At 44.0% G+C, this 1,078,413-nt stretch overlaps 3 protein-coding genes and 1 long non-coding RNA gene across 7 annotated transcripts in view; 3 read left to right on the top strand and 1 right to left on the bottom strand.

Annotated features, from left to right (window-relative positions):
- Nucleotides 1–16,376, top strand: part of SF1 (splicing factor 1) — an 82,210-nt gene extending 65,834 nt beyond the window's left edge. For both annotated transcript variants that reach the window (XM_089681656.1, XM_089681658.1), the window contains 5 exons: nt 1,077–1,184; nt 7,939–8,131; nt 10,127–10,310; nt 10,386–10,553; nt 10,644–16,376. In XM_089681656.1, coding sequence (XP_089537782.1) covers nt 1,077–1,184; nt 7,939–8,131; nt 10,127–10,310; nt 10,386–10,553; nt 10,644–10,969 — 979 coding nt within the window. In that variant the 3' untranslated portion in view covers nt 10,970–16,376. The remainder of the gene's footprint in view (nt 1–1,076; nt 1,185–7,938; nt 8,132–10,126; nt 10,311–10,385; nt 10,554–10,643) is intronic.
- Nucleotides 16,377–206,868: 190,492 nt separating this feature from the next.
- On the bottom strand, nt 206,869–212,057 carry LOC149459078 (uncharacterized). Of its 3 annotated transcripts, XM_089681650.1 has the most exons (7): nt 211,648–212,056; nt 211,411–211,532; nt 210,184–210,302; nt 210,001–210,089; nt 208,713–208,841; nt 207,798–207,872; nt 206,869–207,056 (listed from the first exon to the last, which is right to left on the bottom strand). In XM_089681650.1, the coding sequence occupies exons 3-7, from the start codon at nt 210,260–210,262 to the stop codon at nt 207,000–207,002; spliced, it is 429 nt and encodes a 142-aa protein (XP_089537776.1). In that variant the 5' UTR covers nt 210,263–210,302; nt 211,411–211,532; nt 211,648–212,056; the 3' UTR covers nt 206,869–206,999. The 3 variants fall into 3 exon arrangements, with proteins under 3 accessions (XP_089537776.1, XP_089537778.1, XP_089537777.1); XM_089681652.1 differs by lacking the exon at nt 210,001–210,089 and having other exon boundaries at nt 210,276–210,302; nt 211,648–212,057; XM_089681651.1 differs by lacking the exon at nt 210,001–210,089.
- A 238,407-nt stretch (nt 212,058–450,464) lies between these two features.
- PYGM (glycogen phosphorylase, muscle associated) lies at nt 450,465–1,030,936 on the top strand. Its single transcript, XM_089681655.1, has 20 exons — nt 450,465–450,834; nt 453,159–453,260; nt 462,494–462,572; nt 500,586–500,689; nt 529,324–529,455; nt 589,566–589,677; nt 690,976–691,058; nt 813,547–813,690; nt 813,775–813,867; nt 826,894–827,040; nt 829,091–829,254; nt 829,328–829,442; nt 904,053–904,154; nt 906,232–906,379; nt 919,522–919,580; nt 920,169–920,310; nt 954,727–954,934; nt 1,020,852–1,020,986; nt 1,021,123–1,021,189; nt 1,028,207–1,030,936. Exons 1-20 carry the CDS (start codon nt 450,592–450,594, stop codon nt 1,028,357–1,028,359), a joined length of 2,532 nt encoding a protein of 843 aa, XP_089537781.1. The 5' UTR covers nt 450,465–450,591; the 3' UTR covers nt 1,028,360–1,030,936.
- Nucleotides 846,077–887,733, top strand: LOC149459077 (uncharacterized). The gene is made up of 2 exons (XR_016313353.1): nt 846,077–846,159; nt 887,545–887,733. It is a non-coding gene; the product is annotated as an uncharacterized LOC149459077 (long non-coding RNA).
- Nucleotides 1,030,937–1,078,413: the final 47,477 nt, after the last annotated feature.

Raw genomic sequence — 1,078,413 nt, 5'->3', positions numbered from 1 at the left:
TATCCGGCTGTACGGAGGAGCGGTTTGTGGAGGTCCCTTAGGATTGGGTTGTAGTTTATTGATCATTAGCACTTCTGGTGAGTGCATGGTGGTGGAGGACCGTGCACTGTGAATTGAGCACACTAGGAAGATTGGAGATCCTTCTAGAACTTCTTCCTTTTTTGGGATAATTTATGGACTTTGGTTACATTACTGGCACTTTATAAGCACTATTAAATTGTTTATCTGTATTCATTCACATATTCACTTTTGTTTTTATGGACACTTTTTGTTGTGCAATATGTAGATATTTTTAGGGTAACTGTCGCATACATAAATATTTTATATTTTTAAGCGCTGCACTATTTTGTACATTATGTCTGTCGCTCCCTATTTTTAGTGCTTAGCTGCTCCAGCCTCCAAGCGCTGTATAGCCACTGGGCTCCCCTCTGCTTTCATACAGAATGGCCATCAAATACCATATCCCCGGGGGATCAATGCTGTTAATAGTGATGGCTGAGCCTGTGTCCCCACTGCGTCATCATGCTGGTGGTTCTGCATCTTTATCCTCCCCTTTTGTTTTTTTCCTTCGAGAGTTGGGGATAAGTAATTAGTTGCTAGGACATGGGCTGCAGACCGCAATGGAGTGGCGTAGGGGGGAGCGTGACAGACCCAAAGTGTCCTGAGCTGTAATTCATAGGTGGTACAGACTAGAGTGTGGGAGTCCTGGTCTGCGCACTATAGCCACCAGTGACGGATTCTCATCACTGCTGGAGAAAAAAAAAAACTGCAGAGGGATGTGCCAAGGCTGGTGGCTGGAGGAATAGGAGACATAACAGCCACCAGCCTTATAAACCGGAAACCACTGGGAATTAGGTTTTATTTGAAATGAATAAGCTGTTTCAGAGCAATTACTAAATTAACAAGAAGATGGATGCTCCAAGTTCTGCTTTAACAAATCAAATGTACTGTGTCTGAGGGAGATCTGATTAACCTTGCAAGATCTGTATGTGCACAGATACCATATATGCATAAGGCCATAAGTTCACATTTCAAATTTCTAGGTCTCCAGTTGATAACAGCCATTAATTTTACAGGATATTGCGGCCCTGGCAAAGTACTGAAACACGTACCATTACTAACACCACCCTGTGCACAAAGTGTGGAGGAGCTGGCCATATTGCCTCTGACTGCAAGTTTACAAGGTAAGTTCAGGGACAAGTAGGGACAGTTGGAAAAAAAAAAGGCATGCACAGTTGTAATATAAAAAAGTGTGTGAATGTGTGAAATAAATACACGCACGCACGCGCGCTTAATGGCCTCTTAGTCCGTAGGGTTCAATATTAGGTTGGCCCACCCTTTGCAGCTATAACAGCTTCAGCTCTTCTGGGAAGGCTGTCCACAAGATTTAGGAGTGCCTGAGAATGTTTGACCACTCCTCCAAAAGCGCATTTTGTGAGGTCAGGCACTTGTCGGTTGAGAGAGCCTGGCTCGCACTCGCTGCTCTAATTCATCCCAAAGGTGTTCTATCCGGTTGAGATCAGGACTTTGTGCAGGTCAGTCAAGTTCGCTCATCCATGTCCTTATGGACCTTGCTTTGCGCACTGGTGCACAGTCGTGTTGGAACAGGAAGGGGCCATCCCCAAAATGTTCCCACAATGTTGGGAGCATGAAATTGTTCAGAATTGCTTGGTATGCAGACGCCTTAAGAGTTCCCTTCATTGAAAGTAAGGGGCTAAGCCCAAACCCTGAAAAGCAACCCCACACCATAATCCCCCCCTCCACCAAACTTTGCACTTGGCACAGTGCAGTCAGGCAAGTACCGCTCTGACAACTGCCAAACGCAGACACGTACATTGGATTGCCAGACAGAGAATGTGATTCATCACTCCACAACACGTCTCCACCGCTGTAGAGTCCAGTGGTGGCGTGCTTTACACCACTGCATCTGACTCTTTGCCTTGCACTTGGTGATTGAAGGCTCGGCAATGGAAACCCATTCCATGTAGCTCACTACGCACTGTTGTGCTAACCTGAAGGCCACAGGAGGTTTGGAGGTCTGTAGCTATTGACACTGCAGACAGTTCATGACTTCTGCTCACTGTGCGCGGAAGCATGCACTGACCACGCTCTGTCATTTTTCGTGCCTGAGTTTCTGTTCCCAGTTGCTTTCCACAGTATTTCTCAATGGCTGCAGGAATGCAGATAAGAGAAATGAATGCTTTTACAGCCTTTATGTAAAAGCAATCGGTGTAAAAAAAGGAAGAAAAAAAATCATCCCCCGCAAGTAGTACAGTGTCACTATGGTGACACTGTACTGCTAGGGTGACAGTATGTTTTAAGAAATGTATAAAAAAAATCAAATATAAACATTTTTGAAAAATTTATAATTTTTTTGGTTATAAACTAAATACATTTAGGTCAAGATTTATGAAGAGATTTTATTTGCAAAATTTTATAAAACTTTTTTCAAAATTTTGACATTCATTATTATTATACAGTATATAGCGCCAAAGGGTTTGCTCAGCGCTGTACAATAGCAAGGGGGACAGAACATGAGACAAGACAGTAACAATACAATACACAAGGGTTTCGAGGGCCCTGCTCTTTCGAGCTTACAATCTAGGAGGGAGGGGAAAGTGGTACAGGAGGAAATGGCTGTAGGGGATGGAGTGGTGGGAGGAGTGGAGGTGGTCAGTTGTTAGGTGACCTAGCAAAAAAAATAGCAAAAATTAAAAATTCCAGTGGTGAATAAATACCACCAAAATAAAGTTTTTATCGGTCTCAAAAAAATTACACATATGGGTACAGTGTTGCATGACCATAATTGTCATTCAAAGTGTGATAGCACTGAAAGCTGAAAATTTCTTCTGGACTGGAAGAAGGTGAAAGTGTCCGGACTTGAAGTGGTTAAAAAAAAAACAAAAAAAAAAAAACACTGCAAAAATGGACAAAATGTGAACCACGCCTTAGCTGTTTTTGGCTGTTCCTCACTCAGTTTTTAGCCTCCCAAAACAGCTGTTTCAGTTAATGACTGTTTCAAACTACATATGAAATTGATCATTAGCCCTTGTTATAACTGGTTAATCATACACCTGACTCTAATCTACAAAATTCCTGATTTTTTGCAAGGTTATGAATTGATGCTAGTTTGAAGCCAAAGGGTAGTCACACCAAATATTGATTTGGTTTAGAATTTTCTTCTGTTCACTCACTTTGCATTTTGTAAATTGACAAAAGTAAGCAATTAAAATATATTGTTGAAAGCATTTCGCACGTGTGTGTGTGTGTGTGTGTGTGTGCGTGTAATATAAATATATATATATATATATATATATATATATATATATATATATATATATATATATATATATATATATATATATAATATCTCGATCTTTGAAGACTAAACAGCAGCTGAACAGTTGTTTGGTCCTAGGTCTTTGAAAGAGTAGCAGTATACGCATGTGACTTGTCACTCCACTGGATGTTTAACATTTCTTGGCCCTGGGTGTAGTTCTTTAATCCCTTCCCACCACCAGTTTTATTTTACAACAATGCCTATTTATTAAATGTCTTCCCTGAGTCTACCAGCGGACCAGCTTGCTGTCACATACTTGGTCCCTACTAGCAGTTAGGAAGCAATCACTCTTTCCCTGTCATGTGGTTACTTATGTCTTTGTGATTGCATACAAGATAAAGAATTCATTAAGGAAATGGTTTCAGCTAGTATTGGTCACTGCAGCCTGTAGATGTCAGTTTTAGTCCTGCTCACAGGGGATCAATATGCACTCCACACCAGAACGCGTTATGGTGTCTGCACATCCGAGTGCCTGAGCCACCTGCCCCTTGAAATTTTCCACATGTCATGTTACAACCAAAAATGTACATGTATTCTATTGGGATTTTATGTGATAGACCGGTACAAAGTAGCACATAATTGTGGAGTGGAAGGAAACCTGATAAATGGTTTTCAAATTTTTTTACAAATAGATATTTGAAAAGTGTATTTAGCCCCCTTTACTCTGATACCCCTAACTAAAATCTAGTGGAACCATTTTGCCTTTAGAAGTCACCTACTTGTAAATAGAGTCCACCTATGTGTAATTTAATCTTGGTATAAATACAGCTCTTCTGTGAAGCTCTCAGCGTTTGTTCACAAATTGTTCTCTAGCAAACCTCTATCATGAAGGCCAAGGAACACCAGGCAAGTCAGAGATAAAGTTTTGGACATGTTTAAAGCAGGGTTAGGTTATTTAAAAAAAAAAAAAAAAAAAATCTGTGTTTGAATTTCTCACATAGCACTGTTCAATTCAATATCCCAAAGTGGAAAGAGTATGGCACAACTGCAGACTTACCAAGACATGGCCATCCACCTAAACTGACAGGCCAGGCAAGGAGAGCATTAATCGGGGAAGCAGCCAAAAGGCCTATGGTAACTCTTGAGCTGCAGAGATCCACAGCTCAGGTGGGAGAATCTGTCCACAGGACAACTATTAGTCGTGCACTCCACAATTCTGGCCTTTATGAAAGAGTGGCAAGAAGAAAGTCATTGCTGAAAGAGAGCCATAAGAAGTCCCATTTGCCGTTTGCGAAAAGCCATAGAGAGGACACAGCAAACATGGAAGAAGGTGCTCTAGTCAGATAAGACCAAAATTGAACTTTTTGGCCTAAAAGCAAAACCTCTGTGTGGCGGGAAAACGAACACTGCACTTCACTCTGAACGCACCATCCCCACCGTGAAATGTGGTGGCAGCATAATGTTGTGGAGATGCTTCTCTTCAGCAGGACAGGGAAGCTGGTCAGAGTTGATTTGAAGATGGAATGAATCAAATACAAGGCAATCTTGGAAGAAAACCTGTTAGTCTGCAAAAGACTTGAGACTGGGGCTTACGTTCACCTTCCAGCAGGACAAAGGCCCTAAACATACAGCCAGAGCTACAGTGGAATGGTGTTTAGATCAAAGCATATTCATGTGTTAGAATGGCCCAGTCAAAATCCAGACCTAAATCCAAATGAGAATTTGTACAAGACTTGAAAATTGCTGTTCAGATGCTCTCCACCCAATCTGACAGAGCTTGAGCTATTTTGCAAAGAATGGGCAAAAATTTCACTCTAGGGGACTCCCTTTGATAATGTGCAAGCGCACGAAACGCGTTAGGGAGGTGCCTTCTACCCTGTGACGTCACACCGCATGGCCCCTATGGACGGCTGGTGGCCATTTTGGAATTCCCCGTTACCAGCTGCTTACTACTACATGTGAGAGTAGTACATTCAAATATTTGTCTATTTTACCCCTGTGGATAATAAAGTACTACACTATCAGACTTTTCTGTTTTGGCTCGTTACTTCCGAGCCCCCCCCCCCCCCCCCCCCTCTTTCAAGACTTATTGGGATGATCTGGTGGCCACATCATGATTGGTTAAACTCCCCCTGGTGGTGAGACTTACACGTCCCCTGGTACCTGGAGACCCTGAGGTTGCGATGTTTGCCCAGCTGACGCAGGCCAGATGACCATTCTCTGTGATCCAGTTTCAATAGCCGGATAACCAGGAGTTGGTTAACACTCAAATGCGCATTACCATTGCGCTTTCTGGTTAGTGCAATCTACATTCATCTCTGTGGGAGGAATATGGTCACAGAAGTCACTTATTTTGTCACCATCTTGCCTTGAAATTTTGTATTATGCACCGCAAGAACACTTTGGTTGGAGATATTTATTCACCATTATTACTATTCCTGGACTTTTAGACATTTTTAAGATCTATTTCATTATTAAGTGGTGTTCACAATACCATTTATTATATGCACCGTATGATTATATGCATGTATTATTGAATTTATTAGCGCTGCATGTTCGTTTGATATATTTACTTTGGAGGCTCTTGGTGTTCGTCTTTCATGCTAGTCGCTTTTAGGGTTTTTTATCCAGCGCTCGTATCTTTTCTGTTTTTACATTTACTTTCTTGGTTGTCACATGACAAAATGTGGAAAATTTCAAGGGGTATGAATACTTCTTCAAGGCACTGTATTACCATTTGATTCAGATTTAGGGCCTTCACAGTCTTCTGAAGAACTGGTGTTTCAGCAAGTCCGACATAACTCCGTTTTACAAGAGGTTCTTGATCCTCTTATTGATGTATCTTATTGTTTTCTCTTGAAACTAGGATAGGCTGTTCAGGCATTAGATCCCATAGAGCTGTGGCTTCCATAACTCTCCCTATTACATTCTGTTCATTTAAACCTTTTTGTGAGGACTGGAAACAACCTGTGGAGTCATAGTTTCCTCCTGACAATGTGACCGCTTTTTCCAGTTGATAAAAAATTTGGGTTGTCTTTGCCTACTGTAGACACTCAAGGCATTCACCTTAATGAATGTGCGTACCACGAAATAGGTTGATTATTTTCTGGTTTGAGCTTTCAGTTTTCTATGTTGAAAACCAATAAAATGTATGAAAAAAACCTGAAGTATAAACCATTGCTTAGCAACTTGTTACACCCAAAGTCCTAGTTAACATGGAGTGTACTAAAGTACAGTTGTGCTCAAACATTTGCATACCCTGGCAGAAATTGTGAAATTTTGGCATTGATATTGAAAATGTCTGATCGTGCCAAAAAATGCTATTATTTTGAAGGATGATGATCATATGAAGCAATTTATTATCAAATTGTTGTTTTGGCTCCTTTTTAAATCATAACAGAAATCACCCAAGTGGCCATGATCAAAAGTTTACATACCCTGGAATGTTTGGCCTTGGTACAGACACAGAAGGTGAAACACACGGGATAAAATGCCAATTAGAGGTTAATGTCCCCCATATGTGGCTTTCTAAATTGCAGTTAGTGTCAGTGTATAAATAGTCATTGAGTTTGTTAGCTCTTACGTGGAAGCAATGACTAGGCTAGATACTGAGCCATGGGAATCAGAAAAGAACTGTCAAAAGTCCTGCGTAACAAGGTAATGGACCTTTATAAAGATGGAAAAGGACATAAGATGTCCAAAGCCTTGAAAATGCCAATCAGTAATGTTAAATCACGTGGAAATCTCTCGGGGATCTCTTGATGCCAAGGTCAGGTAGACCAAGAAAGATTTCAGCCACAACTGCCAGAAGAATTATTCGGTTTACAAAGAAAAACCCACAGGGAACCTCCAAAAGAACTACAGTCTCATCTGGAAAAAGATGGTGTGGTTGTTTTTAAGGAGTACAATATGGTGATACTTGAACAAAAATTAGCTGTTTGGTCGAGGTGCCAGAAGCTTTTACTGCACCAGTGCCACAGTATTACCTTGTTACACAGGACTTTTGACCGTTATTTTCTGATCCTGATGGCTCAGTATCTAGCCTAGCCAGTGCTTCCACGGGAGGGCTAACAAACTCATTGACTATACACTGACACAAATTGCAATTTAAAAAGCCATAGATGTGGGACATTAACCTCTAATTGGCATTTTAATACGTGTGTCACCTTGTGTGTCTGTACCAAGGCCAAGCATTCCAGTGTATATAAACTTTTGATCATGGCCATTTGGGTGATTTCTGTTATGATTCAACTATTTGATAATAAATTGCTTCATATGATCATCTTTCAATGAAAGAGCATTTTTGGCATGATCGGTCATAATTTCAATATCTATGCCAAAACTGTGTTTACCCACACTAGGATGCACAGGCATTTCATGCATCCTCTTGCAGGCAGTCCTATTGATATCAGTCAATGGCACGGACACTCACTGCTTTCAATCTATCCACGTGGGTGTACTAGTGCATTCCTGTGGTAAACACTGCCCTCCACAGGTGCGCACAGCACAGGTTTAGTTTGCTTCCAGGGTACCTGTACAATTAGGAGGTACATTTGTGTGTTTTTTTTTTTTTTTTTTTTTTTTTTTTTTCCTGTGTCAACATGGATTTGAATTGCATGTAGAAAGTTCTTTCCCCCATAACTGTTGCTTATTTGTAGTGTTCAGGTACGACCTGGGGAACCTCAGTCAGCCCAGGATAAAGCAAGGATGGATAAAGAATACCTTTCCCTCATGGCAGAACTGGGTGAAGCCCCAGTGCCCTCCTCTATAGGAGCCACAACTACTCCTTCCCACAATCCTGTTCAAGGAGCCCCAAGGCCAACTAATATGGCAGGAAGTCAACCACCTCTGGTATACCATTTTAATTTAAACTTCATCATGTTAGACCATTTAATTAATGTATAACATTGGGTTTATTCTGACTTCAACTGTTGTATTAGTGACTTATTCCTTGCTGAGACCTCTATGCTTGGCCTGTATAACCGAATACAGTAGCTGTGGACAGTCTTTTATCAGATGGCTGAACTCAAACATCTGTTTTACCTCATCCACGGATCTTTATTGCAATGCAACAAGGTACATCAGACAATAAGATATAGCAGATAAATTAAAGGATGGTATTTCCAGGTCAAAACATGTTAATGTGTCCCTGCATGCGAGCAGATTACATGAGGCCTAGAGACAAGCGACCACATTCATCCCAAGAAGACATGGTGAAAAAGGAAGAGGAATTGCTTCATTAACTAGTGGCAGGGCACAGGATGAAAGAGTGAAATGGAAGGTGCAATAACCAAAATGTCCACTAGATTACAGTATATTAAAAATGTCCACTAGATTACAGTATATTAACTAGAACTACGCATTGCATTATATTACACAAGTGTAACAGCACAAGGTTATTGTAACATATCAATTAGGTAATATTTTGAAATATTTCTGTTCAACAAAATAGTAATTTGAGAGAAAAATAAAATGGATTCCCAGGTGTCAAATAGGTACACATTCATGTATAACAACATTATGATTTTAGTTCCTAACTCATAAAGTGTACACTAGCTTTTAAAACATTCCAGTAACACCACATATAGCAAAATACATTGCTAAGCACAGATATGTTGTGAATTTTTTTAGACTGTAGTTACAGTAAAAATCTTTTGTTGGGACACAGCTTCCTCCTTTGTCGGTTACTTCCATTTTTTTTATATTGACTGCTTCAGCTATGCAATGATGGTTGTAGGTTGAATTATAGTTGTTTAGGCCTAGTGTCTAATCCTCTTGTAAGCAGTTTCTGAATAAAAAACACTGTTCCTCAATGGACTTAAATAAAGGCACTTTACTGTGCACAAAAGTTTTGGATTATTTGGAGGAGCTCAAATTTATTTAGGCATCTGTGCCCCCTCTTGAAATGCTTAAAAATTGCCCAGCACACTTTCTGCCTCAGAGTATTTCCACTTGCTTATGGTTTGGACAAACTGCATATGTAAAAATATAAACCTAAAAATGTTGCCATCACATTCTCTAAAAGGCCCACAGCTTGTTACCATTACAAAAAACTTATAGTTCTGAGTCAAATGTATTTTTTGAATGGAATATTCTTTAACCCCTTGATGCCAACGTCAAAGAAATAAGCGGCCTCACAGAATTGGGCTTTTTTCCATGGGACTGCATTTTGCTCCCAGCACGAAGACCGGGGTGGCACTGAGAGCCCAAGGTCCCATTCTAACAATCGTGATCCGGGACTCCCGATTCCGGGTCACATGATCGCTGTGATAGCCTCTGATTGCTTATCACAGTGATCCGTCACTGTGAAGCCTGCCCCCCTTGTTTTTGTTTTTTTTTTTCTCTGAATGAAGGAGAGTGATACATTGTATCTCCTTGCAGAGAGAAAAAAAATCTGTAAAAAATAAAAATTAAAGGGGAAAAAAAAAACCTAGATCAAGGTTTGATCTAGTTCAGTGCCAGGGTTTGGGTCAAAGGTCAGTTTTTTTTTGTTTTTAAATTGATATCAGTGTCTGTGTTTTTTTAGGTGAAAAAAAACAAAATGCGCACTATTGGTTCTGGTATTGCTGCAATCGTCAAGAGCTGGATATTTTATTTTTGGTTCTTTGTTGGTAGGTTATGGTAGTAACAAGAAACACAAAGCTAAATTAAACAAAATATTTTTTACGATTTTGGAGATATCCTTTACCATCAAATGAAAGCCCAATTTGTCGTGAGAAAAAAAGCTATTCACCTGGATGTACAAAGTATTTGTGGTGATATGTACAGTTTTACTAACACATGTCAAAGTTATAAAATTTTACTCAGATTTTAAGATTTGAATTTACCCTTTGTTTCCGTACACAGAGTCGTCCTCCCTGGATGACCACAGATAGGCCGTTTCCAGCTTTGCATGGTGCACCTCACTCTTTCCCTGCCCCTATAGGAGGGGCAGGAAATGGTCCACCCATCCAGCCTAATCCTACTGCTCCTCATCCTCACTGGATGCAGCCACATCCTGGAGCCCATCCACCTGGTCCACATCCCATGGGTAGGATTTTGAATAGTTGAAACCTGTTCTCTTTGATTATATCAGCATTACGCTACTTCACTTTCCCAATTGCAGGTCTGTTGCATTCTCACCCCATGGGCCTAATGCCACCGCCTCCACCTCCACCGCCTACTGGGCCAGCACCTCCTCCACCACCTCCATCAGCCCCAACTTTGCCACCTTGGCAGCAACAAGCATCTGCTGCTCCTCCACAACCAACAGCACCTCTTCCTTGGCAGCAAAGTGAGTATGAACTTTTAAATTTGCTTTTTGAAATCTTAGCTGCCTGTGTAACTTTGCCCACCCAACAACTGCTTTCTTTTTTCATTTCAGCATCACAAACCACAAATTCTGCCTCTGCTTCCCTTCCTCCGTGGCAGCAGCAGGGAGGAGCTAACGCGTCAACAGGCACAAGTATCCAGACGAGTGCTTCCTTGGTGCCACCTCCTCCGGGTGTTCAGCCTCCACTTCCACCTAGTGCTCCACCACCCCCACCTCCACCACCTCCAGGAACATCTGGCCTTTTGTATGCCCCACCACCACCTCCTCCACCTCCAATAGATCCTTCTAACTTTGTAACAATGATGGGTATGGGTGTTCCAGGTATACCTCCATTTTCTATGCCCCCTGCTCCTCCGCCACCACCTCCCCAAAACTAAGTCTGACATTTTGTTAAATTCTTGACCAAGCAGACCTTTGCTTTTCTTCAGAACATATCTTTCCACAGAGGATAAATTTCCTCTCAGGGTTTATAAAGTTGTCAAAATACCCTTTAGTTTACTACAAAGCAATTGCTTGTTCTGTATTTTCTGGCTTATGATTTTCTGGCTTGTGATTTCACATGCTTAACTGGCATTTGGGAATTAGACCTCTTTCTTGAACTACTCAAATGCATCCTTGTGTCTTGGTCTTATTAAATTGCATTTCTTAAAATTACAATAAGTCACTAATCTAGTGTAAAGTTAATTTTGATTTGGGATGTTATCGCAACTTCTAGAAAGGCAGTCCTCTATTACTACTTGCCAATGGGATCATCTGTGTACTACCTTATATTGTCTTTCTGTGGAAACCCTTACAATTTCCATCAATTGTGTGGTGTGTTTTTTTTTTTTTTTTTTTTTGTCATACAGTATGTCACACAGGCTCTCTAATCATAATGACTGGGTTTTCATACAGCTACCTTCAGATAGCTGGACACTAGCAAAAAAAACTGAGGTTGAGTGGAAGGGGGTTATGTAGGCGATATCACGCAGTTTTGCCAGTGTCTTTAGGTGATGGTCCTGTTACCTCTTCTGAGAGCTGCTTACCTTTCACCAAGCTGATTCTTTATCCAGATTCCTTCTTCACTATAGCCACTGCAGCTTCTGGGTACTTTTAGTTCCCTCAGTCTTTTTAGACTGGGTCCTGCCAAATGGGAGAAGCTGGACCAGCCTTTAATGTTTGATATGCAGTGGATTATGCTATAGGTGCTCCCCTTCGCACGTATTTTAATCAATTTAGCTGCAGCTGTCTTTGGCCTTGGTCTGCCAATGCTCTGTCCTTTAGGGTTCTTGTGCGGGTTTGCCCATAATGGAAGTTAAAGCTAGGTTAAGGTAATTGATATGACTACAGCAGGAAGTAGAGGAAGAAAGCCTCTTAAACATTCATGCTCATGGTGCCCCTTCCAAAGTTTTCCCCCTTGAGGTATTTGGTGGCCACTAGCCACCTTTCTGATGGCTGTCCCTGGGAGCTTCAGGTTTCCTTTATATTTGGTGCCATTTTACTTACTGTAATTGCGTACATATGCCAGCACTATTGCACCTGTGCAACCTTGGTGTGTTGCTTGCCTCTTCTAATTGGTGTACTGCAGCTGTGCGCCCTGCCTCTTCCATTTTCAGAGTGCAACTTTGGACTGACTCGCATCCCCTTCCTGGTAGCAGAGCATAGCCGTTACTGCACAGCTCACCTACAAGTGCTTGACATAAAGGCATTCCCCTCAGTTTCCACAGCTGTGGAGGTCATGAATACCCCTCTCGGGATATCTCACAAGTATGGCAGGCACAAGCACAATGAAAGGGTCAGATGGACTTGCTAGCTCTAAGTGGGGTTGATAGATTAACTCGGGGCATTAGTACTCTGTTCCAGAGAAGAATCTGCCACGCTGAGAGATTTAATGCACATAATTTTTGGCCTCATTGAGATGCAAGAGAAGAGTTCACATCCATGTCACTTCTACCTCCCCTCCTGATTTGGTCTTATATTTCGCCCTTGAGCCAGATGCATTACCTGGCAAGCTCCTTCTGAGAAATTTGTATTGGGATGGCATGCCTGTAGCAGAGTTCCCAGACAAGCTTGATACTATAGCTACCTTTTGATGCTCTGCATTCCTAATTGGCAATAGATCAGCTCACCACAGGCTATCCAGCATATTAGGTCCTTTACATTTCCTAAATGAGCTAAGACTTTCATGATCCACTGGCTGGTAGAGCCTGTCCTGTATGGGGACTGGCCTTGCCTGGACAAGATTTTAATCTGCTGAAATGCTTTAATAGTATCCTGGTTTTCCTACAAAATCGAGCAGTTTCTTTGATAGGATAATCCTGTGTTCAAGGCCCTTTGGACAAAAGGTTGAGGAGCTTTCCAAAATGCTCTTTGGCAGGCCCCACAGCCTGTTTTTGCTACTATGCAGTCCCAACTGACAGTTGCTGTTTGGACTAAGCACGTGGTACATGTTGTACCCTAAATGCCAAAGTCAGACCTTCCACATATGGCTTTATCTCTTCTACCTGAACAGTTTGGCAGATACACTTCATCAAATCTCTCTATCAACAAGCTTGTGATCTTTTGGTTTAAATGCTGGTCATATTAGCTCCCATGCAAGAAGCTCCTTTAGTGGCTATCCTTTGAAGGCGTATGCCTTATTGGTCCTGTTACAGATAAACACATCAACAAGCTTACAAGGGAGTAAGTGCTCTTATCCCCCAGAGAAGAGGGCCCATGTCTGTACCAATAAGACTTATGAGGCTAGTAAAGTTTCCTTTTTGTCCTGTTTTCCAATGTCAAATCTGGTAAGTACATATTTGCAACAAAAGATGTCCAGCGTCATTTTCAAGGACTACAAACCAGAATTTACACTGCTTTCCTCCCCTTCATGGTGTCCGTTTATCTCCTTCCTCATCACAAGAGGGTGGATTTTGCTGTCCAGCAGCTCTTTTCTCAGTGGGTCATTACTCGGTAATAACAGGAGCATTAAAGTTTCCACGCAAGCCTTTTGTTTTTTTTTTTTTTGTTTTTTTTTTTACAATTCGAAATCTAATGGAAGTAAACTCATTCTGAAGACCCGACTTGTTTATAAGGTTTGCGCGAGAACACTGCCAGGTCTGCATTTGCTTCCCTCCTGTTGCATTTTCTGGCCTCAGTAAACCTCAAGGATGCTTTGTCTTTCCACCTCATCAGCACTGTTTGTGCTTTACCATAGCCTGATCAGTATTGACAATATTTCGCCTCTCCTGTTGGCACAGTTCGTGGCCCTGTGTGGTTTTCACAAATGCTTTCCCTGGTTTTGCCTCTGCTCTAGGCTCAGGGGATTCATGTGTGGTATCTGGACAGTCTCTTGTTAAGACTGTTCTTACTGCCCATTTGCCAACAGCAAAAATCGGCAGAGCTCTGGTTGAATCCTCAATCTGAAGTCATCACTAGACCTATTTCACAGATTGGAGTACCTGGCCCTTTCATTAGACTCAGCCCTGTCCGGGAACTTCCTGCCTTGAGACAAACTTGTGTCCCCCCACACTCATGTCTGGCTCCCACTTGCTATCTGCATGAGCTCCATGGGTCTAATTGTTGCCTCTTTGAAAGCTATGCCATCTTCCCAGTTTCACTCCAGACTGTTGAAGCTCAACATTCTGGCAGTGTGAGACAGTTTTGGTATTTTCTATAAGTCTGCCCAAGAATGGTCTAGCATGGTGGATTTCCTACCCAGTGCTGCAGTCAGGGAAGCCCTATACTCTAAAGACTTTCAATAGTTTCGTAACAAACTGGGGCACAGTCCTGTAGATGGGCCTGATCATCGGTGAAACCCTGCTTCTCAACATTCTAAAGCTTGGTGACTTAGTTGTCCCTCAGGGCAGATCCCCTCAAATTGCAAGGGCTCCAGTGAGAATCTAGTCCAACCATCAAGGAGGTACCAGAATATGCATTTCACAAAGGTGGGCAGGACTGCATTAGCAGCAGAAATGGGCTTTCCATTTTGAGGCATTTCTATACTTTTTTACACTAGGTAGGGACACCAGTTTTGGATCTTCTGTTCTCCCCATCCAACAGACAACGGGACTGCTTTTTTTGCCAGGCTCAGGGATCTTTAGGCTGTTGTAGAGCATGCTCATGTGAATCAATGGGATAAGTTCGACATTTATGCTTTTTTGCCCATTAAGATTCTTCATAGTCTTCTCTGCAGGATTGAGAGAGGAGAGCATTCCAGTTCTTGTTGCACCGAATTGTCCCAGACAGATGTGATTGGGCATTACTTCTGGCAGACTCTGGCCATTCCAGATTTCCAGTTCCAAGGGCCAGTGTGTCACCCTGTTTGCTGGCTTTAGTGGCATGGCTGTGGAAGCCATGGTCCTGAGACTTGTTTTTCCCTTTTCTTCTTGAAGGCTTGGAAATCGACTTTTCAAATCTACTATCACATCTGGAAGGCCTATCTTGCTTGGTGGGAGATGAAGTTTTAATTTTAGAAAGTATCTGTTGAGCATATTCTGTCCTTCCTACTGTTTTTGGTCTGGATTAGCACCAGTCTTTATTACTATCTATACACAAATCTCCATCTTGCCTGTTCTGTTCCAGAGACGTGGGCGTGCACTGCCTAGTTAAGGCCTCTGGTCATTGTGTCGCACACCCCATACCCTTTGCCCTCTGTCTCATCTTGGGACTTTATCCATAATATGTAAAAGCATAGCTTCTGAAAAGAAAAGATTACTCATTGTCTGACCTTACCCTAGAAACAGCCTTTCTTATTGCTATCTGTGCAGAAGGTCTGATTTAGCAGCATTATCCTGTAGCGAGTAGTTTGTTGCACAAGGTTGTCCCGAGGCATAAAGCCTCCTGCATGTGGTCTTGTTCCACAAGGTCAATGTCCTGGTTATGTCCTGTTCTGAGACATCCAAAATATTTGTCTTGCTGCAGTGAATGTTGTGAGTTTACATCTCAACTGCTGACATTGACTTTTCCCTGCTTCTCACTCTGATAACTTGTCTGATTCATTTAGCAGTGATTAAAGTCCTGTAGTTTGCATGGTTCTTCCCTCCTGTTAAAACACTCTACACGATCTGTTGGTGCTTTGTGAGCTTTTCAGCAGCCGGCATTTTTCTCAAATGTGCAAGGCCACTTCCTGGGCATCTGTTCACATGCTTGTTTGTTCCAGTTGGATGTTCAGGCCTCCCCTGGTGCTACAAGCTGCTCTTTGAAACTGTTGAGCCTTTCTTTTGGGCCTTTTATCATTGTTTGCTGTCACACAGACCCAGTCAATTTAGGACCTGTGTCCTATACTGTGTGAGGAATTTTTTATTTACCAGTAAAATGCATTTCTTGGAGTACATTGTAAGATTCTGGTCCCTTTCTTCTATTATGGTCTCCCTTTTTGCTTTCTACAAAATTGAGGTTAGCAGGGAGTGGGAGGGGTTAAATAGGATGTCCATGCAGCATTTTTTGCCAGCTTCCAGTCACCTTAAATTTGCTGCATAGATTAAAGCCTGTGTCCTGTACTTTACTGGTAAGTCAAATATCCTATATATTTTGTAAAATTTACCTTTCTCTTACAGCTACTTCGTTTTTACCTTCCAAATTCAGCTAATTTAATTTTAGTAGACCCCTATAATACCTGGCTTTTCTGTTACATGACAATAATATTGGATACTTTGCATTATTGTGTCCTATTTATTGTTACTTGTGAAAGGAATGAGTGACCTAAGTCTGAAGGGCAGCAGCTAAAACATTTTGGCTAAAGGACCTGATATTTAGAACCTTACTGTTGCTTTTTAACTGTAATCTGTTTAAAAAAACTTACATTAAAATGTTTGGTTTTTTTAATCCACTTGTCAAGTTTTTTTCTTCAACATTTTTCCCAAATTTCGAAATATTAAGGTTATATGTACACATCATGGGAAAGACAATGGGAGTTTGAAGACCTAAGTGCATGGCTATAGACCTGGTTTCTAGAGCATTGGGCTGTCATTTCATTGGCCAACAACCTATATGCTAAAAAACCTTTGCACCTAAATGGAAAGGTGTCTGTTGAGAGTGCTGTGTCTAGTGGCAAGAAGTTACTTTCTACTCCAGTTTCAGTAAGTTCCCCCATAGTATGTCATCTTCAAAAAAAAAAAAAAAAAAAAAGCCTGCCTGCTCACTCTTTTAATCTTACAGGACACATGCTGAGTACTTTATAGCCACTGGGTTATAGGCTCTTTCTTTCAAATGATTGGACACTGGTAAAGCTTTTGAGAACTTGCCCTGTGGGAGTACCTTACTGAGTCATTTATTTTTTTTTTTAGCTAGCGTCATAAGGTGATGGACCTCTACTCCCTTTATTGAGAAATCATCAGCTCTTCACTGTCTTCGTTCAGCAGTAGAAGCAGTTAATCTGAATTGGTGTAACTGCAGTAAACCTTGGGAGCTGTACTTATACCCCACACCATGTGGACAGCCTGTAATGTTGCTCCGGGCACTGGATCTTGCATGAGTGCTCCTCAGTATTTTGTGTAACGTGTGTAGTTAGGTGCAGATTATTATACAGATTTAGGACTTGATTTATTTCATGGGAAGCCAGACCCCTTTAGGTTTGCCCACTGTTGAAGACTGAACCTTATACTTGGGGACCAGTGTCATGGACAGCTAAGATGGGGTCATACTGTATCTGACTATTGCTGTTAAAACAAAAGTGGTGCTTGGAATGTGTTCACTTTACAGTGAATATATTTCAAACTTGGCACGAACTCATACACTCAGAGTTTAGTCTCCGGTGGATAACTAGGCATTGCATCAACTCATTTGTCACATACTTTACTGCCACTTCTACCTAGAACCCTTTAAAAGGTATTCAGGCAATTCCTCCTGCCGTTTAACCAGAAATAGTTTATTATAGAGCTGTCTGTGCCTGAGTTGCTGTGTTTTCTTTCTAGAAACACGTTACTCTATATTTGATGTCCAAATCCATGAGAAAACCACTGTGGGTTACCCTCACCCATAGCTATGGTGGAAATCTAGCAAAAAGGAGCAAATATTCGGGCAAACGTTCACTTTGCCGAAGGCCCGTCACTTCATGGTGACAGGTTTACTTTTTCTGGACAGGACCTGATTTTAACACCAGTCTTGGTATCTGATTCTTGTTAAATTTCAGGCATGCAACAAGTGGCCCACTGCCAAAAGCAGATTTTTCTGCAACTCATGTTCTATTAACTGTCAATTTCATGTTTCCTTAACTGTTAGATTGGAACAAGCCTGACAAACTTGCATAGGTCGCATATAGTTACATAGGTTGGAATTACTTTCCAGTGGTAAGGAAGGATTTCTACAGGTGGTCCACGAAGATTGACTGGATAGTAGCATGGAAGTGTTGAAGAAAGCATCCTTTTTCTATGCTGGCAGGGTATGAAATTTTTTAAATTGGGCGCAAGGAGGCAACCATTGGGCCTACAATGGCGATTCTCAGTGTGGGATTTCTCTTGGATCTTCGTTGTTGAGCATAAATTTTACTTTTTAAAATAAACCATTGGGGCATGTCCAGGATCATATGCCATGTAAAGGGAGAGCTGGAGAACAGATTTGTTGAATTTGATCACCCATCCAAAAGCCTGGAGCAGCTAAATTGGCTTATGTACATTTTCCTGAAAGCCTCAAGGGACATGAATCCCGCAGGACAATCTCCTCTAGATAGCCTGTGACTAGGATGCCCTTAGTTGAGACTGGCAAGCAAGAACGCTAAGACTTTGTGAACACACTGGGAGCAGAGGATTGGCCGAAGGGCAGTGCGACGAAGTGGTTGTCTGCCACTCTAAAGCATACAAATCGCTGATGAGATGGGTATATGGGAGCAAGCAGGCGTCTTAATTGTCCACGTATTCCTTGTCTCAGGCAATTACTGACCTTGCAGATTTTTTTTTTCTTAATTTTGGAATGTGAAGGAATTAGGACTTTAACCACTTGCCATCCTGGGGATTTACCCCCCTTAATGACCAGGCCTCTTTTTGGTACTCGGCACTGCACTATTTCAACTGATAATTGCACAGTCATGCAATGCTGTACCCAAACGAAATTTGCGACCTTTTTTTCACACAAGTAGAGCTTTCTTTCGGTGGTATTTGATCACCTGTGCGCTTTTTATTGGCGCTATAAACAAAAAAAACTTTTGAAGAAAATAAAAAAAACTTTCTCATTTGTCATAAAAAAAAATCCAAAAACTCAAATTTTGTCAAGTTTAGGCCAAAATGTATTCTGCTACATGTTTTTGTTTAAAAAAAAATCCCAATAAGTGTATATTGATTGCTTTGTGTGAAAGTTATAGCATCTACAAACTATGGTATAGATAATGGAATTTACACAGCTTTTACTTTGACTGCCCATCACATTTCTTGGTGTTAAAATACCAATACAGTACAAACACCCCCAAATGACCCCTTTTCAGAAAGTAGACACTCTAAGCTATCTGCTGAGAGGCATATTGAGTCCGTGGAAGATTTTTTTTTTTTTTTTTCCCCACAGGTTTTTGAAAAATTACAAACTTTTTTTTTTGCACAGTTATTTAAATTATATATTTCTCACACAAGCCATGGGTATATGTGGAATTACACCCCAAAATACACTCTGCTACTTGTACAGAGTATGGGGATGCCTAGCCACATACAGGAGCCTGAAATCCAATGACCACTCTGAAAACCTGAAGGTGTGTAACTTCCTCATTTCACTTCCTCATTACCTATCAGTTTCGGACACCCTGAAATGCCAGGATAGTGTCAACATTTTGCTACTGCTCCTGATTATGGGGGTACTGCTCCTGAGTATGGGGGTACCACATGTGACAGACGTTTTGGCAGTCTAGCCAAGTACAGGACCCCAAAAAGAGGTCATTTGAGGGGGTTTGGTTCTATCCTGGCATTTCAGGGCCTCTGAAACTGTGATAGGTAGTAAGAAAGTGTAATGAGGAAATAAAGCCTTTTATAAAAGCCTGAAGGTGCTTATTGGATTTTGGGGTCCTGTACTTGGCTAGACTGCCAAAACGTCTGTCACATGTGGTACCCCCATACTCAGGAGCAGTAGCAAAATGTTTTTTGGGGAGCAATTCCCCATCTACCCATGGCATGTGAGCAAAAATTCATTTAAGTGACAATCTTGTGTAAAAAAAAAAAAAAAAAAAAAAAAAAAAAATCATTTTCCAAAAACTTGTAAAAAAAAAAAGTAATTCTATTGACTCAACATGCCTCTCAGCAAATAGTTTGGGGTGTCTATCTTCCAAAAACGGGTCTTTTTGGTGGGTGGGGGCATTTATGCCCAGGATTAGAAGTTTATGCCACACATCATACACTATTCTAACCACCTGAAGACCAAGCCTTTTTTGACACTTTTTGTTCCCATGAAAAAAATCTGTATTCTTGCTAGGAAATTACTTTGAATCCCCAAACCTATATTTTTTTATAAAGTAGACACCCTAGTGAATAAAATGGTGGGTGCTTCAATTTTTTATGTCTTATTCGTGCAGCGATTTTTCAATTGCAAGTTTTTTGAAACATACACTTTTTTAACTTTTGACCACTAGCCTACAGGGCACTTATACCCCCTTCCTGCCCTGGCCAATTTCCAGCTTTCAGCGTTGTGACACTTTGAATGACAACACTGTACCCATATGAAAGTTTTTTTTTTTTTTTTTTTTTTTTTTTGTGACATAGAGCTTTTTTTTGGTGGTATTTACTCACCTCTGGGTTTTTTATTAAACAAAAACCACTGAAAATTTAGAAAAGTTTTAGTTTTTCTTATACAATTTTGTAAATAAGTGATTTTTCTCCTTCACTGATGTGCTCTGAGGCTGTAGTGATGGGCACTGATAGGCTGCACTGAGGAGCAATTGGTAGGTGGCACTGACGGATACTGACAGGTGGCACTGCTGGGGCTACACTGATCATCAGTGCCCTGATAAGTGCACATGTCCCCTCCGAGGAATTCCGATTACCGGCTCTCCTCTCCTCACGAGCTGTCAGCGTGACAGCTTGTGAGGAGAGAAATGCCGATAACCGGCATTTCCCTGTTTACATGCAATCAGCGGTGATTGGACACAGCTGATCACATGACCGAGCCGACATCTTCGGCTTTTTCCGTGGATCGGTGATCTGTTTCCGAGGCATGCGCCGTGAGAATGGGAGGACATCATATGACGTCCTCCCAGAATGAGAGAACCGCCTTGCATCCATCATTGGACTATATGGTGGGCGGGAGGCGGTTAATGTACAAGAACACAATACATTGGCCAATTATTTGGTAAAATTTAAAATATGATGGAATGCCAAGTAAATAGATACCAAACATGACATGCTTTTAAAACTGCGCATGCCTGTGCATCGGTGGCAAACTGCATACATTTGTAATATCCATAGGCAACGCTCTTAAAAGCCTTTACAGGCTACCATTTTAGATTAAAGGAGGTCTAGTTCTAGAATTACTGCCCTTGATCTGACGCTCGCTGAGATACTGTTTACATACCGGCACAGGGTCACCGCTCATGTACACAGGTGCGTGTGTGTGGGGGGGGGGGGGGGGTTTAATAATTTTCACACTGTCCCTTTAATTTTTTTTTAATCACTTTTAATGCTATCATAGGAAATGCAAATATCCCCTATAACTTCAATGGACATTGTCATGTTCTTCTAAGAAATCTGGGATCTATCAGACTCTAGATATATCCTCCGCCCTTTAATTATCTAATCTCACCAAGATCAGTGTGATCAGATACTTTTCCAATTTACAAATCCTGCGAAACTGAAGTGATGAAATGCTCGTAGGTTCCGATTTCTTAGACTATAGAGATGTTTGGCGTTATTCTGGTCTCCAATCAGCTCTATGGTCAGCTGGCAGAAACACTGGCTGCATTCTCAGGTTCCCCCGATGGCATGGGACTGCCCGAGAAAGCCATGGAAGGCAGCGGAGGAGGGGGGGCATTGTCTCCCACTGCTTGTAAAAGCAATCCTGCAGCTAATTAGCCACTAGGATTGCTTTTACATGAAAGCCGATCACCGGCTGAAAAAAATGATACTAGGATGAAGCCTGCAGCTGTAGGCATCATCCTGGTATAACCATTCAAAGTCCAGTGATGGACCTAGTACATCACTGGTCCTTGTTGGGTATATATAGGTGAAACTCAAAAAATTTGAATATCGTGCAAAACTTAATTTATTTCAGTAATGCAACTTAAAAGGTGAAACTAATACATTGTAATGACTTTTGTGAACTATATCAAAAATATGATTTCATTCCAACAGTGCCCAGCCGTCTGTTAAGGGTTAACCTTCCTTGGTTAGAATTCAAATGACCTTCTAGTGAAATTACACACACACACACACACACTCACACTCACACTCACACTCACACTCACACTCACTCTCACTCCAGAGACAATAGACTATTTGAATATCTACAGTTGGTCCCAAGACAGATAATCCTGAGAGCTTATGTGGTGACTATAAGACTAGCAAAAGTATATATTATCAACAAGCGCTATTGGAGTTGAGGAGATTGCACCTACAAAAAGTTAATTAGAAAGTCAAATACAACGTTGGACTTCCAAACAGTCGCCGCACCTGATCGAATTAACAATAAGTAAGACCATACCTGTAAGTCTGAGAAGATTAAACAAAACCTTGGAGAGAGTGATAAGCCAACAGACTTCTCAAATGAAGGCTACAAGGATAACTGGTTGTTTACCCTATTATCTTAACAATGGACAAGTAAACAGCGGTTTCCTGTGTTATTCCTAAGACCCAAAAGGTGAAACTCAACTTAAAAAAGAGACACATTATTCACACTCTTTCTCAAACAAAAATATATTCAGCAGAGTTGGGGATTGTATACCACTAAATTGAGTATGAAATGGTGAAAAGTAAGATATTTTGTGAATTGGTATCAGTTGTATGTTTCTATCAGAAAGCAAATGTTTTCACACAAGTTTGAACCTCAGGGAAATGAATAACTGAATACACATATATCTTCTATGGTTCCTATCCAGGACATTATAGGTAGAATCAAATATATATTTAGATGAGACGTCTATTTAATACCTAAAATCACCTTGGGTTCCACCCCAGGTGTGAGTCATCATAAATACTCAAATTGTTTTGTGATCCCTGACTGCCCCCCAGTGGACAGGTGAGAGATAGCTTAGGTACATACACTTCTCGACCGGCCCATCAAAAAGCCTGTTGGGAGGGTCTTTTAGAACAATGGTTTGGATGGTATAAAAAAGCCATGCACCTCGTTTAAAAAAAAACAACAAATAAAGAGCAAGCTAAGAAAAACAAGCTACCACGGAAACCGACAAGCTGAAGAAATCTGACGAGGCTGAAATCTATCCCATCGGAAGAACTACTACTTAATCCTTTCAAACTTTTAAAAACTTTTACTAAAACTTCTAACTCTCTGTACTTCTACCATCCTACATTTTTCCAACTTTACCACCTATTGCACTATATCTCACTTGCTCCCTGAGGCCATTACTGAAGGCGTTTCAATTGCCAGCTGAATCCACTGGGGAGGCGTCATAATCCAGGTTCTGGGTGTGGTGAGACTGTTTAGATCTAATATTGTATATTTCCTCTGTTGCTTAGAGTGATAAGAATTACATTAGAGCGATAATAACTGCATTGGGTGTTCATATATAGATAGAGAAATCCATATTATTACTGCTAGAAATTGTTTGGTGTCATATTAAAAAATTCACATATTGCATAAATAATTAATTTTTATTGGTTAGAGTACAATTTATCAGGGAATATTTTCTCCCATTCCTATGGCCACGTTTTGTGAGAAAATGACCTCTGAAGTACTCTAAAATTACCATTTACTACTAAATTTAATTTTAATCATTATCTAGAAATATTGTATTGTGTATAATATTGGTATAGTATATCTTTGATCGTGTGTACCAGTATCCATTCATCACCAGTCTTTTGTGTTTTGTGTTAATATATATATAATTTTTGTACATAAATTTATATATTTATTATAAGACAATTTTTGTGTATATGGTACGAAATCATACTGGCTAAAAGGACTCGAGGTATAATAATAAGTGGTGATCAAATTATTTAGGTGTCCAAATTATTGGTTCATTAAATATTTGCCGTATTTTAACGGCTGGAGGCACTGTAATATTTTGTTTAAGGGAAAAGGACATCGCCCTTCATAAGTAGAATAAATTCTTACATAAACCACCACAACATGAGATACTCATTACATGCAAAGCAAGATAGTTCATGCTGTGATTTGTCATAATTGTCATGATTATGGCTTACAGCTCATGAAAACCCCAAATCCACAATCTCAGAAAATTAGAATATTGTGAAAAAGTGCAATTATCTAGGCTCAAGGTGTCCCATTCTAATCAGCTAATTAAGCCATAACACCTGCAAAGGGTTCCTGAGCCTTTAAATGGTCTTTCAGTCTGGTTCAGTAGGAATCACAATCATGGGAAAGACTGCTGACCTGACAGTTGTGCAGAAAACCATTGATACCCTCCATAAGGAGGGAAAGCCTCAAAAGGTAATTGCAAAAGAAGTTGGATGTTCCCAAAGTGCTGTATCAAAGTACATTAATAGAAAGTTATGTGGAAGGGAAAAGTGTGGAAGAAAAAGGTGCACAAGCAGCAGGCATGACCGCAGCCTGGAGAGGATTGTCAGGAAAAGGCCATTCAAAAGTGTTGGGGGGCTTTCACAAGGAGTGGACTGAGGCTGGAGTCAGTGCATCAAGAGCCACCACACACAGACGGATCCTGGACATGGGCTTCAAATGTCGTATTCCTCTTGTCAAGCCGCTCCTGAACAACAAACAAGGTCAGAAGTCTCTTACCGGGGCTAAAGAAAAACAGACCTGGTCTGTTGCTCAGTGCTCCAAAGTCTTCTTTTCTGATGAGAGCAACTTTTGCATGTCATTTGGAAACAAAGGACCCAGAGTATGGAGGAAGAATGGAGAGGCACACACTGCAAGATGCTTGAAGTCCATTGTGAAGTTTCCACAGTCTGTTGATTTGGGGAGCCATGTCATCTGCTGGTGTTGGTCCACTGTGCTTCATTAAGTCCAGGGTCAACGCAGCAGTCTACCAGGAGATTTTGGAGCACTTCATGTACAATCCTTGTTTTATTGATTGCATGTAATATTCTAATTTTCTGAGATTGTGGATTTTGGGTTTTCATGAGCTGTAAGCCGTAATCATCACAATTATGAGAAATCACGGCTTGAACTATCTTGCTTTGCGTGTAATGAGTCTCTCATATATTAGTTTCACCTTTTAAGTTGCATTACTGAAATAAATGAACTTTTTGCACGACATTCTAATTTTTCGAGTTTCACCTGTATTCTATGGGGTTTTTATTTTTTTTCTGGTATGCAGCCTGTGGGCTGAATGAAAGAAATCTGCCAGAAAAAGTGTTGTAAACAAAGTTGACCACGCTGCATTGTTTCTGCACAGAACTGTACTGGAACACATTGAAACGTTCTTGAATGTACTAAAACGCACATGTCCCTAATTAAATTGAATAAAAAAGTAGAAAAAACTAACTGGAAGGGATACAAAAATGCAATTCAACGTGTCCAAAACGCATCCAAAATGTACTGGAACACACTAAAACATGCATGCCAAAAGGGCATGCAAAAACGGATCAGGAACACATCTAGACTGTTTCTATAGTGTGAACTGGCCCTTAGGACTTGTTCACACCATTGGTGGTGAAGAAATGCATGCAAGAACACACATTTTCCAGCACAGCAAAGAAATGCAATGCCCTTTGCAGATGTACACAGTTAGGTGCAACACACTTTTAAAATAATATGCCTGCAGTATTTTTGCATGTTCTCACACATTAGGCAGGCCATTGAAATTAACGAGCTGAGGAAAAAAAAAAAGTAAAAAATGCCACATTTTTGCTTTATTTATGCACAGTACAGTTTTATCATTTAGATTTCACAGGAATATGGTTGGGATTATGTCCATTAATAATGTTTTTAGTGTATTTTTACCATAAATATAATTTGGATATTTTCTCTGGCGGTGGGGGGCTGTCAGGTATGCTGTATGGGGCCCCATGATATCTAACAGTGGCCCTGGGTCTATGATTGTGTCTGTGCCACCTGTATAGTTAGGAAGAACCTTGAACCTCTGCTTTGTACCTCAATGGATCTAGGAATTGGACATGTTTTCAACGGAAAATACAATTATTAGTAATGTTTCCCCAGCAAATGAGGATCAGCTCCTCGGTGGAGAACAGCGATCTCGCCATGTCCAGATGTGGTCTGGAATTCCACAAAATACAATTCACAAAACTAAAAAAATAGACTTGCAAATTACCACTAAACTCTCCTAACTACACTCCCATCCACTCACACTTTCGGGTGTGTGCAAACGTCCTTCCGCAAACGTCATGACGTATTTCCGGTATGACAGCTGCTCTAGCGCCTCCTCCAACAGCCGTCTTGGCGTTTATTTGTGCACCATAGCAATTTTACATGCGGCTCCATTGTGTATATGACATTCGCAAATATATGTTTGCAGTTCTATTGTAGATTTGGCATTGGTGAATGTATGCTTGCAGCTATACTGTGTGTATATGACATTGGCGAATATATATTTGCCAGTAAAGGCCCAAAGTCAACATTAAGAGGATTGTAGAAAAAGAATAGCTAGCTGCACATTGAACATGACCTATTCATTGGTACATAACATGGTCTTGTCATGCAATAGGGGGCTTTTGGTTTGTTATTTTGGACATACTTGCACATGTGCGCTCTAACAAGGAAGATTTGGGCATATTATATAGCTAGCAAATATAAGTGTTAGGGCTGCTAGTACATTTCAGATACTTATATAGAGCTGTTAATTTACACAGCGCTTTACTTATAGATGTGGTAAATTCACATCAGTCCCTAACCCTCAAGGGGCATACTAAGAGCCCTAACTTACATTCATACATATACTAGGGCCAATTTTGACAGGATCCAATTAACCTACCAGCATGTCTTTAGAGTGTGGGAGGAAACCGGAGTACCCAGAGGAAACAGGCACAGGGAGAACATGCAACCTCCAGGCAGGAGGTGCCATGGCTGGGATTTGAACCAATGACCCTAGTACTGCCAGGTGAAAGTGCAAACCATTTAGCCACTGTGCAACATACAATTTGAACATGAAATAATCCCCCCAAATACATAGTACAAATGTTTATTGATCAAATACACATTCCACATTTATTTGGACAGCAACAAAAAGCTACATTCAATATCTTGGTGTGTGGGGAAAAAAAAAAAGCAGGATTGATGTTGCTAAAATAGAACGGTCCTGCTCATAAGAGCTTACAATCTAAAAGATTATACTTATAATGAACTGTGCTTTCACAGGTTACAGCAGGAAACCAACGGTTAATTTCACTTGGGCTTATTCACAGAAGCTGCAGATCGAAATATCAATATAAAAATACATACATGCCAAAATATAAACACTTCCCCCTCCCCAAATCCCCCACACATACATTTCTCACCATGTTTGTCTGAAAACTGCATTTCATTCTAAATAAAGCAAACTTGGAAGAGCAGAGCAATGGACATGTGCTAGGATTACAATGCAAAGGTAATAAACACAATCATTGTACAATGTACAAGGAGTAGTAAAAAGCGCCTTAGTAAAAATAACAACAAGCTGCTACGCACAAAAATAGGTACCAATGACCTATGGAAAAGACAATATATGTGACAGGTGCAGCGCTCGTAAACAATATGTATACACAAGTCCTTAGAGTGAATAGATAAAGTGAAAATACAATAAAAAAAACTTAAATAAATTTAAAATAAAATAAGAGGTAGTCCCACAGATATAGGTGAATATGGATAATTGAGGTGACTTCGCTGTCCGGGTAGAGGTGATAATGAAATGCGCACTCACCGGACGCGCATATTAAATGCGCCTTGTGTGTAATTATCCTGATGCCAGGTGGTAGGAGGTCTTCCTTCTATGGGATCCGGGATGAGTTGCCCTTCTTCTCACAGAAGTACACTTGTATGGTCCTAGTGGGTGCTGTCACTCCAAATGGCCTGGGTGGTAGGTAGTAATCCGTCCTAGTAGTGGGTCTGCAGGCTAGAGCATTCCCCCAGGGGGCAACAAGGACACTCCCATAGTGTAGTAGGTTAAACCAAAACTTTTATTCAAAAAGGTGCATCATATAAAAACATGTATACAACGTTGCAGACAGTAGTCTGTAAGGGGACTGACCAGCTGGTAGTAAACAATGGCCGCCGGAGCTCCACGTTGCTCCGGCGGCGTGACGTCACAGCGTGGTATGGCTCCTCCTGACGCGTATCGTGCTCCAGCACGTCTTCAGAGGGGGGTCGCCAATCACGCCGCGCCGTCTGCCGTTCGTATTTGAAGACAATTCGGCACATGCGCAGTGGACCGCGGCCATTTTGGAATAGCGCAGAGCGAACTGCGCATGCGCGGGGGTTACGGGCGCCATTTTGCCTTGGTCTCATCGTGTGAAGAAGCAGACTGAATGTCTGTATATTCTTCAATAGGGATGGGTTGTTAGATATAGATAAAAACTACAGCGTCCTTTGTCATTAGTGAGAGGACATAATAGAACCTATTTGAACATAATAGAACCCATTTAGACAAACTAGATGTCTGTGCATTCTCAGTGGGAGAATATTAATGAGCTTATATGGGGAAATCTACAGCGCCATCTAGTGTTAGGTAAAGAAATGGTGATAGATAAAATAGGTTTATCTCCTGAATGTCTATATTGGGCAATATAATGATGGTACATAGAACTGGTCTAACTCTCAAATAGTAGAACCAGTATGATATAAAAAAAAGGAAGGGCATGAGGAATGCTTAATGTGAAAAAATATAATAAAAATTGTAATGTCCCATTTCCCATGGACTTAGGGTCAATGCGCATGTGCAAGTATCGTCATCACATAGTGCAATAGTAATAATATAGTAAAAATCCTTATCAGCAAATGTCTCAAATGGAGAGACATGGTGTGATTATTCCTCAAAACCATGAGACACATAATTAAATGATAAACAGGGATGATAATGTATGGATAAGATGTTAATGTATAAACCATTAAGATCGAATTGGGAATAAGAGTACATAATGATCACAATAAGATCATATCTGGTGGGTTGACATATTGAAAAATCTTCACACCATGCCTGAGCGATAGTATGTAATATACATAGAAAGTAAAATATATAAAAGATGAACATATAAAATGTATGAATAATAATGATAATAAAATAATAATATAATGTTAAAAGACGAAAGAGTACATATACAGGGTGGATGGTATCTAACTATTTTCAATGAAACAGTTAATATCGACCTCAATATTGAGGCCATTGGGTTTTAAGGAGCAAAGCTCATATATCCATTTCATTTCCAATTGTGAAACAGCCCGTCTCTTATGTATCCCTCTCCAGTGGGGTTTGATTACATCAATGCCTGCAAATTTCAGAGAGGTGGGGTCCATGTTATGAAATCTCCTATAGTGATTAGAAACTGAATGTTCTCTGTATCCCCGCTTAATGTTATTGACATGTTCTCGTAACCTATCCCTGAGCGGCCTAGTGGTACGTCCAATGTACTGCAGCTTACATGGACATTCTAGTAAATAGACAACAAACTTACTGTTACATGTGATGAATTTATCTATATTGTACCTCTTTTTAGTTACTTGTGAGGTAAAAGTAGTTTGTTTATGCTTCTTAGTGTTGTCACATTTGCAGATTATACACTTGTTGCACGAATGATACCCTTTAAGGTTACTGAACAAAGAAATTTCTTTAGGTGGGTCGATCACATTGGGCGCCACATAATGCCTTAAATTAGTGGCCTTGCGAAATATTATTTCTGGTTTTTCCGGTAGAACATTAGACAATATCGGATCAGCCTTCAGGACCTTCCAATTTTTCTTAATAATATGGTTAATTGCCCTATATTGCCTTGAATAGGTAGTAACAAAAGGGCCTTTATTAGCCTTCTGCTTATCTATTAAGAGGTCCTCTCTGCTAAGGTGTGCCACAGTATCAATAGTGTTTTCCAAAATTTTGGTTTCATAACCTTTTTCTGAAAATCTGTTTTTCAAAATTTCAGACTGATTATAGAAAGTTTCTAGATCTGTACAGTTCCTCCGTAGCCGGATGAACTGTCCCTTTGGAATATTAGATAACCATCTTGGATGATGGCAACTTCCTTTCGGTATGTATCCGTTACGGTCAGTTTTTTTGAAGAAGGTTTTAGTTACAAGACCTCCGTTGTGATTAACCAATGTGAGATCCAGAAAACTAATCTCCTTTAAACTATAATTATAAGATAACTCTATATTCATGTCATTATAATTGAGGGTAGTAAAAAAGTTTATTAGCGCTTGTTCTTCCCCGTTCCAAAGTAAGAACACATCGTCAATGTACCGTCTATAAAACGTAAGTTCCGGCCAATCTCTTGAGTAGATCACCATCTCCTCCCAGTGCGCCATGAATAGATTTGCAAGGCTGGGGGCAAATTTTGCCCCCATTGCTACGCCTTTTATCTGTAGGTAATATTTCCGATCAAACCAGAAATAGTTGTTATTGATCGCAAAATTAAGCAGAGATAAAATGAAATCCACATGTGAGGGTGGCAAAGTGCTAAAAGTGCGTAGATAATATCCAGCGGCCTCAAGTCCATCCCTATGAGCTATGTTGCTGTACAGGGAGGACACGTCCGCCGTAACTAAGAAAGTTTGAGCGGTGATGGACAGGGTTTTAATATTTAGCATTTGTTTAGTGTCCCGTAAGTAGGCTGGTGTTTGGGACACTAAGGGCTGTAAGAAAAAATTCTATATATTGTCCAACCCTTGAGCTCAATGAACCTATGCCGCTCACGATGGGTCTCCCAGGAGGGTTTGTGAGGTCCTTGTGTATTTTTGGGAGAATGTAAAGAACTGGAAGCTTTGGGGCTGCGGGACATAAAAAATCTTTTTCTTTTTTGTTAATAATTTCTTTGTTAAAACCATCCTTAATAATACTCTTTAAAACACATTTAAATGAAAAAACAGGGTCTTTAGGTAAGACAGCATATGTTGTCGTGTCACTTAAAATATTATATACCTCATTAATGTAGTCAGATTTGTTAAGTATGACAACACCTCCTCCCTTATCAGCTGGCCTAATCACTAGGTCTTTGTGTTCAAGGAGGGATTTAATAGCATTAGTCGTTTGTGTTCTTAGTGTTGGTTTGACAGCCAATCTATCTAGATCTTTCAGAGCTAAATCTCTAAATATTTGTACAAAGGACTGTGTCTGGGGTGGGGGGTTATAGGTTGATGCATTCCTCAAATTAGAGTGTACCGTTCCAGTAATATTATTCTTAGTAATGGGATTGGAGATAAAATACCTTTTTAAAGATAGTTGTCTGGAGAATTTGTGTATCTCTATATACGTTTGGAATTTGTCCAGTTCCTTATCGTGTGCATATTTGAGACCATTATTTAATAATAATAATTCTTGTTGAGAGAGTGTAGTTTTGCTGAGATTAAAGATCCCATCGCTTGTTACACTCTTCTCTTTTTCCCGACGTCTGTTAACCTTTCTTCCTCCCCTCCTTCCCCTGTGGAATTGCTTCTTTTTCTGGTATTCTTTCCCCCTAAAAAATGAACCTGAGAGTTGTTATCGGGGTATTGGTTGTATGCTGAAGTGGGGGGAGGGTTGGGGTTCTGGTTATAAGCCCTTGTCGTACCGGGTTGGTTATTCCGATATGGTGGATTATATGGTGGATTATACGGTCTAGAACCATTATAAGGTCTGTTAGGTGAGTGATGTTGTCCTCTATAGTTAGAGTTGTTGTGGATTATATGGTGGATTATACGGTCTAGAACCATTATAAGGTCTGTTAGGTGAGTGATGTATAATGGTTCTAGACCGTATAATCCACCATATAATCCACCATATCGGAATAACCAACCCGGTACGACAAGGGCTTATAACCAGAACCCCAACCCTCCCCCCACTTCAGCATACAACCAATACCCCGATAACAACTCTCAGGTTCGTTTTTTAGGGGGAAAGAATACCAGAAAAAGAAGCAATTCCACAGGGGAAGGAGGGGAGGAAGAAAGGTTAACAGACGTCGGGAAAAAGAGAAGAGTGTAACAAGCGATGGGATCTTTAATCTCAGCAAAACTACACTCTCTCAACAAGAATTATTATTACTAAATAATGGTCTCAAATATGCACCCGATAAGGAACTGGACAAATTCCAAACGTATATAGAGATACACAAATTCTCCAGACAACTATCTTTAAAAAGGTATTTTATCTCCAATCCCATTACTAAGAATAATATTACTGGAACGGTACACTCTAATTTGAGGAATGCATCAACCTATAACCCCCCACCCCAGACACAGTCCTTTGTACAAATATTTAGAGATTTAGCTCTGAAAGATCTAGATAGATTGGCTGTCAAACCAACACTAAGAACACAAACGACTAATGCTATTAAATCCCTCCTTGAACACAAAGACCTAGTGATTAGGCCAGCTGATAAGGGAGGAGGTGTTGTCATACTTAACAAATCTGACTACATTAATGAGGTATATAATATTTTAAGTGACACGACAACATATGCTGTCTTACCTAAAGACCCTGTTTTTTCATTTAAATGTGTTTTAAAGAGTATTATTAAGGATGGTTTTAACAAAGAAATTATTAACAAAAAAGAAAAAGATTTTTTATGTCCCGCAGCCCCAAAGCTTCCAGTTCTTTACATTCTCCCAAAAATACACAAGGACCTCACAAACCCTCCTGGGAGACCCATCGTGAGCGGCATAGGTTCATTGAGCTCAAGGGTTGGACAATATATAGATTTTTTTCTTACAGCCCTTAGTGTCCCAAACACCAGCCTACTTACGGGACACTAAACAAATGCTAAATATTAAAACCCTGTCCATCACCGCTCAAACTTTCTTAGTTACGGCGGACGTGTCCTCCCTGTACAGCAACATAGCTCATAGGGATGGACTTGAGGCCGCTGGATATTATCTACGCACTTTTAGCACTTTGCCACCCTCACATGTGGATTTCATTTTATCTCTGCTTAATTTTGCGATCAATAACAACTATTTCTGGTTTGATCGGAAATATTACCTACAGATAAAAGGCGTAGCAATGGGGGCAAAATTTGCCCCCAGCCTTGCAAATCTATTCATGGCGCACTGGGAGGAGATGGTGATCTACTCAAGAGATTGGCCGGAACTTACGTTTTATAGACGGTACATTGACGATGTGTTCTTACTTTGGAACGGGGAAGAACAAGCGCTAATAAACTTTTTTACTACCCTCAATTATAATGACATGAATATAGAGTTATCTTATAATTATAGTTTAAAGGAGATTAGTTTTCTGGATCTCACATTGGTTAATCACAACGGAGGTCTTGTAACTAAAACCTTCTTCAAAAAAACTGACCGTAACGGATACATACCGAAAGGAAGTTGCCATCATCCAAGATGGTTATCTAATATTCCAAAGGGACAGTTCATCCGGCTACGGAGGAACTGTACAGATCTAGAAACTTTCTATAATCAGTCTGAAATTTTGAAAAACAGATTTTCAGAAAAAGGTTATGAAACCAAAATTTTGGAAAACACTATTGATACTGTGGCACACCTTAGCAGAGAGGACCTCTTAATAGATAAGCAGAAGGCTAATAAAGGCCCTTTTGTTACTACCTATTCAAGGCAATATAGGGCAATTAACCATATTATTAAGAAAAATTGGAAGGTCCTGAAGGCTGATCCGATATTGTCTAATGTCCTACCGGAAAAACCAGAAATAATATTTCGCAAGGCCACTAATTTAAGGCATTATGTGGCGTCCAATGTGATCGACCCACCTAAAGAAATTTCTTTGTTCAGTAACCTTAAAGGGTATCATTCGTGCAACAAGTGTATAATCTGCAAATGTGACAACACTAAGAAGCATAAACAAACTACTTTTACCTCACAAGTAACTAAAAAGAGGTACAATATAGATAAATTCATCACATGTAACAGTAAGTTTGTTATCTATTTACTAGAATGTCCATGTAAGCTGCAGTACATTGGACGTACCACTAGGCCGCTCAGGGATAGGTTACGAGAACATGTCAATAACATTAAGCGGGGATACAGAGAACATTCAGTTTCTAATCACTATAGGAGATTTCATAACATGGACCCCACCTCTCTGAAATTTGCAGGCATTGATGTAATCAAACCCCACTGGAGAGGGATACATAAGAGACGGGCTGTTTCACAATTGGAAATGAAATGGATATATGAGCTTTGCTCTTTAAAACCCAATGGCCTCAATATTGAGGTCGATATTAACTGTTTCATTGAAAATAGTTAGATACCATCCACCCTGTATATGTACTCTTTCGTCTTTTAACATTATATTATTATTTTATTATCATTATTATTCATACATTTTATATGTTCATCTTTTATATATTTTACTTTCTATGTATATTACATACTATCGCTCAGGCATGGTGTGAAGATTTTTCAATATGTCAACCCACCAGATATGATCTTATTGTGATCATTATGTACTCTTATTCCCAATTCGATCTTAATGGTTTATACATTAACATCTTATCCATACATTATCATCCCTGTTTATCATTTAATTATGTGTCTCATGGTTTTGAGGAATAATCACACCATGTCTCTCCATTTGAGACATTTGCTGATAAGGATTTTTACTATATTATTACTATTGCACTATGTGATGACGATACTTGCACGTGCGCATTGACCCTAAGTCCATGGGAAATGGGACATTACAATTTTTATTATATTTTTTCACATTAAGCATTCCTCATGCCCTTCCTTTTTTTTATATCATACTGGTTCTACTATTTGAGAGTTAGACCAGTTCTATGTACCATCATTATATTGCCCAATATAGACATTCAGGAGATAAACCTATTTTATCTATCACCATTTCTTTACCTAACACTAGATGGCGCTGTAGATTTCCCCATATAAGCTCATTAATATTCTCCCACTGAGAATGCACAGACATCTAGTTTGTCTAAATGGGTTCTATTATGTTCAAATAGGTTCTATTATGTCCTCTCACTAATGACAAAGGACGCTGTAGTTTTTATCTATATCTAACAACCCATCCCTATTGAAGAATATACAGACATTCAGTCTGCTTCTTCACACGATGAGACCAAGGCAAAATGGCGCCCGTAACCCCCGCGCATGCGCAGTTCGCTCTGCGCTATTCCAAAATGGCCGCGGTCCACTGCGCATGTGCCGAATTGTCTTCAAATACGAACGGCAGACGGCGCGGCGTGATTGGCGACCCCCCTCTGAAGACGTGCTGGAGCACGATAAGCGTCAGGAGGAGCCATACCACGCTGTGACGTCACGCCGCTGGAGCAACGTGGAGCTCCGGCGGCCATTGTTTACTACCAGCTGGTCAGTCCCCTTACAGACTACTGTCTGCAACGTTGTATACATGTTTTTATATGATGCACCTTTTTGAATAAAAGTTTTGGTTTAACCTACTACACTATGGGAGTGTCCTTGTTGCCCCCTGGGGGAGTGCTGTAGCCTGCAGACCCACTACTAGGACGGATTACTACCTAGCACCCACTAGGACCATACAGGTGTACTTCTGTGAGAAGAAGGGCAACTCATCCCGGATCCCATAGAAGGAAGACCTCCTACCACCTGGCATCAGGATAATTACACACAAGGCGCATTTAATATGTGCGTCCGGTGAGTGCGCATTTCATTATCACCTCTCCCCGGACACAAAGTCACCTCAATTATCCATATTCACCTATATCTGTGGGACTACCTCTTATTTTATTTTAAATTTATTTAATTTTTTTTTTTGAATTTTCACTTTATCTATTCACTTTAAGGACTTGTGTATACATATTGTTTACAAGCGCTGCACTTGTCACATATATACAATTGTCACATTGTACAATAACACACAAACACCTTAGAAGGAAGAATATGCAAAACATTTACAGCCCACATCAAAACACAGCGTGAGTGTGGCCTGGGGGCAATGTCGGAAACGCACCCATGTGACTGCTCTAATAGCAGACAATAGGGTGCGACTTGGCATACGATTTGCAAGTCACATGCCATGCAAATCGCATGCCAAGTCGCATCCAGGGTGCACGATTTCAGGTGCGATTTGGGAATTGAAATTGTACTTGATATCCGATCTAATGAATGTGGATGTGAGTGTCTTAACGTAAGCGATCTGCTGCAGCACAATTTCAAAAGTAGTTCTCGTCTAACTTTTTCAGCATTTTGTAGCGATTTCACATATAGACTACAATAGAAATCGCAATGCAAAACACAATTGAAAACTCAATAGCTCATTGGTAAATCTACATAAAACATGGTGAAATTGCCAACAAAAAGCACAATTTTAAATCACATCTAGCGTGAACCAAGCAGGCAATTCAACAAAGGAAATAAATCCTAGAAGGCATGTGGTATCTGCATGCTCGGATAAGGGTCTGTTATGGATTTGGGGGAGGGGGGACTCCATGCCATTATTTTATTTTTTCTTTTAATCCATCTCTTTCGCTCACTCTTCTCATGGTTTAACAAACTTTCCCAAAGGATGTTTGCACTAAACCAGCATTATCCAATCAATCATTAGTCCAGGCCTTTATCTCATCCCCTGGTTTGACATTCACATAAGGTGCTACTTTAAAGGTGTTTGAACAGACAAGGCCTCATTCTAATTCACATTCTAGGGATCATTTAAACAGAAAGCAAAGATGCTGCCACCAGCACATGTATGTTAGGGTAGTCACACAGAGATCATGCAAATTCATTGCTGTGGTTGGGATTCAAACCAACAACCCTAGCGTTGTGAGACAGTAGTGCTAACCACTAATCCACAGAGCTGTTGAACACTAAACCTGCCTGTATTTCTGTGGTGTGAATCAATCCAAGGTCCCTGGGCAAGGTCAGTGTAGCTAGCCAGATATCTCAAATGTGACACAAATGTTGTGCTATGTTGCCAATTCAGATGTATGTTGGTTCTATGTATCCCAATACAAAGTATTGCAATACTAATACAGGCGTACCTCGGTTTACCAACGCCTCGGTTAACGTAATTTTTGGTTTACGAATGAAAATCTATTGAAAATAATGCTTTGGTTTACACAATTGTTAATAATTTTTTTCGCAATACAAAGTGTATGTCGGCGCCGATTTTCAAATGCAAATGCCAGCCTTTTTTTTTCTTCACTATAGTTCACAAGCTTAGAAGTCACTTTCCCCGAAGTTACAGAAAACTTTGTATCTTTAAATAAACTCAAAGTAAACATTGTTTCCTTTAGGGATATAAATTCCAAGAAAACTTTCTCTTTTAGCTGGGGGAAGTGACAGGTGAATTTCTGAGCTATAGTGAAGAAAAAAAAGGGAGAATTACATTTAAAAACCAGCACCATAATAAATAAAAAACGGCATGGGGTCTCCCCTCCCATCCACACCAAGCCCTTCGGGTCTGGTATAGATATTAAGGGGTAACTCCACGCCGAAATTAAATAAAATACAGCTTGGGGATCCCCCCAAAATCCATACCAGACCCTTATCCGAGCATTCAGCCCAGCAGGTCAGGAAAGGGGGGGGACGAGCGAGCGCCCCCCCTCCTGAACCATACCAGGCCACATGCCCTCAACATGGGGGGGTGCTTTGGGGCAGGGGGGCTCCCCCCCAAAGCACCTTGTCCCCATGTTAATGGGGACAAGGGCCTCTTCCGTTAGTGGGATAATTGGTCGGCCATTTTTTGGGATTTTAGCATATTTTGTTTATCAGTAAAGTTGGAAATTTTTTTTTCCAAATTTACTGCTATAAAAAAATGTGCCAAAATCCCGAAAAACGGCCGACCAATTAACCCACTAACGGCCCGAAAATCGTGCGATTTTTTTTTTTTGGCAGAAAAATTGTCAGATTTTTAGACCCATCTATGGCCTGCTTTAGATGGGTCTAAAATCGTCCGGAAAAAAAATCGGCTGATTTTCAGGCCGTTAGTGGGTTAATTGGTCAGCCAATTTTGGGGATTTTGCCACTTTTTTTAATTGGTAAATTTGGATAAAAATTGGCCGATTTTAGCTGCAATGATCGGCAAATTGACTGATCTTTTAACAGATAAAAAATCTGCACATGAGCCATGACCTGCAAGAAAAAGAAGAAAAAGTAGAAGAAAATGAAAAAGAAGAATAAAAAAAAGAAAAAGAAGAAAAAGAAAAATGCACGCCATAGATGGGGCGAAAACTGACCATTTAAAAAAAACCAAAAAAATGAAAAATCGGTTGTTCAATGGGCCGATGTTACCACCAATGGTAAAAAAAATTGTCCGATTTTCGCCCCGTCTATGGCCGGCAAATATAATAGCGCAGTAATTACTTCTGTCCCTGCAGAGAGCTGCGCTATTATATTTGACATTAAAAAGTATAAAGGTTGCAACATTGTATCTATATGTATCCGAATAAAAACATCTATATCCGAAATGGATACAAATAGATACAATATTGCAGTCTCTATACTTTTTAATGTCAAATATAATAGCGGAGCTCTCTGCAGGGACAGAAGGAATGTTTCAGCTGTCATCGAGGTTTCCCACTGACAGCTGAATTTTAAATTATTTCTGTGAATTAAATAAATAATAAAAAAACAGCGTGGGTCCCCCCTCCCATCCCATTCCCCCCCCTTTCCTGACCTGCCTGGCTGCATGCTCGGATAAGGGTCTGGTATGGATATTGAGGGGGTCCCCACGCTGGTTTTTTTTTTTAATTTCAGCGTGGAGTTCCCCCTTAATATCCATACCAGACCTGAAGGGCTTGGTATGGATGAGAGGGGGGACCCACACTGTTTTTTTTTTTTTTGTTTTTTTTATTGCGGACCTTTATTTTTACATTCAGCTGTCAAAATAAATATTATCTAGACCTTCGAAATAAGTAAAATCATTACAGAAATAATTATAAAGGATAAGAAACAAAAATAGAATCACTAGAACTAAGGAAATCAAATTAGAATACATAAAGATATTCTTAGTGCTGTTTGTTAAACACAGTAGACGCGATCGAGTGCCGGCTGTCAGAGGAATCCACACTGAGATTTACTATTGAGCAGTGGCTAAAAAGCAAGCGCCCAGAAAGGACGTCTAAAATGTGTTCTGCACATGCGCATTTATATCGGCCAAAGACAGTGCATGGGCGTCTAATTTTTTACTGTGTTGATTTGCTTGAAAAAACTATTTTTAACACATTTTTAATTTTTTTTGAAATGGCAGATATTGTTTAAAGTGAAGTCCTGATATTTGGCAAAGCAAATTTCAAAGTGAACATGTCTCTGCAGTGATTTTTCATGGTGTTAGATGTGCCTCTTAGCAAGTCTGCTTTGTGAGTCTGATTCCGGGCGTGTGTCTCGTTAGTAAATTCGATTGGGCATCTACTTATGGACGCTGCTCAATAGTAAATCTCGTTGCTGGGTAAAAGTAGACGGTCGCTCATAAAAAGTAGATGTTCGCCCACGGAAATGCGCCCAGGCACAATAGTAAATCAGGGCCCACCTGTCTGCATGTTTTCTCTGTTCAGGTGTGTTTCTGCCAACACTTCCAAGACATGCTGTTAGGTTAATTGGGCCTAGTATATGTATGAATGTGTGGTCTTAGATTGTAAGCTGCTTGACGTTACAGACTATTGTGAAGGCCCAAAATATGGAGGTCAATTTTCTGGTCTCTGTCAGTGCCAGGAATATTGATCAATCAATTAAGATTTTGGCTACTGACTAGAAAGTGGAGAGGGAGTAGAAGAGCTGACTGGTGTATGTTTGTGTCTGTGCCACTTGTATAGTTAGGAAGAACAATAACTTCTTCTATGGAATACCTGGAACCTCTGCTATGTACCTCAATTTATCTAGGAATCAGACATGGTTTCCCTGAAGCAAACATAAACTAACACCTTAATATTAGAAAGCATCCTGAATTCTAATTTGCCAGAATTTACTCAATTATGCATGGGCCAGATTTGTGTGCTCATATAGGATCTCCCAGGGGCTATTCTATGGACAAGGTACACTTTTCTTTATGCCTGATCTATGTTGAGCTGCATTAGTCAATATGTTACACATAGTCTGGCTGAAAAAAGACAAAAGTCCACCCAGTTCAACCATATATGAGAAAAATAAATGGCCAGAAATATTTGCACCCAAACACATGAGCTCAGGTATCCAAAGGTGAATGTTCTTTTATAGCAAACCTCAATTATGTACTGTATGGGCCTGGCCCATTCTAAATTAATGCATTGTGCTGTAGGTCCTCCTATTAGACTTTAGCTACATGTTGAGGAAATTGCACTGACTTTTCACCAATCATTTTCCTTATTAGCTGGCCATCTTAAGTTTAGGAAATAGAATCAAGAGGATATGACCATATTTTTTCAGAACAAAAATAGTCTTTATTCGACTAAAAAAGGGAAATACAAGGCCTGATGTGAACACATGCCTCCAAGCTCCCAATTGGTTAGAAAATCAAAACCAGGCTCCTCTCTTTGCCAGCACATGGCTCAAGCACATCTGGAAAATATGGGGACTCCAATATCCGTTGCAAGTTCGTTCAGGAATGAGAAGCAATTATGCACCCCCAAAAGCAGCATAGAGGAAAAAGATGGACAAGTTGCTGTGCTTCTTCCAAACCACCTTTCTCATGCCAGGGTGTTTATGCAGGTCCTTGATGCCAGTTCTTGCCTGGTGCCACAAAATATCCACTGTCCACAAATGAAGGCAAGTGGAGGACATGAAGGTGGCTTTCTTGAACTGCAAGCAGGACCACTCCTGTAAAATGAGAGCAAAGAATAATTGCCATTTCATCATGACAATCACTTCTCAGCTAGAGTGTCTTTTTCATTCTTTACCATTTCAGGAGTTTAAGTAAACATTCTTGAAGCAATTACAGTTTTTGGAAAGGCACAAGGTTCCCCCTTTCCCAGACACACTGCTTACTTAAGCCCCATCCTGATTTCTTGATGGGCTTAAAAAGATCTGTTCTCTGGGATCAGTGGCTCACTTCTTGGGCTCACATCAAAACAAGGTGCTTGTTCTGGGGGTACTTGACAGGAGAAAGGGGCTAAGGAATGCTGGCGGGGGAGCAACGAAATGAAAGATCTGGGCTGTTCTGTGGCAAACTACTGTGTAGAGCAGGTAAGTCTTACATGATCAAAATTAAAAAAAAATTGATTGCATAAACAAAGTACAATAATCATAAATACGTGTAAGAAACCATGATGTGTGGTCAAATTAACCTAAATATCATACATTATCTATGAGCCCTATGAAGACCCTCACACCTTTGAAGAGTGATTGAGGTTGAGGATAGATCAAATCTCAATGTGCAAAAAATCCACCTCAAATATACATAAAGTTTAGTAAAAAAAAACAATAACAAAAGTCCATATAGACATAAATATGCTCTAAGTGCAAATGTAGATAAACTTGCTTCAACTGGTCACCAGACTGCGCACCACCACCAAAGTAACAAATGGAGGCTATTCTGGTAACTAGGGTGCACATACATTGCTTCATAAACTGTGGCTTTCAGTCCAACAATGAAACCTCCCACATTTTTTTCTCGCTAAGCCAGTCGCTGGGAAGATCATTGTAATCCATTTTATCTCTCCTCTTAAGCAGCGAAGAACAGACGGAATGATGTTCTAAGGTTGGTTTCTACCTAGACACAATTGATTTCCTTTGCCTTTCTATATTTTACACTGACCAGCTTTTGTACAATATGAATGTCAAAGCACTGTAGGGCATTAAGTCATTGTAATAAACAGACCTTACTTATCTCTTTTCCCTATTATCTGCTGATGTGGTGCATATATGTGTCCTCTTGTATTTGTTTTAGGGTCTAGAGTCCACATCTATGTGGCCTTATGTCAACATTTTGCTGGGCTGAGAGAGTGCTCCCAGCACAGTCCTCAGTGGGGCAGGGAAAGGGCTGGATGTATGCATGCAAAGGTTAGCTTTATGATCATGTTATTTCTGTGACAGCCAAGCACAGTGGGCATGTAACCACAGGGCCTGGCCCTATGTCAACTTTAATAACATGCATGCAATATTATAGTTCAGGTGGAGCCACAAACACAGTACTTTACCAATAAGCCAGCCGACTGGCATTTGGCCACTCTCAAACTTCTCGTATACGCCCGACTGCTGAAGTATGAAGGAATCATGGCACAACCCTGGAAAACCTGTCTGAACACTCATGATATGCTATCTGGCATCACAGACAACTTGGATGTTGAGGAAGTGGTACTGCTTGCGGTTCCAATAGTCCACTTCATCTCTCCTGGGGGCTCTGATTTCCACGTGTGTGCAATCTATCGCCCCCAGGATTTGTGGTATTTCATCACGCTGGTAGAAAGCCACGTCATTCCACTCGTCTTCATTTTGTGGCCATTGAATAAATTGGGGCATCAGGTCAAAAATGGCATCTAGGACCTGCATAAACAACCTGGACACAGTTGGTTGACTTATCCCAACAATAAGTCCAGAGGTGGTTTGGAAGCTGCCCCGACCCAAAATATACAGGGTTGTCAACAACTTGACCATCCCAGGTATAGCATGACTGCGCCGTGTGGTGGGCGCAATCTTTTCCTCTATAAGCTGATAGAGGTGCACAATTGCATCTCATCCTAAACAAAACCTACAACGGATAGGAGTCCCGCATATTTTCCAGATATGTACGTTCTACAAAGAGCCGTGGCTGGCGTAAGCGGACAACAGGAGCAGCAGCAGCCGCATCTTTGGCTTCAGCCGCCTCACCAAAAGCTTCAAGAAATACACCCAGCACAGTGTACAAACACTCCTCATCTGTCATCTTCCACCAAGGAGATGAGAGCGCACTCAAGCATATATATACCCTGCCCGGCAATTATGCACGTATGTACGCCAATGGCAAATTTACTATAAATAGGACGCACATGGCAATCCATTGTTCTCTCAGAGCACCTATGTGCATCAACTTCACTAGAGGTAAGTTTACAATGTTGTTAGAGAATACATGTCTCACATTCTTAGCTACAAACAAGAAATAATGTGCTATACCACACTATTACCTGTAGACAAATGTATCCTTCTCTCCTTAATTGGCATCCTGTTTCTTGTTTGTGTGTTTTTAATTCAGTTAATTTTCAGCTGCCTATAGCACTTGTAGTGTGCCAGAAGACCAAAATAAATGTATTTATGTTCTAATGTGTTGTTTGTCTGGCCAAACATAGTATTTGTTCCTCTAGACCTGTTAATGTATCACCTCCCATGTTGGTTGTGTAGGCATTTTTGACTTGGTCTCAGGGTCCCCCTCCAGCAGGCCCTGGGATTTCTATGGAGGCCATAGACCTGACCTTTACTCTTATGTCCTTTTCCCCTTTTCAGATTTGGGAAGACTCCCCCTCCACCCCAGGCCAAGAGATCCAATTCTTTTTGTAAGTGTGGCCCTCTCCCAGGGCATGTGCTGTCTATGGAGCCCAGAAAACTGACCTTTGCCCTTCTGTCTTCTTTCCCTTGGCAGACTTTTGACGTTGCCACCCCCACTCCCATCCCTGGCCAAGAGGACCAGTTCTTTGTTTTGGTAAATGTGGCCCTCCCCCAGGGCATATGCTGTCTTTGGAGCCCAGAGAACTAACCTTTGCCCTTCTGTCTTTCTTACCTGGGCAAAATTTTTACATTGCCACCCCCACCCCCTCGGGCCAAGAGGGACAGTTCTTTTTTTGGTAAGTATGGCCCTCCCCCATGGCATGTGCTGTCTTTGGAGCCCAGACAACTGACCTTTGCCCTTCTGTCTTTTTTCCCTTGGCAGAATTTTCTCTTTGGCAGCCCCATCCCCCCTGGGCCAAAAGGGCCAGTTTCTTTTGGTAAGTGTCACCCTCCACCAGGACCTGTGCTGTTGTTGGAGCTCAGACAACTGACCTTTGCCCTTATGTCCCTTTTGCCATTGCAGATTTCTACCAATTCTACATTTTCTTCTTTGTCCACTTCGGACCTGCTGCTGCGAAGTACCCAGACAGACTCCCTGCCCACTTGTCCTCCCATGGCACCCCCAAAGGGACAAAGAGGCCGTGGTGCCAGGGGGGCTACTGGGGCCAGGGGGGCTTGGTGGGTTGGGGGTCTGGTTGTGGTGTGAGGGGGTCACAAGCTGGTGGCGGAAGGGGCCAGGCTTCAAAGAAGAGGCAGAAGCTGAGGTGAGGACCTTACCTGGGGCTGCTGCTTCACCTTTGAGCCCAGGTGAAGGAACATCAAGGGGAAGCAGAAGGTCCCGGCCCAAGTTTCTACCCTTCCCCCGCGATGAGATCTGGGCCCTGGTAGTCGCTAATGTTAAGCAGTCAGGCCGAAAAGGACCGTCTGTGGGAGGAGATCACATTGGCCATAAATGCAGTGGGCAGGAGGATGTGCCGGAGCCTCGACAATCTGAAGAAGCATATGTGATATGAAGTAGCTCTTCAAGGGCAAGCTTTCTCAGTGGGCTTGGCATGGGCATGTTACCAGGCAAGGAGTGTCCCTGCCTATCTGCCACTCCTGACTCGGGAAGAATGGGCACTTCTGCCAATCATCAGCTTGCACACAATTTTGGGAGTAACAACTCGCGGAGATACTGATGATTGGCAGAGTGGTAAGTACACTACACCTGTCCATATTATGTCTTCAAAGTTGTATTATAAATTTGTTTAAAGGAAAGTGCATGAAATAGTGTCGCTTTACATTTGTTATTCATTTTGTCTTCTGTTATAGCCCATCCTGAGGGAGTGGCAGCCCCTGCCAGCCTACCAGAAGAAGAGCCAGACAATAACACATACGCTGATGAACAAGAGATGTTCCCTCCTGGTAAGCACTCATTAGGAATGCACCCCGTAATGTTGAACATGCTGCTAGAACATCAAACATCATCTCACATGTCAATGTCCTATTCACAGCGCAACATCAGCAGGAGTAGAGGTTCCCCCCACTGCAGCCAGGCATGGAGGAAGATCTTGGTATGTATTGTTAATGTGCTTGTCTACAACAATCATAATCACTCAGGATGAACCAATGAGCATCCTTTTAGGAATCCCAAACAAACCAATGCTAAACTCTGGCTGAACACAAATATATCTAAAAAACATGCTGTATTTCTTTGGGGCTCCTCACTGTATTGCGCTCAAACCCCCAGAGAAATCAATGTTAAAAACTGTCGCCACACAGAAATGTGTATAATCCAAGCCAAATTTTCTTGGCCCAAAGTTTCCCAAGACCAAGAAAAGCATGTAACTACACCAAACCGAATTGGGGAACTAACTGATGAGATACGTAACGTTCCTAACATCACTAACTATCTGACATCTCCCGAGCATTCCAAGTCAGAATCACCCTCACAACTTCAGAACTACTCCCAGACATAAAAACATTCAACGCATGTAAACACATAAAACTAATATGACCAACGTCAAAATGTTCAACTCTGCAAGTCCCAGAATATCCAATGTGTTTGGTATTTAGTGACATGCATATATCCTGTGTGCTCAATATAAAAGAAATGATGTGCTTCACTACAGTGAACCATCACCTCCCAATTGTGCCGCTCACCTCAAGGTTTGAGCCACACAGAGGGAAGGTCAAACACGCTTGGCCTAAACTATGGGTGTCAGAACTGGCAACATTCCTCCAATTCACTTGGAATCAGTAAGTATAATAATACCCCAAAAGAGCTCATACTTGTTTACATTTCCATTCAATGAGTTTTTTGCCCTGTTAAGGATGCAAATTTCCGGGGTAGTGTTTAAAATAGCCGTGCTGACACTGCCAGCAGTAATGATGTCTAGTGGGCCCCCTCTTCTGACTTGTTTCATCATGTGATCTAGGACTTAATCATAGTCAAACTTGAGGCCAACATCAAGAGCTATAGCTAATCACTCAATTGTCAAGTTCCAAGTGACGACACTCATTTTGCCTAGGCTCAAAATATAGAGGCCAAATCAAATACATACAAATACAGAGTATTCTTGGAGCCATTTTCCAGAAGCCCAAAAACAAAGCCAGATCCCAAATAAAATAACACAAAAACATCAAGTTTCAAAGTCCACAAAAAGGAATCCCCAGGGGCATGTCATTTTAAAGTTACCCCCCCCCCCCCCCCCAAAAAAAAAAATAATGTTATATCTTTTGCTTTGATGTTTGAAGCCCATGGTCAAAATGGCTTCAGTAGCTTATAGGCATAATGTAGCCATACTAACACATCTGCCTCCTTGTTTGGCAAGGAAAGGTGGCCACTAATCTTGTGGCCTCTGCTCCTGAACATTACCATGCCTCTTTCTACTCCCAGTCTTCTGGGCTGTGGCTGCCAGTGTCTTATTTGTCTGGACAAACTGAAGTGAAAAACATACCAATGAGCAATCCCTCAAACCTTGGCCAAAAATGTCAGATCATATATACAGCCTAACTAGTATCTGTTGCTAATTATCATCTTAAACTATATTTGCAGATCATCTTTTCCCCCTGGACACCCCAGCTGGAGTTGGAGCTGGAGAAGAATCTGCATCTGATGTTTGGGTATGAGAACTTATGTAATAGGATGGGGATGTCCAAACGCCTGTTGCATATGTATTTTGGAAATGTCATGCATTCTTATTTTTTTTTTTTTTGTGGTGCAGGGAAGTTCAGGTATTCCAAATTTTCACGAAATGCTGTCGCCTCCACCTGAGTTGCCTGAACGTCCGTTAAGAGATGCTAAAGATGGTATCCCTAATGATGAGTCACACATTTGGAGCTTAACTCAGTTCCTGCCTGGCCAGGATTTGACAACCTGATGTGTAACTTAATTTTTCCGGATCATTGCTTAGTCCGGAGCTGGAGGGAGTGATATGCATGTGACAAATCGGCATTTTAGCATTTCACTAAATCCAAATCAGATCACATTTCAGAGCAGGAAGGTATCAGTCTGGGTAAAGATGCTAAATCATTCATTTCAATCAAATACTCATCCAGTGTAATGTGTCAGGGAAAGGCAGTCTCCAATAACTGGTCCTAGGGTCAGGACAAGAACAATTAGAAAGTATATTGGTGCAGGAGAAGTGGGTATGGATATTACAGTACCATGGGTAATTGGGGAAAAAAAGTTCAACTGTGGGGATAGTTAGAATCTCTCCATTAAAGGGTTAAAAATGCTGGAGCATATAGCAATGAGGTGGTGCTGGAGAGATGGAGATAACATAGTACAGTCACATAAGTAGTTTAAGGGGGGGGGGTTATACAGCTGTAAGGTATGGCACAGTCCCTCTAGAGTTAAGCTGGACTCTGCAGTGGGAGATAAGAGGAGAGAGAGGAGCTCCAGACTAAGTGCAGTATAAAATTAACATTTATTGCACACAATATAGAGTAACTCACAGGAGCCAAGTGGTAGTCAGGCATTAATATAATGGGGATGTCATCTGGACGTAGTACCAGAGGCAGAGTTGAGGAAATGGATGGGTTCCAGGGGCCACAGCTGTGGTGATCGCCAGGTCTCTTACACCGATCCCAGAGAAAAAGCAGAGGAGGTGGGAGGGTATCCAGGGGGCCACGGTAATGGTGAGAGCTGGGTCTCCTGGTCACGTATACACCTCTCCAGCCTGCATGGGCTGTGTCACGTTAGTAGAGCTAGCCTGGAACGCAAGATGGCCGCTGGGCGGAAGTGACGTCAGTGACGGAACGTGATGCCGCAGGAAGGGGGCGGTAATGCGTTTCTCTGGGATCTGTGTCTTTGATCAGATCAGCACCATACCAGCATTCACATTAGTATAGCGTCCCCAAAAGTGCAGCACTAGCGGTATTAGCCAAGGCACCTGCATTTAGCCCCTACGCTTACTCCCCCAGCAAGTGCAGTGTCAGTAGGTCACTGTCACTTTATATATTACACACAAAACTGCAGTGTTTGTAGAATCAGGCCTGATCTTTGCTAGCACTTGCTGGTAAATTTAGATGACTCTCATATGCAGCAGAGTGCCAGTACTAGTACCGGTCTACCTTTTGGTGAACTGGTGAGCATCAGCGGTCTAGTACATCCTGGTCTTCCACATACCAGCACTGCAGTATCAATTGGTGATGTGGCGAGTTCCATAAGTGCAGTACAAGCTGGTGTGGTGGCGAGCACAAGTAGTGTCCCACAGCCACCAAGAATTCGCACACAGGCTCGTAGAGCCCCTAGTATCCTTCCGGATGTGCTTGCAAATCCTGATTGGCAACCCACAAATTTTGCAGCACCCGTACTTCCCCCATTCACTGCCCAACCCGGAATTCAGGTGGAAACAGCAAATTTAACTACACCCCTTGATTTTTTTTTTATGGAAGATATGTATGCATCGATTGTGGATCAAAGCAATTAATATGCACAACAATTTATTGCCGCCAACCCAAATTCAAACCTTGCCAAACCACTTGCATGGAAACCCATTACGGTTTTCGAATTCACATTTTTTTTTAGGCCTAACCCTTAACATAGGCATTACTAAAAAAAATGAATTGCGGTTGTATTGGTCCACAGATGTGATTCATCATATGCCCGTGTTCTCTGCTGCCATGGTAAGGCATAGATATGAGAATATAATGTGTTTTATGCATTTCAACGACAATACACTCTGTTATCCTCGGGGTGACCCTAAATTTGACCGGCTCCACAAAATTCAGCCCCTCACAAATTACCTTAACCAAAAATTTGCAGATGTCTATACTCCCCAGCAAAAAACTGCATTGATGAGTCCCTCATTAATTTTTCTGGTGCCTTGCATTCAAACAATTTTTCCCCAGCAACCGTGCCAGATATGGGGTCAAGATGTAGAAGACCTGTGAGAGGACAACAGGCTATACTTATAAGTTTTAGATTTACGAGGGGAAAGATAGTCTCGTGGAGCCCCCCAGATGCCCAGACTACATGGGGAGTAGTGGCAAGATAGTTTGGGACTTGGTGTCATCCTTTTTCCATACGGGATACCACTTATACGTGGACAATTTTTATTCAAGCGTGCCACTATTTAGACATTTGTTCAATCTTGGAACGTAATGACCTAATGTGTGCCTGCCATTAGAAGTGGGTGGATGCAGGGCGGTATATTCTAATTGTGGACATACCACACACTTTTTCTGGCAGATATCTCTTTTTTTTATTCAATCCACAGGCTGCATACAAAAAAAAAAAGAACATAGCATATACAGTAATACCTCGGTTTACGAATGCCTGTTAATGTAATTTTTGGTTTACGAATTAAAATCCATTGAAAATAATGCCTCGGTTTACAAACTTTTTACTAATATTTTTCACAATGCGAAGTGTATGTCAGTGCTGATTTTTAAATGCAATTGCCGTCTTTTTTTTTTTTCTTCACTATAGCTCACAACATTATCTGTCACTTTCCCTGGAACTAAAGGATACTCTGTATCTTTTAAGAAACTGAAAGGAAACATTGTTTCTTTTAACTTCGGGAAATAAACTAAAATAAACTTTCTCTCTTGTAGCTGGAGGGGGAAAGTGACTGCTGAATTTCTGAACTACTGTATAATGAAGAATAAAAAAACAAAAATCGGTAATTACATTTAAAAACTGGCACCTGACAGCTGAGTGTAAAAGAATTGCCACATGGTTGGCACTACGAAAATACTGCATGAGTTAATAAAATAACTCATTAGGGCCACAGAAACGTTACTTAGGGCCACAGAAACGTTACTTAGGGCCACAGAATTGTTACTTAGGGACAGACACAGAATTGTTACTGAGGGACACAGAATTGTTACTGAGGGCCACAGAACCGTTACTTAGGGCCAAAGAAACGTTACTTAGGGACACAGAATTGTTACTCAGGGACAGACACAGAATTGTTACTGAGGGACACAGAATTGTTACTGAGGGCCACAGAACTGTTACTGAGGGCCTCAGAACTGTTACTTAGGACCACAGAATCGTTACTTAGGGCCACAGAATCGTTACTTAGGGCCACAGAAACGTTACTTAGGGCCACAGAATTGTTACTTAGGGACAGACACAGAATTGTTACTGAGGGACACAGAATTGTTACTGAGGGCCACAGAACCGTTACTTAGGGCCAAAGAAACGTTACTTAGGGACACAGAATTGTTACTCAGGGACAGACACAGAATTGTTACTGAGGGACACAGAATTGTTACTGAGGGCCACAGAAACGTTACTTAGGGCCACAGAAACGTTACTTAGGGCCACAGAAACGTTACTTAGGGACACAGAATTGTTACTCAGGGACAGACACAGAATTGTTACTGAGGGCCACAGAATCGTTACTTAGGGCCACAGAAACGTTACTTAGGGCCACAGAATTGTTACTTAGAGACAGACACAGAATTGTTATTGAGGGCCACAGAATTGTTACTGAGGGCCACAGAACCGTTACTTAGGGCCACAGAAACGTTACTTAGGGCCACAGAATTGTTACTTAGGGACAGACACAGAATTGTTACTGAGGGACACAGAATCGTTACTTAGGGCCACAGAATTGTTACTTAGGGACAGACACAGAATTGTTACTGAGGGACACAGATTTGTTACTGAGGGCCACAGAATCGTTACTTAGGGCCACAGAAACGTTACTTAGGGCCACAGAAACGTTACTTAGGGCCACAGAATTGTTACTTAGAGACAGACACAGAATTGTTATTGAGGGACACAGAATTGTTACTGAGGGCCACAGAACCGTTACTTAGGGCCACAGAAACGTTACTTAGGGCCACAGAAACATTACTTAGGGACACAGAATTGTTACTCAGGGACAGACACAGAATTGTTACTGAGGGATACAGAATTGTTACTGAGGGCCACAGAATCGTTACTTAGGGCCACAGAAACGTTACTTAGGGCCACAGAAACGTTACTTAGGGCCACAGAATTGTTACTTAGGGACAGACACAGAATTGTTATTGAGGGACACAGAATTGTTACTGAGGGCCACAGAACCATTACTTAGGGCCACAGAAACGTTACTTAGGGCCACAGAATTGTTACTTAGGGACAGACACAGAATTGTTACTGAGGGACACAGATTTGTTACTGAGGGCCACAGAAACGTTACTTAGGGCCACAGAAACGTTGCTTAGGGCCACAGAATTGTTACTTAGGGCCACAGAAACATTACTTAGGGCCACAGAAACGTTACTTAGGGCCACAGAATTGTTACTCAGGGACAGACACAGAATTGTTACTGAGGGATACAGAATTGTTACTGAGGGACAAAGAACCGTTACTTAGGGCCACAGAAACGTTATTTAGGGCCACAGAATTGTTACTTAGGGCCACAGAAACGTTACTTAGGGCCACAGAAACGTTACTTAGGGCCACAGAATTGTTACTCAGGGACAGACACAGAATTGTTACTGAGGGATACAGAATTGTTACTGAGGGACACAGAACCGTTACTTAGGGCCACAGAAACGTTATTTAGGGCCACAGAATTGTTACTTAGGGACAGACACAGAATTGTTACTGGGGGACACAGATTTGTTACTGAGGGCCACAGAAACGTTACTTAGGGCCACAGAAACGGTACTTAGGGCCACAGAATCGTTACTTAGGGTCACAGAAACGTTACTTAGGGCCACAGAAACTTTACTTAGGGCCACAGAATTTTTACTTAGGGACAGACACAGAATTGTTACTGAGGGACACAGAATTGTTACTGAGGGCCACAGAACCGTTACTTAGGGCCACAGAAACGTTACTTAGGGACACAGAATTGTTACTCAGGGAAAGACACAGAATTGTTACTGAGGGATATAGAATTGTTACTGAGGGACACAGAAACGTTACTTAGGGCCACAGAAACGTTACTTAGGGCCACAGAAACGTTACTTAGGGCCACAGAATTGTTACTTAGGGACAGACACAGAATTGTTACTGAGGGACACAGAATTGTTACTGAGGGCCACAGAACCGTTACTTAGGGCCACAGAAACGTTACTTAGGGACACAGAAACGTTACTTAGGGCCACAGAATCGTTACTTAGGGCCACAGAAACGTTACTTAGGGCCACAGAAACTTTACTTAGGGCCACAGAATTGTTACTTAGGGACACAGAATTGTTACTCAGGGACAGACACAGAATTGTTACTGAGGGATACAGAATTGTTACTGAGGGACACAGAAACGTTACTTAGGGCCACAGAAACGTTACTTAGGGCCACAGAAACGTTACTTAGGGCCACAGAATTGTTACTTAGGGACAGACACAGAATTGTTACTGAGGGACACAGAATTGTTACTGAGGGCCACAGAACCGTTACTTAGGGCCAAAGAAACGTTACTTAGGGACACAGAATTGTTACTCAGGGACAGACACAGAATTGTTACTGAGGGACACAGAATTGTTACTGAGGGACACAGAATTGTTACTGAGGGCCACAGAACTGTTACTGAGGGCCACAGAACTGTTACTGAGGGCCACAGAATCGTTACTTAGGGCCACAGAATCGTTACTTAGGGCCACAGAAACGTTACTTAGGGACACAGAAACGTTACTTAGGGACACAGAATTGTTACTCAGGGACAGACACAGAATTGTTACTGAGGGACACAGAATTGTTACTGAGGGCCACAGAACCGTTACTTAGGGCCACAGAAACGTTACTTAGGGACACAGAAACGTTACTTAGGGCCACAGAATCGTTACTTAGGGCCACAGAAACGTTACTTAGGGCCACAGAAACTTTACTTAGGGCCACAGAATTGTTACTTAGGGACACAGAATTGTTACTCAGGGACAGACACAGAATTGTTACTGAGGGATACAGAATTGTTACTGAGGGACACAGAAACGTTACTTAGGGCCACAGAAACGTTACTTAGGGCCACAGAAACGTTACTTAGGGCCACAGAATTGTTACTTAGGGACAGACACAGAATTGTTACTGAGGGACACAGAATTGTTACTGAGGGCCACAGAACCGTTACTTAGGGCCAAAGAAACGTTACTTAGGGACACAGAATTGTTACTCAGGGACAGACACAGAATTGTTACTGAGGGACACAGAATTGTTACTGAGGGACACAGAATTGTTACTGAGGGCCACAGAACTGTTACTGAGGGCCACAGAACTGTTACTGAGGGCCACAGAATCGTTACTTAGGGCCACAGAATCGTTACTTAGGGCCACAGAAACGTTACTTAGGGACACAGAAACGTTACTTAGGGACACAGAATTGTTACTCAGGGACAGACACAGAATTGTTACTGAGGGACACAGAATTGTTATTGAGGGCCACAGAACTGTTACTGAGGGCCACAGAACTGTTACTTAGGGCCACAGAAACGTTACTTAGGGCCACAGAAACGTTGCTTAGGGCTACAGAAACGTTACTTAGTGCCACAGAATCGTTACTTAGGGCCACAGAAACGTTACTTAGGGCCACAGAAACGTTACTTAGGGACACAGAATTGTTACTCAGGGACAGACACAGAATTGTTACTCAGGGACACAGAATTGTTACTGAGGGCCACAGAACCGTTACTTAGGGCCACAGAAACGTTACTTAGGGACACAGAATTGTTACTCAGGGACAGACACAGAATTGTTACTCAGGGACACAGAATTGTTACTGAGGGACACAGAATTGTTACTGAGGGACACAGAATTGTTACTCAGGGACACAGAATTGTTACTCAGGGACACAGAATTGTTACTCAGGGACAGAGAATTGTTACTGAGGGACACAGAATTGTTACTGAGGGACACAGAATTGTTACTCAGGGACAGACACAGAATTGTTACTCAGGGACAGACACAGAATTGTTACTGAGGGACACAGAATTGTTACTGAGGGCCACAGAACTGTTACTGAGGGCCAGAGAAACGTTACTCAGGGACACAGAATTGTTACTCAGGGACAGACACAGAATTGTTACTCAGGGACAGACACAGAATTGTTACTGAGGGACACAGAATTGTTACTGAGGGACACAGAATTGTTACTGAGGGCCACAGAACTGTTACTTAGGGCCACAGAAACGTTACTCAGGGACACAGAATTGTTACTCAGGGACAGACACAGAATTGTTACTCAGGGACACAGAATCGTTTAATTAAAGAGTATGTCAGACAACATGCAGAGGAGTGGCAGAGGAGGCAATGTTTTAGGAGCGAGCAGACGTGGCAGCAGAGGAAGGGGTCGAGGCAGCACTATTCGCAGCCAAAGGCCAGTGCTCCCGGTGTCATCCAGCGGTCGTGTCTCCACCGACAACCCTGCCGTCATTGATTGGTTGGCTCAGTCGTCTTCCTCTTCCCAGGTCACCTCTGACACCTACAGCCAACGGTCGGTGGGTACGTCAGACACAACCGTTAGTTGGCATGGCCCGGGAGCAAGCCCACTGAAATCACGTGTCCTCTACCTGCCCCTGTCCTTTGGTGTTCCCTCACCAAGCGAAGTATCGCATGCTGTGGGCTCAGCCCCACTGTACAGTGAGGAAGAGCTAACAGAGGGCGGTCAGGAACGGGGGGAGACATCCGCCTCTTCAGCAGCCAGGCGAAGAAGTAGTGGCGAGGAGAGTGGCTCGGTAGCCGGTCTAGAGACAGGTCTGTCTCCTGACCCACACGCAGCCGAGGGGGCTAGTAGTGAGGCGGAGACCCTAATTGATGATGATGAGGCTGATCGCACTTGGCAGCCTCGTCGTCATCAGGGTATTGCTTCCGCATCATCAGGAGAAGAGGGTGGCAGCTTGGCAGCGAGCAAAACAGTCGGTGGGTTGCCCAGGAGGCAGCAGGGTCGCAGCAGTGTCAGTGGAGGCAAACGGCCACGGAGAACAGCACCAGCTCCACTGCAGCCTACCACCACGGCCAGTAGTGGTGCCGGTGTGCACGGAGGAAGCAGCAGTCAGCCAGTGTGGAGTATCGGGGGCAAAGTTTCCTACTCGGCAGTGTGGCAATTTTTTGTCAAGCCGCCCGAGGAAGTAAACGTAGCCGTATGTTGACTATGTGGCCAGAAAGTCAAGCGTGGCCAGGGGGCCCATGTTGGGACTACAGCGTTGCGGCAGCATATGCAGCGTCGCCATTTGGTGGCCTGGGAAAACCGTGATAAAGATACGGCGGTTCTGCCCGCCCCAGCCCCCGCTCCATCACCCGCTCCGTTACTTGCTCCGTCACCCGACGTCAATCGCCCTCTATCAGCCAGTCAAGGCTCCAACACCTCTGCTGAGGGGAGTTGTCGCTCGTTGCCATCTTCCGCTCGTTCAGAAGCTCCTTCTCCTGCTACTCCTCTTCACGGATTCCGTCAGCAGTCTTTCTTGGAATCCGTTTCCAAGAGACAACAGTTTGCGAGCACGCACCCGACGGTGCAAAAGCTGAACGTCCTCCTGTCCAAGTTGCTGGTGCTGCAGTCCCTCCCTTTCCAAGTGGTGGACTCAGCACCTTTCAGAGAAATGATGGCTTGTGCCGCGCCACGGTGGAGAGTGCCAAGCCGTCATTTCTTCGCCAAAAAGGCAGTGCCAGCCCTGCATTCACATGTAGAAGAGATGGTGGGCCAGTCTTTGAGCATGTCGGTCTCTGCCAAAGTGCCCGGCAGCGCCGACGTGTGGAGCTGTAACTACGGTCAGGGACAGTACATGTCATTTACGGCCCACTGGGTGAACGTGGTGCCGTCACAGCCGCACCAGCAACTTAGACAGGTCACGCCGCTTTTGCCTCCACGTTTGCACGTCCTTGGTCCACAAAAGATGTCCGCCTCTACCACCTCTTCTTCCTTCGTGTCCTCAGCCGCCACCCCCGTGCCAAGTCCCATTACCCGACCGGCATATCACATGTGCAGGGCGCAACGGTGTCACGCTGTGCTGCACCTGGTATGCCTTGGCGAACGTAGTCACACAGGGGAGGAACTTCTCAGTGTAATGAACAGAGAAATCGACAGATGGCTGTCTCCGCGCAAACTGAAAATCGGAACCATGTTGACCGACAACGGAAAGAACATGGTGTCTGCTCTGCGTCAAGGAAGGTTGTGCCATGCGCCATGCATGGCTCACGTGTTCAATCTGGTTGTCAAGCGGTTCCTAAAATCCACCATCCCACTGCAAGACATCCTTAAAATGTCACGTAAACTTTGCATGCATTTCAGCCATTCCTACACCGCAAAGCACACCCTCCTTGAGCTGCAGCGGCAGAACGGAATTCCACAGCATCGCCTGATCTGCGACGTTGCAACAAGGTGGAATTCAACCCTACACATGTTAGACCGCCTTTACGAACAGCGAAAGGCCATCACCGATTTCCTGATGTTACAAGCGGATAAAGGTACTCCCCTGTGTAACTTCGATGTCAGCCATTGGCAGCTCATGCGTGACACCTGCCGCTTGCTCAGGCCCTTTGAGGAGGCCACGCTATTCATGAGTCGGCAGGACTAATGGATGAACGACGTCATTCCTCTGTTGCACGTCCTGGAACAAATGCTGTTAACAATGGCTGGTCAGGGTGCGGTAGACGTGGCGCACAGATCTCAACGCCACATGACCCCTGTGGGGGCAGGACAGGAAGAAGAGGAGGAGGTAGAGGAGGACATTTGTGCTCAGGAATTATTGAGTGAAATGGGTGGTTTTTCCACTCAGCGGACAGGAGTGGAGGAGCAGGAGCATCTGGTAGAGGAGGAGGAGGAGGAGACAGAGGACCCAGACGCACCGTGGCAGTATGCTGTGGAGATGGAGGCAGGGAGTCCCTCGCATTCCTTGGCACAAATGGCCCATAGCATGCTCGGTTGCTTGCGTAGCGACAGCCGAATAATAACCATCAGACAGAGGGATGACTTTTGGCTGTCCACCTTGTTGGACCCTCGCTACCGTTCAAAAGTGGTGGCCTTTTTCACACCTGCTGAGAGGGAGGCCAAAATAACGTACTATAAAAACCACCTATGTAGTCAGTTGGTCTCTGCCTTTGTGCGCCAACGTCCATCCTCAGACACTGTGGGCCCTGTGCGCTCGCGTTCCGCTGCCATGGCAGCAGGGAAGGGGTGGGGTGGTAGGAGCAGTGGTAGCTCCACCAGCAGCGGCTGCCTCAGTCTGCAGTCGATGATGAGTAGCTTTCTTCACCAGCGCAGTGAGGAAACTACTAACCAGCCGCAGCAGCAGCAGCATCAGGTGGACCTGGAGCAGGACCTCAAACAACAGGCTTGGGCCTACTTGGACAGCACCCTGCCAACCGAGGTAGACAATCCCCTTGACTACTGGGCAACGAAACTTGACCTTTGGCCCCAACTAGCTGAATTTGCCCTTGAAAGGCTGTCATGCCCGGCCAGTAGCGTGGCATCGGAGCGCGTGTTTAGTGCGGCAGGAGGTATTGTAACTCCGCGGAGGACACGACTGTCCACCCAAAGTGTGGAGAGACTCACGTTTGTGAAAATGAATCAGGCGTGGATTAGTCTGGATTTCAAACCACCAGTTCCTGACACAACTGACTAAATCCGCCATGAATCATGCCCCTGCCATGTGCCACTTTCACGTCTCCTCACACTGCTGGTGTGTTCCATTTTTTGTCATAGGGTGCTGGCAGATTACGGGCCTCCCATAGCTGCTGCCAGGACCATAATCTGCCATGGGCCCCTGTACCGCCTCCTCATGCTGCTGCCAGGTCCACAGTGTCTCATGCCATGTGCCACTTTCAGGTCTCCTCACACTGCTGGTGTGTTCCATTTTTTGTCATAGGGTGCTGGCAGATTACGGGCCTCCTATAGCTGCTGCCAGGCCCCTAATCTGCCATGGGCCCCTATACCGCCTCCTCATGCTGCTGCCAGGTCCAGAGTCTCTCATGGGTCCCTGTACGGCGTCACATTGCTGCTGTCTCCATCGCCACACTCTGCCATGTGCCACTTTCAGGTCTCCTCACACACTGCTGGTGTGTTAAATTTTTTGACATAGGGTGCTGGCAGATTACGGGCCTCCCATAGCTGCTGCCAGGCCCCTAATCTGCCATGGGCCCCTGTACCGCCTCCTCATGCTGCTGCCAGGTCCACAGTGTCTCATGCCATGTGCCACTTTCAGGTCTCCTCACACTGCTGGTGTGTTCAATTTTTTGACATAGGGTGCTGGCAGATTACGGGCCTCCCATAGCTGCTGCCAGGCCCCTAATCTGCCATGGGCCCCTATACCGCCTCCTCATGCTGCTGCCAAGTCCAGAGTCTCTCATGGGTCCCTGTACGGCGTCCCATTGCTGCTGTCTCCATCGCCACACTCTGCCATGTGCCACTTTCAGGTCTCCTCACACACTGCTGGTGTGTTCAATTTTTTGACATAGGGTGCTGGCAGATTACGGGCCTCCCATAGCTGCTGCCAGGCCCCTAATCTGCCATGGGGCCCTATACCGCCTCCTCATGCTGCTGCCAGGTCCAGAGTCTCTCATGGGTCCCTTTACGGCCTTCCATTGCTGCTGTCTCCATCGCCACACTCTTCCATGTGCCACTTACAGGTCTCCTCACACTGCTGGTGTGTTCCATTTTTTGTCATAGGGTGCTGGCAGATTACGGGCCTCCCATAGCTGCTGCCAGGCCCCTAATCTGCCATGGGCCCCTATACCGCCTCCTCATGCTGCTGCCAGGTCCACAGTGTCTCATGCCATGTGCCACTTTCAGGTCTCCTCACACTGCTGGTGTGTTAAATTTTTTGACATAGGGTGCTGGCAGATTACGGTCCTCCCATAGCTGCTGCCAGGCCCCTAATCTTCCATGGGCCCCTATACCGCCTCCTCATGCTGCTGCCAAGTCCAGAGTCTCTCATGGGTCCCTGTACGGAGTCCCATTGCTGCTGTCTCCATCGCCACACTCTGCCATGTGCCACTTTCAGGTCTCCTCACACACTGCTGGTGTGTTCAATTTTTTGACATAGGGTGCTGGCAGATTACGGGCCTCCCATAGCTGCTGCCAGGCCCCTAATCTGCCATGGGCCCCTATACCGCCTCCTCATGCTGCTGCCAAGTCCAGAGTCTCTCATGGGTCCCTGTACGGCGTCCCATTGCTGCTGTCTCCATCGCCACACTCTGCCATGTGCCACTTTCAGGTCTCCTCACACACTGCTGGTGTGTTCAATTTTTTGACATAGGGTGCTGGCAGATTACGGGCCTCCCATAGCTGCTGCCAGGCCCCTAATCTGCCATGGGCCCCTGTACCGCCTCCTCATGCTGCTGCCAGGTCCACAGTGTCTTATGCCATGTGCCACTTTCAGGTCTCCTCACACTGCTGGTGTGTTCAATTTTTGTGACATAGGGTGCTGGCAGATTACGGGCCTCACATAGCTGCTGCCAGGCCCCTAATCTGCCATGGGCCCCTATACCGCCTCCTCATGCTGCTGCCAAGTCCAGAGTCTGTCATGGGTCCCTGTACGGCCTCCCATTGCTGCTGTCTCCATCGCCACACTCTGCCATGTGCCACTTTCAGGTCTCCTCACACACTGCTGGTGTGTTCCATTTTTTGACATAGGGTGCTGGCAGATTACGGGCCTCCCATAGCTGCTGCCAGGCCCCTAATCTGCCATGGGCCCCTATACCGCCTCCTCATGCTGCTGCCAGGTCCACAGTGTCTCATGCCATGTGCCACTTTCAGGTCTCCTCACACTGCTGGTGTGTTCAATTTTTTGACATAGGGTGCTGGCAGATTACGGGCCTCCCATAGCTGCTGCCAGGCCCCTAATCTGCCATGGGCCCCTATACCGCCTCCTCATGCTGCTGCCAGGTCCAGAGTCTCTCATGGGTCCCTGTACGGCCTCCCATTGCTGCTGTCTCCATCGCCACACTCTGCCATGTGCCACTTTCAGGTCTCTTCACACACTGCTGGTGTGTTAAATTTTTTGACATAGGGTGCTGGCAGATTACGGGCCTCCCATAGCTGCTGCCAGGCCCCTAATCTGCCATGGGCCCCTATACCGCCTCCTCATGCTGCTGCCAGGTCCACAGTGTCTCATGCCATGTGCCACTTTCAGGTCTCCTCACACTGCTGGTGTGTTCCATTTTTTGTCATAGGGTGATGGCAGATTACGGGCCTCCTATTGCTGCTGCCAGGCCCCTAATCTGCCATGGGCCCCTATATCGCCTCCTCATGCTGCTGCCAGGTCCAGAGTCTCTCATGGGTCCCTGTACGGCCTCCCATTGCTGCTCTCTCCATCGCCACACTCTTCCATGTGCCACTTTCAGGTCTCCTCACACTGCTGGTGTGTTCCATTTTTTGTCATAGGGTGCTGGCAGATTACGGGCCTCCCATAGCTGCTGCCAGGCCCTCAATCTGCCATGGGCCCCTGTACCGCCTCCTCATGCTGCTGCCAGGTCCACAGTGTCTCATGCCATGTGCCACTTTCAGGTCTCCTCACACACTGCTGGTGTGTTCAATTTTTTGACATAGGGTGCTGGCAGATTACGGGCCTCCCATAGCTGCTGCCAGGCCCCTAATCTGCCATGGGCCCCTATACCGCCTCCTCATGCTGCTGCCAAGTCCAGAGTCTGTCATGGGTCCCTGTACGGCCTCCCATTGCTGCTGTCTCCATCGCCACACTCTGCCATGTGCCACTTTCAGGTCTCCTCACACACTGCTGGTGTGTTCCATTTTTTGACATAGGGTGCTGGCAGATTACGGGCCTCCCATAGCTGCTGCCAGGCCCCTAATCTGCCATGGGCCCCTATACCGCCTCCTCATGCTGCTGCCAGGTCCACAGTGTCTCATGCCATGTGCCACTTTCAGGTCTCCTCACACTGCTGGTGTGTTCAATTTTTTGACATAGGGTGCTGGCAGATTACGGGCCTCCCATAGCTGCTGCCAGGCCCCTAATCTGCCATGGGCCCCTATACCGCCTCCTCATGCTGCTGCCAGGTCCAGAGTCTCTCATGGGTCCCTGTACGGCCTCCCATTGCTGCTGTCTCCATCGCCACACTCTGCCATGTGCCACTTTCAGGTCTCTTCACACACTGCTGGTGTGTTCAATTTTTTGACATAGGGTGCTGGCAGATTACGGGCCTCCCATAGCTGCTGCCAGGCCCCTAATCTGCCATGGGCCCCTATACCGCCTCCTCATGCTGCTGCCAGGTCCACAGTGTCTCATGCCATGTGCCACTTTCAGGTCTCCTCACACTGCTGGTGTGTTCCATTTTTTGTCATAGGGTGATGGCAGATTACGGGCCTCCTATTGCTGCTGCCAGGCCCCTAATCTGCCATGGGCCCCTATACCGCCTCCTCATGCTGCTGCCAGGTCCAGAGTCTCTCATGGGTCCCTGTACGGCCTCCCATTGCTGCTCTCTCCATCGCCACACTCTTCCATGTGCCACTTTCAGGTCTCCTCACACTGCTGGTGTGTTCCATTTTTTGTCATAGGGTGCTGGCAGATTACGGGCCTCCCATAGCTGCTGCCAGGCCCTCAATCTGCCATGGGCCCCTGTACCGCCTCCTCATGCTGCTGCCAGGTCCACAGTGTCTCATGTCATGTGCCACTTTCAGGTCTCCTCACACACTGCTGGTGTGTTCAATTTTTTGACATAGGGTGCTGGCAGATTACGGGCCTCCCATAGCTGCTGCCAGGCCCCTAATCTGCCATGGGCCCCTATACCGCCTCCTCATGCTGCTGCCAAGTCCAGAGTCTGTCATGGGTCCCTGTACGGCCTCCCATTGCTGCTGTCTCCATCGCCACACTCTGCCATGTGCCACTTTCAGGTCTCCTCACACACTGCTGGTGTGTTCAATTTTTTGACATAGGGTGCTGGCAGATTACGGGCCTCCCATAGCTGCTGCCAGGCCCCTAATCTGCCATGGGCCCCTATACCGCCTCCTCATGCTGCTGCCAGGTCCACAGTGTCTCATGCCATGTGCCACTTTCAGGTCTCCTCACACTGCTGGTGTGTTCAATTTTTTGACATAGGGTGCTGGCAGATTACGGGCCTCCCATAGCTGCTGCCAGGCCCCTAATCTGCCATGGGCCCCTATACCGCCTCCTCATGCTGCTGCCAGGTCCAGAGTCTCTCATGGGTCCCTGTACGGCCTCCCATTGCTGCTGTCTCCATCGCCACACTCTGCCATGTGCCACTTTCAGGTCTCCTCACACACTGCTGGTGTGTTCAATTTTTTGACATAGGGTGCTGGCAGATTACGGGCCTCCCATAGCTGCTGCCAGGCCCCTAATCTGCCATGGGCTCCTATACCGCCTCCTCATGCTGCTGCCAGGTCCACAGTGTCTCATGCCATGTGCCACTTTCAGGTCTCCTCACACTGCTGGTGTGTTCAATTTTTTGACATAGGGTGCTGGCAGATTACGGGCCTCCCATAGCTGCTGCCAGGCCCCTAATCTGCCATGGGCCCCTATACCGCCTCCTCATGCTGCTGCCAAGTCCAGAGTCTCTCATGGGTCCCTGTACGGCGTCCCATTGCTGCTGTCTCCATCGCCACACTCTGCCATGTGCCACTTTCAGGTCTCCTCACACACTGCTGGTGTGTTCAATTTTTTGACATAGGGTGCTGGCAGATTACGGGCCTCCCATAGCTGCTGCCAGGCCCCTAATCTGCCATGGGCCCCTATACCGCCTTCTCATGCTGCTGCCAAGTCCAGAGTCTCTCATGGGTCCCTGTACGGCCTCCCATTGCTGCTGTCTCCATCGCCACACTCTGCCATATGCCACTTTCAGGTCTCCTCACACTGCTGGTGTGTTCCATTTTTTGTCATAGGGTGCTGGCAGATTACGGGCCTCCCATAGCTGCTGCCAGGCCCCTAATCTGCCATGGGCCCCTATACCGCCTCCTCATGCTGCTGCCAGGTCCAGAGTCTCTCATGGGTCCCTGTACAGCCTCCCATTGCTGCTGTCTCCATCGCCACACTCTGCCATGTGCCACTTTCAGGTCTCCTCACACTGCTGGTGTGTTCCATTTTTTGTCATAGGGTGCTGGCAGATTACGGGCCTCCCATAGCTGCTGCCAGGCCCCTAATCTGCCATGGGCCCCCGTACCGACTCCTCATGCTGCTGCCAGGCCCGTAATCTGTCATGGGCCCCTGTACCGCCTCCTCATGCTGCTGCCAGGTCCAGAGTGTGTCATGGGTCCCTGTACGGCCTCCCATTCCTGCTGTCTCCATCGCCACACTCTGCCATGTGCCACTTTCAGGTCTCCTCATACTGCTGGTGGTTTCCATTTTTGTCATAGGGTACGGTATGGCCTCCCATTGCTGCTGCCTCCACCGCCACACTGTGGCTCCACACTCTGGTTTTGGCCCCATGACTGCCCAAATGAGTGAAGTGTGCGGTGATTCTAAGATCGACGGCACTCATCTGCATGTCATACTGACTGTCAGTATTATTTCTCTTCCCCAGCAGACTCCAAGGGCATTTAAATTAAAGGTACAGTGTTCTGCACTAATATAAAGGCTCTCTGAAGCCTAGAAACACCCTTTTATAAGTTAAATTCGCAGCGAATATATTCGACTCGAATCGAAATTTTTCCACGAATTCGCCGAATTAGTCGAATCGAATTTTTGAATACTTCGCTCATCTCTACTGGTGACCAATAGAAAATTGCATGTATACTGAGATGATGCAATATTAGCCTTTAATTGCATCACTTCACTGCATAAAAGCTGCAGTATCTGTAGTTGATTGTAGTTCGACAGCGTCTTTACATTTCGTTTTATGCTTATATAGGCTACTCAGTAATGCCTCGAACTTGTGTGAATAAAGCAGATAATTTCTGCTATATCTGCGGTGAAATAACTTTTATCTCACAAAAAAGGAGGATAACAGGAATGATTAAGAAAGCCTACAACTTGTATTTTGGCTGCAAGATAGGGGACCAGGACAAGAGCTGGGCACCACATATACAGTTGCAAGAAAAAGTATGTGAACCCCTTGGGATTACGTGGAGTTTTGCATGAATTGGGCATAAAATGTGCTCTGAACATCATCTAAATCACAACAATAGAAGAACACAGTCTGCTGAACATAATACTACACAAACATTAGATGTTGCCATGGTTTAATTGCACATAACATGTAAACATTCACAGTGCAGGGAGGAAAAAGTATGTGAGGCCCTAACTTAATGACTTCTGCCAGAGCTAATTGGAGCCAGGAGTGAGCCAACCTTGACTCCAATCAGTGTGATGATATTGGATGTGTTGCTGACAGCTGTCCTGCCCTTAAAAAACACACACCTGTTTTGGGTTTACTGGTTTCAAGAAGCACTGTCTGAGGTGAACCATGCCTCGCAGAAAAGAGCTCTCAGAAGACCTACGATCAAGAACTGTTGACTTGCATGAAGCTGGAAAGGGTTACAAAAGTATCTGCAAAAGCCTTGATGTTCATGTGTCCACGGTAAGACAGACTGTCTACAAATGGAGAAAGTTTAGCACTGTTGCTACTCTCCCTAGGCGTGGTCGTCCTGTAAAAATGACTGCAAGAGCACAGCGCAGAATGCTGTATGAGGTAAAGAAGAATCCCAGAGTGTCAGTTAAAGACCTACAGAAATCTCTGGCACATGCTAACATTTTTGTTGACACATCTACAATAAGGAAAACATTAAACAAGAATGGAGTACATGGGAGGACACCACGGAGGAAGTCATTGCTGTCCAAAAAGAATATTGTAGCACGTTTGAAGTTTGCAAAAGAGCACCTGGATGTTCCACAGCCCTACTGGCAAAATATACTGTGGACAGATGAAACCAAGATTGAGTTGTTTGGGAAGAACACACAACACTATGTGTGGAGAAAAAAAGGCACAGCACACCAACATCAAAACCTCATCCCCACTGTAAAACATGGCGGAGGGAGCATCATGGTTTGGGGCTGCTTTGTTGCCTCAGGGCCTGGACGGATTGTTGTCATTGATGGGAAAATGAATTCCAGAGTTTATCAAGACATTTTGCAGGAAAACGTACGACCATCTGTCCGCCAACGGAAGCTCCAGAGAGGATGGGTGATGCAACAGGACAATGACCCAAAGCATACAAGTAATTCAACAAAACAATGGCTGCAACAGCACAGAATATGCCTTCTGGAGTGGCCCAGTCAGAGTCCTGACCTCAACCAGATTGAAATGCTGTGGCATGACCTTAAGAGAGCGATTCACACCAGACATCCCAAGAATATTGCTACACTGAAACAGTTTTGTGAAGAGGAGTGGTCCAAAATTACTCCAGATTGTTGTGCAGGTCTGATCTACAACTACAGGAAATGTTTGGTTGAGGTTATTGCTGCCAAAGGAGGGTCAACCAGTTATTAAGTCCAAAGGTTCACATACTTTTTCCTCCCTGCACTGTGAATGTTTACATGTTATGTGCAATTAAACCATGGCAACATCTAATGTTTGTGTAGTATTATGTTCAGCAGACTGTGTTCTTCTATTGTTGTGATTTAGATGACGTTCAGAGCACATTTTATGCCCAATTCATGCAAAACTCCACGTAATCCCAAGGGATTCACATACTTTTTCTTGCAACTGTATGCTGCAATTCTTGTGGGACGGCACTGGAGCAATGGTTGAATGGAACAAAGGCATCTATGCCTTTCGCTGTGACAATGATTTGGAGAGAGCCAACAGATCATGTTAGTAATTGTTACTTTTGTATGGTGCCTCCAATTGTAAAAGGGCTAAATAAGAAGAAAAAGTTATCTGTGCACTATCCAAATATTCCATCGGCAATACGTCCAGTTCCTCATGGAGAGGGGCTACCAATTCCTAAAGCACCAGAATCCTTCCTGGTTGAGTCAAGTGAGGAAGAACCTGAAGCGTGTAGTCACGTGCAGTTGTAAGAGATAGCCCTTTCCTCGAATACAAGAGAAAAGCCAAGAGAAGCAAAACCGACACAAACTGAAGACAAAACTAGTGAGAATCCTAAGTATTAAAATGATTCAACTTAGCTTATGGCTATAATTTTTCTTGGTAATCCTATGCAATATATTATGCCATTTAGGCTTTGTTATGTAGTCAATATCACTTGCTTTATATTTGTGGAAAGACATCTATCTATATAATTATTGTGCATTATGTAGTCATTACGCCTATAGTAGAAAACTTTCCGTTTACAGAAAAACTAGAGCCAATTGACAAATTTCATTGTTATATTTGAACTCAGAATGTGAAATTCATTAAGAAATGGATCCTTTTGTTTCCAAAACTGGCAAAAAATAAAAATTTGTTTAACAGTGAGCTGCAGGATTGCTTTTACAAGCAGCGGGAGATGATGCCCCCCTCCCGCACTGCCTTCCACGGCCTTCTTGGGCAGTCCCGTGCCATCGGGGCAACCTGAGAATGCAGCCGGTGTTTCTGCCAGCTGACCATAGAGCTGATTGGAGACCAGAATGGTGCCAATCATCTCTATAGCCTAAGAAATCGGAAGCTACGAGCATTTCATCACTTCAGTTTCACAGGATAAAAACAGCGCCATTTGTAAATAGGGAAAGCATTTGATCACACCGATCTTGGTTTGATTAGATAATATAAAGGCAGAGGAGATATCTAGAGTCTGATATAACCCAGATTTCTCAAAAAAGAATATATGACAATGCCCATTGAAGTTATAGGGGATATTTGCATCCCCTGTGTTAGCATTAAAAGTGATGAATAAAAAATGAAGGGGACAGTGTAAAAATAATGATGTTTGGTATCTATTTACTTGGCATACCATCATCTTTTATATTTTACCAAAAAAATCAAAATAACTTAAAAATAAAAGTACCCTCGACCCCCCGCGCACACATGCATCTGCATCGTGAGCATTGACCCTGTGCCAGTATGGAAACAGCGGTTGCACCATGCATGTGAGGTATCGCCACAAACGTCAGATCAAGGGCAGTAATTCTAACACTAGACCTCCTCTGTAAATCTAAAATGGTAGCTTGTAAAGGCTTTTAAAATGTTGCCTATGGATATTAAAAACGTATGCAGTTTGTCGCCATTGCATGGGGCATGCACAGTTTTAAAGCATGTCTTGTTTGGTATCTATTTACTTGGCATACCATCGTTTACGAAATAATTGGCCAATATTTTGTGTTTTTGTGCATTAAAAGTAAAAAAAGTGTATTTTTTAAAAAATTGCGTTTGAAAAATTGCTGCAGAAGTACTATATGACATAAAAAATTGCAGCACCCACCATTTTATTCACTAGGGTGTTTGCTTTAAAAAAATATATAATATTTGGGGTTTAAATTAATTTAAATGTAGCCCTGTTTTGGGGGGGGTTATGTGAAATGGCCCACACCAAACAAGCTATGGCGCTAACCTGTATATGAGTAGGCAATCCTGAGCCTTCGCTATATGGAAGAGGGGGTTGTAATAATACAAATGGCAGTGCCTCCACCTAGAATAGGGATCCTGCAATTGAGGAGACTCACCCCTTTCTAGGAATGTAACAGGTAAACAACTTAAAGTAACTATACATAGCAGTATTAATGCACCCAGCTTATATTTCTAACATGAAAACATGTCACCACACCTGTATGAGATTAATGTAAAGTTTATATAAAGCAGCCATATAAAACAGGATGCATAAGAATAACATTCAGGAATTACAATTTACCATAAATTGGGAGGTTGCAATTATACCCGGGTATATGTGCATGTAGTATACAGAATACCTCCAACCATGGGTTATAGCGCAGTCTGGTTGCAGGGGCCCCTGGAGAGGTGAGAGTCAATAAGATGCACGCTTCTACTTTAGATGCTGTGATGGCGTCCAAGTAACATGCGGATGATTGCACTGCTTGTCTGAAGATCAGCGATGCATCACCTAAAAGGATAAAATGCTCTATCTCTCCTTACTCTTAGTCCCTATCCCTAAACTGGGCTGTCACTGCAACCGGGCCTCTATTTGTCTAAGTGGCCGTCGGATGCCTAACCTACCTCTAGCCTAATCTATCCAACGCTCCCTATGCTAATCCTAGCTAAAAGGAGATCCAGATCAATAAGGATGCTATAGCTTTAAGCAAAGAGGCTGCAAAGATACACTGCAATTAACAGAAAGTTCACCTGACAGTCTTATGCAGGTGAAAACACTGATCTATATATATATATATATAGACAACTATAAGGATTCTGCAGTGTGTAAATAGAATAATGATTATGAACCACAAATCTCTTAGACAGATATTAGGGTTCCAATACAGAAGTTGAAATATAACAGAGGCAGACCTAATCTGCTTCAGTAACAACTGGATAGATAGCAGCCTTGTTAATCTGGATCATTACTCACAGAATCACCATACAGTTCTCCCCAGATACATAGCACATGGCAAGCTGGCACCCTCTGCCTGATACTTCCTGCAAAACAAACTATATAACATCCTGGGGTTTCTTGACCTCCTTGTAGGGGCAGGAAGCACACCTAGGGACTTGTCTGTAATGGGACCTCTATGGTAGTGGCTGTATATGAACATAAACAAACCACAACTAGTGTATAAAATAACAGTTCCCTACACTCTCCCCCTGGTGAAACCTTTACGTCCCGTCAAAGGAAGCTCACATTATATACAATAATGAAATTCAACTTCAAATACACAACGTTGTCCTCTCTCCATTACAATGGTTTGCTAAAGAAAACAACAGATTAGTATAAATACATGTCAGGTGATGCAAATACAGGTAGCATATTGACCAGATTAGATATTGCCCCTACCCAGGCATGGTATAGATGGGGCTGAGGAATGATGCTGGGATCTCCCAAAGTATCATAAGTCAAAACAGGTGGTGGATGTCTAACCCTTCCTCCTCTACGCACTTCCCTATGAGGTAATCCCTGATTTTCAGGTACTGAATGAGGGATTTGTGTCATGGGAAGAGATGGCACTGATTTTGGAGTAGAACTAGATCCTTGGTTAGGCGTACTCACAAACTCTGGAGATCTAGGGTTCAGTGACTCTCTTGGAAGAGGAGAAGCTGTTGGGCTCTGAATCTCAGGAACTACAGTCCAGTCACTCTCATTAGAGTCAAGAGGGTCAGTTGTAATGTTAGCCTGAGGTTGTGGGGAGTCCCTTTCCACAGTATCTTCTGAGTAATCATCATCAGTGACTTGAGGAATAGGGAGCAAATGGTTTCGATGCCAAGCTTTTACTCTACCTTCTGGTCCCTTTATTTTGTACACAGGAATTCCAGGTAATTTGCTCACCACTGTAAAAATCTCATTCCTCCATCGGTCAGCTATAATTTATGCTTCCCAGAAGGGCCCAAGTTTCTAAGCAGTACCTGGTCACCAGGTTTCAATTCTCTGTATCTCACACGACGATCAAACCTCCTTTTGTTCCCTTCATTTATCTTGGCAGCATTTTCTTCAGCCAAACGATAAGCTGACTTAAGGGTATCTTTCAGACGAGCTACATACTGATAGTGACTTTGATGATCGACACCATCAGTGGAGACCCCTAGCAAGAGGTCTATTGGCAGTCTAAGCTCCCTTCCAAACATTAAGAAATAAGGGGAGAATCCCGTAGTCTCATGTCTTGTGCTGTTGTAAGCATGAACCATGGCTTCAACTTTAGGACTTCAAGTGCGTTTATCATCAACCTGTAGAGTACCTAACATATCAAGCAAAGTTCTGTTAAATCTCTCAGGGAGAGCATCACCTTCAGGGTGATAAGGGGTAGTCCGGCTTTTATGGATGTTGAGCAGTTAAAGTAATTCCTTAACTAGTCTGCTCTCAAAGTCTCTTCCCTGATCCGAATGCAATCTGTGGGGTAAGCCATAGTGGATGAAATACCTCTCCCAAAGCACTCTGGCGACTGTCACTGCCTTTTGATCCTTGGTAGGAAAAGCTTGTGCATACCGGGTGTAGTGATCAGTCACTACCAACACGTTCCCAATTCCTCTTGAATCATTGTCAATGCATAGAAAATCGATACAGACCAAATCCATGGGGCCTGAACTCTGTAAATGTCCCACTGGGGCAGCTCGAACTGGGAGGGTTTTTCGTCTCAGACAACGGAGGCACCTTCTACAAAGGCTAGTCACAGTTTCTCTCATTCTGAGCCAATAAAAGCGGTCCTGAATCAAGCCATAGGTCTTCTCAGGCCCCAAATGACCATGATGATCATGTAGACTTCTGAAAACCATCTTTCGAAAACAATAAGGGAGAACCAGTTGACGTCTCCCTGGGTGGTCATGATACAGAGTCACACGGTAGAGTAGGCCCTTTTCAATCCTGAATTTATCCCAGTCTCTTAGAAATGAGCTACATTCAGCAGGCAAGGTTTTCTTCAATATCTCTGGATCATTAACACTAACTGCTCTATATAAAGGTCCAATCACAGGGTCAGCCTCTTGACTCTTAATCATCCGCTGAGGAGATATAGAACAGTTCTCAAATGAGCCTAGGGCTGCTGGGTAAGCAAACATGTCTGGTACAGCATCAGGTCCACTTCCTATGGAGTCTATGAGCCGCATCTCTGAGAAAGCCACGTTATCGTCCACTACTGCAGCCATAGAACATAGTGCTCCAACACCAGGACCAGGGACTTCCTCCCATTCATTGTCTTCAGAGACAGGCGTTAACCCAGGGCGTCTGGATAACGCATCTGCACCAATGTTCTTTGGACCAGGTTTGTATTTCAAGGTGAATTGATAATTTGATAAAGCAGCCAACCAGCGATGTCCAGTGGCATCTAGTTTTGCTGTGGTTAAGACATATGTCAAAGGATTGTTATCCGTTCTTACTTCGAAAGCTGCTCCATAAAGATAATCATGTAACTTATCGACAATAGCCCATTTGAGAGCTAAGAATTCCAACTTGTGAACTGGGTAATTGCGCTCGCTAACTGTGAGGCTTCGACTGATGAAGGCGACGGGTCGCAACCCAGCTGTATACTCCTGGTGCAACACTCCACCCAGTCCTTCAAAGCTAGCATCTACATGGAGAACATACGGCTCTCGAGCATTAGCATAGGCCAGAACGGGTGCCTCTGTTAACTTCTTCTTTAACTGAATGAAGGCATCCTCACAGGCTGAAGTCCACTTATCACCAAAAGGATTTTTGGTGGATTTCTTCTGTTTTTCTTGACCGCTCGAATCAGTCTTCAACAAGTCATGAAGGGACTTGGCCACTTTGGAATATCCTTCTACAAATCTGCGGTAATAACCACAGAATCCAAGGAATGAACGTAACTCTGTGATATTCTGAGGTTGTGGCCAATTCACAACTGCTTCAACTTTGGCAGGATCTGTGGCCACTCCTTCAGCAGAAACAATATGGCCTACATAGGTAACAGATGAACGGCAGAACTTACACTTGTCTGCAGACAACTTCAGCCCTTCCTCCTTTAGACGATGCAACACTCGCATGAGACGTTCTTCATGTTCCTCCAATGAAGCTCCAAATACAATAATGTCATCGAGGTACACAAGACACTCTCGTGGCACTAAATCACCCAAAACGCGTTCCATTAATCTTTGAAATGTTGCTGGTGCACCCCTTATGCCTTGTGGCATGCGGGTAAACTGATAGAAGCCCAAAGGACATATGAAGGCTGTTTTCTCTTGGTCTTCAGGAGCCATTGGAACCTGATAGTACCCTGACCGCAAATCAAGAACTGTGAACCACTGATTTCCATTCAGAGCTTCCAAAGCCTCTTCTATCCTGGGTAGTGTATACTGATCAGGTATTGTCCTTCGATTCAGGGTTCGATAGTCCACACATAGGTGAATAGATCCACACTTCTTTCTTACCACAACAATAGGTGAAGCATAGGGACTTTTACTATCCGCAATGATCCCCTGATCTTTCATCTGATGTAAGGTCTGTCTGAGCTCATCAACATCCTTTGGAGCTATCCTTCTAGGCCTTTCCCGGAAGGGAGTGGCATCTGTTAGCCTGAAAGTGTGTTGAGCACTTTTGGCACAGCCTACATCCATTTCATCCATAGAAAATACGTCTGGTAATCCTGATAACTGCTGTGTCAATCTGTGAACCCAAAGCTCTGATAAGTTTGGATCAATCAGATCAAATTCAACAGTAGGAGCGGTACCTTCAACTTGCACTTTGCACACTTCAGCATAGGGGTTAACACCAAACACAGGATAGCAATGGGCTACCTTTTGGTAAGGATCAATTATAATGGGGTAAGGTGAACAGTTTCTCACAGTCACAACTGTAGATAGGTCCACTCTGGCCCTCCAGTCTTTCCTTTCAGGAATCACCTGCCACCCCTCTTTGTTGATCCAGATACATAGCACATGGCAAGCTGGCACCCTCTGCCTGATACTTCCTGCAAAACAAACTATATAACATCCTGGGGTTTCTTGACCTCCTTGTAGGGGCAGGAAGCACACCTAGGGACTTGTCTGTAATGGGACCTCTATGGTAGTGGCTGTATATGGATGTAAACAAACCACAACTAGTGTATAAAATAACAGTTCCCTACATAAATACAGATTTTTTTCATGTGAACAAAAAGACCCTGATTTACTATTATGATTAGGCACATTTCCGTGGGCGAACGTCTAATTTTTACTAGCGACTGTCTACTTTTACCCTGCTTAGAGATTTACTAAAGAGAAGCGTCAACAACTAGACGCCAAATCGAATTTACTAACGAGACACAGACCAGGAATCAGACTCAAAAAGCAGACTTGCTAAGAGGCACGTCTAACACCATGAAAAATCACTGCAGAAACATGTTCACTTTGAAATTTGCTTTGCCAAATATCAGGACTTCACTTTAAACAATATCTGCCATTTAAAAAAAAAATTAAAAATGTGTTAAAAATAGTTTTTTCAAGCAAATCAACACAGTAAAAAACTAGACGCCCATGCACTGTCTTTGGCCGATATAAATGCGCATGTGCAGAACACATTTTAGATGTCCTTTCTGGGCGCTTGCTTTTTAGCCACTGCTCAATAGTAAATCTCAGTGTGGATTCCTCTGACAGCCGGCACTCGGTCGCGTCTACTGTGTTTAACAAACAGCACTAGGCATATCTTTATGTATTCTAATTTGATTGCCTTAGTTCTAGTGATTCTATTTTTGTTTCTTATGCTTTAAAATTATTTCTGTAATGATTTTACTTATTTCGAAGGTCTAGATAATATTTATTTTGACAGCTGAATGTAAAAATAAAGGTCTGCAATAAAAAAAAAAAGCTGACAGCTTAAACATTAACACATGGTTGTCGCTCCTAAAATCCCACATGAATTATTTTATCAACTCATGCAGCATTTTAGTAGTGAAAATCAATGCAGCGTTCATGTTTCAGCTGTCGGCTGAGTACCCCACTGACAGCTGAATGCAAAAGTATTGCTGGGAATTATAAAAAAATAAAAAATAACGGTTTGGGGTCCTCCCTCGCATCCATACCAAGCCCTTTGGGTCTGGTATGGATGTTAAGGGGTAACTCCAGGGTGAAATTAAATAAAAAACAGTGTGGAGTCCCCCCCAAAATCCATACATGCAGCCCGGCAGGTCAGGAAAGGGGGGGGGGACGAACGAGCGCCCCCCCCTCCTGAACCATACCAGGCAACATGCCCTCAACATGGTGAGGTGCTTTGGGGCAGGGGGGCTCCCCCCCCAAAGCACCTTGTCCCCATGTTAATGGGAACATCATCCAAGTGTTCCTGCCCCATGTGACATCATTGATGCAGTTTTCAGACAAACCTGATGAGAAATGTATGTGTGGGGATTTGGGGAGGTGGAAGGTGTTTTTATTTTGGCACGTATGTATTTTTTATATTGATATTTTGATCTGCAGCTTGTTTTGTGGATAAGCCCGATTCATATTAACTGTTTGTTTCCTGCTGTAACCTGTGAAAGCACACTTCATTAGAAGTATAATCTTTTAGATTGTAAGCTCTTGAGCAGGACCATTCTATTTTAGCAACATCAATCCGGCTTTTTTTTTTCCCCACCAAGATATTGAATGTACCTACTTGTTGTTGCTGTCCAATTAAATGTGGAATGTGTATTTGATCATTAAACATTTGGACTATGTATTTTATGGGGGGATTATTTCATGTTCTAGTTGAATGTAGCACAGTGGCTAAATGGTTAGCACTTCCACCTGGCAGTACTAGGGTTGTTGGTTCGAATCCCAACCATGGCACCTCCTGGCTGGAGTTTGCATGTTCTCCCTGTGCCTGTGTTTCCTCCGGGTACTCCGGTTTCCTCCCACACTCTAAAGACATGCTGGTAGGTTAATTGGACCCTGTCAAAATTGGCCCTAGTATATGTATGAATGTAAGTTAGGGCCCTTGGATAGTATGCCCCTTGAGGGTAGGGACTGATGTGAGTTTACCACATATATATGTAAAGCGCTGTGTAAATTGACAGCGCTATCTAAGTATCTGAAATAAATAAATGTACTACCACCCCTAACACTTATTTTTGCTAGCTATATAATATGCCCAAATCTTCCTTGTTAGAGTGCACATATGCAAGTATGTACAAAATAAACCAAAACCCCCTATGCACCACAAGACCATGTTATGTACCAATGAATAGGTCGTATTCAATGTGCAGCTAGCTATTCTTTTTCTACAATCCTCTTAATAAACAGTAATAAATTGGGCCCCCAATTTATGTTGACTTTGGGCCTTTACTGGCAAATATATATTCACCAATGTCATATACACAGTATAGCTGCTAACATACATTCACCAATGCCAAATCCACAATAGAACTGCAAACATATATTTGCGAATGTCATATACACAATGGAGCCGCATGGAAAATTGCTATGGTGCACAAATAAACGCCAAGATGGCTGTTGGAGGAGGCGCTAGAGCAGCTGTCATACTGGAAATACGCCATGATGTTTGCGGAAGGACGTTTGCAAACACCCGCAAGTGGTAGTGGGGAGTGTTAGTGGATGGGAGTGTAGTTAAGAGAGTTTAGTGGTAATTTGCAAGTCTATTTTTTAGCTTTGTGAATTGTTCTTTTGTGGAATTCCAGACCACATCTGGATATGGTCGCTGTTCTCCACCGAGGAGCTGATCCTCATTTGCCGGGGAAATATTACTAATAATTGTTGTATTTTCAGTTGAAAACATGTCCAATTCCTAGATCCATTGAGGTACATAGCAGAGGTTCAAGGTTCTTCCACTATACAGGTGGCACAGACACAAGCATACACCCAGGGCCACTGTTAGATATCATAGGGCCCCGTACAGCATATTGACTAAAGATAGTTTTTTTGGAGGTTACAAAATAAATTACTGTATCACCCAATATATGGCTTCCATTCAGTAGCCCAAAGAGGCATACAAAAAAGAAGGGTTTGTGAAAAGGAATTCACAGAAAAGCGGCTACATTATGAACAGAATGTGATACTCAGAAAAATTTCCAAAAATTATGCTTTATTACATATAAATATTTGACATATGGGCAATCGCCCTGGTTTACCATCACCTCAGTATGAGACAATACACACAGACCTAAAACCATATAAAATAACACCAAGACCGGTCAGGATAGATGTGCTGCAAAGACAATGACCACTAAAGTCTAAAGTCTTTGTAGCACTGGCACATAGGTTAACACTTCCCAAAGGAGGTGTACACAAAAATTATACCGTAGGTATATAGTGTCACATGTAATAAATATAAAGACATGTGTCATGACCATAAAGGTTCTATCCCATAGAGGGGAATTCCCAAAAATTATACCAAAGGTATGAAATATCACATGTATACAATGCAGCGAGCACAGTGTGCGTCAAAAGAGAGGCATAACCATAAGCCTATGTTAGGCAGCAAAAGGATATCACAAATGAAATGCAGTACAGTCCCATGCCGGCACATGTGGTTGGGGCCCGTTCATCTGTAATATAAGTGACTGATTCTTAGGACTTTTAGATATAAATAACGCCCCAGTTGTTGCCTGGATGGAGAAACAGATGCAAGTAGCAGAACACTGCTTCAAGTGATTTCTTCACCACAGCATGTGGACTACACACCACTTTTTGTTGAAAACAAGATAAGGCCCAGCGGCTCCTCCGCCCGTTGAAATATATGTGGCATGCCTTGTTTCCTATATAAAGCACCATAATGTCCCCATCCTGTAGTAAGACAAACAATATGAGGGAAGTCACTGTAAGAGCTTTCACTCGATAATAGACGTTTATGCCATATAGGTCACAAGGGACCTTTTATCTAATGTCCTGTAACAGTCCACTCACCACCTGTGCAATGGGTAGTAGGAAAGAAAAGGATATCCTTCATAAGTACTGTCCTTCAAAAGGTACTGCTGTATGGAACCAAGGAACCACCGCTAACATCAGCCGACATACCGCGGGTTCCGACCTCTCCGTGGCGCCTGTGCCGCCTAAGTATGCCTCAACGCGTTTCGCCGATGGGCGTATCTCACTCAGCTTGGTCCTGACGAAGCTGAGTGAGATACGCCCATCGGCGAAACGCGTTGACGTCATATGTCAGATACGTCACTTCCGGTCATGCGCACTAGGTGGAACGCACGCTGACCTACAAGGAGGTAGCCATCTTCACATGCCATGAGGCATACTTAGGCGGCACAGGCGCGACGGAGAGGTCGGAACCCGCGGTATGTCGGCTGATGTTAGCGGTGGTTCCTTGGTTCCATACAGCAGTACCTTTTGAAGGACAGTACTTATGAAGGATATCCTTTTCTTTCCTACTACCCATTGCACAGGTGGTGAGTGGACTGTTACAGGACATTAGATAAAAGGTCCCTTGTAACCTATATGGCATAAACGTCTATTATCGAGTGAAAGCTCTTACAGTGACTTCCCTCATATTGTTTGTCTTACTACAGGATGGGGACATTATGGTGCTTTATATAGGAAACAAGGCATGCCACATATATTTCAACGGGCGGAGGAGCCGCTGGGCCTTATCTTGTTTTCAACAAAAAGTGGTGTGTAGTCCACATGCTGTGGTGAAGAAATCACTTGAAGCAGTGTTCTGCTACTTGCATCTGTTTCTCCATCCAGGCAACAACTGGGGCGTTATTTATATCTAAAAGTCCTAAGAATCAGTCACTTATATTACAGATGAATGGGCCCCAACCACATGTGCCGGCATGGGACTGTACTGCATTTCATTTGTGATATCCTTTTGCTGCCTAACATAGGCTTATGGTTATGCCTCTCTTTTGACGCACACTGTGCTCGCTGCATTGTATACATGTGATATTTCATACCTTTGGTATAATTTTTGGGAATTCCCCTCTATGGGATAGAACCTTTATGGTCATGACACATGTCTTTATATTTATTACATGTGACACTATATACCTACGGTATAATTTTTGTGTACACCTCCTTTGGGAAGTGTTAACCTGTGTGCCAGTGCTACAAAGACTTTAGACTTTAGTGGTCATTGTCTTTGCAGCACATCTATCCTGACCGGTCTTGGTGTTATTTTATATGGTTTTAGGTCTGTGTGTATTGTCTCATACTGAGGTGATGGTAAACCAGGGCGATTGCCCATATGTCAAATATTTATATGTAATGAAGCATAATTTTTGGAAATTTTTCTGAGTATCACATTCTGTTCATCATGTAGCCTCTTTTCTGTGAATTCCTTTTCACAAACCCTTCTTTTTTGTACCCCGTACAGCATACCTGACAGCCGCCCACCGCCAGAGAAAATATCCAAATTATATTTATGGTAAAAATACACTAAAAACATTATTAATGGGCATAATCCCAACCATATTCCTAAGAAATCTAAATGATAAAACTGTACTGAGTTCATAAATAAAGCTGTGTGTGTAATTGAGGTCTTGGGGTTCATGGGTGCTGTGGCCTGTAGAGTGGGAATCAGTGGTTTGTTTTTGTGGCTATCGCCATTTGCAGGCAACCTATGTTACACTATGGAAATGCTGCAGTGCATAATTTGACAAGCATATGGGTGCAGGTGTACAGCCCTGAACACAGACAGTGAGCATTCAGGGCCACTTCACCACGCCTTCACACCTGTCAGATTAAAACCTGTGTTCATACAGCTGCTGTGTCCCCATAGTGTAACAGGTGGCTCTAGCCACATAAACAACCCACTCATTCATGCTGTACAGGCCAGAGGACCTGTGTGAATGGGGCATTTTTTACTTTTTTTTTTCCTCAGCTTGTTAATTTCAATGGGCTGCTTAACATGTGGGAACATGCAAAAATACTGCAGGCATATTATTTTAAAAGTGTGTTGCACCTAACCGCACAGTAGTGTCGTGCCATGCGTTTTGGTGGCTGTGAATGGGTCTGTTTTTAATAGACGTGTGTAGGTGCAATTACGTTTTCATCATGGTACCTGCAAAGGGCATTGCATTTCTTTGCGGTGCTGGAAAATGTGTGTTCTTGAATGCGTTTCTGCACCACCAACGGTGCGAACAAGTCCTAAGGGCCAGTTCACACTATAGAAACAGTCTAGATGTGTTCCTAATGCGTTTTTGCATGCCCTTTTGGCATGCATGTTTAGTGTGTTCCAGTACATTTTGGATGCATTTTGGACACATTGCATTGCATTTTTGTATCCATTCCAGTTAGTTTTTTCTACTTTCTTTTTATTCAATTTAATTAGGGACATGTGCGTTTTAGTACATTCAAGGGCGTTTCAATGCGTTCCAGTACAGTTCTGTGCAGAAACAATGCAGCGTGGTCAACTTTGTTTACAGCACCTGCAATGCACTGAAAATGCAAGTGCTGATGTGAACTATGACATTGACAACCATATAATCTTCTTTCTGTGCGTTTGTGATGCCGAAAAAGCAACTGAAACACATGTAGTGTGAACTGGCCCTAAAGGTTATTAGAGGTAAGGAAACGGGACTGACCAGGAATTGTGAATTCAATCAGACTAGTGGTGAGATACAATCAGCAATCGTATAATAATATGAGATCTGAGCTGTAGCTGATAGAAAATGAGACACATTCACTTGATCAGTAAATAAATAGTTAAAAAGAGTGGAGCGTGATCCATAGATTTGCATATGGGACAGGTGATGATGGGGTGGGGGAGGGGGTCAAGTTGTATAAGGAGACAGGTTTAAAAGAAGATAAAAAAAGTTACAATGAAATATACACAGCATGAAACTTGCACATTTCCAACTTGTCAGAAGAACAGGACGCACAGCCCCTTTCCACTTTCTGGCAAAATCCTAATTGATTGATCAATATTCCTGGCTCTGACACAACCCAGAAAATTGATCTCCATTTTTTTAACATTCATAAATGTCAAGGAGTTTATAATCTAAGGTCAGAAACTCAGCCATGTACTAGGCCCAATTAACCTAACAGCATGTCTTTGGAGTGTTGGCAGAAACACATCCATACTAGCAAAGCATGCAAACTGGGATGCAGCCATGGCTGGGATTAGAACCCATGACCCAAGTGCTGTAAGTTCTGAGTTGTAACCACTAAGCCACCGTGGGAGACAGAGTTTGAGTTCCAATGTAGAATAGTTACATTGTTTAAAAATGATAAAGCGAGCGCTGGTCAAATTATATAGACTACTAAAATGGTATTACACAAGATAAATATAAATCTAGGTATAGATATGAAGGTAGCAGCTAACACTCAGGGTATTGGCAACAGTCCCAGAATAGAAATATATTAAAGTAATAGTGCAGCACTATAAATGCATGTTATCAATCATAAACGCATGTAAAATCCAAAAAGTGCAATAATTTATTTATTTAAGGTACTTATATAGCGCTGTCAATTTACGCAGTGCTTTACACATATATTGTACATTCACATCGGTCCCTAACCCTCAAGGGGCGTACAATCTAAGGTCCCTAACGCACATTCATACATACACATACTAGGGCCAATTTGGACAGGAATCAATTCACCTACCAACATGTCTTTGGAGTGTGGGAGGAAACTGGAGTTCTCGGAGGAAACCCACGCAAACACAGGCAGAACATGCAAACTCCATGCAGGAGGACATTCCATTATTCAGGAATGATTATCTGAACTTATTTTAGCACCATTTACCATTTTACATCACTATTGCAATTATTTGCACTTTTTGGATTTTACATGCATTCATTATTGATCAGATGCATTTATAGCACTGTACTATGACTTTAACATAGAATAGTTATGTGATTAAAGAGAAGGAAGCTATATCATTATATTGGGAACTTAGAACTAGACATTCCAAATTATTTGAGATATAAGTGTGAAAATGTTTAATATTTGAAAAATAGAATGTATAACATTCATTAGTAAATGCATTAGTTGTCTGATCATTTTGGAGAAACAGCAAAAAAAAAAAAAAATTATAATATAAGGAAAGAAAGAAGCCTTTTTGGTTCGAGGTAGTCAAAAGGTGGTGTATATTGATAGCTTTGATAGTGTTGTCTCTGGCTTCGCTTTCGGGGATAAAGCCAACTTGATCATTTGTGACAAGAGATGGGAGGAGGGGAAGTAAACGGTTACGGGAAGCTAATATTTTGGCAAAAACCTTGATGTCTACGTTTAGTAGCGAGATTGGATGACAGTGAGCAGCTTGCGTAGTATCTTTTCCTGTTTTGGGTATAAAGGTTATGTGGGCAGTCAACATTTCCATAGAAAGGGGTGCTGAAGGTGAGATAGAGTTGAAGGCACTCAAAAAAGGGGAAGAGAGGATGTTCGAGAACGTCTTGTAGTAGGTGGTCTTAAGGTCGTCAGGGCCTGGACTTTTACCAGGCTTAAGTTGTTGAAGCGCAAGATCCCATTCTTTGGTTGATATGGGGCGGCCAAGTTTTTCAGCAATAGACAAAGTGATGGAGGTGGGGCAGTGTTTGTCTAGGAACTCTTTCAAAAGGGTCGACCTGGATGATGGAGAGAGAAGGGGTGTTTCCTTGGAGTGGAGATCGTATAGGGTGGAATAGAACAATTTGAATTCTTGAGCAATATCATCATTGTTTCCAGCAGATTGCCTTTATGGGATCTGATTTAATGGATCTTTGCCTTTTTAGAGTCTAGCGCTTGGGCCAGAAGGTGCCCACTTTTGTTTCCGTGTTCGTAAAATAGTTTTTGTGACAAAGTATATCTTCGGCGGAGGCCTCGACCCATTTCCTCAAGGATAAGAGCACGGGTGTCAGAGAGTTCCTGAAGAACATTGTGAGCTAGTGTACGTTTGTGTTTGGTTTCCAAGAGGTTAGGTTTAGTGAATAAATCCTTTAGGCATGCCTGTTTATCTCACTTAATAGCTGAGGCCATTGCAATGAGTTTTCCTCTAATGACACGTTTATGTGCTTCCCATTGTGTCAGGGGTGAGACTTCGGGAGTATCGTTTTCTAAAAAGTATTCGGAAAGGCATTTGCATAATTCAGCTACCTGGACAGTATCCGTTAGGAGATGAGAATCTAAACGCCAGATAGGAGTAACTGAGGGACCATCAGGGAGGTTGAGGACAATCAAGACTGGGTTATGGTCGGAAAGCACCATCGGTTCTATGCGGACCGATGAAAGGAGAGGTAGGTCTTGTTGTGTGATGAAAAAAATAATCCAGGCGGGAGTATCTGTTGTGGGGAGTCAAAAAGAAAGTAACGTCTTTCCAGTTTGTTTCGTAGCATACCTTTCAGGAAGAGATATCGCCCTTGGTCATCTGCAAGAATGTCGGTAACTGGCAGCGGCAGATTCTTAGAGAGAAGGATCGAGACTCCTTTAAATTTAGAGATCAGAGAAGTCACGTGGTAAACCTGTGGAAAGTTTCTATTTTCTAATTTTGGTATTGCATTAGAGCGAAAATGGGTTTCTTGTAGGAGAATGAGATCCGCTTTCATGCTACGCATACTAGCCAGGAGTTGCGAGTGTTTCTCCCGAGTATTGAGACCTTTAGCATTCATGGTAATAAGTTTGAGGGAAGGGGTGATGTGAGCAGTTTTGTGGGGAACCATTTTACAGTCAGGAAGTTCAAGTTCTGTTGCTGAGAGGTGTAGTGACTGCCCGGGAGGGGAGCAATATGCACCCCCGGCGCCCCAGGGAAAGGGGCGAGAGAGTACAAATAAGCTTAGAACCGAGAAGAGAGGAAAGCAAAGGAGGGGGAGCCAGAAGGATAAAGAAAAAAAAAAGGGGGAAAGGGGGGAGCAGCGAGACAAAGAGAAAGGGACCGGAGGAGTAAGAGAGTAGAAATAGCAGAAGGGAGTTAAGTACCGGAAGTGGGGTTAGACCTGCTATCCCACCAAACATATAGGAGATTCCAATGAAGATCAGCAGGAACTACCAGTGTGTGCCATGTGCGGGGGTGATAGAAAACGACCTGTGATGGGGTGAGGTCCCGAGCCTCAACGTGGTCTAGGTAGCATATATAGGCGGCGTAAAAAGAGGGGGATTAATAGAGAGCCAGCGGTGGTTAAGATTTAAGAATTAATGATGTATGGAGCTGAGTTGGTAGGAGAGTAAGTAGCCGGGATGTTGAATGGAGTTGCAATCTGTGGGGAAGCCTGTTTAGGAGTAGAGGCTGAGGAGGGATTCACATCATCCTCTTAAATGTCATTTGTAGTGTAACCTGTAAAAAACATCTTAATGCACATGAATACATTCAATATGAGCATATGAATATGTACATTGCAGGTGACAAGAGCTAGTCGACTAACATAATAATTAATAATTGGAACCATCGACATGCATAAGAATACAATTCAGATGTAAATGAAGAGAAAGTAATCAGAGGAAGACGGGAAAGAGAGAGAGAGAGAAAAAAAACAGAAAAAGAAAAAAGGGGGTTAAAGATAAGAAGGGGAGGGGACTAATGGGGAGAGGGGGTAGGGGGGAGAGGGAGAAATGGAGGCGAAGGGCATAGCAATGGGGAAAAGGTGTTGACGAGTTGAAGTGAATCAGTAGATGGAAGAGGTTATGAGCATTCAGTGAAATGATGCACAAGTTATAAGTTGAGTAGATGAGGTAAGGACATAGCAGAGTAAAAGTCAGCTGCAGTCACGTTAATGTGAAGAGTATTGGTAACACTAAAACGAACGTCAGGGAGTTCCACAGTTCTCTTACGAAACATGGCATAAGCAAGATTCTGGGTGTTGTGTCAGTCTCCGTGAATCAACAGGATGATCGGCGTCGACAGTGATTGTGTGATTTGGTGAGAGTTGAGAGCTGATAGAGGGTCAAGCAAGTGTGTCGCAGGATGGTTGGATGCGCTGAGAGTAGTATTCCAGGAAGATTGATCTTCTTTCTGGGATTATGGGTATGTTTGATAGTCCTGCAGTATCGGTCCACAGTAATGACTGATGGTATTTCTTAGTAGGCGCAAAAAGCTCTAGTCGAAACCAAACTTCGATAGACGAGGATGGGTGGTTGTTGAGCATAGAAGTTATGTCAGGGGAAGTTCGTAGCCTATGTGGAAGTGTCGGTAGGATGATATCGAAGCCAGTTTACAGAGTTGAGTCCCTCCAATGGTAGGTTTCCTTAAGTGGGCCTATCTGTAAGAGGTCAGGAGTATATTTGCTTCAGCTTAAAGAGATAGGCTGGGAGAGTCAAGGTACCAGCGAAACTAAGAGTTATTCCAGGATCTTAGCAAATGAGGTCAAAATAACATGGATAAAAAAAAAGTGAAGAGAAAAAACTCCTCAGGGGGTGGAAACAGGATCATGGAAGTTTGGAGGATGGTCTCGCTTCCGCTAATCAGCAGGATTAGAGGCCTCAGGTTTAGGAAGAATGGCGGGCTCTTCGATCATGAAGTGCAGTACAAACTGGTGCAGTGGCAAGCGCAAGTAGTGTCCTGCAGCAACCAAGAATTCGCATACAGGCCCATAGAGCCCTTAGTGTCCTTCCAGATGTGCTTTCAAATCCCGATTGGCAGCCCACAGCACCCGTACTTCCCTCACTGCCCAACCCGGAATTCAGGTGGAAACAGCAAATTTAACTACTCCCCTTGATTTTTTGGAACTGTTTTTCACAGAAGATCTGTATGCATTGATTGTGGATCAAAGCAATTTATATGCACAACATTTTGTTGCCGCCAACCCAAATTCAAACTTTGCCAGACCATTCACATGGAAACCCATTACAGTTTCCAAATTTAAATATTTTTTGGACCTAACCCTCAACATGGGCATTACTAAAAAAAATTAATTGCGGTTGTATTGGTCCACAGACCCAATTCACCATATGCCCGTGTTCTCTGTTGCCATGGCCAGGCATACTGTATATATGAGAATATAATGTGTTTTATGTATTTCAACGACAACACACTCTGTTGTCCTCGGGGTGACCCTGAATTTGACCGGCTCCACAAAATTCAGCCCCTGGTAAATCACCTTAACCAAAAATTTGCAGATGTCTATACTCTCCAGCAAAAAATCTGTGTTGCTGTAGCATGTAAAGGCTTTTAAAGCATTGCCTATGGATATTAAAAATGTATGCAGTTTGTCACCATTGCACGGGACATGTGCAGTTTTAAAGCATGTCATGTTTGGTATCTAGATATAGATTGTATAGCGAGCGCCCACTGTAGTGAAAATTCGATGCAAGCTGCTAGAACACCAAAAAGGTAACCAACATAACCTTCCAAGACAATATATAGAGAAAAAAGGGTGCAGCGCTAATAATACCAGTAGAGCTATATCAACATAAGTAGAAAAAAATGTGCATATTATAATCTTATTGGATCATAATTAAAGGTTCCGTTCATTGTCCCAAAACCCTTAAGGGGGGCTACAGCACCTAGGACATCTAAGCCACCGTTGGTGGCCAGCACATATCATTGCGGTCAGTACTTTTGTTTTTATGTTTGACTTTCACTTGCAAATAAAGTCTTCTATGCAGTATCATGCTATGTGATGTCCTTTATTGGGCTCTATATGAGCGCCACCCTTTCAGTACCTAAACTTAAGGAGGGACCCCTAAGGTGCATAAGTGTCTGAGGAACCAGGGAACTTGGCCATGATGGATGTCTAGCGAGAGCGCAGCCTGACCTGAGATCCAAGGACCCAGATGTACCTGATGAAAGAGGAATTTGCTTTCATGCGTATCTTAAACGCACTTCTGGTGCGTGCGCATTTCACTTATTTCCTGTTCACCTGTGGATTATTTATCGTGGTTTGAAAAGGAGATACGACACAATTTATATATCACACTGCTTGTGTGGTTTTGGGACAATAAACGGAACCTTTAATTATGATCCAATAAGATTATAATATGCATATTTTTTCTACTTATGTTGATATAGCTCTACTGGTATTATTAGCGCTGCACCCTTTTTTCTCTATACATGTTTGGTATCTATTTACTCAGCATACCATCATCTTTTATATTTTACCAAATAATTGGCCAATATATTGTGTTTTTGTGCATTGAAAGTAAAAAAAGTGTATTTTTTAAAAAAAGATTTGTGTTTGAAAAATTGCAGGCATCATCCTGGTATAGTTTTTTTCAGCCGGCGATCGGCTTTCACGTAAAAGCAATCCTAGGGGCTAATTAGCTGCAGGATTGCTTTTACAAGCAGTGGGAGATGATGCCCCCCTCCCCCACTGCCTGCCACGGCCTTTTCGGGCAGTCCCGTGCCATCAGGGGAACCTGAGAATGCAGCCGGTGTTTCTGCGAGCTGACCATAGAGCTGATTGGAGACCGGAATGGTGCCAATCATCTCTATAGTCTAAGAAATCAGAAGCTACGAGCATTTCATCACTTCAGTTTCACAGGATATATACAGCGCCATTTGTAAATTGGGAAAGCGTCTGATCACACCGATCTTGGTGAGATTGGATAATGTAAGGGCGGAGGAGATATCTAGAGTCTGATCCCAGATTTCTAAAAAGAAGAATATATGACAATGCTCATTGAAGTTATAGGGGATATTTGCATTTCCTGTGATAGCATTAAAAGTGATTTAAAAAAACAAACAGGACAGTGTGAAAATAATTTTAAAAAAAAAAAAGCACCCTTGGCTTCTCCCCGCACGTGCACCTGTGTACGTGAGAGTTGACCATGTGCCGGTATGTAAACAGCGGTTGCACCATGCATGTGAGGTATTGTCCGTGAACGTCAGATCAAGGGCAGCAATTCTAGTACTAGACCTCCACTGTAAAGCATTGCCTATGGATATTAAAAATGTATGCAGTTTGTCGCCAATGCAGGGGGCATGCGCAGTTTTAAAGCATGTCATGTTTGGTATCTATTTACTTGGCATACCATCATATTTTATATTTTACCAAATAATTGGCCTATGTATTGTGTTCTTGTACATTAAAAGTTAAAGTTTGTTTAAAAAAATTTGCATTTGAAAAATCACTGCACAAATACTATGGCATAAAAAATTGCAGCACCCACCATTTTATTCACTATGATGTCTTCTTTTAAAAAATATATAATGTTTGGGGATTTAAAGTAACTTCCTAGGAAAAAATACAGATTTTTTTTCATGGGAACAAAAAGTGTCAGAAAAAGCTTTGTCTTCAGGTGGTTAGAAGAGTGAACGATGTGTGGCATAAACTTCTAAAGCTGGGCATAAAATGCCCCCACCCCACAAAACAACCCCTTTTTGGAAAATAGACACCCCAAACTATTTGCTGAGAGGCATGAATCAATAGAAATACTTTTTTTTACCACAAGTTTTTGGAAAATGACAAAAAAAAACATTTTTTTTTACACAAAATTGTCACTTAAATGATTTATTGCTCACATATGCCATGGGTATATGTGGAATTACTCCCCAAAATACAGTCTGCTTCTTCTCCTGAGTATGAGGGTACCACATGTGAGAGAATTTTTGACAGTCTAGCCAAATCCAGGACCCCAAAATCCAAAAAACACCTTCAGGCTTTATTTCCTCATTACACTTCTTGACTACCTATCACAGTTTCGGAGGCCCTGAAATGCCAAGATAGCACCAATGACCCCTTTTTGGAAAGTAGACACCACAAGGAATTTGATAAGAAGCATGGTGAGTATTTTGCAAATCTCGTTTGTTGCCACACATTTTTGCAAAATGAAGAAAGAAAACAAAAACATATTATTTCTTTTCTTTTTTTATATTTCAAAACCTTTTGATAAAAAATGAGATCTGTAAAATACTCACCATGCCTCTTTTTAAATTCCTTGGGGTATCTACTTTCCAAAAATGGGTCATTTGGTGCTATCCTGGCATTTCAGGGCCTCCGAAACTGTGATAGTAGTGAAGAAGTGAAATGAAAACCTTTAGGCTTTCAAAGTGGCCATTGGATTTCAGGCTCCTGTATGTAGCTAGGCTCCCAAAAAGTCTCACATATGTGGTATCCCCATACTTGATAGAAGTAGCAGAAAAGTATTTTGGGGTGTAATTCCACATATACCCATGGCTTATGTGAGAAATATATCATTTAAATGACAACTTTGTGTAAAAAAAAAAAATCTTCTATGGACTCAATGGCCTTGATTCACTATTGGGCGTGGGTGCATATTCATGGGCTAACGCCCAATTTTCATGGGCGACCGTCTATTTTTTACCCTGCAACCAAATTCACTATTGACCAGCGCCCATAAGCAGATGCCCAATCTAATTCACAAAAAGACACACGCCCGGAATCAGACTCACAAAGCAGACTTGCTAAGAAGCACGTCTAACACCATGAAAAATCACTGCAGAGACATGTTCACTTAGAAATTTGCTTTGCCAAATATCAGGACTTCACTTTAAACAATATCTGCTATTTCCAAAAAAATTAAGAATGTGTTAAAAATCGTTTTTTTCAAGGAAATCGACACAGTAAAAATCTAGACGCCCGTGCAGTGTCTTTGGCAGACAGAACTGAGCATGTGCAGAACACATTTTAGACGTCTGCCATGGGCGTTTGTTTTTTAGCCACTGCCTAATAGTGAATCTTACTGTGGATTCCTCTGACAGCTGGCACTCGGTCACGACTACTGTGTTTAATAAACAGCACTAAGCATATCTTCATGTAATCTAATTAGATTTCCTTAGTTCTAGTGATTCTATTTTTGTTTCTTATCCTTTATAATTATTTCTGTAAAGATTTTACTTATTTCAAAGGTCTAGATAATATTTATTTTGACAGCTGAATGTAAAAATAAAGGTCCGCAATAAAAAAAAAAAAAAAAACAGGCAATTTTTTTTATTATTTATTTAATGCACGGAAATAATTTAAAATTCAGCTGTCAGTGGGAAACCCCGATGACAGCTGAAACATTCCTTCTGTCCCTGCAGAGAGCTGCGCTATTATATTTGACATTAAAAAGTATAAAGGTTGCAACATTGTATCTATTTGTGTCCATTTCGGATACAGATGTTTTTATTCGGATACAAATAGATACAATGTTGCAACCTTTATACTTTTTAATGTCAAATATAATAGCGCAGCTCTCTGCAGGGACAGAAGTAATTACTTTGCTATTATATTTGCCGGCCGTAGATGGAGCGAAAATCGAACAATTTTTTTACCATTGGTGGTAACGTCGGCCCATTGAACAACTGATTTTGTTTTTTTTTTAAACGGTCAGTTTTCGCCCCATCTATGGCCTGCATTTTTCTTTTTCTTCTTTTTCTTATTCTTTTTTTTTATTCTTCTTTTTCATTTTCGTCTTCTTTTTCTTGCAGGTCATGGCTCTTGTGTAGATTTTTTATCTGTTAAAAGATCAGCCAATTTGCCGATCATTGCAGCTAAAACCGGCCAATCTGCAAAATCGGCCAATTTTTATCCAAATTTACCAATTAAAAAAAGTTGCAAAATCCCCAAAAATGGCTGACCAATTATCCCACTAACGGCCCGAAAATCAGCTGATTTTTTTTGCGGACGATTTTAGACCCATCTAAAGCAGGCCAATCGAACGATTTTCGGGCCGTTAGTGGGTTAATTGGTCAGCCATTTTTTGGGATTTTGGCACATTTTTTTTTATCAGTAAATTTGGAAAAAAAAATTTCCAACTTTACTGGTAAACAAAATATGCTAAAATCCCAAAAAATGGCCGACCAATTATCCCACTAACGGAAGAGGCCCTTGTCCCCATTAACATGGGGACAAGGTGCTTTGGGGGGGAGCCCCCCTGCCCCAAAGAACCCCCCCATGTCGAGGGCATGTGGCCTGGTATGATTCAGGAGGGGGGGGCGCTCGCTCGTCCCCCCCCTTTCCTGACCTGCCGGGCTGCATGCTCGGATAAGGGTCTGGTATGGATTTTGGGGATCCCCAAGCTGTTTTTTTTTTATTTCAGCGTGGAGTTCCCCCTTAATATCCATACCAGATCCGAAGGGCTTGGTACGGATGGGAGGGGGGACCCCGCGCTTTTTTTTTTTTTACATTCAGCTGTCAGTGGGGAACCCCGCTGACAGTTGAAACATTAACACATGGCTGTCGCTCCTACAATCCCGCATGAGTTATGTTATCAATTCATGCAGCATTTTAGTAGCGAAAACCAATGCAGCGCTCATGTTTCAGCTGTCGGCGGAGTTCCCCACTGACAGTTGATGTAAAAGTATTGCAGGGAATTATAAAAATTTTTTAAAAAACCCGGCGTGGGGTCCCCCCTCCCATCCATACTAAGCCCTTCGGGTCTCGTATGGATGTTAAGGGGTAACTCCACGCTGAAATTAAATAAAAAACAGCATGGGGTACCCCCCAAAATCCATAACAGATACTTATCCAAGCATGCAGCCCGGCAGGTCAGGAAACCATACCAGGCCACATGCCCATACCAAATTATTCAAACATTTGTAAACAGACCAATTAACTGAAATGGTTTGGCATTTGTACCCCAAATATGACGTTCCCTGAGGCGTTGGTAAACTGAGGTACGCCTGTATTAGTATTGCAATCCTTTGTATTGGGATACATAGAACCAACATACATCTGAATTGGCAACATAGCACAACATTTGTGTCACACTGGAGATATCTGGCTAGTTACACTGACCTTGCCCAGGGACCTAGGATTGATTCACAACACAGAAATACAGGCAGGGTTAGCAATGTAGCTCCATGGATTAGTGGTTAGCACTACTGCCTCACAACTCTAGGGTTGTTGGTTTGAATCCCAACCACGGCAAGGAAGTAGCATGATCTCCGTTTGTGGCTGTCTTCACATACATGTTCTGGCAACATCTTTGCTTTCTGTCTAAATGATCCCTAAAATGTGAATTAGAATGAGGCCTTGTCTGTTGAAACACCTTCAATGCTGCACCTTATGTGAATGTCATACAATGGGAAGAGATAAGGGCCTGAATCACTAATAGATTTGATAATGATGGTTTACACTCCACCCACTTTTGTGAAGAATTTGGCAAGCAAACAGCTGACAGAGAGAGAGAAGAACGAGCCAGTGAGACGAAGAAGAGTGAGCGAGAGATACATACTGAAGAGTGATAAAGAGAGACATACAGAAGAGTGAGCGAGAGAGAAGAGCGAGCCGAAGAAGAGTGAGCGAGAGATACATACTGAAGAGTGATAAAGAGAGACATACAGAAGAGAGAGACGAGCGAGCCAGTGAGATGAAGAAGAGTGAGCGAGAGATACATACTGAAGAGTGATAAAGAGAAACATTCAGAAGAGTGAGCGAGAGAGAAGAGCGAGCCAGTGAGACAAAGAAGAGTGAGCGAGAGATACATACTGAAGAGTGATAAAGAGAGACATACAGAAGAGTGAGCGAGAGAGAAAAGACTTGGTTGGTGAATCCACATATCAAACTTGTCACAAATACTGGTATGGATTTTTCCACCAAATACAAAGCAGACCCTTATCCCAGCAGGCAGGTACCGCACGCCTTCAAAGATTTATTTCCTTTGTTGATTTTCCTGCTTTGCTCACACTATATGCAATTGAAAATTACTCTTTAAGTTGCCAATTTTACTGTGTTTTCTAGAGAATTACTAACTGGTTGTGTTTTCAATTGTGTGTAGCATTGCGATTTCTATTTGAGTCTAGATGTTAAATTGCTAATAAATGGACAAAATTTTCAAATACCTTTGAACTCTCGCTGCAACAAATGGCGTATGTTAATACACTCACATTCACATTCATTATATCCAATATCAGGTACGATGTCAATTCACAAATCGCACCTGAAATTGCACACCCTGGATGTGACTTGTCATGTGATTGGCATGGCCAGCAGCTTGCCCTTTGCATGGCAAATTGCACACAATGTTACTGGGGGCTAACACCACTGTCACATCTAATCCGATGCGGCAATTGCTTAACATACAGTGAAGTTGCACGAGTTCACAATCCAATTGGATGTGAACAGAGCCTACAGTGGCCAATAGGGTGCGACTTGGTCTACGATTTGCAAGTCGCCTGTCATGCCAATTGCATGGCAATCGCAAACAATGTTACTGGGGGCTACCCAGTCACATTAAAGCAGATTTCTAAGTGGTGTTATTGACACCACAGTCACATCATGTGACTTGCATAGAAGTTGCATGATTTCAAAGTCGGGGTACATGGTGATTTCAAGTGCAATTTGCAAGACATTCGACACCGATCTCTCAGCAAATTGCATGAAAAGTAGTGTATTCATTACTTTATTATTACTTGCGGCTCCGACCAAGTTTGAACCACAACAATATGAACGCTCCAATATGCACATTGAGTGGGACTTGGCATGTGATTTGCACAACATATAAGTTGTAAATCGTCTGCAAAGTCGCACCCTATTGTCTGCTATTAGAGCGACCACATGGGTGCGTTTCAAACATTGATTTCTTAAGTAGTACATGTTCTACTTTAGTGGCAATTTGCATAGAGATCTGTGTCAGATGTCTTGAAAATTGCATTGAAATGGTCAACTTTACTGTAAGTCGCATGATTTGTAAATCAGCTTTGCCCAGAGTGTAATGTTTGGTGATGTTTGATTTCTGGAGTGTTTTACCAATTGATGGGAAATTCACCATACTAGTCAAATCGATTTGTCATTTTCAGTATTGCATACAAGATGTGGTCATGTGACAGTCTTACCTCATGCGAGAATCTGGAGGGAATTGTGACCATAGTAGCAATAAAGGTTCCAATTGGGGTTCCCTTTCACATCCCTGCTCAATGTTCTGTTGTATGCTGCACACGTACATTTCACTGTATATTTCTTTCTGATTTGTGGAGCCTGTATACCAAGGGTTAATGCAGGTAGGAAGCGGATTCATCAGGTGAAAACACTTTCACTGACCAAATTAAGGTCAGTGGTGGGTGTGGCTTAATTGGATGTGGGGCCTTGTTTGGCACACTCCAAATACAACCTAGCTTATATAAAGACGTGCAGTAGTGAGTGATTTGGCCTGTTACTAGGCCGTGTGGTTTTTGACTAAGTCCTTGCATGGTGTGGTTTGGGGGAAGAAGAGATTTTGTGCTGAATTGCCCCAGACACCACTCAGGCTGTGTTTGGAAGTGGGCTGGAAATGTTTGCATATTTTTGGCCTTGTAAAGTGTGTTTGTGTGTTATTGCACAATGATTGTGTTTTTTCTCTTTGCATTGAAAGCCTCACACATGTCAATCGTTTTGTTTAAAATCTGCTCTTGTTTTAATTTTGCTTGCTTATTTAGACTCCAATGCATTTTTCTGACAAACCTGCTGACAAATGTATGTGTAGGGGATTTGTAGAGGTGGGAGGGTTTTTTTTTTCACATGCTTTGTTTTCTTGATATTTTGATCTGTAGACTTTTTTGGTGAATGGATCTTTATACTAAGTGATTGTGTAAGTAAATCTTATGTGCATGAAAATGTTACTTGATTCATCTTCCCCTTTGTTTCCTGCTATAACCTGTGCACGCACAGTTCATTAGAAGTATCTTTAGATTGTAAGCTCTTATGAGCAGGAGTGTTTTATTTTTGCCACATCCTATTTTTGTGACTCACCAAGATATTGACTGTACCTACTTGTTCCTGCTGACCAAATAAATGAAGATATATTTGATCAATAAATGTTTGACCGATGTTTTTGTGTTTATTTTATGTTCAATATATGAACAACCTTAATAGTTACTTTGTATACTTATATAATCTGCTCAAATGTAGCTTGTAAGGCTACGTTCACACTAGCCTTGTGTGCAGGCGGCAGAGAGGCGTTTGGGAAGCGTTTTTACCGCTTCCCAAACGCCTCTGCCAATTCTGCACATTACAGCACATGGTGCTGTTCTAACGGGAGCGTTTGCGTCGCGTTGCGTAGCGGCAAAACGGACGCCTCTGGTCGAGTCAGGAGGCTTTGAAGCCTCCTATTCTCGTCTATGGTGCCGCTCCGCAAACGCCCGGCCGGCGTTTGCGGTGCGGTTGCGACGCGTTTGCGGGGCGGTAACACCACTCAAACTGTATTATAGGCGTTTGTGGGGCGTTATTAACGCTCGGCAAACGCCTAGCAACCGCCACTAAACCACGCACGCGGCGTTTGCGGAGCGTTTGCCGAGCGTTAATAACGCCCCACAAACGCCGGACCAACGCTTGCCAAACACTATAGGGGCGTTTGGCAAGCGTTGGTAAAACAGCCAAGTGTGAACGAGCCCTAAGAGCGTGAATATGCAAGTGGGTGCAAACTGGCTTTTTCAAAACCAAAAAAAAAAAAACCCTCTTGCACCACAATATTATGTACTAATGAATATGTCACATTCACTGTGCAGCCAGCTACAGGTTTTCTACAATTTGATTTACAGTAATAAAATAGTCCACACTTTGTTGTTTTTTGGCCTTTGGCAACAAATATATATTAGCCAAGGTTAAAAAAACAAATCAATAAGAAACACACATTCGCGAAAGCTATCATAGCCGCGCATAGAAATGCGCGATTGCGCATGAAAATGCGCGATTGCAAACAAATAAGCGCCAAACAGGTGTCCCCATGGCGCATGAACGGCTATCCTCCCGGAAGTCCGTCATCACGTGCGCGCGCACCTGGAACTGGTTGTGAGGAGTGTAATTGGATGAGAAGTGGTTGGAGGTTTTGTGTTGGTTGAAAATTTTGATAACTTTATTGCCATTTGGACATGGCGAGAGCACAGTTCTGAACTGAGATGATCCTTATATGTAAAGTAAGTGTGGCCATTGCAAATATGTTTATGACATGTGAGGGACAGGTAATTGTAATTTTGTGGGTGGGGCCTAGCAGAATCTCACTTGGTGCACATGCTACTTATCTGTACATTAGCTCCTAGGTATTGATGGGTCAATGATATTAACCACTTGCCTACTGGGTACACATACCCCCTTCCTGTCCTGGCCAATTTTCATCTTTCTGCACTGTTACCCTTTGAATGACAATTGTGCGGTCATGCCACATTGTACCCATCTTAAATTTATATCAGTTTTTTCAGACAAATAGAGCTTTCTTTGGGTGGTATTGACTTGCTGCTGTGTGTTTTACTTTTTGCTCGATAAACAACAAAATAGCTCATAATGAATAAAAGTCTGTTTATATTATAACATTTGGTAAACCGGTAATTTAGCAACACTGATGTGCGTTGATGAGGCAGCACTGGTGGGTGGCACTGCTGGCCACAGGTGGGCGGAACTGTTGGGTGGCACTGGTGGGCACTGATCATCGGTGCTGACCCCTGCTCTGATAACTGCTGGTTCTCGGCAGTACTGTCCACACATTCTGACAGCGTGATGAAAGTGCAGCCAAGACCCGGCAAATGCATTTCCCGGTGATCAGCGTGTCATTGGACATGGCTGATCACATGGTAAAAAGCCGCTGTGATTGGCCTTTTACCACATCACGTGATCAGCTGTGTCCTTAGGACACAGCAATCACGGAGAGCGCGTTCTGCCAGGATGTCATATGACGCCCTCCCAGAGCTGCCTGGATGCAGTGTAGCGTTATTCGGCTGTCTGCGGTCGCCAAATAGGTAACCAGCTAGGCCTTCATGGCTAATCTTTGAATATCTGGACATGTATACTGCGTATAATGCATTACATTCTACAATGTGTTGGTGTACATGGTATTACAGTGTGCAATGCGTTGCTGGATTCTGCATGACAGTGGACAGCGTATCACAGTGTGCAATGCGTAGCTCCAGCCTGCATGACAGTGTACAGTGCATTACAGTCTACAATGTGTGGGTGTACACGGTATCACAGTGTGCAATGCGTAGCTCCAGCCTGCATGACAGTGTACAGTGCATTAGTCTACAATGTGTGGGTGTACACGGTATCACAGTGTGCAATGCGTTGCTCCATCCTGCATGACAGTGTACAGTGCATTAGTCTACAATGTGTGGGTGTACACGGTATCACAGTGTGCAATGCGTTGCTCCATCCTGCATGACAGTGTACAGTGCATTACAGTCTACAATGTGTGGGTGTACACGGTATCACAGTGTGCAATGCGTAGCTCTATCCTGCATGACAGTGTACAGTGCATTACAGTCTACAATGTGTGGGTGTACACGGTATCACAGTGTGCAATGCGTTGCTCTATCCTGCATGACAGTGTACAGTGCATTACAGTCTACAATGTGTGGGTGTACACGGTATCACAGTGTGCAATGCGTAGCTCTATCCTGCATGATAGTGTACAGTGCATCACAGTCTACAATGTGTGGGTGTTCACGGTATCACAGTGTGCAATGCGTTGCTCTATCCTGCATGATAGTGTACAGTGCATTACAGTCTACAATGTGTGGGTGTACACGGTATTACATTGTACAGTGTATTACAGTGTGCAATGCGTTGTACACTGCAGTGTGCACTAAAGCATTTTACACTCATGCACTATACACACTAACGCCTTTGACATTTCTAGTGTGCAATGCGTTAGTGTGCAATGCCTTCGACAGTACAATGCATTTGCAGTATTGGTGTATGTTTATTAAGCACAGATAATTCATCTGATTTTAGTTATCAAGGAGAAGTCTTCTCTGTCCCCCTGTTTATGAGGTGGAGGACAATTGTTTTCCGAAGAAGAGAGGAGACATTTTTTCAAGGAGATCTGTATAGATTTCCAGAGATATGTGTAGATGGTTGAGGGGCTGCATGTGATCTCCGGAGATAATTGTGATTAACGATCACCTGAGTTAAACCAGTGAATGAAAAGTGTAAAAAAACATGGATTGAAAATAATCTGCACTGACCACTGTGCTTTGTCAAGCCACATATTGGCACATTCTGGTTTCACACAGATGCGATGTGAAATTTGCAGTGTTTTCTGTGCAAGCGCTGCACCGCATCACAACCGCAACCCCTTCATGCCACCTGCTGCGGCTTTCTAGGTGAAGTTAACAACACACCAAAATTGGTACACAAAGCGGATTGCGATTTGCCAAATTGGATCGCATGCCTATTCACACCCATGTGCATACCCTGAAAAAGGGTCCTGCACATTTTTGGCCCGGATGCGGTGCAATTTGAGGTGTGCAAAATGTTTGTCTCTAATTGCAACGCACACAAATTGCATGTGATTTGCACAGGAGTGCGGTGTTAGACCACAATGCATGTATGTGAAGCCAGAATAAAAGGATGTGTATTTTGTCTACTTTTACTTGCGCATGTTAACATTATGTAAGTGCATTTTTCTTCTGTTTAACATGCTATAGAAATGGAACATGCATTTGGATGTAGTGTTTTTGTATGTGCATTTTGGAAGTATTCTAAACACACAATGACCCTAGGGCCACACCATATCTTAAGCCGCGTTTGTCAGAAATGCTGTACAGTACATTTAAAGCGGATTTACACTCCACCTATCAAAAAATAACAGTCATCAGCTACAAAAACGGTAGCTGCTGACTTTTAAAAAGCAGCCGCTTACCACAGAGCAGCCAAAATCATTCATTTAGCTGCTCCCATGCCAGCATTCCTTGGCCCCTCTCTCCTGTCCATTGCTCCCCGAACAAGCACCTTGTTTTGGTGTGATCCCAAGAACACTCCTTCATGAGCCACGTATACCAGAGAGGCAAGCTTTTCAAGCACATCATGAAATCAGGATGGGGCTCCACTTCAAGTAAGCATTAGTGTGCCTGGGGGAAGGGGGGACCTTGGGCCTTTCCAAACACAGTAGATTCTCCAAGAATGTTTCCTTGAACTCTTGAAATGGTTAAAAAGGAAAGACACTCTAGATAGCCTGCACTGAGAATTGACTGTCATGATGACGTGTCAATGATTATTTGCTCTCATTTTTCAGGAGTGGTACTGCTTGCGGTTGAAGCTGGTAGAAATCCACCTTCACGTCCTCCACTCACCTTCACTTGTGGCCAGTGGATATTTTGTGGCCCCAGGCAAGAATTGGCATCGAGGACCTGCATAAAGACCCTGGCATGCCAGAGGTGGTTTGGAAGCAGCACAGCAATTTGACCATCCCTTTCCTCTATGTTGGTTTTAGGGGTGCAGAATTGCTTCTCGTTCGTGAACGGACTGTCGCCGGATATCAGAGTCCCCATGTTTTCAAGATATGTTTTAGCCATGTTGGCTTATTTTTATGTTGAGTCAATTAAAGACTATTTTTTGTTACCTTAAAAAAGTGTCAGATCCTCTTGATTGTATTCCCGAGACTTAAGATGGCCAGATAACATGCAATCTGAGGAAAAGTCAGTGCAATGTCCTCCACAAGTAGCTAAAGTCTGTCACAGGAGGACCTACCAGAACAATGCATTCATTTGGAGTGGGCCAGGCCCATACAGTACATCATGGAGGCTTGCTATGAAGGAACATTCACGTTTGGATACTTGAGCTCATGTGGTTTGTTTCCAAATATTTCTGCCCATTGCAGCTCAATAAAGATCAGGCATACAGAAAAGTGTACCTTGTCCATAGAATAGCCACTGGGAGGTCCTATCTGGGCACACAGATCTGGCCTATGCATAATTGTGGAAAATGCCAATTCGGTCTGCTTTATAATATGAAGGGGTTAGTTCACACTTGCTTCAGGGGAAACATTACAAAGAATTTTGTTATTTTTCATAGGAAAACGTGGCCGATCCCTAGATGCATTGAGGTACATAGCAGAGGTTCAAGATACTCCATAGAAGAACTTATTGTTCTTCCTAACTATACAGGTGGCACAGACACAAGCATACACCCAGGGCCACTGTTAGATATCACGGGGCCCCATACAGCATACCTGACAGGCCCCCACCACCAGAGAAAATATCCAAATTATATATATGGTAAAAATACACAACATTTTCTTCATGGACACAATCACAAACAAATTCCTGTTCAATCCAAATGATAAACCTGTACTGAGTTAATAAATCAAACGTTGTGTAATTGAGGGCTCATTCACATGGGTGCTGTGGCCCGTAGAGTGTGAATCAGTGTTTGGTTTTTGTGGCTGTCGCCATTAGCATGCAACCTATGTTACACTATGTGAATACTGCAGATCCTAATTTGAGAAGCATATGGTTTACAGTGAGCATTCAGGGCCACTTCCCCACGCCTTCACACTTGTCAGATTAAAACCTGTGTTCATACAGCTGCTGTGTCCCCATAGTGTAACAGGTGGCTCTAGCCACATAAACAACCCACTCATTCATTCTGTACAGGCCAGAGGACCTGTGTGAATGTGGCATTTTGTGTTTGTTATATTTATTTTTTCCCAAAGCCCATTGAATTCAATGGGCTGCTTAACATGTGGAAACATGCCAAAATACTGCAAGCATGTTATTTTCCAAGTGTGTTACACCTAACCGCATAGTAGTGTGGTGCCATGCGTTTTTGTGGCTGTGAATGGGGCTGTTTTTAATAGACGTGTGTAGGTGCAATAACGTTTTCATCATGGTACCTGCGCACATCTACAGAGGGCATTGCATTTCTTTGCTGTGCTGGAAAATGTGTGTTCTTGCATGCGTTTCTGCACCACCAATGGTGTGAACAAGTCCTAAGGGCTGGTTCACACTATAGAAACAGTCTAGATGTGTTCCTGATGGGTTTTTTTCATGCCCTTTTGGCATGCATGTTTAGTGTGTTCCAGTACATTTTGGATGCGTTTTGGACACGTTTACATTGCATTTTTGTATCCCTTCCACTTATTTTTTTCTATTTTCTTTGTATTCAATGTAGTTAGGGACATGTGCGTTTTAGTACATTCAAGGGCGTTTCAATGTGTTCCAGTACAGTTCTGTGCAGAAACAATGCAGCGTGGTCAACTTTGTTTACAGCACCTGCAATGCACTGAAAATGCAAGCGCTGATGTGAACTATGACATTGACAACCCCATAACCTTCTGTGCGTTTGTGATGCCGAAAAAGCAACTGAAACACATGTAGTGTGAACTGGCCCTAAAGGTTATTACAGGTCAGGGAACAGGACTGACCAGGAATTGTGAATTCAATCAGACCAGTGGTGAAATACAATCAGCAATTGTATAATAATGTGAGATCTGAGCTGTAGGTGATAGAAAATGAGACACATTCACTTGATCAGTAAATAGCTAGTTAAAGAGTGTGGCGGTGATCCATAGATTTGCATATGGGACAGGTGATGATGGGGTGGGGGGGGGTCAAGTTGTATAAGGAGACAGATTTAAAAGAGAAAAATGTTACAATGAAATATACACAGCATGAAACTTGCACATTTCCTAATTGGCAGAAGAACAGTACATAGGTAACATTCATCCACTTTCTAGTCATTAGGCAAAATCATAATTGATTGATCAATATTCCTGGCACTGACACAACCCAGAAAATTGATCTCCATTTTTTGGGATGTAGCCATGACTGGGATTAGAACCCATGACCCAAGTGCTGTAAGTTCTGAGCTCTAACCACTAAACCACTGTGGGAGACACAGTTTGAGCTATAATGTAGAATAGTTACATTGTTTAAAAATGATAGAGCGAGCGCTGGTCAAATGATATGGACTAGTAAAATGGTATTACACAAGATAAATATAACCACGAACAGTAGTGCATGAACTCGTGAAAGGTCATCCACCCCTGTGACAGTGTACTACACTATTGAGCACCTTTCTGGCTCCTGTGGCTGAGCTAATTCCTCCCCAGGACCATTTGGGCACCCACCCTGATGGATGGATTGAGCTGGATGACTAACCCATAGCTGCCAGCATACCGCTGCACCCCCAGATGTGTGATGTGTATAACCCATGCACATTAATACTTTTGTTCTGGTGAGTGTAGACCAGTCCCAAGGGTGGTTTACCTTTCATGAGTTCATGCACTACTGTCCGTCACGGAGAGACCACACGTGCCATTCATAGGCACTCTCCGAGTTGGTACTCTCACACGAAGGACATTCCATTATTCAGGAATGATTCTATGAACTTATTTTAGCACCATTTACAATTTTACATCATTGTTGCAATTCTTTGCACTTTTTGGTTTTTACATGCGTTCATTATTGATCACATGCATTTATAGCGCTGCACTTGTCTTTAACATAGAATAGTTACGTGATTAAAGAGAATGAAGATATATAATTATATTGGGAAATTAGAAGTATATAAAATTATTTGAGATATAAGTGTGAAAATGTTTAACATTTGAATACAGAATGTATGACATTCATTAGTAAATGCATTAGTTTCCTGATCATTTTGGAGAAACAGCAAAAAAAAAAAAAAAATAGGAAATTCTAATACAGGTGTACTATTTATTACATTCTAAGGATTCTCTTTTGCTATCAGAAAAAGGCCAATATTAATAAAGCCCGCGCTTTATTAACATATCCGGTATTGCACCTAAAAATGTGCCAGACGGGATACTACATTTACTAATAGCAAAGTAGTCAGTAGATGCTCGTTAATGAGCTTGCTAGACGCTGGTCAGACGACTGATTGATTGACCTGAGTCTGCCTGAATGGTCAGTCTCTGCTAGTACACTCACATCTTAGTGAATCAAGGCCAATATGCCTCTCAGCAGATATCTTAGGGTGTCTACCTTCCGAAAAGGGGTCATTTGGGGGTATTTGTACTGTCCTGGTATTTTAGCACCTCAATAAATGTGATGGGCAGTCAGAAAATAAAAGCTGTGTAAATTCTATTATCTATAGCATAATTTGTAGACGCTATAACTTTCACACAAAGCAATCAATATACACTTATTGCGAGTTTTATAACCAAAAACATGTAGCAGAATACATTTTGGCCTAAATTTATGGTGAAATTTTAGTTTGAGTATATTTTTTATGACAGAAATGAGAACATATCTTTTTTTCAAAAATATTTTTTTTTTCAAAACTTTTTTTTATAGCACCAAAAATAAAAAGCACACAGGTGATCAAATACCACCAAAAGAAAGCTCTGTTTGAAAAAAAAAGGAAAAACTTTATTTATGCACCATATTGCATGACCGTCTACTCTAACAAACTCTACTATAACTCATTGTACTTTAATGCACTATACACTAACGCACTAATCTATACATTATAATGCACTGTACTCTAACACTATACACTAACGCATTATACTTTGTATGTATGTACATATATGCAAAGTTTAAACATGAAGGCCTAGCTGCTGGGATGGTTATTATCTGTGACTCATCAATACTTGAGAGCTAATGTGCAGATATACAGGAAGTAGCAGAAATTACATGCTGCTAGCCCCCAAAAACCTGCACATTAGCCGTAAAAAAAAAAAAAAAAAAGCATCAATCACATCACCCTCACATGCTATGAACATTGCTACAATGGCCACATTTACTTTGCAAATGAGCAGCAAAGATGCGCACAGTATCCTATCCACCGACACTCCCCACTACCATTTCCAGGTGCCCACGAACCCAATTCTGCAAACTTGATGATGTATTTCTGGTATGGCAGTCATGCACCGTGCAGTCATAGTATTGGTCCAAAGGCAAAACAAATTGATGACCCAAATGATTAGTGTTAGGAGGATTGAATAAAAATAATGGCTAACTGCACATTGAACACTACATTGGCTGCATTCATTGGTACATAGTATTCAGTCTTGTGGTGCAATACAATGTTTTTGGTTTGGTATTTTGCACTTGTATATGTGCACTCGAACAAGGAAGATTTGTGCAGATTATATAGGTAAAAAATAAAGTGGTATGGGTGTGAATACATTCAACTAGAACAGTGGTGGGCAACCTTTTTTTTTCAACTGAGCCAAATCTTGCCAAAACCACGATTGAAATTTATTTTGAGAGCCACATTTTTAAAACTGAAAATACATCCCCCGTATAGTAATTCATCCCCCGTATAGTAATTCATCCCCCGTATAGTAATTCATCCCCCCTATAGTAATTCATTCCCCATATTAATTCATCCCCCATATTAAGTCCCCAAGTCCCCCCTGTGTCAATTAACTTACCTTTGCTCCGCGCGTTCTTCTCGCCGTGTTCCCGCGCCGTTCTGGTCTTCAGGGCGGACTGTGAGAGGAGAGGAGTTCGTCACGCTGCCCCGCCTACATCCTGGCTGCCCCGCCTACATCCTGACAGCTGCAGAGTCCTGACTTTTGGGGCGGCCGCCCGAGAGGAGGGAGGGGGGTGGCCGCCCGAGAGGAGGGATGGGAGCGGGCACCCGAGAGGAGGCAGGGGAGCGGGCGCCCGGCCTACAGAAGAGCCGCATTTAAGTTTGTAAAGAGCCGCATGTGGCTCGCGAGCCGCGGCTTGCCGACCACTGAACTAGAACATGCAATAAACCAAAAATTCAAACAATACATAGTCTAGTTTATGTGGCTAAAATAGAATGGTCCTGCTCATAAGAGCTTCCAATCTAAAAGATCACACCTTCTAATGAACAGTGCTTTTACAGGTTACAGCAGCAAAACAAACAGTTAATATGAATTGGGCAACATTTTCAGTGCCATAAACTTAGCACACACCATCAGTTGGTTAGATGCAGGATTATCTATCCACAAAACAGTCCCAAGATCAAAATATCAAAATAAAAAAAGCATAATAGACACAAACACCTCCCCAAATCCCACACACATATTTCTGATTATGTTGGTCCTAAAACTGCATTTCAGTCTAAATAAGCAAGCAAATTATAGCCAAGTGCAGATTTGTTAGAGCAGAGCAATTGACATTTGTTAGAATTACAAACAAGGCAAAGATCAGCAGATGCTCCCAAACCATAAACACATGATCTTTGTAGAATACACAACAAAACACACTTTAGAAGGACAAAATGCAAAACATTTACAGCCAACATCAAAAAACAGCCTTAGTGGGGTCTTCGGCACACTATATCTCTCCGTCCGCCCCAACCAAAGGCAAGGACTTGCTGAAAATAACCTAGCCTATTACCAGGCCAAACCAACCCACCTACTGCAACCCTTTATTTAACATAGGTTGGATTTGGAGCATGCCAAACAAGGCCCCAAGCCCAATGAAGGCCACACCCACCACTGTCTTTCAATTTGAGAAAGTGATTGTACCTGATTAGCAGGCACAAATCCTCTTTCCACCTGTGTTAACCCTTGGTTATGTGTCTATGTGCATCAATTGTGGTATACAGGCCCCACAAATCAGAGTCCATTAGCATGGCCAGAAATAAAGCAACAGTAAAACAAGTGTATCTGTGCAGCATACAACAGAAAATTTAACTGGGTTGTGAAGGGTAACCCCATGGCAAAATATATTGGCACTATGGACACAATTCACTAAAGCTTATCGCATAAGTTAAGTCAGTCACATGACCACATCTCTCATGTGATACTGAAAATGTCAATTCACTATTGCTAGTATGCGGTATTTACCGAAAATCAGAAAAACATATGGTAAATCCCACATAAAAAGACATTAAGCCCCCGTTCACATCAAGTCTGACTTTGAAATCATGTGACTTACAGTGAAGTCGAAATCGGTGCGGCTCCAACCAAGTCGGAACCACACCAATATGATCGCTCCAATTACGAACAATAGGGTGCACTTGGCGTGTGATTTGCAAGTCGCAGGTCATGCAAATCGCATGCCCAGTCGCACCGATGTGAATGGGGGTTAGCCAGGCGACTTGCAAATCGCATATGCCAAGTCGCACCCTATTGTCTGCTATTAGAGCAGTATGCAATATGTACTGGTATCTGTCAGTACTGTCATGGGTTGTTAAGGAATGGGGAGCCACGGAGTACCCAAAAACTATGAGCCATCAGCTGTCAGCGGGGTTTCCCACTGACAGCTTAATCTAAAAATAAACAAATGTCAGGAATTAAGAAATAAAAAAAAAACTGCTTGGGGTCCCCCCTCTCATCCATATCAAGCCCTTTGGGTCTGATCTGGATTTTGAGGGGAAGCCCCACGCCAAAATTTAAAAAAAATGTCATGGAGTTCCCCCCCCAAATCCATACTAGACCCTTATCCGAGCATGCAGCCCGGCAGGTCAGAAAAGGAGGGGGGGATGAGCGAGCTCCCCCCCTCCTGAACCATACCAGGCCACATGCCCTCAACATGGGGGGGTGCTTTGCGGTGGGGGGCTCCCCTCCCCAAAGCAGCTTGTCCTCATGTTGATGGGGACAAGGGCCTCCTCCCCACAACCCTGGGCTGTGGTTGTGGGGGTCTGAGGGCGGGGAGCTTAATGGATCCTGGAAGCCCCCTTTAGCAAGGGGGCCCCCAGATCCTGGCCCCCCCTAGTTGATTGAGTATGGGGAACATGTTACCGTTACCCATTCACAAAAAACAAAGTGTTGTGTAAAAAAGACAGGAGTCAGTCTTTGACAAGTCCTTTATTAAAAGAAGAAAACTAAAAGAATGTCCCCCCCGCAGTAGATCCAACATCAATCGCGATGTCCGCCGTCACCACCACCCAAAAAAAGACAAAAAAGGCTGCGCTCCTGATGTTGGCTCCTGGCCATCTGTCTGCTCTGGCTTGACAGTTCTTAAATATCTAAAAGGTGGGGACATCGCCTGTGTGACATCATCAATCGGGGAATGCTGGTTCATTGATGTCACATGGGGAGGGGTCACATGCGTGATTGGCATTGAATCTACTTCGGGGGACATTCTTTTAGTTTTCTACTTTTAATTAAGGACTTGTCAAAGACTGTCTCCTGTATTTTTTTACACTACACTTTTTGTTTTTTTGTGAATGGGTAACGGTATCATGTTCCCCATACTCAATCAACTAGGGGGGCCAGGATCTGGGGGCCCCATTGCTAAAGGGGGCTTCCAGATTTCGATAAGCCCCCCACAGACCCCGACAACCACAGCCCAGGGTTGTGGGGAAGAGGCCCCCAAAGCACCCCCAACTATGTTGAGGGCATGTGACCTGGTATGGTTCAGGAGGGGGGCGCTCGCTCTTCCCCCCCTTTCCTGACCTGCTGGGCTGTATGCTCGGATAAGGGTCTGGTATGGATTTTGGGGGGGGGACCCCACTCCATTTTTTAAAAACATTTTGGCATGGGGCTTCCCCTCAAAATCCAAACCAGACCCAAAGGGCTTGGTATAGATGGGAGGGGGGACCCCACGCCGTTTAAAAAAAAAATTACTGCCAATTTTTGATTTAATATTCAGCTGTCAGTGGGGAACTCTGCTGACAGCTGCAACATGAATGCATGCTTTTCACTACTAAAAGGCCACATGACTTGATAAACTAATTCATGCGGTATTTTAGTAGCGCTTTTAGGGAATGCAAACTTTTTTTTTTTTAAATGCTGTGCGGGATCCTACTGCATACTTGGATGCAGTAAGATACAGCGTAGTGAATTGTGCCAGTTGTGTGACTTAGCCCAAAGGGCACTCCCCCCCTCCTCACTCACACACTCTCTTACTCTCTTTTACTGTGGAATCTCAGCTCTTGGCTTGACAAACCCCTCCCAAAAGGGGAAGAGTTCAAACCAGCAATATCAAATAAATCATTAGTCCAGGCCCTTATCTCTGTCACGTACCTGATGGGAGACTGAAATGACAAGGTTGACCTCACTTGTGGTCACTAGCCCTGACCCCACTGGAGTTGGAACAGAGGGAGTCTAGGACCCAGGGGAACAAGAGCGCCAGTAGTTGTTGTTTGCAGCTCTTGCAGATGATGACTCTGGAAGACCGATGATCTTCTGATTTAGGCACAGTAGTAACAAGCAGAACAGGTCTTGTAGATTGCCAGGCATGCACCAGAGCAAGGCAGGTAGTGAGGGTAAGAGACAGGAGCAGTGTCATGGGAATAGCCAGGGTCATCAACAGTCGGGCAGCACGGTACAGAATCAGAATGAAAGCCAAGGTCAGAAGCAGAGCTAAAGTCAGGAACCAGTATCAATCAGGAGAGCAGAGTCAGCCAGGTGAGGAACAAGCCGGGTCAGCAAAAAAGGAATCACACAGGAACAAGCAGGACACGGGGGAGCTGAAGACCAGTCAGCACTCAACATGGGCAGAGACACTCTTTAAATAGGCCGTCTGGTACCAATCTTCACCGTGCGTGTGCGCGATTGTGCATTTCTGCGCACATGCGCACAATTCTCCGGGAATTCCTAGGCGCAATTCCAATCGCGATTTGTCTTGCCGGAAATCCCTTACATTGCCCCCCCCCCCCTTAGGGGCAGCCTCCGGATGCCCACTAGGGCTCGTTTCTAAGGGTGAAGATGGAGGTAGGCTTGAACTATCCATGGGGCATGGACATTAGTGGATGGCTCCCAGGAATTATCCTCTGGACCATAACCTTTCCATTTAATGAGAAACTGGGTCTGTCCGCCCCTCTTTCTACAATTCAAGATAGCCTCAACCTTTTATTCTTCATTTCCCTCAACCAGCAGTGGAGCAGGCACCTCCGGATCTTGATTGGGAAATCACTTGGAATATGTGGTTTTAGCAAGGAGCAATGAAACACAGGATGAATCTTCATATTAGCAGGTAGTTTTAATTCGAAAGCTACAAGGTTAACTTTTCTCTTGATAGTAAATGGTCCCAGGTATCTTGGACCAAGCTTTCTCGAAGGACAATTCAATTTTAGATTTGCTGTGGATAACCAGACATTATCCCCTTGTTTCAGTTTTAAGTTGCCCCTTCTCCTTCTGTCAAAACATTTTTTGTTACTCGCCTGAGCTTCGGAAATAGTTTTTTTCCAATATTTCACCGTTCCTCCTGAGGAACTCCATCCTTTCTTGTACTGCCGGGACAGTGGGTTCCACTGGTATTTCTGGAAGGAAGGAGGGGTGATATCCATAGTTGGAGTAAAAGGCGGATTGCTTGGTAGCCGAGTGAATGGAATTATTGTATGTGAACTCCGCTAATGGAAGGAGATACCCTGTCATCCTGTGAATATGAGGAGAAGCATCGGAGGTATTGTTCCAGAGTTTGGTTCGTTCTCTCCGTCTGTCCATTTGTTTGTGGGTAATATGCATAGGAGAAGAGTAATCTTTAATGTCTCACACAGAGCTTTCCAGAACTTGAATGTAAATTGTACTCCTCGATCGGATACAATATTGATAGGAACGCATTGCAATCTTACTATCTCTTTGATGAAGGCAGAAGCAGTTTCCGTGGCGGAAGGAGTCCCTTTCAAGGGAATGAAGTGAGCCATCTTTAATAGGTGGTCAACTACTACAAAAATAGTGGTGAATCCCTCCGATGGGGGAAGTTCCACAATAAAATCCATGGAGATCATATCCCAAGGTTTTTCCGGTATGGGCAAAGATTCCAACAGGCCCCTGGTCTAGGCTTTCTCAGATTTGTTTCTAAGGCAAACTGCACAAGATTTCACATAGTTCTGACAATCTTTCATTGAGTTTGGCCACCAGAAGGAACGAGAGACCAAATTTGAGGTCTTGTGGATCCCAAAGTGACCCGCTAAGGGTGATACCTTTTGAGGATAAGAGTCCTGAGTTCTTTGGGCACAAAGATTTGTTCCTTATGAAAATACAGACCGTCCTTTAGCTGAAGATGCATATCTATGAAGGGTGGATGATTGTCCACCACTTCTCTTATTTGTGTTACAAGGTCTGTCTGCAAAAGTAAAAAGTTCTTGGCTGTCAAAATCGTGTCAGGTTCAGACTGTACGATTGGGTCGGGAAACATACGGGAGAGTGCGTCCGGTTTACCGCTCTTTGATCCAGAACGGTATGTCAAATGAAAGACAAAGCGGGAGAAGAATAGTGCCCATCTTGCTTGTCGTGGCCTTCGATGTTTTGCCATTTTCAGATATTCAAGGTTTTTGTGGTCTGTGAAAATGAGAATAGGATGGGATGCTCACTCCAGTAAGTAGCGCCATTCCTCAAGTGCTGCCTTTATGGCTAGCAGCTCTCTGTCTCCCACATCATAGTTCCTTTCAGAGGCATTTAACTTCCTGGAGAAAAATGAAACAGGGTGCAGAAGGGATTTGAGTCCCTGTCTTTGTGACAAAATGGCTCCTACAGCATTCTCAGAAGCATCCACTTCGAGGACAAAGGCTAGAGCAGGATCTGGGTGCTTCAGGATAGGTGCGGAGGTGAACAAGGTCTTTAATTGTTCAAAGGCTGTTTGGGCCTCAGGAGTCCACCTGAAGGGAATATGTTGCCTGTTGAACTGTGTTACTGGTGCGATGATCCCAGAGAAGTTTTTGATGAATTTCCTGTAGAAATTTGCGAATCCTACGAAACGTTGCACTGCTTTCCTGTCTCCTGGAACGGGCCATTCTAATACCTTTTGGGGGTCCATAGAAATGCCCTCGGGGTGATCACAAGTCCGAGGAACTAAATAATTTGTCTCTCAAATTCACATTTTTCAGCCTTTGCGTAAAGGTGATGTTGGCGTAATCTATCCAGAGTCTTTTTTACATGATCCCGATGTCTTTCTATTGAACTGGAAAAAAACAAGATGTCATCCAGGTAAACGATAATGAATAGATCCAAATAGTCCCGAAATATATTGTTTACAAGGTGTTGAAAGGTTGCTGGGGCATTACAGAGACCAAAAGGCATCACCAGGTATTCAAAATGCCTGAAGCGGGTTTGAAAGGCTGTCTTCCATTCGTCACCTTCGCGAATTCTAACTAGATTGTAAGCGTCTCTCAGATCCAGTTTTGAGAAGAAACATGCTCCTCGTAGCCTTTGGAATAACTCAGGAATTAGGGGAAGGGGATAACGATTTTTGACCGTTATCTTATTCCGGTCACGGTAGTGCACACAGGGTCTGAGGGTGTGATCCTTCTTCTCAACAAAGAAAATGCCAGCTCCTACTGGTGATGTAGAAGGCCGAATAAACCCTTTTCGAGACTCTCATCAATATAACCCCGGAGGATCTCTAATTCTACTTCGGATAGGGGGTAAATTCATCCGAAAGGGATTTCGGCGCCGTACAGGAGGTCAATCGGACAATCATAGGAGCGATGTGGAGGAAGAGTATTGGCACTCTTTTTATTAAATATGTCCAGATAATCGTGGTAAACAACAGGAACGAGTTTCATGGTCTCGGGATCAGAGTGAATACTAAGAAAAGGGGTTGCTGCGCTTGGTTCTTTAGGACTGTAGTGATTCAGACAGTATTCTGAAGGAAAGAGGATCTCTCTAGACAACCAATTGATGGTTGGGTTGTGTGCTCTTAGCCAGGGCATGCAGAGAATAACTGGAAATATCGGGGAAGTAATAATATCCAGACACAGAAATTCCTGGTGTCCTGAGGAGGTGAGGCATAACATTGGCACGGTCTCTTGTGTCACAGGGCATCCATAAAACAACTACAAGCACCCGAGTCTATAATGGTCGGGACCGTGATCGTCCTTTCGGCCAGTTGTAGTTGAAGGTGGAAGGAGAGATGCGTTCGGCTTGTTTCTTGGGGATGCATCATATAGAACCAGCTGGGAGAGGGCTAATGAGGTCTTATTGGACACGTCACTATTTAATGATCTGCGTCACCACAGCAGAGACAGAGATTGAACTTCTGTTGTCGAATACGTTCTGCAGCGGACAGCTGTGGTCTCCAAAAGCTCTTTCTAGATGGATTAAGATGTTTTCCTTTATTAATAAGTAACTCTGATGGAACAGCAGTCATTGAGGGCACAGGGGTCCCCATTTCTGAACATATCAGAATCTCCCCGTTAGTTTTCTCATCCTGTCTCTCCCGAATCTGATGGTCAATGTGGATAGTCAGGTCTATCAGGTTCTCCAGCCTGGTTGGTACCCCCACTCGGGCAAGCTCATCTTTCAGGGTGTCAGAAAGGCCAAGACGGAACTCGTAGCAGAGAGCAGACTCATTCCATTGAGTATCGGAACTCCAGATGCGGAAATCGGTAACATATTCCTCAACAGGCCTTCGGCCCTGCTGTAACTTGCTGAGCATAGATTCAGCAGTCTGACGCAGGAACGGATCAGCATAGAGTTGTGCCATTGCTGTGAAAAAAAGAGTTAGAGCCGGATCATGTTGCTCATGAAGGTGGTGTACCCAGGATTGGGGTTTATTCTTAAGGAGTGAGATAATGAACCCCACTTTGGTGCTTGGTGATGTAAAGGTTCTTGGAAGCAGGGAAAAATATAGCTCGCAGGAGTTGTGAAACGTTCAGAAACGTTCAGAACTTCCTGCGGTCTCCCGTGAAAAACTCAGGCATTGGAACCCGGGGTTCCGGTGGAGGAGAAGTTCCATGAATCATACTGAACTCTGTTTGAGTAGTTACATCTGAGACTGCAGAAAGGTCCGTGGCTGTGGGGTCATCAGACTCGGGTAGTAGTTGACTCTCCAGATGCTCAAGGTTTCTTTGCAAATCTTGCACCAAGTAAAACAAGGCAGATACCGATTGACAAATGTCCCCCAATGCAGAGGCCTCCCTTTCAGACTGCATCATTGGCTGACTGGTACTGTCACGTACCTGATGGGAGACTGAAATGACGAGGTCGGCCTCACTTGTGTCACTAGCCCTGACCCCACTGGAGTTGGAACAGAGGGAGTCTAGGACCCAGGGGAACAAGAGCACCAGTAGTTGTTGTTTGCGGCTCTTGCAGATGATGACTCTGGAAGACCGATGATCTTCTGATTCAGGCACAGTAGTAACAAGCAGAGCAGGTCTTGCAGATTGCCAGGCATGCATCAGAGCAAGGCAGGTAGTGAGGGTAAGAGACAGGAGCAGTGTCATGGGAATAGCCAGGGTCATCAACAGTCGGGCAGCACGGTACAGAATCAGAATGAAAGCCAAGGTCAGGAGCAGAGCCGAAGTCAGGAACCAGTATCAATCAGGAGAGCAATCAGAGTCAGGTGAGGAACAAGTTGGGTCAGCAACAAAGGAATCACACAGGACATGGGGGAGCTGAAGACCAGTCAGCACTCAACATGGGCAGAGACACTCTTTAAGTAGGCTGTTTGGCACCAATGTTTGCCATGAGTGTGCACGTACATGTGCTCAATCACGCATTTCTGTGTGCATGCGCACAACCGGTAATTCTTCTCTGGGAATTCCTATGTGCATGCACATTTCCGATCGCGATTCATCTTGCCGGATATCCCTTACAATCTCGCACCATCGTTTGACATTCAGATAAAGCCCAGCCTTGAAGGAGATTGAACATGGACAAGGCCACATTCTAATTCACATACTAGGGATCATTTACACAGAAGCCAAAGATGCTACCAGCATGTCTGTGCGAGGACAGCCACCCAGGGAGAACATGTAACTTCATTGCTGTGGTTGGGATTCAAACCGACAACCCTAGTGCTCTGAGGCAGCAGTGTTAACTACTTAACCACTGTACTGTCACACACATCCAGACTACATTTCTGTGGTGTGAATCAGTCCTAAGTACCTGGGCATGGTCAGGGTAACAAGCCAGATATCTCATATGTGGCACAAATGTTGTGCTATGTTGCCAATTCAGATTTGTGTTTGTTCTATGTATCCCAATACAAAGGATTGCAATACTAATATTGTCCTATTATCCTCCAAAATGTCCTATGTGTACCAAAATCAGAGTGAAAAAAGATGTAAAAAAAAAAGAGATGGTGACACCACTATTGCAAAGTGAAAGAAACAAACATTGATGGGGCGAACACATTTTGAGGGATAATATTGTAAACATTTGGGATGGCGATACATATACCCAACAAGTCTCATTTAGTAACACAGCATAACATTTGTATTCCTTTTAATTTTAAGTTTGAGTTTTCCAGCAGCGCTGGTTTGGTGTGTGGTGCGTGTGTGGACAGCTGAGGGAGTTTTGCTTAAGTTTATTTTTAGATGTTTCTAAAAAAGTGCAGTTGGACCACCATTTTGGTAATATCTCTCAAAATTCAAAGTCCATGAGCATGCTAAGTTACACAAGGCACAAGCTCAGAAATGGCAGTCACTGGGCATGCTCAGTTTAAAAAGATATATGCCAGACATGTCGAAGTCCCTGTGCATGATCAATGTAAAGGACAGTACAGACAGAAGTATATACTGTATACTGGAGAGAATATATGCTTCCAAAAATGTGCTAGCATTCTGTAAAATATCGTTTTGTCTCGATATTTTATTAACTTGTATTGATGAGAAATGTTCAGATAGAAAGTCCTTCCACTTCTTGCATAAACTCAAAAAGATGATTTAATAATAATGTTGCATAAAATTAGAAATAAAATATTGGCATACAGAATGTTTAAATAATGTCCAAAAAATATAGTTAAGTTCTTGATAATAAGATTGTATATATGTATATGTGTGTGTGTGTAGTGTGTAACGCATCAAGGCTTCTAAAACAAAAGGAATTTTACTACAAAACTCAACAGTATTTAATGTAGTAAAATTCCTTTTGTTTCATTCATCATAGTTTTTGTTGTTCTTTTTATGTTCAATAAAGTTATTTTAACTTTACAGAGCGCTAGAAGAAGACAAGACATCTCAAGGCATCTCATAGAGGAAGAACTTATAAAACAATTGACTTTTGACTACTGATGAAATAATTCATTCATCAGATATATTGGTTTTTTTGTGTGTACATTTTATTTTGACATGATATGTTTACCATATCAAGATGAGATCAGTTTTCACATGAACATTTGCAATCACACACTATGTATTTTCAGAAGTGAAAGGGTTAAACTTTTGTTACAACAGAGTCACTCTAATTAGTCAGAATATCTGTTGTTAATTAAGCTAGAGATAAGTTTTTCTAAGGTACATATAGAAAAACTTAGGCAAGCTTTACATTGTTATATGTATGTTTTAAAAAAAAAAAAAAAATCATTTGATATACATGTATGGATTGAAGCTAGGGAACATATGTTATGTTTAAATGTTAATAAGGTATTTTGAAAAGATGTAGTGGATTATAGAACTATGTGCTACACACATTTTGGAGGGAAAATATGAAACATCTATTTTTTAAGTGACATATTTTAAAGTATTGTACTATAATGTTACAGTTATACATTTATAAAGGGGATGAATTATTTGGTAAATGGAAAATAATAAGGGTAAAAATATTTTTATGTGATACATAACAAAAGGTTTATCAAAGAATTTGTTTTCCCATTGTAGAATCAAATTAAAGATATGTTCAGATCAATTATTTTAAGATCCAAAAACGCATGAATGGATACGAAAGTGACGAGAATGTGTATAAATGGATTAAGATAAGGAAAATGATTAAGATTCGATAAAATCGATAATTTTGAGAGGGAAATGTTAGAAGCTTTCCTTAACCCAATATCTAATATTTGCTTATTAACAGTGCTAATAAGTATGAATGAGTTGGATCTTAATAGAATAATTGAGTTATTATATTTATATTTGTTCTAGATTGGGAAAAGTAAGTAATTAGACTTCATAGTCTGTGAATATACATATGAACATATATCTTGGGTTTTTCCTTTACATTCAAGCCACATATGAGAGCAATTAGCTATACCTTCCCCCATCCTCCCCCATCTATATAAGAGATTATATGTTTCACTAACTAGAGAATTGTAAAAATATATTTCATACATGCTAGGTTTGTACTGTAATATTTCTTGATTGCGATATTTATATATGAGATAACTCTTGTTAAGATTATTTTTAGGAGAATATATATATATATATATATATATATATATATATATGTGTGTGTGTGTGTAATACATCTAATTTACTCTGATTGATGGAATGTCTAGGCCTTCTTAGGTTACACTCAGACTTTAGGAGAAGTAGACTGGAGGTTTGTTATATATACACATCTGTTTCCAATTATCTTGGTGGGACTACAAGGAGAAGATCAGCCCATTTTTAGGAGATGGTGGGGGCTGGATTGCTCTTTTAAGAGCAGAACAAAGACTTTTTAAGGACACTTTGCTAGAAGCCTTGATGCGTTACACACTACACACACACACATATACATATATACAATCTTATTATCAAGAACTTAACTATATTTTTTGGACATTATTTAAACATTCTGTATGCCAATATTTTATTTCTAATTTTATGCAACATTATTATTAAATCATCTTTTTGAGTTTATGCAAGAAGTGGAAGGACTTTCTATCTGAACATTTCTCATCAATACAAGTTAATAAAATATCGAGACAATACGATATTTTAAACATTCATTAAATGTTTCGCAAAGAAAATGAATGTATTAGAAACACCAAAACTCTGCTTACAAATGATTAATAAAGGGAAATACAAGTTGTGAGATTATCGTTGTGGAGATTCAACTTTGTTGCCAAATTTCAACAGTTAAGATCAGGGAGGTATATGAGAACATATATTTAAGGCACAATAATATATATTATCTAGATCTTCGAAATATAATATATGAAATTCACAACATTTGAAGCTAAATATACAGAAATATGAATAAATGTCATGTAAAACTGTCACTGAAGATCATTATAAAGGATAAGAAACAAAAATAGAATCAATAGAACTAAGGAAAACAAATTAGAATACATAAAGATATGCCTAGCTAAAAATAGTGCTGTTTCTGAAATTCAGTTGATGGTCGCAATTGCCGTTTTCCACACAGAGATTTACTATAAAACAGTCTAAAAGAAAAGCGCCAGTGCTAGACAGGTAAATTGTGTTCTGCACATGCACATTTCTATCAGTGATTAGATGTTGGAAAGGCATCTATTTCTTGACAATCATGAATTCCCCACAAAAGTTGTTTTTTAACCAATAACATTTTTTTTAAGGAATATATTCTTTAAAGTTAAGTCCAGATATTTGGGAAAACAAATTTCAATGTGAACATGTTTCTATGGCAATTTTTTGTTCCTTTAGACATGCTTCTAGGACGTCTGCTTTTTTAGACAGATTCCTTTATTGTGTCCACTAGTAAATTCTCTTTCGTGTCTATTTGTTAGACGCTTTTAGTAAATGTCTGTCATCTAAAAGTAGATAGGTTCCAATGAAAAGACTTTAGCCTACGGGCGTTCACCTAGATGCCATCTATGCACTTCAGTAAATCAGGGCCTTTTTGTTCACATGAAAAAAATCAGTATTTTTTGCTAGGATATTACTTTGAACCCCCAATCATTATATATTTTTTTTTAAAGCAGACACCCTAGTAAATAAAATGGTGGGTGCTGCAATTTTTTATGTCACATAGTACTTGCACAGCAATTTTCCAAAAGCAAATGTTTTTTTTTTAAATATACTTTTTTTACTTTTAGTGCACAAAAACACAATATATTGGCCAATTATTTGGTAAACTATAAAAGATGATGGTATGCCGAGTAAATAGATACCAAACAGGACATGCTTTAAAACTGCACACACCCCGTGCAATGGTGACAACTGCATACATTTTTAAAATCCATAGGCAACGCTTTAAAAGCCTTTACAGGCTACCATTTTAGATTTACAGAGGAGGTCTAGTGTTAAAATTACTCCCCTTGTTTCTGATGTTCGCGATGATACCTCACATGCATGGTGCAACCGCTGTTTACATACTGGTAAGGGGTCAATGCTTGCTCATGCAGGTGTGTGCGTGCGCGGGGACCAAGGGTTATTTTTTTTTTATAGTTATTTTAATGTTTTTAATTATTTTTATACTTTCCCTTTCCTTTTTTTAATCACTTTTATTGCTATCAAAGGGAATGTAAATATCCCCTGTGACTGCAATAGGCATTTATAGATAAATTTTTTTTTCACAAAAGTTTGTTAGACTCTAGGACCCTGATTTACTAATGTGCCTAGCCGCATTTCCGTGGGCTAATGTCTACTTTTTAATAGTGACTGTCTACTTTTAGACGGCAAAGACATTTACTAAAGAAAACATCAACAAGTAGACGTGAAATCGAATTTACTAACCAGGCACAATCCAGGAATCAGTCTCAAAAAGCAGACGTGCTAAGAAGCACGTCTAACATCATGACAAATCACTGCAGAGACATGTTCACATTGAAATTTGCTTTGCCAAATATCAGGACTTCACTTTAAACAATATCTGACATTTCAAAAAAATTTTTAAATGTGTAAAAAATAGTTTTTTAAAGCAAGTCGTGACAGTGAAGAACTAGACGCTTTTCCAGCGTCTATGGCCGAATATAATTGCGCATGTGCAGAACACATTTTAGCCATCTGCCGTGGGCGCTTTCTTTTTAGACGCTGTTCAATAGTAAATCTCTGTGTGGAGTCCACTGACAGACGGCACTCGATCGCGTCTACTGTGTTTAACAAACAGCACTATTTGTAGCTAGGGATATCTTTATGTATTCTAATTTGATTTCCTTAGTTCTATTGATTCTGTTTTTGTTTCTTATCCTTTATAATTATTTCTGTAATGATTTTACATATTTCGAAGGTCTAGAGAATATATATTTTGACAGCTGAATCTAAAAATAAAGGTTTGCAATTAAACTTTTTTTTTAAAAAATGGCGTGGGGTCCCCCCTCCCATCCATACCAAGCCCTTCGGGTCTAGTATAGATATTAAGGGGTAACTCCATGCCAAATTTAGAAAAAAAAAAGGCATGTGGTCTCCCCAAAATCCATACCAGACCCTTATCTGAGCATGCAACCACGCAGGTCAGGAAAGGGGGGGCGACGAGCGAGCGCCCCCCCTCCTGAACCATACCAGGCCACATGCCCTCATCATGGGGGGGTGCTTTGGGGCAGGGGGGCTCCCCCCAAAGCACCTTGTCCCCATGTTGATGGGGACAAGGGCCTCTTCCCCACAACCCTGGTCGGTGGTTGTAGGGGTCTGCAGGCGGGGGGCTTATCAGAATCTGGAAGATCCAGATCCCAGCCCCCCCCTACATGAATGAGTATGGGGTACATGGTACCACTACTAATTCACAAAAAAACCCAAAGTGTAGTGTAAAAAAACACAGGACACGATCTTTGACAAGTCCTTTAATAAAAGAAAAATCTCAAAGAATGTCCCCCTGAAGTAGATCCAACGTCAATCACGGTGTAAGGCGCCAGCGACCCGAAAAAAGAAAAAAAACAAAAAGGTTCTGCTCCCGATGATGGCTGCCAGCTGTTTTTTAACACTGGGTTTTTTTGTGAATTAGTAGCGGTACCATGTACCGCATACTCATTCACGTGGGTGGGGGTGGGATCTAGGGGCCCCCTTGTTAAAGGGGGTTTCCAGATTCTGACAACCACCGGCCAGGGTTGTGGGGAAGAGGCCCTTGTCCCCATCAACATGGGGACAAGGTGCTTTGGGGGGGAGCCCCCCTGCCCCAAAGCACCCCCCCATGTTAAGGGCATGTGGCCTGGTATGGTTCAGGAGGGGGGGGCGCTCACTCGTCCCCCCCCTTTCCTGACCTGCCAGGCTGCATGCTCGGATAAGGGTCTGGTATGGATTTTGGGGGGCCCCATGCTGTTTTTTCTTTCTTTGGCGTGGAGTTACCCCTTAAGATACATACCAGACCCGAAGGGCTTGGTGTGGATGGGAGGGGGGACCCCACGCCGTTTTTTATTTATTATGGTGCTGGTTTTTAAATGTAATTGTCCCTTTTTTTTTCTTCACTATAGCTCAGAAATTCAGCTGTCACTTCCCCCAGCTAAAAGAGAAAGTTTTCTTTGAATTTTTATCCCTAAAGGAAACAATGTTTACTTTTAGTTTATTAAAAGATACAAAATTTTCTGTAACTTCAGGGAACGTGATACATAAGCTTGTGAACTATAGTGAAGAAAAAAAAGGCTGGCATTTGCATTTAAAAATCAGCGCTGACATACATCTTTGTATTGTGAAAAAAATTATTAACAATTGTGTAAATCGAGGCATTATTTTCAACGGATTTTCATTCATAAACTGAAAATTACGTTAATCGAGGCGTTGGGAAACGGAGGTACGCCTGTATTAGTATTGCAATCCTTTGTATTGGGATACATAGAACCAACATACATCTGAATTGGCAACATAGTACAATATTGGTGTCACATTTGAGATATCTGGCTAGTTACACTGACCTTGCCCAGGGACTTAGGGTTGATTCACACCACAGAAATACAGGTGAGATTAATGTTCAACAGCTCTGTGGATTAGTGGTTAGCACTGCTGCCTCACAGTGCTAGGGTTGTCAGTTTGAATCCCAACCTTGGCAATGAATTTGCATGATCTCCCTGGGTGACTACCCTAACATACATGTGCTGGTGGCAGCATCTTTGCTTTCTGTCTAAATGATCCCTAGAATGTGAATTAGAATAGGACTCGTCTGTTCAAACACCTTCAATGCTGCACCTTATGTGAATGTCAAATGATGGGATGAGATAAGGGCCTGGACTAATGACTGATTTGATAATGCTGGTTTGCACTCTGTCCCCTTTTGGAAAGGTTTGTCAAACCAAGAGCTGAGAAAGAGTGAGCGAGAGAGAGAGAGAGAGAAAAGGATTTGAAAAAAAAAGTTAATAAAATAATGGCATGGAGCCCCCCCCCCCCCCAAATCCATAACAGACCCTTATCTGAGCATGCAGATACCGCATGCCTTCAAAGATTTATTTCCTTTGTTGAATTGCCTGCTTGGTTCACACTAGATGTGATTTAAAATTGTGCTTTTTGTTGGCAATTTCACCATGTTTTCTGTAGATTTACCAATGAGTTATTGCGTTTTCAGTTGTGTTTTGCATTTTGATTTCTATTGTAGTCTATATGTGAAATCGCTACAAAATGCAGAAAAAGTTCGACAAGAACTACTTTTGAAATTGTGCTGCAGCAAATTGCTTACATTAAGACACTCACATCCACATTCATTAGATCCGATATCAGGTACAATTTCAGTTCCCAAATCACACCTGAAATCATGCACCCTGGATGCGACTTGGCATGCAATTTGCATGCTCTGTGACTTGCAAATCGCATGCCAAATTGCACCCGATGTGACCGGGGGCTAACACCACAGTCACATCTAATCCGATTTGGAAATTGGGCAACTTACAGTGAAGTTGCACGATTTCAAAATCAGATTGGATGTGAATGGAGCCTATAGTGGACAATAGGGTGCGACTTGGCCTACGATTTGCAAGTCGCCTAGCATGCAAATTGCATGCCAAATTGCACCCAATATGACTGGGGGCCACCCCGGTCACATCAAAGCGGATTATGAAGTGGTGTGCCTTACACTACGGTCACATAATGTGACCCACAGTGAAGTCACACATTTCAAAGTCAGGGGACATGCTGATTTAAAGTGTGATTTGCAAGACATCTGACACAGATCTCTCTGCAAATCGCATGAAAGTAGTGTATTCATTACTTTAGAAATTGTTGCGGCTCCGACCAAGTTTGAACCACACCAATATGAATGCTCTATTAGCGGTCACATTGAGTGTGACTTGGCATGTGATTTGCATGACATGCGACTTGCAAATCGTATGCCAAGTTGCACCCTATTGTCTGCAATTAGAGCAGTCAAATGGGTGCGTTTCCGACACTGATTTCTAAAGTAGTACATGTACTACTTTTGTGGAGATTTGCATAGATATCTGTGTCAGATGTCTTGCAAATCGCAAGGAAATCGGCATCTTCACTGTACGTCGCACAATTTCTAAATCAGCTTTGATGTGACCAGGGTGTAAGGCCTTTTTATGTTTGATTTCCTGAGTGTTTTTCCGATTTATGGGAAATCCCGCATACTAGCAAAGGTGAATTGACATTTTCAGTATTGCATACGAGATGTGGTCATGTGACTGCCTTAACTAATGTGATAATCTGGAGTGAATTGTGCCCATAGTGCCAATAAACATTGCCAATGGGGTTCCTTTCACATCCCTGTTCAATGTTCTGTTGTCTGCTGCACAGGTACACTTCACTGTGGCTCTCTTTCTGACTCTGATTTGTGGGGCCTGTATACCAAGGGTTAATGCAGGTGGGAAGAGAATTAATCAGGTGCAAACACTTTCTCTGACCAAATGAATGACATTGGTGGGTGTGGCCTATGTTATATAAAGAGTTGCAGTAGGCTTGTACAGGCCAAGTTATTTTCTGCAAGTCCTTGCCTGTGGTGGTTTGGGGAGGAAGAGATATTGTGGTGAATTGCCCCAGGCCACACTCATGCTGTGTTTTGATGTGGGCTGTAAATGTTTTGCATTTTTTTCCTTCTAAGGTTTGTTTGTGTGTTATTGTACAATGATTGAGTGTTTATTATTTTTGCATTGTAATCCTAACACATGGTAATTGCTCTGATCTTCCAAATCTGCACTTGGCTATAGTTTGCTTTATTTAGACTGAAATGCAGTTTTCATTACATTACATCGAGTTTATCCAGTTTTCAGACAAACCTGATGAGAAATGTATGTGGGGGGGATTTGGGGAGGCAGGAGGTATTTTATGTTGGCATGTATGTATTTTTATATTGATTTTTGGATCTGCAGTCTGTTTTGTGGATAGATAAGCCTACTACGTGATTCATATTAACTGTTTGTTTCCTGCTGTAACCTGTGAAAGCACAGTTCATTAGAAGTATAATCTTTTAGAATGTAAGCTCTTATGAGCAGGACCGTTCTATTTTAGCAACATCAATCCTGCTTTTTTTTTTTCACCAAGAAATTGAATGTACCTACTTGTTGTTGCTGTCCAAATAAATGTGGAATGTGTATTTGATCAATAAACATTGTAAACTATGTATTTTTTGGGGGGATTATTTCATGTTCTAGTTGAATGTACTAGCGCCCCTAACACTTATTTTTGCTAGCTATATAATATGCCCAAATCTTCCTTGTGCACATATGCAAGTATGTCCAAACTAACAAACCAAAAGCCCCCTATTGCACCACAAGACCATGTTATGTACCAATGAACAGGTCGTGTTCAATGTGCAGCTAGCTATTCTTTTTCTACAATCCTCTTAACAGTAATAAATTAGGCCCGCAATTTATATTGACTTTGGGCCTTTACCAGCAAATATATATCCGCCAATGTCACAAACACAGTAGAGCTGCAAACATACATTCACCAATGTCATAAACACAGTAGAGCTGCAAACATACATTCACCAATGTCATATACATAGTAGAGCTGCAAACATACATTCACCAATGTCAAATCCACAGTAGAGCTGCAAACATATATTTGCGAATGTCATATACACAATGGAGCCGCATGGAAAATTGCTATGGTGCACAAATAAACGCCAAGATGGCTGTTGGAGGAGGCACTAGAGCAGCTGTCATACTGGAAATACGTCATGAAGTTTGCGGAAGGACATTTGCACACATCCGAAAGTGGTAGTGGGGAGTGTTAGTGGATGGGAGTGTAGTTAGGAGAATTTAGTGGTAATTTGCAAGTCTATTTTTTAGCTTTGTGAATTGTTCTTTTGTGGAATTCCAGACCACATCTGGACATGGCGAGATCGCTGTTCTCCACCGAGGAGCTGATCCTCATTTGCCAGGGAAACATTACTAATAATTATTGTATTTTCATTTGAAAACATGTCTAATTCCTAGATCCATTGAGGTACATAGCAGAGGTTCAAGGTATTCCATAGAAGAAGTTATTGTTCTTCCTAAATATACAGGTGGCACAGACACAAGCATACACCCAGGGCCACTGTTAGATATCACGGGGCCCTGTACAGCATACCTGGCAGCCTCCCACTGCCAGAGAAAATATCCAAATTATATTTATGGTAAAAATACACTAAAAACATTATTAATGGACACAATCCCAACCAAATTCCTGTGAAATCTAAATGATAAAACTGTACTGAGTTCATAAATAAAGCTGTGTGTGTAATTGAGGTCTTGAGGCTCATTCACATGGGTGCTGTGGCCTGTAGAGTGGGAATCAGTGGTTTGTTTTTGTGGCTTTCGCCTTTTGCAGGCAACCTATGTTACACTATGGAAATGCTGCAGGTCCTAATTTGACAAGCATATGGGTGCAGGTGTACAGCCATGAACACAGCCATGAACACAGACAGTGAGCATTTAGGGCCACTTCCCCACGCCTTCACACCTGTCAGATTAAAACCTGTGTTTATACAGCCACATAGTGTAACAGGTGGCTCCAGCCACATGAACAACCCCCTCATTCATGCTGTACAGGCCAGAGGACCTGTGTGAATGGGGCATTTTTTACTTTTTTTTCCTCAGCTTATTAATTTCAATGGGCTGCCTAACAAGTGGGAACATGCAAAAATACTGCAGGCATATTATTTTAAAAGTGTGTTGCACCTAACCGCACAGTAGTGTGGTGCTATGCGTTTTGGTGGCTGTGAATGCGTCTTTGTTTACTAGACATGTGGAGGTGCAATTAAGTTTTCATCATGGTACCTGCACACATCTGCAGAGGGCATTGCATTCTTTGCTGTGCTGGAAAAAATGTGCTCTTGCATACGTTTCTGCACCACAAATGGTGTGAACAAGTCCTAAGGGCCAGTTTACACTATAGAAACACAGTCTAGATGTGTTCCAGATGCGTTTTTGCATGCACTTTTTGCATGCATCTTTAGCGTGTTCCAGTGCATTTTGTATGCGTTTTTTATGTGTTCCACTGCATTTTGAATGCTTTTTTTGTGTGTTCCAGTGCATTTTGTATGCATTTTTGGTGTGTTCCAGTGCATTTTGGATGCATTTTTTGTGTGTTCCAGTGCATTTTGGATGCATTTTTGGTGTGTTCCAGTGCATTTTTGATGCGTTTTTGACGTGTTCCGCTGCACCCCTAGATGTGTGATGTGTCTAACCCATGTGCATTCATACTTTTGTTCTGGTAAGTGTACACCCGTCCCAAGGGTGGATTGCCTTTCACGAGTTCATGCACTACTGTTCGTCATAGATAAACCACACGTGCCATTCATAGGCACTCTCTGAGTTGGTACTCTCACACGAAGGACATTTCATTCTTCAGGAATGATTATATGAACTTTTTTTTAGCACCATTTACCGGTTTACATAATTATTGCACTTATTTGCACTTTTTTGATTTTTCATGCGTTTATGATTGATAACATGCATTTATAGCGCTGCACTATTACTTTAACATAGCATAGTTACATGATTAAAGAGAATGAAGATATATAATTATATTGGGAAATTAGAACTAGACATTCCCAATTATTTGAGATATAAGTGTGAAAATGTTTGACATTTGAAAATAGAATGTATGACATTCATTAGGAAATGCATTAGTTGTCTGATCATTTTGGAGAAACAGCAACCCAAAAAAAAAATATATATATATAGGTGTACTTTTTATTTTAAATTATAAGTATTCTCATATGCAAACAGAAAAACGCCAACGGGACAAAGCCCGCGCTTGTGCGCCACCTAGCGAACATATACGGCATTGCATCTAGAAATGTGCTAGACGTGATTCCGGATTTACTAACAGGAAAAGAGTCTATAAGTAGACTCTTTTCAATGAGTTTGCTAGATGCCTTTCTGAAGACTGACAGGTCTTGGTTGATTCAATTGAGTCTGCCTGAATGTTCAGCGTCTGCTGGTAGACTCAATTTCTAAGGACTGTGTATAAGGACTTGGTGCAAGTACATCACACTATTTTTTTACTCTGCTTTTGGAACCAGTGTTCTAGGTGATATATACGTCACATGCAAGGGATGAACTATGTACTTATTTTTTATTCCCCCTTGTTGTTTTTGGGGGGGTTATGCATGTACTGTCTGTTTTATACATTACTTTATGACTATTTTATGGCAATAAACCGCTTTATTTGTATATGATAGTCTGGTCTCTTACTGTGCATAAAGATCCGCTAGTTTTACCATACTTATTTTGTCCAGCAGCCTTTTTCATACATTTTGTAGGATGTGGCACTAGGAATCTTTATGGTATTTTTTGCTTGTAAAAGCAATCCTGCAGCTAATTAGCCACTAGGATTGCTTTTACATGAAAGCCGATTGCCGGCTAAAAAAAAACAATACCATCTGCAGGCATCATCCTAGTATAACCACTCAATGTCCAGTGATATACCAGTACGTCGCTGGTCCTTGTTGGGTATATATGCTATGTTCTTTTTTTTTTATACAGCCTGTGGGCAGAATGGAAAATAGAGAAGAGATTTCTGTCAGAAAAAGTGTGTGGTATGCCCACCATTAGAATATACTGCCCTGCATCCACCCACTTCTAATGGTGTTTAAAAGGTGCTCATGTGCTACTGGAATGCAATGCTTTAACAAACAGAAGATAAATGAGACTATTGCAGCATTCCTAAACTTTTTCAATATACCACAATACATGTATACCAAAAATCAAGCAGACCGACCATCAATATTAAGCATATAATCATGTGTATATGTTTCAAACATTTAGCATGCAGCATAAATTTCCTTTAATAAAGTCCCAAATAACAAGTGCAAGTGCTTGTGCTCAACTCAATTGAAGTGCTTAATTTCTTCAGTCAGATCAAAGTGCTCCACTGTGCTCAACAAGGTACCCCACATGGACTAAAACTCACCCATGGCATTTTAAATGTATCCAGCACCACAAAGCTACTTTCTTTTTTGTCTAAAATTTTATGCTTAATGCCTTTCTCAATAAGGCTTTTTAGTTGATATTCTATGATATTCTAGTATTTTTCTAGGATGTCCCTTCAGCTTTTTATAGGTAGATTCAACACTGATTAATCTCATCATCTCTTCTTCAAAATCAATACTCCCTCTCCTTTATCCACCTGGTGAATCACTTTTTTATCAGAAGTATAATTTCTAATAAGCATACTCTTAATATCTTCTTGAATAATTTTTTTAAATACCTCTAAATAGTGTTGTGTAGAAGATTTGGGATTAAAAGTGGATTTATTGCATAGTCCACTGTGTATAAATCTCCTGGCTTGTGGGTTAGTTGTATTTTCTCCCTTTTCTATAAAATACTTCTTAATTCCTAATTTACCCCATTACTGCAATGAAAACGGCAATGGTTAACAATAAAACAGTAACTCAATTTTTTTATTGAAATATGTGCCAAAGAATATTATACAATATATATGCCGGGGCGTGGCCTGGCTATGGAGGAGAGAGGACGTGCAGCCTGAGAGCTTCTGCTTGCTCGGGGCTACACGAAGCTTCACAGGGCACAGATAGATCTTGCACTACACCCTGATATGTTGGGGAGGCAGTGGGTATGTTCTACCCCCACTCGACCCCCAAGACTCGCTCTGGAGCACTTGATTCTTATTTTGCCGGGTCCCTGGGATCGCGCCACGAGGAATCCAAGATGGCGCTGGACCGCCCGACACTCACGGCCTCTCCTCCTGCTGTTACCGCTTGAGAGTTGACAGCAACAGATTCCAAATGCAAATAGCACACTTGAAATGAACTCTGGACCTTTTATCTGCTCATTGTAATTGGGATAATGAGGGAATAACACACACCTGGCCATGGAACAGCTGAGAAGCCAATTGTCCCATTACTTTTGGTCCCTTAACAAGTGGGAGGCACAAATACAAACTGTTGTAATTCCTACACCGTTCACCTGATTTGGATGTAAATACCCTTAAATTAAAGCTGACAGTCTGCAGTTAAAGCACATCTTGTTCATTTAATTTCAAATCCATTGTGGTGGTGTATAGAGCCATAAATGTTAGAATTGTGTCGATGTCCCAATATATATGGACCTGACTGTATGTCCTTTTTTAATAGAACGCAAATGTGCGGCCGCTCGGCGTCTAGGCCAAGATGCCGGGAGGCTGCACATTTGCGTTCAGCCAGCGTGAAGAGGATTAGGAACCAAAAAATAGTCTTTATTCGACAAAACATAAAACAAAAGCAAATACATGGCCTGATGGTAAGATATTGCAGCCAGCTCCCAATTTTTGTGCAAAACAAAAACTGGCTCCACTGTTTGCCAGCACACAGCTCAAACATATCTAGAAAATATGAGGACTCCGATATCCAGTAAACGTTCATTCAGGAACGAGAAGCAATTGTGCACCCCGAAAAGCAGCATAGAGGAAAGGGATGGTCAAGTTGCTGTGCTGCTTCCAAACCACCTCTGGCATGCCAGGGTGTTTATGCAGGTCCCTGATGCCAGTTCTTGCCTGGTGCGACAAAAAATGCACTGGCCACAAATTAAGGCAAGTGGAAGACATGAAGGTGGCTTTCTTGAAGCTTGACCCGCCAGCAGAAACACTCCTGTAAAATGAAAGGAAATAATCATTGACATTTCATCATGACAATCACTTCTCAGTGCAGGCTAGCTAGAGTATCTTTTTCCTTTTGAAACATTTCAGGAGTTGAAGTAAACATTCTTGGAGCATTTACTGTGTTTGGTCCCCCCTCCCCCACACACAATAATGCTTACTTTAAGTGGAGTCCCATCCTGATTTCATGATGTGCTTGAAAAGCTTGCCTCTCTGGGCTCCGAGGCTCATGAATGAGTCTTCTTTGGCTCATACCAGAACAAGGTGCTTGTTCTGGGGGCAATGGACAGGAGAGAGGGGCCTAGGAATTCTGGCATTGGAGCAACTAAATGAATGATCTTGGCTACTCTGTGGAAAACTACTGTTTAGAGGAGGTAAGTTTATTATTGATTGTAAGTAGAGATGAGCGAAGTATTCAAAAATTCGATTCGGCTGATTCGGCGAATTCGCGGAATAAATTCGATTCGAGTCGAATATATTCGCTGCGAATTTACCTTATAAAAAGGGTGTTTCTAGGCTTCAGAGAGCCTTTATATTAGTGCAGAACACTGTACCTTTAATTTAAATGCCCTTGGAGTCTGCTGGGGAAGAGAAATAATACTGTCAGTCAGTATGACATGCAGATGAGTGCCGTCGATCTTAGAATCACCGCACACTTCACTCATTTGGGCAGTCACGGGGCCAAAACCAGAGTGTGGAGCCACAGTGTGGCGGTGGAGGCAGCAGCAATGGGAGGCCATACAGCACCCTATGACAAAATGGAACCCACCAGCAGTGTGAGGAGACCTGAAAGTGGCACATGGCAGAGTGTGGCGATGGACACAGCAGCAATGGGAGGCCGTACAGGGACCCATGAGAGACTCTGGACCTGGCAGCAGCATGAGGAGGCGGTACAGGGGCCCATGACAGATTACGGGCCTGGCAGCAGCATGAGGAGTCAGTACGGGGGCCCATGGCAGATTACGGGCCTGGCAGCAGCAATGGGAGGCCCGTAATCTGCCAGCACCCTATGACAAAATGGAACCCACCAGCAGTGTGAGGAGACCTGAAAGTGGCACATGGCAGAGTGTGGCGATGGAGACAGCAGCAATGGGAGGCCGTACAGGGACCCATGAGAGACTCTGGACCTGGCAGCAGCATGAGGAGGCGGTACAGGGGCCCATGACAGATTACGGGCCTGGCAGCAGCATGAGGAGTCGGTACGGGGGCCCATGGCAGATTACGGGCCTGGCAGCAGCAATGGGAGGCCGTACAGGGACCCATGACACACTCTGGACCTGTCAGCAGCATGAGGAGGCGGTACAGGGGCCCATGACAGATTACGGGCCTGGCAGCAGCATGAGGAGTCGGTACGGGGGCCCATGGCAGATTACGGGCCTGGCAGCAGCAATGGGAGGCCGTACAGGGACCCATGACACACTCTGGACCTGGCAGCAGCATGAGGAGGCGGTACAGGGGCCCATGACAGATTACGGGCCTGGCAGCAGCATGAGGAGTCGGTACGGGGGCCCATGGCAGATTACGGGCCTGGCAGCAGCAATGGGAGGCCCGTAATCTGCCAGCACCCTATGACAAAATGGAACCCACCAGCAGTGTGAGGAGACCTGAAAGTGGCACATGGCAGAGTGTGGCGATGGAGACAGCAGCAATGGGAGGCCGTACAGGGACCCATGAGACACTCTGGACCTGGCAGCAGCATGAGGAGGCGGTACAGGGGCCCATGACAGATTACGGGCCTGGCAGCAGCATGAGGAGTCGGTACGGGGGCCCATGGCAGATTACGGGCCTGGCAGCAGCAATGGGAGGCCCGTAATCTGCCAGCACCCTATGACAAAATGGAACCCACCAGCAGTGTGAGGAGACCTGAAAGTGGCACATGGCAGAGTGTGGCGATGGAGACAGCAGCAATGGGAGGCCGTACAGGGACCCATGAGACACTCTGGACCTGGCAGCAGCATGAGGAGGCGGTACAGGGGCCCATGACAGATTACAGGCCTGGCAGCAGCATGAGGAGTCGGTACGGGGGCCCATGGCAGATTACGGGCCTGGCAGCAGCACTGGGAGGCCCGTAATCTGCCAGCACCCTATGACAAAATGGAACCCACCAGCAGTGTGAGGAGACCTGAAAGTGGCACATGGCAGAGTGTGGTGATGGAGACAGCAGCAATGGGAGGCCGTACAGGGACCCATGACACACTCTGGACCTGGCAGCAGCATGAGGAGGCGGTACAGGGGCCCATGACAGATTACGGGCCTGGCAGCAGCATGAGGAGTCGGTATGGGGGCCCATGGCAGATTACGGGCCTGGCAGCAGCAATGGGAGGCCCGTAATCTGCCAGCACCCTATGACAAAATGGAACCCACCAGCAGTGTGAGGAGACCTGAAAGTGGCACATGGCAGAGTGTGGCGATGGAGACAGCAGCAATGGGAGGCCGTACAGGGACCCATGAGACACTCTGGACCTGGCAGCAGCATGAGGAGGCGGTACAGGGGCCCATGACAGATTACGGGCCTAGCAGCAGCATGAGGAGTCGGTACGGGGGCCCATGGCAGATTACGGGCCTGGCAGCAGCAATGGGAGGCCCGTAATCTGCCAGCACCCTATGACAAAATGGAACCCACCAGCAGTGTGAGGAGACCTGAAAGTGGCACATGGCAGAGTGTGGCGATGGAGACAGCAGCAATGGGAGGCCGTACAGGGACCCATGAGACACTCTGGACCTGGCAGCAGCATGAGGAGGCGGTACAGGGGCCCATGACAGATTACGGGCCTGGCAGCAGCATGAGGAGTCGGTACGGGGGCCCATGGCAGATTACGGGCCTGGCAGCAGCAATGGGAGGCCCGTAATCTGCCAGCACCCTATGACAAAATGGAACCCACCAGCAGTGTGAGGAGACCTGAAAGTGGCACATGGCAGAGTGTGGCGATGGAGACAGCAGCAATGGGAGGCCGTACAGGGACCCATGAGAGACTCTGGACCTGGCAGCAGCATGAGGAGGCGGTACAGGGGCCCATGACAGATTACGGGCCTGGCAGCAGCATGAGGAGTCGGTACGGGGGCCCATGGCAGATTACGGGCCTGGCAGCAGCAATGGGAGGCCGTACAGGGACCCATGACACACTCTGGACCTGTCAGCAGCATGAGGAGGCGGTACAGGGGCCCATGACAGATTACGGGCCTAACAGCAGCATGAGGAGTCGGTACGGGGGCCCATGGCAGATTACGGGCCTGGCAGCAGCAATGGGAGGCCGTACAGGGACCTATGACACACTCTGGACCTGGCAGCAGCATGAGGAGGCGGTACAGGGGCCCATGACAGATTACGGGCCTGGCAGCAGCATGAGGAGTCGGTACGGGGGCCCATGGCAGATTACGGGCCTGGCAGCAGCAATGGGAGGCCCGTAATCTGCCAGCACCCTATGACAAAATGGAACCCACCAGCAGTGTGAGGAGACCTGAAAGTGGCACATGGCAGAGTGTGGCGATGGAGACAGCAGCAATGGGAGGCCGTACAGGGACCCATGAGACACTCTGGACCTGGCAGCAGCATGAGGAGGCGGTACAGGGGCCCATGACAGATTACGGGCCTGGCAGCAGCATGAGGAGTCGGTACGGGGGCCCATGGCAGATTACGGGCCTGGCAGCAGCAATGGGAGGCCCGTAATCTGCCAGCACCCTATGACAAAATGGAACCCACCAGCAGTGTGAGGAGACCTGAAAGTGGCACATGGCAGAGTGTGGCGATGGAGACAGCAGCAATGGGAGGCCGTACAGGGACCCATGAGACACTCTGGACCTGGCAGCAGCATGAGGAGGCGGTACAGGGGCCCATGACAGATTACAGGCCTGGCAGCAGCATGAGGAGTCGGTACGGGGGCCCATGGCAGATTACGGGCCTGGCAGCAGCACTGGGAGGCCCGTAATCTGCCAGCACCCTATGACAAAATGGAACCCACCAGCAGTGTGAGGAGACCTGAAAGTGGCACATGGCAGAGTGTGGTGATGGAGACAGCAGCAATGGGAGGCCGTACAGGGACCCATGACACACTCTGGACCTGGCAGCAGCATGAGGAGGCGGTACAGGGGCCCATGACAGATTACGGGCCTGGCAGCAGCATGAGGAGTCGGTATGGGGGCCCATGGCAGATTACGGGCCTGGCAGCAGCAATGGGAGGCCCGTAATCTGCCAGCACCCTATGACAAAATGGAACCCACCAGCAGTGTGAGGAGACCTGAAAGTGGCACATGGCAGAGTGTGGCGATGGAGACAGCAGCAATGGGAGGCCGTACAGGGACCCATGAGACACTCTGGACCTGGCAGCAGCATGAGGAGGCGGTACAGGGGCCCATGACAGATTACGGGCCTAGCAGCAGCATGAGGAGTCGGTACGGGGGCCCATGGCAGATTACGGGCCTGGCAGCAGCAATGGGAGGCCCGTAATCTGCCAGCACCCTATGACAAAATGGAACCCACCAGCAGTGTGAGGAGACCTGAAAGTGGCACATGGCAGAGTGTGGCGATGGAGACAGCAGCAATGGGAGGCCGTACAGGGACCCATGAGACACTCTGGACCTGGCAGCAGCATGAGGAGGCGGTACGGGGGCTCATGGCAGATTACGGGCCTGGCAGCAGCAATGGGAGGCCCGTAATCTGCCAGCACCCTATGACAAAATGGAACCCACCAGCAGTGTGAGGAGACCTGAAAGTGGCACATGGCAGAGTGTGGCGATGGAGACAGCAGCAATGGGAGGCCGTACAGGGACCCATGAGAGACTCTGGACCTGGCAGCAGCATGAGGAGGCGGTACAGGGGCCCATGACAGATTACGGGCCTGGCAGCAGCATGAGGAGTCGGTACGGGGGCCCATGGCAGATTACGGGCCTGGCAGCAGCAATGGGAGGCCCGTAATCTGCCAGCACCCTATGACAAAATGGAACCCACCAGCAGTGTGAGGAGACCTGATAGTGGCACATGGCAGAGTGTGGCGATGGAGACAGCAGCAATGGGAGGCCGTACAGGGACCCATGAGAGACTCTGGACCTGGCAGCAGCATGAGGAGGCGGTACAGGGGCCCATGACAGATTACGGGCCTGGCAGCAGCATGAGGAGTCGGTACGGGGGCCCATGGCAGATTACGGGCCTGGCAGCAGAAATGGGAGGCCCGTAATCTGCCAGCACCCTATGACAAAATGGAACCCACCAGCAGTGTGAGGAGACCTGAAAGTGGCACATGGCAGAGTGTGGCGATGGAGACAGCAGCAATGGGAGGCCGTACAGGGACCCATGAGACACTCTGGACCTGGCAGCAGCATGAGGAGGCGGTACAGGGGCCCATGACAGATAACGGGCCTGGCAGCAGCATGAGGAGTCGGTACGGGGGCCCATGGCAGATTACGGGCCTGGCAGCAGCAATGGGAGGCCCGTAATCTGCCAGCACCCTATGACAAAATGGAACCCACCAGCAGTGTGAGGAGACCTGAAAGTGGCACATGGCAGAGTGTGGCGATGGAGACAGCAGCAATGGGAGGCCGTACAGGGACCCATGAGACACTCTGGACCTGGCAGCAGCAAGAGGAGGCGGTACAGGGGCCCATGGCAGAGTGGCGAAGCGTAAGCAGCTTAAATTGAAGGCCATACAGAGGCCTATGTTAAAAATAATAACATGTTTGGGGCATGATTCATGGCGGATTTAGTCAGTTGTGTCAGGAACTGGTGTTTTGAAATCCAGACTAATCCACGCCTGATTCATTTTCACAAACGTGAGTCTCTCCACACTTTGGGTGGACAGTCGTGTCCTCCGCGGAGTTACAATACCTCCTGCCGCACTAAACACGCGCTCCGATGCCACGCTACTGGCCGGGCATGACAGCCTTTCAAGGGCAAATTCAGCTAGCTGGGGCCAAAGGTCAAGTTTCGTTGCCCAGTAGTCAAGGGGATTGTCTACCTCGGTTGGCAGGGTGCTGTCCAAGTAGGCCCAAGCCTGTTGTTTGAGGTCCTGCTCCAGGTCCACCTGATGCTGCTGCTGCTACGGCTGGTTAGTAGTTTCCTCACTGCGCTGGTGAAGAAAGCTACTCATCATCGACTGCAGACTGAGGCAGCCGCTGCTGGTGGAGCTGCCACTGCTCCTACCACCCCACCCCTCCCCTGCTGCCATGGCAGCGGAACGCGAGCGCACAGGGCCCACAGTGTCTGAGGATGGACGTTGGTGCAGAAAGGCAGAGACCAACTGACTACATAGGTGGTTTTTATAGGAGGTTATTTTGGCCTCCCTCTCAGCAGGTGTGAAAAAGGCCACCATTTTTGAACGTTACCGAGGGTCCAACAAGGTGGACAGCCAAAAGTCATCCCTCTGTCTGATGGTTATTATTTGGCTGTCGCTACGCAAGCAACCGAGCATGCTATGGGCCATTTGTGCCAAGGAATGCGAGGGACTCCCTGCCTCCATCTCCACAGCATACTGCTACGGTGCGTCTGGGTCCTCTGTCTCCTCCTCCTCCTCTACCAGATGCTCCTGCTCCTCCACTCCTGTCCGCTGAGTGGAAAAACCACCCATTTCACTCAATAATTCCTGAGCACAAATGTCCTCCTCTACCTCCTCCTCTTCTTCCTGTCCTGCCCCCACAGGGGTCATGTGGCGTTGAGATCTGTGCACCACGTCTACCGCACCCTGACCAGCCATTGTTAACAGCATTTGTTCCAGGACGTGCAACAGAGGAATGACGTCGTTCATCCCATAGTCCTGCCGACTCACGAATAGCGTGGCCTCCTCAAAGGGCCTGAGCAAGTGGCAGGTGTCACGCATGAGCTGCCAATGGCTGACATCTAAGTTACACAGGGGAGTACCTTTATCCGCTTGTAACATCAGGAAATCGGTGATGGCCTTTCGCTGTTCGTAAAGGCGGTCTAACATGTGTAGGGTTGAATTCCACCTTGTTGCAACGTCGCAGATCAGGCGATGCTGTGGAATTCCGTTCTGCCGCTGCAGCTCAAGGAGGGTGTGCTTTGCGGTGTAGGAATGGCTGAAATGCATGCAAAGTTTACGTGACATTTTAAGGATGTCTTGCAGTGGGATGGTGGATTTTAGGAACCGCTTGACAACCAGATTGAACACGTGAGCCATGCATGGCGCATGGCACAACCTTCCTTGATGCAGAGCAGACACCATGTTCTTTCCGTTGTCGGTCAACATGGTTCTGATTTTCAGTTTGCGCGGAGACAGCCATCTGTCGATTTCTCTGTTCATTACACTCAGAAGTTCCTCCCCTGTGTGACTACGTTCGCCAAGGCATACCAGGTGCAGCACAGTGTGACACCATTGCGCCCTGCACATGTGATATGCCGGTCGGGTAATGAGACTTGGCACGGGGGTGGCGGCTGAGGACACGGCGGAAGAAGAGGTGGTAGAGGCGGACATCTTTTCTGGACCAAGGACGTGCAAACGTGGAGGCAAAAGCGGCGTGACCTGTCCAAGTTGCTGGTGCGGCTGTGCCGGCACCACGTTCACCCAGTGGGACGTAAATGACATGTACTGTCCCTGACCGTAGTTACAGCTCCACACGTCGGCGCTGCCGTGCACTTTGGCAGAGACCGACATGCTCAAAGACTGGTCCACCATCTCTTCAACATGTGAATGCAGGGCTGGCACTGCCTTTTTGGCGAAGAAATGCCGGCTTGGCACTCTCCACCGCGGCGGCACAAGCCATCATTTCTCGGAAAAGTGCTGAGTCCACCACTTGGAAAGGGAGGGACTGCAGCACCAGCAACTTGGACAGGAGGACGTTCAGCTTTTGCACCGTCGGGTGCGTGCTCGCAAACTGTTGTCTCTTGGAAACGGATTCCAAGAAAGACTGCTGACAGAATCCGTGAAGAGTAGCAGGAGAAGGAGCATCTAAACGAGCGGAAGATGCCAACGAGCGACAACTCCCCTCAGCAGAGGTGTTGGAGCCTTGACTGGCTGATAGAGGGCGATTGACGTCGGGTGACGGAGCAAGTAACGGAGTGGGTGATGGAGCGGGGGCTGGGGCAGGCAGAACCGCCGTATCTTTATCACGGTTTTCCCAGGCCACCGAATGGCGACGCTGCATATGCTGACGCAACGCTGTAGTCCCAACATGGGCCCCCTGGCCACGCTTGACTTTCTGGCCACATAGTCGACATACGGCTACGTTTACTTCCTCGGGCGGCTTGACGAAAAATTGCCACACCGCCGAGTAGGAAACTTTCCCCCGCTACTCCTCACTGGCTGACTGCTACTTCCTCCGTGCACACCGGCACCACTACTGGCCGTGGTGGTAGGCTGCAGTGGAGCTGGTGCTCTACTCCGTGGCCGTTTGGCTCCACTGACACTGCTGCGACCCTGCTGCCTCCTGGGCAACCCACCGACTGTTTTGCTCGCTGCCAAGCTGCCACCCTCTTCTCCTGATGATGCGGAAGCAATAGCCTGATGACGACGAGGCTGCCAAGTGCGATCAGCCTCATCATCATAAATTAGGGTCTCCGCCTCACTACTAGCCCCCTCGGCTGCGTGTGGGTCAGGAGACAGACCTGTCTCTAGACCGGCTACCGAGCCACTCTCCTCGCCAGTACTTCTTCGCCTGGCTACTGAAGAGGCGGATGTCTCCCCCCGTTCCTGACCGCCCTCTGTTAGCTCTTCCTCACTGTACAGTGGGGCTGAGCCCACAGTATGCGATACTTCGCTTGGTGAGGGAACACCAAAGGACAGGGGCAGGTAGAGGACACGTGATTTCAGTGGGCTTGCTCTCAGGCCATGCCAACTAACGGTTGTGACTGACGTACCCACCGACCGTTGGCTGTAGGTGTCAGAGGTGACCTGGGAAGAGGAAGACGACCGAGCCAACCAATCGATGACGGCAGGGTTGTCGGTGGAGACACGACCGCTGGATGACACCGGGAGCACTGGTCTCTGGCTGCGACTAGTGCTGCCTCGACCCCTTCCTCTGCTGCCACGTCTGCTCGCTCCTGAAACATTGCCTCCTCTTCCACTCCTCTGCGTGTTGTCTGACATACTCTTTAATTCAACGATTCTGTGTCCCTGAGTAACAATTCTGTGTCCCTGAGTAACAATTCTGTGTCCCTCAGTAACGATTCTGTGTCCCTCAGTAACAATTCTGTGTCCCTGAGTAACAATTCTGTGTCCCTGAGTAACAATTCTGTGTCCCTCAGTAACGATTCTGTGTCCCTCAGTAACAATTCTGTGTCCCTGAGTAACAATTCTGTGTCCCTGAGTAACAATTCTGTGTCTGTCCCTGAGTAACAATTCTGTGTCCCTGAGTAACAATTCTGTGTCCCTGAGTAACAATTCTGTATCCCTGAGTAACAATTCTGTGTCCCTCAGTAACAATTCTGTGTCCCTCAGTAAAAATTCTGTGTCCCTCAGTAACAATTCTGTGTCAGTCCCTGAGTAACAATTCTGTGTCCCTGAGTAACAATTCTGTGTCCCTCTGTAACAATTCTGTGTCCCTCAGTAACAATTCTGTGTCCCTCAGTAACAATTCTGTGTCTGTCCCTGAGTAACAATTCTGTGTCCCTCAGTAACAATTCTGTGTCCCTCAGTAACAATTCTGTGTCCCTCAGTAACAATTCTGTGTCTTTCCCTGAGTAACAATTCTGTGTCCCTGAGTAACAATTCTGTGTCCCTGAGTAACAATTCTGTGTCCCTCAGTAACGATTCTGTGTCCCTCAGTAACAATTCTGTGTCCCTGAGTAACAATTCTGTGTCCCTGAGTAACAATTCTGTGTCTCTGAGTAACAATTCTGTATCCCTGAGTAACAATTCTGTGTCCCTCTGTAACAATTTTGTGTCCCTCAGTAACAATTCTGTGTCCCTCAGTAACAATTCTGTGTCCCTCAGTAACAATTCTGTGTCTGTCCCTGAGTAACAATTCTGTGTCCCTGAGTAACAATTCTGTGTCCCTCAGTAACAATTCTGTGTCCCTCAGTAACAATTCTGTGTCTGTCCCTCAGTAACAATTCTGTGTCCCTGAGTAACAATTCTGTGTCCCTGAGTAACAATTCTGTGTCCCTCAGTAACAATTCTGTGTCCCTCAGTAACAATTCTGTGTCTGTCCCTGAGTAACAATTCTGTGTCCCTCAGTAACAATTCTGTGTCCCTCAGTAACAATTCTGTGTCTGTCCCTGAGTAACAATTCTGTGTCCCTGAGTAACAATTCTGTGTCCCTGAGTAACAATTCTGTGTCCCTCAGTAACAATTCTGTGTCCCTCAGTAACAATTCTGTGTCTGTCCCTGAGTAACAATTCTGTGTCCCTGAGTAACAATTCTGTGTCCCTCAGTAACAATTCTGTGTCTGTCCCTGAGTAACAATTCTGTGTCCCTGAGTAACAATTCTGTGTCCCTCAGTAACAATTCTGTGTCCCTCAGTAACAATTCTGTGTCTGTCCCTGAGTAACAATTCTGTGTCCCTGAGTAACAATTCTGTGTCCCTGAGTAACAATTCTGTGTCCCTCAGTAACAATTCTGTGTCTGTTCCTGAGTAACAATTCTGTGTCCCTGAGTAACAATTCTGTGTCCCTCAGTAACAATTCTGTGTCCCTCAGTAACAATTCTGTGTCCCTCAGTAACAATTCTGTGTCTGTCCCTGAGTAACAATTCTGTGTCTGTCCCTGAGTAACAATTCTGTGTCCCTGATTAACAATTCTGTGTCCCTGAGCAACAATTCTGTGTCCCTCAGTAACAATTCTGTGTCCCTCAGTAACAATTCTGTGTCCCTCAGTAACAATTCTGTGTCTGTCCCTGAGTAACAATTCTGTGTCCCTGATTAACAATTCTGTGTCCCTGAGTAACGATTCTGTGTCCCTAAGTAACGATTCTGTGGCCCTAAGTAACGATTCTGTGGCCCTAAAGTCTCTCTGGCCCTAACTCTGTCCCTAATACAGACAGGTCTGTCTCTCTTGAATGACCGCAGGCTAATGGAGAATTGTTAGATGGCCGCAATTTATAGCTCCACCATTACACAGTGCTGGCTGGCTGGCTGCTGATTGGCTAATGCGATCACATGTCATGAATGAATGCATTATGGGTCTGCGCGCCTTGTCTGCGCGCCTTCCCAGAGATCCCCGCTCTGTCGCCACACATGTCGCCGCCATTTTTGGGAAAATTCGATTCGTGCATCCGAAGTTGGCTAATTTTCGGATTTGGCGCGAATCGAATATTTCCCAATATTCGAAACGAATTCCACTTCGCCATGTTCGATTCGCTCATCTCTAATTGTAAGCTCGAAAGAGCAGGGCCCTCGATCCCCTCATGTTTTGCATTGCATTGTTGTTGTTCTGTCACATGTTCTGTCCCCCTTTGTAATGTACAGCGCTGAGCGAACTATTGGCGCTTTATAAATACTGTATAATAATAATAATAATAATAATAATAATAATAATTATTGTATTTTGGAACAATTGTTAAGATCACTTTTCTAAACCCACCTGTGAGGCCAGACAGTTAATCCAAACAGGCTTTCCAGGGTCTCCATCTGCCTTGTACTCCAGCAGATAATCAGCTGAAAGAAAAATAAAAACATTTAGATACATAGCAAAGGTTCTTTTTTCTTCATAAATCTACAGGAGGCACAGACAATAGCCAAAACTGGCCAGCTGTTCTACTTCTTCTTTACTCTCTTGCCCAAAGCCACAGCATATATTCATGTAATGTTTGAGTGGCCAGGACAACTTGTCATGTTGACTACACACTGGCTAAAATGGCAACCAATGCTTTGTGTCCGCCCTCTAGCCAATATCCTGCTACTGGGTGGCATGGGTGCACAAAGGGGTGCGCACACCTTGGCTGCGTTGCCTATTTGGCCTCAGCTGTCAATCCCTGTGTCCTTGCAGCCGATTACTCGCCGGCATTCACGAGCATCTCTGATGGGGAGGATAACTGCATGTAAACAAGACAGTTCTCCTCCCTGTCAGCTTGTGCACACTGTTTTGGATGGATGTGCCCAGCACAGCCATCCAAAGCAGTGTCCTTACAGTGAAGTACACAGACACAGCACAGAGTAAAACAGCACACAGGTAATCCTTGGCTTGCCCCACATATTAACTCCTTCCTGCCCAGTGCCATTAGTACAGTGCCAGTGCTTTTTTGGGAGTAGTGATCACTGTATTGGTGTCACTGGGGATGTCGGGGACACCAAGTTAATTCCCCCCAGTGGCAGAATGTCCTCCACAGTCCCGCTATAAGTTGCTGTTTGCCACCATTACTAATAAAAATAAAACAATGAAAACAGGATATATTCTGCCATTTGTAGACGCTCGAACTTTCACATCAACAAATTAATTTACACGTATTGGGAATTTTGGGAGCAAAGACATGGAGCAGAATACATTTTGCACTACAGAAATGGACATGTTTAATAGCAAAAAGGCACAAATATTGCTTTGGTCACAAAAGTGAATGACTTTTTGGATCTAGAGCAAGTAATTAAAAACCACACAGGTGACCAAATAACTCCCAAAGAAAGCTCCAATCGTGGGATACAAAGGATTTACATTTCATTTGGGGGCAGCGTGTGCAATTGTCAGTGAAAGTAACGCATCGCTTTAATGCTATAAATGGCCTGGTCAAGAAGGGGTGAAATCCTCAAGAGGGCATGTGGTTAACATCTGTGTCCATGTGAGGGAGAGCCCTCAAAGTTGCCATCTAGTGCTGTTGCAAGGCAACAAGCAAATCAGTTTATACAGCAGGGTGTTTGCTACAAGGGGTCACTAATGGTAAGTCATCTCACAAAGGATGTTCTTGCATAGGTTCCCCCCTGGAGTTCAAAGAGCAGGAGCCCAGATCTCCGAGTGGTGTGAATGTGCAAAATGGCTGATTTCCTGACATCAAAAGGGTGGCCCTTGTGGACTGTGATGCTGCCCTAGGACAGGAAGATTCCTGTCAATAGAGTGAGCCCCCCTGGGGGAGCCAATGACCTACTTCTTGGAGGGTTCAGGATAGCACAGTACTTCCTGGGGTTTGGAAGTGGTGCCCCCTTCTAATTTCAAAATTGTAACTCCTTGGCCAGAGAACAATATGGGCCGGTTCACGAGCATTGAATGGGTGTTGCTTTTAGAGTGGTATAAATCTCATTGGCAGCCTTGGCCCCTTTTACCATTTTCTAGCCATAGACCAAACAGATACTTAAAGCTGAGCTCCACCCAAAAGGGGAAGTTCCACTTTAATGTATGTCCCCCGCTCCTGGTTAAGGATTGTCACCTTTGTGGATCGAGTCTCTGAATGTGACAGGTACCTACTTCCACTTCCGCTGCAATTGGGGTTGGCAAATGGAAATTGGCCTCCCCCCATAGTCTTCTTGGACATGTGACAGGTCCCTGAAGGCTACAGGACCATTCCCAAGGCACAGCGCTACTCAAGAATGTGCAGTGGGCACCTGACTGGGAAGCTGGGAAGGCTGGGAAGTCGCAAGCTGTCACAGCCAGGGGCACACACTGAAGATGCATACGCCAGGGAGAGAAGATGGCTGCTAAAACCAGTCATGGTGAGGACCCTGGATGGAGGGACAGGTGAGTGTATATATTTGACAAGTCAGCAGCTACAGTTTTTTTATCTGCTGAGTTTGATTGTTTAACAAATCAAATGGAAATCCTCTTTAACTTAGAGGATGAACTTACATTAGGTCTAATCTTTGCTCTTGGATTTCTGTATGCTCTGTCAAACTCTGTTACTTTCTTGATCAATAAATATGACCTGTATTTGTGGATCCTTGTGTGGATTATTCTTGGTGATATTTTAGTCTGTTACTAACATTAATATTGTCCGAGCTCAGATATACTAGCCAATTCTATGGATCGACAATATACATCTTCAGCTACAGCTGCATCAGAAAACGCTTGCAGGAAAAGTGTCAAAGCTGCATATAAACATTCCTCATGTTCCTCATTCACATCCTGATTCACCATCTCATCTGCCATTTCAGCAACCATGTACATTCACGAGGTTGAAACTGCTCTCGCGCATATATACGCTGCACGGCAATCGCGCACGTACGTGCGTCACCGGCGAATAACTATAAATGAGAGCACATGGAAAGTCAGCGTTCTCCTAGAGCAGATGTTGCCTGCTAGTGCATTAAAGGTAAGATTGCAATGTTGTTAACAAGTACATTTTTACTTACATTTTTTTACTATAAACACCAAAAAATGTGCTATACAACACTATTACCTGTAAACAAATTGATCCTTCTCTACTTAATTTGCCCATTTTTTTCTGGCATGTGTGCATTTCATTTAGCTAATTTCAGCTGTTTGTAGCACCTGTAGTGTGCCAGTGCCAAAAAAACTTTTACTTATGCTCTAATGTGGTGTTTGGCCAAATGTAGTATTTCTTCCTCTACACCTATTTATGTATTACCTCCCACGTTGGTTGGGTTGGCATTTTGACTTGGCTTTGGGGTCCCCCTCAAGCAGGCCCTGTGCTTTCTCTGGAGGCCATAGACATGTGCATTTTTTTTTGTTAAGTGTGTTGATGTTTGTTCGTCCCCCCCTCTGTCCAAGAGTCCAATTTTGTTTGGGTAAGTGTTGTCCCCCTAGGGCATGTGCTGTTGTTGGAGCCCACACCCCTGACTTTTGCCCTTCTGTCTTTTTTCTGTTTGCAGATTTTGAACCTTTTGATTTCTGTGGTTTCCCCCCCATCTTGTCCCCCAGTTTAATTTTGTTTGGGTGAGTGTCGTCCCCCTAGGGCATGTGCTGTTGTTGGAGGCCACATCCCTGACTTTTGCCCTTCTGTCTTTTTTCTCTTTGCAGCATTCTGATGTATCTGCCCTTTGATCAAGAAAGCCAGTTTCTTATTTTGGCAAGTGCGGCCCTTCCATCAGGGCATGTGCTGTCTTTGGAGCATAGACAACTAACCCTTGCCCTTATGTCCCTTTTTCTGTTTCAGATTTCAACATTTGTACAGGCTACCTGCTGCTGCTGCAAACAGCACCCAGCCAGACCCTCTGCCCACTTGTCCTCCCATGGCACCCCCAAGGGGCCGAAGAGGCCAGGGTTCGGGGGGGGGGCCGTGGTGCCCGGCAGGACACTGGGCCTTCCCCTGGGCCAGTTGCCACAGGGGCTACTGGGGCCCAGGGGTCTGACAAGCTGGTAGCAGAAGGGGCCTGCTTCCTTCAGAAAAGCGGTGGAAGCTGAGGCTGCTAGTCCCGAAGAAGAGACATCAAGGGGAGGCATACGGACCCAGGCCCCGTCCTAGTCTGAGCCAAAGTTTCTGCCCTTCTCCCGCGATGAGACTTGGGCCCTGGTGGTGGGTGCAGTGGGCCGGAGGATACGCCGGAGCCTCCAGAACATCAAAAAGCGTGTGTGATCTGAGACACAATTTAAAGTTGAAGTTGGCTGAGAGGGCTGAGCAGGGGCATGTTACCATGGAAGGTGTGGACCCCAACTATCTTCAGCACCTGACTCGTGAAGGGCAGGCACTTCTGGCAATCGTCATCCTAAACACGATTTTTGGGGTGACAGATACTGATGAGTGGCAGAGTGGTAAGTACACTACACATGTCCATATTGTCTTTAAAGTTGTGTTATCTTTTTTTAAAGGAAAGTGTGTGAAATAGTGTTGCTTTACATTTGTTGTTCATTTGAGAGATGTTCCCTACTGGTAAGCACTCATTGGGAATGCACTCTCTAATGTTGAACATGCAGCTAGAACATCAAACATCATCTCACATGTCAATGTCCTATTCACAGCACAACATCAGCAGGAGGAGGAGAGGCTCCCCCCACTGCAGCAAGGCCAGGAGGAAGATCTTGGTATGTATTAATGTGCTTGTCTAGAACAATCATAATCACTCATGATAAGCCAATGAGCATCCTTTTAGGAATGCAGAACAAACCAATGCTAAACTCTGTCTGAACACAAATATATCTCCACAACACGCTGTATTTCTTTGGGGCTCCTCACTGTATTGCGTTCAAACCCCCCCAAAAAAGTGTAAAAAACTGTTGCCACACAGAAATGTGTAGAATCCCTGCCAAATGTCCTGGGCCCAGTTTCCCCAGCCCAAGAAAAGCAGGTAACTACACCAAACCAAATGGGGGAACTAACTGATGAGAGCAATAAAGTTCCAAACATCAATAATTAGCTGACATCTCCCGAACGTTCCATATCAGACTCTCCCGAGCAACTTCAGAACTACTCCCAGACACAAAAACATTCCACGCATGTAAACACATACACATAATCTGACCAACGTCAAAATGCTCAACTCTGACAGTCCCAGAATATCCAATGTGTTTGGTGTTTAGTGACATGCATATATCATGCATGATCAATATACAAGAAATGATGTGCTCCACTAAAGTAAACCATCACCTCCCAATCGTGCAGCTCACCTTTAGGTTTGAGCCACACAAAGGGAAGGTGAAACACACTTGGTCAACACTATGTGTGGCAGAACTGGCAACATTCCTCCACTTCACTTGGTATCAGTATGTATCATTTTAAGGCTGCAGGTCTCCAGCCAAATCGTTGTTAAAATGAAAGCCCAAAAGAGCTCATGCTTGTTTACATTTCCATTCAATGAGTTTATTGGCCCCCTTAAGGATGCTGATTTTTGGAGTAGTGTTTAACCACTTGTCAACTGCACTGTAGCTGTCATTTGGCTACAGTCCAGGGAGGGCATCATATGACGCCCTCCTGCGTGCCCCTGGGGGCTCACACCTGGTGATCTCTGTGTCCTACCGACACAGCTGATCATGTGATGTGGTAAAAGGCCAAGCACAGTGGACTTTTACCACATGATCACAGCAGATCAACGGTACATGCAGTTGCCAGTTATGGTCTGCACTTTCCTCACGCTGTCAGTGTGAGGAAAGTACTGCAGATAACTGGCAATTTGCAGAGGATGGATCGCCACCGATCATCAGGGCACTGATGATCATTCCCCTGATTATCAGTGCCCAGCAGGGCTGCCAGTCAGTGCTGCCTATTAGAGATGAGCGAAGTATTCAAAAATTCGATTCGAATGATTCGGCGAATTCGTGGAAAAATTTCGATTCGAGTCGAATATATTCGCTGCGAATTTAACTTATAAAAGGGTGTTTCTAGGCTTCAGAGAGCCTTTATATTAGTGCAGAACACTGTACCTTTAATTTAAATGCCCTTGGAGTCTGCTGGGGAAGAGAAATAATACTGTCAGTCAGTATGACATGCAGAGGAGTGCCGTCGATCTTAGAATCACCGCACACTTCACTCATTTGGGCAGTCACGGGGACAAAACCAGAGTGTGGAGCCACAGTGTGGCGGTGGAGGCAGCAGCAATGGGAGGCCATACAGCACCCTATGACAAAAATGGAAACCACCAGCAGTGTGAGGAGACCTGAAAGTGGCACATGGCAGAGTGTGGCGATGGAGACAGCAGCAATGGGAGGCCGTACAGGGACCCATGACACACTCTGGACCTGGCAGCAGCATGAGGAGGCGGTACAGGGGCCCATGGCAGATTACGGGCCTGGCAGCAGCTATGGGAGGCCCGTAATCTGCCAGCACCCTATGACAAAAAATGGAACACACCAGCAGTGTGAGGAGACCTGAAAGTGGCACATGGCAGAGTGTGGCGATAGAGACAGCAGCAATGGGAGGCCGTACAGGGACCCATGAGAGACTCTGGACCTGGCAGCAGCATGAGGAGGCGGTAAAGGGGCCCATGGCAGATTAGGGGCCTGGCAGCAGCTATGGGAGGCCCGTAATCTGCCAGCACCCTATGACAAAAAATGGAACACACCAGCAGTGTGAGGAGACCTGAAAGTGGCACATGGCAGAGTGTGGCGATGGAGACAGCAGCAATGGGAGGCCGTACAGGGACCCATGAGAGACTCTGGACTTGGCAGCAGCATGAGGAGGCGGTATAGGGGCCCATGGCAGATTAGGGGCCTTGGAGCAGCTATGGGAGGCCCGTAATCTGCCAGCACCCTATGACAAAAAATGGAACACACCAGCAGTGTGAGGAGACCTGAAAGTGGCACATGTTTGGGGCATGATTCATGGCGGATTTAGTCAGTTGTGTCAGGAACTGGTGTTTTGAAATCCAGACTAATCCACGCCTGATTCATTTTCACAAACGTGAGTCTCTCCACACTTTGGGTGGACAGTCGTGTCCTCCGCGGAGTTGCAATACCTCCTGCCGCACTAAACACGCGCTCCGATGCCACGCTACTGGCCGGGCATGACAGCCTTTCAAGGGCAAATTCAGCTAGTTGTGGCCAAAGGTCAAGTTTCGTTGCCCAGTAGTCAAGGGGATTGTCTACCTCGGTTGGCAGGGTGCTGTCCAAGTAGGCCCAAGCCTGTTGTTTGAGGTCCTGCTCCAGGTCCACCTAATGCTGCTGCTGCTGCGGCTGGTTAGTAGTTTCCTCACTGCGCTGGTGAAGAAAGCTACTCATCATCGACTGCAGACTGAGGCAGCCGCTGCTGGTGGAGCTACCACTGCTCCTACCACCCCACCCCTCCCCTGCTGCCATGGCAGCGGAACGCGAGCGCACAGGGCCCACAGTGTCTGAGGATGGACGTTGGCGCAGAAAGGCAGAGACCAACTGACTACATAGGTGGTTTTTATAGTACGTTATTTTGGCCTCCCTCTCAGCAGGTGTGAAAAAGGCCACCATTTTTGAACGTTACCGAGGGTCCAACAAGGTGGACAGCCAAAAGTCATCCCTCTGTCTGATGGTTATTATTCGGCTGTCGCTACGCAAGCAACCGAGCATGCTATGGGCCATTTGTGCCAAGGAATGCGAGGGACTCCCTGCCTCCATCTCCACAGCATACTGCCACGGTGCGTCTGGGTCCTCTGTCTCCTCTTCCTCCTCCTCTACCAGATGCTCCTGCTCCTCCACTCCTGTCCGCTGAGTGGAAAAACCACCCATTTCACTCAATAATTCCTGAGCACCAATGTCCTCCTCTACCTCCTCCTCTTCTCCTGTCCTGCCCCCACAGGGGTCATGTGGCGTTGAGATCTGTGCGCCACGTCTACCGCACCCTGACCAGCCATTGTTAACAGCATTTGTTCCAGGACGTGCAACAGAGGAATGACGTCATTCATCCCATAGTCCTGCAGACTCACGAATAGCGTGGCCTCCTCAAAGGGCCTGAGCAAGCGCAGGTGTCACGCATGAGCTGCCAATGGCTGACATCTAAGTTACACAGGGAGTACCTTTATCCGCTTTTAACATCAGGAAATCTGTGATGGCCTTTTGCTGTTCGTAAAGGCGGTCTAACATATGTAGGGTTGAATTCCACCTTGTTGCAACGTCACAGCATGAGGAGTCGGTACGGGGACCCTTGGCAGATTACGGGCCTGGCAGCAGCAATGGGAGGCCCGTAATCTGCCAGCACCCTATGTCAAAAAATTGAACACACCAGCAGTGTGTGAGGAGACCTGAAAGTGGCACATGGCAGAGTGTGGCGATGGAGACAGCAGCAATGGGAGGCCGTACAGGGACCCATGAGAGACTCTGGACCTGGCAGCAGCATGAGGAGGCGGTATAGGCGCCCATGGCAGATTAGGGGCCTGGCAGCAGCTATAGGAGGCCCGTAATCTGCCAGCACCCTATGACAAAAAATGGAACCCACCAGCAGTGTGAGGAGACCTGAAAGTGGCACATGGCATGAGACACTGTGGACCTGGCAGCAGCATGAGGAGGCGGTATAGGGGACCATGGCAGATTAGGGGCCTGGCAGCAGCTATGGGAGGCCCGTAATCTGCCAGCACCCTATGTCAAAAAATTCAACACACCAGCAGTGTGTGAGGAGACCTGAAAGTGGCACATGGCAGAGTGTGGCGATGGAGACAGCAGCAATGGGAGGCCGTACAGGCACCCATGACAGACTCTGGACTTGGCAGTAGCATGAGGAGGCGGTATAGGGGCCCATGGCAGATTAGGGGCCTGGCAGAAGCTATGGGAGGCTCGTAATCTGCCAGCACCCTATGTCAAAAAATGGAACACACCAGCAGTGTGAGGAGACCTGAAAGTGGCACATGGCATGAGACACTGTGGACCTGGCAGAAGCATGAGGAGGCGGTACAGGGGCCCATGGCAGATTAGGGGCCTGGCAGCAGCTATAGGAGGCCCGTAATCTGCCAGCACTCTATGACAAAAAATGGAACACACCAGCAGTGTGAGGAGACCTGAAAGTGGCACATGGCAGAGTGTGGCGATGGAGACAGCAGCAATGGGAGGCCGTACAGGGACCCATGACAGACTCTGGACTTGGCAGCAGCATGAGGAGGCGGTATAGGGGCCCATGGCAGATTAGGGGCCTGGCAGAAGCTATAGGAGGCCCGTAATCTGCCAGCACCCTATGACAAAAAATGGAACACACCAGCAGTGTGAGGAGACCTGAAAGTGGCACATGGCAGAGTGTGGCGATGGAGAAAGCAGCAATGGGAGGCCGTACAGGGACTCATGAGAGACTCTGGACCTGGCAGCAGCATGCGGAGGCGGTATAGGGACCCATGGCAGATTAGGGGCCTGGCAGCAGCTATAGGAGGCCCGTAATCTGCCAGCACCCTATGACAAAAAATGGAACACACCAGCAGTGTGAGGAGACCTGAAAGTGGCACATGGCATGAGACACTGTGGACCTGGCAGCAGCATGAGGAGGCGGTATAGGGGCCCATGGCAGATTAGGGGCCTGGCAGCAGCTATAGGAGGCCCGTAATCTGCCAGCACCCTATGACAAAAAATGGAACACACCAGCAGTGTGAGGAGACCTGAAAGTGGCACATGGCATGAGACACTGTGGACCTGGCAGCAGCATGAGGAGGCGGTATAGGGGCCCATGGCAGATTAGGGGCCTGGCAGCAGCTATGGGAGGCCCGTAATCTGCCAGCACCCTATGTCAAAAAATTCAACACACCAGCAGTGTGTGAGGAGACCTGAAAGTGGAACATGGCAGAGTGTGGCGATGGAGACAGCAGCAATGTGAGGCCGTACAGGAACCCATGAGAGACTCTGGACCTGGCAGCAGCATGAGGAGGCGGTATAGGGGCCCATGGCAGATTAGGGGCCTGGCAGCAGCTATAGGAGGCCCGTAATCTGCCAGCACCCTATGTCAAAAAATTGAACACACCAGCAGTGTGAGGAGACCTGAAAGTGGCACATGGCATGAGACACTGTGGACCTGGCAGCAGCATGAGGAGGCGGTACAGGGGCCCATGGCAGTTTAGGGGCCTGGCAGCAGCTATAGGAGGCCCGTAATCTGCCAGCACCCTATGACAAAAAATGGAACACACCAGCAGTGTGAGGAGACCTGAAAGTGGCACATGGCAGAGTGTGGCGATGGAGACAGCAGCAATGGGAGGCCGTACAGGGACCCATGACAGACTCTGGACTTGGCAGCAGCATGAGGAGGCGGTATAGGGGCCCATGGCAGATTAGGGGCCTGGCAGCAGCTATAGGAGGCCCGTAATCTGCCAGCACCCTATGACAAAAAATGGAACACACCAGCAGTGTGAGGAGACCTGAAAGTGGCACATGGCATGAGACACTGTGGACCTGGCAGCAGCATGAGGAGGCGGTATAGGGGCCCATGGCAGATTAGGGGCCTGGCAGCAGCTATGGGAGGCCCGTAATCTGCCAGCACCCTATGTCAAAAAATTCAACACACCAGCAGTGTGAGGAGACCTGAAAGTGGCACATGGCAGAGTGTGGCGATGGAGACAGCAGCAATGGGAGGCCGTACAGGGACCCATGACAGACTCTGGACTTGGCAGCAGCATGAGGAGGCGGTATAGGGGCCCATGGCAGATTAGGGGCCTGGCAGCAGCTATGGGAGGCCCGTAATCTGCAGCACCCTATGTCAAAAAATTGAACACACCAGCAGTGTGAGGAGACCTGAAAGTGGCACATGGCATGAGACACTGTGGACCTGGCAGCAGCATGAGGAGGCGGTACAGGGGCCCATGGCAGATTAGGGGCCTGGCAGCAGCTATAGGAGGCCCGTAATCTGCCAGCACCCTATGACAAAAAATGGAACACACCAGCAGTGTGAGGAGACCTGAAAGTGGCACATGGCAGAGTGTGGCGATGGAGACAGCAGCAATGGGAGGCCGTACAGGGACCCATGACAGACTCTGGACTTGGCAGCAGCATGAGGAGGCGGTATAGGGGCCCATGGCAGATTAGGGGCCTGGCAGCAGCTATGGGAGGCCCGTAATCTGCCAGCACCCTATGTCAAAAAATTGAACACACCAGCAGTGTGAGGAGACCTGAAAGTGGCACATGGCATGAGACACTGTGGACCTGGCAGCAGCATGAGGAGGCGGTACAGGGGCCCATGGCAGATTAGGGGCCTGGCAGCAGCTATAGGAGGCCCGTAATCTGCCAGCACCCTATGACAAAAAATGGAACACACCAGCAGTGTGAGGAGACCTGAAAGTGGCACATGGCAGAGTGTGGCGATGGAGACAGCAGCAATGGGAGGCCGTACAGGGACCCATGAGAGACTCTGGACCTGGCAGCAGCATGAGGAGGCGGTATAGGGGCCCATGGCAGATTAGGGGCCTGGCAGCAGCTATAGGAGGCCCGTAATCTGCCAGCACCCAATGACAAAAAATGGAACACACCAGCAGTGTGAGGAGACCTGAAAGTGGCACATGGCATGAGACACTGTGGACCTGGCAGCAGCATGAGGAGGCGGTACAGGGGCCCATGGCAGATTAGGGGCCTTGGCAGCAGCTATAGGAGGCCCGTAATCTGCCAGCACCCTATGTCAAAAAATTGAACACACCAGCAGTGTGAGGAGACCTGAAAGTGGCACATGGCATGAGAAACTGTGGACCTGGCAGCAGCATGAGGAGGCGGTACAGGGGCCCATGGCAGATTAGGGGCCTGGCAGCAGCTATAGGAGGCCCGTAATCTGCCAGCACCCTATGACAAAAAATGGAACACACCAGCAATGTGAGGAGACCTGAAAGTGGCACATGGCAGAGTGTGGCGATGGAGACAGCAGCAATGGGAGGCCGTACAGGGACCCATGACAGACTCTGGACTTGGCAGCAGCATGAGGAGGCGGTATAGGGGCCCATGGCAGATTAGGGGCCTGGCAGCAGCTATAGGAGGCCCGTAATCTGCCAGCACCCTATGACAAAAAATGGAACACACCAGCAGTGTGAGGAGACCTGAAAGTGGCACATGGCAGAGTGTGGCGATGGAGACAGCAGCAATGGGAGGCCGTACAGGGACCCATGAGAGACTCTGGACCTAACAGATGCATGAGGAGGTGGTATAGGGGCCCATGGCAGATTAGGGGCCTGGCAGCAGCTATAGGAGGCCTGTAATCTGCCAGCACCCTATGACAAAAAATGGAACACACCAGCAGTGTGAGGAGACCTGAAAGTGGCACATGGCAGAGTGTGGCGATGGAGACAGCAGCAATGGGAGGCCGTACAGGGACCCATGAGAGACTCTGGACCTGGCAGCAGCATGAGGAGGCGGTATAGGGGCCCATGGCAGATTAGGGGCCTGGCAGCAGCTATAGGAGGCCCGTAATCTGCCAGCACCCTATGACAAAAAATGGAACACACCAGCAGTGTGAGGAGACCTGAAAGTGACACATGGCATGAGACACTGTGGACCTGGCAGCAGCATGAGGAGGCGGTATAGGGGCCCATGGCAGATTAGGGGCCTGGCAGCAGCTATGGGAGGCCCGTAATCTGCCAGCACCCTATGTCAAAAAATTCAACACACCAGCAGTGTGTGAGGAGACCTGAAAGTGGCACATGGCAGAGTGTGGCAATGGAGACAGCAGCAATGGGAGGCCGTACAGGGACCCATGAGAGACTCTGGACCTGGCAGCAGCATGAGGAGGCGGTATAGGGGCCCATGGCAGATTAGGGGCCTGGCAGCAGCTATAGGAGGCCCGTAATCTGCCAGCACCCTATGTCAAAAATTGAACACACCAGCAGTGTGAGGAGACCTGAAAGTGGCACATGGCATGAGACACTGTGGACCTGGCAGAAGCATGAGGAGGCGGTACAGGGGCCCATGGCAGATTAGGGGCCTGGCAGCAGCTATAGGAGGCCCGTAATCTGTCAGCACCCTATGACAAAAAATGGAACACACCAGCAGTGTGAGGAGACCTGAAAGTGGCACATGGCAGAGTGTGGCGATGGAGACAGCAGCAATGGGAGGCCGTACAGGGACCCATGACAGACTCTGGACTTGGCAGCAGCATGAGGAGGCGGTATAGGGGCCCATGGCAGATTAGGGGCCTGGCAGCAGCTATGGGAGGCCCGTAATCTGCCAGCACCCTATGACAAAAAATGGAACACACCAGCAGTGTGAGGAGACCTGAAAGTGGCACATGGCAGAGTGTGGCGATGGAGACAGCAGCAATGGGAGGCCGTACAGGGACCCATGAGAGACTCTGGACCTGGCAGCAGCATGAGGAGGCGGTATAGGGGCCCATGGCAGATTAGGGGCCTGGCAGCAGCTATAGGAGGTCCGTAATCTGCCAGCACCCTATGACAAAAAATGGAACACACCAGCAGTGTGAGGAGACCTGAAAGTGGCACATGGCATGAGACACTGTGGACCTGGCAGCAGCATGAGGAGGCGGTATAGGGGCCCATGGCAGATTAGGGGCCTGGCAGCAGCTATGGGAGGCCCGTAATCTGCCAGCACCCTATGTCAAAAAATTCAACACACCAGCAGTGTGAGGAGACCTTAAAGTGGCACATGGCAGAGTGTGGCGATGGAGACAGCAGCAATGGGAGGCCGTACAGGGACCCATGACAGACTCTGGACTTGGCAGCAGCATGAGGAGGCGGTATAGGGGCCCATGGCAGATTAGGGGCCTGGCAGCAGCTATGGGAGGCCCGTAATCTGCCAGCACCCTATGTCAAAAAATTGAACACACCAGCAGTGTGAGGAGACCTGAAAGTGGCACATGGCATGAGACACTGTGGACCTGGCAGCAGCATGAGGAGGCGGTACAGGGGCCCATGGCAGATTAGGGGCCTGGCAGCAGCTATAGGAGGCCCGTAATCTGCCAGCACCCTATGACAAAAAATGGAACACACCAGCAATGTGAGGAGACCTGAAAGTGGCACATGGCAGAGTGTGGCGATGGAGACAGCAGCAATGCGAGGCCGTACAGGGACCCATGAGAGACTCTGGACCTGGCAGCAGCATGAGGAGGCGGTATAGGGGCCCATGGCAGATTAGGGGCCTGGCAGCAGCTATAGGAGGCCCGTAATCTGCCAGCACCCAATGACAAAAAATAGAGCACACCAGCAGTGTGAGGAGACCTGAAAGTGGCACATGGCATGAGACACTGTGGACCTGGCAGCAGCATGAGGAGGCGGTACAGGGGCCCATGGCAGATTAGGGGCCTGGCAGCAGCTATAGGAGGCCCGTAATCTGCCAGCACCCTATGTCAAAAAATTGAACACACCAGCAGTGTGAGGAGACCTGAAAGTGGCACATGGCATGAGACACTGTGGACCTGGCAGCAGCATGAGGAGGCGGTACAGGGGCCCATGGCAGATTAGAGGCCTGGCAGCAGCTATAGGAGGCCCGTAACCTGCCAGCACCCTATGACAAAAAATGGAACACACCAGCAGTGTGAGGAGACCTGAAAGTGGCACATGGCAGAGTGTGGCGATGGAGACAGCAGCAATGGGAGGCCGTACAGGGACCCATGAGAGACTCTGGACCTGGCAGCAGCATGAGGAGGCGGTACAGGGGCCCATGGCAGATTAGGGGCCTGGCAGCAGCTATAGGAGGCCCGTAATCTGCCAGCACCCAATGACAAAAAATAGAGCACACCAGCAGTGTGAGGAGACCTGAAAGTGGCACATGGCATGAGACACTGTGGACCTGGCAGCAGCATGAGGAGGCGGTACAGGGGCCCATGGCAGATTAGGGGCCTGGCAGCAGCTATAGGAGGCCCGTAATCTGCCAGCACCCTATGTCAAAAAATTGAACACACCAGCAGTGTGAGGAGACCTGAAAGTGGCACATGGCATGAGACACTGTGGACCTGGCAGCAGCATGAGGAGGCGGTACAGGGGCCCATGGCAGATTAGGGGCCTGGCAGCAGCTATAGGAGGCCCGTAATCTGCCAGCACCCTATGACAAAAAATGGAACACACCAGCAGTGTGAGGAGACCTGAAAGTGGCACATGGCAGAGTGTGGCGATGGAGACAGCAGCAATGGGAGGCCGTACAGGGACCCATGACAGACTCTGGACTTGGCAGCAGCATGAGGAGGCGGTATAGGGGCCCATGGCAGATTAGGGGCCTGGCAGCAGCTATAGGAGGCCCGTAATCTGCCAGCACCCTATGACAAAAAATGGAACACACCAGCAGTGTGAGGAGACCTGAAAGTGGCACATGGCAGAGTGTGGCGATGGAGACAGCAGCAATGGGAGGCCGTACAGGGACCCATGAGAGACTCTGGACCTGGCAGCAGCATGAGGAGGTGGTATAAGGGCCCATGGCAGATTAGGGGCCTGGCAGCAGCTATAGGAGGCCCGTAATCTGCCAGCACCCTATGACAAAAAATGGAACACACCAGCAGTGTGAGGAGACCTGAAAGTGGCACATGGCAGAGTGTGGCGATGGAGACAGCAGCAATGGGAGGCCGTACAGGGACCCATGAGAGACTCTGGACCTGGCAGCAGCATGAGGAGGCGGTATAGGGGCCCATGGCAGATTAGGGGCCTGGCAGCAGCTATAGGAGGCCCGTAATCTGCCAGCACCCTATGACAAAAAATGGAACACACCAGCAGTGTGAGGAGACCTGAAAGTGGCACATAGCATGAGACACTGTGGACCTGGCAGCAGCATGAGGAGGCGGTATAGGGGCCCATGGCAGATTAGCGGCCTGGCAGCAGCTATGGGAGGCCCGTAATCTGCCAGCACCCTATGTCAAAAAATTCAACACACCAGCAGTGTGTGAGGAGACCTGAAAGTGGCAAATGGCAGAGTGTGGCAATGGAGACAGCAGCAATGGGAGGCCGTACAGGGACCCATGAGAGACTCTGGACCTGGCAGCAGCATGAGGAGGCGGTTTAGGGGCCCATGGCAGATTAGGGGCCTGGCAGCAGCTATAGGAGGCCCGTAATCTGCCAGCACCCTATGTCAAAAAATTGAACACACCAGCAGTGTGAGGAGACCTGAAAGTGGCACATGGCATGAGACACTGTGGACCTGGCAGCAGCATGAGGAGGCGGTACAGGGGCCTATGGCAGATTAGGGGCCTGGCAGCAGCTATAGGAGGCCCGTAATCTGCCAGCACCCTATGACAAAAAATGGAACACACCAGCAGTGTGAGGAGACCTGAAAGTGGCACATGGCAGAGTGTGGCGATGGAGACAGCAGCAATGGGAGGCCGTACAGGGACCCATGACAGACTCTGGACTTGGCAGCAGCATGAGGAGGCGGTATAGGGGCCCATGGCAGATTAGGGGCCTGGCAGCAGCTATAGGAGGCCCGTAATCTGCCAGCACCCTATGACAAAAAATGGAACACACCAGCAGTGTGAGGAGACCTGAAAGTGGCACATGGCAGAGTGTGGCGATGGAGACAGCAGCAATGGGAGGCCGTACAGGGACCCATGAGAGACTCTGGACCTGGCAGCAGCATGAGGAGGTGGTATAAGGGCCCATGGCAGATTAGAGGCCTGGCAGCAGCTATAGGAGGCCCGTAATCTGCCAGCACCCTATGACAAAAAATGGAACACACCAGCAGTGTGAGGAGACCTGAAAGTGGCACATGGCAGAGTGTGGCGATGGAGACAGCAGCAATGGGAGGCCGTACAGGGACCCATGAGAGACTCTGGACCTGGCAGCAGCATTAGGAGCCCATGGCAGATTAGGGTCCTGGCAGCAGCTATAGGAGGCCCGTAATCTGCCAGCACCCTATGTCAAAAAATTGAACACACCAGCAGTGTGAGGAGACCTGAAAGTGGCACATGGCATGAGACACTGTGGACCTGGCAGCAGCATGAGGAGGCGGTACAGGGGCCCATGGCAGATTAGGGGCCTGGCAGCAGCTATAGGAGGCCCGTAATCTGCCAGCACCCTATGACAAAAAATGGAACACACCAGCAGTGTGAGGAGACCTGAAAGTGGCACATGGCAGAGTGTGGCGATGGAGACAGCAGCAATGGGAGGCCGTACAGGGACCCATGACAGACTCTGGACTTGGCAGCAGCATGAGGAGGCGGTATAGGGGCCCATGGCAGATTAGGGGCCTGGCAGCAGCTATAGGAGGCCCGTAATCTGCCAGCACCCTATGACAAAAAATGGAACACACCAGCAGTGTGAGGAGACCTGAAAGTGGCACATAGCATGAGACACTGTGGACCTGGCAGCAGCATGAGGAGGCGGTATAGGGGCCCATGGCAGATTAGCGGCCTGGCAGCAGCTATGGGAGGCCCGTAATCTGCCAGCACCCTATGTCAAAAAATTCAACACACCAGCAGTGTGTGAGGAGACCTGAAAGTGGCACATGGCAGAGTGTGGCAATGGAGACAGCAGCAATGGGAGGCCGTACAGGGACCCATGAGAGACTCTGGACCTGGCAGCAGCATGAGGAGGTGGTTTAGGGGCCCATGGCAGATTAGGGGCCTGGCAGCAGCTATAGGAGGCCCGTAATCTGCCAGCACCCTATGTCAAAAAATTGAACACACCAGCAGTGTGAGGAGACCTGAAAGTGGCACATGGCATGAGACACTGTGGACCTGGCAGCAGCATGAGGAGGCGGTACAGGGGCCTATGGCAGATTAGGGGCCTGGCAGCAGCTATAGGAGGCCCGTAATCTGCCAGCACCCTATGACAAAAAATGGAACACACCAGCAGTGTGAGGAGACCTGAAAGTGGCACATGGCAGAGTGTGGCGATGGAGACAGCAGCAATGGGAGGCCGTACAGGGACCCATGACAGACTCTGGACTTGGCAGCAGCATGAGGAGGCGGTATAGGGGCCCATGGCAGATTAGGGGCCTGGCAGCAGCTATAGGAGGCCCGTAATCTGCCAGCACCCTATGACAAAAAATGGAACACACCAGCAGTGTGAGGAGACCTGAAAGTGGCACATGGCAGAGTGTGGCGATGGAGACAGCAGCAATGGGAGGCCGTACAGGGACCCATGAGAGACTCTGGACCTGGCAGCAGCATGAGGAGGTGGTATAAGGGCCCATGGCAGATTAGGGGCCTGGCAGCAGCTATAGGAGGCCCGTAATCTGCCAGCACCCTATGACAAAAAATGGAACACACCAGCAGTGTGAGGAGACCTGAAAGTGGCACATGGCAGAGTGTGGCGATGGAGACAGCAGCAATGGGAGGCCGTACAGGGACCCATGAGAGACTCTGGACCTGGCAGCAACATGAGGAGGCAGAATAGGGGCCCATGGCAGATTAGGGGCCTGGCAGCAGCTATAGGAGGCCCGTAATCTGCCAGCACCCTATGACAAAAAATGGAACACACCAGCAGTGTGAGGAGACCTGAAAGTGGCACATGGCATGAGACACTGTGGACCTGGCAGCAGCATGAGGAGGCGGTACAGGGGCCCATGGCAGATTAGGGGCCTGGCAGCAGCTATAGGAGGCCCGTAATCTGCCAGCACCCTATGACAAAAAATGGAACACACCAGCAGTGTGAGGAGACCTGAAAGTGGCACATGGCAGAGTGTGGCGATGGAGACAGCAGCAATGGGAGGCCGTACAGGGACCCATGACAGACTCTGGACTTGGCAGCAGCATGAGGAGGCGGTATAGGGGCCCATGGCAGATTAGGGGCCTGGCAGCAGCTATAGGAGGCCCGTAATCTGCCAGCACCCTATGACAAAAAATGGAACACACCAGCAGTGTGAGGAGACCTGAAAGTGGCACATGGCAGAGTGTGGCGATGGAGACAGCAGCAATGGGAGGCCGTACAGGGACCCATGAGAGACTCTGGACCTGGCAGCAGCATGAGGAGGCGGTATAGGGGCCCATGGCAGATTAGGGGCCTGGCAGCAGCTATGGGAGGCCCGTAATCTGCCAGCACCCTATGTCAAAAAATTGAACACACCAGCAGTGTGAGGAGACCTGAAAGTGGCACATGGCATGAGACACTGTGGACCTGGCAGCAGCATGAGGAGGCGGTACAGGGGCCCATGTCAGATTAGGGGCCTGGCAGCAGCTATGGGAGGCCCGTAATCTGCCAGCACCCTATGTAAAAAAATTCAACACACCAGCAGTGTGTGAGGAGACCTGAAAGTGGCACATGGCATAGTGTGGCGATGGAGACAGCAGCAATGGGAGGCCGTACAGGGACCCATGACAGACTCTGGACTTGGCAGCAGCATGAGGAGGCGGTATAGGGGCCCATGGCAGATTAGGGGCCTGGCAGCAGCTATAGGAGGCCCGTAATCTGCCAGCACCCTATGACAAAAAATGGAACACACCAGCAGTGTGAGGAGACCTGAAAGTGGCACATGGCAGAGTGTGGCGATGGAGACATCAGCAATGGGAGGCCGTACAGGGACTCATGAGAGACTCTGGACCTGGCAGCAGCCTGAGGAGGCGGTATAGGGGCCCATGGCAGATTAGGGGCCTGGCAGCAGCTATGGGAGGCCCATAATCTGCCAGCAGCCTATGTCAAAAAATTCAACACACCAGCAGTGTGTGAGGAGACCTGAAAGTGGAACATGGCAGAGTGTGGCGATGGAGACAGCAGCAATGGGAGGCCGTACAGGAACCCATGAGAGACTCTGGACCTGGCAGCAGCATGAGGAGGCGGTATAGGGGCCCATGGCAGATTAGGGGCCTGGCAGCAGCTATAGGAGGCCCGTAATCTGCCAGCACCCTATGTCAAAAAATTGAACACACCAGCAGTGTGAGGAGACCTGAAAGTGGCACATGGCATGAGACACTGTGGACCTGGCAGCAGCATGAGGAGGCGGTACAGGGGCCCATGGCAGATTAGGGGCCTGGAAGCAGCTATAGGAGGCCCGTAATCTGCCAGCACCCTATGACAAAAATGGAACACACCAGCAGTGTGAGGAGACCTGAAAGTGGCACATGGCAGAGTGTGGCGATGGAGACAGCAGCAATGGGAGGCCGTACAGGGACCCATGACAGACTCTGGACTTGGCAGCAGCATGAGGAGGCGGTATAGGGGCCCATGGCAGATTAGGGGCCTGGCAGCAGCTATAGGAGGCCCGTAATCTGCCAGCACCCTATGACAAAAAATGGAACACACCAGCAGTGTGAGGAGACCTGAAAGTGGCACATGGCATGAGACACTGTGGACCTGGCAGCAGCATGAGGAGGCGGTATAGGGGCCCATGGCAGATTAGGGGCCTGGCAGCAGCTATGGGAGGCCCGTAATCTGCCAGCACCCTATGTCAAAAAATTCAACACACCAGCAGTGTGTGAGGAGACCTGAAAGTGGAACATGGCAGAGTGTGGCGATGGAGACAGCAGCAATGGGAGGCCGTACAGGAACCCATGAGAGACTCTGGACCTGGCAGCAGCATGAGGAGGCGGTATAGGGGCCCATGGCAGATTAGGGGCCTGGCAGCAGCTATAGGAGGCCCGTAATCTGCCAGCACCCTATGTCAAAAAATTGAACACACCAGCAGTGTGAGGAGACCTGAAAGTGGCACATGGCATGAGACACTGTGGACCTGGCAGCAGCATGAGGAAGCGGTACAGGGGCCCATGGCAGATTAGGGGCCTGGCAGCAGCTATAGGAGGCCCGTAATCTGCCAGCACCCTATGACAAAAAATGGAACACACCAGCAGTGTGAGGAGACCTGAAAGTGGCACATGGCAGAGTGTGGCGATGGAGACAGCAGCAATGGGAGGCCGTACAGGGACCCATGACAGACTCTGGACTTGGCAGCAGCATGAGGAGGCGGTATAAGGGCCCATGGCAGATTAGGGGCCTGGCAGCAGCTATAGGAGGCCCGTAATCTGCCAGCACCCTATGACAAAAAATGGAACACACCAGCAGTGTGAGGAGACCTGAAAGTGGCACATGGCATGAGACACTGTGGACCTGGCAGCAGCATGAGGAGGCGGTATAGGGGCCCATGGCAGATTAGGGGCCTGGCAGCAGCTATGGGAGGCCCGTAATCTGCCAGCACCCTATGTCAAAAAATTCAACACACCAGCAGTGTGAGGAGACCTTAAAGTGGCACATGGCAGAGTGTGGCGATGGAGACAGCAGCAATGGGAGGCCGTACAGGGACCCATGACAGACTCTGGACTTGGCAGCAGCATGAGGAGGCGGGATAGGGGCCCATGGTAGATTAGGGGCCTGGCAGCAGCTATGGGAGGCCCGTAATCTGCAGCACCCTATGTCAAAAAATTGAACACACCAGCAGTGTGAGGAGACCTGAAAGTGGCACATGGCATGAGACACTGTGGACCTGGCAGCAGCATGAGGAGGCGGTACAGGGGCCCATGGAAGATTAGGGGCCTGGCAGCAGCTATGGGAGGCCCGTAATCTGCCAGCACCCTATGTCAAAAAATTCAACACACCAGCAGTGTGTGAGGAGACCTGAAAGTGGCACATGGCAGAGTGTGGCGATGGAGACAGCAGCAATGGGAGGCCGTACAGGGACCCATGACAGACTCTGGACTTGGCAGCAGCATGAGGAGGCGGTATAGGGGCCCATGGCAGATTAGGGGCCTGGCAGCAGCTATAGGAGGCCCGTAATCTGCCAGCACCCTATGACAAAAAATGGAACACACCAGCAGTGTGAGGAGACCTGAAAGTGGCACATGGTGTGGTGGTTTATGTAAGGATATATTTTATTTATAAAGGGCGTGTTCCGTTCCCTTAGATGAAATATTACAGTGCCTCCAGCCGTTAAAATACGGCAAATATTTAGTAAACCAATAATTTGGACACCTTGATAATTTGATCACCACTTATTATTATACCTTGAATTCTTTTAGCCAATATGATTTCATACCATACACAAAATTTGCCTTATAATAGATAAATATAAAAATTTATTTATGTACAAAAATTATATATATATTAACACAAAACGCAAAAGACTGGTGATAAATGAATATTGGTACACACAATCAAAAATATATCCTACCAATGTAAGACACAATAATAAGGTTTCTAACTAATTACATCAATATCACAATTTTTAAATGATTTGATTATTTATTAAATTTATTAATAATTAATAATTTCGAGTATCTCAAAGGTGATATTCTCACAAGCCGTGGCCATAGGATTGCAAGAAGCTAGCCCTTGATATATTATACTCTGATTATTAATATTCAATAAATTATGAAATATGAAAAAAAAAAAAATTATAATATGGCAACAAACAATTTTTAACAGTAAAACAGGATCTCTCTACATATATCTAACTACCCAATATTGTTGTGATACACTAAGGTAATTTTATGATTCCACACAACAGAGAAAATAGGTAATACAAAATCAAATAAACAATCTCACCGCACCCGGCATTCAGACTAGGCAACTCTCCCGTGGATTTAGCTGGCAGTGGAACGCCTTTAGAAATGATATTATAGGGAAAGTGATAGCTATTCAGTATGGGAGAATGTAGGAAGTTGTAAGGATAGAGGTTTAGAAATTTAGTTAAAGTTTTAGGAAGTTTGAAAGGATGGAAGAGTAGTTATTCAGCAGAGATCTTCTTCAGATGTCAGGGTCTTCTTTTGATGAGGTCTTTTCTTTTGATGAGTTTTTCTTTTTGAGCTTTTGCTTGATGAGGTTTTTTTTTTGATGAGGTTTTTTTTCTTGAAGGTACAAGGGCTTTTATATCAACTAATCCATTGTTCTAAGATACCTTCCCACCAGGCTTCTTGATTGGCTAGTTGAGAAATGTGTGTACATAAGCTATTTCTCACCTGCCCGCCAGGTGGCGGTCATGTATCATAGAACAATTTGAGTATTTGAGATGACTCATACCTTGGGTGGAATCTTAAGGTAATTTCAGGGATCAAATATACGTCTTTTTCCAGATATAAGTGATCATACCTATAATATTCTAAATAGGGACCATGGAATATAGGTGTATATTCAGTTATTCCTTCTTGAAATACCATCCTGTTTGTTTCCTGATAAGACATGTAACTAATGCTAGTTTATAATACATCTTACTTTCCATCATCTCAATACTCAAGTTAGTGATATATAGTTCCCATTGCTGAATATTTAGTGGTGTGTAAAATCTATAACATCTTATTTATAATATGTTTTTGTAGTATATCTTTGTAATTATATACAGTCAATTTTTAGATTTAAATGTCCTGAATTTCACTTCTTTGTTTTAGAACCAACATTTTCTATGTGTAGGGAAAAACTCTCTGTTTGCCTGGCTCTTGTATTAGAATCATGGTAAACAACTGTTAATGCTTTCACCCTTGGTGGACAATAGTATATTGTGATAGTTTCAGAGGTCTGTTGGTTTATCACACTCTACAAGGTTTGGGTAAACTTCCAACCAGTTGAGTTCCCGTCTCATTATTGTTAAAATGTTTGAAAGTCGAAGTCCTATCTGGCTATTTGTTTGACTTTCTTGTATATGCATTCTTCTCAACCTCAATATACAAATAGTACTTGTTGACAGTCCAAACAGTCTTATTGTCTTGGAAAAGTCTCACTTCCCCCATTCTATCCATTTCTTAACTAGAATCCTTGAGGGTTCAACCAAGACAAAATTAACTCTTAGCATCCGGCTATACTGAGCTGCTTGTCATATAATGTTATGTCTTGATAAAGTCATGTTTTTGAGACATAATTCAAAAGGTCCACAACAAATCCCCCTTTTTTTTTGGGGTACAGGCACGTGTAGATGGGTGTCTGTATCGAAAAACATGAGTGGGACTTTTGGCTAGAGTGATTGTTCGTCTTCTCCGGTGAAGTGAATGAAATAATAAAAAAAAGAAATTTTTTTTTTTTTAATAATAATAAAATGGCAGCGGTGATGCTGGTTGGTCCTCAACTTGACTCGGCGTCTTTAGATGGACACTTCTGATGACGATCCTGGTCTTGTGATGAGGCCGGCCTGGCCTGGCACATCCACCTTGGGGTCCATGGGTCCTCCGCACGACAGGTCTCGTAGACGGTCTCCTAGGCGGGTCTTTTCCTCTGGACTGGCCCTTGGTGGCCTGGGACATCAGGTTATCGTCTCCGGATCGATCTCTGGCATCTGGTCTTTCCCACAGGACATTACAGCTTCCTTCTAGGGTCTGGTCATTGACACCTCCGATTGCCGGTCTGGTCATTTTCTGGGCCTTCCTTTCTAAATTATTAAAATGAACAGTTTAAGTATTGGATATATACAAACTTATATTACTGGATCCTGTAAGGCAAAAGATGAATTATATGTTCAAAGGAAATTTGATGATGATCTCAATATCTCCAGATAGGAACTGGTGGGTTAGTCTTCCAACAACTGCAATTGAGACTTTGGATGGCAAGCACGTAATTGGTTGATGTGCACCCATCTATCACTGATTTCACCATACCGGGTAACCTGCAATTTATATGCGACCGGAGAGATTTTATCAATGATAGAGAACGGACCTTTCCAAGATGGAAGGAATTTCCGTTCCTTGATCTGGTCTCTTGCAAAGTTGTATAGATAGACTTTGTCATCAATCTCATATTCCTTCTTGGAGGTTTTGAGATCATAGTATGTCTTAGCACTAGTTGCAGCTCTTTCCAAATTTCGCTGGGCAAAGGCAAAAGCATATTGCAGATGTTTACGTAAATCCTCTATGTACTGGTGTGTGGTGGTAGCATTGATCAAATTTTGATCTGTAGTGCGATACAATAAGTGCTGGGGCAGTACCATCCGTCTACCTGTCATCAGTTCAAAAGATGACATTTTTGTAACTGTATTCGGAGTAGCCCTCAACGCCATCAGGACCAGCGGGAGTTTGACATCCCAATCTTTGCCTGTTTCCTTAACAAATTTCTTAAGGACGTTAACGATGGTCTGATTGTATCGTTCTACACCACCACTAGAGGCTGGCCGATAGGCGATATGCAATTTTCTTTTAACCCCCAAAATTTTCCACAATTTGGCCATCACTTCGCTAGTGAAGTGCGATCCTCTATCAGACTCTATCCTCTGTGGTAGACCAAAACGTGAAAATACATGATTTATTAGCAATGCAGCACATGTCTCGGAGCTATTATTTGGTGCTGGTATACATTCGACATACTTGGTGAATAAACATGTAACTGTTAACATATACCGATTTCCTCGTGAAGATTTTGTTACGGGCCTAATAAAATCCATCTGAAGGTCTGACCAAGGCAAACATATCCCCCTCTTCTGGAGAGGTGCTCTGTGAGTTGGCTTGGTAGGTTGAAATTGGGGACATATTAGGCAACCTTGGCAGTACTCCTTCAAATCACGTAACATATGAGGCCAGTAGGCATAATCCCGCAGGATCTCATACGTGATCTTCTCTCCACGATGACCGGAAGTGGGAGCATCATGGGCATGCTGTAGCATCAAACCTCTAAATTTAAGTGGGACGACCCATTGTTGTACGCCACCCTTTGAGGTTCGTATCAACAATCCCTGGTATAAAGAGAATTGGGATTTGGATTTAATTAAGATACGTAAATCCTCCTTCCCACTACATACTTCCTTATTTATGGGATTTTGGTTGGGATCTTCCATATGACTATAAAACAAGCCAATTATTGGGTCTTTTTTTTTGGCAGTAATTAAATCCTCACTAGGAGAATCGTGACTCCACTGTATTGCATTTGGATCACCAGCTGTTCTGGCCTGTTGCCTGGTGACAGCTTCAACCTGTACGGTACCTAAAAATTGATCAATGTCTAACAGTTCACCGGTGATTGCCCCTTCCTTGGCTAGAGAATCGGCCAGATCGTTCCCTTCTTTCTCGGCACCTAGAACCTTGGAGTGGCCCTTGGTCTTCTTGAAGTGCAGGGTGATATCATTGGACCTTACCAGTTCATCGATGTGACAAAAGAGCTTACCATGTTTCACGGGTTTGTGATTACTCTTGTTCGTGTTGTTTCGCTTCCACCTAGGGAAATACTCCACAAAACTATTCCTGACATAATTGGAATCGGTTATGATGGCACACTCTCTGATGTTGAACTCTATAGCCATCTCAACTGCTCTAAGAATTGCAGTAAGTTCAGCAACCTGACTGCTTTTTGGTCCAAGTTTGTATCCCACAGAAATTGGGGTGACACCTTGGGTCCAAACGATTCCAATACCTGCCACTAGTTGGAGCTGTTCCCCATCCTTGTGATGAAAAGCACAACCATCCACATATACACACGGCAGCTGTTTACAGTATTCTTCATCGTAAACCTTGTAGGGAGAGAACAGTTGTTCTTCCAGAAAGTCAATGTCCGGGGCCTCCATAGCAGGCGTAGTTGCGGAACAATCATGGAGCTCGGCTAGGCCCTGGGCTACTGGACTTTCCTTGTTCTGTTTGTACCGAATTTCAAGAGGCCACCCTTGCAAAGACAAAGTCCAAGCAGTGATGCGGCTATTAGACACATTTCCTCCCTTGATACGTTCACTCTTTAAATACTGTAAAGGCTGGTGTGCCGTTTCAACAATGATTCTCTCTCCCTGAATGTAACTGCGGAAATTCTGTAATGCCCACACGGTGGACAATAGAGCTTTTTCACAGTCACTGAACTTTACTTCAACCTGGGACAAAGTTTTACTGGCATAGGCAATCACCTTACTGACATCATCACGTTTCTGGTAAAGAACGGAACTCATACTTACCTGCGTAAACCCTGTCTCTAGATAGAAATTTTTACCCCCTTCGGGATATCCTAGACACGGCGCTTGTGTGAGACGTTCCTTTAATTCCTTCATGGCTTCCTCCTGTTTCTTACCCCACGACCATTCGACATCCTTCTTCAGTAGGTGAAGCAACGGCTTGCTTATCTCGGCGTAATTATCAATAAACTTACGCGAGTAGTTTACCATACCTAGGAATGATCTCAATTCTTTAAGGTTAGTAGGGACTTTACAGTTCAGAACCGCCTCAACCTTCTTCTTTTGTGGGTTCAAACCTTCAGCAGTAACTTCATGGCCTAGGAAGTTTACCTTCGTGCGACACCACTGGGCTTTCTGTAAGGACAGTTTAACTCCTGCTGCTTTTAATTGGCCCAGGACATGCCGAAGTTCTGTAATGTGTTTGGCCATATCAGTACTTTTGATCAGGATATCGTCCACATATGCCAACGTCCCCCTTTCGAAGGCGTCTGGCATGGCCTTGTGCATGAACACAGCAAATTCATGTCCGGAATTTATGAATCCGAAAGGCATTCGTACCCAACAATATTGTCGATTCCCAAAACTGAAAGCCAGTTTGTATTGGTCTTCCTCACTCACCTTAATGGTCCAATACCCTTGTGCACAATCCAATGCTGTAAAAACCTGGGATCCTTGGAGCTGGGCTAGACACTGGTCTATGTATGGGACAGGCCATCCTGACATGTACACACGTTTGTTCAGCTGACGGAGATCAGCGCACAAACGCCATTGTCCATTGGGTTTTAAAATACCCAGGATCGGGTGGTTATAGGAGCTGTGGATGGGCCGAATTATACCCCTTTCATGTAACTTCCTGATAATCTCAGCTAGAGATTCATAGGAAGCCAATGGTAACCTATACTGTCTTACGAATACTGGTGGGGCATCTGGATCTGTTTGGATCCTAGCGATGTGTAGGTCAGTAGTCCCACAATCGTAAGAATCCTTGGCAAAGATCTCTTGGAATTCAAGGAGAAGCTCTCGGAGCAATTGTCGGTCGAGATCACTGGCACATGCATCGGCAAGGGCCACCATCTCTTCCACTAACTCCTTGAATCCAGGAAAGCTTTCAAGCTGACCTATCTCATATGCCTCTTCAAGTTTTGTGGTGAGGTCATTGGGTATGTGATGTGTGTGTGTGTTCTCCTGCCATCCAGGTTCTTTGGGGTACTCTTGTTCTTTGATTGGGTGATCAAAGACAATTGATGTCTCTTCGATTCGACAGGTGCCATCTTTAGAATCGAATGGATAAATGGACTCTATGGTGAAAATACCCTCTGGTAATGAATGGAATGTTTGTTCAATTAATTGTTCCTCCGACAAATATTCATCGGGGATGAGTCCAATCACCTGGTTAGTGACCCCAAAGGTGTAATATTCAGTCTCTACCGCTAGACCAATAAGGGTCTCTTTGGGTAAGACGATGTCCTGATTAGACAGATTATGTATGTAACTGTACATCGGGGATTGATGTGTGTTGACTAGGGGCGTGTGTGTAATGTTCAGTCCTTCCCCCTGCATTTTATGGGAGAGGCATACTAATGCATCTGACCCCTTCAGTCTATGTCCCTTTTTAACTTGGATGGGGAGTATGAAATTATTTATGCCCTTAGGGATTGTAATCTTCTGGGCTACCTGGACTTCAACAGCATAAGGCATCTGTTGCTGGGATTTTAAAGCTAAGTCCAGATTTTGGTATTTTTCGGGGTCCCCCTTTAGTCGACTCCATAAACAGTCATTAATTAGGTCGACTTGCATTGCAAAGCGATGTAATACATCGTTGCCAAAATAAATTTTAGTTTGGGGATTATCCAAGACTAGGAACACATGGGTGGCTGTTTTGTTTCCTACAGTGACGTTTAAGAGACACCTAGCCATTGAATTGTGATCATCAGAGTCATCAAGGGAGTCTGAAATCCAATGACGCTGAGGTGTGGAGAAACGGATCATTTCCATTTCGGTCAGGTGTTTTATCAACCCATGGCTTACAAAGCTGTGTTCCTGTCTCAAATCTAGTTTGGCATATTATGACCTATTAAGACCATTTATCCGGATGGGGATGAACAAGTCGCTGTTAACCCTTTCAATACCTGTCAAGAATTGGGTGTGATCTCCCCCTTTTCTTGGTTTATCCTCCTGATGAAAAGATATCGTAAGGATGTCATCTTGGAGGGAAATATCTTTTATTTTATCTTGGGGAATTCTAAAAATGTGTTCCTCATCTCTTCTGATAGGGTTATGGTCATCAGGTTTGATAACCGTTACATCAGGAAGTTGGCTGTTCCTGAAATGGATTTCTAATGATCCAGGCCTTTCTTCCACCAGGTGGCAGTGTTGTCGGGAATGGGGAGTTTTAAGTTTCCCATATTTAATTGGGGTATTTACCTGTGACCACAGTACTTGGTTCACACAGTCAACTATCGTGTTCAGCCTTTTTAGGAAGTCCATCCCAATTATCATGTGGTGCTGGGAGATGCTAGCAATGATGATGGGGTGTCTCAGTTCCTTATTACCCAGTTTCAGTTTAAGCCAGGCGGTACCCATGACTTGTAAAGGGTCTCCACCTACACCAATTAATGAGCTGTCAAAGCTTTTAAGTCTCGGTTTGGTGGGCATGACATTCGCCACTTTATCAAAATGTTCCTGTGACATGATGGTTGCTTGGGATCCAGTGTCTATTAGGCCGACAATAGAGAGATCACTGGCATCCTGCACCTGCACTGTGGCATAATATCTCCCATCAGATTCAGTCAGCTCACACATGAAATTGGTGTGGTTGAAGATCTGTGGGCCCTTCAATAACATATGACTAGCTCTTATCTCACCGCATGTGGTGGACACATTACCCTTATCCTCCCTGGTGGGATTCTTGGACTGTCTCAAGACAGAAGCACAACTAGAAGTTGGTGCTCCGTCTGGCTTGTCAATCCCGACGACTTCCGATGCCGCGACTATATTAGGGGCAATAGATGGACACTGAAAAGCAGGAGAATCGTTAATAACCAACAAATGGTCCCCCTTTGCCTGAGAACTAGATTCTCTATTAGTAGGCGTGTCAGGGACGGTACACACATCTCCTGTCATTCGACTCAGTGTTCTCCCCTGTTGGTTTAAGGCTTGGTTGCCTGTCAATTCTGTGACCCTTGGTTGGTCACAGGAGCTGCTCCTAAAAAAGGATTGGATGAAAATTGAGTGACAAGCCTGTCCATTTGTTCAGCCATTTTGCTGACCTGTGCCTCTATTTGTCCAATACGCTCAGAGGAGTCATTCTGTTGATTCTCCCTCTTCCTATACTTGCGCTTGTATTTTGGACGGGACTGGTAATGAGACTCAGAGTCAGAACTACTGCTCTGGTCCCGACGCCATTGTTCTCTCTGAGGTTTTGGGGTCTCCCTGTTATTAAAGGGAGCCTGGGGTACTGTATCCCCCCTTTGAGCTTGAGGGTGTTCTTGGCGTGGAGGAAATCTTTGGAAGTCGGAGTTCTTATTAAAATTGGGATTCTTATTGTAATTATGGTTCCTGTTGAAATTGGGGTTCCCATAAAAATTCCCATGTTGGTTTTGGCGAGGATAATAGAACTTCCGAGGATACCATTGCCCCCTTTGATTCTCATCACTATACTGGCCCTTACCATACTTTTTATTCTTCTCACTTCCACTACCGTAGTTTCCTGGCTTTTGTCTATCCTTTCTCACCCACTGGTTTTGGGGTGCAAAGTTATGGACCTCCTTCACTTGCTGGGTTTGAGGTACAAATCTAGGGGAACCATTGGTTTTACCCCCACGGACTACTTCCGCATATGATTTCTTCTCTGCCTGCAAATTTGGATTTGGAGGGGAAACGGTAGTGGCTGCTACTATCTTGGGGCTATTTTTAGGTTCTCTTTTTATCCCGCCCTCACTGGACTGTTGGATCGAGAATAAATAGTCACTCTCTCTCACCAACCAATCAAGAGAGCATCCCTTTCTGTAATCCTTTGCAAGTCCCAATTTTATGTAAGCAGGTAATGCTTCATAGAATAGTGTCTTGAATTCTGGCTGGTTAGGATTGGGATCCTTTTCAGCCAGGAAATAGGCATTTCTGAGGACAGCCAGAAATTCTGCAGGGCTTTGGTGAGGACCACACTTTAAATTGTAGGCCGCAGCCTTGGCAGAGGTTACAGTTTTATAAGGCCCAAATTCCATGTGGCACTTATGTTTAACCTCTCTCCAGGACTGATTGGAATAGGCCCTCAAGGTCTCAAAGAATTGCCGGTATTTCTCTTCAAACACCCATGGCAGCAATTCTATTTTGGTGTGGTCATCTCTAATGCCCAGAATCTCTAACGTCTGTTCATATGCTTTCATGTGTTCGGTGATCTCAAGGGACCCTTTCTTAGAAAACATAGGAACAGTGTCCTTCAGGAACTTAATGACCTTTGGGGTGTCATATCTCCTGAATGACCCCTGGGATTTCCCTTCCTGCCTATATGAAACCTCATACTTTTCTTCAGAGCGCTCTGGAGTATATCTTGAAAGCTTAGGAGGTGACCTATATTCTGACCCTGCCTCACTATCAGGTACTTCGCTGTGATGCGGGTATCTCCGCTCATCAGCCTCCTGCTTGCCTGGGTTGGTCCGGTTTTGGACCCCAGAATTTATTTGGGCCGTCAACCTCATAATCTGCTCCTCCAGAGTTTTCTGCTCAGATTTTATCAATGTAAGTTCTGACTGGTCATGCTTATCCCCTGGGTGAACTTTAATTTTAACAGGAGATAACCTTTCTGATCTGAAGTACTCCACCTCATCTTTTAAATCCTGATACTTCTCTTGAAGTTGTTTTAATTCCTGAAAGTTTCTTTCATACAGGTCCTGAGCACTTCGAAAGTCTCTGACCAATCTACCATAATCTTTCTGGGATTCGTCTAAACGAATACCGGCATGACCAAGCTTCCCTTTCAAAGACTCAATGTCCTGATTTTTGCTTTCTAACAAGAGGCGGGCCTCTGACAACTCTTCCCTTAAAGTCATGGTTCGCTGGGCAGCTCCAGCGGTCATGAACCATAACATGGGCCAAGCTTCTAGGAGAAGTCTGTCACGGCTTTTATCACTTTCTGCTCCAGCAAATGCTATTAAAAACCCAACAACCTGGCCCTTTTGGTTGAACAGGTCCTCAAAGGTGCTCATAGCCTGCCTTTTTTCTTCATCCACGAACTCATTATTGCTATCCCCCAAACTTAATCTCTTGCGGATGTAATCTATTACTTCACATTCAACATACTTCTGCCAAGCACCGACAGCTTTCCGGGCTGGCTTCAGAGCTTCCTGCTCAATGCCTTGAGCCGCCATATTTTCCTCGTTATGCTTGGAAGAGGTGGATCCGTGATTACTGGATGCCATTTTGATATAAAATATATGTTTGACAAAGTGTACAAATATACAATCACCAGTGCGTTTTGTGTTATGGTACGATTTCTATGGATCTCAGCAGTGCCTCCAAATTTATCCTGTGGTGGTTTATGTAAGGATATATTTTATTTATAAAGGGCGTGTCCCGTTCCCTTAGATGAAATATTACAGTGCCTCCAGCCGTTAAAATACGGCAAATATTTAGTAAACCAATAATTTGGACACCTTGATAATTTGATCACCACTTATTATTATACCTTGAATTCTTTTAGCCAATATGATTTCGTACCATACACAAAATTTGCCTTATAATAGATAAATATAAAAATGTATTTATGTACAAAAATTATATATATATTAACACAAAACGCAAAAGACTGGTGATAAATGAATATTGGTACACACAATCAAAAATATATCCTACCAATGTAAGACACAATAATAAGGTTTCTAACTAATTACATCAATATCACAATTTTTAAATGATCTGATTATTTATTAAATTTATTAATAATTAATAATTTCGAGTATCTCAAAGGTGATATTCTCACAAGCCGTGGCCATAGGATTGCAAGAAGCTAGCCCTTGATATATTATACTCTGATTATTAATATTCAATAAATTATGAAATATGAAAAAAAAAAAAATTATAATATGGCAACAAACAATTTTTAACAGTAAAACAGGATCTCTCTACATATATCTAACTACCCAATATTGTTGTGATACACTAAGGTAATTTTATGATTCCACACAACAGAGAAAATAGGTAATACAAAATCAAATAAACAATCTCACCGCACCCGGCATTCAGACTAGGCAACTCTCCCGTGGATTTAGCTGGCAGTGGAACGCCTTTAGAAATGATATTATAGGGCAAGTGATAGCTATTCAGTATGGGAGAATGTAGGAAGTTGTAAGGATAGAGGTTTAGAAATTTAGTTAAAGTTTTAGGAAGTTTGAAAGGATGGAAGAGTAGTTATTCAGCAGAGATCTTCTTCAGATGTCAGGGTCTTCTTTTGATGAGGTCTTTTCTTTTGATGAGTTTTTCTTTTTGAGCTTTTTCTTGATGAGGTTTTTTTTTTGATGAGGTTTTTTTTCTTGAAGGTACAAGGGCTTTTATATCAACTAATCCATTGTTCTAAGATACCTTCCCAACCAGGCTTCTTGATTGGCTAGTTGAAAAATGTGTGTACATAAGCTATTTCTCACCTGCCCGCCAGGTGGCGGTCATGTATCATAGAACAATTTGAGTATTTGAGATGACTCATACCTTGGGTGGAATCTTAAGGTAATTTCAGGGATCAAATATGCGTCTTTTTCCAGATATAAGTGATCATACCTATAATATTCTAAATAGGGACCATGGAATATAGGTGTATATTCAGTTATTCCTTCTTGAAATACCATCCTGTTTGTTTCCTGATAAGACATGTAACTAATGCTAGTTTATAATACATCTTACTTTCCATCATCTCAATACTCAAGTTAGTGATATATAGTTCCCATTGCTGAATATTTAGTGGTGTGTAAAATCTATAACATCTTATTTATAATATGTTTTTGTAGTATATCTTTGTAATTATATACAGTCAATTTTTAGATTTAAATGTCCTGAATTTCACTTCTTTGTTTTAGAACCAACATTTTCTATGTGTAGGGAAAAACTCTCTGTTTGCCTGGCTCTTGTATTAGAATCATGGTAAACAACTGTTAATGCTTTCACCCTTGGTGGACAATAGTATATTGTGATAGTTTCAGAGGTCTGTTGGTTTATCACACTCTACAAGGTTTGGGTAAACTTCCAACCAGTTGAGTTCCCGTCTCATTATTGTTAAAATGTTTGAAAGTCGAAGTCCTATCTGGCTATTTGTTTGACTTTCTTGTATATGCATTCTTCTCAACCTCAATATACAAATAGTACTTGTTGACAGTCCAAACAGTCTTATTGTCTTGGAAAAGTCTCACTTCCCCCATTCTATCCATTTCTTAACTAGAATCCTTGAGGGTTCAACCAAGACAAAATTAACTCTTAGCATCCGGCTATACTGAGCTGCTTGTCATATAATGTTATGTCTTGATAAAGTCATGTTTTTGAGACATAATTCAAAAGGTCCACAACAATGGCAGAGTGTGGCGATGGAGACATCAGCAATGGGAGGCCGTACAGGGACTCATGAGAGACTCTGGACCTGGCAGCAGCATGAGGAGGCGGTATAGGGGCCCATGGCAGATTAGGGGCCTGGCAGCAGCTATAGGAGGCCCGTAATCTGCCAGCACCCTATGACAAAAAATGGAACACACCAGCAGTGTGAGGAGACCTGAAAGTGGCACATGGCATGAGACACTGTGGACCTGGCAGCAGCATGAGGAGGCGGTATAGGGGCCCATGGCAGATTAGGGGCCTGGCAGCAGCTATAGGAGGCCCGTAATCTGCCAGCACCCTATGACAAAAAATGGAACACACCAGCAGTGTGAGGAGACCTGAAAGTGGCACATGGCATGAGACACTGTGGACCTGGCAGCAGCATGAGGAGGCGGTATAGGGGCCCATGGCAGATTAGGGGCCTGGCAGCAGCTATGGGAGGCCCGTAATCTGCCAGCACCCTATGTCAAAAAATTCAACACACCAGCAGTGTGTGAGGAGACCTGAAAGTGGAACATGGCAGAGTGTGGCGATGGAGACAGCAGCAATGGGAGGCCGTACAGGAACCCATGAGAGACTCTGGACCTGGCAGCAGCAGGAGGAGGCGGTATAGGGGCCCATGGCAGATTAGGGGCCTGGCAGCAGCTATAGGAGGCCCGTAATCTGCCAGCACCCTATGTCAAAAAATTGAACACACCAGCAGTGTGAGGAGACCTGAAAGTGGCACATGGCATGAGACACTGTGGACCTGGCAGCAGCATGAGGAGGCGGTACAGGGGCCCATGGCAGATTAGGGGCCTGGCAGCAGCTATAGGAGGCCCGTAATCTGCCAGCACCCTATGACAAAAAATGGAACACACCAGCAGTGTGAGGAGACCTGAAAGTGGCACATGGCAGAGTGTGGCGATGGAGACAGCAGCAATGGGATGCCGTACAGGGACCCATGACAGACTCTGGACTTGGCAGCAGCATGAGGAGGCGGTATAGGGGCCCATGGCATTTGGGGGCCTGGCAGCAGCTATAGGAGGCCCGTAATCTGCCAGCACCCTATGACAAAAAATGGAACACACCAGCAGTGTGAGGAGACCTGAAAGTGGCACATGGCAGAGTGTGGCGATGGAGACAGCAGCAATGGGAGGCCGTACAGGGACCCATGAGAGACTCTGGACCTGGCGGCAGCAGCATGAGGAGGCGGTATAGGGGCCCATGGCAGATTAGGGGCCTGGCAGCAGCTATAGGAGGCCTGTAATCTGCCAGCACCCTATGACAAAAAATGGAACACACCAGCAGTGTGAGGAGACCTGAAAGTGGCACATGGCATGAGACACTGTGGACCTGGCAGCAGCATGAGGTGGCGGTATAGGGGCCCATGGCAGATTAGGGGCCTGGCAGCAGCTATGGGAGGCCCGTAATCTGCCAGCACCCTATGTCAAAAAATTCAACACACCAGCAGTGTGTGAGGAGACCTGAAAGTGGCACATGGCAGAGTGTGGCGATGGAGACAGCAGCAATGGGAGGCCGTACAGGGACCCATGACAGACTCTGGACTTGGCAGCAGCATGAGGAGGCGGTATAGGGGCCCATGGCAGATTAGGGGCCTGGCAGCAGCTATGGGAGGCCCGTAATCTGCCAGCACCCTATGACAAAAAATGGAACACACCAGCAGTGTGAGGAGACCTGAAAGTGGCACATGGCAGAGTGTGGCGATGGAGACAGCAGCAATGGGAGGCTGTACAGGGACCCATGAGAGACTCTGGACCTGGCAGCAGCATGAGGAGGCGGTATAGGGGCCCATGGCAGATTAGGGGCCTGGCAGCAGCTATGGGAGGCCCGTAATCTGCCAGCACCCTATGTCAAAAAATTGAACACACCAGCAGTGTGAGGAGACCTGAAAGTGGCACATGGCATGAGACACTGTGGACCTGGCAGCAGCATGAGGAGGCGGTATAGGGGCCCATGGCAGATTAGGGGCCTGGCAGCAGCTATGGGAGGCCCGTAATCTGCCAGCACCCTATGTCAAAAAATTCAACACACCAGCAGTGTGTGAGGAGACCTGAAAGTGGCACATGGCAGAGTGTGGCGATGGAGACAGCAGCAATGGGAGGCCGTACAGGGACCCATGACAGACTCTGGACTTGGCAGCAGCATGAGGAGGCGGTATAGGGGCCCATGGCAGATTAGGGGCCTGGCAGCAGCTATAGGAGGCCCGTAATCTGCCAGCACCCTATGACAAAAAATGGAACACACCAGCAGTGTGAGGAGACCTGAAAGTGGCACATGGCAGAGTGTGGCGATGGAGACATCAGCAATGGGAGGCCGTACAGGGACTCATGAGAGACTCTGGACCTGGCAGCAGCATGAGGAGGCGGTATAGGGGCCCATGGCAGATTAGGGGCCTGGCAGCAGCTATAGGAGGCCCGTAATCTGCCAGCACCCTATGACAAAAAATGGAACACACCAGCAGTGTGAGGAGACCTGAAAGTGGCACATGGCATGAGACACTGTGGACCTGGCAGCAGCATGAGGAGGCGGTATAGGGGCCCATGGCAGATTAGGGGCCTGGCAGCAGCTATGGGAGGCCCGTAATCTGCCAGCACCCTATGTCAAAAAATTCAACACACCAGCAGTGTGTGAGGAGACCTGAAAGTGGAACATGGCAGAGTGTGGCGATGGAGACAGCAGCAATGGGAGGCCGTACAGGAACCCATGAGAGACTCTGGACCTGGCAGCAGCAGGAGGAGGCGGTATAGGGGCCCATGGCAGATTAGGGGCCTGGCAGCAGCTATAGGAGGCCCGTAATCTGCCAGCACCCTATGTCAAAAAATTGAACACACCAGCAGTGTGAGGAGACCTGAAAGTGGCACATGGCATGAGACACTGTGGACCTGGCAGCAGCATGAGGAGGCGGTACAGGGGCCCATGGCAGATTAGGGGCCTGGCAGCAGCTATAGGAGGCCCGTAATCTGCCAGCACCCTATGACAAAAAATGGAACACACCAGCAGTGTGAGGAGACCTGAAAGTGGCACATGGCAGAGTGTGGCGATGGAGACAGCAGCAATGGGATGCCGTATAGGGACCCATGACAGACTCTGGACTTGGCAGCAGCATGAGGAGGCGGTATAGGGGCCCATGGCAGATTAGGGGCCTGGCAGCAGCTATAGGAGGCCCGTAATCTGCCAGCACCCTATGACAAAAAATGGAACACACCAGCAGTGTGAGGAGACCTGAAAGTGGCACATGGCATGAGACACTGTGGACCTGGCAGCAGCATGAGGAGGCGGTATAGGGGCCTATGGCAGATTAGGGGCCTGGCAGCAGCTATGGGAGGCCCGTAATCTGCCAACACCCTATGTCAAAAAATTCAACACACCAGCAGTGTGAGGAGACCTTAAAGTGGCACATGGCAGAGTGTGGCGATGGAGACAGCAGCAATGGGAGGCCGTACAGGGACCCATGAGAGACTCTGGACCTGGCAGCAGCATGAGGAGGCGGTATAGGGGCCCATGGCAGATTAGGGGCCTGGCAGCAGCTATAGGAGGCCCGTAATCTACCAGCACCCTATGACAAAAAATGGAACACACCAGCAGTGTGAGGAGACCTGAAAGTGGCACATGGCAGAGTGTGGCGATGGAGACAGCAGCAATGGGAGGCCGTACAGGGACCCATGAGAGACTCTGGACCTGGAGGCAGCAGCATGAGGAGGCGGTATAGGGGCCCATGGCAGATTAGGGGCCTGGCAGCAGCTATAGGAGGCCTGTAATCTGCCAGCACCCTATGACAAAAAATGGAACACACCAGCAGTGTGAGGAGACCTGAAAGTGGCACATGGCATGAGACACTGTGGACCTGGCAGCAGCATGAGGTGGCGGTATAGGGGCCCATGGCAGATTAGGGGCCTGGCAGCAGCTATAGGAGGCCCGTAATCTGCCAGCACCCTATGTCAAAAAATTCAACACACCAGCAGTGTGTGAGGAGACCTGAAAGTGGCACATGGCAGAGTGTGGCGATGGAGACAGCAGCAATGGGAGGCCGTACAGGGACCCATGACAGACTCTGGACTTGGCAGCAGCATGAGGAGGCGGTATAGGGGCCCATGGCAGATTAGGGGCCTGGCAGCAGCTATAGGAGGCCCGTAATCTGCCAGCACCCTATGACAAAAAATGGAACACACCAGCAGTGTGAGGAGACCTGAAAGTGGCACATGGCAGAGTGTGGCGATGGAGACATCAGCAATGGGAGGCCGTACAGGGACTCATGAGAGACTCTGGACCTGGCAGCAGCATGAGGAGGCGGTATAGGGGCCCATGGCATATTAGGGGCCTGGCAGCAGCTATAGGAGGCCCGTAATCTGCCAGCACCCTATGTCAAAAAATTGAACACACCAGCAGTGTGAGGAGACCTGAAAGTGGCACATGGCATGAGACACTGTGGACCTGGCAGCAGCATGAGGAGGCGGTACAGGGGCCCATGGCAGATTAGGGGCCTGGCAGCAGCTATAGGAGGCCCGTAATCTGCCAGCACCCTATGACAAAAAATGGAACACACCAGCAGTGTGAGGAGACCTGAAAGTGGCACATGGCAGAGTGTGGCGATGGAGACAGCAGCAATGGGATGCCGTATAGGGACCCATGACAGACTCTGGACTTGGCAGCAGCATGAGGAGGCGGTATAGGGGCCCATGGCAGATTAGGGGCCTGGCAGCAGCTATAGGAGGCCCGTAATCTGCCAGCACCCTATGACAAAAAATGGAACACACCAGCAGTGTGAGGAGACCTGAAAGTGGCACATGGCATGAGACACTGTGGACCTGGCAGCAGCATGAGGAGGCGGTATAGGGGCCTATGGCAGATTAGGGGCCTGGCAGCAGCTATGGGAGGCCCGTAATCTGCCAACACCCTATGTCAAAAAATTCAACACACCAGCAGTGTGAGGAGACCTTAAAGTGGCACATGGCAGAGTGTGGCGATGGAGACAGCAGCAATGGGAGGCCGTACAGGGACCCATGAGAGACTCTGGACCTGGCAGCAGCATGAGGAGGCGGTATAGGGGCCCATGGCAGATTAGGGGCCTGGCAGCAGCTATAGGAGGCCCGTAATCTACCAGCACCCTATGACAAAAAATGGAACACACCAGCAGTGTGAGGAGACCTGAAAGTGGCACATGGCAGAGTGTGGCGATGGAGACAGCAGCAATGGGAGGCCGTACAGGGACCCATGAGAGACTCTGGACCTGGAGGCAGCAGCATGAGGAGGCGGTATAGGGGCCCATGGCAGATTAGGGGCCTGGCAGCAGCTATAGGAGGCCTGTAATCTGCCAGCACCCTATGACAAAAAATGGAACACACCAGCAGTGTGAGGAGACCTGAAAGTGGCACATGGCATGAGACACTGTGGACCTGGCAGCAGCATGAGGTGGCGGTATAGGGGCCCATGGCAGATTAGGGGCCTGGCAGCAGCTATAGGAGGCCCGTAATCTGCCAGCACCCTATGTCAAAAAATTCAACACACCAGCAGTGTGTGAGGAGACCTGAAAGTGGCACATGGCAGAGTGTGGCGATGGAGACAGCAGCAATGGGAGGCCGTACAGGGACCCATGACAGACTCTGGACTTGGCAGCAGCATGAGGAGGCGGTATAGGGGCCCATGGCAGATTAGGGGCCTGGCAGCAGCTATAGGAGGCCCGTAATCTGCCAGCACCCTATGACAAAAAATGGAACACACCAGCAGTGTGAGGAGACCTGAAAGTGGCACATGGCATGAGACACTGTGGACCTGGCAGCAGCATGAGGAGGCGGTATAGGGGCCCATGGCAGATTAGGGGCCTGGCAGCAGCTATGGGAGGCCCGTAATCTGCCAGCACCCTATGTCAAAAAATTCAACACACCAGCAGTGTGTGAGGAGACCTGAAAGTGGAACATGGCAGAGTGTGGCGATGGAGACAGCAGCAATGGGAGGCCGTACAGGAACCCATGAGAGACTGTGGACCTGGCAGCAGCATGAGGAGGCGGTACAGGGGCCCATGGCAGATTAGGGGCCTGGCAGCAGCTATAGGAGGCCCGTAATCTGCCAGCACCCTATGACAAAAAATGGAACACACCAGCAGTGTGAGGAGACCTGAAAGTGGCACATGGCAGAGTGTGGCGATGGAGACAGCAGCAATGGGAGGCCGTACAGGGACCCATGACAGACTCTGGACTTGGCAGCAGCATGAGGAGGCGGTATAGGGGCCCATGGCAGATTAGGGGCCTGGCAGCAGCTATAGGAGGCCCGTAATCTGCCAGCACCCTATGACAAAAAATGGAACACACCAGCAGTGTGAGGAGACCTGAAAGTGGCACATGGCAGAGTGTGGCGATGGAGACATCAGCAATGGGAGGCCGTACAGGGACTCATGAGAGACTCTGGACCTGGCAGCAGCATGAGGAGGCGGTATAGGGGCCCATGGCAGATTAGGGGCCTGGCAGCAGCTATAGGAGGCCCGTAATCTGCCAGCACCCTATGACAAAAAATGGAACACACCAGCAGTGTGAGGAGACCTGAAAGTGGCACATGGCATGAGACACTGTGGACCTGGCAGCAGCAGGAGGAGGCGGTATAGGGGTCCATGGCAGATTAGGGGCCTGGCAGCAGCTATAGGAGGCCCGTAATCTGCCAGCACCCTATGACAAAAAATGGAACACACCAGCAGTGTGAGGAGACCTGAAAGTGGCACATGGCATGAGACACTGTGGACCTGGCAGCAGCATGAGGAGGCGGTATAGGGGCCCATGGATGATTAGGGGCCTGGCAGCAGCTATGGGAGGCCCGTAATCTGCCAGCACCCTATGTCAAAAAATTCAACACACCAGCAGTGTGTGAGGAGACCTGAAAGTGGAACATGGCAGAGTGTGGCGATGGAGACAGCAGCAATGGGAGGCCGTACAGGAACCCATGAGAGACTCTGGACCTGGCAGCAGCATGAGGAGGCGGTATAGGGGCCCATGGCAGATTAGGGGCCTGGCAGCAGCTATAGGAGGCCCGTAATCTGCCAGCACCCTATGTCAAAAAATTGAACACACCAGCAGTGTGAGGAGACCTGAAAGTGGCACATGGCATGAGACACTGTGGACCTGGCAGCAGCATGAGGAGGCGGTACAGGGGCCCATGGCAGATTAGGGGCCTGGCAGCAGCTATAGGAGGCCCGTAATCTGCCAGCACCCTATGACAAAAAATGGAACACACCAGCAGTGAGAGGAGACCTGAAAGTGGCACATGGCAGAGTGTGGCGATGGAGACAGCAGCAATGGGAGGCCGTACAGGGACCCATGACAGACTCTGGACTTGGCAGCAGCATGAGGAGGCGGTATAGGGGCCCATGGCAGATTAGGGGCCTGGCAGCAGCTATAGGAGGCCCGTAATCTGCCAGCACCCTATGACAAAAAATGGAACACACCAGCAGTGTGAGGAGACCTGAAAGTGGCACATGGCATGAGACACTGTGGACCTGGCAGCAGCATGAGGAGGCGGTATAGGGGCCCATGGCAGATTAGGGGCCTGGCAGCAGCTATGGGAGGCCCGTAATCTGCCAGCACCCTATGTCAAAAAATTCAACACACCAGCAGTGTGTGAGGAGACCTGAAAGTGGAACATGGCAGAGTGTGGCGATGGAGACAGCAGCAATGAGAGGACGTACAGGAACCCATGAGAGACTGTGGACCTGGCAGCAGCATGAGGAGGCGGTACAGGGGCCCATGGCAGATTAGGGGCCTGGCAGCAGCTATAGGAGGCCCGTAATCTGCCAGCACCCTATGACAAAAAATGGAACACACCAGCAGTGTGAGGAGACCTGAAAGTGGCACATGGCAGAGTGTGGCGATGGAGACAGCAGCAATGGGAGGCCGTACAGGGACCCATGACAGACTCTGGACTTGGCAGCAGCATGAGGAGGCGGTATAGGGGCCCATGGCAGATTAGGGGCCTGGCAGCAGCTATGGGAGGCCCGTAATCTGCCAGCACCCTATGTCAAAAAATTGAACACACCAGCAGTGTGAGGAGACCTGAAAGTGGCACATGGCATGAGACACTGTGGACCTGGCAGCAGCATGAGGAGGCGGTACAGGGGCCCATGGCAGATTAGGGGCCTGGCAGCAGCTATAGGAGTCCCGTAATCTGCCAGCACCCTATGACAAAAAATGGAACACACCAGCAGTGTGAGGAGACCTGAAAGTGGCACATGGCAGAGTGTGGCGATGGAGACAGCAGCAATGGGAGGCCGTACAGGGACCCATGAGAGACTCTGGACCTGGCAGCAGCATGAGGAGGCGGTATAGGGGCCCATGGCATATTAGGGGCCTGGCAGCAGCTATAGGAGGCCCGTAATCTGCCAGCACCCAATGACAAAAAATAGAACACACCAGCAGTGTGAGGAGACCTGAAAGTGGCACATGGCATGAGAAACTGTGGACCTGGCAGCAGCATGAGGAGGCGGTACAGGGGCCCATGGCAGATTAGGGGCCTGGCAGCAGCTATAGGAGGCCCGTAATCTGCCAGCACCCTATGTCAAAAAATTTAACACACCAGCAGTGTGAGGAGACCTGAAAGTGGCACATGGCATGAGACACTGTGGACCTGGCAGCAGCATGAGGAGGCGGTACAGGGGCCCATGGCAGATTAGGGGCCTGGCAGCAGCTATAGGAGGCCCGTAATCTGCCAGCACCCTATGACAAAAAATGGAACACACCAGCAGTGTGAGGAGACCTGAAAGTGGCACATGGCATGAGACACTGTGGACCTGGCAGCAGCATGAGGAGGCGGTATAGGGGCCCATGGCAGATTAGGGGCCTGGCAGCAGCTATGGGAGGCCCGTAATCTGCCAGCACCCTATGTCAAAAAATTCAACACACCAGCAGTGTGTGAGGAGACCTGAAAGTGGAACATGGCAGAGTGTGGCGATGGAGACAGCAGCAATGGGAGGCCGTACAGGGACCCATGACAGACTCTGGACTTGGCAGCAGCATGAGGAGGCGGTATAGGGGCCCATGGCAGATTAGGGGCCTGGCAGCAGCTATAGGAGGCCCGTAATCTGCCAGCACCCTATGACAAAAAATGGAACACACCAGCAGTGTGAGGAGACCTGAAAGTGGCACATGGCAGAGTGTGGCGATGGAGACATCAGCAATGGGAGGCCGTACAGGGACTCATGAGAGACTCTGGACCTGGCAGCAGCATGAGGAGGCGGTATAGGGGCCCATGGCAGATTAGGGGCCTGGCAGCAGCTATAGGAGGCCCGTAATCTGCCAGCACGCTATGACAAAAAATGGAACACACCAGCAGTGTGAGGAGACCTGAAAGTGGCACATGGCATGAGACACTGTGGACCTGGCAGCAGCAGGAGGAGGCGGTATAGGGGTCCATGGCAGATTAGGGGCCTGGCAACAGCTATAGGAGGCCCGTAATCTGCCAGCACCCTATGACAAAAAATGGAACACACCAGCAGTGTGAGGAGACCTGAAAGTGGCACATGGCATGAGACACTGTGGACCTGGCAGCAGCATGAGGAGGCGGTATAGGGGCCCATGGATGATTAGGGGCCTGGCAGCAGCTATGGGAGGCCCGTAATCTGCCAGCACCCTATGTCAAAAAATTCAACACACCAGCAGTGTGTGAGGAGACCTGAAAGTGGAACATGGCAGAGTGTGGCGATGGAGACAGCAGCAATGGGAGGCCGTACAGGAACCCATGAGAGACTCTGGACCTGGCAGCAGCATGAGGAGGCGGTATAGGGGCCCATGGCAGATTAGGGGCCTGGCAGCAGCTATAGGAGGCCCGTAATCTGCCAGCACCCTAAGTCAAAAAATTGAACACACCAGCAGTGTGAGGAGACCTGAAAGTGGCACATGGCATGAGACACTGTGGACCTGGCAGCAGCATGAGGAGGCGGTACAGGGGCCCATGGCAGATTAGGGGCCTGGCAGCAGCTATAGGAGGCCCGTAATCTGCCAGCACCCTATGACAAAAAATGGAACACACCAGCAGTGTGAGGAGACCTGAAAGTGGCACATGGCAGAGTGTGGCGATGGAGACAGCAGCAATGGGAGGCCGTACAGGGACCCATGACAGACTCTGGACTTGGCAGCAGCATGAGGAGGCGGTATAGGGGCCCATGGCAGATTAGGGGCCTGGCAGCAGCTATAGGAGGCCCGTAATCTGCCAGCACCCTATGACAAAAAATGGAACACACCAGCAGTGTGAGGAGACCTGAAAGTGGCACATGGCATGAGACACTGTGGACCTGGCAGCAGCATGAGGAGGCGGTATAGGGGCCCATGGCAGATTAGGGGCCTGGCAGCAGCTATGGGAGGCCCGTAATCTGCCAGCACCCTATGTCAAAAAATTCAACACACCAGCAGTGTGTGAGGAGACCTGAAAGTGGAACATGGCAGAGTGTGGCGATGGAGACAGCAGCAATGAGAGGCCGTACAGGAACCCATGAGAGACTGTGGACCTGGCAGCAGCATGAGGAGGCGGTACAGGGGCCCATGGCAGATTAGGGGCCTGGCAGCAGCTATAGGAGGCCCGTAATCTGCCAGCACCCTATGACAAAAAATGGAACACACCAGCAGTGTGAGGAGACCTGAAAGTGGCACATGGCAGAGTGTGGCGATGGAGACAGCAGCAATGGGAGGCCGTACAGGGACCCATGACAGACTCTGGACTTGGCAGCAGCATGAGGAGGCGGTATAGGGGCCCATGGCAGATTAGGGGCCTGGCAGCAGCTATGGGAGGCCCGTAATCTGCCAGCACCCTATGTCAAAAAATTGAACACACCAGCAGTGTGAGGAGACCTGAAAGTGGCACATGGCATGAGACACTGTGGACCTGGCAGCAGCATGAGGAGGCGGTACAGGGGCCCATGGCAGATTAGGGGCCTGGCAGCAGCTATAGGAGTCCCGTAATCTGCCAGCACCCTATGACAAAAATGGAACACACCAGCAGTGTGAGGAGACCTGAAAGTGGCACATGGCAGAGTGTGGCGATGGAGACAGCAGCAATGGGAGGCCGTACAGGGACCCATGAGAGACTCTGGACCTGGCAGCAGCATGAGGAGGCGGTATAGGGGCCCATGGCAGATTAGGGGCCTGGCAGCAGCTATAGGAGGCCCGTAATCTGCCAGCACCCAATGACAAAAAATAGAACACACCAGCAGTGTGAGGAGACCTGAAAGTGGCACATGGCATGAGAAACTGTGGACCTGGCAGCAGCATGAGGAGGCGGTACAGGGGCCCATGGCAGATTAGGGGCCTGGCAGCAGCTATAGGAGGCCCGTAATCTGCCAGCACCCTATGTCAAAAAATTTAACACACCAGCAGTGTGAGGAGACCTGAAAGTGGCACATGGCATGAGACCCTGTGGACCTGGCAGCAGCATGAGGAGGCGGTACAGGGGCCCATGGCAGATTAGGGGCCTGGCAGCAGCTATAGGAGGCCCGTAATCTGCCAGCACCCTATGACAAAAAATGGAACACACCAGCAGTGTGAGGAGACCTGAAAGTGGCACATGGCAGAGTGTGGCGATGGAGACAGCAGCAATGGGAGGCCGTACAGGGACCCATGACAGACTCTGGACTTGGCAGCAGCATGAGGAGGCGGTATAGGGGCCCATGGCAGATTAGGGGCCTGGCAGCAGCTATAGGAGGCCCGTAATCTGCCAGCACCCTATGACAAAAAATGGAACACACCAGCAGTGTGAGGAGACCTGAAAGTGGCACATGGCAGAGTGTGGCGATGGAGACAGCAGCAATGGGAGGCCGTACAGGGACCCATGACAGACTCTGGACTTGGCAGCAGCATGAGGAGGCGGTATAGGGGCCCATGGTAGATTAGGGGCCTGGCAGCAGCTATAGGAGGCCCGTAATCTGCCAGCACCCTATGACAAAAAATGGAACACACCAGCAGTGTGAGGAGACCTGAAAGTGGCACATGGCATGAGACACTGTGGACCTGGCAGCAGCATGAGGAGGCGGTATAGGGGCCCATGGCAGATTAGGGGCCTGGCAGCAGCTATGGGAGGCCCGTAATCTGCCAGCACCCTATGTCAAAAAATTCAACACACCAGCAGTGTGTGAGGAGACCTGAAAGTGGAACATGGCAGAGTGTGGCGATGGAGACAGCAGCAATGAGAGGCCGTGCAGGAACCCATGAGAGACTGTGGACCTGGCAGCAGCATGAGGAGGCGGTACAGGGGCCCATGGCAGATTAGGGGCCTGGCAGCAGCTATAGGAGGCCCGTAATCTGCCAGCACCCTATGACAAAAAATGGAACACACCAGCAGTGTGAGGAGACCTGAAAGTGGCACATGGCAGAGTGTGGCGATGGAGACAGCAGCAATGGGAGGCCGTACAGGGACCCATGACAGACTCTGGACTTGGCAGCAGCATGAGGAGGCGGTATAGGGGCCCATGGCAGATTAGGGGCCTGGCAGCAGCTATGGGAGGCCCGTAATCTGCCAGCACCCTATGTCAAAAAATTGAACACACCAGCAGTGTGAGGAGACCTGAAAGTGGCACATGGCATGAGACACTGTGGACCTGGCAGCAGCATGAGGAGGCGGTACAGGGGCCCATGGCAGATTAGGGGCCTGGCAGCAGCTATAGGAGTCCCGTAATCTGCCAGCACCCTATGACAAAAAATGGAACACACCAGCAGTGTGAGGAGACCTGAAAGTGGCACATGGCAGAGTGTGGCGATGGAGACAGCAGCAATGGGAGGCCGTACAGGGACCCATGAGAGACTCTGGACCTGGCAGCAGCATGAGGAGGCGGTATAGGGGCCCATGGCAGATTAGGGGCCTGGCAGCAGCTATAGGAGGCCCGTAATCTGCCAGCACCCAATGACAAAAAATAGAACACACCAGCAGTGTGAGGAGACCTGAAAGTGGCACATGGCATGAGAAACTGTGGACCTGGCAGCAGCATGAGGAGGCGGTACAGGGGCCCATGGCAGATTAGGGGCCTGGCAGCAGCTATAGGAGGCCCGTAATCTGCCAGCACCCTATGTCAAAAAATTTAACACACCAGCAGTGTGAGGAGACCTGAAAGTGGCACATGGCATGAGACACTGTGGACCTGGCAGCAGCATGAGGAGGCGGTACAGGGGCCCATGGCAGATTAGGGGCCTGGCAGCAGCTATAGGAGGCCCGTAATCTGCCAGCACCCTATGACAAAAAATGGAACACACCAGCAGTGTGAGGAGACCTGAAAGTGGCACATGGCAGAGTGTGGCGATGGAGACAGCAGCAATGGGAGGCCGTACAGGGACCCATGACAGACTCTGGACTTGGCAGCAGCATGAGGAGGCGGTATAGGGGCCCATGGCAGATTAGGGGCCTGGCAGCAGCTATAGGAGGCCCGTAATCTGCCAGCACCCTATGACAAAAAATGGAACACACCAGCAGTGTGAGGAGACCTGAAAGTGGCACATGGCAGAGTGTGGCGATGGAGACAGCAGCAATGGGAGGCCGTACAGGGACCCATGAGAGACTCTGGACCTGGCAGCAGCATGAGGAGGTGGTATAGGGGCCCATGGCAGATTAGGGGCCTGGCAGCAGCTATAGGAGGCCCGTAATCTGCCAGCACCCTATGACAAAAAATGGAACACACCAGCAGTGTGAGGAGACCTGAAAGTGGCACATGGCAGAGTGTGGCGATGGAGACAGCAGCAATGGGAGGCCGTACAGGGACCCATGAGAGACTCTGGACCTGGCAGCAGCATGAGGAGGCGGTATAGGGGCCCATGGCAGATTAGGGGCCTGGCAGCAGCTATAGGAGGCCCGTAATCTGCTAGCACCCTATGACAAAAAATGGAACACACCAGCAGTGTGAGGAGACCTGAAAGTGGCACATGGCAGAGTGTGGCGATGGAGACAGCAGCAATGGGAGGCCGTACAGGGACCCATGAGAGACTCTGGACCTGGCAGCAGCATGAGGAGGTGGTATAGGGGCCCATGGCAGATTAGGGGCCTGGCAGCAGCTATAGGAGGCCCGTAATCTGCCAGCACCCTATGACAAAAAATGGAACACACCAGCAGTGTGAGGAGACCTGAAAGTGGCACATGGCAGAGTGTGGCGATGGAGACAGCAGCAATGGGAGGCCGTACAGGGACCCATGGGACACTGTGGACCTGGCAGCAGCATGAGGAGGCGGTATAGGGGCCCATGGCAGATTAGGGGCCTGGCAGCAGCTATGGGAGGCCCGTAATCTGCCAGCACCCTATGTCAAAAAATTCAACACACCAGCAGTGTGTGAGGAGACCTGAAAGTGGCACATGGCAGAGTGTGGCAATGGAGACAGCAGCAATGGGAGGCCGTACAGGGACCCATGAGAGACTCTGGACCTGGCAGCAGCATGAGGAGGCGGTATAGGGGCCCATGGCAGATTAGGGGCCTGGCAGCAGCTATAGGAGGCCCGTAATCTGCCAGCACCCTATGTCAAAAAATTGAACACACCAGCAGTGTGAGGAGACCTGAAAGTGGCACATGGCATGAGACACTGTGGACCTGGCAGCAGCATGAGGAGGCGGTACAGGGGCCCATGGCAGATTAGGGGCCTGGCAGCAGCTATAGGAGGCCCGTAATCTGCCAGCACCCTATGACAAAAAATGGAACACACCAGCAGTGTGAGGAGACCTGAAAGTGGCACATGGCATAGTGTGGCGATGGAGAGAGCAGCAATGGGAGGCCGTACAGGGACCCATGAGAGACTCTGGACCTGGCAGCAGCATGAGGAGGCGGTATAGGGGCCCATGGCAGATTAGGGGCCTGGCAGCAGCTATAGGAGGCCCGTAATCTGCCAGCACCCTATGTCAAAAAATTCAACACACCAGCAGTGTGTGAGGAGACCTGAAAGTGGCACATGGCAGAGTGTGGCGATGGAGACAGCAGCAATGGGAGGCCGTACAGGGACCCATGAGAGACTCTGGACCTGGCAGCAGCATGAGGAGGCGGTATAGGGGCCCATGGCAGATTAGGGGCCTGGCAGCAGCTATAGGAGGCCCGTAATCTGCCAGCACCCTATGTCAAAAAATTTAACACACCAGCAGTGTGAGGAGACCTGAAAGTGGCACATGGCATGAGACACTGTGGACCTGGCTGCAGCATGAGGAGGCGTTACAGGGGCCCATGGCAGATTAGGGGCCTGGCAGCAGCTATAGGAGGCCCGTAATCTGCCAGCACCCTATGACAAAAAATGGAACACACCAGCAGTGTGAGGAGACCTGAAAGTGGCACATGGCAGAGTGTGGCGATGGAGACAGCAGCAATGGGAGGCCGTACAGGGACCCATGAGACACTGTGGACCTGGCAGCAGCATGAGGAGGCGGTATAGGGGCCCATGGCAGATTAGGGGCCTGGCAGCAGCTATGGGAGGCCCGTAATCTGCCAGCACCCTATGTCAAAAAATTCAACACACCAGCAGTGTGTGAGGAGACCTGAAAGTGGCACATGGCAGAGTGTGGCAATGGAGACAGCAGCAATGGGAGGCCGTACAGGGACCCATGAGAGACTCTGGACCTGGCAGCAGCATGAGGAGGCGGTATAGGGGCCCATGGCAGATTAGGGGCCTGGCAGCAGCTATAGGAGGCCCGTAATCTGCCAGCACCCTATGTCAAAAAATTGAACACACCAGCAGTGTGAGGAGACCTGAAAGTGGCACATGGCATGAGACACTGTGGACCTGGCAGCAGCATGAGGAGGCGGTACAGGGGCCCATGGCAGATTAGGGGCCTGGCAGCAGCTATAGGAGGCCCGTAATCTGCCAGCACCCTATGACAAAAAATGGAACACACCAGCAGTGTGAGGAGACCTGAAAGTGGCACATGGCATAGTGTGGCGATGGAGAGAGCAGCAATGGGAGGCCGTACAGGGACCCATGAGAGACTCTGGACCTGGCAGCAGCATGAGGAGGCGGTATAGGGGCCCATGGCAGATTAGGGGCCTGGCAGCAGCTATAGGAGGCCCGTAATCTGCCAGCACCCTATGTCAAAAAATTCAACACACCAGCAGTGTGTGAGGAGACCTGAAAGTGGCACATGGCAGAGTGTGGCGATGGAGACAGCAGCAATGGGAGGCCGTACAGGGACCCATGAGAGACTCTGGACCTGGCAGCAGCATGAGGAGGCGGTATAGGGGCCCATGGCAGATTAGGGGCCTGGCAGCAGCTATAGGAGGCCCGTAATCTGCCAGCACCCTATGTCAAAAAATTTAACACACCAGCAGTGTGAGGAGACCTGAAAGTGGCACATGGCATGAGACACTGTGGACCTGGCTGCAGCATGAGGAGGCGTTACAGGGGCCCATGGCAGATTAGGGGCCTGGCAGCAGCTATAGGAGGCCCGTAATCTGCCAGCACCCTATGACAAAAAATGGAACACACCAGCAGTGTGAGGAGACCTGAAAGTGGCACATGGCAGAGTGTGGCGATGGAGACAGCAGCAATGGGAGGCCGTACAGGGACCCATGACAGACTCTGGACTTGGCAGCAGCATGAGGAGGCGGTACAGGGGCCCATGGCAGATTAGGGGCCTGGCAGCAGCTATGGGAGGCCCGTAATCTGCCAGCACCCTATGTCAAAAAATTCAACACACCAGCAGTGTGTGAGGAGACCTGAAAGTGGCACATGGCAGAGTGTGGCGATGGAGACAGCAGCAATGGGAGGCCGTACAGGGACCCATGAGAGACTCTGGACCTTGCAGCAGCATGAGGAGGCGGTATAGGGGCCCATGGCAGATTAGGGGCCTGGCAGCAGCTATAGGAGGCCCGTAATCTGCCAGCACCCTATGTCAAAAAATTGAACACACCAGCAGTGTGAGGAGACCTGAAAGTGGCACATGGCATGAGACACTGTGGACCTGGCAGCAGCATGAGGAGGCGGTACAGGGGCCCATGGCAGATTAGGGGCCTGGCAGCAGCTATAGGAGGCCCGTAATCTGCCAGCACCCTATGACAAAAAATGGAACACACCAGCAGTGTGAGGAGACCTGAAAGTGGCACATGGCAGAGTGTGGCGATGGAGACAGCAGCAATGGGAGGCCGTACAGGGACCCATGACAGACTCTGGACTTGGCAGCAGCATGAGGAGGCGGTATAGGGGCCCATGGCAGATTAGGGGCCTGGCAGCAGCTATGGGAGGCCCGTAATCTGCCAGCACCCTATGACAAAAAATGGAACACACCAGCAGTGTGAGGAGACCTGAAAGTGGCACATGGCAGAGTGTGGCGATGGAGACAGCAGCAATGGGAGGCCGTACAGGGACCCATGAGAGACTCTGGACCTGGCAGCAGCATGAGGAGGCGGTATAGGGGCCCATGGCAGATTAGGGGCCTGGCAGCAGCTATAGGAGGCCCGTAATCTGCCAGCACCCAATGACAAAAAATAGAACACACCAGCAGTGTGAGGAGACCTGAAAGTGGCACATGGCATGAGAAACTGTGGACCTGGCAGCAGCATGAGGAGGCGGTACAGGGGCCCATGGCAGATTAGGGGCCTGGCAGCAGCTATAGGAGGCCCGTAATCTGCCAGCACCCTATGTCAAAAAATTTAACACACCAGCAGTGTGAGGAGACCTGAAAGTGGCACATGGCATGAGACACTGTGGACCTGGCAGCAGCATGAGGAGGCGGTACAGGGGCCCATGGCAGATTAGGGGCCTGGCAGCAGCTATAGGAGGCCCGTAATCTGCCAGCACCCTATGACAAAAAATGGAACACACCAGCAGTGTGAGGAGACCTGAAAGTGGCACATGGCATGAGACACTGTGGACCTGGCAGCAGCATGAGGAGGCGGTATAGGGGCCCATGGCAGATTAGGGGCCTGGCAGCAGCTATGGGAGGCCCGTAATCTGCCAGCACCCTATGTCAAAAAATTCAACACACCAGCAGTGTGTGAGGAGACCTGAAAGTGGAACATGGCAGAGTGTGGCGATGGAGACAGCAGCAATGGGAGGCCGTACAGGAACCCATGAGAGACTGTGGACCTGGCAGCAGCATGAGGAGGCGGTACAGGGGCCCATGGCAGATTAGGGGCCTGGCAGCAGCTATAGGAGGCCCGTAATCTGCCAGCACCCTATGACAAAAAATGGAACACACCAGCAGTGTGAGGAGACCTGAAAGTGGCACATGGCAGAGTGTGGCGATGGAGACAGCAGCAATGGGAGGCCGTACAGGGACCCATGACAGACTCTGGACTTGGCAGCAGCATGAGGAGGCGGTATAGGGGCCCATGGCAGATTAGGGGCCTGGCAGCAGCTATAGGAGGCCCGTAATCTGCCAGCACCCTATGACAAAAAATGGAACACACCAGCAGTGTGAGGAGACCTGAAAGTGGCACATGGCAGAGTGTGGCGATGGAGACATCAGCAATGGGAGGCCGTACAGGGACTCATGAGAGACTCTGGACCTGGCAGCAGCATGAGGAGGCGGTATAGGGGCCCATGGCAGATTAGGGGCCTGGCAGCAGCTATAGGAGGCCCGTAATCTGCCAGCACCCTATGTCAAAAAATTGAACACACCAGCAGTGTGAGGAGACCTGAAAGTTGCACATGGCAGGGGCATGATTCATGGCGGATTTAGTCAGTTGTGTCAGGAACTGGTGTTTTGAAATCCAGACTAATCCACGCCTGATTAATTTTCACAAACGTGAGTCTCTCCACACTTTGGGTGGACAGTCGTGTCCTCCGCGGAGTTACAATACCTCCTGCCGCACTAAACACGCGCTCCGATGCCACGCTACTGGCCGGGCATGACAGCCTTTCAAGGGCAAATTCAGCTAGTTGTGGCCAAAGGTCAAGTTTCGTTGCCCAGTAGTCAAGGGGATTGTCTACCTCGGTTGGCAGGGTGCTGTCCAAGTAGGCCCAAGCCTGTTGTTTGAGGTCCTGCTCCAGGTCCACCTGATGCTGCTGCTGCTGCGGCTGGTTAGTAGTTTCCTCACTGCGCTGGTGAAGAAAGCTACTCATCATCGACTGCAGACTGAGGTAGCCGCTGCTGGTGAAGCTACCACTGCTCCTACCACCCCACCCCTCCCCTGCTGCCATGGCAGCGGAACGCGAGCGCACAGGGCCCACAGTGTCTGAGGATGGACGTTGGCGCACAAAGGCAGAGACCAACTGACTACATAGGTGGTTTTTATAGTACGTTATTTTGGCCTCCCTCTCAGCAGGTGTGAAAAAGGCCACCATTTTTGAACGTTAGCGAGGGTCCAACAAGGTGGACAGCCAAAAGTCATCCCTCTGTCTGATGGTTATTATTCGGCTGTCGCTACGCAAGCAAGCGAGCATGCTATGGGCCATTTGTGCCAAGGAATGCGAGGGACTCCCTGCCTCCATCTCCACAGCATACTGCCACGGTGCGTCTGGGTCCTCTGTCTCCTCCTCCTCCTCCTCTACCACATGCTCCTGCTCCTCCACTCCTGTCCGCTGAGTGGAAAAACCACCCATTTCACTCAATAATTCCTGAGCACAAATGTCCTCCTCTACCTCCTCCTCTTCTTCCTGTCCTGCCCCCACAGGGGTCATGTGGCGTTGAGATCTGTGCGCCACGTCTACCGCACCCTGACCAGCCATTGTTAACAGCATTTGTTCCAGGACGTGCAACAGAGGAATGACGTCGTTCATCCCATAGTCCTGGCAACTCACGAATAGCGTGGCCTCCTCAAAGGGCCTGATCAAGCGGCAGGTGTCACGCATGAGCTGCCAATGGCTGACATCGAAGTTACACAGGGGAGTACCTTTATCCGCTTGTAACATCAGGAAATCGGTGATGGCCTTTCGCTGTTCGTAAAGGCGGTCTAACATGTGTAGGGTTGAATTCCACCTTGTTGCAACGTCGCAGATCAGGCGATGCTGTGGAATTCCGTTCTGCCGCTGCAGCTCAAGGAGGGTGTGCTTTGCTGTGTAGGAATGGCTGAAATGCATGCAAAGTTTACGTGACATTTTAAGGATGTCTTGCAGTGGGATGGTGGATTTTAGGAACCGCTTGACAACCAGATTGAACACGTGAGCCATGCATGGCGCATGGCACAACCTTCCTTGACGCAGAGCAGACACCATGTTCTTTCCGTTGTCGGTCAACATGGTTCCGATTTTGAGTTTGCGCGGAGACAGCCATCTGTCGATTTCTCTGTTCATTACACTGAGAAGTTCCTCCCCTGTGTGACTACGTTCGCCAAGGCATACCAGGTGCAGCACAGCGTGACACCGTTGCGCCCTGCACATGTGATATGCCGGTCGGGTAATGGGACTTGGCACGGGGGTGGCGGCTGAGGACACGAAGGAAGAAGAGGTGGTAGAGGCGGACATCTTTTGTGGACCAAGGACGTGCAAACGTGGAGGCAAAAGCGGCGTGACCTGTCCAAGTTGCTGGTGCGGCTGTGCCGGCACCACGTTCACCCAGTGGGCCGTAAATGACATGTACTGTCCCTGACCGTAGTTACAGCTCCACACGTCGGCGCTGCCGTGCACTTTGGCAGAGACCGACATGCTCAAAGACTGGCCCACCATCTCTTCTATATGTGAATGCAGGGCTGGCACTGCCTTTTTGGCGAAGAAATGACGGCTTGGCACTCTCCACCGCGGCGCGGCACAAGCCATCATTTCTCGGAAAGGTGCTGAGTCCACCACTTGGAAAGGGAGGGACTGCAGCACCAGCAACTTGGACAGGAGGACGTTCAGCTTTTGCACCGTCGGGTGCGTGCTCGCAAACTGTTGTCTCTTGGAAATGGATTCCAAGAAAGACTGCTGACGGAATCTGTGAAGAGGAGTAGCAGGAGAAGGAGCATCTGAACGAACGGAAGATGGCAACGAGCGACAACTCCCCTCAGCAGAGGTGTTGGAGCCTTGACTGGCTGATAGAGGGCGATTGACGTCGGGTGACGGAGCAAGTAACGGAGCGGGTGATGGAGCGGGGGCTGGGGCGGGCAGAACCGCCGTATCTTTATCACGGTTTTCCCAGGCCACCAAATGGTGACGCTGCATATGCTGCCGCAACGCTGTAGTCCCAACATGGGCCCCCTGGCCACGCTTGACTTTCTGGCCACATAGTCGACATACGGCTACGTTTACTTCCTCGGGCGGCTTGACAAAAAATTGCCACACCGCCGAGTAGGAAACTTTGCCCCCGATACTCCTCACTGGCTGACTGCTGCTTCCTCCGTGCACACCGGCACCACTACTGGCCGTGGTGGTAGGCTGCAGTGGAGCTGGTGCTGTACTCCGTGGCCGTTTGGCTCCACTGACACTGCTGCGACCCTGCTGCCTCCTGGGCAACCCACTGACTGTTTTGCTCGCTGCCAAGCTGCCACCCTCTTCTCCTGATGATGCGGAAGCAATAGCCTGATGACGACGAGGCTGCCAAGTGCGATCAGCCTCATCATCATCAATTAGGGTCTCCGCCTCACCACTAGCCCCCTCGGCTGCGTGTGGGTCAGGAGACAGACCTGTCTCTAGACCGGCTACCGAGCCACTCTCCTCGCCACTACTTCTTCGCCTGGCTGCTGAAGAGGCGGATGTCTCCCCCCGTTCCTGACCGCCCTCTGTTTGCTCTTCCTCACTGTACAGTGGGGCTGAGCCCACAGCATGCGATACTTCGCTTGGTGAGGGAACACCAAAGGACAGGGGCAGGTAGAGGACACGTGATTTCAGTGGGCTTGGTCCCGGGCCATGCCAACTAACGGTTGTGTCTGACGTACCCACCGACCGTTGGCTGTAGGTGTCAGAGGTGACCTGGGAAGAGGAAGACGACCGAGCCAACCAATCGATGACGGCAGGGTTGTCGGTGGAGACACGACCGCTGGATGACACCGGGAGCACGGGCCTCTGGCTGCGAATAGTGCTGCCTCGACCCCTTCCTCTGCTGCCACATCTGCTCGCTCCTAAAACATTGCCTCCTCTGCCACTCCTCTGCATGTTGTCTGACATACTCTTTAATTAAACGATTCTGTGTCCCTGAGTAACAATTCTGTGTCTGTCCCTGAGTAACAATTCTGTGTCCCTGAGTAACGTTTCTGTGGCCCTAAGTAACAGTTCTGTGGCCCTCAGTAACAATTCTGTGTCCCTCAGTAACAATTCTGTGTCCCTCAGTAACAATTCTGTGTCTGTCCCTGAGTAACAATTCTGTGTCCCTGAGTAACAATTCTGTGTCCCTCAGTAACAATTCTGTGTCCCTGAGTAACAATTCTGTGTCCCTGTGTAACAATTCTGTGTCCCTCAGTAACAATTCTGTGTCCCTCAGTAACAATTCTGTGTCCCTCAGTAACAATTCTGTGTCTGTCCCTGAGTAACAATTCTGTGTCCCTAAGTAACGTTTCTGTGGCCCTAAGTAACGGTTCTGTGTCCCTCAGTAACAAATCTGTGTCCCTCAGTAACAATTCTGTGTCCCTCAGTAACAATTCTGTGTCTGTCCCTGAGTAACAATTCTGTGTCTGTCCCTGAGTAACAATTCTGTGTCCCTCAGTAACAATTCTGTGTCCCTCAGTAACAATTCTGTGTCCCTGAGTAACAATTCTGTGTCCCTGAGTAACAATTCTGTGTCCCTCAGTAACAATTCTGTGTCCCTGAGTAACAATTCTGTGTCTGTCCCTGAGTAACAATTCTGTGTCCCTAAGTAACGTTTCTGTGGCCCTAAGTAACGGTTCTGTGGCCCTCAGTAACAAATCTGTGTCCCTCAGTAACAATTCTGTGTCTGTCCCCGAGTAAGAATTCTGTGTCCCTAAGTAACGTTTCTGTGTCCCTAAGTAACGTTTCTGTAGCCCTAAGTAACGTTTCTGTGGCCCTAAGTAACATTTCTGTGGCCCTAAGTAACAGTTCTGTGGCCCTCAGTAACAGTTCTGTGGCCCTCAGTAACAATTCTGTGTCCCTCAGTAACAATTCTGTGTCTGTCCCTGAGTAACAATTCTGTGTCCCTAAGTAACGTTTCTGTGGCCCTAAGTAACGGTTCTGTGGCCCTCAGTAACAATTCTGTGTCCCTCAGTAACAATTCTGTGTCTGTCCCTAAGTAACAATTCTGTGGCCCTAAGTAACGTTTCTGTGGCCCTAAGTAACGTTTCTGTGGCCCTCAGTAACAATTCTGTATCCCTCAGTAACAATTCTGTGTCTGTCCCTGAGTAACAATTCTGTGTCCCTAAGTAAAGTTTCTGTGGCCCTAAGTAACGTTTCTGTGGCCCTAAGTAACGTTTCTGTGGCCCTCAGTAACAAATCTGTGTCCCTCAGTAACAATTCTGTGTCTGTCCCTAAGTAACAATTCTGTGGCCCTAAGTAACGTTTCTGTGGCCCTAAGTAACCGTTCTGTGTCCCTCAGTAACAATTCTGTATCCCTCAGTAACAATTCTGTGTCTGTCCCTGAGTAACAATTCTGTGGCCCTAAGTAACGTTTCTGTGGCCCTAAGTAACGATTCTGTGGCCCTAAGTAACGATTCTGTGGCCCTAAGTAACGTTTCTGTGGCCCTCAGTAACAAATCTGTGTCCCTCAGTAACAATTCTCTGTCTGTCCCTAAGTAACAATTCTGTGGCCCTAAGTAACGTTTCTGTGGCCCTAAGTAACGATTCTGTGGCCCTAAGTAAAGTTTCTGTGGCCCTAAGTAACGTTTCTGTGGCCCTCAGTAACAAATCTGTGTCCCTCAGTAACAATTCTGTGTCTGTCCCTAAGTAACAATTCTGTGGCCCTAAGTAACGTTTCTGTGGCCCTAGGTAACGGTTCTGTGGCCCTCAGTAACAATTCTGTGTCCCTAAATAACAATTCTGTGTCTGTCCCTAAGTAACAATTCTGTGGCCCTAAGTATCGTTTCTGTGGCCCTAAGTAACGTTTCTGTGGCCCTAAGTAACGATTCTGTGGCCCTCAGTAACAATTCTATATCCCTCAGTAACAATTCTGTGTTTGTCCCTGAGTAACAATTCTGTGTCCCTAAGTAACATTTCTGTGGCCCTAACTAACGATTCTGTGGCCCTAAGTAACGTTTCTGTGGCCCTCAGTAACAAATCTGTGTCCCTCAGTAACAATTCTGTGTCTGTCCCTAAGTAACAATTCTGTGGCCCTAAGTAACGTTTCTGTGGCCCTAAGTAACGGTTCTGTGGCCCTCAGTAACAATTCTGTGTCCCTCAATAACAATTCTGTGTCTGTCCCTAAGTAAAAATTCTGTGGCCCTAAGTAACGATTCTGTGGCCCTCAGTAACAAATCTGTGTCCCTCAGTAACAATTCTGTGTCTGTCCCTAAGTAACAATTCTGTGGCCCTAAGTAACGTTTCTGTGGCCCTAAGTAACGATTCTGTGGCCCTCAGTAACAATTCTGTGTCCCTCAATAACAATTCTGTGTCTGTCCCTAAGTAACAATTCTGTGGCCCTAAGTAACGTTTCTGTGGCCCTAAGTAACGATTCTGTGGCCCTCAGTAACAAATCTGTGTCCCTCAGTAACAATTCTGTGTCTGTCCCTAAGTAACAATTCTGTGGCCCTAAGTAACGTTTCTGTGGCCCTAAGTAACGTTTCTGTGGCCCTAAGTAACGTTTCTGTGGCCCTCAGTAACAATTCTGTATCCCTCAGTAACAATTCTGTGTCTGTCCCTGAGTAACAATCCTGTGTCCTTAAGTAACAATTCTGTGGCCCTAAGTAAATTTTCTGTGGCCCTAAGTAACGTTTCTGTGGCCCTAAGTAACGATTCTGTGGCCCTAAGTAACGTTTCTGTGGCCCTCAGTAACAAATCTGTGTCCCTCAGTAACAATTCTGTGTCTGTCCCTAAGTAACAATTCTGTGGCCCTAAGTAACGTTTCTGTGGCCCTAAGTAACGGTTCTGTGTCCCTCAGTAACGATTCTGTGGCCCTAAGTAACGTTTCTGTGGCCCTCAGTAACAAATCTGTGTCCCTCAGTAACAATTCTCTGTCTGTCCCTAAGTATCAATTCTGTGGCCCTAAGTAACGTTTCTGTGGCCCTAAGTAACGATTCTGTGGCCCTAAGTAACGTTTCTGTGGCCCTAAGTAACGTTTCTGTGGCCCTCAGTAACAAATCTGTGTCCCTCAGTAACAATTCTGTGTCTGTCCCTAAGTAACAATTCTGTGGCCCTAAGTAACGTTTCTGTGGCCGTAAGTAACGGTTCTGTGGCCCTCAGTAACAATTCTGTGTCCCTAAATAACAATTCTGTGTCTGTCCCTAAGTAACAATTCTGTGGCCCTAAGTATCGTTTCTGTGGCCCTAAGTAACGTTTCTGTGGCCCTAAGTAACGATTCTGTGGCCCTCAGTAACAATTCTGTATCCCTCAGTAACAATTCTGTGTTTGTCCCTGAGTAACAATTCTGTGTCCCTAAGTAACGTTTCTGTGGCCCTAACTAACGATTCTGTGGCCCTAAGTAACGTTTCTGTGGCCCTAAGTAACGTTTCTGTGGTTCTCAGTAACAAATCTGTGTCCCTCAGTAACAATTCTGTGTCTGTCCCTAAGTAACAATTCTGTGGCCCTAAGTAACGTTTCTGTGGCCCTAAGTAACGGTTCTGTGGCCCTCAGTAACAATTCTGTGTCCCTCAATAACAATTCTGTGTCTGTCCCTAAGTAACAATTCTGTGGCCCTAAGTAACGATTCTGTGGCCCTCAGTAACAAATCTGTGTCCCTCAATAACAATTCTGTGTCTGTCCCTAAGTAACAATTCTGTGGCCCTAAGTAACGTTTCTGTGGCCCTAAGTAACGATTCTGTGTCCCTCAGTAACAAATCTGTGTCCCTCAGTAACAATTCTGTGTCTGTCCCTAAGTAACAATTCTGTGGCCCTAAGTAACGATTCTGTGGCCCTCAGTAACAAATCTGTGTCCCTCAGTAACAATTCTGTCTGTTCCTAAGTAACAATTCTGTGGCCCTAAGTATCGTTTCTGTGGCCCTAAGTAACGATTCTGTGGCCCTCAGTAACAATTCTGTATCCCTCAGTAACAATTCTGTCTGTCCCTGAGTAACAATTCTGTGTCCCCAAGTAACGTTTCTGTGGCCCTAAGTATCGATTCTGTGGCCCTAAGTAACGTTTCTGTGGCCCTAAGTAACGTTTCTGTGGCCCTCAGTAACAATTCTGTGTCCCTCAATAACAATTCTGTGTCTGTCCCTAAGTATCAATTCTGTGGCCCTAAGTAACGTTTCTGTGGCCCTAAGTAACGATTCTGTGGCCCTCAGTAACAATTCTGTATCCCTCAGTAACAATTCTGTCTGTCCCTGAGTAACAATTCTGTGTCCCTAAGTAACGTTTCTGTGGCCCTAAGTAACGTTTCTGTGGCCCTAACTAACGATTCTGTGGCCCTAAGTAACGTTTCTGTGGCCCTAAGTAACGTTTCTGTGGCCCTTAGTAACAATTCTGTGTCCCTCAATAACAATTCTGTGTCTGTCCCTAAGTAACAATTCTGTGGCCCTAAGTAACGTTTCTGTGGCCCTAAGTAACGATTCTGTGGCCCTCAGTAACAAATCTGTGTCCCTCACTAACAATTCTGTGTCTGTCCCTAAGTAACAATTCTGTGGCCCTAAGTAACGATTCTGTGGCCCTCAGTAACAAATCTGTGTCCCTCAGTAACAATTCTGTGTCTGTCCCTAAGTAACAATTCTGTGGCCCTAAGTAACGTTTCTTTGGCCCTAAGTAACGATTCTGTGGCCCTCAGTAACAAATCTGTGTCCCTCACTAACAATTCTGTGTCTGTCCCTAAGTAACAATTCTGTGGCCCTAAGTAACGATTCTGTGGCCCTCAGTAACAAATCTGTGTCCCTCAGTAACAATTCTGTGTCTGTCCCTAAGTAACAATTCTGTGGCCCTAAGTAACGTTTCTGTGGCCCTAAGTAACGATTCTGTGGCCCTCAGTAACAATTCTGTATCCCTCAGTAACAATTCTGTCTGTCCCTGAGTAACAATTCTGTGTCCTTAAGTAACGTTTCTGTGGCCCTAACTAACGATTCTGTGGCCCTAAGTAACGTTTCTGTGGCCCTATGTAACGTTTCTGTGGCCCTAACTAACGTTTCTGTGTCCCTAAGTAACATTTCTCTGTCCCTAACTCTCTCCCTGCATACAGCCAGGTCTGCCTCTGTTGAATGACTGGAGGCAAATGGAGAATTCTAAAATGGCCGCCATTTATAGCTCGACCATTACACTGTGCTGGCTGGCTGCTGATTGGCTAATGCGATCACATGTCATGAATGAATGCATTATGGGTCAGCGCGCCTTGTCTGCGCGCCTTCCCAGACATCCCCGCTCCGTCGCCGCACATGTCGCCGCCATTTTAGGAAAAATTTTCCTAATATTCGAAACGAATTCCACTTCGCCTACTTCGATTCGCTCATCTCTACTGCCTATCAGTGCCCATCATTGGTGCAGATCAGTGCAGCATCATCAGTGCTGCCTATCTGTGCCACCTCATCAGTGCCTATCAGTTCAGCATCATCAACACATCAGTGAAGGAAAAAAGTTACCTGTTTGAAAAATTCGAGAAGAGAAACCAAGAGAAACATAGTTTCTTTTCAGTATGAAAGTATTCAGCGAGCACTAGATAAAAAAGCAGCTATTGCACTAAAAGGAAAACCATATGCCTTCAAGAAAACAAATAAAGTAATAGAGCAGCGCTAAAAGGTATATCATAAATAAATCAGTACAAGGAATCAATATTATGAACATAGATATGAATAACTGAAGAGTTTGTTCAATAACTAAATGTGCGTTGAAAGGAATACTCTGGAAATGCAAAAGAGTTTAAATAGATATGATCATAGTTCAAATAAACATCAAGGATTATGATCCAGGTGACTCTGTTATTCCCAGTTATATATGATTCAATACTCCGATGAAGTGCAGGATATAGGTAAAATGCGCACTCACCAGATGCGCATATATAAAGAGCGTTGTATAAAGTAAATGGTGGTCTGTCAGGGATACCTTCTAGGGTGGTACCGGATACACCCTGGCGTTAGGTGGCCTTCATCTGAATTACAGGATGGTGATAAGCTGGAGGTTCCCTTTAAGAGACGTACTGATCAACCTCTTCCAGGCACCGGGATTATCACCAAGGAAACTCTGGGGGATTAAAGTGCTCAGTGCAGAGCAAAAAAAGGGGGGTATGCCCATAGTGTAGTAATTAAGATATAGTTTAATGGTATTCAATGAATAAAAGTGCCATAAAATTACATACACAGGTTAAAAAGGCAAATGCATGCAGCATAAAGCTGCTGAGTGAACTGACCAGCTGGATTTAAAAAATGGCCACCAGCGACGTGACGTCATGGCGTGCAGGCTCCTTGACACGTTTTGTACTATGGTACGTTCCCAAAAGGGGTGTGCCGTTGCAGCCTGACATCTGTACTGCTCCTTATATAGTCAAAAATGCACGCTCAAATTAGCGTGCACAATCTTTCCGAAGATCAATGCAAAATGTGCATGCACGCGATCGTAGGTGCCATTTTGCATTGGTCCAGAGAAAATAGCATAATGCCGAAGAATAGCGGAAAGTGCGCATGTGTAAGCACCATTTTCCGTGGGTCTAGGTATAGATAGCTCAGACAGCTCAATATCTTTATAAGTTGAAGTCAAAAAAATGGATGATAGGGCTGAACAACAATATTATTATCCATAATAACATTTATGAATATGATATAGGTAAGTATAATGGGTAACCGAGGACAGCTCATATATTGACCGTCATCGTGATCATATTGTCAACAAATAGGAATAAACCAGTAAATAAAAAAGGGGGGTAATTTTGAGGAGCCATCTGCTCTATCTAGACAGTGGCCTCAAACATATACAAAATTAAGATAGACGATAATCTGATGAGGTAACATGATAACAAGATAAACACAGTAAAAATGAATACAAGAAATAATAAAAATATTAAAAAAACAACAAAATGTATAATGTCTCTCTATTAATAAAACAATAGATTCGATCCCTTACGACAGGTAACTGATGAGGAGATCGGTTTTAGCGATATGAGATGACATCCAGTACAACGTAAAAATCCCCAACATAAACATCCTAATCAGACATATAGAGCTGATTACTGTATAATAGGAACAATTCCCAACAGAGTTGGAGAACCCCTAATAAACAGAGAGCTTATTACCCCTCGCAGAACCAATTTAATACCCACAGAAAGAACTGGGGAACACCACGGAATCAAGATTACAACAGACAAGGCACTAGGCCTTACCATCATCCAAACTACAGAGGAGATAATAATCAGGAATACTATGACTACAAATCCCAAGATAACCATATTGAACATATCCCACAATCAGGGGTGGACTGACTATATGGAAACTCAGGCACTGCCCGAGGGCCTGGGGTCAGTAGGGGGCCCCATGAGATGCCCCTGGTACCTTTTTCATAGGCTTTTTTGAGTTTGGGCAAGGACACAGGGGCCCCATGATCCACTATTGCCCGGGGGCCCCATGAGTTGTCAGTCCGCCCCTGCCCACAACCCCATTTTTTAGGAAGGGCTCGGAAAAGAAGCATAAGAATAGAGGATGCAGAGGAGGGAAGAGAACTAACCAGGACAAAAAAAGAGAGATGTAAAGGGTAACGGCATTTTTAATCTCAATGGAGTCAAGCTGTCTCAACAAGAACTGAAGGTTCTTGACAAAGGGCTTAAATATGCCCCTAAGACTGGTTTGAATAAATTTCAAACATACGTAGACATTCAAAAATTTGTCAGACAGATCTCGTTAAAAAGACACTTTTTAAACAATCCCAATATATCCAACCATATGAATAATGGTATGCTGAATTCTAATTTAAAAAATGCCTCTCTTTTTAACTCCCCACCACACTCTTATTCTCACATTAATGTTTTTAAAGAAACGGTTTCAAAAGACATGGAGACTGTCAGACCCAAACGCCCATACAATTATAGGAACATTGAGGAAGGCCTTAAGTCTTTGCTTGATAATAAGGATTTAGTTATAAGGCTGGCCGAGAAAGGAGGAGGAGTGGTCGTCCTTAAACAATCCGACTATATGGCAGAGGTCTTGAAAATCTTAGACGACAAAGAAACCTATTCAATATTACCCAAAAATCCTCTAGTCACCTACAAACGATCCTTAAAAAGCTTGATCAATAAGGGTTATAATAATCATATTATCAGCAAAAAAGAAAAATACTTTTTATGTCCTAAGGCACCTAGGCTTCCAATACTATATTGCTTACCCAAAGTCCACAAGGACCCCATTCACCCACCAGGTAGGCCCATAGTTAGTGGCATAGGGTCGCTATGAGAATGAGACTAAGACCCTATGGTGGAACCCAGAACAATTGACATTTCTCGTAACTGCGGGTGTGGCGTCCTTGTACAGCAACATAAACCACAGAGACGGGATGACAGCGGTCGAGTACTACCTTAATGAGGTACATTACATCCCTGAAGTGCAAAAGACTTTTATTTTAGAGTTATTAGATTTTTCCATGAATAAGAACGACTTCTGGTTTAATAAAATATACTATCTACAAACCAGAGGGGTGGCAATGGGAGCCAAATTTGGTCCCAGCCTGGCTAATCTATTTATGGCCAGGTGGGAGGAGGACATAATACACTCTAGAGAATGGCCTGAATTAATTTTCTATAATCGCTATATAGACGATATCCTCCTACTTTGGCAAGGAGAAGAAGATGCTTTGATTCATTTTTTCGGGACCCTTAACAACAATGACTTAAACATCCAACTCACCTACACATATAATACTAAGAAAATCAACTTTCTGGATGTAACATTAATCAATAATGGAGGACATTCAATTTCTGAAGCATTTTTCAAGAACACTGACCAAAATAGTTACATCCCGACGGATAGTTGCCACCACCCTTCTTGGCTAGCAAATATTCCTAAAGGTCAATTTATGAGGGTGAGGAGAAATTGTACTAATATAGAAGCTTATTATACTAAAGCGACAATATTGAAACAGAGGTTTATTGAAAAAGGCTACAATGAATCCAAATTAGACATGGAAATGGACCATACAGCTTGCCTTGATAGAGATTCCATGTTATCCAATTCCACCTCCCAAAGAAGTGGCAAATTCTGTCCATTCATAATGCCCATCTCTATACAATTCAAGACAGTCATTAAAATCATTAACAAGAATTGGAATATCTTGAGAGCAGACCCTGTTTTGTCTAAGGTCTTACTGGAAAAAACGGAAATTGTCTTCCGCAAAGCACCCACTCTTAGAAATAGGATTTCTCCTAATGTTATTGATCCTCCATTAAGATCCACATTTTTTACTACTATGAAGGGTTTCTACCCTTGCAAAAGGTGTGTTATTTGCCAACAAAGCAAAATTCCCTTGAGGAAAATAGAATCTTTCACATCCACAGGTAGAACCTATGATATTTCTTTATTCATTATGTGCAATAGTCGCTATGCTGTTTATCTCCTTGAGTGCGCTTGTCATAAACAGTACATCGGTAGCACCACAAGAAGATTAAGGGATAGATTCCGGGAGCATATTTACAATATCAAAAGGGGCTTCAAGGAGCATTCATTATCAAAACATTACAGATACCACTATAGCAGAGACCCATCTACGCTTAAATTTATTGGCATAGATATAATCCAAAATCACTGGAGATGGTCCAACAAAAGTAGACTAGTTTCACAAATGGAAACTAAGTGTATCTACGATATGAGGACATTAACCCCTGCAGGCCATAATATAGACATAGATATTAATTGTTTTATAGATAACAGCTGATTTGTATCCCTATTTTTACTCTGGTCTATATTAGAGCCCTGCCTTTTATCAACTTCTATTCTAGTTCTATGAGTATTTATCTATATCTGTTTACGCCAACTTTTATGCAAATTTAGGGTATCCTAGTCTATTTTGTGGCATTCTTTTCTATTATTATGATTTTAGTTACTTTTTAATATTATTCATTAATATATACATCCTCATATGTTTTACATCTGTTTTTGTGTTTACATCTGTAAGGTATTCTATTCTAGTTTTGTTGGGCATTCTATTCTATTTTTATTGAATATATAATTTTTAATATATTTTTTAATATAATGTTTTAATATCATTTTTATCATCTACTGTAATATTACTGATATTATTTTATGGTGTTCATTACACCATTTCATCTCAATGCTTTTATTAATAGAGAGACATTATACATTTCATTGTTTTTTAATATTTTTATTATTTCTTGTATTCATTTTTACTGTGTTTATCTTGTTATCATGTTACCTCATCAGATTATCGTCTATCTTAATTTTGTATATGTTTGAGGCCACTGTCTAGATAGAGCAGGTGGCTCCTCAAAATTACCCCCCTTTTTTATTTACTGATTTTTTCCGTTTTGTTGACAATATGATCACGATGACGGTCAATATATGAGCTGTCCTCGGTTACCCACTATAGTTACCTATATCATATTCATAAATGTTATTATGGATAATAATATTGTTGTTCAGCCCTATCATCCATTTTTTTGGCTGCAATTTATAAAGATATTGAGCTGTCTGAGCTATCTATACCTAGACCCACGGAAAATGGCGCTTACACATGCGCACTTTCCGCTTGTCTTCGACATTATGCTATTTTCTGTGGACCAATGCAAAATGGCGCCCGAGATCACGCGCATGCGCATTTCGCATTGATCTCCGGCAAGATGGAGCCTGCTAATTTGCGCACGCATTTTGACCATATAAGGAGCAGTACAGACGGCAGGCTGCAACGGCACATGTCTTTTGAGAGCGTACCATAGTACGAAAAACATCAAGGAGGAGCACGCACGCGTGACATCACGCCGCTGGATCACGGAGGTCCAGCAGCCATTTTTTAAATCCAGCTGGTCAGTTCACTCAGCAGCTTTATGCTGCATGCATTTGCCTTTTTAACCTGCCTTTTTAATCTGTGTATGTAATTATATGGCACTTTTACTCATTGAATACCATTAAACTATATCTTAATTACTACACTATGGGCATACCCCCCTTTTTTTGCTCTGCACTGAGCACTTTAATCCCCCAGAGTTTTCTTGGTGACCATCCCAGTGCCTGGAAGAGGTTGAGCAATATGTCTCTTAAAGGGAACCTCCAGCTTATCACCATCCTGTAATTCAGTGGGCCCCCTCTCCTGACTTGATTCATCATGTGATCTGGGACTTAAGCATAGTAAAACTTGAAGTCAACATCAAGAAATTTAGCTACTCACCCAATTGTCAAGTTCAAAGTGACGGCGACCATTTTTCCATTGTTCCAAATGTAGAGGCCAAATCAAATACATACCAAGACTGAGTATTCTTGGAGCCATTTTCCCGAAGGCAAAAAACCCAGCCAGATCCAAAATAAAAGCACACAAAAATGTCAATTTTCTAAGTCCCGAAAAAGGAATCCCCAGGGGAAAATCATTTTACAGTGCCCATCCCCAAAACAAAGTAACCTAAATAATGCTTTTGCCCTCTCATGTAAACATGGGGCCAATAATTAGACTGCTTGAGTTTGGCACATCACATGACTATAGCAGGAAGATCTATTCCTTTGCCAGACCTATCCACCGAGATTCTTGGGACTGAAGTCGCCTAAAGCCCAAAAGGCATCATAAAGACTAATCTATGGATCAGACTGCAGTGCTGCAGGATATCCGGGCCTTATGTCAAGCAGGGGCTTAACAAAAGGCACCTTTGGCCAGAGGCTCCCAACCCCTGTGCAGTAGTTGTTTGGAGCCAATGCAAAGGGTGCCACAGAGTTCCCTTGCTGAAAGTGCTGGGGAATCAGCAGGGGAACAAGCTTGGAAGTTGCCGATACAGGAAATACCCACTCTGGAGCAGCCCCCTCAAGAAACCCCACCCCAACACCAGTATGCCTTCCCCATGGATCCCACTTCTGCACCTTCCTTATACTCCACTTTGCCCCTTGACCACACCCCCACTGTCACACCCCCTCCACTTCTTTCTACACACCCCTCCTCTCAATCCCATTTCCACCCTTACTTTCCACGTCCTGCCCACTCTCCTCAGCCCTCAAATACCCCTTCCCCACATATTCCCTCCCCACATCCCTGTCTTACGTTCCCACCTTTTATTTCACCACATGTTCAACCCCTTCTCCAGCACTCCCTCCCTGAATCCTCCCTGCCTTACGTCCCCACCTTTCCTTCACCCCTCCACCAGCCTACTATCCCCCACACTCTATCCCAGCCCCTCCACACACAGTACCCCCCCCCCCCACAACAGCAGCACCAGCAGCAGCAGCCCCACCAGCAGCCGCCTCCTTCTCCTCATCCTCCCCCCTCCCCCCCATTAATTGTTTGATTTTATATTATGTTTATATTATGTTTGTTGTGTTGTTTTTTTTATATTATAATAAATCTTATTTGGAAAGTGGCTGAACATGTCTTGTGAACTGGCCAATGTGTTTGGGGTAATAATGGTGAGTTGGTCATGTAGGGAATCAAACACAGGTGCTTTTTTGAGTGTTGCTACCAGTAATTCAAAATAGTGAACACTAAAAAAGCAGCACTTCCTAAATAAAATTTAAAGTTGACCCTTCCAAAGGCATTGGTGGTTATACTCTTTGGCCTTTCTGCTGTTTTCACCTGGTGGTCTGTCCTGCAAATAGTTCTAGCTGTTCCACATCAAACAAGTTTTCTTGCACATGCAGCCATTATCTGCTAACAATTTGGCTGTCCCAAGGGAGCTTAGAATTATTAGTGGACTGTGTGGGCAAGGGTAACTTTCCCAAATATGGGAAAACACAATATTGCAGCTTGTTTTCAAAGCGTTGGCTAGCTTTTGTCTTTTTGGGGTGCTGATTTTGAAAAACACACGTGCAGTGAACACTCGCCTCCCCAGTGACTGACACTGCTGTTCAAATATGTTCCCTGTGCTACTTCATTGACACACACTCTAAAAGAAGTGTGTAAATAGCCAGACACCAGGTGTGAAACCAGGCCTCAACTTACAGACAGTAAGCCTGCCAAGGAATGGTAGAGACACATAAAAGTTGGGAGAATAAGAAAAAAGGCTTCTGTTGTTTGGACTATCGTTATACTTGACTAACTTGACCCAGTCTAAGTTTGCTTTACACACCATGTAACATCTTGCCTAGAGATTGGTTGGAGAGCATAGGACCTTTAGCTGCGTGATTCGAGACATGTGTGCATATGGAATTTCTGTGCCCAGTGGACACTTGTTCCTCACTTCATTCCCTCCCCACCTCCTGTTGACAAAACACTGACATGTGAATGAGCAACCAGTTGGATACAAGTGGTATATGGTGAGCAGATAGTCAATTTGCTCATTAGGGCCCCTACTTTTCTGCGGGACATTGGCTGTAAGTGATCTCTTCCATAATGGATAGTCCTTCCAAAAGCAACTTTCAAGTCATGTGGCTTCTGTGTAATGCCAATCCCAAATAGAGATGAGGTGATGGGAAACATCTTGACAGAGTTGCGCCACAGGATCCACCCACACATTATCTACTTGGTTGCACCCCCCTTTTGCCAGTGTGCAAAACTACACTCCACCAAGCTATGTAGAAGTCCCTGGATTGAATGAAGAGCTACTCCAAACGTAAACAATGTAACGTGAATGGAGTGTTCTGTGTAAACTATTGCGGCATTTCACAAGCAGAAGCAAACCAAGATTGGGAGTAGCTGCAGACAGCAAGCAGACAACTTCAATCTTTATGTATCCTAGCTTAGGATTGAAGTAGCTGGTTTACCTCTTGTAGACATGCAATTCTATCTTCTACAGTCCTAAAGCTGGACTTGCCAGAAAAGACTTAGCTTGGACATTACCAAAAATTCAAGGTAAGCAAGATTGGCCACTGTAGCTGGAGCTAGCAGAGTACTGCAATGCTTTAAGGACAAGCAGATCAGCTCCAACTGCAATGAAGAAAATTGCCTACCTGCAAAGGCTAAAGAAGGCCACAACACAGTGCACTGTCAAATATAAATAACATTTATTTATAAAAATATAAACACAATAAAAAATAAACTAAAATTGATGTTGAAAAAATGCCACAATGGCAGGCTGGTCCTCCGCTGGCTCCACCCCCATTGCTTCTTCAAGTGTTAAGATTCTGCGGCACACCCAGCCCATGAGGCCACAAATATCTGGGTGGTTGAACACTGTAGAAAAAGCCCAAAAAAATTATTAGCTGCAATAAAAAAAGGAGACACACTTGGTTCCCAAACAAACAACAACAGTATGCAATACTTGACTAACTTTGTCCATTATCCTGAAAGCACTCTATGCTGTTGTCAACTCATAATTGGAACACAGAGCTTACATTTCTTGCCTGGGAGGATTTCATGGCCCAGGGAGTGAGCTTGGAATCCTTAGGCCTAGATTAAAGTGTTTGCTCACTGACTACACACACCTACACACATTATACACAGCCAGAGCACAGAGCTGAGCAAACTCTGTGAGCCTATTGGAGGCTAGTGGCCCAACTCCCTCCACAGAGGTCCAGAGATTCCTATAGAGCTGGCAGTGTGAGTAACCAGGTGTGTCCTTGAAGGGAGGCGGTCCATCCCCCAGGAAGCTGAGGTGTCAGCTGCATCTATTTGTAGTGATTCTTTAAGATGGAAGAGAGACCAGAGTGCTCACTATTGTGTCATATTCTTTGTTTATTGTCCTTTCTTAATTAGAAAAACACTTACTGTATGCCTATGTAGACAAACTCAGCTGTCAGGTCTAAGTGTGAAGATTAAGCGCATATCTGACTGATGTGGTTTTTAGTGTGAATGTTTTATTTCTTTGGGGGACCATCCTAAACACATGATGAGGCCAACCAATTTAGACAAGGGGGAAGTGAAGCCTTCTACATACGTTACATGTGCATATGTGTAAACAGTTTAGAAACTGACCTTGAGGGATGCTAGCCTCTGCATCCAGAGGGGGCTGGAGCTCTCACATAGCAGCCCGGGCATCCTGAGGTACAACTACGTGAAGAGTAAAAAAAAAGACAGTAAAAATGCAAGCCCTGACATTTGACACACGGTTGTTAAACAGTCACATAGTACAGGCCCCAGGTAGTTAGCCCTAGCCCTAACCAACATAGCAAAGTCCTCTTTCAGTTTGAGTTACTAAACTAGATGACCAGAACCAGACGAGCTTAAGGCCAAATTTATTTGGCCACTTGTTGGCACCCACACTCCAGCAAGCTGCTCATATCCTACAATGATAACATACTCTTTGGCTGTCCATTGACGATGTTTCATATCACCTTAGGACGTAACCCAAATGTCACAGCTGACAGCCATGACAAGGAACAGTCTTCCTTGCCAGTGGTGTTGTGCCAGCATTCCAATGTTAGAGAGCCTTGCTCTTGACAAGAGAAATTGGCATACACACATCAGCTTAGCTATGCTTACACTACAGTAAGAGTGGAAATACTAATTGGCCAGCCCTTGCAGCCATTCCCACTTTCCTTCCTGGGGTCTACAGTATAGTGACTTCAAGCATCCCAAAGCAGAGGCCATAGGTCGGCAGCAGATCTGAGGCTTCACAGGAAGATGTCACAAAGTATAAGTCTTTGACAGTCAAGCTGCAAAAGGGCTCAGTCCATACAATATTTCCCTCCCCTACGCAAAAACACAAATGCCCCCTCGAGTGTTAACACATGCACACTGCAAGCTGGCATTTTGAGCTTGGAGCAGATTGTGAAGCAGAAAAACAAATAAGTCATGTGCCAGCCTTTCCAGCCTTTACCCCCCCACACATAGACACTGTCCAAAAGCAAATATTGTAAAGTGGATAAAATTCACACAAGTAGGGCATACCTGGCCAAACTGGACCCTGGGGCTCTGGGGAATTGGAGGACAGTTTCCCCTCCTCCAAGGACTCCTCAGCCATCCACTATTTCCTTGGGGCTCTGGAGACCATCCACTCCCTTTCGGAGTGCCAGGAAACTTGTCAAAAACACAAGCAAAAGAGCTCCAGATGTCAGTTTAATTCTAGGCTTTGTAAATTTAAGAGTTTACTACAAATACACACAATGTTGAACCCAAGCCTTAAATTCTCTCATACTTGAAGCACAAGGAGCAGACTAACTCAAGATAGGTTTGGGTAGTGTATGACCCTAGGGAGCCACGGAATTCAAAGAAAGTTGAACATGTGAAATTCTGGCTCCGGAACATCCAAATAGAAGAGGGAAAATGAACAAAGTCCAATCTTTCTGTTGGATATTGTAAGGGGTTGTGGTGCCACTATACCCTTAGCTGTAACCTTTTCAAAGGTTCACACAAGGGAAAGGCTTTAACCATTGGATAATAAAAGACTTGGAACACTTGCCAAACACTAAGAGCTGAGAAGCACCTCAGAGATAGGCTCTCCCACCCCTCTGCTAGTGTATTTTGGGGGCACAAATTCTATGTTGGTTGGTCATTGGAAATTTGGCCCAAAGGCAGAAGTTTCTTGACTTCATGCATTCGCAGCATGAAGGCCCCACTGCTTGGCATCCTTCTCAGGCCCCAAAAATACTGACCTGCTGCCAATTATCATCTCATGCTGTTCTAGAGAGCAGAACTCGGTCTCAGAAAGGTATGGATGTGTACAGGCCTACACATATTGAGCTAATAACTGCCTAGCCACTACACTAGGATCCACATTGTAAGATGTTTCCCAAAACTGATTGAGCATGTGTGATGAGGAAGCAAGCAATGGTACTTAAACTATTACTAAACCCACAACAGTCAAAGCAGTCTAGACATGCAGTAAAGCATCCTTTTTAGACTCGCTGTGGAACCTAAGGGGTTAATACTCTGTCTTGTGTAAAAAGGCTGTTTGATCCTAGCTTCTCTGCCCCTCCTCTTGTTGAAATGACCACCTGATATATACTGAATCTGTAGTCACATGCACATGCTCAGTTTGGTCTGCAGACAACATGGCTAATGCTACACAAACAAGAAAGAACACAACAAACACATTGCAGACATCAAAGTTCCATAATGCACACAGAGAACAGGCTGGTGCTACACAAACAACAAGAAAGAACAGAACAAACGCATTGCAGACATCAAAGTTCCATAATGCACACAGAGAACAGGCAAGCACATTCAAGACACTTACAGTGGGCTGGAAGTGAGGGGGCCTCCTGGAACGTTGGAGACTGTGGAGGATGATGGTGCTCTCCTCCTCCGCAGACAACATGGCTGGTACTACACAAACAAGAATGTACAACACTAACCCCTTTGAGAGAGCCAAGGACAACAAGGAACACAGAGAACAGACAAGCACATTCAATGCACTTACAGTGGGCCTGAGATGAGGTGCCCTCCTCCTCATGCTCCTCGTCCCCCTCATAATGCACACAGAGAACAGGAAAGCACATTCAAGGCACTTACGGTGGCCCTCCTCTTCACTATCTTGCTCTACAGAAAGAATAACACAGAAATTTCTAAATTAGCAACCTAAAAACATGTCAGACGTTTACTAATTTCTCACAAACCTGTGTGCCAAAGCTAAGGCCACAGGGCTGAATGACAACTGTTCATTTCCTAGGGTCAGGCCACACATACAGACATAATTGCGTTCCTGTCCCTAATTTGTTGTGTTTTGACTTTGGATGTGCTTTCGCTGGGGCAGACTGTATCCTTTTCCACAACTTTGTCCACCGCACTACAGCAGATAGCAGCTCATGGTAGCAGGATAATTTGTTAAGCTTGGTGATCATGTACTTGCTATGCAATGACATGATCACAATGTCAATTTAGATATTAGGAACTTTTGGAAGTCCTAATAGGATTGAACCACATTTATCACATGGTATTTGTATCAATCACAGCACCCTGGACAATATGATTGGCTGTAGACTTTACCAGATCACCAAAAAGACCAGATGGCAGTAATGTAAGCAAATCTGGACAATGTTAAACATTTCTGTTACAATGATCCTCAATGTAAGGACAAGCCAAAATTATGAATTGTCCCCCCCCAAAACCAACAAAAAAAACTCTGATTTCCCCTCTCTAATACTGTATTCATGTGTTAATGTGTTAATACTAACGTACTATGCATTGTGGAATATTTCTACTGTTCTGTCATTTTATGGGGCCTCCCCAAATAAGATTGGCTGTCAGTACATCATGGAGTTGCATTTTAGCCAGAAATATCCCGTAATTTGTATACTCTGCAACCTACAAACAGCATATATAATATTCACTTATTGTAATTTAATGGGTCAAAACAAGTCCAATTCTGTCAATTGTTAAACACAAATATGATGACTGAGATTTGGATGGGATATGTTTGTGAACATCTAAGCCATAATGTTTGCATGCCAAAATCTCTAATCACAAAAAAACAGCTATTGGGGATCAAATGACATCAAAGACAGCTCTATTAGTGATTAACAAATGGTTATCATGTCATTTGCAAACAATGTGGCATTAATGTACAATTGACAGTCAATGTAGATCAGTGGGGAGATGCCAACAATGGCAAGGTCATTAGGTCCAAGCTTCCAGAGCTTGTGCTTACCTTCCACAATTTGTAGCCTGCGTGGGGGATGCCCCCCCATGGCAGGCAATATTGAATGGTAGCTGTCCTCCGGTGTGCCTTCTTCACCAAGCAGACCATTGTGTGGCGCCCATCAGCTGTGGCTAGAACAAGTCAACAAAGACAACATTATTGCCTAACAAATTAAGAGTGAATGTAGCAAAACATTTTTCACAATACTAAAAACTTTACTTGGATTTTTTTACCATCTTGACTTACCAGGGATTCGGCGAGCCACTTTTTTAAAAAGGCGTGGTTGCGCCGCTACACATCACTCCAACTGTGCTGTATCTTCAGCACAGTGGAGCGATGCTGGAATCTCTGCCACAGCTGCTGATTAATATGGTGCAGGATGGTCTGCTTGGTGGAGTTGGACAAGCCGCCATCATATTTGAGGAGGAGGAGGAGGATCTGTGGATAACAAAAAAGGGCAAGAAATAAAATTTTAGATGTTTGTGTAATCAAACATACAATTATGTATATCTACATAAGTGTGTGTATACACTTACATACATACAGTATAATTATATTGTATTGTCATTTACAATGCATTCTCACCTGAGCAATGCAGAATTGTTGGCAGAATTGCACAATTCTTGCTGCACTTCTAAATTGTGCTAAAATGGTCTTAAAATACGCGGTGTGCTTTTGGGTGCCATTCTTTGTTAATGGCACCCCAAATGCTGTTAGCAAACATGCATTTTGCTGCACATTTTAGCATTTAACAAATATACTAGCCACGCACCTAAATGAGCATTGAAAAAATACACAACACTCCATGGGCAAAAACAGTAACATTTTTGCTTTGTTGGACATTTTAATGCTCATTGTGGTGCATTTTATAAACAACATATTTTTGATCACACATATTTTTCTTAAAATGTGATTAAAAATTTGGATGTGCATTTTTGTGCTTTTGGAACATGTATTTTGGCTCATTTCCTCCCAGCATTTTTGTGTGTGTTCTGGCAACGCATGCAAAATGCATGTCATGGTAGCGGTGACATTATTTTCTTAATGTCACCCGAAAGTGGAATGCAGATGTTCAGTTTGCCAAAATATGCCTAAAAAAATGCACTTTTCAAAAATGCAAAAATACTTGCTTTGAAACAAAAATGCATGTTAATCACCTGTGCCAATATGTGCGCTCAAGTGCCTAAAGCTAGGTTCACGCCTACACAGGTTGCATTGTAGCCATCTCTGCATTGTGTTTTGCATTGTGTCTTTGCACTTGGTTTTTTTCACAAGTTTTGGATGCATTTTTTTTTGCTTTTTTTCATTCTTGTTGCTAGGCAAATTTAAACCGGTAAAACGCAGCAAAAATGAAATACGTGTTTATCTGCAGTGTTTCCATTTAAGTATTTTGATGAAATACTTTCCAACCCTTTCCAAAAACAGCCCAGGTGAAAACGCACAGGTGTAAACATGTCCCATAGGAAATCATCTTAAATGTACTGTACTGCATTTCTGCCAAACACTGCTGAAAATGTGGTGTGGCCCTAGGGTCAATGTGTGTTTAGAAAAGTGCAAAAATGCACATAAAAAAACAAAACATCCAAATGCATTTTCCAAATATACAGCATGTTAAACAGCTGAAAAATGCACTTAAATAATGCTAAAATGCGCAATTAAAAGGAGACAAAATACACATTTAGCCTGGGTTCACATACAGTGGGGCAAAAAGTATTTAGTCAGCCACCAATTGTGCAAGTTCTCCCACTTAAAAAGATGAGAGAGGCCTGCAATTGGCATCATAGGTAGACCTCAACTATGAGAGACATAATGAGAAAAAAAATCCAGACAATCACATTGGCTGATTTGGAAAGAATTTGTTTGCAAATTATGGTGGAAAATAAGTATTTGGCCAATATCAAAAGTTCATCTCAATACTTTGTTATATATCCTTTGTTGGCAATGACAGAGGTCAAACGTTTCCTGTAAGTCTTCACAAGGTTGGCACACACTGTTGCTGGTGTGTTGGCCCATTTCCCCATGCAGATCTCCTCTAGAGCAGTGATGTTTTGGGGCTGCACTGGGCAACACGGACTTTCAACTCCCTCCAAAGGTTTTCTATGGGGTTGAGATCTGGAGACTGGCTAGGCCACTCCAGGACCTTGAAATGCTTCATACGAAGCCACTCCTTCGTTGCCCGGGTGGTATGTTTGGGATCATTTATAAATACAATGTGAATGTGATACCAGATTAAAACCCTTCAAACCTACACTAATTCCAAATTGGAAAAAAACTTTCAACCCTTGAAAGTTAATAATTAAATAAATGAACCCAAAAAAAAGGAATCTTCCCTCTTTTATCAACTACCTATATGTGCAACCACAAAAATATCCCCATATGATTCTAAACGTGAACCAACAGAAAATCATAAAGTCCAAAGTCCCAATAATCAAAACAAAATCATAAAGTCCAGTGTCTCAATAATCAAAATGATAGAACCAAAAAAATGTAAATCTTGCAGCGTTGATTGTGTTCAGTGAATTATGTGAAAAACCTCAAAGAAAAAGAAACTCACAATAGTGCATTACCATAATAAAATCAGAAAAAAAAAAAAAAATTTATATATATATATAAGCTTACATGCACACACAAATGTGTATCATAAAGTTGTGCAACACTAAGTGATAGTGAAACACTTGTGAAAGCCTTCCAAACAATTAATAAAATACTCGTGCTCAAAAAAACTCTGAAATCCTGAAGTGAAACACTCAGTGAAATAGCTATCCACACGTGACACTTCTAGTGAGTAAGGCAAATATACCCTTACCAACCGTAGAGAAAAATCACGCCTTTATAATATAATTAGTAGAAATCCTCCAAAAGAACTTTCTCCTCCTCTCCTCCTTCACTTATTGTCAGGGTGATGTTATAATGCCATCCACTTTCCCAGGTCTATGATCATGGTTTTACCAGGCTCCAGTATAATAAAAATTAGCCATGATATACCTCCATGTATTCAAAGTAACATTTTATTAAGTCTTCTTACATAAAAGTATGCGATTGAGAAGAAAACCCCACTTAATGGGGATTACCAGGCAGTTCTCCCAGTTTTCCAGGCAGTTCATACACAGGTATCCAGCGTTTCCCCAACAAAGATGGCCGCTGTAACCTGGTTACAGCGGCCATCTTTGTTGGGGAATCGCTGGATACCTGTGTATGAACTGCCTGGAAAACTGGGAGAACTGCCTGGTAATCCCCATTAAGTGGGGTTTTCTTCTCAATCGCATACTTTTATGTAAGAAGACTTAATAAAATGTTACTTTGAATACATGGAGGTATATCATGGCTAATTTTTATTATACTGGAGCCTGGTAAAACCATGATCATAGACCTGGGAAAGTGGATGGCATTATAACATCACCCTGACAATAAGTGAAGGAGGAGAGGAGGAGAAAGTTCTTTTGGAGGATTTCTACTAATTATATTATAAAGGCGTGATTTTTCTCTACGGTTGGTAAGGGTATATTTGCCTTACTCACTAGAAGTGTCACGTGTGGATAGCTATTTCACTGAGTGTTTCACTTCAGGATTTCAGAGTTTTTTTGAGCACGAGTATTTTATTAATTGTTTGGAAGGCTTTCACAAGTGTTTCACTATCACTTAGTGTTGCACAACTTTATGATACACATTTGTGTGTGCATGTAAGCTTATATATATATATAAATTTTTTTTTTTTTTTCTGATTTTATTATGGTAATGCACTATTGTGAGTTTCTTTTTCTTTGAGGTTTTTCACATAATTCACTGAACACAATCAACGCTGCAAGATTTACATTTTTTTGGTTCTATCATTTTGATTATTGAGACACTGGACTTTATGATTTTGTTTTGATTATTGGGACTTTGGACTTTATGATTTTCTGTTGGTTCACGTTTAGAATCATATGGGGATATTTTTGTGGTTGCACATATAGGTAGTTGATAAAAGAGGGAAGATTCCTTTTTTTTGGATTAATTTATTTGATGTTTGGGATCATTGTCAAGTTGGAAGACCCAGCCACGTTTCATCTTCAATGCCCTTCCTGATGGAATGAGGTTTGCACTCAAAATCTCACGATACATGGCCCCATTCATTCTGTCCTGTACATGGATCAGTCGTCCTGGTTCCTTTTGCGGAGAAACAGCCCCAAAGCATGATGTTGCCACTCCCATGCTTCACAGTAGGTATGGTGTTCTTTGGATGCAACTCAGCATTCTCTCTCCTCCAAACACGACGAGTTGTGTTTCTACCAAACAGTTCTATTTTGGTTTCATCTGACCATATGGCATTCTCCCAATCCTCTTCTGGATCATCCAAATGCTCTCTAGCAAACTTCAGACGGGCCCGGACATGTACTGGCTTAACGAGGGGGACACGTCTGGCACTGCAGGATCTGAGTCCCTGGTGGCGTAGTGTGTTACTGATGGTAGCCTTTGTTACGTTGGTCTCAGCTCTCTGCAAGTCATTCACTAGGTCCCCCCGTGTGGTCCTGGGATTTTTGCTCACCGTTCTTGTGATCATTTTGACCCCACGGGGTGAGATCTTGCGTGGAGCCCCAGATCGAGGGAGATTATCAGTGGTCTTGTACGTCTTCCATTTTCTAATTATTGCTCCCACAGTTGAATTGTTCACACCAAGCTGCTTGCCTATTGCAGATTCAGTCTTCCCAGCCTGGTGCAGGTCTACAATTTTGTTTCTGGTGTCCTTCGACAGCTCTTTGGTCTTCACCATAGTGGAGTTTGGAGTGTGACTGTTTGAGGTTGTGGACAGGTGTCTTTTCTACTGATAAGTTCAAACAGGTGCCATTGATACAGGTAATGAGTGCAGGACAGAGGAGCCTCTTAAAGAAGAAGGTACAGGTCTGTGAGAGCCAGAAATCTTGCTTGTTTGTAGGTGACCAAATACTTATTTTCCACCATAATGTGCAAATAAATTCTTTCCAAATCAGCCAATGTGATTGTCTGGATTTATTTTTTCATTTTGTCTCTCATAGTTGAGGTCTACCTATGATGCCAATTACAGGCCTCTCTCATCTTTTTAAGTGGGAGAACTTGCACAATTGGTGGCTGACTAAATACTTTTTTGCCCCACTGTATATGCATTGTGATTTTCACAGGAACCGCACTCCTGGGCAAATCACATGCGATTTGTGTGCATTGAGATTTGAGGCATACATTTGGCATGGCTCAAATTGCACCGCATCCGGTCCAAAAAGGTGCAGGACACTTTTTTTGGGTCTGCACATGGGTGAGAATAGCCATGCGATCCAATTCTGCACATCACACTGCATTTTGTGGACCAATTTCGGGGTATTGTTAACTTCACATACAAACCCGCAGCAGGTGGCATGAACAGGATGCGGTTGTAATGCAGTGCAGCATTTGCACAGAAAACACTGCAAATTCCTCACCGCATCAGTGTGAAACTGGAATGTGCCAAAATGTGCCTTTAAAAAAGCACGATGGTCAGTGCTTATTATTTACATTTATTGGTTTTTGTGACTTTTCTTTCACTGGATTAAAAACACCTTTTTATTTGTAGCAAGTTGACTATGCACTCACAATATTTAAAAATAAATCACATCTTAAAATATGCTATGTAGCCTCCTCTGTGTGTGCTGAACGCACTTCCCATACTCACCGTCTGATTCCCGAGTGCATGGTGACGTCAGAGCTCCTCCCCTACGTTGCTCCACCGGGTCACGTGGCTTCGTCAGTGGCTTTGTCACATCCCCCTGACGAAGCCACGTGACCCTTTGGTGCAACTCATAGGGGAGGGGCTCTGACGTCACCACGCACTCGGGAATCAGACGGCGAGTATGGGAAGTGCATTCAGCACACACAGAGGAGGCTACATAGCATATTTTAAGGCTTGATTTATTTTTAAATATTGTGAACTTGCTACAAATTAAAAGGTGTTTTAAGGATAAGGCACTATATTTCTCTTTTTTTCATGTGTACCATATGTGGAAAAACAAGGAGAGATGGAGGAGTAGATCTATAGTCCTAAGCCATCCAGAGGGAGAGATCCATGCATATCTATCCATATTAAAGGATCAATATATTCAGTTAATCCTGGTGAAGGGAGTACCATATTACATGTTTAATCCTTTTATCACAGAGAAGTTGAAACATCCTGCTATTATTGGGCCATAAAGCCATTTTTATTAATTTGTATTCATTTAATGTTGATTATTTATCATGTGTTTGAATTTAGCACAATATTAAGGGGATTAATTTTATTAGAATATTAGCACTTGTAGGTGATTTATATTTCATAATTGGAGCGCGACACAGTTGCATCATATTTTTAGATTAATTATAGCACATGAATATGAGTATGTGTATAAGTGTCAGCAAACCACAATAGCACATATAACACAAATAATTTCACTTCATATATTTTTTAATTATTAATATCATTATTATAGTGGCTCACAAGCACTTGTTTAATTCTTTCACTGGTTTAACTCAGGTGATCTGTAATCACAATTATCTCAGGGCGGTGCAGCCCCTGAACTGTCTACACAGATCTCAGCTGTTCTCAGAGAAAAAAATTCTCCTCTCTTCTCCTTTGGAGAACAAATGTCCTCCACCTCATAAACAGGGGGACAGAGAAGACTTCTCCCTGAGAACTGAAATGAGATCAATTATCTATGCTTAATAAACATACACCAATATTGCAAATGCAGTGTACTCTCAAAGGCATTGCACAGTAACGCATTTTACACTAAAACAGTCAAATGCGTTAGTGTGTACATTGCATTAGTGAGAAAGGCATTAGAGCACAATGCACTGTACACCAACGCATTGTACACGCTAATGCATTGTACTCTAAAGCATTTTACACTAATGCACTGTACGCAGTATACATGTACATATATGCAAAGAATAAACATGAAGACCTACAGTGGGGATCGAAAGTTTGGGCACCCCAGCTAAAAATTTGTATTAATGTGCATAAAGAAGCCAAGGAAAGATGGAAAAATCTCCAAAAGGCATCAATTTACAGATTAGACATTCTTATAATATGTCAACAAAAGTTAGATTTTATTTCCATCATTTACACTTTCAAAATAACAGAAAACAAAAAAATGGCGTCTGCAAAAGTTTGGGCACCCTGCAGAGTTAATATCTTGTACTGCCCCCTTTGGCAAGTATCGCAGCTTGTAAACGCTTTTTGTAGCCAGCCAAGAGTCTTTCAATTCTTGTTTGAGGTATCTTTGCCCATTCTTCCTTACAAAAGTCTTCCAGTTCTTTGAGATTTCTGGGCTGTCTGTCACGCACGGCTCTTTTAAGGTCTATCCATAGATTTTCAATTATGTTGAGGTCAGGAGATTGTGAAGGCCATGGCAAAACCTTCAGTTTACGCCTCTTGATGTAATCCCCCGTGGATTTCGAGGTGTGTTTAGGATCATTATCCATTTGTAGAAGCCATCCTCTCTTTACCTTCAGCTTTTTCACAAATGGCATCAAGTTACCATCCAAAATTTGCTGAAATTTTATTGAATCCATTTTTCCTTCTACTCGTGAGATGTTCCCTGTGCCACTGGCTGCAACATAACCCCAAAGCATGATTGATCCAACCCCATGCTTAACAGTTGGACAGAGGTTCTTTTCATTAAATTCTGTGCCCCTTCTTCTCCAAACGTACCTTTGCTCATTCCGGCCAAAAAGTTCAATTTTAACCTCATCGGTCCACAGAACTTGTTTCCAAAATGCATCAGGCTTGTCTATATGTTCATTTGCAAAGTTCAAATGATGATTTTTGTGGTGAGGACGTAGAAGAGGTTTTCTTCTGATGACTCTTCCATGAAGCCCATATTTGTACAAGTATCTCTTTATAGTGGAATAGTGTACCACAACTCCAGTGTCTGCCAGATCTTTCTGGAGGGATCGTGCAGTCAAACGTGGGTTTTGAATTGTTTTTCTCACAATCCTGTGAGCTGTTCTGTCTGATATTTTTCTTGGTCTTCCAGATCTTGCTTTAACTTCCACTGTTCCTGATGACTGCCATTTCTTAATTACATTCCGAACAGAGGATATTGACATCTGAAAACGCTTTGCTATCTTCTTATAGCCTTCTCCAGCTTTGTGAGCGTCAACTATTTTCAGTTTCAGTTTTCTAGACAACTGCTTAGAAGAACCCATGGTGCTGATTGTTGGGGCAAGGTCAGATGAGTCTGGGCATTTAAAACCTTTGAGATTGACATCACCTGGTCTTCCCAGACGATGATTGAGAACAATCCATGACACTGGCAGGTCTCAGCTTGGCAAAGGGGGCAGTGCATGCTATAAATTCTGCAGGGTGCCCAAACTTTTGCAGACGCCATTTTTTTGTTTTCTGTTATTTTGAAAGTGTAAATGATGGAAATAAAATCTAACTTTTGTTGACATATTATAAGAATGTCTAATCTGTAATTTGATGCCTTTTGGAGATTTTTCCATCTTTCCTTGGCTTCTTTATGCACATTAATACAAATGTTTAGCTGGGGTGCCCAAACTTTCGATCCCCACTGTAGCTGGTGTGATGGTTAATATCAGTGACCCATCAATACCCATGAGCTAATGTACAGATAAGCAGGAAGTAACATGTGCGCTAAGTGACATTCTGCTAGGCCCCCAAAAGCTGCAATTACCTGTCCCTCCCATATTTTATGAACATATTTGCAACGGCCACACTTACTTTGCAAATGACAATCATCTCTTTGGTCGAGAATAGCGATCTCGCCATGTCTAATTGTGGTCTGGAAATCCTCAAAAATAAAGCACAAAATCAACAACCAATCTCCCATTCACTAACACTCCCCACTACCACTTCTGGGTGCGCGCGAACGTCCTTCCGCAAACGTGATGATGTATTTCTGGTATGACAGCCGCTCGAGCGCCTCATCGACAGCTGTTTGGCATTTATTTGTGCTCCATAGCGTCATTTCTCGGCGGTGCTACTATATGTTGGCTTTCGCACATATATGTTTCCCATTCCATTGTTTGTTTAGCATTGGCAAATACATATTTGTTGACAAAGGCCCAAAGTCAACAAACAGTGGGGGCCTAGTTTATTACTGTTAAGAGAATTGTAGAAAAAGAATAGCTCGCTGCACATTGAACATAACCTTTTCATTGCTACATAACATTGTCTTGTGGTGCAGTAGGGGGCTTTTTTTTTTTTTTAGTTTGGACATACTTGCATATGTGCACTCTTACTAGATAGATTTGGGCATATTATATAGGTATTCAAAGCAAGTGTTAGGGGTGTTAGTATAATGAACTTGAACATGAAATACCCCCCCCCAAAAGTTCAAACGTTTATTGATCAAATACATATTCCTCATTTATTTGGACAGCAGCAACAATTAGGTACAGTCAATTTCTTGGTGGGAGAAAAAAAAAAAAGCAGGATTGATGTTGCTAATATAAAATGGTCCTGCTCATAAGAGTTTACAATCTAAAAGATTAGGCTTCTAATGAACTGTGCTTTCACAGGTTACAGCAAGAAACAAACGGTTAATATGAATCAAGCAACATTTTAGGGCCATAAAATTAACACACCATCACTTAGTAGGATGATCTATCCACAAAACAGGCTCCAGATCAAAATATCAATATAATAAGACATAAGTGCCAAAATTACAAACACCTCCCACCTCTACAAATCCCCCACACATACATTTCTCAGCAGGTTTGTCAGAAAAATGCATTTCAGTCTATATAAGCAAGCAAACTATAACCAAGTGCAGATTTGGAAGAGCAACTGACGTGTTAGGATTACAATGCAAAGATAAAAAACACAATCATTATACAATAACACACAAATACACTTTAGAAGGAAAAAAATGCAAAACATTTACAGCCCACATCAAAACACAGTCTGAGTGGGGTCTGGGCCAGTTCAGCACAATATCTCTTTCTCCCCAAACCACCACAAGCAAGGACTTGCTGAAAATCACACAGCCTAGGAAATCACCCACTACTACAAGTCTTCATATAACATAGGCTGCATTTGGAGCATGCCAAACAAGGCCCCACCCCCAATGAAGGCTACACCCCCCACTGTCATTCATTTGTTCAGAGAAAGTGTTTGCACCTGATGAATCCTCTTCCCACCTGCGTTAACCCTTGGTATACAGGCCCCACAAATCTGAGTCAGAAAGAAAGCAACAGTGAAATGTACCTGTGCAGCATACAACAGAAAATTGAACAGGGATGTGAAGGGGAACCCATGGCAACATTTATTGGCACTATGGGCACAATTCACTCCAGATTATCACATGAGTTAAGTCAGTCACATGACCACATCTCGCATGCAATACTGAAAATGGCAATTTACTTTTGCTAGTATGCGGGATTTCCCATAAATCAGAAAAACACTCCGGAAATCAAACATAAAAAGGCCTTACACCCTGGTCACATCAAAGCCAATTTAGAAACTGTGCGACTTACAGTGAAGTTGCCCATGTCCTTGCGATTTGCAAGACATCTGACACAGATATATATGCAAATCGCCACAAATGTAGTACATGTACTACTTTAGAAATCAGTGTTTGAAACGCACCCATGTGACCGCTCTAGTAGCCGACAATAGGATGCAACTTGGCATACGATTTGCAAGTTGCATGTCATGCAAATCACATGCCAAGTCACACTCAATGTGACCGCTATTAGAGCGTTCATATTGGTGTGGTTCAAACTTGTTTGAATATACTACTTTTCATGTGATTTGCAGAGAGATCTTTGTCCGATGTCTTGCAAATTGCACTTTAAATCAGGATGTCCCCTGACTTTGAAATCATGCGACTTCACTGTAAGTCTCATGATGTGACCGTAGTGTAAATCGCACCACTTTGAAATCCACTTTGATGTGACAGGGGTGGCCCCCAGTCACATCAGGTGCGATTTGGCATGCAATTTGCATGACAGGTGACTTGCAAATCATAGGCCAAGTCGCATCCTATTGTCCATTAGAGGTTCTGTTTACATCCAATCTGATTTTGAAATCGTGCAACTTCACTTTAAGTTGCCCGATTTCCACATCAGATTAGATGTGACTGTGGTGTTAGCCCCCGGTAACATTGTGTGCAATTTGCCATGCAATTTGCAAGCCGCTGGGCATGCAAATCGCATGACAAGTCGTATCCAGGGTGCGCAATTTCAGGTGTGATTTGGGAATTGACATCGTACTGACTTTTAAGGAGGGCCTCCTTGTGTTGGGTGGGGATTTTAACCCCCAGACACTTATCTAGACTCTTCATCTGGGAAGTCAACCTTTTCATTTAAAGTTCTTAAACATTTTCGTAAGTGCTTGCAGGATCTTCACCTATTGGATAGCTGGAGGGTGACCCATCCTTCTGACAAGGACTATAGATATTTCTCCCACGTTCATAACTCTTATTCACGGATTGACCTCATTTATCTCAATCAATACCATTTAGGCTGCAGTGGCACCACAGAAATTCTCTCTGTAACTATTACTGACCACACTCCAGTTTCGCTAACTCTGACTCTACACTCCCCCCACAGATCTGCTTGGACTTGGCGATTAAATTAAACTTTGCTAGATGACGCCACTACCTGTGCCGCCATTAAATCCTCAATTGCTACTTACTTCCAACTCAATTCCACTGCTGAGGTTTCGCTGGGGGCGTGGTGGGAGGGCCACAAAGCAGTAATTAGAGGTTAGATAATTGCTCATGGTTCCAGACTCAAAAAAGCTAAGAGCTTAGAAATCGAGACTCTGGTCCAAAATATTTGCTTACTTGAACAGACTCATAAAAGTAGACTCAGACTTCGGATTTGTCTGCATTGACGAATCTTAGAGTCAAGCTCTTGGACTACCTTGAGAGACAGGCTAAAAATAAGATGAATATTATAAATATTATGAACATGGGAATAAGTGTGGCCGTCACTTGGCTCACTTTCTAAAAAAACGGCAGGCCTTATCTCATGTGCATAAGCTGATAGTTTGCAACAAACCTTTGGTTGACTTCACTCGTATTGCAGATGCTTTCCGGGAGTATTATAGCTCCTTGTATAATATTAAACGGACTCCTGACTAACCCCAGACTGTTCCCAATAAGACCTTTATTTGTCAATATCTTAGTGAGGTGAAGTTCCCCTGCCTGGCGGCGGACGTAATAGCAGACTTAGAGTGCTCGGTTACACCTTTTGAGGTAGCCTTGGTTATCTCAGACCTTCCTAATGGTTAGAGCCCTGGACCTGACAGCTTTTCTAACGCCTATTTTATAATAAGTTTATACGCATGGGTCACCTTCTAGCTGGTCCAATGAGTGAATACTTTAATACCCTCATGGCCTCCTCCCATTTATCTAGAGAAGCCTTGCTAGCTCATATTGTTGTTATTGCTAAACCAGGGTAGGACCCCTTGCACTGATTTTCTCTAAGCTTATAGCGACCAGAATGAGGGAACTCCTTCCGGGTGTCATCCATCCTGATCAGATGGGGTTAATTTTGGGTGACTTTTATTTGGCAGGGGAGGAGGCCTTGATTGGCATTTTTGCTTCTCCACAGGAGTAAGGAGGATTGGGAGTTCTAGATGTTTCCCTTTACTATAAAGCTATGGCCCTGGTTTGTATTCTAAATTGGACGTATCACTCTACAGATAAGGTATGGGTCCCTTTGGAAAAGAGTATAGCCGGTAGAAATTTGGCTGGAGCATGTGCATCGAGGGCTATCCAGTTGTACTACTCCAGTTAAGCTTAACACGTTAAGGGTTTGGGACAAGGTTAATAAGTTGGGTGACCTTTCTCTTCCGACCTCACCCCTCGCACCATTGGGAGGTTTCCCTTGGTTTCTACCCGGCGAGGACGCATCCTTTTTTAACGTCTGGGGAGGAGAAAGGATTGTTTGATGTCAGACCTTAGCCCCATCTAGGCGTCTTCTACCCCTGGATGGTCTACGTAGATCATTTGGCTCATTCCCTATGGATTTTTGGCATTATTGTCAGATTCATGATTTCTTTCAGAGGTTGCTCCCCAGAGTGTGAGCCCGGGACTATCTGACTTCCTTTGAGACTTCATGTGGAGAGCTGGGGGATTCTAGACGCTTGTTATCCCTGATGTACAGAGGTTCAATATCCACTTTTTCTCAGACGACTCCTTACTATATTCGGGAATGGAAGGCTGAATTGGGTTTTACCCTGGGACCCCACAGTTGAGGAAAATTATTCAGATGACTCCTGCCTTGTCCATTAGCTCAAAAACGCAAGAGTTGTGCTATAAGATTTTAACTCGGTAATATAGGACACCTTCTCGGGTAGCTAAACTTTTCCCTGGTGCTGATAATAGATGTTGACGGGGATGCCTGTCAAGGTCCTACCTTTCTTCAGAGCTTGTGCATTTCCATGAGCTGGCATCCATCTTGGTTTTCTGCAAAGCATGGTGGGAACCTTTATGCCTTCAGGCTTCTGCGGCTCCTCCTCAGAAGGGTGTGGTTGAGCACATTTAAACCTGCTGTCTGCAAGTGTGCTCTGCACTTGTGTCCTGTATGTTGCCCTGTTGCAAGCTCTTGTGTTGTTCCCATTGCTCTCCTGGTAACCGACTCGGCTTGGACAAGACTACTCTCTGCGTTAACCCTTTACCTGACCTTCCGTTGCTGAACCCGGCCCGTGACCTGAGTATTCTTTGCCTACCGTCTAGTACTGTCTGCTCCGTTGTTATTGACCCGGCTTGTCTGACTACTCTACTCGTGTTCCCATCTAGCTCCCACCAGCTGTACGCCATTGGCGGCAGTCGTTATCGCAGCTGGGGTCACTCGGGGGCCGCGACCTGGTCTCAGGCTGCGTCAAGTCCATCCCCACCATCAGGGGCCCTGGTGAAGGGTAGCCTGGGGCTTAGACTCCGCGCCCTGAGGGGCTCTGGTCTGTGGGTAGTGGCTGTCGTCAGTCGCAGCGTGACCGTACCATAGGCCTGCCTGCCCATTCCAGCGTTCCTGCTCTGACATTACACAAGTGCCATGAATCCTGACGGTGCAGGTACGCCTTCGATCCCTATGTTACTCGCCAGACTTGACCAACAGGATCGCTTGTTGGATCAGTTCGCTCAGGCGTTGCAGGCTCTGCTTGCACGCACAGCACACCTTACCCCTGGGGCTATTAGGTCAGATGTTACTCCGGTGGACTCTCCCACTGTTGCTCCGGTTGTTGCACCTACCTCCGCATCTGTTGCGGAACCCGCGGTACCCAGAGGTATGACTGGTTCTGCCCCTCTTCCTCAGCGCTTTGGGGGGGAACCGAGTCAGTGTCGTGGTTTCCTTAACCAAGTGGGGATTTACTTTGAATTAATACCTCACGCTTTTCCTACTGAGAGGGCAAAGGTGGGCTTCCTAATCTCGCTACTCTCTGATAGGGCCTTGGCCTGGGCTAATCCCTTATGGGAGAGGAATGACCCGGTGATTCACGTGTTTACCCGTTTCGTTGCCTCCTTCCGTACAGTATTCGACGTACCCGCTCGCTCCGCTTCTGCTGCCAAATTGCTCATGTCCATGCATCAGGGTTCACGAACCGTTGCCGAGTACGCCATCGAATTTCGTACTTTGGCGGCAGAGGTGGGTTGGAACAATGAGGCTCTAGTGGCTGCTTTCTCTCATGGTCTCTCTGATGCGTTGAAGGACAAGATCGCAGCCAAAGAACTGCCTGTGGAGTTAGAGGCACTCATCTCCTTCCTAATCTTGATTGACACCAGGCTCAGAGAGAGGCCTTCATTTAAGGAGTGGCTGCGGAGGCCTCCTAACCGTTTGGCGCCTACGTTTTCTGTCCCACCCATGCCTCCCTCTCCTCCCACGCCTCCTGGGGATGGTTTGTCTGGTAGTGAGCCCATGCAGCCGGGGTTTGCTCGCCTTTCCGAGGGGGAGCGGGCCTCTCGGCGTCGGGAGGGTTGCTGCTTGTACTGTGGACTTGGGGGGCATTTTCGGCAGTCCTGTCCAGTCCGTCCGGGAAACGCCCGCACCTGAGATCCTGTCGGGGGCAGATCTTGGGTGGAGTTTCCTCGTCCCCGGTTTCCCGTAAAGATAAACCGCTTATCACCGTTGTCCTCTCTTGGGCAGGAGGCTCGGTGACGGCCCAGGCGTTGGTAGACTCTGGGGCTGGCGGTTTGTTTATGGACAGTTCGTTTGCTGCCCAGTACTCCATCCCTCTGCAGGCTCGAGAGACTCCATTGGTTCTCGAGGCGATAGATGGCATGCCCTTGCAGCCATCGCAGGTTACCCACGAGACCCTGCCGGTGATGGTAGCTATTGGGGCTGTTCACAGGGAATTGGCCTGTTTCCAGGTAATTTCTTCCCCGCACTACTCCGTGGTTTTAGGCTATCCCTGGCTTCAGAGGCACAATCCGACCTTTGATTGGCGATCGGCCGAGATTCTCTCATGGTCACCACGGTGTGGGGCTGGTTGCATCCGTGGTCCGGTTAAGGTGCTGTGCACCTCCTCGGACTCTGTGCTGCCCACTGAATATGGGGAGTACCTGGACGTGTTTGACAAGGTGCGCACCGGTGCCCTGCCTCCTCATCGTCCATACGATTGTGCCATAACCTTACAAACTGGTGCTACTCCTCCGCGTGGCAGGGTGTATCCTCTTTCGGTGGCAGAGAATCAGGCCATGGAGGAATACGTTGCGGATGCGCTTTCCCGGGGGCACATTCGCAAGTCTACGTCTCCAGCAGGAGCTGGGTTTTTTTTCGTGAAAAAGAAGGGAGGTGAGCTGAGACCCTGCATTGATTTTAGGGGTCTCAATCGGGTCACGATTAAAAATGCTTATCCTATTCCGTTGATCACCGAGTTGTTTGACCGCCTCAAGGGAGCAACGGTCTTTACTAAACTCAACCTTAGGGCTGCCTACAACCTTGTACGGATCAAGGAGGGCGATGAGTGGAAGACCGCGTTCGACACCAGAACCGGCCACTATGAATACCTGGTTATGCCCTTCGGGTTGTGTAATGCACCCGCGGTCTTTCAGGAGTTTATTAACGATGTCTTACGTGACTTGTTGCAGCAGTGCGTGGTGGTTTACTTGGACAACATCCTGGTTTACTCTGCGTCTATGGAGACTCATATCCAGGATGTTAAGCGGGTGCTGCAACGGTTACGTGAAAACGAGCTTTTCTGTAAGCTCGAGAAGTGTGAATTTCACCAATCCCAGGTTGCCTTTTTGGGCTACATCATTTCCCCGGTGGGTTTTTCTATGGACCCTGAGAAGGTTTCAGCGGTTCTGCAGTGGCCTCGTCCCAGTGGTCTTCGGTCCATTCAGCGCTTTTTGGGATTTGCCAACTATTATCGGAAGTTTATCAGGAACTTTTTCACACTGTCCAAGCCTCTCTCAGATCTGACCAAGAAGGGCAGTCACCCTCACGAGTGGTTACCCGAGGCCATATCAGCTTTCAAGGCTCTGAAAGCCGCCTTCACTTCGGCCCCAATTCTGTCTCATCCCAATCCTGGGTTGCCTTTTGTTCTCGAGGTTGATGCATCTGAGACAGGAGTAGGCGCCCTCTTGTCCCAGCGTCGGTCACCCGAGGGACCCCTACTTCCCTGTGGGTTCTACTCCAACAAGCTTTCCTCTGCAGAGTGCAACTACCAGATTGGAGACAGGGAGTTGTTGGCCATTATTCTGGCTCTCAAGGAATGGAGGCACCTGCTTGAGGGTTCTGTGGTCCCAGTCCTAGTTCTCACTGACCACAAGAACCTCACATATCTCTTGGAGGCTAAGAGGTTGACACCCCGTCAGGCCAGGTGGGCTCTGTTTTTGTCACGTTTTAATTATGTGGTCTCTTACTTGCCTGGTTCCAAGAATGTCAGGGCTGATGCCTTGTCGCGGCAATACTCTGAGATGTCCAGGGAGGACACTGAGCCGACCTTGGTCATTCCTCCAAACCAGATCCTGGCTGCCATTCGTACCAACCTGACTTCTCCCCTTGGGGAGCAGATTTTGGCGGCTCAAACTAACGCTCCCCCTGAGAGACCGGCTGGAAGATGTTTTGTACCTGAGGGATTGCGTACCCGCTTGCTACGTACCTACCATAATTCCAAGACTGCCGGTCATCCTGGTAGGAACCAATTGTCCTGGGTCGTTTCTCGGTTATTCTGGTGGCCATCTCTCCGTTCTGACATCGCCTCATATGTAGCAGCTTGTTCGGTCTGTGCCCAGAATAAATCTCCTCGGCACCTTCCATTGGGCCTTCTGCAACCCATTCCCAATGGGGAGCGTCCCTGGTCACACCTGGGCATGGATTTTATTGTGGATCTTCCTGCGTCTCAAGGTCATACGGTCATTCTTTTGGTGATCGATCGTTTTTCTAAGATGTGCCATTGCGTTCCGTTCAAGAAATTGCCGACTGCACAAGAACTGGCTACGGTTTTCACCAAGGAGATCTTTCGCTTGCATGGGTTGCCCAAGGTGATTGTCTCGGACCGTGGGAGCCAGTTTGTGTCCAGGTTCTGGCGCGCCTTCTGCTCCCAGTTGGGTATCGAGCTTTCCTTCTCTTCGGCCTACCACCCTCAGTCCAATGGGGCTGCGGAGCGTTCCAACCAGGCCCTGGAACAAATCCTTCGTTGCTATATATCGGATCATCAGGACAACTGGGTCGATCTCCTGCCATGGGCAGAGTTTGCGAGGAACTCGGCTGTCGACTCCTCCTCTGGGATGTCCCCCTTCATGGCCAACTATGGGTTCCAACCCGCTGTATTGCCTGAGTTGTTCTCTCCACAGGACATTCCGGCTGTGGATAACCACCTGGCTGCTCTGCGCTCCTCATGGGGGCAGATTCAGAGGTCCTTGAAGGACTCAGCACAGTGCCAGAAGCTCCAGGCTGATCGTAGACGGTTGCCCGCTCCCTCATACCAGGTCGGAGATCGGGTGTGGTTGTCCACTCGCAACCTCAAGCTTCGGGTGCCCGCACCAAAGCTGGCTTCCCCGTTTTGTTGGTCCTTTCCGCATTCTTCGCAGGGTGAACCCAGTTGCCTATGCCCTTGCTCTTCCTCCTGGGATGCACATCTCCAATGTCTTCCACGTATCCCTGTTGAAACCTCTGATCTGTAATCGCTTTACTGCCTCTCCGCCTCGGCCTCGTCCTATCAGGGTCAACGGCCATGAGGAGTATGAGGTGAGCCGCATCTTGGATTCTCGGTTGGTCCGCGGCCGGGTACAGTTTCTGGTCCATTGGCGTGGTTATGGTCCCGAGGAACGTTCCTGGGTTCCTTCCGTGGATGTTCCTGCTCCTGCCCTGCTCCGCGCTTTTCACGCCCGATTTCCTCAGAAACCTTTTGTTGAGCCGCGGAGGGGGAGGGGCCCTTGAGGAGGAGGTACTGTCAAGGTCCTACCTTTCTTCAGAGCTTGTGCATCTCCATGAGCTGGCATCCATCTTGGTTTTCTGCAAAGCATGGTGGGAACCTTTATGCCTTCAGGTTTCTGCGGCTCCTCCTCAGAAGGGTGTGGTTGAGCACATTTAAACCTGCTGTCTGCAAGTGTGCTCTGCACTTGTGTCCTGTATGTTGCTCTGTTGCAAGCTCTTGTGTTGTTCCCCTTGCTCTCCTGGTAACCGACTCGGCTTGGACAAGACTACTCTCTGCGTTAACCCTTTACCTGACCTTCCGTTGCTGAACCCGGCCCGTGACCTGAGTATTCTTTGTCTACCGTCTAGTACTGTCTGCTCCGTTGTTATTGACCCGGCTTGTCTGACTACTCTACTCGTGTTCCCATCTAGCTCCCACCAGCTGTACGCCATTGGCGGCAGTCGTTATCGCAGTTGGGGTCACTCGGGGGCCGCGACCTGGTCTCAGGCTGCGTCAAGACCATCCCCACCATCAGGGGCCCTGGTGAAGGGTAGCCTGGGGCTTAGACTCCGCGCCCTGAGGGGCTCTGGTCTGTGGGTAGTGGCTGTCGTCAGTCGCAGAGTGACCGTACCATAGGCCTGCCTGCCCATTCCAGCGTTCCTGCCCTGACAATGCCCTCAGGAAGTAACCTTCTTACATCTTTGGTGGCATTGCCCCAAGAATCAAATGTTTTGGAGGGATATTTCCCCCTGGATCCAGAGAACGTCCCTTCAACCTTTTGATTTCACCCCCTTACACTATGTTTTTCATGGCACCCCTTCCTCAATCAAAATTTATAAACGTAGTGTTACCCCACATCTTTTGAATGCTGCTAGGAGCCTAATACCATGCCTATGGAAGCAGAGTAGATGCCCTACTGTGGCAAAATGGAAGCGAGAGGTTGATAGGGTCTATCAGGCGGAACACTGGATCCATACTGTCAAAAACACCCTCAAGAAATTTCATGGCATTTGGGATGGGTGGCTATATTACTCTATGTAATTGGAGGACCAGGTTACCTCTTCTATGGGCTCTATATGCTTTTTACCCCTTCCTTGGGTTCCTTGTCTGGGCCTCCAGAACCCCCTCCCAGCTGGTCCCCTATACTTGCTCAGACCCAGAATCTCTATAGATGGCTAGCCGTGTGGTTGGTATCTCCAGGGTTCTTCTTCCCGAGTTGTTCCCCTCCTGTCCTGCCCCGAGCTTTGTGCCCTCAATCCTGTGCTACTATTACTATTTCTATTCTACTGGCCCTGTATAGCCTTTACTGTTCTTTTTCCCTTTTGCTCCTCCCTTTTATTTTTCTTTTTTATATGTCCCGTTTTTTATATGTCCCGTCTTATTGCAGAGTGCTGAGTTCCTGCAAAAGCCCTTTGCGCTAGATATGTTATTTATACAATCTATGTTTGATGCTTGAAATATACAGGGGTATGTTTGGCCTTTCTCCTTGAGATTGGCTTGCCTTGTGCAGAGACGTAGCTCCTGCATGGCGGTCAGTTCTCTGGGCGATAAGTTTTGTGCTGCTGCTCACTGCTCAGACGGCGGGTGGGGGGTATGTGGCATGTTATCTGTTATGTACCATTTGCTGGACTTAAGTATGTATTACATTATTGTACACTGGGTCTACTGTTGGACCCTTTTCTAATACTCATATTTGCCTTATATATCTTATCCTTACTGCTTCTTTACCTTCTGTTTTGAAAATCTGAAAATCTTTAATAAAAACAGATTATACAAAAAAATAAAATATATATGCCGATGCAAGGGGCCATCCACCCCCTGGCTACCCCAGGCCCCCATGCTTGGGCATACAGTTGCAAGAAAAAGTATGTGAACCCCTTGGGATTATGTGGAGTTTTGCATGAATTGGGCATAAAATGTGCTCTGAACATCATCTAAGTCACAGCAATAGAAGAACACAGTCTGCTGAACATAATACTACACAAACATTAGATGTTGCCATGGTTTAATTGCACATAACATGTAAACATTCACAGTGCAGGGAGGAAAAAGTATGTGAACCTTTGGATTTAATAACTGGTTGACCCTCCTTTGGCAGCAATAACCTCAACCAAACGTTTCCTGTAGTTGAAGATCAGACCTGCACAACGATCTGGAGTAATTTTAGACCACTCCTCTTCACAAAACTGTTTCAGTGTAGCAATATTCTTGGGATGTCTGGTGTGAATCGCTCTCTTAAGGTCATGCCACAGCATTTCAATCGGGTTGAGGTCAGGACTCTGACTGGGCCACTCCAGAAGGCGTATTCTGTGCTGTTGCAGCCATTGTTTTGTTGAATTACTTGTATGCTTTGGGTCATTGTCCTGTTGCATCACCCATCCTCTGCGGAGCTTCAGTTGGCGGATAGATGGTCGTACGTTTTCCTACAAAATGTCTTGATAAACTCTGGAATTCATTTTCCCATCAATGACAACAATCCGTCCAGGTCCTGAGGCAGCAAAGCAGCCCCAAACCATGATGCTCCCTCCGCCATGTTTTACAGTGGGGATGAGGTTTTGATGTTGGTGTGCTGTGCCTTTTTTTCTCCACACATAGTGTTGTGTGTTCTTCCCAAACAACTCAATCTTGGTTTCATCTGTCCACAGTATATTTTGCCATTAGTGCTGTGGAACATCCAGGTGCTCTTTTGCAAACTTCAAACGTGCTGCAATATTCTTTTTGGACAGCAATGGCTTCCTCCGTGGTGTCCTCCCATGTACTCCATTCTTGTGTAATGTTTTCCTTATTGTAGATGTGTCAACAAAAATGTTAGCATGTGCCAGAGATTTCTGTAGGTCTTTAGCTGACACTCTGAGATTCTTCTTTACCTCATGCAGCATTCTGCGCTGTGCTCTTGCAGTCATTTTTACAGGACGACCAAGCCTAGGGAGAGTAGCAACCGTGCTAAACTTTCTCCATTTGTAGACAGTCTGTCTTACTGTGGACACATGAACATCAAGGCTTTTGGAGATACTTTTGTAACCCTTTCCAGCTTCATGCAAGTCAACAATTCTTGATCGTAGGTCTTCTGAGAGCTCTTTTCTGCGAGGCATGGTTCACATCAGACAGTGCTTCTTGAAACCAGTAAACCCAAAACAGGTGTGTGTTTTTTAAGGGCAGGACAGCTGTCAGCAACACATCCAATATCATCACACTGATTGGAGTCAAGGTTGGCTCACTCCTGGCTCCAATTAGCTCTGGGAGAAGTCATTAAGCTAGGGCCTCACATACTTTTTCCTCCCTGCACTGTGAATGTTTACATGTTATGTGCAATTAAACCATGGCAACATCTAAAGTTTGTGTAGTATTATGTTCAGCAGACTGTGTTCTTCTATTGTTGTGACTTAGATGACGTTCAGAGCACATTTTATGCCCAATTCATGCAAAACTCCATGTAATCCCAAGGGGCTCACATACGTTTTCTTGCAACTGTATATGCTCTTTTTTATCCATGGATAAAAAATCTCATCCAACAGCACTGTACACACTTATGTATATTTTGATAGCAAGACCCTGTTGCTGTCAGAATAAACAGATCGGAGCTGAACAGCATTCCTGCAAAGAAAACAGCAATGGTTAACAATAAATCAGTAACTCAAAAATGCAGTAACAGTAAAAACATAACAGTAAGCCAGTAACTTGACAACAATAAAATGTCAACTATTTTTGTTTTTTTAATTTTTAATCTTTTTTACTTTATATTTTTTTTTTAACTTTTAACCAGATGGTAGGGTCTCTCAAAATAGGATAGCCAGTTTCCTGACCACCTAACATCTTTCAAGACCCTGTGTATATATGTGCCCTAGACTGTGCCGGGCTGTACCCTATACCAATAGTACACTAGTGTAGGGTAGCGACAGAAGGAGTCCTTGAGGCAGAGGCCAGGTTGACCAGGACAGGATAGACAAAAAAAGTGGGTGTCATGCCTAATTCCGTGTCTGCTACAGACACAACATCTTTTTTGGGATGTCCTTTGGGTTGGGGTATCAGAAATGACATCGGGAAAATGCCTCTCAGGCAGCTGGCTAACTGCATCTGGGTTGAGGGTTTGGGTCATAGCTCCTTCTGGATATAAAAGGACCATGATGATCTCTTCCTAGAATTTTAGAAAGTATCCACTATGTTCAGTTGCTTTGTAAAGCACAAAAGCGTTATATAGAGCTAAATGAAATAAATAGACACTTTTTTGTACCAGCGTCTGGTTTTGCTAGAAACTAAGTACAGCTTCATCATCTGGTCATTGAAGTCCACCCCTCCCATGTTACGGTTATAGTCGTGGACACAGAGGGGCTTCTCAACAACACCAGCAACCGTGGAAATTTGGATGATTGTGTCTGTGTGAATGGAGAACAGGATGAAAACATCCTGTTTGTCCTTCCACTTCACTGCAAGCAATTAATCATTTTTCAAGCAGGCTTTTTCCCCTTTTCTAAGACAGGTATTTACAAGCTGTTGGGGGAAGCCCTGGCGATTAAGTCACACGGTGCCACAATTTCAAGATTGTACAAATGTCTAAATAGTTGCACGCTTGAATGAAAATTTAGTCTGGGAATCCGGGGGGCTCCAGGTAAATCCAAAACTTACATGCATAGCCTGTTGCCCTCTCACAGGTCTCATACATCTTGACCCCATATCTGGCATGCTTGCTGGGAAGAAATTGTTTGAATGTAAGGCGGCCAGAAAAACTAATGTGGGACTCATTAACACAGATGTTTTGGGGGCAGTATAGACATCTGCAAATTTTTGGTTAAGGTGATTTATAAGGGGCTGAATTTTGTGGAGCCGATCAAATTCAGGGTCACCCCAAGGACGACAAAGTCATTGAAATGCATAAAACGCATTATATTCTCATATATATGAGGCCATGGCAGCAGAGAACACAGGAATATGATAAATTGGGTCTGTGGACCAATACAACCGCAATTCATTTTTTTTAGTAATGCCCATGTTAAGGGTTAGGCCCAAAAAAATTTTAAATTCAGAAACCATAATAGGTTTCCATGCAAATGGTCTGGCAAGGTTTGAATTTGGGTTGGCGGCAATAAATTGTTGTGCATATAAATTGCTTTGATCCACAATCAATGCATACAGATCTTCTGTGAAAAACAACTCCAAAAAAATCAAGGGGAGTATTTAAATTTGCTGTTTCCACCTGAATTCCAGGTTAGGCAGTGAATAGGGGAAGTATGGGTGCTGCAGAATTTGTGGGTTGCCAATCAGGATCTGCAAGCACATCCAGAAGGACACTATGGGCTCTACGGGCCTGTGTTCAAATTCTTGGTGGCTGCGGGACACTACTTGTGCTCGCCACCTCACCATCTTGTACTGCACTTATGGGACTCACCACGTCACCAAGTGATACTGCAGTGCTGGTATGTATAAGGCCAGTATGGACAAGGCCACTGGTGCTCGCCAGTTCACCAAAATGTTGAGTGGCACTAGTACTGGCCCTCTGTTGCATATGAGAATAATCATGCAATTGTACCACCTCAGCAACCTGGGAAAGGGGTCGGGTATGCCTGACCTTAGCAGGGACCTCTACTCCATCGTTTGAGCTATCTGTCAGGGTGCCGCTGCTGTCTACAGGTTCGTATTCAGAGCCTGATTCTGTCAGTGAGGCTTCCCCTTTGCTCTCATCTGACATGGTCAGAATCCTGTATGCCTCTTCACTAGAGTACCTTTCATTTGACATTTTGGCCACTAAATTTATAGGTACCTATAATTTTAAATGAGGTGCGACTCATGGGATAAAGAGCATCTGGCTACAGAAAAATTTACCTGCAAGTGCTAACAGAGATCAGGCCTGATTCTGCAAACACTGGTTTTGTGTGCAATGTATCAAGTGACAGTGATCTACTGACACTGCACTTGCTGGGGGAGATGGGGGTGGGGGGGGGGTTTAAGCGTAAGGGCTGGCTGGTGCTGGGGCTGATCCCACTAATGCTGCATTTTTGGGGACACTATACTATTGTGAACTCTGGTATAGTGCTGATCTGATCAATATCATATTGATATTAATAATTGATAATTACCGTGCTCTAATACTACCGTGCCGATACTATATACGTAAAAATACCACTAATTAATATATACTGTGACAATATTAATTTATCAACTGCATTACCAAAATTAATCAAATTATATTACCACAGTGTTTGATAAAAAAATATAAATATAAATAAAAAATGTGTGAATAAATCCAATAGTGATAATTTTACAATATAAATATCTCATTAAAAATAAATAAATAAATTCATAAAGTCCACTGTGCAAATGTGTAAAACAAAAATTGATTATAAATATCTCATTAGAAATAAATAATTCAATAAATTCATAAAGTCCAATGTGCAAATTTTGCAAAACAAAAAAAATAAATTATATATATATAAAAAATAAAAAAAATTATTTAAAAAAAATATATGTAAATTTATGAAGTTCAACAGAAAAAAAATGTGCAAAAAGGAAAATGTGGAAAAAAGTTTTTTGAAGTTCAGCAGGGAGAAGATGATGATAATATACTCTCCTTTCAAGCTGCTTATGGTGGTGTGGCTGGAAAGCTACGGATTATCTTCTGAGCCTATACAGGCATAAGGATTTCTCCCTCCTAGAGCCTCTCCTCACTCCAATGCTCAATGTATCATTGTTTCAACAATAAGCACACATGTATTGTAATTTAAACCGCAGAGTGCGGTAATGATCAGTCTCGTAGGAGTGTTGCACTCCATCAGTACTCGCCGTAATGATGATCCAATACGTGGTGATGTCACTGCTCCTCCCCAACGCGTTGCACCACAGGGAAAAACGTAGCTTCGTCTGGGGGATGTAGTAGGACTTGCTACTACATCCCCCAGACAAAGCTACATTTTTCCCTGTGGCGCAATACGTTAGGGAGGGGCAGTGAGGTCACCACGTATCGGATCATCATTACGGCGAGTACTGACAGAGTGCAACACTCCTACGAGACTGATCATTACCGCACTCTGTGGTTTAAATTACAATACATGTGTGCTTATTGTTGAAACAATGATACATTAAGCATTGGAGTAAGGAGAGGCTCTAGGAGGGAGAAATCCTTATGCCTGTATAGGCTCAGAAGATAATCCGTAGGTTTCCAGCCACACCACCATAAGCAGCTTGAAAGGAGAGTATATTATCATCATCTTCTCCCTGCTGAACTTCAAAAAAACTTTTTTCCACATTTTCCTTTTTGCACATTTTTTTGCTGTTGAACTTCATAAATTTATATATATTTTTTTTAAATAATTTTTTTAATTTTTTATATATAATTTATTTTTTTTGTTTTTCACAATTTGCACATTTGACTTTATGAATTTATTTAATTATTTCTAATGAGATATTTATAATCAATTTTTGTTTTACACATTTGCACAGTGGACTTTATTAATTAATTTATTTATTTTTAATGAGATATTTATATTGTAAAATTATCACTATTGGATTTATTCACATATTTTTTATTTATATTTATATTTTTTTATCAAACACTGTGGTAATATAATTTGATTAATTTTGGTAATGCAGTTGATAAATTAATATTGTCACAGTATATATTAATTAGTGGTATTTTTAAGTATATAGTATCGGCACGGTAGTATTAGAGCGCGGTAATTATCAATTATTTTTATGTAGTTTACATCTTATGAGGGTGAGAAAAAATTCCAGCGATCTAATACACTGATTTTTGACTCCAGTGGCTCACAAGTTCATTTAAATAATATTTATCATATTGATATTGATCCGTTCAGACACTATACTTGCAATGGAGGTTTATTGTGTATGTGAGAGTGTTCCTGGCAATCAAGGTGTTAACCACTTGCCGCCCAGCCACCGCATTAAAACGGTTGCAGGGCGGCACTGGCAGGCAAAACCACGTTTTAAAACGTGGTTTTGCAAAACAGGTAGGGGGCGCACGTGAGGCGCGCGCCCCCCCTACCTGTCCCGCGGGTGTCAGCAGCAGGTCTCCGCCGCCGGGTCACGGCCGGTCTTTACCGGCCATTTTCCCGTGATGACCGGTGATCGCTGACACAGAGCAGGGCTGCATTGTTTACACACAGCCCTGGTCTGTGTCAGTTCCCTGACAGCTCGTGAAAGCTGAAGAGGGAGAGAAGAGTTTCTCTCCCTCGATCAGCCTCCCCCGTCCAGCACACACCCCCGCCCCCTAGTAAAACACTCCCCTCACACACTGAACTCTAAAAATGTTAACCCCTTCTTCCCCAGTGCCATTAGTACAGTGTCAGTGATTTTTTTTTTCACTGATCACTGTATTGGTGTCACTGGGGATGTCAGTGACCCCAAGTCAGTTCCCCCCCAGTGTCAAAATGTCTGCCTCAGTCCTGCCATAAGTCGCTGATCGCCGCCATATGTCGCTGATCGCTGCAATATGTCGCTGATTGCCGCCATTATTAGTATAAATAAAATTCAAAATCCCAGTATCTTTCCCGCCATTTGGAAACGCTATAACTAGAGATGAGCGAATCGAACTTGGCGAAGTGGAATTCGTTTCGAATATTAGGAAAAATTCGATTCGCATCGAATCCGAATTTTAGCAAACTTCGGATGCACGAATCGAATTTTCCCCGATCAGCCGGCAAAGGTGTCAGTGCAGAGAGCTCCGCTATTTCTGACAGTTCTCTGACAGTTCTGACAGTTCATTTACAGCGGTTGAAACATTGTATCTATTTGTTTCCATTTAGGATACAGATGTTTTTATTCGGAAATAAATAGATACAATGTTTCAACCGCTGTAAATGTGAAGGAACTGTCAGAGAACTGTCAGAAATAGCGGAGCTCTCTGCAGATACACTTTTTGCTGTACTGGAATTCTTCTTCTTTTCATTCTTCTTCTTCTTTTCATTCTTCTTCTTCTTTTCATTCTTCTTTTCATTCTTCTTCTTCTTCTTTTCATTCTTCTTCTTCTTCTTTTCATTCTTCTTTTCATTCTTCTTCTTCTTCTTTTCATTCTTCTTTTCATTCTTCTTCTTCTTCTTTTCATTCTTCTTCTTCTTCTTTTCATTCTTCTTTTCATTCTTCTTCTTCTTCTTCTTTTCATTCTTCTTCTTCTTCTTTTCATTCTTCTTTTCATTCTTCTTCTTCTTTTCATTCTTCTACTTCTTCTTTTCATTCTTCTTTTCATTCTTCTTCTCATTCTTCTTTTCATTCTTCTTCTTCTTCTTTTCATTCTTCTTCTTCTTCTTTTCATTCTTCTTTTCATTCTTCTTCTTCTTCTTTTCATTCTTCTTCTTCTTCTTCTTTTCATTCTTCTTTTCATTCTTCTTCTTCTTTTCATTCTTCTTTTCATTCTTCTTCTTCTTCTTTTCATTCTTCTTCTTCTTCTTCTTTTCATTCTTCTTTTCATTCTTCTTCTTTTCATTCTTCTTCTTCTTCTTTTCATTCTTCTTCTTTTCATTCTTCTTTTCATTCTTCTTCTTCTTCTTTTCATTCTTCTTTTCATTCTTCTTCTTCTTCTTCTTTTCATTCTTCTTCTTCTTCTTCTTTTCATTCTTCTTTTCATTCTTCTTCTTTTCATTCTTCTTCTTCTTCTTTTCATTCTTCTTCTTCTTTTCATTCTTCTTTTCATTCTTCTTCTTCTTCTTTTCATTCCTCTTCTTCTTCTTTTCATTCTTCTTTTCATTCTTCTTCTTCTTCTTTTCATTCTCTTCTTCTTCTTTTCATTCTTCTTTTCATTCTTCTCATTCTTCTTTTCATTCTTCTTTTCATTCTTCTTCTCATTCTTCTTTTCATTCTTCTTCTCATTCTTCTTTTCATTCTTCTTCTTCTTTTCATTCTTCTTCTTCTTCTTTTCATTCTTCTTCTCATTCTTCTTCTTCTTTTCATTCTTCTTTTCATTCTTCTTCTTCTTCTTTTCATTCTTCTTCTTCTTCTTCTTCTTTTCATTCTTCTTCTTCCTCTTCTTTTCATTCTTCTTTTCATTCTTCTTCTTCTTCTTTTCATTCTTCTTCTTCTTCTTCTTTTCATTCTTCTTTTCATTCTTCTTCTTCTTCTTTTCATTCTTCTTCTTCTTCTTTTCATTCTTCTTTTCATTCTTCTCATTCTTCTTTTCATTCTTCTTTTCATTCTTCTTCTCATTCTTCTTTTCATTCTTCTTCTTCTTCTTTTCATTCTTCTTTTCATTCTTCTCATTCTTCTTCTCATTCTTCTTTTCATTCTTCTTCTCATTCTTCTTTTCATTCTTCTTCTTCTTCTTTTCATTCTTCTTCTTTTCATTCTTCTTCTTCTTTTCATTCTTCTTCTTCTTCTTTTCATTCTTCTTCTTTTCATTCTTCTTCTTCTTCTTCGTCGTGCCCCGTGACTGCCCAAATGAGTGAAGTGTGCGGTGATTCTAAGATCGACGGCACTCATCTGCATGTCATACTGACTGACAGTATTATTTCTCTTCCCCAGCAGACTCCAAGGGCATTTAAATTAAAGGTACATTGTTCTGCACTAATATAAAGGCTCTCTGAAGCCTAGAAACCCTTTTAATAAGTTAAATTCGCGGCGAATAAATTCGCATCGAATCGAATTTCTCCCGCAAATTCGGCGAATCAGCCGAATCGAATTTTTGAATAATTCGCTCATCTCTAGCTATAACTTTCATGTAAACCAATTAATTTACACGTATTGGGATTTTGTTTTGCAAAGACATGTCACAGAATGCATTTTGGATGAAATTTGTGACAAAATTTGATTTTTAAATTTTTTTTACTGGACATGTTTTATAGCAAAAAGTCCAAAATATTGTTTATTTTCTCAAAATTGTCAGCCTTTTTTTTTTATAGCGCAAAAAATTAAAAACGCACAGGTGATTAAATACCACCGAAAGAAAGCTCAATTTGTGAGAAAAAAAAGGATGTAAATTTAATTTGGGTGCGGTGTTGCATGACCGCGCAATTGTCAGTTAAAGTAACGCAGCAACGTAACACAAACCTCTTCTGTAACCGCTTCCTGACCACCCTACAGCAGAAATACGGCTACAGGGCAGCATGGGTACGCAAAATCACATATATATATATATATATATACGTGATTCGCGCTCCCGTGGTTTTCACGCCCCTCCCAGATAGCGTCAGATTGCCCGTCAGTACACCAGTCATCACATTTAACCCCTTGATTGCCAGGAGCACGCTCATGTACAATAAACCTCCATTGCTAGTATAGTGTCTGAACGGGTCAATATCTTTGATCAGGTCAGCACTATACCAGCGTTCACATTAGTATAGCGTCCCCAAAAATGCAGCGTTAGCGGGATCAGCCCCGGCACCTGCCAACACCTGCGTTTAGCCCCCTACGCTTACCCCCCCCCTTTTCCCCCAGCAAGTGCAGTTTCAGTAGGTCACTGTCACTTGATACATTGCACACAAAACCGCAGTGTTCGCAGAATCAGGCCTGATCTCTGTTAGCACTTGCCGGTAAATTTTGATGACTCTCATATGCAGCAGAGTGCTAGTACTAGTGCCGCTCTACCTTTTGGTGAACTGGCGAGTACCAGCGGTCTAGTACATCTTGGTCTTTCACATACCTCCTTGATTTTTGGAGCTGTTTTTCACGGAATATCTGTATGCGTTGATTGTGGATCAAAGCAGTTTATATGCACAACAATTTATCGCCGCCAACCCAAATTCAAACCTTGCCAGACCATTCGCATGGAAACTCATTACGGTTTTCAAATTTACATTTTTTTGGGGCCTAACCTTCAACATGGGCATTACTAAAAGAAATTAATTGCAGTTGTATTGGTCCGCAGACCCGATTCATCATATACCGTGTTCTCTGCTGCCATGGCCAGGCATAGATATGAGAGTATAATGTGTTTTATGCATTTCAGTGACAATACACTCTGTCATCCTCGGGGTGACCCTGAATTTGACCGGCTCCACAAAATTCAGCCCCTCGTAAATCACCTTAACCTAAAATTTGCAGATGTCTATACTCCTCAGCAAAACATCTGCATTGATGAGTCCCTGATTATTTTTTCTGGCCGCCTTGCATTCAAACAATTTCTCCCCTGCAAGCGTGCCAGATATGGGGTCAAGATGTAGAAGACCTGTGAGAGGACAACAGGCTATACTTATAAGTTTCGGATTTACGAGGGAAAAGATAGTCAGGTGGAGCCCGCCCGGATACCCAGACTACATGGGGAGCAGTGGCAAGATAGTTTGGGACTTGGTGTCATCATTTCTCCATATGGGGTACCACTTATACGTGGACAATTTTTATTGAAGCGTGCCACTATTTAGACATTTATTCAATCTTGGAACTGGCACTTGTGGCAAAGTGTGATCTAATGTGTGCCCACCATTAGAAGTGGGTGGATGCAGGGTGGTATATTCTAATGGTGGGCATACCACATACTTTTTCTGGCAGAGATTTCTTCTTATTTTTTCATTCAGTCCACTGGCTGCATACAAAAAAAAAAAGAACATAGCATATATAACCAACAAGGACCAGCGATGTATTGGTACATCACTGGATTTGAATGGTTATACCAGGATGATACCTACAGCTGCAGGCATCATCCTGGTGTCGTTTTTTTCAGCCGGTGATCGGCTTTCATGTAAAAGCAATCCTAGTGGCTAATTAGCTGCAAGATTGCTTTTACAAGCAGTGGGAGATGATGTCCCCCCTCCCCCGCTGCCTTCCACGGCCTTCTCGGGCAATCTCATGCCATCAGGGGAACCTGAGAATGCAGCCGGTGTTTCTGCCAGCTGACCATAGAGCTGATGGGAGACCAGAATGGTGCCAATCATCACTATAGTCTAAGAATTCGGAAGCTACAAGCATTTCATCACTTCAGTTTCGCAGGATATAAACAGCGCCATTTGTAAATTGGGAAAGCATTTGATCACACCGATTTTGGTTTGATTAGATAATGTAAGGGCAGAGGAGATATCTAGAGTCTGATAGACCCCAGATTTCTCAAAAAAGAATATATGACAATGCCCATTGAAGTTATAGGGGTTATTTGCATTCCCTGTCATAGTATTAAAAGTGATTAAAAAAAAAAAAAAATGAAAGGTACAATGTAAAAATAATTAAAAAAAAAATCAAAATAACTAAAAAAAAAATAAAAAAAATTGCCCCTCCCATGCGCGCACACCTGTGTGCACAAGCCTTGACCCTGTGCCGTTATGTAAACAGCGGTTGCACCATGCATGTGAGGTATTGCCGTGAACGTCAGATCAAGGGCAGTAATTCTAACACTAGACCTCTGCTGTAAATCTAAAATGGTGGCTTTTAAAGGTTTTTAAAGCGCTGCCAATGGGTATTAAAAATGTTTGCAGTTTGTCGCCATTGAATGGGGCATGCGCAGTTTTAAAGCATGTCATGTTTGGTATCTATTTACTCGGCATACCATTATCTTTTATATTTTACCAAACAATTGGCCAATATATTGTGTTTTTGTGCATTAAAAGTAAAAAAAGTGTATTTTTTTTTAAAAATTGCTTTTGAAAAATCGCTGCGCGAGTACTATGTGCCATAAAAAATTGTAGTACCAACCATTTTATTCACTAGGGTGTCTGCTTTAAAAAAAATATATAATGTTTGGGGGTTTAAATTAATTTCCTAGCAAAAAATACAGATTTTTTTCATGTGAACAAAAAGGCTTGGTCTTCAGGTGGTTAGAACAGTGAATGATGTGTGGCATAAACTTCTAATGCTGGGCATAAAACGCCCCCTCCACCCATAATGACCCCTTTTTGGAAAGTAGTCACCCCAAACTATTTGCTGAGAGGAATGTTGAATCAATAGAAGAATTTATTTTTTTTACCACAAGTTTTTGGAAAATGACAAAAATAAATATATATTTTTTTACACAAAATTGTCACTTAAATGATTTACTTCTCACACATACCATGGTTATATGTGGAATTACTCCCCAAAATACATTCTGCTACTTCTCCAGAGTATGGGGGTACCACATGTGAGAGACTTTTTGGCAGTCTAGCCAAGTACAGGACCCCAAAATCCAATAAGCACCTTCAGGCTTTTAAAGGGCTTTATTTCCTCATTACACTTCCAGACTACCTATCACAGTTTCGGAGGCCCTGAAATGCCAGGATAGCACCGAACCCCTCCAAATGACCCCTTTTTGGAAATAAGACACCCCAAGGAATTTGATAAGAAGCACGGTAAGTATTTTGCAGATCTCATTTGTTGCCACAAGTTTTTGGAAAATGAAGAAAAAAAACAAAAACATACTTTTTCTATTTTTTTTATATTTCAAAACCTTGTGAGAAAAAAAATGAGATCTTAAAAATACTCACCATGCCTCTTTTTAAATTCCTTGGGGTGTCTACTTTCTAGAAAGGGGTCATTTGGGGGGGGGGGGGGTTTGGGGATATCCTGGCATGTCAGGGCCTTCGAAACTGTGATAGGTAGTGAGGAAGTGTAATGAGGAAGTTACGCACCTTCAGGCTTTCAAAGTGGTCATTGGATTTCAGGCTCCAGTATTTGGCTAGGCTCCCAAAAAGTCTCACACACGTGGTATCCCCATACTCAGTAGAAGTAGCAGAATGTATTTTGGGGTGTAATTCCACATATACCCATGGCTTGTGCGAGAAATAAATCATTTAAATGACAACTTCGTGTAAAAAAAAAAAAAAAAGTTTTTGTCAATTTCCGGAAACTTGTGGAAAAAAAATAAATCTTCCATGGACTCAATATGCCTCTCAGCAGATAGCTTAGGGTGTCTACTTTCCGAAAAGGGGTCATTTGAGGGTGTTTGTACTATTCTGGTATTTTAGCACCTCAAGAAATGTGATGGGCAGTCAGAAAGTAAAAGCTGTGTAAATTCCATTATCTATACCATAGTTTGTAGACGCTATAACTTTCACAAAAAGCAATCAATATACACTTATTGGGATTTTTTTTAGCCAAAAACATGTAGCAAAATACATTTTGGCCTAAATTTATGACGAAATTTTAGTTTTTTTAGATATTTTTTATGACTAAAATGAGAAAATATTGTTTTTTTCAAAAAACATTTTTTTTCTTCAAAAATTTTTCTGGTTATAGCGCCAAAAATAAAAAGTGCACAGGTGATCAAATACCACCAAAAGAATGCACTATTTGTGTTAAAAAAAGGACATAAATTTCATTTATGTACCATATTGCATGACCGCGCAATTGTTCGTTAAACTTGCGCAGCGCTGTATAGCAAAAAAATGTTGTAAGTTGCAGTATCTATACCATAGTTTGTAGACGCTATAACTTTCACACAAAGCAATCAATATACACTTATTGGGATTTTTTTTTACCAAAAACATGTAGCAAAATACATTTTGACCTAAATTTATAACTAACTTTGAGTTTACTATATATTTTTTATAGCTGAAAGTAAAAAATGTTGTTTTTCTTCAAAATATTTGGTCTTTTTTTGTTTATAGCGTGAAAAATAAAAAGCGCACAGGTGATCAAATACCACCGAAAAAAGCTCTATTTGTGTGAAAAAAAGGACGTAAATTTTGTTTAGGTGCAGCATTGTATGATCGCACAATTATCAGTTGAATTAGTGCAGCGCCGAGTAGCAAAAAGAGGCCTGGTCATTAAGGGGGGTAAATCCTCAGGAGCTCAAGTGGTTAAATGTGATGAATGATATAGTGGCGGACAATCTGACGATATCTGGGAGGGACGCTAAAGCTATCTGAAGTGACCGGGGACACTAATATAGTGATCAAAAAAAAAATTTGTACACTGTACTAATGACGTTTGTGAAGGGGTTAACTGGGGGGTGATCAGGGGATTAAATGTGACCTAGCTGTGCTTTTACTGTAAATGTGTAGCGTTTTTACTGACGTGGATCTGCTTTCTTCTCTCTCTGGGACGGAATGTGCCCAAGGAGAGAAGATTACATAATTTCCTGTACCTGTGTGTAGCGATACCCCCTGAAGGGGCTGCTTAAGTTTGTTTACTCTGCCACTCTGCCTCTCAACCCCAAGAACTGTCTCAGCCCCAACTGACACACCTGACAATAGTGTAAGTGCAAGGACCAATGAAAAGCACACACTTTATAATAAAATACAGAGATCAGCTTTACTGTAAGACCTCTATGGGAAGTAATAAACATTAACAACAGGTATACGTTAGGTGAATCAAGAGAACAGCAAATACTGTGATCGAAAGCAATGTAGCTGACTTTTACACTCAAGCTGCTTTCAGGAGATTCCAACTGTGAATAACCCCAAGAGCAGAGGCAAACACCTAAATGGCAACCTCAAAGTGGGTCTAAACCCCTTTACATACATTTGGCTCCATGATGTCCAAACTGGAGGAGAGCAGAAGAATGACTCTCTGTTGTGTCAGACTTCTCCCTTCTAACCCCCGACACCACAAGTCCAATATGCAAACACTGTACCCAACTGATGCTTCATAGCTACTTTCCAAGGTAAAGCTATTCTCTCACACACCATGCAATATAGAGGCCTGAATACGCATGCGTGTGCCCGTATGGCACCAATAACTTTTGTCTCTTGGTAACAGGATGAATCTTGAGATCTTCAACTAGCCACTTTTGTTGGTGCACTTAAACTCCTATGGTAAAGTATAATTGTAATCCCGTGGCAGTATTTGTATAGCATAGAAAATACTGTGTCTGTTTAGCAGGGCCATCTACACAACCCAGTGCCTGGTGAGTATGGGCGAAGTGTAATGTCTCTGTCTGTGTGCAGTGTTCCTGTCATTTGCCAGTGGGCAAAATCCCTGTCACCAGATCCTGTGTCTAAGGCCCAAACGATTGTCCTGGAAATGACAGGCTCCTCTGGTCACCTCACGATGAGTGCTTCTGAATTGTAGGCCCACATCTCTCAGTTTGGATGTTCCCATGACTGATACAGATAACTCAGCATGCTGTGAACTGACCCTAAGCACTTCTCTGCTAGGTCCAAACTGTTACCTTGCCACATGCAGACTGCCTCCCCTCAGGAGAAACAAGATGGAGTCTTTCACTCTGCTCTCACTAAGCATGCTGGTCTTTGCAGTTCCATTTCTATATAAGCCTATCAGGCCATTTTTGTTCAGGACTACATATTCCACAATGCTTTGCAGCTGCACCTCCTGCTTGAGAAAGTCCCTGTCATTGGCTCCTTTAATGGCTCTTTTGATTGGCTCTCTCTCTCTATTACAGTCTGAGAGGAGAAGGGAGGGGCTGAAATCCCTCACTGTGCAAGTGTCAGGGTTCAGAGGAGATGCAAGTCAGCAGGTTACAGCAGTCACAAATAGGATTAATTTCCTCCGCTACTTGTGTAAATGTAAACACAGATACAGGATGATGTGCGATATGCAAGGGATCAATCAGCATATCCAGGCCGAATATCACTGGCCTGAAACACTTGATTCATCTCTTGGGCACCGAATCACAGCACCATCAGGTCGGCGGGAGCAGAAGCGTGAATTATATATATATATATATATATATATACACATCTATATACACACACACGTGATCTTGCAAAGAGAGTCCACCCTGTAGCAGTATTACTGCTATAGGGCTGACCTTAAGCAGTTAAAGAGGAAATAATGCGGAAAAAAAAGGGAAAGAGGTCAGATTGTACATAATGATACAGAGATCAAGCTCTTTCAAGGTCTCTCACAGCTAACCCTTCAGAACTATAGGGCTCTGCACCCGTTGCTGGATATCCTCAGAGTTAGAGGCATTCCATATGAATAGAAATTCACGTTTTGTCTTTCTGCAACCTCTAGGTGGTGTATGACTCTTCTCCACACCCCAGAAGACCTACATGCCTTCTGTGAGCAACTTGATATCCTGCTGAAGGAGCTTCAGGAATGGTACTCCTATTTTCCAGCAGAACCCTGCAGCTCCTCACCCAAGGCTCAAAGGCAATGCTCTCACCATAGAAAGCTTGATCCAGCCCCAAGGTCCTCTTGCAGAAAGGAAAGATGGAACAACGCAGTCCAGGCCCCTCGCCAGCCCTGGACTGCCTCTTTTTGAAGACTCATGGATAAGTAACTGTAGCTGTTTAGTATCTTTACTACCTTTGCTTTAAGTTTTGTTGCTCTCTTTTGACCGTACTAAGTGGACCGATTGTCCATAGCCCTGGGGCTTTAGATCCACGACAGCAACCACGGACACTAAACCCTAGCAATAGAGCTTTGCTGTCAAATGCAGTGCCACATTTGAGGACTTGACGAGGACTTGAAGGGGATGCAATAAGAACTCCTGAAACATCTCTGACAACATCTCTGACATCATTGTTAGCCATACTAATGCTTATATTTACCAAGAGTCTCCTTCATGATGTCACTATGCTTTAAGTATAATACATGGACTCTTAGTAGTAGCTTTAAGGCTAGAATGGAGCTACACTCTCAGCAGGGTTCAATTAAGCTATCCTAGACCTGGAAGCATCTCTTTGCTATTCCTGCTAGGGAGTTCTCACATTGCCCTTTTGACAGGTATTCTCCCTTAAACATAAACAAAGAGAAAAAATGCCATCATATGGGGTGTAACCACCCATCAAAGGGATCTCTCTGACTCACCCTATTTTGGGGTGAGGAATATAAACTGAATAGAGCAGGCCTTGAAATTTCCACTCGCCTGTTCGCCAATGGCGAGTGAAAATTATGGTGGGGGCGAGTGTTTCTCCCAGGGCAATCTTGCTGAGCAGGCTCGGAGCTCAAGCCGGATCTGTCATTGGCACTGGGAGCCGTCAGACTGCTCAATAGCTGAGCGCAGTGAAAGCAAAGGAAGGAGTGTGTGATGTGCTCTCTGCCTCCCCCTAGAGTGCAGTACCTGGCTCTGTGAGTGAACAACGAAGTACTGCAACTTTTTATGGGGGGTGGTGTGTGTGTGTATGTGTGTGTGTGTGTCTGTGTCTGCATGTACATGTGTCTGTGTGTAAGTACATGTGTGTATCTGTACATGTGTCTGCATGTATGTACATGTATGTGTGTGTGTACATGTGTCTGTGTGTGTTTGCATGTGTTTGTATGTACGTACATGTGTCTGTGTGTACATGTGTCTGTGTATTATTATTATTATACAGTATTTATAAAGCGCCAATAGTTCGCTCAGCGCTGTACATTACAATGGGAGACAATACATGGGATAGTACAATAACAATACAATGCAATACACGAGGGGTTCTAGGGCCCTGCTCCTTGGAGCTTACAATCTAGGAGGGGGGATAGTAGTACAGGAGGAAAAGCTGTGGAGGATGGAGTGGTAGGAAGAGTGGAGGAGATCGGGAGATCGGCAATTAGAAGGGGGCGGGGTAGGCTTCCCTGAAGAGGTGGGTTTTCAGGGTGTGCCTAAAGGAGAGGAGAGTAGGTGATAGTCTGATGGATTGGGGTAGGGAGTTCCAGAGGATGGGTGATGCCCTGGAGAAGTCCTGGAGGCGGGCATGGGAGGAGGAGACCAGGGAACTGGAGAGAAGGAGGTCTTGTGAGGAGCGGAGAGTGCGTTTTGGGTGGTTTTTGGATATTAGGTCGGTGATCTGGTTTGGGGCGGTATTATGGACAGCTTTGTACATCAGTGTAAGCACTTTGAATTTGATCCGTTGGGCAATCGGAAGCCAGTGGAGGGATTAGCAGAGGGGGGTGGCGGAAACGGAGCGGTTGGTAAGGTGGATGAGTCTGGCTGCCGTATTCAGGATCAACTGAAGCGGGGATAGTCTGTGGGGAGGAGGGCCAGTGAGGAGGGAGTTGCAGTAATCATGTCATGATATGATGAGGTAGTGGATGAGTTGTTTAGTGGTTTCTGGGGTTAGGAATGGGCGTATTTTGGCGATGTTGCGGAGGTGGAGTCTGCATGAGTTTGTTAGCGATTGGACTTGGGGCAGGAAGGATAGATTGGAGTCAAGAATGACACCAAGTCCTCTGGCTTGCGGGGTGGGCCTGATGGTGGCATTGTTGGACGTGATGGAGAAGTCATTGGGGGGGGGTGCGTGGGCTGGGGGGAAAACTAGGAGCTCGGTTTTGGAGAGGTTCAGTTTAAGGAAGTGGAGCAACATCCAATCTGATATGACATTCAGCAGGCTAGTGATTCGGGCAGAGACTGAAGGGGTGAAGCGAGGGGTCATGAGATAGATTTGCATGTCGTCGGCATAGAGGTGGTAGTTGAAGCCATGAGAGTGTATCAGTTGGCCAAGGGAGGAGATGTAGATGGAGAAAAGAAGGGGCCCGAGGACAGAGCCTTGAGGAATCCCGACAGAGAGGGGGAGTGAGGGGAAAGTGGCAGTGTTATAGGTAATGCTGAAGGAGCGTTGTGATAGGTAGGATGAGAGCCAGGAGAGGGCAGAGTCTCTGAGATGGAGGGAGTGTAGTTTGTTGAGGAGAAGGGGGTGGTCGACTGTGTCGAAAGCCGTGGAGAGGTCGAGGAGTAGGAGCACTGAATAGTGGCCATTAGCTTTGGCGGTTAGCAGGTCATTGGTGAGTTTAAGTAAGGCAGTTTCGGTGGAGTGTAGGGGACGGAAGCTGGACTGTAGGGGGTCGAGGAGGTTGTTGTCATTGAGGAGGGAGCTTAGGCGGTTGTAGACTAAGCGCTCAAGGAGTTTGGAAGTAAATGGCAGCAGGGAGATGGTCTAAGGTTGTTCGGGTCAGTGGGGTCCAGGGAGGGCTTTTTGAGTATGGGAGTGATGTGCGTGTGCTTCAGAGGGGAGGGGAATGTGCCAGAAGAGAGGGAGAGATTAAATATGTGGGTGAGGGAGCGTAGGATGGAGGAGGAGGGGGGTCGTAGGAGTTGTGAGGGGACAGGGTCGAGGGGGCAGGTGGTGAGGCGGGCTTCAGAGAAGACCTTAGTGACCTCCTCGGTGGTAGTAAGGTCGAAGGAGTGGAGCGTTGAAGGGGCTTCAGTATGAGGGATGTTAGGTGGGGTGGAGGTCTGAACAGTGGTGAGGCCAAGGGAGAGGGGTGTTGAGGGGGTTGCTGTGTGAGAGGAGATGGGTGGGGAGGAGGTCTGGGCAGCGGCGATGTCCCTGCGAATTGTGTCAATCTTGTTTTTGAAGTGATTGGCAATCTCGAGGGCGGTGAGTGAAGTGCTGGGTGGAGGTGGGGGCAGAGAGAGTAGCGAGTTGAAGGTAGAGAAGAGCCGGCGAGGATTGGAGGAGAGGGTATTGATAAGGGTCAGAAAGTAGGCTTGTTTGGCAGCATGGAGGGAGGAGGTGTAGGTGTGGAAGGCAGATTTGTAGCGGGTGAACGCTAGTTGGGACATGGTTTTGCGCCATAGTCGCTCCAGCGCACAACTGCGTCGTTTGAGAGTTTTGGTATAATCAGTCTGCCAGGGCTGGAGCGGACGGGGTCTGATGTTTCGTGTGGTTAAAGGCGCTAGCGAGTCAAGAGCGGTTGACAGCGAGGAGACAGAGAAGGTAATAAGGTTGTGGTCAGAGAGAGGGAAGGGGGTGTTTGTGAGGTTGTGGGGAGCGCAGAGATGGGAGAAGACAAGGACCCGGATATTCCCGTCGGAGTGGGTGGTGGATTGTATGCACTGTGTGAGTGCAAAAGAGGAGGTTAAGTGGAGGAGTTGGGATGTGGCCAGGTTGTTGATGTTGACAGGGATGTTGAAATCTCCAAGGATGATGGTGGGTAGCTCGGAAGAGAGGAAGAAGGGTAGCCAGGCGGAAAAGTCATCGAGGAAGCGGGATACGGGTCCAGGAGGCTGGTAGATTACAGCAATCCTCAGGGGGGTTGGGGAGAATAGTCGGATACAGTGGGCCTCGAAGGAGGAGAAGAATAGAGGGGGGGTTAGGGAGGACTTGGTAGGTGCTCAGTGGTGACAGGAGCAGACCAACCCCACCACCTTTTTAACCATTTGGTCTGGGTGAGTGGGTCCAGATGAGACCTCCATAGGAGAGTGCTGCAGGGGAGGTAGAGTCAGTGGCTTGGATCCAGGTTTCCATGATCGCTAGGAGGTTGAGGGAGCGGAAAACATTGAGGTCGTGGATGCTTCTTGCACACCGATCAGGTGTTCAGGAGTGCACACGAAAACGGGGGGGGGGGGTAGTTTTGGGGAGCAGGGGGACAGGTTGAGGGGGTTGCGGCAGGATGTGGAAGTGGGAGGGTGCCTTGTGGGTGAGTGAGGTGGTGGAGGACCAGGGTTCGGGGAGATGTCCCCCGAGGTTAGGAGGAGAAGAAGGGTGAGAAAGGTGGCATGGGAGTGGGATGTGCAGGAGCGTGTAAGTCTACCAGTGGAGGTGTTCAGGTCAGTGGGAGAGTGGAGTTTTAGGAGGAATGTGAGGAGGAGGAGTGGAGGAAGCATTTTAGGGAGGTACACGGAGTGGCGGACAGGCGTGGTGGGAGGCTTGGTTGCAGATAGTCTAGCGTGCAGTGGCGTATCTCGTCGCTGTGTCTTCCGGTAGCTAGAGTTCTCGTGCCTAGGAACAGGATGGGTAGAGTTCAGGTCGATAGGTTGTAGCCAGGGGTGATCAGGCTGCGAGTATCAGTTTGTGAAAGTCTCGGTTTGAGGGGTGAGGTTTGGTTTGCGAAGATGAAGGGTGATAATCAGTAGCGGAGGTGTTTTCCAGGTGGTGGAGATGGGGTGCAGAAAGGGTTGTGAGAGGTGGGCATCAGATGTGAGTGATGAGCGTGGTAGGGCTGGGGGATCGCAGAACCAGCAGTCGGGCCTTCTCCCGCACTGTATTCCCGGGGGTCATCAGATGGGTTTCAGGTCCGGGCAGGGTTGCGCTGTGGTAGGCGATGGTAGGCTTCATCAGGGCGAGGTCGTCTATTGTGCTCAGCGATCCGGGCAGGGTTGTGTCGTGGGAGGCAGTGGTGGGCCTCGCCAGGCCGAGATCATCCGCTGGGCTCAGTGGTGTGGGAAGCGCTCGCTTCAGGTCACTCTTACGGGTGTGTGGGTGGAGCTCTTTTAGGCCAGGTGCAGGCTCCCTTTGGGTTGTCCGGGGGGGGGGGGTGTTGTGGTAAGCCGCAGTAGGCCCTGCCAGGCCAGGTGTTTTGGTGCTGAGGTAGGCCTCGGCCTAGGTGGTGCGGGTCCCTTGTTGCTTCACGTATGTATGTACATGTCTGTACATGTGTCTGTGCGTGTGTATTTCTCTGTATGTACATGTATCTGTGTGTATGCCTGTATACATGTGTCTGTATGTGTGTGTGTGTGTACATGTGTCTCTGTGCGTGTGTGTACTTGTTTCTGTGTGTGTGTATGTACATATCTGTGTGTGTGTACAGGTGTCTTTGTATGTGTTTGTTGGAGGTGAGTAACTCTTAAGGCCTGGCTAGTAGCTCAGGACTTGAAATTTTAAGTCCTGGAATAGAGCATATTGGAAAATGTTAGCAGCTGACTAGAGCAAACTGCAAAAAAAGAACGGTATTTTAAATCCAATGCAGAGTAAGCAAAAAACATCAATAATAAATGCAAATAATTTCTTTATTTTGATCGCTAAGATCTTCTGAAAGGGTGGACATGTGACATGGTGAACACACAGTCAACCAAAAAAGTAAAAGTAGTGAATTAACAACAAAAAAAGTCCTGCATATTTTTATTTATTTCAGGTACTTATGTAGCGCTGTCAATTTATGCAGCACTTTACATACATATATTGTACATTCACATCAGTCCCTAACCCTCAAGGAGTGTGCAATCTAAAGTCCCTAACTCACTTTCATACATACACATACTAGGGACAATTTAGACAGGAGCCAATTAACCTACCAGCATGTCTTTTGGCATGTGAGAGGAAACCAGAGTACCTGGAGGAAACCCATGCAGTCACAGGGAGAACATGCAAACTCTAGGCAGGTGGTGTGGGGGTTGGGATTCGAACCAGCGACCCTGGTACTGCCAGGCAGAAGTGCTAACCATTTAGCCACTGTGCTGCCCCACATAGCTGCATCATGTTGATTTGTGATGGATTTGGTAAAATGTATATTTCGTTTCCTATTGAATATATATATATATATATATATACACTTTTTTATACACATCTTTTTACATATTTACTTTTATACTTTAATACTATGTCTTTCCACATATTTATAAATGTTTAGCATGAATATATATGTTGTGTGAATATTTTCTGCCTGCTGGGCTTTGTGGTACTTTAAGAAATCCTTGCTTAAGAAATATTTGCTCACAGGAACAGACCCCCTCCCATCGTGTGATTTGGAAGACAAAAGAATGTTTTTCTCTTTTTAAGATAAGACTGAAGAAGATCACACCTATGCCATGACGGAGATTGTTTTCGTGTAAAGTGACCAATCAAAGACTAATATAATGCTTATGCTGTTATCACGTGATGTTCGCATCATTTTTCATATATAAACTCACGGTTTCATTTCAATAGATTAGAGAGAAGTTTTCACAGACCAAACGTGTCAGTGTGAGTTTCTTCATGTGTGCACATTCCAAAAGCTGGCCAGCATCATAAATTAGGACAGGAACAGATAAGCACTGGACAATTAGGTCCACTACTAAATCAACTGGTGCCGAGAAACCCGGGAATTCTGGGTAATGAACCTGCAGCTAGCCGACCTCAAAAGGCATTAAGTGTCAGTCAAACTGGACAGGACGGAGATTGATCGCCTCTGCAGCATGGTAAGATATATTTTGCTATCTTACCATTGCTTATCCTGTCTTTGTTGTTGATTCATACCTGTGCCTAGTACGGCTGCTAAAGGTCACTAAAGGCAGGTAACCTTGCTTGTCCAGAGTTTATTTAAATATACCTGCATGTGCTTATCTGTTGCCTGGGTCTCTGTTGTGTGTTTTTATGTATCAGTCTTGAGGTGGAAGAGGAGTGGACCTACTGAGGGTTTTGACACATAATTTCTCTGGGTGTGTGGTAACCTTGTGTGTTGACCACAACAGAGGAGGTGTCGGATATGCATCACGGAAGTGTGACAGCGGGTGCCGTAACTGTTTGTGTGGGTTACGATGATTTACTCAGTGATCTGTACTCATAGCCCACCAAGATAGACTGCTATGTTATGTCCTAAATGTGTGTCTGTGAGCTAATGTTTGCCATTCATAACAGAAGGTTGGGGTTTGTTAAGGGTTAAGGAAAGTCTGGACAGCAGCCTGTGAAGTATCTTAGATTTCTGTTAGAAAGGACAGAGAAGGGGGGAGGAGATGGGTCAGAAGCTGATAAGACCCCTAGAAAGGAATGTTAGCACGTGACCTGGTTGCAGAGAGAGAAGAGGAAAAGTATATAGAATTAAAGATAAGGAGGTATGGCGAAGAAAAAAAAAAAAAAAAGCAGAAGAAAGATGTCTTAGTTGACAAAGAATTTTGCTGAAGACAGCAAGAAGCTTGGTATAATGTAGCCAAAGTTATCCACAAAGAGTAGTGGACAGAACAGGTATTGCTACAGGGGAAAAAAAAAAAACTGTTTATGTGTACCATTAATGTGTTAAATATTGAAAAGGATTACTGGCATGTCATATTGTGAAGGAAGTGAAGCAGTTAAAAAGTTATCTAAAGTAGCGAAAGTTTGTAAGCTGAAGGTCAGGACTGGCATAAATCATTGTAGGAACAGAGAGGAATGTTATGTGAAAAAAAGGTTTGCTGAACGTGAGAGAAGTTTGGTACAAAACTGTAAAAGCGTTGCATAAAGGATGGTTGGAATGTGGGGCGGAGGAGGGGAGGGACAGCCCTGCCCTTTTGTCTAACGCCTACTTTATTCCCATAACCCCAGCCCTGCCCAGTACACTTCCTGCTAGCAGCCATCTTGCTACACCTGTGTTGTTATTTCCTGCCCTGCCCAGTACACTTCCTGATGGCAGCCATCTTGCTACACCTGTGTTGTCATTTCCTGCCCTGCCCAGTACACTTCCTGATGGCAGCCATCTTGCTGCTCCTGCTTTGTCCCTTCCTGCCCAGCCCAGTACACTTCCTGGAGGCGGCCATATTGGTACACCAAATTAGACAACTGGAAGGCCAACGCCTCGAGTGAGCCGCCTCTACCCAGTGTGTCCGATCTTACAAGTCAATGGTACATTCTATGTGACACCGGATGTGCTGAGCAGAATCCCAAGTTGTCTATAGTCCACAGGACCCGAAGATATTGGACGTTTAAAAAGGTACCCCCAATTATGGTGGAACTGAAGCCTGGAGCTCCCCTATCCAGGAAACCACAGTACCCACTGAAACCAGCGCAATCCAAGGCCATTTCGAAGCAGGTCAAGTCCCTTGTGGCAAATGGTGCACTCGTACCTTGTACCTCTCCATGTAATACACTTTTGTTCCCGATAATAAAAGAAGACACCCAAAGGAGAACCAGAGAAGTACAGGATGGTACAGGACCTCCGAGCAGTGAATGAAGCCACTGTCTTAGAGACACCTATCGTTCCAAATCCCCACACTTTACTCACAGGGGTATCTCCAACAGCAAAGTATTTCACCGTGGTGGACCTGGCAAATTCATTCTCCAGCGTTCCCTTGTATCCTCCCTGCAGATACTTCTTCGCTTTTATCCATGAGGGGCAGCAATACACCTGGGCAGTTATGCCACAAGGGGGCGCAAAATTCTCCGAGCCAGTTTCCCAAGGCCATGACCACCATACTGGACACGTGGCAAAAGGAACATTCGGCAGTGGTCCTTCTTCAATATGTGGATGACCTTCTCCTCTGTGCTGATGACCTGCCCACGGCTAAAGAAGCCTCAGAGAGTTTACTATGTTATTTGGCACACCAAGGCTGTAAGGCTTCTAAACCGAAGTTGCAATGGTGCTCTACAACAGTCGTATTCTTGGGCCACTGCCTCTCACATGGAACAAGGCATCTTACGGAGGAAAGAGTTAAGGCCATCCAAAATCTGCCACTGCCGCTAGGCCAGAAGCCACTCCATGCCTTTCTTGGCCTCATATCCTACTGTAGGTCATGGATTCCTGATGCTTCTTGGTTTATGCAACCACTCTACGATGCTCTCAAGTCTGAGCCCTTTCATCTGTCCGAAGAGGCCGCCTCCAACTTTTTGGCTCTAAAACGCTTACTTTCTTCAGCCCCAGCCCTAGGTCTACCAGACTACGAGAAACCTTTCAAACTGTTCGTGTCTGAATGCCAAGGCCATGCCACAGGAGTATTGGCCCAGTCCCATGGCAACCGCCTACGACCCGTAGGCTACTACTCATGCCATTTGGACCCAGTGGCTAGAGGAGCACCGTCGTGTCTGCGTGCAGTTTTCGCTGCTCAAGCTCTGCTGGATAAGACCTCTGATATCGTACTGGGACATGAACTTGTTCTTCTGGTGCCGCATGACATTGCTGCCATTTTAAACCAAGTCCAACCTAAACATTTGTCCACAGCGAGGCATCTTAGACTACAATGTTCCCTCCAACTTCCTGATAACGTCACTCTCCTACGTTGCCAAACCCTGAATCCGGCCACTCTCCTCCCAATTGCTGAGGGGGGTAATGAAGGTAATGAAGAAAGTGGAGAGGATAATGGAGCCATTGAGCCTCATAATTGTCTTGAAGTGATGAAAATGGAAACCTTCCATCTTCCCACAGTGAGTGAAACACCTCTGCAGGACCCAGACTTCACCTTGTTTGTTGATGGTTCCAGATATGCAGACGATAGAGGCAAATACCATACAGTATTTGCGGTCACTACTGCAGACACAGTCCTACAGGCAAGAGCCCTATCGCGAACAATATCTGCACAGGGAGCTGAACTTCAAGCACTCACAACAGCATGCCAGATGGCGGAAGGAAAAAGGGCCAATATCTACACAGACTCCAGATACGCCTTTGGGGTGGCCCATGACTTTGGACCCACATGGAGGGCAAGAGGATTTATGACTGCGGCAGGTACGTCCATAAGACATGGAGCAGCCATTGGACGACTGCTGGAAGCACTCCTTCTACCCATTCAAGTGGCTATTCTGAAGGCAAAAGTTCATGGGAAATTAAACTTCTCAGAAGCCAAAGGCAATAATCTGGCAGATTTGGCGGCAAAACGAGCAGCCATGGGACCACCAGAAATGGAAGGAGAGGTGACCGGAGAGTGGGAACCAATATTCACCTTACAGACTTTGCCTGTGGACAGAAACTACTTCAAAGAATTCCAAGAAGCAGCAAGTCCAGAAGAAAAAGAAAGCTGGAGACGGAGAGGAGCTATTTTCAAAGACGGTCTGTTTGAGTGCAACAAGAGGCTTTGTTTACCCAAGAATATGTTTCCAGCTGTAGTCCAGTGGGCACACGGAGCAGCCCATCAGTCAAAGAGCCTCATGAACTCTTTTATCAACAAGTACTATATAGCGCCTGGAATCACCACATTGACGAACAATTTTTGCAGAACATGTGCCATCTGTGCAAAATGCAATGCGGGACGCACAGAGAAGACACCACAGAAACACTTGGCCAAACCCCTATACCCTTTTCAAAGGATACAAATTGATCATATCCAGATGCCAAAGAGTGGGCGGTTGAGTACACCCTAGTGGTGTTGGACATGTTTTCCAGTTGGCCAGAGGCCTTTGCTGTAATTAACATGACTGCTAAAACAACTGCGAAGAAACTCCTCACTGAGGTTGTATGCAGATATGGGCTTCCAGAGGTGACAGAGAGTGACCAGGGCCCCGCCTTCACAGCTTCAGTAACCAAAGAAATATGGGCGGCATTAGGAGTCACTCTGGCGTTCCATACCCCCTATCACCCCCAAAGTAGTGGGAAAATAGAAAGAATGCTAAAAATTGCCCAAGAGACTCGCATGAGTTGGCCAGACAGTCTGTTTATTGCCCTATTTAGTGTCAGATACACACCAAGAGAGAACACTCCCTATCCCCTTATGAGATTTTGTTTAGCTCAGCCCCCAGATTTGGTTGTTATTTTCCACAACAGTTGCAATTACAATTTGATGTGTTAACTGATTATGTGACTGTATTATTACGTGAATTAACCCGTATCCATGTCCAAGTGTTTTCTCCATTCCAGATTCTGAGTCAGATACAGGAACTCACAGCCTATTACCCGGAGATTGGGTATTAGTAAAGATATTTATGAGGATACATTCTCTTGAGCCAAGATATGATGGTCCATTCCAAGTTCTGCTGACCACAGCCCCTTCTGACAAGGTGGCCAGGAAGAACACTTGGATACACGCCTCCCACTGCAAGAAAGTCCCGAACCCTGAGGGAAAGGCGTCATCTACACCATGACAACTATGTTGTATATCCCTTTTCTTATAAGTCTGACAGAGGCTCAACAGGTGGATATCACCGAAATAGGTGACACCACTATATTTTGGTACAACTCATCCAACACTCATGTAGCTATTTACACCTTTGATTTCTGTAGTATAGATCCCATGTGGTGCTATGACCATAATCTATATGATCTTGACACAACGAGCATGTTCCAATAGTAGTGACCAGGTATACATATGTGTCATGGATGATTACTGGGGACCAAAAGATTAGAATAAGATTGGAAGGGATTTGGACTGGTGAGTATGCCCTTGTAAAGGCCATTATGCCTCTCCACATCCTAGCAGAGAATATCCCTGACCCAACGCCTGGCCGTAGGAGGAAACGAAAAGCTCCTTCTGGTAGTTTTGACCCACATGTGTATATAGATGCTATTGGAGTCCCAAGGGGGTGCCTAATAAATTTAAAGCCAGAGACCAAGTAAAGCAGGCTTCGAATCCCTGATTCCCATGATAACTGTTAATAAAAATGTAGATTGGATAAATTACATATATTACAACCAACAGAGGTTCATGAATTACACCAGGGATGCCCTCCAAGGAATCGTTGACCAGTTAGCCCCTACATCCTACATGACATTCCAGAATAGAATGGCTCTGGACATGATTTTAGCAGAAAAAGGAGGTGTCTGTAAAATGATAGAAGGAACCGGAACATGTTGTACATATATTCCTGACAATACTGGCCCGAATGGTAAGGTTACTCTGGCTATAAAGAAATTGGAAGACCTGTCAGCTGAGTTGAAGAAGAACTCAGGTATCACAGACCCGTGGGATCAATATTTCAGTTGGATGAGTGGGTGGCAAAAGATACTTGCCCAAATAGGGGTAACTGTACTAATAATTCTGGTTTTCCTGGCCCTGGTTGTATGCTGTGTTATACCATGTGTGAGGAAATTGATGAGCAAAGCTGTAGACAACAGTACACCTATCTTCCTGAACCAGGAGCTAGAGGATCCCCATATGATAGATGAAGAAAAACCTTACACCCCATTACGGTCCCTCCCCGCCAACAGTAATCTCACAATTTTGTAGGGATAGCATCTGACTTCCTTATGTACAAAGTCTGTGGCAAGGGAGGTGATGAAATAGTCATCACTTGTCTAAAGTACAGCATAAAAGAGTTCCAAGGTACATAAGGACAGATGAGCTAGGTTTTATAGGGACAGAGTAAAATAGTCATTTTAAGGGGGGGCTGTGATGGATTTGGTAAAATGTCTATTTTGTTTCCTATTGAATATATATATATAACTTTTTTATACACATCTTTTTACATATTTACTTTTATACTTTAATACGATTTCTTTCCACATATTTATAAATGTTTAGCATGAATATATATGTTGTGTGAATATTTTCTGCCTGCTGGGCTTTGTGGTACTTTAAGAAATCCTTGCTTAAGAAATATTTGCTCACAGGAACAGACCCCCTCCCATTGTGTGATTTGGAAGACAAAAGAATGTTTTTCTCTTTTTAAGATAAGACTGAAGAAGATCACACCTATGCCATGACGGAGATTGTTTTCGTGTAAAGTGACCAATCAAATGCTTATGCTGTTATCAGGTGATGTTCGCATCATTTTTCATATATAAACTCACGGTTTCATTTCAATAGATTAGAGAGAAGTTTTCACAGACCAAACGTGTCAGTGTGAGTTTCTTCATGTGCGCACATTCCAAAAGCTGGCCAGCATCATAAATTAGGACAGGAACAGATAAGCACTGGACAATTAGGTCCACTACTAAATCAGATTAAGTATATGGCTGGGAAACCGTTATTTGATAAGAAGAATTCTTCATATATAGAGGATGATAGTGATGTATGAAGAGTCCACTTTCATAGTATTCTGAGTGATTCTATCTTCACAATTTCGATTCTTTGCTGTTTTCCAACAATGAAATAACTTTAACTAGTTGCCGCCCAGCCACAGTGTTTTTGCAGCGGCAGGGCGGCACCTCCTTTTTTGCAGGCCGTCTTTTAACATCGCTCTGCAAAAAAGGTAGGGGGCGCGCATGAGGCGCGTGCCCGCCCTACCCGCCCTGCCGATCGCGGCAGCGGGTGTCCATTCCGGCGATTACAAGCAATCACTGACAGAGAGCATGGCTGCAGTGTTTACACTGCAAGTCTGCTCTCTGTCAGTTCAGAGTTTTTTTCATAGCTTAAAAGATAAAAAACGCACAGGCGATCAAATACCACCGAAAGAAAGCTCAATTTGTGGGAAAAAAGGATGTAAATTTAATTTGGGTGCAGTGTTGCAATCGTCAGTTGAAGTAATGCAGCGAAGCAACACAAACCGCTTCTGTAATCGCTTCCTGACCGCCCTATAGCAGAAATACTACTACAGGGCGGCATGGGTGTGCAAAATCACATATATATATACGTGATTCGCGCTCCCGTGGTTTTCACACCCCTCCCAGATAGCGTCAGATGGCCCATCAGTACACCAGTCATCACATTTAACCCCTTGATTGCCAGGAGCACGCTCATGCACAATAAACCTCCATTGCTAGTATAGTGTCTGAACGGGCCAATATCTTTGATCAGATCAGCACTATACCAGCGTTCACATTAGTATAGCGTCCCCAAAAATGCAGCATTTGCGGGATCAGCCCCGGCACCTGCCGGCACCTGCGTTTAACCCCTAATCTTACCCCCCCTTCTCCCCCAGCAAGTGCAGTGTCAGTAGGTCACTGTCACTTGATACCGCAGTGTTGGCAGAATCAGGCCTAATCTCTGTTAGCACTTGCCGGTAAATTTTGATGACTCTCATATGCAGCAGAGTGCCAGTACTAGTGCCGCTCTACCTTTTGGTGAACTGGCGAGTACCAGCGGTCTAGTACATCCTGGTCTTTCACATACCTCCTTTATTTTTGGAGCTGTTTTTCACGGAATATCTGTATGCGTTGATTGTAGATCAAAGCAATTTATATGCACAACAATTTATCGCCGCCAACCCAAATTCAAACCTTGCCAGACTGTTCGCATGGAAACTCATTACGGTTTTCGAATTTACATTTTTTTTTGGGCCTAACCCTCAACATGGGCATTACTAAAAGAAATGAATTGCTGTTGTATTGGTCCGCAGACCCGATTCATCATATGCCCGTGTTCTCTGCTGCCATGGCCAGGAATAGATATGAGAGTATCATGTGTTTTATGCATTTCAACGACAATACACTCTGTCATCCTCGGGGTAACCCTGAATTTGATTGGCTGCACAAAATTCAGCCCCACACAAATCACCATAACCAAAAATTTGCAGATGTCTATACTCCCCAGCAAAATATCTGTGTTGATGAGTCCCTCATTCATTTGTCTGGCCGCCTTGCATTCAAACAATTTCTCCCCAGCAAGTGTGCCAGATATGGGGTCAAGATGTAGAAGACCTGCGAGATGACAACAGGCTATACTTATAAGTTTTGGATTTACAAGGGAAAAGATAGTCACGTGGAGCCCTCCGGATGCCCAGACTACATGGGGAGCCTTGGCAAGATAGTTTGGGACTTGATATCATCCTTTTTCCATATGGGGTACCACTTATACGTGGATAATTTTTATTCAAGTGTGACACTATTTAGACATTTGTTCAATCTTGGAACTGGTGCTTGTGGCAAAGTGTGACCTAATGTGTGCCCACCATTAGAAGTGGGTGGATGTAAGGTGGTATATTCTAATGGTGGGCATACCACAAACTTTTTCTAGAAGAGATTTCTTCTAATTTTTTCATTCAGTCCACAGGCTGCATACAAAAAAAAAAAAAGAACATAGTATATACTGTATACCCAACAAGGACCAGCGACGTACTGGTACATCACTGGACTTTGCAGGCATCATCCTAGCATTGTTTTTTTCAGCCAGCGATCAACTTTCATGTAAAAGCAATCCTAGTGGCTAATTAGCTGCAGGATTGCTTTTACAAGCAGCAGGAGATGATGCTCCCCCTTCCCTGCTGCCTTCCACAGCCTTCTCGGGCAGTCTCGTGCCATCGGGAGAACCTGAGAATGCAGCTGGTGTATCTGCCAGCTGACCATAGAGCTGATTGGAGACCAGAGTGGAAGCTACAAGCATTTCATCACTTCAGTTTTGCAGGATATAAACAGTGCCATTTGTACATTGGGAAAGCATCTGATCACACCGATTTTGGTTTGATTAGATAATGTAAGGGCAGAGGAGATATCCAGAGTCTGATAGACCCCTGATTTCTCAAAAAAGAATATATGACAATGCTCATTGAAGTTATAGGAGATATTTGCATTCCCTGTTATAGCATTAAAAGTGATAAAAAAAAATTAAAGGTACAATGTAAATAAAAATCAAAATAACTAAAAAAAAAAAAAAAGTAAAATCGCCCCTCCCATGCGTGCACACCTGTGTGCACAAGCCTTGACCCTGTGCCGGTATGTAAACAGCGGTTGCACCAGGCATGTGAGGTATTGCCGTGAACGTCAGATTAAGGGCAGTAATTCTAACACTAGACCTCCTCTGTAAATCTAAAATGGTAGCTTTTAAAGTGTTGCCTATGAATATTAAAAATGTTTGCAGTTTGTCGCCATTGCACGGGGCATGCGCAGTTTTAAAGCATGTTATGTTTGGTATCTATTTACTCGGCATACCATTATATTTTATATTTTATCAAATAATTGGCCAATATATTGTGTTTTTGTTCATTAAAAGTAAAAAAAGTGTATTTTTTTTTTAAATTTGTTTTTGAAAAATCGCTGCGCGAGTACTATATGCTATAAAAAATTGTAGTACCCACCATTTTATTCACTAGGGTGTCTGCTTTAAAAAAATATTTGGGGGTTTAAATTAATTTCCTAGAAAAAAATACAGATTTTTTTCAGGTGAACAAAAAGTGTCAGAAAAGGCTTGGTCTTCAGAAGAGTGAGTGATGTGTGGCATAAACTTCTAATGCTGGGCATAGAATGCTCCCACCCCCCAAAACGACCCCTTTTTGGAAAGTAGACACCCCAAGCTATTTGCTGAGAGGCATGTTGAATCAATATAAGAATTTATTTTTTTACCACAAGTTTTTGGAAAATGACAAAAAAAATTTTTTTTTTTTTACACAAAATTGTCACTTAAATGATTTACTGCTCACACATGCCATGGGTATATATGGAATTACTCCCCAAAATACATTCTGCTACTTCTCCCGAGTATAGGGGTACCACATGTGAGAGATGTTTTGGCAGTCTAGCCAAGTACAGGACCCCAAAATCCAATAAGCACCTTCAGGCTTTTAAAGGGCTTTATTTCCTCATTACACTTCCAGACTACCTATCACAGTTTTTTTTTTGGAAAATGAAGAAAAAAACCAAAAACATATTTTTTCTATTCTTTTTTATATTTCAAAACCTTGTGAGAAAAAATGAGATCTGCAAAATACTCACCATGCCTCTTTTTAAATTCCTTGTTGGGGTGTCTACTTTCCAGAAAAAGGGTCATTTCGGGGGGGGGGGGGGGGGTGCTATCCTGGCATGTCAGGGCCTTCAAAACTGTGATAGGTGGTGAGGAAGTGTAATGAGGAAGTTACGCACGTTCAGGCTTTCAAAGTGGTCATTGGATTTCAGGCTCCAAAAAAGTCTCACACACGTGGTATCCTCATACTCGGTAGAAGTAGCAGAATGTATTTTGGCGTGTAATTCCACATATACCCATGGCTTGTGCGAGAAATAAATCATTTAAATGACAACTTCGTGTAAAAAAAAAAAAGTTTGTCATTTTCTAGAAACTCGTGGAAAAAAAATAACTCTTCCATGGACTTCCATTTGTACAATCCTGGTATTTTAGCACCTCAAGAAATGTGATGGGCAGTCAGAAAGTAAAAGCTGTGTAAATTCCATTATCTATACCATAGTTTGTAGACGCTATAACTTTCACACAAATCAATCAATATCAATATACACTTACTGGGATTTTTTTAACCAAAAACATGTAGCAGAATACATTTTGGCCTAAATTTATGATGAAATTTCAGTTTTTTTGGATATTTTTTATGACTGAAATGAGAAAATATTGTTTTTTTCAAGACAATTTTTTTTTCTTCAAAAAACCTTTTCTGGTTATAACGCCAAAAATAAAAAGTACACAGGTGATCAAATACCACCAAAAGAAATCTCTATTTGTGTAAAAAAAGGATATACATTTTATTTATGTACCGTATTGCTTGACCTTGCAATTGTCAGTTAAACTAGCGCAGCGCTGTATAGCAAAAAAATGGCGTAAATTGCAGTATCTATACCATAGTTTATAGACGCTATGACTTTCACACAAAGCAATCAATATACACTTATTGGGATTTTTTTTACCAAAAACATGTAGCAGAATACATTTGGCCTAAATTTATAACTAACTTTCAGTTTACTATATATTTTTTATAGCTGAAAGTAAAAAATATTGTTTTTCTTCAAAATTTTTCGTCTTTTTTTGTTTATAGCGTGAAAAATAAAAAGCGCACAGGTGATTAAATACCACCGAAAGAAAGCTCTATTTGTGTGGAAAAAAAGGATGTAAATTGTTTGGGTGCAGCATTGCATGACTGTGCAATTATCAGTTGAATTAGTGCAGCCCCGAGTAGCAAAAAGAGGCCTGGTCAGGAAGGGGGGTAAATCCTCAGGAGGGCAAGTGGTTAAGCGGATACTTCTTTACACTTCACATATGTGGTCATCAATATTGAGTATAGAGGTAGCAAGTGGAAAAATCCTTCATTATATCTTGTCATCATCATGTGTGGTATGCTGACAAGATTTGACAATGTATAGCCAGCCTCAATCAGCCGATATTACTTTAGCAGGATGACCTCTATTAATGGCACTATTATGCTAAATCCCAATAGAGGTCGTCACTGTATTCATGTAAAGAAAAATTAGATCTGGTGGTCCGTCATCAAAAATGAAGGAGATTTTCCTCTTGTTCATAAAAAAATATTTTGACTGTAGATAGTATATAAATATCTAGAATCTTGATCCTGTAATTACATGGATTCATATAGATGAAAATAGCCTTTGGTAGGCCCAAAAATTCCTCTTCTAAATATGAGTTATAAACTTGCTCTGTAAAGGCTATGAACAAAAATGTTCCGTGTCATATCAGAATGCAAGTCAATGCTTAGCACATTTCAAAAATTACTTGCCACCGGTGGAAGTTGTATACATCGTCATACATTACTGAATAGACTTCCGGTAGTAAGCTCATTAGCTAGCGGTTTCCGTCTTCCCCAGAGAATATCCAAGATGGAGGCGTGTGGTGTACCTCTTCCAACTCATGGACACAACAGCATGGTGTTACACAGGGCTTGATGATGTCATTACGTTGATGCGTTTCATCCGCCAATCATTGCAGACTTCGTCAGAACTGGGAGGGGACATCTTTCTAATCCTTATATAGTGCGGTATTTGCATAATCTATTCTATTTGTCGCCCTCTTGTGTTGAAATGTCATCACTACATTGTTTCCAAATCTAAATTAAATTCTAAAAAAATTACTGACATATATAGATCATTAAAGGGTGGCTATAAGATCAACAGATATATCACATATTATATCTATTCATTATCATACAGCAGATGACCATATAAGGGTGTAACGGAAGCGTAGGCAGGACAGAGCACACAGAGAAGATGGGGAACACACAAAGCTTTATTGAAGCAACAAAATGACAGACACTCAATGGGGAAATGGCAGGGAGGGTGATGTGTGTACAAACCAGGGACGATTCCAGGCATGGGGGGTCTTTGGTGACAGGCAGGCAATCTCCCCCTAGGCTTGGGGCCTCAGCCGAGCTCCCTCCGTGACTGGACAGCGAATTGGAGACTCGGGCAACAAGCGGGCAACCTACCACTGGGCAGGGGCCTCGGGCAACAGGTGGCAACCTATCACTGGGCAGGGACCTCGGGCAACAGGCGGCAATCTACCCCTGGGCAGGGGTCTCGAGCAACAGGCGGCAACCTACCACTGGGCAGGGGCCTCGGGCAACAGGCGGCAACCTACCACTGGGCAGGGACCTCAGGCAACAGGCGGCAATCTACCACTGGGCAGGGACCTCGGGCAACAGGCGGCAATCTACGCCTGGGCAGGGGTCTCGAGCAACAGACGGCAACCTACCACTGGGCAGGGGCCTCGAGCAACAGGCGGCAATCTACCCCTGGGCAGGGGTCTCGGGGACTCATTGGGACTCTAGCTGTGGAGTCTGGCCTCAGCACAGCTCCCACCCAGCTTTCTAGGGACATTGGGTTCACGGGGACTCAACGGGTAGCGATGGCTCAAGCACTCAGGGGCACCACAGGTAGCTATACTCCGGGCACGCCATGGGGCGGTTCAAGTAAGTGTAGTCTAGGCGTGTAGTAGGGCAGTGCATAACCCAGGTGGTCTGTGCGCACAACAGGGACAATTCAGGACACAGGTGGTCAGTGCACACAGCGGGGCAGTTCGGAACACGGGTGGTCGGTGCACACAGCGAGGACAGTTCAGGACACGAGTGGTCGGTGCACACAGCAGGCACAGTTCAGGACACAGGTGGTCAGTGCGCACAACAGGGACAGTTCAGGACAGGGGTGGTCAGTGCACACAGTGGGGACAGTTCAGAACACGGGTGGTTGGTGCACACAGCGGGGACAGTTCAGAACACGGGTGGTTGGTGCACACAGCGGGGACAGTTTAGAACATGGGTGGTCGGTGCACTCAGCGGGGACAGTTCAGAACACGGGTGGTCAGTGCGCACAACATGGACAGTTCAGGACACGGGTGGTCGGTGCACACAGCGGGGACAGTTCAGTACACGGGTGGTCGGTGCACACAGCGGGGACAGTTCAGAACACAGGTGGTCGGTGCACACAGCAGGGACAGTTCAGGACACAGGTGGTCAGTGCGCACCACAGGGACAGTTCAAGACACAGGTGGTCAGTGCGCACAACAGGGACAGTTCAGGACACTCATGGTAAGCAGCTTGCAGGCCCTCAGCGGCAGGCGACTCCAGACAGGGACGACCAGCGGTCGGAGTTCCAGGGACAACCAGCGATCAGCAGACAGCAGCAGCTCCCCGGGCACTCAACAGCAGACGGCTTCCAGGGACACGCAGCCACAGACAGTGTGCAGGGTCCCTAAGCAGAAGCTCCCAGGGCACTCAGCAGCAGACAGCTTCCAGGGACACGCAGCCACGGATAGTGTGCAGGGTCCCTCAGCAGCAGCTCCCAGGGAACTCAGCAACAGACAGCCTCCAGGGACACACAGCCAAGGATAGTGTGTAGTTTTACCCATTTCTTTCAGCCAAAATACAAAAGATTAGGTGGGTTTACCCAATCATCAGGACTCTGGGCAAGGACCTCGGGCAACAGGCGGCAATCTACCCCTGGGCAGGGACCTTGAGCAACAGGCGGAAACCTACCACTGGGCAGGGGCCTCGGGCAACAGGCGGCAATCTACCCCTGGGCAGGGGTCTTGGGGACTCAACGGGACTCTAGCTGTGGAGTCTGGCCTCAGCACAGCTCCTACCCAGCATTCTAGGGACATTGGATTCACGAGGACTCAACGGGTAGTGATGGCTCAAGCACTCATGGGCACCACAGGTAGCTATACTCCGGGCACGCCATGGGGCGGTTCAAGTAAGGGTAGTCTAGGCGTGCAGTAGGGCACTGCATAACCCAGGTGGTCTGTGCGCACAACAGGGACAATTCAGGACACAGGTGGTCAGGGCACACAGCGGGGCAGTTCGGAACACGGGTGGTCGGTGCACACAGCGGGGACAGTTCAGGACATGAGTGGTCGGTGCACACACCAGGGACAGTTACGGACACGAGTGGTCGGTGCACACAGCAGGCACAGTTCAGGACACAGGTGGTCAGTGCGCACAACAGGGACAGTTCAGGACAGGGGTGGTCGGTGCACACAGTGGGGACAGTTCAGAACACGGGTGGTCGGTGCGCACAGTGGGGACAGTTCAGAACACGAGTGGTCGGTGCGCACAGCGGGGACAGTTCAGAACACGGGTGGTCGGTGCACACAGCAGGGACAGTTTAGAACATGGGTGGTCGTTGCACACAGCCGGGACAGTTCAGAACATGGGTGGTCAGTGCGCACAACAAGGACAGTTCAGGACACAGGTGGTCGGTGCACACAGCGGGGACAGTTCAGAACACAAGTTGTCGGTGCACACAGCAGGGACAGTTCGGAACATGGGTGGTCGGTGCACACAACGGGGACAGTTCAGGACACAGGTGGTCAGTGCGCACAACAGGGACAGTTCAAGACACAGGTGGTCACTGCGCACAACAGGGACAGTTCAAGACACAGGTGGTCAGTGCGCACAACAGGGACAGTTCAGGACACTCACAGTAAGCAGCTTGCAGACCCTCAGCGGCAGGCGACTCCAGACAGGGAGGACCAGCAGTCGGCGTTCCAGGGACAACCAGCAATCAGCAGACAGCAGCAGCTCCCCGGGCACTCAACAGCGGATGGCTTCCAGGGACACGCAGCCATGGACAGTGTGCGGGGTCCCTAAGCAGCAGCTCCCAGGGCACTCAGCAACAGACAGCTTCCAGGGACATGCAGCCACGGATAGTGTGCAGGGTCCCTCAGCAGCAGCTCCCAGGGCATTCAGCAGCAGACAGGGTGCAAGGGTGCTCAGTAGACAGGCTTACAGACTTGCAGGGTCTGGCAGGGTCTCAGCTGTGGGGTCTGACCTTTGAGGGGAAGACTCATGCAGAGCTGTGGAGACTCCCAACCCTGGGGTATTGCAGAGGGCTACAGTCCTGACCTTTTGGGGGTCTGCAGAGTGCGCAGGGGGGATGGCTGGGGAGGCTCGGTCCCCCTCACTCGAGCCTCCCAGCATCTTTCCGGGAGCAAGATGATTCCAGCAGCATGGACAGGAACAGAGAGAAGAGGGCTGCTTCCTGTGCGGGTCTTTTGAAAACCATGTGGGATGCGGCTAGGTTGCCTCGGCAATGGCCGGCCCAGCCCTGTCCATGGAAGCTCCACAGACATCGGAATGTGCAAGGGGAAAGGGAGGGGTGGAGGGATATGGTGGGGGATGGGTGAGGCACTGGCAGTCCGTGACAAGGGGCATATCAACAAAGTTTTCATTTTCATATATTGAGTAATAGAATATTTTATAATGATACAACATCATGGATAGTTTTGGAGGTGCATTATCTATTTAAGAAACACTTTCAAGTTTAATTCAGTATTTAACCACTGGGGTATCAAAGTAGCCAGCGTGGAGATCCAGAATTTTTCTTTTTGCAAAAGAATCCTATCAAAGTCACCTCTTCTGGAAGAAATAATAAGGAGAAAAACACCTTTCACTTTCAGGCCTTCTATTTTAACCTGATGTACTTCCTTAAAGTGTTGAGCTAAGGGATTTTCCCTTTCTTTTTCAGTTTTACTTTTTTAATAATTTTTAATATCACGTAGATGTTCACTTATACATACTCTTAGAGATCTTTTAGTTTTTCCTATATAGAACTTCCTGCATGGGCATTCAAGCATGTAAATCACTCTACTACTAGAGCAATTTATAAAATTCTTTATTTTGAAAGTTTTTGAACTATCAGCATTATAGAAATTTTGGCTTTTTTGTACATAAGGACAAATTTGACAATGGCCACATGAAAACATACCTGCAGTTTTACCCATTTTTGGCAGCCAATTTTCTTTAGGAATGTTTCTAAATTCTGATTGTACCAAAATATCATTTAAGTTAGATGTTCTTTTAGCTACCATTTGGGGTTTATTTCCCACTATCTCAGCTATTCCTGGGTTGGTTGTTAATATATGCCAATGCGAATGCAGTACTTTTTAAACTTCCTTCCATTGTTGACTATATTTAGTTATAAACCTAATAGGTTCATTTTCTGTTATCGTTGCATTAGTATTTCTGCTTTCAAGTAGTACATGTCGAGCTTTACTTGAAGCTTTAAATTTTGCTTTCCTCAAAGTTCTATGTGAGTAGCCTCTTTCCCTGAATCTCTGATATAGCTGTGTAGCCTCTATTTTGAATTGAGTTTCATTTGTACAATTTCCTCGTATTCTAAGGAATTGACCAATTGGTATACGTTGTTTCAGTAATTCAGGGTGATGGCTACCCGCATGTAGAAGTGTATATGCTGTAGTTTCTTTCCTATACATTTTTGTGAATGAACTATCGTCTTGAATTGAAATGGATAGATCTAAAAATTACATTTCCTTATAATTAGAGATGAGCGAAGTATTCAAAAATTCGATTCAGCTGATTCGGCGAATTCGAGGAATAAATTCGATTCGATGCGAATATATTCGCTGCAATTTTAACTTATAAAATAGTGTTTCTAGGCTTCAGAGAGCCTTTATATTAGTGCAGAACACTGTACCTTTAATTTAAATGCCCTTGGAGTCTGCTGGGGAAGAGAAATAATACTGTCAGTCAGTATGACATGCAGATGAGTGCTGTCGATCTTAGAATCACCGCACACTTCACTCATTTGGGAAGTCACGGGGCCAAAACCAGAGTGTGGAGCCACAGTGCGGCGGTGGAGGCAGCAGCAATGGGAGGCCATACAGCACCCTATGACAAAAATGGAACCCACCAGCAGTGTGAGGAGACCTGAAAGTGGCACATGGCAGAGTGTGGCGATGGAGACAGCAGCAATGGGAGGCTGTACAGGGACCCATGAGAGACTCTGGACCTGGCAGCAGCATGAGGAGGCGGTACAGGGGCCCATGGCAGATTACAGGCCTGGCAGCAGCAATGGGAGGCCCGTAATCTGCCAGCACCCTATGACAAAAAATGTAAAACACCAGCAGTGTGAGGAGACCTGAAAGTGGCACATGACAGAGTGTGGCGATGGAGGCAGCAGCAATGGGAGGCCGTACAGGGAACCCATGAGAGACTCTGGACCTGGCAGCAGCATGAGGAGGCGGTACAGGGGCCCATGGCAGATTACGGGCCTGGCAGCAGCAATGGGAGGCCCGTAATCTGCCAGCACCCTATGACAAAAAATGGAACACACCAGCAGTGTGAGGAGACCTGAAAGTGGCACATGGCAGAGTGTGGCGATGGAGACAGCAGCAATGGGAGGCCGTACAGGGACCCATGAGAGACTCTGGACCTGGCAGCAGCATGAGGAGGCGGTACAGGGGCCCATGGCAGATTACGGGCCTGGAAGCAGCAATGGGAGGCCCGTAATCTGCCAGCACCCTATGACAAAAAATGGAACACACCAGCAGTGTGAGGAGACCTGAAAGTGGCACATGGCAGAGTGTGGCGATGGAGACAGCAGCAATGGGAGGCCATACAGGGACCCATGAGAGACTCTGGACCTGGCAGCAGCATGAGGAGGCGGTACTGGGGCCCATGGCAGATTACGGTCCTGGCAGCAGCAATGGGAGGCCCGTAATCTGCCAGCACCCTATGACAAAAAATAGAACCCACCAGCAGTGTGAGGAGACCTGAAAGTGGCACATGGCAGAGTGTGGCGATGGAGACAGCAGCAATGGGAGGCCGTACAGGGACCCATGAGACACTGTGGACCTGGCAGCAGCATGAGGAGGCGGTACAGGGGCCCATGGCAGATTACGGGCCTGGCAGCAGCAATGGGAGGCCCGTAATCTGCCAGCACCCTATGACAAAAAATGGAACACACCAGCAGTGTGAGGAGACCTGAAAGTGGCACATGGCAGAGTGTGGCGATGGAGACAGCAGCAATGGGAGGCCGTACAGGGACCCATGAGAGACTCTGGACCTGGCAGCAGCATGAGGAGGCGGTACGGGGGCCCATGGCAGATTACGGGCCTGGCAGCAGCAATGGGAGGCCCATAATCTGCCAGCACCCTATGACAAAAAATGGAACACACCAGCAGTGTGAGGAAACCTGAAAGTGGCACATGGCAGAGTGTGGCGATGGAGACAGCAGCAATGGGAGGCCGTACAGGGACCCATGAGAGACTCTGGACCTGGCAGCAGCATGAGGAGGCGGTACAGGGGCCCATGGCAGATTACGGGCCTGGCAGCAGCAATGGGAGGCCCGTAATCTGCCAGCACCCTATGACAAAAAATGGAACACACCAGCAGTGTGAGGAGACCTGAAAGTGGCACATGGCAGAGTGTGACGATGGAGACAGCAGCAATGGGAGGCCGTACAGGGACCCATGAGAGACTCTGGACCTGGCAGCAGCATGAGGAGGCGGTACAGGGGCCCATGGCAGATTACAGGCCTGGCAGCAGCAATGGGAGGCCCGTAATCTGCCAGCACCCTACGACAAAAAATGTAACACACCAGCAGTGTGAGGAGACCTGAAAGTGGCACATGGCAGAGTGTGGCGATGGAGACAGCAGCAATGGGAGGCCGTACAGGGACCCATGAGACACTCTGGACCTGGCAGCAGCATGAGGAGGCGGTACAGGGGCCCATGGCAGATTACGGGCCTGGCAGCAGCAATGGGAGGCCCGTAATCTGCCAGCACCCTATGACAAAAAATGGAACACACCAGCAGTGTGAGGAGACCTGAAAGTGGCACATGGCAGAGTGTGGTGATGGAGACAGCAGCAATGGGAGACCGTACAGGGACCCATGAGAGACTCTGGACCTGGCAGCAGCATGAGGAGGCGGTACAGGGGCCCATGGCAGATTACGGGCCTGGCAGCAGCAATGGGAGGCCCGTAATCTGCCAGCACCCTATGACAAAAAATGTAAAACACCAGCAGTGTGAGGAGACCTGAAAGTGGCACATGGCAGAGTGTGGCGATGGAGGCAGCAGCAATGGGAGGCCGTACAGGGAACCCATGAGAGACTCTGGACCTGGCAGCAGCATGAGGAGGCGGTACAGGGGCCCATGGCAGATTACGGGCCTGGCAGCAGCAATGGGAGGCCCGTAATCTGCCAGCACCCTATGACAAAAAATGTAACACACCAGCAGTGTGAGGAGACCTGAAAGTGGCACATGGCAGAGTGTGGCGATGGAGACAGCAGCAATGGGAGGCCGTACAGGGACCCATGAGAGACTCTGGACCTGGCAGCAGCATGAGGAGGCGGTACAGGGGCCCATGGCAGATTACGGGCCTGGCAGCAGCAATGGGAGGCCCTTAATCTGCCAGCACCCTATGACAAAAAATGGAACACACCAGCAGTGTGAGGAGACCTGAAAGTGGCACATGGCAGAGTGTGGCGATGGAGACAGCAGCAATGGGAGGCCGTACAGGGACCCATGAGAGACTCTGGACCTGGCAGCAGCATGAGGAGGCGGTACAGGGGCCCATGGCAGATTACGGGCCTGGCAGCAGCAATGGGAGGCCCGTAATCTGCCAGCACCCTATGACAAAAAATGGAACACACCAGCAGTGTGAGGAGACCTGAAAGTGGCACATGGCAGAGTGTGGCGATGGAGACAGCAGCAATGGGAGGCCGTACAGGGACCCATGAGAGACTCTGGACCTGGCAGCAGCATGAGGAGGCGGTACAGGGGCCCATGGCAGATTACGGGCCTGGCAGCAGCAATGGGAGGCCCGTAATCTGCCAGCACCCTATGACAAAAAATGTAACACACCAGCAGTGTGAGGAGACCTGAAAGTGGCACATGGCAGAGTGTGGCGATGGAGACAGCAGCAATGGGAGGCCGTACAGGGACCCATGAGAGACTCTGGACCTGGCAGCAGCATGAGGAGGCGGTACAGGGGCCCATGGCAGATTACGGGCCTGGAAGCAGCAATGGGAGGCCCGTAATCTGCCAGCACCCTATGACAAAAAATGTAACACACCAGCAGTGTGAGGAGACCTGAAAGTGGCACATGGCAGAGTGTGGCGATGGAGACAGCAGCAATGGGAGGCCATACAGGAACCCATGAGAGACTCTGGACCTGGCAGCAGCATGAGGAGGCGGTACTGGGGCCCATGGCAGATTACGGTCCTGGCAGCAGCAATGGGAGGCCCGTAATCTGCCAGCACCCTATGACAAAAAATAGAACCCACCAGCAGTGTGAGGAGACCTGAAAGTGGCACATGGCAGAGTGTGGCGATGGAGACAGCAGCAATGGGAGGCCGTACAGGGACCCATGAGACACTGTGGACCTGGCAGCAGCATGAGGAGGCGGTACAGGGGCCCATGGCAGATTACGGGCCTGGCAGCAGCAATGGGAGGCCTGTAATCTGCCAGCACCCTATGACAAAAAATGGAACACACCAGCAGTGTGAGGAGACCTGAAAGTGGCACATGGCAGAGTGTGGCGATGGAGACAGCAGCAATGGGAGGCCGTACAGGGACCCATGAGAGACTCTGGACCTGGCAGCAGCATGAGGAGGCGGTACAGGGGCCCATGGCAGATTACGGGCCTGGCAGCAGCAATGGGAGGCCCGTAATCTGCCAGCACCCTATGACAAAAAATGTAACCCACCAGCAGTGTGAGGAGACCTGAAAGTGGCACATGGCAGAGTTTGGCGATGGAGACAGCAGCAATGGGAGGCCGTACAGGGACCCATGAGAGACTCTGGACCTGGCAGCAGCATGAGGAGGCGGTACGGGGGCCCATGGCAGATTACGGGCCTGGCAGCAGCAATGGGAGGCCCGTAATCTGCCAGCACCCTATGACAAAAAATGGAACACACCAGCAGTGTGAGGAGACCTGAAAGTGGCACATGGCAGAGTGTGGCGATGGAGACAGCAGCAATGGGAGGCCGTACAGGGACCCATGAGAGACTCTGGACCTGGCAGCAGCATGAGGAGGCGGTACAGGGGCCCATGGCAGATTACAGGCCTGGCAGCAGCAATGGGAGGCCCGTAATCTGCCAGCACCCTATGACAAAAAATGGAACACACCAGCAGTGTGAGGAGACCTGAAAGTGGCACATGGCAGAGTGTGGCGATGGAGACAGCAGCAATGGGAGGCCGTACAGGGACCCATGAGAGACTCTGGACCTGGCAGCAGCATGAGGAGGCGGTACAGGGGCCCATGGCAGATTACGGGCCTGGCAGCAGCAATGGGAGGCCCGTAATCTGCCAGCACCCTATGACAAAAAATGGAACACACCAGCAGTGTGAGGAGACCTGAAAGTGGCACATGGCAGAGTGTGGTGATGGAGACAGCAGCAATGGGAGGCCGTACAGGGACCCATGAGAGAATCTGGACCTGGCAGCAGCATGAGGAGGCGGTACAGGGGCCCATGGCAGATTACGGGCCTGGCAGCAGCAATGGGAGGCCCGTAATCTGCCAGCACCCTATGACAAAAAATGTAAAACACCAGCAGTGTGAGGAGACCTGAAAGTGGCACATGGCAGAGTGTGGCGATGGAGGCAGCAGCAATGGGAGGCCGTACAGGGAACCCATGAGAGACTCTGGACCTGGCAGCAGCATGAGGAGGCGGTACAGGGGCCCATGGCAGATTACGGGCCTGGCAGCAGCAATGGGAGGCCCGTAATCTGCCAGCACCCTATGACAAAAAATGTAAAACACCAGCAGTGTGAGGAGACCTGAAAGTGGCACATGGCAGAGTGTGGCGATGGAGGCAGCAGCAATGGGAGGCCGTACAGGGAACCCATGAGAGACTCTGGACCTGGCAGCAGCATGAGGAGGCGGTACAGGGGCCCATGGCAGATTACGGGCCTGGCAGCAGCAATGGGAGGCCCGTAATCTGCCAGCACCCTATGACAAAAAATGGAACACACCAGCAGTGTGAGGAGACCTGAAAGTGGCACATGGCAGAGTGTGGCGATGGAGACAGCAGCAATGGGAGGCCGTACAGGGACCCATGAGAGACTCTGGACCTGGCAGCAGCATGAGGAGGCGGTACAGGGGCCCATGGCAGATTACGGGCCTGGCAGCAGCAATGGGAGGCCCGTAATCTGCCAGCACCCTATGACAAAAAATGGAACACACCAGCAGTGTGAGGAGACCTGAAAGTGGCACATGGCAGAGTGTGGCGATGGAGACAGCAGCAATGGAAGGCCGTACAGGGACCCATGAGAGACTCTGGACCTGGCAGCAGCATGAGGAGGCGGTACAGGGGCCCATGGCCGATTACGGGCCTGGCAGCAGCAATGGGAGGCCAGTAATCTGCCAGCACCCTATGACAAAAAATGTAACACACCAGCAGTGTGAGGAGACCTGAAAGTGGCACATGGCAGAGTGTGGCGATGGAGACAGCAGCAATGGGAGGCCGTACAGGGACCCATGAGACACTCTGGACCTGGCAGCAGCATGAGGAGGCGGTACAGGGGCCCATGGCAGATTACGGGCCTGGCAGCAGCAATGGGAGGCCCGTAATCTGCCAGCACCCTATGACAAAAAATGTAACACACCAGCAGTGTGAGGAGACCTGAAAGTGGCACATGGCAGAGTGTGGCGATGGAGACAGCAGCAATGGGAGGCCGTACAGGGACCCATGAGAGACTCTGGACCTGGCAGCAGCATGAGGAGGCGGTACAGGGGCCCATGGCAGATTACGGGCCTGGCAGCAGCAATGGGAGGCCCGTAATCTGCCAGCACCCTATGACAAAAAATGTAACACACCAGCAGTGTGAGGAGACCTGAAAGTGGCACATGGCAGAGTGTGGCGATGGAGACAGCAGCAATGGGAGGCCATACAGGGACCCATGAGAGACTCTGGACCTGGCAGCAGCATGAGGAGGCGGTACTGGGGCCCATGGCAGATTACGGTCCTGGCAGCAGCAATGGGAGGCCCGTAATCTGCCAGCACCCTATGACAAAAAATAGAACCCACCAGCAGTGTGAGGAGACCTGAAAGTGGCACATGGCAGAGTGTGGCGATGGAGACAGCAGCAATGGGAGGCCGTACAGGGACCCATGAGACACTGTGGACCTGGCAGCAGCATGAGGAGGCGGTACAGGGGCCCATGGCAGATTACGGGCCTGGCAGCAGCAATGGGAGGCCCGTAATCTGCCAGCACCCTATGACAAAAAATGGAACACACCAGCAGTGTGAGGAGACCTGAAAGTGGCACATGGCAGAGTGTGGCGATGGAGACAGCAGCAATGGGAGGCCGTACAGGGACCCATGAGAGACTCTGGACCTGGCAGCAGCATGAGGAGGCGGTACAGGGGCCCATGGCAGATTACGGGCCTGGCAGCAGCAATGGGAGGCCCGTAATCTGCCAGCACCCTATGACAAAAAATGGAACACACCAGCAGTGTGAGGAGACCTGAAAGTGGCACATGGCAGAGTGTGGCGATGGAGACAGCAGCAATGGAAGGCCGTACAGGGACCCATGAGAGACTCTGGACCTGGCAGCAGCATGAGGAGGCGGTACAGGGGCCCATGGCCGATTACGGGCCTGGCAGCAGCAATGGGAGGCCAGTAATCTGCCAGCACCCTATGACAAAAAATGTAACACACCAGCAGTGTGAGGAGACCTGAAAGTGGCACATGGCAGAGTGTGGCGATGGAGACAGCAGCAATGGGAGGCCGTACAGGGACCCATGAGACACTCTGGACCTGGCAGCAGCATGAGGAGGCGGTACAGGGGCCCATGGCAGATTACGGGCCTGGCAGCAGCAATGGGAGGCCCGTAATCTGCCAGCACCCTATGACAAAAAATGTAACACACCAGCAGTGTGAGGAGACCTGAAAGTGGCACATGGCAGAGTGTGGCGATGGAGACAGCAGCAATGGGAGGCCGTACAGGGACCCATGAGAGACTCTGGACCTGGCAGCAGCATGAGGAGGCGGTACAGGGGCCCATGGCAGATTACGGGCCTGGCAGCAGCAATGGGAGGCCCGTAATCTGCCAGCACCCTATGACAAAAAATGTAACACACCAGCAGTGTGAGGAGACCTGAAAGTGGCACATGGCAGAGTGTGGCGATGGAGACAGCAGCAATGGGAGGCCATACAGGGACCCATGAGAGACTCTGGACCTGGCAGCAGCATGAGGAGGCGGTACTGGGGCCCATGGCAGATTACGGTCCTGGCAGCAGCAATGGGAGGCCCGTAATCTGCCAGCACCCTATGACAAAAAATAGAACCCACCAGCAGTGTGAGGAGACCTGAAAGTGGCACATGGCAGAGTGTGGCGATGGAGACAGCAGCAATGGGAGGCCGTACAGGGACCCATGAGACACTGTGGACCTGGCAGCAGCATGAGGAGGCGGTACAGGGGCCCATGGCAGATTACGGGCCTGGCAGCAGCAATGGGAGGCCCGTAATCTGCCAGCACCCTATGACAAAAAATGGAACACACCAGCAGTGTGAGGAGACCTGAAAGTGGCACATGGCAGAGTGTGGCGATGGAGACAGCAGCAATGGGAGGCCGTACAGGGACCCATGAGAGACTCTGGACCTGGCAGCAGCATGAGGAGGCGGTACAGGGGCCCATGGCAGATTACGGGCCTGGCAGCAGCAATGGGAGGCCCGTAATCTGCCAGCACCGTATGACAAAAAATGTAACCCACCAGCAGTGTGAGGAGACCTGAAAGTGGCACATGGCAGAGTGTGGCGATGGAGACAGCAGCAATGGGAGACCGTACAGGGACCCATGAGAGACTCTGGACCTGGCAGCAGCATGAGGAGGCGGTACGGGGGCCCATGGCAGATTACGGGCCTGGCAGCAGCAATGGGAGGCCCGTAATCTGCCAGCACCCTATGACAAAAAATGTAACACACCAGCAGTGTGAGGAGACCTGAAAGTGGCACATGGCAGAGTGTGGCGATGGAGACAGCAGCAATGGGAGGCCGTACAGGGACCCATGAGAGACTCTGGACCTGGCAGCAGCATGAGGAGGCGGTACGGGGGCCCATGGCAGATTACGGGCCTGGCAGCAGCAATGGGAGGCCCATAATCTGCCAGCACCCTATGACAAAAAATGGAACACACCAGCAGTGTGAGGAGACCTGAAAGTGGCACATGGCAGAGTGTGGCGATGGAGACAGCAGCAATGGGAGGCCGTACAGGGACCCATGAGAGACTCTGGACCTGGCAGCAGCATGAGGAGGCGGTACAGGGGCCCATGGCAGATTACAGGCCTGGCAGCAGCAATGGGAGGCCTGTAATCTGCCAGCACCCTATGACAGAAAATGGAACACACCAGCAGTGTGAGGAGACCTGAAAGTGGCACATGGCAGAGTGTGGCGATGGAGACAGCAGCAATGGGAGGCCGTACAGGGACCCATGAGAGACTCTGGACCTGGCAGCAGCATGAGGAGGCGGTACAGGGGCCCATGGCAGATTACGGGCCTGGCAGCAGCAATGGGAGGCCCGTAATCTGCCAGCACCCTATGACAAAAAATGTAACACACCAGCAGTGTGAGGAGACCTGAAAGTGGCACATGGCAGAGTGTGGCGATGGAAACAGCAGCAATGGGAGGCCGTACAGGGACCCATGAGACACTCTGGACCTGGCAGCAGCATGAGGAGGCGGTACTGGGGCCCATGGTAGATTACGGGCCTGGCAGCAGCAATGGGAGGCCCGTAATCTGCCAGCACCCTATGACAAAAAATGTAACACACCAGCAGTGTGAGGAGACCTGAAAGTGGCACATGGCAGAGTGTGGCGATGGAGACAGCAGCAATGGGAGGCCGTACAGGGACCCATGAGAGACTCTGGACCTGGCAGCAGCATGAGGAGGCGGTACTGGGGCCCATGGCAGATTACGGGCCTGGCAGCAGCAATGGGAGGCCCGTAATCTGCCAGGACCCTATGACAAAAAATGGAACACACCAGCAGTGTGAGGAGACCTGAAAGTGGCACATGGCAGAGTGTGGCGATGGAGACAGCAGCAATGGGAGGCCGTACAGGGACCCATGAGAGACTCTGGACCTGGCAGCAGCATGAGGAGGCGGTACAGGGGCCCATGGCAGATTACGGGCCTGGCAGCAGTAATGGGAGGCCCGTAATCTGCCAGCACCCTATGACAAAAAATGGAACACACCGGCAGTGTGAGGAGACCTGAAAGTGGCACATGGCAGAGTGTGGCGATGGAGACAGCAGCAATGGGAGGCCGTACAGGGACCCATGAGAAACTCTGGACCTGGCAGCAGCATGAGGAGGCGGTTCGGGGGCCCATGGCAGATTACGGGCCTGGCAGCAGCAATGGGAGGCCCGTAATCTGCCAGCACCCTATGACAAAAAATGGAACACACCAGCAGTGTGAGGAGACCTGAAAGTGGCACATGTTTGGGGCATGATTCATGGCGGATTTAGTCAGTTTTGTCAGGAACTGGTGGTTTGAAATCCAGACTAATCCACGCCTGATTCATTTTCACAAACGTGAGTCTCTCCACACTTTGGGTGGACAGTCGTGTCCTCCGCGGAGTTACAATACCTCCTGCCGCACTAAACACGCGCTCCGATGCCACGCTACTGGCCGGGCATGACAGCCTTTCAAGGGCAAATTCAGATAGTTTGGGCCAAAGGTCAAGTTTCGTTGCCCAGTAGTCAAGGGGATTGTCTACCTCGGTTGGCAGGGTGCTGTCCAAGTAGGCCCAAGCCTGTTGTTTGAGGTCCTGCTCCAGGTCCACCTGATGCTGCTGCTGCTGCTGCGGCTGGTTAGTAGTTTCCTCACTGCGCTGGTGAAGAAAGCTACTCATCATCGACTGCAGACTGAGGCAGCCGCTGCTGGTGGAGCTGCCACTGCTCCTACCACCCCACCCCTCCCCTGCTGCCATGGCAGCGGAACGCAAGCGCACAGGGCCCACAGTGTCTGAGGATGGACGTTGGCACAGAAAGGCAGAGACCAACTGACTATATAGGTGGTTTTTATAGTTCGTTATTTTGGCCTCCCTCTCAGCAGGTGTGAAAAAGGCCACCATTTTTGAACGGTAGCGAGGGTACAACAAGGTGGACAGCCAAAAGTCATCCCTCTGTCTGATGGTTATTATTCGGCTGTCGCTACGCAAGCAACCGAGCATGCTGTGGGCCATTTGTGCCAAGGAATGCGAGGGACTCCCTGCCTCCATCTCCACAGCATACTGCCACGGTGCGTCTGGGTCCTCTGTCTCCTCCTCCTCCTCCTCTACCAGATGCTCCTGCTCCTCCACTCCTGTCCGCTGAGTGGAAAAACCACCCATTTCACTCAATAATTCCTGAGCACAAATGTCCTCCTCTACTTCCTCCTCTTCTTCCTGTCCTGCCCCCACAGGGGTCATGTGGCGTTGAGATCTGTGCGCCACGTCTACCGCATCCTGACCAGCCATTGTTAACAGCATTTGTTCCAGGACGTGCAACAGAGGAATGACGTCGTTCATCCCATAGTCCTGCCGACTCACGAATAGCGTGGCCTCCTCAAAGGGCCTGAGCAAGCGGCAGGTGTCACGCATGAGCTGCCAATGGCTGACATCGAAGTTACACAGGGAGTACCTTTATCCACTTGTAACATCAGGAAATCGGTGATGGCCTTTCACTGTTCGTAAAGGCGGTCTAACATGTGTAGGGTTGAATTCCACCTTGTTGCAACGTCGCAGATCAGGCGATGCTGTGGAATTCCGTTCTGCCGCTGCAGCTCAAGGAGGGTGTGCTTTGCGGTGTAGGAATGGCTGAAATGCATGCAAAGTTTACGTGACATTTTAAGGATGTCTTGCAGTGGGATGGTGGATTTTAGGAACCGCTTGACAACCAGATTGAACACGTGAGCCATGCATGGCGCATGGCACAACCTTCCTTGACGCAGAGCAGACACCATGTTCTTTCCGTTGTCGGTCAACATGGTTCCGATTTTCAGTTTGCGCGGAGACAGCCATCTGTCGATTTCTCTGTTCATTACACTCAGAAGTTCCTCCCCTGTGTGACTACGTTCGCCAAGGCATACCAGGTGCAGCACAGCGTGACACCGTTGCGCCCTGCACATGTGATATGCCGGTCGGGTAATGGGACTTGGCACGGGGGTGGCGGCTGAGGACACGGCGGAAGAAGAGGTGGTAGAGGCGGACATCTTTTGTGGACCAAGGACGTGCAAACGTGGAGGCAAAAGCGGCGTGACCTGTCCAAGTTGCTGGTGCGGCTGTGCCGGCACCACGTTCACCCAGTGGGCCGTAAATGACATGTACTGTCCCTGACCGTAGTTACAGCTCCACACGTCGGCGCTGCCGTGCACTTTGGCAGAGACCGACATGCTCAAAGACTGGCCCACCATCTCTTCTACATGTGAATGCAGGGCTGGCACTGCCTTTTTGGCGAAGAAATGACGGCTTGGCACTCTCCACCGTGGCGCTGCACAAGCCATCATTTCTCGGAAAGGTGCTGAGTCCACCACTTGGAAAGGGAGGGACTGCAGCACCAGCAACTTGGACAGGAGGACGTTCAGCTTTTGCACCGTCGGGTGCGTGCTCGCAAACTGTTGTCTCTTGGAAACGGATTCCAAGAAAGACTGCTGACGGAATCCGTGAAGAGGAGTAGCAGGAGAAGGAGCATCTGAACGAGCGGAAGATGCCAACGAGCGACAACTCCCCTCAGCAGAGGTGTTGGAGCCTTGACTGGCTGATAGAGGGCGATTGACGTCGGGTGACGGAGCAAGTAACGGAGCGGGTGATGGAGCGGGGGCTGGGGCAGGCAGAACCGCCGTATCTTTATCACGGTTTTCCCAGGCCACCAAATGGCGACGCTGCATATGCTGCCGCAACGCTGTAGTCCCAACATGGGCCCCCTGGCCACGCTTGACTTTCTGGCCACATAGTCGACATACGGCTACGTTTACTTCCTCGGGTGGCTTGACGAAAAATTGCCACACCGCCGAGTAGGAAACTTTGCCCCTGTTACTCCTCACTGGCTGACTGCTACTTCCTCCGTGCACACCGGCACCACTACTGGCCGTGGTGGTAGGCTGCAGTGGAGCTGGTGCTCTACTCCGTGGCCGTTTGCCTCCACTGACACTGCTGCGACCCTGCTGCCTCCTGGGCAACCCACAGACTGTTTTGCTCGCTGCCAAGCTGCCACCCTCTTCTCCTGATGATGCGGAAGCAATAGCCTGATGACGACGAGGCTGCCAAGTGCGATCAGCCTCATCATCATCAATTAGGGTCTCCGCCTCACTACTAGCCCCCTCGGCTGTGTGTGGGTCAGGAGACAGACCTGTCTCTAGACCGGCTACAGAGCCACTCTCCTCGCCACTACTTCTTCGCCTGGCTGCTGAAGAGGCGGATGTCTCCCCCCGTTCCTGACCGCCCTCTGTTAGCTCTTCCTCACTGTACAGTGGGGCTGAGCCCACAGCATGCAATACTTCGCTTGGTGAGGGATCACCAAAGGACAGGGACAGGTAGAGGACACGTGATTTCAGTGGGCTTGCTCCCGGGCCATGCCAACTAACGGTTGTATCTGATGTACCCACCGACCGTTGGCTGTAGGTGTCAGAGGTGACCTGGGAAGAGGAAGACGACCGAGCCAACCAATCGATGACGGCAGGGTTGTCGGTGGAGACACGACCGCTGGATGACACCGGGAGCAATGGCCTCTGGCTGCGACTAGTGCTGCCTCGACCCCTTCCTCTGCTGCCACGTCTGCTCGCTCCTAAAACATTGCCTCCTCTGCCACTCCTCTGCATGTTGTCTGACATACTCTTTAATTCAACGATTATGTGTCCCTGAGTAACAATTCTGTGTCCCTGAGTAACAATTCTGTGTCTGTCCCTGAGTAACAATTCTGTGTCCCTGAGTAACAATTCTGTGTCCCTCAGTAACAATTCTGTGTCCCTCAGTAACAATTCTGTGTCTGTCCCTGAGTAACAATTCTGTGTCTGTCCCTCAGTAACAATTCTGTGTCCCTCAGTAACAATTCTGTGTCTGTCCCTGAGTAACAATTCTGTGTCCCTCAGTAACAATTCTGTGTCCCTCAGTAACAATTCTGTGTCTGTCCCTGAGTAACAATTCTGTGTCTGTCCCTGAGTAACAATTCTGTGTCTGTCCCTGGGTAACAATTCTGTGTCCCTCAGTAACAATTCTGTGTCCCTCAGTAACAATTCTGTGTCCCTGAGTAACAATTCTGTGTCTGTCCCTGAGTAACAATTCTGTGTCCCTGAGTAACAATTCTGTGTCCCTCAGTAACAATTCTGTGTCCCTCAGTAACAATTCTGTGTCTGTCCCTCAGTAACAATTCTGTGTCCCTGAGTAACAATTCTGTGTCTGTCCCTGAGTAACAATTCTGTGTCCCTGAGTAACAATTCTGTGTCCCTGAGTAACAATTCTGTGTCTGTCCCTGAGTAACAATTCTGTGTCTGTCCCTGAGTAACAATTCTGTGTCCCTCAGTAACAATTCTGTGTCCCTCAGTAACAATTCTGTGTCCCTCAGTAACAATTCTGTGTCCCTCAGTAACAATTCTGTGTCTGTCCCTCAGTAACAATTCTGTGTCCCTGAGTAACAATTCTGTGTCTGTCCCTGAGTAACAATTCTGTGTCCCTCAGTAACAATTCTGTGTCCCTCAGTAACACTTCTGTGTCCCTCAGTAACAATTCTGTGTCCCTCAGTAACAATTCTGTGTCCCTCAGTAACAATTCTGTGTCTGTCCCTGAGTAACAATTCTGTGTCCCTCAGTAACAATTCTGTGTCCCTCAGTAACAATTCTGTGTCCCTCAGTAACAATTCTGTGTCCCTGAGTAACAATTCTGTGTCTGTCCCTGAGTAACAATTCTGTGTCCCTGAGTAACAATTCTGTGTCCCTCAGTAACAATTCTGTGTCCCTCAGTAACAATTCTGTGTCTGTCCCTGAGTAACAATTCTGTGTCCCTGAGTAACAATTCTGTGTCTGTCCCTGAGTAACAATTCTGTGTCCCTGAGTAACAATTCTGTGTCCCTCAGTAACAATTCTGTGTCTTTCCCTGAGTTACATTTCTGTGTCTGTCCCTCAGTAACAATTCTGTGTCCCTCAGTAACAATTCTGTGTCCCTCAGTAACAATTCTGTGTCTGTCCCTGAGTAACAATTCTGTGGCCCTAAGTAACTTTTCTGTGGCCCTAAGTAACGGTTCTGTGTCCCTAAGTAACGATTCTGTGTCCCTAAGTAACGTTTCTGTGGCCCTAAGTAACGATTCTGTGGCCCTAAGTAACGTTTCTGTGGCTCTAAGTAACGTTTCTGTGGCCCTAAGTAACGATTCTGTGGCCCTAAGTAACGTTTCTGTGGCCCTAAGTAACGATTCTGTGGCCCTAAGTAACGATTCTGTGGCCCTAAGTAACGTTTCTGTGGCCCTAAGTAACGTTTCTGTGGCCCTAAGTAACGATTCTGTGGCCCTAAGTAACGATTCTGTGGCCCTAAGTAACGTTTCTGTGGCCCTAAGTAACGTTTCTGTGGCCCTAAGTAACGTTTCTCTGGCCCTAAGTAACGTTTCTGTGTCCCTAAGTAACGTTTCTCTGGCCCTAAGTAACGTTTCTCTGGCCCTAAGTAACGTTTCTGTGTCCCTAACTCTCTCCCTCAATACAGCCAGGTCTGCCTCTCTTGAATGACTGGAGGCAAATGGAGAATTCTAAAATGGCCGCCATTTATAGCTCGACCATTACACTGTGCTGGCTGGCTGGCTGCTGATTGGCTAATGCGATCACATGTCATGAATGAATGCATTATGGGTCAGCGCGCCTTGTCTGCGCGCCTTCCCAGACATCCCCGCTCCGTCGCCGCACATGTCGTCGCCATTTTAGGAAAAATTTCGATTCGCGCATCCGAAGTCTGCTAATTTTCGGATTCGTCGCGAATCGAAATTTTCCTAATATTCGAAACGAATTCCACTTCGCCGAGTTCGATTCGCTCATCTCTACTTATAATCATAAGTATATGTTAATGTAATATTTCTATTGTTTTGGTTCAAAGTAGGTAGAAATTCCACTACTTCTTCGCCTGGCTGCTGAAGAGGCGGATGTCTCCCCCCGTTCCTGACCGCCCTCTGTTAGCTCTTCCTCACTGTACAGTGGGGCTGAGCCCACAGCATGCGATACTTCGCTTGGTGAGGGATCACCAAAGGACAGGGGCAGGTAGAGGACACGTGATTTCAGTGGGCTTGCTCCCGGGCCATGCCAACTAACGGTTGTGTCTGATATACCCACCGACCGTTGGCTGTAGGTGTCAGAGGTGACCTGGGAAGAGGAAGACGACCGAGCCAACCAATCGATGACGGCAGGGTTGTCGGTGGAGACACGACCGCTGGATGACACCGGGAGCAATGGCCTCTGGCTGTGACTAGTGCTGCCTCGACCCCTTCCTCTGCTGCCACGTCTGCTCGCTCCTAAAACATTGCCTCCTCTGCCACTCCTCTGCATGTTGTCTGACATACTCTTTAATTCAACGATTATGTGTCCCTGAGTAACAATTCTGTGTCCCTGAGTAACAATTCTGTGTCTGTCCCTGAGTAACAATTCTGTGTCCCTGAGTAACAATTCTGTGTCCCCCAGTAACACTTCTGTGTCCCTCAGTAACAATTCTGTGTCTATCCCTGAGTAACAATTCTGTGTCTGTCCCTGAGTAACAATTCTGTGTCCCTCAGTAACAATTCTGTGTCTGTCCCTGAGTAACAATTCTGTGTCCCTCAGTAACAATTCTGTGTCTGTCCCTGAGTAACAATTCTGTGTCTGTCCCTGAGTAACAATACTGTGTCCCTCAGTAACAATTCTGTGTCCCTCAGTAACAATTCTGTGTCCCTGAGTAACAATTCTGTGTCTATCCCTGAGTAACAATTCTGTGTCCCTGAGTAACAATTCTGTGTCCCTCAGTAACAATTGTGTGTCCCTCAGTAACAATTCTGTGTCCCTGAGTAACAATTCTGTGTCCCTCAGTAACAATTCTGTGTCCCTCAGTAACAATTCTGTCTGTCCCTGAGTAACAATTCTGTGTCTGTCCCTGAGTAACAATTCTGTGTCCCTGAGTAACAATTCTGTGTCCCTGAGTAACAATTCTGTGTCTGTCCCTGAGTAACAATTCTGTGTCCCTGAGTAACAATTCTGTGTCCCTGAGTAACAATTCTGTGGCTGTCCCTGAGTAACAATTCTGTGTCCCTCAGTAACAATTCTGTGTCCCTCAGTAACAATTCTGTGTCTGTCCCTGAGTAACAATTCTGTGTCCCTGAGTAACAATTCTGTGTCTGTCCCTGAGTAACAATTCTGTGTCCCTGAGTAACAATTCTGTGTCCCTCAGTAACAATTCTGTGTCTGTCCCTGAGTAACAATTCTGTGTCTGTCCCTCAGTAACAATTCTGTGTCTGTCCCTCAGTAACAATTCTGTGTCCCTCAGTAACAATTCTGTGTCCCTGAGTAACAATTCTGTGTCCCTCAGTAACACTTCTGTGTCCCTCAGTAACACTTCTGTGTCCCTCAGTAACAATTCTGTGTCCCTCAGTAACAATTCTGTGTCCCTCAGTAACACTTCTGTGTCCCTCAGTAACAATTCTGTGTCCCTCAGTAACAATTCTGTGTCCCTCAGTAACAATTCTGTGTCTGTCCCTGAGTAACAATTCTGTGTCCCTCAGTAACAATTCTGTGTCCCTCAGTAACAATTCTGTGTCCCTCAGTAACAATTCTGTGTCTGTCCCTGAGTAACAATTCTGTGTCTGTCCCTGAGTAACAATTCTGTGTCTGTCCCTGAGTAACAATTCTGTGTCCCTGAGTAACAATTCTGTGTCCCTGAGTAACAATTCTGTGTCCCTCAGTAACAATTCTGTGTCTTTCCCTGAGTAACAATTCTGTGTCTGTCCCTGAGTAACAATTCAGTGTCTGTCCCTGAGTAACAATTCTGTGTCTGTCCCTGAGTAACAATTCTGTGTCCCTCAGTAACAATTCTGTGTCCCTCAGTAACAATTCTGTGTCTGTCCCTGAGTAACAATTCTGTGGCCCTAAGTAACTTTTCTGTGGCCCTAAGTAACGGTTCTGTTTCCCTAAGTAACGATTCTGTGGCCCTAAGTAACGTTTCTGTGGCCCTAAGTAACGATTCTGTGGCCTTAAGTAACGTTTCTGTGGCCCTAAGTAACGTTTCTGTGGCCCTAAGTAACGATTCTGTGGCTCTAAGTAACGTTTCTGTGGCCCTAAGTAACGATTCTGTGGCCCTAAGTAACGTTTCTGTGGCCCTAAGTAACGATTCTGTGGCCCTAAGTAACGTTTCTGTGGCCCTAAGTAACGTTTCTGTGGCCCTAAGTAACGTTTCTGTGGCCCTAAGTAACGATTCTGTGTCTGTCCCTCAGTAACAATTCTGTGTCCCTCAGTAACAATTCTGTGTCCCTCAGTAACAATTCTGTGTCCCTTAGTAACAATTCTGTGTCTGTCCCTGAGTAACAATTCAGTGTCTGTCCCTGAGTAACAATTCTGTGTCTGTCCCTGAGTAACAATTCTGTGTCCCTCAGTAACAATTCTGTGTCCCTTAGTAACAATTCTGTGTCTGTCCCTGAGTAACAATTCTGTGGCCCTAAGTAACTTTTCTGTGGCCCTAAGTAACGGTTCTGTGGCCCTAAGTAACGATTCTGTGGCCCTAAGTAACGATTCTGTGGCCCTAAGTAACGTTTCTGTGGCCCTAAGTAACGATTCTGTGGCTCTAAGTAACGTTTCTGTGGCCCTAAGTAACGATTCTGTGGCCCTAAGTAACGTTTCTGTGGCCCTAAGTAACGATTCTGTGGCCCTAAGTAACGTTTCTGTGGCCCTAAGTAACGTTTCTGTGGCCCTAAGTAACGTTTCTGTGGCCCTAAGTAACGTTTCTGTGTCCCTAAGTAACGTTTCTCTGGCCCTAAGTAACGTTTCTGTGGCCCTAAGTAACAATTCTGTGGCCCTAAGTAACAATTCTGTGTCTGTCCCTGAGTAACAATTCTGTGGCCCTAAGTAACTTTTCTGTGGCCCTAAGTAACGGTTCTGTGGCCCCAAGTAACGATTCTGTGGCCCTAAGTAACGTTTCTGTGGCCCTAAGTAACGTTTCTGTGGCCCTAAGTAACGATTCTGTGGCTCTAAGTAACGTTTCTGTGGCCCTAAGTAACGATTCTGTGGCCCTAAGTAACGTTTCTGTGGCCCTAAGTAACGTTTCTCTGGCCCTAAGTAACGTTTCTCTGGCCCTAAGTAACGTTTCTGTGTCCCTAAGTAACGTTTCTGTGGCCCTAAGTAACATTTCTCTGGCCCTAAATAACGTTTCTGTGTCCCTAACTCTCTCCCTCAAAACAGCCAGGTCTGCCTCTCTTGAATGACTGGAGGCAAATGGAGAATTCTAAAATGGCCGCCATTTATAGCTCGACCATTACACTGTGCTGGCTGGCTGGCTGCTGATTGGCTAATGCGATCACATGTCATGAATGAATGCATTATGGGTCAGCGCGCCTTGTCTGCGTGCCTTCCCAGACATCCCCGCTCCGTCGCCGCACATGTCGCCGCCATTTTAGGAAAAATTTCGGTTCGCGCATCCGAAGTCTGCTAATTTTCGGATTCGTCGCGAATCAAAATTTTCCTAATATTCGAAACGAATTCCACTTCGCCGAGTTCGATTCGCTCATCTCTACTTATAATCATAAGTATATGTTAATGTAATATTTCTATTGTTTTGGTTCAAAGTAGTTAGAAATTCCTGAAGTTGATCTATATTTCCTTCCCATACCACGAAAATGTCATCAATGTATCTGAGCTATTGTGCTACATGGCTCTTATACAATGGTGAGGAATAGACTCATCTAGTTCCCTTAATCCTAAATGAAGACATGCATAAGCTGGGGCCCATGGGGCACCCATAGATGTACTGCATATTTGTTGAAAAAATGCTCCCAGGAATTGGAAACAATTACGTGAGAGTATAAATTCCAAAAGGTCAAAAATTAATTTGTTTTGGGCTCCTATTTCTGCATAATGTAATTCCAGGAAATAAGCTACCCCCCTAAGACCCCAGTTATGTGGCATAGATGTATATAAAGATTCTACATCAATGCCTACCAGAAGTGCACCCTCTGGGACCTTAATGTTTTCTATTTTAAATAAGACATCTCTTGTGTCTTTAACATAAAACTGTAAGGCAACAATTAGATCCTTAATTAAGTCATCTATATATTTACCAATCGTTTCCAAAGGGCCATTTGCAGTCGAAACTATAGGACGACCAGGTGGCTTAAGTGGGTTCTTATGAATTTTTGGGATCACATAGAATGTAGGCATATTATATGTATCAATTTTGAGCATATCATATTCCTGTTTAGTTAGCAGATTGGCTTCATATGCCCAGATAATTTTACAATTTGGAATATTGACTATTTTAGGAAATGGATTTTCAGATAATTTAGTATAAGTTCTTAAATCTTTGAGTTGTCTTAATTTCATTTTCATAATCATCACTATCCATAAGTACTACGTTACCTCCCTTATCACTTCTTTTAATTACTATTTCTTTGGCATTACGTAGTTCAGCAAGAGCTATTCTCTCATTTTTAGTTAAATTATCTGGGCAATTTTTTCCCCAGTTTATTTTCCGTAGATCTTTATGGACTAGATCCAAAAAAAAGACTAAGCCACTTATTTTCACTAACATTAAGCATCCTTTTTGAGGGTACTTTCAATCTCGTATTCCTTTTCCATTTCACAGATGTTGTTCCCTCTTCTACATCTTCCTCTATTGTCCCTTCTTCAAGGAGATTTAATAAATCACTAAGTGCTTGTTTATCTGTCTCTGTACTTAGCCCTAGTTGTTCAGATGTTTTTCAAGTATTAAATGGAATTCTCAATAATATTTTTCTCAAAAATAAATTCAAGTCTTTAAATACCTCAAAAAGTGCCATTTAACTTGTAGGGGAAATAGATAATCCTTTACGTAGTAAGTCAAGATGTCTACATTCAAGGTTAAATTTTGATAGATTAATCACTTTAAGGTCATTGGTATTTTCTTTCTGAAACAAGGTTAAACGATTGGTCAATTCCTTAGAATACAAAGAAATTGTACAAATGAAACTCAATTCAAAATAGAGGCTACACAGCTATATCAGAGATTCAGGGAAAGAGGCTATTCACATAGAACTTTGAGGAAAGCAAAATTTAAAGCTTCAAGTACAGCTCGACGTGAACTACTTGAAAGCAGAAATACTAATGCAACGATAAAAGAAAATGAACCTATTAGGTCTATAATTAAATATGGTCAACAATGGAAGGAAGTTCAAAAAGTACTGCATTCGCATTGGCATACAGTGGGGCAAAAAAGTATTTAGTCAGTCACCAATTGTGCAAGTTCTCCCACTTAAAAAGATGAGAGGGGCCTGTAATTGGCATCATAGGTAGACCTCAACTATGAGAGACAAAATGAGAAAAACAATCCAGACAATCACATTGGCTGATTTGGAAAGAATTTATTTGCAAATTATGGTGGAAAATAAGTATTTGGTCACCTACAAACAAGCAAGATTTCTGGCTCTCACAGACCTGTACCTTCTTCTTTAAGAGGCTCCTCTGTCCTGCACTCATTACCTGTATCAATGGCAACTGTTTGAACTTGTTATCAGTATAAGACACCTGTCCACAACCTCAAACAGTCACACTCCAAACTCCACTATGGTGAAGACCAAAGAGCTGTCGAAGGACACCAGAAACACAATTGTAGATCCGCACCAGGCTGGGAAGACTGAATCTGCAATAGACAAGCAGCTTGGTGTGAACAAATCAACTGTGGGGGGAGCAATAATTAGACAATGGAAGACATACAAGACCACTGATAATCTCCCTCGATCTGGGGCTCCACGCAAGATCTCACCCCGTGGGGTCAAAATGATCACAAGAACGGTGAGCAAAAATCCCAGGACCACACGGGGGGACCTAGTGAATGACCTGCAGAGAGCTGGGACCAACATAACAAAGGCTACCATCATTAACACATTACGCTGCCAGGGACTCAGATTCTGCAGTGCCAGATGTGTCCCCCTGCTTAAGCCAGTACATGTCCGGGTCCATCTGTAGTTTGCTAGAGAGCATTTGGATGATCCAGAAGTGGATTGGGAGAATGTCATATGGTCAGATGAAACCAAAATAGAACTGTTTGGTAGAAACACAACTCGTCGTGTTTGTAGGAGAGAGAATGCTGAGTTGCATCTAAAGAACACCATACCTACTCTGAAGCATGGGGGTGGCAACATCATGCTTTGGGGCTGTTTCTCCGCAAAGGGACCAGGACCACTGATCCATGTACAGGACAGAATGAATGGGGCCATGTATCGTGACATTTTGAGTGCAAACCTCCTTCCATCAGCAAGGGCATTGAAGATGAAACGTGGCTGGGTCTTCCAACATGACAATGATCCCAAACATACCACCCGGGCAACGAAGGAGTGGCTTCGTAAGAAGCATTTCAAGGTCTTGGAGTGGCCTAGCCAGTCTCCAGATCTCAACCCCATGGAAAACCTTTGGATTGAGTTGAAAGTCCGTGTTGCCCAGCGACAGCCCCAAAACATCACTGCTCTAGAGGTGATCTGCATGGAGGATGGGCCAACATACCAGCAACAGTGTGTGCCAGCCTTGTGAAGACTTACAGGAAACGACTGACCTCTGTCATTGCCAACAAAGGACATATTACAAAGTATTGAGATGAACTTTTGATATTGACCAAATACTTATTTTCCACCATAATTTGCAAATAAATTCTTTCCAAATCAGCCAATGTGATTGTCTGGATTTTTTTCTCATTTTGTCTCTCATAGTTGAGGTCTACCTATGATGCCAATTACAGGCCTCTCTCATCTTTTTAAGTGGGAGAACTTGCACAATTGGTGGCTGACTAAATACTTTTTTGCCCCACTGTATATTAACAACCAACCCAGGAATAGCTGAGATAGTGGGAAATAAACCCCAAATGGTAGTTAAAAAAACATCTAACTTAAATGCTATTTTGATACAATCAGAATTTAGAAAAATTCTTAAAGAAAAGTGGCTGAAAGAAATGGGTAAAACTACAGGTATGTTTCCATGTGGCCATTGTCAAAGTTGTCCTTATGTACAAAAAAGCCAAAATTTCTATAATGCTGATAATTCAAAAACTTTCAAAATAAAGAATTTTATAAATTGCTCTAGCAGTAGAGTGATTTACATGCTTGAATGCCCATGCAGGAAGTTCTATATAGGAAAAACTAAAAGATCTCTAAGAGTACGTATAAGTGAACATCTACGTGATATTAAAAATGATCATAAAAGTAAAACTGAAAAAGAAAAAGGAAAATCCCTTAGCTCAACACTTTAAGGAAGTACATCAGGGTAAAATAGAAGGCCTGAAAGTGAAAGGTGTTTTTCTCCTTAATATTTCTTCCAGAAGAGGTGACTTTGATAGGATTCTTTTGCAAAAAGAAAAATTCTGGATCTACACGCTGGCTACTTTGATACCCCAGTGGTTAAATACTGAATTAAACTTTAAAGTGTTTCTTAAATAAATAATGCACCTCCAAAAATATCCATGATGTTGTATCATTATAAAATATTCTATTACTCAATATATGAAAATGAAAACTTTGATGATATGCCCCTATATTGTCATCTGCTGTATGATAATGAATAGATATAATATGTGATATATCTGTTGATCTTATAGCCACCCTTTAATGATCTATATATGTCAGTCATTTTTTTAAATTTAATTTAGATTTGGAAACAATATAGTGATGACATTTCAACACTCAACCAGCATGCTTTCAGGGCAATCCCCCTTTTTTTTAATCTCTACTCCCCTTCTGTACTGTGTAGCTGTCCAAAAGATTAGGTGGGTTTGCCCAATCATCAGGACTCTGTACACTATGCAACCAACACTGCATGTTGCAGTATAGGCAACCTTGTTTTTCTTATAACAAATCATAAAAGCAGCTTTTAATTGTTTTTACTGAATGGATTTGAAATTTCCTTTAAGAACTAAAATATCCGGATCATACGGATAAAAATTTCCAGATCATACAGCTGCACCTCCAGTAATGTTGTGTACCTTATCCAGTGCAGAAAATGCAGCAAAGGATCTTATGTTGGCAAAACAGGACAGAAGTTGCAAACAAGGATGAAATTGCACAGACATACCATCAAGGAACATAAAGAAGATGACCTCTGCACACCTGTAGGACACCATTTCGCACAACCAGGCCACACAATGGGAGACCTCATTATTTTAGTTCTTAAAGGAAATTTCAAATCCATTCAGGAAAGAAAAACTTTTGAACTAAGAATGATAATTCTATTTGACAGAAGAGATAACGGCCTGAATTTGGACATGGATTCCTCACTCATTATCCAACAGTTTTATGACTATTAGCTTAAGCTTAACTCCCTCTGTGTGAGTGCAGTATTACCCCCCCTCCCCTCCCCCCCCTTGCTTTTGCTGTATCTTATCTCTAACCTCTTTTTTTTTCTCATCCCTTCTAAGGTTCTGCTGAAACTTTGTGATTTGTATAGTACTGCTTGGACTTTGAAGAAGGGGACATACCCCGAAAGCTTGTCCTCAAAATTGTATGTTAGTGAAAATAAAAAAAAGTATCACGGACAGTACTCAATTGTTTCTGTCGCAAATGCACTAATACAGCTACAATCACCTTAATTAATATAATAAATTTTAAAAAATACAGTCCAGTAACATAAAATCATTTTTATTGAAAGTAACACACAAAAATTGTACATAAAATTAAATTTGCATTGAAGTCAATAGGCATTTTTGTATTGAAATCAATAGGACGCGATTTTGCATTGAAGCCAATGGGGCTCGATCTATCATTATCAGCACCTTTTTTTTTTTATCGACAAAACGTAGATAATCTAATTTTTGCTCAATATACTCGTGCATCACTAGTCCCAACACTGAACCTTCCGGTACACCACTAATAACCTTAGACCATTCATAGTGTGAATCATTAACCACTACTCTCTGAAAACAGTCTTTTAGCCAGTTTTCTATCCATTTACAAACTGAGTTTTCCAAGTCTGAAGACTTTTTAAAAGAGGTTTTATTGCAATATGCACAGATTGTACAGTATAAAAGTAGGTCATCTCATATAAATGACATTAAAATTTAAATTTTGTTTCAGGCTGCCAAGAACATCTGTTTGTATCCAATGTAACACAATCAATTTACGTACATAAAAAAATTGTAGTCTCAAAAAAGTGTTTGTAGCATTATCCATAATATCATCTTCAATTACCCCCAGAAGACAAATTAATGGGCTACATATATTTGGAAAATCAAAAGCGTCAGCAATAAATTGAGTAACTTGTTACCAAAGTGGTCAAACCTTATTACAGCCCCACATCATATGAAGGAAGGACCCCTCAGCTGTTAAGCATATAGGACAGATTTCAGTGTCTCGTTTGTCCATCTTGAATAAGTGCAATGGTGTATAATACATCTGGTATAAGCAGTGTAGTTGTATCATTTTAGTGTAGTCCTACACAGGGGGAAGAGTGTTCGAGGTTTTTCCCTCCCCTTCCTTCGATAAGAAACTTTTCTCCACCGATGGAAAGTAATCTGAGCCCTACTATACTTGGTGATCTGTAGCATTTGGCCAATAGATCTCTGACTGAATAAATGACGACTCTACAAGTCTTCAAGTGGACTTGGATTCTTTCTTGATCAATGATCATTATTTATGGTTGTTGGAGACCCCCTCTGTCCACCGGATACGATTGAGCCATATCTTGCAGGAGCTATCTGAGATTGTGCTGGTATCATCAACTGGAATTTATGCTTTGTTTTATTCCCCGAAGAAGTGGGCTCTGTCCCACGAAATGCATTGGGATCCCAAAACAAAGTACCTTTTCATGGTTTCAAGTTGAAGCTACATGTTTATTCGTTCATCAACACCTATGATACTATCTGGTTAGGTGTCCTATATCAACATTAAAACAATTATCTGTTTCCATTGATAGCCATGTACCATCTTATCCACTTTTTGTACAGTTTAGCCTATTTGCTCTAAGGCTATGGCTGATGTTTTTTGTGGCTGATACCCGTGACGCTGTCTGCGTCTAGGATATCAGCAACAAATTTACTGTGGCCAGGTCTCACTTTCTGTATTTTATTTTTTATGGTTCTCTATGTTTATGTCTGATGAATATTCTCCACCTATGGGTAGTTTTTTAACCTAATAAAAAGGTGTTCAATTTTATCTACTGTTCCCATAGTTGTTTAATTCACCTTTATGGATATGGTTTGATACCTTTAAAGCCCCATTGGTTTTTCTGGTTAGGGTTTTTTTTTCAACATATTTTACTGTGTGGTACAGGTACTGGTACCTGTGTGGTACCAGTAAAACCATGGTTACAAGGTCAGGGAGAGTCACTTTCTCCCCATCTCCCACTCCTTCAATATTTATTCATTAAACAGGTGTCCAGCAGACAGCCGATTATAAAAGGGGTTACTTAAAGAAAATCTCTTCCCATTTCATGTTATCAGCATCGTCACCATGGAAGAGAATTGTCTGACCACATGGAAGAGAAAGGCCTGAGAAAGAAATTAATTTCTTTACAGAAGAAAGGTGAAGGCTACAAGAAGAGTAGCAAAGCTTTACTTATCAGTCAGAATACTGTAGCAAAAGTGATACAAAAATTTTACAATAATAGAACTGCAATCATCTCACAGAGACGTCCAGGCCATCCACAGAAGTTAACACCTCGGCAGGAGCGTCTTTTGATGAGAAGGGTTGAAGAAAATCACCATGCAAGTTCACTGGAGTTAGCTTTAGAAGTAGAAAGCCAAACTGGGGTGATTGTTTCCTGTGACACAATACGGCATACACTGCAGAGGAATGGCATATGCATGGGTGTCGTCCATGAAAGAAGCCTCTCCTAAAGCCCATGCACAAAAAAGCCAGCCTAGAATTTGCCAGGGCCCATGCTGAAAAAGGAGACTACTGGGACTCTGTACTCTGGAATGATGAGAATAAAAATAAATAAATGTTTTTACAAGATAAATGTTTTTGGAACTGATGGCTTCAAAACTGTATGGCGTAGCAAAGGTGAGGAGTACAAAAAAAATAGAAAAATACATGGTGCCTAGGGTGAAACATGGTGGTGGCAGTGTCCTCCTGTGGGGCTGCATGAATGCTGCTAGTGTCAGGGAGCTGCATTTCATTGATGGTATTATAAATTCACAGATGTACTGCTCTACAGTATATTGAAAGAGAAGATGCTACCATTACTTCGTGCCCTTGGTCATCATGCACTTTTCTAACATGACAATGATCCAAAACACACATATAAAGCCACTGCTGCGGATGCATGAGGGAGGAGCCTGATCATGGCGGCAGGGGAGAGAGCGATGTGAGCACTCTCCGTAGGTCAGCCACCTTCACCCCAACGTTCCCAAGAACAATGCTGCCGAGGAGCACAATGAAGCCCTACCTTTGAAAGGGGGGATCCCGTCCGAGAAGTGAAGAGGACGGAGCTTTCGGGGACAGCGGCAGTGGGGCGGCTAGAGTCTTCCGTCCGAGGCAGCGGGCTGCTGGGAGTCCAGGGGACGCGAGGCGGTCACGTGATCTCCCGCAAGGGAGTACTGGGAGGAAGGGAAGCCGGCTGGCTTTCCTAGGCAGGGGGAGACGCCGGCTCTCTCACTGACAGGCCACGTGGACCCGGCTCAGAGAACAGCAAGCTGAATAGCCGGCCGGCGTCCTAAGAATCAGGGAGACACCGGCCCAACGGAGGGGATCTTGGTTTGCTGCTCACGAGTGGAGGGGAGGCGGAAAGGACAAAGAGAGGGACCCAGAGGAATCCCCCCCAAAAAAAGGAAATAAAGCCTCAAGGGACCCCTGAATAAGAGGACAACGAGCTCGAGAGGCAGCCTTCATGAAAAAGCAGTCGGAGAAGGGTGAGTGAGAGTGGCTGAATTGAACATTATCTGTACACTAGTTGTATATGGACTGTGTAATATTGAAGCAGGAGGGAATAAATAGAGAAAAGGGGGGATTCCTAAGGGGACAGAAGAAAGTGAACTTCTTTACAGGACTTATTGCAGCATAAGCCCTAAAGTTTTAGAGGAGACAGACCCGACCTACAGAAAATATGAAGAGTAAAAGTAGTAAAGGGAGCGGTCCCAAGCACTCCCAATCTGGAACGATTAGAAAATATACGTCTCAGGGTAATGTGACCCCAGAAAGAACTCAGGGGATATGTGAAAGAAGTATAATGGAAAATAGTATGGATAAGAGCGTCAGGTCATCTGTGGAAATGGATAATAATAGTCAATTAATACCAGAGGGAACAGAGCTAAGAGAAAATGAAGGAGAACTACAAATCCCAAATAAAAAGGAGATGGCAGCAATGTTTGGAAATTTGGAAAAATCTATTAAACAAGAGACGGGAATCATTCGGAATGATTTGGGACATTTACTATCCAGAGTAGAAGAAACAGAAGAAAAAATTAAAAAACATGCTCAAGTTATCCCTGAATTGAGAAATCAGATAATGGAGATTAGGAAAGAACAAAATAAGCTGTGGTATAAGTTGGAGATACAAGGTAACATGCATAGGAAAAACAACCTCAGGATAAAAGGACTCCCGGAGCTTGTATAAGGAGAAGATTTAAGAGGGACAATACATAAAATTTTAAACTCCATTATGGATAAACCTAGTACTGAGATATGTGAACTGGACAATGTATACAGGATAGGAAGGTTCCAACGAGATCGGGTGGAAGAGAGACCGAGAGATGTAGTGGTACAATTCCATAAAAATAGAGAGAGAGAGAAGAGGTATGGAAGAAGATAAAAGGAAGAACCAGTATTAAATTTGAAGGGAAAAATATACAAGTTTTTGCAGACGTGACAGCTGAGACATTGTGGAGAAAGAGATCATTGAAACCACTATTAAAACAGATGAAAAAACAGACCATACAATATAGATGGAGTAACTCGATGTGTTTAATTGGATGGAAGAATGGAGTTACCGCATACTTAAGATTTCCGGAGGAACTGAGAGACTTCTTTGATAAACTTAATATCCAGAGAATAGAGATTCCAGAATGGGAGGAGGAAGAAGGAGGGATATATGCTGGGGGAAAAGAAGAGTGGCAGCAAGTTAGAAAGAAAAATAGAGAATTGAAAGATAGGGGAACTTTGGAGGAAATGGAGGGAAGGTGAACCGTACATGGTCAGAGCTCAACCCCAGGGTCAAAAATCAAACGTGGTTTTAGGTCCACAAATGATTAGAAGGCAATTAGTAGGCCTAGTGGGGTGGGGGGTGGGAAAGCGGGGGGGGGGGGGGGGGAGGGTGGAGGGGGGGTGGGACATGGGAAAGGTAAAGAGTAGGGGGGTAATAAAACTCTGCAGGATAAGAGAAGGAAGGAAGAGGAAGTATAAGTCAGCAGGAAAAAAGTAAGATGGAAGAAATCCAATATATAACCTACAACGTAAAGGGGTTAAACTGTCCAGGAAAGAGATTTAGATTATTTAAAGAACTACAATATAGAAAAGCCTCAGTGGTATTTCTGCAAGAAACACACTTAGAGATAGAATCAAAGGTTAGATTAAGGACTAGACATTTTCCAACATGGTTTTATGCGGACTCACCAATTAAAAGTGCAAAAGGAGTGGCTATAGGCTTTGCAAAGAATATAAGGTTCGAGGTGGAGGAGAGATTAACGGATTTGGAAGGAAGGTTTTTATTTTTGAGAGGTAAATTACAGGGAATTGAGTGTACAATAGCAAACATATACAGTCCAAATAAGAGGCCGGAGACATTTATGAGAGAAGTGTTGAAGAGATTTATGGATTTTAAAAGGGGGTCTATGATAGTAGCGGGAGACTTTAACATCTGTATAGACCCGCGGATGGATACCAATTCCTGTGTGAGGAGGGAGGAAAGCAAGTCCTTGAGAATGTTAAAGAAACTGTTGCATGAGTGTCAACTGGTAGACATTTGGAGAATTAGGAATATGAAGGAGAGAGATTATACTTTGTTTTCGCATGTACATGAGACTTATTCTAGATTAGATTACATATTAGTAGAACATCGAATGACAGAGTGGGTGGAGGAAGTAAAAATTGGAGGAAGCACCCTGTCGGATCATGCCCCAGTTGCAATGAAGTTAAGATGGGGTAGAGAGGGGAGAGAAGGTTATGTATGGCGGTTGAATGAGGCACTTCTTATAGATGAAGAGATTGGTCAAAGAATTGAGAGGGAAATTGAATGGTTCTTTGAAGAGAATGAAACAGAGGATGTGTCGGTTGCGACAGTGTGGGAAGCACATAAAGCCTACATCAGAGGTCTACTCATTGCAATGGGGACAAAAAAGAAAAAAGAAAGGAGAGAAAAGATAGATTATTAAATGAAATATATGATCTTGAACAGGTACATAAAAGGGAAAGAGCTAAGGAGATATTGCAGCAGTTAAAAAAGAAGAAAGAAGAATTAGAGAATGTAATGGAGGAGGAAAAAAGAAGAGTCTTTAATAAAATAACTAGAGATGAGCGAATAGAACTTGGCGAAGTGGAATTCGTTTCGAATATTAGGAAAAATTCGATTCGCGCCGAATCCGAAAATTAGCAAACTTCGGATGCACGAATCGAATTTTCCCCGATCGGCCGATTTTCATCCCTTCTACAGCCGGCAAAAAGTGTCCCTGCAGAGAGCTCCGCTATTTCTGACAGTTCTCTGACAGTTCCTTCACATTTACAGCGGTTGAAACATTGTATCTATTTGTTTCCATTTAGGATACAGATGTTTTTATTCGGAAACAAATAGATACAATGTTTCAACCGCTGTAAATGTGAAGGAACTGTCAGAGAACTGTCAGAAATAGCGGAGCTCTCTGCAGATACACTTTTTGCTGTACTGGAATTCTTCTTCTTCATCCTCTTCCTCTTCTTCATCCTCTTCTTCTTCTTCTTCATCCTCTTCTTCATCCTCTTCTTCTTCTTCTTCTTCTTCATCCTCCTCTTCTTCTTCTTCTTCTTCATCCTCCTCTTCTTCTTCTTCATCCTCTTCTTCTTCATCATCCTCTTCTTCTTCATCATCCTCTTCTTCTTCATCCTCCTCTTCTTCTTCTTCATCCTCCTCTTCTTCTTCTTCATCCTCTTCTTCTTCATCATACTCTTCTTCTTCTTCTTCATCCTCATCCTCTTCTTCATCCTCTTCTTCATCCTCTTCATCCTCTTCTTCTTCCTCATCCTCTTCTTCTTCTTCCTCATCCTCTTCTTCTTCTTCCTCATCCTCTTCTTCTTCTTCCTCATCCTCTTCTTCTTCTTCTTCTTCCTCTTCTTCTTCTTCTTCCTCTTCTTCTTCTTCTTCTTCATCCTCATCCTCTTCTTCTTCATCCTCATCCTCCATCCTCATCTTCTTCTTCTTCTTCTGCTTCTTCATCCTCATCTTCTTCTTCATCCTCTTCTTCTTCTTCTTCATCCTCATCCTCTTCTTCATCCTCATCCTCTTCTTCTTCATCCTCATCCTCATCCTCTTCTTCTTCATCCTCATCCTCTTCTTCATCTTCATCCTCTTCTTCATCCTCTTCTTCATCTTCATCTTCATCCTCATCTTCTTCTTCATCCTCATCCTCTTCTTCTTCATCATCCTCTTCTTCTTCTTCATCCTCATCTTCTTCTTCTTCTTCTTCATCCTCATCCTCTTCTTCTTCAATTGAAGCTGCTTCTGCTCCGCCACTCTGCCATTGGACTCTTGATAGTCGTCTCCCCACACTGCTGCTGGGGGGACTTTTTAACATAGGCCTCTGTATGGCCTTCAATTTAAGCTGCTTACGCTTCGCCACTCTGCCATGGGCCCCTGTACCGCCTCCTCATGCTGCTGCCAGGTCCAGAGTGTGTCATGGGTCCCTGTACGGCCTCCCATTGCTGCTGTCTCCATCGCCACACTCTGCCATGTGCCACTTTCAGGTCTCCTCACACTGCTGGTGGGTTCCATTTTGTCATAGGGTGCTGTATGGCCTCCCATTGCTGCTGCCTCCACCGCCACACTGTGGCTCCACACTCTGGTTTTGGCCCCGTGACTGCCCAAATGAGTGAAGTGTGCGGTGATTCTAAGATCGACGGCACTCATCTGCATGTCATACTGACTGACAGTATTATTTCTCTTCCCCAGCAGACTCCAAGGGCATTTAAATTAAAGGTACAGTGTTCTGCACTAATATAAAGGCTCTCTGAAGCCTAGAAACCCTTTTAATAAGTTAAATTCGCAGCGAATAAATTCGCATCGAATCAAATTTATTCCGCAAATTCGGCGAATCAGCCGAATCGAATTTTTGAATAATTCGCTCATCTCTAAAAATAACATGTGAAAGGTATACATGGGGAGATAGGCCGGGAAAGTATTTAATGAGAACTTTAAGAAAGAAGAAAAATAGAAATTATATTGAGAAAATAAGAAATCCCAAGGGGGAATTTGTACATTCAACCAAGGATATTGCTAGAATATTCAAAGAGTATTATAACAAGTTGTATAATATCATACCTCAGGATACGTTTGAGAAAACGGAAATAGTAAACGGAGGGAAAAGAAAGACATACCTAGAGGACACAGGCCTACCGAGATTAAGAGAAACACAACTGAACTCTCTAGAGACAGAAATAACTGCAGAGGAAATAAAAACAGCGTTAAAAAGTATGGCGGGAGGGAAAAGTCCGGGTCCGGATGGATATACGGTCAAGTATTATAAAAAATTCAAAGAGCTTTTAATACCCAAGATGAAGATCTATATGAACGCCTTGGGGAATGGGATGGAGATAAGGGGAGAATCTTTACAGGCTAATATAGTATTAATACAGAAGGATGATAAAGACCCCTCGCAATGCGCGAGTTATCGACCAATAGCACTGCTAAATGTAGACACTAAAATATACGCAAAGGTTTTGGCAAATAGACTGAAAGAGTTGATGCCGGAGTGGATACATAGAGATCAGGTGGGGTTTGTCTCAGGTAGAGAGGGTAGAGATAATGCTCTGAGATCACTGTTGCTTATACAGGAGGGTAAAAAAGGAAAAACCCCAATGATACTGATGTCGATAGATGCTGAGAAGGCATTTGACAGGGTGAGTTGGGGTTTTATGATGGATACTCTGGAAGCATTAGGAATTGGAAATAGAATGAGAGGGTGGATTGGAGAGTTATACAGAGGCCCTACCGCTACCATAATGATAAACGGAGGAAGATCAGAATATTTTAAAATGTCAAATGGTACAAGACAGGGATGTCCACTGTCGCCATTGTTATATGTGTTATCATTGGAGCCCTTACTGTCCACGATTAGGAAGAACATAGACATAAAAGGAATAAAGATAGGAGATAGAGAACATAAGGTAGTGGCGTATGCGGACGATTTGATGTTTTATGTTGGAAACCCCAGAACATCACTTCCAAACTTAATGAAAACATTGAGGGAGTATGGAGAACTGTCGAACCTGAAAATTAACCCGACAAAGACCGAAATCTTAAATATAAACCTTAAAAACAGTGAAAAGGAAAAATTACAAGAGGAATTTCCTTTCCTTTGGAGAGATAAAGAATTGAAATATCTAGGAATAAAACTATCAGCCTCAATTAAGAACCTACATAAAGCCAATTATATAGCATTACTAAATGAGATTAAGGAGGAGTTGAGAAAAGTGGGAAATGGAAATCCATCGTGGATAGGTCGCATAAACTTGATAAAGATGGTAATTGTCCCCAAAGTATTATACAAATTTCAAATGATCCCAATTAAACTCCCAGAGGCATACTTTAAAGAACTTAGGAAAATGATAATAAAATGTATATGGAGGAATAAAAAGCCTAGAATAGGCTATGAAATGTTGATTAGATGTAAAGAAAGAGGAGGATTGGGGGTACCAGATTTTAGGAGATATTATAAAGCGGGGATTATGGCGAGAATATTTGACTGGACTCATAATCCGGAGAAAAGTTGGGTTGAAATTGAGAATGCACTGAGTGGAATAAGTCTAAGCAAAAGTATTTGGTTACCTGCACAATATAGGGAATTAGAGGAGAGCACTAGTATGTACACTTTTAATGTTTTAAAAGAATGGGATTTATTACATAGACAAAAGGGGTGGGTTTATAATTCACAATTATTACCACTTAGGAACACAAAATATTTCACACCGGGTAAGGATAGTATAGCAGGGAAATGGATTATAAAAAAGGAGGCGCAATTGAGAGATATTATGGTAGGAGAGGAAATCGGGTCATATAAGGAAATGGAGGAAAGAAAGGGAGAAGTCTTTAATAAGATGGATAGACTAAGGTATTACCAATTGAAGAACTTTTTTGAGAGCCTCCCAAAGCCTATAAGAACTAGAAAAGACTGGAATCCATTTGAGAGAATATTTAATGGTAGACACGGAATGGCAAAAATATATAAGATACTAATGGATCTTGACACTGACACAAAATTAATGCACATAGAGAAATGGGAAAGAGACATGGGAAGAAAAATAGAGGAGGAGGAGCAGAGGAAATTGCTCACACTAATTCACGAAAATATTAGTATGCGGGAAGTAGAAATAAATTATAAGTGTTTGAATAGATGGCACATTACTCCTAATGTGGAGCACAAGATGAATATGGAAAATTCACGTATGTGTTGGAGGGGATGCGGAGAGGTGGGCACGTGGTATCATATGTGGTGGGAGTGTCCAGAAATACAGGTGTTCTGGCGGAGGATAGTTTATTTGATAGGGAAAATCACTAAAATTAAAATAGGATTGGATCCGGAATTATGTCTCCTCCATATCTCGGAACTCTCAGTGAAAGCATATAAGAGCTCCGGGATATGGCATTACTTGACCGCAGCAAAAAGTCTGATACCCAGGTTCTGGAAGAAAAGAGAGGTGCCAACTGAGGAGGATTGGATGGGTAGAGTAAACCAGATTGCAGGGACAGAAAAATTGTACTATACACATGAAGACAAGTTGGTGATGTATAATAAAAAATGGAAAGGCTGGGAGGAATACAGAGAAAGGGTGAAATATATGAAGAGATAATACCCCTGGAAGTGGGATTAGAAACAGGTTTAAGAACAACAGAAAAATACGGATTTAATTAGAGAAGAGAAAATGTGGAGTGGGGAGGGGATGGGGGGGGGTCCGGGTGGGGGGATGGTAAGAAAAGGAAGTTATATATAAATAAATTATGAGGAGAAAGTACAGGTTTAATTATTTTAATGGAAATGTTGAATTGTTTTGTATATGACTTGAAAAATTAATAAATATTTATTAAAAAAAATAAAAAATAAAGCCACTGCTGCATGTCTGAAAAAGAACAGAGTGAAAGTGATTCAGTGGCCAAGTTGAGCATCACTCTCCATCCAGCATCCAAGCTCTAAAATAGGTTGTTCTTGAAGAATGGAAAAAAGATTTTGCAATATGTTTAGATTGTAAGATCCATGAGCAGGGTCCTCACATTCTTTCTGTACTGAAATGTATTGTAATTGTACTGTCTCCATTATATTGTAAAGCGCTGCACAAACTGTTGGCGCTATAAAAAACCTGTATAATAATATTAATATGTTGCCAACTTTTTTATTTCAAGCCTAGAAGACTTGGTGTTGTCCTTACAAATCATCAAGGCCATACAAAAATACTAGATATAATAATTTTTGTTGTGGGGTGTATTCATTTTTGCATCAACTAGTTTGAGTAATACTGAAGATTTTGTAATCTAAGTTATATTATTAAACTTACTTTCATGTAATGAGCTAAACAAATGTTCTATAAAACTCAGTTTTGTCAAAAGTTTGGGATGTGTTCTTGTGTTCTTTGAGATATTAATTAAAATCTTACTTTTCAAAAGGGGTGTACTCATTTATGCTGAGCACTGTAACTGTGGATCCAAAACCATACTTGTCCAGGAGTGGGAAAAGATATGCCCATCAAATGCTATTCTTGTATCTAACAATGCAATCACTTTATGGCAGAATTATCATACGTTGTTTGCAAATTCACAAACAACCTCCGAATGTTAATATGTGCACAGCTACCCGGCATTAAGCCAGTTTGGTCTGAGCCAACCAACTTAGTAACTACGGACTGCAGTCACCTCACCAATACATTCACCAAATCTTTAACATCAGCATCAATTAAATAAAATATGACTCACACTCAGGGTGGATAAAAATCAATGATTTTTAAAAAAAAAAATCAAAAAAATCGGATTTTTTTTGTTTAAATCAAATTTTTTTGATTTAAATCAGATTTTTTTTAATAAAATGCTTTTTGAGGAAAATATATTACCATCCAAAGGTTATTTTATCACAAAATAAAGATTAGTTTTTTAATTATGTAGAATAAGGCTGTATATGTTTAATTTTTTTGGTAAATAAATTCCATTAATCCACTCACAATGTCATGCTCTTCCAGAGGTTTTTGTAAGATTATTGGGCAGTTTCTCTGCCTACAAGATATTATCACAGATGGTTGGTTTACTTTTGAAGTTCTCAAAACTGAATTTGACTCAGCGGAGATCACATGCCTCTTCTTCACAGCAAAAATGTTATAACATGAACAGAGTTAAGAAAAAGACCTTAATCCTAACTTCTACAAACCTATGAATACAGAATCAACCCCTGCAGTGCTAAATTTCAAGACGTTCAGTGAATAGAATAGAAACAATATTTTTCTGATTGTTTGGAGTGGAATAGATCTGCACAAGAAGAAAGTGAAACTAAGTGTGAGGAGGAAGGGGCTGACAGTCTAAGTTTCTTAAAATATATATATTTTGTTCAGCCAAATTAGTTAACAAACATGGATGTTTGTTTAAGCAAATAACATATGCTGTAATGTTATTGTTTCAGTTGAATAAATCTATTTAAATTGTTATTATTAAGGTAATGATTATTTTTCTCCTTCCTAAGTACAACAGAAAAGTTGTCCAAATATGAACGATTAACCTATTAAACTGGGGATAAAAAAACTAATATGAAAAGTTATTCTAAAAATCTTCATCTACTTGCGTATTAAAGTTATACCAGCAAGAATTAGTCTATGTAGAAAACTATGATTTAAATCAAGCCTTACTGACTAGTGATTTAAATTGTGATTTAAATCAGTTTGATTTAAATCAAATCCACCCTGCTCACACTCCAAGGGATCCTCCCATGGCTTAAGTAATAACACTATCAATGCCTCCCTCATAGAAGGTGGTAATTTTCCCTCCTGTCTAGCTGAATTAAAAACTTGGAGTTAATATGGCACAAGTCTCCTTATACGTTTGGTACCACTCAATTGCATAGCCATCCAAAGCCAGAGATTTATGGGGAGCAAAGGAAGCAATCGCAGCCTCTATCTCCATCTGTTGTAATAGCTTGATCTAACAATTCACTACATTCCCTGGACAATTTAGGAAGTTCAATAGAGGAGAGATACAAAGAAATAGCAGGATTCGATACCCCTCCCTGTGAGTGATAAAGGGCTTGATATAACTGCACAAACTTAGTTAATATGTCCTTGGAGTCCTCTAAAATGCATCCCCAAGGAGTCCAGAGATGGAAAATAGAGATTTGGGTATAAGAAGTTCTCACCAAAAACACCAATAGGCGACAAATTTTGTCCCAATTCTCAAAAATTCAAATACACTGATGCAGTTGGCTCTTACTAGATTGTTCCGCCAGACGTAGACGATATGTACGTGTACATTCTTGACATGCCCCCCAAAAATTGCAGGCGATGGATTGCGCACATACAAGCATGCCACCATGGTTACCTGTTCCCGTGTCTTTACTACCTCGATTTCCAAAGCCCTAGAAAAATCCTTAACTGTTTTCTTAAATGTTCTTCTGAGGGTAGCCTTAATTGCTTCCTACTGGGTAGAAAGAGCAGTATCCATACTATTCTCTGTCCAATATTGATTTATTACTGACAGACAATTTAGTTTCACATTCATATACACCCAGCCACAAACCAACCTCCATAGAGGAGTGGTCGGAAAAAGCATGTGGTAAATATTTCAGTTTTCAGTTTGTCCAAAGGAAACCCCATCTAATGTGGACAATACCATGTCAATACGGTAGAGCATGCAATGAGTTTCTGAGTGGCAAGAGAATTTCCTAATCCTGGGGTTTCTGTGCCACCAGACATCAATGAGTGCGTAACTGTCTAGCCACCTGGAAAGTGATGGGGAAGTCCCAGAGGCACCCCCCTGACGGTCTAAGACGGCATCAGAAAGAACATTAAAGTCCCCCCAGGAGTAGAAAAGATCTACCCCTGCCACAGAAATAATTGCAGCCAAAATATTCTCTAGAAGCTGAAAAGAGAATGGAGGGAGAAAATATATACTCACTATTGTTAGACGTATATTAAATATTTTACACACCAAAATGACATATTTTAATTTGTTTAAGATGTATATTCGGGGCTTTAGTAACCAAAATAGCAACCCTTCTGGAATATTATTATACAGGATTTATATAGCACCAACAGTTTGCTCAGCGCTTTACAATATAATAGGAGACAATACAGTTCAATACAAGAGGGATGGGAGGGCCCTGCTCCTTGGAGCTTTCAATCTAGGAGAATAGGTGATATATTCCGGCCTCTGCCCGATGCATTGCGTCACTGGTCACATGACTTCCTCAAGACCCTTGTGACCCTGAGGAAGTCAATTGACCATATGGTTGCACTATGAACTGTCCTTTTTTCCCCTGAGCATATACCATCTTAGTGGGAACTATGGAGTCTGGTCTCCTAAAGCGCCAGTACCCAAGGAAATAGCCACTAAAGGATAGCAGTGGATGAGCAGAGATTGATCAACGGTCAAAGTGTTTGTGATCTATTTTCTATATACTGTAGGTCAAGGAAGAAGGTGAGTGCATGGTACACTTATTGGTGGCGGAAAGCACTATGGATTATTGCACATGTTGGATAATGTGAATACTGAAACACTTTGTTGTGGAGCACATTGTGTCTCAGTTCAATGTGAGTGCATACGTTTAGGTCACTTAATGTTTAGTTCATTTAAACGGTGTTGCACTACGGAATATATTTTGTTTTTTATGCACGGTTTCGAGCCATGACTGAGTGAAGATATATTTGGAGAGAGTAAAACACGGATTTATCGCAATATGAAGTATATACATTCCAACAAAACGCATTTGACCTATGTAGGTCAAACTTTCAGGTGAGCAGGGAGTGTGTCCTTAATACAAGCACAATTTGGAAAGTGGATGACAGCACAGTATTAGGACATTTTGAATTTGGGATTAGACTACTACTTTTTCACAGCTGATTTATTGTGGATTGATGCATATTGTTTATTTGAGTTTTATCTACTTTTTGTTAGGCGTTAGCGCACTAAATTTAATTTTAGTAAAATAATTTTATCAAGTGAGAGTACACTTAGTGAGTGGTTGCAGCAGTCTCCCCCTTTTTTCCTTTATTTAATATTAATGCTTATGGTGCAGCAGTGCATGAGTGTGAGCCACTTTATTTAATCTTTAGTATATAGTTTGAGCCCTAATGAAAAGTCAACTCAGTGCTCTAGAAACCCAAATCCTTCTGTCTTACAGCAAGTTTTTAGCCATGCATTCAGTTCTCTAATCTGCCCGTCTTTCCTGTGTTTCACATGGCACAGGCAATATTTCAGAGAATATCACTAGAGATGAGCGAATCGAACCAGGCAAACCGGAATTCGATACGAATTTCAGGAAAAATTTGATTCGCGTCGAATCCGAATATTTGCCTACTTCGGGTGCGCGAATCGGATTTTTCCCGATCAGCCGGCAAAAGTGTCCCTGCAGAGAGCTCCGCTATTTCTGACAGTTCTCTGACAGAAGGAACACATGTACAGCGGTTGAAACATTGTATCTATTAGTTTCCATTTAGGATACAGATGTTTCAACCGCTGTACATGTGAAGAAGCTGTCAGAGAACTGTCAGAAATAGAGGAACTCTGCACATACACTTTTTGCCGGTTTAAAATTCTTATTTTCATCCTACTTCTTCTTCTTCTTCTACATCCTCAGAAGAAGAAGAAGAAGAAGATGATGAGGATGAGGATGAGGATGAAGAAGAAGAAGAAGAAGAAGAAGAAGTAGGATGAAAATAAGAATAATTCCAAGCCGGCAAAAAGTGTATGTGCAGAGTTCCTCTATTCTGCAGATACACTTAGAGGAGCTCTGCAGATACACTTAGAGGAGCTCTGCACATACACTTTTTGCCGGCTTGGAATTAATCTTATTTTCATCCTACTTCTTCTTCTTCTTCTTCATCCTCATCCTCAGAAGAAGAGGATGAGGATGAAGAAGAAGAAGAAGAAGTAGGATGAAAATAAGAATAATTCCAAGCCGGCAAAAAGTGTATCTGCAGAGCTCCTCTAAGTGTATCTGCAGAATGTCATTTATGGAAACAAATAGATACAATGTTTCAACCGCTGTATGGAGTGAATGTCCCAGAACTGTCAGAAATAGACTATTTCTGACAGTTCTGGGACATTCCCTCCATACAGCGGTTGAAACCGCTGTATGGAGTGAATGTCCCACAACTGTCAGAAATAGACTATTTATGACAGTTCTGGGACATTCCCTCCATACAGCGGTTGAAACCGCTGTATGGAGTGAATGTCCCACAACTGTCAGAAATAGACTATTTATGACAGTTCTGGGACATTCCCTCCATACAGCGGTTGAAACCGCTGTATGGAGGGAATGTCCCAGAACTGTCAGAAATAGTCTATTTCTGACAGTTCTGGGACATTCACTCCATACAGCGGTTGAAACATTGTATCTATTTGTTTCCATAAATGACATTCTGCAGATACACTTAGAGGAACCACTGTATGGAGGGAATGTCCCACAACTGTCAGAAATAGACTATTTCTGACAGTTCTGGGACATTCACTCCATACATGTCCCAGAACTGTCAGAAATAGACTATTTCTGACAGTTCTGGGACATTCCCTCAATACAGCGGTTGAAACCGCTGTATGGAGTGAATGTCACAGAACTGTCAGAAATAGACAGAAACTGTCACAGAACTGTTCTTCTTCTCATCCTTCTCCTTCTTCTCATCCTTCTTCTCATCCTTCTTCTCATCCTTCTCCTTCTTCTCATCCTTCTTCTCATCCTTCTCCTTCTTCTCATCCTTCTCCTTCTCCTTCTCCTTCTTCTCCTTCTTCTCATCCTTCTCCTTCTTCTCATCCTTCTCCTTCTTCTCATCCTTCTCCTTCTTCACATCCTTCTCCTTCTCCTTCTCATCCTTCTCCTTCTCCTTCTTCTCATCCTTCTCCTTCTTCTCATCCTTCTCCTTCTTCTCATCCTTCTCCTTCTTCTCATCCTTCTTCTCCTTCTTCTCATCCTTCTCCTTCTCCTTCTTCTCATCCTTCTCCTTCTCCTCCTTCTCATCCTTCTCCTTCTCCTCCTTCTCATCCTTCTCCTTCTCCTTCTCCTTCCTCATCTCCAAGGGCATTTAAATTAAAGGTACAGTGTTCTGCACTAATTTAAAGGCTCTCTGAAGCCTAGAAACCCTTTTTATAAGTTAACTTCGTAGCGAATTAATTCGCATCGAATCAAATTTCTTCCTGGAATTCGCCGAATCGAATTTTTGAAAAATTCGCTCATCTCTAAATATCACCTTGGAGGTCCTTCTCTTTGACTTGCAACCTAGTTCTTTAAATGGATTCTTAAGGAGCCTCCATTTTCCATGTATTCTGTCATTGGTTTTTCTACCTGCCCAGCCCCTCCCAGTAATTTATCAACCCAGTCCACTACATGCCAAACCTTGGCACCAGGGAGACGGCAAACCATTCATTTGAAGCAATCCTGGTGACAAATTACTCTATCAGGATTACAAAATCCACTATTATCACCAACTGTCTAAGCCTTTCTGCACTACCCTCACCACCCGTACTAGATGGGCTACTCTCTCTGCTTTTAAGGATAGCAGTGACATCTACAGCTGCCACCTCTGAGCTTGTCACCCCACATCTTCACCCAACTTGGCAAATCTGTTTGGGTGCTAAAACCCAGGGCTGGCCTTCCTTTTCTGTGAGCCCCTACTACTCCCTATGACTACAGTAACCCATCTTCCTACTTGATAATCCTGACTTACCCTTCCACCCTCCACCCCCTTTCAAGGTTGTCAGTTCTGCACAGGAGCAACTTACTCCTCCAGATCTCTAATGTGAGCAGAAGGGCAACTCGCTCACATCTGTAGCAGCAGTATCCATCCTGGAGCTGTTGCTCCATTGTTGTATACATGCAGCACACTGTGCACTTCACAAAACCATCAATCTTGCTAGCACTCATTTTCCCAGTTACAATATTAATATTACTAACAGGAAATTTCAGATATTACTTACAGACAGAAGACTCCTGGAATTATCTCATGTTTTAAACTCCCGTTTTTAACTCCACTTAATGTGACTGCATTTTAATACTTCTAATAAATAAACTGGTTTTATTTAGATTAGCACTATGTTGGTTTTCTAATCCCTTCAACACAAACCTATATAAAGATTACCGTATAACCAGCAGCAAGTTTGCCTAAGCATGGAGGAGTACTGGGCCCCATAGAAAGCGGTTTGCCACTGGATTAACACCCAAAAGGGGAAGACGCACTTAAATATCTTTAGGTCTAAAGTTAAGGTGAACACATATATTGACTGGTAGCAGGACACAAGGTGTTTTTTAAACTCTTGGCGCCGGCTGCATGCAAATGTGCGGCCTCCCGGCGTATGTGCCTTGAAGCCGAGCAGCCACACGTTTGCATGCAATTAGGAAAAGCATATGTGCCGAGAGCGCGTGCCCTGCGCACTCCCAGCACACATGTCCAGTACTCACGGAAAGGTCCCGATCTCCTCTTGCGATCAGGACCTTTCCCGATCATGTGACCGCCGTGACAGCGAATCACGGCGGTCACATGACCCTAAAACCCCACCTCCCGGCTTCTGAAACCCCTAAAGGGCCGGGAGGCGCCGGCGCTAAAGGGTTAAATAATTTGTTTGGCACATATTGGACTATTATAGAAACAGCACAATTTACCCAGCATGCCACTTGGGTGGTTCCACCACCACTATGCAACATACAGTGTCTTTTATTTCTTATGTCTATATATTGTTTTTTTATGACACATATGGGATTATTTTAGAAATTAGCACATTTAAATTATGCATGTTTAGAACACCACTGGGGGGGGGGGGGTTCCACCATTGTTGGGAATGCAATGCTTTTTAAAATAATATTTCTTTGATGAATTTTCAGCTTGAATAGACTCTCTCATATAAGTAGAGTTAATACTGGGAGTAGTAATTATTTTGATATTCATGTCTAACAAGGTTATTCTATCACTCCCCTTACTACTGGAAAAAATTGATTTAGTTTCCTAGTCAGGTTTAACACAAATTAAAGCTTGTGGATTCAATGTAATTGGAATTGTCAGCATCTGATTTGAATTAACAAGATGTTTAGAAGATATCACAGATAAATAATTATTCAGGGGTATTATGAACACCATAGAGGGTCAAACCATTATTGTGATTGTTGGCTAGCGCTTATTATCATTTGTATTTTTGTTGTATGTGGGAACACATATAAGTGTATAGCAGCAAGTCTTACGTTATTGTCCTCTTTATTTATTTATTTTATTTTGAGTTGGATTTACATTATTCACCAGCACATAGGATAGCAGAGAGGCAAACACAAATTCAGGGGTATTACGCACAGAGTGCAGTGTTCAAGAGTGTGCTAGGTACAGAGTGCATAGTTCAGGGGTGCGCTACATGCAGAGTTCTCAGGTACTCAGGTACACTACACACAGTGTGCAGAACTCAGAGATGTGCACGACTTCAGGGGTGCGTTATACACAAAGTACAGAGTTCAGGAGTGTATTTAGAATTTGTTTTGCCCTAGGCAACACAAAAAAATCTTCCGACCACCAGCTCCCCCCACCTGCAACATCCCTTCCCCCATGCACCATGGCTGTCCTGTGACCCCGCACACATTGTGATGGAATGTATTAGTGAAGATGGGCAGCCCGTGTGATCAGCGCTCCCATAGACAATCATTGTTCATGGGATTATCTGGTACTCCAGTTCCAGGGTAGCCCCATGTGACGATCGCGGCATCAGACCCCAGCCCTTCTCACCAAACTCGTGACTGATGGACTAGCTAATCTAAAACTGCTCTGTCACGTGCGTAACAATGCCACACCCAGCTGCACCCTGCACAAAGATTTTCCAGCTAATGGACCACAATCTGTGTTCTTGCAGCCTGGGAGCAATTGTTACTGGGTCAGGTTAATTACGCAATTAACCCTTCACACTGCCACCACCTCCTTTTTGTACAGAGAAAGAGGAAACTTGGCAATATCAGCAATAACACTATGATGTTTGCATAAGCGTCGGTATACCACTGTCACCGCAGGCAGAGATATACCAAAGTTTAAAACACACACACAGTACCGCTCTGCAGAGACAGGGGTTCTTAGTTTGCATTAAAGAGCTTTAGAAACAGTTCAACACTTTCAGAAAGTAAGATTTATTACTAAAAAGGTCAAAAGGGTGCAGTTAAAATATTTACAGAAAAAAATATAGCCTATATATATATATATATATATATATATATATATATACACAAAAAGCAATAACACAGCAAAGAGATAACAGAAAGGAATTTAGATAGATAAAGTGCTTGCCAAAAGCCTTGAATTAAGCAGCTTTCAAGTTTCCTGAGCCAAAAGAGTGCTTTATCTCCCAAAGTTGGTTCCGATGTTACAAGGGAGAATCTTCAACTTAGCTCAACTCAGCTTAGCTTAGCTTTCTGCTCCAAGCGTAAAGCTTTTCTAGCAACTCAGCAGGGTGTCTCCTTGAAGCAGAGAAACAATCGCCTCATTTGGGGATGGAGTTGTTGGCGGAGGCCCCAGAGAGGACCAAAATCCCTCACAAGTTGATATCGGGGCAATAACTTTCCCTGGATACATATAACATTCAATCCACGAGCAGATTAATAAACAGAATCATCTGCTGAATGTCTAGATATGAAATATGACATACCTGCTGGGATGGTTGAGGAGATATCATTTTCTGCTCTCCTGTATATGTCAGCTAGGGGATGTAACCTATCAGGCGACTTGTATTAAAGTGAGCGGTCTGAATATATGCCTGGTTTTTATGTAAGTCTCTCATATTCCAAGATATGTAATCATAGAGGAAAGTGGGTCTTGAATGTGATGTCTGCTTTATGGCTTATCTGGAATGTCTTTAAACTCAGTGAAGGACTTGGTTTATGGCTTTACGATCCTTCTCCAGCAAGAGTCTCGCAGACATAGGGGTGCCAGGCTAATTGGGGTTTATAGCCATGAGCTCCCCCGCTGGGCCCTGATGCCCTTTTGAACTCAGCAACCACGTGTCACTCAACAGAGAGGGAGGGGGGATGAGGGAAGCTGATTTGGGAATAGAAAATGATAGAAGATGGAGGCCTTTGCCAAAATGGAGGTTTGCATCCATCTCTGTGTGCACAATTGCTACACCCCCATCTTCATAGGATGGAAGAAGATGGCAGATTGAAGGTGAAGTCTGCCTCCACCGTCTGGGTGAAGGCCAGTCCGCACTGTACACTCAGCATCCCTTCTCCCGTGGAAAAGGGGGGGGGTGCGGCACTCCACTCTGCTGCCCAGCCCCGGTACTCAGGAGAACCAGCATACCCTCCCTATTGTCTTCTCACCACCTGTCAAACACATTAGCTTTTCAGAGGAGCAGCAGTGCCTGCTGCACTTGTGAGTGAGCCCTTAGATGTATTTGACAGCGGCACCCTTAGGGCTCATTCACACAAAAAGTTGGGGGGTGGTAAAACCCTTCAGATGAGCCACAGTTTTAGCGCCCCCAAGTCCTATTTTTTTTTTTCCCCTTAGGTGCTGAGGCAGCAGTCAAAAATGTACATATGTCACAGCAGGAATTAAACCCCCTGTTGCTTTTGGTGGGTGCTACTGCCTGCCAATCTTGACCCATTCAAGCAAATGGGGCCACGCTACAAGCGCACGGCAACTGCGTGCCTGGATCCAAGTGGTTAAAGCAGGTGGTGAGAAAGCAACACAACGCTGCCTGGTCTAACTCCTTGTTTGCTGTACTGCACAAGGTTGCAGGGCACTTGCAGAGTGGCCTTATTCACTTGAATGAGTCATGCTTGGCAGGTGCTACACCCACCAACCATGACAGGGCGTATAACTCCTGCTGCAGCTGCGAGATGTGTACACCCATGGTGACTGCAGCTAAAGGGGGTGTGGTTGGTGCGAGGGGTGGTGAAACACATCTTAACTATGGGGTTTTATCACTCCCCTAACTGCAAATGTAAATGAGCCCTTACTGTTCTGAGTTCCCTGTAAGGTGTGATGCACTTTCTGAAAGTGCACCCAATCTCCTGCATTCAGGTGTTTTGGTGCACTTTCAGAAAGTGCACCAAACCTGCAGGATATAATAGAAGTCTATGGCTAAGCACAGCAAGCCCACAGGAAAGCTGCAGGTGCACTGCACTGCATCTGCAGTGTGGGTAAACCGGAGTGCATTAGTGTGAAAGCAGCCCTATACTATTATGCCCAGTGTATTGCTTCACACTGACCTGAAGATCTCTTCTTTCCTGCTGCTGGCACCACTCTGGAGGCCGCTAAACAGGATAAGAGGTGGAGTGCAGTTGATATCACTTCACATGGGACAGGAGCCAGCACTACAGAGAAGGCATTGGCTTATGCAGCTCTTGCTCCTACTACAGCTCCAACTTTACAAGTAGTCCCTCTGCATTGCACTCTGATGCTCTGGGTGGGCCAGCAAGCCCAGACCGTGATCTACCAGTCACCTGACCATGATCTATAGTATTAAATGTTCAGTATCAGTTACATTTTCATTAAATAGTTAATAAAGAATGTCTTCCTTGCAGAATTCTGTTAACCCTATAATGTTTTTATTAACATTATACTGTATATTACTATGAAAGTTAAGCACAATAATGGCATAAAATGTAATAACAGAACATTCGTTTGTGGAATCTACGTTTCATTTTTCATGTGTACTAGCACTATTATTCATAACGTTTTGTGAACCTTTTACTCTAAATGCTGATTTTGTACTGTATTTGTACAGCTGACACAGAGTAAAGACCTTTTGTGGGATGTACTTGTTTTTGTCCCAGGAGTCACCTCTGACCTTTTATTAGTAGCAGCTTCACTTGTCAGTCAAAATATCCTCAATCTCGCACTTCCAACCCTACTGGGTATTTATAGTAAAAGCCATGCAGTCCAAAGCAGCTGTCGTGTCATGTATGACTGCATCACTTGTAGGGGTCAGGCTATAAGACAAACTCTATCAAAAATGTTCTTTTGTTTCCCATATTCTCCTTCTTAATGTTTTCAGTTCACATTTTCTTTTATTTCTAATCAGACTCATTATTCTTATATACACTACTGCCCTCTAAAATAAATCTCAGCTTTCTATTTACAACAGCTGTTGCCTTGTAATTCCCGTGCTCCCACCCTCCCATACAAGGTGTCATTTATCTCCTCTCAGTGACCTTTTAGGAAGCAAATGATCTGCATACCAAGACGGTCACTGCAACCTCTACAGAATAATGGAAGCTGAAGTCCTGGCAAAGAATGGTTAAATTATAATGGATTGCAACAGAAGAGTAAAGGTTCCAAATAAGGGATGCCGACTGAGAAGTGCTTGTAAACTAATGAAGGTTATTAAAATAGGGTAATATTAAAAGTATACTGTATGACAGAAAATGCATTAAGGTTACAGAGAGCAGAGTATTTATTTATTATATGCACTTATATAGCGCTGTCAATTTACGCAACGCTTTACATATACAGTTGTGTTCAAAATAATAGCAGTCAGACATCACTAACCTGATCAATCACTGTTTTTGGTAGAAATGATATTTCTACATGGCAAATAATTTACTAGCAGGTGTAGTAGAGTAATAGAAATCCAACAGACCAACAGTCATGACATGCATGCTGCTGATTCTGTGTAATTGAATCACTAATTGAAAGCAGCATGTTCAAAATAATAGCAGTGCGGAGTTATATTAGTGAGGTCATTCATTCTTTGAATAACAGGTGGCAATTATTGCCAATATTTAAGGAAGGAAGACAGCAAATGTTGTACATGCTGGTTACAGTGCATTTCTCTCTGAAATTCTGAGGAAAATGGGTCGTTCCAGACATTGTTCAGAAGAACAGCGTACCTTGATTAAAAAGTTGATTGGAGAGGGGAAAACATATAAAGAAGTGCAGAAAATGATATGCTGCTCAGCTAAAATGATCGCAAATGCTTTAAAATGGCAAGGAAAACCTGAAAGACGTGGAAGAAAGCGAAAAACTACCGTTCGAATGGATAGAAGCCAAAATGGCAAGGACTCAGCCAACAATCAGCTCCAGGAAGATCAAAGAAGGTCTAAAGTTACCTGTGAGTACTGTTACAATTAGAAGACGCCTATGTGAAGCCAAGTTATCTGCAAGAAGCCCCTGCAAAGTCCCACTGTTGAAAAAAAGACGTGCTGAAGAGGTTAAAATTTGCCAAAGAGCACATTGACTGGCCTAAAAAGAAATGGCGCAACATTTTGTGGACTGATGAAAGTAAGATTGTTGTTTTTGGGTCTAGTGGCCAGAGACAGTTTGTCAGACAACCCCCAAACACTGAATTCAAGCCACAGTACACTGAAGACAGTGAAGCATGGTTGCGCAAGCATCATGATATGGGGATGTTTCTCATACTACGGTGTTGGGCCTATTTATCGCATACCAGGGATCATGGATCAGTTTGAATACATCAGAATACTTGAAGAGGTCATGCTGCCTTATGCTGAAGAGGAAATACCCTTGAAATGGATGTTCCAACAAGACAACGACCCCAAACACACCAGTAAATGTGCAACATCTTGGTTCCAGACCAACAAGATTGACGTTATGGAGTGGCCAGCCCAATCCCCGTATCTTAATCCAATAGAAAACTTGTGGGGTGACATAAAAAAATGCAGTTTCTGAGGCAAAACCAAGAAATAGAGAACTATGGAATGTAGTCCAATCATCCTGGGCTGGAATACCTGTTCACAGGTGCCAGAAGTTGGTTGACTCCATGCAACACAGATGTACAGCAGTTCTCAGAAACAGTGCTTATACAACTAAATATTAATTAAGTGATTCAAAGGAAAGCAAAATCTTCAAACATTTTTCAGTTTATATAGTGAATGTTTGAGTTTGTAAAGAAGAATACAAACACTGCTATTTTTTTGAACAGTCTAATAGTCACTTTTCTTCAATTTTCTTTAGAGGAACAACACAAATTTGATATATTTTTCTTCATGTTTTGATTTGGAATAGAATCTGTAATGTTCCCAATGCTTTTGTGTGTATGGAAATAAAAGTTATTAGAAGGATTTTGACCTTTATTCACTTTTTTCAACACACTGCTATTATTTTGAACACAACTGTATATTGTACATTCACATCAGTCCCTAACCCTCAAGGGGCATACAATCTAATGTACAAAAACATTTAAAAATTTTAGTTTTTGAACCTTGTTGCCATATGCACAACTGTGTTACCAAAAATCAGTATGACATTCAGGTTTGCAACTACCATGGGTTCACAGCAAATCCTAAATGTTCCAGGTTTGTGGACTGGCTGAAATAATGCATGAATGTACCATAGTAACCGAAATGTATTGCCTGTCCTGTGAACTTAGGTCAATTGGCCTAGAATGGCCAATAATGGGTCTTTTGGATAAGCCAACACCTTCTTTTCCAGCAGCCATATTGACAATGCAGTTTAGCTGTTATAATGAGAGCATGGGCAGCAAAATGCTGTGCATCTTGGGAGAATTTGGTGGGGAGGTAAGAGTTTTTATCTTTTTTCATCCTTTCTTACATGTTAAAGTATAACTAAAAGCAAAACTTTTTTTTAAATATTTTTGGATAGAGTGGAGGATTAGAACGCCTGTCAGTTTTATTATTGCTGTCTGCCTGCTGTTAGGGAGATTCACCCACTCTATTAGACCTGTTTACAATTATCAATAAAAGTGAAAGTAAAATAAAATCCCACAATTTGGGTTGTCCCCAGAACAGGAATAGCGGTGATATCTTCTAAAAAGGACACTAGCTCTGGAGACCCTGATGACACTTAAGAAGAATTTTCCCTCACTTCCCGTTTTAGCTATGGGACAGGAAGTGAAAGGAAATCGCCACAATGGAACACATATGACAAAAATAAACCTTACAGGGGTTATAACCATCTCTTACTTTATTCAGAAATGAAAAGAAATGGTGGCGTCTGCTGCCCTCTACTGTCTGAATTTGTAAATGCCTGTAAATACTGTATATGATGTATGACTTTCCTGTCCCTGGGTTGTTGGCTTTGGAACCCCAGAAGGAGGAAGTAAAGAGTGAGAGGGAGGGAGAGAGAGAGTCTCAGACACATGTTCTTACACATATAGTGATCTGGTACATGAAATGATGTACCTCACATCCCAAATAATCTAGTTTTTACGCAAGTATCCCTACAATTTAATAGTTTAACTGCAGCTGCTGGGTGAATATTTGGCTCCTTGTGACAGACAGAGTATCCTTGCCCTGTCTTTGTTGTTGTTTCACATGCACAGTGCCAGATGGCTAGGTTTGTGCTGCTGTATATGTAGTGGTCATACTGCTATATATTGGTAGGTGAATACGTTTATTGCAATGGAGTTTGTATACAGCTCTTGTTGTTTTGGTTAGCCCTCTCCCTTCTGGTCTAGCATTCTATGGCTAGTTTTAGAATAGGGTTCTATAACCAGCATAGGCTAGAGCCAGCTTAGGCTTCCAGAGGTCATTATTATTATATTATTATACAGGATTTATATAGCGTCAACAGTTTGTGCAGCGCTTTACAAAATGAAGGTAGACATTACAGTTACAATACAATTTGGTACAAGAGGAAACAGAGGGCCCTGCTCATTACAGCTTACAATCTAGGAGGAAGGGTTGAGTGATACAAAAGGTAATAGCTGTGGGGGGGGGGGAGGGGGGGTGAGCTGATGTAGGAAATAAATGGTGGTTTACTAGGTAGAAGCAGGATAGACTTCTTTAAAGAGAAAGTGTCACAGTATAGGTGCTCTGCCAGGCTTGCCAAAGTTATATTTCACTCCCAAAGAAAGTGCATTCCAGTCCCAATTCCATCAGCAAGTTTCAACCCCGATTCACTTAGCACATTGCAGTCCCAATTTAATTATTAAAGTTTCAGCTCCAATTCCTTTAGCTTGTTTCCCCCTGCTAGTATGACCTTCCCTCCCCTGCTGCCTCTCGTCCTGCCACGGCTCTTTGAAGCCGAGCCGTGCAGAACAAGAGGTGCGGTTTCTGTCACCTCCGCCACTATCTTCTCCCCATCCAGGGAGGCCGGAGGGGAAAAGATAGCAAGGTTCACACCTCTCTGCGGAGAGGTGCGAATCTCCTGTGGGGACAGGGAGTTCCCGAGCTTGCGGGTGCCATCAGACAAAGCCCGCGCTCACGTGACCCGTGTCCAGGGGGGCGTGCCTTGTTGCCGAGCAATGAGGCACTCCACCCACAGCCCGCCCACCATTGCCAAGATGACCGGAAAATGTCCTGCATCGGTTTAAGAGGCCTGTCAAGGAATGCGGTCAGGTTCAGAGACCAGTTGCTACAGCAGTGTAAGGCTTACCTGAAACCAGCAGGATCACCCTGGGAATGACGCAGGCTCACCTGAGGTGCGGGGTCTAAGTATTCACCGGTCTTCACCAGAGCTCCGAATGGTGGAGATGGATTTGGCTGCATGTGAATAACAGGTCAAAGTCTCAGGATCACCCCACCAGGGAAAGGGGAAGCTGGAAACCAATAGCGGATCAACCAGTTCAGGGATGAGGCAAAATCATAGTCAGTAACAAGCCAGAGGTCGGTAGCGAAGATGTAGATGGCAGCAGGACAGAGAAGTGGGATATTGGCTGGAAGGCACAATAATCTGGCAAGGAGGAAGTGCATGGACATGGCTTTTATAGGAAGTTCATGGGAGGAGCAAGGAGCTCAAGGTTCAAGAGAAAACAAGGCACAAGACAGGATTATCCAATAGATCAGGCAGAGTGTTGTCCAGCATCCCGTCTCTCACCGCAGAAGGTCCAGGTTCGATCCCAGGCTCTGAGAAGACCGATGTGAGCCAGGACACCCCTGCCGGAGCCGTGAGTGTCTGCACCCCTGTTTTATTCCCCCTGGACTGTTCTTGAACTCTGTTCCCCCACTGCTCCCTACTTGGATTACAAATCGCTAGAGACTCTAACTTGCCCCTTGGGGACAGATTACATTTATTTTGAGCCCTCTCCTTGTTATTTCCCATACTTGAGTGACTGTCATTTGTCTTAATAAAGCTTTGTGTGTTTGCCATCCGTTTTGCGTGTTCTGTCCTGCCTACCCTCCGTCACATACTGGTTGGCAGCGGTGGGATCAGAACACTAAGAGAAATGGCAGACAATGAAAGCCAGCTGATGCTGGACCAGGCCCAGGCCAGCGAGTACAGAAATTGGACTATATCATGTCTGCAGGAGAGGGCCAAGGAGCTGTCCCTTGCCTGGAGGGGCCTGGCCAAGGATGATCTGGTCGCTGAAGCTGACCCCCAAGGCACCCCAACAAGGGAGGAGGGCAGACCAACCCGAGCCTCCCTAGCACGCCATGACCAAGGATCCAAAAGCTCCTGGCTTACTCAGGTGGAGGAGGAGATGGCCATCCTGGGGCCAGACGCCACAGTAGAGGACAAGCGAATAACTATCTGGAGGGCGCACGAGAGAGAGAGCCAAGGGAGCCACCGTGATCTAAGTTGTCCTTCTAGCCCCAGGGCCGCAGGCTTCCCCCCTCCCCGGGTCAGCCGCAAAGACTTTAAGCCCTTAAAAGAAGCCACCGGGGATGTGGAAGGGTTTTTTCAGGACTTTGAGCACCTGTGCCAACTCAGGGAGGCGCCATCCACAGATTGGCTACGGCACCTCGTGGCTCTGCTAGAAGGGGGTGCAGCCGCAGCCTACCACACACTGGATTTCCAAGAGAACCAAGATTACGCGTGGGTAACCGGGCGTGTTTCCGTGACCTCCCCTGCCATGCTGAGCCATCCTACAAAATGTGCGCTCACAAGATGTCACAGGCCTGTCGTCGCTGGCTAGAGGGAAAACAGGCCCTCTCAGTGGAGTGTATTATCCAGACTTTCCTGAAGGAACAATTTTATGACAAATGCCCCTCCGAGGTCAGGGAGTGGGTGAAGGAGTGAAGTCCAGCCACACTAGAGAAGGCCGCTGCGCTAGCAGACAAAGTGCTCACAATTAAGCCCCACTGGAAAAAACTGGTGATGGAACCCGCAGGGACCCTGCGTGGTGCCTGTTCCCTGCAAAGCCATACCACCTGTCAACATCACCTGGCGGTACCTCTAGCACTTCACAGGACAGGACTCCCCAGGGCGCGGGGTCTAAGTCCCAGTCTGCTTGCTCACCAGGGCCCCTGATGGAGGGGATGGACTTGGAGCAGACAGTGACCAGGTCGCAGCCCCTGAGTACACCCGCCTGTGGTAGAGGGATCCGCCAGAGGTCTATACTGGTAGAGAGCCTGACGTGAAGAGGCGGATAGACCTGAGCAGCAGCGACCGGAGATAGCGGGGATAGCACGGTACAAAGCAGCAGACAAAGAGTAGTCAGGTCACACGCCGGGTTCAGTAACAGGAGGTCAGATAAATAGGGATATCTAGGAGAGTAGTCAATTGAGCCAGGGGTCAGAGCAGGAGATAGTCAGCAAGGTCAGGATCAAGCAGGGTCGGCAATAAATCAATCAGCAGGAACACACGAGCAGGAACAGGATAAGAAGACCTTATGGCAACCAGTGTCTGTGCAGGGCTGGTTTAAATAGTGCACCCTGCACTGTCATTGGTGCCAGGCGTCCGCGTTCGCGAGTGCGCATGCACGGCTGCCACAGCTGCCCAGGTCCTAGCGCCTGCCGATTAGAGCGCATTGGTGTTCTGCGCATTCACAGACCCGTACGCCACCGCGACTGCTGACATTGCCCCCCCCACGGGCATCCTCCGGATGCCCAACCAATCTCTCCCCTGTGGGTGGTTGCGAGGAAACTCTTGGATGAGTCTAGTGCATGAACATTTTGGGCTGGCTCCCATGAATTCTCCTCTGGACCATAACCCTTCCACTTAATAAGGAATGGAGTCTGGCCACCCCTTTTCGTACAATCTATGATTGCTTCTACTTCAAATTCTTCTTCCTCGTCAATGGTTACGGCCTTCAGGGGCCTGTACCTTCGATCTGGAAAGGGATCTGATGTTGCTGGCTTTAGTAATGATACGTGGAAGACCGGGTGTATCTTAAAGGTTTCAGGCAGTGTGAGTTCATAAGCCACTTCATTGATTTTCCGTTTCACCTGGAATGGACCCATAAACTTTGGTCCCAATTTCTTAGAAGGGCATGACATCTTTAGATTAGTCATAGCTAACCAGACCTGATCCCACGGTTGCAGGATTAATTTGCCTCTTCTTCTGTCGAAAGCCCTTTTATTGTCCTCCTGGGCCTTCGCAATTGCTTCTTGTAACACCTTGTTGTTGGCAGAAAAAAATTCAGCATATCTTGTGTAGCTGGAACTGGGCTTTCTGGGATGAGATCAGGCAAAAAAGTGGGATGGAACCCGTAATTAGCAAAAAATGGGGATTGCCCAGTAGCAGAATGGTTTGCGTTATTGTACGCAAATTCGGCTAACGGCAAGAGCGCCAGCCAATTGTCCTGGAGAAATGAAGTATAGCATCTGAGATACTGTTCCAACATCTGGTTCGTCCTTTCAGTTTGCCCATTTGTCTGTGGGTGGTATGCAGATGAGAAAGAAATTGTCTGATTCCCAAGACTTCACATAGAGCTCTCCAGAATTTCAATGTAAACTGGACCCCCCGGTCTGAGACAATGTCTTCTGGAATCCCATGAAGTCTTACAACTTCCTTCACAAAGATTTGTGCCGTTTCCAGAGCCAAGGGTGTGTTTCTTAATGGTAGGAAATGGGCCATTTTTGACAGGCGATCTACAGTCACAAAAATTGCCAGGTGATCTTGAGAAGGTGGGAGCTCCACTACAAAATCTATGGAGATCATTTGCCACGGCCTGTCAGGTATGGGAAATGGTCGTAGTAAACCCCAGGCCTTGCTTCTGGTGGACTTGTTCCTCTGACAAATGGTGCAGGTCTTCACGTACAGTTCGCAATCCTTGGCCATACTCAGCCACCAGAATGTACGCCGTAGTAATTCTAAGATCTTATATGCCCCAAAATGACCTGCCAATGGATGGTCATGGCAGTAGCCTAGAACCAAGGTACGGACCTCCTCGGGTACCATGATCTGTCCCTCTTTCCAAAAAAAGACCCTCCTTGCTCTGCAGGGAACCCTGGGTGGGTTTGGCATTCCTACGGATGCGGTCTGTAACTTAGAACGTAGCTCGGTTTGGAGAGCGTGAAAGTTTCCAGTAGACAGGATGGTGTCTGGTTTAGGGACTTCCTCCGGATCCTCGAACATGCGCGAGAGAGCATCAAGTTTTGTATTTTTGGATCCAGGTCTATAAGTTATATGGAACACGAATCTTGAAAAGAAAAGTGCCCATCTAGCCTGGCGTGGTCTCAGGCGCTTGGCTGTCCTCAAGTATTCTAAGTTTTTGTGATCTGTGAAGATCAAAATTGAATGAGTAGCCCCCTCCAGCAGGTACCTCCACTCTTCCAGCGCCGTCTTGATAGCCAAGAGTTCTCTATCCCCTATGTCATAGTTCCTCTCGGCTGACGTGAGCTTTCTTGAAAAGAACGCTACTGGATGCATGAGTTCCTTGGTACCCTTTCTCTGGGACAGGATGGCCCCCACTGCATTCTCAGACGCATCTATCTCCAATATGTAGGGTAAAGAGGAATCTGGGTGGCTTAGAACAGGGGCTGTGGTAAATAATTCCTTCAGGGCCTCAAATGCCGCCTGTGCTTCAGGTGTCCACCGGAAACAACCCCCTGCTTGGTGAGCTGGGTAATGGGAGACACGAGACCCGAAAAGTTTCTAATGAACTTCCTGTAAAAGTTAGCAAAACCTATGAAACGTTGCACGCCTTTCTTGTCAGTGGGTACTGGCCATTCTAAAATTGCAGAGATTTTCTGGGGGTCCATTGCAACCCCCGTGGTGGAGATAATCAGCTCCAAGAAGGCGATGCTATGCTTCTCAAAGCTGCATTTTCTGCCTTGGCACACAACCCGTGTTGGCGTAGACGCTCCAACACGCTTCTGACATGACCCCTATGGGTTTCCAGGGAAGAGGAGAAGATCAGGATATCATCTAAGTAGATGACCACAAAGATATCTAGATAATCTCTAAATATGTCGTTTATGAAGTGCTGGAATGTGGCTGGTGTATTGCTTAGTCCGAAAGGCATGACCAGGTACTCCAAGTGCCCAAACCTAGTGCGAAATGCGGTTTTCCACTCATGCCCCTCGCTTATGTGGACCAGATTATAAGTGCCCCTCAAATCTAACTTGGTGAACACAACTGCTGACTTCAACCTTTGGAACAGCTCGGGAACCAAAGGGAGTGGGTAGCGATTTTTTTACCGTGATTTTGTTTAACTCCCAATAGTCTATGCAGGGTCTTAGGGATTTATCTTTCTTTTCAACAAAAAAGATTCCAGCTCCAGCTGGTAACGTGGAGGGGCGAATTAACCCTTTTTGGAGGTTTTCGTCAATATAATCTTTCAGTACTCCCAGTTCCCGCTCAGATAAAGGGAATATCCACACGAAAGGGATCTCTGATCCTGGTAGAAGGTCGATTGGACAGTCATAAGTTCGATGTGGGGGAAGAATGTCTGCCCCTCGTTTACTAAACACATCAAGGTAGCTGTGGTAGGCCGGGGGAATGAGTTGGATTAGTTCTGCGTCTCCGTCCATACACAGGAGGGACTGTGGAGCCGAGGTGGCCTGGGCGTAGCAATGCTCCTGGCAATAAGGAGATCGAAACTGAATAGACCCGGTCTTCCAATTAATCTGGGGATCATGTACACGCAACCAGGGAAGCCCCAGAATAATTGGAAATAGAGGGGATGCAATGGCATCCAGACGAAGGAACTCCCGATGGTGGCCAGCCACAGTAGCACAGATAGGCGGGGTCTCCCGGTCTACTAACCCTGATTTAATGCGCGACCCATAAGCTAGAAAGATGTTCAACCCACATTCCCTTGTCTGTAGGGGGATCTTCTGTTGAGTGGCAAAATCTATGTCAATAAAACAACTACATGCTCCAGAATCAACGATTGCCGTTGCTGACACGGTCCTTCCTGGGAGCTGGAAAGAAACAGGCACGGCTAAGTAGTTTGAATTATTAGAACAGTTGGAGGACACAGTGGAAAAAACAGAAGCACACTTACTCAGTTTTGCTGGGCAAGAACGTACCACATGACCTGCTTCTCCGCAGTAAAAACAGATTGTTAACTCGTTGTCTCTGGCGTTCCTCGAACGACAATGATGGTTGTGCCAATCCTAACTGCATGGGTTCAGGTACGTCATCAGTTTCCGAGTTCCGGTTTCCACCTGGCGAAGACTGGACTGGAACACGAGGGAGTACCCATGTTGGTCTCTGACCCTGGCTGGACCTCTCTAGTTTGCGTTCCCGCAGTCTGCGGTCAATCTGGATGGTCAGAGTGATGAGATTTTCTAGGGAGTCGGGTAGGCCCACTCTGGCTAACTCATCCTTAACCACTTGCCGTCCACCTGCTGTTTATAAAACGGCAGGACGGTGGCACTCCAGGGGAAGGTTGCCGTTCATAAACGGCACCCGCCATTTCTAGCTGTGCACGCTCCCTTGGAGCGCGCAGCACTGCGATCCGGTGCCTGCTGTGTCCTCCGGACACAGTGAAACACCGGTCGTCAGATGGGACCTCTGTACAAGGTCCCAATCATGTGATCACTGATAGGCCAATCAGTGATCACATGCAAAGTAGTAAGCAAGAAATCACTTGTGACATCATTGCTTACTACGTGTGAAATCTGTGAATGATCACAGAGGTCACATGGTACAAGGCTATTCACAACAGCCTTGTACCATGTGACAAGCTGTGACCAATCACAGCTTACTCAGTATTTCTCAATGGCTGCAAGAATGCAGACAGAGAGAAAGAGAAATGATTGCTTTTACATCATATATGGGTGTAAAAGCAATCACTGTAATTCCATTGGGTGTCCCCCACCCAGCGTCTGAACTCAGAAGCGTATTCCTCCGCTGCCCGGCGACCCTGTCTGAGTGAATACAGGGCCGTTTCAGCTGATGCTGCCCGCTGTGGATCATTGTATAACACTGCCATCGCGTTGAAAGAATCCGTTACTGACTCCAGATGTGGATCGTGGGTCTCCATTAGTCGGTGAGCCCAGCCCTGGGGTTCATCTTGTAGTAAGGAGATAATGAACCCCACTTTCACAGATTCGGTAGAGAATGTCCGTGGCTACAGGTTGAAATATAGCTGACACGCATTGCGAAAAGCTCTGAATTTCCCTCAATCCCCATTGAATAGTTCCGGCAATGGTACTCAGGGTTCAGGTGGGGGTATCGAGACCACTGCTCTGGCAGGAGGTTCTGAAGGCTCTCCGGCCACAGAAGGCGCAACGGGGTTTCTGGGACGTAGAGGCTGGTGAGGCTAGTATCTGGATACGGTTCTCCAGGTGTGTGTACCCCTCCTGTAGCGTTTTGACGGCTTGGGTAAGCGCCGCCAAATGTTGACATATATCCTCCAGTGGGGATGGTCCTCTTCCAGGCTCAGTCATGGCCGTATGGTTCTGTCAACATAGCCTGGCGGTAGCTCTAGCGCTCCACAGGACAGGACACCCCAGGGCACGGGGTCTAAGTCGCAGTCTGCTTGTTTACCATTGCCCCTGATGGTGGGGATAGACTTGGAGCAGACAGTGACCAGGTCACGGCCCCTGAGTACACCCGCCTGTGGTAGAGGGACCCGCCAGAGGTATATACTGGTAGAGAGCCTGACGTGAAGAGGCAGATAGGCCTGAGCAGCAGTGACTGGATCTGTATAGGATGGATGGATGGCAGGGTAGTGTAGCGTAGTCAGACAGGCCGGGTTGGTAACAGTGGGGATAGCACGGTACAAAGCAGCAGACAAAGAGTAGTCAGGTCACATGCCGGGTTCAGTAACAGGAGGTCAGATAAATAGGGATATCCAGGAGAGTAGTCAAACGAGCCAGGGGTCAGAGCAGGAGATAGTCAGCAAGGTCAGGATCAAGCAGGGTCGGCAATAAATCAATCAGCAGGAACACATGAGCAGGAACAGGATGAGAAGACCATACGGCAACCAGTGTCTGTGCAGGGCTGGTTTAAATAGTGCACCCTTCATTGGTGCCAGGCCCACGTCCGCGATCGCGAGTGCGCGGCCGCCATCGCAGCTGCCCAGGTCCTAGAGCCGGTCGATTAGAGTGCATTGGCGTTCTGTGCATGCGCAGACCCATGCACTGCCGCGACTGCTGACACCGCCCCCATGTCTACGGTCGCGCCACCCAGGGTCACGATGGAATGCCATTGCTATGCATGTGGACAACCCAGGCATCTTAAGGCTAGATGCTCCAAGAACATCCACCCCCCCAAACCTAAACCCCTCGCCCTGACCACGATGCACCACTGGTGCCAGGAGGGCGGAGCCTCTCTCCTTCCCCAAATGAATGGATGCCTCCGACAGAAATCAACACCCCTTGAGGAGTCTACGGAGTTCGCCCGCTTACTCCAAGCTACCCTGAGAAAAGGCAGCAGCACTTGCAGGAGGTCTCCATCGATGGCAGAAAGGCTACGGGGTTCCGTGACACAGGTACGTTCCTGACCCTTGATGACCCCTGCGTATTAGATCCCTCAGTGAGCAAAAAGGACCCTGACATTTCTATTGATCTAGCGGGGGGTGCCAGGAAACATACCCCGGGGGCTATGGTTCAGCTATATTGCGGGTTTGGGGAAAAACCTTCCCCGGTTGGGGTAATGCCAGGCTTGCCTGCCGACATTCTCATGGGGAACGATCTTGGGGACCTCGATTGCCAATTTTTGGAGAGGGGGACCCAGAACCACTATATGGGGGGGAATCAAAAGGCTAGAACAGAGTTGAGGCCAGACCCCCAGTTGTCGAGGGCTTATCCTGTTAGCTATGTACGGCCACATGTAACCCCTCCTGAAGGCCCAAGGTTTTGGGGAGCCTCCCACGTTACCAGAAGGACCCACCAACCCCGATGTCACACTTGCAAACAGAGGGGGCACACGCAGGCCAATTGTCCCAGGAGGTGTAGGAAGAACCCCACGGCTTCCCTTTGGTGGAGAGGGAATGTCAGTAGCTCCAGCTATCCTCCCTGGCATTCCAATGTGCCTGTAGGCCAGCAACCTCCATATGCCCACAGGCTGCCCTGCTGGGATGAGTCGCTGTTATGGACCACCTGGTGTACTCTAGCAGTCCCCAGGACAGGATTCCCCAGGGCGCGGAGTCTAAGCTCCAGTCCGCTTGTTCACCAGTGGCCCTGATGGTGGGGATGGGCTTGGAGTGGACAGTGACCAGGTTGCGGCCCCGAGTACACCCACCTGAGGTAGAGGAATCACCAGAGGTAATGACAGGTAGAGAGCCTGACGTGAAGAGGCAGACAGGTCTGGAGAGTAGCAGCTAATCCGTGGGGGTCGGATGGATGGCTGAGCAATAGCATGGTCAAACGGGCCAGGTCGATAACAGAGGGGTCAGCGTAGTACAAGGCAGCAGGCAGAAGAATAGTCAGGTCACTCGCCGGGGTCGGTACCAGTAGTTCAGATCAGGTAGGGATATCCAAAAAGAGAGGTCACACTTAGCCAGGGGTCAGAGCAGGAGAAGTCAGCAGAGGTCAGGTCCAGCCAGGTCAGCAACGAATCTCAAACAACGGGAACACAGGAACACAGGAACCAGATCAGACCATACGGCAACTTGTGTCTGTGCAGGGCTGGTTTAAGTAGCCCGCCCTGCACCTGACAGGCGCAGCCTAGGTCCTAGTGCCTGCCCAGCACCGTCATAGGCAACGGGTGCGCCTGGGTCCTAGTGCCCTGATGCCTGCATGTCTTGACAGACACCTACGCATGTGCAGACCCATGCGTCGCGATGGTCCCTGACAGTCGCAGTAAGCCCTTGGCCACCAAATAGCCAGACCCGCAGTAGATAAGCTAGCACCCACAAGTGCCTTCAAGGAGACCAGTGCCCTTGCTGGCACTTGTGAAATGGAAGGGGGAGGAGTGTCACAGTATAGGTGCGCTGCCAGGCTTGACCAAGTTATATTTCACTCCCAAATAAAGTATATTTCAGACCCCAAAGAAAGTGCATTCCAGTCCCAATTCCACTAGCAAGTTTCAGCCCCAATTCACTTAGCACATTGCAGTCCCAATTTAATTAATAAAGTTTCAGCTCCAATTCCATTAGCTTGTTTCCCCCTACTAGTATGACCTTCCCCCCCTGCTGCCTCTCATCCTGCCGCGGCTCTTTGGAGCTGAGCTGCGCAGGACAAGAGGTGCAGCTTCTGTCACCTCCGCCACTATCTTCTCTGGCCGGAAGGGAAAAGTTAGCAAGGTTCACATCCTCCTGTGGGGATGTCATACTGACGCCGCACGGTCCTGGCATCTGCAGCGTGGGCACGGGGAGTTCCCACGCTTGCGGGTGCCATCGGACAAAGGCCGCGCTCATGAGAGCGTGACCTGTGTCCAGGGGGGCCGCCCACGGCCCGCCCACTGTTGCCAGGATGACCGGGAAGCGTCCTGCATCAGTTTAAGAGACCGATGCCGGGCTCTTCCCGGTCATCCATTCCACTGCCAAGCCACAGAGGGATCCCAGCTGAGGCGGGACCCTCGTGGCCACTCTGCATAGACCCCCCAAGGATAAGGGGGAGCCTCCACAAGCTGCTGCTGAAAAGGAGGAGAACCAAGCAAACTGCCCACCGCAAGCCCCAAAGATAAGGGGGAGAACCACACCAGCTGCCCACCGCAAGCCCCAGAGAAGGGGGAGACCTCCGCAAGCTGACACTGTGCTAATACTCCAGGGCTGGGAGTACCGCTGACACTGCTAATACTCCAGGGCTTGGAGTACCGCTGACACTGCTAATACTCCAGGGCTGGGAGTACCGCTGACACTGCTAATACTCCAGGGCTGGGAGTACCGCTGACACTGCTAATACTCCAGGGCTGGGAGTACCGCTGACACTGCTAATACTCCAGGGCTGGGAGTACCGCTGACACTGCTAATACTCCAGGGCTGGGAGTACCGCTGACACTGCTAATACTCCAGAGATGGGAGTACCGCTGACACTCTGCTAATACTCCAGGGCTGCGAGTACTGCTGACACTGCTAATACTCCAGGGCTGGGAGTACCGCTGACACTACTAATACTCCAGGGCTGGGAGTACCGCTGGCACTCTGCTAATACTCCAGGGCTGGGAGTACCGCTGGCACTCTGCTAATACTCCAGGGCTGGGAGTACAGCTGGCACTCTGCTAATACTCCAGGGCTGGGAGTACAGCTGGCACTCTGCTAATACTCCAGGGCTGGGAGTACAGCTGGCACTCTGCTAATACTCCAGGGCTGGGAGTACAGCTGGCACTCTGCTAATACTCCAGGGCTGGGAGTACAGCTGGCACTCTGCTAATACTCCAGGGCTGGGAGTACAGCTGGCACTCCGCTAATACTCCAGGGCTGGGAGTACAGCTGGCACTCTGCTAATACCCTGGGTCAGGACTAGCTGCTGTGGGCCCCATGATACTCTGCCTAATACTCTGAGGCCCCGATTACCTGCTGTTGCTGTGTGCTAGAACTACCCGCTGTTGCTGTGTGCTGAGCAGGGTCGCCCCTGCTGCTGTCCGCTGTGAGTCAGGACACCCCTGCCAGAGCTGGGAGTGTCTGCACCCCTGTTTTATTCCCCCTCGACTGTTCTTGAATTCTGTTCCCCCTCTGCTCCCTACTTGGATTACAAATTGCTAGAGACTCTAACTTACGCCTTGGGGATGGATTACAATTATTTTGAGCCCTCTCCTTGTTATTTCCCATACTTGGGTGACTGTCATTTGTCCTAATAAAGCTTTGTGTGTTTGCCATCCGCTTTGCGTGTTCTGTCATGCCTACCCTCCGTCACAGAAAAATTTTCAGGGATCGTGGTGGATAGATTAGGAGACAGCTGGACAGATTGGGGTAGAGAATTCCATAGGATGGGAGAAGCTCGGGAGAAGTCCTGGAGGCAAGCATGGGAGGAGGTGACACGGGAACTAGAGAGCAGAAGGTCTTGGGAGGATCAAAGAAAGCTGCTTGGTTGATATTTTGAGACCAGGTTGGTGATGTAGCTGGGGGCAGAGTTGTGGATGGCTTTGTAAGTTGTTAGTATTTTGAATTTTATTTGTTGAGTGAGTGGAATCCAGTGGAGGGATTAGCAGAGAGGGGTAGCAGACACTGAATAGTTGGTAAGGTGGATGAGCCTGGCAGCAGCAGTATTCATGATGGACTGGAGGGGGGATAGCCTATGTAAAGGTAAGCCAATGAGGAGGGAGTTGCAGTAGTCGAGTCGAGAGATTACCTGGGAGTGAATTCGGAGCTTTGTGGTATCATTGGTTAAAAAGGGGCATATTCTGGAGATGTTGCGGAGGTTGAGGTGGCATGATTTGGACAAGGATTGGATGTGGGCCTGAAAGGATAGTTCAGAATCCAGGGTTACACCCTGCTATTGATCCTGCTTGAGAAATCAGGGGAAGAGGCACGTGGGGGAGGAAATATTATGAGCTCAGTTTTGGATAGATTGATTTTTAGTAAGTGGAGTGACATCCAGTCTGATATGTCTGTCAGTAAATCGGTGATACGTGTGGAAACTTACATTGCCCCCCCCCCTTAGGGGCAGCCTCCGGATGCCCACTAGGGCTCGTTTCTCAGGGTGAAGATGGAGATAGGCTTGAACTATCCGTGGGGCATGGACATTAGTGGATGGTTCCCAGGAATTATCCTCTGGTCCATAACCTTTCCATTTGATGAGGAACTGGGTCTGTCCGCCCCTCTTCCTACAATTCAAGATAGCCTCAACCTCGTACTCTTCATTTCCCTCAACCAGCAGTGGAGCAGGTGCCTCCGGATCTCGATTGGGAAAACCCACTTGGGATATGCGGTTTTAACAAGGAGCAATGGAACACCGGGTGAATCTTCATATTAGCAGGTAGTTTCAATTCAAAAGCCACAGGGTTAACCTTTCTCTTGATAGTAAATGGTCCCAGGTATCTTGGACCAAGCTTTCTTGAAGGACAACTTAATTTTAGATTTGCCGTGGATAACCAGACTTTATCCCCTTGTTTCAGTTTTAAGTTGCCCCTTTTCCTTCTGTCAAAAGATTTTTTGTTACTCGCCTGAGCTTCGGAAATAGTTTTCTGCAATAATTCGCCGTTCCTCCTGAGGAACTCCATCCTTTCTTGTACTGCCGGGACAGCGGAAGGAAGGAAGGAAGGGTGATATCCATAGTTGGAATAAAAGGGGGATTGGTAGCCGAATGAATGGAATTATTGTACGTGAACTCTGCTAACGGAAGGAGAGATACCCAGTCATCCTGTGAATATGAGGAGATACATCGGAGGTATTGCTCCAGAGTTTGGTTCGTTCTTTCAGTTTGTCCATTAGTTTGTGGGTGATATGCAGAGGAAAAGCGTAACTCGATCTCTAATGCCTAACACAGAGCTTTCCAAAACTTGGATGTAAATTGTACTCCTCGGTCAGATACAATATTAACAGGAACGCCATGTAGTCTTACAATCTCTTTGCTAAAAGCAGAAGCAGTTTCCGTAGTGGAAGGAGTTCCTTTCAAGGGAATGAAGTGAGCCATCTTTGACAGGTGGTCAACCACTACAAAAATAGTGGTGAATCCCTCCGATGGGGAAAGTTCCACAACAAAGTCCATGGAGATCATACTCCAAAGTTTTTCCGGTGCCGGCAAAGATTCCAACAGGCCCCAGATCTTGGCTTTGTCAGACTTGTTTCTAAGGCAGACTGCACAAGATCTCACATAGTTCTGGCAATCCTTTATTGAGTTTGGCCACCAGAAGGAGCGAGAGACCAAATCTGAAGTCTTATGAATCCTGAAGTGACCTGCTAAGGGGTGATCATGACATCTTTTGTGGATAAGAGTCCTGAGTTCTTTGGGCACAAAGATTTGTTCCTTGTGAAAATACAGACCGTAACTGCAGATGCATATCTATGGGAGGTGGAAGATTATCCACTACTTCTTTTATTTGTGTTACGAGGTCTGTCTGGAGAAGTAAGAAATTCTTGGCTGGCAAAATCGTGTCAGGTTCAGACTGTACAATTGGGTCGAGAAACATACGGGAGAGTGCGTCAGGTTTACCGTTTTTTGATCCAGGACGGTACGTCAAATGGAAGGCAAAGCAGGAGAAAAATAGTGCCTATCTTGCTTGTCGTGGCCCGAGGCATTTTGCCGTTTTAAGGTACTCAAGGTTTTTATGGTCTGTGAAGATGAGAATAGGGTGGGATGCTCCCTCCAGTAAGTAGCGCCATTCTTCCAGTGCTGCCTTGATGGCTAGCAACTCTCTGTCTCCCACATCATAGTTCCTTTCAGAGACATTTAATTTCCTGGAGAAAAATGCAACAGGGTGCAGAAGGGATTTGAGTCCCTGTCTTTGTGACAAAATGGCTCCTACAGCATTCTCCGAAGCGTCCACTTTGAGGACAAAGGCTAGAGCAGGGTCTGGATGCTTCAGGATAGGTGCGGAGGTGAACAAGGTCTTTAATTGTTCAAAGGCTGCTTGGGCCTCGGGAGTCCATTTGAAGGGAATATGCTGCCTGGTGAGCTGTGTTACTGGTGCGATAATCCCATAGAAGTTTTTGATAAATTTCCTGTAGAAATTTGCGAATCCTACAAAGTGCTGCACTGCTTTCCTGTCTCCTAGAACGGGCCATTCTAAGATGGAGGACACCGTTTAGGGGTCCATAGAGATGCCCTAGGGGGTGATTACAAGTCCCAGGAACTGGATAGATTGTCTCTCAAATTCACATTTCTTGACCTTTGTGTAAAATGTTGGCGTAATCTATCCAGAGTCTTCTTTACGTGATCCCGATGGCTTTCTATTGAACTGGAGAAAACTAAGATGTCATCCAGGTAAACGATTATGAATAGATCCAGATAGTCCCAAAATACAGTGGGGCAAAAAAGTATTTAGTCAGCCACCAATTGTGCAAGTTCTCCCACTTAAAAAGATGAGAGAGGCCTGTAATTGGCATCATAGGTAGACCTCAACTATGAGAGACAAAATGAGAAAAAAAAATCTAGACAATCACATTGGCTGATTTGCAAAGAATTTCTTTGATGGACATGCCAACTTCAGATTGGTCGTTGCCAACCAGACTTGGTCTCCCAGGTGCAGAATCAATTTGCCTCTTCTCCTTCTATCAAAGGCTTTCTTATTGTCTTCCTGAGCCTTTGCGACTGCCTCCTGTAACACCTTGTTATTGGATGAAAAGAAATCCAGCATATCCTGAGCGGCAGGGACCGAAGTTTCCGGAATCAGATCAGGCAGGAATGTAGGATGGAACCCATAATTGGCAAAGAACAGGGATTGTTTGGTGGTGGAGTGACTCGCATTATTGTAAGCAAATTCCGCCAAAGGCAGGAGTGCCAGCCAGTCATCCTGGAGGAAAGAAGTGTAGCACCTGAGGTATTGCTCTAGGGTTTGGTTGGTCCGTTCACTCTGTCCATTTGTTTGCGTATGGTATGCGGAAGAAAAAGAAAGCTTGATTTATAAGGTTTCACACAGGGCTCTCCAAAACTTCGAGGTGAACTGAACCCCTCGGTCTGAGACAATGTCCCTAGGCACCCCATGGAGCCTTACAACTTCCTTATTAAAGATCAGTGCAGTTTCTGGCGCCGAAGGCGTATTCTTTAATGGTAGGAAGTGGGCCATCTTGTACAGATGATCCACTACCACAAAGATCGCAGTGTGATCTTGGGAGGGTGGAAGTTCCACAATGAAGTCTATGGATATCATCTTCCACGGTCTATCAGGTACTGGCAAAGGTCGTATCAAGCCCCAGGCCTTGTTTCTGGTGGGCTTGTTTCTGTTGCAGATAGTACAAGTCTTCACATATGTTTTGCAGTCTTTAGCCATACTTGGCCACCAGAATGTGCGCTGCACCAGTTCTAATGTCTTGAACACTCCAAAATGGCCTGCCAATGGATGGTCATGGCAGTAGCCCAGGACCAGGGTTCCTCGGGTACCACAATCTGCTCCCCCTTCCACAAGAGTCCTTCTCTGTTCTGCACTGAAACTCCGGATGGACTGGCTATTCCCACAGATGCTGCTTGCAACTTGGACAGGAGTTCAGACTGTAGCAATAAAAAATTCCCTGCAGGCAGGATAGTGTCAGGTTTAGAGATTTCCTCCGGGTCCTCGAACATGCGAGAGAGCGCATCGGGCTTCGTGTTCTTAGACCCCGGTCTATAGGTTATGTAAAAAACAAATCTTGAAAAGAACAGCGCACATCTGGCCTGGCATGATCTCAGGTGCTTAGCTGTTCTCAAATACTCCAATTTCTTATGGTCTGTGTAGATTAAGATTGGATGCATGGCCCCCTCCAGCAATGTACCTCCATTCTTCCAGTGCTGTCTTGATTGCCAAGAGCTCTCGTTCTCCAATATCATAATTTCTCTCCGCTGGTGTGAGTTTTCTGAAAAAGAAGGCTACGGGGTGCATAAGCTCCTTAAGGCCCTTTCTTTGTGACAGGACCGCCCCTACTGCGTTTTCCGACGCATCTACCTCCAGTATGTATGGCAAATAAGAATCCGGGTGACTTAGGATGGGAGCTGCTGTAAACAACTTTTTCAGGGTCTCAAAAGCCATCTGCGCCTCGGGAGTCCACTGGAACTGCACCCCTATCTATGAGCTGGGTGATAGGAGACACGAGGCCTGAGAAGTTCTTGATAAACTTTCGATAAAAATTGGTGAAGCCAATGAACCACTCTATACCCTTCTTATCAGAGGGTACCAGCCATTCTAGGATTGCAGAAATCTTCTGAGGGTCCATGGAAATTTCTGTGGTGGAGATGATTAATTCCAAGAACGGAATGCTGTGCTGCTCGAAACTACACTTATCTGCCTTGGCATAGAGCCCGTGCTGGCGAAGTCCCTCCTGACATGACCCCGATGCGCCTCCAGGGATGGGGAAAAAATCAAAATGTCATCTAAGTAAATGACAACAAAAACATCTAAATATTCCTTGAATACATCATTAATGAAGTGCTGAAATGTGGCGGGTGCGTTGCACAACCCGAACGGCATGACTAGATACTCAAAATGGCCGAATCGGGTGCGGAACGCCGTCTTCCATTCATCCCCTTCTCGTATGCGGACCAAGTTATAAGCACCTCTCAGATCCAACTTGGTGAAGACAGATGCTGTCTTTAGCCTCTGGAACAGCTCGGGGACAAAGGGAAGGGGATAGCGGTTTTTCACAGTTACTTTATTCAACTCCCGATAGTCCACACAGGGTCTCAGGGACTTGTCCTTCTCCACAAAGAAGATTCCAGCTCCAGCTGGTGATGTGGAAGGACGGATAAAACCTTTTTGGAGATTCTCGTCTATGTAGTCCTTCAATACCCCCAACTCCCGCTCCAATAAAGGAAAGATTCACCCAAAGGGAATCTCAGACCCCGGGAGGTGGTCGATCGGGCAATCATATGCTCGATGCGGAGGAAGAACGTCTTGCTGAACGTATCGAGGTAGCCATGGTAAACCAAGGGAATGGCTTGAGTTAGCTCTGCGTCAGCGTCCACACATAATAGGGTCCGAGGGACCGAAGGCGTCTTGGAACAGCAATGTTCTTTACAGTAGGCTGAACAGAATTGGATAGACCCTGTCTTCCAATTGATTTGGGGGTCATGCGCTCATAACCAGGGAAGCCCCAAAATGACTGGGAATAAGGGGGACGCGATGGCATCCAAGCGAAGGAGTTCCTGATTGTGGCCGGCAACCGTAGTGCAGATCGGTGGGGTCTCATGGTCTACCAACCCGGATTTGATACAGGACCCATCGACCAGGAAGATGTTTAGACCGTGCTCCTTCATCTGTAGGGGGATCTGCTGCTGGGCTGCAAAGTTCGGATCTATAAAACAGCTGCAAGCCCCTGAATCAATAACCGCCGTCACCGATATGGTTCTTCCAGGGAGCTGGAAAGAGATAGGCACGGCTAGATGATTTGAGTTGTGGAGACAGGCTGGAGACACAGCAGAAGAGATAGAGGCACACTTACTCAGCTTCGCCGGACAGGAACGCACAACGTGGCCTGCTTCTCCACAGAAAAGGCAGAGGTTATTTGACCGACATCTCTGGCGTCCCTCCAATGTCAGCAACGGTCGAATCAGTCCCAGTTGCATTGGCTCGTGTATATTGGTAGTCTCAGGATTCTGGTTATTAACAAGGCGATTCGACTGGACTGGGAACCGAGGTAACACCCATGTCGGTCTCTGACCTTGGCTGGACCTTTCTAGCCTGCGTTCCCGCAGCCTGCGGTCAATCTGAATGGCCAGGGTTATCAGATCTTCCAAGGAGTCGGGTATGACCACTCTGGCTAGCTCATCCTTAAGCGGCTCAGACAGGCCCAAGTGAAACTGATGGCGCAGGGCTGCATCATTCCATCTGGTGTCGCCACTCCAAAGTCTGAATTCAGAGGCGTAGTCTTCCGCCGCTTGGCGACCTTGTCGGAGCAAGTGCAGGGCCGCATCAGCAGAAGCTGCCTGCTGCAGATCGTCATATAACTGTGCCATTGCCTTGAAGAACGCAGATACCGAATTCAGATACGGATGGCGGGCTTCCAGCAGACGGTGGGCCCAGCCCTGGGGTTCACCTTGCAGTAGGGATATAATAAACTCCACTTTCACGGATTCTGAGGAAAATGTCCGCGGCTGCAGGTCGAAGTATAACTGGCACGAGCTCTGAAAAGCCCTGAATCTCCGTCGATCCCCATTAAAACGCCCCGGGTTCAGGTGGGGGTAATGTGACCACCACTCCGGCGGAGGGTTCTGTGGAGTTCCTGGCTGGAGGCGGAGAAGCTGGATCCGGAGTTGTGGACGCCGGTGAAGCTAGGGTCTGAATACGTCCTTCCAGATGCGTATATCCTTCCTGTAGTGTCTTGACTGCTTGGGTGAGTGCTCCCAGATGTTGGCAAATTTCAACCAGAGGGGATGGTCCTCTTCCAGGCTCAGACATGGCTGTATGGTACTGTCAGGTACCTACCGACGGTATCTCTAGCACTCCACAGACCGGATTTCCCCAGGGCGCGGAGTCTAAGCCCCAATCTGCTTGTTCACCAGAGCCCCTGATGGTGGGGATGGACTTGGAGCAGACAGACCCAGTGGCGGCCCCTGGGTACACCCAGCTGTGGTAGAGGGAACCACCAGTAGCACGTAGCAGGATGAGAGCCTGATGTGAAGAGGCAGAACAGGCCAAGACCACAATGGATGGATCCGAGCAGGATGGATGGACGGAACACACTGGAACAATAGCGGAGTCAGACAGGCCGGGTTGGTAACAGTGGAGGCAGAGCGGTACAGAGCAGCAGGCAGAGAGTTGTGGGGTCAGAGGCCAGGTTCAACAGCAAGAGATCAGATAATCGGGAACAGGCAGAAGAATGGTCAAACAAGCCAGAGGTCAGGGCAGGAGAAGGTCAGCGGTAATCAGGATCAAGCAGGGTTCGGCAACAACAGGATACTCTCACAGGAACAGGAACAAGGAACAAGACCATATGGCAATTTGAGCATTGCAAGAGCCGCTTTAAATAGTGCGCCCTACACTGTCATTGGTGCCAGGTGCACGTCCGCATGTGCGAGTGCGCATGCGCAGCCGCAGTTGTTGCCGCGGGCGCCTATGTCCTAGTGCCTGCAAGCTTGTCCGCATCGGAATTCCGCGCATGCGCAGACCCATGCTCTGTGGCGAAACTCGGGATCCCTGACAGTTGGGTTGTGTGCTCTTAGCCAGGGCATGCCGAGAATAACTGGAAAAATCGGGGAGGTAATGATATCCAGACATAGAAATACCTGGTCTCCTAAAGGGGAGTAGCGTAACATTAGCATGCTTTCTTGTGTCACCGGGCCAGAACTGATACTGGACCCATCTGCAAGATGAACTGCAAGGTTTTGTGCCTTGGTACGGAGCAGAATCTTATTCTGGGTAGCGAAGTTAGCATCCATAAAACTACAAGCACCTGAGTCTATAATGGCCGAGACCGTGATTGTCCTTTCGGCCAGTTGTAGTTGAAGATGGAAGGAGAGATGCGTTTGGCTTGTTCCTTGGGGGTGCATCATATAGAACCAGTTGGGAGAGGGCTTATGAGGTTTTATTGGGCATGTCGTCACATAATGACCTGCGTCACCACAGTAGAGGCAGAGGTTGAACTTCTGTCGTTGAATGCATTCTGCCACGGACAAATGTGGTCTCCAAAAGCTCCTCCTAGATAAATTAGTGGGCGATTCTGATGAAACTGCATTCGTAGAGGGCACTGAGGTCCCTATTTCTGAACATATCAGAATCTCCCCGTTAGTTTTCTCATCCTGTCTTTCCCGAATCCGACAGTCAATGTGGATCGTCAGATCCCCCACTCGGGCAAGCTCATCCTTCAGGGTGTTAGAAAGACCAAGACGGAACTGGTAGCGGAGAGCAGACTCATTCCACTGAGTATCAGAACTCCAGATGCGGAAATCAGTAACATATTCTTCCACAGGCCTTTGGTCTTGCTGTAGCTTACTAAGCATAGATTCAGTGGTTTGACGCAGGAAAGGATCAGCATAGATTTGTGCCATTGCTGTGAAAAAGAGTCCACTGAAGTTAGAGCCGGATCATGTTGCTCACGAAGGTGGTATGCCCAGGATTGCGGTTCATTCCTAAGAAGTGTGATGATAAATTCCATTTGGTGCTTGGTAATGTAAAGGTCCTTGGAAGCAGCGAAAAATATAGCTCGCAGGAGTTACGAAAAGTTCTGAACTTCTTGCGGTCTCCTGTAAAAAACTCAGGCGTAGGCACCTGGGATTCCGGTAGGGAAGGGGTTCCAAAGATCACACTGGGCTCTGTTTGAGTGGTTGCATCTAAGGCTGCAGTGAGGTCCGTGTCTGTGGGGTCATTAGACTCGGTTAGCAGTTGACTCTCTAGATGCTCGAAGTATCTCTGAAAATCTTGCACCAAGTTAAACAAGGCAGATATTGATTGGCAAATGTCCCCCAATAGAGAGGCCTCCCTTTCAGACTCCATCATTGGCTGACTGGTACTGTCACGTACCTGATGGGAGACTGAAATGACGAGGTCGGCCTCACTTGTGTCACTAGCCTTGACCCCGCTGGAGTTGGAACAGAGGGAGTCTAGGACTCAGGGGAACAAGAGTGCCAGTAGTTGTTGTTTGCAGCTCTTGCAGATGAAGACCTTGGAAGGCTGATGTTCCTCTGATTTTGGCACAGTAGTAGTAGGCAGAGCAGGTTTTGCAGATTGCCAGGATTGCACCAGAGCAAGGCAGTGAGTGAGGACAAGATACAGGAGCAATGTCATGGAATAGCCAGGGTCATCAACAGTCGGGCAGCATGGTACAGAATCAGAAGGAAAAGCCAAGGTCAGGAGCAGAGCCGAAGTCAGGAATCAGTATCAGAAGAGCAATCAGAGTCAGGTGAGGAACAAGCTGGGTCAGCAACAAAGGAATCACACAGGAACAAGCAGGACACGGGGGAGCTGAAGACCAGTCAGCACTGAACATGAGCAGAGGCACTCCTTAAATAGGCCATCTGGCGCCAATGTGCATGTGCGCATGCGTGTGCACGATCGCGCATTCCTGCGTGCATGCGCACAACCGGCAATTCTTCTGCGGGAATTCCTATGCGCATTTTCGATCTTGATTCTTCTTGCCGGAAATCCCTTACAGATTAGCAATCTCCTGGTCAGTGAGTGAGTTAGTGGGTGGTGGTAGAGAATGACGAAGTAGAGAGTTAAAGATAGAAAAGAGTTGACGGGGATTGTGTGAGAGGATGTTAATGAGGGTGATAAAATAGGTCTGTTTGGCAGTGTGGAGACAAGAATTGTATTTTTGAAGGGCAGATTTATATTGGTCGAAGTCTTGCTGGGTCACAGTCTTAAACGCTCAAGAGTACGGCCATGTGTTTTGAGGCATCTGGTATTGTCTGTTTGCCTGTGCGTAGTGGGGGGGGCCAATGTGTCCAGGGTGGATGACAGTGAACTATTGTAGACAGAAGTGGCCAGGTTGGGACAGGACAGGGCTGAGATTTTGTCATAGAGACAATCTGTTGCCGAAAAAAGAAGAGAGGGGTTAAGATAACGAAGGTTTCTACGGGTAACTGTTTGGTAGTTGGAAGCCAAGGAGGAGGAAGCCAAGGAGGGAGTGAAGCTAATAAGGGAGTGATCAGAGAGCGGAAGAGGAAAGTTGGTGAGGTTGCAAGGAGTGCATAGGTAGGAGAATACAAGGTTGAGGCCGTTACCATTCGAGTGAGTAGAAGCATGTGTCCATTGTTTTAGGTCAAAAGAAGTGGTTAAGCTCAGAAGTTTAGAGGTAGCAGGAGTGTTAAGATTAACAGGGATGTTGAAGTCACCAAGAATGATAGTGGGAATTTCAGAAGAGAGAAAGTAAGGTAGCCAGGCAGAGAAGTCATCAAGGAAGCTTGATACCAGTCCAGGAGGCCGATAGATCACAGCAATTCTTAATGAAACTGGAGAGAACAGACGAATACAGTGAACTTCAGAGGGACAGAGAGGGAGGTGAACGGAGGACCTGAAAAGTGCTTTGAGGGGATAGGAGGATTCCTACTCCACCTCCTTTCCGTCCACTAGGCCTGGGAGAGTGAGTACAGAGGAGACCACCATGTGAGAGGGCAGCAGGAGAGGGAGAGTCAGATTCATGAAGCCAGGTTTCTATAATTGCAAGCAAGTTAAAGGAGTTTGTGATAAAAAGGTCATGGACAGAGATGAGTTTGTTACAGACAGAGCGAGCATTCCAGAGGGCACAGGAAAAAGGGAGGCTTGTTCTAGGAAGAAGAGGAATAGTAACTAGATTGTGTGGATTGAGGCTGCTATTGGAGGATAGGGGGTGCCCGGTGTGTTGATCAAAGGAAAAAGATGGTGGCCTAGGATTTGGAGAAATGTCTCCAGATGTTGGGAGAAGCAGAAGGGTGAGGGAGGTAATATGGGAGTATGACTTATATGAAGGGACAGGTTCCAGTGTCCTGGAGGTTTTATTAGTGTGTGGGTTCAGAATTATCAGGAGTTGATGAGTACAGTAATAAGGTGAAGAAAGGAGTGAGGGTGATATATATAAGCTGTGGGGTGAAGGAGAGAGAGTTTGAAGAGAGAAGACACAACTGTGAGAAGTAGGAGTAGGTAGCGCATGTTACAGAGTGGTGAGCTGAAGAAGCAGACTGGATAGGAGCTGAAAGAGCTGGATGGGGAACAGGTCACCTGTAGTCTGATTAGTATTTTAAGTTGTCTGCTGTGGTTTCTCGCTTTGTGCATTTGCTGAAGTGCAGAGCCGAAGTGTAACACTTAATCCACGATTAATACTTTATCCATGATGACAATTGTCAATGATACCCCTGGCTGTGCCTCCCCTAAGGAAGGCCTAAATTTACACTGAGTTAGGTGGGGGAATTGCCAATTAATTAATTAGGAATGCTTAGCAGAGACACATGGCTAGCAGGGCTAACTTCTCACACTAAAGGAGGACTACAAGAGACAAGAGAGCAGGAGGGCAGAGTTGTAAAACTTAGGATCAGCTTATAAATTTGGGTTAGACAATAGGAGTAAAATAAACACCACAGTAATATGGAGCAGAGTTAAAGATTTTAGAAGCAGTAAGAATGACCAATAAGAACATTAATAGCTATGAATCAGCTTCAGTTAGAGGTGGATTTTAAAAGCAGTATAGATTACACATAGCAGTGCAGGGTGAATTAGCATTCTTACATGGCATGGGCGATATTACAGATGGATATTGCTCACAGACAATTACCTGTGATGGGATAGAGAAGAGTTATTCAGATGATGCAGAGCCGAAGTGTAACACTTAATCCACGATTAATACTTTATCCACAGTTGCCAATGCTAATTGCTGATAATCCCTGTTTGTACATTGGATGTATGCACAGTTATTAGTATCTTCTTGTGTAAAACTTGTATTTTTTCTATACTGGTGTACTTTTGGTTGGTATTAAGTGCAAGTTGCTGTAGTTCTGCTCACATTTACTTTGTTTAGATTACTGGTTGAATCTTAGGAGGAGAACCCCCTCTGTTCACAAATGCCCTGTCCTGGTTGGAGGCGGTGCCAATGTTTTCCACTCAAGCCCACGCTTCCACTTAATGAAGGTTCTGGTTCTCTTGTTTACCTGCAGGATTGGCACGGTATCCGGTTTGGGGAATGTCATTTGGAGCCACTGTTGAGATCAAAGTGAGATTAACAGTAGTATGGAGAAGCAATATAATCCAGTGCACCATCCTAAACCCACTCCTAAAAAGTGTAACCTGCTCCTAGATGCATTGGTAGACTTTCCCTGCTATTTTCCACCAAATAATTTTCAAAAAGAACCTGTATCAGCTAGCTATTCTCAAAGAATGGATAATGATAGTGAACACCCTAGTTACAATGCAAGTGGTACTTTAGCCAGTCTGATTGAAATGTAAGCACAAGGGTTTACAGGCAGTACATTAGAGGTAGGTAAAAGTATTTTATGGTAATGTCCCTATTAGAGATGAGCGAATCGAACTTGGCGAAGTGGAATTCGTTTCGAATATTAGGAAAAATTTGATTCGCATCGAATCCGAATTTTAGCAAACTTCGGATGCACGAATCGAATTTTCCCCGATCAGCCGGCAAAAGTGTCACTGCAGAGAGCTCTGCTATTTCTGACAGTTCTCTGACAGTTCTGACAGTTCATTTACAGCGGTTGAAACATTGTATCTATTTGTTTCCATTTAGGATACAGATGTTTTTATTCAGAAATAAATAGATACAATGTTTCAACCGCTGTAAATGAACTGTCAGAACTGTCAGAGAACTGTCAGAAATAGCGGAGCTCTCTGCAGATACACTTTTTGCTGTACTGGAATTTTTCTTCTTTTCATTCTTCTTTTCATTCTTCTTCTTCTTCTTTTCATTCTTCTTTTCATTCTTCTTCTTCTTTTCATTCTTCTTCTTTTCATTCTTCTTCTTTTCATTCTTCTTCTTTTCATTCTTCTTCTTTTCATTCTTCTTCTTTTCATTCTTCTTCTTCTTCTTAGTCGTGCCCCGTGACTGCCCAAATGAGTGAAGTGTGCGGTGATTCTAAGATCGACGGCACTCATCTGCATGTCATACTGACTGACAGTATTATTTCTCTTCCCCAGCAGACTCCAAGGGCATTTAAATTAAAGGTACAGTGTTCTGCACTAATATAAAGGCTCTCTGAAGCCTAGAAACCCTTTTAATAAGTTAAATTCGCGGCGAATAAATTCGCATCGAATCGAATTTCTCCCGCAAATTCGGCGAATCAGCCGAATCGAATTTTTGAATAATTCGCTCATCTCTAGTCCCTATGCCAAAAGGAGAAGAAAGTTTCAAAGTCTGACAAGAGCACACTTTCCAATGTCTAAGGGAGTGGTCCTGTTCAGAAGAAGGCAAGTAACAGCATGTCACTGAAAGTCTGCAGCCCCCAGCTGCAGAATTGATCCACCCGTATGGAGATGCTCATAAAGTAGTAAGTACAATGGAACACATACGAGTATTGTCTGATCACTTTGCGCCATACTATGATCACGAACAAATGATTGCTGATTACATATGTCTCGCTACAAAGAAGGGGAAGATATTTCCACTTTCATTACTCAATTACAGCTATTCTTGTCATGTTTAATGATTCACACTGCTGTACCCCCCATTGCAGTGGACTCTAGTAAGAGGCTCAATACCTCATCAACCTCTTATATAGTTAAATAGTTAGTATGACTGAAAAAAGACAAAAGTCCATCCAGTTCAACTATAAAAAAAAATTTAAAAAAGTTATAATCCTACACCCATAGTTGATCCAGAGGAAGGCAAAAACCCAGCAAAGCATGATCCAATTTTCTTGCAGGAGAAAAAATTCCTTCCTGATCCCTCAAGAGGCAATCAGATTCCCTGGATCAACTTTACCTATAAATGTTATATCCAGTTATATTCTGTGTATCTAGGAAAGAACCCAAGCCTTTTTAAAAGCAACCAATTGAGCTGGCCAGAACCAACTCTTGAGGGAGTCTATTCCACATTTTCACAGCTTTTACTGTGAATAAACCTTTCTGTATTTGGAGAATAAATTTATTTTCCTCAAGATGTAAATAGTGCCCCCTTGTCCTCTATGATGACATCATGGTGAATAACTGTCCCCCTAGTCTGTATGATGCATGCATATTCTTAGCCCCCAAGTGCATAACCTTACATTTATCAACATTAAACCTCATTTGCCCAATTAAACAGTGCATTGAGGTCGGCTTGTAAGTTGGAGATATCCTGTAAGGACGTTTTTTCCACTGCATAGCTTGGTGTCATCTGCAAAGAATGAAATTGTATTTTTAATCCCAGACCCTATATTGTTTATAAATATATTAAAAAGTAAGGGTCCCAACACTGAACCTTGGGGTACACCACTAACAACCCAAGACCATTCAGAGTATGAATCATTGACCACTACTCTCTGAATAAGATCTTTTAGCCAGTTTTCTATCTATTTATTATAGTGTCAAACGCTTTTGTAAAATCCAAGTATACCACGTCCACCACCACCCCCCTGTCCAAGGTTTTGCTCACCTCCTCATAAAAAGAAATTAGATTTGTTTGACAAATACAGCTCACCAAAATGATGTTGTCTGACAGAATTCTTTCTCTGCATGAGTTATTAAAGAAACAAAAGACTGACATTCAGGCCCTGATTTACTAAGAATTGAGTCTACCAGCAGATGCTGAACATTCAGGCAGACTATTTTTTCTGTTTGCATATGAGAATACTTATAATTTAAAATAAAAAGCACACCTATATTAACATTTTTTTTTGGTTGCTGTTTCTCCAAAAATGATCGGACAACTAATGCATTTCCTAATGAATGTCATCGATTCTATTTTCAAATGTCAAACATTTTCACACTTATATCTATAATATTTGGGAATGTCAAGTTCTAATTTCCCAATATAATTATATATCTTCATTCTCTTTAATCATGTAACTACACTATTAATCACCTTTCTGGCTACTGTGGCTGAGCTAATTCCTCCCCAGGACCATTTTGGCACCCACCCTGATGGATGGATGGAGCTGGATGACTAACCCATAGCTGCCAGCATACCGCTGCACCCCCAGATGTGTGATGTGTATAACCCATGCGCATTAATACTTTTGTTCTGGTGAGTGTACACCCGTCCCAAGGTTGGATTACCTTTCACGAGTTCATGCACTGCTGTTATACTTCTAATGAACTGTGCTTTCACAGGTTACAGCAGGAAACAAACGGTTAATATGAATCATGTAGTAGGCTTATCTATCCACAAAACAGGCTGCAGATCAAAATATCAATATAAAATTACATACGTGCCAAAATAAAACACCTCCCCAAATCCCCCACACATACATTTCTCACCAGGTTTGTCTGAAAACTGCATTTCAGTCTAAAAGAGCAAACTATAGCCAAGTGCAGATTTGGAAGAGCAGAGCAATTGACATGTGTTAGGATTACAATGCAAAGATAATAAACACACAATCATTGTACAATAACACACAAACACACCTTAGAAGGAAAAAAATGCAAAACATTTACAGCCCACATCAAACCACAGCATGAGTGAGGTCTGGGGCAATTCCCCACAATATCTCTTCCTCTCCAAACCAGACTTGCAGAAAATACCTGGTCTCTTCCAAGGCAAAAATCACCCACTACTGCAATTTTTTATATAACATAGGCCACACCCACCACTGTCATTTATTTGGTCAGAGAAAGTGTTTGCACCTAATTCATTCTCTTCCCACCTGCGTTAACCCTTGGTATACAGACCCCACAAATCAGAGTCAGAAAGAAAGCCACAGTGAAGTGTACCTGTGCAGCAGACAACGGAACATTGAACAGGGATGTGAAAGGGTACCCCATGGCAATATTTATTGGCACTATGGGCACAATTCACTCCAGATTATTGCACGAATTAAGGCAGTAACATGACCACATCTCGCATGCAATACTGAAAATGTCAATTTACTTTTGCTAGTATGCGAGATTTCCCATAAATTGGAAAAACACTCTATAAATCAACCTTAAAAGGCCTTACACCCCGGTCACATCAAAGCCGATTTAGAAATTGTGTGACTTACAGTGAAGATCCTGATTTCCTTGCGATTTGCAAGACATCTGACACAGATATCTATGCAAATCGCCATAAAAGTAGTACATGTACTACTTTAGAAATCAATGTCAGAAACGCACCCATGTGACCGCTCTAATAGCAGACAATAGGGTGCAACTTGGAATATGATTTGCAAGTCACATGTCATGCAAATCACATGCCAAGTCGCACTCAATGTGACCGCTATTAGAGCGTTCATATTGGTGTGGTTCAAACTTGGTTGGAGCCGCAACAATTTCTAAAGTAATGAATACACTACTTTTCATGCGATTTGCAGAGAGATCTGTGTCAGATGTCTTGCAAATCGCAGTTTAGATCAGCATGTCCCCCACCTTTGAAATCATGTGACTTCACTGTAAGTCTCATGATGTGACCGTAGTGTAAGTCGTACCACTTCAAAATCCGCTTTGATGTGACCGGGGTGGCCCCCAATCACATTGGGTGCGATTTGGCATGCGATTTGCATGCTAGGCGACTTGCAAATCGTAGGTCAAGTCGCACCCTATTGTCCACTTTAGGCTCCATTCATATCCAATCCAATGTTGAAATCGTGCGACTTCACTGTAAGTTGCCCAATTTCCAAATCGGATTATATGTGACTGTGGTGTTAGCCCCCGGTCACATCGGGTGCAATTTGGCATGCGATTTGCAAGTCGCAGGGCATGCAAATCGCATGCCCAGTCGCATCCAGGGTGCACAATTTTAGGTACGATTTGGGAATTTAAATTGTACCTGATATCGGATCTAATGAATGTGGATGTGAGTGTCTTAACGTAAGCAATTTGTTGCAGCACAATTTCAAAAGTAGTTCTTGTCTAACTTTTTCTGCATTTTGTAGCGATTTCACTTATAGACTACAATAAAAATCACAATGCAAAACACAACTGAAAATGCAATAAATCACTGTTAAATCTACAGAAAACACTGAAATTGCCAACAAAAAGCGCAATTTTAAATCGCATCTAGTGTGAAACAAGCAGGCAATTCAACAAAGGAAATAAATCTTTGAAGGCATGCGGTATCTGCATGCTTGGAGAAGGGTCCATTATGGATTTGGGGGGGGAGGGACTCCATGCCATTATTTTATTAATTTTGTTTTTTTATCCTTTTTTCTCTCTCTTTCTCTCTCTCAGCTTGACAAACCTTCCCAACAGGGGGCGGAGGGCAAACCAGAATTATCAAATCAATCATTAGTCTAGGCCCTTATCTCATCCCATCGTTTGACATTCACATAAGGTGCAGCTTTAAAGGTGTTTGAACAGACAAGGCCTCATTCTAATTCACGTTCTAGGGATCATTTAGACAGAAAGCAAAGAGACTGCCACCAGCACATCTATGTTAGGGTAGCCACCCAGGGAGATCATGCAAATTCATTGCCATGGTTGAGATTCAAACCGACAGCCCTAGCACTGAGGCAGCAGTGCTAACCACTTATCCACAGAGCTGTTGAACATTAATCCAGCCTGTATTTCTGTGGTGTGAATCAACCCTAAGTCCCTGGGCAAGGTCAGTGTAACTAGCCAGATATCTCAAATGTGACACAAATGTTGTACTATGTTGCCAATTCAGATGTATGTTGGTTCTATGTATCCCAATACAAAGGATTGCAATACTAATACAGGCGTACCTCATTTTACCAACTCCTCGGTTAATGTATTTTTCGGTTTACGAATGAAAAACCATTGAAAATAATGCCTCGGTTTACAAAATTGTTAATAATTTTTTTTCGTAATACAAAGTGTATGTCAGAGCTGATTTTTAAATGCAAATGTCAACCTTTTTTTTTTCTTCACTATAGTTCACAAGCTTATACAGTATATCACTTTCCTTGAAGTTACAGAAAACTTTGTATCTTTTAATAAACTAAAAGTAAACATTGTTTCCTTTAGGGATATCAACTAAAGAAAACTTTCTCTTTTAGCTGGGGGAAGTGCCAGCTGAATTTCTGAGCTATAGTGAAGAAAAAAAAAAAAAGGGAGAATTACATTTAAAAACCAGCACCATAATAAATAAAAAAACGGCGTGGGGTCCCCCCTCCCATCCATACCAAGCCCTTCGGGTCTGGTATGGATATTAAGGGGTAACTCCACGCCAAAATTTAAAAAAGAAAACGTAGTGGGGTCCCCCCCAAAATCCATACCAGACACTTATCTGAGCATGCAGCTCGGAAGGTCAGGAAAGGGTGGGGGACGAGCGAGTGCCCCCCCTCCTGAACCATACCAGGCCACATGCCCTCAACATGGGGGGGTCCTTTGGGGCAGGGGGGCTCCCCCCCAAAGCACCTTGTCCCTATGTTGATGGGGACAAGGGCCTCTTCCCCACAACCCTGGCCGGTGGTTGTGGGGGTCTGGAATATAAGAATCTGGAAGCCTCCTTTAACAAGGGGGCCCCCAGATCCTGGCCCCCCCATGTGAATGAGTATGGGGTACATGGTACTGCTACTAATTCACAAAAAAACCCAAAGTGTAGTGTAAAAAAAAAAAGAACACAGGACACAGTCTTTGACAATTTCTTTAATAAAAGAAAAATCTCCCCCTGACAAAAACAAGGCATTTATCAGTGTCATCCCCAAGCCTCTTAAGGACGCTTCTATAGTTTCTAATTATCGGCCTATCTCCTTAATCAATTGTGATTTAAAGATTCTTACTAAAATCCTGGCCTTACGCCTCCATGAATTTTTGGCTCTGTATATTCATGATGATCAGTCAGGATTCATCAGCGGTCGACAAACATCAGATCAAATTCGCCGGACTTTAGCCCTGTTGTCAGCTGTACAATCCAATTGGGACCAATCCTCACAGAGGGAAATCCTATTATTAACATTGGATATTCATAAAGCGTTTGACAGTCTATCTTGGAACTATTTATTTAGGATGTTGGACAAGTTTGGGTTTGGTCCTTATTTCACAACATTATTGCGGGCCCTATAGTCTAATCCGTCAGCTCAAGTTTCTATTCGTGGACATAAATCAGCCTCCCTTTTGATAGAGCGAGGAACTAGACAGGGCTGTCCTCTTTCTCCACTACTATTTGCCTTGGCTATGGAACCGCTTGCTATTGCTATCCGTTCTGATCCCGCAGTCTCGGGCATCCGCTGCGGTCAGCGGGACCATGAATGCGCAATATTTGCTGATGATGTCCTTATGTATATATCTAACCCTCGAGCTTCTTTACCTGGTCTCCTCCACCTGTTTCATCGTTTCTCTGAGGCCTCTGGTTTAACGCTTAATTCCTCTAAAACGATTGCCTTAAATATCTTGTTATCTGATTCGGAGGTCCATTACCTCCAGAACAATTTTGATTTCCAGTGGGCCTCTAGTTCTCTCCCCTATTTGGGGGTTCACCTCAAGAAATCTATTTCAACGTTGTATAAGACCAATTATCTCCTGCTCTTCAAACTACTCAAATCTGACTTACTAGAGTGGCAGGATCTCTCACTCTCCTGGTTTGGTAGAATTAATTCTATTAAAAAGACCTTTCTACCGAGACTGTTGTATTATTTTAGGACGTTACCGATCATGGTTCCCAAGAGGGAATTGCTATTATTACAAGCAGCAGTCTCCAGATTTATCTGGAGGGGAAAACGTCCTAGGGTTAACAGGTCAACCTTGTTTTCTTTAAAGGAGCATGGTGGTTTGGGACTTCCTAATCTCTTGGCCTATTTTCATGTGGCACAAATAGCACAGTTATCGTGCACTACGGCCAGGGGGTATGTCCCCCAATGGGTTGGGATTGAGGCCTTATCTTGTTGTCCCTATGCTATTGGTGCTCTCATGTGGGTTCCCAGTCGTTTGCTTCCTCCTATTCTGTGTCCTAAGTTGTCCTATTCGTTGACGGTTTGGGATAGATGGTGAGCTCGCAAACCATTCTTCTCCCCACATACCCCTCTGGCTCCGGTATTTTGCAATCCTGAGTTTATTCCTGGCTTATCGCCGTCGGTGTTCCAATGGTGGATGAATAAGGGCTTGCTACGTATCGGAGACTACCTGGATGGGCTTCGTCCTCGTTCCCTTCAGTGCTTTTTGATAAAGTATCAGATGCCTCCCGGGGAATTGTTTTGATACTACCAACTTATCTCTTATCACTAGCAAACTCAAATTACTTTCAGAACCTTGCTCACTCACTCCCTTAGAGGTCTCCTGTGGGGCAACTGGAATGATGAGGGGTCGTTTGTTCATTCTTTATGCTTCCCTTGTTGATCCACTCACAAAATTATCTTATATGACTCAATGAAAGGGGGATTTGAATCGCTCGTTGGACCTGGATACTTGGCGGCAGGCGGCACATACTTTATCAAAGATTTTGATCAATACGGTTCTTATCGAATCCAACTATAAAACGCTATTTCACTGGTATCTGGTTCCTACGCGTCTTGCTAAAATATACCCTTCTGTATCACCTAGTTGCTTCCGACGCTGTGGGCAAGAGGGAACTATGTTCCATATCTGGTGGAAATGCCCGGTAGTGAACAGGTTCTGCTTAATTTTATCTATTCGGTAACAGGAATTAATATTCGTAGATCTCCGGAAGTAGCGTTATTTCATTTGCTACCCGCTGGCGTTCCCAAAAAATCTACTAAATTAATTTATACCTCTTACTGGCGGCACGCATTACCATAGCTAGAAGTTGGAGACAATCACTGATCCCGCTAGACTGGGTTAAACAAAAACTTAATTGGATAATGGTAAACGATAAACTTACAAGCATTGTCAATAATGATGTCTCTAGATTTGAGGTGACGTGGAAACCGTGGATCAGTTATATTTCTATATCTTAACAGTACTGCAGCTGACCCTCCCTATCTCCTCTCCCCCTTTGGTATTCCCCCCCCCCCCCCCTTTTTTTTTTTTTTGTCGTTGTGTTTTTTCTTCTTGATTCCTTTTTCTCTTCTCTTGAATTGTTTGTATACTTTTGGTGCATTTCTGTTGCATTATCTGAGTTCATTGATTAATGGGCAGTTTGCTACGTGGTTGAGAAGGTGTTCTTTTTACATATCACCAATGTCTAAATGTTTTTCTTTCATATGCTTAACTGTTCTATGACTACGATTGTGCACTCCATTTCACCATGTAGGTGGCAATTGCTGCTATATTTTTGTATTCTTTTGTATACCAATTTTTCAATAAAAATATTGAAGTATATAAAAGAAAAATCTCAAAGAATGTCCCCTGAAGTAGATCCAACATCAATCACGGTGTAAGGCGCCGGCGACCCGAAAAAATAATTTTAAAAAAAGGTTCCGCTTCTTAGGATGGCTTGGGTGACAGCTCTTAAATATGTAAGGGCATGGGGCGGGGTCACTCGGATGATGTCCCCGGGTGGCCCCGCCCCTTACATATTTAAGAGCCGTCACGCAAGCTCACAGCAGAAGGCTGAGCAGCCATCCTCAGGAGCGGAACCTTTTATTTTTTCAGGTGTCCTGTGTTTTTTTACACTGCACTTTGGGTTTTTTGTGAATTAGTAGCGGTACCATGTACCCCATACTCATTCACATAGGGGAAGCTGGATCTGGGGGCCCCCTTGTTAAAGGGGGCTTCAAGATTCTGATAAGCCCCCTGCCCGCAGACCCCCACAACCACTGGCCAGGTTTGTGGGGAAGAAACCCTTGTCTCCATCAACATGGGGGGGACCCCATGCAATTTTTTTTTTTAAATTGTGGCGTAGAGTTACCCCTTAAGGTCCATACCAGACCCGAAGGGCTTGGTATGGATAAGTGGGGGGACCCCACGCCACTTTTTTTTTTAATTGCAGACCTTTATTTTTAGATTCAGCTGTCAAAATATATATTATCTAGACCTTCGAAATATGTAAAATCATTACAGAAATAATTATAAAGGATAAGAAATAAAAACAGAATCAATAGAACTAAGGAAATCAAATTAGACTACATAAAGATATGCCTAGCTACAAATAGTGCTGTTTGTTAAGTAGACGTGATCGAGTGCCGTCTGTCAGAGGGCTTCACACTGAGATTTACTATTAAACAGCGTCTAACGGCAGACGGCTAAAATGTGTTCTGCACATGCGCATTTATATCTGTCCATAGATGCTGGAAAAGCATCTAGTTCTTAACTGTCATGGCTTTTAAAAAACTTTTTTTTACACATTTTAAAATTTTTTTGAAATGTAAGATATTGTTTAAAGCGAAGTCCCGATATTTGGGAAAGCAAATTTCAATGTGAACATGTCTCTGCAGTGATTTTTCGTGGTGTTAGACATGCTTCTTTGCAAGTCTGCTTTTTAAGACTGATTCCTGGATTGTGCCTGGTTAGTAAATTCGATTTTGCGTCTACTTGTTGACGCTTTCTTTAGTAAATGTCTTTGCTGTCTAAAAGTAGTCGGTCACTATTAAAAAGTAGACGTTGGCCCACGGAAATGCACCTAGGCACATTAGTAAATCAGGGTCTCAGTGTCCACCTAAGAAGGTGAAAAGTGTTCTAAAAGGGGATCACCATTCTACAAAACAGGGCGTTTTATTGTAAAAGAAAAGTGCAAAACATTACGACAGATATGCAATGCAAACATTTGATATGGTAGTTATAGTAAAAAAACAGATGAGCATTAAGAATATATTGCATAGCATCCAACGTAGGACAAAAGGAAAGGAGAAGCAAAGGAGTTTCGAAAGTAGTTTAACTAAGGCAGGATGAGGATAGAACAGGAAGGCACCTCTAAGTGCAGTATATCCAGAAGAATCTTTAATAATGACAGTTAAAAACACTTAAAAAACTTGTAGTTAAAACAGGCTCAATAAAATTGTGTGCAGAGGCTCAATCCACCATGCGAGAACCCACTGTGCCGGCCAGCAGCTGCAGGGGGAGTTGAGGATCAGCTGCTGGCCGGCACTGTGGGTTCTCGCATTGTGAATTAAGCCTCTGCACTCCGACGATTTTATTGAACCTGTGTTAACTACAAGCTTGTAAGTGTTTCTAACTGTTAATATTAAAGATTCTTCTGAATATACAGCACTTAGAAGCACCTTCCTGTTCTATCCTCCTCCACATACAGAGTTTGCTTCAACCCCTAGAAGTGCTGCCCAGTGCCTGTTGTCCAGTGTCTCCTCTATCCCCGGCTGACATCTCTCGGTCCACAGCCTCCTCAATTGATGCGCCCTATACATATCCTCTAACTTAGGCAGGATCATCATCTTCAATAAATGAATACGTCCTATCAAATTCAAGGGAAGTGCTGACCAAGTCCGACACCACTCTCAACACCACAGAAAGGACAGGAGGGGGAGAAGGTTTTTCGCTAAGGAAATGGGTCACATACCTGGTCACCTGGATTCTTAAGTAGCAGAATTCCTCTACCCAAGAAAGCTGGGTGGTAGCGGCCCTGACACAGGCATTGTCGTCTAGGGCAAAAGGCAGGAACGTATCCCAATTATTGCGTATACCCGAGAACGAGCCATAAAGATTGCATAGCTCCAGAACCACAGTGAGCGACAAGCCCACATCATCCAAATAGAGCAGGGCATCATCTGCGTATAGGGACAGCTTCTCCTCCGGAGCCCCCACCCTCAAACCCTGAATAGAGTGAGATTCCATAACCAAAATAGCTAGAGGCTCCAGGGCAAGGGCAAATAGGCCAGGGGACAATGGACAACCCTGGCAAGTCCCACGATGTGAAGTAAAGAGATCAGTGAGCCAATCATTAGTGCAGACCCTCGCCTTGGGGGCCCCATAGAGAAGCTTAACCCAATGAAGATACTTCGGACCAAAGCCAAATCATTGGAAAACCTCCCACAGGTATGTCCACTCAACAGAATCAAATGCCTTTTTGACATCAAGGGAGGCAATCACTCGAGTACAAGGGTTGTCATCTGTCAAGGACTAGTTAAGAAAAAGGCACCGTAAATTGATTTCGGTACCCTTCCCCGGCATAAATCTGGTCTGGTCCACATGTATCAAATCCTCAATAACTGTGGACAGGCGAGTGGCAAGAATTTTCTCTAAGATCTTGGCATCGACATTAAGCAATGAGATCGCCCGATATGAGACACAATCTAACGGATCCTTGCCGGGTTTGGGAACCAAAACAATAATAGCTGCCTTCATAGATGAAAGCAGGGCCTCCAAGGACAGGAGCTCAGCAAAAAGGGAAGTCATCTTAGGGGCCAAGAGATCAATAAACTGTAAAGTAAAAATCAGTAAAATTCTGTAAAATTCGGTTGGGAGGCAATCCACACCAGGTGTCTTCCCTCCCTGGAGAGAGCCTATCACCTCCTGCGCCTCCTCCAGAGAAATCTCAGCCTCAAGTTGCTCTCTGACCACAAGGTCAAGCAAAGGAAAGGGAATAGTGTTGAGGAAGGTGGTCAGATCCCCAACAGAGAAGCAATCTCTAGAAGAGTAAAGGGTAGTATTCAAGCACTGATAAGAGCCGGGGAGGAGAGCAATGCTCCCTCCACATCTCAGACACTACCAATGCAAGTGGTGGGGAATTGACCCTTCACCAACCACGCCAATAACTTGCTATTTTTATCCCTGAATTCAAAGATCCTTTGGGTCGAAGCCAAAAGAGCCTTCTTGGCTCTACTTGTGCCAGAGATAATTCCCGCAGCGAGCGACGTCCTGCCAGGTAGTGGTCCCGAGAGGGGTCACTTGTATAAACAGTCTTCAAAGTTTTGGAGAAATGCTCTAGGGAGATCAATGAGCTAGCCGCTTCCTTTTGGAGACCAGAGATCTTAGAAATATATTCTCCCCTAACCCAGGCATTAAAGGTGTCCCATCCCATCAATCAATCTCGTGTCTGTTGCCCAGAACCAAGACAGACGTCACAACCGAGCCACTGGGGGAGGTGATAGGGACAAGTTCAAACACAGCTTGGTCATGATCAGAGATGCCCCTAGAGAGAATACTGACCTCATGTATGTAACGGAGAAAGGCAAAGCTGACATACACTAAATCGATATGGAACAAGGTCCTATGTGAGGCCGAATGGCACGTATACTCTAATGGTGGGGTGGAAATGGTGCCAGATATCCATAAGGGTAAAAGTGGACACCCAGTGGTAAAGATCAGGGGATCACCGTAAAGGTATTGTGGAGTCTGTCTAGGTTCAGGCAAGGGGCTAGATTGCAGTCACCGAGAAGGAAAAGGGCATCAGAATCATAATGTACAAGCAACTGCATGATATCGTGAAGCACCTAAATATTAGCCGGGGGGCAGCAGCTAAAGGTCCATTAGCACCATTGTACGATCATAAATACGGACATGGAGCATAACATACCTACTCTTTGGGTCAATATGCACATTTAGAGTTTGCAGTGGAAGGGACTTATGAACAAGATAGAAACTCTGGGCATAATTAGACTAGGTGGAATGCAAACCAACCCTGGGCCTTCTCAAACTAAGAATTTCGGAGCCAAAGATATGTGTTTCTTTTAGAATACATATCTGGGGATGGTGGCACTGCAAAAAATTAGAAAACCAATTAGTGCTTGATGGCCAAATTTAAACCACGAACATTCCAAGAAACAATTGTTATCTTAGACATCGCCTGACAAAGAAATAAATCAAATAGAAATCCCAGCTGAATTTGTGACATCTCACAGAAAGGGGGAGACCCAGAGAGCAGGTAGGCCCTCAACTTCCCATCCAATTGAATATTATACATGTATACAATACATACACCATGTCAAGCAGAAAAACCATAAAAACAGTACCGTAATTAAAACCCCAAAAAACATACAAAAACACCAAAATATCCCATCCCCCCATCCCAAAGACAGAAGCTGGGATCCCTCCCTCCTCCCCACAAAACCATAGCAAACATGGTCCGCCTAGGATCCTCAAACATAACCCAACAAAAAGGTCAGTCAGACAGGACGTGAGCTCAAGGGCCAGCTCACAAGCAAAAAGAGGGTAGCTGCGGTGTAGCAATACATGGGCAATGAAGTAAATAGTTGGAGAAATGTTCGTTCCTGATGATGCACAGATGTGGCTGATAGCAGAGAGTTGGCATGGAGGAGTTGGGCACTAGGAAAGTGTTCAGCCAAAAACAGTCATAGGGTCCAGCAGGATAGATACAATAGTATTCCACAGGAAAGATAAGTAGATCGGGAGCTGGTCAACCTCATAATGCCGTAATACAGGAACAAAAGGCAGGAACATAGAGTTCACCTGGATAATCCAGCAGCACAACCTGGAGTAAACATCAACAATGAAAACTAGTGCAAAATCAAGTCACCAACTGGTAAAGTCAGATAGGGGTAGTCTCCATCTGGGAAAACAGGTGAGAAGCCGGGAACTAAGAATGAAGGAACTCACAGGTACATGCTCAGCAACGATCGGGTAAAGATTCCACCTACTTGGTAGCTTCATGTGGGGAAGTAAAAAAAGGACCGTTTCACCATCTTGGACCCTCAGATAAGCCGGGAAGAGAACAATGTAGTGGATACTCCGAGCCCAGAATGTTGCCTTCACCTGATCAAAAGACTTCCTTAACTTAACGTCTCCACCGTATAATCAGGAAAAACGAGAAGCCATCCATTTTGGTAGGAGAGATATCCTTTGAGGCGCACAGCCTTAAGAACCTCATCCAGGTTGTTACCTTTGGCAGCCGCAAAGGAGTACTGGGAAGGGGAGAAGCTGACCAGCACTCAGAGAGGAGAGGGAGATGCCGGACTAATCCCTAACCCGCCGGGCAGCAGAGACAGCAGAGGCAGCGGTTGGATATTCATCGGCAGACAGCAGGGGACTGCAGGGACCCTGAAGGAATCCCCTTGGGACACATTCCGGGAGAGAGAGGCGGACAGCCGTGGTCTGGGGCCAGCTCACAGGAGAAATTCATGAAGGAGGGTGAGTGAAGACGGCCCAGGTCGATAGCAAAATGTGAAAGTATAGTGTTTTGGACTGTGGGATGTGTATTTAAAAATCCTGTAAAGGAGAGCAGGGGGATTCCCAGGGGGATTTAAGACTTTGGAAAAAGATAAGAGGTTACTGGCTCTGGAAGAGAAGAGGAAAGGAAGGTACCCTAATATATACCCTAAAGTCTCCCTCTAGGTTGATAAGTAGAAACAGCTACACAGAAGAGATGAAGAATAAGGGCGCTAAAGGAAGCGGACTTAAAGGGGCCTAGACGGGACTCCAGAAAGGTCCCAAGGTGGAAGTGAAAAAGGGGAAATGGAAATTAGCCTGGAAAACAGCCCTAGATTATCGTTGGGCCTGAATAGTATTAGCCAACAAATGTCAAAAAACATAGAAAGGAAGGGCCTGGAAAATGAGTTACAAGTACAGAATAAAAGAGAAATGACAGAAATGTTTAAAAACCTGGAAAAAGCCTTAAAGCAAGAAATGACAACCATACGACAGGATTTGGGGCATTTGTTACTGAGAGTGGAAGAAACGGAGGGAAAAGTTAAAAATCATACCCAAAATATCTCAGATTTAGAAAGAAAGGACTGCTACTATTGGGAATACTCAGAAAAAATTGCTGTATAAGATGGAAGTACAAGAAAACAGGGATAGGAGAAGCAACCTTAGGATACGAGGAATCCCAGAAATCTTTTAAGGAGGAGAATTGAGAGAAACAGTTTGTAAAATTTTTAACTCCATTCTGGATAGACCTGAAACCGAGTTAGTCAAGTTGGAGGGTGTCTATACATCAGGAAAGTTTCACCAAGGAAAGGAGAAGGAAAAACCAAGAGATACAATTGCTCAACTGCACAAGTATGGGGAAAAGGAGGAGATTTGGAGAAGGATCAAAGGAAAAACAATCATTAAGTATGGAGAAACGAACATTCAGATCTTTGCGGACTTATTGCCATTGTCTCTTAGATTTCCAGAGGATCTAAGAGACTTCTGTGATAGACTGGAATTACATAGAACAGTTATTAGTGGGTGGGAAGGAGAGGGAGAAATGGATGTTAGGAGAAAGGAGGCTTGGGAGAATGTTAGAATGGGGAAATGAGGAGAAGTAGAGAGGTGTGGGTTTTTTTTTTCTCCTCCTCTTCTTCTTCTTCATCCACACGCATCGTAAAAAAAAGTTAATAGAAATAAACAGATAGATGGAGGGTAATTGGGGTGGTTGGAGGGAGGGAGTGCCATTCATGAGTGGAGTTTAGCCCTCAATCAAGGGTGGGTATAGACCCACAAATGATTAATAGGCAAATTAGAGGCCTAAAAATTGGAGGGGTAGTGGGGGGGTGGGTATTGGGAGGGGAGGGGTGTGGGGTGGGAGGGGAGTAACAGGGGAGGGTGGGTGGGAGGGAATGGAGAGGGGGTATTAAAGTTAACACTCTGCATAAGGAAGGGAAGTACAAGGGAATTGAGGGTGGAAAAGAGGAAATTGAGGAGAAAAAAAGAGATAAGAAGTATGGAAGATTTACGGTTTATAACATATAATGTAAATGGGTTGAATTGTCCTGGGAAAAGATTTAAGCTATTCAAGGAGTTGCAACATAGAGAAGCTTCGGTGGTCTTTTACAAGAGACACATTTTGAGGTTAAGTCAAATATTAAGTTGAATTCTAGAAACTATCCAACATGGTTTTATGCAGATTCCCCAATTAAGAGAGCTAAGGGAGTAGCCATAGGGTTTGCAAAAAATATAAGGCTTGAGTTGGAGGAAAGAAAAATAGATCCTGAGGGAAGATTTTTGTTTTTGAGAGGTAGGATGCAGGAAATGGAATGTACAATTGCGAATATTTATTGCCCAAATAAGAGACCGGAGTTATATTTGAAAGGTGTTTTGAGAAAATTGATGGCCTTCACAAAGGGGCACTTGATAGTGGCAGGGGACTTGAATTTCTGTATGGATTCACAAATGGATACAACCTCTTCTGTGCAGCGAGAGGGAGGTAGGTCTCTAAGAACTTTAAAGAAGGTGATGCATGAGTGCCAACTGGTGGATATTTGGAGAATAATACATGGAAAAGAGAGAGACTATACCTTCTTCTCTAATGCACACGAGATGTACTCGAGACCGGACTATATATTGGTGGACCATCAACTTATTGAGAGAGTGGCTAAAGTAGAGATAGAGACAATGTCTCTCTCAGACCATGCCCCTGTTACATTGAAATTAGGGTGGGGGAGGCGGGTGACAGGTGGTACAGGATGGAAGTTGAATGAGGCTCTTCTCCTGGATCAGGAGATTGATCAGAAGATTAGGGAAGAGATTGTCAAGGTCCTACCTTTTTACCAGAGGTTATGTTAATCCATGTGCTGGCATCCATCTTGGATTTCTGCAGAGCATGGTGGGAATCTTTTATGCCTTCAGGTCTCTGAGGTCCATCCCCCAGAGGGGTGTGGCTGATGACATATAAGCCTGTGTTCTGCACATGCTCTTTGCACTTGTGTCTTTGTGTTGCTGTTACTCTGTTCTGACTCTCGTGACTCTCCTGGAATCTGACTCGGCTTGTGACCTGACCATTCTTTGTGTTCTCCTTTGATCTGACCCTCCGTTGCTGAACCCGGCTCGTGACCTGTGATTCTCATCTGCTGTCCTGTACCGTTTTTGTCTCGTTGTTGTTGACCCGGCCTGTCTGACTACTCTATTGTCTTTACCACTAGCTACATGCCATTGGCGGTGGACATTACCGCAGCTGGGGTGCCTCGGGGGCCACGACCTGGTTCCTGGCTGCGTCAAGTCCATCCCCACCATCAGGGGCCCTGGTGAAGGGCAGCCTGGGACTTAGACTCCGCGCCCTGAGGGACTTCGGTCTGTGGGTGGTGGTTGTCGTCAGCCTGTGCGTTACATTGATATTAGGCCTGCCTCTCCGTTTCCCAGCTCCTGCCCTGACAGAGATTGAAAGATTTTTCCAGGAGAATGAGACAGGGAAAGTGTCGGTAGCTACAGTATGGGAGTCCCACAAGGCCTACATAAAAGAGGTATATTGATTGCATCCGGGGCAAAAAAGAAAAAGGGAAAGAAGAGAGAAATTTACTTGGCTGTTAAAAGAAATATTTGACCTGGAGCAGATACATAAAAATAGAACAACAAAAGAGATAAGACAAAAGGTAATAAAAAAGAAAGAAGAACTAGAGATACTGATGGAAGAGGAGAGAAGAAGAGTTTTTAATAAAGTGGCAAGTGAGAGATATAGATGGGGAGATAGACCAGGAAAATATTTGATGAGAGCCTTGAGGAATAGAAAACCAGGAATTATATAGAAAAAATAAGAAATCCCAAGGGAGAAATGGTTTATTCTACTAATGAGATCGCCAAGGTGTTTAAGGAATATTATAGCAAGCTGTATAATATTACTTCCCAGGATTCTGTAAATAAAAGTGGAAAATTCGAGTAGAGAAAAAAAGGATATATCTAAAAAACGCTGGACTATCGAAGTTAAGTGAAGATCAACTGAATTCCCTTGATTTAGAAATTACACAGGAGGAAATAAAAATAGCATTAAAAAGTACCATGACGGGGAAAAGCCCAGGCCCAGATGGTTATACTGTGAGGTACTATAAAAAATATAGTGAATTGTTAATACCGAAATTGAAGAAATATATGAACGCCCTAGGGAGGGATGCTTCTCAGTGCTCTAGCTATAGACCAATCTCATTTTTGAACATAGACACCAAGTTATATGCAAATAGGTTGAAAGATCTAATGCCAGAATGGATCCAGGGGGACCAGGTTGGATTTGTACCAGGGAGGGAGGGTAGAGACAATGGGTTGAGAACTTTGTTGCTTATCCAGAGGGCTGAGAAGGGGAAAACTCAGGCGGTGGTGCTTTCAATCGATGCTGAAAAGGCATTCAATAGAGTAGATTGGAGCTTTATGATGGATACTCTGGAGACCCTAGGATTGGGAGTAAGAATGAGAGAGTGAATAGGAAAATTATATAGAGAGCCCTCCACGGTTATTTTGGTTAATGGAGAGAGGTCGGAATCTATTGGGATGTCAAATGGAACAAGACAGGGATGCCCACTGTCCCCATTGTTGTATGTATTGACATTGGAACCCTTATTGGCAACAATTAGGAAAAATATGGACATAAAAGGAATACAGAAAGGGGGAATTGAACATAAAGTGGCGGCCTTTGCGGACGACCTGTTGTTCTATGTGGGAAATCCTAGGATAACACTCCCAAATTTAATGGAGAGTTTAAAGGATTATGGGGAGCTATCAAATTTGAAAATCAACCCAACAAAAACTGAGATCTTAAATGTAAATCTTCCAAATAGTGAAAAAGAAAAAGATACAAAAAGATTTGGTAAGGGCGCATAAATCTGATAAAAATTGGTAATAGTACCTAAAATCCTATATAAATTCCAGATGATCCCAATTAGACTTCCAGAGGTTTTTTTAAGTAAATTAAAAAGACGTTAACAAGATATATATGGAAAAATAAAAAACCTAGAATATCTTATGATTTATTGAGTAGAAATAAAGAGAAGGGAGGATTGGGAGTGCCAGATTTCAAGAGGTATTATAGAGCAGCAGTTCTTGCAAGAATTTATGACTGGACACATAATCCAGAGGGGAAAAGGTGGGTTAAAATTGAAAATGAATTAAGCGGAGTTAACTTGAGTAAAATCATATGGGTACCAGCACAATATAGAGGATTAAAAGATAACACGAGTGTTTATACATTAAATGTTTTAAGGGTTTGGGATAAACTGCACAAGTTTATGAAGTGGGATTTTAATACACAATTAATGTCACTGAGGAATACGAATTATTTTCCTCCAGGTAAGGAGGAGAGCACAGGAAAATGGATTAAAAAGGAGGATATTCAATTGAGGGATATTATGGAAGGGCAGGAATTGAGAACACTTGAGGACTTGAAAAAAGGATAAAAAGGGAACTTTTCATCAAGATAGATGAGTGGAGATATCACCAATTAAAACACTTTGTTGGGAGTCTTCCGAAACCCTTGAGATTGAGAAAGGATTGGAATTTGTTGGAGAGGTTGTTGGAATCACATGGAGATGGGAAACGGGGCACGGCAAAAGTTTATAAGAGTCTCACTGAGTTAGACACACACACAAAGCCAATGTACATAGCAAAATGGGAAAGGGATTTGTTAATAAAGATAGATGAAGACAAACAGAGGAAAATATATAGACTAACACATGAGAATGTAAGCATGAGAGAGGTGGAGGTAAATTATAAGTGTTTAACAAGATGGCACATTTCACCGAACGTAGAATACAAGATGAGTGGGGAGAAGGCACCAGAGTGTTGGCGGGGGTGTGGAAAGATAGGTACGTTACATCACATATGGTGGGAGTGCCCAAAGATTCAAGGTTTTTGGGAGATAATGGTTCTCTTAATGGGGATAATCTCTGAGATAAAGATAGGATCGAATCCAGAGTTGTGTCTATTACATAGTAGGAAGCTATCAGTGAACAAATACAAGGACTCGGGTATATGGTATTATCTAAATGCGGCAAAGGGTCTGATACCTAAGTTCTGGCATAGCTCAGAGGTGCCGAGAGAAGAGGATTGGGTAGAAAGAGTGAATCAGATATGTAGGATGGAAAAACTGTATTATATGCAAGAAGACAAGATGGGGTTATATTATAGGAGATGGGGAAAATGGGAAGACTTTGTGCCTAAGGTGAAATATATGAAGCAGTAGAGAGGGATATGTGAAAGTACCCCCTTACTTAGGAAAAGATGTAATGGAGAATTGCAGAGTGGGTGGTTTTATTTTTTTTTGGGGGGGGTAGGTTTCAGGGTGGGAGAGGGTATTAGATAGGAGGGGGGGGGGGGTAATGGGAATAATGTTAGAAAGGGATATAACTGATGGTTTTGTATGTTATGTGAGATTAATGATGGAACATGTATTTTATATGAAAAATGAATAAATATTTACATTTAAAAAAAAAGTTGACATCCCATCTGAACCCAAGAGCTCTACGATGGCCTCTCTGATAGCTATTGGCATGGAACGGTGTATCAGATTGGTGAGTGAATGTGGAAATTACACCAAGAGGAGTGAAAGTGGTGAGAGTAGCCTTCAGTATTGCCCTCGAGCTGCTTAGGGATGGAAGGTATGGCCTCATGAAGACTCTTGAAGAGATGGTTGGTGATTCCTGGAGAAAGGACTGAAGAGCCAAAGTGAAATTATCTACAGTTTTTGCGTATTCTCCTCATTGTCTAATTAGTTCACACCAAGTTGTAGCTAACTGCTACCCATTGCTGGGTACTATCCCCTATGCTGAAGTGTGCAGAGTCCAAGTCAGAGGTACCGCTTCTATTCTCAAACTCGATTTGAGTGACCTGAAATTGCCAGAGTTCTAGAACAAGAAACTTGTCATGCTTGTGTGTCCAGCACCAGGTTATACCTCCTGTCTGGGTTGCTCAGGTTCCTGCCTATCTGCCTTGAACCTAATTATTATTAAGCCTTTGTACCTGTGTGTCAGTGTTTGAGCAACTTCATGTAGAAGTCAGACACCTCTGGTTCATGTGGTGTGCGCCGCCGTTTGAGTTACATAGCTAGTCTGGCTGGAAAAAGACAAAAGTCCATTAGGTTCAACCATAAAACAAAAAAAGTTATAATCCGACACCCATAGTTGATCCAGAGGAAGGCAAAAAACCTAGCAAAGCATAATCCAATTTGCTCCTATAGGGGAAAAGAATTCCTTCCTGATCCCCCAAGAGGCGATTGGAAATTCCCTGGATCAACTTTACCTATAAATGTTCGTAAACAGTTATATTCTGTGTATCCAAGAAAGAATCCAGGCCTTTTTTAAAGCAATCCACTGAGCCAGCCAGAACCAACTCTTGAGGGAGTCTATTCCACATTTTCACAGCTCTTACTGTGAAGAAACCTTTCCGTATTTGGAGATTACATTTCTTTTCCTCCAGACGTAAAACGTGCCCCCTTGTCCTCTCTGATGACCTCAAGGGATATAACTCTACACCAAGTTCACTATATGAACCACTGATGTATTTATACATGTTGATCATATCCCCCCTTAATTTCCTCTTCTCAAGAGAGAATAAATTCAGTTCCTCTAATCTTTCCTAACAGCTGAGCTCCTCCATGCCTCTTATCAGCTTGGTTGCCCTTCTGTGTACTTTATCCAGTTCCTCAATGTTATTTTTGTGAATTTGTGCCCAAAAATGAACTGCATATTCCAGATGAGGTCCTAGTAATGATTTGTGCAGGGGTAAAATGATCACTGTCTCTCTCTGAAGTCTATACCTCTTTTAATACAAGAAAGGATTTTGTTCGCTTTAGAAACCACACTCTTCCATTGCATCTCATTATTAAGCTTATGATCTACCAGAACTCTCAGATCCTTCTGCACAATTGATTCCCCCAGTTGTACTCCCCCTAGTCTGTGTGATGCATGCATATTCTTAGCCCCCAAGTACATAACTTTACATTTATCAACATTAAACCTCATTTGCCACATAGTTGCCCAATTAAACAGTGCATTGAGGTTGGCTTGTAGGTTGGACACATCCTGTAAGGACGTTATTCCATTGCACAGATTGGTGTCATCTGCAAAGACTGAAATGGTATTTTTAATCCCAGACCCTATATAATTTATAAAATGTATTAAAAAATAAGGGTCCCAACACTGAACCTTGGGGTACACCACTGAAAACCATAGACCATTCAGAGTATGAATCATTAACCCCTACTCTCTGAATAAGATCTTTTAGCCAGTTTTCTATCTATTTAAATATGGATTTTTCCAAGCAAGTAGACTTTACCTTACACATTAGCCGTGTGTGGGGAACTGTGTCAAATGCTTTTGCAAAATCCAAGCATACCACGTCCACCGCCACCTCTCTGTCCAAGGTTTTGCTCACCGCCTCATAAAAAGAAATCAGATTTGTTTAACAACTTCGGTCTTTCATGAATCCATGCTGTCGCTTAAAATATTTTTTCCCAACAAGAACTCATCTATGTGGTCATTTATTAAACTCTCCAGTATCTTCCCAACTATAGAAGTTAAACTAACAGGTCTATAATTACTTGGTAAAGATTTTGACCCCTTTTTAAATATTGGCACCACATTGGCCTTACGTCAATTCAGTGGTACTATGCCAGTCATTAAAGAGTCCCTAAAAATTAGAAACAATGGCTTTGAAATGACAGAGCTCAATTCTTTAAGGACCCGTGGGTGTATGCCATCCAGTCCAGGTGCTTTATTCACCTTTATTCTGTCTAAATATTTCTGGATCATATCAGTTGTGAGCCAATGTGGATCATCTGGAGATGTGTCAATACCATGCCCATTATGGACAAGAGCCTTCTCTTTGTTCCCAGTCACCCACTCTAGCTTATTTTGTAAAGGGCCTACATGCTCAGACCTGGCCTTTTTACTTTTAGTATATTTGAATAATTTTTGGGGGGTTTGTCCTGCTATCTTTTGTAATCTGTCTTTTGTTTTCAATTTTTGAGGCCTTTATCTCTATTTTATTCCTTTTTATATATTCTGTTATATTCTTTGTAATGTTTAAATGATGATAGCGTTCCTTCATTTTTATATTTAATAAAAGCTCTTTTCTTATTATCTATAGCTTTTGTAACTTTGGCCGTAAGCCACATAGGTTTGATTTTTAGCCTTTTAAACTTGTTGCCCATGGGAATATATGTTGCAGTGTGTTCACATACAGTCTTTTTGAAGAACTCCCATTTCTATGTTGTGTTCATTGATGCCAATATTTCCTCCGAGTCTAAGTCTTGGAGAGCAGTACACAGCCTTGGAAAATTAGCTCTCTTAAAGTTGAGCATTTTTATTTTTCACGTATGTGCTTGATGTTTACAGCTAACAATAAATGAAATCATGTTATGGCCACTGCTACCCAGATGTTCTTTTATGTGGACATTTGTAGTAAGCTCTGCATGGTTTGAGATTACCAGGTCCAGCAGAGCAATTCATTCACAACTATTCTGTTCTGGTCGCACCTATCACAGCCCTTACCTGGAAGGATGTTGATCCCAGAAACTGGCCACCCAACGCAGCGGAGGTCTTTCATGCCTTAAAACTGGCTTTCCTCTCTAGCCCTGCTCTCTTGAGGCCTTATGTCTCCAAGCCCTTCTCCATTGAAGTGGATGCTTCCCATGTTGGAGTTGGGGCCATTCTTTTCCAATCACCAAGTGGCGCTAAATGTCCGTGTGTGGAGTTCTCTCCAGCAGAGGGAAATCATTCCATAGGAGATCGAGAACGTCTCACTGTAAACTTACCCTGGAAGAATGGTGGTACCTTCTGGAGGGTTTGTCTCATCAAATCACTGTTTACACGAATCATACAAATTTTCAGTACCTCAATTCTGCCCACCGCTTGAATCCCAGACAGGCTCGTTGGTCACTGTTCTTTGCACGTTTTGATTTTGACATCACCTTTAAACCAGGGAAGGCCAACTCCAGAGCTGATGCGTTTGTTACAGATCCGCCAGGTGGTGCCTCTGGCAGCCCACTAGACGGACTCACCCGGAGCGTGGAGTCTAAGTCCCGGTCTGCGTTTTCACCAGGGCCCCTGATGGTGGGGGTGGACTTGGAGCAGAACCAGGAGCAGGTCATGACCTCCGAGCAACACCACCAGTGGCAGAGGGAACCTCCGGGGATGAGTAAACCAGAAGAGAGCCAGATGTGAGGAGGCCGGCAGGACCAGGCAGGATAAACCGGCGGTTGTCACCATGGGGGATGGCGAGGTACAGAGACGGCAGGCAGAGAGTGGTCAGGTCACATGCAGGGTCAGTATCGAAGTCAGTCCGCAGAATGGTCAAACAAGCCGGGGGGTCGGGATAGGAGAAGACAGCGTAGTCAGACAATCCGGGTCAGAGCTGGAGCAGGCAGAAAGGTCAAACAATCCGGGTCTATAATCACAGGGCACAGGAAACTCAGGTAACAGGTCAGACCTTGGCGCAATTTGTGACAGTGCAGGGCATCTTTAAATATTGCGCCCTGCACTGTCATTGGCCACCCAGGACGTGCCCCCGTGCTATCATTGCTGCCCAAGGCGTGCCCACGGCTCCTACTGCGCATGCGCGGCATCCTGTCAGCCGCGGCCCGCCGGGACCTGGTGCTTGTGTCCCGGCGTGAGCCGCCGCTAGTGCGCTGGGGAAGGAGCCGCGGCGGTCCCTGACATTGCCCCCCCCATGGGCACCCTCCGGGAGCCCCACTGATCTCTCCACCGCGGGTGGCTACGAAAGAATTCCCGGATGAGCCTGGGGGCGTGAACATTCTGGATGGGTTCCCATGAGTTCTCCTTAGGGCCATAACCCTTCCATTTTATCAAAAACTGCGTCTGGCCTCCCCTCCTTCGGCAACTGAGAATCGTTTCTACTTTGTACTCTGCTTGCTCACCTATGGTGACTGCCTCAGGGGGTCTGGATTCTCGATCCGGGAAGGGGTCCAGTTCGTCTGGTTTCAGAAGAGACAGATGAAACACCGGGTGAATCCTGAAGGTCTCGGGCAGCTCGAGTTCATAAGCCACCTCGTTGATGACTCGCTTGATTTGGAACGGGCCACCAAATTTCGGTCCCAGTTTCCTTGATGGACACTGCATCTTCAAGTTGGCAGTAGCCAGCCAAACCCAATCTCCAGGTTGAAGCGTCAGTTCCCCTCTTCTCTTCCTGTCAAATGCCTTCTTGCTGTCCTCCTGGGCTTTCGTGATGGCCTCCTGAACGGTTTTGTTATTGGTCGAAAGGAAACTTAGGATATCTTGAGATGCAGGTACTGAGCTTTCTAGCACTAGATCAGGAAGAAATGTAGGATGATAACCATAATTGGAGAAGAACGGGGATTGCCCCGTAGCAGAGTGGTTCGAGTTGTTGTAGGCAAACAGCGTCAGCCAGTCGTCCTGTAGGTAGGACATGTAGCATCTGAGGTTTTGCTCCAACACTTGGTTGGTCCTCTCTGTTTGCCCATTGGTCTGGGGATGGTAAGCGGACGAGAGTGACAACTTGATTCCCAATGCTGCACACAAGGCTTTCCAAAACCTTGATATGAACTGAGCTCCCCGATCTGACACTATAGCCTCGGGAACTCCATGTAGTCTTACTATTTCTTTGATAAACATTCGTGCAGTTTCCGGCGCTGATGGTGTCTTTTCCAGGGGTACGAAATGGGCCATCTTAGAGAAGCGATCTACAATCACAAATATGGCAGTGTGGCCTTGAGATGGTGGGAGTTCGACAATGAAGTCCATGGCTATCCTTTGCCAGGCCCTCTTTGGAATTGGCAACGGGCGCAACAATCCCCAGGCCTTGCTTCTGGAGGGTTTATTCCTCTGGCAGGTAGCACAAGTCTGAACGTAGCGCTCGCAGTCCTTGACCATGTTTGGCCACCAGAACGAGCGCTGCAGAAGTTCCAGGGTCTTCGTAATTCCGAAATGGCCCGCCATCGTATGGTCGTGGCAGTGACCCTGGACCAAGGTTTCAGACTCCTTCGGGTACTACGATTGGACCCTCCTTCCACAATAACCCTTCGCGGTTCAGGAGAGACGTCCCAGGCGGCGCTGGTAGTCCCACGGAAGCATCAAGAAGTTTGGAGCGTAGTTCCGTCTGTAGGACGAGGAAGTTTCCGGATGGTAAGATCGCGTCAGGTTTCGGTGTATCGTCAGGGTCCTCAAACATGCGGGACAGCGCGTCCGGCTTCGTGTTCTTAGAGCCAGGTCGATACATGATGTGGAAGGTAAACCGGGAAAAGAAAAGAGCCCATCTCACCTGGCGTGGCTTCAGTCGTCTGGCCGTCCTCAAGTACTCCAAGTTTTTGTGATCGGTATATATCAGGATGGGGTGTGTAGCTCCTTCCAGCAGGTACCGCCATTCTTCCAGGGCGGTCTTTATGGCCAGGAGCTCCCGATCTCCGATGTCGTAGTTTCGCTCGGCAGGTGTCAATTTCTTGGAGAAGAACGCTACAGGATGTAGTAGCTCCTTGGTGCCATTCCTTTGGGACAGGACCGCTCCCACCGCATTTTCTGAGGCGTCTACTTCCAAAACGTATGGGAGAGAAGAATCGGGGTGGCTGAGAATCAGAGCAGAGGTAAATAGTTTGAGTATTTCAAAAGTGGTTTGTGCTTCGGGAGACCACTTAAAGCGGATCCCCTGTTTAATCAGGTGCGTGATTGGGGAGACCAGACCGGAGAAGTTCTTGATAAACTTTCTATAAAAGTTCGCAAATCCGATAAAACACTGAACGCCCTTCTTATTGGTGGGTATTGGCCAATCCAGGATTGCCGCGACTTTCCAGGGGTCCATCGCGACCCCCGCGGGGGAGAGAACCAGTCCCAGGAACGTAATCTTATGCTGTTCGAAACAGCATTTGTCTGCTTTGGCGTATAGCCTGTGTTGGCGTAAACGTTCCAACACCCGCATCACGTGATTTCGATGAGCCTCCAGTGAGGGAGAGAAGATTAGGATGTCGTCCAGATAGACAACCATGAAGACATCAAGGAAATCACGAAACACATCATTTATAAAATGTTATAAGGTGGCCGGAGCGTTACAGAGCCCGAACGGCATGACCAGGTACTCGAAGTGACCAAATCGCGTACGGAAAGCCGTTTTCCATTCATCACCTTCCCTGATACAAACTAGATTGTAGGCCCCCCGTAAGTCTAGCTTAGTGAAAACCATAGCTGACCTTAATCTCTGGAGGAGCTCGGGAACCAGGGGTAACGGATAGCGGTTTTTCACCGTGATCCTATTCAGGTCGCGGTAGTCTATGCAGGGCCGCAGTGTTTTGTCCTTCTTCTTGTCAAGGTCCTACCTTTTCCCTGAGGTTATGTTACTCCATGTGCTGGCGTCCATCTTGGATTCTGCTGTGCATGGTGGGAATCCTTTTATGCCTTCAGGTCTCTGAGGTCCACCCCCCAGAGGGGTGTGGCTGATGACATATAAGCCTGTGGCCCGCACATGCTCTTTGCACTTGTGTCTTGTGTCTTTGTGTCGCTATTACTCTGTTCTGACTCTCGTGACTCTCCTGGTATCTGATTCGGCTTGTGACTTGACTATTCTTTGTATTCTCCTTTGATCTGACCCTCTGTTGCTGAACCCGGCTCGTGACCTGTGATTCTTGTCTGCTGTCCTGTACTGTTTTGTCCTGTTGTTGTTGACCCGGCCTGTCTGACTACTCTTTTGTCTCTTCCACCAGCTACACGCCATTGGCGGCGGCCATTACCGCAGCTGAGGTGTCTCGGGGGCCGCGACCTGGTTCCTGGCTGCGTTAAGTCCATCCCCACCATCAGGGGCCCTGGTGAAGGGCAGCCTGGGACTTAGACTCCGCGCCCTGAGGGACTTCGGTCTGTGGGTGGTGGTTGTCGTCAGCCAGTGCGTTACATTGTTAGGCCTGCCTGTCCGTTCCTCGGCTCCTGCCCTAACATTTCTCTACAAAGAATAACCCGGCCCCGGCTGGGGACTTGGAAGGGAGAATAAACCCCTTCCAAAGATTTTCGTCTATATACTCCCTCAGTACTCCTGACTCAAGCTCCAATAAAGGGAAAATACGGCCGAACGAAATTTCAGAACCGGGTAGGAGGTCTATGGGACAGTCATATGATCGGTGTGGGGGAAGTATGTCTGCCCCTCGCTTACTGAACACGTCTAGAAAGTCGTGATAGGCCGGGGGAATAACCTGGGACAGGTCTGTATCACCATCCATGCATAGGAGTAATTGGGGGACCACGGACCCCGAGACGTGGCAACGTTTAAGACAATATGAGGACCGAAACTGAACGGTTCCCTTCTCCCAGTCAATCTGGGGATTATGGGCTCGCAGCCAAGGAAGCCCCAGAATGACTGGGAAAAGGGGGGACGCGATGGCGTCCAGACTGAGGAACTCTTGGTGATGGTCAGCCATCGAGGCGAAAATAGGGGGTGTCTCCTGATCCACCACTCCCGATTTTAAGCTAGACCCATCTGCCAGGAAGATGTTCAGCCCCCTTTCCTTGGTCTGGAGAGGGATCCCTTGCTGGTGAGCAAACGTGAGATCGATAAAAGCAGCTACATGCCCCCGAATCTATGATAGCTGTCACCGTCAAGGTTCTTCCGGGGAGCTGTAAAGACACAGGTATTGCCAGATAACTTGACTGATCACCCCTTTCTGCAGATAAAGGAAAAAAACTGGAAGTGGACTTACACTTTTTTGCAGGACAGGAGCGCACCCGGTGGCCAGCTTCTCCACAGTACAGACAGAGGTTCTGTGATCGTCTTCTCTGGCGTTCTTCGGCCGATAATGTGGACCGGGCCAGTCCCAGTTGCATGGGTTCCGAGGTGTCCCCAGGTTCCGAGCTCCGGGTAGTGCTTCCTGGGGGCGGGAATAATCCCCTCGATGGAACCCAAGCCGCCCTTTGACCCTGGCTGCTCCGTTCAAGCCTGCGTTCTCTCAGTCTGTGGTCAATTTGTATGGCCAGCTCGATTAGCTTCTCTAGGGAGTCAGGTAGGCCTACCCGTGCTAACTCATCTTTGAGTGACTCAGATAGCCCGATGCGAAATTGGTGACATAATGCCGCATCATTGCATCGAGTGTCCCCCATCCAGCGCCTGAATTCAGACGCGTACTCCTCGGCTGCCCGGCGACCCTGCCGCAGAGAATACAGGGTAGTCTCTGCGGAAGCAGCTCGCTGACGGTCGTCATATAGAATAGCCATGGCTCTAACAAATTCAGTCACGGAATCAAGATGGGGGTCGCGATTTTCCATCAGACGATGAGCCCAATCCTGGGGCTCATCCTGAAGGAGAGAGGCTATAAACCCCACCTTGACGGTCTCGGTGGTGAACGTGCGGGGCTGTAAGTCAAAAAACAAGATGCACGCATTCTGGAAGGCCCTGAAGCGGCTTCGGTCTCCACGGAAGCGTTCTGGTAAGGGAACGCGGGGTTCGGGAGTAGGGGGTGCGGCCCCTGCTCCGGGAGCTGGGGTAGCAGGTGATTCCCCAGGAGAAGCCGCGGGACTCGGGCTCTGTGCTGGGGATGTAAGGGTGACTAACGTCTCCATGCGGTCCTCAAGATGGGTGCAACGAGTATGAAACGTCTGGACTGCTTGGGTTAGAGTTGCCAGATGGTGGCAGATATCCTCCAGGGAGGCCGGGCCTCTTCCTGACTCTGTCATGGCCGCAAGGTACTGTTACGGATCCGACAGCCCACTAGACGGAGTGTGGAGTCTAAGTCCCGGTCTGCGTTTTCACCAGGGCCCCTGATGGTGGGGATGGACTTGGAGCAGAACCAGGACCAGGTCACGACCTCCGAGCAACACCACCAGTGGCAGAGGGAACCTCCGGGGAGGAGTGTAAACCAGAAGAGAGCCAGATGTGAGGAGGCCGGCAGGACCAGGCAGGATAAACCGGTGGTTGTCACCGTGGGGGATGGCGAGGTACAGAGACGGCAGGCAGAGAGTGGTCAGGTCACACGCAGGGTCAGTATCGAAGTCAGTCCGCAGAATGGTCAAACAAGCTGGGGTCGGGATAGGAGAAGGCAGCGTAGTCAGACAATCCGGGTCAGAGCTGGAGCAGGCAGAAAGGTCAAACAATCCAGGTCTATAATCACAGGGCACAGGAAACTCAGGTAACAGGTCAGACCTTGGCGCAATTTGTGACAGTGCAGGGCATCTTTAAATATTGCGCCCTGCACTGTCATTGGCCACCCAAGGCGCGCCCACGGCTCCTACTGCGCATGCGCGGCATCCTGTCAGCCGCAGCCCGCCGGGACCTGGTGCTTGTGTCCCAGCGTGAGCCGCCGCTAGTGCGCGTGCGCCGGGGAAGGAGCTGCGGCGGTCCCTGACAGCGCTATCATGCTCTTTTGACCCACAGAATTCTGAGACCTCTGGGAACCATAGTTTATAATTCCGCCCACCTAAGTTCTTGCTGTCCCCTTGGTGTAAGACTCTATCCCACTGTGGAAAACTTTTGTGCCAACAAATACTAGGATAAAGCTGTTTCGTTGGGCTTATGTCTCCAAGCTCTCTGGCCAACCGGGTATCCACAAGATCCTAATGTTCCTCTCTCATATCTACTGGTGTCCGAACCTCCGCAAAGATGTCAAGGATTTTGTGAAAGCCTGTCCGGTCTGTGCCAGTATCAAGTCTCTGAACCAAGCTTTGGCCTGACCTCTTCTTCCATTGTCTACTCCTTACGAGCCATGGTGCCACATTGCAATGGATTTGATAACTAACCTCCCTTATCAAAGGGCTGTACTGTAGTTTGGGTTGTGGTAGTCCGATTTTCTAAAATGGCACACTTTTTACCTCTTTCTTCATTACCATCTGCAGCAAAATTGGTGCCTGTTTTCATTCGTGAGATTTTTTAACTCCACGGGATGCCTTTAAGTATAGTTTCTGATCATGGGGTTCAATTTACCTCCAGATTCTGGAGGGATCTTTGTAAATGCTTGGAAGTATCACTGGAGTTTTATTCGGCCCACCATCCACAGTCCAATGGGCAGTCTGAAAGAACCAATCAGTCCTTGGAGCAGTTCCTTTGGACCTTTGTCTCAACCAACTAAGATATTTGGGTTGTTGTCGTTCTGCCTTGACTAGAATTCGGTTACAAAAATCATCTTAACCGCTTGCCGCCCTGCCACTGTGTATATACGTGTGCAGGGCGGCAGTGGAGCGCAAAACCACGTTTTAAAACTGGTTCCGCGCTCCCGAAACTTTCGCCGGCAGGGGGCGCGCGCACGCTCCCGCCGACCCGCGGGTGACACGATTTGATCCAGGAGGGATCAATCATTAGATTTCAGCCAGTGATTTCTGGCTGAAATCACATGATCGTTTCCTGTCCTATCCTGTCCTGTGTTGACAAATACACAGGGCAGGATATGATGTCATTCTTCTCTGCCTGGGCACATTCCGTTCCAGACAGAGAAGAAGACATCCAAAAAGTGAGTACACAAGCACTACACTACAGTTAGAACACTCTAGGACACATTTAACCCCCCTGATCGCCCCCTTCCCCAGTTAACCCCTTCACTGCCCTGTCACCAGTGTCACTGATCAGTGAAGCGATTTTTACTGATCAGTGTCGCTGGCGACTTCCGATAGAGTTAGCGCCCCTCCCAGATAGCGCCAGTTTGCCCGCCAGTACACCAGTAATCCCGTTTAACCCCTTGATCGCCCCCCCTCCCCAGTTAACCCCTTCACTGCCCTGTCACCAGTGTCACTGATCAGTGAACCAATTTTTACTGATCACTGTATCAGTGTCGCTGGCGACTTCCGATAGAGTTAGCGCCCCTCCCAGATAGCGCCAGTTTGCCCGCCAGTACACCAGTAATCCCATTTAACCCCTTGATCTCCCCCCCCAGTTAACCCCTTCACTGCCCTGTCACCAGTGTCACTGATCAGAGAACCAATTTTTACCGATCACTGTATCAGTGTCGCTGGCGTCTTCCGATAGTGTTAGAGCCCCTCCCAGATAGCGCCAGATTGCCCGCTAGTACACCAGTAATCCCATTTAACCCCTTAATCTCCCCCCCAGTTAACCCCTTCACTTCCCTGTCACCTGTGTCACTGATCAGTGAACCGATTTTTACTGATCACTGTATCAGTGTCGCTGGCGACTTCCGATAATGTTAGCGCCCCTCCCAGATAGCGCCAGATTGCCCGCTAATACACCAATAATCCTGTATAACCCCTTGATCGCCCCCCCCTGAGTTGACCCCTTCACTGCCCTGTCACCAGTGTCATTGATCAGTGAACATATTTTTACTGATCACTGTATCAGTGTCGCTGGCGACTTCCGATAGTGTTAGCGCCCCTCCCAGATAGCGCCAATTTGCCTGCTAGTGCACCAGAAATCCCATTTAACCCCTTGATCACCCCCCTCCCCCCCCAGTTAACCCCTTCACTGCCCTGTCACCAGTGTCATTGATTACAGTTAACAGATTTTTACTGATCACTGTATTAGTGTCACTGGTGACTTCCGATATTGTTAGCACCCCTCCTAGATAGCGCCAGTTTGCCCGCTAATGCACGGGATTTTTTTTACCAAAAACATGTAGCAGAATACATTTTGGCTTAAATTTATGACTAACTTTGAGTTTACGATATATTTTTTATAGCTGAAAGTAGAAAATATTGTTTTTTTTTCAAACATTTCGTGGTTTTTTTGTTTATAGCGCAAAAAATAAAAAGCGCACAGGTGATCAAATAACACCAAAAGAAAGCTCTATTTGTGTGAAAAAAGGACGTAAATTTTGTTTGGGTACAGCATTGCATGACCGCGCAATTATCATTTGAATTAGTGCAGCGCCAAACAGCAAAAAAAGGCCTGGTCATTAAGGGGGGTAAATCCTCTGGGGCTCAAGTGGTTAATGGCAGCACTAGAGATGGGCTTTATGTTCAAGTCGATAATAAGTTCGATTCAAGCCATGCCACGCTATGCATTGCACTCTCAGACCACAGGTCAGGTGCAATGCTTTAGTCAATCACAGCACAATTGGGCAGAGCTAGCAGTTACGTCACCGCTAGCTCTGCCCAATTGTTTACATCTGATTGGCAAATGTCAGATTGCAGGGAGTGCTTGGCGGGTGTGGACGAGTTGGTGGGCGTCGGGCTTATTTTTATTTTAGCAAGTCAGCGTCATCAAGACAACACTGGATGCTGTGACTGATGGATTACAATGATGGAACCTTTTTTTGGCTTTTTTTTTTAGCATAAAAGGACTTGTCAAAAACTGTTGTTTTGTTTAATAAAGGAATTTCTAAAAAGTCTGGGGACTTTATCTTTTACTCAATTTAACTGTTTAGTGATAGGGTAGGGATACAAATTCTCCTTACTCATTCACAAGGGGGGCAGCATCAGGGCGCTAATGAGCTCCCTGCCCGCAGTCCCCCACAACCCTGGCCCTTGTCCCCATCGGCATGGGGACACCTTGCCCATGCCGAGGGCACATGGCCTGGTAAGCTGCAGGGAGGGGGGTTGCTCATTCATCCCCCCTTTCCTGCCCTGCCAGGCCTGTGCTCAGATCAAGGGTCTGGTGGGAATTTAGGGGGGACCCCACCCTTCCCCTCCATTTTTGGGGGTGGGGTTCCCCTTAAAAGTCCTACCAGGCCTAAAGGGCCTGGTATGGCATTTAGGGGGAACACCATGCACTTTTTTTTTTAATTGTCTACTGTGGGGTCCCTCCTAACCTTCCTACCAGACCTAAAGGGCCTGGCATGGATTGGGGGGGACCCCACGCTGTTTTTCTTTTTTCTTTTAATAAAATGTCAGTCCTGCTGCAGCAGGTTCTATACATTGTGCAGATGTGTAACTTTGCAGGTAGTTTAAGGGCCCCCCCCCCCCAGGCATGATATTAAAAGGAATTTTGAATTTTTGTTAACTTTAAGCAATGAAAAATGACTTCCCCCTTTAAAAACGTTACATTTTGAAATTTTTTTTAAACTGATTTATGTCCCTCAGGGCAATACCCAGGTCCCTATACCCATTTTATGGCCAATAACTTGCATATACTGTAAGCCTTCAAAATGGGCACTTTTCAATTTACAAGTTTGAGTTCCATAGACCTGCATGGAGCTCGAAGTTCACGGGAGAACATTCATAAGGTTTGATTGTTCCACTATGAACTGAACATGAGGGTGTTCAGCCCATCACTAGCCAGCACCCAGGAATTTTTCATAGTTTTCGGTAAACACCCACGCCTTGCTCTGTCAATACCCTGTACTCCTTAGATCTCTGTCTTGGATGCTATGCAGAGGAGTATGAATCAGATTTGGTCCCAAGTCCAGACCTTACTTTAGCGGGCAGCCTTTGCTCTCTGTTTGTGGATTCCTTCCTTCCCTGTAGCTGTGTGTGTCATCCTCAGCATTGTTTCTTGTTGTTTGTTTTCCCTGCAGTCCCTTCCCAGCTTGCTGCAGTCGGTTACTTTGGTTCCTTGTATGCTGTGTGTATCCCGTGTCCTTCCAGCATATGACGTCCTCCCACTCTAACCGCACGTGCGCACCCCCTGGGGGCACGCAGCACAGCGATCGGTGGTGCGCTGTGTCCCTGGGACACAGCGGATCACCGATCAGTGGAAAGAGCCAATGACTTTGGCTCGGTCATGCAATCAGCTGTGTCCAACCACAGCTGATCGCATGTGTCACGGTCCACCCCCTTGCCTGCTGTCCCTCTCCCTTTGATCCACCCCTCCCTCCCCCCTTGCAGATTCCTCGCATTCTGCGCAGTCTACATCAAAGGCTGTGCAGGATGGGAGGAAATGCCCCCTGGGGTGCGGGTAGCACCTCTCAGGCCCCCCCACCAGGAATCCTCAGCGCAGGCTGCCGAGGTGTCTCCGCGCGTCCCCCCGGCGGGCGCAGTGTGGGCACGAGGCTTCTGGCGCTCTTTACCCACCGGAGACAAAAGGTTGCACTCCCGAAAGCGCAGCCAGAGTCAGGGGGCGTGCCTCGTTGCCCCGCCAACACGCCGCTGGGCCGGCCATTGCCTAGGCAACCGGGAAGCGTCCTGAGCTGGCTTAAGAAGGCCGGCGACTGACCCAGTTGTGTGTGTGTGCTCATTCCCCGCTTGGGACAGGGTGCTGTATGGGGTCTGAGCTGAGGCCAGACCCCACAGCCAAGACCCTGCAAGCCTGCTGTGTCCCTGACAAACTGACCGCTGTGTTGGTCCCCTGCACGAGAGAAAGATCAGCTGTTGGGAGGTCTGAGCCAAGGTCAGACCCCACAGCCAAGACCCCGCTGAGTCCCCATGAGCTTGCTGTTGTCCCTGGAAAGCTGAACCCTGTATGCTGACCGCTTTGTCCCTGGAAAGCTGTGTGAGGTCTGAGCTGAGGTCAGACCCCACAGCCAAGACCCCGCTGAGTCCCCGTGAGTCTGCTGTTGTCCCTGGAAAGCTACCCCCTGTCTGCTGATCGAGTGTCCCTAGAAGCCACCTGCTGCTGAATGTCTGCTTGGATGGCCTATTACGTGTCTGGAGTATCGTAGCTACCTGGACTGCCCCCCCCGAGTGCTCGAGCCATCGCTACCTAGATTGCCCTATCGTGGGCCAGATTACAATTATTTTGGGCTCCTCCCCTCTCTTCCCCTTTTTGGGTACCTGGACGCTACCTTCCTACCCTGATTGCGTGCCTTCCATAGTTCAATAAAGCTTTGTGTGTTTACAATCTTCTTTGTGTGTTCTGTCCTGCCTACGCTTCCGTCACAGCATGTAAATAAGGACATGCTGACAGCTCGTGAGGAGAGGAGAGCCGGTAATCAGCATTCCTCAGAGAGGACATCTACACTGAGCTGCCTTTCAGTGCCACCTATCAGTGCCCATCAGTGCCACCTAATAATTCCAGTCAGTGCCGCCTATCAGTGCCAGTCAGTACCACCTATCAGTGCCGCCTACCAGTGCCATATGAGTACTGCCTTTCAGTGCCGATCAGTGATGTCTTTGAATGCCCACCAGTAATGCCTGTCAATGGCACCTACCAGTGCCTCCTTATCAGTGCCAATCACTGCAGCCTTATTAGCGCAGATCAGTGAAGGAGAAAAAATTACTCATTTACAAAATATTATAACAGAAACTAAGAAAAAAAACTTTTTTTAAATTTAATTTTCAGTTGTTTTTGGTTTGTCTATCAAAAAAAAAAAAACCAAGTGGTGATTAACCACTTGCCCTCCAGAGGATTTACCCCCTTAATGACCAGGCCTCTTTTTGCTACTCGGCGCTTCATTTACGTCTTTTTTTTCACACAAATAGAGCTTTCTTTCGAGTGTATTTGATCACCTGTGTGCTTTTTATTTTTCACGCTATAAACAAAAAAAAAAAGACCAAAAATTTGGAAGAAAAACTATTTTTTACTTTTGGCTATAAAAAATATATAGTAAACTCAAAATTAGTTAGAAATATAGGACAAAATGTATTCTGCTACATGTTTTTGGTAAAACAAATCCTAATAAATGTATATTGATTGCTTTGTGTGAATGCCGACAAACGATGGTATAGATACTGCAATTTACACCATTTTATTGCTATACAGCGCTGCACTAGTTTAACTGACAATTTTTTGAAAGTTATAGCATCTACAAACTATGGTATAGATAATGGAATTTACACAGCTTTTACTTTCTGACTGCCCATCACAGTTCCTGAGGTGCTAAAATACCAGGGTAATACAAACACCCCCAAATGACTCCTTTTCGTAAAGTAGACACCCTAAGCTATCTGCTGAGAGGCATATTGAGTCTATGGAAGAATTTTTTTTCCCACAAGTTTCTGGAAAATGGCAAAAACATATTTTGTTTTTTTTTTTACACAAAGTTGTCATTTAAATGATATATTTCTCGCACAAGCCATGGGTATATGTAGCATTACACTCCAAAATACATTCTGCTACTTTTACCAAGTATGGGGATACCACATGTGTGATACTTTTTGGGAGCCTAGCCACATACAGGAGCCTGAAATCCAATGACCACTTTGAAAGCCTGAAGGTGCGCAACTTCCTCATTTCACTTCCTCACTACCTTTCACAGTTTCAAAGGCCCTGAAGTGTCAGGATAGCACCAAACCCCCCCCCCCCCCCCCAAATGACCCCTTTTTGGAAAGTAGACACCAAAGGAATTTAAAAAAAGAGGCATGGTGAGTATTCTGCAGATCTCATTTTTTCTCATAAGGTTTTGAAATATAAAAAAAAAAAAGAAAAATGTTTGTTTTTTTTTCCTTCATTTTCCAAAAATTGTGGCAACAAACAAGATCTGCAAAATACTCACCATGCTTCTTATCAAATTCCTTGGGGTGTCTACTTTCCAAAAAGGGATCATTTGGGTAGGGGGGGTTTGGTGCTATCCTGGCATTTCAGGGCCTCAGAAACTGTGTTAGGTAGTCAGGACGTGTAATAAGGAAATAGAGCCCTTTAAAAGCCTGAAGGTGCTAATTGGATTTTGGGGTCCTGTACTTGGCTAGACTGCCAATAAGTCTCTCATATGTGGTACCCCCATACTCAGGAGAAGTAGCAGAATATATTTTGGGGAGTAATTCCACATATACCCATGGCATGTGTGAGCAATAAATCATTTAAATGACAATTTTGTGTAAAAAAAACAACAACTTTTTTTTATCATTTTCCAAAAACTTGTGGTATAAAAATACATTCTTCTATTGATTCAACATGCCTCTCAGCAAATAGTTTGGGGTGTCTACTTTCCAAAAAGGGGTTGTTTTGGGGGGTGGGGGCATTTTATGCCCAGCATTAGAAGTTTATGCCACACATCACTCACTCTTCTAACCATCTGAAGATCAAGCCTTTTCTGACACTTTTTAATCACATGAAAACAAAATTAGTATTTTTTGCTAGGAAATTAATTTAAACCCCAAACATTATATATTTTTTTTAAAGCAAACACCCTAGTGAGTATAATGGTGGGTGCTGCAATTTTTTATGTCACATAGTATTCACATCGATTTGTCAAATGCAATTAAAAAAAAATACAATTCTTTTTACTTTTAATGCACAAAAACACAAAATATTGGCCAATTATTTGGTACAATATAAAAGATGATGGTATGCCGAGTAAATAGATACCAAACATAACATTCTTTAAAACTGCACATGTCCCGTGCAATGGCGACAAACTGCATACGTTTTTAATATCCATAGGCAACCTTTTAAAAGACTTTACAAGCTACCATTTTAGATTTACAGCGGAGGTCCAGTGTTACAATTTCTGCCCTTGATCAGACGTTCATGGCGATATACCTCACATGCATGGTGCAACTGCTGTTTACATACCGACACAGGGTCAACGCTCATGCACACAGGTGTGTGCGTGCACGAGGGTGATTTTTTTTTTAAAGTTATTTTGATTTTTTTAATTTTTACACTGTCCCTTTCATTTTTTTTTTTGATCACTTTTAATGCCATCACAGGGAATGCAAATATCTCCTATAACTTCAATGGGCATTGTCATATATTCTTTTTTGAGACATCTGGGGTATATCAGACTCTAGATCTCTCCTCTGTCCTTACATTATCTAATCAAACCAAGATCAGTGTGATCAGATGCTTTCCCAATTTACAAATGGCGCTGTTTATATCCTGCGAAACTGAAATGATGAAATGCTCGTAGCTTCTGATTTCTTAAGTTCCACCAAGTGGCACCATTCTGGTCTCCAATCAGCTCTATGGTCAGCTGGCAGAAACCCCGGCTGCATTCTCATGTTCCCCTGATGGCACGGGGCTGCCCGAGAAGGCTGTGGAAGGCAGCGGGGGAGGGGGGCATAATCTCCTGCTGCTTGTTAAAGCAATCCTGCAGCTAATTAGCCACTAGGATTGCTTTTTGTCAGGGATTGCGGCATCCTGTCGGCCGGCGCATGTGCGCTGGCTACGGCTCACGCCGGGACACAAGCACCAGGTTCCAGCGAGCCGCGGGTGACAGGACGCCACTCACGCGCAGTGAGAACCGCGGGCGCGCCTCGGGCGGCCAATGACAGCCCGGAGGCGCATCCTGGGCGGCCAATGACAGTGCAGGGCGCGATATTTAAAGATGCCCTGCACTGTCACTGATCGCCACAAGGTCTATTTGAGTTCCTGAGTCCTGTACCTGTGTTTTTGATCCTGATTGACCCTGACTACGCTGCCTTCTCCTGTATTTGACCCGGATTGTCCTGACTACTCTGCCTTCTCCTGCGTTTGACCCGGATTGTTCCCGACTACTCTGCCTTTTCCCATCCTGACCCCCGGCTTGTTTGACCTATCTACGGACTGACTTATCCTGCTGACCCTGCGTGTGACCTGATGATTCTGTACCTCGCCTACCCCACGGGACCACTGCTCGCGATCCATCCTGCTAGGTCCTGCCGTCCTCCTCACATCTGGCTCTCCCGGTACCAATAGATCCCCGGAGGTTCCCCCTGCCACTGGTGGGCCTGCTCAGAGGTCGTGACCTGGTCCTGGTCTGTTTCAAGTCCATCCCCACCATCAGGGGCCCTGGTGAAAGCACAGACCGGGACTTAGACTCCACGCTTTGGGTAGGTCTGTCAAGTGGGCAGCCAGAGGCACCACCTGGCGGATCATAACAGTATCTTGCGGCCATAACAGAGCCAGGAAGAGGACCGGCGTCCCTAGAGGATATATGCCAGCACCTGGCGACTCTGGCCCAGGCCGTCCAGAACTTTCACAGCCGCTGCACCCATCTTGAGGACCGCATGGAGACGTTAGCCACCCAGACTCCCCCTGCTCCAAGTTCCGCAGATACTACTCTATACTCTCTGCGGCAAGGCCGCCGGGCAGTCGAAGAGTATGCGTCCGACTTTAGACGTTGGATGGGAGATACCAGATGGAACGATGCGGTATTATGTCACCAGTTCCGCATCGGGCTGTCTGAGTCGCTAAAAGACGAATTAGCACGAGTAGGACTACCGGACTCTCTTGAGAAACTGATAGAGTTGGCCATCCAAATTGACCGCAGACTGAGAGAGCGTCGTCTGGAAAGGAGCAGCCAGGGTCAAAGGGTGGCATGGATTCCACCGAGAGAAGCAGCTCCAACCCCAGGGAACCATACCCGGAGCACGAAAGCAGGGGACACCTCGGAACCCATGCAACTGGGACTGGCCCATTCCACTTTATCGGCCGAGGAACGTCAGAGGAGACGATCGCAGAACCTATGTCTGTACTGTGGGGAAGCTGGTCACCAGGTGCACTCCTGTCCTGCAAAAATGAGTAAGTCTGCTTCCTGTTTTCCTTTACCTACAGAAAGGGGTGATCAATCTAGTTACCTGGCAATACCTGTGTCTTTACAGCTCCCCGGAGGAACCCTGTCTGTGACCGCAATCATTGATTCGGGAGCATGTAGTTGTTTCATCGATCTTACTTCCCCTCCAGACCAAAGAAAGGGGGTTTAACATCTTCCTGGCAGACGGGTCTAGCATAAAGTCGGGAGTGGTGGATCAGGAGACTACCCCTATTTTTACCACGATGGCTGACCATCATCAGGAGTTCCTCCGTCTGGATGCCATCGCATCCCCCCTTTTCCCAGTCATTCTGGGGCTCCCTTGGCTGCGGGCCCATAACCCCCAGGTTGATTGGGAGAAGGGAACGGTTCAATTTCGGTCACCATACTGCCGGGATCACTGCCACGTCCCAGGGCCCGTGCCTCCCCGGTTTCTCCTGTGCATGGATGGTGATACGGATTTTTCTCAGGTTATCCCTCTGGCCTACCACGATTTCCTAGACGTGTTCAGTAAGCGAGGTGCAGACATTCTTCCTCCGCACCGTTCATACGATTGCCCCATAGACCTCCTACCCGGATCTGAGATTTCGTTTGGTCTCATTTTCCCCTTATCTGAACTAGAATCAGGAGTTTTGAGGGAGTATATTGATGACAATCTGCGGAAGGGATTTATTCGCCCATCCACGTCCCCGGCCAGGGCTGGGTTGTTTTTTGTAGAAAAAAAAAAAAAAGACAAATCAAATCATTACGGCCCTGTATTGACTACCGTGACCTGAATAAGATCACAGTAAAAAAATCGCTACCCGTTACCCCTAGTCCCTGAGCTCCTCCAGAGGTTAGGGTCAGCAGCGATTTTTACTAAATTAGACCTGCGGGGGGCATATAACCTTGTTCGTATCAGGGAGGGGGATGAATGGAAGACAGCGTTTCGTATGAGATTCAGTCATTTTGAATATTTGGTGATGCTGTTTGGGCTCTGTAACGCACCGGCCACCTTCCAACACTTTATCAATGACGTCTTTCGTGATTTCCTCAATGTCTTCGTGGTTGTTTACCTAGATGACATCCTGATATTTTCACCCTCACTGGAAGCTCATAGGGAGCATGTGGCAAGGGTCTTAGCACGTTTACGTCAACACGGGCTTTACGCCAAGGCAGAAAAATGCTGTTTTGAACAGTGTAAAATCACGTTCTTGGGACTGGTCCTCTCTCCCGCGAGGGTCGCGATGGATCCCCAGAAAGTCACGGCAATCTTAGATTGGCCAACACCCACCGATAAGAGGGGGGTACAGCGTTTCACTGGATTCGCAAACTTTTATAGAAAGTTTGTCAGAAACTTCTCAGGGCTGGTCTCCCCAATCACGCAACTGACTAAACAAGGGATCAGTTTTAGATGGACTCCCGAAGCTCAGACCACGTTCGACACGCTCAAGAAATTGTTTACTTCTGCTCCCATTCTCTGCCATCCAGATTCTTCTCTTCCAGATTCTTCTCTTCCATATGTTTTGGAAGTGGACGCCTCCGAAAACGCGGTAAGAGCGATTCTTTCCCAAAAGAGTGGTACCAAGGAGTTACTGCATCCTGTGGCGTTTTTCTCCAGGAAGTTGACTCCGGCGGAGCGCAATTACGATATTGGAGATCGGGAACTCCTGGCCATCAAGTCCGCTCTAGAAGAATGGAGGTATCTCCTGGAAGGAGCCACACACCCAATCCTAATATTCACGGATCACAAGAACCTCGAGTATTTAAGGACGGCGAAACGACTGAGACCACGCCAGGCGAGATGGGCTCTTTTCTTCTCTCGGTTTACCTTTCATATAACGTACCGACCTGGGTCTAAGAATACGAAACCAGACGCTCTGTCCCGCATGTTTGAGTGTTACCTGACACAATTTTGCCATCCGGAAGCTTCCTCGCCCTGCAAACAGAACTTCGCTCCAGACTGATTGGCGCTTCCGTTGGACTGCCAGTCCCGCCTGGGTCACCTCTCCAGAACCGCGAGGGACTGCTTTGGAAGGAAAATCGGATCGTGGTGCCAGAAGAAGTTCAAACTTTGGTCCTAGGGCACTGCCACGACCATCCAATGGCAGGGCATTTTGGGGTGACGAAGACTCTGGAGCTACTGCAGCGCTCATTCTGGTGGCCAAACATGGTCAAGGACTGCGAGCGCTACGTCCAGACCTGTCCCACCTGCCAAAGGAACAAGACCTCCAGAAGCAAGGCCTGGGGATTGTTGCGTCCGTTGCCGATACCCAAACGGGCCTGGCAAATGATTGCCATGGATTTTGTAGTTGAACTCCCACCGTCTCAAGGCTACACTGCTATAATGGTGATCGTGGATCGCTTTTCAAAGATGGCCCATTTCGTGCCCCTGGAAAGGACCCCGTTGGCACCGGAGACTGCACGGATATTCATTAAGGAAGTAGTGAGGCTACATGGGATTCCCGAGGACATAGTATCGGATCGGGGAGTCCAGTTCACATCAAGATTCTGGAAAGCCTTATGTGAAGCATTAGGAATCAAACTGTCACTGTCATCCGCTTACCATCCACAGACCAACGGGCAAACGGAAAGGACCAATCAAACGTTGGAACAGTACCTAAGATGCTACACCTCCTACCTTCAGGACGACTGGCTAACACTGTTGCCTTCTGCAGAGTTCGCCTATAATAACTCGAACCACTCAGCTACGGGACAATCACCATTTTTTACCAATTTCGGATATCATCCTACATTTCTCCCCGACCTAATGCCCGAAAATCCGGTACCCGCATCTCAAGATGTCTTGCATTTCTTTTCTGTCAATAACAAGACGATTCAGGAGGCCATCACTAAAGCCCAAGAAGACAGTAAAAAGGCATTCGACAGGAAGAGAAGAGGAGAGCTGTTGCTCCAGCCAGGGGATCAGGTTTGGTTGGCTACGACCAACCTGAAAATGCTGTGTCCTTCGAGGAAGTTAGGACCAAAGTACCTTGGTCCGTTTCCAATTAAACGGGTAATCAACGAAGTGGCCTACGAACTCGAGCTACCGGAATCTTTCAAAATACACCCTGTGTTCCATGTCTCTCTCCTGAAACCATCCAGACCAGATTCCTTCCCGGATCGCCAAGCCAGACCTCCCGAGGCAGTCACCATAGGTGAACAAGAGGAATATGAGGTAGAATCTATTCTCAGTTGCCGAAAGAGGGGGGGCCAGACGCAGTTCCTGATAAAATGGAAGGGTTATGGCCCTGAGGAGAACTCTTGGGAACCCATCCAATGGCGACGGCTCACGCCGGGACACAAGCACCAGGTTCCGGCGAGCCGCGGATGACAGGACGCCGCGCATGCGCAGTGAGAGCCGCGGGCGCGCCTCGGGCGGCCAATGACAGCCCGGAGGCACGTCCTGGGCGGCCAATGACAGTGCAGGGCGCGATATTTAAAGATGCCCTGCACTGTCACTGATCGCCGCAAGGTCTATTTGAGTTCCTGAGTCCTGTACCTGTGTTTTTGATCCTGACTACGCTGCCTTCTCCTGTATTTGACCCGGATTGTCCTGACTACTCTGCCTTCTCCTGCGTTTGACCCGGATTGTTCCCGACTACTCTGCCTTCTCCCATCCTGACCCCCGGCTTGTTTGACCTATCTATGGACTGACTTATCCTGCTGACCCTGCGTATGACCTGACGATTCTCCGCCTGCCGATTCTGTACCTTGCCTACCCCACGGGACCACTGCTCGCGATCCATCCTGCTAGGTCCTGCCGTCCTCCTCACATCTGGCTCTCCCGGTACCAATACATCCCCGGAGGTTCCCCCTGCTACTGGTGGGCCTGCTCAGAGGTCATGACCTGGTCCTGGTCTGTTTCAAGTCCATCCCCACCATCAAAAATTATACCAGGATGATGCCTGCAGCTGTAGGCATCATCGTGGTATAACTATTCAAAATACAGTGATGTACCAGTACGTCGCTGGTCCTTGATGGGTATAAATGTCATGTTCTTTTTTTTTTCCATGCAGCCTGTGGGCTGAATTAAAAGAGAAGAAATCTCTGCCAGAAAAAGTGTGTGGTATGCCCACCATTAGAATATACCACCCTGCATCCACCCACTGCTAATGGTGGGCACACATTAGGTCACACTGTGCCAAATGCGGCAGTTCCAAGATTATACAAATGTCTAAATAGGGGCACGCTTGAATAAAAAAAATTGTCCGCGTATAAGTGGTACCCCAAATGGAAAAAGAATGACACAAAGTCCTAAACTATCTTGCCACTACTCCCCATGTAGTCTGGGCATCCGGGGGGCTCCACGTGACTATCTTTTCCCTCGTAAGTCTGAAACATATATATAGCCTGTTGCCCTCTTACAGGTCTTATACATCTTTCTTGACCCCATATCTGGCACGCTTGCTGGTGAGGAATTGTTTGAATGCAAGGTGGCCAGAAAAATTAATGAGGGACTCATCAACGCAGATTTTTTGCTGGGGAGTATAAACAACTGTAAAGTTTTGGTTAAGGCAATTTACGAGGGGCTGAATTTTGTGGAACCAATCAAATGCAGGGTCACCTCGAGGATGACAGAATGCATTGTCATTGAAATGCATAAAACATATTATACTCTCATATCTATGCCTGGTCATGGCAGCAGAGAACACAGGCATATGAAGAATCGAGTCTGTGGACCAATGCAACCACAATTCATTTATTTTTAGTAATGCCCATGTTGAGGGTAAGGTCCAAAAAAAATTCTAATTCAGAAACCGTAATGAGTTTCCATGCGAATGGTCTGGAAAGGTTTGCATCTGGGTTGGCAGCGATAAATTGTTGTGCTTATAAATTGCTTTGATTCACAATCAATGCATACAGATCAGATCTTCCATGAAAAACAGCTCCAGAAAAATCAAGAGGAGTAGTTAAATTTACTATTTACACCTTAATTCTGGGTTGGGCAGTGAATGGGGGAAGTACGGGTGCTGCAGAATTTGTGGGCTGCCAATCGGGATTTGCAAGCACATCCGAAAGGATACTAGGGGCTCTACGGGCCTGTGTGTGAATTCTTGGTGGTTGCGGGACAATACTTGTGCTCGCCACCGCACCAGCTTGTACTACAGTTATGGGACTCGCCACGTCACCAATTGGTACTGCCGTGCTGGTATGTGAAAGACCAGGATGTACTAGGTTACTGGCGCTCGCCAGTTCACCAAAAGATAGCGTGGCAGTAGTACTGGCACTCTGCTGCATATGAGAGTCATCTAAATTTACCAGCAAGTGCTAACAGAAGTCAGGCCTGATTCTGCAAACACTGTGGTTTTGTGTGCAATGTATCAAGTGACAATGACCCACTGTTGGGGGAGAAGGGGGGGGGTAAATGTAGGGGCTAAACGCAGGTGCTGGCAGGTCCCGGGGCTGATCCCGCTAACGCTGCATTTTTGGGGACACTATACTAATGTGAACGCTGGTATAGTGCTGATCTGATCAAAGATATCGATCCGTTCAGACACTATACTAGCAATGGAGGTTTATTGTGCATGAGCGTGTTCCTGGCAATCAAGGGGTTAAATGTGATTACTGGTGTACTGACGGGCAATCTGACGCTATCTGGGAGGGGCGGGAAAACCACGGGAGCGTGAATCACGTATATATTTACATGATTTTGCGCAGCCGTGCCGCTCTGTAGCAGTATTTCTGCTAAAGGGCGGTCAGGAAGCGGTTACATAAGCGGTTTGTGCTATGGCACTGTGTTACTTTAACTGAGAATTGTGCGGTCATGCAATGCTGCACCCAATTAAAATTTACGTCCTTTTTTTCCCCACGAATTGAGCTTTCTTTCAGTGGTATTTGATTGCCTGTGCATTGTTTATTTTTTGCTCTATAAAAAAAAGACCAACAATTTTTAGAAAAAAAAACTATTTTGGACTTTTTGCTATAAAACATGTCCAGTAAAAAAAAAAAAATGTACAAATCAAATTTCATCATAAATTTAGACCAAAATGTGTTCTGCTCCGTGTCTTTGCTAAAAAAAAATCCCAATACGTGTAAATTAATTAGTTTACGCGAAGGTTATAGCATTTACAAAATGGTATAGATACTGGATTTTTTTTTTATACTAATAGCGTCAATCAGCAACTTATGGCAGCAATCAGCAACTTATGGGGGTGATCAGCGAAATATGGCGGGACTGCGGCGGACATTCTGACACTGGGGGGAACTGACTTGGGGTCACTGACATCCCCAGTGACACCAATACAGTGATCCGTGCAAATAAAAAGCCCTGACACTGTACTAATGGCACTGGGGAGGAAGGGGTTAACATTAGAAGGCAATCAAAGGGTTAACTGTGTGAAGGGAGTGTTTTACTAGGGAGCAGGGCGTGTGTTCTTCACTGATCCGGAAAGCTGAACGCAGCAATCCGGAACAGTGTGCTGAAAACTGACAGGGAAGAGAGCTCCATTGAAAACAATGCCGCTGTGTTCCCTGTCAGTGTTTGCCGGCAATCGCCCGGCTCTGGTGGGTAATCACCATCCGGGACCCGATGATTGACAATCGCTGCCACGATCGGTGCTGCGGGTAGGGCGGTCATGCGCCCCGTGCGTGCCATCTACCCCAAAAATCAGGATGACGTTTATAAACGTGATCCTGCGCACAGGGGCCGCCTTGTCGCAGTATATGTACTGTGGGCGATCCCCTAGTGGTTAAATACCACCAAAAGAAAGCTCTGTACAAATTTCATATGGGTACAGTGTTGCATGACCGCGCAATTGTCATTCAAAGTGCGACAGTGCTGAAAGCTGAAAATTGGCATGGGCAGGAAGGGGGTGAAAGTGTCCGGTAGGCAAGTGTTTAATATTACTGTAACACTTCCAGATGGTGACAGCCAAAGAGTGTCTGCTCTGGAAGTTGTGGAAGGGGCCAGATGCCCCCTGCCCCTACAAGGCAAAAAAGGCGCAGGTAATGCACAAAAGGAATTTGTAGATATTAGCAGCCCATAATCACACCAGTGAAGGCATAAAAAAAGCCTATAAATTAATATACAGTGACAATTATATGTGAATAAACAAATGTGTATCAATTTTAAACAAAGCCTGCAACCAGAAACTCCCAGAAGAAAAAGGAGTTCCAAGCGTATAAAATGTATTTAAGGCTTGCTGTTCACACTGCCCTTATACAAGCTGAAGCCCGTTTGGAACAGGCCTAAAGAATGAATTCAGGGACTTCATTCACCAAAGTAAGATTTATACAGTATATTTACTTCTTGGGAAGTGAACAAGTTGCAATGCGAGCCAGTGAGCAAGTGAAAAGATGGAAGTGAAAATATTTTTTTAAGAAATACTGAGAGCAAAATATAGGTGATAACTAACATGCATGTTCTAAGAACAAAAGAGTGCAAAAGTATCAAAAACAAGCAAAAATAAAAAGGTGAATGTGAAACCAAAAGAACTTCACGATAAATTGGTGCAAACAAGGAGATGCCCCATATTCTTACCCGGGCTGCAAATTCCTGATAGCACGTGAGCTAGCCTTCCACCAGAAGCTCCCAGATGAAAAAAATAAAGTAAAAAGTGTATACCAGGTATTTAAAGCCTGTAAGGCCTCAGCTTGTATAAAAGCAGTAAGCTTTTACAAAGCATTTGCAAAGCTTTCAGCAAGCTGTGTTGAAGCTTTAAACTACCATTCAGCCTCAGCTTGAAAATGTTGACCACAGGTCCCAATGGGCCAGCACGACTATCACTTTAACAAAGCTGCTAAAAAGCTTCAACACTACTTGATGCGTGTTGAAAGTATCCTGCAGTCTGCTAGCAGCTTGTTTAAAGTGGCATGCAGCACTCCCATTAAGATCTGTGTATAACATTTACAAAAAGGGGCTTTAGGCTTTGAGGAAGCTGCTTTTAAGCTTTGCAAGAGCTTGCTGAATGATTCATAACACACCAATTGTCACCAAAGTATGATATATATATTTACTCCTTAGGAAGTGAACAATTTGAAATGAGAGCCAGCAAGCAAGACAAATTAAGTGTGATGGAAGTAAAAAGATTTTTTAATAAATAATCAGATAAAAAGTGATACCTAACTCGTGTACTAAGAGCCAACAGTCCAAAAGTGCCAAAAACAAAAACGCAAACAAAAAAGTGCAAATTACTAATACATTCCTAATTGCTCACAAGAGGATGTCCCAGATGGAAAAAGACCCCCCTCTAGCGATCTCAATTTACACCAAAAGGGGGAGGCAATTCCCTCCCAAATGCTCTAAATGCTGTCAACCCAGCCATCCTAACCCACCACCTCGTGGGCAAGATGGAGCTGAGGCCGTGTCCCGTGCTGTCCCAGAAAGGGAGTGGCAGAGGAAGAAGTGAAAAAGGAGGGGGTGGAGGAAAAACAGGTCACATTAGCAAGAACCAGCACCTTCTACCTCCACATCACAGCACTTTTACCACATCCTTTTAGGCTTGCCTGTCTTTTTTGGGTTGGTCCTGTTAGGTCCAGACAAGCCTGACCATTGAATATTACACTTAAGTTTTGCTACTGACTGCCTGTTCTGTCTCTCCAATCTAAGCATTGATAGTGTGATCTCTGTAACTTATAGTTGTGATGAGATAGTGATAACTTCAACCTCAGTTGGATACCACAGTCAGTGACTCAATCGATAAGACATCTTGTAGATCTTGTGAAGATTATTCTATAAACTGAGAGAATCTTACAACAATTAACACTTGATAGGTCAAAAGATCATAATGTTTCCTGCTCCATGACATGGGGCTAGAGCTGCAATGCATTTCTGGGAAAGGGGGAGGGCTATCTATACAGCATTAACTAAACCAAAGGAAAGGGAGGAGCAGAAACAAAATGTAGAAACACTTAAAGGCATATGACAGTCATGTGAAACATGACACTCCCCGTCAATCTATTATGATAAACTTTAGTTCAAGTCCAATATAAATAATGAAGATTCTTTCCAGGAACATCTGCAGAACAAGAGGGAAGGGAAGAACAAAAGGAAAATAATGCAAACATTTAGCATAATACTTGCAGATGTTGGTCTTGAAAGTCATGGAAATCCATATTCAGAGGGGAAGGCAGCAACATGCACGATTCCTCCTTACCTCCCTTTAAATCAGGTTGATGAGTTGTCTTCCTCTTTGGGCAAAAGAAGTACTAGTTCCTTTATAGGCCTGAAGTAAAGGTGTGCAGAACCTTCTTTCATGGTGATATAGCCAAGATGTGTCCCGAAATGCAGTAGTAGGTATTGCACGACTGCCACGGTCAGCAGGGTTGAGGCTTGTGGGAACATAGTGCCATTGTTCAGGCATAGAGAAGACATGAATCTCTCTTCTGGTGGCATTCTTTAAGGATACTTGGGTGTATGAGCGTGGTATCTGGAGTTGTTCTAATGCTTTTAGAGACTGTTTCCAGGATTCCCACCTTTGTTGTTTTTCCTTGGGAAAGGGGGTATCCCAGTCTGAACTTTCAGAAGTAAGTTGTCTCAGCAGTATCTTACATTGAATGGTGAGAGGTGTAATGAAACCTAAAGGATTATAAATGCTGTTTACTGTAGACAATACTCCTCGCTTTGTAAAGGTCTTGTCACAGGCTGATGCTTGAAATGTGAATGTGTCTTATTTAACATTCCAAAGCAATCCAAGACTGCGTTGTGTAACAAAAAGGTCAGATCCTAGTTGGAATTTCTTCACACTGACAGCATGGTCATCAGAAGGAAAGGCTATCATGACCTTGTCGCTGTTAGAGATGATTTTGTGAAGTCTGGAGTTTGCAGTGGCAAGCATGTTCTGGGTTCTAGTAAGAAGGTCAATAGCTTCTTCTTCATTGGGCAGAGATTTGAGTCCGTCATCTACATAGGAATTCCTTTCGACAAACTGTCTTGCATCAGATCCAAGTTCTCTCTCACCCTCTTGAGCTGTTTTCCTCAGTCCATAAATTGCTACTGCAGGAGAAGGAGTGTTACCGAAAACATCTACCTTCATTCGATAGTCTATGACTTCATCGTTGACATCATTATTGCAGTATCATCGGAACCTGAGGAAGTTTCTGTAGTCTTCATGGACGATGAAACAGTGGAACATCTGCTGAATGTCAGCCATAACAGCAAATTGGCTTTTGTCTGAAGCGAAGTAAAACTCCTATGAGATGGTTATTCAGATTAGGTCCAGTGAGAAGATTGTCATTGAGGGAGACACCTTCATGACGAGCACTTGAGTCAAGGACCACCCTAATCTGATCAGGCTTGCGAGGATGGTAGACACCAAAGCATGGTAGATACCAACATTCTTCTCCTTCCATAAGAGGAGTTGCAGGCTCAGCATGATCTCTCTCAAACACCTTCTGCATAAAGTCCACAAAGTGCTTTTTGATCTCAGGCTTCTGGCTCAAACTGCGATTTAAAGAAACAAACCGTGATTCTGCATGTACCCTGTTGTTTGGTAGACTCTTTCTCTGGGTACAAAATGGTAGAGGTGCTACCCAACTGTTGGAATCATCTTGGTAGAACTCTTTACTCGTGGCTTTCAAGAATTGTTTGTCTTCTATGGTAGCTGCCAACTCATTGTCTTTAGTGGTCACCTCGAACACTTTGTTGCCGATGTTGTCATCCCAGAGATTAAGAGTTTTCTTATGGTCTTGTATGATGTGCTGTTGTGCACCTTTTTCAAACAGTCTCTTTCACAATATATTTATGTGGTCATTGTGCAGAACAATTTGTTCATCAATTTGACAGGAAATGTGTTTTAAAAGGAAGAGACTGAGTAGGACCTCCTGTCCTTGTCTAGGCAGACATTGCCTATGATGACCCATCCTATATCCAGACGCTGAGCATATGGTGCATTGTGTGGACTGTTGATTTGATGACCAACTTTGTGCACCCTTAGGATGTCTGGACCAAGTAACAGCAGGATATTGTCACTTTCATCATGGACTGGTATTTGGTTGGCTATGTGCTTTAAGTGAGAATGGTGAAAAGCAGCTTCAGAAGTAGGGATCTCCTCTTTGATGCTTGGAATCTGGTTGCACTCAGTGATAGTGGGCAAAGATATTTCCACATTGTCATTCAGAGGAGCAACTACAAGACCACTGGCTCTCCTACCCAAGACTTCTGTAGTGCCGGAACAAGTGCTTAGAGTATAAGGCAGAGCATCTCCAGTTATGTTCAACAGTTCAAAAAAACTGTGTTCTTGCAAGAGATCTGTTACTCTGATCATCCAGAATAGTATACAGTCTTATGGCCTTTTCAGGTTGACCTTTGGGGTATACACGCACCAAGCATATCTTTGCACAGGATTTGTCGCAGAATCCTTCTCCACAGACCTCTGTACATGTAGAGAACACTGGGGTGGTAGGTGCTGCTTGATATTGGCACTACCCGCCTTGCTTTGCCTCAGGAAGATTGTGAGCATAGTAGAGTTTTGCAAATATTGATGAAGAGCTTGCGCATGGTCATCACTGTCACACTCTATACATTTGATGATCGCTTTACAGTCATTTGCAAAGTGTTCTGTGGAGGCACAGCATTTGTAGCAAACCCCAAATTTCTTCAAAAGTTCCTTACGTTCTTGGAGGGTTTACTTTCTGAAGCCGATACATTTAAGTGGATGTGGTTTGTTATGTATTGGACACTGGCAATTTGGGTCCTCAATTCTCTTGTTTTGATCAGTCTTTAAGAACTGTAGCAGGTGCAGATAGAACATTAGTCCTTTTCACTAACGCTGGACCTCTACGGTCTCTGTGCGACATACGTGTGTTCGTAGGTCTTGGAGAGAGTGTATTGAGAAGGTTACAGTCCCCATATGAGAAAACTTGGGTCATTCTTAGTGTCTGCAATTCTTTTGATGAACTAGCAGAAGTAAGAAAAAGGAGGAAAGGCAACTCTATGTTTTTCCTTATACTTTGATCCAAGCGCTGCCCATCTTTCTTGAATTCCATATGGTAGCTTGAGAACAATAGATTTGATACCCTGAGAGGTGTCAAGGTAACTGAAACCAGGTAATTTGATGTCAGCCTTAGCGAGTTGAAACTCTAATAGAACATCGCTGAGTTCTTGAAACTTTAGATTGTCGCTAGCAGAAATCCTTGGCAAACTTTGCAACGTTTTGAATAAAGCATCTTCAATGGCCTCTGGGTTGCCAAAGGTATGTTCAAGTCTGCCCCAAGCAGCATTAAGGCCTGCAGCAGGGTTGTCAATATGAACTGCTTTGAGCCTCTTGATGCGTTCAGTAGACTGGGGACCTAGCCATCCGATGAATAGATCGAATTCCTCTGTGGCATTGATGTCTAGGTCACTCATTGTGGCCTTAAAAGTGGATTTCCAGCCTCTGTAATTTTCAGGCTTGTCATCAAACTTGGTGAGGCCTGTCTTAACAAGCTCTCTGCAGAGCATATATTTAGCAAACTGTGACATGTCCGTGTTTTCATATTTTGGGTGCATGACTGCAGGTGGAACAGGGTTGGTTGAGACAGTTGGTGGACTTAGGTGGAGTGACTTGGGAACATACAGTGGGGCAAAAAAGAATTTAGTCAGCCACCAATTGTGCAAGTTCTCCCACTTAAAAGATGAGAGGCCTGTAATTGGCATCATAGGTAGACCTCAACTATGAGAGAGAAAATGAGGAAAAAAAAAATCCAGACAATCACATTATCTGATTTGGAAAGAATTTATTTGCAAATTATGGTGGAAAATAAGTATTTGGTAACCTACAAACAAGCAAGATTTCTGGCTCTCACAGACCTGTACCTTCTTCTTTAAGAGGCTCCTCTGTCCTGCACTCCTTACCTGTATCAATTGCACCTGTTTGAGGTTGTGGACAGGTGTCTTTTATACTGATAACAAGTTCAAACAGTCACACTCCAAACTCCACTATGGTGAAGATCAAAGAGTTGTCGAAGGACACCAGAAACAAAATTGTAGACCTGCACCAGGCTGGGAAGACTGAATCTGCAATAGGCAAGCAGCTTGGTGTGAACAAATCAACTGTGGGAGCAATAATTAGAAAATGGAAGACATACAAGACCACTGATAATCTCCCTCGATCTGGGGCTCCACGCAAGATCTCACCCTGTGGGGTCAAAATGATCACAAGAACGTTGAGCAAAAATCTCAGGACCACACGGGGGGACCTAGTGAATGACCTGCAGAGAGCTCGGACCAATGTAACAAAGGCTACCATCAGTAACACACTGCGCCGCCAGGGACTCAGATCCTGCAGTACCAGACGCGTCCCCCTGCTTAAGCCAGTACATGTCTGGACCCGTCTGAAGTTTGCTAGAGAGCATTTGGATGATCCAGAAGAGGATTGGGAGAATGTCATATGGTCAGATAAAACCAAAATAGAACTGTTTGGTAGAAACACAACTCATCGTATTTGGAGGAGAGAGAATGCTGAGTTGCATTCAAAGAACACCATACCTACTGTGAAGCATGGGGGTGGCAACATCATGCTTTGGGGCTGTTTCTCCGCAAAGGGACCAGGACGACTGATCTATGTACAGGACAGAATGAATGGGGCCATGTATCATGAGATTTTGAGTGCAAACCTCCTTCCATCAGCAATGGCATTGAAGATGAAACGTGGCTGGGTCTTCCAACATGACAATGATCCCAAACATACCGCCCAGGCAACGAAGGAGTGGCTTCGTAAGAAGCATTTCAAGGTCCTGGAGTGGCCTAGCTAGTCTCCAGATCTCAACCCCATAGAAAACCTTTGGAGGGAGTTGAAAGTCCATGTTGCCCAGCGACAGCCCCAAAACATCACTGCTCTAGAGGAGATCTGCATGGAGGAATGGGCCAACATACCAGCAACTGTGTGCCAACCTTGTGAAGACTTACAGGAAACGTTTGACCTCTGTCAATTCCAACAAAGGATATATAACAAAGTATTGAGATGAACTTTTGATATTGACCAAATACTTATTTTCCACCATAATTTGCAAATAAATTCTTTCCAAATCAGCCAATGTGATTGTCTGGCTTTTTTTTCTCATTTTGTCTCTCATAGTTGAGGTCTACCTATGATGCCAATTACAGGCCTCTCATCTTTTTAAGTGGGAGAACTTGCACAATTGGTGGCTGACCAAATACTTTTTTGCCCCACTGTATTGTCAGGGTTCTGGGTATGACCAGAGGTGTGTGGACTGACACAGGGAAACGCAGGCTTCAGGTATAGAGTAAACAAGACAATTTATTAAAGACTAAACAAAACAAATGCAGTGCAAGGTAAACATAACAGTGCAAACAACCCAACCTCCAACAGATGACCATATATACAAATCGAACGTAGTCGGGCAGGCCGGGTCAGTAGCAAACGGGCAAACAGGGTACCAGGAGCGAGCGGAAGAGTGGTCAGGAATAGCCAACGTCAGGACAGACGGAGTTCGTTCAGAGTCAGGATCAAAGCAGAGTCAGGATCAGGCAGGAAGCAGACAGAATACAGGTACAGGAGCTCATGGGAAACATACAAGGCACTGACTGCAGGTCTGGCCATTCCTTAAATACACCTCCTGCAATCAGCCTCAGGTGATGGCTGATTGCAGGAGTGAGCTTCTGGTTGCTGAGAGCACCCACTGGCCAGCCCTGGTACTGCAGCCCACATGGCAGATGAGTCCCACCACTAATGGCAAGTCCATTCCTGACAGTACCCCCCCCTCAAGGAGCAGGCAACGAGTCACTAGGCTGGACCACGGGCACCAAGGCACCAGGCCGGACCACGGGCACCGAGGCACCAGGTCATCAGGCTGTATCACGAACACCGGGCCATCAGGCTGGATCGGGCCACCAGGCTGGATCGGGCCATCAGGCTGGGTAGCGGGCACCAGATCATCAGGCTGGATCGGGCCATCAGGCTGGATCGGGTCATCAGGCTGGATCGGGTCATCAGGCTGGGTAGTGTACACCAGATCATCGGATATCCGGGCATCAGGCTGAACAGCGTGCACCGGGGCACCAGATTGGACAATAGAAGGCGGGCTATCAGACCGCAGGCCGACCGGCCTGGACACTGGCAGGATGGTGCTGGTTGGAAAGAATTTTCGCTTTTTCATGGTTTTAGTTACTGGAGCACTGTAAGTAAACACAGGTCTGGAAACGGATAGAGCAGCTGAAGACAGAGAAGAGCTGGGGGATGGAACAGAGGAGGGAGCAGTTGCTACAGAGGACTTCTTTACAGGGTTAAAGGCAGGATAGGTGCAGCGAGTAGGAGCAGGGGACTGACATGTGGTAGATAGCAGGGTATATTGGGCTGTAACCGGGGGTGCTGTCGGGAATGCAGGAATAGAGCTTTGAGCAGAGGAATGATGAGAAGCAGGACTGGTTTGTTGCAAGCTGAGGCTGGGTGTAACAAGTCTGACCAGGACTGTAGTATTGTTTGAACAAAACTCAGCTTACACATAGCCTGTCTGACCAAAGACTGCACTGCGTTTATGCAATCCACTAGCACATGTGATGGACAAGCTGCATAATGCTCATGGAAGCAATCTGGATCATCCTCCAACAACCATACCAGTGATTACACTTGATCTGCACTGAATGGGGGAAAAAAGTCATCCCTGCTTTCAGGGGTACAGGACCGAGCCAACTCAGCACAAACCTGGATCAATGGCTGCACCTCAGAAAACTCTGTGCCCTGATCTACTAGGGAATGAGCAACTTGCATGCACTCCAGCAGCTGATCCCTGGCATACTTCCTCAAAATCTGGCAGCAGTACTCTCTGTCTAGTATTGCTAGCAAAGATAAGTATACAACTTCATCCAGATGCATCCTTCCCCAACAACAAGCCAAGATGGCTTCCCTGTGCAGCCACTTCTGGTCAGGAATGGCCTTGGTGTAATGTCAGGGCTCCGGGTATGACCAGAGGTGTGTGGACTGACACAGGGAAACGCAGGCTTCAGGTATAGAGTAAACAAGACAATTTATTAAAGACTAAACAACACAAACACAGTGCAAGGTAAACATAACACAGTGCAAACAACCCAACCTCCAACAGATAACCATATATACAAATCGAATGTAGTCGGGCAGGCTGGGTCGGTAGCAAACGGGCAAACAGGGTGCCAGGAGCGAGCGGAAGAGTGGTCAGGAATAGCCGAGGTCAGGACAGGCAGAGTTCATTCAGAGTCAGGATAAGGATCAGGAAGAAAGCAGACAGAATGCAGGTACAGGGGCTCATGGGAAACATACACCAAGGCACCGACTTCAGGTCTGGCCATTCCTTAAATACACCTCCTGCAATCAGCCTCAGGTGATGGCTGATTGCAGGAGTGAGCTTCTGGTTGCTGAGAGCACCCGCTGGCCAGCCCTGGTACTGCAGCCCACACGGTGGATGAGTCCCACCACTAATGGTGAGTCCATTCCTGACACATATGTTGCTGCTAAGGCATTCAATGCCGAAGCTGGCTTAAAGTCTATTGGTAGGTTGGTTTGTAGAGTAGTGCATTTGCTAGGAGGTAATCTGTTGGTGCCAAAGTAAGATGGTTAGTCTACTAAATATACACCAGTGTCTGCGGCTAGCTGAGATGCTGGAGTCTGATGTATTGGAGGATATAAGGGCAAATTGTCTTGAGGTACAGTAGGTGCAGAGTAGAGACTTTGATTGAGTACTTTGACTGCTGTGACAGGGAGTTGACGTTCTAAAGAGGTGTGTGAAGAATCTGAGACATCTGAGTGCCTGGAACTGGTCTCTTTCGTTTTCACTAGCGTCTTGTTCTAAGACCCTTAAACTTGCCATGGCTGTGGCATGTTCACATTGTTTTTCCAAAACTTCAGTTTCTGCCTTTTGGCGTGTGGCTTCAGCTTCTTTTTCTGCTTTCCTATATGCGACCTGAACCTCCATTTCTGCTGCCTGGGCCTCCATTTCTGCTGCCTGGGCCTCCATTTCTGCTTTCTTTTGGGCAAAAGCTGCCTGAATTTTAGAAGCTTCAGCATCAGCACGGGCTTTTATTAGTTGTTGACTGAGTGTAGAAGACCTTGATTGTATGGATTTGGAAGATCTTGAGGAGTGTCTAGTAGATGCAGAGCGATAAGATCTGGATTCATGGAGCTGTGTTATTCTCACTTCTGCCTTTGTCTTTGTTCGCACCACTAAATCATCTTTCAAGATTAAGCTCCTCAAAACTTATTAATTCTTCCAATGACCTTTGATTGTTGTATCGCTTTAATAGAGAAATATATTTAACACACAGTCTTTGATAATTCTCATAAGCAATATTCAATTGCTGAAAGAGATACATTTTGGATCTTGGACACTTTGGCCCCTGACAGACTAAATGAGGAACTTGAAGTCAGCACAGTTCACTACATATTTTATGGATGTGTCTCCTTGGCATTGCCTCCATTGTTCTCCCCTTTTTTGGGAGGCAAGCTGACAGTCTTTTGGTGGGGGGTTCCACCATCCCTCCTGTCTGTCTCAGCACTATAGTTGATCCGCATGTTATATGTTTGTTTGTACACCATATACTCCTACCCACAATATCAAAAATACTTTTCCTCAAAACCTTCCCCTCCACCGCTGTCCCTCCACTATTGTATCATACTAAAATGAAAAAAAGAACAAACTAATATCACAAAAAAAACATCCATCACTTACACCTCCCACCACCCTCCAAATGGCAGCATAACAAAACCCACCCTCAAACCATAATATAACAAAGCACCCTTACACTTTAATATTCCTTCACCATCCACACCACCCTCCATCACCTGAAAGTCATACCATAGTATTAACATATACAGACTCCCAACATCTTCCACCCATGACCAGGGGCTGACTGACAACTCATGGGGCCCCCTGGCAATAGGGGATCATGGGGCCCCTGTGTCCTTGCCCAAACTCAAAAAAGCCTATGAAAAAGGTACCAGGGGCATCTCGTGGGGCCCCCTACTGACCCTGGGCCCTCGGGCAGTGCCCGAGTTTCCAAATGGTCAGTCTGCCCCTGCCCATGACAATATACAGATCCCACCCCCATCCACACTCACCATCATCATTATTCATAACATCACTCACCCACTCAATTTCCAGACATTTTGTGCTTCCTCCAAACCATATTTCTTACAGTCACAGTATGCATATAAGTAGAGCCTTCCACGGATCATGGAAATGCACTCTTTTGCACTCAATTCTTCTTTTCTGAAAATTTAAATATTCCAAATATCCCACAAACTTTCCTTAAGCAAACTTTAATTTACCAACTTCCATAACACTCTTTCCTCAGTTTTCCCAACTTTACACAATCCAAACTTCATTATCTCAAAAGTCATGTTTTCCACTCCTGACAACCACTTCACCATTTTTGTCAAACATTTCCATACCTCTCTTGCATATTCACATTCCCAAAATACATGCTCCACATTCTCCACACACATACACCCCTCACTCAGACATATCTCACTATCCACCAGTCTTCTCTTCTGAAATTGTAGGCAAACATTTATGAACAATCATCCATGCAACATCTTTTTGACTATTCACAAGCTGCTTATTACGTACATTCTTCTACACTTTCCTGCTTTGTACTTCATTCAAACTACCTACCACCTCCAATACTTCTTTTTTCTCCAGAATACTCATCACCTTGCTACTTTCACACAAAACTTCTCTAACAACCTCCTGCAATTCATACCGCCTCATACATCTTTCAATTCTCATATAAAACCACGGTGCACCAAAGCTTACCGGTTTCCGCAAATTACTTTCATACAACTTATACTTTCTTAACACACTCCCACTTGTATATCTCAACATACATCCTGCCAGACTCTCCTTCCCACTAATCCGTACACACATACTTCCATATTTTACAAACAAGAACCTCTCAATATTCACCACACCTTTTCCTCCGTTGACCTTCACCTTCATCACCTTCTCTCTCTTCAACTTTTCCATTCTTGATGACCACACAAACATGAAACATTCCTTTATTATCCTTTTCAGGATTCTATCAGGAGAGGGAAATACAACAAATAAATACAATAAAAATCGGCAAGATGACAGCCTTTTAAAGATTTCCCCTCCATTGTTAGGATCCTTAATGACCAAAAACCAATTTTTTTCTTTATTTTCAACATTTGTCAACATCAAATCTTACACCCAACACTTTAACACTTCCCTTACATATTTTCCACCCACACTCCCCCACATCACCCCATTCTCCAAAAAACTTGTACTCACTCTTTTGCATATTTATACCAAATCCATTTACCGAACAGAAAATATCAATTAATAATTTTACCCTCCTCAATCCAGCTATACTTTTACATACCACTATATCAACCAGGGGCGGACTGACCATTTGGAAACTCGGCACTGCCCGAGGTCAGTAGGGGGCCCCATGAGATGCTCCTGGTACCTTTTTCATAGGCTTTTTTGAGTTTGGGCAAGGACACAGGGGCCCCATGATCCCCTATTGCCCGTGGGCCCCATGAGTTGTCAGTCCGCCCCTGACATCAACCATATATCCAATCACACTTAAACTCCTCCCACCCATCCCAGATATTTCTACTCCCCTAACAAACTGATCTTTCACCAGCATTTGCAACAACGGCTCAATCACACATGCAAACAAAAGAGGAGACAGAGGACACCACTGTGTTACACCTGCTTTTTTATCCAGCTCCTCTGTTCATTCACTTGCACTCTACTTATCATTCCCTTATACAGACACTTTATCCATCCAAGCATCCCATCAGGCACCCCCATTTTACTTAACACTTTAAACATAAAATCATGAGATACTCTATCATACGCCTTTTTGAAATCCACCACAAACACAGCCACCACCTGCTTTCTCTCCTTACAATACCACAGCCCATCTCTCAAACAAATAAAGCTCTCAGCAATAGTTCCTCTAGGCACAGCACACACTTGTTCCTCTCCCACCATCTTACCAACAACTTCACGTAATCTGTCCGCAATCAATTTTGCAATTAATTTATAATCTACATTCAACAATGAAATTGGTCTCCAGTTTTTCAGGTCTTCCTTACATCCATCCTTATACAACAACACAATTATACTTTCACACATTGATCTTGACAATCTTCCTTTTTTCAAAACCTCCACACATACCTTATGCACTCAATCACCAAGCACATTCCAAAAAGTACAGTAAACTTCTACTGGTAACCCATCACTCCCAGCATCTTCCCCTTTTTCATCTTCCTCAAACATACCTCTATCTCACCTTTCATTATATCATCACACAAAAGACTTATCCTCATTATCCAAACATTTCTCAACACACTCCAGCACCTCATTTTCCATACCTCTCTCTTTCCCAGCATACAAATTGCACAGAAATCCCATACTACCTCTTTCACCTTCTCATTTCCATACATCTCCCTCCCTTCTTCATTCAACACACCCAGCGTCTCAACCTTCTCCCCATACACTTTCTTAAAGAAAAACCTTGTACACTTTTCATCCTCTTCTTTAAGCACAGCCTTTGCCTGCGATAAAATATTTTTTCCTCTCTGTTCCATAAATGCCTTCAATCTTTCTCTTGCTTCCTCAATTTCACATCTTCCCTCAACATTCTCAACTCATTTAAATAATCAAACCTCTTTTGCCACAATGGGGCTTGGTTTGGCCATGCACGGGACCGGACGTGCTAGCTGAGAGCTCCCTCTCACCCAGGGCCTTTTACCGCTACACTAAGCGAGGTGATCATTAACACAATCAGTCAACATGCTGGAGAAACAGCAGGCGACATCCATGCCAGCCCGATCCCAGCAGACCTGCACCAGAGCCCTGCATTCTTATTTCCCTGGGAGCTTGGGAGTGCGCGCCGGAGGATCCAAGATGGTGCCAATCCGCTCTGTGTCTCCACACACTTTTGTCACTGCTGCTTCTGATCCCAGAGATAACACCAGCCCTGCACAGGTATGGAGCACCAGTCCAGCCCTCTCCCATGTCTCCACACAACATTCTATGGCAGGCTCAGAGTTAGACAATCTTACAGGAGAATGGGACATTAGAGAACATATCACATTGCCTACTAAGGCTGACATGGCGCAGTTGATCTCTACAGTGGAATCCTCTAAGGAAGCCATAAGTAAGGTGCAGGCCGAGACCACTGCTATAGATAACCAGGTGAAGAAACTGGAAACAACTCAATGACAGAGTTCCTACTTCTGCAGCTAGATGACTATGAAAACTGGGAGAGGTGGCAAATTATATGCATCCGGGGCCTACGGCTGGCCACTCAAGCCCTGGACCTATTCCCAACCTCCAGGGGATCTTTGGCATTATCATGGGATGCCATGTGGAGACTGACCAGGAGCATAGGGCCCTATTGCAACCTCCTCAAGATGTCAATAAACCTCAGGACATTATCAGCAAAATCCATAAATACTCCGTTAAACAGGCCATCATGTCTGCAATGCAGGGGAGGCAATTTGTTGATTTTGACGGAGCACGCTTACTTCTTTTTCCTGATCTGTCCAAACGCACACTCATGATGAGACAAGCTCTTGGCCCAGTGTTAGCAGTCCTCTGTCAGGAGGGGGCAACTTACCGCTGGGGCTTCCCTTTCTGCCTCATGAAAGAATGGAAAATCCGCAACACTCCACAACAAAGATGATCTACTTACATTCCTAGAAACAGTGAAGATGCCTTGGGTAGACTTCCAGGGTTGGCGTACTATGGGGGCACGACCCAAAGAACACTGGCAACTTGCTCCCCAGCGCTCCCGTCGTCATCAATGCCAGCAGAGAGGTGCATTCTCAGCCTCCTCCAGACAGGAACCTTCCTAACTCCCCAGAGAGGACTTGTTGATACTACAGCTGGTTGACAGGAACTCCCCTGCATTGTTTGTTTTACCCCTTCTCTACCAGTTTTGAGGTTTGATGTTGGGGAGTCTCCAGAGAGGATTCCTTTATATTGCTACACCTTTGCCTTTGTTCGACTCATGTATATCATTCACTACAGGCCCCGTAGTAGGGCAGCTGCCCCCCCCCCCCGTGTATGGCTAGCTTCTTCCCTTAAGTAGGCCAATCTCCATTTTTTGGAGATCACACTATAATGTACAATGTATGGGGGGTCCAGGCACCCCTCTCTTTCAAGGTGCATCCAAGCCCTCCTCTTATAAGGTTCATTTTGGGCAAACCCCTGGAGTGGATTACGGTTTTCTCTCTTTGGTTAGAATCTATTTTGTTTTTTCATTGTTGTTTTTGTTTGATCATGGGTATGCTTGGATTTATTGGATTTTACATAAGTTCTATGTTGATACTGGTAGGCATCTCTTTCCCCGAGCTGGGTCTCCTGGGGTATATACTCTCCGATCTCTGATTTATTGGCATGATGGCATCTAAATTGACAGTTCTTTCCTATAATGTCTGTGGCATGTGCTCCCCATCTAATAGGGGCAAACTATGGCAGGAACTTTGCCGTATGAACCCTTTTGTAGTACTACTTCAGGAGACCCACTTTATGGCAACCTCCACACCCCACCTACCACAGTCGGTTTTCAATCAATGGTTTCTTTGCCCTTCTACGATTCCTAAAGCAAGGGGCGTAGTGATAGCCATTCATAAGTCTTGCCCGTTTTTTCCTGTTGACCGTGTTATAGACCAGTCAGGTAGATACATATTTATTAAGGGCACTATCTTTAGCGAGACATATTCTGTAGCGAATATTTATGCACCCAATACTCACACTCTAGGGCACTGAGGATGCTCATTGATTTCAAAGAGGGTCTCCTCTTGCTTGGCAGAGATTTAAACCTTCCTCCTGACCCTATGGTGCACACCTCTTCAGGGAAATCGTCTTTTGCTTTTAAGGCTCTGAAACATTTCCGCAAACCTTTACAAGACCTCCACCTGGTGGACAGCTGGCGGGTGGCCAATCCCACCGCAAGGGACAATAGTTATTACTCCCAGGTCCATAATTAGTACTCGAATAGACCTCATATACATTAATCAGTACTAAGCAGGCTCAAAGGTGCGAACATTGACTCTATAACTATATCTGGTGGATTGCTGGCGAAAGCGTTACCCCACTTCCCATCAGTTCTTCTGCTTCTCCAAAACCCATAGCACTCTTTCTTGCATTGACCTACGTGTTGGAAATTCATTAGCAGTCTCTCTAATTAAAACAATTACCTATGGCCCTAGAAGTGTATCCGATCACTCACTATTAGTGGTCAAGTTACATATTACACCTGGGTCAGCTCTCCCTCAGGCAAAGTGGAAATTAAATGCTTTCTGGTTGAATTTGATCCCTTCTCATGACAAGGTAGTGCAACAGATCAATGATTTCTTCCATCATAATGATCTTCAAGTCGATCCTTTACTAAAACTAAGACGAGGATGCATAAAGCCCAGGTTACCCAGCAGGCATAACTATTGGAGTGTACGTATATAGATAACCCAACTGAGTCTAACAAACAGGCATGGTTATCAGTAGAGATGAGCGAATCGAACCAGGCGAACCGGAATTCGAGTCGAATTTCAGGAAATATTCGATTCGCGGCGAAACCGAAATTTTGCCTACTTCGGGTGCGCGAATCGAACATTTCCCGATCAGCCGGCAAAAGTGTCCCTGCAGTGAGCTCCGCTATTTCTGACAGTTCTCTGACAGAAGGAACACATGTTTAGCGGTTGAAACATTGTATCTATTAGTTTACATTTAGGATACAGATGTTTCAACCACTGTTCATGTGAAGAAGCTGTGAGAGAACTGTCAGAAATAGAGGAACTCTGCACATACACTTTTTGCCGGCTTGGAATTATTCTTCTTTTCATCCTACTTCTTCTTCTTCATCCTCATCCTCTTCTTCTGAGGATGAGGATGAGGATGAAGAAGAAGAAGAAGCAGTAGGATGAAAATAAGAATAATTCCAAGCCGGCAAAAAGTATGTGCAGAGTTCCTCTATTCTGCAGATACACTTAGAGGAGCTCTGCACATACACTTTTTGCCTGTTTGGAATTAATCTTATTTTCATCCTACTTCTTCTTCTGAGGATGAGGATAAAGAAGAAGAAGAAGAAGAAGAGGATGAAGAAGAAGAAGAAGAAGAAGAAGAAGAAGAAGAAGAAGAAGAAGAAGAAGAAGTAGGATGAAAATAAGAATAATTGCAAGCCGGCAAAAAGTGTATGTATGTGCAGAGTTCCTCTATTCTGCAGATACACTTAGAGGAGCTCTGCAGATACACTTAGAGGAGCTCTGCACATACACTTTTTGCCGGCTTGGAATTAATCTTATTTTCATCCTACTTCTTCTTCTTCTTCATCCTCATCCTCAGAAGAAGAGGATGAGGATGAGGATGAGGATGAAGAAGAAGAAGAAGAAGTAGGATGAAAATAAGAATAATTCCAAGCCGGCAAAAAGTGTATGTGCAGAGCTCCTCTAAGTGTATCTGCAGAGCTCCTCTAAGTGTATCTGCAGAATAGAGGAACTCTGCACATACACTTTTTGCCGGAAACCGCTGTATGGAGGGAATGTCCCAGAACTGTCATAAATAGTCTATTTCTGACAGTTCTGGGACATTCACTCCATACAGCTGTTTCAACCGCTGTATGGAGGGAATGTCATAGAACTGTCAGAAATAGACTATTTCTGACAGTTCTGGGACTGTCCTTCCATACAGCGGTTGAAACATTGTATGTATTTGTTTCCATAAATGGATCCATTTATGGAAACAAATACATACAATGTTTCAACCGCTGTATGGAAGGACAGTCCCAGAACTGTCATTAATAGTCTATGACATTCCCTCCATACAGCGGTTGAAACAGCTGTATGGAGTGAATGTCCCAGAACTGTCAGAAATAGACTATTTATGACAGTTCTGGGACATTCACTCCATACAGCGGTTGAAACATTGTATCTATTTTTTTCCATAAATGACATTCTGCAGATACACTTAGAGGAGCGCTGCAGATACACTTTTTGCCGGCTTGGAATTATTCTTATTTTCATCCTACTTCTTTTTCTTCTTATGAGGATGAGGATGAAGAAGAAGAAGTAGGATGAAAATAAGATTAATTCCAAGCCGGCGGCAAAAAGTGTATCTGCAGCGCTCCTCTAAGTGTATTTGCAGAATGTCATTTATGGAAAAAAATAGATACAATGTTTCAACCGCTGTATGGAGTGAATGTCCCAGAACTGTCATAAATAGTCTATTTCTGACAGTTCTGGGACATTCACTCCATACAGCTGTTTCAACCGCTGTATGGAGGGAATGTCATAGAACTGTCAGAAATAGACTATTAATGACAGTTCTGGGACTGTCCTTCCATACAGCGGTTGAAACATTGTATGTATTTGTTTCCATAAATGGCTGTATGGAGTGAATGTCCCAGAACTGTCAGAAATAGACAGAAACTGTCACAGAACTGTTCTTCTTCTCATCCTTCTTCTCATCCTTCTTCTCATCCTTCTTCTCATCCTTCTCCTTCTCCTTCTTCTCATCCTTCTCCTTCTCCTTCTTCTCATCCTTCTCCTTCTCCTTCTTCTCATCCTTCTCCTTCTCCTTCTTCTCATCCTTCTCCTTCTCCTTCTTCTCATCCTTCTCCTTCTCCATCTTCTCCTCCTTCTGCTCATCCTTCTCCTTCTGCTCATCCTTCTCCTTCTGCTCATCCTTCTCCTTCTGCTCATCCTTCTCCTTCTGCTCATCCTTCTCCTTCTGCTCATCCTTCTCCTTCTGCTCATCCTTCTCCTTCTGCTCATCCTTCTCCTTCTGCTCATCCTTCTCCTTCTGCTCATCCTTCTCCTTCTGCTCATCCTTCTCCTTCTGCTCATCCTTCTCCTTCTGCTCATCCTTCTCCTTCTGCTCATCCTTCTCCTTCTGCTCATCCTTCTCCTTCTGCTCATCCTTCTCCTTCTGCTCATCCTTCTCCTTCTGCTCATCCTTCTCCTTCTGCTCATCCTTCTCCTTCTGCTCATCCTTCTCCTTCTGCTCATCCTTCTCCTTCTGCTCATCCTTCTCCTTCTGCTCATCCTTCTCCTTCTCATCCTTCTCCTTCTCATCCTTCTCCTTCTCATCCTTCTCCTTCTCATCCTTCTCCTTCTCATCCTTCTCCTTATCCTTCTCCTCATCCTTCTTCTCATCCTTCTCCTTCTCCTTATCCTTCTTCTCATCCTTCTTCTCATCCTTCTCCTTCTTCTCATCCTTCTCCTTCTTCTCATCCTTCTCCTTCTTCTCATCCTTCTCCTTCTTCTCCTTCTCCTTCTCATCCTTCTCCTTCTTCTCATCCTTCTCCTTCTCCTTATCTCCAAGGGCATTTAAATTAAAGGTACAGTGTTCTGTACTAATTTAAAGGCTCTCTGAAGCCTAGAAACCCTTTTTATAAGTCATCTTCGTAGCGAAGAAATTCGCATCGAATCGAATTTCACACTGGAATTCGCCGAATCAGCCGAATCGAATTTTTGAGAAATTCGCTCATCTCTAGTTATCAGCGCAGGAGGTGCTTCTTCACTTTACCAGTGCGCAGGTGAAAAGGAGACGTTTCTTTGCTAAACATACTTTCTATGAGGAAGGTGAGCAGATTGTTAGCCAAATTAATTCAGACTCAGCGCTCAGTACAAACACTTAGGTCATTGATTTCTTCAACAGGTAGATTGGTGAATTCTCCCTCTGCTATTATGGAGGAGCCAGTTCACTATTATACGGACCTCTACTCATCAAAATCTTCTTACACGTGTGATGCCTTGGACGAATATGTTAAGGATACCCCCTTACCTACAATCTCTTCTGCCCAAAAATTACTCCTGGAATCACCTATTACAATAGAGGAGCTTGCCTGGGTGACCAGTCTGTTCCCCAGTAATAAAACCCCGGGGGGAGGATGGTCTCCCGATGGAGGTCTATAACATATATGCGGATTACATGTTGCCATGACTATTAGCGGTGCTGCAGGCAGCCTATGACAGACGCACTCTACCAGACTCCATGACCAGGGCCACAGTAGTACTGCTGCTGAAGTCAGACAAGGTGGCTACTGATCCCAATTCCTATAGACCTATCTCTTTGTTATAATCGGATGTGAAGATCCTAGCCAAAGTGTTAGCACTTAGATTAAATAAAATCATCACCACAATACTGCAACCTGATCAGGCAGTTTTTATGCCACAGACATCTACTGCTGTCAGTTTACGTAGATTATGTATTGATATGCAAACGCTGGCTGACAACATGGGTTCCAGAGCACTGTTGTTGCTTGATGCAACTAAAGCATTTGATAATGTAAAATGGGACTATTTGTGGAGGATTCTTGAGAAGTATGGATTCGGCGAGCGTTTTATAACCTGGATAAAGCTTTTATCAGACAAGCAACTTCTCTAACTTTTCAGCTAGCTAGGGGTACCCAACAGGGATGCCCCCTCTCTCCACTATTCTTTGCATTGGCCATTGAATCTCTGGTGGCGCGAATTGGGGCTAGTGAGGAGATGGTGGGTTTTTGATCTGGTAACCTCCACGAGAAAATATGGTTGTATGCCGATGACGTATTGCTTCTGCTTGTTGATACAGGCTCATCTTTACGAACAGCCATGCCTATAAGCTCTCAATTTGGCAAATATTCTGGGCTAATAATTAACTGGTCTAAGTCAGGCCTGCTGCCACTTGATGGGGTCATGGACCCAGCAATGTCTACTTTCCGTCCGTTTATAATAACATCCTCCTTTAAAAACCTGGGTATTCTCATTAGTTCCAATTTACTAGACTATTGTCATTTAACTTTATCCCCGTTGTTGACTCGCTTTAAGGACAAGGTGAAGATATGGTATAAGTTCTGGTTGTCTTTGGCAGGTAGAGTGAACCTTATAAAAATGATATTTATGCCCCAATTGCTGTATATTCTTCACAATATGCCAGTAATGATTATGCTGAAAACCGCTCACCAGGGGTACGGATAGGACAGTTACAGCATCCTAAGGATAGAGGGGGGATAGCTTTGCCCAGTCCCTGGTTGTAACATCTGCGGAAAGATATGGTGGAAGGAGGTACCACTAATGCCACGGCTAATGATTCTACACTACAAGTGATGTTACATTGTATGGCCGCTGGCTCATTACCAGAAGGTCTTGAGGCTCAATCTTTTTGTAAACCAAATAAGTCCTTCCCTACCTATAAATTTAGGTCACGGTCAAGCAGCTGCAGCAGGTTACAGTTCACACCGCCTATAGTCCCATATGGAATAATGCGGCATTACCAGACCTGGCCAAGCTATAATATGCCTCTAAGTTAAAATCCTATGGGATAACTCCTAACCCAAAAACGCATCGACTCCTGCTGCTCTCCTCCTGGGTAAATGCATCTTTCTCCTACCTCCACTCTTAAATATAAATACACCATTTGTTCTGAATATAGCAGGAGTCAATGCGATTTTGGGTTGTGTATATGTTGACCAGTCCTCACCTTTAGCTGCACCCGTTTTGTGACTAGCCTGGTTCCTGAGAAACATCCCCCACTATTCATGTGATCCTTATCAGCTTCTAATTGGGGTGGAGTTGAATGATCATTTGAGCATCTCCCTATAAATTTAGATCAGCTCATGGGGGGAGATCTCTGATGGGGGTGCTGCTTCAGATTAAGTGCAGCTTTGAATGAGTGCGATGCAATTAAACACAGCAGTTGAACTAAAGCAGGAGAACTTAAGCAGCAGGAAGACACAACAATAGCAAGAAATTCTACTGCACACTGGACAGACTGCAAGCATACACCTTGAGAAACATCTCTCACATGCCTGAGTCCCACTCCGTGTACCTTTTATACAATACATCCCCTCTTCTCCTCTTCATATTACTATCCTCTGTTCCCAAATCTCATTTCTTTACCCCTCTGCTCCACCCCAAAACTTGTACATCTCCCCTTCATTGCTATCATCTCCCTACTACTGCTCTCATCACCTCCCCAAAATGCCTCTTCCACTCCTCCTTCTCATTTTCCTCTCCTCCGTTCCCAAAATCCATTCACTATATCCCTCTGCTCCTCCCAAGCAATTGTATATTGTGTCCTCACTGCTTCCTTCACCCCTCTACGGCACCCACCACCTCCTCCTATTACTCCACTCTCCCACTGACCTGAACACCTCCACTAGTAGTTTCTCACGCTCCTGCACATCCCGCTCCCATGCCACCTTTCTCACCCTTCTCCTCCTAGCCGCGGGGGACATCTCCCCGAATCCTGGCCCTCCACCACCTCCCTCACCCGCACAACACCCTCCTGCCTCCACGTCCTGCCGCAACCCCCGCAACTTAGTATCTGTCCCCCTGCTCCCTAAAATCTCCCCCTCGTTTTCATGTGCACTCCTGAACGCCCGATCGGTGTGCAACAAGCTTACCGCCATCCACAACCTCTTTATTTCCCACTCCCTCAACCTCCTAGCGATTACGGAAACCTGGATCCAGCCCACTGACTCTACCTCCCCTGCTGCACTCTCCTACGGAGGTCTCACCTGGACCCACTCACCCAGGCCTAACGGTCGTAAAGGTGGTGGGGTTGGTCTGCTCCTGTCACCGCAGAGCACCTTCAGAGTCCTCCCAAACCCCCCCTCCCTATCCTTCTCCTCCTTCGAGGCCCACTGCGTCAGACTATTCTCCCCAACCCCCCTGAAGATTGCTGTGATATATCGGCCTCCTGGATCCATACCCCGCTTCCTGGATGACTTTTCCTCCTGGCTTCCCTTCTTCCTCTCCTCTGAGCTACCCACCATCATCCTTGGGGATTTCAACATACCTGTCAACCTCGACAACCCGGACACATCCCATCTCCTCCACTTAACCTCCTCCTTTGCACTTGCACAGTGCATACAATCCACCACCCACTCCAACGGTAATATTCTTGATCTTGTCTTCTCCAACCGCTGCGCTCCCCACAACCTCACTAACACCCCCTTCCCTCTCTCTGACCACAACCTGATTACCTTCTCCATCTCCTCGTCCTCCAACGCCTACCCCTCCAAATGTCACACTACTACCAGCCGTAACCTCCACAACCTTAACCCTGCCCCCCTCCACTCTGCAGCTGATCAACTCCATGACCGCATCCTCCCCCTGTCCTGCCCCGACTTGGCCATGACTGCCTACAACAGCGCGCTGTCAACAGACCTTGACTCACTAGCGCCTTTAACCACACGCAACATCAGACCCCGACCTCTCCAGCCCTGGCAGACTGATCACACCAAAACCCTCAAACGACGCAGTCGTGCCCTGGAGCGACTATGGCGCAAAACAAAATCCCAACAAGCCTTCACCCGCTACAAATCTGCCTTCCGCACCTATACCTCCTCCCTCCACGCAGCCAAACAAGCCTACTTCCTGACCCTCATCAAGACCCTCTCCTCCAATCCTCGCCGACTCTTCTCCACCTTCAACTCTCTACTCTCTCCACCCAGCACCTCACTCACCGCCCTTGAGATTGCCAATCACTTCAAAAACAAGATTGACACAATTCGCAAGGACATTGCCGCAACTCACACGCCCTCTCAACCCGTCCCCTCTCACACAGCTACCCCCTCATCCCTCCTCCCCCTCGACATAACCCGCAGGGACTTCGTCGCTGCTCAAACTCCCTCCAACCCCCTTCCCCCTCACTCAGCTACCCCCTCATCACCCCTCTCCCACGGCCCCACCACTGCTCTGACCTCCACCCCACCCTACATTCCGCATACTGAAGCTCCCCCAACACTCCGCACCTTTGACCTTACCACCATCGAGGAAGTCTCCAAGATCCTCTCTGATGCCCGCCTCACCACCTGCCCCCTCGACCCTATCCCCTCACAACTCCTACGACCTCCCTCCCCCTCCATCCTACACTCCCTCACCCACATCTTCAATCTCTCCCTCTACTCAGGCACTTTCCCCTCCCCTCTGAAACATGCACACATCACCCCCATACTTAAAAAGCCCTCCCTGGACCCCAATGACCCGAACAACCTCAGACCCATCTCCCTGCTCCCCTTTACATCTAAACTCCTCGAGCGCCTCGTCTACACCAGCCTATGCTTTCACCTCAACGACAACCACCTCCTCGATCCCCTACAGTCTGGCTTCCGTCCCCTACACTCCACCGAAACCGCCTTACTCAAACTCTCCAATGACCTTGTAACCGCCAAAGCTAATGGCCACTATTCAGTGCTCCTACTCCTTGACCTCTCCGCGGCCTTCGACACAGTCGACCACCCCCTCCTCCTCAAAAAACTACACTCCCTCGGCCTCAGAGATTCTGCTCTCTCCTGGCTCTCATCCTACCTGTCACAACACTCTTTCACCGTTACCTATAATGCTACCACCTCCCCCTCACTCCCCCTCTCTGTTGGGGTCCCTCAAGGCTCTGTCCTTGGGCCCCTTCTCTTCTCCATCTACACCTCCTCCATTGGCCAACTCATACACTCTCACGGCTTCAACTACCACCTCTATGCCGACGACACACAAATCTATCTCTCAACCCCCCACCTCACCCCCTCGGTCTCCGCCCGAATCACACACCTACTGAGCGACATATCAGACTGGATGTCACTCCACTTCACTAAACTGAACCTCTCCAAAACCTAGTTTGTCTTCCCCCCAGCCCGGACACCACCCCCCATTGACTTCTCCGTCACGTCCAACAACGCCACCATCTAACCCGCCCCGCAGGCCAGAGTACTTGGTGTCATTCTGGACTCCAACCTATCCTTCCAGCCCCAAGTCCAATCTTTAACTAACTCGTGCAGACTCCACCTCCACAACATCGCCAAAATACGCACGTTCCTAACCCCAGAAACCACTAAACAGCTCATCCACCCCCTCATCATATCACGACTCGACTACTGCAACTCCCTCCTCACTGGCCTGCCTCGCCGCTGGCTATCCTCGCTTTAGTCCATCCTGAATACCACTGCCAGACTCATTCACCTTTCTAACCACTCCGTTTCCGCCACCCCTCTCTGCCAATCCCTCCACTGGCTTCCGATTGTGCAATGGATCAAATTCAAAATCCTAACACTGACGTACAAAGCTGTCCACCATACTGCCCCGAACTACATCACTGACCTAATATCCAAGTACCGCCCAGCACGCACACTCCGCTCCTCACAAGACCTTCTCTCTTGTTCCCTGGTCTCCTCCTCCCACGCCCGCCTCCAGGGTGTCACCCATCCTCTGGAACTCCCTGCCCCAACCCATCAGATTATCACCTACTCTCCTCTCCTTTAGGTGCACCCTGAAAACCCATCTCTTCAGGGAAGCCTACCCCACCCCTTGCTAACTTGCCGACCTCCTCCACTCTTCCTACCACTCCATCCCCCACAGATATATCCTCCTGTACCACTATCCCCTCCCTCCTAGATTGTAAGCTCGAAAGAGCAGGGCCCTCAATCCCCTCATGTTTTGCATTGTATTGGTATTGTTCTGTCACATGTTCTGTCCCCCTTTGTAATGTACAGCGCTGAGCGAACTATTGGCGCTTTATAAATACTGTATAATAATAATAATAACTCATTTGAAACATATATTCGACAATGGTCAACTCATGTAATTTGTTACATTAAAGTCCAGGTATAATTTACCACCTACAATGCTTTATTACATGCAGTTAAAGCATGCAGTTGCAACTCAAGGCCCATCAGCTTTATGGCACTCCTCCACCCCCATTTTCAATTATTTGCACTCAGCTACAACTACTATAGGGATTATTTCTCGCTCCTATACTATGCTTCTGTCAGATTGCTTAGAAAAATACCCAAATAGGGCTAGTGGGCAGTGGGAGTGAGATGTGGGGGCTTTTGAGGAAGACAAGTGGGAGGCTGCTCTGCAGTCTATCCATCTTAGCTCATTGATGGGTTTCTCACCGTATATCACAACTGAATTTTGTACTTAGGGCTCATTAAACACCAGCTAAAATGTGTATGATGGGGCTACGTGAGGACCCCCTTTGTGACAGATGTAAGCGGGACCATGGGGATCTTATCCACATGTAATGGCGGTGTCTGAAACTTTATCGATACTGGGAGGAAGTGATCAACACTCTTAATTTGGTGTTTCAAACTAACATACTTCTAGACCCTAAACAATGTTTTTTAGGTAATGTTACCCAAGATACATTTATACTAGAATCCCTCTCCAAGGCCCTGTTCCAGGCACACAAAGCCATTCTTGTGAGTTGGAAATCAGAAACTCCCCCTACTATGAAGGAATGGAAGAAGAATATGGGAACCATCTTGCGACACGATCGCTTAATTTACCAACAATGTGGGTGCCCAGGTAAATTTGAGAAACTCTTGGAAGCGTGGTTGGCCACTCCGGGTTTAGCCCCATTGGATTTGATAATGCATAGGCTGTTCTAATTATCCTTTCAAGATGTTCTTTGCCTGTAGTGTTATTCGCTTCGATTATCATGTAGGAAGATGTATCTGTTGTATTTTCCACTGGTCCACTGTTGGAGGGGAACATCTACTGCTCTGTGTCTGTGGGGTTCTGCATGTGCCTTTACTGCATAATAATACCACAATCTTGTTGTATTTGTTTGTTTATTGGACAACCGGTAACACCGGAAATCTTCTGTTAGTACTTTTGTTCTTTTTGTTAATGGCTGATTCTTTCATATTGTGTTATTTTTGGTACTGCATCCTGTACTATGTATGCCTAAACATTAATAAATAATATTTCTGATTTAAAAAAAAAAAAAAAAAAAAAAAAAAAAAAAAAACAAAAAAAAACCCTATCTGATCCTGCTTCGGTCTCCTTGACACTGCATTTGTTTACCTCCACTAGACCAGCATTGACCTGGCGTTTAAATGAGACACTGCTGGATGATGAGGTCACCTGCACTAATCTTGAATCATCCATCCCTACGTACTGTGGGAACTCGCTTCAAATGGTAGAGCTCTTCTTGTTAATGCACACAGCAACTCGCTTCTTTAAGGGCTTTTTTGCCCACTTTTATTTAAAGAAAGTTCAAATAACACAAATGCTTCCCACGCAGGGGTATCCACCATCAAGAAATACCAACAAAGATTCAGCCTCCTGGCTTGTACACAGTTCACTGTCTGTCTCCTGCAGACTCTTCCCAAATTATGGCCACCAGCACACAGCTAGTCTGGCTTTCACCTGACTCCAAGGCAGAGACCTCCTGTCTGCAGGGGTGGAGCCCTCCTGACTCAGTTTGCCGGGGTCGAGCCCAGAACTATGGTTAGGACCCTATAAAAGGCCTGTACACACCTGTGCACTCAGTGTGCTGGGGGTTCTCAAAACACGGACCCCGGATTGGAGATTTCATCCCTCCCAGATCTCTTTGAAATCTCCAGGCTCCAGATCCCAAAACAAACTTAATGAATAAATGAGGAAACCGAAAAGTCAGTTTCCTCTGCAATACATAAACTCTCTGGAGCCCCTCAACCTGCCTGGTTGAGAATCCAGGGTTTTCAACTGGAGTTTGACCATGGCAGGACACCGCACTGCCACATATCCCCCCCTTTGTTTTGACCCCGTAGGGGGCGGAATACACAAACCTAAAACCCTTGCTTTAGACCGTCTGTGCGGGCTATCACCTGTAAAGATCCAATCCTGGCTGACTTCGTTTTCATCAAAGGGAGACACTACTCCCTGCCCCAAGAGGTGACTTCCCGTGTCTTGGGCTCTACTACTTCCCCATGCCTTTTTACGAGTGTGCTTCCAAAAGCGCGGTCTTTCTAATTTCCTTAAGACTATGCTAGTCCTTTTACCACTAGGGGGTTTACAAATCTCAGTACCCTTTGTAACCTGACACCTAAGCGTTAAGTGCCTGGTACCTGTAATATTACAATGTGCTCCCTCAAATTCCTCTAGACCATCCCTTTTTGCTTTATTTAATTTTGATGGGGTTATATTTTTAGACCCTTGAGTAATAGAGGTGGGCTCTTTTATTTGGGAATCAAACACTTTTAACATCCCCTTGTTAAGCTTTGGGCCCGTTCCCTTAGACCTTTCATTCTTAAAACTTGGGAGTTTCCTGGACCTTTGGAAATCTTTCCCAAAATTACCTTCCCGATCCTGTAGGGGGCCCATTTCCAGACTCTTAACCTCTCTTGTGTCTGTTAAGCACTCATTACCTTTTCCAGGATGACCAGCTACCATGTCAACTTGACCACCAGGTCTACCATTCTTTTTGTCATCACACATAGTAATCAGACAATCCAAATTCATCAACACATTTCCCTTTTTATCATTAGCCAAAAGACTCTTGTCAGAACTCCGTTCACTAGTAGTTGGCAGGGCAGTTTCTGGAGAGGAATTACATACAGCAGAGTGGGTGTCTCCCATGGAAACATAACTACCCATTGACTTCGCTGTCACAAAAGACTCTGCCAGCAACTGTCCTGATGCCAAACCATCCTATATAATTCTGCATTTGGGTAGACGACCCCAACCACATCACATATACATGTGTCTTCTGGCACTTCTGGCCAAACCTCTGTCCTGTCCAACAGTGCTCTGGTGTGCCTCTCATACCGATTACTGCTATGAAGCAACCCAGCCATGCACCGAAAGACAATTTTCACCATTACCAACAAGGATGGTATCACAGAATTCCTATATTGACCATCTTTGTTTTGTATAGCCTGTAATACCCAGCTCCAATTAGCGGTACTCCGCTGTACCAGCTCCCCCGAACATGGAAGAGACAGCAAGGTATACACCGGCTGTACACTCCAGAAGGCTAACATTTCCTTCAGCAGGTCTGTTATAAAAAGACAGCCTGATTCCACACATAAGACCTTCCTGGAGACATGGAGACACTCATTTACTGATGCCTCAGAGGTGATGCTTCTTAAAGAGGCTTCCTCTCGGCTGGAGGTACCCAATACAATAACCTGGGGCTCTCCCAGAGCGTAACCAGGTGTGGGATTCACCCAAATACTCTGAGGCTCAGTGTCAAGGAGCTCTTCCACGGCTTCTCTATGGATATCAGTTTGGTACACCACACCATTAACTCCTTTATGGGCTGTGGGCAAAACTTCTGCTGAGTGTTTAGCCTCAATGATGCCTTTTACCAGCGGTGGGTTAATTTTGGCAGCGACAGGTGCGCCCTGGACTAATAGCTGCTCCACAGTCCCTCTATTCAGCACAGCAGAAACCATGTCCACCCCATTGTTACCCACAGAGGCATCTTTTATTAATGCCAACAAGCTTGTTGCCCATCTGTCCCAGTCCATCGTCCCTGTGATCCCATCAGAGGTACTACGCAGTACCACTCCAACCGCTGAAGGAGACACAGAGGGACAGAGTGGCTCTGTATCAGACCCATTACCTATATCTTCATTATCCATATCACAATGGGAGACTCCTTTTCTAGGCACAACAGGTTGCAATTTCCTACTCTCACCACCGTGACCTGGTGGCGTGTCATTCACTACAAAAACTTTTGCATTAGTGGATTGCATTAACCCATCATCATCATGAATACATTCATACCTTTTAGATTCACCATTGCCACACTGAAATAACAAATTTTCACTCAATTCAGATACACTCTGGTCCACCAGAGCAACATCATAGTTATCATGGGTTACCTTAACCACCGTGGCTAGGGGAGATAACACATCCTGCTAAGTGGTCACCCCTACTACATTTAATTCAGCATTCTGTTTATATGACATTGGTGCAACCCCAATATCAGTACTCTTCACATCGACATTTTTAATCGTTGCCTCCCCACTGAAAGCATTATACAGAGGCAAGTCTTTCTTACAATCACCAGCAGTGGGTTTCCCAACTGGGAGTATCCCAAATTTATAGCAGAGAGTCTCAAAGTCAGTCTCAATCAGTACATTAGTATCTCTCACATTTATCTCAAAAGTACCAGTCTTACCCACCACTGTAACAGGCTTCACCTTCTTCACTTGAGTGCGTGGGATCTGGATCCTTTCTGTCATCTCCTCTGCTTGGCTTTGGCCAGCCAGTTCATCCATTAGGCTATAGGATGATACTGTGGCAGGCACTTCTGGCTCCTTGGCACCCCTTGCAGGCACAACAGGTACTTCACTGTTGCTAGAGGTGGCTGCCAACATTTTTAAACATGAATCTGGGCTTGCAGATGAAGACTTTTGCCCAGTAGCACCCTCATCAGTGGTGTTCCATAATCTGGGGCAGGTAAAGATACCATGCCCAAACTGACCACATTCCAGGCAGGGTATGGTTCCACAGATAACCTTCTTGGGATACGGAACAACATCTCCCTTGTAGCCCCTTCTCCTGGTTGGCAGGCTTTCTCCTGTTGCTATGGGAGATGGCACTCTCCCAGCTGAACTTTGTGGGTTCCTCCAGATGCGCTGAACTCTCATCTCTGCGTTGCCACAATCCTCTGCAGACGACACTTCTCTCACAGGGTCCGCAGGTCTGAAGTCACATGTGTTGCTATGGGCAACCACATTCTTCTGAAACTTTTGGGCAGCCTGCTGCTCTTTCCTGGAACTCCAAGCAGGCTTCCCAATTGCATACCCAGACCTTTGTCTGGTTGTGTCACCTTGCACTGGAAGCTGGGATAAAGGGCACTTGGAGACAGTGTGCCCCCATTCACTGCACCACAAACAGCGCTCTTGCGGCAGTATCTTGGCCAAACTTCCAACACTGCATCCTCTTTCAGGCTTAGTACTCTGCACACAGAAAACTGGTTTCCTTTCAGCAGCATTGCCAGGGACAACAGCATGCACTTCCCACTATGGCAAACTTTGTGCAGCCATGTATGGGGCTTGTTCTGGTGGTAACAACCCCTCCAGCCACAGGGCTCTGTCTCTCATTTCAGAAAATCTTGCTTCTTTTTTGAGTTTTGACCGCCCCATCTTTGCAGTCACTGCACAACACTTTTGCACAGTCCAGGTACACAATGGAGCACTGTCTCTTTAAGGCAAGTTCCTTTTCTCTTGCAGGATCTCCTCACCTGCACACACAGATAGTGCAGAGTCATGCACCAAACACAGTTCAACACATGAACTTACTTCATTGCTGGGATCTCTAGTTCTGCCCACTGCATCCTGCACCATATGTGGGAACTCGCTTCAAATGGTAGAGCTCTTCTTGTTAATGCACACAGCAACTCGCTTCTTTAAGGGCTTTTTTGCCCACTTTTATTTAAAGAAAGTTCAAATAACACAAATGCTTCCCACGCAGGGGTATCCACCATCAAGAAATACCAACAAAGATTCAGCCTCCTGGCTTGTACACAGTTCACTGTCTGTCTCCTGCAGACTCTTCCCAAATTATGGCCACCAGCACACAGCTAGTCTGGCTTTCACCTGACTCCAAGGCAGAGACCTCCTATCTGCCGGGGTGGAGCCCTCCTGACTCCGTTTGCCGGGGTCGAGCCCAGAACTATGGTTAGGACCCTATAAAAAGGCCTGTACACACCTGTGCACTCAGTGTGCTGGGGGTTCTCAAAACACGGACCCCGGATTGGAGATTTCACCCCTCACAGATCTCTTTGAAATCTCCAGGCTCCAGATCCCAAAACAAACTTAATGAATAAATGAGGAAACCGAAAAGTCAGTTTCCTCTGCAATACATAAACTCTCTGGAGCCCCTCAACCTGCCTGGTTGAGAATCCAGGGTTTTCAACTGGAGTTTGACCGTGGCAGGACACCGCACTGCCACAGTACTTTAAACTGAATTCCACTGGTGAGGTGTCTGGACAGGTGTTATGGGAGGGTCATAAGGCAGTAATTCGAGGGGTACTGATCGCTAACGGCTCTCGAGTTAAGCAGGCCAAATGTAAAGAAATTGACGATCTAGTGGATAAATTTCGTTCACTTGAACATAAGAGCCGATTCCAACCACATGACCTGACCCTACTGACGGATTTGAGGTCTAAATTGTCAGACTGCCTTGATAGGAAAGCTCAGAACAAGCTGCGTTACTATGCCCATAAATTTTATGAGCATGAGAACAGATGTGGCTGCCTATTAGCGTGTTTTTCAAGCAAACGGCAAGCTCTTTCTCATGTTCACAAATTGAATGTTCAGAACGAACAAGTGGTACTCTGGGAGAATTGCAGTAGCCTTCCATTCTTACTATAGCTCCCTATACAATCTTAAACCGTAAATCCTCCCTGAGGAGATCGTGGCAGAGCTGGAATGACCCTTTACCCCTTTGGAGATTGCTTCAGTTATTTTGGCCCTGGACCGACTGGCTTAACTGCGGCTTACTATAAGAAGTTTGCGCACCTCTTGGTAGAACCCATATGTGATTTTTTCAATGCCCTCACTCTTAATAGCCCTTTACCTAAAGAAGCATTGCTGGCCCATATTGTTGTCATACCAAAACCTGGGAAGGACCAAACATATTGTCCAAATTATCGCCCTATTTCTTTCGTGAACTCGGACACTAAAATCCTTTGTAAGCTTATAGCTTCCATACTTCAGGACCTCCTCCCTATGATCATCCACCCTGATCAAACGGGGTTCATTAAAGACAGAGAAGCTCGAGATAATACCAGTCGAGCCCTGACTATCCTTCAATGGACCCGCTATGGTCCTGATCAATCCCCCTATTTACTTCTGTCAACAGATGCTGAGAAAGCTTTTGATAGGGTGGATTGATTGTTCATGGAGGAGGCCCTGCTCAAATTAGGCTTACGGCGGACGATGATGGGTTGGATTTCTGAGCTTTATAACAACCCTGAAGCTAGAGTTAAAGTAAACAGGACACTCTCTGACCCACTGAGTATTCGCAATGGGACCAGGCAAGGGTGCCCACTATCCCCACTTCTGTTTGCTTTGGTGTTAGAATCTCTACTATGGAAAATTCAGCAAAATGATGACATCCAGGGAGTGCTTATTGGACCAAAAGTACATAAATTATCTGCATACGTTGATGACATTCTATTCTATGTATCTACGCCACTCACCACCTTACCGATCTTAATGTCGGAATTCCAGGGGTATAGTCGAATATCCAATTTTAGTGTTAATTATGGAACATCCAAAATTCTCCCAGTCATGATCTCGGCGGCTTTAATGTCACAACTCCACTCCAATTTTCCTTTCACCTGGAAATCGCACACATTGTCCTATTTGGGCATGCATATACCTTTTGACCCCAAATTGTTATATTCAGTGAATTATGATGCAGTTTTACAGGTGATTGAGAAAGACTCACGTTCCTGGCAGGCAACTACACTTACTTGGTTGGGACGCGTTAATACTCTTAAAATGACGATATTGCCAAAAATGTTGTACCTACTTTCCACGGTGCCCACGCACTTCTCTATTTTTCCGATGAGTGCGCCAGATGTTCACGACCTTTGTTTGGCAAGGGAAACGTCCTAGATTGGCATACTCTATTCTTTGCAGAAGTAAGGAAGATTGGGGACTGGGTATGCCTGATATCTCTTTATATTACAAGGCTGTGGCATTAGTTTGCATCCTTAATTGGTGACATCACTCCAGGGAGAAGATATGGGTCTCTCTGGAGAAATATGTGTCTGATAGGAATTTGGTTGGAGCACCCTGGATACCCTCTGAATCCAGAGGTCTCTCCAGTTGGACAACTCCACTTATATTGAATATCCTGAGAGTTTGGGACTTCGTTAATAGAAGGGGGGAATTTTCTTGTCCAATCTCACCTCTAACACCATTAGGAGGCTTCCCATGGTTCTTCCCCGGGGAGGGTATTTCCTTCTTTAAGACTTGGGGTAGAGATGGAGACACCACCTGCCTGAAATTGGCCCCTAGGGATGCCAGCCTGGTGGCAGTGGACTGAACATTGAAATTGGAAGTCCCGCTGCCTCTTCCTGCAACTGGAGGAGGGGAGCGTAGTAGCTCTGACCCTCCTCTGGAGCATCGCAATCCCACAGCCTATTAAGGCCTGATGTGGCCTTGGTGCATCTCAGGATCGGAGCCTATCCAGGGCACCGCTGCTCCACCTCCGAGCCCTGCCTGGCAGGCCCGCTGTCAGGGGGAGCTGTCGGTGGCTGCCTGGTCCCCCAATTGATCTCCGAAGGCCGCAGCCAGCTTGGGCCTGCTCATACAGAGCCCAGGTGCTCTTGTCTGGGGTGGTGTGGCCCACACCAGGCCCAGGGTCTACTTCAATCTGCGGACACCTGGGGGATGAGAGTCTGAGCGTTCCACACCCCCCATAGGACTCTGCCACTGAGGTCTGTAGAGACCTGAGTGGTGATGGCCACTGCACCCCTTCTGGCTCTGCGACAGAGACTGGTATTCTTCTAGGGCCCGCACCTGAGCTGACTGGGCCTTCAATGTTTATATGGATTATCAAATATAATTGTGGCCTATATCTACCCCTCCCCCCCTTGCTGTGATAAGATTATGTTGAGGTGTATGTGCTGTCCCGTGGAGATCGTTACTATGTAGAAGGAGCCTCATCTCTGCATCGAGCTGAACTGGTCCCCTGGGGCTATTCTCTCCCTTGGCTATATATTTTTCAGCTGATCACCCCCAGGACACTACCTGCATGCTGTCCGCCAGGAAAAAAAAGTAAGGGAACTGCTCAGAAATACCTTACAACATACCTGCTAAAGACGCAGGAAACTTGCAACATGTCCCAAGATAATATCAACTGAGCATCCCCATCCCGCCTCACGCAGGACACTGCAGCTCATACATCTACACAGGACAGTGAGTATGCACAGCAGCTTACAAAGGGGGACTTGGAATCCTGTTTAGAGACTATGTACACTAAATTGGCCTCTAAATTCCAGTCAGAGCTCCATAAAAGTGCAAACGTCCTTTCTCAGGAAATAGCTGCACTGGGTTCTAGAACAGATCGCTTAGAAACGAAACATGGCGAGCTCTCCAGAGATCAGGATCTTCTACAAACGGCCTTTACACAGTTGCAGGCGCAGGTTGAGGAACTTGATAATCGTAATTTGCAGGAATAATCTGCACTTTTGGGGAGTCCCAGAGACGGTAACCAATCTTTCACAGGCTACAACTAAATTGTTCAAACCCCTCCTTCCAGACCACAACACTAGATCCTTTCCATGCGATCGTATACATAGAGCTCTGCGTCCAAAGCCTCCTAACGATAAACCACCTCGGGACATTATTCTGTGTATGAAGGATTTCCTGATTAAAGAAGACATACTGAGAGCTGCTCGCAATACCCCTGTGATCTCCTTTGATGGCTCAACTCTGCAAATTTTTCCAGATGTTTCTCCGGCCACATTGAAGAAACGTCAAAAAATGTGGGAAATCATGTCTGCTCTTTTCTCGGCTCGAATTCGCTACAAATGGGGTTTTCCCTTTAAGTTTATAGTGCCACACAATGGCAGCACATATACGGCCACAACTCTTCTAGAAGGGTGAGCGATCCTGGCAAAGTTGGGCCTGGCAGATGCTCCTTCACCTTCACCTGGGAATTTTGAAAGAATTTTACTCCACCCTATTAGCTCCCCCTGCAAACGACTTCCACTCCCTGTGTTATAATCTATCAGAGAGCTCAAAATTTCAAGTCCTGAGCTACTAGGTCTTAAGAGTTACTCGCCACTTGTCGCTCCACCCAACCCCAACCTTGCCCAGCCCCTAATTCTGCCCCTAAACACGCCCTTTTAAATTAATTATCTCATGAAATGACACTGTTAAATATTTTATGCAGAATAAAGTTACAAAAATAAATATTAACAATAAAAACATTAACAATAATAACATAAAGCAATGTAAAGATAAAAGGAAACAAAAAGTGCTTTGCCTCACTTCCCCCCTACAACCATGTCCTCTACCCCCTTCACATCACTCTACCCCCCTTCACACACCCCTGCCCCCCAAAGCCACATCCTCTACCCCCCTTCACACCCCACCTCCCCCCTACAGCCACGTCCTCTATCCCCCTGCACACTTCCAAACAGATACTTCCTCTACCCCCTTCACACACCCCCCTCCCCACTATATCCATGTCCTCTACCCCCCTTCACACCCACCCCTACAGCCACATCCTCTATTTCCCTTCACACCCTCCCCCCACAGCTACGTCCCCTACCCCCTTCACACACACCCCTTCCCCCCTACAGCCACATCCTCTACCCCCTTCACACACCTCTTTCCCCTACAGCCATGTCTTTTATCCCCTTTCATGCCCCCCTCCCCATGCAGACATGGCGTGGGCAACCTCAGGTCAGGGAACAACAGCATCCCAGCTGTGGGGAGACTACAAATCCTATCATCCATCTGGTGTCATGGTTCTCAGTCCTGCCTCCTAGGACTTTTAGTTCTACAATAGCTGCATGATTAGGTCCCTCCCCTGTGTGGGAGATGGGTGGACACCTCCCACTGACATCATGGTGGATGTTGCAGTCACCCTGAGTGGACTGCAGAGCTTACAATCTAATGTTATAGCATAGTCTCCCTCTCCTGTGACATCTGCTGATAAAAAATAATAATGCTGGATATTACAACTCTGCCACGTCCTCTGTGTCATCACTAGCACTGTGGAGTTCTACAAGTCCTAGCAGTGATGGTCCTGTAGTGTCTCTCTGGCCTATGACAGAAGGAGAGGACTGAACACTGGGTCAGAGGCCCCCCCTCACTGATGCACAACAGCCGATGTTACTGGGACCATCAGATACCAGGGGGAGAGTGGCACAGAGGGCACAATGGAGGAGATCCGAGCACTCTCCACTCCACCCTCCACTCCTGACATCTCACCGCAGGCGGGTCCCACTCACGCCGTGCCCATACTTTCCAGCTCCTACAGAATCCTCTATTACTCGGTGACGCTCTCCAGACTATTTTTATGGGATCCGAGCAGCCAGGGCAGGGGACAGGTGGCTGGTACAGCGGGAAAGGCAGAACAAAGCTGGCACAGGACACTGAAGGATGCTCTGAGGACAACCCGCTGCTCTCAGTACAGACAACACACAGAAGAGGATTGGAGGTTGTATTGAGGCAGGATTACAGAGGACACATGGACCGATGCGACATCTGGGACACACTCACCCCCCGCATTATATCCACTCACCAAATGTGAGCAGATGAGTGGAAATTTTCAGCTGTGTGCTGTCTTGGAAATTCGCTTTAACGAATTTCTCCTTACCGTGAGTACTCGCAGTTGGATGCGCAGAAATCCCCCATAAAGCTGTGTGAATCTCGCTTACCACGACTGTAGCTAAACTACACGATTCCTGCCCATCCAACTACTTTTAGCTTCTGTTGAAATGTGGGGATGATGGAGCTCCGTTACCCTAGAATGATCAAACGACACTCTCAGGATGATGGTTGAATTCACATAAGGGCCGGTTTCAGACTCAGCCCCTGGTTTTATTAAAAATACACACATGCCCCCCACATGAATAAAGTCAATCCCCTCCCACCGAACAATGCAATGGGGAGTGCCTATACACAGGATGTACATTCCGATTGGAGCATAGCCTTTCCTATTATCTATCACTGGTCCTCCCCCATGAGCCTTCTGAGGTCAGCAGACTTCCTCCCCTTCCTCCCATGAGCCTTCTGAGGTCATATTTCCTGTCCTACTAGCTCCCATTGGCATGCAAATCCTTTGTACAAGTATTCCCTAAGCTAAACACCAGTCTGTACCTGGATGGGCCCGGTACGATCTTTATTAAAACACATCCATCCAAGATACAGTTTCAAGTTGGTAATGGGTTGTAAGATATGCATAAGCCTACACGTGGAGTTCACACCGCTTGGCGCCTTGCGTTATGAAGCCCATGTGGTACTATGCTGCTGATATGTGGATACAGGCCCACGGTCTACTGCCAGCGGCATTCGCATCGAATGCCGTGGTGGTATACACGCCGGTCTATAAGCGCAGATCTGCCATCTCATCCATTACCAAGCTGAGTACTGTAATACATACATTGTACATGCGCATGGCCCAATTGCAGCCTTCAGAGCTTTAATTAAGCCACACGAGAGACATATGAATAACACGAATATATGACACATTTAAAGTTCGACCAACAATACAAAATTTCCATGACATTCCCTCCTGTTTTATCATATTCTCCTCGTGTCCCTTCTTGATCTTCTTCAGCTTGATGGGTGTAGTCTCAAACCTCAAAGAGTTCCTGTAGTTGTCCCTGAGAATAAAGCTCCACGGGGTACCTGAAACAACAAGACCCGACGCAGACTCGACGCAAACAGGCTTGATTGAAGCAATGATCCTCAAGAGCTTTGGAACCTTCACTACAGGAAGGCTCTTGCAAAAACCACAAACAGACTTGTGGTATGAATAAGGTTTGTGATCCCACGGTGGTCTGGGGAGATCCAGCAACAGATTCTCAAATTGCCCCTGCAGACGGGGCCACACAAGGTTGGTCTCGACCCAGACAGTTTTCCAAATCGCAGACACAAACCATGATGAGGCTTGAAGCTTGCTTGAAGGTCTTGGAGAATGTGGTCTTCAGAGAGATAAATTAGAGGGAAGCCAGGACGTAATCTGTAGAGAAGGTGGTTGGTTGGTGAGGTCTTCCTCCGATCAGTGGTTGGAGTGGGATCCCAGGAGCGGGCATGGAGATGTGGTCGTCTGCCCGAGCTTGGCTTACACGGTCGATGAGGCAACAGGAACATCTCACCGCGGCATATAAAAGGCAGATGAAAAAGAGAAGCATCAGGACATACACTCCCACTTCCTTCAACCAAGATCCGATGGAGAACAGGAAATCTCCCAATCCTCCCAAACCCTTGAACGGATTCCAACCCTCACTAGCTATAGCTCTAGCTTTTCCCTGTAGTTCACTAACTTTGTCCATATGGGCCTGGACCTTGTCATCGGTGTCTTCTATCCAAGTACAACAATCCTCTCCGATGAACTCACAGAACCCCCCTTTGGCGGCTAAAAGATAATCAAGGGCCATCTTCTCCTGAAGCACTAAAATTCCCATCTGCCGTTGTTCTTGGGCAATTTCTCTGACAGCCTCTACGGTCTCGTTAAACATACTATCCACGATGACAGAAAAATTGTTCAGGCGCTTCATAAGTTCTATTCCCCAACCTGTCCATGAGGGGAACCAAGCCCATGCCTGGTTGCCCTCAGAGAACAGCTCCCTGCGAACTCTCCCTGCCATCCTTACCTTCTTGTGGACCATCAACTCTTCATGATCCATCACTACATAGGATGCGGGGACTAGCTTTATGAGGGCACACGAACCTTTCGCGTTCTGGGGAAATGTTCTATAGGCTGCCGAACCACACAGAAAATAGTATGGACCTGTCAGAGCAGAGCAGGAGGAGTTCCTCGTTCGGCCTCTGGCACTGAGCAACAGTTGCACAGACTGGGGGATTGCTCCCTCAGTCTGCACATCACATCCGTCCTTCCAACACACGTGGTCTGGTCGGTCAGTGTGGTTACTCAGAAGGGAAGTCTGGTTAGTCAGATTGACAGTTATACCTCCCTCGCAGGTGGTAGTCCCAACAAACTTGTTACCTGTGCCAAAGCTGATGTTAAAGCACACCTGAGGGCTGCCTAGCTGTCCAGTTACCCATAATGGACTGACGAGGGTCCTACAGGAGCTAGAGCTAATATTGGTGCTAAAACTGATGTTATCTGCTAAAAATGTGTCATTAAGTTCTACCGACAAATGTCTACGTGGGGGCTGACCAGGGGTCCCTTGCTTTTTCATGCCGACGCGGATGTCATATAGGGCATGAACAGCGGCCATTGCGGACATGTGATGACTGGGTGGGGGCTTAGAGCATACCCAACAGTTGGTTTTGTTGGCGGTTCTGGCTAAACGCAGGTGCATTTTAAATAAAAGGTTGGGGTATCTGCCGTCTTTTCCTCCGTTCACACACATGTAAGACATACAAACAAAAAGAAAAAGGAAAATGACACCCCTCATTCTCTGGTGTAGCTGAAAAGCTTCTTGCAGTGGCTTGCGTGCACCCAGTTGTCTCGTCCCTCGAGCTTGAGTGAGGTAGGTGTCGTCAGCTGGACTTGGTATGGTCCGGTGAACCGTGGCTCGAGTCCGGTTCTTTGATGTTTCTTTAGGACGACCCAATCACCTGGCTCAATAGAAAGAACACCTGTTATTGCATTTGGATCGGGGAGCGATTCGCGAACCCGATGGTGTATCTTCTGCAGCTCCCGTTGCAGAGATTGCACATAACCTGTAAGCTGTGAATGCAAAGACGACAACTGTTGAGGAAAGTACAACCCTGTTTTGGGAGGTCCCCCAAACAACACCTCGTAGGGTGACAGCCCATGTGGTTGCCGAGGGGCATTCCGGATGGAATAGGGGGCAATGGGGGGACACTCAGGCCAAGGTTTTTGGGTATCGGAAGACGTTCAACCTTACCGCTACTCTCGGGGTGATATGGGGTGTGACGCCGCTGACTCCAGTTCCACCAAAGAAATGCAGTCGTGTCCTTTGGAAGAGAGGTTAGTAGTGGACAAAGAAGACATGTTAGCAGAAGAGGTGTTAGTATTGTTAGTCGTGTTGCAAAATTCAGCACTGTCATTGCTGTCCTCCCCCCCCTTCTCATCTTCCAATACAGGAAGAAGAGAAGCTGGGTTAAGAATAGTGCATCGTTTGATAGTGAGGTTAGTAGGGGTTAGGAGGGCTTTCCCCTGAGAGGGGTACCTTGCCTTGGATGTCCTGTTTTCGCAAGACCGTTCTTGCTGCACTGGTGTCGGTGAGGCAAGGGAGGGGATATTTTAATTCCTCTAGAAAAAGATGGATCTGGGCCGACACCGATTTGTCAACTTCCTATGAGAATTCATAGGAGTTACTTACCATGTGGTCACAGGGGCGGAGGACTCATCAGGAATGAACTGCCACTGACCTTTAGGTAATTGGGGACAGCTCCTCCTCATGTGCCCCGTTTGGTGGCACTGGAAGCACCTGGGTGGGGGCCTATCCTTCCTGTGACCCAGATCCCTTGGTTTTTCGTGTGGGGTCTGGGACATAAGAACTTTGGCCTTGTCCTGTTTTCTTCTATCCATTTCCCTCTCTATTGCCGCAAGAGTGGAAAGGATAGCAGGGATAGACATCTCATTATATTCGGGTCGGGCCAGAACCAGCCTTTCCCGAATTTTAATATTGATGCCTTCCAAAAATTTGGCCCGCAACAGAATGTGCGTCGCGGTCACCTTTACCCCTTCAGTTGGAGCATCAGGTCCAACTTCCAGATCCGCATCCAGTGCCGTCTGCTTGAGATGGCGCCAGAAGCAGGCGCTTTCCTCATTAGGACCCTGGGTGAGCTTCATCATGTCCGTAGTAGAGGTAGCACCATACATTTCTGGAAGCTTTGCCTTTAGCTGTGTACAGAACTCTTTGCCCCCTGAAGTCATCTCCTCATGCGTGGTTATAGAGCACCCTGCAATCACTGTAGTGGCCACTTCCATGCCCACCTTCGCCCGCAGGATCTGTGCACAATCTGACCCACTCATACCATAGCTGAACTGGTTTTGTCCAAACATTCGAGCAAATCCTCTCGGATTGACTCGATAGTCCGGGAGCTCAGCCAGAATAGTGCGGATCTCTGCCGGGGTGAAGGGGACATGCCAAACTATCCGTTCCCCTAAAGTCCGTTCCCCCTGTGCATTGGGAGGACCTTCAAATTGCTGCACTCTGACTGGATAGGCCTCGGTCCGGGAAGAGTGCAAGGGCTGACCCAGCTTCATCGGTGGGCTTAGATTAACCACCTCGCTTACTGCACCTTCAGGTTTGAGGTCCCTCAGATCAGGGTATAGCTGGGGGGCAGGGGTCTGATCAGTGGTTCGTAGCGCTTTGATGCAATCCGCCCTGTTTCTTAACCGGGTGTCTATTCCCCTTGATTCACAGATAGTCTGCAAATCGGTTGTTGAGAAGGCTTCATAGTTGGAAACAGAAGGAGCTGGGGTGAAGCAGGGAGAAGGGAGAGGTAGAGGTAGAGGCTGAGGCATAGATACAGAAGACACGGAAGGTACATCAAGAGTGACATCACTAGCAGAAGAGAAAGGTGCAGTTATACTTATCTCAGCCATTGTTGGTTGTTGGGGAACCCCAGCAGACCCTGATCCTGCCTGCCTTAGTAGAGTCAGCCCTGTAAGAGCTTCCTCCGCCTCTGACACTGGATCCTCCTGTTTTATTCCCTCTGGAGGCCAGGTATACATCACCTGGTTCTTCCGGACAGACACCAGTTTATGTATGCCCTGCTTCCCTAATCGGATTGACCTGTGAAGCCATAGCTGTGCGATCTCTAGTTCTGACGCCTGCATCCGTGGTCCAAATTCAGAGATGAATTTTTCCCACCTCCATGCGTCAAATGTACCTTCCCGGGGAATTTCCCATCTGGTACCCTTCGACCATTTATTCCACCTTTTGAGGGGTTCTGTAGACTTCCCCCCCAAACTCACCTTCATCAGTTGTGCAGCTGTCCTTACCCTGAAGAGGGCTGGTTCCCCCTCTCTCTTCATGGACTGACTACTGCCCATCGTGACTAGTCACTGGTATATATCCCGCGTCCGGGTACCTGTTTACCCCCTGGAGCACTCGGTGGGATCCTACCGAGAGGCCTGATTCCACCACTTTCCCAGCACAGCGTAATTTATGTGATACTTATCGATCACCCGAAGCGCATCAAGTGGCGGTCAGACTGAGAGCACACCTCCCACTCCCACAGCGCAATTTATGTGATCCTGACCACCCGAAGTGTTTGTGGTAACCAGGCTAAGTGTTATACTTCCCTGGACAGCCCACTCGCACAGCGCAATTTATGTGGTTCTCATCACCCACTGTGTTTGGCAGGCCACACCGCACAATGATGAAAGTGGCTTTTCTCTCCCAGCACACAGTAGCTAACACAAGTCAAAACAAAAAGAGGGGTTTTCGGATGTTACTTAGGGGTCACTGGTTGCCCGGAAAGCTGCTAACTGACCTTTAGGAAATTTGTGTAAAGAAAAAACTTTCCTAATACACACAGAAAAACCCTTTTTCAACCTGAAAAACTGTTAAAAAGGACAAAGTGGATCCTTATGAAAAACATGGGACGTGTCACAGTAAAACAATTACACAGAGGTGAACCAAAAAACTGCGCCAAGAATAACCCGTTGCTGATGCGAAAATCAATCCTATCAGCGCCGCTAAACGATCTGCGCTACACACGCGATCTTCACTGCAACCACCTAAAACCGTTTACACAAAAAGTCTGCTGGACGCGAAACACGCAACGCAGCAGCTTTAAAACAAACCCGCTTTACAATAAGGAACTACTTTTAACAAGAAAAACACAAGAAAAACATAATCACTATACAAGAAATCTATGTGCAAAAACCCAGACTTCACTGCGCTCACTAAATGTGGAACACGTGAGGGAAAAACTCGCTTAACACACTTTAAATTGGCCGGCAATACGCAAATTTAAAGCTAAAAGCAAACAAATGAAACTGTAAAAAATTTGGATTAAAAACACAATATGGGTCAAATGCATATAGGAAACTTCATGCACATTGCATAGAGATTACTGCACATGTGGTAGTCAACAAAATGGCCACCAACAGGGAAAGCACATGGTCATTAACAAAATGGCCACCAAACAAAAGGAGTACATGTGGTTAGTCAAGAAAAATGACCCCCCACAGGGAAGCACATGGTAACACTAGAATGGCCCCCCACAGAGGAGCACACGGCAGACTCTAGCCTCAAAATTGCCTCTAACCTCTTACATAAAACAGACTTTTGGACAGAACATACACTGGACAATTACACAACAATATACAGCACACATACAACACAATTTGGCACAATCACAGAATGGACATAAAACACCAACATATCACACTAACATGCACATGTAACAGAAAGGACCCCCTGCTGCATGCTTGCTGGGAGCAGTAGTACCACAAAACATTGCACAGACTACATACACACAGAGATCTTACAGCAGTTAACAATTAACCTAAACCTTTCAGCACTGTAATAATTACCTCACGTGGAGGGGGGTAGAGCAATCACCACAGTACCTACAACCCACAAATACTTACCTAACACTATGCAACAACTTTTACCCACTAAAACATATACCCGTTTAATTTTTGGTTGGAAGATTTTTAAACTTGACCAAATCCAGCCAACCAAACCCACCCCTCTGCTGCTCTCCGCAGAGACAAACCCTCGTCTTTCACCCACAAATCAAGAGTTTAGGACAAAAAACTAGGTCCTTGCTAAGCGGTAATTCTTGTTAGCTAACAGAGAGCGAAATCAGCCACACGAACGCGCAAAAAGCGATCCTCTTAATGGCAGAGAGACCTGAAATGTGCCGGCATACTTTTTGCTAGTTCATGATGGCCCATTCCCCCCTCGTGCTTGGTTAGCTATGCAAGAATACGCGTTAGTATCCACCAGGCTCGCCAAACTGTCTTGGAAATTCGCTTTAACGAATTTCTCCTTACCGTGAGTACTCGCAGTTGGATGCGCAGAAATCCCCCATAAAGCTGTGTGAATCTCGCTTACCACGACTGTAGCTAAACTACACGATTCCTGCCCATCCAACTACTTTTAGCTTCTGTTGAAATGTGGGGATGATGGAGCTCCGTTACCCTAGAATGATCAAACGACACTCTCAGGATGATGGTTGAATTCACATAAGGGCCGGTTTCAGACTCAGCCCCTGGTTTTATTAAAAATACACACATGCCCCCCACATGAATAAAGTCAATCCCCTCCCACCGAACAATGCAATGGGGAGTGCCTATACACAGGATGTACATTCCGATTGGAGCATAGCCTTTCCTAATATCTATCACTGGTCCTCCCCCATGAGCCTTCTGAGGTCAGCAGACTTCCTCCCCTTCCTCCCATGAGCCTTCTGAGGTCATATTTCCTGTCCTACTAGCTCCCATTGGCATGCAAATCCTTTGTACAAGTATTCCCTAAGCTAAACACCAGTCTGTACCTGGATGGGCCCGGTACGATCTTTATTAAAACACATCCATCCAAGATACAGTTTCAAGTTAGTAATGGGTTGTAAGATATGCATAAGCCTACACGTGGAGTTCACACCGCTTGGCGCCTTGCGTTATGAAGCCCATGTGGTACTATGCTGCTGATATGTGGATACAGGCCCACGGTCTACTGCCAGCGGCATTCGCATCGAATGCCGTGGTGGTATACACGCCGGTCTATAAGCGCAGATCTGCCATCTCATCCATTACCAAGCTGAGTACTGTAATACATACATTGTACATGCACATGGCCCAATTGCAGCCTTCAGAGCTTTAATTAAGCCACACGAGAGACATATGAATAACACGAATATATGACACATTTAAAGTTCGACCAACAATACAAAATTTCCATGACAGTGCTCATTTATGTTCAATTTGCCATTTATTCTTCAATAGATTAAGAGCATTTACCACTAAACATTTGTGTGCCTCATCTACTGGTAGTACTCCACAGCCAGGTTCAAGGTATTTTACACTTGTGTATTTATTCATGCTTGCAGTGATTTTTAATCAACCAGGTGTGTCTCAGAGGGGCTGAGGTTATTCTTGGAGTCAAGGCACACAACAGAACCAAAAAAGTTACCAAGCAGCTCCTTTAGGGGTGGTTTACCGGGATTCCTCTGTTCCACAAGCAAGTTACCAAGACAACGGTCTAACTACTGCCAAAATAGACCCTATTACTGCAGCCCAGCAGTGTGAGCTGGAAAATAGCCACCGGGAGTCAAGTGTGGTGCTCAACACCCCTGGAGAAGCCTGGATTAAGGAGCAGATCTGCTGAGCTGTGCAGGCTCTAGTTCCTGATCAGAAGCTGTGTGTGGTAGGCTTGCAACCAGATTAAGGAATATCCTGCACTGCCTTACCAGAATGTAGAAAAGGGATTCCTGCCTGCCTCCAAGGGGCCAGACTACAGCTGACTACCAATGTTGAGGCTTGCCTTATTCAGCTAAAATGTACCAGATATGAGTCCAGAAAGTTCAAGTCAAGCATCCCTGACAGAAGAAACTACCTTACTGACGCCTGTAGCCATGACTGGGCCGGAATTCATTGCAGCTTTAGGAGATTTCATATAGAAATTCCAAAAGAACATTCCAACATACACTGGGACCGTACATCAAAAGCTGAGAGCCTGTGCCCACTGGGGAAGAAGTGTATGAAACCTGGATGGATCAAGCCATGCAGGCCCTGGAAAAGAGTGGGATGTGCCAGAAGCTCAAAAGAAACAGCGCATTAATGAAAGCTTGAGACAAATTACTGCAGAAGCTATCATAAATCTCAAGTTTAGTAAAATGACCTGCACAGGGTATGACTACCTTGCTATGTTACAGAAGTTCATATGAACATAGAAGGCTGCAGACTCGATTCATCAGTTTGAGCATGGTCTTCAACTCCAGGGAGAATGCCTGCCTGAGTATATCTCACGGTTAACCGAAATGCTGAATCAAATTGTGTTAAAGAAAGGAATAGAACCTTTAGCCATAGATCAAGCTAAAATGAAGCAGATTCTGAGAGGTGCTCTACAATCCAACCCTGTCTATATCCAATTGAAGGCTTCAGCTGTTGTCATGGCATTAAAGTATCCTGAGCTAATTAAGGTAGTGAGGGAGGATGAAGCCATGTTTGAGGGCAAGAAAGCTGTATCCAGGCCAGCATCAGTATCTCTAGCTGACGTTGGATCAGTGGGTATGACAGAGGCCAATTTGGAGATAGCCACCATGACATTACAGATGTCACAAATTATGGGAATGGTGAATCTACTAGCAGCCAAAATGAGCACACTGTCTGGCAAAAGTGTTCTAGGGCCCAACCCATCTTCAACTCCTACATTTTCCCTTACCTTGAAGCCAGTGAATCAAGGGGTTTGCTTCAATTTAGCAGGAGTGGGACATTACAGACATGATTGCTCAAACCCACCAAAGTTTGAAAGCCATAGCCAGAAACCAGCCGGAAACTTCAGAGGGCCCCAGTGAAGATGCCAACCGGGTGCCCACCTACAGCAGTTAGCTCTAAAGTCAAAGATGCAAGAAAACCACAGTGGAAGCTCAAACCCTCACAATGGGCCTCACTGTTATTTTTGCATGACCAGACAACCTGCTCTCTTTAACCTCCGTACGCAGCCTCGGAAAGTCAGTGCACACAAGCCCTCCGGGGCCCAACCAAAACACAAACAAAACCAGAAGCCCATCAAGAAGGGGGCATGACAACAGACAACAGGGCAAACTAACCTCACTACTCCTCGCAAATTCCCTGCAAGCTAGTGGGACCTTCTCCTTTCATGCAAGTCCAAGTGGAAGGCATCTATGAAAAGGCCCTTCTGGACACAGGGGCACAAGTGATTCTGCTATACCAAGACTTTTATGACAGGCACTTTAAACATCTGCCCTACAGAAATTGGAGGAATTAGAATGGCATCTCGGAACTCAGAATTTCCCATATGATGTATACTTACTGGACAAATTTACCTTTGACCCTTCCATTTCTGGGCAATCAGAGAAATTCTATACACTAGCCATTGTATGCCCTCACTAGAGATGAGCGAATCGAACTTGGCGAAGTGGAATTCGTTTCGAATATTAGGAAAAATTCGATTCGCACCGAATCCGAATATTAGCAAACTTCGGATGCACGAATCGAATTTTTCCCGATCGGCCGATTTTCATCCCTTCTACAGCCGGCAAAAAGTGTCCCTGCAGAGAGCTCCGCTATTTCTGACAGTTCTCTGACAGTTCCTTCACATTTACAGCGGTTGAAACATTGTATCTATTTGTTTCCATTTAGGATACAGATGTTTTTATTCGGAAACAAATAGATACAATGTTTCAACCGCTGTAAATGTGAAGGAACTGTCAGAGAACTGTCAGAAATAGCGGAGCTCTCTGCAGATACACTTTTTGCTGTACTGGAATTCTTCTTCTTTTCATTCTTCTTCTTCTTCTTTTCATTCTTCTTCTTCTTTTCATTCTTCTTTTCATTCTTCTTTTCATTCTTCTTCTTCTTCTTTTCATTCTTCTTCTTTTCATTCTTCTTCTTCTTCTTCTTTTCATTCTTCTTCTTCTTCTTCTTTTCATTCTTCTTCTTCTTCTTCTTTTCATTCTTCTTCTTCTTCTTCTTTTCATTCTTCTTTTCATTCTTCTTTTCATTCTTCTTTTCATTCTTCTTTTCATTCTTCTTCTCATTCTTCTTCTCATTCTTCTTCTCATTCTTCTTCTTCTTCTTCTTTTCATTCTTCTTTTCATTCTTCTTTTCATTCTTCTTCTTCTTTTCATTCTTCTTCTTTTCATTCTTCTTCTTCTTTTCATTCTTCTTCTTTTCATTCTTCTTTTCATTCTTCTTTTCATTCTTTTCATTCTTTTCATTCTTCTTCTTTTCATTCTTCTTCTTCTTTTCATTCTTCTTTTCATTCTTCTTCTTTTCATTCTTCTTCTTCTTCTTTTCATTCTTCTTCTTCTTCTTTTCATTCTTCTTCTTCTTCTTTTCATTCTTCTTCTTTTCATTCTTCTTCTTCTTTTCATTCTTCTTCTTTTCATTCTTCTTTTCATTCTTTTCATTCTTTTCATTCTTCTTCTTTTCATTCTTCTTCTTCTTTTCATTCTTCTTTTCATTCTTCTTCTTTTCATTCTTCTTCTTCTTTTCATTCTTCTTCTTCTTCTTTTCATTCTTCTTCTTCTTTTCATTCTTCTTCTTCTTCTTTTCATTCTTCTTCTTCTTCTTCTTTTCATTCTCTTCTTTTTTTCATTCTTCTTCTTTTCATTCTCTTCTTCTTTTCATTCTTCTTCTTCTTCTTTTCATTCTTCTTCTTCTTCTTTTCATTCTTCTTCTTCTTCTTTTCATTCTTCTTCTTCTTCTTTTCATTCTTCTCCTCCTTCTCCTCCTTCTCCTTCTCCTCCTTCTCCTTCTTCTTCTTCGTCGTGCCCCGTGACTGCCCAAATGAGTGAAGTGTGCGGTGATTCTAAGATCGACAGCACTCATCTGCATGTCATACTGACTGACAGTATTATTTCTCTTCCCCAGCAGACTCCAAGGGCATTTAAATTAAAGGTACAGTGTTATGCACTAATATAAAGGCTCTCTGAAGCCTAGAAACCCTTTTAATAAGTTAAATTCGCATCGAATCGAATTTCTTCTGCAAATTCGGCGAATCAGCCGAATCGAATTTTTGAATAATTCGCTCATCTCTAGCCCTCACCCATCAGGGGTCAATAGTAGGGACCAACGCTGACTTTGTCAGGGGGCTACTCACGCCTCAAAACCTGACACCCCGACCAAGGCTATACACCCCATACTGCAACAAGTGTACCACTGCTTATTTCAAGAACAGAAAGCCTCAGCTGAAGGAGGAGTAGGGAAGATATGGAGATTAGACAGAAATATTAAGATGCTACAACCTGGAGAGGTGGTGTGTCTATGAGCTTCGGTCAAGTTCAATTGGGATCAACCAGGACCCTTTGTTGTCCTTGAAGCTGACTCTCGGGGAGAGGACATGGGGTGGAGGTGATCCTAGAAGTAGTATCAACTAGGGCTTTGGAACAAAGCCATGGGAAGATTCCAGTCAGTGTCTGCAAAGTTATGGACTCATCAGTAAAATTGAGGGCCCGAATGCTGCTAGGACAAGTGAATCCAGCCACTCCTGTCGCACCATCTGATTTGGTGGGGGGAGAAAAGGATGGGATTCCCATAGAAAAGTTCTACCTGCAAAACATCCCACTCCTACTTGGGTGGAAAGAAAGAGTCAAAGCTTGGCTTCTAAGATGGCAGGATATGTTATTGAAGAGTGAGTTTGATGTGGGGTGTGCAAAGAGTGCCCAACAACTGATTTGCATTCAAGAAGACAAGCCATTCAGGGAAAAAAGTCTGATGAATCCCATTGGGGGACCTGGAAAATCTTTGTGAGCAACTGTCAGAGCTAAAGAGAGCAGGCATCATTCGGGAGTCTCGGAGCCCTTATGTCACCCCATAGTAGTGGTGCAGAAGAAGAATAGTTCTTTGAGGTTGTGCATCAATTACCGAACACTTAACCAGAGAATTATCCCTGACCAGTACATTATTCTGAGAATAGAAGATGCCTTACAGAGCCTGTCAGGGGTGAAATGATTCAGTGTACTAGAATTAAAAAGTAGGTACTATCAAATCCTCATTCACCCTGAAGAAAGGGAGAAGACAACTTTTCTAACCCCATTATGGTTCTTCAAGTTCAGCAGGATGCCTCAAGGTATGTCCAGTGCTTTAGCTACAACATTCCAGAGATTGATGGAGAAGACAATAGGAGACGTGAACCTGATTGAAGTGTTGGTGTACAAGTGGTGTTGGTGTATAGTCTTTGCCAAAACCCTTGAAGAGCATGAACAGCATCTGGAGAAGGTCCTGGAGACAATCCATGACAAGGGGTTGATGTTGTTTTGAGAAAAATGTCAGTTTTACCAGCCTTCAGTTAATTACCTTGGGCAAGTTGTCTCCGTTGAAGGTCACCTCCTGGCCAAGACCTACCAATGTAACTGAGCTTAGATCATTCCTGGGGTTTTGCTCATTGTACAGAAGACTTGTCGAGGGATTTGATAAAATAGCTCAAACCCTCAATGAGTTGTTGAAGAATAAGGATGTCGGTGACAACCCAGATTCACTCCAACCAGTCAAACAGGCTGGAGGACCCGGGAAGCCTGGGGAATCAATCCAACACCAGTAGACTGACTCATGTGAGCAAGCTTTTTATCAGCTGAAATGGAGCTTATCGACTACCCCTGTACTAGCTTATGCTACCCAACCAAACCGTATGAACTGCATGTTGATGCCAGTCATGATGTGTTAGGCGGGGTGTTGTATCAAGAGAACGATGGACACCACCTGTTGCTTATGTGAGCAAAAGTCTTACACCTGCTGAGAAGAACTACTCCTCACACAAATTGTAAGTCTTGGCTCTGAAGTTGGCAATGGTGGATAAGCTGAAGGACTTCTAGTGCAAACTTCGAGGTCGAAATGGACAATAACCTGCTCACATTTATACTCACCAAAGCCAAATTGGATGCCAGCAGGTATGGAAGGTTGGCCGCTCTATCAGGATTCCACTTTATATTAAAATACTGTCCAGGGGTCAAAAACAGAGATGCTGATGCCCTGTCAAGGAGACCATGTGACCTGGGAGCTGCCTTTCAAGAGTGGACTCAACTAACACCTGAAGGGATACAAGTTTTATATCAAGGAACAGAGTATCGAGGTGCAACAGGGGCTGAAGCTATCGAAGTCTCAGTGGCAGGTGTTCCCAACTACTACTGCAACCTTTCCCAAGTAAGGGACAAAGGCTTGCCTAAGTTTTCAAAGAAGACTTAAGGAAAGAGTAGATGGACAACCCCCTCTGTAGTTTAAAGTGTTACTAAACCCACAACAGTAAAATCAGTCTGTATATGCAGAAAAGCATGCCTGTTATACTCACTGTGGAACCTAAGGGGTTAATCCTCTGCATTATGTAAAAAGGCTGTTTGAACCTGACTTCTGTGATCCTCCCCTTCTTCCGGAGTCCCCCTCTTATCTCCTGATAAGACATATGGTGTGGAATCACTCTGCACATGTTCCATTTGGTGTGTATTTCTAGAGAGGTTATTTTTTCTTGGGAGAGTGTATGTGATAGCACAGGGCCAATTAGCACTGTCCAGACATAGGTCAGGGGTTCTGCATCTTCCTAGAGCAAAATGAAAGTTCCTCCTAAAAGCTTTAACATGTGCTCTGCTGGACACTGGTAGAAATCACAAGACTGCACTAACTGCTGATGAGAAAATGTATTTAGCAGTTTATATTTACTAAAATAATTGCTTTTCCGTGTTCTGTGTACTGTGGGAGACCAGATAAAGTGAATGCAGGGTCCTGGGTTTAGTAACACTTTATCAGTAATGTTGCTTCTGTCACAGAGTCACCTAAAAGATAAACATAGGAATTAAAACAGTAACATGCAACAAGAAACATGTGAATGCTTTGTGGGCAAAAAACAAGGCCATTTAAAAGCAGATTGCAGAATCTGGAAAGTTAGAATGCAAAAACAAACTAAACTACAAAAGACAAAAAGTGTGAAAAGAGTAACTTATTTTTCTTCAGATAATGAATATTTTTCAATCCAAAAGTTGCACCTCATCGTGGCAGGCATGGTGTGCTGATCTAGGAGCTACAAGTCACATGACAAATTACAGAAATTCCTTTATTCACCTTGACCAGAGTAAAACAGAAAAAAATCACCACAGCCAATGGGCAAAAAATAGAATCAGAAGGAATAGGAGATATTTTTTTTTATTGTCCTATTTCCCAGAGTGCCACCAGAAAGATAGCTGTGAAAAATGTCCTGTGTGTTCTTGCTCTCAAAAGAAATCTTTTGTCACTGAAGAAGCTCACAAAGGCAATGTAGTAACCTTCCAAGATGACAGTTGTGCCATCACAAAAGGGGATATCTTACTTGCAAATGCTAAAATTACAGATGAACTGTATCAGCCACACTGTAATGAGGTGGTTAATGCTGCCAAGGAGGAAAAACATTCAAACTATTTTCACACATGGCACAGCGACTTGGGCACACAAGTCCTGACATAATAAAGAAATTGATTACCTGAGAATAACTGTGCAGTGGAATAAAAATTAGTCCATGTGAGGAAACAATTAAATATACCAGCTGTACAAAAAGGAAAAAAAAATCCTGTTTCCTGTTAGCAGAGAAGCAACAGATAAACACATGTGGACTGTGCACTGTCTGTTCTGTTCTCAGGACTGAGCCTACAGAATTTATACCACAGAGCCAATTCTTGGCAAGCCAAGAAGACCCCCTCTTCCCCTATTTCCTTGACTGCAGAGGACACAGACACTCCTCAACCTTCTATAGTAACAGAGAAAGCAGTAGTTGTACCAGAACCCGCCGAGCTCAAAAAGCAAAAAAGAAAAGCAAACAATTTGTCTTCCTAAAAGACTGACTTTAGTTGAAAGTTCGAAGGACGTGATTCTCACTTCTCAAAAAACTCCCGGAACCCGGACCCTTCCTTGAAGTTCAACTCTAACTCATCCCCTGGCACATCTAGATGGGCCATCCAATATTGGTGGCTTGTGTGTAAAACAATCTCACCTATTATGACAAATCATGGGAGGTTGCCTTGCCAGGTTCATTTGTACTTGTAAATCGCTTGTTCTTTTATATGTACTAACCTGCTTTACCTCCAGATGTTCTTTGAGAGTTTGATCTTGTCCCCTCCTTTAGGGAGCAAAGGTTCTTTGGTGGGGGGAGTATGTAACCAGGCAGCTGATCCTTTTCCCTCCAAAGGTCATCTGCCTGCCCTCTCTGCCGGTTTAATGTGTAAACAGCTGGCTGTACTGTGACAAGGGAGAGGTATGCTGCAGGCGGTCTGTAATACCCCGCTGCCCCCCCTCCCCCGCCCTGTCAGGAGCACAGAATTTACCCACAATCGTGGACTGTGTGTGGACTCTCTTCCCCCTCTCTCCTAGCAACAGCAATGGACTAATCAGCAGGAGAGGGGAGAGAACCAGATTCTTCTGCAAAAAGTATTCTCCTCAGAGTGTGACAGGAAGTGAGTGTGACAGGATCATTTTAAGGAAACTCCACTTAAGAGAGAAAGAGCCTAGTCAGCAGAGCCCATAGCCATGCGAGGGACAGCCAGAGGGTACAGACCCAGGTACTGAGGGACAAAGCTACCCACCGGATTCATCACGGGCCACTCAGAGTGAGCGGATACCAGATCAGAGAGACCACTGCTGTATGTGTACCTTTAGTGACTGAACCATTAGGAACTACCTTTACTCCATAGATCAAATAGTGCCTGCAGGTCTTATTGATTGCCTTAACATGTGCCAACAAGCCCCAATGTTTAGCCAGTTGAAGACTCAAGACTAAAGACTGCCCCTAACAGTTGTTGCCCTGAGGCCAGTCCCTTAAAGTGCACTCTAATCTAGTGTAGTATTATCATTTATACTGCATTTAACAATTACTGATATTGTTTATAGCTGATTTACTAACAGAATTCTCAGGAATGCCCGCCTCCAGAGAGCGGGAAAAACTGGGGAAGGAGCTACAGCAATCTGAGGAATGCATAGGAGCTACCAGTCAGGATTCTTTTCCAGAGATCGTTTGTCCATTGTCACTGTAAATTCTGGCTGTGCTGTCTTAGCCAGTAACTCAAGGGAGAAACCTCTGTCAGTGGCTAAAACAAAGTCCCATGTGAAATACAGCTGCAGAGCAGCTCCAGACCCAGAGGAGGAAGATCCTTTCCAGGCTGTACACCCATTCCAACTTAAAGGGGACCTCTGGCAGATTACATCATTTATACAATACCACGTATTTAAAATGCGCATCTGGTGAGTGTGTATTTTTACCATATTCCTTGCACTTCACCGAATGGAACAACTATCACATGGAATGTATTTGAGATCACCTAAGCACCGGATCGTCACTTAACATCACCAATTGATGACTGAATATTACTCCCACATGGACTTATATCCATTTATATATATATAATATTGCCGCATATATTTATGCTTTACAATTACACTTTATATATAATTCTTGCACTATATGAACTATTTGCACTATTATTGGTCTTATAATAATATCACTCTTCGATACGACATTTTATTTACAGCGCTGCACTTTTTTAATATTTATTGTTTTATACTTTTGACTGTGTTTTTTGCCATACAAAGTCCCAGGGGGATATTTTTAAGTTTTCTTTCGATTTCTATATATGGGATGTTGGCAAAAACAGTATAAATGGTAGGACTTTTACCAAATTTTCTATTTTCTTATTTTACAACTTAACCAAGCTGTTTACATGCTGTCCAGCCACTGAACAATATTTGTGGCTTATACTATTTTCTGCCTGTTCTATATTTGCATACTGTCCTGAAGAAAGTCAATTTCTATCACACACATGTCTAAAGTTTATATTTTGAATATTTTGGTAATATGTGAGAATGCAGGGATGAAACAATTAAGTGTGGTACTGTAAAACAAAAAAAAAAAAGAAAAAAGTTGCAAACTATACAATTAAACTGTTTTGCCATTGACCAATTTGTACAATATTGCGAGCTTTAATTTTTTTAAGCATAAACTTTTCTATAGACTATACATAAGTTGTGGCAGCATCTTCACTAGTAAATTCAGGCCCATTACCACTTGACAAAAAGTGTTAGATTGTAAGCTCGGTGAGCAAGGCCTTCCTATTTCTTCTGTATTGAACTGTATTGTAATTGTACTGTCCCCCTTTATATTGTAAAGTGCTGTGTAAACTGATAGCGCTATATAAATACTGTATAAACTAGGGTAGCACAGTGGCTAAATGGTTAGCACTTCTGCCTGGCAGTACTAGGGTCATTGGCTCGAATCCCAACCATGGCACCACCTGCCTGGAGTTTGCATGTTCTCCCTGTGTCTGAGTGGGTTTCCTCCGGTTTCCTCCCACACTCCAAAGACCTCTCTTATGGACTATGTTTAATCCTTATGCTGCTAGTAAATTAGTAAATAGATAGGAAGGTATATTACATTTAATTGTTTTACATTTCTTCCGTTACTTCCCGGTTTCCATGCCTAGGTAAATTATGACATACATCCCAGTCTTCAGGAAAGGAGGGAGGGTTCTCAGCTCAGCCTATCCCTGAGCTAAGGGCTGATGGATTCCAGGAAGTAACTGACACATGAATCATCTGCCCTTGCTCAAGATGGCTGCTGCCAGAAATGCCAGGAGGTGTTTTTCAAAATGATTTCTCTTCACTTTAAACATATTGGGTGCTTCTGCAGTATTTCGACCAAGAACAAGTTAAAAAATCAGTTACATATCTAAAATAAAGTATGTGATGTAGGAAAACAGAATTGCTAATGCTGTCAGTTAAAATTGTACTGTTCCATAACACCATATACAGCTAAAAGTAATCTACCAATGTAATTTGAGGGACTGGTTTTTTTTCATGTCATCCTTGTAGTCGCACTAAAAGCTGTGCACTATTTTTTTTTTTTTTGCTTTGTTAAATGATCGTTGTGACATCGCCCAACTCCCTGTGTCCTTGTTTGACAGCAGCTTACCTATTCACCTTAAAAATGTCCAGAATTTAGTATCAAGATGTGTTTGTCACAGATATCAATGGGATTTACAGCTCACTTTGGGTTTTGTGGATATTAAGCAGGATTCAACAAACCCACCCCCCCCCACCCACTGAATCGGAGCAGATATGCTTATCCCTAGTAATCACATGTGTAACTATTTTGGTAAAGTAGAAGTATAAATACCTTGTTGGAAGTAGCACTATATGATATCTGCTTTAGATACTAAACAATCAAGAGCACATAGAGAAAGCACAGATAACTTAACAAGAGTTACAAAGGAACTTGTGACTCCTTTCAGTGATCAACATCCTGTCCCCCATTATATTTGCTATTGGATAAACCAAGAAATTTCCAGATGAGAAGGAAAACATAAAACAAAGTAAACAAAATAGTAGAGTGCTTTGGTGCTTCCTTAGCAACTTGGGCCTTTTAGTACCCCGTAGAAAATATAGCCCTCTCCTTTTCTGCAACACAGGTAAGGTATGTCAGAGATGCTGTATGTTACGCCACACGTTTTTTTAAATTGGCAAGCTAAGAGTAATATGCTCTGCAGAATTAACAGAAAGTGAATAATAGTGCTTAAGTACCTCATTTGCAAAGGGAAGATGCAACAAGACTGCAACTCCCTGCATATTGTGGACAACTGTGAGTTACAGTTATGTTCAGTCCATCCCCCTGCTCAATGCCTGTAATACGTAACTTATATCCTATTTGCTGAAGGTCACTGCTATAATTAAACACCAGTAGGACATGCTAAATATGATCTGCAGCATCTGAACTAACCTCTCTGTTGGTCTATACTAAACCAAAGATAACTCCTAACTTATACTGCCAGAACTTTTTTTTTCCATGATAAATCAATGTCCAACAAAGTTTAATATCATGCATTCCATGCATTTTGCTTTTTTGCATTGTGCTAGTGAACACGCTCAACCCTCACCTTTACAGAATTTCAAATGGATTTAGAAAGCTAGTGAATTTTGGCTAACATTACATGTAAATTCAATCCTCCTGTCTCATCACCCCTTAACCTTCTGTATATTCTGCCTCCTGTGGCCCTGCCCTTTAGCTATTTTGTTTTGTAGGAGGGGCAGGAACAGGGTTTGCTTTCTGGAGGAGCTGAAGCAGAAAGTCACTCAGAAGCTTGTTACCTCCACTCTGCTTCACACCAGCAGTCAACCCCTAACTTTTTCCACTTTTGAACCCTTATTACTAGAACCATGTCCCGTCCTCTTACTGACCAGGAGAAGCGAAAGCAGATCAGTGTTCGAGGTTTAGCTGGAGCAGAGAATGTATCTGACCTAAAAAAGAATTTCAACCGCCACTTACACTTCACACTTGTGAAGGATCGCAATGTGGCTAACCCTAGAGACTACTACTTTGCCTTAGCCCACACAGTGCGTGATCATCTAGTGGGTCGGTGGATCAGAACACAACAGCATTACTATGAACATGATCCTAAGGTGAGTTGCACTTTGAACAGGTAACTGTCTTCTTACTTTGTATTTTACACTAAACATTTTTTGCGGTCATTCCTTTTATAGATTTAAATGTCTGATTTGTCAAGGTTATTCAACCACTACACCTGAAGTATTTAGAATGAACAAAGTACCTGATTATGCACATTTTGCTTGATTCATTAAGCAAGGATTAGATGTGATTAACTGCTAATTTTTGTTCATAGTAGTTGCAAAATGTTAGTCATTACTGAGGAGTAATCAATGCCTCTGTTTTGATCTGTACCATGTACTTGTGTGAAAAAGTATGCTGTTCTCTTTGCATTGCTTCCTTTCTGTGAAATTCCCAGTAATCCTGCCAGTCCCTCTGCTTTTCTATTTTAAATTGAACATACCAGGACATGGAAGCTTTTTGTTCTTTGCATTCAACTTGGCATGACAGCCTGCCTGTAATCCAATGGTCAGACTTGTGCTGACCCTCCACCCTTATACAGCCATTCCAGCTGTTTCTCTGCTGCTTGCCTCCTGCAGTCTCCACCCCCAGCTCTTTAAACCCCTTATGCAGCCAAAAACAGAGGTCATGTGATCACATATAATTAAAAAAAAAAAGGTATTATATACATACACAAATGTTTTGCCTTCCATTTCTTCATATCTTCACATATACTTTAAATGCTTCTTACCTCTAAGGTGAGTTAGAAAGGTTGTACCTTACAGAGGCTCCAGCCAGCTCTGGTGCTGTCTTTCTTCCCCCTCAGGAACTCCTTGCTGTATGCGGTATCCTAGCGTCATCACAATGCACAAGTGTTATTGGACCCTAAAGGTTCTATTGCTCTCTTTTAGGGAAATGTCCTTTTGTATGATGAATTCTATAGCTTGGTAAACAAGATGTCAAAGATATTACCAGTAAGTCTAAATGGTAATACTGTGGGCAATTTGAAAAAAGGTGTATTCAATACGGCTGGCAAGGATACATTAGTGACAGGTAAGTATGTGGGTCTCAGATCCTTGGAATTCTTGGGTTAGAGTACATAAAACATACATTGAGGGGAATTCAATAAAGCTATAACAACAGTTTTCTGGCAGTAGTTTCCTCAAGAACTACCTGTGCTTAATTCAGGCAAGATTTGCACCTGTGTCAGTAACATTACCAACATGTGTGAAAATATGTAGTAATTCCTCCTGCGCTAAATGGATATACTCTGCCACTGATAAAGCTGCTAGCACCCAAACCCTTTACTCAAAAGAATAACTAACATAAAATATATATAATATCGCGCAGCGCTAAAAATGCTTAAATAATCTCTAAACAATAAATATATATATATATATATATAACACGGTATATGTGAAACTATAAGAGATCCTACAGGGATCTATAATAAAGTGCCAAAATAGTGCAAATGGTGAAAAATACCCAATAGGTCACAAAATAAGACCCTTATTCAAAGTTAAAAAACAATAAACTTCCCAATCCCAAAATTGGGATAGTATACACACACCAAACGTGTAAACAAGGTGAATCCCAGTACTGGGATAATCATATATCAAATGACAAAGTGACAAGTGCACTTCCACAACTCATACAGTGACAACAGATCAATAAAAATATCAATAAAAAAAATGTGCAATAAAAAATATATAAAAATGAAAAAACAATATATATATATATATATATATATATATATATATATATATATATATATATAGTGAGAGGCCAATATATACATATATACGGTGAAAAAAATCCAAAAAACACAAACAGCAAATGTCCAATCAAGTCCAATAAAGTGCAGACAAAATTCCCCACATCAAAGGTGCTTCACTATACCAACATGTGTGGCAAACTCAGGTAGTTCTTAATATCACAGCTTTAACAATCTGTCATTGTGGCAGCAACAGAGTCTTTTAAGAACTGCCGTCAGTTCTAAGATTAGGAAAATGGCAGTAAGACCAGCTCTGAGCAGGTGTACTCCCCAGTACTTACAGTGGGGCATGTCTGTGCTGGGAAGCTGCCATGTATGTATCATCATTCATAAACAAATGCCCCAAACCTGGGTTTAGAGAGCAATTTAATAGCATAATTTACATATATGCATGTGGAAACACATATAAACATGAAATTAATACAGAAACATGAAAACATGCAAGTACGTAAATGCACATATATGCATGTAATTGACCATAGACTGAGAGCAAAGGAATAATTTTTTTTAAACAGATGATCCAAGACAAGGAGCAGCTTTATCTTGATAATAAATGCAATTTCATGTTTAGACAGTAAACATTAGGATGTATGCCTCCAGTAATTACATTTCTTCTAATTACAGAGAATTTATTACCTCTCTCTGGAGTTTTACATGGGCCGGACACTTCAGAATACCATGGTAAATCTGGATCTTGAAAATGCCTGTGATGAGGCTTCTTATCAGGTATTTTTAAACTAATCATACATTCCTAGACAACATCATAACTTGACATGGATTAAAACAGTAAATTAAACAAACAATAATGTGTATCTGATTACAGTTAATATGTTTGTATCTTGATGAAATGAAAGCAGAACTGCAGGCAAGCAATACAATCTTAGTAAAATATTACTGCTGCTCAAAAAAATTAAAGGAACATTTTTTAATCAGAGTATAGCATCAAATCAATTAAACTCCTGGGATACTGATCTGGTCAGTTAAGTAGCAGAGGGGGTTGTTAATCAGTTTCAGCTACTCTGGTGTTAATAAAAGGCACAGGCAGTCCAACTCCTCCAGGATGGCACATCAATATCTGCCATTGCCAGAAGGTTTCCTGTGTCTCCCAGCACAGTCTCAAGAGCATGGAGGAGATTACTGGAGATAGGCAGTTACTCTAGGAGAGCTGGACAGGGCTGTAGAAGGTCCTTAACCCATCAGCAGGACTGGTATCTGCTCCTTTGTGCAAGGAGGAACAGGATGAGCACTGCCAGAACCCTACTAAATGACCTCCAGCAGGCCACTGGTGTGAATGTCTCTGACCAAACAATCAGAAACAGAGTTTGTGAGGGTGGCCTGAGGGCCCAACGTCCTTTAGTGCGCTCTGTGCTTACTGCCCGGCACCATAGGGCTTGATTGGCATTTGCCATTGAATACCAGAATTGGCAGTTCTGCCACTGGCACCCTGTGTTTTTCACAGATGAGAGCAGGTTCACCCTGAGCACATGTGACAGACGTGAAAGGGTCTGGAGAAACCGTGGAGAATGTTATGCTACCTGTAACATCATTCAGCATGAACGTTTTGGTGGTGGGTCAGTGATGGTCTAGGGAGGCATATCCGCACAGATCTCTACAGGCTAGACAATGGCACCATGACTGCCATTAGGTATCGGGATGAGACCCTTGGACCCATTGTCAGACTCTATGCTGGTTCAGTGAGTCCTGGGTTCATCCTGGTGCATGACAATGCCCGGCCTCATGTGGCGAGAGTATGCAGGCAGTTCCTGGAGGATGAAGGAATTGATATCATCGAATTGGGCCCACGCTTGCCTGACCTAAATCCAATAAAACACCTCTGGGATATCATGTTCCGGTCCATCCAACGCTGCCAGGTTGCACCTCAGACTGTCCAGGAGCTCAGTGATGCGCTGGACCAGATCTGAGAAGAAATACCCAAGGACACCATCCGTCATCTTATTAGGAGCATGCCCTGACATTGTCAGGCATGCATACAAGCACGTGGGGGTCATACAAACTACTGAGTACCATTTTGAGTTGCTGCAATTAAATTTCAGCAAAATGGACTAGCCTACTGCATCATTTTTTCAATTGATTTTTGGGTGTCATTGAATTCAGTTTTCTGTAGGCTGATAATTTTCATTTCCATCAAACAATGGGGCATCCTTACATTCCTAACACATTACCCAGTCCATAGCAGTATAGATATCCAGCATGATATTTTTCGCCATCGAGATCTGATGTGTTTTCAAAGTATTCCTTTAATTTTTTTGAGCAGTGTATATTGTGACATGGGGTAGTTAGCTCTCGTGGTAGATGCATTTATACAGTGAGTCCACGGTAGAAAGGAACTATTTTTAAACGCCTGGTTTCCCATGCAGGGGATCTTCTCAAGCTTCCACAGAACACAAATACTGGAAAATACTGAGCCACCTGGCCCATAAGCTCACACAGCTTCAATTGCAGTACCACGCTGTACCTCTTACCAGTCTCTCAGAATATGTTGTTCAGCTTTCTTGGATACTTTGCTCTCTAGCCTTTAGTCACAGCACCCTGCTGCACGGCCCACCTCTGGCCTATGAATTGGGGTTCTCTTGACACCCCGATAGGAGCTGACCTGAATCCTGAAACTTAGACCTCTATCTATTGGTTTCTGGCTGGGGGCCTCTGACCCCTTGATGAGACATTCCGTCTCCCCCACTAGGAGCTGTCTCCAAACTGGGAGATCTGAACTATCCTCAGACCTAAGTATATAATGACACTGCACACCTGTGTGCTCAGCCAAGTTGCAGGTGTCTAGCAAAACCAGACACAGGATTGAATGTTTCAATCCAGAATTACAGAATCCAGAGAAATCCAAATACACCCAGAAACACTGGTCTGGAATGTGGCATTTACGTTAAATGTGTTAAATTTCCCTATATTTTCACAGTGACAGAGCCTCGTCCTGACACTATTACACTATATTGGCAAAAGTATTGGGACACTTCTCCAAATCATTGGATTCAGGTGTTCCAATAATCTCCATGGCCACAGGTATATTAAATCAAGCACCTAGGCATGCAGACTGCTTCTAGAAACATTTAAAAAATGTAGTCGCTCTCAGAAGCTCATTGAATTCAAGTGTGGTACCATGATAAGTTGCCACCTGTGCAATAAGTCCATCCATGCAATTTTTTTGCCACTAAATATTCCATTATCAACTGTTAGTGGTATTATAGCAAAGTGGAAGAAACTGGGAACAACAGCAACTCAGCCACAAAGTGGTAGGCCACGTAAAATGACAGAGCGGGGTCAGCACATGCTGAGGCGAGCAGTGCGCAAAAGTCGCCAATTGTCTTTAGTCCATAGCTAAAGACCTCCAAACTTCGTGTGACCTTCAGATTAACACAACAGTGTGTAGTGAGCTTCATGGAATGGGTTTAGATGGCCTAGCAGCTGCATCCAAGCCTTACATCACCAAGTGCAATGCAAAGCATCGGATGCAGTGGTGTAAAGCACGCCGCCTCTGGACTCTAGAGCAGTTGAGACCTGTTCTCTGGAGTGTCCAATCATGCTTCTCTGTCTAGAAATCCGATGGATGTGTCTGGGTTTGTCAGTTGTCAGGAGAACGGTACTTGCTTGACTGCATTGTGCCAATTGTAAAGTTTGGAGGAGTGGGGATCAGGGGTTGGGCTTGGCCCATTAGTTCCAGTGAAGGGAACTCTTAAGGCATCAGCATACAAAGACATTTTGGACAATTTCATGCTCCCAACTTTGTGGGAACAGTTTGGGGATGGTCCCTTCCTGTTTCAACAGTGCATAAACCAAGCTCCATAAAAACATGGATGATCGAGTATGGGATGTAGGAAATTGACTGGCCTGCACAGAGTCCTGACCTCAACCCGATAGAACACCTTTGGGATGAATTAGAAGGGAGACTGCGAGCCAGGCCTGACCTCACAAATGCGCTTCTGGAAGAATGGTCAAACATTTCCATAGACACACTCCTAAGCCTTATGGACAGCCTTCCCAGAAGAGTTGAAGCTGTTGTAGCTGCAAAGGGTGGCCCACCTCAATATTGAACCCTATGGACTAAAACTAGGATGCCATTAAAGTTCATGTGCGTGTAAATGCAGGCGTTCCAATACTTTTGGCAATATAGTGTGTATATATTAAATATATACACACACAAATGTGTAAATACTGTATGTCTTGCCTTATTCTCAGGTCCTGGCTTCATGGCTGATTTTTAAACTTGGAAGCTGACAAACAAGACATTCTTTAGAACTCCGATCTGCTTCCACACGACAAATGTTCATGTGGGTGACAGATTTATGTGCCTGTTGTAGGTACATAATGCTGGGGCATGCATCAAGTGTGGAAGTGCACTGAGACCAGAGTGTCTATTAGGACACTCTGCCTTAGTGCAGCTGTGCGCCTTCCCCACCACTGCAGCTATCACCCAGAAAATTTTCCAACATGTCTCTTCAACAGACATCAATTAAACAATCAACTTCTGTTGAGTGGTGGAGCCCCCACACTGATCAAAATTCAGCTGGTTCCTGCTCGAATGGCTGAATTTTGATCAGCATATGGCCAGCTTTACAGTGTGTTTCCTTTAAATAGGAGACACAGCCTGATCAGAAAAGTTGGTCCTCAGCTAGCATAATGCAGAGAAGGACCTTTGCTTTCACTGCGTCTCTCCGCAGAGGTTTAACCTGCTGAGTTAGAGCTAGAGCTCTCCAATTAACAAGGAGCATGAGCTTTACTAATTGCACATTCAAACTGGAACAGAAGAGGTGTATCAGGGGAACTGTGGATAATGGAGGTTAAGAAAGGGACAACAAAACTGAAGAAAATCATAGGAAGGGACTATGCAATGGAGTCAAAGAATAGGGAGCATATATTTATTTTCAGGTAAGCATATTAAGGGATGAAATGGATGAAGTTATGTATTTAAAAGTGACTGTGCTTGTGTTGTAAAAGAAATGTATTAACAAACAAAATAAAGCGGAGTAATTGTTTTTCTTCTGTAACATTGATTGAGCTTAGTTTTGGATTGTCCCAAGAACTGCATTATTAGGTGGTATGCAGGTATGAGGCAAATTAAGACACATTTGCCAATTTTTTAAGTGGGGGATAATGTATTTCAGTACTAGCCTGTAATGCCTCTTTATTACTATGCCATGTTTCAGCACTGCAATAGTTTTCCTGAAAATTTCATGCAACACTACCCAAATTAATGTTTTTATCTTTTTTGAGACAGATATGTCAGGACATAAGTATAGGTAACACTGAAACAATTCAGATATGCTAAATATGCCTGTAAGCGGGAGTACGATTGAGCAGGTGTCACCAACCTGTACAAGTCCCCGCCTCACTTGTTCTCAGGTAGGACAACCCACCACCTGTTGATGGGTTAAACTCTCAACCATATTGTGTCCAACCCAGGGCTGTAGATATTATTTTTCCCCTGGGGGGATGGGGGGGTTCAGTCTACAGAACAAATAAGGGTGGCTGAAGGCCTCTCACCACACCAATGTTGCAGATGACCTCCTAATGGCAATAAATCTCCCGTACTCTGTCCTAACCAGGCAAGAGATAGTCAGCAGTGCCTTGGGTCTCCCTCTCAAATCTGGTGTCCATGTGGTCCATGTGGCTCAGCAGTCCATCCCCTGATTACCAATGCCATGAGCTAGATGGAGGTGGAAGAGCAGGCCACACTATAGCTGTCCCTATAGCACAGTGGAGGGTTAAAGCTTAACTCCATGACTTTAAAGATTTCATTTGGGCCAAGCTGGTCAAAATTAACTATTTCTTTTATGAACAGGAACAGATGCCCTTGCTCTCAGTGCTGTACAGTATTGCATCAACTATGTTGCACATACACTATACAGCTCTGTGTTGTGTTTTGGTAGTGGGATGGAGACTTTCCATGTGCTACTGGAACAAATTTGAGGCCAGCCATTCGCTGCTCATCCATCTATTTATTTTACAAATAAATACAAGGCTTTCTCTGATTGGCTGAGATGGAGATCATGACGTTATCCACCTGCATAAGTCAATCAGAGGAAGGCTTGTATTTGTTGATAAAATACAAGGATTCCCTTAAATGGCTGAGCAGCACTCTTCCTGTCTTGACTTTGTTGCAGGTGTGGGACAAGAACTCTTCATCCCAATGCTGTAACATAGTACTGCATACTGTATGTAACCAATGCTACATACAGTTTATACAGCCCTCCCATGCTATGCATTCTCCCTCTTCACCGGAAAGATGCTGGGTGGTGGAGCCCATTCCCCATCCCCCTTTCCTTCCCCTCTCCCCACAGGCTGCCCCTCTCCTGTAGCTTTTAGTCATCACTTTTTGTTTTTATGCTTTTACAGTATACAATGGAAAAAAAAAATAAAATGTAACATGTGTTATTACATCCATAACACTGAAACATTCTTAATTGATTGGTTTGTGTAATAAAGTTTAGCAGCCTTTAAAAAGAAGTGGCCCGTTCCCCCTGACAACGTCATTTGTGATGAAACACGTCGGGTGAGGCCTATGGGAGTGACGTCATCACACACTGCGTTCTGATTGGATACACAGACGGCAGCCCGCAGGAACGCTGTATATTTTATTTTACATCATTTATCTTGCTTGTAAATCAGCCATACAGTTTTACACTATGAGGTGGTTTTGAGTTTTTTACCTTTGAGAGATACTGAGAGTCATTACGAATCAAGTATCTGGAAGCACTGGAGATACTTTTTGGCTGAGGGTGGCCAGAACAACCCAAAAGTGCTGTTAGACCGTTTGCCTTAATAAGCAATGGTCTATGGATCTGGTAAGCTGCTGACCTCTAGTATGTTTTTCACTGGCACTGGGTGATCACTAGAAGAGCTTCCAGCACTGCATTTTTTGGAGGGTTTCCTGAATTTGACTCACTACTTTTTGTCCTTTTTTGGGATTACAATAATAATTAGAATAGCATTGTATGATATATTTTGATACACCTGTTTATTTTTTCACCAATTTGATGGATATGTTTTGTATGTAGCCACTAAGTTTTTTGATATACAATTCACTGTAAAATACTTTTTAAGTGAGGTTAAGCAGTGCATTTTTATTTACCACAGCCATTGTAACGCCACCAATATTCTTGTAAACTGCACAGGTGTCAGGTTATTTTCACCCTTTTTAATAGGACAGGAATACGGGTGGCATTACAATGGTTGTTGTTAACAGCTCCCTGTATTTTCTGAGTAAAACGACTGTTTGCTCTCTTCTCCCTCACTTTGATTGGAGTATCTTCACTGCACAATTCAGCAGCTTGAGTGCAGGCTTCTCCCTCATCTGAGCTGCCACTTGCTGGATCCCGCACCTGCACTACTGGAAGCCCGTGGGATTTACTTGTAGTGATGTACAATGAATTTGTCTACCCATTGGCTGAGGAAGCAGGAGGTGGTACAGTCTGTAGGCTATGGGTTGCCTTGCCCCATGCTGCCTCCTCAGCCAATGTGTAACTGAGCCTTCCTCATAAGTCCTTCTGACATCACTTGGGATCCCCTGAGTCCCGGCAGCCTGCTACTTTTCTATACACTGTGTAGGAACCAGGTTGTGGCTGTGACAGAAACAGGCTGTGTGGCTCCCACAACTGTTAGTCCCATAGCTACACTAGCTCAGTTGCTGCACCATCAATTGATGCTCTGGGGCAAGGGGTTGGACTCCTCTGAACCTCCCCATCTACGCCCCTGGTTCTACTTCTGGCCAGGGGCTCTCTCATGCATTTTCCACGCTTTCCTGTAACACTTCCATGACATATCACATTAACATACTAGCAAAATCTTTGGCATAGAATGCCACATGCAGAGTTAGAGCATTCTGTAGCAGTCATTTCAGTGCAGAGCGCAAGTACACAGTTTTAAAGCTATCTTCCCTCTATACCACAATTCCTCTTCTGGGGAGAACCACCGAGTTGGCACCACTTCCCTGTGCATAGTAAGTACAAAGCGTTAAGCTTCCATCACCATGTCACAGGACCCACGGCTTAGGGTCAGGGGTGTTGGGGAGGAATCCAAGGTGCTTTCTTTAGTATACCATTCTTCTCCCAATGTCCCTTTCAAAGCTCTGCCCAGCTGGGCACACTCATTCCCAGGCTTCTATAGGCAGCTCTCTCCCTTGCAGGGAGATCATCCAGTAGATGCATCAGCAGAATTGTTTAGGACAGAGCCTTGGGGTACCCCGATTACCACCAGTACACGCTATATATCACCACCTTTTTGTAAGTGCCCCTGTAACCAGTTTTCTATGCAGGTACATACCCTAACAGTCCTCAATATGTAAATTAATTATAAGGAACTGTATTAAATCTTTTTGCAAAATCCAGATGCACCATGTCCACAGGCTTTCCTCTATCTAGATGACAGCTCACTTCCTCATTGAATGTTAATAGATTGGTCTGGAAAGAATGATCTTTCATAAATCCATGCTGATTACAACTAATAATACTGCTTTCAATAGAAAATTCTTAGAATTAGTCCCTTGTCATCTCCAATAGTTTACATACCATCAATGTTAAGCTAACTGTCCATGTATATATATATATATATATTTATTTATATCTACCCTTTTTTAAATATTGATACCACATTGGCTTTTCACAAGTCAGCTGGTCACTAAGCTGTTCATAAAAATTAGGAATAACAGTCTTGCTATTATCAGGGTAGGTTCTTGAGAACTCTTGGCTGTAAGCCATCTGGGCTTGGTGATTTATTTGCGTCAAGTTTTTCAAGTTGGACACTGGCTTCTGTTAGCCACAAGAGTACATTCAGTGATGTGTACGAACAGCAGCACTATGACTGGTATGTAGTAGGAGCAGGTTAAAACAGGCTAAGTAGTAACAGAGAGTTTGATAACACAGGAGGGTTGGGGATGAGTTGTCTAGATAAGTCTGGTCACACATGTAGATCAGAGTCCAAATGGTACACAGCCACAGAAAGGAGAGAGCAGGGTCAGAGCAAGCCGAGTCATACAAAGTAGTACACTGAACAGATACAAGTTGGGTCAAGCAAGAGTACACCAGGTAGCATCCTCTATCGCAAGCACTGAATGTGTATACATGTGCTTTAAACATGGGCAGCAAGGAGCTAGCCAATCATTGTTATTTCCAGGTAGGATCTGTCTCAGGTGAGTATTGCTCAGCCTTAGCCCGAAAACCTGGTACTGACAAGATGGAACTTTCTTTTAATGGTATCTAACTGCTGTTGTTTATTTTTCACTATAGATAAGAAAAAAAAGACTAAACGCTGAAGAAAAACATTTGCCTTATTTAGCAAAACATAGCAAATAAATATGTCAGGACAGTACAAACACCAATGAAATGAACCCTTCTGGAAAGTAGACACCCCAAGTTGATTTTTTTTCTGAAATTATTTTGGAAATTAAAATGCTAGTTAAAACATGGAGCGTAGTATTGGTCACTAGATACACCAAATGTACAGTTCATATATAAACATAGGAGGCAGGGAAAGGATTAAAATACAGGTTACATACAATAGGAGGCTGGAGATGAAGGGGTAATGTTTAGATGTGTAGGATAAGGGAGGTGAAGGGGTTAAAATAGGTCACAGCAAAGACACTATGGAGATCAGATTTATTGGAGGGGGAGACTAATAACCTTTTCACTACAGAGGCTGCTATAGCAACCGCTAATCTGAAATTTATGAATTAATTAGCCATTCGTTCATTAGTTTAATTTTCTCCCATTCCTCCAGCATTTGTCACCTGAGGGCTATTTCAGGAGTGACGTTTATAAATGGTGCTTGAGAAATAGGCAATCACCACTTCAATGCTTTTTTTTTTTACAATATTACGGTAGTGAAGAGGTAATAAAGTTCTTAGCGCCAAATAATTCTATAACATGAGGCACTATAATGAGGTGTATATTACTGATGACTTCATATTGAACTAATATATGTGTGAATCTCTTTAGCTTGGTTTGGACATGGAAGATCTGGAGGAGATTGAAGAGGATGCTGGCCTTGGAAATGGAGGCCTGGGAAGACTGGCAGGTATGTCTAGAAGCATTGTGACTATCTGCCATTTCTTTCCTTTTGTCACCTAGTATCCCAATTCCTTTTCGTCAAGATGTACTGCATATCTTTCCATAATGTACTTTTATTAAAGCTGGAATATGGGTGTGGCCCATAGTGTGGGTTCCTTAGCTGTTGACTGCTATGGCAAACTTTTTTTTATCTCTGGCAGTCATAGTGGAAAAATATTACCTCACTGGCTTAAACAAAAGAACTAAAGACAAAGCTTTTATGCTTTTCATTTTGGATAGAGCAAAGGAGGGTTATAACCCCTGTGAGTTTTACTGTTACCATCTGTGTCTTATTGGTGAGATTTCCCTTCACTTCCTGTTCTATAGCCACAACAGGAAGTGAGGGGAAATCCACGTGCAATTTGGGAATTCATAGTTTAAACCAGGATCACCAGGACTAGCATCCCCACTGGAACATTTCCCCTATATTCCTGTTCTGGTGACAACTCAAAATGTTGGCTTTTCTTTTACTTTCTCTTTTTATGATAATAGCAAGGACAAACAGAGAGGGAGTGGTGGCTGCTAGTTCTAAGATGGGGTCCCAACTGACCATTGGTTGACATTTAGAGTCTATCAGTTCCATTGAAAGAAAAATCATAAAGCTTTCAACCTGCAGAATAACACTGCAGCCTGCAGACTTTAACCACTTGCCTACCAGGCACTTTTACTCCCTTCCTGCCCAGGAATTTTCAGCTTTCAGTACGTTGCACGTTAAATAACAATTGTGCGGTCATGCAACACTGTACCCTCATGAAATTTTTATATTTTTGTTCATGTTAATAGAACTTTCTTTTGGTGGGATTTAATCGGCACTGGGTTATTTATTTTTTGCACTATAAACAAAAAAAAGAGCAAATAATTTGAAAAAAAAAGGTTTTCTTTGTTTCTATTATAACATTTTGCAAACAGGTAATTTTCCCCTTCGCTGATGTGTGTTGATGAGGCTGCACTGATGATAGGCAGTACTGATGAGGCGGAACTGATAGGCTGAACTTCTGATAAGGTGGCACTGATGAGGCAGCACTGGTGAGCATTGATGAGGAGGCACTGATTATACTGCACTGATATGCAGCAACGATGTGGCACTGATGGGTGGCACTGACTGACAGTACTAATAGGCAACACTGCTGGGCACTGATGGGCTGCACTGCTGGGCACTGATGGCATCACTGATGGGTGGCACTGCTGGGCACTGATGGCGGCACTGATAATCAGGGCGTCTCCTCTGTCACATTTGCCGGTTATTGGCAGTACTTTCCTCACGCTGTGACAGCATGAGGAGAGTGCTGCCGATAAATGGCAACTGTATTTACTTTGTGATCTGCTGTGTCATTGGACACAGCTGATCACATGGTAAAAGGCCACTGTGATTGGCCTTTTACCTTGTCATGTGATCAGCTGTGTCCTAGGACACAGGTGATCTTTGACAGCGACGGGTGTGCGCTGCTGGGGGAATGCAGGAGGCACTGATGGGCATTGACAGGCATCACTGATGGGCACTGAAAGTCAGCACTCATATATGGCACTGATAGGCAGCATGGATAGGTGACACTGCTAGACGACACTGACTGGCACTGATAGGCAGCACTGACTGGCACTGATAGGTGGCACTGATTGGCAGCACTGATATGTGGCACTGACTGGCGTTGATAGGTGGTGCTGACTGGCACTGATGGGTGACACTGAAAGGCAGCTCAGATGTGCACTGATATGTGGCATTGATGTGCACTGGTAGGCACTGAAATGTGGCATTGATGTGGCACTGATGGGCACTGGCAGGTGGCATGGATGAGCACTGACATCTGGCACTGATGGACACTGACAGGTGGCACTGCTGGGGCTACACATATCATCATATCATCACCTGATGATCAGTGTACATGTCCCCTTTGAGGGATGCCGATTACCGGCTCTCCTCTCTTCTCAAGCTGTCAGCTTGACAGCTCATGAGGAAAGAAATGCCGATAACCGGCTATTCCCTATTTACATGCGATCAGCTGTGATTGGACACAGCTGATCACATTAGCAAGCCGACATCTTCGGCTCTTTCCATTGATTGGTGATCTGAGGGACACAGCGCACCGCCGATCGCCGCGCTGCGTGCTCCCAGAGCCACGCATGCGCGGTTAGAATGGGAGGACGTCATATGATGTCCTCCCAGAACAAGAGAACCGCCTTGCGGCCGTCGTTGTACTATATGGCGGGCGGGAGGCGGTTAAAAAGCCCTCCCTGGACCCCACCAACCTGAACAACTTAAGACCTATCTCCCTGCTGCCATTTACTTCTTAACTCTTAGAACGCTTAGTCTACAATCGCCTGAGCTCCTACCTCACTGACAACAACCTTCTTGACCCTTTACAGTCTGGCTTTCGCTCACTACGCTCCATTGAAACTGCCATACTAAAACTCACTAATGATCTACTAACTGCTAAAACCAATGGCCACTACTCCATACTCTTACTACTTGACCTCTCTGCGGCTTTTGATACTGTTGACCATCCCCTCCTCCTCAAATAACTCCACTTTCTTGGCCTGCGAGACTCTGCTTTCTCCTGGTTTTCCTCCTACCTATCGCAGTGCTCCTTCAGCGTTAGCTATAACTCTGGCTCCTCCTCTCCACTCCCTCTTTCTATAGGGGTCCTTCAAGGTTCTGTCCTTGGACCCCTTCTCTTCATCTACACCTCCTCCCTTGGTCACTTGATAAACTCCCATGGCTTTAAGTACCATCTCTATGCTGATGATACACAAATCAATCTTTCTACTTCTCACCTCACCCCTTCAGTCTCCTCTCGCATTACTAACCTACTAAGTGACATATCGACATGGATGTCACTCCACTTCCTCAAACTCAATCTTTCCAAAACTGAGCTCTTAGTATTCTCCATCAAGACCAATAATACAACCATCAGTCCCTCCCCTCATGCCAGGGTGCTAGTGTCAAGGTCCTACCTTTCCTCAGAGCTTGTGCATCCCATGTGCTGGTGTCCATCTTGGGTTTCTGCAAAGCATGGTGGGAACCTTTATGCCTTCAGGCTTCTGCGGCACCTCCTCAGAAGGGTGTGGTTCATCACATTTAAGCCTGCTGTCTGCAAGTGCTCTCTGCATTCGTGTCTTGTGTGTTAGTGTTGCAATAGCTCTGTTTATACTCTCGTGACTCTCCTGGAATCTGACTCGGCTTTTGACTAGACCATTCTCTGCGTTTTCCTTTGATCTGACCTCCCGTTGCTGAACCCGACCTGTGACCTGTTATTCTTGTCTACTGTTCTGTACCATTTCTCCTGTTGTTGTCGACCCAGCCTGCCCGACTACGCTATTGTCTGATCTGGTTCCTACCAGCTACACGCCATTGGCGGCGGCCATTACCGCAGCTGGGGTGTCTCGGGGGCCGCGACCTGGTTCCTGGCTGCATCAAGTCCATCCCCACCATCAGGGGCCCTGGTGAAGGGCAGCCTGGGACTTAGACTCCGCGCCCTGAGGGACTCCAGTCTGTGGGTGGTGGTTGTCGTCAGTCAGTGCGTGACCCTGCCACTAGGCCTGCCTGTCCGTTCCACAGCTCCTGCCCTGACATTACACAAATGCCATGAATCCTGATGGTGCAAGAACGCCTTCGCTTCCCATGTTAGTCGCCAGACTTGATCAACAGGATCTCCTGTTGGCTCAGTTCGCTCAGGCGTTGCAAACCTTGCTTGCATGCACCGTGCACCTTACTCCTGGTGCTATTAGGCCGGTTGTCACTCCGGTGGTTGCTCCCGCTGCTGCTCCAGTGGTTTCACCCACCGCCACGGCTGCTGCGGTACCCGCGGTGCCCAGAGGTATGACTGGTTCAGCCCCTCCTCCACAGTGCTTTGGGGGTGAGCCGAGTCAGTGTCGTAGGTTCCTCAACCAGGTGGGCATTTATTTCGAGTTAATACCCCACGCTTTTCCGACTGAGAGGTCAAAGGTGGGTTTCCTCATCTTGCTGCTCTCAGACAAGGCCTTGGCCTGGGCAAATGCCTTATGGGAGAGGAATGACCCGGTGATTAAGGAGTTTTCCGGTTTTGTCGACGCCTTCCATAGGGTATTGGACGTGCCGGCTCGCTCCGCCTCGGCTGCCAAACTGCTCATGTCCATGCATCAGGGTTCCAGGACCGTTGCCGAATACGCCATAGAGTTTCGTACCCTGGCGGCAGAGGTGGGCTGGAACAATGAGGCTCTGGTGGCTGCTTTTTCTCATGGTCTTTCAGATGCTCGGTGACGGCCCAGGCGTTGGTAGACTCTGGGGCTGGCGGGTTGTTTATGGACAGTTCGTTTGCTGCCCAGTACTCCATTCCTCTGCAGGCTCGAGAGACTCCATTGGTCCTCGAGGCGATAGATGGCAGGCCCTTGCAACCGTCGCAGGTTACTCACGAGACCCTGCCGGTGGTAGTAGCTATTGGTGCTGTTCACAGGAAGTTGGCCTGTTTCCAGGTGATTGCTTCTCTGCACTACTCCGTGGTTTTGGGCTATCCCTGGCTTCAGAAGCACAATCCGACCTTTGATTGACGATCGGTCGATATTCTCTCATGGTCACCACAGTGTGGGGCCGGTTGCATCCATGGTCCGGTTAGGGTGTTGTGCACCTCCTCAGACTCTGTGTTGCCCACTGAATATGGGGAGTACCTGGACGTGTTTGACAATGTGCGTGCCAGTACTCTGCCTCCTCACCATCCATACAATTGCGCCATAACCTTAAAACCCGGTGCCACTCCTCCGAGTGGCAGGGTGTATCCTCTTTCAATGGCAGAGAATCAGGCTATGGAGGAGTACGTTGCGGATGCGCTTTCCCGGGGGCACATTCGCAAGTCTACTTCTCCAGCAGGAGCTGGGTTTTTTTTCTTGAAAAAGAAGGGCGGTGAGTTGAGACCTTGCATTGATTTTAGGGGTCTCAATCGAATCACGATTAAAAATGCTTATCCTATTCCGTTGATTACTGAGTTGTTTGACCACCTCAAGGGAGCAACGGTCTTTACTAAACTTGACCTGAGGGCTGCCTACAACCTCGTACGGATCAAGGAAGGCGACGAGTGGAAGACCGCTTTCAACACCAGAACCGGCCACTATGAATACCTGGTTATGCCCTTCGGGTTGTGTAACGCAGCCGCGGTCTTTCAGGGGTTCATAAATGATGTCTTTTGTGACTTGTTGCAGCAGTGCGTGGTGGTTTACTTGGACGACATCCTGGTTTACTCTGCATCTATGGAGTCCCACATCCAGGATGTCAAGCGAGTGCTGCAACGGTTGCACGAGAACGAGCTCTTCTGTAAGCTCAAGAAGTGTGAATTTCACCGATCCCAGGTTGCCTTTTTGGGCTACATCATTTCCGCGGTGGGTTTTTCCATGGACCCTTAGAAGGTTTCGGCGGTTCTGCAGTGGCCTCGTCCCAGTGGTCTTTGGTCCATTCAGCGCTTTTTGGGATTCACCAACTATTATCGGAAGTTTATCAGGAACTTCTCCACGCTGGCCAAGCCTCTCTCAGATCTGACCAAGAAGGGCAGTAACCCTCACGAGTGGCCACCCGAGGCCATTTCAGCTTTTGAGGCTCTAAAATCCGCCTTCGCTTCAGCCCCGATTCTGTCTCATCCCAATCCTGGGTTGCCTTTTGTCCTCGAGGTTGCCGCATCTGAGACGGGAGTAGGCGCCCTCTTGTCTCAGCGTCGATCACCCGAGGGACCCCTACTTCCTTGTGGTTTCTACTCCAAGAAGCTTTCCTCTGCAGAGTGCAACTACCAGATTGGAGACAGGGAGTTGTTGGCCATTATTGTGGCTCTCAAGGAGTGGAGACACCTGCTTGAGGGTTCTGTGGTTCCGGTTCTCATTCTCACTGACCACAAGAACCTGACGTATCTCTCGGAGGCTAAGAGGTTGACGCCCCATCAGGCCAGATGGGCTCTGTTCTTGTCACGTTTCAACTATGTGGTCTCTTATTTGCCTGGCTCCAAGAATGTCAGGGCTGATGCCTTGTCGCGGCAATACTCTGAGCTGTCCAGGGAGGACATTGAGCTGACCTTGGTCATTCCTCCAAACCAGATGCTGGCTGCCATTCGTACCAACCTGACATCTCCCCTTGAGGAGCAGATTTTGGCGGCTCAACCTAACACTCCCCCTGAGAGACCAGCTGGAAGATGTTTCGTACCTGAGGGGTTGCGTATCCGCTTGCTGCCTACCCACCATAATTCCAAGACTGCCGGTCATCCTGGTAGGAACCAGTTGTCCTGGGTCATTTCTCGGTTATTCTGGTGGCCATCTCTCCGTTCTGACATCGCCTCGTATGTAGCGGCATGTTCGGTCTGTGCCCAGAATAAATCGCCACGGCATCTGCCATTGGGACTTCTGCAACCCATTCCCAATGGGGAGCGTCCCTGGTCACACCTGGGCATGGATTTTATTGTGGACCTTCCTTCAAGGCCATACGGTCATTCTTATGGTCATTGATCGTTTTTCCAAGATGTGCCATTGTGTTCCGTTCAAGAAATTGCCGACTGCGCAAGAACTAGCTACCGTTTTCGCCAGGGAGATCTTTCGCTTGCAAGGGTTGCCCAAGGTGATTGTCTCAGGCCGTGGGAGACAGTTTGTGTCCAGGTTCTGGCGCGCCTTCTGCTCCCAGTTGGGTATCGAGCTTTCCTTCTCTTCGGCCTACCATTCGCAGTCCAATGGGGCTGCGGAGCGTTCCAACCAGGCCCTGGAACAATTCCTTCATTGTTATATATCGGATCATCAGGACAATTGGGTCGATCTCCTGCCATGGGCAGAGTTTGCCAGGAACTCGGCCGTCAACTCCTCCTCCGGGATGTCCCCCTTCATGGCCAACTATGGGTTCCAACCCGCTGTATTGCCTGAGTTGTTCTCGCCACAGGACATTCCGGCTGTGGATAACCACCTGGCTGCTCTGCGCTCCTCGTGGGAGCAGATCCAGAGGTCCTTGAAGGACTCAGCACAGCGCCAGAAGCTCCAGGCTGATCGTAGATGGTTGGCCGCTCCTTCATACCAGGTCAGAGATCGGTGTGGTTGTCCACTCGCAACCTCAATCTTCGGGGGCCCGCACCAAAACTGGCCCCCCGTTTTGTTGGTCCTTTCCGCATTCTCCGCAGGGTGAACCCGGTTGCCTATGCCCTTGCTCTTCCTCCTGGGATGCGTATCTCCAATGTCTTCCACGTATCCTTGTTGAAACCCCTGGTCTGTAATCGCTTTACTGCCTCTCCGCCTCGGCCTCGCCCTATCCAGGTTGACGGTCATGAAGAGTATGAGGTGAGCCGCATCTTGGATTCTCGGTTGGTCCGCGGTCGGGTGCAGTTTCTGGTCCATTGGCGTGGTTATGGTCCCGAGGAACGTTCCTGGGTTCCTTCCGCGGATGTTCATGCTCCTGCCCTCCTCCACGCTTTTCACGCCCGATTTCCTCAGAAACCTTTTGTTGAGCTGCGGAGGGGGAGGGGCCCTTGAGGAGGAGGTACTGTCAAGGTCCTACCTTTCCTCAGAGCTTGTGCATCCCATGTGCTGGTGTCCATCTTGGGTTTCTGCAAAGCATGGTGGGAACCTTTATGCCTTCAGGCTTCTGCGGCTCCTCCTCAGAAGGGTGTGGTTCATCACATTTAAGCCTGCTGTCTGCAAGTGCTCTCTGCATTCGTGTCTTGTGTGTTAGTGTTGCAATAGCTCTGTTTATACTCTCGTGACTCTCCTGGAATCTGACTCGGCTTTTGACTAGACCATTCTCTGCGTTTTCCTTTGATCTGACCTCCCGTTGCTGAACCCGGCCTGTGACCTGTTATTCTTGTCTACTGTTCTGTACCGTTTATCCCGTTGTTGTCAACCCGGCCTGCCCGACTACGCTATTGTCTGATCTGGTTCCTACCAGCTACACGCCATTGGCGGCGGCCATTACCGCAACCTGGTTCCTGGCTGTGTCAAGTCCAACCCCACCATCAGGGGCTCTGGTGAAGGGCAGCCTGGGACTTAGACTCCGCGCCCTGAGGGACTCCAGTCTGTGGGTGGTGGTTGTCGTCAGTCAGTGCGTGACCCTGCCACTAGGCCTGCCTGTCCGTTCGACAGCTCCTGCCCTGACAGCTAGGTGTAATCATAGACTCCCATTTGTCCTTTCAGCCCCTAATCCAATTGCTGTCCAAATCAAGTAGACTTCACCTCAGCAACATCTCCAAGATATGGCTGTTTTTAACTTCGGAAACTACTGAGCAACTTATTCACTCCCTTGTTATCTCTCGCCTTGACTATTGTAACTCCCTCCTCATTGGCCTATCTCATCGCAGGCTATCCCCTCTTCAGTCTATTATGAATGCTGCTGCCAGACTCATCCACCTTACTAACTGTTACGTATCTGCCACCCCTCTCTGCCAATCCCTCCACTGGCTTCCCATTGCCCAACAGATAAAATTCAAAACATTAACAATAACATATAAAGCCATTTATAACTCTGCCCCAAATTACATCACCAATCTAGTCTCCAAATATCACCCAAACCATACTCTCCGCTCCTCGCATGACCTCCTGCTCTCTAGCTCCCTTGTCTCCTCCTCCCATGCTCGTCTCAAGGACTTCTCCAGAGCTTCCCCCATCCTCTGGAAAGCTCTACCCCAATTTATCAGACTATCGTCTACTCTGCTCACTTTTAGGCGATCTCTGAAAACCTACCTCTTCAGGGAAGCCTATCCTGTCCTCAGCTTATAATGGAATCTTCTACGCCTCCTACCAGTCCATCCTCCACAGTTACTACCTTTTGTACCACTAGCCCCTCCCACTTAGATTGCAAGCTCCAAGGAGCAGGACCCTCCTACCCCTCTTGTATTGAACTGTATTTTTGCTGTATTGTCTCCCGTTATATAGTGTAAAGTGCTGAGCAAACTGTTGGTGCTATATAAATCCTGTATAATAATAATAATCAATATCTCAATGAGCACAAAAACAATTTCCACAATTTTGAAACTGAGTTTTATAGAACATTTGTTTAGCTCATTCCTTGAAGTAAGGTTAATAATATAACCTAGATTATAAAATCTTCAGTTTCACTCAAATAAGTTGATGCAAAAATTAATACACCCCGCAACAAAAATTACTACATCTAGTATTTTGTATGACTGTCAGGGAAGAAGAGCTTCGCATCTACGCGCATCTGTGCGTCAACGCAGGGTTCCCGATGGCCATGCCAGTGCGCATACGGTTGCGCACACCCCAGTGCGCACACGCGCTGACGTGCGCAGGTGGGCTATTTAAACCCCTGCTGCAAACAGAATGGTGCATTCTGGTCTACTGCGTCCTGTATCTGTATCCTGACTCCTGTGATCTACCTGCTTGACTCTGACCACGACTGAACTCCGCGTGCACCGACCTGGCTCTCCCTTTGACTAGCCACTTGCCTATTCCTCTGTACCTGATCCGTCCGATTGTTCCTGACCTGGCCTGCCTGACTATTTTACCTCTCCTGCCTGTGACTACCTCTGGCTATCAGCTGCCATTGGTCATCCAAATGGGAGTGGAAAGAGGACGCCCTCTCTCCACATCAGGCTCCACCACCAGGTATGTTACAGAAGGCCATGTTGGAGCCTGAGAGAGGGGCCTCTCCTCTAGATTAAATTTGTCATCACATCTCGGCACTAAAACAGGCCATCAAGGATCTTCAAGGATACGCACAGCTGGAGAACCGCCTTCAGACCTTACCTACACCTGTGTTGTCTGCTAGGCCCGTAGCAGCACCTGCTCCCGCTGCTACTCCAGGAAACATAATACCTCCTGCTGTAATGATGCTACTTCCCGAGCCAAGGGTCCCTACACCAGAAAGATTCTCTGGCGATCGCAGCAAGTTCCGGGCGTTCTATAATGCATGTGAGTTTTATTTCGCTTTACAACCCCGGACCTTTTCTCTTGAAGCAACTAAGGTGGGGTTTGTGATTTCTCTGCTCCAGCCAGAACCACAGGCATGGGCCCACCACTTGCTGGAAAAGGAGGATGCCAAGTTAGCCTCCTTAAACATCTTTTTTGACTCCATGGCTCAACTGCACGATGACCCCCAGCAAGCCACATCAGCAGAAGCCGCTCTTCATGTACTCCAACAGGGACGCAGGGCAGTGGAAGATTACGTCACAGAATTTAGGCTCTGGAGCACCGATGCCAAATGGAATGACGCTGCCCTACGTTACCAGTTCCTTCTAGGCCTTGCTGAATCCCTCAAGGATGAACTGGCCCGCGTAGGAGTACCCAATACTCTGTAGGAGCTCATTAATCTCTCTATAAAGATTGATCGTCATTCTAGGGAGCGTAAATTAGAGAGGTCCACTGGGCTAAGTCGCCCCGTATGGATGCTACCTAGGACTCCACCGTCAACCAACATGGCACCAACCAGCTCTGCTACACCTTCAGTGGAGGAATCTGAACCCATGCAAATAGGTCTATTACAAACCTCTTTGACACCCGAAAAACGCCAGCATCAACGCCAGAACAACTTATGTCTCAATTGCGGAGAAGCTGGGTACAAGGTGTAGAACTGCCCTGCCAAGTTGCGTAAGTTACCAAATGACTTTCCTGTCAGTCCACCTCCTGGTTACAGGCACATAACCCTGACATCAATTGGGTATCTGGTGAAGTGAAGTTTCAGTCCACCTACTGTCATGAGCACTGCCTGCTCCAACCCTCGACTCCATCCAGTCCCTCCTATGTATTGACACAGAATCTGATGTGCACCAAATAGTCCCGGTGGCCTATCATAGTTTCCTGGATGTTTTTAGTAAAATGGTGCCGACTCCTTGCCACCACATAGACCATACGACTGCCCAATCCCCTGGGGCTGAAATTCCCTTTAGTCGGATTTTCCCTTTGTCAGAGCGGGAATTAGAAGCACTAAAGGAGTACCTTGACGACAGTCTGAAAAAGGGGCTTATCCGCCCATGTACCTCCCCGGCGGGAGCTGGCATCTTCTTTGTAGAAAAGAAGGATCACTCTCTTCGTCCCTGTGTGGACTACCGTGAGCTAAATAATATCACAGTCAAAAACAGCTACCCCCTACCACTGGTTCCAGAACTATTTCAGAGACTGAGATCTGCAACCCTGTTTACTAAACTGGATCTAAGAGGAGCTTATAACCTTGTATGTATATGAGAGGGGGATGAATGGAAGACTGCCTTTCGCACCAGATTTGGGCATTTCGAATACCTAGTAATGCCCTTTGGCCTATGTAACGCTCCAGCAACTTTCCAGCATTTTGTGAATGATATTTTCAGAGACTTCCTAGACATTTTCGTTATAGCGTACCTTGATGACATTTTAATTTTCTCCGCTTCCCTTGAACTCCACTAAGGACATGTGCAGAGAGTCCTCAGCCGCCTAAGACTTCATGGTCTTTACACCAAGCCTGAGAAATGTGAATTCGAACACCAAAGCATCCAATTCCTTGGATTAATCATTTCCACTGAGGGGTTCAGGATGGATCCTCAGAAGGTTTCTGCTATCTTGGAGTGGCCTGCACCATCAGACAAGAAGGGAATACAATGTTTCATTGGATTCGCAAATTTCTATAGGAAATTAATCAAGGGCTTCTCAGTCATCATAGCTCCTATTAACTATTTAACCAAGCAAGGCATCCGATTCCATTGGACAACCAAAGCACAGACAGCCTTCGATTCATTAAAAGAATTATTCACCTCAGCACCCATCCTGAGTCATCCAGATCCAACACTCTCCTTTGTGGTGGAAGTTGATGCATCAGAGAAAGCAGTGGGAGCGGCCCTATCACAGCGGCAGGGCCTGAAACTTCTGTTACACCCAGTAGCATTCTTTTCTGCAAACTGTATCCCCCAGAGAGGAACTATGATGTCGGGGATAGGGAACTGCTGGCAATCAAATCGGCTTTGGAGGAGTAGAGGTATCTCTTGGAAGGAGCAGCACACCCCATCCTAATCTATACAGACCACAAGAAACTGGAATAGCTGAAGACGGCTAAACGTTTAAAACCCCAGGAAGCAAGGTGGGCACTCTTCTTCTCACATTTCACTGTTCATATAACCTATAGGCCAGGATTCAAGAATGTTAAACCCGATGCCCTGTCCTGGATGTGCGATGATCCTAGGAATCTCCCGATTCCCGACACGATGCTTTCAGCAGGAAATTTCTTTCTCCTACAAAACGAACTATTGTCACAAGTCCAGCAGGAATCAATGGGGGCTCCCTCAACTCCAGGAGTAACCCTATTGGTTAGAGAAGGCTTATTGTGGTGAGGAGACAAGATTTTTGCACCAGAAAGTATACGGCTGGAGATCTTAGGGCTATGTCACGATCATCCCTTGGCGGGACACTTTGGAGTCCGCAAAACTCTAGACCTAATACAATGCCACTTCTGGTGGCCTGAATGGGAGAAAGACTGCAAGTCATATGTAAACTCATGTCCTACATGCACACGAAACAAGAGCAATAGGAGCAAAACATGGGGACTACTGAGACACTTACCAGTCCCCAATCAACCCTGGAAGATGATTTCCATGGATTTCATTGTGGAATTACCACCATCTGAAGGTTGTTTGGCCATCTTCGTTGTGGTGGATCAATTCTCAAAGATGGCCCACTTCATTCCTATGAAATGAGTAACCTCTGCAACAGAGACAGCCCAAAGTTTCATTAAGGAAATAGTAAGACTTCATGGAGTTCCGAGAAATATTGTCTCTGATCGAGGAGTACAATTCAGCTCAAGATTCTGGAGAGCACTTTGTGAGAAATTAAGAATAGAACTCTCATTTTTGTCTGCCTATCACCCCCAGACTAATGGACAAACGGAAAGAACAAAACAGACACTAGAACAATATATTTGTTGTTTTACTTCGTTTTCTCAGGATGACTGGATATCATTGTTGCCCTTGACCAAATTTGCTTATAACAATTCTAAGCACTCATCTACAAAGCAATCTCCATTTTTCTCAAACTATAGATTCCATCCGTTATTCTTATCCAACACATTGCCTGAATCATCAATCCCAGTAGTACAGAATACCTTTGGGTTCTTCCAATGGAACAACAAACTACTACAGGAGGCAATCCTGAAAGCCCAACAAGATAACAAAACATTTTTTGATAAGAAAAGAAAGGGGGACCTGATCCTAGAGCCTGGTGAAGAGGTTTGGCTGTCTACAACAAATTTAAAATTGACCTGTCCCTCAAAGAAACTTGGTCCCAAATTCCTGCGACCTTTCCCAGTAAAGAAGAGGATCAACAACATATTGTACGAACTCACTTTGCCTGAAACACTGAAGATACATCCGATATTTCATGTATCGCTACTCAAACTATCAGTACCTAATCCTTTTCCAGACCTAAAATCAAAGCCACCTGAATCTGTGATCATCAATGGCTAAACAGAATATGAGGTGGAAACAATGATTGATTGCAGAAAGGAATCAACTCCAATATCTGATCAAATGGAAGGGATATGGACCTGAAGATAATTCCTGGGAGCCAGCATCCAATGTCCACTCTAGAGATTTAATCTTGGCATTTAAATGCAGGTACCCTGAGAAAATGGCCCAGTTGGGCATCCGGAGGCTGCCCTTGAGAGGGGGCACTTTCAGGGAAGAAGAGCTTCACATCTGCGCACATCTGTGTGCCAACACTGGGTTCCCGATGGCCTTGCTGATGCGCATGCGCATGTGAATGTGCAAACAATTGCGCACACTCAAGTGCGCAGACATGCACGTGCTGTCGTGCACAGGCGGACTATTTAAACCCCTGCTGCAAACATAATGGTGCCTTCTGGTCTACTGCATCCTGTATCTGTATCCTGACACCTGTGATATACCTGCTTGACTCTGACTATGACTGAACTCTGCCTGCACCGACCCAGTTCTCCCTTTGACTATCCGCTTGCCTACAGTATTCCTCTTTTCTGATCCGTCCAATTGATCTTGACCCGGCCTGCCTTACTGTTCTACCTCTCCTACCTTTGACTACCTCTGGCTACCAGCTGCCGCGGTCATCCGCATCTCAGCTACACGTCTCTGCTGCTGCACCTGCACCCTGGTCTTGTGCGTCTTCACCTGCCAACTGTCACCGCAGACCCGTCAGGAACTCGTGCCCCTCCCAGCTCGATACCTCCTGTCTACCCTATCAGGGGTCCCAAACGGGAGTGGAAAGAGGATGCCCTCTCTCCACATCAGGCTCCACCACCAGGTACGTTACAATGACCTCCTTGTTTGGTAAGGATAGCACCAAGTTTTCTAGGCATGGAATGAACAATTTGCAACATATTGCAATATCTATCTTTTTCCATTCTTCAAGAAAGACCTCTTCTAGAGCCTGGAAGCTGGATGGAGAGCAATGCTCAACTTGTCTATTCAGTATTCCCCATAGGTGTTCGATTGGGTTAAGATCAGGATACATACTTGGCCACTGAATCACTTTCACCCTGTTCTTCTTCAGAAATGCAACAGTGACATTAGATGTGTGTTTTAGTTCATTGTCATGATGGAAAAGTGCATGACGACCCAGGGCAAGGAGTGATGATAACATCTTCTCTTTCAATATAGAGCAGTACATCTGTGAATTCATGATACCATCAGTGAAATGCAGCTCCATGACACCAGCAGCACTCATGCAGCCCCATAAAAAGACACTGCCACCACCATGTTTCACTGTTGGCACCATGCATTTTTCTTTGTACTCCTCACCTTTGCAACGCCATACAATTTTGAAGCCATCAGTTCCAAAAAGATTTATCTTGGTCTCATCACTCCAGAATACAGAGTCCCAGTAGTCTTATTTTTTTTCAGCATGGGCCCTGGCAAATTCTAGGCGGGCTTTTTTGTGCATGGGATTTAGAAGAGGCTTCCTTCAAGGACAACACCCATGCATGCCATTGCTCTACAGTGTATGTCATATTGTGTCATGGGAAACAATCACCCCAGTTTGGCTTTCTACTTCTTTAGCTAACTGCAGTGAACTTGCATGGCGATTTTCTTCAACACTTCTCATCAGAAGACTCTCCTGTTGAGGTGTAACTTCCATGGACAGCTTGGACGTCTCTATGAGATGCAGTTCCATCTTTGTTACATTTATTACAGTTTTCTGACTGATAAGTAAAGCTTTGCTGATCTAGTAGTCTTCACCTTTCTTGTGTAAAGAATTTTTTTTTTTCTCAGGTTACATTTCTCTTCCATGTAGTGCCATTGCTGACAGCAAGAAACAGGAAAAGGTTTTCTTTGTTAAGTAACGCCCTTTAATAATTAACTGTCTGCTGGACATCTCTTTAATGAACAATTAGACTCACCTGTAGATTACTTCGTATTAATTATGATTTTGTGGTCTAAAATTTAGCTTTGCTCCTAAGACTTTCATTAAGGTGTATTCATTTTTGCAACATGGTCTTGAATGAATTTGTTGCAAATTATCAAATCTTGTTTACTACAAAATACTCCCACCAATGTGGGCCATTGATTGCATAGTGTCCCATAGAAAATGTTGATTCTGAAAGGAGACTAAAGGTTTTCTGACAAATCTGTTGGGGTGAACTCATTTATGCTGAGCACTACCCCCTCAAGGGTTGCTTAGTAATTTTTGGGTTACCTGTCAATCTGAACCTTTTGCTGAAAGCCCAACCTCTGCTGACACCACTGTGCTTTCGTGACCAAAGTAAATCACAACTTTAACCACTTGCCATCATGAGGATTTACCCCCCTTAATGACCAGGCCTATTTTTGCTATTCGGCGCTGCACTATTTCAACTGATAACTGCGCAGTCATGCAATGCTGTACCCAAACAAAATTTATGTCCTTTTTTCACACAAATAGAGCTTTCTTTCAGTGGTATTTGATCACTTGTGCGCTTTTTATTTTTGGTGCTATAAACAAAAAAGTTTTGACATTTAAAAAAAAAAACAGAACACATTTTCTCATTTCTGTCATGAAAAATAACCAAAAAAACTGAAATTTCATCATACATTTAGGCAAAAATGTATTCTGCTACATGTTTTTGGTTAAAAAAAACCCCAGTAAGTGTATATTTATTGCTTTGTGTGAACGTTATAGCATCTACAAACTATGGTATAGATCAGGGGTAGGCAACCTGCAGCTCTCCAGCTGTTGCAGGACTACAAGTTCCATCATGCCTCTGCAAGTCATAGCTGTAACTGTCAATTTTGCAATGTCTCATGGGAAATGTAGTTCCACAACAGCTAGAGAGCTGCAGTTTGCCTACCCCTGGTATAGATAATGGAATTTATACAGCTTTTACTTTCTGACTGCCCATCACATTTCTGGAGGTGCTAAAATACCAGGACAGTACAAACACCCCCAAATCATCCCTTTTTGGAATGTAGACACCCTAAGCTATCTGCTGAGAGGTATATTTAGTCCATGGAAGATTTATTTTTTTTCCACAAGTTTTTGGAAAATGACAAAAACATTTTTTTTTTACACAAAGTTATCATTTAAATGGGTATATGTGGAATTACACCCCCAAATACATTCTTCCACTTCTAACGAGTATAGGGATACCACATGTGTGAGACATTTTGGGAGCCTAGCCACATACAGGAGCCTGAAATCCAATGACCACTTTGAAAGCCTGAAGGTGCGTAACTTCCTCATTTCACTTCCTAACTACCTATCGCAGTTTCTGAGGCTCTAAATGCCAGGATAGCACCCCCCCCAAATGACCCCTTTTTGGAAAGTAGACACCCCAAGGAATTTAAAAAGAGGCATGGTGAGTATTTTGCAGATCTCATTTTTTTTTAATAAGGTTTTGAAATATAAAAAAAAGAAAAAATATGTTTGTTTTTTTCTTCATTTTGCAAAAACTTGTGGCAACAAATGAGATCTGCAAAATATTCACTCATGGTTTTTATCAAATTCCTTGGGGTGTCTACTTTCCAAAAAGGGGTCATTTGGGGGGTTAGGTGCTATCCTGGCAATTCATTTTCATAGTCAGGAAGTGTAAAGCCTAAAGGTGCTTATTGGATTTTGGGGTCCTGTATTTGGCTAGACTGACAAAAAGTCTCTCACATGTGGTACCCCCATACTCGGGAGAAGTAGCAGAATGTATTTTGGGAGTAATTCCACATATACTCATGGCATGTGTGAGCAATAAGTTATTTAAGTGACAATTTTGTGTAAAAAAAATATATTTTTTGTCATTTTCCAAAAACTTGTGGAAAAAAAATTAAATTGTTCTATTGACTCAAGTTGCCTCTCAGCAAATAGTTTGAGGTGTCTACTTTCCAAAAAGGGGTCGATTTTGGGTGTGGGGGCATTTTATGCCCAGTATTAGAAGTTTATGTCACACATCATTCACTTTTCTAACCACCTGAAGACCAAGCCTTTTCTGACACTTTTTGTTCACATGAAAAATATCTGTATTTTTTGCTAAGAAATTACTTTGAACCCCCAAACATTATACATTTTTTTTAAAGCAGACACCCTAGTAAATAAAATGGGGGGAGCTACAATTTTTTATGTCGCATAGTACTCACGCAGTGATTTTTCAAACGCAATTTTGTTTTAAAAAATACACTTTATTTACTTTTAATGCACAAAAACACAATATATTGGCCAATTATTTGGTACAATAGAAAAGATAATGGTATGCCAAGTAAATAAATACCAAACATGATATGCTTTAAAACTGCACATGCCCAGTGCAATGGCGACAAACTGCATACATTTTTAATATCCTTAGGCAATGCTTTAAATGCCTTTACAAGCTACCATTTTAGATTTACAGAGGAGGTCTAGTGCTATAATTACTGCCCTTGATCTGACGTTCGCAGTGATACCTCACATGCATGGTGCAACAGCTGTTTATATACGGACACAGGGTCAACGCTCGCACACACAGGGCAAGGGTGCTTTTTTTTGTCCCTTTCATTTTTCCTTTTTTTTTTTTTTTTTGAGTACAGGAATCTTTTCTAAAGTTGGAGGGACTTCAGTAGTGCTAATTAAGACAACATGGGATTTCACATGTCATGCAACTTTGGATCTCACAAGTCGGATCCCAAATTGCAGCAGTGTGAACCGAGCTTAACTGTGTACTATTATTTTATTGAAAACTTCAATAAAAACAAAGTGAAAGAAAAACTGAGGTCTACATTCAGTCCGTAATCTCTTGTGACAAACAGAATATAATTTCCTTTCCTCGTATTTTTCAAATTGCCTTTAAAAAGCAACATTCAAAATTCCAAAGAATGGTATGGTTATGAGAAATGATGTCCCAGAGGTGTGCAATAATTATCTTCTTTGTGCTCTTTTATAGTGTGTCTATGTAGACTCGTTCTTTTTTGTAATTTCTGTCCTGTTTTACCAATATAACATCACTGGTTGCACTTGTCATATTACTGTAAATGATGTACAGTACATCACATTACTGGAAGTTAAGCTGCATGATCCTTTAATCACTTGCCCTCCAGAGGATTTACCCCCCTCCCCCCTTCATGACCAGGCCATTTTTTGCTGTTCGGCACTGCGCTATTTCAACTGGTAATTGCGCGGTCGTGCAATGCTGTGCCCAAACGAAACTTATGTCCTTTTTTTGCATAAATAGAGCTTTCTTTGGGTGGTATTTGATCACCTCCGCGGTTTTTACTTTTTGTGCTATAAACAAAAAAAGACCAAAAATTTTGAAAAAAAACCCCAATATTTTTCACTTTTGGTTATAAAAAATTTCCAATAAACTCAAACTTAGTCATAAATTTAGGCCAAAATGTATTGTTCTACATGTCTTTGGTAAAAATAAATCTCAATACATGTATATAATTGTTAATTGGTTTGTGTGAAAGTTATAGCGTCTACAAACAATGGTATATATATAGGAATTTACACAGCTTTTACTTTGACTGCCTATCACATTTCTTCAGGTGCTAAAATGCCAGGGCAGTACAAACCCCCCCTTACAAATGACCCCTTTTTGGAAAGTAGACACGCCAAGAATTTTGCAGAGAGGCATGTTGAGTCCATGGAACATTTTATTTATTGCCACAAATGTTTTGAAAATTACAATTTTTTTTTATTACACAACGTGGTCACTTTAACCGCTTCCATACCGGGCACTTTTACCCCCTTCCTGCCCAGGCCATTTTTCAGGTTTCAGCGCTCTCACACTTTGAATGACAATTGCGCGGTCATACAACACTGTACCCAAACTAAAATGTTATCATTTTCTTCACACAATGAGAGCTTTCTTTTGGTGGTATTTAATCAACAATGGGGTTTTTATTTTTTGCTAAGTTAACAAAAAAAGACCGAACATTTTGAAAAAAAACACGTTTTTCTTTGTTTCTGTTATAAAAGTTTGTAAATAAATAATTGTTCTTCATAAATGTAGGCCAAGATGTATTCTACTACATGTCTTTGGTGAAAATAACCCAAATTAGGATGTATTATTTAGTTTGTAGGAAAGTTATAGAGTTCACAAATTATGGTATATATCTGAATATTGATCAGTCCTGAAGTACTGACAGCCAATCTAATTTCTTGAGATCCAAGAATGTCAGAACAGTACAGATATCCCTTTTTACAAAGTAGACAGTCCGACGTATTTCATAAGAGGCATGGCGAGTTTTTTGAAGTTGTAATTTTTTTTGTCATACTTTTTCGGAAAATGAAAAAATGAAAAAAATTATTTTCACAATTTTTTTTTACATACTGTCACCAGTGCAGTAAAGTGTCATCATTAGAGATGAGCGAATTATTCAAAAATTCGATTCGGCTGATTCGCCGAATTTGCGGGAGAAATTCGATTCGATGCGAATTTATTCGCCGCGAATTTAACTTATTTAAAGGGTTTCTAGGCTTCAGAGAGCCTTTATATTAGTGCAGAACACTGTACCTTTAATTTAAATGCCCTTGGAGTCTGCTGGGGAAGAGAAATAATACTGTCAGTCAGTATGACATGCAGATGAGTGCCGTCGATCTTAGAATCACCGCACACTTCACTCATTTGGGCAGTCACGGGGGAAGAAGAAGAAGAAGAAGAAGAAGAAGAAGAAGAAGAAGAAGGAGAAGGAGAAGGAGAAGGAGAAGAAGGAGAAGGAGAAGAAGGAGAAGGAGAAGGAGAAGGAGAAGGAGAAGGAGAAGGAGAAGGAGAAGGAGAAGGAGAAGGAGAAGGAGAAGGAGAAGGAAAAGAAGAAGAAGAAGAAGAAGAAGAAGAAGAAGAATGAAAAGAAGAAGAAGGAGAAGGAGAAGGAGAAGGAGAAGGAGAAGGAGAAGGAGAAGGAGAAGGAGAAGGAGAAGGAGAAGGAGAAGGAGAAGGAGAAGGAGAAGGAGAAGGAGAAGGAGAAGGAGAAGGAGAAGAAGAAGAAGAATGAAAAGAAGAAGAAGAAGAAGAAGAATGAAAAGAAGAAGAAGAAGAAGAAGAATGAAAAGAAGAAGAAGAAGAAGAAGAAGAAGAAGAAGAAGAAGAAGAATGAAAAGAAGAAGAAGAAGAATGAAAAGAAGGAGAATGAAAAGAAGAAGAATGAAAAGAAGAATGAAAAGAAGAAGAAGAAGAATGAAAAGAAGGAGAATGAAAAGAAGAATGAAAAGAAGAATGAGAAGAATGAAAAGAAGAATGAAAAGAAGAATGAAAAGAAGAATGAGAAGAATGAAAAGAAGAATGAGAAGAAGAAGAAGAATGAAAAGAAGAATGAAAAGAAGAAGAAGAAGAAGAAGAAGAATGAAAAGAAGAAGAAGAAGAAGAAGAATGAAAAGAAGAATGAAAAGAAGAATGAAAAGAAGAATGAAAAGAAGAAGAAGAAGAATGAAAAGAAGAATGAAAAGAAGAAGAAGAAGAATGAAAAGAAGAATGAAAAGAAGAATGAACTATATTACTATATCAGTCTCTAATGGATGCTGGAGAGTTAAACCCCCTAACACCTGCTGTGCCCATTATGAGGGGTTCCCACCATCCCTGTGCTGAGGTTCTGGGTATGCACACCTGCTGTGCCCATTATGAGGGGTTCCCACCATCCCTGTGCTGAGGTTCCAGGTCTGCACACCTGCTGCGCCCATTATGAGAAGTTCCCACCATCCCTGTGCTGAGGTACTGGGTCTGTACACCTGCTCTGCCCATTAGGAGGAGTTCCCACCATCCCTGTGCTAAATTCCTGGGTCTGTACACCTGCTGTTCCCATTATGAGGGGTTTCTACCATCCCTGTGCTGAGGTCCCAGGTCTGCACACCTGCTGCGCCCATTACTAGGGGTTCCCACCATCCCTGTGCTGAGGTTCTGGGTATGCACACCTGCTGTGCCCATTATGAGGGGTTCCCACCATTCCTGTGCTGAATTCCTGGGTCTGTATGTACACCTGCTGTGTCCATTGTGAGGGATTCCCACCATTCCTGCACTGAGTACCTGAGTCTGTACACCTGCCAAAAGAAAGTTTCAGGATTTTGAAGGAGCAAAATACAGTAATACTGGAACAAAAATGAGCTGCGTGGTGGAGTTGCCAGAAGAAGAAGAAGAAGAAGAAGAAGAAGGAAAAGAAGAAGAAGGAAAAGAAGAAGAAGGAAAAGAAGAAGAAGAATGAAGAGAAGAAGGAAAAGAAGAAGAAGAATGAAGAGAAGAAGGAAAAGAAGAAGAAGAATGAAGAGAAGAAGGAAAAGAAGAAGAAGAATGAAGAGAAGAAGGAAAAGAAGAAGAATGAAGAGAAGAAGGAAAAGAAGAAGAAGAATGAAGAAAAGAAGAAGAAGAATGAAGAGAAGAAGAAGAAGAATGAAAAGAAGAAGAAGAAGAAGAATGAAAAGAAGAAGAAGAAGAAGAAGAAGAAGAAGAAGAAGAATGAAAAGAAGAAGAAGAAGAATGAAAAGAAGAAGAAGAAGAAGAAGAAGACGAATGAAGAATGAAAAGAAGACGAAGAAGAATGAAAAGAAGACGAAGAAGAATGAAAAGAAGACGAAGAAGAATGAAAAGAAGACGAAGAAGAATGAAAAGAAGAATGAAAAGAAGACGAAGAGGAATGAAAAGAAGACGAAGAAGAATGAAAAGAAGAATGAAAAGAAGACGAAGAAGAATGAAAAGAAGAAGAAGAAGAATGAAAAGAAGAAGAAGAAGAATGAAAAGAAGAAGAAGAAGAATGAAAAGAAGAAGAAGAAGAATGAAAAGAAGAAGAAGAAGAATGAAAAGAAGAATGAAAAGAAGAAGTATTCCAGTACAGCAAAAAGTGTATCTGCAGAGAGCTCCGCTATTTCTGACAGTTCTCTGACAGTTCCTTCACATTTACAGCGGTTGAAACATTGTATCTATTTGTTTCCGAATAAAAACATCTGTATCCTAAATGGAAACAAATAGATACAATGTTTCAACCGCTGTAAATGAACTGTCAGAACTGTCAGAAATAGCGGAGCTCTCTGCAGTGACACTTTTGCCGGCTGATCGGGAAAAATTTGATTCGTGCACCCGAAGTTGGCTAAAATTCGGATTCGATGCGAATCGAATTTTTCCCGATATTCGAAACGAATTCCACTTCGCCTGGTTCGATTCGCTCATCTCTAGTCATCATATAACTGGCATGGTGGTGATCAGGGACACTGACTAGTGACAGTATGAAAAAAAAAATTAACTTTTTTTTTATTTTTTTATTAGTTTTAATTTTGTATTACTTTTAATTTTTTAAAGATTTTTTTTCATATATTACTATGACCAAAGTAGTACAATGTTACCATAGTAACATTGTACTACTTTGGGGAAGTGATCAGTATTTTTTTTGTTTTACACAATTTGCTTATAGCAAAGAATTACTTTGCTATAAGCAAGCATTTACCTGAATAACATCGATTCATTCAGGGTTTTTTTTGTGCTTAGCTGTGATTTGGCCATGGCTAATCACATAACATAGCTGGGTTGAGATTGGCCCAGCTTGTGCATGTGATCGCTGTGACCATTCACAGCTAGACACACTAGTATACAATGGATGGCATGAAAGGAAGCCATCCATTGTATACAACTGTCATGTGACCTGCTGTGATTGGTCACAGCAGGTCACATGGTACCGGCAATGGGGCCGGTAGTCAGATCTGTCATTGGCCGTGCCCGAAAGGACGCCATATGGCGTCCACCCGAAGAGACGAGGGGTTTTGCAGGCCGCCATCTGGCTATAGGCCGGGTGGGAACCTGTTAATGATATATTACTCATGCATGCCATGGGTATATGTGGAATAACCCCCCAAAACACATTCTTCTACTTCTCCCGAGTATGGGGATACCAAATGTGAGAGACTTTTTGTCAGCCTAGCTACATACAGACCCCCAAAATCCAATGAACACCTCCAGGCTTTCAAAGGACATATTTCCTTATATCACTTCTCCACTACCTATCACAGTTTCGGAGGCCCTAAAATGCCAGGATAGTACAAACACCCCCCCCAAATGACCCCTTTTTGGAAAGCAGACACTCCAAGGAATTTGATAGGAGGCATGATGAGTATTTTACAGATATCATTTTTGTCACAGGGTTTTGAAAAAATAAATACATTTTTGTTTTCTTTCTTCATTTTCCAAAAACTTGTGGCAACAAATGAGATCTGCAAAATACTCACCATGCAAATATCTCGGAGTGTCTACTTACCAAAAAGGGGTCATTTGGAGGGGTTGCTTCTACTATCCTGGCATTTCAGGGCCAACATTAGAAGCTTATGCCACTCTTGAAGACCAAGCCTTTTCTGACACTTTTTGTTCACATGAAAAAACTGTTTTTTTGCTAGAAAATTACTTTGAACCCTCAAACATTATATATTTTTTTAAAGCAAAGGCCCTAGAGAATAAAACAATGGGTGTTGAAATGTTTTCGATCACATGGTATTTGCACAGCGATTTTATAAACGCAAATCTTTTGGGGAAAATACACTTTTTTGAATTTGAATGCACAAAAACACAATATATTGCCCGATTGTTTGATAAAATATAAAAGATGATGTTTTGCCAAGTAAATAGATACCAAACATGACATGATTTTAAATTGTGCATGCCCTTGCAATGGTAACAAAGTACACCCATTTTTGCTATTTATAGGTGACATTTTAAAAGCCTTTACAGGTCACCAATTTATATTTAAACAGTAGGTCTAGTGCTAGAATTACTGCCCTCGATCTGATGTTTGCAGCGATACCTCACATGCATGGTGCAACCACTGTTTACATACTGGCATGGGGTCAATGCTTGCGTGCACGGGGGGCAGGGGTGCCTCTTTTTTTTTTTTTTTTAGTTATTCAGTTTTTTTTAATTATTTTTATACTGTCTCTCTCCTTACTTTTTTTTTTCACTTTTTTTGCTATCACAAGAAATGTATATATCCCCTCTAACTGCAATAGGCATTGACAGGTATTCTTTTGAGAAATCTGGGTTCTTTTAGACTCTAGATATCTCCTCTTACGTCATCTGATCTCACCAAGACCGGTGTAATCAGATGCTTTCCCAATTTACAAATGGCACTGTTTATAACTTGCAAAACTGAAGTGATGAAATACTTGTAGCTTCCGATTTCTTAGACTATAGAGATGATTGGCTGGAGCTGGTCACATGGTACAGGGTGCTGTGATTGGCCCCATGTATCATGTGACAGCTGTGGGACAAATCACAGCTCACTAAGAGGAGAAGCAGAGCTGTTATGAATGAGATTGATTCATAACAGCTTTGCTTACATTGTGATCATGTGATCGCATAGTGATCACATGATCACAGGGTCCCATTCACTGGGATCTTCATTCCGCTGTGTCCGCCAGACACAGCAGTCGGGGGGAAGAGCACTGCGCACCTGCTCGGAGCGCTGCGCCCCCCTGTGTTAGTACAGCCAGAGCAATATATTGGTATATCGCTTTGCCTGTAGCTGCCGCCCGGCCGCAGTACATTGCGGGCGGGTGGGTGAATGGGAAGCGGTTAATACTGAAGGTTCCTTTTGTGTATTTGATATTTTTAATGGACTGATGTGGCTGCACATTATGCAGTGTTTATTGTTGCAGGGTTTTGGTTCCTTGTTTGAATCTGTGCAATCAAAATGAAGTTTTCACAGACTAATTTATGCTTGAGGTTGGGTGGTTGCCTGAAGGGCATTGTTTGGGGGTTGTTAATATATTTCTTTCAAAGTTTTGTCCTTTGTTACGGTGGGTTAAAATCTGTGATTATCGTTCTTATCCCTTCTAGTGCTGGACTCTATGTGGGTACCAGAATGTTGGTGTTGAGCCAAATCTGGGTTTAGTTTACAATGGGTTGATGTTGAATCTGAATCCCACTGTAGTCAATGCAAGCCAAAAACTCAGTAATGGCCATTATTCTATGCTAATAGGCAAAGTACTGACATACAAATGACATGGGGGGCTTGGCACTGCCCTGACAGACATATACCAAAACAAACAAAAAACAAAAAAAAAAAGAAAATTTAAAATGCAAAATTCCATTTAAAACTGCTTGTGAAGTGGTGCATCTGTATGATATACACAAACTACTAACTACTATTTACAAAGAAAAAAATGTTGGTAAATTGTTGGTAAATGACAGCTCTTGGCTTCTTTTTTAATGCTGTAATTCCTTTCATCTATACCAGACGATCCTAGATGAGGATCTGGCATAGATGTTAATGGGGGACCCCCTAAAATCCACTCCAGATCCTTAACTGAGCATGCAGCCTGGCAGGCCAGGAAAGTGGTAGGGATGAGCGGTGCCCTCCTTCCCCTAAACCATTTTAAGCCACATACTTTTGAGGGTACTTTGCCAGAGGGGACTGGGGACCCCCCTGGCAGAGCACCTTGTCCCCAAATTGATGAGGACAAGAGCCTCTTCTGTCCCAGTGGTTGAGGGGGGTCTGCAGGTTGTGGCTTATTGGAATCTCTAAACCCCCTTAAAAAATGAGGGGGTTTTTGATGGTGCCCCCCATGTAATGGAGTAAGGGATCCTGTCTAAAATAAATTAAAAAGCCCCACAATGTGATCCATTATTCATCATATCTTCCAGCAATGCAGATCCTCATCAATCAAGATGAATAATACCTGCTTTTGTGCCCCATGCTGTTGTTCACTTGCTATGAATGGTAACACCCTAGTGATAATAGCCGAATGTGAACAAAGGGAAGAGGTATATTGGGTGACATCATTGTCGAATGAATGTAGAATTTGGGGAATCCTACTCCTTGTTATAATTTTTTTTACATAATCCCCAGCCCTTTTTTACATTCACCAGTCAGATGATATATAGATGATATGGTTGTTAGGATGCCAGCAACTTAAGCACACCAGATGTACAGTATAACACCTTTTTGTTAATCCAGGGGTTCCCTACCACAGCGGCAAGATGTTTCCCTGCTTAAATCAATAATGCACTCTTCCTCCTCTCCTCCTCCATCAGAGACAAAAATAAACACTCCCAGTGCTCTCTGTATAATGATTTATTAAAATATACAGCAATATTGCACTCACATAAAAAAGTAGCATATAGCTTTAGGATAGGATCATGTTGTATCCAGGCAGAATCATATCCTCTGACCTAGGGACAGCATTCTGCTTGTTAGACTCGGTACTGTATCTTCTCTAACTTTTTGGCCTCCTGATGTAGGCCCTGTTTATTTATACGCCTTGCATGCACACCTTTAGAGAGTTCAGACCAGGCAAATTAGATGAACAGTAAAGATCTTTTACTGAGGTAGTTGCAGGTACACAAACAGTTCTCAAAGATATCTTCCTCACACTTTCCTGTACAAAGCTCTGTAGTACCCCATAAAGTTGCAATACGTTAGGCAGATGGAAAATCCACAAAAGTAATGCTTTTATGGCAATAGTCCATTTAGACAGTAAATCCACAAGAGGTAGTGAGTAATCCCTTAAACTCATAATCTGGTGATAATCCAGACCCCACTAGGAAACCCCATTGAACTCCCCCCCCCCTCCCCCCATCTTGGCAGTCTTTCCCTAGGAACCTCTCTTAGGGCACATTGTGAGCCCTATGTATCTGGCATCACCTGCAGGGGATGATAACATTTTGAAAAAGAGCAAGAAACCCCAGCCAGCATCATTAACCCTTCCTTCTCAGATTCACCAACCTAGCAGGTCAATCAAGAACAAATGTTGCAAATAGTTACTTTGTAACATTTGGTCTGCACATAAACTGTAACATAGCTGACCTGAGTAACCCCAGAGCATGAACACAGCAAAAGAAAAGTTTTTAACCCTTTTGGAAGTACCTGCTTACGCATCATTCCCCTTAGGTTTATTTGGTCATTGAATTAGAACACCCCAAAAGATTAGATATTACACGTTTGTACTTTAATCGCAGGCTGCATCAGTATTATGTTTGCCCTTAAATGTATCCTTGTATTTGTAACACTATATAAATGTATTTATTCTTTATCATATTATATAATTGCCTCTACATTTGAATTATTAATGGCTTTTGCAATATCATAAAACCTACACTGTGAAGGGCAGGTGCAGGCCAGCACGGAAATCATTCACACTTCAGATGCAAATCTGAAAAGGAGGGTCGCACACCGCTGGTATCATCCACAAAAAACTTTATTAGAGACGGTTCAGGTAGAACATGGTTCTGACATGGTGTCCTGTCTGTGCAGTCTCCTATAATGTTTTTTATGGATGTTACCAGCGGTGTGCAACCCTCCTTTTCAACTAGCATAGAACTGTATTATTCTAATAACAATAATAATAATAATAATAAGTTGTCAAGAGCACCTCACCCTCCTTATATCAGATGACAGGACCCCCCACCCCCACCATCAGGAATCAAGAGTTCCCCACCCTCCCTTACATCACAGTGCACCTTCCTTACCTTGGGCTGCTGCCGGGAAGAAGCTGAAGTGGAGCTGGGAAGCAGAAAGTGCAGGGTCTGGAGTCAGCTTCCGGAGTCTGCTGAATATTGAGACTGTCAGAGGAGGAGGCTGCACAGAGAGGTGCAGGATCTGTAGGAGGAGGTCTGGCCTCCTCTCTGCTGCTGAGAGGGGGTGGGGGCATAGATGAGGGGGTGCCGAAGCTGCAGGAGAGGTGCGAGGGCCATATGAAATAGCCTAGTGGGATAAATTCAGCCCACGGGCCTTGTGTTTGACACACGTGCTTTAATACATTAAGGTGCAGAAACATGAGTGTAGTTTTCATAGACCGTCCCTTTATATAAGGGTAAAGCAAAGTGTAAACATGGCAACATATTGATTCAACAAAACTAAATATTTTAGTGACTGATATTGCATTTCACAAAACAGAAACAGAGCAAGAACCAACATTATGAGCAGTACAATTACAACAGAAAAATTCACATGTAATAAGCAGGTTCAGGAAAACGAATGCATTCACCTGTTAGTAGGTGCACAATCAGACGGTTCAGGCCCGGATTTACCAACTCAACCCTATCTATATAAACTTCTGTATGCTCAATTTGGTATTTTAAATCCTGGAAAAGTTCCAGTATTCTGGGATGGTCCCATAAAGCTTGGCTGTAGAGCTTAGGGTGCACTTGCTCCAGGTGCAAGAACAAATGCTCCAGCACATACGGGAACTCGTATCCATAACAAGTTTTGTCATATTTGTTAAGGTATCAATGAAGGCAAGCAAACCTAGTCAGGTTGTGGTATGGAGTAGCATTGCTGGGTGGGGGAAAACAAACTATTCTTTCACTCTCATGGGCATGTACTAGGGGGTACAAGTGGAGGCAGAAGAGGGGACAGTCTCATCCTTGCTGTTTGATGGAGAAGACTGGTCCCCTCCAAGCACTGAACAGCAGTTTAGAAGGTGACCCTGGTAGAGGCTCCTGAGCTAGATGATTCCAGGGTGAGGGACAGACATCTAGTGTGGCTGGTGAGGTGGAGCTTACCTACTCTGGGATGGTAACAGCCAGAAACTCCGGTGACACAAGCTCTGACTTGACTGGTCTGGTATTGCGCTGGGAGGATGGACAGACAGTGTTTCACAGTGGTAGCTAACATAGAAAGACACAGGAATGGTCCCTCCAAGCTGACCAGTGAGGTACTCAGAGAACCACCTATGGAGTGCAGGATCATCAACAGTAGTATCACTCGAGTTGAGGCAGCGGCAGTGGAAGCAGCAGAAAGTGGCAGATCATCTATCTCCAAGTCTTGTGGTTCTTCTTCAGCCGATAACCGGTGGCAAAGCATAGTCTGGCAGCTCAAGCAGCAAGCCCATAGGAAAAAGTTGGAGGTTCAACTGTGACATTTTGGACAGACCAAGCAAATCACATCCCAATCCCTTGTGTGGCAGTGTGACATCCCACAACTTGCCAGTAAGAGAGCCCATTGTCCAGGATAGCCCACTTCGGAGTAGTTTTTAAGGTGGCTTACTTCCATGGCAACAGCTAATATGACATGGTGACAAAACTTCCTGCAGCAAGAACTATGTGGAGGCAAAGGGATTCCAGATCTGTGCACTTTTATCCTGCTTCCAATGCTGCAAGGGTCAATCCTTAAGCAAGCATGCAGTTTGACATCATTGATCACGAGCTGGGCACACTTCCTTTCACATGTCTGATCACAAATGGTAAACCTGCTTTGGTCTCTTTGGTACTAGTTAGGCATTGGGTGCATGCGGGGAGGGGAATGTATCCTACTGACTACGCCAAGTTGTGGGCAGGGCTTAAGGCTCCCCTGTGGGGATGCTGTAAAACTGCACTCACTAATGCCTAATCTAGGAAAATGAACCACTGTCATGTGAAAATCAATATTAAGGTGATACTTCAGAAATAGAAGAGAGCAGCACTTGCACAACTCTTTGTAATCCAACCAAATAAAGTTTAAGATGCATGCAGTGCTCGCAAAACAGTCCTAGCCAATCTTCACAGCAGCACAACATAAAACAAAATATGTTCCAAATACTGTATTATTATATTATTATTATACAGCGCTGTACATTACAAAGGGTGACAGAACAATAACAATACAATGCAAAACATGAAGGGATCGAGGGCCCTGCTCTTTCGAGCTTACAATCTAGGAGGGAGGGGATGGTGGCACAGGAGGAAATAGCTGTTGGGGATGGGGTGGTAGGAAGAGTGGGGGAAGTTGGCAAGTTAGCAGGGGGTGAGGTAGGCTTCCCTGAAGAGGTGGGTTTTCAGGGTGCGCCTAAAGGAGAAGAGAGTAGGTGATAATCTGATGGGTTGGGGCAGGGAGTTCCAGAGGATGGGTGACACCCTGGAGAAGTCCTGGAGAAGGAGAAGGAGGTCTTGTGAGGAGCGGAGTGTGCATGCTGGGTGGTACTTGGATATTAGGTCAGTGATGTAGTTCGAGGCAGTATGGTGGACAGCTTTGTACGTCAGTGTTAGGATTTTGAATTTGATCCATTACGCAATCGGAAGCCAGTGGAGGGATTGGCAGAGGGGGGTAGCGGAAATGGAGCGGTTGGAAAGGTGAATGAGTCTGGCAGCCGTATTCAGGATCGACTAAAGTGGGGATAGCCAGCGGCAAGGCAGGCCAGTAAGGAGGGAGTTGCAGTAATCGAGTCGTGATATGATGAGGGAGTGGATGAGCTGTTTAGTGGTTTCTGGGGTTAGGAATGTGCGTATTTTGGTGATGCTGCGGAAGTGGAGTCTGCACGAGCTTGTTAAAGATTGGACTTGGGGCTGGAAGGATAGGTTGGAGTCCAGAATGACACCAAGTACTCTGGCCTGCGGGGCAGGTTTGATGGTGGCGTTGTTGGATGTGATGGAGAAGTCAATGGGGGGTGGTGTCCGGGCTGGGGGGAAGACAAAGAAACTCAGTTTTGGAGAGGTTCAGTTTAAGGAAGTGGAGTGACATCCAGTCTGATATGTCGCTCAGTAGGTGTGTGATTCGGGCGGAGACTGAGGTGGTGAGGTGGGGGGTTGAGAGATAGATTTGTGTGTCATCGGCATATAGGTGGTATTTGAAGCCGTGAGAGTGTATAAGTTGGCCAAGGGAGGAGGTGTAGACGGAGAAGAGAAGGGGCCTCAGGACGAAGCCTTGAGGGACCCCAAAAGAGAGGGGGAGTGAGGGGGATGTCAGGGCAGGGCTGTGGAACGGACAGGTAGGCCTAGTGGCAGGGTAACGCACTGGCTGACGACAACCACCACCAACAGACCGAAGTCCCTCAGGGCGCGGAGTCTAAGTCCCAGGCTGCCCTTCACCAGGGCCCCTGATGGTGGGGATGGACTTGATGCAGCCAGGAACCAGGTCGCGGCCCCCGAGACACCCCGGCTGCGGTAATGGCCGCCGCCAATGGCGTGTAGCTGGTGAGAATGACAATAGCGTAGTCAGGCAAGCTGGGTCAACAACAACGGGACAAAACAGTACAGAACAGTAGACAGAGAATAACAGGTCACGGGCCGGGTTCAGCAACGGAAGGTCAGATCGAAGGAAAACACAGAGAATGGTCTAGTCACAAGCCGAGTCAAATACCAGAAGAGTCACGAGCGTATACACAGAGCTGTAGCAAGACAAAGACACAAGACACAAGTGCAAAGAGCATGTGCGGATCACAGGCTTATATGTACTCAGCCACACCCCTCTGGGGGATGGACCTCAGAGACCTGAAGGCATAAAAGCTCCCCACCATGCTCAGCATAAATCCAAGATGGATGCCAGCACATGGAGTAACATAACCTCTGGGAAAAGGTAGGACCTTGACAGGGGAGGTGGTAGCATTATAGGTAACGCTGAAAGAGCGTTGTGACAGGTAGGATGAGAGCCAGGAGAGAGCAGAATCTCTGAGGCCAAGGGAGTGTAGTTTTTTGAGGAGGGGGTGGTCGACTGTGTCGAAGGCCGCAGAGAGGTCAAGGAGTAGGAGCACTGAATAGTGGCCATTAGCTTTGGCGGTTAGCAGGTCGTTGGAGAGTTTAAGTAAGGCAGTTTCGGTGGAGTGTAGGGGACGGAAGCCGGACTGTAGGGGATCAAGGAGGTTGTTGTCGTTGAGGTGAGAGCTTAGGCAGCTGTAGACTAGGCGCTCGAGGAGTTTGGATGTAAATGGGAGCAGGGAGATGGGTCTGAGGTTGTTCGGGTCATTGGGGTCCAGGGAGGGCTTTTTAAGTATGGGGGTGATGTGTGCATGTTTCAGAAGTGAGGGGAAAGTGCCGGAGGAGAGGGAGAGATTAAAGATGTGGGTGAGGGAGCGTAGGATGGAGGGGGAGGGGGAGGGAGGTGATAGGAGTTGTGAGGGGATAGGGTCGAGGGGGCAGGTGGTGAGGCGGGCATCAGAGAGGATCTTGGAGACTTCCTCGATGGTAGTAAGGTCAAAGGTGTGGAATGTTGGGGGGGCTTCAGTATGAGGAATGTAGGGTGGGGTGGAAGTGGAGGTCAGAGCAGTGGTGGGGCCGTGGGAGAGGGGTGATGAGGGGGTAGCTGAGTGAGGGGGAAATGGGGTTGGAGGGAGTTTGAGCAGTGATGAAGTCCCTGCGGGTTATGTCGAGGGAGAGGAGGGATGAGGGGGTAGCTGTGTGAGAGGGGACGGGTTGAGAGGGCGTTTGAGTTGCGGCGATGTCCTTGCGAATTGTGTCAATCTTGTTTTTGAAGTGATTGGGAATCTCAAGGGCGGTGAGTGAGGTGCTGGGTGGAGGTGGGGGTGGCGAAAGTAGAGAGTTGAAGGTGGAGAAGAGTTGGCAAGGATTGGAGGAGAGGGCCTTGATGAGGGTCAGGAAGTAGGCTTGTTTGGCTGCGTGGAGGGAGGAGGTGTAGGTGTGGAAGGGAGATTTGTAGCGGGTGAAGGCTTGTTGGGATTTGATTTTGCGCCATAGTCGCTCCAGGGCACGATTGCTGTCGTGGAGTTGATCAGCTGCAGATTGGAGGGGGGCAGGGTTAAGGTTGCGGAGGTTACGGCTGGTAGTAGTGTGACATTTGGAGGGATAGGCGTTGGAGGATGAGGAGATAGAGAAAGTAATCAGGTTGTGGTCAGAGAGAGGGAAGGGGGTGTTAATGAGGTTACTGTAAGGCAAGGATACTGTATGTATGAACCAAATATTATTGTACCTCAACAATCCCAAAAATTCTGTCCTCAAAGTGGCAATAAATTAAATCTGCGAAAGTGTTCATAAATACAATAATAACTCCATAAACTAAATAAATGAAAATTAATGAAAATATGACACAAATCGTCTGTGAAGTCAAGTGTCCATAATATCCTAGGTATCCAGTGAATCTGAATCTACTACCTGCTCACACAGCCTCTTACCAGATTATCAGACCCCAAGTTATAGGTGGTCTGACATAACATGAAGCTGCAGATATATAGGAGATCTTGACCCGGATCATCCGACACAGAATTGCATGCAGCATTACTACCTTCTTCTCCTGCTCTGTGTGTGACTCAGCATAAAATATAGTGAAGTACCATCAAAAAAGTTTATTAATGCAAGCCAAAAAACTACTTACAAGATATCATCCTATTATGCACATATAGTATAAAACATGCTGCTGTCGGCTCCAGAAAAGTGCGAGTGATGTCAGCACAAACTCCGTCCCACCGCAGGGGCATACAGGACAGTCATATGTGGTCACCCCTGGACACAAAGTATTGCTGATCAGGGTAAAAAGCCAATGACAGTGGCTCTTTACCATGTGATCACTGTGTCCAATCACAGCCAATCACTGAAATGTAAACAAGAACTGGTAACAAACCTGTGGAAAGTAGTGGGTCAATGACGGAATCGGAGGTGGAAAAAGTCCCTTTTAAAAGGAAAAGGTGCTGTGAAGACCAGGCAACCGCCAAAAGCGTCATTCACCCCAATGGTGATTTGACAAGCACTAACGACACTAGACCCCTGGATGAAAGGCCCAGTACTAGTACTGGGACATCACATCAGACCCGAAAAATTAGAGTCCATACAAGTCTCCCAGAGGGCACCCATTATGACTGTCCTCCAACTCAGGATCAGATACAATCGCCCCAACTGATTTTTTAAATTTATTTTTCACCAACAATCTATTTCAGTTAATTGTGGACCAAACCAATCATTTTGCCCAGCAATGCATTGCAAATAGCCCCAATTCATCCTATGCCCACCCATTTGAATGGAGACCTGTCACAGTGGAGGAATTCAAATACTTTTTGGGCCTCACAATTAACATGGGGCTTACAAAAAAAAATTAAGGGTATAATACTGGATTACTGGACCTACCCCTCCTCATTACATGCCCATTTATTCATCTGTTACGTCAAGGTCACGCTCTGAAATTACCATGTGCTTCCTCCATTTCAGCGATAATACACAGTGTCCTCCCAGAGATCAGCCTGGCTATGATAAGTTTTAAAAAATGTGCCCACTAATACATTATTTTTTCCCAGAGGTATGTTGCATTGTATATCCCTGACAAACACATCTCTGTTCACAAGTCTCTTGTCCATTTCACTGGCCGACTGTGAATCAAGTAGTAAATTCTCAGTAAAAGGGCCAGATATGGAGTGAAGCTCTACAAGCTGTGTGAATGAGCCACAATGTATTTGTATGCCTTCCGTGTGTACGAAGGCAAAGATTCCCAGCTCCAGCCCCTTCAGTGCCCAACTTACATAAGCACAAGTGGAAAAATTGTCTGGGACCTGGCATTTCCACTGTTCAAAAAGTGTTACCACTTCTACCTGGATAACCTCTACAAAAGCCTGCCCCTATTCCACCACCTGTACCTCCATGAACAAACAGGAAGAGCTTCCCACAAAGGTTGGTGACCACAAGACTAAAAAGAGGGAATCAGCATGTTTGGGAAACGACAAAGTGTTGGCCTTGAAGTTGATGGATAAGAGAGATTTATATGTCCTGTACTGACCCATGTTTATGAACCATGTTTCTGCCTGCTGCCTGGATGTCAGACTGCTGTCTGTACTGACCCTGGCCTGTTTATTAACAATATGCCTGCCTGCTGCCTGGACAATTCTTTGGGCTGTTGCTGACCTCATCCCTGCCTGCTGCCTTGACCATTGCTCTCCTCTTCAGACAACTGCATTACCAAAACCACAGCTTCCTGTACTTCCTGGCCAGTGAACATAGCATTGTGCTATAGGGACAGCCATGTAGCATTAGGCTAGGCTTGCTTGGCTTTTAGGAACAGGAACTGCTGTAGGTGAAGCTACACTATGCTATATTTACTGACCACTCTTGCTGGGGCGATCATTAAAGTACATTGTTTTCTATATAGTGTTGGTTGATTTTTTGTGTTGCACAGGTTGAAGATTTGGGTACATAATAGGTCCAGAGATTGAAAAGGTCTTTAGCATGTGGTATCATCATACTCAGGAGGAGTAGCAGAATGTATTTTGGGGTGTAAATCTCAGTATGTCCAAGCGGTGTGTTGAAAATTATTTTTTTTACAAGTTGCCAATTTATAAGATATTTCTATTTTCTTTCCACGTTTTCCAAAAATTCATGGCAAAAAATGACATGTTCAGAAGACTCATTATGCCCCGTAGAAAATACACTGGGATCTTTGCTTTCCAAAATGTTATTTTGTGGGTGTTTCCTATGTCTTGGTGCTCCAGGGCCTTCAAAAGTGTGATAGTCAGGAAATTACATGATTAAAATATGCCCCTAGAAAGCCTGAAGGCGCTACTTGGATGTTGGGCTTCTCTATGCGGCTAGGCTGTGAAAAAAATCACACACGTGGTATTGCCATATGCAGGAGGAGTAGCAGAATGTGATTTGGGGTGTAATTGCAAGTATGCCTATGCCAGGTGTGAAAAATTACTTGTTAATATGACAATTTCATGGAAAATTTATTTTTTTTAATTTAATTGCTTAATTTTCCAAAGAATTGTGGGAAAAAAATTACAACTTCAGAAAACTCACCATGCCTCTTAATAAATACCTTGGACTGTCTGCTTTCCAAAAAGAGGTCATTTGGGGGATATTTGCACTGTCTTGGCATTTTCAGGCCTCAAGAAATGAGATAGGCAGTCAGTTCATCAGGATTTATTAATTTCCAATGATACATACCATAGCTTGTAGACTTTATAACTTTCCCACAGACTCAACGATATACACTTATTTGGGTTATTTTTACCAAAGAGATGTAGCAGTATAAATGTTGGCCTGAATTTGTGAAGAAAAATTACTTATTTGCAAAATGTTATAATAGAAACTAAGAAAATTTGTTTTTTTCTCAAAATCTTTGGTCTTTTTAGCTTACTTTGCAAAAAAATAGAAAACACAGTGGTGATTAAATACCACCATAAAAAAAGTTCTATTTATCTAAAAAAAACTATAAAAAATTATTTTGGCTACAGTGTTATATGACTGAGTAATTATCATTCAAAGTGTGAGAGCAGTGAAAGCTGAAAATTGGCCTGAGCAGGAAGGGGGTAAATGTGTCTGGTATTGAAGTAGTTAACTGATGATTGGCAGCTGTGTCAGTTCACATAGAACAGGGGTGTCCAAACTTTTTTAAAAGAGTGAACATGGTGGAGGGCCGAACATTTTTCCGAACATTCTTTGAACCATTACAATTAAATGCAAATAAATTATTTTATGCCAAGTTAATTGCAAACGACATACTTTTCATTTCATAACATTAAGATCAACTGACAGCTGAGTTTTCACAATGTATTGAAAATAAATTTAAAAAAAACTTACCTGCACTAATGTGAAGGGTGAAAAAGGTAGCTGGAGCTGAAGTCTCTGCTCGGCAGCCGGGAGGGGAAGAGAAACACACTTCACGCTGGAAGCCCGGCCCTGACATCACCGCCCTCTGTCGCTCCCAGCGTGGCGCAGTCACGCATGCGCACTGCTCTCAAGCAGAAGACTGTCTGCCACAGAAGGGAGGGCCGTGCGACAGCCGCATTTACACAGACCAGGGAGAATGCGCCGCAGTCAGGCATGCACACTGCCCTCTGCTCTCAAGCAGAAGACTGTCTGCCATAGAAGGGAGGGCCGTGGGAGGGCCACATTACACAGAGCAGGGGGGGCTGTTGGAGGGCCGTATTAAACCGACCCCCGGGCCGTAAATGGCCGGCGGGCCGGACTTTGGACATGCCTGACATAGAAGTTGTAGTATTCCATCAGGTCCACTTCACCTTTCAATTTTCCAGTGGTTGGTTCAGGCACTTCCTTTGTTGTGATTGGTGGAGGGGTTTACAAATACTTGGTGGTTGTGATTTAGTTGCAGTTTACTTCTAACTTGACAAATGGCTAAAATGCTGCTTGAAATGGGAATGCCATCTATTTTATCCTTCCTTATTGTTTTATCAATTGCTTAAGCAATTGTGAAAGATATATTAATACAGATAAAGACTTGTGTGCTGATAAGTTCTTGGATCATAATAGAATTATGCACAGTGGATGTGATGACGTTTCTAATAAATATCAAAGTAAATAGAGTACTCAAAATGTTGTGATGCATAGCTTACATTGGTACATACGTACAGTAGCTCATGTATTTGCACACAAATTCTCTCTATATAGCTAACTACAAAGTTAAAATCACTTCCCCTAGCAGCCTATATTTCTTTATTAGCTATCAGTAGATTATTTTAAAATGATGTATTACAGGGCTCTTTTTGATGTTGCTGGCTCAATATTTCAAAGAACATTAGTCTAATTTTCTTATTTGTGTACCCAAAAAAGATTGCCCTTTTCCCTCCATCTTTCTTTTTTTTTTTTCAGTATTATACTGTATTCTGATAAACATAAAATATATTATATAAACATTTTCGATTCTTTAGTGTTCTACTTGTTTCCATTATAATGCAAAAGATACTAGGGTATATACAATGTAGCTTGTGTTTATACTGTATCTTTCTATAACTTTATGGTTGTTACAGAAACAATTGAGTACTGTCCGTGATGCTTTTTTTATTTGCACTAACATACAATTTTGAGGACAAGCTGTTTGGACTTTGAAGAAGGGGACATACCCCGAAAGCTTGTCCTCAAAATTGTATGTTAGTGCAAATAAAAAAAGTATTACGGACAGTACTCAATTGTTTCTGTCGCAAATGCACTAATACGGCTACAATCACCTCAAGCGTTTATGGTTGTTCTAAAGTAAAGAACGATAGTATAGTTCATAGTATATTTTACTGGACTTTCATATACCTATATTTTGCATTATCGCTATATTCTCCGTTTCTTTCTCATATGCAGCTTGTTTTCTGGACTCAATGGCTACTCTTGGACTTGCAGCATATGGCTACGGTATCCGATATGAGTTTGGAATTTTCAACCAAAAGATTAGCAATGGCTGGCAGGTTTGTAATAATTATTTAACAAATAGCTTAATACAAGTTGTATAGAAAGTATTATAACTATATACAGGGCTTTTTTATTGTCAGAGAACAGGTACTTTAGCCCTCATACCCTGGGACACCCTTTTTTCCACCTTCTCCCAGCACCCCTTCCTTTTAGAGGTTTTATGTTCCCACATCAGCATAATATCATGCACCAACTCCTACTACACTCCCTATTCAACTCTCTATTAACACCCTGACTTCACAATGTATCTGTTGTCCTTGATTTTGCCTTTACATAGGTTAACTTTAAAGTTTTACCCCAACCATATTTTTCCGTTTTGTGCAGACTGAAAAAAAGGGCTAGAACATATGTTGGTTTCTGTATTGTTGTCTGTGCCCCTGATTTTTCTAACTTTATGTCCCAAAAACTGTCTCATACCCATCACACAAAGTGCCACAGGAACAGGAAATCTCCTAACAATCAGTCTACTAAATCATATCCTTATTCTCCAAAAGTCATCCATATACAGTGGGGATCGAAAGTTTGGGCACCCCAGCTAAAAATTTGTATTAATGTGCATAAAGAAGCCAAGGAAAGATGGAAAAATCTCCAAAAGGCATCAAATTACGGATTAGACATTCTTATAATATGTCAACAAAAGTTAGATTTTATTTCCATCATTTACACTTTCAAAATAACAGAAAACAAAAAAATGGCGTCTGCAAAGGTTTGGGCACCCTGCAGAGTTAATATCTTGTACTGCCCCCTTTGGCAAGTATCACAGCTTGTAAACGCTTTTTGTAGCCAGCCAAGAGTCTTTCAATTCTTGTTTGAGGTATCTTTGCCCATTCTTCCTTACAAAAGTCTTCCAGTTCTTTGAGATTTCTGGGCTGTCTGTCACGCACTGCTCTTTTAAGGTCTATCCATAGATTTTCAATTATGTTGAGGTCAGGAGATTGTGAAGGCCATGGCAAAACCTTCAGTTTACGCCTCTTGATGTAATCCCCCGTGGATTTCGAGGTGTGTTTAGGATCATTATCCATTTGTAGAAGCCATCCTCTCTTTAACTTCAGCTTTTTCACAGATGGCATCAAGTTACCATCCAAAATTTGCTGAAATTTTATTGAATCCATTTTTCCTTCTACTTGTGAGATGTTCCCTGTGCCACTGGCTGCAACACAACCCCAAAGCATGATTGATCCAACCCCATGCTTAACAGTTGGACAGAGGCTCTTTTCATTAAATTCTGTGCCCCTTCTTCTCCAAACGTACCTTTGCTCATTCCGGCCAAAAAGTTCAATTTTAACCTCATCGGTCCACAGAACTTGTTTCCAAAATGCATCAGGCTTGTCTATATGTTCATTTGCAAAGTTCAAACGATGATTTTTGTGGTGAGGACGTAGAAGAGGTTTTCTTCTGAGGACTCTTACATGAAGACCATATTTGTACAAGTATCTCTTTATAGTGGAATAGTGTACCACAACTCCAGTGTCTGCCAGATCTTTCTGGAGGGATCGTGCAGTCAAACGTGGGTTTTGAATTGTTTTTCTCACAATCCTGCGAGCTGTTCTGTCTGATATTTTTCTTGGTCTTCCAGATCTTGCTTTAACTTCCACTGTTCCTGATGACTGCCATTTCTTAATTACATTCCGAACAGAGGATATTGACATCTGAAAATGCTTTGCTATCGTCTTATAGCCTTCTCCAGCTTTGTGAGCGTCAACTATTTTCAGTTTCAGTTTTCTAGACAACTGCTTAGAAGAACCCATGGTGCTGATTGTTGGGGCAAGGTCAGATGAGTCTGGGCATTTAAAACCTTTGAGATTGACATCACCTGGTCTTCCCAGACGATGACTGAGAACAATCCATGACACTGGCAGGTCTCAGCTTTGCCAAGGGGGCAGTGCATGCTATAAATTCTGCAGGGTGCCCAAACTTTTGCAGACGCCATTTTTTTGTTTTCTGTTATTTTGAAAGTGTAAATGATGGAAATAAAATCTAACTTTTGTTGACATAATATAAGAATGTCTAATCTGTAATTTGATGCCTTTTGGAGATTTTTCCATCTTTCCTTGGCTTCTTTATGCACATTAATACAAATTTTTAGCTGGGATGCCCAAACTTTCGATCCCCACTGTACATCCACTACGTAGTGGCTCTGTAAAAGATTTTTCATGAAAAAATGTCCTACTGTGTTTTTCTGCCTTGTTGTAACATCTGTGAACTCTTGGACCTCTTCATTTTCCTCTAATTTTCATTTGTATGGAAGGAGCAGTACATGTGCACTACAAATTCCATAGTCCATCTCAGGAGTGAGCAAGAGAGAGCAGTTATGTTCAGGTTAAAGTACATTTTTTTTTACTTAAAAATACACACTTGAAAAGTATATTTCCTAAAATCAGTTTAGTGTCACTTGAATATCAAATCAGACAGACCCTTGCACTACATAGTAGTAATAGTAGTTGATGGTAGATCTAAAGGAGATTATATAATCAGATTGTTTAGTGTATGGTCAGCCTCAAACTGTCACTACAGCTGTCAGCATGTTTTCAATTAGAAAAGAAAAATTGTAGAATAAATCATTCTGGAAATCCTTTATGTGAACAAATCAAGTACAGATAAAATACATCTGTAAATCATTAGGGATATTATAACATTAATAATAAAAAATGCATTATTTATACTGTAAATGTGGGGAAAAGGCTTACCCTAAGTTATCTGTAAATTGGATGGAATCTCGTACTAATCTCAAGATGGCTTACACTCATGTGGGCTAAAGGAACTGAGACCTGTCATTTCAAAGCCATGGTTTCTAATTTTTAGGGACTCTGTAATGATTGGCATAGTTCCACTGGATTAGTGTCAGGCCAATTTGGTGCCTATATTTAAAAAGGGGTCAAAGTCTTCACCAAAAAAACTATAGACCTGTTTAAAAAATAAAACATATAGATATGTTTTTGCTAGAAAAAAAAAACATTTTAGGAAGTAGGCAGCAAGGGTTCATGAAAATCAGAAGTTGTCAAACAAATCGGATATCTTTTTATGAGGAGGTAAGCAAAAACTTAGACAAAGGAGTGGCTGTGGACATAGTATAGTTAGATTTGACAAAACTGTTTGACACAGTTCCCCTCACACAGCTAATGTGTAAGGTCAAGTCTACAGGCTTGGAAAAATCAGTTTAGAAATGGATAGAAAACTGGCTAAAAACTGTATTCAGAGAGTAGTGGTTATAGGAAAGGTTCACCTTTCCACAAAAAATAATAAATGCACATATTTTTGCTGGTAAAAGTGTACCTGTAAAACATTGCACCAACGATCAGCAAATTGCTGATGCCATGCAGGTCTCCTGCACACTGTCACACTGTCAGTGTGTCTTCTTGCTCGTACATCCCATACGGGCAAGCTGATACTTTCTGACAGGAAGACTCAATGAACTATCACAGCGCTCACAGCATCTTGTTAGTTCATTGAGGACTACAAGCTGAGAGCCACTAAGGACTTGTAGTCCATTAATTCACAGTCCATGCAGGGCTCCGCTGTTTTTGAAAAGTCTCAGCTAGTATGGGGAACTTCTCCCCATACGTCTGTCACAGGGAGTGGGGGGCAGCAGGCAGCAGCTGCAGGATCGGCAACATGTTACAGTGAAGGAAATAAGTATTTGATCGCCTGCTAATTTTGAATGTTTGCCCACTCACAAAGAAATGATCAGTCCAAAAATCGAATGGTAGGTGTATTGTAACACTAAGAGACAGAATAGCAACAAAAAATTATAAAGAAATGCCTAAAGGAGTTCCAGGTGACTTTAGCTTACCAAGGAGCAGAAAAGTCATCATCTAAAGTCGCAGCAACATCTGGAGAGGATCTTTCTGGGATACCTTGTGTCAGAGTCAGCTGAAATGAAGGAGGCCTTCAGTCTGCACAGTTAGTGCATAGGCTGCAGAGGTTCCTGAGAGATAGAGGGACTTTTACAAATCTTGCAGCCAGGGCTGTGCCTTAGAGGAAGCCCACCTGTGCTAAAGGTTGTTGCTATCTTTTTTGTGGAAGAAACTCTGCTTTGTATCATTCATCTGTTTCAAGATAGTGTCCTCAGCCAGGTTTTCTAGTTCCAGGCATCCCAAAGCTTTTCCCAATCCCTATCCTAGTTCTATCAAACAAATAAAACAACAAAAAAACAACAACACCTGCCTGGTACTGTCCGAGGATTGAATGAGATTTAATTTCCCTAGATGAAAATACTTTTTGCCTGGCTGCTTGTTGCATTAAGGGGAGAGAGAGAGTTCACTTGCTTTCATATCATTATATTTGATATAGGAAACTGATTTGTTAGATATTGTTGAGAGTTGACTTGCTCTCATCTTTTGATGTACAGTTCTTGTAGTGCCTATCTATTCACTTATTTGTTTGTTCAAGTGTATTTCACTTTTTAGGGGCAACTGTCAATCTTTTGTGCCAGTTTACGGGCAATATCTATTATTGTTTGAACACTCAGTAACAGCCACAATATTTCATTTATATATTTTTGGATGTCATATGATGTCCTTCCGGTTCACCAATCACAGCAGGTCACATGACCATTGTAAACAATGGATGGCTTCCTTTCATGCCATCCATTGTATACAATTGTGTTGCTAGCTGTGACTGGTCACATGATGAGTGACTACATGGTACAGACTAGGCCAATCACAGCTCAGCTGTGTCATGTGATTATCTGTGGACAATCACAACAAACTGAATGAATTGATTTAATTCAGTAAAATGATTTTTTATAGCAATGAAATATCCTAGATACACAAAATACAACTGTATACTAATATTTATAGGTAAAGTTGATCCAGGGATTATCCAATTGCCTCTTGGGGAATCAGGAAGGAATCCCCCCCTCCCAGAGCAAATTGGAGCATGCTTTGCTGGGATTTATTTTGCCTTCCTCTGGATCAACTGTGGGTATTGGATAGTGTACAGTATATGGTTTTCTGTGTGTGTGTGTGTTTTGTGTGTTTTCTTCTCTTTTAGTTGAATTGCATGGACTTTTTTCTATTTCAATATTTTTATTAAGAATGTTATGTTTTAAGAATACAACAAGCTCAAGCTACGCCCACGCAGGGGCAGAGCAGAACAATAACATACATAAACAGATACGTCCTGCTGACTTGTATTAGCCAAATACCAGAATGTCCAATGACATCAAGGAGGGATGTCAAAAAGTGGAACCAAATAATAGCAGCAGCAAATCATCATATTACCGGAAAAAGAAAAAAAACAAAGTTAGAAAGAAGTAAAAAGAAAATATAAAAACATAGAAAAAAATAAGAAAAAAAGAATCAGAAAGAAATCAGAAATAAAACATGGAGGAAAAGAAGACTAGAAGAATCATGGATGCAGGGCTAGCACAGGCAACGACTATAAGAAATCGTGCACTGGAGCGACTATGGCGCAAAACCAGATCCCAACAGGCCTTCACCCGCTATAAATCTGACTTCCACACCTACACCTCCTCCCTCCACGCCGCCAAACAAGCCTACTTCCTGACCCTCATCAAGACCCTCTCCTCCAATCCTCGCCGACTCTTCTCCACCTTTAACTCTCTACTCTCTCTACCCCCACTGCCACCCAGCACCTCACTCACTGCCCTTGAGATTGCCAATCACTTCAAAAACAAGATTGACACAATTCGCAAGGACATCACCGCAGCTCACACTCCCTCCAAACCCATCCCCTCTCACACAGCTACCCCCTCACCACCCCTCTCCCACCACTGCTCTGACCTCCACCCCACCCAACATTCCTCACACTGAAGCTCCCTCAACACTCCACACCTTTGACCTTACTACCATCGAGGAGGTCTCCAAGGTCTTCTCTGATGCCTGCCCCCTCGACCCTATCCCCTCACAACTCCTACCACCTCCCTCCCCCCCCATCCTACGCTCCCTCACCCATAACTTTAATCTCTCCCTCTCTTACGGCGCATTCCCCTCCCCTCTGAAGCATGCACACATCACCCCCATACTTAAAAAGCCCTCCCTGGACCCCAATGACCCAAACAACCTCAGACCCATCTCCCTGCTCCCATTCACATCCAAACTCCTCGAGCGCTTAGTCTACACTCGTCTAAGCTCTCATCTCAACGACAACAACCTCCTCGATCCATTACAGTCCGGCTTCTGTCCCCTACACTCCACCGAAACTGCTTTACTCAAACTCTCCAACGACCTTCTAACCACCAAAGCTAAGGGCCACTATTCAGTGCTCCTACTCCTTGACCTCTCCGCAGCCTTTGACACAGTCGACCACCCCCTCCTCCTCAAAAAACTACACTCCCTCGGCCTCAGAGATTCTGTCTCTCCTGGCTCTCATCCTACCCGTCACAACGCTCTTTCAGTATTACCTATAACGCTACCACCTCCCCCTCACTCCCCCTCTCTGTTGGGGTCCCTCAAGGCTCTGTCCTTGGGCCTCTTCTCTTTTCCATCTACACCTCCTCCCTGGGCCAACTCATACACTCTCACGGCTTCAACTACCACCTCTATGTCGACGACACACAAATCTATCTCTCAATCCCCCATCTCAACCCCTCAGTCTCCGCCCGAACCACAAACCTACTGAGTGACATATCAGACTGGATGTCGCTCCACTTCCTTAAACTGAACCTCTCCAAAACCGAGCCCCTAGTCTTCCCCCCAGCCCGCACACCACCCCCCATTGACTTCTCCATCACGTCCAACAATGCCACTAACAGACCCGCCCCGCAGGCCAGAGTACTTGGTGTCATTCTGGACTCCAACCTATCCTTCCAGCCCCAAGTCCAATCATTAACAAATTCAAGCAGACTCCACCTCCGCAGCACCGCCAAAATCCGCACGTTCCTAACCCAAGAAACCACTAAACAGCTCATCCACTCCCCCATCATATCACGACTCGATTACTGCAACTCCCTCCTCACTGGCCTGCCTTGTCACAGGCTATCCCCACTATAGTCGACCTCCAGGATTTCTCCAGGGTGTCACCCATCCTCTGGAACTTTCTGCCCCAACCCATCAGACTATCACCTACTCTCCTCTCCTTTAGGCGCACCCTGAAAACCCACCTCTTCAGGGAAGCCTACCCCACCCCCTGCTAATTTGCTGACCTCCTCCACTCTTCCTACCACTCCATCCCCCACAGCTATCTCCTCCCTCCTAGATTGTAAGCTCAAAAAAGCAGGGCCCTCAAACCCCTCGTGTTTTGCATTGTATTGTTTCTGTACTGTCGCATGTTCTGTCCCCCTTTGTAATGTACAGCGCTGAGCGAACTGTTGGCGCTTTAAAAATACTGTATAATAATAATAATAAGAGGCCATAACTAGTAGAAGGCAGGGATGGCAGGGAATAACGTATCCAAGGTTCCCAAATCTTAAGGAATCTCGGATGAGAATCTTGAAGAATGCTAAACATCTGTTCATTGATCAGCATAGCATTCATCTGGGTCTTCACCCCCTGGAAGACAACTGAAGGGGTTCTCCAAGCTTGAGCTATAGCACGTTTGGCCAAAATAAATAGGTAGGATGCCAATTTCTGCTGAGACCTAGACAGACCCAAAATTGGGAAATGCAGGAGGGCCACCGTTGCATCCCTACAGACCGTAATATGAAATAAAATTTGCAGCAAACCAAAAACCCTAAACCAGAAGCCTATCAATCGCGGGCACGACCACCAAATGTGCAAGACTTCCTCACATAGACCACAGTTCCGGAAACACCTATCTCTGCCAGTTGGATTAAAGTGAGCAGTCCGAGCCGGGACCCAGTACCACCGCAAGAGAACTTTGTAGGCTGCCTCAAGAGTGATGGTATTGAAGGAACATTTCGCCACCATCCCCCAGGCCCTACGCCAATCTTCCGCTACAATCGAGAAACCCAGATCTCGCTCCCATTGAGAGACATAAGACGGGTGGTGAGGAGGACCTATTGTTAAGAGAGGCATAAACTACAGAAATGAGACCAGGGGACCCTGGGGAATGCTGACAGACGTGTTCAAAGGGCGTTTTGCGGTAAGGATATGTAGAGGTACGACGGAGGGACAGGACCCAGTGGCGCAATTGCAAATACCGATAGTGGCGGGACCCCCCATGATTCTTGAAGAGACTCCCATGATGGACACGTATGAGCGCTCAGAAAATCATGTACAATACCAAAGCCATGTGAGGTCTACCAAGAGAAAGAAGGGGGATGTTCTAGGCCTGGTGGAAATAAAGGATAATGCATAATCGGCAAAAGAGGTAGAAATGATGATATCAAATTACCAGAATATTTAACAGAATCCCAAGTTCATAAACTGTGAAGCATGATAGGGCTCAAATCCGGAGAGTGCAACTTAGGCGGGAGCCAAAGCAATGTAGTTAAGGAAAGCAGAGCACAGTTGAGTAATTCTAAGAGTACCCATAACGGGATATCTGTCATGGCATGAAGCAGAGACAACTGGGAAATCTGAGTTGCCAAATAGTATCTAGAAACATGTGGAAATCCCAAACCTCCCTGTAATCTATGAGTATATAGAATGGTTCTAGGCACTCTGGGATGTTTATGAGCCCAAATAAAATGGAGAATCCGGCTTTACAGTAGACAAAGAAAAATCGCAGGGACCTGAATAGGGAGAGTGCGAAAAAAGTACAGGATCTTCAGCAAGATAGTCATCTTGACAGCGTGTATCCGGACAATCCATGATAAAGAAGGGAACTGCCAGGAATGAAGCAGGGAAGTAACAGAGCGCAATAAAGGGTAATAATTAGCCAAAAATAATCCAGGGAATAGGATGCCCAACGGTAGGGAAATTGTGTCTGCAACTGTTCATCCAGGTCGGCAGGGAGCGTAATATTCAATGCCATGGTTTTAGACAAATTGATGCAAAGGCCAGATATACAGTAGTTGAAAAACGGTCCAATATGACCTGGATATTGGGGAGAGTGATGAAAGCGTCAAGATTGTTTTTATTTTCTTTTTTTGGGTCGGTGGTGGTAGCGGGCATTGTGATTGATGTTAGATGTACTTTGGGGGACATTCTTTTTATTTTTGTTTTTAATAAAGGACTTGTCAAAGACTTCTGTAGTTTTTTACGAATGAGTAGCGGTACCATGTACCCCATACTCATTCACATGGGGGGAGCGGGATCTAGGGGCCCCGGCTTCCAGATTTCGATAAGCCCTCTGCCCACAGACCCCCACAACTACCAGCCATAGTTAGGAGAAAGAAGCCCTTGTCCCCATCAACATGGGGACAAGGTGCTTTGGGGGGGGAGCACTTCCTGCCCCAAAGCACCCCCCCATGTTGAGCGCATGTGGCCTGGTATGGTTCAGGAGGGGGGGTGCTTGCTCTTCCCCCCCTTTCCTGACTTGCTGGGCTGCATGCTTGGGTAAGGGTCTGGTATGGATTTTGGGGGGACCCCCACCCCATTTTTTAAAAAGTTTTGGCCTGAGGGGTTACCCTCAAAATCCATACCAGACCTGAAGGGCTTGGTATGGATGGAGGGGGGGACCCCATGTGTTTTAAAAAAAAAATTAAATGCTGGGCAATGCCGGCAATTCTTTTTACATTCAGCTTTCAGCAGGGAATCCCACTGACAGCTGAAACATTAAAGAATGGTTTCACTGCTAAAACACAGCATGACTTAATAATATAAATCATGCGGTATTTTAGTAGCTGTTTGGTATCTTACCACATACTCAGATGCAGTAAGATACCGCTTAGTGAATTGTCCCCTCTGTTTGAAGTTCACGGTCAAACTTTCATTAGGTTAGAATGTTCGACCACGAACTGAAAATGGGGTGTTCAGCCCATCACTAAAAATTACAGTTCCATATAAATTCCATATAAATTCATAAACACACAGTGCTCAATACCCATAGTGTGCATCACACATAATGCAATAAATACATTGTCAAAGTGACGATTATGTATGTTGCAATATCCCAGTGTGGACAATTTGCCACTTATCAACTACTAGGTGTATTATAAGCTGGTATAGCAAAATATATAAGCCCCAGGGCCCATGAACCAGCTACCTATCTTATACTAACTATATAAAGTATTATTAATGATGACACAAGGACATCTCAATGAAATCCACTATGGTAGTTACTTTGTCCAAAAGTCCCAAGATGGATACATAGGCAGGTAAGTTGCAAGGCAACAGAAAAAGGTGCTGTGACTATAAAGTAATTCATTAGAGAGTAAACTCTAAAAGGAAGCTCATATTTAATTACATCCAAGTCATAAATTCACTGTTGGCTCCAATAACACTTAGTGGTATGGCCAAATGGCTTATTCAATGAATGGCTAATTATCACAGAATGCACCAGCGAGAGACAGCCAGTATATGGGAGCAGATTAGCAAGCCACGGGGTAGATTGGGTGCAAGAAGAAAACAAAGGCAGTTCAATTGCAGTATGCAAGCATTAAAGCAATATAGCATGTGTTGTGTCACCCAGACTGAGCAGCTTAGCTTATGTTTCACTTAAGCTACTCAAGCGTAGCTCCATCAGGACAATGTGAGGTCCATGTAACATCTAAAGTAACTTATTAAGACTGGTTCTGCAAACTGAACATTTCTTAAAGAATAACATTGTCATATTTCTTCCTGACAGAATTTCAATTCCCATTATTATCAGCTATATAAATTTGACCCAAGTGGGACTTAATTTACACCAGTAATGGCTAAACCAAATGGTATTTAAACTGTCCAGACTGTTGACAACTAACAGTATATACCAAATGCATATTTTGAATGGGTAGGTGGGAGAGTTGTAGAGCCATACCTATACTCTTATTCTTCGAAGAATACCTGGAAGTTCATCTCAGTGTTTAAGCCCAAGGGGACCAGTGACCTCAACTTATATATCCACCATTTTTCTTTCCTAAGCAACACAGTATTAAAGTCCCCTCGTCTCTGGGACAATTTAAGGGCATAAATACCTTTAATTCTCAAACCTTCCAGACTACCCCCATGAACTTTTTAAAATGTTTTTCAAATGGCTTTTTGAGACTTTTAGGATCTTTTACCTCTCTCATATGTTCTTCTATCCAGTTTTTAGTTGTCTTAGCGCTACCGATGTTAATTTTGCCACATAGACAGGTGATCATATCATACAGATTACCCTAGTGGTTGAGCAATTGATTAGATCTCTAATTTTTTCCTTAAGGGAATCCACAAACATGCTGGTCTGTTCTACATATTGGCACATCTGACATCTTCCACAAGGGAACATCTCCTTGGCCCTCGGATAAGCAGAGAGCCAATCACTAGCCGGTGTTTTGACAAATTCTGAATGAATCAAGATATCCCCAAGATTCTGTGCCCTCTGAGCTATCATTTGGGGAGACTCTCCCACAATTATAGTGAGTCCTGGGCTATTAGTAAGGATACCCCAATGTTTTTGGTGTATCCCTCTTACTTTATCCCATTGGGAACCAAAAGAGGTAATTAGCCTTACAGGGCCAGAAGGATTCAATTTCCTTTCTGGAATCTTTTTGCCATGGAGACTCTTCCTATCATAGCTTTTTGTTTGGCCCTACGTAACTGTCTATGTGAGTATCCCCATTCCCGCAACTGAGAATAGAGATCTCTTTCCTCTTTTTGTAAACACTAACCATAGTACAATTTTGCTTAATACGAAAGAACTGCCTCACTGGTATTCCATTCTTAAGCCATATTGGATGGTGGCTGTCAGCCTGTAGTAGAGTGCAGCGGTCTTCTTTCGCAAAGTACAAGTCACTAAAGATCCTTGTTCCACTGAAGTCAACAGGTCTACAATGGAAATTTGTTTTCTATCAAAAGTATAGGTCAAATGAATATTTATGTCATTTTGATTCAGATAACGTAATCGATGTACCTCAGCCATGTATGTTACATAGTTAGTCTGGCTGAAAAAAAACAAAAGTCCATCCAGTTCAAATTTAAAAAAAAAAAGTTATAATCCTATACCTACAGTTGATGCAGAGGAAGGCAAAAAAACCCAGCAAAGCATGATCCAATTTGCTCCTGCTGGGAAAAAATTTCCTTCCTGATCCCCCCGAGAGGCAATTAGATATTCCCTGGATCAACTTTACCTTTAATTGTTAGTATCCAGTTATATTCTGTGTATCTAAGAAAGAATCCAGGCCTTTTTTGAAGCAATCCACTGAGCTGGCCAGAACCAACTCTTGAGGGAGTCTATTCCACATTTTCACAGCTCTCATTGTGAAGAAACCTTTCCGTGTTTGGAGATTAAAATTATTTTCCTCCAGACTAAAAGAGTGCTCCCTTGTCCTCTATGATGACCTCAGAGTGAATAGCTCTACACTGAGTTTACTATATGAAACACTGATGTATTTATACATGTTCATCATATCCCCTCCTTAATCTCCTCTCTTCTCAAGAGAGAATAAATTCAGTTCTTCTAATCTTTCCTCATAGCTGATCTCCTCCATGCCTCGTATCAGTTTGGTTGCTCTTCCCTGTACTTCCTCCAGTTCTTTTTGTTAATTGTTGCCCAAACCTGAACTGCATATTCCAGATGAGGTCTTACTAATGATTTGTACAGGGGTAAAATTATATCTCTCTCTCTGGAGTCTATACCTCTTTTAATACAAGAGAGGATTTTGCTCACTTTAGAAACTGCAGCTTGGCATTGCATGCCATTATTAAGCTTGTGATCTACCAGAACTCCCAGATCCTTCTCCACCATTGATTCTCCCAGTTGTACCCCCCCCCCAGTATGTATGATACATGCATATTCTTAGCCCCCAAGTGCATAACCTTACATTTATCAATATTAAACCTCATTTGCCACATAGTTGCCCAATTAAATAGTGCATTGAGGTCAGCTTGTAAGTTGAAGACATCCTGTAAGAACGTTATTCCACTGGACAGTTTGGTATCATCTGCAAAGACTGAAACGGTATTTTTAATCCCAGACCTTATATCGTTTATAAATATATTAAAAAATAAGGGTCCCAACACTGAACCTTGAGGTACACCACTGACAACCCTAGACCATTCAGAGTATGAATCATTAACCACTACTCTTTGAATACAATCTTTTAGCCAGTTTTCTATCCATTTACATACAGATTTTTCCAAGCCCGTAGACTTTACCTTACACATTAGTCGAGTGTGGGAAACTGTGTCAAACGCTTTTGCAAAATCCAAGTATACCACGTCCACCACCACCCCTCTGTCCAAAGTTTTGCTCACCCCCTCATAAAAAGAAATCAGATTTGTTTGACAGCTTCTGTCTTTCATCAATCCATGCTGTCTGTTGGTTAAAATATTTTTTTCCAGCAAGAATTCATTGTGTTTTTTTATTAAACTCTCCAGTATCTTCCCAACTATAGAAGTTAAACTAACAGGTCTATAATTACTTGGTAAAGATTTTGACCCCTTTTTATATATTATATATAAAGAGTCCCTAAAAATTAAAAACAATGGCTTGACAGAGCTCAATTCTTTAAGGACCCGTGGGTGTATGCCATCCGGTACAGGTGCTTTATTTTTGGATCATATCAATTGTAAGCCAATGTGGATCATCTGGAGCTGTGTCAATACCATGCCCATTATGGGCAAGAGCTCCTTTGTATACACAGAGCTGAAGAAAGTATTAAATAAATTTGCTTTCTCTTTGTCCCCAGTCACCCAAGCTAGATTATTTTGTAAAGGAACTACATGCTCGGACCGGACCTTTTTACTATTATATTTGAAGAATGTTTTGGAGTTGGTCCTGCTATATTTTGCAGTCGTTCATTTTCAATTTTTGCAGCCTAACATTAAATTAAATCATGTTATGGTCATTGCTACCCAAATGTTCTTTAATATTGACATTCGTAATAAGTTCTGCATGGTTTGAGATTATCAGGTCCAGCAGAGCATCATTCCTAATAGGGGCTTCTATGAACTGTACCATAAAATTGTCCTGTAGTAGGTTTAAAAATGTTTGCCCTTTAACTGTTCCTGCAGTACCATTACTCCAGTCAGTTTCCGGGTAGTTAAAATCCCCCATTATTATCACTGTCCCAGCCCTTGCAGCCCTTTCAATCTGTGCAAGGTGCTGAGTTTTCACCTCCTCATTAACACTGGATGGCCTATGCATGACCCTACAGGAAAACTGAAAAAATTATTTAGTGCAAACTACAGTAATTCAAGAATCAATTCATTTTGTGGGCCCATCCTGGGAAAGAAGTAATTCAAAAAGAATTAGACTGCTTGTAATCCACAATGGTATGAATCAGAAATATAGAGGGACTCCACGTCTACTCCAATTAACCATAAGTCCCCTTCCACACCCATTTCTGTTATTTTGACAAGGACATCATGGGTATTCTGTACAAAAGGATTTTAATTGGCATACCATATCCTTCAGTAGGAAGTCAAGATACCTCCCCACTCTTTCTAGAGGGCCTCTTACTGCAGAGACTATGGGTTTCTCTGGCAGGTTAGTCAAACTTTTGTACACCTTAGGTATTATGTAATAAGTTGGTATATTATATTCCTTACTTTAAGGTATACTTTAAGGTATTCATACTCCTGGCCAGAGTAGAGCTGCTTTCTTAGCCATCCCCGGTTTTTAATTAAGTTTATCTATCAAAATAGGGAAGGGGTTTACATCTAATTGCTTATACAGTATATGGTCTGGTCATCCAATTGGCCACTAACTTCTTTTACATAGGATGTTTCATTCAGAAGAACAACATTTTCTCCTTATCACTTTTCTTTATTATTATATGTTTTGCTTCCCTTAGCTCAAGTATAGCTGATAATGGGAACTAAAATTCTGTCAGGAAGAAATATGACAATGTCTCCTTTAAGAAATGTGTAGTGTACAGAACTGGCCTTGACATAACTCTATATAAAGAGATGTTACGGGGACCGCACGTTGCCCTGACAAAGCTATGCTTGTACATAAGCGAAACAAGTTGACGTCACTGTGCATCACGTGATGTCACTTTACCATTCCCCATGCCTAAATACCATGGTGGTGGACCATAAGGATTGAAAGCGTCAGCCAAGCAATAGCCCTGAGCATTAGGAGCTGGAACGCTGCAATTTCTTGGCAAGTGGTGGGTAGTTTGAATAGTGCTCAAGTGTGGTAAGACCCTTGCACTGAACGGCATATCTCTGAATGGGTTGAAGTAACAACCTCTGGACATAGCTACATTGTACAGATATACCATTGGCACACATCTGGGACATTGATGGTCCCACTCCCCAGGTGGATTATAATTGAGGGTTGAGCTATGGTGTTAAGTTTGGATGACATAATGTATGCTATATTTCCTATAAAGCTTTCATATTGCAATTGAACTGTCATAAGCTAAGCTGCTCAGTCTGGATAACACAACGCATGCTATATTGCTTTAATATTTGCATATTGCAATTGAACTGCTTTTGTTTTCTTCCTGCACCCATTCTACCCCTTGGCTTGCTAATCTGCTCTTATATACTGGCTGCCTCTTGCTGGTGCATACTGTGATAATTAGCCATTCACTTAATAAGTCATTTGGCCATACCACTAAGTTTCATTGAAGCCAAAGGTGAATTTATGACTTGGATTATGGATGTAATTAATTCAGGAACTTCCTTTGAGCGTTTACTCTCTAATGAAGGACTTTATATTCACAGCACCATTTTATGTTGCCTTGCAACTTACCTGCCTATGTATCCATCTTTGGGACAACGTAACTACCATGGTGGATTTCATCGGGATGTCCTAGTGTCCTCAATAATAATACTTTATCTAGTTAGTATGAGCTAGGTAGCTGGTTCATGGGCCCTGGGTCTTATATATTTTGCATTAGTAGCCTATATTAAACCTAATAGTTGATAAGCAGCAAACTGTCCATGCTGGGATTTTGCAACATACACGATCTCACTTTGATGTCTGGACGTTCAATTAGTGACATTGTTTTTAATGTATTTTGTGTGATGCACACTATGGGTATTGAACACTGTGTGTTTATTAATTTTTTTATGGAACTGGATTTTTTATCTTTGGATTCTAATAAATACTTTTTGGTAATGAAATATTTCTTTTGACAGAAGCCTAGTTTGCAATTTGAGTAACCGCTTGGCCCATCCTGGGGGCTTTACCCTGCTGGTTGGGATTTACTTTTTTCTGACAGTAATTTATGGTTAAAACAGCAACACTTAACAAATGATTAGGCATTTAATTACCAATTTGTTCCCTCATTTTTTGTCTGTTGGTTATTATTTTGGAAAGCTACATAGCAGATAAAGTCCAATATTCAGAAATGTAAAGTTATGCACTTGGGTGCCAAAAATTCACATGCAGATACATTAGGAGAGTCTCCCCGGGGAGATTCAGTAATGGAAATAAATCTAGGGGTGCTTGTGGAGCACAGATTTAACAATAGCATGCAATACAAGCTGCAGCTAACAAAGCTAGCATAATGCTCACTTGCCTTAAAAAGGGCATATTTTCAAGAGATAAATCAATAATTCTACTCCTTTATAAAACATTGGTTGGGCCTCATCTTCACATATGCAGTTCAGTTTTGGTCACCAATCCTCAGGAAAAGGGGGTGGAGGACCCCAGCTATGAGGATTGTTTACGTAAGTTACAGTTCTTAGATGCTCAGTGATATACAGAAGGAAACCAGTCATCTAAGATCAATATCTAATAGGCTTCCTGAGATAAGACACGGAGGAATACACCTTGAGTGAAGTGCATCAGTCATGATGGTTAAGGTACGTAATAAATGTAGTGGAGCAAATTTACATGAACTGAGATAGAAATGGGTCCTGGAGATCTGACTAATGAGGAATAGAAGCCACTGTGGTTGACCACTAGAAGGGACCATGGTGGAACAGTATTTTATGTGGGCCTCGGAAGGCAACATTTCTCCTTATCATGCCTGGTGGTTAGTAAAGTACAGAAGTGAGGTGAGTACATAATAATGCATAGGCTGAATGACATTTCAGAGCCCAGTACTGAGCTGACAAGATAAGGCTCATACCCTTGCAACTGAGTGCCTGGGATAAACTAGGTGAGCCATTACAATATCATAGGATATAAAGAGAATAGAGGTGTACATCCAGATGCTGGAGTATAGACCTGAATACTCAAGACTGTACAAGAATAAAAAGGGGAGGAAGCAACTTGCTCAAGGTCATATTGGGCACAGACAGCAAGACATTTCAGGAAAAAAGTAAGGTTCCATCAAACTCAAGTATGGGAAGAAACTGAACTGTGACCCAATGAGCTGGGTTTAGGTATCAAGAGTAAGGATAATAGATCAGAGGGCTAATACAGCCAGCTTAGCTCTGCAGGCAGCATGGCCACTGTTTAATAGGTAACACAGAGAAACAACAAACTACAGCTTGTCAAAGCAAAAAGTTGTACTGTATGTCAGTGTGTAAAATCAGCATGTAAAAGTAGGGATCTCAGCAGGTGCCAATTGAGGAGGAGTCCCAGGTGCTGCTGGTAATGTCTTGTTCTCGACAGGGACCAGTGGTGGTCCTATGGCAATTCTCTTGGATTCTGCATGGACAAGGCGAGGTTGAGAAGACTCCTAGCCAGTCCCCGAATAGTTCAGTTCCCAGGATTTAGAGGATGTGTAGGATGTGTGGGGGGTTAGCTCAGGTGGGGGATCTCCTTCCCTGGGACAAAGGTAGACCGCACAGCAGGCTTTCGTCAAAATCTGACTGGATGTCAGTTTTATTAAAAAGGTTTGCAAGAAATATCAAAATAAACAAAACATCAAAATAAACCCTTGCCATCCAGGCACTAACTAAACAGCAGATGATTCCTCTCTCAGAGGTGAAGGGCTTCTCCCTGTCACCAAAACAAAGTAACAGCAAACCTTTTCTTGTAGGTATAGTCCATACACACAGCTCTCTCAGAATACCTCTCTGAGTCCCAGGCCACGAGCCACTCCTTGCTCCAGCCCTGCCCTTTTTATATCACCTGTTGGTGGACCTCAGTGGAGCCCAAACTCTGGTCCGGAACCACCTCTGCCATTGTGGCCCCGAAAACCCGGAGTGGACTCCACCTTACACCTCACAATATGATCTCATGCGAGGTGACACATATCGTCCATCCATCACTTTGCCGTTCATACTGTCACATATCCCCCCCCTCTGCTCAAGCCCCTGCGGCTGAGCAACTGTCCCAACCAGGCAATGGACCCGGGAAAGGGCATCTACATTATTTTGCAGTTTCCCCGCTCTGTGTTCTACTGTGAATTTGAACACTTGTAGCGCGAGAAACCACCTTGTCACTCGACTGTTTTTCTCCTTATTATCACACATCCATTTGAGCGGGGCATGATCAGTAACCAACTTGAATGGTCTTCCTAACAGGTAATATTTCAGGGCCTCCAAGGCCCATTTGATGGCCAAACATTCCTTCTCCACAATGGCATAGTTTCTCTCATGTTTGTTGAGCTTTCTACTGAGGAAGACCACAGGGTGCTCCTCCCCTTCTCTGATTTGGGACAGGACAGCACCTAGTCCCACATCAGAGGCATCAGTCTGTACCACAAACTCTGTTGTGAAATCTGGGGTCACAAGCACAGGTTGAGCACAGAGAGCTTGTTTCAGCCTTTGAAATGCGGTCTCCGCCTCAGGATTCCACTTAATCATGACCGACCCCCTACCTTTTGTCAGATCTGTCAGTGGGGCTGCAATGGTGGCAAAATTGGGGATAAACCGCCTGTAGTATCCAGTGATTCCAAGAAATGCCCGGACTTGCTTTTTATTTACAGGTTGGGGCCACTTTTGAATTGCCTCAAGTTTATTGATCTGAGGCCTAATGAGACCTCGACCAATGATGTAGCCAAGATATTTGGCCTCCTCTAAGCCTATGGCACACTTTCTGGGGTTGGCGGTAAGACCTGTTTCCCGCAGCGAATCTACGACCGCTTGCAAGCAGGACAAATGAGACTCCCAGTCTGGACTGTGGATGACGACATCGTCCAAATAGGCAGCTGCATATTGGCGATGTGGTCTCAGCGTCTTGTCCATCATCCTTTGGAATGATGCAGGAGCCCCATGCAAACCAAACGGGATCTGCTTATACTGAAAGGACCCCTCGGGGGTGGAGAATGCCGTCTTTTCTTTTGCAGCTTCCGTTAAAGGAATCTGCCAATAGCCTTTGGTCAGATCTAAGGTGGTTATGTACCGAGCCGTTCCCAACCTGTCAATGAGCTCATCCACCCGAGGCATCGGGTATGCATCAAACTTAGACACACTGTTCAGTTTCCTGAAATCATTACAGAAACGAATTGTTCCATCTGGTTTTGGGACCAACACTATGGGACTCGACCACTCACTGTGAGATTCCTCAATCACTCCCAACTCTAACATGTCCTTTATCTCCTTTGCCACCGCTTCCCGCCTGGCCTCGGGTATTCTATAGGGCTTGACATTTACGCGGACCCCGGGCGGGGTAACTACAGTATGTCATGCTGTATGACCGTCGTCAGTCCAGGTAGGCGAGAAGAAATCTCCATTTTTCCTCACAAACTCCTTAACATCATTTTGTTGGGCTACTGACAAGGTTTCCGTTATAGGTACCTGAGGGGCCACGGGATCCACGTCCTTTTGAATGGCTTGGTACTGCCAACAAACTTTCCCTGTCTTTCCAAGGTTTTAAGAGATTAACATGATAGATTTGTTCGGGTTTCCTTTTTCCTGGCTGGTAAACTTTATAATTTACTTCCCCCACTTTCTCCCTAATTTCAAAGGGACCTTGCCACTTTGCGAGGAATTTACATTCCACGGTGGGGACTAGCACCAGCACTCTATCCCCAGGGTTGAAGGTACGGATCCTGGCACCCCGGTTATAAACCCTTCTCTGGACCTCCTGGGCTTGCTCCATGTGTTCCCGAACAAGTGGCATGACAGCTGCGATTCTATCCTGCATCTGTGAGATATGCTCGATGACACTTCTATAGGGCGTGGACTCTCCCTCCCAGGTTTCTTTTGCAACATCTAGCAATCCCCTGGGATGTCTACCATACAGTAATTCAAAAGGTGAATATCCTGTAGATGCCTGAGGTACTTCCCGTATAGCAAACATGAGATATGGTAGCAAAAAATCCCAATTTCTCCCATCTTTGTCCACCACCTTTTTTAACATATTCTTAAGGGTCTTGTTAAACCTTTCCACAAGTCCATCGGTTTGGGGGTGGTAGACCGAGGTACGGAGATGGGAGATTTTGAACAATTTGCATAACTCTTTCATAACTCTAGACATAAATGGCGTGCCCTGATCCGTTAATACCTCCTTTGGAATACCCACACGACTAAACACCCGGACAAGCTCTTTGGCGATATTTTTAGCGGAGGTATTACGCAAGGGGATGGCTTCAGGATACCGGGTGGCATAGTCAAGTATAACCAGTATGTGCTGATGGCCTCGGGCAGACTTTACTACTGGACCCACTAGGTCCATGCCCACTCTTTCAAACGATACTTCAATTATGGGTAGAGGTACTAGTGGACTGTGAAAATGGGGTGAGGGCGCAGAATATTGACATTCCGGGTAGAGATGAGCGAATCGAACATGACGAAGTGGAATTCGTTCCGAAGATTTGGAAAAATTCTATTCGCGACGAATCCGAAGATTAGCAAACTTCGGATGCACGAATCGAATTTTCCCAAAAATGGCGGCGACATGTGTGGCGACGGAGAAAATGGACAGAGAAGATGGGGCGGGGATCTCTGGGAAGGCGCGCAGACAAGGCGCGCTGACCCATAATGCATTCATGACATGTGATCGCATTAGCCAATCAGCAGCCAGCCAGCACTGTGTAATGGTGGAGCTATAAATCGCGGCCATCTTAGAATTCTCCATTAGCTTCCGGTCATTCAAGAGAGACAGACCTGTGTGTATTAAGGGACAGAGTTAGGGCCACAGAGACTTTAGGGCCACAGAATCGTTACTCAGGGACACAGAATCGTTACTCAGGGACACAGTGTTCAGTGTTGTGCGCATTAAGCCAGACACCAAAGGGCAGCACAGACCTGTTATTACTCGCTCAAGCATGGCTGAACAAAACCAGTCTCTACCACAAATTGGACCCAGACCTGCCCAGGGTCTCGTAACTAGATTGCACGGAGGAGTAGAGTCCGTTATCGGAATTAAATAGACAAAACGCCACACCAAAAAGAGTGGCCATTTCCAACACTTATTCCAGAAAGAGGAACAACCCGTTTCATATACGGCCCGTAGACGTTTCACGTCTGCCACATTCAGTCGATTTAAGACGCAAGCTCCACTTCCTGTGGTCTCTGACCGTCGATATACCTTTAAGTGTCAGCTTTGAAGCTATATTCCCTCTGGAGCACTGACACTGGTGCCCTTCCGTCAACATGCCTTTAAGTTTCAGTTTTCAACCATATTCCCCACAGAAGCCAAACTCTTGGGTATCCCAGAAGCTGCTCAGCGGGTCAGGGCAATAAAGCTCCCGGTTCGCAGGTTGTTCCGTCTTATGGATGGAAGTACGACGGTATATGATCTTCTTCGCACCCACGGCATCACCTCATAGAATCTCTGCATTGCATCTGCAATCACAACGCTGACTTCCTGGATTGCCACTCAGCCATTGGACTCTTGATAGTCGTCTCCCCACGCTGCTGCTGGGGGGACTTTTTAACCTAGGCCTGTGTATGGCCTTCAATTGAAGCTGCTTCTGCTTCGCCACTCTGCCATGGGCCCCTGTACCGCCTCCTCTTGCTGCTGCCAGGTCCAGAGTGTGTCATGGGTCCCTGTACGGCCTCCCATTGCTGCTGACTTCATCGCCAGACTCTGCCATGTGCCACTTTCAGGTCTCCTTACACTGTTGGTGGGTTCCATTTTGTGATAGGGTGCTGTATGGCCTTCCATTGCTGCTGCCTCCACCGCCACCCTGCGCCATGTGCCTCCGTCGTCTGCTCACGCTGCTGACGGCTTCCGCTTTTTAACCGAGGCCTGTGTTTGGCTTCCGAATACTGCTGCATCCACCGCCACCCTGCGCCATGTGTCTCTGTCGTCTGCTCACGCTGCTGACGGCTTCCGCTTTTTAACCTAGGCCTGTGTATGGCTTCAGAATAATGCTGCCTACACCGCCACCCTGCGCCATGTGCCTCTGTCGTCTGCTCACGCTGCTGCCAGGTCCATACTGATTCATGGCCCCCTGTACCGGCTCCTCATGAACGTGGTTCAGCGGGTTTGCATCACTTAATGGCAAATCGTTGACAAACGCTGGGACGTTCAGTGTTGTGCGCATTAAGCCAGACACCAAAGGGCAGCACAGACCTGTTATTACTCGCTCAAGCATGGCTGAACAAAACCAGTCTCTACCACAAATTGGACCCAGACCTGCCCAGGGTCTCGTAAGTAGATTGCACGGAGGAGTAGAGTTCGTTATTGGAATTAACTGTGAGGGACTTTTAAACCTAGGCCTGTGTATGGCCTTCAATTGAAGCTGCTTCTGCTCCGCCACTCTGCCATTGGACTCTTGATAGTCGTCTCCCCACGCTGCTGCTGGGGGGACTTTTTAACATAGGCCTCTGTATGGCCTTCAATTTTAGCTGCTTACGCTCCGCCACTCTGCCATGGGCCCCTGTACCGCCTCCTCATGCTGCTGCCAGGCCCGTAATCTGCCATGGGCCCCCGTACAGACTCCTCATGCTGCTGCCAGGCCCGTAATCTGACATGGGCCCCTGTACCGCCTCCTCATGCTGCTGCCAGGTCCAGAGTGTGTCATGGGTCCCTGTACGGCCTCCCATTGCTGCTGTCTCCATCGCCACACTGTGGCTCCACACTCTGGTTTTGGCCCCGTGACTGCCCAAATGAGTGAAGTGTGCGGTGATTCTAAGATCGACGGCACTCATCTGCATGTCATACTGACTGACAGTATTATTTCTCTGCCCCAGCAGACTCCAAGGGCATTTAAATTAAAGGTACAGTGTTCTGCACTAATATAAAGGCTCTCTGAAGCCTAGAAACACCCTTTTTATAAGTTAAATTCGCAGCGAATATATTCGGCTCGAAGCAAATATTTTTCGGCGAATTCGGCGAATCAGCCGAACCGAATTTTTGAATAATTCGCTCATCTCTAATTCCGGGCATGACTCACAATGCTCTTTGACGTCTCCATGTAAGCCTGGCCAGAAGAATCTCTGGGTTATTCTCTCCTTGGTTCTCTCTACACCCAGGTGTCCACCCATTATATGCCCATGGGCTAAATCCAGTACCATCCGGCGAAAGGGTTTGGGGACCACTAACTGTTCTACCACCTCCTCCCCTTGCTTTACCACTTGATACAGCAAGTTATTGTTAAGAGCCATGTAGGGAAAAGACACCGCTACATCATTTTCCACTGGTTCCCCATCAATCATTTTAATGTTTTCACGGGCTCTATTAAGTGTGGAATCTTTCAGTTGTTCCGTACAAAAATCCTCTTTTCTGACCTCTAGGTCAGGCACCACATTCTGTCCACTCTCACTAGAGCCAGCGATCATCTCTTGTTCTATATCCTCAATGTCTGGGGTTGGATCCAACTCCTCCTGCTCCCCAGCCATTACAGAGAAAGGGAAAAGATCTACGCCTTCCTCGGACACACCCACAGTTTCCACTTCCACTCGGCAGTCAAAGGGGTCAGGAGTGAGTTCAGGAGTTTCCGGCATTTCCCCAGCAGGGGGAGCTCGGTCTTCCTGACTCCCCTCCTTATCCCATAATTTCCAGAAATGGGGAAAATCTCTCCCCACTATGGCTTCATGAAGCAGAGAGGGCACCACCCCCACAGAATGGGTCACAGGGCCCCAGGGAGTATCAATCTCCACCAGAGCAGTCTGGTAATTACGTGTATCACCATGAATACAAATAACTCCAATCGTGCTAGGGTGCAAGCTTGCAGGGTTTACCAAATCACTTTTTACTAAGGTCACAACACTACCCGAGTCTAGCAGAGCAGCCACTGGCTTTGCATCAATGGCAATCACACACATTTGCTTTTCCATGCGTTTCTGACATGCTGCAGTACATACCACCTGTGCAAAAAGAGACATGCGTTTTCCTAAAATAAGCATTTTCACATTGCATAGGTTCATCATTCAAAGGACAGTTTGCAGCAATATGTCCTAACGCATGACAACGATAACATATTATATGTTCAGTGCTTAGACCTCTAAATGGCTTTGGGGACCTTCCTGACCTATTTGGCCAGTCTCTAGGTCCTAAGCCTACAGTCTCATTATCTGACACAATAGTCTTATCATTTTTTTCTGAGCCTTTGGCCCATGGAACAGTCTTACCGGATCCTCCGGATAGTTTTCCACCCCTAGTGACCTTGGGGTACGGCCCAGGTGAATGAAAAAAGTCCTCAGCGGCTGCATATCTCTCCACCAGGTCCACCAGCTCGTTTGCAGATTTGGGGTCTCCACGGCCGACCCACTTCCTCAAAGTGGCAGGGAGTGCACGCAAATATTGGTCCATGACCACACGCTCCACAATCTGAGGGCCTGACAATACCTCTGGCTGGAGCCACTTTTTGGAGAGATGTATCAAATCGAACATCTGAGATCTGGGTGGTTTGTCAGTCCTGTAATGCCACTGATGCACCCGCTGAGCCCGGACTGCAATGGTGACGCCCAGGCGTGCAAGGACCTCAGTCTTTAGTTTCTCATAGTCCTGGGCATCCCCTGGTTCCAGGTCAAAATAGGCTTTTTGGGATTCCCCTGTCAAAAATGGTGCAAGCAGTCCTGCCCATTGCTCCTTTTTCCATCCTTCCCGAACAGCAACTCTTTCAAAAGTGGTGAGGTAGGCCTCCACATCATCCACAGGTGTCATTTTCTGCAACACATAGCTGGCCCGCGCCATTTTCTGCTCCCCTGGCAGCGGGTCTGCAGATTCCTTCTTTAATTCTAATAGATGTTGGGCCACCTGCTTAAGGAGCTCTCGGTCTGCTTGTTGGGCTTCATGTTGTGCCTGTTGGGCTTCATGTTGTGCCTGTTGGGCTTCATGTTGTGCCTGTTGGGCTTCCGCAAACTGGCGATTTGTCTCCCGTTGTGCTGCATTGGCCTGCAGCAAGGCTCTTATTATTTCCTCCATCTTCCCACTTGCTCAGGAAGATGCCCCCCAAATCCACCATATGTGGGGGGTTAGCTCAGGTGGGGGATCTCCTTCCCTGGGACAAAGGTAGACCGCACAGCAGGCTTTCGTCAAAATTTGACTGGATGTCAGTTTTATTAAAAAGGTTTGCAAGAAATATCAAAATAAACAAAACATCAAAATAAACCCTTGCCATCCAGGCACTAACTAAACAGCAGATGATTCCTCTCTCAGAGGTGAAGGGCTTCTCCCTGTCACCAAAACAAAGTAACAGCAAACCTTTTCTTGTAGGTATAGTCCATACACACAGCTCTCTCAGAATACCTCTCTGAGTCCCAGGCCACGAGCCACTCCTTGCTCCAGCCCTGCCCTTTTTATATCACCTGTTGGTGGACCTCAGTGGAGCCCAAACTCTGGTCCGGAACCACCTCTGCCATTGTGGCCCCGAAAACCCGGAGTGGACTCCACCTTACACCTCACAATATGATCTCATGCGAGGTGACACATATCGTCCATCCATCACTTTGCCGTTCATACTGTCACAGATGTTAGATGGGATGTGGATTGTATATGTAGAACCATCCTTTTGAACCACAGTGCTAGGTGACCTCAACTTGATGCAGTTTGTCCAGGAGTGGGTGCAGGATGCCACATCACCAAATTGTATTCCAGGAAAGATCAGACAGAATGTGTAGGGTTGCCCCATCAAAGTCAATATGCCCATTTTGTCAGGGTTTACAGGTTATGGATTCCTGCATAGTACAACAATGGAGGCGACAGATAATGTCACAGAGACTGTGGGGTCAGGCGATCAAGGACTAAGGGTCCTGTGTAGCCTGTCAATGAGGATGTCCTCAGGTAAAACATCTTCCAGGAGATGACTTAAAAGCCCACACAAAGGGGGTTATTTACTTACCAGGAGAGTGCAAAATCTGGTGCAACTCAGCTTCCAGGTATTATTGCCAAAGTTTCAATGAACATGGTGAAAGGTTAGAAACTGATTAGCTACCATGCACAGCTACACCAGATTCTGAGTGAACCAGTTTTAGCAAATCTACCCCTCAGTGTCCTGCAGGTTAGCAATAGGGGTAGCCTATGGTAAACCTCTAATATGGACCTTTTTGCCTACTGTGATCTTCGAGATCCTTTTGGAGTGGTAGGTGGGTGAGACAAGGGCATCGGGTGTCTAGTTGTGCCTCTAATGTCTGTACTATTGTATCTATGTAGGAAAGTATGTTATTGTAACGTACCTGGTAGTAGAACCTGAAGTGCAGAGAAAGGCCTCCCTTACAGCTCTGGCTCAGGGACCCTGGTAGTGTAACAGGGAGTTCTGGAGCACAGAGGTGCACGAGTGCCTAGTAGGACTTCTGCGGATGCATGTTGACGTGCATCAGGAATGCAGGAGCAGCTGGTGGATAGCACACTGGCAGGAGTGCAGGAGCAGCTGGCAGATGGCATGCCAGCAGTAGTGCAGGAAATGGCTTGGCAGATGACACTCTGGCAGAGGTGCAGGAACAGACTAGCAGATGGCACTCAGGCAGAAGTGCAGGAGCTGAGTACTGGCAAGGTCAGACAGTCCGGGTTGGAAACTAGCAGGCAGAGCAAGCAAAAATGGCAGGCAGAAGAATAGCCAAAGGGCAGGCTAGGGGTTGGTACAAGCAGCATTCAGGTAGGGTCAATAACAGATCAGCACCGGAATCACAGGTAACAGGATGCATGGGTGCTCATAGGTATTAGACCAAACGGCACTTATGCAAGGCACTAGCCCAGCTTAAATAGCCCGTCTGGCACCAATGCACCACCACGAATGCGCACTTGCGAACACCTGTGTGTGCGATTGCGCACGTTCCCTGACAGTTATGCATCCAGCAGATAACTGAGAGATAGATTTCTGCAGGGCAGAAATATCTTCCTGGCATGTAGTGTTAATGAGGGCCGTCAGCAGGTCAAAGTCTGCCCTAGTAAGGATTTAGTGAAGGAGTTCGCTAAGTTTAGCAGATAATATCTCTGGATAAACACCTGGGAAGCACTATCTTGGGCTGCAAGGGTTCTAGCGTGACATGTGAATGTGGTATGAAGAAACAATGTCGCTGGTTCCAAGGTGTCTCTTCTGCGCTCCAGTCAGGCCGGAATGAGGTCTATATCCCTGGAGTTCCCACTGCACACAGCTCACTAGGCCTTGCTCCGGCCATGCCACTACATGAATTTTTTTAACATAGAATGTCATGGACCCAGCCTGCCATGCCCTTAGCTTGCTGAAATACAGCATACTATATTTAAGATCTTTATCCCAAAGCCTATTTCATACCTAAACAAAAGACTATTACCTATTCTGCAGCTTCAGGTAAATATCTGTAAATAGGATATAGGTTTTATTTTATCATTCAGAAATCTGATCAGGAATGGTTTGGGTGCAGCGCCTGTAATCTGGTTTCCAGTGGAGACCCATTTGTGTTGTGAGACCTTAGTCAAATTCAGTGCATTTTCAAATGGCTGTCCTGCAAATTGCACCAGATGTGCACCTACCACTGCTGCCACTGTCACACTATTCCAGTGTAGTCTATTTTCATCCACTGATGAAAATAGACTACACTGGAATAATGTAACAGGGTCTAAATTGCAATTACATAATCAAGGTTACCTACAGATTAGTGGAGTGTCATGAAGATGAAAGCTATGGACTCACATATAAGCAAGTGATGTGCAATCTCCCAGGGTACAGAATCTAAGGGTCAGCTGGTGTTCAACAGGTACCCCATCACAGAGGTTTGGAGATAGCTGTGTGTTGACCACAGGTCGCGATGCCTAGAATCACCCTGTTCCAATGTATGAAGACTAACCCACACTTAGATAAATGATGTGGCACAGGATAAAAAAAAATAAAAAGTTGATGTGTATGCTGAAAACAACACCATTGACAGCAGAAATGATAGGAACCTTGCAGTGGAAAAGAAGTTAGGACTGAGGATCACACCAGGGAAGACTGGTACACAAGTCAAGAGCATATACTGGATGAACAACAGACAAGATCATGCAACAGGACTGTTGAGTACACTAATCCAAGAGAGAACATGGGTCAAGAGTGCCCCAGATAAACAATGGAACAGACCAGACCAGGGAGTAGCTCTGTGGACCACACCAGGGCAGGCAAAGAAAAAAGAAAAACCAGGCTAGAGGTCAGAGCAGGTTGAAGACAAGGGAATCCCAAAGTTCTCGTTTGATATGACAGAAAGTCAATCCATGGTTTAAAACAGACTGCAAACAACTCATTGGAGAAGGCTTTGTAGCAGGAAGCAGCACTGCTTAAGTGCTGGCTATTTACTGTACGTGTGGATCCTTTAAATCCCTGGTTTTGATGATGTAAGCGGCTGAGATAGGATTTACTCATGACATTTCAGAAGGATCTTAGAAGGCATATTAAAAACAGAAAAAAAAAAGTTAAAAAGTAGAAAAGAATTCAGTAATAATTATCTCAACAGTGTGATTTTTGTTTACATTTGTTCTCTCAAGAATTTGTCAGTCATTTTAGTATGATATTTTTACTGACACTACCAATACTGTTTCCTATGACATTTTAATTTCTTTTTGTTAGGTGGAAGAGGCAGATGACTGGCTGAGGTATGGAAACCCCTGGGAAAAAGCCCGTCCAGAATACATGATTCCTGTGCAATTTTTTGGTAAAGTTCAACACACTCCACAAGGAGCTGAATGGACTGATACACAAGTAAGTAAACTTTTTTAGTCTATTCTACAACTGCACATGTCAGTGCTGGGCTTGTCATGAACTGTATTGTACGATTGTGATAAAATTATTTTATTTCCTCCCACTTTTAGTAAATTTTTTTAGACAGAGTGAGGAAGTCTTAGCATCTTTCAGATTTTATTGCAATGACTCGGAAAGTAAACAACTCTCCATGAGGCACAATTTCACAAAGAATCCCCTCAAAGGGAAAAAAATCCACAGAACTAGGGAAACAACCTTGATCCCAAATTATAACAGTAAGAGCAACAATCAATACATAAAAAACAAGGAAAAACATTTTTTCATGAAAAATATATATTTTTATTCACAAAACTGCACCAATAAAATCTAATGCAGAAATAAGTAAAAAAAAGTACATCCAATGGAAGAAATAGATGAGTAAAATTAAAGCATTAAAAAAAAATATCTTGTCGTGACTTTCAAAGGTAGGAGTGGGTGAGGAGCACTGTAAAAAGCAGTCAAAAAGCTTTTGAGTGTGAACACTCAATTTATTTATTTGTAAAACAGACAGCCAACATGTGTTTTTAGGATTTGGGGGCATCTGTTTTCAAGGCTCTGGAAATGAGCCTACTAAAATCCAGTTAAAGCGGTAGTAAACTGAAGCTTGAAAAAAATAAAAAAAATTAAAAATACCCTGCAAGGTAATATCATAGTTTGCTAGTATGCATCGCATATTAGCACATTATGAAGGACTTACCTTAAAATGAAGCCCTCCAGGGCCACGCTGTCCCAGTTGCAGAGGCTTCCATCTTCACCCAGTCTTCCTTCCAAGTTTGCAAACTCTGGCCGTCTGACTGGCTGAGCCGCGATGACATCTCGGGCCACAGCACAGTGCTCTGAAGGAACGGCATGGGTATGCCGTTCCTTCAGAATGCATGTGTTGGCTGTCACAAAGAGCAAATATCTCACTGCACGTTTAGGAGATATTAATTTTGCCTACAGGTAAGCTTTATTATAAGCTTACCTGTAGGTAAAAGATAAAAAAGTAGGTTTACTTCCACTTTAATGACAGAAAGTATGGATTTGTACAATGGATCTTAGGGGCTGCTGTTGCTTGTGTAGCCAGGTATGGGCTACTAAGAAATGGAGAAGAGGAGACATTGCCAAAAAAGAACTATAGACTGTTTTTTTCCCCTTATGCTCATGGACAAGGTCATCGCATCACCTATGGCCTCTAGAGGGAGATCGCTCTTCCTGTCTTGAAGGAAAGGATTTTGGGACTTGTGGTCCTGCAGCTAACGCTTACTGAATTTCAAAGCCACTTTGAAAGTACAAATCCCAGCTATCTGAAAGAACAGGGGATTCTGGGATAGTCTATAAATTTGACTGTAACTGGTGGGCTTGGTCTCTTGGCCTTAGCTGATACCCTGCTCACAGCTGCTTGGTAATACAGCCATCCAGTCTCACACAAGCAGCAGTTCACAGATCGATCAGCATCAGCACCAGGGGTTCAGTGAAACTACTCATCCCAGTACTAGACTCCCAGGTACACAGCTGTCCTTGGCAGTCAGAGGCATAAAGACATCCACACTGATTGTCATCCATGGCTCCCAACCAACACTACCTCAGTCCATTGTGCACTCACCACTCTATCCTACTGTTGAATGACATGTAACAAATATAACATATAAGCTATTCCAATTTGGCTGCAAAAGTGGAAATACACTTTGTAATTGCTGTTTTGCTGCCTGTAACCACAGCCAGAAGAATTTGAGATTCATGGGTTTGTCTATGAAGAATCTATATTTTAAAGTCCTTCCAGATAGGATTATCATAAGGCCTAACCCTATGAATCTACCTAAGGAGATCATTTTACTGTCCTTTTGTGACAAGTAAGGAACCTGTCAGGAACCTAATGCTCATTTTCATGCATATGAACATAGATGTATAACTGGCCTCTCAACAATAAGAATGCACAAGTTCACATGCAGGCATGAGCCACGGCACACGTGCACACATGGGCATGCCCACAGATTCTGGTGCCCTGCAGCCTATTTAAATCAGTGGCCTGCCTAGTATCATTGTTGGGTGGCCATCAGCTTTACCTTGAGCCTGTTTGAGCATGACTGGACTCCATTTGACTACTCTTTGGATTCTTTTTGCTTGCTTATATTTAATACTGATTCATGTTAACTACCATGGCCCAGTGGTGCATTTTGGTTTTGTGCTGCCCTAGGCAAGACTAAAATCGGGCACCCCCCCTTCCCGCATCTAAATTTGTTCCACCCTTTCATCTTCAAACTCCACCCCTTCCTCTTTAGGCTCCACCTCGTCATATTAGAGCTCCGCCCATTGACACAGATGGGGCGCTATTCCTCCCACTGAAACCAATGATGGGGCTCTATTCCTCCCCCTGACACCAATGATGGGGCACTATTCCTCCCCCTGACACCAATGAAGGGGCAGTATTCATCCTACGGACACCAATGATGGGGCGCTATTCCTCACACTGACACCAATGATGTTGCACGATTCCTCCCACTGACACCAATGATGGGGCACTATTCCTCCCACTGACACCAATGATGGTGCCCCATCATTAGTGTCAGTGTGTGAGGAATAGTGCCCCATTATTGGTATCAGTGGGAGGAATCGTGCCCCATCATTGGTGTCAGTGGGAGGAATAGTGCCCCATCATTGCTATCAGTGCGAGGAAGTGCCCCATCATTGGTGTCAGGGGGAGGAATCGTGCCCCATCATTGGTGTCAGGGGGAGGAATAGTGCCCCATCATTGGTATCAGTGGGAGGAAGTGCCCCATCATTGGTATCAGTAGGAGGAATAGTGCCCCATCATTGGTGTCAGTGGGAGGAATAGTGTCCCATCTTTGGTGTCAGTCGGAGGAAGTGTCCCATCATTGGTATCAGTGGGAGGAATAGTGTCCCATAATTGGTGTCAGTGGGAGGAATAGTGCCCCATCATTGGTGTCAGTGGGAGGCCCAGAGGCATAGTGCCCCCATCAATGGTGTCAGTGGAATAGTGCCCCATCATTGGTGTCAGTGGGAGGAAAAGTGCCCCCTCATTGGTGTCAGTGACACCAATGAGGGGGCACTATTCCTCCCACACTGACACTAATGATGGGGCACTATTACTCCCACTGACACAATTATACTTACATCACCGTGCCGCCCCCCTGAAAAGTGCCGCTCTAGGCAAATGCCTTGTTTGCCTCGTGGCAAATACGCCCCTGGGACAAGTGAGGGGCAGTGGGACAGGAAGAGCGCAGTGGGACAGGAGAAGTGCAGAAGGATTTGTGAGGGGCAGTGGGACAGGAGGAGTGCAGAGGGACAGGTGGGGGGCAGCATGACAGGGGGCATGGGACAGTATCGGGGCAGCTGGACAGGAGGAGTGCAGAGGGACAGTTAGGGGGCAGCGTGACGGGGGGGCATGAGACAGGATCGGGGCAGTAGGACAGGAGAAGCACAGAAGGACAGGAGAAGCGCAGAAGGATAGGTGAGGGGCAGTGGGACAGGAGGAGCACAGAGGGACAGGTGGGGGGCAGCATGACAGGGGGCATGGGACAGGATCGGGGCAGCGGGACAGAAGGAGCGCAAAGGGACAGGTGAGGGGCAGTGGGACAGGAGGAGGGCAGTGGGACAGGTGAGGGGCAGTGGGACAGGAGGAGCGCAGTGGGACAGGTGAGGGGCAGTGGAAGAGGAGAAGGAGCACAGAGGGACAGGTGGAGCGCAGAGGGATAGGTGGGGGGCAGTGGGACAGGAGTAGCGCAGAGGAACAGGTGAGGGGCAGATGGAGAGGAGGAGCGCAGAGGGATAGGTGGGGGGCAGCATGACAAGAATCATGGGACAGGATTGGGGCAGTTGGACAGGAAGAACGCAGAGGGACAGGTGAGGGGCAGATGGACAGGAGGAGCGCAGAGGGACAGGTGGGGGGCAGTGGGGACAGATGGGTGGTAGTGGTACAATGTGGGGGACAGGAGGGGGAAGTGGAACAGGTGTGGGGCAGGGTGACATGTGGGGGCAGGGGGCAGTGTGATGGATGGGGGGCAATGGGACGGGGGAGGGATGTAGAACAGGTGGGGGGCAGTGTATCAGGGGACAGTGAGATAGGACCGAGGGAGCACCAGTCCTCCAAGCACTTACCTGTCCAGCAGCTTCTCCTCCAGATGGTGTCAGGATCATTCCTGTGCCTGTGTCCCTTCTCCCCCATGATCTCCGGCGGCAGCTGCAAAGGAGCCGGCGGGCTCCGCCCCCTGACCTCATCCTCTTCTGCTTCCTCCTTCGTGGCACCTTCTGGCCTTCCTGCAGATCCCAGCACACTGACAGCGGGCCCCGCCCCTCATGCGCTCCGAGTTGACACCGGGGATCCGCCCATCACTCTGCTCTCCTCTGCAGCCAGTCCCTCAGCCATGGCGGCACTGCCCCTGTCCCTTTCCCACGGAAGTCTCTCTTCCGTGGGAAAGGGGGGGGGGTGGCACTGCCGCCGTGCTGCCCCCCTGAAAAGTGCCGCCCTAGACAAATGCCTAGTTTGCCTCGCGGCAAATACGCCCCTGCCATGGCCTGGACTTTTGACTAAAGGCTGATACACATGGGCTGAATATTGTCCGGTGTCAGCCGGTTCAATAGAAACTGAACGACATTCGGCCCGTATGTACAGCAGCCTGTCCGTCTAATGACCAGCTTTTATCGAATGGGCATGCTGGGAAAACCAGAATCTGATCAGTACTTGCTGCCAATGACTGTGAGCACTGATCAGTGTGTTCTGGTGGGGGGGCTCAGTGTGGAGATTGCTACACTAACATCAATTAGTTAGTGGGGCTTTTTTTATGTTTAGTCGATTGGGTTGAACAAAAAAATATCCCTGTGTGTACCAGGCATTAGATTCTGCCTGCTGATTTTGTATTTCTCTTCCATCACGTGTCTGACCCCTTCCTGTCTGATCATTATTCTGTACCTATCTGCCTGGCTGTTACCAAGCTTGGCTTGTGACCTAACGCCTTGCTTCTGCGCATCTCCAAGTTCAACTTCACTTCACCACCTTCCTGGCACTTGCCTCCTTACCCTACTCTAGCAGTCCCTGTCTCCACCACCAGGGGTGCTTGGACAGGCATTGTGTGAGAGGCCACCCTAATTATCTTGTGCTCCACTAAAAAAGTACACGACACAGTCCCGAGAATGACAAGGAAAGAAGTTTTCATTGCTTCGATGTAGAGATGTAACATTTTTGAAGCCTCGGGAATAATGCATTTTTTTCCTTTTTATTTCTGAAAAGAATGGAAATTTTCTGAAAAACTGAAAAAATTTAGAGTGGAGTAGTTTTACAAATTGATAGTCATTTTATTAAATTAGGAATGTGAAATACAGTATATATAAAGTATTTTGCTTGAAATAAAAGTATAAGTATTCAGTAAATTAACTGAACTTGCTTTTTAAAATTTGTGATGATCCAGAAGCAGCAGAAAGATGTTTCTGGCATGAGAACATTGGAGGGAGAAGCTACGTGCACTATTATTATGGTAATTGTCATTTAATTCCATAAAGTATTTGTAATGTCTTTAGGGCATTTCTGTCATGCAAGGATGTGTTTTGTGATCCTTGTAGCATTTGGAAAGGAATATTTCTTCTCACAATATTTGTAAATTGCTGGTGGCAGAAATTGCACTGTGGAAATGTTTCCAAACTCTAGATGTTGGTCTCACCATTTTACTAAGAGAAAAAGAGAAACCAATTTACTGTTTACTGACCAGACTATAAGGAAACATTATGCTGTGATTGTGGAGAAAATTAATAGGAATCATTTAAATGTTATAGAGGTGAACTAATTTGTCAGACAAATTTACCTTCTTACTGGTCAATCAAAGCCTGAGAGGAGGACAGAAGCTATTATCTACTATATCCCAACAATCACCCAACTGTGGAAGGTACAAGGTGGAGCCCACAGGCAAACTAAACTGGAACCTTTCCCTGTAGTGCAACCTACTGGCAGAAATGCATATTTCTCTTGTTTGAGAACTACATTGAGAAGTATAGCGTTACTTGAATTCTATTTCAGGATTTGCTTGTCTGAGAATCCTTGCAATAACTTAAGACTTTCCATAAAACCTCAGAAATCTTTCAAGGTCTTCATGTTATATAATTTGAATACCATGTCATAGATACATTATTTATCATTTTAAAGGAACATATTTCACACTTGTTCTCAATTGTTCTGGAAACTCCCCAAAAAATTGGCTTTGGAATGTCCACAGATGACCTTTGCAATATCTTTCTCCCCATGAATAGTGATGTGCTGCCCCCTAGTGATCCAAGAAAATACACTAATAATAAATAAACTCCCTCCTGAGCATCAAACCCAATGTGTAATAGAATAAATCTGTAAAACAAGGTCAATAGTAAATAACAAAATAAAAACTGGCTGAGCCAATAAATCCAAATGATATGTGAAACATATAGAAAAATAAACCAAACTCAAAGTAGCAATAAACACCTGGCCAGCCTATAATAAACACCTGGCTGAGCTGAAGAATAAAGTGTAAAGTGTATATCAGAAATAAAACACGATTACAATGGCAGTAAACACCTGGCCCAGCTGTAATAAACACCTGGCTGACCTAAAGCATAAAGTGTGAAAATCAACAAAAACAGTATAAAATGATATAAAACAAATGCCTGGCTGAGCAATCAGCCCCCAGTGGAATACATATGTGATGAATCAAGTGAATGTTCAACTGGGCTGGATATTCACAATAAGTGCATGTTATAAAAAAATATATATATAAGCAGCTCTACTGAATATACAAAAACAGATAAATGGTGAATGATCGATAACACTTAATAAAGTGCAAAAAGCAATCCAAAAGTGATATAACATTCTCTTTCTTCCAACATTTAAAGTAATGCACCAGTGACTTCAACAGGTGAAATCTATCATGCTCCTCCACCTTCAAGCATGCACGCTCACCTTAACAGCTGACCCATAGAAAATATAGGTCAACATGCGCTCAATATGAATCCCACTGGATCCTCTGCTTCCACAGGTCTCTCCAGGCATTCCCAGGAACAATCCTTTACGTCCCTACTCTGATGGATAGGTGCTCAAAAGATAAGGAACAAGGAATTCCTCGTAGTGTAGTAAGGGTTTATTACCATAAAAATGTATAAAAAATGACACTCACATAGATACAAGGTTCACAGAACTTATTTTTAGTGGACCAAGAAAGGGTCTCCAAGCATATAAAATTTCAGTGGCTAAATGGATTAGAGACACAATTACCATTATGCATAGAACAGATGACTGTCATGCCCCATCTTCAGTGAAGGCACATTCCACACATTCCCTCTCAATATCATGGGCAGAAGCATCAGTGGTCAAATCTATAAATCAATCTACTTTCATCAAACGTTACAGAGTGAAGGTTCATTCGTAACAAGACCTAGTGTTTTGACAGGAAGGTTCTGCAAAGCGTTGTTCCTCCCTAAGTTATGAGTTTTCTACATGATCATCCTCTCAGGGGGCTGTCCTGGAGAACTATAGGGAGAATTCCCCATTAGTCTTACTGGCAATTGTAGTTCTCTTTCATTCTTTGACTGACACAATCTCTTCCTATATTTGACCATCAACTTATAGCGCCACCTACAGGAGTAGGATGCTAGCAGAAAAGAATCTTGGCATTGCCTATGGTCAGTCCTGACTGATATGAACTTCTGCTATGAGCAAACCAGGTTTTCTGCCTAGGATCTTAGGGGAAAGGATCTAGTTCCCTGCTGGGACCTGTGGTTCCATAGCCTTTTTATATTTTTTATTTCTTTTGTTTTCCTGCAGAGATCATCTTCATTAAACAGCTGGGCTTGGTAACAGGCTGGATAGTCTAGATCAAGTAGTCCCCCCAGCCTGGTGAACGAGCATATGCAGACCTTTAGCTATGCACTGGGTTGGCTGCAACAGCCCCATCCAGGACCGGGGCGGTTTGTGAATTAAATACCTTGTGGGAGCGCATATGACAAGGCTTCTAACGATCAATGTCTAACATGTCACAGCGCTTCCCTGATTGATAGCCCCCCTACTTTGGTGGGAGGCGAATCTGTCAGTAAAGCATCGCCGGCATCCTCCATGCAGGTCCGGTGTTTCCACTAGGCAAACTAGGCAACCGCCTAGGGTGCACTGCCACCTAGGGGCATCTGGGTGCAGCACAGGCTGGCACTCCCTCTATGTGGCCTATGAACCTCTTGTATGAATTCTTCACTTCTCTGCAGAGTCCCCCTGTCCTCATACACAGGGAATGATGGTATCTTTACTCTGCACAATTGTCTCACAGCCTGCCCACACACATGACCATTTAGTACATGATACACGATCCTCCAGCTGTAACAGGGAGTCGGCTAGTGACCAAATGGGGCATGTCCAGCGCTGGCTCTTCCTTCTTCTACCTACACAGCTGGAGCCAATCAATAGACGGGGGTGTGCTCTGGTTGAAGGGTTAACCCTATGTGAGTAGGATGATCGGGGCCCAATGTGTATGAGAGGGAAGCGGTGTAGTGCTGGGAGGCCACAAAGAGCCACAGCCTGGACTCCGTACCCCGGCAGGAGGCATTAGAGAGCCAAGCCTAGGAGGATGGCAAGTCATTGAGGTGACAGGAGGAGGGGAGGGAGGAGGACAATGGTTGGTGTGAGGTGAGCGCATGCTGATTGATCATGTGGGACATCATGAATAATCCTTCAGCTGAGGGGAGGGACGGCAGAGAGGAAGGAAGAAAGGACAGAGGAAGATGCTGGGTGATAGCCAGGGGCTACGACGCGTCGGGGAGATGGACTTCACTGGGTGTCTGGGGCCAGTATAGCAGCTGAGCTGCCTCTCCTTCCAGTGTTCCTCTCAGACTCAGGCCCTTACTGCAAGCCAGCTGGCGGCTGCTGATCACTGTGGAGTTTTGTAACTCTGTCTCTGTCTTTTTTTTTTTCTTGGTTTCTTTGTCTGCTTGGTTAATTTAGATAATTTATATTTGGTTAATGTATATTTTGTCTTTTTAATATTGGTGCTGGTGGCATGTTATGGCACTTATTTTTGCAAATTAAAAGAAATTTAGCAGTTTCATGTTTGTTGTTTTTTGTTGATTTAATATTTTCTACTATTTTTCAAAATGTTTATTTATTTATTTTGAGGGGTCGCAAGTAGCTGGTCTTGCCTAGGACGCAAAATAGTCTATCACCGGCCCTGCTTCCATGGGACTTGTAAGTAGTTGCCCCCCCTTCCCCTTTGGTGCGGGTGCTCCTTGGGATGCTCAGGCTTGCGAGATTCACCTCTTCACTTTTCAAGCCTCTATTGCTAGCTCCATTGTTGGTGCGCTGTGTTCATATCTTCTGGTGTGGCCCTTTGTGAGGGGGCTGGGGACCTAGCTCCTTTCCTTCTGTTTGGACTGAACATGCGTGGTTAACTGGCTGTGGGGGGGGGGGGGGGGTGAGTGTGGTACTCTTTGCAGTGTACTAGAAAAAACACAAAACAGAGGGCGTACCAGCTTACTGTATTTTCCCAATAAACCATTGATTACAACCTAGATAAAATCTACTCACAGTGTGATATGCAATGCTCATCTGAGTAAACAGCAGCATCACAATTGCTTGTTTCGACATGTGTGATCCTATGCATGAAGGACGCCACCTGAGTCATAACTGGCTTATGTATTTCAAGTGTTATACCCACTTCTTTAGGGCCAAACAGCTCAGATCCCTACACATTACATTTTATATTCAACTGGCGATGACCTGAAAGTCCCTAGCTCCTCCCACTCCTGGGATGGGCTTAGTCTGCCCAGATTCATGTGACAGATATGACTCTGGTTTAATGCCCTGAGGCATATCCCATTGTAGGCTCCAAAGCAAACTAAAACACAGACAAAAGTAAATAATGATAGATAATAATTAGTTGGGCATTGACATTTAGCAATGTTAATGTATATCCCAGTCCAATATTCTGCCATAACAAAACCAATGTACATACCATATGTATTCTCTGTCCTAGGTGCCAGTCCATACTAAAATATCAAATAAAAAACTCCATAAAGTCCCTTGTGGTGAAAAATAAAGACCTCCAAATGAAATTTCTAGCCTTCCACCTTTCACCCGTGCACACCAACATCAAATGCACTCACCAGATTTTGGTGAATGTAAAGCCTTTAGGAATTTTATAGGGAATCCCAAGCCCTCTTTTCATCCGCTCAATGTTAGCCTCCCCAAGAACAGATCCTCTTTCAGGTCCTCACCGTGGCCTCCTCGCTTGCTCCACCGTGTTGTCAAAGAAGAAAGCTTGCATAGTGTAATATTGCCAAGATCAATCCTATACCATAATGAACAGACTCCAGGCCACTCACATTTCAATAGCTCATAAAAGGCACATTTATTAGGTCCAAAACAGCCTGATGATCACAGCCAGCACATACTCCAGGCTTCCCACATCAATGCAGTCAGATGAGGCAGAGACACAGCAAAGAACCAGCCTAAATCCCGCAAAATGGCCGCTGGAACGCACCGCTCGGCGTGCGCTCCACTCACCGGAAGTGACGTCAGACGTACGAAACATGGACCGGAAATGCGTCAACGCGTTTCGCCCCTCCCATCGGGCGTTCTCAAGTTCCCCTCCCATCGGGCTTGAGAACGCCCGATGGGAGGGGCGAAACGCGCTGACGCATTTCCGGTCCATTTGTCATACGTCCGACGTCACTTCCGGTGAGTGGAGAGCACGCCGAGCGGTGCGTTCCAGCGGCCATTTTGCGGGATTTAGGCTGGTTCTTTGCTGTGTCTCTGCCTCATCTGACTGCATTGATGTGGGAACCCTGGAGTATGTGCTGGCTGTGATCATCAGGCTGTTTTGGACCTAATAAATGTGCCTTTTATGAGCTATTGAAATGTGAGTGGCCTGGAGTCTGTTCATTATGGTATAGGATTGATCTTGGCAATATTACACTATGCAAGCTTTCTTCTTTGACAACACGGTGGAGCAAGCGAGGAAGCCACGGTGAGGACCTGAAAGAGGATCTGATCTTGGGGAGGCTAACATTGAGCGGATGAAAAGAGGGCTTGGGATTCCCTATAAAATTCCTAAAGGCTTTACATTCACCAAAATCTGGTGAGTGCATTTGATGTTGGTGTGCACGGGTGAAAGGTGGAAGGCTAGAAATTTCATTTGGAGGTCTTTATTTTTCACCACAAGGGACTTTATGGAGTTTTTTATTTGAAGATTCCTTTGATACAAATATGCACTAAGTGATATGGGATTTTGATATTTTGTTATTTATTAATATCTATTTTGCGCTGTTTATTTATATATTTCACTGTTTGTGTATTCACATTTTTGTACAGCAGCAATTTAGAAGGGTGATTCATTCAATTTGTATTGGCGCAGGAATATTTTTTCTTTACCATACTAAAACATGTTTATTAGGGCCAGTGTCTATCCTTTAGGGAATATGTAAATGTATGTGCCAAAAAGGTACAGTATATACTGTACTTGCTGGCAATAACATTTTCATTGACAACTCTGCATACTGTACATGGCTCTCAAAGGAGCCTGGAATGCATGGCAATGTTCACAACCGGAAGTGCGGGCCGGATATGTGTTCCAGCCACGACTTCTCATCACCACATCATTTCTGGTCTAACCACTGGACCATCCAGCAGGCTGAGCCGCCTCCATAGCACCCTCACTCATCTCCAGAACAATTAGCCATAACAGGATAGAGGCAGATACATATACACATATGTGAAAGCAGACTGCATCATAGGAAAATGACCGCACATCATGGACATCATCTAAGTGACCCTTAGCAACTACACAATGCTTCATATTAAATACAAATGATAATAAATAATAATTAATGATGTTTATCCAACCTGCCTTTGATTATCATAATCTATTGAAGTTTCATATGTAAATATAAATATATTAAAACAAAAAAATATTAAAATGTCATAAATAATTACTTAATAATACTAATCGGCACCACAGCAGAGAACAAAAAAACAGGGATATAAATTCCTAATAAATAAGTAGGTAAATGACGAAAAATAAACATAAATACTAAATATGCATAAACAATTAACTCATACCCCAATGATATATCTTGAGATGGAGGGCTAAGGACTCTCATGTCCATCTAAAGAAAATATACACTGCTGAATTCTACACAAGCACAACAACAATATCAACTTAATAATTACTGGTAAATTTAATTTCAATATGTAGAATACATTTGCAATTACGATTAAATTCAAACTCAAATTTAAATTTAAATTAATATTAAAACAATATTAATATTAAAATTAGAACTTGATATTCATGGTGTCAACAACTTTCCTAAAATAGTAAAACCATTCACATATGTGCGTATCCATATAATGTTATACCTAACATGATAATATGAGTACATAAAAAAACAAAAAATTGTTGCGCTGGTAAACTCAGTGTTCCTTCAACTGATATTAAGTAAAAAGTGCATTCAAATGTTTGTATTCATAACAGTGAATCCATAAAGTAAAAAGTTTTAACATGAATCATCTGTGAAATCAAATGTCCATGGTGTCCTAAATAAGACCCAGTGATCAGTGAATCCACCACCTGCACACACAGCCTTTTACTGAATAGTCAGACCCCCAAATTGTAGGTTGTCTGACATAGCATGGAGCTGCATGGATCTTGATTTTGGATCATCGAAAACACACAAATACACATGGCACTAATATCTCCTTCTCCTGTCTATGTGCGACTTGGCATGAAAGAAATAGATTTCTAATAGTGAAGCACAATCAAAAGTTTGTTAAAACATGCCAAAAAACGACTTACAATATCTCTTCACAGTAAACGCATGTAGTGTTTAACGCCGTTGGTACTGGCTCCAGCAAAGCATGGGTGACTTCAGCACAAACTCCTCCCACCCCGATATACATTTCATCTCAACATATGTTGTCAAGGGGATCAGTCTAGAATCTGAACTGTTGGGCTTTGAAGAAGGGGGTATAATCCTCAAACTGCATAAGCTATTTAGGATCCGGGTGGTGTCCTTTAAGCATAGGAGCACACATGGTGGATCAAACAATTGTGATGCTACTGTTTACTCAAATGAGCTTTGCATATCACACTGTTTGTGAATAGATTTTATCCACCAAGCGGGTGACACGGTGGCTTAGTGGTTAGCACATCCGCCTGGCAGTGCTAGGGTTGTTGGTCCAAATCCCAACCATGTCACCACCTGCCTGGAGTTTGCATGTTCTCCCTGTGCCTGCATGGGTTTCCTCTGGGTACTCTGGTTTCCTCCCACACTCCAAAGACATGCAAGAAGGCTAATTGGATAATGTCTAAATTGTCCATAGTATGTGTATGTATGAATGTGTGTTAGGGACCTTAGATTGTACACCCCTTGAGGGTTAAGGACTGATGTGAATGTACAAAATATATATGTAAAGTGCTGCATAAATTGACAGCTCTATATAAGTACATGAAATAAATCTTAGTTGTATTAAACGGTTTATTTGGATAATGCGCTAGGCTGGTGCACCCTTTCTGTTTTGTTTTTTCTATTATGTTGTTAGGGGCATCCACAGCCCTGAGAGGGCAGGAAGGAGTGGCACATCCCTGGTTCCCATCAAGAAACGGAGGAATGTGAAAATTGAGCGCTAAACTAAAGCGGTGTTTTGCATTGTTCTAACTCAGTTCCAACTGTGCCTGTGTTACTGGGCTATGGGGATGGGGGGGGGGGGGGGGGGTCTTGGTGCCTTCCTTATAGTGCATTTGAGTACCCACAGCTGCTTGGTGACACAGCGGGTACCTTTTTGTCCCAGTAATGTTGACCATTTTGCATGGGCCTGTCAACCATCTTCTGGGTGTTTCAGGCGGTGGCCATTTTCCTGTGGTCCGTAGCAGACATTTTTTAGTTGACCTCATTAGCTGTGGGCACTGTGTCTCCTGTGGTTAGGAATTATGGTGGCCATGTTTTTGCAGTAGCATGGCAGCACGTATCTTGGATTCCTCTAGTGCTCCCCTCTTGCTGTTGGGCAGCTCCTCTGGGGTTCTTGATGGTCTGATATGATCTGCACGTGGCATCCTCACTCCTGCTCTCCCTGTGGTGTGGTAGCTCCCAGTCTTCCCCTTTCTGTGCCTAATTCTGGGTGGAGGTGAGTACTGCTGGGGTATGCCCCCTCTCTGCTTGGTGGCCCTATTTTTTTTTCTGGTGGGCTTTCCGGGTGGTGCCTTTCTGGTGTGTTTTCCCTCCCTCATGGAGTCTCAGGATCACACCTCCACAAATGACTACCTTGTGCAGGTGGTAGGTTCTTCTGGGTCCTCTGTTACCATTGACACACTGTCAGTGGTCCTGGAGCACTTTGTTTCCCAAGTAGAGGTAGTGTTAGGGCATAAGGCAAGCAATGAGCGGCTCTGTCCTTGCCTACTTCTTCGGCCTCATTGGCCCATGAGTCAGGCTTTACGGCTGTAGGTGTGGACTTTCCTGAGGGCCCTAATGACCCAATCCCTCTGACAGCAAGAAAGAGCCCTGTGCAGCTGTCTCCGTGCAATAAAGGGGGCTGATGGCTGCATTTATTATCTCAGTGCAGGAAACCTTAAAAAATGAAGATACCTCTGGAGATGTTAAATGCATAGATACCTCTGGATATGTGATAATTTACATTTTTGGGGTTGTATTTGATATGTGCAAAGAGAGATCGCACAGATACTTATAAGTATAACATTTAATTAAGTAATGACAGATAGAGATAACAAAAAATAGAAAATATAGCAAAAATACTTAACTAAAGATGCTGTTTTGCCATGGAGTCTCACCCTCTTTCACAGTGTGGCACACATGTGATCACAGATGCATGCAAGATTTCAAGCTTTGGTAGAGACCGAGTTGTGTAAGGAATGGCCAAGCCCCCCACTGCAAAGAAGATTACCTTCTAACAAAGACAGCAGGGAGCTTAGTGGATGGCTTGTCCATATAGTCAGTTTACAATAACATTCCTTTGGTATGAGTAAGCAAAGGTAACCAGACTTTGTCCTTTTATGGCCCCTTTAACCAAGTTTATAATTCATTATAAGATATATTTGTTAGAGCACTAGACAACTTTAACTGAGGAAATACTGTATGTAATATGCAATTTCCCCATCACTCCACCCCCTGGCTTACAAATATCCTAAAGTAATGCCTCCAACTGTACATATCAGCTGCATGTCAACAGTAGAAACCTGACTATTTTACATCCTTCCACTTCCCTGGTTAAATTTATATTAAATTATATATAGGGGGGTCTAAAGTGTAGATACCTACATTCCCTGTCTGATTTACCTGTACAGAAAATCTCATTCGGCTATGTTAGGGCTGAAAAATATATAAGTATTCAAAATTCCAAAAACATAAAAAAAAAAAAACACATATTGGACTAACAAAAAGAACACCATACTTTCCCTTTTAAGAGTTTAGAAGCATAGAAGCTTGTCAAAGTCCTCCATATCTGGTCATGGACAGCAGATAAGACATCCGTTGATTATATCGCAGCTGCAGCACAGAGATTGCAATGCTGTAGAACTTAAAGAACTGTAGAATACAAAGTCTTTTTTATACTCCAGATTATTACAGTTCATGAGTCATAGATGTACAGGGACATGAGCACCATGGTAGATGGAACTGTGCCTTATTTGTACCGAAAGCTTAGGTACTTGACCATCGTAGCAGGTGGAACTTGCACAAACAGTTCAGCTGCTGATAAGTGGCAAAGTCTTTATAGATGATTGCTGCTGTCAAAAGCATTTGTCTCCTCCTCCAACATGTTTATGGTTGACGTCAAGACAGGTGTTACTAAGACTGTCAGTCCAACATTCTATAACTAACAACAATGTCCACCTATAAACCAACTATAGGCCAACAGTGTCCATCTATAGGCCCAACTTCAAACTACTTAATGTGCGTTTCCTGTGTGTATTCCGGTCTCCTCCCACACGCTAAAAACATTCTGGTAGGCTAACTAGTTCTTGTCTACACTGACCCTAGTGTGTGTGTACAAATTACCCATATATATGAGTCACAATACTCTACATGCCAGTTCCACACCACACACAAGCAATCAGGGAGGATTGAGGAAAAACCTGGGAACCTATTTCATTTCTTAATAATTTACCAAGCAAATTTCATAAATACTCAATCAAGTGCACCAAATGTGGTGGCCAAAGGATCCCTGAATCTCAGATATAACTTATCGTATATACTGTATACTAGAACACATCATCTTGAAGGAAAAATTGCATCCATTGCAATAACATGAATATCTATGATTAGAACTGTAATATGAACCAAAACCAATGACTATGAGTAGACATAAAATTAGGTTTTCCTTAATGAATAATATGATTGGCATAAATTCAAATTGTCAATCATGTAGAACAATGTACTTCAGATCAAACACCACTATATGTGTAAAACCTCAAGTTCAAATCTTTAAACTGATAACATTTTATTTATATCACCCTTTCTCTCCCTGTACTGAGTACATCCTGTGGTTTCTGTTTTTAAAACTTATGCGGACTCTGCCAGTTGTTCTGTATTACAGTTTCACTATGGTGACTAAGGCAGAATGTGCCAAAGTACATTGGCTACCATAATCTAGCTTGAACACACACACACGCGCACGACAATGAAACAGTACAGGAAGATATACAAGAACTTTTTTTAGTGTAAATGTTTGGGTTTCTTACACCCTGCAAAGCATTAAAAATATACATACTGTTCTGGATGTGGGAACAATATTATTGTAAAAAAAAAAAGTAATGCAAGAACTACTTTAGAAATCGCACTGCAGCAAATCACAAATGTTAAGCACTGACATTCACATTCATTAGATGCAATTTCAGGGGTGATTTCAATTCCCATATTGTACCTGACATTGCATCGGTATGACGGGGCACTAAGTCAGAGAAAAACTCTTAAATGACCATCATGCAGCATCAAAATTATTAGGTGTTCTGTTTACAATCTGCTCTAACAAAAACTTTCATTACATTCACATATTTATAAGAAACATAAAAACTATAATAAAACGGCACAAATTGTCCATTAAAGCTGTAATCTTCCTTAATTCTGTTCAATTAACCATATACAGTATTGATGTTGTTTAGTACGATCTAGGATCTATATAAAAACAAAAGGTCTTACTGAGGTATTACCAAATTTCCTTCCTAGAAAAAAATGAATGGTTAGCACTAAACACATTACACAAAACACTTTCCAGAAAATACAAAACATATGGCTATTATTTTGTTGATTCATGAGTGTACTCTCTGTTATCCATATTCAATGAGCTAGTATCAATCAATTACCACCACATGGATTTTTATTAACCTCCCTGGCGGTATGATTATTTCAGATTTTTGGTGCTGAAAGTGGTACCATTATTTTGCATGGAAATTTGTAGTTTTTTTATTGTAGGCCTGTCATTTTTAGGAATAACTCACTGAAATCTGTCCGAAGAAGAGTCTAGTAAAAACATTCCGGATGTGATGAAACTTGAAACACGAAATCATAAATTATAATTTAATAAATAATCCTAAAAAATAATAATATAATAATAATAAATTTAATTCAATAATATAATCAAACCAAAAACACTGAAATTTGAAATATAGCGCCAAGTTCGCACATCGCTGAGCAAAGTCACAGAATCGTTTTCAGTGTCTGATGACAAATTTCCCCACAAATCATTATCACTCAATTCTGTGGTTCTGATTTACTATCGCTGTTCTCTAGCTGGTCTAAAACCGATTTTGACCTAAAGGGACGCTTTTTGGATGCCATGGACTTTTCCCAGTTTCCAGGCAGAAAGAACAGTCAAAATGCAGGCAGGAAACAGGACAAAGCAGTAGGGACAAAATGTATGTGAAATGCTTTGAAACAGCAATGTTTCGCTATGTAATAATTGTTTTTAAAAAAATTACATTTTTTAAAACTTTCAAATTTGCCGCCGGTTCCGGCGCCTGTACATCCCGACGTCACAGGGACAGGAACACGGAAGTCGGATGCCGGTATCGGCCGGAGGAGATGGCCGGGGACGCTGCAGGGGACACATCGCGGGAGCGAAGGACAAGGTAAGCGCTGCAGGGAATCCCTGAGCAACCCCGCATGGTAAGCCCGAGTGTAGCTCGGGGTTACCGCTTGTGGTACTGAAATTCTACCCCGAGCTATACTCAGGAATACCGCCAGGGAGGTTAAAGGACGTCCATTAAAAGTTGTCAATGATTCACCATGGTTGAAATGACATTCACAATAACATTTAAAGTGTGTTCATCAGAGTGCGTATGCGTGGGCGGCCGGTTCACATGTCCCGGCACTAGCCCCACACACCCCACACCCCCGGCGCCAACAACGGCCCATACACGGGCACCGAACCCCCACTGCTCCTCCCGGACCTAAACCGGACCCCTGAATAATGCCAGGGCGGACAGCAGGGAGGAGCCGCGGTGGCTCCCAGCTCTCGATCCCTGCGGGGAGCAGGGGATCCAAGATGGCACCCGGCTCGGTGTCCACAGCCCCTGCCGCCTCCTCTGCTTTTCATAAAGCAGCACCTCTCCCTCAGAGGGCAAAATCGGGTCCTACCCCATTACTGGCCAGGACCGTACAGCAGCAGCTCAGCAGCAGCTCCACCATCTGGGGTGAGTGAATCTCCATGGCCCCCCTGGTTACCTTCCAGCCCTGCACTACCTGAGTCCCAGGCTTCGGCCTGCTCACTAGGCCGCAATTCCCCTGCCTCTTCCCCATTGGATAGTGAGATGGCGGCCATCTTTTTTAGCCAGAATAGCGGCACGGAACCTGAAACTGACAGCCCTGTTCATTCACCAGCAATCCTTCCAGATCCACCACAATACTCAGGTGATGCAACCCTAATAGCTCAGTTCACCGATTTACTGCAACGCGAACTGGATAGAGCTACAACACAATTGGCGGCTGACCTTAAACAGGATTTTCAGGAATTGGGCCAATGCCTGAACAGTATCGAGTCTAAAGTTGATGCGACAGTCCATAGTGTATCTCAAAATTCTAATATGATTACCGACTTGCAAGATCACTTGGAGGAAGCTTATTCTAAAATTGATGATCTGGAAAATCAGGCTAGGCGCTACAATTTCCACATTCGAGGGCTCCCTGAGTCAGTTTAAGAGCTCATTAGCTGCACACAAACCCTCATGCGGTCTGCATTACCCAATATTGATGATCTTCATACAGAAATTGATCGTATCCATATAACATTGATCCCACCTAGACAAGGTGGGCCTCCTAGGGATATTTTTTCAGGTCAAGGAAGCTGTTATGAAGTATAGCAGGAAGACTCCGGATCTGGAGTTTGCGGGACATAAGATACAAATTTTTGCTGATGTCTCTCCGACCACTATCCAGAAATGGCAATCTCTTAAGCCACTACTTTCCCACTTAGTTCAGAAGGATATCTGATATCGGTGGGCCTACCCTTTTCGCCTACAATTCAATTTCAATGGAAAACCTTATGGGTTCTCTACATTCCAGGATGGCGAAGAACTGTTACTTCAGCTGAGCATTATCTCCCCCATAGTCCTACATCCCATTCCCCAGAAGGATCGGCTTCTCGACCTCCGCCGCTTTCACCATTGTGGACTGCACCAAATTCTAGGAAGACGAAGTCATAGAAATCACCCAGAAAGACTTCTTGAGGTTAATATGTAATTTTGTGGGTTTTCTTATGTGATTGCTTGACATGTGGTGGCTTCTCAGTGGTACCTCGGGAACATTAGCCACCACTGCTCGGGTGCTGTGAGAGGATTGGGGAGGGGGACCATAAGGTTACATCACATCCGTCGTCTGATTACAATATCAGAGGGCTCGATTATTTTCTCTCTACTGCTATTTGATATGTTATTAATGGGTTATTGTTCTTGTTGGTGCCGGGGAGTGTCTATGGGCCCTCCTCAATTGGAAGACTCTTCCCTGAGTGGTTCTCTCTGGGTAGATCCATTCCTTTGCAGGGCTATAGCCCTGATACTACCGGTATATTGTTTGAATTGCTTATATCATGTTATTATGTATAATACCATTGGTTACTCGACACAAGGATTTTTATATTCTGAATGTCTCTTTTTTCTCTTTTTACTCCTCTCTATTTTTTTTTTCTTCCTTTTCCAGGGTCAGCCGTCAGTATATCTGGATTCTTTGGACCATTCTTATCCTCCGAGAGTGGATGGTTCCTTAATTGTTGATTATGTCTTTTCCATGGTCTAATAGCGGAGCTATCCGTTTACTTTCTCACAACGTTCAGGGGCTCAATTCCCCCTTCAAATGTATAAAGGCCTTTAATACATACCGCTCTTTTGGGGTGGACATTGTTGCCCTGTAGGAGAAACATTTTCCCCCTTCATTCGCCCCACGATATGTTCATAAAGATTATCCCGTCTGTTATTTTTCTAATGCTACAGAGAAAAAACGGGGGGTTGCTCTTTGCTTGTCTCGCCGTCTGTCATTTACTGAATCTAAAATTATCTGGGATAGGGATGGGCGATATCTTCTGGTGAAAAGGCCATTTAGAATGACATCTATTCACTTTTTTAATCTACTACACTCCAAATACCAATCAGGTGGATTTTTTTCAATCCTTATTGAGCTCCATGGCCTCGGAATTTGAAGGCGATGTTATTTTGGCTGGTGACTCTAATTTAGCATTGGATCAGATTTTGGATCGTTCCCAAACCGCCATGCTTCAGCCCCCTTCCAGACAGAGCCGTAAGTTTGCTCAGCTACTGTATCGTTATGACTTTGTCGATGCTTGGAGAGAAGCTAACCCAACTTCTCGAGATTGTTCCCATTATTTTAGGGCTCATAATTGTTATTCTTGAATCGACCATATATTCCTTCATACACACTCACTCCCCAGACTGCTCACTGCTAAAATTCTCTCCACGCCTTGCTCTGACCACGACCCGATTTCTATAACATTGTCACCCTGGACTCCTGGTAAGACTGCTTATTACTGGAGCCTTAATTAATCTATTTTGGGTAACGCCTCATATTGTCAGGACATCTCCTCACATCTACATTCGTACTTTGAACTCAATAAAGCAGAGGATTCGAACCCGGCTATTGATTGGGCAGCCCATAAGGCCTCAGTTAGGTTTATTATTCAACTTTCCTTACGACTTAAAAAAGCCCAAAATGACCTGCTCGCCAGTAAAACTCAAATATATACTGACCTGCTTGCCCAGCATAAGCGAAATCCCAGTTCGGATCTGCTGATTAAGCCCGACTGGAACTTAATCTATGTCTTACTACCACTGCTGACAAACAGCTACGATGGTCTAACCATAAATTGTTTACTTGGATAGACCTGGCACTTTATTGGCACGCAAGTTGACCCCTAGACATTTCCAAATGTCTCTCCCTAAACTCAGACTGAATAACGGCACTATCTCAAGATCCTAGTAAGATTCTCCAAAAATGTCATTCTTTTTACACGGACCTTTATTGCTCGCCTCAGGGGGATGTTACTTTGTCTCCCGACACCTTTTTGAGTTCTGTTGCTCTTCCCTCTCTTCAGGAGGCCCATAGGGAGTCGATGGAACGGCCTATCTCGTGCGAGGAGATTGGGAGTGCCTTGAAAACTCTTTCCCCTCATAAATCCCCAGGTCTTCCTCATAACTACTATAAGGTTTTTCCCGATATCCTGATTCCCTATATGGCCCATTATTTTAATTATCTATGGGATGGGGTACTTGTGCCTCCTGACGAGAACAAGGCATTCATCAGTGTTATTCCCAAACCCCACAAGGATGCTACTATAGTCTCTAACTATCGGCCTATCTCCTTAATTAATAGTGATCTAAAGATTCTTACTAAAATCCTGGCTTTACACCTCCACAAATTTTTGGCCCTTTATATTTATGATGATCAGTCAGGATTCATCAGCGGTCGACAAACATCGGACCAAATTTGTCAGACTTTGGCCCTGTGGTCAGCCGTACAATCCAATTGGGACAAATTCCCACAGATATCACTAAATATTCATAAAGCGTTTGACAGTTTATCTTGGGACTACTTATTTCAGATGTTGGGTAGGTTAGGGTTTGGCCCTTGCTTCACGACATTACTACAGGCACTATATTCTAACCTTTCAGCTCAAGTCTCCATTCGCGGATACAAATCAGCCTCCCTTACGATAGAGCGAGGTACTAGACAGGGATGCCCTCTTTCTCCACTTCTATTTGTTGTGGCAATGGAACCACTTGCGATTGCTATCCGCTCTGATCCCACTATCTCGGGCATCTGCTGCGGTCAACGAGACCATAAATGTGCCTTATTTGTTGTCCTTATGTTTATATCTAATCCTCAAACGTCTTTAATTGGTCTCCTCCACCTTTTTCATCGTTTCTCTGAGGCCTCTGGTCTTACGCTTAATTCCTCTAAAACAATTGCTTTAAATATCTCTTTACCTGACTCGGAGGTTCATTACCTCCAGGACAATTTTGATTTCCAGTGGGCCCCTCGTTCTCTCCCTTATTTGGGGATTCACCTCACGAACTCTAGTTCATCGTTATATAAGACCAATTATCCCCCACTCTTCAAACGACTCAAATCTGACTTACTAGACTTGGAGGATCTTCCACTATCCTGGTTTGGTAAAATTAGTTCTATTAATGTCAGGGATCTGGGTATGACCAGAAATGTGTGGACTGACACAGTGAAGTAACAGGCTTCAGGAATGATGCAATAACAATATAATTTATTGTTAGCCGCCCAAATATACAAAACGCACAGTAAACAAACCAACCTTCCACTAATATCAGTATGTGCGGGAACACAGGCGCTGGAGAGGTGGAATGGTCAGGCAGGCCGTATGGTTCTGTCACATACCGCCTGGCGTACCGCTAGCAATCCAGCCTGGCGTACCGCTAGCAATCCACAAGACAGGATTCCCCGGAGCACGGAGTCTAAGCCCCAGTCTGCTTGTTCACCAGGGCCCCTGATGGTGGGGATGGACTTGGTGCAGACAGTGACCAGGTCGCGGCCCCTGAGTACACCCACCTGTGGTAGAGGGATCCGCCAGAGGTATACACTGGTAAGAGCCTGACGTGAAGAGGTCCATGCAGGACAGATGGATGGCAGAGTAGCAAGCGTGGTCAGACAGGCCGGGTCGGTAACAGTGGGGACAGCACGGTACAAGGCAGCAGGCAAAGAGTAGTCAGGTCACTCGCCGGGTTCGGTAACAAGAGTTCAGATCAATAGGGATATCCAGAAGAGTAGTCAAATGAGCCAGGGATCAGAGCAGGAGAAGTCAGCAAGGTCAGGATCAAGCAGGGTCAGCAGCAAGGCAATCAGGAGTACAGGACAATCAGGAACAAGATAGAGGGGCTCATGGGACAACACCAAGGCACTGATTGCAGGCCTGGTGCTGCTTAAATATACTTCCTGCAATCAGCCTCAGGTGATGACTTGATTACAGGAGTGAGATCCTGGCTGCTAAAAGCACCCGCTGGCAAGCACCGGTACTGCAGCCCACACAGCGGGTGAGCCCATTCCTGACAGTACCATCCCCCCTCAAGGAGCGGCCTCAGGACGCTCCAAACAGTCCTTAATGGCAAAAATGTTCCACCGCCCGGGTCAGGTAACTGGCTGGATACCCCACTGCTGGAGTCAAGCGACTGGTTGGGTTACCTGCTGGTAGACCTATCTTTTTGTAGGAGACCGCTGGAAGGCAGGTTGCTGGACACAGGATTTCCAGAAGCAGGCTGGGAATCAGGGGCTGCACATCAGGCTGGGCAGCGAGCAGAGGCACATCAGGCTGGGCAGCCAGCACATCAGGCTGGGCAGCATGCAGATGCACATCAGGCGGGGCCGCGAGCAGAGGCACATCAGGCTGGGCAGCAGGCACCGGGTCATCAGGCTGGACAGTGGGCACATTAGGCTGGGCAGCAGGCACCGGGTCATCAGGATGGATAAAGAACACTGGGTCATCAGGCTGGGCAGCAGGCACCGGGTAATCAGGCTGGGCAGAGAGCACCGGGTCATCAGGCTGGATAGAAAGCACTGGATCATCAGGCTGGGCAGCCGGCACCAGGTCATCTGGCAGGACAGCGGGCACCGGGTCATCTGGCAGGACTGCGGGCACCAAGGCATCTGGCAGGACAGCGGGCACCAAGGCATCAGGCAGGACAGTGGGCATCAAGGCATCAGGCAGGACAGCGGGAGTTAGGCATCAGGCTGGAGAGCAAGCGTCAGGTCATCAGGCGGGATAACAGAAGGCGGGTTCTCAGACAGCAGGCTGACCAGTTTGGATACTGCCAGGATGGTACTGGTTGGAAAGAATTTTCACTTCTTCTTGGGTTTAGTTACTGAAGTACATGCAGGGCTGTAAACGGAGGGAGCAGCTCAAGACAGAGAAGAGCTGGAGGATGGAACAGAGGAGGCAGAAGTTGCTACAGAGGACTTCTTTACAGGATTAAAGGCAGGATAGGTGCAGCGAGTGGGAACAGGGTACTGATATGTGGTTGATAGCAGGGCATACTGGGCTGGAACTGGGGGTGCTGTCGGGAATGCAGGAATAGAGCTCTGAAAAAATGGATGAGAAGCAGGACTGGGTTTTTGCAAGCTGACTGAGGCTGGATGTAACAAATCTGACCATCTTTGTAATACCGGTTGAACAAAGCTCAGCTTACACGCAGCCTGGCTGACCAAGGACTGCACTGTGTTTATACAATCCACAAGCACATGTGATGGACAAGCTGAATAGTGCTCCAAGACGCAATCTGGATCATCCTCTAACAACCATACCAGTGACTCTACTTGATCTGCACTAAATGGCGGAGAAAAATCATCCCTGCTTTTAGGGGTACTGGACAGAGCCAACTCAGCACAAGCCTGGATCAATGGCTGGACCTCAGAAAACACTGTGCCCTGATCTACTAGCGAATGAGCAACCTGCATACACTCTAGCAGCTGATCCCTGGCCCACTCCTTCAGAATCTGATAGCAGTACTCTCTGTTTTCAATTGCTAGCAGAGACAAGTACAAAACCTCCTCCGGATGCATCCTTCCCCAACAACAAGCCACTTCTGGTCAGGTTTGGCCTTGGTGTTATGTCAGGGATCCGGGTATGATCAGAAATGTGTGGACTGACACAGGGAAGTAACAGGCTTTAGGAATGATGTAATAATATAATTTATTGTTAGCCGCCCAAATATACGTAACGCACAGTAAACAAACCAACCTTCCACTAATATCAATATGTGCGGGAACACAGGCGTAGTCAGGGCTGGAGAGGTGGAATGGTCAGGCAGGCCGTATGGTTCTGTCAGATACCGCCTGGCGGTACCTCTAGCAATCCAGAGGACAGGATTCCCCAGAGCGTGGAGTCTAAGCCCCAGTCTGCTTGTTCACCAGGGCCCCTGATGGTGGGGATGGACTTGGAGCAGACAGTGACCAGGTCGCGGCCCCTGAGTACACTCACCTGTGGTAGAGGAATCCGCCAGAGGTATACACCGATTAGAGCCTGACGTGAAGAGGCGGATAGGTCCGTGCAGGACGGATGGATGGCAGAGTAGCAAGAGTGGTCAGACAGGCCGGGTCGGTAACATTGGGGACAGCACAGTATAAGGCAGCAGGCAAAAAGTAGTCGGGTTACTCGCCGGGTTAGGTAACAGGAGTTCAGATCAATAGGGATATCCAGAAGAGTAGTCAAATGAGCCAGGGATCAGAGCAGGAGAAGTCAGCAAGGTCAGGATCAAGCAGGGTCGGCAGCAAGGCAATCAGGAGTACAGGACAATCAAGAACAAGATACAGGGGCTCAAGGGACAACTCCATGAGCCCATTCCTGACACACCCGCTGGCAAGCACCGGTACTGCAGCCCACACGGCAGGTGAGCCCATTCCTGACAATTAAAATGACATTTTTACCAAGACTATTGTACTACTTTAGGACGTTACCGATCATGGTTCTCAAACGGGAGCTGTTACTATTAAAAGCAGCAGTCTCTAGATTCATCTGGAAAGGAAAAAGGGTTAACAAGTCAACTCCATTTTCACTAAAGAAGCATGGCGGTTTGGGACTTCCTAATCTCTTGATCTATTTTCAGGCGGCTCAAAAAGCACAGCTATCTTGCACTACTGCCAGGGGTTACATCCCCCAATGGGTTGGCATGGAGTTGTTATCTTGCCATCCTTACGCTATTGGTGCTCTCATGTGGCTCCCCAGTCGGTTGCATCCTCCTATCCTATGTCCTACATTGTCTTATTCATTAACGGTGTGGGATAGACCTTTCTGCTCCCCACATACCCAATTAGCTCCGGTTTTTTGCAATCCCGAGTTTACTCCTGGCTTATCACCATCTGTATTCCAGTGGTGGATGAATAAGGGTTTACTGCGTATGGAGCTTTCCTGGATGGACTTCATCCTCGTTCTCTCCAGTGCTTTTTGACAAAGTATCAGATGCCTTCCAGGGAATTGTTTCACTACCATCAACTTTTATCTTTTAACACTAGTAAACTCAACTTACTTGTAGAACCTTGCACACTCACTCCTTTAGAGATCTCCTGTGGGGCAACTGGGATGATGAAGGGTCGTTTGTCCATTATCTGTGCTTCCCTTGTTGAACCACTCAATAAATTATCTTATATGACTCAATGGCAAAGGGATTTGAATAGCTCATTGGACCTGGACACTTGGCGGAATGCGGCCCATACTCTATCAAAGATTTTGATTAATACTGCTCTTATCGAATCATATTACAAAACACTACTTCGCTGGTATCTAGTTCCTACACGCCTTGCTAAAATGTATCCATCAGTATCACCTAATTGCTTCCGACACTGCAGACAAGAGGGCACTATGCTCCATATCTGGTGGAAATGTCCGGTAGTAAATCGATTTTGGATCCAAATGTTTAACTTCATTTATTCGGTAACAGGAATTAATATTCGTAGATCACCGGAAGTGGCTTTATTTCATTTGCTACCCGCTGACATTCCCAAAAAATCAACTAAATTAATTCTTTACCTCTTACTGGCAGCACGTATTACCATAGCTAGATGTTGGAGACCATCACTCCACTCCACTAGATGGGGTTAAACAAAAGCTAAATTGGATAATGATAAACTTACAAGCATTGTCAATAACGATGCTTCTAGATTTGAGGTGACGTGGGAACCATAGATCAGATACATCTTTTACTTAATAGTACTACGGCTGACCCTCTTTCTCTCCCTTTTTTTTTTCTGTTCTCTCCCCTTCTTCCCCCTTCTTTTCTGACTTATCCTGGATCTTTTCTTTCAATTTTTCTACTTTTAATTCCTTTTCTTCTTTTTTGGTTTTCTTATTGTTGGTAAATCTATATGGAACTGCCTATGTTTACTGACTGATGGAACATTTGCTACCCTGTGGAGGTGGTGTTTCCTGTTTACAACATCATCGACTAATGTTTTTTCATGTGCCTATATATTTTCTGAATATGAATATGTTCATTCATCCCATCTCACCATGTAGGTGGGCAGTGTTTCTATTTCTGTGTATACCAATTTTTCAATAAAAATATTGAAAGATAAAGTGTGTTCATCACATGTGTGCACAAAGATTATACATCAGCATCCATATTGATTTTTTATTTCAACCTCTTGTTCAATACCATACAAATCTTGGAGACTTCTTAACTTCTAGGGACAGATCTGGTTCTTACTGTATTAACGAAAAAACTTAAAAATAATTTGTATTATATCCTAGAATATTACACTTTATTACTGTCACCAATAAGGACAATACAAAATAGATATACTGTACATAATCATCTCTAATAACCATTCACCATTGTCCCATTGTATGTTGTTACTCTTAGCAATGATCTTTACTCAAATGGCTGCCATTACATACTTGCCAACATTTAAAAAAAAAAAACTTTTAGGGACACCATTTCCTGCTGTCATTTGTCAGTGGAGAAATTACTTTAATTGGGGGCGGGGCATTCATTTAAAATGGGCGTGGTTTTACAAGAGACATATCATTTACCTAATGCCATGTTTTAATTAAACAAATATAAGAGAGCTGTAGTTATCAGGGCTAAATAAATACAAAACTAAAAATAACAGTGATCAGTATGTATAGGAGAGGAGTGTGGAGGGTATGACAGTGATCAGTATGTACAGGAGAGAAGTGTGGAGGGTATGACAGTGAGTGGTATATATAGGAGAGGAGTGTGGGGAGTATGACAGTGGGCGGTATGTACAGGAGAGGAGTGTGGAGGGTATGAGAGTTGGCAGTATGTACAGGAGAGGCAAGTGGAGGGTATGACAGGGGGCTGAATGTACAGGAGAGGAGTGTGGAGAGTATGACAGTGATCAGTATGTACAGGAGAAGAGTGTGGAGGGTATGACACTGGGCGGTATGTACAGGAGAGGAGTGTGCAGGGTATGACTGTGAGTGGTATGTACAGGAGAGGAGTGTGGAGGGTATGACTGTGAGTGGTATGTACAGGAGAGGAGTGTATGACAGTGGGCAGTATGTTCAGGAGAGGAGTGTGGAGGGTATGACAGTGGGCAGTATGTACAATAGAGGAGTGTGGAGGGTATGACAGTGAGTGGTATGTACAGGAGTGTATGATAGTGGGCAGTATGTACAGGAGAGGAGTGTGGAGGGTATGACAGTGGGCAGTATGTACAGGAGAGGAGTGTGGAGGGTATGATGGTCTCAGTATGTACAGGAGAGGAGTGTGTAGGGTATGATAGTGGGTAATATGTATAGGAGAGGAGTGTGGAGGGTATGACAGTGATCAGTATGTACAGGAAAGAAGTGTGGAAGGTATGACAGTGATCAGTGTGTACAGGAGAGAAGTGTGGAGGGTATGACAGTGAGTGGTATATATAGGAGAGGAGTGTGGGGAGTATGACAGTGGGCGGTATGTACAGGAGAGGAGTGTGGAGGGTATGATGGTGGCAGTATGTACAGGAGAGGAATGTGGAGGGTATGATGGTGGCAGTATGTTCAGGAGAGTACAGGACATACAGGCAGTATGTACAGGACAAGAGCGTGGAGGGTATGATGGTGGTAGAATGTACAGGAGAGGAGTGTAGATGGTATGATGGCGGCAGCATGTACAGGAGAGGATTGTGGAGGGTATGACAGTGATCAGCATGTACAGGAGAGGAGTGTGGACCAAATGACGATATGCAGTATGTGCAAGAGTGGACTGTGAAGAGTATGAAAGAAAGCAGTAAGTGAACGAGAAGAATGATCAGAGTTAGAAAGTGTTGTGTTTCATCCCTTCTTCATTTTCCATGCCCATTAGGATGGAATGGAGAGCTAAACATTTAAATAATTATAATAATCAATGCCGCTGTTCAAGAATTAAAAGGGTGTCAACCTGAATCAGCAATTTTAATTTCTTTGTTTCAAAATATCTAATAAGTTGTACAGTAAAACTAACAATTTCACCATGATCTTATTTTGCTAAATTATTTAAACATTTCCTTCCAGACCTAGAAAATCTCTCAGGTCACCCACATTTGAACACACAGTTATATTACACATTTCACAGATGATACTGCATAAAGTCAGAAGATAAAACATTTCTCTGTCTCATAGGCACAGGAAAAGGAAGGGAGAGAGGGTCTTTAGTGGTCTAACACATACACTCAGCTAACGTGTCTCCCTTGTCTGGCAAAAGGGGAGTCTGTCTTTGTCTCCCTATTCTTTTCTCCCTCATACAGAACATGCAAGGGAGGGTTTTTATGTCTCTCATAAAAGCAGGCTGCTCATTTCAAAATGCTTTCACTTTTCTCATATACAGCTTTACAGAGCTTTTGCCTCAGTTTTAATATGTATAACTAGGGTAGCACGAGTGCAAATGCTCCGATACTTGAAACCGATACCTTCAGGCTCTGTCCTTTCAACTGTCAGCTGGATTCCCCATTAACAGCTGAAATGTACATTTTAACCACCTTCCGCCCGCCATATAGTACAATGACGGGCGCAAGGTGGTTCTCTCGTTCTGATAGGACGTCAGGGAGCGCGCAGCACGGCAATCGCCGATGCGCTGTTTCCCTCGGACACAGCGGATCACGGAAAGAGCCGAAGATGTCGGCTCGGTCATGTGATCAGCTGTGTCCAATCACAGCTGATCACATGTAAACACGGAAATGCCGGTTATCGGCATTTCTCTCCTCTCGAGCTGTCACGCTGAGAGCTGGTAATCGGCTTTCCACGGAGCGGACATGTACTGTACACTGATCATTAGGGCACTGATGATCAGTATGCCCTGATGATCAGTGTGGCCCCAGAAGTGCCACCTGTCAGTGTCCATCAGTGCCAGCAGTCAGTGCTCATCAGTGCCAATGAGTGCCACATCAATGCCACATATCAGTGCATACCAGTGCACATCAATGCCACATATCAGTGCCCATCTGAGCTGCCTTTCAATGTCACCCATCAGTGCCAATCAATGCCACCTATCAATGCCATTCAGTGCCACCTATCAGTGCTGCCAGTCAGTGCCGCCTAACAGTGCCAGTCAGTGCCGCCTAACAGTGCCATATATCAGTGTCATGTATCAGTGCTGCCTTTCAGTGCCCATCAGTGATGCCTGGCAATGCCCATCAGTGCAACCTACCAGTGTCTATCAGTGTCCATCAGTGCAGCCTATCAGTGCCAATCACTGCAGCCTCATTAGAGCACATCAGTGAAGGAGAAAAATCACTTATTTACAAAATTGTATAACAAAAACTAAGAAAAAACGTTTTTTTTCAAAATTTTCAGTGGTTTTTGGTTTGTTTAAGAAAAAATAAAAATTCCAGAGGTGAATTCCAGAGGTGATTAAATACCACCAAAAGAAAGCTCTGTCACAAAAATATGATAACAATTTCATATGGGTACAGTGTTGCATGACCGCGCAATTGTCATTCAAATTGTGACAGCACTGAAAGCTGGAAATTGGCCTGTGCAGGAATGGGGTATAAGTGCCCTGTAGGCAAGTGGTTAAAAAAGCTGACAAGAAAGCTGACATTTGCAGGTTATTAGGGAGCGGGGCTGCCACATCCTTAACAACTGATGACTCATTCAGCTGTCAGTGGGGACAGCTGAAGTGTAAACAAATCCCGAAAATTGGAGCTGTGAAAAAAAAAAAAAAGCCTGACAATGTTTATCAACACTACTACTTAGCCACTATTTATTTTTAACCACTAGGGGACCACCCACAGTACATATACTGCGGCAAAGCGGCCCCTATGTGCAGGATCATGTTCTGTTTACTTGGTAGGAAGCGCGCGCAAGACCCTACCTGTAGCACTGATCCCAGCCCCGTGTGTCAATCACTGGGTCCCAGCCGGTGATTACCCGCCGGAGCCCAGCGATTGGCAGCAAACACTGACAGGGAACACAGTTGCATTATTTTCAATGGAGCTCTCCTTCCTGTCAGTTTTTAGCGTACTGTTCCGGAGTTCAGCTTTCCGAAACAGTGTGTAACAGTGAAGTACACCCCGCCCTCTAGTAAAACACTCCTCTCATACAGTTAACCCTTTGATTGCCTTTTAATGTTAACCCCTTCCTCCCCAGTGCCATTAATAGTGTCAGTGCTTTTTTTCGCACTGATCACTGTATTGGTGTCACTGGGGATGTCAGTGAACCCAAGTCAGTTCCCCCCAGTGTCAGAATGTCCACCGCAGTCCTGCCATAAGTCGCAGATCGCCGCCATAAGTCACTGATTGCCATCATAAATCACTGATCGCCACTATTAGTAGTATAAAAAATAAAAAATCCAGTATCTATACCGACATTTTTTGGGATTTTTTTTTGCAAAGACATGTCGCAGAATACATTTTGGCCTAAATTTATGACGAAATTTGATTTTTACATATTTTTACTGGATATGTCTTATAGCAAACAGTCCAAAATATTGTGTTTTTTCTCAAAATTGACAGCCTTTTTTTTTTAGCGCAAAAAAATAAAAAATGCACAGGCGATCAAATACCACAGAAAAAAAGCTAAATTCGTGGGGAAAAAAAGGACGTGAATTAAATTTTGGTGCAGCATTGCATGACCATGCAATTGACAGTTAAAGTAACGCAGGGCCATAACAGTTTCTGTAACAGCTTCCTGACCGCCCTATAGCAGAAATACTGCTACAGGGCGGCACGGGTGCGCAAAATCACATATATATACGTGATTCGCGCTCCTGTGGTTTTCACGCCCCTCCCAGATGGCATCAGATTGCCTTTCAGTACACCAGTAATCACATTTACCCCTTGATTACCAGGAACATGCACATATACAATAAACCTCCATTGCTAGTATAGTGTCTGAACGGATCAATATCTTTGATCAGATCAGCACTATACCAGCGTTCACATTAGTATAGCATCCCCAAAAATGCAGCGTTAGCGGGATCAGCCCCTGCACCTGCCAACACCTGCATTTAGCCCCTACGCTTACCCCCCCTTCTCCTCCAGCAAGTGCAGTGTCAGTAGGTCACTTGACACATTGCACACAAAACCATTGTGTTGGCAGAAAGACGCCTGATCTCTGTTAGCACTTGATTTTGATGACTCTCATATGCAACAGAGTGCCAGTACTAGTGCCACACTACCTTTTGCTGAACTGGCGAGCACTAGTGGCCTAGAACATCCTGGTTTTTCACATACCTCTTAGATTGTAAACTCCCAGGATCAGGCCCACCTAACCCTCTTGTATTGAACTGTATTGTTGCTGTATTGTCTCCCGTCATATTGTAAAGCGCTGAGCAAAATGTTGGCGCTATATAAATCCTGTATAGTAATAATAATAATAATACCAGCACTGCAGTATCACTTGGTGATGTGGCGAGTCCCATAAGTGTAGTACAAGCTGGTGTGGTGACGAGCAAAAGTAGTGTCCCACAGTCACCAAGAATTCGCACACAGGCCCGTGGAGCCCCTAGTATCCTTTCGGATGTGCTTGCAAATCTCAATTGGTAGCCCACAAATTCTGCAGCACCCGTTCTTCGCCCATTCACTGCCCAACCCGGAATTCAGGTGGAAACAGCAATTTTAATTACTCCCCTTGATTTTTTGATCTGTATGCATTGATTGTGGATCAAAGCATTTTATATGCACAACAATTTATCGCCGCCAACCCAAATTCAAACCTTGCCAGACCATTCGCATAGAAACCCATTACAGTTTCAGAATTTACATTTCTTGGGGGCCTAACCCTCAACATGGCCATTACTAAAAAAAAATTAATTACAGTTGTATTGGTCCATAGACCTGATTCATCATATGCCCATGTTCTCTGCTGCCATGGCCAGCATAGATATGAGAGTATGATGTGTTTTATGCATTTCAACGACAATACACTCTGTCGTCCTTCGGGTGACCCTGAATTTGACTGGCTCCACAAAATTCAGCCCCTCACAAACACCTTAACCAAAAATTTGCAGATGTCTATACTCCCCAGCAAAAAAATCTGCATTGATGAGTCCCTCGTTAATTTTTCTGGCCACCTTGCATTCAAACAACTGTGAGAAGGCAACATGCTATACATATAAGTTTCAGATTTACGAGGGAAAAGATAGGCACGTGGAGCCCCCCGGATGCCCAGACTACATGGGGAGCAGTGGCAAGATAGTTTGAGACTTGGTGTCATCCTTTTTCCATATGGGGTACCACTTACACGTGGACAATTTTTATTCAAGCGTGCCACTATTTAGACATTTGTACAATTTTGGAACTGGGGCATGTGGCACCGTGTGACCTAATGTGTGCCCACCATTAGAAGTAGGTGGATGCAGGGCAGTATATTTTAATGGTGGGCATACCACCCTTTTTCTGGCAGAGATTTCTTCTCTTTTTTTCATTCAGCCTACAGGCTGCATACAAAAAAAAAAAAAAAAAAAAAGAACATAGCATATATACCCAACAAGGATCAGTGATGTACATCCCTGGACTTTGAATAGTTATACCAGGATGATGCCTACAGCTGCAGGCATCATCCTGGTATGGTTTTTTTCAGCTGGCGATCGGCTTTCATGTAAAAGCAATCTTAGTGGCTAATTAGCTGCAGGATTGCTTTTACAAGCAGTGGAAGATAATGCCCCCCCTCCCCTGCTGCCTTCCACAGCCTTCTCGGGCAGTCCCATGCCATCGGGGGAACCTGAGAATGCAGCCGGTGTTTCTGCCAGCGGACCATAGAGCAGATTGGAGACCAGAATGGTGGCAACATCTCTATAGTCTAAGAAATCGGAAGCTACGAGCATTTCATCACTTCAGTTTTGCAGGATATAAACAGCGCCATTTGTAAATTGGGAGAGCATCTGATCACACCGATCTTGGTTTGATTAGATAATGTAAGGGCAGAGGAGAGATCTAGAGTCTGATAGACCCTAGATTTCTCAAAAAAGAATATATGACAATGCCCATTGAAGTTATAGGGGATATTTGCATTCCCTGTGATAGCATTAAAAGTGATAAAAAAAATGAAAGGGACAGTGTAAAAATAATTTAAAAAATCAAAATAAGTGAAAAAAAAATGCCCCCCCCCACGTGCGCACATCTGTGTGCGCGAGCGTTGACCCTGTGCCGGTATGTAAACAGCGGTTGCATCATGCATTCGAGGTATCGCTGTGAACATCAGATCAAGGGTGGTAATTCTAACACTAGAACTCCTCTGTATATCTATAATGGTAGCTTGTAAAGGCTTTTAAAAGGTTGCCTATGGATATTAAAAATGTATGCAGTTTGTTGCCATTGCACAAGGCATGTGCAGTTTTAAACCATGTCATGTTTGGTATTTATTTACTCGGCATACCATCATCTTTTATATTTTACCAAATAATTGGCCAACATATTGTGTTTTTATGCATTAAAAGTAAAAAAATTGTTTTTTTTTTAATTTGCTTTTGAAAAATCACTGCGTGAGTATAATGTGGCATAAAAAATTGTAGCAACCATCATTTTATTCACTAGGGTGTCTGCTTTAAAAAAAATACAATGTTTGGGGGTTTAAATTAATTTCTTAGCAAAAAATACTGATTTTTTTCATGTGAACAAAAAGTGTCAGAAAAGGCTTGATCTTCAGGTGGCTAGAAGAGTGAATGATGTGTGGAATAAACTTCTAATGCTGGGCATAAAATGCCCCCACCCCCCAAAACGACCCCTTTTTGGAAGGTAGACACCCCAAACTATTTGCTGAGAGGCATGTTGAATCAATAGAATAATTAATTTTTTTACCACAAGTTTTTGGAAAATGACAAAACTTTTTTTACACAAAATTGTCAATTAAATGATTTACTGCTCACACATGCCATGGGTATATATGGAATTACTCCCCAAAATACATTCTGCTGCTTCTCCCAAGTATGGGAGTACCACATGTGAGAGACGTTTTGGCAGTCTAGCCAAGTACAGGACCCCAAAATCCATTAAGCACCTTCAGGCTTTTAAAGGGCTTTATTTCCTCATTACACTTCCAGACTACCTATCACAGTTTCGGAGGCCTTGAAATACCAGGATAGTACCAAACTCCCCCAAAATGACCCATTTTTGGAATGTAGACACCCCAAGAAATTTTAAAAGAAGCATGGTGAGTATTTTTTGGCTTGTGTGAAATAAATTTAGGCCAAAATGTACCAGAATACATTTTGGCCTAAATTTATGATGAAATTTTAGTTTTTTTGGATATTATTTATGATAGAAATTAGAAAATATAGTTTTTTTCAAAAACATTTTTTTTCTTCAAAACCTTTGTTTATAGCGCCAAAAAAAAAAAGCACACAGGTGATCAAATACCACCAAAAGAAAGCTCTATTTGTGTGAAAAAAGGACATAAATTTCATTTATGTACCGTATTGCATGACTGAGCAATTGTCTGTTAAACTAGTGCAGCGCTGTACAGCAAAAAAAATGGCGTAAATTGCAGTATCTATACCACAGTTTGTAGACGCTATAACTTTCACACAAAGCATCAATATACACTTATTAGAATTTACCAAAAACATGTAGCAGAATACATTTTGGCCTAATTTATAACTAACTTTGAATTTACTATATATATTTTATAGCCGAAAGTACAAAATATTGTTTTTCTTCAAAATTGTCGGTCTTTTTTTTGTTTATAGCACAAAAAAATAAAAAGCGCACAGGTGATCAAATACCAAAGAAAGCTCTATTTGTGTGAAAAAAAGGATGTAAATTTTGTTTGGGTACAGCATTGCATGACCGCGCAATTATCAGTTGAAGTAGTGCAGCGCCGAGTAGCAATTTTCCAAGGAATTTTCCTAGAGCGGGCCACTCAGCCAAAATGAGCAATCGAGGGAGGAGGGCCTTAGCCAGAGAGGTAACCAAGCACCCGATGGTCACTCTGAGAGAGCTCTGGCATTTCTCTGTGGAGAGAGGAGAACCTTCTAGAAGAACAACCATCTCTGCAGCACTCCATCAATCAGGCCTGTATGGTAGAGTGGCCAGACGGAAGCCACTCCTCAGTAAAAGGCAAATGGCAGCCCGCCTGGAGTTTGCTAAAAAGGCACCTGAGAAACAAAACTCTCTAGTCTGATAAAACAGAGATTGAACTCTTTGGCCTGAATGACAAGCGTTATGTCTGGAGGAAACCAGGCACCACTCACCACCTGGCCAATACCATCCCTAGAGTGAAGCATGGTGGTGGTAGCGTCATGCTGTGGGGATGTTTTTCAGCGGCAGGAACTGGGAGACTAGTCAGGATCGAAGGAAAGATGAATGCAACAATGTACAGAGACATCTTTGATGAAAACTTGTTCCAGAGAGCTCTGGACCTTAGACTGGGGCGACGGTTCATCTTTCAACAGGACAATGACCCTGAGCACACAACCCACATAACAAAGGAGTGGCTATGGGCCAACTCTGTGAATGTCCTGCAGTGGCCCAGCCAGAGCCCAAATTTGAACCCGATTGAACATTTCTGGAGAGATGTGAAAATGGCTGTGCACCGACGCTCCTCATCCAACCTGATGGAGCTTGAGAGATACGGCAAAGAAGAATGGGAAAAAGTGCCAAAATATAGGTGTGCCAAGCTTGTAGCATCATACTCAAAATGACTTGAGGCTGTGATTGGTGCTAAAGTTAATTCAACAAACAAGAATAATTGTGTACATGTGTTTTTTTTTCATTTTTTTTAAATTTTTAATAAATTGCAAAGATTTCAAAACAAACTTCTTTCACGTTGTCATTATGGGGTATTGTTTGTAGAATGTTGAGGAAAAAAAATCAATTTAATCCATTTTGGAATAAGGCTGTAACATAACAAAATGTGGCAAAAGTTAAGCGCTGTGAATACTTTCTAGATGCACGCACAGTGCATATACAGTATTTACCTGTTTATTTTATTTTTGAGTAACCCATTTTGAAAAAAAACATGGAATGTTGTGATAACAAATGGGAAAGAACCTTATACTCTGCAAATTCACAAACAATAGTTGCAAATGTATGTTATGAACTGGTTGCATAATGTAAAATGCATGTTATAAGCTAACAAAAGTCTTCTCAAATCAAATATTTTTTATAAGCAGAAGACCTAGAGAAAAGCAAGCTGAACATCTTGATCCCACTATTGATCTAAACTATAGTTTTAATAATAAATATTAAAATACGCTAACAAAAATGGTTGCAAAACAAATCCAAAAAATCCCCATAATTTCGAGTGGATCTGCTTTGAGTTAATAAAAAAGAAATGTGTAAATACTGTTGGTGACACAAAAAAAACCTTATTACTTCTCAATTTAAAATAATTCTTACATCTATGATGCATGTGTGAAAATATATAATGAGTAGCAGCATTATACAAATGTAAGGGGTGTCCCACGTGTGTGTATTTTGGTGAGTGTGTTGTTTTTGTAATAGGTGTATTTGTATTTTAAACCGCTTGATGCCCAGTGATGTACCCCTATATCATGATGTCACAGAAATTTCAGTTGTTATACTGGGATGATGCCTGCAGCTACAAGCATTATCCCAGTATAACCACTGAAAGTCCTGTGACATCGTGACATATGGGTACGTCACTGGGAAACAAGTGATGCAGCGACAGGCATTTTCCCAGTATTGCATTTTTCATGCGGTGATGCTATGTTTAGTAAAAACAATCGTGGGGGCTAAATAACTGCTGCTTTTGCCAGAGATGGGAGAGGGTCCCCCCCCCACCTCGCTGCCTTCCTGGGCTCTTCTGTGCTAACACGGAGCCTGGGACTGCCGGCTGACCATAGAGCTGATTGGGGACTAGAATGGCCCGGATCATCTTTATGGTCTAAGAAACCAGAAGCGATGAGTATTTATCACTTCTGGTTTCGCTGGTTGTAAACAAACCATTACTGGTTTAGTCAGCTGACCACAGAGCTTATCATGGACCAGAGCATACTGATCTTGGTGTGATATGATGCTTTTAAGGGCAGAGGAGGGATCTGGGGTTTAATAGACCAGGTTGCTAACAGAGGTGGTAGCTAAAACAGGGCTGAAGCAAGTGGCGGCAGTGGTACTAGAGATTTGCTCAGTATGCAGCATGCAGCAGTGCTCCATACTTTATCTATTCTAGCACTGGATCCTTTCCCTGCCTCTAATTCTCTGTCCCTGCCAGAAGTGGTTCCTCCCTCTACACTGTCCACTCACAAATGCATGCAAGATACAGTTGGGCACTGTTATTTATTAGCACTGCCCCAACGAAGATGGCCACTGAGGAGTGACAGCAACCAGTCAGACAGCTGTTTCCCTTGTGAAACCTATGGAGGATGCAGGGGAACAACATTCACCTTAGGACTCCACTCTATCCTAAGGGTGGCAATGCACCACCTGCTGAATGGAGTAGGAAATACACCTGCCAACACTCCCCCAATAAACAGATGCAACACTCAGCATTGTCAACAGAAAATTACAGAGTAAAAATTGACATTTTAATACCACATAATCAGAATACTTGAAAGGTAACTGTCTCTGAGTAGACCTGATAGGATGGTGAGGATCAAGATGCATATCCTCACCAGTCCTCAGATGTATCAAGTTGTTCAGTGGCCTCAGGTGTTTGGGAGTTTTCATGGGCAGGCATTAAACCCTCATGCGAGCCAGTAACAGCTTCCTTTGTAATGTCCCTAAGAATGTCCACAGAGGTGTCTGCAGGCTCGATGGGACCCTCAGAGTCCAGGGGACTGGTTTCAGTGGGAGGCAAATACCACTCAGCAGGGATTTCTTGCACAGGTGGAATGTCCAGGATACTATCTTCCCACCAGTCAGCAATGGGTAATAGCAGAACAGTCCCCACTCAGGACACAGTGTCTCAGCAAATTCTGGTTTTCCCCAGAAACCTCAGCCACAACATCATACATAGGTGGTGGTGGTGGGGGGGTGCTTTTCGACCCGATATAGACAAGCTTCCCACCGTGGTTTCAACTTGCTACTTCTCTCAAACCTTGAATTTTTGCAGGTCCCCCAGCTGTAATAGTAGCAGGTCTAAACTATCTTTATCTGTCAAGTGCCTGTGATGTTTAAAACCACTTGTTTGGCCCTCCTCTACCAAGAAGTCCCTGGACCTGGACACATCCATTAAGCATGTGAGGGGGGACCAACTCCTTTGTTTCCAGCATCAAGTCCACGGGCAGCTGTCCAGTACGCCCAAACAACAGAAAATAAAATATGTATATTCAGTGGCTTGGTGAAACAGGGCTCCTACAAAAAAATAAAAATAAATAAAGTATAAAATTGTGTAGCGCTCACCCCTGCAGGAGCTGCTGAAATTTACGGGCACTTCTGTCCTTACTTCAGTGATGAACCATATATGTTGGATCCACAGCACATCAGTATACCTTGTGGGAAGTTTTATAACAGGTTTAATAAGACAGGTAAAACTCTGCAAATAGACTGCAAATTAACTTGGAAAATAGCAGTCAAATGTACTGAATACACAAACCTTCTAGAATTGGCACCATAACATCAATAAACACAATATTAATGTACAGTTGTGTTCAAAATAATAGCAGTCTGTTGAAAAAAGTGAATAAAGCTCAAAATCCTTCTAATAGCTTTTATTTCCATACACACAAATGCATTGGGAACACTACACATTCTATTCCAAATCAAAACATGAAGAACAATATATCAAATTTGCGTTGTTCCTCTAAAAAAATTGAAGAAAAGTGAATATTAGACTGTTCAAAAAAATAGCAGTGTTTGTATTCTTCTTTACAAACTCAAAATTCACTATATAAACTGAAACATGTTTGAAGATTTTGCTTTCCTTTGAATCACTTAATATTTAGTTGTATAAGCACTGTTTCTGAGAACTGCTGTATATCTGTGTTGCATGGAGTCAACCAACTTCTGGCACCTGTGGACAGGTATTCCAGCCCAGGATGATTGGACTACATTCCACAGTTCTTCTCTATTTCTTGGTTTTGCCTCAAACTGCATTTTTGATGTCACCCCACAAGTTTTCTATTGGATTAAGATACGGGGATTGGGCTGGCCACTCCATAACATCAATCGTCTGGAACCAAGATGTTGCACGTTTACAGGTGTGTTTGTAGTCGTTGTCTTGGAACACCCATTTCAAGGGCATTTTCTCTTCAGCATAAGGCAGCATGACCTCTTCAAGTATTCTGATGTATTCAAACTGATCCATGATCCCTGGTATGCGATAAAAAGGCCCAACACCGTAGTATGAGAAACATCCCCATATCATGATGCTTGCGCAACCATGCTTCACTGTCTTCACAGTGTACTGTGGCTTGAATTCAGTGTTTGGGGGTCATCTGACAAACTGTCTCCGGCCACTAGACCCAAAAAGAGCAATCTTACTTTCATCAGTCCACAAAATGTTGCGCCATTTCTCTTTAGGCCAGTCAATGTACTCTTTGGCAAATTGTAACCTCTTCAGCACAGGTCTTTTTTTCAACAGTGGGACTTTGCGGGGGCTTCTTGCAGATAGCTTGGCTTCACATAGGCATCTTCTCATTGTAACAGTACTCACAGGTAACTTTAGACCTTCTTTGATCTTCCTGGAGCTGATTGTTGTCTGAGTCCTTGCCATTTTGGCTATTCTTCTATCCATTCGAATGGTAGTTTTTCACTTTCTTCCACGTCTTTCAGGTTTTGGTTGCTATTTTAAAGCATTTGCGATCATTTAGCTGAGCAGCCTATCATTTTCTGCACTTCTTTATATGTTTTCCCCTCTCCAATCAACTTTTTAATCAAGGTACGCTGTTCTTCTGAACAATGTCTGGAACTACCCATTTACCTCAGAATTTCAGAGAGAAATGCACTGTAACCAGCATGTACAACATTTGCTGCCTTTCTTCCTTAAATAAGGGCAATAATTGCCACCTGTTTTTCAAAGAATGAATGACCTCACTAATAGAACTTCACACTGCTATTATTTTGAACATGCCCCTTTGAATTAGTGATTCAATTACACAGAATCAGCAGCATGCATGTTATGACTGTTTGGTCTGTTGGATTTCTATTACTCTACTACACCTGCTAGTAAATTATTTGCCATGTAGAAATATCATTTCTACCCAAAACAGTGATTGATTAGGTTAGTGATGTCTGACTGCTATTATTTTGAACACAACTGTATATACGTATCAAAACAAAAACAAAGGTGTAGCGCTAATATATGAATAAATATGAATAATAATAATGTAAAGTGTAAATGTTAATATAAAATTGTGATAAATTGAATGTCCATAAAATGTCTGCATAAGAACATATAAGATATAAATAAAGGTATATCTCAGGGTAAAATTTTGCAGCAGATTGACTTGTGACTCCAATGGTTAAAGTGCGCACTCACTGGAAGCGCATTGGATAATGCGCGTTTGATATAAACCCTCAAGGTAAACAGGATATTCCCGTGAACTTTTCCTCTATGGTGCAGTCATCAAGCCGTTAGGAGTAGTATAAAAATCTGCTGGATCCAGAGGTCCCCTTAAGGTTGGATAGGTGCTCAGCCTGAGTACAGTGCTCCTTTTCCTCTGGTCATGCTTGTAACTCTGGGGTAACCTGTGGGCTTAATAACTCCATGAAGGAACCACAAAACAGGTGCCCATAGTGTAGTATGTTCAATACATTTTATTTGGAAAAGCAGTATACAGATAGGGTATAGTAACAAATATCACAGTGTACTTACCCTCAGTTAAAATGGCCGCCGGGCTTCCTCCTAGCTCTGGCGGCGGTGATGTCACGTGCTGTCTGGTTCCTCCTGAGGCCTTTTATCGGTTCTCCCTCTGAAGAAGTGCCATTGCACGAAAGGCCTCAGGAGGAACCAGACAGCATGTGACATCACCGCCGCCGGAGCTAGGAGGAAGCCCGGCGGCCATTTTAACTGAGGGTTAGTACACTGTGATATTTGTTAGCGTGATGGTGAGTGGGAAGAATGCTCCTTACACTTGTGGTCACTGGGAAGAATTACCCCCTTATAGATAGCTAAAAAGATGAATGATGTACATGGGAAGATATCTCTATAAATAATTGTGAAAAAGTAACATCCCCACTATATATGACACATACTGTATTTCCATAAGTTTTGGGATACTCCTCCAAATCATTGGATTCGGGTGTTCCAATCACCTCCATGGTCACAGGTGTATAAAATCAAGCACCTAGGCATGCAGACTGCTTCTACAAACACTTGTGAAAGAATGGGTCACTCTCAGGAGCTCAGTGAATTAAAGCATGGCATCATGATAGATTGCCACTTGTGCAATAAGTCCATCCATGAAATTTCCATGCTACTAAATATTCCATGATCAATTGTTAGTGGTATTATAACAAAGTGGAAGCAACTGGGAACAGCAGCATCTCAGATTAGCACAACAGTGCGAAGAGAGCTTCATGGAATGGGTTTCCATGATCAAACAGCTGCATCCAAGCCTTACATCACCAAGTGCAATGAAAAGTATCGGATGCAGTGGTGTAAAGCATGCTGCCACTGGATCCTAGAGCAGTGGAGATGTATTCTCTGGAGTGATGAATCATGCTTCTCTGTCTGGCAATCTGATGGACGTGTCTGGGTTTGGAGGTTGCCAGGAGAACGATACTTGCCTGACTGCATTGTGTCAAGTGTAATGTTTGGTGGAGGGGGGATTATAGTGTGGGGTTGTTTTTCAGGGGTTGTTCATGGCTCCCTAGTTCCAGTGAAGGGAACTCTTAAGGCGTCAGCATACCAAAACATTTTGGACAATTTCATGCTCCCAACTTTCTGGGAACAGTTTGGGGATGGAAGTACGGGGAGAAGTTTCCTGTACTATATTTAAACCTTTTCGTGATATACTATCTATAAAATAAATATAAATATAGATAAATAAGACAAATAAATCCTAAAGTGTCCAATTCAACAAAGTCCCAAATGTGTCCAATAAAGTACAAAATTCCAAACTTCCATCCAGTAAGAAGGATTGACTCCTATTAACCCAACAAAACCTCAAAAAAATAAAAAAATATATACTCTAGTGCATTACCTTTTAAATATTCAAAATAAACCAATATTGTGCAAAACACAAATCACACAAACAATGTGCAAAAAAGAAAAAAAAAATCACACACACACACAGTGGGGATCAAAAGTTTGGGCACCCCAGCTAAAAATTTGTATTATTGTGCATAAAGAAGCCAAGGAAAGATGGAAAAATCTCCAAAAGGCATCAAATTACAGATTAGACATTCTTATAATATGTCAACAAAAGTTAGATTTTATTTCCATCATTTACACTTTCAAAATAACAGAAAACAAAAAAATGGCGTCTGCAAAAGTTTGGGCACCCTGCAGAATTTATAGCATGCACTGCCCCCTTTGCAAAGCTGAGACCTGCCAGTGTCATGGATTGTTCTCAATCATCTGGGAAGACCGGGTTATGTCAATCTCAAAGGTTTTAAATGCCCAGACTCATCTGACCCTGCCCCAACAATCAGCACCATGGGTTCTTCTAAGCAGTTGTCTAGAAAACAAACTGAAAATAGTTGACGCTCACAAAGCTGGAGAAGACTATAAGAAGATAGCAAAGCATTTTCAGATGTCAATATCCTCTGTTCAGAATGTAATTAAGAAATGGTAGTGCCCAAACTTTTGCAGACGCCATTTTTTTGTTTTCTGTTATTTTGAAAGTGTAAATGATGGAAATAAAATCTAACTTTTGTTAACATATTATAAGAATGTCTAATCTGTAATTTGATGCCTTTTGGAGATTTTTCCATCTTTCTTTGGCTTCTTTATGCACATTAATACAAATTTTTAGCTGGGGTGCCCAAACTTTCGATTCCCACTGTATATATATACACACACACATACATATATACACTGAACCCCAAACTGTGAACACTCTGATCAACTGCAACACTGTGTACACTCCGTGGGCCAATACCCAATAGTGCTAAGTACTATTACCCTCTGTGAGTAATTATACACATATCGATATTATGGAACTAGAATCTTCCATTCTTTCTTTATGGATACTTCTTCCAAGGTCCTCACAAAGACAAGAAGAGTCTTAAGACGGATCTCCAAGCATAGGTAAAATTTAATAGTAACTTACGTTATAGTAACCAACTTCCAGCTCTGACAAAAGGTTCTTTGTAAAGGTTTACCAAACAATGGCACAAACCATGTGTAGGTAACCAACAAAATGGCCGCGGCGACACTTCCGGTTAGCGTACGTGCGTCTTGACGTCACCTCTCCTAATGCGTTTCGTCACTTCCGGACTTCGTCTGAAGGGATACGGACGTCTCTTATGCCGCTCCTCTTATTCTTATGCCTCCCAATGACCAGAAGCTTTAGCCGCCATTTTTAAAAAGGGGAAATAGCGATACAATTCATCTTACACTCGTATTTAAAATAAGCACATAAAGCCTTATATGGATCGGTCTCAACCTCCCCACATAACCAAAATAAAAACAAAATCCAAATAATAACAATAAAATAAATACAATACAATTCAATTCAATAAAATACAGACATATATATCAACCCTAAGCACTAAAACTATAATACTTATACTATTTATCCTAACTCTCCAGTAATATAAATACTCATATATCATATAACATATATCATATAAAACGATAATATAAATAAACCACCCCACATTTATTAAAAATTATATAATCCTTTCTAAACTACACCTCCTTCCTATCTCAATCCTATACCACCCTCTAGTGGTCATTATGTTAAACTCTCCGGTTCTCCATAATATAAATACATTTAATTATTAATTTTTAATTTTAATTTCAATTGTCCCCAGACACTTGAACAATACCCCTAAACTGTTACCTTTCAGAATATAACCTCTATATTACTCTCTAATGGTCTCTATTATCACATATAAGCCAACAATTATATATATATATATATACACATATATATACACACACATATACATATATATACATATATATACACACACATATACATATATATATATATATATATATATATATATATATATATATATATATATATATACACACATACATACATACATACATACATATACACATACACACACACACACACACACACACTATACTATTATTTATCGGTTTCTACCCTTTGAAATCAATAAATAAATAATCTATAAATTTATTACTTATTAGCACCCACCTCTTCTACCATGATTAAATGTAAACAAATAAATTATAATGAATAACAGCTCCCCTAATTGGACCCTAAATAACTATCTATTAAAAATCAGAAATAAAACAATTTAAATCTAGTTCTATATTTAGACCCCTCGGTTTTAATGTATTCAGCCTAAATATCCAAAATGTTTCGTTCTGAGACAATTTCTGAATTTTATTCCCTCCCCTCCAATGTCCTACCACAGTGTCAATCCCACAAAATTTTAAAACACTAGGATCTGAATTGTGGAATTCTTTAAAATGTCTCGAGACACTGTGGTCTTTTTTGCCCTTAATAATGTTTCTAACATGTTCTTCCAATCTTACACAGAGATTTCTTTTCGTTCTCCCTATGTACTGGCATGGACATTCCAACATATATGTAACATACCGTGTATTACATGTAATAAACTGTTTTATGGGAAATGATTCTCCGGTCGAGTGGGATCTGAAAGATGAAACCACCCTATTTTTCATCCCAGTGGTTTTACACATCCTACATTTTTTACATGGGTAAAAACCCTTAAAATCGAACATCTTAAAAACGTTTTCCTTCGGTGGAGAAAGCACGTCTTTAACTAAAGTGCTTTTTAAATTATTCGTTTTTCTGTATATGAAGGATGGTTTTTCTGGTAGTACTGAACCCAAAATATTATCTTTCTTTAATATTGGCCAATGTCTCATAAAAACCTTTTCCATCTCTTTGAATTGGCATTTAAAACGTGAAATGAATGCATACTCAATTCTTTTATTATCTTCCTTAATTTTTAATTTTTTCTTAATTTTTCCTTCCCCCATATAATTCTGACTGATTTTAAATCTAATATCTTCCAATTTTTTTGGGTCATACCCCTTGGAGATAAATCTGTTCTTAATAATTTTGTATTGTAAAATATAATCCTCTAATCTGGAACAGTTTCTCATAATTCTCGTAAATTGTCCCTTCGGTATACCCTGAATCCAATGGGGATGGTGACAACTACTAATAGGAATGTACCCATTTCTATCTGTGTCCTTAAAAAAAGTTTTAAAATACAGTTTATTATCATACTTAAAAATAGTTACATCTAAAAGATTTACCAATTCAGTACTAATATTATGGGTAAAAACCAACTCATAACTATTTTTCCCAATAAAATCCAAAAAATATTTTAAACTCACCGCCGTTCCTTCCCATACTATCAGAATATCATCTATGTATCTTTTTCGTATTTTTAGACCTTCCCAATTCTTACCATAGATTTCCTTATCCTCCCATTTAGCTAGAAAAATGTTGGCCAAACTCGGAGCAAATTTGGCGCCCATTGCGACACCCCTTATTTGCTCATAACCCCCATCATACCAAAAATAGTTCTTCCCCATGAAAAATTCCAAAAGTTGTATAATGAATTTCCTTTGTTTGATATGTAGATCCGTATGGTATTTTAAGGCCCACTTAATAGCATCTATTCCATCGTTATGTTTTATACTTGTATATAAGGAATTTACATATATGGTAACAGCCCAGGTAGGAATAGAGGGAGGGTAAATTTTTTTCAGAGAGATTAGAGGTCGGCCACCAGGTCCACCATTTTGGAGACCCTACTACCAACCACAATGTAGAGGGGGAGGGCAGAGGAACCCCCAGTATTATCAGAGGAGGGAATGGGAAGGAGGTTATGCTCCGAGAGAGGAAGAGGGAAGGGGACCTCTGAACCATCAATTAGAGGATCAAACATTAGACAGAGGGAACGAAAACAAAAGAAAGAGGGAAGAAGTGTAGGAGAAGGGATTTATAATCTCAGTTCAGTCCCTTTAACAGATAATGAGATTGTAGTGTTGGATAAAGGTCTTAAGTTTGCTCCAAAATCTAATTTGAATAAATTTGAGACATATATTGATATTAATAAATATATTAGGAAAAATAAATATCAAGAAATACTTTGCCTCTCTACCAGGTCCGACATTAACCGCCAATTCTCAGATTAGGTCTAAATATGTCTATAGTGATATAAAGAATAAATCGACATTTAACCCTGCAAATTCTAGAAATATGAATATAGAAGTATTTAAACAGATGGTAATAGATGATTTATATGAATTGAATGTACGTAAATTTAAGGAAGAGGAATCTGTATATCAAGGTCTGGTAGCATTGAAGAAAAGGAAGAATATTGTGATCAGACTGGCAGACAAGGGAGGAGGGGTGGTAATAATGGATAGAAAAAAATATGAAGAAGAAATTAATGTGATTTTAAGTGATAAGAGTGCGTATAAAAACATTTTAAAGAATCCGACAGTGTTATATAGGAAACAGCTCCTGAAATTGATTAAAAAAGCAGAAGATAAAATTATTAATGAAAAAGAAGCATTATACCTTGTTCCATTATATTGTAAAGTACCGTATATGTATATCCTACCTAAAATTCACAAGAGTTTGACAAATCCTCCTGGTAGGTCCATTATTAATGGGATTGGTTCAATACACTCAAGGGTGGGACAATATATTGATTTTTATTTACAGCCGGTGGTTAGAAAAATGCCTTCATATTTAAAGGACAGTCAGGATGTCATTAATTTATTGGAGGGTATGGAGACTACCCAAGAGATGTTTTTAGTTACCATAGATGTAAATTCCTTATATACAAGTATAAAACATAATGATGGAATAGATGCTATTAAGTGGGCCTTAAAATACCATACAGATCTACATATCAAACAAAGGAAATTCATTATACAACTTTTAGAATTTTCCATGGGGAAGAATTATTTTTGATATGATGGGGGTTATGAGCAAATAAGGGGTGTCGCAATGGGCGCCAAATTTGCTCCGAGTTTGGCCAACATTTTTCTAGCTAAATGGGAGGATAAGGAAATCTATGGTAAAAATTGGGAAGGTCTAAAAATACGGAAAAGATACATAGATGATATTCTGATAGTATGGGAAGGAACGGCGGTGAGTTTAAAATATTTTTTGGATTTTATTGGGAAAAATAGTAGTCGGTTTTTACCCATAATATTAGTACTGAATTGGTAAATTTTTTAGATTTAACTATTTTTAAGTATGATAATAAACTGTATTTTAAAACTTTTTTTAAGGACACAGATAGAAATGGGTACATTCCTATTAGTAGTTGTCACCATCCCCATTGGATTCAGGGTATACCGAAGGGACAATTTACGAGAATTATGAGAAACTGTTCCAGATTAGAGGATTATATTTTACAATACAAAATTATTAAGAACAGATTTATCTCCAAGGGGTATGACCCAAAAAAATTGGAAGATATTAGATTTAAAATCAGTCAGAATTATATGGGGGAAGGAAAAATTAAGGAAAAATTAAAAATTAAGGAAGATAATAAAAGAATTGAGTATGCATTCATTTCACGTTTTAATTGCCAATTCAAAGAGATGGAAAAGGTTTTTATGAGACATTGGCCAATATTAAAGAAAGATAATATTTTGGGTTCAATACTACCAGAAAAACCATCCTTCATATACAGAAAAACAAATAATTTAAGAAGCACTTTAGTTAAAGGCGTGCTTTCTCCACCGAAGAAAAACGTTTTTAAGATGTTCGATTTTAAGGGTTTTTACCCATGTAAAAAATGTAGGATGTGTAAAACCACTGGGATGAAAAATAGGGTGGTTTCATCTTTCAGATCCCACTCGACCGGAGAATCATTTCCCATAAAACAGTTTATTACATGTAATACACGGTATGTTACATATATGTTGGAATGTCCATGCCATTTCTAATACATAGGGAGAACGAAAAGAAATCTCTGTGTAAGATTGGAAGAACATGTTAGAAACATTATTAAGGGCAAAAAAGACCACAGTGTCTCGAGACATTTTAAAGAATTCCACAATTCAGATCCTAGTGTTTTAAAATTTTGTGGGATTGACACTGTGGTAGGACATTGGAGGGGAGGGAATAAAATTCAGAAATTGTCTCAGAACGAAACATTTTGGATATTTAGGCTGAATACATTAAAACCGAGGGGTCTAAATATAGAACTAGATTTAAATTGTTTTATTTCTGATTTTTAATAGATAGTTATTTAGGGTCCAATTAGGGGAGCTGTTATTCATTATAATTTATTTGTTTACATTTAATCATGGTAGAAGAGGTGGGTGCTAATAAGTAATGGATATATAGATAATTTATTTATTGATTTCAAAGGGTAGAAACCGATAAATAATAGTATAATGTGTGTGTATGTATATATATATATATATATATATATATATATATATATATATATATATATATATAATTATTGGCTTATATGTGATAATAGAGACCATTAGAGAGTAATATAGAGGTTATATTCTGAAAGGTAACAGTTTAGGGGTATTGTTAACGTGTCTGGGGACAATTGAAATTAAAATTAAAAATTAATAATTAAATGTATTTATATTATGGAGAACCGGAGAGTTTAACATAATGACCACTAGAGGGTAGTATAGGATTGAGATAGGAAGGAGGTGTAGTTTAGAAAGGATTATATAATGTTTAATAAATGTGGGGTGGTTTATTTATATTATCGTGTTATATGATATATGTTATATGATATATGATATATGAGTATTTATATTACTGGAGAGTTAGGATAAATAGTATAAGTATTATAGTTTTAGTGCTTAGGGTTGATATATATGTCTGTATTTTATTGAATTGAATTGTATTGTATTTATTTTATTGTTATTATTTGGATTTTGTTTTTATTTTGGTTATGTGGGGAGGTTGAGACCGATCCATATAAGGCTTTATGTGCTTATTTTAAATACGAGTGTAAGATGAATTGTATCGCTATTTCCCCTTTTTAAAAATGGCGGCTAAAGCTTCTGGTCATTGGGAGGCATAAGAATAAGAGGAGCGGCATAAGAGACGTCCGTATCCCTTCAGACGAAGTCCGGAAGTGACAAAACGCATTAGGGGAGGTGACGTCAAGACGCACGTACACTAACCGGAAGTGTCGCCGCGGCCATTTTGTTGGTTACCTACACATGGTTTGTGCCAGTGTTTGGTAAACCTTTACAAAGAACCTTTGTCAGAGCTGGAAGTTGGTTACTATAACGTAAGTTACTATTAAATTTTACCTATGCTTGGAGATTCGTCTTAAGACTCTTCTTGTCTTTGTGAGGACCTTGGAAGAAGTATCCATAAAGAAAGAATGGAGATTCTAGTTCCATAATATCGATAGGTGTATAATTACTCACAGAGGGTAATAGTACTTAGCACTATTGGGTGTTGGCCCACGGAGTGTACACAGTGTTGCAGTTGATCACAGAGTGTTCACAGTTTGGGGTTCAGTGTATATATATATGTAATATATATATATATATATATATATATATATATATATATATATATATATATATATATATATATATATATATATATATATTTTTTTTTTTTTTTTTTCTTTTTTGCACATTGTGTGATTTGTGTTTTGCACAATATTGGTTTATTTTGAATATTTAAAAGGTAATGCACTAGAGTATATTTTTTTTATTTTTTTGAGGTTTCGTTGGATTAATAGGAGTCAGTCCTTCTTACTGGATGGAAGTTTGGAATTTTGGACTTTATTGGACACATTTGGGACTTTGTTGAATTGGACACTTTAGGATTTATTTGTCTTATTTATCTATATTTATATTTATTTTATAGATAGTATATGACGAAAAGGTTTAAATATAGTAAACTTTCTAGGGAGAAAGTGTGACTTTTTGGTGGGTTCACAGAATAGGAGGTTATTGATTGAGAAGTTCCCTGTACTATTTGAAAGATTTGAATACAGAGCGGCCGTGCAGGGCTCAGCCCACACGGCTGTGTCATTCACTCACAGAGTTCCATCAATAAATGTACTTAGCAGCTGTCGGTTTGCAATTTTCAATGAACTATCACGGTGCTGTGGAGCGCCGTGTTAGTTCAATCAATCTGCTTACTTGTACCTCCCACACGGGCAAGCAGATATACTGACAGACCTGCAGGAGACCTGCATGGCACCAGCGATCTACTGATCACTGGTGCAGTGCTTTACAGACAAAAATAATAAATGCGCATTTTTTTTTTACATGCAAAAAATGTGTATTTATTTTGTTTTTGTGCAAAAAGTGAACTTATCCTTTAACCACTTGCCTTCAAGAGGATTTACCCCTTTTCCTGACCAGGCAATTTTTTGTGATATGGTGCTATGTTACTTTAACTGACAACTGCGTTGTCATACAACGCTGTACATAAATTAAATTGAAGTCCTTTTTTTCCCACCAATAGAGTTTAATTTCGGTGGTATTTGATCGCCTGTGCATTTTGTATTTTATACGATATAAACGAAAAACCCAACAATTTTGAAAAAAAAAAAAAACCTTTTCACTATAAAACATGATCCCTCTGCACTCTGTCCAAAACAAAAAAAAAAGTTTTGCCTTTAGTTATACTTTTAAACAAATTGATTAGATTGTTCAGGAAACTGTATGGTCATCTTTATACAAGTGCATAGGAGAACAGAGTGATTGTAGACACTTTCAGGCCCTGTTCACATCTCTACATACCAGGAACTCTGTTCCTGTGTGTGTTTTTTTTTTTGGGGGGGGTGTGTTGGTGCTTTTGCACTCGTTACGCATAGGGCAGCCCATTCACTGTTACTGCACTTTTTGGTGCACTTGTAGCACGTTTGTCGCACAGCAGACAAGTGCCTGCTACCTGTGTTTGGGGTGCATGGATGAGGTTAACATTTAACCATTTGACGCCCGTCCTATGGCCAAATGGCGTCCGCAAAAATGCATTACCTTTCCGGGAGGCCGCCACATGCGCGGTTCGCTACTATGGTAACATTGTACTACTTTGGACATAGTGAAATATGTAAAAAAAATCTTAAAAAAAAAAAAAAAAAAATTAAATATAAATTTAAAATAAAAAAATAAAATATAAAAAAAACAAACTATATTTTTTTTTTCATACTGTCACCAGTCAGTGTCCCTGATCACCGCCATGCCAGTTATATGATGACGCTGTACTGCACTGGTGACAGTATGTAAAAAAAAAATAGTGAAAATATTTTTTTTTATTTTTTCATTTTCCGAAAAATTATGACAAAAAAAATACAACTTCAAAAAACTCACCATGCCTCTTATGAAGTACGTCGGACTGTCTACTTTGCAAAAAGTGGTCATTTGGGGGATATCTGTACTATTCTGACATTCTTGGACCTCAAGAAATTAGATTGGCTGTCAGTACTTCAGGATTGATCAATATTCAGATCTATACCATAGTTTGTGAACTCTATAACTATAAAAAATACATCCTAATTTGGGTTATTTTCACCAAAGACATGTAGCAGAATACATTTTGGCCTAAATTTATGAAGAACAATTATTTATTTGCAAACTTTTATAACAGAAACAAAGAAAAACGTGTTTTTTTTTCAAAATGTTTGGTCTTTTTTGTTAATTTAGCAAAAAATAAAAACCCCAGCGATGATTAAATACCACCAAAAGAAAGCTCTAGTTGTGTGAAGAAAATTTAAGTTTGGGTACTATGTTGTATGACCGCGCAATTGTCATTCAAATTGTGAGAGCGCTGAAACCTGAAAAATGGCCTGGGCAGGAAGGGGTAATATTGCCCGGTATTGAATTGGTTAATTGCTAGCGCAATGTGTTTTCTGTACAGTTTGCCATGCATTTGGAAACATACAGATGTGAAGAGAGCCTAGTTGTGTAAACACATTAATTTCACCCTTGGGCCCATTCACACCTAGCATTATGGGAGCACACTTTTTTTTGACTAATTTTTCCTGCAACATGCATAGGGCAGTCCATTTATCTCAATAGACCGCAATACACATGGCAAAGTATCTCATGGGACATTTTGGCATTTTTGGCATGCTGCAGTTTGCACATTTTTTGCTGTGCATTTTGCTGCATTTGTCACTTGTTTTTTTCACATTACAAAATCTGTGTTTGTGTCTGCGTTTATTTAGTGAGAACAGGTAGGGTCCTTTCACATGGGGTGGGCCTGTTTAGCAGTTTCAATTGCTCAGCGGAAATCTCTGCTGCAGAGCAGACACAGAGCAGCTTGCTCTCCTCAATGTCACATGAAAACAGACCGTCTGTCCGTTTCCATCTGACCCGATCTGATGGACGGAAGGGGAATTAAATCCCCATCCATCCCTTTTTGGCGGGTTGGATCGGATTGGATGTTGGCGGGTGTAAACGGACACATTAGCACCATCTCAAAGTTAAAGTCTCCTAAGCATTGTTCCATCAATCTTTGGAAGGCACTGGGGGTAATAGTCAGCTCAAAGGGCATCTGATTGAATTTGTACAGCCCTAACTGTGTTATAAAGGCAGTCTTTTTCAGTGTCTTTCTGTCACTGGGACCTGACAATAGCCACCAGCCAAGTCCAGCATGGAGAAATAGCAGTCTTGGACCAAAGCCATAAGGGATTCCTCCACCAGCATGAGATAGTTACAGGTTATGGTGGTTGCCATTTATTTGTATACTAACCTTTGCAGCAAGGAGTGCTTGGAAGGGCAACGCACATCAAAAATAAACAAAAATTCCCAGCTCACTTACCAGCTGGCCCACAACAAAACCGAATTCTGTCTAACAGTTCACATTAAAAACAAGGGGTGTGATTTTGAGATAGTCCACACAGAAATGCAAGCTTCTGTCCTACTTCTAGACCAGGACAATAGGTACGATCCAGGGACTGCAACTTCCCTCACAATCCCATTGTGCGTTATGTTAGGTCCTGGACCTCTTGACACAGAGCGGGAGATATGTTTCTGTACTTCTCTCGGATGGGTGCTGTGTCCCCAATGTGTGTGGATAGGATGGTCCAGTGCCTCTGTACATCCATAGTCCTCTGGTCCAGCAGCAAACACCAGCACGTTTCTCCAACATCTGCTGTAGCATGTACTGTTGGGGCAATGAAAACTCCTGTAAGGGGAGAGCCAGCTGTTTTAATAGCTGTTGGTGCTCTGAGTCCTCCAGGTTAGACTTGGAAGCTTGCAATGGGACACAGCCTCTCTCACAGGTTGAGAGGCTATATTGCACTTCTTGGACACTACATAGATGTCTACGAGAGTTATTTGGCTTGGTAAAAAAACAACAGGCATGGCCCCTAAATAGATTAACTAAATTAACTAAATTAACTAAGTACATTGCCCTGATGGACCTTAGAAAGAATCCTGGCTGCCAGCCACTCTACTGTCACCTCTACATTTCTTCAGGGCACCACAATGATGGAGGCCCCTTGACAGAGAAGGGGCAAACCAGCTCTTGCTTAGGGGGCAACTGCAGCTTCTGTTTTGGCGGCAAGCGGACCATCCCCACTTACTCTGTTGTCTCTCTTACTGGTGTAGCTTGCAAGCATGGGTCTGGTTTTGTCACGCCACCTGATCCTCTTGACCCTTGGTGGGGCCCTGGGAGCATTTGCTTAGGAGACAAGTCCAAGATCTTGAGGACTTTCATGCCTAGGACCACAGGCATGGTGGAGACAACATGGCTGCAGGACAACTATTTCCACCTTGTACTAACTTGCACTTGCACTAACATCCAAATGAGCCTTTCCACCATGATGGGTAGGTCATATTCTATGGTAATGACCTTGGATCTTGTGTCAATTATTAATAGAAACTGTTGTCCGTTTATCTTTGCCATGACTCCAAGACTAGGAGAAACCATTGTGTTGCTAGATTTGGGAAACGTTAATGTGGCTCCCAAAGGTTGCCCGTCTGGCCTGGAAAATTTTGGTTTAACTTTTTGCAAGGAAAACCCCTATTCTTTTCACGGTCACAATTTTTGACAAGGTGCCCATAGCGTCCACACCACCAGCACTTCTGGTCCTTGTCGGGGTCCCTCCATAATGGGTTCCCTCCCTGAGAGAACTGGCTAGTTCCTGCTTGACCCTAGTGATCTGTTGTTGCATGGAGGCCAATGACCACGTAAACTTGTGTATGGCTACTTCTAGTGCTGAGATAGGGAAAGGGAAAAGGGGCTCTTTTTCCGGTTACACCCACTGTGGCTTCAACATCTTCCTACTCCCTTGCCACTGCTTCCAACACAGTGTCATTAAAAGTCAGGGTGGGATGGGACCTCACCCATTCTTGTAGGGCCCTGCATACAGGTCCTGCAGCCACCCCACCTATAAATTGAGCGAGAGAATGTCACCAGACCGCCACCGATGCGCCACCATAAGAAGTCATGGGGGTGAACCTGTGTGCTTACTCCCGTGTAGGTGTGTGTGTGCAGGGGTAAGGGCTGAGCCACACAGCATGGCTCGGCCCTGCCCCCTGCACCCCCTTCACAGGATTTGATTGACAGCAGAAGGAGCCAATGGCTCCTGCTGCTTACGCTGACTCCATTGAGGAGAAAGAGAGTAGAGCTGTTGCACTCAGGCACAGCGCTGTATCAAGATAGAACTCAGTAATTATGGAGGTGAGGGGGGGATACAAATACTGGGACATTTTTTACCTTAATGCACCGAATGTATTAAGGTAAAAAATGTCTTGCCTTTAGAACCAGTTCAAGGCAAAGGAGTGGCAAAGCAGTACAGCTAGGCTGACTGTCATTGCGGTGCAGCTGTCAGACAACCGGGTGCCAGTGTTTTTTTCTTTTTTCGGGTCCGTAGTGGTGGCGGGCATCATGATTGATATTAGGTATACCCCCGGGCAGCTTGGTGAAGAGGAGGATTTATCTGCTGTATCAGAAGGTACATTAAAGAGGTTTTTTTTTCGACACTCTTCAAGGAGAGGCTGTTCTGTCCACATTTTTTTTGTACATAATTGCTAAGGAAGTTGTCCTCGAGTTTACAGTTTCTTTGGGCATCTTGTATACCCCTAGACCCCATCCAAGTTGTTAACCCTTAATAAAATCACAAAAACAAGCTCAAGGATTGATCTTTGACTCCAGTGTGCAAAGTGTGGAAAATGTGTGTTGCCTGGCTGTGCAGAACTTAAAATACCATGTACACATGTCTACATGTACAATACAAGTTTTTTCTCCAGTATACTCAATGTAGTTATTACTATTAATATTATTATACGGTATTTATAAAGCGCCAATAGTTCGCTCAGCGCTGTACATTACAAAGGGGGACAGAACAATACCAATACAATGCAAAACATAAGGGAATTGAGGGCCCTGCTCTTTCGAGTTTACAATCTAGGAGGGAGGGGATGGTGGCACAGGAGGAGAAAGCTGTGGGGGATGGAGTGGTAGGAAGAGTGGAGGAGGTCGGCAAGTTAGCAGGGGGTGGTGTAGGCTTCTCTGAAGAGGTGGGTTTTCAGGGTGCGCCTAAAGGAGAGGAGAGGAGGTGATAATCTGATGGGTTGGGGCAGGGAGTTCCAGAGGATGGGTGACACCCTGGAGAAGTCCTGGAGGCGGGCGTGGGAGGAGGAGACCAGGGAACAAGAAAGAAGGAGGTCTTGTGAGGAGCGGAGTGTGCGTGCTGGGCGGTACTTGGATATTAGGTCAGTGATGTAGTTCGGGGCAGTATGGTGGACAGCTTTGTACGTCAGCGTTAGGATTTTGAATTTGATCCATTGCACAATTGGAAGCCAGTGGAGGGATTGGCAGAGGGGGGTGGTGGAAACGGAGCGGTTGGAAAGGTGAATGAGTCTGGCAGCGGTATTCAGGATCGACTAAAGCGAGGATAGCCAGCGGCGAGGCAGGCCAGTGAGGAGGGAGTTGCAGTAGTCGAGTCGTGATATGATGAGGGAGTGGATGAGCTGTTTAGTGGTTTCTGGGGTTAGGAACGTGCGTGTGCGTGTCCTTGCGAATTGTGTCAATCTTGTTTTTGAAGTGATTGGCAATCTCAAGGGCAGTGAGTGAGGTGCTGGGTGGAGGTGGGGGTGGCGAGAGTAGAGAGATGAAGGTGGAGAAGAGTCGGCGAGGATTGGGCCTTGATGAGGGTCAGGAAGTAGGCTTGTTTGGCTGCGTGGAGGGAGGAGGTGTAGGTGTGGAAGGCAGATTTGTAGCGGGTGAAGGCTTGTTGGGATTTGGTTTTGCACCATAGTCGCTCCAGGTCACGACTGCGTCGTTTGAGGGTTTTGGTGTGATCAGTCTGCCAGGGCTGGAGCGGTCGGGGTCTGATGTTGCGTGTGGTTAAAGGCACTAGTGAGTAAAGGGCTGTTGACAGCGCATTGTTGTAGGCAGTCATAGCCAAGTCGGGGCAGGACAGGGGGAGGATGCTGTCGTGGAGTTGATCAGCTGCAGAGTGGAGGGGGGCAGGGTTAAGGTTGCGTAGGTTACGGCTGGTAGTAGTGTGACATTTGGAGGGGTAGGCGTTGGAGGACGAGGAGATAGAGAAGGTAATCAGGTTGTGGTCAGAGAGAGGGAAGGGGGTGTTAGTGAGGTTGTGGGGAGCGCAGCGGTTGGAGAAGACGAGATCAAGGACATTACCGTTGGAGTGGGTGGTGGATTGTATGCACTGTGCAAGTGCAAAGGAGGAGTTTAAGTGGAGGAGATGGGATGTGTCCGGGTTGTCGAGGTTGACAGGGATGTTGAAATCCCCAAGGATGATGGTGGGTAGCTCAGAAGAGAGGAAGAATGGTAGCCAGGAGAGAAAATATTCGAGGAAGCGGGATATGGATACAGGAGGCCAGTATATCACAGCAATCTTCAGGGGGGTTGGGGAGAATAGTCTGACGCAGTAGGCCTTGAAGGAGGGGAAGGATAGAGGGGGGAGGGGTTTGGGAGGACTCGGAAGGTGCTCTGCGGTGACAGGAGCAGACCAACCCCACCACCTTTACGACCGTTGGGCCTGGGTGAGTGGGTCCAGGTGAGACCTCCGTAGGAGAGTGCAGCAGGGGAGGTAGAGTCAGTGGCCTGGATCCAGGTTTCTGTGATCGCTAGGAGGTTGAGGGAGCGGGAAACAAAGAGGTCGTGGATGGCGGTAAGCTTGTTGCACACCGATCGGGCGTTCAGGAGTGCACATGAAAACAGGGGGGGGATTTTAGGGAGCAGGGGGAGAGATACTAAGTTGCGGGGGTTGCAGCGGGACGTGGAGGCGAGAGGGTGTTGTGCAGGTGAGGGAGGTGGTGGAGGGCCAGGATTCGGGGAGATGTCCCTCGCAGTTAGGAGGAGGAGAAGAGTGAGAAAGGTGGCATGGGAGCGGGATGTGCAGGAGCATGAGAAACTACTAGTGGAGGTGTTCGGGTCAGTGGGAGAGTGGAGTAATAGGAGGAGGTGGTGGGTGACGTAGAGGGGTGAAGGATGCAGTGAGGACACAATATACAATTGTTTGGGAGGGGCAGAGGGATATAGTGAATGGATTTTGGGAATGGAGGAGAGGAAAATGAGAAGGAGGAGTGGAAGAGGCATTTTGGGGAGGTGATGAAAGCAATAGTAGGGAGATGATAGCAATGAGGGGGAGATGTACAAGTTTTGGGGTGGAGCAGAGGGGTAAAGAAATGAGATTTGGGAACAAAGAATAGTAATATGAAGAGGAGAAGAGGGGGCGTATTATATAAAGGTACACGGAGTGGGACTCAGGCATGTGAGAGATGTTTCCCAGGGTGTATGCTTGCAGTCTGTCCAGCGTGCAGTAGAGTTTCTTGCTGTTGTTGTGTCTTCCTGCTGCTTAAGTTCTCCTGCTTTAGTTCAACTGCTGTGTTTAACTGCTTTTAACAGGAGTCAATGCGTTTTTCTAGTTAAGAGCAGAGATAGGAGATAGTTGCATTTACCTGTGAAAGTAGAGAAGGCATAATTAGACTGCTGTGTTTAACTCCTTTGCACTCCTTCAACGCAGCACTCAATCACAAGCAGCACCCCCATCAGAGACTGCCCACCATCAGTGATCTCCCCCCATGAGCTGATCTAAATTTATAGGGAGATGCTCAAATGAGCATTCAACTCCACCCCAATTAGAAGCTGATAAGGATCACATGAATAGTGGGGGATGTTTCTTAGGAAACAGACTACAGTCGTAAACCTGAGTGCGGCTAGAGGTGAGGACTGGTCAACATACACACAAATATAAATACACCATTTGTTCTGAATTTAACAGGAGTCAATGCGTTTTTCTAGTTAAGAGCGGAGATAGGAGATAGTTGCATTTACCCAGAGAAAGCAGCAGGAGCCAATGCGTTTTTTTCTAGTTAAGAGCAGAGATAGGAGATAGTTGCATTTACCCAGAAGAAAGCAGCAGGAGTCAATGCGTTTTTCTAGTTAAGAGCGGAGATAGGAGATAGTTGCATTTACCTGTGAAAGTAGAGCAGGCATAATTAGACTGCTGTGTTTAACTGCTTTGCACTCCTTCAACGCAGCACTCGATCACAAGCAGCACCCCCATCAGAGACTGCCCCCCATCAGTGATCTCCCCCCATGAGCTGATCTAAATTTATAAGTTCTCCTATATTTATAGTTCTCTTATAATTGTAAAGGTGAAAATGGGAAACATTCTGCAGGTATTCTAATAAATGTTTTTTTGTCTCTGGCTCTGGCTAATTCTTATTACAATTAACACTGTAACTGCATGGTTTATTGTTTGCCTTTCAGATTGTTCTTGCACTTCCATATGATACTCCAGTGCCAGGATTTAGGAACAATACAGTTAACACTATGAGGTTGTGGTCAGCAAAGGCACCCAATGAATTCAACTTGAAAGACTGTGAGTATGATTCACTATTGTTAATCATTGAAGAAAGTATTCATATTTAGAGATATTCTTGTATGAAAAAAATTTGTGAAATTAGTACCTTACTATAAAGATGCAAAGGTGCCTTGTCTAATATGAAATCATGACTCTTGACTGTATATGGTGACTGGATTTTTATTGGAATTAGCTGGATGGCCGCATGCTCCAAGCTCTCCTATTTTTCCTCCAAATTACACCAAAGCTGGCACTATTGCTTTTTTCCTTCCACTCACCACTGACACAGGGGCAATTTTTGCTGCCGCCCACACCAAGGCACCTTTTGTTACCACCGATGGTGGGGATCTTTTTACTCCCACTGATTGGCAGGGCATTTTTCTTTACTCTCACTAATCACTGATTCTGGAGCATTTTTATTCCCATTGACCACTGATGCTGGAGAATATTTTCCTCCCGCTGACACCAATGCATTTTTTCCTAAAAGTGACCAATGAGGCCAAGGCCTACTGACCACTGATGCTGTTAATTTCACTAAACTGGTGTTGGGTATTTTCTTTTTATCCCAATGATGCTATGGCACATTTTCAGATTACTGATGCTGGGGTATTTTTTCCTCCCACAGACCACTGACGTCAAGGCCTTTTTTCCTTCCACTGCCAATGTCGGCCTAAACATATGAGCTATGACGGCTGGGTTCTGGAAAAAATGATACATAATCTGGACCACTGCTTTCTGCACATAATTTCAAGCATTACATACTGTAGACCACTGCACAATATCTACTCATTTGTGTGTTACATTAGGTGGATCACTGTTCTTTGTATATTTGCTGCTGAAAATGGACTATGTGTTGGGGTCACCACTGCAACCTATGATGCTACATCAGTGGTTGATGGGGTGGTAAAAATACCTCTCAACTACAGGGTTTTACCACCCCCAAATAGCAAATATAAATGAGCCTTTACTCTCGTGAGTCCACTAAAATGCTGGTTTCACACTGATGAGCAGTGGTTTACCTGTCACAGACTTCTATTACTGTATACTTTGTGGGTGTGGTGCGCTTTCTGAAAATACACCAAAACTGCATTTAGGAGGATAGGATATAATAGAGGCTCAGTGAAGCTAACCTGTGGCAAAGCCACAGGTGAACTGAGCTGAACCCTCGGATCAGGTGGTAATATAGAAATAGAAAGGATTCCATGCAATGAATAAAACGAATAGAAAAGTGAATAAATGGGCAGTCATTAACACGAAACACCAACCCCACTGAATGACTGAGTGTAATGCACTACTAAAATATGCATAGTATTGCACTGCTAATCCAAAAAAAGAAAAAATGTAAAAAGAAATAGCTTCTACAATACACCTCCCTCACTGGGTGTAAACTGGGTGAGGGCCACATCAGAAGACTCCGTGGCCCTTTGGTCTACAGATGAAAGCACATGGCTTGTTGCAGCCACATATTTGTGGGAAGAAAAAGCTCCAAGCAATGTGGGATCTCTTCAGTGGCCCTGCCGCTTCAGTGAATGCATGGTCCATGAGGAGGAGAGAAGAGTTCCATCTTGTATTGTGAAGGGATCATTGGATCACAAGACACCCTACCTGCATGACACTGGAAACCTAAGGAATGCAGAGCTTCACCCTGAGTGTTTTTTGATCTACTCATTATAAGAGGTCAAGTAATTGTGGTGAGTGCGGTTGTGGAGTGGGAGCATGAGTGGATTCACTGGCCTGAACACATACTGTAGATTCATTAAGGAGTTTACGTTCACCAAGCACCACTAATTCACCAAGAACTGTATATTTTTTTAAATTGGCATGGAAGGGGCATTATAGTCCCAGCCGACTATTCAGCATATGGAGTTTGTTTTGACTTTTTTTTTTTAATAGGTTTACAGTGTTTATTACTGGTGCCACTTCATCTTCACTATGAAGGCATAGCAAAGACTCTACAGTGGGTATAGAAAAGAATCACCCCCTTTAAAATAATGAATTTTGTTGCACCGGAAATGAAGACAAAGATTTTTGTTTTATCCAGCTGTATTTACATTTCGGCAGCTGTATTTACATATTGGCATATTATAACACCCAAGTGAAAGATATAACACCAACATGTCAGGAAAAAAATTCAAAAACAGAATCAATGAGTTGGAAAAAGGATTACACCCCTCCTAAAAATGACTTGTTAACTCAGTTTCAATGGCACACAAAGCCATTTGACTTTCAACTGTGGTCAGCTGTGGTCATTTTGATTACCTCATCATAAAAAGAGCAGGATATGGATCCAAAAAAAAATTCAAAGGCTTTATCAATGCCTAGAAGCACAGTGAAGTCTATTGTTAAGAAGTAAAAGGTATTTGGTACAACACAGAACCTCCCTGGATCAGGATATCTCTCCAGACTTGATGAAAACATCATGAGGAAACTAGTTAGAGAGGCTACCAAAAGGTCTACAGCAACTCTGAAGCAGTTGCAGGAATTTGTGACAAAGAGTGGTCATTGTGTGCATGCAACAACATCACAAATTCTCCACAAACGTGGCTTGTATGGGAGGGTTGCAACAAAAAAGACACTCCTCAAGAAAGGTCACATTTAGTCACGACTAAGCAGAGGCGGCTCTAGGCTTTGTGAGGCCTTAGGCAAAACATAGACATGAGGTCCCACTCATTCCCATAATTGGGAAAAATAATCAAAGTGATAAATATTACCTGTATAAATTGCATACATTATGAGCCTTAAATGAACTATGAATTCACAGTTTGTTGAATTTTCGGTACTTGTCTGTTAATTCACCAGATTTATTTATTTAATGCGTGTAAGGTGACTATTGTAATTAGCGCTGACGCCATTTCCGTTCTAAATCTGAAGAGAAAAGACGCCATGAATCTCTTAGAACTTTCGGCTTTAGTTCATGACAAAGCTTCCAGTGTACAATTTCTGCAACAATGCGGGGTTTTGCACAATGGAAGGCGCTGTTCAAACAATCATGCCATGACTCTTTCGCTGAGTGATCGTAAGGATCGTTGGTGGTGCCATCAAGGTACATGTAAAGAAGACATACCTCTTCACAAAGGGACGTGGCTACAAGGTTCGCGACTGTCATACCACCAGATCGTGCTTTTCATTTACTGTTGGTATAAAGAGCTGACAAGCATCTCATTTTGTGATAGCAAGTTGGACATTGGTCATGATGCAACAATGGATTGGAATAATTATCTCCGTGAGGTTTGTGCTAACTCTTTGATTCTAAATCCTGTAGTGATCGGCGGCCCTAATACAACCGTCGAAATAGATGAAAGTTTGTTCTCCCGCCGCAAAAATCAGGTCGGAAGAGTCCTTCCACAACAATGGGTGTTCGGTGATATATGTCAGGAAACAAATGAGTGTTTTATGTTTCCAGTGCAAGACCATACATCGGAAACACTGCTCCCCATCATTAAAGCGAACATTCTACCTGGAACAACAGTGATCTCAGATGAATGGGCTGCATACAAGACGGTTAGTAGACAGGCTGGGCTGACGCATTTAAACGTTAATCATTCACAGAACTTTGTGGATCCCGTGACCGGTGCCCATACTCAGAAAATCGAACTATCGTGGAAAGCGGCCAAGGAACGCAACAAACGCCATAATGGAACGCATAAACAAATGCTTGATTCATATATGTGCGAGTATATGTGGCGCTTCAGAGTTCGAGACGCAACCTCAATGTGTTCGGCAGCATTCTCGGTGATATAGTGCAATTTTGGCCTCCATCGTGACCCACTTTACTGACATCCTAGCTAAGTAATTAGTTTTAAATAAAACTTTTAAACTATGTTAACTATATTGACAAGTTAATAAATCCGGTGAATTACTATGTTGACAAGTAAATAAATCCAGTAAATTAACAGGCAAGTACCGAATTTTCACTAACCAATTATTCTTTAATCAAATATCATTAAAAATAGGGTATGTGTGTATATGTATGTATGTATATATACCATATTTTTCACTCCATAAGATGTACTTTTTTCCCCCAAAAATGGGGGAAATGTCTGTGCATCCCCCCATTGCCACCATGTTAGAATACGGGGTCGGCCACTCGGCTCTTCTGTGCAGCAGAACCTGCTCCTTGGTCCTACCTGTTCCTTGGTCCAGCAGTGTGCTCATCACCTCATCATCTTTAGTGAGGGCACCTGGCTGTGTCAGCTTGCGGCTTCACAGCCGGGGCCCACTGCGCATGATCGAGAAGCGCTGCGCTTTGTGAATGGCCCCGTAGTGTTCTGGGACCTGTCATCTCCTGTACTATGTTCGCAGTCTCTGGTCATCTCCTGTACTATGTTTGCAGTCTCTGGTCATCACCTGTACTATGTTCGCAGTCTCTGGTAATCTCCTTTACTATGTCCGCAGTCTCTGGTCATCTCCTTTACTATGTCCGCAGTCTCTGGTCATCTCATGTAGTACGTCCGCAGTCTGCGGTCATCTCCTGTAGTACGTCCGTAGTCTCCGGTCATCTCCTGTAGTATGTCTGCAGTCTCTGGTCATCTCCTGTAGTATGTCTGCAGTCTCTGGTCATCTCCTGTAGTATGTCTGCAGTCTCTGGTCATCTCCTGTAGTATGTCTGCAGTCTCTGGTCATCTCCTGTAGTATGTCCGCAGTCTCTGTTCATCTCCTGTAGTATGCCCGCAGTCTCTGGTCATCTCCTGTAATACATCCGCAGTCTCTGGTCATCTCCTGTAATACATCCGCAGTCTCCGGTCATCTCCTGTATTACGTCCGCAGTCTCTGGTCATCTCCCGTAGTACGTCCGCAGTCTCTGGTCATCTCCTGTAGTAGGTCCGCAGTCTCTGGTCATCTCCTGTAGTAGGTCCGCAGTCTCTGGTTATCTCCTGTAGTATGTGCGCAGTCTCTGGTCATCTCCTGTAGTATGTGCGCAGTCTCTGGTCATCTCCTGTAGTAGGTCCGCAGTCTCTGGTCATCTCCTGTAGTAGGTCCGCAGTCTCTGGTCATCTCCTGTAGTAGGTCCGCAGTCTCTGGTCATCTCCTGTAGTAGGTCCGCAGTCTCTGGTCATCTCCTGTAGTAGGTCCGCAGTCTCTGGTCATCTCCTGTAGTAGGTCCGCAGTCTCTGGTCATCTCCTGTAGTAGGTCCGCAGTCTCTGGTCATCTCCTGTAGTATGTGCGCAGTCTCTGGTCATCTCCTGTAGTAGGTCCGCAGTCTCTGGTCATCTCCTGTAGTAGGTCCGCAGTCTCTGGTCATCTCCTGTAGTAGGTCCGCAGTCTCTGGTCATCTCCTGTAGTAGGTCCGCAGTCTCTGGTCATCTCCTGTACTATGTCTACAGTCTCTGGTCATCTCCTGTAGTACATCCGCAGTCTCTGGTCATTTCCTGTACTACAGTATGTCTGCAGTCCATTGGTTCAGAATATTTTTTTTCTTGTTTTCCTCCTCTATAACCTAGGTGCGTCTTATGGTCAGGTGCGTCTTATGGAGTGAAAAATATTGTGTGTGTGTATATGTGTGTGTGTGTATATATATATATATATATATATATATATATATATATATTGTAGATAAAATTTGTGCGGCTACTTACTCAATATCCTTGGTGCTGTCTCCTAAATGTGAAATAAATTTGTCAACAGAGTATAACACTTGCTGTCTGGATGATTTATCCCCCATTCCTGACCAGGACATTTTTTTGCTATATGGCACTGCATTATTAAAAAAAAAAAAGACAGACAATTTTGAAAGAAATAATATTTTTTACCTTCTTCTATAAAACATATCCAATCTAATTTCTATATAAATTTAGGCCAAAATGTATTCTGCTACTTATTCTTGGCAAAAAAGTCCCAATAAATGTATATTGATTGGCTTGCACAAAAGTTTTAGTGTCTGCAAATTCTGGTATATATAATGGAATTTTTATTTATTTTATACTAGTAACAGTTGTGATCAGTGACTTATAGAAGGACTGCGATATTGCAGCAGACAATCTGACACTTTATGGGAACTAGTGACACTAATACAGTGATCAGTGCTAAAAATATGCACTGTCACTGTACTAATGACACTGGCTGGGAAGGGCTTAAACATCTAAGGCGATCAAAGGGTTAACTGTGTGCCCAACCAGTTGATTTTGTGTACACAGTGTGGTGTTTTTACTAGGGGATGTGCTGGATTTTATTCCCTGTTATGCAGGGAAACAAAATCCAGTGCATCCCTGCTGACAGGATGGAGCTCTGCATTGTTTACGTAGGCAGAGCTCTAACCTGTGTCTCTCCTTCTGATCAATGGGTGCTGGAAGACATCCATTGACCAGAATCCGTTAATTGGCTTGTGTGGGAAGGCATGCTGTCCCTGGTTCAGTGATCCGGCATGGTGTGAGGTTGAGCCTGGGGTGGTATGAGGGAAAAGCAGTCCGGGGGACCGGGCAGAGGCAGCTGTGTGGATGGCGATACGGGGAAGCCGAGAGACATTAGCATAAGATTAGCATCTGTTTCATCTGCATGCACATGTGTGCCGACCCACTCACCCCGCCAGCCTGGGAACACCAACTGTGGGACATTCCCTCTCACATACACACACTAAGCAAATTAGGCAGCCGCGAGGCCTTAGATGACTGCCTAATTAAAGAGCCATCCCTGCGACTGAGCTTTTGCCAACACACATGCATGCAAAAAGGTGATATGGTTAGATGAGACTAAAATTAAACTATTTGGCCTGAACACTAAATGATATGTCTGGCAGAAATCCAATACAGCCCTCCTTCCAAATAACACTATTCCTACAGTAAAGCATGAAGAAGGTAATATCCTGTTATGGGGGGAATTTCTCTGCAGCATAGACTGTAGCACTTGTCAGGATAGAAAGAAAAATGGATGGGGCAAAATACTAATTCTGAAGGAAAATCTGCTACCCTTTGCCAGAAAGTTGTCAATGGGAATGGTCATTCCAACATGACAATGACCCAAAGCATACAGCAAAAATTACCACACAGTGGTTGAAGGTGAAAAAGGTGAATGTGCTTGCATGCCCTAGTCAGAGCCCAGACTTAAACCCCATTGTAAATCTGTGGAATGATTTGAAGACTGCATTCCACAAACGGTCACCGTCAAATTTATCTGAACTTTAGCAGTTCTGAAAAGAAGAGTGGGTGGATATTGCAAAGTCTATATGTGCAAAGTTAGTAGAGACATATCCCAACAGATTAAAGGCTGTAATTAAAGCAAAAGGTGGTTCAACAAAATACTGACACAAGGGGGTGATCGTTTTTCCAAGACTTGAATTGTTTTTGAATTTTTTTAAACTTTTTTTCTGACATGTTGGTGTTTATATCTTTCACTTGGATGTTATACTGTAAGTTGTACTGAGTAAATACAGCCGAATAAAACAAAAATGGTGTTTGTCTTCATTTCAAGCTGCAAAGCAACAAAATGTGATTCTTTTAAAGGGGGGGGGGGGGGGGGATTCTATACCCGCTGTGAGAGATGTGGTTTGTAGCACTTTAATCATCAATTTTGTTTGAAAGCAGATGCATATATTTGATTCACAGCATTTTTTTAACTTCCAGGGTTTACTTTATTGTGGTACGTCTGTAATTTGACACACATTTATTGCACATAGAGTTTACATGCAGTGGGAGGAGGTGTATTGTAGTACACTATTTATTTTTGCATTTTTCTTTTTTGGATTGGCAGCACAACACTATATATATTTATAGGTACGAATACGCCCATTGCAAAGTACAGTGTATGTGTCGTAAATACACTGACCTTCTTTTCCTCTTCCAGTATCTGCTGGTATCTCTTTCCAGGCTACTAGAAAGGTCCCAGGCGAAGTGCACTGGGTATTGCTTGGCCTGAGACAGGAGCTGGTACTACAGAGGAAGCATCCGCTTATGCGACTCCTGCTCTCTCCACTGCTACCTGCTTCCTCTGCTGTCAGCACTGGCTCAATGCATTCTGATGCTCTGGGATGGTGGGTCAGCAAGCCCAGATCGTGATCAATGGGTTGCCAACCCCAGGCATGCTCTTCCCTGGTTTAAGGTTCAGGACATCAGAGGGCTTAGAAGGTCACAGGTTGAGCACCCCTGTTCTCAGCTCTGTAACACAAGCAACTGGTTTGTGTGAGAGGCAACACAAGCAGCAAGGTATAGCATTGGGTGCTTGTTTTAGCACAGTACTGGTTGTGTCCCATTGTGTCTCTATGGACTTGTTTCTGCTTGTGTCAGTAAGGTACTGGTTATAACTAGAGTCACCAAATCATAGCAGCATAAGTATGAGGGGAGCACCATCAACCTAACAGGTACATATAAAAAGTAAAACGTTTATTGTACAAAAGTTAAAAACACATGTGGATACTGAAAGGTTGTCGCTAGCCTTTGGCTATCTGTCTTGATCAGTCTGTTGAAGGTATGGACGTCCAGAGGACCAACTTCACCTAAGTAATAGACAAGTGCACACAGTGATAGGTGAAATCAATCTCTCTCGTTTATTAGCGGGAACAGGATTAATATAACAGAAAAGAAAGGTGGGGGGCACAGAGTATCTGGGCAAAAAGCTACATCGTCAGTAATTGATTGGCTGAATAAAAATAATACAAGCATTCTGAATAATGATGAGAAGCAAAATTTCACTTTCCCAGGAATAAGGAAAGTATCTACAATATAACAAAAACTTATCTGCTACATATAATAGAATCTGGCTAGATACTTGTCAAGGCTGTGAGCATGATTTTTCTCAGGCTTTGTAATCAGTTACAAGTAACCAACAATTATTTTCCCATGGGACAGAAGTATTTGACTTTTAATTACCGTATTTTTCGCTCCATAAGACGCACCTGACCATAAGACGCACCTAGGTTTTAGAGGCAGAAAACAGGAAAAAAAAATTCTGAACTAATGGACTGCAGACATAGTACAGGAGGTGACCAGAGACTGCGGACATAGTACAGGAGGTGACCAGAGACTGCGGACATAGTACAGGAGGTGACCAGAGACTGCGGACATAGTACAGGAGGTGACCAGAGACTGCGGACATAGTACAGGAGGTGACCAGAGACTGCGGACATAGTACAGGAGGTGACCAGAGACTGCGGACATAGTACAGGAGGTGACCAGAGACTGCGGACACCACAGGGATGACCAGAGACTGCGGACAGTACAGGAGATGACTGCTGACCTTTGGGGAGGGGTGGGAAGCGGGGACCTGAATTTGACAGGTACCCGCTCTTACTTCCGCGGAGTTGTTCTTTGATCTTACCTGTTCCTCTATCCAGCCGGCTTCTGTAGTGTCGGTGCTCGGCATGACAGCCGGGTGCCCAGTGCGCATGAGCGAGAAGCACTTGCGCTTTGTGATTGGTCCTGCGGCTTCTGGGATCTGTCATGTGTCCCAGGTACCGCCTTACCATTCACAAAAAGCACCGCTTCTTGCGCATGCGCACTTGGCACCCGGCTGTCAAGCCCAGCGCAGACACTACAGAAGCCGGGAAGACAGCGCGCCGCTGGATAGAGGAACAGGTAAGGTCAAAGAACAACTCCGCGGAAGTAAGAGCGGGTACCTGTCAAATTCAGGTACCCGCTCCCCACCTCCCCAAAGGTCAGCAGTCATCTCCATAAGGGCCTGCTGCAGAGCTGAGCGGCCGGCCCGGTATTCTGACACGGCGGCGGTGGAAATACCGGACCGGTCGCTCCATATTCGCTCCATAAGATGCATTAACATTTTCCCCCCTTTTTTGGGGGGAAAAAAGTGCATCTTATGGAGCGAAAAATACGGTATATCATAACAGAAACAAGTGTTGCTAGTACAAAGAAATAATTGGATACTTTCACTGCCTCTACCACGGCTAAGATAAGAAATAGAAGAATATGAGTATAATTCTATAACACATAACTGACACAGCATATTTTCATTAACTCATTCTGGGTATAATACAAAACAATTAATCAACATGTTAGTACAAAATATAAAATGGAGTGGGGGAAAAACAAAATGACAGACCTAAAAAACATACATTTCCCTTCAGATACCATGTCATATGACAAAAAAGATTTTTATAAGATATTTTACATTACTACATCACATTGCAAATTCATGCCACATATAGCCCAACATGTTTCAAATGATAACTTCATCAGGAGAATTTGTGGATAAATTCTTGACAAAAATGATGACAAATAATTAAGTATCACATTGCAGAGTATGAATAGATTTACATCAAAGCCTGTCTTATGCAATAGGAATTAATTAATTTTCATATGATTTATTAATGCAAAATACCTTGTTAACCTCTTTTTGTCATATGACATGGTATCTACATGTGTTTATAACTTTTGTACAATAACCTTTTTACTTTTTATATGTACTTGTTGGGTTGATGGTGCTACCCTCCATACTTATCCCCTATAAAGTCCTTTGCTACTTTGGTGACTAGCTATAATATTTGGGTTGTGGGAATATGTTCAAGCTGAACCATTGTCTAAATTTGTTGTGTAAGTTACTGATTATGTCTCTAAGGATATGTTTCTGGTTGAATTAGTATAGTACTGCTTGTGTCAGTACTGATTCTGTGTCTGTGGACATGGTTCTGGTTGTGTTAATATAGTACTCTTTCTGCACCCAAATAAATCAATAAATAACTACTCTATATGATATCAATACAAAGTTCCACAAAGCATTGCAAATAATTTGTAAAGTGCGCCGTGCTTAAACTGTGCACCTTCTGCTGATCTACTGCTTCCTATTTACCAAAACATATTCCAATTAGTTCATATACTTTCTAAAGTGTTCATGCTCAAATAGTGTGCTTTTTTTGGATCTACCGCCTCCTCTTAGCATTTATGCACATGTGTTGATTATGCTCTCCTTGAATGTGCCAGTTATACAGCTACAAAAGTCTAATCATACTTTGTGTGCCCCACATCCGTATGAGAATCCAAATTAATCCTCCTCAAGCTTTCCTCTGGCGTCTGTTGTTCTTAAAAGAGAAGTCCGGTCTGTCAATGTCCTGCTCTCTGCTTTGAACCCCTAGGGCTCACTGGAGCACTGGGCTGTGGAGGGGTCGGGAGCAACTGGATCAGGCTCTCAGCGGCTCACTGAGAGGCTGAGCCAGGTGCCGGTCCAGGCTCCTGGGTAGATCCTGACCATATGGCTCTGTGACAGGTCACGAGGATGTTACATTATTGCATATTTTCTGGCAATGCCCTTTGCTGACTTAGTTCTGGACGGGAGTGAAGAACTTAGTCTTGCAGTAGACCTCAGTGGATTTGGGAACAGACCCATTGGCCTACCTCCTTCATTTCAACTTGGCACTGCTACGTTGCTATAAACACTCCCTGACAGTTCATCTTCTGAATGCGGCATAGGCATGCATTCCAAATCTGTGGAAGGTGTTCTATTGGGTTGAGGTCAGGATTCTGTGAAGGCCAGTCAAGTTCCTCCACCCCAAACTTACTTATCCATGTCTTTATGGACCTTGCTTTGTGCACTGGTGCGCAGTCATGTTGGAACAGGAAGGGGCCATCCCCGAACTGTTCCCACAAAGTTGGGAGCATAAAATTGTCCAAAATGTCTTGGTATGACGACATCTTAAGAGTTCCCTTCCCTGGAACTAAGGGGCCAGTCCCAACCCCTAAAAAACAACCCCACACCATAATCCCCCCTCCACCAAACTTTACACTTGGCACAATGCAGTCAGGCAAGTACCGTTTTCCTGACAACCACCAAACACGTCCATCAGACGTGAGAGAGGCATGAGTTGTCACTCCAGAGAACACGTCTCCACTGCTCTAGAGTCCAGTGGTAGAGTGCTTTACACCACTATATCCAACACTTTGCATTGCACTTGGTGATGCAAGGCTTGGATGCATCTGCTCGTCCATGGAAACCCATTCCATGAAGCTCTCTGCGCAATGTTGTGCTAATCTGAAGGTCACATGAAGGTTGGAGGTCTTTAGCTATTGACTCTGCAGACAGTTGGTGACTTCTGTGCACTGTGCGCTTCAGTATGCACTGACCCCGCTCTGTCATTTTACGTGGCCTACTGCTTCGTGGCTGAGTTGCTGTTGTTCCCAGTTGCTTCCACTTTGTTATAATACCACTAACAGTTGACCATGGAATATTTAGTAGCAAGGAAATTTCATGGATGGACTTACTGCACAGATGACAACCTATCATGGTACCATGTTTTGATTCACTGAGCTCCTGAGAGCGACCCATTCTTTCACAAATGTTTGTAAAAGCAGTCTGCATGTCTAGATGTTTAATTTTATACACCTGTGGCCATGGAGGTGACTAGAACACCTAAATCCAATTATTTGGATAGGTGTCCCAATACATTTGGCATACATATACATATATTTATCACTTTAACCGCTTGCCGACCCGTCGCAGTGTTTTTACTGCAGCAGGACGGCACCTGTGCGCACAGCGCTGTCTTTTAAAGTCGCTGTGCAAAACAGGTAGGGGGCGTGCGCGAGGTGCGTGCCCGCCCTACCCGTCCCGCCGATCGCAGCAGCGGGTGTCCATCACCGGATCCTGGGGGTCATTACCCGCCGGGTGCTGGCGATTACCGGTAATCACTGATAGCACGGCTGCAGTGTTTACACTGCAAGTCTGCTATCTGTCAGTTCAGAGCACGCTGAACCTTAGAGAAGACTTTATCTCTTGAAATGAGAATGTTCCTGTGAAGTACACCCCCCCCACCCACTAGTAAAACACTCCCCTCACACAGTTAACCCTTTCATTGAATATAAAAGTTAACCCCTTCCTCCCTAGTGCCATTAGTACAGTGTCAGTGGTTTTTTTTTTTGCACTGATCACTGTATTGGTGTCACTGGGGATGTCAGTGACCCCAAGTCAGTTCCCCCCAGTGTCAAAATGTCCGCCGCAGTCCCGCCATAAGTCACTGATCACTGTTATAAATCGCTGATCACCACCATAAGTCGCTGATCATCGCCATTATTAGTATATTAAAAAAAAAATTCCAGTATCTTTCCCTCCATTTGTAGACGCTATAACTTTCACGTAAACCAATTAATTTACACGTATTGAGTTTTTTTTTAGCAAAGACATGTCGCAAAATACATTTTGGCAGAAATTTATGACTAAATTTGATTTATACATTTTTTTACTGGACATGTTTTATAGCAAAAAGTCCAAAATATAGTTTTTTTCTCAAAATTGTCAGCCTTTTTTTTTTTTTTTTATAGCGCAAAAAATTAAAAACGCACAGGCGATCAAATACCACCAAAAGAAAGCTCAATTTGTGGGAAAAAAGGATGTAAATTTAATTTGGGTACAGTGTTGCATGACCGCGCAATTGTCAGTTAAAGTAACGCAGCGACGTAACACAAACCACTTCTGTAACTGCTTCCTGACCGCCCTATACCAGAAACACTACTACTGGGCGGCATGGGTGCGCAAAATCACATATATATATATATATATATATATATATATATATATATACAGTTGCAAGAAAAAGTATGTGAACCCCTTGGGATTACGTGGAGTTTTGCATGAATTGGGCATAAAATGTGCTCTGAACGTCATCTAAGTCAAAACAATAGAACACAGTCTGCTGAACATAATACTACACAAACATTAGATGTTGCCATGGTTTAATTGCACATAACATGTAAACATTTACAGTGCAGTGAGGAAAAAGTATGTGAACCTTTGGACTTAATAACTGGTTGACCCTCCTTTGGCAGCAATAACCTCAACCAAACATTTCCGGTAGTTGCAGATCAGACCTGCACAACGATCTGGAGTCATTTTGGACCACTCCTCTTCACAAAACTGTTTCAGTGTAGCAATATTCTTGGGATGTCTGGTGTGAATCGCTCTCTTAAGGTCATGCCACAGCATTTCAATCAGGTTGAGGTCAGGACTCTGACTGAGCCACTCCAGAAGGCGTATTCTGTGCTGTTGCAGCCATTGTTTGTTGACTTACTTGTATGCTTTGGGTCATTGTCCTGTTGCATTATCCATCCTCTGCGGAGCTTCAGTTGGCGGACAGATGGTTGTACGTTTTCCTGCAAAATGTCTTGATAAACTCTGGAATTCATTTTCCCATCAATGACAACAATCCGTCCAGTCCCTGAGGCAGCAAAGCAGCCCCAAGCCATGATGCTCCCTCCGCCATGTTTTACAGTGGGGATGAGGTTTTGATGCTGGTGTGCTGTGCCTTTTTTTCTCCACACATAGTGTTGTGTGTTCTTCCCAAACAACTCAATCTTGGTTTCATCTGTCCACAGTATATTTTGCCATTAGTGCTGTGGAACATCCAGGTGCTCTTTTGCAAACTTCAAACGTGCTGCAATATTCTTTTTGGACAGCAATGGCTTCCTCCGTGGTGTCCTCCCATGTATTCCATTCTTGTTTAAGGTTTTCCTTATTGTAGATGTGTCAACAAAAATGTTAGCATGTGCCAGAGATTTCTGTAGGTCTTTAGCTGACACTCTGGGATTCTTCTTTACCTCATGCAGCATTCTGCGCTGTGCTCTTGCAGTCATTTTTACAGGAAGACCATGCCTAGGGAGAGTAGCAACAGTGCTAAACTTTCTCTATTTGTAGACAGTCTGTCTTACCGTGGAAACATGAACATCAAGGCTTTTGGAGATACTTTTGTAACCCATTCCAGCTTCATGCAAGTCAACAATTCTTGATCGTAGGTCTTCTGAGAGCTCTTTTCTGCGAGGCATGGTTCACATCAGACAATGCTTCTTGAAACCAGTAAACCCAAAACAGGTGTGTGTTTTTTAAGGGCAGGGCAGCTGTCAGCAACACATCCAATATCATCACACTGATTGGAGTCAAGGTTGGCTCACTCCTGGCTCCAATTAGCTCTGGGAGAAGTCATTAAGCTAGGGCCTCACATACTTTTTCCTCCCTGCACTGTGAACGTTTACATATTATGTGCAATTAAACCATGGCAACATCTAATGTTTGTGTAGTATTATGTTCAGCAGACTGTGTTCTTCTATTGTTTTGACTTCGATGACTTTCAGAGCACATTTTATGCCCAATTCATGCAAAACTCCACGTAATCCCAAGGGGTTCACATACTTTTTCTTGCAACTGTGTATATATATATATATATATATATATATATATATATATATGTGATTCGTGCTCCTGTGGTTTTCACGCCCCTCCCAGATAGACAGTACACCAGTCATCACATTTAACCCCTTGATTGACAGGAGCACGCTCATGTACAATAAACCTCCATTGCTAGTATAGTGTCTGAACGGGTCAATATCTTTGATCAGATCAGCACTATACCAGTGTTCACATTAGTATAGCATCCCCAAAAATGTAGCGTTAGTGGGATCAGCCCCGGCACCTGCCAGCACCTGCGTTTAGCCCCTACGCTTACCCCTCCCCCTTCTCCCCCAGCAAGTGCAGTGTCAGTAGGTCACTGTCACTTGATACATTATACACAAAACCGCAGTGTTCCCAGAATCAGGCCTGATCTCTGTTAGCACTTGCCGGTAAATTTTGATGACTCTCATATGCAGCAGAGTGCAAGTACTAGTGCCACTCTACCTTTTGGTGAACTGGCGAGTACCAGCCGCCTAGTACATCTTGGTCTTTCACATACCTCCTTGATTTTTGGAGCTGTTTTTCACGGGAATATCTGTATGCGTTAATTGTGGATCAAAGCAATTTATATGCACAACAATTTATAGCCGCCAACCCAAATTCAAACCTTGCCAGACCATTCGCATGGAAACTCATTACGGTTTTTGAATTTACATTTTTTTGGGGCCTAACCCTCAACATGGGCATTACTAAAAGAAATGAATTGCAGTTGTATTGGTCCGCAGGCCCGATTCATCATATAAAAATATACATACACCTTCTATAATAATTGTGGCAAGAAATAATAAATCAATATGTGAATCAATTAAATAATTGGTGTGATATTCATAATAAAGTCCAAAATAACTAAAATCAAAATCAAAATAAAAAGTCTTTTCTCCCCAGTGCCAGAAATGATACTTCCACCATCCATCAGTAAAAAAAACAACATCAACCGCACTCACCAGATGTTGGTGAGTGTTGCGCCTTTTAGGATTATTTTGGGCTCCTAAACCCCCTTTAAGACCTCCAGGATTCCTTTCCACCACAAGGTTAAAGATATTCCTCCGCTCGCTCCTGCCTTTTCCTGTCTCCAACTCCACAGCAGTGCAGGGAAAAGAAATTCCAATAGTGTAATACTGCTAATACACTGTGTTATACTCAAAAAAACATTTACCAGACCACTCACATTTCTCATGATCATAAACGGCGTTTATGATCGCCCTGTGGGTGAACGCCCTGTGGGTGGGGGGAAACGCGTCAACGCACTTCCGGTTGGCTGTCCTTATGTCCTGTGTCATTTCCGGTGAGTGGAACGCACGCTGAGCGGTGCCTTCCAAGCGGCCATCTTGCTCATTGTTGAATCCTGTTGTTGGATCAGGCTGTGAGGTCTTGGCTTTAAAGAATGTGGAACCTGTGAATCTGTGGCAGCTTTAAAAAGGAATAAACGCTGTTTATGATCATGAGAAATGTGAATGGGTCTGGTAAATGTTTTTTGAGTATAACACAGTGTATTAGTATAATGTGTTTTATGCATTTCAATGACAATACACTCTGTCATCCTCGGGGTGACCCTGAATTTGCCTGGCTCCACAAAATTCAGCCCCTTGCAAATCACCTTAACCAAAAATTTGCAGATGTCTATACTCCCCAGCAAAATATCTGTGTTGATGAGTCCCTCATTAATTTTTCTGGCCGCCTTGCATTCAAACAATTTCTCCCCTGCAAGCGTGCCAGATATGGGGTCAAGATGTAGAAGACCTGTGAGAGGGCAACAGGCTATACTTATAAGTTTTGGATTTACGAGGGAAAAGATAGTCATGTGGAGCCCCCCGGATGCCCAGACTACATGGGGAGCAGTGGCAAGATTGTTTGGGACTTGGTGTCATCCTTTTTCTATATGGGATACCATTTATACGTGGGCAATTTTTATTCAAGCGTGCCACTATTTAGACATATGTACAATCTTGGAACTGGCGCATGTGGCACCGTGTGACCTAATGTGTGCCCACCATTAGAAGTAGGTGGATGCAGGGCAGTATATTCTAATGGTGGGCATACCACACACTTTTTCTGGCAGAGATTTCTTCTAATTTTTTCATTCAGTCCATAGGCTGCATACAAAAAAAAAAGAACATAGCATATACACCCAACAAGGACCAGCGACGTACTGGTACATCACTGGACTTTGAATGGTTATACCAGGATGATGCCTACAGCTGCAGGCATCATCCTGCTATAGTTTTTTTCAGCCAGCGATCGGCTTTCATGTAAAAGCAATCCTAGTGGCTAATTAGCTGCAGGATTGCTTTTACAAGCAGCGGGAGATGATACCCCTCCTCCCCCGCTGATTTCCACGGCCTTCTCGAGCAGTCTTGTGCCATCGGGGGAACATAAGAATGCAGCCGGTGTTTCTGCCAGCTGACCATAGAGCTGATAGGAGACCAGAGTGGTGCCAATCATCTCTATAGTCTAAGAATTCGGAAGCTACAAGCATTTCATCACTTCAGTTTTCGCAGGATATAAACAGCACCATTTGTAAATTGGGAAAGCATCTGATCACACCGATTTTGGTTTGATTAGATAATGTAAGGACAGAGGAGATATCCAGAGTCTGATAGACCCCAGATTTCTCAAAAAAGAATATATGACAATGCCCATTGAAGTTATACAGGATATTTGCATTCCCTGTTATAGCATTAAAAGTGATAAAAAAAAAAATGAAAGGTACAATGTAAAAATAATAAAAAAGAATCAAAATAACTAAAAAAAAAATAAATAAAAAAATCGCCCCTGCAATGCACGCACACCTGTGTGCACAAGCCTTGACCCTGTGCCGGTATGTAAACAGCAGTTGCACCATGCATGTGAGGTATTGCCGTTGTTTTGGATCTGGTCACTTAAAGACCATGTACTGTGATCTACCAGTGAGCCTAATTACTGTAGAAATGCGTGCACGCGGAAGCAAGACACTGACACTGTTTGCAGTTTGCCAACTTCCCAATTTCTGCTTTGAGGAACTGATCGTAACATATATAGGTCTTATGACGCAAGCAAAGCATAGATTATGATTGGCTGAAAGTTTCCTATACGTTCTTCCATCCCCATTGGTGTCTTCCAATTATCTTCGATGATGTGACATAGTCCCTTTTATGGGGTTGTTTACGTTAAAAGATGCATTCTTTCCTAATGAGTCACCTCGGGCGAGGCTCTGGATGGAGGCACCATCTTGATTATCGAAGTCCTGTTAATCTATATCTGATTGTTTACTTAAAAGATCAAGGAGTTCAAAGAGCAAGGTGCATAGAGAAGCAAGGTTATAAAATTGTCATTTTACTGATTACTTGACAGCTTTGCAAATTATCCATTACAATCCATTACACCGTGAGTGTCAGATCAAGGGCAGTAATTATAACACTAGACTTCCTCTGTAAATCTAAAATGGTAGCTTTTTAAAGGTTTTAAAGCATGTCATGTTTGTTATCTATTTACGCGGCATACCATTATCTTTTATGTTTTACCAAATAATTGGCCAATATATTGTGTTTTTGTGCATTAAAAGTAAAAGTGTATTTTTTTTTTTATTTGCTTTTGAAAAATCGCTGCACGAGTACTATGTGCCATAAAAAATTGTAGTACCCACCATTTTATTCACTAGGGTGTCTGTTTTAAAAAAAAATATATAATGTTTGGGGGTTTAAATTAATTTCCTAGCAAAAAATACTGATTTTTTTTCATGTGAACAAAAAGTGTCAGAAAAACCTTGGTCTTCAGGTGGTTAGAAGAGTGAGTGATGTGTGGCATAAAATTCTAATGCTGGGCATAGAATGCCCCACCCCCCAAAACGACCCCTTTTTGGAAAGTAGACACCCCAAACCATTTGCTGAGAGGCATGTTGAATCAATAGAAGAATTTATTTTTTTACCACAAGTTTTTGGAAAATGACAACTTGTTGGACTGGCTGCTACGTAAGTGCAAATGCTTAATTGTTATCTGTCCCTATGGTATAATTAAAATTACTGCACTATGGGAGGATTCATTTTGTCTCATTTGAGAGATTGATACTGCAACATTTTCCTGGAGAAGAGCCAGAGTAGGAATACTCATTTCTGATAAAACAACCTTTGGAGTGATTTTGTGCTTGGAGGATCCGTGAGGGGGATCCACTACTGCTCTTTGATCTGCAAGGGTCGAAGGGATGAGGTGAGAGGCTTATCCAGATGGTGGTTGGATTCTCAGATTTGTATACACTCAGAGATCTGCACGAGTTTCACCTATGGTCACTAACAGTAGTATTTGGAAGCACTGTTTACTGTTTGGTCACCAGTAACATTTATTGGACTTTGAGAAACACTTTTGTTTGTACCATTATTAGGTTATTTCACTTCACAACAGGCACGTGTGATTATATCACATATATGTGTATGTTCGGTTTATGCATATATATATGGATATGTTTTTTCACATGTTTTGAGCTATTTATTATATATTGTGTTGATTTTATTGATGAGCACTAATTAATATTAATTGTTAACACTGTCACATTCATTTATTCTATATGAGATTTTGTGATCTCACATTCACATATATTTTTATGTGTATATATGATTTGGGTGTAGCGCTACATTCTTTATTACATTTATTTAAAGATGATCAAATACCACCAAAAGAAAGCTCTATTTGTGTGGAAGAAAAGGACATAAATTAAATTTATGTACCGTATTGCATGACCGCGCAATTGTCCGTTAAACTAGCGCAGCGCTGTATAGTAAAAAATGGCGAAAATTGCAGTATCTATACCATAGTTTGTAGACGCTATAACTTTCACACAAACCAATCAATATACACTTATTGGGATTTTTTTTACCAAAAACATGTAGCAGAATACATTTTGGCCTAAATTTATAACTAACTTTGAGTTTACTATATATTTTTTATAGCTGAAAGTAAAAAATATTGTTTTTCTTCAAAATTTTTGGTCTTTTTTTGTTTATAGTGTGAAAAATAAAAAGCACACAGGTGATCAAATACCACCGAAAGAAAGCTCTATTTGAGTGAAAAAAGGACGTAACTTTTGTTTGGGTACAGCAGTGCATGACCGGGCAATTATCAGTTGAATTAGTGCAGCGCCGAGTAGCAAAAAGAGGTCTGGTCATTAAGGGGGGTAAATCCTCAGGAGGGCAAATGGTTAAATTTGAGGGAAAATGTAGTAGTAACAATGGAATTTTAATCCTTTTTAGGTAAATAAGAAGTGTGATAATTTGTTATCACACTAGGGGGGTGAGTATAAGTAGGAGTATTGAAAACTGATAAAATCATATATCATAATTTTTATCTTTCTTTTTTTAGTTGATTTTTATTTAATAATATTTTTTAGCAACACACAATGGAGTGATTATAACACAGGGTCTGTGGTTGTATTTGCATTACCCATTATTGCACATGGAGGCCTCAACAATTAGGAAGTAATAGGTGAATAATAAGAGCATGCTCAGTTTACTATTTGGAGAAACAAGATGGAGATTGATAAGCCCATGCGGCCCCCTGTACACTTGGATAGGAGAAGTGGCAAGGTGGCATATAGAAAACCTTTTCCCTTCATTTTCTTCCTGCAGCAGCTGAAAGCCTTCTTCTCCTCCTCTCCTTCCTGCAGGCATTCAGTGGCTGCATAAGGATGGAGGGGATTGGTTCTTCTGTATGCTACCCCACCACCCTCCCTATCCAAGTTCTTCTTTCTGCTGCCCCCAGGCACCCCGTGCTTCCCTGTCAGGAAGCTCTACTGGGTTCCCTCATCCCCTCTCCAGCTTGCTGTCAGCATAGAGAGTTAAGAAGAGGCTGGTAAATATGTAAATTACCGGTCCTTCCTTGTCTGAATGGACAGAGTCTGTCAGGGACCATCGCGACGCATGGGTCTACACAGGTGTAGGTGTCTGCCAAGACGTGTAGGTGGGAGGGCACTAGGACCCAGGCGCACCCGTCGTCTTGACAGTACTAGGCAGGCACTAGGACCTAGGCTACGCCTGTCAGGTGCAGGGCGGGCTATTTAAACCAGCTCTGCACAAACACTTGTTGTTGAATGGTCTTTGTATGCTGTTACCTGTGTTGTGAGTATCTTGATCTGGATTGTTTGACCTTGCTGCCTTCTCCTGTCCTGACCCTTGGCCTGCCTGACTCTGCTCCTGGATGTTCCCCTTTAAATCTGATCTTTTGGTATTGACCCTGCGTGTGACCCGACTATCCTTTGCCTACCGTTTTGTACCTCACCGACCCGCTAGTTACCGACCCGGCCTGTATGACTCTGATTTAGCTCATCCATCCCACAGGGATCACTAGGCTCCCTCACATCAGACTCTTAGCCCCCTGGAGCTCCTGTCAGACTCCTCTACCCCTGTTGGAGATACGTAGCAGCTGCGACCTGGTACCGGAGCGCTCCAAGTCCATCCCCACCATCAGGGGCCCTGGTGAACAAGTGCTCCGGTGCTTATACTCCGCACTCTGGGGAGGCTCTGCCAGGGGATTGATGGAGGTGCTGTCAGGCGGCCCCTTACAGTACCATTCGGCCATGACTGAGTCTGGAGGGAATCCTTCCCCCTTTGAAGTGATGTGTCAACATTTGTCTGCCCTGACGCAGGCAGTAACTGCCCTGCAGGACAAATGCGCCCGATTGGAAAATCGGTTTGACACTTTAACTGTGTCTGGGGATCCCCCTCAGAGCCAGGCCTTAGCTGTTGACGCTGAGGTAACTTCTGGATCGCCAATAGGGGCTGTGGCTGCAGCTCCACCAGCCCAACTCCACGTGCCCATGCCTGAACGTTTTCGGGGAGATCGAGCACGTTTTAGGATATTTAAAAATGCCTGTTACTTATATTTTGACTTACAACCTCGTTTGTTTACCACGGAGTCAGTCAAAGTAGGATTTGTAATTTCCTTGCTGCAAGACGAACCCCAGGATTGGGCCCTTAGACTAAGGGAAATGCAGGACCCCCAATTGCAGACTTTGGACGCATTATTTAAAGCCATGTCGGTCCTCTATGACGACCCCCAATGGGCGGTTTCGGCTGAAACCACCCTTTATGCCCTACGACAGGGTCGTCGAGCTGCGGAGGAATATGCCTCCGAGTTCAGGCGATGGATGGGGGACACACATTGGAACAACGCAGCCCTGCGTCACCAATTTCGGGTCAGACTCTCGGAGGGGCTTAAAGATGAGTTAGCCCGGGTTGGCCTCCCCGAGTCCCTAAAGGATCTGATCGACCTGGCGATACAAATTGATTGCAGGTTATGGGAACGCCGGTCTGAGAGGACAGGTCAGGGTCAAGGAGCTACTTGGACACCCTCCAGGGGCACAGGTCACCCCGTTCCTGCTGATGTTCCACCAGCCGTTCCCACTGACACTTCTGAGCCTATGCAGCTGGGATTGGCTCGGCAGGCCCTCACCCCTGAGGAACGCCAGAGAAGACGTGCCAGGAACCTGTGCTTTTACTGCGGGGAAGCTGGACATGCTGTGCGGAACTGCCCAGTAAAGACACGTAAGTCACGATCTACAATTCCTTTGTCTCTGAGTAACATAAGTCAATCCAGTTACTTAGCGGTACCCCTCTTGTTTCAGCTGCCGGAAAGAACCGTGGAGACCACTGCAATCATTGATTCGGGGGCCTGCAGTTGCTTCCTTGATCTTGGTTTTGCCCGCAAGCAAGGGATACCACTACAGGCCAGGAAATGGGGGCTTAATTTGTTCTTGGCTGATGGCTCTCAGATAAAATCAGGTTTAGTTGACCAAGAAACCCCTCCCATACTCACCACCATATTGGGCTCCCACCAGGAGTTGTTACATTTTGACGCTATTGCGTCACCCCTTTTTCCAGTGATTCTGGGGCTTCCGTGGCTGCAGGCCCACGACCCCCAGATGAACTGGAAAACCGGGTCTCTTAGTTTTTCCTCTGACTATTGTCAGGAAAACTGCCATGCCTCGGGGCCCCGGGGCCCCCAAATCCTCTTATGTGCTGAGGAGGATGCTGGCTTAAGACAGGTTGTGCCAGCATACCACGGGTATTTAGATGTGTTTAGTAAACGGGGGGCTGACACATTACCCCCACATCGACCATATGATTGTCCCATCGATTTATTGCCAGGTTCTGAGATCCCTTTTGGTTGTATCTTTCCACTGTCTGAGAGAGAATTGGGGGTATTGAAGGAGTACATTGAGGAGAATCTCCAGAAGAGGTTCATCCGCCCTTCCACTTCACTGGCAGGGGCGGGTATTTTCTTTGTGGAGAAAAAAGACAGAACATTAAGGCCCTGTGTGGATTATAGGGAATTAAATCGGGTAACCATTAAAAACTGCTACCCCCTACCGCTGGTTCCCGAGTTGTTTCAAAGCCGAAGGACAGCGGTCTGGTTCACGAAGCTGGATCTGCGTGGGGCATATAACTTGGTACGCATCCGGGAGGGGGATGAGTGGAAGACAGTCTTCCGTACTAGGTTTGGTCACTTTGAGTACCTGGTCATGCCTTTTGGACTATGCAATGCCCCGGCTACGTTTCAGCATTTTGTGAATGATGTGTTTAGAGAATTCTTGGATGTTTTTGTTATTGTCTACCTGAATGATATTCTGATTTTTTTCCCATTCCCTAGACATCCACAGAGGCCATGTAGTTAAGGTCCTGGAGCGACTGCGCTTGCACGGCCTATACGCCAAGGCCGAGAAGTGTAGTTTTGAGCAGCAGAGCATTTCCTTTCTGGGTTTGATCATCTCCACTGCGGGGATCGCAATGGATCCCCAAAAGGTCTCGGCAATCCTTGATTGGCCAGCTCTAACTAATAAAAAGGGCGTCCAAAGGTTTATTGGATTCGCCAACTTTTATCGAAAATTCATCAGGAACTTTTCAGGTCTGGTCTCCCCTATCACGCAGTTGACTAAGTCAGGAAGTCGCTTTAAATGGACATCAGGAGCTCAAGAAGCATTTGTGACCCTGAAGCGACTATTTACCACCGCTCCCATCTGGGTCACCTGGATACGGCACTGCCCTTTGTACTAGAGGTAGACCCATCCGAGAACGCAGTAGGATCCATCTTGTCACAAAGGAAGGGGCCCAAATAACTGCTACACCCAGTGGCATTCTTCTCTAGGAAACTTACTTCGGCAGAACGCAATTATGACATCGGGGACCGAGAACTGTTGGCCATCAAGACCGCGTTGGAGGAATGGAGATATCTACTGGAAGGAGCGGCGCACCCAATTTTGATTTTCACGGATCATAAAAATCTTGAATATTTGAAAACAGCCAAACGTCTAAGACCACACCAAGCCTGATGGGCCCTGTTTTTCTTGCGATTCTCATTCCACATCACGTACAGGCCAGGTTCAAAGAACACAAAGCCAGATGCCCTGTCTCATATGTTTGAGGATCCTGAGGAAGAACTCAAACCAGATACCATTCTGTCTGCTAGAAACTTTTTGGCTCTCCAAACGGAACTGAGAGCTAAGTTGCAGGACACATCTGAGGCTTGTTCCACAGTGCCAGGAGTACCACTCTCCCGCGAAGAAGGACTGATATGGAAAGAGGGGCTGATTGTGGTTCCAAAGGAGGTGCAGACACAGGTATTAGGGCACTGTCACGATCACCCAATGGCGGGGCACTTCGGAACAGCAAAGACATTGGAACTACTTAAATGCACCTTCTGGTGGCCTGAAATGAACAAGGACTGTAAACGCTACGTGGAATCTTGTGCGATTTGCCAAAGGAATAAACCAACCAGGAACAAGGCTTGGGGGCTGCTACGCCCACTACCCATTCCCACCCAATGTTGGCAGAAGATTGCTATGGATTTCATAGTGGAACTACCTCCATCCCAAGGACATACGGCAATTTTCGTTGTAGTGGACAGACTTTCAAAGATGGGCCATTTTGTACCACTGAAGGCGACCCCATCAGCAGAAGAGACCGCCAGGATCTTTATCAGAGAAGTAGTTAGGCTACATGGGGTTCCTGAGGATGTGGTATCCGACCTAGGGGTGCAGTTCACCTCCAACTTTTGGAGGGCCCTATGCAAGGCCCTGGGCATTAAGCTCTCGCTTTCTTCCGCCTTCCATCCTCAGACCAACGGGCAGACAGAGAGGACCACTCAGACGTTAGAGCAATATCTGAGATGTTACACTTCATTTGTACAGGATGATTGGCTGACCCTCTTGCCCCTGGCGGAATTTGCATTCAACAACGCGAATCACTCTGCTACAGGACAGTCACCGTTTTTTTTGAATTACGGGTTCCACCCCACATTCATGCCTGACCTGATTGCGGAAAGCACGGTCCCAGCTACCCAAAACATGATGGATTTTTTTCCAAACAATAACAAACGATTACAAGAAGCCATGGCTAAAGCCCAGGAAGACAACAAGGAGGCGTTTGACAAAAAAACGAAGGGGGGAATTAATATTGCAGCCTGGTGACAAGGTCTGGTTAGCAACGACTAACCTAAAATTGCAGTGCCCATCTAAGAAATTAGGACCAAAATTTTTAGGCCCCTTCCAGGTTAAACGCATGATCAATGAGGTAGCTTACGAGCTGGTCCTTCCTGAGACCTTCAAGATTCATCCTGTGTTCCACGTCTCTTTGCTGAAACCAGTAGCCACAGACCCATTTCCGGATCGGGAATCCAGGCCCCCAGAGGCTATTATAGTAGGGGAACAGGAGAAATTTGAGGTAGAAGCAATCTTGAACTGTCGGAGGAGGGGGGGCCAGAACCAGGTTCTGATTAAGTGGAAAGGCTATGGTCCTGAGGAGAATTCTTGGGAACCCGCTGAAAATGTTCATGCTCCTAGACTTATGCGGGGGTTCGTGCGTGATCACCCGCAGTTGAGAGATCAATTGGGCACCTCGGAGGGTACCCATGGGGGGGCAATGTCAGGGACCATCGCGATGCATGGGTCTACACAGGCGTAGGTGTCTGCCAAGACGTGTAGGTGGCAGGGCACTAGGACCCAGGCGCACCCGTCGTCTTGACAGTACTAGGCAGGCACTAGGACCTAGGCTACGCCTGTCAGGTGCAGGGCGGGCTATTTAAACCAGCTCTGCACAAACACTTGTTGCTGAATGGTCTTTGTATGCTGTTACCTGTGTTGTGAGTATCTTGATCTGGATTGTTTGACCTTGCTGCCTTCTCCTGTCCTAACCCTTGGCCTGCCTGACTCTGCTCCTGGATGTTCCCCTTTAAATCTGATCTTTTGGTATTGACCCTGCGTGTGACCCGACTATCCTTTGCCTACCGTTTTGTACCTCACCGACCCGCTAGTTACCGACCCGGCCTATATGACTCTGATTTAGCTCATCCATCCATCCCGCAGGGATCACTAGGCTCCCTCACATCAGACTCTTAGCCCCCTGGAGCTCCTATCAGACTCCTCTACCCCTGTTGGAGATACCTAGCAGCTGCGACCTGGTACCGGAGCGCTCCAAGTCCATCCCCACCATCAGGGGCCCTGGTGAACAAGTGCTCCGGTGCTTATACTCCGCACTCTGGGGAGGCTCTGCCAGGGGATTGATAGAGGTGCTGTCAGGCGGCCCCTTACAGAGTCAGTGATCTGTACCGATCACTGACTCTGTCCATTAATAATAACTGAAGAATAGTAAACGGTCTTTATTATATTTCTCTTTGTGAATGAATGGGAAGGTGAAACATCACAGGTCTGTTTAGGCCCCTGATAGTTCACCAAATGGGGATCCTAAAATTTTTAAAAAAAATACAATTATAAAAGAAAAAATAAAATGTTAAAAAATAACAAAAAAATAAAAAACTACTGACACCAGTGGTGGAACTGCCAGGGTCGCAAAGGTCACACTTGCGACTGGGCCCAGGCATTCTGCCCTGGAATGGGGGTCAGGGGGGCCCTTCATGTTTTTTTGCACTGGGTCCCTGAAGGTTCTAGTGACTAGTGTTTGGCGGTCATTGCTCTTCGTGATTGATGTGGACCTGCATCATTGGCTGATGATGGATGTATATCATGGGACATTTTTTCTTGTCAAACATTTGGGTGTCTTGCTAGGTTACATTTTTGTGAACTCTTTCACATGGGGGTGGGGTATCTGGGGAACTCCCTTATTCTGGAAAGGGACTGCCAGATTCCAATATGCCCTCATACCCTCACAACCACCAGGCCAGGGCTGTAGGGAAGAGATGCTCTTAACCTCATCATCATGGGGACAAGTTGCTTTGCCAGGAGGTTCCCTCTGGCAAAGTACCCCCTCATGTTGGAGGCATGTGGCCTGGTGTGGTTGAGGGGGGCACGCTCATGGGGTTACATTCGCCTGGCAACAAGGAACTGTTACACATATATTACAAACATTACAGGAATTATTTATTACACTTGCATGAATGTTGAGACATTCACAAAGCAAATTTTTAAGATATCAGCCCCATAGGTGTATATATATATATATAAATAGGATATATGCCCACTAGCCTCTTTATTAGGTATACCTGTTCAATTGCTTGGCAACACAAATTGCCAATCAGCTAATCACATGGCAAGAACTCAGTGCATTTAGGTATCTAAATGTGGTGATGATGACTTGCTGAAGTTCAAACTGAGCATCAGAATGTGGAAAAAAGGGGATTTAAGTGACTTTGAATTTGGTATGGTTGTTGGTGCCAGATGGGTTGGTCTGAGTATTTCAAAAACTGCTGATCTACTGGGATTTTCACTCAGAACCATCTCTAGGGTTTACAGAGAATGGTCCGAAAAAGAGAAAACATCAACTAAGTGGCAGTTGTGTGGACGAAAATGCCTTGTTGATGTCAGAGGTCAGAGGTGAACGGGCAGACTGGTTCGAGATGATATAAAGGGGATAGTAACCAAGATATACAGAATATCATCTCTGAACATTGAACCTTGAAGCAGATGGGCTACATCAGCAGAAGACCACACCGGGTGTTACTTCTGTCAGCTAAGAACAGGAAACAGATGCTACAGTTTGCACAGGCTCAATAGGACAGGACGATAGAAAATTGGAAAAACATTGCCTAGTCTGATGAGTCTCGATTTCAGCTGTGACATTCAGAAGGTAGGGTCAGAATTTGGCGTAAACAACATAAAAGCATGGATCCATCCTGCCTTGTATCAATGGATCAGGCTGGTGGTGGAGGTGTAATGGTGAGGTGGATATTTGACTGGCACACTTTGGCCCCCTTGTTGCCAAGTGGGCATCGTTTAAATGCCACAGCCTACCTGAGTAGTGTTACTGACCTTTATGAGTAGAGTGTACCCATCTCCTGATGACTACTTCCAGCAGGACAATGCACCATGTCACAAAGCTCAAATCATCACAAACTGGTTTCTTGAACATGACAATGAGTTCACTGTACTCCAATGGCCTCCACAGTCACCAGATATCAATCCAATAGAGATCACCTTTGGGATGTGGTGGAACAGGAGATTCACATCATGGATGTTCAGCCAAGAAATCTGCAGCAACTGCGTGATGCTATCATGTCAGTAGGGACCAAAATGTCTGAGGAATGTTTCCAACACTTTGTTGAATCTACGCCATGAAGAATTAAGGCAGTTCTGATGGCAAAAGGGGGTCCGACCCAGTAATTTCAAGATGTACCTAATAAAGTTGTCAGTGAGTGTATATGCTGGATGTGTGAAGTGTCTATATGCTGGCTAAAATATGAACAGAATGGCTGAATATTCTGAAGAAGATTCACAACATTCAGCTGTTCCTCTCACACTGGACAAGCATTCTTGTGGGACATCCAGTCCTCATACAATCGGACAATGCCATGACCATGGTGTACTTCATTCACTTGTGATGCATAAATAATTCAGTGACAGCAATAGAATAACCTCAGATCCTGTACTGGGCAAAATGATGTGTTCAGGCACTATCCGCTGTTCATATTCTGGGGTGGAAAACTGGCAAGCAGATTATCTGAATAAATAGGAAGAAATGTGCAGTGCTAAAATGAATATATAAAATAAATATAAATACCAAGGACGTATAAAGTGCTAAATATCTAAATGACAGTGCTGGTATTGATTAATATATCAAAATGCTTAAAGATGCCCAAAGTGCTCATAAACTTGAAAATATGATATTAAAATAGATGATATATAAATAATAATAAATAATAAATGTCCAAATAAAAATTCCAGTAAGTAGGAGTAATCCAGATAAGTGAATCTTGTTATACCAGTGGTGAACAGATAATCCGGTGACCTGCGGGGTATAGAAAAAATGCACACTCGCCAGAGGCGCATTTTTTAAGTGCGCAGTATGTAATAATCAGCCAGAGGTCCCCTCTATGGTGGAATAGAATACAGCCTGGGATGGAAACCCTCCTCTGTAGTGGGTGGTAAGAGGTCAACCAGAGGTCCCCTTAAAGGTAAGCTGCAATATGGCCTAATGTGGATCTCCCTTCTCTGGGTACTGGGATGGTCACCTGGGTTCCTGGGGAAAGATCTGTGGTGCTAATGTACTGAGCACCACAGATCTTTTTTCAGTTCTGCATTTTATCATCTAAATTACTACACTATGGGCACCATCCTTTTTTGCTCTGTACTGAGTATTTAATTCCCCAGGAACCCAGGTGACCATCCCAGTACCCAGAGGAGGGAGATCCACATCAGGCCATATTGCAGCTTACCTTTAAGGGGACCTCTGGCTGACCTCTTACCACCTAAAACTACAGAGGAATGTTTCCATCCCAGGCTGTATTCTATTCCACCGTAGAGGGGACCTCTGCCTGATTATTACATACTGCGCACTTAAAAAATGTGCATCTGGTGAGTGTGCAATTTTACTATACCCCGCATGTCACCGGATTATCTGAGGAAGAGGCTGAGTCCTCGAAACATGTCAGCCAGTTGGTTATCCAGGATTCCATTGTTGTGGACTCAGATGCTATATGGATTGAAGACCTTTGTTCATTGTGATATGCCTATGTTTTATATGCTCATTGTGAATATGATACCTACTTTTTTTATTCCTCCAACAAATTTTTTTTTTTTAATTTAAATATTTATAAATTTTTCAGATAAACAAGTTATACAAAAATACTCATTAAACCCTTAGCATGTTCTCAAAACATTTATCGTGTCATCCCTTTCCCCCCCGTCCCCCACCTCCCCCTACCTATATACCACTCACCCCCCCTTCCAATCCCTGACCACTTATGCTCTGCAGTTTTTTTATTTGTCTCCTCCTGTCTCCTCCAATGCATTCAAATAGTACAATAAACCAGATTCTTTGTATTTTTTAACTGAAAGCTTAGTACTTTAGTACTATGAAAAATGCAAATCGCTGGGTCTACTAGAATATCAACCTCTGTAGTTTTCTGAATCAAGCTTACTATTTTCCCCCAATACTCTTGTATTTTGGAACACTCCCACCATATGTTATTCATTGTGCCACTACCTCCACACCCAGGCCAACATAAAGGTGAATTATCTCCACTCAATCTGTGTGCCACTGTCAGGAATCAAGGAATGACCAGAAAGGTGTGGACTGACACAGGGAAACGCAGGTCTCAGGTACAATATAATACAGTTTATTATTAGCCACCCAGATATATAACTATATAAACGCACAGTGAACAAACTAACCTTCCACTAATCTTAGGAGGTGCAGGAACACAGGCGTAGTCAGGGCTGGAGAGGTGGAATGGTCAGGACGGCCGTAGGGTTCTGTAACGACTGCCTGGTGGTACCTCTAGCGGTCCTCAGGGCAGGATTCCCCAGGGCGCGGAGTCTAAGCCCCAGTCTGCCTTTTCACCAGAGCCCCTGATGGTGGGGATGGACTTGGCGCAGGACTGAGACCAGGTCGCGGCCCCTGAGTACACCTGCTAGTGGTAGGGGGATCCGCCAGAGGTATGTGCAGGTACGGCTGGATCCGTGCAGGATGGATGGATGGCAGAGTAGTTCGCGTGGTCAGACAAGCCGGGTCGGTAGCGGTGGAGGCAGATCAGTACAGAGCAGCAGGCAAAGAGCAAACGGGTCACAAGCCAAGGTACAGCAACAGGAGGTCAAACAGCATAGGAGTAGGCAGAAGAATAGTCAGGGATGAGCCAGTAGTCAGAACAGGAGACGGTCAACAGAGATCAGGATCAAGCCGGGTCAGCAACGAAGCAGGAACACAGGATACAGGTACAGAGGCTCATGGGAAAACATACACCAAGGCCCAGAGCACAGGCCTGGTCATGCCTTATATACACCTTTCTACAATCAGCCCCAGGTTTGGCTGATTGTGAGCTTCTGGCTGCTAAGAGCACCCGCTGGTCAGCTCTGGTACTGCAGCCCACACGGCAGGTGAGTTCCACCACCAGTGCTGAGAGCACCCGTTGGTCAGCTCTGGTACTGCAGCCCACACGGCAGGCGAGTCCCACCACCAGTGCTGAGTCCATTCCTGACAGCCACACTCGGTGTGATATACCATCTTGCCAAACACTTATAATTCATTTCTACCTCCTGCATATTTATATTTCCGTGGATTATTTTATACATTTTCCTCTGTTTTTCCGCATCTATTGTTACTCCTATTTCTCTTTCCCTTTTTTCTATATATGGAGGACTTATATCTGCGTTTATTTCAGTGGGAATCTTATATAGAGGTTCTGTGTTTCCCACCTCCCCATGTACCTAATAAGTGCTCAAAAGGATTCCAATCCTCTCTAATTCTTAAAAGCTTTGGAAGCTTTGCTATAAAGTGTTTCAATTGAAAATAACACCACTCATCCATTCTCATAAAAACTTCTTTTTTTCCCAATTCCTTAAGTGATCCTATTTCCTCCCCCACCATTATATTTCTTAATTGTGCATCTTCCTTCTTAATCCACTTCCCTGTGATACCCTCTTTACCCGGGGGGAAAAACTCTGTGGACTTTAAGGGCATTAACAATGAATTAAATTCCCATCCCATCTGTTTGTGTAAAACATCCCAAACTCTTAAAACATTAAATGTGAACAAACCTATATTGTCTGCTAATCCTCTGTATTGTGGAGGTAACCATACAATTCCACTTCATTTAGAATTACTTAGTATATTTTCTATTTTAACCCTCTGCATTATATGTTCAGTCAAAAATTCTCGCCATTATTACCGAGTTATAATATCTTTTTAAAATCTGGGACTCCCAATCCGCCTTTCTCTTTATTTCTACAGAAAATTTCCTGGCTTATTCTCGGATTTTTATTCCTCCAAATAAATCTTATTAACATTTTTATAATTGATCTAAAGTATACTTCTGGTAGTTTAATTGGTATCATTTGAAATTTATATAAATATTTTTGGAACAACCATCATTTTTTATCAAATTTATATGACCTATCCATACTTAATTCCATCCATAATTTATACGACCCTCCTAATTTCCTTAGTTCATCCCTGATCTCATTTAACAATGGGATATAATTCAATTTATACAAGTTCTTGGAGGATACAGTTAATTTTATTCCTAGATATTTAAATTCTTTTTCTCTCCAAACAAAGGGAAATTCCTCCTGTAACCTATTTTTCTCTCTATTTGGAAGATTTATGTTTCAAACTTCTGTTTTTGTTGGGTTCATTTTTAAATTTGACATCTCCACATATTCTTTCAGTGATTTCATTAAATTTGGCAATGTTATCCTTGGGTTGCCCACATAGAACAGCATGTCATCTGCATAAGCTGCCACCTTATGCTCCGTATCTTCTATCCAAATTCCTTTTATATCTATATTGTTCCTTATTGTAGCCAAAAGAGATTCCAATGATAAAACATATAGCAATAGAGACAAAGGGCATCCCTATCTAGTTCTGTTCTGCATCCCAATTCCCCATTAACCATAATTGCTGCAGAGGGTTGACTATATAATTTCCTTATCCATTCTCCTATTCTAGATCCCATCCCCAATACTTCCAATGTATCCAACATATATCCCCAATCTACTCTATCAAATGCCTTTTCAGCATCGATAGAGAATACCACTACAGGGATTTTCTCTTTCCTACTTTTTTGTATGAGAAACAGAGATCTCAGTCCGTTATCTCTACCCTCTCTCCCTGGGACAAAGCCTAGTTGGTCTATGTGTATCCATTCCAACATTAGGTCTTTCAACCTGTTTGCCAGAACTTTTGCATATAGTTTGGTATCTGTGTTTAATAAGGAAATCGTTCTGTAACTTGAACAGTGAGTATCATCTTTATCTTCCTTATGTACGAGAACTACATGGGCTTGTAGGGATTCCCTCCTCATTTCCATCTCTCCTCCCAATGCATTCATATATATCCTCAGTTTAGGTACTAATGATTCTTTATATTTTTTATAATATCTCACTGTGTATCCATCAGGTCCTGGACTTTTCCCAGCTATAGTGCTATTTAATGCTAAGTGTATTTCCTCCTGCGTTATTGCTGATTCTAGGGATTTTAATTGCTCCTCACCTAATTTTGGTAATCCTGACTTTTTTAAGTATGTCTGTCTTTTTTCTATTTTTCCTACTTCTTTACTTATGGAGCTGTGGGGGATAATATTATATAGCTTATTATAATATTCTTTAAACACTTTAGCTATATCTTTAGTTGAATACATTAATTCTCCTTTGTGGTCTCTTATTTTCTCTATATAGTTCCTAGATTTTTTTTTTCTCTGAGCCCTCATTAAATACTTTCCTGGCCCATCTCCCCATCTGTATCTCTCACTTATCATTTTATTGAACACTCTTCTCTTATATTCTTCCAGAAATTTATTTAATTCTTCTCTTTTATTTATTACCCTCTGCATAATCTCTTTTGTTACTTTATGTTTATGTATTTGTTCTAACTCAGAGTTCACTAAGAAGCATGTTTATTTTTTCTTCTTCTTTCCCTCTTCTTTTTTGCTCCAATCACTATCAGGATTCATCTAATATAGGCCTTTGAGCCTCTCACACTGTTGCTACGGACACTTCCCCAGAATCATTTTCCTCAAAAAATTGCTCCATTTCTTTTTTAATTCTTTGATCCACTTCTGAATCCTGGAGAAGTGTCTCATTTAACCTCCATAATTTCCCCCCGATCTGCTCATTTCTCCATAATAATTGCGTTGTGACAGGAGCATGGTCCGATATTGACATCACTTCTATTTTTACTTTGACCAGAGACTCGATAAGTCAATGGTCCAGCACTATATAATCCAGTCTTGAATACATCTCATGTGCATGAGAATAAAACGTATAGTCTCTGTCCTTCATGTGCTTAATTCTCCATATATCTACAAGTTGACATCGGTATATAATTTTTTTCAAGGATTTCAGAGACCTACTACCATCTCTCTGCATAGGGGACATCATATCCATCTGGGAATCCATGCAGAGATTGAAATCAACTGCCACAATTAAATTGCCTTTTTTGAAATCCATTAACTTCCTCAGAGTATTTTTTTGGACTACCTCTGGTTTCTTATTCGGGCAATAAATATTTGCTAATGTACAGTCTATTTCCTGTAATTTTCCCTCCAGAAACAGAAATCTCCCTTCCGGATCTACCAATCTGTCTTCCAGCTTAAACCTTATATTATTCACAAAACCTATTGCCACTCCCTTGGCACATTTAATTGGGGAATCTGCATAAAACCACATTGGATAATATCTGGAATTTAATTTCACATTTGATTCTTGCACCAAATGTGTCTCCTGTAAAAAACAACACTGAAGAAAGTCTGTGTTGAATTTCTTTAAAAATCCCAAATCTCTTCCCAGGGCTATTTAACCCTTTCACATTATAAGTCACAAAGTGAATCTCTTCCATTCTTCTCCTCTCTACACCTCTATCTTCCCCATCTCTTCTCTCTTCCTCTTTCCTCCACATCTTCCCCTTTGATCTATAGGATTTCTCCAGACTGATGTTTCTCCCACTATTTCATAGAGTCTTAAACTACCTATCCCCTCCCCATACCACCCTCCCATCCCTCCTCCACCCCTCCTCCCTCCTCTCCCCCCACCAACACCCCCCCCACCCTCCTCTCGCCCCACCAACACCCCCGATCTCCCTTTAGGCTTATATTTTGCCTATGAATCATTTGTGGCCCTAACCTCACCTTTGATTTAGATTTTAATGTGAAGCTCTGACCATGAACTTTTCTTCAATAAGCGTGTCTCATCCTCCGTGTCGTGCCATACTCTTGTAAACTTCAAAGATCATAAGAGAGAAGAAGAAATGGAGGGAGAGAGAGAGAAAAAAAAGAGGACCCCCCCCTCCCATCTTATTCCTCTTTGCTATTCCTACTCTCTATTTCTCCTTAGAGCTACCTGCCTTCCCTCATTTTCCATAGCCCATATTTCTCCTTCTTCCTCCCAACCAGGGATATTTATTTTCTGTATATCAAGTCTCTCACAAAAGTCTCTCAGATCTTCGGGGAATCTCAGTCTTGCTGAACGTCCATTTCTCCATCCGATCAAACACGCTGGAAACCCCCAGCTATATCGAACATTCTGTTTTCTCATCTGTTCCAATAATGGTTTCAAAGTTATCCTTCTTATTAATGTTTCCGCTGCTAAATCAGCAAAGATCTGTATATTTATTGTTCCATATTTTACTATTGCTCTTCCTTTTATCTTCTTCCAAAGCTCTTCTTTATCCCAAAAATTATGGAATTGCACTATTACATCTCTTGGCTTTTCCTTTCTATCTTCTTGTATGTAGTTTCCTATTCTATATACTCCCTCCAGTTTGAGAGGCTCTGTTATAGTTCTATCAATTATAGTATTCAGCATTCTCGTTATTATTCCTGTCAAATCTTCTCCTTGGGAGATCTCTGGAAAGCCCCATATCCTTAGATTGCATCTCTTATCCCTATTCTCCTGGTCTTCCAATTTAAATAACAGATTTCTTTGTTCTTTTCTCATTTCCATTGCCCGTTTTTCTAATTTCTGTATAATTTGGGCATGTTTATCTAGTTTTTCTTCCATCTCCTCCACCCTTGATAATATTTGCCCCAGGTCTTTGTGTAATTTTGCCAGTTCCTGTTTTAGGGATCTTTCATGTCCTTTAAAAATTTCTGCTATTTCTGCTTTAGTAGGCATCTGTGAGCTCTGCTCTTGTTCTTCTGCTTTATCCATATCCACTTCTTCTTCCATATGTTGACTACTGTTAGCTATTCCCAGGGATTGTCTGGAACATTCCCTGCCATTTTCCCTCTCACCTCTTACACTTATTCCCTGTTGTCTCTCTGGAGTTTCTCCTGTGAGGGTATATATTTTTAATTGACCCTGTTTGGGAAGCCTTAGGCCCTCCTCCCTTTGATACTTTGTTTTTCATGCTGTCAGGGACTATTTCAATTTTCCGCAGTTCTGGTTTTGGTGGTGGTGGGGGGTCTATTTTTGATTTGATATCAAGATTTGTTGTTTTCCATGGGTATCCCTCTCTCAGTTCTTTTCTTCCTTTGTCTCTCCCCCCACTCTCGAACTCATCTACCTGGGTCCTTTTCTTCTAGGTCTTTATCTGTTTTACCTTGTCCTCCTTCTGATTTTCCTCTAAGACCCCCTGGGTGAACCCCTCCTCAGTTTAAACATATAGTTCAATACATACAGTTCAGTTCCCATGCAATATATTAATCTCAGTACTTTTGCTGCTCTCACTCACCCTCTTATCCCCAATACGGCTTTTCCCCCGTATGACATCATATATCAAGAAAAGGCCTTCTCTGAAAAACATTTCCCGCACTCCGAATAGGTATACAACTTCTCCTCCATGTAAGATCTCTGATGTGTGTGAAGACGGAGGTTCACTGAAAAGTATTTCCCGCACTCAGGACAGACCTATGGCTTTTCACCTGTGTAAGATCTCTGATATATGTAAAGTCTAGACTTATCTGAGAAAACATTTCCCTCACTTAGAACAGGGATATAGCATCTTCCTCATGTGAGGTCTCTGATAGATATGCAGGCTGGACTTCTGTGAAAAACATTTCCCGCACTCTGAACAAGGGTATGGCTGCTCCCTCCTGTGTTATCACTGGTATATATAATAATAGGACTTACATGAAAAGCATTTCCCGCACTCCGGACAGGTATGCGACTTCTCCTCCATGTAAGATCTCTGGTGTGTGTAAAGACTAGGCTTCACTAAAAAGTATTTCCTGCACTCAGGACAGACATATGGCTTTTCACCTGTGTTAGATCTCTGATATATGTAAAGTCTAGTTTTGTCCCGCACTTAGAACAGGGATATAGCATCTTCCTCATGTGAGGCCTCTGATATATATGCACTCTGAACAAGGGTATGGTTGCTCCCTCTTGTATTATCACTGGTATATATAAAAATAGGACTTGCATAAAAAACATTTCCCACACTCAAAAAAGGAATTCTTCTCCCCCATGTGAGATCTCTGGTTTCTATAGAGATTGAACTTCTCTGAGAGACTTTTCCGCACTTTAGGACATCTCTTCCTTTACTCCAAGTGAGGGGTGAGGCGGCTCCAGGTACTCTCTTCTGGGGAACATTTCACTCGACATTCCCCTCACACAATGAGTGGATTGCAGGGGGGTTCACCCAGCCCATTTCCGCGTGTCTCCAACTGCCATGGTCCTGTGTGCAGGAGGAAGAGAGCCGGCATCTCCCTTGCTCCAAGAAACACTGACTGGCTCCTCTGCCTCCCAGAGCTCCCTTGTGGCAGATCACCTGATCTCCCGGCGTCCACTGAGCTCCTGGAAACACACAGCACTGGGCCGAGAGCACAGGAAGAGCCGCGGCAATGGCTGCCACTCCCTGAGGTCCTTGATCCACGCACCCTGTCAGGCAAGCCTCCCCTCTCCCAGGGCTTCCCGCACATCTCTCCCCTTCTCGGCAGGACTCTGGAGGTGCTTGGGAGCCCTCACATCGAGCTCCAGCTCCAAGCCATGGTCAGGCTCCTTCCTGGGTGTGGTCCTGCCCTCACTGCTTTGTTGTTGAGTGCTGTGTTCCCAATAAATATTTTTAAATGATAATGCACTAGGCTGGTGTGCCCTTTTTGTTTTTTCATTTGCATTTTTTGATTTACGCCTTCCCTATTCTGAAACATTTAGTTTTTGTTGTTGCAAAGGATAGAGCTGGAAGGCATTCCAGCAATTCTAGTGGCCCTAGACTAACCATGTCAGGCCTTGTTTGCAAATATCATTTGTGTATGCTTTGCACTCTTCTATATCAGATTTAGAAGATGTGCCAGAGCATTTTTCCTGCCAGATATACAGTACCTTTCTGTGTGTGTCAATTTCAGCTGCAGTTTGGCTGCTGTAGCCTTTTTCTTTGGAGGGGAGGGTTTGCTTTTTTTTCTATAAAGTTTTTTCCATTTTTTTCAGTTAGGTAAAAAAGGGGTTGGGTTTAGTGTTTAGAAAAAGTGTTTGAAAGAGCACACATACTCACTAGAATATAGTGGGTACTTTTGTTTAAGTAAATGCTCATGTATACAGGCATATTCCTCTACAGTGTTAATATGCTGGTGCATTTTGGTGCCCAGGTGCCCCTAGTCCTGTGCACAGTATTCCACAGGCATGAATAGGTGTAGGTGGCTTCATTCAAAAATGCTCCATCTTCCGGTTCCATTGCCACATGAGGTAGGGAAGGCATCCCGTGGCTCCGGAGCAATCCGCATACAAATACTGACTCCTGCACCGGAGGACTTACCTGACCGGCACGGGAGTGCCCCCCTGCCTCCCTACCATCCATGGAGCGGTACTTACTGCCGGCGGCACCCGGCCAGGATCCAGCTCCCTGCTCACAGGTCTCCCATCCATGCAGCCAAGATGGCCACCACTGACCTCGCTGCTGATAGCAGCTCCACAGCATCTGCTACACAGCACAGCAGCCCCAGCTCTTTCTGACCTGATGGCCAGCATGGAGACAGAACGGGAGCCAGACCCAGATCCAGGGTCAGGACCAGGTAGGAGAGAGGCACAGCCGCCCCACACTCTCCTGAAAGGGCATGCTGAACACAGTAGTCCCACGGACCAATATGAACAAATTGCACAGGCTGTTGCTTCTCTGTTGCTGCCCACCATTACCAAGCAGTAGACAGAGCAGTACATCAGGGCATAGAGCAGCTTAGAAGAGATTTGGGAGAAAACGCCAAACGCATAAACGAAGTTGAACATTGCCTCTCTGACTTATAGAATGAGCTTCAAGCTATGCAGGCGCGGTCTACACACGCCAAACGTGAGCAACTGACCATCCCAGAAAAATTGAATGACCTAGAAAACCGTTCACGTAGGAATAATCTACGGGTTGTGGGCCTCCCAGAATCCTACAGTTCAGGTCAATTGTCTGAAATCTGCTCTAAACGTATACCTGCAGCACTGGTAATCACAATGCACTGCCAGGTCAAAAGGGCACACCGAATAGGCGCTCCCTCAAATGATCGACGCATGCCGCAGTCTAAAATTAAGTACCTTAACTACGCTGACCGAGCAGCCATTCTTAGCTCGTTTCGTAACTCACGTTCCCTGCAACTGGATGGTCACAAGCCAGAAGTCTCCCGCAAACGCAAGTCGTTCCAACAAATTTGTGCTACATTATTTCAGAAAGGGGTTAAATTCACCCTTGCTTACCCCGCTACACTTCGCTTCACTACGCCTGCAGGAGAACCCAAATCATTCACGCATCCAGAGGAAGCCCTTCTATTCTTACAAAATAATTTACCAGATCTTATGGTTCCTTTACAATCACCACGAGATCTCGGCCCACGAGATCAACGCAGTCCAAGAAAGGCCGCAACACACCCTACTGGCAAAATTATAAACTGGTATCCACCGCCTCATGTTCAAACTTTTAGTTCCGTTACAATATCATCGTTTAATCACGCTGCTCAATCCTGCTCTCTATGGATCCATGGGCTCTCTTTCTCTCTTACTTACAATGGTTTATTTGTATTATGCATGCAATGTTTTATGATACATTTGGCTGCTGCGCTGCCGCAGATGACAGGGTGAGTTGATCCCTCTTTTCACTACTTTCACTAATGGCCTATGCCGCCATAGGGGGCTCTTCCTCCCTTCCTACTATCTGATAAGACGACTCCTCGGTACAGGATCCACACCTAATCATTTCCGGTAACGCAGGCTAAAGAAAGGAGATCACAAGCGGAATAATATGAAGTCCGAATTAACTATGCAGTTTATTGTTCTGTTCAGTTTTTTGATCGATCCATGTTGGGTTGGTCTGATTTTTGTATGTTTCCCCCCCCTCTTCTATTCTCTTCTTTCTCTTTGCAATATCTGTTTCTTACCCAGAAAACCCACAATGCCCCTTCTTCTCACACAGAGCCGAGGGAGCGCAGACCACAAGACTGAGTTCGTGGATCTGCTGTTCAACAAGGATGATACTGATACTTTTCTAATCATGCTTGCATTGATTTTCCTATGCTTCGTGTGATTTCTTGGAATGTTAAAGGCCTGAGATCGCCTCATAAACGTAAGGGACCAAAAGTAATGGGACAATTGGCTTCTCAGCTGTTCCATGGCCTGGTGTATGTTATTCCGTCATTATCCCAATTACAATGAGCAGATAAAAGGTCCAGAGTTCATTTCAAGTGTGCTATTTGCATTTGGAATCTGTTGCTGTCAACTCTCAAGATGAGATCCAAAGAGCTGACACTATCAGTGAAGCAAGCCATCAGTAGGCTGAAAAAACAAAACAAACCCATCAAAGAGATATCAAAAACATTAGGCATGGTCAAAACAACTGTTTGGAACATTCTTAAAAAGAAGGAACGCACCGGTGAGCTCAGCAACACCAAAAGACCCAGAAGACCACGGAAAACAACTGTGGTGGATGACCGAAGAATTCTTTCCCTGGTGAAGAAAACACCCTTCACAACAGTTGGCCATATCAAGAACACTCTCCAGGAGGTAGGTGTATGTGTGTCAAAGTCAACAATCAAGAGAAGACTTCACCAGAGTGAATACAGAGGGTTCACCACAAGATGTAAACCATTGGTGAGCCTCAAAAACAGGAAGGCCAGATTACAGTTTGCCTAACGACATCTAAAAAAGCCTTCACAGTTCTGGAACAACATCCTATGGACAAATGAGACCAAGATCAACTTGTACCAGAGTGATGGGAAGGGAAGAGTATGGAGAAGGAAAGGAACTGCTCATGATCCTAAGCATACCACCTCATCAGTGAAGCATGGTGGTGGTAGTGTCATGGCGTGGGCATGTATGGCTGCCAATGGAACTGGTTCTCTTGTATTTATTGATGATGTGACTGCTGACAAAAGCAGCAGGATGAATTGTGAAGTGTTTCGGGCAATATTATCTGCTCATATTCAGCCAAATGCTTCAGAACTCATTGGACGCCGCTTCACAGTACAGATGGACAATGACCCAAAGCATACTGCAAAAGCAACCAAAGAGTTTTTTAAGGGAAAGAAGTGGAATGTTATGCAATGGCCAAGTCGATCACCTGACCTGAATCCGATTGAGCATGCATTTCACTTGCTGAAGACAAAACTGAAGGTAAATGCCCCAAGAACAAGCAGGAACTGAAGACAGTTGCAGTAGAGGCCTTGCAGAGCATCACCAGGGATGAAACCCAGCATCTGGTGATGTCTATGCATTCCAGACTTCAGGCTGTAATTGACTGCAAAGGATTTGCAACCAAATATTAAAAAGTGAAAGTTTGATTTATGATTATTATTCTGTCCCATTACTTTTGGTTCCTTAACAAGTGGGAGGCACATATGCAAACTATTGTAATTCCTACACCGTTCACCTGATTTAGATGTAAATACCCTCAAATTAAAGCTGACAGTCTGCAGTTAAAGCACATCTTGTTTGTTTAATTTCAAATCCATTGTGGTGGTGTATAGAGCCAAAAATGTTAGAATTGTGTCGATGTCCCAATATTTATGGACCTGACTGTACCTGGCATTTCCCCTCCTTTCTGGCACACAATCAGAATCTGCTCCGAGTGTTGAAGGATACTTGGAGCGAGTTCTGTGAGACAAATGCGGAACATCAAACAAACCCTAATCTCTTTTGGGAGACGGGCAAAGCGGTTTTACGTGGCAGAATCATAGCATTCACTTCAACCTACAAGAAAAACCTTCTCCGAAACTACTCAGCAGCTAGCCTCCGATTAAGACAAGCACAGCAAAATTTAGCGCAGCTCAATTCCCACGAAAATAGGACTGCATGGGCAGAGGCCAAGCATAAATTTGATACATGGGCAGCGGCCCAAGAGGCCGTACACCAATCTCATACCGATCTTCAATTTCATAAATTTGGCAACAAGCCAGGCAAGTTATTAGCACGTTTGTGTAAAAAGCCATTTACATCTACTCTTTTTACATCTTTGAGAGACGCCCATGGAATACTGAAATCCGATCCCCAGATATTATATCTGTTTTAGAGAACTTTTACCATACTCTCTATGGCCTGGACCGTATAGACATCATAAAAGCTACCTCCTTCTTAGATCTTGTCTCACTGCCGTGGCTAGACCCCACCTCACTTCACGCCTTAAATGCCCCTATTACTCTAGCGGATGTATCTTTAGCTATTAAGTCACTTGCAAACAGTAAAGCCCCGGGTCCCGATGGCTATACAGCCGAATTTTACAAGTTAATGGTTGAAACCATTTCTCCTACATTACAATCGGTGTTTCAGAACATTCAGACAGGAGGAGACTACCTCCCCTCCGGTTCCCAAGCCTATATTAAATTGATTGCCAAAAAAGATAAAGACCCGTTAGAACCTAGCTCGTATCGTCCTATATCCCTGTTGAATCTTGATGCAAAACTCTTGTCAAAAATTATCGCCTCTCGTCTAGCAACAATTTTACCCTCTCTTATTCATCCTTCACAAGTGGGCTTTGTGCAGGGTCGCTCGGCAGGCTTGAATATTTGGAAGGTGATAGCCGCTTTACATCAAGCCTCGAATGACACGCTACTAGATGCGGCAATAATCTCATTGGACGCCGAAAAGGCTTTCGACAATGTTAGTTTTGAATGGCTTTTCTTAGCGCTAAGAAAGTTTGGATTTGAAGGCCCATTTATGCATCTAATCCAAACCATGTACTCATCTCCAACAGCCCGAGTTTTAACAGCGGATCATGTATCTAACCCCATTCCGCTCCACAAAGGCACTACACAGGGGTGCCCTCTATCCCCATTACTTTTCAATTTGGCCCTAGAACCGTTAGCATGTTTTTTATTATTTCATTCCGATCTCCATGGCATTAATATCGAGCAAGAGGAGCTGAGACTCGCCTTGTTTGCAGATGATAATTTAATTTTCACCTTTTGACTTTCACCTCGCACCCTATATCCAACGAATTTTCTCCTCTTTTCGCCTTTGCTCCGGACTCCGCATTACTTTTTCTAAAAGCGAGGTGCTTCCCCTATTCCACTCCCGCCTCCCGGTATGGACCCAAAACTCAACATTCAAAATCGCTCCCAAATATATCACCTATTTAGGTATAAAGGTAGGGAAACTAGCTTCATCCTTATACACACTAAATTATACACCAACGATTGCCAAAATTATTGGGGAACTGGATATGTGGAAGGATCTACCGCTTTCACTCCTGGGCAGATCGCACCTTTTTAAGATGGTCAGCTTTCTGAAACTTCTTTACCCACTCCAAACCATTCCTCTCTTGCTTAAACACAGCGATGTAACGAGGCTAAATCGGGCAATATCAACTTTTTTATGGAAAGGCAAATGTCCCCGCATAGCACTTGATAAACTATTCCTACCAAGATGCGAGGGAGGCTCCGGTCTCCCGAATATTCGCATCTATAATCTTTCCTGTTTACTTCGGATAGGCCTAGACTGGCTCACACAATCATCCAATTACTCTAATTATCAATTGGAATCTGCACTAGTATATCCTCATGATCTCGCGGCCTTATTACATTCCAACGTTAACTCTTTGTCACCTCACCTAAAACATAATCCACTCATTCACGACACCCTTATTGCATGGAGGGAAGTCAGGCGCAAATTGGGGGTCTCCCCGTGGCTTTCACGTTTTGTCCCTATTCATCATAACCCCTCCTTTCCTCAATCTCACGAAGCATATGATACTTGGCGAGTTCAACACCTAACTCTGGTACATCAATTATATGACATCTCTACGGGTTCCCCAAGATCTATTAACAGTATTCTGCAAACTTATGGACTTCCAACACACCATTTCTTCTGCATGCTCCAAGTAAGGAACTTTGTCAACTCAGTGGCACCCACTAAATCTACCAGATTTCAATCGACATTTATTGATGTCTTGGTGAACTCTCGGAAATACAACATTTCGAATATATATATAGACCGCTGAACCTTCTATTTGCTAAACCTTTCAAGTCTTTCAATGGTGTAAAATCCTGGGTCAAAGATTTCAACAATGCGCTCACAGCTGACCAATTATTATTAGGATTCCAATCCACTTGTGCCTTCAATAGCAATGAATTCTGGCGTGAACAACAACTTAAGATTCTTCACCGTGCCTATATGCCCTGTCTCTACTCCAAAAAAGATCCGGCTTTGTCTACCTGCCCTTTGTGTAGAATTCAAAAACCATCATTACAACACAGATTTTGGACCTGTCCTGCTATCTCTACATTTTGGAAGCAAGTTGTTCATTTCATATCCGTCATCACTGCTTTCCGATTACCCATCCACCCGCTACCATTCATTTTCGGATTTTTGGAACAGCCAATCATTGGCCTTTTTTCTTCACAAACGTCTTCTTTCAGAGATAACAAATCTTGGATATCTACATGCCTTCTAATTGCAAGACGTGCCATTCTTCGCAAATGGGTCTCCGACTGCCCTCTAACTATGACAGACATCAAACAGGAGCTCAACTCTCTCCTCCGTTTGGACAGGCTTCATCTAATTACATCACCGACTACCTCAAAGGAATCCCACTATTTTAGAAAATGGAAGTCCTATATCACAGGCTCCCTATCCATACAAGAGCAGGCTTTCTTTATTCAGACACGGACTTGTTACTATAGTACCATCCTCTGATTGGTCATGTGATTGGCTTATTTGTTTAATTGCTATTGATTTTCTCCTCGTCTCTCACTCATCTTCTCTTTGTCCTCTTTTCCCCTATATCTTGACCCCCTAATTGTTTTATTGACTTATGGTTGTCTACACACTCGACTTTGCTCACACACCATAGACCCCAATTGGCCAGATGGAGGATGACACTTTCTCCATGTCACATTTCTCATGGTGGAACCCGTACTATACTATACTATACTATAATATATACTATAAAATAATATATACTAAATAACTGATTAATCAATAATTATTTAACTAATTAATAATTACTACTCTCCAATTTCTCATTGCCACTCTATAAACACGACTTACTGATCTTTAGCTTCTTGCTCTTTTCTACCTCGGTCTCGTGGTCTCCTACCTATCTTTCTATCTTTCTACATTATTTCCACATCTTCCAGTAAAATCTTCTTTAATTTTACTTCTGTGTGTTTCCTGACTCCAGTTGACATACCATCTTCTTATATCATAATAATCTCACTGCCGCTGTGACGGGAGTGACTTTTGGGTGTCGGGGGACCGCTGTATTATCTTCCCAAATCATTATGTTTAAGTGATCCTGTGCCGGTTAGGTTACAGGGTGTACATGTGAATGTCCCAGTCCTGTGTATAGTGTGTGTTCTTTTGTTCTCGGCCACATGGTTGCCCATTGTCTACTGCCATGTGGCTATTCCTTTGTTCTATTGTGTCTTGCTGGCCAGCAAACTATTATGGGATGTACTGTTTGTGTATTGGTGTGGGGGTTGGTCAATGCCCTTTGCCGCATGGCTGCATCCCATTGTTCTGTGTCTTGGTTGGATGGGGAGGGCTGATGAGGTGTTTCTTGTCCCTGGTTGTCTTTCCCCACCCTCTGTATAAAACATGTTTGTGTAAAATAAAGTTGAGTTGGCTTCCTGTTTAAGAAGAGCTGGGTGCTGTCTATTTCCTGAGGGATTTCAAGGCTGTGGTCCGTGGATGGTGTTCGGACAGGGGAAGCTGTGGTATAACGGAAAAACTCAGTGCGGTCTGGGTTCCGGTTCCATTACATTGGTGGTAAGCGGTGGGATTGTGCTTCCAATCTGTAAACACATCCAAACCACCACCGGGATTCAAGATCAGGAAAGGAGACGTCAGTCACCCCAGTGGAGCTATGGACCTGGCATCAGAGTTCCCAGGGCTGCTGCAGATCATCCTTGCAACATACCCCAGGACTGTGTCTATGGATCAGTACCTGGAGCTCAGGCAGCAGATTTGGGAGGTGCTTTGGAGAGGAGCGGTCCAGGCTGCTGGTATGGACAAAGGCAAGTGCTATCCAACCCCAGGGGAACGGGTCAGGGACCATCGGAAGTTACGGATGCCATTCCTGGGAGAGCAACCCCAGGAGCAATGGGTGGCTGAGTTGGACAGGCTGGTCCAGCAGGAGATAGAACTGGACAATAGATATCGGGCTCTGCGGTGGTACGCAGAGCAGGAATATTTAGGGGTGTCAACAGAATACTCTCCTGAGGGACATGACTTTGGTGGGCCTGGCTTGCTGTGGGAGAGCCTTACAGATCTTTTTGTGTTTGGCGATAGAGGAGAACCTACTCTGGAGGAGTTGCGGGAAGGCAGAGAGGCTATGTTCGGTCTCAGAGGGGTCTCAGAGCTTGAGCCAGATCTGCAATACCTGCTGATGAAAGAACTGCATCTGGAAAGGGCATACAGGCAGCTGCTAGGACATGTTCAGCAGCATGCCCAAGAGTCATCAGTGGAAATTCCAGAGACTGGGGATCTGATAGACCTCTCAGCCGAGGAGGAACCAGCAGTAGACCTGGCAACAGGGCCAAACAGTACTGAACTCTGCCCAGCACTGGTAATGTCTCCTGAGTTCCACGGACAGGAGATGGTGAGCCCCGATCCCCAAACACCAGTTCCAGAGGCTGGGGATTTGATTGATTTTTTTTCTGAGGAGGAACCAGCCGGGGAGCTGCCAGCTGAAGCGCTGACAACCGGACAGAGGATCCAGGACCTCTGCCCCACACCTGTGGTAGTTTCAGAGGCCCAGGGTGGGAAGGGAGAGGAGGTTGTTGTCCTCTCTCCCCCACAGTCAGCCAGAGTGGAGGAAACTGTTTTCCCTCCCAAGCCAGGATCTGTGCACCAGGGGGACAGTGACAGAGGAATTCCATCCCAGCAGCAGATCCACAGTCTGGGAGGGGAGGAAGCCGGCCTCTCTCCCCTACGGTTAGCCGGAGCAGATGTGGGGTCCCCAGCAGAAGTTCTGGCAACAGGGCAGAGCGCCGCTGGCCTCTGCCTAGCAACTACAGCCACCACCTGGATACCCCAGATCCCCCACAGAAGGATGAAGGCGGCCCAGCCACCCTGTCTTTTCTCCAGCGGCTGAGAGGACTTCCGGGAGAAGGACCAGTCGTACTTCTCCCCAGCGGTGGGTATGTTCTACGGGAGAGGCAGAGGTTGGCTGGGTGAGTAAAGCTTGGTGTGGGACAATTTGCATGGGGTACTGTGCGGGTGCTGGCATTGAGGGACTGTAAGTACAGACTAACTTCAGAGTACATCTGTCTGGGATCTACTCCTGCATTAGTCTCCTGCCGAAAGGGGAGATATGTGAGGGGAGGGACTTTTGGGTGTCGGGGGACCGCTGTATTATCTTCCCAAATCATTATGTTTAAGTGACCCTGTGCCTGTTAGGGTACAGGGTGTACATGTGAATGTCCCAGTCCTGTGTATAGTGTGTGTTCCTTTGTTCTCGGCCACATGGTTGCCCATTGTCTACTGCCATGTGGCTATTCCTTTGTTCTATTGTGTCTTGCTGGCCAGCAAACTATTATGGGATGTACTGTTTGTGTATTGGTGTGGGGGTTGGTCAATGTCCTTTGCCACATGGCTGCATCCCATTGTTCTGTGTCTTGGTTGGATGGGGAGGGCTGATGAGGTGTTTCTTGTCCCTGGTTGTCTTTCTCCACCCTCTGTATAAAACATGTTGTTTGTGTAAAATAAAGTTGAGTTGGCTTCCTGTTTAAGAAGAGCTGGGTGCTGTCTATTTCCTGAGGGATTTAAAGGCTGTGGTCCGTGGATGGTGTTCGGACAGGGGAAGCTGTGGTATAACGGAAAAACACAGTGCGGTCTGGGTTCCGGTTCCGTTACAGCCGCTGATTACTTTTTTTCACCGACTCCCCCCCCCCCCCCTCTTCTATTCATTCCCCTTTGTTTTTTTAACCTCTTTTTACCACTAACACTACCATGTACTCCCACCATTCGATTCTAGATATTCTTCTTTGTGCTGTATTTTGAACACGATACTGGTGGGACACTGCTGACATCTATGTACATCCCCATTGTTCAACACCATCCACTGGCAAATTACATCCTCGCCAGATTACGTCCGGTATGCACACCATGCAAACTTCTCGCCTTCAATCTTTTCATATCCATTTTCCTTATTACTCGTCAATACAACAGGTATACCTTAGCATTGCATCTATGTCTTTTCCTACTTTCTAACTTTGCACTAAAGTCATGTTGTGTTTGTTTGCTACAATATTATATCCTAAACCAGATTTGTTGTAACATGGGTGTCATAACTGCATCATCATTTATTTGTGGTTGTACTATGTTAAAACCTAATAAATCTTCTTTAAAAAAAACAAAATGCTCCACTATGTGCTCCATATAGATTTAAGGTCCCTAATGTTGAAATGACTGTTGGTGGTCCTGCTCAAGTTTATGCCTGAATTCAAATTAATTATTGCTGGCAATGTACTCTCTACATAATGTTCAGTGTTTTTCCAAGAATAAATGAGTACAAATAAATGAATATGGACATACACACAACAATATTTTGTGGGTTTTTCAGAGGAATAAATTATACTGATATTTTGAATTCTATATTCACAAATGGTAGTTGGTCCCCTTTTTCTGGGAATAAATGACATTCTTATGTTTTCCAGATTTTGCAATGGATGTTGTAGGTCTTTTTTAAAATGGGGACTATTACAACATACTTAAGACTCCAGAAGTACTGAGTACTGTAATCTTTAAAGCAGAACTTCAGGCAAAAACTTCTTAACACAGATTTATTGCTACTTTCCTACCTTCCTGGAATATGTAGTCCGTCTTTTGGTTGGCTCTGTAGTTTCTGAGAAACAGCATGCACATTTTGTAAATCATGAGGTTAACCTCCTGTTTCTTCCTGTTTGTAAAACCAGTGGCTGATATGCCCTGCATTCCTCCAGCCACTGGTCTTGGCACATCCCTTCTGTAGTTCTCAGGTCAGCAGCAGTGATGCAATTCCTGCTAGCTGCAGTGGGCGGACCAGTCTGAGACAAGTCTGAACTGCCCTCAGAGGCAGAGTGCCCCTCTTCCCATCCAGTAGTAACAGCTGTCAGCAAGCCTGGAGCTGAAAGGTTTTAACTCCATACATGTCTGACAACAAAACAGGGAGGTTGGGGTAAAGGATTTCACTGGGGATTCAGAAGGCACTGTGACAGCCCAGCAGGAGGACAGACATGAGTTATCACTATTACCTGTGCTAATCCCCAGAAGCACAGGGAGAGAAGGAATTTTATGGGCATTCTGTATAAGCAGAGGAGAAGGGGGGAGGGAGTTGAGCTGCTACACAGACGTAACCCCATAGCTGCTGGAGAGGAAGCTGAGCTCCTATACAGACTTAACCCCATAGTTGTTGGGGAGGAAGTTGAGCTGTTATACAGACTTAAAGCAGAGCTCCACCCAAAAAGGGAAGTTCCACTTTAAGCCTTTGTCCCCAAATCCCCATTAAGGATTGGCACCTTTGGGGATCGGGGGGGGGTGGTGGTACCCGAATTTGACGGGTACCCACTCACACTTCATCTGCGATCACCTAGGCAATTGGAAGCGGAAGTTGTCCTCCCCCCTCCCTCACCGTAGTCTTCTGGGACACATGACAGGTCCCAGAAGACTACGGGGCCATTAACAAAGTGCAGCGCTTCTCGCGAATGTACAGTGGGCACCCAGCTGTGAAGCCATAAGCTGTCACAGCCAGGTGCCCACACTGAAGATGTCGGCGCCAGGGAAAGAAGACAGCCGGTGAAACCAGAGTTGGTGAGGACACTGCTGGACCAAGGGACAGATAAGTGGCTGTATTTTAAAAGTCAGCAGCTACAGTATTTGTAGCTGCTGACTTTTTTTTTTCAGGTGGAACTCCGCTTTAACTCCATAGCTGCTGGGGAGAGAGCTGAGCCTGTGGCTAACAGTTAACCCCTCAGTTGTCAGCCACCTTTACATTGTACTACTAAAAGCACCCACTGATTAACTGTCTGGCAATTGAGGAGTTAACTGTGAGCCACAGGCTCAGATTCCTCCCTGGCAGCAATAGGGTGATGGAACATGTGTGCAGTGGGGGTACAGCTATGGAACATGTGTGCAGAGGGAATACAGCAATAACACATGTGCAGAGGACAGGAATTATTTACTGCACCCTTCCCCCACTCTCCATCCTGAAGAATCCTATTCTGTGCTTGCAGCTGCTGGTGGGAAGAAGAGGAGGGAGGTCGGCAGCAATGCGGGGGTGGGGGCACACAGGGGAAACTGGCAGGGTGAAACATATGATGCACAGGTAGGGTGTTGGGTGCAGCAAGGGGGCAATTACTGGAACTGATCCCCTGTATGGCTTTCTCTGCAGTAGCTGAAAGCAAGCAGAAGGGAGAGGAGAAGAAGCCAGCTTTCAGCTTCTGCAGGGAGGGCCATAAAGGTGATCGGTTCCAGTAATTTCCCCTCCCATCATACCAATCACCCTCCCTGCACACATCTGATTCATCCAGCTGCCTGGGCCCCCTTGCTGGCCTGGGCCCTGTACAAGAGGACTGGTGGTACCCCCTTATCCACGGCCCTGGCAGAGGGTGTACGGGGATGGAACATATGTGCAGAGGGGCTACAGCGATGGAACATGAGGGCAGAGAGTATACAGAGATAGAATATATGTGCAGAGAGTACAGTGATGGAACATGTATGCAGAGAGGATACAGGGATGGAACATGTGCGCAGAGGGGATACAGGGATGGAACATGTGTGCAGAGGTGTTACAGTGATGGAACATGTGAGCAGGAATTAACAGTGCTGGAACGTGTGCAGTGGTAGCGGAACGTGTGTGTACGGAGGTTGCATTGATGATGGAGCAGGGGCATTCTTCTTACTAACCACTTGTAATGGCAACTTTGGGAATTCCAGGTAAAACTCCGGACACAAACTTGAGGAAATCAAACATTTTATTTACCAGCTGGGACTTAGCTAGACCAGTGTCTGTAAGCTAAGCGCCTTGAAAAGCATCCTACAGGGTATACATATCAGCAATTATGTCACAATGCATATATTTCCTCTTTCACTTTCTGTACATATAAAAGACTTTCTAAGCAGTTCAGGATATGGCCTTGCTGTTTCACATTTAGATAAACTATCTTCAGCTGAAAATAAGGGTGCCAGCTACAGACTGGAACTTCTCTTCACTCCCTGACCCTGTGACCTTGCTGGAGACTTCCCCTCACATCTTGATCCTGTGACCCCACTGAAGAGAGACTTCCTGTTTCTATGGCCTCACTGGAGGCAGACTTTCTCTTGCTGGCCCTGTGACACCACTGGAGGGAGACTTCCTGTTTCTGTGACACAACTGGAGGGAGTTTTCTTCTCACTTTGATGTTTCTGTTACCCTACTGGAGAAATACTTCCTGTTTCTTTGACCCAAATGCAGGGAGACTTCCTGTCTCTGTGACCCCACTGGAGGGAGACTTCCTGTTTCTGTGACCTTCTTGTCCCTGTGACAGCACTGGGAGACTTCCCATCACTTTTTGACCCTGTGACCCCACTAGAGGGAGAGTTTCTGTTTCTGTGACTCCACTGGAGGGAGACATCCCATCACTTCCTGTCCCTGTGACACCATTGGAGGGAGACTTTCTGTTTCTGTGACTCCACTGGAGGAAGATGTCCCCTCGCTTTGTGTTTCTGTGACACCAATGGAAAGAGTCTTCCCAACAATGCCTGTCCCTGTGATACATCCTGTTTCTGTGATCCCACTGGAGGGAGACTTCCTGTTTCTGTGAACCCACTGGAAGTAGGCTTCCTTTTTCTGTGACCCCCATCTGGAGGGACACATCCTGTTTCTGTGACCGCAATGGAGGGAGACTTCCTGTTTCTATGACCCCCACTGGAGAAAGACTTTCCCTCACATCCTGATACTGTAACCCCACTAAAGGGCACCACTGGGGGGGCATTTTTCGCCTCACTTTGTATTTCTGTGACCCCACTGGAGAAAGACATCCTGTTTCTGTGATTCCCACTGGAGGGAGACATCCTGTTTCTGTGATTCCCACTGGAGGGAGACATCCTGTTTCTGTGATTCCCACTGGAGGGAGACTTCCTGTTTCTGTGATCCCACTGGAGGGAGACTTCCTGTTTCTGTGATCCCACTGGAGGGAGACTTCCTGTTTCTGTGAACCCACTGGAGGGAGGCTTCCTTTTTCTGTGACCCCCATCTGGAGGGACACATCCTGTTTCTGTGACCGCAATGGAGGGACACATCCTGTTTCTGTGACCGCAATGGAGGGAGACTTCCTGTTTCTATGATTCCCACTGGAGGACCCTCAACTGGAGGGAGACTTCCAGTTTCTGTGACCCCCAACTGGAGAGACACATCCTGTTTCTGTGACCCCACTGGAGGGAGACTTCTGTGACCTTTTTTCTGTGACCTTCTTGTCCCTGTGACACCACAGGGAGACTTCCCCTCACTTCTTGACCCTGTAACCACTCTAGAGGAAGACTTCCTGTTTCTGTGACCCCATTGGAGGGAGACTTCTGCTCACCTCCTATCCCTGTGACGCTACTGGAGGGAGACTTCCTGTTTATGTGACCCCACTGGAGGCAGACATCCCCTCACTTCCTTTCCCTGTGATGCCATTGGAGAGAGACTTCCTGTTTCTGTGACACCATTGGAAGGAGTCTTCCCCTCGCTTCGTGTTTCTGTGACACCAATGGAAGGAGTCTTCCCAACAATTACTGTCCTTGAGACCCCACTGGAGGGAAATATCCTGTTTCTGTGACCCTATTGGAGGGAGACTTCCTGTTTCTGTGACCCCACTGGAGGGAGACTTCCTTTACTTTCTGTTTCTGTGACACCACTGGAGACAGTCTTTCCCTCACTTTGTATTTTTGTGACACCAATGGAAGGAGTCTTCTCAACAATTCCTATCCCTTTGACGCCACTGGAGGGAGACTTCCTGTTTCTTTAACCCCACTGCAGGGAGACTTCCTGTTTCTGTAACCCCACTGAAGGGAGACTTCCTGTTTATGTAACCCCTCTAGAGGGAGACTTCCCTTCGCTCCTTGACCCTGTGACCTTGCTGGAGGGAGACTTCCTGTTTGTGACTCCACTGAAGGGAGACTTCCACTAACATCCTGATTCTATGACCCCACAGAAGAGAGACTTCCTGTTTCTGTGACCTCACTGGAGAGAGACTTCCCCTTCCTGACCTGGGACCCCAATGGAGGAAGATTTCTTGTTTCTGTGACCCCACTGGAGGGAGACTTCCTGTGTCTGTGACCCTACTGGAGGGAGACTTCCTCTAACTTCCTTGTCCCTGTGACCCCACTGGAGGGTGACTTCCTGTTTCTGTGACCCCACTGGAGGGAGACTTCCTGTTTCTGTGACCCCAATGAAGGGAGACTTCCTATTTCTGTAACCCCACTGAAAGGAGACTTTCTGTTTATTTCACCCCACTGGAGGGAGACTTCCACTCATTTCCTGACTCTGTGACCCCACTGGATGGAGTCTTCCATTTTCTCTGACTCCACTGGAGGGAGACTTCCCTTGACGTCCTTTCCCTGTGACACCACTGGAGGGAAATTTCCTGTTTCTGTGACTCCACTTGGGGGAAACTTCCCCTCAATTCCTGTCCCTGTGACCCCACTGGCGGGAGACCTCCCATTTCTCTGACCCCACTGGAGGGAGAGTTCCTGTTTCTGTGACCCCCATTGGAGGGAGACTTCCTGTTTCTGTGACCTCATTGCAGGGAGACTTCCTATTTATCTGACCCCACTGGAGGGAGACTGCCTGCTTCTGTGACCCCACTGGAGGGAGACTTCCTGCCTCTGTGACTTCACTGGAGAGAGACTTTCCACTTCTGTGACCCCATTGGGAGGTTCAACACCTTCCTTGCTGTATGTGTTCTTGTCTGTGACCCCATGGGATATGTTTCTAGTCATCTGCTGTATTATGGCTACAGTCTCTCATCAATTGGTTTATCTGCTGTTGTGGCTGGACATGGAGAGATTTCATGTGAAGATAGCAGCCGCAGCCAGTGACAGAAAACCTAGAGGAGGCAGAATTAAATATTTAATTAAAGTAAGCTAGTGTAAGAGACATACTGGCACCGCTCCAAGCACTCCACACACACAAGTAGACTACATAGAATGAAATGAACATTTTGCTCATGCATGCTGTGCATTTATAAGATTGTCACGTAACTGTCCTGCTGTGTGGTGCTGAGCAGTGTGGCTGGAGAGTGAGAGGGCGTGATTAATGTTAAAGTGGGTGAGTACACATTCAGTACAGGCCTAGTGTATCCGACCTCATTCAATGTGATTCCCAGAGATTGATAGGAACAGTTTCCTTTACTGTAGAGCAGGGGTCCTCAAACTTTTTAAACAATGGGCCAGTTCACTGTCCCTCAGACCGTTGGAGGGCCGGACTATAGTTTAAAAAAAAAAAACTATGAACAAATGCGGACACAGTACAGGAGATGACCAGAGACTGCGGACACAGTACAGGAGATGACCAGAGACTGCGGACATACAACGGCGGTGGGAATACTGGGCCGTAAGACGCACAGACATTTCCCCCCAAGTGTGTCTTACGGAGCGAAATAGTGCCCCACCATTGGTGTCAGTGGGAGGAATAGTGCCCCATCATTGGTGTCAGTGGGAAGAAACGTGCCCCATCATTAATGTCAGTGGGAAGAAACGTGCCCCATCATTGGTGTCAGTATGAGGAATAGTGCCCCATCATTGGTGTCAGTGGGAAGAATCGTGCCCCATCATTGGTGTCAGTGGGAGGAATAGTGCCCCATCATTGGTGTCAGTGGGAAGAATTGAGCCCCATCATTAGTGTCAGTGGGAGGAATAGTGCCCCATCATTGGTGTCAGTGGGAAAAAACGTGCCCCATCATTAATGTCAGTGGGAAGAAACGTGCCCCATCATTGGTGTCAGTATGAGGAATAGTGCCCCATCATTGGTGTCAGTGGGAAGAATCATGCCCCATCATTGGTGTCAGTGGGAGGAATAGTTCCCCATCAATATTGTCAGTGGGGGGAGGAATAGTGCCCCATTGTTGGTGTCAGTGTAGGGGGGGGGAATAGTGCCCCGTCATTGGTGTCAGTGGGGAAAGGGGATAGTGTCCCAACATTGGTGTCAGTGGGAGGAATAGTGTCCCATCATTGGTGTCAGTGGGAAGAATAGTGCCCCATTTTTGGTGTCAGTGGGAGGAATAGTACGTCATTGGTGTCAGTGGGAAGAATAGTGCCCCATCTTTGGTGTCAGTATGAGGAATAGTGCCCCATCATTGGTGTCAGTGGGAAGAATCGTGCCCCATTATTGGTGTCAGTGGGAGGAATAGTGCCCCATCATTGGTGTCAGTGGGAAGAATTGAGCCCCATCATTAGTGTCAGTGGGAGGAATAGTGCCCCATCATTGGTGTCAGTGGGAAGAAACGTGCCCCATCATTAATGTCAGTGGGAAGAAATGTGCCCCATCATTGGTGTCAGTATGAGGAATAGTGCCCCATCATTGGTGTCAGTGGGAAGAATCGTGCCCCATCATTGGTGTCAGTGGGAGGAATAGTGCCCCATCATTGGTGTCAGTGGGAAGAAAAGTGCCCCATCATTAATGTCAGTGGGAAGAAACGTGCCCCATCATTGGTGTCAGTATGAGGAATAGTGCCCCATCATTGGTGTCAGTGGGAAGAATCGTGCCCCATCATTGGTGTCAGTGGGAGGAATAGTGCCCCATCATTGGTGTCAGTGGGAAGAATCGTGCCCCATCATTGGTGTCAGTGGGAGGAATAGTTCCCCATCAATATTGTCAGTGGGGGGAGGAATAGTGCCCCATCATTGGTGTCAGTGGGAAGAATCGTGCCCCATCATTGGTGTCAGTGGGAGGAATAGTTCCCCATCAATATTGTCAGTGGGGGGAGGAATAGTGCCCCATCATTGGTGTCAGTGGGGGGAGGAATAGTGCCCCATTGTTGGTGTCAGTGTAGGGGGGGGAATAGTGCCCCGTCATTGGTGTCAGTGGGGAAAGGGGATAGTGTCCCAACATTGGTGTCAGTGGGAGGAATAGTGTCCCATCATTGGTGTCAGTGGGAAGAATAGTGCCCCATCTTTGGTGTCAGTGGGAGGAATAGTACGTCATTGGTGTCAGTGGGAAGAATAGTGCCCCATCTTTGGTGTCAGTATGAGGAATAGTGCCCCATCATTGGTGTCAGTGGGAAGAATCGTGCCCCATCATTGGTGTCAGTGGGAGGAATAGTTCCCCATCAATATTGTCAGTGGGGGGAGGAATAGTGCCCCATCATTGGTGTCAGTGGGGGGAGGAATAGTGCCCCATCGTTGGTGTCAGTGTAGGGGGGGGAATAGTGCCCCGTCATTGGTGTCAGTGGGGAAAGGGGATAGTGTCCCAACATTGGTGTCAGTGGGAGGAATAGTGTCCCATCATTGGTGTCAGTGGGAAGAATAGTGCCCCATCTTTGGTGTCAGTGGGAGGAATAGTACGTCATTGGTGTCAGTGGGAGGGAATAGTGCCCCGTCATTGGTGTCAGTGGGGGGGAATGTCCCAACATTGGTGTCAGTGGGAGGAATAGTACTCCATCATTGGTGTCAGTGGGGGAAGGAATAGTGTTCCATCGTTGGTGTCAGTGGGGGGGGAGGAATAGTGCCCCATCGTTTGTGTCAGTGGGGGGAGGAATAGTGCCCCATCGTTTGTGTCAGTGGGGGGAGGAATAGTGCCCCATCGTTTGTGTCAGTGGGGGGAGGAATAGTGCCCCATCGTTGGTGTCAGTGGGGGGAGGAATAGTGCCCCATCATTGGTGTCAGTGGGAGGAATAATGCCCCTTCATTAGTATCAGTGACACCAATGATGGGGCACTATTCCTCCCACTGACACCAATGACACTCCGCCTCCTCGCAGGTGATTGGCCGCCTGTGTGCCTTTCCTGAGCTACAGTTCTGGCGCCCAATCACCGGTGAGGAGGCAGTGCCGAGGGAGTGAGGGAGTGGCCAAAGTGAATGAAGGAGCAGCGCTTCCTGGACTGGATTATCGTGGGACTGGGACACGGAGCCAGGTAAGATACAGCAGCCCCCTGCCCGCCCCTGTACTTCCTTGCGGCAAACACGCCCCTGCCGGAGGCCGGATAATTGTCCTCGGTGGGCCGCATGTGGCCCGCGGGCCGTAGTTTGAGGACCCCTGCTGTAGAGAGAGAGGAGACACTATGATGTAATCCCTGCTGTTACAACTCTTCCTTGGCTCCTTGGCAAAGCAGATGCTGTTATCTTTGAATTACAGAGATGACTTCCTGAAAATTCAGTCAGACTTTTCTCTTCAATGATAAGGATTTTCACAAATATATTAACTGGTGCAGGGGTGTACTAATGGGGGGATTTTTTTTGTCTATCTCAGAGTTCTTCTTTAATTCTAATTAAAAAATTTATATTGGAGGTCTAGTTCAAACAGAGGACTAGTACAAATTATTTAAAACCTGTGCACATAGGTGTTACACTATTTTGATGAACCTAAAGGCTCTGCCTTTGAAAACAGTCTACAAAAGCCACTTGCATAGTATTGAATATTGATTTCTATATGATATGATATTAAAATGGCTGTTGACAGACATAGGCAAAATAATTTTTTGCTATTTTTTTTTTTTTGGGTGGGTGGGGGAATAAATCACAATCTAGCTCTTAGATTGTAAGCTCTAACAAGCAGGGCCCTCTGTTTCCTCTTGTATCAAATTGTATTGTATCTGTAATGTCTAACTTTATTTTATAAAGCGCTGTGCAAACTGTTGGTGCTATATAAATCCTGTATAATAATAATAATCTAATGATTTCTAGATTTTACAAAGTCATTTGGGGTCCTGTTCAAAATGGGCCCAGTGCAAATAACTTTATAGTCCAAAAGTAGACATAACAATTTTTGGCCTGTTTTGTTTCTCTAATCTCTTGATGATTTGAAGGGTCCTTTACAAAATGGGGCCTAGTACAAGTAATTTATACTGCCCGTGTATGTACTACACAATTTTGTGGGGGTTTTTTTGCAAATAAATGACACATAATGTTGATTTCTAGATTTGATTATAAAATAGATGTTCAATATGGGGCCTACTACAAATGTTTCAAAAGTCAGAGGTTATGCACACACAGCTATTCAGGGTCAAAATATTGTGCACCTACTAATAACAAAAAGCATATAAACCATATGATTCACCCTTCAAAGCGAGTAGGGTTCCCTCAGACTTTTGTGTGTCCAGTCTGGACCATTGGCCTTTGCTAGCACAATATGTAATGTTTATTTCACAGTAAATCATGTTTGGCCTCTATCTTTGATAGCTCAGCCCAGGAAAGAGTACAAAGTAGTTTACATTCTTGATTTTAAAATTGTGGAAGGGGATCTTGATTATATTGAAGCCTAGTACAAAAGGTGAAATACTCGGAACATTAGCACAAAAATATTTTAGCGATCTTTCTGAAAATGTATTGTACTCTGATGTTGATTTTTAGACTTTAAAATAGATGCTGGCGGTCTTGCTCAAAATAGGATCTAGTTCAAATTATTAAATACTGGGCACGTAGGCACATTATTTTTCGTTGATTTTTTCATGAAAAAATGGCTTGTTGGGGTGCTGTTCAAAATTGGTTAATACAAGGGATTTGGCAGTGCACATGTATACACTAAAACAGTTTGGAGGCTTTTTTCCATTGAAATAAGAAGGGATGTCTGTGATAAAAAAAGAATGCAGATCAAATACCTCCTCATTGCCCTTATGATTGTCCCATTGAACTGCTCCCAAGGGCAGAAATACCTTTTGGTCTCCTTTTTCAATCTGTAAGAACCAATATTAAAGTTGCTCAGGAAGTGGGTTGCTGACAATTTAGAGAAGGGCTTTATTAGGCACTCAGGCCCTGATTTACTATTGTGCCTAGGTGCATTTCCGTGGGCGAACATCTACTTTTTACTAGCGACCGTCTACTTTTACCCCGCTAAGAGATTTACTAAAGAGAAGCATCAACAAGTAGACACCAAATCGAATTTACTAATGAGACACAGATCAGGAATCAGACTCAAACAGCAAACTTGCTAAGAGGCACATCTAACACCATGAAAAATCACTGCAGAAACATGTTCACATTGAAATTTGCTTTGCCAAATATCAGGACTTCACTTTAAACAATATCTGCCATTTCCAAAAAAATTTAAAATGTATTAAAAAGTTTTTTTTTAAGCAAGTTGACACAATGAAGAACTAGATGCTTGTGCAGCGTATTTGGCCGATATAAATGCGCATGTGCAGAACACATTTTAGACGTCCTCTGTGGGCGCCTGCTTTTTAGCCGCTGTTCAATAGTAAATCTCTGTGTGGAGTCCTTTGACAGAAGACACTCGGTCGCGTTCACTGTGTTTAACAAACAGCACTAGGCATATCTATGTATTCTAATTTGATTTCCTTAGTTCTATTGATTCTATTTTTGTTTCTTATCCATTATAATTATTTCTGTAATGATTTTACTTATTTTGAAGGTCTAGATAATATTTATTTTGACAGCTGAATGTAAAAATAAAGGTCTGCAATAAAAAAAAAAAAAAAAAAAAGTGTGGGGTCCCCCCTCTCATCCATACCAAGCTCTTCAGATCCAAAATCCATACCAGACCCTTATCCGAGCATGCGGCCCGGCAGGTCAGGAAAGGGGAGGGGTCACATGGGGCGGGGTCACTCGGATGATGTCCCCGTCTGGCCCTGCCCCTTACCTATTTAAGAACTCTCAGTGAGACTGGTTGCATAAGGCAGCTAGCCTCGGTCAAGAGCGGAGCTTTTTTTTTTCTTTTTTCGGGTCGCCGTGATTGACATTAGATCTACTTTGGGGGACATTTTTTTATTAAAGGACTTGTCAAAGACCCTGTACTGTGTTTTTTTACACTACACTTTTGCATTTTTGGTGAATTAGTAGCAGTACCATGTACTGCATACTCATTCATGTGGGGGGGGCGGGATCTTCCAGATTCTGATAAGCCCCCCGCCTGCAGACCCCCACAATCACCAGGCAGGGATGTGGGGAAGAGGCCCTTGTCCCCATCAACATGGGGACAAGGTGCTTTGGGGGGGAGCGTCCCTGCCCCAAAGCACCCCCCCATGTTGAGGGCATGTGGCCTGGTATGGTTCAGGAGGGGGCGCGCTCGCTCGTCCTCCCCCTTTCCTGACCTGCCAGGCTGCATGCTCGGATAAGGGTCTGCTATGGATTTTGGGGGGAACCCCACGCTGTTTTTTATTTAATTTCGGCATGGAGTTACCCCTTAATATCCATACCAGACCCAAAGGGCTTGGTATGGATGGGAGGGGGGACCCCACGCCGTTTTTAAAAAAAAAAATTTAGAATTTCCTACAATGCTTTTACATTCAACTGTCAGTGGGGAACTCCGCCGACAGCTGAAACATGAATGCTGCATTGGTTTTCACTACTAAAACGCCGCATGAGTTGATAAAATAACTCATGCGGGATTTTAGTAGCAACAACCATGTGATAATGTTTCAGCTGTCAGCAGGGTTCCCCACTGACAGCTGAATGTAAAATAATTCCCGTAAATTAAATAAATAATAAAACAAACCGTGTGGGGTCCCCCCCCCTTTCCTGACCTGCCAGGCTGCATGCTCGGATAAGTATCTGGTATGGATTTTGGGGGGGGGCCCCATGCAGTTTTTTTTTTTAATTTTGGCATAGAGTTACCCCTTAATATTCATGCCAGACCCGAAGGGCTTGGTGTGGATGGGACCCCATGCCATTTTTTGTTTACATTTTGGTGTGAAGTTACCCCTTAAGATACATACCAGACCCGAAGGGCTTGGTATGGATGGGAGGGGGGACCCCATGCTGTTTTTTATTTACTTTGGTGCTGGTTTTTAAATGTAATTCTCCCTTTTTTTTCTTCACTATAGCTCAGAAATTCAGCTGTCACTTCCCCCAGCTAAAAGAGAAAGTTTTCTTGGAATTTATATCCCTAAAGGAAACAATGTTTACTTTGAGTTTATTAAAGGATACAAAGTTTTCTGTAACTTTGGGGAAAGTGACTTCTAAGCTTGTGAATAGAGATGAGCGAATCGAACTTGGCGAAGTGGAATTCGTTTCGAATATTAGGAAAAATTCGATTCTCATCGAATCCAAATTTTAGCAAACTTCGGATGCACGAATCGAATTTTCCCCGATCAGCCGGCAAAAGTGTCACTGCAGAGAGCTCTGCTATTTCTGACAGTTCTCTGACAGTTCTGACAGTTCATTTACAGCGGTTGAAACATTGTATCTATTTGTTTCCATTTAGGATACAGATGTTTTTATTCGGAAATAAATAGATACAATGTTTCAACCGCTGTAAATGTGAAGGAACTGTCAGAGAACTGTCAGAAATAGCGGAGTTCTCTGCAGATACACTTTTTGCTGTACTGGAATTCTTCTTCTTTTCATTCTCTTCTTTTCATTCTCTTCTTTTCATTCTTCTTCTTCTTTTCATTCTTCTTCTTCTTTTCATTCTTCTTCTTCTTTTCATTCTTCTTCTTCTTTTCATTCTTCTTTTCATTCTTCTTTTCATTCTTCTTTTCATTCTTCTTCTTCTTCTTCTTCTTTTCATTCTTCTTTTCATTCTTCTTCTTCTTCTTTTCATTCTTCTTTTCATTCTTCTTCTTCTTCTTTTCATTCTTCTTCTTCTTCTTCTTTTCATTCTTCTTTTCATTCTTCTTCTTTTCATTCTTCTTTTCATTCTTCTTCTTCTTCTTTTCATTCTTCTTTTCATTCTTCTTCTTCTTCTTTTCATTCTACTTCTTCTTCTTCTTTTCATTCTTCTTTTCATTCTTCTTCTTCTTCTTCTTTTCATTCTTCTTTTCATTCTTCTTCTTCTTCTTCTTCTTTTCATTCTTCTTCTTCTTCTTCTTCTTCTTTTCATTCTTCTTCTTCTTCTTCTTTTCCTTCTTCTTCTTCTTCTTCTTTTCCTTCTTCTTCTTCTTCTTCTTTTCATTCTTCTTTTCATTCTTCTTCTTCTTCTTCTTTTCATTCTTCTTTTCATTCTTCTTCTTCTTTTCATTCTTCTTTTCATTCTTCTTCTTCTTTTCATTCTTCTTTTCATTCTTCTTCTTCTTTTCATTCTTCTTCTTCTTCTTTTCATTCTTCTTCTTCTTCTTTTCATTCTTCTTCTTCTTTTCATTCTTCTTCTTCTTCTTTTCATTCTTCTTCTTCTTCTTTTCATTCTTCTTTTCATTCTTCTTCTTTTCATTCTTCTTTTCATTCTTCTTCTTCTTTTCATTCTTCTTCTTCTTTTCATTCTTCTTCTTCTTTTCATTCTTCTTTTCATTCTTCTTTTCATTCTTCTTCTTCTTCTTCTTCTTCTTCTTTTCATTCTTCTTTTCATTCTTCTTCTTCTTCTTTTCATTCTTCTTCTTCTTCTTCTTTTCATTCTTCTTTTCATTCTTCTTCTTTTCATTCTTCTTTTCATTCTTCTTCTTCTTCTTTTCATTCTTCTTTTCATTCTTCTTCTTCTTCTTTTCATTCTACTTCTTCTTCTTCTTTTCATTCTTCTTTTCATTCTTCTTCTTCTTCTTCTTTTCATTCTTCTTTTCATTCTTCTTCTTCTTCTTCTTTTCATTCTTCTTCTTCTTCTTCTTCTTTTCATTCTTCTTCTTCTTCTTCTTTTCCTTCTTCTTCTTCTTCTTCTTTTCATTCTTCTTCTTCTTCTTCTTTTCATTCTTCTTCTTCTTCTTTTCATTCTTCTTTTCATTCTTCTTCTTCTTCTTCTTTTCATTCTTCTTTTCATTCTTCTTCTTCTTCTTCTTTTCATTCTTCTTTTCATTCTTCTTCTTCTTCTTTTCATTCTTCTTTTCATTCTTCTTCTTCTTTTCATTCTTCTTTTCATTCTTCTTTTCATTCTTCTTTTCATTCTTCTTTTCATTCTTCTTCTTCTTCTTTTCATTCTTCTTCTTCTTCTTTTCATTCTTCTTCTTCTTCTTTTCATTCTTCTTCTTCTTCTTTTCATTCTTCTTCTTCTTCTTTTCATTCTTCTTCTTCTTCTTTTCATTCTTCTTCTTTTCCTTCTTCTTCTTTTCCTTCTTCTTCTTTTCATTCTTCTTTTCATTCTTCTTCTTCTTCTTCTTCTTTTCATTCTTCTTCTTCTTCTTCTTCTTTTCATTCTTCTTCTTCTTCTTCTTCTTTTCATTCTTCTTCTTCTTCTTCTTCTTTTCATTCTTCTTCTTCTTTTCATTCTTCTTCTTTTCCTTCTTCTTTTCATTCTTCTTCTTTTCATTCTTCTTCTTTTCCTTCTTCTTCTTTTCATTCTTCTTCTTTTCCTTCTTCTTTTCCTTCTTCTTCTTTTCCTTCTTCTTCTTTTCCTTCTTCTTCTTCTTCTTCTTTTCCTTCTTCTTCTTTTCCTTCTTCTTCTTTTCCTTCTTCTTTTTCTTCTTCTTCTTCTTCTTTTCCTTCTTCTTCTTCTTTTCCTTCTTCTTCTTCTTTTCCTTCTTCTTCTTCTTTTCCTTCTTCTTCTTCTTTTCCTTCTTCTTCTTCTTTTCCTTCTTCTTCTTCTTTTCCTTCTTCTTCTTCTTTTCCTTCTTCTTCTTCTTTTCCTTCTTCTTCTTCTTTTCCTTCTTCTTCTTCTTTTCCTTCTTCTTCTTCTTTTCCTTCTTCTTCTTCTTTTCCTTCTTCTCCTTCTTCTTCTTCTTCTTTTCCTTCTTCTTCTTCTTCTTCTTTTCCTTCTTCTTCTTCTTCTTCTTTTCCTTCTTCTTCTTCTTCTTTTCCTTCTTCTTCTTTTCCTTCTTCTTCTTTTCCTTCTTCTTCTTTTCATTCTTCTTTTCATTCTTCTTTTCCTTCTTCTTTTCCTTCTTCTTCCTCTTCTTCTTCTTCGTCGTGCCCCATGACTGCCCAAATGAGTGAAGTGTGCGGTGATTCTAAGATCGACGGCACACATCTGCATGTCATACTGACTGACAGTATTATTTCTCTTCCCCAGCAGACTCCAAGGGCATTTAAATTAAAGGTACAGTGTTCTGCACTAATATAAAGGCTCTCTGAAGCCTAGAAACCCTTTTAATAAGTTAAATTCGCGGCGAATAAATTCGCATCGAATCGAATTTCTCCCGCAAATTCGGCTAATCAGCCGAATCGAATTTTTGAATAATTCGCTCATCTCTACTTGTGAACTATAGTGAAGAAAAAAAAAGGCTGGCATTTGCATTTGAAAATCAGCGCCAACATACACTTTGTATTGCGAAAAAAAATTATTAACAATTGTGTAAACCGAGGCATTATTTTCAATGGATTTTCCTTCGTAAACCGAAAATTACCTTAACCGAGGCGATGGTAAACTGAGGTACGCCTGTATTAGTATTGCAATCCTTTGTATTGGGATACATAGAACCAACATACATCTGAATTGGCAACATAGCACAACATTTGTGTCATATTGGAGATATCTGGCTAGTTACACCAGATGTAAAGAGATGCAGTAGTTGCTGATTTTTGCCTTGTACAGGCCACATTATTTTCTGCAAGTCCTTGTCTGTGGTGGTTTGGAGAGGAAGAGATATTGTGGTGAATTGCCCCAGGCCACACTCACGCTGTGTTTTGATGTGGGCTGTAAATGGTTTGCATGTTCTTCCTTCTAAGGTGTGTTTGTGTGTTATTGTAAAATGATTGTGTGTTTATTATCTTTGCATTGTAATCCTAACACATGTCAATTGCTCTGTGTCACAACCACAGTGTTAGACCCCAGCCCTCCTCACCAAACTCGTGACCGAAGGACTGGCCGACCCAAACCACAATGTGACGTGCGTAACAATACCACGCCCAGCTGCACCCTGCACAAAGATTTTCCAGCTAATGGACTACAGTCTGTGTACCTGCAGCCTGAGCGATTGTTACTGGGTCAGGTTAATTACGCAATTAACCCCTTCACACTGCCACCACCTTCTTTTTATAAAGAGAAAAAGGAAACTCGACAATCTCAGCAATAACACTATATTGATTGAAATAATCGTCTGCATAACACGGTCATTGACACAGGCTGGTTATACAGAGGGTTAAACCAACAGTAGCATCTCTTTAAAGGCAGGGATTCGTAAATTGCAATTAAGAGTTATAGAAACAGTTCAACACTTTTAGAAGAAAGAGTTATTACTAAAAGGGTCAAACAGGTGCAGTAAAATATTTACTGATAAAATGTAACTAAGATATATATATATATATATATATATATATATATATATATATATATATATATAAAATTTGTACAGAGCAATACAGCACAGCAAACAGAAGTTTAGGTAAGTAAGTACTTGCCAAATAAATGCCTGGGGTTAAGCAGCTTCAGGTTTCATGAGCTCCAGGGTGATTTGCGTTGTCTCTACTGTTAATTCCGGTGACTCATGGCAGGAGATGTTGTTTTTGTCTGCAGATCTTGAAACACAGACCGTTCCCTCTCTCTAATTAACTCAAGAAGAGAGAAAGCTCTCTTTATCTCTAAGTGCTAGCATAGGAGTTTAAGAGAAATAACAAAATGCAGAGGTTTAGGAGCAAAATGAAGGACCGCACCTCTCCCTGTGGGCATGATTGTGATACTCTGCTCTTCCAAGTTTGCTTTATTTAGAATGAAATGCAGTTTTTAGACAAACATTATGAGAAATGTATGTGTGGGGGATTTGGAGAGGTGGGAGGTGTTTTTATTCTGGCATGTATGTATTTTTTATATTGCTATTTTGATCTGCAGCTTGTTTTGTGAATAAGCCTAAGTGATTCATATTAACCGTTTGTTTCCTGCTGTAACCTGTGAAAGCACAGTTCATTAGAATTATAATCTTTTAGATTGTAAGCTCTTACGAGCAGGACCGTTCTATTTTAGCAACATCAATCCTGCTTTTTTTTTTTTTCCACCAAAATATTGAATGCACCTACTTGTTGTTGCTGTCCAAATAAATGTGGAATGTGTATTTGATCAATAAACATTTGTACTATGTATTTTATGGGGGGATTATTTCATGTTCTAGTTGAATGTAGCACAGTGGCTAAATGGTTAGTACTTCCGCCTGGCAGTACTAGGGTTGTTGGTTCGTATCCCAACCATGGCACCTCCTGCCTGGAGTTTGCATGTTCTCCCTGTGTCTGTGTTTTCTCTGGGTACTCCGGTTTCCTCCCACACTCTAAAGACATGCTGGTAGGTTACTTGGATCCTGCCAAAATTGGCCCTAGTATATGTATAAATGTAAGTTAGGGCCCTTAGATAGTACACCCCTTGAGGGTTAGGGACTGATGTGAATTTACCACATATATATGTAAAGCGCTACGTAAATTGACAGCGCTATATAAGTATCTGAAATAAATGTACTAGCACCCCTAACACTTATTTTTGCTAGCTATATAATATGCCCAAATCTTCCTTGTTAGAGCGCACATATGCAAGTATGTCCAAAATAACAAACCAAAAGCCCCCTATTTCACCACAAGACCATGTTATGTACCAATGAATAGGTCATGTTCATTTTCCAGCTAGCTATTCTTTTTCTACAATCCTCTTAACAGTAATAAATTGGCCCCACAATTTATGTTGACTTTGGGCCTTTACTGGCAAATATATATTTGCCAATGTCATATACACAGTATAGCTGCAAGCATACATTCACCAATGCCAAATCCACAATAGAACTGCAAACATATATTTGCGAATATCATATACACAATGGAGCCGCATGTAAAATTGCTATGGTGCACAAATAAACACCAAGACGGCTGTTGGAGGAGGCGCTAGAGCAGCTGTCATACCGGAAATACGCCATGACGTTTGGGGAAGGACGTTTTCACACACCCGGAAGTGATAGTGGGGAGTGTTAGTGGATGGGAGTGTAGTTAGGAGACCACTCCATCCCCCACAGCCACTTCCTCCTGTACCACTACCCCCTCCCTCCTAGATTGTAAGCTCGAAAGAGTAGGGCCCTCTAACCCCTCGTGTGCTGTTTGTTGTTGCTGTACTGTTTCATGTATTGTCCCCCCCTCTATTGTACAGCGGTGATGTCCAATTCCAAAATCCATTGAGGTACATAGCAGAGGTTCAAGGTTCTTCCTAACTATACAGGTGGCACAGACACAAGCATACACCCAGGGCCACTGTTAGATATCACGGGGCCCCATACAGCATACCTGACAGCCCCCTACCGCCAGAGAAAATATCCAAATTATATTTATGGCAAAAACACACTAAAAACATTATTAATGGACATAATCCCAACCATATTCCTGTGAAATCTAAATGATAAAACTGTACTGAGTTCATAAATAAAGCTGTGTGTGTAATTGAGGTCTTGGGGCTCATGGGTGCTGTGGCCTGTAGAGTGGGAATCAGTGGTTTGTTTTTGTGGCTATCGCAGTTTGCAGGCAACCTATGTTACACTATGGAAATGCTGCAGGTTATAATTTGACAAGCATATAGGTGCAGGTGTACAGCCCTGAACACAGACAGTGAGCATTTAGGGCCACTTCCCCACGCCATCACACCTGTCAGATTAAAACCTGTGTTCATACAGCTGCTGTGTCCCCATAATGTAACAGGTGGCTCTAGCCACATAAACAACCCACTCATTCATGCTGTGCAGGCCAGAGGACCTGTGTGAATGGGGCATTTTTTACTTTTTTTTTTTCCTCAGCTCATTAATTTCAATGGGCTGCCTAACGTGTGGGAACATGCAAAAATACTGCAGGCATAATATTTTTAAAGTGTGTTGCACCTAACCGCACAGTAGTGTGGTGCCATGCGTTTTGGTGGTTGTGAATGGGTCTGTTTTTAATAGACGTGTGTAGGTGCAATTACGTTTTCATCATGGTACCTGCGCACATCTGCAAAGGCCATTGCATTTCTTTCTTTCTGGAAAATGTGTGTTCTTGCATGCGTTTCTGCACCACCAATGGTGTGAACAAGTCCTAAGGGCCAGTTCACACTATAGAAACAGTCTAAATGTGTTCCTGATGCGTTTTTGCATGCCCTTTTGGCATGCATGTTTAGTGTGTTCCAGTACATTTTGAATGCGTTTTGGACACGTTGCATTGCATTTTTGTATCCCTTCCAGTTAGTTTTTTCTACTTTCTTTTTATTCAATTTAATTAGGGACATGTGCGTTTTAGTACATTCAAGGGTGTTTCAATGCGTTCCAGTACAGTTCTGTGCAGAAACAATGCAGCGTGGTCAACTTTGTTTACAGCACCTGCAATGCACTGAAAATGCAAGTGCTGATGTGAACTATGACATTGACAACCATATAGCCTTCTTTGTGATGCTGAAAAAGCAACTGAAACACATGTAGTGTTAACTGGCCCTAAAGATTATTAGAGGTAAGGGAAAGGGACTGACCAGGAATTGTGAAATCAATCAGGCTAGTGGTGAGACACAATCAGCAATCGTATAATAATGTGAGATCTGAGCTGCAGCTGATAGAAAATTAGACACATTCACTTGATCAGTAAATAAATAGTTAAAAAGAATGGGGCGGTGATCCATAGATTTACATGGGACAGGTGATGATGGGGCGGGGGGGAGGTAAAGTTGTATAAGGAGACATGTTTAAAAGAAGATAAAAAAATGCTACAATTAAATATACACAACATGAAACTTGCACATTTCCAACTTGTCAGAAGAACAGGATGCAGGTAAGATTCAGCCCCTTTCCACTTTGTAGTCATTAGGCAAAATCTTAATTGATTGATCAATTTTACTGTCACTGACACAACCCAGAAAATTGATCTCCATTTTTTTAACATTCATAAATGTCAAAGAGCTTATAAGCTAAGGGCAGAAACTCATCCATGTACTAAGCCCAATTAACCTAGCTGGATGTTTTTGGAGTTTTGGCAGAAACACATCCATACAGGGAAAGCATGCAAACTGTGATGCAGCCATCACTGAGATTAGAATCCATGACCCAAGTGTTGTAAATTCTGAGTTCTAACCACTAAGCCACTGCGGGAGACAGAGTTTAAGCTCCAATGTAGAATAGTTACATTGTTTAAAAATGATAAAGCGGGTGTACTACTCTATTAAGCACCTTTCTGGCTCCTGTGGCTGAGCTAATTCCTCCTCAGGACCATTTTGGCACCCACCCTAATGGATGGATGGATGGATGGAGCTGGATGACTAACCCATAGCTGCCAGCATACCGCTGCACCCCCAGATGTGTGATGTGTATAACCCATGCGCATTAATACCTTAACATAGAATAGTTACAAGATTAAAGAGAAGGAAGCTATATCATTATATTGGGAACTTAGAACTAGACATTCCAAATTATGTAAGATATAAGTATGAAAATGTTTAACATTTAAAAATAGAATGTATGACATTCATTAATAAATGCATTTATTTGTCTGATCATTTTGGAGAAACAGCAAAAAAAAACAAACAAAAAAAACAAAATATAGGTGCACTTTTTATTTTACATTCTAAGTATTCTCTTATGCAAACAGAAAAACGCCAAAGCCCGCGGTTGTACGCCATCTAGTGAACATATCCAGTATTGCACCTAAAAATGTGCCAGACGTGATTCCACATTTACTAAGAGGAAAGAGTCTACAAGTAGACGCTTTTCAATGAGTTTGCTAGACGCCTTTCAGAAGACTGACAGGTCTAGACTGTTTGAATTGAGTCTGCCTGAATGTTCAGAGTCTACTGGTAGACTCTATTCTTAGTAAATCAGGGCCATGGTGTTTCATTCTAATCAGCTAATTAACTCAAAACACCTGTAAAGGTTTCCTGAGCCTTTAATTGGTCTCTCGGTCTGGTTCAGTAGGTTACACAATCATGGGGAAGACTGCTGACTTTAAAGTTGTCCGAAAGACATACAATGACACCCTCCACAAGGAGGGTAAGTCACAAAATGTCATTGCTAAAGAAGCTGGCTGTTCACAGAAGACTGTAATCAGGCATATTAATGGGAATTTGAGTGCAGCCTTATATATAATACTGTATGAGTTTCACTTTTTGAATTGAATTAGTGAAATAAATTAACTTTTTGATATTCTAATTTATTTAGATGCACCTGTATTCTAGTACTTTAATATTTTTTATAAAATCTTTCCTTGTACCTGGTTTCTGATTAACACTGAACTCTCCCCAATAACATTGAACGCTCTTCCCATGAACTTCCTGATTTAAGCCATGCCTTTTGCACTTCCTGTTTGCAACATTATCGCATTTTTCTCCAGCCAATATTTTGCTCCTTTTAATGTTGCTGCTGTCCTTATCTTCACTACCACTCATTACAGACCTTTGGCTTGTTCCTCGGGTACACTTCTGTTTTATCCCAACCTGCAACCATTTGTTATCAATCTTTGCCTTGTTCCTTGACTACACTTCCATTTGATCCCAACCTACAACTGCTTGTTATCAACCTATAGCTTTTATTTTTACTGAATATGCTTCTGCTTGATCCCCACTTGCTATATCTGCTCCCAGGAACAAGCCTGCTCCTCCTGGTGTGGCGATCCTGAAGACAGTGACTTGGCACTAGCACACATCAAAACCCATCAGGAGCTCTGGTGAATACCAGTTAGTGCTTAGACCCCGTGCCTTGCGTGAACCCAAGTCATCTGCCACGGTGACTTGCTTGTGCACTTATCCTGTTGTTTAGTGGGAGCCTCTCTACTACTATAGCTTCTAGTCTCTGAGTTTGACCCCTGTCTGTTTGACAGATGACCTCCTCTGGATACAGCGCAGAAGCATTTTGCTTAATAAAGAATTCAACACATTTTCCCTACCCTATGTGGACTCTATTTTAGATCATACTGGGAAATTCACCCTTATCTCTCTAGTTGATGGGGCATTTTACTTTTAGGGACTTTACTAGTAAACAGTTGAACTTCATATTTTAATCTCAGTTTGAATAAACTGGAAAACTCTCCAGCCTTTTCTGGCAGAAATTCTACTTCGTAATTCCATGTCTTGGTGGATCATGTTTTTTTTTTTAAATTTTGCCATGGTTTCTTGTAATAACTTGTTATTGGTTGTAAAGAAATTCAGGGTCTCTTGAGCTGCTGGGACTGGTTTTTCCGGGATCAAATCAGGTAAGAACGAGGGATGGAAGCCATAGTTGGCGAGGAACAGGGATTGCTTAGTGGCAGAGTGGCAAGCATTATTGTATGCAAATTCAGCTAGGGGTAAAAGTGCCAGCCAGTTGTCCTGGAGGAATGATGTATAGCACCTAAGGTACTGTTCTAGTGTTTGGTTGGTTCACTCAGTTTGACCATTTGTTTGCGGGTGGTATGCTGAGGAGAATGAAAGTTCAATTTCCAACCCTTCGCACAAAGCCCTCCAAAACCTTGAAGTGAACTGAACACCCTGATCAGATACAATGTTTTTTGGCACTCCATGTAGCCTTACGATCTCTCTGATAAACACCTGTGCCGTTTTTGAAGCAGATGGTGTACCTCTCAATGGAAGGAAGTGAGCCATCTTGGACAACCGATCTACCACTACAAAGATCGCAGTATGGTCTTGTGATGGCGGTAATTCCACCACAAAGTCCATTGCAATCATACTCCAAGGTCTGTCGGGCACCGGCAGTGGTCGCAGCAAGCCCCAAGCCCTGTCTCTCATGGGCTTGTTCCTGCTGCAGACGGCACAGGATTTGACATACATTTTGCAATCTTTGGCCATGCTTGGCCACCAAAACATGCGTTGGAGCAAGTCCAATGTCTTGTGTACCCCAAAGTGGCCTGCTAACGGGTGGTCATGGCAATAGCCTAAGACCAGAGCTCGCGTCTCGTCGGGTACCAGGATCTGCTCCCCCCTCCAAAAGAGACCTTCCTTGTTCTGCAATGAGACTCCAGGTGGCCTAGGAGTCCCTGTGGAAGCAGCTTGAAGTCTAGTTAGGAGTTCGGACTGAAGTAGCAAAAAGCTACTCGCCGGCAAAATAGTATCAGGTTTGGCTGTCTCCCCAGGGTCCTCAAACATCCGGGAGAGAGCATCCGGTTTAGTATTTTTAGATCCGGCCCGATACGTGATGTGCAGAGTAAACCTTGAGAAGAACAATGCCCATCTGGCCTGACGCGGCCTGAGGCGTTTTGCTGTCCTCAGATATTCTAGATTTTTATGGTCAGTATAGACCAGGATGGGATGCAATGCCCCTTCCAAGAGATATCTCCATTCCTCCAGTGCTGTCTTAATCGCTAACAACTCCCGATCCCCAATATCATAATTTTTTTCTGATGGGGAGAGTTTTCTGGAAAAGAAAGCCACTGGGTGCATCAGCTCCTTCACTCCTATTCTTTGCGACAGAATAGCTCCTACCGCATTTTCCGAAGCATCTACCTCCAGAATGTAAGGTAATGAAGTGTCGGGATGACTCAAAATAGGGGCTGCCGTGAATAGTTTTTTCAAGGCTTCAAAGGCGGTCTGTGCCTCAGGTGTCCATCGGAAACGCACCCCCACCTTCGTAAGCTGAGTGATGGGAGTTACCAGGCCCGAGAAATTTTTAATAAATTTCCTGTAAAAATTGGCAAAGCCAATAAATCGCTGGACCCCCTTTTTATCCATGGGGACTGGCCATTCTAAAACTGCAGATATTTTTTTGGGATCCATCGCAACCCCATCGGTTGAAATGATCAACCCCAAAAAGGGAATGCTGCTCTGCTCAAAGCTGCATTTTTCAGCTTTAGCATACAGCCCATGCTTGCGCAGCCGCTCCAGTACACTCCTGACGTGATCTCTATGTGTCTCCAGGGATGAGGAAAAAATCAGGATGTCATCCAGATACACAATCACATAGATGTCCAGGATGTCCCTAAAAATGTCATTCACCAAGTGTTGGAATGTAGCCGGTGCATTACAGAGACCGAATGGCATAACAAGGTACTCAAGTGCCCAAAGCGAGTGCGGAAGGCGGTCTTCCACTCATCCCCTTCCCGAATGCGCACTAGATTATAGGCTCCCCTGAGGTCTAGTTTGGTAAAGATGGAGGCCGTCTTTAGTCTCTGAAATAATTCAGGGACTAAGGGAAGGGGGTACCGGTTCTTCACGGTGATCTTATTCAGGTCCCTATACGCAGGGCCTCAGGGACTGGTCCTTCTTCTCTACAAAAAAGATTCCCGCCCCGGCTGGTGAAGTGGAGGGGCGAATAAATCCCTTCCACAGACTGTCATCAATGTATTCTTTTAGGGCGCCCAACTCTCGTTCAGACAGCGGGAAGATTCGGCCAAAGGGAATCTCAGATCCCGGGAGCAGGTCAATAGGGCAGTCATAGGCCCGGTACGGAGGGAGAATCTCTGCACCTCGCGGGCTGAACACGTCAAGGAAATGATGGTATGCGGAGGGCACAGTCTGTGCTAGATCTGTATCTGTATTCACACACAACAAGGTTGGGGGCTCTGGTGATGACTTTAGGAGACAGTGCTCCTGGCAGTAAAGTGAGTGAAATTGAACAGATCCAGTCTTCCATTTAATTTGGGGATCATGAGCCCGTAACCATGGGAGCCCCAAAATCACTGGAAATAGAGGGGACACAATAGCGTCCAAGCGGAGGAGTTCCTTGTGGTGGCCTGCTACTGTGGTGCACAAAGGAGGGGTCTCTCGATCTACCAACCCTGATTTAATTTGTGAACCATCAGCCAGAAAAATATTCAACCCTCGTTCTTTGGACAATAACGGAATTCGTTGCTGAGCTGCAAAGTTAAGGTCCACAAAGCAACTGCAGGCCCCAAAATCAATAATAGCCATTACCTGCACAGTTCTTCCTGGGAGCTGGAACAAAATGGGCACGACTACATGAGTAAGATCAGCTACACAGGTTGGAGACATAGAAAAAATGGTGGAGTACTTACAGAGCTTCTCAGGACAGGAACGCACCATGTGACTCGCTGCTCCGCAGTATAGACATAATTATTCACTCTGCGTCTGTGGCGTTCCTCAGCCGTGAGAGATGGCCGCATTAACCCAAGTTGCATAGGCTCTGTTCCGTCTGCAGGTTCAGGACTCCGATTGCTGACTGCAGGATGTGATGGGATTGGGGCCTGTGGTAACATTCATGTAGGCCTTGACCCTTGACCAGACCTTTCCTGCCTTCGTTCCCGTAACCTACGATCAATCTGAATCGCCAGGGTGATTAATTTCTCCAAAGAATCAGGCACACCTACGCTGGCCAATTCATCCTTTTTGGGGCTCGGATAATCCTAGGCGGAACTGATGGCGCAGTGCTGCATCATTCCATTGTGTATCTCCAGACCAACGCCTGAATTCCGAGGCATAATCCTCTGCTGCCCAGCGTCCCTGCTGCAGAGAATGTAGGGCTGCTTCGGCTGAAGCAGCTCGCTAAGGATAGTCATATAATTGTGCCATTGTCTTGAAAAATTCTGCCACAGAGTTCACATGCGGATGGTGAGCCTCCAATAGACGATGTGCCCAAGCCTGGGGTTCCCCCTGCAGCAAGGATATCATGAATCCCACCTTCACAGATTCGGATGCAAACATTCGAGGTTGGAGGTCGAAGTAGAGCTGGCAGGAATTCAGGAAGGCCCGAAACTTCCCTCGATCTCCATGGAATTGCTCAGGCATTGGGACTCGAGGCTCTGGCGGGGGAATGGAGAACACGGCTCCAGCGGAGGGTCCTGCAGGGCTACTCGTAGGGGGTGAACCGACCGGGTCTGACACCGTAACAGTAGGAGCAGCTAGGGCCTGGACGTGTCCCTCCAAGTGTTTATAACCCTCTTCCAGCGTCTTGACAGCTTGGGTAAGCGCGGACAGATAGTGGCACATCTCTTCCCAGGCAGAGGGTCCTCCTCCAGACTCCGTCATGGCCATATGGTTCTGTTAGGGACCAGCCGGTGGTAGCCTCTAGCGGCCCACAGACCAGAATTCCCCAGGGCACGGAATCTAAGTTCCGACCTGCTTGTTCACCAGAGCCCCTGATGGTGGGGATGGACTTGGAGCAAGCCAAGATCAGGTCGCAACCCCTGGGTGCAACCAGCTGTGGTAGAGGCACCTGTCGGTGGTACGCAGCAGGTGAGTCTGATGTGAGGAGGTAGAGTAAGCGAGGTCAGACAGGCCGGGTCGGTAACAGCGGAGCAGTTCGGTACAAAACAGCAGGCAGAAGAATAAACGGGTCACGGTCCAGGTTTGGCAACAGAAGATCAAAAGTGCAGGAGCAGGCAGGAGAATGGTCAGGTAAGCCAGGGGTCAGAGCAGGAGAAGTCAGCAGATCAGGATCAGGCAGGGTCAGCAGCAAAGTAAACTCACAGGAACACAGGAAAGATCATACGGCACTTGAGCATTGCAAGAGCTGGGTTTAAATAGCCCGCCCGGCTCCTGACAGGCGCTCCTGGGTCCTAATGCTTGCCCGGCGCCGTCATTGGTGACTGGCGCGCCTGGGTCCTAGTGCCCGCCTGCCTGTATGTTTTGTCAGGATTCTACGCATGTGCGGATTCGATCGCCGCAGCGATCTTCCCATTCCCTGACAGTGACCAATGAGCTAATTGGCAAAGGCCAAGGATAATCACAAGAATTGCATACAGATGGTAGGAAAAACTGAGCATGGAGTCTCACTGGACGCACATTGAAACTCTACACCAAGGACTCTCAAGAAATTCTGACAGGTATATAAAACATTACAGGCACAATTCTCTAGGAGAGAGAGAAGGGAGAAACAAGAATAGTACCGTATTTTCCGGCATATAAGACGACTGGGCGTATAAGACGACCCCCTACTTTTCCTGTTAAAATGTAGTGTTTGGGCTATACTCACCGTATAAGACTACCCCTCTTCCAATGCACACCAGTGGGAAGAATTGTGCCCCATCATTGGTGTCAGTGGGAGGAATAGTGTCCCATCATTGGTATTAGTGGGAGGAATAGTGTCCCATCATTGGTGTCAGTGGGAGGAATAGTACCCCATCATTGGTGTCAGTGGGAGGAATAGCGCCCCATCATTGGTGTCAGTGGGAGGAATAGCGCCCCATCATTGGTGTCAGTGGGAGGAATAGTGCCCCATCATTGGTGTCAGTGGGAGGAATCGTGCCCCGTCATTGGTGTCAGAGCAAAGAATCGTGCCCCTTCATTGGTGTCAGTGGGAGGAATAGTGTCCCAACATTGGTGTCAGTGGGAGGAATAGTATCCCATCTTTGGTGTCAGTGGGAGGAATAGTGCCCCATCATTGGTGTCAGTGGGAGGAGTAGTGCCCCATCATTGGTGTCAGTGGGAGGAATAGTGCCCCTTCATTGGTGTCAGTGGGAGGAATAGTGTCCCAACATTGGTGTCAGTGGGAGGAATAGTACCCCATCATTGGTGTCAGTGGGAGGAGTAGTGCCCCATCTTTGGTGTCAGTGGGAGGAATAGTGCCCCATCATTGGTGTCAGTGGGAGGAGTAGTGCCCCATCATTGGTGTCAGTGGGAGGAGTAGTGCCCCATCATTGGTGTCAGTGGGAGGAATAGTGCCCCTTCATTGGTGTCAGTGGGAGGAATAGTGTCCCAACATTGGTGTCAGTGGGAGGAATAGTATCCCATCATTGGTGTCAGTGGGAGGAATAGTATCCCATCATTGGTGTCAGTGGGGGGTGGAATAGTGCCCCATCATTGGTGTCAGTGGGGGGGGAAATAGTGCCCCATCGTTGGTGTCAGTGGGGGTGGAGGAAAAGTGCCCCATCGTTGGTGTCAGTGGGAGGAATAATGCCCCATCATTGGTATCAGTGACACCAATGATGGGGCACTATTCCTCCCACTGACACCAATTGCACCTGTTCTAGTATGGTGCTGCTGCAGCCAACATATGTAGTTGCAGCAGTACCTCTGCGCGGCACACTTACCGGCCGCTAATTCACTCGATTTTTGCTCCGCCTCCTCACCGATGATTGGCCGCCTGTGTGCCTTTCCTGAGCTACAGTTCTGGTGGCCAATCACCGGTGAGGAGGCGGAGCCGAGAAGCCACGCGAACATCCAGTGGCCGAACCGAATGAAGGAGCAGCCGCGCTTCCTGGACTGGATCGTCGCAGGACCGGAGCCAGGTAGGAGACAGCAGCCCCTGCCCACCCCTGTACTTAGTGTCCCTTCCGTTGGAAGGGGGGGCGGCAGCGGCACCGTGCCGCCCCCCTAAAAAGTGTCAGCATGCCATATACCGGCGTATAAGACAACCCCCGACTTTTGAGAAGATTTTCAAGGGGTAAAAAGTCGTCTTATACGCCGGAAAATACGGTAAATATAAAGAAATGGCTCCAGGGGATCACACCAGGAGAGTCTTATATCAACAGAAGAGTCTAGTCAAATCTAGACGGTTGAGTCACATCAATCCAGGGATGCCAGATCTGCAGAAACTTTGTGTGGGTGTCTAACAGAATAGCCGTTAGCTTCTCATTAACCATTATAAAATTCATCCGATTCTTAACGGCTTCAAAACAAAGTAATAGGGGTGAATTAGAAATAGAGGTCAATTTGGTAGCCATAAATAGGTGAGATGCCAACTGCTGCTCAGGATGGAGTAGGCCAACTAATGCTTTAAATAATAGCTCCTCATAATAATATCTGTGAGTAGCATAGTGCGGAGAAGGGCATAGACCCTAATCCATAGTCTGCATACCTTGGGGCAAGTCCACCAAATATAGGCCATGGTGCCTATTTGTTGACAACCCCGAAAGCAAGTCAGAGAGTATGAGGGGTGTGGGGGTAGCTAAGGTGGGGGATCCCCTCCCTGGGAAAAAGGTAGTCCAGACAGCAGGGATTTCTTAAAATCTGACTTGTCAGTTTTATTTAAAAGGTTGCAAGCATCATAAACAAAACAGAAAATAAACCCTCGCCATCCAGGCACTAACTAAACAGGAGATTCCTATCTAAATGGTGAAGGGCTTCTCCCAGTCACCAACAAAATCAAAACAGTATGCAAACCTTTTCCTTTCTTATACAATGCAAACTTTTATCCACAGCTCACTCAGCTCTGGCTCTCTAAGTACCAGGCCAAGAGCAGCTTCTTGAGCCAGTCCTGCCTTATTTATACCACCTGCTGGTGGTCATCAGTGGACCACAAAAACTGGTTCGGAACCACCTCTCCCATAGTGGCCTGGAAAATCCGAACTGGGCTCCACCTTGATGCCCTAGATATGACCGCATGTGAGGGGACACATTGGCCCTGATTTACTAAGAATTGAGTCTATCAGCAGATGCTGAACATTCAGGCAGACTCAATTCAAACAATCTAGACCTGTCAGTCTTCTGAAAGGCGTCTAGCAAACTCATTGAAAAGCATCTACTTGTATACTCTTTCCTGTTAGTAAATGTGGAATCGTGTCTGGCACATATTTAGGTGCAAATATGTTCGTTAGGTGGCGCACAACCACAGGCTTTGTTGGCGTTTTTCTGTTTGCATATGAGAATACTTATAATTTAAAGTAAAAGTGCACCTATATATATATTTTTTTTTTTTTGGTTGCTGTTTCTCCAAAATGATCAGACAACTAATGCATTTCCTAATGAATATCATACATTCTATTTTCAAATGTCAAACATTTTCACACTTATATCTCAAATAATTGGGAATGTGTAGTTCTAATTTCCCAATATAAATATATATCTTTCTTCTCTTTAATCATGTAACTATTCTATGTTAAAGTAATGGTGCAGTGCTATAAATGCTTGTTATCAATCATAAACACATGTAAAATAAAAAAACGTGCAAATAAGTACCACACGTGCCATTCATAGGCGCTCTCTGAGTTGGTACTCTCACACAAAGGACATTCCATTATTCAGGAATGATTATATGAACTTTTTTAGCACCATTTACCAGTTTACATAATTATTGCACTTATTTGCATTTTTTTTATTTTACATGCGTTTATGATTGATAACATGCATTTATAGCGCTACACTATTACTGTAACATATTTCTATTCTGGGACTGCCAATACCCTGAGTGCTAGCTGCTACCTTCATATCTATACCTAGATTTAAATTTTATCTTGTGTAATACCATTTTAGTAGTCTATATAATTTTACCAGCGCACGCTTTATCATTATTTTTAAACAATGTAACTATTCTACATTGCAGCTCAAACTCTGTCTCCCTCAGTGGCTTAGTGGTTAGAACTCAGAACTTACAGCACTTGGGTCATGGGTTCTAATCCCAGTCATGGCTGCACCTATCTGCATCTCAGTTTGCATGCTTTCTCTGCACTGGTGTGTTTCTGCCAACACTCCAAAGACATGCTGTTAGGTTAATTGGGCCTGGTATATGTCTGAGTTTCTGCTCTTATGCAGGCGATAGATGGGTCAAAAACCAGCCATTTTTTTTTAAACGAAAAATCGATCGTTCAATAAAAAAATTGGCCGATTTTTGTCCCGTCTAGGGCCGGCATTTTTACTTCTGTCCCTTGCAGAGAGCTCCGCTATTATATTTTACATGAAAAGTCTTGCGGTTGCAACAATGTATTCATTTGTATTCATTTCGAATACAGATGTTTTTATTCGGATACAAATAGATACATTGTTGCAACCGCAAGACTTTTCATGTAAAATATAATAGCGGACTGGAATTCTTCTTTTTCTTCTTCTTGCAGGACACTGCTCATGCGCATATTTTTATCGGTAAAACGATCTGCCGATTTGCCCATCATTGCTGGGAAAATCGGGCGATAGTCAAAATTGGCCGCGTCCTGTTCTTCTGACAAGTTTGAAACTTTCAATTTTCCTTCTGTTTATATTTCATTACAACTTTATCTTCTCTAAGGCTACGTTCACACTAGCTTTGTCAGCAGGCGTCAGACAGGCGTTTGGGAAGCGTTTTTTACGCTTCTCAAATGCCTATGAAAATGGCAGCACACAGTGCTGTTAACACTGAAGCGTTAGCATTGCGTCACGGCAAAACTGGCGCCTCATGTCGAGTCAGGAGGAGTTGAAGCCTCCCATTCAAGTCTATGGTACTGCTCCTCAAATGCCTGGCAGACGTTTGCGGTGTGGTTGCGAGGCATTTTCGGAGCGTTAATACCATTTAACTTTATTACAGGCATTTGTGGCGCAGTTTTAACACTTGGTAAATGCTTATCACATGCCTCAAAACCGCACATAGGGCGTTTCGGGAGCATTTGAGGAGCATTAAAAATGCTTCCCAAACACCTGTCAAACACTATAGGGCCATTTGGCAAGAGTTAGAAATAAAGTCAAGTGTGAACGAACTCTTAAACCTGTCTCCTTATACAACTTGACCCCCTCTCCCACCTTCACCTGTTCCATCTGCCAATCTATGTATCCCCACCCCACTCTTTTTATTTAACTATTTATTTACTGATCAAGTTAATGTGTTTCATTTCCTATCACCTCCAGCTCAGATCTCACATTATTATGATTCCTGATTGTATCTCACCACTAGCCTTATTGAATTCACAATTCCTGGTCAGTCCCGTTCCCTGACCTATAATAACTTTTAGGGCCAGTTCACACTACATGTGTTTCAGTTGCTTTTTTTGCATCCAAAATGCACAGAAAGAAGGTTATATGGTTGTCAATGTCATAGTTCACATCAGCGCTTGCAGTTCCAGTGCATTGCAGGTGCTGTCAAAAAAGACGAACTGGCTGCATTGTTTATGCATAGAACTGTACAGGAACAGGGTAAAACGCCCTGGAACACACTAAAACGCACATGTCCTTAATTAAATTTAAGAAAAAGAGAGGGAAAAAAAATTACCTGGAATGCATAAAAAAATGCACTGGAACACGTCAAACGCATAAAAAATGCACTAGAATACGCTAAACATGCATCAAAAAAGTGCATGCAAAAACATCTGGAACACATCTAGACTGTGTTTCTATAGTGTGAACTGACCCTTAGGACTTGTTCACACCATTTGTGGTGCAGAAAAGCATGCAAGAGCATGTTTTTTCCAGCACAGCAAAGAAATGCAATGCCCTTTGCAGATGTGCGCAGGTACCATGGTGAAAACTTAATTGCACCTCCACATGTCTAGTAAACACAGAGGCATTCACAGCCACCAAAACGCATGGCACCACAGTACTGTGCAGGTAGGTGCAACACACTTTAAAAATATTATGCCTGCAGTATTTTTGCATGTTCCCACACATTAGGCAGCCCATTGAAATTAATGAGCTGAGGAAAAAAAAAGTAAAAAATTCCCCATTCACACAAGTCCTCTGGCCTGTACAGCATGAATGAGGGGGTTGTTCATGTGGCTGGAGACACCTGTTACACTATGGGGACACAGCAGCTGTATGAACACAGATTTTAATCTGACAGGTGTGAAGGAGTGGGGAAGTGGCCCTGAATGATCACTGTCTGTGTTCAGGGCTGTACACCTGCACCCATATGCTTGTCAAATTATGACCTGCAGCATTTTCATAGTGTAACATAGGTTACCTGCAAATGGTGATAGCCACAAAAACAAACCACTGTTTCCCACTCTACAGGCCACAGCACCCATGAGCCCCAAGACCTCAATTACACATGCAGCTTTATTTATGAACTCAGTACAGTTTTAGCATTTAGATTTCACAGGAATTTGGTTGGGATTATGTCCATTAATAATGTTTTTAGTGTATTTTTACCATAAATATAATTTGGATATTTTCTCTGGCAGTGGGGGGCTGGCAGGCATGCTGTACGGGGCCCCGTGATATCTAACAGTGGCCCTGGGTGTATGCTTGTGTCTGTGCCACCTGTATAGTTGGGAAGAACCTTGAACGTCTGCTATATACCGCCTTGAACGTCTGCTATATACCGCAAAGGATCTAGGAATCGGACATGTTTTCAACTGAAAATACAATTATTAGTAATGTTTCCCCAGCAAATGAGGATCAGCTCTTCGGTGGAGAACAGCGATCTTGCCATGTCCAGATGTGGTCTGGAATTCCCCAAAAGAACAATTCGCAAAACTAAAAAATAGACCACTAAACCCTCCTAACTACACTCCCATCCACTACCACTTCCGGGTGTGTGCAAACGTCCTTCCCCAAATGTCATGACGTATATCCGGTATGACAGCTGCTCTATCACCTCCTCCAACAGCCATCTTGGCGTTGATTTGTGCACCATAGCAATTTTACATGCGGCTCCATTGTGTATATGACATTTGCAAATATATGTTTGCAGTTCTATTGTGGATTTGGCATTGGTGACTGTATGTTTGCAGCTATACTGTGTATATGACATTGGCGAATATATATTTGCTGGTAAAGGCCCAAAGTCAACATAAATTGGGGGCCCAATTTATTACTGTTAAGAGGATGGTAGAAAAATAGCTAGATGGACATTAAACACGACCTATTCATTGGTACATAACATGGTCTTGTGGTGCAATAGGGGATTTTTGGTTTGTTAGTTTGGACATACTTGCATATGTGCGCTCTAACAAGGAAGATTTGGGCATATTATATAGCTAGGAAAAATAAGTGTTAAGGGGTGCTAGTACATTTATTTATGGTACTTCTATAGCGCTGTCAATTTACGCAGTGCTTTACATATATATGTTGTAAATTCACATCAGTCCCTAACCCTCAAGGGGCGTACAATCTAAAGGTCCCTAACTTACATTCATACATATACTAGGGCCAATTTTGACAGGATCCAATTAACCTACCAGCATGTCTTTAGAGTGTGGGAGGAAACCGGAGTACCCAGAGGAAAACCACACAGGCACAGGGAGAATATGCAAACTCCAGCCAGGAGGTGCCATGGCTGGGATTTGAACCAACAACTCTAGTACTGCCAGGCAGAAATGCTAACCATTTAGCCACTGTGCTAAAAGACTATACTTCTAATGTACTGTGCTTTCACAGGTTACAGCAGGAAACAAACAGTTAATAAATCACATATTAGGCTTATCTATCCACAAAACAAGCTGCAGATCAAAATATCAATATAAAAATACATACGTACCAAAATAAAAACACCTCCCACCTCCCCAAATCCCCCACACACATTTCTCACCACGTTTGTCTGAAAACTGCATTTCAGTCTAAATAAAGCAAACTTGGAAGAGCAGAGCAATTGACATGTGTTAGGATTACACTGCAAAGATAATAAACACACAATTATTGTACAATAACACACAAACACACCTTAGAAGGAAGAACATGCAAACCATTTACAGCCCACATCAAAACACAGCGTGAGTGTGGCCTGGGGCAATTCACCAAAATATCTCTTCCTCCCCTTAACCACCACAGACAAGGACTTGCAAAAATAATGTGCCTGTACAAGACAAATTCAGCCACTACTGTATCTCTTTATGTAAGGTAGGCCACACCCACCACTGTCATTCATTTGGTCAGAGAAAGTGTTTGCACCTGATTAATTCTCTTCCCACCTGTGCTAACCCTTGGTATACAGGCCCCACAAATCAGAGTCAGAAAGAAAGCCACAGTGAAGTTTACCTGTGCAGGATACAACAGAACATTGAACAGGGATGTAAAAGGGAACCCTATTGGCAATATTTCTTGGCCCTATGGGCACAATTCACTCCAGATTATCACATGAGTTAAGGCAGTCACATGACCACATCTCGCATGCAATACTGAAAATGTCAATTCACTTTTGCTAGTATGTGGGATTTCCCATAAATCAGAAAACACTCAGGAAATCAAACATAAAAAGGCCTTACATCCCGGTCATATCAAAGCCGATTTAGAAAAGCGACGTACAGTGAAGATGCCGATGTCCTTGCGATTTGCAGGACATCTGACACAGATATCTATGCAAATTGCCACAAAAGTAGTACATGTACTACTTTAGAAATCAGTGTCAGAAACGCCCCCATTTGACTGCTCTAATAGCAGACAATAGAGTGTGACTTGGCATACGATTTGCAAGTCGCATGTCATGCAAATCACATGCCAAGTCGCACTCAATGTGACCGTTATTAGAGCGTTCATATTGGTGTGGTTCAAACTTGGTTGGAGCCTCAACAATTTCTAAAGTAATGAATACACTACTTTTCATGTGTTTTGCAGAGAGATCTGTGTAAGATTTCTTGCAAATCGCACTTTAAATCAGCATCTCCCCCGACTTTAAAATCATGTGACTTCACTGTAAGTCCCATGATGTGACTGTAGTGTAAATAACACCACTTAGAAATCTGCTTTAATGTGACCGGGTGGCCCCCAGTAACATTGTTTGCGATTTGGCATGCAATTGGAATGACAGGTGACTTGCAAATCGTAGACCAAGTCGCACCCTATTGTCCACTGTAGGCTCTGTTCACATCCAATTGGATTGTGAACTTGTGCAACTTCACTGTAAGTTGGGCAATTGCCTCATCGGATTAGATGTGACTGTCAGGAATGGACTCAGCACTGGTGGTGGGACTCACCTGCCATGTGGGCTGCAGTACCAGAGCTGCCCAGCTGGTGCTCTCAGCAATGGACTCAGCACTGGTGGTGGGACTCACCTGCCGTGTGGGCTGCAGTACCAGAGCTGACCAGCGGGTGCTCTCAGCAATGGACTCAGCACTGGTGGTGGGACTCACCTGCCGTGTGGGCTGCAGTACCAGAGCTGACCAGCGGGTGCTCTTAGCAGCCAGAAGCTCACAATCAGCCAAACCTGGGGCTGATTGCAGAAAGGTGTATTTAAGCCATGACCAGGCCTGTGCTCTGGGCCTTGGTGTATGTTTTCCCATGAGCCTCTGTACCTGGTATCCTGTGTTCCTGCTTCGTTGCTGACCCGGCTTGATTCTGACCTCTGCTGACCATCTCCTGTTGAACCTCTGGCTTGCCTGACCATCCTTCTGTCTGATCCCTTGTACCGCGCTGTCCGTGAGTTACTGAACCCGGCTTGTGACCTTGACTATTCTCTGCCTGCTCCTTTGGTACCTTGCTGCCCGCACATTGCTGACTTGGCCCGTCTGACCACGCTAACTACTCTGCCATCCATCCATCCTGCACGGATCCAGCCGTACCTGCACATACCTCTGGCGGATCCCTCTACCACTAGGAGGTGTACTCAGGGGCCGCGACCTGGCTCCTGTCTGCTCCAAGTCCATTCCCACCATCAGGGGCCCTGGTGAATAAGCAGGCTGGGACTTAGACTCCGCACCCTGGGGAATCCTGTCCTGGGGACCACTAGAGGTACCACCAAACGGTCATTACAGAACCCTACGGCCGGCCTGACCGTTCCACCTCTCCAGCCCTGACTACGCCTGTGTTCCTGCACCTACTAAGATTAGTGGAAGGTTGGTTTGTTCATTGTGCGTTTATATATATATCTGGGTGGCTAATATAAACTGTATTATTATACTATACCTGAAACCTGCGTTTCCCTGTGTCAGTCCGCACCTTTCTGGTCATTCCTTGATTCCTGACAGTGACAGAGTTATTAGCCCCCAGTAACATTGTGTGCAATTTGCCATGCAAATGGCAAGTTGCTGGCCATGCCAATCGCATGACAAGTCGCATCCAGGGTGTACAATTTCAGGTGCGATTTGTGAATTGACATCGTACTTGATATCAGATACAATGAATGTGATTACGATTCGTGATCGTGATTACGATTCTTACGATTTCAAAGTTAGTTCTTGTCGAACTTTTGGGCCATTTAGTAGCAATTTCACATCTAGACTCCAATAGAAATTACAATGCTAAACACAATTGAAATCACGACTAGTTTGAAAATCTCTAGAAAACACTGTGAAATTGGCAACTTAAAGCGCAATTTTCAATTGCATATAGTGTGAACGAAGCAGGTAAATCAACAAAGGAAATAAATCTTTGAAGGCATGCGGTACCTGCCTGCTCAGATAAGGGTCTGCTATGCATTTGGGGGAAAAATCCACGCCAGTATTTGTAACAATTTTGATGTGTGGATTCCCCACCCAAGCCTTTTCTCTCTCTCTCTCACTCTTCTGTATGTCTCTCTTTATCACTCTTCAGTATGTATCTCTCACTCTTCTGTATGTCTCTCTTTATCACTCTTCAGTATGTATCTCTCGCTCTTCTCTCTCTCACTCTTCTGTATGTCTCTCTTTATCACTCTTCAGTATGTATCTCTCGCTCACTCTTCTCTCTCTCAGCTCTTTGCTTGACAAATCCTTCACAAAAGGGGGTGGAGTGTAAACCAGCATTATCAAATCTATTAGTAGCCCAGGCCCTTATCTCATCCCATTGTATGACATTCACATTAGGTGCAGCTTTGAAGGTGTTTCAACAGACAAGGCCTCATTCTAATTCACATTCTAGGGATCATTTAGACCAGGGGTGTCCAAACTTTTTTGGAAGAGTGCCAGATTTGATGAAGTGAACATGTGCGAGGGCCGACCATTTTGCCCGATATTCTGATGAACCATTAACATTAAATGCAAATGAACTATTTTATGCAAAAGTTTATTGAAAACGGCATACTTTTCATTTTGTGACTTGGATGACAAATCTAAACAGGTGTTAAATCACTCTGCCAGCACAGGGAGAAGGAAAGCCCAAATCTCGCGAGATCTCGGAGGTCGCGAGATTTGGGCTTTGTTTCTCCTTGCACTGTCTGATGACATCAAGCGATCCTGAGCACCAATCCATTATAGCCCAAATTGATACCGTATTTTTCGCTCCATAAGACGCACCTGACCATAAGACGCACCTAGGTTTTAGAGGCGAAAAACAGGAAAAAAAAATTCTGAACCAATGGACTGCAGACATAGTACAGGAGATGACCAGAGACTGCGGACACAGTACATGAGATGACCAGAGACTGAGGACACAGTACAGGAGATGACCAGAGACTGAGGACACAGTACAGGAGATGACCAGAGACTGCGGACATAGTACAGGAGATGGCCAGAGACTGCGGACACAGTACAGGAGATGGCCAGAGACTGCGGACACAGTACAGGAGATGGCCAGAGACTGCGGACACAGTACAGGAGATGACCAGAGACTGCGGACACAGTACAGGAGATGACCAGAGACTGCGGACACAGTACAGGAGATGACCAGAGACTGCGGACACAGTACAGGAGATGACCAGAGACTGCGGACACAGTACAGGGGATGACCAGAGTCTGCGGACACAGTACAGGAGATGACCAGAGACTGCGGACACAGTACAGGAGATGACCAGAGACTGCGGACACAGTACAGGAGATGACCAGAGACTGCGGACACAGTACAGGAGATGACCAGAGACTGCGGACACAGTACAGGAGATGACCAGAGACTGCGGACACAGTACAGGAGATGACCAGAGACTGCGGACACAGTACAGGAGATGACCAGAGACTGCGGACACAGTACAGGAGATGACCAGAGACTGCGGACACAGTACAGGAGATGACCAGAGACTGCGGACATAGTACAAGGGATGACCAGAGTCTGCGGACACAGTACAGGGGATGACCAGAGACTGCGGACACAGTACAGGAGATGACCAGAGACTGCGGACACAGTACAGGAGATGACCAGAGACTGCGGACACAGTACAGGAGATGACCAGAGACTGCGGACACAGTACAGGAGATGATCAGAGACTGCGGACACAGTACAGGAGATGACCAGAGACTGCGGACACAGTACAGGGGATGACCAGAGACTGCGGACACAGTACAGGGGATGACCAGAGTCTGCGGACACAGTACAGGAGATGATCAGAGACTGCGGACACAGTACAGGAGATGACCAGAGACTGCGGACACAGTGCAGGGGATGACCAGAGACTGCGGACACAGTACAGGGGATGACCAGAGACTGCGGACATAGTACAGGAGATGACCAGAGACTGCGGACATAGTAAATAATGGTAAATGGTAGCCCCAGTAGTAATTCCCTGCGCACTACCTGGGATCACTCGGCCCACGTTCCGGACCCCACAGATGAGCTGCCCAATATATAACTTACGGCCCTCCACTAGCGATTCTGCGAACGCCACTGAGGACTCCAGGGATCTGTCGAGCGGGAATTGACGTCATCAGCCGGCACACAGAGAAGGAAAGCAGAAATCTCACGAGATCTCGGACGTCGCGAGATTTGGGCTCTCCTTCCTGCACCAGCTGATGATGTCAAGAGATCGCTGGAGTCCTCAGTAGCTTTCAGGGAATCACTACCGGGGGCCGTAAGTTATGTATTTGGGTAGCTCACCTGTGGGGCCGTTTCAGTCCGGAACGCGGGCCGCAATTGGCCCGCGGGCCGGACTTTGGACATGCCTGATTTAGACAGAAAGCAAAGATGTTGCCAGAACATCTATTTGAAGACAGCCACACAGGGAGATCATGCTACTTTCTTGCCATGGTTGGGATTCAAACCGACAACCCTAGAGCTGTGAGGCAGCAGTGCTAACCACTAATCCACAGAGCTGCAATACTAATCCACCCTGCATTTCTGTGCTGTGAATCAACCCTAAGTCCCTGGGCAAGGTCAGTGTAACTAGCCAGATATCTCCAATGTGACGCAAATGTTGTGCTATGTTGCCAATTCCGATGTATGTTGGTTCTATGTATCCCAATACAAAGGATTGCAATACTAATACATGCGTAACTTGGTTTACCAACACCTCGGGGGAACGTCATATTTGGTGTACAAATGCCAAACCATTAAAATTGGTCGGTTTACAAATGTTCAAATAATTTGGTTCACAATTCGAAGTGTATGTCGGTGCTGATTTTTCAATGCTAATGGCGTGCCTTTTTTCATCCTTCACTATAGTTCACAAGCTTAGCTGTCACTTTCCCCAAAGTTACAGAAAAATTTCTTCATTTTAATTAACTAAAAGTCAACCTTGTTACCTTTAAGGAAATAAACTCAAACAAAACTTTCTCTTTGAGCCGGGGGAAGTGACAGCTGAATTTCTGAGCTATAGTGAAGACCAAAAAAGCCAGAATTACATTTAAAAACCAGCACCATAATAAAAACAAAAACAGCGTGGGGTCCTCCCTCCCCTCCATACCAAGCCATTCGGGTCTGGTATGGATATTAAGGGGTAACTCCATGCCGAAATTAAAAAAACAGCGTGGGGTTCCCCCCAAATTCCATACTAGACCCTTATCCGAGCATGCAGCCCGGCAGGTCAGGAAAGGGGGGGACGAGCGAGCACTCCCCCGATCCATACCAGGCCACATGCCCTCAAAGTGGGGGGGTGCTTTGAGGCAGGGAGGCTCCTCCCCAAGCACCTTGTCCCCATGTTGATGGGGACAAGGGCCTCTTTCCCACAACCCTGGCTGGTGGTTGAGGGGGTCTGCGGGCGGGGGGCTTATCAGAATCTGGAAGCTCCCTTTAACAGGGGGGTCCCCAGATCCCACCCCCCCACGTCACCCTGGCTCACTGCATAAGGCTGGTGAGCCTCCGTCGGGAGCGGAACGCTTTTTTTTTTTTTCTTTTTCGGCTCGCTGGCGCCTGACACCGTGATTGACTTTGGATCTACTTCGGGGGACATTGTTTTATTAAAGGACTTGTCAAAGACCATGTCCTGTGGTTTTTTACACTACACTTTGTTTTTTTGTGAATTAGTAGCGGGACCATGTACCGCATACTCATTCACGTGGGGGGGGCGAGATCTGGGGGCCCCCTTGTTAAAGGGGGATTCCAGATTCTGATAAGCCCCCCGCCCGCAGACCCCCACAACCATCGGCCAGGGTTGTGGGGAAGAGGCCCTTGTCCCCATCAAGATGGGGACAAGGTGCTTTGGGGGGGAGCCCCCCTGCCCCAAAGCACCCCCCCCATATTGAGGGCATGTGGCCTGGTGTGATTCAGGAGGGGGGGTGTTCGCTCGTCCACCCCCCCCCCCCCCGTTTCCTGACCTGCCGGGCTGCATGCTCGGATAAGGGTCTGGTATGGATTTTTGGGGGAACCCCACACTGTTTTTTTTTTTTTTTTAATTTCGGCGTGGAGTTACCCCTTAATATACATACCAGACCCGAAGGGCTTGGTATGGATGGAAGGAGGGACCCCACGCAGTTTTTTTTTTTTTTTTTTATTGCAGACCTTTATTTTTACATCAGCTGTCAAAATAAATATTATCTAGACCTTCAAAATAAGTAAAATCATTACAGAAATAAATATAAAGGATAAGAAACAAAAATAGAATCAATAGAACTAAGGAAATCAAATTAGAATACATAAAGATATGCCTAGTGCTGTTTGTCAAACACAGTAGATGTGATCGAGTGCCGTCTGTCAGTGGATTCCACACAGAGATTTACTATTGAACAGGGTCTAAGAAGAAAGCGCCCACAGAAGACGTCTAAAATGTGTTCTGCACATGCTCAGTTAGATCCGGCCATAGACACTGGAAAAGCGTCTAGTTCTTCACTGTAACAACGTGCTTTAAAAAAAAAATTTTTTACACATTTTAAAAATTTTTTGAAATGTCAGATATTGTTTAAAGTGAAGTCCTGATATTTGGCAAAGCAAATTTCAATGTGAACGTCTCTGCAGTGATTTTTCATGGTGTTAGATGTGCTTCTTAGCAAGTCTGCTTTTTGAGTCTGATTCCTGGGCTGTGTCTCGCTAGTAAATTCGATTTGGAGTCTACTTGTTGATGCTTCTCTTTAGTAAATGTCTTTGAAGTCTAAAAGTAGACGGTCGCTATTAAAAAGTAGACGTTAGCCTACAGAAATGCGCCTAGGCACAATAGTAAATCAGGGTCCTAGAGTCTGATAGACCCCCGATTTTTAAAGAATATATGACAATGCCCATTGAAGTTATAGGGATATTTACATTCCCTGTGATAGCACTGAAAGTGATCAAAAAAAAAAGAGTGTAAAAATAATGAAAAAATCAAAATAACTTTTAAAAAAAGCACCCTCGCCCCCCCCCCGCGCACACTAACGTGCGCAAGCTTTGACCATGTGCCAGTATGTAAACAGAGGTTGCACCATGCAAGTGAGGTATCGCCACGAACGTCAGATCGAGGGCAGAAATTCTAGCACTAGACCTCTGTAAATCTAAAATAGTAGCTTGTAAAGGCTTTTAAAGTGTTGCCTATAGATATTAAAAATGTATGCAGTTGGTCGCCAATGCATGGGGCAAGCGCAGTTTTACAGCATGTCATGTTTAGTATCTACTCTGTATACAGTCATCTTTCATATTGTACCAAAAAATTGGCTAATATATTGTGTTGTTGTGCATTAAAAGTAAAAAAAGGGGGGCGCATGCGCGGCCGGCTGCGGGATGGACGCGCTTTGAGCTCAGCTCCGTCCACCCGCCAACTATAAAGCGGCACTAACTGGCCCCGGGGGAAACAAGCCTCCCCGCAAGCTTACCTGCCTCTGCCCGCATCCCGATCACCATGCCCCGCAGACGGAGAGCCCCGGATCACCCCGGGAAACTGACAAAGTTCTTCCCTGCTATTGTGCAGGGAATCCAAGATGGCGCCCGCAGCAGAGACTCACAGGGAGACAGCAGCCACGAGGAGGACTACAGGGCCCAGCACAGGGATCCGAGGCTGCAAGCATCACTCTACCCAGGGGATCCTGGTGAGTTGTCACCCCCTCTGTCCCCCACGACTAGCAGCCCTGCCAAATCCAGGCCACGGCTGGACCAGGACTCTGACATACCATTTCAAGCCCTAAACATCATACCTCCTCCTACTACATTAAATTTGCCAGATATTGACGCATTTCCAGCGACAGAACAGCCACTAACCGAGGTGTCCATGAAACACTTACTGACGTCACTCCGCCAATCTCTGCAAAACGACATATTTGCGTCTTTAAATCAAATAACTAGCGTGGTACAGCACCAAGCACGCAGAATTTGCCATATTGAAAGTAGTTTGGGCGACATAATAACAGCACATAATGATTTGATAGACGCTCACGCAGATCATTCCTCTGATATTGAGCAAATCAATTTAAAATTAGCAGACTTGGAGGATCGCTCGCGCCGCAACAACATCAAATTCAGAGGGATCCCTGAATCCGTGCCGAGTGAAAATCTGCTACTCTACATACAGCAATACTTCAAGCTACTCCTCCCAACGCTCTCAGATCTAGAGCTCGCGATTGATCGAGCCCACCGACTGCCCAAACCGGCGTTTCTGCCAACATCTATCCCAAGAGATGTACTGATCCGAGTGCATTTTTACCACGTGAAAGAAAAAATTATGATTGCGGTTAGAAATCCACCACCTCTCCCGCCATCACGCCTCTATGCGGACTTGTCCAAAGCCACGCTCCTTAACAGGAAAAAAATTATCTCCATCACTAAGGCCCTGAGGAATCACGGCATAGCCTACCAATGGGGCTTCCCTACTAAATTAATAGTACGACGACAAGGCAGAATATTCACTGTCAGGAACCTGGAAGCGGGCTTAGACCTGCTTAAGACATGGAACATCCTCCCTGCAGATACACAGGACACCACCTCTAACTCTGCCCAACACATGGAGGCATCATAAGCAGTTGCACGGGACATTCCAGGTGCTGACATCTTTCCTTCCCCCCCCCCCCCCCCGGGGGTCTTTTCTCTATACCTACACTTCTGGCGATCGGCCTACATTCGATGAAGTTCGTTCTCCAAGCTCACGTTCGGCATGACCCTCCCAGCGGTCAATGCCTGTTTATACCCCCCTGCTCTGAAGTAGCGATGTTGGCTACTTGGCTTATTTGCTTTTTTTGCAAAACTATTTTTATTATCCCCTATGTCTCCTCTCACCTTTTCCTATGGCACCACCAGCTACTCCCCCTTACTCCCGAACATGTAATCCTTGCGGCTATTTGGACTACTACTTCTAAACCTTCAATCGAGCCTTATTGTCACCACAATTATACTATCTCTTTCCTCTACCGGGAGATTACCAAATCACGACCTTCTCAAACAACAACCCAACGGTATATTATCGCTGAAGGAACTTATATAAATGATTAATATCACATCTCTGAACGTTAGAGGCCTAAACTCCCTTTCAAGAGATCGCTGCTATTTAAGGAAACCCGGAAATCCCAAGCCGACATTCTCTTTATACAAGAGACCCACTTCGCCACGGAAAAAACGCCCAAACTACACCTACACCATTTCTCACAACTATTTATGGCAACCAATCCCAAAAAGAAAAACGGAGTTCTTATAGCCATTAAAGACTCTCTTCCTTTCCGCCTCATCTCGCAGCTAGCTGACCCACTTGGACGCTTTTATATCCTCATTTGCCAGATTAATGACATAACCCACACATTAGTGAATGTATATGGCCCAAACAACCAAATGCAATTTTATCGAACGCTCTACAAGACCATTTCTGACCATAAACAAGGCAAACTCATAATCGGCGGAGACCTTAACGTTATGAGCAACCCACTAGTGGACTCATCCTCTAAGAAGCCACCCACTAAATACACCTTTAATCAATTTCTACATGATCACGACTTGTATGATATATGGAGATGCCAACATGGTTCCGAAAGAGACTATACCTACTATTCCCCGGCACATCTTTCATACTCCAGAATAGACATGTTTATCACTGACAAATGGACACTACAACAGGTGACTTCCTCTAACATTGGAACCATTTCATGGTCAGACCACGCACCAACCAGCATATCCTTGGACGATGATTGACGCTCGGCGCTCCCACCGATTTGGAGACTTAACTCTTCACTACTGAAATCTCCGGACAACCAGAAACGTATTTTAGAAGCCCACAACCTGTTCTTTGCTACCAACACCACTCCAGATATCTCAATTACTACACTATGGCAAACTTACAAGGCCTACATGAGAGGTATCCTCATACAATTAAATTCCCGTATAAATAGGCAGCGCTCTCAACAAATTGACCAACTCCTAACCTCCATCAATCTGAACGAGGAAATCAACAAAAAATACCCTAACGCCTCCACTTCTGCAACTCTAAACCGAGATAGAAACAAATTACGCACCCTATTACTCCATTCTTATGACATCAACCTCCAAAAAACAAAGGCTAAATTCTATGCTCTCGGAAACAAAGCAAGCTCTCTTCTTGCTAAGACTATTAAACAAAAACGAATTAAGACCAAAATATTGACGATCCAACACCCAACCACACGCTCTCCCCTTACAAATCCACAAGATATCGCTAACGCTTTTGCAACATATTACCAGAAACTATATAACATAAAAGATGATCCGAATACTACCCAACCAACGATTCCCACTTCTGAACGCTTCCTACATAACACTAACCTCGCCCATATCACCCCTTCTCAACTTGAATCTTTATCGGTACCTATCTCACCCTTAGAAATTGAGAAAGTTATAACCACTCTACCTTTAAACAAATCGCCAGGGAACGATGGCTTCACTAATGAATTTTACAGGACATTTGCACCCAACCTTAAATCACACTTATCTGCCCTCTATAATCACGTAGCATCTATCGCGGAATTCCCCCCTGACATGCTACAATCGATAATAACAACCATCCCGAAACCGGGCAAAGACCCCCAACTCGCTCAAAATTACAGACCAATTTTGTTACTTAACACGGACATAAAAATATACGCCAAGATAATTGCCCAAAGACTACTCCCATACCTGCCTACATTGATCCACCCGGACCAAGTGGGTTTTATACCTGGTAGACAAGCTCCTGACACCACTAGGCGAATTATATCTTTATTACATAGCCTCGAAACAGACAAACGACCCTCCCTCTTCTTATCACTGGATGCCGAAAAGGCTTTTGACCGAATTCACTGGAAATTTATGACGCTAACACTACAAAAGTTTGGCATTAAGGATTGGATCTTGTCGGCGATCCTCGCCCTTTACTCTACACCCTCTGCTAGAGTTTTAACTGACGGCACGCTCTCACAACCCTTTTGTATAACTAATGGAACCAGACAAGGTTGCCCCCTGTCCCCCATAATCTTTGCCTTACTTATAGAACCACTAGCGACTAACCTTAGAAATGACCCAAAATTCACGGGAGTTGAATACCTAACCACTGAGCATAAAATCAGTCTTTTCGCAGACGACATTATACTGATGATTACAAATCCATACAAATCACTCCAGACGATACGTACACACATTCAAGAATACGCGGCGGTCTCTTACTACAAACTTAACGAACCTAAATCGTCAATATTAAATTTATATACCCCTCCTATAACCCAAGATTTACTTTCTAAACAATTCCCTTTACCTGGGCAAAGGATAGCATTCCATATTTGGGGATTAGACTTACTAATACTACTAACCACCTTTACACAACTAATTACAAACCGCTACTCGAAACTATCCCACAGGATCTAAAGAACTTTCGTACTTCTACTCTATCGGCATTAGGTAGAATAGCAACCCTAAAAATGTGTATACTCCCTAAGATATTATACATTTTCCGTACACTCCCTATTCCGGTCCCACATTCATTCTTCACTAAACTCCAGGCCATATTAAACAAATTTCTATGGAACTCAAAAAAACCCAGATGCACCACGAATCTTCTAATACGTCCAACCTCCAGAGGTGGAGCAGGCCTACCACATATGAAGTCCTACTACCAAGCTGTTCTATTAGATCAGCTCTTCTTTTGGTGGCACCCCTCCTGTGAAAAAATTTGGACCACCTTGGAAACATCTCTGTATCTTCCACATTCTATAACAGACATACTATATTTACCCCGAGCGGCGCATATTCAAGATCTTCACAAACGCCCATGCATACAAGCCTCCTTAACAGCATGGCATGATTTTATTGATTATAATAAATTAGAGAACAACAACGTCCGAACCCCTACTCCACTATCGTCCCTACATCACATCATTCCCCATCTAAACTTGACGAAGTGGTCGGCCCTTGGCATACTCCACATTCAAGACTTATACTCCTCAAACAAATTAAACTCCTTCTACACCACTCAAAGCACATTTCACCTCCCTGAAAACGAACAATTTACGTACATACGTATAGCCCATGCACTTAAAAAAACAAATATCCCGCACACAACAGAAATTCCTGCAGCGGCACATCACTTTTTTCATAGAACCAACTACCCAAAAAAAGGAATTTCTATTTTTTACACACTTGTAATTGAAACACAATTTGCAACACATACGTCCTCCTTAACCAATTGGGAGAGAAACTTCCACCAATCAATAACCCCAAGTATATGGGAAAAAACATTTACCATTACGTACAAGACCTCGAAATGTTCATCCCACTGGGAAACATATTTAAAAATCTTACACGAGTGGTACTTAACCCCCACTAAATTAGCCCTATTCTACCCACAACACTCGCGAGCCTGCTGGAGACACTGCGGAGAGTCTGGTACACTTCTCCATATACTCTGGAACTGTAGGTCAATTAAGTCCTATTGGAATAAAATTTTCCAAATAATTTCCTCAATTACAGGTACCTTAGTAACCCCGAACCCCGCTTTAGCTCTCCTCCATATTGGCATAGATAAATTTCCTACAAATTTACGGACCATTATTATACACACCTTAGCAGCTGCAAAAATCAATATTACCAGACTGTGGCGCTCTACCACCACCCCCCCTTTATCTCGCCTCTTCTCTGATCTTAACCTCCAATGTGAAATGGAAAGACGGACAGCTCTCCGAAACTCCTCCTCTCACAAATTTAATAACCAATGGTCTCAATGGTTAAAAAACCCAAATTGCTCTGTAAAATGATTACAAATACTACCCAGTGTACTGCACGTAACCTGTACTCCGCTGGTGCCCTCTCTTCCTTTCTTCCCCCCCCCATCTCCCATCTCCCCCCCATTTATAATATATATTCCTATAGAACGGTTCGCATAACAATGAGCATACCTCTCATGTATACAATTAGAACATGAAAGATCCCCGACCGCTTGGTGGGGATCCTACACTCCTATTTTCTACTCATGCATTATGATCCTTCATGTGAACCTTTCCAGTTTATTGTTAATATGTTTATGTTTTTGTCTGTTGGAAATTTTTTTTTCAATAAATACCATTTGAATATAAAAGTAAAAAAAGTGTATTTTCTTCAAAACATTTGCGTTTGAAAAATTGCTGCGTGAGTACTATGTGACATAAACAATTGCAGCACCCACCATTTTATTCACTAGGGTGTCTGCTTTAAAAAAAAAAAAGGGGTTCAAAGTATTTTCCTAGAAAAAAAATACAGATTTTTTTTCATGTGAACAAAAAGGGGTTTATTTACTAAAGCTGGAGAGTCCAAAATCAGACTCCCTTCTGCATAGAAACCAATCAGAATCTAACCTCAGCTTGTTCAATGAAGCTTTGGCAATGAAACCTGGAAGCTGATTGGTTTCTATGCAGAAGGGAGTCTGATTTTGGACTCTCCAGCTTTAGTAAATAAACCCCAAAGTGTCAGAAAAGGCTTGGTCTTCAGGAGGTTAGAAGAGTGAGTGATGTGTGGCATAAACTTCTAATTCTGGGCATAAAATGCCCCCCACCCCTCAAAACGACCCCTTTTTGGAAAGTAGACACCCCAAACTATTTGCTGAGAGGCATGTTGAGTCAATAGAAGAATTTATTTTATACAAGTTTTTTGGAAAATTACAAAAAAATATATTTTTTCTCACACATGCCATGGGTATATGTGGAATTACTCTCCAAAATACATTCTGCTGCTTCTCCCGAGTATGTGGATACCACATGTGAGAGACTTTTTGGCAGTCTAGCCAAGTATAGGACCCCAAAATCCAATAAGCACCTTCCAGCTTTTAAAAGGCTTTATTTCCTCATTACACTTCCTGACTACCTATCAGTTTCAGAGTCCCTGAAATGCCAGGATAGCACCAACCCCCACCCCCAAATGACCCCTTTTTGGAAACTAGGCACCCCAGAGAATGTGATAGGAAGCATGGTGAGTATTTTGCAGATCTCGCTTGTTCCTACAAGTTTTTTTATTTCAAAACCTTGTGAGAAAAAATGAGATCTGCAAAATACTCAACATGCCTCTTTTTAAATTCCTTGGGGTATCTACTTTCCAAGAAGGGTTCATCTGGGGGGGGTTGGTGCTATCCTGGCATTTCAGGGCCTCCGAAACTGTGATAGGTAGCGAGGAAGTGAAATGAGGAAGTTACGCACCTTCAGGCTTTCATAGTGGTCATTGGAATTCAGGATCCTGTATGTGGCTAGGCTTCCAAAAAGTCTCACATGTGATATCCCCATACTCGGTAGAAGTAGCAGAATGTATTTTGGGGTGTAATTCCACATATACCCATGGCTTCTGTGAGCAATATATCATTTAAGTGACAATGCTGTGTATTTTCCAAAAACGTGTGGAAAAAAATAAATCTTCCATTGACTCAATATGCCTCTCAGAAGACTTTCCGAAAAAGGGGTCATTTGGGGGTGTTTGTACTGTCCTGGTATTTTAGCACCTCAAGAAATGTGATAGTCCGAAAGTAAAAGCTGTGTAAATTTCATTATCTATATCATAGTTTGTAGACGCTATAACTTTCACACAAAGCAATCAACATACACATATTGGGAGAATGCATTTTAGCCTAAATTTATGATGAAATTGTAGTTTTTTGGATATTTTTTATGACAGAAATGAGAAAATATATATTTTTTATAAATGTTCGGTCTTTTTTTGTTTATAGCGCAAAAAATAAAAAGCGCACAGGTGATCAAATACCACCAAAAGAAAGCTCTATTTGTGTGAAAAAAGGACATAAATTTCATTTATGTACAGTATTGCATGACCTTGCGATCGCCAGTTAAACTAGTACAGCACTGTATAGCAAAAAATGGCAGTAAATTTCACACAAAGCAATCAATATACACTTATTGGGATCTTTTTTTACCAAAAACATGTAGCAGAATACATTTTGGCCTAAATTTATGACTAACTTTGAGTGCACTATATATTGTTTTGTTTTTCTTCAAAATTTTTGGTATTTTTTTTGTTTATAGCTCGAAAAATAAAAAGAGCACTGGTGATCAAATACCACTGAAAGAAAGCTCTATTTGTGTGAAAAAGGATGTAAATTTCATTTGGGTACAGCATTGTATGACCGCGCAATTACCAGTTGAATTAGTGCAGCGCCGAATAGCAAAAAGAGGCCTGGTCAGGAAGGGGGGTATATCCTCAGGAGGGCAAGTGGTTAAATTGTATTCTTTCCCCAAAAAAATTGATTAATATTTAAAAGCTGTCCACTTCAGTTTCGGTTTTCAGCCAAATGCATCCTGAATTTTCGGTTTCGACACCAGCATTTTCTATTCGCTGCACCACTACTTGCAACCAAGTATAAAAAGATTTTATAAGAGGCTTGCATTTTTCTTCCTCTAATTTCTCATCTTTTTTGTCATCTCTATGAGAAAATTCTTTTGAGGAAGGTAATAAAGTAGCCAGATCTATACAATCACCTTGACAATTTTTTTCTTTAACAGTAGCTGACAAGTGAAATCCCAGAGAAGACAAAATGTAAGGAGTACATTCTTTAGGCAGTTAAGTTATTACTTCTAACCGGGATCAATATATGTGATGACAAGTTAGAATTCTGTGCCACTTTAAGCAAATCTGATAAAGCAGGAGACCATACCCCTGCTGCCACCTCATCAGGCACAGGGTGAGTCAATGATGAAGAAAAAGAAAATGTAAACCGGATACAAGTTGTTTAATAGAAAAAGATGCAGACAGTCTCTTAAAAGGATCAAACTCACCACTAGGGGTAGAGCCGCTGCCTTTCAAAGGGAGAGGAGGAGCGATGTACATCGCACAGGAATCCTGCTGCCGGCTTGCTTCAACCTCATTGGCTGTAAAGCTTCTCTCTCTGATGATCTAAAGGGGAATGGACAGCTTTCTGGTATCTTCTGTCGCTGTGATGACAATCTTCCCTTATCTGAAGTCCCCGAAAGACTTCGCCCACCCGCCTCAGAAGCCTCTGATCATGAACACCGCCTCTTCTTGTTAGAGGCCGATGCTCTGTCAGTGGGCAGGGCCACACGCTGTCCTTGGCTGTATCTTTGCCACTGAAGGTGCCTCCTCTTACCCGCCCGCAGGAGCTCTGCCTCTTCTCCCCAGATGACATCTTCTGGTCCTCCAACCAATCCCCTGTATGGCTCTCCCTGCAGCAGCTGAAAGCTGGCTTCTTCTGTTCCTGCTTGCTTTCAACTGCTGCAGAGAAATCCATACAGGGGATCGGTTCCAGTAATTGCCCCCTCGCTGCACCCATCACCCTACCTGTGCACCAGACGTTTCACCCTGCCAGTTTCCTCTGTGTGCCCCTCCCCCGCAGTGCTGCCGACTTCCCTCCTGTCCTTCCCACCAGCAGCTGCAAGCACATAATAGGATGCTTCAGGATGGAGAGTGGGAGAAGGGTGTGGTAAATAAGTCACATTTATCAGTACCGATCACTCACTGTGTTTATTCATAAATAAAGCATAGTAAACTGTTTTTCTTGAATTGGGGGGCCCTGTCAAGTTGGCTGTATGGGGCTCCATGGTTTCTAACAGCAGCCCTGGCTTTGTCTATTGGTCATGGAGGTACTCAGAAACCCTGGTATTTCAATTTATACATGCTTGCATTTTAACACCTTTTGAACATTTTAACCTATTTTTTTTTAAAAAAACAATGATGTCTGAGATACTGCAATAGGCCAATACGCTCTTTTCTTTCTTTGTTGTTCACCCCTCTGGAGTCAAGAATGTTTCTGCAAGGAATGGTTTATTTTAGCTCATCTCAAAAGTGTAAATGTTTTTTAGCAGGATTGCACATAGGCCCATGTCATGATGTTAATTCATTTGACATATTTTGAAAGTCTATCTGCATTCACATTTACATTATTGAAGGTTTTTACCTGTAATATAATGGAATCTGCTTTTTACCTCTGCGAATGCTGATTGACAGCAGGCTTTATTGATTAAAACAGTAGGGAAACCCTAGGAGAATGAAAAGTAACCAGTTCCACATTTGATTGCTGTGGGTATCAGCATAATTTTTTCTTTCCTTCATGTTTGGCAGACAACCTGCTTCAGTTGCTGACATTTACCTTCTGGTACTAAAGGTTTATAGTGTATAGTCTATCCAGCTGATGTATCATTTTAAAGCTCTTTCATTATTTAAATGAAATATCGCATACAAAACACTAAAAATAAACTATTCTTTGTCATTTTCATTTTCCAGTCAATGTAGGAGGTTACATCCAGGCTGTATTAGATCGCAACCTTGCTGAGAACATTTCACGAGTCCTTTATCCCAATGATAATGTAAGTATATATTCTTTACAGCTATGGTCAACATAAAATGCTTTTAACCACTTGCCATCCGGCTGCTGTATATAAACGGCCGGACGGTGGCAGTCCAGGGGCGGGTTCCCATTCATAAATGGCGTCTGCCATTTTGGACTGTGCATGCTCCCTGGGAGCGCGCAGCACCGCGATCCGGTGCCCGCTGTGTCCTGCGGACACAGTGGAATACCGATCATCATACGGGACCTCTGTGTGAGGTCCCGATCATGTGATCACTGATTGGCCAATCAGTGATCACAGGCAGAGTAGTAAGCAAGATGTCACTTCTGACATCATTGCTTACTACGTGTGAAATCTGTGAATGATCACAGAGGTCACATGGTACAAGGCTATTTACAACAGCCTTGTTCCATGTGACAAGCTGTGACCAATCACAGCTCACACAGTAATTCTCAATGGCTGCAAGAATGCAGCCAGAGAGGAGGAGAAATGATAGCTTTTACAGCCTTTATGGATGTAAAAGCAATCTGTGTAAAAAAAAAAAAAATCTTCATCACCCCCCACAAGTAGTACAGTGTCAACATGGTGACACTGTACTGCTAGGGTGACAGTATGTAAAAAAACAAAAAAATTCATAATAATATAAAAAAATAAAATAAAAATGTAAAATTATAATTTTTGGTTATAACCTAATTTGGTTTATTTTTTTTTTTTAATAAAAAGATAACTGAATAAATTTTGGCCAAGATTTATGATGAAATATTATTTATTTGCAAAATATTATAAGAAAAACCCTTTTTTTCAAAATTTTTGGACTTTTTCATTTATATAGCAAAAAAAAATTTAAATCACAGTGGTGAATAAATACCACCAAAATAAAGCTTTATCTGTCTCAAAAAAATAAAAAAAAAACATATGGGTACAGTGTTGCATGTCATTCAAAGTGTGATAGCACTGAAAGCTGAAAATTGGCCTGGACAGGAATGGGGTAAAAGTGTCCGGATATGAAGTGGTTAAACAAGCCCATTGTACAGTAATTTTAAACCTTTTTTCTTCCAGTTTGGGGCAGCAAAGGAAGGAATAAGTGTTTTTTATTTTTTTTATTTTTAAAATGTACCAGGCAGGATACATGTTAGTAAACAAAAATGCACAAAAATTACCCCCACTTCATCACACCAATAAAGTAATAATCATGTTTCTTTATTATTATGTTTTAATAAGGGGACTATATATTTTTCAAATTTCTTTCAGCGTTCTGAAAGACTTCTATTAAAGACATTGTACACTTTCAAATAGACATGCGCATTCCACAAATTTTTCATTTTATTTTGTTTTGGATGCATTCATTAATTGAAGAACTTTGTTTCATCATATTCGTTATGTCGAACTGATTTGTTTTTTTAATTTGTTTCATATCTTTGGAGTTCATTTCAAGTTGGTTGTTAAGGAGTGGATGGCTGCTTAGCAACCATGACACATCTGGTGTCAGCGGGATTCACCTCTGACAGTAGAATGTAAACAAAACAAGTGCTGGCATTACTTTTTTTTAAAAAACAGGGTGGGGGTCCTCCCTAATGCCTACCAGGCCTTTCGAGTTTGGTATGGATTTTGAGGGGAACCCCATGGCAAAAAAAAAAAATGGTGAGGGCTCACCCCCATAATCCTTACCAGACCCCTAGGTCTGGTATTATTTTAAGGGGAACCACACACTAAAATTTAAAGAAAAAATTGTGTGTGCGCCCTCCAAAATCTATACCAGACCCTCATCTGAGCATGCAGACTGGCAGGTCAGGAAAGGAGGTGACAAGTGAATTGAGCCCTCAGGACCCAGATTTTCCTTTATAAAAAAAAAACCACGTTCCCCGTATATCCAACGTCACTCACGCCTGAACATGACTGATCCCATCGAGAGACGCACTCCGAATTACAGCTGCTTGCCAGTAAGTAAACTTTGGGGTGAGGTCCCCAGTGACATCACTGGGCGACCACCATCCATAATGTCACTTGGAGACCACGTCCATGATTCTGATAAGTGTCTCTCTCTGCACCCCCACAACCACTGCGCCAGGGTTGTGGGGAAGAGGCCTTTTTCCTCATAAACATGCACCACCCCACATGTTGATGGCATGAGGCCTAGTATGGTTTCTGGCCTGCTGGCTGCATGCTTGAATAAGGGTCTGGTATGGATTTTGGGGGGGGGGGGACACTTAAAATTCATACCAGCTGCTGGCCCGTGCTATGGTTGCACATGCACTTTTGTCAGCAGGTCCCCAGCAATGATTTGTGACCATGACTTGCTAATCGGTTGCCTCAAATCACAGCACAGAGCCCTGTGTTTACAAACAACACAGGGCTCTGTACACAGAGCAGTGATGTGGCTGCTTCTTCTCAGGGAGAAAAAACAGCCACATCTATTAGTAAAAGCAGCATATATCACACACATGACACATTGCTAGGCACACAGTTGACCATTTTATTGCCCCTAGATGTTACCCCCTTTCCAGCCAGTGTCATTAGTACTGTGACAGTGTACAGCACTAGCAATGATCACTGTATTAGTGTCACCAATGATGTCAGTATCAGTTAGTTAGTGTACCTCCCAGCCAGCATCAACTGGCACCAGATCTCCACACTATCACAGTCCCACTATAAGTTGCTCATCACTGCCCTTACCAGTATAGTGCCATAGCTGTATAAATTCCAGTACATATACCATAGTTTGTAGACCGTACAACTTTTGCACAAACCAGTTATTATACACTTATTGGTATTTTTCTAAAGACATGCAGAATACACCTTGGCCTAAATTTATTTAGAAGTTAGATTTTTTTATGCTATTTTATTGGATATGCTTTATAACAAAGTAGAAAATATTGGTCTTTTTTTAAAAAACGTGTCTTTTTTCATTTATAAAACAAAAATTTAAACCCAGTGGTGATCAAATACCACCAAAAGAAAGCTCTATTTGTGTGAAAAAAAATAATTTCAATTTAATTTGGGTAGTGTTGCATGACCGCACACCTGCCAGTTAAAGTAGTACAGTGCTGAATAGCAAAAAAAATATGCCCTGGTCATGAAGGGGGTAAAACCTTCCAGAGGCCAAGTGGTTAAATAACCGTAATACAATATTGTATGTAGACAAACTCATGAAGATGTTACATCAGTAGATAATCATTGGATCAACAGTTATTGTATTGTTTCTTTTCCAAATGTCATATCCATGCTACAGAACCATTTCTACAGAACGTATACAATAACCAGATCATGGAATGTTTGTATGTTTGTAAACACCTCCACAGCACTTGCAGATGTTCCCTGGGAAAGCCTGCTTGGGGAAAGTTTTTCAATCAAGATGAATTCCCTGCCATTCCCCCGATAACAGTTAACAACCACAGTACACCTTTTTCCTCTTTTCAATATACACAAACAGAAACGTTTACCTTATGTAAATTAGAGATTTCTTTTTAGAAATGTCTTTGGTGGCTGGGCCAAGATAATTAGAGTAGCTAACTGTATCTCGGTATCCATTCATTAGCATAGATGCTCAGAATAAAGTATTTAAAATAAAAAAATATATATTTTCATTTATGACGAGTATAGCCAATGAATATGAATGTGTTATCCACTGGAAATAATCCAATTCAAAGTCAGTTTTTAAGTGCATATTCAGGGGCGGCTCCAGACAAAATTTTTTTCGAGGTGCTATGCTGGTGCTGGAAGTACAAGTGGGGATGCTATTGCGGCATGCGTAGTGCGTCGCCTACTGTGAACCAGTGGGCATGGCCAAAAATGGGTGTGGTCAGCAAGCATGTCCATCAAGTGGGAGTTTCCTCATAGTCTATGGCTTGTAGTGTAACCTTTTTCTCCCTTTGTGTAGACCAAATAAGACCTGGGGTGAACTGAGGAGACTGGAGGATTTATATAAAGCCAGCTAGGGCCAGAAAATATAACCCAAAGCTTTTGTTTAGTTTAGCAATAACCCCCAGCACAGCATACTAATTAACTCCCAGCACTCCACAAAAATGAACGCACAGTAGGACACAGAAATTAACCACCATCACAGCACAGGAATTAACCAGGGCATGGTTCAATATTTAACCCTCTGCACAGTCACCCCCGACACTGAACAATTAACCCTTAACATTGTACAACAATTAAACCACAAAATGACACAACAATTAGCCTCTAATATTGCACAATAATTAGCCTCCAATGTTGCACCTATAATTAACCCGCTGCATTGCACGATAATTAACCAGCAGCACATCCCAACAATAATCCCAGCTTGGCACAGCAGAAAACACCCAGCACAACACAATAATAAACCTCCAGCACAGAACCATAATTAACCTTCAGCATTGTACAATATTTAACCCCCAACATTTCACAATAATAAACCCCAAGCAGTATAGCAATCAGTGTACTCCCTTCATTGTGCAACATACAACATAACAGAGTGAAGAGGTCAGCACTATATGGCATATAGAGTGTGGGGGTCAAAACTACATACAACATTAGTTCCACAGTGTGCCCTCTTACATTGGTGGTCAGTACTCTTCAAGCTCCCTTACATTAATGGTCAGTGTGCATCCGCACAATGAAGGTTAGTATGTCACTTGTACAAAGATGATCAGTCCTCTGTATATCAATAAAATGTTCTACACTTCCTCATACGTGCAATAGGGGGCGGACTGACCATTCGGGCATCGCCCGAGGGCCCGGGGTCAGAAGGGGGCCCGTGTGAGGATCACTGTCCAGTGACAGTGTGGGGAGCGGAGGAGGAGGCAGTCTCAGATCCCGAACCACCTGTCACTTCACGTGGTGGCAGAGTGAGTCGGGTGATGGGAGGGAAGGCTTCCAGCTGCCTTGTTGAAATCCATGCAGGCAGATTGGTGCTGTCACTGTCCCTCCACTGCACCGATCATCCCTGACTGTGCATTGGATTTCCCTCCTGGACCCCCCCTTTGTGTTCCTCATCCCCCCCTCACAGGTCTCTGATGCCTCGTCTTCTCGGACAGTGTCCAGCCCCTCCCCCCATCCTCCATGGCAGAGCAGAGAGGATCTGCTCTGACTCCCCTGTCCAGATCAGCTGGCAGCTCTGTGACGCGTCTGAATGTACTCTCTCCCTCCCTTCTTTCTCCCTCCCCCTCACTCTCCCTCCCCCCTCCCTCTCTATCTCCCCCCCTCTCTCTCTCTCCCCCTCCCCTCCCCCTTCTCTCTCCCATCCATTCCTTACTTCCTCCATCCCCTCCCTTTGTTCTTTCATCCCTCCCCTCCTTTCATTATTTCCTCCCATCCCTCCTTTCATTTCCTTCATTCCTTCCTTCTTCCCTTCCTTCTCTCTCCCTCCCTCTCTCCCATCCATTCCTTCCTTCCTCCATTCATTCCCTCCCTCCCTTTTCTTCCTTCTCCATCCCCTCCTTTCATTCTTTCTTCCCTCCCCTCCTTTCATTCTTTCCTCCCATCCCTCCTTTCAGTTCCTTCATTCCTCCTTCCCACCCCCTCCTTCATTCCTTCCTTCCTTCCTTCCTCCATCCAGTCCTTCCCTTCCTTATTCCCTTCCTTCCTTCATCCATTCCCTCCCTCCATTTTCTTCCTTCCTTCCTCCCTCCTATCTTTCCCTCCCCTTTTTTCATTCGTTACTCCATCCATTTCCTTTCTTCCTCCATCCATTCCCTCCCTCCCTTTTCTTCCTTACCTTCATTCCTTCCTCTATCCCTTCCCTTCATTTTTTCCTTCTCTCCCTCCTCATCCTTCAATCAATCCTTCCTTCTTTCCCCCTTCCCTCCCCTTCTTTCCTTTCTTTCTTTATTTTCTTCCTTCCTTCCTTCATCCCTTCCCTACCTTCATGCTTTCCTCCCTCCCCTCCATTCATTTCCTTCCTTCTCCATCTATTCCGTCCCTTTTCTTCCTTCCTTCCTACCTCCCCATCTTCCTTCCCTCCTACCTCCCCATCTTCCTTCCCTCCTACCTCCCCATCTTCCTTCCCTCCCTCCCTCTCCTTTATTCTTTCCTCCATCCATTTCCTTCCTTCCTCCATCCACTTCCTTCCTTCCTCCATCCATTCCCTCCCTCCCTCCCTTTTCCTCCTTCCTCCATCCCCTCCCTTCATTATTTCCTTCCTTCCCTCTCTCCCTTCCTTTCGCTCTCCCTCCCTCCCCTTCTTTCCTTTCATCCCTCCTTTTTCTTCCTTCTATTCTCCCTCCCCCTCCTTCCTTCCCTCCCTTCATTCCTTCCAACCATCCATTAGCTTCTTTCTTTCCTTCCTCCATTCCCTCCCTCCCATTTCTTCCTTACCTTCATTCCTTCCTCTATCCATTCCCTTCATTTTTTCCTTCTCTCCCTCCTCATCCTTCAATCATTCCGTCCTTCTTTCCCCCTTCCCTCCCCTTCTTTCCTTTCTTCCTTCCTTCCTCTATCCCTTCCCTACCTTCATGATTTCCTCCCTCCCCTCCTTTCATTTCCTTCCTCCCTCCCATCCTTCCTTCCCACCATTTTTTCCATCCATTTCCTTCCTTCCTTCATCCATTCCCTCCCTCCCTTCATCTATCTGTTCCCTTTTCTTCCTTCCTTCATCCTTTCCTCCATCCATTCCTTCCTTCCTTCATCCATTCCCTCCCTCCCTCCCTTTCCTTCCTTCCCTCCCCTTGCTTCATTCCTTCCTCCATCCATTCCCTCCCTCCCTTTCTTCCTTACCTTCATTCCTTCCTCTATCCCTTCCCTTCATTTTTTCCTTCTCTCCCTCCTCATCCTTCAATCAATCCTTCCTTCTTTCCTCCTTCCCTCCCCTTCTTTCCTTTCTTTCTTTCTTTCTTTCTTTCTTCCTTCCTTCCTTCCTTCCTTCCTTCATCCCTTCCCTACCTTCATGCTTTCCTCCCTCCCCTCCTTTCATTTCCTTCCTTCTCCATCTATTCCCTTCATTTTCTTCCTTCCTTCCTCCCCATTTTCCTTCCCTCCCTCTCCTTCATTCTTTCCTCCATCCATTTCCTTCCTTCCCCCATCCATTCCCTCCCTTCTCTTCCTTTCCTTCCTTCCTTTCTCTATCCATTCCCTTTTCTTCCTTCCTTCCTCCCCCTCCTTCCCTTTTTTCTTTCCCTCCCCTTCATCCATTCCCTCTCTTTTCTTCCTTTCTCCATCCCCTCCCTTCATTCTTTCCTCCCTCTCTCCCTCCCCTCCTTTCATTTCCTCCCTCCCTTCCCTTCCCTTACCCTCCTTCATTCCTTCCTCCATCCATTCCCTCCCTCCCTTTTCTTACTTCCTTCCCTCCCTTCTTTCATCCATTCCCTCCCTCCCTCCCTCCCTTTTCTTCCTTCCCCTTCCTTTATTCCTTCCTCCATCCATTCCCTCCCTCCATTTTCTTCCTTCCTCCATCCCCTCCCTTCATTCTTTCCTTCCTCTCCTCCCTTCATTCTTTCCTCCTTCTCCTCCTTTCATTTCCTTCCTTCCCTCCCCGCCTTTCCTTCCTTCCCTCCTCCTTCCCCTCCTTCCTTCCCTCCCTTTCCTCCTTCCTTTACCTTCATTACTTTGTGCATCCATTTTCTTTCCTTCCTTCAATTCTTCCTTTCCTCCATCCATTCCCTCCCTCAATTTCCTTCCTTCCTCCATCCCCTCCCTCCCTTTCTTCCTTCCTCCATCTATTCCCTCCTTTTTCTTCCTTCCTTCTTTCCTTCCTCACCTTCCCTTTCTTCCTTCCCTCCCCTTTCTTCCTCCATCCATTCCTTCCCTAACTTCCTCCCTTCCCTCCTTTTCATTCATTCTTTCCTCCATTAATTTTCTTTCCTCCTCGATCCATTCCCTCCTTCCCTCCCCTTTCTTCTTTCCCTTCCTTCCTCCATCCCCTCCCTTCATTCTTTCCTCCCACCCCTCCTTCCTTCCCTCCTCTTTCTTCATCCATTCCCTCTCTCCATTTTTATTCCTTCCTTCCTCCCCTTCCTTCCTTTTCCTTCATCCATCCATTTTATTTCTTTCTTTCTTTCCTTCATTCCTTCCTTCCTCCATCCATTCCTTCCCTCCCTTTTCTTCCTTCCCTTCCTTCCTCCATCCCCTCCCTTCATTCTTTCCTCCCACCCATCCTTCCCTCCCCTTCCTTCCTCCATCCATTCCCTCCCTCCCTTTCCTCCTTCCCTCCATCCATTCTCTTCCTTCCAATATAAGGGGGTACAGGTTCTGTTTATTCATCCCAATATAATGACAGCCCAACATATACTAGTGCTCCCTGTTTACGCCCTACTGACACTGTTCACTGCCCCCACAAAATCATTGTGAATAAAATAATACAGAAATAAATTGTAAAAAATAATAAAAAATTGGATAATAATTCTGACACAACAACCATTGTTCTACTGACACCATCCACTGGCCACCCAAAAGCATTATGAAAAAAATGCTAAAAATAATAACACATTAATTTGTAAAAAAAAATCATTAAATTGTAAAAAAAAAAATAATACTAATAAAAATGAAGAACTACTGACACCATCCTACACATACTACCCACAGCCATACACTCCACACTCCTCTCCCTGTACATACTACCCACTGTCATACACTCCACACTGTACATTCCCTATTTAACATTACCTCATTCTGCACTATAGAAGTCATCTCAGACACTATTTAACCACACCCCTTTAAACCATGCCCAATTTTTAGCGCAATTTAAAACACACCCCTTCTCTCTCATCCTTTCCTCCCTCTCTCACTCCCCTCTTCTTTTTCACCCTCTCACTCCCCTCTCTTTCACTTCCCCCACATGGCAGCCATCTTTATACCTGGAAGTGCCCAGTGCCTTCTACGGAAAGAAGCTGGGAACATTCATGCAGACTTTGCTGCAGTAAATATTTAAATACCCCTTCTATGCAGCTGAGCTGCAATATTTGGTAGGGTGTTGTGTGGGTGTGGCTTGAGTGTAGGCGTGGGGACAAGGGGGCCCATTATCTCCTACTGCCCGGGGGCCCCATGAGTTGTCAGTCCGCCCCTGGTACAACCTATATATGATTGAAGTGCATTCCAGTGATTCCAGTGCAAATCAACCAATATAGTATATGTATTGCAATATAGTAGTGATGGTGTCATCTTCTCTGCAAAAATATTTTGAGAAACTACAGAGCTGCAATGTGCAAATAAACCAGTGTATTGTAACATAGTAGTAATGGTATCACTCTTTCTGCAAATGTTAAGAAATATGGCAGAGCTGCAAAGTGCAAATAGTGGTGAAACCACATACAATACATAATAATAATAAATGTAAAATATGTGCAATAGTTATACATTCTTTATTATTACTGTATATAGGAGGGGTATTCACCATTATTTGATCAAATGGTTGGGCTGGTCAAACCGTATTAACAGTGGGTGTTGTTAAATACCAGAAGTGTGGGGTTCAGGAGTGCGCTATGCATAGAACAGGCATGTCCAAAGTCCGGCCCGCGGGCCATTTACGGCCCGGGGGTCGGTTTAATATGGCCCTCCAACAGCCCTCCCTGCTCTGTGTAATGTGGCCCTCCCACGGCCCTCCCTTCTATGGCAGACAGTCTTCTGCTTGAGAGCAGAGGGCAGTGTGCATGCCTGACTGCGGCGCATTCTCCCTGGTCTGTGTAAATGCGGCTGTCGCACGGCCCTTTCTTCTGTGGCAGACAGTCTTCTGCTTGAGAGTAGTGCGCATGCGTGACTGCGCCGCGCTGGGAGCGACAGAGGGCGGTGACGTCAGGGCCGGGCTTCCAGCGTGAAGTGTGTTTCTCTTCCCCTCCTGGCTGCCGAGCAGAGACTTCAGCTCCAGCTACCTTTTTCACCCTTCACATTAGTACAGGTAAGTTTTTTTTTACTTTATTTTCAATACATTGTGAAAACTCAGCTGTCAGTTGATCTTAATGTTATGAAATGAAAAGTATGTAGTTTGCAATTAACTTGGCATAAAATAATTTATTTGCATTTAATTGTAATGGTTCAAAGAATGTTCGGAAAAATGTTCGGCCCTCCACCATGTTCACTTCATCCAATCTGGCCCTCTTTGAAAAAAGTTTGGGCACCCCTGGCATAGAGTGAAGGGTTGAGAAAAGTGCAGTGTACTACTTACAGCGGTGCGGTTCCTGTCCGAATCACATGCGATCTACTGCACCGCATTAGTGTGAACTTAGCCTGCAGAGTGCCAAGGCTCCTGTTATTTACAAACACCCACAAATTAGACCCTCCCTTTTCCCCCCCCGAAATGACCAGACAACAACATTTTATTTTGGCGTCAAATGGCCTTCACAGCCTTTTTTATACAAAACCTTAAATACAATATTAAATGAAAACAAACTTCGTGCATAGAATACAGTCAATGCATAACCAATTTCAGATTTAATCTTGCCAGGTCTAAGGTCTTTGAAGGCCGATATAACCTCCGTAAACCAGTTGTATCTGCCACCCGATAAAAAGGCACCCAGCCGCAATTACACCAACTCGAAGAAAATTTAACCACTTACTACTAGATACAACCTACTTAAAATCCCAGTTACTGAAGTATTATTAGGAGGGGACACCCATACCTAAGATGGGCCCAACCCATAATTCCCCACAATAATGAACCAGCACCGCCTTCAAAGACCCAATAGACCCCCCGCCTTCGCACACAAGCATGATACCTTATGCCCGTGCTGCCCTTCAAACCATCCTACAAGTCAAGCTGCTACAAATGACAATGGCATTCATGACTACCATCGCCCCTAAAATACTTCCAAGTGTCATCTCCCAGCTCTCGATGATGCACAGCCAGTCCCCCATTCCGGACGAAAAACCTTGTTCACCTTTATCCGGGCCCTGTTGATTTTGTCCACAGAGCGAGCCAAGTGTCAAGAAAACTTGGTGACTATGTAAGACCACACAAAGATGGTAACCGGAAAAAATTACCTAAGCCTGAAAAAATCAAATGTATTATCATGAATGAGCTCGCGCATAGAGGGCGAGCCCAGGTCATTATCCCCAACATGTAAGAGTACCACATCAGGAGACCTATCCAATTTGGAATAACGGTCAATCTCAGGCAAGACCCTGGACCACAGCATTCACATAACACCAATCCAGCACAACCTAACCTCATGCCTGGAGATACCCAATTGCCTACCCTTCAGCCAGACCTCAGCCCACTTGGCACCCCAGAAAACATAAGAGTGACCCAGGTTCCACACCAGACACACCACGGAATCTCAAAGAGAAAAGAAAGTGAAGGAAGGAGGAAATACAACACCCCCAAATAGACCCAACCTTAAGCACAAACAATGAATACAAAATCAAATAAAAAAGAAGGCAGCAGAAAGAACAGACACTATACTACAACACAACGGATCCACATTACCCAGCCCTTGGAAAAAGAAAATGGACAGCTCACAATAAATGAGAGCGAACATACGACCTAAACCTTGCTGATTCCCACTGTCCAATGCGCTGAACCACCCAGTCTTCCAAGCCCCACCTGACCGCTTCCATTGCCGCCCCAATCCTGAAGGAACGAGAAGAAGAATAGTTGTCTGCACTCAGAACGGCCAACAACAAACTTTGCCTAAACAACGCCCCAAACTGATATCGAGACAGAGCTGTCCCATCTGCATGCACATAGAAAGCACTCAAAAGTCGAGGCTGAAGCCTAAGGAAATCCCCCATTGCCCTCACAGGGCAAATCGAAGAAGAGAGAACCACACACAACTCAATCCTCGAACCCTTCCCCAGCTGATCCGTTTTTGATGTCCGTAACCAGATGCCCAAGGTACCCTCGTGTAAACACACATCATGAACACCCAAACCACCCTCGCCATGCTTGTTTCGACTCACCAGCTCCCCAACTGGAAAAGCCCCAAAAAAGGCCAGCATAAAAACGGTCTGATACAAAGCTACCTAATAGGCCGAAGAACAAATCCTGTCCAAGTGACCCACAATGGCACATAGTACCTCAAAGAAAACTGGGCGGCGAGTATCCGTCAAAGAAGGACCCTTCCGATAACCCTGCATAGCCTGTCTAACAGAGAAAACCTTGGTGACATCCCTGTGACCCAACAACTTAAACAGGAAAGCCAGACCTGCCAACTTATGAGACATGGAAGATACAGATACACCGTGCTCAAAGTTCCTACCAATAAAATAAAGCAACACATGTAAACTATCAGTCCTGTAAGAACACCCCCCAACCTCACTCACCAGAACGTTCCATTCCTGCCATACCCTACTATACAAGGACCAGGTGGATGCAAAACCAGTTTACGAATGGAAGTGGCAATGCAATGCTCCAAAGATGCCTGGGGCAAGGAAGTCTGCGCTGCTCCGCATCCAGTGCCAACCGATGGAACCTGTCCCACTGAAAACAAGACAAAGCATCAGCCACTAAATTTTCAACTCCAGGAACGTGTACAGCAGAAACAAAACAAGATGTAAACATGCAAAAACCAGAAGACGAAGTAAGCGAACAACAGAAGAGTCTGTAATACTGTTAATGGCCTGCACTGCCCCCAAATGATCGCAATGGAACCTAATCCGTTTATTCCAGAATTCCTGCCCCTACAACTCCACGGACAAGATTATGGGGAACAGTTCCAGAGCAGCCAAATTACGGAGCAAACCCACCTCCCTCCATGCCATTGGCCAACTCCCAGCACTCCAATGACCCTGACAGTAAGTTTCAAAGCCTGAAGAGCCCACCGCATCAGTGAACAACTCCAAGTCAAAATTCGAAATGACCTGCTCCAACCAAAGAGAGCGACCATTGTAAAAGGCCAGAAATTAATCCCACACCTGCAAGTCGTTACGATGATCCCACACCAGCCAGACATAATGATGCGGTGCTCTGACGCCAGCCATAGCAGACGCCAGCCATCTACTAAAAACTCGCCCCATGGGCATAATGCAACAAGCAAAATTCAACTTGCCCAAGAGAGATTGCAAGTCACAGAGCTGAATCTTCTTGCTGCGACTAGCGGCAGAAACCGTCACCTGCAGATCCTCAGAGCTTGTCCAACGGCAAAAGGCAGTCCATTGCCACAGTATCGATAACAATGCCCAAGAAGCAAAACTCAGCGGTTGGTTCCTCTGTCTTGTCATCGGCCAGAGGCACACCAAAACATTGAAAAACGTGTTGAACCGTGGCCAAAAGCACAGCACAAATAGTACTCACTGCAGGGCCAATGCATACAAAATCTTCCAAATAATGGATGACCGAATCGCGTCTAGAAACATTCTGAACAACCCACTCCAGAAAAGAACTAAACATTTCGAACAGTGAACAAGAAAGGGCACTATCAATGGGCAATTTTCTATCAACAAAAATCTGCCTTTGCCATCTGCACCCCAACAAATGGCAACAGCTAGGATGCACAGGCAACAGTCGAAAGGCCGCTTCAACAAGCCCTTACCATACCGACATACCCATGCCACCGCTGCATCAAAAGAAGTGTAGGGCACCAAACACAGCTCAGGACCAATGGCATCATTCACTGAACCCCCTCTTGGATGTGACAAATGATGAATGAGGTGGAATGTATTCGGGTCCTTTGAGAACCACACCCAGAGGGGATATAACAAGATCGGCCACCGGCGGTGACTCGAGAGGTCCTGCCATGCAACCCAAAGCAACTTCCTAAAATAACTTTTCTGAAACCACCTCCGGATGCAAACAAGAGGACTTCAGATTAGCAGCCACGGGAGGCACTGTCAGCAACCGGCAGGGTATAAGAAAAACCCTCCGAGAAACTATGGTGTAACACCTGGGCCGCCTTCTCTTTAGGATAGCGCTTTAGGAATGGTACCATCCTTTCGCCCCTCACTGGTGTCATCCCTTTTTCCAGAGTCACCACCTTTTTCTCTACTCTGCTTGAAACACCTGTACAGTGCGTGAGACCCTCCACAACCCAAACACTCATTACGGAAACGGCATGCAGTGCCAAACTTGCAAGAGCCCGCGTTGAGCTGCCAACAGAACCCCTTGAGATTCGCGGCCAGTTGTGAAGAGGCAGCAGCACCACCAGACCCACACTGAAAAGGAAGGGTAGAACCCTGCAGAGAAGACATCAGTTACATCCAGAGACTGATATCCTTGTGATCCCATTACAAGGAAGGCCTGACACTGGCTAAAATCATGAACACCTGCAGCCAGTTTGAGAACGTGCGCTGTTTTTCTTCCTACTCCTTGCTTTCATCTGGCTTAACCCTGTTTAAATTGAACTTCTCCAATGGCAACAAAGAAATTTCCACATATTCACCCTTCCATATACGCTCCTTAACTTCGGGTTTTAAATGTGCACCTAATGGCCCCTCAAATACAAATACACCTCACATTTTGCTAATTGCACCCCATCGATACCAGCAACCCCTTTGTCAACCGCCTTTTCTTCCAAGGCCATACCAACCCCAGAAGCCACCAAATGTTGACTGGAGGAATCTGATAGCGGGGAGTGGATGCTTCAGATGGACCCACAGCAAATTTGACCGGAACCCTGTCTACCTAACTGCCACTGCTAGAAGGAGCATCCTATTCCACGGACCACAAGAATGCCGGAGACGAAGATGCCCTAGGTGCCATGCCAGCACCTCCCGAAGACCCGCTAGAAACATGTGGACAACTCCATCTGCACCAGGTGCTCCCACCAAAGAAGGGGAAGAGGATACAGCACTGCCCCCCGCCCACTGACACCCCGGTCCCTGAAAACAGAGAGAGAAGGAGAGCAAGAGACAGGACGCACAACAGAAGGCTCACTTGGCTGTCCACTTCATTCAGGACATCTAGCCACAGATCCAGATCCCAGAACAGCCTGAAGCAGTTCTCCATCTTCAGAGCCCCGGAGCTCTCTCTCAGACTGGCCCTCAGCAGCAGGGAATAGTGACAGGTGTCCCTCTGCAGGCTCTCCACTGCCACAGAGTCCCGCGGGCACCGTTGATGATGTCAGCACTACCGGACACTCCGGAGCTCCGGGCGCATGCTCTCCCGGTCCCACACTGGGCACTGTGAGGAGCAGAGGAAGCCACACAAGCCGCCAGTTGGATCCTTCTCTCCATGGTGCCGGTCCCTTGCCGAAGTGACACCGGTGATGGACCTCTGCTTTCTGCACCGGGAACCCCAGCTGCACCAGGGACCAGACCAACACCCGCAGCTCATTCTCTCCCATGCCGGGCCACATGGATAACATGCATGGAGCCTACTGAGCCGGCCGTCCTCGGTGAGAGTGCAGGGGAGTGGATGGCATGTGTCCACCGTAGATGGGGATTCCCCCTGACTTGCACACAAGGGGAAGCAGGCTTGTGCTTGGCTGGAGGGGTCAGAGGGTCCCTAGAGGGGCTCCCAGAATGGCACTGAACCATGGATGTCGCCTCAGGATTGAAGCACTTAGGTGGCCTAGACCTCCTAGCACAGAGAGCCCTGCTTCCAGCAATAAATCCAAAAGTCTGTCTTGCAGCCCTCTGTCCATGCTGTCCAAATCACCCATGGGTCAAATCAGAACAAGGAAAAGAAAAGAAACCTGTCGGCTGTTGGCACAAGCTCCAACTGAGCTCCGACAAGAGCTCCCTCCCTTCTACACACTATAAGACACTCCCTATGCCTCAACCCTTCCAATCCTATAAGCCCAATACATTACTGAAAAATCACCCCACTACTCCGCCTTTCCTGCATGCCCCAGTCATGTTGGCTTCACTCAAATCCAGGCCATTTACTGGAGTGCGCTGCATACACAGTGCAGAGATCAGGAGTGAGCTATAGAAACAGTGCAGAGATCAGGAATGTGCTGCCTACACAGTGCAGAGATCAGGAGTGAACTATGTCAGGGGCGACTTTTCAATTAGGCAAATTAGGCAGTTGCTTAAGACCTCGCACTCACAAGGGCATTGTGGTCACCTAATTTGCCTACTGTGTGTGTGAGAGGGAATGTCCCCCGGTCGGTGTCCCCAGGCTGATGGGGTAAGCGGGCCGGCACACACAGGGTTAAAGCTGAGGAATGCAGAGTGTGGAATATGCATGCAAATGAGACGGATGATAACCTCATGCTACTGATCCTCATCCACAAAGCTGCTCCTGCCCGGTCACCTGACTGCTTCTCGCTCATGCCTTCCCAGGCTCAGCCCGACACTATGCCAGCTCACTAAACCAGGGGCAGACTGCCTTCCCGCCCACCGCCTTCTAGACTTACGGAGGAGTCGGCAGGGGGCTGATCATCCCTAGGAAAGGGAATGGGCAGCTACCTTTACTGGACAGCTGGGAAGAGGCCGAAGACTATGACGGCAAGTCGTTTTTTATATCGACTACAACATCCGGCAGACCAGCTGGATCAACCCCAGGGACAGGTATGACTATAAGGTGAACAAAAGCAGACAAGGGCGCACTCTCATCGTGCATTACCGTGGTAAACCACGTATTTATTGTGTAGACAAATAGATGTATACTCACAAACCAAAGGAAATTAAAAGCAATTTGTTAGTCTGCAAAGACAGTCAATAATGCTGTGCCCTTAATAGGGATAAGTTGACGCGTTTCGGGAGATGAACCCCCTTCCTCAGAGCTAAAATGTATGCCTGCTGGTACCAAGCTTATATACCAAAGAATGTCAGAAAAAGGTGGAAAGGCCCTCCCACCCACTCCCAACGGCCCAATCACAGAGAGGGCTGACCTGCCAAACAAAACCCAATAGGCCAATACAATGCATAATATATATATATATATATATATATATAAACATGCATACATATACAGAGACCCCATAAGTTACCAACCAAACCACTAACAAGCAAATAGTTGGTAAAATGTTCTGAAAATGTACTTACATGTGACCCCAAGGTGAGTTGGCATAACTCTTGATGAACTGTCCTCATCTCAATAGAAATTGTCCCTATAGGAAGGCATCAAGGCAACAATGTGCAATGTAGATGCATAACTGCAATAGCAGTGACCAAACAGATGGAATAGCTATTTGATATGTGTATATTATTGTATAATTATTAACCAGCACGGCGTCCGCACATCCCGCCACGTTGGTTACTGGGGACATGACTGACAACATGTGGGCGCTCCTGCGCCATGCACAACGACCCGTTCGCGCATGCACGCCGCATACCAAACAAACTGCGCATGCGACGGGGAGCCAAACCGCCCGACACTTGCCGAGGACAAATGTCAAACTGAGGGTGGAAGGAGAGGGAATGGGGCTTCCTTAGTGGTGCTGGAAATGCACTATTGATCGATGGAAAAATTTAACAATGATGGATATACTGTATGTAATGCCTAAAGAGAAATGTATTAAAAAGAAAATATGTATATTGATTGTATATAGAGAAAAAAATATATGTATGTGCATGTATCTATAGTGATAGGGACACACATAATGTCGCCTTTTGTACTAGATACAACCAGAAGGCTTTTAATATCCAGAGGATATTGAATAAATACTGGGGTATTTTGGCCAAAGATCCCCACCTTGCTGCACACCTGCCACCCCGGCCAGAAGTTATCTTTCGCCGCCCATGGGATCCGAGGAGCATGATTGCTCCCAGTAGGGTCAAATCCATTACTACACGGTCCAAATCGGCATGGAATATTATCTTTGACCAGAAAGGCAGTTACAAGTGCGGAGTACCCAATTGCGGAGCTTGCCCTTTTATGTGGCATAGAAGGAGGGATTTCATGGGCACAGATGGAAGGGTCTTTCCTATAAGTCAGTTCATCAACTGCGGCACACAGTTTGTTGTGTATGGTCTGGTTTGCCCGTGTGGACTTCTTTATGTGGGTTGCACCACACGTTCACTGAGGACCCGCTTTGGGGAACACAAACGCAACATACTACACTGGTTTGAAAAACATTGAGTGTCTTGTCATGATGAACGCCCTGTGGGTCTCAAGGTATTTGGTATTGAGAATATACAAGGGGACACTGACACAGGTAGAAGATTTCGCAAACTTTGTCAACGAGAGTCTTATTGGATTCATAAATTGGACACGTTGTTACCGAAAGGCCTCAACGATGCACTTGATGTACAATCCCTTGTTTAGTCTCCCTTAGATTGATTGAGTTTAAAGGTATGCTTTAATACTTAGTCATTGTTTTGTTTCATTCCGTTTGCCCACTTCACAAATCATCCTAGTTTACATTGATAGATTATGGAGGATCTACCATTCTGTATTAGATACGAATAGGTGAATTAGATTTGTCATCATATTGGTTGCTTCCAATCTCTATAATATGGCTCCACATTAATATATATATATATATATATATATATATATATACAGTGGGGATCGAAAGTTTGGGCACCCCAGCTAAAAATTTGTATTAATGTGCATAAAGAAGCCAAGGAAAGATGGAAAAATCTCCAAAAGGCATCAAATTACAGATTAGACATTCTTATAATATGTCAACAAAAGTTAGATTTTATTTCCATCATTTACACTTTCAAAATAACAGAAAACAAAAAAATGGCGTCTGCAAAAGTTTGGGCACCCTGCAGAGTTAATATCTTGTACTGCCCCCTTTGGCAAGTATCACAGCTTGTAAACACTTTTTGTAGCCAGCCAAGAGTCTTTCAATTCTTGTTTGAGGTATCTTTGCCCATTCTTCCTTACAAAAGTCTTCCAGTTCTTTGAGATTTCTGGGCTGTCTGTCACGCACACTCTTTTAAGGTCTATCCATAGATTTTCAATGATGTTGAGGTCAGGAGATTGGGAAGGCCATGGCAAAACCTTCAGTTTACGCCTTTTGATGTAATCCCCCGTGGATTTCGAGGTGTGTTTAGGATCATTCTCCATTTGTAGACGCCATCCTCTCTTTAACTTCAGCTTTTTCACAGATGGCATCAAGTTACCATCCAAAATTTGCTGACATTTTATTGAATCCATTTTTCCTTCTACTCGTGAGATGTTCCCTGTGCCACTGGCTGCAACACAACCCCAAAGCATGATTGATCCAACCCCATGCTTCACAGTTGGACAGAGGTTCTTTTCATTAAATTCTGTGCCCCTTCTTCTCCAAACGTACCTTTGCTCATTCCAGCCAAAACGTTCAATTTTAACCTCATCGGTCCACAGAACTTGTTTCCAAAATGCATCAGGCTTGTCTATATGTTCATTTGCAAAGTTCAAACGATGATTTTTGTGGTGAGGACGTAGAAGAGGTTTTCTTCTGATGACTCTTCCGTGAAGACCATATTTGTACAAGTATCTCTTTATAGTGGAATAGTGTACCACAACTCCAGTGTCTGCCAGATCTTTCTGGAGGGATCGTGCAGTCAAACGTGGGTTTTGAATTGTTTTTCTCACAATCCTGCGAGCTGTTCTGTCTGATATTTTTCTTGGTCTTCCAGATCTTGCTTTAACTTCCACTGTTCCTGATGACTGCCATTTCTTAATTACATTCCGAGCAGAGGATATTAACATCTGAAAACGCTTTGCTATCTTCTTATAGCCTTCTCCAGCTTTGTGAGTGTCAACTATTTTCAGTTTCAGTTTTCTAGACAACTGCTTAGAAGAACCCATGGTGCTGATTGTTGGGGCAAGGTCAGATGAGTCTGGGCATTTAAAACCTTTGAGATTGACATCACCTGGTCTTCCCAGATGATGATTGAGAACTATCCATGACACTGGCAGGTCTCAGCTTGGCAAAGGGGGCAGTGCATGCTATAAATTCTGCAGGGTGCCCAAACTTTTGCAGACGCCATTTTTTTGTTTTCTGTTATTTTGAAAGTGTAAATGATGGAAATAAAATCTAACTTTTGTTGACATATTATAAGAATGTCTAATCTGTAATTTGATGCCTTTTGGAGATTTTTCCATCTTTCCTTGGCTTCTTTATGCACATTAATAATATTTTTTAGCTGGGGTGCCCAAACTTTCGATCCCCACTGTATATATATATATATATATATATATATATATATATATATATATATATATATATATATATATATATATATATATATATATATATATATATATATATTAGTGTACACATCTTATTTCAGTGGTTGGTAACTAGTGTGCCTATGGCTGCTTCCTGTTTTGTTTTTTTTGTGTTTATTTCATTTTAATATAGATTTTTCACATTTTTATCGTATTTTATACATGCGTCACAATTTTTTTATGCTTTTATCTGTTTACATACCTATATTGATTGATGTTTATGATGTTCAGTTTAGATGCATATGTTAGTATATATTAGAATTTCTTTATTTGCATATACATATTTATATATTTGTATAAAAATATTTATATTTTTATTTTCACATCATATACATTCAATCTTTTATATTGTCATTTAGATTTTACATCAATTATGCAATTATGTTTGTGTTCCTGCTTGCCCGGCTTATGTCCAATCGGAGGGTGTTCTACTTACATACATATGTAATCATTTTTTATTTTTTTTATTTTATTGACTTTTGCAATTTGGTTCACATTGGTCATCCATGTGCCCTTTTCACATTTATATGCATATTTTTATATCTATATCTATCTATATATATATATATATATATATATATATATATATATTCATTATTCATTTAGCAACACTTTTTTTTATCATTATCACTACAAAAGGCGACATTATGTGTGTCCCTATCACTATAGATACATGCACATACATATATTTTTTTTCTCTATATACAATCAATATACATACTTTCTTTTTAATACATTTCTCTTTAGGCATTACATACAGTATATCCATCATTGTTAAATTTTTCCATCGATCAATGGTGCATTTCCAGCTCCACTAAGGAAGCCCCATTCCCTCTCCTTCCGCCCTCAGTTTGACACTTGTCCTCGGCAAGTGTCGGGCGGTTCGGCTCCCCGACGCATACGCAGTTTTGTATGCGGCGTGCATGCGCGAACGGGTCGTTGTGCATGGCGCAGGCACGCCCACATGTTGTCAGTCATGTCCCCAGTAACCAACGTGGAGGGATGTGCGGACGCCGCGCTGGTTAATTAATTATACAATAATATACACATATCAAATAGATATTCCATCTATCTGTTTGGTCACTGCTATTGCAGTTATGCATCTACATTGCACATTGTTGCCTTGATGCCTTCCTATAGGGACAATTTCTATTGAGATGAGGACAGTTCATCAAGAGTTATGCCAACTCACTTTGGGGTCACATGTAAGTACATTTTCAGTACATTTTACCAACTATTTGCTTATTAGTGGTTTGGTTGGTAACTTATGGGGTCTCTGTATATGTATGCATGTGTGTGTGTGTATGTATGTATGTATATATATATATATGTGTGTATGTATATACAGTCAGGTCCATAAATATTGGGACATGGACACAATTCTAACATTTTTGGCTCCATACACCACCACAATGGATTTGAAATGAAACGAACAAGATGTGCTTTAACTGCAGACTGTCAGCATTAATTTGAGGGTATTTACATTCAAATCAGGTGAACGGTGTAGGAATTACAACAGTTTGCATATGTGCCTCCCACTTGATAAGGGACCAAAAGTAATGGGACAGAATAATAATCATAAATCAAACTTTCACTTTTTAATACTTGGTTGCAAATCCTTTGCAGTCAATTACAGCTTGAAGTGTGGAACGCATAGACATCACCAGACACTGGGTTTCATCCCTGGTGATGCTCTGCCAGGCCTCTACTGCAACTGTCTTCAGTTCCTGCTTGTTCTTGGGGCATTTTCCCTTCAGTTTTGTCTTCAGCAAGTGAAATGCATGCTCAATCGGATTCAGGTCAGGTGATTGACTTGGCCATTGCAGAACATTCCACTTCTTTCCCTTAAAAAACTCTTTGGTTGCTTTTGCAGTATGCTTTGGGTCATTGTCCATCTGTACTGTGAAGCGGCGTCCAATGAGTTGTGAAGCATTTGGCTGAATATGAGCAGATAATATTCCCGAAACACTTCACAATTCATCCTGCTGCTTTTGTCAGCAGTCACATCATCAATAAATACAAGAGAAGCAGTTCCATTGGCAGCCATACATGCCCACGCCATGACACTACCACCACCATGCTTCACTGATGAGGTGGTATGCTTAGGATCATGAGCAGTTCCTTTCCTTCTCCATACTCTTCTCTTCCCATCACTCTGGTACAAGTTGATCTCGGTCTCATCTGTCCATAGGATGTTGTTCCAGAACTGTGAAGGCTTTTTTAGATGTCGTTTGGCAAACTCTAATCTGGCCTTCCTGTTTTTGAGGCTCACCAATGGTTTCCATCTTGTGGTGAACCCTCTGTATTCACTCTGGTGAAGTCTTCTCTTGATTGTTGACTTTGACACACATACACCTACCTCCTGGAGAGTATTCTTGATCTGGCCAACTGTTGTGAAGGGTGTTTTCTTCACCTGGGAAAGAATTCTTCGGTCATCCACCACAGTTGTTTTCCGTGGTCTTCCGGGTCTTTTGGTGTTGCTGAGCTCACCGGTGCGTTCCTTCTTTTTAAGAATGTTCCAAACAGTTGTTTTGGCCACGCCTAATGTTTTTGCTATCTCTCTGATGGGTTTGTTTTGTTTTTTCAGCCTAATGATGGCTTGCTTCACTGATAGTGACAGCTCTTTGGATCTCATCTTGAGAGTTGACAGCAACAGATTCCAAATGCAAATAGCACACTTGAAATGAACTCTGGACCTTTTATCTGCTCATTGTAATTGGGATAATGAGGGAATAGCACACACCTGGCCATGGAACAGCTGAGAAGCCAATTGTCCCATTACTTTTGGTCCCTTAACAAGTGGGAGGAACATATGCAAACTGTTGTAATTCCTACACCGTTCACCTGATTTGGATGTAAATACCCTCAAATTAAATCTGACAGTCTGCAGTTAAAGCACATATTGTTCATTTAATTTCATATCCATTGTGGTGGTGTATAGAGCTAAAAATGTTAGAATTGTGTCGATGTCCCAATATTTATGGACCCGACTGTATTTTATGCATTGTATTGGCCTTTTTGTACATTTTTTTTTTTTTGTTCATGCACACGTTTTTATACATCTATTGGGTTTTTTTTTGGCAGGTCAGCCCTCTCTGTGATTGGGCCGTTGGGAGTGGGTGGGAGGGCCTTTCCACCTTTCTCTGACATTCTTTGTTATATAAGCTTGGGACCAGTAGGCATACATTTTAGCTCTGAGGAAGGGGGTTCGTCTCCTGAAACGCATCAACTTATCCCTATTAAGGGCATAGCATTATTGACTGTCTTTGCGGACTACCAAATTGCTTTTAATTTCCTTTGGTTTGTGAGTGTACATCTATTTGTCTACACAATAAATACGTGGTTTACCACGGTAATGCACGATGAGAGTGCGCCCTTGTCTGCTTTTGTTCACCAGTGTCCAGATTCCCCGATCTTTGAAGGGCAGCACCTCTTCGTTTGGCATTCAGAAATCTCCTTGGTCTGCATGAGGATTTGAGCGCTGGTTTTGTTTGTATGTCTTATGATTGTATGTGGAACGGAGCAGCAGGTGTAGAGTTGTATGGTTATATTTTATGAGGAGAAGGGGGGGAGGTAGAAGAGGGGGAAGAAAGCCAGGAGGGAGGATGGCGCAGTCACTTTGCCGGCTTGTTGTTACATTAAAGCAGAGCTCCACCCAAAAGGGGAAGTTCCGTTTTAAGGATTGGTTTCCTGCTCCTCAGGAAGAATTGGCACCTATGGGGGAGCGGGTACCTAATTTTGATAGGTACTCGCTCTCACTTCTGCTCTGACCGCCTAGTGATCAGAAGTGGAAGTTCCTTCTCCCTGTAGTGGGCACCTGGATATGAAGCACCAAGCTGTCACAGCCGGTGCCCACACTTAAGATGCCAGCGCCCGGGACAGAGGACGGCTGGTGAACCTGGCTGAGGTGAACATACCGCTGAATTGTGGGACAGGTGAGTGGCTGTTTTTTTTAAAAGTCACCAGCTACAGTTTTTGTAGCTGCTGACTTTTTTTTTCAGAGGAGACTGGAGCTGTGCTTTAAACAGGTTAAGTGCAAGAGTATGTTGTAGAATTATATTTTTTTTGTTTATCTGCTTGCAGACTGCCCTATAGCAGATTTATTTCTACAGAGTGGCCGCGCTGTGCAGAATCACATACAGTATATATATATATGTGGTTCTGCACTTCCAGGTAGGGGGCGTGCATGCGTACTGCTGGTTTTCCAGCTGTGCTGTGATTAGACACATCACATACTGATCAGCGGATGCCAGCCATTGGAAGTCTGCCGGCACTCGCTGATCAGCAAGGAGAGACACAAGACAGAGCTCTGCCTTTGTAAACAATGTGAAAACTCCTGTCAGCAGGGATATGCTTTATTTTGTTAACCTGCAAACCAGAGAATAAAATCCAGCACATCCCCTAGTAAAAACATCACTGGTTAGGCACACAGTTGACCCTTTGATCGCCATATATGTTTAACCCCTTCCCAGCCAGTGTCATTAGTACAGTGACAGTGCATATTTTAGCACTGATCACGATATTAGTGTCACTAGTTCCCACAAAAAGTCAGTTAGTGCCAGATTGTCTGCCGTTATATCGCAGTCCTACTTTTAGTCACTGATCGCTGCCATTACTAGTATTAAATAAATAAAAATTCCAGTATATATACACCATAGTTTGTAGATGCTAACTTTTGTGCAAACCATTCAATATACACTTATTGGGGATTTTTTTTACCAAAAATATGTAGCAGAATACATTTTGGCCTAAATTTATGAAGAAACTAGATTTTTTTTTAGTCTTTATATTGGATATGTTTTAAAGCCGCAAGTAAGAAATATTGTTTTTTTCAAAATTGTCTGACTTGTTTTTGTTTATAGCACAAAAAATAAAAAGTGCAGTGGTGATTAAATGCCACCAAAAGAAAGCTCTATTTGTAGGAAAAAAATTACATACATTGAATTTATGTACAGGATTGCATGACCGCGCAATTGTCAGTTAAAGTACCGCAGCGCCGTATAGCAAAAAATGGCCTAGTCAGGAAGGGGGCAAATCTTCCGGAGGGCAAGTGTTATACTTTGTTGACAAATGAATTTCACATTTAGGAGACAGCACCAAGGATGCTCAGTAGGCAGCCGCATACATTTTATCTGTATTTGTGTGCATGATATATATATATATATATATATATATATATATATATATACACACACACACTGCTCAAAAAAATGATGTGGACTGAGTAATGTGTTAGGAATGTAGGGATGCCTCATCGTTTGATTGAAATGAAAATTATCAACCTACAGTGGACTGAATTCAAAGACACACCAAAAATCTAAGTGAAAAAATGATGCAGCAGACTAATCCATTTTGCTGAAATTTCATTGCAGCATCTCAAAATGGTACTCAGTAGTTTGTATGGCCCCCATGTGCTTGTATGCATGCATGACAATGTCGGGGCATGCTCCTAATGAGACTATGGATGGTGTCCTGGGGTATTTCCTCCCTGATCTGTACCATGGTATCTCTGAGCTCCTGGACAGTCTGAGGTGCAACCTGGCGGCGTCAGAGGTGTTCTAATGGATTTAGGTCAGGCGAGAGTGGGGGTATCAATTCCTTCATCCTCCAGGAACTGCCTGCATACTCTCACCACACAAGGCCAGGCATTGTCGTGCACCAAGAGGAACCCAGGACCCTCTGCACCAGTGTAGGGTCTGACAATGGGTCCAAGGATTTCATTCCCATACCTAATGGCAGTCAGCGTGCCATTGTCTAGCCTGTAGAGGTCTGTGCATCCCTCCATGGATATGCCTTCCCAGACCATCACTGACCCACCACCAAAAGGGTCATGCTGAACAATGTTACAGGCAGCGTAACGTTCTCCACGGCTTCTCCACACCCTTTCACGTCTGTCACAAGTGCTCAGGGTGAACCTGCTCTCAACTGTGAATAGCAGAGGGTGCCAGTGGCGGAACCGCCAATTCTGATGTTTAATGGCAAATGCCAATCAAGCTCTACAGTGCCGGGCAGTGAGCACAGAGCCCACTAGAGGATGTTGGGCCCTCAGACCACCCTCATGAAGTCTGTTTCTGATTGTATAGTCAGAGACATTCACATCAGTGGCCTGCTGGAGGTCATTTTGTAGGCCTCTTGCAGTGCTCATTTGTTCCTCCTTGCATAAAGGAGCATATACCGGTTCTGCTGATGGGTTAAGGACCTTCTACGGCCCTGTCCAGCTCACCTAGAGTAACTGCCTGTCTCCTGGAATCTTCTCCTTGTTCTTGAGACTGTGCTGGAAGACACGGTAAACCTCCTGGCAATGACAAGTTTTGATGTGCCATCCTGGAGGAGTTGGACTGCCTGTGCAACCTCTGTAGGGTCCAGGTGTTGCCTCATGCTACCAGTAGGGACACTGACCCTAGCCAAATGCAAAACTAGTGAAAAACAGTCAGAAAAGGGAAGAAAATGTCGGTGGCCTGCACCTGTAAAACCATTCTTGTTTGGGGGGGTTGTCTCACTGTTACTCATCTAGAGCACCTGTTAACTTCATTAACACTAAAGCAGCTGAAACTGACTAACAACCCCCTCTGCTACTTATCTGAAAAGATCAATATCTAAGGAGTTTAATTGACTTGATGCTGTACTCTGATTATTTTTTTGACCTGTGTGTGTGTGTGTGTGTATATGTATGTATGTATGTATATAAATATATGTGTGTGTGTGTGTGTGTGTGTGTGTGTATATATATATATATATATATATATATATATATATATGTATGTATATGTGTATATATATATATATATATATATGTATGTATGTATATGTGTATATATATATATATGTGTGTATATATATATATATATATATATATATATATACACACACACACATACACACGCAGTTGTGTTCAAAATAATAGCAGTCAGACATCACTAACCTGATCAATCACTGTTTTTGGTAGAAATGATATTTCTACATGGCAACTAATTTACTAGCAGGTGTAGTAGAGTAATAGAAATCCAACAGACCCAACAGTCATGACATGCATGCTGCTGATTCTGTGTAAATGAATCACTAATTGAAAGGGGCATGTTCAAAATAACAGCAGTGTAGAGTTCTATTAGTGAGGTCATTCATTCTTTGAAAAACAGGTGGCAATTATTGCCCTTATTTAAGGAAGGAAGGCAGCAATTGTTGTACATGCTGGTTACAGTGCATTTCTCTCTGAAATTCTGAGGAAAATGGGTAGTTCCAGACATTGTTCAGAAGAACAGCGTACCTTGATTAAAAAGTTGATTGGAGAGGGGAAAACATATAAAGAAGTGCAGAAAATGATAGGCTGCTCAGCTAAAATGATCACAAATGCTTTAAAATGGCAAACAAAACCTGAAAGACGTGGAAGAAAGCGAAAAACTACCATTCGAATGGATAGAAGAATAGCCAAAATGGCAAGGACTCAGCCAACAATCAGCTCCAGGAAGATCAAAGAAGGTCTAAAGTTACCTGTGAGTACTGTTACAATTAGAAGACGCCTATGTGAAGCCAAGCTATCTGCAAGAAGCCCCCGCAAAGTCCCACTGTTGAAAAAAAGACGTGCTGAAGAGGTTACAATTTGCCAAAGAGCACATTCACTTTCCTAAAGAGAAATGGCGCAACATTTTGTGGACTGATGAAAGTAAGATTGTTTTTTTGGGTCTAGTGGCCGGAGACAGTTTGTCAGGCGACCCCCAAACACTGAATTCAAGCCACAGTACACTGTGAAGACAGTGAAGCATGTTTGCGCAAGCATCATGATATGGGGATGTTTCTCATACTACGTGGTTGGGCCTTTTTATCGCATACCAGGGATCATGGATCAGTTTGAATACATCAGAATACTTGAGGTCATGCTGCCTTATGCTGAAGAGGAAATGCCCTTGAAATGGGTGTTCCAACAAGACAACGACCCCAAACGCACCAGTAAATGTGCAACATCTTGGTTCCAGACCAACAAGATTGACATTATGGAGTGGCCAGCCAAATCCCCGGATCTTAATCCGATAAACTTGTGGGGTGACATCAAAAATGCAGTTTCTGAGGCAAAACCAAGAAATAGAGAAGAACTGTGGAATGTAGTCCAATCATCCTGGGCTGGAATACCTGTTCACAGGTGCCAGAAGTTGGTTGACTCTATGCAACACAGATGTACTGCAGTTCTCAGAAACAGTGCTTATACAACTAAATATTAAGTTATTCAAAGGAAAGCAAAATCTTCAAACATTTTTCAGTTTATATAGTGAATGTTTGAGTTTGTAAAGAAGAATACAAACACTGCTATTTTTTTGAACAGTTTAATATTCACTTTTCTTCAATTTTTTTAGAGGAACAACACAAATTTGATATATTTTTCTTCAAGTTTTGATTTGGAATAGAATGTGTAGTGTTCCCAATGCATTTGTGTGTATGGAAATAAAAGCTATTAGAAGGATTTTGAGCTTTATTCACTTTTTTCAACACACTGCTATTATTTTGAACACAAGTGTATATATACATACTATTTTGCCAAAAGTATTGGAACACCTGCCTTTTCACGTACATGAACTTTAATGGAATCCCAGTCTAAGTCCGTAGGGTTCAATATTGAGTTGGCCTGCCCTTTGCAGCTATAACTTCTTCAACTCCTCTGGGAAGGCTGTCCAGAAGGTTTAGGAGTGTATCAATGGGAATGCTGGCCATTCTTTCAGAAGCGCATTTGTGAGGTCAGGCACTGAGGTCAGACGAAAAGACCTGACTCACAGTCTCCGCTCTAATTCATTCCAAAGGTGTTCTGTTGATTGAGGTCAGGACTCTATGCAGGCCAGTCAAGTTCCTCCACCCCAAACTCGCTCATTCTTGCCTTTATAGACCTTGCTTTGTGCACTGGTGCTCAGTCATGTTGGAACAGGAAGCTGCCATCCCCAAACTGTTCCCACAAAGTTGGGAGCATGAAATCGTCCAAAATGTCTTGGTATGCTGACACCTTAAGAGTTCCCTTCACTGGAACTAAGGGGCCAAGCCCAACCCCTGACAAACAACCCCACACCATAACCCCCCCTCCACCAAACTTTACACTTGGCACAACGCAGTCAGGCAAGTACCATTCTCCTGGCAACTGCCAAACCCAGCATGTCCAGACAGAGAAGTGTGATTCACCACTCCAGAGAACACATCTCCATGAATCTAGAGTCCAGTGGCAGTGTGCTTTACACCACTGCATCCAACATTTTGCATTGCACTTTGCATTTGGAGGGGTGTCCCAATGCTTTTGGCAATATAGTGGTGTGTGCATGTATGTATGAGATATATATATACATACATGCACATACCCTATATTCAATGATATTTGATTAAAGAATAACTGGTTAGAGAAAGTTATAGAAACTGCGAGTTCATATGATTTAAGGCTCTTAATATATGCAATTTATACCAGTTAATTTTTATCACTTGAATTATTTTTCCAAATATGGGCGTGAGTGGGGCCTCATGTCTGTTTTTTACAAAACCTAGAGCCACCTCTGAGCTACGTACACAGTGCAGAGGTCAGGAGTGAACTATGAACACAGCGCAGAGATCAGCAGTGCTTCATGTACACAGTGCAGGGTTCAGGAATGCAACATGTACACAGTACAGAAATCAGGAGTACCTTATATACACTATGCAGGGTTCAGGAGTGTGTTACAGACAGAATGCAGAGTTCAGGAGTGTGCAATGTACACAGTGCAGGGTTCAGGAGTACGTTATGTACACAGTACAGAAATCAGGAGTACCTTATGTATACATTGCAGAGTTCAGGAGTGTGCTACGTACACAGTGCAGAGATCGGGAGTGTGCTACGTACACAGTGCAGAGATCGGGAGTGTGCTACGTGCACAGTGCAGAGATCGGGAGTGTGCTACGTGCACAGTGCAGAGATCGGGAGTGTGCTACGTGCACAGTGCAGAGATCGGGAGTGTGCTACGTGCACAGTGCAGAGATCGGGAGTGTGCTACGTGCACAGTGCAGAGATCGGGAGTGTGCTACGTGCACAGTGCAGAGATCGGGAGTGTGCTACGTGCACAGTGCAGAGATCGGGAGTGTGCTACGTGCACAGTGCAGAGATCGGGAGTGTGCTACGTGCACAGTGCAGAGATCGGGAGTGTGCTACGTGCACAGTGCAGAGATCGGGAGTGTGCTACGTGCACAGTGCAGAGATCGGGAGTGTGCTACGTGCACAGTGCAGAGATCGGGAGTGTGCTACGTGCACAGTGCAGAGATCGGGAGTGTGCTACGTGCACAGTGCAGAGATCGGGAGTGTGCTACGTGCACAGTGCAGAGATCGGGAGTGTGCTACGTGCACAGTGCAGAGATCGGGAGTGTGCTACGTGCACAGTGCAGAGATCGGGAGTGTGCTACGTGCACAGTGCAGAGATCGGGAGTGTGCTACGTGCACAGTGCAGAGATCGGGAGTGTGCTACGTGCACAGTGCAGAGATCGGGAGTGCGCTACGTGCACAGTGCAGAGATCGGGAGTGCGCTACGTGCACAGTGCAGAGATCGGGAGTGCGCTACGTACATAGTGCAGGGTTCATTAATGTGCTATGTACACTTTGCAGAGATCAGGAGTACGCCATGTACGCAGTGCAGAGATCAGGAGTACGCCATGTACGCAGTGCAGAGATCAGGAGTACGCCATGTACGCAGTGCAGAGATCAGGAGTACGCCATGTACGCAGTGCAGAGATCAGGAGTACGCCATGTACGCAGTGCAGAGATCAGGAGTGCGCTATGTATAGAGTGCAGGGTTCAAGAATGTGCTACGTATGTAGTGCAGAGATTAGAAGTGCGCTATGTACAGAGTGAAGGGTTCAGAAGTGTGCTATTGTCAAGGTCCTACCTTTTCCCTGAGGTTATGTTACTCCATGTGCTGGCGTCCATCTTGGATCCTGCTGTGCATGGTGGGAATCCTTTTATGCCTTCAGGTCTCTTCCACCAGCTACACGCCATTGGCGGCGGCCATTACCGCAGCTGAGGTGTCTCGGGGGCCACGACCTGGTTCCTGGCTGCGTCAAGTCCATCCCCACCATTAGGGGCCCTGGTGAAGGGCAGCCTGGGACTTAGACTCCGCACCCTGAGGGACTTCGGTCTGTGGGTGGGTGGTGGTTGTCGTCAGCCAGTGCGTTACATTGTTAGGCCTGCCTGTCCGTTCCTCGGCCCCTGCCCTGACAGCTATGTACACTTTGAAGAGTTCAGGATTGTGCTACGTACACAGTGCAGAGATCAGGAGTGAGCTATGTGCACAGTGCAGAGATCAGGAGTACACCATGTACGCAGTGCAGAGATCAGAAGTGCACTATGTACAGATCAGAAGTGCCCTATGTACAGAGTACAGGGTTCAGGAGTGTGCTACAGACACAGTGCAGAGATCAGGAGTGAGCTATGTGCGCAGTCCAGAGATCAGGAGTACACTGTACGCAGCGCAGAGATCAGAAATGCGCTATGTACAGAGTGCATGGTTCAGGAGTGTGCTACGTACACTTTGCAGAGTTCAGGAGTGTGTAGCGTACACAGTGCAGAGATCAATCAGGAGTGAGCTATGTGCGCAGTGCAGAGATCAGAAGTGCGCTATGTACAAAGTGCAGGGTTCAGGAGAGCTCTATGTACACAGTGCAGAGTCTAGGAGTGTGCTCTGTACAGGGTACAGAGATTAGGAGTTTGCTACATAGAGTGCAGAGTTGCAAATCAGTGCATTTTCTTGAATAGATTGCATTTGGTGGTGGTACTGACCACCAAACTCAATATGGGATATAATTTACACAAACATGAGGAGGGAGTGATAGTATAGAGGGAAAGGTCACGTTACTTTTATTGAGATGCAAGGCTCTTTTTTTTCTTATTTAAATGTTTTATAAATTTTTAAAATTTGTCATATTTGTACAAACAAACCATGAACAAATAAACCCATAAAACTACCACAATTTTGATCAAATATCTAATTGGCATCCAGAAATCCTTAACATTTCCCTCACCTCCCCTTCTTACCGCCCAACCACATATCCCCCTCCCTCCAACCCCCCAAAAGCTCCGCTATGCATCTTTCCCACTCTCTGGAGATCCCAATTCAAAAATCTATCCACATTATTTCTCGATTACACTCTCATACAGTGGGGCAAAAGAGTATTTAGTCAGCCGCCAATTGTGCAAGTTCTCCCACTTAAAAAGATGAGAGAGGCCTGTAATTGGCATCATAGGTAGACCTCAACTACCAGACAATCACATTGGCTGATTTGGAAAGAATTTATTTGCAAATTATGGTGGAAAATAAGTATTTGGTCAATATCAAAAGTTCATCTCAATACTTTATGTATCCTTTGTTGGCAATGACACAGGTCAAACGTTTCCTGTAAGTCTTCACAAGGTTGACACACACTGTTGCTGGTATGTTGGCCCATTCCTCCATGCAGATCTCCTCTAGAGCAGTGATGTTTTGGGGCTGTCGCTGGGCAACACGGACTTTCAACTCCCTCCAAAGGTTTTCTATGGGGTTGAGATCTGGAGACTGGCTAGGCCACTCCGGACCTTGAAATGCTTCTTACAAAGCCACTCCTTTGTTGCCTGGGCGATATGTTTGGGATCATTGTCATGTTGGAAGACCCAGCCACGTTTCATCTTCAATGCCCTTGCTGATGGAAGGAGGTTTGCACTCAAAATCTCACGATACATGGCCCCATTCATTCTGTCCTGTACATGGATCAGTCGTCCTGGCCCCTTTGTGGAGAAACAGCCCCAAAGCATGATGTTGCCACCCCCATGCTTCACAGTAGGTATGGTGTTCTTTAGATGCAACTCAGCATTATCTCTCCTCCAACCACGACGAGTTGTGTTTCTACCAAACAGTTCTATTTTGGTTTCATCTGACCATATGACATTCTCCCAGTCCTCTTCTGGATCATCCAAATGCTCTCTAGCAAACTTCAGACGGGCCCGGACATGTACTGGCTTAAGCAGGGGGACACGTCTGGCACTGCAGGATCTGAGTCCCTGGCGGCGTAGTGTGTTACTGATAGTAGCCTTTGTTACGTTGGTCCCAGCTCTCTGCAGGTCATTCACTAGGTCCCCCCGTGTGGTCCTGGGATTTTTGCTCACCGTTCTTGTGATCATTTTGACCCCACAGGGTGAGATCTTGCGTGGAGCCCCAGATCGAGGGAGATTATCCGTGGTCTTGTATGTCTTCCATTTTCTAATTATTGCTCCCACAGTTGATTTGTTCACACCAAGCCGCTTGCCTATTGCAGATTCAGTCTTCCCAGCCTGGTGCAGGTCTACAATTTTGTTTCTGGTGTCCTTCGACAGCCTTTTGGTCTTCACCATAGTGGAGTTTGGAGTGTGACTGTTTGAGGTTGTGGACAGGTGTCTTTTATACTGATAACAAGTTCAAACAGGTGCCATTGTTACAGGTAATGAGTGCAGGACAGAGGAGCCTCTTAAAGAAGAAGGTACAGGTCTGTGAGAGCCAAAAATCTTGCTTGTTTGTAGGTGACCAAATACTTATTTTCCACCATAATTTGCAAATAAATTCTTTCCAAATCAGCCAATGTGATTGTCTGGATTTTTTTTCTCATTTTGTCTCTCATAGTTGGTCTACCTATGATGCCAATTACAGGTCTCTCTCATCTTTTTAAGTGGGAGAACTTGCACAATTGGTGGCTGACTAAATACTTTTTTGCCCCACTGTACTCTAGGATTAATTCTGACTCCTTAAAATCCTCCCACCTTTTCCACTTGGCACGAAAACTCTCCATCTTATCTTCACTCAAATGGTAAAGTTGTTCTAATCTATATATCTGGTCCATCCTATTTATCCAATCCTTTATTTTTGGTACCTCCTGTTTCTACCAAAACTCGGGTATCAATCCCTTTGCTGCATTAAAATAATACAATAAACCATATTTTTTATATTTCTTAACCGATAGCTTAGTACCATGAAACAGACAAGTCTCTGGGTCTTTTGGAATATCAACCTCCGTTATTTTCTGGATCATATCTACTATTTGCCCCCAATACTCTTGAATTTTAGGACACCATTACATCTCTCAACCGTACATATTCCTTCTTTATCCACTTCCCGGCAACACTCTCTTTACCAGGAGGAAAATAATTTGTAGACCATAAGGGCATTAAAAGTGAATTATATTCCCATCCTTTTTGTTTATGTAAAACATCCCATACCCTTAACACATTCAGTGTGAAAAAACTTGTGCTATTTTTATCCAACTTTTTCCCATGTAAATTGTGTGTCCAATCAAAAATTCTTGTAAAAAGTATTACCGAGTTATAGTACCTTTTTAACTCTGGAACTCCCAGTCCACCTCTTTATTCCTACTTAAGATTTCATAACTTATTTTAGGTTTTTTTTTTCCTCCAAATGAATCTTGTTAACATTTTTAAAATTATTCTAAAATATGCTTCTGATATTTTGATTGGTATCATTTGGAATCTATATAGAATTTTTGGAACAATTACTATATCATATTTATACAACCTATCCATGACAGAGTTCCCCCACCTAGTTTTCTTAGTTTGTCCTTAATCTCATTTAATAATGGGATATAAATTTGATCTATATAAATTCTTAGAATATACAAATAATTTTATACCTAGATATTTTAATTCTTTTTCTCTCCATACAAAAGGGAAATTCCTCAGGTAATATATATTTCTCGCTGTTCAAAAGATTTATATTTAAACTCTCCATTTTAGTTGGGTTAATTTTTAAGTTTGACATCTCTCCATATTCCCTCAATGATTTCATTAAGTTTGGTTATGTTATCCTTGGGTTTCCCACGTAGAACATAACATCTGCATAACCTGCCACCTTATGTGCTATCTGTCCTATCCTGATTCCTTTTATATCAAGATTATTCCTTATTGTAGCCAGCAAAGATCCCAGAGATAGAACATATAACAGTGGAGACAAAGGACATCCCTGTCTAGTTTCATTCCGCATTCCAAAGCTCTCCGACAATTCCCCATTAACCATGACTTCTGCAGAGGGTTGACTATATAATTTCCTTATCAATTCTCTTATTCTGGGTCCCATCCCCAATATTTCCAGTGTATCCAACATATAACCCCAATCCACTCTATCAAATGTCTTTTCTGCATCTATTGAGAGGACCACTGCCAGGATTTTCTCTCTCCTACTTTTTTGTATGAGAAACAAAGATCTTAATCCATTGTTTCTACCCTCTCTTCCTGTAACGAAATCTACCTGATCCATATGTATCAGTTCCGGCATCAAGTCTTTCAACCTATTTGCCAGAACTTTTGCATATAGCTCCTAGATTGTAAGCTCGAAAGAGCAGGGCCCTCAATCCCCTCATGTTTTGCATTGTATTGTTCTGTCACATGTTCTGTCCCCCTTTGTAATGTACAGCGCTGAGCGAACTATTGGCGCTTTATAAACACTGTATAATAAATAATAATAATAGCTTGTTATCTGTATTCAACAAGGAAATTGGTCTATAGCTTGGACATTGAGTGTCATCCTTACCTTCCTTATGTATAAGGACTACATAGGCTTCCCTCCTCATTTCCATCTCGCCTCCCAATGCATTCATATATGTCCTCAATTTGGGTACTAATAATTCCTTATATTTTTTTATAATATCTCACAGTATGCCCATGAAGTCCAGGACTTTTCCCTGCTTAAGTATTTTTTAATGCTAAATATATTTCTTCCTGCGTTGTTGCTTCCAGAGATTTTAATTGTTCCTCCTCTAATTTTGGTAGTCCCGCTTCCTTTAAGTATGTCCGTCTTTTTTCTATTTTTCCTGCATCCTCTTTACTATGGGGAATAATAATATATAGCTTATTATAATATTCTTTAAACACTCTAGCTAAATCTTTAGTTGAATACACTAATTCACCTTTGTTGTCCCTTATTTTCTCTATATAGTTCCTGGATTTCTTTTTCCCCTGGGCCCTCATTAAATACTTTCCTGGTCTATCTCCCCATCTATATCGCTCACATACCATTTTATTAAACACTCTCCTCTTATCTTCTTCCACAAATTTAATTCCTCTCTGCATAATCTCTTTTGTTACTCTATTTTTATGCTCCCAGAGTTCCTTCAGAAGTTTATTTATTTTTCTCTCTTCTTTTTTGCTCCAATTGCTATCAGAATGCCTCTATAAATAGGCTTTATGAGTCTCCCGCACTGTTGCCACAGACACCTCCTCAGAATCATTTTCCTTAAAAAATTGCTTTTTTAATTTTTTGATCTATCTCTTGATCCTGTAGAAGTGTCTCATTTAACCTCCACAATTTCCTCCTATTCAACTCATTTCCCCACAATAATTTCATTGTAACCGGAGCATGATCTGATATTGATATATTTATCAATTTATTTTTACTTGAACCAGAGACTCAATAAGTCAATGGTCCAACAGTATATAATCCAATCTTGAATAAGTCTCATGTGCATGAGAATAAAAGGTATAGTCTCTGTCCCTCATATGCTTAATTCTCCATATATCAACAAGTTGACATTGATGTAACATTTTCTTTAAAAATCTAAGAGACCTACTCTCATCTCTCTGCACACGAGATGCCATATCTGAGGATCCATACACAGACTGAAATCTCCTGCCACAATTAAACTTCCTTTCTTAAAATCCATTAATTTCCTCTGTGTGTTCTTTAGGAACTCCTCCGGTTTCTTATTTGGACAGTAAATATTTGCTAAAGTACACTCCCAATCCTGCAATTTCCCCTCCAGGAACAAATATCTCCCTTCCAGGTCTACCACACTGTCTTCCAAATTAAACCTGATATTTTTTGCGGAACCTATTGCCACTCCTTTGGCTCTTTAAAATGGGGAATCTGCATAGTACCATACTGGATATCTGGAATTTAGTTTCACATTTGCTTCTTGTTCTAAATGTGTCTCCTGTAAAAAAAACACTGAAGAAAATCTGTGCAGAATTTCCTTTAAAAATCCTAAATTTCTTCCCAAAACTATTTAAACCTTTAACATTATAAGTCATAAAGTTAATCTCTTCCATTCTTCCTTCTCCTCCCATCTCCCTCTTCCCCTCTCTCCTCTCCGTATCTTCTCTTTCTAGGTTTTCTCCAGACACATATTTCTTACTATTCTGCAGAATCTAAAACTACCTACCCTTCCCCCATACCCTCCCCCCTTTTTAGACAAATAATTAGTCTATGAATCATTTGTGGTCTAAGTCCCACCCTTGATTCCTCTTTAGGGTGAAGCTCTAGAACATGCCTACCTCAACCCATTTACTTTCCCCCATCGTCTCGTCAGTTTAACCAAAAAAGGAGAGATATTTAAAAGGAGGGAGAAAAAAAAAACTCCTCTCCTAACATAAAGAGAAGACAAGCAGACAACCTCTTCCTAGGGAAAAAGAGAGGAGATAAGGAGGGCTGTGGGGAAGAAGAGAAAAAAAAAACATCCAAAGAAGAAAAACCTCCTGGCACCCTCCTCTCTCTACATCCCCTTCTGGCTTCAAGTTCTCTTCTGGGCCCCCTGCCACCTCTCACTTTCTATATTCCCACTTTCTTCCTCCTCCTCACCCCATCCAGGAATATCTATATATTGCAACTCTAGCCTCTTACAAAAATCCCGCAGTTCATCAGGAAACTTTAATTTGGCCGAACGTCCATTTCTCCAACCAATTAAACATGCTGGGAACCCCCAGCTGTATCGAACGTTCTGTTTCCTCATTTGTTCTACTAATGGTTTCAGAGTTCTTTTTTTTAACAATGTCTTTGCAGCAAGGTCCGCAAAAAAACTGTATATTTAATTCACCATATTTTTATAACTGTTCTTCCTTTCATCTTCTTCCAGATCTCTTCTTTGTCACAATAATGATGAAGTAGGACTATAACGTTACGTTTTCTACCTTCTTGCTGAAGTCTCCCAATTCTATATACCCCATCTATTTTATACGGTTCCGCTGCAGTTCTTTCCATTATTCTATCTAACATTTTTTCTGTTATTTCCCTCAGGTCTTCTCCTTGAGAGATCTCTGGGAGACCTCCTATCCTTAGGTTATTTCTTCTAAGCCTATTTTCCTGATCTTCAAATTTATATAGCAGGTTTCTGTGTTCTTTTTTCATTTCCACCATTTGTTTGCCTATGGACTGAATCACTTGGGCGTGTTTATTTTTTCCTTCATTTCCTCCACTCTAGACAACCCCTGCCCCAGATCTTTATGTAACTTCGCCATTTCCTGTTTTCTAGATTTTTCCAAACTTTTAAACATTCCTGCAATTTCTGATTTAGTTGGAAAATGTGTGTCCTGCTCTTCCAAGTTCTCCTGTGGACCTGCTATCTGAGCATCTGCTTCCTCCAAATTTTGGCTAATATTAGGTAATCCCAAGGAAATACTGGAGCTTTCTCCCATACTGTTTTCCAACAAACGCTTTTCATTTGTTCCATTTTGCCTCTCAGGAGTCTGTTTTTCCTGCCCGGGAATATTTTTTGATTGCAGGGACTTTGACCCACCACCTTTTTGTTGCCTTGTTTTTCATTTTTAATATATATCTGATAATTTAGGTACTTTAATATCCAGATATCCACTTCTCCAACCGTATATTTCCCTTCTTCTCCTTTTTCTTTTTCCTCCTTCAACCTCTCCACCTCCTATATCCTCCTCTCCTCCGTCTCAGGTGACCCCCTAAATGCAACCCACATGAACCAGTCCATCAAACATTTGCTTCCATCACATAGTCACTAAAAATCCTTTCAAATATTTAAAAAACAATCTTCAGCCACTCTCACTCACTCGCGTTCTTCTTCCTTCACTTCCAAAAGGAGGGGTGGCTTCGTCTGAATATTCGTCCAGGAGGGGGTTGCATGTGTATTTGTTTCTCACTTTCAGTATGGCTTTTGGGTATCTATTAATTCTCTGGTTCTTCTGACACTAGAGTTCCCCTGAAGCCCAGGGGATAACTTCCACTTGAGGGGGGTGAGGGAGACAGAGAGAACCACGGCAGTGTGTGTCCTTGTAAGCCGGCCGGCTTCTCTCTTTGACACACCTCCGACACACCTCCTCTGCCTCGGTCACGTGTCCGCCCAGCGTTCTCCGGGCTTCGGCTTTTAGGACTTGAGACTCACCACCTCCTCTTACTCCCCCGGGTCCGCCCGCTCAACCACATCTCCCCTCGACCAAGGTCCGCGGGAGACAGACCAGCTAGACCTGGAGCCACTGCAGGTGAGTCCCCCTGCCAACCTCAGTCGCCGTGCTGCTGACGGGATGCTGGAGGTGCTGGGTGCCGTGAGATCTTACCTAGATTTCACGATCAGCGCCATGCCCAGGCTCCTCCCCCCACGGAGATTCAAGGCTCTTGCACACAGATGGCTGAGCCCATGTAATCGCAGTTGGGTTTCCTCTGTCCAGGCAGCCCAGGTGTGGTGTAGAGCCCATCATTGACATGAATCATTGTATGCTGCTGTACTCATGTTTATGATCGAACTGCTGTATAGAGGAATACAGCAGCGTACAACCATTTATGTCAATGGTAAGCTGTACACTGCACCTGAGCTGCAATTACACTGAATGGGCTCAGGCAGTTGGTGTGCAAGGGCCCTGGCCTTTTCTTAGACTGTGGGAAACAGAGGGTTTCCCTCAGCAATATTTATGTTAAAGCTAAAGCAAGCAGAGGGGGGGGGATGGATAGAGGGAGGAATGGATGAATGGAGGGAGGAATGGAGGGAGGGGCAGTGTATCCCACGCTATAGATACAAGCCTATTCTCTCCATACTGGCAGAAGCTGTTTCTTTGCCTTTAGACCAAGTGTAGGAAAACAGCTCCCATCAGTGCATGATGGAGAATTTATCTGCCTTAAAACATACAGTCAGGTCCATAAATATTGGGACATCGACACAATTCTAACATTTTTGGCTCTATACACCACCACAATGGATTTGAAATGAAACAAACAAGATGTGCTTTAACTGCAGACTGTCAGCTTTAATTTGAGGGTATTTACATCCAAATCAGGTGAACGGTGTAGGAATTACAACAGTTTGCATATGTGCCTCCCACTTGTTAAGGGACCAAAAATAATGGGACAGGATAATAATCATAAATCAAACTTTCACTTTTTAATACTTGGTTGCAAATCCTTTGCAGTCAATTACAGCCTGAAGTCTGGAATGCATAGACATCACCAGACGCTGGGTTTCATCCCTGGTGATGCTCTGCCAGACCTCTACTGCAACTGTCTTCAGTTCCTGCTTGTTCTTGGGGCATTTTCCCTTCAGTTTTGTCTTCAGCAAGTGAAATGCATGCTCAATCGGGGTCAGGTGATTGACTTGGCCATTGCATACATTCCACTTCTTTCCCTTAAAAAACTCTTTGGTTGCTTTTGCAGTATGCTTTGGGTCATTGTCCATCTGCACTGTGAAGCGGCGTCCAATGAGTTCTGAAGCATTTGGCTGAATATGAGCAGATAATATTGCCCGAAACACTTTAGAATTCATCCTGCTGCTTTGGTCAGCAGTCACATCATCAATAAATACAAGAGAAGCAGTTCCATTGACAGCCATACATGCCCACGCCATAACACTACCACCACCATGCTTCACTGATGAGGTGGTATGCTTAGGATCATGAGCAGTTCCTTTCCTTCTCCATACTCTTCTCTTCCCATCACTCTGGAACAAGTTGATCTTGGTCTCATCTGTCCATAGGATGTTGTTCCAGAACTGTGAAGGCTTTTTTAGATGTCGTTTGGCAAACTCTAATCTGGCCTTCCTGTTTTTGAGGCTCACCAATGGTTTCCATCTTGTGGTGAACCCTCTGTATTCACTCTAGTGAAGTCTTCTCTTGATTGTTGACTTTGACACACATACACCTACCTGGGAAGTCCTGGGACTCCTGGGAAGTCCTTTCAAGCTATCGGTCCTTGAGGAGTGCTGTTTGCTGAGGGGATCAAGTGGTGATACATATATGCTCGGTAGCCCTGCAGGGTCGCAGGGTGGAGGGGAGAGGCCATTGCAGCCATTTTTGGATCACATCCAGGGTGTGTTGGTTCACACATTCCTCCGTTTATGCATGACCAGAAGGAATGCGACACAGATCACTGGACTGCTTTGATTTTGATTGATTTTTAGTGTTTTTTGCGATTATTATTATGTCACTCACACTTTTTCATTTGATCGCATCCTAGGGATTCACTCATTATTGGTTTATTATCAGTTTATGTCCCTTATTGGGTACCAGGGGGTCACAGTTCTATTATCCCCATGTGGATTGGGGGTCACCCCCCCTTTTAGACCACTCACCATTTACGGTCCACATTTGGACCTGAGACGTGTGTGTTCTTCACTGTGTGGTCACTTATTTATTTGTATATTTGTTTGTAATGAGCACTACATCATTTTTATTGCATTTATGTTTTGGGGCCTAATGGTATAGGATTAGATACCAGCTGCTTGTTAGCTTTTACACTTTCCTGATATATGACATAAGAGCGCAGGAGGACTCCTTGTTTTCAATTTATCTGCCTTGTAATCCATCCCCCATAGCAGGCTGTTTTTTCTCCACTCCTCTCTCTCCCCCTCCAATCCAGCTGCTGGCACCTCCTTCTGTTACAGCTCAGCTTCGAAGTCAAATCAGGCAGGCTGCGGAACGGGGTGGGTACAGTTCTTTCTCATTGGCTGACATGGCAGAAGAGAGGCTGTATATAAGTCCACTTATGAAACCAGCCTGCCAGGACTCATTAAAGTTTATGGGCTTTTGCGGCCACAGCAGCTGTATCCCTCCACAGGAAGAAAAAAAAAAAAAGTCTCCAGCCTTCTGGCATCAACAGAGGATATGCAGGTACAATGAAAAAAAAAACAAAACACTGACATATGGAAGGGGCGGCATCTGAATTTTGGAAGCACTATGGGTGCTTAAAGAATTTCTGGGGGTGCTTTAGCACCCCCAAGCACCCACCTAACGCCGCACCTGTGCATATTATAAAATAAAAGTAAATGCCAGATTAGATATCACAAAGCAAAGTGTTGCTGTGGTGTATGGAAGATATCTCTGCCCTGTAAGGGTGAATTGACACCAGGGACTGTAAGGTCAGATCACCATGGAAAGCAAATCAGATTTTCCTGTAATTTACCCACTGGAGTCACCAACAACCATAAAAACTTTAAAACGTTCTTACCCTTCCTGAAGCTAGAAATAGTTTTTTTTGTTTACAAACGTTTTTATTTTGAAAAATAGACTGTAAAATAACAGTACAGTTTCAAATGATAGCAAAAATAAGGTACTTTTGAAAAGTACAATACATAAAATTATATTAGTATAAGAAAGAGAGGAAATAGAAAAAAAGGTAGATTGCAAGTACATGAAATGTGTGAACGATTAAATAGGCTAAATGTTACTTCTGTCAGCAATATATACCAGTCAATCTTCACTTGGGATGTTATTAAACATGTAATAAATGTCTATAATCCTTCCAAGATTCCCATTTTTTATCAAATAAGTGCATCTTATCCAATAGGGTATAATGAATACGCTCCATGAGCATCACAGCATCAACTCTATGCAAAACGGTGGTTAAGGGTACAGTGCTGGACTTCCAATGTGAGGCAATAGCCCACAAAGTGGCAATACAAATAGTATGTATCAATCTCATAATGTCATTAGAGACCCCTGGGATATGAGCCCCCAAAAAATAAGTCTGTATAGACAATTGCACTGGGATACCCACCAATGAGGTAGCCAAATCAGATAACTTGCGCCAAATCAGAGATATGGTCAGGCAATCCCAAAATATGTGAACCAAAGTACCTGTGAGGCCACAGCCCCGGAAACATAAAGGGGATGTTTGTGGGAACAATACATGTAGTCTTGATGGGATATAATACCATCTGGTTAAAACCTTAAGGGCAGTCTCTCGAACTGAAAGAGATCTAGAACACTTACATATGTTATCCACCATGGAATCCCAGTCCTCATCTGAAAAAAATGATACCGCTATCCTCCTCCCATTTTCGTCTATATAAAGGAGGTGTAGGCGAGGAACAGATCAAAAATTGGTGATAAAGATCAGAAATAAGACCTCCACCCCCAGGAGAGTCACAGCTGATACGTTCAAAAAATGAAATCTGAGAAGAGGGTATAAGGCCAAAATGTGATTAAAAAAAATGTCTAATCTGTTGGTAATGGTGGTATTCACGAAGAGGAACATCAAAACACACGCAGAGCATATCAAAAGTAATATAAGATCCTCCTCTTTGAAAGTCAGATAATCTAATGAAAGAGTGATCATACCACCAACTATACGCTTGGGGAGAAGAGAAGGCTACATTAAAAGTAGGATCACCAAAAAATGAGGCACCTGGGGGGACAGAAGAGACCAGGTTTAATTTAAATTTGTATTTGGACCAAAGGTGTCAGTGAATGAGTCACTATGGTGTTATGAAAAGTAAGTGATCGAGGGGAAATTTTGGACCACAGAATACCTGGTAAGTAAAATGGGCGTATAGATTGAGATTCAAATTTGATCCACGGGATCTGAGAGTTAATAGTTGCCCATTGTGATAACTGCAAAAGCGAGCTGAGAGATAATATAGCCAAAAATTGGGAAGGCCGAGACCTCCTGTCCGTTGCGAGCGGTACAAAACCGATGAGGTAAAACGTGGAAGTTTATTACCCCAGATAAAGTTATTAATAGTCCGCTGAAAATGATCCAAAAATGTTTTTGAGACTGGGACTGGAAGTGCTCGAAAAAGATAAAGTAGGTTGGGCAAAATATTAATTTTAACCGCCGTGACTCTACCTAGAAAGGAAATAGGGTAACCATGCCAAATCTTTAATAGAGTAGAGAGACGTGATATACATGGTGGATAATTGGCAGCAAATATATCCGAGTATCTAGGGGTGAGATTGATACCCAAATAGGAAATCCGATCCGTAACCCAACGAAATGGAAACGAACTAAGGAGAGATGCACCCAGGGAATCAGGAACACCTACAGGCATAATCACCGATTTGGTAAAATTAACAGTGAGACCTGACGCTATAGCAAAGTCATTCAGTACAGCACATAAATTAGGCAATGGAGTTAACGGATTAGTAAGGAAAACCATAACATCATCAGCATACATGCATATTTTGAAATGTGAAGCTAATAATGGATAGCCAGCGATATCCGAATGTGATCTAATTGCTATTGCCAAGGGTTCCAACACCAGCGTAAACAAAAGGGGTGATAGAGGACAGCCCTGACGGGTACCTCTACCCAATGTAAAAAAATCGGAATTATAACCAGGAAGCCTTATTCTCGTTTTAGGAGATCGTATAGGGCGTGTATACCAGCGAAAAACTCATCACTGAAGCCAATTCAGTACCGGGCAATTTTACACCTTCCTGCCCAGGCCAGTTTTCAGGTTTCAGCGCTCTCACACTTTGAATGACAATTGCACGGTCATACAACATTGTAGCCAAACTAAAATTTTATAATTTTCTTCACACAACTAGAGCTTTCTTTTGGTGGTATTTAATCACATTGTACTACTTTGGGGAAGTGATCAGTATTTTTTTTTTTTTTACTTTGCTATAAGCAAGCATTTACCTGAATGTCATTGATTCACTCAGGTTTTTTTTTTTTTTTTTTTTTTTTGTGCTTAGCTGTGATTTGGCCACAGCTGATGACATGACATGTGCATGTGATTAGCTGTGACCATTCACAGCTAGACACTAGTATACAATGGATGGCATGAATGAAGCCATCCATTGTATACAACTGTCATGTGACCTACTGTGATTGGTCACAGCAGGTCACATGGTACCGGCAACGGGGCCGATACTCAGATGTCATCAGCCGTGTCCGAGGTACACGGCCGGTGACAGATCGCGCTGCTGCGCCGCTCTGCAGGAGCGCAATCTGCGCATGTGCGGGAGGACGTCGTATGGCGTCCACCTGGAACGCTGACATTTGCCGCCCGCCCGCATGGTTAAATAAAGTTGTCAAATGGGGAGCCAATGTCGGGGCAAAGTGTTTATAATAACTAGCGGTGAATCCATCAGGACCCGGCGCAGTAGAACTTTTTAGCGTGCTGATCGCACAAGTTATTACCTCTAGGGTACAAGGGGCATTAAGAAAAGCTATCAGAGGGTGTGAGAGCAGGGAGGGGTATAGAATCCAACCATGAATCGGAAGGTGGAACAGAATTCGACAATGGAGGAGCTAAAAGGTTAGAATAAAACTTTTCAAAAATACCCAAAACCTCTTGGGGTAGAGATGAGATATTGCCCGAGTTAGTGCGCAGTTTATAAATATGTGGGGGGCGTAGAGAGTGATTCAGTTTCCTTGCAAACATAGTGGATGCTGAGTTACTGTGCAACAAGAATGAGGCCTTCGACCAACGGAGAGCTTTTTCAGCATTTTGGGAAAGTAGGGTATTCAATTCTAAACGCTTCTGAGATACTGTTTGTTAAGAAGCGATGGATTACCAATGTGACTTCTATAATGCACTTCTAATTCTCGGGTAAGTTGTAGAATTTGCTGCCATCGTTTTCTATTTCTGGAAGATGCCATAGAGATAAGGCGGCCACGTAGGACCGCCTTATGAGCTACCCATAATGTGGCTGGAGATATATCAGGGGTAGAGTTAGACTGAAAATATTCCCGAATGGAAGCAACCAACTCTTGGCGAGAGTCAATATCCGTAAGCATTGAGTCATTAAGCCTCCAAGAGTAGGGGGTAGGTGCCAATCCTAAAAACGTGATTGATAAGGCTATAATATTGTGATCTGACCAGGGGCTCAAGTGAATGCAAGCTTTCATAGTTAGCTAATAAAATAGGGGTACAATAGATATAGTCTAATCTAGCATAAGAGTCATGTGGATGGGAATAAAATGAATAATCTCTGGCTCCCGTATTATGAGCCCTCCAGGTGTCAACCAGCTGGAGGGTATCCAATTTTTTGGTAAGGGATTTTAGGAAAGTCTGGGAGGATTGTGAGGAAGAGCTTCGGTCCAAAAGAGGGTTTGCTACTAGGTTAAAATCGCCTCCCACCAGTAGATGAGAGGACAAAAACCTATCCAAAATATCAAAAAATTTAGAAAAGGAGGCTTGTGCTGAATTCGGTGCATAAAGATTAGCAATCGTGAGTTCACAACCCGAGAGGGTGCGTTTAAGAATCATAAACCTACTATCCGGTTCACGATACACATGTTGAACATCAAAGGGGAAGGAGTTATGTAGAAAAATAGCTACTCCTCTACATTTAGAGGAATATAAGGTATAATACCCCTGCTTATAGGATTTGTGAAAATATGTCGGATGTTTTGCGGCAGCAAAATGTGTTTCCTGTAGTAAAACGATTTTAGCTCCTAGTCTTCTATATTGGAGGAAGGCTGTTTTGCACTTATTTGGTGAGTTGAAATCCTGGACATTATGTGAAATACATTGAATTACCATAATATGCAAACATTATAGCTATCAACATAAAAATAAACATGGAAACAACATCACCTAGGATTATTAGACTAGACATCAGAATCTGTAAATCCATATCAGATATAGTTATTAACAATAGTACCAATCTGGGGGATACCCAGACATCCCCAGGCCGGCACAAAACCAACATCATGTACTAAAGTTTTGAAAAGAGAAAAGATAAGACGTAATAGAGAGGGAGCCATAATAGCTTCTACAATTAAGGGGGTAGGTAAGAGAAATGGATCAGGTGGGCTATTTGCCATACCTGAAAAAACAAAAATTTCAAACATCAAAGGGCCAAATGGGCCCAGACCCTGTCTCCGTAAAACACGGAAAACGGAGCCGCCACCCCACAATCGGGCGGTGGCACCTCCGGCCATGCCGGAGACAGGTTGGGGTAACGTGTTCAAGAATTTTGCAACCCTAAACTAATGGGCGGTGTTAAGAGGGTCCGAAGACCCTTGTTAAACTTTAACACATTCAGATTGCTATGGGAGAGCAAACATAGCTATCAGAAATATAAAAACCTCTGAACAGGGACCACCAAAATTCACATCCTAATGATGTGTGGGAAACAAATGAGTGAAATCCCTGTATCTCGGTATCCGTCTCAGTTATAATATACTGAAGAGCAGATGGACCAAAAAGCTTTCTCTGAGAAAATAAAAAATTATATTATCAAAAGGGCCAAACCGCCTAGATCCCACCACCCAAAAGCCCAGGAAGCGGAGACGCCATCCTGCATCAAGGCGGCGACATCTCCGACCAGGCTAGATTGCAGGATGGGGTCATCTGACAGAAACCTCCATAAACATAGGGGTGGCAATAAAAAAAAAAAAAAAAAGGGGCCCAAAGACCCGTATTGAATTTTTTATATGTCTAAATAGCTATATATATTAGATCAGAATTAATGTTACAGTGGGGATCGAAAGTTTGGGCACCCCAGCTAAAAATTTGTATTAATGTGCATAAAGAAGCCAAGGAAAAAAAAATGGCGTCTGCAAAAGTTTGGGCACCCTGCAGAATTTATAGCATGCACTGCCCCCTTTGCAAAGCTGAGACCTGCCAGTGTCATAGATTGTTCTCAATCATCGTCTGGGAAGACCAGGTGATGTCAATCTCAAAGGTTTTAAATGCCCAGACTCATCTGACCTTGCCCCAACAATCAGCACCATGGGTTCTTCTAAGCAGTTGTCTAGAAAACTGAAACTGAAAATAGTTGACGCTCACAAAGCTGGAGAAGGCTATAAGAAGATAGCAAAGCGTTTTCAGATGTCAATATCCTCTGTTCGGAATGTAATTAAGAAATGGCAGTCATCAGGAACAGTGGAAGTTAAAGCAAGATCTGGAAGACCAAGAAAAATATCATACAGAACAGCTCGCAGGACTGTGAGAAAAACAATTCAAAACCCACGTTTGACTGCACGATCCCTCCAGAAAGATCTGGCAGACACTGGAGTTGTGGTACACTATTCCACTATAAAGAGATACTTGTACAAATATGGTCTTCACGGAAGAGTCATCAGAAGAAAACCTCTTCTACGTCCTCACCACAAAAATCATCGTTTGAACTTTGCAAATGAACATATAGACAAGCCTGATGCATTTTGGAAACAAGTTCTGTGGACCGATGAGGTTAAAATTGAACTTTTTGGCCGGAATGAGCAAAGGTACGTTTGGAGAAGAAGGGGCACAGAATTTAATGAAAAGAACCTCTGTCCAACTGTTAAGCATGGGGTTGGATCAATCATGCTTTGGGGTTGTGTTGCTGCCAGTGGCACAGGGAACATCTCACGAGTAGAAGGAAAAATGGATTCAATAAAATGTCAGCAAATTTTGGATGGTAACTTGATGCCATCTGTGAAAAAGCTGAAGTTAAAGAGAGGATGGCTTCTACAAATGGATAATGATCCTAAACACACCTCGAAATCCATGGGGGATTACATCAAGAGGCGTAAACTGAAGGTTTTGCCATGGCCTTCACAATCTCCTGACCTCAACTTAATTGAAAATCTATGGATAGACCTTAAAAGAGCAGTGCGTGACAGACAGCCCAGAAATCTCAAAGAACTGGAAGACTTTTGTAAGGAAGAATGGGCAAAGATACCTCAAACAAGAATTGAAAGACTCTTGGCTGGCTACAAAAAGCGTTTACAAGCTGTGATACTTGCCAAAGGGGGCAGTACAAGATATTAACTCTGCAGGGTGCCCAAACTTTTGCAGACGCCATTTTTTTGTTTTCTGTTATTTTGAAAGTGTAAATGATGGAAATAAAATCTAACTTTTGTTGACATATTATAAGAATGTCTAATCTGTAATTTGATGCCTTTTGGAGATTTTTCCATCTTTCCTTGGCTTCCTTATGAACATTAATACAAATTTTTAGCTGGGGTGCCCAAACTTTCGATCCCCACTGTATATAAACATATAACCATTTGCAGCATCTTTCAGAGAACTTATCAAAACAATGGGTGACATGCAGGTGAACAAAGTCTTTTCAACCCAGTTCTTGACGGACTCTCCTATCTCTTCATGGAGATGGAGCATGCCAGATAGGAGAGACCCGAGGGGTAGAAGGTGGACGTTGAGGAGATGGGGCGTCCGCCAGGCCCAACTTGGCCAAGATTTCTCTGCCTTCAGAAAGGGATGTGGCTATATAAGTGCTCCCATTATGTGGGACTATCAACTTAAAGGGGAAGCCCCATTTATAGCGGATCCGAGCCGAGAAAAGGGCAGCTGTAATTTTTCATTTTTCTACGTTTTTCCAACATAGCTGGCGAGACATCTGGATAAATTTGTAAAACTGAACCTTCGAAGGTGATTGTTGGGGTATTACGAGCAGCTCTAAGTAGGTCTTCTTTGGTCAGGAAATCCTTCATACATAGAATAATGTCCCTAGGCGGTTTATCATTAGGAGGTTTAGGGCGTAGGGCTCTATGGATACGGTCATAAGCGAAGGACCCAGGGTTGCGATCCGGAAGGAGTGACTGGAATAATTTGGTTATAGCTTGTGAAAGGTCAGACACAGACTCTGGGATACCCCTGACTCGCAAGCTATTTCTGCGATTGCGATTATCAAGATCCTCCACCTGTGCCTGTAACTGTGAAAAGGCCGTTTGTAAATGGTCGTGATCTCTGGACAGTTCACTATAAGCCAGGCTGAGTTCATCATGTTTGGTTTCCAAGCGGTCGGTCCTGGAGCCCAATGAGGCTATTTCCTGAGATAGGACATTAGTGCTCTTATGAAGTTCTGATTGGAAACTATGTACACTAAACTAGCCGCTAAATTCCAAACAAGATTCCAAGTCCCCCTTTGTGAGTTGCTGTGTACATTCACTGATCAGGGTTAATGGGTGAGCTGTGGTATCCTGCGTAGGCTCAGACGGGGATGTTCGTTCTGAATTGTCTGGAGACATGCTGCAAATCTTGTGTGTTTTAAGTAGGTATGTCGTAAGGGACTTTTGAGCTTGTCCCCTTTTTTTCTTGGTGGACGGCGTACAGGAAGTCCCCTGGGGGTGATCAACTGAAAATTGGATAGCCAAGGAATAAAATAACCCCAGGAGACCTATAACGCCCGAAACAGGTTTAGGGTTATAGTTACATAGAGGCCGTCAGGCTTATCTGCAGAAACTTTATATTGTAAAAATATTTAGTAACCGTGAAGGTGTAGAATAGACATAGGCCATGGTAGACATCAGTGATAAAACTCAAAGATTAGATGTCGGCTCCAGCTCCCACTCTCTGGCCTGAGAGGGACAAGGGCCCGTGCAGAACAAATGTCTCCTGATAGTGATCTCAAGGTCATCTAGGCCAGACAAAGAGAGCTCCAGCACCCCTCCAGGGGGTGGTGTATAGGCCTCAGCAGGTCTCCAAGCACAGCGGAGGCCGAGACTACAGAGGGAGGTAGCTCCTGGGACAATGAGGGGGACCCGATGGCCAGTAACCGTCCGCCCCCCTGTCTCCTGTACTCACTGCGGCCTGTTTGGGATGAGATCCGGGACAGAGTAGGCCGCAAACGTCCGCCGCCACGGGGGGGGCGGCAATATACCACGGCACTTCTATCTGATCCAGGGGATGTAGAGGGTGCCTCCAATGCCCTCCGATGATCCACCGCCACTTGGATGACTGCGGATGAAGGTCCGAGGCGACGGAGCCCGGATCAGGCGGCCGCGCCAGGCCGCGGATATCCTCCGCCACGGACGGAGGCAATATTGCCCGAAGCCCTCTGCAGCCCTGCTGGAGTCCCCAGCTGCACGGATGGCAGCGGATTAGAATGCTGGCGCCGGAGCTCCGAATTATGCGGCCGCTCCGGTCGCCATCTTGGACATGCCCCCAAAGCTAGAAATAGTTTTGTCACCATTAACACTGAGTGTTAACAGAACATTTACAGGTGAAACTCAAAAAATTAGAATATCGTGCAAAAGTTCATTTATTTCAGTAGTGCAACTTAAAAGGTGAAACTAATATATGAGACTCATTACATGCAGAGCAAGATAGTTCAAGCCATGATTTGTCATAATTGTGGTGATTATGGCTTACAGCTCATGAAAACCCCAAATCCACAATCTCAGAAAATTAGAATATTGTGAAAAGGTGCAATATTCTAGGCTCAAAGTGTCCCACTCTAATCAGCTAATTAAGCCATAACACCTGCAAAGGGTTCCTGAGCCTTTAAATGGTCTCAGTCTGGTTCAGTAGGAATCACAATCATGGGAAAGGGCAGCACAGTGGCAAAATGGTTAGCACTTCCGTCCGGCAGTACTAGGGTCGTTGGTTCGAATCCCAGCCACGGCACCACCTGCCTGGAGTTTGCATGTTCTCCCTGTGCCTGCGTGGGTTTCCTCCGGGTACTCCGGTTTCATCCCACACTCCAAAGACATACTGGTAGGTTAATTGGCTCCTGTCTAAATTGGCCCTAGTATGTGTTTGTATGAATGTAAGTTAAGGATCTTAGATTGTACACCCCATGAGGGTTAGGGACTGATGTGTGTGTGTGTGTAAAGCGCTGCGTAAATTGACGGCGCTATATAAGTACCTGAAATAAATAATAATAATGGGAAAGACTGCTGACCTAACAGTTGTGCAGAAAACCATCATTGAGGGAAAGCCTCAAAAAGGTAATTGCAAGTAGTTGGATGTTGTAAAAGTGCTGTATCAAAGCACATTAATAGAAAGTTATGTGGAAGGGAAAAGTGTGGAAGAAAATGGTGCACAAGCAGCAGGGATGACCGAAGCCTGGAGAGGTATGTCAAGAAAAGGCCATTCAAAAGTGTTGGGGACTTTCACAAGGAGTGGACTGAGGCTGAAGTCAGTGCATCAAGAGCCACCACACACAGATGGATTCTGGACATGGGCTTCAAATGTCGTATTCCTCTTGTCAAGCCGCTCCTGAACAACAAACAACGTCAGAAGCGTCTTACCTGGGCTAAAAAAACAAAACAAAACAGACCTGGTCTGTTGCTCAGTGGTCCAAAGTCCTCCTTTCTGATGAGAGCAACTTTTGCATCTCATTTGGAAACCAAGGACCAGAGTATGGAGGAGGAATGGAGAGGCACACACTGCAAGATGCTTGAAGTCCAGTGTAAAGTTTCCACAGTCTGTGTTGATTTGGGGAGCCATGTCATCTGCTGGTGTTGGTCCACTGTGCTTCATTAAGTCTAGGGTCAACGCAGCCGTCTACCAGGAGATTTTGGAGCACTTCATGCTTCCTTCCGCAGACGAGCTTTATGGGAATGCTGACTTCATTTTCCAGCAGGACTTGGCACCTGCCCACACTGCCAAAACCTGGTTCAATGACCGTGGGATTACTGTGCTTGATTGGCCAGTAAACTCGCCTGACCTGAACCCCATAGAGAATCTATGGGGCATTGCCAAGAGAAAGATGAGAGACATGAGACCGAACAATGCAGAAGAGCTGAAGGCCACTATTGAAGCATCCTGGTCTTCTATAACACCTCAGCAGTGCCACAGGCTGATAGCTTCCATGCCACGCCGCGTTGAGGCAGTAATTGCTGCAAAAGGGGCCCAAACCAAGTACTGAGTACATATGCATTCTTATACTTTTCAGAGGTCTGATATTGTTCTATGTACAATCCTTGTTTTATTGATTACATGTAATATTCTAATTTTCTGAGATTGTGGATTTGGGGTTTTCATGAGCTGTAAGCCATAATCATCACAATTATGACAAATCACGGCTTGAACTATCTTGCTTTGCATGTAATGAGTATCTCGTATATTAGTTTCACCTTTTAAGTTGCATTACTGAAATAAATTAGAATAGAAGAACACAGTCTGCTGAACATAATACTACACAAACATTAGATGTTGCCATGGTTTAATTGCACATAACATGTAAACATTCACAGTGCAGGGAGGAAAAAGTATGTGAACCTTTGAACTTAATAACTGGTTGACCCTCCTTTGGCAGCAATAACCTCAACCAAACGTTTCCTGTAGTTGCAGATCAGACCTGCACAACGATCTGGAGTCATTTTGGACCACTCCTCTTCACAAAACTGTTTCAGTGTAGCAATATTCTTGGGATGTCTGGTGTGAATCGCTCTCTTAAGGTCATGCCACAGCATTTCAGTCGGGTTGAGGTCAGGACTCTGACTGGGCCACTCCAGAAGGCGTATTCTGTGCTGTTGCAGCCATTGTTTTGTTGAATTACTTGTATGCTTTGGGTCATTGTCCTGTTGCATCACCCATCCTCTGCGGAGCTTCAGTTGGCGGACAGATGGTCGTATGTTTTCCTGCAAAATGTCTTGATAAACTCTGGAATTCATTTTCCCATCAATGACAACAATCCGTCCAGGCACTGAGGCAGCAAAGCAGCCCCAAACCATGATGCTCCCTCCGCCATGTTTCACAGTGGGGATGAGGTTTTGATGTTGGTGTGCTGTGCCTTTTTTTCTCCACACATAGTGTTGTGTGTTCTTCCCAAACAACTCAATCTTGGTTTCATCTGTCCACAGTATATTTTGCCAGTAGTGCCGTGGAACATCCAGGTGCTCTTTTGCAAACTTCAAATGTGCTGCAATATTCTTTTTGGACAGCAATGGCTTCCTCCGTGGTGTCCTCCCATGTACTCCATTCTTGTTTAATGTTTTCCTTATTGTAGATGTGTCAACAAAAATGTTAGCATGTGCCAGAGATTTCTGTAGGTCTTTAGCTGACACTCTGGGATTCTTCTTTACCTCATGCAGCATTCTGCGCTGTGCTCTTGCAGTCATTTTTACAGGACGACCACGCCTAGGGAGAGTAGCAACAGTGCTAAACTTTCTCCATTTGTAGACAGTCTGTCTCACCATGGACACATGAACATCAAGGCTTTTGGAGATACTTTTGTAACCCTTTCCAGCTTCATGCAAGTCAACAATTCTTGATCGTAGGTCTTCTGAGAGCTCTTTTCTGAGAGGCATGGTTCACATCAGACAGTGCTTCTTGAAACCAGTAAACCCAAAACAGGTGTGTGTTTTTTAAGGGCAGGACAGCTGTCAGCAACACATCCAATATCATCACACTGATTGGAGTCAAGGTTGGCTCACTCCTGGCTCCAATTAGCTCTGGGAGAAGCCATTAAGCTAGGGCCTCACATACTTTTTCCTCCCTGCACTGTGAATGTTTACATGTTATGTGCAATTAAACCATGGCAACATCTAATGTTTGTGTAGTATTATGTTCAGCAGACTGTGTTCTTCTATTGTTGTGACTTAGATGACGTTCAGAGCACATTTTATGCCCAATTCCTGCAAAACTCCACGTAATCCCAAGGGATTCACATACTTTTTCTTGCAACTGTATATATATATATATATATATATATATATATATATATATATAAATGTCCCAAAAAAATTGTGTAACAATAAAAAAAGTCCAAAAGTGAAGAAAAATGTGACAATCCACCACCATATATACTAAAACTCACCAGAGCTGAATGCTGATAATAACGCATAAAACGCTAATTGCTCTGGGAGCGATGGTCAGCAGGATGATAAGGCACTAGTTGATTTTGAACCTTGATCTCCAGGGGGCGATACTCTGCAGAAGCCAGCTCCAAAAAAACGATATAAAGGAAGCAATAATCTGTAATCGAATATGCCACTAAGAAAATCCACTTCTAGACACCACCATATCCATATCCAAAGGGTTTTAGGCCAGACACTCGGAAAAGAACAACAACAGCTTCATAGTGCAGTACCTTTTAAAACAACATCATTTATTATGCACTCATCGCACTTACTCAAAAGGTGTCCCAGCCGACACCAGAATTAACAGCATGTAAAATACAATAGAGGAACCCAGCCACTCAGCACATGCGCCGTATGTGCGGAGTGTCTGTGTTCGTCTATTGCAGTGGTTCTTAACCTGGGTTCGATCGAACCCCAGGGGTTCGGTGAGTCAGTCTCACGGGTTCGGCGGAGGTGAAGACCCACACCCGACTCATATGATTCGTGCAGTAAATATTCATTATTATGTTTTTGTTTTTGTATGAAAATTATGTTTTAATGGTTTTGTTCTTTGTTCTTAACGGTTTTGTTCATTTTGTGCACCTATGTATAAATATATACCTAAATATATACCTATGTTTTGAATTTTAAAAATCATATTTTATTTTTCCAATTAAGAAGGGTTCGGTGAATGCGCATATGAAACTGGTGGGGTTCAGTACCTCCAACAAGGTTAAGAACCACTGGTCTATTGTATTTTACATGCTGTTAACGCTGGTGTCGGATTATTTGTATTTACTAGAGCAAATTATTTCTGTTTCTTTGGTTATACACTTTATTAATATAGGGTGGAGTTTGCAGCTGGTAGATTGGATAGTGATCAATTAATACCTTTTCTATAGCCGCCATTATATTCACTTATTATAGCTTCAGGAAGGGTAAGAACTTTTTAAAAATTTTCTAATTTTTCGAGTTTCACCTGTACTTTAGGGAATAATCTTCCATTACTAATTCACCTTGATATTTAGCTTCTCAGGCAGACCTCTTTCTCTGTAAACCTGTCGGCCACTACTGCTAGCAGGAGTGAGCTGTCAGGACTTCTCTGGCAATTTCCTTTAGATTTACCTTCAACTATGTAGTTCAAGGGCAAACTCGATTGCATACAAATTGAAAGTGTTCAAGTTTGACCTCATATTATTTGGCTTTGGTAAATCTAAAGAAAAATAGTGTATAATCTATGGCCAGCCTTAATTATCCCATGAATGCATTTTTTCCTTCTGCACAGAAAGAATACAGCAAAATTTGATATAAATAATGCCATTAGACTTTGTTTAACCACTTGCTCTCCAGAGGATCCACCCCCCTTCCTGACCAGGGCATTTTTTTGCGATACGGCGCTGCGTTATTTTAACTGACAATTGCACGGTCATGCAACGCTGCACCCAAATGAAATTTATGTCATTTTTTTTCCCCACAAATGGAACTTTCTTTTGGTGGTATCTGATCACCTCTGCTGTTTTTATTTTTTGCGCTATAAACAAAAAAACCCGACAATTTTGAGAAAAAAACAATATTTTTGCTATATAACATATCCAGTAAAAAAAAAAATAAAAAATCTAATTCCATCATAAATTTAGGCCAAAATGTATTTTGCTACATGTGTTTGCTGAAAAAAAAAACCTCAATACGTGTAAATTAATTGGTTTACGTGAAAGTTGTAGCATCTACAAATGGCGGTATATATACTGGAATTTTTGTTTTTTTTATACTAGTAAAGGCGGCGATCAGCAACTTATAGCAGGACTGCGGGACTGCACCAGGCATTCTGACACTGAGGGGGAACTGACTGTCACTGACATCTCTAGTGACACCAACACAGTGATCAGTGCTAATAAAAAGCACTAATACTGTGCTAATGACACTGGGCAGGAAGGAGTTAATATCTGGGGCGATCAAAGGGTTAACTGTGTGCTGTTTTACTGTATGCTGTGTGTGTTTTACTGTGTAAGCACATTGCTCTGTATTGCAGAGCAATATAGAGCAGTATGCAGGAGCTGACAGGAGAGAGATCTGTATTGTTTACATACAGACCTCTCTTCCATCAGTGATACTTGGTGATCACTGGGTGCCCGTGGGGAATCACCAGCCAAGGCTCGGTTATAGACAGCTGAGGCCGAGCATGCTCCCCCTACCGAAATGCAGAATCACATATATATATGATTTTGCACAGCCCTGTAACAGTATTTCTGCTATAGGGCGGTGGGCAAGCGGTTAAGGATGATGTTTAATCTCCTTATATTTTACCTTCGCCTGTTCCCTGCCTTCCTTCTACCTTCATGCAACATGCTAATTAAAACTTGTTTTCATTACATACCTTATTTTAGACCCAGTGATATAAGCTCAGAGTATCTGTGCTTTTTATGCAGTCATAGCTGGTGGGAGGAGCTGGCAGAGTTTTGTACATAGATTCCTAAAAACATGACAGTACTGCTCTCAAGAGCCATCTCCCTGATAAAAACTGAGGGCTGGCTCTTGGAAGGAGTTATGCAAATGTTAAAGTACCTTGATGGGGATGTCAGGCTGAAGGACATTCCTAAGCAGGCTGCAGTTACATACAGACAACCCTCTGTAATGCCCACATGTGAACCTGGGTTTACATGATTAAAATACTGGATATCCAATAAATAGAAAATGGCAAAGCAAGGGTCAGTCAGGCTGGTGAAGAAAGTGCTAGATGATACGGGATGCCCTCCAGCCAAGATGGAGACAGCTCTGTCGAACTTTCTGCAGCTTCTAATGCACATTGAAAAGCTTACAGTGTGCAGTGAAATCAGAGGAAGCAGTTTCAGTATGTAAGAGTTGCATGTACAACTGTGCAAGACTCAAAGTAAGGCTGGAGATCATCTTTAACCCCTTGACGCCGACGTAACACAAATATGCGGCCTCACGGACCTGGGCTTTTTTCCGTGGGGCCGCATATTTGCGTACCTGTCTTTGTGCTGGGAGCGCGCCAAGCACCGCGGTGTCACTGAGAGCCCCGGGTCCCGTTCTAACGATCGGGACCCGGGACTCCCGATTCCGGGTCACGTGATCGCTGTGATAGCCTCTGATTGGCTATCACAGTGATCAATCACAGTGTGTTTTATATAAAAAAAAAAAGACAAAAACAAAATGCGCACTGTTGTTTCTGGACTGTACTACGGGTACAAACAACAAATAACATACACATATATGGTATCGCTGCGATCGTCAAGAACTGGAGAATGTATTTTGAGTTGTTCTTTGGTGGTAGGTTATGTTCGTAACAAGAAACACACAGTTAAATTTAAAAAAATGATTTTTTTTTACTATATTGGCCCAGTTTTCCTTTAATAATAAAAAAAAATTAGGCGCTATCCATGACCATTTACCACCAAATGAAAGCCCAATTTGTCCTGAAAAAAACAAGGTATAATCCACCTGGATGTACAAAGTAGTTGTGACGATATGTACGGTTTTACTAACACGTCAACGTTGCAGAATTGTGCTTAGGCATTTAGATTTGTTTTACCCTTAGGCGTGAAGGGGTTAAGTATCTAAACACAAAATAAAATACTTTGCAATCCCTGTGTAAAAAAAGCTTGACCATATTGCCAGAGTTTAGGGGTCAATTCACTAAGAGTTAAATAACGACTGAAAAAGTGTAGTAAAATAACGCATGCAGTAATTTTTTTGCAAATGTGCAATTCACTAAGAACTTTGCGGTAAATAACTCTTGCAGTAAAATATCTGTATTGTGCTAATTACTGCATATTTTCATGCAGTAATTTATCGCACCGTAGCTGGTTGTTAAGGAAGCCAGCCACTATGTCCTTAACAATGGACAAATGATCAGCTGTCAGCGGGTGTCTACTGGCAGCTGAATGAAAACAAAAACATGCCAGCAATTACAAATGATGAAAAAAACAGACTGCAAAAGTAGTACAGGAGATGATCAGAGACTGAATGCATGCACAAGGGACTGTCAGAGATTGCGGACATGGCACAAGAGATAATGAGACTGTGGACATGGCACAACAGATGATCAGAGACTGCGTACATGGCACAAAGGATGGTCAGAGACTGAAGACATGGCACAAGGGAGAGTACAATGGTCAGAGTACAGTAACTGCAAGTATTACAGTTACTCCACCACAAACAGTACAGTATGCTCCACAAATATTACAGTTGCTGCACCATAAATATTACAGTATACACCTCTGAACCCTCCAGCACATGTTTGAACTCCTAGAATACCTCTGTAACCCCTCAGCACATATTTTTAGCCCCAGAACACCTCCCAGAAAATTGCTGTACCCCCCAGGACACCTCCATACCTCCCACACACCTCTGCATTCTGCATTCTTCAGAATACTCTGTATCTTCAAGTACACCTCCAAACCCCCAGCAAGCCTTTGTAACCCTCATCATGCCTCTACAACCCCCAGCATACTTCTGCACTCCAGCACTCTTCTGTACCACCTTGTACACCTCTGCACCCGCTAGAATACTCTGTATCCGCCTGGCAGTACTAGGGCTTTTGGTTCGAATCACAGCCATCATCGCACCTCCTGCCTGGAGTTTTCATGTTCTCCCTGTGCCTGCGTGGGTTTCCTCCAGGCACTCCGGTTTCCTCCCACACTCCAAAGACATGCTGGTAGGTTGATTGGATCCTGTCTAATTTGGCCCTTGTATATGAATGTGAGTTAGGGACCTTAGATTATATGCCCCTTGAGGGTTAGGGACTGATGTGAATGTACAATATATACAGTATATGTAAAGCGCTGCATAAATTGACGGCGCTATATAAGTACCTGAAATAAATAAATATCCTTTAGTATGCCTCCATACCCTCTGCACTCCCTGGCACATGTACTCCATTGCACAACTCTGACCCCCAGCCCACCTCTTCCCCCCACACACACTTCTGCATCCCCCATCAAACCTCTGCACCCCCCAGCAAACCTATGTACCCCACATCTCTGCAACCCCAAATGCATAGCTCTGTAGACCCCCTCCAGCAGAACTCTGTACCTCCCCACACACAAACAACTCTGTACCCACACACACAAACAAACAATTCACCTCTGCTACACTATTGAGTGGCATCTGGTCGGTCCACAGCTGCTCTGACAGGCAGTGTGTCCAGGATGTCCACTACCTCCTCACATGCTCCCGGAGGTGATCGACTGATGGTGGGCTGACGTGATCACCCTCAGCTGACCATGCCCCCTCACTAACACTGATCAATCATGTAAAGAAAAAAGCACCAACTGCCTTCCTGGAGGTGGAGTAAGGGAGCATCTGTCAGGGTCTTTGCAGTAGCAACTTTCAGCTGTCTATGACAGCTCAAAGTATTCAGGATTCTACCGGGAACAAGCTCCGAGCGGGACACTGGTCAGGTATTAGGGACTGTCCTTGGCATTTTGTGACTGTTGGCAAGTATGTTGTATGTAATGATTCTCTAGTTCCTTCTATCCTCAAGGTACTGTTAATATGTGCTATATAAATACATTTTATTACTTTGTAATGTTATATATTGTGGTGTTGGGGTGATTATGCCATGTGGTAAAAACTTTTCCTAATGAGTTGTGCCAGTCCAAACTGTATTTAAAGGCATGCAACCTACTTTTATTAAAGAGAATGGAACAGATCACATAGAAATTAGTTGTCCACACAGGGGTTTCTACCATCAACATGAACAGTCAATGCAATCAATGAAAATACCAAGCCACCTGGCTCCCTTGTCAACAGAACAGCTGCTCTTCCTAAAGTCTCGCCGACTGTATTGACCAGCTCTCCTGGTTCTCGGCTCAGTCGGTGTTCATTTGCAGCACCCTGCTGTACGGCGGCGGCCCACTCCTGGTCTCTCGATGGGAACCCACCTGGCTTCTGGGATGAGACCTCTTGTTTCCTGGCTTCTGGCTGGGGCACACCTGACCCCTGGCTGAGACCTGTCTCCTGGCTGGGGCACACCTGACCCCTGGCTGAGACCTGTCTCCTGGCTGGGGCACACCTGACCCCTGGCTGAGACCTGTCTCCTGGCTGGGGCACACCTGACCCCTGGCTGAGACCTGTCTCCTGGCTGGGGCACACCTGACCCCTGGCTGAGACCTGCCTCCTGGCTGGGGCACACCTGACCCCTGGCTGAGACCTGTCTCCTGGCTGGGGAACACCTGACCCCCTGGCTGAGACCAGTCTCCTGGCTGGGGAACACCTGACCCCCTGGCTGAGACCAGTCTCCTGGCTGGGGAACACCTGACCCCCTGGCTGAGACCAGTCTCCTGACTGGGGAACACCTGACCCCTGGCTGAGACCTCCTATCTGTAATCTGGAAGCCCTGAGCTATCCTCAGGCTTGGTATATAATAACCCTGCACACCAGTGTACTCACACAGGCTGCAGGTATCCAGTAAAATCTGGACACAGGAATTGAAGGACACTATGGAATCTTCAAGCGCAAGACACTGAACCAGAATTACAAAACCCAGTGAAAGGTTAAAACCCAGCTTTCTCCACTCAGAAACAATTTAGACACAATAGTTTGGGACGTCTCATTAAGCCTTAATGTGAATCCTGTGTCATTTCTAGTTTCATTTCCTAATCTCAAACTGTGGCAGGGTCTTGCACTGTCACAATATATTATTATGAAACATTTTGTGCAAGAAAAGTGATTGTACTAATAAATCATTGTTGCTTCCAGTGAAGGGGGTTTAAATAGCGTAGCACCAGCAACCACCTTGTTGGGTGTTATTATTGCAGAAACTGAAATCAATGCTGGGGATTATTATTGTGAAAACTACCACCAATGCTGTGGGTTACTATTGTATAAACTGATGCTGGGGGTCATTATTACGGACATTGACACTTATGCTAGGGGGTTATTACTACATATACAGGCACTGATGCTGAAGTTTATTATTTCTGCTACTGACACCAATACTGAGGGTCATTATTGCTGCTACTGACACTAATGCTGAGGGTTATTGTTTCTGCTACTTACACCAGTACTGCGGGTTTAATATTGCAAAAACTGGCTTTGATGCTAGAAGTTTGTGCAGAAATTGGCACTGATGGTAAGGGTTATTATTTTGGAAATTGCCACCAATGTTGGGGGGCTATTGTATAAACTGGCATCAAAGCTGGGGGTAATATTGTGTAAGCTGGCAGTGGTGCTGAGGGTTATTATTGCGTTAACTGGCACTGATGCTGGGGAATTAATATTGCATCCTCTGACATGAATGCTGTGGGTTACTATTTTTTTGTCTTGAAAAGACATTGACTCATTCACAATTAACATGAGGAGGGAGGTGCAGCTTTCCATTTTCATCCTTGGCACCGAATGACCTTGTCCCTACACTGTCTCAAAGAGTTGAGTTCTGTTATCTCAAAGCCATTGTTTCTAATTTTAAGAGAATCTTTAGTGACTGGATTGGCACAAAGCCAAAGTAGTACCCTATTTTAAAAAGTGATTAAGGTCTTTATCAAGTAACTATAGATTAGTTAGTTTAACTGCTATAGTTGGGAAGATACATTTTCCTAGAAAACAATATTTTAAGCAAGAGAAAGCATGGATTCACAAAAGACTAAAGTTTTCAAACAAATATGATTTATTTTAATGGGGAAGTAAGCAAAAGCTTAAACAAAGGAGTGGTCATGGATATAGTATACTTGGATTTTGCAAAACCACTTGACACAGTTGCCCACACACAGCTAATGTGCAAGCTAAAGTCTACAGGCTTAAATTCAGTTTGGAAGATGGATATAAAACTAGCAAAATGATTGTATTTAGACAGTAGTTATTAAAGATTTATACTTGGACTGGTCTAAGGTTATTAGTCATGTACCCCAAGGTCGATTGTTGGAACCCTTAATTTTTAGGACAGACAAACTGATGAGAGATGCATGGATGAGCTCAGCTATGAGGAAAAATTACCTGAACTAAATGTATTCTTTCTTGAATAGAGGCGATTGAGGGGAGGATATGATCACATGTGCAAATGCATAGGGGGTCGATATAGTGAACTTGGTGTAGAATTATTCACTTTCAGGTTATTACACCTGAAAGGACAAGGGGGCATGCTTAACAAGGAAGAAAAATGTAACCTCCACATATAGATAGCATCCAGCAAACCACCATTGCCAGTTACTCAAACTAGTGCAGCCAGCAACTGTGTTCCTGATCACTGTCATATCAGTCCCAGTGTCACCAGACTAGTGCAGTCCGCAGCAGTGTTCCTGATCACTGCCACACCAGACCAGTGTAACCCAACAACAGTGTTCCTCATCACCGTCACACCAGTCTCAGTGTCACCAGATCTGTGCAGCCAGTTACAGTGCTCCTGATCACTGCCACACCAGTACAGTGTCACCATCAGGGCCATGGATAAGGGGGTACCATCAGTCCACCTGTACGGGGCCGAGGCAGCTCTGTGAATCGGATGTGGGCAGGGATCGGCATAGTGGGGGGAACAATTACTGGAACAGGTCGCCTGTATGACTCTCTCTGCAGCATCTGAAAGCTGGATTCTTCTCTCCCCCCGACCACCACGCCGCTCACCCTCCAGCTGCCTGGGCCCCCACAGTGCAAGCACACAATAGGGTGCTTCAAGATGGAGAGTGGGGGAAGGGTCTGATAATTATGTTACATTAACCATCCCTTTTTTTTCCTGTATGAACATAATGAGTGATCTGTACTGATCACTTACTGTGTTCATTCATAACTGAAGCATAGTAAACTGTTTTTTTTTTTAAGGGGGCCCTGTCAAGTTGGCTGTATGGCCCTGGTCACCATAATAGTGTAGCCAATTACAGAATCCCTGCTCACTGCCATATCAGTTACAGAGTGCCAGACCAGTGTAGCCAGAAATAGTGTTGCTGACTGCTGCCACACTAGACCAGTGCATCCAGCAATGCTGTCTGTGATCACCACCACACCAGTCTCAGTGCCAGTGCCAGTTACTCAAACTAGTGCTGCCAGCAGCCGTGTTCCTGATTACTGTCATATCAGTCTCAGTGTCACCAGACTAGTGCAGTCAGCAGTGGTGTTTCTGATTGCTGCCACACCAGACCAATGTAACCCAACAACAGTGTTCCTCATCACCGCCTCATCTGTCCCAGTGTCACCAGACCAGTGTAAGCCATCAACCATATTTCTGATCACTTCCACAACAGCAGACAACAACAGCGTTACTAACACCAGTGCCAGTTGTTATGGACGCACGATCGCAACCCTCAACATGCGACAATCGCACGACCGCGACCAACAATACATCATGCCCATGGCGTAAGACCCCAGACCTTCTCACCCAAACTCGTGACCAAAGGACCGGCCGATCTAAAACCGCTTTGTGACGTGCGTAACAATGCCACACTTAGCTGCGCCCTGCACAACGATTGTCCAGCTATGGGAACGCAATCGACGCACCGGCAGCCTGAATGCGCTTGTTACTGGGTCGGGTTAATTAGGCAACTAACCCTTCACTGCCACCACCCCTTTTTGTACAGAGAAAGGGGAAACTCTCTTTATCCAATATATACTGTAATGGTTGAAAAGTCGCCTGTCCAATACGGTCACTGCAGGCCGATTGGGCAGAGGATTAAACAAACACAGTAACGTCTCTTCAAAAGGCAGGAATTCGTAAATTGCAATTAAGCGCTTTAGAAACAGTTTGACTCTTTTAGTAATAAATCTTTCTTTCTGAAAGTGTTAAACAGGTGCAATAAAATATTTACAACGAAAATGTAACTACGATATATATATATATATATATATATATATATATATATATATGCATAGAAAACAGCACAGCACAGAGATAACAGGGAGAAGTTAAAAGGTTAAGTTACTTGCCATGTTCAGCCTTAAGGTAAGCAGATCCAAGATGCAGAGCGAAAAGGGTCTTTGATCTCCTGCTGTTACGATGTTAAAATTAGGAGATCTCTTTAGCTTCTTTTTAGGCTTGCCAGCCTGTCTTTTAAAGTCCCCCTGCAGGGGGGGTGGCTCTGAGTACTGGCCAATACCCTGTTTTGGGCGGGATCGTTGGATGGGCTCTGCATTAAAACTGACAGCTTCATAATCCATGATATGAAACATACAGTTGCAAGAAAAAGTATGTGAACCCCTTGGGATTACGTGGAGTTTTGCATGAATTGGGCATAAAATGTGCTCTGAACGTTATCTAAGTCACAACAATAGAAGAACACAGTCTGCTGAACATAATACTACACAAACATTAGATGTTGCCATGGTTTAATTGCACATAACATGTAAACATTCACAGTGCAGGGAGGAAAAAGTATGTGAGGCCCTAGCTTAATGACTTCTCCCAGAGCTAATTGGAGCTAGGAGTGAGCCAACCTTGACTCCAATCAGTGTGATGATATTGGATGTGTTGCTGACAGCTGTCCTGCCCTTAAAAAACACACACCTGTTTTGGATTTACTGGTTTCAAGAAGCACTGTCTGATGTGAACCATGCCTCGCAGAAAAAAGCTCTCAGAAGACCTACGATCAAGAATTGTTGACTTGCATGAAGCTGGAAAGGGTTACAAAAGTATCTCCAAAAGCCTTGATGTTCATGTGTCCACGGTAAGACAGACTGTCTACAAATGGAGAAAGTTTAGCACTGTTGCTACTCTCCCTAGGCGTGGTCGTCCTGTAAAAATGACTGCAAGAGCACAGCGCAGAATGCTGCATGAGGTAAAGAAGAATCCCAGAGTGTCAGCTAAAGACCTTCAGAAATCTCTGGCACATGCTAACATTTTTGTTGACACATCTACAATAAGGAAAACATTAAACAAGAATGGAGTACATGGGAGGACACCACGGGGGAAGCCATTGCTGTCCAAAAAGAATATTGCAGCACGTTTGAATTTTGCAAAAGAGCACCTGGATGTTCCACAGCACTACTGGCAAAATATACTGTGGACAGATGAAACCAAGATTGAGTTGTTTGGGAAGAAGACACAACACTAAAAAAAGGCACAGTACGCCAACATCAAAACCTCATCCCCACTGTAAAACATGTTGGAGGGAACATCATGGTTTGGGGCTGCTTTGCTGCCTCAGGGCCTGGACAGATTGTTGTCATTGATGGGAAAATGAATTCCAGAGTTTATCAAGACATTTTGCAGAAAAACGTACGACCATCTGTCCGCCAACTGAAGCTCCGCAGAGGATGGGTGATGCAACAGGACAATGACCCAAAGCATACAAGTAATTCAACAAAACAATGGCTGCAACAGCACAGAATACGCCTTCTGGAGTGGCCCAGTCAGAGTCCGGACCTCAACCCGATTGAAATGCTGTGGCATGACCTTAAGAGAGCGATTCACACCAGACATCCCAAGAATATTGCTACACTGAAACAGTTTTGTGAAGAGGAGTGGTCCAAAATTACTTCAGATCGTTGTGCAGGTCTGATCTGCAACTACAGGAAATGTTTGGTTAAGGTTATTGCTGCCAAAGGAGGGTCAACCAGTTATTAAGTCCAAAGGTTCACATACTTTTTCCTCCCTGCACTGTGAATGTTTACATGTTATGTGCAATTAAACCATGGCAACATCTAATGTTTGTGTAGTATTATGTTCAGCAGACTGTGTTCTTCTATTGTTGTGACTTAGATGACGTTCAGAGCACATTTTATGCCCAATTCATGCAAAACTCCACGTAATCCCAAGGGGTTCACATACTTTTTCTTGCAACTGTAGGTGACAGCTGACCTGAGGAATGTTCATTTAACTTCTGTCACCTGGCTGGTAGGGTTTATGAGGTTCCAACTTCTTTCAAAATCGGAGAAAAAACTATCTTATCTTGGTTAGGAGGTGTGATTTTACACAGGCCTTGGGACAGAGTGTCTGCTGTCTCTATGGGGGGGCTTTGTAGCGCTGGGCCCCCTGCTGCTCCAGCCTGCCAGCAACTTTTAACACTTACACATCTGTCCCTGTGCCTCTCAGGAAGGGAAGGGGTAGGGAATGAAGGATTGAGGGAGAAATGTATGCTCTTATCAAATTGGATGTGCCTTGACAAAATGGTGACACTGCGTCCATATCTGAGCGCAAGATTGCTACACTAGTGCAGCCAGCAACCGTATTCCTGATGACAGCAATACTAGTCTCATTTTCACCAGACCAGTGCACCCAGCAACATCATTCCTGGTTTGCTGCCATGCCAGACACACTGTCACCAGGCCAGTGTAAGCCAGCAACAGTGTTCCTGATTGCAGCTACACCAGTCCCAGTGTGGCCAGACATATGTATGCCAGCAACAGTGTCTCTGATTGCATTCATACTGGTGCCAGTGTCACCAAAGCCAGTGCAGGTAGCAGCAGTGCCCCTGATTGCTGCCACACCAGTCCCAATGTTACCAGACCAGTGTAAGCCAGAAACAGTGTTCCTGATCACCATCACATCAGTCATAGCATCACCAGAGTCAGTGCAGCCATCAACAGTGTTCTTGATTGCTTGCACACCAATGTCAGTGTCTCAAGAGCTAGAGCAGCCATCAGCAGTGTCCCTGATCACTGCCATATCAGTACAGCGTCAGCAGAGCCAGTGCAGCCAGAAATGGCATTCTTGATCACTGCCACACCAGTGCAGTGTTGCATTTGCCTTCTGCCTGGCCTGTTTATTGAATATATGACCTGCTGCCTGGACTGATCCTTTGCCTCTTTATTGACCATGTCTCTGCCTGCTACTGGAATTGACCCATCTGCATGTCCCACTGACTATGTTCTTATGAGACACCAATCTCAGCCATCTGCTGCAGACAACTGCACTCCTGGAGCCAAATAAACTATTTTGTTCACCTTTTGTTCAGCTTCCTGTATTTCCTGATAAGTGAACATGGCTTTCCTGGGGGCAGCCATGAACCAGTAGGCTAGACTTGTTTGGCTTATAGCAGTGGTTCTCAACCTTTCTAGCGCCGCGACCCCTTAATACAGTTCCTCATGTTGTGGTGACCCCCAACCATAAAATTATTTTTGTTGCTACTTCATAACTGTAATTTTGCAGTAGGAGGAATAGTGCCACGTCATTGGTGTCATTGGGAGGAATAGTGCCCCATCATTGGTATCAGTGGGAAGAATAGTGCCCCATCATTGGTGTCAGTGGGAGGAATAGTGCCCCCTTCATTGGTGTCAGTGGGAGGAATAGTGCCCCGTCATTGGTGTCAGTGGGAGGAATAGTGCCCCGTCATTGGTGTCAGTGGGAGGAATAGTGCCCCGTCATTGGTGTCAGTGGGAGGAATAGTGCCCCGTCATTGGTGTCAGTGGGAGGAATAGTGCCCCGTCATTGGTATCAGTGGTAGGAATAGTGCCCCGTCATTGGTGTCAGTGTGAGGAATAGTGTCCCATCATTGGTGTCAGTGGGAGGAATAGTGCCCCATCATTGGTATCAGTGGGAGGAATAGTGTCCCATCATTGGTGTCAGTGGGAGGAATAGTGCCCCATCATTGGTATCAGTGGGGGGGAATAGTGTCCCGTCATTGGTATCAGTGGGAGGAATAGTGCCCCGTCATTGGTGTCAGTGGGAGGAATAGTGCCTCGTCATCGGTGTCAGTGGGAGGAATAGTGCCCCATCATCGGTGTCAGTGGGAGGAATAGTGCCCCATCATCGGTGTCAGTGGGAGGAATAGTGTCCCATCATCGGTATCAGTGGGAGGAATAGTGCCCCATCATAGGTGTCAGTGGGAGGAGGAATAGTGCCCCATCATCGGTGTCAGTGGGAGGAGGAATAGTGCCCCATCATTGGTGTCAGTGGGGGGAGGAATAGTGCCCCATCATTGGTGTCAGTGGGGGGAATAGTGCCCCATCATAGGTGTCAGTGGGAGGAATAGTGCCTCATCATTGGTATCAGTGGGAGGAATAGTGCCCCGTCATTGGTGTCAGTGGGAGGAATAGTGCCCCGTCATTGGTATCAGTGGGAGGAGGAATAGTGCCCCGTCATTGGTATCAGTGGGAGGAGGAATAGTGCCCCGTCATTGGTATCAGTGGGAGGAATAGTGCCCCGTCATTGGTGTCAGTGGGAGGAATAGTGCCTCGTCATTGGTGTCAGTGGGAGGAATAGTGCCTCCTCATCGGTATCAGAGTGAGGAATAGTGCCCCGTCATCGGTATCAGTGGGAGGAATAGTGCCCCGTCATCGGTGTCAGTGGGAGGAATAGTGCCCCATCATCGGTGTCAGTGGGAGGAATAGTGCCTCATCATTGGTATCAGTGGGAGGAATAGTGCCCCATCATTGGTATCAGTGGGAGGAATAGTGCCCCATCATTGCTGTCAGTGGGAGGAATAGTACCCCATCATTGGTGTCAGTGGGAGGAGGAATAGTGCCCCATCATTGTTGTCAGTGGGGGGAGGAATAGTGCCCCATCATAGGTGTCAGTGGGGGGAATAGTGCCCCATCATTGGTGTCAGTGGGGGGAATAGTGCCCCATCATAGGTGTCAGTGGGGGGAGGAATAGTGCCCCATCATAGGTGTCAGTGGGGGGAGGAATAGTGCCCCATCCTTGGTGTCAGTGGGGGGAGGAATAGTGCCCCATCCTTGGTGTCAGTGGGGGGAGGAATCGTGCCCCATCCTTGGTGTCAGTGGGGGAGGAATAGTGCCCCATCATTGGTGTCAGTGGGAGGAATAGTGTCCCATCGTTTGTGTCAGTGGGAGGAATAGTGCCCCATCATTGGTATTAGTGACACCAATGATGGGGCACTATTCCCACTGACACCAATGATACTTACCTTGCAGACCCCTGCTCCAGCCTGGGCTCGCTCGCTCCCTCCCTCTCCCATGGTACCGACACTTACCTGTCAGATGTCTTCCTTCTCCGGCCGCTCTCCTCCTCTTCACTCGCTCGATCTTCGCGGTGTCGCTCGGCTCCTCCTCTCCAAGCTCCACCTCCTTGCCGGTGATTGGCCGCCTGTGTGCCTCTCCTGAGCTACAGTGCCGGCGGCCAATCACAGACGAGGATTGATCTCGAGGTGTGTCCAGATGACAGGGGCGGCATGTCATCCCGCCCACACCTGGAGACGGCGGTGGCGAGGAGCGGTGTCTCGGTTCCTAAGACCATCGGAAATATGTGTTTTCCGATGGTCTTAGGCGACCCCTGTGGAAGCGTCGTTCGACCCCCAAAGGGGTCGCGACCCCCAGGTTGAGAACCGCTGGCTTATAGGAATAGGGACTGCTATAGGGGATGCTACACTAAGCTATATTCCCTGACCACTTTTGCAGAGGTGAGCATTACAGTACACTGTTTTTGATACAAAGTTGGTTGATTTTTGGGATACACAAAATAGAATGCCTGGTACATAATCAGTCCAAATACTGAAAAAAGTCTCACATATTGTACATGGTATCCCCATACTCGGGAAGAGTAGCAGGATGTGTATTTTCAAGTGTATGCCTACGTTGTGTGGTAGAAATATCTTATTAGTTACAACTTTGTGTAAAAACATACATTTTCATTTTGTTTCTGTATTTTCTGAAAGCTTGTGGCAGAAACTGATTCAAGGTAGGAATGAGTGCACCCGGCTTATGTCCTTGCTAAAACTTGGCTCTTATTAGCACAGACAGTAAAATTATAGCAAGAACAGCTTAAATGTTTCAGCAAACAGCTTTAGCCATAGCATAATTCGCAATATCAACAACCTGCCTCACTTAAAAAATGAATAGGTACCTTACAATTAAATGAATCTACATCCACAAACATAGATCAAATATGGGAAGAAAAAGCAGAAAACCAATAAAGAGCTTAGCAATAGCTTAGGTCCATGCACCAAGCTAGACATGTGCAAAATGGAAAAGTTTGGTTAGTATAGTTCTGGATAGATTCGTTATGTTAAAATTTCATTTACCGTATTTTCCGGCGTATAAGACGACTGGGCGTATAAGACGACCCCCTACTTTTCCTGTTAAAATGTAGTGTTTGGGCTATACTCGCCGTATAAGACTACCCCGCTTCCAATGCACACCAGTGGGAAGAATCGTGCCCCATCATTGGTGTCAGTGGGAGGAATAGTGTCCCATCATTGGTATCAGTGGGAGGAATAGTGCCCCATCATTGGTATCAGTGGGAGGAATAGTGTCCCATCATTGGTATCAATGGGAGGAATAGTGCCCCATCATTGGTATCAATAGGAGGAATAGTGCCCCATCATTGGTATCAATAGGAGGAATAATGCCCCATCATTGGTATCAGTGGGAGGAATAGTGCCCCATCATTGGTTTTAGTGGGAGGAATAGTGCCCCATCATTGTTGTCAGAGCGACAAATCGTGCCCCATCATTGGTGTCAGTGGGAGGAATAGCGCCCCATCATTGGTATCAGTGGGAGGAATCGTGCCCCATCATTGGTGTCCGTGGGAGGAATTGTGCCCCATCATTGGTATCAGTGGGAGGAATAGTGTCCCAACATTGGTGTCAGTGGGAGGAATTGTGCCCCATCATTGGTATCAGTGGGAGGAATAGTGTCCCAACATTGGTGTCAGTGGGAGGAATAGTGTCCCATCATTGGTGTCAGTGGGAAGAATTGTGCCCCATCATTGGTATCAGTGGGAGGAATAGTGTCCCAACATTGGTGTCAGTGGGAGTAATAGTATCCCATCATTGGTGTCAGTGGGGGGTGGAATAGTGCCCCATCGTTGGTGTCAATGGGGGGGAGGAAAAGTGCCGCATCGTTGGTGTCAGTGGGAGGAATAGTGCCCCATCGTTGGTGTCAGTGGGAGGAATAGTGCCCCATCGTTGGTGTCAGTGGGAGGAATAGTGCCCCATCGTTGGTGTCAGTGGGAGGAATAGTGCCCCATCGTTGGTGTCAGTGGAAGGAATAATGCCCCATCATTGGTATCAGTGACACCAATGATGGGGCACTATTCCTCCCACTGACACCAATGACACTTGCTGACCCCTGTTCCAGTATGGTGCTGCTGCAGCCAGCATATGTGGTGCAGCAGCACCTCTGTACGGCACACTTACCGGCCGCTCCTTCACTCGATTTTCGCGGGGCCGCTCGGCTCCGCCTCCTCGCCGGTGATTGGCCGCCTGTGTGCCTTTCCTGAGCTACAGTTCTGGTGGCCAATCACCGGTGAGGAGGCGGAGTCGAGCAGCCGCGTGAACATCCAGTGGCCGAACTGAATGAAGGAGCAGCCGCGCTTCCTGGACCGGATCGTCGTGGGACTGGAGTCAGGTAAGAAACAGCAGCCCCTGCCCACCCCTGTACTTAGTGTCCCTTCCGTTGGAAGGGGGGGCGGCGGCACCGCGCCGCCCCCCTAAAAAGTGTCAGCATGCCGTATACCGGTGTATAAGACGACCCCCGACTTTTGAGAAGATTTTCAAGGGGTAAAAAGTCGTCTTATATGCCGGAAAATACGGTAATTTATTTTTAGCAGCATTCATATAGTTTCGTTTTTTTTCTACAAACGTTTTTATTAAGAATTAGTGAGAAAGGACATTTGTACTTTTATGCAGCTCAGACTGAAATTTAGAGGCTAATTTAGTATACATGGATTCCAAACAGGATTCTAAGTCCCCCTTTGTAAGCTGCTGAGTGTACTCACAATTCTGTGCAGGTGGATGGATGGATGGCTGTGTCCTGTGTAAGTTGGGATAGGGATGCTCCTTCAGCGCCATCTTGTGCCATGCTGCAGAGCTCCTGTGACCTGAGCAGGTAGTTGGTGAGGGATTTTTGAGCTGTCCCTGGGTTTTTTTTTTCCCTAACAGCATGCAGGAGGATCTCCTGGGGGTGGTCATCTGACCAGGATCGTAGGCAAGGGATCGTAGAGCCCCGGTGCAGCGGTAAGAGCCTAGGCAGAGACAGAGTGGCTGTCCTCCACAGCACTGCACATGCGCCCCCAATGGATTCCAAATTTTAGAACAAAGCGAATTCGGATCAGTCGATACATTTTCAAATTCTGCTGGAAGTATAGCTGGTTGTTAAGGAGCAGACTGGCAAGCCAGCCACCGTGTCCTTAAAAACTAATGACTCATCAGCTGTCAGCTAACAGCTGAATGTAAACAAACAAAAAAGATTAAATCCCTTCGAGTCTGTTATGGATTTTAAGGAGAACCCCATGCAAAAATAAAAAAATGGCTTGGGGTCCCCTCCAAAATCCATACCAGCATGCAGCCCAGCAGGTCAGGAAAGTGGGGGGGAGCTAGTGTCCCTCCCCTCCTGAATCATAACAGGCCACATGTTGCGTGCAGGAGAGCTCCCCCCCAAAGCATCTTGTCCCCATGTTGATAGGGACAAGAGCCTCTACCCCCACAACCCGGTCCGGTGGTTGTGGGGGTGTAAGGGGTAGCTTTTTCAAATCTGGAAGCAACCTTTAAGAAGGGGCTTCCAGATCCTGCCCCTCCATTTGAATGAGTATGGGGTACTCATTCACCAAAAAAAAAAAAAAACCTACAAAGTTAATAAAAACACAACAACAGTTTTTGACAAGTCCTTTATTTACCCACTTGCCCTCCTGAGGATTTACCCTCCTTAGTGACCAGGCCTCTTTTTGCTACTCGGCGCTGCACTAATTCAACTGATAATTGCGCGGTCATGCAATGCTGTACCCAAATGAAATTTAGGTCCTTTTTTTCAAACAAATAGAGCTTTCTTTTGGTGGTATTTGATCACCTGTGCGCTTTTTATTTTTCGCGCTATAAACAAAAAAAAAACATTTTGAAGAAAAACTATGTTTTACTTTTGGCTATAAAAAATATATAGTAAACTCAAAGTTAGTTATAAATTTAGGCCAAAATGCATTCTGCTACATCCCATGCATTCTACAAAAAATCCCAATAAGTGTATATTGATTGCTTTGTGTGAAAGTTATAGCGTCTACAAACTATGGTATAGATATTGCAATTTACGCCATTTTTTTGCTATACAGCACTGCACTAGTTTAACTGACAATTGCGCGGTCATGCAATATGGTACATAAATTAAATTTGTCCTTTTTTTTCCACACAAATAGAGCTTTATTTTGGTGGTATTTTATCACCTGTGCACTTTTTATTTTTGGCGAAAAAGTTTTGAGAAAAAAAATGTTTTTGAAAAAAAGATATTTTCTCATTTCTGTCAGAAAAAATATCCAAAAAAACTAAAATTTCGTCATAAATTTAGGCCAAAATGTATTCTGCTACATGTTTTTGGTAAAAAAAAAATACCCAAAAGTGTATATTGATTGCTTTGTGTGAGAGTTATAGTGTCTACAAACTATGGTATAGATAATGGAATTTACACAGCTTTTCCTTTCTGACTGCTCATCACATTTCTTGAGGTGCTAAAATACCAGGACAGTACAAACACCCCCAAATGACCCCTTTTCGGAAAAGTAGATACCCTAAGCTATCTGCTGAGAGGCATACAGTTGCAAGAAAAAGTATGTGAACCCCTTGGGATTACGTGGAGTTTTGCATGAATTGGGCATAAAATGTGCTCTGAACGTCATCTAAGTCACAACAATAGAAGAACACAGTCTGTTGAACATAATACTACACAAACATTAGATGTTGCCATGGTTTAATTGCACATAACATGTAAACATTCACAGTGCAGGGAGGAAAAAGTATGTGAGGCCCTAGCTTAATGACTTCTCCCAGAGCTAATTGGAGCCAGGAGTGAGCCAACCTTGACTCCAATCAGTGTGATGATATTGGATGTGTTGCTGACAGCTGTCCGGCCCTTAAAAAAAACACACCTGTTTTGGGTTTACTGGTTTCAAGAAGCACTGTCTGATGTGAACCATGCCTCGCAGAAAAGAGCTCTCAGAAGACCTACGATCAAGAATTGTTGACTTGCATGAAGATGGAAAGGGTTACAAAAGTATCTCCAAAAGCCTTGATGTCCATGTGTCCACGGTAAGACAGACTGTCTACAAATGGAGAAAGTTTAGCACTGTTGCTACTCTCCCTAGGCATGGTCGTCCTGTAAAAATGACTGCAAGAGCATAGCGCAGAATGCTGCATGAGGTAAAGAAGAATCCCAGAGTGTCAGCTAAAGACCTACAGAAATCTCTGGCACATGCTAACATTTTTGTTGACACATCTACAATAAGGAAAACATTAAACAAGAATGGAGTACATGGGAGGACACTATGGAGGAAGCCATTGCTGTCCAAAAAGAATATTGCAGCACGTTTGAATTTTGCAAAAGAGCACCTGGATGTTCCACAGCACTACTGGCAAAATATACTGTGGACAGATGAAACCAAGATTGAGTTGTTTGGGAAGAACACACAACACTATGTGTGGAGAAAAAAAGGCACGGCACACCAACATCAAAACCTCATCCCCACTGTAAAACATGGCGGAGGGAGCATCAAGGTTTGGGGCTGCTTTGCTGCCTCAGGGCCTGGACGGATTGTTGTCATTGATGGGAAAATGAATTCCAGAGTTTATCAAGACATTTTGCAGGAAAACGTACGACCATGTGTCCGCCAACTGAAGCTTCTCAGAGGATGGGTGATGCAACAGGACAATGACCCAAAGCATACAACATGAAATGCATTGGGTGGATCCCTATTGCTGACGCCATGCCGCCGCCATTGAGGAGCGTCTGCCATCTTGGTACTCACTTTGCTATTATTTTTATTACTCCACGTGGATATTTTAAATTGTTACTCGTGACCATTATAATAAAGTACTACACTATTAAGCACCTTTCTGGCTTCTGTGGCTGAGCTAATTCCTCCCCAGGACCATTTTGGCACCCACCCTGATGGATGGAGTTGGATGACTAACCCATAGCTGCCAACGTCTGTTTCCCTTCTAGGGAAGTTTACCTCTTCTTGGGCGTCATTTAGGGGCGTCATCACCTGGTGATGTTTTACCCCCTTCCTGCCCAGGCAAATTTTCACCTTTCTGGACTTTAAATGACAATTGCATGGTTAGGCAACTCTGTACACATATGAAATTTTTAGCATTATTTTCACACAAATAGAGATTTCTTTTGGTGGTGTTTATTCACCACTGGGGTTTTTATTTTTTGCGCTCTAAATGAGAAAAGACCAAAAATTTGGAAAAAAGGTGCGTTTTTCTTAGTTTCTGTTATAAAATTTTGCAAATAAATAATCTTTCTACACAAATTTAGCCCAAAATGTATTCTGCTACATATCTTTGGTGAAAATAACCCAAATCAGTGTTTATTATTTAGTTGGTTGGTTATAGAGTCCACAAACTATTGTGTATAGCTAAAAATTGATAAACCCTTATGTACTGATAGCTGATCTCATTTCTTGAGGCCAAAAACACCGGGACAGTGCAAATACCCCCAAAATGACCGCTTTTCAGAAAGCAGACTTTTTTTTGTCATAATTTTGTGGAAAATTAAAAACTGAAAAAGAAGTCACTTTTTTTTTGTACATACTGTCACCAATGCAGTACAGCATCATATAATTGATCACATGCTACAGATGGGTTGTGATTGGCCCATTCTGTACATGTGATCACTGTGACTAATCACAGCTTGCAGCCCAGTTGTAAGCAGTGAATGGCATGTAAGGAAGCCATTCAATGTTTACAACGGTCATGTGATCTGTGATTGGTCACATCAATCACATGACACTGGCAGAGTGCCGGTGTAGTGATCTGTCATTGGCCGTGTCCTGTGGACACAGCCGGTGACAGGTCACACTGCAGGACCTCATATGGCACGATCATATGTCGTCCTCCCAGGATAATAGGGTTCCCGCTCGGCCATCACCGTACAATAGGCCGGGCAGGAAGTAGTTAATAAAGGTCTTGTCAAACACTGTTATTTTTATTAACTCTTTGAGTACTTTTTGGTGAATGAGTAGTGGTACAATGTACCCCATACCCATTCAAATGGGGGGCTGGGATCTGGGGGTACCTTGTTAAAGAGGGCTTCCATATTCGATAACTCACCCCCAGCAGACTCAGACATTCACTGGGCCAGGGTTGCGGGGAAGAGGCCCTTGTCCCATCACTATTAGGACAATGAGCTTTGGGGGGGAGCCCCCTACCCCAACGCACCCCCGCCATGTTGAGGACATGTGGCCTGGTAGGGTTCATGCTCATCCCCCTCTTTTTTTGACCTGCCAGGCATCCTGCCCGGATAAAGATTTGGTATGGATTTTGGGGTAGACCCCGCGCCATTTAAAAAAAAAAATTAGCATGGGATTCCCCTTAAAATCCATACAAGCCCTAAGGGTCTGGTAAGGATGGGGTAGACCCACTGACAACCGATTAGTCATCAGTTGTTAAGGACATGGCGGATGGCTTGCCAGCCTGCTCCTTAAAAACCAGCTAGTCTTCACACAGAATTCGGATTGGTCCATAACTTTTCGATCGATCCAAATTGGAATTGTTCCGAAAATTTGGAGTTCGTTAGAAAATGATTAACCAAACTAAAGGAAACTAAATTAATGATGAACTCAACAAAACAAAATTTGTAACATAACGAATCTATCTGGAACAAAAATAAACACATTTTTCCCTTCTGCAGTTCTAGTTTGGTGCACGAACCCAAGCTATTCCTAAGCTCTTTATTTGACTTTCTGTTTACGTTTTCTTCACATATTTGATCTAAGTATGTAAGGCACTTATTAATTTTTTTTAGGTGAGGCAGGATGATGATACTGTGAATTATGCTGCATCTTAAAATGTATTATAACAATTAACTTTAACAAATTCTAATTATTCCCTTGTTTATATGCATTACAGTATGTGGAAAAATGTATTAATAGACATGCGCTAACATGCAGTACATCACGTAGAATTCACAATATACGTGTGTTGACATGCATTAATACACATTGTATTTATGTGTCTTGTGTTACACAAAAATCAAAACACACACTATATTGCCAAAAGTATTGGGGCGCATGTCTTTACACGCACATGAACTTTAATGGCATCCCAGTCTTAGTCCATAGGGTTCAATACTGAGTTGGTACACCCTTTGCAGCTATAACAGCTTCAACTCCTCTGGGAAGGCTGTCCACAAGGTTTAGGAGTGTGTCTATGGGAATGTTTGACCATTCTCCCAGAATCGCATTTGTGAGGTCAGGCACTAAGGTCGGATGAGAAGGCCTGACTAGCTCTAATTCATCCCAAAGGTGTTCTGTCGGGTTGAGGTTAGGACTCATGTCTTTATGGGGATCTTGCTTTGTGCACCGGTGCGCAGTCATGTTGGAACAGGAAGGGGCCATCTTCAAACTGTTCCCACGAAGTTGGGAGCATGAAATTGTCCAAAATGTCCTGGTATGCTGACACCTTAAGAGCTCCCTTCACTGGAACTGAGAGGCCAAGCCCCTGAAAAATGACCCTACACCATAATCCCCCCTCCACCAAATTTTGCACTTGGCACAATGTTGTCAGGCAAGTACCGTTCTCCTGCCAACTGTCAAACCCAGACACGTCCATTGGATTGCCAGAGAAATGTGATTCTTCACTCCAGAGAACATGTCTCCACTGCTCTAGAGTCCAGTGACAGCGTGCTTTACACTACTGCATCCAATGCTTTGCATTGCACTTGGTGATGTAAGGCTTGGATGAAGCTGCTCAGCCAATAGAAACCCATTCCATGAAGCTCTCTAAGCACTGTTGTTTTGCTAATCTGAAGGTTAAATGAAGTTTGGAGGAATTTAGCTACTGACTCTGCAGACAGTTGGCGACTTCAGGATGTGCTTTTCCCGCTCTGTCATTTTACATGGCCTACCACTTCGTGGCTGAGTTGCCATTGTTTCCAATTGCTTCCACTGGTATAATGCCACTAACAGCTGACCATGGAATATTTAGTAGTAAGTAAATTTAATGGATGGACTTATTGCACAGGTGGCAAGCTATCAGGTCACAAAGAGATTACCCAAAAATAAAAAATATAAAATATATATAAAAGAACAAAAATAAAATAAAGTCCCAATATGCAAAGTGTCCAAATAATGTGTCCAAACAAAGATCAATTTCTTGATAGGAAGACGCTTCCTACTCCACTGAAGAAGATGCAAATCAATCACGGGTGCTCTTCAAATACCTCTCAACATAGTATATTACCTTTTAAATCCCAGAACTAAAGTGCCACACGTGTATCATGCAAAAAAAACCACTCCAGTGTCACAGCACTCATGTGAAAAGAAAATTAATAAATATCACTGCAAACTATATATAAAGTGCATAATTACCCTAAAACAAACAGATTCCAGCTTATAATCAACCACATATGTACAGAGTGTCCTTAGATTGGTATCCTCTTGTTCCTCAGGACCTCACAAACAGACCAGGAATTAGTATGTTAATTATAATCATATATAAAATTTATTGTAGCCACTTACATATAAAAACGATAAGATCAGCAAGACAGCATCAAACTCCTCATGCCCAGTATACGATCCCCTTTCCGTGTGTAGAGGGTCTCCCGATCACCAGGTAATTCCCCCTTGCTACTCCTATCCAGCACTATCACTTTGTAGCTTTGGGGGACACCTGAAGTTCACCGTTACTCTCCAGACCTCCAACACACAGGGATTCCAGAATCCAAAATGGCTGCCGCAGCACTTCCGGGAACGTCACGTGCCCTGGACGCGTTTCGTCTCTTCTGGACTTTGTCAACAAGGATACGGACATAAGGTTCCAGTTCTTTAAGTACCCACTCCTAACCTGGCGGAAATACCTCAGCGGCCATCTTACAAAGTGGAAATTTGAGATGAATGACTACCAAAGCTAATATACCATGCTAGATAGTCCATAGAGAAAGCAATATTACATCCCCACACCATAGCTCTCATCCCTAAGTTATCCTCAAGCCATACTTCAGTCCCAAGGATAATTATACCACCTGCAGCCATTTTGGAAACTGAAAGAACAATTTTAAATAACCATAAGGTCGGGGGTAACACCACCCCTTCGCCATTGATTACAAAAATCTACAAATAATAAAATCATTCACAAAAATTATAAAATATTAAAGAATATTAGAAGTACATACTAAAAATAAAAAAAAATAAAAAAAAAATAATAAAAAAAATAAATAAATTTAAATTTAAAAAAAAAAAAATTTAAATAAAAAAAAAAAAAAAAAAAAATTAACTTTAAAAATTAAAATTACAAATCAGAAATAAAACAATTTAAATCCAAATCAATATTAAGACCCCTAGGTTTCAAGGTGTTAAGTTTAAAGATCCAGAAAGTTTCATTACGGGATATTTCCTGTACTTTATTACATCCCCTCCAATGAGTATCAAGAATATCAATACCACAAAAACTCAGAACACTAGGATCCGAATTGTGAAAATCACGGAAATGCTTTGAAACACTATGTTCCTTCCTTCCTTTTTTTATGTTCCCCACATGTTCTTTAAGTCGAATTTTAAGATCTCTTTTCGTTCTACCCACGTATTGGATTTTACAGGGACATTCCAACAAGTAGGTGACATACTTCATATTGCATGTTATAAACTTCTTGATCATAAACTCCTCCCCGTAACTGTCGATTTAAACGTGGAGATCTTTTTCACTTTAATACCAGTCGTTTTACATATCCTACACTTCCTACATGGGAAGAAACCTGTTAATCCAAACATTTGTGATTTTCTAGGGGGGGAGATAATCCCTTTTACTAATAGGCCCCTCAAGTTATCACTTTTTCTATATATAAAGGAAGGTTTCTCAGATAGCGTCTTGGCTAGAATATCATCTTTGTGTAACATTGGCCAATATTTTCTGACATTCTCCACTTCCCTATACTGGCAACTAAATTTGGAGATAAAAGCATATTCCATTGAACTTTTCCCCTCCCCTCCTTTTTTTCTTAATATTTCTCTTCTCCTTCCCATCTCCCAAATACTTTCTACTTACTGCATATCTCGTCTTCTCTAAAGAATCCTGATCATACTCTTTAGCAACAAAACGTTCCTTAATATATTCCGACTGTACAATATAGTCTTCCAATCTTGTGCAGTTTCTCATAATACGAATAAATTGGCCTTTAGGAATCCCTTGAATCCACAAAGGATGGTGACAACTACTAGTCGGGATAAATCCATTCTTGTCGGTATCCTTAAAGAACGTTTTGAAGCACAATCTATACTCATACTTGAAAACATGTAAATCCAAAAAATTGGCCCATTCCGTACTACTACTAGTGGTGAAACTCAATCCCAATTTGTTATTATAAATATTTTCCAAAAAGATCTCAAAGTCAGATTTATCTCCTTCCCACACTATCAAGATGTCATCAATATAGCGCCTCCAGACTTTTAGACCCATCCAATTTTTGCCAAAAATCTCAGACTTCTCCCACTTGGCCAAAAAAAATATTGGCCAAGCTGGGAGCGAATTTGGCACCCATTGCCACGCCCTTTTGTTGGATGTAAAATTCCCCCTTATACCAAAAGTAATTATTACTCGTACTAAAATCTAGAAGCTGTATAATGAGTTTACGCTGTTTTCTATGGAGCTCCGAATGGTTCTGTAAACCCCATTTTATGGCCTCAAGGCCATCTTCATGCTTAATATTGGTATAGAGGGAATTAACATCAATAGTGGATAATATTGTATCTTTAGTTACTTCCATTCCTTCCAATAAATTTATTACATCCTGACTATCTTTCAGGTATGAGGGCATTTGTTTTACAATGGGTTGCAAATAGAAGTCAACATATTGTCCTATTCTAGAATGTACCGAACCTATCCCATTAATAATGGGTCTACCTGGGGGATTGGTGATACTTTTATGTATCTTAGGAAGAAAATACATAAATGAAATACGACAATATGATGGAACTAGAAATGTTGCTTCTTTTTCATTGAGAATGAGATTTTCTCTGGCAGTGTTAATTAACTTTTTTAAGATCTTTTAATATACTAGTGTTGGATCTTTTGGGATTTTACAATAAGTATCTGTATCACCCAGAATATTTTGCATTTCTTCCTCATATTGTGTTCTATTCATAATAACCACTCCCCCTCCTTTGTCCGCTGGCCTAATTACAATATCCTTCCTATCCTTCATACTTCTTAAGCCCTGATATAACGCTTTCTCTTCATACACTTTTTTACTTTCTAACTCATATAATTCATCTATGGTCATCCGCTTAAACACTTCAATAAATTGATTCCTAGAATTTAAAGGATTAAACGTTGATCTGTTTTTAAGATCGCTATGTAGAAATCTCAGATTAATCACCGGATTTGCCATTTTAGTAGGGCCAGGTAGAGAAGAGAAATATTTCTTTATATTAAGCCTTCTAACATATTTATTAATATCAATAAATACTCCAAATTTACCAATATTACCTTTTGGTGCATATTTTAGGCCTTTATCCAATAATTTAATTTCATTTTCAGTAGTTTCGTAGAGCTTAAATTGTAAATCCCCTCCCCTATGTTTCTTTTCTTTTCCTTTTGTTCAAATTTTCTTTCTGGGGAACAGAGTCCTCTGGTCTCCAAACTTGTGGTTGTACCTTGTCTTCTCTTCCCTGATACTCCCCTTCTCTCCTGTAAGGGGGATTCCAATAGCCTTGATACTCCCATTGGTTGGGATAATAGAATTCCCTCTGGGGTGGACCCGGAGGACGACCTCTCGGATTTCTCTGAAAAAAATTTCTCTGAGGGCCACCTCTTCCTCTATAGTTGTTATAATTATAATGGTATCCATTCTTACCCCCTGATAGGGGTTGGAACCTATTCTGAGTAGGAACATTAAATATTTGGTATGGAGAATTAGGGGGCCTGGGAGGACCCCTATTAGTATTACCAGGTCCTCTATCCTGTCCTTCCGTTTTTTTTTGGGATGTTAGATTTATTTTTATTACCCATACGCTCATTCACCTTTATTTTATTTTTGTTCTTTTATATATATTTTATATTTTTATTTTTGGGTAATCTTTGTGTCTTGATTTTTTCACTATAATTGTGGGTTTTTGGGTTTAAGTCAATGAATATATGTTTTATTAGTACTTCAGGGGAAGGATATTGATATGACTTTAAGGGATTTCTGAGGATTTTATATATATATATGTGTGCTGATTTATACTTATTCGATTGGAACACCTGAATCCAATTTAGAGGGGTGTCCCACAGGGTGGATTTGATTTAAATCACGATTTAAATCACTAGTCAGTAAGGCTTGATTTAAATCATAGTTTTCTACATAGACTAATTCTTGCTGGTATAACTTTAATTTGCAAGTAGATGAAGATTTTTAGAATAACAACTTTTCATATTAGTTTTTTTATTCCCAGTTTAATAGGCTAATCATTCATATTTGGACAACTTTTCTGTTGTACTTAGGAAGGAGAAAAATAATCATTACCTTAATAATAACAATTTAAGTAGATTTATTCAACTGTAACAATAACATTACAGCATATGTTATTTGCTTAAACAAACATCCATGTTTGTTAACTAATTTGGCTAAACAAAATATATATATTTTAAGAAACTTATGCAGGCCATAGATGGGGAGAAAAAACGGCAGATTTTTCTTTTAAAAAACGAAAATTCGGTCGTTCAAGCGGCCGACGTTACCATCAATGGTAAAAAAAATCGGCCGATTTTCATCCCTTCTACAGCTGGCAAAAAGTGTCCCTGCAGAGAGCTCCCCTATTTCTGACAGTTCTCTGACAGTTCCTTCACATTTACAGCGGTTGAAACATTGTATCTATTTGTTTCCATTTAGGATACAGATGTTTTTATTCGGAAACAAATAGATACAATGTTTCAACCGCTGTAAATGTCAAAGAACTGTCAGAGAACTGTCAGAAATAGCGGAGCTCTCTGCAGAGATACTTTTTGCTGGACTGGAATTCTTCTTATTTTCATCCTACTTCTTCTTCTTCATCCTCATCCTCTTCTTCTTCTTCATCATCCTCATCCTCTTCTTCTTCTTCTTCATCATCCTCATCCTCTTCTTCTTCTTCTTCTTCATCCTCATCCTCTTCTTCTTCTTCTTCCTCATCCTCATCCTCATCCTCTTCTTCTTCTTCTTCATCTTCTTCATCCTCATCCTCTTATTCTTCTTCATCTTCTTCATCCTCATCCTCATCCTCTTCTTCTTCTTCTTCCTCATCCTCATCCTCATCCTCTTCTTCTTCTTCTTCTTCCTCTTCTTCATCCTCATCCTCTTCTTCATCCTCATCCTCTTCTTCTTCTTCTTCATCATCATCATCCTCATCCTCTTCTTCCTCTTCTTCTTCTTCATCCTCATCCTCTTCTTCTTCATCCTCTTCTTCATCCTCATCCTCTTCTTCTTCTTCATCCTCATCCTCTTCTTCTTCTTCATCCTCTTCTTCATCCTCTTCTTCTTCATCCTCTTCCTCTTCCTCTTCTTCTTTTTCTTCTTTTTGTCTTCCTCTTGCAGGTCACTGCTCATGCGCAGATTTTTTATCGGTAAAAAATCGGCCGATTTGCTCACTAATTGCCGCGAAAATCGGCCGATCGGCAAAATCGGCCGATTTGTTTCCAACTTTACCGAAAAACAAAAACGGCCAAAATACCGAAAAACGGCCGACCAAATCGCCCACTAACGATCCGAAAATCGGCCGATTTTATTTTCGGCCGACAAATCGGCCGATTTTCGACCCATCTATGGCCTGCATTAGACTGTCAGCCCCTTCCTCCTCACACTTAGTTTCACTTTCTTCTTGTGCAGATCTATTCCACTCCAAACAATCAGAAAAATATTGTTTCTATTCACTGAACTTCTTGAAACTTAGCTCTGAAGGGGTTGATTCTGTATTCATAGGTTTGTAGAAGTTAGGATTAAGGTCTTTTTCATAACTCTGTTCATGTTATAACATTTTTGCTGTGAAGAAGAGACATGTGATCTCCGCTCGGTCAAATTCAGTTTTGAGAACTGCAAAGTAAACCAAGCATCTGTGATAATATCTTGTAGGCAGAGAAACTGCCCAATAATCTTACAAAAACCTCTGGAAGAGCATGACATTGTGAATGGATTAATGGAATTTATTTACCAAAAAAATTTAACATATACAGCCTTATTCTACATAATTAAAAAAATTAATCTTTATTTCATGATGGAATAACCTTTGGATGGTAATATATTTTCCTCAAAAATCTGATTTAAATAAAAAAAATCTGATTTAAATAAAAAAAATCCGATTTAAATAAAAAAAATCCAATTTTGTTTTGATTTTTTTTTTAAATCATTGATTTTTATCCACCCTGGTGTCCCAGTACTTTTGGCAATATAGTGTATATGGTGGCATGTGTTAGTAGACATAAGTTAACGTGTTGCATTGCATGGATTTCATAATAAATATATACATGCTGATGTGCATTAATAGGCCCATGTGAGCATATCCAATGTAAATGGGCCCTAAATGTCAAAGATTATTTTATAAGAAACACAGCCACTATAGAATTACAGAAACAAAATACTGTATAAAACAAAAACAAGAAACAGCTAAAAAAGCTGAAAAATGATACATTAAAAAAACTCACATTGCCCCTTAAAAATACCGTGGTGGTGTACATTCTCCAAAATGTGGTCATTTTGTCAGTGCTTCTACTGTCCTGGCACTTGAGGACCTCCAAACATGTGATAGGTAGTCAAGAAATTAGCTAATTTATGCCACTTGAAAGGTGTTCCTTGGAATTTGAGCACCTCTATGTGCCTAGGCTGCAAATGTCTTACAAACAGTGTCCCCAAACTAAGGAGGAGTAGCAGAATATGTTTTGGGGTATAAATCTAAGTATGCCTGTGCTGCATGCTAAAAATTTTATTAATTTTCAAATTTGTGTAAAAAAAGTTTCATTTTCTTTTTGCAGTTTCCAAAAGTTTGTGGTAGAAAAATAAAAATTTCAAAAACTCACCGTATTTCTTAAAAAATGCATTGGGGTATTTACTCTCTAAAATGTGGTAATTTTGTTGATGTTTCTACTGTCCTTGCCCTTAAGAACCTCCAAACATGTGATAGGTAGTCAGGAAATTAGATGCCTTATTTATGCCCCGTGATAGCTTGAAGATGCTCCTTGGATTCTGGCCCCTCTATGTGGCTAGGGAGCAAAAAAGTGTCATGTATGTGGTATCCCCAGGGCCTGGACAAGTGGGGGACAGATGAGGCAGGAGCCCTGGTCACAACAGTTTAATAAGGAGAGGGAAGGACAAGGAGTGAGTCTGACACTGTAAGCAATGTTGCCGCTAAATTCTATCTGAGGGCAGTTGAAGAAGCCCAGCACAGACTCTGCCAAATCACCACTACTGCCACAACAGAGCACCCTGTGACCTTGCACTTGAAAAGTGGCAGTGGGGGGATCTCCACTGGACAGATGACTACTAGTCCTGGCCTCTGAGAATAATATGAGATCAGGACTGCCGCACTCCAGTTTAACACTTTTATTGCCGAAAAATCCTTAAATGCATGACAATCACAATGAGCATGGGGAGAAAGCTGTATCATGCTATACTAGCATTTAGTGATAACGTGAACTTGGCCTCTCAGCACCCCAATATAAAGAGATCACATAGTTAAGCCTGATACACACATACCAACATTTGGCTGGTTCTGCACAAAGTAGACGAATTTCAGTACATGTGTACCAATGTCTGTTCAACAGAAGTCGCCAATCTGTGTATTCAGGTCTATTTTTTCATTCAACCTCCTTGTTGAACAAAAAAAAAAGATTGTACATGTATACCCTGATTTACACTCAGCTGAAAATTATTGACGGATAACGAAGAGTACTTGCACATGTTACTGATGTTTGAACATCAGTATTCCTGGTCAAAATTTCTTTTGCTTATTTTACCGATGTTTGTGTGTATTTGTGCGTATACACGTACACAATTTAAATAAATTCTTGCTCTTGTAATGGGATTTGGATCTCTTCAAATTAACATTTTAAGTGTATACGCTCTTTGTATACATTTAAAATACTGACCTCCAACTCTGATTTTTGTATTTTTCTTTTTAATCGTAAGACGGGCACACAGTGTTCAAGAGGCCTAAACAGACAAATGTAGAACCTACATTTAAAAACATGATACATTGTAACAAAACATGAAGCAAACAAACTACTACTCATATCAAAAAATATAACTGAAAATGATGAATTAAAAAATAAATGCAAACAAAAAAAAAAGAAAGAAAATCTTCCTAAATCCATATTAAATCCCACAATCAAGCTGATGCATAAAGGGCAGGGTATATAGTAGATATATACTGCTCAAAAAATTAAAGGAACACTTTTTAATAAGAGAATAGCATCAAGTCAATTAAACTCCTGGGATATTGATCTGGTCAGTTAAGTAGCAGAGGGGGTTGTTAATCAGTTTCAGCTGCTTTGATATTAATGAAATTACCAAAAGGTGCACTAGATGGGAAACAATGAGATGACCCCCCAAACAGGAATGATTTTACAGGTGGAGGCCACTGGCATTTTTTTTCCTATTCATCTTTTCTGACTGTTTTTCACTAGTTTTGCATTTGGCTAGGGTCAGGGTCACTACTGGTAGCATGAGGAGATACCTGGAGCCTAGAGAGGTTGCACAAGCTAACTTCTCTAGGATGACACATCAATATGTGCCATTGCCAGAAGGTTTGCTGTGTCTCCCAGCACAGTCTGAAGAGCATGGAGGAGATTCCAGGAGACAAGCAGTTACTCTAGAAGAGCTGGACAGGGGCATGGAAGGTCCTTAACCCATCACCAGGACCAGTATCTGCTCCTTTGTGCAAAGAGGAACAGGATGAGCACTGCCAGAGCCCTACAAAATGACCTCCAGCAGATCACTGGTGTGAATGTATCTGACCAAACAATCAGAAAAAGACTTCATGAGGGTGGCCTGAGGGACCAATATCCTCTAGTGTCCCTGTGCTCACTGCCCGGCACCATAGAGGTCGATTGGCATTTGCAATTGAACACCAGAATTGGCAGGCCCCCCACTGGCTTTTCACAGATGAGAGCAGGTTCACCTTGAGCACATGTGATGTGAGAGGGTCTGGAGAAGCTGTGGAGAACATTATGCTGCCTGTAACATCGTTCAGCATGACTGTTTTGGCGGTGGGTCATTGATAGTCTGGGGAGGCATATCCATGGAGGGGTGCACAGACTTCTACAGGCTAGACAATGGCACCCTGACTGCCATTAGTTATTGGGATGAAATTCTTGGATACATTGTCAGACCCTACACTGATGCAGTGGGTCCTGGGTTCCTATTGGTGTATGACAATGCCTGGCCTCCTGTGGCGAGAGTATGCAAGCAATTCCTGGAGGATGAAGGAATTGATACCACTGAATGGCCTCCACACTTGCATGACCTAAACCCAATAGAACACCCCTGGGATATCATGTTTCAGTCCATCCGACACCGCCAGGTTGCACCTCAGACTGTCCAAGAGCTCAGTGATGCCCTGGTCCATATCTGGGAGGAAATACGCCAGGACACCATCTGTCATGTCATTAGGAGCATGCTACAATGTTGTCAGGCATGCATACAAGCATGTGGGGTCCATGCAAACTACTGGGTACCATTTTGAGTTGCTGAAAAGAAATTTCAGACAAATGGACTAGCCTGCTGCATCATTTTTTCACTAAGATTTTTGGAGTGTCTTTGAATTCAATCCTCTGTAGGTTGATCATTTTAATTTCCTTCAAACAATGGGGCATTCTTTACATTCCTAACACATTACTCTGTCCATATCAGTATAGATATCCAGCATTATATTTTTCCTCATTGATATCTGATGTGTTATCAATTTTTCCTTTAATTTTTTTGAGCAGTGTACGATAACCTCTACATACCTGCTACAAATGACTTTCTTGTTCTCACTCTATGCAGAATAAAGTTACAAAAATATTAACATAAAGCAATTTAAACATAAAACATAGCCATATCCTCTACCCCCTTCACACCCCCCTGGACACAGAGAGCAAACAGTTAAAAGATGCAGAGACTTACACACAGTTCTGGACAGCAGGCGGGAGGAAGCACAGCACTGGACAGGGAGGGCAAAAGATGCCGGAGTTAACTTTTTAAGTTAACCAGCCTTTGATTGGTTGCTAGATAGTTTGAGCAACCAATCACCAGCTTGTTTAGTAGGAAAAGTTAATTTTGGCAGCTCCTGCCCAACTCCCCTTCCAGCCCTGCCTCATCCAGTGCTTTGCTGCTTCCTGCTCTATGCTCTAGGAGAATGACAAGGGGTGAAGGCTGGGAGGAGAAATTGGCTCCCACCCAAGCCCTCTCCCCATATTCTATATTGGTGCTGCCAGTGGTGCCAACCCCCCCGATGTGGCGCCTGGGACACAATCACCTCCACGTTATTTCCACTCATCAAATGTGACCAGGCAAGTGGAAATCTTGAGGCCTGTAGTGTATATAAAAAATAATATATATTTACTTGATTGCCAAAAGTATAGGGACACCCCTCCAAATCATTGGGTTCAGGTGTTCCAATCACCTCCATGGCCACAGGTGTATAAAATCAAGAACCTCAGCATAGAAACTGCTTCTACAAACATTTGTGAAAGAAAGGGTTGCTCTCTGGAGCTCAGTGAATTCAAGCCTGGTACCCTGATAGGTACCTGGGCAATAAGTCCATCCGTTAAATTTTGTTGCTTCTAAATTTTGCATGGTCAACTGTTAGTGGTATATTAACAAAATGAAAGCAACTGGGAGCAACAGCAACTCAGCTATGAAGTGGTAGGCCATGTAAAATGACAGAGCTGAAGCACACAGTGTGCAGAACTCGCCAAATGTCTGCAGAGTCAGTAGCTAAATACCTCCAAACTTCATGTGGCCTTCAGATTAGCACGACAACAGTGCATAGAGAGCTTCATGGAATGGGTTTCCATGGCTGAGCAGCTGTATCCAAGCCTTACATCTCCAATTGCAATGCAAAGCATCGGATGCAGTGGTGTAAAGCATGCCACCACTGGACTCTAGAGCAGTGGAGACGTGTTTTCTGGAGTGACAAATTACGCTTCTCTGTCTGGCAATCCGATGACTGTGTCTGAGTTTGGTGGTTGGAAGGAGAACGGTACTTGCCTGACTGCATTGTGCCAAGTGTAAAGTTTGGTGGTGGTGGGGGGGGGGGGGTTATGGTGTGGGGTTGTTTTTCAGGGGTTGGTCTTGGCCCCTTAGTGCCAGTGAAGGGAGCTCTTAAGGTGTCAGCATACCAAGACATTTTGAACAATTTCATGCTCCCACCTTTGTGGGAACAGTTTGGGGGTGGCCCTTTCCTGTTTCAACATGACTGCGCACCAATGCACAAAGCAAGGTCCATAAAGACATGGATGAGCGAGTTTGAGGTGGAGGAACTTGAAAGGCCTGCACAGAGTCCTGACCTCAACCCGATAGAATACCTTTGGGATGAATTAGAGTGGGGACTGCGGGCCAGGCATTCTCGGCCGACATCAGTACCTGACCTCACAAATGTGCTTCTGAAAGAATGGTCAAACATTCCCATAGACACACTCTTAAACCTTGTGGACAGCCTTCCCAGAAGAGTTGAAGCTGTTATAGCTGCAAAGGGTGGGCCAACTCAATATTGAACCTTACTGATTGGGATGCCATTAAAGTTCATGTGCGTGTAAAGGCAAGTGTCCCAATACTTTTGGCAATATAGAGTGTGTGTATGTATATGTATATACATTTGTGCTCAAAAGTTTACATACCCTGGCAGAAATTGTGACATTTTGGCATTGATCTTGTCAAAAAATGCTCTTTTATTGAAGGATGATGATCATATGAAGCCATTTATTATCAAATAGTTGTTTGGCTTCTTTTTGAATCATAATAACAGAAATCACCCAAATGGCCATGATCAAAAGTTTACATACCCTGGAATGTTTGGCCTTGGTACAGACACACAAGGTGACACACGTGTTAAAATGCCAATTAGAGGTTAATGTCCCACATCTGTGGCTTTTTAAATTGCAATTAGTGTCAGTGTATAAATATTCAATGAGTTTGTTAGCTCTAACGTGGAAGCACTGACTGGGCTAGGACTGTCAAAAGTCCTGTGTAACGAGGTAATGGAACTTTATAAAGATGAAAAAGGACATATAAAGATGTCCAAAGCCTTGACTATGCCAATCAGTACTATTAAATCACCTATTAAGAAGTGGTAAGTTCGGGGATCTCTAGAAAGATTGCATTACGTGACACCAATGTCCACAACAATAAGTTATAAACATGCAGGTGAATCTTGTGCGTTGTAGGCTCTGGTGATGACTCCATTTATTATGCAGTACATTAAAATGTAATCAGAACACTCACATTGTTAATCATCTTGCACATAGCCTTAGAACGTCATGTATGGGTGTACTTGCATGGGTTCTTCTGAGATTCCAAAGATGGCGTCCGCGCCGGAAGTGACGTAATTTACTGCATAATAAATGGTATCACACTATGGAGGTTTTTCTCTTTGTGGATCATTTGGGAGCTGGTAGTACTGATTAAGAGCCATTTAAGAAAAGGGAAATCGAGTTGGTCCTTGGTCTGGAAAATTTATGCTGTTTCTGCTGGTTTGAAATTCTCTGGAGGATACGGTTTGACCGAGGAGGATCCAGGAGTGATCCAAATGGCCCTTAGGCCCTTTTAGGGTCACAGTAAGGAGGTGAGGAGCCAATCTAGCTGTGTGTGGAGTCATCACCAGAGCCTACAATGCACAAGATTCACCTGCATGTTTATAACTTATTGTTGTGGACACTGGTGTCACGTAATATATATACATTTATTTCTGTGTGAGGCATTCATTTATCATATTCACCATGTATTGATTTTCATTAAGGTTTTAATGGTTTATATATTGGTATTGATTTGATTGTGTTGACACGGAGCACTACTTTGTCACTGTTTACGTAGGTTATATCTCCCAGTGTTGGGGGCACAGTATATTTTTTTTTTCACTATATATCCACTGTTGTGTTGCACTTTTTTGTGACATATATTCTATACCTACCTTTGTCGAGAGGTTTTCACTGCTTGTTTCACCATTTGTCACATTATCATTCTGTGTTGAGAGTTTGTTTTTTGTATGCTAGAGAGCGCTACACTTATTGTTTGTATTAATACACACAAAAAAAAATAATAATAACAATAACAGGAAATAGACAAAACGTTCAGCCCTTACCAACAGCTGGTAATAAATTAATTAAAACTCATAAGAATTAATGATATCCCACTCGAAGTATAAACTTCCTGGAATTCTTCAGATGAAAAACACAGAACACTTCACGCTTGCAAAGCAGTCTGAAATTATCACCACCCCTTTTTGGAGCAACAACTCTCTCTACAACCCATATTGCTGAAAGATCACCATGATGATCATTATTGAAGTATCTGGACATATTAGTGGAATGAACTTTCTCTGTATCGTACACATGAGGCGATCCCTCCTTCTGGTCCTGCCAACATACTGAACTGAACATATCTTGCAGGTAACAAGATAAACCACATAACTGGTTTTACAATTAATTCCAATTAATAAAGGACTTAATCCTAAATTCCTTCCCATTAACAGCAGAATTAAATTATCTCACCTCCTTTCGCAAAATGTGGCCAACAAGAGCACTTGTGATCCCCACGCTTGTTATTGCCTTTAAAATGTAGTCAAATTGTGGCAGTACCTTGAGATGCCAATAAATCCCCCTGGTTGTGGATTTAGCTATGTTAATAGCTTGATTTAAAACTGGTCTAGAATAACCTATTTGGAGAAATCCGTTATACATCAAAGCTGCCTCTTCATCAAAGCCAACCTTGGTACCACAAATCTTTCCTAATAACAAAAATTGACCGGCAGGTATCTTCCTAATTTTCGGTAAGTTTTTATTGAAATTGTAAAAGAGTGTACAAATATCAATTGAACATTGATTAAAGCCCTCCAAAGAGCAGCAAATAAAATTCCAAGAGTAAGGTGTATTTACATGACAAAGGTCTAGGAAGATATTGTATAACAGTAACATCCTGGACTACAAGTGGCATTCCATCTTCAAATTTAACCAGTGTCAGGAGATAACCTCAAAATAATAAGAACATGGGTTTTGTAATGAGAAAAAGAAGGAAGGAAATAAAGGGGGGAAAAAAGTAGAGGGAAGGCAGAAATAAAAGCAAGATGGGTAAAAAAGCAGAAAGTACTGACAGACGATCTATTGCTGCTGTATCAATCAGCACCTGCAGTGTCAACATAAGGCAAATGATTAACATTTTGACCATAAATGGTTGTCAAAGAACCACCATATTGTCTAAATAAAGTGAAGTATTTTTAAACTCAAACCAACAGGCCCATATTTTAGAATGTTTAGTAGTGGATCCCCTGGCTAAGTATGTAAGTTCTTCCAGGAAGCATTGAGCAGCTACTTTGTGTAGCCATTGGAATACAGAGGGGAGTGAGCGTTGACCCCAATAAGCTGGAATCAGGGATTTAGCAGCATTTGATAAGTGTGGGGTAATGGACCTCTTATAACGGTCTATTGATTTGGTGGAGACAATAAATAATATCAACCAAGGGTTAAATTGAAGAGCCTAGCCCTGTATTCTAGAGATTAGGTCAGTAACCTCTCGCCAAAATGTGCGGATCATGGGGCAATGCCACCAAATATGGCCATGCGTAGCACAGCCACCACATTCTCTCCAACACAACGGCGAGTTAGTAGGATACATTGCATGCATCCTACCATGCAAGTTTAACAGGTGAATAGTGCCATCTGGTAAGCAATTTGTAATTCACATCTTCCAATCTAGAGGAAATAGCTGACACATGAGACAGTTGCAAGATCTTATCCTATTGCTTGTCAGAGTGGATTGTAAGTCTTGCTCCCAGCAGGGAATGTATTCAGTGTATGGCTGACTTGAAGAGATAGAAGAGCCTTCTAAAATTGTGATATGCTTAGGCTTTAAAAGGGATTCAATAAGTGTTAAGTCCCTGAGAGTGCGGATGGTTTGTGGAAGACTTTTCACAAACTGAGAACTGAGCATGTATCCATTGGTTTAAAAAAGAGCGATAACTAGAGTCACCACATAATGATCTTATAGACTTTACTGACCTGATGTAGCAAGGGCTTAGAGTCCAAGAACCACAACTTGAAGCCTTTATCCAAAGAGCATGGTAGCAAATAGGAGTGATTAAGTAAAGGCATCAAAGGGGAATTATAATCCCAAGAGTAACGAGAGTGTAATGAATCCACACATCCAGTGTAGAGATGGTGATGGGAGCTGTTGAGGACGCCAATTCCCTGAATGATGGGGGGATCCACATAGCAGCCGAAAGGTCGGTTTCTGCTAATGTGGATTCCAGTGTCACCCAAAGATTGGAGCCCACAGCATACTTCCAGTCTACAATGCGTGCTAAAGCTATTACTTGATAATATAGTTTACAATTCTGCAATGCTAGGCCACCAGATCTTTTAGAGCGGTATAGGACATCACGGGAGATTATATTACGTTTCCCCTTCCAAATATAATGTGGGACAAGGGACTGCAATATAGAAAAGAAACCTATTGGGATCCCCATAGGAATCATCTGAAAGAGGAATAAAATTATTAATTTTTATAATTTATTTTATAATATTGATTTTTCCCACTTACAAATGATTAAGAGAGGACCACTTACGCAGATCTGATTTAGGTGTCCGTTTATTAAAGAGAGAAAAACCGAGATCCTGATGATCACAGCTGATCTCTCAGGTGTGCCAATTTATGAAGCCACTTCACTTCTCATCACAGGACACACCCTTCTGTCATTAACTTTTACAGAGATGGCCAGTTTATGAAGGTGAGATCTGAAGATCTCACTGGCCATCTCTTTAAAATAACTCCGTCCCAGATTCTCCAGCCCAGAGTTGGAGAATCTTAGTGAGAAGCTGCTGTGATGCTGGTCCTAATATCTGCACCAGCGGGGTTAAACATCGATCGAGATATATATATATATATATATATATATATATATATATATATATATATATATATATATATATTGTTTATGTATATATATAATGTTTATGTATGTATATTTGTTTTTTATATATATATATATATATATATATATATATATATATATATATATGTATGTGTGTGTGTGTGTGTGTGTGTGTGTGTATATATATATATATATATATATATATATATATATATATATACACGGCTTGAAAAAGCCGCTTGCCAAATACGAGGAGAAATTCCTCGGTGGCGAGTACAGATGAAGCATGGAGCGACTGCACCTGCGCTCCAAGCCTCATTGTGAAGCCGAGTTCCGGTTTACAACTTCCGGTTTCCGGCTTCTGCAGCACCGCCGCTGAGGGGACAGGTGCAGGAGAGGTCCGCTCTCCTCCGCTGATAGGAGACACCCTCTCCACCGCTGCGGGGGACTCGGAGGGACTAGGAGTAAGTACTGTATACAACATGTCATATCACTATAATGGAGTACAGGGGAGCTGGGATATACATTACTCAGTAATGTATATCCCAGCTCCCCTGTACTCCATTATAGTGATATGACATGTATACAGCAATGTATATCCCAGCTCCCCTGTACTCCATTATAGTGATGACATGTATACAGTAATGATTACTGTATACATGTCATATCACTATAATGGAGTACAAGGGAGCTGGGATATACATTACTCTATACATGCCATATCACTATAATGGAGTACAGGGGAGCTGGGATATACATACTGTATACATGTCATATCACTATAATGGAGTACAGGGGAGCTGGGATATACATTACTGAGTAATGTATATCCCAGCTCCCCTGTACTCCATTATAGTGATATGACATGTATACAGTAATGATTATGGGCGGGACGGGGTTGGGGCACGGACCTGGGCAAGGTTGGGTGGGGCAACTGGTGGAGAGTAAGTTTTGTGACCGGCTAGTACAGGGGTGGGCAAACTTTTTGACTTGAGGGCCGCAATGGGTTCATATATTGGACCCGGGGGCCGGACCAAGAGTAGATGAATGATGTGTATGTGTCATCCATAGTAAGTATAGTAATATTCCCCCATAGTAAGCATAGTAATTAATCCCCCATATAGTAATTCATCCCCCATATAGTAATTCATCCCCCATATAGTAATTCATCCCCCCTATAGTAATTCATCCCCCCTATAGTAATTCAGTTTACTTACCTTTGCTCCGCGCGTTCCTCTCGCCGTGTTCCCGCGCCGTTCCGGTCTTCAGGGCGGACTATGAGAGGAGCCTAACTCCCCTCACGTTCGTCACGCTGCCCCGCCTACACACATCCTGACAGTATCGCACTCCGCGGGCCGGATTAAAAGGTCTGCCGGGCCGTAGTTTGCCCATTGCTGGGCTAGTAGGTCTGGACTCGAAATTTTAGCCCCTGTGTGTGTGTATACATATGTATGTATATGTATGTGTGTGTGTATATATATTTATATATGTGTGTGTGTGTGTGTATATATACAGTGGGGATCGAAAGTTTGGGCACCCCAGCTAAAAATTTGTATTAATGTGCATAAAAAAGCCAAGGAAAGATGGAAAAATCTCCAAAAGGCATCAAATTACAGATTAGACATTCTTATAATATGTCAACAAAAGTTAGATTTTATTTCCATCATTTACACTTTCAAAATAACAGAAAACAAAAAAATGGAGTCTGCAAAAGTTTGGGCACCCTGCAGAGTTAATATCTTGTACTGCCCCCTTTGGCAAGTATCACAGCTTGTAAACGCTTTTTGTAGTCAGCCAAGAGTCTTTCAATTCTTGTTTGAGGTATCTTTGCCCATTCTTCCTTACAAAAGTCTTCCAGTTCTTTGAGATTTCTGGGCTGTCTGTCACGCACTGCTCTTTTAAGGTCTATCCATAGATTTTCAATTATGTTGAGGTCAGGAGATTGTGAAGGCCATGGCAAAACCTTCAGTTTACACCTCTTGATGTAATCCCCCGTGGATTTCGAGGTGTGTTTAGGATCATTATCCATTTGTAGAAGCCATCCTCTCTTTAACTTCAACTTTTTCACAGATGGCATCAAGTTACCATCCAAAATTTGCTGAAATTTTTCCTTCTACTCGTGAGATGTTCCCTGTGCCACTGGCTGCAACACAACCCCAAAGCACGATTGATCCAACCCCATGCTTAACAGTTGGACAGAGGTTCTTTTCATTAAATTCTGTGCCCCTTCTTCTCCAAACGTACCTTTGCTCATTCCAGCCAAAAAGTTCAATTTTATCCTCATCGGTCCACAGAACTTGTTTCCAAAATGCATCAGGCTTGTCTATATGTTCATTTGCAAAGTTCAAACGATGATTTTTGTGGTGAGGACGTAGAAGAGGTTTTCTTCTGATGACTCTTCTATGAAGACCATATTTGTACAAGTATCTCTTTATAGTGGAATAGTGGACCACAACTCCAGTGTCTGCCAGATCTTTCTGGAGGGATCGTGCAGTCAAACGTGGGTTTTGAATTGTTTTTCTCACAATCCTGCGAGCTGTTCTGTCTGATATTTTTCTTGGTCTTCCAGATCTTGCTTTAACTTCCACTGTTCCTGATGACTGCCATTTCTTAATTACGTTTCAAACAGAGGATATTGACATCTGAAAACGCTTTGCTATCTTCTTATAGCCTTCTCCAGCTTTGTGAGCGTCAACTATTTTCAGTTTCAGTTTTCTAGACAACTGCTTAGAAGAACCCATGGTGCTGATTGTTGGGGCAAGGTCAGATGAGTCTGGGCATTTAAAACCTTTGAGATTGACATAACCTGGTCTTCCCAGACGATGATTGAGAACAATCCATGACACTGGCATTTCTCAGCTTTGCAAAGGGGGCAGTGCATGCTATAAATTCTGTAGGGTGCCCAAACTTTTGCAGATGCCATTTTTTTGTTTTCTGTTATTTTGAAAGTGTAAATGATGGAAATAAAATCTAACTTTTGTTGACATATTATAAGAATGTCTAATCTGTAATTTGATGCCTTTTGGAGATTTTTCCATCTTTCCTTGGCTTCTTTATGCACATTAATACAAATTTTTAGCTGGGGTGCCCAAACTTTCGATCCCCACTGTATATATATATATATATATAATATATATATATATATACACACACACACATGCATACAGTATAGTTATAGTGTATTGTCGTTTAGAACGCATTCACATCTGAGCAATGCAGAATTGTTGGCAGAATTGCAGATGTCTTGCCAAAATTCCAAATTGTGCTAAATTATGTTAAAGTACGCAGTTCGCTTTTGGGTGCCATTCACTGTTAAATTCATTTGACAAATACGCTATCAACACACCAAAGTGCGCATTGAAAAAACACACAACACTCCACACCCAAAAAAAAAAATTCAGTCTGGCTTTTTTGGGCCGTTCTAATGCACATTTTGGTGCTTTTTTTAATGCATATTTTTTTTAAAATGTGAATTAAAATTTTCATGTGCATTTTGGTGTTTTTTTAACATGTATTTTGACTAATTTTTTATCTGCCTTTTTATGTGTGTTCAGGAAATGCATGCGAAATGCATGTCATGATTGCGGTGCCATTATTTGTTCATGGCACCCACAAGTGGCTAGCAGATGTGCAGTTTGCCAAAATATGCATAAAAACCAAATCAAAATGCACTTTAAAAAAGTGCCAAAATACATGCTAAGAAAAGTGTCAAAATGTGCTTTACAAATCACACCAACATGCTAAAATAACCTGTGCCAAAATGTGCGTTAAAGCTCCTAAATGTGTGTTTAGAAAAGCACCAAAATGCACATGAAAAAAACCCACGCCAAAATGCGTGTTTAAAAAATACAGCATGTTAAAAAGCACCAAAATGCACATAACTGATGCTAAAATGTGCAATAAAAAGGAGCCAAAATACACATTTAAAGAATGTGCCAAAATGTGTGTAAAAAAGTATCAGTGGTCAGTCCTTAATATTTTCATGTAATTGCAGGGTCTTTTTAACTTTGGTTTCACTGTTTAAACTCAGGTGATCTGTAATCCATAATTATCTCAGATCACATGCAGCCCCTCCCCCTTCTACACAGATCTCGGCTGTTCTCAAAGTAAAAACCTCTTTCTTCTTCTGAGAACAAATGTTCTCCGTTTCATAAACAGTGGGACAGAGGAGATTTTTCCTTGAGAACTGCAGAGAACTGAAATGAGAGAAATTATCTCTGCTTAATAAACGTACACCTTAATTGTATTAAGTAATGGGGTATAGTTGGATCGGAAAAGATCAGAGGGCCGGATTGCAAGGAAAATGCCTAAATATTTCCATGCCGCTGACTTCCAAGTGTAGGGAAATAGAGGTCTAAGTTTCAAGGCTTCCACGTGTGGGATAGAGCTGTTAAGAATTTCTGATTTTGGCATGTTAATTTTAAAGTTGGAAAGTGCCTGAAAAACTTTGAAGGGAAGTCATCAAATTTGGTAGTGAGAGGAGTGGTTTCTAGACAAAGAAGAATAAAATGTCAGCATATGCTGCTAGCTTGTGTTCCTTCCCTTTAACAGTCACCCCGTGGATGTCTGGGTTACGTCTGATAGTGAATAAAAATGGTTTTAAGGAAATAGCAAATAGTTGGGTGGACAATGGTCACCCTTGATGGGGTACCATTGTGAAAAGTGAATGATTCACTCAAGGTGCCATTGTTCCGAATTCTGGCTGCTGGAGAAGTGTATAGTGATGCAATATCAATAATCTCCCTAGCGGTATGATTATGTCAGTATTTCTGTGCTCAAATCTGTACATTTTTTTGCATAGAAATATGTCGTTATTTTATTGTAGGCCTGTAATTCTTAGGAATAACTCACTGAAAACTGTCCGAACAAGAGTCTAGTAAACATCCCAGGTATGTTTAAAATTTGAAACACGAAATCATAAATTATAATTTAATAAATCATAAAAAATAATGTAATAATAATACATTTAATTCAATAATGTAATCAAACCAAAAACACTGAAATGTGAAATATAGCACCAATTTCGCACATCACTGATCTTAGTCGCAAAATCGTTTTCAGTGTTTGATGACTAATTTCCCCACAAATCATTATCACTCAATTCTGCAAGTTGTTCTAATTTACTATCGCTGTTCTTTAGCTGGTCTAAAACCGCTTTTGACCTAAAGGGAAGCGTTTTGGACACCATGGACATTTGTCAGTTTCCAGGCAGAAAGAACAGTAAAAATGCAGGCAGGGCACAGGACAAAGCAGTAGGGATAAAATGTATGTGAAATGGTTTGATACAGTAATGTTTTACTATGTGATTTTAGTGTATTGAGTGAATGTCACTTTTTAAAATTTTTACATTTCCTGCCGGTTACGTCCCGACGTCGCAGGGAACAGAACCCCGAAGACAAATGCCATCATCGGCTGGAGGAGATGGTCAGGGACGCTGCAGGGGGGGAACATCGCGGGAGCGAAGGACAAGGTAAGTGCAGAAGGGATCCCGGAGCAACGCTGCAGGTTAATCCTGAGTGTAGCTGCGCGCGCTCCCTGAGCCGCGCATGCGTGGAGAGAATGGGAGGACGTCATATGACATCCTCCCAGAACGAGAGACCCACCTTGCGTCCGTCATATTACTATATGGCGGGCAGGAGGTGGTTAAGGTCTTATACTTCTTCCTCCGAGAAGTCAGTCTCAAGCTGTTTAAAAGCCCGAGTAGGGAACTTGGGTAAACCTGCCCACTTTAAGTATTGCATCATTTCTGCACGTTTTTCACAGAGAGAGAGTGTGTGTGTGTGTAACTCACCAGGGATGTTGTATAGGTCAGCATAAATGCTCGTGCAATTTGAGAAGTAGTGTTTTCTAGTATGTCTGCGGTGGTTTTAATTTTTGCAATAAAAGCAGCAGACTTTCTTCCGGATCGCGCGTGCCAAAATTCTTGTCTCCCCACTCATGAATTCTCTGTGAAACAAATTGAAATTGTTTCTTAAGACCCAATTTCAATAAGACTTTTAATTCCTCCTGTTTCCGAGTTAACTCGTGCAGAGCTGCCTTTTGCAGGGAAAGTTTATGGGCCTTTTCTAGATCAGCCACCTGTTTCAGCAACGTCTCCATTTGTAATCTATGCACTCTCTTCTTTCTGCCTCCAAGCTCAATTATTTCATAAAAGATTTATGAGCTTACAGAGCGCTGATGCTGGAAGATTTGGGGAGGAATTCTCGAGAAAATAATAAATAATGGGTTAATGAGGATGAGAGGTCCTCAAAATCAACTGGATCAGAAAGAAGAAAGTCATTAAGCTTCCAATTACATTGACACATTGGTGGAGGGGGAATGGTTAGGCAAACCGAAACAGGTGCATGATCCAAGATGGAGGTAACCCCTATCATAGCCATATCGAACCACATTAAAAGTGGGAGGTTGTGGTGGTCTATGAATATAGTGTCTATTCTGGAGTAGGAATTGTGAGTTTTAGAATAACAGGAATAACCCCTTGTCTTGGGGTGAAGTGTCCTCTACGCATCTATCAATTGGGAAGTCTGGAGGCACTTGCAAGGAATTGTAGCATATTCCTTAATCACAACAAATGTGGACCAGAGAGTGAAAAGAATAGAGGAGGGGGAAAGACGGAAATGATAGAAAAAAGAAAAATATCAGCACGTGTAAAGGGCTTTTGCTAAGTGCTTCGCTACACTCCGCAAAAAACTGCAGTGAACCCTTAGGGGGGCAGGAACCTGTAATGCCTGGGTGAAAGCCAAAAGAGAAAACCCAACAAACAGCATGGCATACAAGCTCCAGAGCCATATATGGGAGGGGGGGTAAGCCCAAAAATAGACCAATAAGTTAGACCAGGGGGGCACTGAAACCCCGGTTGAGGTACAGCCATATCACATCAACAGACTAAATAAAGTTAAAGGTACCACCCGTGTAAGACAAGAGATGTAAAATAATGAAACAGGGCAAATTGTGATACCATGATCAAAAATATGAAGTACTCTTTAAAATATTAGAGAGAGTGACTCAAATATTGGTAATCCAGTGAGGATCATGGGGGACCCCATACTAAGAAAAAGCCAGGAGTGCCTGGTTGCTTTCACTTAGATGGTGTATTCTGGAATCCAGAATGGAGGTGAAGACAGGAATAATCTCATGCCAGCCTAGTAGATCTGGAGGATCCAAAACGCATGTCGGAGCAAAAGCTAGAGAGGCCCTCAGGAAATCTGAGTGTGGAAGAGTGACCATTCTTGGTAGTCACCAAGCAAAGAGGGAAACCCCAGCGGTAGGTGACATCTGCAGATCGGAGCTGGTCTAGGAGAGGCCTCAAAGCTCTACGACGTTCCAGGGTTTCCTTGGTGAGGTCAGCGTGGATGGTAATAGAGGTGCCATCAAAATCAATTGTAGGGGATACTCTTAGACATAATGGTGTTCTTCTCCTCAAAATAATGCAGCCGATAGATAGACGTCTTGGGGTTGCTCCACAGAAAGCTTGCAAGGCCGGAGGGCTCTGTGTATGCAGTCAAAGCATATGGGGTTGGAATCTGGTAGGCCCAAGATATCGTTCAATATTCCCCTCACCGTATCTGGGAGATCTTCATCCTTTGAGCCCTCAGGGATACCACGTAAGTGAAGGTTATTTCTACGGTTCCTGTTCTCCAAATCCTCTAGCTTATAGACAGCCGCTCTTTGAGCTGTAGCCAGCTGAGCCACTCACTCCTGCAGCTCTTTAATGGCTTCCTCCTGTGCACCCTGTCATTTTTCAGTATCCTCTACCCAGATCAGCACATGGGATAAGTTGGAATAGACTACGGAAAGTTCCTTTCTGATAGATTTCTCTAGGCTCTGGAACATACCTGCCAGCTCATGATTCAGGTCTCATATCGGTGAGGAGAATTACGGACATCAGGGCAATCAAAACCAAAGGAGGAATCTGGAAAGCTGTGCCGCATGGAGGCAACATGAGGAGCAGCCGGGCGGCTAGCTCGAGGCTAGCAGGCCTGTATGCGCAGCTCCCAGGACCCTGCTCTATCTGCCACCAGGAACTTCTTAATAGTGGCAGAGGACAGCAGTTTGGAGCCCAGGTGTCTGCCAGAACATTTGCCCGTAGAAGGGTGTGAGGCTGATGAGCTGGTCAGCATTATAGGGTTTTACTTAGGCTGATCCTCAGACGGAGCTCAGATCACACAAGTCTACTTGGCACCATGCAGAGAACAAGCCCCACCCCCCTATTACTATTAGGAAGATACTATTAGGTATCTTCCTAATAGTGTTCCTAGGATGTCCAGAGTCAGCCTTTAAAAGAGTACTGTATTACCAGACAAAGCCAGTACTAACCTGCCTACCTGAGCCAGAAAGTGTCACATCAAGAAATATAATTATATTGATCTCCATCTGTCCAGTAAAATGCAAATGAAGCAAATTATTAAGATATGAAAAAAATAGTTTGATGCACTCATGTGACTAGAACAGGTGAAGATCAAATCAAATTTTAGTGTTGAAAAAATCTTATAGGTAACAGAACAGGGTTTTCACCTCCAAAGGTGCGGACCCTACCCTACCAAGATTGTCAAGAGAGGGTGAAAATCGAGCCCTAATGACTGTTCCACAAATCAGGAGATAGAAACAACCATTGAATGAATAGAAATTGTTTGTCAGCAGGTAATTCAAGTACTTCAAAATAAACTCCTTAAATGCACTACTATAATAAGTATAATTATATTTATAAAAGGACACCACTTGAAGTCCTAATTCATGTTGAACAGAGCAGTACAACTTGCCACATTGCAAGTAACCCATATATAATACTCTTTAGGTATTAGGTAGCTGTTTTGTTTCTCAGAGAGAACGGGAAATAAAAGATAACCAAGAGCTGTAATTGATAATCCACCCACTGGCCAAGCCGCTCATTAAAAGAACTAATGCTCCCAATGATTGGCCAGACCATCAGGGAATTTAACCCCTTGTGGGTTTTAGGGAAGTGATGGAAAATGGGCACAATGGGTGCTTAAGGAATAAATCTCCCCTTCTTACCAAGTAAAAATACCTACACCTAAACTGGCCAGTTCAGCAGAGACTGGTCGAGAGTCGATCCATCTATGGGCAGGCTTTTTGTACAGAAGTCAATCCATCGATCGAATTCAGCCCACTAGTCTGATGAATTTTTATGTGATTTCTGCTGGCGACTATAGTTGTCAGCAGTGATCATTGTGTTCTGCCAGCAGGGAAGGCCTTACAATAGCTCTGTGGGAGGGCTTCCTACATCAACCCATGGTTGCAGGAAAGAAAATTGCATCATCTATGGCTTGACTAACACGCTTTTGAAACCAGGGAAGAGAGGATCACTTGATATTTAGAAGTAGGATCCATTCTTAATCTGATGTAAGCAGTCTCATCTGATAGTAATGCATCTTGTTACGTGGGGTAGACGCAAGAAGTTTTATTTTTTTTTTTTCTCAAGCTAAGTGGCTGAACTAAAACAAAGAAAGATTGCCATAATAACACAAGTGATGTTAGTGGGGTGAACTCCCCTTCTGTGCTATTGTGTTCTGACAGAAGGGCTGCCCACCAGAACACACTGATCAGTACTGGCAGCTACTGGCTGGCATCCTTGATTGGATGCTGGTTGGATTATGGTTTTCCAGTATGCTCACTTGACAGGAGCTGGCTGTGTAGATCAGGTGGCTGTACTCATGGGATGAAAGTCGGCTTGTTCCTGCCGAACTGACCATTTTTGGCCTCTTTTTGGCCCTTGTGTACCCAGCTTAAGTGTCTGTACAATGAGACCCCTTTATCTAAACTCTTGATGACAATAGAACTATCCTCACTTTTAATTGTCTTTTTCTAAATGTAGCCCTTGTTGAGAGATTTGCTTAGCCAGCCGTGTGAGGTCCTGCTCAGCTAGCTTTTGCTCTGGATATATCTTCTTGCCTCTAGAGTTAACTGGGGAAAATCAGGTTTCAATTTTAAGGGAATCACAGATTTAGTTTGTATGACATCATCTGTGCTAGTGCCAGGTTCAAAGTAGAAATCCTCCAAATTGTATAAACCACACTGCTCTGGAAAATCCAATCTGTACTCAGCTATTTGCTCTGTTACATATTTTCACTTATTTATGGACACTTTATGCATATAAACGTTCACTTATTTATGATCACTTTACGGATATATAAAAAGGTATTTTGGACACTTGTACATTTGTGGATTTTTTTTGTCACTTTTAACACTGAATATTTGGTTTCACTTTAGATTTAATATGATAACAGTGCTATGTGTAAAATAAGTATCTAAATATGCATAATTCACAAAGTGATAAAAATAAATATAGAATAATTACAAATAATTCTAAATAAAAATCAGTCCATAAACAATAATACAAAATAAACAAATTTGCTTCAAACTTGGCTGTGCTATTCCCAAAAAGTGCAAATCTTCAGTGTAATCCACCACTACAATGCACTCACCAGAAACTAGAGCAAATGAAGCATGGTCATATACTGTTGCAAAGAAAAAACAGGACCCCTCTAGGTGCTTCCTTATTTGGAAATACAATCCATAGGCCAGGATAGGAAAGCAGACCCTGCTGGGGAGATAGCTCACTACATGGAGCCCGGATAATGTGTGTGTATATATAGTGTAGTATTTATTAAATAGTAACAAAACAAAAATCCATGGGGAATGTGTAAATGTAAAAACAGCCGGACCTTACTAAGATGGCCGCCGATCCAAACATGGACTCGGGGGCATTACCTCAGCATGTAAGGCTCCACCCGACGCATTTTGTGCACACACACATCTTCATAGGGACATGCCTATGGCTGACTTCATGCTCATCGACCTTAAACAGCCTGCGCGCGCAGCGTGACCAACACACGGCATTTGTTGAAGATCAAACAATATCTATGCCCTTTTCCCTTAGTCTTACATAGATGGACTCCAGGATGTGACCACGTCCACGAGTGCATACTGCTTTAAACAAATATGTATTATATATTAATAACTCTGTAACAATTAAAAGTTCCGGACTAAGCAGCCAGATATTGGATAAGTACCACTCAATAATAACAAATAAATTGAGAAAAATAGATCATAACGTCACGTTAAAAAAGGAAAAATATAGAATTAAAAATTATGGTATAGCACATATGCTAATAAAATATTATAATAAAAATATATCAGGACAAAAATATATTCAAATAAAAAGTAGGCTAGTTAAAATAAACAAACTCAACAAAAATATATATTGATGACAAATACATTGAAACATAAGTAATGAACAGAAAAGAAAAAAAAATCAATAATTAACTATTATCTATAAAACAATTGTTGTCAATATCTGTCAGCACCTGTGGTAGTGAGCTCTTGCTGATACTTAACTTGGGGTTCCCCAGGGCGCGTAGTATAAGCCCCAGCCTGCTTCTTCACCAGAGCCCCTGATGGTGGGGATGGACTTGCAGCAAGCTGGGACCAGGTCGCACACTATGGATAAGCAAATAAGGGTCTGTTGGAACATAGCCACCTTGGAATAGTATGTGGCAGAGGGTATCACACCAAGGAGGCTTAGGTGAGATATCTATCCAAATCCATAGATTAACTGACAAGTTATTAGATGAATGGTTTGAGTGTTTCAACCACTTTGAGAAGAAATTAATAATGCTAATTGTACAAAGGAGGAATAAGAAACTACAGAATGTAAAAATACAAGTGCTTAGGGAAAATCTCCAACCATTTGTGGACACAAATATAGAGAAAAATCATGAGAACTACAAGAGTTCATTAACCACTTGCCGCCCAGCCGCCGCATTAAAACGGTTACAGGGCGGCACGGGCAGGCAAAACCACGTTTTAAAACGTAGTTTTGCAAAACAGGTAGGGGGCGCCCACGAGGCGCGCGCCCGCCCTACCTGTCCCGCAGGTGTCAGCCACCGGGTCACGGCCGGTAATTACCAGCCGTTTCCCTGCGATTCACGGTGATCGCTGACACAGAGCAGGGCTGCATTGTTTACACACAGCCCTGTTCTGTGTCAGTTCTCTGACAGCTCGTGACAAGCTGCAGAGGGAGAGAAGAGTTTCTCTCCCTCGATCAGCCTGTCCCCGTCCAGCACACACCCCGCCCCCTAGTAAAACACTCCCCTTACACAGTAAACTCTAAAAATGTTAACCCCTTCCTCCCCAGTGCCATTGGTACAGTGTCAGTGGTTTTTTTTTTCACTGATCACTGTATTGGTGTCACTGGGGATGTCAGTGACCCCAAGTCAGTTCCCCCCCAGTGTCAAAATGTCTGCCGCAGTCCTGCCATAAGTCGCTGATCGCCGCCATATGTCGCTGATCGCCGCCATTATTAGTATTAATAAAAATTTAAAATCCCAGTATCTTTCCCGCCATTTGGAAACGCTATAACTTTCATGTAAACCAATTAATTTACACGTATTGGGATTTTTTTTTGCAAAGACAGTCGCAGAATGCATTTTGTATGAAATTTGTGACAAAATTTGATTTTTTAATTTTTTTTCCTGGACATGTTTTATAGCAAAAAGTCCAAAATATTGTTTTTTTTTTCTCAAAATTGTCAGCATTTTTTTTATAGCGCAAAAAATTTAGACCGCACAGGTGATCAAATACCACCGAAAGAAAGCTCAATTTATGTGAAAAAAAGGATGCAAATTTAATTTGGGTGCAGTGTTGCATGACTGCACAATTGTCAGTTAAAGTAACGCAGCGCCATAACACAAACCTCTTCTGTAACCGCTTCTGACCATCCTACAGCACAAATACTGCTACAGGGCGGCATGGGTACGCAAAATCACACATATATATATATATATATATATATATATATATATATATATATATATATATATATATATGTGATTCGCGCTCCCGTGGTATTCACACCCCTCCTAGATAGCGTCAGATTGCCCGTCAGTACACCAGTCATCACATTTAACCCCTTGATTGCCAGGAGCACGCTCATGTACAATAATCCTCGATTGCTAGTATAGTGTCTGAAGGGGTCAATATCTTTGATCAGATCAGCACTATACCAGCGTTCACATTAGTATAGCATCCTCAAAAACGCAGCGTTAGCGGGATCAGCCCCTGCACCTGCCAACACCTGGGTTTAGCCCCTACGCTTACCCCCCCTTCTCCCCCAGCAAGTGCAGTGTCAGTAGGTCACTGTCACTTGATACATTGCACACAAAACCGTAGTGTTCGCAGAATCAGGCCTGATCTCTGTTAGCACTTGCCGGTAAATTTTGATGACTCTCATATGCAGCAGAGTGCCATTACTAGTGCCGCTCTACCTTTTGGTGAACAGTCGAGTACCAGCGGTCTAGTACATCCTGGTCTTTCACATACCTCCTTGATTTTTGGAGCTGTTTTTCACGTAATATCTGTATGCGTTGATTGTGGATCAAAGCAGTTTATATGCACAACAATTTATCGCCGCCAACCCAAATTCAAACCTTGCCAGACCATTCGCATGGAAACTCATTACGGTTTTTGAATTTACATTTTTTTGGGGCCTAACCCTCAACATGGGCATTACTAAAAGAAATGAATTGCGGTTGTATTGGTCCACACACCTGATTCATCATATGCCGTGTTCTCTGCTGCCATGGCCAGGCATAGCTATGAGAGTATAATGTGTTTTATGCATTTCAGCGACAATACACTCTGTCATCCTCAGGGTAACCCTGAATTTGACCGGCTCCACAAAATTCAGCCCCTTCTAAATCACCTTAACCAAAAATTTGCAGATGTCTATACTCCCCAGCAAAACATCTGCGTTGATGAGTCCCCTATTAATTTTTCTGGCCACCTTGCATTCAAACAATTTCTCCCCAGCAAGCGTGCCAGATATGGGGTCAAGATGTAGAAGACCTGTGAGAGGACAACAGGCTATACTTATAAGTTTCGGATTTACGAGGGAAAAGATAGTCACATGGAGCCCGCCCGGATGCCCAGACTACATGGGGAGCAGTGGCAAGATAGTTTGGGACTTGGTGTCATCATTTCTCCATATGGGGTACCACTTATACGTGGACAATTTTTATTCAAGCGTGCCACTATTTAGACATTTGTACAATCTTGGAACTGGCACTTGTGGCAAAGTGTGCCCACCATTAGAAGTAGGTGGATGCAGGGTGGTATATTCTAATGGTGGGCATACCACATACTTTTTCTGGCAGAGATTTCTTCTCATTTTTTCATTCAGTCCACTGGCTAGATACAAAAAAAAAAAATGAACATAGCATATATAACCAACAATGACCAGCGATGTACTGGTACATCACTGGATTTGAATGGTTATACCAGGATGATGCCTACAGCTGCAGGCATCATCCTGGTATCGTTTTTTTCAGCCGGTGGTCGGCTTTCATGTAAAAGCAATCCTAGTGGCTAATTAGCTGCAAGATTGCTTTTACAAGCAGTGGGAGATGATGTCCCCCCTCCCCCGCTGCCTTCCACGGCCTTCTCGGGCAGTCCCATGCCATCAGGGGAACCTGAGAATGCAGCCGGTGTTTCTGACAGCTGACCATAGAGCTGATTGGAGACCAGAATGGTGCCAATCATCTCTATAGTCTAAGAATTCGGAAGCTACAAGCATTTCATCACTTCAGTTTCGCAGGATATAAACAGCGCCATTTGTAAATTGGGAAAGCATCTGATCACACCGATTTTGGTTTGATTAGATAATGTAAGGGCAGAGGAGATATCTAGAGTCTGATAGACCCCAGATTTCTGAAAAAAGAATATATGACAATGCCCATTGAAGTTATAGGGGTTATTTGCATTCCCTGTTATAGCATTAAAAGTGCTAAAAAAAAAACAAAAACTGAAAGTTACAATGTAAAAATAATTAAAAAAAAAATCAAAATAACTAAAAAAAAAAAATTGCCCCTCCCATGCGCGCACACCTGTGTGCACAAGCCTTGACCCTGTGTCGGTATGTAAACAGCGGTTGCACCATGCATGTGAGGTATTGCCGTGAACGTCAGATCAAGGGCAGTAATTCTAACACTAGACCTCCTCTGTAAATCTAAAATGGTGGCTTTTAAAGGCTTTTAAAGCGCTGCCTATGGATATTAAAACTGTTTGCAGTTTGTCACCATTGAACGGGGCATGCGCAGTTTTAAAGCATGTCATGTTTGGTATCTATTTACTCGGCATAACATTATCTTTTATATTTTACCAAACAATTGGCCAATATATTGTGTTTTTGTGCATTAAAAGTAAAAAAAGTGTATTTTTTTTTTAAAAATTGCATTTGAAAAATCGCTGCGCGAGTACTATGTGCCATAAAAAATTGTAGTACCCACCATTTTATTCACTAGGGTGTCTGCTTTAATAAAATATATAATGTTTGGGGGTTTAAATTAATTTTCTAGCAAAAAATACAGATTTTTTTCATGTGAACAAAAAGTCTTAGTCTTCAGGTGGTTAGAAGAGTGAGTGATGTGTGGCATAAACTTCTAATGCTGGGCATAAAACGCCCCCACCCCCCAAAATGACCCCTTTTTGGAAAGTAGTCACCCCAAACTATTTGCTGAGAGGAATGTTGAATCAATATAAGAATTTATTTTTTTACCACAAGTTTTTGGAAAATGACAAAAATAAATATATATTTTTTTTTTACACAAAATTGTCACTTAAATGATTTACTGCTCACACATGCCATGGTTATATGTGGAATTACTCCCCAAAATACATTTTGCTACTTCTCCCGAGTATGGGGGTACCACATGTGAGAGACCTTTTGGCAGTCTAGCCAAGTACAGGACCCCAAAATCCAATAAGCACCTTCAGGCTTTTAAAGGACTTTATTTCCTTATTACACTTCCAGACTACCTTTCACAGTTTCGGAGGCCATGAAATGCCAGGACAGCACCTAACCCCCCCCAAATTACCCCTTTTTGGAAAGTAGACGCCCCAAGGAATTTGATAAAAAGCACGGTAAGTATTTTGCAGATCTCATTTGTTGCCACAAGTTTTTGGAAAATGAAGAAAAAAAACAAAAACCTATTTTTCTATTTTTTTTTCTATTTCAAGACCTTGTGAGAAAAAAATGAGATCTGCAAAATACTCACCATGCCTCTTTTTAAATTAATTGGGGTGTCTACTTTCCAGAAAGGGGTCATTTGGAGGGGTTTGGGGCTATCCTGGCATGTCAGGGCCTTCGAAACTGTGATAGGTAGTGAGGAAGTGTAATGAGGAAGTTACGCACCTTCAGGCTTTCAAAGTGGTCATTGGATTTCAGGCTCCTGTATGTGGCTAGGCTCCCAAAAAGTCTCACACATGTGGTATCCCCATACTCAGTAGAAGTAGCAGAATGTATTTTGGGGTGTAATTCCACATATACCCATGGCTTGTGCGAGAAATAAATAATTTAAATGACAACTTTGTGTAAAAAAAAAAAAAGTTTTTGTCATTTTCCAGAAACTTGTGGAAAAAAAATAAATCTTCCATGGACTCAATATGCCTCTCAGCAGATATCTTAGGGTGTCTAATTTCCAAAAAGGGGTCATTTGAGGGTGTTTGTACTATTCTGGTATTTTAGCACCTCAAGAAATGTGATGGGCAGTCAGAAAATAAAAGCTATGTAAATTCCATTATCTATACCATAGTTTGTAGACGCTATAACTTTCACAAAAAGCAATCAATATACACTTATTGGAATTTTTTTTAGCCAAAAACATGTAGCAGAATACATTTTGGCCTAAATTTATGACAAAATTTTAGTTTTTTTAGATGTTTTTTATGACCAAAATGAGAAAATATTGTTTTTTTTCAAAAAAAAGTTTTTTTCTTCAAAACTTTTTCTGGTTATAGCGCCAAAAATAAAAAGTGCACAGGTGATCAAATACCACCAAACGAATGCTCTCTTTGTGTTAAAAAAGGACATAAATTTCATTTATGTACCGTATTGCATGACCGCGCCATTGTCCGTTAAACTAGCGCAGCGCTGTATAGCAAAAAAATGTCATAAATTGCAGTATCTATACCATAGTTTGTAGACGCTATAACTTTCACACAAAGCAATCAATATACACTTATTGGGATTTTTTTTGCTAAAAACATGTAGCAGAATACATTTTGGCCTAAATTTATAACTAACTTTGAGTTTACTATATATTTTTTATAGCTGAAAGTAAAAAATATCGTTTTTCTTCAAAATATTTGGTCTTTCTTTGTTTATAGCGTGAAAAATAAAAAGCACACAGGTGATCAAATACCACCGAAAGAAAGCTCTATTTGTGTGAAAAAAAGGACGTAAATTTCGTCTAGGTGCAGCATTGCATGACCGCGCAATTATCAGTTGAATTAATGCAGCACCGAGTAGCAAAAAGAGGCCTGGTCATTAAGGGGGGTAAATCCTCAGGAGCTCAAGTGGTTAAAAAACATATATGGGCACAAAAAATAAGAAAATTAAAAAGTATCATACATCAGGGATACAGGAGTAAAAAGGTTTATAAATGACAAGAGAAAAATTTAGAGAAAGCAATGGAATCAAAGAAATTATCCATAAGAATTGTACAGAAAGAAGAAAAATTGTACAGCAGTAAGAATAGAAACTAGTTAATAATGGAAGAAAAGGCCCCAAAGAAGGGATGTGTGTGTGGAGAAATAAATTTGGAGGCTCACAAAACTACAGGGGGGTATTAAAGGGACCCTGTAAGACCAGAAGGGACCCCCAACATGAGAATACCCACCTCAAATAGATTTAAACACATGAAAACATCCCAGTTAGAAATCTGAGGGGAGAGTATCAAAACCCTTCTTTTTCCAGTAGGAAATCAAAGGGGAGGGTAACAAAACCTAGCAGGTTTTTTGGCAGGGAATTCCAGAAAAGATCACCAGGGGGGCAGATACAAAAGCCAGACCTTGGAAGAAGGGAGAAAGGACTACTGACAGCTCCAAAGAAGGGAAGACTGGAAAAACAGGAGAGACCATGGAGTTGTAAAAACATGGAGATACAGCAACAGAAAGAAAAAACATTAGAAGATGAAGTACAGGAGGTAGGAAGAAGAAGAATATTTTAGGGGATAAGGTTTTTAATTTAAGTAATGAGGTGTTTAGTGATGAAGAATTAACCTCCCTGGCAGTATTCCCGAGTGTAGCTCGGGGTAAAGCTACACTTCGGAATGCCATACAGCGTTGCTCAGGGATTTCCTGCAGCACTTACCTTGTCCTGCGCTCCCGCGATGTGTCCCCTGCAGCATCCCCGGCCATCTCCTCCGGCCGATGCCGGCATCTGTCTTCCGGGTTTCGGTCCCTGCGAGCATTGGGACGTATGGGGGCCTGAACCAGCGAGAAATTTGAACATTTTAAAAACTGACATTCACAAAATACACTAAAATAACATAGTAAAACATTACTGTTTCAAAGCATTTCACATACATTTTGTCCCTACCGCTTTGTCCTGTGCCCTGCCTGCATTTTTACTGTTCTTTCTGCCTGGAAACTTCGAAAAGTCCATAGCGTCCAAAAAGTGTCCCTTTAGGTCAAAAGCGTTTTTAGACCAGCTAGAATACAGCGATAGTAAATCAGAACCACTTGCAGAATTGAGTGATAATGATTTGTGGGGAAATTCGTCATCAGACACTGAAAACTATTCTGCGACTGAGCTCAGCAATGTGCGAACTAGGCGCTATATTTCAAATGTCAGTGTTTTTGGTTTGATTATATTATTGAATTAAATTTATTATTATATTATTATTTTTTATGATTATTTATTATATTATAATTTATGATTTCGTGTTTCAAGTTTTATCCTACCCGGGATGTTTACTAGACTCTTGTTCGGACAGATTTCAGTGAGTTAGTCCTAAAAATTACAGGCCTACAATACAAAAAAAAAACATATTTCCATACAAAAAAAGTACCGCTTTCAGCACAGAAATATGGACATAATCATACTGCTAGGGATGTTAAAGATATTATATTAGGTCTTAAAATCTGCACCTGATAAAAAGCTTGACAAATTTGATACATATATACAAAGGTTTCTAAGAGAAATAAATATAAAGAAACATTAAGGAGAAAAATCTGCAACAAGGAGGAGGGAGTGGGGAGCTAGGTCTAGCCTCAGAATCTGTGTCTGTAGATGCATACAGCCCGGCTTGGAATCCAGCCCTTAAAAGTGAGAAGAGAAGAAGCCAAGAGCACCAGTGGGGGACCCCAGAAGAGGAGGTTCAGTGCTGCTCTGTGAAAAACCGCAGAGAACAGAGCAGGTACGTATAACATGTTTGTGATAGAAAAAAATGAACCTTACAGTATCTGTACTATCTGCCCCATTATTTTCGAATGTGTCCTTCCACTAGTTTGAGTAGTCCTCCCACGTTGCATGCAAATCATCTTTAGCATATGAAACAGTGTTTCGCTCGTTTCTCAGTTAAAATATATGTAGATTACCTAGAGAAAAAATACAGTTCATTTACTCCTGTTTTGCAGGAAACCTATAGTCACAGCACACACTTTAATTGCATAACATCAGTATCAGTAATAGCAATACAAACTACAGTAATTTTTGACAATCCAATATAAGCTAATTCAGAAAATCTCCTTTCACGTTGTTGGCCATCTCTTTCCACAACGTCCTAGATATCTTACATGCTTTGTAGCTTTTCTTTTGCTGTTAACTTTCAATTTCCAAGGACTGCATATCCTATGGTAACTTGCTGCCTGAGAGCCGGTTCACATACACTGCTCAAAAAAATTAAAGGAGCACACATCAGACCATCACTGACCCACCTTCCCAAACCATCACTGACTGACGTCTGTGCATCCCTCCATGGATATGCCTCGCCAGACTATCACTGACCCACCACCAAAACAGTCATGCTGTTTCACAGGCAGCATAATGTTCTCCACAGCTTCTCCAGACCCTTTCACGTCACATGTGCTCAAGGTGAACCTGCTCTCATCTGTGAAAAGCACAGGGTGCCAGTGGAGGACCTTCCAATTCTGGTGTTCAAAGGGAAATGCCAGTCAAGCTCTATGGTGCTGGGCAGTGAGCACAGGGCCCACTAGAGGATGTTGGGCCCTCAGGCCTCCCTCATGAAGTCTGTTTCTGGTTGTTTGGTCAGGGACATTCACACCAGTGGTCTGCTGGAGGTCATTTTGTAGGACTCATCCTGTTCCACCTTGCACAAAGGAGCAAATACTGGTACTGTGATGTGTTAAGGACCTCCTACGGCCCTGTCCGGCTCTCCTAGAGTACTGCCTGTCTCCTGGAACCTCCTCCATGCTCTTCTGACTGCTGGGAGATATAGCAAATCTTCTGGCAATGGCACAAATTGATGTGCCATCCTGGAGGAGTTGGTCTGCATGTGCAACCTCTGTAGGGTCCAGGTATCGCCTCATGCTACCAGTAGTTACACTGACCCTAGTCAAATGCAAAACTAGTGAAAAACAGTCAAAAAAGATGAGTAAGGGAAAAAATGTCAGTGGCCTGTAAAACCATTCCTGTTTTGGGGGTCATCTCATTGTTGCCCATCTAGCGCACCTGTTGTTAATTTCATTAACACCAAAGCAGCTGAACTTGATTAACAACCCCCTCTGCTACTTAACTGACCAGATCAGTATCCAAGGAGTTTAATTGACTTGATGCTATAGTCTGCTGAAAAATGTTTTTGAGCAGTATATGTATATGCAAATTGGATGCATTTTGAACTGCATTCAATTCACATGACATGTGAAATAACATTGGTTTATATTGTGCCACATATTTGCGGTTTCTATTGTGCCACATATAAGCGGTGGAACCGGAGTGAAGATTCTGTGCGAATTGAAAAAGAGAGTCCTGTAGGTTTTCTGAGCAGTGCGTTCCAGTTTCCAGGCTCATTGACTTCTGTTGGAAAATTTCTGAATCGTGCATGTCATCAGTTGTGAACAGGATCAAATCCTGACCTTATTCTGATCTAAACTTGGCCTGAACCCAATCTAAACCTGGCCTGAACCCAATCTAAACCTGGCCTGAACTCAATCTACACCTGGCCTGAACCGTTGAACAACTACTTTGTCAATTAGCTGTGAAATGGAGCTTCAATTCGCACCGCACATGTATGAATCCACACTTAAAGCAATTTCTGTGTTGACTCTGCCTCCTCAAATTGCTCTTCTCAGAACTTTTGTAGTTCAGAAGGCAGGCTCTGTGTAATGTGTGACTGTCACGTACCTGGTTGGGCAGCCTGATGTGGAGAGAAGGCGTCCTCTTATGACTCCCGCTTGGAGCCCCTGATAGTGGGAACAGAGGGCGCAGAGCCAGGAGTGGTTGATGTCATGCTCATTGGAGGTGATACCCTGGGCAGCATCCATGTGGGGCGAACTTCGCCTGCGGATTTTTCCAACCTTTGTTCCCTAAGTCGGCGGTCAATTTGGATAGCCAGATTAATAAGCTCCTCCAATGTATTAGGTACTCTGACTTGAGCGAACTCATCTTTCAGGGGTTTGGCAAGACCCAAGCGGAACTGATATCTTAGGGCAGCGTCGTTCCAATTGGTATCCAGCGCAGGAACTCGATTGCATAGTCCTCAGCTGCCCAGCGACCCTGCTGAAGAGAGTGTAGTTCAGCTTCCGCAGACACAGATCGCTGGGGTTTGTCATAGAGCTGTGCCATAGCCTCAAAGAAACGGTTTAAGGAAGACAGTTTGGCATCTTCCTTCTCCAGCAAATGGTGGGCCCATGCTTGCGGTTCGCCCAGGAGAAGTGAGATCACATATCCCACCTTGGTTGCCTCTAAGGAAAAGGTGTGAGGTTGAAGCGCAAAATAAAGTTCACAGGCGTTGCAGAAGGCCCTGAATTTGTGGCGGTCACCAGAAAATCTTTCGGATGTAGGAGCCATGGCAAGCCTTACTGTGATGATGTTGCCCCCTGAGCCTAAGCTCAGGGGGCAACATCATCACAGTAGGGCTCGCCATGGCTCCTGGAGCGACAGTTGGAGAGGGTATCGCTGTGGTGCTAGCAGAGGGTGTGGGCACAGATAGGGCCTGAAAACGGTTCTCCAGACGGCTGTGCCCCTCTTGCAGGCCCTTGATGGCTTGTGTCAGTGCCACAATATGTTGGCAGATTTCTTCCAGAAGAGAGGCCCCTCTCTCAGGCTCCGACATGGCCTTCTGGTACTGTCACGTACCTGGTTGGGGAGCCTGACGTGGAGAGAAGGCGTCCTCTTACGACTCCCTTTCGGAGCCCCTGATAGTGGGAACAGAGGGCGCAGAGCCAGGAGTGGCACGAGTGCCAGGTGGGTCTGGAGCTGATGGCAGGTAGCTGAAGACCCAGGAGATCCGGATGCAGGCCAGGTACAGAAACATAGGTGCAGCAGCAGGCAGGTATGGCAGCAATCAGGATGCAGACTGGGACTGGACACTGGAGCATGGATACAGTAGCAGGCAGGTATTGTGACCAGGATGCAGGCCAAGTGCAGGACCGTGGGTGCAGTGGCAGGTAAGTATGGCAGCCATCAGGATGTAAGCCAGGTACAGGTGCAGGTAAGTAGATGCAGCAGAGTCAGACAAGCCGGGTCAGTATTAAGCGGGCAGATCAAGTACAAGGGAGCAGCAAGCGGATGGTCAGGGATAGCCGAGGTCGGTGCAGGCGGAGTTTTCTTAGTCAGGCAAATCAGAATACAGGCAACAGGATCAGGTAATATGTGCAGGAACATTGTAGACCAGAAGGCATTGATTGCACTGTATTGCAGGTTTAAATACTGTAGCTCGCCTAGCTGTGACGTGGACTCTACTGCGCATGCGCGAACATCCGCGCTTCTGTGCATGCCTGGCTGCACGCTCCCACGCATGCGCACTCGCACCGTCGCGATCTGAAGGGACCTGTCGCCATCACACGGCTGCACGGCCACAGGGTCCCTGACAGTGCCCCCTCCCTAAGGGCAGCCTCCGGATGCCCAACTGGGCCATCTTCTCTGGATGCCTGCGCTTAAATGCCACGATTAAATCTTTAGCGTGGATGTTGGACTCCGGTTCCCATGAGTTGTCTTCGGGTCCATAACCTTTCCATTTAATTAGATATTGAAGCTGGTTCCTCCTTTTCCTGCAGTCAACAATAGTTTCAACCTCATATTCTTCTTCGCCGTCGACGATAACTGGTTCAGGTGGCCCCAATTCCCGACCTGGGAAGGGGTTAGAGACTGCAGGTTTGAGCAATGACACATGGAATACAGGATGGACCTTTATTGAATCTGGTAATATGAGCTCGTATGCTACGTCATTAATTCTCCTCTTTACAGGAAAAGGACCGACAAATTTGGGGCCTAACTTCTTTGAGGGACAGGTTAACCTTAGATTGGCTGTTGACAACCATACCTCTTCTCCAGGTTCCAGGACCAGGTCCCCTTTCCTCTTTCTGTTGAACAACTTCTTATTATCCAGCTGGGCTTTTGAAATTGTTTCCTGTAGCATCTTATTCTGCTGGAGGAATTCAAAGGTATCCTGGACTGCTGGGATCGCTGATTCAGGTACTAGAATAGAAATGAATGCAGGGTGAAATCCATAGTTCGAGAAGAAGGGAGACTGTCTTGTGGCCGAGTGTTTTGAATTATTGTAGGCAAATTCCACAAAGGGTAAAAGTGATACCCAATCATCTTGAGAGAAAGATGTGAAACATCGAATATACTGCTCCAAGGTCTGGTTGGTTCTCTCTGTCTGGCTGTTAGTCTGAGGGTGATAGGCAGAAGAGAGTTAGAGTCCCACTTTCAACTTCTCACAAAGAGCTTTCCAAAATTTTGAGGTGAATTGCACCCCTCGATCCGAAACAATGTTCCCTGGAACACCATGGAGCCTCACAACCTCTTTTATAAAGACCCGGGCTGTTTCTGCTGCAGATGGTACTCCTTTCATGGCAATAAAGTGGGCCATCTTGGAAAACCAATCCACTATAACAAAGATAGCTGAACATCCTTCTGATGGTGGCAGCTCTACAATTAAATCCATCGATATCATCCTCCAAGGACGGTCAGGAACTGGTAGAGGCCTCAATAATCCCCAGGTCTTGCTCCTGTTACCCTTGTTCTGTATACATGTGGGACAGGAATTTACTTAGGCCTTGCAATCCTTCTCCCACTCAGGCCACCAGAACAGAGGCTGTACTAAATCTAGGGTCTTGTGGACCCTGAAATGTCCTGCCAGTGGTTGGTAGTGACATAGCCCTAAAACTGCCAGTCGGGTAGTTTCTGGTGCAAAAATTCTGTTTCCTGACCATAGTAACCCTTCTCTGGAGGACAGGGTTGTTCCTGGAGGGGATGGAGCCCCAAAAGATGCCTGCTGGATCTACGAAAAAAGGTCTGGTTGTAATAGGCAGAAGTTACCTGTTGGGAGCACTGTATCAGGGGCAGGAGGATCCTTCGGGTCATCAAACATTCTAGACAGGGCATCAGATTTAATGTTCTTGGAGTCTGGTCTATAGGTGATGTGGAAGCTGAATCTGGAAAAAGAACAGTGCCCACCTGGCTTGTCTGGGTTTTAGACGTTTTGCCGTCTTCAGGTACTCCAGATTCTTGTGATCGGTGTAGATTAGAATGGGATGTGCTGCTCTCTCTAACAGGTACCTCCATTCCTCCAAGGCTGATTTGATGGCCAGTAATTCTCAGTTCCCTACATCGCAATTCTTCTCTGCCGGGGATAATTTTCTGCAAAAGAAAGCAACAGGGTGAAACAGAAGTTTCAGACCTTGCCGTTGCGATAGAACGGCCCCAACAGCACTCTCCGAGGCATCTACTTCTACCACAAAAGGTAGTGCTGGATCCGGGTGGCTTAAGCGCTGAGGTAAAGAGTCCTTTCAATTAATCAAAAGCATTTTGGGGTTCCGGTGTGCAACTGAATCAGACTCCCTGTTTGGTTAATTGACTGATAGGAGTAATGATGGCTGAGAATCCCTTGATGAACCTCCTGTAAAAATTGGCGAAGCCTATGAAGCACTGTACTCCCTTTTTATCAGATGGTGCAGGCCAGTCTAGAATGGCAGAAACTTTATGGGGGTCCATTTTGAAGTCTTCAGTGGATATAAGTAGTCCTAGGAACTGGATACTCTGACGCTCAAATTCACATTTCTCTGGTTTAGCGTAGAGTCCGTGTAGTCGGAGGTGACCAAGGACCTTCTGCACATGCCCTCGGTGAAGCTCGATGGATGTAGAAAAGATCAGGATGTCATCGAGATTCACAACCATGAATATATCTAGGAAATCCCTGAAGATGTCGTTCACTAGATGCTGGAAGGTTGCGGGAGCATTGCAAAGTCCGAAGGGCATAACTAAATATTCATAGTGCCCAAACCTTGTATGGAAGGCTGTCTTCCACTCATTTCCTTCTCTGATCCTTACAAGATTGTAGGCCCCTCTTAAGTCCAATTTAGTGAACACATTTGCAGATCTGAGCCTCTGGAAGAGTTCTGGGACTAGTGGCAGAGGATATCTATTCTTCACCGTGATATTGTTTAATTCATGGTAGTCCACACATGGACGGAGGGAGTGATCCTTCTTTTCTACAACGAAGATTTCTGCCCCTGCTGGCAAGGTAGAAGGGCGGATGAACCCCTTTTTTGAGATTATCCTCAATGTAATCCTTTAATGCCTCCAACTCACATTCTGATAGCGGAAAGATTTGACCAAAAGGAATCTCAGCTCCAGGTAGAAATTCGATCGGGCAGTCGTAGGGCCTGTGAGGTGGAAGGCTGTCTGCACCACGTTTACTGAAGACATCTAAAAAGTCATGGTATGCTGCTGGAACCATTTGGCCTACTTCAGTATCACTTTCTATGCACAACAGGGGCCCGGATGGGGCAGGACCTTGGGGAAAGCAGTGCTCATGGCAATAGCCCGGCTGAAAATCCAATTCACCAGATACCCAGTTTTACACTGGGGTTGTGGGCCTGCAACCAAGGGATCCCCAAGATGACTGGAAACAGTGGTGATGCGATAACGTCCAGGCATAGTAGTTCCTTGTGACCAGATGGAGATATTATTACAGGGAGTGGGATAGTTTCCTGTGTGACTGCCCCAGATTTGATGTTAGATCCGTTGGCCAGGTATACTGTCAGTCTCTGAGTTTTAGTTCTTAAGGGTATCTGGTGTTGCTGAGCAAAGGTTGCATCGATAAAGCAACTGCAGGCCCCAGAATCAAGGATAGCGGGTACTGGCAAGGTTCTTCCCGAAAGCTGGAATGTGACGGAGATGGTGAGATGAGCAGGATTGACAGCGGGTATTTTAGAAGGCAGGGTGGTCAGAGACTCGCGTGATTTTGCAGGGCAGTTCTGTACATAGTGGCCTGGTTCTCCACAGAGGCATAGGTTGCTCTGTCGGCGGCATTGCCGTTACTCTGGAGTGAGTGTGGTTTGTAGCAACCCTATTTGCATGGGCTCAGATCCATCAGAATTGGGTGTGGCAGGGCTGGTTGATGCCATGCTTGTTGGAGGTGGTACCCTGGGCAGCATCCATGTAGGGCGGACTTGGCCTGCGAATCTTTCCAACCTTCATTCCCTGAGTCGGCGGTCAATTTGGATAGCCAGATTAATAAGTTCCTCCAATGTATTAGGTACTCCGACTCGAGCTAACTCATCTGTCGGGTTCGGCAAGACCTAAGCAAAACTGATAACGTAGGGCAGCATCGTTCCAACTGGTATCAGCGCTCCAATGCCGGAACTCGGTTACATAGTCCTCAGCTGCCCTGCGACCCTGCTGGAGAGAGTGTAGTGCGGCTTCTGCAGACGCAGATCACTGGGGATCGTCGTAAAGCTGTGCCATAACTTCAAAGAAACTGCTTAGGGAGGACAGTTTGGCATCTGCCTTCTCCAGGGCGAACCACAAGCATGGGCCCACCATTTGCTGGAGAAGTGAGAACACAAATCCCACCTTGGTTGCCTCTAAGGAAAAGGTGCGGGGTTGCAACACAAAATACAGTTCACATGCGTTGTGGAAAGCCCTGAATTTGTGGCGGTCGCCAGAAAATCACTCGGGCATAGGTACCCTAGGCTCAGGGGGCAACATCATCACAGTAGGGCTCCTGGAGCGACAGTTGGAGAAGGTGTCGCTGTGGTGCTAGCAGAAGATGCAGGTGAAGATAGGGCCTGGAAACGGTCCTCCAGACGGTTGTACCCCTCTTGCAGGCCCTTGACGGCTTGTGTCAGTGCTGCAATATGCTGGCAGATTTCTTCCAGAGGAGAGGCCCCTCTTGCAGGCTCCGACATGGCCTTCTGGAACTGTCACGTACCTGGTTGGGGAGCCTGACAGGATCAGGTAATATGTGCAGGAACATTGTAGACCAGAAGGCATCGATTGTACTGTATTGCAGATTTAAATAGGCCGCCTAGCGGTGACGTGGACTCTACTGTGCATGCGCGCACTTCCGCGCTTCTGCGCATGCACGCCCGCATGCTCCCGCGCATGCGCACTTGCACTGCCGCAATCTGAAGGGACATGACGCCGTTGCACGGCGACAGGGTCCCTGACAGTGACACAGCAGTGCCTGCTCACAGGGCATAGTGAATACTGTATGTGTCACAGAATTCAAGAAAGTAAATGTGTGGGGATTAATAGGAACAGGCTTGAAGAAACTGAAAAATAATGTGGAAATTAATATTTTAATTTTGACCCTTTAAACTCTTGTTTTTAACTTTCATATTATAAAATCCATTTAGGATAGAAACAATGACGAGTGGTTGAGCATATTGCACCACAAACCTAACAAAATTTTACAAAGGTGTGTGAATTATGGATTTTTGAAGGTGCATGACAATAAACCAACTAATTTTTTGTAAAAATAATTTTTACCAAATTATTTATAACAATAAAATTACATTGGATACAAATAGTTACAACGAACTTGACAATCACAGCAAGCTTGACTGTTTCCTGTGGTGCACAGATGATGTTTACCTACATTTTTCGCCCATCCTGGGCTTAGGATAGGTTCACATCTGAGTGGGTGTGGGAGGTGGTGTAGTCGCACACCTTCCTGTACCCACAGACAAAAACACTCTGCTGCTTAGTAGATTCTTGGAGGTACCATCAGTCCTAATGGCACCCACATGCACTCGAAACTGCAGCGCAGTTTCTCATACTTGGAACCGCACTGCAGTATGCAGTCTCCATGCAGCCGTGTTTTTGGAAAAGGTGTGGTGACCTTTTTCCTGCATTTTCAGGAGGTACAGTAGCCCATTCACATGAATGGGCTGCTGTGCCTGAGCAAACGCAGCCACTGGAAACTGCCTAGATTTGAACCAGGGGTTAGTATTTTATAATCCTTTCAAGTACGCCTGTTTGTTACAATTAATAACTTGATTTTGTTTCTATACCTGCTATGTGATGTATAAGTGTGTTTTTTTTATTTTACTATTATAAGCTTTACTCATGTATTCAGTGCACATACTGTTTTCTTTCAGTTCTTTGAAGGTAAAGAATTACGTCTGAAACAGGAGTATTTTGTTGTTGCTGCCACACTTCAAGACATAGTTAGACGCTTTAAGTCCTCTAAATTTGGATGTCGTGATGCAGTTCGTACATCTTTTGAAGCATTTCCTGATAAGGTAACTATTTTCTTTTATGTTCTATCCTTCCAAATACTCCACCAACTCTTACTTTTTAATGCTAGTGCATGATGTCTTTCCTAGGTGGCCATACAGCTCAATGATACTCACCCATCTCTGGCCATTCCTGAGCTTATGAGACTGTTTGTCGATGTTGAAAAAATGGACTGGGATAAGGTAATATAATGTTTCTTAAACTTCCAGTGTCATTACTTATTGTTCTCATTCCCATTATGTATTCAAACAATTCAAACTTCCACATAAAGTTGAAAACTGTATTTCAGTTTTTTATACATACTAGGGATTTCAATAAAGCATTAATAGTACTTTCTGGTAGTAGTTCCCTTTATAAAACTTTTAAGATGAATGCAATTGGCGACATCTGTTTATTTAATCTAGGCAGAGGTAAAAAAAATCTAGAAAACAAGCAATTTACATGTTTCAGCCCTCAGGGGGCCCTAATCTTGTTCCCTTTAAATCTAATGCAGGCATGCATCTGTGTCAGTTTTAGTAACGTTACCAACATGTACAACAAATTCAGGTAGTTCTTACTACCATCACCACAAGAAACTATTGCTATGGCAGAGATTCTTAAGGAATTATCACCAGTTTGCAGACCAGGAAATTGGTGGTAGTTAAGACCAGGTCTGAGCTGGTTTACAGAGGTAGGCCAGTGGGGCATGTCTGTGCTCGGAAGCTGTATTAAATTTAGCTGCTACCCACACAGGGCTCTATCTTCAACCCCATTTACAGATATGTTCACCTTTTTGAACATGTTACACCCATATTTAGGGTGTAACATGTAACATGTTCAGCTTTTGCCTCCTCTCCCACCGATTTCCCCTCTCCTTATGACAGTGGGCCTGGGATCCTCTCCCCACACCTGCTGTCACAATTAAAAAAGAGCTCTGCTGTGCGGGGCTCCATCCGCACGGATGTTTTATTCATGCCTACGAGTACTATCATCCATTGGAGCTGAAGTTGTGTAGTTCTCAAAAGAACTACAAGGGCACTGATGAGCACTCTGGTAGTTTATTGATCCTCCTGTCATTCAGTAACTGCCTGCCTGTATCAGAGGTACGGGCAGACAGCTACACAGATCTGCTGCAATGCTTTATAGGTTTCTGAAAAAATAAATAAATGCCCACTTTTTACCTGAAAAAAATGGACATTTATTATTTTGTTTAAAAGGTGAACTTATCCTTTAAGCTGTCAGCCAAGATTATTTGCTCATCAGGTCTATTTTGATCAACAGCACACGGCAGTGGATGTATTTAAAAGAAAAGTATGGGATTTAAAAATTTTCAAATCATACTTACATAGGTGGAAGCAGCATCAGACCGATGCTGCATCGGTCCCCTGCCGACTCTAAGTGTGAGAACTCAGTGATCACATGACCGCTGATCGCAGAGTTCTCAACGCCGAGAGCGGTGACTGTCAGTCACCATTGTCTGCTCTGTCCTCCCCATGCTCAGCGGAGCACTGGGCTGTGGAGGAGGACTGAGCAGCTGGCTCAAGCTCTCGGCAAATCACTGAGAGGCTGAGCCAGGTGCCGCTCCAAACTCGGGTGTGTCCTTGCTTTAACCACATGCCGCCCAGCCACTCTATAAATACGGCGGCAGGGAGGCACGGCTGGGCAAAAGCATGTTTGCCGCCCTACCTGTCCCGCCGATCACAGCCACGGATGTCAGTCGCCGGGTCACAGCCGGTCGTTACAGGCTATGTCCTGGTGATCGGCGGCAATCGCTGACAGAGAGCACAGCTGCAGTAGCTGTGCTTTCTGTCAGTTCCCTGACAGCTCCAGGACACGCTGATCGGGACAGAAGAGTTTCTCTCTCCCGATCAGTTGTGTTCCTTGCAGTACACACCCCCGCCCCCTAGTAAAACACTCCTGTCACACAGTTAACCCTTTCCCTGAAAAATAAACTTAACCCTTTCCTCCTCAGTGCCATTAGTACAGTGTCAGTGTTTTTTTTTGCACTGATCACTGTATTGGTGTCACTGGGGATGTCAGTGACCCCAAGTCAGTACCCCCCAATGTCAGAATGTCCACTGCAGTCCCGCAGTCCCGCCATAAGTCGCTGATCGCTGCCATTATTAGTATAAAAAAAAACTAAAAATCGCAGTATCTTTCCCGCCATTTGTAAACGCTATAACTTTCACGTAAACCAATTAATTTACACGTATTGGGTTTTTTTTTTAGCAAAGACATGTCGCAGAATGCATTTTGGCAGAAATTTATGACTAAATTTTTGATTTTTACATTTTTTTTTTACTGGACATGTTTTATAGCAAAAAGTCCAAAATATTGTTTTTTTTTCTCAAAATTGTCAGCCTTTTTTTTTATAGCGCAAAAAATAAAAACCGCAAAGGCGATCAAATACCACCAAAAGAAAGCTCAATTTGTGGGAAAAAAAGGATGTAAATTTCATTTATGTACCGTATTGCATGACCGCACATTTGTCCGTTAAACTAGCGCAGCGCTGTATAGCAAAAAAATGGCGTAAATTGCAGTATCTATACCATAGTTTGTAAACGCTATAACTTTCACACAAAGCAATCAATATACACTTATTGGGATTTTTTTTACCAACAACATGTAGCAGAATACATTTTGGTCTAAATTTATAACCAACTTTGAGTTTACTATATATTTTTTATAGCTGAAAGTAAAAAATATTGTTTTTCTTCAAAATTGTTGGCCTTTTTTTGTTTATAGCGTGAAAAATAAAAAGCAAACAGGTGATGAAATACCACCAAAAGAAAGCTCTATTTGTGTAAAAAAAAGGATGTAAATTTAGTTTGGGTGCAGCATTGCATGACTGCGCAATTATCAGTTGAATTAGTGCAGCGCTGAGTAGCAAAAAGAGGCCTGGTCATTAAGGGGGGTAAATCCTCTGGAGGTCAAGTGGTTAAAGTCAGGATCTTTACTTAGCGTGCACCGGCTGAGTGACGTCAGCTGAGTGACGTCAGGCTTCAGCCCGCTGTCAGCTGAAAATGGGTCATAGGAGTGCAGAACGAACCGCACTCCTGTGATCCACAGGAGATGTACAACCAAAAGAGCTGTGGCTGTACTTCTCTTTTAAAGCTGCTATTGGAATGAATAACCGCTACTGCTGTGTACGGTCAATTAGGAAGGTGGAAACGAATGGGAAACTAGGGATTGATTTAATAAATAGAAATAGTCTGTTCACGTTGCAAGATAAATTGCACTTTGCAGGGTACTTTAACAAATATAGCAAAGTAAAAAAAAATATAGCATATATAATTGCTGTGCAAGTGTAGCACTACCCCCTCAGAAGCCACTGAGTTTTTAGGGATCCACGTTCACTTCTGAGTCCTGGCCGGAGCAAAAACCCTACTGACACCACCTTAATACTTTGGCCAGGTATCACCCTGGCTATAACATACAATAATCACACAGCATTTGATGAACAGCAAATCAGTATATATTATAAGTTATTATAAGTCAGATTAGCGGAAATATACACTTGAAGAGTACAGCATAGTGCCACATTAATTAGTTCCAATTGTCCTGCAGGACTGATTTTAATCACAGCTCTCCTACTGAGAGAATTTTCCCCAAACGAGCAGACAAGGAAGGAGCAAGAATGTTGAGCTAACTCGTTTGTGGGCTCCCAGTAATCGGAATCAGTGTTTAAATCTCTAAGGGTTTTGGTAAGCGAAAAGTCCCATATATAACCTATGTAGGAGAAGCTCTGCTGCCGGCTTGATGGAGCTCTTTTTGTTGGTGCACAGTGAAAGTGTAGTCTTTTTATGAGAAATGACACTTCTCTAGAAATGATGACACAGCAAGCAGAGCTCCCCTTTAATAAAGGCGGCAAGCTAGTAGTTTACGTTAAATGCATGAAAAGGGTGTGATGGTTATTCAAACTGAAAAGGGGTGGGAGCAAAATTTAGCAGAAGTATGTCCCTTTTAAGTGCAAGACTTGGCTTGTGGAACTGGTTGCTTCTTTGAATAGAATAGGACTGAAATAATATGCTTTTACTCTTTACAGTTCCTGCCAATCAGGCAAGCAGAAATAATTATGGCTGATATACTGTATGTAGTGCTTCGATGGGCTACTGGTGTATCTAGGCCACAGCACTGATTGGGCTACAGAGTCTGTGTCTCTATGTGGCAGTCTCTGTTGTAAGAATCTTGCACTTAAAGTGGTTGTAAAGGCTGAAGGTTTTTTACCTTCATGCATTCTATGCATGAAGGTAAAAAAACCTTCTGTGTGCAGGAGCTCCCCCAGCCCCCTCAATACGTATCTGAGCTTCATCGCGATCCAGTGATGTGAATGACAGCCTCGGCTGTCCTGGGTCTCTGCCTCCTTATTGGCTGAGACAGCAAGCGGGAGCCATTGGCCAGCCAGTCAGCCAATGAGGAGATAGAGGGGGTAGAGCCAAGCCGTGGCTCTGTCTGTGAATGGACACATGGAACAGCGGGTGCCCCTATAGCAAGCTGCTTACTGTGGGGGCACCGGACAGACAGGAGGAGCCAGGAGAGTCTGCGGAGGACCCAAGAAGAGGAGGATTCAGGCTCCTCTGTGCAAATCCACTGCACACACTAGGTAATTATAGACATGTTTGTTATTTTACCAAACAAAATTAACCTTTAGAATTGCTTTAAGTAACTGGCAATAACTGTACTTGTAGCATATGGTGGAGTGGTATGGGGTGAGAACCCTCTCACCTAGTCCTTCAATGTGGCGGTGCAAAACAATGCTGCCTGCTGAAAGAGCACCCGGACTCATCTCGTCCTGCACATGCTCAGAAACGCGTTGCATTTTGATGTCAGACACCAGATGTGCTGATCCTGGACATCTTGGAGACTCTGCCAGGCGTCACCATCTAGAAATAGATAAATAAGTGCAGCGCTAAAAATAGTGAGTATATATATAAATGTCCACAAATGTATATATATGCCAATTGAAGCAGTCAGAAAGTGACAGTCTGTGCAGGTCTACGTGCAGAATGACAATAAAATCCAGTATTGCTGCTCCAAAACTATGTGGTAAAATTACGCACTCACCAGATGCGTAATGTATATCTGTCTTTTCCTCTCCTCCCCCGGCTTTACTTTTTTTTAATATGCTCACTCCTCTTTGCTCAATGTTTTCGGTTCTGTAGTTCTATTCCAGCAAAATGGAATGAAGAAATCCTGCTTGCAGCATACAAGCCCTAGCATTCTTAGCATTACTATACAATTTCCTGTGCTAACTGAACTGCAGAGCACGGCTATCTTGTGGCCATTTAACAATATGCAATCAGTAACAATGCAGTGTGTTACATACTCCCCCCACTTAAAGTCTTTGGTCCCCAAAGAACAGGACAGAATCAAACAGTGTTTGAAAACAAAACAATTTTATCATTCAGGAGGTATAGTATTTCATACGTTTTCATTATGAAGCAGGTTTAACAGAAACATTTCCCACCAAGATTCAGGAGACTCTAGCTGGCTCTGAGGAGAGGTTACCATCTCCACATCTGCCTCATTGGTAGTGACAGTTAGTGGATTTGCAGGCTGCAAGCTGCAATCAACTGCACTAAGCATGGGGGCTTCAGGAGTCCTTTGACTAAAATGAAACCTTTCTCTGAATTCTCACCCAGAGTGTCATAAATTAGTGTTTTAGGTGGCTTTATAGCCCTTTATTCCCTAGGCTCAGAAAAGGGATTGGCTTTGCTGCAACACATTCCCTAAGTCCCTCTCAGCTAAGAGCTCCATTAGGTCCTCAAACTCGGCAGGGTCTTGAAGGTCTGGCTCAGGTTCAGGAGGGTTAGAGTCATTGGAACTTAAGTATAACTGGGGTACTGGCAAACTTGAACTGGGAGAAGGTGATAAGATACTGTCCTTAATGTTAAATAGAATGTGTCGCCAATTAAACCCTAAGCTTGGGTAGAGCGAGGAGGGGATGAAAAAGGTCGAGGTCGACGGGTTTCTCCAGTGGAAGGTTCTTTTGTTGAAGTTGGGACCTGCTTCAGATATTTCCAGTAGATGATTCCGATGCCATGACTTCACGGGATCCCTCTTTCTTTCTGGACAAATCTGATAGACTGGCAAGCCTGGTAACTTTGACATAGGACTGTTACTTCCAGCGAACTGCTATTTTCATCTTCCCTGGTACTCCAAGGTTGGCTGGTTGTAAGTCTTGCAATTTTACCCTGTAGTCGCAGTTTCTCTTATTCCTTTGCTCCACCACCTTGGAGGCCTGACGTTCGTTTTCATAAAGCAGTTTCTAACTGGTGTTTCAACCTTTCTACATACCCCTGTTGTGATGGAGGAGTCATGTTTCAAACTATCCCATTCCTTATGAAGGACCTTTGTCGTCTGGGGGATAATCTACCCAGAGCAGACTGGGCTTCGCTGCTGTAAAAGCTAGCAGAGCAGGTCTTAATCCTGGGCTTCTTGCAGATCTTTCATAATGAGTTGAGGTAACTCGTCGCTTCTCAACTGAGACACGTTACAGTAATATTGAGGATTGCAAGTATCTTGGGCTCCCGCAACTTCAGCATAAGCCATTCCCTTGGCAAAATATTCGGCTCCCTGGCTCATCGCTTTCACTCCCTCAGGGGACATTTGTATTCACTTGGGTTCCTAGTTCCATGAGGCTTTCGGGATGGGACGGTATTTCAAACAAAATCCTGAGAGTGCACAACCAGTGCCCAGTGGAATCCAGCTTGGTGGTGGTCAGCATATAAATCAGCGGATTGTTGTTGGTCTTCACCAAGAACTCTGCCCCATAGAGGTTATCTTTCGGCTTGTCCATAACAGCCCACTTCAAAGCAAGGAAAACCAGTTTGTTAGTTGGATAGCTGCACATGAAGAGAAGTATGGCCAAAGCTTTTTTAGCCATACTTCTCTTCTGGGTCACAGGAGTGCACTTTTTTCTGCACTTCTGTGACCCACACTTAGCCAGTGAGGGTCTAAAGCCCCCTGTTGACTGATGTGATAGAGCCAGTCCAGACTCTGTAAGGATCACAATTTTAAGGTCGGGATCCATCTAGATGCCGGACTGGCAGCTAGCTCAGCCTCTCAGCATGCCATTGAGAGGCTGAGCTATTGGCTCCCACCCCCTCTACAACCTGGTGCTCCAGTGAGTGCTGGAGGGGCAGAGCAGAGAACAGGTGACTGACAGTCACTGCACTCACGCAGTAAAAGATCAAGAACTGGGTGATCAGTGGTCGTGTGGTCGCTCAGTTCTTGGTCTTAGAGCCGGTGGGGACAGCTGAACTTCAGACTGATGCTGCAGCTATATAGGTGATTTTTTATTTTTGCTATCCCACAATTCTCCTTTAAAGTGTATGTAAGCCCCAACAATAAACTTCTCTAATTTGGTCTCTTTTGGTCTGCTAAATATACCATTGAAAGTCTTTTGTTATATCAGTTTAATAAGTGCAAAAAATACCTGTTGACTTTGCCCAGCATCTTGTGAGTCAACCGCATCGTGTGAGCCAATAAATTCCTGAGTTGAATTAATTACACCAGGTTCTGCAGCCATGATTATGGAATTGACTTTTACAGACTGCGATTGACTTTAATGTAAAAGTGATCGAGCAGCTCTAGATTACTTTTACAGGGCATGGGATTGCCCTCCTGTTACCAGGTTGTCCTGTCTCTTCAGGGAGCCTGGGACAGCTAAAAACTGTCTAGCCAGCTGAGTACAGTGGAGGATAAGGAACATCTGTTTCTTCCCTTCCTCTGTGATAAATGAAGTTGGAAGCGAGGAGGAGTTCCTCACTTCCAGGTTTGCTTTGTTGTTCACAAGTCATTACCTTCAACTTGTAAAACAGTTTGATCAGATACTTTTAAGGGCAGAGGGGAGATCAAGGGCCTAATAGACCCCAAAACTCTCCATAAAGAGTACCTGTCACTGTTCATGCTGTTGTTGATCCCTTGTGATAGCAATAAAGTTGAATTAAGAAAAAAAGAAAGACAGCGTAAATAATTAATTTAAATAACATAAATAATAAAACCTATTTAAAGCACCCCCCATATGAATGGGTGACCTACATGCAAATGTGCATGTAGGTCACCCATTCATATGTAAACGGTGATTGCACCACACATGTGACATACCACCATGAACGTCCTATTGAGAGCAATAATTCTATCACAAGACCTATAAAGGTTTTTACAGTGTCACCTGAATGGGCAAAAGTGTGGGTGTTCCCCTGAACGTCTGAACACCCAAACAGCCAAAGTTCGGTCTAAACCATCTGCATATGAAGAAGCCAGCACCTGTTGGTGTCCAGCGGTTTATCTCTGCCCAGTACATTCAGCTGTCAGTGAAGGATTCCAGACTGACAGGTCCTCTGCTTACCTGGGTTGTAGCAGACAGAGCCTAATTCTGCATGTAGTGAGAGCAAGTGGAGCAAGCAAATAGAGGAGCAAGTGTTTCCAGTGATGTTGAGAGTGAGTTGTTGTAGACAGAAGTGGCCGGGGTGGCAAAGCGGTAATATTTTGTTGTAGGTTGTCAGTAGCAGAATAGAGAAGAGTTGATGTGTCAAAGGTATTGGGGACCCCCAAAAAAATGGCCTTGAAAGGCCCTCATAATTCATAACAGGCCTTTCAGGTCTGTTATGAATTGTATTGAGGGACCCTACGCAAAAAACTAGAAAAAGGAAAATAATGACTTGAGGTTTCCTCACAAATTGTATACCAGACTCTGGTCTAGTCAGGGTCTAGTATGGATTTTGAGGGGGGACCCTATTCAAAAATCAAGAAAAAAGGAGTGCATACATAGAAACTCTACTCATTCACAAAAAATGTAAGGTGAATATATACACATATACACAGTTTTTGACAAGTCCTTTAATAAAAAAAAAAAAATGTCCCACAGTGTGCAGCCATCATCAATCACATCATTCAGCAGTGCAGACCCATGTCAATCACAAGGGCCAACACATAGCAAAAGAAAAAAGAAAGCTGTTCTCGTTGATTCCTTTGGCTGAATGACAGTCTGCCACTAAAATGCTAACAAAGATGCAGTGTCTCCTTGATGATGTCATTGACCATACGTATATAATGATTTCATGGGGATTCCTCTAGCAAGGTTTCTTTCCTCATGTTTTGGGCATAACATATAGCCTAGTATGATTCCTGAAGGGAAGGGACACATACTCGTCTCCCCTATACCTTTTTCTGGCCTGCTAGGCTGCATGCTCAGATATACACTATATTGCAAAAAGTATTGGGACACCTGCGTTTACAAGCATATAAACTTTAATGGCATCACAGTCTTAGTCTGTAGGGTTCAATATTGAGTTGACCCACCCTTTGCAGCTATAACAGCTTCAACTCTTCTGGGAAGGCTGTCCACAAGCTTTAGGAGTGTGTCTATGGGAATGTTTGACCATTCTTCCAGAAGAATGTCGGACGAGAAGGCTTGGCTCACAGTCTCCACTCTAATTCATCCCAAAGGTGTTCTGTCGAGTTGAGGTCAGGACTCTGTGCAGGCCAGTAAAGTTCTTATACCCCAAACTTGAACATCCATGTCCTTTATGAACCTTGCATTGTGGACTGGTGCGCAGTCATGTTGGAATAGGAAGGGGCCATCCTCAAATTGTTCCCACAAACTTGGGAGCATGAAATTGTCCAAAATGTCTTGGTATGCTGAAGCCTTAAGTGTTCCCTTCACTGGAACTAAGGGGCCAAGCCCATCCCCTGAAAAACAATCCCACACCATAATTCCCCCTCCACCAAACTTTACACTTGGCACAATGCAGTCAGGCAAGAACCGTTCTTCTGGAAACTGCCAAACCCAGACATGTTCATCAGATTGCCAGAGAAATGTGATTCTTCACTCCAGAGAAGACGTCTCCACTGCTCTAGAGCCCAGTGGCGGCGTGCTTTACACCACTGAATCTGACACTTTGCATTGCACTTGGTGATGTAAGGCTTGGATGCAGCTGTTTGACCATGGAAACCCAGGCTCTGAGGAAGAGGCAAGTCCTCGAAATGCATCAGCCTATTGGATGTCTACACTCTCCATTGTGGACTGTTACTCAGCGCGGTGTTGACCCAGCTGTTCTTTTATGATGTGCCTTAACTTTATTCTTGTTTGTGAGTACAACACCTATTTTATTTCTTATTAAGCATTTTTTATGGTAATGCACTAGGCCTGTACGCCCTCTCTTTGTTCTTTCCTCATTCAGTATATTTGGATTCCCCCGGTCCATTTGAGGGCAGCAAGGTGTGCATGTTCCAGGACATTCTTAATGTGGTTGTAGCCTGCATCGAGTCCATCCCCAAGCGCAGGAGCATTTGTGTTTGCTGCTTGATTTTATACACCTGTAGCCATGGAGGTGATTGGAACACCTGAATCCAATGATCTGGGTGTCCCAATATTTTTGGCAATATAGTGTAACTCTGGTATGTATTTTTGAGCAGGACAATTTTTTCTTGATTTTTGCATGGTGTAACTCCCAAAAATCCATTCCAGACACAACATGTCTGTACAATTTAGAGGGGAGTCACTTTTTTGCATTGGTTACCTTTAAAACCTCTAGGGGCTGGTATGGATTATAAAATAATGATATTAAAAAAAATTTAGTTACGTTATGCATTTATCCTGATCTTCCATTGGACTCCAAGAAAGAAAGCCATGTCCTGATTTTATACACTTACTCTGATGCCACCCTTCAACACCCCCCCCCCCCATCCAGGTAGAGACACACCCTTTAGAGGTCCTAAATATCCTTAAAAGGGTTGTGAATGCTTTTAACTCCTCCTATAGTTTCCCCCCCAAAGTACTCTCTTCTCCTCCTCTTCTTTATGTGCCCCCATAGCAAGCTGTGTGCTATGGGGTCACACATGCAGGGGCGCTCCCAAGATTTTCTGTGTGCGTACATTGACACGTAGAATGGCTCAGCCCTACCCACTGCTCTCTCCTCACAGGGTTTGTCTGACAGCAGCAGGAACCAATGGCTCCTGTTGTTTTTAGCAAAGCCTGCAAGAGCAGAGAGAGGGGAGAGAAAAACTGCAGCTGGGCACAGTGCTGGATCCATTCAGGACTCAAGTAAGTGTTTAGGGAGGGGAGACCACAGCAAGTGCTAAAACATTTTTTTACCTTAATGCAAGGAATTCTCAGCCAGTGATTGACCCTTTATCATGTGGTTGCTGACCAATCACAGTAGCATCACAATGATGTCATAAATGATGGCCATTGTTTACTACTGGTATTGTTTACTTACTGGTAATGTGATTGCTGTGATTGATTACAGTGAATACATGGTACCAGGGCCAATCACAATGACTTTGTGTCCCAATCTGTGATGATCTGTGTCACAGATCGCGCCTCTGTGTGCCCCTGAGTGTGTGTACTAGGTGCTTCTCTGAGGGAATATACCTGTAAAGTCTAGTACACACGATAAGAAAATTGTACGATACTGCATTTGAATCTATCGCACAATAATCTGATCATTGGTGCACAGCTTTCATCCAAAATTTTTTGAAGGGATAAGCATGAAAATTTTTCATGTAGGATACCAGATTATACAATTTCCATTTAATCAGTGCAGTTTTTGTCTGAAAATACAATATACAAATACATTACATCACTTCCAAATTTTTATTCTGTTGTACAAGAATGTTCATAACTTTAGTAACCTCTTCACTTTCGACATGAGACTAGCATGCAAAAAAAATGGACGGTCATTCGTCTCATCGTGTGTACGGGCCTTAAGTGGTTAAAGTGCATTGCTAAAAGTGCCAGGACACTTTGGATAGAAAATTACATTGCAAGACAGATTTACAAATCAGAAAACAGAGCCTCATATATATTATAAATAAAGCTGACACTATGTATAGATATTACAAATTTTACATAATATTAAGGTTTCACAGTTCCATCACGGGAATCTCCGATCCTACATTCCTCCTACCCTTACCTCTAACCTTCCAAAACAACACAACCTTAAGGGTAACTCCACTTTTGTGGGAAAAAAATCAACTATTAAAAAAATAAAATAGCATCTACAATTTCAACACAAACCATATTGTAATATAACATTAATAAAAATTGCAGCCATCACATCAAAGAATTGGTAAACTGCAATATAATGAATGTTTGCTTTTTGGAACACCCCTCCACCACCAGATCACACTCTCTTCCTGGAATACATACCCAGTCTATCTGTTGCAGACTTTGATATCCAGCCTATGCCACTCACTTCCACTAGACTGGCCTCTCTTGGAGGACATGGTGAGGCAAAACATAATGGGCCCTGCTCTCCTCCACTCAGTATAGACTAACTCCACTAATCTGAAACTTTACTTTTAACTTTTGTTATTATTATTTCTGCACTATGCCACTCAATGTGCATGTGAGTCTTGTGTTAAAAATGTTTACACATTTAATATTTTAAAAATCTAAAAAAATCTGTGTTTTCAGAACATTAACACGTTACATTCCTTTTGGGTACCAGCCATACATCATAAAAAAGCAGGAAACTCTGGGGAACATAAGACTGTGTGCTCAGCTAGAGAGCAGGTGGTATGCAAACTGTTTTCTAGGGAGTTTCTCCAATCATACAATTATACTTCTTGAATTTACTTCTTGAATAACTATTGACAAAATGGTTAATATGAGCATATATTTGTTTTTTTTGTGATTATTTATTATATTTAAAGTGTTACTAAACCCACAACAGTAAAATCAGTCCATATATGCAGTAAAGCGTGCTTGTTATACTCACTGTTAAACCTAAGGGGTTAATCCTCTGCATTGTGTAAAAAGGCTGTTTGATCCTGACTTCTCTGATCCTCCCCTTCTTCCAGTGTCACTCTCTTACCTCCTGATAAGACGTATCATGTGGAGTCACTCTGCACATGCTCAGTTTGGTGTGCATTGCTAGAGAGTTTTTTTTTCTTGGGAGAGTGCATGTGATAAGCACAGGGCCAATCAGCACTGTCCAGACAGAAGCCAGGTGTTCTGCATCCTCCTAGAGCAAAATGAAAACTCCTTCAACAAGCTTTACATGTGCTCTGCTGGACACTGATAGAAGTGACAAGTCTGCTCTAACTGCTGATGAGAAAAGGTATTTAGCAGTGTATATTGACTAAAATAATTGCACTTCCATGGTCTGTGTTCTGCGGGAGACCAGATATAGTGAATGCAGGGTCCTGGGCTTAGTAACACTTTAACATCTAATACTGATAGAACTTGGTTCACTGTTATGCCTTTGTGTGTCTTTCAGGCCTGGGATTTGACAGTCCGCACATGTGCTTACACAAATCATACAGTATTGCCGGAAGCTTTAGAACGCTGGCCAGTCCACCTCTTGCAAAATCTGCTCCCAAGGCACCTGGAGATCATCTATGAAATTAATCAAAGACACCTAAATGTACAGTCAAAGAGCCTATATCAAGCATTTATCTCCCCCCTCATCTTATGCTAATCATTTATTTTACTTCTTGTATTGCAAGATGCTTGTGTTTTATCTTTTTCTTTTGTTTTGCTTTTTTTTCATTCATCATATTTTAAAGTATTATTCCGGGATAGGCAAAAAAATCATCCATTCGTACACCACACTACACAAAACACTAAACAGTTAATACATTTTGTGAAATTCCTTACCATTGAACAGAAAAGTCTAACTAAATTTTCAGGAACTCATCTCTGTAATTCAAAAGATAACAGCATCTGCTTTGCCAAGGAGAAAGTGTAACAGCAGGGATTACATCATATCCTCGCAATTTACCCGCAATTTTGCTACGATTTTATCTCAATTTTACCCATGATTTTGCTGCGATATTACCCACAATTTTACCCCTGATTTTATCATGTTTAGGGTGCGTTTTTCATAGGTCATGTCATTAAAAAAATGCATCAAAACCGCAAGACGTGTATGTTTTTGATGTTTTTCCTGCATTTTTAATGCATTTCAGGCCTGGTTCACACAAATGCATTTTGTCCATTTTGCAGTGCGTTGTGTTTTTGACTTTTTTGCATTTTGCACTGTTTTAATTTTTTTTTTGGCCAACTTGTAGCTGGGCAGAATAAAAATGCAAAACACATCAAAAATGTAACGTGTGCTTTTTAAGTGGTTTTGATACGTTTTCAATGCATTTCAGGCCTGGTTCACACCAGTGCAGTTTGTTTTGTCCATTTTACCATGCTTTTTACAGTGCATTTTGCATTTTTGCATGCACATTTTTTATGCATTTTTTTAATGGTTTTTTTTTTTGGCTTGCTTGTTGCTGGGCAGATTAATATGCAAAACACATCAAAAACATAACGTGTGTGCATTTTTGTTGCACAAAACGCATAAAAAATGCATCACAAACGTAAAACGCACTGGAAAAAGCACTGCAAAATGGACAAAATGCAAACTGCATTGGTGTGAACCTGAAATGCATTGAAAATGAAGAAAAAACACAAGTGCAGCAACATTTTGGGTAAAAATGCAGCAAACTAGCAGGTAAAATCGTAGCAAGATCCGGTTAAAATCTCATCAAAATTCCAATTAAAATTGAGACAAAATTCTGGGTAAAATCATGGCAAAATCGAGAGTAAAATCGCTGCACAATTACAGGTAAAATAACAGCAAAATTCTGGGAAAAATCACAGGTAAAATCGCTGCAAAATTCCAGTTAAGATGGAAAAATTGTAATAAAATCATTACAAACTCGCAGCAAAATCACAGGTAAAATGGTGGGTAAAATGGGAAAAAATTGCAGTAAAATTTCAGGTAAAATCACAGAAAAATTCTGGGTAAAAATGCTGCAAAATCTTGGCAAAAACCCATGTACAATCGCAACAAAATTCTGGGTAAAATTGCTCCAAAATCACGGGTAAAATCACGGGTAAAATCACAGGTAAAATTGTGGCAAAATCGGGTAAAAGTGCAGCAAAATGCCAGGTAAAATTGCGGGTAAATATTTCTTTTTGTTTGCCTATATATCGGTGCATCCCTAGTATGTATAGCATATACACTGTCACTAGTGGGGGAGGTGCAGATAAGGTGCTGAAGCTATGGGAGGCAAGACAGACCCAGAGTGTCCTGAGCTGCCATTCTTAGAATACTGCCTGGGTGGAAAGTACAGATCGGGAGTCTGACTCCCCCCACTACACTGAGCAGGAAGGAAATACAGCTTCCTGGAGGAAGAACTACAGAGGGGCTGTGCCAAGACAAGTAGCTGGGAAAATGGGAGGCATAGCAGCTACTGGTCTTACAAACAGGAAACCACAGGGTATTAATGGTTTTATTTGAAAATCATCAGCATATTTCAGAGCAACTGAGTGAACCATAATACGAAGGACATATTCAGTGAAGATAGGAGATCAGCAGCAAGGAAATAGAAAAAAGTGTGTGCCCGGAGTTCTGCTTTAAGCTAGTTTTTATTTCTTTACTGCCATAGTGCACTTACATTTTTCATGTGTAACTCTTTCAGCGTGTCTCTTCTTTGTTCCCTGGAGATAATGACCGCCTGAGCAGAATGTCTCTTGTTGAGGAGGGGTCAGTTAAGCGCATTAATATGGCCCATTTGTGCATAGTTGGCTCACATGCTGTAAATGGTGTTGCCCAGATCCACTCAGACATTATCAAAGACACAGTGTAAGTAAAAGTTCCTAGAGCACCAAACACTTTAATGTTGCATATCTTTAAACATTTTCATTGTATTTTGCAGCTTTCATGATTTCTATGAAATGGACCCCCAAAAGTTCCAGAACAAGACTAATGGCATTACTCCCCGTCGCTGGCTGAGGCTGTGTAACCCAGGTCTTGCTGAAGTCATAGCAGAGGTAAACAGTTTGCAGTGTATTTAACTAATATTCTAAAAAGTGCACAGACCCCTATAAAAATAAATAATTGAACACTTTGTGTAAATTACATGAAAAGTGAAAAACAATATATTCACACCAAAATAATCAATATATAAAAAATAAGGCAAATCATAAACACAATTGGTGAAAAAATATGGATACAAAAGTCCACTCCCAATGTCCAAATTAAGGCCCCAGAGAGCAATTGAATATATATATATATATATGTGTGTGTGTTGTGCATAAATCTATCATTCCATCATGCAGTGTTCCCAGTCCAGCGATCAATAGTGCTTAGACACTCATATAAGGTCTCGGCAAAATTCACTGCCACCTTCTGGTCACATCCCATCAATCAACAGTTTAACAGGGTCACCAACTCTCATGGATCACTGATCCTCAATCACACACGTTCCATGACCAAACAGCTAAGGCCCTTAGCTGTCTGGTTATGGCAGATGTGCAATGGGGGATTGATGATCTAGTACCCACAGTCATTTTAAAATAGCACAGGGAACACAACTTTTTTTTAAACGGTCCCAGGACTCAGTGGCACCTGTAGGTCTCCGCTGCTGTGATGGTTTGAAATGCCAGCTGTCAGCAACTCTGAAGCAGTAAGTTTATGAGCTTTGGATATTACTGCATAGGGATAAAATTCAGGTTCGGTGCTGCCATGGTTTTGAGGTGTACCCTGTGTGTATGAAATTCAGGGTCCTGGCAAATTTATGCAGGCAATTGCCAGACCCAGTTCATTGTAATCTTAATGCACTGCCTGGCCTTTGAACTTCGGTTAGCTAACTTACAAAGTTTTCATACACGAGACTTTTAAAGGCCAAGTTCACCTTAAAAAAAATAATATTAATAATAATAAATGCAGGTCTTTTTGTAGGATTAAAAAAATGCTAATGTATTTATTTTAAAATTAGAAGCCTGTAAAGCTATGCACCTACGATCAGCAGATTGTGGGTGCAGTATCAGGTTCCTCCAGACTGTCAGTGTAGCTCTCTACCTGTACCTCGTACTCGCAGGCAGTTACTGAATTGCAGTTAGAATCAATTAAATACTAGAGCACTCACCAGCACCCTTGTAGTTTATTGAGAACTACAAGCTGTCCACCGCAATGGTTGATGGTATTTGTAGTTAGATCATTCACAGAAATTTGTAAAATGAATGATGCGGCCAGGTGGGTGGAGCACTGTATGGTCACACTTTTTTTTTAAATTGTGACAGTGGGTGCAGGAGGAGGTTCAGGGGGGTATGGGTGCTGCTGATTTAGTAACATGTTACATGAGATACGCCCTGAATAGGGGTGCAGCATGTAACACGTTATGAAAGGTGAACTTATCCTTCAAGGTACTTTTTGTAGCAAGCGTTCACACAGAGATAGACGCAGTTCAACCATTTTGTTAAGCATTCTCCATGTTGTCCCATCATCCTCCCTCCCTCTTTGTTCATTTACAGTGACATGTGGCCTGAGTGATGAGAAGTGTTACAGGAGGCTAAAACACAGCAGGAAGCTCCGAGCTATAACACCCCCAAGGGAGCTGGGACCTCCCTGTCTAAAGAACCTGTGCAATCTGGCACATCATAAAAAGATATCCCAAGCCTTCCCCTGAGTTCAAAGACGTTCTAGAGGAGTAAGGAACTAGATAACACTTTTAAAATCCATTTTTCCCTTATGTCTCATATCTTGAAATATGAGAGACTTACATAAAAACCAGGCATATCTTCAGATTGGCCACGATAAGACAAATCGTTTGATAGGTCACACTCCCTGACTGGAATACCTAGGAGAGCAGAAAGTACATCTCTTGAACCCTTCAAGTATGTATTTCATATGTAACCGTTCCTCAGATGCGTCTGCATATTAATCTACCCGCGGGTGGGATGGTACTTGTGCCTAGGAAAAGTTATGAGCCAAAATATGAGCTATGAGATATTTTGGTTCTAGTTTGGGTCTCCGCCCAGACAATCCCTCCCCAAATCAGGCATTGGTACTTGGCTTTAGAGACACCCCCTGCTGGGGGACTACAAAATGGGCTTTCAGACCTAAGAGTGGAAGTTGAACAATTCTCCCTTTTAACATCAGAACCACCTTGGGAGACCGTGCCCTTTTCGCTCTGAAACTTCATCTGCAAACCCAAGGCTGATTGGCAAGTACTTTAACCCTTTAACCTCCTTTCTGTTACCTCTTTGCTGTGCATTGTTCTATGTATATTTATATATATATTGGTTACATCTTTTTTCTGTAAATATTTTTATTGCACCCTTTTGACCTTTTTAGTAATAAATCTTTCTTTCTGAAAGTGTTGAACTGTTTCTATAGCTCGTTAACGCAACTTACAAATTCCTGCCTCTAAAAGAACGCTACTGTGTTTGTTTAACCCTCTATATAACCTGTCTGCGGTGACAGTGCTATACAGACGATTATCTCAACCATCATAGTGTTATTGCTGATATTGCCAAGTTTCCTCTTTCTCTGTACAAAAAAGGAGGTGGTGGCAGTGTGAAGGGTTAATTGCGTAATTAACCTGACCCAATAACAATTGCATTCAGGCTGCCGGTACATCGATTGGTGGTCCATTAGCTGGAAAATCGTTGTGCAGGGTGCAGCTGGGTGTGGCATTGTTACGCATGTGACATTGCAGTTTTAGATTGGCTAGTCCTTCAGGCACGAGTTGGGTGAGAAGGTCAGGGGTCTGACGCTGCGATCGTCACACTGTTCACCAGACAAAAGTTAATAAAAATAAATAATTTTTATACATCAATAATAAAAACAGTGACCTATTCATCAGCCATTCACTTACAGATAGATAGTTGGATAAATGCTTATTAGCCAAATTACAGTATAAAAACAATCTCAATTGTGAATCTGAAGATGCCCGGATAGCTTCAGGGGAGGAGAGTGGACACAAGTACCTAAGGAGAATCAAAAAATATGATATGCTGCAATAATATTAAAGTGATTCTAAATGCTGAACATTTTTTACCTTCATGTATATTATGCATGAAGGTAAAAACTTTTCAGTGTGCAGCTCCCCCCTCAACCCTCACAATACTTACCTGAGCCCCATCTCAATTCAGCTATGTGCATGAGAGCAGCAGCTCTCCCAGGACGCTTTCTCCTCTTTGGCTGAGACACAGAAGTGGGAGACATTGGCTCCCGGTGCTGTCAAACATGGCCAATGAGGAGGGAGCAGGGGCGGGACTGAGCCATGCTCTGTGAGTCCCATAGACACACAGAGGCAGCTCAGGAGTGAGCGTACACAAGTGCCCCATGAGAGCAAGCAGCTTGATTTGGAGGCACTCGGCAAGGGGAGGGGCCATAAGCACCAGCGGGGAAGCTGAGAAGAGGAGGACTGGGGCTGCTCATTGTAAAACCATTGCACAGAGCAGATAAGCATGATGTGTTTATTATTTTAAAGAAAAAAAAAACAAGCCTTTAAAACCACTTTAACTCCAATACAATGTATGCTCTTAAATTATACAAAATAAATCCTTTCATGAAACGTTTCCATATACTCTCAAGGAGTAAGTCAGGGCTAGAAGTCCATTAAAGAGTAACTCCACATTTGTTCATCAGCAGACAGGAATGCTCCTAATCATGCTGGGAGTAATAAATGAATATGTCCTTCCCATGAAGGAAAACCGAGGCCACTAACAGTCCAGAGCTGCAGTTAGGTCCCCTCAACAATCAGCCAACAACCAACTAGAGCAAGAAACTCAACACATTCTGAAGTGCAAGTTGATTTACCAAAAAAGCTTATAGGCCCTTCTCCAATAGTGTCAGTGCAGGTGGAGGGTATATACACTAGGGTGCTTTTAGATACCGGAGCACAAGCGACCCTGCTATACAGGGACTTCTATGACAAGCACTTGAAACATATTCCCTTGTGCAGACTGGAGGAGCTGGGGATCCGTGGAATTTGCTCTTAGAAATTTCGCTATGTGGATATATCCCAGTCAAAATTTCCTTTGGGGCGTCAGTGGCAGGAGAGACAGAAACTTTCAAAACGCTGGCCATCGTGTGCTCCCAACCACCAGGGACTGGACAGAATTCGATGCTGATAGGGACGAATATTGACCGGGTGAGAAGGTTACTGGTCCCAATAACAAGACGTATTCTACGCTCAAAGGGATACATCCTCAATCGCACCAAGCATTTAAGCAGGTGATTAGAACCAGAAGGTGTTGCAACTTGGGATCAGCCGGGTCCCTTTGTTGTTTTGGAGATGGCTGCTCAGCAAGGTGAAGCAGGGTGGAGTTGGCTCTGGAGATAGTACCTACAAAAAGTCCTAAATAGAGGGAAGGTGCCAGTCAGTCTCAGAAATGTCACTGACTGTCCATTCACACTGAAGCCTTGAATGCTGATTGGGCAAATGAGCTCAGCCACTCCAGTGACTCCAAAGAAAATGACTGAGAGAAGAGACAGGACTTGGAAGAGGAATTTATATCTATATCCATGTTATTGCCCCCTGAATGAATAGAAAGGGTCTGGAAGCAGTTGTCCAAGTGGGGGAAGATACTCTCCAAGAAAGACTTCAATGTGGGTTGTGCCAAAAGTGCTCAGCACCGGATTCAGTTGCAGGATTATAAACTGTTTCGGTAGAGGGCAAGTTAAGTATCGCTGAGTGATCTGGAAGATCTCAGAGAAAAGTTAGTTGAGTTGAAGTCAGGAGTAATTCAGCAGTCCAGGAGCCCATATGTTTCCCCTATAGCAGGGGTGGGCAACTGTGGCCCTCCAGCTGTTGTAGAACTAAAAGTCCCATGAGGCATTGCAAAACTGACAGTTATAAGCATGACTCCCAAAGGCAGAGGCATGATGGGACTTGTAGTTCACCAACAGCTGGAGGGCCACAGTTGCCCACCCCTGCCCTATAGTGATGGTGAGGAAGAAAAATGGGTCATTGTGGATGTGTATTGTTTACAAAACCTTGAACAGACGGACCATTCCTGATCAATACACCCCCCTACCCCATATTGAAGACACCCTTTATTGTTTATCAGGAGCAAAGTGGTTTAGTGTATTAGAATTTAGAGTTATAGATGCCTATGCACCCAGATGATAGGAAGAGGATTAATTTGTCTGTTGGGGTTCTTTGAGTTTAAAAGGATGCCTTAGAGATTATCGGGGGCCTCCGCTACATTTCAATGGTTGATGAAATGTACAGTTGGAGACATGGACCTGATCGAGGTCCTGGTGTACCTACATGACATCATTGTCTTTGGAAGAACCTTGGAGGAGCATGAAGCCAGGCTCAAGAATGTCTTTCAGCGGCTTGATGAGGAGGGACTGAAATTATCATTAGAGAAATGTAAGTTCTATCAAAGTTCTGTCACCTTGGGACATGTTGTTTCTGCCAAGGGCATTGCCACAGACCCACAAAATTTGGAAGCAGTAACCACATGGCCTTGACCAAGAACCGTAACAAAACTGAAGTCTTTTTTTAGGAGGTTTGTCGTGAACTTTGCAAAGATTGCCCAGCTACTCAAGAAATTGCTTAAGAACGAGTTGGAGGGCGAAGATTGCAAGTTGTGTCAAGTGAGACATGGGGTTCGGAAGTCAAAGGAGTCTATACAAGAGAGTGGACCCCTCAGTGTGAGACAGTTTTTCCATCACCTCAAGAAAACCTCATGAAGTACAGGTACTGGCCTACTCAGACTCAGCCAAGCCATTTTAGCTTCATGTGGATGCCAGCTGAGAAGGGCTGAGTGGGGTTCTATACTAAGAGCAGAGTGGTGATCTACACCTCATAGTGTATGTAAATTGAAGTTTAACTCGAAGAAAATTTATCCTGTACATAGATTGGAGTTCCGACTCTAAAGTGGGCTGCAGTAGACAAGCTGAAAGACTATCTGTACAAAGCCTTCTTCGTGGTGAAGACGGATAATAATCCGCTGACGTATTTACTGTCATAAGCTAAACTAGATGCCATGGGGCATCGATGGTTGGCAGCACAGTCATGGTTTCAGTTTAGCCTGAAGTACCAGCCAGGGGCAGGGAATCGAGATGCTGATGCGTCATCCTGAAGGCCTCATAGTCTGACCAGAGAATCAATGGGTTGGACTTATGTGACATTGGAAGGAGTGAAAGCTCTAGGCAAGGGCATTGCACTTTTTCACAAGGGAGCTGTTGGAACCAAAGCCATTGATGTCACCCCTTCTGGAGTGCCCAAGTGTTACTGCAATCTAACCCAAGTGAGAAGTGAGGGGCTTCCCCAACTGTCCAAGAGGGATCTGAAGTTGGATCAGAATGTGGACTTGTTGTGCCACCTGACTCTAGACAAACTGACTAAGCAGGATCCCAGCTTACTGCTAAAGAGCTCCCTTGCTAACTCCGAAATAGTCCACAGAGAATGGGACCAGGGACAGGTAAAATATGGTCTCCTGTACAGGAGGGGCTCTTTAGAGGACCTTAAAGAAAAGTGGCAGTTATTCCTCCTGGAAAAACACAGACAGACTGTATTGGCTGCTCCCCCTGATGAGCATGGACACTTAGGCCCAGGTTGGACCTTCAGGTTAGTCAGGGATTGGTTGTACTGGCCTAACATGAGAGCAGAAGTAGAGAGTTATTATCACTCCTTTCTACCATACATTCAAAGGAAGACATTGCCAGTTAAAGTTGTACCCATGGGGGCATATGTAAAGTCAAGAGACTCTAGAACTAGTCTGCATTGACTTTTTGTGCTTTGAACCCGATGCTGGTGGGAGAAGCAATGTTCTGGTGGTGGCCGACCATTTCACGTGATATGCTCAAGCCTATCCTACCAAAAATCAACAAGCCACCATAGTGGCAAAGGTTTTAGTGAAAAAGTTCTTTGTGCACTTTGGCCTGCGCAAATGGATACACTCTGACCAAAGCAGAGACTTTGAAAGTAAACTTGTAAATAAGCTGTGCCAGCAGCTGGGCATACAAAAATCCAGAACGTCTCCATACCACCCACAGGGATACCCTCAGCCTGAAAGGTTCAGTCGCACCTTCTTGAATATGTTATGGACATTACACTCTGAGACGAAACAACATTGGGGTAACCACATTGCCGCCATAGTTTATGCCTACAATTGCACGACAAATGACGTTACTGGGTACAGACTGATGTTTGTAAGAGAGGCTCGACTGCTAGTTCATTTGGTTTTTGGAACATCTGCTGACCACACATCTCTAGCTTCCTATAAGGGTTATGTGGATTGATTACGGAAGAATTTAAAACAAGCTTATGAGAAGGCAAGAAAATCCACATCGCTCAAGAGCACAGGAATAAAAAACTTTGATCTTAAAGTAAAGGTGCAAGACCTCCAGCCAGGGGACCGTGTCTTGTTGAGGAATTTGATGGGGGTGCTGCATTGCGTGAGTGCTGCGTTGATGAAGTGCGAAGAAGCAGTTAAACACAGCAGTTTAACTAAAGCAGGATAACTCAAGCAGCAGGAAGATACAACAGCAAGAAGCTCTACTGCATGCTGGACAGACTGCAAGCAAACACCCTGGGAAACAAGTCTGAGTCCCACTCCATGTACCGTTTCAATATGTCCCCTCTACTCCTCCTTTTCATATTACTTTCCTGCGTTCCCAAAATCTCATTTCTATATCCCTCTGCTCCACCCCAAAACTTGTACATCTCACCCTCACTGCTACCATCTCCCTACTACTGCTCTCATCACCTCCTGCTGATACTTCACTCTCCTGCTGACCCAAACACCAGGACTGGAAGGTATGTGTGCTCGTGTATATCCCGCTCCAATGTTGTTTTCCTCACCCTTCTTTGTCTCCTGACCTCCCCAAACCCTGGTCCTCCTCTATTTCACCCCCACACCAGGCATCCTCTTTCTTCCGGGAATAGCCGCAATCCCCTCAATTTAATATCGGTCCCCGTGCTCCCTTTTTCATGTGCGCTCTGGAATGCCCGCTCTGTCTGTAATAAGCTCACCTCTGTCCGTGAGCTTTTTGTCTCCCGCTCCCTTAACCTACTAGCAGTTACAGAAACCTGGCTCCAAGCAGCAGATTCTGCTTCCCCCGCAGCACTTTCCTATGGAGGCCTCATCTGAACCCACTCACCCAGACCCAGTGGTCAGAAAGGTGGTGGGGTTGGTTTGCTTCTATCCTCACTGATCACCTTTCAAGTCTTCCCTAACCCTCCCTCTCTATCCTTCTCTTCTTTCGAGACTCACTGCATCTGGCTGTTTTCTCCCATTTCTCTGAGGATTGCAGTGATCTATCGGCCTCCTGTACCCGTGTCCCACTTTCTTGATGATTTCTCCACCTGGCTACCCTACTTTCTCCCCTCTGAACTACCCACTATCATTCTCAGAGATTTTAACATCCATATTAATGTCAACAACCCGGCTACATCCCAACTCTTCAACATAACCTCATCTTTTGCATTAACACAATGTATACAGTCCTCCACTCACTCTGATGGGAATACATTAGACTTTGTTTTCTCCCATCTTTGCACTCCCTACAACTTCACAAACACCCCCTTTCCTCTCTCTGATCACAATCTCATCACCTTCACAGTCTCCTCGTCTTCAAACACCTATCCCTCCAAGCGGCAAACAATTACCCACAGAAACCTTCACAACTTGAACCCTGCTCCTTTCCACTCTGCAACTGACCAACTCTATGACAGAATCTCTCCCCTGTCCTGCCCTGACCTGGCCACTGCTGTCTATAACAGTTCGCTTTCATCCGCATTAGACTCGCTTGCTCCTCTAACAACACGAAGCATTAGGCCACGACCGTTACAACCTTGGCAGACTGACCACACCAGAAATCTTAAATGACATAGTCGTGCGCTGGAGCGATTATGGTGTAAAACCAAATCCCACCAAGCATTCACCCGATATAAATCTGCTTTCTTAACATAAAATTCCTCCCTTCATGCTGCCAAACAAGTCTACTTTGTCACTCTTATAACCCTCCCTAGCGGTCTGATTATGTCCATATTTCTGTGCTCAAAGCGGTACACTTTTTTGCATGGAAATATGTATTTTTTTTATTGTAGGCCTGTAATTTTTAGGAATAACTCTCTGAAATCTGTCCGAACAAGAGTCTAGTAAACATCCCGCGTATGTTAAAATTTGAAACACGAAATCATAAATTATAATTTAATAAATAATCATAAAAAATAATAATATAATAATAATAAATTTAATTCAATAATATAATCAAACCAAAAACACTGAAATTTGAAATATAGCGCCAAGTTCGCACATCACTGAGCAAAGTCGCAAAATCGTTTTCAGTGTCTGATGACGAATTTCCCCACGAATCATCACTCAATTCTGCAAGTGGTTCTAATTTACTATCGCTGTTCTCTAGCTGATCTAAAACCGCTTTTGACCTAAAGGGACGCTTTTTGGACGCCATGGACGTTTCTCAATTACCAGGCAATAAGAACAGTAAAAATGCAGGCAGGGCACAGGACAAAGCACTAGGGACAAAATGTATGTGAAATAGTTTGATACAGTAATGTTTTACTATGTGATTTTAGTGTATTTAGTGAATGTCACTTTTTGTCATTTTCAAATTTCACGCCGTTCCGTCCCCTGTACGTCCCGACGCTCGCAGGGGACGGAACCCAGATGGCAGATGCCGGCATCAGCCGGAGTACATTACAGGGGACACTGCAGGAGGGACATCGCGGGAGCGCAGGACAAGGTAAGTGAACAGATGCCGGAGCAGCGCCGCATGGTAAGCCTGAGTGTAGCTCGGGGTTACCGCTTTTGGTACTGAAACCTTACCCCGAGCTACACTCGGGAATACCGCCAGGGAGGATAATACCTTCTCATCCAGTCCTTGTCGTCTCTTCTCTACTTTTAACTCTCTACTTTCTCCACCTCCACCCAGTACTTCACTCACTGCTCACGAGATTGCAAATCATTTCAAAAACAAGATTGACGCAATTCGTAGGGGCATCGCCAGTGCACAGACATCAATCCCACTTAGCATACCTTATACTAAACCTCCCTCAACACTTTCCTCTTTTGACCTCGCTACTACCAAAGAGGTCACTAAGGTTTTCTCAGAAGACCGTCTCACTACCTGCCCACTGGATCCTGTCCCCTCACAACTACTACGGTCACCCTCTTCTTCCATCCTATGTTCCCTCACTCACATCTTAAATCTTTCCCTCTCTACTGGTGCCTTCCCCTCCCCTCTAAAGCATATGCACATCACTCCCATACTTAAAAAGCCCTCCCTGGACCCCACAAACCTGAACAACTTAAGACCCATCTCCCTGCTGCCATTTACCTCTAAACTCCTAGAACGCTTAGTGTACAATCGCCTGAGCTCCCACCTCACCGACAACAACCTTCTTGACCCTTTACAGTCTGGCTTTCGCTCTCTGCACTCCACTGAAACTGCCCTACTAAAACTCACTAATGATCTACTAACTGCTAAAACCAATGGCCACCACTCCGTACTCTTACTACTTGACCTCTATGCGGCTTTTGATACGGTTGACCATCTCCTCCTCCTCAAAAAACTCCACTCTCTTGGCCTCAGAGACTCTGCTCTCTCCTGGTTCTCCTCCTACCTATCGCAGCACTCTTTCAGTGTTGCCTATAACACGGCCTCCTCCTCCTTATCAGCATAAGGATTAGAAATAGTCATTGTTGATTGAGAGAATGAAATTGGACTTTAACATATTCCTGAGGTACTGGACAGTTTGATTTTTTTTTTTTTAATACTGTTCCAATTCTCCTCAGAAACTTCACCTCAAGCTGAGACCATCCACCTCCTCTAGTAAAAGACTTCAATATGTGGCTCAAAAATAATAAAACTATCATCATGCTTACTGCTTCATTCATTAACCCCTTCACGCCTAAGGGTAAAACAAATCTAAAGGCCTAAGCACAATTCTGCACCGTTGACATGTGATAGCAAAACCGTACATATCATCACAACTACTTTGCACATCCAGGTGGATTATACCTTGATTTTTTCAGGACAAATTGGGCTTTCATTTGGTGGTAAATGGTAATGGATATCTCCTGATTTTTTTTTATTATCAAAGGAAAACTGGCCCAAAATAGTAAAAAAAATCCTTTTTTTTTATTTAGCTATGTGTGTCTTGTTATGACCATAACCTACCACCAAAGAGCAACCCAAAATGAATTCTCCAGCTCTTGATGATCGCAGCGATACCATATATGTGTATGTTATTTGTTGTTTGTACCCGTAGTACAGCCCAGAAACCATAGTGCGCATTTTGTTTTTGTCTTTTTTTTTTTTTACCTAAAACACACTAACACTAACTGACACTGACATTAACACTAACTGACACTGATACCAATTTTTTTTTAAATCTTGACCTTTGACCCTGACTTTTGACCTTGACCCTGACCTAAACACTAACCCTGGCACTGAACTAGATCAAACCTTGATCTAGGTATTTTTTTTTCTTTTATTTTTTTAATATTTATTTATTTATCTTTTTTTTTTTTTAACAAACTTTTTTTTTTTCTTCTCTCTGACAGGAGTTCGAGAGATACAATGTATCTCTCTTCTCCATTCATAGAGAGAGAGAGAAAAAAAACAAGGGGGCCGGGCTGCACAGTGACTGATCACTGTGATAGCCAATCAGAGGCTATCACAGCGATCGTGTGACCCGGGACCGGGAGTCCCGGGTCCCGATCGTTAGAACGGGACCCGGTGCTCTCAGTGACACCGCGGTCTCGGTGCTGGGAGCGCGCTGAGGGGCGCGCTCCCAACACAAAGACAGGTACGCAAATATGCGGCCCCACGGAAAAAAGCCCAGGTCCGTGAGGCCGCATATTTGTGTTACGTCGGCGTCAAGGGGTTAAAAAAAGCTCTTTATCAATAGGTACTTGCTGTAATATATACTCACTTGAGAGGGTTGTACTTTAACATCTGGTGCACCACAGTATAAAACATATGAAAATGTGTTGCCCCTTTAGGATATTTTAGATTGGCAGCGCAGTATAGTAAGCAATGCCTCCACTTTCAGGTATGCATGATGATGTTATAGACTCCGCCCCAGCAGACGTGTGCCAATCTGAAATCTCTTTAAAAGAGAAGTATGGGTTTAAGAAAAAAAGTAACCAATCAGCTTTTAGGTTTTATTGTGAAAGATTAATTGATCAAGCCAAAGTTAGAAGCTGATTGGTTACAATCCACAGCTGCACCAGATTCTGTATGCACCAATTTTAAATCTCCCCTTTGTGTGATGAAATAAACATGTTGGACTTTATTTTTATGTTTTTAACATTCTGGGTCACTTTAATCACGAGGCTTGGTTCACGTCTGTGGCCTCCCCGTGGTCACATTTGCTCTTGCACAATAGCCCATTCATTTGAATGGACTGCTGTACTACAAAAAACGCAGGGCAAAGGTCCCTGCACGTTTTTAGAAAACATGACTCACAAGAAAACCACATAGTGCAGTGCGGTTCCCAGTGTGAGAAACGTGCTGCAGTTTCCAGTGTTTGGGGGCTGCCGCGCATCTCCTAAAATGGAATTGTGTTTTTAGTACGGGAATGCATGCAATTACACGCCTTCCTGCAGTGACCACTAATGTGAACCTAGCCTTAGGGATTATTGTTATATGGAACATATTGTGATTATATTGATTTAAGCAGTGTCACACATAATTTCCAGCACACTGGCTATTTTCTGTTTAAATATGTTAACTGATAATGGGTGATGCAAGCTGTATTGCGCGACACTATTTGAATCATAACTATCTGTTTCGGTGTGGGAACACATGCCAGTACAAGCTGCAGTCAACACATATCAATACATATTTTGAGTGGTGATTATGTTTCTTGTTAATTGTGTAGGGGGTACTTTAATAGTTTTCAGAGCAATGTTATCATTATGAGGGACTTCAATTATCCAGATACTGACTGGGCATACGAAACATCTAGGGCTCGTCATTTCTGAAATGTCTTGCAGGACAATTTTATGTGTCAGAGGCCCCAAAAGGGAATGATGCTCTGCTGCACCTACTAATCACATACAACACAGATCTTTTTTTTTTATTTAAATATTTATTAATTTTCCATATAAAATACATGTTCCATCATTACTCTCATATAGCATACAAAACCATCATTTATATCCCTTTCCATCTTTATTCCCATTGCCCCCCCACCGCCAATCTAATACCCCCACCCACCCTGAAAAAACCTACCCCCACCCCACCCATAAGACCACCCACTCTGCATTTCTCCATTACATCTTTTCTTAAGTATTTTCACATATCCCACTCTACTACTTCATATATTTCACCTTGGACACAAAATCTTCCCATTTTCCCCACCTCCTATAATACAACCCCTTCTTGTCTTCTTGCATATAATACAGTTTCTCCATCCCACATATCTGGTTCACTCTTTCCACCCAATCCTCTTCTCTCGGCACCTCTGAGCTATGCCAAAACTTAGGTATCAGACCCTTTGCCGCATTGAGATAATACCATATACCCGAATCCTTGTATTTGTTCACTGATAGTTCTGTACTATGTAATAGACACAACTCTGGATCCAATCCTATCTTTATCCCAGATATTATCCCAATCAAGTGAACCATTCACATACAACACAGATCTGATCACAGAAGTGATATTAGGGGATAACGTGGGGAACAGAAATCACAGAATAATTATGTTCAACATAAATAGTAGGAAAAGGAGACAAAAAGGACCAATTCTACTGATCTGCAATCCATACTGCACAACACTAAATGGGATCCTAAATTGGATGCTGTAAGAAATTATTCCTGATTCATGAAGTTAAAAAAAGAAAAATCCCAGTTCTACTCCTGTCAATAGATGCTAAAAAAGCCTTTGACAGGGTGGACTACGGTTTTATGAAACCCTGAGACACCTAGGTTTAGGTATTAGGATGATTCATTGGATCACTGCATTTTACCATCACCCAAAATTCGGGTTAATGGAAGTCACTCTCCATCTTTCAAGCTGTTTAATGGCACCCTTGCTGCTCACGATTTGTAAGAGTGTGGATATCAGGGGTGGCAGAATTGGGTAGAGGGAGTATAAAGTTGCTGTGTACATAGATGACATACTCTCATATTTCAAACCCTATGACAATTTTACAGAACATGTTAGATGAATTAAAGCGGTACATGAAACAATCAAATTTTTAAATAAATACAGCTAAGTCAGAGATCCGGCATATACTGTAATCGTGCCACTGAGAGAAGAGCAAGCAATTCAGCCCAAGTTGTCCTTTGTATGGCATAAAAAGGAACTAGGATACATTGGTATAAAATTAACAACAGCTTTAATGGCCCTGTACAGGGCTAACTATATCCCTTTGCTTAACACGATTAAAGAGAATTTAAACTCCTTGAGATATAGGCCTATCACTTGGATAGGTAGAATAAATACATTAAAATGAATATTTTGCCCAAGTTAATATAAACATTTCCAATGCTTTCAATCATTTTCCCCAGGAATATTTTAGAAAATTGAGAATCATCATACTAAAATATTTATGGGCACACAGGCGACCTAGGATTTACTGTGCCGTGCTGGCAATTTTAAAAAGTACCATCATGCATTTACTATTACGCGAATAGCGGATTGGATTCACAATAATGAAGGTAAAAGTTGGGTAAAGTTAGAGCTTGCACAAAGTAAGGTAGTAAGATGGTTTGGATTCCATGGTTGTATTGAGATTTAGCAATTAACACGAATCCACTGATGAGAAATGTTTTCAGACTCTGGGATGGCCTTTGTGGACATTTTCACTAGGAGCAGAATTCACCTTTAAATTCATTGTTAGATACAAACTATTTTAAACCAGGGAAAGAGGATTATTTATATTTTGTTAGATGAGCAAAAGATGTGATACAGTTACATGATGTGATGGCTGGGGATAGATTATGCACTATTCTTTAACTAAAGCAAAAATCAGGTAGTATGTCACTAGACAAATGGAGATTCGCCCAAATACAACATTTTGCACAGACACTGCCAAGGCCATTCTGAGGAAAAGATAGTTTTAGGCCAATAGAGAGGTTGTTTGGTTCCCGCTCTAGTCTCAAGCAAAGTATCTCAAAAGTATATTACATGCTGTTGAAAGAAATTGAGCCTGTTTTTTTTTTTTGCCCCATTTTCGGGAATTTGGAGCAAGACCTGGGAGTCAAATTGGATGAGTCACAGAGAAGGAAGGTCTTAAAACTAGTGTCAATTGATGCAAAGATGACGGAAATGTGTTTTAAGCTTTTTGCTAGGTGGTACGTGATCCCACTGAGGGTGTGGTGGTTTGAAGCAGACATGTCTTCCCTGTGTTGGAGGGGGTGTGACTTGCCCCGAACCTTTGTGCATCCGTGGTGGGATTGTACAAAGATAAAGATATCTATTGAGCCCTGGAGTTATTTATTTCACAACACTTATACATCGATAGCGCAATATAGGACATCTTTAATTCTGCATTTATTAAATGCAGCTAAAAGCCTAAAAATGCCTAAAAACCTAAAAATGCAGCTAAAAGCCTGATTCCCAGGTTCTGGTGAACAGAAACTATCCCTAGTATGAAAGATTGGGCTTTAAAAATTGACCAGGTTGAAGGTCTGTTGAAGAGACAATGTATACAGCAGAGAATTTCCTAGAGAAATATTATGCTGGAAAAAATGGCTGGAATTTAAGAAATCAAGGAGGTATATGGACATGCTTGACATAGGAAATTGAGAATTGACCTGGGAACTGATAATACGGGTGTGTAGGGAATGTGGCATTTGGGAAAGCCTAGGAAAGGAAGGTGAATGGATCTTGGAGGGAGGAGGGGGAGGGAGGGGTCTGTTGTGTTTTTTTTTTTTTTTTTTTTTTTTTTGTGTGATTTAGAGGGTGAAGATTATGGAGAGGGGACTAAAAGTACACCTAGGTGGCTAAATTCTAGTGTAAAAGGGCATATTAATGAGAAAAAAACTCCTTTAAAAAAGACAAGGTTGAGGGGTCACTGTCAGCATTGCATGAATGCAATAAAAAATGTAAGAGCATGATCAGTGCAGCCAAAATAGACTATCAGAGACACATAGCTGAGGAGAGTGGAAAAAAATCCCCCCCAATTTTTTTTATATATACAGTATTAAGAGTAAAAAGATGAGGTCAGAGCAAATTGGCTCCATAAACGATAATCAGGGGAAGTTGGTTACAAGTAAAAAGAAGGCAATTGTACTAAATTCTTCTCAGTTTTTACAAAGGAAAAGGTATAGCAAACAAGACTTTATGGTTAGTAACACAATACAGAATGTACCCTTGTGGCTAATAGAAGCCAGTGTCCAAAAAAGTTTCAAAAACTTAGTTTGAATAAATCATCAGGACCAAATGGCTTACACCCGAGAGTTCTCAAATAATTTAGCCATGTTACAAGCAAATCATTATTCATAGTATTTAAAGACCGCTTAGAAACTAGAAAGGTACCAGCTGATTGGTGAAGGTAGTACCAATATTAAAAAAAGATACCTGGAACCTACAGACCAGTTAGCCTAAAATCAATAGTATGTAAACTATTGGAGGAGATAAAAGACCATATCCAAGAATTTGTTGATGAAAAGGGTATCATTAGTAGTAATCAGCATGGATTCATGAAGGATTGTTCTTGCCAGACTAACCTGTTAACATTCGATGAGGAAGTAAACTGTAATCTGGATAGAGGAATGCCAGTGGACATGCTGCATCTGGATTTCGCCAAAGCGTTTGATACAGGTACCCATAAATGCTTAATTTAAAAATTAAGGACTGTTGGCATTGATGATAGCAATTCTGTTTAATTTGTTCATAAATGATAGAAAAGTTGCTATAAATAGTTCGCCTTAGGCCTGGTTCACACCATTGCAGGTGGATGCGGGTGCAGGAATCTCAATTGTTCCCACTCCCGCAACCACCTGCAGTCAAAACGCGCTGCTTTTCATTCTTTTTTTTTTTATAAAGAATATTTATTGGGTTTATGAGACATACATTGTAGCGAACAAACAGGTGACATATAAAGGATATCATGTCAATGCAGAGCTGTAGAAAATCTACAATCACATTCTACAAGAAAACATTGCATAAGAACATTGAGGTGGTCTTGGATTAGAGAACCCTCAACCCGAAGCAGATGTAGACCAGTATCTGAGGGGTGCTGTGACAAACTAGTGAGCGAAAAATGATCTAAAAGCTAGAAACAAAGAATGATGGAATGAGTGAAGGCGACAAAATGTATGGTGTGGGATTTGTTTCTGGGTATGCAGGGTGCAAAGAGATGTCAGCCGATGTCCACCAAAGACACAAGAAATGGAAATGAAAGATGGAGACAAAAGAAGAGAAGTTATGTACTAGAGTTGAACAAACGGAGGAGAAAACAAAGGGAATAGATAGAGGTTAAAGTAGGAAAAGAAGATGTGAGAGGATAAGGGAGAGGCAGATGAGAAGGCTAAGGCACATGTATTAGAGTAAGGAGGATGATGAGAATAAGGAAGGGGGGGGGGAGAGGAGTAAGCAAACACTACCCGGGGAACCATGTAACCTGAAGGAACAAGAGAGTAGTTGACCTGAAACTGAGTTTGAGTAAATGTAGTCGGATAAGTGGGGGTCAGAGAGCGGGGGTATCCCATGACTGAGTGCTACCAAAGATAAAAAAGAAAGCATGCTCAACTCCTGTTGCATGCTGTAATCATGTGGTGCATTCTGACAACAGATGTACAAATAACATAGTGAAATATATCATACCAAGGGTTCAAACTCCTTCTAGGGAAGGAAAGAGGAGGATCAGGAATGGAGAAGAAGGCAAATGCTAGCGGAAAATGTTATACGTAAAAGAGGTAGCATGACCTGTAAACAACATATGCATACTGTAATTAGAGTAACATTGCATCATTGGAGAGGCTTAGTAAAATAGCCCAAGACTCTGGAATCTTGGAGGAAAATTAGTTTCTACCTGTGCGGAGAGTGACCCAGTGATATATACTGTAGCTTCCACTTCCGGAGGGATTGATCAGATCTGTGGTTGGAGGGTGAGGAAATTAGGTTGAGCCTGTCTAGGCAAAGGAGAGAGTTAAGATCTTGCTTTAGGTCCGTTAAAGTTGGAGGATAGTTGGAGACCCATTTCTTCAATATGGCCCTTCTTGCTACCAACAGACAGGTGGATAGCCATAGTTTATTTCTGAGAGTTGTTAGCTGAGAGGGATTGTAGCCGTATTAGTGCATTTGCTACAGAATCAATTGAGTACTGTCCATGATACTTTTTTTATTTGCACTAACATACAATTTTGAGGACAAGCGTTTGGGGTATGTCCCCTTCTTCAAGGTATAGTACTGCTTGGAAATTGAAGAAGGGGACATACCCCGAAAGCTTGTCCTCAAAATTGTATGTTAGTGCAAATAAAAAAAGTATCACGGACAGTACTCAATTGTTTCTGTAGCTGAGAAGGAGAAATTCCTGTACCTGATTGTTCCATCCTGGTCAGTTGGAAAGTGGTGACAAAAGATATAAAGGTGATCACTTGCTTCCAGAAGACAGATATGGGCGGGCAGAGCCAAAATCTGTGATGTAATCAAGGTTTAAGATAACTGCAAAACGGACATGTGGACACAGCAGGTGTAACGGACCACCTGACAGCACGTCTATCAGTCCCCTGATAGAGCCTCCCCAGAGTGCGGAGTCTAAGTACCGGAACCCTTGTTCACCAGGGCCCCTGATGGTGGGGATGGACTTGGAGTGTTCCGGGACCAGGTCGCAGCTACCGGGTATCTCTACCAGTGGTAGAGGAGTCTGCCAGAGGCTCTGTGGGTTAAGAGTCTGATGTGAGGGAGCCCGGGGATCCCTGAGGGATGGATGGATGGATGAGCAAGATCAGAGTCAAACAGGCCGTGTCGGTAACTAGCGGGTCGGTGCGGTACAAGACGGTAGGCAAGGGATAGTCGGGTCAATACCAGAAGATCAGATCTATAAGGGAGCATCCAGGAGCAGAGTCAGGCAAGCCAAGGGGTCAGGACAGGAGAAGGCAACAAGGTCAGACAATCCAGATCAGAGTACTCACAACACAGGCAACAGGATACGCAAAGACCATTCGGCAACAAGTGTCTGTGCAGGGCTGGTTTAAGTAGCCCGCCCTGCACCTGACAGGCGCAGCCTAGGTCCTAGTGCCTGCCCAGTACTGTCATAGACGACGGGTGCGCCTAGGTCCTAGTGCCCTGCTGCCTGCATGTCTTGACAGACACCTACGCATGTGTAGAACCATGCATCGCGATGGTCCCTGACATTGCCCCCCCATGGGCATCCTCCGGGTGCCCAACTGATCTCTCCTCTGTGGATGGCTACAATGGAACTCCCGGATGAGTCTAGGGGCATGGACATTTTGGGCTGGTTCCCAAGAGTTCTCCTCTGGACCATAGCCTTTCCACTTAATCAAGAACTGGGTCTGGCCTCCCCTCCTTCGACAATTTAGAATTGCTTCCACTTCAAATTCCTCTTGGTCCTCAACAGTAATGGCTTCAGGGGGTCTGGATTCCCGGTCCGGAAATGGATCTGAGACCACCGGTTTCAGCAATGAAACATGGAACACCGGGTGAATCTTAAAGGTTTCTGGAAGGACAAGCTCATATGTCACTTTAACCATTCGTTTGACCTGAAAGGGTCCTAAAAATTTTGGTCCTAGCTTCTTCGAGGGACAAAGTAGTTTCAGGTTAGTTGTTGCTAGCCAGACCTTATCCCCTGGTTGCAGCACTAGTTCTCTCCTTCGCTTCTTGTCAAACATCTCTTTATCTTCCTGGGCCTTAGCCATGGCCTTCTGCAGTAGTTTGTTGTTATCAGAAAAAAAACTGACCATGCTTTGGGTGGCTGGAACTGTGCTTTCAGCAATCAGGTCAGGCATGAAGGTGGGCTGGAATCCGTAATTTGCAAAAAACGGCGATTGCCCTGTGGCTAAGTGGTTTGCGTTATTGAAAGCGAATTCTGCTCGGGGCAGGAGTGTCAGCCAGTCGTTTTGCAAAAAAGATGTGTAGCACCTCAGGTACTTCTCCAAGGTCTGGTTGGTCCTCTCTGTCTGTCCGTTGGTCTGGGGACGAAAAGCGGAGGAGAGTGATAGCTTGATACCCAGGGCCCTGCATAAGGCTCTCCAAAATTTGGAGGTAAATTGTACCCCGCGATCGGATACCACGTCTTCTGGAACCCCATGTAACCTGACCACTTCTCTGATAAAAATCCGAGCAGTCTCTATAGCCGAAGGAATACTCTTCAAGGGTACAAAATGAGCCATTTTCGACAGGCGATCAACAATGACAAAAATTGCAGTATTACCCTGGGACGGAGGTAGCTCCACTATAAAATCCATGGCTATCATTTGCCAAGAGCGAGCAGGAATGGGTAGTGGGCGTAGCAGGCCCCAGGCCTTGTTTCTAGTTGGCTTGTTTCTCTGGCAAACAGCACAAGACTTCACGTATTGTTTACAATCTCTGTTCATGTTAGGCCACCAGAAGGTGCGTTTCAGCAGCTGCAGCGTTTTTGCCACTCCAAAATGCCCTGCCATTGGATGATCGCGACAGTGCCCCAAGACCTGCATCTGCACCTCCTCTGGTACCACAATCAATCCCTCCTTTCGTATCAAACCTCCTTCGTGGGAGAGTGGTACTTCTGGTAAGGAAGACCATGTCCCTGATGCATCTTGCAGTTTCGCACGCTGATCAGTTTGAAGGGCAAAAAAGTTCCCTGATGACAGGATGGTATCCGGCCTGAGTTCCTCCTTGGGGTCCTCAAACATGCGCGAAAGGGCGTCTGGCTTAGTATTCTTTGAACCCAGCCTATAAGTGATGTGGAACGAGAAATGAGAAAAGAAGAGTGCCCACCTAGCTTAGCGTGGCCTTAGGCGTTTAGCTGTTCTTAGATATTCGAGATTCTTGTGATCTGTGAAGATCAAAATCGGGTGGGCTGCTCCTTCCAGCAAGTATCTCCACTCCACCAGAGCGGTCTTGATGGCCAGTAGCTCTCGGTCCCCAATGTCATAGTTGCGCTCTGCCGGGGTGAGTTTCCTAGAGAAAAATGCCACTGGATGCAGCAGTTCTTTTGGCCCTTTCCTCTGGGACAGAATTGATCCCACCGCGTTTTCGGATGCATTCACTTCTAGCACATATGGTAGTGCTGCGTCCGGGTGGCCCAGAATGGGAGCTGTGGTAAACAATCGTTTCAAATGCTTCCTGAGCTTCTGATGTCCATTTAAAGCGGACCCCTGACTTAGTCAGCTGCGTGATAGGGGAGACCAGACCTGAAAAATTCCTAATGAACTTCCTGTAGAAGTTGGCGAACCCAATGAATCGTTAGACGCCTTTTTTATCAGTTAGGATTGGCCATTCAAGAATTGCCGCGACTTTTTGGGAATCCATTGCGACCCCCGCAGTGGAGATGATCAGACCCAGGAAAGAAATGCTCTGCTGTTCAAAACAACACTTATCGACCTTGGAATATAAGCCGTGTAGGCGCAAACGCTCCAGAACCTTAATCACATGAACTCTATGGGTGTCTAAGGATGGTGAGAATATCAGGATGTCATCTAGGTACACAATGACAAAAATGTCCAGGAAATCCCTGAAGACATCGTTAACAAAATGCTGGAAGGTGGCCGGAGCACTGCAGAGTCCAAAAGGCATAACCAGATACTCGAAGTGGCCGAACCGAGTGCGAAAAGCTGTCTTCCACTCGTCCCCTTCCCGGATGCGTACCAAATTGTATGCCCCACGGAGGTCCAACTTGGTAAAGCAAACCGCCGCTCTCAGGCTTTGGAAGAGCTATATTCCTTCAACACCCCCAATTCCACCTCAGATAACGGAAAAATGCGGCCAAAGGGAATCTCGGATCCTGGTAATAAATCAATAGGACAGTCATATGGGCGATGTGGGGGCAAGGTGTCGGCCCCACGTTTGCTAAAAACGTCAAGGTAGTCATGATATACTACTGGAACAACCTGTCTCAGACTGGAATCCTCCTCAGCACACAGGAGAATTTGGGGGGCCCTGAGGCATAGCAATTTTCCCAACAATATGCCGAAGGAAAACTGAGGGAACCGGTCTCCCAGTTGATCTGGGGGTTGTGGGCTTGTAGCCATGGAAGCCCCAGGATCACTGGGAAAAGGGGTGATGCGATGGCGTCAAAACGTAACAACTCCCGGTGAAAACCCATTATGGTGGTAAGCATAGGGGGAGTCTCTTGATCTACTAATCCCGATTTAATCTGGGAACCATCAGCTAAAAATAAGTTAAGCCCCCATTTCCTGGCCTGTAAAGGAATTTCCTGCTGACGGGCAAAGTCAAGGTCCACAAAACAACTGCAGGCCCCCGAGTCAATGAGTGCTGTGGTTTCCACGATCCTTCCTGGAAGCTGAAAAAAGAGGGGCACCGCTAAGTAACTGGATTGGCTTATATTTCCCATGGAACAAGAAGGAACTGAAGTTCTCGACTTACGTGCTTTCACCGGGCAAGTCCGCACGACATGTCCAGCTTCTCCACAGTAAAAACAGAGGTTCCTGGTGCGTCTTCGCTGGCGTTCCTCTGGGCTGGGGGTCTGCCGAGCCAACCCCAGCTGCATGGGTTCAGAAGTATCCACGGGAACGGATGGTAGATCGGTGGAGGTTACTTGACCTGTGCCCCTGGGAGGTGCCCATGTGACTCCTTGACCCTGGCCTGACCTCTCAGACCGGCAATCCCGCAACCTGCGATCAATTTGGATCGCCAGGGCGATCAGATCTTCCAAGGACTCTGGGAGGCCAACTCGGGCTAGCTTATCCTTTATGCCTCCGAGAGTCCGACCCGGAATTGGTGACGCAGGGCAGCGTCATTCCAACGCATGTCCCCCATCCATCGCCTGAATTCAGAGGCATATTCCTCTGCTGCTCGGCGACCCTGTCGGAGTGAGTAAAGGGTGGATTTGGCCGAAGCCACCTGTTGGGGGTCGTCGTACAGGATAGCCATAGTTTCAAAAAATGCATCTACAGACTGTAGCTGGGACTTTCCCTTAATCTATGGGCCCAGTCCTGGGGTTCGTCTTGTAGTAGGGACATAATGAATCCTACTTTGACCGACTCAGTGGTGAATGTACAGGGTTGCAGGTCAAAATATAGCAGACATGCGTTTTTAAAAGACCTGAATCGTGCACGATCTCCCCGAAAACGTTCAGGCATGGGAACACGAGGTTCGGCTGGTGAAGCTGCAACCGCAGCCGTTGTGGGAGATCCAGAGGTTCCCCCAGAGCCGACGGCCTCTGGGAAGGAGTCTCGGACACAGTCATGGTATCAAAACGATTTTCCAAACGTGAACATTTATCCTGAAGTGCAGTTACTGCCTGAGTCAGGGCGGATAAATGTCGGCAAATGTCCTCTAGCGGAGAGGGCCTCCCTCCAGACTCAGTCATGGCCGAATGGTACTGTAACAGACCACCTGACAGCACCTCTATCAGTCCCCTGATAGAGCCTCCCCAGAGTGCGGAGTCTAAGTACCGGAACCCTTGTTCACCATGGCCCCTGATGGTGGGGATGGACTTGGAGCGTTCCGGGACCAGGTCAAGCTACCGGGTATCTCTACCAGTGGTAGAGGAGTCTGCCAGAGGCTCTGTGGGTTAAGAGTCTGATGTGAGGGAGCCCGGGGATCCCTGAGGGATGGATGAGCAAGATCAGAGTCAAACAGGCCGTGTTGGTAACTAGCGGGTCGGTGCGGTACAAGACGGTAGGCAAGGGATAGTCGGGTCAATACCAGAAGATCAAATCTATAAGGGAGCATCCAGGAGCAGAGTCAGGCAAGCCAAGGGGTCAGGACAGGAGAAGGCAACAAGGTCAGACAATCCAGATCAGAGTACTCACAACACAGGCAACAGGATACGCAAAGACCATTCGGCAACAAGTGTCTGTGCAGGGCTGGTTTAAGTAGCCCGCCCTGCACCTGACAGGCGCAGCCTAGGTCCTAGTGCCTGCCCAGTACTGTCATAGACGACGGGTGCGCCTAGGTCCTAGTGCCCTGCTGTCTGCATGTCTTGACAGACACCTACGCATGTGTAGAACCATGCGTCGCGATGGTCCCTGACAGCAGGATTGGCTTTCGAATAGAGACAGGGCATATAGGCATGATGCAGGATCTTGAATTGTTGTTCACGCCAAAACTCGTTGGGATTAAAGGCACAGGTGGTGTTGAAACCTGATAATAGTTGTTCTACTGTGAAAGCATTGTCAAAGTCATTGACCCAAGAGCTCACTGATGTAGATGTTTCCAGGGGTTTTGTGTAATGAAGATTTAACGGTCCATAAATGTTTGATCTTTTGTATTTTCAGGTTTGTACCAGTACATCTATTATTGTCGTGTGGAATCTAGTAGATTTAAGTGGAGTTGACATAATTTCTCACTTGTAGAATATAAAGGAAATGATGGGAGGGTAAGTTAAAAATTTGTTGAATGTTATGAAGAGGCTTTGGGGAGCCAGTAGATGTATCAAACAGATGCTGAACAAGAGTAAGGTCATGTGTAACCCAAGTTTCATAAGCTGCGTACAGTTGTGGAGGAGGAAAAGAGGGATTATGATGAATAGGGAGAAATCGAGAGAGCCATGGAGAAACCCCTTACGTCTGACTTCCCTCCATGTGATGAGAGTGTCACGAATGAGTGAGTCATGTTTTAGGTGGGATGGGAGAGAGTTTACATTTGAATGTAGGAGGGACGTGAGACTAAATGGATGGACCATAGTGGACTCAAGATGGTAGTTCGAGGCAAGAAAGATTGTAAATTTGTATGTTAGGAATGCCAGATCCCCCCTCACTCCGCGGAAGAAACTATTTATGTAGTGCTATGTGTGGGCTTCTACCCCACCGTAGAAATTTGGATATTGCCTGATTTAATCTTGTTATATCACTATGCCTCAAGAGGGGAGGTGTAGTCTGAAGTGGATATAAAAGCTTTGGGAAGCTCACCATCTTGAAAAGATGTGACCTGCCCAATAGTGAAAGCGGTAGATCCTTCCACATCTCCAATTCTCCTATAATTTTATTGATGGTTGGTGTATAGTTGAGCGTATATAGAGATGAGATGAGTTTCCCTATCTTTATGCCTAGGTACTGTATGTGATATGACTAGTAGCAAGTTTTGGGACCACACGGGAGGACGTGCGTGATACAGCGGAAGAACCTCACTCTTAGAAAAGTTTATGTGGAGCCCTGAGCAGAGGCAGAAGTCAGAAAATGTGTCTTGCATATAAGGCAGATCTAAGGACGGATTATTTGCAGCCATAACTTAAGCTATTGGTGCCGAGTACATAGCTTGGATCAAGTGCATAAATGGGCCCGCAAAGCCGAATTTCCATAGGGTTAAGAATAACCAGGTGAAAATGCACATTGTCAAAGGCCTTTTCAGCATCTAAGGAAATGATCGCTGTGTCCTGGAGAGAGTCATGTTTAGCCTGATTCAAGACTGTTAACACTTTGCGTATGTTTGAGGCAGCTGAGCGACCCTATACGAAATCCGCTTGTGAAGGGTGAATAAGGGGAGGTAAAATAGCAGCTAATCGATTTGCGATAATTTTTGATAGAGGTTTTGCATCTACAGTAGGTTTAAGAGGGAGATTGGATGATACGAACCAGGATCCGTGGGGTCTTTGTCTTTTTTTGCTATTAATTTGATATAGGCTTGGAATCCAGAGGGGAGATAGTCTCCTTCCTCCTGGATTGTTTGGAATACTGTCTGTAAAGTAGGGGAAAGGGTTTTGGCCATGAGTTTGTAAAATTCTGCCATATAGCCATTAGGCCCAGGAGCTTTACCATTTGTGAGAGATTGAATAGCTAGGAGAATGTCTGATTAAGATATCGGGGCATTCAAGGATTGAAGTGCAATAGGATCTTTGCGGGAGAGAGATGTGTTCCAGGAAGGAGTTTGCACGAGTAACATCTATAGGATCTGTGTTGTATAGATTCCCAAAGAAATTTTCCAATATGGAAATGATTTCCTTTAGCGAGCTTTTTAATGTGCCCTGGTAGTTCTTTAGGGATGCAAAGTGGGTGGGAATAAAGGGTTTTCTGCATAGACGTGTTAGCAATTTACCCGGCTTGTTACCAAATTTATGATAATGTAAGTCAAGATGGGATTGGTATAAAGATTCTTGGGCTGCTGCCCAGGTATCAAATTGGTGTTTAGCATCCGTCCATGTCTTTCTGTTGTCGTGTGAGTTAAGATCCACAGAATCTTTTTACGTCTGTCTAAGACGATTGCTCGCCTCTGTGTATTTACGAAGTATAAGCGATAATTCTGCTACGAAGCAGCGCCTTACCCGTTTCCCAAAACAGATTTGGATTTGATAGGTGATCTGCGTTTGTTTCGTAGAACTCAAGCCATGTGTCATTCAAAACCCAAAGTAAGTCTTGATTATTTGCTACGAAAGATGGAAAACACCATGTCTGTGTGTGTTGACTAGGTTGTAGGTGGCTTAGGGTTATGGAAATCGGAGAATGATCCGAACAGGCAATATCATGTATAGTGGAGTCTGCAATGTGATGTAGCAAGATGGAGTTGGAGAAGAGGTAGTCATTTCTGGATAGGGTGTGATGGATGGGGGAGAAAAAGGTAAAATCCCTACCTTCCGGATGGGCTAAACGCCAGACATCAGTGAGTTGCAGAGCATCCGCAAAGTTACTGAGCAGCATGTATGCCGGAGGTGGGGTGGTGGGAAATTGTTGGGTATGATCAGACGATTTAGATTTATCTTCCTTTGTGTTCATGCATGAGTTAGAATCGCCTCCTAAAATAAGTGGAAGGTGCATGTATTTCGAAATTTTTGAGGACAGTTCGTGGAAGAATTGTTTAGGCGTTGAGTTTGGGGCATATATGTTAATGAGAGCCAAGGAGGAGGAGCCCAATTGGATGTGAGCAGCGACATAGCGTCCCGCATCATCCGTGTCTATAGAGATAATGTCAGGAGTAGGCCGTTTATGTATGAGAATAAGTACTCCTGCTTTATGGTGGAGCGAGGAGGAGCCCAGCATCTGTCCCACCCATAATTTTTTCATGCGCGCAAAATCAGAATGAGTCAAGTATGTTTCTTGGAGAAATGCTATGTCTGCTTTTAGCCATTTAAGATGGCGAAGTTTGGCCATACGTTTATGAGGTGATCACAGGCCCTTGACATTCCATGAAATTATGCATGTCATGATGACGTGAGTGTAGGGATATATGGATGGGTATAAAGAACTTGTTTGCGTGGTGTAAGCATGGCGAACTCAACTGTATCCTCCATGCTCGTCTGGTGTGATGTTGGTATCTGGGGTATTAGGAGTTCTCCGGGTAAGAAGAAAAGAATAGACCGACAGGAAGAAGGGGGAAAGAACACTTCAAAAGCCCAACAGGGGCCCATGAAGTAAACAAAAAATGCATTAAACCGTAATAGTAATCTGCACTTCACATTTTTCCGCATGTTACCTCTGAACTTCGACCAATGTAACTAGAGTTGATAGGAGGTGAACCTGCACCAAGGGGTTGCAATGCTGGGAACAGTGAATAGAGAGATCCCCGATTGTGACACGAGTAACCTGGTGGGGGCGGGACCAGCAAACCCCAATACCAGCAGCGTTATGATGGTCAAAGCATAGGAGTGAAACATGACAGAGACAAACATTTGTAACTAAAGGTCATGGATCCTAAAGATCCTTTAACATCGCGACCATAACAACAACTTTATAGCATAATACAGGGCAGCAAAATGATAAAGGTAAATTCTCATTTGAGGTGATTGCCGGCCCTACTGTAAGTAACTCACATAAATCCGTCTGAGGACTGAAGACCTGAAAAAGTGACAGACAGGTCAGACAGTAAAAAGAAATTGGTTTGACCTGATAAGCGCTTGCCCAATCAGGTTGGTCGTAGCTTAGCAGAAAAGAAGTAGACGCATTGTCGTTTATGTGGGCCCTTGCGCGGGCTACGTTGGTCTCTCGGGCCTGGGTCTTGGGGTGCATGTTGGGAATTCGGAGGGCCCACGATCTCAGAGAGATTGAACTGCAGGTATTGAAGGGCTTCCTCTGGGTGAACGAATGACTTTAGAGTTCCCTGAAGGTGTGGTAAAGCTTAGTGTAGCAGGATATGCGAGGGAGAATTTGACCCCTTTTTGGTATAGCGTAGCACATATTTGCTGTAACGCTTTTTGTTTACAGGATACTTCTTGACAGTAGTCAGCGAATAGTAATAGTTTATGACCCTCTAACCGTAGGGAGCGAGAGTTGCGAAATGAATTTAGGATGGCCACATGGTCAGCGTAATTAAGATATTTGACGATTAAAGAGCATGGTGTGCATCTGTCGTTTGAGGGTGCCCCTAGGCGGTGCGCTTGTTCAACTTGACAAGGTGCAGGGATGCCAAGTGCCGTGGGAATGCGCGTAGAGCATATTTCGGATAGGGAGCCTGAATTGTAGGATTCTGTAAGGCCTACAACCCGCAGATTGTTCCTGCGCTCACGATTTTCTAAGTCATCAATTTTTTCCAGAATACTTTGCTGCATGCTTTTAGAATGTAAAGTGCCCGCTTGCATAGCTTGAAACTCGTCTTCTAAATCTGAAAGGCGTTGTTTCGCTTCCGTTATACGTTTAGCATTATCTCCGAGGTCCCTTCTGAGTTGCTCTATTCCCAATGATACTGCTCTGTCCACAGCCTGAGTAATAGTAGGTAACAGTAAGGAGGCGACAGCTTGTGCAATCTTGTCATATTGATCTGTGGAACTAAAGGTGTCAGCATGCCCCAGTGTAACTGCAGTCAGTGCCTGTGTCTCTGCCATACCTGTTCCTGTGTCCATACTGCTGCCCATGCTGCTGCTGCTGTGAGGTTCGGCCATCTTGGTTGCAGGAGGGGGAGAGCTGCTTCCCTCTGGCCGTGCAGCGGGACCGGAGCCGGATGGAGCCGGCAACAGATACCGATCCATACAGGGAGGATCAGGTGGCACTTTTGTGCCTATTCAGGTAAGCCCTGGGTGCAGGAAGCCGGTTTTTTAGGCGTGTGTGCCCGGTGCTGTGGGTCCCGCTCCTAGTTCATGCGGCGCTGGAACCGGAAATTGCTTTTCATTCTTAAATGTACCCTCACACATCTAAAATTGCAGCAAGTTTGAAGATGTGGGAACTGCTAGGAAATCGCATAGTGCAAAAGCACTGTGTGATTTCCCTGCCGCTGTGTTTTTGAAATGATCCATGAACTTTTTTCCTGCATGAAACGCAGGCACAACAGCCCATTCAAATTCCGGGACACAGCATCAGTTCTGCCACTGTAGGTCGGGATGAATGGAAATGGAGGCAATCTCCTTTATATTCCTCCACTTTCTAGTTGGAGATGGAATTAAGGTACGATGAGGAAGATGCAGATGATGGAGGCCATAAAGATTGGGAAGCAGAAGCCTCCTGTTCTCAGGATTGTGCCCCCTAGGAACTGAAGGGTCATGTTTTAACTCAGACTCAGAAGGCCTTTCTGTGCTTTCTTGTTGAGATGCTGCACACTAATCTGAAGTTGTCACTTTCTGAGTCTTCATCTCTGAAGGTTCTGCCCCTAGAATCATGGTGGCCTCCAGAAGATCCCCCACTCATTTCCTTTACACCCTCATCTTATTTTTTTTTATATAAATCTGTTTTATTGATTTTAATAGAGAACACATACAACAAAAGAAAAATAAACAGATAGAGCCCACACAGAGGCAGGGCCATTGGCCCAACAGAACCAACACAAAAACCATCTAAAACTAAACCCTGGGAGTAGGGGAGTTGTAAAACATGCAAGGCTTCATTGAACACATTTAAATTCAGAAACAATGAAGGGACCCTTTATAAGCAAGATAAGGCACAGCAAGTAAATACACACATTTCTAAGCCCTCCTATCATCCACTATGGTGACGGTGGAGGATTTTCTAACCAGTAGAACCAAATTTTGTGAAATTTATGGGGGCGCCCTCTATTAGCGTAGGTGGTTTGATATAGAGGCAGGTTTGAATTTACTATACGCTTCCAGAAATTTGTTCTAGGTGGAGATGCTTGCTTCCAGCACAAAGTAATTGTCTTATGTGCATAGAAAACCAATGTATTAGGGAGGGTACATTTAGCTGCTGCGGGAACTAAGGGTTCCACCAGCCCCAACAGGCAATATTTCGGGTGAAGGGGTATTGTAGTTTGTTCTATACCTCCAATAGTTTGTAGCACGTAAATGGCACAATAGCAGAACAGGACCAAAATGTATAGAAGAAGTCCCCAGTATGTTGTGAACGCCAACAGGTTGAAGGGAGTGAGGGATTCATTATGTGCAGCTGATGTGGGGTAAAATAGGCCTGGTACAAAATGTTAAATTCTATTAATTTATATCTGGCAGAGACTAGCGGAGAAAAGGGAGAATTCCAAATTTTGGACCAGTTATCATCATCCAGGCTAGGGATATCCACCCTCCATTTCTGTTGTAGAGATGTTACTCTGAGCTAGCCACCACTAGGAGATAGCGATACAGCTTCGATGTGGGTTTCTCCAAATTTGGCACTCAAAGGAAGACCTCCAACTCAGAGTATGAGAGAGGTATTTGTTGTCCTGCAAATTGGCTTCTGAAGGCATGGGAAACCTGAAGGTATCTGTAGCAATAATGCAGGGGTAGATTAAATTTAGATTGGAGAATTGGGAAGGAGAGTAAACCATTATGTCCAATGATATGTTACAATGTTTTTATTTTGTATTTAGCCCAGGCATGGGGGACTGGAATTGTAACAAAGTAGGAAAGGGAAGGATTGAGCCAAAGTGGAGTGTTTGGGGGATAAGGTATTGGAGAGGAGAGATTCCAATCGAAGCCCAGCTCTCCTAGCCCGAAGAGTGGTACACATGGCTGGAGTAAGGTTATGAGGCTATCTCATCCCTCTGAAAACTAGGGACTGGAGGGCCTCCAAAGATTGCAAAATTGCTGCTTCTAGGACAGATGAGGTATTGGTCAAGTCAGGCTGTAGCCACCAGTGAGCAGTCACCAGTTGGACAGCAAGGAAGTATATGAAACAGTTCGGCATTGCCAGTCCTCCTCTGTCTTTTGGTCTGGTGAAAGTAGAGAGCTTGTATCTGGGAGGTTTAGATAGGTTTAGAAAAAAAGAGAGGAACAATTGGCTTAGTTTAAGGAAGAATAACTTGGGAAGTCACTGTGGGGAGTTTCAAAAAAATGTATGTAAATTTAGGGAGGATTTTCATTTTTAGGTTAATACGGCCAATTCGAGAAAGGGGCAGGTTGCTCCATGCCTTCTTTGTGTACCTAACCTCGGACAGTACTGAATGAAGATTAAATTCTGTAAAATCAGAAGCTTTGTTGGGGACTACAATACCAAGATAAGTGAATTTATTCACCCTTTGCAAGGGGAGGGTAGAGGAGGAGGAGGAGGCCAGCGCCCCCTTATTCACCGAAAATAACAATGACTTATGCCAGTTAACCCTCAGATCCGTGAATCTGGAGAAAGAGTTCATAATATGAAGGGATCCCTGGAGGGAAGGCCTGGTATAATTTAGAAACAATAGTAAATCATCTGCATAAAAATCTGCCCTCTCCTCAGCCATCCCAGTCGGACTCCAACGATCTCTGGTGAAACTCGAAGGGCTTCAGCTATAGGCTCCATCGCAATGGCAAAGAGAGCTGGGAAGAGGGGGCAACCCTGCCTTGTACCTCATTGCAGTTGGAAAGAGGTAGAGAGAAGGCCACCCACCCATATTTTAGCCAGACAATTTGAGTATAGGGTCCATAGCCATTTTATAAACAGTAATGGGAAACCCATCTGGTGTAACGCCTCCCATAGATAAGCCCATTCCACCATATCGAAAGCTTTCTCTATATGTAATGTGGCAATAGTCCTGAAACCCACGTTTAGATGCAAAGTATGTACAGTATATTAGAAAACAAATGGTGGATGTTAATATCCATGGATCTACCAGGAATAAAGCCTGTCTGGTCCGAGTCTATAAGAGACTTAATCACCTTATTTAGCCTAGTGGATAGTAGTTTGGTGAGTATTTTGAGGTTACTGTTGAGAAGGGCTATGGGCCTGTATGAAGCACAACGTTTGGGGTCCTTGCCTGATTTATGCAGCAATACTATATGTGTCTCCTGCATGGAAGGAAGTAAGGCGCCTGCGTGCAGGCACTCCTTATATAAAGATGATAATATAGGGGCTAAAAGCGCTGCATGAGTCTTGTAGAACTTCATCGGCAGGCCATAAGGCCCTGGAGCTTTGCCACTAATAAAGGAGCCTATAGCCATAGAAACCTCCTCTGGGGTAATATCGGAAACTAGCAGTGCATGCTTAGAGTTGGAGAGCCAACCTAGAGTCAAGGAATATAACAAAGGGATCATGCTAGATGGGCTAAAATCATGTGGTAAAGAGGAGGCATAAAGAGAGGTGAAGTCATTTTTAAATTAATCTATATCTTCCTGGGAGGTCACCACGACCTCATCCGCAGTACAGACTTCAGGAATGATAGTGATAGGTCTTTTGTGCTGAGCCATCATTGCCAATAACCTACTATTTTTATCCCCGTGTACAACAAATTCCTGCCTGGGAGCATGTACATCCAGTCTAGTGATTTCAGATATACAGTATGTAGGGTTCAATATTGAGTTTGCCCACCCTTTGCAGCTATAACAGCTTTTCTGGGAAGGCTGTCCACAAGGTTTAGGAGTGTGTTTATGGGAATGTTTGACTATTCTTCCAGAAGCGAATTTGTGAGGTCAGGCACTGATGTCAGATGAGAAGGCCTGGCTCGCAGTTTTTTTTTTTTTTTTTTTTTAATTTAAATATTTATTAAATTTTTCATGCTAATACAAAAACCCAAAAAAGGGAAATAATTCTCATACAAATAGACATTTATAACATTTCTACCTTTCCCTTACTAAAAAAAAAAAAAAAAAAAACTCTTTTCTTTCCCATCCCACTACCCCCCCCTTCCCGCCCCTCATCCCCCCTCCTCCCCGCCCCTCATCCCCCCTCCTCCCCCTCTGCAGACTCTAGCCCATTCTACTCTCTTGAGGCTTATTAATTTTTTGCTAACACCCTAGTTCATATTTTCCTATATTTCTCTTTCAATCCTGCTCTTTCCCACTTTTCCCATCTCCTAAAATAAACTCTCATCCTATCTTCCTGCATATGATATGATCTTTCCATTCTACCTATCTGGTTTACTCTATTAATCCAGTCTTCCTCCTTCGGTACCTCAGCTTTCCGCCAAAACTTGGGTATCAAACCTTTCGCTGCATTCAAGAAGTACCAAATACCTGAATCTTTATATTTATTTACAGATGTCTCCACGTTGTGTAGGAGGCACGTCGTTGGGTCTAACCCTATGTCAATTTCAGTTATTTCTTTAATCAATTTGACTATTATCTTCCAAAAAGCCTGGATTTTCGGACATTCCCACCATATGTGAAACACCGTGCCCATCTCTCCACATCCTCTCCAACACATGTTTGAGTTTTCCCCATTCATCTTGTGCTCTATACTTGGTGTAATGTGCCATCGTGTCACACACTTATAATTAACCTCAACCTCTCTCATACTAACATTATCGTGTATCAATCTAAACATCTTTCTCTGTCTATCCTCATCAAGCCCAACACCCATATCTCTTTCCCATTTTGGGATAAAAATTAACTTTGTATTTGTGTCTAATTCTGTGAGTATTCTATACACTTTTGAAACACCGTGCTTCCCATCCCTTCGTGTCTCTAACAACCTTTCGAACATATTCCACTCCTGTTTTATTCTCAGGGGTTTCGGTAGATTTCCAATAAAACATTTCAATTGATGATATTTCCACTCATTTATTCTAATAAAAATATCTCCCTTCTTCTCTATTAAATCTTTAAGTGGTCTCAATTCCCCCTCCACCAAAACATCTCTCAGTTGGGTATCCTCCTTTCTAAACCATCTCCCTGATATCTTATTCTTTCCCGGGGGAAAGTACTCAGTATTTGTGAGAGGCATTAATATAGAATTAAATTCCCATTTCATGTTTTTGTGTAAATTGTCCCATACCCTAAGAACATTTAAAGTGTAGATACTTGTGCTTTCTTTAATTCCCCTAAATTGTGGTGGAACCCATAACATCTGGTTCAATCTAATGCCACTAAGATCATTTTCAATTGTTACCCAACTTTTTCCCTTATGGTTAAATGTCCAGTCATATATTCTTGCTAAAACCACTGCTTTATAGTATCTCTTGACATCTGGTAGACCCAATCCCCCTTTCTCTTTAGTCCTACTCAATGTTTCATATGCTATTCTGGGTTTTTTATTCTTCCATATGTATCTTGTTAACATTTTTTTCATTATTTTAAAGAAGGCTTCTGGAATTTTAATTGGTACCATTTGAAATCTATACAGTATTTTAGGCATAATTACCATTTTGACTAGGTTTATACGTCCTATCCAGGATGGATTTCCTCCTTCTAGTCTTTTTAAATCTTCCCTGATCTCATTTATCAAAGAGATATAGTTTAATCTATACAAATGCTTAGATGAGGCAGTGAGTTTTATTCCTAGGTATTTTATCTCTTTTTCTCTCCATATAAAGGGGAATTCTTTTTGTAGTTTTTCTTTTTCATTCTTTGATATATTAATATTCAGGATCTCTGTTTTCGTTGGATTAATTTTTAAATTTGATAGTTCACCGTACTCCTTCAGAATCTTCATTATATTTGGGAGAGTTATTCGGGGATTTCCCACATAGAACAATAAGTTGTCCGCAAAGGCCGCTACTCTATGTTCTATGGATTCTATCTGGATTCCCTTTACCAATCCACTATTTCTTATTATTGACAACAGAGTTTCGAGTGACAATACATATAGTAAAGGGGACAGCGGGCAGCCCTGTCTTGTACCATTAGACATTCCAATGGGTTCTGATCTCTCCCCATTTACCGTGATGATTGCAGTAGGTTTCCTATATAATTTACTTATCCACTCTCGCATTCTATCACCTATCCCCAGCACTTTTAAGTTGTCCATCATAAAGCCCCAGTCCACTCTATCAAATGCCTTCTCTGCATCAATTGACAAGAGCACCAGCGGGGCTTTCCCTTTTCTACTTTTCTGAATAAGCATCAGGGTTCTCAAGCCGTTATCTCTACCTTCTCTCCCCGGTACAAAGCCCACCTGGTCTCCATGGATCCATTCAGGCATCAGATCCCTCAACCTGTTTGCTAACACCTTTGCATACAGTTTAGTGTCAGTGTTCAATAATGAGATAGGTCTATAGCTGGAGCACTGAGATGGATCTTTTCCCTCCTTGTGAATAAGTACTACATGGGCCTGTAGGGATTCTCTCCTCACTTCCATCCCACCTCCCAGAGCATTCATGTATTTCTCCAGCTTGGGTAACAGTACTTCACTAAATTTCTTATAGTACTTAACTGTATAGCCATCCGGGCCTGGGCTTTTTCCCCCCCCTGTGCTTTTTAATGCTATTTTAATTTCTTCCTGGGAAATTTCTGCATCTAGGGAGTTCAACTGTGCTTCACTTAGTTTTGGTAATCCCGCATTTTTCAAGTATGTCATCTTTTTTTTATTGATTCCCTCTTGAGCTTCTTTTAGAGGGCCTTGGGGACTAATATTATATAACTTTTTGTAATACTCCGTAAACACTTTAATAATCTCTTTATTTGAGTGGACCAACTCCCCCTTTGAACTTTTTATCTTTTCTATATAGTTCCTATTTTTCTTTTTATTCAAAGCTCTCATTAGATATCTTCCTGGTCTGTCTCCCCATCTATATCTCTCGTTCAAAACCCTGTTGTATACTCTTCTCTTCTCCTCATCCATCAACCTCTCTAGCTCATCTTTTTTATCCAATAACTTCTGTCTCGTATCTTTTGTTATTTTCTTCTTATGTATCTGCTCCAAGTCCAATATTTCTCTTAATAGCCCACTGACCCTCTCTCTTCTTTCCTTTTTCTTCCTTGCTCCTGCCGCAATCAAGATTCCTCTTATGAATACCTTATTGGTTTCCCAGACTGTAGCTATCGATACTTCCTCTGTTTGGTTCTCCTTAAAGTATACCTTAATCTCTTTCTCGATTTTCTGAACTACATCCTCATCCAGAAGAAGAACCTCATTTAACCTCCACCCTAATCCTCCAGTCCACCTTCTTCCCCATCCCATTTTCATCACGACCGGAGCATGATCCGAGAACGTCCTTGTCTCTATGTCAATTTTAACCAGATGATCTATAAGTTGGTGGTCTATTAAGATGTAATCTAATCTCGAGTATATCTCATGTGCATTAGAGAAGAAGGTATAGTCTCTGTCTTTCATATGCATTATTCTCCAGGTATCCACTAGTTGATATTCATGCATCACTTTTTTCAAAGCTCTCAGAGACCTACTCCCCTCTCTTTGCACAGAAGAGGTATTATCCTTTTGTGGGTCCATACAGAAATTTAGGTCTCCAGCTACTATCAAACGCCCTTTTCTAAATTCCATTAATTTTTTCAACAGACCCTTCATATACATCTCCGGGTTTTTATTAGGGCAGTATATATTGGCTAAAGTACACTCAATCCCCTGAAGTCTGCCTTTTAAGTATAAAAACCTCCCCTCCGGGTCGGTTCTTCTATCCTCCAGCTCAAATCTCATATTCTTTGCCAAACCTATTGCAACCCCTTTTGCTCTTTTAATTGGAGAATCTGCATAGTACCATGTTGGATAGTGTTTGGATTTCAATTTCACGTTTGCCTCTATCTCAAAGTGCGTCTCCTGTAAAAATACCACTGACGTCGCCCTATGATGTAACTCATTAAACAACCTAAATCTCTTCCCTGGACAACTCAGCCCGTTCACATTAAAGGTTATAAACTGTATTTCTTCCATCCTTCCCAGTTAACTCCATCTCTCTTCCAGATTGCCTCTTCCTCTTTATCCCTTCTGTCATGCAGAGTATTAACCCAATACCTCCTTCCCTCCCTCCCACCCAACTCCCGTCGCCTCCCCCCTCCCCCCCCCCTTCCCCCAACTCTCTCTTCTTTTTCCCCTACCCATTTTTAGGCCTATAAACTGCCTACAAATCATTTGTGGATCCATTTCCACCATTGATTTAAAATTTGGGGCGTAAGCTCCGCCTATGTACGGCTCACCTCTCCTCCAACCCCCCCCGATTCCCTCTCTCTATCATCAAGGCTCAGCAAGAATTGTTACTCTTTACCTCCCTCCCCTAACCGGAGCCTCCAAGCGGGTCTCAACATCCGGAGGGGGAAGACCAGAGGCGAGAGAGGGAAGTAAGAGAGAGAAGGAAAAAAAAAAATAAAATAATAATTTCCTACTTAATTCTCCCTCTCTTCCCTCCCCAACCCCGGGACCTCCCACCCCCCTCCCACCGACATGTTGCCAGTCCTCTTTTCTTGTATCATTTGTATTTCTTCTGTCTTCTTTTTCTTCTTCCCACCCAGCTATCTCCATTCTTTGCAAGTTCAGTCTATCACAAAAATCTGTTATATCCTCCGGAAATCTCAGATACGCTGTGACCCCATTTTTCCAGCCAATTAGAGATGCTGAGGTACCCCATCTATACTGCACATTCTGTTTTCTCATTTGCTCCAACAAGGGTTTCAGGGATCTCCTTCTCAAAATAATAACATATAGTGTTGCGCTCCCAAACCTCCAATTAATATACTATTATTTGAATCACTTAATCTCTATTCTAAAGATCACAATAATAAAGAATGATGTATGTAATTGATCATAAATATAATAACCTTAAGCTGTGAATCAATACAGATAAATCATGTGCATGAATAAATAAAAACAAAAAAATATAAAATAATAAAGTGGAAATAATGTCCCAAAAAAGTGACTTTGTGCTGAAAAATCTTCAATCTATAATGATTATAAATCGGTGACTGCTTGTGAATCCTCCCACATCAAATCCCCCTGATGAAGCCACGTGACCAGTGGCGTAACGCGTAGGGGTGGGACTGTAACGTTCAAATAATAGTATATTAATTGGAGGTTTGGGAGCGCAACACTATATGTTATTATTTTGCGTTTTGCCACATTGGTAGTTATGTGCTAGAGGTTTGCAATCCAACTTTAAAGTGTATTAATAAGGAGTTTTTGTCTTGCAAGGGATCTCCTTCTCCTTTGGGTCTCTACTGTTAAATCCGCATAGATTTGGATAGTCAAGTCTCCAAACTTAATTAATGATATTGCCTTGGTCTTCTTCCAAATCTAATCCTTGACCCCAAAATTTTGGAACTGGACAATTATGTCTCTCGGTCTTTCCTTCTCAGTAGCCTGTTTGAACTTTCCTATTCTAAACACTCCGTCTAACTTGATCCCGTCTGTTTCAGGTCTGTCTCTTATGGAGTTTAGGGTTTTTTTAACTAATTCATATAGTATTCCCCCTTTAGCAGTCTCTGGGATTCCTCGTATTCTAAGATTACACCTTCTTTCTTTATTTTCTTGATCTTCCATCCTATAGATCATTTTTTTCTGGTTATTTTCTAATTGGCTTATTTTTTCCCTTAGATTATCTATGTTCTGGGCCTGGATTTTAACTTTCTCCTCCATTTCTTCTAATCTTGATAGCAGATATCCTAAGTCGTTTCGAATAGCTGTCATTTCATGTTTTATCATTTTTTCCAAATTTTTAAACATTTCTACCATCTCCTTCTTATTTGGTATTTGTAGTTCACCGTCAGATTGTTTTTTTCCCAAGCCATCCACTGTTTGTTGGCCGCCACTGCTATTCATGCCCAATGATAATCTAGGGCTAGATCCTGAACTAGTGTCCATTTCTCCCTTTGCGCTTTGGGCCCTTTCTGGCGTAATAATTCCATATGATGTAAGTTTCTTTATTGTTCCTGTTTGGGACCCTTTGGGCCCTGCTCCCTTGGGACCTTTGTTCTTCATATCCTCTATATAACTTAATAGACTTGTAAATTTTTCCTATATCCTTTATTCTCTTGGGACACCTGGGTCTCCTCTCTTCTTCTCTTCTAACCCCTGGGAATCCACCCCTCCTTCACCCCTTGGTCGCCTGTGTCGCTCAGGGGTCCACACCACAATAGGCCCCCAACAGCTTTCACTCACCCTTCCCTTCACCGACGGAGAGTCAAGACTTGTTTGGAGGGCCTTCACTGCTGCTCAGTCCTGGGGGGGGGATTTCCTCAGGGATTCAGGATCAAACAGTCGGCCAGGAGGTACAAACAGCTACGAGCCGGCATCCCCCTGTCACATCAGATCAGCCACCCTCTAGCCGCACGAATTTCCAGCCATGTAGGGCAGGGGAAGCCGGCGTGTCACTGCCTCCCTGTCAGGAAACCGGCCGGCATCTCCACTTCCCAGTAGGCCTTTGCGGCAAGCGGCGTGCTCACACCGCCCTGCATCGATTCCCCGGCAACCCGACAGCTGCACTGGGATCTCTGTAGCGTGTTCACCTCCCGGAGGTCCGTGCCCGCTCTCCACTGCCTTCACCGCGCCAGCCTCTCCTCCCTTGGAGCCCACCTCAGTCAGGTAGGGCTTTGCACCATGAGGGTCTCGGGATGGTCAGTTTGGAGGTTACCGGAGAGCACTCACATCGTGCTCTCTGTCGCCGCCATGTTTAGGCTCCACCCCGGTAGTGGCCTGGCTCGCAGTTACATAGTTACATAGTCTGGCTGAAAAAAGACAGAAGTCCATCCAGTTCAACCATTAAAAAGAAAAAAAAAAAAAAGTTATAATCCTATACCCACAGTTGATCCAGAGGAAGGCGGAAAAAAAAACAGCAAAGCATGATCCAATTTGCTCCTGCAGGGGAAAAAAATTCCTTTCTGATCCCCCGAGAGGCAATCGGATATTCCATGGATCAACGGTACCTATAAATGTTAGTAACCAATTATATTCTGTGTATCCAACAAAGAATCCATGCCTTTTTTAAAGCAATCCACTGAGCTGGCCAGAAACAACTCTTGAGGGAGTCTATTCCACATTCTCACAGCTCTCACTGTGAAGAAACATTTCTATGTTTGGAGATTACATTTATTTTCCTCCAGACATAAAGAGTGCCCCCTTGTCCTCTGTGATGACTGTAACGGAACCGGACCCAGACTGTGCTAGGGTATTTCCGTTAGACTCCGGTTTCCCTGTCCCAACACAAATCCCCAGACGGCACCACTGATCATGCAGGAAATAAGACAGCACCAGACTCTTCTTAAGACAGGAAGTCAACTGCTTTATTTTAACACAAATACAAGATATATACACAAGGCGGGGAAATACAACCAGGAACAGGAAACACATCAGCAGGCCCTCCCATCAGGGGGAAGGGCTGCAGGAAACACCCCCCACCAAACCAAGACATTGAACAATGGGATGCAGCACATGGCAGTGAACAATGACCAACCCCCACACCAATAGACAAACATGACATCCCATAATAGTTTGCTAGAACAATGGAATGCAGCCGCATGGCAGAGAACAATGAAACAACCACATGGCAGTGAACAATGGACAACCCCCAACCCCACCTATACATGTCTACACCATATCAGGACAGACCACCCTGTACCCCTAACAGGCACAAGGTGGGTTACACATAAGAGGAACATGAGGAGCTGATACAGGGGTCCCCCTACCCCCAAAAGTCACTCCCGTCACAATGACCTCGGTGAATAGCTCTACACCAAGTTCACTATATGAACCACTGATGTATTTATACATGTTGATCATATCGCCCCTTAATCTCCTTTTCTCAAGAGAGAATAAATTCAGTTCCTCTAATTTTTCCTTATAGCTGATCTCCTCCATGTCTCTTATCAGATTGGTTGCCCTTCTCTGTACTTTTTCCAGTTCCCCAATGTTCTTTTTGGGAATTGGTGCCCAAAACTGAACTGCATATTTCAGATGAGCTCTTATGATTTGTACAGGGGTAAAATGATATATCTCTCTCTGGAGTCTATACGTCTCTTAATACAAGAAACCGCAACTTGGCCCCAGTCACACACTCTAGATTATTTTGTAAAGGGCCTACATGCTTGGACCGGACCTTTTTACTATTAATATATTTGAATATATTTGCAGTCTCTGCTCTAATTCATCCCAAAGATGTTCTATTGGGTTGAGGTTAGGACTCTGTGCAGGCCAGTCAAGTTCCTCCTCCCCAGACTCGCTCATCCATGTCTTTTTGGACTTTGCTTTGTGCACTGGTGTGTAGTCATGTTGGAACAGGAAGGGGCCATTCCCAAACTGTTCCTACAAAGTTGGGAGAATGGAATTGTCCAAAATGTTTTGGTATGCTGACACCTTAAGAGTTTCCTTCACTGGAACTAAGGGGCCAAGCCCAACCTCTGAGAATCAACCCCATACCATAATCCCCCCTCCACCAAACTTTACACTGGGCACAATGCAGTCAGGCAAGTACTGTTTTCCTGGCAACTGCCAAACCTAAACACAGTCATTGGTTTGTCAAACAGAGGAGCATGATTCGTCACTCCAGAGAACACATCTCCACTGTTCTAGAGTCCAGTGGCGGCATGCTTTACACCACTGCATCTGACTCTTTGCATTGCACTTGGTGATGTAAGGCTTGGATGCAGCTGCTCAGTCCCTCATAATAAACCATTCCATGAAGCTCTCTTTGCAGTGTTGTTGTGCTAATTTGAAGGCCACATGAAGTTTGGAGGTCTTTAGCTACTGACTCTGCAGACAGTTGGCAACTTCTGCGCTCTGCATGGGCTGATCCCGCTCTGTCATTTTACGTGGCCTACCACTTTGAGTTGCTGTTGTTCCCAGTTTCTTCCACTTTGTTATAATACCACTAATAGCTGACCATGGAATATTTAGTAGCAAGGAAATTTCACAGATGCATAAGTGGCAACCTGTCATGGTACCACGATTGAATATACTGAGCCCCTGAGAGCAACCCATTCTTTCACAAATGTTTGTAGAAACAGTCTGCATGCCAAGGTGCTTGATTTTATACATCTGCAGCCATGGAGGTAATTGTAACACCTGAAACCAATGATTTAGAGGGGTGTCCCAATACTTTTGAAAATATAGTGTATATCCTAAGACAATAAAACTGCTAAACCAGCACAAGTTGACCTGAGTCTGTTACCTCTTTCAATAATGTCAAGCTGCATGAGTCTATCTGCATATGTGTAAATCACAACTGTTATAATATAGGACACCCCTCACATTTAAAGAGAGAGCAGACTACCTGCAATCATATGGATTGGAGCCAAACCAGGTGTTGCCAACCAGGGGTTCCATATAGCTTCAAATTTTCTAATACAGTTTCTATGTTGAAATATCCATTTTTCTCTAGAGATTACATGATTAACTGGGTGACATTCAGTTTCTGTGCTATATAAAGCAACCTGGTGACAGGAGGTATCAGCTCAGTGGGCACATTAGAACCATCAAGCATGTTAAGAAGACATGTTTTAGGTTCTATTGTTAAGTTAACCTGGTAAATAGAGGATATAAGAGAAACAATATCATGCCAATATTCTATGGAGTTTTGGGTACCTCCAGATCATATGAATAAAGTCTGCTGGACCTCTGTCACATCTAGGACACAGATCTGATAGATTCCATCTATGTAATTTAATTGGGGTGTGATAAACCCTATGAAGGATAAAAAGTTGGGTGAGTCTCTGCATTGGTGGCAAGGATACCATAGGGAAGGGTTGTAAGGCTTGCTCCCATAGTCCCTCTGTTAATGGGCCTATATCTTCCTCCCATCCCCATCTAGCTGGAATATAGGTTCATGTATGTATCTCCACCAGCAGGGTCCCGTATAGTTGGGAGATAAGCCCTTTTTTAGAATCGGTTTGCTTGAATACCATAAAATTGGGTTTTTATTTTCTACTAGTTTATATATGTGAGCCTGGGTAGTTAAGGCATGCCTCAGCTGTAAGTATGGAAAGAACTTTTGTGTAGGAAGATTAAATTCCATCTGAAGAGCCTGGATGGTCTTCAAGGTATGACCTTCATACAATTGGGACAGATATTTTACACTCCTTTCCCACCACATCCCAAAACCTTGTAATTTGTTTATCTCTGAGAGGATCAAGTTATTCCAGAGTAGCATAATGCTAGTAAACCCCTCCCATTTCAGTATTTTTTTAACAGAAGACCATAGTTGGTGGAAAAGAAGCAGCTGAGAGAGCAGAGGATACTCAGAACGATTGGACAGTAGAACCACCTGGATAGGATCTTCGAAATCAAGTGTATCCCAGCCCATGAAGTGCTGAAGCTGGCCAGCAAAAAAGTACATTTTGGGATGGGGAATGGCCAATCCACCAGCATTTTTTCCTAGTTGGAGTGTAGGTAATTTGATTTGTGGGGATTTCTTTTTCCAGATACGGTCTCGGAACAGAGTATCAATCTGTTTGTACCATTTTTGTGACAACCAAATGGGAGAGTTATGCAGGATATATAATATTTGGGGGGCTCAAATAATTTTGATTACATTAGAACAGCCAATAACAGTTAAGGGGAGCTTGCATCAGCAGGCAGATTTTTGCTTAAATTTGGCAAACAGAGGGCATAAATTAAATTCCAGGTATCTACAGTTGCAAGAAAAAGTATGTGAACCCCTTGGGATTATGTGGCGTTTTGCATGAATTGGGCATGAAAAGTGCTCTGAACGTCATCTAAGTCACAATAATAGAAGAACACAGTCTGCTGAACATAATACTACACAAACATTAGATGTTGCCATGGTTTAATTGCACATAACATGTAAACATTCACAGTGCAGGGAGGAAAAAGTATGTGAGGCCCTAGCTTAATGACTTCTCCCAGAGCTAATTGGAGCCAGGAGTGAGCCAACCTTGACTCCAATCAGTGTGATGATATTGGATGTGTTGCTGACAGCTGTCCTGCCCTTAAAAAAACACACCCCTGTTTTGGGTTTACTGGTTTCAAGAAGCACTGTCTGATGTGAACCATGCCTCGCAGAAAAGAGCTCTCAGAAGACCTACGATCAAGAATTGTTGACTTGCATGAAGCTGGAAAGGGTTACAAAAGTATCTCCAAAAGCCTTGATGTTCATGTGTCCACGGTAAGACAGACTGTCTACAAATGGAGAAAGTTTAGCACTGTTGCTACTCTCCCTAGGCGTGGTCGTCCTGTAAAAATGACTGCAAGAGCACAGCGCAGAATGCTGCATGAGGTAAAGAAGAATCTCAGAGTGTCAGCTAAAGACATACAGAAATCTCTGGCACATGCTAACATTTTTGTTGACACATCTACAATAAGGAAAACCTTAAACAAGAATGGAGTGCATGGGAGGACACCACAGAGGAAGCCATTGCTGTCCAAAAAGAATATTGCAGCACGTTTGAAGAAAAGAGCACCTGGATGTTCCACAGCACTACTGGCAAAATATACTGTGGACAGATGAAACCAAGATTGAGTTGTTTGGGAAGAACACACAACACTACTGTATGTGTGGAGAAAAAAAGGCACAGCACACCAACATCAAAACATCATCCCCACTGTAAAACATGGCGGAGGGAGCATCATGGTTTGGGGCTGCTTTGCTGCCTCAGGGCCTGGACGGATTGTTGTCATTGATGGGTAAATGAATTCCAGAGTTTATCAAGACATTTTGCAGGAAAACGTACGACCATCTGTCCGCCAACTGAAGCTCCGCAGAGGATAGGTGATGCAACAGTACAATGACCCAAAGCATACAAGTAATTCAACAAAACAATGGCTGCAACAGCACAGAATACGCCTTCTGGAGTGGCCCAGTCAGAGTCCTGACCTCAACCTGATTGAAATGCTGTGGCATGACCTTAAGAGAGCGATTCACACCAGACATCCCAAGAATATTGCTACACTGAAACAGTTTTGTGAAGAGGAGTGGTCCAAAATGACTCCAGATCGTTGTGCAGGTCTGATCTGCAACTACAGGAAAAGTTTGGTTGAGGTTATTGCCGCCAAAGGAGGGTCAACCAGTTAAGTCCAAAGGTTCACATACTTTTTCCTCCCTGCACTGTGAATGTTTACATGTTATGTGCAATGAATCCATGGCAACATCTAATATTTGTGTAGTATTATGTTCAGCAGACTGTGTTCTTCTATTGTTGTGACTTAGATGACGTTCAGAGCACATTTTATCCCCAATTCATGCAAAACTCCACATAATCCCAAGGGGTTCACATACTTTTTCTTGCAACTGTAGATACGACTGAATGGATGAGCACTCCTAAATATATAAAGGAGTCAACAGCTTTCATGTTAGAGAAGGCAGGAGGTTTAATGGATCAAAAGAAAGCAAGACAGATTTGTACCAATTGATTATAAAGCCCAAGAATTTACCAAAAAGAGAAATCAGTTCCATTAGAGAAGTCAGAGATTGCTGTGTGTCACCTAGGTACAGTAAAGTATCATCAGCATAAAGGCTAATTTTGTCTGCTCTAGTGCCACGTCTAAAATCAGTGATGTTAGTATTCTGTCTGTCTGCAATTGCAAAGGGTTCCACTGCCAGGGCAAACAGCAGTGGAGACAATGGCCATCCTTGCCTGGTGCCCCTATGGAGATTAAACAGGTCTGATAGTACTCTATTATTTCTGATCCTAGCTGTTGGGGAGGAATATAGTAATTGTATCCACTTAATGAAAATGGGGCCTATTCCAAATGCTTGTAAGGCTTCCCACAAATAAGGCCACTCCACGCTGTCAAAAGCTTTAGCGGCATCCAATGACGGCACTGCTCTTCCACCCAGATTTTTTTTTTTAAATATTTATTGATTTTTCACAGTAATAAACATATTTTCGTCTCATTCATAATAAATATACAGTTATTTCTTATTACTTTATTTTTCCCCTTCTTAAAACAATACCCCCTCCCCCTCCCCCCCCAGAAAACCCTCCCCACTCTGCATTTTTCACTGTCTTTTATCCAAAGCAAGCATATCTTACCCATCTATCCATTCTATGATTTTCTACATTTCACTTCCTCACATTTGCTACAAAGTTTTCCCATTTTTCCCATTTCACGGAATATACCTCTAGCTTGTCTTCCTGTATATAATATAACTTCTCCATTTTACTAATCCAGTTTACTCTTTCTATCCAATCCTCCTCTTTCGGTATTTTTACTTTCTTCCAATACTTGGGGATCAGGCTTTTTGCCGCGTTCATATAGTACCCTAAACCTAATTTCTTATATTTGCTAACTGATAACTCTGAGCTATGTAACAGACACATCCCTGGATCTAACCCGATGTTCACTTCGGTAATGGTCTCTATTAAATGTACTATTGTTTTCCAGAATATTTGAATTTTTGGACATTCCCACCAAATGTGATACACTGTCCCCACTTCCCCGCATTCTCGCCAACACCACTGTGATTTCTCCCCACTTATCTTGCATTCTACACTCGGAACAATGTGCCATCTTGTCAAACATTTATAATTTATTTCTACATCCCTCAAACTTACATTTTCGTGAACTAATCTATTTATTTTTTTTGTTTTTCTTCATCTAATACCACCCCCATATCACTTTCCCATTTTACTATGTGCATTGGTTTAGTATTTGTGTCTAATTCCGTAAGAATTCTATATATTTTAGCTGTTCCGTGTTTCCCATCCCCCCCCGTGTATCCAACAACCTTTCAAATAAATTCCAATCCTTTTTCATTCTCAAAGGTTTTGGGAGATTTCCCCAAAAACAATTTAATTGGTGATAACGCCACTCATCTAACCTGGTGAAGATCTTTCCCTTTTCCTTTTCCATATCTTTAAAGGGCTTCAGTTTCCCCTCCCCGATTATATCTCTTAATTGTACATCTTCCTTTTTAAACCATTTACCTGTTATCTCCTCTCTACCTGGGAGAAAAAAATCTGTGTTTCTTAGTGGCATTAATATAGAGTTAAATTCCCATTTCATATATTTGTGTATTTTATCCCATTCCCTTAAAACATTTACAGTGTACAAACTTATATCCTCCTTCAAACCTCTAAATTGTGCCGGTAACCATATAACTCTGTTCAAATTACTTCCACTAAGTGCATTTTCTATTTTTACCCAACTTTTCCCCTCTAAATTGAACGTCCAGTCAAAAATTCTCCCTAATATTACTGCTTTGTAGTATCTCTTAATATCTGGAACGCCCAGGCCTCCCTTTCCTTTATCTCTACTTAGTATTTCATAGGATACCCTCGGTTTTTTATTCCTCCAAATATATCTTGTTATCATTCTTTTTATTACTTTAAAGAAGGCTTCTGGGAGTTTAATTGGTATCATTTGAAATCTGTATAAAATTTTCGGTACTATTATCATTTTTACCAGGTTTATACGTCCTATCCATGATGGGATTCCTTTTTCTAAAGTTTTTATTTCCCCCTTCACTTCATTTACTAATGAAATATAGTTTAGTTTGTATAGGTTCTTATATGCCGCAGTAAGTCTTACTCCCAAATATTTTATATCTCTTTCTTTCCAAATGAAGGGAAATTCTTTTTGTATTTTCTCTTTTTCTCTTTTTGGGATATTTATATTTAAGATCTCAGTTTTTGTTGGGTTAATTTTTAAATTTGATAGTTCCCCATATTCCTTCAACGATTTCATTAGGTTTGGTAGTGTTATCCTGGGATTCCCCACATAAAATAATAAATCATCCGCAAAGGCCGCCACTTTGTGCTCTATATCTCCTATCTGAATTCCCCTTATATCCCCATTCCTCCTTATTGTTGACAGTAAAGGTTCCAATGACATAACATACAATAAGGGGGACAAAGGGCAGCCCTGTCTTGTTCCATTTGACATTCCAATGGGCTCGGTTTTTTCCCCATTTACTATTACTACTGCAGAAGGCTTCCTATACAACTTTTTTATCCATTCCCTCATTCTAACTTCAATTCCCAGAGCCTCCAAGGTATCCATCATGAAGCCCCAATCTACTCTATCAAAGGTTTTTTCGGCGTCGATTGACATAACCACCGCCGGCATCTCCTCTTTTCTACTTTTCTGGATAAGCATCAGGGATCTTAACCCATTGTCCCTACCCTCCCTTCCTGGGACAAAGCCCACCTGATCTCCATGTATCCATTTAGGCATAAACTCCTTCAACCTGTTTACCAAGACCTTTGCATATAACTTGGTGTCTAAGTTCAACAGTGAGATTGGCCTATAGTTAGAACACTGTGAAGCGTCTTTTCCTTCCTTCTGTAATAATACCACATGAGCCTGTAACGATTCTCTCCTCATATCGATCTCTCCTCCCAGGGCATTCATATATTTTTCCAATTTGGGGGTCAGTTGTTCACTAAACTTTTTATAATACCTCGCCGTGAAGCCATCCGGTCCTGGGCTTTTTCCCGTCTCTGTGCTTTTTAGGGCTATTTTTATTTCTTCTTGTGTAATTTCTGCTTCAAGGGAGTTTAATTGATCTTCTCTTAATTTTGGTAGACCCGCATTTTTTAAATATATCTTTCTTTTTTTCTATTTTCCATTTCCCTATTATTTACTGCGTCATAGGGATTGATATTATACAGCTTTCTATAATAATCCATGAATACCTTTGCAATCTCCTTATTTGAATGAACCAGTTCTCCCTTAGGGTTTTTTATTTTATCAATATAATTCCTATTTTTCTTTTTTCTTAAGGCTCTCATTAGAAATTTTCCCGGCCTATCTCCCCATCTATATCTCTCACCTAGCACTTTGTTATAGACTCTCCTTCTCTCCTCCTCCATCAAGGTCTCTAACTCCCTCTTTTTTTTTTTTTATCTTCTGCTTTATTTCTTTTGCTATACTATTTTTATGTGTCTCTTCCAAATCAGATATATCCTTTAGGAGCCTACTGATTTTCTCTGTCCTTTCTCTTTTCTTTCTTGCCCCAACTGAAATTAGGATACCTCTTATGTATGCCTTATGAGACTCCCATACTGTAGCTATTGATACATCCTCTGTCTCATTCTCTCTAAAAAATCTCTCAATTTCTTTCCCAATCCTTTGGGTGGTATCTTTATCATGGAGAAGTGCTTCATTCAACCTCCATCCCACCCCCTCCGTTTTCCTCCTTCCCCATCCCATTCTCAACACGACAGGGGCGTGGTCTGAAAAAGTCATTGCTCCTATATCTACTTTGACTATTGATTCTAAAAATCGATGTTCTATCAATATATAGTCCAACCTTGAGTACATCTCATGTGCATTTGAGAAGAATGTATAGTCTCTGTCCTTCATATGCATAATTCTCCATGCATCCACCAATTGAAACTCATGGATCATCTTCTTTAATAATCTCAGAGATCTATTTCCTTCACGCTGCACAGAAGAGGTTGTATCATTTTGTGGGTCCATACAGAAATTAAAATCCCCAGCTAATATCAAACAGCCCTTTTTAAAATCCATCAGTCTTTTTAACACACCTTTCAAGTACATCTCCGGTTTCTTGTTTGGACAGTATACATTCGCTAGTGTACACTCCACCTCTTGTATTTTACCTTTCAAAAACAGATATCTCCCCTCTGGGTCCTCTTTTCTATCCTCCAACTCAAATCTTATATTTTTTCTGAACCCTATTGCCACCCCTTTAGCTCTTCTGATTGGGAATCTGCATAATACCATAGTGGATAATCTCTAGATTTTAATTTAACCCTAGATTCTATCTCGAGATGTGTCTCTTGCAAAAATACCACTGAGGCCTCTCTATGGTGTAGTTCTTTAAATAGCCTAAATCTCTTCCCAGGACAATTCAACCCTTTTACGTTATATGTAACAACTTGTAGTTCTTCCATCTTATTTATATCCCTCTTTTCCTCTACCATTCCTACTCCTCTTTTCCCTTGCTTTGGTACCCCTCTTAATCCTGCAGAGTATTATCCCTAGTATCAATACCCCTACCCCCTCCCCTCCCCCGACCCCCCCCTTCCCCCCCTCCCCTTTTTAGGCGACTGTTATACCTACTATTCATTTGTGGGGACCCGCTCCCCACCTTTGAATTGTTACTAAGGGTCACAAACTCCGCCCATGAACGGCTCCTCCTCCCTCCACCTCCCCAGTACCCTCCACTCTTTTATTTACTCATTATAGTTCTAAGTGCCTCTTGACACACTACTAAATATCGTTCTATAAGGAAGACTAAAGGGCCAGGAAGAAGAGAGAGAGAGACATGAGAAAGAGAGAGGAGAAAAAAAAAATGGTGAACTTTTACCCTCTCCCCCCCCCCCCCCCCCCACTTCATCTCTCTGGCAGACAGCCAGTCCTCTTGTCTCATTTTTCCTATCTCTCTCTCCTCTTCCTCCCATCCAACAATCTCCATTCTTTGTAACTTCAGTTTTTCACAAAAGTCTCTCAGGTCTTCCGGAAATCTCAAATAAGCTCCATCTTTCCATCCAATTAAACACGCTGGGGTCCCCCATCTATAAAACATGTTCTTTTTCCTCATCTGTTCTAGAAGGGGTTTTAAAGATCTCTTTCTCCACAGAGTCTCAGGTGTAAGATCCACATATATCTGGATATCCATTTCTCCATAGCTAATTGCTGCTTTTCCTTTAATCTTTCTCCAGATTGCTTCTTTATCTCCATATTTGCTAAATTTAACAATTATATCCCTTGATTTTTCTTTCCCAGTACCTTGTTGGCGCTGTCCTATTTTCATGACATCCTCCAAATTAATCACCTCTAGGGCAGGTCTGTCCATTATGGAGTTTAAAATTTTTCCTACTACTTCTTGCAATGTTTCCCCTTTTGTATTTTCTGGAACTCCTTTTATCCTAAGATTACTCCTCCTGTCCCAATTTTCTTGTACCTCCATCTTGTATATAATTTTTTTCAGTATTTTCCCCATGTTCTTTCATTTCTTTTCTATTTCCTCGATGTTTTGAGCCTGATTTTTACTTTTCTCCTCCATTTCTTCCACTCTCCTCAACACCTGCCCCATGTCATTTAGAATAGTTGCCATTTCTTGTTTTATTATTTTCTCTAGCTCTTTAAACATCTCTGCCATTTCTTTTTTATTTGGTACTTGTAGTTCACTTTCATTCTCACTCCTCTCCATGGCTCCTATTGTTTGTTGACTACTAATATTTAGTCCCAGCGATAGTCTAGGACTACTTTCCAAACTAATATCTCCTTCAGCTTTTCCATTTTTCCCTTGAGATCTTTCTGGGGTTACTTTTCCCTGGGATGTATACTGCTTAATCGTTCCTGTTTGGGACCCTTTTGGCCCACTTCCTTTACTGCTTTTGTTCTTCATTTCTTTTCTTTCATGGGCCTTACTCTCCTTTATACATAGATAGTTCACATATATAAAAGGTCCCAACTTAGCCCAATTAATAACCGATTTTCCCTCCTCTTTTAAGTTACTTAATCTTCTTTTCTTCCTTTTTCCTTCTCTCCTCTTCTGTTTTTTCAAATTCCCCAAAGGGAATCCCCCTTTTCTCCTCTTCACCCCTTATTTTCCTCAACAGCACTATGGGTCATTAAAAACAGTTCCAGCCTCTTTCACTCACCCAAAATCACTTGTCCCTTGCTGTGAAGATGGTAGGGGTCTCCGAATTCCACCTCCTCTGCACAGGTATCCAGCTCCTCTGCACCTTGGGGGGATTCCACAGGGCCACTTCTCTTTCCTTCTCAATTTCCTTGGAGATCCTCCACAGAGAAACTCTTGCCAGGTCCACACCTCAATACTCAGCCAGCCAGGGATCCGACTAGGGCGCCGTATGCATGGGGAACAGCACGCATGGGGAGCAGTACGCCTGGGGCAGAAAGCCGCCTTCTCCCTTTCTCCTCACACCGGCCGGCTTCCTCCTCTCCCAGTGCTCGTTTGCGGTTGGGCACGTGGCCCAACCCGCTCTCTTCCGATTCCCAGCAACCCGGCTCTTCGATCCGCCGGACTTCGGGCGGACTTCTCCCCCCTCGTGCCAGCCCAGCTCCTCCGCTCTCTTGCCGAGCACCCCCGGCACTCAGGTACAGACTCTCTGTGGTGGGATTTTTTTTCTCACCATTTAGAGGGCCCCTGGGGAGGTCAGTGTGGCAAACTTGCTCATCCTTGTTGGAGCGGAGTCCCCCTTTACACTCTGTTTTTCATGTTCTGTCTGTCTATCTGAGGCATACCTTAAATCACTCCTCACATCCCCCCTGCATTCCTGTGAGGCAGACGTTATCTTCTGGCAGATGGTGTGGGGGTCAACCAGGTTAAGACATCCTGCGACCAGCAGTCATAAAAGGTTGTAAAGTGTACTTCCTCCCCCATCTTAATCAAGATAAGAAAACTGCACATTCCTCAGGTGAACTGTATGTTTCATATCATGGGGGATGAGTTGTAGTTAGAGTAGAGTTCCCCAATGACCACTCCCAAAATGTGTAGTCAGAGCCCCCCCTTCCCGTGAGAGGGACTTTCAAGAGAGTTAGTCTGTGTCAGACCTCCGAGGTAACATCGTAACAGAGGAGATCAAAGAACCTTTCGGCTCACAACTTGAATTTGCTAAAACCAGGCAAGGCAAGTAACTTACCCTGTATTTCCTCACTATTCTATGTTTGCTGTGTCTTTATATACATATATATATATATTTTTGTGATATCTCTTTGTACATATTTATTTTGCATCTGACGCTTTTGGTAATAAATCTTTCTTTCTGAAAGTGTTAAACTGTTTCTAAGCGCTTACTTGCAATTCACGAATCCCTGCCTTTGAAGAGACGCTACGGGTTGTCATATCTCTGTATAACAGGTCTGCGGGCCGTGCTATATAGATCCATATTTCAATCATTATAGTGTATATTTGATAACGGGAGTTTCCCAGTCTCCGACAAAAGTGGTGGTGGCAGTAGAGGGTTAGTTACGTAACTGACCCGACCCAGTAACAAGCGCATTCAGGCTGCAGGCACCGATTGTAGTCCATTAGCTGGGCAATCGCTGTGTAGGGTGCAGCTGGGTGGGGCCTTGTTATGCGCGTCACACCGCGGTTTTGGATCGGCCGGCCCTTCGGTCACGAGTTTGGTGAGAAGGTCTGGGGTCTGACGCCGTGGGCGTGACGTATTACTGTTAGTCGCGGCTGTGCGATTGTCGCCTGTTGGTGGCGGCGACCGCGGGTCGTGACAGTCAGTGGAGGAGCTTTGCTGATAGCTCCTACACCAAGCCCTCAGCCGCTGCCATGTTCAGGCTCCTCTTCCACCCAGATTATTAATAGGTATCTGCAGGTTGAGAAACAGTCTTCTAATATTCGTGGTGGTAGACCTAGCTGGGAGAAGGAGGCTGAGGACTTAACTAAAACACTAACTCCCCTTGCATAGGTAGAATGAGTGGAGTGATATAGAAATTTAAACACAAATTTGCTAAATAGATTGATCATCTCTTGGTCTGCATGTGTCTCCTTTAAGCAAACTTGGATCATACGACAACAAAGCATTTAATACAGCCTGTTTTTTACAAGCATCACCCAGTCCTCTCACATTCCAGGAAATGAAAGTCAAGTGGGTAGCCATCTTATCGTGCATTGCTGAAATTGTTGGGGTTGTTGAAGACCGCAAAAGTCCTGAGATACTTTACGCTGAGTAAACGTCATTCATAAAAGACGTAGTAAGAAAGTGGAAAGCGCATAGGTAGTCTGGGGTAGACAGTACACTTGCAGCACATACTGTAGCAAGAAAGCCAGAGCTACTTGAAGATATCGAAAGTTCAGATTGTGCTCCAAACCAAAAACAGCACCAGTAGCCTGGAAATAAGGAACGCATGAACACTTGGGTGACATATGCTGGAAACCCAAAAGGGTGAGGTTCCGCCACCCGCCTAACAGAATACTTAACCTCCCTGGTGGTATTCCCGAGTGTTTTGTCATACATTTTGTCCCTACTGCTTTGTCCTGTGCCCTGCCTGCATTTTTCTTTCTGCCTGGAAACTGAGAAAAGTCCATGGCGTCCAAAAAGCGTCCCTTTTATGTCAAAAGCGGTTTTAAAAGCTAGAATACAGCGATAGTAAATCAGAACCATTTGCAGAATTGAGTGATAATGATTTGTGGGGAAGTTCGTCATCAGACTGAAAACGATTTTGCGACTAAGCTCATTGATGTGCGAACATGGCACTATATTTAAAATTTCAGTGTTTTTGGTTTGATTAAATTATTGAATTCATATATAATTTATTCAATATAATTTATTATTATTTTTTATGATTATATTATAATTTATGATTTCATGTTTAAAATTTTATCATACCTGGGATGTTTACTAGACTCTTGTTCAGACAGATTTCAGTGAGTTATTCCTAAAAATTACAGGCCTACAATAAAAAAATGACATATTTCCATGCAAAAAAATGTACCACTTTCAGCACAGAAATATGGACATAATTATACCGCTAGGGAGGTTAAGGCACATAGAAAACATATTCATATTTGAATAGGCACATCACTTATTAGCATTACGCAGTCGCTGTTCATTGCGATCTAACCAGGAGCAGGCAGCTGATTGAGTGTCAAAGCACTGTGTATTGTTGACATCCACAACCCTAACTTTGCTTGGGTATAACATAGCATACAATAATTGAAATGCCTGTAGGTATTCACATCTTGGTATTTTGCCCTTTGTTTTTGGACTTCAGTAGAGAAATCAGGGAAGAAAGACATTAGAACCTTGAAAGTCAATGTTCTCTCTCTTATGAGCTAATAGTTCAACAAATTCAGGATGAAGAGGCAAAGGCCTAGCGGGAATCCTGTGAGCTTTCAACAGTGAGTAGTGCAGTAAAACCATCCTTCCCAAAAGCCTCCAATAACCAATGTTCAGTGAACTCAGCTGGTTGCTTGCCCTCTTCTCATTCAGGCAGCCCCAGAATGCATATATTTTGTCTACGCTGTCTGTTTTCCATGTCCTCCAGTTTGTTTTCATGGTGAATGGCCTTTGACCTGGTAGCCTGTATGTCTGCCTTCATGGGAGCCAGATCATCTTCAATAGAGCTCACCCTTTCCTCTAAAGCTGTGGTTCTTTCACTGACTGTTTGTATGTCCTGCCTAACTAATGCAAAAACCTCCTTATTGCCATACACTTGGCTGGACGGGGCATACAGTGAGGCATTATGTCTGTAGTGCAGCAAAAACATCTGCTAATGTTGATGGATCAGCAACCTGTGTGGAGCTTGCCTGCTTTTCTCTGCTCCTCTCCTCACTCCAATTGTTCTCTGAGTCCACCCCCCTTCCCTCTGCCGTATCTTGGGAGGAGTGAGAGGTAAGCTCATGCTGCTCAGGCTCTCCAGCAGAGTCACTCACTGTCTTAGAAGCCTTAGTCTTGGATGAGGTGTGCGCATACCTCTCCAGCTTGCCAGCATTGTCCTTAGCTTTGCTCTGCCTCTAGCTTTGATTGTGAAAGGGAGCCGGAGCCATCTCGCTGAGTCATTCCGCCCGGTCCTCCCTCTACTTTGACGCATTTAGACATCGGGCTGGAGCCGTATAATATGGCACTGGGCTCAGCGCAAGCACACTATGGGAGACCTGGGAGCGGGTTACAGATTTTGAGTGCCTCAGGAGCTTTACAGGATACTTGGCAGGAGCTCAGCCTCACATCCATTCCCAATCCATGCCCCCCACACCCTCATCTTAAGGAGGTGGTGTATGCAGATTGGACATACTCTGACAAGATGTTTGCTCCACCAAAGAGATTAATTGTAGCTAAACAGGAGTTTAGTGGAGTATATCCTCGGTAGATACAGCAGTTTCTTATCTTAAAAAAAAAAAAAAAAAAAGCCCAGTGAACAACTTTATGGTGTTTAACCACTTCATGTCCAGACACTTTTACCCCCTTCCTGTCCAGGCTTTCAGCGCTATCACACTTTGAATGACAACTGCGCGGTCATGCAACACTGTACCCATATGAATTTTTTTGAGACCGATAAAGCTTTATTTTGGTGGTATTTATTCACCACTGGGATTTTTACTTTTTTTTGCTATATAAATTAAAAAGTCCAAAAAGTTTGAAAACAGTGTTTTTCTTATAAAATGTTGCAAATAAATAATATTTCATCATAAATCTTGGCCAAAATGTATTCAATTATCTTTTTAGTGAAAAAATTATAACCCAAATTAGTTTATAACCAAAAATTATAATTTTTAAAACTTTTTTACATTTTTATTTTTTTTTATATTATTTATGTTGTTGTTGTTTTTTTTTTTTTACATACTGTCACCCTAGCAGTACAGTGTCACCTTGGTGACACTGTACTACTTGTGTGGGGGTGATGATTTTTTTTTTTCTAGACTGATTGCTTTTACACCCATAAAGGCTGTAAAAGCAATAATTTCTCCTTCTCTCTGGCTGCATTTTTGCAGCCAGAGAAATACTGTGTGAACTGTGATTGGTCACAGCTTGTCACAAGGTACAAGGTTGTTGTGAATAGCCTTGTACCATGTGACCTCTGTGATCATTCACAGATTTCACACGTAGTAAGCAATGATGTCAGAAGTGACATCTTGCTTACTACTCTGTATGTGATCACAGATTGGTCAATCAGTGATCACATGATCGGGACCTCGCACAGAGGTCCCGTCCGACGATCGGTTTTCCACTGTGTCCGGAGGACACAGCGGGCACCGGATCGCAATGCTGCGCGCTCCCGGGGAGCACGCACAAGCAGGTGGCGGGCAGGCCATTTATAAACGGCCACCCGACCCTGCACTGCCACTTTCCGGCCGTTTATATACAACGGCTGGACGGGAGGTGGTTAAGAATACAGCTGACAAATGACTGGAAACTTTCTTCAAGGTGTCTTTTGCCTTGATGGACTTTTGTCCATACACATGAGCAGGTGTCATTGGCTAAAATGTTGGTCTAGAAAATTGCTCTGCAAGAAGCTGTTGGTTAGTTTTTCCTTTTCATGAGCAATGCTTGTATGGGCTAGATTTGGATATCTAGACATGTGTAGAACAAAAGAAATTATTTAATTTCGTGAAGTTACTAATTTTGTTTTGTTGCATTCGTGATGAAATTCATTCTGTTTCATTTATTTGCTTTCAACTGGATTCTAATTTATCCAATGAATTTGAAGTATGAGTATTTGAATCAAATTTGAATCAAAAATATAAAATTGATCCAAATTCACTGTGAAGAATAGCTGGTTCTATTCTATTTGAAATTCGAAATTTGAATTTCGGAAGACAGGTATATTCATTCTATTCTATTTTTTTGTATTTTTTCTATTCTATTATTTTGTATTCTAGTTTATTCTTTTTTATTCTGTTCTATTCCTTTATTTTCTATTCTACAGGGTGTCCCTAAAGTCTGGTCACATAGGCAAAATGCATATTTTCAATAAATTTCAATAAATGTTTCAACAAAATTTTATTTAATTGGATAATAACATCTTCAATGTGATTTTCAGCATTTGTGATGTAAAGTTCCATGCGCTTTGCAAGATTCACGTGCACCTGATGCAGTAACTGCACATTTTTTGAGCACATTCGTTCATGATGTGTTCCTTCAGGTGATTCATATCTGTGGCTTTCATTGAGTAAACCTTCTACTTTCGCATACTCCAAAAAAGAAGTAAAGGGGATTAAGGCCTGTTGAGTTTATATAGTTATATATCACTATATAAACTCAACAGATCTTAATCCCCTATACTTCATACACGCACACACACACTTCAAAATTCAAATTTTGGAAGACCGCTATATTCTAACACTAATACACATAGTGTTTGAAGAAATTTAGCAATAGTCAGCAATATGTTTATATTTCAAATTTGATTTGAATTCCATTAAAATTTTGAACCGTAATCCGTTTAGTAACGAATTTAAACTAATCCAAAATAACTATTGTAATTCAGAAATTTTGATATATTTAAATCTCCCAAAAATTTTGTTTGTATTTCGATTCGGATCAAAAGAAACCACACATGTCTAAGGATAAATATATCAAGAAGATTTTAAGTGGTAGGCATTCTCTTTTACCTCTTTGGAAGAGAGGTAAGCTCAAAATTCAAAGGATGGCTACTCCTTCCATGAGGTCTTCCCTTCATTGCTTTCAGGCTTCAACCTCTAGAGTGAAGTCCCAATCATAGTTCTTTCCTCCAGGCTATCAACATTTTCTCTAAGATTTGAATTTGGTTGGAATTCTGAAGTTTTCACACTCAGCACTTTTTTGCCTTCCAATGTTTCTATGAATGCACAAAATAAAGATGATTGCCTTTGCAGACTCTTGGTCATCTGTTGTCTCAAGGAGTGATCATTCCAGTACAAGGGAATGAAAGGTATTGGTGGAGTGCTGACGTCAAGCTGCTTCATGATCCCGGGTCGTCAGCAGTTTTTACTGTGTTTTTTCACTATCACATTGTTTTAACTGGATGACTGGCTCTGTTCTACAATAAACCTTTATTTAAACTACTACACTATCAATGGCTTTCTTTTGGCTCCTTGGTGAGCTCTATTTGTTCCTTTTTCTGCTGCCTAAGAGGAGTGATTCCAGAGTGGAAATGCATATATACAGTATGAGTTAGATTTGTGCCTGAGAAATATACTGTCTGCTGTACATGTTACAGCTTATGGTTTGGTGAGTGTGAATTTGTTAAGAGTGGTGGCACTCAGTGTTTTCTTTACACCACAAGGATCTACTTGGTAGTGGAAGATCTTTTTTTTCTGAATGGACATATTCTCTGTTCTGAAATCCTCTCTGCCTGCCTGCCATCTTTGTAAGCCCCTTCTAGCACATGGCATCTATTTGTTGCTTTAATCTTTGATGTTACCACTGAAGAAGTATATTAATTGATTTTTATTTTCATTTGTATAATAGCCGCATGATTCTTTTATTTATCTATTCGTGTTCTGACTCCAGCAGGGAAATTCAGCATGCAATAATAAATTTGGCCAATAGATGGAGCCTGGGGTAAATTTACTGTTTTGCAGAAACTAGGATCTACAGTGGGGATCGAAAGTTTGGGCACCCAAGCTAAAAAATTGTATTAATGTGCATAAAGAAGCCAAGGAAAGATGGAAAAATCTCCAAAAGGCATCAAATTACAAATTAGACATTCTTATAACATGTCAACAAAAGTTAGATTTTATTTCCATCATTTACACTTTCAAAATAACAGAAAACAAAAAAATGGCGTCTGCAAAAGTTTGGGCACCCTGCAGAATTTATAGCATGCACTGCCCCCTTTGCAAAGCTGAGACCTGCCATTGTCATGGATTGTTCTCAATCATCGTCTGGAAAGACCAGGTTATGTCAATCTTAAAGGTTTTAAATGCCCAGACTCATCTGACCTTGCCCCAACAATCAGCACCATGAGTTCTTCTAAGCAGTTGTCTAGAAAACTGAAACTGAAAATAGTTGACGCTCACAAAGCTGGAGAAGGCTATAAGAAGATAGCAAAGCGTTTTCAGATGTCAATATCCTCTGTTCGGAATGTAATTAAGAAATGGCAGTCATCAGGAACAGTGGAAGTTAAAGCAAGATCTGGAAGACCAAGAAAAATATCATACAGAACAGCTCGCAGGACTGTGAGAAAAACAATTCAAAACCCACGTTTGACTGCACGATCCCTCCAGAAAGATCTGGCAGACACTGGAGTTGTGGTACACTATTCCACTATAAAGAGATACTTGTACAAATATGGTCTTCATGGAAGAGTCATCAGAAGAAAACCTCTTCTACGCCCTCACCACAAAAATCATCGTTTGAACTTTGCAAATGAACATATAGACAAGCCTGATGCATTTTGGAAACAAGTTCTGTGGACCGATGAGGTTAAAATTGAACTTTTTGGCCGGAATGAGCAAAGGTACGTTTGGAGAAGAAGGGGCACAGAATTTAATGAAAAGAACCTCTGTCCAACTGTTAAGCATGGGGTTGGATCAATCATGCTTTGGGGTTGTGTTGCAGCCAGTGGCACAGGGAACATCTCACGAGTAGAAGGAAAAATGGATTCAATAAAATTTCAGCAAATTTTGGATGGTAACTTGATGCCATCTGTGAAAAAGCTGAAGTTAAAGAGAGGATGGCTTCTACAAATGGATAATGATCTTAAACACACCTCAAAATCCACGGGGGATTACATCAAGAGGCGTAAACTGAAGGTTTTGCCATGGCCTTCACAATCTCCTGACCTCAGCATAATTGAAAAGACAGCCCAGAAATCTCAAAGAACTGGAAGACTTTTGTAATGAAGAATGGGCAAAGATACCTCAAACAAGAATTGAAAGACTCTTGGCTGGCTACAAAAAGCGTTTACAAGCTGTGATACTTGCCAAAGGGGGCAGTACAAGATATTAACTCTGCAGGGCGCCCAAACTTTTGCAGATGCCATTTTTTTGTTTTCTGTTATTTTGAAAGTGTAAATGATGGAAATAAAATCTAACTTTTGTTGACATATTATAAGAATGTCTAATCTGTAATTTGATGCCTTTTGGAGATTTTTCCATCTTTCCTTGGCTTCTTTATGCACATTAATACAAATTTTTAGCTGGGGTGCCCAAACTTTTGATCCCCACTGTATATACTTAATAAAAACTCCCATCATCCTTCACTCTAAGAAAAGGAAACCAAGACATTCTGGGAGCTCAGCCTCCATATTAAGAACCGAGGAAAAGGAACCAACCATAATTCTCTGCAGCACGTCATGGACTGAACTTACATCCCTTACAGGGGCGTCGCTGGTGAGCATGGACTTATTGCCATCAACAGCTTAATCGTTTCATCGTGTTTTCTGTACTATTCATACATTGATTGTATGTATTTATCCTAATGGTTTTACCCACCCTGTTTTGTTAAAGCTTTAAGGTTACATTCAGTCTGGCTTATTAGAAAATAGGAGGGCTTAGCTGCATGTCGAGTTACACACAGGGAAACGTGTAGCAAGGAAAGAACAGTGAAACAGTGCCTACGCAGCAAGCAGGATACACAGTGACTACACAGAAGTATGCTACACTGTCAATGAAGCCAGTTGCATATAGCAACACAGTGGTCTCTACAGATTCAAGCACCCTCGCAAGCAACAAGTTGCAGAGTCAGGCATTTTCACTTAAAAAAGGTTCCAAGTCTCTGGTTCCTCTATATCCTCATCCATAAGTAATGCACTCGCTTTCTCTTGTACAAAAGCTGAAGCTGCAAAAGCCTGAACAGCTTTTGCTGAGCAAGAAATGTGGATATAAAGGAGGGAGCATGATTAGAGGCTGAGAAGGTGCAATGTGAAGCACAATTACAGGTTGAGAAGGTGCAACAAGAAGCACAATTACAGATTGAGAAGGTGCAACAAGAGGCATGCTTAGAGACTGAAAGACCGTGATTAGAGGCTGAGAAGGTACGATTAGAGGCTGAGAAGGTGCAATGCAAAGCATCCTTGGAAATACAGAAAACCCTACTAGAAGCAAACCTAGAGAAACTTAGTGTAGAGAAATAAGCGGCAGTCACTATAGCTGTAGCAGTATACTTAGACATAGCAATATCCTCTGATAGTGATAGTGATCCTCTAGAACGCACTTTGGATTATTTCTATCAACACTCCAGACCAGGGGCGGACTGATAATTCATGAGGCCCCCGGGCAATAGGGGATCATGGGGCCCCTGTGTCCTTGCCCAAACTCAAAAAAGCCTATGAAAAAGGTACCAGGGGCATCTCATGGGGCCCCCTACTGACCTTGGACCCTCGGGCAGTGCCCGAGTTTCCAAATGGACAGTCCACCCCTGCTCCAGACCAAGCAGCAACAAAGAACACATTGAAGAGACAAACCAGAGATGTTATGTAGCACCACCACGAGTCAGCAACAAGCCTCAAATCTGCAAACAAGAGGACTCCAAGCAAAGTGAAACTTCTTATGACAGACACCTTACATGCAAGGCACCAGAATTCATAAATTTTCCTAAAGGTTCTGCCTTTGCATCAGAATAGTATGACAGGGACTGGGTTAAACCAGAGGCTCTTAAAAGATATGATTACACCTCACCTTTTCAACATAGCAATACACAGCCAGCTAATCAAGGCACAGTAGACTTTGCCAAGTTCTTTGCACTACAAGAGTTAGTCTCAAAAGGATTTGAAAAGTTAACAACTGCTCTGAAAGCTACAGAGCCTGGTGATTTTCTTTCCAAAACACTATCAAAGGCTTAGACCTGTCATGTGGTGAAGAGATAGACCTCCTGATCAAATGGTTTGGAAGTGAATCAGCTGAACATGCCAGGTGAATCAGGACAATATATTCAACCTACCCAGACACTGGCCTTAAAATGATCTGGGATAGACTTGATGAATATTATGGTTCAGCAGAAGCAATAGAAAGTGCACTATTGAAAGCTTTCCTAGGATACCTAATAAAGCCTATCAGAAACTCAGGGAACTAAGTAACTTACTAATGGAACTTCAGGTAGCCAAACCCGAAGGGGACTTACTGTACGTGGACCTGCTTCCTTTAACACAGCCAGAGATGGCAACCCCATTGTACAAAAGCTACCCTATAACCTACAAGACCAATGTATCACGTATTGCTCCAAATATAAAAGACAGTATAATGTTCCATTCCCCCCCTTTCTCTGTTTTTGGGGACTCTGTAAGTCAGCAAGCTAGAACAAGAAATAATGCTAGCTTTGACTTTGTGTTGTCATGTGCTTCTCCTACAGGACTGAATCTTCGCAAACCTCCAGTAGTAGTAGTACACAAAACTAATTTGACTCCTCTAGATTCTTTTCACAGATTTGCCAGCCCCTCTATCTCAGAGACAAAGGTCAGAGATCCTGGTAAGCAATGTCCTTTGCACCTGAAGCCACATTCCCTTCTAAAATTCAGAGCCTTCAGAGGGAAATCCACGGAGGAATGCAAAGTCTTTCTGAAGGAGAACAAGTGCTGCTCACCAACATCCCTCTTTGCCAAGGATTGTATGGCCAGTGTAAAATGCAAAGAATGTGACAGCACAAATCACAACACAGCTTTACACTCAGGTTCAGCCCCGTGGACTTTACAATGCACTCACAGCACTGGTGAGCATGGCAGGAAGGAAGGACACTGCTACAACTACACTAGAGATCACTTTACAATGCACAGAGGTCTGCAAAGGAATCATAGGTGGTAGGTCCTGATCCAAAATCTGGCTAGTCAGAGTTTACCTAGCAGGCCAAAGGAACAAAGCCATTAAGCTTTATTCTTGATCAAAGTAACAAGTCTTTAGTCAGCCCAACCTTCTTTGACATAGTCGACATTAAAGTTTCCAACATTCCCTACTCCTTAAAAACTTTTGCAGGAATAGTGGGGATGGCTGGGAGGACAGCAACTGGCTACCTAGTTAACTCTATTAATGGCCAAACATGCTTGTCCTTACCAACTCTTATTGTATGCAGTCAGATCCCTATTCACATATCTGAAATTCCTACACCAGATGCAGCGGCTTATTTCCCACACTTGAAATACATAGTGCACTTTATACCAGAACATAAACCTCAGGCTCAGATAATCCTATTCCTTGGGAGAGATATTTTATGAATCCATAAAGTGTGAGCTCAAATTAATGGTCCGCACAATGCTCCCTATAACTCAGAAGTTAGACCTAGGATGGATCATTGTAAGAAATATCTGTCTAGGAATCATGCACAAACCTACTTCCGTTAATAGTAAGCTTATAAGTTCATGAGAGATTGGATGTCCCTCCCTTTTTGCAGCCATGCCACAACCATTTCCTCATAAAGGAATTGTCATACACTACCCTCTTGCCTTGTTCCTTCATAATGCCAACCTTGCCTGTGACAGTGACCAAGACCATTTAGGGTGCACAGTCTTTCAAAGAGCAAGAGAGGACAATCAGGTGACAATGTTTATTTATGACAAACTCTTCTTGGAAATATTGGAGCAGGGACTAGTCAAAGATGGCACAAACAGCTAGGTCGAACCTCTTCTCTTCGGACCACAAAGGTGATGCCTAATCTAATAACAGAGAACAAGTACAAAGGTGTTTCTCTTCTCTTCAAAAACATTTTCCAAGAAAGCCAAAGATGAGAGGCCACTTCTTTTCTTTCATGGAGAAAATCTTTGAGAATGGTCATGCATAAAGAGCTCTCACTCTTAAAGACTGAGGAATGCTGATACCTGCCGATATTTGGAGTATACCACCCCAGGTAGCCGGGTTAGATCAGAGCAGTGTTTGACTCTAGTGCCAAATTCAAGGGTGTCTCCCTAAAATGTTCTCTTGACCAGGTCCAGACCTCAATAACAAATTTCTGGGGGTGTTCTTATGCTTTCACAGAGACTCTGTTGCATTCATAGCTAACAACCAACAGATATTGCATTGCTTTCTTGTCAGAGAGAAGGACAGAATCTTCTTGAGATTTCTTTAGTTTAGAGATAATGACCCCTCCAAAGACATCATTGAGTACCGCATGAGAAAGATATCTTTGGCACCAACCCTTCTCCTGAAGTTGCTATCTATGGACTCAGACCATACATAGCAACTGCTGGAACTGAGTATGGCTCAGATGTTAGACAATTCATAGAAAAGGACTTTTTTTCCCAGTATGTAGAAAAGGACTTTTATATAGATGACTGTTTAAAATATCTACCTTCCAATGTGTTGGCAATTAATCTCCTAAAAAGAGCACAGCAAATGTTAGCCTACTCCAATCTCAGGTTTCACAAGATTGCTTTAAACAGTAAATAAGTAATGGAAGCTTTCCTTAAACAAGACCACTCTAATGATCTAAGAGACTTAGAACAAGGGACAGACTCTTTACCTGTACAACTCAGTCTTGGTCTGCTATGGGAAATCTGATTCCTTTACCTTACAAATAAGCACAGTGGGAAGACCTTTCAGTCGCAGAGGTGTCTTGTCTACAAATAATAGCCTGTATGATCCACTAGGATTTGCATCCCCCTTCACGATGCAAGATAAAGCACTACTTAGTGGCTTAACTCATGAAACATATAACTGGGGGCTCCATGGCCCCTTGATAAATGAAACTCTTGGTTAGAGTAGAGAAATTCTATGACCACTTTATCCAATCTGCATGTTTTACACCCATATGCTCCTGCACCCTCTACAGAATTACAAAGCCAAACACTTTGCATATTCTCTGATACTTCTGTGAAAGCAATAGTTGATGTTGCCTATTTAAAATATGTAGATGTTACAGCAAATCACTGCATAGGATTTGTCATGGCCAAAGCAAAACTGGCTCCACACTCTGAGAATACCATACCTAGACTAGAACTTTGTGCTTCAGTATTAGCTGTTGAGCTAGCCGAACTTATTGCATCAGAAATGGACTGTATTTCTGTGACTGTATGTCACTGTATGTCACCTAAGGACACGACATGGTTTACAGGACCTGCATTTTTGGACAATACAGAACAGATCAATCCTGATAGTGGCACAACAGAGCTAGTAGATCCAGATGTTGAAATCCGCCACACTTCAGATAGTGACTTCAGACAGTCAGCTTCTCAACCTGGAAGTCACTAATTCGATCTCTTACTCACCTCAACCATATACAGTAGTTCATTCCTTCAAACTTGCCACTCCTGCAAATGACTATGACTGTAAAGGCTGGCACCACTGTCAAATGATTAGCTCAGCAGTAGAACTCCAGCAGTCTCAAGACTTTATCATCCACACCATGATAAAGCATTGGCTACATTTTAAATGCTTATTTGTAAAACAAATAAAATGAATCCAAATCTATTAAAGTTTCTCATTTAAGCTCCGTGCACACTTGTACGACTTGTCATGCTATTTTGGACATCAAAGTCGCATGTTAAGTCGCACCCCATTCTTTTCAATCGCGCCTGTTCAAATTGGTGCAATTTACAGTCTCATCGCCTTTGAAAAGGTACCTGCACTACTTTGGTGTGACTTTTGACGTGGCTTTGATTCAGAGAATGTAAAGTCACATCACATTCATAACAAAAGTCACATCAAAGTCACGTTCTAAAGTTGCACTGGTGATCGTGCAACTTTGGAGACATGCTAATGTAAATGGAGCCTTAGGACAAAATACATATAGTAGTTGTAAACAGAACATTTTCAAAATAAGATTGAATGGGAAACTTTAAACACTTAAACTATACATCTACAGTTGTGGCCAAAATTATTCAACCCCCACTGAAATTGAGTGTTTTGGCCAGTTTGACATTGCTTTTGATCATTCAGTCATCTTGCTTACATTTACATTAAAGAGGCACTTGTAGGTCAGACAAATATAACATAACAGTTATAATGAAATAACCACAAATGTCTTTTCTGTGCTCACAGCATTATCAGTTTTATTCAACCCCCAAGTGACATTCAATCTTAGTACTTAGTACAGCATCCTTTTACAGTTATAACAGCTTTTAAACGTGAAGCATAGCTTGACACAAGTGTCTTGCAGCGATCTACGGGTATCTTCGCCCATTCTTCATGGGCAAAGGCCTCCAGTTCAGTCACATTCTTAGGCTTGCGCACTGCAACTGCTTTCTTTAAGTCCCACCAGAGGTTCTCAATCGGATTTAAGTCTGGTGACTGCGATGGCCACTCCAAAATGTTCCAGCCTTTCCTCTGCAACCATGCTCTAGTGGACTTGGAGGTATGCTTGGGATCATTGTCCTGTTGAAAGGTCCAACGTCTCCCAAGCCTCAGGTGTGTGACGGACTGCATCACGTTTCCATCCAATATCTCCTGGTACTGAAGAGAATTCATGGTACCTTGCACACGCTGAAGCTTCCCTGTACCTGCAGAAGCAAAACAGCCCCAAAGCATGATTGACCCTCCACCATGCTTCACAGTAGGCAAGGTGTTCTTTTCATCATAGGCCTTGTTCTTCCTCCTCCAAACATAGCGTTGATCCATGGGCCCAAACAGTTCTAATTTTGTTTCATCAGTCCACAGAACACTATCCCACAACTTTTGTGGTTTGTCCACATGGCTTTTGGCATACTGCAGTCGACTCTTCTTATTCTTTGGAGACAGCAAGGGGGTACGCCTGGGAGTTCTGGCACGGAGGCCTTCATTACGCAGTGTGCGTCTTATTGTCTGGGCTGAAACTTCTGTACCCACATCTGACAAATCTTTTCTCAGTTCCTCAGCAGTCACACGGGGACTTCTCTCCACTCTACGCTTCAGGTAGCGCACAGCAGTCGAAGTCAGCATCTTCTTTCTGCCACGACCAGGTAGCGTTTCAACAGTGCCCTTTGCCTTGAATTTGCGAATGATGCTTCCTAAGGTGTCTCTTGGTATGTTTAACATCTTTGCAATCTTCTTATAGCCATTGCCCTTCCTGTGAAGAGAAATCACCTCTTCTCTTGTCTTCCTGGACCATTCTCTTGCCTTCACCATGTTTGTAACCACACCAGTAAATGTCTAGAAGGAGCTGAGTATCACAGTCATTTTAAAGCTGCCTAATTGGTGCTTATTATGCTTGATTGCTGCTCGGTGACATCCACAGGTGTTTTCAATACCTGATGGAAAGCACCTGTATGAACCTCTGTTCTTCAGAGTGGTAGTCTTTAAGGGGTTGAATAATTGTGGCAATGAAGAAACCACATAAGAACCATTTACTACTGTATTACATAAACAATTGATGTCATTTTAGTTGCATTTGGGTAGTTACAACGTCCTTGTAGGATTTGATTCTGAATACAATTCCAAATGTACACTATAGTCCCTAAACCCCTTTACAGCATTGGGGGTTGAATAATTTTGGCCACAACTGTATGTTAGGTGCATCTCCACCTTTGTGAAATGTTGTAGGGCATGGAAATTAGCATCCCAAGCTTGGCTTGGCATTTCTGCTGTGTGGTACACATGCTGAGTTCCAGACAGGACTTTCAGTGGACAGAGCTTCCGTGACCCCAGCCTATTCCAGAGGGCCTCATTAGCATCCTTCTTTTTTTTAAAGCCAAGAACTGCTACCATTCTGCCCCGTTTTGTTGCACACTGCCCAAGACCCAGATATGACTTCCATTTTGCAGCCTTGGCATACTAGTGCGAGGTGTTTATTGCTCTTTGTCCCTCCAAAGGAACAGCCCAGAAGTGTCTGCTTCTAACATACCTGTTCCTGCTAAATCTATGATTTATCTGATACATTATTATTTTTCAGCCCTGCCAGCTCTGACCTTAGATCTCTGCACTCTCCAGAAACAGACTTGATGATTCAACCTCTGCAAGATGTAGACCATCAATCAGAGATTGGTATTTTCTTATCAACAATGCAGGGAGTGAATATCAAGGTCTCCATCCTTCTCTTATGAGAATTTATGAGATAAATTATCATTGCCAGCCTCACCCTGATGGCTGTTGGGTCTGCCTTAACTTAGCTCCCCCAGGAAAGAGTGCACATGATAACTTTTTCTTGGAAGCTTCGTGGGATAAAGAAGCAGACAACCTACAGGTGGTTTGCTTGATGAAACATGTTTCCCAAAAAATCCTGAAAAGTTTCACAATTTCAAGTCAGCTGTCAACAAAGGAAATTAAGCATTTCCCAGGTCACAGTTCCTCATGTTGAGAAAATCATCTCAAGAGAAGCCTGAGCCATATGACTTCAGTAAATCCTCTTCCAAAGAGACTTCATCGCAATACAACCTTTTGTTAAATCAGACAGACAGGCCCTTTTTTAGGGGGGATAGGCAGAAGAAACTCAAAAGTAAAAGAAATACTTAAATGAAAAGTATAACCAAAGCTCTTTTGGCTATACTTCTATGGATCACAGGAGTGCAGTTAGCTCTGCACTCCTAAGACCCGTTTTCAGCTGACAGCGGGCTAAAGTCTGCTGTCGGCTGATGTCACAGAGCCAGTCCAGACCCTGAAAAGATCCTAACCATATGGTTGGGATCCACCCTGAACTCTGGACCGGCACCTGGCTCAGTCTCTCACTGATTCGTCAAGAGCCTGAGCCAACCCCTCCTGCCCCCTCCACAGCCCAGTGCTTCAGTAAGTGGTTGGAGGGGCAGAGAGCTGAAGACTGACTGTTCATGAAAGTAATATACTTGTTATTTCTTCCAGAGATGGTCTTTTCTGCATCCCTAGTAAATGCCAAGCTAACAAAGTTTTGCTTACTTGAGGACAAATACCCAGACCATGGACTGACAATTCCAGTCAATATACAACTTCCTTCCTATTTCTCTAATATTCAAATTCATGAAAATACTTTGGAGGGCAGAGATCTTAGTACTGGGTATTCTCAACTAGTTAAAGCATCTGTAGTATCCACTCCTGCTACAGCTGAACACTCAAGAGCCTTTTCCATTGCTGACAAGCCTTCGCTATCCACTTTCAGGGGACCATATTCCCATCTAGTTGCTAAAAGACTCTGCCTGATGGCATGGATTTTGAAAGGGAAAAGCCAGTCATCTTGTCAAACCCCTCTGAAGTCCAGAAAAAGTAACACTAACAACACTCATAATGGAGTTTGGAAACAATTTCAACAATTTGCACTCTCCCAGGGGTCCTCCACTGCAAACTTTCAGGTTCATATTATCTTGGATTTCCTAAAACAATGTGTGGACGTGGGTCTTAGTCTTAGAACACTGAAATGCCATGTCTCAGCTATATCAGCATTTTCAGCAGTAATAATTCTGAGGCTACCAAGAAAGCTGTTTTTTTCCCCAAATAGCTTACCATTAGTTCTAGATTTGATTTCCTGGCTTCTGGTGTCTTTAGACAGAAGGTTTCCCAATGGCATCTTGCTCTAATAACAGCCTTTCTGTTTGTGATTAGGGATGGGCCAAACACCCCCTGGTTCAGTTCACGGTAGAACATTCAAACCTAACAAAAGTTCACCCTGAACATCGAACATAATGCAAGTCTATGGGACTCGAAATTGTAAATTCAAAAGTCCCCATTTTGAAGGCTTATATACAAGGTATTGGCCATAAAAGGGATATGGGGACTCTGGTACTCCCCTGAGGGACATGAATCAGTGAAACAAAATACTGTTTTTAAAGGGAAGTCATTTTTCATTGCTTACAGTAAAAAAAATTATTGAAAAATTATTTTAAATATCATGCCTGGGGGGTCCCCTAAACTATCTGCAAAGTTGCACATCTGTACAATGTAAAGAACCGGCTGAAGCAGGACTGATTTTTTTTTTTTAATTACATTTTTATTAGGAACAAAACAAAAACAGGTCTAAAGGGTCCCATATAAGTATAGTGCAGCGCTGCGATTTGAATAAAATATAAATAAATGGATAATAATATATGGATATATATAAAGTTCATGAAATCTTCATAAATATACAGAAAATCTGAAAGGAACTTGAAGTGAAGCTTGAACCTACTACACTATTGGCACTCCCTCTTTGTTTTGACCCTCTTTCTGAGGGTTTCAGATCTACAGCAAGTGGTTCCCAGTGTGCCCTGCATCCAGAAGAGGGAGCTCATTCACCTAGGCTGTCCATTCACTGGTTCAGAATGCTCTCTGAGTCCTGCTGTATATCACTACACCCAAGGCTGATGATCTACCTGTGAGAGATGTATCGTGTGTTTTGCTGATTACCTGGATTGATGGTCATATACATGCGCATATTTAATGCACGGTCAGTGAGTGCGCATTTTTTCTATACAGTTCCAGTCACCTATTTAATATAAGGAAGACTTTCACTTCAAGTTCCTTTCAGATTTTCTGTATATTTATGAAGATTTCATGAACTTTATATACATCCATATATTATTATCCATTTATTATATTTTATTCAAATCGCAGCGCTGCACTATACTTATATGATTTATGTTACAAGCTTTTGGTGATTCCTTTGAGTGTTCTAACAGCTGAATATATGAGCGCTCGCTGTATTCCTTTATATTCAGGTCTAAAGGGTCTGGTATGGCTTTTAGGGGGAACTCCATGCACTTTAAAAAAAATAAATTTACTGTGGGGTCACTCCTAACCTTCCCACCAGACCTAAAGGGTCTGGTAAGGTTTGGGGGGGACCCCATGCTGTTTTTTAAATGTATTTTTTGTTTAAATTATTCTTTATTTAATTTTTTTGGGTTTTTTTGGGGGGGGGGCATAGTGCATTGTGGGGTGTTTGGCAGGCAAACAGTTGGTGCTGCTTCTGCCTCGTTGGAGCTGTGCCTCCTCCTCACTTTCCTCCTCTGTTCTCTCAGGCACCCAAGTACAGTCTGAGACCTCATCATCCCCTTCCTCCTCATCACTGGAGCCAACTTGGCAGTATGCTGTGGCTGGGGGAACATGACTGCCAATTGCTTTTCCCTCAGTGGCACCCCCTCTCTCTAGGTTCACGTCACTCCTTTCCTCAACCTAGGAACCAACATCGGAGCATTCAAATTGCTACTCATCCTCCAGCAGCATGTAACTGATACTATGACCAAATAATTTCAGTGACTCCTCCGTGCATGATGGTGGGGCTATGGAAGGAGCAGCTGTGATGGACAAGGAGCCTGTGGAATAGACAGCTTTAGCAGCTGTGGTGGAAGGAAAAATAGTATGAGCCTGGGTGACGGGATGAAGAAGATGAGGATGGCTAAGTTATCCACTCCATCACCTCTTCTGTATGTCGTGGCTCGATAACACAGTCAGCACCAGAAAAAAAGGACAAGCGTACCCTGCCTGCAGAGGATACACCATGTTCACGACCTCCACTTTGACTGTGGACACAGAGGCTGCTTGCTCTCTCTTAGCTGCCTGTGAGCAGCTTCCTCTCCGTCTTGACCTTTCGGACATGATGGAGATTTTTGTAGGGGATTTATATAACTTTATTTTTTAATGTGGGATGGGATTTTGGTGCTTGGGTGCAATATGTTTGTGCTTGATGCACTATAAATAGTTTTTTGCTGTTTTGGGGTTTTTTTTAATAGAAAATAGGGGCAGCATTTTTTTTGCCCAAAGCAGTGAAAAAAAAAAGCTGAACCACTGCTGATGCAGAAGGAGGAATACCTGCGACGCAGAAGGGGAGAACAGAAATTATGCCGTAAATGGTGTTAGTGCTGCAGCCAAAAAAAAATTTAAAAACATAAATTTAAAAAAAAGGAAACCACTGCTGATGAAGAAGACTACAGGGACTGCAGGGAACACTACAGATGCAGCAACAGAACCTGATGCTGACAAAAAAAAAAAATCACAATAATAAAAAAAATGGAAATAGCAGTGATGCAGAAGTGTTGTAAAAAGAACACACTGTCACCGCAACACTGCTCCACAACACTGCATTACACTCACTACACTGTCTCCTAACACACCACTAACTATCCTCACCTATCTAACTCCACCAACACACTACACATGGCTGCTGTGTCAGCAGCCTTATATAGTGTGGGGTGTGGACTTTGGCCAATTATGACTCTTCCTGTGAACTCAGCTGTGATTGGCCAAAGCATGGCACCTGACCACATTGCATTGTGGGGCACGCAAGCACACTTCCCACCAAACGCCTTTACCATTACAGTGTTCCGCGAACACTCAAATACCCAATGTTCGAGTCAAACATACATTCGACTCAAACACGTAGCACATCCCTAGTTGTGATCATGTCTGCAAAGAGGGTGACTGAAAGCAGAGAGCCGTTTATCAACCTTTTTGCCTATCAGAGTTGTATTGGTTCCAACTTCCATCTGAAACAATAAATTGTGATTTCTAAATTTTTGTCTGCATACAGTCAACAAGTAAGCCAGGTAAACTTTGGCAGAAATCTTCAGTCTTACATAGAGGCTACAAATAACAGCAGATCTCTAGGTCACCTGTTTATTGTTCCGGTGCAAGCAAAGATAGAAAGACATCCATATGAGTTACTGCTTCATGGCTGTTCAAATCTATAGCATTGGCTTACAAAGCAAAGGCTGGATGTGATGGAAGGGATTAGAGAACAGTCTACCTGAAGTTCTGATACTTGAAATAGAAATGTTTTTGCCAAAAATAATGCCATTTTCAGGCTACATTCTGCACCCATCTTTTTTCATTGGTTTGGTAGTCTACTTTTGTACTTATTGCTACTCCTTTGTGAAGCCCCCCCATAAATTGTTCTTTCTAGTTTCATCATCCATACACTTTCCTCTCTAGGTGCAACTGGCATAGAAATGTATTTTTCCTAAATAAATAAAACTTTTTTTTAAAATCTTTTACATTCATGCATAACCTAAGCACAATGGTAATAAAATACTTTTTGATGATAGTTTTTTTAGAAAAACACCCTTATTTTTATACATAGGCATACCATCCTTTGTAAGAGCCTCATAGGTTTTTTTTTTATGAAAAACCAATAAAGTAAAAACAAATGATGGGTCAGGCGATTTGCAGATACATTTTGAATAACATGTTTGCACCCAGTGATTGTAAGTACATGTTTTGACAACTAATAAGATAAAAAATGTAAGCAATGTAGGCTATATGTAGAAAAGAAAGCATAAAATATAATAGATATGGGGAAGAGAATATAGAAATAACAACAGAACAGAGAGACAGTCAAGACAGACACAAACATAAATGATAGACAAAATAATAGATATGCAAACAAGACAAGTAAAAAAAATCATGAGATGGGTGCTATAGGATAAAATATACAGGAAATACTGAGGCATGTAGCTGCTCATTGGCATTCAGGAATGAATAGGCTCAGGACGATTGTACTTCTTGAACTCTTGGTAAGTATTTAGGCTGAACTCCAGGCACATGTAAAAAACAGCTCTGTAATCATTAATACATCATTAATGTTATTATTTTAAATGCAAACAATATAAGTACCTGCATTTGACTTGGTATCCACATCTAACATTCCTTGTACTGCAGAGTTGTAGTGTGAGAGGAAGAAGCAGCAAAAGGAGCCAAACAGTTTGTGTGCTGACAAGGAGCATGCTGATAGGAATATAAAGCAGAGCGACAGGTAGATGAGCTCATCACTGTGCTGCTTCTCTTTAACTGTCCAGTTAGACGTTGGTTGCACTCAGAGGAAGTAGAGTTGAATGAAGCTGGCCATCAGACTGAGGGACATCTAGTATCAGTAAAATCATTATTGTGGGAGAAATCTCTGTATTGAAGATGAATATTGTGGCAAAAGCTTGTTTTGTTATTTTATCTTTAAGGCTTGTTTACACCATTTTTTGTTACACTAAATAAAAGTCACTGCAAGAGCATGTAGAAAACAATGGTTTTCCATTTGCCTCATTCCCTCCACAATGCAATTTAGTGAATATAACTTCAATGCAGCATGCATAAAAGGCAAATGTACATTACTGTACATGCATTTTCAGTGCATTTTATGTGTAGTATGAACCCTTAATGGGTAATTCATCTCATTAATCTTGTCTTGTTAGTTTTGATGGGATTCTACTGTTTTTCCTGCATGCTATCCCTTGAGGCGCCAGTTTTGCCGTGACGCAACGCTAACGTTTCAGTGTGAACAGCATTGTGCTGCCATGTGCAGAATTTTCATAGGCGTTTGAGAAGCATAAAAAAACGCTTCCCATATGCCTGTCTGACCCCTGCTGACAAAGCTAGTGTGAACGTAGCCTTACTTAGGTATGATTCTGTTTCTTGTGTGGAGTGTAATTAGAGCTATTCCTGTGTGTAGGTTGTCAGCAAGAGACACTATCATGCTCATGATGTTACCAGATAATTACACTTGTACCTACAAAGACCTCACTCGCATAAAGGTCCATCAGATACATTACTGCAATACAGAATGTTCCTCCCTTTGTGTTTTCTTTTTTTCCCCAATAGCAATTTCAAAGAAAATTCCCATGTAAATGCATAATTTTTCATAATACAAATAAGTTAAAACAGACTGTTTCTGTTTACAGCGTATAGGCGAGGATTACTTAACTAACCTGGACCAGCTGAGGAAGTTGCTTAACTTTGTAAATGATGAAGCTTTCATCAGAGATATTGCCAAAGTCAAACAGGTATTGTATACATATACACTCTGTAACTTAAAATTAAAACTTGCTAGACATGTTTGTATATACACTCACCGGCCACTTTATTAGGTTCACCTTGCTAGTACTCGGTTAAAGCCCCTTTTGCCTTCAGAAATGTCTTAATTATTCGTGGCATAAATTCAACAAGGTGTTGGAAACATTCCTCAGAGATTTTTGTCCATATTGACTTGAGTTACTGTTGCCTTTCTATCATCTCGAACCAGTCTGCCCATTCTCCTCTGACCTCTGAAATCAACAAGGCATTTTCATCCACACAACTGCCACTCACTGGATATTTTCTCTTTTTAGGACCATTCTCTGTAAACCCTAGAGATGGTTGTGTATGAAAATCCCAATAGATTAGCAGTTTTTTTAAATACTCAGACCAGCCTGTCTGGCACCAACAACCATGCCACGTTTAAAGTCAAATAAATCCCCTTTCTTCCCCATTCTGATGCTCAATTTGAACTTCATCAAGTCGTCTTCACCACATCTAGATGCCCAAATGCAGTTGCTGCCATGTGATTGGCTGAATAGTACTTTGTGTTACCAAGCAATTGAACAGGTGTACCTATTAAAGTGGCCTATGAGTGTGTGTGTGTGTGTGTGTATATATATATATATATATATATATATATATATACACACTGTATGTATGTACAAATGTTTTGCCTTTCATTTCTATTTTAAACCGCATGGGTTGTTTTTAGGTAAGGGTTCACATATACTTTAACTTCTGGCTTCAATTGACTTTGGTTGGTGTTTGGTTGTTCTAGGTTGATACTGAAAGCACTGGAATGTGAATAATTTAGGGACAGTTCACAACACAAAAACGAACTCAGGATGTTTTGTTTACAGTTCACGCTACACTCTGTTCTGGTGCATGTTCTACTTTTTTTTCTGTACCTGAACACACTGGTGTGAACTAGAGCCATTGAAATACATGGAAAACACTGTGCATGCTCTTTTGGTGAAGAAAAAAACCCCACTGGACTGCATCTGGTGTGAACCAGCCCTAAGAATTGAAGCATCATACTACTGTATAATATGAAAAGTCCAAACTCCAATAATGTTTGTAAAAATATGGGTTTTGGGGGTTGTACCTCTCCCCCTTCATCATGGTGTTAGTGTAATTTTGCTCAGCACAGCAACCCATCAGTAGCTGGTTTCACCCCTTGTCTACAAAATTATATGTTTTAAAGCGTTCTGATATTCAAGAGGTTAAGGCTGGTATTGATTTTTAGAGCCAATGAAGGGCTTTTAGTAAATGTGATCTGGACACCTCTAGAGATTACTTTTACAGGGCTCTGAAGATTCACCCCCATTCCTCCACCCTCTGACACATGCAGTGGTTCCTGGACTCTTCTTCCATTGCTCTGCGGAGCCCAGTACTGCAGTAAATGGTTGTAACAGAACAGGAGGTGATCAGGGAATATTCATTCTTTGAACTCCCCTGCAACTAACAATCCCAGAAGCAATGTGTATTTTGTTTTTCCAGGTTCATAGCTGTCAGCCAAGGAAGCAGCTAATCAATCATGATCTGTACTTAATTAGCTGCAGTGGAGGGGTTAAAACGGGTGAAATATGTAACATGTTCCAAAAGGTGAACATATCTTTAAATTAATTACTAGCAAAAATTGCAGATTTTAACATGTTTCCCAAAAGTATTGATGCCCTTGTAGTGTAGTAAAACCTGGGAGACGAATCAGTAGAAATAGTTGCTACTTAACTTTTTTCTTTCTGTCTAATGTGCTGTTTCATTTATCCCTGAAATTACATTTTCCGGTGTTAGCACTACTATGCAAATTTTGTTGGCTCTAAGTTGCATTGACAATCATTTAGGTAAATATAAGAAAATTTTGTTATCTTTGTGTTTCAAATACTTTCACCGACTTTATATAAAAAAGTGTATATTCCTTTTTTATGTATTTAATAAATGTTTGTTCTCTTTTGGTATTTTGGTAATTAAGTATTTTAACTGTATTAAACTTGCTTTTTATGTACACTGATGTTAAATCTGGATCCTCGTATTTGTATAATTGGTATTAACTGTGTCATGCAGGAAAATAAACTGAAATTCTCAAGATATTTGGAGAATGAGTATAAAGTGAAAATCAACCCAAACTCAATGTTTGACATCCATGTGAAGAGAATACATGAATACAAACGTCAGCTGTTGAACTGTCTGCATGTGATCACACTATACAACCGTAAGTAAATCAGTTCAAAATACATTACTTGCTGATAAAATGCAGGGGCATTTTATGAAATCACTGGACCTGTGTGTGATCATAAGCTTGACCCCATTGCTTGATTTAAAAAAAAAAACAGTGGCATGCATAGTGCACTGCGGCAAAGAGTGGGTATGGTTCTCATTGTGGCCGGGGTGTTGCTAGAATTTTAAAAGCTATGCAGTGCGCGTAGATTGCCACAGCAAAAGGTGAGTGTAGCTAAATTGCATTAACAGTGGGAGGGGTTTAAATGGACATGGTTAACTAAAACAAAAGCTGTCTTGTACCTATACAATATGCTTAGATTTCTGTACCACAAGCAAGAGTCTCACAGACATGTATAAACCTCAGCACAATCAAACAACAAACTCTTCCATTACATATGATTTTGCATATGTCAGAGATCTAACATTTTATCTGAGCCTTATCGAAGAACTTAAAGAAGATAGTTATGGAATGCTTACCAACCAGCAACTGTTGAGACAATAAACACTTTGGAGAAAATTATTTAGTGTACATGGTGCAGGAGTGTGTAATGTACAATATAGTGCATAAAGGGTAGGAGTGAGAAAGTCAGCAGTCTCCCCACCATTGTCATTCTTCGCTGTCCCCCCATCCTATGCCTTCTTCACAGCCCCCCTCCCCATCTTCAGTCTTCACAAGCTCCCCATCCTTAGTCTGCACAGTCCCCCCATCCTTAGTCTTTACACTTCCCCCATCCTTAGTCTTCACACTTCCCCCCAATCCTCCAATCCTCAGTAATCACAGTCTCCTCATCCTCAGTCTATACAGCCCCCCTCCATCCTCAGTTTTCACAATTGTCCATCCTACCCTCACTCTTCACAGCCCCCCCATCCTCAGTCTTCATAGCCTCCCCATCCTTAGTCTTCACAGTCCCTTATCCTCAGTCTTTACAATCCCTCTCATCTTCAGTCTTCATAGTCCCCCTATCCTCCGTCTGCACACCCCCATCCTCAGTCTTCACATTCCCCTCATCCTCAGTCTTTACAGTCCCCTCCATCCTCAGTCTTCACAATCCCTACCATCTTCAGTCTTCATAGTCTCCCTATCCTCAGTCTGCACAGGCCCCCATCCTCAGGGTTCATAGTCTCACTATCCTCAGTCTTCACAGTCTCCCTATCCTTAGTCTGCACACCCCCATTCTCAGTCTTCACAGTCCCCTCCCATCCTTAGTTTTCACAATCCCCCTCATCCTCAGTTTTCACAGCTCCCCCCATCCTCAGTCTTCGCAGTCCCTCCCATCCTTAGTCTTCACAGCCACCCCTATCCTCAGTCTTCCCAGCCCCCTCAAGCTCATCTGCACAGTCCCTCCCTCCCCCAAATTCACAGACCTCACCAGGCTCAGACACATCTCTTACAGGCATGGGAGATTTCCGCTCTCAGCTGCAACACCAGGATCTGTGTGTGACTGAGAATCGAGGCAGCAGTGACAAGCATAGCTGCAGAGCCTTGGATGTGTCTCATCCATGGGTGTAGAGTAGGTGAGAACACAATGTGCCCTATTACCCCTCTGGTCCGTGTGCACTGCACACATTGCACCTGTGGATGATACGCCACTGGCTTAAGTTAAAAGGGGCAAACTGTAGTTTTTATTGTATTCTAAGATGTATTATTTTTATTACCCAATGTGGTAAAATAATTCTAAACTCTTTGAAATGCTTACAAACACCAAGACTGTGTCTTTGAGGACAGACCGTGGACCTGTATGTTGTTTTATGAAGATTCTGAAGAGCCTTTTGTGTATCCTACCAAAGTTTTTTCAGGATATCCCTAACTATATTGGCAGGAGAAATATCCATGAAATAATGTAAACCAGAAATAATTCTAATGATCCAGTAGACTCACCATTCCAGTTATCATACAGCCCCGGGAAATAAACTATACAGTTTTTCTGTAGGAGAGAATAATACAAGCTTATTCTTTAACCACTTCCAACCCGGCCACTGCACTTAAACAGCCGGGTGGGACAAGTGCCGTTACGGGTGGACTTACCCGCACATCCCCCAGAATGTGGACACATATACGGTTGCGTGGCCACACAGCTGCACACTCCCAGTGTGCCTATGTCCCTTGGACAAAGCGCATTGCTGCTGGGCAGATGGGCACTGTGATTGGCCCTGCTGATCACATGATGGCTGTGTCCAATCACAGTCATCATGTAATTTAAACACTATAGCCTGTTACTAGATTGGCTCTGCTTCTCCTTACACACAGCCCACCAGTTATGAGGAGAGCTGATCTGTGTTGTGCCAGCTGAGATTAATGAGTTTTGAAGCATTTTCACACAGTGATTACCGAGCAAGTGTCCCCACACATTTATCACAGTTCAAATCCACACCTGTCACAGTGTACCAGTGATCATCGACATCTGTCACAGTGTATCAGTGTCAAATCCACACCTGTCACAGTGTACCAGTGATCAACATCTGTCACAGTGTACTAGTGTCAAATCCATATCTGTCACAGTGTACCAGTAATCATCAACATCTGTCACAGTGTACCAGTGATTAACATCTGTCACAGTTTACCAGTGATCATCAGCATCTGTCACAGTGTACCAGTGACAAATCCTTATCTGTCACAGTGTACCAGTGATGAACATCTGTCACAGTGTACAAGTATAAAAACAATATCTGCCACAGTGTACCAGTGATCATCTACACCTGTCACAGTGTTCCGGTGTGAAATCCACATCTGTCACAGTGTATTAGTGATCATCAGCATCTGTCACCGTGTACCAGTGTCAAATCCACATCTGTAACAGTGTACCAGTGATCAACGTATGTCACAGTGTACCAGTATCAAATCCATATCTGTCACAGTGTACCAGTAATCATCAACATCTGTCACAGTGTACCAGTGATCAGCAGCATCGGTCACAGTGTACCAGTGACAAATCCATACCTGTCACAGTATACCAATGATCAGCAACATCTGTCACAGTGTACCAGTGTCAAATCCACATCTGTAACAGTGTACCAGTGATCAACATCTGTCACAGTGTACCAGTGATCAACATCTTGTTCTGCGAGCCCCCCCCCCCCAACTTCTAAGGTACTCCTGCTGATCGGGCATGTGTGAACGTGTGTGATCCCCCTGGTGGCTGATGACTGAATACCCGGAGATGAGCTATCCACCTCTGATGTGGCTTACCTGGATGCTGCTAATCTGATGACCCTGATGGTACAGTGTTCCAGATCCAGATGACCAGGAGTAGGTCCCTTATATACTCCAATGCGCAATAATTTGCGCTATCTGGTTAGTGCAATCAACACTTATTTCCCACAACCACAGGAGTCACTGATTTCTTCACCATGCTGTATTGATTTCAGAGAGATTGACTTTGTCACCATTATCACTACATGAACCTTGGACTTATCTATATATAAGATAGTGGGCACCTATGATATTAGCGTCATTGAGTGCTTTCTTCACATTTGGTTCATTCTATACTGTTCACTATATATGGCTACGATTTATATTATTTATTGCATCTATTGTTGCTTTTAGCGCTGCATAGTTTTTTGTCTATATATTTATGAAGAGGTTCCAGAGGTTTACCTTTTATGCAAGCAGCTTTTATGTGCATCCATTTACCCAGTGTACCTGTGACCATCAACATCTGTCACAGTGTAAGGGTGTCAAATCCACAACTGTCACAGTCTACTAGTATTCATAAACATCTGTCACAGTGTACCAGTGTGAAATCCACATCTGTCACAGTGTATTAGTGATCATCAGCATCTGTCTCAGTGTACCAGTGTAAAATCCACATATGTCACAGTATACCAATGATCAACATCTGTCACAGTGTACTACTGTCAAATCCACATCTGTCACAGTGTACCAGTGAACATCAAAATCTGTCACAGTGTGCCAGTGATCATCAACATCTGTCACAGTGCCCCAGTATCAAATCCAACCAGAAACCAGGAGCAGAGGGAGTGAGGGCTGAGAGAGAAAGAACACCAACCCAGTGGAAAGAAGGGAGGTGGAGTAGGAATCTTCCTTGTCCCACAGAGCACCTATCAGAATACCTTATCAGAGGGACCTGGAGGTTATAGTGGAGAGATACTGGAGGTGGAGTGATATCAGCCGGTATTGAGAAGGATCCAAGGTGATCCTGAAGGCTTTCTGGCCCTTTGGGGTCACAGAAAGGAGGTGAGGAGGCACTGCAGCTGAAGTGGAAGAAGTATGCTGACACTTTCACAGATTAAGCACTATTTGCACGTTGCATGTATATATGAAACACCTATCAATTCATATATGGACTATCAGAGTGTTTTTATGTGATTTGAAGTAGCACTATCTTGTTTTTGTTTGTATTCCCATATTTAAGGGTCCTTATTATTTCTGTTTATTTACGTCACTTGTATAGGTAACTTAGGTGACCTTAGCACGATATTCATTTGTCACATGATTATATGTTCATTTTTAATATTTTCATCACTTTCACTAGTCACATAGGTGACTGAGGCACTTTGTTTTTTTAAATGTTATTGAGTGTTTTATTTAAGTGTTTACATTTATATTATTTAGAAGTGCTACACTTTTTTTTATATTATTTATACACTGGTCAGAGTGTTAGCAGCTATTTATTAGGGTTCCCTGCCTTTATTAGCGCAGGAGGATTTTGTTGCCTTTAATCTAGTGTACCAGTAATCATCATCTGTCACAATGCACCAGTATCAAATCCATATCTGTCACAGTGTACCAGTATCAAATCCATATCTGTCATAGTGTACTAGTAATCAGAAACATCTGTCACAGTATACCAGTGATCAACATCTGTCACAGTGTACCAGTAAACATCAACATCAGTCATAGTATACCAGTGATCAACATCTGTCACAGTATACCAGTGATCATCAACATCTATCACAGTGTACTAGTTCAAATCCACATCTCACAGTGTACCTGTGAACATCAACATCTGTCATTGTGTACCAATGATCAACATCTGTCAAAGTGTACCAGTGATCAGCAACATTTGTCACACTGTACTAGTGTCAAATCCACATCTGTCACAGTATACCAGTGAGTATCAAAATCTGTTATAGTGTACCAGTATCAAATCCATATCTGTCACAGTGTACCAGTAATCATGAACATCTGTCACAATGTACCAGTGAGCATCAGCACCTGTCACAGTGTACCAGTGACAAATCAGTGACAAATTCTTATCGGTCACAGTGTACCAGTGATCAACATCTGTCAGTGTACTAGTGAACATCAACATCTGTCACAGTGTAATACCGTCCAATCCACATCTATCACAGTGTACTGGTGATCATCAACATATGTCACAGTGTACCAGTGATCAACATCTATCACAGTGTACCAGGGATCATCAACATCTGTCACAGTGTACCAGTGTCAAATCCACATCTGTCAGTGTACCAGTGATCATCAGCATCTATCAGTGTACCAGTGTCAAATCAACAACTGTCACAGTGTACCAGTATCTAATTCACATCTGTCACAGTGTACCAGTAATCTTCAACATCTGTCACAGTGTACCAGTAATCATCATCTGTCACAGTGTACCAGTAATTAACATCAGAAATATCAGCAGTGCAGCATCAACATGTCTAATAAATTATACAGCAGGGAGGAGGCTTTTTAGATACTTAGTATGACAGATGAGAGTAGCGGGGAGCTCTCTGTCAGACTCAAATTCTGAGTATGAGCCCTTTGAAAGCAGTGGGTCAGCAATAAATTCTGAGGAGAGAGTCTATACAAAGAGATTCAGGAGATCTGAGGAGGAGCACTGTAAATCCTGGTGCAGTGGCTAGTACAAGCAGTGCAGCACTCCCAGATGATAGGCCAGGCACTAGTAACTGGGTGCCCCATTCACAATGAAGTAGGGCCCATACTAGCCTCCCAAACTTACTTTTATATGCCACATGGCTGCCTGCTAATTCAGCAGACTCTACAATTCCCCATTTTACAGCTCAGCCAGACCCTCAGATACAAATAGAAAATGTTACCACAATGTATTTTTACATTATGGTTTACTGATGATTTGCTAAATTACATTGTAGAGCAGTGTAATCTGTATGCCAATCAATATATTGACGGCAATTCTAATTCATCGTATGCCCGCCCATTTGTGTGGCAACCCCTCGCCGTGAAGGAATTTCAAATTTTTCTTGGACTCACATTGAATGTAAGACTGACAAAAAAAATTAAGTCCATGACTACTGGTCTACCGAACCTATACATGATATGCCAGTCTATTCTTCTCGTACGCCCAGAACGTGCTATGAGATGATAATGAGGTTTTTATAGTTTAATAATAATACTCAGTGCCCTCCTTGAAATCATCCTGATTATGGCAAACTGTTCAAAATGTGGCCACTAATCAATTTTTTTTGCATTAGTTCAAGGAAATGTTTTCTCCCGATGAAAATGTGTGTGGATAAATCCCTCATCCACTTCACCGGAAGGCTTGGCATTAAACAGCATATCCCTAGTAAACAGGCCAAATATGTGGTAAAAAGGTATGTGACAAGGACATGGGATATACCTATAACTTAAAAATTTCTGAGGGAAAGGACAGCCAGCTAGACCCCCCGGGATGCCCTACCTATATAGGGACAAGTGGCAAAATTGTTTGACAACTTAAAGAACCACTGCTGGAGAAGAGTTACCATCTGTATGTAGATAATTTCTACACAAGTCTCCCACTATTCCACCATCTCTATATAAAGGAAGCTGTGGCCTGTGGGACAGTGTGGGTCAACTGCAAGAGCTTCCCCCATAGATTGGTCACCACAAAACTAAAATGCGGGGAAGCAGCCAGTTTGAGGAATGAAGAGATACTAGCCCTAAAGTGCAGAGATAAAAGAGATGTCTTTATCCTTTCCTCAATCCATGATGACACCTCAGTGGAACTTCAAATTAGACAAGGTCCCATCTAGAAACCAAAATGCATACATGACTATAACCAGTTCATGAAGGGGGGTGGATATGATTGACCAGATACAGTCCTATTTGGATGCACAGAATATAACTGGTTACTTTGTATAGGTAAAGTTGATCCAGGAAATGTCCTATTGCCTCTCAGGGGATCAGGAAGGAATTTTTCACCTGCAGGAGCAAACTGGATTATGCTTTGCTGGGTTTTTTGCCTTCCTCTGGATCAGCTGTGGATGTAGGATTATAACTTTTTTTTTTCTTTTTTTTTTTTTTTTATGCTTGAACTGGATGGACTTTTGTCTTTTTTCAGTCAGACTGACTATGTAACTTTGTACTTAGCCATGAGGAGATCAGTCTATTGGTATAAAAAGATCACCATCTACTTACTTCACTTAGCCCTATAAAATGCTTATGTCATTTTTTCTAAGTGCACACAAAGATCCCTATCCTACCTGAAATACAAAGAGGACATTGTTACAGCCCTTTTCTATCCGCATGGCCATGAACAAGTTTTCTCTGATTAAGTGACCAGACTCCATGAAAGGCATTTCCCCGATATCCTCCTTCTTACCCAAACAGGCCAAAAAGCCCAAAGAAAATGTAATGTATGTTCCAGTTGTGAGATGGGGAAACAGCTTTCATTGAACATTGATTGAAGTAAATTAAAAACGTTCTGACTGTCATTCTGCAGTTTAGCCACAAGATGTCACTGTTTTTTCTAACACAGCCTCAGACTGCTTAGAGATTTCTATATTCATGAAGAGGTGGGGTTTTTACACTTGGAGAGTGAACAGGAAAAGGAGAGGAGAGCAGCCATGCTTGAGAGAGAGAAGGGGGGCTGTGTGATCTGAGAATCCGATGCCATCCAGATGTGAGGACAGCCCTCCATAATCAGAAATTCAGTTGAGTGAAGCTGATGGTGTTCAAGACGCTGATCCTGTTCAAAGAAAGGAAGATTGCTGCCAGGAAGGCTGATGAGATCGCATGCTTGTTGGAGAGACATCTTTTCTGTTCTGAGTCACCAGCGAATGCAAGGCAGACCCGGGTCGGTAAGATTATGCACGCACCTCATTTCAGTGTTAGCGCCTCCAGAGACTGAGACCAGGCCTATAGTTAGTTAGTGTCTCTGTGTCAGGTCACAAGTGTTGTTACTGATCATTGGAAGGACTCCACAACTTAAAGTGACATTTCACATTGGAGAGCTGATTAAATCCTAAAAACTCAAGCCAGACTGGAGTTTTGCTCAGAAGGAATACTCAGGCACATGCTACAGGACCAGTTATGGGAGAGGGAATACTGTAGATTTGTGTAAGATTGTAAGCTGTTTTGCTGCACCGCAGGCTAGCCCATACCATACACCCATACACTGATTCTTGTTCTTTTAGGGTAATAACGGGTAAGGTGTGGCAGCTTAGTTGTGCCCGCCAATAGGTAAATTACTACACTTTCTACCTCCATCCATCAGAAGGCGCCGCACTGTGCAGCACAGGGGTCTCAGCCTTTGGGCTGGGCGTATGTAAATTTATTGTATATTCCAGCATTTGTGGTTTTGTTTATTTGCCCCATCTAAGTAAAATTCTGTTGTGACAAAAGCTGGTGTTGGGGTTGCTTTCCTCGTTCGGGACTTCACTGTATCCTGGGGAGCCCACCCCGGGAACACGGCTTACACAGTAACAGAATTCACTGTGACACCCAATACTACCATCCCCACTGTCCCTCTCAGCCAGGCCTCTGTATTGGAGAGTACTTCACTATAAGTGAAGTGAAGATATTTTTCAGTGCCCGCTATTTGCTATTTCCCTGTATGACATGGACGGTTTATGGACAATGCCTCTGCCTGTCGCCTCAACTGACCCTAGACTGTTGATGATGTCTTAGCCTTCCACTTGAACTACCAACCGCATTTCTGCCTTTCATGTGAACTGACCTTGGCTTGTTAATTGACCATGCTTTTTGCCTGCCACCTGAACTGATCATTTGCCCTGCCCCTGTATTAGTGGGATTTGAGATAACACGGGTCTCATGTATGTGAGGGCTTCACAATAGTTTTTTTGAGTGAAGAAAACTAAGTTTTTGGTTTTCTATGGGTTTTGTAATTCTCGTATTAGGCTCCGCAGACCGGAGGCTTCAAAGAGATTTGGGTTGGAAGATGCATCTACCCTGTGTCCAGGTCTTACATGACTGAGTCCCTAAGTCTAATGTTTCTGCTTGCTGCCATATGACCCTGGCCTGTTAATCAACCATGCCTCTACCTGCCACCTAAACTGATACCGCCTCTGCCTGTTGCCATCTGACCCTTTCCTGTTAATCAACCATGCCTCTGCCTCCCACCTGAACAGACCACACCTCTGCCTGCTACCTGTACTGCCTTCTTATGGACCATGTTCCTGCCTATTACCAGGATCAATACTTTGGCTGTGCTGACCACATCTCTGCCTGCTGCCTGGACAATTCTTTTGGCTGTTGCTGACCACATATCTGCCTGCTGTCTGGACGAATGCTTTGGCTGTGCTAGCTATATCCCTGCCTGCTGCCTGTACTGACTATGGACAGTATTTCTGCCTGCTGCCTAGATGATTTCTTTCGCTGTTGCTGGACATGTCTCTGCCTGCTGCCTGGTCCAATGCTCTCCTCTGTAGACAACTGCACTAATAAAACCACATGTAACCTTTTGTTTACCCTTTGCTAAACAGAATGTATTTTGGGTTGTAATTCTTGGTATGTACATGCTATGTGTTTTCCAAATACTTGTGGAAAAAAATATGTTCAAAGACTCATTATGCATCACAGAATATACATTGGGGTGTTTGCTTTCCAAAATGTGGTCATTTTGTGGGTAATTCCATTGTCCTGGTGCTCCAGTGACTTCACAAATGTGATAGGTAGTCAGGAAATTAGATGTGTAATTTATGCTACTTGGTCGCATGGCCTCTGTATTTTGCCAGGCTGTGGAAAAGTCTAACAGATGTGGTATCACAATATTCAGGAGGAGTAGAAGAATGTAGTTTGGGTTTAATTCTTGGTATGTACTGTATATGTTGTATTTTGGAAATATCTTAGAAATTGCTAACTGTGTAAAAAAATAACTTTTCATTTTCTTTCAACATTTTCCAAAAAGTTGTGGAAAAAAATGACATGTTCAAAAGACTCATTGGGGTTTATTTACTAAAGCTGGAGAGTCCAAAATCAGACTCCCTTCTGCATAGAAACCAATCAGCTTCTAACCTCAGCTTGTTCAATGAAGCTTTGGCAATGAAACCTGGAAGCTGATTGGTTTCTATGCAGAAGTGAGTCTGATTTTGGACTCTCCAGCTTTAGTAAATAAACCCCATTATGTCTCATAGAATATACATTGGGGTGTTTTGTAATGTGTAATTACATGGATAAATCCATTGTTCTGGTGCTTAGGGACCTTAAAAAATGTGATAGGTAGTCAGGAAATTAGATGTGTAATGTCTCTAGAGCGCCTGAAGGTGATACTTGGATGTTGGGCCTCTGTATGTTGCCAAGCTGTGGAAAAGTCTCACAAATGTGGTATCACCATAGTCATGAGGAGTAGCAGAATATATTTTGGGGTGTAACTGCAAATATGCCTATGGCGTGTGTGAGAAATTACTTGTTAATATGACAATTTTGTGGGAAAAAAATTAATTTTCCAAACAATTGTGGGAAAAAAATTACAACGGCAAAAAGCTCACCATGCCTCTTACTAAATACCTTGGACTGTCTACTTTCCAAAAAGGGGTCATTGTGGGGGTATTTGCACTGTCCTGACATTGTAGGGCCTCAAGAAACGGAAGTCAGTACATTAGGATTGATACATTTTCGAAGATACGTAGTGTGACACCCTGCTATAATGCAATTTTCAGGATGTTAAGAGAAACACAAGATGGCAGTGTCCTGCAATTCAGTGGCACTCACACTCTGTAGAACAGCCCCATGGACTTTGTATGCTGAACTGAAGGACTTATTAGGGAGCAGTTAATCAGAGGACTACATTTCCAGCTGGCGAGGGCAGACTGGACAGGAAGTGAGGGGAGGGAGAGCTGGAGTGAGGAGAGGGTTGTGCAGACTTCCAGAGTACCAGACCAGGCTGCAGAGCTAGAGAGGAGAGAAGCATAGAGGAAACGCTGACCGCTAGCCTTGCCAACCTGTTCAGGGAGACATTTCTGCCAGCAGGCAACCTAGAGCGCCAGTGTCTGTCCAGACTGAATGCTGCAGGTGGGACTGGAGAACCTGTGGAGGGCTCTCATGTACAGAGAATGAGAGACCACCCAAAAAAAGTGATGCCACAGATTGGGTGAGAGAGTCCCATACACCAGCCAAACAAGTAAACACTGACATTCCTTTCAAATCTGCCAATGTCCTGCACACAGTTGCAGACATTGCATATAGTTAACACATGTTGCGGCCTAGTTCCCCCAGTCACTATAACTGAACACATTTGCAGCATATTTCAATCATCAGAGCTGACCGCAGCGCACACCCTCTGCAGGCCAAACCACTTCATTGTTCCTTTAGCCATCGGCCTACCCTCTTACCCTCATTTATCACCATTGCCATTGGCTACTGCAGCAGGAGTTGCACTTTGCCAGCAAGTGTTTCTGGTAACTTCTGACACCTTTTTGCCTAAACTTTTCATCCTACTTAGTGCATCAAAGGGATATTACCCAAGTCAAGTGCCACTTAAAGGGATAGAACTTGTTCTTTCTTTTTTTCTCTTTGTATTAATCATTTGAGGGACTGTCTCCTTCATCTCTTCCAACTTAAAAGGTATGTATCATTGTAGTACACCAACTGGGCCCCAGTGAGCATGCAGAAGATTCCTCACTGCATTTGAAAGGACGTTGACTACCCTAATTTTCCTATCCTTTCCTCTTTTCCTATCCTAGATTGAAACCATGCCATCAGATACGGAGTTCACCCTTTGATAGTTTCCTTTTCTCACTGGGGACTAGACACACCTCAGGCTTGAGGTTCTGGGTTAACTTCTGAATTGTAGGCCTGCCAGCACTGATTGAGATTTTGTTGTATGTGTAGTTTCCTCTGCTTAGAGTTGCTAAGAGTGATAATTGCCATTATATACACACATCACTTTATATTTTTTTCCAGAGCTTACAGCCAAGTTTAATATAAACAACATATCAGTTCACTCTAATCTGTGTACAAGTATATTTTCTGGTGACAATTTTCTCTGGTCAGGAGAGTACTGTAATGTCAGCAGGGGTTGGGCTTTCAGGGTGGGATCCAGAGTGACAGGGAGCCTGAAAATAACTCAGTGACTTCTAAGGAGGTAGTGCTACTTTAGCATAGCTAGTATACACTATAACTTTCACACAAACCAATTAATATACACTTATTGGGATTTTTTTTACCAGAGACATTTACCAGAATACATTCTAGCCTAAATTTATGACAAAATGTAATTTTATTGGATATTTTTTTATGACAGAAATGAGAAAATATTGTTTTGTTTTTTTTAAATGTTCACTCTTTTTTTCACTTGGATCACGAAAAATAAAAAACCCAGTACTGAAATACTTAAATACAACCAAAAAAAAAATTATAAACATTTCATTTTGGTAAAATGCAGCATAAGTAATTGCTATTCAAAGTGTGAGAGCACTGAAAGCTGAGAATTGCTATAGGTAGGAAGGACGTAAAATTGCCCGGTATTGAGGTGGTTAACACAGTTCATTAGGAAAAGCACCAAGCGTAAAGTGCATATAAAAATCTAGAAAGTTGTGTTTGACTAGCTTCAGTGAATTCTGATTAGTTGCTGTAAGTCATTGTTGGGAAATGGACTAAGGTGGTCAAAATCATAATATGATTTATGAAATGGGAATAACTACTAAATCCAGTGATATAGTTTGTGTTTGACCATGTGTTTGATTAGGGAGTGGCAAGAACAATCCTTGAGAAATATGTCTGGAAACCCTCTCTGGCCAAAGCTAATGCAATTGACACACAAACCACTGATTTAAATTTAATTCCTAATGATGTGCAAAACTGTCACATCACTTATGGATATCACATACTGTACAAAAGTGAGAAACTAATTGAACATACTCAAAATTATCAAGCTGAAGCGGTTATCTGTCAATTAATAAGATACATAAAATGTAATGCAATAAACAAGGTCTAACTGAGGTCTAATTGTAAATTACCATCTTTTTCAGGTATAAAGAGAGATCCCAGCAAGCAATATGTACCCAGAACAGTGATGATTGGAGGAAAGGTGAGCAAAGAGATTACCATAGTAACATTGTCCATACATAAAAAGATGTTTAATTCATTGTAAACATATTAGGCAAAGGGGAGAATTAATGTTTCCATTTCAAGCATACTTTAAGATTTCTGTAATCCATGAGGCAGAATTAAATCTAACTACAATACTTGATATTGCTCCTTTGTTGACTCCAAATTATTGTTTGCATTGGTGGGAAAAATGGTTAGCAAGCTTGCAATAAGTCTATGACAACGCAAGAGTGGGCAATTATTCTGTGTTAAGGATAGTTCTGTTTTGTTTCATAATGCATTCTGGGATAAGAAGTTTGATTTGCACATAAGCTGAATTTGCAGCCTAAACCCTTTTGTGTACCATAAATCATTCTGATTGTGCATCTTAAACAGTGTATGTTAGTTTATGTAAGTTTACCGCAGTGTATGTAACTTTATTGCATCAGTAATACTGACATATGATAATGCAGGGGTGGGTACAGTATAGATAAGTACATTTTTATTGCTGTTATGTGTTGTTTCTCCCTTTATTCTTTACTTTCCCTTTTCATTCTTGTAGTTTTCATTGTCTTTGTCTCATTGATAGGCGGCTCCTGGGTACCACATGGCCAAGATGATCATCAAATTAGTCACTTCTGTGGGTGATGTTATCAACAATGATCCTGCTGTTGGAGACAGGCTTAAATTCATATTCCTTGAGAACTACCGTGTTTCTCTGGCAGAGAAAGGTCTGCTATTTACATAATTGGTTATCTGTGAAAGGTCAAAGGCAACAGTTAATGAAGCACATTAAACATGTGTATCTATTTACTCATCCATTCATTTACACTATATTGCCAAAAGTATTGGGATACCCCTCCAAATCATTGGATTCAGGTGTTTCAATCACCTCCATGGCCACAGGTGTATAAAATCAAGCACCTAGGCATGCAGACTGCTTCTACAAACATTTGTGAATGAATGGGTCGCTCTCAGGAGCTCAGTGAATTCAAGCGTGGTACTGTGACATTGCACAGGTGGCAACCTAAGTTCATCCGTGAAATTTCCTTGCTACAAAATATTCCACGGTCAACTGTTAGTGGTATTATAACAAAGTGCAAGCAACTGGGAAAACTATTGTTTTCCCAGTTGCTTGCACTTTGTTATACCACTAACAGTTGACTGTGGAATATTTAGTAGCAAGGAGTGGTAGGCCATGTGCAGAGTCAATAGCTAAAGACCTCCAAACTTCATGTGGCCTTCATATTAGCACAACAGTGTGTAGAAAGCTTCATGGAATGGGTTTCCATGGCCGAGCAGCTGCATCCAAGCCTTACATCACCAAGTGCAATGCAAAGAGTCCGATGCAGTGGCATAAAGCATGCAGCCACTGGACTCTATAGCAGTGGAAATGTGTTCTCTGGAGTGACAAATCATGCTTCTCTGTCTGGCAACCCAATGGACGTGTCTGGGTTTGGCAGGTGCCAGGAGACTGGTACTTGCCTGACTGCACTGTGCCAAGTGTAAAGTTTGGTGGAGGGGAGATTATGGTGTGGGGTTGTTTTACAGGGGTTGGGCTTGGCCCCTTAGTTCCAGTGAAGGAAACTCGTAAGGTGTCAGCATACCAAGACATTTTGGACAACTCCCAACTTTGTGAGGACAGTACACAAAGTAAGCTCCATAAAGACATGGATGAGCGAGTTTGGGGTGGAAGAACTTGACTGGCCAGCAGAGAGTCCTAACCTTAACCCAATAGAACACCTTTGGGATGAATTAGAGCAGAGACTGCGAGTCAGGCTTTCTTGTCCGACATCAGTGCCTGACCTTCAAATGTGATTCTGGAACAATGGCCAAACATTCCCATAGACACACCCCTAAACCTTGTGGACAGCCTTCCCAGAAGAGTTGAAGCTGTTATACCTGCAAAGGTTGGGCCACCTCAATACTGAACCCTACAGACCAAGAATGGGATTCCATTAAAGTTTATGTGCATGTAAAGGCAGGCATTCCAATACTTTTGGCAATATAGCGTATTACCATTTGGTGTCTAAGAAGATCTATTCAGACCAGGGATTATGCTATTGTAACATGTTACTGTGAGCTAGGGTATACAGCCATAAAGCAACCTTTTTATTTTTAAAGGGCTGGGAGCACACCTTAAACAATGGGGCTTGTAGAATTTCCATGATGTTAAGTGCATGGCAACACTCTCCATAGGTGCTTTGTGTTGGCAGCTACTCTGAAGAGTGTTGGGGTGCCATTCAAAGTAAATGATACCACAACACTCCAAACCCTTGGTGTGTGCATTGTTGTACATTGCCGCAATGTGTGACAAAATGCGCATTTACTGCACATTACCATAACTGGACTATTTGAATGGGCCCTACATGTACTTGTCTTCTTACAATGCATGTTTAAATTAAGTAAGCACTTGGTATCCTACCAAATAAGAAATGCTTTCAGACCACTTTTGTTTGAAAGAAGACATTTATAACCTTGAAACATTTGGCTATATTCCAAAGAAATCCAAGTGATTCCAGAAAATGTTCCACAGTAATAGAAACAACCTTACTGGATGACTGTAGTCTGTTTCAGCATGCTACACAATTATACTGTATGTTTATTAATTACATGTATTTTTAAAGCACCAACAATTTATGTAGCACTTTACATAATGTATATTCGATCAGGCAGTAAATAGGTCATTCATTAACAAATTGCAAATTAGACAAGGAAACGCTATAATTCAGCTATTATTTGTGTATATGTAGATACTTTAACACATCACTGCCTTAATAATGCAAGGTATTTCTTCTAGATATATCCAGGGTCAGCGCCAGCCTAGGCAGCCACCATAGGGTGCTGGGATGGCGGGGGTGGGGGGGTGTAACATCCAAATCCCCAGTACCCAGCCACTTGCTGGGGATTCAGACAGGGCCACTGACAAGGGTGTAACACCAATCCTCCTGTACCTGGACCGGGCTTCTCCTGATTTGAGCAGAAGAGGGGGTGATTGGTGCAGTGTGGGGCAAGTACAGGAACCGATCCCCTTTGTGTCTCTCTCTGCAACAGCTCAAAGCCAATTTCTCCTTCTCTCCCTCCTGCCGACTCTCAGTTGCTGCAGGGAAGGACACACAAGGGATCAGTTCCTGCAACTCCCCCCACCCCATGGATCACACTCTCTGTGCACCATTTTCTAACCTGCGGCTGCACGAGCCCCCCATTTGCCCCCCCCCCTGCAGTTCTCCTGACTTCCCTATCAAAATGCACCTTCACCTGTGTAGAAAAAAATCCTTGCACCACCCCTGGGTATACATTACAACATTGTAGAAAGATTATAATTTTGTAGAACTGATCTGTGCAGAATGTAGACCTGGAGGGACAAAACGTAAATGTATGTGATAATGTATGACGATGGATCTGGTGTATGTGGACTGGTGTGAGCTTAAAAGGGAGTGTTCAGAGTTGTTTTATTCAAATATTTACATGTACTGCAACTCTTAAACAGTTTGCATTTGCTCCCCAATGGGGAATCATGGGAACCCTAACAGTATGTACACCTATACAGAGTATTAAATATGCATATGCTCATACATAGACACATTTTTTATTTAATTATAGGTACCTTGTAATGGAAAATAAGACTGCATAGTTAATTAGCTCAAAATAAGAAAAATGGTCAAATATTAAAACGTAGCTTTTAGGGTATTGCTAGGTATGGAGTAGAGTAGACGAATGTGAAAGAGCTTTGAGGTAGCAACAGTATACAGTAGTGACCACCTAGGCCCCTTCACCAAGAAAACTTACTCAGTTACTTCCCAACACATGCATCCTCCAGATCATTAGCAGGTCCACTCAATATGGTGAAGGTGGCAGGTAAGGCGTTTTATCCTCTAAGAAACTACTCTTATAAGGGACACCTTCAGCCTCCCAATTGTCAGCATCCTCTATTATCTTTGATCCCCACTTCTGCTCTGCTGGCGCCTACCTTTTCAGTGAGTTCTGAGGGCTCAGAGGTGTTGTGACCCTCCTCAAGCACAGCAGCACTGTCTGAACAAGATCAAAACTATCTTAACCACATGCCGCCTAGCCACTGTATAAATATGGCGGCAGGGCGGCACGGGCAGGCAAAACATCGTTTTAAAACGTGTGTTTTGTAAACAGGTAGGGGGCGTGCGCGAGGTGCGCCGCCGCCCTACCTGTCCTGCTGATAACAGCCACAGATGTCAGTCGCAGGGTCACAGCCGGTCCTTACTGGCTATCTCCCGGCAATCAGTGACAGAGAGCACAGCTGCAGTAGCTGTGCTTTCTGTCCCTTCCCTGACAGCTCGAGGACAAGCTGATCGGGACAGTTTCTCTCTCCCGATCAGCCTGTCCCCATTCAGCACACACCCCTGCCCCCTAGTAAAACACTCCCCCCTCACACAGATAACCCTTCCCTGAAAAATAAAGTTAACCCCTTTCTCCCCAGTGCCTTTAGTACAGTGTCAGTGTCAGTGTTTTTTTTTTTTTGCACTGATCACTGTTTTGGTTTCACTGGGGATGTCAGTGACCCCAAGTCAGTACCCCCCAATGTCAGAATGTCCGCCGCAGTCCCGCCATAAGTCACTGATCGCCGCCATAAGTCACTGATCGCCGCCATAAGTCGCTGATCGCCGCTATTATTAGTATAAAAAAAAACTAAAAATCCCTGTATCTTTCCCGCCATGTGTAAACGCTATAACTTTCACGTAAACCAATTAATTTACACGTATTGGGTTTTTTTTTTTTAGCAAAGACATGTCGCAAAATGCATTTTGGCAGAAATTTATGACTAAATTTGATTTTTAAATTTTTTTTTTACTGGACATGTTTTATAGCAAAAAGTCCAAAATATTGTTTTTTTTTCCTCAAAATTGTCAGCCTTTTTTTTTATAGCGCAAAAAATAAAAAACGCACAGGCGATCAAATACCACCGAAAGAAAGCTCAATTTGTGGGGAAAAAAAGGATGTAAATTTCATTTATGTACCGTATTGCATGACCGTGCAATTGTCCATTAAACTAGCGCAGCGCTGTATAACAAAAAAATGGCGTAAATTGCAGTATCTATACCAGGGGTGGGCAAACTTTTTGACTTGAGGGCCGCAATGGGTTCATATATTGGACACGGGGGCCGGACCAAGAGTAGATGAATGATGTGTATGTGTCATCCATAGTAAGTATAGTAATATTCCCCCATAGTAAGCATAGTAATTCATCCCCCATATAGTAATTCATCCCCCATAGTAATTCATCCCCCATATAGTAATTCATCCCCCATATAGTAATTCATCCCCCATATAGTAATTCATCCCCCATATAGTAATTCATCCCCCATAGTAATTCATCCCCCATATAGTAATTCATCCCCCCTATAGTAATTCATTCCCCATATTAATTAATCCCCCACAGTACTATTCCCCCCCAAGTAGTAAGCCAAGTCCCCCGTGTCAATTCACTTACCTTTGCTCCACGCGTTCCTCTCGCCGTGTTCCCGCGCCGTTCGGTCTTCAGGGCTGACTGTGAGAGGAGCCTAGCTCCCCTCCCCTCACGTTCATCACGCTGCCCCGCCTACACACATCCTGAGAGCCACATCCGCGGGCCGGATTAAAAGGTCTGCCGGGCCGTAGTTTGCCCATTGCTGATCTATACCATAGTTTGTAGACGCTATAACTTTCACACAAAGCAATCAATATACACTTATTGGGATTTTTTTTATCAAAAACATGTAGCAGAATACATTTTGGCCTAAATTTATAACCAACTTTGAGTTTACTATACATTTTTTATAGCTGAAAGTAAAAAATATTGTTTTTCTTCAAAATTTTTGGCCTTTTTTTGTTTATAGCGTGAAAAATAAAAAGCGCACAGGTGATCAAATACCACCAAAAGAAAGCTCTATTTGTGTGAAAAAAAGGACGTAAATTTCGTTTGGGTGTAGCATTGCATGACCGCGCAATTATCAGATGAATTAGTGCAGCGCCAAGTAGCAAAAAGAGGCCTGGTCATTAAGGGGGGTAAATCCTCTGGAGGTCAAGTGGTTAAACATAGTTCTTTAAAAGTTCTTTGAATCCAGGGGTAGGATGACTGACAGCTCCCAAGATGTGCTCCGTAGAGTTCATTTTTACTCTTGTATAATCTTTATTTCTCTTTAATAAATGTGCAAACTGGAAAGACTATGAAAAAATACAAAAATACAGACTTTAAACTAGATCACACAACATATAACTATTAAACAATAATAAGATACAACCAGAAAGAAAAAAAGGGAAAATAAAGGAGGGGAGGTGGAATGGTCTCTAAATTTCTGACACAGTAGAATTTAAATTTCCAAACAAAGTAGTAAACAGAAGATACCCCCTATACCCCCTATTCTATAAAAGACGTCTGTGACTTAAATAGTTATTCTGGCTGAAAAAAGACAAAAGTCCATCTACTTCAACCATACAGGAAGGCAAAAACCCACAGCAAAACATGGTCAAATTTGCTCCTGTGGTTGAAAAAATTCCTTCCTGATTCCCCGAGAGGCAATCAGATATACTCTGGATCGACTTTACCTATAAATGTTCGTATCCAGTTATATTATGTCTATCTAGGAAAGAATTCAGGCCTTTTTTAAAGCAATCTACTGAGCTGGCCAGAACCAACTCTTGAGGGAGTCTATTCCACATTTTCACAGCTCTTACTGTGAAGAAACCTTTCCGTATTTGGAGACTGAATCTCTTTTCCTCCAGACGTAAAGAGCGCCCCCTTGTCCTCTGTGATGACCTCAGGGTGAATAACTCTACACAGAGTTCACTATATGAACCACTGATTAATCTCCTCTTCGTAAGAGAGAATAAATTCAATTATTTTAATTTTTCCTCATAGCTGAGCTCCTCCATGCCTCTTATCAGCTTGGTTGCCCTTCTCTGCACTTTCTCCAGTTTGTCGTGGTTTATGTAATAATTTATTCTAAATATGTAGGGCGATGTCCTCTCCCTTAAACAAAATATTGCAGTGCCTCCAGCTGTTAAAATACGGCAAATATTTAATGAACCAATAATTTGGACACCTTAATAATTTGTTCACCACTTAATAATTTACCTTGAGTCCTTCCTTTTACCAGTATGATTTCGTACCATATACACAAAAGTTGCCTTTTTGATAAATAAATAAATTTATTTATGTACAAAATTTATATATATATTAATACAAACGCAAAATACTGGTGATGAATACATACCCGTACACACAATCAAAAATATAATATGCTAATCTCAATATGGGATCATACAATGTATGATTTCAATTTAAAGGAAAGATAATTTTGAGGGATTAGTTATAACTATAGTGCTTCAGATATTATTTCTCATTTTTCGTGGCCATAGAAAAATAAGAAAGTCTCTCTGATAAATTGCACCACCACAACAATACAAGTTAATTAATATGCAATATATAATCTAATACCAATTTCAAACAGTATAGTGATAAATATATATATATATATATATATATATATATATATATATATATATGACCTTAATATATTCCTAACCACAAAATACAAGGTTATAAATCTTTAGAAAGTTTGAAATGTCAGAGAAAATTACAATATTCTAGCACAGTCTCACCACTCCCAGAATTTAACTGAGCATCAGTGTCTCTGGTGGAAATCTTTTCCTTCAAAATGGCAGCTGGAAGTTCTCAGCAAAATGGCCGCAGGTAGCAAGTGAGGTATAGTGCAGTATAGTAGCAACAGGGTAGATAAGAGATAGTTTAGAAGTTATAACAGTCTTAGAAGCTGTTGCAGAAGTTTAAGCAGATCTGAAAGTCTTGAAGATTTTTCAGAAGGCAAGTGAAGTTAAATCAAGTCCAGATCAAGTGAAGTTTAGTTAAGTAAAGTTCAGTTAAGTGAAGTGTAGTCTTGAGTGTAGTGTCTTTTTTTTCTGAGGTGTATGGCATTTTTATACCATACAATCCTTTGTTTCAAGGGACCTCCCAACAGGCTTGTTGATTGGCCGGTTGAGAAGTGTGCGTACCTAGAGATATTCCTCACCTGTCCACTGGGGACAGTCCGGTATCACAAATGAATTGGTGGTCTTAATGAGGACTCATCCTTTGATAGAAACAAAATGTCTTTATGTATCAAATATATGTCCTATTCAAGTATAGTTGATTTCACTACTAACTCTTGGCTAAGGAACATAGAAAGATGTAAATACATTTGGTTTCTCATTTTCCTGATATTTAACTGTGTTGGAATAGCGGATTTCTTTTGGAAATATAAAATTTACCCCAATTCACACATCATCTTCTTCTTCATCACGTCAACTCAGTTGAGTGGGATACAATACCCAACTTTGTTGAATATATTTTGGTGTGTAGAAATATACCCTTTATAAAATTTCCATTGATATAAACCACATTTTTCTTTGTATCTGAAATGACCCAGGTTTCACCTTCTGCTGCATACACAGTTCAAGGCGATGTGACATAGGAAATTTCATCCATTGTTGGGTAATTAGGGAAAACAGACTGGACTGAAGTTAAACCTCAGTATTCAATAGCTATTGTGACATCTCAAGAAGATTTGTTTGGTAATTCACACTTCCCAAGGTTTTTGTGAGAGATAAGACAATGAGGATTTCAGTCTCACGATTGTCCCTTTGGGTCCAGGTGTATATGCTCACCTGCAAAGACTTAAATAGTGGTGTTTGTCTCTTAAACAAGTCTCTTCCACTCATTGTGTGTGTGTGGTAACCTCTTGAAATATCCCTTGAAATTCACTCTAGAATGTTAACCCCTAAGAGTCAGCTGGGATTCCCAAATTTGGGATAATATACAATTTTTAATAGACAGTCCCAAAAGTCATTACAAGTTCCCCAAATTCTTTTTGTGACTTGGTGCCCAAAGCTTAACTGCATATTCCAGATGAGGTCTTACTAATGATTTGTACAGGGGTAAAATTATATCTCTCTCTCTGGAGTCTCTACCTCTTTTAATACAAGAGAGGATTTTGTTTGCTTTAGAAACTGCAGCTTGGCATTGCATGCCATTATTAAGCTTGTGATCTACCAGAACTCCCAGATCCTTCTCCACCACTGATTCCGCTAGTTGTAGTCCCCCTAGTATGTATGATGCATGCATATTCTTAGCCCCCAAGTACATAACATTTATCAAGATTAACCTCATTTGCCACATACAGTCAGGTCCATAAATATTGGGACATCGACACAATTCTAACATTTTTTGGCTCTATACACCACCACAATGGATTTGAAAGGAAACGAACAAGATGTGCTTTAACTGCAGACTGCCAGCTTTAATTTGAGGGTATTTACATCCAAATCAGGTGAATGGTGTAGGAATTACAACAGTTTGCATATGTGCCTCCCACTTGTTAAGGAACTAAAAGTAATGGGACAGAATAATAATCATAAATCAAACTTTCACTTTTTAATACTTGGTTGCAAATCCTTTGCAGTCAATTACAGCCTGAAGTCTGGATCGCATAGACATCACCAGACGCTGGGTTTCATCCCTGGTGATGCTCTGCCAGGCCTCTACTGCAACTGTCTTCAGTTCCTGCTTGTTCTTGGGGCATTTTCCCTTCAGTTTTGTCTTCAGCAAGTGAAATACATGCTCAATCGGATTCAGGTCAGGTGATTGACTTGGCCATTGCATAACATTCCACTTCTTTCCCTTAAAAAAACTCTTTGGTTGCTTTTGCAGTCTGCTTTGGGTCATTGTCCATCTGCACTGTGAAGCGGCGTCCAATGAGTTGTGAAGCATTTGGCTGAATATGAGCAGATAATATTGCCCGAAACACTTCAGAATTCATCCTGCTGCTTTTGTCAGCAGTCACATCATCAATAAATACAAGAGAACCAGTTCCATTGGCAGCCATACATGCCCACGCCATGACACTACCACCACCATGCTTCACTGATGAGGTGGTATGCTTAGGATCATGAGCAGTTCCTTTCCTTCTCCATACTCTTCTCTTCCCATCACTCTGGTACAAGTTGATCTCGGTCTCATCTGTCCATAGGATGCTGTTCCAGAACTGTGAAGGCTTTTTTAGATGTCGTTTGGCAAACTCTAATCTGGCCTTCCTGTTTTTGAGGCTCACCAATGGTTTACATCTTGTGGTGATCCCTCTGTATTCATTCTGGTGAAGTCTTCTCTTGATTGTTGACTTTGACACACATACACCTACCTCCTGGAGAGTGTTCTTGATCTGGCCAACTGTTGTGAAGGGTGTTTTCTTCACCAGGGAAAGAATTCTTCGCTCATCCACCACAGTTGTTTTCCGTGGTCTTCCGGGTCTTTTGGTGTTGCTGAGCTCACCGGTGCGTTCCTTCTTTTTAAGAATGTTCCAAACAGTTGTTATGGCCACGCCTAATGTTTTTGCTATCTCTCTGATGGGTTTGTTTTGTTTTTTCAGCTTAATGATGGCTTGCTTCACTGATAGTGACAGCTCTTTGGATCTCATCTTGAGAGTTGACAGCAACAGATTCCAAATGCAAATAACACACTTGAAATTAACTCTGGACCTTTTATCTGCTCATTGTAATTGGGATAATGAGGGAATAACACACACCTGGCCATGGAACAGCTGACAAGCCAATTGTCCCATTACTTTTGGTCCCTTAACAAGTGGGAGGCACATATGCAAACTGTTGTAATTCCTACACCGTTCACCTGATTTGGATGTAAATACCCTCAAATTAAAGCTGACAGTCTGCAGTTAAAGCACATCTTGTTCATTTCATGACAAATCCATTGTGGTGGTGTATAGAGCCAAAAATGTTATAATTGTGCCGATGTCCCAATATTTATGGACCTGACTGTAGTTGCCCTATTAAACAGTACATTGAGGTCGGCTTGTAAGTTGAAGACATCCTTTAAGGACGTTATTCCACTGCAAAGCTTGGTGTCATCTGCAAACACTGAAACACTATTTTTAATCCCAGACCATATATAATTTATAAATATATTAAAAAGAAAGGGTCCCAACACTGAACCTTTGGGAACACCACTAACAACCCTAGACCATTCAGAGTATGAATCATTACCACTACTCTCTGCATACAATCTTTTAGCCAGTTTTCTATCAATTTACATACTGATTTTTTTTTTGTTTTATTTTATCTTTTATTATGTTTTTTTCTTTTCAATTACAAAAAAACACATTGGCCCTGATTTACTAAGAATTTAGTCTACCAGCAGACGCTTAACATACAGGCAGACTCAATTCAATCAATCTAGACCTGTCAGTCATCAGAAAGGCATCTAGCAAGTTCATTGATTCCTGTTAGTAAATCCAGAATCCCGTGAGGCACATTTCTAGATGCAGTACCGGATATGTTCGCTAAGTGGCGCACAACCGCGGGCTTTGTCCCGTTGACAGTTTTCTGTTTGCATGTGAGAATACTTATAATTTAAAATAAAAAGCACATCTATATTATAATTTTTTTTTTTTTTTGCGGTTTCTCCAAAAATGATCGGACAACTAATGCATTTCCTAATGAATGTCATACATTCTATTTTCAAATGTCAAACATTTTCACACTTTTATCTCAAATAATTGGGAATGGCTAGTTCTAATTTCCTGATATAATTATATATCTTTAATCATATAACTATTCTATGTTAAAGTAATAGTGCAGCGCTATAAATGCATGTTAACAATCATAAACGCATGTAAAGTCAACCAAGTGCATAATAAGTGCAATAATGATGTAAACTGGTAAATGGTGCTAATAAAAGTTCATATAAACATTCCTGAATGTGAGAGTACCAACTCAGAGAGTACCTATGAATGGCATGGGTGGTTTATCGGTGATGAACAGTAGTGCATGAACTTGTGAAAGGTAATCCACCCTTGGGACGGGTCTACACTCACCAGAACAAAAGTATTAATGCGCATGGGTTGTACACATCACACATCTGGGGGTGCAGCCGTATGCTGGCAGCTATGGGTTAGTCATCCAGCTCCATCCATCAGGGTGAGTGCCAAAATGGTCCTGGGGAGGAATTAGCTCAGCCACAGGAGCCAGAAAGGTGCTTAATAGTGTAGTACTTTATTATAATGGTCACGAGTAACAATTTAAAATATCCACGTGGAGTAATAAAAATAATAGCAAAGTGAGTACCAAGATGGCCGCCACTCCTCAATGGCTGCAGTGTGGTGTCAACAGTAGGGCTCCACCCAATGCGTTTCGTGTACCAACATGTCCTCAGGGGCACACCAATAGGACGTGTTGGTACACAAAACGCATTGGGTGGAGCCCTATTGCTGAAGCCACGCCACCGCCATTGAGGATCGGTGGCCATCTTGGTACTCACTTTGCTATTATTTTTATTACTTCACGTGGATATTTTAAATTGTTACTCATGACCATTATAATAAAGTACTACACTATTAAGCACCATTCTGGCTCCTGTGGCTGAGCGCTAGCTGCTACCTTCATATCTATGCCTATATTTATCGTGTAATACCATTTTAGTAGTCTATATAATTTTACCAGCGCTCGCTTTATCATTATTTTTAAACAATGTAACTATTCTACATTGCAGCTCAAACTCTGTCTCCTACAGTGGCTTTAGTGGTTAGAACTCAGAACTTACAGCACTTGGGTCATGGGTTCTAATCCCAGTCATGGCTGCACCTGTCTGCATCCCAGTTTGCATGCTTTCTCTGCACGGGTGTGTTTCTGCCAACACTCCAAAGACATGCTGTTAGGTAATTGGGCCTAGTATATGTCTGAGTTTCTGGTCTTAGATTGCAAGCTCCTTTGCATTTGTGAATGCCCAAAATATGGAGATCAATTTCCAGGGTTCTGTCAGTGCCAGGAATATTGATTAATCAATTAAGATTTTGGCTACTAAGTAGAAAGGGAGTGAATCTTACCTGCGTCCTGTTCTTCTGACAAGTTTGAAACTTTCAATTTTCCTTCTGTTTATATTTCATTACAACTTTGTTTATCTTCTCTAAGGCTACGTTCACACTAGCTTTGTCAGCAGGCGTCAGACAGGCGTTTGAGAAGCATAAAAAACGCTTCCCAAATGCCCATGAAAATTCTGCACCTGGCAGCACACAGTGCTGTTCACACTGAAGCGTTAGCATTACGTCACAGCAAAACTGGCAACTCATGTCGAGTCAGGAGGAGTTGAAGCCTCCCATTCAAGTATATGGTGCCGCTCCTCAAACGCCTGGCAGACGTTTGCGGTGCGGTTGCGACACGGTTGCGAGCGGTTTTCGGAGCATTAATACTATTTAACTGCATTTGTGGTGCAGTTTTAACGCTTGGCAATCGCTTATCACATGCCTCAAAACCGTGCATAGGGCGTTTGGGGAGCATTTGAGGAGCGTTTAAAAATGCTTCCCAAACACCTGTCAAATGCTATAGGGCCGTTCGGCAAGAGTTAGAAATAAAGTCAAGTGTGAACGAGCCCTTAAACCTCTCTCCTTATACAACTTGACCCCCTCCCCCACCCCCCCTGTCATCACCTGTTCCATCTGCAAATCTATGTATCACCACCCCACTCTTTTTATTTAATTATTTATTTACTGATCAAGTTAATGTGTCTTATTTCCTATCACCTACAGCTCAGATCTTGCATTATTATAAGATTCCTGATTGTATCTCACCACTAATCTGATTGAATTCACAATTCCTGGTCAGTCCCGTTCCCTTACCTATAATAACCTTTAGGGCCAGTCTGTCTCGATACAGAGGGATCTCCTCCAGTACACTGCCTCCTCTTCATCCACGGAGCCTCACTGCTCTCCCGGACCTTTGGGACATCCCATCACAGTCACTGTCACAGCCACATGGGCAATCACCGGGATGCTCTCACCGTCCCCCTCTCCTCTAAAGCTGCCGCCTCCTGCTCCCGATCAATTGGTATCCCGGGGCTCCAGTGCACTTCCCTGGCCACCACCGACCGTCTACCTCTCCCAGGGGCTCAACTTTGGCAGGGATGTCCCGCCACCACCGGCCACCTCACAGAAGCCCCGGTGTGTCCAACACCACTACAGCCAGGACCTCAGGCAGATCAAGAACCATGTGTCTCATGCGTGGTGAGTGTCTGGAGCTCCTGCTTCTCATGGCGCCATGTTCAGGCCCCTCCCCCTACATACTGATTTTTCCAAGCCTTCCAATTTGTTTGACAACTTCTGTCTTTCATAAATCCATGCTGTCTGTTGCTTAAAATATTTTTTTCAAGCAGTACCTCAGCTATGTGGTCTTTTATTAAACTCTCCAGTATCATCCCAACTATAGAAGTTAAACTAATAGGTCTATAATTAATTGGTAAAGATTTTGATCCTTTTTAACCATTTGATGCCCGGCCAATAGCCGTATGGAGTCCGGAAAAATACACTAGCTTTCTGGGAGGCCGCCATATGGCGTACTCCCGCAAATGCGCAGTTCTCGCACTTGCAGAGCCGCACAGCGGCGCGATCTGTCACCGGCCATGTACCTCGGACACGGCCGATGACAGATCTGAGTATCGGCCCCGTTGCCGGTACCATGTGACCTGCTGTGACCAATCACAGCAGGTCACATGACAGTTGTATACAATGGATCGCTTCATTCATGCCATCCATTGTATACTAGTGTCTAGCTGTGAATGATCACAGCTAATCACATGCACATGTCATGTGATTAGCTGTGGCCAAATCACAGCTAAGCACAAAAAAAAAAAACCCTGAATGAATCGATGTCATTCAGGTAAATGCTTGCTTATAGCAAAGTAATTCTTAAAGTATAAGCAAATTGTGTAAAAAAAAAAAAAAAAATACTGATCACTTCCCCAAAGTAGTACAATGTTACTATGGTAACATTGTACTACTTTGGACATAGTGAAATATGAAAAGGGGTCATTTGGGGGATATCTGTACTATTCTGACATTCATGGACCTCAAGAAATTAGATTGGCTGTCAGTACTTCAGGATTGATCAATATTCAGATCTATACCATAGTTTGTGAACTCTATAACTTTCCTACAAACTAAAAAATACATCCTAATTTGGGTTATTTTCACCAAAGACATGTAGCAGAATACATCTTGGCCTAAATTTATGAAGAACAATTATTTATTTGTAAACTTTTATAACAGAAACAAAGAAAAATGTTTTTGTTTTTTTTTTCAAAATTGTTGGTCTTTTTTTGTTAATTTAGCAAAAAATAAAAACCCCGGCGGTGATTAAATACCACCAAAAGAAAGCTCTAGTTGTGTGAAGAAAATGATAAAATTTTAGTTTGGGTACAATGTTGTATGACCGCGCAATTGTCATTCAAAGTGTGAGAGTGCTGAAACCCGAAAAATGGCCTGGGCAGAAAGGTGTAAAATTGCCCGGTATTGAATTGGTTAAATATAGACACCACACTACGCCAATCCAGTGGTACTGTGCCAGTCATTAAAGAGTCCCTAAAAATTAGATACTATGGCAGAGCTCAGTTCTTTAACCACTTGCCTACTGGGCACTTACACTCCCTTCCTGCCCAGGCCAATTGTCAGATTTCAGCGCTGTCACACTTTGAATGACAATTGCGCGGTCATACAATACTGTACCCATATGAAATTGTTATCATTTTTTTGTGACAGAGCTTTATTTTGGTGATTATTTTTTTTTTTTTTTAAATTTAAATATTTATTTATTTTTCAAATAAAGCAATACACATTTCCATAATGTAAAAATATAACATTACAAAATCTCATAAAACACTAATTTCATATCATTTTCTCCCCCTTACTCCCTTCCTTTCAACCCTCCCACCTCCCACCCCACTTCAATATACCCCTGACATCTATCTGATCGACTTGTATCTCACATCCTCTGGATACCGTGGCTTGGAAAAAAAGAAGAAAGAAAGACAGGCTAGTTGCTATATTTTCTCCTTTTCCTTGGCCTTTCCTCTTTTCTCTTCCTTTCTTCTTATCCTCTCTTTCCCTTTTCTTTATGCTTACTTACTCAGTACCTTCCTTTACCTTTACTTTGAACTCCTCCCATTTCCCCCATTTCATATGATATGTCCCCATCCTATCTTCCTGCATATAATAAAGTTTTTCCATTCTAGCAATCTGGTCCACTCTATTCATCCAATCCTCTTCCCTCGGTACCTCAACTTTACGCCAAAACCTAGGAATCAGACTTTTTGCTGCATTTAAATAGCACATTATACCCAGTTCTTTATATTTATTTCCAGGTAATATTGAGTTATGAAAAAGACAGGTTTCAGGGTCCAGTCCTATCTCTATTCCAGTGATAATCGTGATTTGATTTCTAATTTTTTCCCAATATACTTGTATTTTTGAACATTCCCACCATATGTGATACATCGTGCCCAACCCTCCACACCCTCGCCAACACCAGGGTTGGTTCTCCTCACTCAACTTGTGCTCTATCACCGGTGTAAAATACCACCTTGTCAAACATTTAAAATTCATTTCCACCTCACGCATGCTAATATTTTCGTGTACCATTCTATATATTTTCCTCTGTGTATGTTCTTCCCACTCCACTCCTAAATCCTTTTCCCATATATATTTTAATTTAAACTTACTATCTAAATCCGTGAGAGCTTTATATGCTTTAGCAGTGCTGTGTTTCCCATCACCTCGGTCTTCTCAAGTATTTCTCAAATTCATTCCACTCTTTCCTAGTTCTAAGGGGCTTCGTCAATTTCTCCACAAATTGTTTCAATTGATTATATCTCCATATATCTATCCTAGTGAAAATCATTCCCTCTTCCCTTTTCAAATCCTCCAGTGTTCTTAAGTTTACCCCCTCCATTACATCTCTCAGCTGAGCGTCTTCCTTCATAATCCATCTACCTGAAATTTCCTCTTTACCTGGGGGGAAAAACTCTGAATTTCTTAGTGACATTAATAGTGAATTAAAATCCCATTTCCTCTGTTTGTGCATTTTATCCCACTCCCTTATTACAATTCTTGTGTATATACTTGTGCTCTCCTCTAATTCTCTAAACTGTGGTGGCACCCATACACTCCTACCCAACTCCTTTCTGCTAAGTGTATTTTCAATTGTGACCCAATGTTTACTCTTTGAATTATATGTCCAGTCAAAAATTCTTGCTTAAATGACTGCCCTGTGGTATCTTTTAAAGTCCGGTACTCCCAACCCCCCCTTTTCTTTATTTCTGCTTAGCACTTCATATGATATCCTAGGTTTTTTATTTTTCCATATATATTTAGTTACCATTCGCTTAATTGTCCTAAAATATGCCTCTGGAAGATTAATGGGAATCATCTGAAATGTATACAGTATCTTCGGGAGAATTACCATTTTTATCAGGTTAATACGACCCAGCCAGGAAGGATTTCCACTACCCATTTTCCTCAATTCCTCTCTGATTTCGTTTAACATTGGGATATAATTAGCTGTATAAAGATTTTTCTGTGAGGGAGTGAGTTTTACTCGCAGGTACTTTATTTCTCTATCTTTCCATATAAAGGGAAATTCTCTCTGTATATTTTCTTTTTCACTCTTTGGAAGATTTATATTTAATATCTCTGTTTTGCTCGGGTTAATTTTTAGATTTGACATTTCCCCATATTCCTTCAGTGTTTTCATTAGGTTTGGAACTGTTATCCTCGGGTTTCCAACATAGAATTATAAATCATCCGCGAAGGCGGCTATCTTATGTTCTGTCTTTCCAATATTTATTCCGCTTATATCTATATTTTTCCTAATTGTTGATAACACTGTTCAACAGGTAAAAAGTTTTGGGCATAAATTTAGCTAATCTTACATAATTTTGGGGTGCTGAAAACGAAAATGACCCTAAAAAATGTTGATTGGCTCTAGTTTCCATGATATATTCACCCATCTAATGACGTAAGCCATTCAAAATTATGATGCAACTTCAGCTGCATATTGCGCAATTGATACTGGTGACCAATAGAAAATTGCATGTATACTGAGATGATGCAATATTAGCCTTTAATTGCATCACTTCACTGCATAAAAGCTGCAGTATCTGTAGCTGATTGTAGTTCGACAGCGTCTTTACATTTCGTTTTATGCTTATATAGGCTACTCAGTAATGCCTCGAACTTGTGTGAATAAAGCAGATAATTTCTGCTATATCTGCGATGAAATAACTTTTATCTCACAAAAAAGGAGGATAACAGGAATGATTAAGAAAGCCTACAACTTGTATTTTGGCTGCAAGATAGGAGACCAGGACAAGAGCTGGGCACCACATATATGCTGCAATTCTTGTGGGACGGCACTGGAGCAATGGTTGAATGGAAAAAAGGCATCTATGCCTTTCGCTGTGCCAATGATTTGGAGAGAGCCAACAGATAATGTTAGTAATTGTTACTTTTGTATGGTGCCTCCAATTGTAAAAGGGCTAAATAAGAAGAAAAAGTTATCTGTGCACTATACAAATATTCCATCGGCAATACATCCAGTTCCTCATGGAGAGGGGCTACCAATTCCTAAAGCACCAGAATCCTTCGTGGTTGAGTCAAGTGAGGAAGAACCTGAAGCGTGTAGTCACGTGCAGTTGTAAGAGATAGCCCTTTCCTCGAATACAAGAGAAAAGCCAAGAGAAGCAAAACCGACACAAACTGAAGACAAAACTAGTGAGAATCCTAAGTATTAAAATGATTCAACTTAGCTTATGGCTATAATTTTTCTTGGTAATCCTATGCAATATATTATGCCATTTAGGCTTTGTTATGTAGTCAATATCACTTGCTTTATATTTGTGGAAAGACATCTATCTATATAATTATTGTGCATTATGTAGTCATTACGCCTATAGTAGAAAACTTTCCGTTTACAGAAAAACTAGAGCCAATTGACAAATTTCATTGTTATATTTGAACTCAGAATGTGAAATTCATTAAGAAATGGATCCTTTTGTTTCCAAAACTGGCAAAAAATAAAAATTTGTTGAACAGTGTAACAGGGGTTCCAATGATAGAACAAACAACAGTGGGGAAAGTGGGCATCCCTGTCTGGTTCCATTTGACATAGAAAAGGTCTCTGATCTCTCTCCATTTACCATTACCATCGCGGCCGGTCCTTCATACAACTTTCCAATCCACTTTCTCATCCTACTACCCAATCCCAGGATCTCCAGTGTGTCTAACATAAAGCTCCAGTTAACCCTGTCGAACGCCTTCTCCGCATCTATCGAGAGCAGCACTACTGGTTTTTTTTCCGTTTTACTTTTCTGTATAAGCATCAGGGATCTCAGCCCATTATCTCGACCCTCCCTTCCTCTAACAAAGCCCACCTGATCTCCATGTATCCAATCTGGCATCAGATCTCTTAACCTATTCGCCAATACTTTTGCATACAACTTCGTGTCTACGTTCAATAGTGATATCGGTCTATAACTTGAACAGTGGGTGATGTCTTTACCTTCCTTATATATTAAGACCACCTGTGCCAGAAGGGATTCCTGTCTTATCTCCATCTCTCCCCCCAACGCTTCCATATATCTCTTGAGCTTGGGTATCAGTAAATCACCATATTTTTTATAATATCTCACGGTATATCCATCTGGGCCTGGGCTTTTTCCCGTCTTAAAGCTTTTTAATGCTATGTTTAGTTCTTCCTGTGTGATTTCGGATTCTAAAGAGTTTAATAGTTCTTCACTTAATTTTGGTAATCCTGCATTTCTTAAATAATCCCTTCTTTTTTCAGTATTTATCATTTTATCTTTATTTATATCATCCTTGGGGGCAATATTATATAATTTACTGTAGTAATCTTTAAATACCTTTGCAATGTCTTTGGTTTAATGGACTAACTCTCCCTTGGAGTTTTTTATTTTATCTATATAGTTCCTATTCTTCTTTCTCCTCAGGGCTCTCATCAGATATTTTCCTGATCTGTCTCCCCATCTATATCTTTCACCATTGATCTTATTAAAAGTTCTCATTTTTTCTTCCTCCATTACCTTCTCTAATTCTTCCCTCTTTTTTATCACTCTTTGCTCTATATCTTTTCTTATGTTATTTTTATGTAGGAGTTCCATCTCAGCTATTTCTTTCAAAAGCCCACTGATCTTCTCTCGTCTTTCCCTTTTCTTCTTTGCCCCAATTGCTATAAGGATTCCTCTTACATATGCTTTATGTGCCTCCCACACTGTAGCTAGTGATACATCCCCTGTTTCATTTTCCTCAAAGAACCTCTCTATTTCTGCCCTGATCTTCCGGTCAATATCTGGATCCATGAGGAGTGTCTCATTCAACTTCCATGATAGGCCTCCTGACACCTTCCCTCCCCATCTTAATTCCAATACTACGGGTGCATGGTCCGAGAAAGTTATTGCTTCTATTTTTACTTTAACCAGATCCTCAACAAGTCGATGGTCCACCAAAATATAGTCCAATCTAGAGTATGTCCTATGTACACTAGAGAAAAAAGTATAATCTCTATCTCTCATGTTAACAATTCTCCAGCTATCCACCAATTGGCACTCTTTCATCACCGTTTTCAATAATCCTATGGACCTATTTTCCCCTCTCTGTGCTCTAGATGTTGTATCTATTTGTGGATCCATACATATGTTAAAGTCTCCCGCCACTATTAGATATCCCTTTCCAAAGTCCATCAATCTTCTCATAACCCCTTTCAAAAACTTCTCTGGCTTCCTATTAGGGCAATATATGTTTACAAGTGTGCATTCTATGTCCTGTAGTTTACCTTTCAAGAACAGAAACCTCCCCTCCGGGTCCGTCTTTCTATCTTCCAGTTCAAATCTAATGTTTCTTGCAAATCCTATAGCTACACCTTTAGCTCTCTTAACTGGGGAATCTGCGTAATACCATGTCGGGTGTTGTCTAGAGTTTAACTTGATATTTTTTTTTAACTCTAGATGTGTTTCCTGCAAAAAGACAACTGAGGCCTCTCTATGTTGTAGTTCTCTATATAGTCTAAATCTTTTACCTGGGCAATTTAATCCATTTACAATATGGGTTGCAAAGCGTATTTCCTCCATATTTTATTTGTCCTCTTCCTATTTTACCCTTTCCTTTCCTCTTCCCCTTCCCCATGCCTCTCCTTTCATACAAGATGTCAGTTTTAAAAACCTCTATCCCCACTCCCACCCCAATTCTCTCCCTCCCCTCCACCCCCCCCCCTCCATCTCCCTCCCCATACCCTCCCCCCAGGCCTCCTTTGCCTTTGGATCATGATCCTCCACTGATCCCTCCCTAGGGGTTCGGCTCCACCCATGACCGCTCACCTTCCCCCCCTCCTCCCCAGTGTCTCCTTGTCTATTGACTCTCTGTTTCCTCTTCTTACCAGCTGCCACTCTCCTTCACCAAAAGTACATAACTCTCCCTCCTCCACTTCCCAACCCGGTATCACTAGTCTCTGCAGACCAAGTTTATCACAAAAATCTTCCATGTCTTCTGGGAATCTTAATATTGCTGTGATTCCGTCTCTCCAACCGATTAAACTCACTGCACGACCCCATCTGTATTTCACATTATGCTTTTTCATCAGTTCTAATAGGGGTTTCAGTGATCTCTTTCTTCTCAGAGTCTCTGCTGTTAGATCTGCAAAAATTTGAATATCTTTCCCACCATATACGATACTTGTTCTTCCTTTGATCTTTTTCCATATCTCTTCTTTATCTACAAAGTCATGGAATTTAACAATTATATCTCTTGGTCTTTCAAATCTTTTTTCTTGTTGATATTTTCCTATCCTATAGACTCCATCCAATTTAAACGTCTCCACGTCTGGTTTTTCCATTATGGAACTCAAGATTTTGTCAATCAGTTCTTTTAAATCTTCCCCCTTTGTCAACTCTGGGACTCCTCTTACTCTAAGATTATTTCTCCTTTCTCTGTTTTCTTGTTCTTCCATCATAAAAAGCAGTCTTTTCTGTTCTTTTCTATCTTCTTTTATCCATTTCTCTAATTTTGGGACAACTTGGGAATGAATTTGAACCTTTTCCTCCATTTCCTCCACCCTAGTTAACATTTGCTGCAATTCTTCCTGAATTGTCCCCATCTCTTGCTTTATTGATTTTTCCAGATTTTTGAACATCTCCGCCATTTCCTTTTTATTAGGTATTTGCAGGTCTCTTTCAAAATCTCTTGATTCAAACCCTTCCTTTAATTGTTGACTATTATATACCGGTCCCAGGGATAGTCTCGGGCTGTTATCCAGACTTATTTCCAACTCACTTTTTTCATTCACTCCCAACGTTCTTTCTGGGGTCAAATTTCCCTGTGTTACATACTTTTTAATCGTACTAGATTGGGAACTCTTGGACCCACTCCCTTTAGTATTTTTCCCTTTCATGTTGATCTTTAATGCTTTACTTTTTACTTTCGGAACTCCTCTTTCACTCCTCCAGGTCTTCAGACCCTCCCTAGGAATCCCCTATATCCTTATTTCAGACTCAATGCTTGGTAAAATGTCTTTTTTAGAGGCACCAGGAGATCCAATTTAAATCAGGTTCAAGAACATAAATCCAGTTTATAAATAATGCATAAAGAGTTGCAAAAAACCCCACAGTTATCACAGTTATCACTCACCATCTACGTTGGAGTGTCTTTCTCAGTGCAGTCCTCTCCTGTAGCCGTGCTCTCTTAGGGGGATTCCTATGGGTCTCTTTTATATATGTATGTTTATCCTGCTGATATGTCAATTGGAGGATTTGAGGGGATTTGAAGTTGGGGATGGTGTAGTTTGGAGGTAGTGTGGCTGCATTTCCCCCTTCCACCAGTCCACCAGCTCACCCAGACGCCGAGTGTTGGAGCGTCAAGCTGACAAGCAGTCTCTCCTCTCCTTCTCCTGAAGCTCCCAGAGCTCCTTTGCTGCTGCCCACGTGTCTTCACCGCTGCGCCGCTCCGTCCGTCTCCCTGGCAACCCTGCTCCTGCTTCTTCTCTGCAGCCGCCGTGAGGATTCCCAGGGAACTTCCCGGTCGTCTCTCTCCGGGATCCCGCCAGGCTCGCCACCAAAGCTTCCCTCTTCAACCGGGTGAGTCTCAGCTCACCCTCCGGTGCAGCTGGTCTCTCTGAGGGAGACACTTAGGGAGGATATTCGGGGGAGGCTATCGAGGAGTGCTTACAGCACACTCTCCCGTGCCGCCATGTTCAGGCTCCACCCCCAATCTCTATTTTGGTGATTTTTAATCACCTTTTTTTTTTTGCTAAACAAACCAAAAACAACTGGAAATTTTGAAAAAAAAAAGGTTTTGTAAATAAGTGATTTTTCTCCTTCACTGATGTGCGCTAATGAGGCTTCAGTGATGGTCACTGATAGGTGGCACTGATGGGCACTGATAAGGAGGCACTGGTAGGTGGCACTGATGGGCATTGACAGGCGTGATGCATGATGGGCACTGAAAGGCAGCACTGATAGGCAGCACTGACTGGTGGCACAGATAGGCAGCACTGACTGGCACTCAGGCGGCACTGAACGGCACTGATAGGAGGCACTGACTGGCACTGATAGGAGGCACTGATAGGAGGCACTGATAGGCAGCACTAACGGGCTCTGATAGGCAGCACTGATGCACACAGGTGGCACTGACTGGCATTGATGGATGGCACTGATGGGTGACACTGAAAAGCAGCTCAGATGGGCACTGATGTGGCATCGATGTGCACTGGTAGGCACTGATATATGGCATTGATGTGGCACGTATGGGCACTGGCAGGTGGAGTAGATGAGCACTGACAGCTGGCATTGATGGACACTGACAGGTGGCATTGCTGGGGCTACACTGATCATCAGGGCACACTGACCATCAGTGCCCTGATGATCAGTGTACATGTCCCCTCTGAGGGATGCCGATTACCGGCTCTCCACTCCTCACGAGCTGTCAGCATGACAGCTCGTGAGGAGAGAAATGCCGATAACTGGCATTTCGCTATTTACATGCGATCAGCTGTGATTTGACACAGCTGGTCACATGACCAAGCTGACATCTTCGGCTCTTTCCATTGATCGGTGATCCGCTGTGTCCGAGGGACACAGCACACCACCGATCGCCGTGCATGCGCGGTTAGAGTGGGAGGACATAATATGACGTCCTCCCAGAACAAGAGAACTGCCCTGCGCCCGTCATTACCTTATACGGCGGGCGGGAGGTGGTTAAGGACCTGTGGGTGTATGCCATCTGGTCCAGGTGCTTTATTCACCTTTATTCTAAATATTTCTGGATCATATCAATTGTAAGCCAATGTGGATCATCTGGGGCTGTGTTAATACCATGCCCATTATGGGCAACAGCTCTTCCATGCTCCTTTGCATACATTTTTTTTCCAAAAAAAAAAACAGGATTATCCCCTTAGCAACATATAACAGATGGGGGATTATGCTCTTCCTATATGCCCTGATGGAGTTTCGAGTGCCATAAAGAAGGTACTGTACAGGTTTGTCCTGAATTAAAATAGCAGTGATTTCAGATGTTAAATTCCTGATCTAGGCCCAAAACAACCTAATCTTAGGGCAGTCCAACCAAATATGGGTATGAGATACCTGTAAACTGCAGCCCCGCCAGCACCTGTCCGAGATTGAAGCATATTCAACAGTCAACATCTTCGGGACCCTATACCATCTTGACATAAGCTTATTATTAGTCTCTTGTATTTTGGTACAAATAGAGGAGGTATGTGCCAGTCTTAGCATATTACGTGTCTGTAAATTTGTGAAGGGGCAATCTAACTCTTGCTTTTTCCCTAAGGAATCTGAAGCCTGTAGTGACATCATGTTTGTTCACTGATTTATAAGAGATAGATAACAGACCTCTATCAATGGGCTGCTTGAGCCATAGAGATCCAAAGCCAGTAAGAGAATCTGCCGCTCTGATGCCCTTTAGGTGGGCGATACAAAAATGTTGTAGATGCTGATATCTTCAGGCATGCAATGGAAACTTACTATATATCTCCCTAAGTTCCCCCAATGGGCATAGTCTCTCATTCTGAATAAAGTTAAGGCAGCTGGTGTCTCTATCAGTCATCCAAGATTTAAAGGACAGAGACTCTCCTGGGGAAAACAATCAGAAACCACCTAAGGGAGAGATTGATGCAAGAGGCTTCTGCTTCGGCTCTCACACCTACTTATCCGCTATGGACCAGACCATATTTTCACATTTGCACTATGTCTATTCATGAGTCTATAACTTTATAATTACTTATGATACAGAATTGATACATATATCAATAGGTGATATTCTTTAACTGTGCGTTCCCTTTTCTTATCCATTTACCTGAGATATCTTCCCTCCCTGGAGGAAAGAAATCTGTGTCTACCAACGGCATAAACATAGAGTTAAACTCTCATCCCATTTGTTTATGAATCGTATCCCATACCCCAATAGCAATTTGTGTATTAGTGCTTGTACTTTCTCCTAATATACTGTATTGATGTGGAATCCAAACTATCTTATCCAATTGCGTCCCACTTAATGTGTTTTCTATATTCACCCAACTTTTTCTTAGTGCATTATATGTCCAATCAAAAATACGTGAAAGTAACACTGCATGATAGTATCTCTTAAAATCAGGCACACTTAAACCCCCCTTATCCTTGTCCCTACATAACATTTCATAGCTTATTCTTGTTTTTTTATTTCCCCAAATATATCTCAATATCATTTTTTTAATTATTTTAAAATAGGCTCCTGGCAACAAATGGAATTTATATAGGATGTTTTGGGACAATTATAATTTTTATCAAGTTTATTCGTCCTATCCAAGTCCTACCGCTAATCTTCTCAGTTCCTCCTTTATCTCGTTTATTAGTGGGATATAATTTATTTTATATAAGTTTTTTTTTTTACCGGGTTAATTTTTAGGTTTGACATCTCTCCATAGTAATTAATTATTTTCACTAAGTTAGGTAATGTCAACCTAAGAATAGCCACATTGAACAGCATATCATCCGCATACTCTGCCACTTTGTGTTCTATCTCCCCTATCTAGACCCCTTTTATATCTATACTGTTTATTACTGCTGCTAAGAGGGGTTCTAAGGATAGAACAAACAACAGAGGTGAGAGCGGACACCCTTGTCTTGTCCCGTTATACATCCTAAAAAAACTCTAATAGCAAACCATTGACCTTTACTGCAGCTGAAGGTTGGCTGTAAGGCTTTCCCATCCACTCTCTCATCTTTGGCCCAATTCCAAGGATCTCCAACGTGTCTAGCATAAAGCCCCAATCTACCCTATCAAAAGTCTTCTCTGTATCAACTGACAAGACCAATACAGGGGGTTTTCCTCTCTTACTTTTCTGTATAAGGAGCAATGACCTTAACCCATTATCTCTTCCCTCCCTCCCGGGGACAAATCCCACTTGGTCCAAATTAATCCACTCTGGCATTAAATCTTTCAATCTAGTTGCTAGGACTTTTGCGAATAATTTAGTATCTGCATTTAACAGTGAGATAGGCCGATAACTAGCACATTGGGTCCCATCTTTCCCCTCTTTTAATATATGCTTGCAATGACTCCTCCCTCATCTCCTAATGCATTCATGTATACCCTCAATTTGGGGACTAATTTTTCTTGAAATTTTTTGTAATATCGCACTGTATACCAATCAGGCCCCGGGCTCTTCTTAGCAGCTGTCTCCTTCAATGCCCTTTTGATTTCCTCCTGCGTTATCGGGTTTTCTAGAAGTTTTAATCATTCTTCTACTAAAATCTGTAAATTTGCCTCCTTTAAATACCTTTGCCTCTGTCTTGTTCTCTCCTCTTCCCCTGCTTTTAACTGTTTCCGGTTTATGTCATATAATTTACTATAACATTTTTTGAATACCTTCACAATATTAGTGGTCGAATAAGCCGGTTCTCCATTGTCGTCCTTAATTTTCTCAATGTAATTCCTAGATTTCTTCTTTCTTTGTAGTCTCATTAAGTATTTACCCTGTTTATTCCCCCACTGATATCTCTCTCTTGCCATCAAATTAAAAGTTTTTCTCACTTCTTCCTCCATTTAATTGCCTAATTCCTCTCTCTTTTTTATTATTTGCTGCTGTATGTCAACTGTTATTCTCTTTTTATGAGATTGTTCCAGCATGTGTAATTCCCTTAATAGCGTATTCATTTTCCTTTGCTATTCCTTTTTTTTTTTTCTTACCCCAATCGCTATCAGAATTCCCCTGATATATGCCTTATGGGCTTCCCAGACTGTGGCCACTGACATTCCTTCGGTTTAATTTCTTTCAAAGTACTGCTCTGTCTTTTTTTTATTCTCTCTTGCGTGTCCTGATCCTGAAGGAATGTCTCATTTAACTTCCACCTACAGTATTTATCTTATCCTGCTCCCTACCCCATAATAATTTTGTTGCAACTGGTGCATGATCTGATATTATTGTGACCACTATATTGACTTTAACCAATGACTCCAGTAGTCTATGTTCCATAGAAATATAATCTAGTTTTGAATATGTTGCATGGGCCGGAGAGTAGAATGTATAGTCTCTATGTCTGGGATGTTTAATCTTCCAGATTTACTACTACTAGTTGACACTAATATAGCATTCTTTGTATTGCTTTCTGACTTATTCTTCCCTCTCTCTGCACATGCGACATTGTGTCAATCTGAGGATTCATGTTAAAATCCCCTGCCACAATCAATGTGCCCATTTTGAAATCCAGAAGTCTTCCCAGTATATTGTTGAGTTAGGCCTCCGGGTTTCTGTTGGGGCAGTAAATATTTGCCAATGTACACTCAATTACTTGTAATCTCCCCTTCAGAAAGAAAAAACACCCCTCAGGATCCTCCAGCCTCTCCTCCAACTTAAATCTCAAATTCTTAGCTATACTAGTTGCCACTCCTTTAGCCCGCTTAGTAGGTGATAGCATAATACCAGGTTGAGTAATATCTAGGATATAATTTTACATTTGTTTCCTGTAATAAATGTGTTTCTTGTAAAAATGCTATTTCAATAGATCATTGTTGTAATTTTCTGAGGATCTTATGCCTTTTTTCCCCAGTATATTCAGTCCCTTAACATTATGTCATAAAATTGACCTCCTCCATCTCTCTTGTATAGTATATATGTTATTTTTTTTTCTTCTCTTACTCTCTCTTGTCCTTCTACCCATGGTGCCATCGACTTTTGTAAGGAGCAATCTCCTGTATAATTCTCCCTCCCCTTCCCTCCCTCCTTCCCTTCTTGTAGCAAGGAGATATTTGCTAGAAGATCTAATCCCCCTCTCCCTCCCTCTCAAGAATCTCCCCCACCCCTCCCTCCCCAATAACCTTGGGCCTAAGTTTTGCCTATAATCTGTCATGGGACATTCCCACTAGTGATTCCTATATTGGGGGGGCTCTAAACATGCACGCCCATTCCACCTTTCCTTCTTGCGACATAGGAAATCTAGAGTTTGGCAGCACATTCAGCCTTCAGACAACACGCCTGTACCTTCTGCTTGATTCCTACTGCCCATCTGGCCCTCCTAATTTCTCAATACATAGAAACTACAATCTCAGTATGGAAAGAGAGAGTGGGGAGAGAGAAGAAAAACGGGGTCACCCCCTCTCCATCCCACACCGATTTACCTTCTCCTTTTATTTACCTTCTGCAACTTTTCTTTTCCTGGCCCTGCGCGCTCAGTAGACCCCTCTGACCACCCCACAATGTCCATGCCCTGTAAATCTAATGTTCCACAAAAGTCACTTAATTCTTCTGGGAATCTCAGTCTTTCCAAATTCCCATCTTTCCACCCAATCATAACTGAGGTTTCCCTGCCTGTCTATCGGATTTTTTTCTCCCTCATCTGTTCCAGTAATGGTTCTCTCTGAGCTTTTTCCATATTTTTTCTCTGTCCTTGTAATGATGGAATCGAACAATCACATCTCTGGGCATATCTGTTGACACTCCTTGCGGTCACCTTATCCTGTGTACTCTCCATTTTTAAATGCTCTGTTATGGGTCTGCCCATCAATGGATTAAGCACATTCTTTAATTCTTTATTTTGTTCCGCAAGTCTTCCCCTTAGGACTCTTCTAGTAAACTGTGAATCCATAGATTGTTTCTTCTTTCTCTGTTCTCTTGATCTTCTAATTTGAATGTGAGCTTTCTCTGTTCTCTTTGCACCTCTTCGACCTGTGTCTCTAGTTTAGTAATCAAAAGCGCCTCTTTCTCCATTTTTTCCTCTACAGGTAAAACTTGAAAAATTTGAATATTGTGCAAAAGTTCATTTATTTCAGTAATGCAACTTAAAAGGTGAAACTAATATATGAGATAGACTCATTACATGCAAAGCAAGATAGTTCAAGCCGTGATTTGTCATGATTGTGATGATTATGGCTTACAGCTAATGAAAACCCCAAATTCACAATCTCAGAAAATTAGAATATTACATGCAGTCAATAAAACAAGGATTGTACATAGAACAATATTGGACCTCTGAAAAGTATAAGCATGCATATGTACTCAGTACTTGCTTTGGGCCCCTTTTGCAGCAATTACTGCCTCAATGCGGCGTGGCATGGAAGCTATCAGCCTGCGGCACTGCTTAGGTGTTATGGAAGACCAGGATGCTTCAATATCGGCCTTCAGCTCTTCTGCATTGTTCAGTCTCATGTCTCTCATCCTTCTCTTGGCAATGCCCCATAGATTCTCTATGGGGTTCAGGTCAGGCGAGTTTGCTGGCCAATCAAGCACAGTAATCCCACGGTCATTGAACCAGGTTTTGGTGCTTTTGGCAGTGTGGGCAGGTGCCAAGTCCTGTTGGAAAATGAAGTCAGCATCCCCATAAAGCTAGTTTGCAGAAGGAAGCATGAAGTGCTCCAAAATCTCCTGGTAGACCAACACTAGCAGATGACATGGCTCCTCAAATCAACACAGACCAGGTCTGTTTTTTCTTTGCCCAGGTGAGACGCTTCTGACATTTGTTGTTCAGGAGCGGCTTGACAAGAGGAATACGACATTTGAAGCCCATGTCCAGGATCCGTCTGTGTGTGGTGGCTCTTGATGCACTGACTCCAGCCTCAGTCCACTCCTTGTGAAAGTCCCCAACACTTTTGAATGGCCTTTTCCTTACAATCCTCTCCAGGCTGCAGTCATTTCTGCTGCTTGTGCACCTTTTTCTTCCACACCTTTCCCTTCCACATAACTTTCTATTAATGTGCTTTGATACAGCACTTTGGGAACATTCAACTTCTTTTGCAATTACATTTTGAGGCTTTCCTTCCTTGTGCAGAAAACCATCATTGACACCCTCCATAACTGTTAGGTCAGCAGTCTTTCCCATGATTGTAATTCCTACTGAACCAGACTTAGAGACCATTTAAAGGCTCAGGAACCCTTTGCAGGTGTTATTATTTATTATTATACAGTATTTATAAAGCGCCAATAGTTCGCTCAGCGCTGTACATTACAAAGGGGGACAGAACATGTGACAGAACAATACCAATACAATGCAAAACATTGGCCTAATTAGCTGATTAGAGTGGGACACTTTGAGCCAAGAATATCGCACCTTTTCACAATATTCTAATTTTCTGAGATTGTGGATTTGGGGTTTTCATGAGCTGTAAGCCAAAATCATCACAATTATGACAAATCACGGTTTAAACTATCTTGCATTGCATGTAATGAGTCTATCTCATATTAGTTTCACCTTTTAAGTTGCATTACTGAAATAAATGAACTTTTGCACGATATTCAAATTTTTCGAGTTTCACCTGTGTTTCTTCCACTCATGTCAGTATTTGGCCAAGATCATTACGTATTGCCATCATTTAATTTTTCATAGACATCTCCAATTTTGCAAACATTTCCGCCATATCAGCTTTTGTAGGCATTTGTAACGTAGCTCCCTGTTGTTCTGCAACACTTTAGTCTGTTATACTATCCACATTTATCAGATCATTGGTCTGGTTCGCTTCTTGTGTCCCTAGTGACATTCTTGATTGGTCTCCCATGACCTTTTCTAGTTCTCTCCTGTTGTTTATCAGGGGTTAAATTCTACAGGCTTTTCTCCTGCAGAGGTAGATATTTCCTTTATTGTGCTAGTATTCGCACTAGGATGAGGGGGGGGGTTTACTCCCCCCCCCCCCCTTTGGCTGATCTGCTCTTCATCTCTTTAAACTTTGGCGCTGTGTTTGCTATCAATTCACAACTGCTGTATTATCCGTACCCAATGAAGACGTTTTCCTCTGATAACTTTAACCTCTTCTATTATGTTATTTCAGGAGTAGGAGCGGTCTAACCAGTTCCACCAACTGCTTAAAACCACTGAGAACCCCAGCAAATATAGTCCTCCATCCCCCCCAGTACTCAGGAGTGCGTTTAGACTGCAGCAATAACATCAGATGTATCCCAAGATTAAAAATGTCCCGCCGTTACTCACGGCAACTCATCACCGACCGATTAGGATCTTTCTATCTGAGAGCATATTCAGTTCCAGCTGTTGCCTCTGAGCCCGATTCCAAGTAAGATCAAATGAGTTAGTGAGGGGTCTCTGTGTATCAGTCAACCTTGAGTGTCTCAGGGTCTCCCAAGACTGCTGTTTCAGTGCAGAATAAATCACCTTTAACACACTGCCTCTTCTTCAGCAATGAAGCCACACCCATTTCCTGTGGGACAGCTTGTCACTTTCAAAATTGACGCCCACAATCACATGGGCTATCACCTGGGTAGTCACATGAGTGGTCACAGGGACACTCTCACCGTCTCCTCCTCCAGTGCCACTGCCTCCTGCTCCCAGGGACACAGACATGGGCTCCACTGACGTCGCCCCCAGCGGCCAACAGGACCACCACGAGGATGCCTGGACTCGGAGCTGCCACGGCGTCCAGTGCCACACCCGCCCAGTCCCCAGGTAGAACAGGGCTCTGGACAGTCATCGGGGAAAATCAGAACAGGGTTACACACATGGATGGTGGGCGCCTGGAGCTTACACTGCTCATGTACTGTATTTATTGCAATATGTTTCCATTTCATATGTAGTGTATTTTTTATAATAATGAAAAATGTTAATGCAAAATAAAAACAAAATGGAACCGAAAGAATGAATGGAACAAAATTAATTTCATGTCATCTGAATGAAACAAATGAATATGAATGAATTTGTTTTTTCGTTATATTGTATTTCAAATCTGTTTAAATTTGTTACTATTGTATAAATATATATACTGTACATTGTACAGTATATAATATATGGAGCACCGTCTTAGTGCAGCTAGGGGGAGCTAGACCCCAACGGTTATCCATTTGCTGGTTAGCAGCTCAGGTGTGATATCCAGAGGGGTCACATTGTGGTCAGGACTGAGAGACTCTGCAGGCCAGCCCCTGTAGAATTTCCCCCTTCTCTGAGGTTTTCGGGGGGAATGTCTTGGAGGCAGTGGGTGGATCTGAGGAGTAGCTGGCTGCACTCTTGAGGGACCACAGCCAGTCCCCAACAGAAGGCTTGGCAAGGGGCTGGGACTACCTTGAAAGTTCACCTGTATAGCAGGGAAGGAGCAGTCCAGCTGATAGGCCTGGTAGCAGCAGCCATCCCACAAGCGGTACAAGAGAGGATCTGAGTGAGTACACCTGCACCCCTGGGAAGATAGAGGAAGGAACACTGTGGTGGGAAACCAGATTAGCCCCCTGCTGCTGACTGTTCACCTCAGTTAAAGGAACAAGAGCCAGAGCCCCTGCTCAGGAAGAAAGTCTCCAGATTGCTGGGTGAAGAGGAGTTCATCTAGGGTCTGGGGTGGTACAACTAGGAGCTGCTGGCTAGCACTCCAACAGAGACTGCATCAGAGAAGGAGCTTGTGAATAGTTCAGGAAGTTGTCCTCAGATTTCAGTTCCTTTGGGCATCCTATACCCCCTTACCCTATACAAGTTATAATCCCCTCAATAAATGCCAAAACCAACATTCAAGGACTGGTTTCTGTCTCCGTATGAAAGCTTGTGCGGAAAATGCTGAATGACTGGCTGTGCAGGTCTATAGGGGCACCCAAATTCAACAGCAATCCCTAATGGGGTAGTGTTACATAAATATACATCCAAATCTCTGAATAATGAAAATTTCATCATGATTTCAATTCATGTGTAATTGTGCAAAATCCCTTTCCACAATGGCAGCTTGTGGCAGGTGGGAAACACCCACTTGATGACACATGGTACCTAAGGAGTTCCCAAAAGACACTGGTGACCAAGGATACTCTTTAGTATCCCCATGTACACAAAATACCACTACTCTGTTTGATGAGAGACATCTGCAGCCACTAATTTGGCTTTTATCAATGTTACCAGACTAAATTCAGCAATACAGGGACATTTTTAACATTAATACAGATTTTGCATCAATGTTCCTCATTTTGCAGTGCATGCAGTCCTTGTGAAAATTGACAAAAATCAGTCCCTTAGAAAAATAATTTTTTTAACCAAAAGTGGAGCATATGGCAAATTTCTCAGCTGTAAAGGAATCAATGCATTGTGATTTTCTATCTGCCTTCTGTGTTATTGGCCTCCCAGGCCACTCCAGTCAGACAATGGACTGAATACCCACAGTGCCTTTAACCACTTCCCGTCCGCCCGTTGTATATAAACGGCTGGACGGTGGCAGTGCAGGGTCGGGGGGCCGTTTGCTGCTTGTGCGCGCTCCCCGGCAGCACCGCGATCCGGTGCCCGCTGTGTCCTCCGGACACAGTGGAACACAGATCGTCTGACAGGACCTCTATGCGAGGTCCCGATCATGTGATCACTGATTGGCCAATCAGTGATCACAGGCAGAGTAGTAAGCAAGATGTCACTTCTGACATCATTGCTTACTACGTGTGAAATCTATGAATGATCACAGAGGTCACATGGTACAAGGCTATTCACAACAGCCTTGTACCATGTGACAAGATATGACCAATCACAGCTCACACAGTAGTTCTCAGTGGCTGCAAGAATGCAGCTCGAGAGAAGGAGAAATTATTGCTTTTAATATTATACAGGATTTATATAGCGCCAACAGTTTTTACAGCCTTTATGGGTGTAAAAGCAATCAGTGTAAAAAAAAAAATCTTCATCACCCCCCACAAGTAGTACCGTGTCAACATGGTGGCACTGTACTGCTAGGGTGACAGTATGTAAAAAAAAAAACACATAAATAATAATATAAAAAATGTAAAAAAATGTTTACAAATTATAATTTTTGGTTAAACTAATTTTGGTTCTTTTTTTTTTTACTAAAAAGAAAACGGAATACATTTTGGCCAAGATTTATGATGAAATAGTATTTATTTGCAAACTTTTATAAGAAAAACACTTTTTTTCTAAATTTTTGGACCATTTCATTTACATAGCAAAAAAAATAAAAATCCCAGCGGTGAAAAAATACCACCAAAATAAAGCTTTATCTGGCTCAAAAAATGCTAAAAAATTCTTATGGGTACAGTGTTGCATGACCGCGCAATTGTCATTCAAATTGTGATAGCACTGAAAGCTGAAAATTGGCCTGGACAGGAAGGGGGTAAAAGTGTCTGTATTGGAAGTGGTTAATTCCCCCTTTTTCACTTTTTCCACTCTTGGTGCAATCTTAACCATAGCTGTTGATGAAAGTACAGTAGATAGGAATGGATTTTTGAAGTGCCCATACCAGGGCCAGCACTACCACTAGGCGAACTAGGCAGCTGCTCAAGGCGCACTGCCACCTAGGGAGCAGTCATGGCCAGGGCCACTGATACCGTAGTATGTCTGGCCCTGCTGTAACATTAATTATATTTTTCCTGGGCCCCATCAGTTCACCAGAGGGGCCAGGAGGTGAAGAGCAGAGAGGGACTCTTTTTTATTTCAGGTGGTTAAAGCAGCACTGTGTTTTGCAATGCTGATCAGTGGCGGCCTGCTGTGGCTGCTCACAGCCTTTGAATGGCAGAGTGATTCTTTCACTGGCAGAGTGATTAGCCCTTCCTTCACTGAGGAGGTTGGAAGGAGAGGCTGTATCCCGGAAGTGGGAGGGCATTCAACAAAGAGGGAACCCGTTGCACAGGTTAGCTTACAATTTCTGTTTTCTGAGGTACAGAGATACAGCCATAGACTGTATAGAGACATACATCACCTTCTGTACTGTGCGATCATCATCATGATAATGATGACGATCACATAAGCACAGTGAGATGCTTCCTTTTAGTTCTTATTTACACTTGTATTTGATAGAAAATATGCTTCACTTGAAATTATGACTTGCTCCTTTTATTTTCCTCAGTAATTCCTGCTGCTGATCTGTCTGAGCAGATTTCCACTGCTGGAACTGAGGCATCTGGTACAGGAAACATGAAGTTCATGCTGAATGGGGCTCTTACAATTGGCACCATGGATGGAGCTAATGTAGAGATGGCTGAAGAAGCAGGAGAAGAAAACCTTTTCATATTTGGCATGAGAGTGCCTGATGTAGAACGTCTTGACCGTGAGGGGTAAGAAAATTTTTTTTTGTGCCAATGCAAAATTCCTAACTCCTCTAATGTATCCTAATGAGACTGGACTGTAGCTCCCTAAGATAGCTGGAGGATTAGGTGTTCTCCTCCCTACAGCCTGCAGGGGGTGTTAGAGAGCTGGTACTGAGAACGCACCTCAGTCTCAGCATGGCCCTGCAGGGGAGTGAAGACAGTCTGTCCTCCTTCCACTCTCCCCTTGTCATGTGACTTATCATATGACTGGAGAGAGGAAGGAAGAGGTGTCTTCATTGCAGTTTGTGATCTGTGAGTACAGGGTGAAAGAGGCGGGGGGTGTGGGAACAACTCTAATGTGTGGGGGCACTTGATGTAAGGGGGGACTGTAATGTGTGGACGGGTCACATATTTACAGCAAGGCAACGTTTTGGAGTCTGGCCGGACCCTTTCATCAGGCATGTCACATGCCTGATGAAGAGGTCCTGCCAGACTCTGAAACATTGCCTTGCTGTACCTATGTGATCATTCATTAAAACGTTTGGAGCCATATTGGTGATCCTCTGTGTGCTTGTGACATTCTCCCTTGCTGATCCTGTTCGGTTCCACCCAAGAGTCGCTTCAGCAACCACTTATACACACAGCCATTTTTAATGCAGGAACGTGTGCATTTGGATTGTACACTGATGGGGACACCTGATGTAAGGGGGGACTCTACTGGGAACACCTTATGTAAGGGGGGACTCTACTGGGGGCACCTGATGTATAGGGGGACTCTTATAAGGACACCAGATGTAATGGGACATGCAGATTGGGACACCTGATGTAAGGACGCACACTGTTGGGGATACCTTATGTAAGGTGGTTATATTTTCTTTTACTTGAAATATGTATGTGATTGGCCTACTTTTATGTTATATTAGAGAGCAATTCGGACCTTGGCTGGAAAAAAATTTTAGCAACTGGACCTCCTTGAATTTTAATTTATTACCCCTACCCTAGGTGGCCATTTTTGCATTGCAAGATTGTGTGCAAAATTGTCTGTGTTCCTACAAAGCACAAAAACAAACAGCCCCTTTGCAGGTGTGCAGTGGTGTAATTAAGTCTTGATGGCACAGCCACACACCTTGCTTTTGCACTTATTCACCTGCAGCAAACATATGGTAACAAAATACCATGTGTTTTGGTGCAGCACAATCTTTTAAAAGGTTATACAGGTTTTACATCTTTTTGTACTATATTTTATTTTTCATTTGTTTTGTATATTACAAAAAAATTTTGCAGTGTGCCACACTACAGTATTCAGGTTTGGCTTGAAGAAAAATTGGAAACCCTACACGCGATGCATATGTTTTCATGCACTTTCATGAAAGTTTGTGTGGAAAATGCTGAATGGACTGGCTGTGCAGGTCTATAGGGGCACCCAAATTCAACAGCAATCCCTAATGGGGTAGTGTTACCTAAATATACATCCAAATCTCTGAATAATGAAAATTTCATTTCGGGGGGGAAGGGGAAATTACACTGGGGGAAAGACTGAGCTGGGTTATACTGGAGGACAGATTGACCTAGATAGAAAGGATTTTATTGGGGGCAGACTGAGCAGGGGGATTATATTGAGGGGGTTGTTTTATTCAACCATGCCCCTTAAGCCCCTCCCACCATTAACCCAATTTGGCCACATTCACTGCTCGCATTTCTCTTCCACAGTACTTTGTGCGCCCAAAGTGGCCCCAGGTCTTTTACAATCCTACCAATGCCCCTGGAACAATGAAAACCTTGCCCACTCTTGGCATACTGAGCACACCACTTTTTTATTTATAAAACTATGCAAGATCATATGCTGGGCCTCATTGACTCACTGATTTCATAAATAACCCCTGGATGTGGCAGAGAGTGGATGGCAGCTCTTGCTCTGGGTGCTGTGACCTAGAACAGGAAGTTTTCTTGTCCCTTTGGTGATTACGGATAGGTTAGCTGTAGCAAACCAAGGATATAAGAGAATTGACAGTCATGGTGCTACAATGTTTAGCCACAACACGTGAGCCAATCATTACACAGTAGGGCAAATAAACAGCATAGGGAATAGAACTACTCTAATACCTAGTTAAAACAACAAAAACAATTTAAAGTGTAGAATAGCAAAGAGTAAGGGAGGGTGTGTTTGTTTATTTTTTACATCTGTGTCCCATCGGGGAGGTTTTCCTTCACTTTCTGTCCCATACCAAAACAGGAAGTTAGAGGAAATCCCTCTAAAGTGAAGGGATCTCTGGTTATCATCAGGGTCACCAGAACTAGTGTCCACACTGAAAGATTCCCCCCCTCACCATTTCTTTTCTGATGACAACTGAAAAGTTGGGATTTTCTTTTAACCACTTGCCGACCAACCACAGTACATATGCTGCGGCAGGCCAGCACCGCTGCGCAAAATCACGTATATATACGTGATTTTGCATTTCAGGTAGGGGGCGCGCACGACCGCCCTACCCACGCCACTGATCACGGCTGTGGGTGTCAATCACCGGGTCCTGGCCAGTGATTACCCGCCGAAGCCCGTCGATTACCGGCAAACACTGATGGAGCACGGCTGCAGCATTTACACTGCAGCTCTCCTCCCTGTCAGTTTGAGCACACTGGTCCAGATTGCTGAGCACAGCCTTCTGGATCAGTGTGTTACAGTGAAGCACACTCCCCCGCCCCCTAGTGAAACATTCCACTCGCACACAGTTAACCCTTTGCTTGCCTCCAAATGTTAACCCCTTCCTCCCCATTGCCATTAGTACAGTGTCAGTGTTTTTTTTTTTTTGCACTGATTGGTATTGGTGTTACTGGGGATGTCAGTGACCCCAAGTCAGTTCCCCCCAGTGTCAGAATGTCCGCCGCAGTCCCACCATAAGTCGCTGATTGCCGCCATTAGTATAAAAAAAAAATAATGAATCCCAGTATCTATACCGCCATTTGTAGACGCTATATCTTTCACATAAACCAATTAATTTACACGTATTGGGATTTTTATTAGCAAAGACATGTCGCAGAATACGTTTTGGCCTCAATTTATGAAGAAATTAGCTTTTTGTAATTTTTTATTGGATATGTTTTATAGCAAAAAGTCAAAATGTTTTTTTTTTCCAAATTGTCGGGCTTTTATGTTTATAGCGCAAAAAATAAAAAATGCACAGGCAATCAAATACCACCAAAAGAAAGCTCAATTCGTGGGGAAAAAAAAGGACAGAAATTTCATTTTGGTACAGTGTTGCATGACCACACAATTGTCAATTAAAATAACGCAGCGCCGTAACACAAATCGCATCTGTAACTGCTTCCTGACCGCCCTATAGCAGAAATACTGCTACAGGACAACACGGATGCGCAAAATCATATACATATATATATGTGATTCGCGCTCCCGTGGTTTTCACGCCCCTCCCAGATAGTGTCAAATTGCCCCTCAGTACACCAGTAATCACATTTAACCCCTTTTTCAAATACAAAAAATGCAGCGCTTGAGTGTATAATACAGGGAATTAGCATGAATAACAGATTTAAATGTTCATATTTCAACATGCACCAGATTCCACATTCTTAAATTGTTAAAACAATAATCAGATGAGTAATGAAGATCTATCCGTCTAATCAAGGTGCATATAGTGATGGTGATGCTAAAATCATAAGTTCTGTGATGTATCCAAAGAAATCCGTGACTTCCGTGATAGGGGAATGACTGTATAATGCACTAACCAGATAGCGCAAGTACATGCGCATTGGAGTATAATGACCTACTCCTGGTCACAGCCAGATGGTCCTCAGCGTGAAGCCCTCAAGGACACCAGTGCACCACTCTTGCCGTCTCCTACCACCAGGGGGGGTGCGCCTCTTTACAGTAACACGAAATCACTTTGTATCCTCTATCGCCAGGATTGGTGTACTTTCTTATCAGGAGATCATCTCAGGGGCTCAGCAATAAGACCCAAAAGAAAGAAATCTTGATAGTGTAGTATTTTATTCAAAGGTAAAAAAGTAAGTAATACACTTACATGGTAATGTCCAAAAAGCTGATGCATAGAATCCAAAAAGATGGCCGACAGTCAGATGCATGAAACCAGTGGATAATAAATGGTGTGAGAGGTGTCCTTATCCCTAACGCGTTTCGTGGCAATGGCACATTATCAAAGGGAAGTCACGGATTTCTTTGGATACATCACAGAACTTATGATTTTAGCATCACCATCACTATATGCACCTTGATTAGACGGATAGATCTTCATTACTCATCTGATTATTGTTTTAACAATTTAAGAATGTGGAATCTGGTGCATGTTGAAATATGAACATTTAAATCTGTTATTCATGCTAATTCCCTGTATTATACACTCAAGCGCTGCATTTTTTGTATTTGAATTTTGATGAATGGGGTATACGAGGTTTACCTATATGCTAGCAGCTTGAATCCTATCATATCCAGCGCTCGTCCCTCTCTTCATATATTGTATACATTTAACCCCTTGATTGCCAGGAACACGCTCATACACAAGAAACCTCTATTGCTAGTATAGTGTCTGAACAGAATAATATCTTTGAGCAGACAGCTCTAAACCAGCGTTCACATTAGTATAGTGTCCCCAAAAACGCAGCGTTAGCAGGATTAGCCCTGGCACCTGCCAACACCTGCGTTTAGCCCCTACGCTTACCCCCCCTTCTCCCCCAGCAAGTGCAGTGTCAGTAGGTCACTGTCACTTGATACATTGCACACAAAACTGCAGTGTTCGCAGAATCAGCACCCGTACTTCCCACATTCACTGCCCAACCCGGAATGCAGATGGAAACACCAAAATGTAACTACTCCCATTGATTTTTTGGAGCTGTTTTTCATGGAAGATCTGTATGAATTAATTGTGGATCAAAGCAATTTATATGCACAACAATTTATCGCCGCCAACCCAAATTCAAACCTTGCCAGACGAGTCGCATGAAAACCCATTACGGATTCCGAATTAAATTGTTTTTGAGCCTAACCCTCAACATGGGCATTACTAAAACAAATGAATTGCGGTTGTATTGGTCCACAGACCCGATTCATCATATGCCCGTGTTCTCTGCTGCCATGGCCAGGCATAGATATGAGAGTATAATGTGTTTTATGCATTTCAATGACAACACACTTTATCGTCCTCAGGGTGACCCTGAATTTGACCGGCTCCACAAAATTCAGCCCCTCGTAAATCACCTTAACCAAAAATTTGCAGATGTCTATACTCCCCAGAAAAACATCTGCGTTGAGTCCCTCATTCATTTTTCTGGCCACCTTGCATTCAAACAATTTCTCCCCAGCAAGCGTGCCAGATATGGGTTCAAGATGTATGAGACCTGTGAGAGGGCAACAGGCTATACATATAAATTTCGGATTTACAAGGGAAAAGATGGAGCCCCCCAGATTCCCAGACTACATGTGGAGTAATGGCAAGATAGTTTGGGATTTTGTGTCATCCTTTTTCCATATGGGGTACCACTTATACGTGGGCAATTTTTATTCAAGCATGCCACTGTTTAGACAATTGTACAGTCTTAGAATTGGTGCATGTGGCACTGTGAGACCTAATGTGCGCCCACCATTAGAAGTGGGTGTATGCAGGGTGGTATATTCTAATGGTGGGCATACCACACACTTTTTCTGGCAGAGATTTTTTTTTTCCATTCAACCCACAGGCTGCATACAAAAAAAAAAACATAGCATATATACCCAACAAGGACCAGCGACGTACTGGTACATCACTGGATTTTGAATGCTTATACCAGGATGATGCCTACAGCTGCAGGCAACATCCTGGTATCATTTTTTTCAGCCAGCGATTGCCTTCCATGTAAAAGAAATCTTAGTGGCTAATTAGCTGCAGGATTGCTTTTACAAGCAGCGGAAGATGATGCCACCCCTCCTCCGCTGCCTTCTCGGGCAGTCCCGTGCTATCGGGAGAACCCGAGAATGCAGCCGGTTTTTCTGCCAGCTGACCATAGAGCTGATTGGAGATCAGAATGGTGCCAATCATCTCTATAGTCTGAAGTCATGAAATGCTCGTAGCTTCCAATTTCTTAGTTTCACAGGATATAAACAGCGCCTTTTGTAAATTGGGAAAGCATCTGATCACACCGCTCTTGATTTGATTAGATAATGTAAGGGCATAGGAGATATCTAGAGTCTGATAGAACCCAGATTTTTCAAAAATGAATATAAGACAATGCCCCTTGAAGTTATAGGAGATATTTGCATTACCTGTGATAGCATTAAAAGTAATCAAAAAAATAAAAGGGACAGTGTAAAAATAATTTAAAAAAATCAAAATAACTTAAAAAAAAAAGCATCCTCCCCCCCCACGTGTGCACACCTGTGTTTGAGTGTTCACCCTGTGCCAGTATGTAAAAAGCGGTTGCACCATGCATGTAAGGTATCGCTGTGAATGTCAGATCAAGGACAGCAATTCTAACACTAGACCTCCTCTGTAAATCTAAAATCGTAGCTTGTAAAGGCTTTGTAAATCGTTGTCTATAAATATTAAAAACGTATGCAGTTTTTCGCTATTGCATGGGGCATGTGCAGTTTTATTTGGTATATATTTACTCAGCCTATCATTTTTTTTATATTCTGCTAAATAATTGGCCAATATATTATGTTTTTGTGCATTAAAAGTAAAAAAAAGTGTGTGTTTTTTTTTTTCTAAATTGCATTTGAAAAATCACTGCACGAGTACTATGTGACATAAAAAATTTCAGCACCCATTTTATTCAGTAGGGTGTATGCTTTAAAAAAAAAAATAATGTTTGGGGGTTGAAGTTAATTTCCTAGCAAAAAAATACAGATTTTTGTCAGGTGAACAAGTGTCAGAAAAGGCTTGGTCTTAAGGTAGAAGAGTGAGTGATGTGTGGCATAAACTTCTAATGCTGTGCATAAAATGCCCCCAACCCCCAAAACAACCACTTTCTGGAAAGTAGACACAGCAACCTATTTGCTGAGAGGCATGTTGAATCAATAGAAGAATTTTATTTTTTTACCAAAAGTTTTTGGAAAATGAAAAATAAATTTTTTTCTTCTTTTTTTTATTTACACAAAAAATTGTCACTTAAATGATTTATTGCTCACACATTCCATGGGTATATGTGTAATTACACCCCAAAATACATTCTGCTACTTCTCCCGAGTATGGAGATACCACATGTGAGAGAATTTTTGGCAGTCTAGCCAAGTACAGGATACAGGACCCCAAAATCCAATAAGCACCTTCAGGCTTTTAAAGGGCTTTATTTATTTATTACACTTCCTGACTACCTAACACAGTTTCGGAGGCCCTGAAATGCCAGGACAGCGCCAAACCCCTCCCCCCCAAAAAAAATGACCCCTTTTTGGAAAGTAGACACCAAGGAATTTGCTAAGAAGCATGGTGAGTATTTTTCAGATCTCGTTTGTCGCCACAAGTTTTTGGAAAATGAAGAAAAAAAACAAACATTTTTACTTTTTTTATATTTCAAAACCTTGTGAAAAAAGGAGATCTGCAAAATACTTATCATGCCTTTTTTTAAATTCCTTGGTGTGTCTAATTTCCAAAAAGGGGTCATTTGGGGTGGTTTGGTGCTATCCTGGCATTTCAGGGCCTCCGAAACTGATGGGTAGTGAGGAAGTGAAATGAGGAAGTTACGCACCTTCAGGCTTTCAAAGTGGTCATTGGATTTCAGGCTCCTGTATGTGGCTAGGCTCCCAAAAAGTCTCACACATGTGGTATCCCCATACTCGGTAGAAGTAGCAGAATCTATTTTGGGGTGTAATTCCACATATACCCATGGCTTGTGCGAGAAATATATAATTTAAATGACAACTTTGTGTAAAAAAAAAAAAAAAAAAATGAACAAATGTTTTTGTCATTTTCCAGAAAAGTGTGGAAAAAAAACAAAAAAACAAATCTTCCATGGACTCAATATGCCTCTCAGCAGATAGCTTAGGGTGTCTACTTTCCGAAAAGGGGTCATTTGAGGGTGTTTGTACTGTCCTAGTATTTTAGCACCTCAAGAAATGTGATAGGCAGTCAGAAAGTAAAAGCTGTGTAAATTCCTTTATACCATAGCTTGTAGACGCTATAACTTTCACACAAAGCAATCAATATACACTCATTGGGATTTTTTTTTTACCAAAAACATGTAGCAGAATACATTTTGGCATAAATTTGTGATGAAATTTTAGTTTTTTTGGATAATTTTTATAACAGAAATGAGAAAATATTTTTTTCAAAAATGTTTTTTTTTCCTCAAAACATTTTTTGTTTAGAGCGCCAAAAATAAAAAATGCACAGGTGATCAAACACCACCAAAAGAAAGCTCTAGTTGTGTGAAAAAAAAATGACATCAATTTCATGTATCTTATTGCATGACCACGCAATTGTCAGTTAAACTAGTGCAGCGCTGTATAGCAAAAAAAAAAAAATGGGGTAAATTGCTGTATCTTTATCATAGTTTGTAGACGCTATAACTTTCACACAAAGCAATCAATATACACTTATTGGGATTTTTTTTTTTTACCAAAAACATGTAGCAGAATACATTTTGGCCTAAATTTATAACTAACTTTGAGTTTACTATATCTTTTTTTATAGCCGAAAGTAAAAGATATTGTGTTTCTTCAAAATTTTCGGTGACAATCAGGCAATGCTTCATCAAGCTGCGGAGTCCACCACCCCAGTGATTTTTTCACCTTGTTCAGAATGATAATTAATCGCTTTGTCCCAATGAGTGAGGATTGCATTCTGAAATGTTCTTGTTTGCCACTGAGCCCACTAAATCATTGGGAACGTGGCAGTCATTGAACCCAAAATGCTGAGGCAAGTTCTGGCTCACAAGAAAGTTGCCGCCAGAGCCCATTTCACTTTGTGGACCAGTGGGCCCACTATTTCCTGTGGCAGCTGAATTACATTGGCTTGGGTGTCCAGCAGAGCTCTCAGGAAGACCATCTTCTAAGTATGGTGTAGACTGCTCATCTTCCAATTTATCAGCCACCTGAAGTGTTGGAGAGTGTAAATCAGCAATTCCCGAGGTTGAACAAGAGTATTCCTGTTGCTGGCCTGTAGGAATATGTCATCCAGATACTGATGAACTCTCAGTCCCCTTTCTCTCAGGAGTGCAATTACTGGCAGTAGGACTTTTGTAAATGTTCTGGGGGCTGTAGATATTCCAAAGAGGAAGCTTTGAAAGTGAAAATGCTGGTGATTGGTGGCAAAACTTTTGGAAAGCCGGATGAATGGGCACGTGAAGATATGTGTCCTATAAATCCATGGACATCCAGTCACCTAGATTTATCACAAGCAGGATAGACTGAAGACTTTCCATCTTGAAAGGTTTGAGATGCATTCTTCTGTTGAGGCCCATCAGATATAACACTGGTCAAAGATCCCCAGTTTTCTTCTTTGCCAGGAATAAGGGTGAGAAGAACCCCTTCCCTTGTTGAGAGAATGGAACCTCTATTATTGCAGGTTTTTGAAGTAGCTGCAAGGTGTATTTGGTTAGAATTTCTCTTCCCCAGGTCTGAAGGAAGTCTGGTCGCTTGAAAATGGTCGCTTGGGAAGTTCACTTTTGAACCGCCACCGATGTCAGGGGTGCTCAACTTTTTGAAGAGCGAAGGCCACTTAAGTGATTTGGTAACTGGTCATGGGCCACAATGAAACAAAATTACATAGTTAGTCTGGTTGAAAAAAAAGACACAAGTCCATCTAGTTCAACCCATAAAAGGGAAACAATCCTATACTCACAGTTGATCCAGGGGAAGGCAAAAAAAACAACAAAGTGTGTTCAATTTGCTCCAGCAGGGGAAGAAATTTCTTCCTGATCCCCCAAGAGACACTCGGATATTCCCTGGATCAACTTTACCTATAAATATCAGAATTCAGTTATATTGTATACATTTAGGAAAGACTCCAGGCCTTTTTTAAAACAATCTTCTGAGCTGGCCAGAACCATTCTATTCCATATTTTCACTGCTCTTTCTGTGAAGAAGAATTTCCGTATTTGGAGCTTAAATCTCTTTTCTTCCAGACATATAGAGTTCCCACTTGTCCTTTGTGATGACCTTAGAGTGAATAACTCTACACGGATTTCACTATGTGGGCCAATATATGTATATATGTTGCTCATATCCCCCTTTAATCTCCTCTTCTCAAGAGAGAATACATTCAGTTCCTCTAATCTTTCCTCATAGCTGAGCTCCTCTATGCCTCTTATCAGTTTGGTTGTCCTTCTCTGAACTTTCTCCAGTTCCCGATATACTTTTTGTGAATTTGTGCCCAAAACTGAACTGCATATTTCAGATAAGGTATTACTTATAATTTGTACAGGGATGAAATTACGTCTCTCTCTGGAGTCTATACTTCTCCTAATAAATGAAAGGATTTTGTTCACTTTGGAAACTGCAGCTATTAAGCTTATGATTTGCTAGAACACCCAAATCCTTCTCCACCATTTATTCCCCCAGTTGTACTACCCCTAGTATGAATGCTGCATGCATACTTTTAGACCCCAAGTGCATAACTTTACATTTAGCAACATTAAACCTTATTTGCCACATAGTTGCCCAATTAAACAGTGCATTGAGGTCGGCTTGTAAGTTGGAGACATCCTGTAAGGATGTATTAACTGCATAGCTTGGAGTCATCTGCAAACATTGAAGTCCCAGACCCTATATGATTTTAAATATATTAAAAAGTATGGGTCCCAACACTGAACCTTGGGGTACACCACTAACATCATTAGACCATTCAGAGTGTGAAACAATTAACTACTACTCCTCGAATATAGTCTTTTAGCCAGTTTTCTATCCATTTACAAACTGATTTTTCCAAGCCTGTAGACTTTGCCTTACACATTAGCCGTGTGTGGGGATACGTGTCAAATGCTTATGCAAAATCCAAGTATACCACATCCACAGCCAAGAAATCAAATTTGTTTGACAACTTCTGTCTTTCATGAATCTGTTACTTAAAATATATTTTTTTCTGGCAAGAACTCACCTATGTGGTCTTTTATTAAACTTTCCAGTATCTTCCCAACTATAAAAGTTAGACTAACAGGTCTGTAGTTACTTTGTAAAGGCTTTGATCCCTTTTTAACCACTTGACCACTGAGCACTTTCACCCCCTTCCTGCCCAGGCCAATTTTCAGCTTTTAGTGTTGTTGTACTTTGAATGACTATTGCACAGTCATGCGACACTGTACACAAATTACATTTTTAAATTTGTTTTCAGACATATAGAACTTTATTTTGGTGGTATTCATTCTCCACTAGGTTTTTTATTTTTGCTAAACAAAAAAAGATCAAAAATGTTTTTTTTTAGTTTCTGTTATAAAATTTTGCAAACAGGTAATTTTTCTCCTTCACTGATATGCAGCACTGATAGGTTGCACTGATGAGGATGCACTTATGAGGCTGCACTGATAGGTTCTCACTTTTGGCACTGATGGGCATTGATTGGCAGCACTGATGGACACTGTTGGGACTGCACTGATGGACACTGTTGGGACTGCACTGATGGACACTGACTGGCAGCACTGATCGACACTGTTAGGACTGCACTGATGGTCACTTCTGGGACTACACTGATGGACATTGTTGGGGCTGCATTGATATCCCTTTGGGGCTGCACTGATGTCTTGATGTGTAAATATAGTTGCCGATTACCGGTTCTCTTCTCACGCTGTGACAGCGTGAGGACAGTGCAGCCGATAACCAGCAACTGTATTTACATTGTGATTTGCTGTGGCAATGGACACAGCTGATCACATGGTAAAAAGGCACTGTGATTGGCCCTTTACCATGTCATGTGATCAGATGTGTCCAAAGGACACAGCAATACCAGAGCTTGTCTGGTGCACGCTCCAGAGGGTGCGCGTGAGGCGTGGTTCTGGAGGACGTCATATGATGCCCTTCCAGAACTAGACGACAGCGCTGTAGCCGTCATTTGGCTATAGCCCGGTCATCAAGTGTTTAAATATAGGCACCACATTAGCCCTATACCAATCCAGTGGTACTACGCAAGTCATTAAAGAGTCTCTAAATATTACAAACAGTGGCTTTTGATGGAGCTAAATACTTTTAGGATTCGTAGGTGTATGTCATCTGGTCCAGGTGCTTTATTCACTTTTATTCTGTTTAAATATTCTGAACCATATAATTTTTGAGGCATTATTGATCATTGAGTTGTGTCAATATCATCCCCATTATGGACATGAGTACCCCTATTTTCCTTTGTAAACACAGAGCTAAAGAAGATATTTAATAAATTTGCATTCTCTTCGTCCCCGTTTACCCACTGTAGATTATTTTGTAAAGGGCCTACATGTCCAGACCTGACCTTTTTACTATTAATAGATTTTAACAATTTGAGGGGGTGTGTTTTACTTTCTTTTGCAATCTGTCGTTCAATGAAATTTTTGTGTCCTCGATTTCCTTTTTACATATTCAGTTACATTCAGAAATGGTTAAGAATTTAGATTTTTTAATCTTGAATAGCATAAGGAACATTTTCCTCCTGCAGCTGCTGAAGGCTGGCAGGAGGGAGTGGAGGAGAAGCCAGCTTTCTTCAGTTACAGGAGGAAAATGGAGAGAATTGGTTCCTGTATATGCTGCACAGGCCCCCTAGAGCATGGGGCAGGGTCACCATTGCGACCCCTGACGCTACGCCAGTGCTTGGATGGGTTTGGTAAACACACGTCTCAATTGTAGGGTTATACCACTCCCCAAACCACAAATGTAAATGAGCCCTTACTGCCCTGAACCCCCTATATGGCTGCTTTCACACTGATTCACTGCAGTTTACTAGCACCGCGGGTCCAGCGCAGTGCACCTACGGCTTTCCTGCGGGTTAGCTGCACTTTGCCATAGACCTTCAGAAAGTACACTAAACCTGCAGGATATAAAAAAAAAAAAAAATACTATGGCTCAGTGCAGCTAACTAGCAGGAAACCCGCAGGAGCACTGTGCTACACCCATGGATCAATGTGAAAGCAGCCTAATAGTTGTTAACTATTTAATATTTACTTATATGCCCATTGCAATGCAGTGTATATGTTGTTTAATACGCTGACCTTATCTGCATCTTCCAGTTTCTTCTTTCATCTCTCTCCAGGCTGCTAGAAAGGTCCCAGGTGTAGTGCACAGGTTATCACTTGGCATAGGTCAGGAGCCAGCAATACAGAGAAAGTATCGGCTTCTGTGGCTCCTGCTCGCTCCATGGCTGCCTGCTTCCTCTGCTGCTGGCACTGGCTCAATGCACTCTGATGCTCTGGGATGACAGATTCCGACCCCCGGCACGAGGTCACGGGCCCCATTAGAGGGCTTCAACGGCCACGTGCACCCCTGCTGTATGTGAACCCTCACCTTGTAAAACTACCCATTCAGTTTAAAATAGAAATGAAAGGCAAAACTTTTGTGTATAGATATAAAAAACATAATCCATACCTTTTTTCCATCTTTTTTATGAGTGATCACATACTCCCAGTTCTCGGCTGCCTAAGAGTGTTAGAAAGCAGGGAGAGATGAAGCAGTAGCACAATGATCTTCCCAGTGAATGCCCGTGCAGGGGAAGGGGGGGCAAGCTGTTAGCACCACCCTGATCATTGAAGAAGAGCAGACTTTGTTTTCAGCACAGCCAGAACACTGAGGAAGCTGTGCTCTCATTCCTAGTGTGGTCAGTTATTAATAGGAAAGCAGAGGGCTGACAGGAACACCAAGTACTTCACACAAAGGAAGCAATACAAAGAACAGGTTGCTTTTTAATTCAAAAACATGGTACAGCATGCACATATCAGGAATATAAAGTGTTGGGTTTATATATTCTTTAAGCTTCTCAGAGAATTCTGATTACCTTCCATCGTAAAACCCATTCAGTTGACGCTCTCTCTATTTTATGGAAGGTGCATAAAACAGTCCTCATAGGCCACATCATACAGCTTTCTTCTAGAAGGTAATGAGAATGAACTGCTCCTATTACAGAACTATCACTAGAATTATAACTAGAATAAGACTTCCTAGGACATTTAAATTCAAGCCCATCAGTGCTAACTTACGCTCTTTGGGCCATTGCAGATTTTAGCCTGAAATATCTGCTAAAGCTAAGTTGAGGTCTGTTCTGACTTTTTGCAAACAAAGGTTTTACGCAAAAAGTAACAAAGCAGACTCACCCCTTGCAGACAAATTAAAATGTCTTGCTTTAAACCAACACTAATTAGACTTAAAGCAAGAACTGGTCCAGGCAAAAGCAACCCCCCCAAAATGTTTAGCAGAGTTCACGGCCCAGCTTACAATGCTATTGTCTAATCTGTCTACCTTAAACCAACCAACTTAAGCTGAAACCTTCTTTGCCCAAATACATTTATCAAAGATAGCCCTCTTAACCTTATAGAAACAAATGTTATCCCCCTGGAAGTAACTGCTACTATGAAATCCCTCAAAAATTGGCAAATTACAAGAACCTAATGGTTTCTCTGCTCTGTTTTATAAAAAAAATTGCAGATGTGATGTCGCCCCATCTAACAGCAATTTCAAAGCTTCCAAAACCTTTTCTTCTGACTTTCTAAAAGTGCACATTGTTATGGTACCGAAGCAAAATAAAGACCTTCAGATTTGATCTAATTATAGACTGATATTTTTTGAACATAGATCTATTTTTTTTTTTAATTCTTTTATTTAAAATATCCTAAAATATACACTATGTTGCCAAAAGTACTGAGATGCCTGCCTTTACAAGCACATTAACTTTAACAGCATCCCAGTCTTCGTCCTTAGGGTTCAATATTGAGTTGGCCCACCCTTTGCAGCTATAACAGCTTCAACTCTCCTGGGAAGGCTGTCCACAGGGTTTAGGAGTGTGTCTATAGGAATGTTTGTGTCAAGGTCCTACCTTTTTCTGAGGTTATGTTACTCCATGTGCTGGCGTCCATCTTGGATTCTGCTGTGCATGATGGGAATCCTTTTATGCCTTCAGGTTTCTGTGGTCCATCCCCCAGAGGGGTGTGGCTGATGACATATAAGCCTGTGGCCCGCACATGCTCTTTGCACTTGTGTCTTGTGTCTTTGTGTTGCTATTACTCTGTTCTGACTCTCGTGACTCTCCTGGTATCTGATTCGGCTTGTGACTTGACTATTCTTTGTATTCTCCTTTGATCTGACCCTCTGTTGCTGAACCCGGCTAGTGACCTGTGATTCTTGCCTGCTGTCCTGTACTGTTTTGTCCTGTTGTTGTTGACCCCGGCTTGTCTGACTACTCTTTTGTCTCTTCCACCAGCTACACGCCATTGGCGGTGGCCATTACCGCAGCTGAGGTGTCTCGGGGGCTGCGACCTGGTTCCTGGCTGCGTCAAGTCCATCCCCACCATCAGGGGCTCTGGTGAAGGGCAGCCTGGGACTTAGACTCCGCGCCCTGAGGGACTTCGGTCTGTGGGTGGTGGTTGTCATCAGCCAGTGCGTTACATTGTTAGGCCTGCCTGTCCGTTCCTCAGCTCCTGCCCTGACAGTTTGACCATTCTTCCAGAATTGCATTTGTGAGATCAGTCACTGATGTCGGACGAGAAGGCCTGGCTCCGCTCTAATTCATCTCAAAGGTGTTCTATTGGATTGAGGTCAGGACTCAGGCCAGTCAAGTTCCTCCACCCCAAGCTCGCTCATCCATGTCTTTATGGACCTTTCTTTGTGCACTGGTATGCAGTCATATTGGAACAGGAAGGGGCCATCTCCAAACTGTTTCCACAAAGTTGGGAGCATGAAATTGTCCAAAATGTCTTGGTATGCTGACGCCTTAAGAGTTCCTTTCACCGAAAGTAAGGGGCCAAGCCCAACCCCCGAAAAACAACCTCACACCATAATCCACCCTCCACCAAACTGTACACTTCGCACAATGGAGTCAGTCATGTACCATTCTCCTGGCAACTGCTAAACCCAGACATGTCAATCAGATTGGCAGACAGAGACGCGCGATTCTTCACTCCAGAGAACACATCTCTCATGCTCTAGAGTCCAGCGCTTGAGTGCTTTACACCACTGCATCTGACGCTTTGCATTGCAGTTGATGATGTAAGGCTTGGATGCAGCTGCTTGGCCATGGAAACCCATTCCATGAAGCTCTCAATGCACTGTTGCGCTAATCTGAAGGTCTTTAGGTATTGACTCTGCAGACAGTTGGTGACTTCTGTGCATGGTGCGCTTCAGCATACGCTGACCCTGCTCTGTCATTTTATGTGATGAGTTGCTGTTGTTCCCAGTTGTTTCCACTTTGTTATGATACCACTAACAGTTAACCATGTAATATTTAGTAGCAAGGAAATTGCCACCTGTGCAATAAGTCCATCCGTGAAACCTATCACAGTACAAATTCACTGAGCGCCATTTCACAAATGTTTGAAGAAGCAGTCTGCATGCCTAGGTGCTTGATTTTATACACCTGTGGCCATGGAGGTGATTGGAATACCTGAATCCAGTGATTTGAAGGGGTGTCCCAATACTTTTGGCAATATAGTGTATAATTAGAACAAACCTGACATAACAAAAATCAACATTTCCACACAATAATAACAATACATAAATATACCACCATCAATTATAAATAGTCTTAATAATAGCAAAATTACTAATAAGTGCATCCATTCACAAAACTTTCCCTCAAAACCTTTCCCTCTACCTAAACAACACACAACTATACTCTCCCTCTAACACTCTCCCTCCACTGTTGCACTCACCCTATAACAAAATGAGAAATTAGTGACACATAGCAGATATCAGATACTTACAGTTGTGTTCAAAATAATAGCAGTGTGTTGAAAAAAGTGAATAAAGCTCAACATCCTTCTAATAGCTTTTATTTCCATACACACAAATGCATTGGGAACACTACACATTCTATTTCAAATCAAAACATGAAGAAAAATAGATCAAATTTGTGTTGTTCCTCTAAAGAAAATTGAAGAAAAGTGAATATTAGACTGTTCAAAAAAATAGCAGTGTTTGTATTCTTCTTTACAAACTCAAACATTCACTATATAAACTGAAAAATGTTTGAAGATTTTGCTTTTCTTTGAATGACTTAATGAATATTTCGTTGTATAAGCACTGTTTCTGAGAACTGCTGTACATCTGTGTTGCATGGAGTCAACCAACTTCTGGCACCTGTGAACAGGTATTCCAGCCCAGGATGATTGGACTACATTCCACAGTTCTCTATTTCTTGGTTTTGCCTCAGAAACTGCATTTTTGATGTCACCCCACAAGTTTTCTATTGGATTAAGATCCGGGGATTGGGCTGGCCACTCCATAACGTCAATCTTGTTGGTCTGGAACCAATATGTTGCACATTTACTGGTGCGTTTGGGGTCGTTGTCTTGTTGGAACACTCATTTCAAGGGTATTTCCTCTTCAGCATAAGGCAGCATGACCTCTTCAAGTATTCTGATGTATTCAAACTGATCCATGATCCCTGGTATTCGATAAATAGGCCCAACACCATAGTATGAGAAACATCCCCATATCATGATGCTTGTACAGCCATGCTTCACTGTCTTCACAGTGTACTGTGGTTTGAATTCAGTGTTTGGGGGCCGTCTGACAAACTGTCTCTGGCCACTAGACCCAAAAAGAAGAATCTTACTTTCATCAGTCCACAAAATTATTAATATTATATAGTATTTATAAAGCGCCAATAGTTCGCTCAGCGCTGTACATTACAAAGGGGGACAGAACATGTGACAGAACAATACCAATACAATGCAAAACATGAGGGGATTGAGGACCCTGCTCTTTCAAGTTTACAATCTAGGAGGGAGGGGATAGGGGCACAGGAGGAGATAACTGTGGGGGATGGAGTGGTAGGAAGAGTGGAGGAGGTTGGCAAGTTAGCAGGGGGTGGGGTAGGCTTCCCTGAAGAGATGGGTTTTCAGGATGCGCCTAAAGGAGAGGTGAGCAGGTGATAATCTGATGGGTTGGGGAAGGGAGTTCCAGAGGAATGGTGACACCCTGGAGAAGTCCTGGAGGCGGGCATGGGAGGAGGAGACCAGGGAACTAGAGAGAAGGAGGTCTTGTGCGGAGCGGAGTGTGTGTGCTGGGCGGTACTTTGATATTAGGTCAGTGATGTACTTCGGGGCAGTATGGTGGACAGCTTTGTACGTCAGTGTTAGGATTTTAAATTTGATCCGTTGCGCAATCGGAATCCAGTGGAGGGATTGGCAGAGGGGGGTGGCGGAGATGGAGCGGTTGGAAAGGTGAATGATTCTGGCAGCCGTATTCAGGATCGACTGAAGCGGGGATAACCAGCGGCGAGGCAGGCCAGTGAGGAGGGAGTTGCAGTAGTCGAGTCGTGATATGATGAGGGAGTGGATGAGCTGTGTAGTGGTTTCTGGGGTTAGGAACGTGGGTATTTTGCGATGTTGCGGAGGTGGAGTCTGCACGAGTTTGTTAAAGATTGGACTTGGGGCTGGAAGGATAGGTTTGAGTCCAGAATGACACCAAGTACTCTGGCCTGCGGGGCGGGTTTGATGGTGGTGTTGTTGGATGTGATTGAGAAGTCAATGGGGGGTGGTGTCCGGGCTGGGGGGAAGACAAGAAACTCGGTTTTGGAGAGGTTCAGTTTAAGGAAGTGGAGCGACATCCAGTCTGATATGTCGCTCAGTAGGTGTGTGATTCGGGCGGAGACCGAGGGGGTGAGGTGGGGGGGGGTTGAGAGATAGATTTGTGTGTCGTCGGCATAGAGGTGGTAGTTGAAGCCGTGAGAGTATATGAGTTGGCCAAGGGAGGAGGTGTAGATGGAGAAGAGAAGGGGCCCGAGAACAGAGCCTTGAGGGACCCCAACAGAGAGGGGGAGTGAGGGGGAGGTGGTAGCATTATAGGTAACGCTGAAAGAGTGTTGTGACAAGTAGGATGAGAGCCAGGAGAGAGCAGAATCTCTGAGGCCGAGGGAGTGTAGTTTTTTGAGGAGGAGGGGGTGGTCGACTGTGTCGAAGGCCGCAGAGAGGTCGAGGAGTAGGAGCACTGAATAGTGGCCATTAGCTTTGGCGGTTAGCAGGTCGTTGGAGAGTTTGAGTAAGGCAGTTTCAGTGGAGTGTAGGGGACGGAAGCCGGATTGTAGGGGATCGAGGAGGTTGTTGTCGTTGAGGTGAGAGCATAGGTGGGTATAGACTAGGCGCTCAAGGAGTTTAGATGTAAATGGGAGCAGGGAGATGGGTCTGAGGTTGTTCGGGTCATTGGGGTCCAGGGAGGGCTTTTTAAGTATGGGGGTGATGTGTGCATGTTTCAGAGGGGAAGGGAAAGTGCCGGAGGAGAGGGAGAGATTGAAGATGTGGGTGAGGGAGCGTAGAATGGAGGGGGAGGGAGGTCATAGGAGTTGTGAGGGGATAGGGTCAAGGGGGCAGGTGGTGAGGCGGGCATCAGAGAGGATCTTGGAGACTTCCTCGATGGTAGTAAAGTCAAAGGTGCGGAGTGTTGGGGGAGCTTCAGTATGAGGAATGTAGGGTGGGGTGGAAGTGGAGGTCAGAGCAGTGGTGGGGCCGTGGGAGAGGGGTGATGAGGGGGTAGCTGGGTGAGGGGGAACAAGGTTGGAGGGAGTTTGAGCAGCGACAAAGTCCCTGTGGGTTATGTCGAAGGGGAGGGGGGATGAGGGGGTAGCTGTGTGAGAGGGGACGGGTTGAGAGGGCGTGTGAGTTGCGGCGATGTCCTTGCAAATTGTGTCAATCTTGTTTTTGAAGTGATTGGCAATCTCAAGGGCGGTGAGTGAGGTGCTGGGTGGAGGTGGGGGGGGGCGAGAGTAGAGAGTTGAAGGTGGAGAAGAGTCGTCGAGGATTGGAGGAAAGGGCCTTGAAGAGGGTCAGGAAGTAGGCTTGTTTGGCTGCGTGGAGGGAGGAGGTGTAGGTGTGGAAGGCAGATTTGTAGCGGGTGAAGGCTTGTTGGGATTTGGTTTTGCACCATAGTCGCTCCAGGGCACGACTGTGTCGTTTGAGGGTTTTGGTGTGATCAGTCTGCCAGGGCTGGAGCAGTCGGGGTCTGATGTTGCGTGTGGTTAAAGGCGCTAGTGAGTCAAGGGCTGTTGACAGCGCGTTGTTGTAGGCAGTCATAGCCAAGTCGGGGCAGGACAGGGGGAGGATGCTGTCATGGAGTTGATCAGTTGCAGAGTGGAGGGGGGCAGGGTTAAGGTTGCGGAGGTTACGGCTGGTAGTAGTGTGACATTTGTAGGGGTAGGCGTTGGAGGATGATGAGATAGAGAAGGTAATCAGGTTGTGGTCAGAGAGAGGGAAGGGGGTGTTAGTGAGGTTGTGGGGAGCGCAGCGGTTGGAGAAGACAAGATCAAGGATATTACCGTCGGAGTGGGTGGTGGATTGTATGCACTGTGCAAGTGCAAAGGAGGAGGTTAACCTCACTGGCGGTATTCCCGAGTGTAGCTCGGGGTAACATTTCAGTACCAAAAGCGGTAACCCCGAGCTACACTCGGGCTTACCATGCGGCGCTGCTCCGGCATGTGTTCTTCACTTACCTTACCCTGCGCTCCCACGATGTGTCCCCTGCAGTGTCCCCGGCCATCTCCTCCGGCCGATGCCGGCATCCGGCTTCTGTGTCCTGTCCCTGTGACGTCGGGACGTACGGGCGCCGCCGGCGGCGGGAAATTTAAAAATTTTAAAAAATGTTGTTTTTTTTTTTTTTCATTTTACACAGTAAAACATTGCTGTTTCAACCTATTTCACATACATATTGTCCCTAGTGCTTTGTCCTGCGCCCTGCCTGCATTTTGTCTGTTCTTTCTGCCTGGAAACTGAGAAATGTCCATGGCGTCCAAAAAGTGTCCCTTTAGGTCAAAAGCGGTTTAGATCAGCTAGAGAACAGCGATAGTAAATCAGAACCACTTGCAGAATTGAGTGATAATGATTCGTGGGGGAAATTCGTCATCAGAAACTGAAAACGATTTTGCGACTGAGCTCAGCAATGTGCGAACTTGGCGCTCTATTTCACATTTCAGTGTTTTTGGTTTGATTATATTATTGAATTAAATTTTTTATTATTTTTATATTATTTTTATGATTATTTATTAAATTATAATTTATGATTTTGTGTTTCAAATTTTATCATACCCGGGATGTTTACTAGACTCTTGTTCGGACAGATTTCAGTGAGTTTTTCCTAAAAATTACAGCCTACAATAAAAAAAATACATATTTCCATGCAAAAAAATGGTACCGCTTTCAGCACCAAAAATCTGAAATAATCATACCGCCAGGGAGGTTAAGTGGAGGAGATGGGATGTGTCCGGGTTGTCGAGGTTGACAGGGATGTTGAAATCCCCAAGGATGATTGTGGGTAGTTCAGAGGAGAGGAAGAAGGGTAGCCAGGAGGAAAAGTCATCCAGGAAGCGGGGTATGGATCCAGGAGGCCGGTATATCACAACAATCTTCAGGGGGGTTGGGGAGAATAGTCGGACGCAGTGGGCCTCGAAGGAGGAGAAGGATAGGGAGGGGGGTTTGGTAGGACTCGGAAGGTGCTCTGCGGTTACCGGAGCAGACCAACCCCACCACCTTTACGACCGTCAGGCCTGGGTCAGTGGGTCCAGGTGAGACCTCTGTAGGAGAGTGCAGCAGGGGAGGTAGAGTCAGTGGCCTGGATCCAGGTTTCCGTAATCGCCAGGAGGTTGAGGGAGCGTTAAACAAAGAGGGCATGGATGGCGGTAAGCTTATTGCACACTGTTTGGGCGTTCAGGAGTGCACATGAAAACGGGGGGAGATTTTAGGGAGCAGGGGGACAGATACTAAGTTGCGGGACGTGGAGGCGGGAGGGTGTTGTGCGGGTGAGGGAGGTGGTGGAGGGCCAGGATTCGGGGAGATGTCCCCCGCAGTTAGGAGGAGGAGAAGGGTGAGAAGGGTGGCATGGGAGCAGGATGTGCAGGAGCGTGAGAAACTACTAGTGGAGGTGTTCGGGTCAGTGGGAGAGTGGAGTATTAGGAGGAGGTGGTGGGTGCCGTAGAGGGGTGAAGGAAGCAGTGAGGACACAATATACAAGTGTTTGTGAGGAGCAGAGGGATATAGTGAATGGATTTTGGGAACGGAGGAGAGGAAAATGAGAAGGAGGAGTGGAAGAGGTATTTTGGGGAGATGATGAGAGCAATAGTAGGTAGATGATAGCAATGAGGGGGAGATGTACACGTTTTGGGGTGGAGCAGAGGGGTAAAGAAATGAGATTTGGGAACAGAGGATAGTAATATGATAAGGAGAAGAGGGGGCGTATTATATAAAGGTGCATGGAGTGGGACTCAGGTATGTAAGAGAGGTTTCCCAGGGTGTATGCTTGCAGTCTGTCCAGCATGCAGTAGGGTTTCTTGTTGTTGTGTCTTCCTGCTGCTTAAGTTCTCCTGCTTTAGTTCAACTGCTGTGTTTAACTGCATCGAACTCCTTCAACGCAGCATTCGATTACAAGCAGCACCCCCATCAGAGACTGCCCCCCATCAGTGATCTCCCCCCATGAGCTGATCTAAATTTATAGGGAGATGCTCAAATGAGCATTCAACTCCACCCCAATTAGAAGCTGATAAGGATCACATGAACAGTGGGGGATGTTTCATTGGGAGCAGGCTACAGTCGTAAACCTGAGTGCGGCTAGAGGTGAGGACTGGTCAACATATAGACAAATATAAATACACCATTTGTTCTGAATTTAACAGGAGTCAATGCGTTTTTCTAGTTAAGAGCGGAGATAGGAGATAGATGCATATACCTGTGAAAGTAGAGAAGGCATAATTAGACTGCTGTGTTTAACTGCATCGCACTCCTTCAACGCAGCACTCGATCACAAGTAGCACCCCCATCAGAGACTGTGACCCCCAAAATTTCTCTTTAGGCCAGTCAATGTGCTCTTTGGCAAATTGTAACCTTTTCAGCACGTCTTTTTTTTCAACAGTGGGGCTTTGCGGGGGCTTCTTGCAGATAGCTTGGCTTCACATAGGCGTCTTCTAATTGTAACAGTACTCACAGGGAACTTTACACCTTCTTTCATCTTCCTGGAGCTGATTGTTGGCTGAGTCCTTGCCATTTTGGCTATTCTTCTATCCATTCGAATGGTAGTTTTTCGCTTTCTTCCTCGTCTTACAGGTTTTGGTTGCCATTTTAAAGCATTTGCGATCAGCCTGAGCAGCCTATCATTTTCTGCACTTCTTTTTATGTTTTCCCCTCTCCAATCAACTTTTTAATCATGGTAGGCTGTTCTTCTGAACAATGTCTGGAACGACCCATTTTCCTCAGAATTTCGGAGAGAAATGCACTGTAACCAGCATGTACAACATTTGCTGCCTTCCTTCCTTAAATAAGGGCAATAATTGCCACCTGTTTTTCAAAGAATGAATGGCCTCACTAATAGAACTCCACACTGCTATTATTTTGAACATGCCCCTTTCAATTAGTGATTCAATTACAAAGAATCAGCAGCATGCATGTCATGACTGTTGGATTTCTATTACTCTACTACACCTGCTAGTAAATTATTTGCCATGTAGAAATATCATTTCTACCCAAAACAGTGATTGATCAGGTTAGTGATGTCTGACTGCTATTATTTTGAACACAACTGTATATACACTGCTCAAAAAATTAAAGGAATACTTTAAAAACACATCAGATCTCAATGGGGAGAAATATCATGCTAAATATGTATACTGATATGGACTGGGTAATGTGTTAGAATTTAAGGATACCCCACAGTTTGATTTTCAGGGTGTCTTTGAATTCAGTCCTCTCTAGGTTGATAATTTTAATTTCCATCAAAGTGAAAAAATGATGCAGCAGGCTAGTCCATTTTGCTGAAATTTCATTGCAGCACCTTAAATGATACTCAGTAGTTTGTATGGCCCCCACGTGCTTGTTTGCATGCCTGACAACGTTGCGGCATGCTCCTAATGAGATGACAGATGGGCCTTGATTCACTGAGATGTGAGTGTATTAGCAGAGACTGACCATTCAGGCAGACTCCGGTCAATCAATCAGTGGTCTGACCAGCGTCTAGCAAGCTCATTAACGAGCGTCTACTGACTACTTTGCCATTAGTGAATGTGGTATCCCGTCTGGCACATTTTTAGGTGCAATACCGGATATATTCGCTAGATGGCGCACAAGCGCGGGCTTTATTAACATTGGCGTCTTTCTGATAGAAAATTCTAATACAGCTGTACTATTACATTCTGAAAATTCTCTTTTGCTATTTTTTTTTGGCTGTTTCTCCAAAATGATCAGGAAAGTATTGCATTTACTAATGAATGTCATACATTTTATTTTCAAATTTTTCACACTTATATCTCAAATAATTTATATACTTCTAATTTCCCAATATAGTTATATATCTTCATTCTCTTTAATCACGTAACTATTCTATGTTAAAGACAACTGCAGCGCTATAAATGCATGTGATCAATAATGAACGCATGTAAAAACCAAAAAGTGCAAAGAATTGCAATAATGATGTAAACTGGTAAATCGTGCTAAAATAAGTTCATAGAATCATTCCTGAATAATGGAATGTCCTTCGTGTGAGAGTACCAACTCAGAGAGTGCCTATGAATGGCACGTGTGGTCTCTCCGTGACGGACAGTAGTGCATGAACTCGTGAAAGGTAAACCACCCTTGGGACTGGTCTACACTCACCAGAAAAAAAGTATTAATGTGCATGGGTTATACACATCGCACATCTGGGGGTGCAGCGGTATGCTGGCAGCTATGGGTTAGTCATCCAGCTCCATCCATCCATCCATCAGGGTGGGTGCCCAAATGGTCCTGGGGAGGAATTAGCTCAGCCACAGGAGCCAGAAAGGTGCTCAATAGTGTAGTACACTGTCACAGGGGTGGATGACCTTTCACGAGTTCATGCACTACTGTTCGTGGTTATATTTATCTTGTGTAATACCATTTTACTAGTCTATATCATTTGACCAGCGCTCGCTTTATCATTTTTAAACAATGTAACTATTCTACATTATAGCTCAAACTGTGTTTCCCACAGTGGTTTAGTGGTTAGAGCTCAGAACTTACAGCACTTGGGTCATGGGTTCTAATCCCAGTCTTGGCAACATCCCAAAAAAATGGAGATCAATTTTCTGGGTTGTGGCAGGAATATTGATCAATCAATTATGATTTTGCCTAGTGACTAGAAAGTGGATGAATGTTACTTGCGTACTGTTCTTCTGCCAATTAGGTCATGTGCAAGTTTCATGCCGTGTATATTTCATTGTAACTTTTTTCTCTTTTAAATCTGTCTCCTTATACAACTTGACCCCCTCCCCCACCCCATCATCACCTGTCCCATATGCAAATCTATGGATCACCGCCCCACTCTTTAACTATCTATTTACTGATCAAGTGAATGTGTCTCATTTTCTATCAGCTACAGCTCAGATCTCACATTATTATACAATTGCTGATTGTATCTCACCACTAGTCTGATTGAATTCACAATTCCTGGTCAGTCCTGTTCCCTGACCTCTAATAACCTTTAGGGCCAGTTCACACTACATGTGTTTCAGTTGCTTTTTCAGCATCACAAACGCACAGAAAGAAGGTTATATGGTTGTCAATGTCATAGTTCACATCAGCGCTGCATTGTTTCTGCACAGAACTGTACTGGAACACATTGAAACGTCCTTGAATGTACTAAAACGCACATGTCCCTAACTACATTGAATACAAAGAAAATAGAAAAAAATAAGTGGAAGGGATACAAAAATGCAATGTAAACATGTCCAAAACGCATCCAAAATGTACTGGAACACACTAAACATGCATGCCAAAAGGGCATAAAAAAACCCATCAGGAACACATCTAGACTGTTTCTATAGTGTGAACCAGCCCTTAGGACTTGTTCACACCATTGGTGGTGCAGAAACGCATGCAAGAACACACATTTTCCAGCACAGCAAAGAAATGCAATGCCCTATGTAGATGTGCGCAGGTACCATGATGAAAACGTTGTTGCACCTACACATGTCTATTAAAAACAGCCCCATTCACAGCCACAAATACGCATGGCACCACACTACTGTGCGGTTAGGTGCGACACACTTGGAAAATAACATAAAAATAAGCCAACATGGCTAAAACATATCTTGAAAATATGGGGACTCTGATATCCGGCGACAGTCCGTTCACGAACGAGAAGCAATTCTGCACCCTAAAACCAACATAGAGGAAAGGGATGGTCAAATTGCTGTGCTGCTTCCAAACCACCTCTGGCATGCCAGGGTCATTATGCAGGTCCTCGATGCCAGTTCTTGCCTGCGGCCACAAAATATCCACTGGCCACAAGTGAAGGTGAGTGGAGGACGTGAAGGTGGATTTCTACCAGCTTCAACCGCAAGCAGTACCACTCCTGAAAAATGAGAGCAAATAATCATTGACACGTCATCATGACAGTCAATTCTCAGTGCAGGCTATCTAGAGTGTCTTTCCTTTTTAACCATTTCAAGAGTTTAAGGAAACATTCTTGGAGCATCTACTGTGTTTGGAAAGGCCAAAGGTCCCCCCCTCCCCCAGGCACACTAATGCTTATGCAGGCCATAGACGGGGAGTAAAACAGCCGATTTTTCTTTTAAAAAATGAAAAATCGGTTGTTCAAGCGGCCGACGTTACCAGCAATGGTAAAAAAAAAATCGGCCGATTTTCATCCCGTCTACAGCCGGCAAAAAGTGTCCCTGCAGAGAGCTCCGTTATTTCTTTGACAGTTCTTTGACATTTATAGCGGTTGCAACAATGTATTTGTATCCATTTCGGATACAGATGTTTTTATTCGGAAACAAATAGATACAATGTTGCAACCGCTGTAAATGTCAAGGAACTGTCAAAGAAATAGCGGAGCTCTCTGCAGGGACACTTTTTGCCATACTGGAATTCCTCTCATTTTTCATCCTTCTTCTTCCTCTTCTTCTTCCTCTTCTTCTTCATCATCATCCTCTTCTTCCTCTTCATCATCTTCTTCTTCATCTTCATCATCATCCTCTTCTTCATCATCTTCATCATCATCATCCTCTTCTTCTTTTTCTTCTTTTTGTCTTCCTCTTGCAGGTCACTGCTCATGTGCAGATTTTTTATCAGTAAAAAAATCGGCCGATTTGCCCATCATTGCCGCGAAAATTGGCCGATCGGCAAATTCGGCCGTTTTTTTCCAACTTTACCGAAAAAAAAAATCTGCCAAAATACCGAAAAACGGCCGAACAAATAGCCCACTAACGATCCGAAAATCGGCCGATTTTATTTTCGGCCGAAAAATCGGCCGATTTTCGACCCATCTATGGCCTGCATAAGATATGGTGTGGCCCTAGGGTCAATGTGTGTTTAGAATACTTCCAAAATGCACATACAAAAACACTCCATCCAAATGCATGTTGCATTTCTATAGCATGTTAAACAGAAGAAAAATGCACTTACATAATGTTAACATGCGCAAGTAAAAATAGACAAAATCCACATCCTTTTATTCTGGCTTCACATACATGCATTGTGGTCTAACACCGCACTCCTGGGCAAATCACATGCAATTTGTGTGCGTTGCAATTAGAGACAAACATTTTGCACACCTCAAATTGCACCGCATCCGGGCCAAAAATGTGCAGGACCCTTTTTCAGGGTATGCACATGGGTGTGAATAGGCATGCCATCCAATTTGGCAAATCGCAATACGCTTTGTGTACCAATATTGGTGTGTTGGTAACTTCACCTAGAAAGCCGCAGTAGGTGGCATGAAGGGGTTGCGGTTGTGATGCGGTGCAGCGCTTGCACAGAAAACACTGCAAATTTCACATCGCATCTGTGTGACACCAGAATGTGCCAATATGTGGCTTGACAAAGCACAGTGGTCAGTGCAGATTATTTTCAATCCATGTTTTTTTACACTTTTCATTCACTGGTTTAACTCAGGTGATCATTAATCACAATTATCTCCGGAGATCACATGCAGCCCCTCAACCATCTACACATATCTCTGGAAATCTATACAGATCTCCTTGAAAAAATGTCTCCTCTCCTCTTCGGAAAACAATTGTCCTCCACCTCATAAACAGGGGGACAGAGAAGACTTCTCCTTGATAACTAAAATCAGATGAATTATCTGTGCTTAATAAACATACACCAATACTGCAAATGCATTGTACTGTCCAAGGCATTGCACACGAACGCATTGCACACTAGAAATGTCAAATGCGTTAGTGTGTACAGTGCATGAGTGTAAAATGCTTTAGTGCACATTGCAGTGTACAACGCATTGCACACTGTAATACTCTGTACAAAGTAATACCGTGTACACCCACACATTGTAGACTGTAATGCACTGTACTCTGTCATGCAGGATGGAGCAACGCATTGCACACTGTGATACCGTGTACACCCACACATTGTAGACTGTAATGCACTGTACTCTGTCATGCAGGATGGAGCAACGCATTGCACACTGTGATACCGTGTACACCCACACATTGTAGACTGTAATGCACTGTACACTGTCATGCAGGCTGGAGCTACGCATTGCACACTGTGATACCGTGTACACCCACACATTGTAGACTGTAATGCACTGTACTCTGTCATGCAGGATGGAGCAACACATTGCACACTGTGATACCGTGTACACCCACACATTGTAGACTGTAATGCACTGTACTCTGTCATGCAGGATGGAGCAACGCATTGCACACTGTGATACCGTGTACACCCACACATTGTAGACTGTAATGCACTGTACACTGTCATGCAGGCTGGAGCTACGCATTGCACACTGTGATACGCTGTCCACTGTCATGCAGAATCCAGCAACGCATTGCACACTGTAATACCATGTACACCAACACATTGTAGAATGTAATGCATTATACGCAGTATACATGTCCAGATATTCAAAGATTAGCCATGAAGGCCTAGCTGGTTACCTATTTGGCGACCGCAAATAGCCGAATAACGCTACACTGCATCCAGGCAGCTCTGGGAGGGTGTCATATGACATCCTGGCAGAACGCGCTCTCCGTGATTGCTGTGTCCTAAGGACACAGCTGATCACGTGATGTGGTAAAGACCAATCACAGCGGCTTTTTACCATGTGATCAGCCATGTCCAATGACACGCTGATCACCGGGAAATGCATTTGCCGGGTCTTGGCTGCACTTTCATCACGCTGTCAGAATGTGTGGAAAGTACTGCCGAGAACCAGCAGTTATCAAAGCAGGGGTCGGCCCCGATGATCAGTGCCCACCAGTGCCACCCAACAGTTCCGCCCACCTGTGGCCAGCAGTGCCGCCTCATCAACGCACATCAGTGTTGCTAAATTACCAGTTTACCAAATGTTATAATATAAACAGCCTTTTATTCATTATGAGCTATTTTGTGGTTTATCGAGCAAAAAGTAAAACTCACAGCAGCAAGTCAATACCACCCAAAGAAAGCTCTATTTGTCTGAAAAAACTGATACAAATTTAAGATGGGTACAATGTGGCATGACCGCACAATTGTCATTCAAAGGGTAACAGTGCAGAAAGATTAAAATTGGCCAGGACAGGAAGGGGGTAGGAGTACCCAGTAGGCAAGTGGTTAATATAATTGACCCATCAATACCCAGGAGCTAATGTACAGATGAGTAGCATGTGCACCAAGTGAGATTCTGCTAGGCCCCACCCACAAAATTACAATTACTTGTCCCTCACATGTTATAAACATATTTGCAATGGCCACAGTTACTTTACATATAAGGATCATCTCCTCAGTTGAGAACTGTGCTCTCGCCATGTCCAAATGCCAATAAAGTTATCAAAATTTTCAACCAACACAAAACCTCCAACCACTTCTCATCCACTTACACTCCCCACAACCACTTCCGGGTGCGTGCGCACCAGATGACGGACTTCCAGGAGGATAGCTGCTCGTGCGCCATGGGGGACACCTGTTTGGCGTTTATTTGTGCACGATCGCGCATATCTATGCACGATCGCTCATTTCTATGCACGGCTATGATAGCTTTCGCGAATGTGTGTTTTAGTGATTTTTTTTCTTTTTAAACCTTGGCTAATATATCTTTGTTGCCAAAGGCCAAAAATCAACATACAGTGGGGACTATTTTATTACTGTAAATCAAATTGTAGAAAACCTGTAGCTGGCTGCACAGTGAATGTGACATATTCATTAGTACATAATATTGTGGTGCAAGCAGGTTTTTTATTTTTTTGTTTGGTTTTGAAAAAGCCAGTTTGCACCCACTTGCATATTCACGCTCTTACAAGCTACATTTGAGCAGATTATATGTATACAAAGTAACTATTAAGGTTGTTCATATATTGAACATAAAATAAACACAAAAACATCGGTGAAACATTTATTGATCAAATATATCTTCATTTATTTGGTCAGCAGGAACAAGTAGGTACAGTCAATATCTTGGTGAGTCACAAAAATAGGATTGATGTGGCAAAAAGAAAACACTCCTGCTCATAAGAGCTTACAATCTAAAGATACTTCTAATGAACTGTGTGTGCTCAGGTTATAGCAGGAAACAAAGGGGAAGATGAATCAAGTAACATTTTCGTGCACATAAGGTTTACTTACACAATCATTTAGTATAAAGATCCATTCACAAAAAAAGTCTACACATCAAAATATAAAGAAAACAAGACATATGTGAAAAACCCCTCCCACCTCTACAAATCCCCTCCCACCTCTACAAATCCCCTCCCACCTCTACAAATCCCCTACACATACATTTGTCAGCAGGTTTGTAAGAAAAATGCATTTGAGTCTAAATAAGCAAGCAAAATTAAAACAAGAGCAGATTTTAAACAAAACGATTGACATGTGTGAGGCTTTCAATGCAAAGAGAAAAAATACAATCATTGTGCAATAACACACAAACACACTTTACAAGGCCAAAAATATGCAAACATTTCCAGCCCACTTCCAAACACAGCCTGAGTGGTGTCTGGGGCAATTCAGCACAAAATCTCTTCCTCCCCCAAACCACTACAAGCAAGGACTTAATCAAAAACCACCCGGCCTAGTAACAGGCCAAATCACTCCCTACTGCACATCTTTATATAAGCTAGGTTGTATTTGGAGTGTGCCAAACAAGGCCCCACACCCAATGAAGCCACACCCACCACTGACCTTAGTTTGGTCAGTGAAAGTGTTTTCACCTGATGAATCCGCTTCCTACCTGCATTAACCCTTGGTATACAGGCCCCACAAATCAGAAAGATATATACAGTGAAATGTACGTGTGCAGCATACAACAGAACATTGAGCAGGGATGTGAAAGGGAACCCCAATTGGAACCTTTATTGCTACTATGGTCACAATTCCCTCCAGATTCTCGCATGAGTTAAGACAGTCACATGACCACATCTTGTATGCAATACTGAAAATGACAAATCGATTTGACTAGTATGGTGAATTTCCCATCAATTGGTAAAACACTCCAGAAATCAAACATCACCAAACATTACACTCTGGGCAAAGCTGATTTACAAATCCTGCAACTTACAGTAAAGTTGACCATTTCAATGCAATTTTCAAGACATCTGACACAGATCTCTATGCAAATTGCCACTAAAGTAGTACATGTACTACTATAGAAATCAGTGTTTGAAACACACCCATGTGGTCACTCTAATAGCAGACAATAGGGTGCGACTTTGCAGACGATTTACAGCTTGCATGTTGTGCAAATCACATGCCAAGTCCCACTCAATGAGCACGCTATTGGAGCGTTCATATTGTTGTGGTTCAAACTTGGTAGGAGCCGCAAGTAATAATAGAGTAATGAATACACTACTTTTCATGCAATTTGCTGAGAGATCGATGTCGAATGTCTTGCAAATTGCACTTGAAATCACCATGTACCCCGACTTTGAAATCATGCAACTTCTATGCAAGTCACATGATGTGACTGTGGTGTCAATAACACCACTTAGAAATCTGCTTTATTGTGACCGGGTAGCCCCCAGTAACATTGTTTGCGATTGCCATGCAATTGGCATGACAGGCGACTTGGAAATCGTAGACCAAGTCGCACCCTATTGGCCACTGTAGGCTCTGTTCACATCCAATTGGATTGTGAACTCGTGCAACTTCACTGTAAGTTGGACAATTGCCGCATCGGATTAGATGTGACAGTGGTGTTGGCCCCCAGTAACATGGGGTGCAATTTGCCATGCAAAGAGCAAGCTGCTGGCCATGCCAATCACATGACAAGTCACATCCAGGGTGTGCCATTTCAGGTGCGATTTGTGCATTGACATCGTACCTGATATTGGATATAATGAATGTGAGTGTATTAACATACACCATTTGTTGCAGCGAGAGTTCAAAGGTATTTGAGAATTGTGGCCATTTATTAGCAATTTAACATCTAGACTCAAATAGAAATCGCAATGCTACACACAATTGAAAACACAACTAGTTAGTAATTCTCTAGAAAACACAGTAAAATTGGCAACTTAAAGAGTAATTTTCAATTGCATATAGTGTGAGCGAAGCAGGAAAATCAACAAAGGAAATAAATCTTTGAAGGCGTGCGGTACCTGCCTGCTGGGATAAGGGTCTGCTATGCATTTGGGGGAAAAATGCACGCCAGGATTTGTGACAAGTTTGATGTGTGGATTCACCAACCAAGTCTTTTCTCTCTCGTTCACTCTTCTGAATGTCTCTCTTTATCACTCTTCAGTATGTATCTCTTGCTCACTCTTCTTTGTCTCACTGGCTCGCTCTTCTCTCTCGCTCACTCTTCTGAATGTCTCTCTTTATCACTCTTCATATGTATCTCTCGCTCACTCTTCTTCGTCTCACTCTTCTCTCTCTCTGTCAGCTCTTTGCTTGCCAAATCCTTCACAAAAGTGGGTGGAGTGTAAACCATCATTATCAAATCTATTAGTGATTCAGGCCCTTATCTTATCCCATTGTATGACATTCACATAAGGTGCAGCTTTGAAGGTGTTTCAACAGACAAGGCCTCATTCTAATTCACATTTTAGGGATCATTTAGACAGAAAGCAAAGATGTTGCCAGAATATGTATGTGAAGACAGCCACACACGGAGATCATGCTACTACCTCGCCGGGGTTGGGATTCAAACCGACAACCCTAGAGTTATGAGGCAGTAGTGCTAACCACTAATCCACGGAGCTACATTGCTAACCCAGCCTGTATTTCTGTGCTGTGAATCAATCCTAGGTCCCTGGGCATGGTCAGTATAACTAGCCAGATATCTCCAATGTGACACAAATGTTGTGCTATGTTGCCAATTCAGATGTATGTTGGTTCTATGTATCCCAATACAAAGGATTGCAATACTAATACAGGCGTACCTCGGTTTACCAACGCCTCAGGGAACGTCATATTTGGGGTACAAATGTCAAACCATTTCAGTTAATTGGTCTGTTTACAAATGTTTGAATAATTTGGTATGGGCATGTGGCCTGGTATGGTTCAGGAGGGGGGGAGGCACTCGCTCGTCATCGTCCCCCCCTTTCCTGACCTGCCGGGCTGCATGCTCGGATAAGTATGTGTTATGGATTTAGGGGGGTACCCCATGCTGTTTTTTATTTAATTTCAGCGTGGAGTTACCCCTTAACATCCATACGAGACCCGAAGGGCTTAGTATGGATGGGAGGGGGGACCCCACGCCAGTTATTTAAAGAACTGTTTATAAATCACTGCAATACTTTGACATTCAACTGTCAGTGGGGAAATCCGCCGACAGCTGAAACATGAGCGCTGCATTGGTTTTCATTACTAAAATGCTGCATGAGTTGATAACATAACTCATGCGGGATTGTAGGAGCGACAGCCATGAGTTAATGTTTCAACTGTCAGCGGGGTTCCCCACTGACAGCTGAATGTAAAATAATTCCCTTTATTGCATAAATAATAAAAAAAAAAAGCGTGGGGTCCCCCCTCCCATCTGTACCAAGCCCTTCGGATCTGGTATGGATATTAAGGGGGAACTCCACGCTGGAATTAAAAAAAAAACCAGCGTGGGTCCCCCTCAATATCCATACCAGACCCTTATCCGAGCATGCAGCCCGGCAGGTCAGGAAAGGGGGGGGACGAGCGAGCGCCCCCCCCTCCTGAACCATACCAGGCCACATGCCCTCAACATGGGGGGGGTGCTTTGGGGCAGGGGGGGCTCCCCCCCCAAAGCACCTTGTCCCCATGTTGATGAGGACAAGGGCCTCTTTCCCCACAACCCTGGCCGGTGGTTGTGGGGGTCTGCGGGCGGGGGGCTTATCAGAATCTGGAAGCCCCCTTTAACAAGGGGGCCCCCAGATCCCGGTCCCCCCCCCCCTACGTGAATGATTCCGCGGTACACGGTCCGCAGACTCATTCACAAAAAAACTAAGTGTGGTGTAAAAAAAACACAGTACAGGGTCTTTGACAAGTCCTTTATTAAAACAATGTCCCCCGAAGTAGATCCAACGTCAATCGCGGCGGCGGCGACCCGAAAAAAGGAAAAAAAAAAAAAGGTTCCGCTCCCGTCCGAGGCTTCCAGCCTAGTGAAGAAAAGCCTAGCTGACAGTTCTTATATAGGTATGGGCGGGGCCAGCCGGGGACATCATCCCAGTGACCCGCCCCATGTCACATGCTTGCTGTTCCCGGCTGGCCCCGCCCCATACCTATATAAGAAATGTCAGCTAGGCTTTTCTTCACTAGGCTGGAAGCCTTGGACGGGAGCGGAACCTTTTTTTTTTTTTTCCTTTTTTCGGGTCGCCGCCGCCGCGATTGACGTTGGATCTACTTCGGGGGACATTGTTTTAATAAAGGACTTGTCAAAGACCCTGTACTGTGTTTTTTTTACACCACACTTAGTTTTTTTGTGAATGAGTCTGCGGACCGTGTACCGCGGAATCATTCACGTAGGGGGGGGGGGGGCCGGGATCTGGGGGCCCCCTTGTTAAAGGGGGCTTCCAGATTCTGATAAGCCCCCCGCCCGCAGACCCCCACAACCACCGGCCAGGGTTGTGGGGAAGAGGCCCTTGTCCTCATCAACATGGGGACAAGGTGCTTTGGGGGGGGGAGCCCCTCTGCCCCAAAGCACCCCCCCATGTTGAGGGCATGTGGCCTGGTATGGTTCAGGAGGGGGGGGTGCTCGCTCGTCCCCCCCCCCTTTCCTGACCTGCCGGGCTGCATGCTCGGATAAGGGTCTGGTATGGATATTGAGGGGGACCCACGCTGTTTTTTTTTTTTAATTTTCGACGTGGAGTTCCCCCTTAATATCCATACCAGATCCGAAGGGCTTGGTACAGATGGGAGGGGGGACCCCACGCTGTTTTTTATTATTATTTATGCTATAAAGGGAATTATTTTACATTCAGCTGTCAGTGGGGAACCCCGCTGACAGCTGAAACATTAACTCATGGCTGTCGCTTCTAAAATCCCGCATGAGTTATGTTATCAACTCATGCGGCGTTTTAGTAGTGAAAACCAATGCAGCGCTCATGTTTCAGCTGTCGGCGGAGTTCCCCACTGACAGTTGAATGTCAAAGTATTGCGGGGAGTTAGAAACTGTTTTTTAAATAACTGGCGTGGGGTCCCCCCTCCCATCTGTACCAAGCCCTTCGGATCTGGTATGGATATTAAGGGGGAACTCCACGCTGAAATTAAAAATAAAAACAGCGTGGGTCCTCCCTCCCATCCATACCAAGCCCTTCGGATCTGGTATGGATATTAAGGGGGAACTCCACGCTGAAATTAAAAATAAAAACAGCGTGGGTCCCCCTCAATATCCATACCGACCCTTATCCGAGCATGCAGCCCGGCAGGTCAGGAAAGGGGGGGGACGAGCGAGCGCCCCCCCCCCCTCCTGAACCATACCAGGCCACATGCCCTCAACATGGGGGGGGCAAGCATGTGACATGGGGCGGGTCACTGGGATGATGTCCCCGGCTGGCCCCGCCCATACCTATATAAGAACTGTCAGCTAGGCTTTTCTTCACTAGGCTGGAAGCCTCGGACGGGAGCGGAACCTTTTTTTTTTTTCCTTTTTTCGGGTCGCCGCCGCCGCAATTGACGTTGGATCTACTTCGGGGGACATTGTTTTAATAAAGGACTTGTCAAAGACCCTGTACTGTGTTTTTTTTTACACCACACTTAGTTTTTTTGTGAATGAGTCTGTGGACCGTGTACCGCAGAATCATTCACGTAGGGGGGGGGGGAACCGGGATCTGGGGGCCCCCTTGTTAAAGGGGGCTTCCAGATTCTGATAAGCCCCCCGCCCGCAGACCCCCACAACCACCGGCCAGGGTTGTGGGGAAGAGGCCCTTGTCCTCATCAACATGGGGACAAGGTGCTTTGGGGGGGGGAGCCCCCCCTGCCCCAAAGCACCCCCCCCATGTTGAGGGCATGTGGCCTGGTATGGTTCAGGAGGGGGGGGGGGCGCTCGCTCGTCCCCCCCCTTTCCTGACCTGCCGGGCTGCATGCTCGGATAAAGGTATGGATATTGAGGGGGACCCACGCTGTTTTTTTTTTTTTAAATTTCAGCATGGAGTTCCCCCTTAATATCCATACCAGACCTGAAGGGCTTGGTATGGATGAGAGGGGGGACCCACGCTGTTTTTTTTTTTTTTTTTTTTTTATTGCGGACCTTTATTTTTACATTCAGCTTTCAAAAAAAATATTATCTAGACCTTCAAAATAAGTAAAATCATAACAGAAATAATTATAAAGGATAAGAAACAAAAATATAATCACTAAAACGAAGGAAATCTAATTAGATTACATGAAGATATGCTTAATGCTGTTTATTAAACACAGTAGTCGCGACCGAGTGCCGGCTGTCAGAGGAATCCACAATCAGATTCACTATTAGTGGCTAAAAAGCAAACGCCCATGGCAGAGGACTAAAAGGTGTTCTGCACATGCTCAGTTCTATCTGCCAAAGACACTGCACGGGCATCTAGATTTTTACTGTGTCGATTTCCTTGAAAAAAACGATTTTTAACACATTCTTAATTTTTTTGGAAATAGCAGATATTGTTTAAAGTGAAGTCCTGATATGTGGCAAAGCAAATTTCTAAGTGAACATGTCTCTACAGTGATTTTTCATGGTGTTAGACGTGCTTCTTAGCAAGTCTGCTTTTGTGAGTCTGATTCCGGGCGTGTGTCTTTTTGTGAATTAGATTGGGCGTCTGCTTATGGGCTCTGCTCACTAGTGAATTAGGTTACAGGGTCAAAAATGGACGGACGCCCATGAAAATTGGGCTTAAGCCCATAAATATGCGCCCACGCCCAATAGTGAATCAGGGCCATGGTGTCCTGGGGTATTTCATACCAGTGGCCTGCTGGAGGTTATTTTGTTGGGCTCTGGCAGTGCGAATTCTGTTCCTCCTTGCACAAAGGAGCAGATACTAATGGGTTGAGGACCTTTTACAGCCTGTCCAGCTCTCCTAGAGTAACTGCTTGTCTCCTTGCCTGGAATCTCTCCCAGCACAGTCTCAACAGCATGGAAAACACAGCAAACCTTCTGGCAATGTCACGTATTGTGACATTCTGGAGGAGTTGGACTGCCTGTGCAACCTTGGTAGGGTCCAGGTATCACCTTATGCTACCAGTAGTGACACTTACCCTAGCCAAATGCAAAACTAGTGAAAAACAGTCAGAAAAGATTAGTGAAAAAATGTCAGTGGCCACCACCTGTAAAACCATTCCTGTTTTTGGGTTGTCTCATTGTTTCCCATCTAGTGCACGTGGTAATTTCATTAACACCAAAGCAGCTGAAACTGATTAACAACTCTCTCTGCTACTTAATTGACCAGATCAAGATCCCAGGAGTTTAACTGGCTTAATGCTATACTCTGATTAAACAAACAGCGTTCCTTTATTTTTTTTGAGCAATGCACATATATGCAAATTAACCATCAACCTTTTCTCCCAACACCATCTATAAAAACTATATCTCCCTTACCAACTTCCCCCAAAAATCAACACTTATAACATTATTTCCCACCTCCCTCACTTCGCAAAACCATATTTAAAGAACAGCACACCCAAAACTTAAGGTTAGAGTACAAGGCCAGCCACCTCCTTTCACTCACTACAATTTACATACACCACTCAACATTCACACCTACCAACATCCTTATTCATAGAATTATATACTCCACTCCCTCCAAATTCTCAGTTTCCAAATCTTTTTGCTTCTACTTGTTCAAAATTTTTACAATGACAATATACATATAAATATAGTCTTCCACAGTCTATGGATACACACTCCTTTATGCTCAGTTTCTCCTTCCTGAAAATTAAAATGTTACGCATATCCCACAAATTTTCTTACACACAATTCACCAACTTCCAAAAAGCTGTTTCTTCATTCTTCCCAAGTTTACACAATCCAAACCTTTCAAAACTAATCCTCTATTCCAGTCAATCCCTTCAACAATTTTCATTAAATTCTTTCATACCCAGAATAAATGTTCCACACTCTCCTATACCACTCCCTCAGACATACCTTACTATTGACCAGTATTTTCCCCTCATCTGAAACTCATCAGCAAGCATCTATGCACAGCTATCCATGCAACATCCTTCTGTCTATTCACAATTTCCTTCTAACATACTTTCTTCCAAACCTTTTTACTTTGTGCCTCACTCAATCCACCTATCACTTCCAACCGCTCTCTGCCCTTCACCAGACCCATCACTTTATTGCTTTCACACCACACCTCTCATGTAACCTCATGCAATTCAAATCTCCTCACACATCTTTCAATTCTTACATACAACCACGGCGCACTAAAACATACTGGCTACCGTGAATCAATCTCACACAATTTATATTTTCTTAGCAAACTTCCACTAGCATACTTCAACACCCAGCCAAATTTTCCTTATTGCTAATCCACACACAAATTCTCAATTCACAACCAAAATTCACTCAGTATTTACCACACCTTTCCCTCTATTCGTTCTTCTGTTCATTCAGGATGGAAAAATTGAAGAGACAAAAGGTGATGAACTCTCAAACGTGAAACATTCTTTTACTATTTTCTTTAACATGCTGTCTGATACAGGAAAAACAGAATAAATATAATAAAATTGGAACAATCACAGATTTAATGATTAATGCTTTCCTCTCCACTGGTAGGGTCCTTGGTGACCAGATATGAATCTTTTTCTTTATTTTCCCAACTCTTTTTTTTTCCCCCATACAACTCATTGTAAAATCTAACACCCAGAATTTTAATACTTTCCCTACATACCCTACACTCATCCACATTGCTCCATTCAGCAAAAACTTGCATTCGCACTTTTCCATATTTATCCCAAGCCCACTCACAAAGAAAAATTATCAATTACAAGCTTCGCTCTTCTCAAACCAGCCATACTTTTACATATCACAGTCGTATCCATACAGCCAATTACACTTAAACATTTCCCCTCCACTCCCAGGGACTTCTACCCCTCTCAAAAATGTATCTTTCACAAGCATCCGCAACAAATGTTCAGTTACACATAAACAAGACAGGGGATAGAAGACACCTGTGTTTCACACCTGTACCTTTAAGTATTTACTCTGTTACCCAACCATTCGCCTGTACCTTACCCCTGGTTCACACCAGTGCAACTTCCAAATTGCATGACAAGTCGCACCCCACTGTCGGAAATGGAACCATTCAAATTAGTGCAACTCTGACTTTGTGATGCCACACCGAATTGAAAAAATAGGTTCCTGCACTATTTTTTGAAATTTCCGGTGTGACTTGAATTGACATCTGTGCACAAAGTCGCACAGATGATAGCCAAGTCACACCTGAAATAGCACTGACCTGCGGCTTTGAAATTGCGTGACTTCAAGTGAAGTCGCACAATTTCAAAGTAAGATTCAGTGTGAGCCAAGGCTTACTAACTATTCCACTATACAAACATTTTATCTATCCCAACATAACCACAGGCACTCCAATTTTCTTCAACACCCTAAACATAAACTCATGTAAAACACTCATATGCTTTCTCCAAAACTCCCAATGCTTCAATCTCCTGTGTCACAGATCCACACCCACAGCAACTAGCTAACCAAGGCGTGCACGTCCAGCCGTGACTTGGGGTAAGAGGGAATGAGGGGGACTTACTTTGAATATACTGTATATATAAGACCAGCCGTGATACTTTCACAGCCCGCACTACCTCTGCCCACCACTAGAGGGAGACTCCACTCCAATCCAGCTGGCTGACCACACACACTTACAGGCAGATACGAATCTTATATACAATCTGGTGCATGCTAAGGGTTGAGGAGCAGCCTAGCAATTGGCACACCCTTCTAGGATTCCTCCAGCTATGCTACAAGCTAGAGGCCCAGTGTTAATCACTCTTCTACTGTCCACACACCAGACACCACAAACGGTAGCTTGCCACCACCCAACAGTTTGTCCGCAGACTGGTCTGCTGCGCCACCACACACACCACAGGATCTCCATCTGGCAGACCTGCTACCTTACAACTTACGTGCAATCTGCCAACACGCAGTGCAATTGCATATAGATAGGCAATGAACTTGACCGAGCATATAAAGACACTGCAATACAATACAATCTCTCCGGAGATATGAGCCCGAGCCTAAGTACCCAGAAGTCACTTATTAATTTTATGATTTAATATCCCGAAAGTGGGCAGTACATAAAATAAGTACAAAGTATCAAGAGTTACAAATAATACGGAAAAATACAAGAAGACACACAATTGGCTATTGACTATAAAATAAAGGGAATAAAAACAGAAATAAAAACTTACCAAGAGTTATCCTGCGACTGGAGCAAGTCAGAGAAAGTCCACAATCCACCAGTCAATAGAATCGGCTCCGTATGAATCACCCTGTCCATTTCTCAGGTCCTCAATTTATGGGAATATGGATGTAGGCTGGACATTAGCCCTTGGCCAATCAACTCTGGGAGGTGTTCCTGTACCAGCCCACAGTACATTCTGGGTATTGAAATGCCCAGGATGGACCAGGAACAGTTTGAATCACCAAGTCAGGGATTGAATTTCCGACACCAGTGCATTAGTCTGATCGCGACAGTACCAATTACTGTTCAGCTGTCGCAATCAGGCGCCATAGAACTGTTTCCTGCGTTTCTCTGGGATTCTACATAGGCTACAAATACAGTTTTACCTGCAGATGTAGCCTACAGTGTGTCCAATCAGAAGGAAGTATTTTCATCTCTGCAACTAATATTTTAGCTTTTATGAGAGATTAAATATATTCCTTTGATCTGCTGCTATACGTCAGAGCTCCTAGACACATTGGAGCCTGCACTTGGTCTCCCACTGCCTCTGCAGCCGAGTTCTTCTTCTTAGATTTCTAGAAGGCGAACAAGTCTGACTATGTAGGTGACAAGTCTTATTGGCATCTAGGTGTCACCTCCAGCCTAGAAGATGCTCTGTCCTTTCAGATGCTAATTGGTGACCATATGTCTGACTGAATTCTGAACACATCTTATTATTAACATGGAATGAAGCCAAATCTACAATGTCCTATTTCTACAGATCACATCTCAGCTACTCAAATCTTACATTTATGTCACATCCTTCTTCCTTTGTTTACCATGCCACAACACGTCTCTCAAGCATATCAAACTCTCTGCAATAGATCTTCCAGGTACACTACACATTGCTCCTTCACTACCATTTTCCTAACCACCTTCCACAATCTATCAGCAATCATTTTAGCAATTAAATTATAATCCACATTCAACAGTGAAACTGGCCTCCAGTTTCTCAAATCCTCCTTACATCCCTTCTTATATAGAAGTACAATTACACTCTCACACTTACCCCTGGTTCACATATATGCAGCCGTGTTTTGCGCGGGCATGAGGCATTTGAATGGACTCCCGCGCCCCATGACATGCAGGAAAGAAGTCCCTGCACTTCTGAAAACGCAGCCTGCACGGGAACCTCGGTTCCCAATATGGTTGCATTTTCCAGTGCGGGTGGCATGACATTAGAACTAATGGCACCCACCTGCGGGTCTGCAATCCTCTGTGCGGGTGGTGCAGCTGCACGGATTTTCATGCGGATCCACAGGCGCACATGTGTACCAAGGCTTAGACTAGGTAACCAATTCCCTTTCAAAATTAAAAAAAATTCTTTATATATCACCGAATACCTCCCAAAATGTACAATAAAATTCTACAGGCAATCCATCACTCCTTGGCATCTTAGTCTTCTTTATACTTTTCAAACAAGTCTCTCTCACCTTTCTCCACGTGACCACACAAAATACTCATATCCTAATTTTGCAAACGATACTCAATGTGTTCCAAAACGTCATCCACCATACTTCTATCCCTCTCTTTCTGTACATTCAATTTTGTATAGAACTGCCAGACAGCCTCTCTCACCTTCTCAGTACCATACACTGAAATTATATATTTCACCCGCTTAGCTCCATATATTTATTTTATCTCTCTTGCTTCTTCCAACTCGCACTTTATATCCTCTCCCACTCTCCTCAACTCATTTAAATATTTATTATATATCCATCCTCGTACTCCTCTCACTCCAGTTTTTCTTTTTCACACCCTTTTTTGAGAAAGAAACTTTGTTCTTACCTTCATCCACTCCCACCACTAAATTATACTTTTGAAATTATTAATTCTCAACATAGGTCTAAAAATACTTGCAAAGATCCTTGCCAGGAAACATGATATCCATTTAAGGGAACTAATCCACCAGGGCCAGACTAGTTTTGTACTCAAGAGGCACGCTAGTGATATATGAAATTTGACACCTCATCCATCTGGCCCGTACCCACTCAAAATAAATTCTATTCCTATCAGTTGATATGGAGAAAGCATTTGACCAGATATGCTCTTTACACTAAGAAAATGGGGCTTCACTGAAAACATTTTAAATTGCATCTTGGCCCTTTAATTTTTTTCCAACAGCTTCTGTTCAATACTGTGGGTACACCTCTCCTCCATTCCCTCAGGGGGAGAACTAGGCAAAGGTGTTCATTGTCACCCTTTTTATTTGTGCTCACCAATATATAAGAAAAACAATACAAACAGTGTCATCGTACAGTAATCAAAGACATGTTACATACTGTAGATACTGTACAGTGGGTTTCCACAGAACTATCAAACTACAGAGTGAGACTGTACTACAACCATAGCACCAAAACTTCTGAGGATCAGGTAGGTTACTATTTAGCAAGAAGGCAGATATGTCAATTGACAGATAATGCAGACATCACTTATAGTATATACATGTAAAGTGAGACTGAGGGGATGAGGTAAATCGCCAAGACGACGACCCAGCCGGAAACAGAAAAAGGGTATGGGGAAGGAAAAGCAGTGAATAGAGAAACCTTATGGGAGGGGTCTCTTGACTACCATTAGAGAAACAGGAAGTAATAGAACAGATCTAGTTGCGATAAGAAAATGAACAAAAGAGAGGCAGAGAACAAGCCAAGAAGAGGGAGAAAGAAAAAGAGGGGGTACAGAAGGTCTGCCAAAAGGTCACCTTCCATCCTGGGATAATCCAGTCAGGTCAGGTGTAAAGAGAAAGTACTCAGTGAGAACGAGCAGTTTCAGTCAGATATGCGTACGTAAACACGAAATATTGTCAGGAGCACCAGGTATCCTGAAAAACCTTCTCCCTGTAGTATAGGGTGGCCCTAAGGTCCTCCATGTCCCTAAACTCATTAACCTTAGAAAACCATAAGGAGAGGGTAGGAGGGTGGTCACTTCTCCAGCAGACAGGAATACGCGCCTTAGCTTCATTTCTCAGCTGCATAGTGAGAGATGTCTTATCCAACTGAAAATCTGTGGAGGGAGCTTAAAGTTTGAGTTGCCAAACGTCAGCCACCAAACTTTAATGACTTGGAGAGGATCTGCCAAGAGGAGTGGGCCAAAATCCCTCCTGAGATGTGTGCAAACCTGGTGGCCAACTACAGGAAACGTCTGACCTCAGTACTTGGTGGTAAATCTCTTGTTGGCAATCACAAAGTCATGTTTTGTGAAGGGGATCAAATACTTATTTCCCTCAAATTATGCACTGATTTGCTGTTAGACATGCATTTCTTTTGAATTTTTGTTGCTATTCTGTCTCATTTCTTTGTGAGTGGGCAAACACTCAAAATCATCAGGGGGATCAAATACTTATTTCCTTCACTGCATACTTTTTGACGGGTCTTTCCGAGAGGTGCAGCAGACAGCCCGTCGGATCATCTCGCAGGTCCACAGAGGTAAGATGTTTGATAATATCTGTCACCCCTCTCCAGAAAAGTCGAAGCCTTGGACATTGCCAGAAGCCATGACAGAGAGTGCCATTCCCTGCTCCACAGCGCCAACAAACATTTGGTGAGCTGCCGCGAAATGCAGTGAAGTATAGATGGCACCCGGTACCATCGCGGCAAGAACTTATAATTGGTCTCCTGAATTTTGGTAGCCAGAGAAGACTTGTGAGCAAGAAGCAGGATTTTTTTTCCTTCTGAGCCGAGGTGAAGGACCTTCTGAAATCAGACTGCCATTTTGAAAAAAAGGAAGGCACAATATCAGGATCCGGTTGAACAATGGAGGAGTAAATGGTAGAGAGACTGTGTGAATCAGTTCACCCTTGTGACAAGGTATTTCAAAATGGGTCAACTTTCGAGACATTCCCGGGTTGCACAAGAGCAATTGTAGATAGAAGCAAAGCTGTAGTCACCTCCAAAAACTCAACAGAGGGTCTACCAATCGAGTCAAATCTGTATCCACCATGTCCCCCAAGGGGTCGAGAAAGTCTGCAAGGTGTGAGTAGCCTGAAGCAGAAAGGTAGGCGAAACGAGGGTCCTCACTCCCCAGAGGGAAGTTAGGATTTCCTCGTACTGGTATCAGTGGAGAAGGCACTGGAGAGATATGGGTAGAACAAAATGTTTCACGCGATACGTATACCTGCATAGAGGTTTGAAGCCCTATGTGGGTCAAAGTCGCAAGCAAGAACTGCCAGTTAACCTGATCGAATGCCTTCTCAGCATCTGTGGAATGCTAAGAAGGCAACAGAGGGGACCCGGCAGTCCTTGCAGCGTGTATCAAATTTAAGACCTGAAATGTGTTCTCTAGGCTCCTGAAGTGGAACAAAGCCTGTTTGATCTCTGTGGACCAGACTGGGGACATGAGGTAAAAGCCATGCAACCAGGATTTTTGCAAACAATTTCAAGTCCGTATTGAGGCGCGCAATCGGGTGGTAGCTACCGCATTGTGCAGGGTCTTTGCCCTCTTTTGGAATGAAAGAGATGTAAGCTCGCAACATATCAGCTGGCATCTGTTGTCCTTACACCAAGGAGTTATATGCTGCCAGCATATGGGTGGAGAGGGAAGTGAGAAAGGTCTTATAATACAAGGCCGTGAACCTGTCAGGACTGAGAGCCTTCTTAGGTTTAGAAAGACAGCACCAGTCCCAATTCCTCCACTGAGAGCGGGGCCTCTATCTCTTTACAGGTGGAGAGGGAAAAATGGCATTCCAGACGCAGCCAAATATGACTATCACCTGTTGCATAACGTGTGGTGTATCCCAGGTTGTTGTCACAGAGATGTTTTATAGGTTCTCAAAGAATGTAGAGAATTGCATAGCCATAACATCTGAAGAGGATATCTGCTGTCCCGTAGCTGACTTAAGATGTGGTATATGGGTCCAAATGCGGGCGCCACGAAAATTGCGGGCTAGGAGAGTGCCTGGTTTATTGGAATACTCGTACATGGTGCAGTGAGACCATGCCAGTTTCTGTTTGACTTTATGAAAAAGGAGAGAATTCAATTCCTCCTTGATCCTAAGGATTTCCTGGTAGTGTGCCTTGGCTATACTGGTCTTGTGTGCGCCCTCCAAGACATGGAGATGTTCCATGAGAGTGTCTACATTCTCTTTTAAATTTAGCGAAGATGGACATTAGCGTGCCCCGAAGAACTGGTTTGTGTGCCTCCCAAAGCATATAGGGGTTACTGACCGAGGCAGCATTCAGGGAAAAAATATTCCTTGATTGAGTGTTCAACAGTCTCCTGAACCCTGGGGGACCTGAGGAGACCTTCATTCAGAAACCACAAAGGGGGACCACGAAAGCCGGGTCCCAAAACCAATTCAAGGAATACAGGGGCGTGATCTGAAAAAGTGATGTTACCGATACGCGACAACCGAACTCTGGGGAATAACCGAAATATATGCACAGGAGAACTCAGCCTGGGGTGTGACACCTTTGAAAAGATCCCAATAAAGAGAGAGGAGATGGGGGGCCAGGATACCAATGAAGGACTTCTAATAGGAATTGGGCAATCCGTCTTGTCCCGGAGTTTTACGAGAGGGGAGATGTTTAATTGTGTCGAATAATTCCTCAGATGTGATGTCAGAATTAAGGGCCTCAATGCCTGAGGGTGATAGTCTGGGTAGCGATAGGGGATAAAAAAATACTATCAAAAGAGGATTGTGTGAGGGGTGGATGAAGGTCTGGGGTCAAACAGTTATATAGATTCTCATAGTATGAGCCAAAAAGGGAGACCATGACATGGGGATCATAGGTAGGGCTTCCATTCGGTTGGATTAGGTGATCTGGCATCCTTGAGAAGGATTGTGCTGTAAGCCGATTGACTAGCATACGATGAGGTTTATTCGAAAATTCGTAGAATTTCTGTTTGACCCAAAGGAGGGATTGTGCAGACTTACTGGAATTGAGAACCTTGATTCGGTCTCGAAGCGATGTCACCTTATGAAGCTCAGAAATGGACTGTTTAGTCAATAGATGTCGTTCAGCCAGAGACAGTTGGTGAATAAGAGTTCTTAAAAGCGTTTTTTCAAGTTCACCTAATGTGAGTGCATTTGGGCATTGATTAAAGTGTTTTAAATATAAAAAGGATAAGGCACTATTCTTTGCACTTCTCTCCTACTGAGGATACATTCAAAGGAGGAATACAAGGGAGGAGCTGCAGGAGAGTGAGATCCCAGCAGAGATGAGAGACGGGGAGCCAGTTGGGAGATATCCACCACACCTCATATGATACAATACACATCAATTCTAAAAGTTCCTTAAGAGAACGAAAGCGCAGTAAGCCTATTATAGGCTAGCAAGGAGGTGAGCGTACATCTTATAAATCACAGAAAGGAAGTCACTGGAATTTATCATCACTAAGAGTTGACAGCATTACTAAAGAAGTCATTGGACTTTATAACCTCACTTTTAATCACTGGAAGTGGTCATTCCAATTTAATTAGAGACTTATTTTTATCATATGTTATTCACTGGATGTTTGAACAGATATATTGATCACATTGGTTTTATTTAATAATGTTTTCACAAGGGTTTTATTTTAAACAAAAACATTTTCTTCTTTATTTGATTATATTTTTCAAGTGTATGGGTACACTATTTCATTATTTCATTTATTTGCTGGATTAGGAGTGCAACATTATTTATATTTATTTTATTGACACATAGAGGATGTGTTGGATGTCAGCGAACCTATCTTATTATAATTGGTGGCTCACAAGTACTACTCATATTTGGTGTATAAGAAGCCTTGGCACTCGCCGAGGACTTTTTTTTTTTTAAACGGGAGCCTATAGAAATACAGAGTCCCCGAAATACCGCCTTATGGGCCTCCCACAGGGTTGATGTAGAGGCTACAGAGCTAACATTGTAACTAAAATACATATCAAGTCCCCGAGAAAGTTTGTCACGAAGATGTTCCATGGATAGAAAGGTCTCATTGTGACATGTTTTCGGCATAACAGTAAGGAAGAAAAGGTTCAAAGTTAAAGAGGCACAGTCGGACCATGTAATAGGGCTGATTTCAGAGGAGACCAGGAGGGGAAGCAATGGGGTGGAGATAAAGAAATGATCCAGGCGGGAGAAACTATGATGGGGGGTGGAGTAGAAAGTAAACTGTTTATGGAGAGGGTGTCTAATCCGCCAGGAGTCAAAGAGACGATGCTCCCTTATCAATCTGCGAAAAGATTTAGAAGGAGCACTGCCGCTTCGAGGGCGTGAACTCGAAAAGAACTTTCCTGTCTTTATGAGGGGGAAAAATTTTGTTAAAATCACCCCTAACAATCACATGTAGGAGTGGAAGTGGAACCTAAGTTGGCAAGTGTTTGGGAAAGAAATTGCAACTGACCCGTATTCGGGCGTATAAATTCAACAAGGGGAGTGTTACCAAGCATACATTCCAAAATAATGAAATGACTTCGTTGATCGACTTTGGAGGAAACAACCTGAAGGGAGCAGTGTGTCTTTTTTTTTTTTTATAATTTAAATATTTATTAATTTTCATTTTAAATACATTTCATCATCATGATATATAAACATATATATAAAAATATACATTATAGTATCCAACATTTCTACTTTATTTACTTTATTCCAAATTTCCCCCCCTCCTCCACCCCCACCCTAATCCCATCTTCCTACTTTTCCTTTTCTCTGCGTCGTTTTATATCAGCAAGTGCAGTTTTTCTATTATTTTCTTTATTCTTTCCTATATTTCGTATATAACTTAGCTTTTTCCCAGTTCTCCCATTTCCTATTATAAATCTTCATCCTATCTTCCTGGATATGACACAACCTTTCCATCTTTTTAATCTGCTCAACTCTTTCAATCCAATCTTCTTCCTTCGGCACCTCTATTTGCCTCCAGAACCTGGGTATCAGAGCTTTTGCAGCATTTATATAGTACCATATCCCTGATTTTTTCATATTTATTAACTGATATATCCATGTTATGCAAAATACACACTTCTGGATCTAGGCCAATGTCTATTTCTATATATAAAAAATGCAGCGCTTTGAGGAAGTAATAATAAAACACAGTCCAATGAGAGAAGTGCTCCGTGATTCCTAGTGCAAATGGTAAAAATTCACACTAACCAGACAGCGCGAAAATATACGCATGTGTGTATATATCCTGAAGAATCTCCTCTCCACTCAGATCTAGTCAAAGGAATAGCCGGAAAAGATAGAAGTCCTACGCCCTCATGTGGTGAAAGAATGGTCCAGCAGGCCAGAGAAATATCAATCTGGGTAAGCCTCCCCCTTCACAGGAGCTGACACAGGGATCACTTGGGGCTGTAAGAATTGAAGAAGCTCCTCACAGGAGACATAGGGAAGTACTCATAGTGTAGTAGATAAGGCTTTATTATGAGAACATAGGTGCATAGTGAACAGGGTATATAGCAAGTATGAATGAACACACTGACCCTTAGAAAATAAAGATGGCCGCCGGGCCTCCTCGTGGCACCGGCGGCTTAGCGTCAACGGCGTCCTGGGTCCCACCTGACGCGTTTCGTGCGCACGCACTTCTTCAGAGGTGGAACATAGGACTGCCGTGACCGTCTCCTCGTACATAAATATCGTATCTGGCACATGCGCACTGGTGCGGCGCCATCTTGCCAAGGTCCGGGCGTCCGCAATCATCAAGTGCGCATGCGCGGGTGCCATTTTACCATGGGTAAAGGTGAATGCAGGCGTCTTAAACTACGGCTCCATACTGATGGAGTCCGGGCGTCCGCATTGCGCAAAAGCGCATGCGCGGGCGCCATTTTGCCGTGTGCCAAAAGGCAAAATACCCAGCGCTGTCAAAAACAACATCAATGATGCCAGACATCATATACGTTGCAAAGCAACTGTATAATTGATAGTGTTATTAGGGAAACGCCCTCAAGAGACATACAATGTAAAATAATACATAGGAGAGGAGAATTTAGAAAAATTCACAAATAGTATGAACTGGCCAGGACAAAGGTTAATGGAATTAACGGTAAGTGTACCCGTATCCTGATTAAGGGACCAATGAGTCCATGAGCCCCGATGCATGAAACAAGACTAATGGTTAAAATGCAAATATTAGTCTAATTAAATGTTAAGCCTTATATATAGGTACTAATCCTATATATTAGACCAAAACAACATGGTAAAATAGCATTTAATAAAATTTAAAATACCTGTCACGTGGAAGTTAATCGAGGAAAATCAAAACCCATGATGACAAGGTAATCAGACAAGAATAATAAAATACACGCATATGACATACAACAAAAGGATAAAATTACAAGAAAAAAACCGCATGTGTCATGAACATGTATCATAAAAAGTTATAAAAAACAAGAAGGGATCTGATGTGATAGGCACTAACCAGATGACTATGGAGAGGCCTACTCGCAATCAAGATTAATATCATAAAGACGCATGCATCAAATGGCGAGTGTTCATTACAATATCCCACTAAATACGGAAGAGCTGGGGATAAATATAATCCGGTCCTATTATGCGTCCTTAGTAGGTGTATAGATATTGGGATCGCGTGGACATAAAAATTCCATACGTATAAAAATGAGATAAAAGTATAATAACTCCCCGTCGACCTATAGATATAGTTAACATAATTGCGTTATCAGTGTAATTCATTTGACCGCCGCAGGTTCAGCTGTTATCAATATAACAGTTGACATCAAGTTCAATATTCAAACCTGCGGGGTGTAGAGTGTCTAATTCGAAAATGTATTTTGTCTCCAACTGTGAGACCGCCCTAGTTTTAAAGGTTCCCCTCCAGTGTGAAGTTACTATATCAATGCCAACAAATCTCAGACTGGAAGGGTCTCTATGGTGGTGTTTCCTATAATGGAGGGACAGGGAGTGTTCCTTGTACCCCTTTTTTATGTTATTGATATGTTCCCGAAGGTGTTCCCTAAGCCGCCTGGTTGTCCTCCCAATGTATTGCTTAGAGCAAGGGCATTCCAGTAAATATACAACATATCTACTGTTGCAATAAATGAATTTTTCAATATTATATGATTTCCTAGTTTGGTTAGAGGCGAAAGTGTCTATCTTTCTCTTCCTCACCCCATTGAACTTACAGGCAATGCATTTGTTGCATGGATAAAAACCAGTGTAGCTGAACAAAGAGGGAGGTGGTGTGGGCAGAGAGACCACGTTAGGAGCTATTTTATTCCGCAGAGTAGATGACCTGCGGAAGATAACTTCAGGTTTCTCTGGGAGTATCTTAGCGAGCGTAGAATCAGCCTTTAGGATCCCCCAATTTTTAGTGATTATGTGTTTTATGAATCTATGCTGGGCCGAGAATGTGGTGATAAATGGGCAAACCAAAGTTTTGGGTGGTTTGGTCTGAATAGTCAATAATTCCTGTCTATCTGTATTAGCTATTAATTCTATAACACCATTCAACTTCTCCCTATCGTAGCCTTTTTCAAGGAATCTTTCTTTAAGGATATTGGCCTGCGTGTGGTAGACGTCAATACTGGTACAATTTCTCCTGAGTCTGAGAAATTGTCCTTTCGGTATTCCTGCCAACCAGCTAGGGTGATGACAGCTATCGAGGGGAATAAAGCTGTTACGATCAGTGGGCTTAAAAAAGGATTTGGTAGCGATATGCCCATCTAAATTTAACAAAGTGAGGTCTAGGAAATCAATTTCAGTATTACTGTAGTTATATGACAATTTGATGTTAACTGTGTTATTGTTAAGAGTGGTGAAAAAATTAATGAGGGACTGTTCCGTACCATTCCAGAGTAAAAGCACATCGTCAATGTACCGCTTATAAAAAAGTAGTTCAGGCCAGTCCATGGCATAAATATTATCCTCCTCCCAAAAGGACATAAACAGGTTAGCCAGGCTGGGGGCAAACTTTGCCCCCATGGCAACCCCCTTGACCTGCAGATAGTACTTACTATCAAACCACATATAATTTTTTGACATGGCAAAATCTAGGAGTTCTAATATAAAATCAATATGTGGGGAGAGTAGTGAACTCTCATGTGTGAGATAGTGTTTGGCAACAGTCATCCCATCCTTATGATTGATGTTACTGTACAATGCCTCAACATCCGCTGTGACCAGAAAAGCAGATATAGGGATACAGATATCCTTGATAGAATTGAGGACATGCTTAGTGTCTCTTAAATAAGATGGAGTGTGAAGTACTAAAGGTTGTAAATGCTGATCGATGTAGGCGGCTATTCTCGAACAGAGTGAGTCGATGCCACTCACTATCGGCCTACCTGGGGGTTTTGATGGATTTTTGTGCACTTTTGGCAAGATATATAGGACCGGAAGACGTGGAGCCTTAGGGCACAAAAATTCCTTCTCTTTTTTATTGATAATGGATCCATCATACCCATTTTTTATAATGGTCTTGAGGATGCGTTTATACTCAGGTAAAGGATCTCTATGAAGCAATTGGTAGGTTGACGTATCCCCAAGAATATTATACACTTCTGCTGTGTAGTCACTCTTATTTAAAATCACAACCCCTCCCCCCTTGTCCGCTGGTCTTACTACAAGGTCTTTTTTCTCCAAAAGGGATTTGATGGCTGCGTCAGTTTTGGGATCCTTATATATTCTCTTAGTAGGGAGATTTTTTTAGATCTTTTAGTACTTGGTCCTTAAATAAACCCACAGCAGAATTATTCTGTGGTGGGGGGTTGAAAGTGGATGCATTAGCAAGGGAGGTATATTGGCTGGAAGGCTGTTTAGAAATGTGCTTATTCAGAAAGTATCTTTTGATGGATAACTTTCTTGCGAATTTCTGGATGTCGATAAAGGCCTGAAATTTGTTCATAGGCCTAGCGGGAGCGAATTTCAACCCTTTATCAAGGAGGATAAGTTCATTATCAGAAAGGGAAGTTGCACTAAGATTAAAAATGCCCTTCGCTATCAAGTTCTCCTTCGTTTTGTTGGATCTATTGATTCTCCTCCCTCCCCTCTTGCCTCTATATTGTCGCTTCGTTTTCGTACCCTGCCTCTCTCTAAAAAATTATGGCTGTTATTAGGGCGGGTATCTGGAGTTCTAGGGGTGGGAGGTGCGTAATACTCGTCATATGGTGGTCTCCAATATTGATTTTGGTAATCCCGGGGATACTGATCTCTGTAATACCCTTGTTGTGGGGAATTGTAATAATGATAATCATTCGGGTTATGGAAGGAATTCCTCTGAGGGTGGGCAGGGCCCTGGTGTTGATTGTTATTATAGTGAGTTTTCCGTTTATTGGGTTTATTAGGTTTATGATGAGTATTATATGGAACAGGGTTTCCATGTTTAGGATGAGCATTTGGATGCCATCTGTTGTCCCTAGAGCCAATGTTCCTATCGGGTAGTTCAGATAGTGGTTGAAATTTATTCTGAGTGGTGATGTTATATCCTACTTTGTTGGAGTTAGAAGGTCTCACCTTACTCTGTAAATTGGTATGGTTTTGCTGGCCTTGTTTATGAGCCGGGGTAGAGGGTAGATGGGATCCACTGTTACCCGCCATATTATTGGTGTCCAAAGTTTGCCATTTGAACACCTGCTGTGTTTGATAGTCAGCCAAATCTCTACTGTATTTCTTTCTTTTTATTTTTTTGCTCCAAATCGACAGTTTCCAAATGTTTTTTTAGTTTATTGGATTCAGTGATATAGTCATCATTAGTTTTATAGGGGGTGAGTTTATCTCTTACCGAGTTAATCTCCTTATCCAAATAAATCAATTTTTTCTTTTTCCTAACAATTAGAAATTTGAGCATATCAATACCAACCGTGTTAAAATAATGGTACCATTCCAACAGAGATGAAGAATCATCAGTATCAGGGGAGATGTCCCATCTAAGAGATCTAGGGACCATTTGATCTTTAACATATTTCTCAAGGAAAGAAATGTCCCAGATGGTCTTAATTTCAGAGGTAGTTAGATTGTGCAAGTGAATGAACAACCCCCTGAGATCCTCCGTCTTGTTTACTTGTGTGAATATGTCCTCAGATATTAGAGATCTAGAGGCTCTAATATCAAAGATATCTCCCATTATAAGAGGTGTACTGAAGAGCAGCTATACTGATAATAAGGTTAAACAGATAAAGGGTAATAAATATATAGTAAGCGCTCAACAACAGTGGCAGCAGCTGAACATATAGGAAAACGCATATAAAGTCCCACAATTCATATATATAAAAAATGCAGCGCTTTGAGGAAGTAATAATAAAACACAGTCTAATGAGAGAAGTGCTCCGTGATTCCTAGTGCAAATGGTAAAAATTCACACTAACCAGACAGCGCGAAAATATACGCATGTGTGTATATATCCTGAGGAATCTCCTCTCCACTCGGATCTGGTCAAAGGAATAGCCGGAAAAGATAGAAGTCCTACGCCCTCATGTGGTGAAAGAATGGTCCAGCAGGCCAGAGAAATATCAATCTGGGTAAGCCTCCCCGTTCACAGGAGCTGACACAGGGATCACTTGGGGCTGTAAGAATTGAAGAAGCTCCCCACAGGAGACATAGGGAAGTACTCATAGTGTAGTAGATAAGGCTTTATTATGAGAACATAGGTGCATAGTGAACAGGGTATATAGCAAGTATGAATGAACACACTGACCCTTAGAAAATAAAGATGGCCGCCGGGACTCCTCGTGGCACCGGCGGCTTAATGTCAACGGCGTCCTGGGTCCCACCTGATGCATTTCGTGCGCACGCACTTCTTCAGAGGTGGAACATAGGACTGCCGTGACCGTCTCCTCGTACATAAATATTGTATCTGGCGCATGCGCACTGGTGCGGCGCCATCTTGCCGAGGTCCGGGCGTCCGCAATCATCAAGTGCGCATGCGCGGGTGCCATTTTACCATGGGTAAAGGTGAATGCAGGCGTCTTAAACTACGGCTCCATACTGATGGAGTCCGGGCGTCCGCATTGCACAAAAGCGCATGCACGGGCGCCATTTTGCCGTGTGCCAAAAGGCAAAATACCCAGCGCTGTCAAAAACAACATCAATGATGCCAGACATCATATACGTTGCGAAGCAACTGTATAATTGATAATGTTATGAGGGAAACACCCTCAAGAGACATACAATGTAAAATAATACATAGGAGCGGAGAATTTAGAAAAATTCACAAATAGTATGAACTGGCCTGGACAAGGTTTAATGGAATTAATGGTAAGTGTACCCGTATCCTGATTAAGGGACCAATGAGTCCATGAGCCCCGATGCATGAAACAAGACTAATGGTTAAAATGCAAATATTAGTCTAATTAAATGTTAAGCCTTATATATAGGTACTAATCCTATATATTAGACCAAAACAACATGGTAAAATAGCATTTAATAAAATTTAAAATACCTGTCACATGGAAGTTAATCGAGGAAAATCAAAACCCATGATGACAAGGTAATCAGACAAGAATAATAAAATACACGCATATGACATACAACAAAAGGATAAAATTACAAGAAAAAAACTGCATGTGTCATGAACATGTATCATAAAAAGTTATAAAAAACAAGAAGGGACCTGATGTGATAGGCACTAACCAGATGACTATGGAGAGGCCTACTCGCAATCAAGATTAATATCATAAAGACGCATGTATTAAATGGCGAGTGTTCATTACAATATCCCACTAAATACGGAAGAGCTGGGGATAAATATAATCCGGTCCTATTATGCGTCCTTAGTAGGTGTATAGATATTGGGATCGCGTGGATATATAAATTCCATACGTATAAAAATGAGATAAAAGTATAATAACTCCCCGTCGACCTATAGATATAGTATGAACACTCGCCATTTGATACATGCGTCTTTATGATATTAATCTTGATTGCGAGTAGGCCTCTCCATAGTCATCTGGTTAGTGCCTATCACATCAGGTCCTTTCTTGTTTTTTATAACTTTTTATGATACATGTTCATGACACATGCGGTTTTTTTCTTGTAATTTTATCCTTTTGTTGTATGTCATATGCGTGTATTTTATTATTCTTGTCTGATTACCTTGTCATCATGGGTTTTGATTTTCCTCGATTAACTTCCATGTGACAGGTATTTTAAATTTTATTAAATGCTATTTTACCATGTTGTTTTGGTCTAATATATAGGATTAGTACCTATATATAAGGCTTAACATTTAATTAGACTAATATTTGCATTTTAACCATTAGTCTTGTTTCATGCATCGGGGCTCATGGACTCATTGGTCCCTTAATCAGGATACGGGTACACTTACCGTTAATTCTATTAACCCTTGTCCTGGCCAGTTCATACTATTTGTGAATTTTTCTAAATTCTCCTCTCCTATGTATTATTTTACATTGTATGTCTCTTGAGGGTGTTTCCCTAATAACACTATCAATTATACAGTTGCTTCGCAACGTATATGATGTCTGGCATCATTGATGTTGTTTTTGACAGCGCTGAGTATTTTGCCTTTTGGCACACGGCAAAATGGCGCCCGCGCATGCGCTTTTGCGCAATGCGGACGCCCGGACTCCATCAGTATGGAGCCGTAGTTTAAGACGCCTGCATTCACCTTTACCCATGGTAAAATGGCACCCGCGCATGCGCACTTGATGATTGCGGACGCCCGGACCTCGGCAAGATGGCGCCGCACCAGTGCGCATGCGCCAGATACGATATTTATGTACGAGGAGACGGTCACGGCAGTCCTATGTTCCACCTCTGAAGAAGTGCGTGCGCACGAAATGCATCAGGTGGGACCCAGGACGCCGTTGACATTAAGCCGCCGGTGCCACGAGGAGTCCCGGCGGCCATCTTTATTTTCTAAGGGTCAGTGTGTTCATTCATACTTGCTATATACCCTGTTCACTATGCACCTATGTTCTCATAATAAAGCCTTATCTACTACACTATGAGTACTTCCCTATGTCTCCTGTGGGGAGCTTCTTCAATTCTTACAGCCCCAAGTGATCCCTGTGTCAGCTCCTGTGAACGGGGAGGCTTACCCAGATTGATATTTCTCTGGCCTGCTGGACCATTCTTTCACCACATGAGGGCGTAGGACTTCTATCTTTTCCGGCTATTCCTTTGACCAGATCCGAGTGGAGAGGAGATTCTTCAGGATATATACACACATGCGTATATTTTCGCGCTGTCTGGTTAGTGTGAATTTTTACCATTTGCACTAGGAATCACGGAGCACTTCTCTCATTAGACTGTGTTTTATTATTACTTCCTCAAAGCGCTGCATTTTTTATATATATGAATTGTGGGACTTTATATGCGTTTTCCTATATGTTCAGCTGCTGCCACTGTTGTTGAGCGCTTACTATATATTTATTACCCAATGTCTATTTCTGTTATCTTTCTTATCAAATGGGTTATTGTCTTCCAGAATATCTGAATTTTTGGGCATCCCCACCATATGTGGTATGTTGTGCCTATTTCACCACATCCCCTCCAACACCACGGTGAGCTCTCTTCACACATCTTATTTTCAACGTTTGGTGTAATGTGCCATCTTGTCAAACACTTATGGTTCATCTCTACTTCTCTCATAGAAACGTTTTCGTGAGTTAATCTATATATTCTCCTCTGCTTCTCCTCATCTATCACAATTCCCATATCAGTTTCCCATTTTGTTATATATGTTGGCTTTGTGTTTGTATCTAATTCAGTGAGTATTTTATATACCTTAGCAATCCCGTGCTTCCCATCACCTTGTGTTCCCAATACCTTTTCAAACAAGTTCCAATTGTCTCTTGTCCTTAAAGGTTTTGGCAGACTTCCAACAAAACTCCTCAATTCAAAATGCCGCCACTCATCTAATTTAGTGAAAATCTCTCCCTCTTTTTTTTTTCAATTCCCCAAATGATCCTATTTTATCCCCCACCAAAATATCTCTTAATTGAACCTCTTCCTTTTTAAACCACCTACCACCTATTTCTTCTCTACCTGGGGGAAAAAACTCAGTGTTTTTTAGTGAAATCAGTGTTGAATTGAAAGTCCATTTCAAACTTTTGTGTAAATTATCCCAAATTTTTAAAACATTCAAAGTGTATGTATTTACATTATCATTTAAACCCCTATACTGTGTTGGTACCCATATCACCTTACCCAAATCTATTCCACTATGTTCATTCTCTATTCTCACCCAACTTTTTTTATAGTTATATATCCAATCTATGGTTCTTGCCAATATTACAGCTTTGTAGTATCTTTTAAAGTCTGGGAGCCCTAAACCACCTCTTTCTTTCCTCCTACTCAACAACTCATATGACAATCTTGGTTTTTTATTCCTCCATATGTATTTTGTTATCAGTTTCTTAATTACCTTAAAAAAGATCTCTGGGAGTTTAATTGGTATCATTTGATATCTATACATGATTTTTGGTACTATTATCATCTTTACCAGGTTAATACGGCCTATCCATGTCGGAGTTCCCTCCTGCAATATTTTTAGCTCCTCTCTAATCTCGTTGATCAATGAAATATAGTTTAATTTATATAGATGTTTATATGAAGCTGTAAGTTTTACTCCTAAGTATTTTATATCTCTATCTTTCCATTTAAAGGGAAATTCCTTTTGTATTTTTTCTTTTTCATTTTTTAAAATATTTATATTTAGAATCTACGTTTTTGTTGGATTAATCTTTAAATTTGACAGTTCTCCATATTCCTTTAATAGCTTCATTAAATTTGGAAGTGTTATCCTGGGGTTTCCTACGTAGAACAGCAAGTCGTCAGCAAAAGCGGCGACTTTATGTTCTGTGTCCCCTATCTGGATTCCCTTTATATCTCTATTCAGCCTTATTGTTGACAGCAGTGGTTCTAATGATATAACATACAACAGTGGGGACAATGGGCATCCCTGTCTTGTACCATTTGACATCTCAATGGGTTCTGACCTCTCCCCATTCACCACAACAACTGCAGAGGGGTATCTGTACAACTTTCCTATCCACTCTCTCATCCTAGGCCCAATTCCCATGACTTCTAAAGTATCCATCATGAATCTCCAGTTCACTCTATCAAACGCTTTTTCAGCATCTATAGAGAGTAGCACCACCGGTTCTTTTCCCTTTTTACTTTTTTGGATTAACATCAATGATCGTAATCCATTATCTCTGCCCTCCCTCCCGGGAACAAAGCCCACCTGGTCCTCATGCATCCATTCAGGCATTAGCTCTTTCAATCTATTTGCCAAGACCTTTGCATATAACTTAGTGTCGGTGTTTAATAATGAAATAGGTCTATAGCTCGAACACTGTGAAGCATCTTTTCCCTCTTTTTGAATAAGCACCATTTGAGCTTGTAGCGATTCTCTTCTTACTTCCATCTCTCCACCCAGTGCATTCATATAAGTTCTAAGTTTTGGTACTAAGATTTCACTATATTTTTTATAATATCTCACAGTGTATCCATCTGGTCCTGGACTTTTCCCAGACACTGTACCCTTCAAAGCTAATTTTATTTCATCTTGTGAGATATCTGCATCAAGGGAGTTCAATTGGACTTCGCTTAATTTTAATAACCCAGCCATCTCTAGATATTTCTTTCTCTTTTGATTCTTCTCGCTTTCTATATTTTCTGATCCCTGCAGGGGATTTATATTATACAAGTCTCTATAATATTCCATAAAAACTTTGGTGATTTCTCTATTTGAGTGCTTCAGGTTCCCCTTAACATCTTTTATTTTTTTCTATATAATTTCTATTTTTCTTTTTCCTCAGGGCCCTCATCAAATATTTTCCAGGTCTTTCTCCCCATCTATATCTCTCACTCAAAACTCTATTATATGCTTTTCTCTTCTCTTCTTCTATTACACCTTCCAATTCTTCTTTCTTTTTTTTTAACTTCAGCTCTATTTCTTTTGTTATTCTGTTCTTATGTTGTTGTTCTAGTTTACTTATTTCTTCTAAGAGCCCACTCATTTTCTCTCTTCTTTCTTTTTTCTTTCTTGCCCCAATCGCTATCAATATTCCTCTTATATATGCCTTATGAGATTCCCACACTGTAGCTGTGGACACATCACCTGTCTCGTTCTCCTTGAAATACCATTCGATCTCCTCCCCTATTTTTTGGGCTATTTCCTTTTCTACTAATAGTGTCTCATTCAGTTTCCAACCCAGCCCTCCTATTTTCCCCCTCCCCCATTCCAATTTCATTGTAACTGGGGCGTGATCCGATAGAGAGATTGTCTCTATTTCAACTTGAACCAGGTGATCAATTATTGATGTTCTATTAATATGTGATCTAATCTTGAATACCTCTTATGCATGTTTGAAAAAAAGGTATAATCTCTATCTTGCATATGTGTAATTCTCCAGGCATCTACCAATTGACTTATGTGTAGTTCTTTTTTCAATAGTTTCAGGGCCCTACTTCCTTCTCTCTGTACATAGGAGGTAGCATCCTTTTGTGGTTCCATACAAAAATTGAAATCCCCTGCGAGGATCAGACGTCCTTTTTTAAAGTCCATCAACTTCCTCAACACTTTTTTCAGATATATCTCCGGGCTTTTATTAGGACAGTAAATATTGGCCAGTGTACACTCAATCTAATGTAGCTTTCCCTTTAAAAACAAGAATCTCCCCTCTGGGTCCGTCTTTCTATCTTCCAGCTCAAACCTAGTATTCTTTGCCATACCTATTGCTACACCTTTCGCTCTCTTAACCGGGGAATCTGCATAATACCATGTTGGGTGATTTCTGGACCCCAGCCTAGAATCAACGTTTGATTCTATCTCAAAATGTGTCTCCTGTAGAAATATCACTGAGGCTGCCCTATGGTGTAGTTCTTTAAACACTCTAAATCTTTTCCCAGGGCAGTTCAACCCATTTCCGTTATATGTTATAAACTGAATCTCTTCCATCTTCCATAAATCTTCTCTTTTCTCCTCCCTCTATATTTTTCTCTTTTCCCTTCCTCTCTTCCCCTCCTTCTCCCTTCTCACTTGCTTTTATATCTTTTTTTATTTTGCAGGAAAAAAAAAACCCCTCCCCACTTACCCACCCACCCACCCAACCTTCCAACTCCCCCCCTCCCCTCCCCCCTCTTTTTAGGCCTATCATTTGCCTATTAATCATTTATGGAAAATAAATTCCACTTTTGATCTAATCCTTGGGCTAAAAACTCTGAGCATGGACGACTTTCTCCTTGTCTAACCTCCCCATAGCTCCCCAAGTCCTACTCGGGTTCATCTCAAGCACAGTAAGACAGGGGCGATAGGGTGAGGGCAGACCAAGGTAGAGGAAAAAAAAAAAAAAAACACAGCCTTATTTTTCCTCCTCCACCTCTCTCCCCCTCCCCCCGCCTCCTCCCCCCCACAAGTTGCCAGTCCTCTTTTCTCTTCATTCTAATTTCCCATTGTTCTTCTTCCCAGCCAGGAATCTCATTCTTCGTATTTTTAAACTGTCACAAAAATGTTTCAAATCTTCTGGGAACCTGAGGTATGCTGTAACCCCATTTTTCCATCCTATTAAACATTCGGGAGTCCCCCATCTATATTGCATATTATGTTCTTTCAACCTTTCCAATAGGGGTCTCAAAGTTCTCCTTCTCCACAGAGTCTCTGGGGCCAAGTCCGCATATATCTGTATGTCTCCTCCTTCATACTTAATAACTGATTTTCCCTTGATCTTCTTCCAGATTTTTTCTTTATCTTGAAACTCATAAAATTTAACTATTATGTCTCTCGGCCTTTCTTTCCCCAGGTATCTCTGGATTTTTCCTTTTCTAAAGATTCCTTCTATTTTAGTCCTTTCCATTTCAGTACTGTCTGTTATAGTATTTAATATTTTACAAACCACTTCTTGCAGGTTTTCTCCCTTTGAGTTCTCTGGGACCCCTCGTATCATGACGTTTCTCCTTCTGTCTCTATTTTCTTGTATCTCAGCTTTATATATCAGTTTTTCTTGGGCTTTCCCTATGTTAATTATTTCTTTTTCTAGCTCAGAGATAACCTGGGTCTGATTTTTAACTTTCTCCTCCGTTTCCTCCACTCTCACCAACAGGTGTCCCAGGTCGCTTCGGATATTTACCATTTCTTGTTTTATTGTTTTCTCCAATTCTTTAAACATTTCTGCCATTTCTTTTTTATTAGGTATTTGTAGTTCTTTTTCCGTCTCTATATTACCTAATGATTGCTGATTACTGGTGTCCAGGCCTAATGATACTCTTGGGCTATTTTCCATACTAAAATCTGCTTCTCCGCTTTCAATCCTATTCTGGTATCTTTCTGGGGTTACGTTTCCTTGGGATGTATATTTTTTAATTGTACCAGTCTGGGACCCTTTAAGCCCACTTCCTTTTACACTTTTGTTTTTCATTTTCTCTGTAGCTTTTATTCTTCGTTCCTCTGTTATAAATTCATGGGTTTGGAGGGAAGAAAATCAAAGTTCTTATATACAAGTCTCTGCACTATCCCCCTGCTGGTCTTTTTGGGCTATTCTTTCCACAGATCTTTTCCACCTTTTTTGCAGTCACCGGGGGTCCCCCCTTTCTCTTACCCCCTGCTTCCCTTTAGGGGGCCATGTAATACATCACAATTAGTGTATAATAGGTTTCGGCTTTAGTCACTCACCCTCCTCGTATGTTTCTTCTTGTGACCACGCTGAATGCTCTCTCCTTCAGGTTGTTTAGGGTTTTTGTTCACGGAGGGGGGCCCTCCAGGGTCTCTTCGATTTTTCTGTTATCCAGGACTCAGTGGCTTTCCTCTTGCTTTGCTTTAAGCCCTGGGGGTCTCAGGGGAATAGGGGGAGAATAAACCGGTCTCCGGCCAACAGGTCAGCTCTGCTCTCCCACCGCAGAACGCCGGCCGGCCGGCTTCCCGATCTCCCAGGAGTGCTTTGCGGCCGGTCACGTGATCGCGCCGGCTTCCCAGCATCCAAGCGCCCTCTCGCCGCTAGTCTCCAGCCGCTCTCCGCTCTCCACTCTCCTCCTCTCCCCCCGCAAACCTCCACCTCTCGTCCCGGGGAGCCGTCAGGCCAGGGTAAGTCCCACGCCGCAAGGCTTTTTACATGGCTCAGGAGGTACACAGGAGGCCTGGGGAGGTCAGACTACGGAGCTCCGTCCGAGAGCTCCTACATTGAGCTCTCCTCTGCCGCCATGCTCAGGCTCCACCCCGGAGCATTGTGTCTTAATCAGAATTGCCACCCCAGCCTTCCCGGAGGGATCAAAGGCCGAGTAGGCTTGGGAAAAAAAATTTGAAATGGGTCTCCTGGACAAAAATAATGTCTCCTCCTGAGGATCGAAACTCCCTCAAAGCCATCCACCGTTTTTGAATGGAGTTAAGGCCCTTGACATTATATGATAAAAACCTTAAAGCCATCATAAAATAATAATGGACAAAGCATGTGTACCAATAGAAAAAATGAAATTCCATCAATGAAACAGAATAGAAAAACAGAACATTAAAATAACACAAAAAATAAAAATTACAATGGGAGACATAGATATCCATAAGGATATATACTTGGGAGCAACAACTGAACCAAAGTTGTCTAGCCCAATGGCTAGACGAAATCAGGGGCAACATAACATCTGACACATCAGGTCGTCAAACCCAGCCAGAGAAAAACAGAAGCAAAAAAAATGCACCCATCAAGGGCTCGGCTGGCCAAAGAACCTATGTAGAAACCTTGTAAAGATCAGGGGAGAAGGATCAGTACCGGAATTATCACAGGAGGTCACCCCAGAAGAACATCAGTTAAGCAGGTCTCTTGATCGAGGAGGACGTAAACATTGTGGGGTACGCGAGAGTCGCTTCCAGCCCCCGTTGAACTGGTGTCCAAATCTTGTTGGGGATGGCGGAAGGGCAAGATGGGGTAGGAGGCAATGAGGGCGCATCATCCGACAAAGGTGGGGACAAGGTGTTGCTGAAGGTGTGTGGTGATCGGCTTCAGTTCCCGCCATTTGGCCAGGGTAATCAGGGAAAGGTCGCAGAAGAGCTGGCGTCTGTCCCCTTTAAATTCCAAAGATTTGTGGTGAACTTCAGATAATAAGGCTTCTTTGCTTTGAAAGAAATGGAAGCGGACTATGACGTCGCATGGTCTGGTGCCTTCAGCAGGTTTCGAGCCCAGAGAGCGATGAGCCCTATCCATTTGCCAATCTGCTTCTGGAACCATGGGAGCGGTTGCGATGAAGAAGGACAATGGGTGATGGTGTAGTTGTGAGTCAGCAATAAATTTGGATATACCGCGAATACGGATATTTTGGCAACGTTCCCCGTTTTCCAGGTACTGTTGTTGGAGCTGCATTTGGGACATGGAGTACTTCAGATACACGTGGTCTTCCTCCAAAACATGAACATATTGCACCAATTCATAAAATTTATTTTCTAATTGACCCGTGCGGTCTCCGGTCTGGGCTATTTCCCCTCTGAAATCCAAAGCCAATTTTCCAACTTCAGCAGATATGGAGGCAGTAATATTGCGTAAAAATACTTGCAATTTATCATCCAGCGCAGAAATTGTGAGAGAAGATGAAGCCTGCTGGGAAGCCTGGGTAGAGGATGGATGATTCCCTGGTAAAGGGTGGTCCATTGCCCCTCCTGTCATAGCCTGGGGGTCAAATTCCTCCATCTGGGGATTATTTAGAGTTGAGGCTGTCAGCTGCTCTGCTGGGAGGAAGGCTGCAGTACCCTCCATGGCCGCTGGGGGTCTGGGATTGCTCCTTGGACTCGTGGTAATAATAGAGGCTGGGGATTGTGGCCTGGAGAGAAACCGCCAGAGCGGTGAGGGCTGCGGGTCTTGTGGCGGCGGGGAGGGGGGCTTCCAGCTCCCTATCTTCCCCATTGGAGAGTCCCCCAGGTGCCAGGGTGGGTGCTAGTGTGGCTCACCCGGAGCGAGTTAGGAGCAGTGCAGCATGGCGAGTGAGTCAGGAAGGGCCGGGGATGAGCAGAGCTAGGGAGCTAAACATCCGACATCATCCCTGGTCGCGCATGCGCCAGGTTTGGACTGATTATATACATTGTATCTTGTGCAATCAACCAACCTTGTATCAAAAACAGTGTTTTGTAGTGCTTGTCTCTGTATGAGTGGTCAGGAAATATAGCTTAGTGGCTTGTAGCTTGAGCTATCACATTCCCTGTTTCTATAAGCTAAGCAAGCCTAGCATACTGGTTTGTTACTGCCCCCAGGAATGCTATGTTCACTAGCGCTGAAGTGCCAGGACAAGAAAAACACCCACAAAATTACTACAATGTATTTTATAAGAATAGTGAGTCTTTTGAAAATTAAAAGTTTTTGCCACAAAGTTTTTTTGGAAAACTTGTAAAGAGAATTAAAATCTATGTATTTTTTTTTTTTTATTAACACAAGGTTGTAAATAATTAGGAACAAAGGGTGAACAAAAAACTTGCTATGGTTCTAGGAGTGGGGATGGATTGGACTTGTGTCTTGCAGAAATGTAGTCAGTGGGCCATGCAGATGGGTCAGTTCAGGTGACAGGCAGAGATGTGAAAGTATCTTCAGTGAAAGTTTATGGAAAGAAAAATGCTATATATCTTGCTGCAATTTTTTTTTCTTTTTTACTGCCGAACGGCAATTTTGCATAATGGGACCGTGCCACAACTGCAAGCCAAGCATTTGGAAAGGTTTGAGGTTTGGAATCTTCATGCATTGTTAGCCTTGGATCATGTCTCTCTAGAACATTCATTGTCAAGCATGGTATTTTCATCCACTGCCTGTGAAACTTGGCATGTTGTGTTAAATTGCTGTACCACAATGCAAAGCACAGTGGCTGAGGCAATATGTACTCACTCATATGGCACCATGTCCACTTCTAGGTCTGGGTTAGGGTGTTTTTACTTTTTTATAGCCTGTTTTTACCACCCCCTGGCCGTCCATATGAAAGGAGCCTAAAGGATTTGTATGAATAATGGTGAGGTGATTTATTTTCAGAAATAACTAACTAGAGTATGTATATACTGGAAGTATAGTGCAGTTGCTCTAGAGCATACTAAATGAGGTAAAGTTTAATTTTGCAAAGAATACCCAGTCACATGCAAGGAAAATAATAAACAGAATTTTTGCTTGCACATGATTGGATGATAGAAATCAGCAGAGCTTCCCCTCATTTTAGAGCTTCCCCTCAGATCTATAGCAACTGCACTTGCAGTGCACAGTATATTTGCCATTAGTAATTAAACCCCATTGTGTGTATAAACACAAAAATGATCCATTTGATAATTGACTTTTTATCATTTCTGTGCAGTTATAATGCCCGGATGTATTATGAGAGGATTCCTGAGCTAAGACAGGTGATTGATCAGCTGAATTCAGGATACTTCTCCCCCAAACAGCCTGACCTCTTCAAGGACATTGTCAACATGCTGATGAATCATGACAGGTAACAATTCTTCTTTCTTTCTGCCTTCTTTGCTAATTCTTGTTTATTCCCCCATCTTTCCAGCTCTTCATATTCTTTTTTTCTGTTATTTCTCCAATCCTTCTCACTGCCTAAAAATGCTGTGTTATTTTTTCAGGTTCAAAGTATTTGCAGATTATGAAGATTACATCAGATGTCAAGATTCTGTCAGTGCTCTTTACAAGGTGAATTGTCATAATACAGGCTGACACAATTATATGCCTAGTAAGGATATTAGTTTGTTTCTGCCTGACATGGCTTATGTTATAGGTCTATACTCTCCCTACAGGATGACTAACAATGACACAAGACAGGATTTTCTTGAGACTTTTGACTTTGCATATACAGTGGTACTTCAGTTTACGAATGCCTCGGTTAATGTAGTTTTCGGTTTACAAATGAAAATCCATTGAAAATATTGCCTCGGTTTACAAATGTGTTACAAATTTTTTTCGCAATACGAAGTGTATGTCAGTGCTGATTTTTAAATGCAATTGCCAACTTCTTTTTTTTTCACTGTAGCTCACAAGATTAGATGTCACTTTCCCCAGAGTTACAGGAAACTGTTTATTTTAAGAAACTAAAAGGAAACATTGTTTCTTTTAACCTGGGGAAATAAACTAAAAGAAAAAAAAACTCTTTTAGCTGGGGGGAAAGTGCCAGCTGAGTTTTAGGGAAAAAAATAAAAACGGTAATTACACTTAAAAACCAGCACCATAATAAAAAAAAATGGCGTGGGGTCCCCCCTCTGTCAGGGCAGGAGCTGAGGAACGGACAGGCAGGCCTAACAATGTAACGCACTGGCTGACGACAACCACCACCCACAGACCGAAGTCCCTCAGGGCGTGGAGTCTAAGTCCCAGGCTGCCCTTCACCAGGGCCCCTGATGGTGGGGATGGACTTGACGCAGCCAGGAACCAGGTCGCGGCCCCCGAGACACCTCAGCTGCGGTAATGGCCGCTGCCAATGGCGTGTAGCTGGTGGAAGAGACAAGAGAGTAGTCAGACAAGCCGGGGTCAACAACAACAGGACAAAACAGTACAGGACAGCAGACAAGAATCACAGGTCACGAGCCGGGTTCAGCAACAGAGGGTCAGATCAAAGGAGAATACAAAGAATAGTCAAATCACAAGCCGAATCAGATACCAGGAGAGTCACGAGAGTCAGAACAGAGTAATAGCAACACAAAGACACAAGACACAAGTGCAAAGAGCATGTGCGGGCCACAGGCTTATATGTCATCAGCCACACCCCTCTGGGGGATGGACCACAGAAACCTGAAGGCATAAAAGGATTCCCATCATGCACAGCAGAATCCAAGATGGACGCCAGCACATGGAGTAACATAACCTCAGGGAAAAGGTAGGACCTTGACAGTACCTCCTCCTCAAGGGCCCCTCCCCCTCCGCGGCTCAACAAAAGGTTTCTGAGGAAAGCGGGTATGAAAAGCGCGGAGGAGGGCAGGAGCATGGACATCCGCGGAAGGAACCCAGGAACGCTCATCGGGACCATAACCGCGCCAATGAACCAGGAACTGTAATCGACCGCGCACCAATCGAGAGTCCAGGATCCGGCTCACCTCATACTCCTCATGACCGTCAACCCGGACAGGACGTGGGCCGAGGAAGAGAGGTAGTGAAGCGATTGCAGATCAGAGGTTTCAACAGGGAAACATGAAAGATATTGGAGATCCGCATCCCAGACGGAAGGGCAAGGGCATAGGCCACCGGATTCACTTTGCGGAGAATGCGGAAAGGACCGACAAAACGGGGAGCTAGTTTGGGTGTGGGCACCCGAAGATTGAGGTTGCGAGTAGACAACCACACCCGATCGCCGACCTGGTATGAAGGAGCGGGCAACCGTCTGCGATCAGCCTGGAACTTCTGGCGCTGAGCTGAGTCCCTCAAGGCCCTCTGGATCTGCCCCCATGAAGAACGCAGGGCAGCAAGATGGTTCTCCACAGCCGGAATGTCCTGTGGTGAGAACCTCTCAGGTAATACCGCGGGTTGGAACCCATAGTTGGCCATGAAGGGAGACATCCCGGAGGAGGAGTTGACCGCCGAGTTCCTGGCAAACTCTGCCCACGGCAGGAGATCGGCCCAATCGTCCTGATGGTCTGAAATATAACACCGAAGGAATTGTTCTAAGGCCTGATTGGAACGCTCCGCAGCCCCATTGGACTGCGGGTGGTAGGCTGAAGAAAAGGAGAGACTAATACCCAACTGGGAGCAGAAGGCGCGCCAGAATCTGGACACGAACTGACTCCCGCGGTCTGAGACAATCACCTTAGGTAACCCATGCAGGCGTAAAATCTCCCTGGAAAAGACCGTGGCCAGTTCTTGCGCTGTGGGTAATTTCCTGAGTGGAATGCAATGGCACATCTTAGAAAACCGATCGACGATCATGAGGATGACCGTATGACCCCGAGACACCGGGAGGTCTACAATAAAGTCCATCCCTAGATGTGACCAAGGACGCTCCCCATTGGGAATGGGTTGCAGAAGACCCAAAGGGAGATGCCGTGGAGACTTATTCTGGGCACAGATTGAACATGCCGCTACATAAGAGGCAATGTCGGCACGGAGGGTTGGCCACCAGAATAAGCGAGAGACGACCCAATAGAGCTGGTTCTTCCCCGGATGCCCGGCAGTTTTGGCGTTATGGTAGGTACGCAGCAGGCAGGTGCGCAATCCCTCGGGTACGAAACATCTACCCTCCGGCTTCCCGGGAGGAGCATCAGTTTGAGCCGCCAAAATCTGCTCCCCAAGGGGATCTGATCTGGAGGTATAAGTGAGATTGGCTCAGAGTCCTCCCTGGACAACTCAGAGTATTGCCGTGATAACGCATCAGCCCTGACATTCTTGGAACCAGGAAAATCTGAAACCACATAGTTGAAGCGTGACAAGAACAGAGCCCATCTGGCCTGGCGGGGTGTCAATCTCTTGGCCTCCGAAAGATAAGTCAGGTTCTTGTGATCGGTAAGAATGAGGACCGGAACCGCGGAACCCTCGAGCAGGTGCCTCCATTCCTTGAGAGCCAGAATGATGACCAACAACTCGCGATCTCCAATCTGGTAGTTGCACTCAGCCGAGGAAAGCTTCCTGGAGTAGAACCCGCAGGGAAGTAGGGGTCCATCGGGCGACCGACGCTGAGACAGGAGAGCCCCTACTCCCGTCTCGGAAGCATCAACTTTGAGGACGAAGGGCAACCCAGGATTGGGATGTGAAAGGATCGGAGCCGAAGCAAAGGCAGCTTTCAGAGCCTCGAAAGCTATGATGGCCTCGGATGGCCACTCGTGAGGGTTACTCCCCTTCTTGGTTAGGTCAGAGAGAGGCTTTGCCAATGTGGAGAAGTTCCTGATGAACTTCCGATAGTAGTTGGCAAAACCCAGAAAGCGCTGAATGGGCCGAAGACCATTGGGACGAGGCCACTGCAGAACCGCCGCAACCTTCTGAGGGTCCATGGAAAATCCCTCCGCGGAAATTACGTAGCCCAAAAAGGCAACCTGGGATCGATGGAACTCGCACTTCTCGAGTTTACAAAAGAGTCCGTTCTCACGCAATCGTTGCAGCACCTGCTTGACATCCTGGACATGGGACTCCATGGAGGTAGAGTAAACCAAGATGTCATCCAGGTAAACCACTACGCACTGCTGCAACAAATCACGAAGGACATCGTTTATGAATTCCTGAAAAACCGCGGGCGCGTTACACAATCTGAAGGGCATCACCAGGTATTCATAGTGCCCAGTTCTGATGTTAAACGCGGTCTTCCACTCATCCCCCTGTCTGATCCGTACGAGGTTGTACGCCGCCCTAAGGTCGAGTTTGGTAAAGACTGTTGCTCCCTTAAGGCGGTCGAACAACTCAGAAATCAAAGGAATTGGATATGCATTTTTAATGGTAATCCGATTGAGACCCCTATAATCGATGCAGGGCCTCAATTCCCCACCTTTCTTCTTTACGAAAAAAAAACCCGCTCCTGCTGGGGAAGTAGACTTACGAATGTGCCCCCGGGAGAGCGCATCCACAACGTACTCCTCCATGGCCTTATTCTCTGCAACCGAGAGAGGGTACACCCTGCCACGTGGAGGAGTGGCCCTGGGTTGCAAGGATATGGCGCAGTCGTAAGGACGATGCGGTGGTAAGGTACCAGCGCGTACCTTATCAAACACGTCCCGGTACTCCCCATAGTCGGTGGGCAACGCAGAGTCCGAGGAGGCACACAATACCTTAACCGGCCCAAGGATGCACCCGGCCCCACACTGTGGAGACCATGAGAGAATCTCGGCTGTTTGCCAATTGAAGGTTGGATTGTGCCTCTGGAGCCAGGGATACCCCAAAACCACCGAATAGTGTGGGGAAGAAATCACCTGAAAACAGGCCAACTCCCTGTGAACAGCCCCAATGGCTACCTCTATTGGCAGAGTCTCGTGGGTAACCTGCGGCGGTTGCAGGGGCCTGCCAACTATTGCTTCGAGAACCGATGGGGCAGCACGAGCCTGCAGGGGAATGGAGTGCTGTGCAGCAAACGAGCTGTCCAAGAACAACCCACCGGCCCCAGAGTCTACTAACGCCTGGGCTGTAAACCGAACCCCCCGTCCAAGAAAGGACCACGGTGATCAGTGGCTTATCCTTGCGGAACGCTGGGGATGAGGAAACTCCACCCAAGATCTGTCCCCGACATGATCTCAGGTGCGAGCGTTTCCCGGATGGACCGGACAAGACTGCCGAAAGTGCCCACCAAGGCCACAGTACAGGCAGCGACCCTGCCGACGCCGAGCGGCCCGCTCCCCCTCGGAAAGGCGAGCAAACCCCAGCTGCATGAGGAGAGGGAGGAACGGGTGGGACAGAAAATGCAGGTGCCAGTCAATTGGAAGGCCTCCGCAGGCGTTCCTTGAGTGAAGGCCTCTCCCTGAGCCTGGTGTCAATCAGGATCAGGAAAGAGATGAGCTCCTCCAACGCCACAGGCAGTTCCTTAGCTGCAATCTCGTCCTTCAATGTGTCATAAAGACCATGGGAAAACGCAGCCACCAGAGCCTCATTGTTCCAACCGACCTCTGCCGCCAGGGTACGAAACTCTATAGCGTACTCGGCCACGGTCCGTGAACCCTGATGCATGGTCATGAGCAGCTTGGCCGCCGAGGCGGAACGAGCCGGTACGTCGAATACCCTACGGAAGGCATCGACAAAACCGGAAAAATCTTGAATCACCGGGTCGTTCCTCTCCCATATGGGATTTGCCCAGGCCAAGGCCTTGTCTGAGAGTAGTGAAATTAGGAACCCCACCTTTGACCTCTCAGACGGAAAGGCGTGGGGTATTAATTCAAAATAAATACCCACCTGGTTGAGGAACCCACGACACTGACTCGGCTCACCCCCAAAGCGCTGTGGAAGAGGGGCAGAACCAGTCATACCTCTGGGTGCCGCTGATGCAGCCGTCGAGGTGGTGGACGCAATAGGCGGAGAAGCAGCGGGAGAGACCACCGGAGCGACTACCGGCCTAATAGCCCCAGGAGCAAGGTGTGCAGTGCGTGCAAGCAGAGTTTGCAACGCCTGAGCGAACTGATCCAACAGGTGATCCTGTTGATCGAGTCTGGCGACTAGCATTGGGAGCGAAGGCGTGCCTGCACCGTCAGGGTTCATGGCACTTGTGTAATGTCAGGGCAGGAGCTGAGGAACGGACAGGGAGGCCTAACAATGTAACGCATTGGCTGACGACAACCACCACCCACAGACCAAAGTCCCTCAGGGCGCGGAGTCTAAGTCCCAGGCTGCCCTTCACCAGGGCCCCTGATGGTGGGGATGGACTTGACGCAGCCAGGAACCAGGTCGCGGCCCCCGAGACACCTCAGGTGCGGTAATGGCCGCCGCCAATGGCGTGTAGCTGGTGGAAGAGACAAGAGAGTAGTCAGACAAGCCGGGGTCAACAACAACAGGACAAAACAGTACAGGACAGCAGACGAGAATCACAGGTCACGAGCCGGGCTCAGCAACAGAGGGTCAGATCAAAGGAGAATACAAAGAATAGTCAAGTCACAAGCCGAATCAGATACCAGGAGAGTCACGAGAGTCAGAACAGAGTAATAGCAACACAAAGACACAAGACACAAGTGCAAAGAGCATGTGCGGGCCACAGGCTTATATGTCATCAGCCACACCCCTCTGGGGGATGGACCACAGAAACTTGAAGGCATAGAAGGATTCCCATCATGCACAGCAGAATCCAAGATGGACGCCAGCACATGGAGTAACATAACCTCAGGGAAAAGGTAGGACCTTGACACCCTCCCATCCATACCAAGCCCTTCAGGTCTGGTATGGATTTTGAGGAGAACTCCCACACCAAAATTTAAAAGAAAATGGTGTGGGGGATCCCACAAAAATCCATACCAGACCCTTATCTGAGCATGCAGCCCGGCAGGTAAGGGGGGGGGGGACGAGCGAGCACCCCCCCACCTGAACCAAACCAGGCCACATTCCCTCAACATGGGGGGTGCTTTGGGGGCAGGAGGGCTTTCCCCCCAAAGCACCTTGTCCCCATGTTGATGGGGACAAGGGCCTCTTCCCAACAACCCTGGCTGGTTGGTGGTTGTGGGGATCTGCGGGCATGAGTGAATGAGTATGGGGTACATGATATCGCTACTCATTCACAAAAAAACAGTGTAGTGTGCAAAAGGACAGGACATGGTCTTTGACAAGTCCTTTATTAAAAGAAAAACTAAAAGAATGTCCATTGCAGTTGATCCAACATCAATCACGATGCCCTGCTGCCGACCGGAATAAAGAAAAAAAAAAGTTCTGTTCCCGCTGCCAGCCCTCTGCCTCTGAACTGGCTTGACAGTTCTTAAATATATAAGGGGCGGGGACATCACCCGAGTGACCCCACCCCATGTGACATTGATAATCTGGAACGGATTAATTGGTTTTCAGTGCATTCCTATGGGAAACGGTGTTTCAGTTTACAAATTTTTTGCTATACAAAAAGTCCTGCAGAATGAATTAAATTCGTAAACCGAGGTATTACTGTAAATGCAAAAGATGACATGGACTTGTTTTTCTATTTTTCATTTAATTTAACAATTTCTTTTTCTATTCAGTTTAGTAATCACTTTCTAATCATGTATTTTACACTCCCTTCTGTTATCTGCCTATCCCATTTCATTTTACTTTTATTTTCACAAAAAACGTTCTCTTATATAGAATCCAAAAGAGTGGACTCGCAAGGTGATCCATAATATTGCTGGAGCTGGGAAGTTTTCCAGTGATCGGACGATTGCTCAGTACGCTCGTGAAATATGGGGGGTGGAACCCAGCACCTTGAAAATCCCTCCACCTGATGTTCCACGAGAATGACTCCTATTGTGATTTGTAATAAATGTTCTGCAGAGCCATGCACCTTCAGCCTCTCCAAGATGTGATTCAAGACTGTGTGTGAAGATTCCAGATCTCATTCATATTACCATCCCCAATGTCCATTCATTGCAATTCTTCCCCCACAATACATTAGTCCCCATTCCTCAACCACAAAGGAAACACAAGAACAAATCATTTTCCTTGTAAATGGGAGGTTCTAATTTTAATCTTCAACTCTCCTCCATGTAAAAAAAGCATTATCTTTATAGGTATTCTGTATTGATAACTATTAATTCCTGACGGTCATAAACACTGCACTGCCTTAATAATATCATTATTAATTTTTTCATCATTTGGTTGTCATGCATATGTATTTGCTAACCTCAGTCCTCAGGGACCATTTTAGTATCCACCATTAGTGGACCTTGAAGTGATATTTACCTTAGAAATTAAAATTCTAAGAAGTTCCCTCATCTCATGTTAATTTCAGAAGATTTATGGAATACATGCACTATTTAGGGTCCCCGTAGATCTGTTTTAGGAACAGTGCCATGCATTATTCTTGATGCTGGGTTATAATGAGTAACAAGAGACATGTCATTGAAGGCATGAATGCAGTAAAAATAATAGAAATCGCTTTCCCTTATAGCTTTATAAAGATAAGCAAAATGACTTCTTTTCATTTTCACCACACCATGCCTTACTTCTGAGCTACCGTATTTGCCGGCGTATAAGATGACTTTTTACCCCTTAAAAATCTTCTCAAAAGTCGGGGGTCGTCTTATACGCCGGTATAACATGACATGACACTTTTTAGGGGGGCGGCGCGGTGCCGCTGCCGCCCCCCCTTCCCCTAACGGAAGGGACACTAAGTACAGGGGTGGGCAGGGGCTATTTCTTACCTGGTTCCGGTCCCACGACGATCCGGTCCAGGAAGCGCGGCTGCGCCTTCAGTTCGGCCACTGGATGTTCGCGCGGCTGCTCGGCTCCGCCTCCTCACCAGCGATTGGCCTCCAGAACTGTAGCTCAGGAAAGGCACACAGGCGGCCAATTACCGGCGAGAGGGTGGAGCCGAGCGGCCGCACGAAAATCGAGTGCAGGACCAGCAGGTAAGTGGTCAGTGTAGAGGTGCTGCTGCAACCACATATGCTGGCTGCAGCAGCACCATACGAGAACAGAGTCAGCAACTGTCAGTGGGAGGAATAGTGCCCCATCATTGGTGTCACTGATACCAATGATGGGGCACTATTCCTCCCACTGATACCAATGATGGGGCACTATTCCTCCCGCTGATACCTATGATGGGGCACTATTCCTCCCACTGACACCAACGATGGGGCACTATTCCTCCCCCCCACTGACACCAACGATGGGGCACTATTCCCCCCCCCCACTGACACCAACGATGGGGCACTATTCCACCCCCACTGACACCAATGATGGGGCACTATTCCACCCCCACTGACACCAATGATGGGGCACTATTCCTCCCCCCCACTGACACCAACGATGGAGCACTATTCCCCCCCCCCACTGACACCAACGATGGGGCACTATTCCCCCCCCACTGACACCAACGATGGGGCACTATTCCACCCCCACTGACACCAATGATGGGGCACTATTCCACCCCCCACTGACACCAACGATGGGGCACTATTCCACCCCCCACTGACACCAATGATGGGACACCATTCCTCCCACTGACACCAATGTTGGGACACTATTCCTCCTACTGACACCAATGATGGGGCACCATTCCCCCCACTGATACTAATGATGGGACACTATTCCCCCCACTGATACCAATGATGGGGCACTATTCCCCCCACTGATACCGATGATGGGGCACTATTCCTCCCACTGGTGTGCACTGGAAGAGGGGTAGTCTTATACGGCGAGTATAGCCCAAACACTACATTTTAGCAGGAAAAGTAGGGGGGTCGTCTTAAACGCCCAGTCGTCTTATACGCCGGCAAATACGGTAAATGTTTCCCATGAGTCAACAAAATCAAATAGAAAGTGCAACATGAAGTGAAAAAAGGAAATGTTTACAAACCATGGAAATGCAGGGATATAATAGTGACATATACAAAAAAATAAGGAAAAAAAACCAAAAAAAAACTGTTTTCCCTATGTTACAGAAAGCTTCTATCCTAGCTGCTTTCAGTAAAAAAGGATTGGGTCATATATGGTCTATGGTCTAGGGTGGAATTACAATGAAAAAGTTGAACAAAGTCATAAATTTAATGTTTTCTGTCACATTTTAGGTGAATTTATATACAGTATGATCAAAGGGCAGTTAAGAGTGCTCAGAGCAGCTTTATGAATAAAAGCAATTTTAGGAAATGGCGGAATAGAAATTTTAAGCTTTATAAAAAGGTCCCTTCGATTTAATGTAGTCCTCAGCTTCAGTAATATCTATTACATGACAATTCCTACATAGCTTTTCAGCAAACATATACTTAGCAAAGAGTGTGCATGTAACCCTAACTTAAAGAAAATTGGCAACATAATAAAATATATTGCATCCAGAGGAAATGTTTGTGTTACAAAATAAATATATATTAGAATCATTGACAGTTTTGTGTCTGGTCTCTTTTAAAATAACCAAGAAAATAAAAATCAATAAATTTCCTTTTTACTGGCTGTATGCAGTGCCTACACTCCTTGTCCTTCCCCTGTTCTTTCTTTCCTTCATTCTCTTATCACTCTCCACAGGCCTCCTCTCTTCATTCTTTTAGGACTTAAGTGAACATCCAATTTTGGCGGTCTAGTGTTATCTTTGTTTATATTTCTATTAACCAGAAGAGCATCACTTAACTCATTTCATGTTTGACTGTCATGCTACTTGAATTTCCATTTCTCCTCAGAACTTGAACATGATGATAGTATCATATGCCCATGATGCACAGATCCCATTCTTTATTTTCATGCATATCTATACTGTTACCAGTGTGCTATTTCACACTTCACCTGTCTAAGCCAATTCTTCCATCTAGACCAACACACAATGTGTTTAACCTATCTCCATCTAAGATCGGGGGCCTAATAAAGAGACTAATTTAAAGACCGCATGAACTAATTCCAGTTCTGACCTTTCCCATGAGTTTTTAATACAGTCACTTCCCACGCAGTGAAGGAGGGGGGAAGTTTCTGCATCTTAACTCTGTTGATACCCCTGCTTAATTGCCTTATGGGTAGTATATTATACCAACTGATGCATATGTTACACTTTAGAACAGTGCACTAAATTAAAGAACATCAAATCATCATGATAAAGGAAGAAGCCCTATACAAGATAAAAACTCAGAGCAATTGTAATCTACATACACTACGTATTTATGTTAAAGAAAGATTGCATTTACATAATATAGCTTCTACTGTGTGCAGCACACCTTAAGTTTAGCTAGGAGGAGTAAGGTTTTTAGGAAGAGGCTGAATAGCAGCCTAGGTGTGAGTCAGCCAGATCACTTTAGGTCAGGGCTGAAGGCTCTGCAGGTCAGTTCCATGATACCTCCCCCACTCTATAAGCTTCAGAGGTTTCTAGAAGGCAGCAGGTGGGGATTAGGAGGGCTGATCTGCATGCTCGAGACCAATCCTCAAGCAGGAGGCTTGGCATGGGGTCAGGACAGCCCTTAAGTATGACAGAGCCTCATCAGTAGTATAGTAGTAGTGTCAGGTGGAAGATTGAGTACAGGCTGGAGTGTGGAGCCTGGGATGGGGCCTACCTACAGGCTGGTGCTGGACAAGGGAGTCTTCACTGTACCACCATCTTCCAGGAAGGACAGCCTGAGCAGCAGAGAAGGAGCCAGCCAAGCAGAGGGCCTGAAGGCAGCACCTACCCATTGCGTTATCAGGAAGGACAGTGCGAGTAACCTTACACCCCCTGGGCCGGATAAAGGGAGAGGGTAGTCAGGTAGAGGAGAACCCAGCTAGCTCCTCATCTAGGACTGTTTCTTAAAGTGGAACTTTACTCTCTAAATTAACACTGACTATTTTTAATCATTTGCTGCAAGCATTAGTAAATAGATAGGACATTATATTTACTTGTTTAAAACTTTTTTTTGTTAATTTCTTCAGTAACTTTCTGGTTTCCATGTCTAGGCAAATGATGCCATCCATCCCAGGAGTTTTCAGGAGGGGAGGGGGGGGGGTTCTTAGCTAAGGCAGATGGATTTCAGGTTCCAGAAAGTAAATGAATCTGCCCTTACTTAAGATGGCCACAGCCAGAAATGCTAGAGGGGTGTTTTTCAAAGTGATTTCTCAGCAAAATAAAGCATGGAGACATGGATGGATGGGAAAGTTTGCTTTGTATATTAAAAATTAATTAAATAGTATATTTGTTTTGTGCTGCTCAGAGTGTAGTTCCTCTTTAAGTTGGCAGTTTCTGGGTCTCCTTGCCCAGGTATACTCTCAGGCAGCTGGGGGAAGAAGAGGATTCACCAGAGAGCTGAAGAGCTCTTTAAACACTTGCCCTCCACTCTATAACAGAAGTACTGCTACAGGCTGGTATGGCTATGCAAAATCACGTACAGTCAGGTCCATAAATATTGGGACATCAACACAATTCTAACATGTTTGGCTCTATACACCACCACAATGGATTTGAAATGAAACGAACAAGATGTGCTTTAACTGCAGACTGTCAGCTTTAATTTGAGGGTATTTACATCCAAATCAGGTGAACGGTGTAGGAATTACAACACTTTGCATATGTGCCTCCCACTTGTTGAGGGACCAAAAGTAATGGGACAATTGGCTTCTCAGCTGTTCCATGGCCAGGTGTGTGTTATTCCCTCATTATCCCAATTACAATGAGCAGATAAAAGGTCCAGAGTTCATTTCAAGTGTGCTATTTGCATTTAGAATCTGTTGCTGTCAACTCTCAAGATGAGATCCAAAGAGCTGTCACTATCAGTGAAGCAAGCCATCATTAGGCTGAAAAAACAAAACATACCCATCAGAGAGATATCAAAAACATTAGGCGTGGCCAAAACAACTGTTTGGAACATTCTTAAAAAGAAGGAACGCAGCGGTGAGCTCATCAACACCAAAAGACCCGGAAGACCACGGAAAACAACTGTGGTGGATGACCGAAGAAATCTTTCCCTGGTGAAGAAAACACCCGTCACAACAGTTGGCCAGATCAAGAACACTCTCCAGGAGGTAGGTGTATGTCAAAGTCAACAATCAAGAGAAGACTTCACCAGAGTAAATACAGAGGGTTCACCACAAGATGTAAACCATTGGTGAGCCTCAAAAACAGGAAGGCCAGATTAGAGTTTGCCAAACAACATCTAAAAAAGCCTTCACAGTTCTGGGACAACATCCTATGGACAGATGAGACTAAGATCAACTTGTACCAGAGTTGTGGGAAGAGAAGAGTATGGAGAAGGAAAGGAACTGATGATCCTAAGCATACCACCTCATCAGTGAAGCATGGTGGTGGTAGTGTCATGGCGTGGGCATGTATGGCTGGTTCTCTTGTATTTATTGATGATGTGACTGCTGACAAAAGCAGCAGGATGAATTCTGAAGTGTTTCAGGCAATAGTATCTGCTCATATTCAGCCAAATGCTTCAGAACTCATTGGACGCCGCTTCACAGTGCAGATGGACAATGACCCAAAGCATACTGCAAAAGCAACCAAAGAGTTTAAGGGAAAGAAGTGGAATGTTATGCAATGGCTAAGTCAATCACCTGACCTGAATCCGATTGAGCATGCATTTCACTTGCTGAAGACAAAACTGAAGGGAAAATGCCCCAAGAACAAGCAGGGACTGAAGACAGTTGCAGTAGAGGCCTGGCAGAGCATCACTAGGGATGAAACCCAGCGTCTGGTGATGTCTATGCGTTCCAGACTTCAGGCTGTAATTGACTGCAAAGGATTTGCAACCAACTATTAAAAAGTGAGTTTGATTTATGATTATTATTCTGTCCCATTACTTTTGGTCCCTTAACAAGTGGGAGGCACATATGCAAACTGTTGTAATTCCTACACCATTCACCTGATTTGGATGTAAATACCCTCAAATTAAAGCTGACAGTCTGCAGTTAAAGCACATCTTGTGCATTTCATTTCAAATCCATTGTGGTGGTGTATAGAGCCAAAAATGTTAGAATTGTGTCGATGTCCCAATATTTATGGACCTGACTGTATATACATGATTTTCATTTCAGGGTAGGGGGCGCGCTGCTCCCAACCCATGTCTCTATTGACTGATGGGATGTCAGTCACCGGATCCTGGCTGGCTATTCCCAGCCGGGACATGGCAGTCAGCAGGGCTAAGAGGAAAGATCTGTGTGTAAACACATCTCTTTCCTGCACAACAGAGATACAAAGCAGCATGTCTCCCAAGTTAAACAGCACATAATGTAAAACACAGTACACTGTTGACCACTTGATCGCCCCAGATGTTAACCCCTTCCTGCCCAGTGTCAATAGTACAGCGTCCATGCTTTTTATTAGCACTGATCACTGTATTAGTGTCATTGGGGATGTCAGTGGCAGTTAGTTCCCACACAGTGTCAGAATGCCTGCTGCAGTCCCGCTATAAGTCGTTGATTGCCGCTATTAGTAGTATAATAAAAAAATAATTTAAATTCCAATATATATACACCGCCATTTGTAGACCCTATAATGTTCACATAAACCAATTAATATTCACTTATTGGGATTTTTTTTTTAGCAAAGACATGTAGCAGAATACATTTTGGCCTAAATTTATGAAGAAATTAGATTTTTGTAATTTTTTTATTGAATGTTTTATAGCAAAAAGTCAAACTTTTTTTTTTTTTAAATTGTCGGCCTTTTATGTTTCTAGTGCAAAAAATAAAAACCACAGAGGTGATCAAAAGCAACCAAAAGAAATCTCTATTTGTGGGGAAAAATTTGACATAAAATTATGTACAGCTTTGCATGACCGCACAATTGTCAAACTAACAGCACCGTACCACAAAAAATTGCCTGATTAGGAAGGGGGGTAAATCCTCTGGAGAGTGGTAAAAGGAGAGACTTTCTGCCCATGGACTTGCACATAATTTCTAAGGAGTTTGTCCTCACTGTTCACAGCTTTCTTGGTCATCCCATAAACCCCACAACTCCAATCAAAGTTCTAAATCCCTCAATAAAATCACGAAACCATGCTCGAGCACTGTTTACTGTCTCCAGTGTGCAGGTGTGGAAGAAAATGTGTGTTGCCTGGCTGTGCAAAGTGGTAGGGGGACATGAAACTCAGTGATTCCTAAGGAAGTGCTACATGTGAAATATGGCAATTTAGTTTTATGCTTTTATAACTGATAGGTTTTGAGGTTTCTAATATTCTTTTTAGGTTAAGGAGTTTCTATAAATATTCAGGGGCATTTTATGAAATCACTGGGCCTGTGTGCAAGATCATAAGCTGGGCCCCATTACTTAATAAAAAAAACAAAACACAAGAAAAAAAACCAAAAAAAAACCAGCATGCTTAGTGCAATGTGTAAAAGTGTGGGCATGGTTTTTATTGTGGCTGGGATGTTACTAGTAGAGATGAGCGAATTTCTCAAAAATTCGATTCGGCTGATTCGGCGAATTCCAGTGTGAAATTCGATTCGATGCGAATTTCTTCGCTACGAAGATGACTTATAAAAAGGGTTTCTAGGCTTCAGAGAGCCTTTAAATTAGTGCAGAACACTGTACCTTTAATTTAAATGCCCTTGGAGATGAGGAGAAGGAGAAGGATGAGAAGAAGGAGAAGGATGAGAAGAAGGAGAAGGAGAAGGATGAGAAGAAGGAGAAGGAGAAGGATGAGAAGAAGGAGAAGGATGAGAAGAAGGAGAAGGATGAGGAGAAGAAGGATGAGGAGAAGAAGGAGAAGGATGAGAAGAAGGAGAAGGATGAGAAGAAAGAGAAGGATGAGAAGGAGAAGGATGAGAAGAAGGAGAAGGAGAAGGATGAGAAGAAGGAGAAGGAGAAGGATGAGAAGAAGAAGAAGGATGAGAAGAAGGAGAAGGATGAGAAGAAGAAGGATGAGAAGAAGGATGAGAAGAAGGAGAAGGATGAGAAGAAGGAGAAGGAGAAGGATGAGAAGAAGGAGAAGGATGAGAAGAAGGAGAAGGATGAGAAGAAGGAGAAGGATGAGAAGAAGGAGAAGGAGAAGGATGAGAAGGAGAAGGATGAGAAGAAGGATGAGAAGAAGGAGAAGGATGAGAAGAAGGAGAAGGATGAGAAGGAGAAGGATGAGAAGACGGAGAAGGAGAAGGAGAAGGAGAAGGATGAGAAGAAGGAAAAGGAGAAGGATGAGAAGATGGAGAAGGAGAAGGATGAGAAGAAGGAGAAGGAGAAGGATGAGAAGAAGGAGAAGGAGAAGGATGAGAAGAAGGAGAAGGAGAAGGATGAGAAGAAGGAGAAGGATGAGAAGAAGGATGAGAAGAAGGAGAAGGATGAGAAGAAGGAGAAGGATGAGAAGAAGGAGAAGGATGAGAAGAAGAAGGAGAAGGATGAGAAGAAGGAGAAGGATGAGAAGAAGGAGAAGGATGAGAAGAAGGAGAAGGATGAGAAGAAGGAGAAGGATGAGAAGAAGAAGGATGAGAAGAAGGAGAAGGAGAAGGATGAGAAGAAGGAGAAGGAGAAGGATGAGGAGAAGGATGAGAAGAAGGAGAAGGATGAGAAGAAGGAGAAGGAGAAGGATGAGAAGAAGGAGAAGGAGAAGGATGAGGAGAAGGAGAAGGATGAGAAGAAGGAGAAGGATGAGAAGAAGGAGAAGGAGAAGGATGAGAAGAAGGAGAAGGATGAGAAGAAGGAGAAGGAGAAGGATGAGAAGAAGGAGAAGGAGAAGGATGAGAAGAAGGAGAAGGAGAAGGATGACTTATAAAAAGGGTTTCTAGGCTTCAGAGAGCCTTTAAATTAATGCAGAACACTGTACCTTTAATTTAAATGCCCTTGGAGATGAGGAAAGAGAAGGAGAAGGAGAAGGAGAAGGATGAGAAGAAGGAGAAGGAGAAGGATGAGAAGCGGTTGAAACATTGTATCTATTTGTTTCCATAAATGGATCCATTTATGGAAACAAATAGATACAATGTTTCAACCGCTGTATGGAAGGACAGTCCCAGAACTGTCATTAATAGTCTATTTCTGACAGTTCTATGACATTCCCTCCATACAGCGGTTGAAACAGCTGTATGGAGTGAATGTCCCAGAACTGTCAGAAATAGACTATTTCTGACAGTTCTGGGACTGTCCTTCCATACAGCGGTTGAAACATTGTATGTATTTGTTTCCATAAATGGATCCATTTATGGAAACAAATACATACAATGTTTCAACCGCTGTATGGAAGGACAGTCCCAGAACTGTCATTAATAGTCTATTTCTGACAGTTCCATGACATTCCCTCCATACAGCGGTTGAAACAGCTGTATGGAGTGATTGTCCCAGAACTGTCAGAAATAGTCTATTTCTGACAGTTCTGGGACATTCACTCCATACAGCTGTTTCAACCGCTGTATGGAGGGAATGTCATGGAACTGTCAGAAATAGACTATTAATGACAGTTCTGGGACTGTCCTTCCATACAGCGGTTGAAACATTGTATGTATTTGTTTCCATAAATGGATCCATTTATGGAAACAAATACATACAATGTTTCAACCGCTGTATGGAAGGACAGTCCCAGAACTGTCATTAATAGTCTATTTCTGACAGTTCTATGACATTCCCTCCATACAGCGGTTGAAACAGCTGTATGGAGTGAATGTCCCAGAACTGTCAGAAATAGACTATTTATGACAGTTCTGGGACTGTCCTTCCATACAGCGGTTGAAACATTGTATCTATTTTTTTCCATAAATGACATTCTGCAAATACACTTAGAGGAGCGCTGCAGATACACTTTTTGCCGGCTTGGAATTAATCTTATTTTCATCCTACTTCTTCTTCTTCATCCTCATCCTCATAAGAAGAAAAAGAAGAAGTAGGATGAAAATAAGAATAATTCCAAGCCGGCAAAAAGTGTATCTGCAGCGCTCCTCTAAGTGTATCTGCAGAATGTCATTTATGGAAAAAAATAGATACAATGTTTCAACCGCTGTATGGAGTGAATGTCCCAGAACTGTCATAAATAGTCTATTTCTGACAGTTCTGGGACATTCACTCCATACAGCTGTTTCAACCGCTGTATGGAGGGAATGTCATAGAACTGTCAGAAATAGACTATTAATGACAGTTCTGGGACTGTCCTTCCATACAGCGGTTGAAACATTGTATCTATTTGTTTCCATAAATGGATCCATTTATGGAAACAAATAGATACAATGTTTCAACCGCTGTATGGAAGGACAGTCCCAGAACTGTCATTAATAGTCTATTTCTGACAGTTCTATGACATTCCCTCCATACAGCGGTTGAAACAGCTGTATGGAGTGAATGTCCCAGAACTGTCAGAAATAGACTATTTATGACAGTTCTGGGACTGTCCTTCCATACAGCGGTTGAAACATTGTATCTATTTTTTTCCATAAATGACATTCTGCAAATACACTTAGAGGAGCGCTGCAGATACACTTTTTGCCGGCTTGGAATTAATCTTATTTTCATCCTACTTCTTCTTCTTCATCCTCATCCTCATAAGAAGAAAAAGAAGAAGTAGGATGAAAATAAGAATAATTCCAAGCCGGCAAAAAGTGTATCTGCAGCGCTCCTCTAAGTGTATCTGCAGAATGTCATTTATGGAAAAAAATAGATACAATGTTTCAACCGCTGTATGGAGTGAATGTCCCAGAACTGTCATAAATAGTCTATTTCTGACAGTTCTGGGACATTCACTCCATACAGCTGTTTCAACCGCTGTATGGAGGGAATGTCATAGAACTGTCAGAAATAGACTATTAATGACAGTTCTGGGACTGTCCTTCCATACAGCGGTTGAAACATTGTATCTATTTGTTTCCATAAATGGATCCATTTATGGAAACAAATAGATACAATGTTTCAACCGCTGTATGGAAGGACAGTCCCAGAACTGTCATTAATAGTCTATTTCTGACAGTTCTATGACATTCCCTCCATACAGCGGTTGAAACAGCTGTATGGAGTGAATGTCCCAGAACTGTCAGAAATAGACTATTTATGACAGTTCTGGGACATTCCCTCCATACAGCGGTTTCCGGCAAAAAGTGTATGTGCAGAGTTCCTCTATTCTGCAGATACACTTAGAGGAGCTCTGCAGATACACTTAGAGGAGCTCTGCACATACACTTTTTGCCGGCTTGGAATTATTCTTATTTTCATCCTACTTCTTCTTCTTCTTCTTCTTCTTCTTCATCCTCATCCTCATCCTCTTCTTCTTCTTCTGAGGATGAGGATGAAGAAGAAGAAGAAGTAGGATGAAAATAAGATTAATTCCAAGCCGGCAAAAAGTGTATGTGCAGAGCTCCTCTAAGTGTATCTGCAGAGCTCCTCTAAGTGTATCTGCAGAATAGAGGAACTCTGCACATACACTTTTTGCCGGCTTGCAATTATTCTTATTTTCATCCTACTTCTTCTTCTTCTTCTTCTTCTTCTTCTTCATCCTCTTCTTCTTCTTCTGAGGATGAGGATAAAGAAGAAGAAGAAGAAGAAGAAGTAGGATGAAAATAAGATTAATTCCAAACAGGCAAAAAGTGTATGTGCAGAGCTCCTCTAAGTGTATCTGCAGAATAGAGGAACTCTGCACATACACTTTTTGCCGGCTTGGAATTATTCTTATTTTCATCCTACTGCTTCTTCTTCTTCTTCATCCTCATCCTCAGAAGAAGAGGATAAGGATGAAGAAGAAGAAGAAGAAGAAGAAGAAGAAGTAGGATGAAAAGAAGAATAATTCCAAGCCGGCAAAAAGTGTATGTGCAGAGTTCCTCTATTTCTGACAGTTCTCTCACAGCTTCTTCACATGTACAGCGGTTGAAACATCTGTATCCTAAATGGAAACTAATAGATACAAATTGTATCTATTAGTTTCCATTTAGGATACAGATGTTTCAACCGCTGTACATGTGAAGAAGCTGTGAGAGAACTGTCAGAAATAGAGGAACTCTGCACATACACTTTTTGCCGGCTTGGAATTATTCTTCTTTTCATCCTACTTCTTCTTCTTCTTCTTCATCCTCATCCTCATCCTCTTCTTCTGAGGATGAAGATGAAGAAGAAGTAGGATGAAAAGAAGAATAATTCCAAGCCGGCAAAAAGTGTATGTGCAGAGTTCCTCTATTTCTGACAGTTCTCTCACAGCTTCTTCACATGAACAGTGGTTGAAACATCTGTATCCTAAATGTAAACTAATAGATACAATGTTTCAACCGCTAAACATGTGTTCCTTCTGTCAGAGAACTGTCAGAAATAGCGGAGCTCACTGCAGGGACACTTTTGCCGGCTGATCGGGAAATGTTCGATTCGCGCACCCGAAGTAGGCAAAATTTCGGTTTCGCCGCGAATCGAATATTTCCTGAAATTCGACTCGAATTCCGGTTCGCCTGGTTCGATTCGCTCATCTCTAGTTACTAGGGCTGTAAAACACCTGGGGCATGTTTGGAAACCATAACTAACAAAAATAGTGAATAGTGATGGACTTTCTGTTCAAGTCGAACGTAAGTTCGACGAAAACATCAGCCATTTGTGTGTTCACACAAACACACGAATGGTAAGAGAGTTTGGTGGACTGTTCACCCGCTGAGCCCCACAAAGCACTGCACTATGACAGTGCATTGTGATTGGCCAAAGCAATGCACCTGACCACAGGTGGTATTTGATCACCTGAGCGCTCTTTATTTTTCACGCTATAAACAAATAAAACACCGAAAATTTAAGAACAATATTTTTTACTTTCGGCTATAAAAAATATATAGTAAACTCAAAGTTAATTATAAAATTTAGACCAAAATGTATTCTGCTACATGTTTTTGGTAAAAAAATCCCAATAAGTGTATATTGTTTGCTTTGTGTGAACGTTGCAGCGTCTACAAACTATGGTATAGATACTGAAATGTATGCCTTTTTGCTATACAGCATTGCACTAGTTTAACTGACAATTGCACGGTCATGCAATAAGGTACATAAATTAAATTTGTCTTTTTTTCACACAAATAGAGCTGTCTTTTGGTGGTATTTAATATAATTAAAAAAAAACTAAATTCTCATTTTGGTCATAAAAAATATCCAAAAAAACTAAAGTTTTGTCATAAATTTAAGCCAAAATGTATTCTGCTACATGTTTTTGATTAAAAAAATCCCAATAAGTGTATATTTATTGCTTTGTGTGAAAGTTATAGCGTCTACAAACTATGGTATAGATAATGGAATTTACACAGCTTTTCCTTTCTGACTGCTCATCACATTTCTTGAGGTGCTAAAATACCAGGATAGTAAAAACACCCCCAAGTGACCCCTTTTCAGAAAGTAGACACCCCAAGCTATCTGCTGAGAGGCAAGTTGTCATTTAAATTATATATTTCTCGCACAAGCCATGGGCATATGTGGAATTACACCTTAAAATACATTCTGCTACTTCTACCGAATAAGTGGATACCACATGTGTGAGACTTTTTGGGAGCCTAGCCACATGCAGGAGCCTGAAATCCGATGACCACTTTGAAAGCCTGAAGGTGCATAACGTCCTCACTACCTATCACAGTTTCAAAGGCCCTGAAATGCCAGGATAGCACCAACCCCCCCTCCCCCCAAATGCCCCCTTTTTGGAAAGTAGACACCCCAAGGAATTTAAAAAGAGGCTTAGTGAGTATTTTGTAGATCTAATTTTTTCTCACAAGGGTCAAGTCTCATGAACGCAGGTGTGCTTATTCAGGGGGGGGATGAGGGTACTTTTTTTTAAAGTTATTTTGTTTTTTTTATTATTTTTATACTGTCTTTTTTTATCACTTTTAACGCTATCACAAGGAATGCAAATATCCCCTATAACTTCAGTGGGCATTGTCATTCTTTTTTTCAGAAATCTGGGTTCTATCAGACTCTAGATATCTCCTCTGCCATTACATTATCTAATCAAACCAAGATCGGTGTGATCAGATGCTTTCCCAATTTACAAATGGCGTCGTTTATATCCTGAAAAACTGAAGTGATGAAATGCTCGTAGCTTCTGATTTCTTAGGCTATAGAGATGATTGGCACCATTCTGGTCTCCAATTAGTTCTATGGTCAGCTGGCATAAACACCAGCTGCATTCTAAGGTTCCCCTGATGGCACGGGACTGCCCGAGAAGGCTGTGGAAGGCAGCGGGGGAGGGGGGGCATGGTCTCCCGCTGCTTGTAAAAGCAATCCTGCAGCTAATTAGCCACTAGGATTGCTTTTACATGAAAGCAGATTGCCAGCTGAAAAAAAAATGATACCAGGATGATGCCTGCAGCTGTAGGCTTCATCCTGGTATAACCATTCAAAGTCCAGTGATGTAAAGTACGTCGCTGGTCCTTGTTGGGTATATACATATGCTATGTTCTTTTTTTTGTATGCAGCCTGTGGGCTGAATGAAAAAAAGAGAAGAAATCTTTGCCCAAAAAAAAAGTGTGGGGTATGCCCACCATTAGAATATACCACCCTGCATCCACCTACTTCTACTGGTGGGCACACATTAGGCCACATGCGCAAGTTCCAAGATTGAATTAAAGGCGTAATGTGGCACGCTTGAATAAAAATTGTCCACGTATAAGTGGTACCCCATATGGAAAAAGGATGTCACTAAGTCCCAAACTATCTAGCCACTACTCCCCATGTAGTCTGGGCATCCGGGGGGCTCCACGTGACTATCTTTTCCCTCGTAAATCCAAAACTTATAAGTATAGCCTGTTGCCCTCTCACAGGTCTTTTACATCTTGACCCAATATCTGGCACGCTTGCTGGGGAGAAATTGTTTGAATGCAAGGTGGCCAGAAACATTAAATGAGGGACGCAGATTTTTTGCTGGGGAGTATAGACATCTGCAATTTTTTGGTTAAGGTGATTTACGAGGGGCTGAATTTTGTGTAGCTGGCCAAAATCGGGGTCACCTCAAGGACAACAGTGTATTGTTGTTGAAATGTATAAAACACATTATACTTGCATATCTATGGCTGGCCATGGCAGCAGAGAACACGGCATATGATGAATCGGGTCTGTGGTCCAATACAACCGCAATTCATTTTTTTTAGTAATGCCCATGTTGAGGGTTAGGCCCCAAAACAATATAAAATTCGAAACCTTATATTTTGGACTTTTTGCTATAAAATATGTCCAGTAAAAAAAAAAAAATTTAAAAATCAAATTTAGTCATAAATATTGGCCAAAATGTATTCTGCGACATGTCTTTGCTAAAAAAAAAAATCCCAATACATGTAAATTAATTGGTTTACGTGAAAGTTATAGCATTTACAAATGGCTGTATAGATACTGGATTTTTTTTTTATACTAATAGTGGCGATCAGCGACTTATGGAGGTGATCAGCGACTTATGGTGGGACTGCGGCGGACATTGACATGGGGAACTGACTTGGGGTCACTGACATCCTCAGTGACATCAATACAGTGATCAGTGCAAAAAAAAAAAAACACCACTTGACACTGTACTAATGGCACTGGGGAGGAAGGGTTTAACTTCTGGAGATAATCAAAGGGTCAACTATGTGAGGGGGGTGTTTTACTAGGGGGAGGGGGTGTGTACCTCTGTTACACACTGTCCCAGAAGGCTGTGACCAGCGATCCCAGAACAGTGAGCTGAAAGCTGACAGAGGAAGGCTGCATTGTTTTCAATGGAGCTCTCCTCCCTGTCAGTGATTGCCGACAATCGTCGGGCTCCGGCGGTTAATCACTGGTCGGGACCCGGTTATTGACACCTGCGGCCACGATCGGTGTCGCAGGTACGGCGGTCAGGCACACCCCCTACCCCGGAATGCAGGATCACATTTATATGCATGATCCTGCGCACAGGGCCGCCTTGTAGCAGTATATTTACTGCGGGCGGTCCCCTAGTGGTTAATCAGTGTAAAAAAAACAAACAAAAAAAACTTCATCACCCCCCACAAGTAGTACAGTGTCATTATGATGACACTGTACTGCTAGGGTGACAGTATGTAAAAAAATAAATGCATAAATTATAAAAAAATAATTTTTAAAAAAAATGTTATTTTTTATAACTGATTTGGGTTATTTTTTTTTACCAGTAAGGTAGCTGAATATATTTTGACCAAGATTTTATGAAGAAAAATAATTTACAAAATTTTAAGAACACTTGGTTTTTCAAACTTTTTGGTCTTTTTCCATTTATATAGCAAAAAAATTAAATCCCAGTGGTGAATAAATACCACCAAAAGAAAGATTTATTTGTCTCAATATATGCTAAAATGTCATTCGGGTAGTGTTGCATGACGGCACAATTGTCATTCAAAGTGTGACAGCGTGAAAGCTGAAAAATGTCCTGAACTGGAAGGGGGTGAAAGTGCATGGACTTAAAGTGGTTAAACATGATTTTGTGTTCACTGAAAATAGCCACAGTCCCCCCTCCATCCTCAGATTCTCAAGCTTCAGTCACCTCAATCATCAAGCTTCACAGGTTCCCCCTATTCTCAGTCTGCGCAGTCCCCCTATCCTCAGTATGCACAGCCCCCCCATCTTCAAGCTTCACAGAGGCTCCCTTCTCAGTGCTTAGTCCCCACATCCTCAGGCTTCTATAACCCCACCCATCTTCAGGGTTCACAGTTCACCCTCATACTAAGTCCTCATGGCTCCCCCCATCCCCAGGCTTCACAGTCCACCCCGATCCTCAATCTTTACAGTTCATCTTCATTCCCAGGCTTTACAATCCCCAAGTGCTTAGACTTCACAGCCCTCCTTCCATTCTAAGGTTTCACAGCCCCCCCCCTCAGGCTTCACAGTCCCCCCCCCCATTTTTAGGCTGCACAGTCCCCCCCAATCTTCAGGCTTCGAAGTCACCTCTCATTCCCAGGTTTCACAGTCCCCCCACCCTCAGGCTTCACAGTTCACCCCCATTCTCAGTCTTCATAGCCCCCACCCCCCATCCTTCATAGCCCCCCAGTCCTAACAGTGTCCCCTATCCTCAGGCTTCATGGTCCCCCCATCCTCAGGCTTCATGGTCCCCCCTCAATCCTCAGGCTCCAGTCCCCCCTCCATCCTCAGGCTCCAGTCCCCCCCTCCATCCTCAGGCTCCAGTCCCCCCTCCATTTTTAGGCTGCACAGTCCCCACTCATTCTCAGGCTGCACAGCCCCCCAATCTTCAGGCTTCACAGTCACCCCTCATCCCCAGGTTTCACAGTCCCCCCCACCCTCAGGCTTCACAGTTCACCCCCATTCTCAGTCTTCACAGCCCCCCCCCCCAGTCCTCATAGTTTCCCCTAACCTCAGGCTTTACAATGTACCCCCATCCTCAGGTTTCACAGTCCACTTTCATTCCCAGGCTTCACAATTCCCCCATCCTCAGGTTTCACAGACCCTCCTCCATTGTCAGGTTTCATGGTCCCCCCATCCTCAGAGGCTTTAGAGTCCCCCCCCCAGTACTCACAGTTACGCTATATTTAGACTTTTCAGGCCCCCTCCCCATCCTCAGGCTTCACAGTCCACCTCCATTCCCAGGATTTACAATCCCCCAATCCTCAGATTTACAGTCCCCCTTCCATTCTGAGGCATCACAGTCCCCCACCCTCAGACCTCACAGTCTGCCCTGCATCCTCAGGTTTCACAGTCCCCCCCCTTGCATTCTTAGGCTTCACAGCCCCCTCCTGCATCTTCACGCTTCACAGTTCACCTCCATCCTCAGTCTTCACAGCCCCCAATCTTCAAGCTTCACAGTCCTGCCAACCTCAGGCTTCACAAATCACTCCATCCTCAGCCCTTACAGTCCCCCCATCCTCCAGCTTCACAATTCACCCTCATCCTCTGGCTTCACAGCTCCCCCATACCCAGTCTGCACAGTCTCCCCCATCCTCATGCTTCATAGTTCCCCAGTCTTTAGACTTCAAAGCCCCCCATCCTCACAGCAACTCCATCATCAGACTTCACAGTTCATCCCCATACTAAGTCCTCACACTCCCCCCCATCCTCAGGCTTCACAATCCATCCCCACCTTCAGTCCTCACAGTCCACTTTCATTTGCAGGCTTCACAATCACCCCATCCTTAGGTTTCACAGTCCCCCCGATCCTCAGGTTTTACAGCCCCCCCTCCACCCTCAGGCTTCACAGACCACCTTCATTTCCAGGCTGTACAATCCCCCAATCCTCAGGCTTCACAGTCTCCCATCCAAACTCAGGCTTCACAGTCCCCCTTCCAAGCTCAGGATTCACAGTTCAGCCCCATCCTCAGGCCTTACAGAGCCCCTCCATCCTCAGTCCTCACAGTCTCCTCTTCTTTAGACTGCACAGTCTCTCCAATCATCAAGCTTCAAAGCCCTCCATCATCAGACTTCACAGCCCTCCCCCATCCTCACAGCCCCTAGCCCCTCCATCCTCAGGCTTCACAGTTCATCCCATACTAAGTCCTCACAGTCCTCCCATCCTCATGCTTAACAGTGCACCTTCACTCTTAGGTTTCAAAGTTCACCCCCATCCTCCTGCACAATCCCTTCTCAGGTTTCACAGCTGCCCCCCCCCCCCCATCATCAGGCTTTACAGCTTCACATCGCTGAACATATATTATCTGCCTAGTAACCAAAAACCAGACATCAACAAAGAAAAAAAAAAAGGGGGGGGGGATGTGAAAAGGGATTCACAAGAAAAGCGGTTACATCATGAACAGAAGGTGATACCCAAGAATTTCCCAAAAATTATGCTTTATTGCAAACAATGCATGTATAGACATTTAGGTAAATTCCTCAGTCATCACCACCCACAAGATGAGACAATACAAAAAAGTATGACCTAAAACCAAAAAATTGTTTAAAAACAAGACGTCATGAATATAGATAGTGTTGTAAATGTAATGACACTAAGTCTAGTACATATGCAGCACAAACACATAGGTAACACCAACATATAGGGGATGTAATCAAAAAATTGTAAGCATTAAGGCTATACAAACATGCAATACTGTAGACATTGGTACCAGTATAAGATGGGTTCAGGAACCAGATTATGTATATAGAACATCCAACTCAGGGCAAGAATCAATGAGAGACATATGCAATACAAAATAAATTTGCTGATGTAAACTCCAGTTCCTGATGCTATATTGTGTAATAATACACTAGAAAAAAATTATGATTGTTCAAAAATGACACTTGTAACCAGGATGAGTGGTAGTGATCTGATAGAAAGACAGCCATGTCCAAGTATCCATGCCGCGTAATAAAAGTAAGGTGCTGCGGACACAGTACAGGGGATGGCCAGAGACTGCGGACACAGGACAGGGGATGGCCAGAGACTGCGGACACAGTACAGGGGATCAAATGCAGTGTCTCCTGCGCTCCGGGACCCAGGCCGGTGGTGAGTAGATGGAATCAAACTCCAAAAAGGAAGGGACCACCGGAATAGACAAGGTCGTGCAGCTCCACACCAAGGCTGGGAAAGCCCAAACAAAACTGTGAAGAAGAACAACAAAAGAGAAGCGCACCAACCTTGCGCATTACCTCAGTAACCAAAATTTATTAAATAAAAGAATGGTACTCACAAACAGCGAATAAAAACAAGCATGTAAGTCCTCAAAGGGACTTTAGAGGCAAGATGCCAATGCGAATCCCATCATGGAGGAAGCCACTCAGTACAGCTGACGCGTTTCGAAGGACATGCCTTCTTCCTCAGAGCTGGCTGGACTGAGAGTGTGTGTTCCCATTTATGCCTCCAGACTGAAATAGGGCCCTCCCCTATGGGTTGGGCTGTCCTAGGCAGGGAGGAGGGGCCTGGGTGTCAATCAATTACAGTACATAATCAACAAGTTTACAAAGAACCATATAGAATGTACATAAAAGGAATCAAAAAATACTAAAAAATGTTAAAAAGTTCATACATTAATAAAAGCGGCTTGTAAATACATTACTAGAAATTATAAAAATTAAAAAAAAAAAAAAAATTAATAAAATAATAAATCCATTGACTAGTAACAAATGTTTTGTCATTATTATTACTGTCATGCACTGACGGCCAACATGCATGAGATATATGAAATATAGAAAAAAAGAGAGAAAGGAACTCCCACAGTTGGATGAACCATTCCTGGCCGATGTTTTCAGGATTGTTATCACAAAGAGAACAATGCAGCCAGAATATTTTGCTATACCTGGTAAGATCAATTGTACCAATTTAAGGCAGAGACATGTAGCTATGAAATCAATGATTGAACATGACTGTAGGAGGAGTTTGCAGGGAAGTGCATTCATGTAATCCGGCAAAAGGATAGCACCTACGGATGGTCACAGTATGTTCAGAAAGAATCCGCATTACCTGTGTTGTTGTTGGTGTGTACTGATTGTTCAGCAGCAGAGGGAGAGCTTGCCCACATGATGCCGCTGTAGATGGAGTCTATCCGTGGAGCGCACGCCGCTGTGGCGTGGCAGCAGAAGCGCATGCGCAAACCATCTCGCGCCTGCGCTCTAAGACGGCATCAGTGCGATCACAATGGCACATATCCAGTGGCCGATGCGCGCGCAGCAGACACCGCTGCTCAATCCCAACAGGGTCCCAGTTCCTCATCCCCTACTCGCTGCTGTCCAATCAGATACACACCGAAGGGTTGTGTGTGTATATGTGTCTCCAGGCTGCCCACATACAACAAATCGTTGGTACAAATGCCAACCCCTCTGGCTGCAAATCCACCATCAACTCACTACATACACCGCACTTCTCTAAATATACATGTGTATATATATGTATGCACCTCCACAACAATACCTAATCACATGCACATGGATAAATTCAATCATTGTATTGATATGAAGATCTATATAAAAAAACAAAAAAACACATATATACACACATGTATAGTGTAAAAAACACACACACATATATACTATATATAATATAGCACAATAAAAATAGTAAGAGAGATAAAAATAGTAAACCAATAAAATTGCACACTAATGCACACACCTATGGGAAACACCTACACCCATATCTACATATATATGTATACATATATATACACATATCTATATACCTACACATATATACATATATAAAAACACAACAGACATATCTCTCACCAGCTGAAGCTAGATGAGAGTATGTATTTCGAGGTCATCATTAAGGCCTCCAGGGGACATGGTACCCAATGTGAAGATCCAAAAACTTTCCCTCCTGGACAGTTCTTGATGTCTCCTCCCACTATCCAGGTCCCTAGTGATGGCCTCAATCCCGAACACTTTCATCCCAAGATAGTTGCTCGAATGTTTTTCTTTGAAATGGCGGGGGACTGAATACTTATCCTTCCCCAATTTAATACTGCTCTTGTGCTCACAGATTCTGATCCTAAGGCACCGTGAAGTGCGACCCACGTATAATAGGCCACATGGACAGAGAATGCCATAGATGACAAAGGAGGTGCCACAATTAATAAATTGTTTGATGGGAAACCTTTTCCCATCAGTACTTGTGAAATCTCGTTTTCGGTGGCATATAACCTCACAAGTACCACAGTTGGAAATACCACATCTATAGCTGCCCTTTTGATCGAACAACATTGACCAAGGGCCTGGGTTAACTGTCGTGGTTTTACGCACTCTGCTTGGTGCTATTTGACTCCTAAGGTCTCTCGGTTTTCTAAAGATAAGCGTGGGCTTATCAGGAAGTGCATTCCTGAGAGTGGGGTCGTTTTTCAGGATATTCCAATTTCTGGATAAAATTTGTTTAATATGCCAGGACTTGCTACTAAATCTGGTGCAAAAACGTGCTTCCTTATTGTTAAAAGTGAAAGTGGGTTTTTTGGAGAAATGTTCGGTGTCTGTAAGGACACTGGAGTCATACATCACTAGATATTTGTTGCAGGCTGTCTCTATAAGATTTTCCTTATACCCTTTGTCTTTAAATTTTTGTTTAAGGATAAGGCTCTGTTCAATGTAATCTTGTTTGAGCGTACATGTGCGTTTCAGCCTGCAAAACTGTCCAAAAGGGACATTCCGGATCCATTGGGGGTGATGGTTACTTTTAGCGTGAAGATAGGAGTTACCTGCTGTCGGTTTGAAATGCGTTTTTGAGCATATCACACCATTGCTCTCGTGTCTAAGTTCTAGATCCAGGAATACCAGTGTGTCGTTGTCAATCACATGGGTGAAGGAAATGTTGTATGGATTATTTCTACAGTGATTTAAGAATCCATCGAGTTCTAGATCAGTACCCTTCCAGATAATAATGATATCATCTATGTATCTTCCGTACAGCACTAGGTTTGCGCTAAAGGGATTATTGCTCCAGATGTACTTGTTTTCCCAAAAGCCCATAAATATGTTCGCATAACTGGGAGCAAAACGAGCTCCCATGGCAGTGCCCTGAATCTGGCGGTAATGTTTATCTAGAAAAGAAAAGTAATTATGTTCCAGTGCAAATTGAATGCAATTGGACAAAAATTGGATCTGAGTATAGTGGAGTGGTGAATCCTTTGCCAAAAAATGTTGAATGGCTTGAAGGCCAAAGTCATGTTGAATAGATGTGTAAAGAGATACTACGTCAAGGGACAGCCATCTATAGCCCTGTTCCCATTTATATTCTGCTAATATCTCTAATATATGGCTGGAGTCTCTAACAAATGATGAGAGATTCGTGACTATGTCTTTTAAGAAATGGTCAATATAGCTGCCTAGATTGCTTGTCAGGCTACCTATGCCAGAAATGATGGGTCTACCGGGGGGGTTCTCTCTGTTTTTATGTATTTTCGGAATATGATAAAAAAATGGAGTAGCAGGATGTTTAATGTATAGAAAAAGGAATTCCTCTTTAGCGAGTATACCGTCTGATACTGCCATTTCCAGCAGTAGTTTATATTCAGCTTGGTACTGGACAGTGGGATCAATAGGGAGGACCTCATAGGTCTGACCATCGTTCAAAAGTCTTAAAGCCTCACTAATGTAGGTAGCTCTGTCTTGAATAACCAGACCACCTCCTTTATCAGCTTGTCTAATAATTACATCTTTATTTTCTTTAATGATTTTAAGGGAGGCTTTAAGTGGATCCTGTTGTAAGTACTGTTTTTGTGTAAATGCACTGGTATTACAGATTTTCTTGAATTCAGTGAGCACTGATTCATAGAAAGTAGGTAAATGGTGACCTTTGACCCAATGAGGATAGAAAGTAGATTTCGGTTTAAAATTAGTGTGCATAATTTCTCCCTGAGAACCAAGCGCCATTTCAGTAAGGTTGAGAAGCTCAGATGTGTTGTCTATCGATACGCCCTCTATATACAGGTTTTCTAGAATGTCTAGCATAGGTGTTTCTAATGACATCTCCGTCAAGGAGGAATCAGGGAGGAGATGTAGATGATTTTCCTTCTCACTATGCGTATTACCTTTTAACAGAAAGAACCGCTTAACTGTCAGATTTCTGATAAATTTATTCAGATCTACAAAGAGATCAAACAGATTGGGTGGATTGGGAAGGGCGAAATTCAGACCTTTTTTCAGGAGTTCAAGTTCAGAATCCGAGAAGGTTGATTGTGATAAGTTATAGATTTTGATAGTGGAGAGGGGAGCTTCTATATTTGTCTCCTTCCTCTTTTTGTGTCCCTTTCCTCCTCTCTTTCCTCGTCTCGTACGCTTCCCCTCTTTTTCCTTTCTGGGATTGACGTAGTTAGCTGGTCTGATGGGGCTGCGGATGTTGGACGAATCGCAGCCCCCTCCCTTAAAAAATTAGGTTGATTTCGGTCTGGGTATGCATTGCCTCGCCCATCAATATCTGTTTGCCCCTTTTGAATTGGGTGATAAATGGGACCAGTGGAGATGTTAACAATGGGATCTTGGTGTGAGTTTGAAAGGTTTTGATCCACCCTATAATTGTAGGGAGATAGGGGTCTCAGTGATGTATTTTTATATGCCAGAGGCCCTCTAGAATTGGGGCCTATAGGATACCCTGTAGATGTCCCCGCTGGGCCCCTAGAATGATTATTGTGTGATCCTGTAGTTTTATGATAAGTGGGCCTAGGATTATGATTCGTAGCAGGCCCCTTTTGAGAATAGTGATTCTTATTATTGGAATGATAATTCTTGTTATTAGTGTAGGTGTTATGGTGTTTAGTTTTGGATTGGTGATAGATCTGTTTGGAGCCCTTTTGATGCTGGGCATTAGAAAAATCATTGAAGTTATGAGCTGGATTATTATTCACAATGTGTCGTCTAGGTGTGTTTGGACAGTTACCCGGAGACCTGGGCAACAACGTGGGTACATTGGAAGGTTTATGCTTCCAGTTAAATCCGCGCCCATGGGTATAATCCTGTCTGTCTCTTTCAAATTTATCAGACTTATTACTTATAATATTTGTTTCAAGATGCATGATCTGATCATTTACTCTAGCATCCCAATCGTTAAAAGTGGGAATATCTGTATACAGAGCTAATTCGTTTTGTAAACTAGCAATATCTGATTTAATATTTGTTAGATTCCTTTAACACCTACACTAATAACAAGAATTATCATTCCAATAATAAGAATCACTATTCTCAAAAGGGGCCTGCTACGAATCATAATCCTAGGCCCACTTATCATAAAACTACAGGATCACACAATAATCATTCTAGGGACCCAGCGGGGACATCTACAGGGTATCCTATAGGCCCCAATTCTAGAGGGCCTCTGGCATATAAAAATACATCACTGAGACCCCTATCTCCCTACAATTATAGGGTGGATCAAAACCTTTCAAACTCACACCAAGATCCCATTGTTAATATCTCCACTGGTCCCATTTATCACCCAATTCAAAAGGGGCAAACAGATATTGATGGGCGAGGCAATGTATACCCAGACCGAAATCAACCTAATTTTTTAAGGGAGGGGGCTGCGATTCGTCCAACATCCGCAGCCCCATCAGACCAGCTAACTACGTCAATCCCAGAAAGGAAAAAGAGGGGAAGCGTACGAGACGAGGAAAGAGAGGAGGAAAGGGACACAAAAAGAGGAAGGAGACAAATATAGAAGCTCCCCTCTCCACTATCAAAATCTATAACTTATCACAATCAACCTTCTCGGATTCTGAACTTGAACTCCTGAAAAAAGGTCTGAATTTCACCCTTCCCAATCCACCCAATCTGTTTGATCTCTTTGTAGATCTGAATAAATTTATCAGAAATCTGACAGTTAAGCGGTTCTTTCTGTTAAAAGGTAATACGCATAGTAAGAAGGAAAATCATCTACATCTCCTCCCTGATTCCTCCTTGACGGAGATGTCATTAGAAACACCTATGCTAGACATTCTAGAAAACCTGTATATAGAGGGCGTATCGATAGACAACACATCTGAGCTTCTCAACCTTACTGAAATGGCGCTTGGTTCTCAGGGAGAAATTATGCACACTAATTTTAAACCGAAATCTACTTTCTATCCTCATTGGGTCAAAGGTCACCATTTACCTACTTTCTATGAATCAGTGCTCACTGAATTCAAGAAAATCTGTAATACCAGTGCATTTACACAAAAACAGTACTTACAACAGGATCCACTTAAAGCCTCCCTTAAAATCATTAAAGAAAATAAAGATGTAATTATTAGACAAGCTGATAAAGGAGGTGGTCTGGTTATTCAAGACAGAGCTACCTACATTAGTGAGGCTTTAAGACTTTTGAACGATGGTCAGACCTATGAGGTCCTCCCTATTGATCCCACTGTCCAGTACCAAGCTGAATATAAACTACTGCTGGAAATGGCAGTATCAGACGGTATACTCGCTAAAGAGGAATTCCTTTTTCTATACATTAAACATCCTGCTACTCCATTTTTTTATCATATTCCGAAAATACATAAAAACAGAGAGAACCCCCCCGGTAGACCCATCATTTCTGGCATAGGTAGCCTGACAAGCAATCTAGGCAGCTATATTGACCATTTCTTAAAAGACATAGTCACGAATCTCTCATCATTTGTTAGAGACTCCAGCCATATATTAGAGATATTAGCAGAATATAAATGGGAACAGGGCTATAGATGGCTGTCCCTTGACGTAGTATCTCTTTACACATCTATTCAACATGACTTTGGCCTTCAAGCCATTCAACATTTTTTGGCAAAGGATTCACCACTCCACTATACTCAGATCCAATTTTTGTCCAATTGCATTCAATTTGCACTGGAACATAATTACTTTTCTTTTCTAGATAAACATTACCGCCAGATTCAGGGCACTGCCATGGGAGCTCGTTTTGCTCCCAGTTATGCGAACATATTTATGGGCTTTTGGGAAAACAAGTACATCTGGAGCAATAACCCCTTTAGCGCAAACCTAGTGCTGTACGGAAGATACATAGATGATATCATTATTATCTGGAAGGGTACTGATCTAGAACTCGATGGATTCTTAAATCACTGTAGAAATAATCCATACAACATTTCCTTCACCCATGTGATTGACAACGACACACTGGTATTCCTGGATCTAGAACTTAGACACGAGAGCAATGGTGTGATATGCTCAAAAACGCATTTCAAACCGACAGCAGGTAACTCCTATCTTCACGCTAAAAGTAACCATCACCCCCAATGGATCCGGAATGTCCCTTTTGGACAGTTTTGCAGGCTGAAACGCACATGTACGCTCAAACAAGATTACATTGAACAGAGCCTTATCCTTAAACAAAAATTTAAAGACAAAGGGTATAAGGAAAATCTTATAGAGACAGCCTGCAACAAATATCTAGTGATGTATGACTCCAGTGTCCTTACAGACACCGAACATTTCTCCAAAAAACCCACTTTCACTTTTAACAATAAGGAAGCACGTTTTTGCACCAGATTTAGTAGCAAGTCCTGGCATATTAAACAAATTTTATCCAGAAATTGGAATATCCTGAAAAACGACCCCACTCTCGGGAATGCACTTCCTGATAAGCCCACGCTTATCTTTAGAAAACCGAGAGACCTTAGGAGTCAAATAGCACCAAGCAGAGTGCGTAAAACCACGACAGTTAACCCAGGCCCTTGGTCAATGTTGTTCGATCAAAAGGGCAGCTATAGATGTGGTATTTCCAACTGTGGTACTTGTGAGGTTATATGCCACCGAAAACGAGATTTCACAAGTACTGATGGGAAAAGGTTTCCCATCAAACAATTTATTAATTGTGGCACCTCCTTTGTCATCTATGGCATTCTCTGTCCATGTGGCCTATTATACGTGGGTCGCACTTCACGGTGCCTTAGGATCAGAATCTGTGAGCACAAGAGCAGTATTAAATTGGGGAAGGATAAGTATTCAGTCCCCCGCCATTTCAAAGAAAAACATTCGAGCAACTATCTTGGGATGAAAGTGTTCGGGATTGAGGCCATCACTAGGGACCTGGATAGTGGGAGGAGACATCAAGAACTGTCCAGGAGGGAAAGTTTTTGGATCTTCACATTGGGTACCATGTCCCCTGGAGGCCTTAATGATGACCTCGAAATACATACTCTCATCTAGCTTCAGCTGGTGAGAGATATGTCTGTTGTGTTTTTATATATGTATATATGTGTAGGTATATAGATATGTGTATATATATGTATACATATATATGTAGATATGGGTGTAGGTGTTTCCCATAGGTGTGTGCATTAGTGTGCAATTTTATTGGTTTACTATTTTTATCTCTCTTACTATTTTTATTGTGCTATATTATATATAGTATATATGTGTGTGTGTTTTTTACACTATACATGTGTGTATATATGTGTTTTTTTGTTTTTTTATATAGATCTTCATATCAATACAATGATTGAATTTATCCATGTGCATGTGATTAGGTATTGTTGTGGAGGTGCATACATATATATACACATGTATATTTAGAGAAGTGCGGTGTATGTAGTGAGTTGATGGTGGATTTGCAGCCAGAGGGGTTGGCATTTGTACCAACGATTTGTTGTATGTGGGCAGCCTGGAGACACATATACACACACAACCCTTCGGTGTGTATCTGATTGGACAGCAGCGAGTAGGGGATGAGGAACTGGGACCCTGTTGGGATTGAGCAGCGGTGTCTGCTGCGCGCGCATCGGCCACTGGATATGTGCCATTGTGATCGCACTGATGCCGTCTTAGAGCGCAGGCGCGAGATGGTTTGCGCATGCGCTTCTGCTGCCACGCCACAGCGGCGTGCGCTCCACGGATAGACTCCATCTACAGCGGCATCATGTGGGCAAGCTCTCCCTCTGCTGCTGAACAATCAGTACACACCAACAACAACACAGGTAATGCGGATTCTTTCTGAACATACTGTGACCATCCGTAGGTGCTATCCTTTTGCCGGATTACATGAATGCACTTCCCTGCAAACTCCTCCTACAGTCATGTTCAATCATTGATTTCATAGCTACATGTCTCTGCCTTAAATTGGTACAATTGATCTTACCAGGTATAGCAAAATATTCTGGCTGCATTGTTCTCTTTGTGATAACAATCCTGAAAACATCGGCCAGGAATGGTTCATCCAACTGTGGGAGTTCCTTTCTCTCTTTTTTTCTATATTTCATATATCTCATGCATGTTGGCCGTCAGTGCATGACAGTAATAATAATGACAAAACATTTGTTACTAGTCAATGGATTTATTATTTTATTAATTTTTTTTTTTTTTTTAATTTTTATAATTTCTAGTAATGTATTTACAAGCCGCTTTTATTAATGTATGAACTTTTTAACATTTTTTAGTATTTTTTGATTCCTTTTATGTACATTCTATATGGTTCTTTGTAAACTTGTTGATTATGTACTGTAATTGATTGACACCCAGGCCCCTCCTCCCTGCCTAGGACAGCCCAACCCATAGGGGAGGGCCCTATTTCAGTCTGGAGGCATAAATGGGAACACACACTCTCAGTCCAGCCAGCTCTGAGGAAGAAGGCATGTCCTTCGAAACGCGTCAGCTGTACTGAGTGGCTTCCTCCATGATGGGATTCGCATTGGCATCTTGCCTCTAAAGTCCCTTTGAGGACTTACATGCTTGTTTTTATTCGCTGTTTGTGAGTACCATTCTTTTATTTAATAAATTTTGGTTACTGAGGTAATGCGCAAGGTTGGTGCGCTTCTCTTTTGTTGTTCTTCTTCACAGTACAGGGGATGGCCAGAGACTGCGGACACAGGACAGGGGATGGCCAGAGACTGCGGACACAGGACAGGGGATGGCCAGAGACTGCGGACACAGGACAGGGGATGGCCAGAGACTGCGGACACAGGACAGGGGATGGCCAGAGACTGCGGACACAGGACAGGGGATGGCCAGAGACTGCGGACACAGGACAGGGGATGGCCAGAGACTGCGGACACAGTACAGGGGATGACCAGAGACTGCGGACACAGTACAGGGAATGACCAGACACTGCGGACACAGTACAGGGAATGACCAGAGACTGCGGACATAGTACAGATGACGAGAGACTGCAGACAGTGCAGGGGATGACCAGAGACTGCGGACACAGTACAGGGAATGACCAGAGACTGCGGACACAGTACAGGGAATGACCAGAGACTGTGGACACAGTACAGGGAATGACCAGAGACTGCGGACATAGTACAGGGAATGACCAGAGACTGCGGACACAGTACAGGAGATGACCAGAGACTGCGGACATAGTACAGAAGACGAGAGACTGCAGACAGTGCAGGGGATGACCAGAGACTGCAGACAGCAAAGGAGATTACCAGAGACCTTTGGGGAGGGAGGGGGAGCAGGTACCTGAATTTGACAGGTACCCGCTCCCACTTCCATGGAGTTGTCCTTAATTCTTCCCGCGGCGGCTTCTGTGACAGCCAGGTGCCCACTGCGCATGCGCGAGAAGCACTGCCCTTTGTGAATGGCCCAGAGCCTTCTGGGACCTGTCATGTGTCCCAGAAGACACCGGACCATTCACAAAGCGCGGCGCTTCTCGCGCATGTGCAGTGGGCACCCGGCTGTCACAGAAGCCGCCGCAGGAAGACTGCAGTGCTGGAGCGAGGAACAGGTAAGGTCCTGCAGGAGAGAACAGCTGAGCGGCCGGCCCGGTATTCTGACATGGTGGCGGCAGAAATACCAGACCGGCCGCTTTACATTCGCTCCATAAGATGCACTGACATTTTCCCCCTTTTTTGGGGGGAAAAAAAGTGCGTCTTATGGAGCGAAAAATACGGTATATCAAATACTAACGGCCATGAGGCCGTATTTCCTTTCTTGTATTTGCAGTATTCCACTCACCAGCCGTTCAATGAATAAATGGCAATACATGATTTCTCTCATAAATAGATTCAAGGCCGAAGTCCCGGAGGCAGCCGCCAGCGTTGGGACTATGGACAGACAGGCTCCACTTCCATCCCGGTACACGTGGAGCAGACATTTGGTCAGTTGGCTCTGAGGAAGAGGCAAGTCCTCGAAACGCGTCAGTCTTTTGGATGTCTAAACTCCCTATTGCGGACTGTTACTCAGCGCGGTGTTGATCCAGCTGTTCTTTTATGATGTGCCTTGACTATATTGTCGTTTGTGAGTACAACACCTACTTTATTATTTTTTATTAAATATTTTTTATGGTAATGCACTAGGCCTGTGCGCCCTCTTTTTGTTCTTTCCCCATTCCGCTTCCATCCCGGTACACGTGGAGCCTGATGGACGCCCAGCACAGGCGTGTGTATCCGTGTCCCATGCAGGACTAGATGTATAGCACCAATGCATCTGACCGGTAGTGACGTCACTGACGTGTGATGTCAACGCATTTCGCCGATATCTTACTCAGCTTAGTCAGGCCCAACGGGATGCATAGCTCAAAAGCTCCATTTATATTAGGCTAATTCCCACCCATATATGTAAATGCACTACAGGCAAAGCATCTCATTGGAGAAGGAAATAAAAAATGCGGTCAATATAGAAAACCTATGAATACCAGGCAATAATCAGTGGAGAACATAGTAATTCAATGCTTCAGCAGTATCAACAGAGGAAACTCATTCAAAGATACTCTATTCACAAAGGGCAAAAAAAAGCATATAGTCAATGTAAATTTCTCATACTACCCTATTTATGCAGAAACACTTGGAGATCAAGTTCAACATTTAACCCCTTAGGTAATAAGGTGTCAAGCTTATATATCCAATGTCTTTCACGCTTTAAAAGCCCTTTGTCAAAATCATCCCTTCTCTGTGGAAAATTAAGTGCACAGATTCCTTTAACTTTGATACCCTCTAGTTTACCTCTGTGGTACTTTGAATAATGTTGAGCTAAGTTACTCTTGGGTTCATTGGACTTTATATCCCTAAAGTGTTCGCCTATATGTACTTTAAGTTGCCTTTTAATTTTACCTATATACATTTTTTTACATGGACAGGTCAACATATATACAGTACTCTAGATGTAGAACAATTTATAAGGCTTTGAATTTTAGTGGGCCTTATTTCCTTAGTCAGAAAATCTGTCCGATCCACAAATCTGACATCTTCCACAACTAAACATCCCTTTAGTGAGTGAGGTAAGCCAAGTAGATTGTTTTAAAGGTTGATAGTCCAAATGAATAAGTAAATCACCAAGATTTGGTGCTCTCCTAACAACTATATACAGATGATCACCTACAATTCTACCTAAAATTAGGGCATTGTGTAAGGATCTTCCAATGTTTTTCAATTACCTGTTTAACCTCCCTGGCGGTATTACCGAGTGTAGCTTGGGGTAACGTTTCAGTACCACAAGCAGTAACCCCGAGCTACACTCGGGCTTACCATGCGGCGCTGCTCAGCGATCCCTCGATCACTTACCTTGTCCTGCGCTCCCACGATGTCCTCCTGCAGTGTCCCCGGCAATGTAATCCGGCGGATGCCGGCATCTCATCTGCCCCTGTGAGCGTCGGGACGTACGGGGGGGCGGAACGGCGGGAAATTTGAAGATGACAAAAAGTGACACTCACTAAAATCACATAGTAAAACATTACTGTATCAAAGCATTTCACATAAATTTTGCCCCTAGTGCTTTGTCCTGTGCCCTGCCTGCATTTTTACTGATCTTTCTGCCTGGAAACTGAGAAACGTCCATAGCATCCAAAAAACGTCCCTTTAGGTCAAAAGCGGTTTTAGACCAGCTAGAGAACAGCGATCGTAAATTAGAACCACTTGCAGAATTGAGTGATAATGATTTGTGGGGAAATTCGTCAGACACTGAAAACGATTTGGCGACTTAGATCAGTAATGTGCAAACTTGGCGCTCTATTTAAAATTTCAGTGTTTTTGGTTTGATTATATTATTGAATTAAATTTATTATATTATTTTTTATGATTTATTAAATTATAATTTATGATTTCACGTTTCCAATTTTAACATACCAGGGATGTTTACTAGACTCTTGTTCGGACAGATTTCAGTGAGTTATTCCTAAAAATTACAGGCCTACAATATAAAACGCCAAATTTCCATGCAAAATAATGGTACCGCTTTCAGCACCAAAAATCTGAAATAATCATACCGCCTGGGAGGTTAACTAACCAAGATAAGATAGTTTTTTCCCTGGACTTGAAAGAAGTTGGAACCTCATAAACCCTACCAGCCAGGTGACAGAAGTTAAATGAACATTCCTCAGGTCAGTTGTCACCTATGTTTCATATCATGGATTATGAAGCAGTCAGTTTTAATGCAGAGTCCATCCGACCATCCTGCCCAAAACAGGGTATTGGCCAGTACTCAGAGCCACCCCTCCCTGCAGGGGGACTTTAAAAGACAGGCTGGAAAGCCTAAAAAGCTAAGCTAAACACATCTCCCTTTTTTTAACATCGTAACAGCAGGAGACCAAAGACCCTTTGCTCTGCAACTTGGATCTGCTTACCTTAAGGCTGAACATGGCAAGTAACTTAACCTTTTAACTTCTCCCTGTTATCTCTTTGCTGTGCTGTGCTGTTTTCTATGTATATATAAATATATATCTTAGTTACTTACACCTTTTTCTGTAAATATTTCATTGCACCTGTTTGACACTTTTAGTAATAAATCTTTCTTTCTGAAAGTGTTAAACTGTTTCTAAAGCGCTTAATTGCAATTTACGAATTCCTGCCTTTTGAAGAGACGCTACTGTGTTTGTTTAATCCTCTGCCCAATCGGCCTGCGGAAACCGTATTGGACAGGTGACTTTTCAACCATTACAGTGTATATTGGATAAAGAGAGTTTCCTTTTTCTCTGTACAAAAGAAGGTGGTGGCAGTGTGAAAGGGTTAGTTGCGTAATCAACCCTACCCAGTAGCAAGCGCATTCAGACTGTAGGCACCGATTGTAGTCCATTAGTTGGAAAATCGCTGTGTAGGGTGCAGCTGGGTGTGGCATTGTTACGCATGTCACATCGTGGTTTTAGATTGGCCGGTCCTTCGGTCACGAGTTTGGTGAGAAGGTCTGGGGTCTGACGCCACAGGCGTGACGTATTGTTGGTCACGGTCGTGCGTTTGTCACATGTTGAGGGTGGCAATCGTGACACCTTGTCACTCTAATAATAATATCTTTAGCTTCTTTTAATTCTGAGTGCTTTTCTCTCCTTTTTAGTGAGGTTATCACCCAGAGGCATTTTCCATTCAAGGCATTTTAAATCTGCTGCTACAAGGTCCAGGAATGCTGCAATTCTTTAATTAGTACGTATTTTTGACCTTACCCTGCTTTGGCTTGAGATCCAAAAGTGTTAAGTAGAAGAAGCATGTGCTTATGTCATTCATTGGTTGAGGGACACAGCACTTTATATTCATGAACCATGTGTTATACTGCTGCCTACAGGACTGCCTACAGGAGAGGGAGAGGGTATTGTTCAGTGTGCAGGAATTCTAGGGCAGGTGAGCAGAGTTCACAGAGGAACTTCCAGGGACAGGTTACAGCTCACCATGCAAGTATTCTAGAACATTGTTTCTCAAACTTTAAGTCCAGGCACACTTTAAAATCCTGTACAATCTTGAGGCACTCCATTCTAAAATGAAAAAAAACAAACAAATAGTTTTACAGGATGCTGCAACATCCACACACGTAGGACACCCAACATTAGAGGTGATTTATTCTTACAAAGCAAATACACCTTTGCACACTGGTAATGACTAGTACTCCAGCATTTCTCTTCTCACACAGTTTATATTCCTCACTCAGCTAATGTAACCCCAGTGCTGATGGAGAGAGACAAACAAGGATGCTGTGCAGGAAACTGTGTCCTTATTAACCAATGGCATTATTGAATGTTAGGACGCTGGTGGCTGGAAGGTTGTAATGGTGCACAATGAAGATCTTTGGTGTTGTGTAACTAAAAAAGACAGGCTTAATCCACTTACTGGCTAGTATACAATCTTTGGGCAATTTTTAGGCATTTTGCAAAGGCACCCCTGAAGAAACCTGAAGGCACCCCAAGGTGCCTGGGCACCCTTGTTGAAAAAGGCTGTTCTAAAAACAGGGGGCACAATTCACAGTGGGACTCTTAAGGAATCACAACATACAGGGCTTGGCAACATGTGGACAAAATGTTGCTTGGGCAGGGATGGCTGGCCTGAGCACAGCTTAAATAAAGTCACTGTCTGCCAGACTGGGCAAAGACTGGTCCTATATCAGACAGCAAGTGGAATCAGGCAATCAGACAATACCTATGGACACAGACCCCGCCACCTTCATAAATTTGTGACAGATGTCTAGTCAAACTCACACTGCGCTGTCACTGATACATGACAATAACACTCAGTCTCCCCCTGCACAAAAATTTTCCAGCTTGCAGGACCACAGTCTAAGTGCCAGCAGGCTGAGCGATCGTTGCTGGGTATGGTTAGCTACACATTTAACCCTTTATGGTCCAAAACAATCACTGCCACCAGATATTTTTATCGTAATTATCAAACGTTCGCAATATTAGCAATAAAAAGAATGGCTTAAAATTATCCTCTGTAATACACATTGTCACCACTATTGGGTATACCCAGAGATTTACCTTATTGCAGCACTCTTTAAGTTCTGCATTAGTTCATTGAGTCAATATTAACACTTTTCAAAATATTGTTTAATAAAAGAAAAAAAAAAACAAAAACGGTAAAATGGTGAAAAAAAAATTATAATAATTCAGCTATCCAACCCTTAAATACAGTTTTCTACATACAGTATATCAATATTTTTGAATACCTTCAGGTAGCATTCCAGTAACTTGTATAGTATTGTCCAGCATGAATTTACTGTTTTAACGAATAAAAATATGATGAGTATAGGATGGCTATTTCACCTAGGAGAGGTATTGGGCTTAATCCTCATCCAGTACATCCTAGGATAGTGCTGTTTAGGCTTGAAATGCTGATAATTAATTGATACAGGTAAATATATCCTTATTTTGGCAGTACTATTATCACAGGCGTTATAAAATACACTAAAGTTTGGATTCTTTGGCTAATAACAGTCAGTCAGGAATGCATATTTATAGCTGGCTGGCCTGGCAGGAGGGGGGCAAGGTGTTATCCCTATCTCCTGGGGTGTCCCCACAAACTCCCCTGTGGCACTACCCTAATATCCCTGAGTTTCTAGGTCACCTGACTCAAGTTGGTGGAGTCTTCTTGGTGTTACTCATCTCTCACATGTTTTTATAGATGGTTGCTTTATATCATTTGAAGACCTAAAGACACGGTATAAGGTGACTAAAAAAATGTTTTTTATAAATTTTTGCTGCTACATCATGCTTTATGGGTAAATTTTGGGACTCTGACCCTCAAGCTTTCGGAATCATCCCTGGACATGTTATTGTCAGACCAGGATTTTGCTAAGCTGGTCACCAACTTTTATTACCATCTCCAGGCAGCCTAAACTAACCCTTTTCATATTGCTCATCGTAAGTGGAAGGCGGTGCTTCCTGGGCTGCTTGAAGAGGGTTGGAAGGAGGCAGCAGAGGTTTGTTTCCAAGATTTCATCAGCACTGCTTATAGGTTTACTCAATTCAAGTTCATCCACCATCTTCATTACACCCTGGCTAGGCTGGCCCGTATGCGCTTCGGATTTGCGGCCTCTTGTCCTCGTTGTGGCCTTTGGGGGTGCGGATCTGTTGCATATGTTTTGGGCCTTTCCGGCTTTTGCTTCAGACCTCTTTACTTTTTTCAATAAAACTCTACATTTGCCAGTTCCTTATACACCGGAAGTTGGTCTTTTGTGTATTTTGAATGATTTTGTACCTCAAACTTAGCCTAGAATATTAATATGTATACTTCTATGCTAGAAAACTTGTCTTGTTAAATTGGAAAAGTGCCAATCCGCCCTCTATACAGAGATTCTATCGTATTGGTTAATCTTGATCTGCCTAAATATAAGATGATTTACAAAGGTTGGGCTTGCCCTAAAAAGTTTACAAAAATATGGCAAGCCTGGCTGGACATAGACTCTTTTTGGGGGGATATTCCAATGTCACAGGGTTTTACAACTCAAGAGTTTTTTTTGGTGCTACTGCTGTGGCGGCTATGGGCTTTTTAGCTCTCCTGTTTATGAGGAATAGGTGATGCATGTGTGTTTGGTTATGTACGAGTGTGTTTGCTTTTGGTTCCTCTATTCACTATGGAATGTTTCTATATGTAACGGTCACAGTTCTGTCACCGCTGCTATTCTGTCAGCTGAACTATTTTTAAAAGGTGATAAATCTGATACTCTTGCAAGGAAGGATGTCTGGTAAGTTTAGAGATAGTTATGCCAGGAAACGCCTGGACAATTACTTTAGTCAGCCAAAAGTGCCTCCAAATATAAAAATAACTCAGAATTAAATTAGTTAAATTATTTTTCTGAGTTAATTTTTAGCCAAACAAAAATCTTTTTTAAAAACACAAATGCAATCAGTGTACGATGGACTGGAAATTATTAGATAAAATAATATTTATTTACATAAGTCACACACAAACACATAAGATAATAGCCCGATTATGATGCACATAGACAACCAGATAATTCACATAAAAGTACCAAAATTGGCTAACAAAAGAATATATAACATATAAATAAATGTATGATGAATTTGATAATGAATTTCTCCCTGTAGACAAAATAACCAATGATAGCTAATTCAGACAATAGTTTGTGTTTTATGGAATTTCAACTGTCATTCCCCTGCAGAAGGAATAAGCATCAAACTACGCAAAACTGTATGTGAATGTGGCCCCAAAACAAATGAAAAAAAAATTAACAATAAAAATGTAAAAAATTAATTTGGGTGGTTATGCTATTGTGGGGAGAATGATTAGGTTACAACAAGAAAATTGGCAATAGGCTTATTAATCTAGTCAAGTAAAAGCAAGGGAAGATATATTATAATTATCCTTCAAGTATCAGGTAATCTAGACAACTGATGATCAGACTCAAAGATGGCTGTCGATTAATGGGTGGAGTTAAGTTCTCACAAAATGGCATCTTGACAGGCTGGAGTTGTGTGTCCTGAGTGTGATCAGATGGCTGTGATGGATCTCCTGGTGAGTGCAGTGTGTCCAATGGTCAGATGGATCCCCTCTGTCTACCTTTTTTATCTATTGGCACACAATGCATTTATAAAAAAACTTGAATAAACCTGGCCCAGAAAGTGGCACCTTCTTCCTATTGGTGAGTTTATTTAATATTCCAGTCCATGTTTGTTTTTGCATTACCACCCTTTTTCCACTGAGTGTCACTCTCAGATAAGTCCTGACTATTTTGAGTTTTCTTTGATACTGAAGTAACTAATTTGTTATAGGCAAGGATCAATTTTTCACTGTAACAAACTGGACTTTGTGAAAACTGTATAAATGTCTTGGAGAGTACATATTATTCCTAATTTATGACCATTGCTCTCTGGTATATCAATATTTTAAGTGTAAAACCTTAACAAAGAGGACAGAAAAATTACACATACACACTGGCCACTTTATTAGGTACACCTGTTCAATTGCTTGGCAACACAAATTGCTACCATGTCAGCAACTCTATGCATTTAGGTATCTAGACATGGTAAAGACAACTTGCTGAAGTTCAAACCGAGCACAAAAATGGGGAAGAAAGGGTAAATAAGTGACTTTGAACGTGGCATGACCATTGGTGCCAGATGGGCTGGTCTGAGTATTTAAAAAGCTGCTGATCTACTGGGATTTTCATGCATAACCATCTCTATGGTTTACAGAGAATGGTCCAAAAAAGATAAAATATCAATTGAGCAGCAGTTGTGTGGATAAAAAAGCCTTGTTGATGTCAGATGTTAGAGGAGAATGGGCAGATTGGTTTGAGATGATAGAAAGACAACAGTGACTCAAAAAAGAACTCGTTACAACCAAGATATGCAGAATACCATATCTGAATGCACAACACATCCAACCTTGAAGCAGATGATCTACAGCAGCAGAACATTACACCAGGTGCCACTCCTGTCAGCTAAGAACAGGAAATGGAGGCTACAATTCGCACAGGATCCCCAAAATTGGACAATAGAAGAAAATGTTGCCTGTTTGATGAATCTTGATTTCCCTAGAGATGGTTGTGTGTGAAAATCCCAGTGGATCAGCAGTTTTTGAAGTATTAAGACCAGCCCGTCTTGCACCAATAACCATGCCATGTTCAAAGTCACTTTAATCCCCTTTCTGATGCTCAGTTTGAACTTCAGCAAGTTGTCTTCACCATGTCTAGATGCCTAAATGCATTGAGTTGCGGCCATGTGATTGGCTTATTAGCAATTTGTGTTATCTCTCTCTCCAGAGCAGACTGGTAGCAGGCAGATGTCACAGCTGGACAGGCTGGTGGCAGCGCAGGCAGATGTCACAGTGGGGCAGGCTGATAGCAGAGCAGGCTGGCAGCAGGGCAGACGTCACAGTAGAACAGGTTGGTTGCAGAGCAGGGTAGCACACTATATGCAGAGTTAGACATGCTGGGTCAGTAACAGATAAACGGATCAGGCATAAACGTCAGACAGAAGAATAGTAGGGTCACAGGCCAAGGTCAGTAATGGTGGGAGCAGATCAAGCAGAGACAGAATGCAGAGGCAGAGTCCAAGAAGCAAGCCAGGGTCAATCACAGGTATCACTCACAGGCACAGGTATACAGGAGGGGGAGCGGAAGATCAGACAGCACAGGCTAATAATGCTGCTGGGTTTAAATAGTCTAATTTGCAACAACATTAGCAACGGGCAGTCATGGGTGCATGCATGCGTAAACGCAAATGTGCATGACTATGCACAGCAGAATGGGCCCTCACACTGTCAGGGCAGGAGCCGAGGAACGGACAGGCAGGCCTAACAATGTAACGCACTGGCTGACGACAACCACCACCCACAGACCGAAGTCCCTCAGGGTGCGGAGTCTAAGTCCCAGGCTGCCCTTCACCAGGGCCCCTGATGGTGGGGATGGACTTGACGCAGCCAGGAACCAGGTCGCGGCCCCCGAGACACCTCAGCTGCGGTAATGGCCGCCGCCAATGGCGTGTAGCTGGTGGAAGAAACAAAAGAGTAGTCAGACAAGCCGGGGTCAACAACAACAGGACAAAACAGTACAGGACAGCAGACGAGAATCACAGGTCACAAGCCGGGTTCAGCAACAGAGGGTCAGATCAAAGGAGAATACAAAGAATAGTCAAGTCACAAGCCGAATCAGAATACCAGGAGAGTCACAAGAGTCAGAACAGAGTAATAGTAACACAAAGACACAAGACACAAGTGCAAAGAGCATGTGCGGGCCACAGGCTTATATGTCATCAGCCACGCCCCTCTGGGGGGTGGACCTCAGAGACCTGAAGGCATAAAAAGGATTCCCATCATGCACAGCAGAATCCAAGATGGACGCCAGCACATGGAGTAACATAACCTCAGGGAAAAGGTAGGACCTTGACAGTACCTCCTCCTCAAGGGCCCCTCCCCCTCCGCAGCTCAACAAAAGGTTTCTGAGGAAAGCGGGTATGAAAAGCGCGGAGGAGGGCAGGAGCATGGACATCCGAGGAAGGAACCCAGGAACGCTCCTCAGGACAATAACCGCGCCAATGAACCAGGAACTGTAATCGACCGCGCACCAATCGAGAGTCCAGGATCCGGCTCACCTCATACTCCTCATGACCATCAACCCGGACAGGACGGGGCCGGGACAGAGAGGTAGTGAAGCGATTGCAGATCAGAGGTTTCAACAGGGAAACATGAAAGATATTGGAGATCCGCATCCCAGACGGAAGGGCAAGGGCATAGGCCACCGGATTCACTTTGCGGAGAATGCGGAAAGGACCGACAAAACGGGGAGCTAGTTTGGGTGTGGGCACCCGAAGATTGAGGTTGCGAGTAGACAACCACACCCGATCGCCGACCTGGTATGAAGGAGCGGGCAACCGTCTGCGATCAGCCTGGAACTTTTGGCGCTGAGCTGAGTCCCTCAAGGCCCTCTGGATCTGCCCCCATGAAGAACGCAGGGCAGCAAGATGGTTCTCCACAGCCGGAATGTCCTGTGGTGAGAACCTCTCAGGTAATACTGCGGGTTGGAACCCATAGTTGGCCATGAAGGGCGACATCCCGGAGGAGGAGTTGACCGCCGAGTTCCTGGCAAACTCTGCCCAAGGCAGGAGATCGGCCCAATCGTCCTGATGGTCTGAAATATAACATCGAAGGAATTGTTCTAAGGCCTGATTGGAACGCTCCGCAGCCCCATTGGACTGCGGGTGGTAGGCTGAGGAAAAGGAGAGACTAATACCCAACTGGGAGCAGAAGGCGCGCCAGAATCTGGACACGAACTGACTCCCGCGGTCTGAGACAATCACCTTAGGCAACCCATGCAGGCGAAAAATCTCCCTGGAAAAGACCGTGGCCAGTTCTTGCGCTGTTGGTAATTTCCTGAGTGGAATGCAATGGCACATCTTGGAAAACCGATCGACGATCATGAGGATGACCGTATGACCCCGAGACACCGGGAGGTCTACAATAAAGTCCATACCTAGGTGTGACCAAGGACGCTCCCCATTGGGAATGGGTTGCAGAAGACCCAAAGGGAGATGCCGTGGAGACTTATTCTGGGCACAGATCGAACATGCCGCTACATAAGAGGCAATGTCAGCACGGAGGGTTGGCCACCAGAATAAGCGAGAGACGACCCAACAGAGCTGGTTCTTCCCCGGATGCCCAGCAGTTTTGGCGTTATGGTAGGTACGCAGCAGGCGGGTGCGCAATCCCTCGGGTACAAAACATCTACCCTCCGGCTGCCCGGGGGGAGCATCAGATTGAGCCGCCAAAATCTGCTCCCCAAGAGGAGAGGTCAGACTGGTGCGAATGGCAGCCAGGATCTGATCTGGAGGAATAACTGAGATTGGCTCAGAGTCTTCCCTGGACAACTCAGAGTATTGCCGTGATAACGCATCAGCCCTGACATTCTTGGAACCCGGCAAATATGAAACCACATAGTTGAAGCGTGACAAGAACAGAGCCCATCTGGCCTGGCGGGGTGTCAATCTTTTGGCCTCCGAAAGATAAGTCAGGTTCTTATGATCGGTAAGAATGAGGACCGGAACTGCGGAGCCCTCGAGCAGGTGCCTCCATTCCTTGAGAGCCAGAATGATTGCCAACAACTCCCTATCTCCAATCTGGTAGTTGCACTCTGCCGAGGAAAGCTTCCTGGAGTAGAACCCACAGGGAAGTAGGGGTTCATTGGGCGACCGACGTTGAGACAGGAGAGCGCCTACTCCCGTCTCGGATGCATCAACCTCAAGGACGAAGGGCAATCCAGGATTGGGATGAGACAGTATCGGAGCCGACGCGAAGGCGGATTTCAGAGCCTCGAACGCTACGATGGCCTCGGGTGGCCACTCGTGAGGATTACTGCCCTTCTTGGTTAGGTCTGAGAGAGGCTTTGCCAGCGTGGAGATGTTCCGGATGAACTTCCGATAGTAGTTGGCAAAACCCAAAAAGCGCTGAATGGACCGAAGACCATTGGGACGAGGCCACTGCAGAACCGCCGAAACCTTCTGAGGGTCCATGGAGAATCCCTCCGCAGAAATGATGTAGCCTAAAAAGGCAACTTGGGATCGATGGAATTCGCACTTCTCAAGTTTACAAAAAAGTTCGTTCTCACGTAATCGTTGCAGCACCTGCTTGACATCCTGGATATGGGACTCCATGGAGGCAGAGTAAACCAGGATGTCATCCAAGTAAACTACCACGCACTGCTGCAACAAGTCACGAAGGACATAATTTATGAATTCCTGAAAAACTGCGGGCGCGTTACACAACCCAAAGGGCATCACCAGGTATTCGTAGTGACCGATTCTGGTGTTAAACGCGGTCTTCCACTCATCCCCCTGTTTGATCCATACGAGGTTGTACTCCGCCCTAAGGTCAAGTTTGGTAAAGACTGTTGCCCCCTTAAGGCGATCGAATAACTCAGTAATCAAGGGAATCGGGTAGGCATTCTTAGTGGTGATTCGATTAAGACCCCTATAATCAATGCAAGGCCTCAATTCACCACCCTTCTTCTTTACAAAGAAAAAGCCCGCTCCTGCTGGGGAAGTAGACTTACGAATGTGCCCCCGGGAAAGCGCATCCGCAACGTATTCCTCCATGGCCTTATTCTCCGCAACCGAGAGAGGATACACCCTGCCACGCGGAGGAGTGGCACCGGGTTGCAAGGATATGGCGCAGTCGTAAGGACGATGAGCAGGTAAGGCACCAGCGCGTACCTTATCAAACACGTCCTGGTACTCCCCATAATCAGAGGGCAACGCGGAGTCCGAGGAGGCACACAACACCTTAACCGGCCCACGGATGCACCCGGCCCCACACTGTGGAGACCACGAGAGAATCTCGGCTGTTTGCCAATTGAAGGTTGGATTGTGCATCTGGAGCCAGGGATACCCCAAAACCACCGAATAGTGCAGAGAAGAAATCACCTGGAAACAGGCCAACTCCCTGTGAACAGCCCCAATAGCTACTTCCACTGGCACAGTCTCATGGGTAACCTGCGGTGGTTGCAGGGGCCTGCCATCTATCGCCTCGAGAACCAATGGGGTAACTCGAGCCTGCAGGGGAATGGAGTGCTGGGCAGCAAACGAGCTGTCCATAAACAACCCGCTGGCCCCAGAATCTACCAACGCCTGGGCCATCACCGAGCCCTCCGCCCAAGAGAGGACAACGGTGATCAATGGCTTATCTCTGCGGAACGCCGGGGACGAGGAGACTCCACCCAAGATCTGTCCCCGACAGGATCTCAGGTGCGAGCATTTCCCGGACGGACCGGACAGGACTGCCGAAAGTGCCCACCAAGACCACAGTACAGGCAGCGACCCTCCCGACGCCGAGCGGCCCGCTCCCCCTCGGAAAGGCGAGCAAACCCCAGCTGCATGGGCTCACCACCAGACAATCCATCCCCAGGAGGCGTGGGAGGAGAGGGAGGAACGGGTGGGACAGAAAACGCAGGTGCCAGTCGATTGGAAGGCCTCCGCAGGCGTTCCTTGAGTGAAGGCCTCTCCCTGAGCCTGGTGTCAATCAGGATCAGGAAAGAGATGAGCTCCTCCAACACCACAGGCAGTTCCTTAGCTGCAATCTCGTCCTTCAGTGTGTCAGAAAGACCATGGGAAAACGCAGCCACCAGAGCCTCATTGTTCCAACCGACCTCTGCCGCCAGGGTACGAAACTCTATGGCGTACTCGGCCACGGTCCGTGAACCCTGATGCATGGTCATGAGCAGCTTGGCCGCCGAGGCGGAACGAGCCGGTACATCGAATACCCTACGGAAGGCATCGACAAAACCGGAAAAATCTTGAATCACCGGGTCGTTCCTCTCCCATAAGGGATTTGCCCAGGCCAAGGCCTTGTCTGCGAGTAGTGAAATTAGGAACCCAACCTTTGACCTCTCAGACGGGAAGGCGTGGGGTATTAATTCAAAATAAATACCCACCTGGTTGAGGAACCCACGACACTGACTCGGCTCACCCCCAAAGCGCTGTGGAAGAGGGGCAGAGCCAGTCATACCTCTGGGTGCCGCTGATGCAGCCACCAAGGTGGTGGACGCAATAGGCGGAGAAGCAGCGGGAGAGACCACCGGAGTGACTACCGGCCTAATAGCACCAGGAGCAAGGTGTGAAGTGCGTGCAAGCAGAGTTTGCAACGCCTGAGCGAACTGATCCAACAGGTGATCCTGTTGATCGAATCTGGCGACTAGCGTTGGGAGCGAAGGCGTGCCTGCACCGTCAGGGTTCATGGCACTTGTGTAATGTCAGGGCAGGAGCCGAGGAACGGACAGGCAGGCCTAACAATGTAACGCACTGGCTGACGACAACCACCACCCACAGACCGAAGTCCCTCAGGGCGCGGAGTCTAAGTCCCAGGCTGTCCTTCACCAGGGCCCCTGATGGTGGGGATGGACTTGACGCAGCCAGGAACCAGGTCGCGGCCCCCGAGACACCTCAGGTGCGGTAATGGCCGCCGCCAATGGCGTGTAGCTGGTGGAAGAAACAAAAGAGTAGTCAGACAAGCCGGGGTCAACAACAACAGGACAAAACAGTACAGGACAGCAGACGAGAATCACAGGTCACAAGCCGGGTTCAGCAACAGAGGGTCAGATCAAAGGAGAATACAAAGAATAGTCAAGTCACAAGCCGAATCAGAATACCAGGAGAGTCACAAGAGTCAGAACAGAGTAATAGTAACACAAAGACACAAGACACAGGTGCAAAGAGCATGTGCGGGCCACAGGCTTATATGTCATCAGCCACGCCCCTCTGGGGGGTGGACCTCAGAGACCTGAAGGAATAAAAAGGATTCCCATCATGCACAGCAGAATCCAAGATGGACGCCAGCACATGGAGTAACATAACCTCAGGGAAAAGGTAGGACCTTGACACACACATCTGCACCTGCACTGCTGGATAAACCCAGAATCTTCTGCCGCACTATGTCAAGCATATTCCTGACAGTCTAAAATATTTATCATAGGTATATTTTAAATGATAGATACAGAATATCAACCAAAAATCCAGAAAAAACACATTACACAAATGTATACAGTTATACAGTTATACAGTTTCATTTCTGTGAGTAAAATAAGTATTTGATCCCACACTAACCAACAATAATTGTGGCTCCCACAGATTGGCTATGTGCTCATGTGATACACAGATTAGTCCTGTCAGTTTAAGAATGTGCCCCTAATGACAACTTGTTATGAATATAAGACAGCTGTCCACAGAATCTTTTTTCCAACCTCACCATTATGGGAAAATTTTCAAAAAAATAGGTTGTGCTTAAATACGTGCAAAAGTATAACAAGAAAATAAATAACAAAACAATAAGAAACAATATTATAAATCAAAATAAAATCCAGCAAAAACGAAAAAAGTTCAAATAATCAATAATGTCCAAAATAATTCATCACCAAGTAAATCCACCACCAAAAATGGTTAAATTGAACTCACCAGAGTAATATGCAGATTTTTGAAAAACCAGCATATAGTACTTGTTATTCTGGGAGAAATGAATAATATGGTGACAACAACACTGAAGAAATGAGGGATGAACTCCAACAGATGATGTGCTGCAAAGTAGAAAATTCACTCCGCTCCGTGAGGACGTCGATGACGAAAAGCTTAGGGCGGTGCCTTCGGATGTGAGGTTCAGAATACTCCTGGTTTGTCTGCACGTTGTATGTGCATGTTTGGCTGGGTCTGAGTCGCCTATATTTATTATACATGCTGTTTACACTGGTGTCAGTCTGGACACCTTGCTTGTAAGTGCATTTCTTTATTAAAGTTTGATGCTTTTTAAAACATACTGCACCATGATTGTTCGCTTTTTTCTTTTGAGTGACGGTCTGATCATCTCTCAGTTTGGATACTAAATCACCTTTGGAGTGGATTTTCTACTTTGCAGCACATCTGTTGGAGTTCATCCCTCATTTCTTCAGTGTTGTTGTTACCATATTATTAATTTCTCCCAGAACAACAAGTACTATATGCTGGTTTTTCAACAATCAGCATATTACTCTGGTGAGTTCTATTTAACCATTTTTGGTGGTGGATTTACTTGGTGATTAATTATTTTGGACATTATTGATTATTTGAACTTTTGGACTTTTCATTTTTGCTGGATTTTATTTTGATTTATAATATTGTTTCTTATTTTTTTTTATTTATTTATTTTCTTGTTATACTTTTGCATGTATTTAAGCGCAACCTAATTTTTTTGAAGTTTTGTATATCCTAAAAGTTTATAGGCTAGGTTTTGCAGCTTACTGTGTTATATAATTTCTGTGGCGCTGGTTCTTTATTTATATATTATGGGCAAATTACCAAAGAGCTGTCAAAGGACATAATGGACAAGATTGTAGACCTGCACAAGGCTGGAAGACCATCAGCAAGAAGCTTGGTGAGAAGAAGACAACTGTTGGAGCTATTTGCAAATGGAAGAAATACAAAATAACCTTCAGTCACCCATGGTCTTGAGCTCCATGCAAGATTTCACCTCATGGGGTAAGGATGATCATGAGAAAAGTGGGGAATCAGCCCAGAACTAAACAAGAGGAGCTTGTGAATGATCTCAAGGCAGTTAGGACCACAGTCTCCAAACAAAATCATTGGTAACACAATATTCCGCCATGGATTGAACCCACAAGGTCCCCCTCCTCAAGAAGGCAGATGTACAGGCCCATCTGAAGTTTGCCAATGGACATCTAAATGATTCAGAGAAGGACTGGGAGAAAGTGCTGTGGTCAGAGGAGACTAAAATTGAGCCTTTTGGCATTAACTCAACTCACCCTGTTTGGAGAAAGAAAAATGCTGACTATGACCCTAAGAACACCATCCATACAGTCAAGCAAGGAGGTGGAAACATTATGCTTTGGGGCTGTTTCTCTGTCAAAGGTACAGGCCGACTTTGCCACATTGAGGGGCCAACAGACAGGGTTATGTATTGTAAAATCTTGGATGAAAACCTTCTTCTTGGGTCCAGCATGACAATCACCCAAAACATACCGCCAAGGCAACAAAGGAGTGGCTCAAGAAGAAGCCCTCCTTAATCCTATAGAAAATGTAAGGAGGGAGCTGAGTTTGAGTTGCCAAGCAACAGCCAAAAAACCTTAAGGATTTAGGGAAGATCTTTAAAGAAGAGTGGACCAGAATCCCTCCTGAGATGTGTGCAAACCTGGTAACCAACTACAAGAAACATCTTACCTTTGTGCTTGCCAACAAGGGTTTCTCCACCAAGTACTAAGTCATGTTTTGCTTGGGGATCAAATACTTACAGTGGGGATCGAAAGTTTGGGCACCCCAGCTAAAAATTTGTATTAATGTGCATAAAGAAGCCAAGGAAAGATGGAAAAATCTCCAAAAGGCATCAAATTACAGATTAGACATTCTTATAATATGTCAACAAAAGTTAGATTTTATTTCCATCATTTACACTTTCAAAATAACAGAAAACAAAAAAATGGCGTCTGCAAAAGTTTGGGCACCCTGCAGAGTTAATATCTTGTACTTCCCCCTTTGGCAAGTATCACAGCTTGTAAACGCTTTTTGTAGCCAGCCAAGAGTCTTTCAATTCTTGTTTGAGGTATCTTTGCCCATTCTTCCTTACAAAAGTCTTCCAGTTCTTTGAGATTTCTGGGCTGTCTGTCACGCACTGCTCTTTTAAGGTCTATCCATAGATTTTCAATTATGTTGAGGTCAGGAGATTGTGAAGGCCATGGCAAAACCTTCAGTTTACGCCTCTTGATGTAATCCCCCGTGGATTTCGAGGTGTGTTTAGGATCATTATCCATTTGTAGAAGCCATCCTCTCTTTAACTTCAGCTTTTTCACAGATAGCATCAAGTTACCATCCAAAATTTGCTGAAATTTTATTGAATCCATTTTTCCTTCTACTCGTGAGATGTTCCCTGTGCCACTGGCTGCAACACAACCCCAAAGCATGATTGATCCAACCCCATGCCCCAACAGTTGGAAAGAGGTTCTTTTCATTAAATTCTGTGCCCATTCTTCTCCAAACGTACCGTTGCTCATTCCGGCCAAAAAGTTAAATTTTAACTTCATCGGTCCACAGAACTTGTTTCCAAAATGCATCAGGCTTGTCTATATGTTCATTTGCAAAGTTCAAACGATGATTTTTGTGGTGAGGACGTAGAAGAGGTTTTCTTCTGATTACTCTTCCATGAAGACCATATTTGTACAAGTATCTCTTTATAGTGGAATAGTGTACCACAACTCCAGTGTCTGCCAGATCTTTCTGGATGGATCTTGCAGTCAAACGTGGGTTTTGAATTGTTTTTCTCACAATCCTGCGAGCTGTTCTGTCTGATATTTTTCTTGGTCTTCCAGATCTTGCTTTAACTTCCACTGTTCCTGATGACTGCCATTTCTTAATTACATTCCGAACAGAGGATATTGACATCTGAAAGTGCTTTGCTATCTTCTTATAGCCTTCTCCAGCTTTGTGAGCGTCAACTATTTTCAGTTTCAGTTTTCTAGACAACTGCTTAGAAGAACCCATGGTGCTGATTGTTGGGGCAAGGTCAGATGAGTCTGGGCAATTAAAACATTTGAGATTGACATCACCTGGTCTTCCCAGACGATGATTGAGAACAATCCATGACACTGGCAGGTCTCAGCATTGGCAAAGGGGGCAGTGCATGCTATAAATTCTGCAGGGTGCCCAAACGTTTGCAGACGCCATTTTTTTGTTTTCTGTTATTTTGAAAGTGTAAATGATGGAAATAAAATCTAACTTTTGTTGACATATTATAAGAATGTCTAATCTGTAATTTGATGCCTTTTGGAGATTTTTCCATCTTTCCTTGGCTTCTTTATGCACACTAATACAAATTTTTAGCTGGAGTGTCCAAACTTTCGATCCCCACTGTATTTTACTCACTGAACTAATTGAGTACTGTCCGTGATACTTTTTTTATTTGCACTAACATAAAATACTCACAATACATACTCACTGACCTGAAACTCAATTTATAACTTTAGAATGTTTTTTTCTGGATTTTTGGTTAATATTCTATCATTTAAAATACACCTACTATAAAAATTATAAACCCTTCATATCTTTGTAAGTGGGCAAACTTACAAAATCTGCAGGACACCAAATAATTATTTTCCCCACTGCACCTCATAATTTGCATACTTAACTACTTATTGATTATAGATGCCTATAACACACATATGTTTTCAACAATGGGGTTTAGACATAAACAACCTGTATTAATACTCAAAAATTCCTTTTCTGGCTATGGGATATTGTGTAAGGATAAAATATTTTTATATCCAATCAGATATCTTGCAACATTGAGTTATGATTTAAAATCACATACTTATAAATGTGTCCATGCTACTTATAATGGTTTTGTCCACAACAATAATTTATAACCCATTGGCTTGTAAGCAGGCATCGATAGATATACAATATACACCCAATGCGAAGTCTTGACCTTATAACTTGCAATAGATAAATCCATGGAATTGGCTTATGTTATATGGATAGTCTGAACATATGAAAAGTGAAAGCTTGTGATGCTATGTGAATGGTAATTGATACTAAGTGATAATTGTAAATCACCTGCACCTAACACATACTAGTGTGCCAATCAATACGATTTAACAAAAATGTGCCACGTTTCACTAAGAATGCTCAAAATAAATAAGTGCAACCAGGTGCTAATGTACTGTAAATATCGGGTGACAATATATGTGTGAACCAATATCACTTTTCAAAACCAATATGCATATACATATTATAAACAAAAAACAAAATACCAAAAATAATGTCCATATCCATATCAAAAGATAAGAAATGAAAATTAAATTTAAAAAATCCATATATTATTATTATTATACAGTATTTATGAAGCGCCAACAGTTCGCTCAGAGCTGTACATCACAATGGGAGACAGAACATTCGACAGTACAACAACAATACAATGCGATACACAAGGGGTTCGAGGGCCCTGCTCTTTCGAGCTTACAATCTAGGAGGGAGGGGACAGTGGTACAGGAGGAGATAACTGTGGGGGATGGAGTGGTAGGAAGAGTGGAGGTCATCGGAAATTAGCAGGGGGTGGGGTAG

The sequence above is a fragment of the Staurois parvus genome, unplaced genomic scaffold (assembly GCF_062004578.1).
Source record: "Staurois parvus isolate SC_StPar_1 unplaced genomic scaffold, SC_StPar_1.0 ptg000275l, whole genome shotgun sequence".
Classification (NCBI taxonomy): Eukaryota; Metazoa; Chordata; class Amphibia; order Anura; family Ranidae; genus Staurois; species Staurois parvus.
This window is presented reverse-complemented; position numbering and strand designations above follow the sequence as displayed.

Coding starts and splice junctions, on each gene's coding strand:
- PYGM (XM_089681655.1), top strand. CDS start 450,592: ATGTCCCGTCCTCTTACTGACCAGGAGAAGCGAAAGCAGATCAGTGTT. Junction 589,678..690,975: donor TGAATTCAACTTGAAAGACT/GTGAGTATGATT, acceptor TTCATTTTCCAG/TCAATGTAGGAGGTTACATC. Junction 919,581..920,168: donor CAGTGATGATTGGAGGAAAG/GTGAGCAAAGAG, acceptor TCTCATTGATAG/GCGGCTCCTGGGTACCACAT.
- LOC149459078 (XM_089681650.1), bottom strand. CDS start 210,262: ATGTGCTTTCCTGTTCTCTGTGTGCATTATGAGGGGGACGAGGAGCAT. Junction 210,090..210,183: donor CACCTCATCTCAGGCCCACT/GTAAGTGCATTG, acceptor TTGTTTGTGTAG/TACCAGCCATGTTGTCTGCG. Junction 208,842..210,000: donor CCCCTCACTTCCAGCCCACT/GTAAGTGTCTTG, acceptor GTTTTTGACAAG/TTTCCTGGCACTCCGAAAGG.